General features: G+C 36.8%; 1 protein-coding gene, 1 long non-coding RNA gene and 1 other non-coding gene across 6 annotated transcripts, besides 22 other annotated features; 2 read left to right on the top strand and 1 right to left on the bottom strand.

Annotated features, from left to right (window-relative positions):
* Positions 212,938-213,464: an enhancer, noted in NCBI's record as "NANOG hESC enhancer chr6:79289792-79290318 (GRCh37/hg19 assembly coordinates)". NCBI's record gives its function as "activates a minimal SCP1, AML or CMV promoter by ChIP-STARR-seq in primed H9 embryonic stem cells {active_cell/tissue: H9 hESC(primed)}" and the evidence as "EXISTENCE:reporter gene assay evidence [ECO:0000049][PMID:30033119]".
* On the top strand, positions 254,230-254,276 carry MIR10524 (microRNA 10524). Its single transcript, NR_162115.1, has one exon. It is a non-coding gene; the product is annotated as a microRNA 10524 (primary transcript).
* Positions 325,620-325,820: a silencer, noted in NCBI's record as "peak5909 fragment used in MPRA reporter construct". NCBI's record gives its function as "represses an SCP1 promoter by STARR-seq MPRAs in K562 erythroleukemia cells {active_cell/tissue: K562}" and the evidence as "EXISTENCE:reporter gene assay evidence [ECO:0000049][PMID:32103011]".
* Positions 332,014-332,183: an enhancer, noted in NCBI's record as "experimental_95967 CRE fragment used in MPRA reporter constructs". NCBI's record gives its function as "activates a minimal promoter by MPRAs in K562 erythroleukemia cells, with activity observed for both the introgressed and non-introgressed 6:79171158 variant alleles {active_cell/tissue: K562}" and the evidence as "EXISTENCE:reporter gene assay evidence [ECO:0000049][PMID:34662402]".
* LOC105377865 (uncharacterized) lies at positions 492,718-867,658 on the top strand. Its single transcript, XR_002956359.2, has 6 exons — positions 492,718-492,851; positions 589,586-589,677; positions 810,098-810,190; positions 849,618-849,741; positions 863,211-863,352; positions 867,594-867,658. It is a non-coding gene; the product is annotated as an uncharacterized LOC105377865 (long non-coding RNA).
* Positions 540,591-540,760: an enhancer, noted in NCBI's record as "experimental_95876 CRE fragment used in MPRA reporter constructs". NCBI's record gives its function as "activates a minimal promoter by MPRAs in K562 erythroleukemia cells, with activity observed for the non-introgressed 6:78962581 variant allele {active_cell/tissue: K562}" and the evidence as "EXISTENCE:reporter gene assay evidence [ECO:0000049][PMID:34662402]".
* Positions 568,363-568,532: an enhancer, noted in NCBI's record as "experimental_95858 CRE fragment used in MPRA reporter constructs". NCBI's record gives its function as "activates a minimal promoter by MPRAs in K562 erythroleukemia cells, with activity observed for both the introgressed and non-introgressed 6:78934809 variant alleles {active_cell/tissue: K562}" and the evidence as "EXISTENCE:reporter gene assay evidence [ECO:0000049][PMID:34662402]".
* Positions 568,363-568,676: a biological region, named in NCBI's record as "Neanderthal introgressed variant-containing enhancers experimental_95852 and experimental_95858".
* Positions 568,507-568,676: an enhancer, noted in NCBI's record as "experimental_95852 CRE fragment used in MPRA reporter constructs". NCBI's record gives its function as "activates a minimal promoter by MPRAs in K562 erythroleukemia cells, with activity observed for both the introgressed and non-introgressed 6:78934665 variant alleles {active_cell/tissue: K562}" and the evidence as "EXISTENCE:reporter gene assay evidence [ECO:0000049][PMID:34662402]".
* Positions 601,108-601,609: an enhancer, noted in NCBI's record as "NANOG hESC enhancer chr6:78901647-78902148 (GRCh37/hg19 assembly coordinates)". NCBI's record gives its function as "activates a minimal SCP1, AML or CMV promoter by ChIP-STARR-seq in naive H9 embryonic stem cells {active_cell/tissue: H9 hESC(naive)}" and the evidence as "EXISTENCE:reporter gene assay evidence [ECO:0000049][PMID:30033119]".
* Positions 610,552-610,721: an enhancer, noted in NCBI's record as "experimental_95804 CRE fragment used in MPRA reporter constructs". NCBI's record gives its function as "activates a minimal promoter by MPRAs in K562 erythroleukemia cells, with activity observed for both the introgressed and non-introgressed 6:78892620 variant alleles {active_cell/tissue: K562}" and the evidence as "EXISTENCE:reporter gene assay evidence [ECO:0000049][PMID:34662402]".
* Positions 629,037-629,206: an enhancer, noted in NCBI's record as "experimental_95771 CRE fragment used in MPRA reporter constructs". NCBI's record gives its function as "activates a minimal promoter by MPRAs in K562 erythroleukemia cells, with activity observed for the non-introgressed 6:78874135 variant allele {active_cell/tissue: K562}" and the evidence as "EXISTENCE:reporter gene assay evidence [ECO:0000049][PMID:34662402]".
* Positions 637,274-637,443: an enhancer, noted in NCBI's record as "experimental_95763 CRE fragment used in MPRA reporter constructs". NCBI's record gives its function as "activates a minimal promoter by MPRAs in K562 erythroleukemia cells, with activity observed for both the introgressed and non-introgressed 6:78865898 variant alleles {active_cell/tissue: K562}" and the evidence as "EXISTENCE:reporter gene assay evidence [ECO:0000049][PMID:34662402]".
* Positions 698,993-699,631: an enhancer, noted in NCBI's record as "NANOG hESC enhancer chr6:78803625-78804263 (GRCh37/hg19 assembly coordinates)". NCBI's record gives its function as "activates a minimal SCP1, AML or CMV promoter by ChIP-STARR-seq in primed H9 embryonic stem cells {active_cell/tissue: H9 hESC(primed)}" and the evidence as "EXISTENCE:reporter gene assay evidence [ECO:0000049][PMID:30033119]".
* Positions 704,359-704,528: an enhancer, noted in NCBI's record as "experimental_95703 CRE fragment used in MPRA reporter constructs". NCBI's record gives its function as "activates a minimal promoter by MPRAs in K562 erythroleukemia cells, with activity observed for both the introgressed and non-introgressed 6:78798813 variant alleles {active_cell/tissue: K562}" and the evidence as "EXISTENCE:reporter gene assay evidence [ECO:0000049][PMID:34662402]".
* Positions 839,915-840,084: an enhancer, noted in NCBI's record as "experimental_95584 CRE fragment used in MPRA reporter constructs". NCBI's record gives its function as "activates a minimal promoter by MPRAs in K562 erythroleukemia cells, with activity observed for the introgressed 6:78663257 variant allele {active_cell/tissue: K562}" and the evidence as "EXISTENCE:reporter gene assay evidence [ECO:0000049][PMID:34662402]".
* Positions 866,494-1,143,265, bottom strand: MEI4 (meiotic double-stranded break formation protein 4). Of its 4 annotated transcripts, none has more exons than NM_001282136.3 (5): positions 1,142,832-1,143,265; positions 1,102,636-1,102,881; positions 1,031,874-1,032,409; positions 964,477-964,608; positions 866,494-870,450 (listed from the first exon to the last, which is right to left on the bottom strand). In NM_001282136.3, exons 2-5 carry the CDS (start codon positions 1,102,865-1,102,867, stop codon positions 870,193-870,195), a joined length of 1,158 nt encoding a protein of 385 aa, NP_001269065.1. In that variant the 5' UTR covers positions 1,102,868-1,102,881; positions 1,142,832-1,143,265; the 3' UTR covers positions 866,494-870,192. The 4 variants fall into 4 exon arrangements, with proteins under 4 accessions (NP_001269065.1, NP_001309176.1, XP_016865644.1 ...); NM_001322247.2 differs by lacking the exon at positions 1,142,832-1,143,265 and adding an exon at positions 1,140,447-1,140,500; XM_017010155.2 differs by lacking the exon at positions 1,142,832-1,143,265 and adding an exon at positions 1,140,447-1,140,500 and having other exon boundaries at positions 964,477-964,602.
* Positions 900,944-901,113: an enhancer, noted in NCBI's record as "experimental_95486 CRE fragment used in MPRA reporter constructs". NCBI's record gives its function as "activates a minimal promoter by MPRAs in K562 erythroleukemia cells, with activity observed for the introgressed 6:78602228 or rs13219006 variant allele {active_cell/tissue: K562}" and the evidence as "EXISTENCE:reporter gene assay evidence [ECO:0000049][PMID:34662402]".
* Position 901,028: a transcriptional cis regulatory region, noted in NCBI's record as "Neanderthal adaptively introgressed variant 6:78602228 (GRCh37/hg19 assembly coordinates) or rs13219006 in the experimental_95486 CRE". NCBI's record gives its function as "modulates activity of the experimental_95486 enhancer by MPRAs in K562 erythroleukemia cells {active_cell/tissue: K562}" and the evidence as "EXISTENCE:reporter gene assay evidence [ECO:0000049][PMID:34662402]".
* Positions 1,066,497-1,067,207: an enhancer, noted in NCBI's record as "OCT4-NANOG-H3K27ac hESC enhancer chr6:78436049-78436759 (GRCh37/hg19 assembly coordinates)". NCBI's record gives its function as "activates a minimal SCP1, AML or CMV promoter by ChIP-STARR-seq in naive H9 embryonic stem cells {active_cell/tissue: H9 hESC(naive)}" and the evidence as "EXISTENCE:reporter gene assay evidence [ECO:0000049][PMID:30033119]".
* Positions 1,067,208-1,067,917: an enhancer, noted in NCBI's record as "OCT4-NANOG-H3K27ac hESC enhancer chr6:78435339-78436048 (GRCh37/hg19 assembly coordinates)". NCBI's record gives its function as "activates a minimal SCP1, AML or CMV promoter by ChIP-STARR-seq in naive H9 embryonic stem cells {active_cell/tissue: H9 hESC(naive)}" and the evidence as "EXISTENCE:reporter gene assay evidence [ECO:0000049][PMID:30033119]".
* Positions 1,075,101-1,075,828: an enhancer, noted in NCBI's record as "NANOG-H3K27ac hESC enhancer chr6:78427428-78428155 (GRCh37/hg19 assembly coordinates)". NCBI's record gives its function as "activates a minimal SCP1, AML or CMV promoter by ChIP-STARR-seq in naive H9 embryonic stem cells {active_cell/tissue: H9 hESC(naive)}" and the evidence as "EXISTENCE:reporter gene assay evidence [ECO:0000049][PMID:30033119]".
* Positions 1,075,829-1,076,555: an enhancer, noted in NCBI's record as "OCT4-NANOG-H3K27ac hESC enhancer chr6:78426701-78427427 (GRCh37/hg19 assembly coordinates)". NCBI's record gives its function as "activates a minimal SCP1, AML or CMV promoter by ChIP-STARR-seq in naive H9 embryonic stem cells {active_cell/tissue: H9 hESC(naive)}" and the evidence as "EXISTENCE:reporter gene assay evidence [ECO:0000049][PMID:30033119]".
* Positions 1,076,556-1,077,284: an enhancer, noted in NCBI's record as "OCT4-NANOG-H3K27ac hESC enhancer chr6:78425972-78426700 (GRCh37/hg19 assembly coordinates)". NCBI's record gives its function as "activates a minimal SCP1, AML or CMV promoter by ChIP-STARR-seq in primed H9 embryonic stem cells {active_cell/tissue: H9 hESC(primed)}" and the evidence as "EXISTENCE:reporter gene assay evidence [ECO:0000049][PMID:30033119]".
* Positions 1,142,920-1,143,009: a silencer, noted in NCBI's record as "silent region_17344". NCBI's record gives its function as "represses an Ori minimal core promoter by ATAC-STARR-seq in GM12878 lymphoblastoid cells {active_cell/tissue: GM12878}" and the evidence as "EXISTENCE:reporter gene assay evidence [ECO:0000049][PMID:35858748]".
* Positions 1,143,266-1,153,433: the final 10,168 nt, after the last annotated feature.

The raw sequence follows: 1,153,433 nt of genomic DNA, 5'->3' as shown, positions 1-1,153,433 counted from the left end.
GCAGCCCTGGGGACACTCTAGATTGCTTCATAATTTAATGTGTTAAATCAGTTTCTCTAAGGGATGATACTTTGATACTTAACCTGCTACCCGGATAAAACAAAGTACTTCTCTGAACCACTTTTCAATTCTTGAAGAAGGTCAGGGTCATTTATTTGATTTCTTACAAAAGGAGACTCCTGGTACCAAGCCACAAGAGGCTCAATAACATAAATTCACATAGTCCTCCTATAAAATTGTTTAAAATGATTGATGTGTGTGGTAGGCCTTAGTGTCTTTTAGGTCCTGGGATAAATACTCTAAATTGAAATTTTTGGTTTTAGTCTGAAGGTTATGTTGCTGACACATCTTTGGGCAAAGCAAGATAAGTGTACTCTCACATTGCTGGGCATGGTGGCTCATGCCTGTAATCCCAGCACTTTGGGAGGCTGAGGTGGGTGGATCACCTAAGGTCAGGAGTTGGAGACAAGCCTGGCCAACATGGTGAAACCCTGTCTCTACTAAAAAGTAAAAACAATTAGCCAGGTATGGTGGCGTGTGCCTGTAATCCCAGCTACTCAGTACGTTGAGGCAGGAGAACTGCTTGAACCTGGGAGGTAGAGGCTGCAGTGAGCCAAGATCGTGCCACTGCACTCCAGCCCGGGTGACAGAGCAAGACTCTGTCTCAAAAAAAAAAAAAAAAAAAAAAGAAAATAAAAAGAAAAAAAACCTCTCGTGTTATATATTTTCAGTTCAAGTTCACAGAGATTTTAATTTTTTTCTTAGAGACTGGATCTTGTTCTGTCATCAAGCCTGGAATGGAGTGGTGTGATCGTGGCCCACTATAACCTTGAACTGCTGGATCCTCCCACCTCAGCCTCTTGAGTAACTAAGACTACAGGTGTGCGTCACCACACCTGGCTGATATTTTTTTAACTTTTAAGTTCAAGGGTACAAGTGAAAGTCTGTTACTTAGGTAAACTTGTGTCATGGGGGATTGTTGTACAGATTTTTTCGTCATCCAGGTATTAAGCCTACTACCCTTTAGTTATTTTTCCAAATCCTCTCCCTCCTCCCACTGTCCACACTCAAGTAGGCCCCAGTATCTCCTCCATGTGCCCATGTGTTCTCCTTATTTAGCTCCCACTTATAAGTGAGACAATGTGATATTTGTTTTTCCATTCTTGTGTTAGTTTGCTAAGGATAATGGCCTCCAGCTCCATCCATGTTCCTGCAAAGAGCATGATCTTGTTATTTTTTATGGCAGCATGGTATTCCATGGTGTATATATACCATATTTTCTTTATCCAGTCTCTCACTGATGGACATTTAGGTTGATTGCACATCTTTGCTATTGTGAATAGTGTTGCAATGAGCATATATGTGCATGTGTCTTTATAATATATATAAATAAATATAATATTTATATTCCTTTGGGTATATACCCATTAATGGGATTGCTGGGTCAAATCGTATTTCTGTCTTTAGGTCTTTGTGGAATTGCCACACTGTCTTCCACAATGGCTGAACTAATTTACACTCCCACTAACAGTATATAAGTGTTCCTTTTTCTCCCAAACCTTGCCAGCTTCTGTTACTTTTTGACTTTTAATTAATAGTCACTATGGCTGATGTGAGATAGTATCTCATTGTGGTTTTGATTTGCATTTCTTTAATGATCAGTAATATTGAGCTTTTTTTCATATGGTTGTTGGCCACAAGTATGTCTTTTTATGAAAAGTGTCTGTTTATGTCCTTTGCTTACTTTTTATGGTGTTGTTTCTTTCTTATACATTTGTTTAAGTTCCTCATAGATGCTGTATATTAGACTTTTCTTGGATGCATGGTTTGCAAAAATTTTCTCCCATTTTGTAGGCTGTCTGTTTACTCTGTGGATAGTTTCTTTTGATGTTCAGAAGCTCTTTAGTTTCATTAAATCCCATGTGTCAATTTTTGTTTTTGTTGCAATTGTTTTGGCATCTTTGACATGAAATCTTTCTCTGTGCCTATATCCTGAATGTTATTGCCTAGGTTATCTTCCAGAGTTTTTATACTTTTGGGTTTTACATTTAAGTCTTTAATTCATCTTGAGTTAATTTTCATATAGGTGTTAGGAAGGGGACCAGTTTCAACCTCTGCCTATGGCTAGCCAGTTTTCCCAACACCATTTATTGAGTAGGGAATCCTTTCCCCATTGCTTGTTTTTGTAAGATTTGTCAAAGATCAGATAATAGTTGGTGTATGGTCTTATTTCTGGGTTCTCTATTCTGTTCCATTTGTCTATGTGTCTGTTTTTGTACCAGTATCGTGCTGCTTTTGTGACTGTAGCCCGGTACAGTAGTTTGAAGTCAGATAGTGTGATGCCTCCAGCTTTGTCCTTTTTGTTGAGGAATGCCTTGGCTATTTGGGCTCTTTTTTGGTTTCATATGAATTTTAAGATCGTTTTCTCTGGTTCTGTGAAGAATGTCGTTGGTAGTTTAATAGGAATAGCATTCAATTTATAAATTGCTTGGGGCGGTATGGCTATTTTAACAATATTGATTCTTCCTATCCATGAGCATGGAATATTTTTCCAATTGTTTATGCCATGTTTGATTTTTTTGAGTAGTGGTTTATAGTTCTCCTCATAGAGATCTTTCACCTCCATAGCTAGTTGTATTCCTAGGTATTTTCTTCTTTTTGTGGCAATTGTGAATGGGAGTTCATTCCTGATTTGGCTCTTGGCTTGACTGTTGTTTGTGTGTAGAAATGCTAGTGATTTTTGTACACTGATTTTGATATCCTGAGACTTTGCTGAAATTGTTTATCAGCAAGAAGCTTTTGGGCTGAAACTATGGGATTTTCTAGTTAATAGGATTATGTTATCTGCAAATAGGAATAGTTTGACTTTCTCTCTTCCTATTCAGATGCCCTTTTTCTCTCTCTCTCTTGCCTGGTTGTGCTGGCTAGGACTTCCAATTCTATATTGAATAGGAGTGGTGAGAGGAGTCATCCTTGTCTTGTGCTTGTTTTCAAGGGGAATGATTCCAGCTTTCCCCAGCTAATTAATTTTTTTTTTCTCAGAGATTAGGTCTAATTATGTTTCCCAGGCTGGTCTCCAACTCCTGGCCTCAAGTGATCCTCCTAACTTGGCCTTCCAAAGTGCTGGGATTACAGGTGTGAGCCACTGTGCCCTGCTCAAATCCATGAAGTTTTGAGAGTGGAGATGTACGTGACTTTCTTATCAGAAAGCTAAGACCTGTTCCATGTCTGAGTCTCACTGCTCATAATTTCTTTGAGTCATTTGCTGACATGATCCTGCTCACACCCAGAGAAAGCTGGGTGGCACTGTGGAAGGAATCATGGAGTGAGAGCCCAGAAACATAAGGTGTAGACTGTCTGGGCCCTGTGAGCAACTGGTGATAGCCCAGATGCTGGACTTCCCTGCTTTATTTTATCTGTAAAACAATCTTAATAGTATCTACTTGTGTTAACTTCCAATGGCTGATGTAACAAATTACTACACACTTTAAAACACGAATTTATTATCTTATGGTTTTGTAGGTCAGAAATCCAACACAAGTTGCTTGGGGCTAAAATCAAGGTGCCCACCAGGCTGTGTTACTTTCTGGTTGTACTAGGAGAAAATCTGTTTCCTTGTCTTTTCCAGCTTCTAGAGCCTGCTCACATTCACTGATTTGGGGTCTCATTCCTCCATCTTCAAAGCTAGCAATGTAGCTTTGATGATACTTTTGTTGTTATATGTTTTTCTCTGACACTCCCTCTTCTGCTTCCCCCTTTTTTGAATGATCCTTGTGATTACACTGGACCCATTGGATAATCCAAGATAATCTCTCTATTTTAAGGTCAGCTGATTAACAACTTCAATTTCCTCTGCAACCTTAGTTTCCCTTTACCATGTAACCTAACATATTCATAGGTTCTGAGATTAGAATGTGAACATTTTGGGGAGCCATTGTTATGCCTTGAAAGTGGCTATGCCCACTTTAGTTGGTAAAGGAATCAAATATAAAGGTACATCATCATTATGAATTACCATAATGATAGAATATACTATTGGCTGGGTAAAGTATTTTCATGTGCTTCAAGATAACTTAAAAACTCATTGCAATCAACATTTGATATGCCCCGGTTTTTGTTTTAACGTTAGCCATTTGGGGGATATTCAGTAGTATGTCATTATGATTTTAATTTGCACTTTCCTGAAGACTAATGGGAATAAACACCTTTAAATGTGTTTCTTGTCCATTTATGTATCTCATATTGTGAAAGGTATATCTAAACCTTTTATTCATTTGAAAATTGCATTTTGTCTGCATTGTGTTGTATGAGTTTGTGGTGAAGTTGCTATTGTGTCACCTTAACTAAACTGGAACTACTTTTTTCTGGGATGTCCCTCTCTGGTTGTTTTGAGCCTGAAAATTTGTGCAGGATTTAGAATGCAGACATAAAGCAGCAACTATCTTCTTTTTATTCATGGAAAGCTGGAGCAAGGCAGGTGGCACTGTTGCAGCTCACACACACTGTTGCTAATTTGCTGGTCACCCTGTGAGCATGAGGTGGCATCTGAGTTCATAGCTCCTCCAGCCAGACTTCCTCTTTACATTGTGCTGAATCCTGGGCCAGGTACATACTTATCTCCTGTAGTCAGTTGAATTTGTGTCTCCCCAAAAATATATGTTGGGATACTAGCCTTCAGTACCCCGGAATGTAACCTTATTTAGAGATAGAGTCTTTGTAGAGACAAAGGTAATCAAGTTAAAATGAGTCATTAGAGTGGGCCCTAATCCAAATACAGTGGTGTCCTTTTGAGAAGGGACAATGTGAACACAGAGACACACACATTCACAGAGAATGCCATGTGAAGATGAAGGAAGAGATTAGGGTGATGTAGCAGATACCAAGGAATGCCAAAGATTGCCAGCAAACCACCAGAAGCTAAACAAGAAGAATGGAAGAGGTTCTCCCTCACAGCTCTCAGGAGGAACCAACCCTGCTAATGTCTTCATCTGAGATTTCTAGCCTCTAGAACCAAGACAATAAATTTCTATTTTAAGCTATCCAGTTTTTATCGTGTTGCTCTGGCAACTCTAGCAAACTAATACATCTCCCTAATCATTGAAGTTGGAAGCTTGATTGAAGTTGGTGAGAGATTGGTACAGTCTGTCCTTGGAGATTTCAGCCCATCCTTATAGGTGAGTTTCTTCTTGCTTCTCTCACATTGCATTTAATTTCTCTTCCTGACTGCTTTATTAGCAGATCTCAGACTCTAGTATCAGATGTACAGACAACAGTTTCACAGAGACAGTCTCCCATAAATGTATGAGATCAAATCCATATAATGAAATATGTTTATATACATATATATATATATATATATATATATATATATATATATATATATATATACATACACATATGTATGGGACTCTTAGTGGTTCTGTTTCATTAATCAAGCCCTGATTGATACAGAACTCTTTGTATATCTTTAATACTAGTCAGATACATGTTTTGGAAAGATTTACCTCCCAATCTGTGGATCACCTTTTCATTTTCATAATGGTGTTTTTGAATAGTTATAGTTTTTAATTTTGATGAAGTAAAATTTATTAAAGTTTATATATATATATACACACACACACATATTTTGGCCTAGTGTAAACAAATCTTTACTCCACACTCATGAAGATATTCACCCGCCTCCCCCTTTTTTTTTTTAGCATGGTAAGAGGTAGTGGTCAAGATTCTTCTTTTTTTCTTATGGAGATTCAGTTGTTCCAGACCATTTATTAACATTATCTTTCTTTCTTAAATTGCCTTAGTATTTTTGTTGAAAACCAATTGACCATGTATAGGTGGGCTTATGGCTGGACCTCATCTTGTTCCATTGATTTACTTCTCTATTCTTGGCCAAAGATCACATTGTAAAAACCGCTATAGCTTTATAGTAAATCTTGAAATCAGGGAGTGTAAATCCTACAACTTTGTTGTTTTTCAAAATTGTTTTGTCTATTCTAAATTCTTTGAATTTGTATATAAATTGTAAACTGAGTTCAACAGTTAAAATGGATTTTTTTGGGATTTTGGTTAGGATTGAATTGGATATACAGATTAATTTGGGGGAATTATTGATAGTTTAATAATGTTGAATCTTCAAATACATGACCAGAGCATATATATTTAAATTGTCTTCATTTATTTAGATCTTCTTTAAATGTTCTTGAGAAATGGTTTTTAGTTTTCAGTGTTTTCATTACATTTATTATTGTTTTTAGGCTACTGTAAATAGCATTTTAAAATATCATTTTCTTAGGAACGCTTTTACAATGTTGGTGGGAGTGTAAATTGGTTCAACCATTGTGGAAGACAGTGTGGCAATTCCTCAAGGACTCAGGAGCAAAAATACCATTTGATCCAGAAACCCCATTACTGGGTATATACCCAAAGGATTATAAACCATTCTACTATAAAGACACATGCACATGTATGTTTATTGCAGCATTGTTTACAATAGCAAAGACTTGGAACCAACCCAAATACCTATCAATGTTAGACTGGATAAAGAAAATGTGTCATATATACATAATGGAGTACTATGCAGCCATAAAAAAGAATGAGTTCGTGTCCTTTGCAGGGACATGGATGAAGCTGGAAACCATCATCCTCTGCAAATTAACACAGGAACAGAAAACCAAAGACCACATGCTCTCACTCATCAATGGGAGTTGAACAATGAGAACACATGGACACAGGGAGGGGAATATCACACACCAGGGCCTGTCAGGGGGCTGGGGGGAAAGGGGAGGGAGAGCATTAGGACAAACACCTAATGCACGCAGGGCTTGAAACCTAGATGATGGGTTAATAGGTGCAGCAAATCACCATGGAACATGTATACCTATGTAACAAACGTGCATGCTCAGCATGTGTATCCCAGAACTTAAAGTAAAAAAAATATATATATATATGTATATAATAAAATATCATTTTCTAATTATTTGTTGCTAGTATGTAGAAATACAATCTATCTGTTCTTGGACTTTTTTTGATTGGTAAGCTATTAATTGTTGCCTCAATTTCAGAGCCTGTTATTGGTCTATTCAGAGATTCAACTTCTTCCTGGTTTAGTCTTTGGAGAGTGTATGTGTCGAGGAATTTATCCAGTTGTTCTAGATTTTCTAGTTTATTTGTGTAGAGGTGTTTACAGTATTCTCTGATGGTAGTTTGTATTTCTGTGAGATCAGTGGTGATATCCCCTTTGTCATTTTTTATTGCATCTATTTGATTCTTCTCTCTTTTCTTCTTTAGTAGTCTTGCTAGCGGTCTATCAATTTTGTTGATCTTTTCAAAATACCAGCTCCTGGATTCATTGATTTTTTGAAGAGTTTTTTGTGTCTCTATTTCCTTCAGTTCTGCTCTGATCTTAGTTATTTCTTGCCTTCTGCTAGCTTTTGAATGTGTTTGCTCTTGCTTTTCTAGTTCTTTTAATTGTGATGTTAGGGTGTCAATTCTGGATCTTTTCTGCTTTCTCTTGTGGGCATTTAGTGCTATAAATTTCCCTCTACACACTGCTTTGAATGTGTCCCAGAGATTCTGGTATGTTGTGTCTTTGTTCTCGTTGGTTTCAAAGAACATCTTTATTTCTGCCTTCATTTCGTTATGTACCCAGTAGTCATTCAGGAGCAGGTTGTTCAGTTTCCATGTAGTTGAGTGGTTTTGAGTGAGTTTCTTAATCCTGAGTTCTAGTTTGATTGCACTGTGGTCTGAGACACAGTTTGTTATAATTTCTGTTCTTTTACATTTGCTGAGGAGTGCTTTACTTCCAACCATGTGGTCAATTTTGGAATAGGTGTGGTGTGGTGCTGAAAAGAATGTATATTCTGTTGATTTGGGGTGGAGAGTTCTGTGGATGTCTATTAGGTCTGCTTGGTGCAGAGCTGAGTTCAATTCCTGGATATTCTTGTTAACTTTCTGTCTCATGATCTGTCTAATGTTGACAGTGGGGTGTTAAAGTCTCCCATTATTATTGTGTGAGAGTCTAAGTCACTTTGTGGGTCACTCAGGACTTGCTTTATGAATCTGGGTGCTCGTGTATTGGGTGCATATATATTTAGGATAGTTAGTTCTTGTTGAATTGATCCCTTTACCATTATGTAATGGCCTTCTTTGTCTCTTTGGATCTTTGTTGGTTTAAAGTCTGTTTTATCAGAGAGTAGGATGGCAACCCCTGCCTTTTTTTGTTTTCCATTTGTTTGGTAGATCTTCCTCCATCCTTTTATTTTGAGCCTATGTGTGTCTCTGCATGTGAGATGGGTTTCCTGAATACAGCACACTGACGGGTCTTGACTCTTTATCCAATTTGCCAGTCTGTGCCTTTTAATTGGAGCATTTAGCCCATTTACATTTAAGGTTAATATTGTTATGTGTGAATTTGATCCTGCCATTATGATGTTAGCTGGTTATTTTGCTCGTTAGTTGATGCAGTTTCTTCCTAGTCTTGCTGGACTTTACAATTTGGCATGTTTTTGCAGTGGCTGGTACCGATTGTTCCTTTCCATGTTTTGTGCTTCCTTCAGGAGCTCTTTTAGGGCAGGCCTGGTGGTGACAAAATCTCTCAGCATTTGCTTGTCTATAAAGTATTTTATTTCTCCTTCACTTATGAAGCTTAGTTTGGCTGGATATGAAGTTCTGGGTTGAAAATTCTTTTCTTGAAGCATGCTGAATATTGACCCCAACTCTCTTCTGGCTTGTAGAGTTTCTGCTGAGAGATCCACTGTTAGTCTGATGGGCTTCCCTTTGAAGGTAACCTGAACTTTCTCTCTGGCTTCCCTTAACATTTTTTCCTTCATTTCAACTTTGGTGAATCTGACAATTATGTGTCTTGGAGTTGCTCTTCTCGAGGAGTATCTTTGTGGCGTTCTCTGTATTTCCTGAATCTGAATGTTGGCCTGCCTTGCTAGATTGGGGAAGTTCTCCTGCATAATATCCTGCAGAGTGTTTTCCAACTTGGTTCCATTCATTCCGTCACTTTCAGGTACACCAATCAGACGTAGATTTGGTCTTTTCACATAGTCCTATATTTCTTGGAGGCTTTGCTCGTATCTTTTTATTCTTTTTTCTCTAAACTTCCCTTCTCGATTCATTTCATTCATTTCATCTTCCATCGCTGATACCCTTTCTTCCATTTGATCTCATCGGCTCCTGAGGCTTCTGCATTCTTCACGTAGTTCTCGAGCCTTGGTTTTCAGCTCCATCAGCTCCTTTAAGCACTTCTCTGTATTGGTTATTCTAGTTATACATTCTTCTAAATTTTTTTCAAAGTTTTCAACTTCTTTGCCTTTCATTTGAATGTCCTCCTGTAGCTCGGAGTAATTTGATTGTCTGAAGCCTTCTTCTCTCAGCTTGTCAAAGTCATCCTCCGTCCAGCTTTGTTCCCTTGCTGGTGAGGAACTGCGTTCCTTTGTAGGAGGAGAGGCGCTCTACCTTTTAGAGTTTCCAGTTTTTCTGCTCTGTTTTTTCCCCATCTTTGTGGTTTTATCTACTTTTGGTTTTTGATGATGGTGATGTACAGATGGGTTTTTGGTGTGGATGTCGTTTCTGTTTGTTAGTTTTCCTTCTAACAGACAGGACCCTCAGCTGCAGGTCTGTTGGAGTGCCCGGCCCTGTGAGGTGTCAGTCTGCCCCTGCTGCGGGGTGCCTCCCAGTTAGGCTACTTGGGGATCAGGGGTCAGCAACCCACTTGAGGAGGCAGTCTGCCTGTTCTCAGATCTCCAGCTGCATGCTGGGAGGACCACTGCTCTCTTCAAAGCTGTCAGACAGGGACATTTAAGTCTGCAGAGGTTACTGCTGTCTTTTTGTTTGTCTGTGCCCTGCCCCCAGAGGTGGAGCCTGCAGAGGCAGGCAGGCCTCCTTGAGCTGTGGTGGGCTCCACCCAGTTCAAGCTTCCCAGCTGCTTTGTTTACCTAAGCAAGCCTGGGCAATGGCAGGTGCCCCTCCCCCAGCCTGGCTGCCGCCTTGCAGTTTGATCTCAGACTGCTGAGCTAGCAATCAGCAAGACTCCATGGGCATAGGACCCTCCGAGCCAGGTGTGGGATATAATCTCCTGGTGCACCGTTTTTTTAAGCCCGTTGGAAAAGCGCAGTATTCTGGTGGGAGTGACCCAATTTTCCAGGCGCTGTCTGTCACCCCCTTCTTTGACTAGGAAAGGGATCTTCCTGACCCTCTGTGCTTCCCTAGTGAGGCAATGCCTCACCCTGCTTCTGCTCATGCACGGTGCGTGCACCCACTGACCTGCGCCCACTGTCTGGCACTCCCTAATGAGATGAACCCGGTACCTCAGATGGAAATGCAGAAATCACCTGTCTTCTGCGTCGCTCATGCTGGGAGCTGTAGACAGGAGCTGTTCCTATTTGGCCATCTTGGCTCCTCCCCGTCTTTCAGTCTTTTTGATGTAGGCTCTTAGGGCTGTGAACTTTCCTCTTAGCACTGCCTTTGCTGTATCCCAGAGGTTTTGATAACATTGTGTCATTATTGTCATTCAGTTTGAAAATTTTTAAATTTTCATTTTGATTTCATTTTTGACCCTATGTTCATTCAGGAGCAGGTTACTTAATTTTTATATACTTGCATGGTTCTGAAGATTCCTTTTGGAGTTGATTTCCATTTTTATTCCACCATGGCCTGAGAGAGTGCTTGATATAATTTCAATTTTCTTAAATTTGTTGAAGCGTGTTTTATGGCCTATTATATGGTCTATCTTGCAGAAAGTTCCATGTCCTGTTGAATAGAGTGTGTATTCTGCAGTTGTTGGATGAAATGCTCTGTGTAAATCTATTAAGTCCATTTGTTCCAAGGTATAATTTAAATCCATTGTTTATTTGTTGACTTTCTGCCTTGATGACCTGTCTAGTGCTGCCAGTGAAGATAGGGCCTCAAACCCTTCTAGCTTAAAGGGTTTCTCCTGAGAAATCTGATACTTTTAAAAAAAAAAATATATATATAGATTACCTGGTGCTTCTGTCTCACAGCTCATAAGATTCTTTCCTTCATCTTAACTTTGGATAACCTGATGACAATGTGCCTAGGTGAAGATCTTTTGCAGTGAATTTCCCAGGTGTTCTTTGTGCTTCTTGTATTTGGATGCCTAGGTCTCTAGCAAGGCTGGGGAAGTTTTCCTCAATTATTTCCCCAAATATGCTTTCCAAGCTTTTAGAATTCTCTTCGTCCTCAGGAACATGGATTATTCTTAAGTTTTGTGATTTAACATAATCCCAGACTTCTTGGAGACTTTGTTCATATTTTTTTTATTCTTTTTTCTTAGTCTTCCTTGGATTGGGTTAATTTGAAGACCTTGTCTTCGAGCTCTGAATTTCTTTCTTGTACTTGTTCAATTCTATTGCTGAGACTTTCCAGAGCATTTTGCATTTCCAAAAGTGTGTCCAGAGTTTCCTGAATTTTTGATTATTTTTTCTTTATGCTATCTATTTCCTTGAATATTTCTCCCTTGACTTCTTGTATCATTTTTTGAATTTCTTTGCATTGGGGTTTGCCTTTCTCTGGCCCCTCCCTCATTAGCTTAATAACTAACCTCCTGAATACCTTTTCAGGTAAATCAGGAATTTCTTCTTGGTTTGGATCAATTGCTGGTGAACTAGTGTGATTTTTGGGGGGTGTTGAAGAACCTTGTTTTGTTATATTACCAGGTTGGTTTTCTGGTTCCTTCTCATTTGGATAGGCTCTGTCAGAGGGAAGGTCTAGGGCTGAAGACTTGTTCAGATTCTTTTGTCCCATGGGGTGTTCCCTTGATGTAGTACTCTCCCCCTTTTCCTATGGATGTGGTTTCCTGTGAGCCAAATTGCAGTGATTGTTGTCTCTCTTCTGGGTCTAGTCACCCAGAGAGTTTACCTGGCTCTGGGCTGGTACTGGGGGTTGTCTGCACAGAGTCCTGTGATCTGAACTGTCTATAGGTCTCTCAGCCATAGATACCAGTGTCTGTTTCAGTGGAGGTGGCTGGGGGGTGCAATGGACTCTGTGAGGGTTCTTAGCTTTGATGGTTTAATGGTCTACTTTTGTGCTGGTTGGCCTCCTGCCAGGAGGTGGCACTTTCCAGAAAGCATCAGCTGTAGTAGTATAGAGAGGGACTGGAAGTGGATGGGACCCTAGAACTCCCAAGATTATATTCCCTTTGTGTTCTACTACCAGGGTGCATAGGGAAGGACCATCAGGTGCGGGTGGGGGTAGGCGTGTCTGAGCTCAGACTCTCCTTGGGCAGGTCTTGCTGTGGCTGCTGTGGGGGATGGGGGTGAGATTCCTAGGTTACTGGAGTTGGGTACCTAGGGAGATTGTGGCTGCCTCTGATGAGTCATGCAGGGTGTTGGGGAAGTTGGGGAAAACCCAGCTTCCATGCAAACTGAAGGGCCGGTCTCACTCCCACCATGCTCTCCCCAACAGCCCTGAGTCTGTTTCCAGGTGGCGGGCAAGAAGGGCTTGAAAACTTGCTCCAGGCTACCCACCTTCCAGCTGCTAAAGAAAAGGGGTTGGTTTTTCCACTGCCTGTGGAGTCTGCACGCTGGATTTGCACCTTCCCTTGATTTGTGGCCAGGGGGCTTCTTACCCTGTTCAAATTGTTACAAAGTTCAGCTAGAGACTTCCTTCTCCCTGTGGAGTTTTACCCCCCTGCTCCTCTGGTCACCCTCCGGATGGATTCCTGTTGTGCTAGGCAGGAATGGCCTGCTAGGGGATGCAGTGAGCTCCCAGGACCTTTCTGCTGTTTCCTCTACCCATGTATTTTGCTCGGCTCTCTAAATTGACTCAGCTCCAGGTAAAGTCAGAAACTTCTCCCACAAACAGATCTGCAGCTTCTCCAGTGTGGGTGTGTGTTCAGGAGACGAGGGTCTCCCTTTCCCACTTCCGCAGTTGGGGCACTCACAGTATTTGGGGTGTTTCCTAGGTCCTGCAGAAGCAGTCTGCTTCCTTCAGAGGGTCTATGGGTCCTCTTGGGATTGATGGTTTGTTCTTGCAGTCAGTCTAGAGCTAAAATTTACAATGCAAACTTCCACAGGCTGCTCTGAACAGAGCTGCAATCTAGTCCTGCCTCCCATCCTCCATGATTGCCTGCATCTCTCCAAGTGTAACTTCTAATACAAAGCAAATAAGCAATATCAAGGCTTCTGGTTTTTATGAATATAATGAATCAACCAAGGTTGTTGGCTTGCTTCCTCATATAAACTTTGGAGAAATGGTAGAATCAAAGAACAGAAATGGATTCAAGGAACTAACAACAACAAAACTCCACAAAGAAACCCTTGGAGATACTGAAGTCTGTTCTCACCTACTATGCATATGGAAGGTAGATGGCTGCAGCCCAGAATAGAATGTGTCAGTAGGATAACTTGTTGGAATAATGCAATGGATAAGATAAGCAACAGCTTAGAAATATGTGGAGGATGATTTTCCAGCCTAAAGAAATGTGAAATAGATTCCACAGGACTAAGAAAATTCATAGCAAGGAGCTGAAGTTTCACTGTAGGGCTCAATGCACTTGCTCACAAGAGTATAGTCATGGAGCCCAGAAACACAGGACTCAAAGAAGAAGTAGAAAGGAAGAGGTTTTGAATGTGCAAGAAAAGTCACTTCACATCAGACCCAGTGACTATGGGTGACATCGTTGCAAATTTCTAAACTTTGCATGAAGACAGTAATATCTCAAATACTAGTTCTTTGAGACAGGTGAATTTTCTCTACATCTATACTACATATAGAGTTATTATTATTATGAGAATTAAATGAGAAGATGAGATGAAAGTGCTAAGACCAGAACTAGGAAAATAGTGAGTGCTCAATAAATATTAGTTATCATTTAAAATTAGATTCAAGATCAATCTAATATGTAGGGTACTCCTTGAGTGGCAAATTGAACTTACTTGATAAAATCTCTGTTTTGCTGCTCATTTCCTTCAATACGACCATCAAAAGAAAAGGTCTTATTATGATGCAGGAAAAAATAAATAATGCCTATGAAAATGATATATACTTGCAATGAACATCAATGAGTCGACAAGCAGAAGTACCCAGGAAATCCTTTGGGGGGAATAAACATAAATGATATTTTTGGAGAGTATTAGAGGTTGCTTGGTGTGATACATAGAACATGTATGATATATTCTTGAAATAGATTACATAAATTGCACAGAGGCAAGGGGTGATGAAGACAGGGCTTTTTCTTATGTGAACATGTACTGGTTGGCTTATTTAGTTAAAATCAGACACTACTTTAACAATTTATTTTGTAAAAGGTAAAGAGAGTAATAAAGTGAATTACTTTGCTAGTACTAATTCTGGCCAAAAAAGAGTCATTAATTGGTGAAATGGGAGTGACTAAAACTTTGGGATAAAACAACTTTTTATTATGTCAAGTTAGAAAAAGACAGAAAAGTAGAGAGAGTGCTATAACAAACATCCAAGTATTGGATCGTTGGATCACTTGGATTTAATAATTGCTTACATTTTGCTAAAAATTAGTTCTCTCTTTGGTTTTCTAATACTGCCAAATGGCAATATGAAAAATAGGAAGTTAGCAATAACACTTCGATAACTCAAAATTGAAGGAATGGAGCTATTATCAGGATACTACTTCCTTCTCGTAGTTTCATATCATACCTGATGTTTATTTTTGAAATTCCGTTGCCTATTGTGGGTGGATTCCTTTTCAAGTTTTTCATAAGTAATCCACATCTGTGTAATTTCCCCCTTTGAAACAAGTGGGTGGCCATTTATTCTCAACGGGATGCACTATTTTCAATACTGAAAATAGATAATTTCAATGAAATATTTTAGCTCTGAGGACCCATTACAGAGAAAAGAATAGCAATCAATAATATAATTTTTATTGAGATGGAAAGTAATGATTCTGGGAAATATCTGTATATATACAATAAAATGCTCTATTTCAAAATATATATTGAATTTGTAAATAAAATAATACTTCATCTTTATATACTGCTCTTCCTTCTAAAAGCTAAAAAATTCTTTCAAATTTATTTCTTTATTTATTTCCATCATAACTCTATGATGTAGACAAGAAGGTATAGATATAATTTAATCATTAACATTTTAAGGGGAAAATGTATCTTTTGAAATTTTATTTGAAAGTTGAGAGGATATATCTTATGGCTCTTGCTAAGAATTGTGAAGATCATATATATATTGAAACATATAAATATAAATTTATAGTGCATATATCCATTTTTTCTTGAAAATTTATATATTGATGCTTATAACCTATAAAGTAGAAAAAAATGAAACACATAAAAATGCCATATGTTTTGTTTTATGACTATAGATGGTGTGATATGTCACTATATCTCTGAAAGCCATGAGTTTGTGGTAAATCCTGAAATCATAAAATCAGCTTAAATATATCCCTGGATGGAAAGTGATTAATAGAGAAGAATGTTGCAGGCTTGAAGAAGTCCTGTTAGATAACAAATAAGAAAAATCATTAATGGTGTTTAAGATAATACTCTACTAGGTTTCTGACAATTTAAACCCTGTGTGTATAATTCTCATTACAACATTTGAAATAATATCTTTCATTGAATAATGTATTCCAAAGTATTATTAGTGGTAACCTATTCTTGTAGGGATTGCAGAGCATTTTATTTTTCTATTTATATTTCCTAATATTTTAAAAAGTTTTTTAATATTAAGAGAGCAAATACATGTTTTTCCAAAGAAAGAATGTCTTTGTGAACCTTAGAAATTTATTTGTAAGAAGAATTCAACCCTAAATACTATATTTACCAAACCATGGCATTAGAGAAAATATAGATTATTTGATGTACTTTTAAGTTATTGTTGTTATAATTCTTGCATGTTAAAGATTTAGGATTATGAACTATTAATCATTATTTGTTAAGCATTCCTTATGGAATTAACACTTTAATATGTATTATGGGACAAAAAGATGATAAATTCTGAAATTTTCTTGTAATGAACACAAATAGTCTTTATAGACAAAACATGCACAGTAAAAATTAGAGAACTATCAAAAGCTGAATTGCATCACTGACAGCTAAGAGAACAGAGAAACTAGGCAGGAGCAGCCTGTGATTTGATGAAGATGAGATTTGAGCTTGGCTTTGAAAGAAGTATAATTAAGGAGCCTTGGAAGTCAGGGAATAGAGGAAATAATTTTTTTATGTACTAGGCAATAGAGATTAATATCATCTGGATTAAGCAAATTATAGGGGAAATTCTGTTAGGATAATTAGTCTACATGTTCTCTGCTAAATAAGGAAAAATAGGAAGAGGAGGCTGGCTATCTCTGATTTGCCATCTCTTTTTTTTCCTATAGGGTAAGAACCATGGCATTTTCGGTAGGGTACAGGGCCATCCATTGCCCAGCCTTCCTTTCACTTAAGAGTGGCCCTGAGGTTATGTTTTAGCCAGGGGCTTGTGAGTGAAAATAGCACATGATATTTCCAAAGACATGTCCTTAAGGGAAGGGGCTGTACTGCTTATCCCCACTTCCTCCATCCTGCTGCTGTCATGGGAGAGAGAAACTGTCTTCTCTCTAAATGTATGTTAGCTTGAGTTTCTATTTTCATGCAGCTAAACCTGTATCTTAACTAGTATACAATTTGGTATATGAAATGGAGTACTGCACATAATGGGAACTTAAATAGCTGCATTTGTTTGATGGTTTCAAGTATATAGACATTGCAGAATGTAAGGGGGAGGCATTTTTATTAATGGTGTGGCAAAGCTGTAGACAATGTGCCTCTGATAACTGGACAGGCAGATTATGGGCCAAGTGAGCCAATAACTTCAGGGGAAATGGTGAAAAAAAAATCAATGTCTGTTGGCTGCTCCTTTTGTAGAAGGCCCCACAAGAGAGAGGAGAAGTCAGGCAAGTTCATAAGTAGAAATAGAGGGAATACAGCTCAGCTGAGGGACTCTGTGTTTAAGGCAATATTAGATGACTGGGAGTCTAGTAATTTGGGGCTTATAGTACTGAAAAGGTCAACTATTTCTGTAATCCAAATGTAAGGAATTATAGAACTGTCGGCTTTAGCAGGAGATAAGAATAGACCCACAAACCTTTTCAAGCACCTTCGTTAGACTATGGGAACTGGTGTACCTGCAAAGATGAAATTAAGGATGTTACCTTGCCACCCAAGCCTGCTGCCTCAGTTGGCTTCCAGGAGCTGCCAGTTACTCCAGAGAGTGTTCTAGCCATAGGACAGAGGATGATAAGTAAAATGTCAGTCTTAAAGTCTAAAAACGATGTGCTGATGAATCTTCAGCTGTACTTAACTCTTGGAATCTAAAAGACTAGAAGCCTCGTATGATTTTGAGGGAATATTATTGCCAAACAACCCATACATCAGGCCTGCAAAAACTTGACATTTTCTGACCTTGAAAGCAATTTGCAAATCTGTAAACCTACATTAGTGGGAAGTAGGTTGTGAAAGCTGTGTAGTCCCACTTCAGAGGTATCTAAGGAGGATAATGGAAAAGAAAGACACCCTTCCCCACCCCGAAAACCAGAGGCCTCTGAGGAAAATGGACAAGCAGATAGCAAAACTGAGGTCTTCTAGCTTGGCTAGTAGAGACAGTTGTGAGAAATCTGGGAGTTTTCACTATATGGCCCAGTGGTATATGATAATTGAGTAGCTTTTATTGTGATTGTGCTCTACCTACTCCACCATTGGGCATGCTGCATAAGTTAACTTGCCTTATTATTATTATTATTTTTTGTAAATGACTAGACCATATCAGGATTTGATGTAAAGGAGTACATATCACTGAAGAAGTTTCCAACTGATGCAGTAATTGGGTATAGCCATGAGGTAGTATCCTTTGGGTCTTGGTTTGTATGTTGCATATTTTAGAAGAAGTGTGCTACACCATTCAGGCATCACTTTAAGAGAACTTCTCCAGCAAAGAGTGTAATCACTGGCAACCTGAACTTCAGTACCTTCAAGATCCATCAAAGTGTTCTAGCAGAGGACATGCTCTCCCTGACTCTCTCTGGGCAACTCTAGCCAATGATTGAGCGTTGTTGGGGTTCTAGGTACTGGTCACTGCTGCCCAAGATGGGACCCAGCACAGGACAATTTTTGCTCTGTAGCTCCCTCTTGGACTGGTTGTTTTTCCTTTAAGAGAAGTACCACAGTCTGGGTTCTTCCTACTCAAGACTCCTCCTTTACCTTCTTTTCTTTTCACAGGTGTCAAATCTACATTGAGGTCTGAAGGTTTTTTCAACCAACTCCTCTTCCTGTCCCCTTTGTCTTTCACAGGCATCCACATCCAATACATCTCCCACACTTCTAAGTCTGCCTTGACCACTGCTTCTTAGAGGTCCTGAACCCACACAGGTATATTGTTCACTGTAGAGTCAAGTAATATGCCCGTATTATATTTCCTTTTGTGTGAGGTACAAAGTAACCATCCCTGTGCCATTTAATGGAGAATGTTCCTTGTATCAAGTTCAAATATTCTCCTTTTTACACTTCACCAAATGCTTTGTTTATCCTCAAGTTTTTCCAGACTCCCAGCATAATTTATTGTTTGTTCTCATTTTCTCTGTGAACTTCCCATGCAAAACATTCTGTTCTCTGGCCCCAATCTTTACTAGCACTCTCTAGAACAGCAGTGTGGATGTCATCCTGGAATTTTGCTTCATTCCTCTCTTAGTTTGGGTATCACTGTTTCTGAGGCCATTATGCTTTCTTCCTTTGTTTTGATGGAATACTTGCCTATTTTCTTGAGATACATTTTTATTTCTAAGAAATGGTGCATTTGAGTAAACTTCTGAGTCCTTGCATGTTAAAAAACATTTTTATGATGTTCTTTTCAGTGGTTATAAGGTTAGTTATAGAAATATGGGTTGAAAATAATTTTTTCCTGGGAACTTTGACGACCTTTCTTCATTGACTTTCCACATTCTGTGTTCTGATGAGAAAGCTAACGTCTTTGACTCTTATTCCTTTGCATGTGAGCTGTATTTTCTCCTTGGCAGTTATTTGGGTCTTCTCTTTATCCTTAGATATATAACATTTTTTTCCAGGACACATTTAAGTCCTGGATACAGAATGAGTTCTTTTAGTCTGAAGACTGGATCCATCTTAGGGAAATTATCTATTAGCATTTCTGTGATAATCTTTTCCCTCTTCGTTTTTTCTGTAATTTGTATTTGGATGTAAAACCTCTTCGAATAGCCCTTTGGATCTTTTGTCTTTTATGTCATTTTTAAGTTTCCTTGTATTGTAATTTGGGAGATTTGTTTGGATTTATTTTCTAAGTTTTCTATTAAATTTTTATTTTGGCAAACATATTTTGATTTCCAAAGTTTTTATTCTTGTAATTCAATAATTCCTCTTTCATACCATGTTATAGTTATTTTATGAATGCAGTATTTTTTAAAAATTTAATTATTTTAGAGGAAAATAAGTCACATTCAAGAGAATGTGATATACATATATAATAATGTATATGCGTACAATAAATGTATAACAAAATGAATACCCATGCACCTCTTGCCTTGGTTAAACAGCATAAAAGTTCCTGTGTTCTCCCTCTTCATCATGTGCCCCTCCCCTCCAGAGGTAACATCTACACTGAAGGTTGTGATAATCATTCCTTTGTTATTAAAAATAGTTTTACCACCTATGTATGTATTACTAAACAATTATTATTTAGTTTTGCCTGCTTTTAAACTTTATAAATAGATTTGTAATGCATTTTTTAGTGAATTGCTCATTTGATTTATTGAAATTGCTCATTTACTAATAGCCTCTGTCCTGTGATATTTGTAGTTGATGGCTTATACCTTAAAAAAGCACTATCATCATTTTAATGAAGCCTCAGGAGGTAAAGGAGATAAACATATGTGTTCCACTTGTCATATTACATTAGAAGGCCAGAAGAGATTTTAAAAAATTAATCTGTGAATCATGCTATTTCATTAATTCATACTTGGTCTTATTAGCATGTAGGTATTTATTATATGTGTATATCTAATACTAACAGTTTAAAAATATTTTGTAATTTAAAATCTGCACTAAATGGTTTTATGGAAGTAGTAGATTAACTGGGCTTTGGGGTCAGTCAAACCCGGGTTAAAATCCCTACTCCACTACCTTTTAGTCAATAGATATTGGGTAAATCACTTAGTTTCTAAAATCTCCTATTTCCTTCTCTGTAAATGAAGGTAATAATACCTACCCCAAACTGTTATTTGATGGTTAAATGAGATAGTGTATGTGAAGGACTTAACCTACCATTCAGCATGTGGGAAGTAATAAATGTAAGTCTTGTTTTTATCCCTGATTAAAGAAGAGTGATTTTTTTTGTCCTACTACATTTCACAAACAGGGCTAGGTTCACAACCTGTGCAGTCACACAGGGACTCAGAAGGGCTCCATGCTTGACTAATGCTCTGCTGTCATTGTCTTGAAATTATTAATAATTTTATCTTTAAATTTGTGTAAGTGAGGTCCAGTGGGCAATGCAACATGTGCATAAGCAGAGGTGGTACATTTAGTATGTATGTCCACCTCTCTTTGCAGCCCCATTCACATAGAGTGTTTGCAATGCTCCCTGAGCACAAAATTCCAGTGAATGCATAATGCATGGTGGTTCTATGAGATTCAAGCCAGTATAGAAGAAGTGTTATATCTATGGCTAAGTGGGGGTGCTCATAGTCACAAGAGACCACACTTTGTTTGAACCAGAGCTTGCTTTGAATGCAGAAAGAAGGCAGTGGCATCCTAAGAAACACAAATGACCACGGAAACCTATCATTTCCTTTTTTACTCATGTTGCTTCCCACTATTTGTCAACTACTTCTGCTGGAAATAACATACAAAAGGAAATATTGGGTAACCCACAGTTCCTTTTCCTTTCAGTCCTTTCCTACTCATCAGTAAGCCAAAGGTAGAGAGTGTTGGTAGAATGTGCTGGCACTAAAAGATGAAATAAAACAATTGAGTTAGTTTTGAGCATCATTTACATTCCTCTGCTAAGAATGAAATACATATGTATGTCTGAGAAATTGTGTAATTTTGACTATCCTGTATACTAGTTAAATGTCCTTATATTTTAAAATTGCTATGGCCACACAAAAGAATGAAACATGTATTTTGCAGTAACATGGATGGAGCTGGAGGCTATTATCCTAAGTGGAATAACTCAGAAACAGAAAACCCAAGACTGCATGTTCTCCCTTATAAGTGGGAGATAAACAATGGGTACACATGGAGCTACAGAGGGAAATAATGGACACTGGGGACTCCAAGAGGGAGGAAAGTGGGAACGGAGTGAGGAGTGAAACAGTACCTTTTGCTACAATGTTCACTATTCAGGTGATGGGTACACTAGAAGTCCAAACCCCACTACTACAAAATATACCCATGTAATAAACCTGCACATGGGCCCCTGAATCTATTTTTTTAATTTAAAAAATAAAAAAACAGAGTTTTTAAAACTTAGATTGTCACAAGTAACAAATAAAAGACACCACAAGAAGTCAAGAGAGAGATCATGGAAGAAAGGAAACAGCTTTATATTTTAGGACTTCAACAGCACTGTTTTTTTCCCAGCATTTTAAACAAGAGGTCCTGTGCTTTCATTTTATGCTAGGCCTCATGAATAACACAGCAGGCCCTGCTCATAAGAACATTTAGTGAATAACAAAGCCTGCTTTTTATCAGCACAATCTGGAAAAATGATAGCCAGTAAGTTGGATTTGTAATTTTCTTTTATGGCAGCTGGAGACAATATCATAGAATGCAATCTAATCTTGCATTTAGGTAATTAATTGTTTTTGCTGAATTGGTGAGTACAGGGCCAAATAACCTTGCTTAAATGGGGAAAGTGGAAGAGAAAGAGACAGTAAATCCATCATTGTGTTTCAATAATTTCAGGAGAAAAAATTACACACAAGATTGTGTGGAGAGGGTGCCAAATGGTGTTCCCTTTGGGGCTATTTTACCCCTTTACAAAATGTTGTGTTTTAGTGTGTTTAGAAGCATCTATGATCCAGTGCCACCCTAGGCTGCTGCCATAGTCCTGCTAGGCTAATAGATATTTGATGGCTGGAAACATGATAGGAGAGACAAAATAAATGGCTTTTTGCTTTTTTGTTTTTAATCTATGAGAAAGAATTCACATGAGCTTCATTTGCTAAAGACCAAGGAGTAGTAACATCAGTAGATGACACTAGTGTGTAAAATTACATCCTTTTTTGTATTTTTTTAAAATAGAACTTGTTATATTTTAAATAATTTTGACAGATAATATGCTATAAAAGGGGATGGCGCCAAGATGAAAGCCATTGACAGGAGAATGACAAAAAAGATTAAGGATCCTATCAACAGGGCTGAAGGGAAGTTTCACGGAAGAGTTTCAAGAAAGTTTTTCTTGTGATAACATACTTCTGAAGAAAGCATAAGGGTGATGGATGGTTTCAGATTTTGAGCTTCAACACCCCACTGTGATATTTGATTGTGTGATATTTGTTCACAAAGACATCTAAATACTACAGCAGTCTCTCCGGTTTGAATGCCTTAAAATGAATGGTAGCTGCCATTAGGTGGCACTGCCTGTATGTTTGTGTAGACCAATTTTGTTTTAAAGGATATTCTTTATTGAGAATTAAGGACCTAACGAGAAGGATTAAGAAGTCAAAGAAAACCAGTTTCGTTTAATATACATAGATAAATAAATGCACACAAGTACTTCTTTGTGGAGACATTAGAGTGCTTTTAATATGTGAGGTTGGCATACGGATAAACCCAGGGTCGATAGGAAAAGATAAAAGGCAGGATATAACATATAAAGAAAGCAAGAAAGCAAAATGTAGTTGCCTTTTTAAGATGCCATTACTACCCTTTTACTTTTACTTCTTATTGACAGTTGTCATTTATTACAGTGTAATATTGCTGGCCTGCTCTTAATCTTCACCCAGAGTCTGGAGTCTTTGGAGGGGTCTTTGCTCTATGAGACACTGCAGACATTTTCTTTCTAACCTAACTGCTTTAGTGACTTGTAGGTTATGTTAGAAGTAAATAAGAAATAGGGTGCTTTAGGAGTAAAAAATTTCAGACTTTTTTATTTTTATTTTTGTGGATTCATAATTGATATATATATATTTATGGGGTACATAAGATATTTTGATACAGGCATGCAATGTGGAATAATCACATCATGCAAAATGGGGTATCCATCCCCTCAAGCATTTATCCCTTGTGTTACAAACAACCCAATTTTACTCTTTTAGTTATCTTAAAATGTACAATTAAATCATTATTGACTATAGTCACCCTATTGTCCTATCAAATAGTAGGTCTTACTCATTTTCTTTCTTTATTTTGTTGCAGTGGTCCCCAACATTTTTGGCATGAGGAACCAGTTACATGAAATTTTCCCATGGACTAGGAGTTGTGGGGATGGTTTTAGGACAAAACTATTCCACTTCAGATCATCAGGCATTAGTTAGGTTCTCATAAGGAGCGCACAACCTAGATCCCTTGCATGTGCAGTTCACAATAGGGTTTGTGCTCCTGTGAGAATCTAATGCCCAGCTGATGTGACAGGAGGCAGAGCTCAGGCAGTAATGCTTGCTTGTTCACTGCTCACCTCCTGCTATGTGGCCTGGTTCCTAACCAGTACCAGTCTGTGGCCATTTTGGAGAGGGGTGGTGGTTGGGGAGCCCTGTATTTTTGTACCCATTAACCATCCCTACCTTTCCCCCTCTGCCACTCCACTACCCTTCCCAGCTTCTGGTAACCATCTTCTACTCTCCATCTCTATGTTCAATTGCTTTGATTTTTAGGTCCCACAAATAAATGACAAAATGTGAAGTTTGTCTTTCTGTCCCGGCTTATTTCACTTAGTTCAATGACCTCTGGTTCCATCCATGTTGTTGCAAATGACAAGATCTCATTCTTTTTAATAGCTGAATAGTACTGCATTGTGTAAATGTACCACATTTTCTTTATCCAATCATCTATTGATGAACATTTAGGTTACTTCCAAATCTTGGCTACTGTGAACAGTGCTACAACAAGTGTGGGGGTGCAGATACCACTTTGATATACTGATTTCGGGTATATACACAACAGTAGGATTGCTGGATCATATGATAGATTTAGTTTTAGTTTTTTGAGGAACCTCTAAACTGTTCTCCATAGTGGTTGTACTAATTTACATTCCCACCAACAGTGTACCAGGATTCCCTTTACTCCACATCCTCGCCAGCCTTTGTTATTGCCTGTCTTTTAGATAAAAGCCATTTTAACTGAGATGAATTGATATCTCATTGTAGTTTTATGAATCCCTTGTCAGATGTGTGGTTTGTAAATATTTTCTCATTCTGTGAGTTGTCTGTTCAGTTTGTTGATAGTTTTCTTTGCTGTGAAGAAGCTTTTTAACCTGATGTTATCCCATTTATCCATTTTTGCTTTGGTTGCCTGTGCTTATGGGGTATTACTCAAGAAGTTTTTGCCCAGATCAATATTCTGGAGAGTTTACCCAATGTTTTCTTATAGCAGTTTCCTAGTTTGAGGTTTTAGATTTAAGTCTTTAATGCATTTAAATTAGATTTTTGTATATGGAGAGAGATAGTGGTTGTATCGTCCGATCTCACGTCGCTATAAAGAACTACCTGAGAGTGGATAATTTATAAACAAAAGAGGATTAATTGACTCACAGTTCCACAGGCTGTACAGGAAGCATGGCTGGGGAGGTCTCAGGAAACTTACAATCATGGCAGAAGGTGAAGAGGAAGGAGGCATGCCTTATGTGGCGGAAGCAGGAGGAAGAGAGAGGAGTGGGAGGTGCTACACACTTAAACAACCAGACCTCATGAGAACTTTCTCACTACATGAGAACAGCAAGGGGGAAGTCTGCCCCTATGATCCAATCACCTCCCACCAGGCCCCTCCTCCAATATTGGGGATTAAAATTCAACATGAGATTTTAGTGGGGACATAAATCTAAACCATATTATTCCACCCTGGCCCCTCCCAAATCTCACATTCTTCTCACATTGCAAAATACAATCATCCCTTCACAACAGTTTCCCAAGTATTAACTCAGTTCAGTATTAACTCAAAAATCCACAGTCCAAAGTCTCATCTGAGACTGTAAAATAAAAAGCAAGTTAGTTATTTCCAACATACAATGCAGGTACAGGCATTGGGTAAATACACCTGTTCCAAAAGGGAGAAATTAGCCAAAACAAAGGGGCTACAGGCCCCATGCAAGTCTGAAACTCAGCAGGGCAGTCATTAAATCTTAAAGTTCCAAAATAATCTTCTTTGACTCCATGTCTCATATTCAGGCCACACTGATGCTAGGAGTGGGCTCCCAAGGCCTTGGGCATTTCCACCCCTGTGGCTTTGCAGGGTACTTGCCCCCCTTGGCCGCTTTTACAGGCTGGCATTGATTGCCTGCTTCTTTTCCAGGTGCATGGTTCAAGCTGTTGGTTGATCTACTGTTCTGTGGTCTGGAGGATGGTGGCCATCTTCTCACAGCTCCACTAGGCAGTGTCCCAGTGGGGACTCTGTGTGGCAGCTCCAACCCCACATTTCCCCTCCACACTGTCCTGGTAGATTCTCCATGAGAGTTCTGCCCCTGTAGCAGACTTCTTCCTGGACATCCATATGTTTCCATACATCCTCTGAAATCTAGGCAGAGGCTCCCAAGCCTCAACTCTTGCCCTCTGCACACCTGCAGGCTTAACACCATGTGGAAGCTGCCAGGCTTACAGCTTGCACCCTCTGGAGCAGGAGCCTGAGATGTATCTGGGGCTCCTTTAGCCATGGCGGGAGCTGGGGCAGCTGGGACTCAGGGAGCAGTGTCCTGAGGTTGTGCAAGGCAGTGGGGCCCTGGCCTTGGCCCACAAAACCTTTCTTCCCTCCTAGCCCTCCACACCTGTGATGGCAGGAGCTGCTGCAAAGGTCTCTGAAATGCCTTTGAGGCATTTTCCCCATTGTCTTGGCTGTTATCATTAGGCTCCTCTTATGCAAATTTCTGTAGCCAGCTTGAATTCCTCCCCTGAAAATGGGTTTTTCTTTTCTACCACATGGCCAGGCTGCACATTTCCAAACTTTTACGTTCTGCTTTCCTTTTAAATGTAAGTTCCAGTTTCAGATCTTCTTTTTGCTCACATATATAAGCATACACTGGTAAAAGCAGCCAGGGCACATTTTGAATGCTTTTCTGCTTAGAAATTTCTTCTGCCAGATACACTAAATCATCTCTCTTAAGTTCAAAGTTCCACAGATCTCTTGAGTAGGGGCAGAATTCTTCCAACCTCTTTGCTAATACATAACAAAAGTGACCTTTGCTTCAGTTCCTAAGAAGTTCTTCATCTCCATCTGAGACCAACTCAGCCTGGACTTTATTTTCCACATCACTATCAGCATTTTGGTCAAAACAATGCAACAAGTCTCTAAGAAGTTATAAACTTTCCCTCATCTTCCTGTCTTCTTCTGAGCCCTCCAATTCTTCCAACCTCTGCCCATTACTCAGTTCCAAAGTCACTTCCACATTTTCAGGTATCTTTATAGCCATATCCCACTCCTAAGTACCAATTTTCTGTATTAATCTGTTCTTGAATTGCTATAAAGAACCACCTGAGACTGGGTAATTTATAAAGAAAAGAGGTTTGATTAACTCGCAGTTCTATAGGCTGTACAGGAAGCATGGCTGGGGAGAGCTCAGGAAATTTACAATCATGGTGGAAGGCAATGAATAAGGAGACACATCTTACATGGCAGAAACAGGAGGAAGTGGGAGAGTGGGGAGGTTCCACATGCTTTTAAACAACCAGATCTGACGAGAACTCACTATCATGAGAACAGCAAGGGAAAGTCCACCTCCATGATGGAACCACCTTCCACCAGGTCCCTCTTCCAACATAGGAGATTATAATTCAACATGAGATTTGGGCAGAGACACAAATTCAAACCATATCAGATGTCGAGCTTTATTATTTTGCATGTGGATAGTCTGTTTTCCCAGCACCATTTGTTGGAGAGACTGTTTTCCCTAGTATATATTCTTTGCATCTCTGTAAAAAATTTGTTCACGGTAGGTGTGTGGGTTTGTTTCTGAGTTCTCTAGTCTGTTTCATTGGTCTATGTGTCTGTTTTTGTGCCAGTACCATGCTGTTTTCATCACTACAGCCCTGTAGTAAAATTTGAAGTGAAGTAATTTGATTCATCCAGTTCTGTTGTTTTTGCTCAGGATAGCTTTTGCTATTATGTTTTTGTTTGTTTGTTTTTTTGTAGTTCCATATAAATGTTAGGATTGTTTTTTTTATTTCTGTGAGGAATGTCTTTGGTATTTTGATAGAGCTTGCATTGAATCTTTAGCTTACTTTGGGTAGTGTGGATATTTTAAAAATATTCGTTCTTCTAATCCATGAACATGGAATCTTTTTCCATTTTCTGTGTCCTCTTCAATTTCTTTCATCAGTATTTCATAGTTTTCATTGCAGAGATTTTTTACTTCTTCGGTTAATTCCTATGTATTTAATTTTATTTGTGGCTATTGTAAATGGGATAACTTTTTTGATTTATTTCCTGGATTGTTCACTGATGGCATATAGAAATGCTACTGATTTTTGTATGTTGATTTTGTATCCTGCAACTTTACTGCATTATTGGTTCTCATAGTATTTTTGTAGAGTCTTTAGGTTTTTCCAAATATAAGATGATATCATCTCCAAACAAGGTTATTTTGACTTCTTCCTTTCCAATTTGGATGCCATTCATTTCTTTCTGTTGTCTGATTGCTCTAGTTAGGACTTCCAGTACTATGTCGAATAACTGTGGTGAAAGTGAGCATTCCTGTTGTGTTCCAGATCTTAGAGGAAGGCTTTCAGTTTTTCCCCATCCAGTATGATACTAGCTGTTGGTCGGTCATATATGGCTTTTATTATGTTTAGGAATGTTCCTTCTATACCAAGTTGTTTGAGTATTTTTATCGTGAAGGGATGTTGAATTTTTATCAAATGCTTTTTCAGCATCAGTTAAAATGCTCACATGGATTTTGTTCTTCATTCTGTTGATATAATGTATCACATTAATTGATTTGCATATGTTGAACCATTCTTGCATCCCTGGTGTAAATTCGACTTGGTCATGATGAATGATCTTTCTAATGTATTGTTGGAATTCAGTTTTCTGGTATTTTGTTGAGGATTGTTGCATCAATATTAATCAGAAATATTGACCTGAAGTTTTCTTACTTTTTTAAGGTGTTTTTGTTGGTTTTGATATGAGGATAATACTGGTCTCATAGGATGAGTTAATACTGGTCTCATAGGATGAGTTTGGAAGTATTCCTTTCTTGATTTTTTGGAATAGTTTGAGTAGGGTTTGTATTCATTCTTTAAATGTTTGGTAGAATTCAGAATAAAGCCATTGGGTCCCAGGCCAAAAAGTTTACTGGGAGACTTTAAAAAATTGTTTCAACTTATCACTTGTTATTTTTCTATTCATGGCTCAATCTTGGTATCTATGTGTCTGGTAATTTATCCACTTCTAGATTTTCCAACTTATTGGCATACAGTTACTCATAGTAGCCACTAATGATCCTTTCAATTCCTCATATCAGTTGTAATGTCTTGTTTTTATCTTCAATTTCATTTATTATATTTGGATATTTTTCCTGTTTTCTTCATTTGTCTGGCTAAAGGTTTGTCAATTGTGTTCATCTTTTCAATAAACCACCTTTTGGTTTCACTGATCTTTTGTATTGTTTGCTTCATTTCCACTTTATTTATGCTCTGATCTTTATTATTTCTTTTCTTCTACTAGTTTTGGGTTTGGTTTGCTCTTACTTTTCTACTTTTCTAATTCTCTAATTCTTTAAGATACATCATTAAGTTGTTTATTTAAAATTTTTTTCTTTTATGATGTAGATAGGCACTTATAGCTATAAAATTTCCTCTTAGTACCATTTTCACTGTATCCCATAGGTTTTTGATGTTGTTTGATTCCACTACCATTTGATTCAAGAAACATTTCAATTTCCTTCTTAATTTCTTCTCTGACCCACTGGTTATCCAGGAGCATATTGTATAATTTCCATCTGTTTGTATAGTTTTCAAAATTCCTTTTGTTAATTGCTTTCTAGTTTTACTTCATAGTGGTCAGATAAGATGTTTGATATTATTTCATTTTTTGAATGTTTTAAGACTTGTTTTGTGATCTAACATTTGGTCTGCCTTTAGAATGATCCATATGCTGAGAAGAAGAATGCGTATTCTGTAGCAATTGAATAAAATGTGCTGTAAACACTTTGGGAGGCCAAGGTGGGCAGATTGCTTGAGGTCAGGAGTTCGAGACAAGCCTGGCCAACATGGCAAAACCCCATCTCTATTAAAAATTCAAATTTTTTTGTTATAGTTTAAGTTTTAGGGTACATGTGCACAACGTGCAGGTTATTTACATATGTATACATGGGCCATGTTGGTGTGGTGCCCCCAGTACCTCGTCATTTAACATTAGATATATCTCCAAATGCTGTCCCTCCCCTCTCCCCCCACCCCACAACAGGCCCCGGTGTGTGGTGTTCCCCTTCCTGTGTCCATGTGTTCTCATTGTTCAACTCCCACCTATGAGTGAGAACATGCGGTATTTGGTTTTTTGTCCTTGCGATAGTTTGCTGAGAATGATGGTTTCCAGCTTCATCCATGTCCCTACAAAGGACATGAACTCATCATTTTTTATGACTGCATAGTATTCCATTGTGTATATGTGCCATATTTTCTTAATCCAGTCTATCACTGTTGGACATTTGGGTTGATTCCAAGTCTTTGCTATTGTGAATAGTGCCGCAATAAACATAACGTGTGCATGTGTCTTTATAGCAGCATGATTTATAATCCTTTGGGTATATACCCAGTAATGGGTTGGCTGGGTCAAATGGTATTTCTAGTTCTAGATCCCTGAGGAATCACTACACTGAGTTCCACAATGGTTGAACTACTTTACAGTCCCACCAACAGTGTAAAAGTGTTCCTATTTCTCCACATCCTCTCCAGCACCTGTTGTTTCCTGACTTTTTAATGATCGCCATTCTAACTGGTGTAAGATGGTATCTCATTGTTGTTTTGATTTGCATTTCTCTGATGGCCAGTGATGATGAGCATTTTTTCACATGTCCTTTGGCTGCATAAATGTGTTCTTTGATGGGGTTGTTTGTTTTTTTCTTGTAAATTTGTTTGAGTTCATTGTAGATTCTGGATATTAGTCCTTTGTCAGATGAGTAGATTGCAAAAATTTTCTCCCATTCTGTAGGTTTCCTGATCATTCTGATGGTAGTTTCTTTTGCTGTGCAGAAGCTCTTTAGTTTAATTAGATCCCATTTTTTCTTCTAGGGTTTTTATGGTTTTAGGTCTAACATTTAAGTCTTTAATCCATCTTGAATTAATTTTTGTATAAGATGTAAGGAAGGGATCCAGTTTCAGCTTTCTACATATGGTTAGCCAGTTTTCCCAGCACCATTTGTTAAATAGGGAATCCTTTCCCCATTTCCTGTTTTTATCAGGTTTGTCAAGGTCAGATAGTTGTAGATATGCGGCATTATTTCTGAGGGCTCTGTTCTGTTCCATTGGTCTATATCTCTGTTTTGGTACCAGTAGCATGCTGTTTTGGTTACTGTAGCCTTGTAGTATAGTTTGAAGTCAGGTAGCGTGATGCCTCTAGCTTTGTTCTTTTAGTTTAGGATTGACTTGGCAATGTCGGCTCTTTTTTGGTTCCATATGAACTTTAAAGTAGTTTTTTCCAATTTGGTTAAGAAAGTCATTGGTAGCTTGATGGGGATGGCATTGAATCTATAAATTACCTTGGGCAGTATGGCCATTTTCATGATATTGATTCTTCCTACCCATGAGCATGGAATGTTCTTCCGTTTGTTTGTATCCTCTTTTATTTCATTGAGCAATGGTTTGTAGTTCTCCTTGAAGAGGTCCTTCACGTCCCTTGTAAGTGAGATTCCTAGGTACTTTATTCTCTTTGAAGCAATCATGAATGGGAGTTCACTGATGATTTGGCTCTCTGTTTGTCTGTTATTGGTGTATAAGAATGCTTGTGATTTTTGCACATTGATTTTGTATCCTGAGACTTTGCCAAAGTTGCTTATCAGCTTAAAGAGGTTTTAGGCTGAGATAATGGGGTTTTCTAGATATACAATCATGTCATCTGCAAACAGGGACAATTTGACTTCCTCTTTTCCTAACTGAATACCCTTTATTTCCTTCTCTTGCCTGATTGCCCTGGCCAGAACTTCCAACACTATGTTGAATAGGAGTGGCAAGAGAGGGCATCCCTGTCTTGTGCCAGTTTTCAAAGGGAATGCTTCCAGTTTTTGCCCATTCAGTATGATATTGGCTGTGGGTTTGTCATAGATAGTCCTTATTGTTTTGAGATACGTCCCATCAATACCTAATTTTTTGAGAGTGTTTAGCATGAAGGTTATTGAATTTTGTCAAAGGCCTTTTCTGCATCTATTGAGATAATCATGTGTTTTTGTCGTTGGTTCTGTTTATATGCTGGATTAAGTTTATTGATTTGCATATGTTGAACTAGCCTTGCATCCCAGGGATGAAGCCCACTTGATCATGGTAGATAAGCTTTTTGATGTGCTGCTGGATTCGGTTTGCCAGTATTTTATGGAGTATTTTTGCATCGATATTCATCAGGGGTATTGGTCTAAAATTCTCTTTTTTTGTTGTGTCTCTGCCAGGCTTTGGTATCAGGATGATGCTCGCCTCATAAAATGAGTTAGGGAGGTTTCCCTCTTTTTCTATTGATTGGAATAGTTTCAGAAGGAATGGTACCAGCTCCTCTTTGTACCTCTGGTAGAATTCGGCTGTGCGTCCAACTGGTCCTGGACTTTTTTTGGTTGGTAAGCTAGTAATTATTGCCTCAATTTCAGAGCCTGTTATTGGTCTATTCAGAGATTCAGCTTCTTCCTGGTTTGGTCTTGGGAGGGTGTATTTGTTGAGGAATTTATCCATTTCTTCTAGATTTTCTAGTTTTTTTGTGTAGAGGTGTTTATATTATTCTCTGATGGTAGTTTGTATTTCTGTGGGATCGGTGCTGATATCCCCTTTATCATTTTTTATTGCATCTATTTGATTCTTCCCTCTTCTCTTCTTTATTCGTCTTGCCAGCGGTCTATCAATTTTGTTGATCTTTTCAAAAAACCAGCTCCTGGATTCATTGATTTTTTGAAGGGTTTTTTGTGTCTCTATTTCCTTCAGTTCTGCTCTGATCTTAGTTATTTCTTACCTTCTGCTAGCTTTTGAATGTGTTTGCTCTTGCTTCTCTAGCTCTTTTAATTGTGATGTTAGGGTGTCAATTTTAGATCTTTCCTGCTTTCTCTTGTGGCCATTTAGTGCTATAAGTTTCCCTCTACACACTGCTTTGAATGTGTCCCAGAGATTCTGATATGTTGTGTCTTTGTTCTCGTTGGTTTCAAAGAACATCTTTATTTCTGCCTTCATTTCGTTATGTACCTAGTAGTCATTCAGGAGCAGGTTGTTCAGTTTCCATGTAGTTGAGTGGTTTTGAGTTTCTTAATCTTGAGTTCTAGTTTGATTGCACTGTGGTCTGAGAGACAGTCTCTTATAATTTCTGCTCTTTTATATTTGCTGAGGAGTGCTTTACTTCCAACCATGTGGCCAGTTTTGGAATAGGTGTGGTGTGGTGCTGAAAAGAATGTATATTCTATTGATTTGAGGTGGAGAGTTCAGTAGATGTCTATTAGTTCTGCTTGGTGGAGAGCTGAGTTCAATTCCTGGATATTCTTGTTAACTTTCTGTCTCATGATCTGTCTAATGTTGACAGTGGGGTGTTAAAGTCTCCCATTATTACTGTGTGGGAGTCTAAGTCTCTTTGTTGGTCTCTAGGGACTTGCTTTATGAATCTGGGTGCTCCTGTATTGGGTGCATATATATTTAGGATAGTTAGCTCCTCTTGTTGAATTGATCCCTTTACCATTATGTAATGGCCTTCTTTGTCTCTTTGGATCTTGTTGGTTTAAAGTCTATTTTATCCGAGACTAGGATTGCAACCCCTGCCTTTTTTTGTTTTCCATTTGTTGGTAGATCTTCCTCCATCCCTTTATTTTGAGCCTATGTGTGTCTCTGCACATGAGATGGGTTTCCTGAATATGGCACACTGATGGGTCTTGACTCTTTATCCAATTTACCAGTCCGTCTTTTAATTGGAGCATTTAGCCCATTTACATTTAAGGTTAATATTGTTATGTGTGAATTTGATCCTGTCATTATGACGTTAGCTGGTTATTTTGCTCGTTAGTTGAAGTTGTTTCTTCATAGCCTCGATGGTCTTTACAATTTGGCATGTTTTTGCAGTGGCTGGTACCGTTTGTTCCTTTCCATGTTTAGTGCTTCCTTCAGGAGCTCTTGTAGGGGAGTCCTGGTGGTGACAAAATCTCTCAGCATTTGCTTGTCTGTAAAGGATTTTATTTCTCCTTCAATTATGAAGCTTTGTTTGGCTGGATATGAAATTCTGGGCTGAAAATTCTTTTCTTGAAGAATGTTGAATATTGGCCCCCACTCTCTTCTGGCTTGTATAGTTTCTGCTGAGAGATCAGCTGTTAGTCTGATGGGCTTCCCTTTGTGGGTAACCCGACCTTTCTCTCTGGCTGCCGTTAACATTTTTTCCTTCATTTCAACTTTGGTGAATCTGACAATTATGTGTCTTGGAGTTGCTCTTCTTGAGGAGTATCTTTGTGGCATTCTCTGTATTTCCTGAATCTGAATGTTGGCCTGCCTTGCTAGATTGGGGAAGTTCTGCTGCATAATATCCTGCAGAGTGTTTTCCCAGTTGGTTCCATTCTCCCCGTCACTTTCAGGTACACCAATCAGACGTAGATTTGGTCTTTTCACATAGTCCCGTATTTCTTGGAGGCTTTGTTCGTTTCTTTTTATTCTTTTTTTCTCTAAACTTCTCTTCACACTTCATTTCATTCATTTCATCTTCCATCACTGATACCCTTTCTTCCAGTTGATCTCATCGGTTACTGAGGCTTGTGCATTTGTCACGTAGTTCTTATGCCATGGTTTTCGGCTCCATCAGGTCCTTTAATGACTTCTCTGCATTGGTTATTCTAGTTAGACATTCGTCTAATCTTTTTTCAAAAAGTTTTTAACTTCTTTGCCATTGGTTTGAACTTCCTCCTTTAGCTTGGAGTAGTTTGATCTTCTGAAGGCTTCCTCTCTCAACTCGTCAAAGTCATTCTCCGTCCAGCTTTGTTCCATTGCTGGTGAGGAGCTGCCTTCTTTTGGAGGAGGAGAGGCACTCTGATTTTAGAGTTTCCAGTTTTTCTGCTCTATTTTTTCCCCATCTTTTTGGTTTTATCTACCTTTGGTCTTTGATGATGGTGACATACAGATGAGGCTTTGGTGTGGATGTCCTTTCTGTTTGTTAGTTTTGCTTCTAACAGTCAGGACCCTCAGCTGTAGGTCTGTTGGAGTTTGCTGGAGGTTCACTCCAGACCCTGTTTGCCTGGTTATCAGCAGTGGAGTCTGCAGAACACCAGATGTTGGTGAACAGCAAATGTTGCTGCCTGATCATTCCTCTGGAAGGTTTGTCTCAGAGGAGTACCCGGCCGTGTGAGGTGTCAATCTGCCCCTACTGGGTGGTGCCTCCCAGTTAGGCCACTCAGGGGTCAGAGACCCACTTGAGGAGGCAGTCTGTCTGTTCTCAGATCTCCAGCTGTGTGCTGGGAAAACCACTACTGTCTTCAAAGCTGTCAAACAGGGACATTTAAGTCTGCAGATGTTTCTGCTGCCTTTTGTTTGGCTATGCCCTGCCCCTAGAGGTGGAGTCTACAGAGACAGGCAGGCCTCCTTGAGCTGTGGTGGGCTCCACCCAGTTTGAGCTTCCTGGTTGCTTTGTTTACCTATTGAAGCCTTGGCAATGGCGGGCGCCCCTCCCCGAGCCTCGCTGCGGCCTTGCAGTTTGATCTCAGACTGCTTTGCTAGCAATGAGTCAGGCTTCGTGGGTGCTGGAGCCTCCAAGCAGGCACAGGATACAATCTCCTCGTGTGCCGCTTGTTAAGACCACTGGAAAAGCACAGTATTAGGGTGGGAGTGACCCGATTTTCCAGGTGCCGTCTGTCACCCCTTTCCTTGGCTAGGAAAGGGAATTCCCTAACCCCTTGTGCTTGTCGGGTGAGGCGATGCCTCACACTGCCTCGGTTCATGCTCAGTGCGCTGCTGCACCCACTGTCCTGCACCCACTGTCTGACAATCCCCAGCGAGATGAACCCAGTACCTCAGTTGGAATTGCAGAAATCATACGTCTTCTGAGTCGCTCACGGTGGGAACTGTAGACTGGAGCTGTTCTATTCCGGTACCAGTTGTTTCTTTTCCATGTTTAGTCCTTCCTTCAGGAGCTCTTGTATGGCAGGCCTGGTCATGACAAAATCTCTCAGCATTTCCTTGTCTGTAAAGGATTTTATTTCTCCTTCACTTATGATGCTTAGTTTGGCTGGATATGTGATTCTGGGTTGAAAATTATTTTCTTTAAGAATGTTGAATATTGCCCCCCACTCTGTTCTGGCTTGTAGGGTTTCTTCAGAGACATCTGCTCTTAGTCTGATGGGCTTCCCTTTGTGGGTAACCCGACATTTCCGTCTGGCTGCCCTTAACATTTTTTTTTTTTTTTTTCATTTCAACCTTGGTGAATCTGAGAGTTATGTGTCTTGGGGTTGCTCTTCTTGAGGAGTATCTTTGTAGCATTCTGTGTATTTCATGGGTTTGAATGTTGGCCTGCCTTGCTAGGTTGGGGAAGTTCTCCTGGATAATATCCTGAACAGTGTTTTCTAACTTAGTTCCATTGTCCCTTTCACTTTCCCATACACCAATCCAATGTATCTTTGGTTGTTTCACATGATTACATATTTCTTGCAGACTTTGTTCATTTGTTTCCACTTTTTTTCTCTAATCTTGTCTTCTCACTTTATTTCATTAATTTGATCTCCAATCACTGATATCCTTTCGTCCCCTTGATCAAATCGGCTATTGAAGCTTGTGCATGCATCAAGAAGTTCTTGTGCTGTGTTTTTCAGCTCCATCAGGTCATTTAAGGTTTTCTCTACACTGTTTATTCTAGTTAGCCTTTTGTCTAACCTGTTTTGAATGTTTTTAGCTTCCTTGCAATGGGTTAGAACATGCTCCTTTAGCTCGGAGAAGTTTGTTATTACCGATCTTCTGATCCTACTTCTGTCAATTTGTCAAACTCATTTTCCATCCAGTTTTGTTCCCTTGCTTGTGAGGAGCTGCGATCATTTGGGGGAGAAGAGGCACTCCGGTTTTTGGAATTTTCAGCTTTTGCTCCAGTGTCTTCCCATCTTTGTGGTTTTATCTAAGTTTGGTCTTTGATATTGTTGACCTATAGATGGAGTTTTCGTGTGGATGTACTTTTTGTTGACGTTGATGCTATTCCTTTCTGTTTATTAGTTTTCCTTCTAACTGTCAGACCCCTCAACTGCAGGTCTGTTGGAGTTTGCTGGAGGTCCACTCCAGACCCTGTTTGCCTGGGTATCACCAGCAGAGGCTGCAGAACAGCAAATATTGCTGTCTGATCCTTCCTCTGGAAGCTTCATCCCAGAGGGGCACTGACCTGTTTGAGGTGTCTGTTGGCCCTTACTGGGAGGTGTTTCCCAGTCAGGCTACATGGGGCTCAGGGACCTGCTTGAGGAGGCAGTCTGTCCATTCTTAGAGCCTGAACGCTGTGCTGAGAGAACGACTGCTCTCTTCAGTGCTGTCAGACAGGGAGGTTTAAATCTGCAGAAGCTGTCTGATGCCTTTTGTTCTACTATGACCTGTCCCCAGAGGTGGAATCTGTAGAGGCAGTAGGCCTTTCTGAGCTTTGGTGGGCTCTGCCCAGTTCGTGCTTCCTGGCCTCTTCGTTTACCCTGTGAGCTACTCAAGCCTCAGCAATGGTGGATGCCCCTCCCCCCGTCAAGGTGCAGTGCCACAGGTCAATCTCAGACTGCTGCACTAGCAGTGAGCAAGGCTCCATGGGCATGGGACCTGTTGAGCCAGGCATGGGAGAGTATCTCCTGGTCTGCCGGTTGCTAAGACTGTGGGAAAAGTGCAGTATTTCATCAGAAGTACGCTGTTTCTCCAGGTACAGTCTATCATGGCTTCTCTTGGCTAGGAAAAGGAAATCCCCTGACCCCTTGTTCTTCCTGGGTGAGGCAATGCCCCACCCTGCTTCAGCTCACCCTCTGTGGGCTGCTTCCACTGTCCAACAAGTCCCAGTGAGAAGAACCAGGTACCTCAGTTGGAAATGCAGAAATCACCCATCTCCTGCATCAATCTTGCTGGGAGCTGCAGACCAGAGCTGTTTCTATTCAGCCATCTTGGAAGCAACCCCAGTTTTTGTTATTTCTATTTATACTTTATTGTACTATGTCTTGAGAAGTTTTTGTAGTTATTACTTCTGACTGGTTTATCATTTAGTGTTTCTACTTAAAAGTAGTTTACACCACAATTACAGTGTTATAATATTCTATGTTTTTCTTGTGTGCTTACTATTATCCATGAGTTTTTACTTTCAGATAATTTCCCCTTGCTCATTGTATTAGTCCATTCTCACACTGCTATAAAGAACTGCCTGAGACTGGGTAATTTATAGAGGAAATAAGTTCATTTGAGTCACAGTTTAGTATGGCTGGGGAGACCTCAGGAAACTCACAGTCTTGGCAGAAGGTGAAGGGGAAGCTAGGCACCTCTTCCCAAGGCAGCAGAAAGGAGAATCGCTGAGTGAAGGAAGAAAAAAATCCTTAAAAACCGTTAGATCTCATGGGAACTCACTCAGTATCATGAGAACAGCATGGGAGATACCATCCCATGATCTCACCACCACCTGCTCTCTCTCTCATATGTAGGGATTATTGGGATTATTTGGATTATAATTCAAGATGAGATTTTGCTGGGGACACAAACCCTAGCCATACTACTCATTACCAACCTTTCCTTTCAGTTTGAATAACTCCCATTAGCATTTCTTGTAGGACAAATATGGTGTTGATGAAATCAACTTTTGTTTGTCTGGGAAGGTCTTTGTTTCTCCTCCATGCTTTAAGGGTATTTTCATGGGATATGTTATTATAAGGTAAGAGTTTGTTTCCTTCAGCACTTAAAGTATGCCATGCCACTCTTTTCTGGTCTGTAAGGTTTCCACTGAAAAGTCTGCTGCCAGATGTATTGGAGCTCATTGTATATTGTTGTTTTCCTCTTGCTGCTTTTAGAATCTTCTCTTTATCCTTGACCTTTGGAAGTTTGATTATCAAATGCCTTGAGGAGACTTCTTTGGGTTAAATCTGCTTAGTGTTCTATAACCTTCTTGTTCTTGAATGTTGATGTCTTTCTCTAGGTTTGTGAAGTTCTGTAATATTTTCCCTTTGAATAGCTTTCTACCACATCTCTTTCTCTACCTCCTCTTCGAGGCCAATAATTCTTAGATTTGCCCTTTTGGGGTTGTTTTCTAGATATTGTAGGTGTGCTTTATTGTTTTTTATTCATTTTTCTTTTTTCTCCTGTGACCATGTATTTTAAAATGGCTTGTCTTCAAGCTCACTAATTATTTCTCCTGTTTGATGAATTCCACTATTAAAAGACTCTGTTGCATTCTTCAGTTATGCCAATTGCATTTTTCATCTGCAGTACTTCTGCTTGGTACTTTTTCATCATTTTAATCTGTTTGTTAACTTTATCTGATAGAATTCTGAGTTTCTTCTCTGTGTTATCTTCAATTTCTTTGGGTTTCCTCAAAATGGCTATTTTGAATCCTCTGTCTGAAGTGTTACATATCTCTGTTTTCTTGATGCCTTATTTAGTTCATTTGGTGTGGTCATGTTTTCATGGATGATCTTGAAGCTTTAGATGCTTGTTCCTGTCCAGGCATTGAAGAGTTAGGTATTTATTGTAGTCTTTGCGATCTGGGCTTGTTTATGCCTGTCCATCTTGAGAATTATTTCCATGAATTCAAAGGGGCTTGGGCCTCAAGCACCAAAATGCTGTGTTTTTTTTAGACTCATAGAGGTACCACCCTGGTGGTCTTGGATGAGATCCAGAAGAATACTCTGGATTACCAGGCAGAGACTCTTATACTTTTCCCTTACTTTCTCCCAAACAGAGTCTTTCTCTCTCTGTGTTTTGAGCTGCCTGGAACTGGGGGTGTGATGATGTAAGCATCTTTGTGGCCACCACCACTGGGACTATGCTGTGTCAGACCTGATACCAGCCTAGCACTGGATCTTGACCAAGGCCCACTGTAACCATTACCTTGCTACCACCTACGTTCACTCAAGTCCCTAGCACTCTATAATTGTCAGGTGGCAAAGCCAACCAGGTTTATGTCCTTTTCTTTACAGTGGCAAGTTCCCCCACACCTTAAGCAGTTCCAGAGATGCTGTCTGGGCATTAGGGATTGGAGTCAATAACCTTAGAAATTTACCTGACATTCTATTCTGCTGCTAAGCTGATACTCAAACTAGAATACCATGTTCTTCCTGCTCTTCCATCCCCTTTCCACAGGCAGAGGAGCCTGTCCCAGTGGCCACGACTACCACTGTTCCACATTGGGTTTTGCTAGGCCACTGCTGCTGTTCATTTAAAGCCCAAGGGCTCTTCAGTCAGCTTGTGGTGAATGCTGCTAGGCCTGGGACTCCATTTCAGGGCAGTGGGTTCCACTCTGGCCCAGAGAAGGTCTAGAAGTACTGTCCAAGAGCCTATGCCTGGACCCAGGGACCCCAAGAGCCTGCTTTTTGCTCTACCCCACTTGGTTGAGCTGGTACCTAAGGTGTTAGACAAAGTCCCCTTTACTTTCCTTCTGCTTTTCTTAAATAGAAGGAAATTTTCACCATATCCACCACAGCTGGGAGTGTGCTAGGTCACATCTCAGAGCCCAAGGCCCATGACATACTACCTGGGTATCAGTGCTGGTTATTCAGTGTCCAAGGGCTTTTTAATTGGCAGGTAATAAATTTTGCCAGGACTGAATTCTTCCCTTCAATGCAGAAGTTTCCTTTTTGCCTTGGGGTGTGTCTAGAAATGGTATCTATGAGCTTGACCCTGGAACAGGGGCCTCACGACTCTGCTGGGTGCTCTGTCATACTGTGGCTGAGCTGCTATCCAAAATGCAAGACAAAGTTTTCTCTAATCTTTGATCTTAAGCAGAAGGAAGGGGTCACCTTCATTGCTATGAGCTGTACTGCCTGTGATTGGGGGATGAGTGGCTCAAGCACTCCCTTAGCTGCCCTAGCTGGTGTCTCCCTAGGTCAAATACAACCCTAGTTTACTGGCTCTGAGCCCATCCCAGCACTAGGAGTTTCCTAGGAGTTGCAGTTTTTGTGTCCTAGACTGCCTTTCAAGTTTACCTAGAACCCCAGAGCACTTCGGCCCATGGTGGCAAAGCTGCCAAGAAACTCAAGTTTTGACCTCTGGGATGGGCACATTCCCCTCTGGCTAGGTGTGGTCCAAATGCTTGCTTCATGCATGGGTGCTGGCTGAACCCAGCATGGCTTTGCTCTCTGCTGTGAGAGGGCATCCCTGAGTTCAATGTAAAGTGCTCCTGTCACTGTGTTGTCCCTTCCCCAACTGCCTAGATTCTGTGCTGCATGGCTGCTGCTGGAGGATGAAGAAGGGGTGGCATCAGCAATTCAAGGCTGTCTGCTACCCTCTTCAATGCCTCTTTCAGTGATATGAAGTTAAACCAGGTACTGCGTGTGTTCACCTGATTTTTGGTTCTTGTGATGGTGCTTTTCTTTGTACAGATAGTTGTCAAAATTTGGTGTTCCTGCCAAGGGAAAAAATGGTGTAGGCTTCAATTCTTTCCTCTTACTCCATTCTCCAATGCTTTTTAATTGTTAAATTAATACCTTATCATCTTTTGTGTCTTTAAAAATCTCTTAAGTTATGGAAATAAAGTTCTCCTCTTTACTTATTTTTCACAGGTGAATACTGAAGCTTCAAAAGAAAGAACATAGACAAGATTTCTACATCTTTTACACTGGTTATTGTATAAAATGAAAGAGAATTCATGCTGAATACATATTGACTCCTGGTAAGCATCACTTTATTTTCCTAATTGCTCATGGAGTCTTTTATTCATAGGAGTAATAGTACTAGCAATACTACTAATAATGACAAACACAATTTTTGGCGCTTACTATGTGCCAGGCATTATTAATCCATAGAATTTTTGCAACTATCCTATAAAGTAGTTACCATTATTCTTATTTACAGACAAAGAAAATGAAGCACACATATGTTAAGAAATATGACAAGGTTATGCATCTATTAAGCGGTTAATTTAGGATTTCAACTCATGTTGTCTGGTACCACTACACTATATATCACTGCATTCTCACCTTTTATTTATAATGAATTTTATAATTTAGAATCAACTTTTTCATGCAATTATGTGACATTGCCATATGATGATACTGCATTTGGATTTAAGTCTTTGTCTTCTGGTTTTAATGCATATTTTGAAAGCTGGAAGAAGAGCTAAAATACTTTGTTTAAAAATTTGTCAAGATATGGAGAATTTATTACATGCTATCTGGGTTCTGAGAGAAACTTAGGGTCTCCTTATTGGTTATTATACTAGAAATCAATTTATATTTACTGCTATCATGACATTGAATTCAACTTCATTGAAATGCCAAGCAGGAAGATTTTTGCCTCTTGCTTTTTTATGAAGCAGGAGTTTACACAATTTTATGTGATTGATACTCATCAGCAGTAAGAGAGCCTGAAGACAGCACTTGCAAACATTACAACCTAACAGTACTTTTGAGAGAAGGCTGCCTGCTGGAAACCTACCAAAAATGCTGAATAACACAGGAATCAAGGATGGAAAGATGGAGAGCTTCAATAAGTGTTTGTTGATTTGATGTTATTTGATTCTAAATTATTCAAAGATGATCATTCTTGTGCCACTTTGGTTCTCTATTGCTATGCTCTTCTTTTCATGGTTAGCAGGTCTCCTCTGATTCCTTCATGCATTTTTAGAAACCATATTATGGATATTCATGATGAATCCCTAGAAAGAGAAGATGATGAGATAGTACTGAATAAATGGCCTTTTCATTGCAGTAACATAACATATATATTCAAGTATAAATAATCAGAATTCATCAAACCATGGCAATGAATAATTTATTATGTTGCCAGACCATAAGAAATTTTGCAACTAAAGAATAATGGTAATTCTCAATGCTAGTAATACAGTATCCAGTATTGTTAACAAATAAGTTTTGCAGCTAATTAAGGATTCATTTATGAAGCAAATTTCCCAGCATTGTTTGTAAAGGAATTTTCCATAGTAACTACTTTTCATACATGCACAGCAACAGAATTTACCATCCTATGAATTTATTTTATAAATATAATTCTTTAAATGAGCAAAAGACATAGATAATTACCAACAGAAAAAATTTTACAAAAGATAATACACATATGGCAAATTTTCTTTTTTTTGCCAGAAATCAAAACTGCAAATAGAAAAGATCCATTTTTATCTGTCAAATTGGTGATGAAAATGAATCTTATTTTATTACTATTCTTTTAAAAATTATTTTTTAATTTTTGTAGAGACAGGGTCTCACTGTGTTGCCTAGGCTTGTCTTGAATCCCTGGGCTCAGGTGATCCTCCTGTCTAGATCTCCCAAAGCGCTGAAATTACAAGCATGAGCCACTGCACCCAGTCAAAAATGAATTTTATTCAGTAATAGATGGTGTAGCAAAATGAACACTCACATCATCTTGAATGGAAGTCAAGTCATATAATTTTTCTAGGAGGCAACTTAACCATATACATGTATCAAAAATCTTAAAATGTTTGTTCACTTTGACACACCAATCCCACTTATAGGATTATACTTAGACCATATTGCATACATATGAATAAAAGGATAATTGTATAAAAATTATCTATAACAATTCCAAATTTGAGAAACAACTTCAGTGTCCAACAATGAAGATTTATTATTAAATTATGGTGACTGCTTAAAGCCAAAATGAAAACCAAAGAACTACAGGAGAGAAACATTTAATGACATGGAAAGATGTTTACACATATTTTTAAATAAAAAGAACACCAAACTACATTATAATGTGTATATATTATAATATTTTTTGTGAAAAAATATTGTAAAGTAATAGTGGAAGAATATATATCAAATGACTAACTGAGTTTGTCTCTGGATGGTGAACTTATAGGTGATTTACATTTTCTTCTTTATGCTTTTCTAATTTTTCAAAGTTGTTCAGTGAACATGCATTGTATTTGTAATATGTGAAATATATTGACAGTCGTATTTTTCCCAGAAGAAAGAAATATAACACTACATTGTTATTACCCTATGTCTGGGTCAGTTCAGACTGCTATAATAAATTATCACAGGCTGGATGTTTTAAATAGCAAAGATTTATTTTTCACAGTTCTAGAGGCTAGGAAGTCAACGATCAAAGTGCTTGTAGATCTAATGTGTGGTGAGAGCTGGCTTCCTGATTTGCAGATGTCTGCCTTCTCATTATATTCTCACATGGCAGAGAGCAGAGAGAGAAATAGTAAGTTCTTGTATCTCCTTAACTCCACATCTAAATAAGAAAATAGCACATATCAGATTTTCTTTTCTATTGAGAACAACTAGAAATGCTGAATAAATATTTGCTTGAAGGCATTTGAGAGCTTGAAGGCAATGGGGCTTGAAGGCCAAGATTCCTGAGATGGGAAATGCATTGAGATAATCCCAATATTCTGCAATGCCTTTTCCTTGAGAGATTTGCTTATTTGGAACCAGCAGTTTAGAAGCTGAGACTGAGCAGAAAATTGTGGTTAAGAGACTAGGAAGTGGAGCAGAACTTTGAATTATTTCTATTGTAATACATTTACATTAAAAAAATGAGCAGAAGCCTTGGTAAACCTCCCAGGCTTTCATATGGGAGGGACTATATTCTATGAGTCATGGGAAACTAGAAATAAACCATCACAAAGTTGGAAACTCTCTTTTAAAAGTGATTAATCCTGTTGGATTAAGGCAATCAGCTTCTACTCTTTCTAACAGAAGTATGACTAAATACTCTTTGGAAGCAGATAACATTCTCTAAGGCTTCAATTTATTTATGCAACTTTTCTTTCAAAACACTCATTTTTGAATAAAAAACTTACCCATATCAAAGAAAAGACCAGGCACACATGTACACACACACACACACACACACACACACACACACACGAGAAAAAACACATAAAAACAAACAAATATTGAGTGAATCAGACATGGACTTATAAGTATCTGTGATTAATACATGCAAGATATAAAGGATGAGATGAAAAATTTATACTAAAAGTAGTAAAAAACAATAATAAAATGAAAATGATATAACTAAAAAATAAAATAACTAAAATTGAGAACTTAATAGAGTTTAACAACAAGTTAGACACACCTGAGGAATTAATGAATTGGAGGATGATTCAGCAGAAAATGTTGACTGAATCATGGAAAGGAAGAATGAGGAAAAATATAAAAACAATTATCAGAGATATATAAAATACAATTAAAAGGTCTAAAATATGTGTAATTGGAATTCCAAAAAGAGAAGTGTAAAGTAATGGGGAGATAAAGTATTTGATGAGAAATTGAGAGTTCCTTCAAACTGAAAGACAATAATCCACAACTTTAAGAAGAATCACAAACTCCCAAAAGTATGAACACTGAAAAAGCCATACTACATTCATTATTATAAAACTGTTGATAACCAAAGACAAAAGAAAAAATTAAAAGCAGCCAGGGGTAAAAGGAATGAGTCTTAAAATATATATGTAGATTTAAGGTATGTATTAATTCATTTTCACACTGCTGATTAAGACAATCCTGAGACTGAGAAAAAAAAGAGGTTTAATTGGACTTACCGTTCCATATGGCTGGGGAAGCCTCAGAATCATGGCGGGAAGTGAAAGGCACTTCTTACATGGTAGTGGCAAGAGAAAAATGAGGCAGAGACAAAAGCAGAAACACCTAATAAACCCATTAGATCTTGTGAGACTTATTCACTATCACAAGAATAGCATGGGAAAGACCCAGCCTCCTGATTAAATTACCTCCCCCTGGGTGCCTCCCACAACATGTGGGAATTCTGGGAGATACAATTCAACTGGAGATTTCAGTGGGGACACAGCCAAACCATATCAAGGTACGTGACAATGATTAACATAAAGGAGTTTTTTGCATTGTCCAAGAAGTAGTGAAAGTACTTATGTATATTAGTTAAGGCTGCATGAAGTAGTCTCCATGGTAACCAGTTAGAAAATGTAGACAAATATCAAAAATAAAAACTAACAAAGAGGAAAATGAAATAATAAAATAGTTGATTAATTCAAAAGAAGGTGAGAAAAGAGAGAAAATAGACAAGGTGGGACAAATAATAAGATGATATGTTTAAGTTGAGATATATTAGTGGTATATTAAACATAAATGGTCTAAAATTTTCAAGTGAAAGGCAATGATTGTCAGGCTCATATTTTTAGAAAATCAACTATATGCTGCTTTTAAAAGGCTGACTCTAAACATAAAGACAAAATTTGAATGTAGAAAATGGAACAATAAACAGCATGTAAAATTTAGCAAAAGAAAGCTAATGTCTGACAAGGTAGATTTTATGGCAAAAAATATTATCAGGAATAAGGGTAGAATGTTTTCTAATGATAAAATGGTCAAATAGAAAGATAGAACACTTCTAAGTTTGTATGTGACTAAAATAACGTAGCATCAAAACCAATAAAACAAAAATGACATATCTAATGGCAATATACAAATTGTGGGAAATTCTAATTTTCAGTAATTAGTAAAGCATGGACACAAAAAATCAGGTTATAAATGTTCTGATTAACGTGATTAAGACACTTGACTTAAATGACATATATAGATCACTATAATGAACTACAACTGAATGCACATTTTTATAATTATAAACTATCGACCAAATGGATCATATACTAGTATATAAATTAAATTTCAACAAATGTCAAAAGATTTAAATAATACACAGTTTCTTTGATTATAAGAGAATTAATATGAAAATAAATTTCAAACAATAATACAAACATCACCACATATCGATGTTCCTTGACTTATGATGGAGTACATCCTGATAAACTCATAAGTCAAAAATGTACTTAATACCTTAATAAACGTATCATAAGGTCAAAAAATTGTATGTTAAACTACCATAAGCCAGAGACCATCTGTTTTTGCAAATTAAACAATATACCTCAAAAAGTTTTTAAATTGAGACACAATTCACACAACATTCATTATTGTAAAATGCACAATATAGTGATTTTTAGTTTACTTATATGTTGTACAAACATCACCACTATTTCATTCCAGACATTTTCATCATGTCAAAAAAGAAACCTGGTAATTATTAGCAGTTAGTCTCAATCTCACCTTCTCCAGATCCCATGGCAACTAATCTACTTTCTTTTTCTATGTATTTGCCTATTCTGGAAATTTCATAGAAATGGATTTATATAATATGTGGTCTTTTGTGTCTGATGTCCATCACTTGGCATGTTTTCAAGGTTATTCATTTTGCCATGTCATAGTACTTCATTCCTGTTTATGTCTGAATAATATTACATTGTACAAATATTTTATTTATTCATTAATTAATGAACATTTAGTTGTTACCCCTCTGACTATTATGAATAATGCAGCTACAAATTTTAGCATAGAAAATTATGCATGGACATATGTTTTTGATTATCTGGGGCATATTCCTAAGAGTGAAATTGCTGAGTCATATGATGTCTTTGTGTTTAACTTTTTGAGAAAATGCCAATTTGTTTTCCACAAAGTCTACACCATTTTACACTCCCATGAGTAAGGCATGAATGTTTCAGTTTCTCTACTTCCTCACCAATGCTCTTTTTTTTTTCGTGATCGTATCTTGTTGTAGCCATCTTAGTGAGTGTGAGATAACTAAATGAAGATTTTTTTTACTCCCTTAACAAATTTTTAAGTGTTACAGCACAGTATTGTTAACTATGTGCACACTGTTGTGCAGCAAATTTCTAGAGCTGTTTCATCTTGCAAGATTGAAATTCAATACCCATTAAATAGCAACTCTTCATTTTCCCCTCCCCATAACCCCTGGCAACTGTCATTCTACTTTCTGCTTCTATGAGTTTGACTCCTTTAGATACCTCATATAAATGGAAGCATGCAGTATTTGTCCTAATACGATGAGCTGTCTCACTTAGCATAACCTTAAGGTTCATCCATGTTGTAGATATGACAGGATTTTCTGTATATACTACATATTCATTATCCATTCATCTGTTGATGGGCATTTAGGTTGTCTCCACATATTGGCTATTGTGAATAGTGCTGCAATGAACGTGAGAATGCAAACATCTTTTTGAGATCCTGTATTCAATTCTTTTGGATAAATATCTAAAACTAGGACTGCTGGATCATATGCTGTTCTATTTTTAATTTTTTACAGAACCACCATACTGTTTTCTATAGCAGTTGTGTCATTTTACATTTACACTGATGATATACAATACTTCCAATTTCCTCATACCTTCACTAATACTTGTTATCATATGACATATTTTGGTAGCATAGCCTATATACACAGGCTAGCACATGAAATGTGTGGTTCCTACCTGCTTCTGTGTGATGCTGTGGTGCTGCTGCTGTGGAGAGCAGGAACATTTGAGAACTGTATGTCTGGGGCTGTGACTGGCAACCTTGCATACAACCACCACCAATACCAATGTGCAGTGCTCAGGACCCAGAGAGTCATCCCACCACTGCTACTGGCTTCACTGATACCACGTTGACTTCTCGGGGACATGGGAACCCATTTACCCACCCAGCCCACTGCAGCCACTACAGGCTCAAGAATTGGCCTACTTTATCCCACTAACACAAGTGCCAGCATCTGCTATGCTTGGGCCCAAGAGTAAGCATGCTCAGCCCACTGCTTCCACCAATGGGGACCAGATATGGACCCACCTGCCATCCCTGCCCCCAGAAAAACTTCACCATAGCCTCCACTAATAATTAGAGCCTAAACCACCTAGGAAACCACAGATGTTACTCATACTGTTTACAGCCAAAGAAACCATATAGAGGCTACATTGCCATATGCACCCAGAATCAAAGCTAAAGGGTCCTATAAAACCAACACCATTAATACATCTCCAGGAGAAAGTCCTCCCATGAAGGCAAATTAAAAAAATTGCAAGAAGTGACTATTACACCAGACACACAGATATTAACTGAAGGACAAGGAAACATGAAAAAAGAAGGAAAAATGACACCTTCAAAGGAACACAAAAATTCTCCAGCAACAGATTCCAATCAAAAAGAAATTCACAAATTTTTAGAAAAAGAATTTAAATTTATGATACTAAGAAGCTCAGTGAAGTTCGAGATAATTCCAAAAAAAACCCAAAGAAATCACAAAAGCAATTTAGAATATGAATAGAAATTTACCAGAGTAATAGGTATCACATAAAAGAACCAAAACAGAAATTCTGGAAGTGAGGAACTCCTTGAATACTTGAAACCTTCAACAATAAACTCAATAAAGCAGAAGAAAGAATCTCTGAACTTTAAGACAGGCCTTTTGAAATAACCCATGCAGAAAAAATAAAGAGAATAAAAAAAGAGTAAATAAAACCTTTGTGATATATGGGATACCATAAGTGACCAAATATACAAATTATCAGTATCCCAAAGCCAAAGAGAGAGAAAAGGGGTTCAAAAACTCATTTAACAAAATAACATGAAAACTACCCAAGTCTAGTAGGATATATAGACATTCAGATACAGGAGACCCAGTGATACACAAACAGATACAATGCAAAAAGGTCTTCTTCATGGGACATTATAATGAAACTCTTTAAAGTCAATGGCAAAAAGAAAAATTCTAAAGAGTGCAAGACAATGGAGTTTAGTCACTTATAAAGGAGCCCCCATTAAACTAATGGCAGACTTCTCAGCAGAACCCTTAACAGCCAAGAGAGATTGGTATGATATATTAAGTGACAAAAGAAAAAACCTTCAAGCAAAGGATACTATGTCCAGCAAAACTATTCTTCATCAATGAAGGAGAAATAAAGTGTTTCTCAGATAAGCAAATGCACAGGGAATTTATCACCACTAGACTGGCCTTTTAAGAAATGCTCAAGGGAGTACTAAACCTGAAAGGATGATAATTATCATCATTAACATACACAAAAATAGAAAACACACTTATAAAGCAAGTATACAAATGATGAAGAAAAAAGTCTCAAATGATACCACCACAGAAAAGCAGTAAGCCTCAAGGACAGTCAATAAGATAAAAAGAAAGGAACAAAGGATATACAAAACAAGAAGAAAATAATTAACAATATGACAGGAACAAAACCTCACATATCAATAATAACCTTCATTCATAAATGGATTAAATTCTCCACTTAAATGATATAATTTGGCTGAATGAATTTAAAAAAGAACATGACCCAATTATATATTGCCTACAACATACACACTTTACCTATAAAAACACAAATAGCTTGAAAGTAAAGGGATGAAAAAAATTTCCTACACAAATGGAAACCAAAAGCAAGCAGGGATGACTATCTTATCTTAATAAGATAAAACATACTTTAAAATAAAAACAATAAAATATGGCAAATAAAGTCATTATATAATGATAAAGGGATCACTCCAGCAAGAAGATGTAACAATTCTAAATATGTAGGCACCCAACACTGGAGCACTCAGATTCATAAGCAAATATTACTGAATATAAAGAAATAAAGACTCCACTACAGTAACAAAAGGGGACTTCAACACCCACTATGAGCATTAGATAGATAATCTAGACAGAAAGTCAAGAAAGACACATTGGACTTAAACTGGACTTAATATCAAATGAACCTAGTAAACATTTATAGAAGGTTTTATCTGATAACTCCAGCACACACATTCTTCTCATCAGCACATGGAACATTCCCCAGGATTGACCTTATGTTAGGCCACAAAACAACTCTCAACTAATTTTTAAAAATTTGAAATTGTGTCAAGCTATCTTTTCAAACCACAGTTGAATAAAACTAGAAATCAATACCAAAAGGAATCTTGGAAACTACAAAAAGACAAAGAAATTAAACGTGCTCCAGAATGACCACTAAGTCAATAAAGAAACTAAGATGGAAATTGAAAAATTTCTTGAAACAAGTTAAAATATAAGCACAACATGCCAAAACCTATTTTACACAGCAAAAGAAGTTAAAAGAGAGATGTTCACAGCCATAACACCTACATCAATAAACCAGAAAGATTTTAAATAAACAATCTATTGATGCACACACACTATAGACAAAGAAATAAAAGGCATCCAAATTGGAAAAGAGAAAGTGAAATTGTCCCTCTTTGCAGATGACATGATCTTATCTTTAGAAAACTAAAAGTTGTTGGCACAAAAATCTTAGAACTGAACAACAAATTCAGTGAAGTTGTAGGATAAAAAATTAACATACAAAATTAATAGCATTGCTTTTTTGTTTTTGCTTTTTTGTATTAGCAACCTTTTATTGAATAGCACTGCTCCTAGCAGTGCACACAGATTCAGCAGAATATGGGCTCTTGGCAACTGTGTTTATACTCACCTATACCCACTTACAATTGCATGCAAATTAAGGGGTGGGTTAATGCAAATTGAGGGTTCGGTTATTTGAACTTTAAAAAAATTTTTTTTAATACTTTAAGTTCTAGAGTACATGTGCACAACGTGCAGATTTGTTACATATGTATACATGGGCCATGTTGGTATGCTGCACCCATTAACTCGTCATTTACATTAGGTATATCTCCTAATGCTATCCTTCTCCCCTCCCTGCACCGCACAACAGGCCCTGGTGTGTGATGTTCCCCTTCCTGTGTCCGAGTGTTCTCATTGTTCAATTCCCGCCTATGAGTGAGAACACGCGGTGTTTGGTTTTTTTGTCCTTGAGATAGTTTGCTGAGAATGATGGTTTCCAGCTTCATCCATGTCGCTACAAATGACATGAACTCATCACTTTTTATAGCTGCATAGTATTCCATGGTGTATATATGCCACGTTTTCTTAATCCAGTCTATCATTGTTGGACATTTGTGTTGGTTCCAAGTCTTCGCTATTGTGAATAGTGCTGCAATAAACATACGTGTGCATGTGTCTTTATAGCAGCATGATTTATAATCCTTTGGGTATATACCCAGTAATGGGATGGCTGGGTCAAATGGTATTTATAGTTCTAGATCCTTGAGGAATCGCCACACTGACTTCCACAATGGTTGAACTAGTTTACAGTCCCACCAACAGTGTAAAAGTGTTCCTATTTCTCCACATCCTCTCCAGCACCTGTTGTTTCCTGACGTTTTAATCATCGCCATTCTAACTGGTGTGAGATGGTATCTCATTGTGGTTTTGATTTGCATTTCTCTGATGGCCAGTGATGATAAGCATTTTCTCATGTGCCTTTTGGCTGCATAAATGTCTTCTTTTGAGAAGTGTCTGTTCATATCCTTTGCCCACTTTTTGATGGGGTTGTTTGTTTTTTTTCTTGTAAATTTGTTTAAGTTCTTTGTAGATTCTGGATATTAGCTGTTTGTCAGATGAGTAGATTCCAAAAATTTTCTCCCGTTCTGTAGGATGCCTGTTCATTCTGATGGTAGTTTCTTTTGCTGTGCAGAAGCTCTTTAGTTTAATTAGATCCCATTTGTCAGTTTTGGCTTTTGTTGCCATTGCTTTTGGTGTTTTAGCCATGAAGTCCTTGCCCATGCCTATGTCCTGAATGATATTGCCTAGGTTTTCTTCTAGGATTTTTATGGTTCTAGGTCTAACATTTAAGTCTTTAATCCATCTTGAATTAATTTTTGTATAAAGTGTAAGGAAGGGATCCAGTTTCAGCTTCCTACATATGGCTAGCCAGTTTTCCCAGCACCACCATTTATTAAATAGGGAATCCTTTCCCCATTTCTTGTTTTTCTCAGGTTTGTCAAAGATCAGATAGTTGTAAATGTGTGATATTATTTCTGAGGTCTCTGTTCTGTTCCATTGGTCTATATCTCTGTTTTGGTACCAGTACCATGCTGTTTTGGTTACTATAGCATTGTAGTATAGTTTGACATCAGGTAGTGTGATGTCTCCAGCTTTGTTCTTTTTGCTTAGGATTGTCTTGGCAATGCAGGCTTTTTTTTTTTGGTTCCATATGAACTTTAAAGTAGTTTTTTCCAATTCTGTGAAGAAAGTCATTGGTAGCTTGATGGGGATGGCATTGAATCTATAAATTACCTTGGGCAGTATGGCCATTTTCACAATATTGATTCTTCCTATCCATGAGCATGGAATGTTCTTCCATTTGTTTGTGTCCTTTTTTATTTCGTTGAGCAGTGGTTTTTAGTACTCCTTGAAAAGTCCTTCACATCCCTTGTAAGTTGGATTCCTAGGTATTTTATTCTCTTTGAAGCAATTGTGAATGGGAGTTCACTCATGACTTGGCTCTCTGTTTGTCTGTTATTGGTGTATAAGAATGCTTGTGACTTTTGCACATTGATTTTGTATCCTGAGACTTTGCTGAAGTTGCTTATCTGCTCAAGGAGATATTGGGCTGAGATGATGGGGTTTTCTAAAAGAGCAACAAAACTGATAGACCGCTAGCAAGAATAAAAAAGAAGAAATGAGAGAAGAATCTAACAGATGCAATAATAAATGATAAAGGGTATATCACCACCGATCCCACAGAAATAAAAACTACCATCAGAGAATAATATAAACACCTCTATGCAAATAAACTAGAAAATCTAGAAGAGATGGATAAATTCCTGGACACATACACCCTCCCAAGACTAAACCAGGAAGAAGTTGAATCTCTGAATAGACTAATAACAGGCTCTGAAATTGAGGAAATAATTAATAGCTTACAAACCAAAAGAAGTCCAGGAGAAGACGGATTCACAGTCAAATTCTACCAGACGTACGAGGAGGAGCTGGTACCCTTCCTTCTGAAACTATTCCAATCAACGGAAAAAGAGGGAATCCTCCCTGACTCATTTTATGAGGCCAGCATCATACTGATACCAAAGCCTGGCAGAGACACAACAAAAAAAGAGAATTTTTGACCAAAATCCCTGATGAACATCGATGCAAAAATCCTCAATAAAATACTGGCAAACCGAATCCAGCAGCACATCAAAAAGCTTATCCACCGTGATCAAGTGGGCTTCATCCCTGGGATGTAACGCTGGTTCAACATATGCAAATCAATAAATGTAACTCAGCATATAAACAGAACCAATGACAAAAACCAGATGATTATCTCAATAGATGCAGAAAAGGCCTTTGACAAAATTCAACAACCTTCATGCTAAAAACTCTCAATAAATTAGTTACTGATGGGATGTATTTCAAAATAATAAGTGCTATCTTTGACAAACCCACAGCCAATATCATACTGAATGCATAAAAACTGGAAGTATTCCCTTTGAACACTGGCACAAGACAGGGATGCCCTCTCTCACCACTCGTATTCAACACAGTGTTGGAATTCTGGCCAGGGCAATCAGGCAGGAGAAAGAAATAAAGGGTATTCAATTAGGAAAAGAGGAAGTCAAATTGTCCTTGTTTGCAGATGACATGATTGTGTATTTAGAAAACCCCATCATCTCAGCCCAAAATCTCCTTAAGCAGATAGGCAACTTCAGCAAGGTCTCAGGATACGAAATCCATGTGCAAAAATCACAAGCATTCTTATACACCAATAACAGACAGAGAGTCAAATCATGAGTGAACTCCCATTAACAATTGCTTCAAGCAGAATTAAATACCTAGGAATCCAACTTACGAGGGATGTGAAGGACTGTTTCAAGGAGAACTACAAACCACTGCTCAACGAAATAAAAGAGGATACAAACAAATGGAAGAACATTCCATGCTCATGGGTGGGAAGAATCAATATCGTGAAAATGGCCATACTGCCCAAAGTAATTTATAGATTCAATGCCATCCCCATCAAGCTACCAATGACTTTCTCCACAGAATTGGAAAAAACTACTTTAAAGTTCATATGGAACCAAAAAGGAGCCTGCATTTCCAAGACAGTCCTACTCCAAAAGAACAAATCTGGGGGAATCACGCTACTTCAAACTATACTACAAGGCTACAGTAACAAAAACAGCATGGTACTGGTACTGAAACAGAGATATAGACCAATGGAACAGAACAGAGACCTCAGAAATAATGCTACATATCTACGACTATCTGATCTTTGACAAACCTGAGAAAAACAAGAAATGGGGAAAGGATTCCCTATTTAATAAATGGTGCTGGGAAAACTGGCTAGTCGTATGTAGAAAGCTGACACTGGATCCCTTCCTTACCCTTTATACAAAAATTAATTCAAGATGAATTAAAGACTTAAATGTTAGACCTAAAACCATAAAAACCCTAGAAGAAAACCTAGGCAATACCATTCAGGTCATAGGCATGGGCAAGGACTTCATGTCTAAAACACCAAAAGCAATGGCAACAAAAGCCAAAATTGACAAATGGGATCTAATTAAACTAAAGAGCTTCTGCACAGCAAAAGAAACTACCATCAGAGTGAACAGGCAACCTACAGAATGGGAGAAATTTTTTTGCAATCTACTCATCTGTCAAAGGGCTAATAGCCAGTACCTACAATGAACTCAAACAAACTTACAAGAAAAAAACAAACAACCGCATCAAAAAGTGGGCAAAGGATATGAACAGACACTTCTCAAAAGAAGACATTTATGCAGCCAAAAGGCACATGAGAAAATGCTTATCATCCCTGGCCATCAGAGAAATGCAAATCAAAACCACGATGAGATACCATCTCACACCAGTTAGAATGGCGATGATTAAAACGTCAGGAAACAACAGGTGCTGGAGAGGATGTGGAGAAATAGGAACACTTTTACACTGTTGGTGGGACTGTAAACTAGTTCAACCATTGTGGAAGTCAGTGTGGCGATTCCTCAGGTATCTAGAACTAGAAATACCATTTGACCCAGCCATCCCATTACTGGGTATATACCCAAATATTATAAATCATGCTGCTATAAAAACACATGCACATGTATGTTTATTGCGGCACTATTCACAATAGCAAAGACTTGGAACCAACCCAAATGTCCATCAATGATAGACTGGATTAAGAAAATGTAGCACATATACACCATGGAATACTATGCAGCCATAGAAAATGATGAGTTCATGTCCTTTTTAGGGACATGGATGAAGTTGGAAACCATCATTCTCAGCAAACTATCACAAGGACAGAAAACCAAACACTGCATGTTCTCACTCATAGCTGGGAGTTGAACAATGAGAACACATGGACACAGGAAGGGGAACATCACACACCAGGGCCTGTTGTGGGGTGGGGGGAGGGGGGAGGGATAGCATGAGGAGATATTCCTAATGTTAAATGACAAGTTAATGGGTGCAGCATACCAACATGGCACATGTATACATATGTAACAAACCTGCACGTTGTGCATATTTACCCTAAAACTTAAAGTATAATAAAAAAAAAAGAATGTTCAATATTGGCCTCCACTCTCTTCTGGCTTGTAAAGTTTTTGCTGATAGATCAGCTGTTAGTGTGATGGGCTTCCCTTTGTGCATAACCCGACCTTTCTCTCTGGCTCCACTTATCATTTTTTCCTTCATTTCAACTTTGTTGAATCTGACAATTATGTGTCTTGGAGTTGCTCTTCTCAAGGAATATCTTTGTGGCATTCTCTGTATTTCCTGAATTTGAATGTTGGCCTGCCTTGCTAGGTTGGTGAAGTTCTCCTGGATACTATCCTGATGAGTGTTTTCCTACTTGGTTCTATTCTCCCCATCACTTTCAGGTACACCAGTCATATGCTGATTTGGTCTTTTCACTTACCCCCATATTTCTTGGAGGCTTTGTTCGTTTCTTTTTACTCTTTTTTTCTCTAAACTTCTCTTGTTGCTTCATTTCATTCATTTGATCTTCAATCACTGATACCCTTCTTCCAGTTGATCGAATTGGCTACTGAAGCTTGTGCATTCGTCATGTAATTCTTGTGACATGGTTTTCAGCTCCATCAGGTCCTTTATGGACTTCTGTACACTGGTTATTCTAGTTAGCGATTCATCCAATCTGTTTTCAAGGTGTTTAGCTTCTTTGCTATGGTTTCGAACTTCCTCCTTTAGCTTGGAGAAGCTTGCTGGAGGTCCTCTCCAGACCTGTTTGCCTGGGTGTCACCAGTGGAGGCTGTAGAACAGCAAATATTGCAGAATGGCAAATGTTGGTGCCTGATCCTTCCTCTGGAAGCTTCGTCTCAGAGGGGCACTCAGCTGTATGAGGTGTCAGTCAGCCCCTTTTGGGAGTGTCTCCCAGTTAGGCTACCCAGGGGTCAGGGACCTACTTGAGGAGGCATTCTGTCCATTCTCAGATCTCAAACTCCATGCTGGGAGAACCACTACTCTCTTCAAAGTTGTCAGACAGGGACATTTAAGTCTGCAGAATTTTCTGCTGCCTTTTGTTCAGCTATGCTCTGCCCCCCGAGGTGGAGTCTACAGAGGCAGGCAGGTCTCCTTGAGCTGCAGTGGGCTCCACCCAGTTTGAGCTTCCAGGCTGCTTTGTTTACCTACTCAATACTTAGCAATGGTGGGCGCCCCTCTCCTAGCCTCGCTGCTGCCTTGCAGTTCAATCTCAGAATGCTGTGCTAGCAATGAGCAAGGCTCTGTGGGCTTGAGACCCTCCGAGCCAGGCGTGGGATATAATCTCCTGGTGTGCCATTTGCTAAGATGCTTGGAAAAGTGCAGTATTAGGGTGGGAGTGACCCAATTTCCCAGGTGCCATCTATCATAGCTTCCCTTGGCTAGGAAAGGGAATTCCCTGACCCTTTGCACTTCCCAGGTGGGGTGATGCCTCACCCTGTTTTGATTCATGCTCGGTGGGCTGCACCCACTGTCCTGCACCCACTGTTCGACAAGCCCCAGTGAGATGAACCCGGTACCTCAGTTGGAAATGCAGAAATCACCCATCTTCTGCGTCGCTCATGCTGGAAGCTATAGACTGGAGCTGTTCCTATTCGGCTACCTTGGAACTGCCTCCCAAAATTAGTAGCATTTCTAATAGCCAAAAGAGAAATCAAGAAGGCAATCTCATTTATAAGATCTTCAAAAAATTACTAGGAATAAATTTAGCTAAGAATGTGAATGATCTCCAGAAGGAAAATTTCAAACATCTGGTAAGAGAAATTGAAGAGTACACAAACAAATAGAAAGACATCAATGCTTATGGATCAGAAGAATTAATGTCATTAAGATGACTATACTGCCTAAAGCAGTCTATAGATTCAGTGCAATCCCTATCAAAATATGCAATGCCATTCTTCACAGAAATATAAAAAAAAGTATAAGACTCATATAGATCCAAAATAAAGCCCAAATAGCTAAAGAAATTCTGAGGAAAAATAACAAAGCTGGAGGCATCACACTACTTGAATTCAAAACACATTACATGGCCTATAGTAATGAAAACAATATGGTATTGGTATATAAATAGGCACCTAGAGCAATGGAATGGAATAAAGAACCCAGAAATAAATCCACATATTTACAGACAACTGATCTTCAACAAAGTCACCATGTACATACACTGGGGAAAGAATACCCTCTTCAATAAATAATACTGGGAAAACTAGATAATCATATTCAGAAGAATGAGACTGGAGCTCTATCTTTCACCATATACAAAAGTCAACTCAAAAGGGGTTAAACGTAAGACCCCAAACTATAAAACTGCTAGAAGTAAACAGGAAAACTCCTAGGGCATTAGTCTAGGGAAAAATTTTATGGCTAAGACCTTAAAAGCACAGAAAACAACAGCAAAAACAAAATAGACAAATGGCACTATATTAAACTAAACAGCTTCTGCATAGCAAAACAAATCACAGAGGGAAGAGACAATCTCTTGAAAGGGGTAAAATATTTGAAAACTACTCATCCAGCAGAGGACTAATATCCACAATATCCAAGGAATTCAAACTACTCAACAATGAAACAACAATTACGTTAAAAAATGGGCAAAGGACAAGAGTAGACATTTCTAAAAAGAAGATATACAAATGAAAAAATGCTCAATATCACTTATTATGAGGTAATGCAAATCAAAATCACAGTGAGTTATCATCTGATCCCAGTTAGAATGGCTGTTGTTAACCGGATAACAACAACAACAGATGTTGACAAGAATGTGAAGAAAAGGAAACTCTTATACACTGTTGGTGGGAATGTAAATTAGTAAAACTGGTATGAAAAAGAGTACGAAGATTTTTCAAAAAAGTAAAAATAGAACTACCATATGATCCAGCAATCCCACTATGGGGTATCTATTCAAAGGAAAAGGAATCAGTATATCAAAGGGGTACTTGCACTCACATGTTTATCACAGCACTAATTACAATAGCAAAGATATGGAATTAACCTAAGTGTCCATCATGTTTATCACAGCACTAATTACAATAGCAGAGATATGGAATTAACCTAAGTGTCCATCAAAGGTCGAACAGATAAAGAAAATATACTATAGAATATAAATATAAATAAAATATAGTATTGGCAATAGAATGCTATTTGCCCATAATGAAGAATTAAATCATGTCATTTGAAAGAACATGGATGAAATAAGCTTGACACTGAAAGACAAATAATTCATGTTCTCACTCATATGTGGGAGCTAATAAACTTGATCTCATGGACATATGGACAAGAGTGATTGAGACCAGATACTGGGAAAGGTGAGTAGGTAGAAGGTGGACATGAAGAAAGGTTAGTTATGGGTACAAACATATAGGTAGATAGCAGACATAAGTTCCAATGTTTGATAGGAGACTAGGGTGACTATATTTAGCAACAATTTATGTATATTTCAAAGTAATTAGAAGAGAGGAATTGAAATCATATCCCAACATATAAAAATAATAAACATTCAAGGGGATGGATACCCCAGTTACACATTCTATGCATATAATAAACACTCACAGGTACCCCATAAATATGTGAATTTTATATATCAATAAAAGAGAAAAAAGATGATATTATGAACAACTTTATGTTAACCAGTTTTTTTTTTTCAAGTTCAGGTGTACATGTGCAGGTTTGTTATATAGATGAACTTGTGTCATGGGGGTTTCTTGTACAGATTATTTCATCACTCATTAGTTATTTTTCCAGATCCTTGAACTCCTCTCACCCTCCACCTTCAGGTAGGACCCAGTGTCTGTTGTTCCCCTCTATGTGTCCAGGTGTTTTCATCAGAGCCCCCACTTATAAGTGAGAACATGAGGTATTTGGTTTTCTTTTCCTACATTAGTTAGCTAAGGATGATGGCCTCCAGCTCCTTCTGCGTTCACGTGAAAGGACATGATCTTGTTATTTTTTGTGACTACATAGCATTCCATTGTGCATATGTACAACATTTTCTTTATCCAGTCTACCATTGATGGACATTTAGGTTGATTCCATGTCTTTGCTATTGTGAATATTGCTGCAGTGAACATACATGTGCATGTGTATTTATGGTAAAATGATTTATATTACTCTGGGCATATACCTAGTACTGGGATTACTGGGTCAAACGGTAGCTGTATTTTTAGCTCTTTGAAGTATCACCACACTGCTTTCCACAGTGGTTAAACTAATTTGCACTCCCACCAACAGTATATAAGTATTCCTTTTTCCCACAACCTCACCATCATCTGTTATTATTATTTTTTTTTACTTTTTAATAATAGCCATTCTAACTGGTGTAAGATGGTATCTCATTGTGGTTTTGATTTGCATTTCTCTAATGATCAGTGATGTTGAGTGTATTTTCATATGCTCATTGGCTGAATGTATGTCATCTTTTGAAAAGTGTCTGTTCATGTCCTTTGCCAGCTTCTTAATGAGGTTGTTTTTTTCTTGTAAATTTGTTTAACTTCCTTATAGATGCTGGATATTAGACCTTTGTCAGATGCATAGTTTGCAAATATTTTCTCCTATTCCATAGGCTGTTTATTGAGTTTCCTTTGCTGTGCAGAAGCTCTTTAGTTTAATTAGGTCCTATTTGCCAATTATTCCTTTTGTTGTAATTGCTTTTGGTGTCTTCCTCATAAAATCTTTGCCAGTTCCTGTGTCCAGGAAGGTATTGCCTAGGTTGTTTTCCAGGGTTTTCAAAGGTTTTGGTTTTACACTTAAGTTTTTAACCCCTCTTGAGTTGATTTTTGTATATAATATAAGGAAGAGGTCCAGTTTCAATCTTCTGCATATGGTAGCCAGTTATCCCAGCAACCTTTATTAAATAAAGTTCTTTCCCTATTGCTTGTTTTTGTCAGCTTTGTCAAAGATTGAATGGTTGTAGCTGTGCAGCCTTGTTTCTGGGTTCCCTATCCTGTTCCATTGGTCCATGTGTCTGCTTTTGTTCCAGTACCAAGCTGTTTTGGCTACTGTAGCCCTGTAGTATAGTTTAAAGTTTTATAGTGTGATGCCTCTAGGTTTGTTCTTTTTGCTTAGGAGTGCCTTGGCTATTTCAGCTTTTTTTGGTTTCATACGAATTTTAAAATAGATTTTTGTATCTCTTTGAAGAATGTCACTGGTAGTTTAATAGAGATAGCATGTAATCTATAAATTGCTTTGGGTAGTATGGCCATTTTAATGATATTGATTCTTCCTATCCGTGATCATGGAAAGGAATGCTTTTCCATGTGTTTGTTTCATCTCTGATTTCTTTGAGCATTATTTTATTGTTCTCCTTGTAGAGATCGAGATCTTTTACCTTCCTAGTTAGCTACATTCCTAGGTATTTTATTCTTTTTGTGACAGTTGTGAATGTGATTGCATTTCTGATTTGATGTTCAGCTTGGCTGTTGTTGATGTATAGTAATGCTAGTGATTTTTGTACATTGATTTTATATCCCTGAGACTTCGCTGAAATTGTTTATTAGGTGAAGGAGATTTTGGGCTGAGACTGTGGAATTTTCTCAATACAGAATCATGTCATCTGCAAACAGGGATAGTTGGACTTTCTCTCTTTGTATTTGGATGCCCAAGAGAAAGAGATTTCTTTCTCTTGCCTGATTGCTCTGACCAGGACTTCCATTACTATGTTGAAGAGGAGTGGTGAGAGAAGACATTATTTTCTTGTGCTGGTTTTCAAGGGGGATGCTTCCAGCTTTTGTCCATTCAGTATGATGTTGGCTGTAGGTTTGTCATGTGTGGCTCTTATAATATGTTCCTTCAATACCTAGTTTATTAACTGTTTTTAATATGAAGGGATGTTGAATTTATTGAAAGCCTTTTCTGCATCTATTGAAATATACATGTGGTTTTTGTCTAGTTCTGTTTATGTGATGAATCACCTTAATGATTTGCATATGTTGAACCAATCGTGCATCCCAAAGATAAATCCTATTTGATCAAAGTGGATAAGCTTTTTAATATGTTGCTAGATTCAGTTTGCCCATATTTTGTTGAGGAGTTTTGCACTGACGATTATCATGGGTATTGGCCTGAGGTTTTCTTGTGTGTGTGTGTGTGTGTGTGTGTGTGTGTGTGTGTGTCTCTGCCAGGTTTTGGTATTAGGGTGATGCTGGCCTCATAGAGTGAGTTAGGGTGGAGTTTCTTTTCCTCAATCTTTTAGAATAGTTTCAGTAGGAATGATACCAGCTCTTCTTTGTACATCTGGTAGAATTTGGCTGTGAATCCATCTGGTCCTGGTCTTTTTGTGGTTGGTAGGCTACTTATTACTGATTCTATTTTAAAGTTCGTTATTGGTGTGTCCAGCAATTCAGTTTCTTTCTGGTTCAGTCGGGAGCGTAATATGTTCAGAAATGTATCAATTTTTTCTAGATTTTCTAGTTTGTGTGCATGTAGATGTTCATAGTGGTTTCTGATGGTTATTTCTATTTCTGTGGGGTCAGTGTTTATATCCTCTTTGTCATTTCTCATTTTGTTTATTTAGATCTTCTCTCCTTTCTTCTCTATTAGTCTAGCTAGTGATCTATTATCGTGATTTTTTTTCAATAAACCAACCCTTGGATTTGTTACCTTTTGAATGGTTTTTCATGTCTCCATCTCCTTCAATTCAACTCTGATTTTGGTTATATCGTATCTTCTGCTAGTTTGGGGTTGGTTTGCTCTTGCTTCTCTAGTTCTTTTTGTTGTGATGTTAGCTTGGCAAATTGAAATCTTTCTAGCATTTTAATATGGAAATTTAGTACTATAAATTTCCTGCTTAACACTGCCTTAGCAGTTTCCCAGTAATTCTGGTATGCTGTGTCTTTGTTCTCATTAGTTTCAAATAACTTCTTGATTTCTGTCTTAATTTTATTATTTATCTAAAAGTCATTCAGGAGTAGATTACTTAATTTTTACAAAGTTGTATAATTTTGAGCAATTTTCTTGGTTGTGATTTCTATTTTTGTTGTCCTGTGGTTCGAGAGAGTGTTTGTTATGATTTCAGTTCTTTTGTGTTTGCTGAGGATTGCTTAATTTCCAATTGAGTAGTTTATTTTATATTATGTGCCATGTGGCAATGAGAAGAATGTATATTCTGTTGTTTTGGGGTAAAGAGTTCTGTAGATGTCTAGCAGGTTCATTTGATCCAATGATGAGTTTAGGCACTGAATATTTTTGTTAATTTTCTGCCTCAATGATCTAATACTGTCAGTGGAGGGTTGAAGTCTCCCACTATTATTGTGTGAGAGTCTAAGTCTCTTTGTAGGTCTTTAAGAAATTCCTTTATGAATCTGGGAGCTCCTGTGTTCGGTACATACATATTTAGGATAGTTAGGCTTTCTTGTTGAATTGAACTCTTTACCATTACATAATGCCCTTGTCTTTTTTTGATCTTTGTTATTTTAAAGTTCCCAGGGTCGCTCGCTCACTCACTGCTTCCCTGGGCAGGGGAGGCTCCTGTGACTCTGTGTCACTCTGGATGGTCATCCTGCCTTGTTTATCTGCATTCTCCATGGGTCGAGTTGTTTCCTTGGTAAATCCCAATGCATGTACTTGGATGTTCCAGTTGAAAGTGCTGTATTTATTCATTTATTCTATTTCTCTCTGTGAGAGTGGCACTAGCTGCTTCTAGTTGGCCATCTTGTGACCAGCCTCCTCACCAGTTTGAAAAGGAAGATAAAATGGATGCATTCTGAGAATAAAATTCACAACATGTCAAACCTGACATAGGAAAAAATAAGAAATCTATTAACATTTAAATTCATAATAACAAAGCTTCCCATTTCTTAGAGAAAACTTCATACGCAGATGGCTTTACCAGTCAATTCTAATAAACATTTAAGGCAGAAATACCATTAATCTTACAGACATTTTTTTCAGATAATAGAAAAAATAAGGGAGTACTATTTGTTTTATGAAGCTAGCATAAACTTAACATTAAAACCAGGATGATGGTGTTACATGAAAGAAAAATTACAGGCTAATCACTCTCATGAGCACAGGTGTAAAAATTGTATTAAAAAATCAAATTGAATCCAGCAATCTGTAAACAGGATAATACATGAAAAAACCTGCAACTTATTGTAGGAAGACAAAACTGGTTTAACATCTAAAAGAAATCACTATAATTCTATCAATCAATAGAGTTCATTACATTAACAGATGAAAGGAGAGAATATGATAATCTCAACAGAGGAATGGAAAGCATTTGATATAATTTATGATGAAATATGTAAGCAAACTAGAAATAGCAGGCAATTTCCTTAATTTGAATATTTACAATAGATCTAAAGCAAACAGCACACCTAATGATAGAATATTGAAAGATTTCTCTCCTCACCCCTAGACTGGGAAAATGTTACTTTTACTAATTAAATTAAACATTGTAAACATTGTAATAGAGAACTTGGCCTAGTCAGTGCAAGATGGAAAGAAAAAGAAGATATAACTGAAAAGTTTTCAACAGGAAATATAAAAATTTTCTTTCACAAATTACATGCTTGTATAATGAGAGAGTGCAGCATAAATAACAGTTAAATTATTCAAGCTAATAGGTGAAATTAGCAAGGTTACTAGACATAAAAAGCCTACCTTTTTTTAACTTCTATATTTTAGCAACAATAAATTAAGACACAAAGTTAAATTAAACTATATCTTTTTTTTTGTGAGATGGAGTCTCGCTCTGTCGCCCAGGCTGGAGTGCAGAGGCGCTATCTTGGCTCACTGCAAGCTCTGCCTCCCGGGTTCATGCCATTCTCCTGCCTCAGCCTCCCGAGTAGCTGGCACTACAGGCGCCCGCCACCACGCCCGGCTAATTTTTTGTATTTTTAGTAGAGACGGGGTTTCACCGTGTTAGCCTGGATAGTCTCGATCTCCTGACCTCATGATCCACCCACTTTGGCCTCCTAAAATGCTGGAATTACAGGCGTGAGCCACCACGCCCGGCCAAACTATATCTTTTACGATAGCATCAAAAGATATAAAATGTCTAGGAATATATATATAATAAAGAATTTAAGGGATCAACACGAAAAGCTACACAGTATCTTCAAAGAAATTAAAGGTAACCTAAATTAATGAAGGAAGACTCTACATTTATGGCTTAGAAGACCCTTTTCTTTAAAGTGATCTCATCTCAAATTGATGTATTGAATCTATAGATTCAATTTGACCCCAGGAGGTATTTTCATAGAAATTGACCAACTATTTGTAAAACATATGGGAATTAAAGATTCAAGAGTAGCCAAGAAAATTTTTTAAAAGTAAAAATTTCATGAACTTACATAACAGAAACAAAGACTTGTTGTAAAGGTACAGCAATTCAGACAGTTTGATTTTGGCACAAATCTAGGTAAATAGATCAGTACAACTGATTGGAAGGGTGAGTAACAAACTTATTCCTATAATAAGTTTATTTGATTTATAAAGTGAGACTGTAGAACAGTAGGCAAAGGTAGAGTCTTTTCACCAGAGTTGCAAGGCCAATTGTTTATCTATGAGAAAAATAAATCTTGACCTCTATTTTCCACTGTATTAAAAAAATTAGCTTCTGAGGACTGTAGATTGAAATGTGAAGGAAAATAAAAATGCTTCTAGAAGAAAACTTGAGAGAATATATGCTCGAATTTTGGCAGCTAAGTTTTCTTAAGCAGATAACAAAAAGCAGAAACCAAAAAGGAAAAAAAATACCACATTAAAATCAAGAACTTTTGTTTTAAAAAGATAGCATAGAGAGAGAGAGAGAGAGAGAGAAAGAGAGGAACAGTAAGTCACAGAAGATTAGAGGAAGATCTTTCTAATGTGTACATTGTATTTGCTAGGACTGCCCTAAAAAAAACCCCACAGACTGGTGGCTTTAAATAACAGAAGTTTATTTTCTCATAGTTTTGGAGGCTAGAAGGCTAAGATCAAGGTGTTAGTAGGGTTGGTTTCTCCTGTAGACTTTCATTATGGCTTGCAGATGGCTGCCTCTCACTCTGTCCTCACACAACCTTTTCTCTGGGCACAAGCATTTGTGGTGTTTTCCTCTTCTTGTAAGGACACCAACCATACTGGACTAGGACACTATCCTAAAGACCTCATTTAACCTTAATTACTTCTTTAAAGGCCCTTTCTCCAAATACAGTCACATTCTAAGGTACTGAGATTAGGACTTTAATATATGAATTTTGAGGGACACAATTGAGTTCAGAACATATATCTAACAAAGGACTTGTTTCCAGTCTGAATTAGGAACTCTTTAAAGCCAATACAAGAGTGATACAAAAACCAATAGAAAAACAGGCAAAAGACTTTAACAGCACTTCATAAAAGAGGAAATTTGGGGGTCATTAACATTTGAATAGGTGCTCAACATTATTACTCATCAGTGAAATAAAAATTTAAATCACATCAAGAAACCCTATATACACGCTATAGTGGTTACACACTGACAACAACAAGAATTGGCAAAAATGATGACCAACTAAAAATCTCAGACACCGCTGGCAAGAGAGTGAATTAATACAATCATTTTGGAAGACTGGCAATATTAACTACGATTGGACATAAGCATATCCAAAGATTCTACAGTTCTGTTCTTAGGTATATAACCAATGGAAACACATACTTATCTACACCCAAAGACATACACAGAACAATTCCATATTTGAAATGATCTAAGTATACAGCAAGCAATAGTATAATGGATAATTGTATGGTGGCAGATTTGTACTATGGATTCTAAATGGCTATAAAAATGCCTGAAGTGTAGTTATAGAATAGCATGGATGAATCTCAGAAACATAACATTTATTAAAAGAGTTAAAAGAATTCTTTTGTATACTTCTATTTGGTTAAAGTTCAAAAACTAATCTATGGTGATAGAAGTGAGGTAATGGCCAAGTTTGGGGAAAGGGAGATGAACTGATATCTAAACCCCAGGGGTGGGAGCAGTGCTTCAGGGTGCTGATAATGTTCTATTACTGGAACTTGGTGATGGTTACATGGGTGGGTTTACTGTGTGAAAATTCAATGTGCTGTCCATGTGATTCTCTGTATGTATGTAATATTTCAATCAATGGCTTATCAAAAAATAAATTCCCTGAAAACAATGAAATATTAAGACTTACACATCAACACATGGTGGAAAGACATGCTTTTGGGCAAGGAGTTCTTGATTGTTTCTCTCAAATCATATCATCCAAGTCCTTTCTCTTCTACCTATCTTCAGATGCTCCGATAAAGGCTCTATGAATGTCATATTCTGTTAATTTCACTTCCTTTGCAGGGATGCATTAGGGAAGCTGCTAATTGGTCTATTGTCAGCTAAGAGAATGTTATGTACTATTATGTAATGTATTAAAACCATGAAATGTGATTGTTTGCAAAGAAGAGCAGCAAAATTGATTAAAACCATAAGTTTGATAGGGAGATTTAGTAAACTTATCTTGTAGGTAGGTGGCAAAAATTTTTGAGCTCTGATTTTCACTACTGTATAAACTGGATGTTGACAATTTATATATTCTTTAATGTCACTCAGGACCTGTGGTTAGACTTAGAGAATTCCTGTCTATGGCTTCATGTTTTTACTTTTTTCTCTATGCAAGCACACTTCTGTAAAAGTCAAGATGTTAATACAGGAGACAGAAGTTATTTACATTTTGTAGGTCTAGTGGGAAAAATATTTTGTGCTCTGATCACACATGAATGCCAAAATACCTATGAAGCTAGAACTAAATGCATTATACTTCTTAGTAGAAAAGAGAGAGACCAGCAATAACATTTATCACATATAAAGAGTAGTAGTCGGTATTTTATTTTGGGCTTATTAGCTCATTTAGTTTTCCTAGGCAACCTACAAAGCAGATATCATTGTCACCAATTTACACACACACACACACACACACACACAACAACAACAACAACTTTGAAACTCAGAGAATCTAAGTTATTTCCCAAGATTACACAGCTAGTTAGTGGCAGATAGGAAATTTGAATCCCTGTATGTCTGGCTCCAAGCTGATGTTTCTTTGATATTGCACACCATTGAATTTTTTTCATTTTATCTTTCACCATCTATCCATCCGTTCATTCAATAGGCATTTGTTGAATAAATATTGAATGTGAGAAAGAAAAAAATTATCTGAGCAATGAGAGCTCCTTTACATTTTCAGTCCCAAAGAGGCATTTAAAATGTAACAAATTTCACTCCCCATTGAACTGAGTACCATTACCTCTTGAAACCACTTGCTGTGTGAGCATTTTGTGGCTACTAACTAATACCAAGTAGCCATAAAATAACATACTCTTACCACCATAACTCTTACCCTGTAATTTAACAATGTATAGCCAATTGCTAATCAAAGTTACTTCTGTAAACCAGTGAGAATTCCTGATGAACTACTTTTATAGTTTCCCCTTCTGCTGATTTGCCTCGTTTTTCATTAAAAACTTGAGTCTCTCCTTTGTTTGCCAGAGCACTTCCCAAGGCACTTTGGAAGTGTGTCCCAGGCCACAGTCCTCAATCTTGTCCCAAATAAACTCTTTATGTTAATTTTGCTTCAGCTTCTTCCTTTTAGCTCAACAAATAAATGATACTAATCTAAAAATCTGATGAACCATTCAGATTATACTAACTAGCTATATTTGAGGCATATGGTTCTCTCTTTTCATCATCATATACCGATTTCTCCTTTTGTTGCATCTTGTAAATTACTGGGATTTTATTTATTTTCTCTGCATTTTTTGTGTGTCTGTATTGAATTTCTGTTTAGATCACTGTTGAATTATGAGGAGATTCAATGAAGTATAAGCTATTTGCATACTTTGGGTATTAAAAATGGTGTTACATTTTCCTGAAGCTATTTCAGGTCAGTGAGTGTTAATGAAATATCAATATAATGATTATTTTGGAGTTTGTGGGGAATTCTTGTACTTGTGTGACCAGAGAAACAAAATGTGTATGTTTATGGTGCTGGGATTCTAATTTTAGATGGACTGGTTTTCTCATCTGTCTTTTTTAAAACTTTAAAAACAGTGTCTTCACAAAAGGCAAATGAATCACAAGAGTAATTACACATACTTGGGTAAATATCTTGAAATTCCATTAAATTGGTGGACACTAGGGTAACTGTATATTCTATTAGTTTAGCAGCATTTAGTTTCAATGCTTTCATTTTGTTAGTCTATTGGCATGAAGGTCAAGATGTTAGATTTCTATTATTTGCAATTGAAAGAGACTCAAATATCTATTGCTAGGAAAGCAAGCTCTTTTTTAGTCATTGAGATAAAGACTAGTATCAAATATAATTATAACATGACTAGGAAATGAGAACTAAGCCATTATTCCAAAATATTGCTGTTGCTGAAAAGTATTTATAGAATTTCTTTTAAAGAATTTCCTTCCAAGCCAGCTAATCAATTCACATAGGAATTAATTTCAGTATATCTAGCTTTCGACTTATTGACCTCCACTTCTGAAGAGTCTAAATTTAGTATATATTGGAGGGATGGTGAGCATCTTTATTAAAAATAAATCTCCCCAGGTAGTTTTGATGAGTAGACATGTTTGGGTGTGTTCTATATGGTATTGAGGATTTATGCTCAATCAGTGATGTAAATTTTGCCATTGGGCTCTGTTTTTTTCTGTAATGGGCCCAGCTTAGCTGTACCTGTCTTCTCTAATCATCAGATTAAGGCTGCAGTAGTTAGGCTGGGCACACATGAGTCCGGGAAAATCTGTTCAGCAGGGGTTTTAATAGTCTTGTTAGAATTTTTTGACTTGGGAACACTGTCTTGGGGCAAAGGGCTTTACACTTCAGCCAGGAAAGTAGAGGATGGGGCAAACTCGCTATTGAAGTGGCTCATAGAAACATGGAAAATATTCTCCAGCACTCAATGAAGTAGAGATGCCCAAGTTGTCCTGGCATGTGATGGAGGTGTATTATATGAGGCACCGTGGCTGCCCTTTCAATGGGCTACTTGCAGTCAATGACTGCATGACACAGGAATATTAAAACAGTTCAATTCCTGGGAGATAAGGACACCTTAACAGCCAACTTAGGCTTGAGGGATCTGTGATGGCTTTGCTGGATCTTCCTTAGATTGCACAGCACTCAACCTTCCCTCAGACTTGCACTGCATATCGGCAGCTCTTCTAGCCTTACTCAATTCTTCCCTACCCCCCCACTTCCCATTTTCTCTCATACAAGTATTTCCTCTAATAATATGCCAGATTTTAGTGGTTGTAAGTCAATTAAAAATATGTCTCTGGTAGCTTAGAGACAAATACCCTATACCTGCCCAGCTCTCTGATTCGTTTTCCAAATAGGATAACTTTTCAGGTAGATTCTCATTTTCCTAGTATAACCCTCATCTGAGAAAACATTCAAATAGCTAGTTTTTTTTTTATGAGACCCCAGTCATTAGCCTTCATTCCATGTGACTATGTGGATACCCTTTTTAAAGAGGCTCTGCAGCCCAATCTTGGAATTTGTTACACTTCCAAATGCTTGGGACAGCAAGTAAAAGATACTTTTATGATCACCCACAATTGAGTTCCACTCCATAGCATCTATGTATAATAAAACTTTATTTTTTTTCTTCAGAATGAATGAGGGTAATTCAATCTTTCAAAAGCTATCTTCTTTTATATGCTTACATTACTGAAATATACAATTTCACTTATCATTTACCTTTATTGTCACCGATTGTTGAGGATTCTATTTTAAACATTAATTTTATCCCTTCATTATCTGCCTTTGCCATAGTTTGCTCTTAGTTCTTTTACAACATCTCTATGTAGTGGTAATATGCAAAATAATAAGCTCTGGGAAAAATATATACAAATACACATATATCTCTCACTTCTGGAAATATCTATCACTGCAGGTATTATTTCAATAAAGGAGAAAATGAGCCTAAGTTATCTTAGATATAAATAAGTCATTATTTAACCCTGCCTCTATTTTCTAATTATCAAGAAAATAATGATTTTTTGATTTCCAAATAATGTCTGACATTTTAACCCTTCAAACTCATCTCACAGATTTCTCATTTATTTCTTCTAAATGAAGAAATAAATTTATGGCCATTTATATCCATACTCTCTGCCCAGTTTTCATTTATGCAGGCCCATTTCTTACTTAAATTGGCATAGTTTTAACATGCCAATCACACTTTGAATTTGCCTAGCTTAAGACCTGTATTTTATGGGGAATTGCTGGCAAACTCCTGTTCAGGTGAGTGGACACCTCTCATTCAATGCCCACCTGACTCAAGCTCATCGTCTCCAGTCAAATCTCATTACATGAGGGGAGGCTTGAATACCTACTCCAATAGCATTTAGCTAGAAAGTTTGATTGAAAGCTTTGTTACAGAATTTCTGTTCCCTGGGAATTTCTATTTCTATTTTGTTTGTTATAGAATTTCTATTTTCTAGGAACAGAAAGCTTCGTTATAGAATTTCTATTTCCTAGGAAGCCTTCTTTCACTTGCCCTCATCAGCTTTACATAAGATTGACTATAGATATCTTGCTTTATTTTCTTTAACTGCTGATTTATTCACTTTCACAGGCCCATTTGAATGGCTATGACCTTTGTGAAAGTTGATCATATGAATTGAATCATTCTTGTCATATTCAATTAAAACAGAGTTGAGAAACCAGGAGAAAAGGCATTCAGGGCACAGGAAACATTGCTCCAAGAATGTAAGTCTCTGCAAACCTGGCTGCTGAAACTGCCTGCTGTACCCTGAAACCAGTTATATCTAAAGGCTTCTGAAATAACTTACTACAACTCTTAAACTAGTTTTACCCACTCCTGTCACTCAGCAATCAGAACTTGCAAGCTCCCCCCAAATTTGCTAGTGCCAATTAACTTTCTGGAAACACAACACATAACATTTCTCCTTTTTATAAAATCATCAAACTACTCTTTGTTTTGTGGATATACCAAAGACTAGCCAATCTGTGTTTATGCCGTGAATTACAATTCTTGTATCCCAAATAAAATGTGAAATATACAGATTCATCTCTACATTTTTTTAATTTGACTTCAGTACTGTATTAGTCCATTTTTGTGCTGTTATAAGGAAATAACCTGAGACTGGGTAATTTATAAAGGAAAGAGGTTTAATTGACTCACAGTTCCACAGGGCTTGGGAGGCCAATCATGGTGGAAGGGGAAGAAAACATGTCCTTCTTCACAAGGCTGCAGAAGAGAGAAGAATGAGGGAAGTGGGGGAAAATACCCTTATAAAACCATCAGATCTCATGAGAACTCACTCACTATCACAAGAGCAGCTGCCCCCATGATTAAATTACCTCCCACCAGGTCCCTCCCACAACACATGGGGATTATGGAAACTAAAATTCAAGATGAGATTTGGGTGGAGACACAGCCAAGCCATATCATTACCTCCCACCAGGTCCCTCCCACAACACATGGGGATTATGGAAACTAAAATTCAAGATGAGATTTGGGTGGAGACACAGCCAAACCATATCATTTCACCCCTGGCCCCTCCTAAATCTCATATCCTCAGATTTCAAAACACAATCATGCCCTTCCAACAATCCCCCAAAGTCTTAACTCATTCCAGCATTAACTCAGAAGTCCGAGTCCAAAGTCTCATCTGAGACAAGGCAATTTCCTCTGCCTATGAGCCTGTAAAATCAAAAGCAAGTTAGTTACTTCCTAGATACAATGGGGGTACAGGTATTGGGTAAACACATCCATTTCAAATGGGATAAATTGGCCAAAATGAAGGGGCTACAGGCCCCATGCAATTTGGAAATCCAATAGGGCAGTCATTAAACCTTTAAGTTCCAAAATGATGTCGTTTGACTCCATGTCTCACATCCAGGTCACGTTGATGCAAGAGGTAGGCTCCTACACCTTGGGCAACTCTGCCTCTGTGGCTTTGCAGGGTACAGCCCTCAACCTGGCTGCTTTCATGGGCTGGTGTTGAGTGCCTGCAGCTTTTCCAGGTGCATGGTGCAAGCCATTGGTGGATCTACCATTCTGGGGCCTAGAGAATGGTGGCCCTGTTCTCACAGCTCTACTAGGCAGTGCCCCAGTGGGGACTCTGTGTTGGGGTTCCAATCCCGCATTTCCTTTCCATACTGCCCTAGCAGAGGCTCTCCATGAGAGGTCTGCTCCTGCAGCAGACTTCTCCCTGGACATCCAGGCATTTCCATACATACTCCGAAGTCTATTAATAAAACACAATTTCCAATTTCTCCCCAGAAAATGGGTTCTTCTTTTCTACTGCATTGTCAAGCTGCAAATTTTCTAAACTTTTATGCTCTGTCACCTCTTGAACGCGTTGCTTCTTAGAAGTTTCTTCTGCCAGATACCCTAAATTATCACTCTCAAGTTCAAAGTTCCACAGATCTCTAGGGCAGGGGCAAAATGCCCTAGAGTCTCTTTGCATAGCAAGAGTGACCTTTACTCAGTTCACAAGAAGTTCCTCATCTCTATCTGAGACCACCTCAGCCTGAACTTCATTGTCCATATCCTTATCAGCATTTTGGTCAAAGCCGTTCAACAGGTCTCTAGGAAGTTCCAAACCTTCTTATATCTTGCTGTCCTCTAAGCCCTCCAAGTCTCTAGGAAGTTCCAACCTTTCCCACATTTTCCTGTCTTTTTCTGAGCCCTCCAAACTATTCCCACATCTGTCTGTTACCCAGTTCCAAAGTTGTTTCCACATTTTTGGGTATCTTATATAAGCACCCCATTCTCTGCAGTAGCAGTTTACTGTATTAGTCTGTTCTCATGCTGCTATAAGGACATACCCGAGACTGGGTAATTTATAAATTAGATAGAGGCTTATAAATTAGATAGAGGCTTAATTGACTCACCCTTCCACAGGGCCAGGGAGGCCTCAAAAAACTTAAAATCATGGCAGAAGGGGAAGCAAACATGTCCTTCACAAGGCGGCAGGAGAGAGAATGAGTGAAGTGAGGGAAAAGCCCCTAATAAAACCATCAGATCTCATGAGAACTCACTATCATGAGAACAGCATGAGGGCAACTGTTCCCATGATTAAATTACCTACCACCTCGTCCCTCCCACAACACAAGGGGATAATGGGAACTAAAAGAAGAGATTTCGGTGGGGACTCAGCCAAACCATTTCATACACTTTGTATTGAAAAGTCCCTATGTTTTGGCATTTCCTATCTAGGGTGCATGAAAGAGGCTTACTGCCAGTGAGTACAGGCAGGAAATCAGGGGATCAGGGCTAGTACTTACTAGCTTGTGACCTTGGGAAAGTTACATAACCTCTCTGATGTTCAGTTCCATCTGTAAAATGGGCATGATAATACCTAGGATTGTTGTGGGAGTTAAATAAATTTTGTATATAAAGTATTTAGCCACTCCAAGGCTCTCCTTTCTTTCTCCTTCCTTCTTCTTGAGAACCCTTCCATTATACATCCCACATGTATATCTCATGTATGTCTGCAGTGTGATGTTGCATATTCAATCATCATATGACTCCTACTTTGAGCGATATATCCTAAAGCATTTCATTCTGATCCTGTTTCCTTGCTTACTTCACACCAACAACGCTTCTGCCTCCCTGCCTAGAAGTGGCAGGATGTGTGCTGACGTGATTATGGACTTCTTGAAATCACTGCTTCTGTCACTTATTTGCCTCTCATTCTTCCAACTCCTTATTCATTGCTCTGTATGGGAAGAAACCAGAGATAAATTTTACTGTTAATTGAATTACACTTAAGTTACAGGGCCCCTCACTGGCCAGGCACTTTCCACAGCTCTGTGAGGGATCCTAGTGATGCTTTTATAGGGTTATATGCCTTTGTAAAATTTGCAGAGTAACACATTTTAACCATATGAAATTAAAACTGTTGTCTTTTTCTATTCCAGTTCTCCCTTGATCACATTTCTTCTTTTGGAAGGTGGGTTTTTGATTATTGTGGGTAGTTTTGAGATCTGGGTAAGGAGAGAATGAGACAGGTCATCAGTGAGTCTGGAGTTGGTAAGTTAGATATAGTTCTCAGCCACCTCTGTACATAGTTAAGCTATTGTTAGGCCTTTCTGTGTAGGAATTGCTTCCAGGAAAACTCTTACTTTATCCAGAATCATGACCAAAGTGAATAAGAATATGTGCTCTGGTGCCCATTGTTGGAAAGCTCAAAAGAAACCTTTGTGAACCTATTAATAAAACACAATTTCCATACATTTTTATAGAAGAAAGACTATCCTTTTATCCTCTCTAGAAAATATTACACAATTTTCAAAAAACGTGATCAAAGAGTAGGAAGCAAAAATGTGGAAAATGTATAGTCAGAAAATAAAAATACTATGTTATTTTTCTAGATATAAAAATTTTTGTGTTACATATATTTTAAATTTTGTTATCATTTATTTTATTTTAAATACATACTTAATTATTTGCCTAATTTTATATTTGTAATATATTTTTTTTCTTAGAAATAACCCCTCTAACTTATATAAATTGTGACCCCTCAAAAACTTGATCTGCTCCTGAGGCACCAAGTAGCAAAGCAAGAGGTGACTCTAGCTGAAGAGGTGGGTGGATTTGAATCTGATTCTTGAATCTTGTGCTTAGTGAGAGATTTGCTAAAACTGCCAATGATAGCATCTCTTACAAGGCTCCGATGTTAATTAGCTAGGTTGGGAGTAGGGACTGAAGACTGTGACTTTTTTTTTTTTTTTTTTTTTTATAATCAAGTGTGTTTTTCCCTCACAGAAATTTAGCATTTTATGTAATCCAATCTAGTAGTCTTTTTCTTTATGACTTCTGAATTTTAGGTCTTGCCTAGGGGACCTTGTCCACCAAAAGCCTATAAAAAGATATTGTATATATTCTTCTGTCAGTTATATATTTTTACACTACATTAAGCTCTTCAGTTTATCTTGAATTTATTTTTCTTTTTTTTTTTTTTTTTTTTGGAGACAGAGTCTCACTCTGTCGCCCAGCCTGGAGTGCAGTGGTACGATCTCAGCTCACTGGAACCTCTGCCCATCGTGTTCAAATGATTCTCCTCCTCCCTCAGCCTCCTGAGTAGCTGGGATTACAGGCACTTGCCACCCGCCTGGCTAATTTTTGTAATTTTTTTTTTTTTTTTTTTTTTAGTAGAGATGGGGTTTCACCATCTTGGCCAGGCTGGTCTTGAACTCCTGACCTCGTGTTCCACCTGTCTCAGCCTTCCAAAGTGCTGGGATTACAGATGTGAGCCACCTCACCTGGCCTGGAATTTGTTTTATATTTGGTGTGAGATGAAGATGTCCCCTATATTCTGCCCGTGCCCAATATGCCAACACTCTATTGAATAGTATATCTTTTTCCAAAGAGGGAGGGACTTTTAAAGTGAATTTATTATTCCTTCAAAATATTTAATACAGTAGTTTGTAACAGATTCCATTGGTTAACAAAAGTTCAGTTGACTATAAATTTCTGCTATATGATGAATCAAAAAATCTGTTGCAAATTTGGAGTGGGTGTTGAATTGAGAGACGTTGGTATGAATGTAAAGAGAAGAAAATATTACACTGTCATGTAAACATTCCAGATATTGAAAACTAAGTCTTCTGCTTGAGAAGCCATTAAGTTGCTTTTGGTCAAACTTAGTTTCCTTTCCCTTTGCTTCCTTTTCTAAATGGTCATAAATGGACAAAGGGGACTTCTTCTTTCCTTTAAATTTTTTTTTTTTGATGTGACCTCTGCTTTTTTTGGGTCCTCTTTCTAGTCAGTTCTTTTCTTTTTTGAGATAGGATCTTGCTTTGTTGCCCAGGCTGGAGTGCAGTGGTGTGATGTTGGCTCACTGCAGGCTTGGCCTCCCGGGCTCAAGTGATCCTCCTGCCTCAGCCTCCCAAGGAGCTCGGGCTGTAGTCATGTGCCACCATGCCCGGCTAACTTTTTTTGTGGAGAGAGGGTCTTGCTATTTTGCCCAGGCTGGTCTTGAACTCCTGTGCTCAACTGATCCTCCTGCATTGGCCTCCCAAAGTGTTGGGAGTAATCCATGCATGTTTTGCACAGGTTACTCATTCTGGTTTTGAATCCACTGACTCGTTAAGAAAGTTTTTGTCTTGTAGACATATTATTTTTAGTTTTTTTTAAAAAGGTGTAATCTTAATCTAGTCATTAGGAAGTAGAGGCTATTCAGTTATTCATAAATATTAACTTCCTCAAAGTTATCCAGAAAAGAGAAATTTGGGTCACCTACAGGGTTAGTGAGTTCCTTTCTTTTATCACAACACTGTTTGCTTGCAACTTAGTGTATTAGTCAGGATACTCCAGAGAAAGAGAACCAATAGAGTGTGCATGTGTGTATGTATTTATTTATTAGAAGCAACTGGTGCACACAATTATGAAGGCTGAGAAGTCCCAAGATCTGCAGTTAATAAGAGATGAGGGGACCCACGAGGGCCAATGTGTAGTTCCAGTCCAAGTCTGAAGTCTGGGGCCTGAGAACGAGGAGAGCTGATAGTGTAAGTTTCAGTTGGAAAGCCAGAAGACTCAAGACCCATGAAGTACCAATGTTTCCATCTGAGTCAAAGCTGGAAAAGACCAGTGTTCCAGCTCCAGTAATCAGACAGGAGGAGTTCTCCCTTATTTACATGATGTTGTGGGGATGTTCAGCCTTTTTTTGTTTTTTCTATTTAGGGCTTAATTGATGGGATGTGGCCCAGCCACATTAGGGATGGCAATCTGTTTTACTTAGTCTACTGATTCAAATGTTAATATCATCCCAAAACACCCCCACAGACATATACAGAATGTTTGTCCAAATATCTGGGCACCCCATGGCCAGTCAAGTTAACACACAAAGTTAATCATCATACTTAGTGTAGGAAATGATGACCAGAATTATAACTTAGTAGACCTGTGATTATTATTATCCTAGCTCATGGCTCAAGATAGAATGTAAAATTTTTCACCTTTTGAGATTTCTTTAAGATTTCTCTGTGTTTTTTTTTTTTTTCTTTTTTTTTTTTTTATGAGACAGATTATTACTTTGTTGCCCAGGCTGGAGTGCACAAATATGGCTCACAGCAGCCTTGACCTTTTGGGCTTAGTCAATCCTCCTGCCTCAGCTTACTGCGTAGCTGGGACTGACTACAGGCATACACCACTATGCCCACCCAATTTTTTTTTATTTTTTTTGGAGAGACAAGATTTTGCTATGTTGCTCAGGCTGATTTTGAACTCCAGAGCTCAAGCAATCTTCCTGCCTCAGCCTCCGAAAGTTCTGGGATTATAGGTATGAGCCACCATTCCTGGCCAATTTCTCTTACTTAGAAATCAATATCTTAAACTGTGTTCAGTTCTCTTTTGTAATATTTTATATATCATTTGGAGCTGGGCATTTTAAAGATGTCTAATGTATTGAATAAACATGTATCTATAGAGTGAAGTTGTTATGATATAAATTAGAATAATAATAGGCTTATATTTTTCTTGAAATTAGTTTTCAAAAGAGAGATGAGAAGATGCAATATTGTAGACTTTATTTCTAGTATCTTTTAAAGAAACTCCTTGACAAGTGAATTTTTTATTTGATTCTAGTAATTAAAGATTTAATTTTTTGTATTTTACAGAAAACATTTCATATGGTGATAAAAAGTTGCTACCTCACCTCATTTTTTAGTGAGGCTCAAAATCTTTTATAAATGTTGGTACTTACTATATTTTGGTAATGAAAATGCTATAACAAATTTCCATTTTATTAATACTAATTAGCACCAGAGGGAACTCAGTGTGCAAATCCAAAGTACCTAACACAGCTAGTGTTAGGCTTAGTCAGAACATGCAGTCACCTCCAAGGTATATTTTAAGGAGTGCTGACAAAAAGTTTGTTTCTCCTGAAATGCCTGCCATTGGGAGAGTGAAAGGCATCTACCAACTGGAGACTGACCTGTGTTAAGAAGAGGTGGTCTCTTTGGCAGGAAAAATTCCCATGGGAAGAGTTAAGTATATCACTCCTAATGGTTTAATGCCAAATTAATCAAAATAATAACTAACTTTGGTAACTGGGAGTTTCACTTAATAATTATGAGGGAGGAGGAATAAACATATATATATATATATATATATATATATATATATATATATATATATATTTTACTGAGAACAAGTTGCCAATGACAAAGGAACACTGGGATATACTACCAAAATCTTGGTGGTCTGCTCCTTCATGTCACTTGCTGTCTCATATAACCATGTTAAGTTCAGTTAAGTTTTCATGAATCTCCTGTTGGAACACATGTACAAAAAAACAGTTATCTCTTTACAATTAAACATTTCCTTTGCAATACAGCACTGATTTTCCCCTAATGTTCTAACATCTTCCTTATAATTCCCTTTAAAGCTGCTTTGGAAATTCAGTCTTGCAAGCATCCTACAGTATTTTCTCATATATCTTCCTTGTGGGTCTGCAGGAAAGATGTTAGATCTTTGGCATTTACTGTAATTAGCTGAGGGAGATTATCTACATGCAGAGCCAAGGAAGCCAGGTCTTTTTTTTTTTTTTTTTGTCAGTGTTTTCATGTGACTACCATATCATTTCATTTCTAACAGCCTTTGCTGTGGCCCAGCCATGTTTATGTGCACATGCTATCTCTCTGTCTTTAGCATCAGATCTCGATGATAGTATAACCCACTTGTGTACAAGCTTGCCCTCTAACTTCAAGGATCTAATAGCCTCTGCTATTACAGGTCCAGGAGCAGCAGCCCTCAAGCTGTATTAGGAGACTTGGAATCTTTCGTATTCCCTCAGTGATAGGCTTGCTGCTCATTCCTTGAAATGCCCTTCCTCCTGACTTGCCAAACTTCAGTTACTTGCTTCTGTTGTCTCAACATGATCCAAAGAGATTTGCTACTGTTTTTGGTGTTTCTTTTTGTTCTTACATTAAACAAAACAAAACAAAACAAAAAACACACCAAAACAGAGCAAACAACAACAACAACAACAAAACAGTTGGAAAGTAATGAGGTCAAAACGTGATGAAATGGATTTAGTGAAAAACGAGTTTAACTATTCTTTCTCAAATGTTGCCTAGTTTCTTCTTTCTGAACCTGTGGATTTGGCATCCAATATGCACTGCTGTGTCACACGCATATTGGAGATGTCAAAAGAGAAGTCTGATGTCTCAAATGAGTTAAAGTGTTTACAGGTGGCCAAATTTCCCCTTAGAGTGTTCAAATTTGGTGGTTATGGTTGAAATGAGATTAAGAGTATTCTTTCAGGTTTTGTGGTTTACTGATCTAATGTGAACAGGAACACCGTGAGTAGAGTTTTGCTTCTATGCCTCTGGTTCTTATGTTTCTGTTTATTGTATTTCCAGGAATGTGACAAGCACAAAATGGAGAAATTGAGAAGGCAATGTTTTAAATGCTTCCAGGCATCTAACCTGGGATATGCAAAACTAAAATCTTACCTTCCTTGTTTTTCACAAAGAGTTTCTAGCTACAAAGTAAAAAGTGTATTTCTTTTTTTTTTTTTTTTTTTGAGATGGAGTCTTGCACTGTTGTCTGGGGTTGGAGTGCAATGGCGCGATCTTGGCTCACTGAAACCTCTGCCTCCTGGGTTCAAGTGATTCTCCTGCCTCAGCCTCCCGAGTAGCTGGGATTACAGGCACCTGTCACTAGGCCCGACTAATTTTTTGTATTTTTAGTAGATATGGGGTTTCATTATGTTGGCCAGGCTGGTCTCGAACTCCTGACCTTGTGATCAGCCAGCCTCGGCCTCTCAAAGTGCTGGGATTACAGGCATGAGCCACTGTGCCCGGCCAAGTGTGTAATGTTTGTTCAGCATAATAATCTGTACAAAGCATGAGCATCATATGTATTCATTTTTTAAAAATTCAACTGATACCTATTGAGTGTTTACTATACGTTATGACAGGCTTTAAACTGTTTTACTATCAGAACAACAGCAGCTACTTCAAGTATCCTAAGTGCTAAAGCCACATTTAATGACTTTAATAGAGTTAGTATATAACAGAGAGAACTGCAGTTTTCAGTATTGAAGGGCCTTTCATAGATAATGCTGTTTTCATTTTTTTGGTCTTATATAGATAGCAAACCAACAAAAGTACCAAAATCAGGAATTGATGTCCCAAGTACATAGCTATAATGAACCCTATGAGATTTATTGACTATATAATTTACAGTTTTTAGTTCCAGAGCGGAAGATAATAGGACATCAGGATCGATCAATAAATAATGACTTACTTACTCTTCAGGCACAGAATATGCCACTAGTCTGAACTTACTTTGAAGACAACTTGAAGATTAAAAGATAGGATTCCATTCACATTAACTAGGGTGGGACTTTTTATTATGTTAATTCAGAAGTCAAAGAGAGAGAATTATTCTAGAAACAAGATTTGAATTGTCTTTGTAATTGGTAAATAATATTAAAAAGATAAGCCTTATTGCTATATGATTGAAATGAGGAGAAAGCATAGTAGTATATTATGACGTCCTGGCTGCTTTGCTTATGAGCTCTGTGACATTGAGAGGTTATCCACTTCTCTGTATGCCAGTTTCCTTATCTGTAATATAGGTTTTATTTATGATGATGATAGTCCAATCTGGGTTCTACCATTTACTAGCCATTTGAACTCTGGAAATTAATATAATCAGTATGCTTTAGTTTTCTCACTTTTTGGGCTCTTAACAAGTATTGAACAAAAGTTAACTGTTATTAACACTCTTTTTCTTTAAGATGGAATCTTGCTCTGTCCCCCAGGCTGGAGTGCAGTGGCGCAGTCTCGGCTCACCGCAACCCCTGCCTCCCGAGTTCAAGCTATTCTCCTGCCTCAGCTTCCCCAGTAGCTGGGATTATAGGTGCCTGCCACCAAGCCCAGCTAATTTTTGTATTTTTAGTAGAGACAGGATTTTGTCATGTTGGCCAGGCTGTTCTCGAACTAACATTCTTTAATATAGCGGACTCTGTAAAGAGGGGTGACGGGGAACTACCATTTGTTGGATATATATTTCATGTCATACTTGAGTATAGATATAGCTTCAATCAGGGTTACTTGTTAATAATGAAAACCACTCCAACAGTCTTGCCAAAAGTGTTTATTAAATTACATTAGTTACATAAGGTAAAGTGAACAAAAAAATACATTAGTTTATGAAGTGATTTTAGCTGAAATTACATTGCTGGATCATTCCATGGAGATCCTATTGGTGCTGCTACAAGGTACAGGCCTCAGCTCATACTGCCAAAACTGGGAATGCCCACTGGGAAGGGCATAGGCCTAGGGAGTCAGACTGGGTCATAAAAGTCTAAGCCAAGTACCTTGACCTTCCTCCTGAAAGTATAAGCAAAGAAGAAGCAGCCGTCTTTGCGTATTTGGTCCTTGACAATTCTGTTTAATTTTAGCAATTTCATTTTGAGCACTTGCTATGATGCGCTTTGTAAAAATGTCTTTTTTGAGGGTAATATTTAGTGACTTGGGAAGAGAGTCTTCTAAGAAAGGCCATGACATACCTGCATCATTGTACACAGTTATTCCACACTTTTGGAGGCCTAGGTAGAAGAGTTAGTCCACAAAGCTGGGAAATAAAGAGGAATTTGACTTAGACACACTTACGATTTAGGTACTAAGCATGTAACCTGTGCAGTCCTAGCGCTCTGTTTACAGCAGGTGAAGTACCTTATGGCGCCTTGCATTTGCCTCAAGAGACTTTGGGTTTAGGCCTGAGTAAGAAACACTGACTTATTTGAACTTTGCCGTGATGGATAGCAGAAGGGCCTTTATTTGAAAAAAAAAAAAAAAAACTCTACAATGGTGAAGAATCACTGCAATAAATGGAAAGCCCTTATGCTGTAAAAATTCCCCTGGCATTCTCATGGGATAGAGCGCTATGGCTCAGAGAAAAGAAAAACCATACTAATGGAGTTTTCTTGTTCACTTCTTAGGTCAGCACTACTCCTGATATAGTCATCTGACTTTTGAACCATGACTTTCCTCTAAGGAATCACTGTGTGTTTGTTTCTCTTTACTTTTTGCCTCACACATGCGTAGTTTTTCCATTAAGAAACTTTTAAAAAAATATTTTATGTTATTTCCTGGTAGCATTTAAAAAAGGGTTTCCATTATGTTCAACTATCTGTGGGACATTTTTCCAGATTATTGTTATTAAGAATGAACATTAGATAGCATTTCATATATTTAAAATATTTAGAAGAGGATCGAATGCCTGACTGAGCTCTCTGTGATATGGAGCCTAGGAAAGCCTTTATTTCACATTCCTTCCCCTGTCAGTGATATCCGCTTGACCTATCACTCTATTTCTTTCTTATCTTCACCAAAATACTTAGAAAAAGTTTATACACACAATTCCCCTTCTTCATTTCCCATTCTCTCCTCAGATCCTGGGGCCAACCTCTACCACACTATAGAAATTTCCCTCTAAAAGGTCCAATTACTGAAAGATTTATTCTTTGGCTTCATCCTCCTTTATCACCCTATAGCATTTCACAATGTTGATGACCTTGTCTACCTTGAAAGAGTTACCTCTTGCCTCTGTTGCCCTACTTTCCCATTTCCTCTATCACAGTACTGTGTCCTCACATGATGGAAAGAACAAGGGAGAACCCTGCAGTCTCTTTTATAAGAGCACTAATCCCATTCAGTACTTTATCACTGGAGGAACATCTCTAGATTATGGGAGAATGTTTGTTTTCTTTTGTACCTGAGGCTATTCAAGAAAAGGTGGGAGAATGAGAACTTAAAGATGTCCTGGTGCTTTTGCAGATCCTTTGGAGTCTAGCAGAAGTTCTATAGAATTCACAGAAGCTTTCCAAGGACTGGTAGCCTACAGCTTAGATTAGCTTCTATACCCCTTGAGTGATCGCCTGAATATTTCTGAGAAAATTATCATTATTAGGAAAACTGAAATTATGTTGTCAGGTAGAATGTAGGAAATGCTATACCTAGACTACATTGACAATATAACCTTGAAAGCATTGTTTATATAAATGAACAAAAGTCTAGAATAACCGTATTTTAGCAGGCAGGGAATTTTGTAGAGCTGTCACATTCAGCTTTCTGTTACAATTTAGGACTGGCTATATATTTTGTTGGTTTAGTATGAAATAAAAATATGGAGTCATTCAAAAGTTGTTAAGAATTTCAGTATGGCAAGAGACAAGCAATTAAACCAAACGTAACAATCTGCGTAAAGGTATAGGTCATAGACCCATGAAGCCAGCTCTGCCTCTATACCATTACTATTTGCCAGAAATTTAGCTGTGTAGGTTGGGCTAGCAAGAATTACCCTGATATTCCTGTTTTCTCTTCTCTTTTACTATAGACATAAAATGTTCTCAAAATGTCTGGTCCTTCCTCCATGAAAATGTTTCCATCACTCAGGATGCTTGTCTAAGTTCTGGTTCCAGAGAAGATTATGAGTGAATGCTGAGAGGACTATTTAATTAACTTCTTTAACACCTTGTAGTATGAGCAACACTGTTGTAGGACTCCTTTAACTGAATACAGCCAAAAAAGAGGCCTCTTCTCTTCTCTGTTTTGCTTCATAACAGACATCCTCAGCCACCATGACACCACCAGTAGGAGGTACTGTCCACAGGAGCAGCGGAAGAGAACTTACCTTACATCATGAAACAGCAAGAAAAATAGTTCTTGCAATATACTAAATGTTTGTGTCCCCTCCCTGCTCCATATTCATATGTTGAAATCTAATCCCCAGTGTGACGGTATTTGGAAGTGGGGCCTTTGGGAGCTGATTAACTGATAAAGGTGGAGCCCTCATGAATGGGATTAGTGCTCTTATAAAAGAGACAGCGGGGTTCTGTCTTGTTCCTTCCATCATGGGAGGACACAGGGAAAAGACAGCTGTCTATGAATGAGGAAGTGGGCTCTCATCAGACACTGAATCTGCCAGGAGCTTGATCTTAAACTTTCAAGCCTCTAGAACTGTGAAAAATAAGTTTTTGTTGTTTACAAGCCACCCAGTTCATGGTATTCTGTTATTGTAGCCCCAAATGACTATGATGGTTCTCTAAATATATAATGAGTGTAAACCTTCTTGATAGCAGGACAAATGTCTTCTTGTCCACATGTCCTTTTGCTAGGACTTTAATGTGGGATTTTGAATCAGTCTAGTCAGGAACTGAGGGATTTATCATTCCTTTCATTACTGTCAGTACTTCCTGGGCTTCAACCTCATTGGTGAGTTTGCCAGGGCCTGGTTTGCCAGGGAGTTATTCTAAATGTCTGTTCCACCCTCAGCTTTAGGAATTTATTTTACATCATGCCTCAGAGAGGATCTCTCTTTATGTTCTTGCCCTTCTCTCAGCAGTTTATCTCTGTTACTACTATGTGCTTATTATCTTGGTGGTGGGATGTAACCCTATAATTTTGGGGCATGTTATTCTTTTGTTGGAAATGTGTATTGTTTTTAATCTGTTGCTGGTTTAATATTTTCATAGTTTATATTTTTAATACTTGGATATTTTGAATAAACTTTGTATCCTATTTAAAAAATTTGATTATTTGAGCCAATTTGTATTTGGAGTTGTTTCTATTTTGTTATGTTTCAGTTTCTTATTTCTTTTTGGAAAAAATATTCTTTGAGTTCTCCTTGGGAGAGAAAAGATATTATTCCTTCATGTTTTGTAGCTTGGAAGTATGGCCAAATTTTAATTCAGAATATGTTTAATTAACTGGTACAGTGGCTCCTGCCAGTATTCAATCTCTCAGTGCCCCTTTGTTTTAGAAGAGATGCTACTTTCAAAGTGATTGTGACCATACTCTATGCTAGAATTTGTGCTAATAATATTCCCTCTACCTTCTGCTACACTAGTTTTATTTTTTAGGTTTGTATCAGTTCTGAACTGCTGACTCAAGTGAAGTAATAAAAAATGCTAGTTACATTAAAACATTATGACCATCATTTACATTGTCTAAAGTTCTTATAAAGCCTTAGAGATTTTTTCATTGCTGCTATATTGGGAAAACATTGATGAAGATAATCAGAAGCATAAACAATATGTTACCTGCTTATTAGAAAAATGCTCTATCAACATAGATCTCTTGATGGGTTGCTGCCACCTTGGGGTCCCTTTAATCCAAAGTCTTAACTACAAATTGCCCTGTGATTTTCTCTTCTGATTTTTCCTATACAGCATGGGTTTGATAGTGGAATTCAAAATATTTCAGGACATTTTTGATCCCTGCTTCTCACATTTATCTCTAGATGGTCCCTAATACCCAAATATGGAAATGTTAGGGAATTTGGAAGAAATATATCTTTCTTTTTTGAGACATGGTCTCACTCTCGCCCAAGCTGGAGTACAGTGGCACCATCACTGAAGCCTTGACCTCCTGGGCTCAAGAGATCCTCCCGTTTCAGCCCCCACAAGTAGCTGGGACTACAGGTGTGCACCATCATGCCCGGCTAATTTATTGTATTTTTAGTAGAGACAGGGTTTCTCTATGTTGCCCAGGCTGGTCTCAAACCCCTGGACTCAAATGATCTGCCCACCTGTGCCTGCCCAGGAATATACTTTTCATTCATTTTAGTAACAGTATTAGGACAAGCATTGAAATTAAGAAGTTTTCTAATCTGCACTCCTTATTCCACAACGTTTTGGCTGTAAGTTTACATGATGTACATTTCAAAGGTAAGGCATTGTAGTGAGGATGCCAGTGAGTTGAGTTTTAAATGATGGAGAAGAGTATGAGCATGAGATTTTGTTAAAAGTCTACAATAAGAGAAAGGGTGGAAAACTTTTGTCATAGGTAGATTGTCACGTAAACAGGAAAGCAGCTATAATTCTTGCTGGAGCCTTCTTAACATAATGGTCTCTCTTGTGTTGTATATTTATATAACATACTTCCCAGGACTCAGCCTTACCTTTTGATTCTTATTATTTTAACTTGAAGAGCAAAATGTTTTTTTTTTCTTTTTTGCCTGGTTGTTTTTCATTTTTATATAGATGAGAGGCTCCTTTTGGTAGGGTGACTTCACATTTCATGGTTATGTTTGAAGAGAGTTCAATGTCTCTTCTTCCCCAAGCTCTTCTCACAGCATTTACAGAAGTTTCAGATGATGATCCAGATTCCTTATCTGCTTGCTTGTTTTCTCCTCATATAAAGCAGAAGAGTGTATGTTAAATCTTAAAATCTTATCGTGACACAGCAATTGCATTGTGCTACAAATCATTTGGATCTTCATGGCTTTTTAAAAATAGGATTTCTAACACACTGATATCCTCAAGTTGTAGCTCTACATTGTTCAACAGAAGAACATTACATTTCTTAAAGTAACAGGCCTACTATTTAATAACAGTCATGATTATCTTTGAGTTCATACCTTAATTAAGTCGGAGTGTTGAGAGGAAAGTCTGGATATTTCTTAAGCAGTTCATTGCAGGAGAGTTCAAATAGTGAGTGGGTGCTTATGACAGAAATCTAGTCTTGGAAGTAAGTAGCTGTAATTATCACACTAGCTAAATAGTGTATCTGAAATGTTTTTGACTATGAACTATGGAAAAAGTATACTCAACCTTGTGGTCTGGTGTGCTGATAAATTTGCACAGATGCACATACACATATGCACACATACAAACTGGAACACAAATTAATGGAATGATACTCTTTTTTTTTTTTTTTTTTGAGACAGAGTCTTGCTCTGTCGCCCAGGCTGGAGTGCAGTGGCGCAGTCTCGGCTCACTGCAACCTCCACCTCCCGGGTTCACACCATTCTCCTGCCTCAGCCTCCTGAGTAGCTGGGACTACAGGCACCCGCCACCATGCCTGGCTAATTTTTTGTATTTTTAGTAGAGACAGGGTTTCACCGTGTTAGCCAGGATGGTCTCAATCTCCTGACCTCGTAATCCACCCGCTTCAGCCTCCCAAAGTGCTGGGATTACAGGCATGAGCCACCACACCTGGCAAATGATACTCTTATATATGATGCCTTCTAATATTTTCATTATATTCTTTTCTATAAGCATAGATAGGATATGTATTTATTTTAAAAATGCTCATCAAACTTAAATTACTTTTACTTATTAGTGGGTTGGGATGCACGGTGCGTAAAACACTGGTCTAGATTCTAGTAGCACATATCCTGGAGTTCTTAGGGCCATACAGTTTTGCATATTTATGTGTGGATTTGTTTTTGTGGAGATGGGGTTCTCAGGTTTTATCAGATTTTTCAAAAGGTCTTTGATGTTTAACCTAAAGGCACGTAAAGACAAATTTATGTCTGTCCTCTCAACTTTAATTCCTCCCTATTTTTTTTTTCTTTTTACTGGGATCACTTTCCTTTTTATTCTGCCACTCCCAACTTCATCATAACTATATCCATCCCAGAGTTCCTAATGAATAAGGAAATCACATATTAATACATTAATTTTTAAATCTACATAATAGTAATAATAATAGTAATAACCATGTATTTAAAATCCATTTTTTTGTCAAGAGCTGTACTGAGAGCTTTAAATATTTTATCTTGAATTCAAAAAGTAAATATTGTGGGGCAGTTATTTTTATCCCCATTTTTCACATATGAAAGCTGAGATTGAGATAGCTTAATTTGCCAAAAATCTCACAGAGTAGAGAAGGATTCTAATACTGATTCATGGGACTCTAAGCAAACATACTTCCTACTACCGTGTGTCTGGCTTACTTGAAGACTTATCTTTATAGGCATGTATTTTTTAGTTGAATCAAAAATTGAAATTGTGGATGAGATAATTTAGCTGTGCATGGGTTAGTGTGCTGAGTGAGAACATGAGACTTAGTCTAGGGAATTTAACTGCTGAAGTCTCCTCATTGATGAGTTACCCTGGGGGAGTTATTTATCTTAATAGGCTCAGGCCCAAGACCTCCAACTCAGAGATTTCTGAAACTGACCCCTTTCAATCAAGAGCTCATGAATGCATATACTCATAGAGCCAGGTTTCCACTTTTCTGAACAGAGGTGCTGTCAGATAAAGGCGACATGAGCTTTTCAAAGTGTCTCTATAACATGCATTTATTTATATAGCAGATTCTTCCACCAAACTATTACAGAGGAATGATTCTATGAAGTTGTTAATATCATCAAGAGAAATGTGGAAGTGATGATAGGAGGAATTGTGACAAGTTAGCTTAATTCATAGCCTATTGAACATATGATTTTAGAGCAATTAGTGATGGGTTTTGAGTGCTTCCTCATGCCAAATACTTTCTTCTAAGGTGAGTTAGGTGTTTTCATCAGTATTAATCTCATATGCCTGTGGGGAAACTAAGGCAAAGGAACGTTAGGAAATGTTTCCAAAGATGCAGAAACTGACAGGGAGTTGATCCTGGATCTCAGAGCCTGTTGTCTAGCCTCCGAACTACATAGCCTTTTAGCAGTGTCTCCTGGGGAAGAATTCACCCAACTATTTTTTAGCTGGCAAAGAATTAGATTCGGTGCCAAGATGGATCAAATTCAAGCTGAATATTTAGTCATAAAGAATAATGTAGTTTATAATTAGTACCCTGGGGCACCTAGTTCTTCTTGAAATAGGCTGAGAATCAACATCATAGCAGAAATATCTCCATTAAAGAAAGTAGATTTTCTGTTGCCTTTTTGAGGCCTCTCACACTGAGAAATGCCTCCTGATGGATTTTTAATGTTTGTCAGTTAAAAAAAAAGAAGAAAAAACTCATTCAGAGTAAGGGAGTCTCCGCAAGCAAAAGCACCTAGAAAAGAGGTTGGATTTTTCTTAATTGATGGAGAGAAGGCTATACAGCTTCTTATTTTTCAAAGCTTCCACTTCTCATAGAATTTCCAACTCTGCTTTCAAATCAGAAGAGAGAGAGAGAAACAGAGAAACAGAGAGCCAGCCAGACAGGCAGACAGGAGGGAGAAGTAATTCAAAATAACAAAAGGACAGACAAAAATATTTTTTAAAACTCCAGATAGAAATGTTGTTTAAGAGAAAACTTTCAGAGAGAAATAGAAAAAATATCTTCCTTTTAGAAGAAACAAGAGATAGTTTAATATGCAATTTCAAAGAACTATCAAATTTTAAAAAGTTCTATGGCCATAAATTTTCAATTCGTTTTTCAAATTACCCAAGCATAGGACATCCAATTTTTATGAGGTTAAATTTTTTCAGAGGCTAAAAAGGTCCTCAATGCTCAATCCAGCCTGTTATTATTTTTCCTAAATTGTTCAGATACAAAGAGACTACCAATTTGATGATGCGTTATCACAACCAGAGAGGCTCCCTCTAACTAGATGACAAGAGGCTATTACAGTGATGGGTTACAATTGCAGGAATCGGTATTTTCTTCCTTAAGCAAAACTCATATTACTTCTTCAGTGTGGGACATCTATTTTATTTGTCAGTATATCTCAATCCCCAAACAGTGACGATGGCATTTTGATTGCTCTACAGAAAGATTATATATGCTGATTACCTACAATCATCAGTGTATATTCTTTGCTTTTTTTCTTTTAATACGTCATAACCAGTGGCTGACTACAGGAAAAGAAGCAATCTGGTATCTGGAAGAAATAAAAATTATTTTATAGCTGGAGATCAAATGCATGACTGGCCTCTATGACATTCCTCTAGCTATCTCTCTGTGATGCCATGAGAAGTGCTTTGGAATTAGAAAGCACAGGCCCAGCCACATACCCAAGGGAAGGTGCAATGTGAGTGAAGAGGCACTGTGCTTCGAATATTCAGTTTGATTTTAGTTCTAATAATTGCATATTCTAGTGACTTTTCATGGGTGGGTCGGGGAGAGAGCCAGTGTTATAGAGTATTAAGTTCAAGTGGCTTCACAGCCTTAATAGTCTATCTTGTTAAAATCTGGGGAACATTTCAACAATAAGATATATTTTGTAAAGTTCCTGACTGTTGTGCAAACAATGTCACATAACCAGGAAGCACCCGCATCAGATTTTGTGGAGTGGTATGTACTGGGGGGAAACTCAGGGAGATAGGAGAGATCATGTGTTCTCAGGGTGTGCACAAAGATCTGGTAGAGCTGGATGTCAGATTCCAGGAGAAGGATTCCAACCCTTTGGCTGGGGAGCTTTTAAGTTAAGGAAGCTCTGGTCCATCTTCTGATTGATCAGGAGTTTGGATAGAACCTAGTAAAGTCTTGGCTCCAATCTTAATCTGACAATTTAGCAATCATAGTCAGGGGAGCTCCAGATGTTCCCCTGGCACAATAGGAGGGTTAGGGTCCATGGCTTGCTGCTTGTGCCTGTATGACATAGTGAGCTAGTAGCATAATTAATTACCTCACCTTTCAAGGATGGAGAAGGGGAGTATTGTACTCACTCTGATGTGATTAGTGCACTAAGCTCTAGCCTTGAAGTTGACCAGGATTGATTTTCATAAGCACTGCTGATGGCTGACTTCCAAGCAACTTTTTAGGAGGGTGATACTTTTTCTGGGAGGCCAACCTGCAGGAGATCAATTTTCTACAAATTAATTCTTACTTATCATAGAACTTCAGAGACAGAGAAAGAAATGTTTGATATCTGAGCAAAAACATCAAGTTACCTTAGAAAGGTAAAATATCATGGTGGCTTGAGAATTCTATCAGAAACATGCAAAGCTGGAATCAATGAAGCCTTTCCCTCCCCTTAACCCCTACGATTTGCAAAAATCCTCAGATGTGTTTTAAACATTCATAGGCCATATAACTGGGGGAACTGACCACAGAATAGAAGAAATAGAAGCTACAAACCAAGATTTGCATTACACGTATCATCTGCTCAGTGGGGTCCTTCTCCTTTTTTTCCTGTCTCTCCTTTCCACCTTCCTTGCCTGGTTTATTGTTCTCTCTGGCTGTGTTTTATTCTCATCTATGTTCTTTATTTCTGTTTTCTCTCTGCTTCTTCCAGTCTCTGTACTTTTATTGCTCATTTTCATGCTAGTCTCACAGAGTAATGGAATGAAATTACATATTTACAAGTATCTTCTGCTTGCAGAATGTGTTATTAACATTTTTTTTTCAGTAACTTATCAGTATTGAATTTCTGGAGACTGTAAGGTATACCTTGTGATCATTATCCCCACTGTTCTTTTTCTTAGGTAAGTTTTTTTTCTACTGCTTTTTAAAAAATTAAGTGTTTCTAGATTTTGTGTGTTAGATGATGCTAATATAGCATAAAATAATCTTTTAGAATTAAAAAATTTATCTTTTTATATTCACTTTTGTTTTTCTCTCTTAACAACTTCAGTGGACTGCTTATTAGGTTAGGTTAGCTTAACACATGACTAGAATTTTTTGTTGGTAATTAATGAGACAACCAATGAACACAAGCGATGACTCTAGTTTCTTTTTGGAGGTGAGTAATGGTGAGCAGTCCAAGTTCTGTATTAGTCATACGTGCTTTTATCAGTAAGATGATGCTAAGAGAGGTAGAATTCAGTGAAACTATCCACACTGGATCTATCCCATTAGAAGATGTCTGATTATTTAGGGTATTGAATTCTATTCAGTACTGCATCTGACTGCATCTGAACCATTACATTTTGATGTTTGTTTAAATGTGGAGGTGAATGCTGATAGACTTTTAAATTTTTTATTATTTTTCCATCACATTTCCTTGTGCCTTGAACCCAGGAAAATATAATGATATTGACTATATGAGAACTTAGACTAAGCTCACTCTGAGGAAGTACATTTCCCTTTCTCCCTCTGATGCCCTTCAGACAAATGACAGTGGGAATATCTCATGCATGTTAAAGGCTGGTATCTGCCAGAAGAATTAGTCAGCATATCCTAGATTTATTTTCAGTCTCCATTGAATGTAAAATGAGAGCAGCCTCTGCACAATCAACACACTTTAGTGTTGGAGTGACTGAGGTCTTTACCCAGGGAAGGAACAGTCTGAATGGACTGGAAGAGAAGCTATTGTATTGAGAGGGAGTCTTCAGTTCTCTGATTTGGTTACATTATCTTCGAAGTTCCAGCTATCTTCAAATAAAACATCAGCAGAACCCACTTTTTGAAAATGTTTTTCTTGAGATTTCCCAGTGCCCTAAAAAAATTCATCAGAAAATTAATATGACAGATGCCAGACTTGAAAGTAGCCATAGTTGCCTCTGAACTTTATGTAATGTTTGATTTGTGACAGAATTATAGACTCAAAGAATGTTAAAATATTTTCTTTGATTTAAAATGTGATGGAGTCCTTTAATTCTTTCATTCTCTAAAAATGTATTTGTGGAATGCCTAAAATGTACCCGGCAGGCATGCACTAAACAGTGGGCAACTGGGGCTCAGTATTATTTCATGATGGTTTATCTTTCTCATGATAGGTCTTCTTCTGTAATATAATTTCGTATTCTAAGAACACCCCAGGACACAAAAGGAGTCAGTTAAATTTTATAATTAGGAAGGAGGATGGTTAAAGATGCTTCAGATTTAGTCTCCTCAGGCTAATCAATTTTCTAGCAGTAGCAAACATTGTTATCAAGAGGTGAAACTGAAGGTCTGCTGTAATTTTTTTTATGATACTTCAAGTTTTAGGGTACATGTGCACAGCGTGCAGGTTTGTTACATATGTATATATGTGCCATGTTGGTGTGCTGCACCCATTAACTCGTCATTTAACATTAGGTATATCTCCTAATGCTATCCCTCCCTGCTGCCTCCACCCCACAACAGGCCTCGATGTGTGATGTTCCCCTTCCTGTGTCCATGTGTTCTCATTGTTCAATTCCCACCTATGAGTGAGAACATGCGGTGTTTGTTTTTCTGTCCTTGCCATAGTTTGCTGAGAATGATGGTGTCCAGCTTCATCCATGTCCCTACAAAGGACATGAACTCATCATTTTTTATGGCTGCATAGTATTCCATGGTGTATATGTGCCACATTTTCTTAAACCAGTCTGTCATTGTTGGACATTTGGGTTGGTTCCAAGTCTTCGCTATTGTGAATAGTGCCACAATAAACATATGTGTACATGTGTCTTCATAGCACCATGTTTTATAATCCTTTGGTTATATACCCAGTAATGGGATGGCTGGGTCAAATGGTATTTCTAGTTCTAGATCCCTGAGGAATCACCACACTGACTTCCACAATGGTTGAACTAGTTTACAGTACCACCAGCAGGGTAAGTGTTCCTATATTTCTCCACATCCTCTCCAGCTCCTGTTGTTTCCTGACTTTTTAATGATCGCCATTCTAACTGGTGTGAGATGGTATCTCATTGCAGTTTTGATTTGCATTTCTCTGATGGCCAGTGATGATGAGCATTTTTTCATGTGTCTTCTGGCTGCATAAATGTCTTCTTTTGAGAAGGGTCTGTTCATATCTTTGGCCACTTTTTGCTGGGGTTGTTTGTTTTTTTCTTGTAAATTTGTTTGAGTTCTTTATAGATTCTGGATATTAGCCCTTTGTCAGATGAGTAGATTGCAAAAATTTTCTCCCATTCTGTAGGTTTCCTGTTCACTCTGATGGTAGTTTCTTTTGCTGTGCAGAAGCTCTTTAGTTTAATTAGATCCCATTTGTCAATTTTGGCTTTGGTTGCCATTGCTTTTGGTGTTTTAGACATGAAGTCCTTGGCCATCCCTATGTCCTGAATGGTATTGCCTAGGTTTTCTTCTAAGGTTTTTATGGTTTTAGGTCTAACATTTAAATCTTTAATCCATCTTGAATTAATTATTGTATAAGGTGTAAGGAAGGGATCCAGTTTCAGCTTTCTACATACGGCTAGCCAGTTTTCCCAATACCACTTATTAAACAGGGAATCCTTTCCCCATTTCTTGTTTTTGTCAGGTTTGTCAAAGATCAGATAGTTGTAGATAAGTAGCATTATTTCTGAGGTCTGTGTTCTGTTCCATTGGTCTATATCTCTGTTTTGGTACCACTACCATGCTGTTTTGGTTACTGTAGGCTTGTAGTATAGTTTGAAGTCAGGTAGCGTGATGCCTCCAGCTTTGTTCTTTTGGCTTAGGATTGACTTGGCAGTGCGGGCTCTTTTTTGGTTCCATATGAACTTTAAAGTAGTTTTTTCCAATTCTGTGAAGAAAGTCATTGGTAGCTTGATGGGGATGGCATTGAATCTACAAATTACCTTGAGCAGTATGGCCATTTTCACGATATTGATTCTTTCTACCCATGAGCATGGAATGTTCTTCCATTTGTTTGTATCCTCTTTTATTCAGTGAGCAGTGGTTTGTAGTTCTCCTTGAAGAGGTCCTTCACATCCCTTGTAAGTTGGATTCCTAGGTATTTTATTCTCTTTGAAGCAATTGTAAATGGGAGTTCACTCATGATTTGGCTCTCTGTTTGTCTGTTATTGCTGTATAAGAATGCTTGTGATTTTTGCACATTGATTTTGTATCCTGAGACTTTGCTGAAGTTGCTTATCAGCTTAAGGAGATTTTGGGCTGAGACAATGGAGTTTTCTAAGTATACAATCATGTCATCTGCAAACAAGGACAATTTGACTTCCTCTTTTCCTAATTGAATACCCTTTATTTCCTTCTCCTGCCTGATTGCCCTGGCCAGAACTTCCAACACTATGTTGAATAGGAGTGGCAAGAGAGGGCATCCCTGTCTTGTGCCAGTGTTCAAAGGGAATGCTTCCAGTTTTTGCCCATTCAGTATGATATTGGCTGTGGGTTTGTCATAAATAGCTTTTATTATTTTGAGATATATCCCATCAATACCTAATACATTGAGAGTTTTTAGCATGAAGGCGGTTGAATTTTGTCAAAGGCCTTTTCTGCATCTATTGAGATAATCATGTGTTTTTTGTCGTTGGTTCTGTTTATATGCTGGATTACGTTGATTGATTTTCATATGTTGATCCAGCCTTGCATCCCAGGGATGAAGCCCACTTGATCACAGTGGATAAGCTTTTTGATGTGCTGCTGGATTCGGTTTGCCAGTATTTTATTGAGGATTTCTGCATCGATGTTCATCAGGGATATTGGTCTATTGGTCTAAAATTCTCTTTTTTTGTTGTGTCTCTGCCAGGCTTTGGTGTCAGGATGATGCTGGCCTCATAAAATGCGTTAGGGAGGATTCACTCTTTTTCTATTCATTGGAATAGTTTCAGAAGGAATGGTACCTCTTGTACCTCTTCTTGTACCTCTGGTAGAATTTGGCTGTGAACCTCTCTGGTCCTGGACTTTTTTTGGTTGGTAAGCTATTAATTATTGCCTCGATTTCAGAACCTGTTATTGGTCTATTCAGGGATTCAACTTCTTCCTGGTTTAGTCTTGGGAGGGTTAAGTGTTGAGGAATTTATCCATTTCTTCTAGATTTTCAAGTATATTTACATAGAGGTGTTTATAGCATTCTCTGATGGTTGTTTCTATTTCTGTGGGATCGGTGGTGATAGCTCCTTTATCATTTTTTATTGCATCTATTTGATTCTTCTCTCTTTTCTTCTTTATTAGTCTTGCTAGCAGTGTATCAATTTTGTTGATCTTTCCAAAAAACCAGCTCCTGGATTCACTGATATTTTTAAGGGTTTTTTATGTCTCTATCTCCTTCAGTTCTGCTCTGATCTTAGTTATTTCTTGCCTTCTGCTAGCTTTTGAAGGTGATTGCTCTTGCTTCTCTAGTTCTTTTTATTGTGATGTTAGGGTGTCAATTTTAGATGTTTCCTGCTTTCTCTTGTGGGCATTTAGTGATATAAATTTCCCTCTACACAATGCTTTCAATGTGTCCCAGAGATACTGGTATGTTGTGTCTTTGTTCTCACTGGTTCAAAGTACATCTTTATTTCTGCCTTCATTTCATTATGTACCCCGTAGTCATTGAGGAGCAGGTTGTTCAGTTTCCATGTAGTTGAGCGGTTTTGAGTGAGTTTCTTAATCCTGAGTTCTAATTGCACCATGGTCTGAGAGACAGTTTGTTATAATTTCTGTTCTTCTACATTTGCTGTGGACTGCTTTACTTCCAACTGTGTGGTCAATTTTGGGATAAGTGCAGTGTGGTGCTGAGAAGAATGTATATTCTGTTGATTTGGGGTGGAGAGTTCTGTAGATGTCTATTAGGTCTGCTTGGTGCAGAGCTGAGTTCAATTCCTGGATATCCTTGTTAACTTTCTGTCTCGTCGATCTGTCTAATGTTGACAGTGGGGTTTTAAAGTCTCCCATTATTATTGTGTGGGAGCCTAAGTCTCTTTGTAGGTCTCTAAGAACTTGCTTTATGAATCTGGGTGCTCGCATATTGGGTGCATATATATTTAGGATAGTTAGCTCTTCTTGTTGAATTGATCCCTTTACCATTATGTAATGGCCTTCTTTGTCTCTTTTGATCTTTGTTGGTTTAAAGTCTGTTTTATCAGAGAGTAGGATTGCAACCCCTGCCTTTTTTTGTTTTCCATTTGCTTGGTAGATCTTCCTCCATCCCTTTATTTTGAGCCTATGTGTGTCTCTGCATGTGAGATGGGTTTCCTGAATACAGCACACTGATGGGTCTTGACTCTTTATCCAATTTGCCAGTCTGTGTTTTTTAATTGTGGCATTTAGCCCATTTACACTTAAGGTTAATATTGTTATGTGTGAATTTGATCCTGTCATTTTATGTTAGCTGGTTATTTTGCTCGTTAGTTGAAGTAGTTTCTTCCTAGCCTCGATGATCTTTACAATTTGGCATGTTTTTGCAGTGGCTGGTACTGGTTGTTCCTTTCCATGTTTAGTTCTTCCTTCAGGAGCTCTTTTAGGGCAGGCCTGGTGGTGACAAAATCTCTCAGCATTTGCTTGTCTGTAAAGGATTTTATTTCTCCTTTACTTATGAAGCTTGGTTTGGCTGGATATGAAATTCTGGGTTGAAAATTCTTTTCTTGAAGAGTGTTGAATATTGGCCCCCACTCTCTTCTGGCTTGTAGAGTTTCTGCCAAGAGATCAGCTGTTAGTCTGATGGGCTTCCCTTTGTGGGTAACCCGACCTTTCTCTCTGGCTGCTGTTAACATTTTTTCCTTCATTTCAACTTTGGTGAGTCTGACAATTATGTGTCTTGGAGTTGCCCTTCTCGAGGAGTATCTTTGTGGCCTTCTCTGTTTTTCCTGAATCTGAATGTTGGCCTGCCTTGCTAGATTGGGGAAGTTCTCCTGGATAATATCCTGCAGAGTCTTTTCCACCTTGGTTTCATTCTCCCCGTCACTTTCAGGTACACCAATCAGACAGATTTGGTCTTTTCATATAGTCCCATATTTCTTGGAGGCTTTGTTCGTTTCTTTTTATTCTTTTTTCTCTAAACTTCTCTTCACTCTTCATTTCATTCGATTTTCCATCACTGATACCCTTTCTTCCAGTTGATTGAATCGGCTACTGAGGCTTGTGCATTCGTCATGTAGTTCTCTTGCCCTGGTTTTCAGCTCCAACAGGTCCCTTAAGGACTTCTCTGCATTGTTTATTCTAGTTAGCCATTCGTCTAATCTTTTTTCAAAGTTTTTAACTTCTTTGCCATGGGTTCGAACTCCCTCCTTTAGCTCAGAGAAGTTTGATCATCTTAAGCCTTCTTCTCTCAACTCGTCAAAGTCATTCTTCCTCCAGCTTTGTTCCATTGCTGGTGAGGAGCTGCGTTCCTTTGTAGGAGGAGAGGCGCTCTGATTTTTAGAATTTTCAGTTTTTCTGCTCTGTTTTTTCCCCATCTTTGTGGTTTTATCTACCTTTGGTCTTTGATGATGGTGATGTACAGATGTGGTTTTGGTGTGGATGTCCTTTCTGTTTGTTAGTTTTCCTTCTAACAGTCAGACCCTCAGCTGCAGGTCTGTTGGAGTTTGCTGGACGTCCCCTCCAGACCCTGTTTGCCTGGGTATCAGCAGTGGAGGCTGCAGAACAGTGAATATTGGCGAACAGCAAATGTTGCTGCCTGATCATTCCCCTGGAAGTTTTGTCTCAGAGGAGTACCCGGCCGTGTGAGGTGTCAGTCTGCCCCTACTGGGGGATGCCTCCCAGGGAGGCTACTCGGGAGTCAGGGACCCACTTGAGGAGGCAGTCTGTCTGTCCTCAGATCTCAAGCTGCGTGCTGGGAGAACCTCTACTGTCTTCCAAGCTGTCAGACAGGGACATTTAAGTCTGCTGAGGTTTCTGCTGCCATTTGTTTGGCTATGCCCTGCCCCCAGAGGTGGAGTCTACAGAGGCAGGCAGATCTCCTTGAGCTGCGTGGGCTCCACCCATTTCGAGTTTCCAGGCTGCTTTGTTGACCTACTGAAGCCTCAGCAATGGTCGGCGCCCCACCCCCACCCTCGCTGCCACCTTGCAGTTTGATCTCAGACTGCTGTGCTTGCAATGAGTGAGGATCCCTGGGCGTAGGACCCTCCGAGCCAGGCGTGGGATATAATCTCCTGGCATACCGTTTGCTAAGACCATGAGAAAAGTGCAGTATTAGGGTGGGAGTGACCCAATTTTCCAGGTGCTGTCTGTCACCCCTTTCCTTGGCTAGGAAAGCGTATTCCCTGACCCCTTGCACTTCCCAGGTGAGGCGATTCCTTGCCTGCTTCAGCTCACCGCCCTGCTTCAGCTCATGCTCGGTGCACTGCACCCACTGTCCTGCACCCACTGTCGGACAATCCCCAGTGAGATGAACCTGGTACCTCTGTTGGAAATGTAGAAATCATTTGCCTTCTGTGTCACTCACACTGGGAGCCATAGACTGGAGCTGTTCCTATTTGGCCATCCTCACTTCCGTTTTTATTTACAAAATGTATGACTAACTGAAATTACCAATGTATGGCTAATTAAAATCCTTGCTGTCATAAAAAGATTTTGACTAACACATTAGGATCTTTCAAATAATGTGTCATATTTTTTACCAAATATACTTCTTATAGAAGCAAACGTAGCACTTTGCATTTTGACTTGATAGAGAGCAACCCAGTAAAGATATTCTTTAGCACTAAATTTATGAATTCTAGGCGGTCTTTTACAAAACCTCATGGAGGAGCAAGCACTCCAGAAATGTTGCTGGTGAATGCCTTACTTTATGCTGAGCTTTTCAGAGAGTTTTTACACAAATCTGGCATAGAAGAATCCTGTTTTCACTAGATGTGAAATAGTTACTAGCAAATTCTAGAAAGAAAATAACTTTAATAACAGTAGATCACAGTGGGACTTTCCTCTAGGATGAAATTAAATATACAAAATAGGGAGGATACTTATGAGTTCTTGATGCTATTTTTCATAGTTGTATAAATTTTCCTGTCCTTACAATGACCAAGAAGTGTCTTCTTAGGCAATTTTGAAGTTAAGATTTTATTATTGATCTTTGTAGAGATCTAGCTCAACTTTTCCATTTTCCTGGCAGTGCCTCTATAATTGGGTAAAATCACATTTCTTCCCTCACAACCACAGTATGTAATAGGGTTTGAGGATAAAACACATTGGAGGAATATTGACAGCTACTATCAACTTTCTTAGGTTGCTAATGACCAGAGCTTGAAGAATTGTTTTTAATATCTGTTAAAGAAAACCAATCAAAATTATATTTTTTGATATTAAAATTAGAACAAGGGAAAGGACACTTTGCAGAGTTGAGTTTCTGTTACAGAAACAATGATTATGACACATATACATTGTATTTTGATGACAACCACATTTTCAACCTTTAATGAGATTGTTGCACTGAGCAAAATATAATTTAAAGATAAACTACTTTTCACCTTTTACACCCATGTAATTAACTCCCAGTGACTTGGGTGAAACTTAGGTCCCCAGGAGAGCTGCTAGCAAGAATTTTAAGATGGCCTTTAACCTTTTACACCCATATAATTAACTCCCAATGACTTGGGTGAAACTTAGGTCCTCAGGAGAGCTGCTGGCAAGACTTTTAACATGGTCATTGGTAGGAGCATTCACAGACTCCCTGCTTTGGTAGACGTTTTGGATGTTGTTTAGTAATATTGAGGGAAGAGACAGTAACATCCTAATCCTTCTGGGACCCACTGCTCTAGAAGCATGACTGACATTTACACTGCCCTTCTCACCTATGGTGCTTGGGAATCCTTTTTTTCAGGGAGATTATCAACCTATACCAATTTGTTTCATTTTCACAGCATGCTGAGTTATCTCTCAGGGCAATTCTCAGATCTGTCTTATAGTTTTACGTGGCAAAAAGTCAAAGAATATATGAACGACTAGATTACTTTTATACTTCATTAGTGTATTATAATTGTAATATGCTTATAATACTTTTAATTAGCTAATTCTCTCTCCTTAGGCACCTGCTATGAGTCTGAAACTCTGCTAAGCCTTTCACAGATCTAACACTATTTAATGGGTATGACACAATGAAAGTATTCATTTTTTTTCCCACAGGAAGGGAATTGAAATATTTAGAGATGCTAACTTGCCTAACTGAGATTACATAGCATTTAAACTAGCAGAGCCATATTTTCCTGACTGCAAAGCCCATGCTCTAGCTCAGTGTATTCCAATGCCCATCACATCAGCGCTCCAGCTGCCCTAGAAACAACTCCTTCCCCCAACTGCTGCCCTTGAGAGTGAGACTGAAGGGTCTATTATCTGGGCAGCATACTAGTTACTTGGCTCAAACCCAATATACATATATTCTCACCTAAACAATGCCATTATAGTTATTTTTATACTGAATTAATTCTCCTACTTTAGCATTAATGCATATGCAAGACTGATGTCATTGCCAGGGTTGGAGAAGAAACCTAGAGCCCCTCAACTTCTCATTGCCCTCTAGCTACCCTTGTGTCACATCCTCTTGCTCTGCCCTTCTCTCCCTAAATTTCATACATTCTTCTTCATCCATTAGAACTACCACATTTACAGTGTATGCATCCCAACAAGGTGTTCAGATGGAGCTGCTTGAATGAATCTTTTCTAAGTTTTAACTAGGTGATATCTCCTACCTTATGAGGGATACTTATTAAACAAAATTAATTTCTACATGTTACAATTTCAGCCAATAGGGGGCAAACAATTTGGGTCTGACCACTCAGCATTCTGCATGTATGAGCTCTGGGGACAGACAGGGGAAAGAAGCCCTAATAGTTTGTGCATCTCCATAGCTGTAACCTGGCTAGGAGGTGACACTTAAATAGAGAACTGTTGGGATTAGGCAACTGAATCTATTAGCTTCAAAGCTTTCTGCCCATTGAATTTCCTACTTTCCCCCCAACAGCTAACTACTGAAATATTTTGTGGGACTGTACGTGAAAGTATTAATTATTTATGGTCATTAAAGTCACCTACTTGTAAATCATGTCCAACTGTATTGCAGCACAAAATCAATTATACCCATTTTAAAGAACTGGTTTAATTCATCTGCCTGGAAATCCTCTTTAATAGCAGCTCTACATTCTCTTCCCCAGATACTTAGGCTTTACGTCTTGTAGCATACATAAAATGCCCAAAGTTCTGCTTGGAATCTTGAATCATTAGAGAAAATAATGCACCAGGAACAGCATCAAATCATGCTTAGCTACTGGGAAATCATAGAAGTATCTTGGTAGAATTATAGTAGCATGACCTTTGAAAACAGTCAGAACTGGGTTTAATCCCAATTTTGAATTTATTAGGCAGCGTATAATCCTGAACATATTTCTTAACCTTGGATTTCTCCCCTAAAAGGTAAAGATAATAATAAATTACTTCTAGTAATGTGTGTTTAAATAGCTTAATAAATATAAATTCTCCTACAGGCTGTTAATACCTAGGGCTGTGGGGCTGATCAGAACTGCCTTTGGCAGACACAGGAACTGCTTATACATTCATTCATTCATTCATTCATTCATTCACTTTACAAATGTTTGAATACTAGGCACAGGTAGAGGGCTTAATTGAGAAAGGAACTTAACAGACTCCAAGGCTAATTGAATTTTAGTATTGCTTATTATTTGCTGGCATTTCTCTTTGTTCACGCTTGTGTGGTAAATAACTAGCAGACCTGTCTTTGAGCTTGAATGTTCTGTCTAAATTTCTCTTTCCTGTGGATGAGACATCCTGTCTTGGGCTTTTTAATAAAATATTAATAAATAAGGGAAGCTTTTCCTTAACAGAGAAAAAAACATTGTATTGCATGTGTTCTCCTTCGGACCAGAAACTTTAGAGCAGAATTGATTGTATTACAAGCACTTAATAACCAGTCTTTTAATTTCATTCTATGGATGTATGTTGAGATGAGACAGGAGACTTTGGCATTGAAGAGCCCAAGTCATGATTCCCTTCTCTGTCTTCCAAAATCTTGTGTTGATTTTCTAATCTTAGAAAGCCATTTTCTTAATGGAATAAACAGACTTGGAGAAAGTAGGTGGCTTTAAGTGTGAAACTACAGAGTCAGGGCAAAATCAGGCTCGCAGGGTCTATTATATTCAAAGTTGGGAAGTTCTTATGTTTTAATTATAATTAAGTCAGAAGTACTTTGATAATTACTACCAGGATGCATGCATATTTTTATGTAAGAACAGAAATGTGTACCTATAAAACTCCTTTATACACTTTACTAGAAAACACTCTTCATTCCCCATCCTGCACCACCCCCTGAAAAAAATACATCCCAGACCTGTGGATAAAGAAACTTAAAAAGTGACTGCTGACAGTATATTATTCAGGCTCATTGCACAGCTGGATAACACAATCAGAACTGAAAGGGCCAGAGGGATTAAGAAAAAAAAAAGGCAACCATAATTGCTGGGGGAACAAAGGTAGCTCACTATAACTTGGGCTGCCTGAAGCTTGTAGGAGGTATCTATGTGCCTTTGGCTCCAGATACAACAATTAATCAGCGTTTATCTTTGATACAAGAGGTTATAAAAAACTAAGACAAAATTGCCTTGTAGCACCATGAGGCTGCGAACTGGAGGTTTTAAGGTTCATTCACCTCAGCAATTATTCATTGACTACCTACTTTTACCTAGCCAATATTAAGTCCTGGTGATACAAAAATAATTGGACACAAATACTGTCCTAGAAGGATTCACAGTGATAGTTTGGGAAGGAAGTCAAGACAGGTGAGCACTGGCTTAAGACAGGTATCCTAAGGGAGTTATATGGAAGGTATTGGAGAAACAGAGGATATTCTGTGCCCAACTTCTCCAGTAGGACAGAGAAGGTCTCATAGTAGAAGGGTCATTTGAGTTAAATCTGAAAAGCTTTGAGTCAGGGATTCCCAAGAGTAAAAAGTGGGGAAGAACATTTCAGTTAGAGGAAAGAGCTTTCACAGAGAATTGTGACAGATTATGTGCAAGAAATAACAAGTAATGGAACATGGTGGAAGTCAGGAGCACTTGGGGGAATGATGGAGAATGAGGCTGCAAGACAGGCATGCAGATTTAGGAGATTCTCTTAGTTCATACTGCTATAACAAATTACCATAGCTGGGTGGCTTGTAAACAACAGGCATCTATTTTTTACAATTCTGGAGGCTGGAAGTCTGAGATCAGGATGCCAGTATGGTTGGGTTCTAGTGAGGTCCTCTTCTGGGTTGCAGACTGCCATCTTTTTTGTTGTACTCTCACATGGCAGAAAATGCACTAGAGCTCTCCCTGGGGCCTCTTAAGAAGGCACTAATCCCACTCATGAGGGCTTCATCCTCATGACCTAACCACCTCCCAAAAGCTCCACCTCCTAATACCATCACACTGGGGGGTTAGAATTTCAGTATACAAATTTTGGGGAGATACACGTATTCAGTTCATTACAGAGATTTACCATCATTTAAAACTGAGCGGGGCTTTTTCATTCCCCAAATACAGAATATTCATTAAAAAATAACTCATGATTTCAGATTTGTTCCCTAAACAAAATAATTTGAAAGTATAGATAGTATACTAATTGTGTTTAGCTAAAAGAGATCTTTCCCTGCCTGTTGCAAATTCATTTTAATTGAATAGAATACAATTATTATTTGTGGTGCAGCTGCACAGAATTTTGAAAATTTTCTGACTAGGAAGGCAAAAGTAAAAAAGAAGAAAAAAATTCTACTGCTCTGGATTGGATAGTCTAGAGGAGAAGGCAAATAAATGTAAACTCCAATTCAAGGAAGGCCTGAGAAGTGCAATTTTAGATGCTAATGGATCACAGAGCAGGAGGCAGAATGACCTTGCCACATGGGTGGAGTTGAGATTCAGTGACACTGCTCTTGGAGGACATGGGGTGGGAGCTGAGTCTTGAAACATGAGGAGATTTTTCAAGAGGCACATGAGTGATGAAACATAAGAAAATCATCTGTGCTGAGAGAGCCTTATAAGCTCTCTCAGCAAACATGAAAGTGGAGAAATGCAGGGTAGATGCAGAAATATGAAGCATTATGGTGGTGCTGGAAAATAGGTGATGTGATTGTGGGAGATGAGTGGAGAAATCTTGAAGAGCCATGTGTATCATTCATTTATCCCACTCATTCATTGTTTCACAAATATTTACAGAGCTCCCAGGTTGTATAGGGCATTCCAACCTTAGATGCAATAAGACATGGTCCTTGCCCTTAAGAAACAATACAAATAAGAAGACACAGAAGGTTTCTGAACAGGAGAGGTACTCCACACAATCCCTTTAGCTGCTGCTTCTAGTTAAAATCATTCATTGTCCTCTCCTCCACTACTCTTGTCATCATTCTTATCTATTGCAAAATTCATGTAGATGATCCTTCCTATACAGCCTACTCTCTCAGTTTCTTGGCTTCCTCATTGCACAGTTCATCTAGTTGTTCAGAGTAAAAACTTTGGATTGATCCTTTATTTCTTTATCTCATATGCCATATTAAAACTCCAGCAAATTCTAAAGCTTTATATTAATATATTCTGAATCCTGAATATATTAATGTATCCTAAACACTTTCATCCCCTTTGGCTCTTCCTCCCTAATTTAATCACTTTCATTTCTTGCCTAAACCACTGCATCTGGGTCTCTGCTTCAACTGGCCTTTTTAAGTCTTTTCTTAATTTTGCAGTCAAAGGGATTCTTCTAAAATATTAAGTCAAGTGATCTTACTCCTTTGCTTAATATCTTCTCAAGGCTTCCAATCACAGGTAGAACAAGACAAAAAGTCCTTACCATTCTGTATCATCTTCCATCATGCAAGCTTCCCTTCAATCCATAAACATTCTCAAATCTCTCCTACTTTAAAAAGAAGCCCTCCTTCAACTTTAGTTCCTCCTTGAAAAGCATCCCAATTATTTTTTTCCTTTTAGCACTAAACCTGCAAAATGTTTACTTCACTTACTGATGCATTGCTTCTCCTCAATCTTGTACAATGCAAAGAAGATGCTTGAGAGTGGAAATAACATGAACAAGATGGCCAAGGTTTTTGAGGAGCTCAGTTCTTTTGAAAGAGACAGGCAAATGGAAAAATAGATGCATAATATAATGTCATGTAGCTAAGTGCTTTGAGGAAAATAAAATGAGACAAAGGTATAGACAAGGATGGTGGCCAATATTTTAGAAAGGTCATCTAGGAAGGCCTTTTTGAGAAGGTAATGTTTTGGCAGAATTAAAAACACTCAAAGATGTGCAGGGGTAAGCCACGTGAATATGTAGGAGAACACTATTCCATAAAGGAAAGTTCAAATATTTTGATGTGATGACATGCTGGTTATGTTCAAAAAAACAGCAAGAAAACCAATGTACCTACAGTCCAGTAAGCAATGGGGAGAGTATTAGAAGATGGGGGTAGAGTATTAGAGGCAGAAGAAAGTCTATGCAGGGCTTTAAATATCCATTGTAGTTTCTTCCACACTCTGCTGAAATGAACAATTAATGTACCTGTCTCCTCCACTTGTCCACAGCATCCTCAAGGGCCTGTGCTGTGTTTCATTTGTCTTTATAACCTGACACCATCTAGCTTGAATCCTGGCACAGAGTACGTGCTCATTAAATGGTTGTTGAACTGAAACTGTACCAAGGTGAATAAGACACAGTCTTTGCCATCAAGTTGCCTGCTGGCTATTTGGGGAGACAGATGTATAAATTAATAATTTTGCCATAATGTGATAAGAGCTATAACAGTTATATAAAAAAGTGCAGCTGGAGTCCAGTGTCAGGCACAGCTAACACTGATGAAGCAATGGAGCAGTCATTGTGCTTTTTTTCCCTGGTGAATTCGAGAAGAATTTATGTTCATTTAGGAAAGGAAGAGTATTGACTTCAAAGACATTAGATTGTTTGTAAAGTTATAAAGCTCTTAGGAACCCTCGGATGGAAAGTTGCTATACAACAGTGAAACATTAACCTCAGAGCTGCATCTGGAAAGCCTGGTTTTCATGTGCCTAAGGCACATCACTCAATCTATTGACACCTATAAAATTTCCTCCTTGGGAGAAAAAATTTGCTTCCTTAATGTTCCTTTTACATTATTTTTCACAGAGTATTTTTCTAAGTAATAAAGGTCAAAGTGATTAAATAAGACAACTGATGGGTCTAATAATAATTAAAATGAACAAACTCTTTACCCCAAACCCTTATGGTTAGAGTTGTTAATTGTTGTGTATTTTTTGTTGTTGTTGAAATTACTGTACAGTAACAGTACAGTGTTATTAAGTACTTTAAGTACTTCATAATAACTTAAGCCAATCTGTCTTCACCCTAGGTATGTTGATTCATCTGAGCTGACACAATTTGTGGGGGAAAGTGTTCACTGAATATATTGTGGGGCCAACCCTAGTTCGATGAAAACACATGACTTGCAAGTTGGATCAATGTGTATTAGAATCTCCTTTTTGCTTCCAATAAACTGGGTAGTCTTGTGAAACTAACATGAAGCCTTTTAGGTTTGTTTTCTTTCCTGTGGAGTAACAATACTTGCAACATGTAGTATGCAGGGTTGTTTTGAGAATGAAATAAGATATCATGTAAGTGATTAACACAATGTTTGGGAAATAATATATTTTTAATAGGCGCATGTTTGTTTTTATTTTCCTGTAGCTACAAATTTTCCACTCCGAATTCTCCTAAATAAATATTTCAAGTTTCTTTTAGATTTTACACTCAATAATTTACTGTTTTTTTGCTCCACACTGCATATTTCTATAATGACAATGCTGTGAGAACTAATATTTATTGGGTACATATCATGTCAAACACTATGTAAAATGATTAACCTAAACAATCTCATTTCTTTCAACTTTATTTAGGTCTATTTTACATATGAAGAAAATGAGATGTAGAGAGACTAAGTAATTTCTCCAATGCAAAACTAGTAAACTTCAAGGTCAGCATTCAAACCCTCAGAGTTTGACTCCAAAGCTGTGCCCATAAAAGCTGCCTCCTACTGCACTCCAGCCTAGGTGACAGAGTGAACCTCTGTCTCAAAAAAAAAAAAAAAAAAGAAAAAGAAAGAAAAAAAGAAAAACAAAACAAAATATTCATTTTCTGTCTCTTCTCTTCTCCTACTACTTTGAACTATACTTTAGACTACTTAAGCATAAAGAATATTATGTAGAAACAAAAAGTATACATACCTTATCATCTTTATAGCTTTAAGTCAGAGTCAAAGAGCAAGAGCCGAAAGGAAAGGACATCGCTATAGGGAGGACATTGGTCTCAGTGTCCAGTGGGAATGAGAGAGTCACCAGAAATCTTAGCTAGAGGAGGGGTCATGATGGTTTCTTTCACTTCAAAACCTCTCTCATGGTTAAGTGACAAGGTCTGGTGGTTGGCCATAGGTCCTAGATATTAAGCTTCTGAAAGTTTGCTAAGCACCTATTGTTTTCTCACCAAATTAAATTTCTGGTTTTATGTATGACAATGTATTCATGAAGCAGTAGAAAATCCATCTTGGTTCATTTTTACCTAAGGGGTATTTTGGAGTCTGGAGTAGAGTTGTTTTCTAGATAACTAGTCACTTGGCAATGGCTTTAAACACAGGGACTATTATGGACAAATTAGATTGCACAATACTGAAATGTTTTATTCAAATGCTATTTTCTCTTAATTAAAAAAAGAATCAAAGTTGAAAGAGGAATCACCATTATCCACCACTGTTTACACCAGCAAGTCATTAGGAAATCTACTGGGCACTCTGTGGGGTTGTTGTCCCTAACTGTGACCTTCCAACCCATGCAGCACAGTCAGGCTTGATAATTGTGAGACTTGCACTATGGTCTTAAGGATCCTTATGTGAAAGACTCAGGCTTGCAAGGCACATCAAATAAAAGCCTTCAAACACAATGCCCTAAGCTTCAACTCCATTCTCAGAAATGTGTCCCCTTCGTTGATATGTGATCAGATGTTATTTATCTCTTCAGGTTGTGGCTTGAATTTTGACTCAGGAATGGATGAATAAATGCATTTTATGCTTTTGAAATTAAGAAACTTTGAATTGACTACATGGTAATTTATGCAAAATAGACTAACAAACCACTGATTTTTTTTTTGTCTATTTCCCTTTTACTTTGCTATCTCATCCTAAACCTGCCCCCAATCTCTCCTCTCAGCAGCAAGCCTTGCTTTTTAATAGGAGTTGGATCTTCTGAGCCTGTAGCTTTTATATATACTTATAGAAAAATTTTTAATGAAATAAAATTGAAACTGGGATTGATTTTTTAAAACATCATTATGCTACTGCTATGATCCTGTTCTCTTCCCTCTATTCCTACTGATTATCATTGATGTGAGGCTGGTATATGCTAGTGCTTAGCACAATGTTAAGGGGGATAAATATAATACCAATTTATAGATTAAAAACCTGAATTTAAATGTCAAAGGACTTGTCCAAAATCATGTAGGTAGCGAAGCAAAAGTCAGCTTCATCTCGGTATAACTCCTAACTAATGAGTTTGCTTTTACAAGCTCTGTTTTTCTTCAGTTTTGCCAACATAGAAAGTTTGTTGCTACAAGGTGTTTTTAAAAACTTACCAAATAAATAAATCTTGGAAAAAATGTTTTATTCATCCTACTAGGGAATTAATCTACAAAATCATTGAATAAATATCTCTCAGATTGATGAAAACAGTACAATTACATTTTTATGGTGTTTACTGAGCAAGTATCCACCTTCATGAATAGAAATACCTTTTGTTCTTTAGTTCCATCTCACGTTAACAAACTGTTGGAAAGCAGTGCAGTCCGTGAGGAATATTTAGTGTTGGGTGGGCATTTTGAAATGTGAGGTAAGGCATATTTGCCAATAGTCAGTATAAATGCTTGATTCTCTGGCTACATCTCTCCCTCCTCAGTCAAGTCACATTTAAAAGGAAACATTTCTGAATTGTTTTTACTGATGATTGAATGATAGCATGACCACATCATCTTCCCGACTCTAGGCTTCCTACTTCTGAGCATGTTGGGAAGAAGACAGAATGAAGAAAGAAATTGATACTGCCAGAGGAGATCCTCAAATGCTGGTAGGACCTTGACCACAGCTGGTGTCCAGGTTCTTGACACCATCTGAGAGAAGGAATTCAAGGACAAGTTTGGAAATACTGAAAGTATGAGGATTTGTTACAAAGTGAAAAGTACACATGCAAGCAAAAACAGTGTGGTCATCCTCAAGAGAAAGTCCTGCCATGAGATTTGAGGTTTCTATCTTTATGGGTTTCTTTAACCAAGGGGTGTAATACTCATTAAGATTTCTGGAAAAGGGGAAGATTTCCCAGAACTGTGGTGCCACGCATGTTTACACCAAATATTGGTATTCCTGGAACTGTCATGGCACTAGTAAGTATGTGATTTAATATGTTAATTAGTGCATAATAAGGTCCTAGGAGAAACCCAGCACCATGTTGGGTTCAGTCAGTCTTAGTCAGCTTGGTCCACACCGTGGTTTTTCAGAGTCTTACTAGCCCCTATCTTATGGAGCTATTTCAACAGTTTCCTTTCGCTAATTGTGTGAAACTACTGAGACAGCCAGCAGGGAGGGCATCCCTGGAGAAGCTCCAACCAGCCTGCCCACTGAGGTGGAGCCTCAGGAAGTTCTCACCCTTTGGAGCAAGGAGGATCCTGGGCCCTCCTTTTCCTGGGTGGAACCTGGGATTCAAGCTGCAGTCAGGAAGTGTTCTAGCAGGGACTCTGGCCTTGTGAGAGTCCCTGTTTCCTCCTTTTCTTCCCTTTCACCCAATAAAACCCTGCTTTACTCACCCTTCAAACCATCTGCAAGCCTAAATTTTCATGGCCATAGGACAGACAAGGACCCCATCTTTAACTGAAGTGGGGAATAGTCCCACAACATTTTTGGCACCCAACATGGGGCTTGAGAAGCCAGTCAAGGAAACTTATTTTAAGCTATTTACGGCCTTTAATAAATAAGCAAGGTGTGTTCCTATGACCAAGATTTGGAGTATGTTTGTTTCTCTTTGCCTGGTTCCTCTAGAGTTTGGAAACTCTCTGTGAGTATTTTTATGACAATATAGTTGTTTGCATCAGTGTAATAGGAATCCATTTTTCTTTTGCAGCAGAACACAATTGGAGAAAGTGGTTGTTTTGCCAAGGCTTTACTGGAAGAGTATGCTTCCCTTTGGGGAGTCAAGCTCAACTTGCAGAGCTGATAGAAGCCTAATGGGGAATCTGACCACATACTCTTGTCTATGCAGTCCCTGTATAGGGTTCCTGACCTGTGGTCAGTAAAGACTGTCACTTTCTTTTTCTTTTTCTTTTTTATTATATTTTAAGTTCTAGGGTATATGTGCACAATGTGTAGGTTTGTTACATATGTATACATGTACCATGTTGGTTTGCTGCACACATTAACTTGTCATTTACATTAGGTATTTCTCCTAATGCTATCCCTCCCCTATCCCCCATCCCACAACAGGCCCCAGTGTGTGATGTTGCCCACCCTGTGTCCAAGTGTTCTCATTGTTCAATTCCCACCTATGAGTGAGAACATGTGGTGTTTGGTTTTCTGTCCTTGCCATAGTTTGCTGAGAATGATGGTTTCCAGCTTCATCCATGTCCCTACAAAGGACATGAACTCATCCTTTTTTATGGCTGCATAGTATTCCATGGTGTATATGTGCCACATTTTCTTAATCCAGTCTATCATTGATGGACATTTGGGTTGGTTCCAAGTCTTTGCTATTGTGTATAGTGCCTCAATACATGTACGTGTGCATGTGTCTTTATAGTAGCATGATTTATAATCCTTTGGGTATATACCCAGCGATGGGATGGCTGGGTTAAATGGTATTTCTAGTTCTAGATCCCTGAGGAATTGCCACACTATCTTCCACAATGGTTGAACTAGTTTACAGTCCCACCAACAGTGTAAAAGTGTTCCTATTTCTCCACATCCTCTCCAGCAGCTGTTGTATCCTGACTTTTTAATGATCACTATTCTAACTGGTGTGAGATGGTATCTTATTGTGGTTTTGATTTGCATTTCTCTGATGACCAGTGATGATGAGCATTTTTTCATGTGTCCGTTGGCTCCATAAATGTCTTTTAAAAAGTGTCTGTTCACATCCTTTGCCCACTTTTTGATGGGGTTGTTTGATTTTTTCTTGTAAATTTATTTAAGTTCTTTGTAGGTTCTGGATATTAGCCTTTTGTCAGATGAGTAGATTGCAAAAATTTTCTCCCATTCTGTAGGTTGCCTGTTCACTCTGATGGTAGTTTCTTTTGCTGTGCAGAAGCTCTTTAGTTTAATTAGATCCCATTTGTCAATTTTGGCTTTCGTTGCCATTGCTTTTGGTGTTTTAGTCATGAAGTCTTTGGCCATGCCTATGTCCTGAATGGTATTGCCTAGGTTTTCCTGTAGGGTTTTTATGGTTTTAGGTCTAACATTTAAATCTTTAATCCATCATGAATTAATTATTGTATAAGGTGTAAGGAAGGGATCCAGTTTTAGCTTTCTACATATGGCTAGCCAGTTTTCCTAGCACCATTTATTAAATAGGGAATCTTTTCCTCATTTCTTGTTTTTGTCAGGTTTGTCAAAGATCAGATGGTTGTAGGTGTGTGGTGTTATGTCTGAGGCCTCTGTTCTGTTCCATTGGTCTGTATCTCTGTTTGGGTACCAGTAGGCTGTTTTGGTTACTATAGCCTTGTAGTATAGTTTGAAGTCAGGTAGGGTGATGCCTTCAGCTTTGTTCTTTTTGCTTAGGATTGTCTTGGCAATGTGGCCTCTTTTTTGGTTCCATATGAACTTTAAAGTAGTTTTTTCCAATTCTGTGAAGAAAGTCATTGGTAGCTTGATGGGGATGGCATTGAATCTACAAATTACCTTGGGCAGTATGGCCATTTTCATGATTTTGATTCTTCCTATCCATGAGCATGGAATGTTTTTCCATTTGTTTGTGTCCTCTTATTTCGTTGAGCAGTGGTTTGTAGTTCTCCTTGAAGAGGTCTTTCACATCCCTTGTAAGTTGGATTCCTAGGTATTTTATTCTCTTTGTAGCAATTGTGAATGGGAGTTCACTGATGATTTGGCTCTCTGTTTGTCTGTTATTGGTGTATAAGAATGCTTGTGATTTTTGCACATTGATTTTGTATCCTGAGACTTTGCTGAAGTTGCTTATCAGCTTAAGGAGATTTTGGGCTGAGATGTTGGGGTTTTCTAAGTATACCATCATGTCATCTGCAAACAGAGACAATTTGACTTCCTCTTTTCCTAATTAAACACACTTTATTTCTTGCTCTTGCCTGATTGCCCTGGCGAGAACTTCCAACACTACTTTGAATAGGAGTGATGAGGGAGGGCATCCCTGTCTTGTGCCAGTTTTCAAATGGAATGCTTCCAGTTTTTGCCCATTCAGTATGATACTGGCTCTGGATTTGTCATAAATAGCTCTTATTATTTTGAGATATATTCCATTAATACCTAGTTTATTGACAATTTTTAGCATGAAGGGCTGTTGAATTTTGTCAAAGGCTTTTTCTGCATCTGTGGAGATAATCATGTGGCTTTTGTCTTTGATTCTGCTTATCTGATGGATTACGTTTATTGATTTGCATATGTTGAACCAGCCTTGGATCCCAGGGATGAAGCCAAGTTGATCTTGGTAGATAAGCTTTTTGATGTTCTGCTGGATTCAGTTTGCCAGTATTTTATTGATGATTTTTGCATCGATGTTCATTAGGGATATTGGTCTAAAATTCTCTTTTTTCTTGTGTCTCTGCCAGCCTTTGGTATCAGGATGATGCTGGCCTCATAAAATGAGTTAGGGAGGATTCCCTCTTTTTCTATTGATTGGAATAGTTTCAGAAAGAATGGCACCAGCTCCTCTTTGTACCTCTGGTAGAATTCAGCTGTGAATCCATCTGGTCCTGGACTTTTTTTGGTAAGCTATTAATTATTGCCTCAATTTCAGAGCCTGTTATTGGTCTATTGAGTGATTCAACTTCTTCCTGGTTTAGTCTTGGGAGGGTGTATGTGTCCAGGAATTTATCCATTTCTTCTAGATTTTCTAGTTTGTTTGCATAGAGATGTCTATAGTATTCTCTGATGGTAGTTTGTATTTCTGTGGGATTGGTGGTGATACCCCTTTATCATTTTTTATTGCGTTGATTTGATTCTTCCCTCTTTTATTCTTTATTAGTCTTGCTAGTAGTCTATCAATTTTGTTGATCTCTTTAAAAACACAGCTCCTGGATTGATTGATTTTTTGAAAGTTTTTTTGTGTCTCTATCTCCTTCAGTTCTGCTCTGATCTTAGTTATTCTTGCCTTCTGCTAGCTTTTGAATGTGTTTGCTCTTGCTTCTCTAGTTCTTTTAATTGTGATGTTAGGGTGTCAATTTTAGATCTTTCCTGCTTTCTTTTGTGGGCATTTAGTGCTATAAATTTCCCTCTACACAGTGCTTTGAATGTGTCCTAGAGATTGTACTACATTGTGTCTTTGTTCTCACTGGTTTCAAAGAACATCTTTATTTCTGCCTTCATGTCGTTATTTACCCAGTAGTCATTCAGGAGCAGGTTGTTCAGTTTACATGTAGTTGTGCAGTTTTTTTTTTTTTTTTTTTTTTTGAGAGGGAGTCTTGCTTTGTCACCCATGCTGGAATGCACTGGCACGATCTCCGCTCACTGCAAGCTCTGCCTCCCTGGTTCACGCCATTCTCCTGCCTCAGCCTCCCAAGTTGCTGGGACTACAGGCGCCTGCCACCATGCCCAGCTAATTTTTTGTATTTTTGTTAGAGATGGGGTTTCACCATGGTCTCGATTTGCTGACCTCATGATCTGCCCACCTCAGCCTCCCAAAGTGCTGGGATTACAGGCGTGAGTCACCACGCCCAGCCTAGTTGTGCAGTTTTGAGTGAGTTTCTTAATCTTGAGTTCTAATTTGATTGCACTGTGGTCTGAGAGACAGTTTGCTGTGATTTCTGTTATTTTACATTTGCTGTGGAGGGATTTACTTCCAACTATGTGGTCAGTTTTGGAATAAGTGTGATGTGGTGCTGAGAAGAATGTGTATTCTGTTGATTTGAGATGGAGAGTTCTGTAGATGTCTATTAGGTCTGCTTGGTGCAGAGCTGAGTTCAAGTCCTGGATATCCTTGTTAATCTTCTGTCTCGTTGATCTGTCTGATATTGACAGTGGGGTATTAAATTCTCCCATTATTCCATGGGAGTCTAAGTCTCTTTTTAGGTCTTTCAGGACTTGCTTTATGAATCTGAGTGCTCCTGTACTGAGTACATATATATTTCGAATAGTTAGCTCTTCTGGTTGAACTGATCCCTTTACTATTATGTAATGTCCTTCTTTGTTTCTTTTGATCTTTCTTGGTTTAACATCTGTTTTATCAGAGACTAGGATTGCAACCCCTGCTTTTTTTTGGTTTCCATTTGCTTGGTAGATCTTCCAGCATCCCTTTGCTTGGTAGATCTTCCTGCATCCCTTTATTTTGAGCCTATATGTGTCTCTGCATGTGAGATGGGTCTCCTGAATACAGCACACTGATGGGTCTGGAGTGTTTCCAATTTGCCAGTCTGTGTCTTTTAATTGGGGCATTTAGCCCATTTAAATTTAAGGTTAATATTGTTATGTGTGAATTTGATCCTGTCATTATGTTGTTAGCTGGTTATTTTGCCTGTTAGTTGATACAGTTTCTTCCTAGCATTGATGGTCTTTACCATTTGGCATGTTTTTGCTGTGGCTGGTAGTAGTTGTTCCTTTCCATGTTTAGTGCTTCCTTCAGGAGCTCTTGTAAGGCAGGCCTGGTGGTCACAAAATCTCTCAGCATTTTCATGTCTATAAAGGATTTTATTTCTCCTTCACTAATGAAGCGCAGTTTGGCTGGATAAGAAATTCTGCATTAAAAATTATTTTCTTTAAGAATGTTGAATATTGGCCCACTCTCTTCTGGCTTGCAGGGTTTCTGTTGAGAGATCTGCCGTTAATCTGATGGGCTTCCCTTTTTGGGTAGCCCGACCTTTCTCTCTGGCTGCCCTTAGCATTTTTCCTTCATTTCAACCTTGGTGAATCTGACAATTATGTATCTTGGGGTTGCTCTTCTCGAGGAGTACCTTTGTGGTGTTCTCTGTATTTCCTGAATTTGAATGTTCGCCTGCCTTGCTAGGTTGGGGAAGTTCTCCTGGATAATATCCTGAAGTGTGTTTTCCAGCTTGGTTCCATTCTCCCTGTCACTGTCAGGTACACCAATCAGACATAGATTTGGTCTTTTCACATAGTCCCATATTTCTTGGAGGCTTTGTTCATTTCTTTTTACTCTTTTTTCTCTAAACTTCTCTTCTCACTTCATTTCATTCATTTGTTCTTCAATCACTGATACCCTTTCTTCCACTTGATCGAATCAGCTCATGAAGTTTGTGCATGCGTCATGTAGTTCTCGTGCCATGGTTTTCAGCTCCATTAGGTCACTTAAGGTCTTCTCTACACTGTTTATTCTAGTTACCCATTCATCTAATCTTTTTTCAAGGTTTTAAGCTTCCTTGCGATGGGTTTGAACATCCTCCTTTAACTCGGAGAAGTTTGTTACTACTGACTTTTTGAAGCCTACTTCTGTGTACTCATCAAAGTCTTTCTGTGTCCTGCTTTGTTCCATTGCTGGCAAGGAGCTGTGATCCTTTGGAGGAGAAGGGGTGCTCTGGTTTTTAGAATTTTCAGCTTTTCTGCTCTGGCTTCTCCCCATCTTTGTGGTTTTATCAAACTTTGGTCTTTGATGATGGTGATCTACAGATGGGGTTTTGGTGTGGGTGTCCTTTTTATTGATGTTGATGCTATTCCTTTCTGTTTGTTAGTTTTCCTTCTCACAGTCAGGTCCCTCAGCTGCAGGTCTGTTGCAGTTTGCTGGAGGTCCACTCCAGTCCCTGTTTGCCTAGGTATCACCAGCAGAGCCTGCAGAACAGCAAATATTGCAGAACAGCAAATATTGCAGAACAGCAAATATTGCTGCCTTATCCTTCCTCTGGAAGCTTCATCTCAGAGGAGCACCCAGTTGTTTGAGGTGTCAGTCGGCCCCTACTTGGAGCTGTCTCCAAGTTAGGCTACACGGGGTTCAGGGAGCCCCTTGAGGAGTCAGTCTGTCTGTTCTCAGAGCTCAAACACCATGCTGGGAGAACCACTGCTCTCTTCAGAGCTGTCAGACGGGGACGTTTAAGTCTGCAGAAGTTTTTGCTGCCTTTTATTCAGCTATGCCCTGCCCCCAGAGGTGGAGTCTCCAGAGGCAGGCAGGCTTAGTTGAGCTGCGGTGGGCTCCACCCAGTTCGAGCTTCCTGGTGGCTTTGTTTACCTACTCAAGCCTCAGAAATGGAGGATGCCCCTCCCCCAGCCAGGCTTGCGGCCTTGAAATTCGATCTCGGACTAGCAGTGAGCAAGGCTCTGTGGCCGTGGGACCCACTGAGCCAGGCACAGGATATAATCTCCTGGTGTGCTGTTTGCTACAACCGTTTGAAAAGCACAGTGTTTAGTTGGCAGTGTCCCAATTTTTCCGGTACAGTCTGTCATGGCTTCCCTTGGCTAGGAAAGGGAAATCCGCTGACCTCTTCCACTTCCTGGGTGAGGCGATGCCCTGACCTGTTTTGGCTTGCCCTCCGTGGGCTGCACCCACTTTCCAACCAATCCCAATGAGATGAACCAGGTACCTCAGTGGAAATGCTGAAATCACCTGTCTTCTGCCTCAATCACGGTGGGGGGCTGCAGGCTAGAGCTGTTGCTATTTGGCCATCTTGGAACCCACCTCAAGAATGTCACTTTCTAACAGGTTCAGGAGCTCCAAGTTTATCTTGAGATCTTAAGATCACCCAACTCACAGTTATTTGAGGATAATCTCATGGGTGGGCTCAGCTTTAAAAGGTCTTATATGAGATTCCTTGTGGAACAGACTTCCATTAAAGTCAGTCCTAAAGGCCTATATAGAAATAGTTATTCTTGCTGCACTTTATGCAAATTAGCGTGTAAAATCTTTAGCAAAGAAAAAGGCAAAAGTCTATTTTGCACACCACTCAGTCCTATGATGATTTGTTTTTTTAACAAACATGAGGACTGGAGAGAGAGAAATCATGTTTCAAAACTTACATAGTTGTCACTAAATTCTAAACTCACTAGTTGTTTTTAAGTTTTCACCTACATTTAAGACTAATCCTGTTTGTTTCTGTGAACCAACCAGCAATCTCTGACTGCAGCTCAGAAAGAACAAGAGGGATGGGTAATGTAAAAATCTGGATCAGTATTCTAGTTCTGAGTAATTATCCTGCAAATCCTGCCAAGTGATTTAATAAATAGGGAATAAATAGGATGCCTATCACTTGGAGGTTTCCTTTTTGGGAAAGTAAGACCAAGGGAGCTAACTAAAGTCAAGTACCATGCACCCAAATCCTAGCAAGTGTAACTATAGTCACCAGTTATCTCAGTGTGTCACAAGACATTATTTTCTCTCCCTTATTGGAGGAGGACTCAATTCCACAGTTTCACCTTAGCATTTGGCTTATCATAAGGAGTCTGTGCAATGCCCCTTAGATACATTTTTGTTCCAGACTCAATTCCAAGCTTTGAGCCAAAGTCCTGGGAAAGAAAACTGTATCTAAGGGATCCAGAGGCAGGCAACAGAAGTTAAAAGGCACAGTGCAGGTAAGTATGGCTGATTCCTGCTGATTAAGCCAATCCCAAGCTTCCTGTTTTATGGATAAAGGCCACATTAGTATCCATGGGATAAATGAGGTCTAGAGAACTCCAAGGCTACTGACAACATGGGAGATAGGACATACATGGGTAAGAGTGAATGATTATCACCCCACCCCCTAAACCCCCCTGCTTCATAGGTGCAAGCCACTTTTACACCCATGGCAGTGCCTGCCAAGGTCACCAGGACTTGGGGATGCAAGGACAGAAGAGGGAAAGAGGATGCTCCTCCCTCTCTCCCTCATGTACCCATTATCTGCAAGGAAGAGAAGGGAACCAGAGATACCTGCTCCCCTTTTTCTAGATGGGTAGCCATTCATCTTCAGTCTGTACGCCTTTGGAATGCAACCTGAACCCCTGGGACTCCTTTGAAAAGTGCCTTGTTTTTTTTCTTTCTCCTCCTCATTCCTTTCTTCAGTTAGGTAATTGTGTCTCCATCCTATAGGTCACTCCCCTCAGATGCATCCTCCAAACTAGAAAGCGCTAATTTCCCAAACCATAAACTGGTTGGCTTAAGATTGGGCTCAGGTGAAGGGAACCCAGAAGCCCAACATGTCGGCAAAAGGGTAAAGGTTTTTTTTTTTTACCAGTTGGGCTTTCGGCCTCCCTCTTGTGCAAAGTTGTGAAAGGCCTTGGAATTTTTGAGCTGTCCTTACCCCTCCCCTTGTTTCGTTTTGATACATGTTTTCTAATAACCTGGTTTGTCTGTTCTTGCCTTCAGGGCATCAAACTCCAAACTCTCATGCAACTGGAGCCTCTGATGATGCCCCTTTCTGCTGGGAACCCTTAAATAGGCCTCTGAGAAAGCTCTGACTACCATTTCCCCAAAACTGTGCCCCTGTCAGCAGGAAGCAGTTAAGATCAGTCTTTGTCCTTATCCTTAATCTAATGGCAGTTAGACATACTTCTTTACAGGGGGGAATGAGATAGTCTGGTGGAAGGGAGGGTCCCTGGAGAAACTTCCACCAGCCTGCCCACTGGGGTGGAGCCTTGGGAAGTCCTCACCCTCTGCAGCCAGGAGGAGCCTGGCCCCTCCTTTTCCTGGGTGGAACCTGGGATTCAAGCTGCAGGCAGGAAGCGTTCTAGCAGGGACTCTGGCCTTGCAAGAGTCCCTTTTTCCCCCTTTTCTTCCTTTTCATCCAATACAACCCTGCTTTACTCACCCTTCAAACCATCTGCAAGCCTAAATTTTCATGGCCATGGGACAGACAAGGACCCTGTCTTTAGCTGAACTAAGGAAAAGTCCTGCAACACTACTGCCTAGAATTTTCTATTCCTTTGCAACCACCCTGTATTATTCCTGTCTCAAAATCATGTCTTTTGCAGCAACATGGGTGACACTGGAGGCCCTTATCTTAAGTGAAACAACTCAAACACAGAAAGACAAATACCACATGTTCTACATGTTCTCATTTATAAGTGGGAGCTCAATAATGTGTACACATGGCCATAGAGCGTGAAATGATAGACAATGAAGACTCTGAAGGGAGTGATTAGAGGATAGTGGATGATGACAAATTACTTAGTGTGTACAATGCACATTATTCAGGTGATGGATACACTAAAAGCCCTGACTTTATCAATAGTCAATATATCTATGAACAAAGTAACCCTTGTACATTATAAATTTATACAAATAATAACAAAAAGATACAATGACATGGAAACTTTTCCTGGGAACTCTGTTTCCAACTTTGTTATTATAATTTTGCAAATCTAAGAGAGAAATACTAAAGTGGAAAACACAGAAAAATAGGGAAGGCAGGTTGGGTGGGGTAAAATCAATTTATTTAACATAACTAGCTTTTCTATAAGCTGAACTTCATGAGTTAGCAATTTTCTTGCCAATAATTCACAAAAATAAAAAGAATCCTAGGAGAAGACTTACATAGAGCATAAGAAAATATGTATCCAAAATAATGTACATCTTAAAATGAAAGAAAATTGATTTGATTGACTTTGTGGTGTTTTATATACTAGGTTTTTGTTTCTGCTGAGTCAAAGCCTTTTCTTTCTGGAACATTGTATACTTTGGATATCATTATAATAAAGGATATTACAGTCATAGATATGAATAACAAGTTTACTGTGGCAATTAAAATCCAAATGATAAGGAACACAGTAGGATTAACTGGTATATGTTAACTATATGTAGGTGACTTGGGTTGGGGGGAGTTAAAGTATTGAAAGGATCTCAGTAATTACTTATTCAGAAAGATTAATTTTTTTTGTTTTAAAGGAAAAAGATGTCTTTGACCTAATGTGTCATAGCAAAGGCCTGGTTTAATCAGCTATAATTAGAATGATCTGCATTGAAATGCTTTAGATCTAGGAAAAAATATGTCCAATTATTTTTCTATAGCAAACACTTCATGGAAGTAGAAGTATTTTTCAAGCATATTACCTTAATGATTGCTTTTGTTTCTAAGATCAAATTTTGGCTGCAGATCATAGAACACTTGTAATTTCAATTTTATTCCTAGCTCCTGAAATACTGAGTTAGAAATGCAAAGAAAAACCATGGATTTAGCAGTGCCACGTAATACAGCAAGTTTGAGACTATTTGTTTAGCACTAAATTGAGCAGAGGAGAAATAACAAGCCTGCCGTGTACTGAATGAACTAGTACTTCTGCCTTTCAAAATCATCAAAGCAAAATTACCAAAGCCTCAATTTCTCATCTTCTGGTGGTTTCTTTCTTTTGTTGAATTCATTTTCTCTTTCACACAGGATTGCAATATAAGTCAAATTGAAAAAAGTATGTGAAAATTCTTTGAAGATTATGAAACATTATACAATTGCATACTTAATACACAACACCTAGATTTAAAATATAACTTCTCACTCTGAAAATCTTTATAGCAATTTTTTTTTTTTTTTGAGACAGGGTCTTGCTTTATCACCTAGGCTGGAATGCTGTGGCATGATCTCAGCTCACTGCAACATCCACCTCCTGGGCTCAAGTGACCCTCCTGCCTTAGCCTCCAGAGTAGCTGGTATTACAGATGCCCACCACCATGCCTGGCTAATTTTTGTATTTTTAGTAAACATGGGGTTTTGCCATATTGACCAGGCTGGTCTTGAACTCCTGACCTCAAGTGATCTGCCTGCCTTGGCCTCCCAAAGTCCTGGGATTACAGGCATGGGCCACCATGCCTGGCCCTTTATAGCAATTTTAAAGAAGTTTTTGTAGATCTACATTTGTCCTCCAGTTCTACATTTTTGCAGTTGTAAGAATCTGGCCTGAATGTAATTACTAATGGCTAATTTTTGAGTAAAGCATCATAGAAGATAAGAGAATAACTCACAGGTAGAAAAGATTTCTACTCTCAAGCCACTTTAATGAGTATAATGTTACAATGAAGCTGAGTCCTGCTTCAGATAGAAGAGAAACTGTGACTGGTCAGTAATGTCTGCAGAGGAGTTGAGTGGCATGGGGAAAGTGGTGTACAGATCTTATAATTGTTCTTCCTAAAATAACCATTGGAAAAAGAAGTCTCAGATTCAGTGCAAGTGTCTGTCCAGAACTGAAAGTAAGAGTGTACCCGATATTGCATTTCAGCCAGCTATACTTTCCCATAGCTCTTACTATGGGGTAAACCCTGTCCCTCACAAGCTTTACTTCTCAATTCATGTTCTGATCTACAGATATTTAGTTTCATAGAATGTAATTCCTGCTGGCCTCTACTAGAACACAAGAGTATATTTGAAGTAGAGTTCCAGATGCTGTTAAGCAGAATTATCTCAACATATATTTTAATTAGAAATTAGAAATGAAATGTACCAAATATTAGGTCAGAAATTTCCTAAGAAAAATGTAGTTCTTTAAGTTAACAGCATCAGAATGTGTAGATGCCCTTCCATTTAATATGTGCCTGAAGGATAGCGCACATTCACAGGTAGGGCACTTTAGCTGAGGACCAGATCTTCAGTGTGTTCAGAGCCTGCAGGAAACATCACTGATGCTGATGTGGACTTTGCTGCATGCTTGCCTGCCTGGACTATTCACAACCTCTCTGCTCAAACCTCCCCACCTACTGGAAAAGGAAGACACATGAGTTCTTTTCACCTCTGTGTTAACTGCTTTTCTGTTTTCTTTGTCCCCTGGCTTGTCAGCTTCCTTCTGTCCTCTCTCTCACTCTTTCTTCTCCATTTTGAGGGTATATGGGGATTCTTTTACTTAGTCTTTTGTGAGCCTCTTTCCACTCGTGTCTTTTAACCATATGTCCCATACAGTCCTTCCCCCAACCTTCCCACTGCTGCTAAATTATTTAGCACAAAGATAAATATCAGTTCAAACCAAGATAATTTTTAAAGTAATGGAACTCAATTAATGAAGATTTTTAAAGGAAGAAAAAACCCTTTAAAGTAATTCTGTCAGGATTATTCTTTTATTTAAAAGATTTCAATCAGTCAACTGCTGTTTCACATTTCTTTGTTTGTCCCAAACTGCAAATTAGTTTTTTAATTGTTCATGGAATGCAAATAAAGTAACAATCCTTTCCTACCAGATGTGCTGGATAGGCATGAGGGCACAATCATTTTCCTAGCCAATATTTTCATCAAGAACCTATTCAGAATCTTAGAATTACTTCCTATTTCCGGCATAATTGAACTGCAAAACATTGCTGGTTGCAGGTTTTTGTTTTTAAGTGTTCTTAGAGGCCTGGAGACTAGGATGCTAGGAATATTACAAAGAGCCTTAAATTGCGGCTTGACCTTGTATTGAAAGGCAAAAACTGTATTTACATTCTATTACAGGGGACTTCATGATTTGCACATTTGAATAAGAATCAAGATAATATGCTGCCATGTCCCAATAGGACAGCACTTTGCCAGATAATTTCTGTGCAAGTGCCTGAGCCCCAAGGGTTCAGCAGGAACAGCCATGTAGAAATTGAGCAAAGTAGAGTTTCATAGTTTCATAGAATGTAACTATGAAATGGAGATGGCTTCCTTTTTAAGATTTTCTTTACTCACCCCATTGCAACCTAAGTGTTGTTTAATTACATAAGAAAAATACAAATATTGTAAATAAATTTTAAAATGGTGAAAAATCATGGATTATCACCCCCTGTCTTTTGTTGAAGTAAATGAGAGACCATGCGGTGTAATGGAATGGTAATTGTACTGTAAATCTGGAGTCCCGGTTTTCTTCTCCGGAGTGTGACTTTCCTTGTTCCTCACCGAGGAGCACAAGTTCATCATGTGTAAAATGGGGAGGATTCAGAAAATGATCTCTAAGGTCCTTACCACTCCTAAGTTGATATGTCTGTGAAAGATAATGGTGTCCAATGTTGCCTCAGAGGAAACCAGAAATTTATTTGTTCTATTTCCTTCTCAATCTTTCTTCCTTTGCCCATTTCCTTTTTTCTTCCTCTCTGTTTCATAGATATTTCAAAGACCTGCTTTTTTGGTTGACAAACTTTGGTCATCCAGTCACTTCTTAATTGATAGCTATTTCAGAGATTGTAGCAAAGGGACTATTTGGCTTCCTATCTATGCAGAATCCATTCTGCCTGATGACACTGCATCATTGACTTACTGATTGCCTATTTCTTCTGGAAATTTTCTCATTATTCAGCTTCCGTGTTACTGAACTATCCTGTTCTTCCTTCTTCATATAACTGGCTCTACTTATTGTTGTTACTTTTAGGGTACTTAATTAATGTTTTACATTCAAGTTATTTTTATATTTGCATGGGCTGGCTTATAAGGTACTGCATTACAAGCTCTGTGCTTAAATTGCTTCATGCTTTCTCAGAGTCTAGTTATCATAATTATAATTAAAAATAATATAATTTTATCTGTTATGTAATATATTTTATCTGCTTAACAGATATCTGTTTATAGTATTTTTAATAATATAATTTTATCTGATATATAATTTAATAATATAAAATAATATATTTTAAAAATAAAATAATATATTTTATAAAAATATATTTTATCCATTATATTATATATGATTTAATAATATATTTTATCTGTTCCATTTCTGGTTCCTAATTATGTATACTTATATTTTCACTTTACAGAAAACAAGTAAACCAACTTGCTGGAAGTATGTATGTTTCATATTTTGAATAAAATTTGGATTATTTGTCAGAACTATTTTGTTTCTTTCATTATTCATTCATTAAAAAAAATCTTTAGGAATTTGTTTTTCCTGTCTTGTTTTGCTTGTATTTCTATTTCTTAGCTTTTTGTTTTTCTATATTATGAACTGAGTATTTGATTTATATTCATGCTTTCTTTGTTAAACAGTGAAGACTTGAAGCTCAGTACATGCTTTGAGCTCAGAATGGCTGTCTCCATTTGTATCATGAATCTGTGGCTTTCTAAGGAATGTAGACTGCAATTAATGTTGCAGGGATGTAGGTGTATTTATCTTTCAGAATTTGGGACTAAGCGTTATAATTTCCAAATAACCAAAGAAAGCTTAAATTTAATTTTTTTGATGTTTCAATTAAAAAATTCAAAATAAATTACACCTTATCTTGTCTTTAACATTTTTTTTAATGCGGGATTATCTATATTTCTTCATTTATCAATGTAAGTGAATAGCTACAACCCCCTACTCTGAAAAATGAGGAATTTAGGTCATTATATTACTTTCTCGTTACTCCTCCAACTCCCTCCCAAACTGCTACTCTCTCATTCAGTCACATATTTATTTTTCAGTTATTTTATTGGTTGCCTATATCAGTACATGATAGAATTAACCATCTGTTTCTTAACTGTAGGCAGACTCTCTTGACTGCCCTATTAGATGAAAGAATGAGTACATCTATGGTGCTCACCAACCCTCCCAACTTTTCCACATACCACCACCATCCTCCTTATTATGACTTTTATTTATTTATGCTTATATCATTTATATCTTATTCTATAAGTCTTTCATGCTTTCTCTATAGATTTATTGTAAATATTTTACTACAAGATGTCAAACAGTTGAGTATATAGATATTATTTACTAAGGAATGAGGTTGAGTTTTGAAACGATGGGGGGGAGAGGTAATCTTATTTTACTAAGTTTGGCTTCTTGAATGAGAAGCATGATTTATAAAACTTGAGGCATGGAGGTAAACATTTTATTTAAATTATCTAATATGATATTTACTCATCTTCTCACTACAATGATTCAGATTTTTCACCGTGCTTTTTGTTATAGGGAATTCATTCTCTTCTTCAAGACCGTCTTCTCAAAGGTTCTGATATGCAGTTCTGTATGGACCATTTTCCTTCTCATCCTGATATACACTCATTTTTCTAAGATTTCATTGTAATTCTGGGTTTGGTATGCTACATTTTTTCATCTTAGCTTTTATGTTGTCTTCTTTCTTCTGTTCCTTGTTTTAATTTTGCTAAAGAATATGTTTTAATAATTATTTGGGGAAAGTCTGCGAATTTTCTGAGTCCTTGAAAGTTTGAAAATGTTACTATTTTACTAGTTTATTTGGGTAGCAGCTTGGCTAGGCTCCAAATTATTTATTTTTCTTGGCTCAAAATTCTTTTTTTATCCTCAAAACTTTGATGGCATTGTCCCAGTTTCTTCTGGTACCCAGTATTATTGATGAGAAATTTTATGCTATCCTGAGCCTCAGCACTTTGAAAATCATCCACGTTTTTTCTTTCTGAAATCTTGTCTAATTTTTCTTTTTGTTCTTGGGGGTTCAGAAATTTCTAGAGGCTCTGCATGAGAAAAGTTCATTGAAAAAATTTAAAACAATTTACAGACTTTACTTTTTAGAATACTTTTAGATTTATGGAAAAATTGAGCACATAGTACAGAGAGTTCCCAAATACACTCACCCCATATATTCTATTTCTTCTATTAGAAACATGTTATGTCACTATGTTATATTACTATGTTATATTTGTTATCTTTAGTGAATCAATACTGGTACCTTATTATTAACTAAAGTTCATAGTTTGTCTCTCATTTCTTATTAACTGACTTTTTTTCTGCCTCAAGATCTCATCTAGGTTATCACATTTAGTTGTTGTGTCTTAGACTCCTCTTGGCTGTGAGTTTCTCAAACTTTCCTTGTTTTTGATGACCTTGGCAGTTTTTCAGAGTACTGGTTAGGTATATTGTAGCATGCCCATTTTTTGGATTAAAAAATTTCTTCATGAATAGACTGGGGTTATAAGATTTGGGGAGGAAGATCACAGAAGTAAAGTGTCATTTTCTTCACATCATATCAAACGCACATAGTGTCAACATGATTTGTGGCTGCTGACCTGGATTTTGATAATCTGACTGAAACTGTTTTTTCAGGTTTCTCCACTTTAAAGTTATCATTTTCTCCACTTTTTTGCACTACACTCTTTGCAAGGAGGACAGCCTATGGCTAAGGGATGCAGAGTTTTGCTCCCCCTCATTTAGAGTAACTACATAGACTTATTTGGAATTTTTCTGCAAGGTAATTTTGTCTCTTCTCCTCATTTATTAATTTATTTAATCATATTTATATATATATACACACACATACACATATATATTAGTATAGCCTCATAATTTTTTTTATACTCTGGGTTATAATCCAATGCTACTTTATTTTGTTGTTCAAATTGTTCCAGCTTTGGCCATTGGAAAAGCTTTCAATTGGCTTCTGTGCCTGTTTGACATACTCCATCAATGTAGTTTGCTTTTTTATTTTTCCTGAGGACTTTGTTACTTTCTGTCACCACCAGAACTCACTTTGTATACTTCCTGCTACAGTCCTAGAATCAGCAATTTCTCTGGGAACCTAAACTAGTTCAACCATTGTGGAAGACAGTGTGGTGATTCCTCAAGGATCTAGAACTAGAAATACCATTTGACCCAGCCATCCCATTACTGGGTATATACACAAAGGATTATAAATCATGCTGCTATAAAGACACATGCACACGTATGTTTATTGCGGCCCTATTCACAATAGCAAAGACTTGGAACCAACCTACATGTCCATCAATGATAGACTGGATTAAGAAAATGTGGCACATATACACCATGGAATACTATGCAGCCATGAAAAAGGATGAGTTCATGTCCTTTGTAGGGAGATGGATGAAGCTGGAAACCATCATTCTCAGTAAACTATCACAAGGACAGAAAACCAAACACCACATGTTCTCACTCATAGGTGGGAACTGAACAATGAGAACATGTGGACACAGGGTGGGGAACATCACACACCGGGTGGGGAACATCACACACCAGGGCCTGTCATGGGGTAGGGGGAGGGGGGAGGGATAGCATTAGGAAATATACCTAATGTAAATGAGGAGTTAATGGGTGCAGCACACCAACATGGCACATGTATACATATGTAACAAACCTACACGTTGTGCACATGTACCCATGGTTCCTTTTATTGAAAATGCCACAAGAACTAAGATTTGGGTCTTAACTGTGATGATTGAAACTAAGTGTCATTGCTTCTAGGGCCTCTCTGCTGACAGATTATAGAAATACATGTGTGCATACTAACACATGTGTATACACTCATATATATATTTCTATATGTAACCATCTACATTTATACAAATAAAAGCAGAGTTTTTATTGATGGCTACAATTCTAATGCATTACCACCTGAATCATCATAGCCTCCTTCCCTTACTATCTGTGAATCCTTGCTTCAGCAGCAAGAAGGCCGGATCCCACCAGCTACTATCCATTTACCTAATTGTTCAATTCCAATTACATGTATAGCAATATCAGAATTATTGACCTATACATCTGTGGTATACTGCACCTTTTCCCCTACCTGCTTTTGTGAGGTTATTTTCTACACTTGTAATAGATTGATGTGTTGCATTCTGCATTTCATCTTGAATTATTCTTACTGAAAGAGGGATGTTGAAGACCCCAAATGTAATAGTGGATTTGTTTATTTCTCCTTGCAGCTCTGTCAGTTTTTGCTTATGCATTTTGATGGTCAGTTGTTGCTGCATGCACATTAAAGATTATTATGTCTTCCTGGAAATTTTTCCTTATTTTGAAGTCTATTCTCTCTGAAATTAATGCTACTATTCCGGGTTGTTTTGATTAGGGTTAGTGATGTATGTCTTTCTCCATCTCTTTTTGTTTTACTTGTTTCTGACTTTATGTTTAAAGTGGATTTCTTGTAGATGGTAGATAGTTTGGTCTTGTTCTTGTTTTTGTTTTTTTAAAACCTATTCTGACTCTGACACCCCCCTGGTTTTAAATCAGTAATAATTTAGACTGTTCACATTTAAAGTGGCTTTTTAAATATATGTGGATTAATATCTACCATGTTTGTAATATTTCTTCTATTTGTTCCACTTTTTCTTTGTTATTTATTTATTTAAACTTTCCTTCTTTTTCTGATATCTTTGGTTTTAATTGAGCCTTTTATATAATTCCATTTTATTTCATTTTTTAGTTCATCATTTACACTTTTAAAATTTTTTAGTGATTGCTCTAAAGTTAGCAGTACACATCATAAAGTAATCTAAGTCCATTTTCAAATAGCACCATATTGCTTTTTACATATTAGGGCTGATTCTAGAAGTCATTTTTAAAAAAATTCTTTTAAAAATGTTTCCATTTTTCTTCTTGGTGATCCCTTTCAATTTAAAAATTTGTGTTGTATTTTCTCAGTTTGAAAAATTGCGCCTGATTTTTTTGTTATTTCCTCCCTTCTATTTTTTCTGTTTTTCCCTTGTGGAACTTTCTTAAATGAAAACTGAACCTCCATGACTGATCCTCTAGGTTGCTTACCTGTGTGTGTGTGTGTGTGTGTGTGTGTGTCTGTGTGTGTGTATGTGTGTGTGTGTGTATGTGTGTGTGTGTGTGTTGGTCTTGGCCATCTCTGAAAGAGCAAACTACAAGACCTGCAGACATGGTCAGGCCACCTGGACTGGCAAGGTTTGTTTTAGAGTATGGAGGCAGGGAGAAGACAATAAGACTACATGTCCTTTGGTCACTTCTCTGCCCACCTCCTCCAATGAAAAGAAAATCTTGCCAATAGCAAAGTAAGAAGGGCCTTCCTATGGTGATAACTCTGAGAGTTTTATTTAGATTACTTCATTTTTAAATAGGCTGTTTCTCTGGCATCAGCATGGTGGCAAAACACTATTTCAAGCCTGAGAGTAGGGAAGAACAATGTGGTGATGACACATACAGGGATCCTTCAGACAGTTCATGATTTACATTCCTCTGTTTCTGCCTCTTCTGTTAATTTATATTTCCATGCCCTCTGTCTGAAGGTGCTAAGTACATATCTCAGGGATTTGTTGTGAAGATTAAGTGGTACAGTAATGGAAAACCCATGCCATGTTGCCTGGCAGCTAGTAAGTACTCAACTGCTGGACACGGTGAATGTATAGATATACCTCATGCAAGGGAAGGAAAATTAGGTGCCATCTCTTGAAGAGAGGAGTATCAGACAATTTATGGATATATGAAAACCACTGCATTATTTCTAACAGCTTTTTTCTTAGGAATTTCTTAGGATTTTTTATGTACATGATCCTATAATATGCAAATAAGGAGAAATATTCCCCCTCCCTTCCAATCTGTATGCCTTTTGTTTTATTGCCTTGCCTTATTATACAACCTAAGAGCTCCAGTAAAATTATTTTAGAAATATTGAAATTAATTTACTATGAAGCACCTGAAGCACTAAACTTTCACTATTTGCTTTTTTTTTTTTGAGACTGAGTCTTTCTTGCTGTCACCAGGCTGGAGTGCAGTGGCACAATCTCTGCTCACTGCAACCTCTGCCTCCCAGGTTCAAGGGATTCTAGTGTCTCAGCCTCCTGAGTAGCTGTGACCACAAGTGTGCACCACCACGCCTGGCTAATTTTTGTCTTTTCAGTAGAGATGGGGTTTCACCATGTTGGTCAGGCTGGTCTCGAACTCCTGGCCTCAAGTGATCCACGTGCCTTTGCCTCCCAGGTGCTGGGATTACAGGCGTGAGCCACTGTGCCCAGCCTATTTGCATTTTTAAAAATAAAATGTCACGTGTTGTGACTATGCCAAGTTTTATTATTTTATTTCTCTCTCCTAGGAATAATCAGTAAACATTTCCATTGCTCTGTGATGCAAGTAATTAATAAAAATCTCCCTATACTGACTGCTTAGGGGAATTTTGTACTTTAATTGTTCATTCACTCTTTCACAAGTATACCCTTTCTCTAGTTTATTAATTTAGCAATTCATTCAACAACAATGAAAATTTGTATAATCAACTCTATGTCAAAGACAGTACTGGTGCTGGGTATACAGCACAACCAATACCAAGAATATCCTTTTTCTCACAAAACTCAAAATCTATCACAAGAAGCAGACATTAATCCAATAATTATAAAAATACGATAGTAGTCACTGGTGTGAAAACCTCTGTTGCTCTGAGAATGTATCAAGGGCTAATAAATGGCCTCAGCAGAGGGGGTTTAAAATGTCTCTTTAACTCTATGCATCCTGGTCGACCAAAGGTACTTTGAGAAAGAAGTCATTGCTGGAGAAAACTAACCTTAACTTAAGATTGTAAAAGTCTAATTAATATTACTCAGTGTTTAAAATAATCCCCTTTTGGTAATAAAGCATGACAAGTAATATTTTAGTTAATACATATTTTTCTGCATACATTCCCTAATAACATTTTCTTCCAATTTAAAGCATTTTTACTTAAGCACAGAATAAAGTGAATTTTATTGACTTCCAAGTGACCATTACATCGCAGGGGATTTATCTTTTGTTGTTCTGTTAGTTGAGGAATTTTAATTTCATAATTGGTAGGTGTAACTTATTTCTAAAACAGACTAGCAAATTTGCCAGAGGGAAGAATATTATTCTTTGTTAATAAACTGGGGAACTGAGGCATCTAGAGGTTAGAATTAGTTAAGGAGTCTTTTTTATGTATAGATATAGATTTGATTATTTCTATTTCTCCATCAGGTTATGCTGAATAACAAGAAACACCTCTATTTCTGAACAAACTTATCGGAATTTACCTTAAGTTAGAAATTTTAATTGGTATTAGCATAATGAGGTTTATGGATATTTGATTCTCTAAAGTTAACGTTCTGCCATTTACAACAAGAAAATTTGAAGCATTTTCATATTGTGGAGAAATTAAAACTTTTAATTTAGAATCATCTTTCTTAGTTTTAAAGAAATTTTGTGAAGCAAAAGCATAACTGAGTTGAAGTGGAAATAAATGAATAGTATTTGATTTATTTTTGTAGTGCCTACTGGTGTGCCATGAATAATGACAATGTTTACAACTGAGAGCACATTTAATGCATGTGTCATGCTGGGATTGGATAGAAGTGCTAACACTAAATAATTGCCTTTTTGTAAACTTGTGCCTTGATAATACAGCATATTTTTTAAAAGTACATGATTGGACACATGATTTTGTGTAAAAGTAGCTCATTAAGAAAACAAAAGACAACTTCAATATGGGTCTGAGTTAAAGAAAATGACACAGTAAAAGCTCTGATGGGCCATAAAAGATAATGTTGGATCACAAAGACTTCCTTCCTTCTTTCTTTACTGATCTGTGCTGTCCGAGAGGCATTAAAGTATGTCCTAAGATGCTTATGCTCTAAAAGATTGTAACTACTGAAGGATACTTACACTTTGGTTAGAAAGAGATAGTTCAAGGTTATTCTAAGTAAAATATTATATGTGCCACCTAAATTGCCAAAGCCAATAAATATAAAATATATTTATCTATCCATGTACTTTGAGTCTCAGATTTAGCACCAATATGGGCCCTCCACTGAATAAAGTTTTCAGAGAAGAATCTTCAAATAACTCAAAAGATATACTATGGCATCGTTCTTAATTAGAGCCCTTTAGCAAAAAAACATGGATATGAGTCCCTTACCCATCATTATTGTCAAGGATCAGGCAGTAAAAGGCGTATGTACTTTCTGTAGACATTGGTTAAAGGTAAAAGAAGTGGGGGTTGGGAGGAGGGAGATAGCACCAACAATTATTGAGTGTCTGCTATATTCCAGGCTCTTAAATAAGAATAGTAACTAATAATAGTTAAACAATCATTGTGCTAAGTGATTTATGTAGATGATTTTATTTCATTCCCCATGACATAGCTATAAAGAAGATGCTGTTATTTCCAATTTACCTGTGGGTTAAAATGATACCTTGCAAGGTTAATTAAATTTACTGGTTTAAAATGCGGGTATCTGACTCCACAGCTCTTAACCACTATGTCAGTTTACATGTGATTGCGTATTCCTTCCTAATTATACACTTTATGAGGTAGACATTATTACCATTTTTAAGATTTGCAAACAGAAACTGAGGAGATACCTTTTCAAAGACCATATGGCTCATAAGTGTGTTATTTCATTCTAATCTAAATCTATAAATTTAGGGTAGGTTGTATAATATGGAGGGAAAACACAGATATTAAGAAGCATGTTTGAAAACATATATTAGAGAGAAGTCTAGATAAAATAATCACAGAGAAGAGGTGTTTGAGGGTAAATATCTTCATATTCTAAGACAGTGGCAAGTAGCGAATAATGTAGGAAGAGTTGTTATTTCTTTTCCATCTCCCTAAGAACTTTCTTTCAAGCATAAAGAAATTCCAATGGGATCAGTTCACTTTCTAGATGCAATTTTGACCATGGTTACTAGTAGGTGGGATTACTGTTTCTTATAGAAGTTCTTGTATCTATGCATAGTAGTTATCTGTCTTCTATGCATTTTGATTGTTAACTGTATTCAGGGCCTCCTCACAGTTGAGTATGTTGGTTTTTGCATCTAGTTCCTATTCTTTCCAGCCATCAGCAAGTAGTAACAAAGATGCAAGTGTTGGACTCAGACTTGAAGGAAGGTAGGGTACTGCAGTTTCAACTCGAACCAAAGCTACATGCTCAATCCAAGATTTACTAGAGCCCTATATTAATCTTTATCAGACACAGACTTAAATATTAATAAAATGTTACTTCTTCTTCTGTATCACTGATGTCTTTGCACTAATCTCTATCAGAAACCTCTAGACAGACTGAGGGTGAAGGTGGATTAGGAATATAGACAGCGCAGAATTTTACTATTCCTGTGTCCCTGGCTAAAATAACAATCAATAGCAAAAACCCAATATTAACTCTAGTAAAATTCATTCTTTTGACAGCTATGTTAGAAAAGGAGGGTCCAAGTGATGAAATAGGTCTTATAACAGTATAAATATGTTGGAAAGTATCGATTAGTTTTTTAGCAGTTTTCAATGAATTTGTATTTTAATTCTTGGAGAAAGAATTGCAAGTTATATGTTGGTATAAATATTGACCTAGTTAACTGTTGTCATTGCATTGATCAGGTATGTTTCAAGAAATTCCAATAAACAAATATTTAAAGGAATTTTCAAATTAACATCAGAATATTCCTATTTGTGTTGGTTCTGAGGACAGAAGAAGGATTGGTAAGTGGAAATGCAAGAGGCATATTTTTGGGCCCAATAAGAGAAAAATGAAGAAAACAATGGATGGAGTTGCATGAAAAGCATTGCCAGTTGGATTCCCTAGGAGCAGTCTCTGGGACAGAGTTTAGTGTTCAGGGAATTATTTGAAAAGTGCCCATGGAATGCATGTGGAAAGCAGGAGAACTAAGTAGAATTCTGCAGATTTTTAACTACAATGGAAGCCCAGTGGCCCCTCAAAATTGTCTTCAGTTGGGCCAATCATTGGCTCTGAGTATTCTGGAGGTGCATGTCTCTGGGTGAGGCAGGCCTACGCAGCTGAGGCCATCCCCAGAGAAGACTGTTTACTACTAGCACACCAGGAGCTGGCAATGAGTCCTCCATGAAGGGTGTCCAGTGGCATATCATAATGTTCACCACTGATAGTTACTCATGACTGGTTATGTTCAAATATACCCTTGATGATCATTTACTAGAAAAGCTGGAGAATAAATTTTTGTATTGAGGAGAGACACTGGTGTCCTTTACGGGCTCCTTTCAACTATATTTTTCTATAAGCCAATAAAAATTGAAATGTCTTGACATCATGGTATTAATCCAGCCTCATTAACTTCTGAATGGAGATCAAACTCAATGAGACTGATAAAAATTTGGAACACTTAAAGGATAAAAAAACTGTTGAACTTATTTCTTATTTTAGTACTTCTTTTACACCAGGCATTAAGCTGGATAAATCAAAGGAGACCATATACCATAATGAAATTTATGAACATTAAGAAGATCACTGAGAAAATAAAGGACTGATTTTTTGACAGATTTTTTTCTGAGTATATTGTATTTAACTTTTTACTATGTAGTGTAATATATTCTGCACAATCTAGTAAAAAAATTTTAAAAGTGAATCAAAAATTTAAAAAGTGAAGTTTACCTTCTTAAGTATATCAGTTAATACCATTCTCACCATGAAGATGGAGACAAACTTGCAAATTGGGAGGACATTGATGCCTGATTGGTAAGAGACCTACCATCCTTGTACTTCTGTGAGAAGATAGATGGAGGTGAAACAGGTTGTCACTTAATATAAAGGTGAGATAAAAAAGTCTCACATATTTATTTCTTCTAAACTTCCTAACATAGAGAAATATATACATAGTATGAATGCTTAATAGGGATATTGACAAAACACTTCAAAAGACAAAAATTTAATTTTTTGTTGATGAGAACAGATTTCTCATGAATTGTGATGAAGTCATTGCCAAGAGCTTTGTTTGAAGACTTGCAGTTTGATTAAGAATTAGAGAGCTTCTCACTTTGAGGAGTATATTTACTTTTAACTAAATCCAGAACTTACGCATCATTCTCAGTCAGGGCCACGGGCAAGTGTGTCTTCATTTTACCTTTCTTGTCATAGACAGGGTCATCTGTAGAATTCTAGGCTAGTGGAGCTGGCTTATTCAGTGCAGGGCAAGATAGTTGCAATTTGAAGTGATTCAACAGTGGGGATTGAATCAGGTGTTTTCTGAAAACTTCCTACCCCACTGGCTTTCATTTTGGTTCTTCTTTTTGTAGCATGCTTCTTATGTTTAGCCATGATTATCTTCTTTTTGTTCTCCTCTTTCAGTGGGCTCTGAATACTTCTGTTCCACTACTTTCAAAATAATTATATTATAATTATAATATAGATTCATTGAAAAAAACTTGGAAAATACAGGAAATCTTTGTATTTCTACTAATCAGAGTTATCTACCTAACATTTTTCAGTCTCTTTTTCTTTTCTTTTCTTTCTTTCTTTTTTTTTTTTTTTTGTTGTCAGACGGAGTCTCGCTGTCTCCCAGGCTGGAGTGCAGTGGCGCGATCTCGGCTTACTGCAAGCCTCTCGGGTTCACGCCATTCTCCTGCCTCAGCCTCTCGAGTAGCTGGGACTACAGGTGCCCGCCACCATGCCCGGCTAATTTTTTGTGTTATTAGTAGAGACGGGGTTTCACCATGTTAGCCAGGATGTTCTCAATCTCCTGACCTCGTGATCCGCCCGCCTCGGCCTCCCAAAGTGCTGGGATTACAGGCGTGAGCCACCGCGCCCGGCCAGTCTCTTTTTCTTAAAAACACAAATTGATTTATGATGTAAATATTAAGGACTGCTTATTGCCACTCGTTAAATACATATATTTAGCATCTTCCAAGTCATTAAACTTTATTGCTTGGATAGCTTTCCATTATTGAATGCATAATTTACCTCATCAATCCCCTATATTTGGATGTTGAGGTTGCTTAAACTTTTTCAGTATTATAAATATTACTGAGATATATATTCTTATTCTTATAACTTTGTGCATTTCACTGATTATTTCTTAGGATGAAAGGGAATATGAAATATTTAAAAAAAGGTTTTAGTAAACTTTGTTAAAATCTCCCCCCCAGTTTTAGATGTATTTATACTCAGTTCTGCTTTATGTTAAATAAACTTTTCTCTGAATGCTTGCTTCTGAACAAAGACTTCTCTCATTGTTGTTAAAATTTGCTAATTTGACAATCAAAATTTGGCATCCTGTTTTATAATTTATAGTTATTTAATACATAGTATTGAATACAGTTACGCACCGCATAATAACACTTTCATCAACAATGGATGGCATATACGACACTGGTCTCATAAGATTATAATGGAGCTGAAAAATTCCTGTCACTTAGTGACATAGCTGTCATAATGTTGTAGTGCAACACATTGCTCACGTGTTTGCGGTGATGGTGGTGTAAACAAACCTACTGCACTGCTAGCCATACAAGAGTACAGCACCTACAATTATGTATGTACATAATACTTGATAATAATAATGAATAACTCTGTTACTGGTTTACTTATGTAGCATAAATATTTTAGGTTGTGTTCCTTTTACTTATGTAAAATAAAAGGTAAGTGTAAAACAGCCTCAGGCAGGTCCTTTATAAGGTATTCCACACTAGGTCTTAGCCAAAAGTCCAGGAAGTGATGGGAAGTATTCTGGAAGAAGGCATTATTATAATAGGAGATAATAGCTCCGTGTGTGTTATTGTCCTGGAAGACTTTCTAGTGCAATAAGATGTGGAGGTGGAAGACAGTGATATTGAGATTCTGACCCTGTTTATGCCTAGGATAATGTTTACGTTTGTGTCTTATATTTAACAAAAATGTTTAAAAGTAAAAAAAAAAATTAAAAACAAAAAAGCTTATAGAATAAGGATATTAAGAAAGAAAATATTTTTGTACAGCTGTACAATGTCTTTGTGTTTTAAGTTAAGTGTTATTACAAAAGACACAAAAGTTAAAAAAATTAATAAGTTTCTAAAGTAAAAAAGCTGAAAAAGATCAGGGGGATCTGGCAACATGGCCAAATAGGAACAGCACCGGTCTGTAACTCCCAGTGAGACCAACACAGTAGTCAGGTGATTTCTGCATTTCCAACTGAGGTACCCTGTTCATCACATTGGGACTGGTTAGGCAGTGGGTACAGCCCATGGAGGGCGAGCAGAAGCAGCGTGGGGCATCACCTCACCCAGGAAGTGGGTGGCCTCCCCCAGCCAAGGGAAGCTGTGAGGGACTGTGCTATCTGGCCCAGATACTATAATTTTCCTGTGGTTTTTGCAGTCTGCAGACCAGGAGATTCCCTCAGGTTCCTACACCACCAGGGCCCTGGATTTCAAGCACAAAAATGGGTGGCCTTTTGGGCAGACACTGAGCTAGCTGCAGGAGTTTTTTTATCCCCCCATACCACAGTGGCACCTGGAATCCCAGCGAGACAGAACCATTCACTCCCCTGGAAAAGGGGTTGAAGCCAGGGAGCTAACTGGTCTCGCTCAGTGGGTCCCACTACCATGGAGCCCAGCAAGCTAAGAACCACTGGCTTGAAATTCTCCCTGCCAGTACAGCAGTCTGAAGTTGACCTCGGATGATTGAGCTTGGTGGAGGGAGTGGCATCTGCCATTACTGAGGCTCGAGTAGATGGTTTTCCCCTGATAGTGCTAAGGAGGCCTGGAAGTTTGGACTGGGCAGAGCTTGACACAGTGTGGCAAAGTGGTTGTGGCCAGACTGCCTCTCTAGATTCCTCTTCACTGGGCATGGCATCTCTGAAAGAAAAGCAGCAGCCCCAGTCAGGGACTTATAGATAAAACTCCCATCTCCCTGGGACAGAGCACCTGAGGGAAGGGATGGCTGTGGGCATAGCTTCAGCAGACTCAACCTTTCCTACCTGCCAGCTCTGAAGAGAGCAGCAGATCCTGACAAAGAATGTTCTCCGAGCACGGCACTCGAGCTCTGCTAAGGGACAGACTGCCACCTCAAGTGGGTCCCCAACCTCAGTGCCTCCTGACTAGGAGAGACCGCCCATTCAGGAGACCTCTGGCAGACATCAGGACAGTGCCCCTCTGGGATGAAGCTTCCAGAGGAAGGGAGCAGGCAGCAATTTTTGCTGTTCTACAGCCTCTACTGGTGATACCCAGGCAAATAGGGTCTGGGGTGAACCTCTAGCAAACTGCAGCAGACCTGCAGAAGAGGGAACTGACTGTTAGAAGAAAAACTAACAAACAGAAAGCAATAACATCAACATCAACAAAAAGGACCCTCACACAAAAACCCCATCCAAAGGTCATCAGTCTCAAGGATCAAAGGTAGGTAAATCCAAGAAGATGAGGAAAAATCAAAGGAAAAATCAAAGCAAAAATGCTGAAAAATCCAAAAACCAGAGTGCCTCTTCTCCTCCAAATGATTGCAACTCCTCTCCAGCAAGGGCACAAAACTGGATGGAGAATAAGTTTGATGAACTGACAGAAGTAGACTTCAGAAGGGGGTAATAACAAACTCCTCTGAGCTAAAGGAGCATGTTCTAACCCAATGCAAGGAAGCTAAGAACCTTGATAAAAGGTTACAGGAACTGCAAACTAAAATGCCAGTTTAGAAAAGAACATAAGTGACCTAATGGAGGTGAAAAACACAGCATGAGAACTTCATGAAGCATACACAAGTATCAATAGCCAAATCTATCAAGCAGAAGAAAGGATATCAGAGATGAAGATCAACTACTGAAATAAGGCGTGAAGGCAAGATTAGAGAAAAACGAATGAAAGGGAATAAACAAAGCCTCTGAGAAATATGGGACTACGTGAAAAGACGAAACCTACAATTGATTAGGGTCCCTGAAAGTGATGGGGAGAATGGAACCAAGTTGGAAAACACACTTCGGGATATTATCCAGGAAAACTTCCCAGGCTAGCAAGACAGGCCAACATTCAAATTCAGGAAATACAGAGAACACCACTAAGATACTCCTCAAGAAGAGCAACCAGAAGACATGTAATTATCAGATTCTCTAAGGTTGAAATGATGGAAAAAATGTTAAGGACAGCCAGAGAGAAAGGTCAGGTTACTTATAAAGGGAAGCCCATCAGACTAACAGTGGATCTTTCGGCAGAAACCCTGTAAGCCAGAAGAGAGTGGGGGCCAATATTCAACATTCTTCAAGAAAAGAAGTTTCAGCCCAGAATTTCATATCCAGCCAAACCAAGCTTCATAAGTGAAGGAGAAATAAAATCCTTTACAGACAAGCAAATGGTGAGATATTTTGTCACCACCAGGCCTGCCTTACAAGAGCTCCTGAAGGAAGCACTAAATGTGGAAAGGAAAAACCAGTACAAGCCACTGCAAAACCACACCAAAATACAAAGAACAATGATGCTATGAAGAAACTGCATCAACTAATGTGCAAAATAACCAGCCAGAATCATGATGACAGGATCAATTTCACACATAACCGTATTAACCTTAAGTGTTAATGCGCTAAATGCCCCAATTAGAAGACATAGACTGGCAAATTGGATAAAGAGTCTAGACCCATTGGTGTGCTGTATCAGGAGACCCATCTCATATGCAAAGACACACATAGGCTCAAAATAAAGGGATAGAAGAATATTTACCAAGCAAATGGAAAGGAAAAAAAGCAAGGGTTGCAATCCTAGTCTCTGATAAACCAGACTTTAAACCAACAAAAATCAAAAAAGACAAAGAAGGGTATTATATAATGGTAAAGGGATCAATGGAACAAGAAGAGCTAACTATCCTAAATATATATGCACCCAATACAGGAGTACCCAGATTCATAAAACAAGTTTTTAGAGACCTACAGAGAGACTTACACTTCCGCACAATAATAGTGGGGGATTTGAACACCCCACTGTTAATATTAGATAAACAAGACAGAAAATTAACAAGGATATTCAGGACTTCAGCTCAGCTCTGGACCAAGTGGACCTAACAGACATCTACAGAACTCTCCATCCCAAATCAACAGAATATACACTCTTCTCAGCACCACATAGCACTTATTCTAAAATCGACCACATAATTGGAAGTAAAACACTCCTCAGCAAATGCAAAAGAACGTAAATCATAACAGCCTCTCAGACCACAGAGCAATCAAATTAGAACTCAGAATTAAGAAACTCACTCAAAACTGCACAACTACATGGAAACTGAACAACCTGCTCCTGAATGACTACTGGGTAAATAACAAAATTAGGCAGAAATAACGAAGTTCTTTGAAACCAATGAGAACAAAGAGACAATGTACCAGAATCTGTGGGACACAGCTAAAGCAGTGTTTAGAAGGAGATTTACAGCAGTAAATACCCACCTCAGAAAGTGGGAAAGATCAAAGTCGACACCATAATATCACAATTAAAAGAACTAGAGAAGCCAGAGCAAACAAATTTTTTTTTTATTATTATACTTTAAGTTTTAAGGTACATGTGCACGACATGTAGGTTTGTTACATATGTATACATGTGCCATGTTGGTGTGCTGCACTCGTTAACTCGTCATTTAGCATTAGGTATATCTCCTAATGCTATCTCTCCCCCCTCCCCCCACCCCACAACATTCCCCGGTGTGTGTTCTTCCCCTTCCTGTGTCCATGTATTCTCATCGTTCAGTTCTCACCTATGAGTGAGAACATGCGGTGTTTGGTTTTTTGTCCTTTGATAGTTTGCTGAGAATGATGGTTTCCAGCTTCATCCATGTCCCTACAAAGGACATGAACTTATCATTTTTTATGGCTACATAGTATTCCACGGTGTATATGTGCCACATTTTCTTAATCCAGTCTATCATTGTTGGACATTTGGCTTGGTTCCAAGACTTTGCTATTGTGAAGAGTGCCACAATAAACATATGTGTGCATGTGTCTTTATAGCAGCATGATTTATAATACTTTGGGTATATACTCAGTAATGGGATGGCTGGGTCAAATGGAATTTCTAGTTCTAGATCACTGAGGAAGTGCCACACTGTCTTCCACAATGGTTGAACTAGTTTACAGTCCCACCAACAGTGTAAAAATGTTCCTATTTCTCCACATCCTCTCCAGCACCTGTTGTTTCCTGACTTTTTAATGATCGCCATTCTAACTGGTGTGAGATGGTATCTCATTGTGGTTTTGATTTGCATTTCTCTGATGGCCAGTGATGATGAGCATTTTTTCATGTGTCTTTTGGCTACATAAATGTCCTCTTTTGAGAAGTGTCTGTTCATATCCTTTGCCCACTTTTTGATGGGGTTGTTTGTTTTTTTCTTGTAAATTTGTTTGAGTTCATTGTAGATTCTGGATATTAGCCCTTGGTCAGATGAGTAGATTGCAAAAATTTTCTCCCATTCTGTAGGTTGCCTGTTCACTCTGATGGTAGTTTCTTTCACTGTGCAGAAGCTCTTTCATTTAATTAGATCCCATTTGTCAATTTTGGCTTTTGTTGCCATTGCTTTTGGTGTTTTAGACATGAAGTCCTTGCCCATGCCTATGTCCTGAATGGTATTGCCTAGGTTTTCTTCTAGGGTTTTTATGGTTTTAGGTCTAACATGTAAGTTTTTAATCCATCTTGAATTAATTTTTGTATAAGGTGTAAGGAAGGGATCCAGTTTCAGCTTTCTACATATGACTAGCCAGTTTTCCCAGCACCATTTATTAAACAGGGACTCCTTTCCCCATTTCTTGTTTTTGTCAGGTTAGTCAAAGATCAGATAGTTGTAGATATGCGTCATTATTTCTGAGGTCTGTGTTCTGTTCCATTGGTCTATATCTCTGTTTTGGTACCAGTACCATGCTGTTTTGGTTACTGTAGCCTTGTAGTATAGTTTGAAGTCAGGTAGCATGATGCCTCCAGCTCTGTTTTTTTGGCTTAGGATTGACTTGGCAGTGCAGGCTCTTTTTTGGTTCCATATGAACTTTAAAGTAGTTTTTTCCAATTCTGTGAAGAAAGTCATTGGTAGCTTGATGGGGATGGCATTGAATCTATAAATTACCTTGGGCAATATGGCCATTTTCACGATATTGGTTCTTCCTACCCATGAGCATGGAATGTTCTTCCATTTGTTTGTATCCTCTTTTATTTCATTGAGCAGTGGTTTGTAGTTCTGCTTGAAGAGGTCCTTCCCATCCCTTGTAAGTTGGATTCCTAGGTATTTTATTCTCTTTGAAGCTATTGTGAATGGGAGTTCACTGATGATTTGGCTCTCTGTTTGTCTGTTATTGGTGTATAAGAATGCTTGTGACTTTTGTACATTGATTTTGTATCCTGAGACTTTGCTGAAGTTGCTTATCAGCTGAAGGAGATTTTGGGCTGAGACGATGGGGTTTTCTAGATATACAATCATGTCATCTGCAAACAGGGACAATTTGACTTCCTCTTTTCCTAATTGAATGCCCTTTATTTCCTTCTCCTGCCTGATTGCCCTGGCCACAACTTCCAACACTATGTTGAATAGGAGTGGTGAGAGAGGGCAACCCTGTCTTGTGCCAGTTTTCAAAGGGAATGCTTCCAGTTTTTGTCCATTCAGTATGATATTGGCTGTGGGTTTGTCATAGACAGCTCTTATTATTTTGAGATATATCCCATCAATACCTAATTTATTGAGAGTTTTTAGCATGAAGTGTTGTTGAATTTTGTCAAAGGCCTTTTCTGCTTCTATTGAAATAATCATGTGGTTTTTGTCTTTGGTTCTGTTTATATGCTGGATTACGTTTATTGATTTTCATATGTTGAACCAGCCTTGCATCCCAGGGATGAAGCCCACTTGATCATGGTGGATAAGCTTTTTGATGTGCTGCTGGATTTGGTTTGCCAGTATTTTATTGAGGATTTTTGCATCAATGTTCATCAAGGATATTGGTCTAAAATTCTCTTTTTTTGTTGTGTCTCTGCCAGGCTTTGGTATCAGGATGATTCTGGCCTCATAAAATGAGTTAGGGAGGATTCCCTCTTTTTCTATTGATTGGAATAGTTTCAGAAGAAGTGGTACCAGCTCCTCCTTGTACCTCTGGTAGAATTTGGCTGTGAATCCATCTGGTCCTGGACTTTTTTTGGTTGGTAAGCTATTAATTATTGCCTCAATTTCAAAGCCTGTTCAGAGATTCAACTTCTTCCTGGTTTAGTCTTCTGAGGGTGTATGTGTCGAGGAATTTATCCATTTCTTCTAGATTTTCTAGTTTTTTCGCATAGAGGTGTTTACAGTATTCTCTGATGGTAGTTTGTATTTCTGTGGGAGCAGTGGTGATATCCCCTTTGTCATTTTTTATTGCGTCTATTTGATTCTTCTCTCTTTTCTTCTTTATTAGTCTTGCTCACGGTCTATCAATTTTGTTGCTGTTTTCAAAAAACCAGCTCCTGGATTCATTGATTTTTTGAAGAGTTTTTTGTGTCTCTATTTCCTTCAGTTCTTCTCTGATCTGAGTTATTTCTTGCCTTCTGCTAGCTTTCGAATGTGTTTGCTCTTGCTTCTCTAGTTCTTTTAATTGTGATGTTAGGGTTTCAATTTTAGATCCTTCCTGCTTTCTCTTGTGGCCATTTAGTGCTATAAATTTCCCTCTACACACTGCTTTGAATGTGTCCCAGAGATTCTGGTGTGTTGTGTCTTTGTTCTCGTTGGTTTCAAAGAACATCTTTATTTCTGCCTTCATTTCGTTATGAACCCAGTAGTCATTCAGGAGCAGGTTGTTCGGTTTCCATGTAGTTGAGCAGTTTTGAGTGAGTTTCTTAATCCTGAGTTCTGGTTTGATTGCACTGTGGTCTAAGAGACAGTTTTTTATAATTTCTGTTCTTTTACTTTTGCTGAGGAGTGCTTTACTTCCAACTATGTGGTCCATTTTGGAATAGGTGTGGTGTGGTGCTGAAAAGAATGTATAGTCTGTTGATTTGGGGTGGAGAGTTCTGTAGATGTCTATTAGGTCTGCTTGGTGCAGAGCTGAGTTCAATTCCTGGATATCCTTGTTAACTTTCTGTCTTGTTGATCTGTCTAATGTTGACAGTGGGGTGTTAAAGTCTCCCATTATTATTGTGTGGGAGTCTAAGTCTCTTTGTAGGTCTCTAAGGACTTGCTTTATGAATGTGAGTGCTCCAGTATTGGGTGCATATATATTTAGGATAGTTAGCTCTTCTTGTTGAATTGATCCCTTTACCATTATGTAATGGCCTTCTTTGTCTCTTTTGATCTTTGTTGGTTTAAAGTCTGTTTTATCTGAGACTAGGGTTGCAACCCCTGCCTTTCTTTGTTTTCCATTTGCTTGGTTGATCTTCCTCCGTCCCTTTATTTTGAGCCTATGTGTGTCTCTGCACTTGAGATGGGTTTCCTCAATACAGCACACTGATGGGTCTTGACTCTTTATCCAATTTGCCAGTCTGTGTCTTTTAGTTGGAGCATTTAGCAATTTACATTTAAGGTTAATATTGTTATGTGTGAATTAGATCCTGCCATTATGGTGTTAGCTGGTTATTTTGCTTGTTGGTTGATGCAGTTTCTTCCTAGCCTCGATGGTCTTTACAATTTGGCATGTTTTTGCAGTGACTGGTACTGGTTGTTCCTTTCCATGTTTAGTGCTTCCTTCAGGAGCTCTTTTAGGGCAGGCCTGGTGGTGACAAAATCTCTCAGCATTTGTTTGTCTGTAAAGGATTTTATTTCTCCTTCAGTTCTGAAGCTTAGTTTGGTTGGATATGAAATTCTGGGTTGAAAATTCTTTTCTTGAAGAATGTTGAATATTGGCCCCCACTCTCTTCTGGCTTGTACAGTGTCTGCCAAGAGATCAGCTGTTAGTCTGATGGGCTTCCCTTTGTGGGTAACCCGACCTTTCTCTCTGGCTGCCCTTAATATTTTTTCCTTCATTTCAACTTTGGTGAATCTGACAATTATGTGTCTTGGAGTTGCTCTTCTTGAGGAGTATCTTTGTGGCATTCTCTGTATTTCCTGAATTTGAATGTTGGCCTGCCTTGCTAGATTGGGGAAGTTCTCCTGCATAATATCCTGCAGAGTATTTTCCAACTGGTTCCATTCTCCCCGTCACTTTCAGGTACACCAATCAGACGTAGATTTGGTCTTTTCACATAGTCCCGTATTTCTTGGAGGCTTTGTTCATTTCTTTTTATTCTTTTTTTCTGTAAACTTCTCTTCTCACTTCATTTCATTCATTTCGTCTTCCATCGCTGATATCCTGTCTTCCAGTTGATCGCATAAGCTACTGAGGCTTGTGCATTCATCACGTACTTCTCATGCCATGGTTTGCAGCTCCATCAGCTCCTTTAAGGACTTCTCTGCATTGGTTATTCTAGTTAGCCTTTCATCTAATTTTTTTCAAGGTTTTTAACTTCTTTGCCATTGGTTCAAACTTCTTCCTTTAGCTCAGATTTGTTTGATCTTCTGAAGCCATCTTTTGTCAACTTGTCAAAGTCATTCTCTGTCCAACTTTGTTCCGTTGTGGTGAGGAGCTGCATTCCTTTGGAGGAAGAGAGGCACTCTGATTTTTACAGTTTCTGGTTTTTCTGCTCTGTTTTTTCCCCATCTTTGTGGTTTTATCTACCTTTGGTCTTTGATGATGGTGACGTACAGAGGGGTTTTTGGTGTGGATGTCCTTTCTGTTTGTTAGTTTTCCTTCTAACATTCAGGACCCTCAGCTGCAGGTCTGTTGGAGTTTGCTTGAAGTCCACTCCAGACCCCGTGTGCCTGGGTATCAGCAGCAGAGGCTGAAGAACAGCGGATATTGGTGAACCACAAATGCTGCTGCCTGATCATTCCTCTGGAAGTTTTGTCTCAGAGGAGTACCCGGCTGTGTGAGGTGTCAATCTGCCCCTACTGGGGGGTGCCTCCCAGTTAGGCTACATCGGGGTCAGGGACCCACTTGAGGAGGCAGTCTGCCTGTTTTCAGATCTCAAGCTGCGTGCTGGGAGAACCACTACTCTCTTCAAAGCTGTCAGACAGGGACATTTAAGTCTGCAGAGGTTACTGCTGCCTTTTGTTTGTCTGTGCCCTGCCCCCAGAGGTGGAGCCTACAGAGGCAGGCACGCCTCTTTGAGCTGTGGTGGGCTCCACCCAGTTTGAGCTTCCCTGCCACTTTCTTTACCTACTCAAGCCTTGGCAATGGCGGGCGCCCCTCCCCCAGCCTCGCTGCAGCCTTGCGGTTTGATCTCAGACTGCTGTGCTAGCAATGAGCGAGGCTCCGTGTGTGTAGGACCCTCCAAGCTAGGTGCGGCATGTAATCTCCTGGTGTGCCGTTTGTTAAGCCTGTTGGAAAAGCGCAGTATTAGAGTGGGAGTGACCTGATTTTCCAGGTGCCGTCTGTCACCCCTTTCTTTGACTAGGAAAGAGAATTCCCTGACCCCTTGCACTTCCTGGGTGAGGCAATGCCTCGCCCTGCTTCGGCTCATGCTCAGTTCACTGCACCCACTGTCCTGCACCCACTGTCTGGCACTCCCCAGTGAGATGAACCCGCTACCTCAGTTGGAAATGCAGAAATCACCCATCTTCTGCGTCACTCACGCTGGGAGCTGTAGACTGGAGCTGCTCCTCTTCGGCAATCTTGGCTCCACCCTCAAGAGCAAACAAATTTAAAAGCTCGTAGAAGACAAGAAATAACTAAGATCAGAGCACAACTGAAAGAGACAGAGACATGAAGAACTTTTCAAAAATCAGTGAATCAGGGAGCTGGTTTTTGAAAAGATTAACTAAATAGACAGACCGCTAGCCAGACTAATAAAGAAGAAAAGAGGGAAGAATCAAATAGACACAATAAAAATTGATAAAGGGGATATCACCACTGATCCCATAGAAATACAGACTACCATTAGAGAATACTATAAATACCTCTACGCAAATAAACTAGAAAATTTAGAAGAAATAGGTAACTTCCTGGACACATACACCACAGGAAGAAGTAGAATCCCTGAATAGACCAATAACAAGGTCTGAAATTGAGGCAGTAATTTAAATCCTGCCAACCAAAAAAAACAAAAAAAGAAAGAAAAAATCCAAGACCAGATGGATTCACAGCCAAATTCTACCAGAGGTACAAAGAAGAGCTGGTACCATTCCTTCTGAAACTATTCAAAACAATAGAAAAAGAGGGACTCCTCCCTAACTCATTTTTTGAGGCCAGCGTTATCCTGATTCCAAAGCCTGGCAGAGACACAACAAATAAAATTTCAGGCCAATATCCCTGATGAACATCCATGCAAAAATCTTCAATAAAATGCTGGCAAACTGAATCCAGTAGCATATCAAAAAGCTTATTCACCATGATCAAGTTAGCTTCATCCCTGGGATGCAAGGCTGGTTCAACTTATGCAAATCAATAAACATAAACTATCACATAAACAGAACTAATGACAAAAACCACATGATTATTTCAATAGATGCAGAAAAGGCCTTTGATAAAATTTAACACCCTTCATGCTAAAAACTCTCAATAAACTAAGTATTGGTGGAACATATCTCAAAATAACATGGGCTATTTATCACAAGCGTATAGCCAACATCATACTGTATGGGCAAAATCTGGAAGCATTCCCTTTGAGAACCAGCACAGGACAAGGATGCCCTCTCTCACTACTCCTGTGCAACATAGTATTGGAAGTTCTGGCCAGGGCAATCAGGCAAGAGAAAGAAATAAAAGGTATTACAATAGGAAGAGAGGAAGTCTCTGTAGATGACATGATTGTATATTTAGGAAACCCTATCATCTCAGCCCCAAGTCTCCTTAAGCTGATAAGCAACTTCAACACAGTCTCAGGATACAAAATTAATGTGCAAAAATCAGAAGCATTCCTATATACCAATAACAGACAAACAAAGAGCCAATTCATGAGTGAACTCCCATTAATTGCTATAAAGAGAAAAAAATACCTAGGAATCCAACTTACAAGGGATGTGAAGGACCTCTTCAAGGAGAACTACAAACCACTGCTCAAGGAAATAAGAGGAGACACAAACAAATGGAAAAACATTCCATGCTCATGCATAGGAAGAATCAATATTGTGAAAATGGCCATACTGCCCAAGGTAATTTATAAACTCAGTGCTATCCCCATCAAGTTACCACTGATTTTCTTCACAGAATTGGAATAAACTACTTTAAATTTCATATGGAACCAAAAAAGAGCCCACATCACCAAGACAATCCTAAGCAAAAAGAACAAAGCTGGAGGCATCACACTACCTGACTTCAACTGTACTACAATGCTACCGTAACCAAAACAGCATGGTACTGGTACCAAAACAGATATATAGACCACTGGAACAGAACAGAGGCCTCAGAAATAACACTACACATCTACAACCATCTGATCTTTGACAAACCTGACAATAACAAGAAATGGGAAAAGGATTCCCTATTTAATAAATGGTGCTGGGAAAACTGGCTAGCTATATGCAGAAAACTGAAACTGGATTCCTTCCTTACTCCTTATGCAAAAATCAACTCAAGAAGGATCAAAGACTTAATAGTAAGACCTAGGACCATAAAAATCCTAGAAGAAAACCTGGAAACCTGGGCAATATCATTCAGAACATAGGCATGGGCAAAGACTTCATGTCTAAAACACCAAAAGCAATGGGAACAAAAGCCAAAATGGACAAATGTGATCTAATTAAACTAAAGAGCTTCTGCACAGCAAAAGAAACTATCATCAGAGTGAACAGACAACCTACAGAATGGGAGAAAATTTTTGCAATCTACCCATCTGACAAAGGACTAATATTCAGAGTGTACAAAGAAGTTAAACAAATTTACAAGAAAAAAGCAAACAGCCCCATCAAAAAATGGGCAAAGGATATGAACAGACACTTCTCAAAAGAAGACATTTATGCAGCCAACAGACATATGAAAAAATGCTTATCATCACTGGTTGTTAGAGAAATGCAAATCAGGTTTCTTCCAAGATGGCCAAATAGTAACAGCTCTGGTCTGTAGCTCCCAGCGAGATTGATGCAGAAGATGGGTGATTTCTGCATTTCCAACTGAGTCTTAGCAACCAGCAGACCAGGTGATTCCCTCCTGTGCCTGGTTCAGAGGGTCCCATGCCCACGGAGCCTTGCTCATTTCTAGTGCAGCACTCTGAGATCGACCTGCGACACTGCAGCCTGGTGGTGGGGAGTGGCGTCCACCATTGCTGAGGCTTGAGTAGGTAAACAAATCAGCCAGGAAGCTTGAACTGGGCAGAGCCCACCACAGCTCAGCAAGGCCTGCCACCTCTCTAGAGTCCACCTCTGTGGGCAGAGCATAGCTGAATAAAGGGCAGCAGACAACTTCTGCAGACTTAAACGTCCCTGTCTGACAGCTCTGAAGAGAGCAGTGGTTCTCCCAGCACAGCGTTCGAGCTCTGAGAATGCACAGATTGCCTCCTCAAGTGGGTCCCTGACCCCCACGTAGCCTGACTGGGAGACACCTCCCAGTAGGGGCCGACAGACACCTCATACAGGCAGGTGCCCCTCTGGGATGAAGCTTCCAGAGGAAGGATCAGGCAGCAATATTTGCTGTTCTGCAATATTTGCTGTTCTGCAGCCTCTGCTGGTGATACCCAGGTGAAGAGAGTCTGGTGTGGACCTCCAGCAGATTCCAACAGACCTGCAGCTGAGGGGCCTGACTGTTAGAAGGAAAACTAACAAACAGAAAGTAATAGCATCAACATCAACAAAAAGGACATCCACACCAATACCCCATCTGTAGGTCACCAACTTCAAAGACCAAAGGTAGATAAAACCACAAAGATAGGGAGAAACCAGAGCAGAAAAGCTGAAACTTCCAAAAACCAGAGTGGCTCTTCTCCTCCAAAGGATTGCAGCTCCTCGCCAGCAATGGAACAAAACTGAATGGAAAATGAGTCTGACGAGTTGACAAAAGTAGGCCTCAGAAGGTCAGTAGTAACGAACTTCTCCGAGCTAAAGGAGCATGTTCTAACCCATTGCAAGGAAGCTAAAAACTTTGAAAAAAGGTTAGATGAAGTCTAACTAGAATAAGGAGTGTAGAGAAGACCTTAAATGACCTGAAACTTCATGCTAAAAACTCTCAATAAACTAAGTATTGGTGGAACATATCTCAAAATAACAAGGTCAATTTATCACAAACGTGATAAATAGCTGAAAACCACAGCACGAGAACTTCGTGATGCATGCACAAGCTTCAGTAGCTGATTCAATCAAGTGGAAGAAAAGATATCAGTGACTGAAGATCAAATTAATGAAATAAAGCTAGAAGACAAGATTAGAGAAAAAAGAGTGGAAAGAAATTAACAAAGCCTCCAAGAATTATGGGACTATGTGAACAGACCAAATCTATGATTGGTGTACTGGAAAGTGACGGGGAGAATGGAACCAAGTTGGAAAACACTCTTTGGGATATTATCCAGGAGAACTTCCCCAACCTAGCAAGGCAGGCCAACATTCAAATTCAGGAAATACAGAGAACACCACAAAGATACTCCTCGAGAAGAGCAACCCCAAAACACATAATTGTCAAATTCACTAAGGTTGAAATGAAGGAAAAAATATTAAGGGCAGCCAGAGAGAAAGGTCGGGTTACCCACAAAGGGAAGCCCATCAGACTAACAGCGGATCTCTCGGCATAAGAGAGTGGGGGCCAATATTCAACATTTTTAAAGAAAAGAATTTTCAACCCAGAATTTCATATCCAGCCAAACTAAGCCTCATCAGTGAAGAAGAAATAAAATCCTTTACAGACAAGGAAATGCTGAGTGATTTTGTCACCACCAGGCCTGCCTTACAAGAGCTGCTGAAGGAAGCACTAAACATGGGAGGGAACAACTGGTACCAGCCATGGCAAAAACATGCCAAATCATAAAGACCATTGATGCTATGAAGAAACGGCATCAATCAACGGGCAAAATAACCAGCTAACATCATAATGACAGTATCAAATTCACACATAACAATATTAACCTTAAAAGTAAATGGGCTAAATATCCCAATTAAAAGACACAGACTGGTAAATCGGATAGTCAAGACCCATCAGTGTGCTGTATTCAGGAGAACCATCTTATGTGCAGAGACATACATAGGCTCAAAATAAAGAAATGCAAATCAAAACTACAATGAGATACCATCTCACACCAGTTAGAATGGCGATCATTAAAAAGTCAGGAAACAACAGATGCTGGAGAGGTTGTGGAAAAATAGGAACACTTTTATACTGTTGGTGGGAGTGTAAATTAGTTCAACCATTGTAGAAGACAGTGTAGCGATTCCTCAGGGATCTAGAACTAGAAATACCATATGACCCAGCAATCCCATTACTGGGCATATACCCAAAGGATTATAAGTCATTCTACAATAAAGACACATGCACATGTTTGTTTATTGCAGCACTATTCACAATAGCAAAGATTTGGAACCAACCAAAATGTTCATCAATGATAGACTGGATTAAGAAAATGTGGCTCATATACACCATGGAATACTATGCAGCCATAAAAAAGATGAGTTCATGTCCTTTGCAGGGACATGGATTAAGGTGGAAACCATCATTCTCAGCCAAGTATCACAAGATCAGAAAACCAAACACCACATGTTCTCATTTGTAAGTGGGAGTTGAACAACGAGAACACATGGACATAGGGAGAGGAACATTACACACCAGGGCCTGCAGGGTGTGTGGGGCTAGGGGAGGAATAACATTGGGAGAATACCGAATGTAGGTGACAGGCTGATGGGTGCAGCAAACCAGCATGGCATGTGTATACTTATGTAACAAAACTGCACCTTCTGCACATGTAACCCAGAACTTAAAGTATAAATAATAATAATAATAAAGTTAAAAAGTTACTTTAAGCTAAATTAATTATTGAAGAAATAAATTTTTTTTTTTTTTTTTTTTTTTTTTGAGATGGAGTTTCGCTCTGTCGCCCAGGCTGGAGTGCAGTGGCGCGATCTCGACTCACTGCAAGCTCCGCCTCCCGGGTTCACGCCATTCTCCTGCCTCAGCCTCCCGTGTAGCTGGGACTACAGGCGCGCGCCACCATGCCCGGCTAATTTTTGTATTTTTAGTAGAGACGGGGTTTCACCGTGTTAGCCAGGATGATCTCAATCTCCTGACCTCGTGATCCGCCCGTCTCGGCCTCCCAAAGTGCTGGGATTACAGGCGTGAGCCACCGCGCCTGGCCGAAGAAATAAATTTTTAAGAATGAATTTAGTGTAGCCTAAGTGTACAGTGTTTATAAAGTCTACAGTAGTGTACAGTAATTTCCTAGGCCTTCACATTCACCCACCACTCACTCATTGACTCACCCAGAGCAACTTCCTGTCAACTCTATTCATGGTAAGTGCTTTTATATAGGTGTACCATTCTTGACTTTTATACCACATATTTTTCTGTACCTTTTCTGTGGTTAGATAAATTTAGATACATGAAGACTTACCATTGTGTTACAATACCCTGTGATAATCAGTGTAGTAACATGTTGTACACATTTGTAGCCTAGAAGCAAAAGGCCATATCATCTAGCCTAGGTGTGTAGCAGGCTATGCTTGTAGGTTTGTGTAAGTATACTCTATGATGTTCCCATAATGACACATTTCTCAGAACGTATCCCTACCATTAAATGATGCACAACTGTATTTAATATAGTTCTTTAATTCATAGTTGAGCACATTTTTAAACTCACAGGCAAATTTCTTTGGGGGGAGGATAGCTCATCTAGTTTTAATTAATTTCTAAAAGCTCTTTATATTATAAAAGTTTTATTATTTCAATTTTGGACACAAATATATTTTCAATGGATGCAGTCTATTCTGTATCCTCAAGTTTTAAAAGATTCATTTATTTATTCTTTTTAGTCCCAGTCCAATACTCTATCTTTTCAGGAATATATCTCTCATTTATTTATTCATAGCATTTTTCAGACTTATACAATACATGAACTTTGATGTGAAATTGGGCAAAAAGGCTGGCTATGGGAGGCTGAAGTCACAGAAGGACAAGAGACTCCAAAATTCACATGACATATCAGTGCCTTGTGGGTAAGGTGTGACTACTAGATGAATTTATGAACAACTCTTGCATATTTTCTTTTGAGGAAAAAGATTGTTTATAAGTTAAATACAATGAAAATGACCAACTTAGGCCAAGACTGTCAAGAAAATAACTTGGTCGTATTGGCTCATTTTGCTAGCCCATATAAATGAAAGTTAGAATTAAGATTTTCAAAAAATATACACATTTTAAAGGCTTTAGACAAATATTACCAAATTTATCTCTATACAATTTTTTTATTAAATTGTAATTTCCCCATTAGAGTGTTCATTTAAGTTTAGATTCTGAATCTATAAAAATGAAAATCATATAGTACAAATTTTACAGGGTTTTTTATAGCCCTATAATCCACGTTAAACACTAAACCTTGTACAAAGTTAATGATTAATAAATGTTAGTCATTAGGGCTAAGATAATGTTTTGAAAATGATTAGACTAAAATCTTAAAAGACCTTTCATATATAAAATACATACAAATCACAGCACACCCAATAAAAACAGGAGGAAGAATTGGGAACCTTGCCTGTTTGGTTTGACTCTTGGCCCCATGGCTATACTAATGTAGCTCCTGTTACCTCTAAGAAAGTATAGGCATCTGACAAATACAGCAAGAAAACCAGTAAGTTGAGAGACCTATAAAGCCAGTGAGGGCAACTCAGTTTGTAAAATGAGGTTTGGATGAAGTGAGGTAGAGTGTTTTCTCCCAGAGAACAGCAACCAGGGCTATCGTTTCTATTCACAAAATACGATTAGTCAAAATAAAACTGCGACTTGGTTCCTACCCAGAGGGTGACATATAAGGGAATTATATTTGTTTTGTAAGGGAATTTTAACATATTTATGTGTAACTTTATTTTTCATGTATTAATATTTATTCCTATATTCATTAACATTTATTGAGCATTTAATTAGTGTTGACTCTTGCTTTCAAGACGCTTCCTGGCTGACGTCACCACCCCCTTGAATGGTGGGGGTGTTACGGCTCATAAACAGGGCAGGTCTTGGTTTTGACTTTGGGGAGGGCAGTTTCATGGTGATGCTGTTTTCACTTATTTCTTTACTAATTAATTTAACCAGTATTTTATTAATCATCTACCATACATGTAAGTCACTGACAGTCACTGTTCTGTTATAACTAGAGTGTTATAACTACACCCTTAAATAATTGAGACCAAAAAAAAGTGAGTACAATGTTAGCATCAAGGTTTTTATGGGAGTAGTATGGGAATAAAAAGGAGTGGCAACAAACTAAATTTAGGGAGGTGAATAAAGTGATAAAACATCCTTTCAAAAGGAGGTGACATTTGAAATAAATATTACAGGGTATGACTTGACCAATCATGATGAGCAGAAAATAAATTCAAGGTAGAGGCAAAAGAATGTGAAAGCTACGGTGGTCTCAGAGAATGTGGGCATTACTAGAATTGCAAGTAGGTCAGTGTAGTGGAAACTGTGATTGACTATCAAACATCATGACATATCAGGTCATATCTGGTTCAGAGATGGGCACATTTACAGTGATCTGGGCCAATGAGACCCAACAAGAAATTTGTTGGTGAGTTCTGAGAATAAAGTTTCTTACTCTTAGAACAAACTATGGGAAGCTTCCTTCTGTCTCCTGCTGGATGAAAAGGAAGATGCATTTAGCCTCTATTGCTACTGGAAGCCATTATGCAATTTCAGAGGAACCAATCTTAGGATCAATCTAATATTTAGTAGAGCTTACAAGTAAAGAGACTACAGGTTCTTCATTTAATCATTGAAGCACTTTATCAACCAACTCTAAAGCCCATTTCAGGCTGTTTAGTTTCCAACTTTGAGAACACTTGACCTGTGAGTTAACAAGTTAGTTGTAAAAACAAGAAAAATACAGAACACAAGGACAATACATAGACATCAGTGCAAAGCAGATGTTGCTACATGGTCAATTGTAGCAACTGGGGCTTATTCTTAAGTGAGCCAATGCATTTCCTTGTTTTCACATCTGAAACCATCTTACTTTCCACTGGAGTGAAGGGCCAGGGTTGTGTAATCCTCAAATAGTAATCTGGAAAGGGAGGTAGAGGTTGTATTGGGAAGACTGTGCCCATACTGAGGAGTTTGAAATTGAAATTGAAAGCAATGAGGAGCTATTTATTGGGAAATTGTAAGTAATGGAGTAAAGCCTCTTGTCCTCCCTGTGGGAAAAATAGGGGAAGTATTTTCCTAACTGCTCATAATTTTCAAGGCTAGAGTTAGTTCTTTTCAGTACAATCTAGAAAAAGTCTTGGATTGATTACTTGTGGGATTCAGTTAAATTTTAGCCAGGGAAAAAAATATTTCCCCAGGCTTTTTTGTGGGAAATAGGAAGACGGATATTTCATTCTTCTAGTTATGCCTGGTTCCAGGGTGAATTATTTAATTAAGTAACTTAGAAAACACCAACCCTGTAGAGCAGGCCCTGACCATGCCCGCATTCTCTCTCTGTTGACCACACAAGTGACCATGTAGTAACATCTGCCCTGCATTGATGGCTATGTGTTGTTCTCGTGTTATGTATGTTTTTTGTTTTCACAACTGGCTTGTTAACTCCTAGATCAAGTGTTTTTAAAGTTGGTTCCCTAGACTACCTGGATCAGAACCACCTGAGGTGCTTGGGTGTTTAACAAGCTTCTCAGTAATCTGTTTGGAATTTGTAAAGTACAAGAGATGCTGAGTATGTACTTGCAAATCCAAAGGGAATAAAGATCAGTAATGTATAAGGTTTTGCTATTTCTTCCAGGACCCAAATGTAAGACTTTTTTTTTTTTTTTTTTTTTTTTGAGACAGAGTCTCGCTCAGTCGCCCAGGCTGGAGTGCAGTGGCTTGATCTCTGTTCACTGCAAGCTCCGCCTCCTGGATTGACGCCATTCTCCTGCCTCAGCCTCCCAAGTAGCTGGGACTACAGGCGCCCGCCACCACGCCCAGCTAATTTGTTTGTATTTTTTTAGTAGAGACGGGGTTTCACCGTGTTAGCCAGGATGGTCGCGATCTACTGACCTCGTGATCCGCCCTCTTCGGCCTCCCAAAGTGCTGGGATTACAGGCGTGAGCCACCGCGCCCGTCCCCAAATGTAAGACTTTTAAGAAGAAATAGAAGAGTCAGTGTTAGAGTCTTATTTTTCTAAGTATGTCTATTCATTTTTATATGTTTTATTCTAGAAAAATCCATGGGTTACATTTTCCAATGATCAAAGTTATTTGAAGTTAAAGGTAAAATATATAATTTGACTTTTATTTTTAAATTTTTCACTTCATTGATCTTATTTATAATAGCACATACAAGTAGTAGGTAAAAATCAAATCAGTGGCTCAATATTATATTAGTTTTAGTTATTGAAAGTAAGAGAGAGAAAAGACTTGGTGAACTGGGTCTTCTGGCTTGAGACTATAACTTTTTTGCTTGATTTGATTCATTGCTTTAAGTTAGAGAAGTCCCACAAAATATACTCAATTTCCTTTTCTACAAAATTGCTATAACATGTATTACCACCTGAGTAGGTGTAACAAATGAATTTTATCATGCAATAACATGCTTTGAAATCATGAGAAGAAGGTTTTAAATCAACGAAGATATTATTTGGTTTTGATCTCTGAAAGCTGCAGACATGTTACAAATTATTTAGTTTTATACATGCTATGTATATATATATGTACACACATACATATGTGATATTTTATTCTACACAATTTCTGCTATAGCACAGAGATCTTCAGATATTAATGGAAGTTTTTGTGTCTGAAATAACACCTTTTCCTTTTACTTTATCGTTAAGTGCTCTAAATTGTTATTTTTCTGGATCTCATTTCCTTTGAAATGTAAACTTTCCGAACAAAGTTTATAAACTTCTTAAAAAATCAGACTTAGATTTTAATACTAAAGCATGTTCTTTTATATTGTATTAATAAGGGATAAGTAGGGTATTTTGAATATTTAATTACGATTATGAATGAAAGCTTTCCAAACTTTCCTCTTTTGCCTTCTATCCTATCTGCTTTTCTCTTTATTCTTGTTTTCTATAACTGAAATTGCATTTTACCTCAAAACTTCCAATCTAGTCACTTGATTCTATTTTTGTCAGCAAGTCTCCCTATTCGTTATTCCTCTTCTTTCTGTGCTGCAACAATAATGTCTTCTCTTTGCTCTAATCAAGTCGAGTCATGTTTTCAGCCCTTCTGTCATTTTCAGCTTTCCCTCTCATCCTAGAGCATTTCCACTGCCTGACATTACAGGCAGAGCATACATTTCTCTGAATTTTGCGAGACGACCTACAAAGAGACAGTTACAGACCACAGACCTTGGATAATCTATGGAATTTTTCTAGCTAGTTATTTCCATGGATTAGTTGTCTAGTAAAACAGCTAATTGTTTGTGTTTCAGCTAATTAAACAATTCTGGCCAGTTGGTTAGAATCACTGATTAATTGAGAGCACCAAAGCCCAAGCTATTATCTAAGTAGACAAGCATTTGTGTGGCTCTTGCTAATAAACCTTCGATCTTTCTCTTGTGACATTGCTCCACCTTTCTATCAAATTCAATTCAAGTCAACAAATATTTGAACACCTGTCATCTGCATGTTAACTTGAGTGTTTGTGTGTGTGTGTGTGTGTGTGTGTGTGTGTGTGTGTGTGTGTGGTGTATGTATGTTAAGTGGAATATCATGCCTATCCACAAGGTGCTTACCAGTGGGGTTTGATAGACAGCCATGAAGCAGCAATGGAGGTTGTATTTACTATCTACTCTTTGAATATTTCTGCAGTTCTCAAAGAGAAACCCAAATAATACTGCCAAAAAATTAAACTCGGGATCTCAATATGCATGATAAAATTAATTTGGATGCTATTCAGCGTCACAGTGTTTATTCACTGAGCTGGTGAATTTCTTTCAATGCCAAAAGCAGTCTCTCAAGTTATGCATTTATATTAACTCTTTTACCTGATAATTTACATAATTTCCTTGAATAAAATAATTATTCTAATGATAAAAGCCACTATTGATGGAGCATTTATATGTGCCACAAATAGTGGTGAGCTTTTTCTTTATTCTTAACTTGTTAACCACCTACTATGTGCCAAGCAATGAAAATAAAGAATGAATTAGATAGCCTGACTCTGAGGAACTTATATTCTGATTGGGGAAAGTAGGCAGTAAATAACAAATGAGATAGTTGAAGATTATGGTAATTAGTATTCAAGGTAATGGCATAATTAATAATGTGGGATCGCCACTTTAAATAGAGTGGCACGGAAATACATACATAAGGAGATACATTTCAGAGATTCTTCAGGAATGAACAGGAGAAGTTCATGTGCAGGGCTCAGAGAAGGGTTTACGGCTCCAGAGAAGAATGTATACCACAACCTTGCAATGCGAAGGACTTGCTAGGTTTGAGGAACTGACAGGAGGATGGCAAATGAGTGAAGGGGCAGAATTGTGAAGATGAAATTCATAGATCTGGAGGAAATGAATCATGCTGAATGATATTGACCATGTTAAAAAGTCTGTTTTTTTTTTCCTTAAAGAACAATAAGAAGAATTCATGACAGAATTTTAAGAAGGAGAAAGATGTGATTTGTTTAAACATTTTAAAAGGATCACTCTGGAGAATGGACTAGAGTTGGAAATGTGTGGATTTAGGGAGATCTATTTATGCATCTGTAAAATGATTGTGGTCTTAATGAAGATGGGCACATAAAAATAGTTTTAAATGGAAAGGATCAAGATATGGTTAGAGGAAGAAAAATAGGACCTCATGATGAATTGCATATGAGAGTGAGGGATGAGAAAAATTAGAAATCAAGGATAACATCAATTATTTTAATCCTTAGAATAACTTATGAGGTAGGTTTTATTATAATCTGTATTTTACAGATAAGGAAACTGAGGCACTAAGAAGCAAGAATCCCTGTCCAAGGTTATATACCAAGTGGTGTATGACCACTTCATACCAAGTGGTGGCATGAAGACTGAACCCAAGCAGATAATTGTACAGCACCTAAGTGACCACCATGTGTACTGAGAAATGTGTTTCATATCTTTCCAGTGTGATAACTGATTTTAAGGTTTTCATTTCAACATATTCTCATTTTATCTTGAATTAGAGACCTTGAATAGCTCTGAATTGCAGTGTTTTTCTAATAATTTAGAACCAACTGTTAAATAAATTATCTAGTCACAGATTTATCTTAAAATCTAACTTCCAGGATATTTTATGAAGTCCATACAGACTCAGCCTGATATATATTTAATACCTCTAATACGCAGTAAAAAATGATACAAATAACAATGACCTTCAAGTATAATAAAATACTGAAGTTCTTGCTAAATGATCAATGACAGGCTATGTTTGGTTTAGAAGTATTTTATTCTTAATTTTTATTTCATTGTGTTCTAGGACTTTCAAATTGGTAATCAATTGGCATAGTCCTCATGAACACAGTTCAATCCTCTTATTACAATCCTTCAAGTATTCTTGCTTCCTTAGAGACCAGAAATAAGTGGGAGTTACTCAAATTTCATATTTTCAAGGAATCAAAAAAATTTCAAAAGCATGTACCATGCCTTAGACACCCAGACAGTTACAAAAGCAAATAGGATAGAAGTTCTTTCTAGAGAAAAGAAGAAGCATGAGTTCTAGTGTTGGTGTAGGGTATGGATGTGGGGGAAAGATCCTCCCTACCCACCTGTCTCTTAGACAGCCTGCTTGCCTTTGTAAGAAGATGGTTTTATCAGGACTTGGTTGACAAGAAAACAATAAATTCCACTGAGGTAGAGAAATGCCTAGTGGAAAAATCCTGCTTAGGAATCACTGGGTTTGGATTATACCTACTTGCCTTCCCCTGTTGTTTGTAATTTTAAATATATGTATATTAAAACCTGAGGCCAGAGTATGTAGCACTATGTGACCCAATTACATATAGATGTATTTTGTTGGGTGAAAACAGTTTGGGGGTGGGATAAGTAGAGAGGCTGGCTCTTAAAAGAGGCCAGATGGGATTTATTTTTCAAAGTGAAGGTAAAATTTAAGAATAGGGTATTTGTATACTATTGTCTAACCTGGCAGAGACTACATCAAGCAAGCATCACAATTTTAAGGGCATTATGGACAGAAGAATACTAAGTTATAATGCTATTTTTTTCTCAGATAATAAGTATATCCCATTTCTCATTTTTCTATGCTCTGTTAAATTTTATATTTCAAGTTAATCTTAGAATATCCTCCAATGACCAGTTTAAAAGAATAAGCAAATCATTTCGGTGGGATAAAACATACACCATTTTTCTTGTAGAATAGGTTACATTTGTTGGGAAATCTATGCTACAATTTCAGGTTTAAAAGGGCCATGTAATTCAAGAAATCCTACAGCCTTTCCTTTGTTCTATTTGCCAGTTTCAAAATATGGCCTCTAATACTGAATACCTGAATAAACAATTCTGGAGAAATCTATTTACAAAACTTGTTTTGAATGCAAGTGCAAATATAGCTTCTAAAACATAAATCTCTCTTCAATTTAGTGACATAGCAGTCTCCCTAAGCAATTTATTGTTTGCTTCATCAAATGGATAAAACAATAAATAAATGCTTCACCCACATGATCATAAGATTTAGCACTTCAGTACATTTAGTATTATTGATTTTACCATGTAGGCTTTTATTCCTAATCTTTCTTTATCACCAAAATTTATTTAATAAAACTAGGTAGTGGAGGAAGGAGAAAACTAGCTGATGAATATCTGAGTATCTGATTTTTGTTTTTCAGTGTTTGAACTTTTAATTTGTCATGCTTCTCATTTCTTTTTATACTTAGATTATAGAATTATATGTGAATATGCTTTTGGCTCTTACACCATTAATGTTACATGTAATCAAAAGTAATTAAATTTTCAAAATTAGTAAAACCACTCAGTTAAGCAATGTAAGCATACATTAGCTGATAATCATTTACAATGCCAATTGCATCCTGAGGCTGTTATTGACATGTCAGCAGAGCATATGATAGAGTTGTTTTTCTGCCAGTACTAATCCAGAAACAATGTAAGGTTGCCAATGCAGATGGGATTGTATTTGTAGAATGGAGCAATTCCCATAAGAGATTTTTGCCGTACTAACAGTCGCTAGGACTTCCTCAGTTTTCTCCTGTGCCAGGTGGCAGTAGCCACCAACAGCATTTGGGCACTCTGCCCCACCACCTCCCTCCTCTCCTGTGGGGACATCCAATAAAGATGAGAAAGACGTGCTTTGGGCACCAATAAATTAGGGACAACAAAATGTGATATTCTGGAAGAAATGTCAAGTCAAAAAATACTGGGAAATCTCAGCATTTCTTCACATTTATTTGTATGGTCTATTAATTAATATAAGTATCATACCATTTGGCTGTGCTTTGATGTTTGTCAGTGACTAGAGCCACTCATTTCTTTCTCTTTTAATAGAAGATACTTATAATTGCAGATTATCTTCACTTTTTTGCAGATGATCAAAATTTAGTTGATAAATGGCAGTGGTTTTCAACTACCATATACACTGGCATGTCATATTCAGGTGTAATATGTATTGTAGGTAGTTTATTATAAATCATAGGTAAAATATTAAAGTTTGTAAGTAATCTAAGTTCATAAATAATCTACTTTTTAATACATTAGAATGAATTCACATTTATCTTTAAAACAACATTGCTCTTTGTTTGCATGTATTCTAATGTTCTATTTTGACTGAGAGAGAAAGAACCTAAGCTACCACTAATTATGCATAGGAATGCTATGGAAGTGAAAGAGTCATGGATCTGCACTGGAAAGTTTGTTAGTGGATTGAATGGAGTGCCATATACAGTATACTCTATATCTAACATGTGGACATAATGTTTTGTTCCCTTTCTCAACAAATGTGACCCGGCTGTTTCTATAGACTCCTATTGTTTGCTAGAGTATTAATGGAAGGAAAATTAGTTCTTTGTGGAGGTGCCGGTCCAACCCAGAGGTTAAATTGTACATCCATTTGTAGATGTGTAAAGGAAGTTTGGTGTGGTTCCCATACATATCTGCCATAGGAAAAAGTGTACTTGTTTGGCTTGCAGCTGTCTACAACAAAGAATCAAAATAATCATTTATTTTTTTTTCACTGAAGTACTATCTACATCATCTCTTCTTTTCTATATTTCTGGAATAATTCCCCCTTTGGTCCCTCTGCCTTACTTGTACCAAGTCGCCCAAATAAAACTAAGAACCTTTATCCAGTTTTCCACCCTTAGATTTTTATTATGTGTTCTTATTCCTTGAGGTTGAGTGCAGTTATGGCAGGTTGAAGGAATTAAGTTGGAATTGAAACTTGGGTGATATAATAGGAAATGTATCTAAATGATGTATATTTATATAAAATAACATGCTGATGGGTTTAAGGATTTATTTGGATAAAGTCTGGCCACCTTATTCTTTTGTGTTTTATGTCTAGTCTTCTCAAACAATTAGTATTTATCAGTGCCTGCTATGTGTGAAGCACTCTAATATCTGTTGAACAAAAACAGCTATCCCGAGGGACTCAGCATGTTGATATTTCTGCAACCTAAGGAAGACTACTACCAAAAATATTATTAATTCTGATGCAAGAGTTCAATAAATAAAAATGTACATTTGATATGAACTATGCTTCATAGAGATCTGGTTCTGATACTGAATGTGTTTTATGGTTTAACTGTAATTTCTAACACATTGCAATTTGGGAGATAGAGCTAGAGTAAGGCTTCAGCATCTGGCCATATAGGATTCTCTTATGATGAAACATCCAGACCCTTTATGAACCATAATATTTAATTCATTGCACGGCTCATAAGAAGTAAGGGGGGAAAAACAAACTCCTCTCTCTATGCAACAAAATAAAACAGAAAAAACATCCAATAAGATGTAACTGGAGGCCGGACGCGGTGGCTCATGCCTGTAATCCCAACATTTTGGGAAGCCGAGGTGGGCGGATCACTTGAGGTCAGGAGTTCGAGACAAGCCTGGCCTACATGGTGCAACCCAGTCTCTACTAAAAATACAAAAATTAGCCGGGTGTGGTGGACCGCACCTGTAATCCGAGCTACTCGGGAGGCTAAGGCACTAGAGTCGCTTGAACCCGTGAGGCGGAGGTTGCAGTGGGCCCAGATCGTGCCACTGCAATCCAACCTGGGCAACAGAGCGAGACTCCGTCTCAAAAACAAACAAACAAACAAACAAACAAACAAACAAAAACAGTTGGCCGGGCGCGGTGGCTCACTGGCTCACGCCTGGAATCCCAGCACTTCGGGAGGCCAAAGCAGGCGGATCACCGCTGCACTCCAGCCTGGGCAAAAAAAAAAAAAAAAAATAGAGCTACATGGAGATGGCGTTTTGGCATAGCGACCGCTCAGGCACATGTGGAGCCCAGGGAACTTCATATACCCGGGTTTTCGGGAAAAGTGGCTGCAAGCCTGGCACAGCGGGAGGTTAGACCTCCGTACGTACCCCTGGGAAAGGGGCTGAATCCAGGGAGCTGAGCAGCAATGGTCTGTAAGCCCGGCTTCCATGGCACCTTTGGCTTGGAACTCCAGCCAGCCAGCAGCATTACACCTCCCTGGTGAGCTCCCGAAAGGGAGGAGCGGCCGTCATCTTTGCTGTTTCGCAGCCTTAGCTGTTGGTGCCTTCGGTACAGCTGCCCTGTGGGAAAAGCGGCCAGACTGCGCTTTTTTATGCGGGTCCCTGACCCCGCTTCTCTTCACTGGGCGGGGCCTCCAGACCTGGGTCGCCAGCCACCCTGGCGGTGTTTTCCAGCTGGCTGTAGTTCGGAGCCTCCGTGGGACGGAACTACCAGGGAGAGGGATGGGCTGTAATTGCTGTTTCACAGCCTTAGCTTGGTTGCCGTCAGGCTGTAGGGAATCCGCCGCAACTAGGGACTGGCGCCGTCTCCCAGCAGCAGCTCTGCAGAGAAGCGACCAGACTGCTTTCTCTTGCAGGTCCCGATCCCGGTTCTCTTCGCTGGGCAAAATCTCCCTCTTGAGGCCTATAGCCATCCCCAGCGGTATTTTCTGGCTGACAGCACTTTCAAACCCCCCAGCCACGTGATGGAGCTCCCAGAGGGAGGAGCCGGTCACCATCTTTCCTGTTTTGCAGTCTTAGCTGTTGTTGTCTTTGGGATTTGGAGAGTCTGAAGCAACTAGGGGCTGGAGAGGACCCCTAGTAGAGCCCAGAAATAAGGCCACACATCTACAACCGTCTGATCTTTGACAAAGCTGACAAAAACAAGCAATGAGGAAAGGACTACCTATTTAATAAATGGTGCTGGGATAACTGGCTAGCTATTTACAAAAGATTGAAACTGGACCCTTTCCTTACACCATATACAAAAATGAACTCAAGATGGATTAAAGACTGAAAAGTAAAACCCAAAACTATAAAAACCTTGGAAACCTAGGCAATACCATTAGATTTCATGACGAAGATGCCAAAACTATTGGAACAAAAGCAAAAATTGACAAATGGAATCTAATTAAACTTAAGAGCTTCTGCACAGCAAAGAAACTATCAACAGAGTAAACAGACTCCCTACAGAATGGGAGAAAATATTTGTAAATTATGCATCTGACAAAGATCTAATATGCAGAAAACCTACAGAATGAGAGAACACTTTTGCAAACTAGCATTCAACAAAGGTCTAATATCCAGCATCTATAAGGAACATAAACAAATTTACAAGAAAAACAACCCCATTAAAAAGTGGGCAAAGGACATGAACAGACACTTCTTAGATGACATACATGTGGTCAAGAAGTATTTAAAAAAAAACTCAGTATCACTCATTAGACAAATGCAAATCAAAACCACAATGAGATACTATCTAACACCAGTGAGAATGGCTATTCTTAAAAAGTTAAAAAATGTAACAGAAGCCAGTGAGGTTGTGAAGAAAAGGAACACTTATACACTATTGTTGGGAGTGTAAATTAGTTCAACCATTGTGGAAAGCAGTGTGGTGATTCCTCAAAGAGCTAACAATAAAACTACCATTCGACCCAGCAATCCCATTACTGGGTATATACACAAAGGAATATAAATCATTCTGTCATAAAGACACATGCACATGTATGTTCATTACAGTAATATTCACAATAGCAAAGACATGGAATCAACTTCAATGCCCATTAATGACAGACTGCGTAAAGGAAATTTGGTCCATACACATCATGGAATACTGTATGGTCACAAAAAAGAACAAGATAATGTCCTTTGCAGGAACATGGATGAAACTGGAGGCCATTATTTTTAGCAAACTAATGCAGGAACAGAAAACCAAATACCGCATATTCTCATTAATAAGGGGGAGCTAAATGATGGGAGTGCATAGATACATAGAGGAGAACAACACAAACTGGGGCCTACCTGAACGTAGAGGGTGTGAGGAGAGGATGAGAAAATATAACTGTTGGTTACTAGGCTTAATATTTGGGTGATGAAATAACTGTACAACAAATCCCTGTGACATGAGTTTACCTACATAAGAAACCTGCACATGTACCCTGAACCTAAAATAAAAGTTAATGAAAAAGATAATAAAAGATGGAATTACAATAATAAGCAAGCAATAAAAACTATTCAGAATGACCTGGAAATTTTTAACAAGAATTAAACAGAACTTTTAGACATAAAATGTAATCATTTATTTTATTTTTTTTTTGGATACAGGGTCTTGCCCTATTGCCCAGTTTGGAGTGCAGTGGCATGATCATGGCTCACTGCAGCCTTGACCTTCTGGTCTCAAATGATCCTCTTGCCTCAGTTTCTCAAGTAGCTGGGACTACAGGTGCATGCCACCATGCCTGGCTAATTTTTAAAATTTTTTTGTAGAGATGATTTGTCTCAAACTCCTGGGCTCAAATGATCCTCCAACCTAGCAAAGTGTTGGGACTATAGGCATGAGCCACCATGCCTGGCCATGAAGTTGTTTTAAAGATATGAGTAGAAATCTTTCCTTAAGTGATAAAGAATATCAACAAAATTCCTGTACCAAACATCAGTGAAAACATTAGAAGTATTTACTTTACAGTCAGGAATGGACAATGATGTCTAATATTATTTTAATTCAATATTGTAATAGCCTAGACAAAGAAGAAAGACATATAAATAAATGATTTAGAATCTGTAAAGGAAGAACTATAACTATTATTATTATATAAGATGATAATATAGAAAACCAAAAGTATTTACAGATGAATTACTGGCATTAATGAAAGTAATAAGGTAGAAGGATATAAAATTAAAATGCAAGAATCAATGATTATTTTAAACAGCAACAGTTGGAAAAAGTTATTTGCAAAAAGATACCATTGATAATAACATAAAAGCATGACACCTAGAAAAATATCTATCAAAATCTTATTATTAAGAGTTTATTAAACAACCTTAAATAAGACACAAATAAAAGAAAAAAACACGACATACTCATAGATAGGAAGACTCAATAATGTTCTTCCTAACTTTGTTCTATGGCCTGAATGGGATTACGTTCAAAATGTCACCAGAACTTTTTTTTTTAAGGAACTTGACAAGTTGGTTTTAAAATTTAAATGAAAACATAAAGGCTCAAGAATAACCAAAACTTTCCTGAAGAAGAAACAGATATAGGAATTTGTCTTACTGAATATACTAATAAAAAGCTCCATGAATTAAGGCAATATAATATTGGCAAAGGGATAAATAAATTTACCAGTGGATCAGAGTAGAGAGCTCAGAAACAGATACATTGGTATATAAGATTTTCATTGTATGAAGGTATTTCCGTTTCTTTCATTTTAGAGGTTAATTTTAGTCTCTAACTTGATCTTCAGTGGAATGTATACAACTGTTTAAAATATAGCTATGATGGCACTTTTAGAATATCCAAAGATAAATCATCTTATCAATGTCTTAAAAAGAACTTACTGTTTCTGGAAAATTGAACAGAATTGGTGATAGAGTACATCTCATTTTTCTTCCGTGGTCCTGGTATTAGTACTATAGGCATAAAATTTCTTCTGTGATGGGACATGGATTTGGGTCTGGCTGTCAGTGAGTATAGGTGTACATTGCATGCAAACAAAAAGTAGCTCTGCTGTAGGGCTTGCAGTGGATGTTGGTGCCCCACCAACATCCTTAGCTGAGAGGATGAGCCATGCCCTGGTGCTGCGTTTCCCAGCCAGAGCCCAGCCCCCTTTCATCCAGGTGAAAAACTCTGTGGAGCCATCAGACTCCCAAGCTTATCTGAAACCATATCTTTGCTCATCTTCTTTCCCAGCCCCAGCCACTTCCTTCCTCAATAAATCTCTCATACAAGTATTACTGACTGAAGCTCTCCTTCTAGTGAATCTGTTCCAGGGTAAGATTTGAGGGAGTAGCACTCCTCTGAGAGTTTTTCCACCTTAGTTCTTCTTACCTCTCTGCCCTGATAAATAGATCACTCTGGGCACAATGAAGAAGCTTTCTATTTGCTTTTGAGCCTTTTTGTCTTTTTGATACCCATGACAGGTGGAAACTTATGTAAATTATTTCTTACACTTTTGTCTGGTCTCAGGACAATTCAATCAATTTTTGTAGCAGTGTTGATCTCTGTGACTTGAGTTGGTTAATTGGAAATATTTTTCCTTTTCTAATGTTCCCCTTCCAGATTTTTCGTCAGTAATTTCCAGATGTTTATATTGATGATATTGAGAATCAGAAATATCCCTTAAGATGAGAGCAGTCTAATTCAACCCCAAGGCAGGTGAATGTTAAGAGATTGAAGGCTGCTGCCAACACTTACAGCTGAGAAATCCTTGTATCTGCCTCCTGTGGGAAAAGAGAAATGGACCCAGAGTGATTCTATTTCTCCTTCCAAATCTTGAGCAAGGGCTTCCTATTGGCAGAACTCTAAATGCATTTAGAATACTGAGAGCAGGGGAGTTCAGGAGTTGCAGTTCCTTGGCTTCTAGCCTCTGTGATACAGAGAAGAGCCTAAAAGAGATTGTCAGTGTGATGGTTGTGGTGGTGGGGGGAGGAAGAAAATGCGACTTGCCAAAAGAACCCAATATTTAGCAAAACCTTCCCTTTCATTCTGATAAGTGTGTTTAACCAAAGATGAATACGTCTTTTTCTAGGAACTAGAAAGAGGGAATAGTTTGGCATATTGAATATGCTTGATTTAAGTTGGCATTAATATTAGATAGCAACTCTCTGGCTTAAGTGATGAAAATACTGAGATATACATTAAAAACACACCCAAAGCTAAGTTAAGGCATAGATTGCTTTTTCATAAAGAGGAATTGTACAATTTTATAAGCTATTACATTGTTATGCTTAGATTTAAAAAGATGTGTATTTTAAAACAATTGGAAACATCGATGGTGCCGTTTGAGACTGATTTGGCATTTGGTCCATAAGAAGAAGTTTGTGATAATAAAAACAATTTAATTGTCAGAGCCATATGGTTAGATGTGAATAGAGTTCAGGTAGGACTCTTGAAAAAATGAATTCCAGAAATAAAAATTAAACAAAACAAAACAATAAAACTAAGGTAAAAGCATTTTTATGACAGGATATTTTGTTTTCTTGTTAATGAAATATGAGCATATTTTAAAGTTGACATGAGTTTTGGCAAAAAATGAAAATTAAAGCTTTCTTCTATATGTGTATTCACTCAATGATATCACCCAAAGTACAGGCACATTCTGTCACATACGTTTATCATCAGTTCCAAATGCATTTGATCTCTTTCCACTCCTTAAGCTTTGTAAGTTCAATAATGTGGGTGCATATGTCAAAGTTCAGAACAATGGACATAACTGTTCTTGAGGTGAGCCATAAGTTGCCTATTATAATTCACATGGAGTGTCCCTTCGTGGCACATATGTGCCTCTATTTTATTGATCTTGCCTCATCTACATCTTAAACACCTATTCCCAATGTGTCTTTCTTCTTATTTCTAGGGGTTGAACATCTCTGGATTTCTCAGGAAGTGTTTATATCCCTTCTTTGGGAACCTCTCTTTCTCCTTAGTGTCCATTCAACTGTCCCTTTGTTTTCTTAAACTCCTGTCCTCTGCCATCTTTGAGGTGAGGTTTCACCGATTATCTTTTTGTCCTTTGGTCTAGTTTATTGGCCATCTTTTATTTTTTAAAATTCTGCTGGATATGACTGGACAGGACTTCAGGTATAAGCAAATGGAAGTGGGGGTAAAGGCAAGTGACCATCACTGATCTCCCTTAGGCTCAAGCATTGATAAGATAATCAGAACTTGTACTGGTGAGTGTGAATAAAGGCTTTTGGAAGTTAGACTCTTATTTAAGAGAACTCAGGATTTAGGAAAAGACCTGCTGAGTCAGACTTAGGCTTCTCACTCCCAAGTCTCATCAAAGTTATTGTAAATTTGCCAAACCTAAAGAAAAATGGGAGGAAGCATCATATGAATGGAGCCTGGTAGAGTCACCTTGCAAAGAGTCAAACTTTCTGGCATCTCATACTTAGCCACATCCTATTTGGTTGTGTGTGTATCTGTGTGTGTGTGTGTGTGTGTGGTATGTGCATATGCATGCATACCTTGGGGCATGATTAAAACTTGCATAAGGGTTTGGGAATTTGAGAGCAGGGGAGACCTGTGAACAAGGCACTCCAGAATAGGTGTGACATGATGGTATGTTCAGGGACCTATTCATTACATATCTGCTGAGGGTGCTGTTCACACTGTCTGACATGTAAATGTTACTTCCAAGCGTGTGCTATGCTGTGGTATCAGGCAGGTGGCCAGAGGTAGGCCTGATCTTGGGACAAAAAAATTTATAAGCATAAAATGATATCAGGTATCATAAAAACAATAGATGGAAATAAAAACTATTCTACGTGTAAAATATATAAATATACATTATATATATATTTTATAGATTTATATTTATATATTTTATATATAATTTATATATATTTATATATAATTTATATATTATATATATAATTATAAATATATATATTCTACATGTAAAATATATAATATATATATTTGATACAAAATTATATTTGCCTTAATATAATGCACACCCATGACTAAATTAAATGAAAAATCCCAGAAGAAAAATGAGTAAATGAAAAGGGAAATAGATATAAGGAGAATTTTAACATCAGTTTTAGTAACAGTTAAGCAAATTAATAAAATGGTATGCTTTATTTGGCAAATAAAACCATCAAGATTTAAAGTAATGATACTCAGTACTGGGAAAGGCATAGTACCTTGAGTACCCTCATTCATCATCACTGGGACTATGACTTTGGACCCATTTATTTTTCATCGTGGACTGTATCCCTGTTTAGCATTCGGAATAATCAATGCTTAATATGAATCTGTTGAATAAATGAGTTTTTATATAAATATCTTTTGTAAAATGTATAAAGATCCTTGAAATTTGGTAACATTTTCCTTTGAATCCAGTTTTTAGAAGTGGATCTTGATGTAAAAAAATTTTTGTGTATTCTTTAAGAGTGAAGTTGTTGTTATTCTAATTAATTTTTCTCAAAAAGTCATGTAGAAGAAAGCAAACGCAGAAGATTATGATTCTCAGTGAATTCATGCCATTTGCTAAAGTTACCGAATAAAATTAGTGATGGCACAGACAGTGAGTTAGTTCATCATTACTGTGCTGATGTGTATATTATGACTTAGGGAAGTAAATTCAATTTTCTACAGCAAACATATCCTAATAAATACAATTTGCTATAACAAACATATAGTGGGTAAATTCAATTTCTTAAAACAAACATGTAAAACCAGATTTGCAAGATTTAGAGTTTTAAGGACAATCGTTTTATTCCATAGGTTATAACAAAGAAACTTTCTACTTAAAAACAGAGCATTACAGAAACTCTTTTTTGCCCATCTCAACAAACCATCCAGACAAATTCAATTTTATGATGACAGGTACAGAACATGTGTAGATCTACTGTAAACAGGAACTTCCACCTGGGTCACTAGTGCTCTTTTTTTGGCACCCTCATGGTATCTGATTTATAAAATTTTTCAGCCTTTCTACTGACAAAGTGGATTACCTAGTCTGCTGTTTTATGTTCTCAAATGCTTTTATTCTTAAGGGTTCCCATTCAATACTCTAGTGACTTATAGGACCTATGATTTGAAGTAAAGTTGTAAAAAAAGGCAGAATCAAAGTATGAACTCAAGATTGTATAATTCTATACTCTGAAGAACAAATAAAGATTTATGTACAAAAAATTCATCACAACATTATTTGTGATAGTAACAACGGACAGTAATATAAAACACCCAAATTTTAAAAATGATTAAATAAAATTTGATACATCGATGATGAGGTGCTCTGAGGGCATTAAAATGGTGTTTATGAAATAATTAAAGGCATGAGGACATATATCATATTAGGTGAATGAAATAATGTACAAAATTGTATCTGCAATCATTTCATTTTTGTTATGTGTAAATGAAAAACAGGATGCTAATACATTAAATTGTTAAGAATTATTATCTTCTGGAAGGTATGAATAGGTGAGAATTTTTTTTGACTTTTTACATAGTCCAAAAAGTCAACAATGAGAGTGTTGCATATTTAGAATCATAATCTTATTAAATTTTTTTAATCTTCACCATAATGAGTTTATCTTAGATGTATAAATTAGGATGCTCCAAAGAACAAAAGATGTGAAAATAAGAGCCCTAAATAAATATGAACAACCATGATTTTTTTAATTGAAGATATTAAACAAGAAAAGGGTACATATTAATAGCAATCACTGCATTGTCACATGTTGAAAATAAAGATGTGTCTGGGATTGACATAAAAGATTATTTACATCTATTTATGTAACAGTCTTCTCCATTTTGCCTTGTAAAAATTGGATTATTTCCAGTTGGGGAACTTGACTGAGTCTAACTCACTCACCTTTTGAGAAGCCAAACTGCGTAGGCTTTCTAAGACTAGGTATGAACTTATAAAATAGGGATGATAACACTTACATCAATAGGCCTGAGTCTCCTGGGGAAGATATACAAACAGAATGAAGCACATGTGATAGCAGAACTGTTAGAGGAGCAATGCATTTAATATGGGGGCCTTTAGATAATCCATTAGAATCTTTTACATGGATTCGGAAAGTAAAGAGAGAAAAGAAAGGAAAGGTATGAGCAGAGATATGAATTGGGGAAGCACATGGCAAAGTGAGAAAGATGAAAATAGAAATAGTAATAAACTTTATGTACCATGTAGCACTTACACTTTGTGATGTGTTCTTTTAGCATTTTACATATTCTACTACATATAGTGGGAGATTAGATGGAAAGGTAGGGGGCACTGGATAAGAAACCACATACTCCAAATTCAGGGATGGTTTCGGTAAAAGGGGAGTGACATGAAAGCAGCTGCCTAATATTAGGAAGTCAAAGGTGACAAGTTCAAATACGATTGCAGCCCTTCATAAATGGTGTGACCCTGGGAAAGTCATTTACTTACTCAGTGCCTTAATATATTAGCTCAGAAATGTATTAGAATAATACTGACAGGACAGTGAATATTATCCATTCACTAATAATAAAAGTGCTTGGAAAATGATACAGCTCTATACAGATTTTAAGTGTTCTTATTTTTGCTGTGATGATCTGACATTTGTTTTAATGAAATAGTCATTGGGCCAGTTTAAAGAATGATTGGGAGAAATGAGAGAACAGCACCATGTCCAATTTGGGTGTTTCTATGATAGCCCAGTGTGAGAGAATAAAGGCTTACAAAAGGATTATAAAAATACAGAGAAGAGGAAAGAGGGAAGAACAGAACTTTGAGAAACACATGATGTACTTGGTGAGAGAAGGAGTAGGAAAAGAAACAGAAGGAGTTTCAAAGTCGCTGGAGACAGAGGAGGTAAATCTCATGAAGGAGGCTCCATTTAATATTGTCAACTGCTTCTGATAAAGCATGATAAGGAAACAGTCAAAACTCTTAGACTAGGCAATGACATTACTGGTTATTTTAAAGAGGAGTGTTATGGAAGCCGTATAAGATTAAAACCTAGACTAAGGGTAAGGTGAAAGTGAGCAATGTTGAATAGAGGAATCGAGGGAGAATTACTCCTATGGGTGTTCAGAGGAATGAAAAGGGAAGAGGTTGAAAGGCAGATTTGAGGAAAAATCTACCTAGAATTGGAGAACCTTTAGTGTATTTGCAGATGAAGAAAGAAGCCAACATGAAGACAAGATTGAGGGTGATGAAAAAAGAGAAAAGTTATGAGGCAAGTTCTGGGAGCTCAAATGGGATCAAAAATAACATGTTAAAAGGCTAGCTTGGAAAGGAGTGAGGACACTTTTTTCTTTTAAGAAAGAAGAAGGGAAAGAAGAGAAAACTGGTATGGATCTATAGACATTTTTAGATAAAAGAGAAAAAGGTTGAGAAGTTTCATATCAGAGACACCTTATCATCTCAGTGTAGTTACTATTGCAGAGTCAGAGGCTGTGTAAACAAGACAAAGTTGGAAAAGCCAAGGAGTGGATTCCTTAGGACTCAGAGACAGATAGAAAGGTTATCTGGAGAAAAAGCAATGGAATTGAAGAGAAAAATGGTAAGGCAGAAAATTCAGGCAGAATTTGAAAATTATGAACAGAAAATATATTTGTTAATGTTTCTAGATCTTTTCCACAGCAGCCTTTACCAGAGGCCCTGTCACCATCGTGAAACATAAAAAGCTATGTATACTAATAGCCAACTATTTACCAGGGGTCTGTTGGCCTATAGTTTATCTGTGGTTTCCAAAGCATCTTTTAAAATTTTATTGATTTTTTTTTCCAAATCTATCTATGGATCATGCCAATCTCTGTGCCAGGCATTTTTATTGGTTGAGTTTCCAAATATAGTCAGGCTAACACTGTGGAAATTTGTATTATTCCTTGTCAGGCAGATTGGGAATAGCTCTCCTCCATGAAATCTGCAATCTTTTTTTAAAGTCAAAATTCCCCTGTCTACCTGGCAGGCATCCATATTTTCAACGAATTTCCCCATTAGTTATCTGAAGGAGAAGTTGAACACTGCCTCAGGGATGAAGCTACAATTACGTTATTACTGAAAACTTTCCATGTTATCTCTAAATATCATGTTTCATTTTAGTTTCCAAACTCTTGCTTTTGGAGGGAAGTGGAAGCACTACTGATTTGCTTCATCATTTTGTATGGCACTAACACAGATGGTATGTGATGTTATGTCTCTATCTTGGTCATTAATTCTGTTTCTCATAGGTCCTTCACACATGCTCAAGGTTAGGGATATGAGAGCTACCTACTTCTTGAACCAAATATCTTGCCGACTTCTCAAAAGCAAATTCCTTGTAGTTTCCAAAACAAAAATTTTATTTTTATAGATATATTTGTCTCTTTTGTCTGGGATGACATTCTCTACATTTTCTGCAGGGAAAATTTTTGTACATTCTTGAAAGCATACATGGTTCATGTATATTCTCTATACCTTTCTTATGATTTCTAACTTTCACCTACCCTAATGAAAGTTGATTTTTCTTTCCTTTGAACTAATACTGATCAGCATGTAAATCCTAGGTTAGGACTTCCTGAACTGCACTGCAATTATTTGTTTAATGTTTGAATCCCTAATAATCACTGAGCTCTTCAAGGGCAAAGCTAGTATCTGATACAACTTTAAATCTCTAATGTTTGTCACCTATTGGATGATCTATTAATATTACTTTTATTATCATTATTATTATTTTTTACTTCAAGTTCTGGGATACATGTGCAGAACGTGCAGGTTTGTTGCTTAGGTATACGCATGCCATGGTGGTTTCCTCCAGCTATCAATCCATCATCTAGGTTTTCAGCCCTGCATGCATTAGGTATTTGTCTTAATGCTCTCCCTCCCCTTGCCTCCACCCGGCCCCACGACAGGCCCCGGTGTGTGATGTTTCCCTCTGCGTCCATGTGGTCTTATTGTTCAGCTCCCACTTATGTGTGAGAACATGCTAATTTACTTTTTTTTTTTTTTGAGACGGAGTCTCACTTTGTCGCCCAGGCTGGAGTGCAGTGGCAGGACCTCAGCTCACTGCAAGCTTCACCTCCCGGGTTCACACCATTCTCCTGCCTCAGTCTCCCGAGTAGCTGGGACTACAGGCGCCCGCCACCACGCCCGGCTAATTTTTTGTATTTTTTAGTAGAGACGAGGTTTCACCGTGTTAGCCAGGATAGTCTGGATCTCCTGACCTCGTGATCCGCCCGCCTGGGCCTCCCAAAGTGCTGGGATTACAGGCATTAGCCACCACGCCAGGCCGCTAATATTACTTTTAATTGAGTGAATATTGTAGTTCCTTTAAGCATATTCTACAGAAAACAGGTACTTCAAGATAGTTCATAAAAAAGGATTTTGTGGTCTCGAATAAATTTGTGAGCCATTGAATATTGAGGATTCAAATGTTAAAGACTCAGAAATTTTACAGAAAACTTTAATGTTATTTAACGAAGTAAAATGTCTCCCATACTTTTTTTTTTTTTTTTTTTTTTTTTTTTAAAGACCAAGTCTCGCTCTGTCGCCCAGGCTGGAGTGCAGTGGTGTGATCTCGGCTGACTGCAACCTCCGCCTCCCGGGTTCAAGCGATTCTCCTGCTTCAGCCTCCCGTGTAGCTGGGATTACAGGCATGCACCACCACATCCAGCAAATTTTTGCATTTTTAGTGGAGACACTGATTCACCATGTATCCCATGCTTTTTGATCAGGTAATACTTATTAATACATCCCAAAAGAACTAGAGAAAGAGTTGGCAACCCTCTTCTATAAGAGGCTAGATAGTGAATATTTTAGCCATTGTTGGTGGCCACATGGTCTATGTTGCAACTATTTAACTCCATCATAGCAGATTTGCATAGGAAAAGTAGCCACAGACATCTATAAACAAATGAGCATGGATGTGTTTTAATAGAACTGTATTTACAAAACAGACAGTATCTGGATTTGGCTCTCAGGTTGTAAATTGCTAAGCCCTGAATTAAGAATTTTAAATAATACACTTTGGAGATTACTGAGTTAGCTTTGAGATACATAAATAACAAAGTGATTCATCAATCAAATTTCAAATTTGTAACAAAATATAACATGTGAGGATTCTGAAAAGTTCCTCCCCCTAAGAGTACTGTCCTTCAACCAGTAACTATTTTCTGAGCATGCCCTTCAGAATTCTACAAAATTAGGTTGTTCAGCTAGGTAAGGGCTTATCAATGCTAAGTATAGGCATATTTCCAGTGAAATTAATTTCTACAGAACTTTTCCCTTCGGAACTATGTTGCTTTCCTTTCTAAGAAGGCAACTAAAAACCTCTATGAACAAATTAGGGCACCTATTATGAAGAGATCTCAGGATGCTTCTCTCCTTTCTAAATAACACATTCACTTTCTTTATCAGATACATTTTTAGAGAAAATGCCTTAGGCAAGGCCTTCTTCACACATTGTAATGATTTAAATTTCTGGTAAAGCAAGATGAAAAGAAAGCCTAGTGGAGAGAATTATTTTGTGTAGGCTGAGCAGTTTTATCGAAGCCAAGAACATAGTAGTATGTCTATGGTGATTAAGCACTGACCAAGCTAGAAGAAAGGAAGGTCTCCAGTTTTAACTAGACATATATCAGATTAATTTGTCCAAACTAAAATGAGCAAGTCAATCGTATTTACCAATTATTTGTGCTCCTGATGTCCAGTTAAATCACTTACATTTTTTTTCTTGGATATACACCCTTTGAATATTTATATTCAGTTATTCAGCCCCAGGGTTATTATTATTTCGTCGAGGTCTGCATTTAGTGTTTTTAATCTGTAATTCTGTAGGAATACATCAATACTTCTGTTTCTCTAAATACTTTTCATCTCTTCTGTGGATCTTTTTATTCAATCTACATATTTGTTACACTGAGATTCTTGAAATTAAATGTAATATTCTAGGAATATACAAAATATTATTTGTATTATAATATTATTTTGTGGGCTTGTGATATGTTATTTGTCTATTTTGGTCTCAAATAACTATAGCCTTTGCTTCATTGTCATTGTTCACTGCAAATTCATCTTATTTGATGTCCCAAATTTGAATCTCTGAATCTCTTTCTCATGACTGATTTTCAGGTCTCTTTCTGCTTCAAAATGAGGACATGCATTGCTAAAAGGGAACTACAAAACACAATACTATGTTTCTAAATTTTGTGGCTTTAATTATTTTCTGCACAGAATCTATTTTTCTCATTGCTTGCCTGTTTCTTCTCACTGACAGTATTTATGGTCCCTCTTCAGACTAAACCATCTACTCCTTATCTTGGGATCTGCCTATGGGGAGAAGTGGGTCGTAGACCAGACTCTAAGGTGTTTGTGGCCACCAGGATGAAGACAAGAACAGAGAATGAGAGGTAGTCTGAATTGTCCTGCCAGGCAGTAATACCACCTTCTTGTGAAAAGGAGATTCTATCTATGTCCTCAATGCTGATGAATCATCTTTTCCCTCTTCCTTTTATGACTGTTATGAGTGTTGAGAGTTTAAAGCTATTCATTCCAGCATGCTGCCACCTTCTCATGGGTGGGAGTGGAACGCTTGACTTTTCCTTTATTGAATTAGAAGGAAAAGAGACAAGTGATTCCCCTCTAATGACTAAGGTTTCCTTCAGCTCTCTTGCCTTGGCACCTCTGTGCTTCCCACCTTGCCCCTTGTAACATATGCATTGAAGGCAGCTTTCTAAACCTGGGTTTCAGTGGCTTCCCCATTTCACACTTGCCTGAGGTAGCACTGTGAAATGGTGAGAGCACCCTAAATAGCTCCACAATGTGAGGTCAGATGATTAATTTTCTAGGCTTCAGCTTTTCATCTGTAACATGATCTCCAACTTTCTGTCTGTAACTCTGGAACTGCCCTTATCTTCACTTTCTTCTTGGTAAATATGATATTTGCCATGTTTTCCCCATGTTTTAGGCTCTGGACACTCCAGAAGGCTTTTTTACCATTATGACAGCCTGGCATTTTCATCACTGCTTTTTAAACTTTCCTCCTGCCCTACTCTCTTATAAGGTTTCATCCCATGGGGCACATTCTTTGGGTTCCCCTCCTACACTGAGGCTGTCCTATTCACGGAAACATTAAAGTTAAAAATTGATACAAGGAAAGAAAGTGAAACACAAAGTAAAGAACCAAGAAACATTATGCAAACCAAAATCTAAAACTTATTTTGAAATTATCTGGCTCAAATTCTCCCATACCCAGCATAGTTTGGCAACTTGGGCTGAAAGCTCCAAGAAGTCAAGATATTAGTAATATTTTATACAAATAGGAAGAAAAAGCCTGAAGGCTTGGAAAAATATTATTTTTGAACTGCTACAAATTTAGCATACAGAAATAGAATAAAATATAGCCACCTAGCTCCAAAGAGATAGAAATATATTGAAATAAAGTTAGAAAATGACAGAAAAAAAATGAGAGGATATCGGAAAATATCTAGCCGTCTCTACTATATCTACAAAAAAACTTGATTTACTGATAATTTTAATGAATAGGAAAATATATTAGTATAATGATGACTGCCAACTAGAGGTATTATTTGCTATAATAATAATAATCAGTTATTGGGTGTTTAAAACATTTAATGGGAGTAATGAAATGCGTGGTATGTATCCATTAATCATAATAAAGAGAACCAGAAGTCTATTTTTTTTAAAAAAATTCATTTTAAGTTCCAGGATGCATGTGCAGGATGTGCAGGTTTGTTACACAGGTAAACGTGTGCCATGGTGGTTTGCTGCACCTATCAACTCATCACCTAGGTATTAAGCCCTACATGCATTAGCTATTTATCATGATGTTCTCCCTCCCCCTGCCCCACTGACAGGCCCCGGTGCATGTTGTTCCCCCTCCTGTGTCCATGTGTTCTCATTGTTCAGCTCCTACTTATGATTGAAAACGTGGTGTTTGAACCATAAGACTATTTTGATTGTCTTTAATTGTGTTTTACATTTGCGATGAAGAGAACAACTGTAAGACCGATAAAATTTCTTTTAAGTTGGTCTGTTGCACAGAAGACACCAGATTTTTTACTTTATAAATTTTGTTTAATACATAAAAGAACCCAATAGCTTTAGCTCATAAACATTTATTTCTTTATTTCCTCATTATGTCTTGTATTTGTTCCCCAAGCTTGGACTTTGTGAGTACTTTGTTTTGATACTAGTGAATAATACTTAATATAAAACATCTACCAGGAGAATGTTACCCCTCTGCAGACCCATGAAAATCTTGCCTCAAAGCAAAACTTTTTGAAAATATATTATTTTCTACTCTATTTCTGTTCGACAGAGCCTAAAATTATAGGCTGCAAAGTGTAGGAAATAAAGATCTGCCTCCATTCAAATATCTTATATGCATTTATTTACATAAATTTAAACTTTCTATTTATTTAAAAGAGAGCAAAGGTTTGGAAAGTAAAAATGCTAGGTTCTCCATTTCCTTTTAAATATACTCTGATTTTAATGGAAACTAGTGATAGAACATGATATTTCTGATATAACAGTAGTGACATATTCTGTGCTAAAATTTTGGGGAAAGATCATTAGCTTAATGGTTTATTTGCATTCTCTACATATCATCTACCCACAGAAACTTATTATTATAAACAGCTATTCCAACTTGGAAGGGGTATATGGAATTCATGAGAAAAAGATAAAAATGGAAATTGGTGTTGCATTCTATCATTAATTATTCAGGTTTTTATTTAGTTCCTACTATGTGTGAAGCACCATGTTAAGGTTGATTGGAGAAATAATAATGAAATAGATATAAAGCCTGAAATTGATCACACTTTAATTGGGAATTAGGGTAGGTGGAACTGGGAATTAGGGGGTGGGTGAGCAAAATCCAGTTTAGGCCTAATCTGTGTCTACACTGTGGCTTTTTGGAAGTGAGCTCATTTTATGAAGAAGACAGACTAACCTAGTAACAAGGTTGAACCTAGCGTAAATTACTTACCTGGTAATAAAATGTTTGGCAGGAGGAGAGCATTTCAATGTGACATAGATTAGTTTCTGGCTCAGTCTACTTTGTGCTCATGTCCATGGACAAGCCTTGTGTAGATGCCACATGCGATACCTCTAGGTAAAGTATTAGGGCCTGATAACTAACTTGGTGGCCCTATATCTGAGTGTAATACAAAAGAGCCTTAAAATACTCTCTTTTAGTTGGACATGGAACATCAGGCAGCAGGTACCTCAAGGGTTCCAAAGAGGATTCAGATGTTAGCTAGTGGGAAGCGCAGTAGCAGTGGTGGCACCAAAGATGAACATTATATATTAGGGCCAGCAAGGAGATGTTGCATGGTAGATGACTAGATTTGTTACTGGGACACTAAGAAACAATTAGTGGTGGTGGTGGTGGTAGTAGTGGTAGTGTTGTGTGCAATATTCTTTTGGGGATGAGTGCATATTCACAGAAAATTGTAATTATCTTAAAAGAGGCATGGATTGAATGCTATGGAAGTTCCATGAGTGGAGGAAGCACTAGCTGGGAGGACCAGTAAAAATCTCATGAAAAATATAGCATAGGAACGGGTCCTGGGTGATATGTAGAATTCAGATTTCAGAGATAATTTTATGCAGATGGAAAACCAGGCAATTTGATTCCAATGTGAAGAGGGTGCAATGGGAGAAAAGACCAAAGAGTTTCTTTAGGGAGCTGTTATAAAAGGAAGGAATTGTTAATATGGACAAACATCCTAGGAAGAAGAAAAGAACTAAAAAGAACTAAAACAAACAAAGATTCATCTGCAAGACACAGAGCAACTGGTGAGAACATTGAAGATTGAAGAGTGTGAAAAAGAGTACTCAATGTATTTTTGAAGGAAAGTCTAATGGCTTTTACTTATTATCAATCTGAGTAGTTATTTATCGAGTTTCATGATGGTAATGTGTACAATGTAGTTAGATGGCAACTGTAGATTGGGGCAAGAACCTAGGCCTCTACACCAATGTAATTCCTTCTATATGACACTATTTATTTAATTCCAGTGGTATATTAGATTTTTGTCATTCAGTAGCCATTGTCCCATTGTTTACACATAGTAAGGTGATGTTTTAGCACCCATCTTTAGAGTCATGATGACCTGGTAAATTTAATTGAATGCTGTTTTAAAGATAGCCACTAGAGGGCTTTGCTTTATTTAAATAAAGGGGCGTTACAACCTGAGATTACTGTCCTATTAACTCGAAATAATATTTTCTGAAGGGGTCCTAGTTTAGTATAAGGGAAACTTGTTTACACTCACAAGATTCAAGTTCTAATCTCAGTTCTGTCACTCGCTTGCCTTTGAATTTAGTTTTCCAGTGTATTATGTACCTCTTCTATTACATATATGCTATTCCCTACCCTATAAGGTGTGAATTCCATTAAATGACATACATACTTAATTTTACTGATTACCTGTTTTTTTTTAAAAAATAAACGATTTATCTTTTTTCTTTTTTAGCACACACACATATACACAGACACACAGAGACACACACACTTCACTTCATGCCTTCATTTTCATGATTTCAGTATTCTACTTCTTCCAACTAATATGTAGCCAACCATGCCACATAGCTGTCCAAGGACAAATTAGCATTAGAAATATGAGTCTCACAATCTAAAGGCGGCTTTCTCATGTTTCTCCTAGAGATAAAGGCTTCTTTATTAATTATTATCACTGAAAGTAAAACATTACCTTATTAATTTAAGTAGAGTCCAAGGTGAAGAGAAAGATTGCTCATATATTTCTAAACCTCTGCTTCCTCGTTCTACTACTCAAGTTTTCCAATGCGGGAAAATGAGCCCCGTCATTAGCAGGGTCAGGTACGACATTGAGCTGTGACTGAGGGCTGGAGTAGGAAAATGCTGTAATGATAACCGAGACCCTGCAGTCACCTTTCTTGAGTAATATGATCTCCTGTACTCTGCTGAGTGATTCCTCAGGCCACTTAGGGACTCTCAGGCTTCATCTGTATAGAGGATCTGTCATGCATTTACATCTAATATATGTGGCAGTGTGCTGCCCAGGTCCTCAGCTGCAGATGGGAACAATGGATACATTTCAGATTTGAAAAACAGAGAGTAGCGTCCTGATTGTTAGACCCAACTTTGTTTCTCTTCAGGAGATTTTGAAACAAATAAATGATTTGAACATAGCTAATTTATTCAAATGGAAAAGTAGTATCATTTTAGTGAATTTGACTATTGGACTTTTATTTTTATTTATTTCCTTCTGAAATAATTAAAAATACACACCATTTTATGCTTAAAATTACATTTTTGTATTTTAATCTGAGGCTACTACTCCTCATTAAACAGGTCAACTGAAAAGAAAATAGGTTGGTTCTAATTTTCTGAATTCTAAAATGTTTTATTCAACAACCACACTTCAATTCTAGCAAATGCCATTTTCTAAACAAAGTGATTTGTAGGGATAAGCTTTGCTGGAGGACATACTAGGGTTTCCTCAGACCAATATATGTGTCACCTTTACTTGATAATGATAACTAAAAAGATTTATCTCAAAACTCTGACCAACTCTTTCTAACTTCCACATCAATTAAACTTCCTAATTTGTTTCACTTTTAGTTCAATTGTAGATTCCATTTATATCTAGCTTAAGTGTGAATAATAAGGCAGATATATTTAATACTGAGAATTTAGCACTGAACTCTTTATGTCTAAAAAAGTTTTAGAGTCTTTCCTGATTATCTACCACACATCCAGCTTGATGCTAGGAAAATTTTGGATCGATGTGGATGCTGATCCAACTTTAGTTTTGTGGAGATTTTAATTCACAGTCACATCATCTTTAGCCGCTGATCAGTGATGACTTGGTTTCATTGCTAGTTGCAGTGTTCAGTTCAGCTCAGTAAGACATTATTTTAAAATGCTTGATTTTTCAAAAAATACTCAATTTTTAAAAAATACAGGCACTTTGTAAAGTGAATGTTCTCATCTAGCATGTAATTATGCCATATAGCTGTCAAATAGTACAACATTTAAGTGACTGTTTAATAGCATAGCAGCAATATACTATTATGCACTTCTTGCTTACCTTACAGTTAGAATGTAATTATTTATGTTTAAGGTGAAGAGCAGCACTTACTTTCATGCATAAACAGCTCCATAATGGGGTATACAGGAAGAGTTATTCCACTGTCACAGTCCTAATTGGCGTATGGCTCCTTTTTAAACCTGCAACCCAACACAGATCAATATGCCAACTAGGTTTCAAAGAAAATGAAGAGGTGGTCTAATTTCTCAGTTTCCTGATGTATTAACTAAATCTTAGAAATTCACCAATGTTAGTAGACTCTAAAAGCATTTGAAACTGTTATCTCTCTGTCTGTCTCTTTATGGCTTTATCATCTATCTGGTTATTTGATTTTATATTACTAATGGCGTATTTAACTTTAACAAAAGATGGACAGGCCTGAAACAGAAAGAAAATTATTTTCATTAGGGCAAGTGAGAGTGTAATAAAAATAAGTAAGAAATTTTAATGGAGCACCACGTATTTCCTTAATCAAACCAACTCCCAAGATACTCTGTAATATCAACATAAGACTTGGAAGGTGGTAATTGCTTATAGATTTCTTTTCCTTTCAACTTTCATGTTTTTAATCTTGAATTGATGTATGTAGTTGGCTCTTGGTTGTCTATGAATATTAAAAGGATGAAAGACTTGGGATGCATCCCATGCCCTTGTTTTCTAACTCTACCATTGACCACCCACTAAGATAGATTCTGGGCCACTGACAATAGGGAAATATCAGCAGGAAGAGGGAAAACTAAATTACAAATGCTTTAATGTCTACAAGCATTAGAGCATTTTTGCCTTGTGCTGGCTGAAACTACAAGTAGAGAGCTACTACTAATCATTCTTGCTATGCAAGTGTGATCTGAATGATTATATTCCAGAGATACTTAGAAGAGATTTCTGTACTGGGTCTAATGTTGAATTACCAGATATAAATAATAATATCTTATATTTGTACAACTAATTATACTTTTAAAGATATTTCTATCTACTTCTCTTATTTGATTTCATAACAATGTGGGGAAAGTCTACATAGTAGGGATTATATTTTGCTTCTACCTTTGAGGAGCCTGAAGGTTAGACAGGTTAAAGACATGCTAGAGGCTGCTATTAGGCGATCAAAAAGATACTGAGAACCCAGCCTTTTGATTACAATTACTACAACTTCCCTCAGCTGCTATTTATCACATGCTTTTCTTGTGTCAGGATATGTGCCTTAGAAATGTATCTCACTGAATCCTCTCAACAGCCCTTTGAGGGAGGTATTTTTCCATTTCACAGAATCTAGCACTCTCTTCAACAGTTTCCTTGCAAAATTGAAAGTGGAGAGAGCAACGGTTATAAATGTGATTAGTTTACTGTTGCTTTTTCTTTTCTTTCTAAATGTTTATAACTCTAATTCTGTTTCTTTACTTTGAGATCAGTTCAAACTCTTATTATAAAAATTTATAGGCTTTGTGTTCATTTCTATTCCCTTTATAATGACAGGTCTTTGAACTCACATTGTATACACTTCTTATTTTGCTCTAAACCAATTGGAAGAAAGACCAATAGACAATTCTCTGTACCAAAATGTTATACAGATAAATTGTATACTCCCAAAAGGCACTGGTGACATGCTATTCTGTCAACAAAGACAGAAGTTACTGGAGTTAGAGACAGAAAAGAAATATATTGGTTATGTGCCAAAGGATTTATTTACAATATAATGGTTTGTAGGTTTCACTGAAATACAAAAAAAAAAAAAAAGGCATGAAAAATTTGCTTTCTTGTTTACTTCTATAGTAGGTTGTTAAGTGACAAAATACCTCCCAGTGGCACAACGGCTGGCTTCCTATGCATAGTGAAGAGCCTATACACCTAACTGCAACTCCATGAATCACTGAGTCATGTGATTTTGAGCTAAATTGCAGCCTTTATCCACCACAAAAAAGTAAATAAAAAATCAGAAAGTGTACTCTTCAAAATATGCAACCTATATTTGTACAGGATAGCAAGAACATTTAGATTCTGGGTTATAGTAACACATAAAATTGAATTTGCTCCCTGATCCCAAGCAAGTAACCTAGATTCATAAAATTCTAAAGTTGTATTAAACTTGAATGTGCTACGAAGCTTCATTGTGTCATTTAATAATGCTTGGATTTTTACTTGCTTTTCTTGTATCATTTTCGTTTTTGAAATGAATAAAATTGTCCCTATTAATCACAGTCAAGAAACATATGTTTTATATAAAGACAAAATATTCTAAAATTAATGAATAAGTCATTATCTGTCTGTTTCTAAATTTCTGTTTCTAGAAAATTATGTTCTTAGTTTAGTCACATAAACTTTATGCCTTGATCAGAGGGGTTAAACTTGAAAAGACTTACTGCACTTGGCTTTCTGGCAATGAACTGAAGAATGAATAATATTCAATCATACTAGAAGTGAAGATTCATTTAATCTATAAAGAACCATTAATAACAAAACACACATGACTTTAGGAATTTGAAAACATAATACTCTTTCAAATTGACTTTTAGGACTAGAAGTATAATAGGGTTCATGTGTTTGGTGACTATTCCTCTTCAGCTTTAGGTTTTAGATTTCCAGTCTATCCTTAATTGTAGCATGCCCTGCACTAGCAACATTATTGAAGAAACAGAAGTGGCCAAGAGACTGTGATGCAAACTAAACTGAATAGACATTGTGATGGTTAATTTTAGCTATCAGCTTTACTGGATTAAGGAATTCCTAAAGAGCTGGTAAAGTGTTATTTCTGGATGTGTCTGTGAGGGTGTTTCTAGAGGAGATTGGTGTGTGAGTCATTGGACTGAGTGGGGAAGATCCAGGAAATGTAAATGGGGACCATCAATCATCTGGGGGCCCTAACAGAACAAAATGGCCAAGGAAAGGCAAATTCTCTTTCTCTCCTGGAGCTGGGGCATCCTTCTTCTCCTGTCCTTGAACATCAGAACTCCAGGCTCTCCAGTCTTTCAACTCCAGGACTTACGTCAGCAGCTTCCAGTTTTTCAGGCCTTTGGCCTTAGACTGAGAGCTACACTATCAGCTTCTCTAGTTCTGAGGCTTTCGGGCTTGGTCTAAGACTTGCTACTAGTTTTTGTGGGTCTCAAGCTTGCAGCCTGCCTGGTTGTGGGACTTCTCAGCCTCCATGATCATGTGAGCCAATTGCCCTAATAAATTCTCTCTCGTCTATCACCCATCCATCCATCCATATGTCCATCCATCCATCCATCCATCCATCCTTTTTTGGTTCTCTCTCTCTGGAGAACCCTGACTAATACAGAAATATTCGTTTTTCTAACTTACCTGAAAAGGAAGACTAGCTGGATTCAGTCATATTTAAGTGAAAGTAATTTTTTTTTCATAAAATACTTCTGGGCTCAAGTAATTAGGCTTTCCTCTTTTTGCCCCTGTTTTCTAAGTATTTCTACAGTTGCATTAATCTACTCTCTTCCCAACCCTATACTCCAACTCCCATTTTGTAAGTCAATTAGTCAAAATATCAACAAACTAAAATAAAGTTCTACTCTCATTTTTCTTTATGGAAAATATCATTGCCTTATTACCAACTTGCAATAGAAATTAATAAATACTATTTTTAGAATCTTCTATGTCAAGATTACTAAGACATAGTTCTTAACTTTTAAGGAGCTAAAAAATGCATATATAATACATATGTATGCACTCACGTATGTTATAGAAAAAGCAGTGTTCAGCATCAAAATAAAGGAAGAATTAAAGTACAATAAAAATTCAAGAAAAAAATCAACTAATGGATGTAAGAAAAAGTGGTATTTGAACTGTTAAGGAAGAGATGGCTTGGAAGAAGAGCTTTTAGCTTAAACAATAGCTTAACAAAAGCCACACAGAGTTCTAAAAGTGTAGACTGAAGGAATTAAGAGGAGTATGGTGTGTGGATGTTTGTGTGTGTCCAGCAGCAAATAGTTGTTAAGAAGACTATTTCATATGGTAGAGGACTTTGAATTCTGGGTTGATGAGATTGTATTTTATTTTGTATTGAATGAGAAATCATGTAAGAATTTTGAGCTTGAAATTCGCAAGTTATTGTTTTAATAACACGACTGTTGGCAGCAATGCACAGGATGAGTCAGAAGGGGAGGGATCAGACATAAAACTAACTGCAAAGTTGTCACTATAGTTTCAATAAGAAATAATGGGAGCATGAACTTTGCAGAAAAGATAAAAATGGAATGAAGACAGAACTCTGTGAGAGAAAGAACATAGTAACTATTCTAATGATGTTGGGATCCTCAGTCTTCCAGAGGATGGCAATGGGATTTGCTAATACAGGATGGGAGAGAGAATGATGTGTGAGTGTCTGTGATGAAGATGTCACACTTACAGCAGAAACTGAGAAACAGTGGATAACTTCTGAAATCTTTGGGTATAATCATCTATCTTGTGTGATCTAATGTATGTTAATTCTTGTAGAAGAAATGATTTCTGCTGTTATAATCTGCAGCATTTATAGAAACTTGTTTGATTCAAAAGACGGTGATGGTTTTGTTTTCCATTCATGTTTGAGATTTTGAGTCCAGATGAATATCTGGATACATGAACTTTATAAAAAAGGATATCATAAGAATGTTAGGAGATAGTAAAAGCCAAAAGGGGAGAATATTGCTGACCCATCTCTTAGAATCATAATCTTAAGTGTTCTGTTCACTGTGCTGTACTTGCTGACTGCATGGTCTATTTCCAAGAGTTGTTTTTATTCCTGTGGGATCCAAAGTATAACAAATGGCAGAGAGTAAATTAAGTATTATTGCATGGGAAGGAAAAAAAAAGCTTACTGTATTTTAGGCTGATTGTATGCATCTCTGGGATTTTATTTTTTTGCCATGCTGGTTTAGTTAGAAGACAGTTTGTTAAATGGTTGTTGTGAGAAATGAAATGATTAATTACCTATTTATCTATTATCTCTTTATCTATATGCTTACTTGGTATGTTTTGGATATTACCACATCAGTGAAATAGGTGCATGCAGTGATATCTAGAGGTTATGTCTAAGTGGAATAAAAATGTCTTAATTAAAGTCAACTAAATAGGTATATTCTAGTAATTCTTAATTTAAGGAACTATTTAAGTGTAGATTATTATTAAAATTATTTTTAATTTTCTTCATCTTTCAAGTGTCTGTTCATTTAAATATTCTACCTGGTTACCTCTGCCTTCAAGTCAAAAGGAAAAAAAATCAAACAAACATTCATTTTGTTATTTTTTAATTTTTCTGTAGAGGATTTGTCAGTGGAAGCCACGGGGGCTTTAGGTTAAGTGAGTTTTCTTTTTCTTATTGTGATCAATCATGTTATCTTTGGTGCCTATGAGTGTACACTATTTACAGGAAAGGGCACAAGGAGTCCTACTGAGTCTTTAAAAAGTAACTAAGCATATTCTCTAGCAGTGTCTACAATTAATTTTCATTTTCACATAAGTAGATTAAAATTATTTTCTGGCTTTATTAAGACAAAGACTCTCTAAGTTCCTCATCCGGGGACTACTAGTAAACATTAAATGTCCTTCAGGAATTTAGTGCCCTTCTCTATTACCATAAACGTTTCAGAATTACACTTCCTTTTTTTCTCCTTCCTTCCAGAATTTAAGAAAGAAGTGATTATGCTGTTGAAATCGTGAAGATTTTACAGGTAACACTTCCTTTCCTTCCTTTGTTTTGATAACAGATGGAGATATTTACAATTTTAATAAAATCTAGAATGGGGAGGCAGGCAAGTCAATGCCAATCTTCCCATTCTATTTGGTGATAACTTTTTTGTAGTGTGAAGAGTGTGTGGTATTTTTACTAGTATGGGCTAAAAAATATTTGCAAATCCATTATATAAACTTTTTATTTATTAGGGAATCAGATAGAGGAAGGCTATTCTCACCATTACTTTGTGCAGAAGAAAACAGGGACTGACCTAAAACTTCTCAGTCCCAAAATGCAGCAGCATTCTTTAGGTTCTCTTCCTGGGGCCCTGCACTCGTGATGCCATTCAGGTATAATTTTCATGCTCATTTTCAGCTGGGAAAGACATTCAGCTACCTATTCATTTTCCTGACATAACTGTGAGAAAATGTAGTAAGTTATCTTTCTATTTGTCACTCAAAAGTTTTATTAGCAAAAAACATTTAAAATAATCTTTCTAATCATTTTCTACAAGAGCTTCATTATTTGCTCAGGGCACTTTGGAATTCCAATTTCATTAAAATTAGGAAATGTTTCTCTAGTTCTTTTGTTAACATTGTTTTGTCCTTGGATTAAATAAGGCTGTATACTTGAATTCTGATTTTTAAGTTAAAAAAATAAAGCTTAATAGTTTTTTATATAAACCAAATAGAGCCAGCAGTGGGAATTGCAGTGAGAATCAAGTTATCACTTGTTATGCCAGAATTTAAGCAAGAAGCAATTATGCTGTTGAAGTAGTGAAGATTTTACAGGTAACATCAAAGGCTGACATCAGGTTGAAATCTGCAGTAACACTACCAGATAATGACAGTAGAAGATTAGCTTTTGCAATGCAAAGAAATCTAGCTCTGGTGGGTATCTTCTGGGAATGATATAACATTTGTCTGCATAAGACTCTGGGGTCATATGATCACAGAAGAATGAATTTGTGCTGTCAACATAAGCCCTATCTGTAAGAGGTCATGGAATTGCAAAGTAGAGTCTATGAAAAGGGAGAAGAAATGTTACCTATAGTAGAGTAAGTACTTTTTAATGTTGCTTTTGTACAGCAAGATAATGTATACCATCAGCTAGCACTTGACAAGTCCTACGCTGGTATAGACTAAATTAACTTATGACTGAATTAAAATGAGGTGGTGGTAGAAGGAGAATAAACTTAGAATCACTCCAGAATAATGATTTACAGGGAGCAAGAAGTCAGTTCATTCTAGAATCTTCTGGGATCTTAAAAAACTTTTTTTTTTATTAAGGAGACATTACACTTTGAAATTACAATGTAATTACACATTAGCTTTTTTAATTTGGCAACTAAACTTTCCGAAATACAAATTATGAAAAACAAGTAAATCTTTGATACGCTACGTTAAATATTATTGATATGTAAATAAATAACATGTATATGTTATATGTGAACATAATCATGGAAATTCTTTTTTAAATTTCAAGGATGATTATTAAAATGAAAGAGAGGCCATTCTAATGTTTGAATGTATGAAATATCATATCAAAGTCCAAATCAAATTTATAAAGAAAAGGTGCCAGTTACTATCTATAAAGTAGCATCTAAGAAAGATTGGGACAGGAGTGGGGCTACTTTTTAAGAAATGTCTTAAAGTGTGTGAATTTCTACGGAATACTATGCAGCCAAAAAAGGGAATGAGATCACGTCCTTTGCAGGGACATGGATGGAGCTGGAAGCCATCATCCTCAGCAAATTAATGCAGGAACAGAAAACTAAACACTGCACGTTCTCACTTATAAGTTGGAGCTGAACAATGAGAACACATGGACACAGGGAGGGGAACAACACGCACCAGGGCCTGTTGGGGGGTGAGGTTGGGAGGGAGAGCACTAGGGAAAATAGCTAATGCATGCTAGGCTTAATACCTAGGTGATGGGTTGATAGGTGCAGCAAACCACCATGGCACATGTTTACCTATGTAACAAACCTGCACATCCTGCACATGTAGCCCACAACTTAAAATAAAAATAAAAATTAAAAAATAAAAATAAAGAAAATTCAGGAAAAAATGTGAATTTGACACAGTGCTTGTCAACACAGAGGTTGTTGAACAGGCTAGGTATTTGCAAAGCCACCTAAAGACTCAAATATTCCCCATGTCACTGCTCTACACAGTCCTTCTATTCTCATGTTAGTCATTAGCCTGGAGTATCTCTACCTCATGAATGTTTGTCTTGTTTATGTTATCTCTATGAAATTTTCCCAGTCAGGATCAATTGCTACTTCTTTAGTACTTCCATGTATACATTCTGCCCTTTATTCTAGTTTTTAATATATGTACTTTTCTGTCTGTCCCACAGATGGCAAGTTCCCAGGTAGGAGTTTTATCCCAACTTGTATCACTTATTTCACGCAGCCACTAGAATGTACCTTACACATAACAGACAGTAGATCAATATTTGTTAAATGAATGAACATAAAGGGAAATGACACAATTAGTCAACTGGATATAATCACATTAAAACTGTGTGAGATTCTGATTGGAAATAATTCTCTTTTCATCCTGCTCATGAAATGATATTTAGTGTGCCCTTAGGTGTAGATGATGGTTATATTGAGTTGATGAGTTCAATTGGTATATCAATTTCATTTTAATTTTGTGAAATATGTCCAAGATATGTCTTAATCTATTACTGAAATTGAATTCTCATAACATGTTATAAAGAAGCACATCAGACTCATATCTCAGTTTAAACAAGAGAGCTTCAAGGTTTTGTAAATGGACTTAAGCAGCACTCCTAAAACCTGGTAGAACAGTGCATAGAAGAGATCATTCTGGCATTGATGCAGGACACCTCAGAAATGTGGAAGTTTTCATGGTGGAACTAATTGCATGTGTCATTTGTCAGGTGGATATAGTTAATACTGTGATTTTGAGGCACCCAAATGCAAAAACAATCTGAAAAGCAAAAACAATTTTTTCCCACCTAAATATGCCTCCATTTATAAATATCAACATATCCTCTTCCTGTCATTCCTAGTCACTGAGGGTAGAGCTCCAGAAGATAGAATGTAAATTGTTTCTATATGCATACAGTGGCTTTTGCCTTCACTAAACCTCAGCTTCCTGATGGCGTGAAGCCATCTATTCTCAATGACACCTCTCCATTAGCAAAATGATACATCATTGGAAGTTATGCCTTATCAGTTTGAGTAATGCTTCACCTGTTTTGATTATGGAACTTCTACAATGGTAAACTCTGGAATATAATGATAGCTTAACATTTATTGAGTGAACAGTACATATCAGACCCTGACCTAACTACTTTATATGTGTTCACATACGGACTCTCACAACAATTCTATTTACTTCATCTCCTTACTTAGTAAGGTGGAACTAGCTCTTGCAGTCTGGCAATGGAACCTGTCTAAAGTGCTCTCAGTTAATTGTCCTCATCTGATTTAAGCTTCCCAGCCTACTGCTTCTCCCAGTTACTTGTGGCTCTTGCTGTAACCTTCAGTATGACATCCAGCTCCTTGGCTCTTGCCGTTGTTTCCCTTCTATTCCTATTCTATCTCACTCAGCATGGTTTCATTGGTCATCTAATACAACTGTGCATTCGCTCTCACCCATTAGTACTCTACCTTCCCAACTGCCCCACCATCCCCCAACCTTTTGCTGTCTTTCTGGTCACTCTCCAAATCTAGGCACCCAACCACCATCTCAATTTATTTTTTTTAAGGAGTCAGCCCTTGATCGCAGAATTATGTTGAGTGAATACATCACAAATTTAAGCTCTTTAACCTTATCTAGATCCTTGCTATTGTTTAGTAAATTGTTTATTTGGTCCCTTGGTTAACCCCTATTATCTCCTTTAGGGCAAATGCACCTCAGCTTTTCCACATTTCTTATGTCCCCACCATTCCCTTGGCCTATCTCACATTCAGCAGATAAATTCAATTCTGATTTTATTGAGAAATTTGTGTATATTTCTCAATATACACAATTTTCTTAGCCCCCTAATTTTTCTACCTCTTTACATTCCCTCTTTTTATTGCCTGTCTCAGAGGATGAAATATTCTTCCACTTTAAAGTTGATATCTTTCCCTGTGCTTTTGGTCTATTTCCATGTAGGCTTTTTAAGGAAGTTGTTTATCAGTTACTCTCTCCTGATTTCTCACCTTGCAACTGTCTTTTCTTACTGATGCCTGCCCTTCAGCAAAATAACTAATTTGAGTAATCTTTAGGAATAAAGCAGCTCAGAAGCCCTTTATACTTAAAACATCTACACCTTGTTTCTTGTCTCACCTCCTGCCTTCATTTCCTTGACAATGTCTTGAAGAGTAATTTACCCTCACCGTGTCTTCTTAATATTATTCTTGCGGATACTATACCATAAAACCTAGAGTAATTGGCGTAAGGCATTCCCTCCATGTCCTCTTTTCTCTGCATCTCATTCTCATCCTTGTTTGGCTTTTTAAAAGTGGCAGTGTTTGCCCTGACAAGTTGTAGAGAGCTCTTGCTCATCCTTCTGCCCCATATACGTGAGAGAAGACAGAATGGAAAAAAGCACCAAGCAATCCTAAAGGGAGGGACATGAGAGAATCTCTCAAATATAGACAGTCTACACAGAAGCAAGAACATTTATCTCCAAAACCCTTTACACTAGTACTGAGAACCAACTGTATCTTAGCCTTGACAGTAAGTGTTGAAGGGTTACAGGACCTGAACTTCCTCTTTAGATGGAAGAGTGCTATTGGTTTTAGGGTTGTTCCAAACTTGCCTAGTCCTAGGAAGTAATAGATTATTTACTTAAGATTCCCCTTGAATGTCTCACAGATGACTTGAAATTATGCCAGCTCCCGGGCAAACAGGAGTTTGAGATCAGCCTGGCCAACATGGCAAAACCCCATCTCTAATAAAATACAAAAATTAGCTGGGCATGGTGGCAGATGCCTGTAATCCCAGCTACTCCGGAGGCTGAAGCAGGAGAAAAAATCACTTGAACCCGGGAGGCAGAGGTTGCAGTGAGCCGGGATTGCACCACTACACTCCAGCCTGGGCAACAGAGCAAGACTCTGTCTCAAAAAAAAAAAAAAAAAAAAAAAGAGAAAAGGCAAGAAGAATTGGACCTGTTCTTTAGTCTACAACTATGATTTACTGCAGTCAAGAGCAATGAGGATGGGCAAAAAATAGAAGTTGAATTTTAATGCTATGGCAACAATTGATCCTACAGGAAATCCTGGTGCTGAGCTGATTCTTAAAGAGTTTTCCAAATTAAGGCAAGAGAGTTAGGACGTGTTAATTCCACAATGATCAGTCATTGGATATTGGCTGCCTTCCAGGATGGGACATAGTTTGTGCAGGATTGGGGGAAACAACTTTTTTCAGTGAAGGGAAATGCCTGTAGGTGGACTCAGCTGTGAGTCATCAGTAGGCAAGATTCTTAGCACCTGAGGAAAAGAATGCCTTGGTCTTCAGGGAGGATCTAAATAGTACTCTACAACATCCAGTGCAGAAAACATCTAAAAAATGTTTGAAATTTGCTGTTTTAAAAGTTCATGTTAATAGTTCTCATCTTATTGAAGTCACTTGGCAAGGTTTTCAAAAATAATTTGATGTTGTTCAAACATAGCACATTGTTTTAAGTCCACTGAGCTGTATCTAGCCAATTCTTTTCCAAGTTATATTGTATTCTTTTTAAAAAGAATAAAAAATAAATCATTGGTAATACAAAGTAAAAGGAGAAGATGTTAAATTTTAGATGTTCATTATAGTGACTCAGCAGCCATCTACCTACAAAGGTTACTACATGGTGTCTTCTGGTAGTCCCAAAGAGGACATTTTGCGTCAGTGAGGTTGTGACGTGCCCCCGGGAAGGTCTTCCAGGGTTCTATAGGGCACCATTTAGGACTAGTGAAGGGGAGCTGCGTTTCACTATGGGAATGTTGACAGTCACTCTGGCTTTAAATTCTTAGCTCCCTGGAATCTCCTTTTCCTACCCTGCCTGGCTCCACAGAGCAGAGAGCAAAGAAAAAGCTATATTCTTTTTGACGTAATGTTTTCACTTAGACTCACAAAACAAGAACAGCTCCTTCAGAAGAACTGGGAACAGAGCTCCCACTATTTCTTCTACACTACCCCCACTTCTACCCTCCCTTCTTTTCAAGGGGTAAAGAATGGATTACATGATTGGCAATATTAATGAAAGGGACTGAGCATAAATCACTGAGACCTTTGTGGACTGTCTTTTTTATGTGGTTGGTACACCTGGATCAGGACTATCTTCAAGAGGCAGGCCTTAACTACCACTGCTTTTGAAGCTCTCAGGAAGCTCCTTGGCAAACAGATTGTTCAACAGCTGCAACACCACTGATAAGCTTTTGCTCTGTGTTCCCACCTAAATCTCATCTTGAATTGTAACCCAGTGGGCGGTGATTGAATTATGGGGGCGTGTCTTTCCTGTGCTGTTCTCGTGATAGTGAATGAGTCTCACGAGATCTGATGGTTTAAATAAACGGGAGTTTGCCTGCATGAGCTCTCTCTTTTTGCTTGCTGCCATCCACGTGAGATGTGACTTGCTCCTCCGTGCCGTCTGCCATGATTGTGAGGCTTCCCCAGCCACAAGGAACTGTGAGTTTTCCATTAAACCTCTTTCCTTTGTAAATTGCCCAGTCCTGGGTATGCCTTTATCAGCAGCATGAAAACGGACTAATACGTCCACTTTCAGCTGGCTTGGTGATATCTTGCTTTGTAGACCCAACTCTCCATGAGGGCAGCTCAAGGGCTAGACTTGAAGGGAAGGCACGGGAAGACTGAATATGGCTGCAAGTCCATGTTGAAGTCCACAATCCAGCAATAAGTGAAAATTCGAACCCTACATAACCTCTGTATTGACTTCTTAACTGGAAAGGTGAAGGGAAAGGGTGTTACTGGCTCTTTAAAGAGTTCAGCCTATGGTATTAAATACATTAGCTTGTGAACATCGAGCTATCTCATCCTTTGATTAGCATTTTCTGTGGTGGGAAGAGTCTAGCTCATCAATTTGCATAACAGCTTGGAAGAAAAAAATTCTCATGTGAATACACCAATTTTCGTTTTAATTTCATAGTCACCATTTTGTTTTCTGAATATTAGTTTGAGTTTCCATGTTTCTTGGAGTTTGGAAGAAGGGCTTCCCCTTGCACAGGAGGTGGAGGTTGCAGTGAGCCAAGATTGTGCCACTGCATTCCATCCTGGGCAACAGAGCGAGACTCCGTCTCAAAAAACAAACCTGGAAATTCTGATAATCTCTGTGTCTACTTACATGTGAGACTTAGGACTAGACTAGACTTTATCAAGGTAATGTTGCCTTTTGAGATTTCTTGGAAGTGTACAAATCGGCATCATCTAGATAATATCGGTGAACTAAATGCACTTTTTCCTCACCATGATAAACCTCTTCTAATTTGTCTAACTCTACTAGCCCCTGGGTAAACTCTTACAGTGTAGAATTGGGGTACTTTAATACATGGATTGCTCATATAGGCACTTTGGCTTTGAAACTCCCAGGTAAGTTACAAAGTCTAGAGCAAAAGTATTGAGTCAGGACAAACAGTTAAAATCACCTGTTAGTCTGCTTCCCAACAAGCCAGAGAAAGCAAAGGATCCCAATTAGGAAGTAATGATTAAACAGTTTCACCTGCTGTAACACAACTGGCCTTGCTATTGTTGGTTTTCAAATAGAGCTGATGGACTCCATCTGTCTCTTTTACTTCTAAGACAATTTGGACTAGTTTAAAGGCCCAATATTATATTGCTTTTGGAACCCTGTTGATATCTTCTGATCTTAGCCAATTAAGATAATTTGCTTTTCAGAGGGTGAAAAATAATCCTTTAGCTCCTTTATTAAAAGACTGCTTATGTGTTATTTCTGTGACTAAAATGTGTGCCATTGTCACATATTCAAGCCAGGTTTCCTTTGATTTTATTATCTCCTGAGCTCCCTCAGTGAGCCCTGACTTATCTGTGACCCTCTGGTTACAAAAGAAAAAGCTTTAAAGTTGTAGTGGAAGAATGCATGATTTGTAAAAAGTGTGACACTTGGGAAGAAAATTACTTCATTTTTCTATAAATTAGTTATGGACTCATGTTTGATAGTGGCTTAGGCTGATAAGTGGCTTAGTTTTCTGATATAGCAGTCTACAAGGTTATATTTTGATACTAATCTATTTTTGCGATATGTGTATATTGCAAATTCAGCTTCTGAACTCTCAATTTCTTCCCATTTTCCTTCCAACCTTGTTTCAGGTTTCTCTGTGTCTCTTCTGGACACTTGTAAGTGCCTCCTAATTGGACTTCCTTTTTCATTCCCTTTTCTAATTCATTGCCAGTGTTGTTGCTAGAGTGATATGGCTGTGAACAAACCACTCAAAGTGAATAGCATAAACAGCAATCATTTTATTATATTCATGGATTCTAGGAGTCAGAAACTGGGATGGGGTATAGTAGGGATGGCTTGTCTCTACTCCTCAGTGTGTGAGGTTTCATTTGGGGATATTTAAACAGCTGGGGGTGACAAATGGCTGGAGACTGAAATCCTCTAGAAGCTCCTTAACTCACCTGTCTGGTGTCTTGGCAGAGATGACTAGAAGGTTTGAACTGCTGACAGATGTACCTACAGACTTCTCCAGAATGGTGTAATTGGAATCCTTAAGTGGAATTTGGCTTATTCCAGAGTGAGCCTCCAAAGAGAACCAGGTAGAAGATATACGACCTTGGGCTTTGAAAGTGAAATAGTATCACTTCTGTCAATCCATATTGGTTGAAGCAGTTACAAGCCTGCCCAGATTCAAGAGGAAGGAACATAGATCCCACCCATTAGTAGGAGAAATGTGAAAGAATCTGTGGTGCTTTAAACAAAACAACCACATTGATTTTTAGAAAACATAAATCTGATAAGTGGCTTCCCTGATAAAATACTTCTCTTTCATCCTTCACAATAGACTAGATTCAAGCTCTTGTTCTGAATATAAAATATTTATAACAACACAGACACAATCCCATTCAAGACATGAATCATAAAAAGAGAATAGTGCCAAGCAAAGATAAACTATATAGTAAAATGCCTTAAACATGAAATATAAACATAAAGCTGTATGAAAAAATGTCATAGACAAAGTTAAAATGACAAAAGACAAACTAAAAGTTTTCATAGTTTGAAATTATGTGACCTACACAGGATTATGTCAATGTACAGAGAGTGCTTACAAATTAATAAGAAAAAGACAGATAGCTCAATAGATAAATGGGCAAATGACATAGACATTTATAAGAAAAATACATACAATGAAACATACATATGAAAGGTTACCAGACTGATACTTAGTGAAATATAATTTAGAAAGTAATTTTTTTTGGCTTTGTTTTAATGTAACACTGGTAAAGATTTAAAGAGTTTTGTAGAAACCCTGGGGAAGTGAGCATTTTCATACAGTGACTTTGATGGAGGATGTTGTAATAAACATTCTGGAAGACATTTTGGCAATAGGTATAAAAAATCTTAAATATGTGTTCCCATGATATCATAATTCAAAATCTAGGAATTTATCTTCAGGAAGTACTTGAAGAAATGCACAAAGCTAAATGAAATGTCTATGGGGACTTTGGACTTTGCTTAACACATTATGATGCCATTTAATGGAATATACGTAGTAATATGTGTACATAGCTTAAAAGTCAACTAGTACCACAGGTTTTAACACAAAACAATACTTGCCAATCATTCTTTCTCACCCAATATTCTTTTCACTAGAAGTGACCGCCTTCAACTTATTTAGCTATTAATTTTTCTGGATTTTGTCTTCATGTTTGAGAACAATATGCTATACTACCACTTATTGATTTTCCCAATTAGAGATTATATGTCGACTTTGTTATGTAAGATAAGGATTCCGCTAAGTTCATTCCTAAACACCCACATTTTTTCCTAGATCTTCCTTATGATATATTTATCTCACATTTTATGGTAAAATCAATATTTACTCAGTGGTAGTTTGTTATCATAGTCCTAGCAAACTAATTGTCTCCTTTGATCTGAAATCGTTTCTCATCTTTCCTTGTCTTTCATGACATTGATATTTTTGAGTTATATGGGCCAGTTGTTTCATAAAATGTTCCTTGGTTTGGGCTTGTCTGTTTTCTCAACATTGGATTCCAATTGTGCATTTTCAGCAGGAATATAATGAAGGTGATGTTGTGTCCTCAGAGCATTGCCTTGTGGGTGATGCAAATTTCTAATATTGGTGTTCTCTAGAATCACTGCTTCTTGAACCCTGAGCCACCATTTAAGAAGTCTGACTACCCTGAGGGTCCATGCTGTGAGAAAACTTAAGCTAGTCATGTGGAGAAACCACGTGAAAAAAGAAACAGAGATGCCTAGTCACCTCCCAACTCTTTCGGCCCCCAGCAACTTAGTCACCTCAGCTGAGGTTTCAGATGTCATAGAGAAGAGATGAATCTTCCCACTGTGCCATATTTGAATTCCTGACCTATAGAATTATGATATATAATAATACATCATTTTATGTCTCAAAAAATCAACATTCACTCAATGTATTATCTTGACTTTGTAAATATGTTTAAGAAAATATTTTTCCAAGGGAATTAAACTTTTTAATTTTCTATGAAATTAAAAATGCTTGCTTGTTTGCTTAGTTTTCAATGAACTCAACACTAATTATTTTTCAAATTCTCTGAAAGAAGTGTAAAACTCTTTTCAATATTACAAAACACATCAGGTACTCTATTAGTTGTTTTTTTGTTGTTGTTTTCTGGAATGATACCTCTCCTGGTACCCTACCCCTAGCACCCATTTTTAACCATAAATTGCTTATTTATTACATATTGTAATTATTGTATGCCTTCACTACTAGAGTGAAAGTTCCACAAGGGACAATAATTTTCGTCTATTTTATATGCTAATATACTTCAAGCATTTAGAATAATACTCAAAAGATTTTACATCCATACATCCTCAACAAATTCTATATTTTACTTTTGATAAATTGTTAAATACAGAATCTAAGGTTGGAAATAATTTCTCTTCAGAATTATGAATATATTAGGTTGGTGCAAAAGTAATTGCAGCTTTTGCAATTGAAAGTAGTGGGAAGGCCGGGCTTGGTGGCTCACGCCTGTAATCCCAGCACTTCAGGAGGCTGAGGCCGGCGGATCATGAGGTCAGGAGATCGAGACCATCTTAACCAACACGGTGAAACCCTGTCTCTACTAAAAATACAAAAAATTAGCTGGGCGTGGTGGAGGGCGCCTGTAGTCCCAGCTACTAGGGAGGCTGAGGCAGGAGAATGACGTGAACCCAGGAGGCAGAGGTTGCAGTGAGCCAAGATCGCGCCACTGCACTCCAGCCTGGGTGATAGAGTGAGACTCTGTCTCAAAAAAAAGAGAAAGTAATGGGAAAAACGGCAATAACTTTTGCACCAACCTAAATAATTTTTATTGCTTTCAAGGTTTGAGGGAAGACTTGCATCATTATTATTTTTTTTTTATGTTTTCTGAATGAATAGCCGTGATGATTAATTCTGTGTGTCAACTTGACTGGGCCACAGGTGCCCAGATTAAACATTATTTCTGGTTGCAAGGGTATTTTTGGATGAGATTAGCATTTGAATTGGTGGACTCAATAAAATTGATAGTCTTCCCCAATGTGGGTGGGCATCATCCAATCCAAAAGTCCTGAAAAGAACAAAGAGTCTCACTGCTTGACCTGAGACATCTTATCTTTTACTGCCCTTAGATTGGGATATACACCATTGACTTCCCAGTTCTTAGGCCTTTGGACTCATACTGAATTACCCCACTGGATTTCCTGGGTCTCCAGTTTGAAGATGGCAGATTGAGGAATTTAGCTTTCCTTATTGCATGAGTCCATTTCTCATAATAAACCTCTTTGTATTTGTCTATTTATCATCAATCCATCTCTCATCCTATTGGTTCTGTTTCACTGGAGAACCCTGACTAATACAGTATTACATTTAAGTAATTCAAAATTTAAATCTATATGGAAAGTATACACAGAGAATTCTCACTCTGTCAACAGAGTGTCTTGTCCAGCCTTTGGATTTTTGCAGATACAGGAGGTGAGAAATGGTATCTGAGTGAAGGATTAATTTGTGCTTCTTATTATGAAGTCAGGCATCTTTTACTTTACTTAAGGGCCATATCTACTTCTTTTGTCAATTGCTTGTTCATGTTGTTTGCCTATTTTTGTCTGTTTTTGTGACTTTTTCTTTCTCTTCTTCCTTTTCATATTCACTTAATATTTCAATTTTTAAAGTACTTTTCATGTTGTGAATAGTTTTGTATAAACCCACGAAGTATATTTGAGTAGTGTTGTTTGAACTCTAACCTGATAAAGTTTCACTTCCTCAACCTGCCCTCAAAATATGGCCAGGGTGGACATGTTCCAAATTGAATTACTCCATAAAAACAGTCAGAATCTCAGATAAACAGTGACTTCCAAATATTAAAAATAAATATGTGAATAATTTTAATTAATGTAACATAGTTTGGCAGATTTTATATGAGCTGGCCACAGCTTTTTAATAGGTATGTAACTCCCTTTTAAACAAAGGATTTCATAGACAAAATGTTCTACATTATATGAATTTCTCAAAAGCAGATGGCTGAATAACTTACAGAATTGAATTTCAGCTCCATTAGATTCCATTCTTACCTAAAATGTGTGTACCACATTATATCTGCTAGTCAGAACAGTCTTTTGGCAATAATATAAACTGTGAGCACTCAGACCAGATCAGAATATATTTATTGTTTTGTTAGAAAGCACCTAGTTCATGTTAACTTTCAATGGAAGTTATATTGTTTAGCAACTTGAGGAAAAAAATTTTAAAGATGTGAATAGGATACTTTAGGTAGTATCTCTTTTTCAGATAGTAGAGATAAATTATAAATGGCAGGGATAAAAACAAAGATGAAATTTTGGCCTTAAATTGTCATATGCAAAAACATCCCCAATTTATTTAAACCTGTTTAAATTTAATTTCCAATTATTTAAGCTTTTATTGCAGGTTCAGCATTCCTAATCTAAAAATCCAAAATGCTCCAAAATCAAACTTTTTGAGTACTGACATGATAGCACAAGTGAAAACTTCCACACCTGACATCGTTGCTTTCTCATTTCATTGCACACGAACTTTTTCATTTACTAAATTATTAAAAATAGTGTATAAAATACCTCCTAGCTATGTGTATAAAGTGTATATTAAATATAAATGAATTTCATGTTTAAACTTGGGTTTCACCCTCAAAATATCTCATTTATGTATTGATATGGTTTTCAAATCTCATCTTGAATTGTAGCTCCCATAATTCCCACGTGTTGTGGGAGGGACATGGTGAGAGGTAATTGACTTGTGGGGGCGGTTCCCCCATACTGTTCTTGTGGTAGTGAATAAATCTCATGAGATATGATGGTTTTATCAGAGGTTTCCACTTTTGTGTCTTCCTCATTCTCTTTTTGCCTGCTGCTATCCATGTAAAATGGGACTTGCTCTTCCTTGCTTTCCGCCATGATTGTTGAGGCTTCCCCAGCCACATGGACTGTAAGTCCATTATAAACCTCTTTCTTTTGTAAATTGCCTAGTCTCGGGTATGTCTTTATCAGCAGAGTGAAAATGAAATAATACATGTATCTTCAAATATTCTGAAAGTTGAATAAACCTGGAATTTTAAATACTTCGAATCTTGAACATTTTGGATAAGGGACACTCAACTTGTATGTATATTTTATTTCATTGTGTGTGGTAACTTGAGAAAAGTTAATCCACTCAGAAGCAGAGAGAGAGATCATTATGTAGTATGACAATCTATTTTTACTATTCTCAAACCCAGAGTTTAGTAGGTAGTGTTTTTCTTAAGAATAGGTTGTATATCAATGACAGACTGCATAAAGAAATGTGGTACATATATGGATTAAAAAAAGTGGTACATATACACCATGAAATACTAGGCGGCCATAAAAAGGAATGAGTTCACATCTTTGTAGGGACATGGATGAAGCTGGAAGCCATCATCCTCAGCAAACTAGCACAGGAACAGAAAACCAAACACCATATGTTCTCACTCATAAATGGGAGTTGGAACATTGAGCACTCATGGACACAGAGAGGGGAACAATTCACACCAGGGCCTGTTGGGGGGTGGAGGGTGAGGGGAGAGAACCTAGAGGATGAGTCAGTAGGTACAGCAAACCACCATGGCACACGTATACCTATGTAACAAACCTGCACATTCTGCACATGTATCCTGTTTTGTTTTGTTTTAGAAGAAAAAAAAATAGGTTGTTTAGACTGTTATGTGAAATAATAAAAGGATGTCTTACTTACATCTGCATTAAGTATTCACCTTCCACCCTAGATACGCAATTAAAAAACTGTATTCGAAAGTCAGAGATAAAAGAAATGTCATTTAATTGGTAGCTGTTACTATTTTTAAAAGTAATTGTTTTCAACTTATTCTTTTTCTCTGGAATTATTTTCTCCTGATCTTTCCTATCACCTGCATGCTTTTCAGATATTATATGAAATGTCACCTCCTCAAAGAGGACCTCCTAACCGCCTGTTGCCAAAAAAAATAAAACAACAAAAAGTCAAGGCCTACATGAACGTGCCAATTCATAAATATAGAATTGTCTAACTTTATTGTGGTACAAAACAAATACCCTGAATGCATGCAGATAGCCAGCACATGGCTAAAAAGCTGCAGTAATTTTTTTAGCTCTATTTGTGTGGAATTAAAGATACAATTATGTCATTCTACTTTTAGTAAAGAGTTGGCAGATAGTCAATTCATGTTAGTAGTTAAAATTGCTAACCCCTTCACTCTTAACACAGTTGTGAAATGTAAATCTGTTTTCACTTACCAACAGCTATAATCAAGATAATGGGCTTTTCCATAGCTATTAGAAACACAGCAATTACTTTAATGTGCAACTTAAACATGAGCAGAGTTCTAGCACTTGTGGATTGCTATTTCCTCTCTTGGATAAGATTCAGTCTTGGATAGATAATTGATATTAATTAAATTTACTGAGCTTCAAAGACAATGGTCTGAGAGGAAATTAAAATATAATATTAAATTTACTTAGCTTTTTGTATAATAAAACTGAGAAGATGAGGGAAAGAATAAGGGGGAAGTCTTTAAATTTCTGGCTTTCCATTTATGAGATAGTTTGGATAAATTACGTTGTTATTTCATTTTCTTTTTCCAGTGCTGATTGATAATTTTGCTGTCTGTAGTATCCATATTGCTGGTGAGGAAGATTTTGCTGGCCAAAGTGTAGCCATGTTTTGCTCCAACTGTACTTCCTTATGTCCATTTCCCAATGTTGAGTCTGAATAACTAGTGAATTGGACCTTTGGGAAGAAATTAAGTACATGCATAGAAACTTTACAAGTTGGCAAATTCTTCTTTTCTGCTCTCATGTATGGAATATGTGTGGAGAATTCAGGCTTTTTATGGGCTTTTCAAAAACAGCAGTGTGATTTTGGGTGTACGTTGCAAAATAGTTTAAGTGCATATATATTTCCCACACCAGTAACATAGCACAGGCATAAAGGAGATGCCAATATAATAATAGTACTTAATTCAATTAATGCCTTTCCTCTTAAATGCATTTGATTTTATATCTTTATTAATCATTATAGAGTCACTTTATGGCAATAATGAACATTATTTACTCTCTGAACCTAACTATATTCTCATTTTAGCACTACATATGTGTATATATATTCAATATAAAAATATATATACCCTCATACACATACATCATGTTGTATGTATATATGTACATATACAATATTGTATATGTGCACACACATACATATATTCACCATTGTGAGACACTTTCAGGTAGTTTGTTTTTTTTCAGTTTTTTCCATTTGTGTAAGTGGGGTAGTCAGAAGTGTGAATATAAACAGAGTCCAATGTGTCACTCTTAGAGCTTGAAAAAATATTGATCTTTATTATTTATTCACACTTCTGACTGCTCTACTTATACAAAGTACATAATTACCTAAGAAAAGAACTACCTGAATGTATATGCATAAAATTGTATATATAGGTACATGAGAATTTTTCATGGGTGAAAGTCTATAGTTTCAACACATTCTTTAACATTTTTTGCCTCTAAAAGTTGAGGAAATTATAGAAAGAAGAGAGGGACTCTGAATGAGTTGCATTTCAGGGAATAGTCACAGTTGTCTGCCTCAGGACTGAGAATGAAGACCAACTTGACTTTCTCCTTAATTTGGGGGATTATCCACTGCGAGATCATCAAAAATTGTCCCAAACTTTGACATACTGATGTAGTATATATTTTGAAGGATGAGTTTTATGTGATTCTTCAGTTACTTCAGGCCATCTGGGCGTATACGTGCAAGTCACAGGGGATGCGATGGCTTGGCTTGGGCTCAGAGGCCTGACATTCCTGCCTTCTTATATTAATAAGAAAAATAAAACAAAATAGTGTTGAAGCGTTGGGGCGGCGAAAATTTTTGGGGGTGGTATGGAGAGAGAATGGGCGATGTTTCTCAGGGCTGCTTCAAGCGGGATTAGGGGCGGCGTGGGAACCTAGAGTGGGAGAGATTAAGCTGAAGGGAGATCTTGTGGTAAGGGGTGATATTGTGGGGTGGTTAGAAGAAACATTTGTCGCATAGAATGATTGGTGATGGCCTGGATATGGTTTGTATGAATTGAAAAACTAAATGGAATAAGAGAAGGAGAAAAACAGGTATAAAAGGACTAAGAATTGGGAGGACCTAGGACATCTAATTAGAGAATGCCTACGGAGGTTCAGCATAGTCCTGCCAGCAAAGATTATTTATTTACTTCAAGAGTTAAGAGTGGCAGTTTGAGGATAGCATGAGGAGATATCAGTTGTGATGGCTTGGAGAAACAGTGTAAACCGGCAGTGTAAACAAGAGCAGGGCATATATGAGTAGTTGAGAACAGTGAATAGGAGTATGACTAGACAGAAGATAGTAAGGATGACAAGTTATTTGGGGGCACAGTCGAAGTTGGTCTGGTGTCTGGAATGAGACTGGGGCCTAATAAAAAGGAGCGTCTATACAGGAGCTCAAATGGGCTGTACCTTGTAGCATTCTGAGGACAGGTCTGACTTCTGAGAAGGGAAAATGGTAAAAGTATTGTCCAGTCCTTTTTAAGTTGGTGGCTGAGCTTGGTGAGGTGTGTTTTTAATAGACCATTAGTCTGTCACTGAATACTAAGAGCCTGAAAAAATGCTCGGCTGATTTGACTAATAAAGGCTCGTCTGTTATCAGACTGTATAGAGGTGGGAAGGCTAAACTGAGGAATTATGTCTGACAGAAGGGAATAAATGACTGCGGTGGCCTTCTCAGACCTTGTAGGAAAGGCCTCTAAAAGTATTAAAGCAGCGGCAGCCACTGCACGCAGACATGAGGGCTAGGCTAAAACAGTAAGGTCAAGTTGTTTGGACAGAAAGGCTGCAGGGTGCGGTCCTGGCTCTTGTGTAAGAATTCTGACCGCACTAACCATGCCTAGGAAGGAAAGGAGTTGTTGTTTTGTAAGGGATTGAGGTTTGGGAGATCAGCTGGACACGATCAGCAGGGAGAGCACGTGTGTTTTTACGAGAATTATGTCGAGATAGGTAACAGATGAGGATGAAATTTGGGCTTGACTGAAGTAATGGGGGTTGTCTGTGAAGCCTTGCGGCAGTGCAGCCCAGGTAATTTGCTGAGCCTGATGGGTGTCAGGGTCAGTGCAAGTGAAAGCGAAGAGAGGCTGGGATGACGGGTGCAAAGGAATAGTAAAGAAAGCACGTTTGAGATCCAGAACAGAATAATGGATTGTGGAGGGAGGTATTGAGGATAGGAGAATATATGGGTTTGGCACCATGGGGTGGATAGGCAAAACAATTTGGTTGATAAGGCATAGATCCTGAACTAACTTGTAAGGCTTGTCTGGTTTTAAGACAGGTAAAATGGGGGAATTGTAAGGAGAGTTTATAGGCTTTAAAAGGCCATGCTGTAGCAGGCGAGTGGTAACAGGCTTTAATCCTTTCAAAGCATGCTGTGGGATGGGATATTGGCATTCAGCGGGGTAAGGGTGAATTAGGTTTTAATGAGATGGTAAGGGGTGCATGATCAGTTGCCAAGGAGGGAGTAGAGGTATCTTATACTTGTGGGTTAAGGTGGGAGAATACAAGAGGAGGACGCAAAGGAGGCTTTGGATTGGGAAGAAGGGCATCAATGAGATGCGGCTATAGTCCAGGAATAGTCAGGTAAGCAGATAATTTGGTTAAAATGTCTCGGCCTAATAAGGGAACTGGGCAGGTGGAGATAACTAAAAAAGTGTGCATAAAAGAGTGTTGTCTAAGTTGGCACCAGAGTTGGGGAGTTTTAAGAGGTTTAGAAGCCTGGCTGTCAATACCCACAACAGTTATGGAGGCAAGGGAAACAGGCCCTTGAAAAGAAGGTAATGTGGAGTGGGTAGCCTCCGTATTGATTAAGAAGGGGATGGACTTACCTTCCACTGTGAGAGTTACCCAAAGCTCGGTGTCCGTGGTGGTCTACGGGGCTTCTGAGGCGATCGGGCAGTGTCAGTTTTCAGACGCTAAGCCCAGAAGGAGTCAGTCAGAGAGCCTTGGGCCAGAGTTCCAGGGGCTCTGGGAGTGGCTGCCAGGTGAGTCGAACAGTCCGATTTCCAGTGGGGTCCCGCACAGATGGGACACGGCTTAGGAGGAATCCTGGGCTGCAGGCATTCCTTGGCCTGGTGGTCAGATTTCGAAGGATGAGTTTTAAATTAAAGAGGGAAAGAAAACCACAGCCAAACACAAAGATATGTTAAGTTTTCACTGCTTGAGGTAAAGAGACCAGTTTTTATAAATACTTTATTACTGCTATTTAAAAACATGAATACGAAGAAAAGTAGGTAAGTAAATAATTACATAATTACCCAAATAATCACTCTTCTTTCTATTCATTTTTAGTTTTTTAAATTTAAGTTTAATTTAATTTTAGTTTTTTTTAAAATTTAATTTTCATCATCTCAGATGATCTAGGAAGCAGTTCAAAATAGTGATAATAAACATTGGGTTTGCTAAACTGCATTGAACCTTCATAGTATCATAGAAAGGGAAAGAGAGGGTCAAAAAACAAGAAAAAAGACAAAGGGACACAGCAGAGGAGAGAAATAAGGAGAGGAAAGGAGAGAGGAAGAGGGATGGAGGGAGGGAAGAAAGAGAAAGAGATTCTCTCACCGAGAAGAATGATAAGCAGTGAGGTATTATTTCTTTGATGATTCCTAAGTAGTAGCATCAATGAGTATTTCCTGTGACTGCATATGGAGTATCAGAAGAGAAATGTCACCATCAGAGTTGATATTTACTGGAGCAGAGCAAAGGAGTTTGGGGATTGGCCTATCATCAGAAGCCCTAGTTACTCCATTAAGGGAAGTGATAACCTTTACATTGAAACTGGTCATTTAAAAGCTGACATTTGATATACCTGTGTACCCAGTCTCCACTGTAATTTGCTGCCTCCAAACAAGTAGGGAATTGTGTTCAAGTTAAGTTTAGGGCACAGAAAAAAGAGTCTGCTCCATTAAAAGAAAAACTGCATTTCAAAATTGACAAGCAATGTAGTTAGTTGCAAGTAAAATTATTGGGAAAAGATTGACGTTGCTTTTATGAATAGAATGTGTTGAGAAGAAAGGCAATAGCAACAAAAATATCACGTACTGCCATGGTGATAATGTTTCTTAATTGATACATTAAAGCAGGATAAGTCCCCGTGAGACTTTGATCCAGGCCAGTATGTTGAATAGTAGTGTCAAGACTTACCTTCTTCATTAATGTATTTCTTTGCATTAATGGCAGAATTAGTGGCAGCATTTGAGTATCTTTATCAGATGTAAATGCTGATGCCTCTGTTTCTGCCTTCCTTTCTCAGCTCTGGATATCATCTCTATTTCCATCTATACACTGGTTAATCTTGAGTTTGTAACTAAAGCCAATCCATGATCTGGGTTCTGAGCTCCTTCCCCTCCTGCTTCCTTAGGAACTTCATCTATTTTCATCACTTTTGACTCTTTCTTTAGCTTCTTTCTTATTGGGGCTTTCTTCCTAAAAGCATTTAAATCTACTAAAATATTTCCTATATTAAAACAACAAAACGATTTAAAAAATTCTTTTACTCCACTTCTTCTAGCTATTGCTCTATCTCACCTTTCTCTCCCAGCAAACAGTCTTGATGATTTGACTATACTATCTTTATACCTCCCGCTCACTCTGCAAGACTGCAGTGTAGCTTTTGAGACCTCTCAACAGGAAGCCCAGGCCAGCCTCATGGGTGTGGGACCAAGGTAGACTGCTTCGCATCTCAAAAACGGATTCCCCATGCTTGGGGTCTGATGATTTGCCATGGCAATCTTGAAATTCTTCATACAATAATTTTGTATTTGAATGGTGCATTGTAAGTACAGTCTGATGGGGCAATGGCTTCTGTTTTCCACAATGATTATGTTTTGGGGGCTTGGTGTTTTTGACTCCCATGTGAGGTCACCTCCTAGAGTCTTCCCACCTTGCTGGGAGGGGTTCTGAATAGCTGGTTCCCTGACCCTACCAAGGGACTACTGTTACCCTCTGCCTCAGGCAGCGGCCAGGTCTGTTAAAGCTTGGGGGTGGGGGTGAGGAGTAAGGTGTTGGTGGGGGTGCTACATTTGTTGCTGTCCTCTCTCCCTAATGATCCTCTGGAAAGGCAACCATCTTGTTGCCCCGAAATAGCAGCACCATGGTGAGTTGTGGGGTGAGGGATGACTTGGCAGGGCCTATTGCTGACTTTGGGCGCAGGTACCTAGTGCATCCATGCAAAGATATTGCAATTACTTGGAGGTTACCCATCCTCTATGGGTTGGGGTATGAAAAGGGGCAATTTCCCCATCTCTGGCTACTGGCAAATTTATTTTGCAATGAGCCCTGCAAACGATGTGTAGTGGCCCTGATTGGAACCTGTTCTCCCAAGGTCACCATAACTTTCATTCCACTGTGTGTTGACTGCAACTGCCCTGTCCAATCCCCATCTTCAGCTCAGACCTGAGTTTCAGCCATGTCTATGCCACTGTATCCAGTGACCGCATCTTACCTTTCCTCCTATTCTCACAGGTTCCCACATGTTCTTCTCAGCTAGCTGAAAAGCTCATCTTTGCTAGTAATAGCTGCTGCTTATTCAGCACCTCCTAAAAACTAGGCTTGGGGTTTATATGCCTTATTTCTGTGACTCACAATGATGCTTCAAGGTAAATATGATCATCTACATTTTTTTTGAGACGGGGTCTCACTTTGTTGCCAGGCTGGAGTGCAGTGGAGATTTCAAATGTTGGTTAATTTCCAAAACATATCTCTTTTTACTTCAGTCACAAAGTGTCTAAATGATTTTGTAGTAGATACTAATGAACTATTTTGTTACCTCTTCTAGATAGAAATAGTAAGCACTGGGTATGTGCCAGATACTGTTGTAATTGCTTTATATATGTTAACTCATTTAATCAATAATCCTATGAGATAGATACTATTATTGTAGAGTTGAAGAAACTGAGGCACAGAAGAGTATAGTAACTTTCTCAAGGCCAGGCAGTTACTAGGAGGAAGAGAGCCAGGATTTTCACCAAAGTAGTCAGCCTCCAAACTCCAGGCTGTTGCCACCACATCACACTCCCTCTTGCTGTGTTTAGTTGCCAACCAACAGTGAGGAGTTTGTAAAGTGTCTTTTTCATTTCTCACATCCACTGTATTTTAAACAATGAGAATAGTATGCCCTTACTTCATCTGCACTGGGAAAATACCTGAAAGTAAGCTAATGATGAGATTTCTCCAGATGAAACATGCCAGGTGATATCTTAAACACAATTTTTAAGTCTTGTTTAGTTTCATGCAGTGCATTTCTCCTTCCTGGACAGAGAACTTGAACACTAGATAGTCCTAAATTATTCTTTTGAAGTTTGAATTAGCCATAGTTGAATAATACAGGGGAATAATAAAATACTTAAAATGCTGAGATAAGTAACCATGGAAGCAAAGTTTTAAAGATGCATAATTAATTCATGCATTAAATATTTATTGTGTCTGCTATGTGCTAGGTGTAGTATGAGGTTTGGGGGAAAACTACAGTGAACAAGATAAAATCTCTATCAATACAGGTTTCCATCTTCCAGGAGAGACCTGAAAATACAGAGACCATAACTCCATGGGGAATATGGAGAGCAGTATCTCCAGAAATCCCTAGGCAGCAGGAAGCCTGTCTGCTGAGGCCCTGAAAACTAAGGAGCCTCAGACAAGGTCTACTGGCAGTAGACTTGACTTGAAATCCTGGCTGCATACTATTTAAGCTCTCAAAGCTTTGCTTTCCTTGTCTGTGAAATCCACTCCATCTTCAGCCACAACTTTCAGTTTTTCTAATGCAATATAGGGAAAAAACAGGGTGGAAGAAGGAAGATAATGCTATAGTTCCTTTCTCTTTTTTTTTGCCCAAATTACACCTATGTCAATGAATGCTATGAATACTTATTTGATTGAATCCTTTGAGGAGGAAGAGTTTGGAATAAACTGCCCCTCTATGAGAGACAGTTTTAACTTCCTGTGAACTCAGTTCAACTATAGCAATAGTAATTATAATAGTAATAATATTGCTTAACACTTAGTGACTACTTTTTAACTTCTAGACATTACATAGATTCGCTCATTTATTTCTTCTTACAGTGCAATGAGGCAATGCTATTTCTTCATAAATTTAATAAATGTATTTTGTTGGAGTACCTAAATATTTTGTTATTTTATTCTTACAAGATGAGATCATCAAAACTAAGCTTTTAAAGACAGAGTTCAAGGACACTACATCACTTCTATGATTGACAGGAGTCACCCATTGTGTCAGTGAAACAAAACTCATACTAGATATTTTGACAGAGAAATTAAGGTGGGAAATTGGCTAAGTGTTGGAGTACTGAAAAATCAGAGAAGACACTTAGGAAACACAGATAATAAATAACTAAAGCAAGTGGCTGCCATCGCTAATGTTGGGGGAATAGAGAGAAGGGGTTGGGTTGTAGGAATCTAGAAGCTTAAAGGTGGGGCCCTAGTATACTGGGACTCAGACCTCTGAGGCGGAGTCACTGTCTTGCTGCTATTACCTTGGAAGAGGCTCAGTGAGACTGTTTGGGAATACGGAAAAGAAGTTGAAGATTGAAATTAACTGCCCCTGCCAGGTTGAAGGGGCCTTGCTCAGGCTATTTGAGAAGAACAGGAAGCAAAGCAAAAAGGAGTATTTCAGTTCCTCCTCCAGCCTTGCAGTCCCCTCTCTAGTACCTTTATGGTGGCAGAACCTAACAGGAAGCCTCCTTGTCAAAGGATCAGTGGAATTTGGTAAGCCATGGCCCCAGCATCACACAGCACAGTGCAGAGGACTAGGTTTGTTGGAGGGAGAACATTGTTTAATAGCTGGAACAAGTCCTTTGTCTGCTTTAGCAATAGACCCTCTGATGTGCCCACATCTCTGCAAATGTGTGACTGCTCTGCTTGGGGGCTGGCTGCCTGCATAATTGCTAAGCTTGGCACTTCTGTTTGTTGACATTAAATGCTATTAGGGAACAACTTTGTGAAACAATATTTTTGGTGATGCTGCATTTTCTTAACATAATTTTCATTACATTCACGTGGACATTCACGACAAACCTACAGGCATGCCCTTATGTTTTTTAGAACAGCTGTTTTCAGTTTAACTGATGTAATTGCTCAAACTGGTCATCATTTTAGTTTCTCCTCCTCCAATCTTCACATATAACCCAATGTACAGTAGTCTCAAATCCATTTATCTATCTCTTGAAAAAGAGCAAATAAAAATTAAAAACAAGAGATTTAACTCTCCCTGTTGAAAATAAGGGAAGAGACCATTCCCCCCCTTCCCTTTCTTAGATTATTTACTTAAGAAAATTGTAATTATAAGTTATTTCTCTATCTCTTTGAAATGTGTGTAAACCTTTTAAAAAGCTGAATAGTCTCTTATCAGCTTTAAGACCCAGGAATGTCTTTTTCAAGGACCTGAGATCATCTCCTTGAAATGTAAATATCCAGAGAGATTGCATCTTTATCTCCCAGTCTCTGTGGGAGGATAGGAGTACCTTACTCCGAGTTACAAAGCTACTTCCTTTCATAAAGATCTGAGAAGTTAAAAATCTCCTTTTGATAAAGCTGATTAGCAAACACAGATGGCCACCCTAATTACCAGGTGAATCTAGGATGAACTATCTGTAATAAATGATGCTGTGAAGTCCACTTAAGGACTATAGATGCTCCTCGTTTTATGATCCGGTTATGTTCTGATAAGCTCATTGTAAGCTGAAAATATTATGTTAAAATGCATTTAATACATCTAATCTACCAAACATCATAGCTTAGTCAAGCCCACCTTAAACGTGCTCAGAACACTTTTATTATCTTACAGTTGGGCAGAGTCATCTAACATAAAGCATAATAAAGTATTGAATTTCTAATGTAACTTATTGGACACTGTATTGAAAGTGAAAAATAGAATGTTTATATGAGTACTTGACATATGGTCTCTAATGTATCCATATTATACCATTGGAAAGTCACAAACTCATAAGTTGGGGACTGTCTGTAGTTGTTGCTTACCTTAAGAATAGGCATGTAACAGGTTGAATGGGCTTGGCTATATAAAAGGGTGAGATTACTTTCCAGTTTGAAATCTCTTAGCAGTCTGCCTATAATGTGCATTGCAGTCTGGTTTGATACTTATTGAACATTAAAATTGTTTTCTACCTTTGTGGAGAAGTGTTTGGGTTTGGAGGAGATTTCGTTTTCAATTGCATTTCTCCAGCATTCTGTCTCTCTTACATCAATTTCTATCACATCACCCTATCTGCCACATTTATGTGCCTTTAATATTTGTCTCTTGCTTCCATTCTGGCTCCCTCCACATGTTCAGTCATGTGGCCTTTAAAGAATGCAGTTCATGTTATGCCACTCCTCTTCCTAAAATCCTGCAAGGGCTCATACCGTGCCTCAAATGAAATGGAAAGTCCTAGAAGTCCTACGCGATCTAGCCCTTTTCCAACTTGATCACCTCAGCCCCTGCATCTCTTTAACTTGCCCATTATTATTTTCCAGCCATGCTGGTCTTTAATTTTATTTTAGTTCAAGCTCTTTCCCACATGCTATTCACTTGGCCTGAAATGCTCTTTCCCTCATTTTCTTTGGTTTATTACTCAGCAGGCCTTTGTTCAAATATTCTCTCTACAGAGAGGCCATCCTTCTCCATACAATTTGAGTAGGTTGGTCTAATGACTTCTCAACGTTCCTTCTTTTTTTAATCATCAGAGGGCTTATCACACCACATATAACTAGTAATTATTTGTTCTGTGCTTGTTTTTCACACAAAGGCAAGGATCATGGATTTTTCTCCATTATTGTAAACCCAGTGCCCTGCACAGCATCCAAAACATGGTAGTTCCTCAGCAGCTGTTCGTTAAATAGATCTCCACCAAAGTTCATTTCAAAGCAAATATTTCTCAGTGTTTTTTTTCCCTTTTCCTGTTTGTGCTCTAATTGGAGGGCTGGAGTGACACTGCAGATATACATTTGGAACATTAAATTTGCCAGGGAATATAACAATTCCAGTGCTTACAAGCCTATAAATCCCAGTTGAGAGGTTTCTGTTACTTTTGACTAGCTCTTTGTTAGTCAAATTATAGATGCAATGGTCAAGGCCATGCTTGGTGGCATGCTGGGGAGACTGGGTGCTTCATAGGAGTGAAAAAAGCTCTCCTCCTTCTGTTAGCCCACAGGGAGGCTTTTCAGTTTGCATCAGAAGTCAGCACTTTACTAAAAGGGATGGAGGGGTCGGGGAAGATGTGACCTGTCTCCCACTTCAGCAAGATGGATGATGTGCTACGTTTTCCTGTGGTTATGGTTGAAGGAAGTGCTGGGCAAGGACAGGTTACTGAGACTGAGGCAGGCGACTGATGCATGTTTTATAGCAGAATTTCAAGAAGAAATGATTTTAATGAAATAGAGGCTTGTGAAGCATATAACTGTGCAAGCAAGACTGCTAGTAGGTAAATAGGTTTGCAGGTTCTTTTGGTAAGTGTTTTTGTTTTATTTTGTGTTTCACTCCAGTAGCTTCAAAACATTGGCAACTACTTTTATTTTTCAAATGCGTTTTAGCAAACATAGATGAGCCTTAATAACATTAGTCATGACAGTGGAAGATCTTGCCACACAATTTTATTAATGAGGCAAAGAATGCCTTAAATAATATGATTTAATAGAGAAGTTGTCTGCCTCCCCCTCTTCCCTCCAAAGACTTTGAGTTTATGGGAGTAAACAATTTATCTTCATGCACAGACCACAAGGTTGGTCTGCATTTGTGATTTAATATTTACTTTTGATTAATTGAAAGAGCAGAGCTTTGGATCTGACTTAAGGCATTTTGTCCTTGCTCCAGATAAGCTGTGATGCATCAGATTCTCTTTGGTCTATGGCCTGGACAGCCACAGCAGACACTTTTGTGGATGCTGCCAGGTCTCTGCCCTTTGTTTCAGAGCCCCTAGTCTCCAGCTCAATAATGCAAGGTGAGCCAAATAGGTTGCCTCTGAAATTACTTTCTCACTTGCCTTTTTAGTTTCTGAAAGTGCTGTTGCAGCAGTTGTGTCATTGAGTTAAGAAGCCGGTGGTTCAGAGTGAAAAGTATCAAATACTAGCTCATCTCTACAGAAAAAAGGGGATTCAAGTCAAGTTCACCCATTACTGAAAATAGAGAAGACAGTGATTTTCTAAGAGCTTCTCTGGAAAACTGAATCCCATCACAAGTCTTAAGTCCCTGGGCTTGAGTTCCTGATCATGGGTCAAAGGAACCAGGATTTAAACAACTGACTCTCTGAATATACTATTACTATAAATCCTTTATTTGACTTCTGTCTGCCTAAGTTTGGAAGCACCCTTCTGCTTCTAAAACCCCTTTACTCCAATTTTCAATCATAATTGGCAGGATTTCTGAAAATGTACAGCATTTGAATTATCTAGGGGCTTTTGAGATATTTCCTGGCCCCCATCTATCAAGTCATCTCTGGGGGAGGGGGCTAGGACTCTTTATTTTTAACAAGCTCTTACAGATGTTCTTATACCCACAAACATCTGAGATCCACTGAGGTGTGTAAAGCTCCTAGCACAGTGCATGGCAAATTTAATGTTCCAAATGTATATCTGCAGTGTCACTCCAGCCCTCCAATTAGAGCACAAACAGGAAAAGGGGGAAAAATACTGACAAATATTTGCTTTGAAATGAACTTTGGTGGAGATCTATTTAACAAACAGCTGCTGAGGAACTACCATGTTTTGGATGCTGTGCAGGACGCTGGGTTTACAATAATGGAGAAAAATCCATGATCCTTGCCTTTGTGTGAAAAACAGCCCAGAAGTAGTAACTGTTAATATTTTAACCCATTGACTTGAAGATACTTAGGAAACAGGATGAAAACAAAAAGTCCATTATCTCTTTCAATGTATCCTGCAGATAATTTCTACTTGAGAAGTGTGCTTTTGTTGTATAAGACAGGCAACTCATGGTTGCTAAATAAATTACTTGATGGTACAATTTTAAGTTTTCAAAAAAGAAAACTTAAGGTTCAGTAAACCTTGCCTTTCAGTATTGAGAGGATCTAGTGACACAAACACCAAAGAAACTATTAAAATGACCACAGGAATTCTTACATATTTTTTCTCCAGGGGAAATTAGAAAAATATTCACTTTTAATGCAAAAAAACTAGTGTTTGCGTTTTTAAATAATATAGCCTGAGGAAATTGTTCTTTCTCTTTCACAAATACACACATGCACACACATTCACACCCTATCTCTCTCTCTCTCTCACACACACACACACATCCTGTTATGTGTATTTTTATATTTATATATAAATATATATAAATATAAATATATAAATTTATATATTAAATATATATATATTTTTTATATTTCCAAACTGCCTGTAATAGAGAAGGACAGTGGAGTGGATATCAAAGAAATGAGTATAAATGTGTACAATAGCAAAAATTTAGCATCTCCACTTTTGTGAGGTTTACTGGGAGTTGGAAACCACAGGATTAAGATATGCAGAGTAGTGTCTATCAAGGAGCGTATTCCCTCCATTCAGATACAAGATACAAAATGAAAAAATATTTCTTAAAACAATACACATGTTTTAAAATGAGCCAATGTTAGAAAATGTATAAAAGAGATTATTTAGAAAATTATCCCACCATGTGTGTCTTGGCTTATATATATCCTTAAAATGAATTTTCTGTTTTTTTATGGTTATATTAAAGATGGTAAAATACTTTACATAATTAAAAGACTATACTGGATGCTAATGTATTTTTCTTTTATATCTGTAGAAGTATTTTCTAATTAATGTGCTTATGTTGAAAAAAATTTGGTTGTTGAAATAAGTGGTCTCTTTGGATTATGAAAGCTCTAAGACTCAAGGGACAAGGTCTAACAAATCAACAAGGGATTAGTAACCAGAAGATAAAAGGAACACATCTGAAATAGCAAAACAAAACAAATAATTAACAAATGGGCAAAAGATCTGAATAAACATTTTTCAAAAAAAGACATACACATCACCAACAAGTATGTGAAAAAACGCTGAACGTCAATAACCATTAGAGAAATGCATACCCAAACCATATGAGATATCACCTCACTGCAGTTAAAATGGCTTTTATAAAAAAAACAAAAAATAAGAAATGCTGGAGAGGTTGCAAAAAAAATAAATAAAAAGGGGAAACACTCATACAACACTGTTGGTGGGAATGTAAATTAGTACAGCCACTGTGGAAAACAGTATGGAAGTTTCTCAAAAAACTAAAAATAGAACTACTATGTGCTCTAGCAATCCCACTGTTGGGTACATATTCAAAAGAAAGAAAATCAGTATATCAAAGAGATCTGCACTCCCATGTTTATTGCAGAACTATCCACAATAGCCAAGACATGGAATCAAATATCCATTAATGAATGAATGGATAAAAAACGTGTGTGTGTGTGTATTTATATATGCATATACATATAAATATACATATATATGTTTATACACACACAATAGAATATTATGTGACTGCACAAAAGAATGAACTCTTGCCATTTGCAGCAACATGAATGAGACTAGAGGGCATTAAGTGAAATGAGCACGGTATAGAAAGAAATATCACATGTTCTCACTCATGTGGTACCTAAAAAATCTCATGGAAGTCGAGAGTAGAATGATAGTCACCAGAGGCTGAGAAGGTTAGTGGTAAGTGAAGGATAAACCGGGGTTGGTTAATGGATACAAAAATATAGTTAGTAGTAATAAGGTCTAGTGTTTGGTAGGGTGACTGTAGTTAACAATAATCTATTGTATATTTCCAAAGAACTAGAGAAGTAGATTTGGAATGTTCTCAATACAAAAAAATGATATGTTTGAGGTAATGGATATCCCGATTATCCTGATTTGGTCATTACACATATGCCTGTATCAAAATATCACATGTATGCCATAAATATGTACAACTATGTACCCACAAACATTAAAAATAAAATAACTTAAACAAAAAAATAAAATAACTTAAACAAGCCTTCTCATCATGAAATGTTAGTTTCCTAGAAAACCCTAGAGAATTTCTAACATTTGTCCTATAAATTTAACCTTGTTAAATTAATGCTGAAATTATAACATATGCTGGCACTGTTTAGTGAAGTGTAAGTAACAATTTTGTTTCATACCACAAATTTTGCTTTTGCTCATGCTTACTGCAATTCTATTAAAAGGTTAATAGAAAATGTAATAAAGACTAACAGTTTTCTCTTTTTGCAGATTGTGTTAAGAGACTTAGTAAAAGAGAAGGTGGCTAAACTAAGTTGCTTATATCATCAATGGATTTTATTCATTGATCATTTATAGAGTATGCTTCTTATTAACAGAAATAAAGATTGGGTATAAATGAAAATATTTTGAAAATTAAAATCTCAGGGCATGAATAGCTAAAATGATGCAATTATGAAAATCCATAGCACATTAAAATGTCATTTTCTCATCTAATTTACATATCCCTGAGAATATTGTGAAACTATTCCATGTGACTAAAACAATAATGTGTAAACACTTTAAGCCAGAGATCTGGTTTCCTGACTATACGAGAAGTCTTTTAGATCCTAGGCAATACATTTTGGATATTTATAGTTTTCACAAGGTTTGAGGTGAAATGATGATTCACAGAATTGAATAAATTGCTAACCTGCTGACACAGAAAACTGTCCTGGGTAACAACCAGTCAGTTTGTGAGTAAACCTAGCTGACTGTCCATTATCCAGATGTCAATTCAGTTTTGAGCTGTCCCCTTATTTGTGTTTATGCATAGAGAAGTCTTTTAATTTTTTTCATGAAAAGTGACCTGAAATGAATGTCTGTGACTAATGCAACTTGCCTCCATTTGCTGCATAATTTATTTCATCACCATCTTTGCCTTATAAGGGCAAGCCACATGTTTATTATCACTGCTTTGTTGATTTTTGTAGATACTAGAAATATAGATCAGTTTATGGTTAATGTTGGCACAGTGATGAAATAATGATAATGTGGGTTAGAAATTATTTGGTGGTAGAATTTATTGTAAAAGCTTTATAAATTATTTTTAAAATAAAATCATTAAGGATTTGAGTCACTTACATTGTTCAGTTATAATTTAATACCTTCAAAGTGGGAAATCATATGTAGCAAAAGCTATTCACACTTGAATTTAAGGATCATAAAAGTCTTGGAAGATATTTATCATGGTGTGTATGGGGGACTATAACATCTTCTTTTAACTGTTTTCCATTGTGAAAGTTTCATCACATTTGAATAAAGTAGAAACTTCGAAGAACAAATATTTTTCCCCTTAAGGTGGTTATGTAGTTTGAATATTTGTCCCCGCCAAAATCTCATGTTGAATTATATACCTCAGTGCTGGAGGGGGGGCCTGGTGGGAGGTATTTGAATCATGAAGGCAGATCCCCCATGGCTTGGTGATATCTTTGTGGTAATGAGTTTTAGTGATCTGGTCATCTTAAAGTGTGTGGCACCTCCATTTTCATTCTCTCTCTTGCTCCTGATCTGACCATGTGATGTGCCTACTCTCCTTTTGTCTTCTGCTATGATTGTAAGCTTCCTGAGGCCTACCTAGAAGCCAAGCAGATGTCAGCACCATGCTTCCTGTAAAGCCTGCAGAACTGTGAACCAATTAACCTTCTTTTCTTTACAAATTACCCAATCTCAGATATTTCGTTTTTTGAGACAAAGTCTCCCTCTGTCGCCAGGCTGGAGTGCAGTGGTGTGATCTCAGCTCATTGTAACCTCTACCTCCTGGGTTCAAGTGATTCTCCTGCCTCAGCCTCCCGAGTAGCTGGGACTACAGGCATGTCCCACCACGCCCAGCTAATTTTTGTATTTTTAGTATAGATGGGTTTTCACCATGTTGGCCAGGATGGTCTCTCTCTTGACCTTGTGATCTGCCCTCCTCAGCCTCCCAAAATGCTGGGATTGCAGGCATGAGCCACTGTGCCTGGCCTCAGATATTTATTTATTTATTTTATTATACTTTAAGTTCTAGGATACATGTGTACAACGTGCAGGTTTGATACATAGGTATACATGTGCCATGTTGGTTTCCTGCATCCATCAACTCGTCATTTACATTAGGTATTTCTCCTAATGCTATCCCTCCCCCAGCACCCCCACCCCCCACAGACAGGCCCCAGTGTGTGATGTTCCCTGCCTTGTGTCCAAGTGATCTCATTGTTCAATTCCCACCTATGAGAGAGAATATGCAGTGTTTGGTTTTCTCTCCTTGTTTTAGTTTGCTGAGAATGATGGTTTCCAGCTTCATCCATGTGCCTGCAAAGAACATGAACTCATCCTTTTTTATGGCTGCATAGTATTCCATGGTGTACATGTGCCCCATTTTCTTAATCCAGTCTATCATTGATGGACATTTGTGTTGGTTCCAAGTCTTTGCTATTGTGAATAGTGCTGCAATAAACATACGTGTGCATGTGTCTTTATAGCAGCATGATTTATAATCCTTTGGGTATATACCCAATAATGGGATTGCTGGGTCAAATGGTAATTCTAGTTCTAGATCCTTGAGGAATCTCCAGACTGCCTTCCAGAATGGTTGAACTAATTTACACTCCCACCAACAGTATAAAAAGCATTCCTATTTCTCCATATCCTCTCCAGCATCTGTTGTTTCCTGACTTTTTAATGATAACCCTTCTGACTGGCATGAGATGGTATCTCAATGTGGTTTTGATTTGAATTTCTCTGATGACCAGTGATGATGAGCATTTTTTCATGTGTCTGATGAATGCGTAGATGTCATCTTTTAAAGTGTCCGTTCATATCCTTCACCCACTTTTTGACGCAGTTGTTTTTTTCTTGTAAATTTGTTTAAGTCCTTTGTAGATTCTGGATATTAGCCCTTTGTCAGATGTGTAGATTGCAAAAATTTTCTCCATTCTGTAGGTTGCCTGTTCACTCTGATGATAGTTTCTTTTACTGTGCAGAAGCTCTTTAGTTTAATTAGATCCCATTTATCTATTTTGGCTTTGGTTGCCATTGCTTCTGGTGTTTTAGACATGAAGTGCTTGCCCATGCCTGTGTCCTGAATGGTAATGCCTAGGTTTTCTTCTAGGATTTTTATGGTTTTAGATCTAACATGTAAGTCTTTAATCCATCTTGAATTAATTTTTGTATAAGGTGTAAGGAAGGGATCCAGTTTGTTCTCTGCATATGGCTATCCAGTTTTCCCAGCACCATTTATTAAATAGGGAATCCTTTCCCCATTTCTTGTTTTTGTCAGGTTTATCAAAGATCAGATGGTTGTAGATGTGTGGTGTTATTTCTCAGGCCTCTGTTCTGTTCCATTGGTCTATATATCTGTTTTCTATCAATACTATGCTGTTTTGGTTACGTAGCCTTGTTGTATAGTTTGAAGTCAGGTGGCATGATGCCCTCAGCTTTTTTCTTTTTGCTTAGGATTGTCTTGGCAATGTGGGCTCTTTTTTGGTTCCATATCAACTTTAAAGTAGTTTTTTTTCCAATTCTGTGAAGAAAGTCACTGGTAGCTTGATGGGGATGGCAGTGAATCTATAAATTACTTTGGACAATATGGCCATTTTCATGATATTGATTCTTCTATCCCTGAGCATGGAATATTCTTCCATTTGTTTGTGTCCTCTTTTATTTCCTTGAGCAGTGGTTTGTAGTTCTTTTTGGAGAGGTCCTTCGCTTCCCTTGTAAGTTGGATTCCTATGTATTTTTGTCTCTTTGTAGCAATTGTGAATGGGAGTTCACTCATGATTTGGCTGTTTGTCTGTTAATGGTATATAGGAATGCCTGAGATATTTCTTTATAGCAATGCAAGAATTGCTTAACACAGACAATTGGTACTGAGGAGGAGGGCATTGCTAGAACAGATACCTGAAAATGTGTAAGTAGTTTTGGAACTGTGTAATGGGCAGAGGTTGGAACGGTTTGGAGGGCTCAGAAGAATATAGTTCTTGATGAGGGAAAGTTTGAAACTTCTTAGAGACTGAGTAAATGGTTGTGACCAAAATGCTGATAGTGATATGGACAGTGAAGTCTGGGTTGCCAAGGTCTCAGATGGAAATGAGAAACTTAGTGGGAACTGGAGCAAATGTCATTTAGGTGTGATATGCCTTAGGAAAGAGATTGGCTGCATTCTCTTTATGCCCTATGGATCTGTGGAAGTTTGAGCATGAGGCTGATGATTTAGGGTATCTGGTGGAAGAAATTTCAAAGCAGCATAGCATTCAATATATGGCCTGGCTGCTTCTAACAACCTATGCTTAGGTGCAGGAGCAAAGAAATAACTTAATTTTGAAATTTATATTTAAAAGGGAAATAGAGCATAAAAGTTTGGAAAATTTGCAGCTTAGCCATGTGGCAGAGAAAGAAGCTTTTTTGGGAGAAGAATTCAGGCAGGCTGTGGAGAGACCACTTGCTAGAGGTATTTGCACAATTAAAAGTGAACTAAGAGCTAATATACATAATAATGGGGAAAATGCCTCTAAGGCATTTCAGAGACCTTTGTGGCGGCCCTTCCCATCACAGGCCTAAAGGGCAAAGAGGGAAGAATGATTTTATGGGCCAGGCCCAGGGCCATGCTGTGCTGCACAGCCATGGGACACTGCTCCCCACATCCCAGCCACTCTGGCTCCAGCCTAGCCTCAAAGGGCCCAAGATAATGCACATGCCACTACTCCAGAGAGCACAAGCCACCATAACATTTGGTGGCTTCCATGTAGTGTTAAGCCTCTGAGTGCACAGAATGCAAGAGTTGTAGATTCTTGGCAGCTTTCGCCTAGATTTCAGAGGATGTATGGAAAAGACTGGGTGCCCAGGCAGAAGCCTGCTGCAGGGGCAGAGCACTCACAGAGAAAATCTATTAGGGCAGTGTAGAGGGGAAATATGGGGCTGGAAATCCCACACAGAGTCCCCACTGCAGCGCTGCCTATTGGAGCTGTGAGGAGGCCGCCATCCTTCAGACCTGAGGTAGATTCACCTGCAGCTTGCATCTTGCACCTGGAAAAGCTGCAGACATTCAGCAACAATCTGTGGGAGAAGCCAAAGGAACTGCATCCCACAATGCCACAGGGGCAGAGCTGCCTAAGGTCTTGGGAGCCCATTCCTTGCACCAGTGTGCCCTGTATGTGGGTCATGGAGTCAAAAGACATTATTTTGGAGCTTTAAGGTTTAGTAACTGCCCTGCTGGGTTTCAAAATTACATAGGACCTGCAACCCTTACTTTTGGCTGTTTTCTCCCTTTTAGAACAAGAGTATCTACTTAATGCTTTTATCCCCATTGTGTCTTGGAAGTAAACAAGTACTTGTTTGTTATTTTACAGGCTCATAGGTGGAAGGGATTTGCCTTGTCTCAGATGAGACTTTGGACTTTTGGGGTTAATGCTGGAATAGGTTAAGAGTTTGGGGGGGCCGGGCACGGTGGCTCACACCTGTAATCCCAGCACTTTGGGAGGCCAAGGCGGGCGGATCACGAGGTAGGAGATCGAGACCATCCTAGCTAACATGGTGAAACCCCGTCTCTACTAAAAATAGAAAAAATTAGCCGGGCGTGGTGGCGGGCGCCTGTAGTCCCAGCTACTCGGGAGGTTGAGGCAGGAGAATGGCGTGAACCCAGGAGGCGGAGCTTGCAGTGAGCTGAGATTGGGCCACTGCACTCCAGCCTGGGTGAAAGAGCAAGACTCTGTCTAAAAAAAAAAAAAAAAAAAAGAGTTTGGGGGACTATTAATAAGGCATGATTATATTTTACAATGTGAGAAAGACATGAGATTTGGGAAGAGCCAGGGGAGGCATGATATAGTACTTTTGTGTCTGGATTATTTTACTTAGTGTAATGTCCTCTAGGTTCATTAAGGTTATTGGAAATGGCAGAAATTTCTTTTTTCTTAACATTGAATAGTATTCTATTGTATATAAACGACACCACATTTTCCATATTCATTTATTCATCAACAGATACTTAGATTGTTTTCATATCTTGACTATTGTGAATAATGCTGCAATAAACATGGGAGTACAGATATCTTTTTGAAATCCAGATTTTAATTCTTTTGGATATACGCAGTAGTGAAATTGCTGGATCAAAGAGTAATTCCATTTTTGATTATTTGGACCTCCATATTAATTTCCATAGTGGTTGTACCAATTTAAATTTCCACCTATAGTGTAAAAGGATTCTCTTTGCTCCACATCCTCACCAACACTTACTGTCCTTTTTTGTGGGGGATAATAGCCATCCGAATAGGTGTGAGGTGATCTTGTTGTGTTTTTCATTTGCATTTCCTTGATGATTAGTGTTCCTGAGTGTTTGTTTCATATACACTCCTGTTGGCTATTCATGTGTCTTCTTTGGGGAGATGCCTATTCATGTCCTTGTTCATTTTCAATTGAGTTTTTTTTTTTTTTTTTTTTTTTTGCTGTTGAGTTGTAGGAGTCCTTATATATTTTTGGATATTAACTCCTTGTCAGACAGATGGTTTGCAAATATTTTCTCCTATTCCTTAGGCTGCCTTTTTATTTGTTTCCTTTTGTGTAGAGAAGCTTTTTAGTTTGATATAATCCTACTTGTCTGTTTTTGCTTTTGTTGCCAGTGCTTTTGGTGTTATATCATTCCCTAGTCCAGTGTCTAGAAGCTTTTCATCTGTTTTTTTTTTCTAAGAGTTTCTTAGTTTTGAGTTCTGTTTTAGTTTTTGATTTTTTTTCTAATTTTTCAATTTTATTTTTTACTCAACAAAAATGGCATATATTAATGGGGTACAATGTGACATTTTGATGTATGTTTATATTATGGAACCCATTTTGAATTGACTTTTACATATGATGTGGGATAAGGGTCTAATTTCTAACTATTCTGCATATCTAATTTTCCCAAAAACATTTATCAAAGAGACTATGATTTTCTTATTGTATTCTTGGCACCCTTGTCAAAGATCAGCTGATTGTATATGCATTGGTTTATTTCTGAGCTTTCTATTCTACTCCATTGGTCTCTATATCCATTTTTATGCCAGTGCCATATGGTTTTGATTACTTTAGCTTTATAATATGTTTTTAAATCAGGGAGTGTGATACCTCCAGCTTTGCTCTTCATGCTCTAAGTTTTTTTGGCTATTTGAGGTCTATTATGCTCTAAATGAATTTTATAATTTAAAAAACTTACAGTAAATATGGACGTTTTAACCATATTGATTCTTCCAATCCATAAACCAAGCTATGTTTCCATTTATTTGTGTCTTTTAAAATTTCTTTCATCATGTTTCGTAGTTTTCAGTACAAGTCTTTCACTTCCTTGGTGAAGTTTATTCCTAAATATCTTATTCTTTTTGATGCTGTTGTAAATTGAACTCCTTTGTTAATTTCCCTTTTGGATAGGTCATTGTTAGGCTATAGAAATGCAGCTGATTTTTTACATTGATTTACTATCCTGCTACTTTGCTGAATTCACTTAGTTCTAGCAATTTTTTTTTTTGTAGAGTCTTCAGGGTTTTTACATATTACATTATATCATCTGCAAACGGATATACTTTTTCTTCTTCCTTTCCAATTTGGATGTTTTTATTTTCTTTATCTTACCTAATTTCTCTGTCTAGGACTTTCAGTAGTATGTTGTCTAGGAGAGGTGAAGAGTGGGCATCATTGCCTTGTTACGCATTTTAGAGGGAAAGCATTTTAGCTTTTCAGCATTTAATATAATGTTAGTGTAAGCTTTTAAAAAATGGCCTTCATTGTGTTTATTGATGAGATTTTCTCTGGGACTGTGGTTGAGTGGGGCTATAGCCAGGTCAGAGGGCTGCTTCTGTGTTTACAGTCAGGTCTTCAGTTGCTGGGCCTGTTACTAGGGGCATTGTTGGGTGTGGCTCCTGATGGGTCCCTGGACAGACAGAACCTTCCCAGTACCATGGACAAGCAGACTGGAGCTGAGTGAAGAAGGGTTCTGGGTTCAGAGCCAGGTCCATGGCAGTGGGCCTGCTACCTGGGCTTGGGCCTGCCTTCTCAAAGTGGCTTTCTCTGATCTTGAGCTCCACTGGGGTGTCACTATTTCCTACCTGTCTCCTGAAGCTCCCACACACAAAGGCACTTTTGTCTGTAGGTGGTTGACAATTCATTGTTTCTGTTGGGGAATGAGGACTGGGGACGTCCTATTCTGCCATCTTGTTGGCATCTAAACTTCTCATTCCTGAAATTTTAAGTCATAGTACCATAAGCTATTTTTGAGGGGAGTTTTCATCATTTGACATTTTGCTCTTCAAGCTGGCTCTTCAGTGGAGATAGGTTTGTTACCTGACTCATATTTGTTGAGCTTATCAGTGTCCCACACATTCCTAGAGACACTTCTCATCTTGTGAACCCCCTTTTTTTGGGTCCTAGAAGACAAATCGAAAAGGATCCTAAGCAGCTTGTGGTCAGTCAGCGTAGCTGGAGTAAGTGGCCTCTCACCTTGGAATGTTTTTTTGTTTGTTTGTTTGTTTTATATTAGTTGGAATTGGAGGCTCTGTGTCCAGTGTTTGGTACAATGTTATTTTGTGCTGACTATCAGCAGCACAGAGCTGAAGAGGGCTTGTAGAAGACATTTGGTCTAATCATCTACCCTGTATTGATTTTTGGACAGAACTGACTGCATTCCTTTCTAGTCATGCTCATATTCTTTCATATTGTTAGAATTACACAGGATGGATTTCATGTTGATGTGTACAAATTAAGATAGCAGATTTAGTTATGGACATACATTGTATAGGTTAAAGACAAGTTACATGGTACAAAAAAAGTAACAAGAGCAGAAACTCGTTTTATTGGGAGTTTAGAATTTTGTTTTTCAATTTGTCAATGTCCACACTAATGTGAACCTGGAAATGAGTGAAGGCTTCTCTCCCCCACTTAAAAAAAAAAAAAAAGACATCAAGGAGAAGAAAAATTTTAGAGTTGCTGTTTATTCCCAAACAGAATAAATAGAAGAAATATTTTCCTTACACATCAAGAAGATTTACCACTTGTTTGTAAAAATAATGCTTTTCTTTCCTGGATTTGTTTTTTTCCCTGTGGCTGTTTTAGTCATTAGGTTTAGTCTGTCTGAGCATTGATAAGTAGTGAATAAAAAGCAGAAAACATCCATCCTGGGAAAAGTGGAGAGTTTATGGCAGAACCACAAGCTTGGTATTTAAGGAGAAAAAAAAGTTTTTAAAAAAAGTAAAAAATGAATGTATTTTGTTTTACATCAAAGTGCCTCAGCTACATTGTGGAAACTTACTTATGTATATATTTCTATTACCATTGTTTTACTATAAATCTTGCTATATAAGAGATCAAAATAACACTCTTTTTAGATGTAGAAGAAGGTTTGGGAATTTAAAAGTTTAGGGAGCTACTCATCCTGGAGTAATGGATACACTAGATAATTTTGCTTATGTCGTTTGGGCTAACTGATCAGTTACAAACAATGCCATTTACTCAAATTTCAATTGATTTCAGTTTGCCTGACCCTTGTCACAGATGCTTCTCTCCTCTAAATTTTTGTTCTTGTTCTGCACAGTCTCCCTGCCATCTCACTCACTTACATAATTTCAGCTACCAACAATGAACCATGGGGCTCAAGGCCAGATTTTATTTAGCTTGTCCACATGGGAGTACTTAATATTGTCTATTAGAGGCTAATCAATAGTATTTTATTTTGTAACAACCATTGGCACATACTGATTTACAAAAATAAATAGCTGTTTGGATTATGATGATAGTATCTAGCAAAAACTCTTCTGATTTTTAACTTAATTATTCAAAGGTTATAGTTCTTATTATAAAAATCCATTGTTAGTTTTTCACTTAAGAACAACTATTAGATGCAGTATAGGTTACAGCTAAGTAGATTCCAGGAACTATGAGTTAATATGAAGTAGAAGTTAGATTTACTTCCTTCAGCTGATTAAAAATCATTTTTTTTACATTAGTATCTTTGCTTTTGAGGAATTAAAGTTTGATGCGTGTATGTTTTCTTTTTTATTCTTTTCTTTTTCCTTCTTTATTTTCTCTGGGAAATTACTCATTCTACATAAACTGATTCCAAGCATTTTTGCTTACGTCGCATAGGTTCACTAGATCAGTACAAAATGGTGCCATTTATATTTGCATTTGGTAAGGACCTAGACAAGTAGTAATAAGGGGTGGGTAACTGGTAGAAATCTGTAATGGCTGCTTACTAGACTCCCACCTAAGAGGAAGTGAGTTCTTCCCATATCTCGCAGTGCACAAAACATTCATAAACTACCCAGGGAGTTAAGGTGACTCTATTTTAATGGTGATTTTGAATTATCTCTTGCCTCTTACTCATCTATACCTCTCTTTATCTTGTTTATTTTGTCTGCCAAATCCTTCAACCTGCTGATGTCACACTGCAAACATTCAATAAATATTGAATGTTTTTTAAATGAATGACTGATATTAGAAGTCCCAGATTTTGAAAGTTCCATTTAAAAACAAGAAAGGGATCTCTACAATACAGGTACCTGAAAGTCCTTTAATATTGAGTACACCACTCTGAACTTCAAAATTTTTTTTTCTAGGAGGGCAAAAACTAACTCACTTTTTGGGAGTAGCTTTTTTTTTTATTATTATTTATTTATTTATTTATTTTGGATTTGTATACATTATTTGTTTGCCTTGTCATTTTCACCATGACTGGAAGGTGTTTTTTATTGCTTATAGATTGCCCAAGACTCTGTAAGCCTCTTAAATAGGAAGACACTAAAATAAATACAATTGAAAAAGGACAGACTAAACTTGCTGTCTTGAACAGAAGCTCAGAAAGGCTTAAATAATGTGTGAATTTGGAAACAGTGCCATATACACAGAGATTTTATTATCACAAACCAGTTTAATTGCTGAGTTCTTTACTGCTCTGAAGGGTTTCCCTCAATCACACTTGTATAAAGTACACCACTGCTGTTGGGTGGAAGTTACAGCTATCTTGCTGGAAACTTTCCCTTAGGCAAAGTCAAGGGAAGTAGCTGAGAGGAGCCAGCTAAGCTCAGTCTAAGCTCAATGGGATAGCTTCTATTGGTCACAGAAGAGGGACTAAGGGACAGCTTGGACTTCAGGGAAAATTTAAAAGAAAAGTTTGCCTTTAGCATCTTTTCAATGTGGTGTTATCTCCTCTCTTTTAGAGTGCTAGATTTCAATCTGATTTTTGGTTCTCTACCAGTTGCTTCTTCTTTACCCCCAAAAACTCTTAACTTTGAACCCGGATCTGTTCTTTTGGAAAAAGTTTAAATTAGCTCTTACATGTTTTTCGTCTCCCTGCTTCAATTTTATCTCCCTTTTTCTCTAGCTTCTGCCCTTCTCCTGTCTTCTAAATAAAACTTACATCAAGATACATAGAAAAAATAATGAAAACTTGAATTCATACAGAACTTACGTTTAAATCTTGATTTCACCCCTCCAATTAGCTGTTGTGGGAAAATATAACACCTGATCCATAGATTACATGGGTAAAATTGGGCTGAATCTGTCTATCTGCAATAATTGGAAAAAGTTATTGATTCAGTCCATTCCCAGATGGACCCAAACATGTATGCAGCTATTTAGAAATACATGGAGAGTAAAGACTAGTATAATGATTCATATATGTCCCTTCAAGGTCACCTGTCAAAGTAAGTTTCATTTCATGGGGGTGAGCACTGGAAGCCCTCACATTTATTTCTCACCTTTCTTCTTTTTTTAATCTCTTTCCACTTATGTTCTGTCCTCCTCTAGCCAAATCTCATTTATCTCTAAGAATGTCCAGATACTGTAAACTTTAAATTCTTCAGAGTGGAACATCTATAAACTAACTAGACTATTTTCTTACTAATATTGGTCCTTTCCATAGGATAGTTTTGAGGTATTCTTATACATAAAGACCATCTATTCTCCAGGAGCAAGGATGGAGAGAAATTGAAAGGATGCAGGGGAGAGAGAATAGTAAACTGATTGTTCCACTGGGCTGGGGGAAGGTGGGGCAGAACAAATGTGTGAAAGGGCACAAAACCTGGTTCTGCTACATGTATAAAGCAACAACATTCATGAGACAGTCTAAGCAAAAAACCCACCTCATACCCATTTTCCCATTAATACTGTGCATTATCAAAATAATCCAAGTTTCCACTTAAAAAATTAAAACATTGGAGAATGGGAGAGACAGGGTGTCTTTTTCCTGTATTAGTGCAGTCACATGAGTGCTAAATATGCCAGGCACAGTGGTGAACAAGACAGAGTGTGCCCTGCCTTTTTGGAGGCTATAATCCAGAAAGACTAAAGGAAATATTTAATCAATACAGTTTGAGTCTACTGGGGAAGACATTTAGGTACATTGGGTCCTACAACAAATGCATTACCTCATACAGTTAGTTTTTGTGGTGAAAGCACTCAATGTCCACTTTCTTTGCATTTTTCAAGAATACCATGTATCATCATTAACTATAGTTACCCAGGTATAAAACAGATCTCTTGAATTTATTTATCCTGTCAGAATTGTGTATCCTTTGATCAACATCTCCCCAACTCCCCACCCTCCCTTCTGCTTTGCCAAATCTCTGGTAACCACAGTTCTGCTCTCTACTTCTGTGAGATCAACTTTTTTAGATTCCACATACCAGTGAGATCATATGGTATTTCTTTTTGCTTAAAAAAAAAAAAGATATTCTGTGGCACATCTTCATAAAATTAAGGAAGTTATTCTTCAGACAATCAGAAGTGACAGAAAAAATAGATTTGTGATAAATGGATCAAAATTGTCTCGGGAACATCAGACAGGATATTCAAGAAATGTTGCAATGTTTATTTTACAACAGTCCTATCCACAGCCATTCCCAAAAACTGCTGGGAGACCTTTGGCTCTCTCTCCATGAGTACATGTCTCCTATGCATCCTGATGCCCCTTTTTCCCATTCTTTAAAGACTGGGAGTTCCAAAAGAGACATTCTTGACAAAGAAGTGTGTTTTATAATGATTGGGAATTCACATAAATACAGATAGTCTGTTCTTATCACTTTACTTGCTAAAGAAAATATGGCTCAAACTTCAAACAATTTCTGCAACAACTGCTTGGGAATTTTTAATGTTTCCATAAGATGGGACAACAAACCTTCTAGGTGAGAATATAAAATTGACAGCATCATAAAAATAGAATTATTACCCCTTACATTATTCATATAGAATAATAAAACCATAATTATTATAGATTATTATAGTGGTATTGATTTAGATATTTTATAAGCATCAACTATACATCAAGCATCATGGTAAATACTACATATAAAAAGATGATGAAATTGTTCCCACTTATGAGAATTTTACAATCAAGCTAAAAAGGTATTAAAACCAATTAGATAAAAATGTGGCATCTATTCTAACAGTGACATGGATAAAACAATGAAAGAATAGATTTTAAAAGGGCTACTTTACAGTCAGGTGGTAGTTTAGACACTGATAGGATCAGTGCATATCTACTTTAAAAGAGGGCACATCAAACTGTGTATGAGGCACTTAAGAGGAATTCTGCATAGGAAATGACAGAGGAAGTTCAAAGATGTTAGTGGCTGGTTTATGCAGGATCATTTATCAGACCATCCAATTATAAACATGTTGTGCAGGGTTTGAAATGCCAAAGGATGATGATAACTCTAATCTAAAGAGATTTCTAGGGAGACAGAGTTGACAAATAACTGGAGTTCCCCAGCATATGTCCTTTAAAGAAACTCTGGAGTGGAAAATGCCACTAATGTTTCTTGCAGAAATAATAGAAACTTCCTTGACATTGCAAACATACTGAACTTGATTTGGATCCTAGCTTTGCTGCTTATTTTCTTTATAACTTGCTCAACATCTCTGAGCCTCAGTTTCCTTGCTTCTCTATACCACCCACCTTTCGTAGGACTTCCCTGGGGATTCATTCATTCAAAAATCTACTTGTTATCATGCTAAAAGCTTTTCTTATTTTGTCTAATACAATCTTAGATAATCTTATTGAAGATATTTTCCTCACTTAACAGGAGAGGAAAGTAAAGTAATTTTTGAGAACACTTGGATAGTAAGTTGTAAAGCCACGAATGGAATCCTGATCTATCTGACTCCAAAATCCAAGCTTGTAACAACTATGTTCTCATTTGACAAACTAATACATGGAAGCACTCAATAAATATTCTATTCAGTTAATCATTCAACAATTATGTAGAACCTATTGTATGCTGGATATTCCCCCAAAAGTGTAGGTAAAGAGCATATCAGTGGAGTTTTCAGTGAGATTAAAAAATGAAGTGATCTGCTATCTGCAAGATACAGAATGATAAACTAAAAGGTCAGACTTCATTCCCCATGGAAGTAACTTTCTAACACTTGGAAATTTCACCACTGGCTCTAACCATCAAGAAATAAGGAATAATTTAAAAATCTAAAGTCCTAGTTATACATTATAGAATTGTATGGCTATATAGCTATAAGTATACAAGTTAAAGGATGCAGGATTTGTAGGTTTATTTTAAATCAATGAAAATTCCATAGATGAAATTTAGAAAAAATATGCAGTCTGATATACGTCAATATATATCAATTTATGTCACTCTTCCTAACCTACCATATATCATTATATCAATCTCTAGCTCTGTAGTAAACTTGACCTATCTAATGTATCTAACTAGACAATACTAGAATTACACAGAAAAATAATGAAGGCATGATAACTTATAAGTGAGTTTAAGATAAAAATAATTGTGTTCAGAAAAAGGACTTTGGGGTTATAGTTGAAGGACAAATAGGAGTGGGCCAGCTGAGTTATGGTTGAAAGAGTGATTCAGCAAACAAGTGCTGTACAAAAGCCAAGGAGATGTAAAATTAGCATAGAGTATGCAGGTAGTTGCAATTTGTTAATACCAGAATTTGAAGAATAAGGCAGTGGTTGTAGAGAAGTCAGCTGGAGAAGCAGAGGGAGTATCATGGTTTTTACTGGACAATGTTTACACTGCTGGAATTTTTTTCATCACATAAGTTTGCAATAGCAAAAAGGGAACAATAGCCAACAGCTCAGCCATAGAAGCATCAACATTCATGCTCAGAATATGCTGTAACAGTATAGACTAAAATGGGATAGATATATAAATACACTATATATACATACACACACATATGTATGTGTGTATATAGTGTATTTATAGTTTTATAAAGCTAAACCTATGTATATTTATCTCTACATGCTTAATTATAAATGTATATAATCCATTTCTTTGGTCTTTATATATACCCAAGCTAAATCTATTTAATTGATAATTCAGTAAACATGCATTAAACATCTATATTTGAGGACCAGAGTTGAAGCTTGGTTTTCAAAGATGCATAAAATATGGATTCTGGCACTTTGAGGACAGATGAGCAGCGAAGGGATTAGTTGAACCCAAATGATAATTGTAATTGTTTTTCTTGTTTATAGAGCAAGTTGTATTCTTTCTTAGCTTTCTAGATGTTCCTGACCTGACTCATGCCTTTCATGCCCCATTGGTTTTGGCAATCCACAACCTCGGGAGAGAGATGCATTTCTCCACCAGTCCAGGTGTGTGGGACCGTGCTGGGAAAGCAGTCTCTTGGTTTTTCATTTAGGGGAAGAGGATCAGGCAAACCATCCTGCCTTTAAACTAATTTAGCACTCCCAAATAATGACATGAGATTTTGATAAAATACATTATATTTACCAGGATTCCCAAAATTCTACCTTAATATGAATTATACTACATGTTCTCAGATATATAATTATGTGGAGTCTATTTATAACTTGCTTGGGTGAGACTAAGAAAGGGTATTTTATACTCAAATCCTGGACTGGGATTAATAAATCTGGGAATAAATCTGGGAAATAGATGAAGACATTTTTCATTTTTGCCAATAATTAGCAGCACATCTAAGATGGATCAATTTTAATTAGGTAATTGAAATTATGAACCAGTTAGCCAAGTCAGCTATTTAAGAATCAGACTTAGTTATTTTCTGCCTCTAGTTCCATGGCTTTTTAAAGTATTGAAAGTTTCCACTATAAAAAAGTGTGTTTTTAAACAAAAACCCTGAAAATAATCAGCTAAAATAATCTAAATATAAAATATGTGTCATTTTGATGATTAGATTATTTTGAACAGTAAACTGGTTAATATTTTAGATTTTGGTTATAATATTAAGAAACACTATGTATATATTGAAAATATTTGCTTAGCTTGAAAATCAACATAAAGCCATTACAGAAGAAAACAGTTTTATATAATATGAATGGAAACAACATCCTCAGACACAGATTATAAAAGCATAAAATAAAACTTGATTCTTTATTTTTTATTGTGGTAAAGACATGATCAAGCAGACAACCAGCAGAATGGGAGAAAATGTAAAGTGTTCATCTGAGAGGGGCTAATATAAATAATTTACAAAGAACTTAACAACCCCATTAAAAAGTGGGCAAGAGACATGAATAGATATTTTCAAAAGAAGACATACAAATGGCCAACAAGCATATGAAAAAATGCTCAACATCAATTATCGGAGAAATGCAAATTAAAACCACAATGATATACCGTCTTATACCAGTGAGAATGGATATTATTGAAAAGACAAAAAAAATAGCAGATGTTAGTGAGGGTGTGGACAAAAGAGAACACTTATACAGTGTTATTGAGAATGAAAAATAGTACAATCCCTATGGAACACAATATGGATATTTCTCAAAGAACTAGAGATAGAACTACCATTCAATCCAGCAATCCCGCTACTAGGTATATATTCAAAAGAAAGAAAATCAGTATATCAAAGAGGGATCTGCACTCCTGTGTTTATTGCAGAACTACTCACAATAGCCAAGATCTAGAATCAACCAAAGTGTCCATCAATGGATAATTGGATAAAGAAAATGTATATATAAACTCAATTGAATACAATTCATAAATAAGAATAAAATCGTGTTTTTTTGCAGCAACATGGATGGTACTGGAGGCTGTTATTTTAAATGGAAGAACTTGGAAACAAAAAGACAAATACCACATGTTCTCACTTATAAGTGTAAACTAAGTAATATGTACACATAGACATAGAGTGTGGAATGATTGAAATTGGAGACTGGGAAGTGTGGGGCAGGTGGGAAGGGGGTGGTGATGAGTGATATGGTTTGGCTCTGTGACCCCACCCAAATCTCATGTCAAATTTAATCCCCACATGTTGGAGGAGAGGCCTGGTGGGAGGGGATTGAATCATGGGGGCGGCTTCCCCCTTGCACTTCTTGTGATAGTGAATGAGCTCTCACGAGATCTGTTTGTTTAAAAGTGTATAGTGCTTCTTCCTTCACTTTCTGTCTCCTGCTCCATCATGGTAAGACATGCTTGCTTCCCCTTCACCTTCTGCCATGATTGTAAGTTTCCTGAGGCCTCCTAGTTATGCTTCCTCTACAGCTTGCAGAACTGTGAGTTGATTAAACTTCGTTTCTTTATAAATTACTCAGTCTCAATAAGTTCTTTACAGCAGTGGTGAGAATGAACTAATAAAAAAAAATTGGTACCAGAGAAGGGCGGTATTGCTATGAAGATACGTGAAAATGTGGAATTGACTTTGGAACTGGGTAATGGGCAGAGGGTGGAACAGTTTGGAGGGCTCAGAAGGTAGAGAAAGATTAGGGAAAGTTTGGAACTTCTAGAGACTTGTTGAATGGTTTTGACCAAAATGCTGATAGTGATATGGACAATGAAGTCCAGGCTGAGGAGGTCTCAGATGGAGATGAGGAACTTATTGGAAATTTGTGTAAAGGTCACTCTTGCTGTTCTTTAGCAAAAAGACTGGTGGTACTGTGCCCCTGCTCTAGGGATCTGTGGAACTTTGAACTTGATAGGGATAATTGAAGGTATCTGGTGCAACACATTCAAGATTTGGCCTGGCTGCTTCTAAAAGCCTGACTCATTTACATAAACAAATTAACTGAACTAGAACTTAAATTTAAAAGGGAAGCAGATCATAAAAGTTTGGAAAACTTGTATCCTGACCATGAGGTAGAAAAGAAAAACCCATTTTTGAGGAGGAATTCAAGGCTGTAGAAATTTGCTTTAGTAAAGAAGAGCTGAATGTTAATAGCCAAGACAATGGGGAAAATGCCTCCAAAGTATTTCAGAAACCTTAATGGAAGCCCCTCTCATCACAGACCCAGAGGTCTAGGATGGAAAAATGGTTTCGTGGGCCTGGCTCAGGGCCCAGTTGCTCTGTGCAGCCTTGGCACATGGTTCCCTGAGTCCCAGCCACTCCAGAGCCAGCCATGGCTAAAAAGGGCCAAGGGTACAGCTCAGGCCATTGCTTCAGAGGGGGCAAGCTCCAAGCCTTGGTGGCTTCCATGTGGTGTTTGGCCTGCAGGTGTGCAGAAGACAAGAGTTGAGGTTTGGGAGCCTCAGCCTAGATTTCAGAGGATGTATGGAAAGATCTGGATGTCCAGACAGAAGTCTACTGCAGGGGTGGAGCCCTCACGGAGAACCTCCATTTGGGTAGTTTGGAGGGGAAATGTGGGGTTGGAGCCCCCACACAGAGTCCCCACTGGGGCACTTCTTAGTGGAGCTTCAAGAAGAGGGCCACTGTCATCCAGACCTTAGAATGGTAGATCCATCGACAGCTTGCACCATGAACCTGGAAAAGCCACAGGCACTCAACACCAGCCTGTGAAAGCAGCCATGGGGGCTGTACCCTGCGGAGCCATGGGAGTGGAGCTGCCCATGGCTTTGTTAGCCCACCACTTGCATCAGTATGCTCTGGATGTGAGACATGGAGTCAAAGGAGATTATTTTGGAGTGTTAAGATTTAATGACTGTCCAGCTGGGATTTAGTCTTGCATGGGGCCTATATCCCCTTTGTTTTTGCTAATTTCTCCCTTTTGGAACCAGGAGCATTACCCAATGCCTGTAACCCTGTACAAGTTAGTTATATCGTGGAAGCAACTAACTTGTTTTTGATTTTACAGGGTTATATGCAGAAGGGACTTGTCTTAGATATGGCTTTGGACTTGGGCTTTTAAGTTAATGCTGGAATGAGTTAAGACTTTGGGGGAATGTTGGGAAGGCATGGTTGTGTTTTGAAACGTGAGAAGGATGTGAGATTTGGGAAGGGCCAGGGGGCAGAATGATATGGTTTGGCTCTGTGTCCCCACCCAAATCTAATGTCGAACTGCATTCCCAATGTGTTGGAAGAGGGGCCTGGTGGAAGGTGATTAAATCATAGGGGCAGACTTCTACCTTGCTCTTCTCATGACAGTGAATGAGTTGTTTAAAAGTGTGTAGAACTTCCCCCTTCACTCTTTCTCTCCTGCTCCACCATGGTAAGACATGCTTGATTCTCCTTTGCCTTCTGCCATGATTAAGTTTCCTGAGGCCTTCCAGCTGTGTTCCTGTACATCCTGCAGAACTGTGAGTCAATTAAACCTCCTTTCTTCATAAACTACTTAGTCTCAGGAAGTTCTTTATAGAAGTGTGAGAATGGACTAATACAATGAGACATTACTTAATCGGTACAGTGTACATACATTATTTAGGTGATGGATACACTAAAAGCCCAAACTTCACCACTATGCAACATATCCGTGTAAGAAAATTGCATTAGTACCCTTTATATTTACTTAAAATATGACCACATAACATGAAATCTACCCTCTTAACAAAATCTTCAGTATACAGTGTATATAAAAAATTGACATGTTTTTTCTAAGTAAAGCAGGTGTATGGCTCACTCAATTTTTTTTAATTTTGTTGTTGAAATTTTCAAGAAAATAGCACCTTGCTATAAAACATAGTCACCATGTTTTATAAATAGATCTCTTGAACTTATTTCTCCTAAGTAAAATTTTGTTTCCTTTGACTAACATCTCCCTAACTTTCTAGTACTCTAAGTGCTTGGTAGCCACCATTCTACCCTTTATGAGTTTAACATTTTTAGATTCCACATATAAATGAGATCATGTGGCATTTGTCTTTGTGTGCCTGGCTTATTTCTTTTAGCATAATGTCCTTCAGGTTCATTCATGTTGATGCGAATGATAAGATTTCCTTCTTTTAAATGCTAAATATTATTCCACTGTGCATATATGCCTCATTTTCTTTATCCATTCATTCACTGATGGGCATTTAGCTGGATTCTATTTCTTGGCAGACAGGAACATCAGAGAAGATATAAATGATCAGGAGCTGACATTGCCAGCTTCACCTCTCACTCTGCCAAAATGCCAGCTGTCTCCCTGAGTTAGCATTCTTTTCACAAACATAGTTGTGTCCCCCATCCCTCCAGCCATTTTGTACAGTACTTTTCCTAAGTGAAATATCTTTTCCTATGGCTAGCAATAAATGTAGTTCCACAAACGTTTATTATACAAATACTGCATGACAACATTCATTCTACTACAGAGATGAAAACACCCAGTACCTGTTCTCAAGATGTTGTCTAAATCCCACGTCTTTCAAATATTATTCCTCGCCCCTTACTGTTTACTCTTTCTGCTCTAGTTTCTTGAACCATTATGACTTGAAGTATCTCTCTCTCTCTCTATATATATATATATATTTGAAGTATATATATCTAAACTCTATTTGTATGTATTTGAAGTGTATATATATCGTCAATTGTTATATATATGTAACAAAGGGAACAATTATATATATGTGTGTGTATATATATAAAGTGTATATATAGTGTGTGTGTATATATATACACAGATATATGTATATTATATACACACATATATATGTGTGTATATATACATATATCTGTGTGTGTGTGTATATATATATATATATACACATATATCTGTGTGTGTATATATATATATATATATATATATACACTTTTGAAGCATATAGGATAATGGCCTCCAGCTCCATCGAGCTTCAAAAGTATGTAAGTGTGTGTGTGTGTGTGTGTGTGTGTATGTATGTATGAGTGTTCCCTTTGTTACATATATATAATGATAGAAAGATACATTTTAATGATTTGCCTTAAAAACTAACCTATAGTCATACAATACTGACATTTAAGAATAGAAATATTTGCCACAGTGACAAACCTATCCATTATTTGGTACTAGAGACATTTATTCGTTTATTCTATGTTGCAACACTAAAAAAGGTATCAAAATATTTTTCTTCTTATTCTATGGTGGCTCTATTCCTCTCTTTACTGCTCCTATTATAAACCTAATAGCAATGTGAGGGCATAATATTTGTCATCAAGACAACTATATGGCAACATAGAGATGACTCTCAAATTGTATTTGAAGAGGTAACAACATAATTTCTTTTCAAGTCAGAAATGCTTTTCTATTAATTGATGGCATTTCAGATGAAATTATACTATTAAAATATTGGAAAAATCTAGGAAATACCATTCTGGACATTGGCCCTGGGAAAGATCTAATGATAGCTTCAAAAGCAATTGCAACAAAAACAAAATTGGCATGTGTAAACTAATTAAACTAAAGAGCTTCTGAACAGAAAAAGAAACTATCAACAGAGTAAAGAGACAATCTACAAAATGGGAGACAATTTTCACAAACTATGCATCCCACAAGGACTAATATCCAGAATCTATAAAGGAACTGAAACAAATCAACAAGCAAAAACCAAACAACCCCATTAAAAATGGGCAAAGAACATGAACAGACACTTCTCAAAAGAAGACATACACGTGGCCAACAAGCATATGAAAAAATGCTGAATATCACTAATAATTAGAGAAATTCAAATCAAAATCAAAATGAGATACTATCTCAGACCAGTCAGAATGGCTATTAAAAAGCCAAAAAAATAACAGATGCTGGCAAGGTGCAGAGAAAGGGGAATACTTATACACTATTGGTAGAAATGTAAATTAGTTCAGCCAGTGGAAAGCAGTTTGGAGATTTCTCAAAGAACTTAAAACAGAACTACCATTCGACTCAGCAATCCCATTACTTGGTATATACTCAAAGGAATATAAATCTTTCTAACATAAAGACACATGCATGCATATATTCATCACAACACTTTTCACGATAACAAGGACATGGAATCAACTTAGATGCCCATCAGCAGTAGACTGGATAAAGAAAATGTGGTACATACACATCATGGAATATTATGCAGCCATAAAAAAGAACAAAATCAGCACCATCCATGTTGCTGAAAAGGATATGGAGGCCATTATCCTAAGCAAATTAACCCAGGAACAGAAAAGCAAATAACACATGTTTTCACTTAGTGGGAGCTAAACATTGAGTATGCACGGACACAAATAAGGGACCAACAGACACCTGGGCCTACTTGAGGATGGAGGGTGGGAGGAGAGTGAGGATTGAAAAATTACCTAGCAAGTACTATGCTCATTACCTGTGTGACAAAATAGTCGGTACACTAAACCCCTGTGACACTCAATTTACCCATATTTTTAGGTATATGTTAGTATTAAATTTAGAATGTATATTCTAACCACCACCACTAGAGTGCAACTTACTTAAATATAGATATTGTCTATTAAAGCTTCTTTTCATTTAATATTGTAGGCAGAGTAAGACCTTAGTGCTTGTTGATTTATTAGCTCTTTTAGTCTTAATGTTTGGCAGTTATAAATTTTGCTTGGCAGTAGGGCTTTTGCATTAGTTTATGTCAATACCTATGCAATTTCGTCAGATATTTTACACTGCATTAAGTACTTTTTTGAATTTTGAAGAAAAGGTTTTTAAACTATGGAAACAAACTCAGTGATAAACGATTCTCCCTTCAGGGTGTTATTTATTTGTATCTCTAGAATTGATGTAGAGAATGTCTTAATTTTATGGTCTAATTTGCACAAATTTGCTGCCTAACAGTCAGTTGAAAACTTGTGGCCTTACAAAGATGAGGAGAATTACCTATAATCTTTGGATGTATAATTGAAGAGCTCAATCTTAATACAATGATAAGTTGATATTTTTATCTTGTTTTATTATAAAATTATTCATTGTAATGTTAAACCCATTCTTATGAATTAGAGTATATTAAAATTTTAAACAATTAGATGTTAAAGCAGAGTTGTATGGTCACTAATTAATCATTATAGAATTTAAGAAAGGGACACTTACATAAACACCTTGGTCATTTGTGGAGAAAAATTATAATTGGGGAAATGTAATATAAATGGAAGCCAGCTGCAAGGAATTCAATACATATTGCCAAAAGCAATTATGCTGACCTTCGGAAAATTGTACCACTCTAATTTTTATTTTAAATTTAGAATTTTTCCTTAATAATTAATTAACTTGGTGTTTGAGGTTAGACATTTCCGGTATTACTGAGTTTGGGTAGGTTTCTCACCTTGATAACCAAATATGACTCAATTCTCAGAAAATATAATTCTTGAATAGACTTTCATAGTGTGAAAGTGTTCTGGAAAAATACAGTTTGACACAAGTTATTTCTACTAGTTGTTAGTATCTATAGAATATTAGGTAAAATAAACTCTCTTCATAAAATGATGCTCTTTCAGTTTTTTTCCATAATAGTTGTGTATATTGCATCTTACACTTTTTTTTTTTTTTTTTTTTTTTTGCAAACCCCAATGGGTTTCCAGGCATAGAACTCTTTGAAGGTAATTCATTATATCTGATTTTCACAGGGGCTTAGTAAGAATGTCTCTATTTTTTTTGTTGTTGTTGTTGAATCCTAGACCTTAACACACACACACACACACACACACAAGCATACACACACACATATTTCCATATTTTCTTTTTCAGATGATGCTTCATTTTTTTTAAAAAAAAAACTGATTTGGACTTTCTTCCACAAAAAACACTGCCTAGGTTTGCATTTTTTTTTCTTATGTAGATTAGTACTGCTGCATAGGTGTTATAATAATTATTCTGTTTTTAAAATAAAATTTCTTTTCCAGACTCTTGTTTCCCATTTTCTTCTGCTTGCTTACTTGACAGGTGACTGGAGAAAGGGAAGCACCTTTTTAAATTCACCTGGGAGAGTACTTTGTATTTATTGAATACTTACCATATTTTAGATCATATAAATGATCTACTGCGTTACTTTCTTGTAGAGGAGGCAACATAAACACCCAAAGCATTTAAATAATAGGAAGAGGGTTGGGCATAGTGGCTCAGGCCTGTAATCGAAGCACTTTCAAGGCCGAGGCTGGCGGATCACTTGAGGTCAGGAGTTCAAGACCAGCCTGGCCAACATGGTGAAACCAGTCTCTACTGAAAATACAAAAATTAGCTGGGTGTCGTGGTGCATGCCTCTAACCCCAGCTACTCGGGAGGCTGAGGCGAGAGAATCACTTGAGCCAGGGGGAGGATGTTGCAGCGAGCCGAGATTGTACCACTGCACTCCAGCCTGGGCAATAGAACGAGACTCTGTCTCAAAAAAAAAATACATAAAAAGAAATAAAAAATAAATAAATAATAGGAAGTGTCACAATGTGTAATAGTGACTTTAAGTCCCTTTAGTGACTTCCTCTTCTTCAGTAACTGGTGAACACCTCAGCATTCCTTAGGAAAGAGGCCTGAAGAAAACAGGAAGTAGGTGAATGTATCAGTAATAATATGACAGGTGCTAGTTTTTAAGTACCTGCTACATATCAGGCAGTATGCTAAGCACTTTCCATATATTATTTTACACATTTAAGTGAAAAATCCTCATCACAAGATATGGTAACTTACAAAAAAAAATATTTGAAAAGAAGAGACTATTTCTTATAAAGGTGGCCATGCTGGCAGGCTAGGAAGTGCACCTCCAGCCAAAAACAGGACTCAGTGTGTCAAGTTAAAAAATCACAGGACCTACAAATTTAGGAAGGATACTTTATTTTTTTGTAAAGGGTTATAGACTGTAAGGTGGCTATCTTGCAGACTGGGAAGCATGCCTCTGGCCAAAGCCATTAGTAGGCATTTTGAGTGAAGATAAGTTGGGGTAGGAGTTTTATGTTGAACAAGTTGGCTAAGCATATATATTTAACAGGTTATAGGATGAGTTATGAATAGTTATGAAGGTGGTCCTGATATATGTGTATCGAACAAATTGATGTATATATGACCCATGTTTATTTGGGGGTGAAGGTTTAACATTTAAATGTATTGTAATTAGGCTTTATATGTCAAATAGTCTTTTCAGGACATGGAGGCACGTAAGTGCACAGTCTCTGCAAACTGGCCAGAACCAGTCCGTGGTTGGTAGATGTTTTATCAGGAGAAAGTTACCGAAATGAGTCTCTTTGTCCAATCAAAGCTGTAGTTATGGCACCTTGCCTGGCATGACCTTACGTCTTGTTTATAATTTGGTATCTTTTTTTGTCACAAAGAGTCTGTCCTGTCAGTCTTATGATCTCTATTTTAACACTAATGCTGGTCAGCTGTTGTGTCTAAACTCCAAAAGGAGGGGCATAACAAGGCATGTCTGACTTCTCATTTCATCATGGCTGGGAACTCAATTTTCAAGTTTTTTGGGGAGTCTTCTTAGCTAAGAGGGGGTCTATTTAGTTGGTAGAAGGCTTAAGCTTTTATTTTTAGTGTATATAAATGTATTAAACAAGCTATTTTGTCAGTTTAATTTAAAACTATAGCTTACAAAAATTGAATGAAACAACAAATATTACTTTTCTTTCTCTACTTAATACTATGTCCAAAATTTAAAAACTATTTAATCCCACTAGGCCAATCTATTTTCCATTGCCAGCACACTACTAAATCTAAACTATGTTGAGCAACTTACCTCTATGTCCAGAGACTATCACAAAAAGGTGGGCATATAAGATTATAAGGGCCAGTTTCAAGACAGAAAATTAGTTCAGACCCTCCAAATCAAAGATGGGTATGCAAATACCTAAACAGCTGATGACTCAACACATAAAACTTATACATAAGTCAATTTTATAATCTTGCTTTTGGTTTTGGCTCTTGTATTACTTAAAGGATTTTAGGAATAAGTGAGTACCTGCCTACTTCCATTTCCATCTGGACTAAAACATTTAATTGACTATAAATCTTTTGACTCTATTAAGTCCCTTGGCCACAGCGATCCCACCAAGGGACAGGATAGACCCCAGGCAGGTAGCCATGCTACCCCAACAATATGGGACAAAATGAAAGTTTGGCCATAGATGCAGCCTGCGGCAAATCTTGGCCCAAAGTGGGGGAAATGTAAACTAGAAATAAAATTCTAAGCTCCCCATCAACTAAAGAAACACCCTCTTAGCCAAGGAGACCCCCCCAATATACTTAACTGAGTTCTCAGCTATGATAGAATGGGAGCCCAGACACTCTTCATTATACACCCTTCTCCCTTTTTCAGTCTAAACACAACAACTGACCAGCATTAATGTTAAAATAGAGATTGTAAGACTGACAGAGTAGACTCTTTATGACAAGAAGATATCAAAGTATAAACAAGACCTAATGCCATGCCAGACAAGGATTAAGTCACATATCCCTACACTTGAAAAATAAACTATGTTCTAACGCCGCAGATTTTTCTTTCTCTATCAGCCAAACAAACACTGGCCTCTAGATAAACAATATTAAACAATCACAACTCATCCAACTCACAGACACTGACCAATGGAACCCCTTGTTCTACCAGCCATATTTATAGCTTTGATTGGATGAGAGACTAATTTCAACAACTTTCTCCTTATAAATATGTGTTAACTTAAAAATTACAAGGTAGAACTTAGTTTAGGAGTGTAATATCCAGAATCTACAAGTAACTGAAATTCACAAGAAAAAAAACCCCATCAAAAAGTGGACAAAGGACATGAACAGACACTTCTCAAAAGAAGACATATATGTGACCAACAAGCACATGAAAAAAAGATCAGCATCACTGATCATTAGAGAAATGCAAATCAAAACCACATTGAGATACCATCTCATGCCAGTTGGAATGCCTGTTATTAAAAAGTCAAACAACAGATGCTGGCTAGGTTGTGGAGACAAAGGAATCCTTTTACACTGTCGGTCGGAGTGTAAATTAGTTCAACCATTGTGGAAGACAGTATGGTGATTCTTCAAAGACCTAAAGATAGAAATACCATTTGATCCAGCAATCTTATTACTGGGTATATAACCAAAGGAATATAAACCGTTCTATTATGTAAAGACACATGCACACATATGTTCACCGAAGCACCATTCACAATTGCAAAGACATGTACTTAACCTAAATGCCCATCAGTGATAGACTGCATAAAGAAAATATAGTTCATATGGACCATGGAATACTATGTAGCCACAAAAACAAGATCATGTCCTTTGCAGGGACATGGATGGAGCTGGAGAGGCCATTATCCTTAGCAAACTAACACAGGAACAGAAAACCAAATACCGCATGTTCTCACTTATAAGTGACAGCTAAATGATGACAACACAGGGACACAAGGGGACAACACACACTAGGGCCCTATTGGAGGGTAGAGAGTGGGAGGAGGGAGAGAAGCAGGGAATATAACTAATGGGCATTAGGCTTAATACCTGGGTGATGAAATAATTCGTGCAACCAACCCCCATGACACACATTTACCTATGTAAAAACCTGCACATCCTGCACATGTACCCCTGAACGTAAAAGTAAAATAAAAATTAAAAAAAAACCGTTTACAGAATTGGATGTCTCAATATTTGGCGATAAGTATGCTGTATAAGAAATCTAAACACAGCAATATATATTAGATCAGAAATCCAATAGGTATCCCTTTTTACTGTAGTTTGGATAATTTCTTCACTAAATGCTACCCTCCCTGTAATCTCGATTCCTTTGTTTCTGTGTCCCACAGTGCCTAGACTCAGTCTTTTTCTTTAGTTACTGGGGACTCATTCTAACTCATCTCCAACATCTGTTTGCTCACCAGTGAGTACCCTTAGTGCTCTGTCACATTTTTATTTCAAACTCACATCCTTTACTTTTTTTTTTTTTTGGTGCATCTTGCTAAATTTTTAATCTCTTCCCTTTATACTGGGTTGTCTCATGTTTAACACTTCCTTTGAAATCTTTTCTTAAAATTTAAAAATGTCTTTAGTTTTATAGATTTAGGGGGGTACAAGTACAATTTTGTTACATGGATATATTGCATAGTGAAGTCTGGGCTCTTAGTGTAAACATCATCCAAATAGTGCATTTTGTACCCATTAGGTAATTTTTCATCCCCCTCCCACCCTCCCACCTTTCCAAGTCTCCAGTGTCCATTATTCTACTCTCTCTGTCCATGTGTACACATTACTTAGCTTTCATTTGTAAGTGAGAACATGCAGTATCTGATTTTCTGTTTCTGAGTTCACTGAAGATGATGGCCTCCAGTTCCATCCATGTTGCTGCAAAAGACATAATTTCATTCTTTTTTATAGATGAGTAGTATTCCACCATGTATACACACACACACACACACACACACACACACACACACACATATATATATATATATAATATATATATATACATTTTCTTTATCCAGTCATCCAATGATGGACACTTATGTTGATTCTATGACTTTGCTATTGTGAAAAGTGCTATGATAAACATATGAGTGCAGGTATCTTTTGAATATAATGGTTCTTACACACAATTACTTTATTAAGAAAAAGCCAGGATCATATAATTCTTCTATATTTGAAGCCAGGACAGAACATTCCAAATTCTAAAATGGAATTTTTCCCTTTCTTTTGCAGTTTTTAAAAAGTATCCATGTGCTATCTTGTAACTGTGCTACCCTAAATTGCTTCTGTTGCTTGGAAGATGGGTGCTGTTTAAAGACTTCAACCTACAATGAAGTATGCTATGTCACATTTTTATTTATGTGGAATAGCTTATTCTTCCCAAAGTGGACTTTCATTTTAATAAAAGACTGCTGGAAAGAACAATGAATTAATACCTAATGTGGAATATAAAATTGCTTGGAACCCATATATGTTTTTTATTGTTAATAATAATTTATTGAATGCTTTCTATGTGCCAGGCACCACACTACATTATCTCATTTAATTTCCATATCAATCATTTACATTTTATCTGTATTCCACAGACACAGATGCTGAGGCTGAGGTCAAACAACTTGTCTAGATCACAGTGTTAATAAGAGGCAGAATTCAGGGCTTAAGAGATTGCAAAGCTGGTTCAGAGTTCCTTCTTTAAGGAGGGCCTTTCCTGCAACCCTCAAATACACACCTGGCTAACTTGACTATTGGATTCTGAGAGATACTCTGTACAATATTTAACATAAGAGTATTTATTTTCTGTCCTTAATTCTGGTTCCCCACCATTCTGCAAAGCTTCCCAGCTTCACCCTCCAGCTCTTCCTTTGCTGGATACACTTTCCCTCAGATTCATGTTCTTTTCCCCTTGTGATTTTCTCTGCCTTTCTGCTTGCCTTTGCCTTCCCATTTCTCTGTCTCTCCTTATCTCTCCTCTAGAAAATTTTTCTTTGCATTTACATTATTCTATCACCAAATAATCCCTTGTTGTTTATCTCTGTACATAAATATTAAAAATCCAATCATGATTTTGATGCACTGGGCAAAGCTCTGATTGAAAGAATCTAGTAGAATTACTTTATACAGGATGGAGTTTCTTGTAATGTGAGAAATCACTATCTAATTTTTGAGTCTCAAAAAGGCAAGATTTCCTTTAGTCATATGCTTGATGAGAATATAAAATGGCCTTAAAAAGTAAGGCTTTATACATTAATATTTATATTGCTACTCCATCCTCAGCATGCCTCAAACCAAATTCATTATCTTTTTTCCTCCAACATCCTTTCCTTTTCCTGGATGGATGGCATCACTAGCTTCAAATGTGCCTGGATTAGAAGCATCCATCATTGTCGCTTTCTCCCTGTCCATCATCCCCACATTTAAGGGCTCTCTCTCCCCAACTTTTCTTACCCTTTCTTTCTCCATTCCATTATTGCTATCTAGTCTTAGTTCATCATTGTTATTTGTTTTGTTATTATAGTCTCTTAACTAGCATCCTTGTCTTAAAAGCTTACTTCTTCAAAATACCCTCCACCATTATGCTTTTAAAATGCCTGACTGAAACATTGCTCCTTACCTGAAGTACTTCCAGTAGCTCACCATCGTCTACAGAACAATTAAAATCCAAATTTGGGGTGGCATTTAAGGCCCTTGTTAACCATACCCTCCTTTACCTTTACCTTGCTGGCATCAACTTTTTTTATATACCCCATACACCACATTTCCCCACATTTACTTTTTCTTCAATTCTAACAAGGATGTTTATCTTTCCCACTCTCCATTTATGACCCAGCTACCTGTGATGCTCCAGGATATCATTAGCACAAATAGGGGTGGGGGAGCTAATGAGATCAGAAACGAGAAGCTCTGTAGGGAGGACTCTAAACTGTAACAGTGGTCAGCAATTCTCTCATTACATAAAAATTGTGAATAAAATTTGAAACTGTCATGAGCAGTCTAAGGCCAAGATTTCTACTAAAGAACATACCACTTGTTTAAGCCTGAGAAATTTGCCAACCCTTGCCAACTCTTTCTTTCCCTGTATAAGCTGAGCTCTGTTATTTTTGTCCCCACGTGGGTTCTTCAACTGTGACTACCACCTGAAGTCCTGCTTTAAACCAGAGTGAGTTTTCCTTTCTCACTCTCCTTTTCTCTTCCTTGCTGCTGGCTTCCACCCTTTGTATTAGATCACTTGACCTAAAGCCATAAAAACCCTAGAAGAAAACCTAGGCATTACCATTCAGGACATAGGCATGGGCAAGGACTTCATGTCTAAAACACCAAAAGCAATGGCAACAAAAGACAAAATTGACAAATGGGATCTAATTAAACTAAAGAGCTTCTGCACAGCAAAAGAAACTACCATCACAGTGAACAGGCAACCTACAAAATGGGAGAAAATTTTCGCAACCTACTCATCTGACAAAGGGCTAATATCCAGAATCTACAATGAACTCAAACAAATTTACAAGAAAAAAACAAACAACCCCATCAAAAAGTGGGCGAAGGACATGAACAGACACTTCTCAAAAGAAGACATTTATGCAGCCAAAAAACACATGAAAAAATGCTCATCATCACTGGCCATCAGAGAAATGCAAATCAAAACCACAATGAGATACCATCTCACACCAGTTAGAATGGCAATCATTAAAAAGTCAGGAAACAACAGGTGCTGGAGAGGATGTGGAGAAATAGGAACACTTTTACACTGTTGGTGGGACTGTAAACTAGTTCAACCATTGTGGAAGTCAGTGTGGCTATTCCGCAGGGATCTAGAACTAGAAATACCATTTGACCCAGCCATCCCATTACTGGGTATATACCCAAAGGACTATAAATCATGCTGCTATAAAGACACATGCACACGTATGTTTATTGTGGCACTATTCACAATAGCAAAGACTTGGAACCAACCCAAATGTCCAACAATGATAGAATGGATTAAGAAAATGTGGCACATATACACCATGGAATACTATGCAGCCATAAAAAATGATGAGTTCATGTCCTTTGTAGGGACATGGATGAAATTGGAAATCATCATTCTCAGTAAACTATCGCAAGAACAAAAAACCAAACACCGCATATTCTCACTCATAGGTGGGAATTGAACAATGAGATCACACGGACACAGGAAGGGGAATATTACACTCTGGGGACTGTTGTGGGGTGGGGGGAGGGGGGAGGGATAGCATTAGGAGATATACCTAATGCTAGATGACGAGTTAGTGGGTGCAGCGCACCAGCATGGCACATGTATACATATGTAATTAACCTGCACAATGTGCACATGTACCCTAAAACTTAAAGTATAATAAAAAAAAAATAGATCACTTGAATATCTATACTTATCAGAACTGAGCCCAAGTTCTTTTACCTTACAAAGGATATTTGGTTTAATAAGGTACTTAAATCAGTTTCTTATTATTTGAAAGTTGTTTTTGTTAAAAGTTATCCCTCACTTATACTTTTAATGTTAACTCCTACTAGTTTTCCTTCTATCACCCCCGCTCAAAACCAGGACCTTCGCTATGGCAAGATAATTGCAGGAACAGAATGTAACACTGAAATATCTCTGCTTCTTCCCCAGCAGCCTTTCTGCCTAGATAACTGCAGTAGAACTTACTGAATGATACAGATGAAATTGTTTATGAGACCTTATTGCAACAATAGCACATCAGATGCTTGTCAAATCTGGGCATGTTCTTATTCCTCTTTGCCGACTTCTCCATTTCTATATATTTTGGTAATTTGAATGGAAGTTTGTTTAGGGATGCTTAAAATCCCTGAATGTCAGATGTTTTCTTGTTTGTCGACGTGATATACACTTAAAAATTCCGTCGCTATTTTCTTTACATCTCCAAAAGAAACAAATTATCTCATCTTAACTTTGTTTTAATTTTACGTTTAATTTTTGAAAAGTGATCATGCTATTTCAGTCATAGGGAGGAATGCAAAAGTTTATTCTAGTGAATATTGTAGTGAGCCTTGCCTTCAATGTCTGAAGGTTTTTTTTTCTGCCAAGGTAATTATTCATTTCTTGCTCTGCACCTCTAAAGCCATATTCATATCATTCTTTAATGGTATTTCTTTGTATTTTATTATAATTAAATAGCTACTCTTCCCGATTTGGGGTTTTAAGGTCAGAGACCATTGTAACATCTTTTGCTCTTGGTTCTAACAAACTGTCAGAGTTAATGCTGCAAAGGTTGTGACCTATTTGTCTTTATATCCATGAATAGGAGTACATAACTCTAATATAAGGCGGGCTTTAAGAATTGTGATAAAATTGATGAATCAAATGGTTTTTAAAACATTTTGGGCCATAGGTAATAAGGAAGTCCAGGAAATTATACTAGCAATCACCATCTCTTGAGTACTAGGCCAAGGACTTTATATGCAGTCTGACTTTAGTCCAAACCACATCCTAACACTATTAGGCATGATAGTCTTTGACAGCAGAAAACTGAGATATTGTACTTCTGTAGGTTTATGTTATTTCAGTGATTGGACAGGACAGAGGAACTCATCTTTACTCTCTATAACACTAAGAATTATGCTCTGTTTAACCTTATTTTATTTAAATTTTATAAATTAGGTCAGGTGGGTGGCTCATGCCTGTAATACCAGGACTTTGGGAGGCTGAGGTGGGAGAATTGCTTAAACCCAGGAATTCAAGACCAGCCTGGGCAACATAGCAAGACCTCACCTCTAGTAAAATAAAAAAAAAACAAGCTGGGTATGGTGGCGTGCATTTGTAGTCCTGGCTACTCAGGAGGCTGAGAGGGGAGGATCACTTGAGCTCAGGAATTCAAGGCTGCAGTGGGCTGTGATTAGGCCACTACACTCCAACCTGGGCAACAGAACAAGATGCTGTCTCGCTGTCTTGCTGTCTGGCTCTCTTGCTGTCTGGCTCTCTTGCTGTCTGGCTCTCTCGCTGTCTCGCTGTCTCACTTTCTGGCTATATATATAACGCATTACGATTTATTTCTGTTTTCAGATGTAAAACACTGAGGTTCAGAATGTTAAATACTTTAGTGACCCACATGACTCCCAAGGCGGCAGGTAGTTATTACCTCATTACACTACAAATGATTAAAATACAAAATATACAACATGAAGTACTAGACAGCCATAAAATAGAATGAAATCATGTCCTTTGCAGTAACATAGATGCAGCTGGAGGCTGTTATCCTACATTAACTAATAAAGAGGAAACCAAGTACTGAATGTTCTCACTTCCAAGTGGGAGCTAAGTATTGGGTACACATGGACACAAGGAAGGGAACAATATACACCAGGGATTCCAAAAAAAGGAGGAAGGGAGGGAGGCAAAGGTTCAATAACTACCTATTGGTAGTATGCCCACTACCTGGGCGACAGTTTCAATCATACTCCAAACCTCAACATCACACAATATACCTTTGTAACAATCTTGTACATGTGCTTCCTGAATCTAAAGTAAAAGTTAAAAAATAAAATGTTTTTATTAAAGAAACAAAACCCCAGAATACCAACTTTCTAAATTAATTCTATAGAAAAAGATTGTTCAGGGTATATTTAAATTGCTTTAGACATGCAAACAACTTTCTATGGTTTTTGAACATTTTTAAAGTACATTTTTTCACAAAGTGATGTCAATACAGATATTTTCTTGATTAAATCACAATTACCCAAGAACTTCTAAAATATAGCTTAATTTCAGGTCTTTGCTGTATCTGGAAATATTAAGATCACTTTGATTGAAAATACTCTGAATTCCAATTCCCCCAATTCAAAGTGGCTCTATCCCTTGTCTGAATTAGTGTGCTCTGACTCTGTCCCCTGACTGAGTATGAAGCACTCCTCAGACCTGTGATTGAAATATAAGAAAGCTAAGTGTATTTTGGGAATAGGATTAAATTCAGGTCCTATCTCCCAAGTTGATAAATAATTGTAAAGTCTGGAAAAATGTTTAACAGAATATGCCTCGAGCCCTTTGAGCACTATTCAATTTTTACTTAACTGTATGGCCTGGATTCTATACTCCCCAGAAAATGGGCAGCTGTTGCCTCAGGCTTTTCTCAACAACTTTTGTTTTCTCCCTCCAGAATCATTAAGACGTGAAGCCTACAAGGATTTAATTCCTCTCCATCTCTGAACCCATCCTCCATGATGGAAAGGACATTAAAAATAATCTATGATATTCCTTTAAGCTCATTTCAATCTTTTGAAATTATTTTCACTTAGCTCAAGGCAGACAACAATGGTAAAAACTCGAAAAACATTGTTGTATCAAATACATGATTATAGCCTGATTTAGAAGTAATCCTCTTTACTAAAATGTTACTCAGAATCCCTAAGGATAAAATAGAATTCCAGGTAGGATAGGATTAGTGTTAACTGGAGTTTTGAAATTTCTTAGTCCTAGGCACACCGACACAAAAGCATTTTCTAACATTTTATAAGGAAACTTATTTATACTGTGTCTAGCAATTTTTTTCTCTACTGTTCTTGTAGGTTGATATGCTTACCTAGAAAAATAATAGCGAGAAACTTAAGACAGTCTAGTTTTTAAAATTCATTTGATTTTCACTGGGTTATTCTATAACATATGTTTGCTTATTCCATATTTTAATACTTATATTCTCTTTTAACACTGAAATGCAATCATTATATGAAATATTTAAATGATTCATAATATTTATCTTTTCTCCTTAATACATGTAAGTGATGCTATATCCTAGCATCCATGTAAATGATGCTAATAACTTACGAAATATTTTAAAGTATCTCCAAGAACAGAAAAAAACATTTACTCTACTAGATTTTCTGAAAATATAAAGTGGAACCACACAGCTTCTGTCTGGATAAATGCCCTTAAAACCATAGGAGTTGTTTTAGTTAGTCCAGGCTGCTATAACAGAATATTACAGATAGTTGACTTAACAGACATTTTTTTTCTCTGGAGACTGGGAAATCTGAAGCCAGGATGCCAGCATAGTGAGTTCTGGTGAGGGCTGTTTTCCTGGTTTGCAGGTGGTTGTTGTCTCATTGTATCCTTACAGGGTGGAAAGAGATCCTGTGTTTCTTCCTTTTTTTTTTTTTTTTTTAAGCTAAAGGCATTAATTTTATTAATGAGAACTCCACCTCATGACCTAATTATATCTAAAAGGCCTAACCTCCTAATACCATCACATTGGGTGTTAGTATTTTAATATATGAATTTTGAGGGGACACAAACCTTTAGCACATAACAGCGGTTAATTATGTTTCAAATGCTTATGTTGTTGGTGGCAAGACCATCTCATTCAAATTGCACTTTTCTTAATCAACACATGTCATTCACATGTCAGGAGCAGTTTGAGCCTCAGCATAATGAGGACTTACGATAATTTAAAGGTTTGGATTATGTCTGAAAAGCTATATTAAATCTATGGGCAACTGCTGTAGATTACTAACTGGTCTTCCTGCCTCCATTTTTGTTCCCAGAGCTTATTTATTTCTCACATAGCAGGTAGAATGAACTTTTGAAAATATAAGTCAGACCAAATCCCCTATGTGTTCAAAATTCCTCTAAGAGATCATAGTTAGAGTATAATGAAAACTCCTTGCCATGGCCTATTAGGCCAAAACTTGTTTCCTGACCACTCCTTCTCATTCACTCTTCTCTAGCCCCTCTGGCCTGGCTCTGCTGCCAAACAGAACAAAGTTCAGCCCATTCCTGGCCCTTACACTTGCTGATGGATCTGCCTTTAGATCAACACAGGGCTTACTCTTACTTCATTTAAGTCTCTGCTCAAATATTTTCAGCGTGGTCCTAAGGGGGCTTTTCCTGACCACCCCATTGAAAAATGCTTGCTTCTTCACATAGTCTTTTTGCTTCCATTGACTTATTTTTCTTCACAACATTAGTTACTGTCTAAAACTATAATATTATTTACTTGTTTGCTTGTTTATTGTTAGCTTCCCTCTCTATAAGATAAGTACGCTGAGGGCAGAATCATGGAGCTAAGAGCAGTCTGGAGCTGAGAGCAGTGTATGGGCACGGTGGGGACACTCAAAGTTTCTGGTGAATGAATGAATCATTCACATTGAAATACAATGAGCAATGTTTCATTCCCCTGAATCATAATTTGTCATTCTGAATCCTATCTCTTATCACTTCTTTAGGGTGCTGTCTCTCCCAGATTATACCTTCTATGTACTCTTTTTCAGTTGCTGCCTCTTTATGTGAAGCTTCTTGTCCATGATCAGATAGTCTCAATTAGAATTATGTTCCCAGACCTTGCTTTCTAAGTGACAACTTTCTAAGATTCTTGCTTTTCAACTTTAAGATACAGTAATAATTACCTCAGGGATATTATGAAAATTTATTTTATGTGTTTCTTTATTCTTCTATTACTCAATCTCTCAAAGGCATTTGGCAAACTTCATCCTTCTTGAAACACGTTATTTCCTTCGCTTTGAGTATAAACTACTCTCCTAATTGTCTTCCCCTTTATTTAGCCCTTGCCTCTCTATTTCTTTCCAAATTCTAGTGTTAATATGTTCTGAAGCTAAATTGGTTTCTCCTCTTTTTCCTTCTCCCTCTGTTCTCCTCATCTCTCCCTCTTCCTCTGCTCCCTTTTATCTTCTTTCTAATATTTTATCTTTTGGTAATCTAAACCATCCTCATCATCCTCATTTCTTTAATTAACTTCTATTTCTCAATAAATTACAAATGTTTGTCTCCTGCCTTGGCTTCAGATTAATAAATACAACTGCTGAGTTGATACATAACTTAGATGTATATATCACTTTACTTATTCAAAATTAGATGTATATTTTGCTTTACTTGCTCAAAACAGTTGTCTTGATTCCCTCTACTTAATTCTTTCCCTCTCTTCTCTATTAGTGACAACATTTATACTTTCAGTTGCTCAACCAGAAACCTAGGTTTTACCCCGATACTTGTCTTCTTTTCATTACCCATGCCCAATTGACCAATTGACCAGCAAGATTTGCATGTTCTGCCTCCACATTGTCTTCAGTCATCCATCTACTTTTCTTCATCTTTTCCACACCTCAGGGGAGAGTCTTCCAATTATTTCCTTTATGTCCACTCTTGAATTTCTCTCCAAATTTGTTTTCCACCCTGCAGCCAGGACATGTACTTCCAACCATACGTAACTCTCTTGCTTAAACAAACATTTCAGTGGCTTTCCTTTGCTAATTCAGTAACATTGACTTCCTCATAATGCTCTACTAGGCATTCCATGGCTGGCATTTCTAATCTTTATTAACCCAGGTCTTTCATATCTCCTCCCAGCTAATCAAACTCCAGCTTCACTCATTTTCTTTCTTTTTCTCAGACAAACGAGACCATTTCTTGCCTCAGGATATTGTCACTTGCCTCTCCTTTTGCTCAAGGTGGTTAATTTTCTAGACCATCATATGGCTGGATCCTTCTTATCCAGGTTTTAGCCTAAATGTTATCTTCTCAAAGAGACCTTTCAACCTAACCTGTGCCTTCTGCCTCCAAGCTCTTCTGTTATGTCTTCCAGCTTATTTCCTTTATGATAGTTTACATTCTGAACTTAGTTTTTTTCTGTTTACCTTTTTCACTGTTCATATTCCCTAAAGCCACCATATCCATGAGGGCAGAAAATATGTTTTTGTTCACTGTTATGTCCCTGAATCCTAGAATATTGCACAGACCATTCAACTAATATTTATTGAATGAATGAAATGAGATTACACAAATAATGCACTTGGTATTGTGTTGGTACACAGTGGGTGCTTAATAAACATTAACTCTTGTTAAAAGTATTGTTTCTCTCTGATCTTGTGACTTCAACATTGTAACCTGGAAGAGAGAGATTGATAAAGGTTATTGCTTCTACTCAATGCTTAAAACAGTTAATTATGTTTCCTTCTTTCTTTGAAGTAAGCCTAAGAGATACTTTTAGCAGCTCTCTCAAAAGAGGAACTACCTGGCCGTATTATAGTCTTTAGTCCTAGTAAACATGGGGTGGTGGGGGGCAGGCATTCAGGCATTAATTAATTTACTCAATATTTGTTGAGTACTTATTAAGGTCTCAGGTCTACTTTAGTTCTGTGGAAAGTAAATGTGATTGTTTCTGCAGTGTCATTGAGTAAAGTAAATTAGTTACGAACTTTATAACAATATATGAATAATACAGTAAGTGCAAGGAGAGAAAACTTTTTTCCCAGGAGTAGTATCTGGAATGAGCTTTAAAATATAGGTAAAGAGGAGAGGTTCCTGTGATGGCTGTTTCAGATACCTTATTGGATGCTTTATGGGAAACTTCTCCTCAAATATGTTCTATTTTCCTCATACTTCCCTTTCTGCGACAATCATGTAACCTGTCATCCAAGTGAAGAAACTACCTTTCTACCTCCAAAACTATGACCAGATTGGGTTGACTCTGTATCGATCCTGTAATTCCCTCTCTTTGTATCCTTTTGTAATTGCCTTTGTTCTGGCATTTGCCCCTCCAGCCCACTCTCCATTTCATTGTCACAATAATTTTTCTAAAACAGTAAATCATTGTATTTCTTGAAATTCTCCAACAACTAGGGATTTCCTGTTGTGTGTGTGTATGTATGTGTTTTAAAATATTCCTTTGAATAAAATAGAAACTGAGTTCAACATACATTATGCTTTACTCCAGAACATATAGTCTCCACTCAACTCTGAGAACTCACTTTCAGTTTCCCACACTTGCCAGAGCCTCCTTCACATCTGTGCATCAGCACATATCTTCTTACTAGGTCTAGATAATTCTTGTTCATATTTTAAAATTCAGCTCTGATATCATTTCCTCCTGAAAGCTCTCCCTAATCCAACTTGGCCTAGATGGTTACAACTTTGTGTTCTTGTGATACTACTTCCTGGTACTCAGTCTTTTCACACTGTGTTCCCTGTTGTTCTCTTCCTGTGGAATCATTGTCTTTCATGCCTGTGATTTCAGTTCCGAACATAGTCTATTATACATATTTTTATTTTTAAATAGTTATTTGTGAAATATTATATAGGCCTGAGTCTCAATATATCAAAATCTCTCTACTAAGGAAAGTATGGGCTATAGAATATATCTATTCCAATCATTTTCTTCTGACCTATGTGCTATTACAGCCCATTATTTGTTCTGTCATTTTATTTTTTATTTTTTTATTTTTATTTTTTGAGACGGAGTGTCGCTCTGTCCCCCAGGCTGGAGTGCAGTGGCGCGATCTCCACTCACTGCAAGCTCTGCCTCCTGGGTTCACGCCATTCTCCTGCCTTAGCCTCCCAAGTAGCTGGGACTACAGGCTTCCACCACCACGCCCGGCTAATTTTTTGTATTTTTTGTTGTTGTTGTTAGAGGTGGGGTTTCACCGTGTTAGCCAGGATGGTCTTGATCTCCTGACCTCATGATCTGCCTGCCTCGGCCTCCCAAAGTGCTGGAATTACAGGCATAAGCCACTGCACCCGGCCTGTTCTGTCATTTTTAATTCCACACATTACATATTGTTTTGCCTTTTTATTCTTAATCCAAACAGTGTTTAATGAGAATTTTCTACACATTTACCAACTATTTTGTTCTTCATTTCCTTTTTTGTCTTATACTTCTCTTTGGTGTGATTTTCCTTTTTCTTGGAATCCCTCCTGGTAGTTCTTTATTGGAGTTCTGTCGACAGTAAATACATCACGCCAGTAATCCTAGCACTTTGGGAAGCTAAGGCATATTATAGTAGGTAAAGGCAAATGCAATTATCCGGTAATATCTATACAATCTGGAAGTTTACATCCTGTTTGGCTTCTTGGACAACTTCTGCCTTATATTGAGCAGCATTTCAAACTCAGCATTCATCCTTTTTCACATCTCCCAAAACATCTTAGGTCAGCAAGACCTGTACTAGAGTTCAGAAACTGAGGCAAAGAAAAAAATGAGAACATCAAAAGACTTTAATATCTCATGTTAACAATGGAACAAATGAAGAAATAATAGTTGCTAGGTGTTAATGGTATAATTCTGATAATAAAATAGATTTTTCCTTCTGTCTTTTATAACAAAGTAAATTGTTTTGTGAAAGAGAATTCTTAAGAGATGGTCTTGCCTATGTTTAATCATGTCCATTGATGGCAAGTTTATTCCCCCTTGAAGTGGTTCATTCATCTTAGTGGAAAACATAATGTAGAAGGCCTTAAATGAGGCTGAGTAACAACAATGGAAATATAAACAACTGCAGGAAGTGCTAGAGGAGAGAAAGAGGCAAAATGTCATGTTTTTCTAAAAACATGAGGATGCAGAGTTCATAACAATACATTTGGGATTTTAATATTAACCTTAAAAATCTAGAAAATATTATTTTAGAGATTCACTGATTAAATGTAAGATTCTAAACTTGGTTGCAAATACTACCATCAGAAATAAAGATAGGAGAGGATTTGGCAGCATCACATTTGAGAAGGGAAATTTTTGGAGTTGAAATAGAGGATAAATTCAATATGGTTTGTCTGAAAAAAGAGATCATGCAACTTTCTCTTTTAAAATTCCCTTTCAAGAGAGAATTTTTCTTGTTAGAGAAGACAAAAACATTACATAATCTCTATTTTCTTTATTATTCATCAGAATTATACTATTGACCTCAAGTAGGCCATGTAGCACTTCTCTGTTTGTTTTATTACTGAATACAACCATCTGAGGCTACGTTACGAGAAATGTAGTCTTGAATAGGAAGTGATAGTCGCTCTGTATCTGCAGTGCAGCTAATGTTCAGATACTTGGAGCATGCATTCAATTTTGAAAGCCAGATCATAAAAGCTATTGGAACAACTGCAGACATTTTAGGGAATGGTCAGGAAGATGAAAGAACTCAAAATCTTGCCCTACAAAAGATGGTGGAAGATATTTAATCCAGAAAAAGGTAGGTGTTGAAGAAACATGTTAACTATTTTTCTCTCAATTTAAAGAAGAAAATTCCAGTTGCCCAGAAATCAGTCAGCCTCTTTTGGAGAAGTGAGTTTCCCATCAATGGAGATGTTCAAGCACTGAGTGGACTATTATTCACCAGGGATATTGTGGGAATATGTTGTCAGAAATGATGAGGAATTAGGTCCATTCTAAATTTGAAATTCAGTAGATGGTGAAGTACTTCATATATTAATATTTTGTTTTTAAATTGAGCTACTCCTGTCAAATTAATTGAACGACTACTCTTTTTAGTAAATTACGTAATTTATTCCGTAATTTATTCTAGGAGAGCTAGCCATTCTAAACAGAATAATCCTCTTAAGTATGGTTTTGAGGGATGGTGACTTAAATTTAACAGCTCAAACTAATTCTGAGGCAACATCTGTCAAAACCAAAGGAGGAAGCCTGCTGCTTTTTTAAAATTTTATTTTATTTTATTTATTTTTCATATTTTTTTTATTGCTGAGTCTTGCTCTGTCGCCCAGGCTGGAGTGCAATGGTGCGATCTCAGCTCACTGCAGCCTCCACCTCACAGGTTCAAACAATTCTCGTGTCTTAGCCTTCCAAGTAGCTGGGATCACAGGTGTAGGTCACCATGCCTGGCTAATTTTTGTGTTTTTAGTAGAGATGGGGTTTCACCATGCTGGCCAGGCTAGTCTTGCATTCCTGGCCTCAAGTGATCTGCTTGCCTCGGCCTCTCAAAGTACTGGGATTATAGGCATGAGCCACCATGCCCAGACAGTCAGCGGCTTTCTTAACAGGCCATGTTTGAAGCCTACTATGAATTTGAGGCCATAGTTGATAACAATTTGTCTATATCAGCGGTTCTAAAGTAGGGGCATTTTGCAACCCAGGAAACATTTGGCAACGTCTGGAGATATTTTTGGTTTTCAAAACTGGAAGGGTTGCTAATGTTGGCTAGAGACCAGGGATGCTAGTAAATGCACAGGACAGTCTCTCAGAGTAAAGAATTATCTGGTACAAAATGTCAATGGTGCTAAGGTTGAGAAATTCAGGCCTAATTAAGAGGTCTCTTCCCCTTGATCCCAATGTTACTCCCTTTCTTTATCCACAGATTCTATTTTTATCTGTTGTTATTGTTGTCTTGTTGTTGCTTTTTAACATGTATTTTTATTTATCCTGAATAGGGAACACAAGATTTCTGGATCAGAAAATAGACTAATTATTTCTAATAGAGCATCTTGCTATCAGTTCGCCAGACCCCACTTTCCCACAGGGAGGTACTGTGAAGGCCTAGTGACCCTATGCATGCACCATGGGAGAAGAACCCCAGAATTACGAATCTTGGAGCTTATATAGGGTGGCTGGAATGTGTATGCATTCTGCCACCAGAAGATGCAGGGAGCCATTTTCTCTGGATTGTAAATAATTCTTCTCTGGAAAGAGGAGGGGAAAGGTCTTTATTCATCACCCTGGAAGGTAAAAGCATAGCTCCAAGGAAAGTTAAGACTTTATGTCTCTCAGGGGTCTCTATTTTTAAAATTTCTATTCAATTATTCTTTAATCCAGCTTGCCAGCAATCTCTGTTCAGAAAGCTCTCACCACGAAGAAACATAAAAATTATCCATAAAACATTGAATACAAACACTATTCAGAAGTTTATTCCTTTTCTCGCCCCTGCCATCTAATTCTCCCTCATCTCCCTGTATGTCTCCTTAAGTAGTTAAGAGTTACCTTGACTGCCATTCTTGAACTATTGAGAGAAACTCATGATGCTTAAATGAAGCTCTGAACTCTTGGATTTCCTTAAAAACAAACAAGATTCCTCCAAATGAAGTGTGTGTGTGTGTGTGTGTGTGTGTGTTTTAAAATAGAAATCTGTGTGCCTAATTTACCTTATTTGAACTATAATGAAATGTGATTTTCACAGGTTATGGCTCACTAAAACTTTAGACAATATTTTCCTGAAAAGTGTGTGTAAATTTAATTTTTGTAAATTTAATATTAACCACACAAAGGGAGCACTGTGTTTAGAGGAACTCTATGATGAACGCTTTTGTAAAGTGGTTTCCAATGTAAATGTGGTCTCACGTTTAATTTCTCTCGTGAAAGCACATAGAAACAAACTGAAAGAGTCTTGCTTCTGAATTATTTTCTGTTTGTTTCTTGGAGGCTATTAATTTTATACACTGAAGACTGTCTTATATCCAATAATTTTAGTTGAACGAGAACTAAAAATTTTAATTAAAAGCCCACTAATTTGGGTAACTGTGCCACTTTGTTGAAGAGAGTCTCATTTCCCATACACACCATTGTTTCAATTTTGGCCTTTTCACTACCTTACCTTTGTTTTTAAGGCTTGTGCAGCTTAGCTGCATTCAGCTTTATGTTCTGAAGAGCTCATAATGTGCGGGGATTTACTTGAGACAGTCTGTTCACAAGTTGTCTGGATTGTTTTGAAAATAATATTTAAAAATGTACCTTTTAAAAATACAAATCATATTCTGGTTTGTTCCCTATATTACAGCAATAATTAATTGCTATCTGATAGAATTCCTCTCTTAGTTACAAGCAAATAGCTATAAGGTTTAATTATTAAAGCGCTCTAGGCAGGGAAAATCTGTGCCTACTGTAGAAATGCTTGTTTTGTTGCAACTTTAAGTAGTTTTTGATATTTTCCTTTGACATTCATCTCTTTCCAGACACATGTATAAAATTAGGTGCGAATTTTGAGTGTTCACAGGTGCCTTGCATGCATCACCTCATTTAATTTCCATTATAACCCAGTTGAGTAGGTATTTTCATCTCAGGAAGAAACATTTCAGAGAGCATGAACATTGCTCACTAGGACCGAGAAGCTTAGGAACAGCACAGAGAGGATGGTGTGGCATCACAGTCCCTGTCAGTGCTGGGTGTCCTCGTGGTGTGAGCCTCAAAGGGACAGAGTGGCCCATGAAGGCAGCATTGGTGGTGCTGTCCATGGTGACACTGGGGATTTAAGAAGACTCTCAGTGTAAATCGAGACCAGAAAAGATGCAATAGAAGTAAATCAGTATGTCACAACAAACTCAGTCACAGGAAAGGAGAATGAAGTGGGTAGTGTATGGAAGGTAATATTTTCAACTTTTGTGTTCAAAGTCTAAAAGGTGAGCTAGTTACTATGTTTTAAGCAAATAAAAGATTTTTGATGCATGAGTTTTGTGTCTAAAGACAACCAAATTAGAGAACGTGACTTCACATTTAAATTTTTCCTGGGCACAAGAAAGCCTCCTAAACACCTAAATGATAAAGTCACTCACTCATTTTCTCATCTTGTCAGTCAATTACATTTATGAGCACCAGTGTGTATGTACCAGGCAGTATTCTAAAAAGTGGGGATGCAGAGGTAAACAAAACTGTCAAGATTCCTGGGAAGATCCTTGGGCTAACTTCAATGTGTCTGTGTGTGTCTCTGTGTGCAAGTTGATAACAAACAAATGCATAACTAAACAAGAGCAACAATCAGTGAGTGATTAGAACTATGAACAAAATTAACATCCAGTAATGCCATACAGGATGACACAGTGGCTACTATTGATTGACTAGTCAAGCAATACTTCTCCGGAAAAGAAATTTATTCCAAGATCTAAATGACAAAGAAATAGACATGCAAAAGTGGGGGTTGAGGAGAGTGGTGGGGGCCCTTAGTACAAGGACTGTACAGCCAGAGAACAATCTTTCTGAGTTTGGGAAACCTGGGGTGGGGCTAGTGGAAGATGAGAAATGCAGTGGTAAGAGATGAGGTCACCGAGGACTGCAGGGGTAGCTTTTGCTGGGCTTAAGTGAATTTTATTCCAAATGCAATGGGAAACCTCTGAAGGCTTTTAGGCAGGACACTGAAAAGTTAAGATTTGTTCAATCTCCTTGTCTATAAAGTAGGTATAATATTTACAATAGTCTCAATATATATTCTATCTTTGTGAAAAATAACCCACCACATATTAAATGCTCAATAAATATTACAAATATAATATATATCTGTTAAAATGGCCATTTTTCTTCATAGAAATATACCGTAGATGCTGTAAAGCTAATATCTTGGAGATTTAAAGAGTAGCAGAGATGCCAACTACTTTTATTTAGTGCCTTCTGTATTATATTATCCAATTTAATCTGCACTTCAACTTTCTTCAGGGGAAGAAAGGTTAAGAAACTTGCTCAAGGTCACACAGCTAAGGGCAGAACCAGAATTTCAGTTTCACTGTCGGTCCTTCTGACTCTGAAGTTAATGCTCTTTCTTCTGTGCCATGTGACACAAGGAAAATGTGTGCCCTGCATTCTCTTGTTGGCCTGTGTTTGTAGCAGATGATCTCTTCTCAAAGGCCTTCCAGATTTTATCGAGCCTGGATTTTATGAGTAGTTTGGCACATCTACTATAAATCACAAAACAGTCTGCAGTAATTTGTTCTGGGCATCACCATATTTGACTAAATGATACAGTAAAGTTGTATTTATAATTCAAGGATTCAGTTCTTTACATCTCTACATTTTATGTGTAGTCATTGAGAGGAAAACTACCAAAGAAATAGTCCCTGACTGAAGAGAAAACAGTGCTAAGGGCACTGTTTAAATACAAGATGTTATTATAATTGTTATTATTAAATGGATTACTGAGAGATAAATGCAGCAATAAAAAGAACATTTCTCCAGTTACCTAAACTGATGTATTCCACATGAAAGAGAACTTCCCTAAGGCACTAGTACACAGAAGATGATTGAATGAAAGGCTTTGTAGTGGAGAATTAAAACATGCCTGGGACAAGGAGGCTGTGCACTTAGATAAGTTTCATCGATTGAAGAAGCCAGCAGAGGCAATGATGGTACTGCTCAGTTACTCCTGGTGCAGGTGATGTGATGTGAGCATCTTTCATTGCTAAGGACTCACTTCCACTTTTATCTCCACCATGGCATCTTTGTGGATACGTGAGAGCTCTTGATAATACTGGGCTTTGTCAGTATTTGAAAGGTTATCAAGATTCTGCTGTCTTCAAAGATGGACAGATATTGACAAATAAAAACAAACCAGTCATCTGTATTTAAAATGGAAGAAAATTAAAATTTACCCTCACCTGTCTCTGCTGTCATTAAATCAGTTGCACTAAACTGCTTTACTACAATTCTTACTATTTCTTCTCTTTGATTTCTAAATATCTTTTCAATGAAAGATAATTTAAAAATAAATCACATTAGATGGTATAACTAACTAGTAAAGCTTATTCTAAAACTTTGAAGGCTTTTAATCATCCAGTAAGTGCAATGCATAATGTAAAGATTAATCAGTATGCACAAATGTATTCCTCTTTCTCTGTTTTTATCCTTACATTTTATCTTCCCATGAGAATAGAATTAGAGGTTTGGACTTACAATATTCAAGGTGGTTTAAGTTGTTTTTTGAGTGTTTTCTGTAAACCAAACACTATTCTAAGTTTTTCAGTGAAAAAAATGGTTTCTGCTCTTATGAGGTAGAGGCCCATCTTGGCATGATGATAGGCAATAAGCCCTATTCATAAGAAATATCTAAATTATATAATCTGCTAGAAGATGATGGTTGTTCTTGGGAAAACAAACAAGAGTAAAGACTTGAAGGAGATGATCATAGGATATTCAGTATATTTAGACTTTTTTAGTTCAAAATGATTATAGGCTAATGTTCAACATAAAAAGGAAAAGTTAATTTTGTCTGTGTCACAGAAAATGGATGAATTCGTAGGACCGCGCAGAGGTTTTTAAAGCAGGTTTTGCAGGTTTTCTCTCCTTTGTTAATTGCATGTTTTATTTAAACTACTTTTATAATCAGATGTCTCCAAAAGGAGCATCATCTCTTTCACTATTGGATGAACATGTTGTATGTTCCCCCATTTGTTCAGGGTATAGCACATTAGCTCTGATGAAAACAAACAGTAACAAAAACAAAAACTCCCCATATGTTGATGAAAAAAAGAACTAAAAGCTAGAATGATATCACTTTAGAACAGGACAAGTTCTTAGAGATAATTCAATCCCACCCCATTATGTCACATCTGGGTGTTTTGGCTCCAGCCCAGTGGTAGTTCTGACCACTGGGGTTGATCTCTTACCTCTGATCTATAAAAAGAATGACAGTCTCACAAGGGGATCTCTAACATGCTTGGAAGAGCATGTTAGAAGCATGCCCCAAACATTTTATTTTCCAACACACACCTTCATGAGAGAAGGAGAATAATCTATCCACTCCCCAGAGAACATGTTAGAAGCATCATCTCTTTCACTATTGGATGAACATGTTTTATGTTCCCCCATTTGTTCAGGGTATAGCACATTAGCTCTGATGAAAACAAACAGTAACAAAAAAAAAAAACTCCCCATATGTTGATGAAAAAAAGAACTAAAAGCTAGAATGATATCACTTTAGAACAGGACAAGTTCTTAGAGATAATTCAATCCCACCCCATTATGTCACATCTGGGTGTTTTGGCTCCAGCCCAGTGGTAGTTCTGACCACTGGGGTTGATCTCTTACCTCTGATCTATAAAAAGAATGACAGTCTCACAAGGGGATCTCTAACATGCTTGGAAGAGCATGTTAGAAGCATGCCCCAAACATTTTATTTTCCAACACACACCTTCATGAGAGAAGGAGAATCTATCCACTCCCCAGAGAACAAACCTGGGCAAAAGAGTCCACACCTTTCCAACCTCTAGAGAGCACCAAAGAGATGTACCAACACATGAGCTCTTACCTCTTGTGAAATCTCTCAGAGGTCACGCCCCTGCCAACATACTTGGTTTCTGTGGGACTTGCGCAGAGGACTAGACCCCCGCTCCACAAAGTGTGATTCTGTCTTGGAGCAGCAAAAGTGGCAGCATCTGGGAGCTTGTTAGAAGTACAGAATCTTGAAGGTTCTCCCAGACCTGCTGAACAGGGAGAGGATCCATAGGTAATTCAGGTGGCAGTAAGGACTGAGACACACTGGACTGAAAAAAACTCCGTGGGGGCTTTCCTGACTAGGGAAAAGCACCTCCCTGCTTTGAACTTGACCTTTGAATCCTGCACAATGCCTCTCAACAGCCAGCCCATCTGTGTTCTGGGAGAATTCAACCAACTATTCCATGCTAATAGTTATTAGACCAGCTTGACTGATTACTATGTCTAGTGCCCAATTTTGGCAGGCCTGTGGGCCGGTTTCTGAATGTGTTTCCCTTAGATGGAGGGGTGGATGAGAATTTGAATGGAACAAAAGAGGACTGTGCCAGTTCTCCCAGACATCTTGCACTCTGGCCAAACCCTCCCCTTTGCCCTCTCTTCCATGTGAGCCCAAATGTTTTAATCTCCTTTCTTTCTCCACTAGAGAATCTGGCTCTTTGAGCATTCAACTGTTCATTTGCTACACATTTGTTTAACATTATTGCAAATATTAGGGGATATTGTATGCAGGGGGGGACCTTGGTTTGGGGGAAAAAAAATAGAAAAATTATCCTATCTGCTCCAATACCTGAATTATTTTTACTTCTGTATTTTGTTCCTTTCTGACTTATTTTGATTTTGATATCCTATCCAGTTCTGTGCTTGCCTTTTGGAGATCCCAGGCTACTCATTGTTTACCTAATCATCACTACTCTGGCTTTCAGTAGAGCAACTCCGTCTGCTCTTATGTGAAATAAGCTTGTTGTTCCTTCCTTCCTTGGGCCAGGTGGAGGATCTCAGAATCACAACAGTTTTCCATTCTTTGCTTCATTTTCTAGATAACACTTATATGAGGCAAGGATCACTATTGTCTCAATTTTATAGACCAGGAAAATCAAAACTCAAAAAATTAAAGGGTTTCTTCAAGGTGCAACCCTTGGAGTTTATTGCTGAAGGAGACAGGTCCTGATGATGGATAACTGCAAAGGAAGTAAAAATTCAGTTTAACTTAATTTGAACTTCTAAAATATGTTTTAGGCAGGTTGTTTTAAGAAATAAGAGCTAAGATTATAGAGCCCAACCTTGTGCCCATGATGGACTAATTTACGGATGAGCAGACTGAGGGACAGGAAGGTTAAGAAGCACAGGAATTATCAGAGCTGGTGTATGAGCCCAGGCAATCTGTCTCCACTTTACTGTCCTATCTTGCAGTACTAAAGAATATGTAGGAACTACTTAAGAAAACACAAATATAGGTGTTTTCAATTATTCGTAAAACCCTACAGAAGGTAAAAGTTTTGTAAAGGGCAGGAAGTTCAGTTTTAGAAGAGCCAGATGCAATAATGCCTTATGTTTGAACAGAGATTTTCTCCAAAAAGATCAGTAATTTGCTTTATATCCCTGCCCACCTTCTGACCTAAGGCCTTCTTTGTTAATAAGGAAAAGATTAAAGGCGTGAAGAGAAAAAAATGAATTTCTCTATTTAAATAATCAAATAAAGTGGTGATTGCAGCTGAATACTCAGCTAAAACTTCAGCAGTCAAATGTGAACCAGCCTGAGATTAGAAGGGTTTAAAGCTCTCAAGCAAATCTGTAAGAGGTGGATCAGGGTCCACTCTTCATCAGAGCTGATTGTAGGTGGATGTTTAATGAGCACATGATATGTCTTCTGAAACAGAAAAACACCTTTTGAAATATAAGTTGACATTCACTCAGCTCTCCAAGATTCAGCCTTTCTATGTGATTGTGTGCTTCATGCTCATGTGCCAGAAATAAAAATAAAGTCTGGGAGTGGCAGGAAGATTCTGGGGCTCTGTGAGATGGGCTGATGCTTCAGGTGGCATATTTATTCCACGAATTGGAATAAATATGACAGATCAGCTTGGTCCATTCACTAGACTTGCACAAGGAGAGAGCGTTGGGGAAATACACTGGAGTCACATGTGTCAGGTGTTCTACTTTCTAAACTACCTTCAGGTGCTTAATTAATCCAAGGGGAAAAAATGTGGTTTATTTCCCAATAAGGATGGAAAGGCATGTTGGAAATTCCTCTGGTCAGTCAGTAACCAGATGGACACCCAATCCTGTAGATATTTCACTGAAGCATCTGTGGAAGAATGCATTGTGGGGACATGGGAAATATGGTCCCAGGGAAAATCTCTTTTATTTCACCATGGGGGTTCTATGCTTGCTCATGGCTTAGGAGTAGAGATAGGAATTGTTTCAGGTTATCTGAGGCTAATCCCAGAGCCTACTCTGAGCTTCAGGCTATGTTCTTGAGGCCATGTGTCAATTTTGATACATATCCTCGGGTGGTTTGTGTCCAGTGGAGCTCAGTGCAGTTTTGACTTTCAGTGTCCTCTCTGAAAGTTTGAGAGGAAATAAAGGAAGTAGGGAAGGGATATGTGAACTCTTGGGCTACTTCTCAGTATAATTTGGAGTCCTCTGGTACTGCTGACCCTCCCCAGAGCTGGCACACTAGTTCTTTATGCAACACTCCTAGGACATGTTCCATGCTACTAAAGCTGTTTGAAGCAAAGCATTGGCAGCAAGAAGGCCTCAGCTTTCATTTATTGGAATACAAATGACTACTAAAATGCAGTTTCCTGTTTGCACAATTACTATGGTGTATACATTTATAGAACACTCCTTGGGCACTTTAGCTGTGGGGGAGTACCAACAGAAGCATTTTAGTCATTTCTAATCTATGTTTACTTTTTGTTGTCACAGAATTTCTCTTCTGAATCCTTAGATATGAGATAAAGCAATCAACAGTTCCTTATTTAACATTCTCTAAGGTTTCTCCAAGTCAGGCACCATACAGGGCAAGTACAAAGTTTTTGTTCTTGGAAACCTGATGGGAATACAGTATATATGCACATATATAACAAAAGGCAAAAGGCATTCTGTTATCATTTGATATAAATATATAAAATATATATCTGAACATACACATGAAAGTATCACCTCTTAAAATCCTTTAAGTAACATTTTTATTAAATAACTTTAAGAAAACTGTATTGACCACACAGAAGCACATGTCCAGCATAATACATAAAATCAACACTTTAACCTAAAAGCAATGTCTAAAAATAATGTTATTAAACTTAAAAATAATGTTGTTCACCAAAATTTCTGTAAAGACTGATAAGGGCCTATTTGTACTGTCGTTTTCATTTACCCCATGATTTAAGATATCTCAAAATGGCCCCTTATGTTTAGGGAGTAATTGCGAAGTAAGAAAACAACTGGTTGAGGCATGCATGCCTTTTTATATCACAATCATTAAACATGTTTTCTTTAAGGTACTAGCAATAGCAGCCTAAGAATCAGAACCAAGGATGCCATTTATTCTGGTGAGAGGTGTTTTGTCAAGCTTAGTGACCTGGGTTAGAATCTTTTCCCTATCACTTTATAGCTGTATGTCCTAGAATAAGTGACTTACAATTGTTAAACTGTTTCATCTGCTGACAATGGGGAAATAATAGATTCTAGGGTTCCCATGAGTATATAAAGCATACATACAGTATATAAAATGCTTAGCTCTAGTGCTTGGTTTACGATAAACACTAAAGTTGTGTTATTGTCATGATCATGGATGTGTGAAGAATTTAAAAAGTTAGAAACCTTTCACTTTGATTTTGTTATTTTGTTCAGAACAATTAAGATTGTGCATTTCACATAGGCGTTAATAGAGCTTGGTTTGGTATCATCACAAATTGGAATGCGTTTATTCTGTGAGCTTTGCTCATGGAATATGGATTTATGAAGAGCTGTCTTACTACTTAAGTCTTAGAGTAGGTCAGAAGACATGATGAGGTTTAGGTTTAAGAAACTTAGCTGCTATAATGGGTGATGGCATTGCATCATTAGCTAATGTTAGGCATTCACAGCAAAAAGGGAAGTAGGGAGTAGAGCTATTGATTAGGTCTTCAGACAAATCATACAATGTAGTGAAAGTATAATTTCCTCGAAAGAGCTATGTCTATTCTTATAAGTAGTTCTCTGAAAAGCCATCAAGTTTGCTTGGGAGACTGAGGTGGGAGGATTGCTTGAGGCCAGGAGTTTAAGACCAGCCTGGGAAACATAGCAAGACCTCGTCTCTACAAAAAAAAAAAAAAAAAAAAAAGATAAGCCAGATGTCTTATCACATCCTAGCTCCTTGGCAGGCTGAAGTGAGAGGATCACTCGAATCCAGGAGTTTGAGGCTGCAGTCAGCTATGATTGTGCCACTGCATTGCAGCTTTGGTGACAGAGCAAGACCCCATCTCTTAAAAAAAAAAAAAAAAAGAAAAAGAAAAAACCATCAAGTAATGTTGTGGGAGCTCATTCTTCCCCTTACCAGAGAAAATGTTTTCCCACCTTCTACTTCTTCCCAGTCCTTGTCCTTACAGGAGGAAGGGATAGACTCAAGTTGGTCAGACTCAGATAGTCCCACGGCCATGTTTTATACTGTGGGAAAGTGGTGAAGTGTCACTCCTACCTCCTGAGATCTGACATAGGACTGCCTTCTCAGTCCCTCCAGCCTCAGCCAGTCTCTTGAATGCTCCTTTACACCCTGCTATGCATCCCAAGACCCTTATTTCTCTTGCAAGATCTTCAGCTTCCTTCTTTTCTACATGGCAGCTTGTATTGGGGCTATTTCCCAGGCATAAACCAGATAGCACATACCGCACAGTGCTGGATGCTGGGGGTAAACAAGGTCTTTCCAGCTGTCTGTCTTCCTTCTTTTGTTCTTGCACTGGTGTGCATGTTTTATGTTGTACTTTCCTTAGATTGCAGTGGTTTGATCTCACCCTGAGAATTGATCTTGATGTGCCTGTGCATTCGTCAGATGTGGGGAGTAAGTAAAGAGGCTCATTTAGGGATTTCAATATAAGTTACGGTCTCTCTCTATCTGGCTTTCATTAGACCATGACTTTGAGGCATTTAATAGGCTTCATCAAGCTGTTAACAAAGTTGATACTTTGTTCCCCATTTAGCCTAGTTTCTTTCTTTGGCTTTGTTTCTTAGTTACTTTCAGGTTTTAACAAATAGAAATATCTCATTTTTCAAAAGTTGAAAAGTCTGGTCCAATCTAGTCTCAAAGTCTCACAATCTCATGCAATCCAACCTTTTCTCTCCTTCAGGTCTGACTCAGCTCAGATTCCAAGATCTGCAGTGGGATAAATAGTTTAGTCTTTTTCATCACTCATTCTGATACTTTCCTTCTTCCTCCATTCACTGCTTCTAACTCATCTGGGATTGGAGAGTGTGAAGAAAAGATGAAACAGGTAAAGGAAGCAAAAAATATATATATATGTAGCTTGGATGATTTGACATTTCTCTTGGCTGCTAAAATGGCATCAACAGGGGCAGGTATTCAAATACTGACTTTCTCCTGTGGAGTGTTTTTCTGAGTAATTCCATTTGTAGATCTCTGTTTTGAGTGATGCCTCTACTGCTTGAAAGTCCTCTCTAGAGGCTCATCCTGCCAGACTTTCTGTTAGAATCACTCTGGGGATACCTTGCTTCTCCAGGTGTGCTTTTAGGTGGACCCATATCTGGTCCATGGGAAACAATTATCTTGCTGTTGATGGAAGTGCAGCACACTACCATTCCACCCTGGCTGTCTCTCCTCTTGTCTTCAGGAGAGGCTGCAGCCATCCTCTTGACTGTAGACTTTTCCAGGCGACAGTCACAAGACCGTGGCCCTCAAACTCCAGTTCTTTGTGTGGTTCTCAGAAGCTGTCTTCCTTAGCTTTAGGCATAGAAAGTGGACTCTCCCTCTGCTCTTGGAAACTGGGAGACTCAAAGTGAGTCACAGCTGAGAGTTTCAAAACTGGTTCCCAGTATCTTAGCATGTCCTCCATAAGTGATATTTCACTAATTGTTCTGTAGAAACTCCGAGAAAATAGGAAAAGACAAATTTAACATTTTATTATACTTACATATAGATGCATAGTATGTGATTACTAAATGAACCACATTTACTAATAATACAAGAGTGTTATTCAATTAACACTCTTGAAATCTTAAACTTGGATATAGCCCAATCCTTCAGTGGAATTTTAGTTTTAACCATTATTTGATTCCCAAGAAATGGACACTCACTGTTTCTGGTCATAAATCATATGATAGATATTAAAATCAATGAGGACAGTCGCTTTTTGTCAGTTAAAAAGGGCTTGGAATTTTAATAGTAGGGATTAACACACCTGTAGCTTAGACCTCTAAATAGCATACTATTCTCTGGCTACATAGTTGGAATTTGAGCTGCAAACACGGCATAACTAATTGAAACATGTATTCTTTACCTCTAGCCCTTTATTGTTTTTCTTGCAGGTATTTGCACAAGGATGGTCCTAGGGCTGTAAGAAAATAGAGGTTCTGACAACTGTTTCATAATTCAACAGTTGAAAATGTAAAATTTTACAAACTGAGAAAATAGTTTATTAACTTTCGCCAGGTTTTTCCAGACCCTCCCTGGGCAGTAAAAAGCAATTTATAAAACCTGTTTTCAGTGGGAATTCAAATCTTCCTCCACAACATGTGCCTGCATAATCTAAGTGAGAATTGTTTTAAAACAAATACATTTAGAAATGAGCTATGGGGATACTTGAGGAAGCATGGTATAATCAGGATTAGTTTAGAAAATTCAAGATGGGAGCCTGCCTTTATTAACTGATTATTTTCCTTCAAGATGCTTTCTACTCTTAGGGGATAAGCACTTCATTTTATACTCTAATATTTTCATAAGTTTTATTGGCGTTCATTCCTAAGGTCATGTAATGGAAGAATACTTAATAGGTTTTATGACACTGGCCTTCTAGGTCCTTATAGTCTCAGAGCCACAGAGTAACCTGAAACATTTCTTATTTACTTCTTTTTGTGGACAGATGAAGAGATGCATAAGCTCTATCTTTGTGTTACCTTAAAGATAAAACATTAACTCCTTTTATTTTCCCTCTTCTCTGTTTCACTTTTTGGAGGAGTCTTGCAATTGTCAAATTTTTACTTTCAGGAAAGCCAAAGGGCAGTACATGAAAGATTAAAGTAACTTTCTGAAGAGTTGTTTCTAAGATCTGGAGGTGAAAAGAACGTCTGGAAATGAAAATGTTTGGATTATTTTCATTATATACGAAAACTCACTAGAGAGTTTGCCATTGCTTAAAGGACTGTAATGCACCTTGTTGGTGTTACTGTTGTTGGAGACGTGTACTTTCTACTTGCCTGACAATCAAAGAGTCCTTTAACCTAAAAGTAAAAACAATGAGGGGTGGCTTACTCACTGTAATGAGTGTAGCAAGTAGTTTGATATGTGAGACTTTCATTGGTGAAGAACAAAATCAAGTCACTGAAATATATAATTTTAGGGAAAAAATGTCTCCTTGAAAATTTCAGGATAGTCATAGATGTAAAAGGCAGGTGAATGGAAATGAATTAATCTCTATGATAACTGTAATCATCATACTATTGGAAGGGTCTTGTTGCTATTTAGGACAATTCTTGGAATCTCTCTGGATATATCTGGGGAGAAAAATGTTTCCAAACCTGGTTTGGCTCTAAGTTTAGACCTGCCCCCAATTTGAGAACTAACTTTGAGGTAATGTCTGGAGAGATGCATGTTCTGGAGAGACAGTTCTCTGGAGGCTGCGTTATGTTCAGATTGGGAAATATTTCTACTCATAGGCTGGTCCATGCACAAAGTGCGCAAGTGTTATTTTTGGGATAATAGTCTGTGCCACTATTAATTTATTGCTTCTTAGCTCCAAATTTACACTTCAAGGTATATCCCATGATAATAGAGGGAACTTCTTTAGGCATCTCTTCTTCCTAGTAAGTATAACACTAAGCTTTCTCAGCAGAGGGTGATGGGGAGGTATTGCAGGAGGAAGTGGCTCTCCTGCTGTTTTCTGCTATGGCAGAGGGAGGTGGGGTGGAAGGGCTTAGCAGTGTCTGAGTGTGAACATCTGGTAGAGAGGTCCGTTCCAGCCATGGGACCAGAGTCCTCAGCTACCTTGCAGCCTTGGCCTGGTGATAACCTTTCTGTGCCCCTTTTGAATTGAGAAGTGGTGCTTCAAAGGCTTCCTACTTGCACCAGCACCCAAAGGCCTCCCAATCCTACTGGCTCCCAGATTCCCTCTATACCCTGGAGGGATCTGACCCTTTCTGCATGCCCACACCACTGATTGTTGATCACTTGTTCTTTGCCTTCACTCTAGAGGGTTGCCTCCCACTTGCTCAATGACTGCAGACTAGCTCCAGGCTGGAACCAGAAAACTTCTGGTTTTCCATGAGCTGAAATATACTTTTTCCAATGAGGTCTAAACCCCAACCTTGGGGAAGGGATGCCTTTTGAAATTTGTTCTTCTTTGGGTACTCTCCATCTGCCCTGGGATACCATGTAGAATTCCTTATATCTTATTCTCCTTTATTATAGTTTAATTATTCTTTATATTAATCTTCCTTTGTTTAACCCACTTTGTAGTTTCTATCTCCAGATTAGACCTAGACTGCTACAGAGTCAAATATCAGTTATTCATATGGGTACAGAAAAGTGATTTATAGGTAATATCTGGATTGAAATGGGGGACACGTTTAAGGAAGTCAGCATAGTGTAGTAAGTGCAGTGTCTGTCTTAGGTCAGAAGATGTTTCATGTTGTGGTGATGCTAGAGGTGGTCTCCTGATGGGTGCTTTGTGGAGCAATTCTACAGGGTCGATGCCTCCCTGGGTGTGTCTGGCAAAGAGAGCTAATGTACTTTTAAGGACATTACCTGGGATAATGTGACACACGTGAGTGATAAAGAACAAGACAGCTCTTCTTTCAAGAATTATTTACCAAGTGCCTAGTGTGTGCTGGGCACTGTCCTAGGTACTGAAGAGACAGCAAGGGGAAAGAAAACCAGAACAAAACAAAATCTCTGCATTTGTTTTTACTTAGCCCTTTCCTTCATGTTGTCTTTTGCTTACCTGACACTTCAAGTTGGTGCTTCTCACTTTATACTTGGCATTCTTGTTATCAACAGAATAAAGCATTTCACATAACCTGGTTACAAGTGAAGTGGAGGGTGGAGAGGAGTGAGTTTGGAGCCGTGAATTTTATGAAACCAACCATTTTAAAGACAAATTTAAGTAAACAAGTCTTTTGAACAAACCTTTCAAAGAGATTTTACTGCCTTTAAATTAATAGCAACAGGTTAATGAAAAATTAGACATAGGTAGTGTGTGAAATTGGCTTTGAATTTCTCATTAATTAAGAATTCTCAGTGACCTGGCTGGTCTAATTACACTGGTTGGGAAATTTGATCATTAGTGAAACGAAACATGCAGCTATACCACTCACTTAAGAAACTCAAATGAGACTTGACATGGTCTCTGAAAGAATCAGTGTTACAATTACCTACAGCCCAGGGGAGACTCAGTGGGGCTAGACCTCAGCTCTTGGGTTCTTGCAATACATTTTTGCAGAAATGAATTTACTTCATTCATATGCCACTCTGCTTTGTTACTTATGAGAGGTACTAAATCTGTCATCAGAACATTTTTGATTACAGGACATATTAACAGAGTCCTTTATGATGATCAATTGTTTGAGTCCAAACCAGCAGTAGCTTTGACTTGTTAGAGAGGTTCACATATTTTCACTGAAGGTAATCACTGCTTTTTTTTTAAGGAATAAACTGCAAGAAGAATAATTCAGATTCTTTTGTCTTTACTTCAAATGGTCTGAGGTGGAGGGACACTGATGTTCTAAACTTGTTATTTCTTTATTTTCCACCCCCTGAGTCTTCACAGTTTTTGGGAAATTGAACTCACGATTGCTTTTTGCCCTTTACCTCTTTGTCTTTGTCTTCCCTAAAGTAAGAAGGAAGTGGGGGGCAGTGGAGGAGAAAATGCCCTCTGGATATTATGATGTAATAGGAAACAAGCTACTTGATACTTGAGAAAACACCATTCATTAGATAAGATAATATTTAAAATAATGTTGACATTTTATGGTGTACACATGAAAACCAGCTATTTCCTTGGACTAATATGTTCAAATTTTATGATTAGAATTTAATTCAAAGTTTATATTTGAGTGATACTACGGAGCCAGCAAATTAAAATGTATGTAGCATTTAAATGAGTGACAATATTTCAACAAAGTGTCTATAAGGAACTTTCATATTAAGAATTTGGTGAATGAGCCTAATTTGGCTTGTTTCAATGTGAGTATATATAAAAAAGATACATAGAGTATATATAAAAAAGCACATTTTCAAAGATAATTTTATTAAACCTTTAATGTATGCTGTTAGACCCATAATCACCTATAGTAATATTATCTTCCATTTATATCTTCCCTTTATTAGGCCCTGAGTACAGACCTTGATATTATACAGGCTCAGTAAAGGGGAAGCTACTATTCCTCTCAGTAAAGGGGAAGCTACTATTATGACAGCCTTGGTACACAGAATTCAAGACACATGCTATCCACGCAATGCAGTTATTTGGAGAACAGGATATCTGTGCCTTTTGAACAGCTGGACTTAAGGGTCAGGGTTGGAAGAAATCCTATTCTATGGAGGCAATACAGTGTGGAGAAAAGAGGACTCACCTCCTGAGACCTTGATTCTAGTTTGTTTTGCTACTAACCTACTATGTGAACTCAGGAAAGTGAATTAACCTCTCTGAGCCTGGGTTTCATCATATATAAAGTGAAGGGATTGAATTAGATGCCCTCCAAGATTCTTCCAGCCATCAAATGTAATTCCACCTTTTTGGGGGATTTAGTTTTTATGTGTGTAAGACTGTTATTAGCCAAGTGCAAACCAAAGGAAAGGCACATTTAAATGATTTGCTACACTCAGATTTAGTAGTCAAATTAGTAGTATTCCAGCCTCTTCAACTTCTATATATCGATGTTGAAGACCTTGCTTCACTGGTCTGACACTCAGAGCAGCAGGAAAGCAGCATAATTTGTTTCTCCAGAAACTGAACGAGGAAATCTGGTGATTTTGGCAGTTCATCTTTACTTCTGGGGAAAAAAAACCAACTGAATCCAAGAGCTTAAAAAATGTTGTTTGTAATTTTTTTTTTAAACAGAAAAGAGATTTAGTGATAACAGCAATGAGAGGATGCTTTCTTGAACCCAGCTCAATAAACACATATTGAACTTCTATTAAAGGTTTACAACCTCTTATCCATAAATCTGAAATCCAAAGAGCTCTAAAAACCCTGAGATCATTTAGTAGCAAGACCTGACCTGAATGGATATGAGGCTATGTACATTTTTTGTTTATCCTACTTAGTGTGAATACACATTCCTCTCACTGAAGAAACTGATGTTATTGTTTTTTTGGAGTGCCACCACAGGACCTGCTGGGAATGTTCCTTAAGATGTAGTACATGGCTTGCAATACCATTCTAAGCATTGAACAGTTCTGAATTCCAAAGCTATCTGGTCCCAAGGTTTTAAGTAAAAAAAATTTGACATGTGTGTGATAAGAGTGAGGGCAGACAAGAGGATGGCTGGAGGGCAGCTGAATGTGATGCAAAGGTAAATAGGACTCACTTTTCTCAAATAATTCCCAGACATATTCAACAATATAATATGATATGCTTTATAGAAGGTACGTGGATAAAATTTAAGAGAAAACAAGGATTTCTGCTGGGATTATGGGCATTTCATAGAGAAGGGGATGTTTGAATTGGATCCTAAGGATAATAGATATTTTACATAGGAAAAGCCATTCCAAACAGAAAGAAGAGAGGCATGGACATTCATGGGGTATGGGGGCCCCACAGCTTCTCTGCAGCTGAGTTAGGCGGAGGAGAGGTTATTATGGATCCAAGTGCCTGAAAATGAGACTGGGATTATTATTTGATACCTTGTATGCCATGTTAATAACCATCCACCACTCCCCACTTATGTTGTGTTCTCTAGAGGTCTACTCTGAGAAGACTGTTCGTGTGTAAATACTTTGTTAAGGCCAGGCGTGGTGGCTCACACCTGTAATCCCAGCACTTTGGGAGGCTGAGGCGGGCAGATCACAAGGTCAGGAGATCAAGACCATCCTGGCTAACATGGTGAAACCCCGTCTCTACTAAAAATACAAAAAATTAGCAGGGTGTGGTGGTGGGCACCTGTAATCCCAGGTACTTGGGAGGCTGAGGCAGGAGAATGGCATGAACCCTGGGAGGCAGAGCTGGCAGTGAGCCAAGGTCACACTACTGCACTCTAGCCTGGGTGACAGAGCGAGACTGTCTCAAAAAAGGAGAAAAAAATACTTTGTTAAGGAAGCACACCCACAAAGACCTGTAAGGGAATGGGACAGCAGGAGAGGGAAGGGCAAGAAGCCAAGGAAGGGAGCTTGCTTTTTAGGCAAAATTTCAGAGGTGACTTCACCCTGATTCTGTAGGGGGCACTAGAGTGAAAGAAAAGCCTTAAATACTCCTGCCACCTGTCAGTCATTAAGGACCAGGTCCTTGAGGCATGGTGTGGGTCGGTGATGTAAATTTCCAGGCCCTTCAGCTGTCTCACTTGGGTGCTCCAAAAGCAAGGGCAAGTGCTCCTGCAAGTGATTGTGTGTGTGTGTGTGTGTGTGTGTGTGTGTGTGTAGAGTACTAAAGTGGTCAATGGAAATCTGAGGGGAAGGGGCACAGTGCTGACATTTTTTAATGCCACAAAGCCATTGGGTGACCTCTTATTGCATCTTAGCTTTGTACTTAGTACTTCAAATAATGATCTAGCAAATAATTATTTAATTCTCATAACAACTCCACAAGGTAGGGGATATTTTCTATTTTACAGATGAGAATTGTGGTGCTGGAAGGTCACTAACTGCTGATCAGTGTAGTTAGACGGCCAGTGCTTAGAACCAAGTTCTTGCTGGCTCCCAAATTCCCTGTGTACAGCAGTGTCCTCTAGTTCCTCGGGGATCCTCACCTTCTTCCACCACACTTTTTACCTGAGCAAATCTGTTATGTAATCTATTTTCCATACTGCTTTTTTTGCAAGAAGTTTTTCTCTGAAAGAATTGTGAAGTTTATAAAGTTTTCAAATGGCTGCAAATAATAGCCAAAGTAAGTTTTTAAGACGAGAATCATGATGAGACACTTCTAGAAAAGTGCCCTCTCTTTTATTATGTTTGGATTTTGGTTCTAATTGACATATTCAAGGGTTCCTGAATAAGATTCATATTATAGTAAAGCAGAACATTCTGTCTTATTTAAGTTTGCCTTGATTAAGAACATTATTGAATCAGAAATTATGCTTATTTTGTTGCTGCTGTGTTTTGTTTTTAATTTGAAATTCTTTTAGAACTTTAAAAAAAATAAGCTTCCAATGGCCAATAAATGGAAAAAAATGAGTTGATATATTTAATTCCTGAAAATTCTCAATTGTGTCCAGTCTGTCTAGAATTAGATGCATTCTAATTCTGTTCATTTCTTGTAGTTCTAAAGCAGAATAGTCAGAAGAAACCTCTACAAAAAGTTATAAAACAGTTCAGCTTTTGGAGGTAAATGTATGCATGTATTAAAGTACTAAGAACATTTCTTTCTCTTTCACACACAAAGATGTCAAGGAGGTCACTTTTGTTTGTTTATTCATTTAACAAATATTTATTGAAAATCTTGGTATTATGAAATACCAAGCATCAAACAAAATGGCAATATTGCTACTTTCATGGGATTTACAATCTAGTAGAGGAGAATAAATTATGATTATGTATCATTACTGTTATTGCAAACAAAACAAAAATTCTAAGCTCTGGTATTAGAGTCTGGGGAAAAATGGCATTTCTATAGAAATTAGTTATTTTAGATTGTGTGTTTAGCTGCAAAGTAAATAAATCTCCTGAGGATTGAATTCAGCAAATATTGATGGAACATCTACTATATACCAAGCACTGTTAGCACTGTTAATGAGTGACAGTAATTCCTTTGTTGGATACAATGAGCATGGCAAACTAAAACCATGTGAAGAATATCTTTGGGTGAGTTGAAATTCTACCAACTATCAAAATGGGATTTATAGGTGAGCATTTAAAATAAAACAAATATATGTAGGCATCATAAGTAGCACAATGAAGATTTTTCTATATTATTATTACAGAATTCAGTTTTATTCATGAATAAAAACACTTTGGAAAGAACACAGATTTCTTTTTTTTAATACAAGAATTTTGAATTAATTTGGACAAGTCAACTGTAAAAACATATTTTTGAGCCATCTGGAGAAACTTGATCATGAACTGAATTTTAGATTATACCAGAAATTATTGTTAATTTTGTTAGGTGTTATAACAGCATTATGATTAGAAAAGTAAATGTCCATCTTTTTTTATAGATTGGCACTGACAAAAGTAGGGGTAAAAATTATTTGCTGTCTGCAATTTGCTTTTAAATACTTCAGCAAAGAAAGCAAGAAACAAGGATAAAGCAAATGTGGAATATTCTTGACCACTACTGAATATGATAGAGGGATATATAGTTCATTACACTATTCTCTCCACCTCTGTGTATATTTCAAGATTTTTGTAATAAAAAATTAACTGCCAAATTTAATTCCTTTATGGAAAATTATTTTCTTGTTGAGCTTTTGTTTTTCTTGACATTTCTATATTTGGAATTTTCTGTCTTGTAGACCACAAAATAGCGTTTTAGCGTATCAGGAAAAATCATTCTGCTTCTCAGTGATATGCTTGATATTCTGAAGAACCCAAGCTTCTTTTTTCTCAGAGCCCTTGCTTACTGCTTCAGTCAGGACTCTTCATCCCAGGCCTCCTGTGTGGTTATTCTGCAGCTATCCTTAACTGAACTCCTGGTTAAAGCTATTGCTTCCCCCAACCCATATTGTTATCTTTCTTGGTTTTCTATCCTGTTCTGTTTGATTGAGCCTCTATTAATCCTTTAAAAAACAGTAGAACACAAATTTTTAGTGACTTCCTTATTCATGCACAGCTACTCTTGTTAGTGTTATTTCAGATATATTATTGCACTGTCTATCTGTAGGAAACAAGAGTTAGCTGTATTGCAAGTGTTTTCACTTTAAATACTCACAACTTTTTTCCTAGCTACATTCCATCCAATCTCTTCTCTTTGGAGAGAAGAGAGACTTTCCTGTCTTTGCTTGTTGTGTTTTATCAGTTGTATCAATATTGATGAGCCAAGAGGAAATAAATGTTGCTGAAAAATAAATCTGTTCTTTTGCCTTTCCCCTAGACTGCCTCCCAGATTCACTGCCAGCATCAGCATGCTTGACTAGGAGAGTCAGGAGGGCCCTGCCAAGTCTGATGCACTATCTCTACCATGACACCCTGAGGAGGAACTTGGATTTCAAATTAGTGAGCAGTCGGTACAATGTATTTCACTATGCCATGTTCAACAGAAAGGAATACGAGCTTGAAATACATTCACAGAGTCTGTCATCTTTTCCTATCTCTCCAACAAAGAGAAGAGCTTTCTTTCTAGTTTGGACTGCCAATGTCTTCCCTTCCACCTCGGGACTCATTCTCTTGCAATTTGGCACTGCCAACCCAGGTATTGAATTTATATTCCCTCCACTTATTTAATGTCAGCCCCTTCTCAAAGAGCCGAATTGAGTTTTGCCTTGTTTACTAAACTTTTCCTGCCATTTCCAGTGCACATGACTCTTTCAGCTCTTTGAACAGTTTTATAGCTACAATCACACAGTGTTAACATTTTCCCCAAAGTTTTTCTTGTATGTTGGTATATAATTTTTCCAAATATTCAAGAGAAGAAGATATTTTTATTCTTTGTATATATGTCTGACAGTGCTGAGTACTCCTTCTGCTGTTTTCCATACTACTGTGGGAATTCATTCAACCACTGAAAAAATTATTTATCTATGTCGTTCACAGTTGGGTGTGATATAGGCACAAAAAATGCTACAAAACATAAAGGCAGCTACTGTTTCCTAGGCTTTTACAGCATAGACAAGGAAAGAAACATGAAAAGATATGTAACAAGACTGACACAGAGATACATTTAAAAATATTTATTTATTCATTACTGAGTACTTCTCAGTTGGTTAGGAGCACATTCACAGCCCCTGAAGTTGTGAGGGTTATTGACTATAGAGCTGTTAAGTGTCAGAAGGGCTGCAAAGAACCCAAGGAGACAGGAGTGCGCGCTCGTGCTTTCTCTCGCTCTCTCTCTCTCTCTCATCTGTGTCACTGTATCTTTCTCTTTCTCCCTGGATGACAAGAAAAGTAAGAAAGAGGGAAAATAATGAATAACTATGAAAGAGATTGAGTTCTTTTTTTCTCCAGCAAAATCCAAGAGACTCTTGTGGAAATGTCTTCCATAGAAACAAGGGTAGACAGATAAAAGATCTTGTGTTATCTGCTGCCTCCCAGAAGGGGGGAAGTACAGAACTTACAGTCCAGGTTAACTGGAGGCTTGGAGAATGAAAATAGAAACAGGAAGAAGAGGAATGACAACAACAATAAAAATGACTAAGTGTCTTTAAGATTCATCCTCTGTATTGGAGACCTTAGAGTGTTGGGATGCTGAACTCAAAAGCAGCAAAGCCCAGAGTTCTCATACATTCTCATATATTGGTAGAAAAAAATTATCTCCCTTCTCTCACTTTCCATGTATTTTCTTCCCACTGCAAATTGGCATCTGCTTTCACCATTTTACAGAAATTATTCCTCATAAAGCCAACAGTGACATCCTCATTGTCAAATGGGCACTTTCAGTCTACATACTATTGGGCTTCTCTGTTGAATTTATTTTTGTGATCTCTGCTTTCTTAAACAATCAGTTTCAAAACTTGAATTCTGTGACTTTAGTGTACTTTCTCCGCCGCACCCTTAATTCCTTTCGTGTTTGTTCAAGTTTGAGTTTTCTATTCTCAGTCAATATCTTTACTCCATCTATGTGCTCTTCTATGCTGATCTCATCTGCCCTCACAGTTTTGAGTACTACGTATATGCTTCTTTCTGGCAAGTATTTTTGTGTGTAGATTCTTCATACAACACCTTCAGCTCTACATCTGATATGCCCTTCAAATTCTGCATAGTTAAAATAGAACCCTACTTCCTTCTGTAAAAAAGTCCCTTTCCAGTCTTTATTGCAACTGGTGGTATTGCTATCCACCTAGTTCTCCCGAGAACTTCAGAGCAGTTATTGAGACTTCCTTCTCCCTCACCAACCGTATCTAATTAATCTCTAAGTATTTTCCAAATATGTCTTCATTGCTTTGTTTCTATTATCCGTGTTCTAGTTAGCTTGAATTCCTATAGTGCTTTTCTAAGTGGTTTCTGAATATTCAGTCTTCTTCCCCTTTCAACTCCATTTTCTAAAGAGGTAAGAGACTGAACTTGTTAGACACAAATCTAATATTCATTACTCTTCTTAAAACTTTCAGTATCACTTAATACATGACAATTTTCTCTCCGTAGAATTTAAGACCCTCCGTTAGCTCCTACCTACTTCCTGTTTCATCATCTCTTCAGCTGGCACCTGGCAAGAAGTGTTTACGGTTACATGATTTCACACGTCTGTGTCATTGCTCTTCTTGAAATGTCCTCACCGTCTTCACCTCCTTGACGTATTTCTGCTTATTTTAGCAACTAAGAAGTATCTCCAATTTTTTTATGATTGCAACCCTTTGGGGCTTTAGGGGCGAATTAGTCCATTTTCATGCTGCTGATAAAGACATACTTGAAACTGGGCAATTTACAAAAGAAAGAGGTTTAATGGACTTACAGTTCCATGTGGCTGGAGAAGCCTCACAGTCATGGCAGAAGGTGAAAGGCACATCTCACATGGCAGCAGACAAGAGAACAGAGAGCTTGTTAGGGAAACTCCCCCTTATAGAACCATCAGATCTCGTGAGACTAATTCACTATCATGAGAACAGCATGGGAAAGGCCTGCCCCTGTGATTCAATTACCTCCTACCAGGTCCCTCCTGCAACACATGGGAATTCAAAATGAGATTTGGGTGGGGACACAGTCAAACCATCTCATTCCGCCCCTGGCCCCTCCCAAATCGTATGTCCTCACATTTCAAAATGAATCATGCTTTCCCAACAGTCCCCCAAAGTCTTAACTCATTTCAGCATTAACTCAAAAGTCCACAGTCCAATGTCTCATCTGAGACAAGGCAAGTCTCTTCCATCTATGAGCCTGTAAAGTCAAAAGCAAGTACCGCCTAGATGCAATGGTAGTACAGGCATTGGGTAAATACAGCCACTCCAAACAGGAGAAATTGGCCAAAGCAAAGCAGCTACAGGGCCCATGCAAGTCTGAAATACAGTGGGGCAGTCAAATCTTAAAGCTCCAAAATGATCTCCTTTGACTCCATGTCTCACATCCAGTTCATGCTGATGCAGAGGTTGGCCCCTATGGCCTTGGGCAGCTCCTCCCCTGTGGCTTTGCAGGGTATAGCCTCCCTCCCAGCTGCATTCATGGGCTGGCATTGAGTGTCTGCAGCTTTTCCAGGCACATGGTGCAAGCCATCAGAGGAGCTATCATTCTGGGGTCTGGAGAACTGTGGCCCTCTTCTCACTGCTCCACTATGCAGTGCCCAAGTAGGGACTCTGTGTGGGGGCTCCAATCCCACATTTCCCTTCCACAATGCCCTAGCAGAGGTTCTCCATGAGGGCCCCACCCCTGCAGCAAACTTCTGCCTGGGCGTGAAGTTGTTTCCATACATCTTCTGAAATCTAAATGGAGGTTCCCCAACCTCAATTCTTGACTTCTCTACACCCGCAGGCTCAACACCACATGGAAGCTGCCAAGGACTAGGGCTTCCACACATTGAAACCACAGCTTGAGCTGTACCTTGGCCCCTTTTAGTCACGGCTGGAGTGGCTGGGATGCAGAGCACCAAGTGCCTAGACTGTACACAGCAGAGTGACCCTTGGTTCCGGCCCACAGAATGATTTTTTCTTCCTAATCCTCTGGGCCTGTGATGGGAGGGGCTGCCACAAAGGTCTCTAACATGCTCTGGAGACATTTTCCCCATTGTCTTGGTGATTGATATTTGGCTCTTCATTACTTATGCAAATTTCTGCAGCCCGCTTGAATTTCTACTCAGAAAATGGGATTTTCTTTTCTGTTGCATTGTCAGGCTGCAAATTTGCTGAACTTTTATGCTCTGTTTCCCTTTTCAAACAGCATGCCTTTAACAGCACCCAAGTCACATCTTGAATGCTTTGCTGCTTAGAAATTTTTTCCATCAGATACCCTAAATCATCTCTCTCAAGTTCAAAGTTTCAGAAATCTTTACAGCAGGGGCAAAATGCCACCAGTCTCTTTGCCAAAATGTAACAAGAGTCACCTTTGCTCTAGTTCCCAACAAGTTCCTCATTTCCATCTGAGACCACCTCAGCCTGGGTTTTATTGCCATATTGCTATCAGCATTTTGGGCAAAGCCATTCAACAAGTCTTAGGATGTTCCAAACTTTACCGCATTTTCCTGTCATCTTCTGAGCCCTCCAAACTGTTCCAAACTCTGCCTATTATTGAGTTCTAAAGTCACTTCCACATTTTTGGGTATCTTTTCAGCAGTGCCCCACTCCTGGTACCAGTTTACTGTATTAGTCAATTCTCACAGTGCTGATCAAGACATACCTGAGACTGGGCAGTGGACTTACCATTCTCCGTGGCTGGGGAAGCCTCCCAATCATGGTGGAAAGTGAGAGGCCCATTTCATATGGTGGCAGACAAGAGAAGAGAGAGCTTGTGCAAGGAAACTCCTTCTTATAGAACCATGAGATCTACTATCACGAGAACAGCACAGGAAAGACCTGCCCCCATTCAATTACCTCCTACCAGGTCCTTCCCACAACACGTGGAGATTCAAGATGAGATTTGGGTGGGGACAAAGACCATATCAGGGGGTAATTTAAAAGAATAGAAAATAAGTCACATGGGATTTTAAAGTAGATTATATGAGAAGATTATAGTAGCCACATGATGCTCTGCATGACCTAAATGTCAGAGAAATTCAAATTTAGGCATGACATAGACCAAGAAATAGTCACAAAAGTTTCATCAAAATGCTGCTTCAGTTTTACCCCAATGGCTAACCCTTCCCATTATGAAAAGCCATTTAGTGAAATTGAACATTAGGAGAGATTTTTATTATTTTTTCCAGGGCACTGCCTTGTCCCTTCCAAATAGACCATGGTCAAATTTTATGGTGCCTCCAAGTCAGACATGTGAGCCCTAAATTATTTAGATTTTACATACTGGAAATGTGCACTCTTGCTTTTCTATCCTCACTGTTGGTGATAGGGAAATGAACTTAAATACATGTCTTTCAAGCCCAAAAGATCAATCAGTTGAAAATGGAGAAAACATGGAGCCCTCCATGAAAACCTATTCTGCTGTAAAGTCCCTGGGCAGAGACTAGGGTAGGGTATGTTTCTACCCTAATATTTAGAGTTCTTTTTAATTAATATTAGGCTTGAATTGATTCTTTATGTTATATTACTATTCTTGAAGATTCAGCTTTTGAATTAAGGTCTCTGAGAGAACTTCCATAAATTCTCAGACTAGGTTTTGTTTACTAATCTTCACTCCAGCCAGTATTTTGTGTATAACTCTGTTGCTACAGTTAAAACACTGAATTATATGTCTTTCTTTATATCTCTACCTCTTCTGCTATCATGGGTTCATTGAGAGCAGGAAACTTGTTATAATTATTTCTATTTCCCCAAATCTAGAACAATGCCTAACAGGTGCATAATAAAATGTTTGTTGAATGAGTAAACAAATTGGTGTTGGTTACAATGAAGTATAAGTGCTAAAGAATCTATTCTCAATGTCTATTTAGTAATCAATAAATTTTTTGTTCTCTATATATCTATATGTACACATATATAGATATAGATAGGTATGTTTTTCTAATAACAAATTTCTTAATATCGAGGCAATATTCTATATTTTAGCTCTTCCCAGAGGTACTAGAATGGGGAAAGAAATAACCTGAAGTGTTCCATAAGGCTAATAATCTAGGATAACCCATATAAAAGAATTTACTAAAGATTGAATGGGGTAGCATGCTGCACTGGATATGTGATGGTGAGCTGCATGAGTACAGCTGCCCTCAGAAAGTGAAACTGAAAATCAGTCCCTAATACGTTGGAACAAAAATAAAGCCAGCTAAGGAGACAGTTAAGCTAACTCCCAAAGAAGTGAAACACATGACAATACCTGAACCATAATGTTATATCGGAACAAAGGTGATACCAAGCAACTGAGGAGGTGGACTAAAATGAAAATGTAAAAATGGTAAGTCATGGCCCATATCACGGTAGTGCTCTTCCAACCTTTTCACAGGAAGAGGACCTTTGGTCAGTAACAAACCTCTCAGGGCCAAGTGGCAGGGGTATCTTTCTTGTGGAGATGGCTGTTTCAGGCTTAGTCTGATGCCATCATAAGGGGCATCCTATGGGGGCCAGGGAGATATTTTCACATAGTAGAAATGGCACAAATGGAGAAGGCAGGGCAACAAGTGGTCCAGAATGGCAGGAACATTGTTGTGACAAGTAGGAGGCTGGTGTTAATAGTTAGGTGATAGGCTAAGTGTGTGGGGAGAATTGTCCATTGTTATAAGGTACTTGTTATTTAGGTGATAGGGATCATGGAAGATGACTAAGGCAGGGATTAGAGTTAGGGTATAGGAACATCAAACTTGTGGTTTTGTACAAAATAGAATAAAGAATGGAATTAGGAAAACCTCTGAGAAATTTTTGCATAGATGAGGTAAATGATTAAGGCCTAAACTAAGCAGTGGAAAGAATGTTAAATATGATATATGATGCAAAATGGACACCAGGCCAAAAAAAAAAAATTCTAGCATCAACAAATCTTTAATACCACTCAATTGCCTAAACTTCATTTTGGATCAATTAAACACCTGTGAGTGATGTCTCTGAAGCCATTAAGCACTATTTTTTAAAGACATTAGGCACAGATATACATAACATGAAGTTTGCCTCTTCAGCCATTTTTAATGCACAATTCCATAGCATGAAATACGTCTACAGTGTTGTACAACCATCACCATTATCCATTTGTGGAGCCTTTTCACTACTCCAAACTGAAAGTGTGTCCATTGAACATTAATTCCCAGTTCCATCCTCCCTCCAATCTGAAGTAACCTCTATTCTACTTTCTGTCTCTATAACCTTCCCTATTCTAGACACCACACATAAGTGGAATCATACCATATTTGTCCTTCGCATCTCTGCATCTCACTTATTTTACATAGCATAATGTTTTTAAGGCTCGTATATGTGGTAACGTGTCAGAACTTTATTTTTATGGATCAATAATATTCCATTGTGTGAATATATCAGATTTTGTTTATTCATTAATTTGTTGATGGATATTAGGCTTGTTTTTACCTTTTGACTCTTGTGAATAATAGTGCTATGAACATTGGTGCACGAGTATTTGAGTTTCTGTTTTTAATTATTCTAGATTATACCTAGGAACTTTAAAGCCAGATTTAAAGCCTTCCTTTCACTATGGTAGTGTGTAGGAATGAAATTCCAGTGTGTGCACTCTGCCACGGGGAGCCCTGAATTCCCATTACTGTTCCTACCAGTCAGAAGAGGGTTAAATCATCAAATCATTCATTCTGGAAAGTGACAATGCCTTGGATTTCAAATAAATGACACCTTTTTGTTTCTCAAAGTTCAGGAGAAAAACTGCTATTGTTTTTTTCATCACTCAATAGGATCATGAGAGGTCCTACTGCAACAGCACATGGAAACTTACAGAAACTTATGAAAGGTTCTGGGTTGTGATGACTGACCCTTCTCCCACACCCCAGTGTGAGACTCTGGGGAGAATTAAATTCCATCATTACAATTCACATTTTCTTGAAGACTCTCCTTAGTTAATAGGAGCTAAAGCTGATGCTGAATTTGCCTTCTATGAGAGTACAGTGCTAAGGCTGAGAGATAGTAAAAGTGAATCTAAAACCTGGTTATGGAAGATGGCTAAATATACAGCCTGGAAGAGCTTCTCCCACCAAGAGAGACCAGACCATCAGGTAGACTGACACACTCTGAACATTTGGAAAGAAGGCATTGAGAGTGGATACAGGGAAGACACGGAACCCAGGGGCTGAAAGAGGAGGAAGCTGGAAAACCTGCATGTGGTTGCTGAGCACCAGGACTCATTCCTGTCCCCAAGCAGCTCCTAGGGAAGAGGTGAATTAAAAGGCATGAATAATTCCACTCTTGTCACGAACCTCTGGGATCCCAGCTGTGGGAGACCCCACAGCCCCCACAAACATTTGAATTGGCAGGGAGAACTGCTTGGAGAGTTGGCAGAGACAGAACTCCAGTCTGCACAGAGCCCAGAGTGTTTGGTGTGGAAACAGCTGCAGTAGAGCATAGCCACGGATGTCCATCCTCCAAGTCTTGCCATATGACACTTGGTGGCTTTAGTCTTTGTTATCAGCTGGACATGGAGAGAGCAGGGTTATCCTGCCCATGGGATGGGGCCAGTCTGATATGAATGCCCCCCATCAACCAGACTCTCCCAGGGTCTCTGGCTGCATCCACTTGCTGAAATTCTTGCCAGTGGCCACTGCCATGGCTCTTTCACCAGCAGCTCCCACCTTCCCATTGGAGTACTTTTACAGATGAACCTCTGCTGGGTGCATACCCACCTGCAGTTTTCCCCTGCCAGTATGCACTTGCCACCCTGCAGTATCCCTTCGTGGCCTCCATGGTGCACATGCACATGGAGACCTGCTGCCTCACCAGTGTGCACATGTGCAGGGACCCACCACTGCCCCACTGGCAAGCACACATGCATGGACTCATTGCCACCCAGCTGTCATGCATGCATGTGGGGGCACTTGCCTGTGGCCCCCCTGCTGCAGCAGTCTCCCACGACTCCCCCACTGCCCAGCTGCAGAGCATATGCCAGCAGCCCCTGTCAGAGTGCTGTTGCCAGTGGACTGAGAATACCTTGGCCTCTATAGCACAGCAGGAGCTTGACCCTGAGGGGCCAGAGAACAAAGCTGTGGGCCTGGTCCTAGCACTTCAGGGTTAGAGTAGGCAGCCCAGGAGTGCTGGTCTAAGCCCTGGTTCCCTTAAAGCATCCATAAATGAAGCCAGTTGACTAAACCCAACTTATATCACAATCAACTTCTTAAGGACATCAAAGAACATAAAAGCAAGAAGCCCCATCCAAAGGACAGCAACTTTAAAGATTAAAGTAACTCAGCCCACACAGATGAGAAAGAACCAGCACAAGAATTCTGGCAACTCTGAAAACATAGTGTCTTTTTACCTCCAAATGACCATACTATCTCCCCAGAAATGGTTCTTAACCAGATTGAAATGGCTAAAATAAGAGATATAGAATTCAGAATTTGGTTGACAAGGAAGCTCAATGAGATACAGGAGGAGATTGAAATCCAGTCCAAGGAAAGCAGTAAAATGATCCAACAGTTGAAAGATAACAGAAGCATTTTAAGAACCCAACTGAACATCTTGACAAAAACATACTACAGGAACTTCAGAATGCAACTGGATGCATTAATAACAGAATAGATCAAGCTGAGGAAAGAATCTTAGAGTTTGAAGACTGTTCCTTTGAACAAACACAAGAAGACAAAAATAAAAAAAAATATTTAAAAATGAACTGAGAAATATGGAATTATGTAAAGAGACCAAAGTTATGACTCATTGGCATTTCTGAAGGACATGGAGAGAGAGGAAGCAAATTGGAAAATATATTTGAGAATATTGTCCCTGAAAATCTCATTATTCATTTTCATGTTGATCTCCGCTATTAGAGAGGTCAACATGAAAATTAAAAGAACACCTGTGAGATACTATACAGGACAATCATCCCCAAGACACATGGTCATCAGATTCTGCAAGGTCAACGTATAAGAAAAAAAAAGCAGCTAGAGATAAGTGGCAGGCCACCTACAAAGGGAACCCCATCAGGCTAACAGTGGACATTTCAGTAGAAACTTAGCAAGCTAGAAGAAATGAGGGAAGGGGGCTATATACTGCATTATTAAGCAAAAGAAATTTCTACCAAGAATTTCATATACAGCCAAACTAAACTTTATAAGTGAAGTAAAAACACAATCCTTTTCAGAGAAGCAAATGCTAAGGGAATTTGTTACTACCAGACGTGCCTTACAAGAGGTTCTAAAGGATTGCTAAACATGGAAACAAAAGACCAATACTACCCACCACAAGAACACACTTAAGAACATAGCCAACTGACACTATAAAGCTGCTATACAATCAAGTCTACATAACAACCAGCTAACAATACAATGACAGGATCAAATCCTCATATATCAACATTGACCTTGAATGTAAATGGGATAAATGTCCCCACTTAAAAGACATAGAGTGGAAAGTTAGATAAAGACACAAGACCCAACCATAAGCCATATTCAAGAGACCCATCTCACATGCAGTGATAATCATAGGCTCAAAATAAAGGCATGGAGAAATATTAAGCAAACAGAGAACAAGAAAGAGAAGATGCTATGCTTATTTCAGACAAAACAGATTTTAAACCAGTGACAATCAAAAAGGACAAAGAAGGGCATTACGTAATGATAAAGGGTGCAATTCAATAAGAAGACTTAACTATCCTAAATATTTAGGCAGCCAACATTGGGCCACATAAAACAAATTCTTAGAGACCTATAAAGAGACTTAGATAACCACACAATAATTGTGGGAGACTTAACACCTTACTGACAGTGTTAGACACATCATTAAGGCAGAAAACTAACATAGATATCTGGGACCTATTGGAAGTTGGCACTTGACAAAATGAACCTAGCAGACATCTACAGAATATTCCACCCAACAACAGAATATACACTTTTCTTGCCTGTACCTGGTACATACTCTAAGACTGACCACACAATCTGCCATAAAGCAATTTTCTAAAAAAATTAAAAAAATGAAATCATACCAACCAGCTGCTTGGAACACAGCACAATAAAAATACCAAGAATATTGAGAAATCAATACCAAGATGATTTCTCAAAACTGTGCAATTACGTGGAAATTAAGCAACCTGCTCCTGGATGACTTTTGGGTAAAGAATGAAATTAAGGCAGAAATAAAATGTTCATTGAAACTATTGAAAATAAAAAAGATACAACGTACCAGAATCTCTGGGACACAGCTAAAGCAGTGTTAAAAGGTAAATGGAAAGTTTATAATACTAATCACCTACATCAAGACATTAGAAAGATCTAAAATTAGCAAACTAACATCACACCTAGAGGAACAAGAAAAGTGAGAGAAAACCAACCCCAAACTACCAGAAGAAAAGAAATAACCAAATCAGAGGTCAACTGATTGGAATTGAGATGTGAAAATCTATACAAAAATCAAACCAAAAGTTGGTCCTTCCAAAGAATAAGCAATACTGATCGATGGCTAGCTAGATTAATAAATAGAGAAGATCCAAATGAACACACTCAGAAATGACAAAGGTGACGTTACAACTTACCCCACAGAAACACACGAAACCCTCAGAGACTATTATGAATACCTATATGCACATAAACTAGAAAACCTGGAAGAAATGGATATATTCCTGGAAACATACAACCTCTTAAGATTGAACCAGGAAGAAATTGAAATCATGAACAGACCAATAATGAGTTCTAAAATTGAATCAGTAATAAAAATCCTACCAACCAAAGAAGCCCTGGACCAGACAGATTCAAGCCAATTTCTACCAGATGTATGAAGAAGAGTTCATACCAAACCTACAGAAATTATTACAAAAAACTGGGGAGAAGGTACTCCTCCCTAAATCACTCTTTGAGGCAAGCATCATTCTGATACCCAAACTTGTCAGAGACACAATGAAAAAAGAAAACTTCAGGTTAGCATCCCTGAAGAACATAGATGCAAAAAATCCTCAATAAAATATCAAAAACCAAATCTAGCAGCCCAACAAAACCTAATCTCCTATGACTAAGACGGACTTATTCCTGGGATACAAGGTTGGTTCAATATATACAAATCAACAGATATAATGCATCACATAAACAGAACTAAAAACAAAAACCACATGATCATCTCAATGGAAGCATAAAAGTCTTGATAAAATTCAACATCCCTTTATGATAAAAACCCTCAATAAACTGGTCATCACAGGAACATACCACAAAATTATAAGAGCCATCTGTCAGAAACCCACAGCCAATGTCAGACTGAACAGGCAAAAACTGGAAGCTTCCCCCTGAGAACTGGAACAACACAAGGTTGTCCACTACCACCACTCCTGTTCGACACAGTGCTGGAAGTCCTAGACAGAGCAATAGGCAAGAGAAAGAAAGAAAAGCCATCCAAATAGGAATAGAGGAAGTCAAACTCTCTCTCTTCAGAGATGATATGCTTCCACACCTAGAAAACCACATAGTCTCTGCCCAAAGGTTCCTAGATCTGACAAACAACTCTGGTAAAGTTGCAGGATACAAAATCAATGTACAAAAAATCAGTAGCATTTCTATAATGCTAATGTAATACTTGAACACTAGTAATGTCCAAGCTGAGACCCAAATCAAGAACACAATTCCATTCACATTAGCCACAAGAAGAAAGCACCTGAATAGCCAGAGCCATCCTAAGCAAAAAGAGAAAAGCTTGAGACATTTTACTACTCAACTTCAAATTATACTACTAGGCTATAGTAACCGAAATAGCGTGGTACTGGTACCAAAAAAATAGATACATAGACCAATTGAACAGGTTCAAGGATCCAGAAGTAAAGCTGCATACCTCTGTAACCATCTGATCATCAACAAAGTTGACAATAACAAGCAATGGGAAAAGGACTCTATTCAATAAATGGCTCTGGGATAACTGTCTAGTCACATGCAGAACACTGAAACTAGACACCTACCTTTTACCATATAAAAATTAACTCAAAATCGATTAAAGCCTTAAAATGTAAAGGCTTTATAGCCTAAAACTATAGAAACCCTAGAAGGAAATGCAGGACATACCATTCTGGACATAGGCCTTGGCAAAGATTTTATGATGAAGTCTCCATAAACAATTGCAACAAAAACAAAAATTGATAAGGGTGACCTAATTAAAAAGCTTGTGCACAGCAAAATAAACTATCAACAGAGTAAACAGACAAGCTAAAGAACGGGAGAAAATATTTGCAAAGTATGCATCTGACAAAGGTCTAATATCCAGAATCTGTAAGGAACTTAAGCAAAGAACATACAACCCAATTAAAAAATGGGCAAAGCACATAAACAGATGTTTCTCAAAAGAAGACATACATGCGGCCAACAAGCATGTGAAAAAATGCTCAAAATTACTAATCATTAGGGAAATGCAAATCAAAACCACAATGAGATACCATCTTACACCAGAGTGGCTGTTACTAAAAAGTCAAAAAATAATAGTTGTTGGTGTGGTTGCAGAGAAAAAGGAATGCTTTTACACTGCTGACTGTAAATTAGTTCAGCCACTGTGGAAAGCAGCTTGGAGATTTCTTAAAGAACTTAAAACAACTGTTATTCAACCCAGCAGTTCCATTGCTGGGTATACACCGAAAGGAATATGAATTGTTCTAACATAAAGACACATGCATGCATATGTTCATCACAACACTTTTCACAATAACAAGGACATGGAGTTAACCTAGATGTGCATCACTGGTGAGCTGGACAAAGAAAATGTGGTACATATATATCATGGAATACTACAAAGCCAGAAAAAATAATTATGTTCTTTGCAGCAACATGGATGCAGCTGGAGGCCATTATCCTAAGGAACAGAAAAACAAATACCACGTGTTCTCCTAAGTGGGAGCTAAACATTGAGTATACATGGACACAAAGGAAACAATAGACACTGGTACCTACCTGATGAGGGAGTGTAGGAGGAAGGTGAGGGTCGAAAAGCTACCTGTTGGATACTATTACTGTGCTCACTACCTGAGTGATGAAACCATTTGTACACCAAACCCCAGTGACATGCAATTTACCCATGTAACAAACCTAGGCATGTACCCCCAAACCTAAAATCAAAGTTCAGAAAAAAAAATGAAAAGCAAATAAAACATGAGTATGCTCTGAATAAAGGCATACCTTTCTGTTCAATAGTAACATGTATTTGATATCTTTTGCTAGGGGATCTTCTAAGTTTTTTTGCACGTAAATTGTTGGGCACATAGCAGAGGCTAAACTAGTTTTCAAACTGCATTGTCTTACTGTCTTACTATACCAGTCGCAGTCCCTGGCTTTGCAATAAGTTTCTGGACAGATGGAGTTAGCCAAAATGCTATCTAGCAATCGGAACCTGGGTTGCACACTCCAGCTCAAATGCAATTTAATCAGCATACCCTTTGGGCATGTACTGTCTGCCAAAGGCAGCTCCAGAGTAAGGTTGAAGTGAACCTAGGTTCTGGAAGGTCCAGGGTTTTTAAAAAAATAACATCTTGAATATTTGCAAATTTATATGAAGATACAGAAAGAAATGTTGAGGTTAAGAAAATTTATCAAAAATAGTTGCTCCATTACAGAGTCCCCTGAGGATAAAAACAGAAAGCATATTTTGAAGTCTTTGTTTTTATAAGGTGTTGGCCAAAAGGTAATTTCAATAATTCTCTTACCTCTTTCATTTATGTCTATCATTTCATCAGTGGGGGTCACAGCCATTTACTCCATTTTTGGAGATGCCATTTAACTCAAAAATCCCTGGAAGGAGTAGCAAAGTGGCTTGGATTTATATGAAGGTAGGAACTGGTGGGTTTGGATGATGGTGAGGAAAGGAGTGGGCAGAGGAAGAGACAAGAGTGAGTCTAAGTAGGGAGAGCTGTGCCGGGAAAGTCTTTGAAAGGAGAGAGCTAGTATGCTGGGAATGAAAATAGCTGACTTTAAAATGGTCTAGAATCAACCCTGGGTGCACATTATTATTAATTTTCTTTGACACTAATGATTTTTAAGGTAAGCCTTCAGGACTTGAATACATTGGAAAAATTGAGAAAAGCAGACTTTTCATCATCCAAGCCTCTTCTTGCCATGTGATTGTGTGTTCTGCTTGCAGGGCATGTTGCTAAGCAAGGAGACAGAAGTGCACATTCAATATCTGGTTCTGCAAATTTGTCCCTAAAGATTTTAGGGCTTCATTCAGGCAGAATTTCATATTGAGTTATTCTTGCCTTAAACTAGCAGACACTGGTCCTTCGGACTTAAAATGGGTCCATTTGCTGAAGCTTTCCATTCTGAGCTTCCCTGAGGAAACGAGAAGCATTTATTGTCACCAGGGGTTGCTGGTTTGGAAACCCTCTTTCCTGCTGCTGTGTTGTTCTCTGATTGTACATCTGGGGTACAATTTGGGGTGAGGAAGAAAGGTGGACCCTAAAAGTTACTGGCTTTGTCTTTCCCTGGCCTGGCTTTTAAAAAACTGAAGGTGTTTCGGTGACCCCTTTCCCTACTTGAAAGTAATGTTCAAAAAGAGTGAAAAGAGAGCAGGGTTTTTTTTTTGTTTTTCTTTTTTTTAAGGCTTTCATAGTGAGTAGTATTTTTCCCCATTCTAGTTTTCTTTTAAAATTATAATGATAATTCTACTTCACATATGTGCTTGTCCTATAGATCAGACAAGGCATTAATTTGCTTATTGGAGTTTGACAAACTGCCTGTATTGACTTATTGTCAAGCCAAAGCAGCCCCCCCGGTATAAAGGCTCTGAATTATTTTCTTTTTATTTTTCTTGGGGGGTGGTAAATGAAATATAATCTTGAAGGCTCCTCTTTCTCTGAATTTGTTACAAGGAAAGTGGAATATAGACAAAGCAATTAGGATCTCCATGCAGGAATAAAACTTACTTGCATCTTTACTAGACTGTTATTAATTAGTAAAATGTAGTTCTCTGTAAAGTTTAAAAACTATATTCTCACTCATAGGTGGGAATTGAACAATGAGAACACATGGTCACAGGAAGGGGAACATCACACTCTGGGGACTGTTGTGGGGTGGGGGGAGGGGGGAGGGATAGCATTAGGAGATATACCTAATGCTAAATGACGAGTTAATGAGTGCAGCACACCAGCATGGCACATGTATACATATGTAACCTGCATATTGTGCACATGTACCCTAAAACTTAAAGTATGATAATAATAAAATAACAAAACAAAACAAATCTATATACTGTCTAAATTTTTGTATGTGGAAAAAGAAAAATTCAGAATATAATTCAAAATATGTTCAAATCATTATAATATCAAAGATAATTTGAACTTGTAATCCAGGAGTGTCTTAGTAAAATAAATTTGAACTACAGCAGGAAAGTATTAGCTCGGCTCACAGGGACAATTATTTCCTGATCAAGGAACTGGATGATCTGGAACTGATTTTAGATTCTAGGGAAAAAATGGATCATTTCAATGAAATTCTTGAAATGTGTATGAAGTGAAGCAGAAAACTGGGACAAAATAAAATTGGTCATTCATGTGTTTGCTTCTCTCAAAGCTTGAATAATAAATTTGAAGGTTTAATAACCAACCCTACTCCTGGTCTAAATTTAATGTGGGCAGAATAATTGGTGTGTCTCCATGTCCTTTGCTGAAAATTCTGCCATCAACTGTAAAAATAATTTTACTCAAGTATGCATTTATGGTTGGAAATGGTTAGCTAATTATAAATGAGCTGCTGGAGCATTAAAACTATTAATTTAATAAATTTTCTAACCAGTGTGTCTTTAGTCCCAGAGCAATCTCTGGCACATATTAGGCATTCAATAACTATTTTTTAAGTGAATGAATTAAGTTAGCTGAGATAGAGGCAACTTCATCTTTAGTATACATAAATTAAATCTCTGCTATGGTTTGAATGTTTATGTCCCCTACAAAATTCAGGTTGAAATTTAAATCCCAGTGTAACATTACTAAGAGGCGAGGCCTTCAAAAGGTGATGAGGCCTTATGAAAAAGCTTTAAAGGGTGAATTTGGCCCGTCCATCTCCCCTACCATGTGAGAACACAGTATTCAAGGTGCCATCTTGGAAGCATAAACTGGGTCCTCAACGGACACTGAACCTACCGTACCTTGATCTAGGGCTTCCCACCCTCCAAAACTGTAAGAAATAAACTTCTGTTCTTTGTGAATTAAATTATCCACTATAAGATATTTTGTTATAGCAGGAAGAACAAATTAAGAAAACATTCCCAATAACAAAAAATGGGAACTTTCAGCAGGGTATGGTGGAAGTTCTGGGAATACAGACTGTCATATGAGGACATTCTAAGGAAGGATGAATCCCATAGAGAGATCAGTAGGGCTGAAGAATGGACAGATCCACAAGGGCAATTTTGCCATGGAGTTAAGGAGTCTTTAAATTTTAAATGTCACAGTTTGTGTAAAGAATACTTTAGTGCAGAACTTTCTAAACTTTCTTTGTTCCTGGTGCCCTTAGGGTTAGTCATTATTTTTTCACAGTGCCCTTAGTCCAAAAGAAAAAGCCAATAGTTTCACTTATTAAGTAGCTAGTTCTAAATAAATCAGTATTTAAGTCCTAACAACTTAGTAGCCATTTGAATAAACAATATGTTTAAATTAAGAGAAGAAAACCTGTAAATTTATTTCTGAAATAACTAGGATTCCTTATCAATGGGATGTGTGTGCCTGTTGAACACTTTACAATTGATCAAATACTGATATCACTGCTACCCTTGGTTTTCTTTCCACAGTGACTTTCATGCTGTACTTGATTTTTATCCCAGCAACCATGAAAAATCCTGTTTCAGAAAGATATGATATTTGGAAAGGAACCTAGCCATCTAATGTTAAAGTAGTCTTGCAGTGTCTGACAGATGTCAGGAATTGTGTCTTCCTAAAAAATGTAAAATATATTGGCGCACCCTGTGAGTTCATTACAGAGTCCCAGTGCCCCTTGGGTAAAAAGTTGGTAACCATGGGATTATGAAGTTGAAAGACAGACATAACAATAATAATAATGTCAACTGCCAACTCACTAAAAAGACCACCAAAATAAAGAAAACTGCATTTATTCTTAACCCAGTAAGGAAGATCAATATCTTGTTGAAATCTTAGTAAATCTTCTTAGGGTAGAGGTGAAAGCCAGGGCATTTATGAGGTTTTGGGGTGCTGGTTTAAGACAGGCAGGTCTTTCAATGCAGAGAACTTAACTGGATTGACTAGAGTTTGTGACATAATAGTATAAAATTGATGGACACAGTGAGGCAAGGATTTTGAATGAGTGTAGAAAGGTAAGTCATCTCTTGATAAGCCTGGTTGCATGATCTGTTATGAGAAATGAGATGATGAAAGCATAGTTGAAAGTTTGGATATATGGATTTGGTGGAATTTCTTGAAATAAACAAAAAATACAATTATTTGCCTTTTCATCTTCTTGGGCAAGAGTTTCTTGTAAGAGTAAAGTCATGTTAATATATACATTGGGCTGTATAGCTTTGGTTCTCAATAATAATGATAAAAAACAACAGCAGCTAACATTTATTGGGACTTTTATCTTGCCAGCTGAAGTTCTAAGTGCTTTACATGAATTGTATTTTTAAATATTCTTAACGATTTTATGAGGTAGTAGTTAGTATTCCCATATTTATGGAAAAATGCTCTGAAAGGAAGACAGTAGTTAGTCATACTTTGTGGTCATGGAGTGAGGACAAGACACAGCATGTGCTTTTTGTTTTGTTTTCTTTTGTTTTTAGTAAAAAGGCAGAGAAAGTGAAAAGGCACAGAAATTACAGGATATGAGATTAATTAATGAATTTGTACATTATTTCTTTTCAAAGTGCTCTTTAAGTATTCATATTACTCCTGCTGTGACCCAGTAATGGTCTGTGTGCCTCCCTGCACAGGCGTTGATACAGGAACTACTCTGTTTTGACCATGCTTTGGATCTAGCTTGTTGTAGCTTTCTTATTTATTTATCCTGGATGTCAGTGACCAGCTGCCTGCGAACTGACCTCAGGCCTCATGCTGCTGCTGACTTGGATAATTCCTGAAGGGCAGCAAAGCCCTTGGACATGGAGAACAGGCTTTCATCTGGGCGATACTGGAAGTAGTGCACAAAGTCTCATGTTTTGTGATATGTTGGTTGCTTAGTTATTGAGTTATATTACAGATTGTGACTTTATTCTGAAAAAAAGTGTAGTGCTTAAGTGGCTTGCATCCTTGCTAGCTTAAGAAAATATTTTAGGTGGCAGTATTATGTGGTGAAAGGACAACAGATTTTGATGCAGTAATTTTAGGACTGAGTTTGGGCTCTTCCATTTTCAAGCTGTATTATCTTACACACGTTATCTGGCATCTCTGAACTTCAGGTTCTTCTTTAGTAAGTTACGATGAATATGTACTTCACAGGGTTATTGTGGAGTTCCAATAAGGTAATGTTAAAGTATATTAAAGAGATTTTTAACGCAACAAAGTTTTAATCAAATACTTGTTATCACTGTTATTATGTGGTTATATAAAAATATGTTGTATACAGTCAATTACTAGATATTCCTATAATTCTACTTCATGCTAACATGTTTATTCTTTGAAGCACAGGGATTCATATGAATCATTCTCTAATTCTGAAAATATTGCAATCTAATACCCTAACAACTCATTCACAATAGACAAAACATTTCTAAGCATAAATGCACATTGGATTGATAATTATTTCTCCAAGCTATGTTTTGAGTTGGTAATTTAATTTTCATGCAGCCTCTTAGGATTTATATTGTATGTGGCAGCTTAAACACACTCTCACAGACACACCCTCACAACTTTGGCTGCACTGAGAAATTCACCTATTATTATGATGTTTATTCTTCAGTATCTTTATTATTTATTTTTAACTTTTATTTTAGGTTCAGGGGTACAGGTGCAGGTTTGTTATATAGGAAAATTGTTTGTCATGGGGGTTTGGTGTATAGATTATTTTATCACCCAGGGTAATAAGCATAGTACTTGATAGGTATTTTTTTTTAATCCTCTCCCTCCTCCCACCCTCAAAGAGGCCCTAGTGTCTGTCAAATCAAAACATAATTCCTTAGCTTATCCTATAGATTTTGCCATGGATCTGAAAACCTAGAACATATAATTTACCAATTAAATGTTCATTGCAGAGGTTATCCTTTATGAAGTGTAAAAGGACACCAAATTTGCAATGCAATCTTAGCTGGCCTTCCATTAACACTAATTATAATCTTCATATGACAGTTGTCAGGTGTGTCTTGAAATTGATTTAAAAATCATGCATATTATATAGTGACTTATTGTTTCATAAAACAGAGGTGTAATTAGAAGGATACCGACTTTTCCCATGAGATCAAAGGTAGATAAGTAATGGGGCATTATGACAGGAACTAGACCTACAGTTCACCTTGCAGATTTTCTTAGTATGTGCCTTTTTCTGGTAATAAATGGGGCCATTTTAGTGCCTCTCTCATTCTCCTTTTCTTGCTAAAGGACAGTTTCTTGTGCTCTCCTTAAACATTCCTATCACAGTGTCCTCAAAGCGAGATCCTCTGACCTAGGAGTCGTTATAATACAACAAAGAAGCAACCACCACTAACTGACCTTCCTGCTCATTGACCCAATTCCACATTCCTTGGAGAGAGATTCTCATTAATCCAACTGAGTCTCATGATTACTAGTTCTCTATAAATTGCCCAATAGAATATGGCTGTGGAACAAGGGCCTGAGGGACAAACATGACTCCAGGGGCAGGTGGTGGCAGTTCTCAAGAGAAGGGGCTTGGGCAGGATCATCCTCAAATCATAATAACATAAAAAGATTTTAACAATAGAAACTTTTCACTATTGTCACAGAAATATTAGGTTGCAAAAACTTAGATTTACATAAATCTAGTTTTATGTAATGACGAAGTTTATAAACATTGGCATAGCGAAATGTTTACTGGCTTGTAATAGCTATTTAAAGGAATTTTAAATCGTTATTTAAATCAATAGTTATTTAAAGGAATTATATAGCTAAGTTCTTTTAAAAACATCCAATCAATCAATATGCCTTTGTGAAGCATCTCTTTAAAAGTATACCGTTTTACTTATGTGGTTTTTAATGGTAGATTGGTATAACAGCAAGAATTTATTTACTTTGCATTATTAGGATAGTACTTTATAGAACTTTATGGTTCCTTCAGCCGTGGGGTTCTGTCTAATCATGCATTTATTATTTATTATTTTTATTATTTAGTAGAGATGAGGTCTCACTATGGTGCCCAGGGTGGTCTCAAACTCCTGGCCTCAGCAAGCCTCTGCCTCATCCTCCCAAAGTGCTGGAATTAGAGGTATGAGCCACCATGTCCAGCCTGGTCATGCATTTTTGATCACTGTTCCTTCCTTTAGTTTGTATCTGATTGTAAACAATCTATATACAGAAGTATTGGCTTAATTCCAAAATAAGCATAGGAAAGAGCTTGAAGTATTAGAAAAATAGAAGGAAGGAGAATGTGACTGGAGTCTAGTGAATCACGGCTGAACATCATGCATGTATAAACACCAAGCAACAATCAGGATAGATACCTAGGAAGTTCTTTATGAATGGCTGTGATTTTTGTTTCCAGTATGTGAGTTTGTTATTTATAGAAGACCACACTGAGGACCACTGCAACCTGAAAAACTCACTCTCAAGGAGTTCCATGACTTATGAAGTTAGTAAGGCTTTCTTGGATTGGAGGAAAATGTGCATAAGGTACAGTTAAGCCCCTAGTTCTCCTTCCCTTCTGGAGATCAAGTGACTCCCCCTCAAGCAGGAGGCCAGCCATTAATATATTCAGGAGAAACTGAACCTGAGAAGCTCTGGACTCCTTTGTACCAGACCTGGTAATGTAAACATGTCAGCAGGGTGGGGAAGTGCAAATGGTTAAAAAAGAAAAAGTAAAAGAAACAGACAATACAGGAAGATAAAGAAGACAAAAGCAATTGGTGTAATTGAAATCCTAAGAATAACAAGAAATATTGCTTCCAATAAAAACAAAAACCAAAAGGAAAAACTAAGATATTTATGTAAAGAAACAATCAGAAAAAGTTCCTGGAGATTAATATAAAATCATGTAGAAGATCAACTAGATATTGAGAAAATTCCTGGGGAAAATAGAATCAAAATATAAATAAATGGAAAATAGAAAAAAAAAGAGATAAGAAAATTATCAATCCAGTATTCCAACATTAAGCTAATAAATATTAAATAAAGAGAGAACAGAGAAAACAGTTTAGGAAATTGTTCAAGAAATCGGGCACAAAAAAAAATTCCATAACTAAAGTACAGGCCTTCAGGTTAAAAGAACCCAGTAAGAGTTCAGCAAGAAAAGATTCACATTTTTTGTGCTGTTTCGTAACACCTGGAAAAAGCAGAGGATCCAAAACTTCCCAGAGAGAAAAACAAACATTTAACTACAAAGACTCTGGAATCAGAATGGCATTAAAATTCTCAAAAGCAACACTGAAGTTAGAATATTATGGAGAGACACCTTAACATTAAAAAGAAATGTAATTTTCAACTTAGCATTACATAGCCCACCAAACTATTATTCAAGTATTTGTATAGAGTAAATATATTTTTTGGGATGTGAAAAGTCATTTGTGATTCTTGTGCTCTTTTAAATGAAATTACTGTGGGATAAGCTTTGGCAAAGTAAGAGGATAAACAGGATAAGTGACATTATGGAACCCAGGGAAAGGAGATCCAATTCCTAAAAGGAAGTCCTCCCTTTCTCCCCTCTCCCCTCTCCTTACCTTCTTTTCTTCTTTTTTCCCCTCCATTTTTCCTTACCTCCTTTTCTTCTTCCTATTTTAAGGTTGAAAGTGGTATAAGACTTTAAATCCTATAACCCGGAATCCGTGGGATTTTACAGCTCTTAATACTATCGCATTTCCTTTTATCAAAAGGAAGGATGCCTTTGGCATCCTATTTTTAATGAGTCCCATGGTTATTGGCAGAGTGGTGGTGAGATGATCCCAAGAATAGTGTGGCTAGGAGAGAGATGCAGTGGAAGAACTCATGTGTTGATGAAGAATATTAGGAAAGCAAGTTGAAAACTTCAGGAAGAAGAATGAAAATCAGAACATATTTTCCCCTGGACAGATACCAACGGGATTAAAACTTGGTGCGGAAGTTTGAAGTCTTAGCCTGTGAAACATCCACAAAGCTTTCAGTCTTTTTTATGCTTCCATTAGGATTTTCACATAATCTCTTGAGGATCATGAGCTCAAATTAACTACAAATATACTGAGAAGCAATTGAGGAAATTTTTTTATAACAAGTTCACTTAGTTATCAAAAAATAATTTTAGAAGGGAAAGGACAATTATTTTGCTATGTATTGCCACTCAAAATCTGTGGTACAAATTTTTTATAGAAACGCATTGTCCTATAGTTCATATTGAATGAAATAATAAAGTAAATCAGCTCTTTAGTCCACTCTTACATAGCTATTACGTTTTTATCAGTAAGGTGTCAACTGAGCAAACATTGTTCAGATGAAACCATTGATTCCATTTCACTATATTATTCATACCTCTACTTTTATGAAAGGGACAAAATGGGAGAAATTGGTTGGTACCACAAGAAATGGAAAGCAAGGGGTCTGTGGGCTGAGTAACTGTTCTCTGTATGATCACATTATGATACATCATATTACCTATCTCTATTGGTAAATTGAGTATATGAGAATTAAGTGTTAATGACATGTTTCTTAAATACATTTTAAAAGCTGGACATTTGAGAGACAATAATGTCTGTGTCGGACTTTGCCTGTGCAACCCCAGCTCCAGTGAAGGGGCAGAGCTGTGTTTGTGACTCAGACTCCTTGGCTTCAGCTGAGTAAGTTGGATGAGTTCTAAGGTATTTTTATTTTCTTCCTTTCTCATCTGCCCTGATATGCTTGCTTCCATTTCCTGTCATTCCTCTCTTTGTTTTTTCTAAAGGGAAGCAAATAGAGTATGTTCAAACCTCTATTTGATCTGTATACCATGTTTACTGCTCAGCTAAAGTTTGCCTTCACTTAAGGCTACAGGGAAATTACACTTGCTAGGTTGTGGATTTTGAGCCAAATTATACAGTTTGTGCCATTCCTTCAAGAAACAAAGCTTGAGCGGAGGTGTATATGAGTAACTATTTCTCAGTCAACAGCTAAGCAGTTACCTGGAGTGCTCTAAAAAGTCATGCTTCTTTTCCTTGTTCAGGGAAAAGGCTATTAAAGAGATTAATAAACAATGGTAAATGTTATTCTGTTTAGAAGATTTATGCAATTATATACCATTTTTCTTCTCTTTCCACCTAGCTGAGGTAGCAGTTTTTGTACTTACTTTGAGTCTAAGTATGTGATACACAAGAAGATATTGCCTCGTAGAATGAATAATGAGAATTTGGTTGAAGGACATTTATGAAAACAGACACAAAGTTAAAACTGAGTTAATCATTTTAAGAAAATCCTGGGTTTTTTTTGTTTTTTTTTTTTTGCTACTAAGTTGTGAGAGGGAGTTTCATCTATTTTATATTTTATAGACTGGGTTTGTAGGTGGCTCATTCTGCATAATATGAGACATGGCATGAGGCTGGCCGTTGTGTACCTACTTGTGAATGAAAAGATTGACCCATTTAGATGTTAGCCTATGTACAATCCCAAGGATTTTTACCTTTGACTGAAGATAGTTTAGATCTGTTGTTTTTCTCTGCTGTGTGGTCTCTGGAAAATCATTTACTCTCTCTCTTAGTTTCTTTACATGTAAAATAAGATTATTAACATCTATTAGGTTGGTGCAAAAGTAATTGCAGGTCTTGCCATTGAAAATAATGGCAAAAACTGGATTACTTTTGCTCCAACCTAATACTTCATTGAGTAGGAAATACCTGCAAAATTCTTTAAAATGTATCTATGTCATAGTAAGTGTTCAACCAATGATATTTATTTTAGTCATCGCTATCATCATGTTTTGTATTACAGCCATTTGAACTGATGGCATCTGTGTTTCCCAGTAGACGTGGAGCTTCTTGAGAGTAGAGAGTATGTCTTTTTGTTGGTTTTTTTCCCTACCATAGGCCATAACACAAAGACATGAGCCAAACACTTTACAAAAGTTTAATTGAAATAATAAAAACAAGGATCTCAAACAACAGCTAATCTAAAATCTATATGTATTTTTAGTTCATGATGCTGACAACTTGGATGACTAGCAAAACCAAGTCACATTCTGTTAGCAGAAGCTGAGAGGTGGTGGGATAGTAGTCCTGGAACATGCTTGGTTTCAAGGAGAAAACATCTAGATTAGGAATTCATGTTTGTTAAATACCTCCAATGCCCTGCACTCCAAACATTTATAGATTTTAATGTTTGAAAGTTTTAGCTTAATTTGGATTAAGAACTATGCTACAAAGATATTACAAAGTAACTTTCCATTAAGGTGTGGGATTTTGGGTGTTTGTATGCTTTCTTTTGACACATTCAAAATGGCACAAAGCTAAACATAAATCTGTTTTGGAATGAGTCAGGAAACAAACAAATAGTGAAATGAGCTTGAGTTACACTCAAAGGTAAGCATGCTGCTGGCAATTATCTGGGCCATATATGCCTATTTCAACAACAAGTGTGATAGTAATTATAAAATGCCACTAAAATTCTATATTGCTTAAGATGGAGACAAAACTGCATCTCTTTCTCTCTCTGCTGTGTTGATCTTATATCAGTACATTTTTTCTTCTTTTTTATCTTTTATTAAAAAAGATTCTACTCTCCTTTGGAGATATCTGTTAGGAATGGGAACACATTTTTCTAAAATAGAGATTTATAAAATTAGATATCAAATGTACTTTTCATGGCAATAACCTGGATTGCATTAATTGTGTATTCTAATGTCTCTCTTCCTAAATGTCACTAAAGCAGCATAATCTATGAAAATTTATAACAAATAAAAACCTATTTCTTGATGTATGTGCTCCTGGAATGTTTTTCTTCACATTTTATCCCAATTATAAAATGTGTAGATATTTGGGTTGCACATGGCCTGTATTGTTTTTAAAATAGTTTAAGCCTTATTCACAAGGTAGTTGGTAATCCAAGTATGTTTTCAATATTTTTCCATTTTTTGTTACAATTAATGATACTTAGCTTATCAAGAGTGTTGTTTTATAATTAGCTTATCAAGAGTGTTGTTTTATAATTGCCCAGTCAGATATCAATGAAAGAGATTAATAATAGTGAATTATAAATGGAAATCAGTCTCTTAGTATGAATTAATAAGTTGTAAGAAATTGATTTTTCATTTCTTTTTCTACTTCATTAAACACATTAATGCCTTAAAAGCTACTCCATGTTTCTTAAAATCTGGTTGAATAATTTGTCAAGACAGGTCACATTTAAAAAATCCCTTGGGTTCTTTACTAGTCTTGTTTTAATATAACTTTGGACAAACATCATTTTAAATGCTGACTCTTTTGTCTTTCTGTATTTAAGTGCTGGCTTCATAATTCAATGTCCTATGAGCAACAGACAGCTCAATTCATGTCTGGCTAATGTTTTTATTTCTTGTTTTTATTGAAAGTGGTACATGGGGGCACATTAAGTGGCACATGAAGTTCCCCTGAGATCTTGTAAGTAGGAGGAATGAGATTATTCTCTGAGAATTAAATTATAAAATCAATGGATAGTAGATCATAACAGAGATATGTGACCACTTGGAAAAAAATGGATTTACTGGCAGGGCCAGAGCAAGACTTGACTGAATAAATAAATAAACCTAAAGGAAAATTAACAGTCAAAGGAGACACTATTCAGCAATAAAGTCAGAAACAATTGACCCAGAAGAACAAACATTAGCTGTGTCCAGTCTAAATACAGAAAGAACATATTGGCCAATGGTTTTATTGTGGACATGGTGCTTTGGACCATCATCTGACTAATGTAACTTACTTCTGTTGTGATTTTATGCTTCTTGAGGACCCTTCCCATTAAAGTTTGACTTTCCTTAATGATCTGCCTTTGGGAGAGAAGAGGTGGTTATGCCGATGTCAGTGTTTAAGGAGGTATGACAACCATATTTCTATTTATAAATTTACAAGTTGGCATTATGATTTTATACATCATTCTCTGTCTATTAGCTGAGTGAAATCCACCCATGAAAGATGGATTTGACTCTCAAATTGCTGACTTGTAGGTCCTTAAGCTTATGTGTTTTATGGCCAGAACCAATTGCTTGTTGATTTTATCACCATAATGCAACTCTGAAACCTCAGAGATAGATTTACATGCAGATAGATTTACATGCAGAGACAGAGAGCAAGAGAGAGAGAGAGAAAAACTGCATTTTCTTCTTTGTCTGTCTTGAAAAACACTACTCAAAGCTTGATCAAAACTCTTTTTTATTATGCTTTAGCTGTATAGTCCATTATTTAAGTGATAGATTAGTGGTTTATTCAATGATCTATTAATGAGGTGGGCTATAACAGAGTACTGTAATAGCTTTCATCTTTACCTAAAAGTACTTTATGTATGTGTATGGAGAGGCAATCAATAAAAATAAGCAGCCTTCATACATAAAAGCTGTTAGAATGACACCACTTACTTTGGCTTAGTATTTTAGAGTTTATAAGGAAATTTCACATTAATTCTCTCTTGATCCTTTCAGTAACTCTGTGAAGCATGCAGGAGAAGTATTATTATCTTCAGTTTGCAGATTAGGAAATTGTGGCTCAGAGAATTTAAGAGATTAGCCAAGATCTCATGACTAAGAAATGACAGCCAGCACAAACAGCTGTGTCTTCAAACACTCATCCAGTGCCCTTCCAATTAGGTTACTCTGCCTTGCATATAGAATTAAAGAAATTTTTTTAAAAGGTTCCGAAAGCTAATGATTGACTATAATTTATTTTTACAAAATACTCCCATTTTGCGTATTTAAACTATGATAAGATGGAGAAGATGACTTACAGTTAACCCATTCATGACATTTTTTTTTATCATGCACCTACCTTGTGTCAGATGCTGAACTGGAGGTACAATGGGGTACAAGGCAGATAGGGTCTCGTAAAACATTTTAGTGTGGAAGACACTCATTATGTATATAATCAAACAAATGACCATGTGTGATTGTGATAACAGATGGGGAGCTTGAGAGACCTTCCTCAAGGGTGACATTTAAGCTGAGGCCCTTTGGATAGTAAGTCGGCCAGATACATGGCAGGGGTGTCTCTTTATTAAGAGCCATGTCTACAAAACTGGATCACCTTAAACAAAAACAGAGAAATTGATTTCTTACCACAACTTTTTGTCCGTATCCTAGTTCTGGCATGAGAGAGATGAAGGCTGGGAGGAAAAAGAAAAGAGATGCTACTTTAAATGAGCTAATCCATGATAATTAATTACTATGGCTTTTTGGTTCTCATTATCATAATTTAGCAGAAGCTTTGAATAAAAAAAGTCCCACAAGATTCAGGGTTGTCTAATAGGATATTGTGTCTCATAAAAACGATTAGTTAGAGGTCCAAACTTAATTGTCTTAATAAGCCACTTAATCATTCAGGACAGACAAGAGAAGCCACAAAGGACCACAGTTCTAAGGCTTTTAGTTTTAAGTTTTCAAAAGCTCATTAGTTAAGCACTAGGATGAAAAGCAGAGTGCAACATTACTTTATCCAAAGAGCCCAGTGATTGTTAAAAAAGCTCATTAGTTAAGCACTAGGATGAAAAGCAGAGTGCAACATTACTTTATCCAAAGAGCCCAGTGATTGTTAATCTACAATTTGTGGAGTTGCTTTGTATTAATCCTCAGTAGCATGAGGAAAATTTTGAAGGAGTCCCTATACAGTGATGATAATAGGCATCATCAAGACAAAATAGAACTAACCAGAAATTACTTTGAAAATCCAATTTTAATGAAGAGAGACTGAATAGTTCTCATTCTAAATAAGATAATAAACAGAGCCCTGATCTTTATTAACTGGAAGCTTGAGGAATGAGTTATTTTGGCCAATTATTAAATATAAACTCACCTTCATTTAAAAAGTGATCTTTTTATGCTTGTGTATTTTTTCCAACTATAATAGTATGTGCTTATGTTAGAAAGTTGGAAAATAAAAAAAAGCTCATGAAAGAAACAGTAATATACCATGATTAAAGTAATTCAACAACCTGGTACCAACTACATTTTAATAGATTTCTTTCAGGTCCTTTAAGAATGTGCACATGTAATTAAATATATGAAAAAAGTAGACACATTACTGTCTATAATATTTCAGACTTTATTTTGTCAGTTATAAACATTTTAACACAAGATTAAATATTTTTGAAATGATCTTTTCATTTCTGCCTGCTATTTTATGATGGAGATGTGCCAAAATTATTTAACCATTTTTTTTATGTTGGATATCTTGGAAGTGCCTTTTTTGACATTCATACCTAATGCCAGAGTGAATATCCTTGCTCATGAATCTGATTTTTTTGGTATAAATTCCTACAAAGGGATATTACTGAGTCAAAATAAATGAATGTTAAAAATGTATTTATATATATTACAAAATTGCATGCTTGTATGCCTCATTTGTTTTGTTTTTTTGTAACAATTTATACAAAGTTTACATTCATTTGTTTTCATTCCTAATAACCTTGACTAAAAATTCCAATTTCACTGCATCTTATAAATCTTGAAAATTATTCATTAAAAATTGAATCAGTGTGGCCGACTGAGATATGTTTTTATGCCTCCTCATCTAAAATCTTTAAACTTATAAAAATATATTTTAAAAATGAACCTAGAGCAACATGGTATAAAGGAAAGGAAAGAAAGCCATCAGCTCACAAGATATTTTTAGGAATTCCTGAAAATAAAAGCAGATGGCATTGGAATTTTAGAGAAAAGATAAAAACACAGGCCAAAACAATTGGGAAAACTATCACAGATGTGATAGAAACAATTCCAGGGATATTTCAAGCTTAGATTCAGCACATACAAAGGCAAGTGTTGTGTATGGAGGAGTTATTAGCTTAAAGATTGCTTGTCTATATGCACTCCCATCCCCTGGACTTTTTCTCTAAATGTAATAATGTATCTGGAATGTGCTCTTAGAGTGAATACTTAGGTCTGAGAGAGAAGCAGAAAGGAGGAAAGATCTCAGCAGAAAACAGTTTAAATTGATCTTCATGCCCAACATGAGTAAAGACCTCTTTACTTTAGGACTCATAGGTGTCAGTCTAGAGCTTACCTGTCTGTTTTCTCCATGCCCTCCAATAGCCATGCTCAACTTTCACCATTTAAGCATGATATTTATAGATATTTCATGTATGTCTCTATTAGAATGAGAAAGCTTCCTGATATTCTTTGTATGCTGAGGGTCTTAAAATTATGATTGGGTATTGAATTTTGTCAATTTTTATATGTTGAAATGTTTATATTATTTATATTTATTATCTTAATATGAATTACATTGATTTCTTACTGTTAAGTCAACTTCTCATTCTTGGTCTAAACCCTAGTGGGTTATGCTGTATATGTATTTGTTCATAATGGATTTGGTTTGCTAATATTTACTTAAGAATTTCTGCATCTATGTTTAGGAGGGGTATTGGTGTACACATTTTTGTGAAGTCTTCATCAGGTTTGGTATTTTAATAAAAAATTAGTGTTCTCTATTGTTTTTTGAAACAAAATGTTACCTCTCTCTTTCTCTGTCTCCCTCTGTCTTTCTCTCAGCAGTCTAGCTACCAGTTGGCCAATGCTATCGTCTGAATGTTTTTGTCCCCCCAAATTTATATGTTGAAATCTGATAGTATTAAGTTTGATAGTATTATGCGATGGTGCCTTTGGGAGGTGATTAGGTCATGAGGGTGATTTCCCTGCTTTTCCCTTTTCTCCTGCCCTTTACTTTTCATCTTATGAAAGACTAGACAGGTGTGTGTTGAAAGCATGTAAATATACCTGGTTTTGTTGCCACCCAAAACTGCCATATATGTAAGTTGTCCTGAATAAATCTGACTGTCTACCAACCTGGAGTGATCTGCCCCCTTTTTGGGTTGATCTTGCCTTCCTCTTATGGAGGGTGGCTCCCGGTTTTGGCAAGAAGTTTTACCAACAGTAATCTGATGAGGTTACAGAGAGAAATGAGGAACGTGTAATTAGAAATTAGAGGAAAGGTGACCCCTATTATAAAGTGGCAAAGAATTGGCTGAATTGTGTTTATGTCCTTACCTTAGAATTTTGAGTGATGGAATTGGATATCTGGCAGAAAAAGTCTTTAAGAAATATGTTGAGAGTGGCATGGTTTCTCTTGACTGCTAATAAGTAAAAATAAAAAATGAGAAGAGAGAAATAATCTGAAGATGGAATTTATGATCGAACACAATTCTGAGATTGGCTGTATTATAAACAAAAAAAAGTAAGTATATTTGGGAAAGAACAGCAAGGGTGTGGTTAGATTGACAGTTTGATAAGGAGATTGATACAGAACTGTGAAAACCAGGGGCCATTTATCAAGACAATGGGAGGAGAATGACTCCCGAGGCATTTCATAGGTCACTGGGGCTGCCACTTCCATCACAGGTCCAGCATGCCGAGGTAGACAGAATGATGTCAAAAGTGAGGCCTCAGGCACGTCAGAGCTTGCTGCCCAGTTCTCCTTTGTATCCCTGCTTCCCACATACTGGTGTAGCTCTCCTTGACCACCCTAGATGTGGCTCCAATGGGCTCAGGAATGGTGCATGCCACAGTGGCCACTCCTCTGGAGAGCACAGGCTGTAAATCTTGGTGGCATCCCCATGGTGCTATCTTCACCAGGACACAGAGTGCAAGAGCTGAGGGAGTGTGGGTATTCCACCTAGATTTCAAAGGATTCCCTAGAGAGCTTCAAGACCCAGGGAAAGAACTATAACAAGGGCAGGGGTGGGGCCACCACAGATACCCCCAGTAGGAGAATGCCTAGTGGAGCTATGGGTATAAAACCACTGTAGAGAGCCCCCCTAGGGCAATGCCTAGTGGAGCTGTGGAGGCTGCCCCATTGACTCCAAACTAGTAAAGCCACTGGTGGGGAACTCAAACCTGAGGGAGCTGCAGATACTTGACTCCAACCCTTGAGAACTTCAGTGTGGGCTGTACTCAGCAAAGCAATGATGGTTGGGGCACTAAGCCTTAATATTAAGCTTAGCTTAGAGCCCCAACACTTACCACAGTGTGTCTGGAAGTTGAGACTTTGAGTTAAAGAAGATTATTCTGAAGCCTTAATATTTAATGTTTTTCCTGTTGGGTTTTGGATTTGATTAGGACCTGTTAGATTTTTCTTTCCTACTTATTTCTGTTGGTATGGGAATGTCTATCCCATGCCTGTCCCTCCATGATATTTTGAAAGCATATAAATTGTTTTATTGTACAGGTTTGTTGGTGGAGGGAATTTGCCTCAGGATGAATCTTAGAGTCTCACTCATATTTGCTTTAGATGATATTTAAATAAGACTCAAGACTTTGGACTTTTAAGTAGATAATGGAACAGGTTAAAACTCTTGGCTCTGTAGGGATAGAATGAAATGTATTTTGCATGTGAGAAGAACACGAATTTTGAGGGGTCGGGGTGGAATGTTACGAACTGGATGTTAGTGTTTGCCACAAATTCATGTGTTGAAACCCAGCTCTCATTGCAATAATATGAAGATATAGGGCTTTCAGGAGGCAATTAGGTCATGAGGGAGGAGCCCTCAGAAACAGAATTAGCATCATTATGTTACAGGTTGTTAGCTAGGCATGAGTAGGGCAGGAGAGGGCTCCTCCACCACCCACTAGGAATGTTGGGTGATGGTTAGGCAATGATATTGGCTCTCTAAAAGTGATAAATTGGCAGCCTGTGCCAGGGAGAGGTCATTTCCTGATGGTCCACACCTGTTGCACTAAAGTGTTATTTGAATGCAGATGCCAGGGAGACACAATTGCCGGACATATGTATTAAGTGACAAAATGACAGAGTATGACCTTCTGGGGGCAAAGCAATGGAAAGGGGAAGAAAGCCTCAGATAGGCATGCATACAATTTCCTAAACACACTGCACATGCTCACTTCTCAAGGGTAAGGGGATATTGTCCATGTGAGCAGCCCACCCTAAGGGAAGAATCATGGGGAAGGGGTCAGCCTATGAAGTCCTAGGATCAAAGTTAAAAACCTTGTTCAGGTTGGGCGCAGTGGCTCACGCCTGTAATCCCAGTACTTTGGGAGGCCGAGACGGGCGGATCACGAGGTCAGGAGATTGATACCATCCTGGTTAACACGGTGAAACCCCATCTCTACTAAAAATACAAAAAAAATTAGCCGGGCATGGTGGCGGGCGCCTGTAGTCCCAGCTACTTGGGAGGCTCAGGCAGGACAATGGCGTGAACCCGGGAGGCGGAGCTTGCAGTGAGCCGAGATCGCGCCACTGCACTCCAGCCTGGGCGACAGAGCGAGACTCCGCCTCAAAAAAAACCAAAAAAAACAAAAAAAACACCTTGTTCAAGTCACCCACTTGGGGCTCTTCCAAATGTACTTTCCTTTCTTTTCTGTTCTAAAGCCTTTTTAAAATAAACTTCCACTCCTGCTTGAAACTTGCCTTGATTTCTTTTTCTGCTTTATGCCCCTCAGTTGAATTCTTTCTTCTGAGGAGGCAAGAACTGAGGTTGCCGCAGACCTGTAATAATTTGCCACCAGGAACTTGGATACTTTCCACCAGTAACACTTATAAAGAGGATTAAAGAAGCTTGTGTTTCCTTCTGCCATGTGAGGACACAGCTGGAAGGTGCCTTTTGAGCAACAGGCCCCCACCAGACACCAAATCTCCTGGCATCTTGATCTTAGATTTCCTAGCTTCCAGAACTGTGAGCAATAAATGTCTCTTATTTATAATTTATCCAGTGTAGCAGCACTACACTCCAGCCTAGATAACAGAGTGAGACCCTGTTTCAAAAAAAAATCATCCAGTCTAAGGTATTTTTTATAGCAGCCAAAATAGATAAAGTCAATTTTAATCTTTGCATAGGACTAACTTTTGAAGTTGTTAATTTTTTCTATTGTCTGGTTTCTATTTCAGTTATTTTTGCTTTTTCCTTTACTATTTTCTTCTGTCAACTTACTTTGAGTACATTTTACTCTTCTTTTTACGTATTTTTAAGGTAGGACTATAGGACATAGGATTAGACACTTTTTTTTTCTGAATAACCCTTCAAATCTATAAACTGCCTTCTACACACCGTGTTAGCTTTATCCCACAAATTGTGAGATGTATTTTCATTACTGTTTAATTGAAAATATTTTATAACTTCTTTTGTGATATCTTTATTGACACATCAATTATTTAGAAGTTTGTTATTAATTTCTAAATATTAGGGGTTTTCTTATGTAATTTAATTATTTCTATTTTTTATTTTGTGGTCAGATAAAATCTCTGATTTCAATCATTTTAAACTTACTAAGACTTGTTTTAAGTCTCAGCAAATAGTCTATCTTTGTGAGTATACTATGTGCATTTATGAATATACCATGTGTATTTTAAAGGAGTATGAATTCTGCAGTTACTGGTTATGGCATTGTATAAATATTAATTAGATCAAGTTATTGATAATGTTCAGATCTTCTTTGTCTTTGTTGTTAGTTAGTTGTTCATTGAGTGGTGTGCATATATTCTAATTATATAATTTTATATTTAGGTCTGGATCCCTGAGTGACTATGTAAAGCAGGGATTCCCCTGCTGACTCATATAGGATACATAGTGAAATGAGAAATTTACCTTTGTTACTTTGAGCCACTTCTTATTTTCTCTTGCATACACTGGCATATTATTTTGTTAGCACAGCAAAATCTATTCATTCTAATAACTTCATTTATTGATAGAGAAGTCATATAATTTTCCAAAGTGCAATGAAAAGATTCACTGCATAGTAGCTGAAAGTTCAAATAGTGGCTGTCATTTGTGCAGGGGAAATAGGAAATGTTAATATGTATTTAACATTTTTGTGACTTAGGTGAGAGTAGATGAAATAAGATGCTGATGTGTAGTCTACCAATTAAAATTAATTCTATGCATTATGTATCCCATAAGAGTCAGCAGGGGAATCCCTGCTTTACATAGTCACTCAGGGATCCAGACCTATGGAGGGTCCACCATCTTTTGACACTCCCTTTTCAGACAGCCTTCAGATTGTACATAGAGGAAAACAGTACATAACAAACCACACGTTAAACTCTTAAATAATTATGCTTGAAAGTGACACATTATTTCCATTCACATGTTATTTGCTGAAATGTGTTATGTGATCATGTCTACATTAAATAAAATAGACTTGGAAGTGGACTCCATCTATATACCCAGAAAGAAAGAAAAAATGTATACACACACACACACACACACACACACATATACATAAACATATAGTTGTTTATATTGTTGTTTACTTAGTTGTTCACTGGTGTGAGTATATACGTATGTGTTCTTTTTATGTTACATATAATATATATTATGTATGTTATATATTTAATGCTTATTTATGTATGTATTAGTAATGTCTACTATAACTTACCTATTTTTCCATCTCTATCTCACATTATTCTCTCCCTTACTATGATTCGTTCACGAAATCCTTCTAGTTTTTGAGCACAACAAACTCATTCAGTTTGAGGAACTTTGCATAAGTTATTTTCTCTGCCTGGAACATGGTCTCTCCATTTCTTTTTAAGGCTTCTTATTACTTGGGTTTTCACTTAAATAACACCTTCTAGAGGAGTCTTCCTAGAGAATCCTAATAAAGTTGATAACGCACATTCCCTATTTTTCTCCATCTCTGCATCTCATTTATTTTTTAGCATTTATAATAACTTGAAGTTATTTTATGTGTTCTTTTTGTTTCTTTTGTTAGTTTGTAAACTCCATGAAGATGGCAATGGTCTTTTTCAAAGTTACAGCTTATTCCCAGAGTTTATGACCATTCTTTGCAATTAAAAGGACTTATAAATTTGATTGAACAGAAGAACTCTACCACTAAGATTTCTATTGTAATTACATCATTCAATATATTTATATATTTGAAAATTTAAAAGTTTTTTTTTTTTTTCTTATTCTGCCTTCTTGTCTGGGGGACAGTTTCTTTTTCTTTTCCTTTTTTTTTTTTTTTTTCTTGAGACAGAGTCTTGCTCTGTCACTTAGGCTGGAGTGCAGTAGCCCGATCTTGGCTCACTGCAACCTCTGCCTCCCAGGTTCAAGTGATTCTCTTGCTTCAGCCTCCCGAGTAGCTGGGACTACAGGTGCTTGCCACCACAACAGCTAATTTTATATATACATATATATTTTTAGTAGAGATGGGATTTCCCCATGTTGGCTAGGCTGGTCTTGAACTCCTGGCCTCAAGTGATCTGCCCACCTCGGCCTCCCAAAGTGCTAGAATTACAGGCATGAGCCACCATTCCCGGCCTAGGAACATAGTTTTTCTTCTCTTTATCTAGATTTATCTTTATGCTATATGTAGATTTTGTAATTTATTTTTATTCCACATGATTCTTATAAGATTAGTCTATTTGGTTTCTTTTGAAAAATGTTTGTATACATTTTTTATATTGAGAAAACATGTTTGTATACAATATTCATAAAATTATGGATAATTTTAGTTCCTTCTTATTAAATACAAAATGGTTAATATTATTCTAACTTTGTCTTTGCCTTCCATCAGGTTTTGATTTTCCTGATTGAATTTATAACTCTAAAAAAGAGTTTGGATTAAATATAAAGTGAGTCCAGGTAGGAATTTCACAGTAGGATATGAAAGAGAATAAATTCTAAGCAAAATAAAAGTATCCCGGGTGTTAATATTTTGAATAAACCTCCTATTCAAATGGATTTTGATGATTTTATCTTTTTCCTACAAGTATTATTATTATTAATTTTTTTAAAAGAAGGGAATTTGCTCTGTTGCCCAGGATGGAATGCCATTTGTGATCACAGCTCACTGCAACCTTGAACTTCTGGGCTCAAGTGATCCTCCTGCTTCAGCCTCCTGATTATCTGGGATTACAGGCATGTACCATCATAGCCAGCTAATTGTTTTTTGTATATTTTTTGTAGAGGTAAGGTCTCATTATGTTGCTTAGGCTGATCTGGAACTCCTGGCCTCAAGTGACCCTCCCACCTCAGCCTTCCAGTGTTGAGCTTACAGGCATAAGCCACTGCATCTGGTTTACAATTGTCATTTTGAATAATGAAATGGTCTGCTAGTTGGTCATTCTAATTTTGGTTGATCAAAGTTTTGCTGAAATAAATTTCTATGATTTGGACTGAAGATCTTTCCAAAGGGCTAATAAATGTAAAGATGAAAGAAAGCTTCTGATTCACAGATACCCAATTAATAATAGTTTCCAAATTCTGTGTAGTATTTCTACAGCCTTATTTTCCCAGACTCACTCCTGTTGCTAGGTTACTGTTATGACCTTAAAGATCAATACATACAAGCTTTTCTTATATAGGTCTTTTTATTTCTTCACCATTATTACCCTCAGTCTGGATGCTTACTTCCTTTTTTCGACTTTTGTGTTCTCTTTTATTCCTAATGCAGCAGTCAGTCTTCTTCTAGGACAGTTTATACCACTGCAAAGTAAAAGCCTATTATCAAGTTTCCCCTAAATATTTGGAACATGGTATCAAAAAAAAAAAAAAAAAAAAAACTGAGACTCCTTAGCATGCATTTCAACCTAAGGTATTTTTCTTACTTTATTTTCCATTTTTAAATATGTGTTATGTGTCCTGTGATTTCTGGAGGGTGGATACAATAATTCATGAACCAGTAACTGTAGGACAAATAGTTTATGTATCTTAATCCTTGTACTCCTCAACTTCCTACTGCCAGCTAACTGGTGTAGACACCATGACTCAGGTGCTCATGGTCTTTCCTCTGTACATTTCTGACTCCAGGTAATCTATCCACTGTTTCTTTGAAAGTTTTGTTTTCTCACTTCTTTATAAATATTTGTTTTCATTTTTATTTTAGCTAGGAGTCTTTTCTTTGCCTATTCTTCTATAAAATTCATAACCTCCATAATTATGGTACCTAGGGTGAGCTAGTTAAAAACCAACCAATAAAACAAAAACAAACAAACAAAAAACAAAAATAAAACCCCATAGTTTTATTCTTTTTTTATTTCATTATTATTATACTTTAAGTTTTAGGGTACGTGTGCACAATGTGCAGGTTTGTTACATATGTGTACGTGTGCCATGTTGGTGTGCTGCACCCATTAACTCATCATTTAGCATTAGGTATATCTCCTAATGCTATCCCTCCCCCCTCCCCCCACCTCACAACAGTCCTCGGAGTGTGATGTTCCCTTCCTGTGTCCATGTGTTCTCATTGTTCAATTCCCACCTATGAGTGAGAATATGCGGTGTTTGGTTTTTTATCCTTGCGATAGTTTGCTGAGAATGATGGCTTCCAGTTTCATCCATGTCCCTACAAAGGACATGAACTCTTCATTTTTTATGGCAGCATAGTATTCCATGGTGTATATGTGCCACATTTTCTTAATCCAGTCTATCATTGTTGGACATTTGGGTTGGTTCCAAGTCTTCGCTATTGTGAATAGTGCTGCAATAAACATACGTGTGCTTGTGTCTTTATAGCAGCATGATTTATAATCCTTTGGGTATATACCCAGTAATGGGATTGCTGGGTCAAATGGTATTTCTAGTTCTAGATCCCTGCGGAATCGCCACACTGATTTCCACAATGGCTGAACTAGTTTATAGTCCCACTAACAGTGTAAAAGTGTTCCTATTTCTCCACATCCTCTCCAGCACCTGTTGTTTCCTGACTTTTTAATGATCGCCATTCTAACTGGTGTGACATGTTATCTCATTGTGGTTTTGATTTGCATTCTCTGATGGCCAGTGATGATGAGCATTTTTTCATGTGTTTTTTGGCTGCATAAATGTCTTGTTTTGAGAAGTGTCTGTTCATATCCTTCACCCACTTTTTGATGGGGTTGTTTGTTTTTTTCTTGTAAATTTGTTTAAGTTCTTTGTAGATTCTGGATATTAGCCCTTTGTCAGATGAGTAGGTTGCAAACATTTTCTCCCATTTTGTAGGTTGCCTGTTCACTCTGATGGTAGTTTCTTTTGCTGTGCAGAAGCTCCTTAGTTTAATTAGATCCCATTTGTCAATTTTGGCTTTTGTTGCCATTGCTTTTGGTGTTTTAGCCATGAAGTCCTTGCCCATGCCTATGTCCTGAATGGCATTGCCTAGGTTTTCTTCTAGGGTTTTTATGGTTTTAGGTCTAACATTTAAGTCTTTAATCCATCTTGAATTAATTTTTGTATAAGGTGTAAGGAAGGGATCCAGTTTCAGCTTTCTACATATGACTAGCCAGTTTTCCCAGCACCATTTATTAAATAGGGAATCCTTTCCCCATTGCTTGTTTTTGTCAGGTTTGTCAAAGATCAGATAGTTGTAGATATGTGGCATTATTTCTGAGGGCTCTGTTCTGTTCCATTGGTCTATATCTCTGTTTTGGTACCAGTACCATGCTGTTTTGGTTACTGTAGCCTTGTAGTATAGTTTGAAGTCAGGTAGCATGATGCCTCCAGCTTTGTTCTTTTGGCTTAGGATTGACTTGGTGACGCGGGGTCTTTTTTGGTTCCATATGAACTTTAAAGTAGTTTTTTCCAATTCAGTGAAGAAAGTCATTGGTAGCTTGATGGGGATGGCATTGAATCTATAAATTAACTTAGGCAGTATGGCCATTTTCACAATATTGATTCTTCCTACCCATGAGCATGGAATGTTCTTCCATTTGTTTGTATCCTCTTTTATTTCATTGAGCAGTGGTTTGTAGTTCTCCTTGAAGAGGTCCTTCACATCCCTTGTAAGTTGGATTCCTAGGTATTTTATTCTCTTTGAAGCAATTGTGAATGGGAGTTCACTCATGATTTAGCTCTCTGTTTGTCTGTTATTGGTGTATAAGAATGCTTGTGATTTTTGTACATTGATTTTGTATCTTGAGACTTTGCTGAAGTTGCTTATCAGCTTAAGGAGATTTTGGGCTGAGACAATGGGGTTTTCTAGATATACAATCATGTCATCTGCAAACAGGGGCAATTTGACTTCCTCTTTTCCTAATTGAATGCCCTTTATTTCCTTCTCCTGCCTGATTGCCCTGGCCAGAACTTCCAACACTATGTTGAATAGGAGTGGTGAGAGAGGGCATCCCTGTCTTGTGCCAGTTTTCAAAGGGAATGCTTCCAGTTTTTGCCCATTCAGTATGATATTGACTGTGGGTTTGTCATAGATAGCTCTTATTATTTTGAGATACATCCCATCAATACCTAATTTATTGAGAGGTTTTAGCATGAAGGGTTGTTGAATTTTGTCAAAGGCCTTTTCTGCATCTATTGAGATAATCATGTGGTTTTTGTCTTTGGTTCTGTTTATATGCTAGATTACATTTATTGATTTGCATATGTTGAACCAGCCGTGCATCTCAGGGATGAAGCCCACTTGATCATGGTGGATAAGCTTTTTGATGTGCTGCTGGATTCGGTTTGCCAGTATTTTATGGAGGATTTTTGCATCAATGTTCATTAAGGATATTGGTCTAAAATTCTCTTTTTTTTGGTTGTGTCTCTGCCAGGCTTTGGTATCAGGATGATGCTGGCCTCATAAAATGAGTTAGGATTCCCTCTTTTTCTATTGATTGGAATAGTTTCAGAAGGAGTGGTACCATCTCCTCCTTGTACCTCTGGTAGAATTCGGCTGTGAATCCATCTGGTCCTGGACTCTTTTTGGTTGGTAAGCTATTGATTATTGCCACAATTTCAGAGCCTGTTATTGTTCTATTCAGAGATTCAACTTCTTCCTGGTTTAGTCTTGGGAGGGTGTATGTGTCCAGGAATGTATCCATTTCTTCTAGATTTTCTAGTTTATTTGCGTGGAGGTGTTTATAGTATTCTCTGATGGTAGTTTGTATTTCTGTGGGATTGGTGGTGATATCCCCTTTATCATTTTTTATTGCATCTATTTGATTCTTCTTTCCTTTCTTCTTTATTAGTCTTGCTAGCGGTCTATCGATTCTGTTGATCTTTTCAAAAAACCAGCTCCTGGATTCATTAATTTTTTGAAGGGTTTTTTGTGTCTCTATTTCCTTCAGTTCTGCTCTGATTTTAGTTATTTCTTGCCTTCTGCTAGCTTTCGAATGTGTTTGCTCTTGCTTTTCTAGTTCTTTTAATTGTGACATTAGAGTGTCAATTTTAGATCTTTCCTGCTTTCTCTTGTGGGCATTTAGTGCTATAAATTTCCCTCTACACACTGCTTTGAATGTGTCCCAGAGATTCTGGTATGTTGTGTCTTTGTTCTCGTTGGTTTCAAAGAAAATCTTTATTTCTGCCTTCATTTCGTTATGTACCTAGTAGTCATTCAGGAGCAGGTTGTTCAGTTTCCATGTAATTGAGTGGTTTTGAGTGAGTTTCTTAGTACTGAGTTCTAGTTTGATTGCACTGTGGTCTGAGAGATAGTTTGTTATAATTTCTGATCTTTTACATTTGCTGAGGAGAGCTTTACTTCCACCTATGTGATCAATTTTGGAATAGGTGTGATGTGGTGCTGAAAAAAATGTATATTCTGTTGATTTGGGGTGGAGAGTTCTGTAGATGTCTACTAGGTCTGCTTGGTGCAGAGCTGAGTTCAATTCCTGGGTATCCTTGTTAACTTTCTGTCTCGTTGATCTGTCTAATGTTGACAGTGGTGTGTTGAAGTCTCCCATTATTTTTCTGTGGTAGTCTCAGTCTCTTTGTAGGTCACTAAGGACTTGCTTTATGAATCTGGGTGCTCCTGTATTAGGTGCATATATATTTAGGATAGTTAGCTCTTCTTGTTGAATTCATCCCTTTACCATTATGTAATGGCCTTCTTTGTCTCTTTTGATCTTTGTTGTTTTAAAATCTGTTTTATGAGAGACTAGGATTGCAACTCCTGCCTTTTTTTGTTTTCCATTTGCTTGGTAGATCTTCCTCCATCCCTTTATTGTGTGCCTATGTGTGTCTCTGCAGTTGATTTGGGTTTCCTGAATACAGCACACTGATGGGTCTTGACTCTTTATCCAATTTGCCAGTCTGTGTCTTTTAATTGGAGCATTTAGCCCATTTACATTTAAAGTTAATATTGTTATGTGTGTATTTGGTCCTGTCATTATGATGTTAGCTGGTTATTTTGCTCGTTAGTTGATGCAGTTTCTTCCTAGCCTTGATGGTCTTTATTACTTGGCATGTTTTTGCAGTGGCTGGTACCAGCTGTTCCTTTCCTTGTTTAGTGCTTCCTTCAGGAGCTCTTGTAGGGGAGGCCTGGTGGTGACAAAATCTCTCAGCATTTGCTTGTCTGTAAAGGATTTTATTTCTCCTTCACTTGTGAAGCTTAGTTTGGCTGGATATGAAATTCTGGGTTGAAAATTCTTTTCTTTAAGAATGTTGAATATTGGTCCACACTCTCTTCTGGCTTGTAGAGTTTCTGCTGAGAGATCAGCTGTTAGTCTGTTGGGCTTCCCTTTGTGGGTAACCCGACCTTTCTCTCTGGCTGCCCTTAACATTTTTTCCTTCATTTCAACTTTGGTAAATCTGTCTTGGAGTTGCTCTTCTGGAGGAGTATCTTTGTGGCGTTCTCTGTATTTCCTGAATCTGAATGTTGGCCTGCCTTGCTAGATTGGGGAAGTTCTCTTGGATAATATCCTGCAGAGTGTTTTCCAACTTGGTTCCATTCTCCCCGCCATTTTCAGGTACACCAATCAGATGTAGATTTGGTCTTTTCACACAGTCCCATATTTCTTGGAGGCTTTGTTCGTTTCTTTTTATTCTTTTTTCTCTAAACTTCTCTTCTCGCTTCATTTCATTCATTTCATCTTCCATCACTGATACCCTTTCTTCCAGTTGATTGCATCAGCTCCTGAGGCTTCTGCATTCTTCACGTAGTTCTCAAGCCTTGGCTTTCAGCTGCATCAGCTCCTTTAAGGACTTCTCTGCATTGGTTATTCTAGTTATGCCTTCATCTGATTTTTTTTCAAAGTTTTTAACTTCTTTGCCATTGGTTTGAGTTTCCTCCTGTAGCTTGGAGTAGTTTGATCGTCTGAAGCCTTCTTCTCTCAGCTTGTCAAAGTCATTTTCTGTCCAGCTTTTTTCCGTTGCTGATTAGGAGCTGCATTCCTTTGGAGGAGGAGAGGCACTCTGCTTTTTAGAGTTTCCAGTTTTTCTGCTCTGTTTTTTCCCCATCTTTGTGGTTTTATCTACTTTTGGTCTTTGATGATGGTGACATACAGAAGGGTTTTTGGTGTGGATGTCCTTTCTGTTTGTTAGTTTTCCTTTTAACAGACAGGACCCTCAGCTGCAGGTCTGTTGGAGTTTGCTAGAGATCCACTCCAGACCCTGTTTGCCTGGGTATCAGCAGCAGTGGCTGTAGAACAGCAGATCTTGGTGAACTGCAAATGTTGCTGCCTGATCGTTCCTCTGGAAATTTTGTCTCAGAGGAGTACCCGGCCGTGTGAGGTGTCAGTCTGCCCCTACTGGGGGGTGCTTTCCAGTTAGGCTGCTCGGGGGTCAAGGACCCACTTGAGGAGGCAGTCTGCCCATTCCCAGATCTCCAGCTGCTGCTGGGAGAACCACTGCTCTCTTCAAAGCTGTCAGACAGGGACATTTAAGTCTGCAGAGGTTACTGCTGTCTTATTGTTTGTCTGTGCCCTGCCCCCAGAGGTGGAGCCTACCGGGGCAGGCAGGCCTCCTTGAGCTGTGGTGGGCTCCACCCAGTTCGAGCTTCCCAGCTGCTTTGTTTACCTAATCAAGCCTGGGCAATGGCAGGCGCCCCTCCCCCAGCCTCGCTCCCACCTTGCAGTTTGATCTCAGACTGCTGTGCTAGCAATCAGCGAGACTCCGTGGGTGTAGGACCCTCCGAGCCAAGTGCGGGATATAATCTCCTGGTGTGCAGTTTTTTAAGCCCGTGGGAAAAGCACAGTATTAGGGTGGGAGTGACCTGATTTTCCAGGTGCCATCTGTCACCCCTTTCTTTGACTAGGAAAGGGAACTCCCTGACCCCTTGTGCTTCCTGAGTGAGGCAATGCCTCGCCCTGCTTCAGCTCGTGCATGGTGCGCTGCACCCACTGTCCTCCGCCCACTGTCTGGCACTGCCTAGTGAGATGAACCTGGTACCTTAGATGGAAGTGCAGAAATCACCCATCTTCTGCACTCAGGCTGGGAGTGGTAGACCGGAGCTGTTCCTATTCGGCCATCTTGGCTCCATCCCAGTAGTTTTATTCTTAATGTGACCTCATTAGTTCTCATGAACTAATAGGTGCGGGAAAGAATCCATGCCATTCTAATTTTTTGGGGGGGACGGAGTCTCACTGTATTGCCAAGGCTGGAGTGCAGTGATGCAATCTCGGATCACTGCAACCTCTGCCTCCTGTGTTCAAGCTATTCTTATGCCTCAGCCTCCTAAGTAGCTGGGACTACAGGCACATGCCACCATTCCTTGCTAATTTTTGTATTTTTAGTGGAGAAGGGGTTTTGCCATGTTGGCCAGACTGGTCTCCAACTCCTGACCTCAAGTGATCCATCTCCCTTGGCCTCCCAAAGTGCCAGGATTACAGGCTGAGCCACCACACTCGCCCCACTCTAAATTATAAGGGAGAATCACATCACATTCCATGATTTTGGTATCATCTTTTATTTATTGCATTTGGCACTATATGTAGTCGATATCCGTTGATAGATAAAATGAAGAAAAAGGAGGTGAAGATGAAAAAGAATGAAGGTATAACAATCGGGAATAGCTTGGAATGCCAATCCAAGTGCCATATTCCTGAGTAGACTCACTTGTTAGATTGCTTACTAAGGTTAGTGGTCTTTCTATTCAGGTATATACCTCTGAATCTTGAAATTTCTTATAATTTGAAATGTATTTTCAACCATATTCAAAGTTTGAAAATCCACAAGATTAGAGCTTCATATGGGTTAATAAACATTTACTTTAGAAAGGTTTACATACATGAGACACATATACATATGTGAGACAGTTGCATATGTCAGTTAGATATTGCACATATGAATTCAGCTGGATTGCTCCACTTCTTTTGTAAAATTGAATGTATGATGGGAGGCAGATAATTACTTAATTTTTTAGCATTAAATAGTTCAGGAGCTGGGTTTGTATGAGAGAAGCACGGCTGCATGATGACATTGGGCAACTGGGAAGAAGTTAGAGCGGTATATCAAAAAGGACATTGGGAGAAATAAAAAGGCAAGTTGTTTGCTACACAATTTTTACTGAGCTTTGCTTTGTACTATGACTACAAAACACAGAATCTTGTCTCTTATGGTATTTTGTTTGTTTGTTTTCCCCTAACATTACATACCCTCAGCTACTTGTATCTGGGACTCTACTGAGTCCTTTGTATTATAACCCTGCTTCTTTATGGTAACTGGTTTTTTCAACCTAGTCTTAGAACCTACACAATACTTATAACACAATTTTTCCATTCTAAAAATTTTACTTGAATTAAGTGTAACGTTATAAATTTGAGAGTTGGGGCAAATTTACACAGAGCTAGTACCCATCTGACTTCTGACATTTTTCTTTCCAGTGTACATAAAATGTAGTTTTTTTTTCTCCATGGGTCCAAAGTAAATTATTTTTCATTCTAAATATCTTGCTTCACTTGCATGACTCAGTTCTTCATATAGTCTGTAAAGCTACGTGCACTTTCTTCTATGTCTAGAAGAGGGAAAATAGCTAATTTAAGGGTATAGAAAAATAGGAGTTTTAAAAGCATTTGAAACCCAGATCATTAAATTATATGGAGAATAATGTATGTGATGCTTTCTATTAAATGGAAAATGTTATAATATATAAAGCAGTTTTTTTATTGTTTAGATAACAGAGCATCGTATGATTTTCTGTATTGAAGCCCTACAATGTTCTTTGGTTATTTAAATGATACTGTTGTTAGCATGGAAGTCTGTTTTAGCCTGTTGCCAGTCATCAGCTTCATGATAGGCATGTAGGACATTTATAGAATCCACAACTCTGACCAAAACACATGTGGCCTCAAATTGAAGAGGACAGTTAATGTCAAACCAAAATGACAGATGTCCCTCAAGCTGTTGCCTTGTGCTCAAATAATGGTAGATTCAAAGCCAGCTCAGCATTTCCCAGAGACCTATATTTCATCCAGGCTCTGTCAACACAGCTTGATCAATGTCTTCACAGGAAAAGTGGAAGCATATGGATGATTAACTTCAAGCATTTGTCACTGAGACCAAGCTTAGAGCGGTTCTGGGCCATGTGATGGATGTCACAGGGAAGCCTCTTTGTATCTGCCAGTCAAGCGGAGTTACTATGAAAGTATTTAATGATATAGGAGAATCTTCATTGCTCACTTTCAGCTTCTGGCAATGCGAATATTCTGCAGAGCTGAATGATAGAGCCAGCAAAAGGGAGGTAGGGACACAGAGGGAAAAAGGGAAAACACATTCAGGTCTTTTAAACTTGTTCTTGGCTTTTCCAGAGACCATTTTCTCTTCCTTCATCATTTTACAAAATAACTACTACAGTTACAAAATAACTACATAATTACTTAAATTATTTGTAAATACAATTATTTACAAGGTAACTACATACATTATAGGATTAGATAAACCATAATGGGAGAACAAACTTAGGATTTGGACTCAGAAAACCTGGGTTTCAGTTTTAACTTGTCAACTCACTAGATGTGAGACTTTCAGCAAGTTATCTGCTTGTTCTAAGTCTCATCATTCTCATAAAAAAGATAATAAATAGGCCCGTTTATATGATTTCATGAGGACTAGTGTGCATTTTAGTACTTGGCACATAATAAAAAAGGCTTGATAAAGATTTTTAAGAAACATTTATTTGTGTATTTATACATTTTACATGGAAGGAAGGCTACAGATTCTGGTTGCTCACTAGTTGATCACTTTCTGTTATACAGAAAGCTAATAAAAAGCTATTCTTAGTACTATTTTTATTAATAAAACATAGTCTACACCAATTTTATTATATAAATATATAAAGTTTTTTTGTAGCGTATTTCTTCACTGTTACACAAATACTGTATTAATTGGCACTCTAACAGAGTGTCAAAACTAATGGCCTTTGTTTTATTTGGAAAACTTTAACAATGCTGCTATACTGGGTAGATTTTGCCATCCTCTTAGGGTAATTAGTTGACTTTTAAAATAATACTATGTGATAATGACATTTATAAACCATAATTGTTTTAATAATCAGTTTTGTTTGGTGGCTAAAAATGTTATTTGATGTATACTCTGCAAGATGATTAGTTTCTTTTTTGATAATTTAATTGGGGGATATTTGAGAGTATTTTTTTCTTTTTTGAGACGGAGTCTGGCTTTGTCACCCAGGCTGGAGTGCAGTGGCGTGATCTCGGCTCACTGCAAGCTCTGCCTCCCAGGTTCACGCCATTCTCCTGCTTCAGCCTCCCAAGTAGCTGGGACTACAGGCGCCCGCCACTACGCCCGGCTAATTTTTTGTATTTTTAGTAGAAACGGGGTTTCACCGTGTTAGCCAGGATGGTCTCGATCCCCTGACCTCGTGATCCACCTGCCTCGGCCTCCCAAAGTGCTGGGATTACAGGCGTGAGCCACCGCGCCCGGTGAGAGTATTTTTACCTCTAAGATTCTAATTTATTGTTGAAGGTAAACTCCTCTGTAGGACCACCCTAACCCCTGAGGAATATTCATTTTGCAAAGATGCTCAACCTTGTTAGAGTCATCTCCTTCAGGAGAGTTGGAGTTCTCATCTTATCCCAAGAAGTGCTGTGGTGCTACATGGCAGAAATCACAGTCTTTATCTGTATACATGGATAATGTAACACCCATCCCTGGAAATAGCAAACTACAATGCTATTATACAATGGATAAAAGAGGAAGGGAAGAGGAAAATGAAAATGTAGGAAAAAACAAAGATGTGCATGTGTACACACACACACACACACACACACATGCACGGGAACACACTGAAAGAGGATAAACAGAGGATGAACACAGAGGAATAGTGGAGAATCTAAACAGGCACTGATGTTTGAAATACACTGTTGAAATAGTGAAAATTAAAAGAAAAATTTATTTTCTTTTAAGAAACACTGTATTTAAAGAAAAAACTGCTTTGGAGATCTTTTTCTCTTTTTTTGAGACAGAGTCTCTCTCTCTGGCACCCAGACTGGAGTGCAGTGGTGCAATCTCGGCTCACTGCAAGCTCTGCCTCCCGGGTTCACGCCGTTCTCCTGCCTCAGCCTCCCGAGTAGCTGGGACTACAGGTGCCCGTCCCCACGCCCGGCTAATTTTTCGTATTTTAGTAGAGACGAGGTTTCACCGTGTTAGCCAGGACGGTCTCAATCTCCTGACTTCGTGATCTGTCCGCCTTGGCCTCCCAAAGTGCTGGAATTACAGGCGTGAGCCACCACGCCCAGCCTGCTTTGGAGATCTTTAAGCACAATAACTCATCAGATCCCATCTCTCAGACAGGGTGTGAACACCAGGCATCCCGGAAGACTTGACTGGATGTGTAAACATTGCATCATTTCTTTAGAGTCAGCAGTGTGCAGAGAGCTATGGGTGATGTTGGGGGAGCCTTCCCTCGGAAAAGGTAGCTAAAGCTATCTAGAGTTTGCACTGGACACTTCTTGTAATGAGGCCATGCAGATGATGTGATTTCAGATGTGAAGCCACTAGACAGAGAGGGTAGAGACCTCATGAAAGTTGAAATACAAAGCTTTTTTGTATTTCAAAATACAAAAAAATTTGTGGAGGATATGTGGAGGATATAGCCTAAAGGAATGTCCTGTGTCTAAAGAAAATAGCAAAAGTGGCTTTTGTAGTAGCTCTCTCATCTCAAATAGGAGCAGGAAGAAGTAACGACAAGTTCTGGTCTGGTTTGGAAAATGTCCACAAGGTGCCACAAACCTGCCAGTACAAACCGTCCTGTCTCCGAGTTCCTGTGAGTCCCATTCTTCTTGGAATCAAAGGAGAGAAACTGACCCTTGCTTCCTATGCAGGATTCTTGTGCAGGATTGCTAACTTCTTTCAGCTCCCTTTTCCCTATGGCTTATAGGCTGCACCTGTGCTGAAGTGGTTTTGTTTTTGGCACACATTTGATTCAGAGTCCAATGAAGAACAAGGATTAGTGCTGTTTCACTGCATTCATTTATAGGAGAATTCTTTGAATTTTAAATAATTATCTTCTATATTTCAGACTTCCGTTTGTTGATTAGTTCTTGAAGTTAATTATCTTGAATAGCTTAATGTGGCTTAGTGCTTATATAAAACTCTAATTTGTTTTCTAAATATACCATCTTTATTAATTTTATCTAGATACTTTGATTCCTGATTCTTTAGCAAAGGTAGCCTATACATTTTGTGAGAAGCAGAGTTACATTTGAAACTAGTGGTTTTGGGAATCACAGTTTTCAGCTTCTGCCTTCATTTCATGTAAAATTTCTAAGAGCCAATTTGGGGGCATTATCTACATCTGGTACATCTGTCATCTTAATGGCATTTTTGTCATGTGTTGCCTCACTGGAATAGTTAGCAAATATGAGCACCTGTAACTAAAATGCTTGGAAAAATACTTCTATTATAAAGGTCAGGTCAAATACCTTCAAACGATATATACTTATATTAAAAATTGTTTCTTTGCTAAAATACTTAGGTCTGTGACCCTTTCATTCTGTAACACACTTCTCAGCATGAAGGGAATTAAGAAAGTCTCTTAGAAAGTATCATAATGTTTATATATATATGTATTTAAATATATATGTATTTATATAAATTTATCTAATATTTGTGTATAAATATACAAATATTAAATATACGTATTTTATATACATATTTAATATAGAATTTTATTTTTATTGGTTAAAAACTAATATTTATATATTAATAAACAATATAGCATTTGGAAATATTTCTTTTACATTTGTTATTCATATATATAACTATCTGCTTTATTTAATATATATGTTTGTGTATGTGTAATTAGAGAAGTTGTTAAAACAGGGCTTTTCCTTTCCTATCAGCCAAAACACCAATGCAAAATGCTAAACTGCAAGCACAAACTTTGTATTGATAATTGCCAGTCAATTTTTCTTGTAGATTTGCAGTAACAGAAAGACAAAACACCTGTTGGATCAGTTAAATAAAATTTGCTTTTTTAAATAATACAGAGGGAAGTGGGTGTAATCAGCAACCCTTGTCAGGGCTATTTATGAAGGCACTAGCTTCCGGATACTCCTCAGAACCTCAGGAAGCCCAATCACCCACACTGCACTCCTCAGGACAGCCTTATACATGTGCAGGTGAAGCTGGATCACGTCAACAGACTACACCTAAAGCAGTCTGGATGTGTGTTGGGAGGATCACTTCACCTGAGCTATGTATATCTATCTCATAGGATTTCAGGGTTATACAATATACCATGTGACTGCTGAGTAAAACAGAAGACTCAGACAGGAACACAGCTCTCATTCATAACATGCCTCCTCTCCAGACTAACAAAGCGCAATCCTGGTGAGCTACTGAACTTAAAGCTGCAGAACTGGAATGAGGGCTTGTTACCCAGAACTCTCTTGAAGGTATGTTCACAGTTTTAGACCAGCCATGCAGCTTATTCTTCAACCACCCGCAAGGCTATGCTAAGATTTGTTCTACTTGTTCCCTATCTTGATGTCTTATTCTTGAGTCTCAGTACTTGTTTTCTAGATCTTTTGGTGGGAATGATTCAGAGTCTTGTGCCTTAATAGGACTGGAAAAAAATCTAACATATTCCTTTTTTCCCCCTGTCTCTTCACCATCAAAGGAACTTTATCCAGATAAATCAGGTGATCTGGGCCTGGCTCAGTGAAAGGGATTGAGGCAGTCCTATGAGCACTGTTGGAGTTAAAGGGAAACAAAAACCCTCACTGGAGGTGTTTTTTTAATGAAATAATAACCATCCCAGTATTCTTCAAATCATCACCTAAATTCATCATCAGGCTCGTGTTGGCAGTTAAGGCATTAACTATTTAAAATAAATGATGAGTATAGAAATGCTTCCTACCTCAGATGGATAACTTGAGCAAATATCTTGTAAATAACTGAAAACTTCTGGATAAACCTGAGACCTAAACTTTTAATGAAAACTTATAATTGTATAGAATCAAATAACCATGAAAGTGATTTTACTGATACAACTTGGATATTTTTAGTTTTAGATGGGACTGGTGGCCTGTGTTCTTCAGTGCAGCATCTCAGTGGGGGCAATAATAGCAGTTATTTCCAGAACAGCTTTCAGGCATGAATGTCTGCTTGCATTCCAAATATCATTCCTGTCTGTGTGCATTCTCCTAGTTTGCTGATGTGGTCCTTGGGCTCATCTCCCTTCCAAAGTAATTTCCTTTCATTTTTCAAACTCTGAATAACTCACATGGGTTGATTGTTCATTATCCATATCAAATAACTCAGTGAATTATTTGTCCTCTTCCACTGGAGTGAATCAAGCTACAAGCCGTGTGGAAAAAGGGAAGAAAAAAATGAGACCAGTTGTCATGCACAGCTCTTCCTTTGTATGAATTTCATTTAGACATTCAATCTAAGCACTAAATAGGTCAAAGGCTGTTAATATTAACAAATATTCCCAGTTTTTTCAATATTTCCTGATTTTTTTTTTTTTTTTTTTTTTGCACATTATGAAAAGCAACTGAAGGGCAGCAAATCTTTAGAAGATTTTCCCTTTCCTCTTTTGCAATGAGCTTTTTCAGAGCTGGCCCAAAGCCAAGGGGGGGAAAAAAAAAGAAGAATCTCTCTTTATTAGGCTTCTAGACTTTACCAGTGCATACTCTGTGATTTTGATCATTTGCACTAAGTTCTCTGAGTCTCAGGTTAGTTTTCTCATCTATAAAATACTAGATAAAATATTGCTTGTTCCTCAGGTTTAGAAATTCAGTTGATATTTCCTAACCTACCCTGTACTGTTTTTCTGTGGAGATAGCAATCAACAAAAGATATGAAGGCTTACATTCTATTGAGAAGGCATAAGTAAATAAGTAAAGCATGTAGTTTATTCTTTGGTCTTAAGCCCTTGGGAAAAATTAATTAGAAGAGAGAGGGAAGTGTGAGGAGCTGTGCAATGTTAAATTCCCACATCAGTGATGCCTTTGCTGATAATGTGATAAGGGGATATTTGAACAGAGTCTGAAGGAAGTGGGAAAGGAAGCCATGGAGAATCCAGTGAGAACAGCAAGTGCAAATGCCCTGAAGGAATAAAAAGGTGTCTGGAGTAGGCAGTAAAGGCAAGAATTATAGAAGATCATGTGGGACTTGTAATCCAAAGCCAAGTTGGGATTTTGGATTTTATTATGCGTGAGATAAGAAGTCTTTTGATGAATTTGAGCAGAGAAGTGACTCTCTCTCTCCCTTCCTTCCTTCCATTGACAAATAAAAATTGTACATATTTATGGCATACAATATGTTTTGAAGTATGTATAAATTGTGAAATAGTTAAATCAGGCTAATTAACATATGCATTACTTCACATAGTTATGAATTTTTTTGTAATAAGAACACTTAAAACATACTTTCTTAACAATTTTCAATAATATATTGCTAGTAGTTGTAGTCACCATGTTGTTTAATAGATGTCTTGGATCTCTTTCTCTAGTCTAATTGAAATTTTGTATCTTCTGAGCAACATTTCCCCAAACCCCACCCTCCAGTCTCTGGTAACCACCATTCTACTCTCTACTTCTATGAGTTCAACTTTTTTAGATTTCATATATAAGTAAGATCATTCATACTCCCCTCTTTGGCGACCCCATGGGATCTTTAAATAGCTTCTATGTGCTAATGTCTAGGCCTCTCTTGTGAACACCAGTTTTATACATCCAACTGCAATTGCAGCTGTGATGTTGAATAGACACCTCTGACTCCACGTGACCAAAACTGAACTCCTTGTTTTATTTGCAAGCCTGAGTATCCTCACTCTTCCTTATCAATTGATGGCAACTCAATTTTTCCAGTTGCTCAGACAAGACCTTGGAGTCAGCCTTGACTCCTTCTGTTTCTCATCTTCCCACATCCTGTTAAGAAAACCTAGTTGTCATGATCCCTTCTCGCTACTATGACTGTCCAAGACATCCCTCTCTTTCACCCAGTTTATTACAGTGCCTCATAACTCGTCATTCTACTTCTGTTGTTATCCTTTCGGTCTATTTTCAATACATCAGCCAGGGTAATTATTTTAAAATATGGTTCAAATTGTTTAACTTCTCTGCTTAAATCCTTACTGGCTCCCCATTTCACTCATAGTAAACATCAACATTTTTGGTAATTTCCTGGAACTTTGCTCTCTGTTAGTTACAACCCCATTGGCCTCTCTGCCTCTGTGCTGCCTTTGGGCCTCTGTGCTGGTTGGCTGTTCACCCTACCTGAAACACTCTTCTTTTCCTGTTGACTTGCATACTTCAAGGTTTTGCTCAAATGTTGCCTTTTCAAAGAGGCCCTTCCTTCCTCAAAAATCCCTCTATTTACAATTAACAGCCCTTCTTTCCACCCCTGGAAATCGTCATCCCCTTACTTGGCTCTCTACATTTTGGAAGTATAGTGTTTATCACGCTCTAGCGTACAATATAACTGATATATTATTTTTATTGTTTATTGTTTGTCAGCCCCTGCTAGAATGTAAGCTCCATAAAAGTAAAAAACTTTTTCTGTTTTGTTGACTATGACATCCTAAGCATGTAGGTTGGTGCCTGACAGGTAGTCACCACTCAATAAATACGTGTTGGATGAATAAATGGAGCAGGGATCCAGTTAGAAAAGAACACTGTGTATGAGTTCTTAGATGACAAATTGACTGCATGAGAAGAAGCCAGGCTGTGTGGTACTTGAAGAAAAGCCTCAGATGTGAGCCAAGAATTATCTGGAATGGATTGTCCACTCTTCCCCTTATTCCTCAAGTCACCTTTAGGAGATGAGTTAACCTTTTTAGTTTCAGTCTATTTCTGTTAAAATGAGAAAAAGAATGTCTAAACTGAGAATGTACAAATGTACCTAAGTTTGCTTATTCATTCTTCAGCTGAAGGACATCTAAGTTGTTTTACCTTTGTCAGTTTACACCTAAAGATGCTGTAAAAGGCATATACAGATTTTTGTGTGTTCATAAGTTTTTATTTCTTTAGATAAATACTTAGGAGTAGGATTGCTAGGCCATAAGGTTGGTATATATTTTACTTAATAAGAAATTGTCAAATTGTTTTCCAAAGTAAAACCAAAAGTGTATAAGCATTTCAGTTGCTCCCTATTCTCGTTAGCACTTGGTATTGTCAACATCTTTTTAGTCATTGTAATAGTTGTTCAGTAATTTGTCATTCATTTAATTTGTATTTCTCTAATGACTAAGGTTGTTTAGAACCTTTTCATTTACTCACTAGTATCTGTTTAGCTTTTTTTGCTCATTAAAATAATTGGATTGTTTCAGGTCAGGCATGCTGGCTCACACTTGCAATCCCAGAGCTTTGGGAGGCTGAGGTGTTCATGACCAATCCAGGCAACAGAGTGAGACCCCATCTAATATGGTTTGGCTGTGTCCCCACCAAAAATCTCATTTTTAATTTTAGTTCCCATAATCCCCACTTGTCATGGGAGTGACCCAGTGGGAGGTAATTGAATCACGGAGGCAGTTACCTCCATGCTGTTCTAGTGATAGTGAGTGAGTTCTTATGAGATCCAATGGTTTTGTAAGGGACTTCTCTCCCTCTTTGCTCTGTACTTCACCTTGCAGCCTCCACGTGAAGAAGGAGGTGTTTGCTTACCCTTCCTCCATGATTGTAAGTTTCCTGAGGCCTCCTCAGCCCTGTGGAACTGAGTCAATTAATACTTTTTCCTTCATAAATTACCCATCTCAGGTATGTCTTTATCAGCAGCATGACAACAAACTAATACAATAAATTGGTACCAGTAGAGTGAGGTGCTGCTGTAAAGATACCTGAAAATGTAGAAGCAACTTTGGAAATGAGTAACAGCAGAGGTTGGAACAATTTGGAGGGCTCAGAAGAAGACAGGAAAATGCAGGAAAATTGGGAACATCCTAGAGAGATGGAGGGCTCAGAAGACAGGAAGATGTGGGAAAGTTTGGAACTTCCTAGAGACTTGTTGAATGGCTTTGACCAAAATGCTGATGTGATATGGACAATAAAGTCCGGGCTGAGGTGGTTTCAGAAGGAGAGGAGAAACTGGTTGGGAACTGGAGTATAAAGGTCAGTCTTGCTATGCAAAGAGAATGGTGGCATTTTGCTCCTGTGCTAGAGATCTGTGGAACTTTGAATTTGGGAGATTATTTAGGGTATCTGGTAAAAGAAATTTGTAGGTGGCAAAGCATTCAAGAGAAAGCAGACCATGAAAGTCTGGAATATTTGCAGCCTGACAATGTGATAGAAAACAAGACCCCATTTTCTGGGCAGAAATTCAAGTGGGCTGCAGAAATTTGCATAAGTAATGAGGAACCAAATGTTAATCACCAAGAGGATGGAAAAAATATCTCTAGGCTTGTCAGAGACCTTCACAGCAGCCCCTCCCATCACAGGCCTGGAGGGCTCGGAGGGAAAATGGTTTTGTGGGCTGGGCCCAGGGCACCCCTTCTCTGTGCAACCTCTGAACATTGTGCCCTGTGTCCCAGCTTCTTCAGCTCCAGCTGTGGCTAAAAGGGGCCAATGTGTATCTCAGGCTGTTGCTTCAGAGGTTGCAAGCTCCTGGGCTTGATGACTTACACATGGTGTTGGGCTTGTGGATACACAGAAGTCAAGAATTGAGTTTAGGGAACCTCCACCTAGATTACAGAGGATGTATGGAAATTCTCGGATGTCCAGGCAGAAGTCTGTTGCAAGGTTGGTAGCCTCATGGAGAACTTCTACTAGGGCAGTAGGGAAGGGAAATGTCAAATGGAAGCCCCCATACTGAGTTCCCAATGGGGCACTGCCTGATGGAGCTGTGAGAAGAGGGCCACCATCCTCCAGACCTCAAAATGGTAGACCCACCAACAGCCTGCACTGTGTGTATGGAAAAGCCATAGACCCACAACACCAGCCTGTGAAAGCAGCCAGGGTTGGGGGACTGTACCCTGCAAAGCCACAGGGTGAAGCTGCCTAAGGCCATGGGAGCCCAGCTCTTGCATCGGCATGACTGGGATGTGAGACATGGAGTCAAAGGAGATTATTTTGGAACTTTAAGGTTTAATGACTACCCTATAGGGGCCTGTAGTCCCTTTGTTTTGGCCAATTTCTCCCATTTGGAAAGGGTGCATTTACTCAATGCCTGTACTCCCATTGTATCTAGAAAGTAATAACTTGCTTTTGATTTTATAGGCTCATAGGTGTAAGGGACTTGTCTTGTCTCAGATGAGACTTTGGACCTGGACTTTTGGGTTAATGCTGGAATGAGCTAAGACTTTGGGAGACTGTTGGAGAGGCATAATTGTGTTTTGAAAGGTGAGGACATGAGATTTGGGAGGAGCCAGAGATGGAATGATATGGTTTGGCTGTGTCCCCACCCAAATCTCATCTTGAATTGTAGTTCCCATAATTCCCATGTGTCATGAGAGAGACCCAGTGGTAGGTAATTGAATCCTGGGGGCAGTTACTTCCATGCCATTCTGGTGATCATGAGTGAGTTCTTACAATATATGATGGTTTTATAAGGGGCTTCTCCCCCTGTTCACTTGGCACTTCTCCTTGCTGCCGCCATGTGAAAAAGGATATGTTTGCTTCCCCTTCCTCCATGATTGTAAGTTTCCTTAGGCCTCCCCAGCCATGCTGAACTAAGAGTCAATTAAATTTCTTTCCTGTATAAATTACCCAGCCTCAGGTATGTCTTTATTAGCAGTGGGAGAACAGACTAACCTCTACAAAACATAAATAAAAAGAAAAAGATTTGGTTGCATCTTTTCTGTTGTTAAGTTTTGAAAGTTTTAAAATATGTTCTGAATACAAGACTTTTGTTAGAAATGTGATTTGAAAATATTTTCTCCCAGTCTGTGGCTTGTCTTCACATTCATTTAACAGAATTCATAAAGCAAAGGCTTAATTTTGATTAAGTCCAATTTATTGATTTTTTCTTCATGGTTTACACTTTTGGTGCTGTACCTAATCTGTGTGTAACTTAATGTTAAAATGCTTTTATTTTCTTCTAGAGGTTTTGTAGTTTTATGTTTTCATTAATTCACTTCCAATTTTTCCAGCACCATTTGTTTAAAAGGCTCGCCTTCCTGCATTGAATTGTCTTGGTATGTTGGTAAAAAGTGTTTAGTTTTAAAAAATTGAATTCTATTTGTGTGGGCCTTAATTTCTCATTTTCTCTCTCTTTTTTGATGAAATAAGCAAAATAATCACCTTAAAATTAGGAGGGTTAAGAAACTGTTGGAGTTTCAGAAGAAAAAATCATGTAAACTTAACTTATTAATAATATACACTATTAATGTCTGTTATGTACCGGGAACTATTTAAATTTCTAGGAATGCATTTGTATGCAAAACACACAAAACTCCTGCCTTTTAATCTATATTGAAATATACATGTCATAAATGGGTGATTAAAGTAAAAGAAAATATAATTGAAATTATAGCCAACACTAAATGCTCACTTGGGAGTAGTGGTTATGAATTTAAATTGAGAGCAATCAACAAAATTTTGTATCTGCTCTCTAGTTTTACTCAGCTATTTATATGTCAGTGCAGACTGTAGACTGGACAGAGATTGGAGTCAATCAAGTTAGGGATTATGACAAAAAAGTATTGTATAGGGAGACTGACAAGGGGATTGAGAGTGTATATAGGAGACTGATTATAATGAATGGCTGAAGAATGGACAACATGAGATAAGTGAAGGAAGAGAAAGAGGTAGTGTTAATCGATTGGAAATGCTCATAGGCCAAAAGATTACTGAGGAGGGAGTGTAAGTAATGAGATGGAAAGATAGAGGTGACGTTCAGCGAATAAGATCTTAGAAATTAAAATTATGGATGATGAGAGAGATCCTACTTACTGATAGTGACAGGGGATGACTTTGTGAGTTATTTTCTTATGTGATGCAGAGGGCAGGATGAACAGGCTGGGAGGCCTAAGGAAACTTACAATCATGGAGGAACGGGAAGCAAACACATCCTTTTTCACATGGTGGCAGCAAGAAGGGGTGAGGAGGACAAGGAATTAAGACCAAGATTTGGGAAGAGTCAGTAAAATATAGTAATATCAGTGAATACTTAGTTCATAAAAATCATTACAAGCGTAGTATCAGTGAACAAGATAGTAAGCCAGGTACTAAAATCTTCCTGGAAAGAGGTGACATTGGGTGGCCTGGACATCCGTAGTTGACTATATCCAACATTGATGTATTAGTTTCCTATTGCTGCTGTAAAAAAAGACCACCAACTTGTAGTTCTAGAAATGAGAATTCCAAAATTACTTTCACTGGGCTAATGCCTAGTTGTAAGCAGGTCTGGTTACTCTGGAGCCTCTGAGGGGAAGATTTATTTCCTTGTCTTAACATACGTAATTGCAGTTAGGATCTACCGATGAAAATAATTCGTGGTACTCTCCCCATCTCAAGATGCTCAACTTAAATCACATCTGCAAAGTCTTTGTCATATAAGATAATATTCTACGTTCTAGGGATTAGGACCTGGTTCTCTTTGGGGATCAATATTACATTTAGCATATGATGTTACAGTCTGAATGAATGAGCTTCAAAGGAGGAATTGAAGGGGTAAGGAGGGGTAAGGAGTACACTCATTCCTACTCCATAAAAGGCAAGAAGAGAAAGCAGTCTCCAAAGAAGGATTGAGGAAAAGCAATGGCATCAGGGAATAGTCAATTTTCCACTGGAGCAAGGTAGAGGGAACTTTTTGGAAAAGGGGTTAAAGATAGATATTTTTCTGATTATCTACCTTTAACTCTGGGTATAAAGGAATGGTTTGGAGAGAAGAGGGGTGTGAAATTGCAGCAGATTTGGAGATATGATCTACTTTCTGTGTTATAAAATATTGTTGAAAAATGTGAAGCCATTTTAACATTTTTTCCTTATTGGTGGCTTAGTGTTTTTGCTTGAATGTGTCTAATTTCCCCCCATTTCCTTAGAGTCCAATAGTAGCATATTCAAATTACTTTTTAAGCAGATTTGGAACCAGTTTTTATATTTTTAGTGTCATGTTCAATCCATTTACAAAAATACCTTATTTTACCAATTCCTCAGGTATTTAGGGATCTATGTTTAAATGAAATTATTTCTTGAACTTCTTGCACTTCTAATTTAAGATTCAGCTGTCTCAATATGCTAAGTGAGTTATCATTTTTTCCATCTGTCACGCATTTCTTAATTATTCTGGTTTTCAATTCTGATTGTTTTAATGAGTTTATGTCTTAAAAGATGTCACTAAAGTTTAATCAAGTTTTAGGAGAATGTTAAAATAATGCATATGTTTATTCAACAACCTTTATCTGAAAGTCAATAGGCTATATTAGTTTGTTTTAAAAAATTCATATTAGAAGGAGGTTTGGATTCTTAATATCTCTACTTTTTTATCTGTATAATCTGTGATATATGTTCAATTGTCATGAGTGACATTGTCAGTTTACTGATAAAGCAGTCAGGCAAGATAGCATAGTGGAATTTTCTGTCTTTTTTTTTTTTTAACTGAGATTTGGCTTGTACCAGAACTGAGTTATATTTAAATATACTCCAATAAGATGTTATCTGAAGGTTAACATAAAAATATAATTATTAGCTAATTTACTGAAAAAAAGACCACTAAAAGTTGTCTTTTAAATTAACTTAAAACATCAGAGCAAGCTACATTTACTGCACATATTAATAACTTTAGATACTGAAATTTTGATTTTATTTAAAAAATGCTCTCTTCTGGTTAGCACTAAAACTTCTCTTTCTTAATTATATGTGTTATAACATTATTTCTGATATGTTCTATATTGTGCAAAACATCTTCCATTTATATTTTCAAGGATTGTGGATTGAATTTTGGGAAAAATGTCCTTGAGAAAAAGTTTTCATTTGGCTTCTAAAAAACTGACTTATATTTGTTTAGCAACAACTTTTTGCATTATTTCTTCTTGTTTCTACTTAGCTCTAGATATACGTGATGCTGTTTCACGTGGAAAAAATATCCTGAACAAATAAGGTCCATTTTCTTTTTCTTTTTACATTCCTGTGTTGAGTTTTCCTGGCCTTAATTTGTGATAGTGCACAATGGAGTGGAGAGCTAAGATAAGTACTCAGATCATATTTCTATATTCTGTGGTTCTATTTTGTGATGATTTCATTTCAAAATATTTGTGCCCTGGTTCCCTTATATAGTCCCTTAAATTATTGGTATTCATAGATACCCATATATCACTATCTACATATTTTCTGTCATTTAATGATTCATGTATTCCAGTTCTAGAATTGACCCATTTTAGAATAAAAGATTCAACACTCCTGCAACAGTTAAAATTCTTAATTTTTTTCTTTAAAATCTGTTAGGTAATGGGAAAAAATCAATTTACATAGTTAAACACAAATTCAATTTGAGGGAAACCTATCAAGTAGAAAAACATGCAAACTTTTGTAGTTACTTTTTAGAATCACAAAGAGTTTTATTAAGTTTAGGAAGGATTAAGTATTACTGAAATACCTTTAAGACAAAATGGTAAAATTAAGGATAAGTGATCATTTGTATGTAAAGGTCACAGAGGGAATAAATTAATGATTGTTTTTATATTTACTACAATACAAGAACAAAGCTTCTCTTTAGAATGGCTTTTATGTACTTAGAACAAATAATGAAAGTCACTTTGATGTAACACAAAATCCATATTTGAAATTCACTATTTGGTTGTCCTTGAGAAACATTTTTCATTTGGCTTCTAAAAAAACTGAATGACGTTTGTTTAGCAACAACTTTTTGCATTACTTATTTTTGTTTCTATTTAGCTCTAGATACACATGATGCTGTTTCATGTGGAAAAAATATCCTGAACAAGTAAGGCCCATGCCCAGGAGAACCTGAGATTTATTTTTATAAATATTAAGAACAATTAGATTTCATGGTTCAGTATATAACTTAATCTCTTCATAGTCCAAAAAGAAACTACTTCTTCAAGGCCAGCATCAAGCATTTAGTCAAGTGTTTTGTGGAGGATTTCCTCCTGAACCATATGGATTAGGGTACCAAGTAGAGCTGTTGTCTCACCTTCTATAATAAATTTACTTCTACAAAAAATTATTTTGAGCTCTAGACTCAAGCATTTGTGATGATTGCAGCTGCAATGTGGAAGAACAGATATTAATAACAGCATATCCAAATTGACTCTTTATTGAACTCCCTCATTAAAGTCAGAATTCTTTTTAAAATACTTATTACTATCATTACTATTATTTTTATATTATTTGTAGCTAATATGCACATGGTTTTAAGCTATTATTATGGGCACTTAGTCAATTTCATCATCATAATCTATGGACCTGGAATTCTAGAAGTTTCCATGTTTCTCCAGGTAACCAAATAAGGAATTTGAATAAATGAATTATATAGTATTTGCTTAGTGTTCCCTTGTGTGTAGAGTATTCTATTCTGTAGAAAGAAACAATCCAACTGAGAAATATAATTTTTAAAACAAGCAAAAATTAAAACTTGCAAGAAATGCCAAACTATGTGATTATGATTCAAAAAGCTAAGACATATAGAGAACGGGGAGGTGAGATAAGCATATGAGGGGAAAAGTAGAAAACCATCAGGGGGATATTGTAAATTTGAATAGCTAGCACTGAAAAAGGTACAGGACCAAAAAGGAAGGAGTTTCAGGAGAGGAGAAGAAATGTCAGAAGGGGGTTATCAGAAATTGAGCATACAGGGTGTAGGGCATGTAACTATCAGACACCAGGACAAAGAAAACTGAACAAAATAAAATTGTTAACCCCATGTTTACTACGACACTCTAGATTACACGGGAAAACCATCATATGGGTTGTCAGACACACTGTGAATGCCACTGCCACTGCCCCCAGCCCACCCACCAATAAGTGCCTGATGATGCCCCATGATGCCAACATTACGAGAAAGCTGCCTCTTCAGCTTTGCTGCTACTGCATTGTGACTAGTGTTATTTAATATTTCCCAATGATTCCTGTGGAAAGACCAGGGTGTGCTTTGGCACTTACACTGTGGTTAGCTGAAAAATGGCCTCCAAAGACAACCACATCCTAATCTCTGGAAACTGTGAATGTTACTTTGTATGGCGAGATTGACTTTGTAGTTGTGATTAAATTAAGCATCTTGAGAAGGAGAGTTTATACTGGATTATCTGGGTAGGCCATACATACAATCACAAGTGTCCTTAGAAGAGGGAGGTAGAATTAGATTTAATAGCAGAAGAGCAGAGGCACTGTGGTGACTGAAGCAGCAATTAAAGTAATGTGGCCACAGCTAAGTAATATCAGCAGACACTGAAGTGGGGGAAGGAAGGAACAGATTGTTACCTGGAGCCTTCAGAGGGAACTGAGGTTTTGACACCTTGATTTTAGACCCCTAAGACATTTTAGACTTCAGACTTCCAGAACCATAGGAGAATTTGTGAGTCATATTCTCAATATCTCAAATATAAATTCTACTTGAATTTTTTTTTACACTACAGCTTCTCCTCTCAGTGACATTTGCAAACAATATTGTGTTTGGGGATAGCAGGAATATGGCTTGTAAATGACAACGGTATTCTCCACACAAGCGAAGTTTCACTGTTGTACAATGTATAAAACTGGAAAGTTTGTTCAGTAATCTACATACCTGATAAAATGTATTTAGATGGGTCTATTGTGTTCCAGTAATTTCAGCTTTTCCCTCTCTAGATATTTAGAATATACCTTTTGCTACATCTTTGCCATACCCAGAATCAGTCCCAAATCCATGGAGTTGGAGCTCAGGAACTCGAAGTTATTAGAAATCATCCCTTTTCTTCCAAGTTGATACATTATCTTAGACAAGGTTGTGGACATTGATTCTTCCTTTTGAATAATTTCTGAAATTGTTTCCAGGAAGTCTTTAAATTTATTATTCAGATAGACTTCTGAAAAGTCCTTTGGAGTAGGTTGCCAGGCATTTCTGGACATGTGTTACTTCTAATGTGATCTTTGCAAATCTTACTAGCCCTGTTACTATTGGTAAGAATGGTAGTCAGATAATGAAAGACTTTAGCTAGGCTGAAGAGGTTGATCTTGATGATGTAAATTAATATTTTAAATGTGCATATAGGATAAGTAATTGCTCACTTAAGCAGTGCTGATATTTAGGACTGGAGGTAGTGAAGAAGTCTGGGGAATTATTGATATGTTTGTTGAAATTGCTATGAAGATGGCGGAGAACTTTGCAATGATGCCCGTGAGTTGGGTACTAAACTCAGCTAAGAAGATGGAAATAGATCTGTGGGATTGTAGACAGATAAAATGATGACCAAAACGTAGGAGAATTGCAGACCATAGATTACTAGTCTACAGTGGTAAAATTGGCTTACTAAATGGAGTAAGCATTAGGAGACAGTGTAGTAGCATCATGGGTCATCAAGTCCTAAATTCAGTGAATTTAAAGAAGTAAAGAGAAATAAAAACCGCTTACAGAAAAAGAAGCATTTATTAAAAGAGGTGAAGGAGTAGGATCCAGAACACTGAGAATGGAGGCTATTGGTAAGGGTTAAAGGGAGAAAAGTTGTAGAGAAAACTAGGCAAGAATGTGATGAGTGGGAAAATTTGGACTAAGTTATTAGTGGTAAGATGTTAGTGCTCATGGGAGAAAAACAAGGGGACGAGAGTATTCAAGTGAGTAAAGGTGATGAGATGATTATTTGTGGACTGGGACCACAACAATTGAGAGCAAAGAGGCCAGTTTCCTGAGAGATATTACGAACTCTGTGTGTAGCTGCTTGAATAGTAAGACTCTTGGGTTCATGGTGACATACCTACAGGATCATGAGAGGGTCCTGCTCTTTGATGGCTATGTGGAGGTGTAGGTCTGTGTTCAGAAGCAGGAGAGTTCCATGATGTCCAGAGAATAAGTTTCCTACTGAAAGAGAAATATTTTAAAATATATTACTTCTCAAAAACTTTCTCTTTGCCTTTGTTTATGAAATAGTGCTTAAGAATTTAACTAATTTGCAACATCATTTCTTGTTTTCTCCATGAATAAGCCTTCCTCTTATGATTTCATTTATGATTGAAAAATATGGTGTAGACTATCTTTTAATAATACATGCCTTATTGATCTCATTCATTATAATAATTTGTTACTGAAATTGAAATGTTCTAGTGAACAAAAAAATGTTAGCTCTACATTTTCCACTACAGTAGCTGTCACTCTGGACTCCAAAACATAAATTGAACTCTCAGGATGGAAACGCATATCTTTTTTTTTTTTTTTTTTTTTTTTTTGTAAGACGGAGTCTCACTCTGTCGCCAGGCTGGAGTGCAGTGGCGCGATCTCGGCTCACTGCAAGCTCCGCCTCCCGGGTTCACGCCATTCTCCTGCCTCAGCCTCCCGAGTAGCTGGGACTACAGGCGCCCGCCACCACACGCGGCTAATTTTTTGTATTTTTAGTAGAGACGGGGTTTCACCGTGTTAGCTAGGATGGTCTCGATCTCCTGACCCCGTGATCCACCCGCCTCGGCCTCCCAAAGTGCTGGGATTACAGGCGTGAGCCACCGCGACCGGCCTCTTCTTTTTTTTTTCTAATAGTAAGAATTTACTGTGTGTGCTCTTAAAAGCCCCAATTCTCGTGCAGGAGTATGACCTGCTGTGATCCAGTTCCACACTCACATTAAATATAGGTATCCCCTAAATTGTAGGGCTTTCTCAGTCACCCTTGTCAAAAGCAAAAAGCACATATATTACAGTGCTGATTGTTAATATTCTATCAGAGTATAAGTATAAATGCCTAGCCCTCCGCCTCACTTGTACCAGTTACCTCTGCTTAGATGTATACTTTGAATAGTTCATGGTCATTAATGACCCAGTTCTCAAACAATCTTCATATGCAATCTCCAAAAATATAAAACTATACAATAAAATTATAAAATGATCCCAAATGTATTTCTATTCCTCCTATAAGGTCACCAAGCTTATAGATCTAAAAACAAAAAGTGATAATATATAATATAACGAAAGTATAACCATATTAATATCAATATTATATTAATAACAGATTAGTATTAATATATTCATAGTAAATGTTTTACTAAATTAGAAAAATGTCCAAAAACATGTTTTATAAATTTTTTAGATAAGATTATAGTAGCAGAGTGCCCAATGAGTTTATGAGAAATCATTCAGTTACTAAAGTGAGCAGTTTTATATTATTATTATTTTGTACATTTTTTTAGTAACTGGTAGAATGATATACTCATTTTTTTTCTGTTTTATGGCATGTTTCTACTTATAAAATATAGTACCAGTCTTTATCTGCTTGTTAAAATAGCTAAATATCTGTTATAAGTTTACAGATTGTTAAATTATTACTTTATCTAGGTATTTCTTATATACTAGAACGCAGTAGATTTCTACATATTGTTCTCTATGAATCCACATTGGAGTTCTAATTATTGCATAAAACTATAGAAGCATTATTAAACTTGATAGAGTAATCCACAGAAATTGAGTGTGAATTTTTATCCTTTTTCTAATTATTTTAATAGATGCTGTACTTACCAAGTCCTCATTTCTCAAAACTTAGATAATCATCTTGCCTGTGTGAAGCAATAATTTTTTTTTTACATAAGATCAACTACTTGATAGATTTTGATTATGCACTGCATATGGAGTCTTTTACATAGACTTTGTAGGGACATGGATGAAGCTGGAAACCATCATTCTCAGCAAACTATTGCAAGGACAAAAAACCAAACACCGCATGTTCTCACTCATAGGTGGGAATTGAACAATGAGAACACATGGACACAGGAAGGGGAACATCACACACCGGGGACTGTTGTGGGGTGGGGGGAGGGGGGAGGGATGAGGGATAGCATTAGGAAATATACCTAATGCTAAATGACGAGTTAATGGGTGCAGCACACCAACATGGCACATGTATACATATGTAACAAACCTGCACGTTGTGCACATGTACCCTAAAACTTAAAGTATAATAATAATAAAATTAAATAAATAAATAAATAAATAAATAAATAAATAAATAAAATAAAATTGTGTCCACAAAACCCTTTTGGTTTCCAGCTCTGAGTTCGTACTTAGAATAATGGAATAGTCAGCCGGGCGTGGTGGCTCACGCGTGTAATCCCAGCACTTTGGGAGGCCAAGGCAGGTGGATCACTTGAGATCAGGAGTTCGAGATCAGCCTGGCCAACGTGTTGAAAACCTGTCTCTACTAAAAGTGCAAAAATTAGCTGAGCATGGTGGTGGGCACCTGTAATCCCAGCTACTTGGGAGGCTGAGGTAGGAGAATTGCTTGAACCCAGGAGACGGAGATTGCAGTGAGCCAGGATCGTGCCACTGCACTCCAGCCTGGGCGACAGAGCGAGACTCCATCTCAAAAATAAATAAATAAATAAATAAATAAATAAATAAATAAATAAATAAAGGAATAGAGTCTGTTGACCTACTGAATTGTATCACTCCAAAATTTACATGTTCATGCCCTAACTCCCAATGTGATTATATTTCCAGATAGGTTATTCAGGAGGCAATTAAAATTAAATTAGGCTATAAGAGTGGGGCCCTAAGAGGTTCAGTGCCCTAATAATAAGAAAAGAAGATTGCTGTCTCTCTTCTCTATCTCTGCCCATGCTCAGAGAAAAGACCGTATGTGGACTGCAGCATGGTGACCATCTGCCGGCCAGGAAAACAACCCTCACCAGAAATTAAACTCCATCGGAACTTGATGGGGAACTTCCAGGCTCTAGAACTGTAAAAGATAAATTTATGTTGTTTAAATCACCCAGCCTGTGGCATTTTGTTACAGAAGCCTAAGAAGACTAATACTTGACCTATACCTGATAGTACCAAAATTATGTAGTCTAAAGGTTGTGATTTGTAGTATCTAGTCAATGCAGACTGAAATAAAACTGACAATGCAAGTGGTCTTTCAATTTTGAAAGCTCCCAACAATTTAGATTATTGATTTTATTACCAATTTTTATGTCTGATTTATATTAAGTGATGAATTTAAATAAGTTTTTATTAGACTTACTGCAAAAAAGTACATTACTGCAGAAAAATACATTATAGTAATACAGGTATACAGGAATAATATTTAACATATTGAACAACCTGTATGGCATGACAGTCTGGAAATTAGAACGGATGTCCAATCAATGAGAACAGAAAATGGCTGCTATAATAAGCTTATCTATTCAGTGGCAGGTCTACTTACACATACATCAGTATTTTTAAAAAGATGAATGACAATAACAAGAATAGTTGCCGCAGTAGGTCTTCTGGGAAGCTTCTTTAAACAATATTATATTTCTTCACCTTCTTCTGTAAATGGTTTATATAAAAACTGAATTATTTAGAGAATATAATGCAGTGTAGGAGTTATGCAAGATGAGTTTGACATTAGGTATTTCTTAAGAAATTAACTTTATTCTTTTTAAGTGAAGCGCTATGTTCCAAATCTCACATTTTTGGCTGCATCTACAATCTCTTAATTTTTCAAGGTTTCTTTTTTGTATTACCTTCTTGCCTCTGGAAGACAGACTAATTGCTTTTCTAGATTTGACTTTTGACATTTTTGTTAATTATAGTAAAGCTTATTTTTTACATAATCATATGATTTTCTGTTGGAAGATATTTAGAACTTATCCATTCCAAACTTCTACACTGCCTAGGTATGTTGGGGTTCTACAGCTTATATTAAAAAAGTGAGAATTGGAAGGGCCCATGGAACCCATACAGTGCAGATCCTACCTCTCATGCACCAGTTTTAAAGATAGATAAACTTCTGTCTTTCCACATAATACTTTTAGGAAAGGTAATAGCTACCCTGTATAAATCTTTTTTTAAAAAAATTAATGAGTATAAACGGAATTAAGTTGAAAAACATTCAGAAATATGTCAAACTCAAAATGTTAACTACCTCATTAAATGACTGAATTTTACATTTATCCTGAAATTACTGATTTTATTATCTTTGTTAGCTTTCAGGTTCACAAAAGTTGAATTATTGTTGTGATGGTTTTCTTTTTCAAAGGAGACTTTCCATTTTCTTGTTAAGGTAAACTCCTGGTCCTTTAACATAGGGATTTTTGAAATGAATCAGTATGTTTGCCTTGGTTCTGATGTTCTTAACTGAATGCTGGGCTGGGAAATTGTGTAGCACCTTGGACACATTTCTTAATTTCTGTGAGCTGAGGCCTCTTATTTGTAAAATGGGGTTAATAATATTAGTCTCCTAGGGTTCTTGTAAGGATGAAATGAGTTAAGGACACATATTAAGAGCTCATTACATGGTAGTATTTTAGAGATAGAATGATATTAACCATACACATTCTATCCTCTTATATCATAACTTCAGATATGAATATAACAATGACAGAAAGCAAATGGCAGCAAAGGAGTGAGTGCACTATACCACTGATCCTTTTGGAATCCTTCCAACTCTCTCTGCCTTCACCAAGTGGTCCCTAATATATGACTATAATTGATCATAGCATGAATGAATCCTTATTGGAATCCAGTTTTAGTCCATGAGTACTGGGCACAGACCACTATATTAGTGCTCTATTCATACAAAAGAACTGAAATACTCTATCCTTAAAAAAAAACTTTACAGTTTAGTTCTGGCATATTTGCATATTGCTTTACTCCAGTGGGATTTAGGATGAGGTGGGAATTGAGGCAAAACCCTGCTGTGGCATGATCATGAAGGCACATTATATGTGGAATCGAAACAGCAAGACTTGGCTCAGATCCATTTACCCTGATGCATTATGAGTGACTCAATTTAATTGAAAATCACCACCAGACATTGTTATTAGATAAAGTTATGAAATGATTTGCTGCAGCAGCAGGAACTTATAGGTCTTGTGTGCAACATAAAATTTTAATGAAATAGGCACTTAAAAATTACCATTATAGTAGACTATATAGTCTATGATTAAAGGATTAAATTATTATTACATAATAAAACAAGATAAATGCTAGGTCTGGAATTTTTAAAAGATGACCACAGAAAATGAGCTTAAATTTTACTAACAGCATATTGTAACATAACAAACAAATATATCTGGTAATGTCTATGTAATGCATATCATTGAGTAACTTTTTGTCTGTGGGACACAGAAAATGAGGCAAATATTTAGAAACAGGACATGGTATGATTTTCTCCTGCCACAGACTCTGAGATGCTTGAAGATTTGATGCCTATAAGAAGTTCCAAGAATATTTTTTGAGGTGTATTAGGCTAGTATGGTAGTCTCCCTATTATCCATTTCATTCCAACTGGTTAGTCTCTAACCATTGTCACCAAATTCTTCTGGTCAGTGATCTGTTTAGCTGTGGGAGTAACTTGATTGCCCTAGAATGCAAGCTACATGAGAGCAGGATTTTTGTGTACTGTTACATTTCTAGGAATTAGAACAACGACAGACCTATGGTAGTTAAAAAAAAAATTACTGTTGAAGAAAGAATGAGAGAGGAATAAAAAATGTAAAGAATGGGAGGAAAAAAGGGAGTGAAAAAAGATGGAAGAAAGGAAAATAAAGCTAGGATAAAGGGAAGAAAAAAGGAAAAAAGAAAAGGAAAAAGGACACAAGGAGAGAGGATTGCTCATAATTCAGGTTCACAAAAGTTGGAATCAATCAGTCAATCAATCAAGAATCTCTGACACTCTCTTTACATTGGACTTAAGCAAGGATTATTTGGCCGTTTTGATTATAGAAGCCGTTCTAAGATCATAAAGTCAATCAGGTATAACATGGAATTGATCCTGTTTATGGTAGAGTAGAGATGGAAATAACCTGAGTTCTTGATGACAAAGTGGAGCATCTTAATTAAGCAAGCATGAAAGCACTCCTATCTCTGAACTTATTATGTGACAAAATAAATTTTATTTAACGTGAGTTTAGGCAGAAGTTCCATTTCTTGCAGGTGGATACTTCCTTACCGATAAAGTCTGGATTCCAGAGTTAGGAAGCAGACAACTCAAATTGGAACCATTTTACCACTCGGAACCTAGTATAGTGCCTGTAATGAGGTTTTCTGTAATCAGTAATGACAATACAACAAAGTATTAGTCCCTGGCACTGTGTGTCAAGGCCTATACTAATGTTTTACATGAGCTATATTCCTATGCTAGCCTTACTAGGTGGATATAATTATTGACAGTTTTCAAATGCAAAAATTGAGGCTTCAGGAAGTTAAGGAAATTGTGTAAGATACACAGTGATTAAGAGGATTGGTCTCTATAGGATATCACCTTCAATTCTCCACTCTCCCTGAGAGTTAGAATACAAGTGTATACATAATTACTCAAATTTTTTAGTTTTGTTACTGCCTATGGGTATTTGAATTGGTAGAAAAAATGGTGATTCTATATATATACATATAGTATCATTGATTTGGAAAATTTGATATAAACATCCAGAATGATAGAAGCAAAGATGAAAGAAATTGCCAAACCTAACAGAATGATATGGTCTTCAACCTAGAAAATACATTTTTAGAGATACACAGTTTCTATCTCATACTTAGAAAGTAAAAAAGAATGCATATATTTGAAATGGTCTTCCTGAGCAAAATGTTTTCATCTAGCTTTTCTAAAGTGTAACAAATGCTTTTTGAATAGGGAATTTTAGTTAACTAAGGATCAGTATTTATTCATGAAAGTTGCTTGCAGCACTCTAAATATTTTTATCTTGCTTGCCATTCCTTTGAGTCCCGTTCCCTGATTGCTGTGGATGAGAAATGTGTTACTTCATGCTAATGTTAATAAAGAATTTCTTGCAGGTAAACTTTCATGCAAAAGTACCCTTGAAACAATTGCTTATTCCAAAATGATATTTATACCACTTGGGAAATCTATAGAAAAAAGCTAAACCCACTCTGAGTGATAATCTCTGGAATCGCTACAGTTTCACTGAGGACCTTAGCTGTTCCTTTGATACTACACAGTACTTCTAGGACCTCACACTCATCAAATATTTTATTAGCTCTAATATTTTCTAGTCTTTTCTTGATAATTTCATCAAACTTTTTATAATGCTAAAATTCTATCATTTTATTTATTCAGGTAACATTTAGTGCTAACCTACCTGGCAACATGAAATATATGGTAAGAAAAATGGCATGAATAAGGCACAGTTCCTTTCCTCAAATGGCTCTGAGATTGTGGGGGAGATAGATACATGGCTAGAGATTGAAAATACAAAGTGTTAAGTTCTCTAAGAGAGCTAGGTAAAAAAAAGCTTTAAAGAAACACAGAGAACACCTAAATCTGCCTAGAGAAGCTGGGAAACTACTAAGTAGATAATTCATCAGCTGAGCCTTAAGAAAAGGAGCAGAAGTTTGGCATGTAGGAAATACAGCAGAGGAAAGAACTGGTATCTGAGAGAGATGGGACAGCACACATGGCATCTGAGACACACGTGGAACAGCATGTGAGAAATCATGAAGGAGTAGGAGACATGAGAATCTTCCGGAAGGATCCACTGTAATAAACTAAATCCTCAAAATTGTTCTGTGAAGGCTTGTAATTATGCTTGTATTACTGATGAAGAAACTAAGGGTTTCCAATTTTTTCATTTTTGGATTCAGAGATTCTCGCCCTATCACCTGGACTGGAGTGCAGTCAATGGTGATAGTTCACTGCTGCATCCTCAAACTCCTGGCCTCAAGTTATCCTCCTGCCTCAGCCTCCTCAGTAGCTGGGACTACAAGAGCATATCACCACACCTGGCTAACGTGTTCCTATTTTTTTTTTTTTTTGTATAGATGGGGTCTCATTATGTTGTGCAGGCTGATCTTGAACTCATGACCTCAAGCTATCCTTTGGCCTCTGCCTCCCAAAGAGCTAAGATTACAAGTGTGAGCCACCACACCCTGCCACAGGATTGTAAAATTTAAGCCATTACTATTTGCTAAATTTTTTGTTACTCTTCTTTACTTCAAGTCTCTGTTTACGAACTTATTATATGAAACCTATCAGGGAGCCAATCCAGTCGGAAGTATTCAGTAAATGTTTATTGAAGAAATAAATGAATTAAATGAGTTATCTTTCTTAATTTTTAAATTTAACAAAAGTTTATCTGATCTCAAAATTCATGTCAAAGCAATTTACTTGTGAGAACAATTTAGAAAGCAAAAACATCTTTCACTACTTCTAATAGGGTATTTGTTACAGAAGCAATAGAAGGTCTAGAAGAGAAGATTTAAATGGAACAGTGTTAACCAATATTTTTTTAAGTTTGTTTATATGTACTTAACATTTTGGATACAACTTTATTTAAAAAATATTTTTCTATTACTGTTATGCAGATATATAATTTATTTTAATATTTATTTTGTATCTAGTAATATTTCTATATGCCTGAATTAATTTTAATATTTTGTGGAACTTTCCAGCTCTTCTAGTATGACATTAATAGTTCTTCAATTACTTCAAATTGTTTAACTAATTTTCAGCTCTTCAATGCTAGTGTGATTTTTAAAATAAAAATATTTTATTTTTTTTTTTTTGTTTTCATTGGTAGAGTTAATTTGAATGATTTAGTATGCCTTTACTGGAAACTTTCTCACATTTACATAATTTTTTATTAATTATAAATGTTCGGCAACTTATAGTTGTGTTTAGAAATTATTCCCCTTCATTTGGAGGACCTAGAAACATCATCACTCTATTATCTTTCCCAGTTTTAACTTTTTATTCAGTAGAATAAAACATGTTTTTAACAGAATATTTATTATGTTATCCTATTTCACTAGACTTTGATTTATTCTGTTTTCATTTCTACCTGTCTCTTCCTAATCTCTCAATCTTCATGCTATCAGCCTAACTTTCTGATTTTAGGATATGTATTATGTCTATGAAATACCAACAAATGAGGCACTTGTAGAAATATATGATGCAATATCACTCAGCATAATAACAGTCACAAATATATCCTCGTTTGGTGGTAGAAAATCCCTATTGGATTTTATATTGCTTCCATATTTTCTTATTGACACTCTAATCAGCGTTTTTATTTCTTGTTTCACTTACATTTAATACTGATACTTTTTTTGTCCTGATATATATTTGACATTTTCTTCCTTTAGTTTATTTTCCAAAATATATCAGCAATCCTTCAAATGTCATTTTATCATGCATCTGAGATCTCTGTATTGTCTCAAGAAATAGAGCTTTTTAGAAAGAACTGCATTAGCAAGTAATATATTAGAAAATTTCATTTTGATTGAAGTTTAGAGTATGTGTTCGTTCAAGAAGTATTAAAATAATGTAAATACAATTTAATTACTCTTATCATTGAGCTGTCCACAGCTAGCATTAAATAGAATTTAATTACTGTTATCATTCAGCTAATCCCAGCTACCCATTATTGGTCATATGATAAATCCAGAAAACAGTTTTTAAGTTAGCAATGATTTCTTCTGATGTCTCCTTTCTTCAGCTTATTAATCCATTCCCACATCAGACTTGACCTTGACATTGAGAAATGATGGACTAACTGCTATTATTTGCTGAAGTTTCTAAATTAAAAGTAGTAACAGCCTGGGAGGGGAAAGAGGGGAGAAAGCGAGAGAGAGAGAAACATGTTCCATCTATAGATTAAGATGCATTTAAAGAACTCTCTGAATATCTTCAGTACTTTAGAGAAGAGTTTATCTTGTTTAGAAGATTGTTTGATTGAATCACCTTTTAAGGAAAATTGTTTTGTGTAAAATATTTCCAACATGTAATACTGAATACCATTAACCCACAACCATCAATTGCTTGTTATACTTCATTTGGCTTCTCCGTTTTATTACCCAATATAATTGACTTAATCTTTATTTGTCTAATAAAAGGTACTCCTCCTTGGAGTCTTTAGGCTAATTTTAATGGCTACAGACCTGTTTTACTCATTAGAGACTGTAAAATACTTCTATTAATTTATTTACTACTTATTAAAATACCAAATCATAGCACAATTTGCCTTTTATGATTGAAATTCCATCACCTTTAGCTGAATTTTTAACATCAATGAACTGTGATTAGTCTGTTCTTATTGATGTTTGCACTCCCAGATTAGCTGCAATGTCCAAAACTGGGGAAAATTTAGCTAGGATCATGAGTGGATTGGCCTGGCTGTATTTTCTTCCTAAATTTCCTCAAGGTATGTATCATTGTGGACAATGGTCTTTTTCGTAATGGGCCACAGTGGATCATTCATTATTTGCACCACCAGGAATGGTGAGAAGGTGCAGTAGCAATTTCCTACAATGGTGACATGACAGTCAAAAATACCTCAAGTTGTCTAAAGAAGCGTCAAAATATTTCTCCCTAAATTCTGCGATTAGAATTAATTTCAATAACCTTCAATAGATTAACATATAAAATTAAAGTTTTGTTTAAGTTCAATTAAACTTTTTTCTGGGTGTTCTATGATTAATATAGATGGAAATAATTTATTTGGGCTGTTTGCCATACTTTCTTAAATTCAAAGTTTGTTTTAATCTCATATATTAAAAATACATGGAAAAATAAGAGTGCATGTCTTTTCTGAGTGAGACTTATTATATATAAGCCAAATGATAAATATATCCTGAAATCATCCATTACACAACTGCAAAGTAGGTTACTTCCTCTCCATTGGTAGAGGAAAATTTATAGCCATTTCTGTTCTCTCTAGGTCAGTGCTTCTGAGCCATGGGTGATTTTGCACCACCCAGTGGTCAATTGACAATTTCTGAAGACATTTTTGGTCTTTGTAAATAGGGGTGAGATGGTGCTGGCATTCAAGGAATAAAAACCAGAGATGGTGCTGAACATTCTGTAAGGCACAAGAAAGCCCTCAGCAAAATACCATTAGTGCTGAAGTTGAAAAATCCTTGTCTAGGTTCTTCAGCATTGTGTTGGGCAGATTGAAGACCTCTGAACTACTGAAGGCTGTTCGTAAGCTCCATTGGTTAAGTAGATGTTAGTGTATTGAACTAATGTACCAACTAACAGGCGTGGAATTTAACAAGTTTGCAATGTGATATATGGAGGGAGGAGAGTTAGCAGTTAGCATGTTTTCATTATCTGTGCTACAGTAGATGGTCCCCTGCAGCCAGCTAATAGTCACAGAAGATTTCAAGATAGAGAAAACCATGCAAAGTGGTAGAGATGATATTGAAGTCTGGGTCTGTTTAGACTTAAGGCTATGTACTTTGGACCGTCTTGTTGCTATAGTCTGTTCTTAGATATTTTTATTTATGGGTGTTTCTTGCATATGAACTGAAAATTTTTCCTGAAACTTATTTTCTCTCATATTTAAATATATGTATTTAAATGTACAAGTCAAGATTAACAGCTGTTCTGTTAATTTGTTCAAGCTCACTGCCAAATCTTATGCTACACATATGTGGGAAAGAATATATAAAAATATTGTAACAGAACTAAACATAACAGTGCTTTTTTAAAGATAAAAATGTTAAAATGGTTTCAAACAAGCAAATGAGAATAGCATCAGGTTATTTCTGCTCTCTCTTCTGAGAACAACTATGCCGTAAGTGGGGAAGACATAAGAAGCTTCCAAATACTAATTCAAAATCAAGTCTGACTTTCTGCTTAGAGTTACGCTGACTTCTACTCTGTGTTTTGACAGCTGAGTATCTTGACTCTAAAATCTAATTTTTTTTTAATTGGAAGTATCCTTGATTCCTAAGCTCAATTCCTCTAATGCTAGAACCCTGTGTGTTTGTGTATATTCATTACAGACCTTTTTCCTGACTGGATTTACATGCTACAGTCTTATATGCTGCTTTGGTTTCAGCATATTTGCTCTCATCTTTTTCTATCCTTGTAAAGTTTATATTTGCATTACAAGCAAAATTTTTATATTTGTATCTTCAGTGGCCTTTCCTTGGAATAACAATCCTTTATACTACTCTTCTGCTCTAAATACTTTTGGTATATCATGCACAAACACTTTTCCTATTCATAGTCTACTTTGACTATTTTGCCAGTAGAATATTTACCAAATGTGATCACGTACTGTGTCACAGAAAGCATCATGATGATTCCAAAAAGTAGAACTATAAGCCAGAGTCTCTGATTATCATAATTCAGTTAATCTCAAAATGAACAATTAAAAATTAGAAAAAATTAACCCCTTTAAAATTAAATTCCTGGACCAAAAATAAACTGAAAATTAAATTTAAAATTATATAAATATTAATGAAAATATGAGTAATTTGCATGGACACCAATGTCACATAGCTAAAGCTTGCACTTAGACTAAAATGTATGGCTTTAAAAGCTTTTAATTAAGAAAACAAGGATGGAAAGCAAATCAGTGATCACCTTAAGCAACTAGAAACATACCAAAAATAATGTACCTAAAGTAATTTTGGAGAATAAAATCAGTGAAAATAAAAGCTGAAATGAATCTAAAGTGAACAAATGAAAATTGTTGGCTAAACCATAAAAATAGTGATTCTCCTAAGAAAGACAATATTGCTGTGCTCTGAATGCTGGTGTCCTCTCCAAATTCATATATTGATACCTAATACCCAAGGTGATAATATTAAAAGGACCTTTAAAAGGTGATTAGGTCATGAGGGCTCTGCCCTGGTGAATGGGATAGTGCCCTTATAAAAGAGGTTTGAGGGAGACTTCTGGTCCCTTCCACCATGTGAGGACACAGCAAAAAGCACCATATTTGAAGTAGAGTGTAAACATTCACCAGACATGGAATCTGCTGATACCTTGATCTTGATCCCCATTTCCAAAACTATGAGCAATAAATTTCCATTGTTTACAAATTACTTAGTCTAAGATGTTTTGTTATAGCAATCTGAGTAGACTAAGATAAATATGAACAGGCATTTCACAAAAAATATACAGTTAAATATAAAGCTCACCACTAAGGGCAATACGAATGCAAATAATGAAGTATTATTTTTAATTCATTAGTTCAGCAAAACTTAAAATACACACAGACATATAATTTTTATGAGGGTGTAAGCAAAAGGCTCTCTTACACATCATCGGTTGGATATAGATAGCTAGCAATTTTTGGTGCATGAAACAGGGTTTTTCCAAATAGAAATGACTGCATCCTTTTGCCATCAATTCCACTACTAGGCATCTGTCTTACTAAAATTAATGCTTACCTGTACAATCTCTATTGCCCTTAGACTCAGGTCAGAGGAACCCCTGCTCCTGGCCCTGTTCTTCAAAGGGGCCGGTCCTACTTGCCTTTCCCTGTTGGGTAGAGAGTTGTTGGAGTCAAGAAACAAGTTATCTTGGACCCTGTGATTCCTCACCCCACCCTGGATCACATTCCATCTACATGGACTAAGGATTTTCTGTCAAATTATCCGAGTCAGTTTTTAGGCTGTAAATGGGCCTTTTCTTTAATTTGTCCTCTCCCAGTACCACTAGGCCCAAGGAATGATCAACTGGAGGGTGTTTGTGGAAAGGAAGTCTATGAGAAGAGTGCAGATGGAGCGAATTCTAGGACTGGAGTGTCCACATGTGAGCACAAGACCACATGTATTATAAGACTCTCCCAAGGGTAGAACAAGAAGTGGAGCCGGTGGCAGGCAAATGGCCAGGGACCAAGACATCTGAGATTAAAAATTTCAAGCTGCCTTTCCACGTCATTCTGGGGGTATATTTGTCAAAGCAGGAAGATAGAATCTATTTTGTTTACAGCTTGTTAACTTGATTAATAACTTTAAGTATTTAGACATATGGTATGAAGCCCTCCATTTTTACTCTTTTGTCATGCCAACAGATGTTAAGAATGCATCTGTATGCAATGATATAGGCTCAAAGATATTTTTTGCAGCATTGTTTTAATTAATAACCTAATTTGCCATAAAAGTAGCAAAGATTAAACAAAACATGAAAGATATAAATTAGAGGATACCGTGCAGTCATTACAAATAATTCAGGTTTGGATATATTGACTTGTAAAGTCACACATTAATTGATAAAAATGTTATAGAAACAATGATTAGTGTGATTGCATTAATATAAGAGCAAAATAAAAACAAGCCAACAAAAACTTGTGCATGCTTCAATAAACAAAGAAGACAGTGTGAATGGTTTCATACCAAAGCGATGATATTGGCTTCCCTATAAAAATGACTTTGGGGGGTGAGGGAAAAGGCTTTATAATTTATTACCTAAACCTCTACATTTATTGAAATGTTATGAATATGAATTATAATTTTAAAAATATGTAAAAACTTGCTTTAAAATTAAGAGTAATGTTTTTATATACATGCAGTTTAAAAACTTATACTGAAAAAAGTTAGGGTTAGTGCATTCTTTTCAAATGAGGAAGACAGGGCAGCAGTACAGTTCTATTATCACTATGGTCCCTTAAGGTAAATACTGATTCTGAACTAAGAAAGTAAGGATTGTAAGTATCCTGGTTCTTACAGTGTAGACTTACAGAAATACTCCCTATATTTCTTAATTGATTTTGAACAAACATAATTTACTTTATGCTGGATTTTACACGGGTACTATTTAACACCATTTTCTTCTGAAAAACAGCAGTAGGAGAAAATAGTTTATTGAACTCTTAGTTTCATTTTTGTTGAAGCATCAATTTTCGTTGTTTTTCTGGTGATTTACATATTTTTTTTTTCTTCTTATACTGCCCCTCATATTCCCCAATATCAGCTGGTGACTTTATTTCATTGATTTAAGAAGGTAGCAGCTATCCAAAGGGAGCTTCAAAAGGCATTCCATCAGCAAGTCCACAAATAGCAAAGGGACTCTGGTCCCTTTCTTTTCCCCTAAATACAAGGATGTCCTTCCTTCTACCTCAAAGTGGTCCTTCCACTGTGCCTGAGTTTTGGGGTTACTATGATATGATTTAAAAGTTTTCCTGGTTCCTCCTTGTACTTAGGGTGATACTCATATCACCCACCTAACCTAAAGACCCTGGATCATAGCTCCCTGACAACCTCTGTAATATAATCTCTCTTCTCTCCCTTTCTCACTATGCTGAAGCTGAATTGAGCTCCTTTTGGTTCATTACATACATCCTGTCTTAGGAACAGTGCAAAACTGTTCTTGTTGGTGGGAATGTTCTCTCTACAAATCCTTCTCACATGGCTTTTTATCACTCCCATCACACTTTCAATGCTATGTCTTCAAAGTTATTTCTGCCTATTCTTCCTTACTAATTTGATATTTAGCATTCTTCTCAGTTTGTACTTACATAATTATTTACATATTTCGATGTTTATTATCTCATTCCCTAACCAGACTTAAGATCCCTGTCTGTATTATTTATCACTGCCTTACACAGTATCACACATAGTGCCTGACCCAAAGTAGGTGGTTAATAAGTATTCATTGAATGATAAATGTAAGGCAATAAGACAGTTAATGGTATTCAGGAAACATACTGTACATATATGAAAGATTTCCACTGTCTTGAAGATACTTCATTAAAACCATCACTAAATGCCCTTGACAATCATTATAGTCCAATTGACAAAACATAATTTGGAAAACTTAAAGGAAAAAATAATAAAAAAAAATTTGGTGCCCATTATAGTGACTCAATTATTTCCAAAGCTACTCTATTTTTCTGGCTATCTGTCTTAGATTATAAATGAGTAAGGAATACTCTGGACTGAAGCCTACCTCCTGTGACCTTGTAAATGGGAACAAGATTGTGATGATATGTGTAAGGCTAGTTCTTCTCTAATCCTCTCCTCCTCCCCCAACTTTATCTTGCTCTCTTTAAATCTTTTTATTTTTTCTCAAATCAGAGATAAGTCAAAGAAATACTGCTTTTCTTCTCTTATTTTGTTTATAACAATAGAGAAGGTTCATAGGCCAGAAATCCCAATAGAATCCATATTTGAGCAAATGCCTGTCTTAGGATATTTCATTCCCCATTGAGAATGAGAATAGTATGTCTATGTTTATAATGTTTTAAGGTGTGTTTTCCATATTTTCTGACATGTGATTTACAACAGGGAGGATTTCAGTGACAGAAGAAATGGCAGAAATAAAACACATTTGAATAGTTTCTCAGAGATACTTGGAGATTAATTAACTATAAAAGATAATGGAGAATGAATCCAGACCCAGACCTCACATTCTTCAAAAAAAAAACTAACTCAAAGGATCACAGACCTAAATGTAAAATTCAAAACTATAAAACTCTTACAAATAACATGGGGGAAAAATCTAGATGACTTTGGGTTTGGCAATTACTTTTTAGGTAAGATGCCAAAGTCATGAAAGGAAGAATTGATGTGCTGGACTTCATTTAAAATTAAAAATTTCTGCTCTGAGAAAAACACTGTCAAGAGACTGAAAAATCAAGCCCCAGAATGGAAGAAAATATTTACAAAAGACATATCTAATAAAGAATGCTTATCCAAATTACACAATGAACTCAAACCTCAACAATTAGAAAACAACCTGATTAAAAGATGGGCTGAAGACCTCACCAAAGATGTACAGATGGCAAATAAGCATATGAAAAGATACTTCACATCATATGTCATCAGGGAAATGCAAATTAAAACATTGAGATACCACTGCATATCTATGAGAATGGCCCAAATTCAGAACATTGACAACCCAAATACTGGTGAGAATGTGGATCAACAAGAACTCTCATTCATTGCTGCTGGAATACAAAATGAAGCAGCCACTTGGGAGACATTTTGGTGTTTTCTTACAAAACTAAACACGTTCTTACCATATAATCCAGCAATTTTTCTCCTTGGTATATACCTAAAAGAGTTGAAAAATTATGCCACATAAAGTCCTGAACATGGATGATTACAGAAGTTTTATTCATAATGGACAAACGTTGGAAATAACGAAGAAGTCCTTCAGTGGGTGAATGGATAAACTACAGTACATGCAGCTCACCACAGGCATGTAGACAGTGGAATACTGTTCAGTGCTAAAAAGAAATGAGCTATCAAGCCATGAAAAGACATGGAAGAAAGTGAAAGAAGATAGTGAAAGAAGCCAATCTGAAAAGGCTACAGTATGATTCCAATTACATGACATTCTGGAAAGCTAAAAACTATGGAAATAGTAAAAACATCAGTAGTTGCCAAGAGATTAGAGGGGAGGTAGGGATGAATAAACAAAGCACAGAGGATTTTTAGGGCAGTGGAAGTACTCTGAATGTTACTATAATGACAGATACATGTCATTATACATTTGTCCAAACCCAAAGAATGTACATCACCAAGAATAAACCCTAGGGTAGACTATGGACTTTGGACGATAATGATATTGTGTCAGTGTAGGTTCATCAATTGCAACAAATACGCCACTCTAGTGGAGGATACTAATAGTGGAGGATACTATGCATATCTGGGGCTGGGACTATATGGGGTATCTCTCTATCCTCCTCTCAACTTTGCTGTGAACCTGAAAGTGCTATTTTAAAAAGTCCTTAAAAAGGATAAAGACAAGAGAATGGTTAATGAAGATTCTAAGTCTTTAGACAAGACATCAAATTTACATTATGGAGATGGAGATGAGGGATAAAGAGAACCTCCATCTCCCATGCATTTTTACTAATGTAACGATATCATGTGGTTGTCTTGATGAAAATTTTCATTGTGAGACGTGTTTTGTGGAAAAAATGTAAAAACAAAGCCATTTTAAGAAAATTTGAAGTGCTTTACTTCTAAGGAGTGTTAGAATTCAGGTTTTAGATTAGCTAAATGTCAAGAGCAAACTCAAAAGCAGTCTACTGATATTATAGAATTAGCAGGAATGGCAGGAGGCTTCAATCATAAGAACTCAGTTCTTCTCATTATTGTAGTTTTATTGTCAGGAATTGTCACTGACATATCAAGTTTCCTATATTACTTCAGCATCTGGCTTACAGGAAACATCATGGTTTGTCTTTCTTGCCCATAGATACAACCTATCAGGAATTTAAAACTAGTGAAGGAGAAATTTTTAAATATCACAAGGATCTTCTCTTCCTGAATAATGCTTTCCAAAACTTCTAAAATCAAATTTTCATTTATTTTTTATTGTACAAAATATAATGAATTGATTTGAGACATGGTTATTCTGTTATAGAATGTGTTTTTATAATGTATCAACTATGGCTAAATTCAAGTTGTCAAAGATCTATTTTTCTCAAGTGACTCTGATTACATCCTTGGAATTTCTTACATTTATCTTGACTTGGGCCTATTCTTTGGGCAACTGTGTGTTTGAAGACCAAGACACCAAGGAAGGTTTAATACAAAACACCATATCAAACTATGTGTAAAGCCATGTCCTGATTGGCAATGCCAATGAGTTTCTTTGCAGCTCCCCTCCCCAACCTTAGTTTTTGTTTCTAGAATCACTGGGGTAATGCCACATTCATTTTTAGCTAGGGTGACTGTATTAGTCAAGAGTCTTCAGAGAAATAGAGCCAATGTGACATATATGTATGTAGAGGTAGGAAGATTTTTTACAAGATTTGGCTCCATGTGATTATGGGGTCCAAGTAGTCCTACATCTGTCTTCTGAAAGCTGGAGACAAGGAAAACCCATAGCGTAATTCAACCCAACTCTGAAGACCCGAGCACCAGAAAAACAAGTGGTATAAATCCTGGTCTGAGTGCAAAGGCCTGAGAACCAGGGGCAATCATGCCTGAGGGCAAAAGAAGAAGAATGTTCCAGGTCTAGGAGAACAAATTCACCCTTCCTAAAACTTTTTGTTCTATTTATGCCTCCAAGGGTTTGGAGAACGACTGCCCGCATCATTGACGGTGACCTTCTTGACTTCAAATTGTGCAAAGATTAGGGACTAAGTTAAGAGAAATGTAAAAAAATCCCAAGGATATAATCAGAGTCAATTGAGAAAAATAGATCTTTGACACCTTGGATTCAACCATAGCTGATACATTATGAAAACATATTCTATAACAGAATAACCATGTCTCACATCAATTCATTATATTTTATACCATAAAACATAAATGAAAATTTGATTTTAGAAGTGGTGAGAAGCATTATTGAGGAAGGAAAGACCCTTGCGATATTTTAAAATTTATCCCTCATTAGTTTTAAATTCCTGATAGGTTGTGTCTACTGGCAAGAAAGACAAACCATGATGTTTCCTGTAAGCCAGATGTTGAAGTAACATAGAAAAATTGCTATGTCAGTGATAATTCCTGATAACAAAGCTACAATAAGAGAGGAACTGAGTTCTTGTGATTGAAGCCTCCTGCCATTCCTGCTAATTCTATAATATCAGTAGACTGCTTTTGAGTTTGCTCTTGACATTTAGCTAAATCTAAAACCTGAATTCTAACACTCCTTAGAAGTGAAGTGTTTCAAATTTTATTAAAATGGTTCTGTTTTTAATTTTTTTCCACAAAACAAATCTCAAAGTGAAACTTAATTTTGATCAAAAACAACCACATGATATCATTACATTATTAAAAATGCATGGGAGATGGAGGTTCCCCTTATCCCTTGTCTCCATAAATGTTAATTTTGATCTCTTGTTGAAATTAGGTAAACTTTTCTTCTACTTGACAGTCACACTAATTTTTACTTCCAACATTAAGAACTTATTTGGGGCTCTAACATTTATGTTTCTGACTTTCATTCCCCACAGACACACCCAGAAATAATGTTTCACCAGCTGTCTTTGCATTCCTCAGCTCAGTTGACATGTAAAATTAACCATCATAGTGACCACCATATGCTCAACTTTGTCCCAGAAGTTTCAGCTGATATATCCTTTCTGGCAGTCTGTCTAGTTAGTGATGTTTTAAATTCTCTAAAGTATCATGGTCTAGATGATAAGATATATGATCACTTTACTGATAGCTGCGTAGGTGAATATGGAATCCCTTGTTGAATTCTCTTCTTCCAAAACGTATTTGTCCCTCATGTTGCCTCCTCTAAAATGTATTTTAAAAAAATATCTTATGTATTTTTCCTTTTGTCAGGGGCTGGGACCAGACCAACTGAAGTTAAAATTCCTTAAGCCTGAGAGGCCAGGCGCGGTGGCTCAGGCCTGTAATCCCAGCGTTTTGGGAGGCTGAGGTGGGCGGATCACCTTACGTCGGGAATTTGAGACCAACCTGAGCAACATGGAGAAACCCTGTCTCTACTAAAAATATAAAATTAGCCAGGTGTGGTGGTGCATGCTTGTAATCCCAGCTACTAAGGAGGCTGAGGCAGGAGAATTGCTTGAACTAGGGAGGCGGAGGTTGCAGTGAGCCGAGATAGTGCCATTGCACTCCAGCCTGGGCAGCAAGAGTGAAACTCCAACTCAAAAAAAAAAAAAATTCCTTAAGCCTGAGAATTGAACTGGAAAGTTCTCAGCCAAGACAATTAGTGGGATAAAAAACATGAAGAAAGTAGAGATAAAATTGTGCAGGAAAGCTAAGATATAAAGACCCAACAGAGCAATCTTTAAGACATACAAAACCAAAACTCTAACTGAAGTTAGAGTCAATAGTCCAGATTTTATTCCTAGAGATGAAAACAAATGAACAAATGCCAAAATGAATGCTGTTTGAGGTCTCTTTTTAAATGACCCTTAAAATTTGTCACTCAAGCCTTCATTTTTACTTAAGAATCAGAGCATGTTTATCCTTTAGTTTTTCCTTAGGGACTCAGTCTGTCACCTAGGCTGGAGTACAGTGGCATTATCATAGTTCACTGTAACTCAAACTCCTAGGCTCAAGTGATCCTCCTGCTTCAGCCTCCTGAGTAGGTAGAATTACAGGCTTGAGCCATTATACCTGACTAATTTTTTTTGAAATATTTTTTGTAGTGATAAGGTCTCACTGTGTTGCCCAGACTGGTCTCAAACTCCTGGCGTTAAGTGATTCTACCCTGCCCTCCCAAAGTGCTGGGATTATAGACCCGAGTCACTGCACCTGGCCTCTGGCCTCTGGTGTTTGTCTTAAAGATACCATCTCCTTGGTATTGAGTCTTCCTTAAAAGACTTACAAATCTTCTATTATTGCAAAACTTTCTTAGTGGGTCTCATTTTCCAAAGTCTTCTGCTGTATGTTTCTTCAACTTATAATTTAGTTTATCACTTATATTATATAGTTTGGTTATCCTTAGGCAAAGAAAACAGTTATCAGAACCAGAAGTAAAGGCTACTTTACTTACAGAGCTCTGTGTCATTTTGGTATTGTGGATCAATAGAGATGATCATCTGTTCATGTCTAGTGACTTATGCCTGCCTTAAATCCTCCATATTATATTTCTTTTTTTGAATTTAACTTTTAAGTTCAGGGGTACATGTGAAGGTTTGTTATATATGTAAACATGTGTCATGGGGGTTTGTTGTACAGATTATTTCATCACCTAGGTATGAAGCTAGTACCCATTAGTTATTTTTCCTGATCCTCTCCCTCCCCTCACCTTTCATCATTTGATAGGCCCCAGTATCTGTTGTTCCCCTCTATGTGTCCATGTGTTCTCATCATTTAGCTCCCACTTGTAAGTGAGAACATGTGGCATTTGGTTTTCTGTTCCTGTGTTAGTTTGCTAAGGATAATGCCCTCCATCTCCGTCCATGTTCCTGCAAAGGACAAGATCTTGTTCTTTTTTATGGCTATGTAGTATTCCATGGTATATATGTACCACATTTTCTTTATTCAGTCTACCATTAATGGGCATTCAGGTTGATTTTATGTCTTTGCTATTGTGAATAGTGCTTCAGTGAACAAAGATATGCGTCTATCTTTATAATAGAATGATTTATATTTCTTTGAGTATATGCCAAGTAATTGGATTGTGGGGTCAAATGGTATTTCTGTTCTTAGGTCTTTGAGGAATTGCCACACTGTATTCCACAATGCTTAAGCTAATTTACACTCTCACCAATAGTGCATAAGAGTTCCTTTTTCTCCACTACCTTGCCAGCACCTGTTTGTTTTTGACTTTTTAAGAATAGCCATTCTGATTGGTGTGAGATGGTATCTCATTGTGGTTTTGATGTGCATTTCTCTAATAATCAGTGATGTTGAGCTTATTGTCATATGCTTCTTGGTCACATGTATGTCTTCTTTTGAAAAATGTCTGCTCATGTCGAGGTTGTTTTTTTCTTGTAGATGCTAGATATTAGACATTTGTTAGATGCATAGTTTGCAAAACTTTTCTTCCATTCTATGGGTTGTCTGTTTACTTTGTTATAGTTTTCTTGGCTGTGCAGAAGCCCTTTAGTTTAATTAGGTTCCATTTGTCTAATTTGTTTTCATTGCAATTGTTTTTGGTTTCTTCATCATGAAATCTTTGCTCATTCCTATGTCCAGAATAGTGTTGTAGGAGTTATTAAGAAATTATTTTAGGCAGATAGAGATGAAAAGGGGTCCTTGGGAAGTTTTCATTTTTTAAAGCATCTCGGGAAAAGTTTTTTGTAAAGCCAGGGCTTTAGAGCCAGGCCTGCAACCTTTGATATGCAAATACCGGCTATTAGAAACTGGGTCCACCCAGATCAGGCACGGTGGCTCACCTGGTCTGTAGGTCACCAGGTGGCCTGTAATCCCAGCACTTTGTGAGGCTGAGGTGGGTGGATCACAAAGTCAGGAGTTTCGGATCAGCCTGGCCAACATGGTGAAACCCTGTCTCTACTAAAAATACAAAAATTAGCTGGGTGTGGTGGTGGGTGCCTATAATCTCAGCTACTTGGGAGGCTGAGGCAGAACAATCATTTGAACTCGGGAGGCGGAAGTTGCAGTGAGCCGAGATCGTGCCATTGCCCTGTAGCCTGGGCAACAGGGCGAGACTCCATCTCAAAAAAAAAAAAAAAAGAAAAAAGAAACTGGGTCCACCCAAACACGGCGATTCTACCCTCTTCTTCTTGCCCTTGCTCCACATGTGACTGGTGACATGGCCACCCCCCACATATCCCCACATGTGTAGAACATCATGGTGCCCTGCATTTGCATATTAAAAAGCTAGGTGGGAGGGCCAGTTTTATTTTTGCGGGCTACGTGAAAGACATGCCTAGTCAAGCCAATCCCCTGAGCCCTATGCAAATCAGACACCACCTCCTCCTTCCTTCTGCATTCTCCCATCTTTCTTGCCTATTAAACTCTGCTCCTTAAAACCACACCATGTGTGCCCATGTCATTATTTCTAAACCAGCATGAGACCAAGAACCCTGATGTTCCTCCACTCATCGGAGCCATATCAATAGTATTGCCTAGGTTTTCTTTTAGGGTTTTTATATTAATGGTTTTGAGTTTTACATTTAAGTTTTTAATCCATCTTGAGTTAATTTTTGTATATGGTGTGAGGAAGGGGTCATTTCAATCTTCTGCATATTGCTAGCCTTTTATCACAGCACCATTTATTGAATAGGAAATCCTTTCCCCATTGCTTGTTTTAGTCAGGTTTGTCAAAGATCAAATAGTCATAGGTGTGCACCCCTATTTCTGAGCTCTCTCTTCTGTTCCATTGGTCTATATGTCTGTTTTTGTAACAGTATCATGCTGTTTTGGTTACTGTATCCCTATAGTATATTTTGAAGTCACGTAGTGTGATGCCTCCAGCTTTGTTCTTTTTGCTTAGGATTCCCTTTGCTATTTAGGCTCTTTTTTTTTTTTTTTTTGTTCCATATGAATTTTAAAATAGTTTTCTCTAGTTTTGTGAAGAATATCAATGGTAGATTAATAGGTATAGCATTAAATCTATAAATTACTTTGGCCAGTATGGCCATTTTAATGATATTGATTCTTCCTATCCATGAGCATGAAATGTTTTTGCATTTGTTTGTGTCATCTTTAACTTCTTTAAGAATATTCTGTAGTTCTCCTTGTAGAGATCTTTCACCTCCCTGTTTCACTGTATTTCTAGATATTTTGTTTTATATGCTAATTGTGAAGGAGATTGTTTTCTTGATTTGGTTCTCAGCTTGACTGCTGTTGGTATATAGGAGTGCTAGTGATTTTTATATACTGATTTTGTATTCTGAGACTTTGCTGAAGGTGTTTATCAACTTAAAAAGCTGTTGGGCAGAGATTATGGGGCTTTCTAGATATAGAATCATGTCATCTGCAAACACAGATAGTTTGACTTTCATTCTTCCTATTTGGATGCCATTTATCTTTTTATCTTGCCTGTTGCCCTGGCCAGAACTTCCAATACTATTAACATATTGAATAGGAGTGTCATCCTTGTCTTTTGCCAGTTTTCAAGAGGAATGCTTCCAGCTTTTGCTCCTTCAGTGTGATGCTGGCTGTGGATTTGTCATAAATGGCTCTTATTATTTTGTGGTATGTTCCTTCAATACCTAGTGTATTGAAAATTTTTAACGTAAAGCAGTGTTGAATTTTATTGAAAGGCTTTTCTGCATCTTTTGAGATAATCATGTGGTTTTCGTCTTTAGTTCCATTTACATGATGAATCACCTTTATTGATTTGTGTATGTTGAGCCAACCTTGCATCTCAGGGATAAACTCTAGTTGATTGTGGAGATAAGCTTTTTGATGTGCTGCTGGATCCAGTTTGCCAGCAGTTTGTTGAGGATTTTTGCACCTATGTACATCAAGGATATTGGCCCAAAGTTTTTTGTTGTTTGTTGGTCTCTGCCAGGTTTTGGCATCAGGATGATGTTGGCTTCATATAATGAGCTTGGAAAGAATCCCTACTCCTCATCTTTTTGGAATAGTTTCAGCAGGAGTGCTAACAGGTCTTCTTTGGACCTCTGGTAGAATTCAGCTGTGAATCTGTCTGGTCCTGAGCTTTTTTTTTGCAAATTATATTTCTAGTACCATTTATCCTTTAGGTCACCTCAAGGCCTTGGGACTTGTACACAGAAAAGGGTATGAGAAACTCCTTCTGAATGCCAGCCCTGCCCAAGATAATGTTCTTAGGCTTTAATAATTAAGTATTCCCAAATATTTCAGCTTTCTTCCTTCATTGCTCCTTCTATCTTCCCTCTCTCCCCTACTTTCCTTCCCTCTCTATCGTCCTTTCTTTTTAACTTTTTTTTGGTAAATTGAATATTTTTATCTGTTCATTCTAATACTAGTTATATTTAATGTTTTTCTTCTATAAAACAAGGTCAAAATTGGCAGGGCGAGGTGGCTCATGCCTGTAATCCCAGCACTTTGGGAGGCCAAGATGGGTGGATCACCTGAGGTCTGGAGTTCGAGACCAGCCTGGTCAACATAGCAAAACCCCATCCCTACTAAAAATACAAAAATAAGCCAGGTGTGGTGGCAGGCACCTTTAATCCCAGCTACTCGAGAGGCTGAGGCAGGAGAATCGCTTGAACCCAGGAGGCGGAGGGTACAGTGAGCCGAGATCATGCCACTGTACTCCAGCCTGGGCAACAGAGTAAGACTCTGTCTCAAAAAAAAAAGAAAAAAAAATCAAACAAAAAAAACAAGGTCAAAGTTTATTTTCTTTTCAATTTATTTACTTCTTTGTCCTGGCTATTAATATACTTTCCTTGGAACACTCATCAGGCTCTCTCTAGTTTGGTTACTTCACAACCATTCAGTGCAAAAGGAACACTCTTTGAAGTATCAGATGTGATATATTCAATGGGTAAATATTTTTAAAAGTTATTAGTTAACAGAATATCTTTATTAATTAATTTCAATATAGATACAAGCTCCAGGTAGTCATATAGCTAAAAGCGTATAAGCTTTGTTTTTTCACGAAATAGAGGTTTATATTGATTTCTAATAGTTAATTTTTCTTTTTTTTTTTTTTGAGACAGAGTCTTGCTCCATCCCCCAGGCTGGAGTGCAGTGGTGCAATCTTGGCTCACTGCAACCTCCACCTCCCAGGTTCAAGCAATTCTACTGCCTCAGCCTCCCAAGTAGGTGGGATTACAGGTGCCTGCCACCAAGACAAGCTAATTTTTTTTATTTTTTATTTTTTATTTTTTTATTTTTAGTAGACACAGGGTTTCGCCATGTTGGGCAGCCTGGTCTCAAACTCCTGACCTCAGGTGATCCACCCACCTCTGCCTCCCACAGTGATGGGATTACAGGTATGAGCCACCGTGCTCAGCCTAAAAGTTAATTTTAATAGTAAATAAAAGTTTTAAATTGTATGTACTTAACATGTACATGAGAATATGATGTTTTCTACCTTCTTTGGCCCCAGATGATTTAAAAGTAAAATGACTTTGCCCCAGTATCATTTGTTTGTACATGGATTCATTAAATATACAAATAAAATCTCTCAGTTAAGGGAGAAAAATACAAGAAAATATAAATGTAGAATAGTTAATATCCTTGTCAATTGTAGGTTGATTAAATTTTGCATACTTATTAGATGTTTTGAAATATGTATACATTGTGGAGTGGCTAAATCAAGCTAATTAACATATACATTACCTCAGACATCATTTTTTTGTGTGTGGTGAGTGCTTAAAATCTCTCAGCAGCTTTCAAGCATATGATATATTGTTATTAGCTACATTCACTATGTCGTACAATAGGTCATTTGAATTTTTTTTAGTTTAACTTTCTATAGCTATGTTTTATTGGCTTAAAATATCAACTTTCTAATTCAAATTCTAAACCTTAATTCTACCAAATTTCAATGATGATATGGTTCAGTAGAGCATGGTGAGCTCAGTAAATGGTTTCCAAGATGTGTTACAAGTAAACTTTATGGAATTTAAAATTTCTACTATTTCCATATGTCATTTCTATACTAAACTTTCAACATAGTTTGTACAAGGATTAATTGAATATACAAATAAAATTTCTCAGTTCAGGAAATAAATACAAGAAAATCTAAATTTGGAATAGTAAATATCCTTGTCAATTGAAGTTTGATTAAATTGCCACGGAAAGTCATGGAATATCTTTGGTAATTTGCACATATGCTTTTAAATCATTTGGGGGCCAAGTCATTTTGCTTTTAAATCATTTGGGGCCAAAAACAGAGTAGAACATAGCAGATTCTCAAAACTGGGTTTGATGGTTTGATAGCTTCAAATTGTACTAGGCTTGTGTCATGGAAGTGATGTATTTCTGTCCTGGAGACAAAGATCTTATTTTACAATTTATTAAAGAAATAACTCAATCTTTCTATTTTCTAATACTGCATATTTGCTAGTTAGTACAGTACAGAAATGAGATAAGGTAACAAATAAGGAAAAAATTAAGTTTGTATTTACTGACTCTGTAGCATTTTGGCAAATGCCAGTTTGGTTGTCTTGATAAGAGGAGAAATTCTGATTGAAGCCCTGGTTGAATAAAGTGGTCTCTCCAAGAGAGAAAGGGTTATTTGCATAAACAGGTATTTAATTACATTGTTTTTTGAAGCTTGGCATACTTCCTACATATGTAAGCTTAAGTGCTCAAATTTTAGTTTCAATGAGTCATTAAATAATATAGCATTCTCTCTTTTATTTGAGATTGTACGTAGTAATTATTGGGGCCAGGTGCCGTGACTCACTCCTGTAACCCCAGAACTTCGGGAGGCCGAGGCGGGTGGATCACCTGAGGTCAGGAGTTTGAGACCAGCCTGGTGAACATGGCGAAACCCCGTCTCTACTAAAAATAAAAATTAGCTGGGCATGGTGGCAGGTGCCTGTAATCCCAGTGACTTGGGAGGCTGAGGCAGGAGAATCGCTTGAACCCAAGAGGTGGAGGTTGCAGTGAGCTGAGATCACGCCATTACACTCCAGCCTGGGCAAAAAGAGAGAAACTCCGCCTCAAAAAAAAAACAAAAAAGAATAACTATTGGGAGATTATTATCGAGTTGAAAAGAATCTTCACAAGTCATCTAAAATCCTTTAAACTTTCGCTCTCCATTTAAGCCAAAGAATATGAACTCTCTTTTGTTTCCTGAGGACGAGGTTTGCTCTCTCCTGATAACTTATGTATTAATGCAAAGTGTTTGTCTAACCCCTTGCTATATCTTTTACAGGATTATAATATAGAGGATGTAGATGAATTTTCAGAACAGTGTTTCTTGTGTTGATTATATACAGAGAAATTGTTCAAGGCAAATTATTCAGTAAGAACTTGATCAAAGGAAGTAGCAAATTTAGTTTGCAGTTACACTCATTTACTGAGTTCAGCTAGGGGAGTAATTTCAACTGGTCATTAGTTTGGAGTGCTCAGGGGCTGCTCTTCATTTTAATAATCTTCAAAATTAATATTTTTCCCCTCAATGCTCATAAAATTCCTTTTAATAGAAGTTGGATAGAAATGTCTTGTTTTGAATATTACTATATTAAGTTATCAAATATACACTTCACATAAAGATTTTGTTACTATTATTGTATACTTTGTTATAATTGAAGTCAAAGATACTTTTGTCATCTTTTGGTAAAACCAGATGATGAAATTAAAGTTCACTGACTAATTTTTTTTAAAAAAAATATAGTGTCAGACTCTTAAAAAGATAATTAGGTGTCAAGCCCTGTAGAAAAAAAAATATTAAAATTTATAAACTGAAAGTAGTACTTACTGAAAGATAGCCATTAGAACATGTAAGAAGATAGGTTCTTTTCATTGTATAAACAATAATTTGCCTTCATTTTAATTTTATGATTATTAAATATGGAACTGGATCATCAAAGTCAAGTTTTAGATAAAAGGACCATATTTATAACTTTTAAATGAGTATTTGTAACATAAAAATTATCAGCTAAGTGAGGCTTTCACATATGTTGACTTTGTGTTAATATATTTGTAGAAAAATGGGGTATGAAGCAGCCTAAATTTACACATCCTGCTACTGAGAATTTATTGCATTAATTATTAGCAAGATGAAGTTTATATCTGAATTTTATGAGCCAATGGTTTTGTAGCAGACTCAGGATGTTAATTAGAATTTGCACTCTGAATGCTAGAGTAACATTTAGAATTATGTGGTGTTAATACAAATTTTTCATCTCTGTTAGATTATTAGCTTCAGTAACTTTATTTCAATAACAAATTGCATTGGTAATGTCATACATATGTTTAATGCTCTTGTGTAAAGGCATGTTCATAATTTTTATTAATTGAATTATTTGGATTTTCAAAAGTCATGAAAGGAAATGCTTGGCCTATTATAGAGAACATATTTAAAGATACAAAGCAGGCCGGGCGTGGTGGCTCAAGACTGTAATCCTAGCACTTTGGGAGGCCACGGCGGACGGATCATGAGGTCAGAAGATGGAGACCATCCTGGCTAACACGGTGAAACCCCGTCTCTACTAAAAATACAAAAAAATTAGCTGGGCGTGGTGGTAGGTGCCTGTGGTCCCAGCTACTTGGGAGGCTGAGGCAGGAGAATGGTGTGAACCCGGGAGGCTGAGCTTGCAGTGAGCCGAGATCGCGCCACTGCACTGCAGCCTGGGCGACAGAGTGAGACTCCGTCTCAAAAAAAACAAAACAACAACAAAAAAAAAATAAACTAAAACAAAACAAAAGATACGAAGCAAACAATTGGGGTAATAAAAAAAATCGCAACTGCAGCGACATCCTTTAGGAATGATAGTAATGCTATATAGTACATTGATATAAAAAGATCTAAAGAGAAAAAATTGAATTTGCAAAAACTGTTCCATTAAGATAATTAAGACACACTTCAGGCTGCATGTAGGGTAAGTATCTAATAAAAAAATGTTGATTTGGGAAAGTGAGAATTTATATGTTGAGAGAACAATCAAATTCTAAATTAATGATGAATTCACTGACTTCAGCATTTACCACCTAATTAATTTCTTAGATCTGTCTTAACAAAGTATTACAAGCAGAGTGGTTTAAAACAACAGAAACTTATTTTCTCACAATTCTGTTCTAGAAACTAGAAGTTCAATATCAAGAGGTAAATTGTATTGATTCCTTCTGAGGACTCTAAATGAGAACATGTTTTATGCCTTTCTTCTAGCTTCTGGTGATGCCTGGCAATTTTTGATGTTCCATTGTTCATAGATGCAACATTACAGTCTCTGTCTGTATCTCCACATCGCATTCTCTGTGCCGTCACACAAACAGCTGAACAAGACTGGGAAATACACCTATTTCATGCAGCTGGACTCCCCTGAATTCATGACTAAATATGAAAACATCCTTAATGCTGCCCACATATCCTTTTTGCTAATCAATCCTCTTACTACTATTCTAGAGAATTTGTTCATCCCTTTCTCTTTCTCCTCAAATCTCCAACTCTGCTTCTCCCTATTTACTCTCAGTTAATAGCTTATTATTTTACGGAAAAAACAAAAGAAAGAAAAGAATTTCCATCTTCTATCTCTAAAACTACATGCATTTACATACATATGTATTCCCAAATTCTGCCTTGAGTCTTTTCACTATGAATGAGCTAGGTTCTCATCTATGGCTCACCCCTTTTCTGTGCACTGGTGCCAGTCTGCTCTTGCCTATACAGCTCCTACAGCTCTCCCTTCTCTCCTCTCATCTTTAATTTTTCCTACTCTGCTGGATTATTTCCAGTGACATATTTACAAGTCATAGTAACAACAACCTAAACAAACCACATGTCTTCTTTGATTTCATGTTTCACTCCGTGTACTTGTCTCCCTTCTTAGGTCCAGTTTAAATTAAAACCACTCTGAAGAGTTGCCTGTACTTGTTGTCTCCACTTACTCTCCTCTTATTCTCTTTTGAACCAACTTCTCTTAGGATTTCATCTCAACCATTCCACTAAAACTGCTCATGTCAAGTTTATCAATTTCCTCCATGTTACCAAATCTAGTAATCATTTATCAGTACTTAGATTACTTATCAGCACCATTTGACTCAGTTGATCACATCTTTCTTTACTTGGGTTCCAGGATACACTCTCTTTGTTTATTTCTTATCTCTCTGGCTACTTTTTTTTCCATTCTCTATTGTTCTTTCATCTTCCTGACCTATTATTTTTATAGTGCTTCAAAAACTGCTATGTGCTGATTACACCACTATACACAACTTATATCTAGCAGTTGCTTTTGCCAGAAATCTTAGTGTTATATTTGTCTTTTTTTCTTTTTCTGGTACCCTAAAACACACTTTCTTCTCTACCTGTTAAATATATCTGAAATCTATTGTGGTATATGTTACCATTACCGCTTGCCTGGATTATTGCAATAGCTACCAACTAGTCTTGTGATTGTTTTTGCATAAGGAAATAATTTTCCAAAATTTAAGACAGATAATTTTCCATGTGCTTCTTATTTACTTGGTTAAAATATAAAGATTTTACTTGAAGGTCCTACATAATCTGAAATGTATGCAACAGCAATGAAATATGTAAAATTGATTAGGTGGTAGAAGTTAATGAGTAAGTACATTCTTAATTATTATCAGACATTGATATTTTTACTTTATAAGAAATATTTTCCACTCTTGTATTCCACTCAAAATGCTAAAGAAATTTGAGAAATATCTTGCATAAACGTGGGAATTTTTGCCTTTAGACAAGTATCTCATTTTTTAATGCATTTTTATTTATGATACGAAAAACATTTGAATCCACGAATAAAAATTATAAAAGATAGTTAAATTTTATTAATTTTTAATTAATTTTAAACATATATATGTTAGAAATGTTCCGACATTGGACAGAAATGGAGATCTACAATTTGTGTGACAAATAGTTCAAAATAATTGTTTTAAAGAAGTTCAGTGAGCCACAATAGAACACAGACAGATAATGATATCAGAAAAATTCTACCTGATCAAAATGAGGAGTTCAAGAAAAAGATAGAAATTATAAAAAGATGCAAACAGAATTTCTGGAGTTAAAGAATTCAATGAATAAAATTTAAAACCATGGAATAGAGAGCATCAACATCAGATTTAATCAAGCAGCATAAAAAAATCTGAATTTAAAGGGAGGGCATTTGAATATTTATAGACAGAGGAAAAATTTAGAAAAAATGCAAATTATTTTTTTCATTTTTATTTTAAAATGTACAATTGAATTACAGTTTACTAGAGTCACCCTGTTGTTATATCAAATAGTATATCTTATTCATTCTTCTATATGTTGTACCCATTAATCATCCCAGCCTCCTCCTCAGCCCCCCACTGCCATTGCAAGCCTCTGGTAATCATCCTTCTACTCTCTCTATCCATGAGTTCAATTGTTTTGATTTTTAGATCCCACAAATAAGTGAGAACATGCGATGTTTGTCTTTTTGTGCCTGGCTTATATTACTTAATATAATGACCTCTAGTTTCATCCATGTTGTTGCAAATGACTGGATCTCATTCTTTTTTGTGGCTGAATAGTACTCCATTGTGTATATGTGCCGCATTTTCTTTATCCATTTATCTGGTGATGGACAGACACTTAGGTTGCTTTCAAATATTAGCTATTGTGAACAGTGATGCAACAAACATGGAACTGCAGATATGTCTTCAATATAGTGATTTCCTTTCTTTTGGGTATATACCCAGCAATGATATTGCTGGGTCACATGGTAGCTGAATTTTTAGTTTTTTGAGGAACCTTCAAACTGTTCTCCATCGTGGTTGTATTTATTTACATTCCTACCAACAGTGTATGAGGGTTCCCTTTTCTCCACATCTTCAGCAGCATTTGCTATTGCCTGTCTTTGGATATAAGCCATTTTAACTGGGGGGAGATGATACATCATTGTAGTTTTGATTTGCATTTATTTGATGATCAATAATGTTGAGCACCTTTTGATATGCCTGTTTGCCATTTGTACATCTTCTTTTGAGAAATGTCTATTCAAATCTTTTGCTCATTTTTTTGATTGGATTATTAGACTTTTTCCTATTGAGTTGTTTGAGCTCCTTATATATTCTGGTTATTAATTTCTTGTTAGTTGGTAGTTTGCAAATATTTTCTCACATCCTGTGGGCTGTCTCTTTACTTTGTTGATTGTTACCTTTGCTGTACAGTAGCTTTTTAATTTGATGTGATCACATTTGTCCTTTTTTTTCTTTGGTTGACTGTGCTTCTGAGGTGTTATTCAATAAATTTTTGTCCTGAACAATGTCCTGGAAAGTTTCCCCAATGTTTCCTTATAGTAGTTTTATGGTTTGAGATCTTTAGGTTTAAGTCTTTAATTCATTTCAATTTGATTTTTGTATATGGCAAAGGATAGGGGTCTAGTTTCATTCTTCTGCATATGGATATCCAGTTTTCCCAGCACCATTTATTGAAGAGAATGTCTTTTCCCAAGTGTATGTTCTTGGCACCCATGTCAAAAATGAGTTCACTGTAGGTATGTTAATTTGTTTCTGAGTTCTCTATCCTTTTCCATTGGTGAATGTGTATATGTTTATGGGACTACCGTGTGGTTTTGGCTGGTATAGCTCTGTAGAATAATCTGAAGTCAAGTATGTGATTCCTCCAGTTTTTTCTTTTTCTTTTCTTTTCTTAGAATAGCTTTGCCTATTCTGGGTCTTTTGTGGTTCCATATAAACTTTAAGGTTATTTTTTCTACTTCTTTGAAGAATGTCATTGGTATTTTGATAGAGATTGCATTGAATCTGTAGATTGCTTTGGGTAGTATGGATATTTTAACAATATTCTTCCAATCTGTGAACATTGAATATTTTTCTATCTGTGGTGTCCTCCTCAATTTCTTTCATCAGTGTTTTGCAGTTTTCATTATAGAGATCTTGTATTTCTTTTAATAAGTTAATTCCTAGAATTTCATTTTATATGTGGCTATTATAAATAAGATTACTTTTTATTTCTTTTTCCGTTGGTTCATTGTTAGCATATAGCAATGCTACTGATTTTTGTATGTCTATATTGTATTCTGCAACTTTACTAAATTTGTTTATCATTTCTCATGTTTTTTTGGTGAAGTCTTTAGTTTTTCCCAAATATAAGGTCATATCATCTGCAAACAAGTATAATTTGACTTCTGCCTTTCCCATTTAGATGCATTTTTTTTTTTTTTTTTTTTTTTTTGAGATGGAGTTTCGCTCTTGCTGCCCAGGCTGGAGTGCAATGGTGCGATCTCAGCTCACTGCAACCTCCACCTCCCAGGTTCAGGCAATTCTTCTGCCTCAGACTCCCGAGTATCTGGAATTACAGGCATGAGCCACCACGCCATACTAATTCTGTCTTTTTTTTTTTAAGTAGAGGCGGGATTTCTCCATGTTGGTCAGGCTGGTCTCCAACTCCTGACCTCAGGTGATCTGCCCGCCTTGGCCTCCCAAAGTGCTGGGATTATAGGTGTGAGCCACCAGGCCTGGCCAGTTGCCCTTTTTTTTTCTTGTCTGAATGCTCTAGCTAGAACTTCCAGTATTATGTTGAATAACAGTGGTGAAAATAGGCATCCTTGTTGTGTTTCAGATCTTAGCAACTAGATCAGTATGATACTAGCCATGGGTCTGTATGATACTAGCTGTGGGTCTGTCATATACGGCTTTTACTCTGTTCAGGTGTGTTTCTTTCAGTCACTGCTTTTTTATTTTTATTTTTAAATCAGAAAGGGATGTTGAATTTTATCAAATGCTTTTTTAGCATCAATTGAAATGATCAGGTGGTTTTTATCTTTGATTTTGTTGATATGATATATCAAATTTATTGATTTGCTTATGTTGAACCATTCTTGCACCCCAAGGAAAAATCTCACTTGGTCATACTAAATGGTATTTCCAATGTCTTGTTGAATTAGGTTTGCCAGTATTTTGTTGAGGATTTTTGCATCAATATTAATCAGAGATACTGGTCTGTAGGTTTTTAAAAAATGTGTCTTTGTTTTTGGGTATCGGGGAATACCCAAAAACACTGTAGAATGTCTTTGGTAATATTCCCTGCTTCTCTATTTTTTGGAATAGTTTGAGGAGGATTGGTATCAGTTCTTTAAGTGTTTTGTAGAGTTAAGAAATAATGCCATCAAGTCCCGTGCTTTTCTTTACTGAGAGACTTTTTATTACAACTTTGATCCCATTACTTGTTATTGTTCTGTTCAGGTTTTGAATTTCTTTCTGGTTTAATCTTGGTAGGTTTCTGTCTAGGAAATTGTTCACTTTTTCTAGATTTCCAGATTTCTTGGTATATAGCTGCTCATAGTAGCCACTAATGATCCTTTGAATTTCTGTGATATTGGATGCAATGTGTCCTTTTTCATTTCTGATGTTATTTATTTGATCTTCTTTCTCTTTCCTTAGTCTGGCTAATGGTTTGTCATTTTTTTAACTTTTAAGAAAACGACTTTTTGTTGCATTGATATTTTATGGTTTCTTTTTTCATTTCAAATTCATTTTTTCTGCTCCAATTTTTATAATTTCTTTTCTTCTATTAATTTTCAGTTTGGTTTGCTATTGCTTTTCTATTTCTTTAAGGTGCGTCATTAGGTTGTTTGCTTCAAGTTTTCTCTTTTGATGTAGGCACTTATAGCTATAAAATTCCCTTTAAGTACTGCTTTTGCTGTATCCCATAAATTTTGGTATGTTTTGTTTTCATTATCATTTGTTTAAAACATTTTTCAGTTTCCTTCATAATTTCTTTATTCAGTATGTTGTTTACTTTCCATGTGTTTGTATAGTTCCTGAAATTCCTCGTTATTACTCTCTAGTTTTGTTCCATTGTGGTCAGAGAAGATACTTGATATTATCTCACTGTTCTGGATATTTTAAGACTTGTTTTGTGACCTAACGTATAATCTGTCATTGAGAATAATCCATGTGATTAGTAGAATGTGCATTTTTCAGCCATTGGATGAAATGTTTTGTAAGTTTCTGTTGGATCCATTTGGCCTAAAGTGCAGATTAAGTCTGATATTTCTTTATGGTTTTCTGTCTGGAAGACCATTACAATGTTGAAAGTGGGATTTTGAAGTCTCCAGCAATTATTGCATTGGGATCTCTCTTTTTATCTCTAATAATATTTCCTTTATATATCTGGGTGCTCCGGTGTTGAATGCATGCATATTTAAAATGTTATATCCTATTGCTGAATTAACCCCTTTGTATTTTATGGTGATCTTGTCTCTTCTTAGAGTTTTTGTCTGAAAATCTATTTTGTCTGATATATGTATAGCTACTCCTGCTCTTTTTTGGTTTCCATTGGCATGGAATATTTTTGTTCATCTCTTTTTTTCAGTCTATATGCACCTTCATATATGATGTGTGTTTCTTAAAGGCAAAGAGATTAATGGGTCTTGTTTTTTCATCCATTCAGCCAGTCTGTATCTTTTGATGGGAGAGTTTAGTTGGTAATATGGTTTAGTTTCTTGCTTTTTATCTTTATGAATCTGTTGTGTGTTTTTTGGTTTGAGGTTACTATGTGGCTTGCAAATACTATTTTATAACACCCTTAGTTTAACCTGATAACAACTTAACAGTTTGCACAAACAAACGAACAAGCAAAAAGAAATCTAATAAAAACTCTATGCCTTAACTTGGTTAAGTGCATTCCTAAGTATTTTATTTATTTTTTGCAGCTGTTGTAAAAGGGATTAAGTTCTTGATTTAAATCTTAGCTTGGTTGTTGTTGGTGTCTAGCAGTGCTACTGATTTGTGTACATTGATTTTGTATCCTGAGACTTCCAAATAATTACTTAATTCACTAATCAGATATAGGAACTTTTTGGATGAATCTTTAGGGTTTTCTAAATATATAATCATATTATCAGCAAATTATGACAGTTTGACTTCCTCTTCCAGTTTAGATGTCCTTTATTTCCTTCTCTTGTCTGATTGCTCTGGATAGGACTTTCAGCCCTATGTTGAATAGAAGTGGTGAAAGTGGGCATCTTTGTCTTGTTCAAGTTTTCAGGGGTAGAGCTTTTAACTTTTCCTCATTAGTATGATGTTTGCTGTGGATTTGTCATACATTATTCTTATTACTTTGAGGTATGCCCCTTGTATGCCAATTTTGTTGAAGGTTTTCCTCATAAAGGAATGCTGGATTTTGTCAAATGCTTTTTCTGTGTCTATTGAGATGATCATATGATTTTTGATTTTAATGCTGTTTATCTGATGTATCACATTTATTGACTTGTGTATATTAAACCATCCCTGCATTTCTGGTATGAAACCCACTTGATCATGATGTATTACCTTTTTGATATTCTGCTGGATTCTGTTAGCTAGCATTTTGTTGAGGATTTTTGCATCTATTTTCATCAGGGATATTGGTCTGTAGTTTTCTTTTTTTGTTATTGCCCTTCCTGGTTTTGGTAATAGGGTGATATTGGCTTCATAGAATGATTTCAGGAGGATTCCCTCTTTATCTTTTGGAATAGTTTCAGTAGGATTGGTACCAATTCTTCTTTGAATGTCTGATAGAATTCAGATGTGAGCCCATCTGTACCAGAATTTGTTGACATTTTTATTATTGATTAAATCTTGCTGTTTGTTATTGGTCTCTCCAGAGTTTCTATTTCTTCCTGAGATCAGAGCAGAACTAAATGAAATTGAAACCAAAAAACAAACAAAACAATACAAAAGACAAGTGAAACAAAAACTGGATCTTGGAAAAATACAACTGATAGACCATTAGAAAAATCTAGAGGAGATGGATACATTCTTGCAAATATACAACTCTCCCAGATTAAATCAGGATGAAATGCATTTTTTTATTTTCTAAATGTCTTTTGGTTAGCAGAATTTTAAATTTTTTATGAAACCTAATTTGTCATTTATGTGATGGTTTGTACCATCTGTGTCCTATTTGTAAAAACTTTATCACAACATTTTTCCTTTTCTTTTATCGTTTGTTTTCTCTTTTTCTGTAATATTTACATTTGTAAGTTTCCCTGTAAACACTGTTCTAGATGCATCAAAAAATTTTATATGTCATGTTTTAGTGCTTATTAAGTTCAATATGTTTTCTAATCTCTCATGATTTTTTGACCCATAGTTTCTTTAGAAAAGTGTTAATTCCCAAATATTAGGGAATATTCTAGATATTTCTTTGGTACCAATTTTGAATTTATTTGTTACGGTCAGAAAAAGTACTGCTGTTGATTTGAATTCTCATACATTTTGAAACTTGTTATGTGGCACAGAATATAGTCGTTTCTGGTGAATGTATTATGTATACTTTAAAATATATACATTCTCCTTTTGTTGGGTGAAGTGTTCTATAAGTGTTAACTAGATCTTGTTGTTGATAGTGTTTTTGAAGTTTTCTATTTTGTTTCCTTGTTACATCAATTATGAGAATATTGTTGACATTTGAATTATAATTGTGGATTTGTCAACTTATTTTACTTATGTCGGTTTTTGTTTTATACCTTATAAAGTTATCTTATTGGGTGCATAGGTAGTAAAGGTTCTTATGTCCTCTTGATAAATCAACCCCTTAATTACTATGAAATGCCTCTCTTTGTCTTTGGTAATATTGTTTGCTCTAAAATCTGCCTTGTCTGTTACTAACTGTATTTGTTCGCTTGGGCTATCATAACAAAATACCACAGACTGGTATTGAACAACAAATTGGTTTGTTGGTTTTAACAACAAATTTATTGTCTCACAACTCTGAAGGCTAAAAATTCAAGGTGAAGTTGCTAGTAGTGTTGATTTCTCTTGAGGACTCTCTCCTTGTCTTGCAGGTGGCCACCTGCTTGCTGTCTCCTCATATGGTTCTCACTCTGTATACATGTACCCTTAGGGTCTCTCTGCATGTTCTAATCTCTTCTTATAAGGACACCAGTCAGATTGAATTAGGCCCTACACTAACAGCCTCATTTTGACTTAATTACCTATTTAAAAGCTCTATCTCCAAATGCAGTCACATTCTGAGATACTAGGGATTGGGGTTAACATATGAAATTGGCTTGGGGGGTAACAAATATATATATATGATATATATATTTACATAAATAATAACATCAAGGTTGACATGTTCTTACACTAGCTACAATAAATAAAGTGAAAATCAGGAGGCACTCACAGGAATGGGGCTAATCAAAAGTCAACATGACAGATTAGACATACAAATATATATATTTATGTAAATATATATTATAATCTCTTCCTTTTTTACTTATGTATATGCTTATAAGTATATATTATATAAGTATATACGTATATACTTATATATTTATATAAGTATATATGTATATACTTATATATTTATATAAGTATATACTTATGTAAATATATATTTGTATTGTATACTTATATAATATATACTTATGTCAATATAAATATATATATATACTTATGTAAATGTAATATATATGTCTTCCTTTTACATTTACTTGTCTGTTTACACTTTTTTCTTCTTTCTACACTGAGGTCTTTGAAAGAAACATACTATACCCCACTCACACTTGAGGAGTAGGGATTTATGGTCCCTCCCATTGAAGGTAGCATGTTTACATATATTCTTTTGAAATCTTCTACAAGGGAAATTTGTCTCTTCCCTCGCTTGCATTTTTCATTCTCTTATTTTTAACCAACCTCTACCTTTAAAAAGTATCCCTTATAGACTCTGATATAGAATTATGTCTCATTTTTGTATCCATTGAATAGATCATTTGCATTTAATAAAACTATTGATATGGTTGGATATAAATCTACCATCTTGCTATTTGTTTTATTTTAACATCTATTTTCTTTTGTTCTGTTTTACATATTTTTTCTGCCTTTTCAGATTAATATTTTTTGTGTTCCATTTGAGATCCACTAGTGTTCTATTTTATTTTTTTAGTGGTTGCCCAATAATTTAAAAGTTCCATCTTTACATTATTGTAATCTTTTATTTGTTCAATTTTCCTTCTTTTGGATTGAGTGTTTTTATTCTATTTTATTGTATTTGTTGGCTTATTACCTATAACTTTTCAAGTGATACTATATATCCTCACATATAGTATGAGTATACCGACATTTTCTCTGACCTGTCCTTTGTTCTTGTGGACACAAAAGTGACTTTATCTGGGATACTAATCTGTCTTGTTGACTTTTGATTAGCCCCATTTCTGTGAGTGCTTCCTGATTTCCGCTTTATTTATTGTAGATATTTAAGAACATGTCAACCTTGATGTTATTACATAAATTATAGGCTGTGGTGCACATAGCATTCTTGCCTCTTCTGGAGGGTTGCCTTTAATTGTCTTGCTAGAGCAGGTATATGCTTTCCCTATAAGTGCTGGGTCTGAAGAGTAAAAGTGTGGATATCTAGTCGTCTTGTGGTCACCCAAGACCATGCTTCTATTGGTAAGTTCCCTCAATTCATTCACCAATACGAAAAAATGTATTTTTCTGCCTCCTACTTTGGTTTCTCAGCTCCTTTAACATTTGAAGGTCACTTTGCTTATATAGCCCTTTCACGTAACATTACAATTATTGTCACATATTTTGCTTCTATGTATGTTAAAATCCAAAATACATTGTTATACAATCAATTATCCTGTTTAAAAAATGATGAAAACAATCTCTTTTTATTTGCAACACACATTTACCACTTCTAATCCTCTTCATTTCTTTACATACTTTTGAGTTTATATCTGTTATTATTTTCATTTTGCCTGAAGTAATTCAACTAACATTTTTATAGTACTGGTCTATTGGTTAAAAATCTTTGAGCTTTTGTTTAAGAAAGTATTTAGTTTTCTATCTTAAACAAATTTAAATAAATCTTTTAGAGTAGTTTTTGATTCACAAAAATGTTGCAAAGATAATACAGAGAATTCCTATATATCTCTCATTCGGTTTCCCCTATTGTTAACATCTTAATCACTATGGTACATTTGTCACAACTAAAAAACAAAGATGAAGCTTATCTATTAACTAAACTGTACACTTCTGAAAAGATTTCACTAGTTTTTAATTCCATTTTTCTGTTTGATAATTCCTTCATTACATTTAGTCATTCTGCATTATATTTAGTCATGATATCCTCCTTTGGTCAATAATAATTTCTCTAAATTTTCTTGTTTTTAATAGTCATGAATCTTGACAGTTTGAGGAGTACTAATCAGGTATTTTTGTAGTCTCTCTTGATTTGGGGTTTGCCTGATGTTTAATGATTAGGCTAGGGTTATGGGATTTGAGAAGAAAGACCACAAAGTTGAGGTACCATTCCCCTTTCTTCATATCAAGGGTATATAATATCAACTTGAATAATCACTGATTATTTTAACTTTGAAAGCATGTCTAATTTAGTGTTTACCAGGTTTCATTGCTATAAAGTTGTATTTTTCGCTCATTGTCGTACTCTACTCTTTGGAGGCAAGCTGCTAAGTACAACCTACACTCAAGGGTATGTGGAGGAAAAGTTAAACTTCAGATTCATTCAGCATAAAGTCAATACCCAATTCAAGGAATCTAAGAATGAAATAAAATGAAGAGCTGAAAAATGAAATAGTCATAAAAAACAAATGAAAATGATAGAGCTGAAAAACTTAGTATATGAATTTTATAACAAAATTGAAAGTATTAACAGCAGAATAGACAAAGCTGAGAAAAGAATCCCAGAGATTGAAGACCAGTTCTTTGAATCAACTCAATAAGACAAAAAAAAATAAAAATAAAAAAGAATGAACAAATCCTCTGAGAAATATGGATTATGTAGAAACCAAACCTATGAATTATTGGTATCCTTGAAAGAGAAGGAGAAAGAGCAGGCAACTTGGAAAACATTTGAGGATATTGTCCATGAAAATTTCTCCAACCTCGCTACAAAGGCCAACATTCAAAATCTGGAAATGCAGAGAACACCTCTGAGATACTATAGAAGAAGACCATTGCCAAACACATAGTCATCAGATCCTCCAATGTCAACATGAAAATAAAAATATTAAAGGCAGCTAGAGACAAGGGCAGGTCTTCTACAAAGGGCAACCTATCAGGCTAACAGTGGATATTTCAGCAGAAACCGTATGAGCCAGAAGGGAATGTGGGCCTATATTCAGCATTCTTGAAGAAAACAAATGCCAACCAATTATTTTATATTCAGCCAAACTAAGCTTCCTAAGTGAAGGACATATAAGATCCTTTTCAGACCAACAAATGCTAAAGGAATTTGATACCATCAGACCAGCCTTATAAGAGGTCTTTAAGGGAGTGCTAAACATGGAAATGAAAGACCATTACCAGCTACCACAATAACACACTTAAGTACATAGATCATTGACACTATAAAGCAACTACACAATTAAGTCTGCATAATAAATAGCCGATATCATGATGACAGGACCAAATCCTCACATATCAATATTAACCTTAAATGTAAGCAGTCTAAATGCCTTACTTAAAAGGCATAGGGTGGCAAGTTTCATAAAGAAGACCCAACTTTATGCCATCTTTAAGAAACTCATCTCACATGCAATGACACCCGAAGGCTCAAAGTAAAGACATGAAGAAAAATCTACCAAGCAAATGGAAAACAAAAAAGGCAGGAGTTGCTATTCTAATTCCAGACAAAATAGGCTTTAAACCAACAATTATCAAAAAAGACAAGAGCATTACATAATGATAAAATATTCAATTCAACAAGAAGACTTAATTATTCTAAATATATATGCATCCAACCAAGGAGTAACAAATTCATAAAACAAGTTATTAGAAACCTACAATGAGACTTAGATAAGCACACAATAATAGTGGGAGACTTCAACATCCCACTGACAGTATTAGACAGATCATCAAGACAGAAAACTAACAAAGCTATTCGGGACTTAATAACATTTGACCAAAAGGACCTAACAAACATGTACACAACACTCCACTCAACAACAGAATATATATACTTCTCATCTGCATATGGAACATACTCTAAATCAAACCACATGAATGACTATAAAACAATTCTCAACAAATTAAAAAAACTGAAATCAAACCAATCACACTCTCAGACCACAATGCAATAAAAATGAAAATTAATACTAAGATGTCTCAAAACAATACAATTACATATAAATTAAATAACCTTCTCCTGAATGAATTTTGGGTAAATAATGAAATTAAGACAGAAGTCAAGAAATTATTTGAAACTAATTAAGAAAATATACAACATACCAGAATCTTTGAGACACAGATAAAACCGTGTTAAGAAGAAAGTTTATAGTGCTAAATGCTCACATCAAAAAGTTAAAAAGATTTCACATTAACAACCTCACATCACATCTAGAGGAACTAGAAAAACAAGAGCAAACCAACCTCAAAGATAGCAGAAGACAAGAAGTAACCAAAATCAAAGCCAAACAGAATGAAATTGAGATAAAAAAGATAAAAAGATTAAAAAAACCCCAAAGGTTGGTTCTATGAAAGAATAAATAAAATTGATAGATCACTAGCTAGAATAATAAAGAAAAAGAGAAACTACTCAAATAAGCATAATCGGAAATGACTAAGGGGACATTACCACCGACATCAAAGAAATACAAAAAAGCCCACCTGAGACTATTATCAACCCTTTAATGCACAGAAACTAGAACCCCCCCCCCCAACCCCCCCCACACACAATCTGATAAATTCCTGGATACATACCACCTCCCAAGATTGAAGCAGGGAGAAATTGACAGTCTGAACAGACCAACAAGGAGTTCTAAAGTTGAATCAGTAATAAAAAGCCTACCAACCAGAAAAAAACCCTGGACCAGATGGATTCACAGCCAAATTCTACCAGACTATACTCCAGGTATGAATAATAGTTAGCAGCAATCCTAATGAAACTATTCCAAAAAATTGAGGAGAAGGGACACTTTGCTAACTTACTCTATGAGTCTAATATCATTTTGATACCAGAACCTGGTGGAGACACAACAAAACAAGGAAACTTCAGGCCAATATCTTTGATGAACATAGATGCAAACATCCTCAACATATACTAGCAAACCAAATCCAGCAGCACTTCAAAAACCTCCTCCATCACAATCAAATAAGCTTTATCCCTGGGGTGCAAGATTGGCTCAACATATGCAAATCAATGCATGTACTTCATCACATAAACAGAACTAAAAACTAAAACCACATGAGTGTCTCAGATACAGAAATCTTGTGATAAAATTCAAACATCCTTTCATGTTAAAAAACCCTAAACAAACTAGATGTTGAAGGAACATACCTCAAAATAGTAAGAGCCTTCTATGACAAACCTGCAGTCTAAATAATGCTTAATGGGCAAAACCTGGAAACATTCCCCTTGAGAACTCAAATAAGACAAGGATGCCCACTCTTGACAGTCCTACTCAACATAGTACTAGAAGTTCTAGCCAGAGCAATCAGGCAAAAGAAAGTAAAAAAAAAGGCTTTCAAATAAGAAGAGAGGAAGTCAAACTATCTGTCTTCACAGATGATATAATTTTATACCTAAGAAAACCCCATGTCTCTGCCCAAAAGCTCCTAGATCTGATAACTTCAGCAGTGTTTTAAGATACAAAATCAAAGTACAAAAATAATTGATATTCCTATACACCAACAACTTCTAAGCTGAGAACAAAATCAAGAACACAACTCTATTCACAGTAGCCACAAGAAGAATAAAATACCTAGAAATACAGCTAACCAGTGAAGTAAAAGGTCTCTACAATGAGAATTATGAAACACTTCTAAAAGAAGTCAGAGATGATACAAATAGATGGGAAGACGTTCCATGCTTATGGATAAGAAGAATCAATATCATTAAAATGGCCGTACTTCCCAAAGCAATTTACAGATTCAAGGCTATTCCTATAAAACCAACAATAATATTTTTCACAGAATTAGAAAAACCTATTCTATAATTTATATAGAACCAAAAAAGAGACCAGGTAGCCAAAGCAATTCTAAAAAACAGAACAAAGCCAGAAGCATCACACTACCTGACTTCAAACTATAGTATAAAGCAACAGTAACTAAAACAGCATTATAGTAGCACAAAAACAGACACACAGACCAATGGAACGGTTTAGAGAACCCATAAATAAAGCTGCACATGTACAACCATCTAATCTTCAACAAAGTCTGCAAAACCAAACAATGAGGAAAGTGACTCCTTATTGAACGAATGACACTAAGATACCTGGCTAGCCATATGCAGAAGATTGAAACTAGACCTTTTCCTTTTAACATATACAAAAATCAACTCGAGAGGAATTAAATACTTAAATGTAAAACTTAAACTGTGAAATAAACCCTAGAAGAAAACTTAAGAAATATGATTCTGGACATAGGCCCTGGCAAAGATTTCATGGCAAAGATGTCAAAAGCTATTGTAAGAAAAAGACAAATTAATAAATAGGACCTAATTAAACTAAAGAGCTTCTGCAGAGCAAAATAAACTATCAACAGAGTAAACCAACAATCTGCAGAATGGGGGAAAATATTTGCCAACTATGCATTCAACAATGGTCTAATATCAAGAATCTATAAGGTATTTAAATCAACAAGTGAAAAAACCCAATTAAAAATGGGCAAAGGACGTGAACAAACACTTTTCAAAAGAAGATATATACACAGCCAACAAGCATATGGAGATGTGCTCAACATAACTAATCATTAAAGAAATACAAATCAAAACCACAATGACATACCATCTCACACCAGTCAGAATTGCTGTTATTGAAAAGAAAAAATAAGAGATGCTGGCAAGGTTGTGAAGAAAAGGGAATGCTTGTACACTGCTGATGAGAATGTAAACTAGTTCAGCCACTGTGGAAAGCAGTTTGGAGATTTGTCAAAGATCTTAAGACAGAACTACAATTCGATCTAGCAATCCCATTACTGGGTATATACCCAAAGGGATATAAATTGTTCTACCATAAAGACACATGCACGTGTTAGGTTCATTGCAGCAGTGTTCACAATAGCAATGACAAGGAATCAACCCAAATGTCCATCAATGTTAGACTGGATAAAGAAAATGTGGTACATATACACCATGACATGCTACGTAGCCATAAAGAAGAATGAGATTATATTATTTGCAGCAACATGCATACAACTTAAGGCCATTATCCTAAGCAAATTACACAGGAACTGAAAACCAAATACCACAGGTTCTCACTTATAAGAGGACCTAAACATTGAATACACACGGACAAAAAGAAGGGAAAAATAGACACCAGAGCCTACTTTATTGTGAAGGGTGGGAAGAGAATGAGGATCAGAAGACTACCTGTTGGGTACTATGCTTTATTACCTGGGTGGTGAAATAATCTGTACACCAAACTCCTGCAACATGCAATTTACCCAAACCCACCCATGTGCTCCCTGAACCGCAAATAAAATTTGGAAGAAAAAAACATTATATTGAGCTGAGAAACTCAGGACACTCTAAGATTTAAATTCCTTCTTCTTCTTCTTTCTTTCTTTCTTTTTTTTTCTTTTTTTTTTTCTTTTTTTTTTTTTTTTTTTGAGATTGGGTGTTACTCTGTCACCCAGGCTGGGGTGCAGTGGTGTGATCTCAGCTCATTGCAACCTCCGCCTCCCAGGTTCAAGCGATCCTCCCATCTCAGCCCCAAGTAGTGGGGGCAACAGGCACGCGCCACAACGCCCGGCTAAGTTGTTTTTTTTTTTTTTTTTTTTTTTTTTTTTGTATTTTTAGTAGAGTTGGGATTTTGCCATGTGGCCCAAGCTGGTCTTGAACTCCTGAGCTCAGGTGATCCACCCACCTCAGCTTCCCAAAGTGCTGGAATTATAGGCCTGAGCCACTGCACCTGGCCTATATTCCTTCTTATATAATGATGGTCTTTAGCTGCATTTCAAAAAACTGGAATGGTGTTGGTTTCTCTGAAAGAGACGTGTGAGTAAAGAAGTCTGGGTGAATACAGCTAGGCTGTGGGGCCATCTCACAGGATTGGTTTTGACATAGAGTGTGGTCTGGTAGGAGAGGTCAGTGGGGCCAGATTGTGTCACGTTTTCGGAGTTTTAAAAATTTGTAGTGGAGAATTGTTGCAAAACAGGACAAGGGAATGAGCCAGAATAAAATGGGGGAGGGAGTGCAATATTTAATGATACAATTTAACGCAGTGAGGCTTGGTTCCACTGCTTATTTCATGACTGACTTTAGGAATGTATGTGACTTTTCTGAGAATACATCTGGAACCAATACAACGTAATCTACAATATTGATGTGAGAATAAACTCAGACAATTTACATGAAAGAACTTTGTTCAAAATATACTTCAAGTGAGTACGTTATTATATTTGTTAGGAGCATGACACAGCAATATTTTGGGGAGACCATTTTTGGTAATGGCATGCCAGACAGAATGGAAAAGAGAGGGTGTGGTTGGGGGACTACATGGAATGTTTTCCTCTTTGTTCTAAGAGCTCTTCAATCTTCTGTCATAGCTAATGTTTGTGGAGTAGGAGGAGAGAGGACATTCAGACTCTTTAGTCTGAATACAAATCACCTGGGGATCTTGTTAAAATGCAGATTTTGATTAAGAGGCTTAGGATAGGGACTGAGATTCTTCATTCTTAACAAGCTCCTAAATGATGGCAATGCTGTTAATCCATGGAACATGCCTTCTATGGCATGGATTCAGAGGAAGGAGTAAAAGATGCACTACCAGAGGTAGTACAGATTTCAGGAGACAGTTTTCTTTTTCTTGAAGTATCTGGTCAATTTTAAATAGTAAAAAAAAAAAAAAAAAAAAAAAAAAAAGTCTTTCCTTGTGATGATGGGTTTCTCAGCTGTACACACTGAACACTAAGAATCATGGTACATTCAAAGAATATTTGTCTTTTTCCTTGAGTTATATATTTAAGTCTTTTTCCATTGTTCCCCCAACATTTTTTTTAGTTAACTCTAATCAGGAGTAAGTTGTCTCACAGTAAACAGAGGATGATAGTCTAGATATAGGAAAAAAATGTCATCCAGCTGTGTTAATAGTGTTAAGATGCTATTATGCAAAAAAAAAATTAAATTTCTTCTTTCTGCAAATTTATGGGCAAACATCCTTAATACTAATAACTTAATAAGTCATTAAATACTCTGAATTTGAAGTTTACCTCATAAGGAAAGGACTTATTTTAAAAATCATGACTAACTCACTAGAAGGTGAAAATTGATGGCCTACTTTCTTGCTGCAGACTTCAGAACTTTCCTTGGAAAGAAGAATATGTCATTGAAAATGAATTATTCTGACTTTATAATTATGAGAGCTTACCCTTCTTATTTGCTTTGACTGTAAGTCATCACAAAGCAACTGGCTTAACTGAATGCTGATTTGAGGTTTGAAGGTTTCAACAGTCAAATATAGGTTGACCCAAACCTATATAATATTAGGGTTACCCAAATAGGCTAGATACAGAATAATTATCCATCAAGCATCTCTGAAAAGTATAGTAAGCTCTCATTTAAGATTTCATTATAATTTTCATTCAACTAAGCAAAAACACTTTCTTTGTATTAACAACACTATTTGAGGGAATTAATGACTTTCCCATTTTGGTCTCAGTTTATATAACGTTCACATTGTTTAATTGGAAGTTTTTGTTTCCCTTTAAAATATTTTCAACAAGTATTTCAAAGCTGAAACTGGTTGTTTGACTCTCTTCAGGACAACTTAGCCTGTATTTCTGTAGACCATAGACTGCTATAAGAATTTTGTTAGATTTTTTTTGAATAGATTGATTATCTTTTGAATAGATAATCCAAGAACATTATGAAAATGTCAAAATGTACAAAAAATATTGAGCGAAAACTAAGTCTCCATTTTGATCAGAGTTTTTTGTATACCAGTGTCAAGGCAAAAATTATGCCAAAGTACCTATAATTGAAGTTTATTGCAATATGGAAAGAGGCCAGAACTCAAATCAACCCCCCCACCCCACCCGACCCCACCAATAAAAGGGGCTGGAGGGTTTTTAAGAACTAGGAGAAGGGAATTTTAGGCCACCTATGTTGGCTAATTGGCCTAACCTAAGGGAAAAGTAAACTTTCTCTTATCTTCATGACAAGAGATAGTTTTACAATTTGGAGCTAGTCACCTTGATGGCAGATAGACTCTTACCTTCCCACAGAGACTGATTGATAGGGCCTCTATCTCCCCTGATGACTACATTTCAAAGGGATGGCTCTCAAGTCATTGAGAAAGACAGTTCCGGGTTGTAAAACTGGCAACAAGCTTTCAAAAAGATTTATATTTTAAAAGAACAGAGAAAGAATTTGCAATTACAAGTTTTCCAAATCAAATTTTAAAAGAAAATGCGGAGGTCGGTTATCTAATGTTAGGGAGAAGCCTGTCTAAAAGTTTAGCCAGGCAGTGGGAAATGTTATGGCCCTCTTGGTCACCAGATACACTCCCTAGAGGCAGCTGCTGTCAGGTTCTTAGATATTTCTTTTCCAGAAATGATCTACACCTATTGAGTGTAGATTCATTATACATTTTTAATATATAAATATTTTGAAACTTGATTTTTTTGCTTTATAACATATCTTGAAGACCAGTATTATAATAAATGGTATACATTAATTATATATAATATTCTATTTTATAAATGTACCAAAATATTTTAATAGTACTCAATTCATAAAAATGTAGGCTCTTTTTAGGCTTTTACAGTAACTAGCAGTGCTGCACATTGAAGCTGCTTTGTTCTGCATACAAGAGAGTATTTCTGTAGGATAAATTGCTGGAAATGGTGTTGCTGGGTCAAAGGGGATGCAATTCGAATTTTGTTAGCTGTTACCACATTCCTTTAGATGTCATGCAAGTTTAGGCTCACACCAACCTTTGCAAATACATGATATTATGCAACTTTTTGATCTTTGCAATCTGATGGGTTAAGATTAGTGCCTTTTGTACTTTTAATTTGCATTTCACATTACGAACAACCATGCTCTCGATGCATTCAGTGCATAGGCATTTAAATTGTGCAATGTATTCACTGTCAGTTGCCAGATAGAAATAGTTTGCTATGATTAAAAACCTATTATTGATAAAATGTCCAAATTGCATTAGGAATAATGTCAAACATTTAAAGTGATTAAGCAACAATTGCTTTTAAAGAAAATCCATTCCCATATTATATTTTCACTTTCCATGTCTTTTCTGATTCTTATATAGACAATGTCAAGGACTTAGAACATTTGAAAAAAAAATTTGAAAGAAAAAGTTATCAGAAACCCTATCCCTAATTTTTCCTGAATCACCTGTAAGATGTAACATGGATGGAGCTGCAAGCCATTACCTTAAGGGAACTAATGCAAGAACATAAAACCAAACATCACATGTTCTCGCTTATAGGTGGGAGCTAAACATTGAGTTCATATGAACACGAGATGGGAACAACAGACACCAGGGCCTACTTGAGGGTGCGGTGTAGGCAGAGAGTGAGTGTGGGAAATTATCTATTGGATACTGTGCTTATTACCTGGGTGATGAAATAAGGTATACACCAAACCATCACAAGACACTATGCATAGAACAAAACTGCACTTGTACCCCTGAAACTAAAAGTTAAAAAAAGAAAACAAAAATCTCCCCAAAACAATTTAAGTAATATTTTGCAGTAAATGCCTTACTTTGTTAAAAAAAAAAAAAAAAGTGAGAAAAAGAACTAGGTAAGGAGCACTACTATTTGTTAGGTAAGATCTAGTTAGGTTTATTTCCCTATACAAATGTTATTTTATTTAATCTGCAAGACAAGTTTCCTGACAGGAGATGTCACCTCCATATTATATTTGAGTAGCCTGAAGTCAGAGTGGGTAAGTAGTTGGTCAACATTACTCAGTTGATGACTGAAGTTAGAATTGGAGCCTTTTTCATATCATTCAAAGCTCTGCTGCTTTCATGTGCCACATTTTCTGTGCCTATACCATGTGAGGTTAAAAAAAAGAAATTAGTTAGTTCCTTATTACTAGCATCCTGTCCCAACTCACAAAGGTCATTTTGGCTTTTCTGAGTATTTCCAAGTGACACACACACACACACACACACACACACACACAAACATTCTTGAAATTCAAATGTTGGTACATATGAAAAAGTAAATAATGGTGGCTTAATGGATTATTTCAATTAGGTAAGAAAATGTATATGTGCATATGGACACGTGTCACTCACTGATAGAGAAACTATTTTGTTGACTTTTGAACTGCAATTGCTTTTAGCCTATTTTTCCCAGGAGAATTTCAGTAGAGGACATCCATAAAAGAGAATATTCTGATTCTGTGTTGATAAAGCAGCCTGCTTATTAATTATTAATACATGTGGCAAAGTTCAGAAGGGATTTTGAAATTATAAGTTTCCCAATCACATTTAATCATAGAATTTTTAAAAAATTGAGTATCTTATGGGACTAATGTGCAGTAAGAATCCACTGGGAAAAAAGCATAGACACATTTCAGCCAGTGAACAAGGACTGCAGATCCCAATATTGGTACCAAAATATGACCCCATTTACACTATGGTTTTTAGTTGTATTGGTTTCTGAGATGTAGAGTACCTGCAATTTTTCAAGAACTTCTGGACGAACTTATTTCTCTAGTCTTTCACTCACTAAAATCCACAATGCTCAGCATTTTTACTGCCATTCTATGCTAAGAAGTCTCTCTACTATACTTAATGCTGAAGAATAACAAGTCTAGTGATCATCCATTGCCATAATTGCAGGTGAATTCCTGAAACCCAGAACAGTATGTGGTGAGCACAAAGGATAAATCCTGTTATTTTTTCACCTGTTAAAAGTATTTGAAATGTCACTCTGACAAGAGTTGTGTCATTTTAATACATATGAATTAAAAATACAAAGTATTTTATTTCAAAGCATTAAAGTAAATGACTGCTGGTTAGCAGTAGGGAGTGCCTTTTGCAGTGCACCACCCATACCTCCCTTTAGGATGAAACACTACTTCTCCAAATGGCCAGGTGTATTGGCTACTAACAGCTCATAGCTAGGTGCCCTCTCAAGCAATTGCCCTCAGTCAGCGGCAGGGAACAGCCTGCCCAAAGAAAGCAACCACATGCAATAACTGGCGATTAAGGATAAAAAGGCCAGACTCTGGCCTTAATTTTGGACAACTCTACAGGGTGAGTCTAGCTCCAAAATTTACTGTGACTTTAGCTGGAGCCTTTCTTTACTGCAAGTTTATTGTGATTTAACCTCTCCCTCTACCCAATCTGGCTTCCTGCATTTTCCTCATAGGTCTTGGTCCTGAGAGCCCTGATCAATAATCTTCCTGCACAAAAATATATATCTCAAAGATTGTTTCCTGATAAATATGACTTAAGGCATAGGATTTTGTAAAAGAATCTAGGCCTGCATGGTGCCCATGAGCATGGAAGAAGAGTTTGTATCAAATGGAGCCTATTGAGGCAAATACATATAATTTAAACACCTGAAAGTAATATCCATCTAAAATGCAGTAACCAAAACACTTGTGTAGAGATGTTTTGCTCCTTGTTTTTATTTTTCTAGAAAATTATTTCTTTAGAATATTCTGAAGAGTTGTATGAAAAAATGATGATCTGAGTCTACCTCTGTGTCTGATAGGAAGCTAGAGAAAATAAAACATGATACATGAATAGTAATCATGACCTTTCCTATAGAACTGGACTTGGATCATATTGTCAGTCATTTTCAAACCTTACACCCCAAACATTCAGTCTAAATCAAATCTGTGGAGGAGGTGAAACCAGCTTGAGTATCTCAATGTAGCTAGGGCCTACATTTCTAAATGAAAACATTTGGGCATCCTAGAATGCACCAGTCTTGACTAAGGCCAGAGGCTAAAGATCTAAGATTCTGGGAGACTTAGCTAGTCTTGAGAAACCCTAGAATTAGGCAGAGAATAACTAAGTTTGGGGAAATGAGGTAATTTGAGTGATAAGGGAGTGAGGGAAAGAGACTTGAAAGGAGGGAATGGGGTCATGTGACATTAGATAGTAACTGCTGCATCACAGTAATCATCCTCTCTCTATCCTCCTCCTCCATTCTCATTTATTGAACACAATTATGTGCTGGGTATATATTGTATCTAGCCATATGAGGTAGGTCTTTTATTTGCATTTTAAAAATGAGTAAATCATGTTCACCAAAATCAAGTAAACTGACCAAAGTCACCCAGCTGACTTCATAGCCACCTTTTTTCCATTATATGTTTATAACGGAAAGCATGTTTTGTGCTTTTTTATAGCAGGGGAATTTACCATTGTTTCTGTTGAAAAAATTCCAATTATTTTATCCAACAAAATTATAAATTACTCAAGACACCACCTAGGTTGAATTTTGCCTAACATTAATGAGCAGATGATTTTATCCTTGTGCTATTGCTAAGAGAAGTAGTGGTAAAAGCAATAAAAATACCAAAGGAAATTCAGACACTAATAAGGCCTTTTTTTCTGTAGAGTAAGTGTCTTGGAAAGAAAAATGCAAAATGTGTGCTGAATACATTGATTTGTAAGTAAAAAAGGTACTATAATTATCATTAAAATATATTGAAAATATCATTTATCAAGTTGATCATTGAAGATTAGGTAAATTAAGTTGGCTACCACAGTCACTTGTTTAATTATTGGTCATTCTCTTTAGAGTTTAAAAGAAGTTTGGAAAAGCAGAATTACAGTGAAAATTCTATTTCTTTGGTGTCAAAATATAACTACCTATGGGACTAGAAGAAAAACTTTATTATTATCCCATCTCTAAATTATTTCTGGAACTATCTCGGGAGAGAAAGAGCTGTATCCAAAAAGATAATAAGGAAAGTAGAAATATAATGAATGTAACTTGTGTCCTTGGTACATACAATAAAACCAATCAGGATTTAAGAAAAGGTTTTGACAATAACTTAATTTCACATATATCCCAGTCTAAGATTAAGTTGGAATTGTAAATTGTTTATTTTAGGTTGAAATATTTTATAGAAGTAGGTATGTGTAATCTATTTAATATCAATGCTATTGTGAAGTAAGTAGTAATATTAGCAAAATGGAAATCAGAAAAACAAAGACATTTATCACTAAGTCATTGATTTTTAAATGTGAGATATATATTTCACAGGCTTAAAGTAATAAGCCAATCTTAAAAGTATAAACATGTAATGATCCAGCAGGATTCTTAATATTGTTTATTGAATTGATTTTGAAATGTACTGAAATAAGAGATATCTTGGAGGTGTAATAGAATCTTGATAAAAATAGATTGGAATATTGGAATACATCAACCAAAAAATGTTTCAGCAAAACATATTCTCCATTTCCGCATTTTAATATAGGTTATGCAAAAGAAATAGAATACAGATAAACTCATTTTAGATGATAAACCATTTACATGGCTGATGTTTCTGAAAGTGTATATTAGTCAATTTTTTATTCCATCTTAAATACACTAAAGGAAAGCCTAGCCAGAGAAATTCAGTGGTGATCCCTTAGTGGAATAAGAAGCTGATTTGAGATGTGAAATTTACTTTCTGAATTTATCTGTTTTATCTTCTTTAAAATAAATTAACTTAAAATCAACAATACTAATTTATTATAATGATTTCTTAAATTTTTTGAGGATTAATGCATCCACAGGTGAGTAAATACCTTGTTATTTTGCACATGAATGTTGCAGTTGACCTTATTCCTGAATTGAAAGCTAAATTTGAGTGCCCATTTAAAGTGGCTTGTTTGGGTGTGATGGAAAAAATGTTCTCAGTAGTGAATGGACGGCACTATCAGATATTTACTCTGAAACATATAATATGTATTATTGTTTTTCTGAAAATAAGCATTGAAATGTGGTAAGGTTTTATTTTTTCTTGTTTACTACAATGGCAATGATTACTCTCCAGCTGACGTTCTCTAAAACATGCTTATCACAACTGCTGTCTGACAGTTGTAACGTGTGAATGCAGTTCTTTGTCAATGTGAAAAATTATTCATTGACTAACAGTCCAAATAATTTTAACACTTTCTAAAATCTTTCATCCAATCTTAGACTACTGAAGTCATAGTTACTTAATAAGTTACCCTTAGATGTAAGCACCAACGGCAAGGAACAAGATAGAAAATTCTGTTTAATAAAAACTTAATGAAAAACTGAAATGAGAAATTAAAATGAAATTTAGATATATAATAAATTTTGGTATATTTGTATTCTTTAACAGTGAAAATAATGTATGTCACTTGTAAATATTGAATACTTTTTCATTGTACTTCATCTTAAAATTTATTACTAATGTGGACAGAATGGCAGAAAAAAATGAGAACTGTCATTTTTCCCATTGATTAAAACTTGCAAGTACTGGTATCTCATTCTATTCCAAAAAAGGCAATGGCTTAGAGCATAGTCTTTTGTGTTATACATGTAATTATTTAAACAAGACACAAATTTTAAAAATAACTTTCATTTTACAGCGATAATAAGCAGATCTTTTTAAAGGAAATAGCAAATAAAAATCTCCTTTAATGGCTAACTATAAAAGCAGGCTGTGAGCACTGACTGACAGGAGAAGTAGATTGTGGTGGCAGGTATGAACTCGCCTCTCGTGAACTCTTCCAAGTGAAGAAGAGAACCTGGAAAGAGAAATGTGCGCTTACATAATAAAGAATATGAAGACTGTTAACATGTAGAGAATTCTGACTTAATCAAACAATTTCCCCCACACTAAATTTTACACTGTTCTCAGAACAATCCTGTGTGAGGGTTAGGACAACTTCTACTATACCCATTTTACAGATTTCTCTTCTATGTTTAATAATCTTAATCTTAACATGTTTGTGACTATCATCTTGGTTCAGAATGCAATACTTCCATCATTGGCTACAGTAATCATCTCTTTCCTGGAGCAGTCATTTCTGATTTCTTCCCACTACCAGCTACTATCAAAATAATCTTCTCAGTCTAGGGCCCTGAGTATGGCATTACTTTTCTCTGAAACATTTACTAATTTTCTTCCCATCTGTATTTTTGTTAAATTCCTATGTGACTTTGATATACGTATGATTTGCCAAATAGTTTAAAAGATTAAAAAGTCACTAGATCCACTTAGTTTGTGCAAATGAAGCCAAGAAAAGAAATATGGGCAAATAGTAGGATATGTAAATAAACAAAAACGTAATGTAATATTTTAACAAGAAAAAACCAAAGTATTACAAGAACATTTTATATTTTATGATAGGCTCGCAAGCATTCTTTTACTTAGAAAAATTTAGAGGTATAATGTTTAATAATGAAATGATTGTAGCCTTCTAGAATGTTGACTGACAGTTTTTGGCCAGCTAATGAAATTGGCATAATATTTTAATGAATTATAACAGAGAGAATGAGAATAATGAGATCTAAAGTAAATGGAATGGATTACATGGGAGATAGAGTTAAATTTCTCATAAAAGATATCTGATAACAAAGTAATTACTAAATAATTATGTGGTAAATTATATTCTTTATCTCTACCAGTGGGAAAACCCTCTCTATTTGCTGGTTAGCTTTAGACATCGTTAAATAAACTTTTGATGAAAATAATCTGCCTGTCAAAAACAGATTTCAAAAATGTTTAAATCAATATTATGTGCTAGAAGAATGAGGATAGATTTATTTCTCATCCTAATTCTGCTTTTATAAGTTTCAATCTCCATGAAGTTACTTTGGTTATTGATGTGATTTTGTAATGTGAATACATAAGAATATTGTTCTGTCAATGTTATAGCCAGGAATTTTGCATTCCCAAGGCTTGGGGATCATTTCTCTCTCTCTCTCTCTCTCTCTCTCTCTCTCTCTCTCTCTCTCTCTCTCTCTGTCTTACACACACACACACACACACACACACACACCGCTTATACATTAAACAAATTGATTTTTACAAATTTTGAAATTGGGGTAGATCGGACCTGACCAAAACTAATGCTAGGATCAGTGTATTCACTAAGATCCTTGCTCTAATTTTTTCCTTATTTCCTTAACTATGCCCAGCCTTCAGATATCCATCACTTCATTAATCTATCTGTTTATTTCCTTTGATTCTGTTCCTAGGCTGCCAAGTGTTGCTGGACAACGACTTAGCCAAAAAGCTTCACAACAACCCTGCATTTTCTAGCTCTGTTGGCACCCTCATTCTCATCCCCATGCTTCTTCCCTATCTCTTTACCTGTTTCTAGTCATGTTCTCTGCAATAGATTCTAGCAGGTTTTTCAAAAATGTGTTCCTCTTGTCAATGGCATACTTTAATCTCCCAAGGCTGCCAAGAGAAAAATACAGCCATCAAAAGGGCCCAGTCACTGACTTTGACCTTTGAGCTTAGATATGACATCACCCATTCTGGCTTTCTTCCCTTATGTTTAAAAAGCAGTTGTTTGTCCTTTCCCATTGAATCACCCCATCCTTGCTCAATGTGATAGGCAGAATAACATTCCCCAAAATGTTGACCCCTTAATCTCTAGAAGTGGTAAACATTTTACCTTACATGGCAAAAGAGACACTGAAAATACGATTAAACTAAGGATCCTGAGATGGAGATAAATCATATTTGTGATGTCTCTTTTGCCATGTAAGGTAAAATTAGGAATTATCTGCATGGGATTAACAACAAGGGTTCATATAAGAAGCAGGTGGGAAGATCAGAGAGGGAGATGTAACAATGGAAACAGGGATGTGTGCTGTGTGTGTGTGAATGAGTGCACTAGTCTGTTCTCATACTGCTATAAAGAACTGCCCAAGACTGGGTAATTTATAAACGAAATAGGTTTAATTGACTCACAGTTCTGAATGGCTAGGGAAGCTTCAGGAAACTTACAATCGTGGTGGAAGGTGAAGGAGAAGCAAGAGATGTACTTCACAAGATGACAGGAAGGAGAAGTGCTGAGCAAAGAGGGAAGAGCCTTTTATAAAGCCATCAGATCTTGTGAGAACTCACTATTACAAAAACAGCACAGGGTAAACTGCCCTCATTCAATTACCTCTACCTGGTCTCTCCCTTGATACATGGGGATTAAGGGGATTATGGAGATTATAATTCAAGATGAGATTTGTGTGGGGACACAAAGCCTAACCATGGAAGGAGAAGTGCTGAGCAAAGAGGGAAGGAAGAGCCTTTTTATAAAGCCATCAGATCTTGTGAGAACTCACTATTACAAAAACAGCACAGGGTAAGCTGCCCTCATTCAATTACCTCTACCTGGTCTCTACCTTGATACATGGGGATTAAGGGGATTATGGGGATTATAATTCAAGATGAGATTTGGGTGGGGACACAAAGCCTAACCATATGAGAGAGAGAGAGGAAAAGACAGACAGAGGTGCGGGGTGGGGGGTAGGGGGTGTGGATTTTAATGCTCTATACTGCTGGCTTTGAAGATGGGTGATAGGACCTCAAGGTAAGAAATGGATGCTGCCTCTAGAAGCTGGAAAAGGCATGCAAATATATTCTCTCCTACAGGGTCCAGAAAGGAATGTAGTCCTGCTGACATCTAGGCTTATAAAACCCATTTCAGACTTCTGATGTCCAGAACTATAAGATAAATTTTTGTTTTTATAAGCTATCAAAATAATGGTGATTTGCTATAGCAGCAGCAAAAATCTAATATACCAATATCTAATTTTCTATCACTTACACAGGAATTTAATCCCATTATCTTTTCTATTTCCTCTACCATAAATTTTCTCTATTTTAGCTCCATTTAAGGTTCAAAAAAAAGTTTTCCATTAATCTTCTGCCCAAACTACTGACATTATGTATTTCTTTCCTTTCCGCACCATTCATATTAAAAAAATAGTTTATGTCTTCCATACTTGCCTCTCAAACCACGGTATTGACCCTTGCTCTGCTCTGTCTGAATGGGTTTTTCAACCTCAATAGAAGTTTCTTTCTGTTTGACAAAGTTAACTGAACTCTTTTCTCACCTGAGGCATTTGCAGTTTTCAACAGTAGTGGCTTGTCCTCTTCTGGCTCTTGCTGTTATTTTGATTATTCTTTCTTGAATTCTTCACAAGCTCTTTTTTTTTTTTTTTTTCCACTAGGGCTACCCCTTACATGTCAATAGATCGCTAAGGTTCTACATTTCTCTATTTCCTTTTTTACTTTCCACATAAAACTTGGGTTATCCCATCTACCCTCATAGTTTTAATTACCAGTTACAAGCAGAGAACTTCTAATCTCCTAGTCCTAATTTTACTCTTGAATTCCAAATATGTGTATCATATTAGGCTTGTCTGCCTGTATTTTCTCTAGGCACCCCAAACATCATTTGAACCTAGAGAGATCCTGGTATTTTTCAGTGTTCCATAGAAAAAATTGGAAATCACTCATACCTCCTCCAAGCTACTTATTCCTCTTCCCACTGTGCTTAGTCGAGTATATTTCACCAATATCAATCAAATTAATCTTTACATTCCACAATGCTTCTACCATTTGAAAAATAATTTTATATTTTCTCTAGATGATACAATCTTCTACCACAAAATTTTCTTACCTCTAGACTGATACTCAATTATATGATTTGGCTGTGTCCTCACACAAATATCATCTTGAATTGTAGCTCCCATAATTCCTACGTGTTGTAGGAGGGTCCCGGTGGGAGATAACTGAATCACGGGGGTGGCTTTCCTCATACTGTTCTCCTGGTAGTGAATAAGTCTCATGAGATTCGATGGTTTTATAAGGAGAAACCCCTTTTGCTTGGCTCTCATTCTCTCATCTGCCACCATATAAGATGTGCCTTTCACCTTCCAACATGATTGTGAGGCCTCCACAGCCACATGGAATTGAGAGTCCATTAAACCTCTTTTTCTTCATAAATTACCCTGTCTCAGGTATGTTTTTATCAGCAACATGAAAATGAACTAATACAGTATATCAGTACCAGTAATTTGGGGCATTGCTGTAAAGACACCTGAAAATGTGGAAGCAACTTTGGAACTGCGGGTAACAGGCAGAGGTTGGAACAGCTTGGAGGGCTCAAAAAAAGAAAGGAAAATGTGGGAAAGTTTGGAACTCTCTAGAGACTTGTTGAATGGCTTTGACCAAAATGCTGATAATGATATGGACAATGAAATCCAGGCTGAGGTACTCTCAGATGGAGATGAGTAACTTGCTGGGAACTCAAGCAAAGGTGAGTCTTGCTATGTTTTAGCAAAGAGACTGGCAGCATTTTGCCTTTGCCCTAGAGATTTGTGGAATTTTGAACTTGAAGGAGATGATTTAGGGTATCTGGCAAAATAAATTTCTAAGCATCAAAGCATTCAAGAGGTGACTTGGGTGCTGTTAAAAGCATTCAGTTTTAAAAGGAAAATAGAGCATAAAAGTTCAGAAAATTTGCAGCCCGATGATGCGATAGAAAAGAAAATCCCATTTTCTGAGGGGAAATTCAAGCCAGCTGCAGAAATTTGCATAAGTAACAAGCCAAATGTTAATCACCAAGACAATGGGGAAAATGTCTCCAGGGCATGTCAGAGACCTTTGAGGTGCCCCTCCCATCACAGGCCTGGAGGACCAGGAGGGAAAAATGGTTTTGTGGGCCAGGCCCAGGGCCCCCTTGCCATGTGCAGCCCAGGGACTTGGTGCCCTGCATCCCAGCTGCTCTAACCATGCCTAAAGAGACCAACATAGAGCTCAGGCCATGGCTTCAGAGGGTGAAAACCCCAAGCCTTGGCATCTTCCATATGGTGTTGAACCTGTGGGTGCATAGAAGTCAAGAATTGATGTTTGGGAACCTCCACCTAAATTTTAGAGGATGTAAGGAAATGCTTGGATATCCAGGTATTAGTTGGTTGCAAGGTTAAGGCCCTCATGGAGAACCTCTGCTGGGGTGATGGTAAAGGGAAATGTGGAGTGTGAGCCCCCATACAGAGTTCCCACTGGGGCATTGCCTACTAGAGCTGTGAGAAGAGGGTTACCATCCTCTGGATCCCAGAATGATAGCTCCATTGACAGCTTGCATTGTATGCCTGGAAAAGCCACAGACACTCTGTGCTAGCCTGTGAAAGCAACCAGGCAGGGGCTGTACCCTGCAAAGCCTCAAAGACAGGGCTTCCCAAGACCATGGGAACCCACCCCCTGCATCAGGATGACGGGAACATGAGACATTGGGTCAAAGGAAATTATTTTGGAGCTGTGAGATTTACTGCCCTGCTGTTTTTCAGACTTGTGTGGGGGCCTGTAGCCCCTTCATTTTGGCCAATTTCTCCCATTTGGAATGAGTATATTTATCCAATGCTTGCACCCCCATTGTATCTAGGAAGTAACTAACTTGCTTTTGATTTTACAGGCTTCTAGGTGGAAGAGACTTGCCTTGTCTCAGATGAGACGTTGGACTGTGGACTTTTGAGTTAATTCTGGAATGAGTTAAGACTTTGGGGGACTGTTGGGAAGGTATGATTGGGGTTTTGACATGTGAGGACATGAGATTTGGGAAAGGTTGGGGTGGAATGATATGGTTTGGCTGTGTCCCCACCCAAATCTCATCTTGAATTTTAGCATCAATATTGCCCATGTGTTGTGGGGGACACCTGGTAGGAGATAATTGAATCATGGGAGCAGTTTCCCCCATACTGTTCTTGTGGCAGTGAATAAGTCTCATGAGATCTGATGGTTTTATAAGGAGAAACCCCTTTTGCTTGGCTGTCATTCTCTCTTGTCTGCTGCCACGTAAGATGTGCCTTTCACCTTCTGCCGTGATTGTGAGGCCTCCCCAGCCACGTGGAACTGTTAGTCCATTTAACCTCTTTTTCTGTATAAATTACCCAGTGTCAGTATATCTTTATCAGCAGCATGAAAACAGACTAATACAGTCATCCTGCAAATAGCCTGACTTTCCTAAAGTTAGATTTGATTAGTCTCTGCCTTGTTTAAATATTACTTTTATATTCATGCTACCAAAGATAGAGCACACATCTATTAAAATTGCCCACAAGGTCTATCCTCTTTCTCTGACTTCCTAACCTTCTTGCTCTCCACATCAGATACGTTATGCTCCAAATATATTAAGCAGGTTTTGTTCATTAGATAACCCTGATCCTATCTTAACATTTGCATACATTCTTCCTAAACTTTACTTCCTGCCTTCTTTGTCTGCCAACTAGGTAAGCATATACATCTTTTTTGTTTGAATCCTTTCTTAACTGCCCCAAACTAGTCACTATGTTTCCAGATCACTCTGTGCCTGTTTATGCTATGTCACTTATTGCATTGCATTGTAATTATTAGTTTTTGCTTTTTCACTAGTCTTCCAGTACTTTCAGGGTGAAAACTGTGCCTTCTTTGTGTGTATATATTTAGTGCCTAGCACAGTACTTGGCTCATCGGAAATACTAGGTAAATGCAGTATGGATAAATACACATCAAAAACTGATGTGAACCAAAGATCATGTAATTTCTAAAAATACAACATCAAAGAATATTTAAGAAAAACTAGAAGAGGCTGTACAATAATTGAGTATGAAAGGAAACATTATGGATGGTGTGGCAGTGGAGATAACAGTTCAGAGATCTGCCATACTTTGTGAGGAAGATCATCCATCTTCCTTAGGTGGCCAGCACACAGATGAATAGGATGCCATCTATGTTCTCAAGTGATTACAATCAGGAAGGAAGGAAAGTCATGTGAACAAATGGGTGGAATAAGGGACTGCCAGAGCTACCACATGTATGCATAGCATCATAAAAGGAAAGGGTGGTAAATTCTTTATGGGACTAGATAAGCCTTCCAGAGGAATTAATTAAACCAAATTAAAATGTAATGCTTTTGAGAAAGAAGGAAGCAAATAGTAATATCAATAATTGTTGGCTGGGCCCTGTGGCTCCCGCCTGTAATCCCAGCACTTTGGGAAGCTGAGGTGAGCAGATTGCTTGAGGCCAAGAGTTCGAGACCAGCCTGCACAATATGGCAAAACCCTGCCTCTACAAAAAAAATACAAAAATTATTCAGGTGTGGTGGCATGAGCTTGTAGTCTTAGCTGCTCAAGAGGCTGAGGTGGAAGGATCACTTGAGCCTGGGAGGCAGAGGTTGCAGTGAGTTGTGATTGTGCCACTGCACTCCAGCCTGTGTGACAGAGTGAGACCGTGTCTCAAAGGAAAAAAAAAAGAAATTGTAAAATAGAGAATGGATAATGCATTTGTGGAACATTAGTTTTTATGTGTACTTCTTGTAAGACAATTGAACACATGCAATATTCACATGCATTTGTATATATTAAAAAGTTTTACCCTGACTGAAAATTTTGTTTATTATAAACTGAAGTGTCTCATTGATTTTATTAAGCAACTGTATTAAATTTGTCCTCGGTAGAGAAGAAATCAAAATATCCCATTACAGACTATTCTGATTATGGTGGGAAGAGATCAAAGGATAGAGTCAGGTGAAGTGATAGAGCTCCCATTGGGCCTGGCATCATTTATAGAATGTAGACTTTGTTCTTATTTCCACATTCTCTGGGAGCATGATCAAAGCCTTTTAGATCTCTCAGGCCACATGGTTTGAAAATGACAGTCACCCTGGGGAACAAATTCTGAAAAGTCTATGGGGATATCGTTAGAATATCATCAGTCAATTATTATTGTAAATTAAACAAATATCCCTGATAATAATCATTTAAAATTCATACTGGTAATTAATTCAACAATTTTACTCTGTAATTATTTAACCCCATGAGAGAAAACTAATTTAAATTCTAACAGAATATTGTTTCAATAGTTATTTGCTTCAATTTTGATAAATAATGAGTTTAAGCATGTCCACATGCATTTGATACTGAATTTTTTTTCAGAAGGATACATGTGCTTAAGGAAAAATTAATCAACATACATAAAGAAAGTCAGAAGGTTTTGCAATTTGATACATCTGGATGGGATGAGTTCCCAAAACTTATTTGTCTTCTTCATTAGGAGTATCTTAGCTAATTTTCAGTGTTGGTTTTTTTCTTCTTACATTCATATTAATTTTATCATCAGTTGGTAGTTTCTTGGAAAATGATGTAGGATTTTTATTGAAATGGCAATAAATCTATAGATTCATTGGGAGAGAACTGACATTTTATGTCAATAGATGAACACAGTACCCATCTCTAATAGTCTATTTATTTCAATAATTCTTAAATGTATGTAGATAAGTGCTTATTTTTCCTAAATTTATATTTAATTGACAAATAAAAATTGCTTGTACAACTTGAAGTTTTGATATATGTATACATTGTGTATGAATATGTCAAACTAACATTTATTAGTTCACATACTTATATTTTATGGTGATAGCGTTTATATACACTCTTAGCAATCTTCAAATATATAATACATTGTTAACTGTGGTCACCGTATTATACAATACATCTCCTGAACTTATTCCTTCTGGCTAAATTTTGTATCCTTTGACCAACACTAATCCTTTCTCTTTTCCTACACCCCCAAGCCTTTGGTAGCCATCATTCTACTATCTGCTCCTGTGAGTTTTACTTTTTTAGATTCTACATATAAGTGAGATCATGTGTTATATGTCTTTCTGTGCCTGACTTATTTCACTTACAATAATGTCTTCCATGTTTATCCATGTTTTTGCAAGTGGCAGACAGCTTTCCTTCTTTTTAAAGCTGAATAGTATTCCACTGTATATACCACATTTTCTTTAGCCATTTCTTCATTGATGAGCACTTAGTTGATTCCATATCTTGGCTAATGCTGCAATGAACATGGGAGTGCAGATATATCTTCAATACACTAATCTCATTTCTCTTGGACATACATGCAATAATGGGATTGCAACACAGTGGTAGAAATGTAAATTAGTACAGTCATTATAAGAAATAATATGGAGGTTCCTCAAAAAGTTAAAAGTAGTACTACCATATGCTCCAGCTTAATAAAGTGTTAAATTGCTACAAAAAGGTTCTAAAATAATTGTTATCATTTATTTTGAAATTTTCATTGACATACAATTAAAATTATATGTATTTGACATGTACAGTGTGTTGATTTATATACATATATACACATTGTGTAATGATTATAACAGTCAAAACATTCATTATCACTCATAGATATTGTGTGTTGAAGGTGGGGAAAAGGAGACTTAAAATCTTCTCTATCAAAATTCAAGCAAACAATACAATATTATTAACTATAGTCACTATGCTGCACCTTAGATGTCCAGAACTTATTCTTATAACTGAAAGTGTGTACCCTTTGACCAATATCTCCCCATGTCCCTCACCCCCTAGACACTAGCAACTACCCTTTTTCTGTCTTTTGAGTTCAAAATTTTTAAATTCCACATATATGTGAGATTATACAATATTTGTGTTTTGTTTGTGTGTCTGACTTATTTTACTAACCATAATATCACCCAGGTCCATCCATGTTGTAAAAATTCCTAGAAACGTATAACCTACCAAGACTGAATCATGAATAAATAGAAAAGCTGAACAGACTAATAACAAATAAGGAGATTGAATCAGTCATTAAAAACTTCCCAAGAAAGAAAGATAGAATACTATAGAGGTGGTTTTGCATGACTTGCAGGGCTAGGAAATAAAGGATACTTCAGTTTCTATCTTGTCCTTTCTTGGATCATTTACTCTGGAGAAAGCCATCTTTCATATCATGAGGACATTCAGATGCCCTTGTGGAAGGGTGTCTCAGTTCATATGGGGATGGACTGAGGCCTTCTGCCAACAACTCGCAAATAGTAGCCAGCCATGTGAGTGAAACACCTTGAAAGTAGATCTTCCAACTCTTGTTATGCCTTTAGATGATTGCATACCTGGCCCCCATTTTGATTACAAATTCATGAGAGACAACCAGAATCATCCAGATGAGCTGCCCCTGAATGCTTTATCCACAGAACTATCTATATGTATCCCATAACATTATGTTGTAAACCTCAAATATATACAATAAAATTTATTTTAAAAAAGAAACTGTGAGACATAATGAATGCATATTGTTTTAGCTTGGAAAGTATGACTTAAAGGGGAAGCCATACATATGACTGTAAAATTCAATGTTGAAAATCTCAGAAAAATATATAGTGGTACCTCAGAGAACCATTCAGTTAAACAATAGGACTTATTTGTCATAGACTAAGCTGAAACCAAGGTAGAATACATATTATCTTGAAGATGCTTATAGGTGGTGTGGCTTTTGTCTAATGATATGTACCCCAGTATGATTCATAAAGGACCAAAGAAATTTTAAGAAAATTATACTAGCAGAAACATTGCAAGGTTGATCAGAAGAAGACAGAGAGAGTACAAAATAAAAAGAGGAATTTAGATCCCCCAAATTTTACTACCTGAAAGTAAACTGAAAAAATTACTCAGCTGCAAATCCAGGCTCCATTTCTGAACAAAGAAAGAACATCTGGAAGGGCAAAATAATCCTTCAAATCATTACCAGGCCTTTAGTGCTAATGAAGGAACTGGCAGTATGCTCCCTGTGGAATTTAAGGATTGTTACAAACCAGTGACTCCTATGTGACTCTTATTGTCTTTCTTTTTCAATGGGATAGTTAAGAGTGGCTAATCTTTGCCTGTTTCAAAAGAGAATCTGCATTAGGAGTATGGTAAAAAGACAGCTTTTCTATTTAGTTCTCAAGTCTTTATAGTGAGAGCCCAGAACTGGATCCCTGGAGCCTCATTTACACTTGGTCTTAATTTAGGTGGTAAAAGTTATAACGTTGACTGATGCTGTCAAAGAATGAGACTTTTGGGGACTTTGGGAAGAGAGGAGTATGTTTTGCATATGGGAGGAACATGATTTATCATAGGTCAGAGGGCAAGCTGAGTTAGGCAGCCTCCAAGTTTGTCCTGAATATTCCTTGTATTCTGGCAGCGGTGCTTTATGGAATCCCCACCCACACTGAATCATGGCTGGGCTGCATAACCAATAGGATATTTTTTAAATAACAAATGGTTTTGGTATATGACTTCTAATGTAGGGAGGTAAACATTTTTGTTTACCAGTTGCTGTCAAGTGCCTAAAAGACTTACTGAAGACATTCAATAAATATTCATTTTTAAGAAGAAAAGTATTGACATATTTGGTTTATTATCATAAATTATTTTGAAATAAGTTGTATTTTGTCACCCTTTGTTAATGGTATTTATGAATGTTAGCTGTTATCCTTGATTTTGATAGCAGTAAGACAGTTTTAAAATACCTTTACATTCAATGAGGAGACAAAGAGCTGTCTTAAGGAAGTAGCAATCTACCTCTATATTACCAGTACAACTTTACTTTCAAACACAATGATTACTTTTTCTGTTTTTAGCTACCCCTGGTGGGTATTTAACTCCTATCATTTCCTGAAATACTAGAGGCTTCATCTTTTAAAACAATTTTACTGGCTCTGTAGTACTGAGATACAGAAACATTTACATACACAACTACATTGTGGTGTAGCTACTATTCCTGGAAGCCAACTATTGAGCATTTACCATGTACCCTGTATTATCATATTTAATTCTTACATCTCTATGAGTCAGGACTATTATCCTTGTGCTTAAAAAATAAAGAAAAATAAAAATGGAACTCAAAGAGGTTTAAGACATTATACTAGTAATTGTCAGATAAATAATTTAACATAAGTCAGTTGCACTCCAAAAACTGATGTGATGAATTCTTATAATTTCATGTTGTGTTGGCATCTTTTAAAAATTATTTTATTTTCAATTTTTGTGGGTACATAGTAGGTTATATATTAATGGAGTACATGAGATACCCAGTTACAGACATGCAACGTATACTAATCACAACATGTAAAATGGGGTATTCATTCCCTTAAGTTTTTCTTCTTTGTGATACAAAAAATCCAATTATAAACTTTTAGTTATTTAAAAACTTACAATAAAATTATTATTGACTACGGTCACCCTATTGTGCTATCAAATAGGTCTTATTTATTCTTTCTAACTAGTTTTATTTTGTACCCATTAGTCATCCCCACCTCCACTCTTCCCAGCCTCTGGTAACTTTCTACTCTCTATGTCCATGAGTGCAATTGTTTTGATTTTTAGACCCCACAAATAATTGAGAACATGCAATGTTTGTCTTTCTGTGTTTGCCTTATTTCATTTAACATAATGATCTCCAGTTCCATGCATGTTGTTGCAAATGACTGGATATCATTCTTTTTGTGGCTGAATAGTACTCCATTGTGTAGATGTACCACATTTTCTTTATTCATTCATCTGTTGATAAACATTTAAGTTGCTTCCAAATCTTAGTTATTGTAAACAGTGCTGCAACAAACATAGGAGCATAGATATCTCTTCAGTATACTGATTTCCTTTTTTGGGGATATATATCCACCAGTGGGATTGCTGGATCTTATGGTAGCTCTATATTTAGCTTTTTTTTTTTTTTTTTAAGGCAGAGATTTTTCTTGTTGCCCAGGCTGGAGTGCAATGGTGTGGTCTCAGCTCACTGCAACCTCTGCCTCCCGGATTCAAGTGATTCTCCTGCCTCAGAATCCCAACTAGCTGGGATTACAGGTGCCTGCCACCACACCTGGCTATTTTTTTTTTTTTTTTTTTGTATTTTTAGTAGAGATGGGGTTTCACTATGTTAGCCAGGCTGGTCTTGAACTCCTGACCTCAGGTGATGCCCCCACCTTGGCCTCCCAAAATGTTGGTATTACAGGCATGAGCCACTGTGCCCAGCCTATTTTTAGTTTTTTTGAGGAGCCTCCAAACTGTTCTCCATAGTGGTGGTACTGATTTGCATTCCCACAAACAGCCTATGTGAGTTTCCTTTTCTCCACATTTGCCAGGATTTGCTATTGTCTGGCTTTTAGATAAAAGCCACTTTAACTGAGGTGAGATAAAATCTCATTGTAGTTTTGATTTGTACTTATCTGATAATCAGCGATGTTGAGCACCTTTTCATAGGCCTGTTTGCCATTTGTATCTATTTTTTTTGAGAAACAAATATTCAAAATTTTCCGATTTTCAAATTGGATTATTAAATTATTTTCTATAGAGTTGTTTGAGCTCCTTATATATTCTGGTTATTAATCCCTTGACAAATGGGCAGTTTGCAAATATTTTTTTCCCATTCTGTGGACTGTCTCTTCACATTGATAATTGTTTCCTTTGCAGTGCAGAAGTTTTAGCTTCCGTTTGTCCATTTTTGTTTTGGTTTCCTGTGCTTGTGGGGTATTACTCAAGGAATTTTTTCTCAAACCAATGTCTGAAAGAGTTTCCCTAATGTTTCTTGCAGAATTTTCATAGTTTATGGTCTTAGATTTATGTCTTTAGTTAATTTTGATTTGATTTTTGTAAATGGCTAGAGATAGAGGTCCAGTTTCACTCTTCTGCATATGAATATCCAGTTTCCTGGGCACCATTTATTGAAAGACTGTCCTTTCCCCAGTGTATGTTCTTGACACCTTTGTCAAATATGAGTTCACTGTAGGTGTACAAATTTGCTTTTAGTTTCTTTATTCTGTTCCATTGGTCTATGTGTCTGTTTTTATGTTAATAACATGCTGTTTTGTTACTATAGCTTTGTAAATTTGAAATTAAGTAAAGTGATTCCTCTGGTTTTGTTCTTTTTGCTCTGGATAACTTTGGCTATTCTGAGTCTTTTGTGGTTTTATATTAATTTTAGGATTTTTTTCTATTTCTGTTAAGAACGTCATTGGTATTTTAATAGGGATTGTGTTGAATCTGTAGATTGCTTTGGGTAGTATGGATATATTAATGACATTGATTCTTCCAACTCATGAACATGAGATATTTTTTCATTTTTTGGTGTTACATCAATTTCTTTTATCACTGCTTTATAGTTTGCATTATAGAGATCTTTCACCTCTTTGGTTAATTTCTAAGTATTTAGTTTTATGTGTGGCTATTGTAACTGGGATTATGTTTTTATTTCTTCTTCAGATGTTTCACTGTTGGCATATAGAAATGCTATTGATTTTTGTATGTTGATTTTGTATTCTGTGACTTTACTAAATTTGTTTGTCAGTTCTAATAGTTTATTTCACAGAGTCTTTAGGTATTGACAAGTATAAGATCATGTCATTTGCTAACACGTGTAATTTGACTTTTTCTTTTCCATTTGGATGCCCTTTACATCCTTCTCTTGTCTGATTACTCTAGCTAGGACTTCTAGTACTATGTTGAGTAAAAGTAGTGACAGTGGGCATCTTTGTCGTGTTCCAGATCTTAGAGTAAAGGCTTTCAGATTTTTCATATTCAGTTTGATACCAGCTGTGGGTCTGTCATATATGGCTTTTATTATGTTGAGGCATGTTCTTTATGACCCAGTTTTTTGAGCATTTTTATCACAAAGGGATGTTGAATTTTATAAAATGCTTTGTCAGCATCGATTGAAATGGTCATGTGGTTTTTGTCCTTCCTTCTGTTGATAGGATGTATTGCATTGAATGATTTGCATGGTTTGAACCATCCTTGCATCTCTGGTATAAATTTTACTTTTTCATGATGAATGATCTTTTAAATGTATTGTTCAATTTGGTTTGCTAATATTTTGTTGAGGATTGTTACACCTAACTCTTCAGTTTGCTAGTATTTTGTTCAAGCATTTTATGCCTAATATAGAAGAATTAGGCGTAAAATGTATTTTTTGGTGTGTCTGTCTGGTTTTGGTATCAGGTCATATTGACCTCATAGAATGAGTTTGCAAGTATTCATATTTTCTCTGTTTTGCAGAATAGTTTGAAGATGATTGGTATTAGTTCTTCCTTAAATGTTTGGTACAATTCAGCAATGAAGTCATTGAGTTCCAGGCTTTTCTTTCTTTTTTTTCTTTTTTTTTTTTTTGAGACAGAGTCTCGCTCTGTCACCCAGGCTGGAGTGCAGTGGCGCGATCTCTGCTCACTGCAAGCTCCGCCTCCCAGGTTCACACCATTCTCTTGCCTCAGTCTCCAGAGTAGCTGGGACTACAGGTGCCCACTACCATGCTCATCTAATTTTTTGTAATTTTAGAAGAGACGGGGTTTCACCATGTTAGCTAGGATGGTCTTGACCTCCTGACTTCATGATGCGCCCATCTCAGCCTCCCAAAGTGCTGGGATTACAGGTGTGAGCCACTGCACCCAGCCCAGGCTTTTCTTAATTGGGAGACTTTTCATTATGGATTCACCTTGTTCCTTGTCATTGGTCTTTTCAGACTTTGGATTTATTTATGATTCAATCTTGGTTGATTGGACATGTCTAGGAATTTATCACTTCTTCTAGGCTTTCTGATTTGTTGGCATACATTTGCTCATAGTAGCCCCTAATAATTCTTCAAGTTTCTGTGGTATCAGTTGTAATGTCACCTTTTGCATGTCTATTATTATTTATATTGGTTTTCCCTCTTTTTTTCTTTGTTGGTCTGGCTAAAAGTTTGTCAATTTTATTTATCTTCTCAAAAAACCTACTTTTTGTTTCATTGATCTTTCATATTGTTTTCTTCATTTCAAATTCATTTATTCAGCTCTAATCTTTATTACTTCTTTTTTTCTACTAATTTTGGGTTTGATTTGCTCTTGGTTTTCTTGTTACTTAAGATGTATCATTAGGGTATTTATTTGAAGTTTTTTTCTTCGTTTGAGGTAGGCACTTAGAGGTATAAATTTCCCTCTAATACTTATTTAGCTGTATCCCATAGATTTTGGTATGTTGTGTTTCGATTATCATTTGTTTCAAAAAATTTTTCAATTGTGTTCTTAATTACTTCTTTGGCCCCTGGTCATTCAGGAACATGTTGTTTAATTTTCATGTATTTGAATAGTCTCCAAAATTCCTCCTGTTATTGATTTACAGTTTTATTCCATTGTTGTCAGAGAAGATGCCTGGCATTTTTTAAATTTTTTAAAATTGAGAATGATCTGTGCTGAGAAGAATGTGTAATCTGCAGCCTTTGGATGAAGTAAATATTGTTTAAATAACTATTAGGTCCACTTGATCTATAGTGCTGATTAAGTCCAATGTTGCTTTGCTGAGTTTCTATCTCAGAGATCTGTCCAATGCTGAAAGCAGGGTGTTGAAGTCTCCAGCTATTATTGTGTTGAAGTTATCTCTCTCTTTAGCTCTAATAATATTTACTTTATATATCTGGGTGATCCAATGCTGGGTGCATATATATTTAAAATTGTTATATCCTCTTACAGAATTGATCCCGTTATATTTATATAATGACCTACTCTGTTTCTTCTTATGGTTTTTCTCTGGAAATCTATTTTGTCTTATATAAGTATAGATACTCCTGCTTCTTATTGGTTTCCATTGGTATGGAATATCTATTTCCATCCTTTATTTTCAGTTGATATGCATCTTTATAGGTGAAGTATATTTCTTGTAGGCAACAGATCATTGGGTCTTGCTTTCTCATCCATCCAACCACTCTGTCTTTTGATTGAAGAGTTTGCTCCATTTATATTCAATGTTATTATTGATAAGTACTTACTCCTGCCATTTTGTTATTTGTTTACTGGTTGTCTCATGGTCTTCTTTCTTTCCTTCCTTCCTGTCTTCCTTTCAGTGAAGGTGATTTTTCTAGTGATATGATTTAATTTCTTGCCTTTTAATCTTTACATACCTGTTATTTGGTGAGGTCATATTCTCCTGGTGGGTCTTGATGCTTGTAGATGTTTGTCAGTGCCTGGGCATAGAAAAGTTAGGTGTTTATTGTAGTTTTCACAGTCTGGGCTTGTTTCTGCCCATACTTGGGCAGGCTTTCCAGGAATTTGAAGGGGCGTAGGCCTCAAACCCAATAATGTTGTAGGTCTTGCAGATTCATAGAGCTACATATGGTTTTTGATTTGAGGTTGCTGTGAGACTTGAAAATACTTTCTTACAACCCATCATTTTAAACTGGTGACAACTTAACACTGATTATATAAGCAATGAAATAAACACGTGAACACAAAGAAAACTAATAAAAACTGTACACTGTAACTTCATTCCCCAACTTCTTAACTTTTTGTGTTTCTCTTTATGTCTTATTCTACTCTCTAAGTCTTCAAAAGGTGTTGTCATTATTATTTTTTATTGGTTCATCATTTAATCTTTCTACTTAATAGAAGACTAGTTTACACATGACAATTACAGTGTTATAATATTCTGTTTCTATGTATGCTATTACCAGTGAGTTTTATACCTTCAGGTGGTTTCTTATTGCTCATTTATATTCCTTCTTTCAGGTTGAAGACCTCCCTTTGGCATTTCTTGCAGTACAGATCTGATATTGATGAAAACTCTCAGGTTTTATTTGTCTGGGAAGCTCTTTATTTCTCCTTCACACTTGAAAGACATTTTCACTGGATATATTATTTCAGGGTAAACATGTTTTTTTGTTTGTTTGTTTCCTTCAGCACTTTAAATATGGCCTGCCATTCTCTCTTGGCTTGCAAGGTTTCCACTGAAAAGTCTTCTGTCAGGCATATTGATGAACAATTCTGTTATTTGTTTGTTTTTGTTTTGTTTTTCTCTTCCTGCTTTTAGAATTTTTTCTTTATTGTTGACCTTTTGGAGTTTCATTATTAAATGCTTTGAGGTAGTCTTCTTTGGGTTAAATCTTCTTGGTGTTCTAGAACCTTCTTATATGTTTGAGGCTATTTCTTAGAAATTGTAGACATGCTTCATTGTTTTTCTTTTCTTTACTTTTGCCTCTTTTGTGTATCTTCAAATAGCCTGTCTTCAAGCTTACTAATTCTTTCTTCTGAAGAACCCTTGAAATTTAAGTATACATCAGTGGTTGCCTGGAAGAACCCTCCATGGGGTGGTGGTGGTGGTGGTAGAAAGTCCTTTCTATTCTTCTCTCCTCTTTCCACAAGCAGAGGAGCTTCTCCCTATAGCCACCACTACCACCAACCCATGGAGGTTTCTTCAGTCAGCTTGTGGTGAATGCTGCCAGGCCTGAGACTCACCCTTCAGGGCAATGGGTTCCCCTCTGGCCCAGGGTCCAGAAATGCTGATCAAGAGCCTAGTCCTGAATTTGGGGACTCCAAGAGATTGCTTATTCCTCTACTTCATTGTGGCCAAACTGGCACCTGAGATGCAAGACAGAGTCCCCTTACTTTTCCTCTTGTTTTTCTCAAACGGAAAGATTCTTTTACCATAGCTGCCATAGCTGGGAATGTGCTGGGTCACACCTAAAGCCATCATGTCTTAGAGCCCAAGGCCCATGTCATATTACTTGGGTTTTGCTGTGGGTTATTTTGGACCCAAGGGTTCTTTAGTCAGCAGGTGATGAATCCTGCCAGGACTGGGTCCTACTCTTCAAAGCAGCAGGTTCCCTTTGGGCCCAGGGCATACCTAGAAATGTTGTCCATGAGCTAGGGCTTAGAATGGGTGCCTTATGACTCTGCCCAAGACTGTATCCTACTGTAGCTATACTGCTATCCAAGATGTAAGATAAAGTTCTCTTTACTTTTCACTCTGCTCCCCTCAAGCAGAAGGAATGAGTCACTTTCATTGCTATGAGTTGCACAGCCTGAGGTTGGAGAAGAGGTGGCACAAACACTCCCTTATCCACTCTGGTGTCTCCCTAGGTCATGTGCCACCCTAGTCCACTGTCTCTAATCCCACCTTAGCACTGGTATTTGCCTAGAAATTGTGGTCCTTGTGGCACAGACTGCCTTTCGAGTTTACCCAAAACCCTAGAGCACTTTGGCCCATGATGGCAAGGCCTACCGAGAAACTCAAGTTCCAACCCCTGGAAAGGGTGAGTCCCCTCTGGCTAGGTATGGTCCAAATGCTCCCGCCATGTGTATGTACTAACTGAACCTAGCACAGCTTCACTCTGCGATAACAGGACAGCACTACATTGAATGAAAAGTCTCACAATTGCCGCATTCTATCCCAGGTGCACAGATTTTTCCACACCACACAGCTGCTACCAGTGGATGGGAGAGGAGTGGCACAAGCACTCCCTTAGCCACCCTTACTCTTGTCTCAGTAGGTCATGTCCCCTGCCTCTTCCCCAGTGCCCCACTGCTGCCCTAGTCCACTGGCTCTGAAAGAAGCTCAGCTCTAGGATTTGCCTAGAAATTTCAGTCCTTGTGTTATGGAGATACCAATTTGGTTGTGTAGTAGTTAGTAGTTAATTTTATTTATTTATTTTTATTATACTTTAAGTTTTAGGGTACAAGTGCACAACATGCAGTTTTTTTACATATGTATACATGTGCCATGTTGATGTGCTACACCCATTATCTCATCATTTAACATTAGGTGTATATCCTAATGCTATCCCTCCCCGCTCCCCCAACCCCACAACAGGCTCCAGTGTGTGATGTTCTCCTTCCTGTGTCCATGTGTTCTCATTGTTCAATTCCCACCTATGAGTGAGAACATGCAGTGTTTGGTTTTTTGTCCTTGTGATAGTTTGCTGAGAATGATGGTTTCCAGCTTCATCCATGTCCCTACAAAGACATGAACTCATCATTTTTATGGCTGCATAGTATTCCATGGTGTATATGTGCCACATTTTCTTAATCCAGTCTATCATTGTTGGACATTTGGCTTGGTTCCAAGTCTTTGCTATTGTGAATAGTGCCACAATAAACATACATGTGCATGTGTCTTTATAGCAGCATGATTTATAATCCTTTGGGTGTATACCCAGTAATGGGATGGCTGGGTCAAATGGTATTTCTAGTTCTAGATCCCTGAGGAATCGCCACACTGACTTCCACAATGGTTGAACTAGTTTACAGTCCCACCAACAGTGTAAAAGTGTTCCTATTTCTCCACATCCTCTCCAGCACCTGTTGTTTCCTGACGTTTTAATCATCGCCATTCTAACTAGTGTGAGATGATATCTCATTGCGGTTTTTATTTGCATTTCTCTGATGGCCAGTGATGATGAGCATTTTTTCATGTTTCTTTTGATTGCATAAATGTCTTCTTTTGAGAAGTGTCTGTTCATATCCTTTGCCCACTTGTTGATGGGGTTGTTTGTTTTTTTCTTATAAATTTGTTTGAGTTCATTGTAGATTCTGGATATTAGCCCTTTGTCAGATAAGTAGATTGCAAAAATATTCTCCCATTCTGTAGGTTGCCTGTTCACTCTGATGGTAGTTTCTTTTGCTGTGCAGAAGCTCTTTAGTTTATTTAGATCCCATTTGTCAATTTTGGCTTTTGTTGCCATTGCTTTTGGTGTTTTAGACATGAAGTCCTTGCCCATGCCTATGTCCTGAATGGTATTGCCTAGGTTTTCTTCTAGGGTTTTTATGGTTTTAGGTCTAACATTTAAGTCTTTAATCCATCTTGAATTAATTTTTGTATAAGGTGTAAGGAAGGGATCCAGTTTCAGCTTTCTGCATATGGCTACCCAGTTTTTCCAGCACCATTTATTAAATAGGGAATCCTTTCCCCATTTCTTGTTTTTGTCAGGTTTGTGAAAGATCAGAGAGTTAATTTTAATAATGTTGCCATGATCAGAATCAAGGACCAAATCAAGCCTTTGCTACATTGCTGCTGGACCCAGTGTTAGAAAATTGATAAAATCCTTTGCTAACAAAGCTTTCAGTAATCCTAGGTAACAAAATGTGTTTGCTGTGCAAATTAAACAAGATAACAAATAACAAAACAAATCTTGATTTCCAGATGGCTTTTCCTTGACTATTATGAGTAAGTTGGTTATTTTAGCTCATAGCTCGAGACCTGAGAGGCAGTGTGATTTAAAGAGAAAAACAACTGAGGCAGAATCAGCAGATTTTACCAACTAACTTTCTATATAAACATAGATACATTATGTTTACTGAGTTAACCCTTAATAACTTTCACAGCAGGGAATTAGGAAACAGAATTTCAGTGACTGACAAGAAATAATTATTCCTTTTGTATGTTTTAGATATCACATAGGTATATAAGGATGGTGGGGCGATTAGATTGACAGTTACTCAGTGACCTTGGTCGATGGAGACACTGTCTCCAAAGTGGGGACTATATGATTCTGAAGCTATCATAGAAGATCAAGAAGGATTAAAGAGACACACTAATCTTTACCTGACTGACCTTAGAGATACATATCACTTTTATACATGTTCATTTTCTCAAATCAGTCACAAGGCCACAGTTGACTGCAAAAGAGGTTGGGAAATATTAAGATACATGTGAACAATTTCTATTGATCTACCTTACTTCACTAATACTGCCTTCTGCTGGCTGTGTGTAATCTTCGTTAGAAGCGTCTAGTGAGATTTTAACTTTTGATGTGTGTTATTTTACTGCTACAATTTCCAGCTGATTTTTTTTCCATAGATTTTAATTTCCAGGTTAAATTTTCCATATTTTATTTATTTTGTTTATTTCTTCATGATTTTCTTGACCATGTCAATCTTAAACATTTTAATGACCTTAAGAGCAAGGATTACTATCTGGATCATCGGGGGTATGCTTCTATTGTCTATTTTTCTCTTTTTTTTTTTTTACCTTGCTAAATAATCTTGTATTTAATCTTTAATCTATTTAATCAATAATCTTGTATTATAGATAAAATATGTAACGGTTCTTAATTATGTTACCTCTTTTCTCAGAAGGTTCTCCCTGCCTCTGTTGGGCAGAGAGATTGGTGGTTGATCAACTAGGTACTGGACACAGTCATTGCATCAGTGTAGCCCTGAAAACATTTGGTCTACCACATGTTCATCCCTGTCCCTACAGAGTTTTCAAGTAAACAGGAGTCTGATATATTCTGCAGACTCTCCTCCTTTGTAGGAGCCAAACTTGAATCTTTGTCCCATCAATTCTTTGCTTTTTACTGTCTTTTTCCTTAAAGTTTTGGCTTCCTGACCCATAATGCCCCAGTTTTTGCAATACTAGCCATGTACTTGAGGCTCTCTAAATCTCTACTTATTAGTTTCTCCATTCCAACATAGCAATCCTGCACCAGAGTTTCACTGCGTATTCTGCCTCTTGTCAATGCCCAGAATAATCAAAAGAGCCCAAATAAAATTCTCTGCAGAATCCAGTCATTTCTTCAATATTCTTCTGTCTCCAGAATCTTAGTGTTTCTATTTTCCTTGCCTCAGAAGCTTCCTTCTACCTTCTGGAAAATGTATGCTACATTTTTATTTTGCCTTTCCAGTTGCTCTAGGTAGAAACACTAGTCTGCTGCTCAGCTATTTCATCACTCCCCAAAATAGAATACCTAGGGAAACATATGGAATGCTTGGTAAGCACTAGCTGCCTGTGGCACAGACCAATATATTTTTCTTTTTCTCACATATAGAAAACAGACAATGCCTCTTCAAGTGAGACAACCCAGTGTTCCAATAAGTTAATTAATCAAATTCAAAATCTATGATTTTCATGAGACATTCAGTTCCATTGTGAATCAATTATGAGGTGAATATGTGAACTAAAAAGACAGGTTACCTGCATACAGCCCACATCAGTGTGTAAAATTGAAATAGGAACAAGATGACTGCAAAAAACCAATTCATTTGGACAAAGGAAGACTGAGCAGCACATAGCAGTGACTCCTCTGTAGCAACTTAGAAATTCAACTGGGCAGATGTTTTGAAGACCTCCTACCCTGCGTGGTAGAGGCACCTTTATATGTTTATTATTCTGCTCAGGAAGACTTCCTATGTCTGTCATTTTCCTTATTCCCTGACTCTACCTTTGGAACAATCAGAAGTATTTAATAGTTCAAGCTTATGATAACTTTCCTTTGAAAATGCAGTAGGCTTCTAATTTATTTTTTACCAGTCAGTTCCATGAGTCATGATACTGAAGTCTGCTTTAATTTTTGGCTTTCTTGTCCTATGTCTGTCTCCACACTTATTGGAAGCTACCTTGAGGCTTTCTGAAATGATGTGTCAGTCACACCTTAATCTGGTCTTGATTGTTTTATTTTGTTCAGTAGAACAGATGTGCTGGCCTTTGTCTCTTGAAACCAATTTTAAAAAGCTGTTAGTTTTTTCCAGGATGCAAGGCCTAAATTTCTTTTTGCAAATTGGCTAATTCTTTTTGTGTTAATCACTTTCTTGTGCTATGTTATCAAACACAGCCAAAGGCAAATAATATGCACACTTTCTCTGCAAGTATAAGGTCAGTAACTATAAGGATCTTTCCCCTACTTTACCAGAATTAACAAATATGTTACTTATGCGTAATTGTACCTCCATCTTTCCAGCTTTTATCATTTAACTTGCCCTAGGACAATAGAACAATACCAAATACTTTAGATTTTGTTACACCAGAAGCACATTTCATGCTATATGTGTTGGGTTAAATAATTGCTAACTGCCATGAAGGACAAAAGCCAGAATCTCAGTGGTTCAACAAAACAGTAATTTTTTTCCCTATCCACATCTTTTTTCCAATGCAAGTTGGCAGGAGAGGGGACTTTATAGTCACTCAGGGTCCCAGATTGCTTGAGGGGTCACTATTTTGTGGGTTGCTACAGGAGGAAAAGAGAGATGGAGGAGGCACACAAGATCTTAGGAGCTCAGCTGGGAATTAATATATCACTTTCATTCATAATCCATTGACTGGAACTGGTTATAAGGCTCAACCTAAGTACAAGAGAATCTAGGAAACATAGAGAAGCAAATATAATATTCGGTGAGTGCCCAATTATTTCTGCACATTAGGCAAGATAAGACACCTTCCTGAAGACTGAAAAATAGGAATGCAGATAAGATAATCTTTTAAGTTCTCCTAGCTCTAATTTGTTATTAATCTACGTTTAAACAATTATTCATGTGTTAACAATTTTCTTATAGATAGTATCTTCAGAGTGTTACAGGAAACAGAGGATTTGTCCAATCCAGATGACCTTCTCCATTTTAGGGCAAAATGGAAGAGTCCCTCCCTCTACCCTAAAGAACCCACATATTTTTGTTATGGACTTGAGCATTCACTGTTTTCACTAGAGAGATTTTACACTGCATTTTTTTCTAACATATATTGCATATTTTTTCTAACATATTTTTTCTAACGTATATTGCTTGTACAGATGATAAAGCAGGAGGTTAGAATAAGAGCAAATGAAACAAAATGGCCAACTATTTTTTCCTATTTTGGAAAAATTGCTAAGTAACAATGAATAATATCAATTTTTATGAATTCAGGAACTAAAACTTCCCCATTTAAACTCTGGGTTGTGTTTTTTAATCAAAATTGTTCCTTTTGGGAAAAGAGTAAGATCGATTGCCATTATTAAAGTAAATGCTAATATAAATAGTCCTTATTGATATTTTCCAATGTTAGGTTTGTATAAAAGAATATCTACATGTTCTCATTAAAGTGTTACATTTTATATTTCTTTACCAAATGGAAAGTCATTTTGTATTTCTTCAGTGTCTCTAATTATATTTAGTTTGTATTTATTATGGTGGTAGTATTTTTATTTTCTGTTCTGTTAAAAAGTCTTTGGGGATGACCAGCTACTTGGGAGGCTGAGGCAGGAGAATCGCTTGAACCCAGGAGGTGGAGGTTGTGGTGAGCTGAGATCGCACCATTGCACTCCAGCCTGGGCAAAGCTCCATCTCAAAAAAAAAAAAAAATCTTTGGGGATGAAACAGAGAAGCTTTCTGTCTATTGTTCTATTTGATATGTACAACTTGTGTTCTGGAATGAAGGGGACAATTTCCAGATTAATTTTGTGTTTGTGTGTATGACTGAAATATTACCTACATGCATACTTTCCTTTCTAAATAAATTAAAAAGAGAATCTGAAGTTTTTCTTTTAAGAAAATGGGACAAAATTATTATTATTACTAACACTATTATTTGTTTAGCTAAATGCTTTGTAAACATAGAAATTTGTAACTGTATGGTTTTTGTAAGTTACATGGCAAATTAAAATGATAACTTTATTAAGTGGAAGCCCCAAGACTATGGATGTGCTCATCATCTGCCAAATAAAATCCAGGTAACTCAGCTGGACATGTGCAGGCTTTCCCACTTCTGTATTCCATCTGTAGCTGCTCACCGTGTCCAACCTTGTGTGCTAGCAGTTCTACACAATTTGCTATTCCTCTAACATGCATCAGAACTCCATGGAAATGTCTGCCTCATACTGTTTTGCTTCCCTTTTTATACCCGAGGAATATAGTCTTTACATTATTAAGAATGCTTACTCAATCTGTTATATTATTATTATTATTATTGGGTACATCATGTCTGTTTCCCCAAGTAGACTGTCTTATCAGGGACCAACTGAGTCTGATTTTCTTATAACCTTGTGCCTGATTATAATATGGCACATGTCACATGGTAAGCACTAAGTAATAGTTTGTCAAATGACCAAATGAATAAAGTGTCTTTTTACCTGTTCTGGGGTACAGGACAAGAAAAAAGCTGGAATTAAGATTGCAATAAGAGTGTAGTTGCCAACTTATTAGGGGATCTGCTTTTGGCTCTTTTTTTTTCTTTTAACTTTTTCAAATAGGGCAGACAACATTGTTAAATGAATATTCGTGCATAAAATATTAAGCTATGTTTGTACAGATGCATGAGGATTCACTTCATTGTTTCCTTTGAGGAAATTATGATCTAAACCATGAATAGGATTACAGACGTAGAAAATAAGATAAACATAATCTTGCACAAAATGAATTTGTTTCCTTTACAAGACCCAAACCAGTAAGTCAGAATGGTCTTTTCAATTGGATTTAATTTCTCTTTTTGCCCATTTATGTTACCCATTTTGAATGGTTCACTCTGAACACTTCCTAAGAAATTTAGTTTTATTTCCACTTAATTCAACAACTTAGAAATCCAGAACATATAGCAATGACAAGGAAGAGGTATAGACAGAAACATTAAATAGGAGCGATTCAGTAGGCACTTACTCCTGATGCCAGATGACCTCCTGCCAACTCAAGTCCTCACAATATATTTATTGTTCCTTTCACCTTCTATAAGATAGCACTCACTGCCATCTTAGTGCTATTTTCTGAACGAATTTTGATTTTGTTGCCTAAATAGTCCACTCAGCAAAAATGGAAAGAAATGTCAGTAGAAAATGAGCACCCTCTCCCAAATATGCACACGTAAAGATACTTGAAGTGAGCAAAATTTGAACAATAATTTATCGATCCTTTTCAGTGTTGATTAGTATCATTCATGCAATAATAAATATTTATTGAGCACCTATTAAGTGTTGAAGCTGTTCTAGGGAATGGAGAAGTAACATTGTACAGACAATAACTATTCCCTTCGTGGAACTCACATTGCAGGAGATATTTCCTTCTAATGTCTACTCTAGACACTAGACCACAGCTTTGCTTTGAAATTTATTTTTCGTGCAAAAGTTACTTCTTTGTATACATGCTTTTGAGGCAGGATTTTTCTCAACCCCTTCGTTGGACTTGCGATGGGGGTGCCCTGTTTACTCAGCCCACCACCCTCAATCCCTTGCGGGAGGGAGCACATAAGCAAGTGAGTGCGAGATCCAGCCAGCTGCTTTGGGTGCTGGCAGGAGCAGGCTCCATTCGGGCCCTGTGGCAGTGCCCAGCTGCGGTGCCTGTGACCCCCAAAACCCCAGAGGGCATGTTACAATGCTCTCTTAGTTCCGCTGTCCAAGGACAGCTGCAGTGTGTTATCAGCTCAGTGGGCCCCTTGCCATGTGGCATGGGGTGGCTGCCCTCCACCATTGAGGGCAAAGGGCCAATGTGACAGCCTCTTTTGGGTACCCACAATTTGTGGGCCCCAAGCTCTTGTCCGGCATGCAAGAAGAACGAGGTTGCCCGGATACTTGAAGGTTGGTGAAGGCAGATAATTTCATTAAGCAATGTGAAATGCTCTCAGCAGAGAGGGGAGCCAGAGAGGGCCAGGATGGGCAGGTAGTCTTCCCTGAAATCTGGCAGTCTCTGGATGACTCTTCCCTGTAGTCAGGTCATCTCTCTCCCAAAGTCCAGCTGTCCCTCTGAAGTCAAGTCACCTCTCACCTCTCTCCAGTCAAGACGCTTCTCTCCTCTACTGACTGAGTCTACGGTCTTTATAGGCACAGGTTAGGGGGTGAGGTGGGCTGTAGGTAGTTTTGAAAAAGGCAACATTCCATTGGTAAAAAGACATTATTCAGAAAGAACCAGTCAGAGAGAGAGAGTCGGCAAACAGAGATAGAAGTTCTCACTTTGGGTGGCAGGTTTTGGGCTTTTCAGCTTGAAGGTGGGGTTCCACTAGGGCCCTGCCCCTGTCTGCCTAGATTTTCTCTGCCTCCTGCCTCTATCACTTTGATAGAGGCACTTTGAAGCAAACCTCTATCATAACCTAGTGGGCATATAAGGACCTATATAACCTGGTTTTTACTTACCTCTTTAACCTTGTATTAGTTTCCTATTGCCACTGTAATAAACCACAGAATTTTGGCTGAAACACAAATTTATGATCTTATAGTTCTGTATGTCTGAAGTCAATTATTTTCTCTGTTCTGAGTTTCACAAGGCAAAAATCGAAGTGTCAGTTGTCCTGAGCTCTTTTGGGGGAGACTCTGGAAAGGGTCCACTTGCAAGCTCATTTGGGTTGTTTTCTTAAGTCAGTTCCTTGTGGCTGTAGGACTAAGGACCCCATTTCCTTGCTGGCTGTCAATCAGGACTTTCCCTAACATATAAAGCCAAATTCCCTTACTTGTGGCTCCCTTCATCTTCAAAGCCAAAAATGATGGGTTGAATCCTTCTCATGTGCTGAATCTGTCTGACTTCACCATTTTTTTTTTTTTTTTACCATCTAACCAGAGACAGTTCTCTGCTTTTAAGAGCTTTTGTAATTAGATCAGTCTCATTCAGATAATCCAGGCTTATCTCCCCATCTTAATGTCATTAACCTTAGTTACATTTGCAGAGTCTCTTTTGCATGCTACTTTAAATATTCAGTTTCTGAGGATCAGGGCATGGAAAATTTCAGAGGCAATATCTGCTATTCTAAATACTGCAAGCTTCAATTCTAGCCATAACCTTTTCTGCCTTATTACACTTCTACCCCACATCATGAAATTTCTCTTTATACATTCTTAATTTCTAGTCAGGTTAAATGAACTTCTTGAATGATGGAGTTTCTGTTTTCTTTTGCTCCTATGTTCCCCACTCCTTTAATCTGGATATTTTCTACTTTGCTTCCTTCAAGTAGGAGTGCCTTTTTAATGGAATATATGGTGCCTCTCCTGGATCTCTTGTAGAATTATAAGCCTTATCTAAGCATATATATTTTAATTATCTTTTAGATTACCTTTTCCAGAAGGCCAGTGGCCCCAATTTGTAGGAGAGGAAAGTATCTTAATCTGATGCCTAGCCTAGACTCTAAAGTTAGCAGTCAACAAATATTTGTCAGTTGATTACATGACTAGCCATTGTGTTCTAAGTCATGATTTATTTGTCTCTTGAACCAGCCTTGAGCTTAAGGAAGTAATTTTGTCCTAGTGTTTGTGTCTATGATGCCCAATATAGTGTTTAAGGGCTGTAGTGGTTCAATAAAAGTTTACTGATTGATTGCAGCAACAGGAACACTTGATTTTTAAAATTTATAGATTTTACGTTAATACAGTTATAAACTGAACATTTTGAATGTTTGTTTAGAGACCATAAAATCAAACTCAACAGAGCTTGCGGATTTACAGGCTTAAGTTCCTAAATTATTATTGTCAGCTCTTTGAGTTTTGGTATAGCTTGTCTTTCCTTAAATGAATAATTCAACTTCTGTTCATATTTGCTCTACTTTCAGCTACTTTTTCTAATTTGCCTATTTTCTTACAAAAAGGATTTTAAGTTAGTTGACTTGTTTTATTTATGTTAAAATGTCAAGCAATGCACAGTGGATCCATTCAATTATAGGGTTCTAGCACAACCAAATTGCTCACATCTCATGGGTATGCGTGTGCACACACATACACACACACATGCACACACACATAGACACAGTTGGAGTTACTCTATTAATGGAATAAAATTTGTTATTCTACTTGAACTAATCTTTTCCACATGCTGTCAGGTAACATATTATAGTCACTAAAAACCACAGATGATTCTGTATTGTATTCTGAATGACTAAAGATATATGGATTGTATGTAACCAATATTTATTGTGTCTAAATTGTACCTAGTTTGTGAAAATCAGAGAGCTGTATGTTATGAAGACTATGTAAATTCTGCATTAATAAAATAATGTAGTTAAGTGACACACCCAGTTGCTAACTGCATAAGATAAAATTATTGTGTGCACTTAAAAAAAAAGTTATGTCATCATGTTTTCTTAATGGCTTTTCCCGTTCAGACAGAAATTTTACGTTTAATTCTTCCAGGTTTAGGATCTAGACTCTAAGCATCCTTAGAGATCATTCAGTTTCTTCAAGCTTGCTCATTCTGTACTCATTGCCTCAGGAAAGGGGTATAATAGCAGAAGGAAGAGAGAAATTATCATCTGTTAGGCTGTTCTGTTCACCAACCCAGTGGAGAGTGGAAATAACATAAAGAAGAAACAAGGGAGCTGAAAAAAAAATCATGAGTAAGAGGAGAGCTTTCTCAAACATGGACTAGAAAAAGTTATTTTTCTGAGGAAAAGAAGAGGATCAAGAAGCACAAATTTTCATGGGCCTAAGAGGAGTTTTCTGTGCTTAACACCCTAGGCCAAGCTCCAAGGAAGGCCAAATGGCAGCTGGATTTGTGGCTGTCAAGAGCAAGTAGTACCTGTTCTTTATTTCTCTGGATGGAGTTCTCCAAGGCTGTAAGACCTCAAAGAAAAACTGCCTGTGTGGTGGTGACTCCAGAGTATCCCTGTCCCCATGTGGCCTGTGAACATCATGATCATGATTCTACCCCACCTTTCGAGGCTGGAAGTGGCCAATAGCCTCTGGACTAGAGATGGTCCCATAGGTAGGAGCAAGTGAGGCACTGAGGGCAAGCTAGGAGGAATAGCTAACAGAGATAGATATCTAGAAGTGTGCAAGACTAATTTAAAGCCAACTTTTGAAGTATTGATGCACCCCAAAGAAACTGAGAGGGCCATATGTAATATATTGGAGCTAAATTTCTACTAATCCAGTGGAATAGACATTAAGTTGGCTTACAATAAACAAGTATAGAAAATTACATTTCTTGAATGCACAAATGTGAAAACTCGATTCTTACCCACTGCATTAAAAATCTTAAGAGTCTGGTACAAAGATTTTATATAATTTGCCCAATGTTTTACAGTAAAGTAGTGAAAAATATAGGTAGGAATTTAAATTTCTGACTTTAATTTTTTTTTTTATGACACCACGTCGACACAATTGCTAACTATGAAGGTAAGGCTAGTTTTAAATTGTAATGTAGCCAACTCTCAGACACCTCTTGGATAACTCCATATGCTCTTAGCATTATATGCATTTAATGTTTTCCATCACAGTTTGCTAATCTAATACCACATAGTGAATCTGCTGATCAGCCCATATTAAGATAGTCAAGAATACAGTCTAAATTTAATACTTTCTAGATGTAACCAGAGAAGTTAGGTGGATACTTTAATAAAATTTCTAATTATATATGTTTATAAAGAAAGCATAGGTAATCTCTTAGATTTTAGTTTCCATTTGTAGTTGGTGGTTTGCTTTCTCAGGATAATTTAACGGTCATTAGGGCACACATGGCTACCAAAGAATTTGATGATAGGTCTGAGCTCATTAAGCTACTTGGATTTTTGTTGACCAGGGAAAATGTAGTTGCAAATAAATTCTGTCATGGAGAGATCCGTTCTTCCAAAGATTTGTGTCCTACTATAACTTTTCTATAATGTTCCCAGAAACTTAAAATGGAATATAACAACATGTGTTGCCGGTCTGAAATAATTAAATTGTTTTTAGATCATTCTGATAACTGGTGAAAAGCAGAATGTTAAATAAGCTGTGTTCATTTTCATTCAAACATCATGTCCAATAAGTATTCTTCCTACACTTAAATTCTTACCCAAATGGGTTAAGATTTATTTTGGAGATAGAAAAGACTTATTCCACAGAGATCATTGCAGAAAAATAAAAACTGCAAGGTACTCTGAAGAGATAAGGTGAAACTGTGTCTGAAATTTCCCCAGGAGTTTGTGATAACTTGTAGCCACACATATTATATCAGCCTCCCTTCTTTAAACTTCCAAGACTCACTTCCTTAGCTTATGTAGCTACATTCTCCTCTGTCAATACCTGACAAAATTAACAGGGCAGTATTACAGGTTATCCCCACACTAGGATAGTGCAAAGGCACAATGGCCAGACATTCTGTGCTGCACTTTCCAAAGAAGTAAATTTAGCAGCCTCTTGTCTTCCTGTTGATGTTATTTTTTTTAATTTTTTTATTATACTTTAAGTTCTAGGGTACATGTGCACAATGTGCAGGTTTGTTACATATGTATACATGTGCCATGTTGGTGTGCTGCACCCAGTAACTCGTCATTTACATTAGGTTTATCTCCTAATGCTATCCCTCCCCCCTCCCCCACCCCATGACAAGCCCTGGTGTGTGATGTTCCTGTGTCCAAGTGTTCTCATTGTTCAATTCCCACCTATGAGTGAGAACATGAGGTGTTTGGTTTTTTGTCCCGGTGATAATTTGCTGAGAATGATGATTTCCAGCTTCATCCATGTCGCTACAAAGGACATGAACTCATCTTTTTTTATGGCTCCATAGTATTCCATGGTGTATATGTGCCACATTTTCTTAATCCAGTCTATCATTGATGGACATTTGGGTTGGTTCGAAGTCTTTGCTATTGTGAATAGTGCCACAATAAACATACGTGTGCATGTGTCTTTATAGCAGCATGATTTACAGTCCTTTGGGTATATACCCAGTAATGGGATGGCTGGGTCAAATGGTATTTCTAGTTCTAGATCCCTGAGGAATTGCCACACTGTCTTCCCCAATGGCTGAGCTAGTTTATAGTCCCACCAACAGTGTAAAAGTGTTCCTATTTCTCCACATCTTCTCCTGCACCTCTTGTTTCCTGACTTTTTAATGATCACCATTCTAACTGGTGTGAGATGGTAACTCATTGTGGTTTTGATTTGCATTTCTCTGATGGCCAGTGATGATGAGCATTTTTTCATGTGTCTTTTGGCTGCATAAATGTCTTCTTTTGAGAAGTGTCTGTTCATATCCTTCACCCACTTTTTGATGGGGTTGTTTGTTTTCTTGTAAATTTGTTTGAGTTCTTTGTAGATTCTGGATATTAGCCGTTTGTCAGATGAGTAGATTACAAAAATTTTCTCCCATTCTGTAGGTTGCCTATTCACTCTGATGGTAGTTTCTTTTGCTGTGCAGAAGCTCTTTAGTTTAATTAGATCTCATTTGTCAATTTTGACTTTTGTTGCCATTGCTTTTGGTGTTTTAGACATGAAGTCCTTGCCCATGCCTATGTCCTGAATGGTACTGCCTAGGTTTTCTTCTAGGGTTTTTATGGGTTTATGTCTAACATTTAAGTCTTTAATCCATCTTGAATTAATTTTTGTATAAGGTGTAAGGAAGGGATCCAGTTTCAGCTTTCTACATATGGCTATCCAGTTTTCCCAGCACCATTTATTAAATTGGGACTCCCTTCCCCATTTCTTGTTTTTGTCAGGTTTGTCAAAGATCAGATGGTTGTAGATGTGTGGTATTATTTCTGAGGGCTCTGTTCTGTTCCATTGGTCTATATCTCTGTTTTGGTACCAGTACCGTGCTGTTTTGGTTACTGTAGCCTTGTAGTATAGTTTGAAGTCAGGTAGCGAGATGCTCCAGCTTTGTTCTTTTGGCTTAGGGTTGTCTTGGCAATCTGGGCTCTTTTTTGGTTCCAAATGAACTTTAAAGTAGTTTTTTCCAATTCAGTGAAGAAAGTCATTGGTAGTTTGATGGGGATGGCATTGAATCTATAAATTACCTTGGTCAGTATCACCGATCCCACAGAAATGCAAACTACCATCAGAAAATACTATAAACACCTCTATGCAAAGAAACTAGAGAATCTAGAAGAAATGGATAAATTCCTGGACACATACAGCCTCCCAAGACTAAACCAGGAAGAAGTTGAATCCCTGAATAGACTAATAACAGGCTCTGAAATTGAGGCAATAATTAGTAGCCTACCAACAAAAAAAAGTCCGGGACCAGATGGATTCATAGCCGAATTCTACCAGAGGTACAAGGAGGAGCTGGTACCATTCCTTCTGAAACTATTCCAATCAATAGAAAAATAGGGGATCCTCCCAAACTCATTTTATGAGGTCAGCATCATCCTGATACCAAAGCCGGGCAGAGACACAACAAAAAAAGAGAATTTTAGACCAATATCCCTGATGAACATCGATGAAAATATCCTCAATAAAATACTGGCAAACCGAATCCGGCAGCACATCAATAAGCTTATCCACCATGATCAAGTGGGCTTCATCCCTGGGATACAAGGCTGGTTCAACATATGCAAATCAATAAACATCATCCAGCATATAAACAGAACCAAAGACAAAAACCACATGATTATCTCAATAGATGCAGAAAAGGTCTATGACAAAATTCAGCAGCCCTTCATGCTAAAAACTCTCAAGAAATTCGGTATTGATGGGACGTATCTCAAAATAATAAGAGCTATTTATGACAAACCCACAGCCAATATCATACTGAATGGGCAAAAACTGGAAGCATTCCCTTTGAAAACTGGCACAAGACAGTGATGCCCTCTCTCACCACTCCTATTCAACATAGGGTTGGATGTTCTGGCCAGGGCAATCAGGCAGGAGAAAGAAATAAAGGGTATTCAATTAGGAAAAGAGGAAGTCAAATTGTCCCTGTTTGCAGATGACATGATTGTATATTTAGAAAACCCCATCATCTCAGCCCAAAATCTCTTTAAGCTGATAAGCAACTTCAGCAAAGTCTCAAGATACAAAATTAATGTGCAGAAGTCACAAGCATTCTTATACACCAATAACAGAGAGCCAAATCGTGAGTGGACTCCCATTCACAATTGTTTCAAAGAGAATAAAATACCTAGGAATCCAACTTACAAGGGATGTGAAGGACGTCTTCAAGGAGATCTACAAACCACTGCTCAATGAAATAAAAGAGGACACAAACAAATGGAAGAGCATTCCATGCTCATGGATAGGAAGAATCAATATCGTGAAAATGGCCATACTGCCCAAGGTAATTTGTAGATTCAATGCCATCCCCATCAAGCTACCAATGACTTTCTTCACAGAATTGGAAAAAACTACTTTAAAGCTCATGTGGAACCAAAAAAGAGCCCACATTGCCAAGTCAATCCTAAGCCAAAAGAACAAATCTGGAGGCATCACGCTACCTCACTTGTTGATGTTATTATTGTTTAGAGAGACAGCTTTGATCAGCTGTCTCCTACAATGTGTGTAGATCTGCTGCATGTGTGTATGGGGAAGGATTTAAGAAGCATAAGGCCTGATCTCTTGTTCCCATGATACTTTTAGTGTCCTTGTTGTCATAAGACTATCATATGCAAAAGTATTTCCATCTTTGACACTGTTGAGCAACAGTGAACTGTGCCTATTTAGAAGGGATTAAAACTAGGCAATAGGTTTATAAATATTAAAGCTGTGTTTAAAGTTGTTTCCCTTTCTGAAAACTTGACTTGTTGGCTTAGTAATATGGTTATTACTGAAAGAAACAGATTAGCAATATATTGCTTTTTTTTTTTTTTTTTTTTTTTTTTTTTTTTTTTTGCTTTGCCACTATGCAGAGAAATGCTGTAAAATTGTGAGGTATTATTTTTAGCATTGCTATTATGACTGTAATTGGTCTCATGCTTGAAATCCTATAATGGCCTCATATTCATTAGAATAAAATCTAAATTTCTCATAGTAGCCCACACATTTCTATGTGGTCTAGCTTTTAATTTCTTCTTCTGAAACTGCCTGTTTGGCCACTATACTTCATTCTTTTTCCTCTTTCAGGTTCTTAAACATTCCAATTTTTTTCCAACCTCAGTACCTTTGCATATACCTTTTCTTCTGCCTGGAAGATTTCATTTCTTATTTCTAAGTTGTTTCCAAGACTGCCTCTGTCTCTTTCTTCAAATCTCAGCCTAAATACCAACACATCAGACAGACCATCACCAAACTATTCAAATTAGAACTCTCATTCTCTAACAGAGTTCTCTCTTTACTTCCTGTATAGTTCTAATCACAGTATTCTGTATAATTATGCCAGCCATCTCATCACTTGCATATTAACAATATATCCATTAACCAAAAGCCCCATGAATGCTGGGATTGATTTTATGCACCTTTGATAACTTAGTACCCAGGACAGTATCTGATGCACTGTGGTCTCCTAATATTTGTTGAATGAAAGAATGAATAAAGGAAGGAGAAAAGGGGAGAAAGAGGGTGGAAAAAGAGAAGGAAGAGAAGGAGGAGAAAAAAAATCTGCTTCTTTTTCAAGATATGGCATGAAAGAGAAATAAGGAAGAATTTTTCCAGTGCATGAGGCAGATTTGTTGCCTTTTTTATATTGTTATCCCCAGCACTGTACCTGGCACTTAGTGATGGTTTAGAAAAGGTATACAAAAGTAGTAATGGATGAATGAAAAACCATGTCACTCTTTATGTCTAAAGTAAATACAACCTGAAAAAATTAGATGTCTTCAAGAAGAAATCCTGAAAAACTAATGATAGGTGGTTCTAGGATGGCAGGCCCCATAATAACAACCCCTGGATCAATTTGCACCATTGTTTGATGCTGTGAAGTTGAAATAGCTTCAGTTTTAATAAAAAATAGAAAGGGCATTTTATATGTATTTGTGACATTGGGAGATATTTCCATCAAAATGTAGACTTTCATTTTTTGTTTAATATCTATGTGTATAAGCCTAATTATGCCAAGATGAAAAAATATTTAAAATGTGCCCCTTTGAAAAAAATGTAAAAGTTTTGAGAGTTGTTTTGGTTTTAAGTCCAGTTTCAGCTTTGTTTACTTCCAAATAACACTGAAATATGGAAACACTAAAAAAAATTATTGAGATTGTATGTTGGCTTTGGTTCTTTTACTTGCACTCTTTGTATCTGCCCAACATCGAAAACCCTAATTGGCATTTAGCAATTCTGGAGACTAAAAGAACTTAAGGAAGTCTTGTCTGTTTCTTCCAGCTGTATAGTATCATTAGTTGCATATAAATTGGTGTCAGTTTGTGAGAGAATTCCTTATATTTGCTTTATCATAAAAAAAAAGAAACTTTTTTAAGATGAGTAAAATTACTCCTAAGGTGAAATTTTGGGGCAGACTGGCATTAGAAACACTCATGGCACCGAGGGACAGCTCAGGTTACTTCATGGAGGTCTTACTTGTCCCTGAACCTAATACTTTTCTCCTCCTCACTTTGAGTCTGGGAAATCTAATCTCTTGATATCCCAATAGCCCAAAGTTTCCATGTTTTGAAAGACGTGGAATGCAAGGTATCTCAAGGATGTGTTATTAAAATAAAAGCAAAATTCATTAACAGTGGTGACTCTGAACCAGAATGTAGCTTTATAAGTTCTACACTAGTCGAAAACTATATTTCTCAATGGCCTTACAAAACCCCAAATACTTCTTTGGTATTTGCACCCAGGGTAGAGTGCAGCCATGTGATCTCAGCTCACTGCAACCTCCTTCTCCCTGGTTCAAGGGATTCTCATGTCTCAGCCTCCAGAGTAGTTGGGACTAAAGGCACCCACCATCACACCTGCTTAATTTTTGTATTTTTTTTTTTCAGTGGAGACAGGGTTTCACCATATTTACCAGGCTGGTCTTGAACTCCTGACCTCAAGTGATCCACCCTCCTCGGTCTCCCAAAGTGCTGGGATTACAGACGAGCCACTACTCCCAGCACAAATCCCAAGATACTTCTATGACAAGGTTTTCCATTGTCCAACCAAGTTATCTTTTTCTCATCTCTCTAGGAAAACACTTAGCTTTCATGTAGGACTCCAGATACTAGCAAGGGGAACCTGGGAAATCTGTTTGATTTGGCTAGAGTGCTAATTTCCCTTAGGAGTGCAAAGCTTTCATTAAAAGATGTAAGATCTAGTTCTGTCGCTTAGAAACTATACTGTTTACAGTTCACTGCCTCTGAAAGCCAGTAGCTTGCCTGAAGACCTGGGCCTATGTCTGTTATTAACATGCTGATGTACCATGATCAGCAAGAAAGTATATTAATGTTAAGCCAAAACAATGCATGATGAATAGTTCTGTGCAAAGGGTGAGGGTGAGGAAGCTGGTATGGGTTTGAGTTGTGATCAGATCAGAAAAGTCGTTTGTCTCTCTTATAAACAGAAAGGCTCCAGTATTGCTGGTATGGGAGAAGTCAGAAAGAAGGGAACGTAGAGGCTACAGGCACTCTTGAGAACAGTCATGGGAGCTGAGCCCTGAAGAGCCACAGGGACAGAGCTGCCTAACACCTTGGGAGTCCACCCCTTGCATTAGTGTGGCCTGGATGTGAGACATGAAGTCAAAATAGATTATTTTGGAGCTTTGAGATTTAATGACTGCCCTGCTGGGGTTTGGACTTGCAAGGGTCCTGTAGACCCTTTGTTTGGGCCAATGTCTCCCTTTTGGAAAGGGAATGTTTACCTAACGCCTGTACGCCCATTGTATCTTGGAAGTAACTAACTTGTTTTGATTTTATAGGCTCATAGGTGAAAGGGACTTGCCTTGTCTCAGATGATACTTTGGACGGTGGAGTTTTGAGTTAATGCTGGAATGAGTAAAGACTCTGGGGGACTGTTGGGAAGGCTTGATTCTGTTTTGAAATGTGAAAAAGCATAAGATTTGGGAGAGGCCAAGGGTAGAATGATATGGTTTGGCTCTGAGTTCCCATCTAAATCTCATGTTGAGTTGTAATCCCCAATGTTGGAGGAGGGACCTGGTGGGAGGTGATTGGAACATGGAGGTGGTTTCTAATGGTTTAGTGTCATCCCCCTAGTGCTGTCTCATGATTGAATTCTCATGAGATCTAGTTGTTTAAAAGTGTGTCACACATTTCCCTTTGCTCCCTCTTCCACCTGCTCCAGCCATGTAAGATGTGCCAGCTTTTCTGCCATGATTTTAAGTTTTCTGAGGCTTTCTTGGCCATGCTTCCTGTCCAGTCTGTGGAACCATGAGCCAATTAAACCTTTTCTTTATAAATTACCCAGTCTCAGGTCATTCTTTATAGCAATGTGAGAACAGACTAATACAGAAGTCAAATAAATTAAAAAAAGAAAAAAAAACTTCTCATGTTTTCTGTTGTCCTAAATAAAAACAGAAGAGAGTCAAGATGTTTTGAATGACTTCTGCTAAGTTTTAATAAGTAATGAAGTTAAAATCTATCTCTGCTGAAGAAGAGAGATGATCTTACATCAAGGTTTGCATCAAAAGTCACTTAGAGCAGCAAATCCTTGTCATATCCAAGACTTGTCAATCACCAGCTGTCAAGAGTGTTCATCCTATCTCTTAGCCGAAGGTACAAACCTTGTTTGATGAAAACACTTTATTTCCCTTGAGGAAAAATGATTCATAGTTGTCTTTTTTGTCTGTGTAACAAGTATAAAACACTCATAATCTTTTATTTTGGCAAGGTATTGAGATATCTTATTTGCAAATAACAAAGGGCAGAGATTTTTTAAAAAATGTTTATGAATTTTGCATGGGGAGAGAATCCCTATGGAGTCATTCTGCCGATTTTCTTTTGGAGACTAGATTTCTTGAGTCCAAAAAAGAAGCAAAATCATCTTCAGTTACTCACTTTGCTCATTTAAAAAATCAAATATGTTAAACATTCAAAATATTTTTGGGGGTGGTTCTCTGACTGACAAGTTCAGTATGTGAATTATATAAAAATGTGTTGCAAAACAATTTAATTATATAATCACTTTTTCTGTTATCCTCCATGCCAAGAGAAGAAAGTGAAGAGAAGAGCACAGTAGTTAAGCACTGTAGTCTAATTTTTATTTTACATTGGGGAAAAATAGATTTTCATAATCCCATCTCAGAATTTGTTTTCAACCTGCAACTTTGTACAAATTTACAGATTTATGCCTCCAGAAATTAAGGTTATTAATCTTCCCAATACAAAACACTAAACATGCTGGAAAAAATGTAACTTAAGACTTCAAAAACCATTAAACCATTAGTATATATCTCTTTAATGGTTTAAAAATCATCAAACCATGAATATATATCTCTGCTGAAAGAAAGGAAGGTTAATAATCTCCCCAATACAAAATACTAAGCATGCTGGAAAAAAATGCAACATATGACTTTAAAAACCATTAAACCATTAATATATATCTCTGCTGAAAGAAAGAAAGGAAATCCTCAGAGAATAAAAAAGAAATGGGCAGCTACAAAGTGGGGTCAAAATCACAAGCTAATGCTGGGCTACCTTGAGGATATTTGGCTATACTGAGAACTTAAAGCCTTGGGTTTTACAGTCTTTGAAGAAGACACGGGAAAAGTCTTGGACCCAAAACAGTGAGGGGAAAGGCACTCCTACTTAATGTTCATTGTATCCAAATCCTACAACCTTAGTGAAACTAAAAATAAAATTGACCAAATAACAGAGAAAAATGATATTGGAATTTCTCATTGTTGGACTTGCTCCAACTACAGAAGACCATAGCCACAGGCTTGCTCTCATGGAACTGCAGCAAAACTCTGTCTCTCCACATGGCCCAGAAAATCCCACAGTGAGAAGTAAATTCAAAGTGGTCCTACCTTGATAATGTCCTCTTTTGCTCAGCTAAAGCTATCTCACATCCTCCCTGGATAATTTGCCCTCAATTTAGGCCTCTTTTGGATCTTAAATATTAAGATATTATAAATATGAGCTTAATTCCTCAAATCACAAAACACGAGACAATAATTCACCATAAGCAAGAGTTAGTCAAAATGATAAATTATAGAATTGGAACAATGATAATTTAAATAATTTGGAATTACCAGATTCAAAATATAAAATAACAGTGATTACAATATTTAAACAAAAAAGAATTTAAAATATGATCAAGGAAAGGAAAGCTATCAAAACATATATGATATTTACTTTAGACAACTAAATATAGCATTTAGAAATAAAAATAATACAAATGTAAAAGTCAGTGGAACCAATAAACAGCTAATAACACAAGCGAAGAGAATATTGTTGAGCTGGATATTATATATGAAGAAATTAGCCAGAAACAGAGAAGAGACACATAGTGGGTTAATATAGAAAAAATATTGAGACATAGCAGGCAAAATAGATAGATCAATTCTATGTCTTATTGAAGTTACAGGAGAGAAAAATAAAAGAATTGGTAGAAATCAATAGCTGAATATATAAATTCTGAGTTTTATTTGGATTGATATAAGACACAGACTATTCACATTCAAAAAACAAGACCCACAGAAAGACAAATATAAAAAATGTACATTTGGATACATTATAGCTAAACTTTATGTTTATGTATAGCAAAGTAGAAGTTTTTTTATAGTATTTATTTTAAAAAGAAAAAAAAGACAAATTACCTACAATAATTAGAATGACACCTGATTTCTTAGCAGAAAAATGTAAGCCACAAAGGTGGGATAATATACTCAAAATACTAGAAATAAAAATACCTTGTCAATCTTAATTGTGTTCTCAAATGAACTTTCACTTAGTAATAAGGATAAAATAGACGTATTTTTATTAAAAAAAATGAATAGAGTTAGTTTTTATTTGACTCTTTTTGGAAGAAATTTAAATGTGTTCAGGAAAAAGGGGAAAAAATCCAAAAGGTAATACTGAGAAAAAAATAGAAGACAAAGGGAGTAAGTACTGCTGTTGCGAAGTGATTATAATTAGACATACAGCAGGTATTACTAATAAGAAAATACTATAAATAACTTTATATTGGTAAGTTTGAATGCAGATACAACTTACGTGTTCCAAGAAAAATAAAATTTATCATTATAAATTTAAAAAATGCAAAATTGGGTAATTTTGTAACAATTAGGGAAACTGAATCAGTGGTTAAAATCTCACAAAGTATCCTAGATGATACCAATTTTATAATATTTCAGAGAGTAATAATGCAAAACACTCCTTAATTCATTTTATGGTGCTAGTTATACTTTGCAAAGTCATATAAGTACTGTATAAAAATTACAGCTACATTTTATTTCAAAGATATTAGTAATCTGAATTCTCCAGAATCTAAAACAATAGTTTGATAGTTAATTGTGTGTGTCAATTTGAGTGAGCTAAGGGATGCCCAGATAGCTGGTAAAACATTACTTCTGGGTGTGTCTGTGAGGGCCTTTCAGAAAGAGATTAGCATTTGAATCAGTAGACTGAGTAAAGAAGACCAATGTAGGCAGGTATTATCTAATCTATTAAGAGCATGCATAGCACAAGAAGGCAAAGGAAGATGAAATCCTCTGTCTCTCTTTTTGAGCTGGAACACCATACTTTTGTCCTTGGACATCAAAAGTTTCTAGTTTTAGGACCTTTGGACTTCAGGCCTTACATCCATTCCCCTGGTCCTTAGGCCTTTGGCCTCAGACTGGGAATTACATCATCAGCTCTGCTGGTTCTCAGGCCTTAAGACTCAGACTAAGTTATATCATCAGCTTTCCTGGGTCTTCAACTTACAGATGATGGTGTATAATTGATGGTGTATAATTGACGGAACGTCCTGGTCTCCATAACTGCATGAATCAATTCCCATAATCTCATCATTATATACACACACACATTGTACATACACATGTACATGAATTCACATAATTCACAAAATACATATATGTACATATATAGAATATATAGAATAATATGTAATTATATAGAGAGAATATACATAAAGTAGATAGATATTGAATAACAATATATGCTTTCCTAAAATAGGAATACATATGTATATATGTATTCTGTGAATTCTGTTTCTTGGGAAAACCCTGATTAACACAGGTAGTAATAAGACACAAATTATTGTGGAATAATTTTCTTCAATAGTACAAAAATGGTGTAACATGAATTTCTAGATAATTTATAACATACGAAACAAAAATGGTGATATAAGATTTATCTTTTAAAAGTGGAAAAAGTCAAAGATATTACCATAATTTTTTTTCACCATCACACTTGTCCTAGCCAGCAAGTTAGACAAGAAAAATAGAACAAGAATAGGAAAGAAACACACAAACCTGTTTTTATTCAAAGACAATGTGAATATACCATAGTAACCCCCAGAGAATCTCCAGTATAATTTTGGAACTTGAGTAAAATCAATGAATTTGCTTATGTAAGATCAACACATACACACACACATACATACATACCAATTAGATTAATCTATTCCAGTAAGAAACTTTTAAGAAATGTAGTTTAAAAAATAGTATTTAAAGTATCAACAGAATAAACAATACATAGGAATACATTTAACAAAAGTTGTAAACAATCTTTATAAAGAAAATGCAAAATTCTAGTGTAAAAAGATGTAAATAAATGGAAGTTATATTCATGTATAAAAATACTGTAGCACAGGTGTTAGTTTTTCACAAATTGATCTCTTTTAAATACAATTAAAAACAAGATTATGTCAAAATTAGAATCTTGCAAATATCTTTAATTTGTATAAGGCAACAAGGAAAGACCAACAACCAAATAGAAAATGGACAATTCATAGAATCCAAAACAGAATAGCCAAAAACATAATAAATTCAATCTCCCTAATAATTAGGAAAACACTAAGCATAGCCATGTTGAAATACAATTTCATGCCCATCAGATTAATAATGGATAAATATTTAAGTAGAATAATAATACATGCTTTACAAAGATGGGAAGATTAGTATTTTTAATGCCTTCCTGAATTTGAATAAATTAGTTCAACTGCCTTGGAGAACAATCTAGCTATCTTCAGGAAGTTGATAGTGTGTTCATGCCATTATTTAGCAATTCTACTACTAGGTACATGTGCAAGGGTCCTTATATTAGTAATATTTGTAATAGAAACAAATTAGAAATACTCTAAATGCTCATAAACTGGAGAATAGGTTTTTAGATATTTATATAATTGAATACCATAAAGAATCAAAGTATGAATAAACGAGCTAGATATATCAATGTTGATAAAACTTTCAAATATGAGTGCAAATAAATCTACAGGTTATAATTCAATTTTTAGAAAGTTTGAAAACAGGCAAAACAATACCACATATTGTTTAAGAATGTATCCATATTAAGTAAATACATAAAGTATGGAATTTACAAACAGGAAATTGAATAAATAGTAATAAAAAGGGAAAACAATGATTTTGAGGTGGGGTTCATAGGGGGCTTCAATTGTATTGGGGATGTTTTATTTCCAAAGTGGCATAGTGAGTACATGGGTGTTAATTTTATTAAGACCTATACTTTTTTGGTATGTCTTAAGTATTCCTTAAAATAGGAAACTGTTCCTTTCCTTAAAATAGGAAAGTGTTCCTTTCCTTCTGTCATAGGAAGTCGTGTATACAGGAAAGAGGAGGAGTGTAAAAGGAAGGTGAGTGAAGGGAGGTTGAAGAGAAAGAAAAAGACGGAAGGGAGAAGAGGTTGCAGAGCTAGGAAGAATATCCGACTTCATATTCCTGCACAAGTTGTGGAGTGATCATTGAATTTAAATTCCAGCTCAAACATTTAGTTGCAGTATGATCTTGGGCAGTTTACTGAACTCCTCTAAACCTTATATTCTTATCTGTAAAATACAGTACTTATAGTACTTACCTCAACAGGTTGCTACGGTGATAAAACAATGAAATATGAATAAAGCATTTAGCAAAGTTTCTATCATATATTGTGTGCAATTAATCCTAGTAACTATTATTTTAATATCTTATGCCACTACTCAAATCACATCTCCTTCCCTTAGCAACACCTTCTATTTGGTAGCTGAAACACAGTCTGTAAACTATTTTGACGTAATTATTTCGTCTAACAGCACCTGAGGAGACAGGAAAGCTATCCCAGAGATTAAGTAGCTTGTATAAAGTCCTCAACCTGTGAGGATAAGATCTGGGTCTTGAAACAACTCTTCTTGTCCCCAAATCAGTATTCTTTCCAGTCCACTGTTAAAATAGAGTGTCAGATCATAATACCGACAGAACAAACTTTTTGTGGAAATAAGATACAAATTATAAACAAGACCTAAGGCCATGCCAGGCAGGAGTTAGGTCATGCACCCCTACACTTAATAAACTGTTCTCATTGCCACAAGGTTTTTCTTTTTTTCCAGTAGCTGAATAATCACTGGCCTTGAGATAAGCAATGTTGAAACAATTGCAGCTCACCAACCACCAGACACTGACTAATTGACCCTTATGTTCCACAAGCCATCAATACAGCTTTGACTGGACAAGAGATTAATTTCAGTAACTTTCTTCTGATAAGAGACTACCAACAATGGACTGGTTCTGACCAGTTTACAGAGACTGTGCACTGAGTTTCTTTGTGTCCCTGTTTCACCTTTTGACATTTAGAAATTGATTTGACTGCATTTTAATGTTGTCTCCACCCCAAAGTGAAACATGGATCATATGTAACATACATGTTTATTCCGTTTGCTTGTGTTACAACCTCCTTTGTGAATCTTTGAATCTTCATGTCTCCTCCTGTAGTCTGTTGAATATGTATACTTGGACAACCTGTTCAGCATACATTCTTGTCTCATCGTCTCCTCCATCAAAATACTTGATTTTGATCTCTGCTGGAGGATACACTTTCCAGCCTGTCAGAATGGCCACCCTATAGGCTACAAACTTTTATAAGAAACAAAGTCTCCTCTCCAAATTTATATACCTCATGATTATTCATTGATAGCATCATGACTGTCACCCTTAATAGGTGGTAACTTCCATGTGGATAGAGACTATAATTTAGTCTGTTTTGTTGTATATTCATCATAGCACCTTTCTCAGAATTCTTCGGTGTATGACCCATCCAAATTGAAATTGGTTCATGAAAATAACATGAACAATTTTCACCACAATGGATTTTGAATTTCCTTAAATTACTGGTACTTCTCAAATATTTTAAAGCAAGAATGAAAATAGTAGGACAAAACTGAAAAATACTTATTTGTGGCAGAGGTTTAAGTGTCATCAACACTTAACAATAAAAAGACTTGCTTAATAAATTTCAGGGTTACAGAGTTACTCTCTCTATAGTGGTGAATTAGAGTTATAAAAGAAAGAATTAAAATACTAATTTAGGCATTGAGAAGGAAGTTAATCACCGTGTGATTGAAGGACAAGGCAGATTAGACTGAACTGAAACAAAGACATGCAAAATGAAAAGACTGAAGTTTCTAGGTGTTGCATGAAATCTCTTATAGAGGAAACAGCCCTCATACAGTTCAAAACAGAACCCAGGTGCAGACCCCTAATGTGTGTGTGCAGTCTTCAGTGATAAAAAAAAAAAAAAAAAAGACTCCTTTATTAATGCTGAAAAAATGGATTCCAAAGCAATGCCCTTATCTTCCAAATACCCACAATGTGATGGCAAAACCTGAGAAACAGAGACAGGTATGAAGACTTGAAAAACAAATTACTGTCCTTTAGGTGACCCACCAAAATGTTATTTAAATGACAGTGGTGGCGATTAAGAGGCTGTGGAGCCAGGGCATAAGGAAGGACAAGAACCAAATTGTCTTGCTAATCGTTTTCCATGTGATAGAGTAGAATCTATCTGCAAATGTTTTCTCAGTCAAAAAAATAGGAGTGATATTTACCAATTTTATTACTTCAGAAAGTAATAAAATGGAGTGTAAACAATAAAGCAATAACTATATGTTAACTATGACTCACATTCTTGCATTTTATATTCATAGACAGTGCTACTGCTAATAACTGCATATAAATGTGGATAACTGAAAAATGTATAACTAATATTTCTTTGCACAAAACATACACACTGCATGCAGTGAATGGACACAATAATACTATAAAATATTCAAAATCTACCCTTGACTTTCTCTAAAGGATTTTACATATTATTGGGATAGTAATTGAAATTTCTTATAGGAATAATTACAGATATAGGTATTGCTAGCTGGAAAAATATTTTCGTTGTACAGAGATTTCTGTTATAATGGCATATTTTGAAATGGGATTTGACCTGTATGGTGAGAAATAGTTCTTCTAAAGCCATATCCTGAATCCAAACACTGAAGAAGATAATTTAATTTTTCCATGTTGAGTAGAGGCAATCATTCATCTTACTTCACTTTTCACTGTGAAGAGATCAGATCTCAACTGACTGAGAACTTCCATAGAAAACTGTTTGATAGGGAGTTGGGGTGTTGTTCTACCATGTTAAATGCTGGTTCCTAAGGGAGACATTTATCTTCCCTGCTTCAGAAGTCATCAGACATCTGTAAGTGGGTCTAGACCTGCTGGCTGATTCGCAAAGCTTTAATTCATTGCTTACTTAGGGAATGTAGTATTAGTGCAATTGCAGGTTTAATGGAAAAAGTGAAACAGAGCAACAGTGTAGGATGTATACTATTGGCATTCCTAATCAGTGATATTTCTTTGCCCTAACTCTAGGTTTATCATTTTATGGTTATTCAACAAGGCACAATCCATGAGCAGAAAGTGTTATCCACATCGAAAATGTGGAGGTATCATTGTAGAGTGAAAAAAAAAATATTATGGGGAAATTTTTCTTAGTTAATTGGTAAGGAAACTGAGTCTCAGAGTAGTAAAGAGACATGCCCATTGTAGAATTTTTAGGACATGTATTTTAATAAGAAAGAGTCAATCATAATCTCACCACACAGAAGAAGCCTTCATTAGCATCTTAGATTTTAAAAAAATTGGAAATAGCTTCTTTTACTTAACAGTTATCTGCCTATAAACTTGAGTTCATAATAAACATAATGAATATTTCTTAATCTTGCAAAATATGACTTTAGTGGTTTCATAGTGTTGTATTGTATAAATGCATGGTAAAATACCTAAGTAGTCACTTTTTTTGTGTAAATTTAGCTTTCCATCCCCCGAGTCAAGAAGATTCAGATCTTCTTGAGCACATCTGAATACATTTTCTTAGGGTTTCCTTAGGACAAGTTTTTGAAGTGGAACGATTGGGTTTAAGTTACAAACATTTCTGAAATATCTGAAATATCATTGTTACTATATTTATTCATTTATTGTTTCTTTTAACAGATGCTTAGGAGGTCTTTTGATGTGCAAAATGCTGTGCTCAATGCAACTCTGAATATGAGACTACCATGTACATCAAGGGATTTACACTTGATTAAAGGAAATATACAAATAAACAGGCAATTAAAATTCAGAAAGACAACAGCAATATTGGGGTACTATTACTCATGAGATGAAATGGGTAAATATAAATAGTTTTAGGCCCAGGGTTACAAGGTCATGGGAAAGAAAACAAATTTCATATGAAGCAAAGTAAGGTTCTCAGGGAAAAGCCACATTTCAGTTAGAGAGATGAAGAATACCAGAGATTTTTCTGATGATGAATTATGAATTCCAATGGGCACAGTGAGAGTTTCAGGATTTAAGAAAGAGGAAAAGGGGAGATGGTGCAGCCTTATTTGCATAGAGAAGGACAGAAAGAAGTGACGAGAATTGGAGTTTCTGTGTGACTGCATAAACCGAATCCAAAAGCACACACAGATTAGTCCCAGTGGTGAGTGGACTGTGGCTATTTGATAGAGAGAGATGGGATACTGTGCAAAGACTTTCTTCACCCCAGATGAGGTGGCAATTTTCTTTAAAGCACTTTGAATATTAGATAAGTAAGAATATTTTATGAAAATTAAACTATTATTTCCTTTCATGGTTAATCAGCATGACCTTCCCTCCTATGGTATATTGCCTAATTTTGCCGCATTTGAAGGCATCTTGCAGCTCTGGATTTAAAAGAGAAAGAGTGATTCGATAGGAGAGAAACCTATTCTTCACGGTCACTCTGGGACACTTTCCCTACTACAATCATATATTAAAAGGATGGCTCCCTCTGATGATGCTCAGAGTTTCTAACTTTTTCACTCTGTCTATCGGTAAGCATGAACACCAGGGCTGGCAGTAGCACAACTGAGATCCCCAGCTGAAATCAGCTGTAATCTGTGGCCAAGAAGGGCTGAGTTTGTTGGTAAATATATCCAAGAAATGAGCAAAATCCATACTGATGTAACTGTTGTTAACAAAAAATAATTTTTCAATGAATTTTTATACAGTAATTATAAATATAACATCAAAAATTGGGCATGTGGTACTGAGATTCCCAATGAATCATCTGTGTAGCAGACATATTTCTTCCTTTCCCTATTGTGTCGTAGCAGCCCTACTTTGTCCTCATGACTAGGGTCATTTTTTTCCAGGATAATGTTACTATTCCTTGTATGCCTCTCTCGGCTGCTAGATTCCTGCCATGTCTATTGTAGATATGTTTGCTTTGTGAATCAGGAATTTTACACATGCAGAGTATAGGGTTGTGGGGGTGAGAATCTCAAAATGTCCAAGGAGAGTGAGGCCAAGGAAGGTCTCTACAACTTCTACTCTTTCAATCTTGGACTTTAATGTTGAAAAATAATAATAACAACAAAAAATGGCTGCTGATTTAGAATATATAACGCATCCTGGAAGATAGTGCCTTATCTCTGCATGTTATGAACTCAAGCCTAACTCCTCAGCTTTAAAAGGTCATTCCATTTACTGTATCAGGTACTGTGATATATTATAGGATCAGTAGATCCCATGTTCACATGACTGATTTTCATCTTCTTCTCTGTAAAGTTTGTTGTTTGGTACACCGCAGTGTTAAGTGGGCTGCAGTGTCAGAAAATTAAACACTAAGTCCTGAGACAGTGGTACTTGTTCAAGCACTACAGGCAGAAGAGGAATATGTGCTCCCTGCCCTTTCCAAGGTGGAAGGGTTTCAATGTAATCAACTTGACACCAAGACATTATTGACCTAATAGAGAGATGATGCCATTTTGGGAATACAGTGTTATCTCTCCAGATGGCAGTTTGGACATTTGATTGTTGTGGTAGCTAAGTTAGCCTTGGTAAGTAGAGACTTATGTGTGGCCCACAGATAAATCCTCATCCCTGCATTCATAATACTCCATTTATCTTTCCATTGTGACAACACTAGGGTGGAAGATGACAGAAAGTTGGCTAACATCAAATGGTTGAATCACTATGTCTACTTAGTTATTTAGTGCCTTTTCTAGTTGCAGGTGTCCTCTGGTTGGCAATTACATACAGCACAAAAAATTTCACATTTTGTGTCCAATTTTATAGATTATCTGTGCCTCTTGTCCCTAAGCTTCCAATTTTTTTCCTTCCTGGAAAGGCAAGCCATTCTCTACTTTCCATAAAACCATATATATTATTCCCTTCCTGCCGCTTCTTTATACATGAAATCGATGACCAGATGTACTACCCAAAGCACTTCCCTTTGGAATAACTGACCTACTGATGTATTTCAAGGACCTCACTGAGTAATATCATAATGCAGCAGTACTTCATTTTGGCATATGCCCCATACAGAGCTGAGCCATCTGTGAAGCAACCTTACAGTATTACCTCTTCCGTCAGTTGTGTACTGAGGAAGAAGTGCCAATAATACAGTGGTAGACAACGTAAGGTTCTATGTAGTATATGTTTGATCTCTGGTCCTATACTGCCCAATCCTGAATGTATCATTTTCATTTAATGGTGGATTAGTGTTAGCCTGCCCAAATATTACTTAATGGACCTGACCAAATCCAACTAATGCAGTTCTGACTGCAGGCTAACTTGATCTTTCTCTATCAGGGCCCAGTAGCATAACCGTGACTGTTCCTTCAATGAGGTATATAACTCTCTGTTAAAGATGGAACACTTTTTTTAGTACTTACTGTATTAGTCTGTTTTTATACTGCTAAAAAGCACTACCTGAGACTGGGTAGTTTATAAAGAAAAGAGGTTTAATTGACTTACAATTCCTCATGGCTGGGGAGGCCTCAGGAAACTTACAATCATTGTGGAAGGTGAGGGGAAAGCAAGGCATGTTTCACAGGGCAGCAAGAGAGACACAGAGTGAGGGGGGTACTGACAAACACTTTTAAGCCATCAGATCTTACAACAACTCACTCACTATCATGAGAACAGCCTGAAGGAAACCTCCCCCATGATCCAATCACGTCCCACCAAGTCCCTCCTTCTACACATGGGGATTGCAATTTGAGATAAGATTTGGATGGGGACACAGAGCCAAACCATTTTATTTATTTATTTATTTATTTTGACACAGGGTCTCACTCTGTTACCTAGGCTGGGGTGCACTGGTATGATTATGACTCACTGCAGCCTTGACCTCCCAGGCTAAAATGATCCTTTTGTCTCAGCCTCCCAAGTAGCTGGGACTATAGGTATATACCACCATGTCCAGTTAATTTTTTTTATTTTTATTTTTTTGTAGAGCAGGATCTCACTATGTTGCCCAGGATGGTCTCAAACTCTTGGGCTCAAGTGATCCTTCCACCTTGGCCTCCCAAAGTGCTGGGATTACAGGCATGAGCCACCACAACTGGCAATATGGAACACTCTTGCTCCAGAACCCTAAAGGCCTCAGTTTTGATTCTCCTATTGGGATTTGCCATAAATTTTATGCAACAAAAATTTCCATCACAGCTCCCTCTAAGACTGTAGAGTCTGCTGATTCATATGGCTCATTTGATAAGGCTGCTTGCACAACAGCTTGAACCTTTTCCAGTATATCTTCTTTTATGTGCCCTGTTAAAAGCTGGCCATCTTCCATGTCACTTGGTAAATGTGTTGGAACCATTATTCCAAGTGTGGATTATATTGCCTCTAGTACTTGAAGAGGCCTATCTCTCAGTGCTGGAAGATGTAGAATGCACTAATTTGAATTTTACTTTGGGAGGAAATGCTAATGGTCCCATGGTCCCGATCATGGGACCATTAAATATTCACTGGTGATGTAGTAATCTAAGTATTTGTAGAATTTTTTATTTAACAACTAAATAAAAGTGGACCACATTTACGTTACCAAAGATTCCAATATGCTTGTCATTTATTTTCTTTTTCTGATTAAAATTAGTCATCTTTAAAGTAGACCTGTGTGATGTTCTGCAGAAAGTCCTGATAGATGGCCCAGATAACTATGGACTATTGTATGACAGAGAACAGGAGCATTAAAATAGCTTTTGGGCAATATTTTTAAAATATACTATTGTTTCTTTCATTTAATGTGAACTATGTTTCTCTTTTCTGATAGTTTTGGAAAAATAAAGCATATAGCATCACATTATGTTCCTAAAGCCATGCTAATCTGCTCTAGCAAAGATACCACACCTGCATAACCGTTGCAACTGAGATTACAATTTGATTTTCAATAGCCCACTGTCATCCTCCAGCATCCATTTGGTTACTGAAAAGGCAGAGACTGGTGAATTGAAAGGGGTTCTGATGGGAAGCATCATCCCTGTATTCCTTGGGTGTTTAAGAGTGGCATTAATTTCTGCCACTCCTTCTGAACAGTGTTGGGCTGCAGTTGTTCAACCTACCTGGATCCACATGATTGTTCTGAAATACAATAATGTTTTTTCTTTAGCATCTTGGCCAAAGGATGAAGTTTCAGAGGTTTCTATTTGACTTTCCCTTCTATAATAATTCTTAACCTTCAGAGTAAGAAACCAACATGGAGACTTTTGCCAACTATTAAGTATTCCCCATCCAATAATATTTGGGGACAGAAAAAATGGACACTAAGTATATCTGTGGACCCAATGGATCCACTGTGAGTTGGATTGGTGCCAGGGCTTCACACGGTTCTCATATAAGTCTTTTCTACCTCCTCTCCCTCCACTACTCTAACAGGGGGACCATGGTGGCATTTCAGGTCCTTAGGTCACTTTGAACCATATCTCCTATAGTCTTTGAAATGTCTAGGTATTCTCCATTCTGCAGTGTATGTTCACACAAGAAGTAACCATAATATCCTTTGTGGAAGAACTGGAAGAATCATTATTGTGAAAACTTGCTGTGGTATTGTAGGGCCCTTCATACTAGGGACTTGGACTCTCAGTCAATGAATTCCATGGCTCAAAACTGGCCTAAACCCAGAAGATGGGCAAGAATTGTGACATATCTTTAAAGCAGCTATCTTCAGACTTCTGATTGGTTATTTTTGATCTGTTTTACACTTAGAAGACTGTGCTTCTTGTACTGCTGCTGTAGTTCTCCATGGGTCTGAAGTCCTGGTTGCCTCTCCAGTCTTGATGCTGATTAAGATAATTAAGTCCACCTTAATTATGATGATTAAACATTATCATCTGGCCTCTAGTATTTGGCAATGTTATCCTCACTGGTAATAAAAAGCATTTTCTTAGATATGTCCTGATGTGATTTCAATATGTAGCCAAGTTTAAGAACCACTGTTTTGACATATTTATATAATTTTGACTTAGATATGACACTTTATCTTGTTAACATATGTTAATGGAAGTCTATAAAGTTGTGACAATTATTTTAGATCAATTGTTTTTTAAATAGTGCCTGATTATTACTGCTGTACTGTAGACTTAGAAATGGTAAAGATAGTAAACTATGTATGCATATTTTACTTCAATAAAAAATAAATTTTATAAAAGGAGAAAAAAGGAAATGCACTTAGGTTAGGAATCCAGGCCTAAAATAGCATTTGCAAGATGGTCCCTGATTCAAAACATCTCATAGAGTCACCAACTGATCGGGGAAATCCATTTGGAATTGTCTTTGAATGATTATATAATTTTGGGTAGGTTTGTTACAATAGACTGTCTTCCTCTAAATAATGTAATTTGAAAACCAAAAAGATTTCATAGATCTTTTTACAACAGCTTCTTTCCTATCAAATTTTCCTTCATATTATATGTGTACACGTACATATTTTAAATAGAAATAATATTGTTTGTTTTAGTGTGGTTCCTATCATCACATTTAACCTTTATTTGCCATATTTTATTGAGATCATATGAACACAGATACTTTCATTTAAGGTGTTAGTTGTTTTTCTCAACTTTGGGTAATGTGTAAATTAGGTAAGTTCACTTATGCTTTTCTCCAATTTCATTGATGAAACTGTTGAATAGAAAAGGGCCAAGTGTGGAACCCCGCAGTTTACCTCCTTCACAGTAATAAAGATCCATTAATCAATATTTTTAGGCTACAGTTGTTCAACTAGCATGGATCCACCTAATTGTTCTGTCATCCAGCTTACATTTTATCTTGTCCACAGGGAATCGTAAGAGAGTGTGTCAACTGTGTTGTTGAAACTGAGACATACTGTATCTACAGCATTTCTGTTTTTGTTTAGAAACAATAATAGTAGCTACTTTTTGACAGAAAAATTGCTAAGCAGTTATCTAATTTAATCACCACATCATTAGAAATTATGTACTGTTATTATATTCACTTCACAGATGAGGACAGTGTGGGGAAAAGAGGTTAAGTGATTGCATTAGTAGTAGTCACACAACTACTGAGTAATTCAGATCTTGGATCTTTTTTACTTCAAAGGATGTTGCCAGAATAACAGTTGTATCAAAAAATAAATTGATAAGTAAAAATCCAAAATCATCATTTTATTTAAATTAATTTTACCGTTTTTATAACACTATTTTTCCATTACTCAGTTTCATTGTTCTAAATTTCTGAGTGTCTATTCCATTCATATTCTTAAAGTATTTTCAGAAAAAAATTTAAAAATAATATTTCCATTTAATTAGTGCCAAGATGTTAAATAAACCACTGGGAAAGACACTATTGGGAAAAAATATCTTCTAAATGTATTTCTGAGATGAACTAGAAATTCCAATTAAAATGAAATCGACTTATCTTGACAAATATAGCAATGCTGACAACACTTCTCCGGATATGGGTACTGCTAAGAAATTGATGACATTCCAGTGACTTCATCATATATATTAAAAATAAACATTTGTTATCTGCTATGAAATTTTATTAGATATTTCAAAACGTCTTAGACTAATTTCCATGTAAATTATTGTATTGTTCAATTCATTTAACCATCACAGAGTAGACTGTAGCATCCCTTCTATTTATGTTTGTAGAGTTGTTTAAGTCCTTTATTTCTATTTTACACATGTTTGTTTAGCGTGTTTTCAACTTGACAAAAAGAATGTGGAAGCCGGGCGTGGTGGCTCATGCCTATACTCCCAGCACTTTGGGAGGCAGGGCCTGTGGATCTCTTGAGCCCAGGAGTTCGAGACCAGCCTAGGCAAAAATGATGAAACTTAATCAATCTCTACAAAAACCTACAAAAATTAGCCAGGTTTGGTGGCATGTACCTGTAGTCCCAGCTACCTGGGAAGCTGAGGTGGGAGAATTGTTTGAGCCCAGGAGGTCAAGGCTGCAGTAAGCCATGATCATACCACTGCACTCCCACCTAGGTGACAGAATGTGGAGAACAGGGAATATAGATTTTAAATGTTTCTGTAGTCTTCACATCATTACCCAGTTCTTTGCCAACAGTAACATTCAATAAAAATTGTATTGATTTTGTTTAGGACCACATGTTTTTTGGCCATATCAAAGTTTATATTGTTACTAGATGGACTTCTTTTAAGAAACATAACAATAAAAATGCTTTTGTTATTTTAAAAATGGAGTTAAATAGTTCTCTAATATGCAGAGAGGGTTCTATGGTATTTAATTTTTTTAATTTAATATTGACTAATGAAAGAAATCTACTCTGGAAGTGTCAGACATAATCCCTAGGATATCATGAAGTATATTTCATAAAGTTGAGAGAAAAAATATGCATGTAATTATAGTATAAGATACTTCAAAGAAGGGAGTATAGCTAAATATGAAAGGGAATTCAGTTTTAAAGTTTTGTAAACCAACTTCCAAAAACTTAGAAATCCAGATATTAAGGGAAACAAGTAAGCTTATAAAGTTATTCTTTAAAAAGTTCATATATCAAGGAAATATAAGCAAAATGTGGACAGTATACTTGTGATAGCAGTTTCTGAATGTTTTAAAATGAAATTTGGAAGAGTAGATGTATATCATACATGGGACATCTTAGAACATGACTTAAGGGATCCTTTTATATGCCAATGCGCAATGTAACTTTTTTTTTTTTTTTTAGATGAAGTCTCACTCTTGTCCCCCAGGCTGGAGTATGATGGGGCGATCTTGGCTCACGGCAACCTCCACCTCCCGGGTTCAAGTGATTCTCCTGCCTCAGCCTCCCGAGTAGCTGGGATTACAGGTGTGCACCATCACGCCCTGCTAATTTTTGAATTTTTAGTAGAGATAGGGTTTCGCCATGTTGGCCAAGCTGGTCTCGAACTCGTGACCTCAGGTGATCCGCCTGCCTCAGCCTCCCAAAGTGCTGGGATTACAAGCATGAGCCACCGTGCCCGGCATAACTTTCTAAGAGAAGTAGCATGCAGTATCGTACATATTTATTTGATGTTGGACATTTTATACGTAGATCATTTTTACAGACCAGCGGTCAACTTTGGGAAATGCCACCCTACTATGGCCATAAACGACTAACATGAACACTCTTACACAAGAATGGTGTTAGGATGGTCACAACCCATACACATTGTAACAGCATGATTAAAATCTTTACATGGAGCAAGAATACAAACATAAGGGGTAGGTTTGCTTTTTGGGGCAGGCAGGGGATATTAATAATGCTAGGAAATATCAAACTTTTTCACCTCTGCTAGTAAGTGGTGATGTTCAAAATGGCTCAAATAATTATTCTATTGATCTTCAGAGTTTCTTCTAGGACTATTTCTTTCAAAACTAACATTTTGTGTTTTTGTGTTCCTAAAGTTGTGTTGATTCTTGGCAAAAATCATGATGAAGTTTTAAACAGGTGAAACCTGTATTTATGTGAGTGCACTTAGAAAGGCATGTGGGTGGGTGATGGGGGATTTTTTTATTATTGTTGTGCCAGACTAGACAAGTGCATTCTTCCAGATTTCTTCAACCAACCCATGGAAACACACAAAAGGAAGAAAATAGCAGCATTAGTAATGGAAATTGCATAAAGCAAATATTATACACAAAGTGCAAGGAATGGTCCACTGATTTAATCAGAGATGTAGATGGATTTCAAAGCATAGTCTTGAACTTTATACAACCTATGACAATCTCTTACCAAAATGGAATAAATGGCTTGGCAAAAAGTTAAGTAAAATATGAGACTGCCTCCAACTGATTTTCCAGTTCAAAGACACAGGCATTATACTCAGTAGATTATTGTTTAGCTTTCCTCTGAATCTGAAATTACCCTTGGAGCTATCTAGAACTGGAGTCATGTCATCATCATAAATTTCCCTTGGCCTATGTCTCTTCAGTCTTCTTCCACAATATAAGACCATTGAATTTTCTGGGGAAAGGAGAGGACAGATTGAATTATGGGTTACTAGTTTACTTAAGACAAGTGTTAAAACAGGAGGAGAGACAAATTATTAAATGTCACAAATATTTGCACTGGCCTGTGTATTAGAGGGATATAGATACTGAAAGGCTTTGCATCCTATGTTTAGAAACTGAGATCCCTTCCTCCATTACTCAAACTACCACCTTTATGCCTATGTTTTTATCTCTCACTACAAAAGCCTCATCAGATATAGCAATTGAGATTAGAAAACATCTACCTGATGCCTCACTAAGGTTTCTGTTCTTTTTTGAATCTCAATTAATGTCAAGTAGAAGTATCAGAGATTGTTTTATTTCTTCAGAGAAGAAAGGAAAGACTAAAAAAATACATTTCAACCAAACATGAGGTTAAAAATTCTAACACAACTTTGTAATAAGAAAATGAGCTTCTTTATAATATCTGATCTCTACCACGGATACTCTCATTTGAGTGGAGGGGACTTATCATGCTAATAGATGAAAGAGACTCCTGCATTCAATGAGATAGTCAACTGAGTAATTCCACAGTCTATTCCAATTCTAACAGTTCAAAAATTAACAAATGGCCTTATAATCTTGTGCCTTCTGTATACTTCAAGAGTGCAATATAAATCACCTTGAAATAGTCTACTTATATAGTTCAGAGCTAATTAATACCCATGGAGAAGCTTAAAAGCACACATAGCACACCTGTGACACATCATTTAAACCTTAAAACTATTTAACCTACAACCACACAGTCATAGGATAAAAGAATATCCAATCAATGATGACTTACTTAGTTGAGAAGGAAACTACAAAACATCTACAAGAGCTGAGCATTGAATGTTGGGAGACAATTACAAAGACGGGACTAGACTGGTAAACACCAGTCAGAAGCAAGATGACACACAGACACTAAAGCCACATGACACGTTAGAGATATGTTGATGCAAACAGTCAAGTAGGAGAAATATGTGATTGCCAAGATAAAAACAGAATAAGATCATGCTGTTAAATTGCAGATTCACATCAGTGTGATAGGCACATTACTTGTTAGTATCAACAAGCAATAGCCTTTTGCAAATTATCTAATTTTTAGTATTAGTGGTGACTTATAAAGAATATAGGACTGTATGTCTCGTTCTGTGACAAATCAATTGTAGGAACTTGAGCAAGTCAATTAAGATTTATTGCTTCAGTTTCTTTCATTGCAAACTGAAAGGGGTTGAACTTGAACAGTGTTTCATTTTCCACAGTGTTCAATGGAATATGCTCCACTAAAAGGAATATACTAGGCAATATCTAAATATAAGAAAAATGCACTTATACTCCCTAAATCTATAAAAACAAAAGAAAATTACAAAAAGAGAAAAGGCATAATCAAATATATATGAGGGTCTGGGTGTGGTGGCTCACGCCTGTAATCCCTGAATTCTGGGAGGCCGAGGTGGGCGGATCACATGAGATCAAAAGTGTGAGACCAGCCTGGGCAGCATGGTGAAACCCCTTCTCTCCTAAAAATACAAATATTAGCTGGGCATGGTGGTGGGTGCCTGTAATCACAGCTACTCAGGAGGCGGAGGCAGGAGAATTGCTTGAACCCAGGAGTCAGAAATTGCATTGAGCCGAGATCTCACCACTGTATTCCAGCCTGGGTAACACAGCGAGACTCTGTCTCAAAAAAAAAAAAAAAGTAGATATATATATAGTATATATCTTATATACTATATATATATTTGTATGATAAATTACATAGTGTAAAAAATAAAACTTTTTAAGAAGAAACATTTAAATATTAATATTTTCCTCTAAGCATATTTACTTTTTTGGCAACTGTTTTTCCCCTCCACCTGCCGCTTCTATCCCCTCCTTCTTTCCTCCACTTTCTTCTCTTCTCATTTCTCTCCCTCCATTTCTTCCCCCCTTCTTTCTCCTCCTCCTCCTCCTATTTTTGAAATGTATCAACATCTCTTTTTCTCTGAAAAACTCTTTTGGAAATTACAGAAATTCTGAGCTTCAGAAATAGATGTTATAAAACGTGTGTTCCACATCTCTGAAAGAATGCTCTTTCCCACTGCTGCAAATGTATGACTTCAAGAATTCAAATATAGTTTTGTAATTTAAAATTTAAAATGTCTACTATTGATGAAGCAAATCTAGAAAAAAAATCTATTTAGAATGCAGGCATATACTGAAATACAGCAAACAGATTTACCTACTCTTTCTACTGCAGAAATGATCTGGGATTAGTTCTTTAATCATGTATACACATAGAAGACAAGTTTTGCTTGTTCATTTTGAAGTTGATGTAATAGCTAATCACGACAGTGGTTGATTGCTTGCTTTGTAGCAGCCTCTGCTTTCTATCAGTACTCACACAAACAGAATGCAGTGGTTTTTCTTGTACTAAAGATGATAAAACTGGGGATTAGAGAGGTTTAGTAAGGTCACACACAGTGTCAAACCTATGTCTTGAAACCATGTCAGTATAGAACATTTACTCTTTGCTAATATTCCATACCGTTATTCATTTGTATTACTCCAGCAACAATTACAAGTAAAAATTTTAAAACCCTCTGGGGTACAAATTACAAATATGTATCTTTATCTTGGAAAGTAATAAGTACTAAGGAAATTTATTGGATCCTGAAGGCCATAGGAGAATATTGAGTTTATCGCAATACAGGATAGACTTCATTTCCTCTGCTTGAGACTGGGAACGGCACTGCATTTCTATGTTTTTTAGTGGTAATTTAATACTTGTCCTCTCTGTCTACATCTCTGCCTTTTGCCTTGATATCACTGAAGTTTCTCTTACCTAGAGTTTAATGCTTTTCATCTCTTCTGGAGTATATCTCATCCTTCCTTCAAGGTCCATTTTAAATGCCAATTTCTCCATTTAAATTTCCTCCTTTCTTTTAAATAAATGTAAATTTGCCTTTTCCTCAAATGTAGAAATAGTATTTTTTTCACTGCTTTTACTGATTTCCTACTATATATTAGGCACATGCTAAATACAAGGGATATTTTTAAATTAAAAATATGGTCTTGTCTCTCAAGGAAATTACATTCTAGTGGAGAAATAGATACATAAGCAAAAGAAAAAACAAAGCAACAAAATGTCACAATAATTAAGGTGACCATATGATTAATTGTCTAATCTGGGCCATTTTTGAGAGTGAGAGGGACAATTAGTAATTATGCTTAAACCATAGGCATGACTCAGGACTTTCCCAACAAATCCAGACATACGGTTGATTACCTTATAATGGAGCTGTGCATGCTGAATATTATCAAAAACAGATGAGTGGCAAAGCTAGGGGTGGGAATGGTGGCAGGGATCAGGAAAGATTCGACAGTAATGTTTACTGCTTTCTGTCTTGTATTACTTTTATTTATACATTCATCTTTTTTTGCCACCAGGCTTTAAGAACTTTGAAAGAGGGTTTCATATTCTTTTCATCCTCTCATATCCCACAATGCTCACAAAACAACTTCTTGTAGGTAGATACTTTATTGTTGAATGGAGGTATTGGTTTCCCTGTCGTGTATCAATGCTCTCTTTCTGCTGGTTTTAAAAATGTGCAGCCGTCGTTTTCAGATATATTTCTACTGTCTGTGCATTTTGACTGTCATTTTCTTTTTAAATTTGTTTATTTGCAGAGCAAATTTAATTATAATGTATATTACTTAGTTCTTTATCAATTCTGTAAGGTTTGCTTGTTATCAATAAACTATATATGAGAGAAGCAAAAGAGAGCCAGAACGGTAAGTCAACAGATGGTATGGAAACAATCAGAGGAGAAGACTAGGGGATGGATTATACTGTGTGAGATGAGGAAAACAAAAATAAAGTAAGTCCAGCGTTGTCTGAGCTCTGGCAATCACTCAGACAACCTCTTGAAACTAACATTCCCAATTTTTAAACTTGAGAGGAAGTGCTTGTTCTACCCAATGGGGGACAAGCCAACATTTTGACAAAGAGAGAAGGGATTTGGCCTCCTCATCTTTTCCCCGGTGCCCAGGAGGGATCTGCTACACTGTTTGGAGAAGCCCACCTTCCCCTCTCTCAGGGTGTGGACAAAACCTAATCGGTGTAGAACAAGGCATCCTTCTTCAGGATTCCACAGATGTCATAATGAAAGAGGCTGGCAAAGAACTGTAGGTTAGAGAAATGCCAAAATGAAATGTATGCCCTCCAGCAAACAAACCTTATGCCTGGGTGTCCGGCACACACAGACTGAGTTCAAAGCCTGACTGTGTCAATGACTTTTGACAAGTAACCCGACCTGTTTTTGTCTTAGTTTTCTCATTTGTAAAATGGCAATATTAGTACTGAACTCATAGAGATGTTGTAAATATTAAAGCATATAAAATGTCCAGCATGTAAGCACCCTAACAGTCGCTGTAATTATAAATATTATTGCCCTTAATGCTACTATTTGGTGTTCTAAACATGCTTTCTAGCATTAAAAAAAAAAAAAAAAAGAGGCAGGCTGGGAGCAGTGGCTCAGGCTTGTAATCCCAACACTTTGGGAGGCAAGGGCGGTTGTATCACGAGGTCAGGAGTTCGAGATCAGCCTGCCCAATACGGTGAAACCCGTCTCTACTAAAAATACAAAAATTAGCCAGGCGTGGTGGTGTGCACCTGTAGTCCAAGCTACTCAGGAGGCTGAGGCAGGAGAATTGCTTGAACCCGGCAGGTGGAGGTTGCAGTGAGCCGAGATAGTGCCACTGCACTCTGGTCTGGACAACAGAGCAAGACTCCCTCTCAAAAATAAATAAATAAAAAATGAATAAGGCAGATTAAAGTAGGAAACACACAACCTAGGAATATGTTAATTTGATCAATTCGCACATATTATTTACCAAGTCTTAAAGGCTATTGCACTTTAGTATAATTTTTTATTTTAGGCAAAACATGCTGGGCTTGGTAGTGAAAAGGACTATTATGAAATAAGAAATGAAAAAAAATGCTTAAAATGAAAAAACATTTTAAAAAATTAAGCAAGATAAAAGTGTTTTTTTCATTGTGCTCTTTCGTATTTAGAATTCTCTTCACTTTGGAAGTTATAAATACCTTATCCAGTGACTTTCAGAATCCTAAGGGCTTTATTTGTAAAATTATTAGTCTAGCGAGTAAAGGGGTGAAGTAAAACTTGAGTTAATTTTTGTCAAATTTTCCACGCTCTGAAAGCAGAAGAAATTGGTACATTCCTGTAAATCTAGTAAAATGGCTCTAGGAAGTAAACAGTCTTCCTTTTGAATATTAAAGGTTAACTTCTCAACAAATTTACTTAGTGGAACCAAGAGGATTAGACATCAAGTACTATGCAATCGATGTTATTCCCCAGTGCTTACATGGATGCTGGGGCCACCACTCTTGTGGTCCCTCCAGGTTAAATCCTATTAAATTAAATCCCATTGTAACAAAAACATCTGAATAACCAAGAATATCTGGAGCCAGGTGATGGTTCTGTTACTGCAACATCTCACTACAAAGGAACTTAAAATCCAACCACAGCAATAAAGGAATTGGCTCCCTGTTGGAATTTGTAGTGATTTGAGCTATATCTAGCTGCATAATTTACACAGCAAACAGTAGGAAAGCAACAATATAATAGAATAGTCAAGTTGGATATGGAAGCTGTCATTTCCTTGGCAGTAAGAGAAGTGGCTTCCTTCATTTAGAAGTCCAACAGCCCAGTTGCTGAATCAGTGCCATTTGGGTACAAATTCTGCAAATATAAGTAAAAGTTTTTGATAATGTGACATTGTAAGACACTGGAATCAAATGTCATTGGAAGAGTGTGCTGCTGGCTATAACCAAACAATTTCAGAAATCAATAGTCTTGAGCAAGCATTTTTCAAGAGATGTATAACATAGCTTGAGGCCAACACACTTCTAAAATCAAGTGTATTCATCAAGAGAATAAAAAAATAGATTAAAATAGGAACAAGGGAGCAAGTTAGTAACATGAAAACATTATGCAATCTACTTGAAACATTGCTATAGTCAACCTACACTAGTGGTAATTTAGAAGACAGGCTGAGGAAAATAAAGTCCACTGAGAGGGTAGAATTAAATATATTTGCTATATAGAAAGAATCTTTCAATAGTCAGTGAGAAGTATATTCATTTTATCAAATCCTGCACCACCTGAAGTCTTTTCTCACTGCTTATCATCTCTCCTATAACTTTCAGTCCTTGGCTGGTGGCCCAACCAGGTGGCTAAGAAGGGTTGGAAATGTAACTAGATAGTCTGCTGTTCTTAACTAACAGAAGCCCTCTGAGGATATTCAGTCTCTCACTGCCATGTCAATTAAAACTAACAAAAAAGTTCACTATGTAAAGCAAAGATGCTGCTTTTTTAGCTTGACCAGATGTACTTTCTTGACAAAGGGATGATGGTATGCATTTTATTTGTTTGTTTAATACAACCTATTCATAATTAAGACACAGGGTATCTGTGTCAAGATACTTTCATAAGATAACCATTATGAGCAAGGGTTAGAATTAATAATACACTTTAAACCCTTGCTACTTAAAGTGTGTCTGCAGATTATCATATTGGCATCACCTATGAGAATATAAGACATGCAGATGCTCAAACCTAAACCCAGACCTACTGAATCAGCATTTTACAAGAGTCTCCTCATATTGATGCCAAAGGATATTAATTTTTGAAGCCCTGATCTAATGTCAATAAGTCTTTTCTTTGGCCTTAATTAATGTGTGTAAGAATTGTTTGTATCTCACAAGTTTAAGATATTGAAGGTTATGTGTCAATGTTTAGAAACATATTAGAATCTTTTTGTGAAATTTATTTTTTCTGATTTTTACTTAACCTGTAATTTGAATCACTTGCCTTAAAACTAGTTTAAGTGTATCAATATGATTTCAACTTTCTTTCCTTTGGGAGTGCAGAATTTTTTTTTTTTTTTTTTTTTTTTTTTTTTTTTTTTTTGCACTAACTAGGCAACTGTGAGAGTAGCTGACCTGGGGCTGCTTTGTTTACTGTCTGGGGAGTTATAGGTGATTTATTTTAGAAACAGCTTCATGTGCCTCAGCCAGACATACCTGAATGGACCTCTTATAATTTTTTTGTAGTTTACTGAGATAAAGTAATGCAGAACAAAGAGATTTTATTTGTGTTCAGATGAATACTTGAAAGAAAATACTTATTTTCTTGCTTTTGTCTAAAAATGAACATTTCAAAAATAATATTAGTACTCAAAAGAAGTACCTTCCTTTGTAAACTGTAAAAATGTTTTCTTGACTGAGTGTTAAGTTAAACATAAATTTTGTAAGTTGAAATGCTCATATTTTTACATTCCTAAAGTTACACAGGCACATAGTAGAAAGAATAAAAAGATTCAAAAGGTTTGTGTTAAATATCTCTCCACCTGTGCATTAATCACTCTTTTCCCCACTAATAGTTCTTTACTATCTTTTCAAGGTTATTTTATACACTGAATGTATGTCTATCTCTATATACATTCTTAACATCTACTATATTTTGCTTCTTACTATATATAATACATCTTGGAGATCTGCTGCTCTTTTTAATGACTACACAATATTTCATTGTATGTCCTAACATTATTACCTGACCTGACCAATACCCTATTGGACATTCAGATTATTTTCAGTCTTTTATTAACAATGAAACAATATCCTAATGCATATTTCAATTTGAAAATGTGCAATTGTGGTGAAAGGATAAATTTCTTGGAGTAGAATTGCTATGATTCAAGTGAATATTTCTGTATCTGGTAGTTATTGTCTAATTGCTTCCTGCTCTTGCTAATCTTCAGGTTGTCTCACTGTCCCCTTTCTTGTAGCCTCATTTCACCTATGTAACCAATTCCCTGTATCAAAAGTCTCTGCTTGTAATACATACAAGTGATTTCAGTTTTCTTGCTTAGACCCCAGGTGTTCCTGGTGGCAATGTATTTAAGGAGGGAAACAGGTGCCATTCAACAAATTGTGTTGAGAAAATTGGAGAACATTAGTGAAAAACTAATGTGATAGCCCATCTAACTCCTTATGCCCAGAATAAAATCCAGATGGGTCAAATGATTTACATTTAAAAACATTTTGTAAAATTGTTACAAGAAAATACAAAGGAAAGAAACTTTCTTAAGTACGACAGAAAACTCAGATGTGAAAGACAAGGTAGATAAATAAATGAGACTACATAAAAATAAAAATCTATCGGAAACAAAAGCAGAGTAAACAAACTATACAATATACATTATTTAATTTCAGATAATAGTCTAATTTTTCTTAATATAAAAATATTATACTACAGGCAGGGGGCTCGCCTGTAATCCCAGCAATTTGGGAGGTGGAGGAGGGTGGATCCGCTGAGATCAGGAGTTCGAGACCAGCCTGGCCAATATGGTGAAACCCAGTCTCTACTAAAAATCCAAAAATTAGCCAGGCGTGGTGGTGAATGCCTGTAATCCCAGCTACTCGGGAGGCTGAGGCAAGATAATCACTTGAACCTGGGAGGCAGAGGTTGCAGTAAGCCTAGATCACACCACAGCACTCCAGACTGGGTGACAGAGCAAGACTCCGTCTCCAAAAAAAAAAAAAAAAAAAAAAAAAAAATATATATATATATATATATATATATATATATATATACACTGCAAATCTTCAAAAACAATGAACAATATAAGAAAAAATGAGCAAAGGTATGACTAGACAGTACACAGAAGTGAAAAATACAATTAGATATGAAGTATCTTAAATATATAAACATATGTTAAATCTTGCTCATAAGAGAAAAGCAAATTCACACTGTCATGATAAACCTATCTTATAAAAAATTTACAATGCTTTGTAGGATTAAGGTACTCTCATACATTCCTGTGAGAATGCACAGAATTGGTTACACAGGTAAGGGAAATGAGGGTACCAGAAAGGGAACAGCAAGACAACCTGAAGATTAGCAAGAGCAGGAAGCTGCTGCAACTTTTATTGCTATGGTGACAAAGGGGAAGCTAGTAGTGGGAGCCCCACAGTCAGGATTTCTGTTGGGAGACAGCTATTTTAAGGGACACCCAGTGGGAGCTAAGATGATGGAGATAGTAGCTGTCTGACAAGAATAGGAGTCATGGAGAGAGAGCCAGAGAAATATCTGGATTTTCTCCCCTTCCTTCCTGCCAATTTCTGCCAGTGCCTCTTATTGACTAGACCCAATCAGAAGATGGAGAGAAATGATAAACCTAGCTCCATGACATTCACATAAGAGAAAAGCAAGCGTGGAAACTGGATTTCAGAGCAAAGACTAACTCTCCAGCATATCTCCTATCTTGTTCCATTTATTTGCGTATCTATTTGTGTATCAGAACCACATTTTTTTTTTTTTGCTGTAGCATCATACATTTTTTTTCAGTATCAGAAGACTAACCCCTCCTTAATATTTTCTTAAATTTAGGGATTTTTTAATGCTATTAATATTTTTCCGGATAAAATTTAGAATCAGCTTGTTTACTTCTAAAAATTTATTGTAATCTTATTGCTATCATATTAAATGTACAGATTAGGGATAACTGATATTTATGAAATGTTAAAAATTGACATAGAGAAATAGAGTATATTTTTCTATTTTTTTAAATACTTGTTTGGGTCTCCCAGTAGTCCTTAAAGTTTTCTTCATGTAGATTCTGCATGTTTCTTTCTAGGTATTTTCCCTTGTTTGGTGGTTGTTGTTACTATTGCTAATGAGATTTTTAAAAATGAAAAATAATTTAAAAATTAGTAACAAATTTAACAATTTAGAATTTGCTGTATCTTCAGGGAACATTTTTGGCATTTTTTTCCTTAGAAACAATCATTTTCATCTGCTTTAAATCTTATTTGCATAGATTTAAATAATATGCTAATTATTCCTCTAGTTTTCTCTGTCATTATTTCCCTGTTGTAATTTCTTAATTCAATAATTTAAGCTTGGCCAGGCGTGGTGGCTCATGCCTGTAATCCCAGCACTTTGGGAGGCCGAGGCTGGTGCATCATGAGGTCAGGAGACCAAAACCGTCCTGGCTAACACGGTGAAACCCCATCTCTACTAAAAATACAAAAAATTAGCTGGGTGTGGTAGCGTGCGCCTTTAGTCCCAGCTACTCGTGAAGCTGAGGCAGGAGAATCGTTTGAACCTGGGAGGCAGAGGTTGCAGTGAGCCGAGATCACGCCACTGCACTCTCTAGCCTGGGTGACAGAGAAAGACTCCATCTCAAAAAATAATAAATAAATAAATAAATAATAATTTAATCTTGTATGACTTCTGCTCCTCTACACATAGCACAAAATTGCTATTATGTACTTCATTTTAGCATCATTTTCAATACTGGAATTTAAAATTGTGTAAAGAATTTTAAAGAGTTATAATTTGCTTTATGCATGTTTTGCAAATTTGATTCCATGAAAGTGCATTAGCTCAATGTTTACTTTTTGTGTAAGCATTATGCCTATATGTAAAAACATTGAAACTTCTTTAATAAATGAAGAAAGGTTCTTTTACATCTGCAGCATTTGTGAAAGATAAGATTTCTCAGGATCTTGTCTCTTTGGGCAACTGCATATGCAGTGATGAACTACAGCAGTTTTTGATGGATCTCATCAAAACTCTAATGTGCTATCAAACACTAGAACTTATTACTTCTATCTAAGGATACATTTTTATCCAGGTTCAAAATCTGTAAGCCAATATGAATGTCCTTTCTCCCAATACGTTCATACTATAACATTTTTGTACCCTTTTTTTTTTTTTTTTTTTTTTTTTTTGACAGAGTCTTGCTCTTTTGTCTAGGCTGGAGTACAGTTGCATGATCATGACTCACTGTAGCCTCAACCTCCTAGGCTTAAGCAATCCTACCACCTCAGCTTCCTGAGTGGCTGGTACTACAGACATGAACCACTGCACTTTTTATTTTTTGTAGAGGTGGGGTCTCACTGCTGGCATTACAGGCATGAGCCACCGTGCCTGGCCATATTTATACTTTTTAAAACATTGTCAACATCATCATTATTCTTCAGCCTCTTTACTTCTTCCTGAAATTATAGTGACAATCTCTAAATGCATTTTTCATCCTTTCTATGCTCAGTTTTCATCATGTGATTCCTCTGCACCAAAACTCTCAATGGCTCCTCACAGCCTATGGGATTAAACCAAAACAGATTTTAGCCATAATCCATAAGGCATAATCCTGATTGTTGAAATCCTGAGAGATCAAAATCTGGAAAACATAATTCTAAAAACAAATTTTTTAATTCCTTAAAATATAATGTATCTCATTTTTAAAAGAATATTTACTTAAGAAACATATAAAAACATGACAGAACACTTTATGGGCCACTTTACACAATAAAGTAGGCAATAATAAAACATTTTCACAAGCATAAACACTCAGGGAAACTAATGATAGTCACACTGATATAACAGTTATGAGAAAATGAGCTGTATTCATATGACATAAGTCTGAAACCAAAATGTATAAACATATATGACTATGGTTAGTAATTGCATGCATCCAGTTTGTAACCATTTTCATGTGAAATATTACGACAAGCAACCTGAGTTTTGATGAGATCCATCAAAAACTGCCATGGGTCACCACGGCATGTGCAGTTGCCCAAAGAGAAATCTTATCTTTCACAAAAGCTGCAGATATAAAAGAAGAACCTTCCTTCATTTACTGAAGAAGTTTTCAGTGTTTTTACATATATGCAAAATTCTTACACAAAAAGTAAACATTGTGATAATTCACTTTCGTGGAATCAAATTTGCAAAACATGCATGAAACAAATTAGAGCTCTTTAAAATTATTTATACAATTTTAAATTCCAGTATTGAAAATGATGCTAAAATGAAATATATAACAACAATTTTGTGTAAAGGAGCGGAAGTCATACAGATTAAATTGTTTGGCAGGGATTTCTTGTCTTTTTCACCTGAATTTTCACTTCTGGGATCTTCAAAACACTTGCTGCACTGGTATTTGGAGTGTGGTTGTGGTCTACAAATTTTGTAAGTATATGCTGTCCATTTTTGGGCTGGTTATTGCTCAGCTATTGTAACTAAGTGATTTTCTGCTTTTGCAGCACCAATAACAATTAGCTTTTAAATTTTGTGTTTCACCATTGAGTAGCCTCATGCATTTATTGTATTACAGCTTCCTTGTGAGGAAACAATTTCACAAATCTCTTCTATTATGTTGTAAGAAATAAAATACAGTAAGAAGGAATAATATTTGATTTCCTAAATACCAAATCAGTATTCATCAGGCTTCTCCAGAGAGACAGAACCAAGATGATATATAGATACATGAGAAGGACTTCATTATAGTAATTGGCTAATGTGATTATGGAGGCTGAGAAGTCTCACTACAGGCTGTCTGCAAGATGAAGACCCAGGGATGCCAGCAGTATGGTTCAATCAAAATTCGAAATCTTCAGAAACAAGAAAGCCAATGGTGTAATTCTCAGTTCAGCATTGAAAGTTTCAGGACCTGGTTGGGAGGACTGGTGTAAGTCCTGGAGTTCAAAGGCCGGTGAGCCCAAAGTTCTGACATCCTAGGAAGCTAAAGAAAAATTTGCCCCAGCTCTCAGAGATCAGTTTGTCTTCTGTATTTGTTCTCTCTAGGCCCTCAGCCAGTTGGATGGTGCTTACACAAAAAGTAAACATTGTAATAATTCACTTTCGTGGAATCAAATTTGCAAAACATGCATGAAACAAATTAGAGCGGATCTTCCCTACCTAGTCTGCTCAGACTCACACACTGATCTCCTCTGGAAACACTCTCACAGACACACCCAAAATAATACTTCACCAGGTTTCTTGGTATTCCTTAATCTAGTCAAGTTGACCCAGACAATTAAGTCCACAAGTTCACTCCTTGTCAACTTGGCACCCATACATGTCTCCTTAAATCATACTTAATTTCCAAATAAAGACAATAACAAGGTAATATTATTGTCCCACCTAACATTATGCAACTAACATGATGCAACTATCCTGTGTGCAACTGAAAATGCACTAATGCCTTCCATAGAATTTGGCTTTCAGGATTTCAATATTTGTGATTTTAATCTTCCGAGATGGTGATTTTCTGGATTTTAGATGTTATAGATTTCAGATTTAAGGAATTTAATCTTTTGGGATTTCAACATTCAGGATTACAGAGTTTGGTATTATGTCTTTTTTTATTATCAGCACTGGGTCAAATGGCATAGCTGGGATCTATGTTCCCCTGTAACTGGTTCCAATCCCATTTTCCAACTTAGTTTTTTATCATTTGGTTAGTAGTCATAAGGTACTTTAAAAAAGGTCTGATGCACCTTGGAACCTTCAGGGAGGGACTATATTATGGACAAATGGAAGTTAACAAAAGAGTAATAAAGTTCACAGAAGATAAACTCTATCACAAAACTCTACCTGGAGCAGGTTTTTCCATTAGCATTCAATGCATCCAAACCAATATTTCAGACTTCATGCCAGCCCAGCCACTAATTTACCTTACAACTAAGGTTATTATAAAGATCTAGGAGAAATGGCACCATCTTTATTTTTGTATCTCAACTTAGCATTACGAATTTTATCTTTCCTTAAACAAAACTGTGAAGTGCTGATCATTGTACCCTAAAGAAGATATGCAGTTGGAGAAGATCCAGGCAACTTACCAAAGGGATTGGGCATTTTCTACATGAAAACAGAAGAATAAGGCTGAAACATTTTAATCAGGAAGTGTTTGGATTGTAATGTTCAACCTTGTGATGGGTACAGAAGTATAAATATAGAATTAATTATTGAAAAATCAGAATGCAGAAATTGAGTATCTTCTTGAGTCAAGAAAGAGGTAATTTTAGAGCAAATAGATGGAGTTATTAAGGAATAGTACCCATTAACCCTGGGGAGGATAGAAGCAAAAACCATAAATAATTCTAGAGGGATTTAGATAAATTCAGTGGTGATAAAGACAGTATTGTTTTATTAAGGTTATTCATTTGAGGGATCTATCAATCTTTTGAATGTAAACCACAGAGAGCAAAAATGCCACATAGCATTTTATTTAGTTGGGGTTATTTATGTAAGAAATATTTTTTGAACACTTACTATACAGCAGACTCTGTGCTGGGCACTTGTGATGAATATGATAACCAAGGTCTCTATCTAATATACATGTGAGACAACAATTATAATACAATGTAGGGCTATGTAAGGAGAAATAAAGGATAATAAGGAAGTACACGAGAGGGTCTTATTACCTACCTCTGCATCCTCAGGGATTTTCCTTAAAACTGCATCTGTGTAGACTGCAACAATGTTTACCTACATTGTTTGCTGCTGTGGGAAGTTTAAGAAGCAGAAAGGAATAATGAAATCTGGCAGATCAATTCCAAGATGGCCTCCGGTGATTTCTGCCTCTTGGTATTTATCCTCGTGTGCAGCGTCTTCCTCTTGTGTGTGCACAGGGTCTATAACCTGCTTCTAGCCAATAAAATATTTCAAAGATGATGGGATGTCATTTTTGTGAATCAGTTACATAAGATTCTGACCTCGGGCTTGCTATCAAACTCTATCCCTTGTTAGTTCTGATAAAACAAGCCACCATGTTGCACGCTGCATTATGGAGGGGCTCACATGACAAGATATAAAGGGCTTCCTCTGACTAGCAGCCATCAAGAAACTAAGGTCCTCAGTGCATCAACCCAAAAGGAATTCTGCCAACAACTACATCATCTTACAAGTAGATCCTTCCCCGGGTGAGTTTTGAGATAAGACGTCTAGATTTTAGCATTGTGAGAGATCCTGTAGCAGGGAACTCAGCTAAACCATACCCAATTCTTACATACACAGTAAGTGTAAAGTAGGAGTCTGTGTTGTTTTAAGGCACTAAGTTTGTGTCAGTTTGTTATATGGCGATAGATAATTAATATAATGAGGATGCCAAAACATCCCCATGAAACACACTGCAGTCAGTCTTTTGTGCTACCATAGGTTGGATAATATTTTCAGTATTTTAGATGAGACATAGTTGTGACCAAAATGGTGGTGATGTGATCAAAAGATGAAGATGTGTTTGAGAGATATTTAAGAAGTAGGATTGGCAAGACACATTATTAATTTGTTGTGGAAGTTGAGGGAAGGGAGAAATCTAAGATAAAACTCAGATTTGGCATCAGTCACTGAGAAGATTATGATGTCATTCATTAAGACAGAGAGACAAGAGGTAGGCAGTGGAGAACAATGATGAGTCCGAATTGCATGTGAAACATTGGAGTGAAGATATCCAATAAGCAATTGGATATGCCCATGCATCTGAAGTCCAGGAGAAAATAAACTGAGATGAATGAAAGAGCATGCTGTGTATTAAAACCATGCAAATAGATGTGATTTTAATAGTGAGGAAAGTAAAGGTGAAGAGCATGAAGATCCTATGGTAAGTTCTGAAGAATGTCAATCTTTAAGGGATAAACAGAAGAGAAGGAGGCTTCTAAAAAGACCGAGACAAACAGATAAAAAGGCAGAAAGAAAAGTAGCAAAATGCAGTTTCATGGAAGACACTTATCCCCCACAAAAGTGTTTCAGGAAGAAGGAATTGGTAAACAATGTAAAATAAAAAGTTAAAGAAGATGTAGCCTTCAGAAAGTGGTAATTTTTGAGAGAAATTTCTGTTTTTATAGATGGTTATGTTGGAATTCACATTGCTTGAGGTGGAAGGGGAAAGGAACATAAAAATGAAGAAAGTTGGGATAGACAACTTTGTGAAAGTTTAGCTCTAAAAGGGAGGAGAGAGATGCTGATAGCCAAAAAGGATTATAATTATTAAAGACTCTTTTTTAAGACAGTAAATTTAGGATTATGTTTAAATGCTGATGATAAATAGCCATTAGAAATTGAGAAATTGAAAATTTAGGAGAATCATAATACACCAAATTTCCAGAAGAAAAAGCAGAGGATGTAATCCAGAGAAAAGTGGAGAACTTTGATTTGGACAGTGTCAGACTCAATCCTAGACCCACCATGATTATACATTGCAAAATAGAAAAACTATTATTTTACACATCACTTAGCCACTTTCAGATCTATGTTTCTTATATTGGACTTTCCCAACTGATCTATGAGATAGGTAAAGCATTCATAGTGATCCTTACATTTACCGATGTTAAAATTGATTCTCCAAAAGGTTAAGTGACTGGGGAATTTAGTAACTGGAGCTTGAATAATTTATTTTCTCTTCCATGATTTTTTTTTCACTACATCCTATCCCATGCCAGGGAACTGACACAGTATGGTACTGTCTATACAGATCATTCTGAGAACTAGTAAAAGTACTGTATGAATTGGGACAATCTGACACTTGAAAATGCAACCTAATATAATTAAAACTGTTAAGGTGGTTTCATCTCTAGACTGCAGATAGTTATCTTTCTTTTTTGTCTTAGGGTCTTTATTTATTTATTTATTTGAGACAGAGTCTCACTGTGTTGCCGAGGCTGGAGTGCAGTGGCACTGTGTTGGCTCACTGCAACCTCCGTCTCCTGGATTCAAGCAATTCTCCTGCCTCAGCCTCCCAAGTAGCTGGGATTGCAGGTGTCCACCACCACACCCGGCTAGTTTTTATATTTTTAGTAGAAACGGGGTTTCACCATGTTGGCCAGCCTGGTCTTGAACTCCTGACCTCAGGTGATCCACCCGCCTCGGCCTCCCAAAGTGCTGGGATTACAGGCATGAGCCACTGTGCCTGGCCTTTACTCTTAAATATGAGAATACAAATAAGAATTTGAGAAAGTATACGTTAAAATATGTATCATAACTTAGTCTTTCTGCAATTCTATAAAAATGTGCATTTCTATTTTCTGTCTAATATTCAAAAATCTATTTTTAACACTGTACAGCTATCACAATGAGGAAGTGATGGCCAAGAAAAACAGTCATTCATATCGTAGTAAACTAATATAAAATAGTGTTATCCCTAAGACCCCCTGGTTAAAAGATAAAATCCCAGGAATCTGCTTTGCATAAGACCCCCCACAGCACATTCTACCAGTATGTGAACAATGCAAGTATTGCCAAAAACCTTACTTATATCTAAGCATCAACTACTATCTTTTTGTTTTTTAGTTCAACATGTTGTTAGAAGAAATGGGATTTACTTTATTCCCTGTTGTTTCTTTACTTGATTATTTTTTGGCAAGGAGTATGGAGAGAGGCAATAAAACATCAATACTCTAAAACTAGCACACTATAATAATAGATTGTAATATATAATATATCATGCAATTATTATATATTAGCATTATTATATGTTATTATTGAGTTATTGAAACTACTTTTAACTTCTTCATTTATACCAGCAACAGAGTTTTACCTTTGAGTAGAAAACAGATATTCTTACTTTTTCAAAAATGAATTCAGAATAATTTTGAAATATTAAAGTTTGAGAGATAAATCCTGTCCATGCAGTAAGTCAGTTTCTTTTGAGTAGTCCATCCCATTGGCAATAAAGCATTATTACTAGTGTTGGAGTTGGACATTTAGAGATCCTAAATTGCATATTATACTTTTTATAAAGACAATTTTCCAATGTCTAAATTTTTTTTCTTCAAGTTCAAAATCCTCAAGGCTGTTAGAAATCTTTACTTTTACAACTTGATAATGGTTCTAGAGAAGGTTGACTTTCAGCAGAAACTTCAGAAATAAAAAGTCTTGGACAAATGATTCAATCTGTATCGCACAGGGTATATTCAAAATGATTTCAAAAGAATTATTATATTCCTTCAAAGGACCTTTATGTCAATACATCTTTGAAGCAAAAACACATCTAAAAATTCAATAGTAGGTTCACTGTGTGGTCAACATTTGAACTTTGTAGAACTTTTCAATTTATTTGTGTAGAGAATGGCTTTTACCATATTTTTTTGGCCTCTGTTACAAACAAGTTAGACTAGAAAATAGTGTATTCCTGACAGATTTTTTTCTTCTCTAAGGTGCAGGGCTATTTCTTCAACATTGAGAATACAATGGTCTTTTGAAATTTTACCAAGCAAGGAAATATTTATCTAGTCTAGAAGGGATAGTTCTGTTTAACTAGATATTATTGCATGTTAAATTTCAGATTACCCAACTCATTCAAATAAACATACAGATACCAGCATATTTTCTATCATCTCTTTCTCTCTCTCACCTATCTATCTATCTGTCATTTATATCTATCTTCTCTTTACCATCTAATTATTTACCAGGAGTATCTTTCCCACCTTTGTTAGCCTGGTGCACTTCTGCTCACTATTGAACTCTTGTGAGTCTCAACATTCCCTGAACCCATAGACTCTGCTAGGCTAGATTCTTTACTGTGTGTCAGTAGCACGAGGGTTATGTGTTTGTTACAGTATCTGGCCTATTATAGGGAGAGCAGCCTTTTGCAATTTTGTTTCTCCAACTTATCTGCAGCCCTAAAGTAGAGAGCAGTACATCATTTCAGTAGCTTGAGCTAAGAACTAAGCATAGTTCTTGACACTTAGTCAATAACTACTTGATGATTTGCTGAATTGAATGAAGTTGTTTGTATATAACTAAGTAGGCTATAAGAAAAAAAGAGTAAAATGCAGTAAGCAGAGTAAATCACATGCTAGACATACCCACACCTGAGAGCTATTCAAGAATACCTCTAAGAGCAACCCTCAGTACTTCCCATCAACTGCTTCTTTTTATTGATTAAACATTTTGTTAATAAAGCAAATGCTATTTGAGGGTTAGCCTATTAGGGTACTCTAATAAATATGTGCAAATTTGTTTCTAAGATTTATTGTGCAAAAGGCAAAAAGGACTTGATAGTGGAGCAAAAATTTGTAGAAGAAAATGATCTAGCTGAGACAGAAGCCAGGCCTGGCCACTGAACAAAGGAGGAGCCAGGATCGGTAAAAAGGAAGGATCTTTGTGATCACATTTATCCTAACTTGTCAACACCTGGAACACTAGTAAACATCTGGAATGGTACCTCTGTGAAGTGGCATAGACATTCACTTGGTCCAACACACTGCCCTTACAGTATAGGCTAGAGCGAGCCACTCAATATCCAAGTGCAATTGGTAAAAAACGTGAAAGCCTGTGATATAGAGGTGAGTGATGTTAGGCAGTCTGTTCTATTCTTGATGTGTCTTCTGCATGTAAGCCTGAGTCTTACTACTCTTCACTGTTTTCCTCCTGTCTATCAAGATAATCAGTAACCACAATAGGTCATTAATTATAAACTTTAATTTTACAAAAGAAAAACATTAGTTATGGAAGTTATTTGATGCTGTTGTCGCACACTCTCTGAGGAATGGGCTTTCCAGTATGTGGAATTTCAATCTGACACAAAATGGTCCTCTGCTTTTCCGCCTGTTAGTATACAAGCAGGGTCCGTGCTCCTCTCTAAAGCATACCTCCACATGTTCCCTAGATCCTTTCCTCTTCCATTTCTCAGTGTTTCCACAATTTCTCTTCTTTCTCCTTCTTCACTATGTTTTTCTTTTGCTAGTAGATCTTTCCCATCAGCATATAAATGTGATATTATTTGCACCATCTCAAAATGTTACCTTTCTTTGTCCCTGTTTCCTTAAGCATTAGTGCAGCTAATTTCCTCACCTCCCTCAGGTCTTTGCTGGAATATCACCTTCTCAAAGAGGCTTTTCTTCATCACCCTATTTAAAGTTCCAACTCACCCTGACCCTCCCTTGCATTTATCCTGCACTTTTTTTTCTCATAGCATTTATTATCTCCTAACTATGTAATGCTCTTATTCACTAGGCTGTGTTTTGTTTGACCCTCTTACTTAAATAAAAGCTGCAAGAAAGCAGAGATTATGTCTGTTTTGATCATTATTTTCAAAATTCATAAACTGCTCCCTGATATTAGTAGGTGTTCACTAAATAATTGCAGAATGAATGAATTCACAAATAAAAACATTTTCATTTTAACGCTTGAGAAACTCAGTCTTTAAGTTTTCACTATAAAAATAAAATTCCCTAACAACCATCTTACTGCTGTTACAAAAGTTAATTTTATTTCTTATTTGTATTCTCCTTTGCTCTGCAGGACCTGATTCCGTTCTTCCATGTTCCCTGGGTTTTGTGTCCTTTCAGGTAGTATTTGAAAGGGATTTCTTGATCAACAAAATTATCCATTTTGAATCTATGTATAAAGTAGAAGAAACAGATCTTTTGGGAATCTTGAGAGGCTTTATTTCTCTTGTACACTCAGAATGCATGCATCTAGAGATTCTAACTTCCCTGACTTTGCATTCACTTTTGGACCCATCATCAGATGGGACTTACTACAAGTCCTTTGTTCATAAAGCTGGTCATCATATTTACGGAAAATTGCCTCCATGAGTATTACTATACTTGGTTTGGTAGAGTAGGTCTTCATTAATTATTTGTTAAATAGAATTAAATTCATTAATGGGTTTCAGTCAGTAGCTGATAAGGCAGAAAATGTTGGAAACAAAACTAGTAGCCTCTAGCAAAGAACTTGAGAGGAGGATATCTTAATGTGACTAAAAATTCCATCCTGAACTACTTAAAACTGGAATATTTAATTGGCATTGAAATAAAAATGTGAGGAATTTTTAGCATACGATCACTATTTTCACAAATATCCCCTTTTACAAACCATTTGGTATTGCTTTCTAAAGATCTGTGCTCGCTCTTAATTGCATCCCTTTCCTTTGACTTATGATGAAAAGTTTGCTTTCTCTCGTAGATATGTGTCTCTACCTGACTGTAGAGCTCTAAAAGTCCTCTTTTAAACCATTGCTACATGTGTGCTTACATGTGTGTTTCTGGGTGCATGCACACACACACACACACACACACACACACACACAGATGAAAACTTTGTATTTTCCATGAGTTCTGTCTGAGTTTTGCCAGAGCAAGACAGTTATTTTAACTTGGAAAATGAGGATGAATTCCCATCCTAAGATATTATAAAAAAAAGACAACATAATTTATTTTCCTCAAGCCCTGTTCTCATCAATCTTATTTGTACATTAAAATCATCTGAGAAAAAAATTTAAATACTGCTTCGTGAGTTTCATCTCAAACCAGTTGAACTAGAACCTTTGGAAATGAGACCCAGGCACTCATATTTTTTAATGTCACAATTTGTGTTTAATTTTTATTTTTAATGGGCATTATAGTTCTCTAGTGGTAGGGGTCTGATTTCTCTAGCACTAGCTGAAACAAAGTTTGTTTTGCCTCACTAATAGATTTTAAAGTCTACACTTCCTTAAGGTTAAAAGTACCTCTTGGAGCGTTAGTTCTAGCCATGATCTTTATTATTATTTTTGGTGGGAGGTGGGAAGCATGATCGCAAACAAATGTTCCTTGAAATTATACTCAAAATCCTTTTGTGGTTATATCAATTTGCAATGAGAGAGACGTCTGGAATGCTGCAAGTTATTTATACAAAGAAAAAAGATAAAGATTACGTGCTTTCTGTCTTGTTTACAGTAATTGGTTCATCTCTTTGGTGTAACTGCTTGCATTGTCAAGGGTAAATTTGAGAATAGATATAATCTCTCAAGATACTTAATTTCCATGTACCCATGCATGCTCTTATATTTTCAATGTATAACTATATTCTCTAAAATTACATTTAGATTTTAGGGCGATAAGAATGGTAAATCAGAAAGCAACAAAGTAACCTGAAGAAAAACTAGGCTTATAAGTTTTATATTGTCTTTTTTTAAAAAGTAAACAAGATACCCAATTGAGGGAATATAGAGGTGTGCAAATGTTGTAAACTTTAGTGCAATATAGACCTGGGTTTGAATCTCACATTTGTCATTCACACCCACAGGTAGTACACTGGCAAGTCTGAATATTACCTTGTCTTACCATTTCCACACGGATAACCCTAGTCCAAGATAACATCAGCAACCAACTGGACTCTTGCAATAGTCCTCTGCCATTCCCACCACTCTCTATTCACATTTTCTCCTTCAAGGAACTTTTCCATGCAGCAGCCAAAAAAATTTAAAGCATAAAACTTATTACTTAAAACTCTCCACTTGCTTTCCATTGTAATTAGAATAAATTCCACATTTATTGTATCTTTTCCTCCTTGTTATATATGTATTTCAGTTAATGACAGTCCCTGGAATATGCTAAGCTCATTCTTGCATTAGGATTTTTGCACAGATATTGTAATATCTGTGAGCAAGAAAGAGATGAAGGAAAGGGCTCAACTTACGCCCTCTTCAGGTAATGGCATATTTAATATTTTGCAAATCTGTTACCTCATCTGTAAAGCTTATCTTTTATTATTTCCGGAGATCATGGGAAAGTCATCAGAAGTGTCCAGAAATTATCCTGGGTATAGAAGCTGAGAGAATGGTGCTATTAATTCTAGGCATTTAAAGATTATTAAATTAAAAAATTGCTAATCAAAGGTGGGATCATTGAATTATCCACTGACATCAATATTATAACCATTTTTGACCATATACAGTATGCTAGGCACTGTATTAAACACTACAGAAGATATAAGAATGAATGAATATAAAAGTCTTTGCTTATCATCTGCTTATCATTTGGAAGACAGAATAAGAACAACACAATAACACTACTACTAAGCAGAATATGTACCATAAAATAATCAGAATGTAAAGGGTAAAGGTTTTTAAAATGGAGGGTTTAATAGGTCTGACTTCCACAGTAAGCAACAGCAGTTTAAAAATATGCACATCTGTTCCCAATCCATTAGACTTGCTTCTCCTTAATTGAATTGAAATATAAGATTAGTTGGTTTTGGGGATCAGGGAATTGAGGAAGGCTTAATGAAGGAACTAGACCTAGAAAATACAGCATTTGAGCTGGACCTTGAAAGTGGGAAAAATAATGGAATGCACCTTTATTTATCTCTTTCTTAATTTAGCCATGGTTTTACTAAGTAAATAAGATGAGTTTTATGATTTTGCAGAAGTATGCCTGCTGAACATTATTGACCTCATGACAATCTTCCAATATGTTTTTAAGGAAAATAGAACTTTATTTTTGGAGAGAACGACCTTGGGCAACTAAATTAACCTCTTTCTCACCTATAAAATTCTAATTTGTAGAACTGTTGCAAAGATTAAAGGAAATAATGCAAGGTGTCTGGTGTATAGGCACCTGATTAAAGCTAGCTCTCACTTTTACTTCTTAATAACTGAAGAAGTTGTATATTACTGAAAGTAAGCAGAATTGTGGAATAGTTAAAACTCTACACTCTGAAATCAGGCTGTAGTGATCAGATGGCCTTCGAATTCTGGGTCTGACACCTCTTGCTTTGTGATCTTGGGCAGGTAACTTAACATCACTTTGCCTTACTTCCTTCATTTGTCAAATGGAAATTATAATATATCCTAACTAAGAGGGCTGTTGTGAAGATTACATCTGATAATTCATATTAAGTGGTTAACATATAGTAGGTGCTCAATAAATAATTATTTATAATTACAGTAATAATCATTAATAATTATATAAGTAGAATTGAAAGCTAACACTAATAATATCCTTAAGTCATAGGGGTTATTGTCAGTCTAATAATCTATAGCATGTGACAGGCCAACACATGCCCGGTCAATGAATATATTATTCTAAAAATAAACTCATCTAATCACATATACAGACCTGAAGTGCTATTTGAAGTACTTCACTTGATGTTCTTGTTGTATTTGATCATGTTTCCAGTGTTTGCTTTTGACTTTACTCATATTTTTATAATTCACTATTTATCTCTGATTTTTAAAAGTGGTGAGGGAAGTCAGTTCCAGGCGGTGATGGAAGCCAAGGCCTCTGATCTCAAAACAGCTATGGAAGATGAACCAAAAGGAAAAAACACCGTATTAGAAGAGAATGCCTTCAGGGGTCCTGGAGAATTAAGGCTAGAATTTTGCTATTTTGAGTCAGGCAGGAAAAAAAGAGGTGCAGATTGAGAAGTAGAAAAATTATTGCTCGGGAGAGGAATTTCCTGCTTGACTATTTCCTCTTAAATCTCATTATGTAAGTTTACTGATTGCTTTTTCTAAACTCAAATTTAGGTCCCAAGTATAAAAGAGAAATTCTATTAAAATATGTATAGATTATACACCTTTGGAGTAAAGTGGTTTCTTTCTACATGTTTATAATTATGTTCTGGCTTATGCAGAATAGTCTATAGTTCGAACATTCTGGAACTGAGATTTATATTCCCTAAATATGCATGAATAAGTATCTGGCCCACCTCAATAAGAAATGAGGTTTGTTGATTTGATTTCCCTTAGCCAGCTTGATAAGCAGAAAGACTGTCACTGGAAGAATTCTGGAAGAAGATATTAAAGCTACTGCACATATCTAAATGTAACATATCAAGGATCTGCCTGTTTGCTCAAGAAAGGGAAGAAATTCATTGCTTAACCTCAGTGACCCAAATAGGCTTTCTGCTTATCTTATACATCCCAAGTTACCTCCCAGTAACTTGAACATATCTTCTTTTCAAGCCTTCCAAATTCCACCCAAATTGAAAGACGGTGTTCTTGGTAGATGTCTTATTTTCGAGGATCGTTGGCTTTTCACACTCAGTAATCACCACCACAGGTACCTTTCCCTCATCCACACACTCAAATATTACCTATCATTTAATCTAACCTCAATTCAAATGCAACTTGTTCTTCGAAACCTTTTCTAACATTTTCATTTTAAAAAATCCCTTCCTTTAAAGACAGCCTCCTGGGTCTTCATCAGTAATTCTAATATGGCAATATGCAATAAATATTTATTGTGTACCTAAAATGTGCCACAAGCTCAGTGCTAGGGATATGTCAGTGGGTAAAACAGTCAGAACTCCTTGTAAAGTGAATAAAGTTAAAATTGCTTGTTAGATAGTGGTAAATGGTAAGGAGAAAAGTGTAGAAGAGGAAGAGAAAAGGAAATTGGAAGGTAGAAATTTTATGTGGTTAGTGGAGGCCTGTCAGGGAAGGAGACTCAAATCTGCAGGAAATGGGGAATGACAGACAAATATCTGAAAGAAGAACATTCAGACAGATGGAAGAGAAAATGAAAAGACTCTGGGTGAAAGTGTAAATAGGAGGAAAATTAAGAGAAATCATACAGGTGAAGAGTGGGGAGTGGGAGGAGGAGGAGCAGGCAGATTGTACATGTTTTTCATGGCCGACTTTTTCTCTGGGTTAAAAGTAAACCACTGAAGGCTTTGATTACCACAGAGGCATGGTCTAACTCATATTTTAGTAACAGAGGCAACAATGCAGCAGTGAGAGGATAAAAGTTCTGGAAATATTCTGAAGGCATAACCTAGAGGATTTATTAACAGATTAGACAGCAGATGAGAGAAAAAGTAGAGTAAATGTGACTCCAAGGCCTGTGGCCCAAACAATCAAAAATAAGGAGCTGCCTTATGGAAAGGAGCTGCTTCTTATTGAATAAGGAGTGGAAATAGAAAAGGTTATAGCAAAGTAGTAAATAATAGCGGGCATTTGGGTTTGGAGGTGCATATTTTGAGATTACTTCTCTGTTCTGCAGTCACTTGAATATACAAATTAGAAGTTATGAGCATCTAGATGAACATTAAAGCAGTGAGATAGATTGTTCTTACTTACGAATGAATCTCAAAGGGCTGAGCTCCAAAAGATATGAAAGATGAGTAGGAATAAATGAAAAAGAATGAGAAGAGACCAGTGAAGGAGAAGGAAAGCAGAGGAATTTGTGTCCTAGAAGCCAAGCAAAGAAAGTATCTAGGAGAAGGGAGTGATCAGCTATGCAAATGCTGCCGATAGCCCAAATAGGTTAAATGACTATCAATCTCATGATTTAGCAAAGAGTATGCCACTGGTGACTTTAACTACAGCTACGTCAGTGGAGTAGTGTTGGCAAAGGCCTGATAGAAACAGGTTCAAGTGTAAAGAAACTGAAATCAATGAATATAGCCAACTCTTCTGAGAAGTTTACTGTAAAACAAATAAAGAAAAAAATGGGACAGTAACTGGAGGGTATGGTGAAGTCACATGCACACATATATGCATACACATACGTGTATGTCTATATTTACTTTCAAATGAGAGTGAAATAGCAGCATTTTAATATGCTCATGAGAAAAAAAAGAATGCAAGAGAGAAAAGAGAGAGTTCCAGAAAAATTGCTCTTGTCTAGGCAAGAATGAATGAGATCTGGGACATAGTAGAGAGACTGCCCTTTGCTTGCCATGTGGATGGCTCATCTACAGAACAAGAGAGAGAACACAGTATGTACATACAGAGGCAGGTAGGTGAATATGGTCATAAAAAATTGTGGAAATTGTTTTTTGATTACTTCTTTTTACTTAGTTAAACAGAAAGCATATTCAGCAGCTTAGAGTGAGAACTGTCTCCACTTATGTAGATTCTTTCTTCTTTTTTCTATTGTCATTCAGTAACCTCTAGCTAAGGAATTATTATTTTTTTAATACCCAAGTGGTTTTATTATGCAATCATGAATAGTGAGCACATTATGTTATTTTCAATTTCTGGAGAATTGAAAACTCACACAATCAAAATTTATTGAAAGAAGCAAGGAATAATTCTTAAATAAAAGCAAAATGCAAAGAGTAGTTTATGAACTTAATTTTTTTTTCCTGGTCTTCTCTCTGTTGGTACCATTTTAAGTCCATATGTGTGTTCTTCTTTCAATAAGGCATTCTAAGTTCCAGTTTCTAAGTTTTAAGTTCCACTCTGACATTGCTTAAGATAAAGATGATGTTTACTCTGGCAATTTTTTGTTGTTGCTGTTCTTGATTGCTTATTTTTAATTTAAAAAAGGGCAGACTCCAGGATGATACCTCTGGACCCACTGGGGGTCTGGGGGACCTTGCTACCCTGAATGGAAGGACATAAGCCTGGTTGGTTTTTCCACCAGCTGATTAGAGAGCCCAAGTGCTTTCAGGAAACATAGGCAGTAATCAGGGAGTGGCTACAGCAAGCCTTCAGCCAGACTCAGTGCTGTGCTAGCTTCAGATCTGGCCCAGTGAAATTACATTAATGATGGCCACAAGGGGGCTTGTGTCACTCCAGTCCTCAGCATTAGGTGGCTAGAGCAGAGGCAGGGACTCCATATATTTGGAAGAAAGGAAGAAGGCAAGAGTCTTTGCCTGGTAATCCAGAGAATTCTCTCAGATCTCATTCAAGACCATCAAGGGGTTGCCTTTATGAGTCTGCAAGAACCACAGAGTTACTGGATGTGGGTTCCCCCCTAAAGCAGATACAGCTTAGATCACAACACCCAAGTCCTTTCAAATATCTGGAAAACCTTCCCAAGAAGGATGAGTACAAATAAGCCCAGACAGTGAAGACTACAATAAATACCTAATCCTTCAATGCCCAGACACTGAAGAACATCTGCTAGCATCAACACCATCCAGGAAAACTTAATCTCACCAAATGAACACTAAATAAGTTTCCAGGGACAAATCCTGGAGAAACAGAGATATGTGATCTTTCAGACAGAGAATTCAAAATAGGTAGGTTGAGGAAACTCAAAGAAAATTCATGATAACACAGAGATGAAATTCAAAATTCTATCAGACAAACAGATTAAAATAATTAAAGAGAATCAAGCAGAAATTCTGGAGTTAAAAAATGCAGTTGGCATAATGAAGAATGCATCAAGTTCCTTTAACAGCAGAATTAAGCAGAAGCAAGAACTAGTGAGCTTGAAGACAGGCTATTTGAAAATACCTAGTCAGAAAAGGCAAAAGAAAAAAGAATAACAAAATGAAGCATGCCTACAGGATTTAGAAAATAGTTTCATAAGGGAAAATCTAAGAATTATTGGCCTTAAAGAAGAGGTAGATAAATAAATAGAGGGAGCAAATTTATTCAAAGGAATAATAACAGGCAACTTCTGAAACCTACAGAAATATATCAATATCCAAGTACAAAAAGGAAATCACCTTCACTAGAGGAAGACAGGAAAGAGAGAAAGAAGAGAGGACCACAGAACAACCAGAAAAAGAATAATAAAATGGCAGGAGTAAGTCCTTACTTTTCAGTAATAACATTGAGGTAGTTGGACTAAAATCTCCAATCAAAAGATATAGAGTAACTGAATGGATGAAAAAACAAGTCTCATTAATCTGTCTATAAGAAACACATTTCACCTACAAATACATACATAGAAAATAAAGAGATGGAAAAAGATATTCCATGCCAATGGAAAACAAAAAAGCAGAAGTTGCTGTACTTACATCAGACAAAATAAATTTCAAGACAAAAGCTGTAAGAGAACAAAGAAGGTAACTATGTAATGATAAGAAATCAATTTATCAAGAGGATATAACAGTTTTAAATATATAAGTGCTCAACACTGGAGCATTCAGATGTATAAAGCAAATATTATCAGAGCTAAAGAAGGAGATAGGCCCCAATACAATAATAGCTGGAGACTTCACACCCTATTTTCAGCATCTTGGACAGATCTTCCAGACAGAAAATCAACAAAGAAACATCAGATGTAATCTTCACTATAGACCAAATGAATCTAATAGATATTTACAGAACATTGCATCCAAGAGCTGCAGAATACACATTCTTCTCAGCACCTGGATTATTCTCAAGTATAAACAATATGTTCACAAAAAAAAGGATTAAAACATTCAAAAAACTGAAATGATATTAAGTATCTTCTCTGACCACAATGGAATAAAACTAGAAATTAATAACAACATGAATTTTGAAAACTATACAAATATACAAAAATTAAATAATATGCTCCTGAATGACCAGTGGGTCAGTGAAGAAACTAAGAAGAAAATTGAAATATTTCTTAAAACAAATTATGATGGAACACAACATACCAAAACCTCTGGGATACAGCAAAAGCGATGCTAAGATGGAAGTCCGATAGCTATTAAGTGCCTACATCAACAAAGAGAAAAAAACCTCAAATATATAGTCTAACAATGCATCTTAAAGAATTAGAAAAGCAAGAGCAAATCAAACCCAAAATTAGTAGAAGAAAATAAATGATAAATATTGTAGCAGAAATAAATAGAATTGAAAAAAAATTCCAAAGTCAATTAAACAAAAAGTAGGTTATTTGAAAAGTTAAATTAAATTGACAAATCTTTAGCCAGACTAAGAAAAAAGAGAGAAGATACAAATTAATAAAATCAGAAATGAAAATGGAGACATCACTACTGATACTGCAGAAATTAAAAGGATCATTAGTGGCTACTATGAGCACCTATATACCAATAAGCTGGAAAATCTAGAAGAAATAAATGAATTCCTAGACATACACAACCTACCAAGATTGAAACAGGAAGAAATCCAAACCCTGAACAGACTGATGACAAGTAATGAGATCTAAGCCATAATAAAATCCCTCCCCATAAAGAAAAGCCTAGGACCAGATGGCTTCATCTGAATTCTGCTGAATTCTACCAAACATTTGAAGAACTAATATAAATTCTACTCAAACCATTCCAAAAAATAGAAGAGGAGAGAGTGCTCCCAAATTCATTCTCCGAGGAACGTTATTACCCTGATACCAAAACCTGGCAAAACTGTATCAAAAAAAGAAAACTACCTCTGATAAATATTGATGCAAAAATGCTCAACAAAATACTAGTAAGCCAAATTCAGCAATACATTAGAAAGATCATTCATCGTGACCAAGTGGTATTTATCCCTGTGATGCAAGGATGGTTCAACATACACAAATCAATCAACATGATCTATCATATCAACAGCATGAAGTATAAAAACATAGTCCCATTTATAATAGCCAGAAATAAAATTAAATACCTAGGAATTAATTTAACCAAAGTAGTGAAATAATTTTATAATGAAAACTATACAACACTAATGAAAGAAATTGAACAGGAAACAAAATAATGGAAAAATATTTCATGTTCATGGATTGATAGAATCAATATTGTTAAAATATTCATACTACTCAAAGCAATATATAGGTTTAATGCAATCCCTATCAAAATAACAATGACATTCTTCATAGAAATAGAAAAAACAATCCTAAAATTTATATGGAACCACAAAAGACCCAGAATAACCAAAGCTACTTTAAGCAAATAGAACAAAACTGTAGGAATCACATTACCTGATTTCAAATTTTACTACACAACTTTAGTAACAAGAATAGCATGGTACTGGCATAAAAACAGACACATAGACCAATGGAAAAGAATAGAGAACACAAAATCAAATCCACACCCCCACAGTAAACTCACTTTTGACAAGGATGTCAGAAACATACAATGGGGCAAAAGACTTCAATAAATGATGCTGGGAAAACTGGATATCTATATGCAAAAGAATGAAACTAGATATTTGGCTCTCACCATACACAAAAATCAAATAAAGATGAACTAAAGACTTAAATCCAAGACCTCGAACTATGAAACTACTACCAGAAAACCTTGGGGAAACTCCAAGCCATTGGTCTGGGAAAAAATTTCTTGAGCAATACCCTACAAGCATAGGCAACCAAAGCAAAAATGGACAAATGGAATCACATCGATTTAAAAAGCTTCTTAATAGCAAAGAATACAATCAACAAAGTGAAGAGACACCCCACAGAACGTGAGAACATGTTTGAAAACTACCCATCTGACAAGGATGAATAACCGGAATATATAAGGAGCTCAAATAAGCCTATAGGAAAAAATCTAATAATCTAATAAAAAATTATGCAAAAGATTTGCATAGACATTTCTCAAAAGAAGAAATAGAAATGGCAAACAAGAGTATCAAAAGGTGTTCAACATTATTAATCATCAGAGAAATGCAAATCAAAACTCCAATGAGATATCATCTCACCCCAGTTAAAATGATTTGTATCCAAAAGCCAGGCCGTAACAAATGCTTGCAAGGTTGTGGAGAAAAGATAACTCTTGTACACTGCTGGTGAAAATGTAACTTAGTACAACCACTATGGACAGCAGTTTGGAGGCTTCTCAAAAAACTACAGTGACAATAACTTAATTGTATATTTTTAAATAACTTAAAGAATGTAATTAGATTGTTTGTAACTCAAAGGATAAAAGCATGAGGGGATGGGTACCCCATTCTCCATGATGTGCTTATTTCACATTACATGCCTGTATAAAAATATCTCATGTACCTCATAAATATATACATCTAGTATGTTCCCACAAACATTTTTTAAAATAGCAAATTTTTTTAAATAATAGAATCATAAAAAGGTTCCAACTATATATTGGAAGGCCTATATCATTTTCAAAAACTTTCCTCCTTGAAGTTCTAAGTAAATGTGAGTAGAAATCCCTAACTTGGGAAGGTTTTGATTGAATTTTTCCCGAATCTCCTCTGCTTCAGTAAAGGCACATTTCATTTTATTTTATCTTCAGTGAGGATGCAGATTTGGAGGTTATTAACTCTTTAGATCACTCTCAAATATATAAAGACAATATTTCAGAAATAATATTTTAAAATTCTCTCATGCAGAAAATATAACAATCTTACAGTGTTCTAGATTGTGGCAATTTTTGAAGCTTTTAATGGATGAGAGGTTTTTATGTTGCCCAGGTTGGCCTTGAATGTGTAGCCTCGCCTCCTTATGCTCCAGGACAACTGGCCTGAGCCACCGCAGCTCCTGAAGCTTTTAAACGAGACTATAAAGGCCAAATTATTCATCCCAGCTTGAACATTTAACCAAAATTTTAAGGACTGAAATTATTAGACTCTGAAATGTTCTATCATTGTTGGAGATGTTCTAATGTATTTTCAAAATTTCACTATAATTTCAACCTTCTCAATTTATATTTCTCTAGCCCAGATGTTTTAAAATTGCTCATTATAAATCTTGTAGAAAAATTATCTATTATATGCTTATCTACTTGGATAACCCATTATATACTTGATCAAAACTCAGTCACTCAACATCTTCAGTTCTCCAAATCTCTTTTTATGACTCAGATCCCACTTATAATCCATAGACTTCATATCTTTTACCTGGCCCTTGGATTATCTTTATTCCAGCAAATCTACTCAGTCATTTTTATTTCAAACAATTGTTTATTGATTCCCTTCCATGCTATGTATTCTTTTTGGTAGGTCAGCCCAATTTATTTATACTAGATACATAAGAATTTTGTTTCAAGAGAAAATTCAAGTTTTCCCCAGTTAACTCTACCCCATATTTGCAATGCAGATATGGATTCAAATTTGGGGTTATCCCAAGTATTTTCTAAAAAATAATAACAAATGTGACCACTTATAAAAAAAAAAAAGGAAGAGAAAGAAATTAACAAACTAAGATGTGTTCTGGAATGACAGGAATTTTAGCACATTAACTTTGAAATCATTAATATCCAGCATAATGCCTAGTAAAGAGAAACCTCCTCCTTTTTTTAGTTAGGCACAAATGCATCTAATCTATGCCACAAATTGTGAATTTCAATTTAACAAATAATTATCGTATATTTTCTATGCATGAGATACTGTACTAGCCACTCAGTATAGAAAGGAGAAAAATATAGTCTCTGTAATCAGGGAGTTGAGGTTTCATAGACATCTGAAACAGGGAGTTGACAATGTCAACAGAGTACTATCAGTGTTATGATAAGATGAGTACATGGTTTTATGGGAGCATTTAAGAAAGATACTTTAGTTCTTAGACTAGGGTCATGGAAGACAAGGAGGAATTTACAAGCAACATGAAAGGGGTGGGTACATTTAGGCAAGAAACAGCATGTGCCAAAGCCCCAAGGCAAGAAAGAATATAAAGTTAGATAACTACAAATAGTTTTAAATGGCATACTTTAGCACACATGGAGAGTAATAACTACAGCTAAATCCAGAGAGCAAGGTAACACCACTTCCAGAACTTCAAGAACCATATAAGGGAATTTGGACTTACCTAGGAATTTTGAGGGTATATTTAAAATATTCTAACTGAGAATGGAGATGACATAATCATATTTCAACCCTGAAAATATAAATCTTTTTTGAAGAGCATAGAGTAAGTATGCCACATAAGAATGTGGAGAAAGTGGGTAATTGAGCATATTATATTGACTAATTCAGAGATGGGTTATGTGCATGTGGACTGACTCATTATCTAAGTTGTTTTCTGTTACTCGTATGTAATAATTTATTTTTTTTATCTATACCTTTCAAAGTTAAGGTGCACAGTGAAAGAAATCTCTGCAAGGGAGTATTACAGTGAGATAAGACCAGAGCTGGTGGGACGAATGACAGCACTGTTGGAAATATTATAAACTAGTGGCTGTGAAGATGAGAAGTTAGAATATAAGACTTCGTGATTAACTGGATGTGGGACTAAAATATGAATGATTCAGGGCTTACTTTAAGATTTAGACTTGGTAAATAGTTGCTTCTTAGAGTATATTTTATCTTCACTAACTAAAGCTTAAGGTCCTGGAGGGTGGAGACTTTTCCTTCCCATTGGCTGCATGCTGTACAGAACTCTCCTAGGTCAGGTTCCAGTGAGTAGTTGCGAACTAGCCATCTCGGGTTTAACAGCAAGGATATATTTGAAATGCTGCATGTATTGCTTTCTTTCCTCAGAAATTGTACAGTTCAATAGGGCTATCCTGGAGCAAAACTTAAAAATGAATAGGCACATGAAAGGTGGAGAGAATCCAGAATGTCACAAATGAATAGCATAAGCTTTCTTTGTCTATGATTGGAATTGAAGGAATGCCGAATGATTTTGGTTACCTTATCAATATGCATTATTATTTATTTTGATATCCTCTGAAATCACTAAACATGCAAATTTTGGTTTCCACTTATTTACCTTGTTTGTGCAAACACTTTTTCATGTAACAGCAAAAAGATTAGTAAATGATTCTTCAATATAAGCAATATTTACTAGAAAAATTACCAGCATACATGAGAAATGTGAATTACTTATTTTAATATAATGTGACTATTTAGAGTGAGCTCTAAATTACTAGAGGACAGCTTTAAGCAGATGTTTGAGAATGTGGTGTTCAGAGCAACATATGATGTACCACAGAGAAGTTGGTACAAGAGAAGCTGCCTTAACTGACCACATTGAAAAAACCTGCAAGATAAATTTTGCTCTCTAGTCTTTAAGTAAATTATACTCACTAAAGCCTGTGACAGCACAAATGCTTGTGGTCAACATACACATTTCTAATATGCTCACACCCTTCTGTTTCTGTAACTTGAGATGTTTACTTAATGAGTCAATTATATTTCTTACCACACGATATTGATTTTATTATTAATTTCTTGTCTTAAAAATTTGATTTTTACACTACAGATTAATATGGTTACTAATATTTTAAAGATAATAATCATTTGTAAAGAATCTTGAAAATTATTTCGAGATTCATGGAAACAAAAGAATGTAGTCTCTGTAGGAGAGATGGTTGACACACTAAATTTTGATTTGTTCTCTTTTCACAGGAAAAGAGCTGAAGCAATGCATATGGCTTCACAGCTGGAGACCACACTCCTCAGCCTCCTTACAACCAACCTGTCTTGTTTGAATCCATTCTCTTCAAGGGAATGAGAACAAAATTTACGTGTGCAGCTTCCAGGTCAGTTACAATTTATAATAAAAGTGAAATCTCTTGTTCTGGACTGATGCTTTCTTTAGACTGGAAAGCAGATTTTGCAATGATATAATTTTGGTCATGAAGATAAGGGCAATGTCTTATTAGTTGATAGAGAACAAGATGGAGAAAACCACCCTCCCTAGAAGTTCTCATGAGGCAGGGTTACCCTGTTAATTATACTGTTTCCTGATGGAGAAATGAACTTCTATCATATTTAAGCCATTGATTGTATTTTGGGATTTTCTTCATTACAGCAACTTAGTCTCTATCCAAAAAGACGATTTCTTATCCATCAATTCCATTCATAGAAATATAACCTAAATAAATAATCTTATATTGAAAAAGATAGTGCTCATGCATACTTTTTTCTTTCTTTGTCCCAAAGGAAAAATAAAGAAACATTCATAAATTAAAAACAAATAAAGTTTGTAATTTTCAAGAGGGGACTACTCCACACACAAATGAGACTATCACAGCTTTGAATTCTTAAGGAAATTTGAGAGATTTTATCATGTCCCAGATATTGGACATAAGTTATCTCTTTATATATGCAATTATCCTAAGAAATTTTCCAATTTTATCAATAAGGGATGTTGACAAATGAGCATACCCTGAGGAAAGGTATCAGGAATCATTCCATGTGGAAAAAAAAATGAAACAACAGGAAATATTTAGAGAAGAAATTATGTATGACTTGATAGGTTTATCTAATTGTTTCAGAACGACCCAGTATAATATAAATTAGACTGCAAATTAATCAGGGACAGAGTTAGGGTCAGTCATTGGAAGCTAAAACAAACCAAAACATAACACAAATTTCAGCTCTACTAAAGGAATATTTTTCTAATGTGTGGAGCCTCACATGAATGAAGAGCCAATTATCAATGATGTCCAAAGGAAGATGAAATAGTGTTCAGCTAGAGAATGGCATCTTAGGTTCCTTTTAATCCTGAAAATTCATAAATCTTTATTGATATTCTAGGCAGTTTTTCTTTATCAATACAAGTTACTAAAACTTTGCCTAATTTGAAAATCTTGAATATCAGTTTTTGTTTAGGTAATTGTTTTGACTTCCTCTATATAGCAAGAACACAAATTCTGGATGACACTGCTTACTTCCAAATCCTAGACCTAACATTAGGAAAAGTTGCTTGTGCTCTGTAATACTTGATTTCCTTATTTCTTTTTTTGGGATGGGTTGGCGGAGTTTCACTCTTGCTGCCCAACCTGAAGTGCAGTGGCACGATCTCAGCTCACTGCAACCTCCTCCTCCCAGGTACAAACGATTCTCCTGCCTCAGCCTCTCGAGTAGCTGGGATTACAGGCGCGCACCACCACGCCTGGCTAATTTTTTGTATTTTTAGGAGAAACGGGTTTCACCATGTTAGCCAGGATGGTCTCGATCTCCTGATCTTGTGATCCACCTGCCTTGGCCTCCCAAAGTGCTGGGATTACAGGTGTGAGCCACCGCGCCTGGTGGGTTTTCTTATTTCTAAATTATGTTTGATGATAGTGTCTGGTGCCCAGGCTTTTATGAATATTAAATAAGACAATTCAACTGCTAAACACAATTCTATTTTAAAAAATCAAAAAATGTGAGGTATTATTATATCCTCCTTAATTAAATCTCACTTTGTGTAATTTGCTTTTACATTATAGCATCATTTAAGTAGTCCGTTTGTAAAACAGCTAGCTATTTTTTATCATTCACCAAATCACTGTTAAAATTATCTTCATCATTATAATCTGAATCAACATTAAGAAAATTTAAATTGTATTAAGAATTCAATATCTCACATCCCTCAGATGGTATTTTTTAATTTTTAATTTTTAAATTTGACACATAATATTGTATGTATTTATCATATACAACACGATGTCTTGAAGTATCCATAAGTTTCTCTTGGTCTACATTTTCACCAGCTGTTCCATTATTAGTCTTTTTAAACTTAACAGTTCTATAATGATAGGTCACTATGGTTATAATTTGCATTTCTCTGAATAATAATGAAGTGGAGAATCTATATATGTTTATTTGTCATTTTAGTATTATTTAATTTTGAAGAATCTGTGAGCTTTTGCCCATTTATCTATTGAATTTTCTGTTTTTTATATATTTGTGAAGGTTTATTATTTAGTCTATTAAAAGCCTCTTACTGTATGTGCATTGCAAATAGCTTTTCCCAATCAGTGGCTTATTTTTTTCATTCTGTTATAAACAAAGATTCCTAATTTTATTTTGTAGAAATTTAAGTGGTACACTGCAGTTTATTTACATGGATATAATGTGTAATAGTGACGTCTGGGCTTTTAGTGTAACCATTAACCAAATAATGTACATTTTTTCCCATTAAGTAATTTCTCATCCTTCACCACCCTTCTGAGTCTCCAGTGTCTCTTTTTACACACTTCATGTCCGTATATACACATTATTTAGCTTCTGCTTGTAAATGAGAACATGCATTATTTGATTTTCTGTTTCTGAGTTGTTCCGCTTAAGATAATGTCCCCAGTTTCATCTATGTTGCTGCAAAATACATGATTTCATTTATTTCATTCTTTTTTTATGGCTGAATAGTATTCCATGTTATATATATGTTTGCATATGTGTATATATGTACATATATACACATACATGTATGTGTGCATGTGTGTATCTACACATAGCATTTTATCTATATACACGCCATTTTATTTATTCATTCATCTATCAATGGATAGAGATTGATTCCATATTTTTGCTATTGTGAATAGTGCTGCAATGAACATACAAATGCAGGTGTATTTTTGATATAATATTTTCTTTTCCTTTGGGTAGATACCCAGTAGTGGGATTGCCGGATCAAATGGTACTTCTATTTTTAGTTCTTTGAGAAATCTCCATTCTGTTCTCCAAACAGGTTGTATTAATTTACTAAGCATTCTTTTGCCTTCACATCCTCACAAACATCTATTATTTTTTTACTTTTTAATAATAGTCTTTCTGACTAGGGTAAAATTATATCTCATTGTGGTTTAAATTTGCGTATCTCTAATGATAAGAGAAATGATGTTGAATGTTTGTTTATATGCTTGTTGGCCATTTGTATGTCTTCTTTTGAAAAATGTCTATTCATGTCACTTGCTCACTTTATAATGGGATTATTTTGTTATTGCTGTTGAGTTGTTTGAGTTCCTTGTAAATTTTGGATATTAGTCTTCTGTCATGTGCATAGTTTGTAAATACTTTTTTCCACTCTGTAGGTTGTTGTTTACTCTGTTATTTTGGTTGCTGTGCACAAGCTCTCTTGCTACTACTACCAGCATTTGAGGAAGCCACTATATTAAGGCTATTTATAACCAAAAAACTTAAGCAGTCTTTAACAATGAATGTACTCAGAAGCAAAGCCATACGGCCCTATTCAAAATACATCATTGTTGTATTCTCAGGGGGAAAAAGCCCCACCCCAACAAAATAAATTCAAAAATAAATAGAAGCAACTATTTCTCCAGATGCAAAAAATCAGCATAATAATACAGGAAATATGAAAAAACAAGGTATTATGACACTCCCAGTGCACTACAAATTGCCCAGACCAATGTTCTGAAGATTTTTCCAATGTCATAGTTTGGGGCCTTAGATTTAAGTCCTTAATCCATTTTGAGTTAATTTATATGTTGAGAGGGAAGGATCTAGTTTCATTCTTCTGCATATAGATATCCAGTTTTCCCAGCACCATTTATTGAAGAGACTGTCTTCCCTCCAGTGTATGTTCTTGGTACCTTTATTGAAAATGAGTTCACCGTTGGTGTGTAGATTTATTTCTGGGCTCTCAACATTCATCCTTTGGTCTATGTGTCTCTTTTTATGCCAGTACCATGCTATTTTTGTTACTATAGTTGTGTAGCAAAATTTTTGAAGTCAGGTAATGTGATTCCCTCAGTTTTGTTCTATTTGCTTAGGGTAGTGGGTCTTTTGTGGTTCCATATAAATTTTCTAATTGTATTTTCTATTTCTATGAAGAATACCATTGGTATTTTGAGCATTAAACCTATATGTTGGTTCAGTAGTATGGACATTTTAACAATATTGATTCTTCCAATCAATGAACATGAAATATTTTTCCATTTTTTGGTTTCCTCTTCAGTTACATTTATTAGTGTCTTATAGTTTTAATTGTAAAGATCTTTTACTTCTTTGGTTAAATTAATTCGTAGGCATTTAATTTTATTTTTGGTCAGTATAATGGGACTATTTTTAATTTTTTTTATTTTTCACTGTTAGTATATGGAAATGCTACTGATTTTTGTATGTTGGTTTTGTTTCCTGTAACTCTACTGAATTTGTTGATCAGTTCTAGTAGTGTTCTTCTGGAGTCCTTAGGTTTTTCCAAATGTAAGACTGTATCCTAAGCAAATAAGAAAAATTTGACTTCTTTCAATTCAATTCGGATGCCTTTTATATCTTTCTCTTGTTTGATCACTCTAGCAAAGACTTCCAGTACTTTGTTAAATAACACTGGTGACAGTGGGCATCCTTGTCATGTTCTAGATCCTATAGGAAAGGATTTCAGTTTTTCCCCATTCCGTATGACACTAGATGTGTGTCTGTCATATGTTGCTTTTATTATGTTGAGGTATGTTCTTTCTATTCCCAGTTTTTTGAGGGTCTTAACATAAAGGGATATTGAATTTTATAAAATGTTTTTTCAGTACTAATTGAAATGATCAGATGCTTTTTATCCTTCATTCTATTGATGTATTACATTGATTGACTTGCATATGTTGAATCATACTTGCATCCCAGAGATAAATACTACTTGGTCATGAAGGATGATCTTTCTAATGTATTGTTGAATTTGGGTTTCTAGTATTTTGTTGAAGATCTTTGCATCAATATTTATAAGAGATACTGACCTATAGGTTTTATTTTTTATTAATGTGTTGTTGTCCAGTTTTGGCATTAGGGGAATATTGGCCTCGAAGAATGAGTTTGGAAGTATTCTCTCCTCCTTTATTTTCTAGAATAGTTTGAGTAGGATTGATATTATTTCTTCTTTACATGTTTGGCAGAATTCAGCAGTGAAGCCATCAGGTCTTGGGCTTTTGTTTACTGGGAGACTTTTTGTTATGGCTTTGATCTTGTTATTTATTACTAGTCTGTTCAGATTTTGGATTTCTTCATTATTCAATCTTGGTAGATTGTATGTGTCTAGGAATTCATTTATTGTATCTAGATTTTCCAATTTGTTGGTATGTAGTTGCTCATAGTAGCTGCTAATGATCCTTTAAATTTCTGAAATACCAGTTGTAATGTCTCCATTTTCACTTCTAATCTTACTTGCATCTTCTCTCTTTTTCTATTAGTCTGGCTAAATATTTGTCCACTTACTTTAACTTTTTAAAAAGACTACTTTTTGTTTTGTTGACTTTTGTTCTATTTTTTATTTCAGTTTCACTTATTTCTTCTCTATTTTTTATTATTTATTTTCTTCAGCCAGTTTTGGGTTTGATTTGCTCTTGCTTTTCTAGTTCTTTAAGATGCGTCATTAGATTGTATATTTGAAGTTTTTTCTCTTTTTTGATGTAGGCATTTAGAGCTATCAGCTTTCATCTTAGTACTGCTTTTGCTGTGTCCCATAGGTTTTCGTATGTTGTGTTTTCATTATCATTTGTCTCAAGAAATCTTCTAATTTTTCTCTTAATTTCTTCATTGATCCACTGGTTATTCAGGGGCACAATTTTTACTTTTCATGTATTCATGTAGTTTTCAAATTCCTCTTGTTATTATCTAGTTTTATTCCTTTGTGGTCAGAAAATGTGCTTGATATTATTTCAATTTGTTTTGAAATATTTAAGAGTTGTTTTGTGACCTAACACATGGCCTATCCTTGAGAATAATCAATATGCTGAGGAGAAAAATGTGTATTCTGCAACCATTGGATGAAATGTTCTTTAAATATCTATTAGATCCATTTGGTCTCTAGTACAAATTATGCCTGATATTTCCTTGTTGATTTTCTGTTCAGTAGATCTGTCCAATGCTGAAAGTGGGGTGTTGAAGTCTCCAGCTATTATTGTATTGAGGTCTATCTCTCTCTTTAGCTATAATATTTGCTTTATATATCTCAATTCTCCAAATGTTGGGGTACATATATATTTAAAACTGGTATCTCCTTTTGCTGAATTCATCCCTTTATCATTATATAGTGACCCTCTTTGTCTCTTGCAGTTTTAGTCTTGAAATCTATTTTGCCTGATATAAGTATCACAACTCTTGCTCCTTTTTGGTTTACATTGGCATGAAATATGCTTTTTCATCCCTTTCCTTTCAGTCTATGTGTGTCTTTATAGGTGACATGTGTTTCTTGTAGGCAACAGATCAATGAGTCTTATTTTCCCATTCATTCAGCCAGTGTATGTTTTTTGATTGAAGAGTTTAGCACATTTATATTCAATGTTATTATTGATCAGTAATGACTTACTTCTGCCATTTTGTTATTTGTTTTCTACTTTTGTCATCATCTCTTCCTTCTTCCTTTCATTCCTGTTTCCCACTAGTGAAGTTGCTATTCAATTTTGCTGAGTCTTGATGTGATTGCATTATTTAAAACCTTTCTTAGTCATACTCTTTAAGGTCTAAAACTGTTGGTGTTTCCATAATCCAATATTTCAGATTTCTGGACTCTCTCTGTCATTTCATTTTTTTTTATTTGCACATTGTTCACTCTTTGCTGGAGATTATCTCTTCCTTCTGTAGGCATAGCATACATGCGAAGCATATATAGCATACTAAGGAAGGCCAGTTTTAAAAATCACCACTAAAAACTCATATCTTGTTTTCCAACCTCTTCTAGAGCTACAGGCACATGGTGTCCATATAATGCAGGTGACATTTCTGTCAAATGTTTTATCACAACGTTGTATGGCTCTGCAGATTTTCTGCTTCCCATAGTAGTTTATTCTTCCACCAGTCACCTCACAGCTAAGTCTATGCTTATATTTTCACAACATTCACTTCAAGATACCAATTCTACATGAATTAAAGTGACATAAACTCCTATAAAATATCTCAATCTCAGTAGCTTTATACAAAAAAAACTTTGTTTAGTTACATAACAATTAAATGCCAATATTCACAAGATGTTTAGGGACTCAGGTGACTTTTACCTTATGACAGTGGCTTTACCCTTTTCCATGTCCCTGAGTCTTCTACATTTAGTGAGTGGGGAAAGACAAGATGAATGACATCAAGCCTTATATGAGACAGATCAGGAAGTACCATTTTTTACTCCTAGACACTGTTCATTGACCCCAACTCAGTTAAAAGCCTGCACATAATGCAAAGGGAGGCTCAGAATTGTAGTTAAGCGGAGTGCTCAACAATAAAAGGGAAATAAGATTATTTTTTGGTTAAAGATATTTTAGGTTCTGCTACAAAAATATGGAGAATAATATGCAATAGTTAATGGGAATGTGAAAGAGCAGTGAAGAGGAGGAGAACATGCTGAAAGATGAATAGAAGGCATAAATAAAAAAGAGAAGTGAGGAATGAGAATTAGTTATTTAGTCTTTACAATAATGAATTAAGATGTATTGCATTTTATACCTTTACAGATAGAACACAACAGCCTTTAATAGCCTGTATAAATTATCTAAATTCACATCGCAAATTCACTTGATTATTCTTATATGCAACTTCAGGTATATCTAAAGAGTAAGCCTATGATCTTTTCTCTAGAATGAAAATTGATGCATATAGAAACATACCCATCAACATCCAATGGTATGTTTTATGTTCTATGAAGCCAAATTGTATGTTACACTATATTTTGAACCTCATTATCCTACCTGTATATTTATTTATGAGAGATATGGTCAGGTATACCATGCATAACAGTTGTTAATAATTTTTTAGTTAAGAAGTATGATTAATTACCTTTACTTGAATACAAACTGATGACAGTATATAACAAATAATCAAGACTTTCATTAAATATGCAAAATAAGATCTTTTCAAAATGGAAAGCTTTATTCTTTAAGTTTACATGCCTAAATGTTATTACATTGCTCATTCAACAAAACACACAGCATTTTATTTAATTATCATCATTTGTCTCCAAAAGCAAATATTTGCAAACTACATGAATTCCTCAAACACTCTATATCTTTATTTGCAGAAATGAGAAAGAAAGCCTCAGGCTGATGGCTTTTGTTCAAATTATACAAATGTATGAATAACTATAAATGACTAGTTATTATTATTACACTATAACAGAAATAAATGAATTCTCTTTATTTAAACAACTCTTTTTCTCTAACTAAAGTCTTCTTTGGGAGCCATGGGAGATCTGAATATGAAGCAAACTGTTTTTGTTTTAAAATATTCCCAAACAACCATGTAAACAAGGCTTTTATGTTGACTGTGTATATTATTGTTCTAACTAAAATTTTAAGCCTCTTAACAGGTTATTTATTTTGCCGTGTAAACATTTTCTACACATTCTGGTGTTTAGAGAGAAACCATCCCTCAAGCAACATTATTTAAAGCGGTTTTTCATTAGTCTTATTGTTCTGGAAAGCGGAAACTATTGTATTTCTAAGATAGGTTCACCCTCTTTATGTACGTAATTCTGAAAATATCTGAAAGGTTACATTTTAAACTAAGGTCATTATACAAATAAGAAAAACATTTATTTAAGACGGTTTATGAAGTTAATTATTAGAGTTTATAAAAAACAATTTAATGCATGTATGCTATCAATAATAAATACTGTGAAAATATTTGTTTAAAGTGTGGTCATGCAAGGCTCCTATATGCCTATAAGAGTAAGAAACATATGTAAATCAATACAGTTCTGATCATTTTCTACCATAGCGCCAGGTTCCCTTCAGAAACCTATGCTAGATTGTTCACATTCCACAGGGAGAAACAGTAGATTTTTCATTTGTTGGAATTATGTTTCTTATTCTAAAAGCAGAGAATTCTTATTTCCTTACTTCAAATTATCAAACTCCATAGTTAAGGAGTCTTTATTCAATATCTTTCCATAGTTTATTCTATTTCATTTCCTGTTAGCTATGGCAGATGCTGGGTAACGTGGAAATTTAAGGAACAGGAATTCTTCTCTGATGGCATGTTTTACACATTGCTGTAAAAATTGCTATTGAAGCCGTGTTATAGGTGCTTCTCCTTTATTACTGTGTTGATGTCAGTGAAAGGATTTATTAAAAACTAAATTTTTTTATGGAAAAGACTTCTATCACTCTAAGTCTTCACCCACTATTTAACAATATATTATTTTGTTTTGACCCCCTCAATTACACTAACAAACTCTCATCTCTGTTGAGGTAAAATTTTGCTCTTTAAATCTTTCTTGCTCAGATATCTTAGGGTATAATTTGAAACAATTTAAAATTTAAGGGGATCTCAGAGATCTTCTAGTTTGCTGTTCCTGTTGTACAGATGATGATATAAAAAAATCTTAAAGAAGTATGTGACTCAGTTAAGGGTAATCCACTTTTTAAAGTCAAAGGAAGCCCTGGAACACAGATCTTGTGATTCCAATTTTATGATTTCTTTTTAACTATTACTTGCTGACTACTCAGTATCCTTTTCCTAATCAAGTAAATAAAGATATTTGTAAGTTAATTTTCTATCTATAATTGATTCTGCCTGAGACACAGGAAGAGCTGTTTGAGTTCAACAATCATAATGGAAAGCAACAGCGATAAGAGTGTCCCTTCATCAGTTCCTGCTAATTTTTCATCTTATTGAGATATCCGTCTGTTTATTCTTGCTGTTATTGCCATATTTGGAAACTGGGAATATACAGATAAATTATAGAGAACATCTTTCATCATGTCTCCTGAGGAGTGTTCAAACAGGTTGGCATTTTCAAAGGAAGCTTTACCTAGATGACAGAAGAAGAATAGCAATATCAAAAACAGTCCCCTCTATCCCTTCCCTAAAGAAAAAAAAAACAAAAATACTAAGAGAAAGAAGACAATATAAATAATTAAAGGCAGACAACTTCATAAAGTACCAAAATTCTCTCATGATAAATGCTTTCTTTGTGTGTGAGAGGGATATAATCTTGAACAAAACCAGAAATGAAGACTGTTGGACAGTGAGAGTGTCATAGGCCTGTATAATGAGAACTCCTTCCAGACTTCTGTAGCATTTAATGAGGAGACTGGGTTTTGGTAGGGTGAGATTACTTGTGATTTTATCACTACCCATGCCTCAGTTTCTTTTGAGACAGAAAAAAACCTGAGAAGGGGGCTCTCTTAGATATCCCAGCGGGGTGTTAGATAAGCCATGCTTCTGGCTTTACAATACTCACTCTGACTGTCCTTCCTTCTAGCTTCCAGATTGCCCACCACTGTGTCTTCCTCCCACGTAGATTCAGTTTCCTGTCTAAGGATGGGTCTGCTTTACAGCTCAGTTGCTGCTTTAAAAAGCAGAACTGCTCAGCAATTGAAAAAAAGTGTTTCCACGTAAAAGCCAATCCATGTAACTGAAGTAAGTGACTGTCACCCAGGATGTGCTGATATGTCAATTTAAAGATGCAAGAAACATGAAAAAGCAAGGAAACATAATGCCACCGAAGGAAAATAATAATTCTCTAGTAGGAAATCACAAAAAAGAAAAATCTATAAAATATCTAAAAAGGAATTCAAAATAATAATATTGAAGAACTCAGCCAGATACAAGATAACACAGATAAACAATTGGGAAATTAGAAAATAATTTATAATCTGAATGATAAATTGCTAGATATGATAAAAAAGACAAACAGAAATCCTGAAGTGAAGAATTCAATCAGTGATATAAAAATACAATCAAAATCTTCAGCAATAGACTTCATCAAGCAGAATAAAGAATTTCTGACTTGAAGACAGGTCTTTTGAAATGTCATAGACAAAAGAAGAAAAAAGGACTTAAAAAGAATGAAGAAAGCTTATGTGACATATGGGACACCATAAAGTAACCAAATATTCAAATTTTGGGAATTGTGGAGAAAAAGAGATGGAAAACTTATGTAACAAAATGATAGGTTAAAATTTCTCAAGTCTTGAACAAAATATATACATCCATTTATAAGAAGCATCCATTTATAAGAAGCATCCATATACATGAATTCACCCAGATACAGGAAATGCAACAAATATTCCCAAGTAGATTCAATTCTAAAAGGTCATGTTTAAGGTAGAGTAAAACCATCAAAATAGCAAGAAAAAACATCATCAAATATAAGGAAATCCCCATCAGATCAACAGCTAATTTCTCAAAATTTTTCAGCAGAAACCTTATAAGCCAGGAAAGAATGGGATATTCAAAGTACTAACAATACAAAACAAAACAAAACAAAACAGAACAAAACATGGCAGTAAAGAATAATAAACTGTGCAAAGCTATTCTTCCAAAATGATGGAGAGATAAAGCCTTTCTCAGGCAAGAAAAACCAAGGGAATTTGTCACCAATAGGTTGATCCTACGATGCTTAAGAAATGCTTAAGAAAATGCAAAATCTGGGAGTGAAAAGATATCTACCCTCATGAAAAGACACAAAAGTACTAAGTTCACTGGTAGAGTATATACACGAATGAGAAAGAGAAAGCTATCAAATGTTGTTGCTACAAAAATAATCAAATTGTAAATGTAAAAAATAAGAGAATGAAAGAAACAATATACAATAACATTAGAAAATAATTGACAAAATGACAGGAGTAAGTTGTCACCTATCAATAACATTCCAGAACGTAAAAGGTTTAAATTCCTTACTTAAAAAGTATGTACTGGCTGAATGGATAAAAAATACAAAACCCAACTATATGCTGTTGACAAGAAACTTGCTTTACCTGTGAAGACACACATAGATTGAAAGTGAGGGAACAGAAAAGAATATTCCACACAAAGGGAAACAAAAACTGTGCAGGAGTAGCTTCACTTACATCACACAAAATAAACTTTAAGTCAAAAACATAAAAAAAGACAAAGGACATCATTATATAATAATAAAGGAATCAATTTTCAAGAGTATATAACATTTGTGAAGGTATATTCACCAACACCACAGCACCCTGATAGGAAAAACAGATATTATTTGAGCTATAAGAGAGATAGAATCAAAAGCAATAATAGCTGAAAAAAACCTCCCAACTCAGAAATGCTCAGAACTGAATGGCTTTACTGCTGAATTCTACCAAACCTATACAGAAGAACTAACATCTATTCTTCTCAGACTATTTAAAAAAACTGAAGAGGAGGGAATTCTTCCTATGTCATTGTATAGGGCCAGCTAAACCTGATTACAAAACCAGACAAGAATTCAACAAAAAAGAAAATTACAGGCTAATATCTCTGATGTATATAGATGCAAAAATTATCAATAAAGTACTCAAACTGAATCCAATAATACATGAAAAAGGTGGTACACTGTGATTATGTAGGATTTATCTCAGGGATGTAAAAATGATCTAACATATACTAATCAATAGAATTGATAAATCACATTAACAGAAAGAAGAACACAAATCAGCCCGGTGTGGTGGCTCATGCCTGAAATTCCAGCACTTCAGGAGGCCGAGGCAGTGGATCATGAGGTCAGGAGTTCAAGACCAGCCTGGCCAACATGTTAAAACCCCATCTCTACTAAAAATACAAAAATCAGCCAAGCATGGGGGTGCACACCTGGTGTCCCAGCTATTCAGGAGGCTGAGGCAGGAGAATCTCTTGAACCTGGGAGGTGGAGGTTGCAGTGAGCCGAGATTGTGCCACTGCACTCCAGTCTGGGTGACAGAGTGAGACTCCCTCTCAAAAAAAAGAAAAAAAAAGAAGAACACAAATTATATGATCATCTCAATAGATTCAGGAAAACATTTGATAAAATTGAACATCCTTTCATGATAAAAACTGTCAACTAATTAGGCATAGAAGGAACATATTTCAACATAATAGAGACCACATATGACAAACCACATCTAACATTATACTGAATTGAGAAAAGGTGAAATTGAGAAAAGGTGGAAACCTGCTGGAACAAGACAAGGATACCCACTGTCACCTCTCTTATTCAACATAGAACTTGATATCATATCCAGAGCAATTAGTCAAGAAAAAGAAGAGAAAACACACTCCAATCTAAGAGGAAGACAAATTGTCTCTTTTTGCAGATAACACAGTCTTTATATAGAAAATCCTAAAGATTCCACCAAAAACCTCTTAGCCGTGATAAGCAAATTCAGTAAACTTGCAGAATACAAAATCAACATATAAAACAGTAGCATTTCTATACACCAATAACAAACTAGATAAAAAAAAGAATATAAGAAAACAATATCATTTACAAGAGCTATAAAAATAACTAGGAATAAATTTAAACAAGTAGATGAAAATTGCTCTATTAGGAAAACTACAAAGCACTGATAAAATAAATTGAAGAGGATGAAAACAAATGGAAAAATATTCCATGCTCAACGATTGAAAAAATTGATATTGTTAAAATGACCATACTATTGAAAGCAATCTGCAGATTGAATGCAATTCCTATCAAAATACAATCTGGGCATGGTGGCTCATGCCTGTAATCCCAGCACTTTTGGAGGCTGAGGTGGGCAGTTAACCTGAGGTCAGGAGTTCAAGACCAGCCTGGCCAACATGGTGAAACCCTGTCTCTACTAGAAATACAAAAAATTTAGCGAGATATGGTGATGTGAACCTGTAATCCCAGCTACTTGAGAGGCTGAGGCAGCAGAATTGCTTGAACCTGAAGGGTGGAGGTTGCAGTGAGCCAAGATTGTGCCACTGTACTCCAGCCTGGGCAACAGAGGTAGAGTCTGTCTCAAAAAAAATAATACAAATGATAGTCTTTACAGAAATTAAAAGAAAAATTGTAACCGTAAAAACCTCAAATAGCCAAAGCAATCCTAAGCAAAAAAGACAAAGCTGGAGGTATCACACTACCTGAGTTCAAGATATACTTCTAAGCTATGGTAACCAAAACAGCAATATATTGGCACAAAAGCAGACACGTTAACCAACAGGGCAGAATAAAAAACCTGGAAATAGATTATTGTATTTACAGCCAACCAATTTTCAACAAATGTTTCAAAAACATATATTGAGGAAAGACACCATTTTTGATAAATATTCCTGGAGAAAACAGGTATCCGTATGCAGAAGAATGACACTAGATTCCCTATCTTGCATCATATTAAAAAAACTTAATTGATGAAAGACTTAAATATAACCCCAAACCATAAAACTACTAAACAAGAACATAGGAGAAATTCTTCAAAACATTAGTCAATGCAAATATTTTATGACTAAGACTTCAAAACATACAACAAAACAAAAAAATAGACAAATGGGACTATATTAAACTATAAAGCTTCTACACAGTAAAAGAAATGTTCAACATAGTAAAGGTACAACCTGTAGAACTGGAAAAAATATTTGTGAACTATTCATCCATCGGGACTAATATGCAGAATATATGAGGAACTCAATGCAACAACAGAATAATCAAATAATCTCCCTAAAAACTGGGCAAATAATATTAATATATATTTCTCAAGTGTAGACATACAAGTTTTCAATAGGAATATGGAAAACATGCCAACATCACTAATCATCAGGGAAATGTAAATCAAAATCACAGTAAGATATTATCTCGACCCAATTAGCATGGCTATTATCAAAATACACACACACACACACACACACACACACACACACACAAATGATAGCAAGAATATGGAGAAAAGAGAATTATATACTGTTGGTGGAAATATATATTAGTACAGCTATTATAGAAAAACAGTCTGGAGGTTCATTTTTAAAAATCTAAAAATAGAACTACCATATGACCCCACAATGCCACTGCTGGGTATTTATCTAGAGGAAAGGAAATCAGTATATTAAGTAGATACCTGCATTCCCATGTTTATTGCAGCACTGTTCACAATAACCAGGATATAGAACCAATACAAGTGTTTGTGAACAGATTAACAGATAAAAACTTTATAAATAAAAGGCTTTTCAGCCATAAAAATATAATACTCTGTCATTTGTACCATCATGGATGGAACTGATGGACTATGTTAAGTAAAATAAGCCAGGCACAAAAAGACAAATATTGCATGTTGTCACTCATATGTGGGTGTTAAAAAGTTTATCTCATGTAGGGAGGGTAAAACGATAGGTACCAGAGGCTGGAAAAAGTGCATAAATGAGGGTAGGGATGGGGACATAAGCAATAGTTTATTGTATATATCAAAATAGCTGGAAGTAAAGATTTGAAATGCTCTCAACACTCAAAAAGATAAATGTTTGAGGTGATGAATATCCTAATTACCTTAATTGATCATCATTATACATTGTATGCTTGTAGTAAAATCACACATGCACCTCTTAAATATGTACTATTATTACGTATCAATAAAAAAGAAAAAATATTACACAAAAATAACTTTATAGAAAAAAATGAATGTTTTCATTAACCATTAATTCTAAAAGTATCTATTTCATAAAACTGTTTTTTTATGATGGTTTTGAAAGTGAATATTAGTATAACAGTTCATTAGTCAATTATTAACAGTAAGACCTAGCTATTAACTGTAATGTAGATGCTAACCATTATTCAAAAAATTTTTTAATAGAATGTTTATTTGTGACTATTGGAACATTTTCAACAAATGCTCCAAAAACATACATTGAGGAAAGATACCATCTTTGATAAATGGTCCAGGAAGAAAACAGATGTTCATATCCAGAAGAATGACACTAGATTCCCTATCTCTCACCATATTAAAAAAATCTTAATTAATTAAAGACTTAAACATAAGAGCCCAAACTATAAAACTACTAAAGGGTCTAGGAGTGGTCGCTCACGCCTGTAATCCCAGCACTCTGGGAGGCCGAGGCGGGTGGATCACTTGAGGCCAGGAGTTTGAGACCAGCCTGGCCAACATGGTGAAACCCCATCTCTACTAAAAATACAAAAATTAGCCAGGTGTAGTGGTGGGCACCTGTAATCCCAGCCACTTGGGAGGCAGAGGCATGAGAATCACTTAACCAGCAAGGCAGAAGTTGCAATGAGCCAAGTTGGTGCCACTGCACTCCAGCCTGGGCAACAGAGCAAGACTCCATCTCAAAAACAAAAACAAACAACAACAACAAAAAAACTACTAAAGAAGTAATGGGGTAACTTTTATGTGAATCTCTCCATACAAACTTAATTACAGTTCAACTTTGGAAATAGGGTTTTAATAAATGTGTATGTTAGGTTAGTGATTAACAGACTGAACTATTGCTATTTTTAATATTTTAAAAATTCAGTTCAGCATTCAGTGATTATTTTGATTATTAAAAGTCTTAATACAAAATCTAATTTAAAAGCAAATTAGAGTTTTTTCCCCCCAAGATGGTGGATTGAAGGCATTGCTAGCATATCTCTCACACTTGGAAGGACAAAATAGTGTGCAGAGATTCACACTGTGAATTTTTTTCAAGAAGTGACACAGGAACTGAACAGGAAAACCGGAGGAATTTATGGACACTTTGAAGGATGCTAGAGGCTGCAGCCTACAGTGTGAGTCAGGCAAAGGCTGTGAGTACATAGAGTATGAGAAGGGGAGAGTTTGCCTCTAGGATATACACTCCCACTGGGGACCCTGAAAGCTCAATACACGGGGGAAGGCCCTAACCCCACCCTGTGCAGAAACAGAGTTGGGGAGGGTCATGGAGTATAAAAGTAGGATCAGCAGTGGGAAGACCCTTGCATGGACTCCTAGATCCCAGTGTGAACTGAGGGTAGCTATTCTTTACTGTTCCTCACAAAGGGTGCTGAGGAAGAGAGCCAAACATTTCAAGTGGTGGCCACAGGTAGAAAGAGGCTCCCAAAGGGATTTAATAATATAACTTTGGGTGGACACGAACTCCCTTGGCCAGGGCCAGGATGGGGAGAGTGAAAAGCGTGCCATGAGTGCAAGAGTCATGAGTGTAGGCCCATGGGTGCAGGAGCCCTGGGTGCAGATGCCAGGTGCCTGGCTTTGCAGCAGACAGAGAAGGGCAAGGCCTAAAAGCCATGGTTGCTTTCTCTGTGGGAAAATCTTATGACTACTGTTAGTGGTGAGTGCTGATTACCGCCTTACCAACTCAGTTCACTGTTGCCGGTAGAACACTGTGGGAGTAGATCTGCCTTGCTAAGTGTGTGGGAACTGTGGGGCTTACCACCCCATGGGGCTTACTCCCCATTCCCTGCACAAAACCTTCTGTGTAGCAGAGGTAGCAACACTCTCCTCTGGAACATCAACCCAGCGGTTTGAAACCTGCCCCTGTCCCCAAAAACCCACAGGGGCTGCTGTTTGCCCTACACACAGAGACTCAGAATGCAAACCTGCCCAACCCAGCTCCCACCTGGCTTTGCCCTGCCATCGGCCCTGGTAGCTCAACAAAAAGATCAAAATCTCTTGGGAGCTACTTGGCCCTGCCCATTGCCTGAGAAATCAGAGATACTCCCCTCCAACAGGAAACATAAGGCAAGCAAAACTGCCACGGTTGCCACCACAGCTGATGCTTTTTGGCAAGCACCACCTCCTGGCTGCAGGACAACCGACACAGTCCATTACTGTATTTCTTGGTAGAATAACACCGTGTCCAAGAAGGAGAAGGCTGTGCATCTCAGCTATCACCATTGCCTACACCGCTCTGGCTAACCAGGGGCTCCTGAATCTGTCCATGTGACCAGTTCATCACTGCTATAACCAGTGTTCAAGAAAGCCAACACACTAAGACTATCAATAACCAAGGAACTTCACAGAATCTATGTCACTCCTTTGCCACTCCCATTAGAGCTGGTGCCATTACCCACTGCTAGAAAACTTGAGGACAGGTCACATCAGTGGATCCCTTGCAAACATTTCCCCAACACCAGCCTGGAGTGGGGCAATTCCACTGAGCAGCTAGACCCAGAGGAGCAACAACACCCACAGTAGTCTGGCTCCCAGGGATTCCCACTCCTAGGGGAAGGGAGAGTGCTTTACCCACAACTGGTCCCTACCCAGGGATACCTCCCCTACTGGCCTGAAATCTGAACCATCAAACCAGTAAATAAAACATGGGGGGAAATAAATAAATAAATAAAGTGCCACCGCAGGGGATTGAGATAAGCTTTAAGAGACCTCTACCATTCCAACCCCAAGAGAACACACTGTAAGACAAAAGAATCCAGATGGCAGGCCTTGACCACAGGATCCTTCCACTGGTGGAAAGCTTCCTTCAGCAGCAGTACTGTTGAGGTGCGGGGCTAGGCAGGGAAGGTCTTCAGCTCTCAGTCAGACAGTTCCAACAGTCAGACAGTCCTGGTATCCATGAAGAGTACTGGAGAAGAGGAAGCCTTTCCCCCCTTATCCACCATCATAGGCGCAGTTTGGGTTTCTCCAACAGGAGCTCAGTATGGGTGCAACCATAGACAGCATTTCTGGAACACATCAGGGTACTGCATCCCCACAGAAGGAGCACTACCTGGGTTCAGGCTTGCATGAGAGACAGAGTCACAATTCCTCTCTACTTGGAAGGTCAACATTTCTACAGATGAAAAGGGTGCCTGCCTGATCTGAATAACCAGAACACTGGGATAGTAGCATGTCTGAGAGGTGGATAACTTTCCTACTGACCTGGCAGGGAGCTAAAGTGGTTCCAAAACTTCACTTGATAAAACCTCAGTGCAACTCACTTAAGCTCCTCCACTTACCTCTGTCAATGCTGGGACTTTATTTATCCACCTGCTTTACCTACAACTGGTCCCTACCCAGGGATACCTCCCCTACTGGCCTGAAATCTGAACCATCAAACCAGTAAATAAAATATGGGGGGAAATAAATAAATAAATAAAGTGCCACCACAGGGGAATGAGATAAGCTTTAAGAGACCTCTACCATTCCAACCCCATAGGAGATACTGAATTTGTTTCCACACTGAGCCCATTGCTACTATACCAGCATATGAGAAAGCCATCATACAAACACTTTCTATAACCAAGGGACTCTTCAGAGTCTTTGACCCTGAAAGCACCAAGAACCAAATTAGGCTACAATTAACTCAAAGCATTGAAGTCTCATCCTTAAAGAGGAAAAAAATTAAAAGCAAACAAACAAAGGAAACACAATTAAATCAAATGTAAAATAAAGAATAATTAGAAAAAATAGTCTACCCAAATGAGAAGGACCAGAAAAATAACTCTGGTAATATGACAAAACATGGTGCTATAACACCCGCAAAAGATCACACTAGTTCTCCAGCAGTGGACCCAACCAAGATGAAATTTTTGAAATACCAGATAAATTCAGAAGGTTGATTATTAAGCTACTCAAGGAGATATCAGAGAAAGGCAAAAAAAAAATCATAAAGAAATTTAGAAGGCAGTTGAGGATATGAATGAAAAATTTTCTAGAGTGATATCGTAAAGAAAAATTAATCAGAAACTCTGAAAATAAAAGATACACTTGGGCAATAATTATAAAATGCCGTGGAAATGTTTAACAATAGGCTAGAACAACTAGGAGAAAGAATTTTCGGAGCTCAAAGGCAAGGCTTTTGAATTAACTGAATCAGACAAAAATAAAAAAGAATAAAAATGAACAAAGTCTCTAAGAAATATGGAAATACATAAAATGAATAACAATAATTGGCTTTCCTTCTCCTGAGGGAGAAGTGAAAATAATAAATCTGGAAAACATATTTGAGGGAATAGTTGAGGAAAACTTCCTGGTCTGGCTAGAGATCTAGATATCCAAATCCAAGAAGCTCAAAAGACTCCTGGGAAATTTATTGCAAAAAGATCTTCAGCAAGACATATAGTCATCAGGCTATCTAAAGTCAACAGAAAGAATTCTAAGAACAGTAAGGAAAAGCATCAAGTAAACCATAAAGGAAAACCTATCAGACTAAGAACAGACTTCTCCACGGAAACCTTACAAGCCAGAAGGGATTGGGGTCCTAATTTCAACCTTCTTAAACAGAACAACTGTCAGCCAAGAATTTTGTTTCCCATAAAACTTAGTTTCATAAATGAGAAATAAAGTCATTTTCAGACAAATGCTGAGGGAATTTGTCACTACCAAACCAGCACTAAAGGAAATACTAAAAGAAGTTCTAAACCTTAAAACAAAAACCCAATATGCAGCAAAATAGAATGTCTTAAAAGCTTAAAACTCACAGGGCCTATAAAACAATAATGCAATGAAAAGAAACTATCTGTGTAACAATTAACACGATGAGGAGAACAGTACTTCACATTTCAATATTAACGTTGAATGTAAGTTACCTAAATGCTCCATTTAAAAGATACAGAATGGCAGAATGGATTTAAAAAATCACAATCCAAATATCTGCTGCCTTCAAGAGACTCACCTAACAGGGAAGGATTTATATAAACTCAAAGTAAAAGGGTAGGAAAAGGTATTCCATGCAAATGGAAACCAAAAGTGAGCAGGAGCAGCTATACTCATATTAAGACCAAACAGATTTCAAAGCAGCAAAAATTTAAAAAAAGACAAAGATCATTACTACATATGTGATAAAAGGATAAATTCAATAAGTAGATATTATAATCCTAAATATGTATGCACCAAACACTGGAGCTCCTAGATTCATAAAACAATTACTACTACATCTAAGTAATGAGATAGCAATACAGTAATGGTGAGAGACTTCTATATACCACTGACAGCACTAGACAAATCTTTGAGACAGAAAGTCAACAGAGAAACAATAAATGTAAAGGATACACTAGAACTAATGGGCTTACCAGGTATTTATAGAACATTTTACCTTAAGATCTGTAGAATACACATTCATCTCATCTTCACATGGAACATTCTCCAAGGCTGATCATATAATAGGTCACAAAACGGGCCTCAATAAATTTTTTAAAATGGAAATTATATCAAATATCTTCTCAGACCACAGCAGAATAAAACTAGAAATCAACTTCACAAAGAACTGTAACAGCCCAATTGGTTCACATTGCCTGCTGCCTAGACAGAGCTGATTTATCAAGAAAAGAGAATTGCAGTGGTGAAAAAATAATTCATGCAGAGCTGGCCATGCGGGAGACTGGAGTTTTATTATTACTCAAATCAGTCTCCCCGAGAATTCAGGAATCAGACTTTTTAAAGATAAATTGGTGGGTAGGGGCTTGGGAAATGGGAAGTGCTGATTGGTCAAGTTGGAGATGGAACCATAGGAGGTCAAAGTTAGGTTTTCTTAATGTCTTCTGTACTTGGGTGCATTGGCAGAACTGGTTGGGCCAGATTACTGGTCTGGGTGGTGTTGGCTGATCTATGGAGTTCAGGGTCTGCAAAATATCTCAAGCACTGATCTTAGGTTTTACAATAGTGGTGTTATCCCTAGGAGCAATTTGTGGATTTTCAGACTCTTGGAGCCAGAGGCTGTATGACCCCTAAATTATAATTTTTAATCTTGTAGCTAATTTATTAGTCCTGAAAAAGCAGACTGGACACCAGGCAAGAAAGGGTTGTTATCAGTTTTGTTTCAGAGTCAAACCATGAACTAAATTCCTTCCCAAAGTTAGTCCAGCCTACACCCAGGAATGAACAAGGACAGCTTAAGGGTTAGAAGCAAGATAGAGTTAGTAAGTTCTGATTTATTTCACTGCACTGTCATAATTTCCTCAGTTATAATTTTGCAAAGGCAGTTTCAGAACCCTCAAAACTATACAAAGACATGGAAATTAAATAATCTTCTTCTGAATGGTATCTGGTTAACAATAAAGTCAAGACAAAACTTTAAAAATTCTTTGAATTGAATAATAGTGCAATAACTTATCAAAACCTCGAGTACAGCAAAAGCAGTGCTAAGATGGAACTTTATAGCACTAAATGCCTACATCAAAAAGTCTAAAAAAGCACAGTTGACGATCTAATGTCGTACCTCAAGGAACAGAAGAAACAAGAACAAAATAAACCTAAAGCTAGAAGAAGAAAAGAAATAACAAAGATCAGAGCAGAACTCAATAAAATTCAAACACAAAAATATATGAAAATCAATGAAACGCAAAACTCATTGTTTGAAAAAATAAAACTGATAGACTATTAGCTAGATTCATCGAGAGAGAATACGTCACAGAAAACAGAATTAAAAACATCACATAAACACAATTAAAAACAAAACTACATGACCATCTCAATAGATTCAGAAAAATCATTCAACAAAATCCAGCACCCCTTTATGATAAAAACTCTGAATAAACTAGGCATAGAAGAAAACTACTTCAAAATAATAAAAGCTATAGATGAAAAACCCACAGCCAATATCATACTGAATGAGGAAAAGTTGAAAGCATTCCCCCTGAGAACAGGAACAAGACAAGGATGACCACGTTCACCACTCTTATTCTACATAGTTCTATAAATACTAGCCAGAGCAATGAGTCAAGAGAAAGAAATAAAGGCCATCCAAATTGGAAAAGAGGAAGTCAAGTTATCGTTGTTTGCCGATAATATGATTGAATACCTAGAAAATCCTAAGACTCCTCCAAAGACACTTAGGTTTGATAAATGAATTGAGTAGTCTCAGATTACAAAATCAATGTACACAAATCAGTAGCACACCAAAAATGACCAAGCTGAGAATAAAAGCAAGAATTCAATCCCTTTTAAAACAGCTGTCAATAATAAAAAATAAATAAATAAAAAAGAAATCCAGGAATATACCTTAACCAAGGAAGTGAAAGATCACTACAAGGAGAACTACAAAACACTCTGGAAAGAAATCATAGCTGACACAAAGAAATGGAAATGCATCCCATGTTTATTCATTGGAAGAATCAATATCGTGATAATGACCATGCAGGCCAAAGCAATCTACAGATTCAGTGCAATTCCCATCAAACACCTAACAGCATTTTTCAAAGAATTAGAAAAATAAAGCAAGCCTAAAATTAATTTAGAACCTAAAAAGAGGCTGGATAGCCAAAGCAATCCTAAGCAAATGAACAAACTTAGAGACATCGCATTACTGGACTCCAAATTGTACCACACGGGTACAGTTACCAAAACAACATGGCAATGGTATAAATGTAGGTACATAGGCTCGTGGCACAGAACAGAGAACCCAGAAATAAAGCCAAATATGTACAGCCAAGTGATATGTCAAAGCATACAAAAACACAAGTTGGTGAAGGAATACCTTATTTAATAAATGGTGCTGGGAAAACTGACAAGCCACGTGTAGAAGAATGAAACTGAATTCCTAACTCTCACCATATACAAAAGTAAGCTCAAAATGGATCAAAAACTTAAGACCTGAAACCACAAAGATTCTAGAAAACAGTGTTACAAAAACTCTTCTAGACACTGGCCTAGGCAAAGAATTTATAACTAAGACCACAAAAGCAAATGCAACAAAAACCAAAATAAATAAATGAGACTTAATTAAACCAAAAAGCTTCTGCACGGCAAAAGAAATAACATAGTAAACAGATGATCAACAGAATGGGAGAAAATATTTGCAAGCTATGTATCCAACAGAGGACTAGTATCCATAATCGATAAGGAAATCCAACAAATCACCAAGGAAAAAACCCCAAATAATTCCATTAAAAAGTAAGCAAAGAACATGAATAGAAATTTTGCAAAAGAAGATACACAAACAGCAATCAAACATATGAATAAATGCTTAACATCACTAATCTTCAGGGAAATGCAAATTAAAACCACAATGAGCACCTTACTCCTGCAAGAATAGCCGTTATTGAAAAGTCGAAAAACAATATATGTTGGGGTGGATGTAGGGAAAAAGCAGCTTGCACTGCTGATGGGAATGGAACTTAGTACAACCTGTATGTAGGACAGTATCAAAATTCCTTAAAGAGCTAAAAGTACATCTACCATTCAATCCAGCAATCCCAATACTGGGTATATATCCCAATGAAAACAAGTCATTATATGAAAAGGACCCTTGCACACATATGTTTATAGCAGCACAATTCACAATTGCAAAGATGTGGAATCAACCCAAGTGCCAATCGACTAATGAGTAAAGAAATTTCTCTTCTCTTCTAAAACCTCTCTTCATCTTGCAGATAATATATTTATGCTTAATAAAAAATAAAATAGAAGCTATCAAAAGAGGGCTCCCTTACCTTGCCATTACCAAATTGAGAGTTGTACTAGCATCTTCCTCGTTGCTGTTCTTACCCTGTTAAGGTGAAAAAGTGCCCTCCTTCTATGATATCCAAGTGCTCACTTGTGTTTCAGAACCCTTCACCTTTCTTACCTTTTCCTACATTTGCTTCTGTAGTTTTTCCTGCTTTCCACAGTGTTATCACTTTCTTTCCCTGTATTGGTTAATTTTCACTAATCCTGAAAACACGTGCTAGTACTTTCCATCTTGAAAAGTAAATGCGAAATATAGACAGTTAAAATTAGTATTCCTACAGGGGCCTGCTCCACTTCTATGCTTTCCATTCAAAAAGGGAATTTGTAAGCTGATGAGTCTATTCTAGAGAAACTCCCCAATTTTGGCAAAATTGGGAAGGGGGCACCATAAATTCCACTTTCCTATTGTAGTGTCCTGTGATAAGGTGTAAGTTGCATACAAATTAAAGGAAATATTTGCAGTTTTGTATTTAAATGAGGCAGACAGAAGCATCAGTCTCAGTGTCCATTCTTAATATTAAGCCTATCCTCATGTCATGGGCTATACTAGAACGCTCACAGCAGGGCCTTTATGGGCTGCTCCCTGGTGTACCCAACTGTGACTCATACCAGGTCTGATGGCTAAAGTGGAAGTACCTAGCTTTTTCAGGCAGAGTGAGTCTAGTGAAACTATTTCTCTGAATACTGCTTGTCTTTATTTACTATTTGATATTCATCTTTCTATCTTAAGCAACTGGAGTATGCTAGCATGTAGTAAGAACTCAGCTATATTTTTGGATGAATAAATCCTTCAGAGGAAGGTTAGTCATAATGTATTTTATGAAAAAAAGCTCATTAAGGTGTCTTCTACTGTCTAAAATTAAATATTTGCAAACCTGTATAATCTGAAATAGTGAATTATATGATATTTGTTTGATAAGGGGACAACATGGAAAGTAATAATGAAAATTATCATGGGTTAATATACCACTGTCCCATTATGCTAAAGAGAAATATTATAGAACTCAGTAGATAAATATTTTATTTAAATTAGTACCATTTTTGGATACTGGTCAATGGTCCTTTAATATATCAGTATGTTAAGATAATCTCTTTCTAAGTGTTCAGAATAAAAGTATGTCTGGCCTTCACAAAAAATCACTTTGAAATAAATAAAACAACAATTAAAACTGTAATCTGAGTTATTTTTGGTAACATTTTGCTTAAGTTGGATTAGTGTTTTTATTGGTCTCCTAAATATCTATCTATATTAAGGCCACTTTTACTTAAGATTATTATTCTGTCAAATGATATAAATTATTTACTGAGCTTGATAGTTTGATAGTTTTATTTTTGATAAACAAGAAACCTAAGTGATTGTGGAAAATAAACTACAACAGTTACGGTTAGTGACTTCACAGTATGAAGACTGAAAATGTAAGAAATGGGACCATTACATTATATAGATTTGAAATAATCTTTTTCCTTCTTGGTTCCTTGAATTAAGTAATTATATAAAAGAGACCATATTTTATATAGTAGTGATACATTTGTGGAATACTAAACAAAAATATAAAACTATTATTTCATCAGTAGTGTCAATATATAAATGTCCTTTTAATACTGATTTAAAGTATTTATAAGTCCCAACGGTGACCATCTATCATCTGCTATGTCAAATATCAGCTTCCTTACCCACATTCCAACTTGAATCATGTTTCTGATGGGTGCTGCTGTTAACGTACTGTAGCTATCACTGCAGTCATCATTGATCAGCAAGGAGTATTCTATCCATGGAAAGCTAATTATTTAACTTTTTAATTATTTAAATTACATTATTTAATTTAATTATTTATAGTTATTTAACTTGGTGCCAAAGTTAACCTCAACCATTCTCTTGTAATGAAGCTGGTCAGAAAGAATAATGGCAACATATAGAGGGAAGTAGAGCTAAGAATTGAAGATTGAGCCTAGTTTGCCTCAAATTCTTTGGTTCCAGTGTACCTGAAGTTTAGTTCTTTCCTTCCTACAGTTAGTGAACCAGTAAATTCTCCTTTTACCTATGAAGTTTGTTATGAGTTTCTGACATTTGTAACCAAATTATTTCTAACTCTATCTTGATTCTAATCATTTTTGAAGACTGTACATCTCTGTTATAGAATCCATATTTCTGCCCACCCAATATTCATATGTTGATACCCGAACCCCAAATGGGATAGTATTAGGTGTCTCCTTTGGCAGGTAATTAGGGCTAGATGAGGCTATCGGGGCAAAGACTCCATGATAGAAATAGCATCCTTAAAAAAAGAGAAAGAGAATAGATCTCTTTCTCTCTCTGCATTGTGATGTTATCCTGAGAAGACAGACAATCATAAACCAGGAAGAAAGCCCTAGCCAGACACTGGATCTTCCAGCACCTTGATTTTGGATTTCCTAATCTCCAGAACTGTGAGAAATAAATGTTTGTTGCTTAAGCTACCCAGTCTATGGTATATTGTTACAGCATCCCAAACTAAGACAATATCAGTAAAGAGAAGTGTGTTTACATTGGTTAAGTCTTTCTGAGTCAATACCTTGATTGTTTCATTGTTATCAAGTTACCCATTCTTGAAAAGGAGATATTACTTTGAAGCGACGACTAGCAAAAGTTCCTCAGGAAGCAACCGTGATGATAAACATAGGAGAAAACAACACACACACAAAAATAAACAAACAACTGTGAGAAACAATAAGCCTGAGTAACAGTTACTATAAAATGTGGCATTCAATAAAACTCTAGGTGAAAATTTGACCCCTTTCACAAGTGAAATGAGCAACTGGACCAGTGCTATGAAGTTATTGTCGATAGTTTAAATGTAAAAAGTAAATTATGGTTGCAAGCATTTTTTTTTGGATTTGGGAGCTATGAAAAGTTCAGGTTATATATAAACTCGCTGCAGAGAGGGCATAAAAACATAGTACTACATTGATCTGTCCTTGCACTATACTTACTTTAAAGTGGAAATTTTTAAGATTCAAGGTCTTTTTTCAGTGTTATCAAGGGAAGTAGGTAATTAGATACTTACAAAGACTATTTCATATAATAAAAATAGGACTGTTTGTCCTGCACAGTTCAAGATATCATAATTGTATTAATGAGATATATGCTATTATTTTAGAGATCATCTTTATTATTCAAAAGGAGCCAGTCATCCTGTACTGAACACTCAGGCTAACTCTATAGTCACTATCAATTTCACTGTTTTGTGTGGTCTGATTAATCTCTATGATAATGTGAACTTAGGTAACAATATAGAAAAATTACCAAAAAAGATGTATAAAATGGCCCTTGCTCTGAAGGATCTTTAATAAAGATTTAAAAGTAATCCCAATGAAACTGATTAAGTCAATTAAATGATGTTTTTAATAAATACATAAAATTCTTACAAAAAGACATAAATCTTATCACTGGACATAAGAAGGCTTGATGTTGAAAGAAGTGAGATCTGAAAAGATAATGAAGGATGCTATGGTCAGAAAAAAGACCTAGACTAAGGCACCAAGGGTATACAAAAGGAATGGGTTATTGTGTGTGGGAAGCTGTGTGGATATTGACTTGAGTGAGTCTATTTAGAAAAAATGAAATTATTGTCTATTTTACCACCATGAGAAAACTTCTAGATGTATTGTTGCCAACTTTGAAGGGGCTATATCTTCACTTTGGGTGTGCTGTGGGAATATCTCAGAGGTAAACCATTTGAAGGTCACTTGAGAATAAAGACCACTTCAGGGAGAAATCCAAAGATTGTCCATTTGGCAGTAGAAAATGAGAGGAAAATTATCTCAAAGGGAACTGAGAAAGATTTTATCACTCAGACACAGACAAATAGCTCCCAGAGCCACTGACATTGTAGTTGAGTGAGAGGTCCATATGGCTACCAACCATGATTGGAATGTTCTTTTAAAATCAGGTAAAAGTAAATTCTAGTGGAAGAATACTTGATTGGCAATTGGGAAAAAATATCAAATGTATTTAGATGTCATGAAAGAGAAAAACAAATAATGTTCTCAAATGTCAGCTTCAACTTAATTATGCTGCAGCATCTAATACTGATTTAATGAGTAAAATCCTGAAATGAAAAGGTAAATCTAAAGCCATATGCCTTTCCAATTGTTAAGTATTTATGGACAAATTTATTAATACCCTGGAGTTTTTGAGATGGTTACAAATACAGAAATATTCAGAATCCAGATGTAGCAGGCATGTATTTCAAACCACCAAGCTAAGCCATATCATTAAATACTTCTATTTATTCTTCTATACCTCTATTTAACTGAATTCTTTTCTAAGGAGAAGAAAACCTCACCCCACCAATGCCAGCATACCGTAGGTTGTCAACACTTATCCCTACTTAAGCTTGATATCCATGTCTATGCTGCTACCCTGTTCTCCAGTCATTAGGTACTTGCTATTTACTCTGTCTATCCTTTGCAACTAAAAGGTCTCTCTGGCCTATCTTGAATCAATATGGGACAGGACAAGCTATTTTCAGATGATCTCCTGCATCGTTAAGGACCTCTGATAGACTGAGGATGGGTCCTATTTCAATCTATATATCGGACTATACTGTTTTGCCACCATTACAATTCTGCTGATGCTAGCCTGTGTGAGCAGTGAATTCTCCATGAGATTATATCTCTTCTGAGTTCCATAAAGCAAGTTGAGCACAAACACTCTCTGGTCTCTGAGTCCCATACCTATGTGTTGGTTTCTGTTTCTCTCTACCTCTAAAATTTCAACTTCAGAAATTGACAGGGGACAGAGCCCACTTTTTAGAAAATGATAACCACAGACTCATTCCCTTGGCTTCCTGTTTTAGTCCTCTTGTAGAAAACAGAGTTATTCCTGGGATATGGTTATTTGTCAGCTTTCTTTTTATCTGACTGGGGTCAAGTAACTTCTTCAGGCTAAAAAGTACATGGAAGATATTTTTTTTTTCCTAGACCAAGGCAGTTAAGCAAATGTACAACCTTAATATTCTCCTTCTTACATTCTTGGCTACCTGTTAACACCCACGATGATCTTAAAAGAGATATATTTAAAAAAACAAATCTTCCATCAGCTCAGTGTCTGTCAATGATTTCAGGAGGCAGAACTGGCCTTTGTGCCACTCCCAGTTACGAACCATTAACACCTTCACGGTATTTTAATGCATTCAAAAATATACTTTCATGGTTTTAAATCTCATAAACTTAGCATTTGTTTGTCATAATATCTGGTATGACTGAAACAAACACATTTGTTTACAGAGAAACCTTAAGTTCTGTTGCTTTTAGTATTTGTCTCTTCACATTTAAAACCAAGTTTTAGAAATGTAAAAAAGAAACAACTTTTCTGTCTTAACAAGCTGGCTCTCACAGACAAAATATAGTTTGTCTTTTACGACTTTTTCTTTGCTTTAACTCTGCAAAGCATATTTTTTATTATTATTATACTTTAAGTTTTAGGGTACATGTGCACAATGTGCAGGTTAGTTACATATGTATACATCTGCCATGCTGGTGTGCTGCACCCATTAACTCGCCATTTAGCATTAGGTATATCTCCTAATGCTATCCCTCCCCCCTCCCACCACCCCACAACAGTCCCCAGAGTGTGATGTTCCCCTTCCTGTGTCCATGTGTTCTCACTGTTCAATTCCCATCTATGAGTGAGAACATGCGGTGTTTGGTTTTTTGTCCTTGGGATAGTTTACTGAGAATGATGATTACTTTAAAACATGAAACAAATTTTTTTGGTAGCTGTATCAACCATCCTCCTAAGGAACAGATGTGTAGAAAAGCATATCCTCCTCCTAAATGGTGAAGGGACAGTAAAGGAGAAGAGTAGTGAAGAAAAAGAAACAACGCAATCAGGCTTGAGAAAGAAACTTCAGTTAATTATCTGGTCCTCACTTGTAAAGTAGCATTGAAGACAGTCACTATGTTTTAAAATGAGTGCAGTGAAGCACAATCTATTTTTATCTGTGACACAACTAATTCCCTCGAAGTATCACTTTATTTTCTTTTTTTGAGATGGAGTCTTGCTCTGTCGCCCAGGCTGGAGTGCAGTGGCGCGATCTAGGCTCATTGCAAGCTCCGCCTCCCAGGTTCACGCCGTTCTCCTGCCTCAGCCTCCCAAGTAGCTGGGACTATAGGCGTCCACCACCACGCCCGGCTAATTTTTTTGGTTTTGTTTAGTAGAGATGGGGTTTCACCGTGTTAGCCAGGATGGTCTCGATCTCCTGACGTCGTGATCCATCTGCCTCAGCCTCCCAAAGTGCTGGGATTACAGGCGTGAGCCACCGCGTCCGGCCTATCACTTTATTTTCAAATGTTTGAAATTCCCAGGAAGCACCTGTTTCACCAGAATTATTAATGTCACAGGTGCTGATACTGGGATTTTCAAATGCTGATTTTATTAAGCTGTTTCTGAGATGATCAACAATATGTAGCAAGCTCTAGACTGTGTAAAGAACATCAAGTATTTATTCATAACATGTTCCATACAGGGAAATATATATAAAAAAGATGTATAACAAAATTAATATTTAGGATTCAAAATTATTTTAGCCATTGCAATATATTACAGTGTCAAGATTAATTTGTTCAATGTTTTTAGTTTAATTTTCACGTTGTGTTTAAGACTAAAGATAAGGTGGAGTTAGATTTGGAGAGTTAGAAATGTTTTCATCGTAATCTTTTACAAATATCTATTCAATAACTACTTTTGATAGAGCTTACTTCCAGATTGCATCTTGCCAAAAACCTACAGTCCAATTGGAGAGAGAGAACATAACTGACAGTAAATTGATAAATAGCAACAGGAGATAACATATGTCAATTGCCAAAGGCAGAACTGCTAATAGGTGCTACTGTGGATTGAGGAGCAGAAAATAATATAATCAAAGCAGTACTTTAGAAAGAAAGATATACCTTATTCTGACTTAGCCACTCTGGGACTACCTTTCAAATACATGATTTAGCTCATGTCTGTAGTTCCTGACTATTGCAAAAAGATATGTGCCATTTTACTAGAAGATGTGTGCTATGTTTTTTTTTTTAAAGTATAATAGCACAATATTAAATTAACACTTCAGAAATCTGACTTCACTGGAGAATCAACTATCCACTATGTAGATGATGAAATTCATGTTTGCAAAATAAAGTGAAATCTACATCCTTGTATCTGTTGTCACATGTAATTCAGACAGTGAGTTCTATGAAAATCAGGTCTGTATGCAGAGATAAAGATCAGCAAGATGTTCTGATTTACAATTCTGTGCAACTCAGCTGGTTCTAATTCACTTCGAAAACAAGGATATGATGATTTTTATGGTTCTTTAACTACCTATTTGGTGAATTCATTTATGTATTTATTCATTTAAAAAATATACTGAGTTTCCACAAAGTGCTAAGTATTGTGTCCAAAGCTGGAGAAATAGCAATAATAAGATAAGTAAGATGAAATATCTTCATTTCTTACTCTGAGCAATTATAACAAAATAGCATAAGTGGAGTAGTTTATAAACAGCCAAATTTTTTTTCCCACAGTTCTGGGTACTGAGAAGTCCAAGATCAAGTCACCAGCAAAACTGGTATCTGGTGAACACCCACTATATGACTCAGAAGGAACCTTCTCACTCTGTCCTCACATAGTTGAGGGGAAGAGCTCTGGTTTCCTTGGCCCTTATAAGGACACTAATCCAATTTGTGAGGGCTCCATCTCCGTAACCTATAATTCTATTAACACAAATCAGTCCTAACATTTAGAGGTCAAATGGAGACAGCACAGCTGTCAAGGAGTGGTGGCTGTCACAGACAAGTGTGGTTCAAAAAAGCCAAGAAAAAGGAGTTTTTAAAGAAACAGGGCATGAGCAACTGGTCAACTGTGTTGTGTGCTAAGAGATGGAATAAGAAGAGGTTAGAGAGGTAGCTATTGAATTTGGCAACATGAGTGTTCCCCGTTTCTGTGGAATTATGAAGATGAAAACCTTATTCCAAAGGATTGTGTGAGAGGTGAAAAAATGAGAAAGAGAAGCCAGTGAATATGGACAACTATTTCCAAAAGTTTTGCTGAATTGCGTGCAAAAAAGAGTTGAGTAGGAGCAAAAAGGGTACAGGTGTTAATGAAATGAATTTATATTCCCAAATTTTGTATAGTTGTACACATAACTAGAAATATACATACATATAATGCAATCAGAATATGAAAAGAGCATGGGGGAAAAGGGAGAAAGTAATTTACCAATTAACCTCTACTTAAAATCTTCTCATTAAATGGGAAATTTAATTTATAAGTTTTCATACAGATTTGTCCCACTCCAAATCTGTCACTTAAATTACAGAGTAAGAAAACTAATAGTGTGTAGAAGAAATATGAAGTCAAGAAAAAATATAAATATTTTCAGCCATTATTTGCAAGTATACAAAGAACTGGTGGAGCTGAAAGATACAGGAATTAGTTGAGTGGAAATACGGCAGAGAAAAGGCACACTCCTGTTTATTTATATATTGTGATGGGTGCAAATGAGCTGTGTAGAAGTCTGAGATGGTGTCTCATGGTAAACTAGCAGGAGGGAAATCATGAAAGTATTCAGAAACTAATAGTGGAGTCAAATTTCACTATGATAGGACAGACGACATTAAATCTCCCTTATATTGAAGTTTGCCTGTCTAGGACAGTATAATTTATTTTATTGTACTACAGAAAAGTAAGACACTTTGTAGATGAATCAATCTCATATTCAATTTTGGTCACAGATTTAAAAAATTATCCTTTATATGTCTGCTTTTATTGAATTGCTCTTGCTAGAGTAAAAAAAAATGTTTCTAATTCAGTTTTTGAAAATTTTATATTCAGGAGACTTACATTATTGGTTTTTGGTTTTTTTTTTTTCGGCATTTTGGCACATTTGGCATAATGAATTGTCAATGACTCCCTGACCCCTAGAAATAACTTTGGCCACATGATTAATTGAAGATCACAGGCCTCTTTATGATGCAAACACCCTGAAGGGATAAATCACGTGTCCTATCTCTCAACCTAAAGCCCAGCACACAGTATTTTAAAAACTGTTCAACAAATGAGAGATGTGCCACGGAAGACCTCATCCAGGAGGTTTGATGTTCAGAGCACTAGTCCTGAGTTTTAATATTAGTTATGCCGTTGATCTGCCTTTCAGGTCTTTGTGAAGTCATTTAGTGTTCTTGTTTTAATTTTATCCATACATTTGGGATAACATTACCCATAGGATAATACATAAAAGGCTTTGAGAAAAGTTAAAGTACTAAATGTTTGTACAGATCTAGCTAATCGTGTAAATGCAGCCTTTCATTCCTTCTGTGTCTGCACCTACCAAATGAGAGAACTAAACTACATATTGTACTCTTCACTCTCTCTATTAGAACAGTCTCCTGTTCTAACTACAACTTTTCCAAATTGCTGAACCAGAGACAGGGTTATATGACCTTATTTATCCTTTTTAAAATTATTAATAGTAGTGATTACCAACGCACACTTTTTTTTTAGTAAAATAACTTTTTATTTGACATCTACAAGATTTTGGCATCTTGCAGCTTTTGGTTTATACAATCTTGATTTTTCAATAAAAAGAAAGAAAGAAAAGGAAATAAAAATACCAACTGCTCCCTCACTTGTTTTATAAACATCTATTATAGGCAAAACAAAACTTACCCATATTATATAGATAAGTGTCTATTCACATTTGTACATTACCATTTTTAACAGCTTGAGATAAACTCTACAATGTCTTACAACACTTTAAACAATATTCAAGTTACTGGGTAACAACATAACAATAACAAAGAAACATACAGCGGAAGCCTCAAGTGTTTCCTCATTGTCTACAACTCAACTACGGTTTCCTTTATATGAGTGACAAAGCAAATTAAGATTATATATATATATATTATATATATATATTTTTTTTTAAATCACACTCTTCAAAACAAAATGACATTTCCTCAAATCTATACTAATTTTTAGTTGTGGCAGATAAGTAAAACCTACTAGATTTTCATTCTCCCACTTTACAGAGTTTGTGAAATCTGATTTTATTCATAGAAACTACTTGATGAAGAGTCACATATATATATATATATATTTTTTTTTTTTTTTTTTTTTTTTTTGAGACAGAGTCTCACACTGTCACCCAGGCTGGAGTGCAATGGCGTGATCTCTGCTCACTGCAACCTCTGCTTCCCAGGTTCATGCGATCCTCCTGCCTCAGCCTCCCAAATAGCTGGGATTACAGGTGTATACCACCATAACCGGCTAATTTTTTGTATTTTTAGTACAGATGGGTTTAACTATGTTGGCTTGACTGATCTCGACCTCCTGACCTCGTGATCCACCCCCTTCGGCCTCCCAAATTGCTGGGATTACAGGTGTGAGCCACGGCACCTGGCCAAGTCATTAATATTTAAAAGAAAGAACATATGTGGTAATTAATAAAGTTTATATTTTTAAGATAATTTAAAAAGCCAATTAACGCATCAGTAGTTTCCAAAGAGTTTGGAACTCAGTCTAAGGGAGATGATTATGAAGACTTAGTAGAAGGAAAAATAAACTAAGCTGTTTATATGCTATGTAAGAAAACAAAAGAATCACAAACAAATAAAAAGGAGAGGTGTTATATACCACTATTACTGTTAAGATAATTCTGTTTTTGACTTCTCTCAGTAATGAAGATATAAATTTTTGGTTTAAAAAGCATGTATTGATTTCTCTTTCATTGACTAAGAGGTGTAGAAAATGTCTTATTCTTGTGTGATTGAAATGAGATTTAAAACATGAAGTTGACAACTAGTAACAAGATGAATGGATTTTCTTTGAATAGCACGTTCTGGGAATGATCACTCACTCATGTCTCTGTGGGTGATATGAGAGACATTAAGTCTTCTAGCAAGTGTGGTTTTCTGATGATGCTTTGGGTAAATGTTGAAGCTTTCTTTTCACTGAAATTGTGTGGCATAATCTATTTGAATTGTTTTGATCTTTGTGAAAATTTTTCTGTATAGCATTCCTTTATTGTAAATATGAAAAGAACTTTGGGCCTGAAGAGAATTGTCTTGCACAATATGGTCATCCAGACATCGATATATCGCATCTCAAAAAACAGCTAGATTTGTACTTTGAGAAGGATCACCTTCAATTTCCCCTGGGAAATGTGTCCTTTCTGCTAAAAATGAAGTACATTGGGTTTTGATAGACCCCTTACTAGAGAACAGAAGAGTCAGGCACTGAGACAAATCTTGGATCATATCTAATGGGCTGAACAGTGGTGCCTCCTGCTGTTGATTCTCTAAGGATCCTCACAAATTGTTAAACAGGGAAATAGACTCTGGCAATGGATTTTTGAGGATGTAGGTATGATTATAAATAGCCAAAAGCATTCCTCCCAGCATTCCTTTTCACCAGGGTAACTTATTTTGCTTTTATTGAGTACTGCTTTTTTTGTTCCTGTTTTCTTCTAATAAATGTGGAAAAGCATTGTGGAAGGAGTTTGGTATGTGTGCTAGGGAGACCTTTATTTGAATTCCTGGATTTATCATATATATACAGTGTAAATGCTTTGATGTTTAGTTTCCTCATGTGTAAAATGGAAGGAATGATAGCACATTCCACATAGGCTACTGCTTGGATTAAATAATGTGTTGAATATAAAGAGTTTAGCGTTTTGGTGGCACAGGAAGAGCATGCAATAAATATTCATTAACATAATCCTTCTGAAAATATACATTTTCAATCCTTATTTGGTTCTGGATGAGAGAAGATAGATTAACATTTTCAACCATAAATTTAGCTTTGTGAGTGAGACATTAAGGCTACTTTTTTTTTTTTTTTGTCACTGCCTGAATTCTCTATATCGGTTTGCCCACATTGAAAAGCTGAAGTCTACCCATGCTTGAAGCCTTAGATTAAATGCCTTTTTCTGTGTTGTTTGACTAAGCTAGGTTAAATTTTCCATTATGGAGGCTCTCAAAATGATCTATACTTCTTCAAAGCATTCAACACATTTGTAATTAATTGTACAATTTACTTTTTTCTGCAATATCAGCTCCATTGGGACAGGAAACTCTTTCTAGTCAACCAATGTATCAGCAAGGCCTAACATATTAGGAGCTGGCAATGATATTTGTTGAGTCCGTGTATTTAAAAGGACAATGTCAAGGCATCTGCTTTTCTGCTATTCATTTGTTGATTCAAAGGTTTTAGAGTGATGTCTTGTACATCCTGCCTTCTGCTTTCTACTTGTATATCCTGCCTTCTGTGAATCGAAGAAAATGACAAGACAAGTCTTAATCATTTTTGGAGATTTATTTGCCAAAGTTAAGGACACGCCCAGGAGTCAGGTCTATGCCTTTCTCTTAAGATGATTTTGAGGGCTCCAAATTTAAAGGGGAAAGGGCAGGATATTGAGAAGCACACAGTTTTCACTTAAAAGGGGCAAAGGAAAAATGTGGGAAATCTGCATTTTACATTACACAAATAAAATGGGGTAGGGGAACAATCTGATATGCATTTGTGTCTGGCAGGCTGAGTGACTGCACCTATAAAGATAAGCTATCAATTAGCATTGCCATGGTGAAGTTTTAACAGCTCATCAGGAATTTCCTTGTTGGCAAAATATGGGAAAGGTGAGTAGCTTTGCATCTTGTAGCCATTTTATTTAGGAACTGAAAGGTGGAGGCAGGTTTGCATGATCCAGTTCACAGCTTGACTTTTCCCTTTGGCTAAATGAGTTTTGAATCCCAAAATTTAATTTCCTTTCACACTTCTCATCCTGTTTCTTCCACTAGCTCGAGAAATTCCTCTTTATCTCAACCGTTGTAAGCAGATGAGCCTTTAGCACAAGGATGCTTCTGTTCTCATTGTAGAGAGAGCCTCCCAAGGTCTGTTGACCAGTCATATATCAAAATCTGCCTATCTGAGCATCTTTTCATCTCATCACCATTTCTCCCTGATGTTCTTGCCAAGGTCTTGTTTTTTAGTTGTCAATGTAATTGAAAATGTGTCAGGGAAAACAACATGGACTAAAAGTCAAAATTCTCTCTATATCCTCCACATCTGACTCCTGAAAGTTAAGAAAAAAAAAAAAAAGCTATGTCTTAATGATTAGGTCCTCTCCATTTGAAAGAACATGTGGACCACACACACTCTCTGGGCAGATGTAGCCTGAATTGTTGTAGAAGACCATTAAAGTCAGTTCTACAAACATGCTCATCATCACTATGGTTTGCAATCATGTATGAGGCATAAACCTAGAGAATAATTTTCTAGATTCTAGATACTTTTTTAGGAATTTCCTCCTTACTCTCAGAACATACAGCTCTTTACCTTTAGAGGAAGAATTTAGAAGTGGTTGTGTGGCAAGGGGTGTTAAAATGCATGATGAGCAAGAGATCACTGTGAAAATCCAAGCCAGTCTAGGTAAGATTAATGCTTTAATAAATGTCTTACCTTTTTGCAGATTACAGACCGACTTCCTTATCTTTGCTGTGTTCAAAATGCTTAGCTCCCCCACACCTAGGAAAAACATCGCCACTAATAACCTTGTTCTTTTCACTGAGGTTGAGGAAGGAACTAAGCTTTAGTTCCTTCTAGAACTTGTTGATCACTTTCATTAGAACTGTCCCTTCATATTTAGCATCAGGTAGTGAGGAGACTATATTGTAGAGAATAAATGTTATTTTTTCTTCCTTATTTATACTTATCAGTCAGATTTTACGATGCTGGGAGAAGAAAAGAGTGGAAAACTGGCTAAATTGGAAGTGCTTAGGACATGATAAATTCTTCCGTCTCATCTCTACCAGTTACTCTATGAATTTGGAGCTACTTCTCTGTGCTTTATTTTTCTTATCTCTAAAATGGTGATAATAGTAGTACCTATTCCATGGAATTATTCTGGTAATTAGAATTAATACTTTAGTATTAGGAATAGCTTGTGAAGCATACTAAATTCCTAGTGAATGCTACCTATCATAAGTAATATCACTAAATTACGAGAATTTCTTTTATAAAGGATTTGAGTAGCCACATGCTTACTCAGTATTGTCAGGCAAGTAATTACACAACTATAAGGGGTTTTAATGTCAAAGTCCTAACTTATTCCAGCCACGGACTAACAATTATTCTTTTATTTAATTATAAATTGTACAAACTTTTAATCTACTTATAAAAACGTTAACTGATACCAATAAGATAATTGTAAGGTAATATTTAAAAGAACTCATTTTAGCCAACACCTTTACAGTGCTTATAGTGTGTCAAACACTTATAAGTGCTTTCAAACATTAACTCATTTAATGCTCAAAACAGCACTGTAATAATTTTTATTATTATCCCCATTTCTCATATGTGAAAGCAGTGGTCCTGATAATTTAAGGGTCTTTCCAAAGGTCATACAATTAGTGGCAGTTAGACGGCCTAGAAAGTATTGTAAGAGACAGCATAGCAGAGTAGTTAAGAGAATGGACTCTGGAGTCACATGACCTGGGCTTGCAATCCTAACTTTGCCACTGATGTGGGGGCTCACTGATATGGTTTGGCTGTGTTCCCATTCAAATCTCAACCTAATTATATCTCCCAGAATTCCCACATGTTGTGGGCGGGACCTAGGGGGAGGTAATTGAATCATGACGGTCGGTCTTTCCCATGCTATTCTCATGATAGTTAATAAGTCTCATGAGATCTGATGGGTTTATGGGGGTTTCTGCTTTTGCTTCTTCCTCATTTTCTCTTGCTGCTGCCATGTAAGAAGTGCCTTTTGCCTCTTGCCATTATTCTGAGGCCTCCCCAGCCATGTGGAACTGTAAGTCTAATGAAACCTCTTTTTGTTCCCAGTTTCGGGTATGTCTTTATCAACAGCATGAAAATGAACTAATACAGTAAATTAGTACCAGTAGTGTGGGGTGTTGCTGAAAAGATACCTGAAAATGGGGAAGCGACTTTGGAACTGAGTAACTGGCAGAGGTTAGAACATTTTTGAGGGCTCAGAAGAAGACAAGAAAATGTGGGAAAGTTTGGAACCTCCTAGAGATTTGTTGAATGGCTTTGACAAAAATGCTGATAGAGATATGAAAAATAAGGTCCAGATTGAGGTGGTGTCAGATGGAGATGAGGAACTTGTTGGGAACTGGAGCAAAGGTGACTCTTACTGTTTTAACAAAGAGACTGGCAGCATTCTGCCCCTACTCTAGAGATTTGTGGAACATTGAACTTGAGACAGATGATTTAGGGTATCTGGTGGAAGAAATTTCTAAGCAGCAAAGCATTCAAGAGGTTACTTGGGTACTGTTAAAAGCATTCAATTTTAAAATGGAAATGGGGCCAGTCGCAGCTCATGCCTGTAATCCCAGCATTTGGGACGCCAAGGCGGGCAGACCATGAGGTTAGAAGATCGAGATCATCCTGGCTAACATGGTGAAACCCCGTCTCTACTAAAAATACAAAAAATTAGCTAGGTGTGGTGGCACGTGCCTATAGTCCCAGCCACTTCGGAGGCTGAGGCAGGAGAATCGCTTAAACCTGGGAGGTGGAGGTTACAGTGAGCCAAGATCATGTCACTGCACTGCAGCCTGGGCAACAGAGCAAGACTTCATCTCAAAAAAAAAAAAAAGGGAAACTGAGCATAAAAGTTCAGAAAATTTCCAGAATGATGATGCAGTAGAAAAAAAAAAACTCATTTTTTGAGGAGAAATTCAAGCCAGATGCAGAAATTTGCATAAGTGGCAAGGAGCCTAATGTTAATCCCCAAGACCATGGGGAAAATGTCTCCAGACCATGTCAGAGACCATCATGGCAGCCCCTTCCATCACAGGCCCAGAGGCCCAGGAGGAAAAAGTGGTTTTGTGGGCTGGGCCCAAGGTCCCTGTGCTGTGTGCAGCCTAGGAACTTGGTGCCTTGTGTCCCAGCCACTCCAGCTGTGGCTGAAAGGGGCCAACGAACGTACAGCTTGGGTTTAAGAGGGTGGAAGCCCCAAGCCTTGACATGTTCCACGTGGTGTTGATCCTGTGGATGCACAGAAGTCAAGAATTGAGGTTTGGGAACTTCTGCCTAGGTTTCAGAAGATGTATGGAAACACCTGGACACACAGGCAGAAGTGTGCTGCAGGGGTGGAGCACTCATGGAGAACCTCTACTAGGGCAGTATGGAAGGGAAATATGGGGTTGGAGCTCCCACACAGATACCCTACTGGACTAGTGGAGCTGTGAGAAGAGGGCCACCACCCTCCAGACCCCACAAACAGCTTGCACTGTTAACCTGGAAAAGCCACAGGCACTCAACACCAGCCCATTAAAGCAGCTGGGTGGGAGGCTATATCCTGAAAAAGCCACAGGAGCAGAGCAGCCCAAGACTATGGGAATGCACCTGTTGCATCAGCATGACCTGGATGTGAGACCTAGAGTCAAAGGAGATTATTTTGATGCTTTAAAATTTGCCCCACTGGATTTCGGACTTGCATGGGCCCTGTAACCCCTTTGTTTTGGCCAATTTCTCCCATATGGAATGGCTGTATTTGCCCAATACCTGTACCCCTATTGTATGTAGGAAGTAACTAGCTTGTTTTGATTTTACAGGCTCATAGGTTGAAGGGGCTTGCCTTGTCTCAGATTAGACTTCAGACTGTGGACTTTTGGGTTAATTCTGAAATGAGTTAAGACTTTGGGGGACTGTTGGGAAGGCATGATTGGTTTTGAAATGTGAGGACATGTGATTTGGAGGGGCTGGGGTGGAATGATATGGTTTGTCTGTGTTCCCATTCAAATCGCAACTGAATTGTGTCTTCCAGAATTCCCATGTGTTGTGGGAGGGACCTAGGGGGAGGTAATTGAATCATGGGGGCCAGTCTTTCCTGCACTATTCTCATGATAGTGAATAAGTCTCACGAAATCTGATGGGTTCATCAGGGGTTTTCGCTTTTGCTTCTTCCTCATTTTCTCTTGCTGACACCATGTAAGAAGTACCTTTTGCCTCCCACCATGACTCTGAGGTCTCCCCAGCCATGTGGAACTGTAAGTCCAATGAAACTTCTTTTTGTTCCCAGCTTTGAGTATGTCTTTATCAGTAGCATGAAAACGAACTAATACATTCACCAAATGGGGAAAATAAGCCACATGATATCAACAGCTCTTGGATTCACCTTCTTAAAATAATTATTATTTTTAAAAGTAATTATAATTTAATGAGGAACTATAATGAATTAGCTAGAGAAACTTAAGTGCATGTGGAATAATCTTCAATGAGCAGTAAAATTTGCTGTCAAGATTCCAATAGTAGATATCCCAACACAGGGCAGCTAAATACAGAGATACCTTGCAGCCTTACTTTTACATTGTACTTGTCATTAACTTTAATTTTGATACATCATTTTGAAAGAACTACAGCAACCATGATGGTATTAGATATACTAAAAATCTGTGTTGGTTATGGGTAGCTGGCCAATAATATTCATACTATAAATATAGTCTGGTTACAAGGAGAGGAGAGTCTATGATTGAAACAGATAGACACATTCTATTGCCTAAATTCTAAATATTTTATTAGTTGAAGATTATTTCAAGGCACAGAATCTATCAGAAGAAATAACTCAAGATACATAAAAATAAAAGGGAGCTGAAAACTCTGAAAAGTTGGGTAAAGGAGATGGATTCTGTAATCCAGTTTCTGCCCCTTGAATGATAAAAGAGTTTTAGAAACAACATTTATCATTACAACTGGATATCACTGATTAGTATATGAATATGGACTTATAATTGAATTTTACTTACATAAACAATACAAAATTCAAGGGAAATAGGAATAATTTTAAAGTATATTCCAATAGTACTTTAAATTACTATGTGGTGTTAATTGGAATATTTGGCTTTATGATAGAGATAAATAAAATAATAAGTGGAAAATTAGAATTTTGAGTTCTACAATAAGAAAAAAGGTACAGACTACAGTGAAGTCACTGACATTTTTTTGTGACCAGAAACTTTCCAGTGTTCTTGAATAGAGAGCTGAAATAGTTACCAATATCAAAGTTTCTATCACAGAGGAAAACGAAGTTCAGCTGCCTTTCATCTCCTAGTCCTGATTAAACAACAACAACAATAACAACAACAAAAAATATAGTTAAGGCAAAGGAAGCAAGGAGCAAGGAGGTGGGGAGTGATGGAAATCAGCTTGGAGTGGGTAGGGTAAGGCTTAAAGATATGCTTAGGAACATCTGAAATAAAACCAATCAGCCCTTGCAGCATTTATTTTATTGTTGCAAAAGTTTCTAGAAAGGCATAATTAATAGGAATTATTCAAACCAAGTTTATCACAAACACATTTGGACAGTCAACCATATTTTATTAAGTATTGCAGGTAATAATGACTACAACTACTGTCATTTACTAAATCCTTACCCTGTGTCAGATATTTTGTTAAGTATGCACTTCACTAACATTATGTGATTTAATATGCACAATAACCATAAGAATTTGACACTTGACACTTTAAAAAATTATTTTGAAGATGAGGAAACTATGCTTTAAAACTTTTAAACTGTTAGTCATAGTTTTAAATTTATTCCCTGATAATTTTAACATCGGGGTCTTTTCTGACTCTAATTGATATGATTGCTTTTTCTAAGTGGGTTATTTTTTCCTTATTTTTTTCTGTTTTAATACTGAATCCTAGACATGAAGGAAAAGTACAGTCGAGACTGAAGTAAATAGCATTTTTGCATAGAAATATGCACATCGCAGCCAGGCACTATGGCTCACGCCTATAATCCCACTGTTTGGGGAAGTCAAAGCAGGTGGATCCCTTGAGCCCAGGAGTTCAACACCAGACTGGGCAACATGGCAAAATCTCGTCTCTACAAAAAATACAAAAATTAGCCAGGCATGTTGGTATACACCTGTAGTCCCAGCTTCTTGGGAGGCTAAAGTGAGAAGATTGTTTGAGCCCAGGAGGTTGAGGCTGCAGTGAGCTGAGATCATGCTACTGCACTCCAGCCTAGGCAATAGAACAAGACCCTGTCTCAAAAAAAAAAAAGAAAAAGAAAAAGAAAAAAGAAAAAGAAAAAGATAAAGAAAAATGAAAGAAAGATGCACATCTCTTCTGCCAGTGTGTTTATGTGGAGACTGGAGTCAACCTAGTCATGAGTTTAGCTGATTTGGGATTTTGCTGTTACTATGGTTACCTTCAGTGTACAACCAGTTTAAAATTCTTTTAGCAATACCGTAGGGTGAAAATCAGATTACCAGAGTGTTTTTCTTAATGTCCCTTATCTACCCTCAACATTTGGCCTTCCCTTTTGCTCTTGCACCTGACAACGGATCTTGTCATGTTCTTATTCTCTCCAGTAGTAGACTGTTAGTGCTTATTACTTGGTGTTCGTGATCTTGGTGTTAGGGGGCAAAAGGATTTTTTTCTTATTTTTGTACCATTTCAAAACTTAGGCAAGCTTGGTCTTAATGTTGATATTTTCTTAGTAAATCTGCCGATAGAAGCCAAATTTTGCTGTGAATCTTTACTAGGTCTTGTATGGGAGACTTCCCTGCCCCTCCCCTAGTGGTAGGAGACATATAATGAACTTGGTCCAGGACAGTTTCCTACCCCTACCTCAGGGATAGATATTTTGTTTTTTTCTTGTACCTTCCCTAGCTTCATCTTCATCTGTGCCCTGGGGGTGATGGTTTGTGCTGCCCTTACCCCAGCAATTTAAGGCTTTTGTTCCATAGAGGAGAAGGTCTTACATGGGGATTTATGCTTGTTTGTGTAGCGATGAATGCTCTCCTTATCCAAGTCTGCACCACTGTTAGAGGATTTCTGTATCCAATCATGCTCCCATTAGAAGTCTGTGGAGAATAGCCTGCAAGTATTATGAAGACCCCTGATATCCATGCCTCCCAGCGGTTCTATACTCTTATGCTAGCCCATACTTGAGCTTTTTCAGATAAAAAAAATTGATAAATTCTGCCGGGCACGGTGGCTCCCGCCTGTAATCCCAGCATTCTGGGAGGCCGAGGCGGGCGGATCACGAGGTCAGGAGATCGAGACCATCCTGGCTAATATGGTGAAACCCCGTCTCTACTAAAAATACAAAAAATTAGCCGGGCCTGGTGGCGGGCGCCTGTAGTCCTAGCTACTCCGGAGGCTGAGGCAGGAGAATGGCGTGAACCCGGGAGGCGGAGTTTGCAGTGAGCCGAGATCGCGCCACTGCACTCCAGCCTGGGCGACAGAGCGAGACTCTGTCTCGAAAAAAAAAAATTGATAAATTCTTTTTAACCACTTACAAGACAGTGATGTATTTTCCTCCTGTTCTCTGCCATATGTGTTTCAGTGTGTCTATCTCATCTGCTTGGAGACACCTGACTTTCCTTGAATTCCAAGCTAATTGGTTTCCCCAAGACCTTAGTTCTCTGACAGATTCAAGAAAAGTTATAATTTTTAAAATTTAAACTGACATTTTACTGTTATTAATGTAGGAGTAATACTCTTTCCAAGTTTCCACATTCTAGGCGTCAGTAAAAATTCCAGTTATTTCTTAAACTAATATGTTTATTTTAGGACAGGTTCTTACAGATGTAGATGATGAGTCAAAGATTTAGGTGCAAGTTATTTACTGAGCAAGTACTACCAGAAGAAACAAGTAAGAGTGAGGGAAGCAGGAAAAGGAAGGGTAGGTAAGAAGCCCAGAAAAGATACAATTTTGGTGGCATCCAAGAATGCTTAATCATTTGAGAAACTCTGGAGCATAAATTATACTTCTAAGTGTATCGTGACTTGAAGCAAAGGAGCTGAGTTTTGTATTGCAATAATAATTGGTCACTAGCTACAGGCATTCCTGAGTAGGATGTAGACTATCAAGCATATAGGACGTAGACTATCAAGCAATAAATATGTTTTATTAATTTCTGTGCACAATTACATTCTTATATTCTATGCCTTTTGCTATGGTCTGAATATTTGTTCCCTCCAGAACTCCTGTTGACAAGGGTAGAATGGAAGGAAATAAAATATCAGTCAGAGGGTACAAAAGTTCGGTTATGTGGGATGAATGAGTTCTAGAGCTCTAATGTACAGCATGGAGACCATAGTTAACAATTCTGTATTTATACTTAAATTTGCTAAGAGAATTGATCTTAAGTGTTTTCACCAGAAAAAAAAAAACACAATGAAACAAAGCATAACTATGTCAGCTGATGCATATATTAATTAGCTTGATTTTGATAATCATTTCACAGTGTATATATCAAAACATTATGCTATACACCATAAATATACACAATTTTTATTTTTATGTATACCTCAATAAAACTGTAAATAACAAATAATAAATTATCAACACCCAATATACCCAACATGTGCTGATAAGACAGGGAAAGAATAATTGCAATAGACACTTCCAATTAAAAAAAAAGAGAGAAGAAATGGAATTAGGCATATAGAAGTCACTGGTTCTTACAAATTCTGAAATATAGACATGTATACGTTGTAAGAGTCTTCTTCTCCATAGTAAGAAAACACATCCTAGTAAGGGCCCAATTATTCCTCGGCTGAATAGTTTCCTAACTATTGATCTCCTTAGTTCTTGACTTTGCCTTCCAGGTAACTGGTCTCCACGCTCTAAGATTTGTTTCATTTTCTATAATAAATGGACTGTGTTTGCAACTAAAGGGGATTCCCAGTCTGCTTCCTGACCACAGAGATTTGGGGTCCCAGAGTCTTCTTTTCATTATAAACTGTCTCTATTTCCTATGGATGAGACATTATAACTACCTTAAATATTTTGAATTTTTTGTGAATCTAATTGAGATTCCCTCCGTGTTCAAAAGCCACATCCATAACTATTTAACAAATAAACCTCTACTTACATTGGGCCATTTGTAAGGTGTTTGTGAGATAATACCCTTGAAACTCATAGAAGTTCTTTGCCTAATTGCAAGGATTTACTGATCACTATCATAAATTTCTCTGTGTGCTTAACTAAAGGTTTTATCACCACACACTTGGTTTGATTTTTATTCTAAGACCACAGCTAGAAAGTCTAGAAATATGAAATGATTTTATTTTCTAACCCAGCACATCTTGAACCTTTATATTTCCTCTAAATTCTGCTTTCCAAATGAATCATACTCCCTTTGGTTCATCTCCTCCTCTCCTATTTATTATAGACAGATACAAAAAGCCAACTGTCAATTTCATTGTTCTGTCGGGATATCACCTTGGCTATATCTACACATTCATTGCATACATTTTTTTAATCTATTTAAGTCTTAAGTTTTGCCAATAGTTTTGATCCCCACATTTTCAGACATAAATAGCAATTTCTATAGACCACCTACTACATGGTCCCAAAGCCAATGCCTAGCTTTTAGGATTTTGTTATGGCAGCACCTTGTTTCTAGTTGCCAATGTTTGTATTAATTATTAATTTCTGTGTAACAAATCATTCCAAATTTAGTGTCTGAAAACAAGTATATATTTATTTAACTTGTGTTGAGCTTATCTAAGTAGTTCTTATGCTGATCTTGCCTAGGATTACTCATATATGGCTTCAGTTATCTGAACCTTAACTGGGGTGTTTATTTCAGGGTAACCTCAATTATATGTCTGGTGGTTGGTGTTGGCTCTTGTCTGTAGCTTTTTACTTCTCTTCTATGTGGCCTCTCATCTCATAGGAGCCCAGAGTTGCTTATTCACGAGACAAAAGATTCATTCCAAGACAGAAAAGGCGGAAGTTCAAGGTCTCTTAAGGCCTAGCATAAAAAGTCACATAATATCATTCTTGTCATATTCTGTCAGTCTATGCAAATCTCAAAGCCATGCTGAATTAAAGAGGTGAAGAAATGGGAAACTCATACTATAAAAGAATGTAAAATAAGAAGGTTGTGATTCATTGGGGGCCATTATTCTAACAGAGTTTTTATTATAATGACTATATTTTCCCCAGGATTTCTAGTAGGTTCTTTTCATATGCACCTGTACTATTTTATACACATTTTCTCTGTTTTTTTTATTTCTTTTTAAAAATTGTTTATCAATGCCAAATCTTAATTTATCCTTTAAAGCAACTTAAATATATTTAATATGTTTATGAAACATTTATAATCAATTTCATATGGAATGAATTAATGTTCTAATTGTTGATTTTTGTTTGTGTGCATCTTTCTTCAGGCAATTCAGGATTTGTGTTTGCAGACTCATTTGATTGAAAAGGATCCCTCTCTTTCTCTCTCTCTGTTTCCTTTCTTTTTTCTCTTATCTCCCTCCGTCCTTCCATGTGATCTTCTATATAGAGGCTTGTTTGAACATGTTCCAGTAGAATCAGCATCTGGAATCAGGTCTCTCATTTTGGCTTTTCTGCTTTGTGGATATTGTGGATCCAGCCAGTTACAGATTCAAACTTAGTTTATTTCTTCTGTGAGGCTGTGTTTATATTTTCCCATCTCTTCAGCCCACACGATCCTATGAGTCCTTGCCACAGGTAGCCATCAGCAGCATTTGTTCTTAGTTTCTTTCTTTAAGCAATGAATCTAAATTAAACTCCAGGCATAGGAACACTTTTGGTCCGTGTTAATCCTCTGAAACTGAACCTCAGTCTGCTACAGTGTTCTCCCAAACCTGACATTCGGCAATCTTTAACTTCATTGTCTTAGCTTCTTTGTATTTTATATTCAATTTTCAGCTTTTTAAAAAGTTTATCTTTTTCTAGGGTATTGTTTGTTCTTTTGGTTTTCTCTTTAAATATTTTTTATTGCTACAATGCACAATGCAGTTAGGAGAGCACAAAACTTGTGGATTTACTACATAATTTTGCCCCATTTGCTTTTAGCACTTCCTGAAATTTAGAAAAAAAATGCAAATAAATTGCACAAATTTATAACAATGATTGAAATTTGAGTTGACGTTTCAGTGTAGAATCAAACTCCTGTCTCTTCAGTGACATTACGTCAAAATAGCATGCATTCAATGGCCTAGTGAACAAAGTTTCCAGGGCTATAGGAGTATTTTTAAAATGTTTCAAGTTGAGTTGAATAATATCACATTTTACCTTCTCAGAAATACTTTGATTTTACACCAGATGTCATATAGTACCTAATTCCACAATGTTTCTGATGAGGAAAATTCTCAGAGGAATGCAGCTATAGTGCCTAGGGCTTGAAATATAGAAGTGTAGTTATTAAAACTACATGTACCAAATAAAATCCATTCTTTTCAAACACATTCTTGTCATAAGCACTTAATTAATGCTTGGAATCAATCTGGACTTGAGGCCATATTGTATTTATCCAAAAAGGCCCATCATGTGTCAATATGACTGTGTGGTTTCAGTTTCTCGTCTGTGTTTTTTTAAATGACTCAGCTATATGGAATAACTAGCAGCTGATGGTGGAGGACTACAAGATGGTACTAAAGAGAAGATGTTTGGTTGAGAAATATAGAGTGATGGATTGTAAAACTCAATTTTGCAATAGTTAGAGAAATGAGCCACTGTCCGAGACTATTAAGAGTCCTATGCAGCCAGGCGTGGTGGCTCATGCCTGTAATCCCGGCACTTTGGGAGGCCGAGGCAGGTGGATCACAAGGTCAGGAGTTCGAAACCAGCCCAGCCAACATGGTGAAACCCTGTCTCTACTAAAAATACAAAAATTAGCTGGGCATGTCGGTGGGCGCCTGTAGTCCCAGCTACTCAGAGGTGAGGCAGGAGAATCACTTGAAACTGGAAGGCAGAGGTTGCAGTGACCCCAGATCGTGCCACTGCACTCCAGCATGAGCAAAAGAGCAAAATTCCTCTAAAAAAAAAAAATTCCTATGTAGTTCAAAGTCAAGAAATAGTTATTGGTATCCAAGTTAAATAGACAAAAGTAAACTTTTGAAGTCATTCTTGCTGGAGGGATGAGACGGTACAGTGCAAGAGGTAGGAAAAGATACATAGTAATCAGGTACATATCAGATCAGATTTTTCTTCTATCTATTACTTAGCTAGGTGAAATTGGACATGACACAAACACTGTAAACCTCATTTTACTAATCTATAAAATAAAGATCATAATATTTCATGCATCTCAAAGCTGTGGTAATAATTAAAGTGGATAATGTACACCAAATGACTAGCATGTAATAAGTGCTTCATAAATGTAGTACTTATTATCAAGTATCATGACTTTAAATAGACAGGTTAAATTTAACATTCAAGAGATTAGCTGCAATAGGAGTAGTGAACAAGCAGGTAGTAGATTTCAAATTGTCTAGATATATTCCATGGATAAGCAGAAAAAAACATTTACACAATTATATACACAGACACAGTGGCACAGCAATGAGCAATGTAATGATTGTTAATCATAGGAAAGTGGCAAATTGCCTATTGCAATTTACCCTTTATTATCTGTTCTTGTGATTGAACTAAATGTAAGTGGTATCCTCGAGCAAGAGAGACGGTAGCCTTTTTTACTTTCGTAGGTTTTTCCCTTGTCAGAATACAGAAGAAAAGCTGGGTTTTCCTAAAATGTGTTCAGGGTAGGCTGCTTTCTATCTTACTAAAATTCATAAAGTGGTAAAGAAGTTGGAGGAATATAAATTTTCTATTCTCCTATCCATATTTTAAGAAATGCTGAGTTGGAAACATTTATTGGCATGGTAATATCAACAAATTTGCAGGTTTGTAATTACACACATATTACTAAAATTATATTAGTAGATGTGCAGATATTCAGAAGCTTTAACAAAAAATTCCAGAATTTAGAGCTTTCTGAATAATCTAACATTTTCTTACCATTTGTACCTCAGATTGTTTTCTTTTGGTAATATAACAAAATACTTATTGCAAGTGTACCACCCCCTGAGAGTAAATATTCAGTCCCTGCTTCAAGATTTTAAAAGATGCAGTACTTTCCTGTGCTTCCTCTTCCACAGGAACATTCGCAGTGGGGAGGTTGATAAAACATTCTCTATATAGGCTTCCTGGAGTTTCTCAAGCCACTAGTAACCCTTTGTTATATATGCAGGATTTCTTCTGTTAGAAATATTGAGCTTTCTCTTGAGGCATTGATTACTATTCTTATTGTTTCATTCTCTAGTGAATGGATACCCTAGGTTTATAGATCTAACATTCAGCCTGTTGAATTCTATTACTTTTATAGCGTAGTTTTACAAATGTATGTTCTGGGCATATACTTCTAATTGTCTAATAATGAAGTTTATCCTACTTTTTATTTTTAATTTTGGATATATAATGTTGTATCTCTCTTGTGGCTGGCTATCTGATAAATTTCAGAATGTATTGGAGATACTCTGGGGGTTAGGTAAATTATTCTTACTTCAAAAAGACAAGTCTTGGCTGGGCATGGTGGCTCACACCTGTAATCCCAGCACTTTGGGAGGCCAAGGTGGGTGGATCACCTGAGGTCAGGAGTTCAAGACCAGTCTGGCCAACATGGTGAAACCCCATCTCTACTAAAAATACAAAAATTAGCTGGGCATGGTGGTGCATGCCTATAATCGCAGCTAATCGGAGGCTGAGGCAGAAGAACGGCTGGAACCTAGGAGGCAGGTGCTGCAGTAAGCCAAAATCGTGCCACTGCACTCCAGCCTGAGCTCCATCTCAAACAACAGCAACAACAACAACAACAACAATAAAAAAAGACTGAGACTCCACCTCAAAAACGAAAACAAACAAACAAGTCTTGATTGTCTGATGTCTCCTCATAATGCAAAATCACTCAATTTCTACCATGATGATTTTATTTTGAAGTATAACTGTGAAATACATAATTCTAGATGAAATATAATTAGTTCCAAAACCTCTTTGAGCATTCTTAACTTTTAAATGACCTCTACATATAATCACTAGGGATACTTAGATAATATATACATACATTGTAAGTGGAAGATATCATTCTTATGAAATATATTTATTGGATTTACTGATAAAAAGTACATTTTTGCTTTTTTATACTCTTGCATTCTACAGTCTCAGCATATTCAGGTATTCATATTTGGAGTCTTCTCAAAGGATTGTCAGTAGAGAGTTGTGCTTCTATTTATGATGTCCTACAAGAGAATATCACTCCCACCTTAATTGGCAAGAAGAAAAGGCCAGATAATCTTCAAAATTATCACATTTTTTGACATATCAGAGCTCAGATCTCAAGGCAATCAGGTGGACTAAATTCCAGAATGGCAGGCCATTCTGAGGAGAGAGAGAACAGACGAATGTTTCACCTTTGGCAAAACATGGGACAAAAACACTGTACAAGCAGGAAAGAGGAAACAATTACATTTCAGTACTTTATTAGAAGTTGATTGTGGGCTAGCATGACGATTTAGAACCTTTGAGAACTCCAGACCCAGTGAAAGTGTGCATTCATTTGCCATGTACTTTTCATAAGCCTCCACTATATACTCATGAGGAAGATTAGAGGCAGGGAAGGAAAAAGAGTGTGGGCACAAAACCTTGCCTATGTCTTGAGCTCTTTTATTATATGAATTAAAAGCCTCAAGCAACTTGGGAATAGAAGGCAGGCAAAGATCCATTGTTCAGAGGGGAAGGGGTCGAAGCAAGTCATCTGTTGCTGGGGAAGGAAAAAAGAGAGGGAAAGAAAATCCCACGAGCTGTATGCTCAGTGTAGTCTACTTTTGTGGGAAGACCAACAAATCCTTCTGATCCTGGTCCCATGCAAAGGTATATTGCCACCTAGAGAGCAGGAAAATCTATCTGCCCCTGAGAGAGAAGCTTGGACCCAGAATGCTGTACTGATACCAACCAATACTGCTATGACTGAGGGAAGGATAGAAAATGTTCTCTCTTCTGAGACCCTCCACACACGCAATAAAGAGTTTGGTTGAATTAGGGAGAAGAGCCAGGTACACAGGGCCTGGTGAACAGGGTCTGATTTAGAATAAGTCCAGACCGGGAGAACCGGGAACTACCAACGGTTTCTATCATGATTTTTTCACATATAAAATATAACAGTGAACTGCCAATGAGGAGGAGCAAGATTGCAGAGAGAACCTTCTGTGATTTGGGCACAGAGGTCCTGCTGAAAACTGGTGGAGCAGGAATGCTGAGAAAAATTCTTGGGCAAACTAGAAGTAACATTAAGCACAACGTTACAGCATTCTATTTCTGGAGGATCCTGGAAATTTGTGATGGTCTGAAGGAAGCTGTAGTAACAATTTCCAAAAGCAACTCCACAAAGTATTGGGTGGACTTAACCTGTCACACTAATGGCTGACAGAAGAACATAATTAGACACACGTGGTGTCTATAGTATATACTTACATACTATCATATTCATATGATAAGGCTAACATAACAAAATATCATAGATTTGTAGCTTAAACCGCAGACATTTATTTTCTCACAGTTCTGGAGTCTGGAAGTCCAAGATCAGGATGTCAGCAGGACAAAAATGGGATGCTCTGCTCCAGGCCTTTCTCTTTGGCTTGCAGATGGCTGCTCACTTGGTTACTCTTCGCACGCTTATCTCACTGCTCCCGTGTGTCTCTGTTGTCCCCTTTTATATCAAAATTCTCTTTCAAAAATAAGGACAAATCGATTGTTTTAGAACCATACAAATAGCTTAATGTTAACTTAACTAACTCTTTAAAGTTAATTGTCCAGAATGTCAGACACATTCTCAGGTACTAGGGGTTACCACTTCAACATATGAAGTTTAGGGCAAGACAATTCAGCCCTTAACAACAATTATGTAACTTTTGCCCTCACAATTATTAAATGAGACATATATTATTATAATCATTTTACAAATGAGGAAACTAGGGCTTTGAGAAATTAAAGAAACACTTATCAATCATTCCTAAAATTTCATTTCCAAAAAATATGTTTTAAATTTTATTCCTGTTGATGCTTGTTCTTCTTTCAGTCCCTGTCACCTTTTACAACAAGTATTCTGAAATTCTATTTTAAAATTATGCTTATTATTAACCAAAGTATGCTGTATGTATGTTCAGCAAGAAAAGTGAAAGCTGAGGTAATGGGATATTATAGTAAATTAAATGGAAGAAAAAGTCTAACAATAATGTATAGTCATTATTTCATGCATTTAAAGAAGAGGTTCTTTATAACAAAACAAGATGTTTCACAAAAATATACCTCGATATTATTCTAGGTGATTTTAAAACATGTTCAAACCAATGGCCTGAGCCCAATTTGGCATGAGAGAATTCTACAGGGAATTCTGCTTTATTGACTCAATTTAATTAAACATGTTTCTTGACATTTGAAAAAAAAAATGAAAACTAAACATGCTGTCATTAGCCTACTTGGCTCTGGAGTCAGGCAGTCTCAATTAGAATCAAAGCTCTGCCTGCTATAAGTTATTTTGGGCATATTTCTTAATATCTCTAAAGCTAAATTTTAAAAAATAAATCTTAGTTACTGCATGGAATTTCTGAGAAGATTAAGCTAATTTATAAAAGCACTTGATTTTATTTTCTGGAACTCAACATATGAAAAAATTAATATTAACTAGCATTGCAACTCCAATTTCTTCTATCCCTATCATCATTACTTTTTACATCATCATCACCGTTGCATCATAATTGTCACTATCATGCCCATCATCATCACCAGTATTCATAAAATAAATATTATCATATACCCTCAAAATTTACATTTGTATGCCTGTCAGATAAGATACAATGACATTCATTCAAAAATTAGACAATAATGTGAATTATAAAGGAGTACATATAAAAATGAATCTATTAATGTGTAGAAAAATAAATAGTAAAAATTTGTATTATTTATATAAGTATAAAGCTACTGAGAGACAAAAAAGCCAAGTAATTGATTACTAGAAGAAATTATGGACATTTGTACTAAATTTGCACTAATATTAGAGGTTTTAATCTTATTAGTCATATCTAATAGTCTATTATCTAATATAGAGTATTATCTAATCATCTCTATATATGTATGTATTCTCTGTAGTTCCTCTCTCTCTCTCTCTCTATATATATATATATATATACTCTCTATATAGAGTCATATATTTATGTACTCTCTGTCTTTACAGAGAGAGAAAGAGACAGAGAGACAGAGTCAGAGAGTACAGACATTTACCTGTAGTGCAAAAAGAAGAGTTAAAGAAATCCACTGGAAATAATGGTTAACATTATAATACATGCAAAGCACTTTATACATATATACATATATATGTATATATGTATGTATTCTCTGTATGTACACTCTCTCTATATATATAATCTGTCTATATAGTCTATATATACTTATGTACTCTCTGTCTCTACAGAGGGAGGCAGAGAGAGAGAGAGAGAGAGAGAGAGACAGACAGACAGAGAGTACAGATGTTTACCTGCAATGCAAAAACAAGAGTTAAAGAAACCCACTAGACATAATGGTTAACATCATAACACATGCAAAGCACTTTATACATGCATTTAAAAGCATCAAAGAAGCTGGGCATGGTGGCTCACGCCTGTAATGTCAGCACTTTGGGAAGCTGAGGTGGGCGGATCACCTGAGGTCAGGAGTTCGAGACCAGCCTGGACAACATGGTGAAATCCTGTCCCTACTAAAAATACAAAAATTAGCCAGGCGAGGTGGCACATGCCTGTAGTCCCAGCTACTCAGGTGGTTGAGGCAGGAGAATCACTTGAACCCGGGAGGCAGAGGCTGCAGTGAGCCAAGATTGTGCCACTGCACTCCAGTCAGTCTGGGCAATAGAATGAGACTCCATCCCAAAAAAAGGCATCAAAGATAAATAATATTATTATCACTGATGCTTTTTTTAATGAGGAAAACTGTCTTAAATGCCCTTTCCAAAAGTATAGAGCTATACATAACAGAACCTGCCTCCAGAACCAGTGTTATTATCACTGTGCTCCAAAGATTAAATAAAGGCTGGCTTCTTGCAGTAAAACCATTAGTTTGGAGCATTGGATAAGAATCTACAAATTCTGTTGCTATTATTGGAGCTCAAACAACTCTCAAAACTCTTTCTTGATTCTGATGGTCTAGGAAACACCAGATAAATATTTCATGCACACCTAGATGTGGATAGCAACATATGCACCCATAAAACAGAATAAACTATTTTTCATCCACTTTTCACTGATGTCAAATCTAATTTTTTTATGAAATATTTTTATATGTAAGAACTCTCTAATATGACACAGGATTGAGAACACTGGACTGACTTGTAGGAAATTACTTGCCTAAGATGAAGTATAAGGCTCCAAGCGAATGTACAAAAAGCATAAATTGTTAAATTAAATTCAAAGGAGAGTGTGTCTGATTAATAAGGATTGTGGTGGTATTTGGAAAATGGCATTGGTGGCAGAATACGGTTAGAGGAAAACCTTAGCAAATAGAAGAAAACAAACAAAAAAGTCCCTCATGTTCCATTTTTTCTTACTGCTTCTCATCATGGTTTGTTGGTTTTTTGTAGTGATAATTTTTGGGTCCTTTCTTTTCCTTATTTGTGTTTGCTTTACCAGCGGATTTTATATTTTCGTGTTTCTATCATGGTAAATTTTATCATTTTGTTTTCAGATGCAGGACTCCCTTCAGCATTTCTTGTAAGACCAATCTAGTCCTACAACAAATTTTAGAAAAAAAGACAATATAGTGTGTTTATTTATTTTAGAAAAAAAGACAATATAGTGTTTAGAAAAAAAGACAATTTAGAAAAAAAGACTATATAATGCTAAAGGGATGAATTCATCAAGAGTATATTACAATTCAAAACATGAATTCCCTTAGTTTTTGCTTGCCTGAGAAAGACTTTATTTTGCCTTTTGAAGGATAGATTTGTTGAGTATAATATCCTTTGTTTGTAGTCATTTTTTTTCTTTCAGCACTTTGAATGTATCATCTCATTTTTTCTGAATTACCTGAATTTCTGCTGAAGAATTCACTGATAGTCTGATGGGGCTTCCCTTATAAATGACTACAGACTTTTCTCTTGCTGTTTTTCTCTTTTTGTCTTTGAATTTTGAAAGTTTGACTGGCATATGCCATTGAGAAGGTATTTTAAAACTGTATCTATTTGGCAATTTCTGAGCTGCCTACATCTGGATGTCTAAAATCTTGCTAGACTTGAGAAGTTTTCAGCTGTTATTCCATTATATGGTCTCTGCCACTTTAATTTATAGCTTTATCTTCTGGGATACCAAAAATTTGAATATTTTGTTGCTTTATTGTATTCCGTATGTCACATAGGCTTTGTTCACTTTTTACAATTTATTTTTGTCTGAGTTATTTCAAAAGGTCTGTCTTTAAGTTCTGTTTTTTTCTTCTGCATGACCTAGTCTATTGTTGAAGCTTTAAATTGTATTTTGTATTTCATTCAATGAATTTTTCAGTTCCAGAATTTGCGCTTGTTTCTTTCTTTTTTTTTTTTTTTTTTTAAGATCTGTATCTTTGGTAAATTTCTAATTCATTTCCTGAATTATTTTTTTCTGATTTGTTCTATATTGTCTGTTTTCTCTTTTATCTCATTGAGCTTCTTAATTATCCTTATTTTGAATGATTTTTTCAGGGATTTTATAAATTTCTTTCTGATTAGAATTTGTTGTCAAAGAAGTATTGTGTTCCTTTTAAGGTGTCACATTTTCTTACTCTTCATGTTTCTTATGTCCTTATGTTGACATGTGTGCATCAGGTGTAACAGTTGCTTCTTCCAATTTTTAAAATTCGCTTTCATAGGGAAAGGCCTCAGATGATGTAAATGAGCAGCAGTTTTGCTGCTGGAAATTGCTGGATCACTGCCAATGACTCATTCTATAACCCTGGCAGCAGCAGCCATCCAAGATAGTGGCTGTGGGCAAGGGATGTCAAAGAGGCTCCAGGGATGTGGAAATGCCGGAGCTTTTGGGCCCCAGAGAAGACTGTAATCTCATGGGGGCTGAGCTGTCAAAATTGGGTATATAGCTTCCTAGGACTCAGAGGTGTGTGGAACACAGTGTGAGACCCCTCTCTGTAGCAATGCCATTGTGTGGTCCCCAGGCATCTCTCTATGTGAGTCTGAAGGCATTTGAGGGTCGAGGGGTTGTCCCATGGCTAGGATTTTAGGATCCAGAATGGAAATGTGGACTGGTGGGTGTGTCTCACTTACCCTTTGCTTATATTGAAGAGCCACTCCAGGCTCACTGTCAATCCCTGTTGTGTTCTTTGTGTAGGATGAGTTCTTTTGTGTAGGATGTATACAAGACGCCTCTCTATTCAGTCATCCTGAAGCCCCTTCCTAAGTTACGCATTTTGACAACAGATAGCTTTGTGAGCACTTAATAAGAAAATACACGCACATTTTCTAGCAGCAAGCCTGAGGCATTCAATATATTATTTCATATTATTTTCTTTTCTCTCATGGATTTTTATTTTTTATTTTTGCTTTCCAGAAGGGGTAGTTCAACAACCAAATAATTGGATTTGTCATGAACCTGAAGCCACCACAGCCCCACTGAGAAGTAAACCAGAAGCACAATTTATTAAAATCCCACATTTTCTTGGGGAAATTGTGCTATTTATTACTATGAAAATAGGCACATATATTCCTCTGAACATATAAAATTTCAATGGAACCTATTCATCTAATTCTTCAGACAAACGAATAATTCTTTTCATTGTTTTGTAAGGATGGTATCAATAACATTTGTTTAACTAGTATTTTATTTGCTGCCTGAACAACTCTGAAGACCTCTAATCTTAGGGAATATATTGTCAATAAAACTGATGGAGAGTCACACCTCTTTACTCCCTTACTATGGTTCTTCATTGAGGGAGTTCTCATACTTGTGGTGTGAAACTCTAAAAAAGACAAAACTAGGCTAATGGAAAATTTAGTGAAATTTTAGTTGTAAATAACATAAGAACTCATTTACATTTAAATGTAACACAGTATTTAGAGGCAACTATGATAATAATGATATATTTGTATGTCAATTTCCAGAGATGTCCTTTGAACCTCACAAGTGACAAAATATGACTCAGTTATTTCCCTGAGGGCTTTACATCTGGCTTAAAATAAAATAAAAATTGACACTTTAAAAAATATTACTGTTTTCAAATAATAAAGTTATTGCAAAGATTTTCCAGGAAAATGTTCCCAAGTGTCCATGAGATCTTTTCAGATGTGATCTCATATCTAAAGCTAGAAGCATTGGGAGAGCTGTAAATAGCAATATAAATCCACGGCTAATGCATACAGGTTATTATTTTAGAAACAAGTAACTAACAAGATATGTTTCTTATTCTTTGTTACTAAGAATAAGTTATTGATCATACTTTTGATTCAATTCAAAATAACTCAAAAATCCTTTTTTTAAAAACCCAAGTAGGTAAATTGCCATTAAGATGTATGGGAAATTTAAAAAAAAGAAAATAGTTCCTTCCTTCTCTGGGATTACAGTTAGAAAGAGAGACAGACATAAACACAAATACACACATGGGATGTGCATGGGCACAGTGGTGAATGTTTACAGTTAAATGTCCTTTGTATGGTGGGAATTGTATGGTGGGAAAAAACCCTCAGTTCTGCCTATTGGGATGTGGGAAGGCTATATTTATTAGGAAATTTTTAGTAGAGGACACTAAAGGAACAGCAAATTTTTAAGGGCATCAGGGTATGTTCAGAAAATAGAGAAAACAGAAACAGAGAAAGCACTCGACCCCTGGGAAGAGAGCGCCAAAAAATACAACTGGAGCTAATTGTGGGATTTAGGGTGGGTTACAATGAAAAGGACATTGAGTTTTAAACTTTAGTGATTCATCAGAAATAACTGTACAGAAAACTATCATGATTAGACATTCAAAAAGTCTTCTCCAGTAATACTGTGAAAGATAGTTTAGCTGGAGGTGTAATTTTACAAGCAGGCTTAGGAGGTTATTGTAATAGGCATAGACTAGTACTTCTCAAACTTTCTTCGAAATATACCCTATCAGAAAGAAACTTTTGGGTTTCTTTTATAAGCACTCTCACTTCCCCATCTATGTATATGTGTGTGTATTTACTGACTTATTTACAATGTAAAAACATTCATGAGCATATAATTCAAAAAGGATATGAGAAAAATTAAGTAGAAGTAGAAAATTCCACTATTTTCAGAATCCTAAATAATTGTGTGACATTTCACAGCAGCAAATAAGGAATAAAAGTGGAAATTACCAATTATAAAATTAAAAAACAATGAAACATAGCACCGCTGTCTGCTTTTTTTTTTTTTCTTCATCTCTGGTTACTCATTCCTAAACTTATTCAATGCTTTTCACTGAGCTCACGGTCTTTTCCACACCTATTACCTTAAATAATGGTTCCTCAAGGTTCCATTTAGAACTCTTCTTTTTGGTTTAAACCCAAGACTTAATTTATATTATCCACACCTGTGGACCACCATACACACTGGCTTCCAATACTGTATCTGTAGCTCGGATTTACTTTACAAACTTCAGGCCAGTACTTCTGACTTCTTACTTTTCACCTTCACCTGAACATAACCACATACTCAACTTATCAAAACAACACTCAGTACATTTTTCAAGACTGCTTCTGCTCATATAATCTATATTTTAACCAACTGTCCCACCATTTTTCAAGATGCCCATGCCTTAAACTGGGGAATCACTTTAGTCTCCTTCCTTTGTCCTAATTGTCTGCATATGATCAATTACTAACTTCAGTTGACTCTGCCTCTTTAATCTCTCCTCTTTCCCTAATCTACCATTCCTACTTCTGTTGCCTTAGTTCAGACATGCTCCATCTATGTCAGGTATTGTAAAGAAAAAGAAAAATTAGACGTGGTCTTATTTATGGTACATCCTTACAGAGCTCACAGAATGCAGAATGAAAAACCAAAGTAGACTGAAAATAGAATATTTACAGCTAAAGTTCAAGGAGCTGTCTGTGTTATTATCGTTGTAAATGTGCCCTATTTGTCATGATTTCCACTTGGAAAACTCACAGGACTCTCAAATTTACTATGACTATCCATCTTGTAGGCTAAGCCAGAAACCTGTCATTCTGTAACACCCTTTGCCTTTTATTGTCATGCTACTGAATACCAAATCATATCAATAGTATTCCCTATGTTTTTCACAATTATCTATTTTTCTCCTGCACTATCACCATCAGGCTAGACAAAGCCATCACTATGCCTGGCCTAAACAATTGCAACATAGCTTTATTTATCTCACTGTATTCAGTAGATTCAATCCAATCTATTATTGAAATGGGAGAGTTCCCTGATCCCCTCATGGGACTTGTGACAGAAGTGTGGCTTGTTTACTTGGCTGCCATGCACCCAAACCCCTTATGGGAGGGGGAGCATGCAAGTGAGCAGGTGCAGGAGCTGGGGTGAGTGCTTTTGGGCTCCAGCCCCATGGCAATGTCTAGGGGTATTACAGTGTTCTTTTAGCCCTGCTGTCCAGGGACAGCTTAAATGTTAAACCACTCAGTGAAAAGTCAGTGTGACAGCCTTTTTGGATTCCCACACTGAGTGCATCCTGAATTCTTGTCTGGCGTCCAGGAAGAATTAGGTCACATGGAGTTGAAGGATGGTGAGTCCGGGGATTTTATTGAGTGATGGAGGCGGCTCTCAGTGAGATGGGAAGGTGGAGAGGGGATAGAGTGGGAAGATGATCTTCTCCTTGAGTTTGGCTATCCCACAGCCAACTTCCACTCCGACTGTCCTCAGCTGAACTCCTCTTGACGTTCAGACACTTCTTCTCTTCTCTCCTCCTCTGCTGTGCTGCTGTGCTGCTCTGCTATTGAAGCTTGGGATTTATATGGGCACAGGATGGGGCATGGTAGGTCAGAGTGGTGTTGGAAAAGGAAACATTTGAGTGCGAAAATAGGAATGCCTGTTCTCATTTAGGGCTGTGTGTTTCCAGGCTTGAGGGTGGAATCTTTGCCAGGGAATGGCACTCTTCTACCCAGTATTTCCCTACCTCCTGTTTGTATCATTGTCAACTTGGTAGAAAGAGTGATTCATAAAGAGGCATGTATAAGGTAATGATGGAATGGCTAGTAACAAAATTTCCTACTTACTGTAAAGAGCTATAAAATTAAGAATACAAGAAGAAATGAATGAAAGGAGTTTAAGAAAAAAATTTTTAAGTAACTTAAAATTATCTTTTATTTATTTCATGTTTTTACATTTTATTTTCCCTTTTTTTGAGGTAAAAACTTCAATAATTGATTTTAAATATTTTTTCTTCCTAATATAAATGTTTAAAATTTTAAATGCCCCTATAAATGTGGTTTTTCAGTCTCCCATAGTTTTATATTCAGTTTTTATTTTCATTCTCTTCAAAATATCTTCAATTTTCTTTTTGATTTCTTATTTAACTTACGGTTATTTAGAAGTACATTGTTTAATTTCCACTTTTTTGCAGATTTCCTTTTTATTTCTATTTTTGATTTCCAGATTAATTTTATTATGGTTGGAGAACACACTTTGTATTATTTCAATCCTTTTAATTTTATGGGAATTTGTTCTGTGGTCTAGAATGTGGTGTCTTCTAGATAGTGGAAGTAGCTCCCATCAATAAAGTTAACAGACTTCTACTGTTCTTACATAGAATTCTATGAAGTTTTCCTATATAAATACTTCATGAGTTGTTACTTGCCTTGATCAATTCCTAGATCCTTGAAATTATGTGGATAATTTTCTATAGTTTTATGTTTTATTGAAGGGGCAGAGGATTTGCTAACCTCTTCATGCCATCAGGGCCAGAAGTTGCCCCTTGGGGACCCTTATTTCTATATGGGTAGACTGCATTAACAACTTTTGCTCTCTATGGGTTGATAATCATACTATATATGTTTTAACATCCTGAATTAGGCTTTAGTATAATGTTATATTACATAATCAGCTGATTCCTTTAGAGTTTGGACATATCTCTAGGATATTTCTCCAGGATATTTGCATTCCAATATTACTTAGGTCTAATAAATCAAGTAATAATCGTAACCCCAAGACAATTGGGCTTTGGGCACAATATAATTCTAGAATAATAAATTCAACCACTTGCTATGCCTCTGGATTCCTCAGAGATAATCTGACTTAAAGTAAGTCTTCTAACTTCTGTGTTTTAAGACTTGTATTACTAACTACAAATCAAATGTTTATTGCACTAATACATTTGGTGTGAGAAAAAAGGGTTCTTAATTCCAGATGCTTTGCTCTTCTACAATTTGTAAGAGCCATTATTTACAATAGCATTTCCCAAATGCTGATTCAGTAAGGACTCTGTTAAAAGTTCCACATGCAAGTGTACTTGAGAAATGCCACACAGTATATTGTGCTCTTAGAATTTTTAAATGTGCTTTAGAATGGAAAGGAAAAATGAAACTTGTTTAATATTTCTTTATCATACCTCAATACAGGATTTATTTTTTACTTATTCTTTACTTACATCATAAGAAGTTACATTCTGTATAACACACTTTGGAAAAATCTTTTGTGTGACTTTTGTTTTTATTTCCAATTCTCATAGAGGACCCAGAGAGGTAGAATAGTTTGCTTAAATATTAAATGAGTAATGATAAGGGATGAATACATCTCTGAATCCACACACACATGGTACCTCTAGAGCCAGCAATCTCAGATGTAGATCCGGTAGTAAACATGGTGACAGGATCACAATCTTCAAGAGTATGATCATTGATACATCTCCTGGCATCACAGATATTGGTGCATGTGACTCCCAAGACTGTATTTTCATTATTTAGAAATCTGTTGTCTTTGTGAGCATGTTCTTCTTCCTTGCCTATATCACATTATTGATTTATTTCACATTTAAATGGAAACACTAAGCAGTTGCTTTTGTTAGCAAGAGAAAATGCCTATTAGAGATCCAATTTAACTTTGATTCGTGTGATACAATACTGATAACTTTAAAGACAAAATAGAATACAACAGAGGATATCTTCGCGTTTCCACTCTCTCTAATACAGCATTAGGTTTCATTAAATTGTAAAACTATATAAAGTGAATCTTAGAGATCTTTCTAATACTAAGGCAAAGTAATATTTTCAAATAGAATTTTTAATATTAGCTACAAATGAGTTCTACTTCTAGAACTCACTGTGGACTTCAATAAGACATTTCTTTAAAACATTTTTGGTCTAAATGACAGAGTTCAGATTCACTTTTATTTTTCTTCTTTGAAAAATTGTGTTAACCCATGAACAGTTCTCTGAATGAAAATAATATACTATAGTTTCTATATTTTAAACGTTAAAATAATAATGCAAAATGTTGTTTTCTGCAGTTTATATGTATAGATTTTCATTTCATTAACTCTACAGTGCTTGTTTCAAGGAGTTGTTTTGAAGTTTTATTTAAAATATGATTGGGGTTGATGTTTGCTGTGGTATCCCAGTTAATGATAGATTAACTCGCTTAACTTCTATAGTATTTAACGTTCTTATTTTAAAAATTGTGTTGAGGTAATAGGTAACATAAGGCTAAAAGAAACACTGACACACAGACACATATGCATACCCCCTCTCACCCTATACACAGAGATTGAAGTTGATTGTAAAAATGGTTTGGAACTTTCAAACTGTAAAAAAAAAAATTGGATTACAACTAGTGTTCCTTTTCAAAAATATATATTAGGAAAATTGCAATAAATGTACACACTTACAATGTGTACAATGTACATATACGTACCTGAACGTAAGTGGTGCCTCCTTAGATGTGCTATTATTGTTTACTGTAAAATCTATACCATAGACAGTGAAAGTTACCTATTTTCTCTTCCCTAAAAGCTAAACTTCACATAATATTTTATTGATTTATATTCACTTTCTACCTTGCTATAGCTTTGCTTCAGGAGTGTTTTCCTAAATGAAGTGATTAGTGATTTATTTTTCAGTATGGCCACTCTTTTCTACTCTGATTATCAAAGGCCATCAGTTAAATGCCATTTTTTTGTCATGAACAAAATTAAAATCTTAAATTCCTTACATTGCAAACAGTGTCCCAGCTAGAGCAGTCCACGAGACTAAAATAAAATTAAAATGCTACTGGAGACAAACACAAAATATTCTAAAAGAAAAGATGCAGCTTGTTCTTCTTGGATGTGATTACACTTTGCTTTGTACACTTTATATTTCAGAAGATGCATCAAAAAGCATTTCACCATTGCCTACAAATCTAAATATTTCAGAGAATTATAAAATCAGAGTAGTCCTTTAATCACTACTTTCAGGTTGAAAAGAAGCAATACTTAATTATGAGGTTATTCTATTTCCTATTCCAAATTATTATGGCTTATAAAGCAATCAATTGTTGTGAAGCATCCCTATCAGAAACCATCTATATTTCATAAGCTTAATTATAAATTTTATGGCCCCTCAAACATACTCAATTTGACTGCAATCTGCACAGAATTGGCCTGAAGTTTTACCTGGTACAATATTTTCTATTACAATCCCATTTAAAATGAGATGGACAGTGAGCTTTAATTGAATATAGAAGTCATTTTCTCACCCAAGCTAATGAACTCCTGTGTGTGATGAGAAATAAACTGGTAAAAACCTACTGTAGGAGATTGAATGTTATGTACTGCTGCTGTGATGAAGCCTCTTTAAATCTCCTTATTAAAAATCTTGTTTTCTATTTAAATCTCTATGAAATAGAAATTATATAAAAAGTGTACAAGCTTTTTAAAAAGCAGTTCAGTTTAGCTCACCGAATATGTATATCAGAGGCAAGTTTTAAATGCTATAGCCCATGAGCAAAAAGCTAAATTGCACTACTAATCAGTGTGTTCCTTTAAGCAAGTCATTAACTCAATCTGGGACTATATTCTCACCTGTAAGAGGCAGGTTGCAGGCTAGTACTGGTCTATTCTAGCTCTAAAGTTCTATGAATTAACTTAAAGTTTTTTTCTAATGTCTAGCCAGCAGCTGTTTTGTGAGGAAGCAGTTAGTTTATGAGTCATCTCTCTTAAGAATAACTTCTTTCTTTTTTGTTTGTTTGTTTTTATTGAGACGGAGTCTCACTCTGTAGCCCAGGCTGGAGTGCAGTGGCGCAATCTTGGCTCACTGCAAGCTCCACCTCCCGGGTTCACGCCAAGAATAACTTCTCTCTTAAGAAGGTTTAGGATGATTGCCCTCATTATACAGGGGCACATGGTCACAGAGAATCACTGTGATTCTAGAGGTGACAAGGTATTTTGAGATCATCCAGCCCAACATCCTCATTTTACAGTCAAACAGTGAAGGCCATAGTGATTGGATACCCTTCCTAACTCTTCTAGTATCTGGAGTCCCAAATCCTAGGCAACATTTTCCTTGAAAAGGAGATGGGTGGGTAACGGCTTTTGCCTCAATAAAGGAGAATAATTGCAAGATTTTCCTCTTTAAGTGGTGTCACCCCAATCTATTTGGTCATTTCCTGTTTGGATCAAGAAAAATATTCCATAATTATATTCACATATCTTTCAGAAATCAAGAAGGACATTAAGCTGTTACATTAAATTATTTCTAACAGCCTCCCCAGTGTGTCAAATACTTGTATTATGGGGAAAATCACTCTAACAGTAGAATGCAAGCAAAAACTTTAATCATGTGAAAAGGAGATCACAACTCTAGACTAGGGACCACATTCTTTAGGAGTTCTTAGAGAATGTTTTCAGTTTTCCCAGTGCTATCTCGAGAACCTAGCAATACATACCAAATCCCTTCTTCCGCTATCTTATCATTTAGTAGTGAGAGAAAAATGCAGTATCTCACATCTATCCTCCTTTGATTAGTATCCAAGAAAAAAAGTCTCTGGAGTCTTTTCTCCCTTCCACTAATTCCTGCTTTACTCTGGTAATGTGCTTCCTTTTTCCCTCAAATAATTGTTTTCTCCTCTCTCTTGAATATTTCAGCTGAGTTCTTTGACACCTCTAATCCTCAACCATTCTCTGAATATGACCTCCATTTATTTTCTCTAATAAAATCTGGATCTCTCCTATGCTCAATGCTTCCTCTAAATCCCATCACCCCAGCCTGAATAGAAGGATGGGAAGTGGGATCAGGATCTTAATTGATCCCTTTGCTGCTTCAAGATCATTATGCCTCCATCTTGATGAGAAAAAAAAAGTGTCATTAAGGACGAGAGCCATCAATGCAACTGCAGCAACCTCTGCCTGTCCTAGTGACTTCAGTGCAGATGTGATCCTCACGTGAAAATTGATGCAGAGTGTTCCATAGGAGAGGGTTGGGAACAAGAGAGAGAGAAAAAAAATGAGAATATGATAAAGGGAGAAACAGTAAAGGTAGGTTCCCAGGGGATGCAATTTTTGCCCATGCTGTTAGTTCTGCAGCTGCCTTGGACATCAAGATAACATCTGTGGTTTCCTATGGCAGTAAAGTATCCACACTCTGTTCTTTCAAGACCTTTATTCTATCTCATCTTAAAAGCTGCTGTTGCTTGGCTAGCCCAAATTTTGTTGGAAGCAGAAATGTGAGGATGTGGTTGTACTAAATATGGGGAGTTTTACATTGGACTTTGCCTTATACCCATATTTGCTAGAAACACCAACCTTCTGCATTCAACCTCTCCTCCCATTACATAACAGTTGTGTTCTGTTCTTTTCTTCTCATTTGTGTTCTTAATTCAGTCAATGCATCAAGGCCCTGTTTATCAATTCTGTTCTCTTTCTTCAGTATCATAAGTGTGCTTTATTTTTCTGCTAGGTCCCTCTCTTCTACATGTAAACATGCTCAGGCTTTTCCCCTTATTATAAAACAACTTCTCCTTGGCCCTATGCCACTCTGTAACAACTACGCAATTGAAGCTACCTCCTTATAAGAATTGTCTCTGCTCAGTGTCACTAGTTCTCAACATCAAGTTCATATTTTTTCAACTCTACTATTTTTATGTGGATATCTTCTAAACAAATACAAAACACAGGCTCTCTGAAACAAAAGCATTTGATTATTAATTTGTAGCATTTGATTATTTCCTTGATGTAAATACTGTCAAGATGGCAGAATTCAAGCAACCGACATGAAGTAACTGAAGTAGATTTGAAAAGATGAAAAGAGATGTGCATAGCAGCTCTTGAAAGCTGCTGAAAGACTATAAGCTGGCTCTAGAACATCACTGATAATACATTTCTTTGCTTCTTTTTTTTTTTTTCCTTTCCTTCCTCGTATTGGATTATCCAGATTATTTTGTTGCTTTGTTTCTCTTTTTCTGGAATGGAAGTTACACATTTTATGTCGTTTACTTAATGATTGCCTTTGAATTTTTTTTAACATGCAGACAAATTTAAGAAATTAATATCTCCAACTTAAATAATCTAAGATTTAGGTTGCTGAATTTTGACCCCTTCCCCAACTTATATGCCACTGCTGTCTGATATTTTAGTTTATGCTTTTTAAACCTCACCAAACTTGACAAAATATGATTACTTGTAGAATCTTAAACAATCTTTTTCAGTGCACTGTCATAATGTATACACCATATGTTTTCAAATTGGGTTCTGTGGATCCCACTGACATCATATCGGTGGCTTAGGAGCTCCTGATATGAATGTAAGAGGGGCCACAGAGTTTGATGGAGGTATAAGCCAGGCACAGTGTCTCTAAGCAGAGAAGAATGCTAATCTTCTATAGAGTTTTGGAAAATGATGAAGTTCAATGACTAGCAGATTTTCAGAGAACATGGAGTAATTTAACATCACTGTAGTTATGTGGTTATTTGTATATGACTGTTGTTGATTGCCTGGCACTCAGATGCGTGGTCATTGGGTCTTTACCTGATTGGCTGACTTTCAGATGTGAAGGGCTTTTGCTGTTTGGTTACTTCACAGAACCATATTTGGTTACTTCATAAAACCATATTTACTGAAGTGAGTTGTCATTGGTTGATTAAACATACTTAAAACTAGCTCCATACCAGGTACGGTGGCTCACCCCTGTAATCTCAGCATGTTGGGAGGCTGAGGTGGGTGGATCACTTGAGGTCAGGAGTTTGAGATCAGCCTGGCCAACATGGTGAAACACTGTCTATACTGAAAACACAAAAATTAGCCAAGCATGGTGGCACAAACTTGTAATCCCAGCTACTCAGGAGGCTGAGGCAGGAGAAGCGCTTGAGCTATGGAGGTAGAGGTTGCAGTGAGCTGAGATGGTGCCACTGCACTCCAGCCTGGGCAGATAGAGCAAGACTCCATCTCAAAAAAAAAAAAAAAAATAGGGATAGGAGGCAGGAATAAATTACACTCCCACTTGGACAGAAAGAGGAGCATGTGGAGTCTCACATTGTGAACACTTTCTCTAAGAACTACCTGCCAGGAATATACTAGGACAGCTGAGAGAATCTACAGACGCTTTGGAGGAGTGGTTTGCTCCTGGAGGACCCAGGAGACAGCCTAAATACTGTGAGTGTCCAAACAGTGAAACTGGGAAAGGGTGATTGTCCATCTCTGAACACACACTCTCACTGGGGAACCTGAAAGTCAGATCACAGGAGAAGGATTTTATCTTACCTGGAGCTGAGATAATTTAGAGAGCCGAGCAACAACCTAAATGTCTAGCAACAATAGATTGGATTAAGAAAATGTGGCACATATACACCATGGAATACTATGCAGCCATAAAAAATGATGAGTTCATGTCCTTTGTAGGGACATGGATGAAACTGGAAACGATCATTCTCAGCAAACTATCGCAAGGACAAAAAACCAAACACCGCCTGTTCTCACTCATAGGTGGGAATTGAACAATAAAAACACATGGACACAGGAAGGGGAACATCACACACCAGGGACTGTTGTGGGGCAGGGGGAGGGGGGAGGGATAGCATTAGGAGATATACCTAAAGCTAAATGATGAGTTAATGGGTGCAGCGCACCAACATGGCACATGTATACATATGTAACAAACCTGCACGTTGTGCACATGTACCCTAAAACTTAAAGTATAATAATAATAAAATTAAAAATAAATAAATAAATATATAAAAAAAATACAAGGGTAGAAAAAGCTGCAGGTAAAGCCCTGTGGGCTCTCTGGGTCCCCAGGGAAGCCACTTCTGACTGTCTCATAGAGGTCCTTGGGGAGGGGCTGCCAGAGGAACTGGGAAAAGACCACAGGGAGAAGGAAACCACCAGCTGAACTTCGTAACAATTCCAACTGAATGCAAAGTGTTCTGGCCAGAACTCAGGGGAGGGCATGAATCTGGTGTGCAGAGTCCACAGGCAAGGAGGCAGGAAAGCTCTGCTTGCTTTCTCAGCTGGGAGACTGGTAGCCTGGGGCAAATTCTCAGTCCTGCTTACCTACTGCCTGGAAACAAACTTGGTGCTGTTTGGAGGGTACAGTGGGCATGAAACCGGGCTTTTGGATTGTGTGGGAGCTGGGGGAGGCCTGTAACTGCCAACTTTCCCCCACCTACTTGACAACCTCCATGACTCAGCAGAGCCAGCCATAATCCTCCTGGGAATATAACTCCATTGACCTGGGAACCACACCCGCATCCCCCACAGAAGCTGCAGCAAGACTCGCCAAGGAGAGTCTTGAGCTCAGATGCACTTAACCCTGCCCTTACCTGATGGTCTTTGTCTACCCACCCTGGTAGCTGAAGACAAAGGTTATATTCCCTTGGGAGTTCTAGGGCCCCACCCATTGCCTGTTCCTCCCCATACTACCATAGCTGATGCTCTCTTGAAAGTGCCACCTCCTGGCAGGAGGCCAACTAGCACAAAACTAGTACCTTAAACAGCTACAATTAAGGACCCTCACAGAGTCCATTTCACTCCCCTGCCACCTCTAGCAGAGTAGGGGAGGTGAGAGATCTGAAGATGGTTCACATCACAGGGCTCTCTGCAGACAGCCCCCAGTACTAGCCTTGAGCCTAGTAGCCCTGCTGGGTAGTTAGATTCAGAAGAGAAGTAACAATCCCTACAGTTCAGCTCTCAGGAAACCACATCCCTAGGAAAATAGGGAGAGTACTACATCAAGGGAGCACCTTGTTGAACAAAAGACAATGAACAGAAGCCTTGGGCCCCACATCTTCCCTCTGACGTAGTCTACCCAAATGAGAAGGAACCAGAAAAACAATTCTGATAATATGACAAAATGAGGTTCTTTAACACCCCTAAAAAAATCAAACTAGCTCACCAGCAAAGGATCCAAACAAGAAGAAATCTCTGAATTGCCAGAAAAAGGATTCAGAAAGTCAATTATTAAGCTAATTGATGAAGCACCAGAGAAAGGTGAAGTTCAACTTAAGGAAATAAAAAAAGTCTATCTTAAGGAAATTAAAAAAAAAAGATACAAGATATGAGAAGAGAAATCTTCAGTGAAATAGACAGCATAAATAGAAAACAATCACAACTTTGGGAAATGAAGGAAATAGCAACAGAATCGAACAAACATAAGAAAGAAATTCAGAGCTCAAAGACGAGGTTTTCAAATTAACCCAATCCAACAAAGACAAAGAAACAAGAATTTTAAAAATGAAAAAAGCCTCCAAGGAGTTTGGGATTATGTTAAACAATCAAACCTAAGAATAATTGGTGTTACTGAGAAAGAAGAGAAATCTAAAAGTTTGGAAAATATATTGGAGGGAATAATTGAGGAAAACTTCCCTGGCCTTGCTAGAGATCTAGACATCCAAATACAAAGAGCTCAAAGAACATCTGGGAAATTCATCACAAAATGATCATCGCCTAGGCACATAGTCATCAGGCTACCTAAGTCAAGACAAAGGAAAGAATCTTAAGAGCTGTGAGGCAAAAGTACCAGGTAACCTGTAAAGAAAAACCTATCAGATTAACAGCAGATTTCTCAGCAGAAACTGTACAAGCTAGAAGGGATTGGGACCCTATCTTTAGCCTCCTTAAACAAAACAATTATCAGCCAAGAGTTTTGTATCCACCGAATCTAAGCTTCATAAATGAAGGTAAGATACAGTCTTTTTCAGACAAACAAATGCTGAGAAAATTCATCACTACAAAGCCAGCACTACAAGAACTGCTAAAAGATACTCTAAATCTTGAAACAAATCCTGGAAACATATCAAAACTGAACCTTTTTAAAGCATGAATCCCACAGGACCTATAAAAAAATACAATAAATAAATAAATGTTAAAAACCCAAGGTATTCAGGCAACAAAGAGTATTATGAATGGAATAGTACCTCACATCTCAATACTAACATTGAATGTAAATGGCCTAAATGCTCCACTAAAAAGATACAGATTTGCAGAATGGGTAAGAATTCACCAATGAAATATCTGCTGCCTTCAAGAGACTCACCTAACCATAAGGACTCACATAAACTTAAGGTAACAGGGTGGAAAAAGACATTCCATGCAAATGGACACCAAAAGTAAGCAGGAGTAGCTATTATATCAGACAAAACAAACTTTAAAGCAACAGAAGTTTAAGAAAACAGAGGGACATTATATAATGATAAAAGGCCTTGTCCAATAGGAAAATATCACAATCATAAATATATATGCACCTAACACTGGAGTTGCCAAATTTATAAAACAATTACTACTAGAGATAAGAAATGAGAAAGACAGCAACACAATAATAGTGAAGCGCTTCAGTATTCCACTGACAGCACCAGACAGGTTATCGAGACAGAAAATCAACAAAGAAACAATGGATTTAAACTATACCCTAGAACAAACGGAGTTAACAGATATTTACAGAAATTCTACTCAACAACCACAGAATATACATTACATTCATCAGTGCATGGAAGTTTCTCCAAGATAGACCATATGGTAGGCCATAAAACAAGTCTCAATAAATTTTAGAAGATTGAAATTATATCAAGTATTATCTCAGACCACAGTGAAATAAAATTGGAAATCATCTCCAAAAGGAGCCTTCAAAATCATGCAAATACATGAAAATTAAATAACTTGCTTCTCAATTTCATTAGGTCAACAATGAAATCAAGATGGAAATTAAAGAATTATTTGTCCATTTCTTCTAGATTTTCTAGTATATTTGCGTAGAGGTGTTTGTAGTATTCTCTGATGGTAGTTTGCATTTCTGTGGGATAGGTGGTGATATCCCCTTTATCATTTTTTATTGCATCTATTTGATTCTTCTCTCTTTCTTCTTTATTAGTCTTGCTAGCAGTCTATCAATTTTGTTGATCCTTTCAAAAAGCCAGCTCCTGGATTCATTAATTTTTTGAAGGGTTTTTTGTGTCTCTATTTCCTTCAGTTCTGCTCTGATTTTAGTTATTTCTTGCCTTCTGCTAGCTTTTGAATGTGTTTGCTCTTGCTTTTCTAGTTCCTTTAATTGTGATGTTAGGGTGTCAATTTTGGATCTTTCCTGCTTTCTCTTGTGGGCATTTAGTGCTATAAATTTCCCTCTACACACTGCTTTGAATGTGTCCCAGAGATTCTGGTATGTTGTGTCTTTGTTTTTGTTGGTTTCAAAGAACATCTTTATTTCTGCCTTCATTTCGTTATGTAGCCAGTAGTCATTCAGGAGCAAGTTGTTCAGTTTCCATGTAGTTGAGCGGTTTTGAGTGAGTTTCTTAATCCTGAGTTCTAGTTTGATTGCACTGTGGTCTGAGAGACAGTTTGTTACAATTTCTGATCTTTTACATTTGCTGAGGAGTGCTTTACTTCCAAGTATGTGGTCAATTTTGGAATAGGTGTGGTGTGGTGCTGAAAAAAATGTATATTCTGTTGATTTGGGGTGGAGAGTTCTGTAGATGTCTATTAGGTCTGCTTGGTGCAGAGCTGAGTTCCATTCCTGGGTATCCTTGTTAACTTTCTGCCTTGTTGATCTGTCTAACTTTGACAGGGGGGTGGTAAAGTCTCCCATTATTATTGTGTGGGAGTCTAAGTCTCTTTGTATGTCACTCAGGACTTGCTTTATGAATCTGGGTGCTCCTGTATTGGGTGCATATATATTTAGGATAGTTAGCTCTTCTTGTTGAATTGATCCCTTTACCATTATGTAATGGCCTTCTTTGTCTCTTTTGATCTTTGTTGGTTTAAAGTCTGTTTTATCTGATACTAGGTTTGCAACCCCTGCCTTTTTTTTGTTTTCCATTTGCTTGGTAGGTCTTCCTCCATCCTTTTATTTTGAGCCTATGTGTGTCTCTGCATGTGAGATGGGTTTCCTGAATACAGCACACTGATGGGTCTTGAGTCTTTATCCAATTTGCCAGTCTGTGTCTTTTAATTGGAGCATTTAGTCCATTTACATTTAAAGTTAATATTGTTATGTGTGAATTTGATCCTGTCATTATGATGCTAGCTGGTTATTTTGCTCGTTAGTTGATGCAGTTTCCTCCTAGTCTTGATGGTCTTTACAATTTCACATGATTTTGCAGTGGCTGGTACCGCTTGTTCCTTTCCATGTTTAGTGCTTCCTTCAGGAGCTCTTTTAGGGCAGGCATGGTGGTGACAAAATCTCTCAGCATTTGCTTGTCTGTAAAGGATTTTATTTCTCCTTCACTTATGAAGCTTAGTTTGGCTGGATATGAAATTCTGGGTTCAAAATTCTTTTCTTTAAGAATGTTGAATATTGGCCCCCACTCTCTTCTGGTTTGTAGAGTTTCTGCTGAGAGATCCGCTGTTAGTCTGATGGGCTTCCCTTTGTGAGTAACCCGACCTTTCTCTCTGGCTGCCCTTAACATTTTTTTCCTTCATTTCAACTTTGGTGAACTGACAATTATGTGTCTTGGAGTTGCTCTTCTCGAGGAGTATCTTTGTGGCATTCTCTTTATTTCCTGAATCTGAATGTTGGCCTGCCTTGCTAGATTGGAGAAGTTCTCCTGGATAATATCCTGCAGAGTGTTTTCCAACTTGGTTCCATTCTCCCCTCACTTTCAGGTACACCAATCAGACGTAGATTTGGTCTTTTCCCAACCCAAATGTCCAAAAATGATAGACTGGATTAAGAAAATGTGGCACATATACACCATGGAATACTATGCAGCCATAAAAAATGATGAGTTCATGTCCTTTATAGGGACATGGATGAAATTGGAAATCATCATTCTCAGTAAACTATCGCAAGAACAAAAAACCAAACACCACGTATTCTCACTCATAGGTGGGAATTGAACAATGAGAACACATGGACACAGGAAGGGGAACATCACACTCCGGGGACTGTTGTGGGGTGGGGGGAGGGGGGAGGGATAGCATTAGGAGATATACCTAATGCTAAATGACGAGTTAATGGGTGCAGTACACCAGCATGGCACATGTATACATATGTAACTAACCTGCACATTGTGCACATGTACCCTAAAACTTAAAGTATAATAATAAAAAAGAACTCATTGATTAAATACTTAAATATGAGACCCTCAACTCTAAAAATACTAGAAGAACACCTAAAGAAAACTTACAGATATTGGTCTAGGCCAATAATGCATTAACAAGACCTCAAAAGCACAAGCAACAAAAACAAAAATAGGCAAATCGAATTTAATTAAACTAAAAAGCTTCTGCACAGCAAAAGAAATTTAATTAAATGAAAAAGCTTCTGCACAGCCAAAGAAAACAGACAACTGGAAGAATGAGAGAAAATATTTGCAAACAGTTCATCTGACAGGGAATTAATATCCAGAATTTACAAAGAACTCAAGAAAAAATAATCCCATTAGAAAGTAGGCAAAGGACATGAATAGACGTTTTTAGAAGAAGACATATAAATGTCCAACAGACATATGAAAAAAATGCTCAACATCACTAATCATCAGGGAAATGAAAATTAAAACCACAATGAGATTTATTTTATTCCAGTCAGAATGGGTATTACTAAAGTAAAAGAATAACAAATATTGGTGAGAATGCAGAGAAAGGGGAACTCTTATATATTGCAGGAATGTAAATTAGTACAACCTCTGTGTAAAACGGTATAGAGAGTTCTCAAAAAACTAAAAATATAACTGCCATTCCATACAGCAGTCCCACTACTGTGTATCTACCCAGTGGAAAAGAAACCATTATGTAAAAAGAAAACCTGCACTTATGTGTTTCTTGCTGCAGTGTTCACAATAACAAAGATAGAGAACACTTAAGTGTCCATCAACAGATTATTAGATAAATAAAATGTTTATATATATATATATATATATATAGACCATATACAGACTATATATATAGACCATAAATGAGAAAGAAATCACATCTTTTGAAGCAACATGGATGGAACTGGAGGTCATTAAGTTAAGTGAAATAACTCAAAAGCTTAAAGTCAAATACCACATATTCTCACTTATAAGTGGGAAGTAAATCATGTGCAGACATAAACACTGAGTGTGGAATGATAGACTTTGGAGACTCTGAAAGGTGAGCGAGTAGAAGGGGAATGAGGGATGAGAAATTACTCAACAGTACCATGTACACTATTTGGGTGATGGATGTACTAAAAGCCCAGACTTTATCACTACACAATATATCTGTGTAACCAAACTGCACATGTGCTTCTTAAATGTATACAAATTTAAAAATTTTTATAGCCTCATGTTTGCTATCCTTTTACTGAAAACATTTTTTTAAATATTTCTTTTATAGCTGTAATAGTAGTTTATAGTGGAAGGATGAGTCTGATACTAGTTATTCCATTGTTGCTGGAACCAGTGGTCTTCAAGTATGTTTTATTATTCTATTCATTATTATTTTATCTTTTTAGTTAAGTATTCTTTTTTTGTTCTCTTGGTATTATCCTACCAATTATAATATCCATCATTAACTTATTAATATTAAATGTAAATTAGCATTTTTCCATTTTCTGACAATTTTTGGACCTTCAAACTTTAAACTCCATTTATTCTCCTCTCATCTTTTATGCCATTGTTACCATGCATTTTTATTCTACATATATATTTGTCTGCAAGTTTTATTATTATTCTGTAAACAGTGAATTATCTCTTCCATTTACTCACATAGTTAAACTTCCTATTATTCTCCATTTTTCTATAATTCTGAGATTCAATTAACATTATTTTCTTTCTACTGAAAAATCACTTTGTCAGTTAATTTTTTTCTGTTTTTGATTGCCTTATTTTTTGAAAGACAGTTTCACAGGGCATATCATTTTAGGTTGACGGTGATTTTCTTTTGACATGTTAAAGGTGTACAGTTTAACAGCTTCCATTTCTTCTGCTGACAGTAGTCGTTTTTGGCTGATCTGTTGTTATTAAGTGTAGTTTATAAGATATTATCTTTAAAAGTTTTTTTTTTTTTTAACATTTTACTATTTATCCTGCTAGGGGTTCACAACAGTTCTTGAATCTCTGATCTATTTTTTTCTGTTCATTTTGAAAAATTTACATTCACTGTCTCTTCAAATAATATCTTCCTCAAAACACACACACACTCTCTCTCTTTCTGTGTGTGTGTATATGTCTCAGAATTCTATCTACATGTGTGTCAGGCCTTCTCACTGTGCCTCGTATATACTTTATTCCTTTTATATACTTTCCATTATTTTACTTTCTACACATCAGTCTGAATATTTTCTAGTGACGTATCTTTCAGTTCACTAATTCTTATTTTTCGGCTGTGTCTTATCAACTGTAATAAATCATTACATTGATTTTTAATTTTCTGCCAATGCCTTTATAAGTTTTAGGTTTTCTACTTTATTCTGCTTTATGTTTTTCAGTTCTCTGGCCAGTTACTTCAGTTTAGTATGTGTTTTCTTAAACATATTAATCATAGTTCACTCAAAGTCCATATCTAGTAAATGCAATATTTGGATTATCTAAACTAATTACTATTTCTATTATCTGATTTTTCTCTTTACCTTGTTTCTTAATATGCCTGTTAATTTTTTAATTGAATGTCAGGCATGTACACTTAAAAAGTTCTGATTGCCTTGCCACTTTCTCAGTGATGTCATGGAATTTTAGCAACCCAGTTAACTATATATGATATAAAAGTCAAGGATAAAAAGTTAATGCAGATTTATGAGAATTTTTTTTCTGGATAATGTCTGAATCTTACTATAATATATTTGAATCAATCAGATTCTTGGTTTCTAATTTTGCAAACATAAGCCTGTGAAGTAATCCAAATATCAGAAAGACTTCATTTATTAGTCCCTTCCATTACATCTTGCCTTATATATAAATACGCTATTATTCTATATTAACTTTATTTATACCCCTGGTGCTACAAACATTTTCTCTTTATTAAAATCCATCTCCTATTACATGTCATTTATCATTCTTTTATGAATCTTAGTTATAGCTAAAAATTATGAGGAATAGAAACTGATACTTAACATGTACCTCATAGATTTTACAAACTTACCAGTTTATACTGCAGACCTCTTTTACCTATTTTCTTTCTTTTTATGATCCCTTTACTGTCCCAGGGCCATCATATGCAGACACAAAGAATATTAACAATGTCTTTATACCTTTCATATTTCTCAAATTCTTTTAACATTGTGAGTGTAGACTTAATTCTATGTTTACTATATTCAAGGAATCAGAAAATCAGACTTTAAAATGAGACATTCTCTTTCCAGCTAATGTTAGCCTTATGTTTGTCAGAAGAGATCATATTCTTTTAAGCCAGCTTTCTTACAAAAAAAAAGAGATAGATCATCTTCATTGACAAATACATCCTGTTAAAATGTGTGCCTGACATAATTATGTAGGAAACAGTGAAGAAGAGGGTAATGTGGTTGTCAGCCTGCTTAGAGTACAAAAAAAAAAAAAAAAAAAGAATGTTCCATAAGCGCTCACATTAATATGAACACAATACATCTAAACCTCAAATAGTGTTTGCTAAAGATGCTTTGCAGGAGGGCTTGGCATCAAAAAGAACATCTAAAGAACACCATACCAGAGGGATATGTGTAGTGTATGCAGGCCATCTCAGAAGTACAGAATTTGGTTGTATTCATCTCACTTTGGAAAATTCCAGGGGTCCCCATTCCCCTCCTCTAATTCTCTGCAATTTGACTAGTGAAGATGCAGTTTCAAAATCCTAATAAAGAATCTGCAAAGAAATAAGCCTCCAGAACTTATTTTCTCCCTGCTGGAATGAATTTCAATTATCTAACCACCACTGTGGGAGTGTGATTTTCCAACTAACATGTCACCGAGAATGCTAGGGGATGACTGGGGAGAGAGGAGGATTCACATACTTCTTGATCCTTTATCAGTTAAAGAAAATGCACAGCGAAAGATGAAAGTAGTTCAACACCTATAATCCCTTGAGAAGAAGACTGAGGACTTGGCTGTCAACTTAAATACCACTCAAGAGCACACAAAATAAATGAAAAGACGTAGCTACTTCCTGTGAAAGTCAGTGTCCCTGGGATTCAAAAGGTACATCAGACTTGTTGTCCTTGAAGCATGACACAAAAGCTGGCATTGAGAAAGGTCAACTCACATGACAGCTGAAATAAGGTTTGAGACCCCTGGAGCATCAGAGCAGACTTAAAATATCTGAATTTCCAGAATTATTGACTGTGAAGTTTTAATGGCTCCTTCTGTCTGCAGTGTCCTTTCCTGCTCTTTCTTTGTAAGGGAAAACGTAAAGTTCAAGCCCTACAGGCTCTTTTTCAGCACAAAACAGTAGATTATAATCATGAAATGTGAAGTAAGACAGAGTTGGGTTCAAGTTCCACCTCTGCCACTTGCTAGCTTAATGAATTACATCAATACGCTTAACTATTCTGAATCTCAGTTTCTTTATGTATGAGTTCCTACCATGTAGGAATATTACATCTATCAGCAATAAACAGAATTAAACTTGGGAGATGGGTAAATCTGAAGACCCATCTTAGAGATATATTTTAGAGATATATTTTAAAAATTAACTTTGTGCTTTGGAAACTGCAATTATTAAATATGGGCTGGCCCAAACTGAGGAGCAATCTTTCATCTCATAACTTGGCCACCAGACATACTTTTCTTCCATTCTCACAGGTCTAGGCTTCAGGACAGCTGTAGTTTGTAGAACAAAATAATTGTGTGAGCTCTATAGAAAAACCATTCACATACATATTTTCCTATGTGCTCCCTTTGAAGAATAATTATCACTTTCAACCAAGATTTATTGGCATTTGCTACATTCAGGGCAATGGGTTGGGTGCTGAGAATTCAACTCTCTTCAAGGTCAGCCAAGAGCTGACCACCTAATTAGTATTAAGTTAAAGCTATGCCCCTACACACACACACACACACACACAAATTATTATTGTTACCAAAACCCACACACTATTATTATTATTATTACTAAATTATGCTTAGGTGAGAAGACATCAATTTTTATTGACAATGTTATGCAAAACATCTCTATGGAATTTTTTGAGTTTGTAGAATGCTGTTGACTAAACATCAAAGAGCTCTCTTTACAAAGCCCCCAGATAAAATTGTGCCTGATTCTAGTACAAAGAATAGTTGTAATTCTCTTAAGCAATTGATATATATATTTTTTAATCCAGTGGATATTGTGACACTTGTTAACTGACAAAGATTCCTTGTTTGCACTTGGTCTCTGGAAAATATAGCACAAAATAAGGGCCTAAGAATGGTAAGTATGTAGGTTAGATTAACATGTTAACATATTGTTACAATTTACACATTTTTGAAAATATCTTGAAGTATTTTCTGAAAGAAGGAGAGGTGCAAATAAATACCTACTAAACTGACTTTGAACCCTCTTCACAAGGTCACTTGGGAGAGAGGATAATGTGTATTCTCACTGAGTCAAATGAAGTGATGTCTACAGATGAGAGTTGAGCTGAAGAAAGCATTTTGTGCCCTACTACATTCTTTCTCCTGATGTGTCTTATATCTTAACACTGTGTTAGCATCCTTAGAAGAGAAGAGCAGAATGAATAGGGGAAATGGGCTGTTGGCCATAGAGTAATCTCAACAAACTTGCAGAAGTCCATGCTGAGCTCTCAGATGCACGACTCAGGAAAGCGATGACAACCCACTAATGTCAGCTAGTGAGGGAACCAGAGGAAGGACAGCAGAGGGCTTGACTGCATGCCTCGGAGCACGTGTTCTAATTCCCTTTCATTGTAACACTGTCTGGGTAATCATTCCCTTTATTACATTTGTGTATAATAAAGCCAAAATATTTAGCACAAAATGATTAGAGATATGGGCTACAATAGCACTTTCAAACTGTTTCTGAGCTATAGTTTCCCATGAGCTGTTAAGGGATAATCCTCAAATTAAAAAAAAAAAAAAAGAAACATGATCAAATATATGTAGAATATTTGGGGCTGACCAAAGGTTTAAAAATGTTCGTTTTGCTGTATAATTTATCTTAATATACTTTAAAAATATTTAAGAGAGAAAGGTAGTACAATTAATCATTTTCCCAAATTATTTGCTCACAGAATGGCTTTTTTTCCTAAGAGCTACTCACTTCACACAAGAATATAGAATTTTGTGGAATACAGTTTGGGAGATAATAGTTTTTGGTATGTAGAGTATTTTGAAGTTTTACTGAACTACAGAAAATACATCATTCCTAATGAGAAATTTAATATGCAATGAGAACTTTTAAAAAATTTAAAATAATTAAACTGTAAGGTTAGACTAAATATTTTATGACAAATCATATTTCTTCCTCAATTTGAAAGTTATTTGGAAAGAAAGTTTTTTTTTCTCTAGCAAAATAACTGATACCACTTTAACATAAAATCTCCCCATAGAAATATACACATATAGACACATACATATAAATACACACACACACACACACAAATACAAAAAAGAGTGTCAGCATTTGAACATGTATAGAATACTTTAAAATGATAAAGATATACGAGAACAATAAAAATGATGAACATGTTAGATAATTTTAAAAATGTATTTTAAAAATAAAAAGTTTTATTGTGTCATTTCCCTACTCAAGACTATATGACAATGGTTTTCAAATAATGAACAAAAGAAACTCCTGGGGAAAGTCTTCTGATTCAAGATGCCAAACTAAGCTCATTCATTTAGCTTCTTTTCCTCACAGAACCACAGTAAAATGATCATAAAATAATATAAAAGTATATACATTACACAGGAGAATAGGAGGGGAATACAAGCAAATGCAGAGATTCAATAAATTTTTAGAGGACAATTTGTGATGGTCAGAATAATGGCCTATGGTGATGTCCATACATTAATGCATGAAACCTATGGCTATACTGCCTTTCGTGGAAAAAGATACTTTGCAGATATAACTATGGTTATGGATCTTGAGATGGGGGGATTCCTGTGGATTATTTAGGTAGGCACAATCTAATCACATGAATCTTTAAAACCAAAGAAACTTTCCTGGCTTTGCAGAGAGAGAGAGAGACCAAAAGAATATGGCTATTGCAGTAATTATTTAAAATCATTTGTGCCAAATGCCACCGTCTAGTACATAACCCTTCATGATCAGGGCACTCTGCCTGTCCTCCACACTTACTTCCCTGTGCACTAATATGTATGTTGGACTCCCATGAGACTCAGAGATTATTTCAACCACTGAGCTCATGCTTGCCTCCCTATCTGGAATGCCCATTCCTGTTTCCTCATTCACCAGTCTGTTTATTCTTTCAGGCTGCAGATCATGTCTTATTGTAGCTGTGAATTTCCTCAAAGGTGTTCAAATAAACTGATGACTCTTTTATTCTTCAGTAATATTTACCTGCCTTCATTCTCATAGTTCAGTTCTTAATAATTCTCCAATTAGCTTGTAAGCTTTCGTTTTACCTATCTAAAATAAACGGAAAGCTCTATGATTGTTTTTGTTGTTCTTTGGATCTTGTGACAGTTCTTGGCACAGAGGTGGATACAAACCATGCAGTCAAACACTTATTGGCTGAACAAGACACTTATATGTCAAGGTCATGCCTAGGGCAGGAGATGTCTGATGAAACGAGTTCAGGAGGTGGGATAGAAATGTTGTAAACAGTATAGTGTTCTCTAAGGCAGACATTGGAAAAATGTCTGGAAAGTCAGAGGCCTGGGAATTGATAAGGAGGAATTCATAGTAAAAAACGTCTTTTAAATGGTAACTGATTTCACAAGGTATCTGGCAAACATACATAACCTAGTGTAAGTTTTCTACACTGGCAGGCTTCCAACTACCATCATTGAACCCCAAGGCATTTGGAAAAACATCTAATAAGAGTTCTGCATCATGGTCTTATTTCTTGCTATTTTTAAAAGGTGAGATAGGAAATTAAAAAGGCCTCTGGGAACTGGGAGAAATGAGCATTTTCCATCAGTATGGTGCGCTACAGCACATATTCAGAGAAGTAAGATTGAGTGTAGGGAAGGTAACATATCTCTGAGACACCAACATAAACTGTTCAGATGATCCTCAGTAACTCTGCATCTGTCTTCCCCTCTGGAAGGGAAAGAAATAGGAATGGATAAAGAGAAGCATTCTTTAAACTCTGCCATGCCATAATATTAAGTTAAATTCCGTTAATTCTTTGAAATTTTGGCAAAATCCTGGGCAGAACACCAAGTAAAACAATATCTATTTCCAAGTTCATTTGTGTGGAATTTCACATAGCACCTCATAATTTTAGCCTAGAACATGATTACATTCAGATAAATTCCATTTCTTCAAATTGGGTAAGAAGATTTTTCATTTAGTCTTGCCTATGTGTTTCTTACTTCATATGGGGAATTACGTTTTATTTCCTTATGTAGGATATTCATACAAATTATTTACTTCAGGTTATTCCAAGAAAGACAAGGGTTTTGTTGTACAATGCTGTGCATTCCTGTTTGCCTTGAACCAAAGTTTCACTTATGTTCTAGGAACATGAGAGAGCCAGAGAGGTACAGCCTCACAACTAGATAGTGGGAAGGAATATTGATAAAGGAGAAAGAGGGAAGGCTATAAATCGTGTGCCAAGAAAGGAGAATAGCAGACCAATGTGAGCTGAAAATGCAGAGGGATGTAGGATAGAAGGAAGCTGAAACCAACAGACACTCAGGGCACACCATGAAATCCAATTGGCACAGTGAGCTCAGTCAAGTAGAATTTTCTTAAAAAGTCAAGCTTATGCATCACCACTTGACATAGAATGCATTTTAGTGGCCATCTTCCTATATACTAATTCAAATGTGTTTATCCATATGCAGTAGTGTTGACATGCACTTACAGGCAGATCATTGCTGTATCTTACTTCTTTCACCCTCAAAATGAAAGGTTATTGAATGTTGGCTCTGCAAGTAATGAGACCTCAACTTTAGTCATATAGACAAATGCAGAATAAACTACAGACTGATTTTCTCTGCATATGCTACAATGGACACACTTGTAGCAAGCCTAAATGAAAAACTATTTCTTTTTGAATAGTAATAGATTTTCTGCAACGTTTAAAATTCATTGAATACAAAGAAATTTACAGCTCTTAGAATTAATAAAATTGAATTTAGCAGTAAAACGTATTACAGTTTCAAGTAAAGTATAGATGTGTTCTGTTTTGTGAAAATCCAATATCAAATATTCACACATAAAGTAAACAAATGAAGGAATTTTTCACTTTGTATAAGGATTTTCCAAGTAGACAAGCATGGTGAGGCCCCACTAGATAGGGGACATGGTTGGGTTCCAAGTTGTGTTACATGTAGGGCTCAAGGAAGATCATATTGTCTCTCTCTGAGGGTGTCCTTCGTAATGGAAAGTGCCGGGATAAAGATGAACTACATATGCAATCCATGTAAAAATTACAAAACAGCAGCAGAGAGAACCAGACCAAGCCAGGAGTGGCCAGGAAATACTGCCTGCCTTTTCCAGGTACCCAATTACAGAAGATGTCATCTGCTTCCCCAACTTCTTTTTCCAGTTCTAGCATGGGAGAAGTGAGGCCTTGGAAGGGAAGGTGGGTATGGGGAGTGAGGGGGAAGATCCCAGAAACTGTATACCTCTTCCATATGCCAAGACATTAGACTGCAAGGAGGAGGAAAAAAGAGCTACTCTTCTCTCCACTTTAAAACCCTGAGACCTAAGATATTTAAATCTGATAGGAAATGGGTGTTTTAATCTACTTTGGATTAGACACAACTTTTTATAAGTGAATGGAAATATAGAATCTGCTCAAGATATTAAGGGAGGGGGCTGAATAGAGGGTGGTTGCAAACAGCAATTGAAAAACCAAAATTATCATGTTAGACTTTTTAAGCCTCCAATTCTAGTACACAAGCACCAATATGTGCATATTAATTTGCTGAGGAGTCCAACCTTTTCCGCTTTTTAGCTGTGTAGTAACGAATCATATACCTCTAAGAAAAAGCTTGAAGACAAAAAACAGTTGAATTGGCATGAATGCAAGCACTTCTCACCTTGAGACTTCTAGATTGGTATAAAACGTATAGGATACAGGAGCAGCAGACTGGTTTATACCACTATACTGCCATAAAGACCCTGCCCACCTAAGACCCCCAGGTTCAAGTTGAGAAATATAGGGGTCAGCTCTTGCAATCACAACTCTATCTCCCATGCTCAATAGTGTCAAACTCTTAATATTTCAATTATTGTTTAAAGGCATCAGATGCCTTCAATAAGGAAGAAGGTAAGAGATACGTCCCTTACAAAAAGAATATGTAAAACATTGGGAGTGGAACAGAGGGGAGGTCTTTGGGATAAAGGAATGAGGTGTATATGGCAGTGCAACAGAGTGTTTGGTTAAGAACAGGAATTCTGAAATTAAACTGCTTGGCTTTGAACCCTGGTTCTTATACTATTAACTGTTGATATTGGGCATGCTGTGTGATACTTCTGCTCCTCCAGCTTACTCATCTCATAAAATGGTGCTACTATATTGCTCTCCTAATAGAGTTATTGTGAGGATTTAGTGTATTAATATATGTAGAGCATTTAAAACAGTACCAGTCTATACTAAGTACTTCATAAATGCTAATTATTATTATTATACATTAGAAGAAATATTAAAACATCCTAAGAAAAGTAAGATAAGGAGTCATCTTAAACCTTAGACTGAAACCAACCAGGAGACAAAGTATATTCTTATTTACTTTGAGATAATGAGATAGGGATGAGAACTGGAGAAGGAAGACTTTCTCTTTCGGGACAGAATGAATTAGAAGTGAAGTACAAACTGCTTCTATGTCTTAGACCAAGTTGTATTATCTCCCAACCATCAGTGAATGTAAGTAGGGCAGAGTACCATAGTACATAATATCTAAAGATCCTGGGATAGCTGCGTTAAGATGATATCTCATTGTGGTTTTTATTTGCATTTCCCTGATGAGTAGTGATGTTGAGCATTTTTTTCATATGCTTATTGGGCATTTATACGTCTTCTTTTGAGAAATGTCTATTCAGGTCTTTTGCACATTTTAAAATTGGATTATTATTACTTTTGCTATTGAGTTGTTTGAGGAGAGTCGTGGAAATGGGAGTGGAAAGAGATTGGTCAATGGCTACAAAATTGCAGTTAGATATGAGAAATACATTATTTTGCTCTCTTGCACCATAGGGTGACTATAGTTAAAAGTATGGTGTATTTCAAAATAACTAAAAGAAAGGACTTTCAATATTCTTGCCACAAGGAAGTATTAAATATTTGAGGTGATAGATATGCTAAATACCCTGATTTGTTAATTATACAATTTATACATGCATAGAAACATCATACTATACCCTATAAATATGTGTAATTATTATATGTCGATTAAAAACAAAACCAAAAAAAAGCTTCATATGTAATATTTAGAATCATTTGGCAGCTTGGGGAAGTGCTTTTCTATTGGAGAAGAGATCTGAGTATTGTTGATGAAGGTATCAAATCCTGTAGCATTCAAGTGTTTGAATAAAGATAAGTAACTAAAACTTTTTGGCTTATCCAACCAGTAACCTTAGAGTGATGATAATGCCTCCTACCCAAGATGGTTGTGATACTTATAAATCATACATAAAAACTTCATTATTTTACTTAATCCCTGCAATTGGTTTGATTTCTCTGTTGAAACTCTTTAAGAAGAATCAAGGAGAGAATGGGTTCACATCTCTCACTTAGTGAATGCTTAAAAGAGAGGGTGTTAAACATTTCCTGGTGATGGGGAGAAACAGGTGACTAACAACATTTTTGTTATTAGTTTTAGTTTTACAGCTGAGTGGGAATGGAAAAGTTTTCTAAATCAGAAAGCCTAGGTGTTGAGAGGTAAGAAATAAAGAGGATTCAGTATTAAAATAAATGTCAATCAAAAATGTAACATAAAAATGTTCTATTATGAAATGTAAAGATTTTATCCAGACTAATCTTAAATCTTAGAAGCAGAGCTCTGTATATGATTATTTCATATGTGTTTATGAGGACAAAGTATGTATTTCCCACAGGACGGAGAAGGGGCACCGTAGTGGACACAGAAACCTTCCAGATTCACTTTCTATGTTCTGGCACCTAATACTGAATGATATGCTGATGAGCAAAGAAAAGGTGCACTCCTATAGAGCATGACACCCTACAAGTTTACAGTCATCTGGTTGCTTGGTTCTGGCAAGGCTTTAGTTTCATGTATGAAAATAACAGAAAAGCCATTAAATGTAGTTTTTCATACAAACCTCTAGGTTTCCCAAATGCATATTCTAAAGATGCCTGGGAGAAATCGCTTTCGGCCCTGAAGCACTGGCTGTTACTCCCTCTTGTGAGTGTATTCAGTTCCTTATAGGGTTTCTCTTACTAATCTTTTTTGTCCTCTCAAATTTAAAATTATTAAGCATTTTTTATAATCTAGGAAAATTATGTTTATTTTTATAGCCAGACTAATCAATGTATAATGCTTGAAAATATTTAAGGTCATTTGTTTGATCTTAACTTCCAGGGATAAATCTTTGCTATTATGTGTTTAATTATATATTTCCAAATATGTTATATTTTTATCACATAGCAAAACCCCAAATATCTTTCCTGTGACTAGAGTTTGTGCATATTTTTAGTACTCTATTTTTGCTTAAATGTGAAAATGACATTCAGCTTGGCTCGTGTTAAATGATTGTTTGCTATTTAAAGAACTAAGCACCCTTAAATCAATAACATACATGAAAAGACAGGAAAAAGAAAGTGGTTTTCAACTACTATTATTATGATATTTTTATACTTTTTAAAGGTGTATGTATCTCAGCTTGTTCTTAATATTAGTGAAAACATAAAAGTGCAAGTGTTTTATTCTGTAAACATCACACACCAAGGTGTGAAAAAAAAATGCCAGTGTTTTTCCTTCACCTAGACTTCTGATTCAGCTGATTTTGAGGCTCCTGTGAGTTTCTGTGCTAATTTTGAGGCTTCTGTGAGCTGCTCCCTACAACAGTACCTTCTGGACATCTTTCTTCTGCTGATGATGAGAATTAGGTGGAGGAGGAGGAAGGGAGGAGAGAGTAAGCATCCTCCACATTATTGCCAGAAATCCTCACTCCCACATAGGACACATTACATGGCACAGTTATCTGAGCTCCACCCAAGGGTATGGGAGCCAGAGGGCACTGGGCACATGGGAGAGCAAGGGGAAAGATAACAGAATTAGCCAGAGGGAAGTTAGGAGGAGATAGACAATGCTGAAGAGGGAAGTGGGATCCTTCTCTTTTACCTGTTTTTCCAATAAGGCGTCACACATATTGAATCTAACTTTTGCATAGAAATATTTGAAAATATTCCAAGGAAATCACCATAGATGTGCACAAAGATTCAAAGGATGCTTACCCCACTTCCACATTTATGTAATTGTCAAAAATAGGAATCTTATGTTTATGTATTAAAAGATTTCATATTGTTAAAATATCCACACTATCTGAAGTGATCTACAGGTTCAACACAATCTCTCTCAAACTCCCAGTGACATTTTTTAGAGATATAGAAAAGACAATCCTAAAATTCACACGGAACCACAAAAGACTCTGAATAGCCAATGTAATCTTAAGAAAGAACAAAGCTGGAAGCATCACATTTCCTGATTTCAAAATAGATTACAAAGCTCCAGTAATTAGAACAGTAAACTGCAGGCATAAAAATAGACACACAGACCAGTGGAGTAGAACAGAGAGCCCAGAAATTAATCCACACATATATGGTGAACTGATCTCCAACAGGGATGCCAAGAATACACAATGGTAAAAGGGTAGTCTTTTCACCAAATGGTGTTAGGAAAACTGGATATTCACATGCAAAAGAATGAAACTGGACCCTTATATCACACACAAAAGTTCACTGAAAATGGATTAAATGTAAGACTTGAAACCACAAAAATCCTAGAAAAAAAAAAAGAAAAAAGCTCTTGACATTGGTCTCGACAATAATATTTTGGATATAAAACCAAACACACAGGTATTGAAAGCAAAAACAGACAAGTGAGATGATATCAAACTAAAAGGAAACAATCAACTAAATGAAAAAGTAACTTAAGGAATGGGAGAAAATATTGGCAAATCATATATCTGATAAAGGATTAATAGCTAAAATATATTTTAAAAACTACTCAATAGCAAACAAAAAATAATTTTTCACAAAGGACCTGAACAGACACATTTCCAAAGAAGATGTACAAATGACCCATAAGTATATTAAAAAATGCTCATCAGTAATCGTTAGGGAAATGAAAGTTAAAACCACCATGAGCTATCACCTCACATCTGTTAGAATAACTATTCTGCAAAAAATCAAGAGATTACAATCGTCGGTGATGGTTTAGAGAAAAAGGATTGCTGGTACACTGTTGGTGAGAATATGAATTGGAAATATAAATATGAAAAATAGTATGGAGATTCATCAAAAATTTTAAAAACATAACTATCATAGGATCCAGTAACCCCACTGCTGGATATATATCCAAAAGAAATGAAATCAGTGTCTCAAAGACATCTGCACTCCCATGTTCATTGCAATATTACTCACAATAGTCAAAATATGAAAACTGAAATATTATTTAGCAAAGAACATACACACATATACATATCCACACAATGAATACTAATTCAGCCTTAAAAATGAAGGAAATCCTGACATAAGGGACAACATGGATGAACCTGGAAATTATGCTAAGTGAAATAAGCCAACCACAGAAGGGCAAATACTGCATGATTTCACTTATGTGAAATATCTAAGATAGAACAATAGAGCAGAATGGTGGTTGCCAAGGGCTGGAGGGGAGAGGGAAATAAAAATTGCTGCTCAATAGATACAACATTTTAGTTATACAAGATGAATAACTTCTACAGATCTGCGGCATAACATTGTACCTGTAGTTAAAAATATTGTACTGAACACTTAAAAATTAGTTAAAAGATAAGTTTTCATGTTATGTGTTCTTACCACATTAAAAAAACACACACAAACTTGGCAGCAAGCTATGTGTCTAACATTTGTGATTGACTAATCTAATTATGATGTATCTATATAATGGGATATTAGGCAAATATTAACGTATTTTGTGCATATATTTGGAAACATGAAAAATATTTACAAAAGGTAGGTTGAAAGTAATTTGATGCCATTTCAGTGATATTTATATTAAATTTAGTATGTATGTATATACATTATTTGTATTATTATATATAGTATAGCAAGTTCTCAGCTTCTACACTGTCATGTAAAGAGCTTGGAAGTCATCACTCCTATCATGATAACAAGAAAAAAGCTAAGCAAACTGAAAATCAATAACTCAATCCATCAGAGAATTGAGGTCATAGAGCAAACTGCTGCTACAAAACTGTAGAGAAAGGTAGATCCTGAGAATCACATGTCATTGAGAGCAGAAGCTCAGGAGCTGAAGCTGGTCATTGGAGCTAGTACTGGTAGAAATCTTTAAAGCAGCAGTCCCCAATCTTTTTGGCACCAGTGGTGGGTTTTGTGGAAGACAATTTTTCCATGGACAGTGGGGTGTCGGGGGGATGGTTTGGGGATGAAACTGTTCTCCCTCAAGTCATCAGGCATTGGATTCTCATAAGGAGCACACAACCTAGATCCCTCGCATGTGCAGTTCACAATAGAGTCTGCACTCCTATGAGAATAAAAATGCTGAGTGGAGCTCAGGTGGTAATGCTTGCTCGCCTGCTGCTCACTTCCAGCTGTGTGGCCTTGTTCCTAACAGGCCACAGACAGATACCAGTTAGCAGCCTGGGGGCTGGGGACCCCTGCCTTAAAGTGTAGTTGACAAATATCTAGATGCTCATTGTAGACAAGTTTGACAATTAAAAACTCTGGAGGACTTTTCTTAGGGGAGCCCACACTTTGAGATTTACCTCCAGGAGCTTCCACCAAATTCTTACAGTAAAGATCGGAGTAACATTCCTTTATGCTTCTAGCAGGAGAAAGAAAAAAGTAGCCATTTTGAAATATGTCCAGAAAGCTATGTTCTCCTTAACAATGGGAATTTTGGAATGAGAATTATAAGAATTTTTCAAAATTAAGAACATCCAGCAAACCACAGATCCAGGAATCTCAGAGAATAGCAAGCAGAATAAATATCAAAACATCCACACCTATGCAATTTGTATTTAAACTGTAGAAAAGCAAAGACAAAGAGAAAATTTGAAAGAAGCCAAAGGGAAAAAAATGCCTTACCAAAAAAGAAACAAGGATAAGAATTACAGCAGGCTTCTATTCAGAAACCATTCAAACAAGAGAGATTAGTGCAAAATATCTAAAGTGTTAAAAGGAAAAACAAACAAACAAAAAAAACAAAGGCCAACCTAGAATTCTGTATTGAACAAAACTGTTCAGCCAGGCACAGCAGCTCATATCTGTAATCCCAGAACTTTGGGAAGCTGAGGTGGGTGGATCTACCTAAGGTCAGGAGTTCGAGACCAACCTGGCCAACATGGTGAAACTCCGTCCCTACTAAATACACAAAAAATTAGGGCCGGGCGCGGTGGCTAACGCCTGTAATCCCAGCACTTTGGGAGGCCAAGGCGGGCGGATCACGAGATCAGGAGATCGAGACCATCCTGGCGAACATGGTGAAACCCCGTCTCTACTAAAAATACAAAAAAAAAAAAAAATCAGCCGGGTGTGGTGGTGTGTGCCTGTAGTCCCAGCTACTTGGGAGGCTGAGAAAGGAGAATGGCATGAACCCAGGAGGCGGAGCTTGCAGTGAGCCGAGAGGTGCCACTGCACTCCAACCTGGGTGACAGAACAAGACTCCATCTCAAAAAAAAAAAAAAATTTACCCGGGCATTGTGGCAGGTGCCTGTAATCCCAGCTACTCAGGAGGCTGAGGCAGGAGAATTGCTTGAACCTGGGAGGTGGAGGTTACAGTGAGCCAAGATTGTGCCATTGTCCTCCAGCCTGGGCAACAAGAGTGAAACTCCATCTCAAAATTAAAAAACAAAACAAAACAAACAAAAAAAAATGAAAGACAAACAAGACTTTCTCACACAAGCAGAAATTCAAAAAACTTGTCAGTATACTTGTCTCACAGGAAATGTTAAAAATGCTTCAGAGAGGAGAATGATAAAGGTCAAAAACTTAGGTCTATGCAAAGAAAGAAGGAACACTAGAGCAGGAAAAATGAAGGTAAAATCAAAATAAAGTACTTTACTTTTCTTATTCTTAGTTTATCTAACAAGTTTGTTCAAGATAATGATAGCAGCAGTTTAGTAATTATAGTTTTTGAGTAAGTGAAATGAATGAGCACAATGTTATAAGGGATGGGAGGGAAGAAGCAAGAATATCCTGTCATAAGGCACCTGCACTATCCATGAAGTGGTATAGTATTTTGAAAGTGGCCCTAGAATAGTCATAAGTGTGTTTTAAACTAGGGTGATATGATTTGGCTGTGTCCCCACCCAGATCTCATTTTGAATTATAGTTCCCATAATCCCCACATGTTGTGGGAGGGACCCAATGGGACGTATTTGAATCATGGGGGCTGCTACATCCATGCTGCTGTTCTCATGATGGTGAGTAAATTCTCACAAGAGCTGATGGTTTTATAAGGGGTTTTTCCCTCTTTGCTCTCATTCTTCTCCTTCCTGCCACCATGTGAAGAAGGATGTGTTTGCTTTCCTTTCCACCATGATTATAAGTTTTTTGAGGCCTCCCCAGCCATCCAGAACTGTGAGTCAATTAAACTTCTTTTCTTTATAAATTACCCAGTCTCGGGCAGTTCTTTATAGCAGCATGAGAACAGACTAATACAGTAAATTGACACTGAATAGTGGAGTGCTGCTGTAAAGAAACCCAAAATGTGGAAGTAAATTTGGAATTGGGTAACAGGCAGAAGCTGGAACAGTTTGGAGGACTCAGAAAATGAGAGGAAGATAGGAGAAAGTTTGGAACTTCCTAGCGACTTGGAGGGCTCACAAGACAGGATGATGTAGGAAAGTATGGAACTTTCTAGACACATGTTGAATGGCTTTGACCAAAATGCTGATAGTGATATGGGCAATGAAGTCCAGGCTGAGCTGGTCTGAAATAGAGATGGGGAACTTCTTGGGAACTGGGATGAAGGTGACTCTTGCTATGTTTTAGCAAAAACACTGGTGTTATTTTGCCCCTGCCCTAGAGATCTTGGAACTTTGAACTTTAGAGAGATGATTTAGGGTATCTGGCAGAACAAATTTCTATGTGGCAAAGCATTCAAGAGGAGGCAGGGCATAAAAGTTTTGAAAGTTTGCAGCCTGATGATGTAATAGAAGAGAAGAAACAATTTTCTGGGGAGAATTCAAGCCAGCTACAGAAATTTGCATGAGTAATGAGGAGCTGAATGTTAATAACCAAGACAATGGGGAAAATGTCTCCAGGGCATGCCAGAGAACTTTGCAGCAGCCCGTCCCATCACAGGCACAGAGGCCTACGAGGAAAAAAAATGGTTTTCTTGGCAGGGCCCAGGGATCCCCTGCTGTGTGCAGCCTAGGGACTTGGTTTGCTGCAGCCCAGCCACTCCAGCCATGACTAAAAGGGGCCAAGGTATGGCTCAAGGCATTGCTTCAGAGGGTGCAAGCGCCAAACCTTGGCAGCTTCCACGTGGTGTTGAGCCTGTGACTGCACAGAAGTCAACAACTGAGGTTTGAGAACCTCCACCTAAATTTCAAAGGATGTATGGAAATGTCTGGATGCTCAGGCAGAAGTTTGCTGCAGGGCTGGAGCCCTCCTGGAGAACCTCTGCTAGGGCAATGAGGAAGGGAAATGTGGGGTCAGAACCCCCACATAGAGTCCCCACTCAGGAACTGACTAGTAGAGCTGTGAGAAGAGGGCCAGAGTATTCCAAACCCCAGAATAGTAGATCCACCAACAGTTTGCACCATGCACCTGGAAAAGCTGCCATCACTCAACACCAGCCTGGAGGGGTGGCTGTACCCTGCAAAGCTACAGGGGCAGAACTGTCCATGGCTATGAGAGCCCACCTGTTGTATTAGCGTGACCTGAATGTGAGACATGGAGTCAAAGGAAATTATTTTGGAACTTTAAGATTTAACTACTGTCTCATTGGATTTTGGACTTGTATGGGGCCTGTAGCCTCTTTGTTATGGCCAATATCTCCCATTTGGAATGGATCTATTTACCCAATGTCTGTATCTGCATTGTATCTAGGAAGTAATTAACTTGCTTTTGATTTCACAGGCTCATAGGCAGAAGGGGCTTACCCACTCAAAAAGACTTGAATACTTTTTTATTGTTTTTGAAATTTTTTCAATACTATCTCCTCTGTTTGGATGTTTAATTGATTAGCCCATTAAAAGAAAAAATCTTTAGAAGTAACACATTACTGACTTCACAGAAACCACTTTCTCAAAAGTCAAAGAAACAGGGGAGCCAGCTGAAGGTTGTTTAATTTGAAAATAAAATGATCAGTTTGGACAGGAGGGTAAAGAATTGAGGTAATGCTGAGCTTTACTCAGCATTGTATTGAAGGCAGCCAGTGTTCATAGAGGGTTCCTGGGGCAAAAGTCAAAGAGAATAAAGCAGAGCACAGAAAATAAAGTGCTGAAAACAGAGGATAATATGAACTTTGTTTGTTCAATAGAGAAATAGACATTCAATCCCTGGCTCTGACAGAAAGGAGCTATGGCACATAGAATAAATATCTCATCAACTTTTATCCTTGGATTCAGCATCTAGACAATAATGGAAATGAATTACAGGCTGCCTAAGGTGCTTCCTGCTGTAAAGTATTATATTTCTAGCACAAGTTCACAGAAAGACCACTGGCTATTAGTTTTCTGTTGCTTCTATAAAAATTTAAGTTTTAGACATTTTTTGAGTCATTCCGCCTACCACAATCCACCCTCTGGATCTGTCCCACATACAAAACACATTCACCCCATCACAATGTTTCCACAGGTCTCGTTCTATTATATATCAACTAAAAGTACTAAATCTCATAAGTTCTAAAGTCTCAAATCTCACTATGTACAAAATTCAAAGAAGTTATGGGTGAGTCTTGGGTATAATCCATCCTGGGTCACAATTTCCCTCTACTTGTAGATCTATAAAACTAGGAAACTAGTTATCTCCTCCAAAATGCAACGATGGGACAGTCATCAGTTAATTGTTATAGACATACTGATTTGAGAGGGGAGAAATTAGAAGAAAAAAAGTCACCTCTCTCAAACAATTTTTAAATACAACCAGACAAACTTTATTAGATTTCAAGGCCTCAGAGTAATTCTCCTTTGTTCCTGGTTCTAGTTTCTGAGCTTAAAGCTTTGTTCTTTGGTTCATCCTTTCTTTCATGGCTAAAGGATTGCATGTGTTTGTAGCTGAATGGTTTTATCAGCCTATGTTATCTGCCTGCAGAATTTTGAGAGTCTAACATCCTTCTTTCATTTAATACTATTTAGTTCTTTTAATACTATTTAATACCTTTTCAGTTCATGCTAGCAGTGCTTCTGCTAATATAAAATTCTCAAGCACCTTGTGGGTCTCTCATGCATTTCACAGGATTCACTTCATTAGATAAGAGGTTTGTTCACAAATCATTCCTAGAAAATATCTCCAATTTTGGATTTTGCTAAGATGGCTGAAGGACAAATAGCCTTATATCTTCTGAGAGATATTTTCTGGTTTAATTTAGGGAATCTTTGAGTCATACCTTCGAACTCTTTACAAAGCCTTTTATGTGACTAAGTACTCTGCTTTTTGTAATGCTTCTATAACAAATTACCACAAATGCAAGAGCTTAAAATAGCACAAACTTATTATCCTACATTTTTGTAGGTAGAACTCTGGTAGATGTCTCAGTGAACTAAAATAAAGGAGTCTGCAGGTTGCATTCCTTTCTGGGGGCTTGTAGAATTCAGGTCCTAGCAGTTGTAGGACTCCTTTTTCCAGCTATTAGGAGCTCATATAATTACGCTGGGCCCACTTGAATAACCCAGGATAACTGCTCTCTGTTAAAGTGAACTGATTGGCAACTGTCATGTAATGTAATGTATCTACAGGTTCTGAAATTAGGAATTGAAGATCGTTGTTGGGGTTGGGGGTTTGGTGGGAGCAGGCACAGATCTGTCTATTACACTAACTAAGAGCAAAAATAACCCTGCCTTTTAACACATGCTCATACTCTCATCTAAAACCAATAGTGGCTGAATATTTGGGGGAAACTTTCCACCCTTCCTCATATTTTCCACATAGGAGAGAACTCTGTTTCCCTCCCCACAGAGGGAACTGTGAGCAGATACACTTCTGCATACTTTTCTACTCTGGTACACATCCCTTGTCTTCTTCCTTGCAAAAGTAGAGTTTATAAATCCACTTTTCCAAATATAAAACCTTCATTTGGCCAAGTTTCAGGAAGCTGGAGTTACTATGTCAAGGTCAGGAACCAGACATCATATTAATACTTTCTTTTTCTCTTCATGTCTGATGAATCAGTGGGGAGGTCAGGAACTTTTCCTCCAGCAGAAGTCTCTTTATTCCATCTCCTTATTTGTCTTTCACTGCTTGCATCCCTGAGTGGCCTCATTGGCCTTCTTCTCTATGAGTGAGTGGGTAAGTCAGGTTTGACCTGCCCTCTATACCCTGATGTCTTCCCTTAAGTAGGAGAGGGAAAAAGGGTCACACTTTGTCCTTGTGTGTACCTCTCATTCTCCAATCCAGTTTTTATCCAGAAAGTTCTTCTTTGAGATTATAAGGTCATTTCAAAATTATGATCATCTATGTTTCCCTTCAGATTTAGCACATAATTTTCTTATGAGGTTTGTTATTTAGCCCTTGGAGAGGAGGAAGACTAGCACCTTGAAGCTCAAACAAGATTATCTGCTTCACTCTTACTACTTTGCGGTGTGGAACCTGGAGGATTATTTGAAGTATTCTAGGATTTTCTACAAAATAGTTTGACGCAAAAACTGAGATAGAGGATCCCCACTTTCCATTAATGTATGCATAAAAGCTCAATTTTTATTGATTTGAGTTTACATCAGTTTTTAACTTTAGCAACATTGTTTAGTATTAAAAGCCATTGTATTTATTCTTAACATTGACATTAGTAAATAATACTATTGTGATATCAGTACAGGTTGATATACATTACATGGCAGCCAACTTTTGCTACTTGGTTAGATTTACAAGAGCAGAAAAAAATACTCCTAATTTTGAAATAAATCAGTGAAAATGTAATAATTTGATAATATAGTAGATTTATACTTTAATAGAGATATTTTATTTTGCAGCCCATCATCCAGTTCCCTGTCTTCTGCTAGCAGTACCCTGATTTTGCTCTGTGGAATCATCCTCTTCCTGACTTTCAGCTCATGTGCTTCTGGTAAGGCTTCACATTTGCTCCTGAGTTGAGTGTGGGAATAAAGTATGATCAATCTGAGCATCTCATTCTTTAGATTCATTGATATATGTAGGAATGAGCAAGTGATGAAATACAATGAAATGCAATGAGATTTTTGTTAGAAGAGTTGGAGGACAAGTACGCTATATTTCTTACTGTTTTGAACCGGATGAATATAAACCTGAAGCTGCTGTAGTCATCTTGCCATCAAAGTCACATAAAAGGGAGAGGCTAGAGAAGGATCAGATCACGATGATATAATCTGAACCCTTGAAAGCAGCCTCGCCTATAGTTAACCCAACCCTCAAACTTTTAAACCAATGTAGTTTAAGTCAGTGTGAGTTGTATAGTTTCCTTTTGTTTAAGTCATTGTGAGTTGAGTTTTCTGTCCTTGAATCAAAGGAGTCTGAACTCTTGACAAGCTACAAGGTTTACATATTCTAAAATACAACTTAAACCTATATCTGGGGAGTTCTTAGTGACTTTCCAAAATACACCTATAGTTTTCATTGTCATCAACACTGATTAGTAATAGAAGAAGTCAAAATATGTAAAGAAGGATATTTAAGTATGCCAGATTATTAAAATGCAGACTTTTTCATAAATATAAAGTCTTAACTATACTTTAGTTTTCACACTCCGTAGCAACTCGGATGGAGTTCCCGATAGAGTAAATGTTATGGATTTTCTGGTTGTGTTTTCAGAACCACAGAAATAACCTTTCTTCCAGTGTAGCATCTCAACAAATTTGCTTTGCTTATTGAAATACAGGTAAGTAATATGACATATAAGGATCAAGATGATGGAAGGGACTGCAAAGATTATGTGATTTTATCTCATTTTATAATTGAGGAATTAACCATCAAAGAACAGAGTAATTTGTGTATAGTCACATTCATTGCTAATAGCAAAGATGCAACTAGAACTCAGTTTTCCAGATTCCTGCTCCAAGGATGCTTCTCATTTCCTCAGCCTGTAACCAAGCATCTTGTTTTTAAAAGTTTTTTTTTCTTTTACTTTCCTGCCTGTTCCTTGTCTTGCTTTCCACCAGGCATCCCCCCCCTGCACAGTGTTTCCTTTACCTAGTTATGTATTTACTTAGAAGTTCCAGAGACTAAATCTTGAAACAGTCAGGCCACTGTGGGATTCTCTGCCACCTGGAGATTACTTCAAGGCTGCAGTTAATTTGCAACCTGGTGTACTCAAGATTGTGCCAGCCCACTTACCAGATGGGACAACAGTTCAAGATAGTCATTAGAACAATCATGTAGACTGGCACTACCTCATCACTCTTGTACGCCCATTATACCAAACTCCCCATTTTAAGCCTTTACCTTTGACACAAAAACCTGAAATGTTGTATTCAAGGCAAAAGCCTTAACCATTTCCCCACTGCTAGCTCTGGAAATAAAGTCACTTTTATTTCACTGCACGTTGACAATGTTACTGGTTTTGCAAGCACTGAGAAGCCAGGTCTGCACTCAGTTACAAGCACTGATGACCTGACAGTGCAGGTGTGACCACTATTTACTTACCACCTAAAATGTTCACATAAGAGAAGAAATAATAAGCTAGACTAGAATCAAATTAGTACTTATTCATTTCTGTCTTAGCAAACTGTGCCAGGAACTTTGACCACAGAGGTACTTGTCCACTAAAGTCTCAACACAGAGCACACATTGACTTTAAAGCCCGTGTGTAAAGTCTGCCAGCAACTATGGCTCACAGATAAAAGATCCCTAGGTAGTGAACTCTCCCAAGAGCCACTCCATTACAGAGACAGAACACTTTTGTAACACCCACATACCTTATATTTTATGTTACAGATGACATTTTAAGCTCCCACTTACAAAGAATCATTGTCAAGCTCAAAGGTCAGATGCACTGAATAAAACAGGTATCAACTTAACAGGAACTAGTGATTGAAGTACGTTCCCACTTTACTCAATTCTGTGAGCCCTGTCAGAGCCTCTAACAGGTCCACTGGAGCAATCTCTTTAAACCACCAAAAGCTCATTTACACACTATTTAATAACTAATCCTTTAGTACAAGACATTTTTGAGAAATTGCTTTCTTTGTATTTTTTGTTTTGAAAAGCTTCAGATTGTATACTCTATCAAGCAATTTTAAAAATCTAACTTTCTTTTAAAAAGTCAAATGCAGAAATTTTCTGCTGTCCTCATGGTCAATATTCTGCTTGAAAATGGCAGAAGGTTTTACAATAAAATGTGGATGTCCTGCTTTTTAAGGAGATTAAGGAGAAAAGCTTTTTGACCTCATTTTACCCGCACCGAGATCCTATTTGTGAATTTCCTGATGACAAAATAAAAACATTCCATACAAACAGCAAGATGATTCTTAATCATAACTTCCCTTTTCCTCTTGTATAGCTCTCTAATTAACATGTTTGAACTTATCCTTTTTTAAATTTTATTATTATTATACTTTAGGTTTTAGGGTACATGTGCACAATGTGCAGGTTTGTTACATATGTATACCTGTGCCATGTTGGTGTGCTACACCCATTAACTTGCCATTTAGCATCAGGTATATCTCCTATTGCTATCCCTCGCCTCTCTCCCCACCCCACAACAGTCCCCAGTGTGTGATGTTCCCCTTCCTGTGTCCATGTGTTCTTTGTTCAATTCCCACCTATGAGTGAGAACATGCAGTGTTTGGTTTTTTGTCCTTGTGATAGTTTGCTGAGAATGATGGTTTCCAGCTTCATCCATGTCCCTACAAAGGACATGAACTCATTATTTTTTATGGGTGCATAGCATTCCATGGTGTATATGTGCCACATTTTCTTAATCCAGTCTATCCTTTTTGGACATTGGCGTTGGTTCCAAGTCTTTGCTATTGTGAATAGTGCCACAATAAACATATGTGTGCATGTGTCTTTATAGCAGCATGATTTATAGTCCTTTGGGTATATACCCAGTAATGGGATGGCTGGGTCAAATGGTATTTCTAGTTCTAGATCCCTGAGGAATCACCACACTGACTTCCACAATGGTTGAACTAGTTTACAGTCCCACCAACGTGTAAAAGTGTTCCTATTTCTCCACATCCTCTCCAGCACCTCGTTTCCTGACTTTTTAATGATCACCATTCTAACTGGTATGAAATGGTATCTCATTGTGGTTTTGAGTTGCATTTCTCTGATGGCCAGTGATCATGAGCATTTTTTCCTGTGTTTTTTGGCTGCATAAATGTCTTCTTTTGAGAAGTGTCTGTTCATATCCTTCGCCCACTTTTTGATGGGGTTGTTTGTCTTTTTCTTGTAAATTTGTTTGAGTTCATTGTAGATTCTGGATATTAGCCCTTTGTCAGATGAGTAGATTGCAAAAATTTTCTCCCATTTTGTAGGTTGCCTGTTCACTCTGATGATAGTTTCTTTTGCTGTGCAGAAGCTCTTTAGTTTATTTAGATCCCTTTTGTCAATTTTGGCTTTTGTTGCCATTGCTTTTGGTGTTTTAGACATGAAGTCCTTGCCCATGCCTATGTCCTGAATGGTATTGCCTAGGTTTTCTTCTAGGGTTTTTATGGTTTTAGGTCTAACATGTAAGTCTTTAATCCATCTTGAATTAATTTTTGTATAAGGTGTAAGGAAGGGATCCAGTTTCAGCTTTCTACATATAGCTAGCCAGTTTTCCCAGCACCATATATTAAATAGGGAATCCTTTCCCCATTTCTTGTTTTTGTCAGGTTTGTCAAAGATCAGATAGTTGTAGATATGTGGCATTATTTCTGAGGGCTCTGTTCTGTTCCATTGGTCTATATCTCTGTTTTGGTACCAGTACCATGCTGTTTTGGTTACTGTAGCCTTGTAGTACAGTTTGAAGTCAGGTAGCGTGATGCCTCCAGCTTTGTTCTTTTGGCTTAGGATTGACTTGGCAATGCGGGCTCTTTTTTGGTTCCATATGAACTTTAAAGTAGTTTTTTCCAATTCTGTGAAGAAAGTCATTGGTAGCTTGATGGGGATGGCATTGAATCTATAAATTACCTTGCGCAGTATGGCCATTTTCACGATATTGATTCTTCCTACCCATGAGCATGGAATGTTCTTCCATTTGTTTGTATCCTCTTTTATTTCACTGGGCAGTGGTTTGTAGTTCTCCTTGAAGAGGTCCTTCCCATCCCTTGTAAGTTGGATTCCTAGGTATTTTATTCTCTTTGAAGCAATTGTGAATGGGAGTTCACTCATGATTTGGCTCTTTGTCTGTTATTGGTGTATAAGAATGCTTGTGATTTTTGTACATTGATTTTGTATCCTGAGAATTTGCTGAAGTTGCTTATCAGCTGAACTTATTCTTTTTAAAATTTCATTAGTAATATGTGTTGGCTGGATGCCTGAATCTGTTTAGTGTTGCTATAAAAAAAAAATACCCGAGACTGGGTAATTTATGAAAAAAGGTTTATTTGGCTCATGGTTCTTCATGGCCAGAGAGGAAACAAGGGTGGGGGTAGATGTAGAGGGTCAGGGTGGGCGGGGAGTGACAGGCTCTTTTATTTCTAACAACTATCTTTTCTTGCCGGTGAACTCATAGAATGAGTAGTCACACCCTCTCCCCCAGGGTCTGTTAATGTGTTCCTGAGCAATCCATCTCTGTAAACCGAACACTTCCCGTTAGTCCTCATTTTCCAGCACCACTAAAATGGGGATCAAATTTCAACATGAGGTTTGGAAGGGATGGATATGCAAACTATAGCACTGCGTGAAGCTTAAAGCTTACTGAGTAGGTAGCAAATAAGGGCCTTCTTTTAGACAAAAAGATAAAGAAAAGGACTTTTCTTAAAAGTATCCATTCATAATTTTCTATTCTAACTTTATATCAAAACCTATGCACAATATTCAAAAAGGATAAGCTAAACATACTCAGGAAGGGTTTAGAGAAATTTTCCAGGGTCATCCTCTCTTCTGTTCAACTTGTTCTAGTTCATTTTTAATTATTTTCAGTGCCTGAATTTGTGTTTCTGTCCCCAGGACCTTATTTTTTTATCTTGCTTTCTCTGTGTTTAACACTATATAATCCTTATGTTTAGCTCAGCTTTATATTTATGGGAATTTTTTTCTCAGAGCAACCTTTTCTAAATGACATATTCCAGCTTCAGTCATCTGGGTCAAAAATCTTGATCCTGGTTCCTTTGGCCAGCACATTGACTATATCTTCCTAGTGTGTTGAGGAGAAGGATTAAACAATAATTTTGCATAGAAGAATGTTCCTTCCTGTGCTGTATATATTTGGGGCGCCTACCCTCCCAGTCTCTTCACACTTCATCTTCACTTCAGGAGTACTACTTCTATAAGCCAACTTTAATGGCTGTATTGACACAAGGGCATAAGAGTTCCATTGGAGCCAAGGTTCAGTCTATGGGCTAGGAAATCAGAGCAAAGATTGCTTCTTTTCTTGATACCCAATAATTTATCTTAATGGACGCTGTCCTATGCTCCCCGGATGCACTTTCAGGGTCAGAAGAATTGTCTGCTGGTGACTTTGTGCTGATTTGTCTCTCTGGGAATTTCTCTCTGGCTGAAGGGATATGCTTTATCCAGATTATGTTACTTCCTCAGGGGCATCCAGCATCCTATGACTAGTTGATTTGGGGTACAAAGACCCAGCTCCCTGCCTCAATTTGTAACGCCATGGCAGCTTCAAATCTCCTCTTAGTTTATAGTATTACTGTATTAAATTTTAGCTTCTCCCCTGGACAATCCAGTTTCCTTCACGCCCTCCAGGTATTGTTCCCTATGTCAGAGAAAACTCTAATTAAATCTGCATAGTCATGTCTATATTGGAGTCTGTTCCTAAGACAAATATTTTATGTTAAATTTTAATGTTACTTTGGGCTCCAAGGCCATGTTTCTGAAAAAAACATTTCAACAGGTCATGAAATCTTAGGTAAATTCATATGTCAATGTCAAACAGTAGATTAAATATCACCATAAACATGAACAGCAGATTTTGATAAGAAACATGATTAGAAAACAGCAGTATTTACATGCTTTAAATAATATTGAGTGCAACAGAATATATAAGTAGTCATGTACTGCCTTGCATATTGAAGTTACTCAAGTAAATGATTGCATTATAAATTCGTAAAAGTAATCAACCTCTCAAAGCATAAAGAATCCTCAGTTTTCCACAAAAACATACCAAAGAAGAAAATTTTTAATAATTTGGAAGTGATGTGCAAGAAGTTAGACATAAGTCAAATCTCTTACCACTAAGGGTAGAGGGTTTTCATTTTATAATTTAACACCTGCTTAGACACTGGGAAAAATTGAATTGGGCTATAGATAAATTATTTATAACATTTTTAAAACTGCACACCATATTTGTAGAATATGTGTATGTATTTGAGGCAAATGCAAATATTCAGATATACAACGTTTTCAAAATAATGGTTTGTACTCTCTGTTTTACAAATGTTAAAATAGAATGTAAATATTTTATAACCCTACCACACACAAAAAGTTAAGGCCCACTTCTAATTATGCCTATAGATGACTTGTCTTAGAAATTTCTAGCATCTTTCTAGTTTCTCTATCTGTAAAATGAAGATAACAATATTTACTTTCCTCAGAAGGGTGTTGAAATGATGAATTTCCTAATGTATATAATATGCTTTGAAGATGAAAAGCTTCATATAAATGCTAATTATTATTATTGTGCATAAATTTATGAGGTATTACAGGTGCATAATTTCAAAGAATACATTAAAATGAAAATTTATTATGAATAATCCTTTGAAGTTGTAAACCCAATTAAATATAAAGGTAAAAGGCGATCTTCTAAACATTGAGTACAGATGGTACTGATTTTGTTCAGCTATTTCTTGTACATAGTAAGGTATATGTTACAATTAGACAATGAACTAAGTAGGCATAAATTAACTTTAGAAAACATGATGTTTGTCTTTCAAAGTTTTGTTCATTCTTGTTACAATTCTCAATTATTAAAGATTAATAAAAGTGATTCTTTTCAATTATTTTGTGACTTTGGAAATTAATTGTAGAGCATTAGGATTTACCCCCAATCATCAGTAATAAAGTTTTGGCCAAAAGGCAAATGGTAATAAATACTCCTAATCATTAAATGCTTTCCTCATTGCCACAAAAGGCATATTTTTTTTTTCAATATACTCCTTCTGCCTCAGGAAAAATAAACCCTGTTACTATAGTGAAGGTCTTGTTGAAATTCCCTTGGGGTCATAATCAAAGTGAGTCTGCTATGTTTTCTATCTTTGTGCTATACTAATGTATTTCAAGGACAAATGAGACATGCATTTTTGCTTAACTTGTGGTATGTGGCATTATATTCCATGGCAGCAATTCGCTTGGAATATTCTCTATTTCTTATTGGCTGTGTCCATAAATCTAGACAGACTTGGGCTGATGACCAAAGTGTTAGCCCAACATGAATGTCAATGGCAAGAACCTTACTGGCTTATTCCACTGTCACAGAGCCTAGCGCTTGGCTCTCATCCTCCCTTGGAGCTTTAAGGAGTTTCAAGAAAAGAAGATTTATCCATTTTTTTACTGTAATTTTCAACTGTTTTAAATGCAATTATTTGATAATTGAAGGGGCCTGCTAAAGATAGGGTAAAGAAATGTACCACTAAAGAGTGCTGCAAAAGCAATACCCTCACCTCTTATTGCTTGCTTCATTTTACTTCTGTAAGGAATTGTAATTATTTATAACCTATCTCTACTCAAGATGTTCAGACCAGTGATGCATGTGTCTGACTAACAGTGAAAAATATTTATCTTACTCTGAAGAGTAGCATTAATTTGTTTTAAGCGTGAGAGCTGCCAGCTAGCAAAATAGACAAAGCCATTTACTGAAATAGGGCTTCATTGTCATGAAAGCTAATGCACCTCTAGAGAGCACAGAGTTAACTCCATGTTCACTGGAAGTATTAAGTTTATAATTCAATTTCAGTTGAAGGTAACTTAAAAGTTAAATACTTTTTTAGATAAGCAAAACATTGGTTTGACTATTGGAGAGTGCCAGTATTTTCTGTGAAGGCTGCTTTTGGAGCAAGGTCAGAGGCGAGCATTTATTCTCTTATTTATTTAACTAATTTTTATATTGAGTAGGTTCTGTAGGTCAGGAATATGTTCCATGAAGGATACCAAAAAGAATAAAATGAAGTCACAGCTCTCACAAAGATTACATCTAGTGGAGGAACTCCCAAATAGCTGAAGTGAGTAAAGAAACCTATCTACAGGGCTGGAGGTCTCATGTCTCACCAAGGATGAATTATCTGGGAATGAGTGGAGAGAAAGGAGACAAGGAAGGAAGGAAGGAAGGGAGGGAGGGAGGGAGGGAGGAAGGGAAGAAGGGAGGAAGGGAGGGAGGGAATTCAAAGTAACTGTTTTGAGGAAGCTAAAAAAAAAAAAATCCAAGATAACATAGAGAAGGAATACAGAATTCTGTCAGATAAACTTAAAAAACAGGTTGAAATAATTAGAAAGAATAAAGCAGAAATTCTAGAGCTGAAAAATGCCATTGACATGATGAAGAATGCATCAGTTTCTTACTAGCAGAACTGATCAAGCAGAAGAAAGAATTAGAAAGCTCAAATGGTGCTGAGAAAACTTGATATCCATATGCAGAAGAATAAAACTAGACTCCTATCTCTCACCATGTAGAAAAATCAAATCAAAATGTATTAAAAACTTAAATCTAAGACCTCAAACTATGAAACTACTAAAAGGGCACATTAGAGAAACTCTCCAGAACATAGGACTGGAAAAAGATTTGAGTAATACCTCACAAGCACAAGCAACCAAAGCAAAAATGAGCAAACGGGATCTGAAGTTAAAAAGCTTCAGCACAGCAAAGGAAATCATCAACAAAGTGAAGAGATAACCCACAGAATGGGAGAAAATATTTGCAAACTATGCGTCTGAAAGGTATTAATAGCAAGACTGTATATGGAGCACAAACAACTCTATAGGGAAAAATTAATCTAATTTAAAAATGTGCTAAAGACTTGAATAAACATTTCTCAAGTGAAGACATACAAATGGCCAAAGGGCATATGAAAAACATTATTGATCATTGGAGAAATGCAAATCAAAACTAAAATGAAATATTATCTCACCCCAGTTAAAATTGTTTTATTTAGAAGTCTGGTACTGACAGATGCTGGCAAGGGTGTGGAAAAAAGAAAAGCCTTTTATACTCTTGGTGGGAATGTAAATTAGTACAAACATTATGGAGAACAGCTTAGAGGTTTCTCAACAAACTGAAAAAAAAAAGGAGCTACTATATGATACAGAAATCACACTGCTAGATATATATGTAAAAGAAAAAAAGTTAGTATATTGAAGAGATATCTGCACTCTCATGTTAATTGCAGCACCTTTCACAATAGCTGAGATTTGGAAGCCACTTAAATATCCATCAATAGACAAACGGATAAGGAAAATATGAAATATATACCCAATGGTGTATAATTTAGCTATAAAAGAGAATAATAGTCTGTCATTTGCAACACCATGGATAAAATCAGAGGTCATTGTGTTAAGTAAAAAAAAAACAGGCACAGAAAGACAAACATTGCATATTCTAACTTATTAGTGGGATCTAAAAATTAAAACAATTGAACTCATGGACATGGAGAGTAGAAAGATGGTTACCAGAGTCTGGAAAGGGTAATGTGGGGGTGGGGAGGAATGGAGATGTTTAATGGGTGCACAAATTTTAGTTAAATAGAATAAATAAGGTCTAGTATTTGATAGCACAACAGGATGACTACAGTCTACAATAATTTGTTGTACCTTTAAAAAGAGCTAAAAGAGTAGAATTGAATACTTTGTAACAAAGAGATAAGTGCTTGAGTTGATGGATACTCCATTTACCCTGATGTGTTAATTACACATTGTATGCCTGTATCAAAATATGTCATATACCCTATAAAGATATGCACCTGTTATGTACTCACAAAAATAAAAAAATTTAAAAATTTTAAATAAAGTATTAGTAAGCTTGCAGAGAGGGTATTTGAAAATACACATTCAGAGGAGACAAAAGAATAAAGAATAAAAAAGAATGAGGCACACCTACAAGATTTAGAAAAATAGCCCAAAATGAACAAATCTAAGTTATTGTCCTTACAGAGGAGACAGAGAGAGAGAGAGGTGGGAGCAAGGTAGGATGTTTATTCAAAGGGATAATAACAGATAACTTCCCAAACCTAGAGAAAGATATCAATATTCAAGTATGAGGGGATTACAGAATATCAAGCAGATTTAACCTAAAGAAGACTACTTCAAGACATTTAATAGTCAAATTCCCAAATATTAAGGATAAAGAAATGATTCTAAAAGCAGCAAGAGAAAAGAAACAACAGACAAAGGAGCTCCAACACGTTTGGTAGCAGGTTTTTCAGCAGAAACCATACATGCCAGGAGAGAGTGGTATGACATATTTAAAGTTCTGATGGAAAAAAAAGACAATTTTATCCTTCCGATGGAGTTCAGATATATGTCTTCACCAAAATCTCATGCTAAATCTCGTGTAATCCCCAATGTTGGAATTGGGGCCTGATGGGAAGTGATTAGATCGTAGGGGCAGATTTTCCTGTTGGTGCTGTTCTTGTGATAGTGAATTCTCATGATATATGGTTGTTTAAAAATGTATAAAAGCTCCCCCACCCCACTTAATTTCTTCCTCCTGCTCTGACCATGTAAGGAGTACCTACTTCCCTTTTCTGCCATGATTTTAAGTTTCCCAAGGACTCCCCAGAAACCAAGCAGATGCCAGAATCATGCTTTCTGTACAGCCTGTGGAACCATGAGCCAATTAAACCTCTTTTTTAAAAAAATTACCTTACACAGTCTTGGGTATTTCTTTATAGCACTGTGAGAACTGACTAATACAGAGATTTGGTACTAATGCAGAAAATTGGTACTGAAGAGTGGGTTATCAATCTTTATAGATTTCAGGTATCTATAAAGATACCTGAAAATGTGGAAGCAACTCTGTAACTGGGTAACAGGCAGAGGTTGGAAGAGTGTGGAAGGATCAGAGGAAGACAGGAATATGAGGGAAAATTTGGAACTCCCTAGAGACTAAATGGTTGTAACCAAATGCTAAGAGTGATATGGACAATAAAGTCCAGGTTGATGAGGTCTCAGATGGAGATGAGGAGCTTATTGGGAACTGGAGCAAAGGTCACTTTCACTATGCTTTAACGAGGAACTTGGAGGCATTGTGCCCTTGCTCTAGGGATCTGTGGAACTTTGAACTTGAGAGTGATGATTTAGGGTATCTGGTAGAAGAAATTTCAAAGCAGCAAATTGTTCAAGATGTGGCCTGGTAGGTTCTAACAACCTATGCTCATATGTCTGAGCCAAAAACAACACAAAACAAAAGAGTGATATGAAACTGGAACTTACATTTGAAAGGGAAGTAGAGTGTACAAGTTTGGAAAATTTGCAGGCTGGTCATGTGGTAGAAAAGAAAAACCCATTATCAGGGGAGGAATTCAAGCTGGCTGCATAAATTTGCATAAGTAAATAGAAGGCAAATGCTAATAGTGGAGACAATGGGGATAGGGCCTCAAAGGCATTTTAGAGACCTTCACAGGAGCCTTTCCCATCACAGGATGGGTGGCCTAGGGGGAAAAATGATTTCTTTGGCAGGGCCCAGGGCCTCACAGCCCCACTGCCCCACTGCCCAGCGCAGCCTCAGGACACTGCTCCCTTTGTCACAGCCACTCCAGCTCCAGCTGTGGCTAAAAGGACCCAGATTCAGCTTGAGCCACTTCCTCAGAGGGTGCAAGCTATAAGCCTTGGCAGTTTCTATGTGATATTAAGCCTGAAGGTAAACAGAATGTAAGAGCTGTGGCTTAGTAGCCTCCTCCTAGATTTCAGAGGATGTATGGAAAAGCCTGGATGTTCAGGAAGAAGCCTACTGCAGGGAGGAGCCCTCATGAATAACTTCTACTAGGGCAGTGCTAAGGAAAATGTGGGGTTGGAACCCCCACACACAGTCCCCACTAGGGCACTGCCTAGTCGAGCTGTGAGAAGAGTTCCACAGTCCTCCAGAACCCAGAATGGAAGATCAACCAGCAGCTTGCACTATGAATGTGGAAAAGCCATAGGAACTCAACATCAGCCCTGATATCAGCCTTGGTGGCTTAAATCTGCAGTCACAGGAACAGAGCTGCCCAAAGCCTTGGGAGCTCAACCCTGGTATTAATGTGCCCTGGATGTGAGACATGGAGTCAAAAGAGATTATTTTAAAGCCTTATGATTTAATAACTGCCCTGCTGGGTTTTAGATTAGTATGGGGCCTGTAGCCCCCTTTTTTTGTTTGATTTCTCTGTTTTGGAATGGGAGTATCTACCCAATACTCATACTCCCATTGTATCTTAGAGGTAACAAACTTTTTTTGTTTGTTTGTTTTACAGGCTCATAGGTAGAAGGTACTTGCCTTGTCTCATTTGAGACTTTGGACCTGCCTTTTGAGTTACTAATAGAATGAGTTAAGAATTCAAAAGAATGTTAGGAAGGCATGATTGGATTTTGCAGTGTGAGTAGGATATGAGATTTGGAAGGGATCAGGGGCAGAATAGTATGGTTTGAATCTGTGACATGATTTGTCTGTTTCCCTACCCAAATCTCATCTTGAATTGTAGCTTCCATAATCCCCATGTGTCATGAGAGTGACACAGTGGGAAGTAATGGGGGGTGGGTTCCCATGCTGGTCTCATGATAGTGAATAAGTCTCAAAAAATCTGATAGTTCTGTAAAGGGCAGTTCCCTTGCACACACTCTCTTGCCTGTTACCATGAAAGACATGCCTTTGCTGCCACATTGCTTTCCACCATGATTGTGAGGCATCCCAAGCCTTGTGAAACTGTAAGTCCATTTGATGTGGTTTGGCTATGTTGTCACCCAAGTCTCACCTTTAATTGTAATAATTCCCATGTGTCAAGGGTGGGACCAGGTGGAGATAATTGAATCATGGGGATGATTCCCCCAAACTATTCTTATAGTAGTGAATAGGTCTCACAAGATCTGATGGTTTTATAAGTGGAAGTTTCCCTGTGTGCACAAGCTCTATTTCCTGCCACCATGTAAGACATGACTTTGCTCCTCATTCACCTTCAACCATGATTGTGAGGGCTCCCCAGCCATGTTGAACTGTGAGTCAATTAAAACTCTTCCCTTTATAAATTACCCAGTCTCAGGTATGTCTTTATCAGCAACATGAGAACAGACTAATACAGTAAATTGCTACCGGTAGAGTAAGGTGCTGCCATAAAGATACCTGAAAATGTGGGAGCAACTTTGGAACTGGATAACAGGCAGAGGTTGGAGCAGTTTGGAGGCCTCAGGAGAGAGGAAGATGGGGGAAAGTTTGGAACTTCCTAGAGGCTTGTTGAATGGCTTTGACCAAAATGCTGATAGTGATATGGACAATATAGTCCAGGCTGAGGTAGTCTCAGATGGAGATAAGGAACTTGTTCAGAACTGGAGCTAAGGTGACACTTGCCATGTTTTAGCAAAGAGACTGGCAACATAGGGATTTGTGCAGAGAGATTATTTAGGGCATCTGGTGGAAGAAATTTCTAAGCAGCAAAGCATTCAAGATGTGACTTGCATGCTGTTAAAGCATTCACTTTTATGTATTCACAAATATATGGTTTGGAATTCAACTTATGTTTAAAAGGGAAGCAGAGAATAAAAGTTTGGAAAATTTGTAGCCTGATGATGCAAAAGAAAAGAAAAACCCATTTCCTGAGAAGAATTTCAAGTGGCCTGCAGAAATTTGCATAAGTAACCAGGAGCCAAATATTAATTGTCAAGACAATGGGAAAAATGTCTCCGGGGCATGTCAGAGGTATTTAAGGCAGCTCCTCCCATTGCAGGCCCAGAGGCCTAGGTGGCAAAAATGGTTTCATGAGCTGGTCCCAAGGCCTTGCTGCTTTGTGCAGTCTCAGGATTTGGCACCCTGCATCCCAGCCATGGTGAGAGGGGAGCAACCTGGAGCTCAGTCCATTGCTTCAGAGGGTGCAAGCCCCAAGACTTGGCAGCTTCCAGTTGGTTTGGGGCCTTCATGTGTACCGAAGTCGGGAATTGAAGTTTAGGAACCACCATCCAGATTTCAGAAGATGTACAGAAATGCCTGTATGTCCAGGCATAAATCTGCTGCAGGGGTGGAGCCCCTATGGTGAACCTCTGCTAGGACAGAGTATGGAAGGGAAATGTGGGTTTGGAGCCCCCACACAAAGTCCCCACTGTGGCACTGCCTAGTGGAGATGTGAGAAGAGGGTCACATCCTCCAGACCCCAGAATGGTAGGTTCACCGACAGCTTGCACTGTGTGCCTGGAAAAGCCACAAACACTCAACTTTAGCCTGTGAAGGCAGCTGGAAGGTGGGGGCTGTACCTTGCAAAGCCACAGGGGTGGAACTGTCCAAGGCCATGGGAGCCCATCTCTTGCATCAGCTTGACCTGGATATGAGACAGGGAGTCAAAGATCATTTTAGAGCCTTAAGGTTTGACTGCCCCTGTGGATTTGGATTGGAAGGGGGACTGTAGCTCTTTCATTTTGGCCAGTTTCTCCCATTTGGAATGAGTATATTTACCCAATGCCTGTACCCACATTGTATCTGGGAAGTAACTAACTTGCTTTCAGTTTTACAGGCTCATAGACAGAAGAGACTTGCCTTGTCTCAGATAAGAGTTTGGACTATGGACTTCTGAGTTAGTGCTGAAATGAGTTAAGACTGGGGGACTGTTGGAAAGGGACAATTGGTTTTGAAATATGAGGGCATGAGATTTCAGAGAGGCCAAGGGTGAAATGATATGGTTTGGCTGTGTCCTCACCCAAATCTCGTCTTGAATTGTAGTTCCCATAATCTCCACATGTTATGAGAGGGACCTGATGCGAGGTAATTGAATCATGGGGGCAGGGTTTTCTTTTTTAATGTTGTTCTTGTGACAGTGAATTAGTCTCATGAGATCTCATGGTTTTATAAAGGGCAGTTACCCTGCACATGCTCTCTTACCTGCTTCCATGTAAGCTGTGGCTTTGTTCCTCCTTTGCCTCCTGCCATTATTATGAGGCCTTCCCAGCCATGTGGAGCTGTGAGTCCATTAAAGTTCTTTTTCTTTATAAATTACCCAGTCTCAGTGATGTCTTTATTAGCAGCATGAGAACGAAGTAATACAATCTGCCTTGCCACCCAAATTTCATGTCAAATTCTAATCCATAATGTTGGAGGTGTGGCCTGGTGGGAGGTGATTGGATCATGGGGGCAGGTTTCCACAGTGGTGCTGCTCTCATCATAGTAAGTGAGTTCTTACAAGATCTGTTTGTTTAAAAAGTGTGTAGCACCTTCCCCTCTTCCTTTTGCTCCTGCCATGTAAGACATACCTGCTTCCCCTTTACCTTCTGCTGTGATTGTAGATTTCCTGAGGCTTCCCCAGAAGCTGGGAAGATGCCAGAATCATGCTACCTGTACAGCCTATTATAATTTACCCAGTCTCAGTTTTTTTGTTTGTTTGTTTGTTTGTTGTTTGTTTTTTTCTGTTTTGGCAGAGTCTTACTCTGTCACCCAGGCTGGAGTGCAGTGGTGCGATCTTGGCTCACTGCAACCTCTGCCTCCTGGGTTCAAGCGATTCTCCTTCCTCAGCCTCCTGAGTAGCTGGGATTACCAGCATGCACCACCACACCTAGCTAATTTTTGTATTTTTAGTAGAGATGAGGTTTCACCATGTTGGTCAGGCTGGTCTTGAACTCCTTACTTTGTGATCTGCCTGCCTCGGCATCCCAAAATGCTGGGATTACAGGCATGAGCCACCGCGCCTGGCCTGGTATTTTTTTTATAGTAGTGCAAGAACAGATTAATATGCCTAGATTAGTATATTCATCCAAAAAAATCCTTCAAACATGAAGGAGAAATACAGACTTTCCTAGACAAAAAAGATAACAGATTTTGGCAACACTGGCCCTGTCCTACGAGAAATGCTAAACACTCATAATAGTAAATATGAAGCAAAACAGAATATTATAACACTGTAATTGTAATGTGTAAACAACCTATAACTTGAGTAGAGAGGCTAATAGATGGACCTATCAAAAATAATAACTAAAACAAATCTTTAAGAAATAGATGAAATAATAAAATAGAAATCGATATAATAACAAGTTAGAAATCAGAGGGGATGAAGTTAAAGTGCAGAGTTACATAGTTATTTCTTTGCTTATTTGTGAGTTCGTTTATGCAGTGTGAAGTTGTCGTCAGTTTAAAATAATGAGTTATAAGGTATTATTGGCAAGCCTCATGGTAACCCCAAATAAAAAATATTCAGCATATACGCAAAAAATAAAAAGCAAGAAATTAAAACATACCACCTTGGAAAATGCCTTCACTAAAAGAAAGACAGGAAGGAAGGAAAGACAGTAGAGAAAAATCACAAAACAATGAGAAAACAAATTTAAAAAATAGTAGGAGTAAGTCCTTACTTATCAATAGTAACACTGAATGTATCAATAATAATAAGTAAGTCCTTACTTATCAATAATAACACTGAATTAATCCATGAAAAAGATTAATCTCTCCAATAAAAAGACATAGATTGACTGAATGGATTAAAAAAATAAGACTCAATCACCTGTTGCCTACAAGAAATACACTTCATCTATAAAGACATAAATAGACTAAAATGAAGGGATAGAAAATGATATTCCATTCGTATGGAAACTGAAAAAGAACACAGCTAGCTATATTTATATCAGAAGAAATAGATTTCAAGACCAAAACTATAAAGAGACAAAGAAAGTAATTATATAATGATAAATGAGTTAATTCAGCAAGAGGACATAACATTTATAAATACATATGCACCCAAGACTGGAACATCAGGATATATAAAGCAAATATTATTAAAGCTAAAGAGTGAGATATATCACAACACAATAATGGTTGGAGACTTCAACACTCCACTTTCAGCATTGGACATATCTCCCAGACAGAAAATCAACAGAGAAATATCAGACTTAATCTGAACTATAGAATAAATGGACCTAAAAGATATTTACAAAACATTTTATCCAAACATTGGGTACACATGGACCTAGAGATGACAGCAGGAGACCCTGGAAACTACTAGTATGGGGAGGCAGGGAGGGAGGCAAGGGTTAAAAAATTGTTGGGTACTATGATCTATACCTGGGTGACAAGATCATTTATACCTCAATCCTCAACATCACAAAATAATCCTATGGAAGAAATCTGCACATGCACCTCTGAATTTAAAATAAAGATTGAAAAAGTAAAGGAAAAGAAAAGAAGAAAAGTGATCAGAGCAGAAATAAATAAAATTCGAATTTAAAAAACACGAAAGATTAACAAAACAAAAACTCGTTTTCTTGCAAAACGAAATGCAAAGGATCAACCAAATAAAAATTTGCGTGTTTTTTTTTTTTTTTTTTTTTGCAAAGATAAAGAAAATTGACAGATCTTTAGCTATCCAGACTAGGACAAAAAAGAGAGAAGATCCAAATAAATAAAATAATAGATGAAGAAGTATACATTACAACCAATACTGCAAAATGTGAAAGATCATTAGCAGCTAGTATGAGTATGTATATGCAAATAAATTGAAAAACATGGAATAAATGGATAAATTCCTAGACACCTGCAAACTACCAAGATTAAACCATAAAGAAATTCAAAATATGAAAAGACCAATAACAAATAATGAGATTGGAGCTGTAATAAACAGTCTCCCAACAAAGAAAATCCCAGTGTCTGATGGCTTCACTGCTGAAATTTAGCAAACATTTAAAGAAAAGCTAGTACCCAACATACTCAAACTATTTTGAAAAATAGAAGAGGATGGAATACTTCTAAAATTCTATGAGGGTAGTGTTACCCTGATTTAAAAACAAACAAACAAACAGACACATCAAAAAGAAAAAAAAACCCTACAGGCCAATAACTCTGAAGAATATTGATGTAAAAATCCTCAGAAAATTTACAAGAAAACTGAATTAAACAACACATTAAAAAGATCATTCATCCTGACCAAATGAGATTTATCCCAGAGATGCAAGGATGATTTAACATACCCACCTCAATGTGACTTATCATAACAACAGAATGATTAAAAAAAACTATATGATCAATTGATGCTGAGAAAGCATTTGAGAAAATTCAGCATCCCTTCATAATAAAAAAAAAAAAACCAAAACTGGATGTATAAGGCACATATCTTAACACAATAAAAGCTATATGAGAGACCCACACTAGCATCATACTAAATAGGGTAAAACTGAAAGCCTTTCCTTTAATATCTGGAACATGATAAGGATGCCCACTTTCACCACTGTTATTTAACATAGCATGGGAAGTCCTAGCTAGGGAAGTTAGTCAAGATAAAGATATAAAGTGCATCCAAACTGGATAGGAAGAAGTCAAATTATCCTTATTGGCAGATGACATGATCTTATATCTGGAAAAACCTAAAGATTCTTCCAAGAAACTATTCGAACTGATCAACAAATTCAGTAAAATTGCAGGATACAAAATTAACATACAAAAAGTAATGGCATTTTTATATGCCAACAGCAAACAATCTGAAAAAAGAGACCAAGAGCTTGAACCAGGGAGTCGGAGGTTGCAGTGAGCCAAGATCGTGCCACTGCACTCCAGCCTGGCGACAGAGCAAGACTCCGTCTCAAAAAAAAAAAAAAAAAACAAGGAAGCAATCTCATCCATAGTAGCTAGAAATGAAACAAAATACCAAGGAATCAACTTAATCAAAAAGTGAAACATATTTACAATAAAACTCTAAGACATTGATGCAAGAAATTGAAAAGGACACAAAAAATGAAAAGATATTCTATGTTCATGAATTGAAAGAATCAATTTTGTTAACATGTTCATTCTACCCAAAGGAATCTACAGATCCAGTGGAATCCCTATGAAAATATCAATGACATTCTTGATAGAAATAGAAAAAATATTGCAAAATTTATATGAAACCACAAACGACCCAGAATAGTGAAAGCCATCCTGAGCAAAAACAACAAAACTGGAGGAATCACATTACCTAACTTCAAATTATACTACACAGCTATAGTAACCAAAACGCATGGAATTGGCATGAAATCATATGCATAGACCAATGGACCAGAACAGAGAACCCAGAAGTAAATCTATCCATCTACAGTGAACTCATTTTCAACAAAGCTGCCATGAACATACATTGGGAAAAGAATAGTCTCTTCAATAAATGGTGCTGAGAAAACTAGATATTCATGTGCAGAAGAATTAAATTAGACTCCTATCTCTCACTGAATATAATAATCAAATCAAAACGGATTAAAGACTTAATATAAGACCTCAAACTATGATACTACTAAAAGAAAACTTTGGGGAAACTTTCCAGGACATAGACTGGGCAAAGATTTCTTGAGTAATACTCCACCAGTACAAGCAACCAACGCAAAAATGGACAAATGGGATCCCATCAAGTTAGAAAGCTTCTGCACAGCCAAGAAAATAAGAAAATGAAAAAACCAACTATGAAATGGTTGAAGAAAATATTTGCAAACTATCCATCTGAAAGGTATTAATAACAAGAATATATAAGGAGCAAAAACAACTCTAAAGGAAAAAACAATAATCTGATTAGAAATGGGCAAAAGTTCACAACAGATATTTCTCAAAAGAAGACCTATAAATGGCAGTTGGGTATATAAAAATGTTCACATCATTGATCATCAGAGAAATGCAAATCAAAGCTATAATGAGACATTATCTCAACCCAGTTAAAATGACTTTTATACAAAAGTCAGGATATAACAGACTCTGATGAGGGTGTGGAGAAAGGGAACACTTGTATACTATTGATGGGAATGCAAATGATTACAACCACTGTGGAAAACAGTTTAGAGGTTCCTCAGAAAAGCCAAAGGAGAGCTACCATATGATCCAGGAATGTCACTCCTAGGTATGTAATCAAAAGAATAGAAACCAGTATATGGAAGAGATACCTGCATATTGCAGCAGTATTGACAATAACCAAGAAGCACCCTAAGTGTCCATCAACAGACAAATGCATTAAAAATGTGGTATATATACATGATGGAGTACTACAGCCATAAAAAATGAGATCCTGTCATTTTTAATAACATGGATAGAACTGGATATTATTGTGTTAAGTGAAATAAGTCAGACACAAAAACACACGTTTTGCATGCTCTCATTTATTTGTGGGACCTAAAAAATTTAAAACCATTGAACTCATGGAGATAGAGAGTAAAATAATGGTTTCCAGAGACCGGGAAAGGTAGTAGTCAAGGGGAAAAGGGGATGGTAAATGGGTACAAAAATATAGTTTGATAGAATGAATAAGATTTAGTATTTGACAACACAACAGGATGAGTAGTCAACAATAATGTATTGTACATTAAACAATAACTTAAAGAGTTGAACTGGATTATTTGTAACATAAAGGAAAGATAAATACTTGAGATGTTGGATGCCTCATTTACCCTGATGTGATTATTATTTATTGATGCCTCATTTACCCTGATGTGATTATTATTTATTGTATTTTAGTAACAAAATATGTTATGTAACCCAGAAATACGTATACATACTATGTACCAACAGAAATTAAACAGAAAAGAAAAATGCGAAGCAAAATTCTAACAACAACAACAACGAAAGAAAAGGTGGCATAACTCTTAGAAATTCAGACAGATGCTGGGGAAATCCTAAGTGCTAAATCCACAGCCTTTTGATTGTCTCCCCTGTTGGCTGTCTGTTTTGGGAGACTTCTGAATCACTGCTCCTGTCCCAATTCACAGCTTTTAGGAGTCAACTGAAGTTGATGAGGATCCAATTCCAGGAAGAATTTTGGGATAGATCTAATTTTAAAGTAAATAGTGTTATAGGATGTTTTATTTGCAAGCCAAGTCTTCTTTGTATATAAATTTTAGTTACATTGAAAAATGAGAATTAATTTTAATCAATCATATACATTTTCTTTAACTTAATGTAATAAAAATTTATTCTTGGTTTTTCAGAAAATAAAGTTAATAAAGTATACAGATTACTTTATCAAGTACCTACCAGTGAGATAACAGATTTTGCAAGAAACATCTTTATCAGAGATCACGTAACTGTTGGGTTTTCCCTGTATTTTCCTTTATTTACAAAATGAAAATGTCTAAAGGAAGGGTACATGAATATCTATGATAATTTTGCTTTAAAAACTAGATATACATACAGTTTTAATGAAGAGCTCATTAAGAATATTGCATTACTACATTACTTAGATCAGCGTAACCTTTCTTCACATCAAGAGTCTAGCCACAGGTCATCCCTATTCATCCTCTGCCTTATTGTAATCTCAAGCTTTCATGCTGCCTCATCCCCTCAGCCAGGTCCCAAAAGTGGTTTCATATGAGGACTCTGTGAAGAGCTTTTAGAAAAATCTGACGTTTGAATCCAACCTCAAAGGTTTTGATTTTATTAATCTTGGGCATGGCCCAAGCACAGGTAAATTTTTAATTCCAGTTGATTTTAATGTATAGCCAGTGTTGAAAACTACTGTCCTAAAGCCTCCCACTGCTCTTTTTTTTAAAAAAACCTCACAGTCTGTCATAAAATCCTGCATGCACATACCCATCTATTTCTTTGAAAGTTTGTTTCTTCCTGCTGTAACAGAAAACAGGCTGCTTCCCAAGAACATTTCTTATTTTTCAGCTTTCTATTCCCTCCACAAACCTGCAATACCTATCACCTGTATCACACTCAGCTGATGACCTTGTTTATCTTATTTATCTGCTTCAAGAAAAAGAGCAAACATAAAAAAACCCTTCCATCAACCAAACTTCTAATCTCCCTCTGCTTGTGCCCTTCACACTGTTTTCTCTGCTAATGAAGTGCTGACCTGATCATTCTGTTACAAAAGGCCAATCCTTCAATTTCTGTACTAGCTTCTCACATATTCTGGAACTGTGATGCTGCAATTAACTCCTTGATCTCCTTTAGTACTAAACTTTCCCTCTCTGTTAGATTATTCACAGTAGCTGGGGTGATACTCAAATAATATCAATGGAAGGAATAATACAAATAATACAATGGAAGTAACTGGAACAACCAGTCTTCCAGGGGAATGTTGTCTGTCTTGCCCCTCATGAAATTAGCATGCTTTAATGTCATTCATCTTCATAAATACTTCCTCTTGATTTCACAGACCTCCTCCAATTACCATCTTCTATCTCTACATTTTTTATTGTAAAACTCACAGTGTTGCCTCTACTGTCTAACTCTTCATCCAGCTCACTTTTATACTACATCTGATCAGGCTTTCTCCTCACCACTTCAGTGAAGCTCCTTTTATCAGTGTTAGCAATGTTACCAGTGTTCCCAGCTAAGCCTCAGTTCCCAGCCTTCATCTACCTTAATACCTCAGCAACATTTGAAATCACTTTCTGTTCCTTGAAGAACTTGAATAATGAAATTTTAAGTAAATTGACATTTTTGCACTTATGTAAACATTTTAGTTGATATGCCATGCTCACTGTTTTGTTATGATGATTGACACTATCAATAAAGTTTAAGATAAAGTATGAATCAAGATTAAGAGAAAATATTGAAAATATTCATTCAAAGTTTAAAAGAAAACATTGGAAGGCTCTTGCATAAATATTAACTCATTAAATAATTTTTAAATAAAATTATGTTGAGGGAGGCACAGATATGAGATTTCCATTACTGAAAGAAATAAAATACATTAAGATATATGACTATAGAGCTGAGAGTGTGTATATTACTATAAAAATTGCATCTTTATGTTTAGAGAATCATAAAATATCTGATTGTCTAGACTGGTGAAAATAAAAGTTTAAGTATTTCTCAAGTAGAACAAAATATGGACTGAAACTTCTATAATTGAACTTAAGATATATTAGACATTTTTCATGAAATTTAACTATTTTAACATTCTAAATATAGCTAAAATACATGAAATTATGGGTTTTCTGAAAGAATATATCATAGAGAACCTGAGTTGTGAAAAGCCTAAATGAATTCAAGAAATGAAAATTATTAGTAATAGATAAACACGAAAGTTATTTTTGTAAAGGTACCTCTAATTAGTTCCTATTATTGCAAATCTAGCCAGGCAGACTCTGCAAAGTAATAATGTTTCAAGTTTCTATTATGTCTGAAATGAAAAACCTGGTCTTCAATAACAAGGACGTTAACTAGATTCTATAAGACTTACATAACCAGTATGTGACTGGTAGGCAGCTTCTTTTCTTTCTCTACTCCACCCTTCGAAGGTATGCTTTGCTCTTCAAAGCAGCTTCAAAACCAGATGGAATTGAATGTGTTAAAAACAGACAGTTATTTTTCCTAGAGATTCCATAAGGATATGAGGAAAAAGATTCTCATTACGTATCCCACAGTAGAAACTATAAAATTTCTTTTTAAATATCTCTGTCATTTCCCAGAAAATGCCTCTCTCTGGTTAGACAGCTCAGTTTTTATTCTGTCTCACCCATAACCAAAGCTTTTCAAAATTGCTTACTGATTCTGCTCTCCCACTCAACTTTGTGAACAAAAACCCAGTGACAACCACACAATGGCCCCTGTGATGGTTAATATTGAGTGTCAATTTGATTGGATTGAAGGATGCAAAGTACGGTTCCCAGGTGTGTCTGTGAGGGTGTTGCCAAAGGAGATTAACATTTGAGTCAGTGGACTGGGAGAGGCAGACCCACCCTCAATCTGGGTGAGCACAATTTAATCAGCTGCCAGCATGGCTAGAATAAAAGTAGGCAGAGGAACCTGGAAGGACTAGACTGGCTGAGTCTTCTGGCTTCCATCTTTCTCCCATGCTGGCTGCTTCCTGCCCTTGAATATATGACTACAAGTTCTTCAGCTTTTGGATTCTTAGACTTACACCAGTGGTTTGCCAGGGGCTCTCAGGCCTTTGGCCACAGACTAAAGGCTACACTGTTGGCTTCCCTATTCCTCAAGCTCATAATTTCAAAGCCTAATTTTCCTACCCATGTGGCACTTCAAGATACAAAAATGACAATCCACTGCTAAGAAAATAAAATTAATCTATAATATTACACTGCCTTAATAGTTTGTATTGAATTGCTAACATTTTAAACACTTAATAAGATATTGGGCTTTACTTCTACTAAAAGTCATAATAATTTTTAAATTTAAGATTCAGAAGGCCCATGTGCAGATTTGTCATATGAGTATATTGCATGATGCTGAGGTTTGGGCTTCTAATTATCCCATCATCCAAGTAATGAACATAATACCCAATGGTGCTTTTTCAACCCATGCCCTCTCACTCCCTCTTTTTTTTTTAATAGAATCTCCATTGTTTATTGTTCCAATTTTTATGTTCATGATTACCCAATATTTAGCTCCCATTTACAGTGGGAGATATCCCATTTACAGTGAGAATATTTGGTATATAGTTTTGTTTCTGCATTAATTTGCTTAAAATAAAATAGCCTCCAGCTGCATTCATATTTCTGCAAAGAACGTAATTTTATGATTTTCTATGGCTGTGTAGTAATTTATTGTATATATGTACTACATTTTCTTTATCCAGTCCGCTGTTGACAGAGACCTCAGTTGATTCCATGTTTTTGCTATTGTAAATAGTGTTGCAATGAACATACAAGTGCATGTGTCTTTTTAGTAGAATGATTTATTTTCTTTTGGATATATACCTTTGGATATATACCCAGTAATTGGATTATTGAGTCAAATGATATTTCTATTTTTAGATCTTTGAGAAATCTTTAGCCTGGTTCCAAAGGGGCTGAACTAATTTGCATTTCCACCAACAGTGTATAAGCATTCCCTTTTCTCTGCAGCCTCACTGATAACTGTTGCTTTTGACTTTTTAATAATAACCATCTGACATGTGTGAGATGGTAACTCACTGTGGTTTCAATTTGCCTTTCTCTGAGGATTAGTGATGTTCAGCATTTTTTCATGTTTGTTGGCCCCTTGTATGTCTTCTGAAAAGTGTCTGTTCAGGTCCTTTACCCTCTTTTAAATGGGCTTGTCTTTTTCTCGTTGATTTAAGTTCCTTATAAATGCTGGATATTAGACCTTTGTTGGATGCATAGTTTGCTAATATTTTTTCCCGTTCTGTAGGTTGTCTGTTAACTCTGTTGATAGTTTCTTTGGCTGTGCATAAACTCTTTAATTTAATTAGGTCCCAATTGTCAACTTTTGTTTTTGGTACAATTGCCTTTGATAACTTGGTCATAAATTTTTTGCCTAGGGCAATATCTAGAAGGGCATTTCCTAGTTTTCCTTGTAGGGTTTTTATATTTTGAGGTCTTATATTTAAGTCTTTAATCCATCTTGATGTAATATTTGTATAATGTGAAAGGAAGAAGTCCAGTTTTTATTCTTCTGCATGCAGCTATCCAGTTTTCTGAGCACTATTTATTGAAGAGTGTCTCATTTCCCCATTGTTTTCTTTTTTTTTTTTTTTGTCAACTTTGTTAAAGATCAGTCAGTTGTCCATGTGCATCTTTATTTCTGGAGTCTTCATTTGTTTCCATTAAGTCTATGTGTCTATTTTTATACCATTGTCATGGTGTTTTGGCTATTGTAGCCTTGTAGTATAGTTTGAATTCCTATAATATGATATCCCTGGCATTATTATTTTTACTTAGGATTGCCTTTGGCTATTCGAGATATTTTTGGGTTCCATATGAATTTTAAAATAGCTTTTTCTAATTCCATGAAAAATGATGTTAGTTGATAGAAATAGCATTGAATCTGTAGATTACTTTGGGCCATATGGACATTTTAAAGATATTGATTCATCTAATCCATAAGCATGGAATGCTTTTTCATTTGCTTGTGTCAAATATGATTTCTTTTAGCAGTGTTTTATAGTTTTCCTTGTAAAGATTTTTCACCTCCTTAATTAGATTTATTCTTAGGTATTTAATTATTTATGTGTGGCTATTTAAACGGGATTGCATTCCTGATTTTGTTCTCAGCTTAAATGTTATTGGTATTTAGAAATGCTATTTATTTATGTTGTTTTGTATCCTGAAATTTTGCCAAAGTTGTTTATCAGTTCCAGGAGTCTTTTGGTGGAATCTTTAGCATTTTCTAGGTATAGAATCTTATCATCCACAATGACAATCATTTGACTTCCTCTTTCCCTATTTTGATGCTTTTTATTTTTATCTCTTGCCTGATTACTCTGGCTAGGATTTCCAGTACTAGGTTGAATAGGAGTAGTGAAAGTAGACATCCTTGTCTTGTTTCAGTCTAGGGAGATTGTTTCTAGTTTTTGCCCATTCAGAATGATGTTGGCTGTGGGTTTGTCATAGATGGCTCTTATTATTTTGAGTTATGTTCCTTTGATGCCTAGTTTGTTGAGGGTTTTATGCTTTCTCTGCGTCTATTGAGAGGCTCATATGGTTTTTGTTTTTAATTATTTTTATGTGGTGAATTACATTTATTAATTTGCATATGTTGAACCATCCTCACATCTGAGGAATAAAATCTATTTGATTGTTGTAATTAACTTTTGATAAACTGCTGGATTTGGTTTGCTAGTATTTTGTTGAGGATATTTATGCCTATGTTTATCAGGGATATTGGCCTGTAATTTTTTTTTGTTGTTGTGTCTTTGCAAGATTTTGGTATCAGGATAATTCTGATTTCATGGAATGAGTTATGGAGAAGCTCCTCTTCCTCAATTTTTTGGAAAATTTTAGTAGAATTGGTACCAGCTCTTATTTGTATGTCTGGTAGAATTTGGCTGTGAATCCATCTGGTCTGTCTGAGGCTCTTTTGTTGTTGTTGTTGGTAGGTTATTTTTTATTCCTGATTCAATTTCAGAACTCATTACTGGTCTTCTTAGGAGTTTTGTCTCTTCCTGGTTCAATATTGGGAGATTGTGTGTTTTCAGGAATTTATCAGTTCCTTCTAGATTTTCTAATTCATGGGCATAGAGATGTTTGTATAGTAGTCTCTGAGTACCTTTTGTATTTCTGTGGGATCAATTATAATGTCAACTTTATTATTTCTGATTGTGCCATTTGTATCTTCTTTCTTTTTTTCTTCGTTAATGTAGCTAGTTGTCTATGAAACTTGTTTATCCTTCCAGAAAACCAAATTTTTGTTTCATTGATCATTTGTCTGACTGGATTGATTCAAGGAACTGGTCTTCGAGCTCTGAAATACTTTCTTCTTCTTGGTCTAGTTCAAGCTTGTCCAACCCATGGCCTGTGGGCCACATGCAACCCAGGACAGCTTATAATGCAGCCCACCACAAATTCATAAACTTTCTTAACACATTATGAGTTTTTTGTAATTTTTTTTTTTAGTTCATCAGTTATCCTTGGTGTTAGTGTACTTTATGTGTGGTCCAAGACAATTCATCTTCTTCCAGTGTGGCCCAGGGAAGACAAAAGATTGGAGACCTCTGGTCTAGTCTGTTGTGAAGACTTTCAACTGTCTTTTTAAATTTCTGTAGTGAATTGCTCAATTCCAGAAACTCTGTTTGGTTGTTTCTTAATATGGCTATGTTTTCTTTCATATTTTAGATCATTTTTTGTGTGTGTGTTCTTAGTGCTGGATTTCAACTTTATCTTGGATCTCAGTGAATTTCTTTGCCATCCATATTCTCAATTCTATAGCTATCATATCAGACATTTCATTCTGGTCAGGATCTATTGTTTGGAAGTTAGTGGGATCCTCCGGAGGTGACAAAACACTCTGACTTTTTCTATTGCTGGAGTTCTTGCATTGGTTTCTTCTCATTTGAGAGTCTGCTAGGGCTGACAGTTTTTTAAAAAATTTACTCTGATTTGGATGGGGCTTCTTGATTTTATTCCCTTGGGGGTATGACTATGGTACGTATTGTTTGATTAGCTTCGTTTCTGGGTGCTTTCAGGTTGCCACGTCTCTGTACAGGTTTCTTGGTTGAAGGCAGGTTTGTGAAATGGCTTTCTCAGGCATTGCTTTTGTAGCAATGTAATTTTTCTTGGTGGTATAATTCAGGCTGTACTCTAGTTGGTGTTGCTTAAGAGTAGGAGCCAGCAGGTAGGGGCATGGGAAGTGGCAATGAAGAAGTATGAAAAGCACCCTTCTCCAGTGTGTGTTTGCCTTCGTTGGGGGTGGAGCTGCTGGAGAAGCCCAAGAAGCAGTCTCTTTCTGCCCATGCTCCCTGGGCCCTTAAGGGAGTAGCTGCTGCTAAGTCCACAACAGTGCATTGAGGACACATGGCAAGGGGTAAGAGATAACCTTGTCTCTACATCCATTCCTGGGCTTCGGTGGAGCTGCTGTCAGTGGCTGGTGCCATGCTTGCATTTTTATTGTGCTAACAGGAGCTTTAGTGGGCTGCACTTCACCCTCCCTTAGGGGCAAACCAAACCAAGAGTTAGATTAGAGGAGTGGGTTCCACCTTTCTCTTGCTCCTCAGAGCTGGTGGGACACTGTTCCCTAACTCACCAAGGGAACAGACTAGAGCACCCAGAAATGATACATGCAGACCGGGTTTCAGGTCACAAAGCTGTCTCTGGCTGTAAGTCTCACTACCCAGGAGAAATTTGGCTTCAGCTACTCTCCTCCTCCAGTCCTGCAATGATGGGGGGCATATAATTCCAATACCTACTGCTGGGGCAATCTCTACACTTTCCACTCGATTCTGGCTGTTACAGCCCTTCCCCACTACAGAGCAACAGACCCAATATCTGTTTCAAGACTAAAATGCCTACTGTGACTGCTGCTACTAGATCACCAAAAAATGTCTATAAGCTCTCAAAATGATGCCATCTATGGAAATGTGACTGGAGTGGTTTGGGCCTGTGTCAGGTGGGCAGCAGAGGCAAGAAGCTGTGAGGAGTATGGTCTGCTTGATTCTTGGTCTCACAGCAGCCTGTAGAAGGGCACTGGGTATTGTCATAGGTTGTTGTAAGACAGCCTCACTTCCCTCTTGGCTGGGCAGTAGCTGCAGCCATAAGCCCAAACTCAGGGTTAGGGTGTGAAACAGCTTGGCATAAAACTCTTGAAATGGTACCTTGGGCCTGGGACCAGAGAGAATGGGCATCACCTAGGCAAGCAGTGTGAACAAGAAGCTGTGTGGAATGCAGTTCACTTGTATCTCAGTCTCAAAGGCAGCTCACAGCAAAGTATCTTCCCAGGGGTATGTGAACACCACCAGTTTCCCCTCTCCCTCTTTGGAACAGAACAGCAACTGCAGCTGTGTCTGTAAATCCTCGGTTATTGGGGCTCTCAAAATGGCTTGCATCTGAGGCTGCACTAGGCTTTATATGCCTATGGGATTCTGTGTGCGTTTCCTTTCTGGAGCAACGTCTTGTGAAGTCTATAGGCATCTCTGTATTTCAGGCATCAGGCCCTAGCGGGTTGAGTATTTCTCCCATACCCAAGATCATTAAAGCCCATTTCAGATTTCTGAGGATTTCTCTCTTACTATTTTCCAGTGTCTCGTAGCCTCTCCCAGCTTTCAGTTGGTTCCCAGCTGGGCAAGCTACTGCAAACTTTCTCCTTACTTCTGGTGCTCCCCATCTCTTCTCTGATGAATCAAAGCATTCTGTTCTAGACAATCTGTTCTCAGTGTATCCACTTACTATTCTGGGTCTTCTCCGTGGAGGAGCACATAGGACCTCAATGTAGTCTGCCATCTTGATTCCTTCCCAACTACGAATAATACAAACTTTTCTACTATTCAGGGTTGCCATGAAGGAGTTCACCACCCAAGGTGTGGAATGAGTTAGTGCAGGACCTTGTTTGTGAAGAATAATCTAGATTTAACTACCATCCTATAATTACAACAGACAAATTTTAAATTGAGAGTTTTATCCATTTTCTCTCTTAGATAGTGGGGACACTTCTGAAATATATGCTCACTTTTATGAGGATGACTTCACTTTAAAAATCTTATTTTTGTGTTTTACTATGAATAGATAAACATCGCTCAAGGGGACACATGATTATTTTTAAAAGAAAGAAAGATAAAATCTTTATTCAAAATGACAATGATTATATACTTAGGTGTCTTTTGTCTGTTTATTGGGCATTTCCTAATTTTGATTTTTAAACTTTGATTCTCTTTCATTTCTATTGATCTTTCTATTTTCTCCTTGGTTTCAAATAAGTAAGAAAAGGGTTCTGGAATTGAGGACTTACACCCTTTTGACAGAAACATGCTGGTGAGTAAGGGAAGAAGAAAATTAGAAAGTTAATCTTTAAATTTTTTTCACATGTTTTTAACTTGAAATTTCTTATTTTGTGTCTTTTATTTTTTTGTTTTCTCTTTCATTTTCCATATTTCTGACTATTTTATTATTCACCTCTGAACCTTTTAATAAAACTCCTGTTTGAAGTCTGACAATGCTATTCAGTTTCCTATGGAACTAACATTTAAACCTGGTATCTACATAGTCTAGACTTGCTTCCTAGGGCATATCCCAAATATAGTAGTATACAGACCATGAGTTTTTTAAATAAATTTTGACTCAGAAATTTGACTTTTAATAATCTATTCTAAGGAAATTAGCATATAAATATTTATGAAAACATTATAGGATATAGTTTTAAAGAACCTAGTGCCTGGTATGTAACCTCCTGGACTTACATCTCAAAGCTTACTAATTCTGTGATTTTGTAAAAATTCCTTAAAATCCATGTGCTTCCTTTTTTTTCATTTACAAAGTGGGAATACTTTGAGACCTACCTCAAAGAATTATGGTATGGATTAAATAAAGTAATACATGCAAAATCCTTTGCATAGAGGCTGGCACATAAGATCCCTATATATGTGAGCTGTTTTATTAGCTAGGATTACTGGTATTATTATACAATAAATATCTGTAATACATATGTATGTGTGAATATGTATGAGAGAATTCTCTTGCATTATTGATTTTAATTTAAAAATAAAAAATATCCATCAATATAATATTAATTAAATGTATTACAGCACATCTATTCTAATATGCAGCCATTAATAATTGTGACCTTGAACAACTTTTTTCATTATTTTGATAAACATTTACTAACATGAGAAAATGTTCTTAAATATAAAATAAAAAGAGCAAGATATAAAGATATATGTTTCTCTTATAAAAGAAAAAATATGCACATAACACCAACACATAGCAAAATGTAGCAGTTCTGTATAGGTGACTTTTATTTACTTCTTTATATTTCTATGCATTTAAAATACAATGTATATTGTATAATATAAATATAATTATAGAAATATCAGACCTGTGTTTGAGAATGAAATGAGAACTCAAAAGGTGAGAAAGTGTGTGGTCTTCCCCTATCATTTACTACATGAACAACCTAAGACAAAGAGCTTCGAGGCTTGTCAAGGGTCACAGGTATTGAGCAACGGTGTAGTTGGAATAGGATTGGTAATTATCATACTTTCGAATTCTTGGCTATTGAAGTCTTTGAGAATAAATATCCAATTAAATATTGTTATAATTATAATAGAGATGTTGAATTCAAGTCAATTTCAAATAATATCTAATGAACGGAGGGGATGCCACAGCCATTAAAAATATATATTGATGATGAATGTGTACCACACACTGACAGGCAACACAGAAGAACAGCAATGCTCTGCTGTATTTTTCCTCTGCCTGTGGCAGACATGGCAGTGTGTGACCCAAGCCTAAAGGTAAGATATGTCCACAACAAATTCAGACACATGGGGATTTCTGGAACACTTATGAGAGGGCTACAGAGGGAGGATGTGTGAGAAGAGGAAGTAGGCATAAAACTCTGTCCTAAAACAAAGTCTTCCTAATCCAAATGAAGAGGCAATTTCAAACAAGGAGACACTGCCTGTCATTCAGGTTGGTTCTTACATCTAGTGCTACCCTTAGTGGCAGAACACATACATGTATGCATGCACACATATACACATAAATATACACCCTCTCTTTTCCAAATAATTCACATCTGAGTTGTAGGAGGAACTGTGTTATAAGAGCTGAAAGAGTTATTTTCTCCTAAAAGACATTCAGAGTGCAAAATGTAATTTAAAAGGGGTTGAGAGGTATTTCGTTCACTTCTGCCAGGAAAGCAGAATTAACTGCTTAGGACCTGGAGAACTCCTGAGAACAAAGCATCAGTTTGGCACTTTGAAGACCTCAGCAGTAGATTTCTCTTAGGGTGGCGGAAAAACGCCAGGTGATATGCAAACATCAGCAAGCACAGCAATAGTTGGAAAAGTGGATCATACGCAGTGGTGCTATTAGAAGCAGCATTCTTCTCTAGCCCTGGAAATCTAGCAAAGCATTCACGTATCTTGGTTGTGTGTTAGATGCCAGGATACATCGTAAGAGCAACATTATCTCATCCCCTAGCCCTCACAGAGATCCAATGGTGTGAAGAGATTGAAATACATAATTACACAAATAATTCCTTAATTCTAATTGCAATCATGTTCAAAGGAGAAATACAGAGGTTAAAAGGACATGTGTGTGTGTATTATATATATTTTATATAAATGGCAGATATATATATGTACACATATATACATATATACGTATGTATACATATATATATGGCAGAAAAAATTAATTCAGTTTGGAGGATTAACTGTAGAGGTTTTAATAGGAGACACGTACAAGGAGACCAAAGCTAGAAGACAGAACAAAACCAGCAATCACTATATTGGTAGGTTAGTGAATTTGAATATGCATACATGTAATATCCCCACTATGAATTGAGGGTTGAGTCTTACAATAACAGGAGAGGAAAAAGGCAGTGAAGTATGATTGTCACTGCATTACTGATCTTAAATTTAACCTCAAGTTTAGATAGCCTGACACTGTTACTTATGTGTCCTCAATTGTAAAGCATAGAGGGATATTTGGGACACACAAATGGGAGATGCTTAACTAGTGTAAAATACTGATCCTGACAAGCAAAAATCACTTTGGTACATCACATAACAATAAATGTGTTTTTATTTTTTCATATATTTATGTTGAGATACTCAGTTTTCTGAAATTATTATTAGTGAAAGTAAATCAGCCGTAATAAGGCACTACAGTCATTTTAATTTATATCTGGACTGTTTTCTCTCAGATATGAAACCTTAAAAATAGAAGTGAACTTTAAAACTGAGTCCAACCTTGCATTCTGTTGAAAATAGACTACCAAAAGTTAAGTGATGTGACAGTGTCTATGGAGCAGAGTTGGGACCGCACAAGTCTTACTTGCTAGGCCTTCACCCTGCATGGCTCTTTGCATCTCTGTTTCTTCTTTATTTCATTCATGAGTGTCTTGGCAAGCCATTTTTAAATTTTCTGGTTTCAGTTCCCTCTTTTTCTTCATTCTTTTCTAATTATTTCTTTTCTTTTCTTTTTTTACAATTCTCCTGCATCTCTTTTTCCACCTCCCAATTTCTTTCTGATTTTATCCATTTTATATTTCCTCATCATTACATTTTATCATTATATAAATGAGACATAATACAAGTAAAAATGAATGGTTAGGAATGAATTCTTTAGTCAGTATAAACAGTGACACATGGTATAATAAGAGAACTTAAGGAAAATAAGAAAACACAGGAACTAAAGAGTCCCAATAGCTAACCACATGAAGATGTTAGAGCAAAAAGGTAAATCTTTATTCCTTATGTTGTAATCAATATGTTTAAATCTTGTGATACATTGAAAGTATTAAAGAGAAATGAAATTGTATTCATTGTGTAAAAATGTACATTTTAATTAATAATACATTAAAGTACATGTAAAATTTCAAAAGTTAAAACTATTTTACATATGGTTTCAAAAAGTTACTTTTCTTATAATATTAAAAATCATTAACCTTAAATTGACAAAAATCAAATGTTAATAATAAACATTGTTAATAAATTGGCATTTAAAACAACAAATAAATATAAATTTTAATTTAGACAATTTTATTAAATATTGTTAAATATTTTTATAAAATAAAATTCTGTTCCAGTTTTCAGTGTTTGTCTAGTTGTCAATTACAAAAATCAGTGTCAAGATACTTGTTATGTCTAGACATATACAAATTTAAGAGAATTTAAATTGTTTAGGAGAGAGGAATATTCCCCAGGTACCACAGGTGATATTTCAAATACCATATTAATTTGTGAGTAACTCCAGAACTTCACATTGGAACAAAAAAAAAAAACCAAGAAAATAACTCTTAGCAAAACTAGGAAATGAAATGTTTTTGAGAGAAGCTGTCGAATTCATGCTATCGGAGTTAAATGCTATCAGAGTTAAATATCTTCTTCCCTTGGATCTAAACGTCATGCTGCACAGATTATTTTGGTACTCTGAAACAGCACTACCCACAAACATTCATGAAATCTGAGACCAGTTACTTAGTGTTTTGAGGGCATAGTTCAACAGATGCGGAGAACTGTTTTCTTGGGGTCTGAAGGGTGTTAATCAAGACAGTGAATGTTTAGGATTCCCAGGGACAGTCTGCCATACTGAATGTAGAAAGCTGTGTATCAAAACTGTGTATATTCCTCTTTTTTTTTGAGACAAGGTCTTACTATGTTGTCCAGGTTGGCCTCAAACTCCTGGGTTCCAGCCATCCTCCTGCCTCAACCTCCCAAGCAGCTGGGACTACAGGTGCATGCCAACATGCCTGGTTATATTATTTAATGCTGCATGTATGTGTGTGCACATGTGTATGTGTGTGTGTGTCTGTATTTGTGTGTGACAAAGTCTTGTTGAAGCTGGGAAATCCAAGAGACGGTGGTTGTCTTGTCACTATAATCTCACAATAAAGAAGGAAAGAATGAGAGATTTTCCTCATCTCTTCTTAGGAGGGCACTAGTCCAGTCATTAGGGCTCTTCGCCCTTGACCCAATCACATCCCAAAGGCCCTACCTCCTAATATCATCACATTGGGGTTTGGGATTTCAACAAATACCTTTTGGAAGAAACATGAGCATTCAGTTCACTGCAGCTGGCATGTACCTGTAGGTAGAAAGATATACAAAGTAGGATAAGCATGATACAGCAAAAATAGAAAATGCGTGGGACTAAGATTTCAGATATTCTTTGCAAAGGGTTTTATTGATATCCTAGAGAAGAGGAATAATGCACACTGAAATTATTTTGTTATATATTATGTGTTGTTGATATGGGATGGGGGCAGGGAAATGCTAGGTAGCGAAGGTCAGGGTCCCTGACGAGGGCTCCACCCTGAAGCCCGTGCCCACAGGACCTAAATGAGGACAGCCATTTCTATTTTCATGCCCAAAAAGTTGCCTTTTGGCCTGCCATGCCCCCATCCTCTGCCCATAAAAACTTGAGACCCTAGTGGGCCAGACACATGGGGCTGAATGTTGAGAAAAGCAGAAGAACAAACCAACAGACACCACCAGACATGGGCATGCCAGCAATGGTGGAACAACACAGACACCAAAAGGAATTCGGCGGGGGGCAGTCGGAGGAGAGTCTGGCTGGTGGGTGGCCCAACTCCAGAGCAAGACCACCTTCCCACTCCATCCCCCTTCTGGTTCCCCATCCATCTTGCTGGGATCTACCTCCACCAGTCAATAAAATCTTCTGTTTCATTATCGATTATATATATTTTTTTCTTCATTCTTTTCTAATTATTTCTTTCCTCTTTTTTTTTTTTTTTTTTTTTTTTTACAATTCTCCTGCATCTCTTTTTCCACCTCCCAATTTCTTTCTGATTTTATCCAGTAGCACTGCATAGTTAGTCCATTTTCTCAAAAAGAATATTGACCACAAATGTTGACTGGATTTGCCTAGCCGAAGTATGTTTATCAATTATTATTTGCAGCATTCTTCTAACATTTAAAGTTTGACAAAAAGATGTATTGATATCGTTTGAATTTGTGTCCCCACCCAAATTTCATATTTAATTTTAATCCTCAATGTTGGAGATAGGGCCTGGAGGAAGGTGATTGGATCATCAGGGCAGTTTCTGATACCTTAATACCATCTTCCTGGGTGCTGTTCTCATGATAGTGAGCGAGTGAGTTATCATGAGATCTGGTTATTTAAAAGTATGTAGCACCTCTCCCACTTCTCCACCTCCTGCTCCAGTCACATGAAGACAACTCCTCCTGCTTTGCCTTCAGCCATGTGCAAAAGCTCCCTGAGGCCTCCCCAGCCACATTTCTTGTACAGCCTGTAGAACTGTGAGCCAATTAAACCTCTTTTCATTATAAATTACCCAATCTCAGGTATTTCTTTATAGCAGCAAGAGAACAGACTCATATGTTGAAAAGTAATTCACTATAGAAAGATCTATGTATACAAGTATAAATCTGTGTATAGATTCATGAATACATTTAATTAATTAGGATTATGTTTGCCTGAAAGTGAGAGAAAAGGAAAAATAATAGTGATCTAAATAAATATCAATAAATTTATCTGTCATATAAACAAAATCCAGAGGCAAGAAATGGTCCCAGGATAATTTGGTAGTTATGCTCTATGAAGCCTCCAAAAACCTGGGATCTTTCCAGCTCACCACCTTGCCATCCCTAACATATAATCCTTCACCCTATGGTCCACAAAGGTGGTATCTGTACTCCAGGGAACAGGATGAAGAAAACTCTGAAAAGGGGACAAATGGAGAGGTGCCAACTTAATCTTAAGAAATTTACCTGGCAGCTGCCATGTGACACTTCTATTTAAACCTCATTGGCCAGAATTAGTCACATGGCTAAACCTAGATATAAGTAAAGCTTTATTCTGGATGGCAAGAAACTCCACCAGCATGTGAGAAATGAAAAACAACTACTGACGGATAACATCACTTTGCCATGCTTATTTTATATAGATAGCTTATTGATGGCATGTAACATATGATACTACAAAAGAATTTCAGTGTGCATAATTCTTCCTCTCTAGGATATTGATGCAACCCTTTACTAAGAATATCTGAAAGCTTAGTCTCAATGTGTTTTTCTTTGTTCTTTATCTTGTTCACCCTACTTTGTGCATTTATCTATCTCCATATCCATGCCAGTTGCAGTGGACTGAATGTTTATCCCTAACCCCAAAATGAATATGTTGAAATCCTAAACCCCAATGTGATGATATTAAGAGATAGGGCCTTTGTGAGGTGATTGGGTCACCTTTGTGAGGTGATTGGGTCATGAACGAAGAACCCTCATGACTGGATTAGTGCTCTCATAAGAAGAGAAAAACTCCTTATCCCTTCTTTCATGTGAGATTACAGGGAGAAGACAGCTGGCTATGAGGCAAGCCTCATCAGACAATTTTCTGATGCCTTGATCTTGGATTTCCAAGGTTTCATAACTGTGAGAAATAAATTTCTGGCATTTTTATAAGCTACCTAATCTATGGTGTTTTGTTATAGCAGCCCAAATTTACTAAGACACAAGTTCAGCCAGTTTTGTTATTCAGAATTGACCGATATACTAATTGCAAACCATTTCTATATTTGCAATTGTGCTAGATTTGCTCTTTATATATCCCAAGTGCATTGTGTTCTGTTCCATTTCATAAAAAATAATAAAATTTTGGAGATATTACACTGTTGATAGCTTTTGCAAATAACATGCCTACAAATACTTTCTGTTGCTGTGGTGGCAGAGGTTTTAGAGGGTGCCTCGCCTTTAGGGTGCAAAACATAATGTCTGGTTTGATTATTGCCTTCCCATCACTAGAAATCCTTTACTCTGAGATTAGTTTCCATAATTCATTAATAAATACTGCTATTCCCCAAAAGCACAGCTATAATTAGGGCTAAAAATACTACTGTTAAATTCATTTTTGAACTTTATTACTTTTATTAACACATCACATTTATTTCACTATGTTTAGTGATTATTGATGAATTTTATCTCTTCTTTGTAGATTCTAATCCCATTTGTAAGAAATGTGTGTGTATAACACAGTCCTTGACATACAGGAACTAAAATGTATAAATAACATATATAAACAACCTATTGATTATTGATTTACACTGCATGTACATTAATGACAAAAAAGTTATGTATGATGCCAGTTGAAAGAAGAAAAATTTTCAAAAGTCTTTGTCAGTTTTTGTCAAATCAGAAAGAATCAAGTAGGGGAATGGGAGTAAATTGGTATAGCTATTAACTATCCTTGGAAATAACAATAGAATATCTCTTTATTCCACCCTGGGCTGAAAATGGTAAAAGAATTTAACAAAAGGGGGAAGGCATAGTTTTTGACATATATTTTGGGTGTATCACTGGAATTTAAAATAAATAGTGAACAAATGATTATAATCCCCCAAAATCTTTAATATAAATCAATCATTTTTAAGAAGCCAGTTCTGCTTTGGAGTATCTTGAGAAGTTAGAAGTCTCTTCTACTTCAATGTTTCTACTGAATGTACTCAGGAGCGTAGCTTCCTATCGAGACCACATCAGGACTGTTGTGATAAGTGGAAACACCACAAGTCCCCGGGCTGTGATTGGGCAGGTAATAACTCACATCAGTTACCAAGATAACACTTTATTGAGAGAGGGACATAAACATTTCCACTTAGAAATTCTATTGCCCGTTGTCTTTCTTATTCTCTCTGTTTCACTCAAATTCCTCATTCACATTTCCTGTGAGTAAATTTTGGCAAGAAGGAGAGGGGAGAGGGAATAATTCCATATTCCTCCAAACCTTGAGCTTGCCATATAGTTGCCATGTTAAAGTGCATCTACAATCATGGATACATTCTGAGGTAGATCTATATTTTTGTCTCATTTCCTCAGTTTGTGAAACCTGGATTTTCTACTGTTTAGGTACAAGGATTTTATGGTTATATAAATAGTTATGTATAAAATAATGCATATGTTGAATTTGGACTGTGAAATATAAAGATGATTCAAGGAATGAAGACATTATCAGCTCCTGCATATACTTTCACCATGTAGAGTTAAGGAACAAATAGAATAAAGCATGGAGGTAATTCAGTTTCCTAACAGCTATAAAATTTTTCCAAAGATAAACATTAATTATTATTTGTCACTTCCTTGAGAATTTAAGATTCAGTTGATCAGATTTTCTTCCCGAATTTATCTGGAATCAGCATCTCCACCAATTTACTACTTATTCATAATTATGATATTCAAAATAAATCTTAAAGGTTTATGTTAAACATTGGTTCTATCAAAAATATCAGATTTTTCAGACATTCTGTTGTACATATTCTGTTTTATAAGTAGAAATTTGCTTTGTTTGAAATAATGAGAAAGGATTTGTTGTTTCTTGCTTATAAAAGTCCCCCAGAAAAAAATGTTAATATTCAGCAAATGACAGAAGTAGCGGTTGCCATGAAATTAGTTTTTGACTTTAACAAGGATAATGCATAGAACTGCTCAGTCTTCAAATGGTTTTCAAGACATTCATTGATTAATATTAGTTTCTGAGGACAGCGCTTATTAAAGGTAGGTGCTGATATACTAGAGAATCTATAAATTATTTCTGTATATGTGTGTACTCATTAAAGGCACAAACTTTTTAAAATTTTGATTTTTTAATATGGCATATATTATACAAGTATTTAAGTGCTTATCTTGACTTAAAGTCTGTCCACTGAGTGAATTTTAATGTTTTAGTTTGGAGAGGTTTTTACTTGAAGGATCTTAAAATTATGATTAATAGTCTTTCTGGGATATCTGGTATTCAATGAAGAAACTAGAACAAAAGTGGACTCAGTCATCCTTAAAGTCATATGAGTATTGCTATAAAAGCAAAAGTCAATTACAAGCGTGATTGACTGATAGCAATGTAACATAAAGCAAGTTAGCTGAAAAGATTAGCATTCAACTTTTCAAGAGACTTAGAAAAGAAAGTCCCAGGCTCACAACTTATAATCAATGTCAAGATTTATTCAAATCTGTCAATTGATTTTTCTGTTATGCTCTCAGAACAGTTGAGAAATGTAATTAATTTAAAAAATGACACAAGAGTACCACTCTCTTGCTAATTGGCAGTAACTTTGAGCAAATGCTGCGCATGTGCAGAAGACAGGAAAGTTGTTAATCACCCCCATTTGGTGACTTAGTCCCACACAATTACATTACCATCCTCACCTGCATTGAGGAGAGCCTCACAACCTTGCATTTTAGAAGTAAATGACACTGAGAAAAGGAACCATAATGAATATAAATAAACAGAAGCAGGATGTCTGGAATATGTTTAAAGCAAAGAGGTGATTTCAAATAGCCCCAGTATAGCTTTGCAAAGATGTTATTGGATTCATAGTTTCATTTAGTAAAGCTTGCTCTCTGATTAGAGGAGAGTTTATTAGATTGGTTTATCAAATATTTATTTACTCAATGTAATGGAGTTTGAATGGAGTCAAAAAATGCATTATATTTTAAGACGTTATTTTATTTATTTATTTATTTTTTTGAGACGGAGTCTCGCTCTGTCACCCAGGCTGGAGTGCAGTGGTACGATCTGGGCTCACTGCAAGATCCGCCTTCCGGGTTCACGCCATTCTCTTGCCTCAGCCTCCCGAGTAGCTGGGACTACCTGCGCCCGCCACCACGCGGGCTAACTTTTTGTATTTTTAGTACAGACAGGGTTTCACCATGTTAGCCAGGATGGTCTCAATTTCCTGATCTTGTGATCCGCCTGCCTCGGCTTCCCAAAGTGCTGGGATTACAGGTGTGAGCCAACGTGCCCAGCCAAGATGTTATTTTTAAAGAGAAAACTTTAAATAAGGAAGAAAGTAAGGTGTATAAATGTGATCAAAGCATTGTTAGAATGACATAAACCAAGGATCAGGACAGACTGTCTGTAGATGTGGCTGTAAAGTAATTCTGAAATTTTAACACGAGTCAACAGGGGGGCAAACCGGGGAGAATTTCCAACTGGGAATCTTCTTGAAGGTAGATTAACTCTTTTCTCTCTTCTCCATCTTTCATACTACTCTCCCCTCTCCCTCCTTTTCTATTCCTGTTTCTGTCATTTCCCTCACACAGAAATTCTCAACTTCTGGTCAAGTAGCTACTCACTAGCTAGTCTTCAAGTCAGTCACTAAATTGTCAAGTATTTACCAGGCTTATGAAAACTAGTCCGGTTCTGAGCAGGAATGGAAGACTATATGGCAATTCTCCAAAATAATATGTTTTTAAAATTTTGTTGCAACATGTAAAGTAAATATTTAATGTGCCTAACTAAATGGATTTGAAAAAAAAAAGCTGCCCATGTGCAGAAGAGACAGGAAAGTTTTAATCATCCCCATTTGATGTGGTTCCACACAATTACATTACCATCCTCACTTGCATATTTTGCTGGTTGCATAATTTTAACAAGTATGATAACTGATTTAACCTCTTAGTTACTTTCAGCACACACACGTGACAAAAATGGGTTTACAGAGTATCATCTAATAAAACAGGTACTCCCAAATATTTCATAGCAAAATTTAAATGTCTAATGACAGAGGACTATTTTAACAATTATTGTATATTTATTACATGAAATAATGAAATATTGTTAAGAACCCTACTAAAATAATTCTGTGAAATTTGTATAGAAACTGCTTATGTTACACTGTTAAGAGAAAAAAAGAATGCAAAGTTAAACATTTACTAAAATCATTCTGTCTATAAGATTAGTGAGTTGGTATTAAATAGCTGGGTCATAAAATGCCTGGTATACTGTGACCCGAGTGTGCTTATTGTAATCGCACAAAGTATATCTTATTACCCAGGTTGACAAACAATGCCAGAATTCAGTTTTACTTGGGATGCAATTTGGAAGTTAGCCTTTTCATCCATGGAAAAGCAAAGTGAACTCCCTCCTGCCTTACAGTTGGAGAAGAACAGAAACAAGACAGATACTCAGGCAATGAATATCTCTAGGGCTGGACCAAGAAAGAGAAACCATTTCTGGTAATAAGCAACTAGGGGCAGGGATTTTCCAATGTAAATAAGACCTCTTTAGAAACATTCTTGATGAACGAATACCTGTACTTTAAAAGAACTTTGTGTAATTGCAGAACGAGACCGTCCTGGCTAACACAGTGAAACCCCGTCTCTACTAAAAATGCAAAAAAATTAGCCGGGCGTGGTTGCAGGTACCTGTAGTTCCAGCTACTCGGGAGGCTGAGGCAGGAGAATGGCCTGAACCCTGGAGGTGGAGCTTGCAGTGAGCCGAGATCGCGCCACTGCACTCCAGCCTGGGTGACAGAGCAAGACTCCGTCTCAAAAATAATAATAATAATAATAATAATAATAATAATAATAATAATAATAATATTTTGAAGGAAACAGTGCACACTGGAAGGGCAAAAGTGGTACATAGAAGATGAAATTGGGCTGAAAGAAATATTTCTCTGCCACATTTGACCAAATATTTTCACCAGTACCTTAGTGGGGAGGGGTTGAAAATTAATATAAGAAACACACCATGATTTATTAAAAGATGTAAATTTTTATGTTTAGTTAATTATATACTGTTGTCATTCCATCTTGGGTATTTATAATTGTAACTAATTTATTTTGCTTTTTTCATAAAGAGCCAAGTTAAAGGATCTCGGAAAGTGGGGTTTTAGATAGGTATTTAGCTCAGATTCTATTTTACCTAATATGAAGTGTATAGGTTTTAACTGGTAAAACCATATACTCAATTATATTTTTACCATGTTGACTTGAACTGGTCTGGTTGTACAGCTAAGAGAATTAAAATATATAAAGTTATATATAAATATGGACATAGGCTTCTAAGAAGCAAGATCGAATCTAAAAATAATTCAATTTGTGGGATAAGGTTTGGGACTGATTTACTGTCACTTTTATAAGATTTCAATTATTATTTTACTAATATTTATTTATATATTACTGTCTCTCAGGAAAAATAAGGAGAATTTATAATAATATTATTTGCACAATATTTATCAACTTTAGTTATGATAATATCTTACTAATAGATGTTATTAATCTATTATCAACTGACATCATTAATTTTAGCAAATCCTTTCTGTTCTTTGGTGTCAATGCCCTCTAGCCAAAGATCCCTGGAAATACACTTGTAATTGAACAAGTTGAGTTTGTTGCTCTGTAGTGGGATTGATAAGGAATCAGAGACCAGTGGGGTTCAGGAGGATATTTATTATTTAGGTTCACCGGTCCAGTTGGATTAACATCCAAAGGACTGAGCCCTGAACAAAGAGTTAAGTTACCTTTTAAGCATTTTGTGGGGCGGGGTGGGGTGGGGGAGATCTGTACAGGGGGAAGCATATTACAGAAGCAAGAAATAAAAAACAGTTATTCAATTAATTGAAACATGCATTACATCATTTCTTACTTTTTAAGGAAAAACATGTTTTATGACTTGAGTTTATCTGTCTAGTGACCTTGCAGCTGCACAGCTAGAGAAACAGGGTCTTCACAATGTCTGGGAAAAGAGGAGAGACAAGGCTCACTAGCCACAGAAAAACAGGCAGTTAATTTTTTAAGGATTCCAGCTCTTTCTTTTTCTCAGGGGGAATTGGGTTTTCTTACATACACCTGAATTTCTGCTTACACATTCTTTAATTTTTTTAAAATTCCTGTTCTAGCTCACTAAAATGAGAAAGAACAGACACGAGGGGAAATCACGAAGTATATCAGTAAATTGTTAGAAAGTACCTATTACAAGATTTGGGCTTTCAATGTTGAGTAATTTTGAGGAGAATCTAAAGAAGTGGGCCTTCGTTCTGGATTGTATACTGTCAGGAAGGTAGAATAATTCTACGATTAGGCATTGAAAGAAATATTATCAATGGGAAGAAGTGGATAATGGTACAAAGAGGATCCAACAGTCACTCATATTAATTGGAAGGGGGAACTATTTGATATTTTGCTGGTTGTGCCAACAAAAATAGATCTTGTTTTTGTCCCACTTTATTACTATCTCAGATCGTTTAACTTCAACCTGAGAACATGGATTACCTATGAGCATCAGACCAGTTCTCAGATGTCAGGTGTTGCCTTTTTTTTTCTTTGTCCTTGGCAATGCCATATTCTAAAGCATCACCAGAATGTCTATTTTCACAAGTGTCAATGCCTGAGAGCTGTGGCTGAATCTGGCCAGAGACTAAGATCCCTGGAAAATAAGCTCTACAAAATAAATAAGCAAAGTGCATATTTTTTAGCCAGTTGTATTCCTAAAGAGCTTCTATTTTCTACTCCTAGTAATTTCTGGGAATGGTTTTCTTTCTTATTTAAGTGCTGAAGATATCCTTTGTCTGAGTATCTGTCCTGACTCATTTGCCTTCTAAGGGACACAGCCTTGTTTAGCCTGGGAGGAGTTAGTTTCTCTGGATTAGGAATATACTAAATGTTTCAGCTGACTGTACAAAGGAGAAGGAAAACACCAGTGAAATAAACTAGATAGGTGCAGGGGAAAGATCATCACTGCAAAAATGCAGAGTCAATCATGTCAAAGGCCAGTACCACAGGAAATTGAAGACAAGACTCTGTGAGGCCACACAGCCCAGAAATGGGCTGAAAGAAGGAATAAGAATGAGGTACCTGGGAGTGAGGTTCAAGAAGAGACCCTCCCATGCTGAGCATGCTGCCTCTGGGGACCTGTTTGCTCCTTTCTGTCTGTTTTGCAGGTGAGCCCCATCTGCTAAAAGTGGCCATATCTTCAGCTCCCTTGACACAAAATAAGCAAATAGAGGATCTAAAAATAAACACACACACACACGCACACACACGCACACACACACACACACACATATGTATACATCTATATATGTATACATCTCTGTATAGACGTGTATATATATACGTGTGTGTGTGTGTAATTTTAACAGAAATCACATATACTTCATTAAAGGTGTTCACATAAAACTGATATGGTTGACACATGCTATTTTCATGGGAACATTTTCCAAAGCCTGGAAAAAAAAGAGAGGGAAAAAAATACTTAACAACAAAACAGAATATTGAGAATGGAAACAGTGTATGAAGTGTAAGAAATGTTTCAATGGTGGTGTCTGACAAGGAGAAACAATAGCCTTGGCTCTTGACATTAAGAGTTGACCATAAGGCTTGATCTTTTCCTACTTCGATTACTCTCAAGGATCCTCTTTGCCTCATACTATTCCACTTCTACTTCTGAACCAAGACGATGTTTTTGCTAAATAAAAATTGGTTCATGTTTTGTCCTGACTCTTCAAGACTCTCTTGACTCCCTATGTCTGTGGGAGAGCACTTCCTTAATTGTTTTCCATGAACATTTCTAAGAGACATTAAAAGGTATTTTTAAGATTCTTTCAGCAAATAATGTAGAAGACACTGATTCAGCAAGGTTAAAGAGGCTTCTACAGAATTTTTCACAGTTGTGACTCATAGAACTATGTTTATTATACAACCTCTTTCCATACTACACGTATTAAGAACATGGAGGACCTGGTGTACCACAAAACACTGTGACAAGTATCTATCAGGGGCATCCAAAGGAGAGAATACAGTCATGGGTTCTTAGTTTCTGTTTCTGGTTGGGCCAGTAAAGCCTATTCCTCATCCCTCTTTTCAACTTAAGCCTATTCCTCATCCCTCTTTTCAACTTATCACTAGAGACAGAAACTAAAACCCATGGCTTCAGGCTGCTAAAAGCCCTAAAACAAAACAGAATGACAACAACAAAGTAAGGTGGTTGGAGAAGCTTGTGTGATGTCAGCATCATTTTTTTTTTTTTTTTTTGGATTTGAGGACATTCATGATCTAGCCCCTGCCAAGCACAAAAATCACATTGTCTTCAAACATGTTCATTACAGGCATAGTTTTCTGTAACTTCTTCCTGGGATCTTGTTCACTTTGGCCATTCCCTTCATACCTCTTCCTGGCATCTTGTTCACTTTCGCCATTCCCTTCATACCTCCTATATACATTTCTAGTTTAGTACCATTAACCTAATTTGACAGCTGTTTCATTATATCCATGCTCACCTCACCCCTACCCTCCACCCCAGATGAGTGTGTTAAAGGAAGCTTCCTGTCATGTAATCCTGCATTCCTACCACAGGGCCTGCCACATAGTAGGTACCCATTTAATATTTGCTGAGTGAATTCAGTGGCAGTTTTTCTCCAAAGGCTTATAGTTAGTTTGTTAAAAATGGCCTCACGGATACTTATGGGGCATGATAAGAGCTTTGCAAGAGAACAAATACAATGTTGCCAAGAAATATAGCCACAGTAACCAAGTATTCTTTGTTGTTATGGTTATTGTTGTTTCAAGGTTAAACGCTAGACTGATGAAAAACGTATAGAATTATGGAATTTCAAGAAGATTTGAAGCGACTTTAGAGGTCATTTGGCTCATCTCGTTTTTTTGAAATCCAGTATATTTGCTGCCAAGTGGTTGGTCTACAGCTTGTTTAGACACCAAAGTTCCTTTGGTAGGGACTTAACTTTAATCTCTCTTGTGATAAAACTGCCTGGCATGTGAGGAATTTCAATTGATCTGAAAAAAAGAAAAAAATATATGGGCTCTACTTATAATCCTAGGGTTGCCCTAAAGGGCTACAGCAAAAAAAAAACCTGATTTCTTTGTCACATAGCAACTCTTCAAATAGTTAGCTACACTACTCCCCCATGCATAGTCTCTTCTCTAAAATAGTGTAGTAATAAGCAGCCCAAATCTTCAACACTTCTATATAAGTCCCCAGCTTAGCAGTCGCTTGACTTCTTTCTTATGTGAACCATTACATTATTTTGTAACTTTCAAAGAATGGCATGCAGAAATAAGTCCTATATTCTATGTGTGATGTAATCAGCATTCAAAAAATATATTCCAATTAATATTGTTTTTGGACAATGATATTATGCTAATGACAATTTTAATTAAAACTGTACTGTCATCTAAAACCTTTCCAGCCTTTAATGTATGCAGTGTGCCAGGCCATGTACTCCATTGCATAGTCATGAATTTGGACTTTTGGAACCATATGTGGAATTGTAATTTATTCGACTAAAATCTATTTTTGTAACATTCCTTCCCCAGACTATTGTTATTTTCCATCATGACTTTGTTTTCTATTAAACATTTACTGAGCATCTGAGATGTATAAGATCCCACGTTATGCAGTAAGAATGCAAAATCTGATAAAAATATATTTCATCTCTTCCAGATATTAAAAGCTATATGAGAAGACACACAATAATTTCAGGATATCATGGAGACAACTTTATCCAAATTATTGGGAAAATATATTAAACAGGTGAAAGGGATCTTGGGAGCATGCCAGTAGTAATTTTCCTCTAGAATCACCTCCACCAATATTCTTTATGTACATGTTTGCAAATGTATTTTGAAGTATACTTTACTTTCTGGAATAAGTATTGAATGGCCCAAAGCTAATGGTTAACTTGGGTTGGATAATAAGGGAATGTTAACTACACCAAGGATCTAGCCTGGATAACATAGTACATGAAATTGTATGTGTAGCCACCCGGTCCAATCCCTTTTAATTAATTTGAATTCTTCTTGCCTTACAATTATTTTCCTGTCAACTAGAAACAAATGACCCAAATCACTTTGAAAATGGCCCTCTAGGTATCATTAAATATCATGTTTTATTATTATCTTTCCAACAGACTGAATATGTCCATTTCCATGAAACTTTCCTTAAACATTTTATTTAATGAACCTTATCATTTTATTTATGACACTAAAATTGGTTTTCTATTGTAATGACAAAATGTAATCTGAATATAATACTTTTAATGAGATCTATTGAATGCCAAATGGAGTGGAATGATTATTTTGGGAGGCAAATATAGGATAGTTTTCTTTTTCAACAAGCACATTCACTATATTATTTTCCAGAACTTTATCCCTGGGGTGTACACAGTTTTACAATCCCTTTTTTAAATGCTCCCATCCACTTGCCCACACCACCCTGGGAATACTGGGTAGAGATTAGGAAACAGCTTACCGTTCGCCTTTCATTATCTCAATTTACCAATTTTAGACCATTTCTTCAACCTATACAGCTATTCACATTTCCATAATTTTATCTTCTTTACTGGTGATTAAATGAAAGATTTTGCTAAGTTGCATATCAACAAAAATGTGGAGCATATAATTGAAATGAATTCTATTGGTTCTAAATCAAAGAATGGGGAGGGCTTGGGCTGATTTTATTCATAGTACTACACTTATCATGGTGCAATTTGGGAGGTTCTGAGACTACCCTCAGATTCAATAATTCACTAAAAGGAATCATAGAACTCAGAAAAGCTATTATATACATGGTTATGGCTTGTTGCGATGAAAAGATACAAATTATAATCAACAAAAGGAATCAGCAAAGGGATCCAGAAAGCAGGATCCAAGACAGAACAGATGTGAAACTTCTAGTTGCTCTCTTCCAGTGGAGTAATTGAGACAATGCTTATTTCTCTCACTAATGATATTTAAAAATATGTATAAAATATTGCCAACCAGGGAAACTCACCCAAGCCTCAGTTCAAGGGCTTTTATTGGGGTTGGTCACATAGATATGTCTGACTGCCTGAATATCTGATCTTAGTCTCCAGTTCTTCTAGAAATCAAGCTCATACTATGTGGCCCAAGGCCTCTATCAGGAATTACATTGTTAGCCTAGGCTATCTGGTGTGACTCAAGACCCCCAAGAAAACAAATATAGTCTTATCAGACAAGATATTCGAAGGACTTAGAAATCCTGGGTACAAGGAACCGGTTAAGTGCCAAACCATTCTTTTGACAGGGTTGATTGCAAAAACAGATTCTTAATTTAGTTTGTAGAGCATTTTGGAGACAATAAGTTTACTTTGTTTAATAAATAAACCTTAGAGACTATCATGCATACTTAAACTTAGCAGAAATTTATAATATCAGACAACCTTTGGAAGATATTCAAAGCCTTAGGAAGATAGAACTGATAGAATAGATTTATAATGTGAGACCCAGTCATGTACTCTTTTAACGATGTCTATTGAGACGGCTCAGAGACCTTCTCATTATTAAAAAATTGAGGTATATATTCATTCTATTCTTTCACTCATTAATTCATAACTACTGAATGCAATCATGAGCCAGAAAATATTCCAACATGGGATTCGTCAGTAAGAAGAACAGATAAAGGTCCTTACCACTGTGAAACTTACTTATATTCCAGTGGTGGTAAGGGAGCAGAGGAGAGATATACTATAAAAAATAAACAAACATAATGAATTAGGAAAGTATAATATGCCACATAATGATAAGTTCTGTCTAAAAAGAAAGAAGTAGGCCAAGGTAAGTAGGATAACCAGTGCCAAGTGGATGTGGTACATTACAGTAGTATTAAATATTAAATGTACATTTTGAGATAGGCACCATAATCCTTGAAAGGAATTGTTACCAGAAAGGGGTCCTGATCCAGACCCCAAGAGGGGGTTCTTAGACCTTGCACAAGAAGTAATTTCAGGGCGAGTTCATAAAGTGAAAGCAAGTTTATTAAGAAAGTAAAGGAATAAAGAATGGCTACTCCATAGGCACAGCAGCAGCTTGGGCTGCTGGACTAAGGATATGTATAGCTATTTCTTGATTATATGCTAAACAGGAGATGGGTTATTCATGAGTTTTCCAAGAAAGGGGTGGGCAATTTCTGGAACTGAGGGTTCCTCCCCTTTTAGACCATATAGGGTAACTTCCTGAAGTTACTTTGGCATCTGTAAACTGTCATGGGCTGGTGAGAGTGTCTTTTAGCATGTGAATGTAATATAATTAGCATATAATGAGCAGTGAGGACAACAAGAAGTCAATTGCATTGCCATCTTGGATTTGGTGGGTTTTGCCTGACTTCTTTACCACAACCTGCTTTATCAGCAAAGCCTTTGTGACCCATATCTTTTGCTGACCTCCTATCATCCTGTGACTTAGAATGCCTAACCTCCTGGGAATGCAGCCCACTAGGTCACAGCCTCATTTTACCCAGTCCTCTTTCAAAATGGAATGTCTGTTGTTCAAACGCCTCTGACAGAATGACAATATGAAATGTTACCATTGAAATGGGCTCTCTGGTTTTCCAAAAAGAATGAGATACCAGAGTGGAAGGTAACAAATGGGAATAATTAACCACAAGACAGGCAATGTAAAAGGCATCAGAGCCAAAGAGATAATCAAAAGGTTCTGACCAGAAATTATCACTAGCAGAGGGTAGTTATTCACAGGGACACCAGAACTAAAATAGACACCCTTCTGAAATGCTGCCTTATCTCTATAAGTAAAAATCTTCTAGTTCCTGCCCATAGAGCTTGATTGAGTTACATAGTCATGCCACTTTACTCATTTCCAACCCTCAGTCAATAAAAGACTCACTACCTCTTTCATAAAAGAAGAGGTGGAAAGAAGAAAGAATTTTATGACAATCTTCCCTTAAATCCTGTCCAAATATTCTTGTGCTCATCTTCCAGGGTAGCAATATAATGAAGAAAGGGAAATTCCTAGAACTCTAGGCATTTACTGAACTCTGAATCTAAACTAAAACTAATTTCTGAAATCCAGAAACCACTGATGTTCACCCGTCCAAGTGTCTAGTTTAGAATCAGCACATCATTTTTTGTGAAGAAGCTTTACTGACATTATAGGACATTGTATATACTTTGAACAATAGTTTGGAAAGAATTGCAACTCCACAATGTTGAGTTTTCTCATCCATAAATATGGTATATGTCCACATTTTTGGGGACATCTTTTTTATTACATGTTTTGATAGTTGTCAGAAAAGGTTTTCCTCATTATCCTACTATTTTAACGTCATGTAGTTAAGGCTGATACACCTGCATACTTTCAATTAAAGTGAGCGAGCATCAGGCCATGTCTTGAAATGAATTCTGAGATATTAGTGACCTGCTTCCCAATTCTCTCTAGTCCTGGGAGTTGCTGGCACTGCTCTTGAAGTGGCATCATTGTCTGGGTTAATAGCCGAGGTTTGTTGCCTCATGCCAAGAAAATTAAGGACACAGAATCACACAAGGCATGAGTTTAAGAGTGGAGGTTTAACAGGCAAAAGAAAGAGAATGGAGATCAACTCTCTTTCATGTGAGAGAGGGGGGGCACCCCAGTGGGTCTTTGTGCACCGGATTTTTATAGACAGGCTTGTGCAGGCGGTCTCTGATTTATGTAGGACCTAAAGATTGGTTGGACCAGGTGGTCATTTATATAGTGTGTGGGGAAGCTGGCCACCCGTCCTAATCTTATTATGCAAATAGGCTTTTCACCTGGCCAGTGCCATGTTGTCTGCTCCCTAGTGCACACGTGATTGGAAAGGAAAAGGAAAGACCAAGCCACCATTTTGAATACTCCTAGTCCCACGTAGCCTTTTCCTATTAGCACAAATATGGGCATTCACCCATGCAAGCTTCCAACTTGCTTGGCTATGAGGTGGCTTGATTTTACAGGCTGCTCTTTGTTAGAAAAGAAAATGATTTGGGGGCTGCTTTTCATTATAAGGAAAACCTTACTAAAGACTTCCTTACCCTTATTATCTGCCTAAATGATTTCTTCTTAACTCATATATCACTTTGTCTCTCTAATCCAAGCTCCCATGCTCCTGCGTCTACTTGGAGGTAGAACCCCTTTTGCTTCTACCTAACCCAAGATTGGAGCTAGATGGAAGAGTTGACTTGCTAGTGCCTGCAAAGGCGTCTCAGCTAATTATCTTTTGTGTTGTTCTTATGAGAACAAACCTACTCCCAGCAGATTTTCTGCAGGTGTGTAACATTTTCTTGTGCAAATACTTCATCCTTTGTTAGTACTTTCTTGTTGTTTTGTGTTTTGATTATCCTTTCTTATTGAATGTTACTTAATTTTCTTCCCAAAGGGGTTTCCTGTCTCCTTTGGTTATCAAGAGGTTCCACTTTTGTTTTCCGACGTTGTTGTGGAGTTATAAAGTTAATATTATTTAAATTTTTTAAAATTTTATTTGTTATAAATTCAAGGAAGTAGAGAGAGGCCTGTACTTAGTATGCACCTTTGAAAGAGAAGTCAATATCTCTTTTTCTGTGTACACTCAAAGGTTGCAACTTTCTGCAACTTAAATATTAGAAAGTAAGGAAATAATGTAATTCACCTTTATGTTTTAAAATTGCAATTACTTCTCTTTAAGAAGTAATATGTGATTAATTCAAAAGATCTTGAAAGATAATGTGAAAAATCAGCAACAATCTTGCCACTTAAATATGATTATTGCTGTATTAATCTATTTTCTTCATATACATATAAATATATACATATAAAACATACATGTATGTAAAAACATATATTTATGTATATATGTTAAATATTTTCACATACATGTATTTGAAAGCACATTTCAAATAAATGTGACATGAACATGTTTATGACAATATTATTTATGAGATTATTTTAAATTATTATATAGTGTTCTATTATACAAATACAATATATAGTTGACCTTTGAACAACATGAGGGTTAGGGGTGCCAACACCCTGTCCAGTAAAGAATCTGCATATAAATTTTGACTCGTGAAAAACTTAACTACTATTAAATAGTCTGCTATTGACCTTAGTGATAATATAAAATCAATTAACATGTATTTTGTATGTTATACGTATTATATACTATATTCTTACAAGAAAGAAAGAAAGCTAGAGAAAGAAAATGTTATGAAGAAAATACTAAGGAAGGTAAAATATATATACCATTTATTAAGTGAAGGTGAATAATCATAAAGGTCTTCATCCTCTTCATCCTCATCTTCCTGTTGAGTAGACAGGAAGAGGAAGAAGAAGGGCTGTTCCTGCTGTCTTAGAGGTAGCAGAGGCAGAACAAAATCCTTGTATACATAGACCCACACAGTTCAAATCAAGTACTTCCAGTTTTGTGCAATTGTAAATAATGTCACTCTGAGCTGCTTTATTCTTGCATCTTCACACAGAATTTTTGTGAATTTTCTAAGAAAGCATTATAAGTAATGGTATTACTAGGTTCAAAATAATTCACATATTCAAAGGTTTAATACTTGTTGTCAATATGGTTCTCAATTGACTCTCTTCTGCGTTGTAGACAATTGGTAGTTTCTAAATATTTCACCAACACAATGTTTTATTATTCTTTATATTCATCGAAAATATTAAAGGAAAAATATGCTTTCTCATTATTGTTTAATTTGTGACTACTAGGGGGTTGGGTTGAAAACATATTTTCATCTGCTTTTGTAGTACCTTGAAAAATTGCTTGTTCATCATTTTTCTGTTTTGTAATTTTTTTGGTTGACTTTTAAAACGTTGTCATCTTTTAAGGATATCAATCATATTTTGATATGCATTATATACATTTTCCCATGATTCCATAATTTGGCTATTGCAAGGAATGTTGCAATGAATATAGAACTGCAGATATCTCTTCAATGTACTGATTTCTTTTTTTTTTCTTTTGGATATATATCCAGAAATGCAATTGCTGGATCATATAGTAATGCTATTTTTAGTTTTTCAAGGAGCTTCCATATAGTTTTTCATGATGGCTCTACTAACTTACCTTCTCACCAACAGAGTTGCCAAGACTTGCTATCTTCTGTTTCTTTGTTTGTTTTTGTTTTGTTTTGTTCTTTTATAAGAGCTATTCTACAAATATGCAGTGATATCTCTTTGTGGTTTAGGTTTGCATTTCCCTGATGATTAGTGATGAGCATATTTTTCATATACATATTGGAGATTTGTATGTCTTTTTTGGGGGAATGGCTGTCAGATCCTTTTGCCCATTTTTAAATCAGATTATTTGTTTTTTTGTGTTCTTTATGTATTTTGGATATGAACCTCTTATCAGATGTATTGCTTGTAAATATTTCTCCCAAATTGTTCACTGTCTCTTCATTCTATTTTCTTTCTTTTTTGTGCAGAAGCTTTTTAGTTTGATGTTACCTCATTTGTCTACTTGTGCTTTTGTTACCTGAGCTTTTGCAATCAAATTTTAAAAATCAGTGTTAGTTTCAGATTTTTCACGTAAGTCTTTATTCCATTTAAAGATGACTTTTGTACACGGTATGAGGATAAGGGTCCAATGTGATTCTTCTGCATGTGGATACCAATTTTTCCCATCACTCTTTATTACAGAGTATTCATTTTCCATTGTGTATTCTTGGCATCTTCAATGAAAATCAATGGACTGTAAACACATGGGTTCATTTTTTTGGGGGGGCTTTCTATTCTATTCCATTGCTTTTATTGTTATGCCAGTATCATGCTGTTTTAATTACTATAGCTTTGTAATATAATTTGAAGTCAGGTAATGTGATGCCTACACTGTTGATTTTGCTCAAGATTGCCTTGAACATTCAGAGTTTTTTGTGGTTCCATATGAACTTGAGAGTTTTTTTTCTATTTCAATGAAAAATGACATTGGAATTTTGATTGAGATTGCATTGAATCTGTAGATCACTTTGGGTAGTATAGATATTTTAACAATATTAATTCTTCTAATACATAAACATAAAATATATTTTCAATTATTTGTGTCTTCTTCAATTTCTTTGATCAGTGTTTTGTAAGTTTCAGTGTACATGTCTTTCACCTTTTTGGTTAAATTTATTTCTAAGTATTTTTTGGGAAGCTATTGTAAATGGGATTGTTGTCTTGATTTGTTGTTAGTGTACAGGAATGCTGCTAATTTTGTGTGTTGATTTCATTTGTATTCTGCACCTTTACTGTATTCTGTGTTTTCTGGTGTAATTTTAGGGTTTCCATATGAACATATCATCAGTAAACTTTGATAATTGTATATATTCCTTTCCTATGTAGATGCCTTTTATTTATTTCTCTTGTGAAATAACTCAGGCATGAACATTCAGTGCTCTATTAAATAGAAATTGTGAGAGTGCACATCCTTGTCTTGTTGCTGATTGTAATGGAAAAGTTTTCACCTTTCCACTGTTGAGTACAATGTTCATTGCATGCTTGTCATATATGGCCTGCATTGTGTTGAGGTACATTACTTCTACACCTAATTTATTAAGAGTTTTTAACATTAAAAAAAGTTGAATTTTGTCAAATGCTTTTCATGCATCTACTTATTTGATCATGTAATTTTTGTTCTTCTGAATGTGATATATTGAATTTATAGATTTGCATATGCTGAAGCATTCTTGTATCTCTGGAATAAATCCCACTTGATCATGGTAAATTATTCATTTTCATGATTTACTTGATCATGATAAATGATCACTGTCCTTTAAACATGCTGTTGAATTTGATTTGCTAGTGCTTTTGTTGAGGATTTTTGCATCTATGCTAGTCAGGGATATTGGCCTGTATTTTTCCTTTATTATAATGTCCTTATCTGGCCTTAGTATCAAGGTAATGTTGGCCTCATAAAAAGAGTTTGGAAATATTCCATCCTTTTTGATGTTTTAAAGGCATTTGAGAGGGATTGGTATTAGTTTTTCTTTATTTTGTGTGTGTCTTTTTTGTTTTGTTTTGTTTTTATTTGAGACAGAGTCTCACTGTGTCACCCAGGCTGAAGTGCAGTGGCGCCATCTCAGCTCCCTGAAACCTTGGCCTTCTGGGTTCAAGTGATTCTCCTGCCTCAGCCTCCTGAGTAGCTGGGACTACAGGCATGTGCCACCATGCCTGGCTAATTTTTCTGTTTTTATAGAGATGGGGTTTTGCCATGTTGGCCAGGCTGATCTCGAACTCTTGACCTCAGGTGATCTGCCTGCCTCGGCCTCCCAAACTGCTGGGATTACAGGCGTCAGCCACCACACCCGGCAAGTTTTTCTTTAACTGTTTCATAGAATTCAGTGATAAAATCTTCAAGTCTTGAGCTTTTCTTTGATGGCAGATTATTTTATTACTGCTTCAAACTCCTTACTCATTATTTATCTATTTAGACTGCATATATTTTTGAATCAGGGTTGGTAGATTTTATGTGTTTGGGAGTTTATTTATTTCCCCTAGGTTATTTAATTTTTTGGCATATAAATGTTCTTGATAGTTTCTTGTGATCCCTTGTAGTTTGGTATATCATTTGTAATTTTCTTTTCTTTCATTTCTCATTTTATTTATTTCCATTTTTTCTTTACTAAATTTGTTGTGTTTATCTTTTCAAAAAAGCAATTCTTGGTTTTGTTGATTTTTCCTATTGGTTTTGTTTATTTTTCCTATTGGTTTTCTGGTCCCTATTTCATTTATTTATGCTCTGAATTTGTTATTTCCTTCTGTCTGCTAACGTTGGGTTTAGTTTGTTCTTTTTATTTCCCAGTTACTTGAGATGTAATCTTAGATTATTTGATATCTTTTTGCTTTTCGATATAGGCATTCACTGCTATAAAATTTCCTCTTAGAATTGTTTTTGCTGTATTCCATTCATTGTGGTATGTTTTGCTTTTATTTTTGTTTGTCTCAAGATATTTATTTTTAATTTTATTTTTAAATTTCTTCTTTGACCCATTTGTTGTTTACTAGCATGTTGTTTAATTTCCTCATACTTGTGAAGTTTCCAACATTTCTCCTGTTATTGATTTCTGGTTTTATATAATCATAATTAGTAAATTTACTTGATATGATTTTAATCTTCTTAAATATGTTCAAACTTGTTTTGTGAACTAACATACAATCTATGCTGTAGAAGGTTTCATGTGCACAAAAGAAGAATATGTCTTCAGTTGCTGTTGTAATGAATGTTCTGTAGATGCTTATTAGGTTCATTTGGGTCTAAAGTTTTGTTCAAGTCTGCTGTTTCCCTACTGCATTTTTGTCTGAATGATTTATCCATTGTTAAAATTGGAGTATTAAAGTTCCCTACTCTAATTGCATTACAGTCTATATCTCTTCAGATCTACTTATCTCTATTCAGATTATTTACTTTATAATGTAGTTGCTCTGATGTGTGCATATATATTTATAATTTTTATATCCTTTTGTTCAACCAATCCCTTTATATTTATATAATAACCTACTTTGCCTCTTTTTACAGTTTTTGACTTAAACTCTACTTTGTCTGATATACGTATAGCTATCTCTGTTCTCATTTAGTTTCCATTTGTATGAAATATCCTTTTCCATCCCTTTACTTTCAGACTATGTGTGTCTTTAAAGGTGAGGGGAGTCTATTGTAGGCAGCATATGGCTGGGTCTAGTTTTCTATCTTTCAATCTATTTAGACACTTTATGTCTTCTTATTGAAGATTTAATCCATTTACATTCAAAGTAATTTTTTAAGGTTGGTGAATTTTATTTTTTAATTGCAATTTTTAAAAAATGTTTGAATTTTTGTGGGTGTATATATTTATGGGGTACATGAGATGTTTTGATACTGACATTCAGTATGAAATAAACACATCATGAGGAATGGGGTACCCATTCTGCCAAACATTTGTCCTTCAAGTTACAAACAATCCAACTACACTCTTTAAGTTATTTTAAAGTGTAGGATTAAGATATGATTGACTATAGCAAAAATATGATGCTCAAATAGTAGGTCTTATTCATCCTTTCTGTTTTTCTACCCATTAACCATCCCGATCTCCAACTGCCATGACCCCGACTACCCCTCCCAGCCTCTGGTAACCATTGTTCTACTGTCTGTCCGTGAGTTCAATTGTTTTGATTTTTAGATTCCACAAATAAGTGAGACCATGCAGTGTTTGTCTTTCTGGGCCTGGCTTATTTCACATAACATAATTATCTCCAGTTCCATTCATGTTGTTGCAAATGACTGTATCTCATTCTTTTTTATGGCTAAATAGTACTCTATTGTGTATATGTAGTACATTTTCTTTATCCATTCATCTGTTAATGGACAGTTAGGTTGCTTCCAAATCTTAGCTATTGTAAACAGTGCTGCAAAAAGCATAGGAGTGCTTTGATATACTTCCTTTCTTTTGGGTATATACCCAGCAATAGGATTGTTGGATTATATAATAGCATAATTTTTAGTTATTTGAGGAAACTCCAAACTCTTCTATATAGTTGTTGTACTAATTTACATTTCCATCGATAGTGTAAAATTGTTGCCTTTTCTCCATATCCTCACAAGCATTTGGTATTACCTACCTTTTGGATATAAGCTATTTTAAATGGTCTGAGATTATATCTCACTGTAGTTTTGATTTGTGTTTCTCTGATGATCAGTGATGTTGAGTACCTTTATATATGCCTGTTTGCCATTTGTATGTCCTCTTTTGAGAAAATGTCTATTTAAATCATTTGCTCACTTATGATCACATTATTAGAATTTTTTTCCTGTAGAGTGGTTTGAGCTCTTTATATTCTGGTTATTAATCCTTTTTCAGATGGGTAGTTTGCAGATAGTTTCTCGCATTATGTGGGTTGTCACTGTTGATTGTATCCTCTGCTGTGCAGAAGCTGTTTAAGTTATTGTGAGCCCATTCATCCATTTTTGCTTTGGTTGGATGTACTTGTGGGGTATTTCTTAAGAAATCTTTGCCCAGACAGACCAATGTCCTGAAGAATTTCTCCAATGTTTTCTTGTAGGAGATTCATAGGTTGAAGTCTTAGATTTCAGTCTTTGATCTATTTTTATTTGATTTTTATACACAATGATAGATAGGGATCTAGTTTCATTCTTCTGTATATGGATGTCCGGTATTTTCAAATGCTCCATTTATTGAATAGACTGTTTTTTCCCTAGTGTATGTTCATGGCACCTTTGTCAAAAGTGAGTTTACTGTATGTATGTGGATTTGTTTCTGGGTTCTCCATTCCATCCTATTGGTCTATGTGTCTGTTTTCATGTGAGTACCGTGCTGTTTGGATTACTATAGCTCTGTAGTATAATTTGAAGTCAGATAATGTAGTCCCTCCAGTATTGTTCTTTTTGCTTAAAATAGCTTTAGCTATTCTGGGTCTTTTGTGGTTGCATATAAATTTTAGGATAGTTTTTCTATTTCTTTGAAGAATGTCATTGGTATTTTGATAGGAATCACACTGAATCTGTATATTGCTTTGAGTAGTATGGACATTTAAAAAATATTGATTCTTCCAGTCTATGAACCAGGAATATTTTGTCATTTTTGGTATCTTTTTAAATTTCTTTCATTAGTGTTTTATAATTTTCATTATGAAATCTTTTGCTTCTTTGATTAATTCCAAGGTATTTAATTGTATATGTGGCTATTATAAATGGGATTACATTTTTATTTCTTTTTCAAATTGTTCACAGTTGGCTTATAGAAATGCTGCTGAGTTTTGTATGTTGATTTTGTATCCTGCAACTACTGAATTTGTTGATTTGTTGATCAGTTCTAATTGATTTCCTGTGGAGTTTTTAGTTTTTTTTTCTTTAGTATAAGATCATCATATTATCTGTAAACAAGGATAATTTGACTTCTTTCTTTCTTTTCTTTTCTCTTTTTTTTTTTTTTTTTCTTTGAGATGGAGTCTCGCTCTGTCACCCAGGCTGGAGTGCAGTGGTGCAATCTTGGCTCACTGCAAGCTCTGCCTCCCAGGTTCACACCATTCTCCTGCCTCAGCCTCCCAAGTAGCTGGGACTGCATGCGCCTGCCACCAAGCCTGGCTAATTTTTTTTGCATTTTTAGTAGAGACGGGGTTTCACCGTGTTAGCCAGGATAGTCTCGATCTCCTGACCTCGTGATCCGCCCACCTCAGCCTCCCAAAGTGCTGGGATTACAGGCGTGAGCCACCACGCCTGGCCTGACTTCTTTCTTTCTGATTTGGGTGCCCTTTATATATTTCTCCTGTCTGATGCTCTAGCTAGGACTTTCCAGTACTATGTTGAATAACAGTGGTGACAATGGACATCCTTGTGTTCCAAATCTTGAAATGCTTTCCGTTTTTCTTCATTCAGGATTATACTAGTCATAGGTCTGCCATATATGGCTTCTATTATGTTGAGCTATGTTCCTTCTATCCCCAGTTTTGTGAGGATTTTTATCATGAAAGAATGTTAAATTTTATCAAATGCTTATTCAGCATCAATTGAAATGATCAAATAGTTTTTATTCTTCATTATGTTGTTATGATGTATTACATTGATTGATTTGCCTATGTTGAACCATCCTTCCATCCTAGGGATCAATTCTACTTGGTCATGATGAATGATCTTTCTAAAGTTTTGTTGAATTCAGCATGCTAGTATTTTGGAAAGGATTTTTGCATCAATATTCATCAGAGATATTGGCCTGTAGTTTTCTTTTTTTTCTTTATTTCTTTCTTTTCTTTTTTTCTTTCTTTCTTTTTTTATGTGTCTCTGTCTGGTTTTGGTATCAGGGAAATATGAGCCTCGTAGAATGAGTTTTGAAGTTTTTCCACTACCTTAATTTTTCAGAATGGTTTGAGTAGGAATGGAATTAGTTCTTTTTAAAATGTTTGGTTGAATTCAGCAGTGAAGCTATTGGGCCCTGAGCTTTTATTTACTAGGAGACTTTTTATTAGAGCTTCAATCTCATTACTTATTGATCTATTCAGGTTTGGGATTTTTTTCTAAGTTCAATATTGGTAGGTTGTACATATCCAGGAATTTGTCCATTTCGTCTAGATTTTCCAATGTATTGACATCATAGTAGCCACTAATGATTCTTTGAATTTCTGCAGTATCAGTGGTAATGTCTCCTTTTTAAATTTATTTTATTTATTTGGATTTTCTCTCTTTTTTTCTTAGTCTGGCTAAAGGTTTGTGATTTTGTTTAGCTTTTCAAACAATGCATTTTTTTCATTGACTTTTCATGTTGTTTTTGTCATTTCAATTTCATTTATTTTTGCTTTGGTCTTTTGTTATTTCTTTTCTTCCATTAATTTTGATGTCGGTTTGCTCTTGCTTTTCTAGTTCTTTAAGATGGATTGTTAAATTGTTCATTTGAAGTTTTTCCTCATTTTTGATGTAGACACTTATACTCTTAACTTCTCTCTTAGTATTTCTTTTGCTGTATCCCATAGGTTTTGGTATGTTTTGTTTCCATTACCATTTGTTCCAAGAAATTTTTCAATTTCCTTGTTAATATCTTCATTGACCTACTGGTCATTCAGAAGCATAGTGTTTGATTTCCATGTATGTGTATAGTTCCCAAAATTCCTCCTGTTATAAATTTCTAGTTTTATTCCATTGTGGTCAGAGAAGATACTTGATATTATTTCAATTTTTTTGAATGTTTTAAGAATTGTTTTGTGACTTAAAATATGATTTATCCTGGAGGGTGATCTAAGTGCTGAGGAAAAGAATGTGTATTCTGCAGCTGTCTAATGAAATGTTCTGTAAATATCTCTTAGATCCATTTGGTCTAGAGTGCAGATTAAATTTGCTGTCTCTTTGTTAATTTTCTGTGTGGAATATCTGTGCAATGCTGAAAGTGGGGTGTTTGAAGTCTCTGTCTATTTTTGTAGTGGGACCTATCTCTCTCTTTAGCGCTAATAATATTTGCTTCATATACCTGGGCACTCAAGTGTTGGGTGCATAAAAATTGTTATATCTTCTTGCTGAATTGATGCCCTTATCATTATTTAGTGACCTTCTTTGTCTCATAGTTTTGGTCTTGAGATCTATTTTGTCTGATATAAGTATAATAACTCCTGCACTTTTTTGGTTTCCATTGTCATGGAATATTTTTTTTACATCCCTTTATTTTCAGTCTATTTGTGTCTTTATAGGAGAAGTGTGTTTCTTGTAGGCAACAGTTAAATGGATGCTGTTATTTCATCCATTCAGCCAGTCTATGTCTTTTGTTTGGAGATTTTTTCCATTTCATTTATTGTTATTATTGATAAGTAAGGACTTACTCCTAAAGTTTTGTTATTTGTTTTCTGGTCTTTTTTCTGGTCTTCATGTCTTCCTCTAGTGAAGGTGATTTTTCTCTGCTGATATTATTTAGTTTATTGATTTTTTATATTTTGTGTGTTCATTGTATGGTTTTTGTTTTGAGATTGTGATGAAGCTTGCTAATTCTGTTTTGTAACCTATTATTTTTATCTGATAACAACTTAACACTGTTTGTATAAACAAACTAACAAACAAGCAAAAAGAAAACTAATAAAAATTCTATGCCTTAACTACATCCCTTGTTTTTTAACTCTTGGACAATATCTTATTGTACTGATTATGTCTTGCAACATTGTTTTACTTACTATTTTTTATTGGTTTATTCTTTAGTGTTTGTACTTAAGAGTAGTTAACACACCACAGTTACAGTGTTAAAATATTTAGTATTTTTCTGTGTACTTTCCATTATCTGTGAGTTTGCTACCTTCAGGTGATTACTTATTGCTCACTAATATTATTTTCTTTCTGATTGAAGTACTCCCTTTAGCATTTCTTGTAGGATGACTGGTGATGAAATTCCTCAGCTTTTCTTTGCCTGGGAAAGTATTTAGTTCTCCTTCATGTTTAAAGGATATTTTTGCTCATATACTATTCTAGGATAAAAAATTTTTCCTTCAGCATATTAAATATGTCATACCACTCTCTTCTGGCCTGTAAGGTTTCCATTGAAAAGTCTGCTGCCAGACATATTGGAGCTTCATTGTATGTTATTTGTTTCTTTTCTCTTGCTCCTTTTTTTATCCTTGATCTTTGGAAGTTAAATTATTAAATGCCTTGAGGTAGTCTTCTTTGAGTTAAATCTGCTTGATATTCTGTAACCTACTTGTACTTGGATATTGATATCTTTCTCTCATTTTGTGAAGTTTTCTGTTATTGTCCCTTTGAATAAACTTTCTAATTGTATCTCTTTTCTTACCTCCTCTTTAAGAGCAATAACTCTTAGATTTGCCCTTTTCGGGCTATTTTCTAGATCCTGTAGGCATGCTTCATAATTTTTTATTCTTTTTTCTTTTGTCTTTTCTGACTGAATTTTCAAACAGCCTGCCTTCAAGCTCAGTAATTCTTTCCCTTGATAAATTCTGCTATAAGAGAACTCTAATGCATTCTTCAGTATGCCAGTTGCATTTTTAGCTCCAGAATTTCTTCTTGAATTTTTTTTTATTATTTCACTTTCTCTGTTAAATTTATCTGACAGAATTATGAATTCCTTCTCTCTGCTATCTTGAATTTATTTGAGTTTCCTTAACACACCTATTTTGAGTTCTCTGTCTGAAAGGTCACACTTGTCTGTTTCTCCAGGTTTGGTCCCTACTGCCTTATTTAGTTCATTTGGTGAGACCATATTTTTCTGGATGATTGCTGAGTCTGTCCTTCAGACTCTGGCTGAGTGACGGATGAAAGAAGTGTGCTGACACAGGTATTCTGCCTGACAGCACAGCTAGGAGATGCATGGCTTAGCACTGCCAATGATAGTGCTGCCTCCATAAGCCAGCCCCGCTCACATTTATTTAGTACAGATTTAATGACAAAGGCTTGGAGCAAACACCTTTTGTGGGTAATAAACATCGTTGACCCCCTGAGTAGGAGGAGTCCTGCACGCGAATGATCAAAAGTTGGTTTCTGGAGACAGGAGTAAACAAATTTATCTAGATAGGTTCCTTTACATTCCCTTGTTATCTGCCCTTTGCTCTCAGCCTGTGGATAAGAGAATTTGGCTGCCTTCAGCCATAATTCTCTCCTGAAGCTTTTGCAAAACCTCCCGGTCTTCCAAGAAGTTTTGCATCTTTCCCTATAACTTTTTTTTATAACTTTTCCCACCACCCTGACTGATCTCCTACATCTCCCCCTTGCCTGTTTTTTTGCATCAGGTTCTGTTAATTTAAGAATACAGATGTGTGCAGCAACAGGTTTGCCTGGCACAGCCGTTACTGCTGGTATTCCAGCTTTGTATCATAGAATTAGTAAATAACATAAGACAAACATGAGTAGAATCAGTAACATTCTTTTCCAATCAAGGAGTGACCCCCAGGAGTGGGAGTCTATCCAGGAGAGATGTTCTCACACATCCTTCTATATGGCTGTTTGTTGGGTGTTTAGGGACTCTAGAATTTTAGTTCTAAGTTGCTTTATGTCTGTGGTTAAATTATCATGTAAGGTTCCCCAGAGGTGTTGTTTCGCCTCATCCCAACTATGTATTGATTGAGTCCAAGGTAGAGAGGTGACACAGATATGCTTATGCTCCCAGTCACAGTTTAATTGCTGTCAGAATGCCAGTGCATCTTGTCACTCCCCTACATATTCTAAGGCAGCCTCAAGGGCTTGCAGATGTGCAAGAATTTTTTGATATATACATCCCTGTGTAAGAGAAGTTCACTAGACACATTTCTGGCCAAGTTATCTGCAAATGTACCTATTTGTACTGATTCAGTAATAGAGACCACAGGAACACTAGCAGTTGCTAAGATGACTATGACTGAGACTACAAAGGCTATAAGTGTGCCTATGAATCTTTTATGTCTGACCTGGTACAGGGCACATTCTAAGGTGGCAAGAGCAGAGGAGCCTTGCCAATCATGTGTTAAATTGACTGGTAGGAATGCCTCAGATTGTCTCCTTAATACCAAGACACTAGTAATATTTAAATTAGATATATAGTAATTAGTGATACATGAGGTGAATCAAGCCTGTCCCTGCACTCAGGTCACAAACGTAGAGTTTTGGGGTGTAATGGAAATATGAGTTCCCATAAGGAAAACATATGGATGAGTAGTGCAAGTCAGGAACTGATCTGTGTGATTATGAATAATGGTCATAGTGTAGTTGTTACTGGAATTATGAAATGTCCCATGCCAGGTGTTAAGAGAGGTGCTAAGTTGTCCCAGGCACCATAAAGTGTTATGGGGTGGTATAGACTCTACTTGGGGTCTGGAGTATCCCATCCCTTCATTGGCCCAAATCACAGGGGAATGAGACGTGGCTATGAAACTGTGATTGATGCCACGATGGATGCGAACATCAGTATGGTTGCCCTGCAAATAGTAATGGGGGCTCCAGTCTAAGATGTTATAATTGCCTAACTGGAGGCTACAGGCTTGTCCCAGCCAAAGTGGAATCCATTACTTTCCTAGCTACATTCTTTAGCACAGGAAGGAATGTTGGGGAAAGTGGCATTGGTTGCATTGCCTGGTTTGAGGCTACCTGCAACTAAGAATGTTAAGGCATTTCCTTTGCCGTGATGTAGCCATAATTTTGTTTGGGCTGGTACACAGTAAGGGTTAGAACTTTTATAACTTATACACAGTGGGAGGATAGTGGAGTGATAAGTAGTGTTACCTGGGACCTTGGTCCAATGTGTGCCATTAATGAGGGACCCCACTGGGGTAAGTCAATCCCTCCTAGCCAAGTAGTTACATTATTAGAGGCTGGGAAGGGGGTGTCTGCCCAAGTAACACGGTGGAAGAAAGGCATATCTAAGAGATGAGCCCAATAGAGCATAGCCAGTATGGGTTGCAGGCAAAGTGGGAGCATAAAAAGGATCAATACCCTACACGTGTTGCAATGTACAATAGAAAGCTTAGCAAGGAACAAATTATCTGGAGTGAATGGTGTCCGTGTCCAGAGAAGGATTTGCTCAGCCTCCTTTGTTGTCTTCTTCAGCATCCCTCAGGTAATACCACAGATTGTATCATCTGAGGAAGCGACATTGTCCAGGGCTGCGGGTCCTGCAGGGTCACTTCCTTCATTTCTGGCACTGGGTTGGGTCCTAGCAAAGCCATGGTATGGTTTGATGCATCGTGCTGGAATGCAGAGGACCTGAGGGGGTGTGAACACAAGCATATCCTCTTCCTCATGTTAGCAATTCATTTGGTTCACACCATACATTACTATTTACATCTTTCCATAAAACTGCGGGTTTTATGTCTTGAGGGGTTTTATGTCTTGAGAAGTTTTAGCAAAGTGCTTTTCTATAGCTGATTGAAATTTATCATTTGAATTTAAGAAATTAAGGGTAAATAAGGCTTGTGCTAGTAGTGTTGCAGGGTCCTTACTCATATTCCCCCTTTTTTGTTTTCTGAGCATATTTTTAAGAGCAGAATGGACGTGTTCTACTATGGCCTGTCCTTGGGTATTATATGGGATGCCTGTGGCATGTTGGATGTTCCACGCGTGACAAAATTGTTGAAATTGTAAGTTGGCATAAGTCAGACCATTATCAGTTTTAATTTTTGTGGGCTGCCCTAGAAATGTGAAAGTTAAGAGAAGGTATATAATGACATATTGGGTGGGCTCTCCAGGAAGAGCATGTGTGCTAATTAGGTGAGAATTGGTATCAACAGATACATGTACATATCTTAGTTTTCCAAATTCAGGGATGCATGTAACATCTGTTTGCCATAACTGATTAGGTTCTAGTCCTCTAGGGTTAACACCTGTTGAAGGAGGGGATGTGACTGTGAGCTGGCAATGTGGGCATTGCAGGATAATTTGTTTAGCTAGTCTTTGGGTAAGTTTAAATTGTTTAGTTAAGTTTATCCAATTTTGGTGGAAAAATTTATGGGATTGTGTGGCTTGGTCAAGCAATGATGTCATAACTTGCAGGTCTGCTTGATCATTGCCATAAGCCAATGGGCCAGGCAGTGAGCTGTGGGCTCGAATATGTGTGATAAAAATAGGATGTGTACGTTGATCCAGCAATTCAAAGTCAAAGAAAAAGTGCACACAGTGTGGGCTCAAGAGTGGACTTAATGAGGGCTGTTTCAAGGTTCTGCAATAAATAAATAGAGTAAGCAGAGTCACTAACAATATTGATAGGCTGAGTGGAAAAGGTCTCCAGGGCCAATATTAAGGCTTTAACCTCAGCTCTCTGAGTGCTAGTAAATCCAGAATGAGTGAGCGAATTATACAGTCTCCCACCAAATAGCTGCTTTTCCATTTTTACCAGAGCCGTCAGTAAAAACTGTTAAAGCGTTAGGTGTGAGAGAGTGAACTACTTTTGTAGGCAAAACTACAAGAGTACGAGATAAGAACTGTAGTAGTTTGTCAGAAGGAAGGGCATCCTTTATATGGCCTGCATAATCAGAGAGTGCTATCTGAAGATCTAGAGATAAGGGCAATACTGCTTCAAATTGCTTTTTACTCAAAGGAATTCTTATGACCTCAGGGTCATAACCTAGCAACTGATTGCATCGTCTGTGGCCTGTATAGATGACTTTACTAACTAGCTGGATATAGAGAGATAGTGTTTTAGTCCTGGTATGTGAGCAAAAGTCCCATTCTAGAAAGCACAGCCCTGGGGCCATCTGTCTTATTAATCCTGTTGGGGAATGTTTAGTAGGATAAACAAATAACGGACTGAATATTGTGGGTCTATGTGATCTAGTTGCCTCTGAGAAATAGCTTGCTCTATTTCCTCAATATCCCTTTTTGCTGCAGGAGTTAAATACCTGGGAGAGTCTAGGACTGTATTGCCCTTTAGGATAGAAAACAGGTTTTGTAACTCATCAGTAGTTATGCCCAAGGTGGGGCAAAGCCAATTAATATCACCTGGTAATTTTTGATAAGCATTTAAGGTGTGTAAGTTGCTACTATTTAATTTAACCTTTTGAGGTCTTACTGACCAGGAAGTTAGTATGTATCCAAGATATTTCCAAGGAGAGGACAATTGTACTTTTTCAGATGCTATAATTAAACCTCTTAACTGTGTATTGTTTATGACTGAGGCATATAAACTTAAAAGTACTGGCTCCGTTGGGGCTGCTAGTAAAATATCATCCATAAAATGAATAATCTGCAATTAGAAAATTCTTTTCTACTGGGGAGCAAAGCCTGATTTACATGATACTGACACACGGTAGGATTGTTCAGCTTTCCTTGAGGAAGTACTTTCCAATGAAATTGGCAAGCTGGCCTTTCATTATTGACAGCTGGTATTGTAAACACAAATTTTTCTCTGTCCTGTTCTGCAAGGGGAATAGTATAAAAGCAGTCTTTTAAGTCAATAACAACTAAAGGCCAATCTTGAGGAATCACCGTGGGGGAATGGAGACCCTGTTGAAGGGGTACCATAGGTTGCAAATTAGCATTGATAGCCTGTAAGTCATGCAAAAGTCTCCATTTGCCAGACCTTTTGGGAATGACGAAAATGGGCAAAGTCCAAGGAGTGCTTGATGGTTCTATATGGCCAGCTTTTAATTTCTCCTCAACTAATTCATGTGCTTATTGTAATTTCTTTCCCTTTAAAGGCCACTGTTCAACCCAAATTTGATCTTGAGAGAGCCACATCAGGGGTAGGGGAGGAATAACAACAGTGGCCAAAATTAGAAAGGGGTCTGCAGAGTGACCCCACATTGGGCTAATGGGTCCCGTCCCCAAAGATTAACAGGGATGGGCATGATTAAAAAGTTGTATAACTGCATTTCTTCCTTCTGAATTGCAGCATGTTAGGAGGCACATGCCCTGCTTGGCTGTATGTACTTCCCCGATGCCAACAATTTTTTGTTTCTGAGTGACCCAAGGCCAAGTTTCTGGCCAGTTTTGATCACTAATGATTGAAATGTCTGTATCTGTGTCCAATAAGCCAGTAAAATTTTCATTTCCAATTTTTAAAGTAATCATGGGTCTTTGAACAGTGATTAATTGCTTCTAATATACTCCTCTGGCTCCCATGCTTCCAAAGCTTCCCTTTTCCCTTTCCTTTCCCTGGTCACTGGGGTCCCAGTATGGTAAGAGTAGCAACTGAGCTATCTTTGATGCAGGGGGAAGAATATGCAGACCTTTACATTCCATCATAACTAATATCTCACCTTGATAATCACTATCAATTTCCCTGATGAGCACACTGATTCCTTTACTGGATAGGCTTGATCACCCTAGGACTAATCACACTGTTCCTGGAAGCAGTGGGCCCCAGATCCCTGGTGCAACCCTTTTAGGGTCTTCTCCTTCTTTTGGCAGTAATTCATTGGGGCAGAGTAAGTCCAGTCCTGCGTTCCTAGAGGTGGCCGCTCTGAGAGAGAGGAGGGCCTTCCATCTGACCGAGGAAATCTGCTGGCATTGCCCCAATTTGGAGCAGGGCCTGGGGCTGGCCCCCTCTGATTACTTAGGGGGTTGCCATTTTTATCAAATTTGAACTTGCACTGATTTGCCCATTGTTTCCCCTTTTTACATCAGGGTCATATAGAAGAGGGTTCTTTTCCTGAGTTACTTTGGTCTCTATTATTGGGACATTCCCTCTTCACATGACCTGGCTCTCTGCATAGAAAACAATTTGGGTTTTTCTCTCTTTTCACTTTAGGAGGCCTTAATGCCATAGCCAGTATTTTGGCTTTGTGTGTTTCAATCCCCACCAGTTGACATGCTCCTATAAGTTCCCCGACTGTGGCTGCCTTTCCTCTGATTGCCTGCATTGCTTCCTGGCAGTTGACATTAGCATTTTCATAAGCTAATTACAACAATAAGATATTAGCAGCCTGGGCTTGACTAATTTGTCTCTTAATTTCCTGGGTTAACCAATTGATAAATTCAACAAATGGCTCCTGAGGCCCTTGTCGGACATTTGTATAAGATCCCTGTTGAACTCCGCTTTCAGAAATTCGGTCCCAAGCCCTGAGAGTGCACAAAGACACTTGTGCACAGGCTTGGAGAACAAAACTTAGTTGTACATTGGCATGGGGACCCCTCACCTGGAGCATAGCAGCTTGCCCAGCCAATTGATTCTGGTTGGCTTGTTGTTCATACAACTCATCATATTCTGCCTTCCACAGGAGGTATTGACTGGGCTCTAAAGTTGTTTTAGCTAGCATTGACCAGTCCCATGGAATCATACAGAAGTTGTCTTCTATGGCTTCAATTATTCCTTTTGTAAATGGGCTAGCAGCTCCGTTTTCTTTAATGCTTTTTCTTATCTCTTTATACACCTGATTGACTTGTCGATCATGCATTACCAGGCAGGCCAAGAGTTCCCCTTCTAATGCCGGTGCCTAAGACAGGGTCCCATAGATGAACCATATCCCTTGTCTTTTTTCCAATTTATTGGAGGTGGGGGCTCAGGGAAAGCTTCTGGTCCCTCTTTGGTATTTTTGCCCGGTAATGGCGCAGCTGAGGGAGAAGGAGGAGGCAGTAAGATATGTGATGGTTCCTCCTCCCTTCCCTTTTTAGGCTCTTCTGTGTAGAACAGGACCAAAGCAGCCCTAACTAAGGCCCATAACATTAAAGATATTCCTGGGACATTGCCCTTGTGCATAATGTTGTTTAAGACTTCTCCCCGCTTGTTCCCAGAGCTCTATGTCTAGCGTGCCTTCTTCTGGGAATGCCTTCCCATGGGTTATGGGAAACAAGAATTTGCATTAGGTCCCTTAATTGAGCCTGCAAAACTGAGGCTCTACTAGCTTTAAGCAGCTGTTTCAATACTTTTATATGCTGTTGACGTTGAGCTGATAACTATTGTCCCATGATGAAACCGTAGCCTGAACAATTCCCTCGAACTTGGAAATCCTGAGTGGGCACCAATTGTGTCCAGAATTGGTTCCTTCCAGTGGGTTTGTGGTCTCATTGACTTCAAGAATGAAGCTGTGGACCTGTGCGGTGAGTGTTACAGCTCTTAAAGATGGCAGGGACCCAAAGAGTGGGCAGTAGCAAGGTTTATTGTGAAGAACAAAAAAACAAAGCTTTCACTGCATGGAAGGGGACCCAAGTGGGTTGCCACTGCTAGCTGGGGTGGCCAGCTTTTATTTCCTTATTTGTCCCCTCCCATGTTCCATTTCTGTCCTATCAGAATCCCCTTTTTTCAGTCCTCCCTGCAGTTGGCTACTTTTAGTATCCTGCTGATTGGTGGGTTTTACAGAGTGCTGACTGGTGCATTTTACAGAGTGCTGATTGGAGCATTTTACAGAGCGCTGATTGGTGCATTTTACAATCCTCTTGCTAGCTACAGAGTGATGATTGGTGCATTTTACAATCCTCTTGTAAGACAGAAAAGTTCTCCAAGTCCCCACTGGACTCAGGAAGTCCAGCTGGCTTCACCTCTCACAACGACTTACAGACAGCACAGTCTCTTCACCTTTGTTTTCAAGAATTCTGTCATGATCCATTGCAGTGGTCCTCAATGGGGCACCACCTGCCAAGTCTGTACTGCATACTCTGGCTGAGCAACGGATGAAAGAAGTACGCTGACACAGGTATCCTGCCTGACAGCGCAGCTAGGGGAGTGCACGGCTTGGCACCACCGAGAGTGCTGCCTCCATAAGCCGTCCCCACTTACACTTATTTAATACAGAGTTAATCAAAAAGGCTTGGAGCAAACACCATTTGTGGATAATAAACATTGTCAACCCCCTGAGTAGAGAGCAGTCCTGCACAAGAATGACCAAAGGTTGGTTTCTGGAGACAGGAGTAAACAAATTTATCTAGATAAGTTCCTTTACATTCCCTTGTTATCTGCCCTTTGCTCTCAGCCTCTGGATAAGAGAATTTGGCTGTCTTCAGCCATAATTCTCTCCTGAAGCTTTTGCAAAACCTCCAGGCCTTCCAAGAAGTTTTGCGTCTTTCCCTATAACTTTTTTTTATAACTTTTCCCACACCCTGACCAATCTCCTACAGACGGTTGTGATGCTAGTAGATGTTCTTTTGTGTATGGGCATTGAGGAGTTAGGTATTTGTTGTAGTCTTCACTGTCTGGGCTTACTTGTACCTGTTCTTCTTGAGAAGGCTTTTCAGTTATTTGATAGGACTTGGAGGTTGTGATCTAAGTTGTATATGCACCCCAAGCTCAGTAATGCTGTGGTTCTTGCAGACCCATAGAGGTATCACCTTGATGGTCTTGGAAAAGATCCAGAATTCTCTGGATTATCAGGCAGAGACTTTTGATCTCTTCCTTTACTTTCTCTCAAACATACAGAGTTTTTGTCTCTCTCTTTCTCTCTCTCTGTTTTGAGACACCTAAAGCTGAAGATGGAGTGACACAAACATCTCTGTGGCTTCCACTACTATGACTGTACTGGGTCAGACCTGAAGCCAGCACAACACTGAGTCTTGTCCAATCCCTGCTGTAACCACTCCCTGATTACTGCCTATGTTCTCTCAAGGTCCTCGGGCTCTATAAATAGCCAGAAGTAAAGTAAGCCAGGCTTGTGTCCTTCCCTTCAAGACAGTAAGGTCCCTTAGTCCCCGGCTGGGTCCAGAAGTGCCATCCAGTACTCAGAGATTAGAGTCAAAAACATTAGAAGTCTACCTGATGTTCTGTTATATTGTGGCTGAGCTGGCACTCAAACCACAAGACACAGTTCTTCCCACTCCTCTCTTTTCCCAAGGCCAAGGAGCCTCATTCCACAGCCTCTGCCACCCCAGGCCACAAGGAGTACTGCCAGACTATCACTGATGTTCCTTAAGGTCCAAGTTCTCTTAAGTCAGTTTGTCATGAATCCTGCCTGGCCTGGGACTCACCCTTAAGGGCAGCAGACTCTCCTCTGGCCCAGCAAAGGTCCAGAAATGATGTCCAAGAGTCAAGTCTTAGAGTTAGGGACCCCCAAGTGCTCACTTGGTGATCTAACACCTGTGGCTGTGCTGGTACCTAAGGTGCAAGACAGAGTCCTTTTTTATGTTTCCTTTTGTTTTTCTCAAGCATAAGGAGATTTGCCTTGTAGCCACCACACCTGGTGATGTGCTAAATCTCACCTGAAGCCAGCAAGTCACAGAGGCTCATCTAAAGCCCTTGACATAGTACCTGGGTAGCCCTGCTGGTTTTTCAGGGTCCAAGGTCTCTTCAGTTAGTAGGTGATGAATACCACCATGAGTGCTCTTTCCTTCATGGCAGTGTGTTTCCATCTGGCCCAATGAATGTCTAAGAATGTCATCTGGGAGCTAGGGCCTGGCTTCCATGACTCTGACTGGTACCCTATCCTGCTGTGGCTGAGCTGGTATCCTCGATGCAAGAAAAAGTCCTCCCTACTCCTCTCTCCTCAAGCAGAATGAAGGGGTCTTTTGGAGCCTTTGAGCTGTGCAGCCTGGGGTTAAGGGTGTGGGAGGTGATGCCAGCATTTTCCTGGCTGCTCCAACTGGTGTCTAGATATGTCAAGTGCCCCTCAGTCCACTGTCTCTGGACTGAACTCAGCACAAGGACTCACCTAAGATCTGAAGTCTTTATGGACTAGGCTGCCTTTCAAGATTACTTGGAGACACAGAGTGATTTAGCCCTCAGTGGCAAAGTTTGCAGGCACTCAAGTTCGACAGTTAGCATAGGCAATTCCCCTCTGGCCAGGGCTGATTTAAACACTCCATCCTTGGGCCAGTAACAGCTGAGTTGGTCCTGGTTTCCTTTCTCCTCCAACAGGACAGCACTTCACATCTGCTGTGTTCTCCCTCCCTCAGTGCCCAGAGATTCTGTATGCACCATGTTGCTGGCTGGGGTGGGAGAGGGGTGGTGTAGGTGATTTAAAACTGTTTGTTTTTGTTTTGTTTTGTTTTGTTTGAGACATTGGCTCACTCTGTTACCCAGGCTGGAGTACAGTGGTGCAATCTCAGCTCACTTCAACCTCCACCCCCTGGGGTTGAGTGATTCTCCTGCTTCAGCCTCCCAAGTAGCTAGGACTACAGGCACCTGCCACCATGCCCGGCTAATTTTTTGTATTTTTAGTAGAGGCAGGTTTTGCCACGTTGGCCAGACTTGTCTTGAACTCCTAACCTCAGGTGATCTGCCCACCTAAGCCTCCCAAAGTGCTAGGATTACAGGTGTGAGCCACCATGCCCAGCCTAAGAACTATTTTTTTATATGTTTTCATTGCTTCTTTCAGAGATGAGAAGTTAAAACCAGGTATTCTGAGTGCTCACCTGGTTTTGGTTCTTATGAAAGTGGTTTTTTATTTTTGTTTGTTTTCCTGTGTAGATAGTTGTTAATTTGGTGTCCTTGTGGAAGGGGAAGATCTGTGGAGCTTTCTATTCTGCCATTTTGTTTTGACTTCTCCCCAAGGTAACTATTGATAGCAAAAACTTACCACTGAAATTTTCTAATTCTTTTTCTTGTTGTTTTGGATATACTTTATTTCTTTTTTGCTGTCTTCCTTTGCAGTTTAATGGTTTTGTGTAGCAGTATGTTTTGGATCCTTTTTATTTACATTTTGTACATCAACTATAAATTTTTACTAATGGTTACCATGAGGGTTACATAGTACATCTCGTAACAGTCTGTTTTAAGCTAGTAACAACTTTGACTACATACAAGTGTATACTTTTACTCCTTCTCCACATGTTTTATGATTAGGTGTGAAAGTGTACATTTTTAATACTTTGTATCTCCTGACAATTTATTTTAGCTACAGTTTTTTAATAGTTTTGCCTTTTACTTATCAAACTAGAGTTCAAATTTTATATACACCACTATTACAGTCCTATTTTGTATACAACTCTGTGCTATTTATAGCATTGAGATTTCTATTTTTAGATGTTTTGTGTTATTTACTAAGGCCCTTTTTTTTTAAGCTTAAGGAACTCCTGTTAGTATTTCCTTTAAGACTAGTGATAATGAACTGTCTAGACTTTGTTTGTCTTGGAAATATTTTATTTTTCCTTCATTTCTGAAGGATTGTTTTGCATAGACACCAGCCTGAAAGTTACCTGAACTCATAATCTAAGAATCTGGGTTATTTATACACCAAAGGAGCTTTTCTTTACAGTCTATTTAAGTGGCCCTTTCCCCAACTTGTTATTATCTGTTGCAACATCCTATTCATTTTTTTATAGAGATTTGCTTCACTTATATATGCTTTTTTTTTAAGTTCATTGACTGCCAACAGTTCTCCTTCTCAGGAATATAGTCTCTGAGGAAAAAAAACTGAATCTATTTCACATATTATTGTGAAACCAGTATCTACCATAGCGTCTGGCACATAGCAAACCCTTAATAAAATTTGTTAAATAAGAGAATAGAATAAAGAATGATGTCTCAGGAGAAAAATGATACTTATACAGTAATTTTCTAGAAATCCATAAAAAAATTTAATTAGCTTTTTATTCTCAATAGACAATAAAAACCTTAAATAAGAATAGACTGAGGTGAAAAGATAAAATATAATTCAAAGTTCAGCTGTTATACTTCATTTATATTTTGCAAATGATTACAATACATGCTTGTTGTAACAAATGATACAATTAACTACAAAGTCTTATAAAAGCAAAATTATTTTCTCTTCCAGACCATACCCATTCAATTAATTCCCAGCACCCCAAATAACCAATGTAATTAGCCAGTTATGTATTTTCCGACATCTTTTTTAAGTTAATACATATAACAACCACCTTTAAGAGATATCAGTGCATCTTTTTTTTAACCAAAATAGACCTATATTATACACATTATTCTTCAATTTTATTTTATTTATTTATTTATTTATTTTTAAGTTTTTTTTTTCTTTTATTATTATACTTTAAGTTTTAGGGTACATGTGCACATTGTGCAGGTTAGTTACATATGTATACATGTGCCATGCTGGTGCGCTGCACCCACTAACTTGTCATCTAGCATTAGGTATATCTCCCAGAGTGTGATGTTCCCCTTCCTGTGTCCATGTGATCTCATTGTTCAGTTCCCACCTATGAGTGAGAATATGCGGTGTTTGGTTTTTTGTTCTTGCGATAGTTTACTGAGAATGATGATTTCCAATTTCATCCATGTCCCTACAAAGGACATGAACTCATCATTTTTTATGGCTGCATAGTATTCCATGGTGTATATGTGTCACATTTTCTTAATCCAGTCTATCATTGTTGGACATTTGGGTTGGTTCCAAGTCTTTGCTATTGTGAATAATGCCACAATAAACATACGTGTGCATGTGTCTTTATAGCAGCATGATTTATAGTCCTTTGGGTATATACCCAGTAATGGGATTGCTGGGTCAAATGGTATTTCTAGTTCTAGATCCCTGAGGAATCGCCACACTGACTTCCACAATGGTTGAACTAGTTTACAGTCCCACCAACAGTGTAAAAGTGTTCGTATTTCTCCACATCCTCTCCAGCACCTGTTGTTTCCTGACTTTTTAATGATTGCCATTCTAACTGGTGTGAGATGGTATCTCATTGTGGTTTTGATTTGCATTTCTCTGATGGCCAGTGATGATGAGCATTTTTTCATGTGTTTTTTGTATTCTTCAATTTTATTTAAAAAATTTGAAAATATATCATTTAAGTCATCAGACGTGGGATATTTGTTTTTTTGCTTTCTTTTTTTTTTTCCTTTTCTTTTTTGAGATAGAGTCTTGCTCTGTCACTCAGGCTGGAATGCAGTGGCGCGATCTCAGCTCACTGCCACCTCTGCCTCCTAGGTTCAAGCGATTCTTCTGCCTCAGCCTCCTGAGTAGCTGGGACTACAGGCACATGCCAACACGCCTAGCTAATTTTTCCATTTTTAGTAGATACGGGGTTTCACCATATTGGCCAGGCTGGTCTGGAACTCCTGACCTCGTGATCCGCCCCACTCAGCCTCCCAAAGTGCTGGGATTACAGGCGTGAGCCACCACACCCAGCTGGTTATTTCATTTTTCTCCTATGTGTGTGTGTTTGTGTGTGTGTGTAAAATATTTTCATAAGGGAAGTACATCGTTGCATGATAGAATTGTTTTAGAAGGAGTATTTTCAACTTGCCTTACTCCACTTCTCCCTTTAAAAATCTCTTCTGGCCCTCACCCTTCTCTCCCAATATAAGTAACCCACATAAACAACTTGCTCTACTTTTCACCTCAATTACTAACATCAACATCAATGCACATACACAGACACACACATATTTACATTTACACACAAGAGTGTCATCATTATGTTACTTCTAAAAATGCAATCATATTATATATCCTTTTATAAATTTTACTTTTGTCACTTTATAATACTGCCACGAATAACTGGCAAATGTCCAATTTATTGTATTAATAGCTATAGCCTTTCGTAAAGTAAAGACACCATAATGTATTGATCTCATTCTCTCCTTGATCTTCATTGACATCAGTGTAATGGAATCTCTCAATGTGACTTCAATTTACATTTATGTAACTAACTACTGTAAATTTTAATATCTCTGTGTCTATTGGTCAATTGGATTTGCTGTCCTAGAAATTGTTTATTTTGATATTTTATTCATATTTCTATTGGGTTTTTGGTTATTTTCTGATTAACTTGTGGCTAGTGTGGGCCTTCAATAAGTCATCTGCACTGAAAACCTTTCAAATTTTTTTTTGCTTAACTATTTGGCTGTAATTATGTATTTTTCTATATAATTATTTTCCATTTCTATATAGTCAAACATTATATTCTTTCATATTTCAATATTCTCTGTTTTAAGAAGTTCTGCCCTACTATTAGGATATATGTTTTATCTTTAAAAATATCATTGTTTTATTTTTCCATTAATTCTTTAATGTAGTAGGTATATATTTGTTTATTTGCTGAGAGAAGTTTTCAACTTTATTTAATAGCTGGCACTTATTAAGTTTTTTGCAATGATTTGAACTATTATTACGTATTAAATTTTTACATCTATTGCAATCTCATGTTTTTCTGTTCTGCTCTACCGATCTATTTGATTATTTATTTCTAGTATATCAATTTGAATGCATCATGTCATAGTGTTTTGTAATATAAGTATTCTTTTTCTTTTTGTTACATGTTCTACTATATCTAAATATTTATTCTTTTATATTAACTAACTGATTAAAAAGTAATAATGAATAGTTAGTCCAATTCTATCCCTTCTTTTAAAATATTGGGAGTATTGTTATAATTTAATTCATATATTAGTTTTAGACAATTATAGATTTCTAAATTTTTAAATAAACATTTTATATTAGTGCTTATACTAAATTAAAACATGTTGTAAGATCTTCATTATTAAAATATTAAAACTCCTATTTATCAAATTGTTTTTTTATTTTCACAGCCTAAGAAACTAAGTTGTAAACTATGTAACCATGTGGGAAAAGAAGTTATCATTGAGGAAGTAAAGAGAAACTAGGAAATACTGGTTTGTTTCCCTTTCCAGGAAAACATTAAATAGCTGTTGCTATATGTTATCCCTTTTAACATCATCTTTCTAAAAGTGAAATAACTTTATATTGAATAAAAATTTATGAATTTACTCATAAATAGTGATAACAATTAGGAATCTACAAGTTGATTTTTTAGGTCAAAACAAGAACAACCATCCATAATGCTTTGAGGCCTTTTCTTGTATTTTGATGCAGTATAGTCACCCCTCAGTATCCATGAGTTTTGCATTGGTGGATTGAAAATATTTCAAAAATATTTTAAAAATTTGCACCTTTGCTAAAGTACAGGCATTTCTTTTATCCTCATTATTCCCCAACCAATACAGTATAATAACTATTTAGACAATGTTTGCATTGTATTATTATAACTAACCCAGAGATGATTTAAAGTATATTGGAGGACGTCCATAGGTTATATGTATTATGCCATTTTATATAAGAGACCTGAGCACCTGTGGATTTTGGTATCTGAGACTCGTCCTGGAACCAATATCCTACAGATACCAAGTGATGACTCTACTGTTTTGTCTTTGTCGTATTTGCTTTTTCATTTGGCTTATCCTTGTAACAACAAAATATGTGAAGAAGATCCTTTGTATCTATTTCATTTTCTAACTGATAGTACAGTTTATTTCTCTCAGGGATCCCACTTGCTTGTTTTATTTTCTCTTTTCACAGGAGAATTTTTTCACATAAAAGATGCACTGCATTAACTGATTTATCATATTCCCTAAGCTTGCCTCCACTAGTACCAATGTAGTTAGCATATTCAGTTTCCATTTTGAAGTTTGGAGAAATATCCAATACCTTAGCATTTTTTATAAGTAAAAAGAGAAACTAAAATTCAAGTTATAACTCTTCCATGTTTGTTCATTTTCATTGTTTCATTTGTTACAACTTTAGTAATAAATTTGAAATTAGTTTTCCATTTTCTGTTTCCAGCCCCTTTTTTTCAGATTACTTCATTCCCTATCAGCTCTCTTTCAAGTTATTTTTCCCCTTTTGTACTTTGAAGTGTTTTTCTTTTCAGGTTTCTGTCCTGGGCAAAGTTTTAATCTCATTCCAAGCCTCTTCTTTGACAATCTCATTCACTCTGTTATCTCTGGTTTGCTGAATTCTCAATTGACATCCCTGGTTCCAATTTCTATGGTGAAATGCAGACTTCAACATCAGATTTCCTACCACACAACTCTCTGCATGGACCAATCACCTAAGTCAGCATGTTTACAATGTGAGTAAAATCACCATATGCCTCACAAATATATCCGTTTTTTTTGTTGTTGTTGTTGTTGTTTTGTAATGACACCACCATTTTCTTGGCTGTTAAAGCTGGAAACCTGAGTGTCATTCCCAACTATTTACTTTCCTTTTACTCCAATATCCAGGAAACTATAAATCTTGTTTAATTTGCCTTCTATTCTTTTATTATCAAACCTGGTCAGCTTTTTATTGTCACACTGACTACCATCATGTAAATCAATATTATCTCTTACCTTGATTATTGCAATGGCATCCAAATTGATCTGGCTTCCCTCTAACCTATTGCCCATACTCTAATTATGTCATTCTCAGTCTTAAAATATGTGTGTGATTCTATGTTGCACTTACAGCAACCCCATTATCAAAACTCCAGATTCTTTTTTCTGGATGCATTTTTAGTTCTTGAACATCTTTCCTTTGATGTGCCTAGCCTTGCACGTCTTGACAAACTGGACTGAACTACTTAAAAATTTCCAGACACAAAAATTTCTAGACACGGCATGTTTTTTTCGTACCTCCAGGCTTATTTACATGCTTGTTCTTAGAATAGCCTTCTCCAGTTTGTGCTAAATGCTATACATTCTTCACGTTTTTTTATGTTAATTTTTTCCAAACTTACCATAAATTCCCCTGTTCAATTCAGCCTGTCTTGGTTCTATCCAAAATCTACTATTGAGTAGTCATAGCAAATTAATCTTTCAGTCCTCAGATTTCTCGTCTATAATATGTGGGATAGTGTCTCTTAGAATTGTTTCATGGATTAATTGATATAATGCATATAAAGAATGTAGTATACAATTAAGAAGTAAACGTTAATAGTTTTATTATTTTAATAAATACAATTACTTCTTACATTTTGTATGTCTTGCATTAATCTTAGCAGAGACTTTATCTGATTTATTATCTGTAATTATATGCCTTCCATGTAAAAGTAGGAGTTCAAAAATAAATTTGTGTATATGAATGGAAGAAGGGATGTGGAATGACAGAGGTTGGAAAATGTCTTATTTTGCTAATTTTACTTTTTACCATGAAAGCTCTTAGGTCATATAATTAACACAAATCAAAGATGAGTTTTATAACTTGAGCCAGATTTTGGATGTGAAAATATTTTTAAGCATCTCTCCTTATGAATTTTGATAGTTGGAAACTTTGAGGAATAAAAATAAAACTCTTAAGTCCCTCAACCAACTAAACAGGTCATCTCTTGGTCAGTGACACACCAGAGAAAACCTGGAAGCTGAGTTCTCTGCCATGACTCGATGGGAGGTCATACATGACTTGTTTATACCCTTCCCCTGCTAACCACCATTAATCATTATTCCCCAAGAGCTAAACAGAAGCTAGCCCTTTCAAAAGACTCCACCATTAGTATTAACTAACTCCTTGACATTGCTCCTCCCTTTTTGCCTCACAAGAAATGAGTGGTTCTAGCCAGTCTACAGAAAACTCACAGTAAGGGCTTTTGTGTCATCTGCTCCACCTTTTGACATGAGAGGGCTTAAAACTCCACCCACAGATCATGCTAACACCCCCATTTTTTGAACATGGGTCCCATGGGGAGAAACAAAGCTCAATTGCACGTGTGTTTGTTTCTCCTTTCATAAATATTCATGGCCTTCCGTGGCTTATTAAATATGTATATTTGGCCACCTTGTTCAGCATAAATCCCTGTCTTATTCTTCCCAACCTCAAATTATCTAGTTTCTGCTTCTGGCCAGAAGCTATGCTTCCCAGCTTCTCAGAATGGCCACCCTGCAGCCTGTAACCCTTTATGAGAAGTAAAGCTCTCCTTTCAAAATTGATGAACCTTCTCTTTCTTCAGCTGACACCTTTAAACTCTACATGTAGTTGTATGTCTTAGGAAATAAAATATCTTCTGAAAATCAACCCCCTTTTTAGGGTATTGCAAAACATTTAACTCATAAATAGCTTAATTCCTTAGCAGCAAGCAATGTTCTCAACAGCAAATATTAAGGTACATGAGGCAGAATGCACTGGAGTTGAGTTTGATCCACAGTCGTGAACTCTCTAGAAGTACCTAGAATCTCCTATTTTGTCTCTTTATCGAATGTGTCTAGGTGAGCAGAAAAGAGCTATTGTCATCAGAGCATATTCAAAGGCTTTCAGAATGAAGATCCAGTATATTAAAGCCATTAGTGGCTTAGAATTCAGGGAATGACTGTCTCCTTCTGCTAGCCATTTTCTTAATAGATACAGAGATTTGTTGCTGTTCTTCTTTTAAAGTTTTAATGATTGAAATATTTATGTTTACAGTTTTGGTGAACCCAAGTATGATCTGCAAAATTCTAGAGTTCAAAATAAAAACCATCTGATGGATTTTAAAACCAAAAAATGTAGCAACAGGAGAATTAATACTTCAAGAACATGAGGTAATTTGGCTAGAGACAAAAGTGAGAATAGTGACCACAAGATAAATAAGATAAAAACTACCAGTATTAGAAATGACAAGAAAATAAGTAAATACAACTGGAAATAAAAATTATTTTTAAAAAAATTTTAGATGCGGGGGAATACATGCACAGATTTGTTACATGGATATACTGTGTAATGCTGTGGTTTGGGCTTCTATTGAACTCATGACCCAAATAGTGAACACAGTACCTAAAAGGGAGTCCTCAACCATGCCTCCTCTCTGTTCCTCCACTTTTGGAGCTTCCATTGTCCATTGTTCTAATCTTTATGTCCATGTGTACCCAGTGTTTAGCTTCAGCTTGTAAGTAAAATCGTACAGTATTTGATTTTCTGTTTCTGCATTAAGTCACTGAGGATAATGGTGCATCCATGTTGCTATAAAGAATAAGATTTCATTCTTTTGCTGCCTGGATACTATTCCATGATGTATATGTACCATATTTCTTTATCCAATCCACCACTGATGGCCACCTAGGTTGATTCTATGTCTTTGCTCTTTTTTTTTTTTTTTTGAGACAGAGTCTCACTCTGTTGCACAGGCTGGAGTTTAGTGGTGCGATCTCGGCTCACTGCAACCTCCACCTCCCAGGTTCAAGCAATTCTCCTGCCTCAGCCTCCTGAGTAGCTAGGATTACAGGTGTGTGCCACCACGCCCAGCTAATTTTTGTATTTTTTAGTAGAGATGGGGTTTCACCATGTTGGCCAGGCTGGTTTCGAACTCCTGACCCCGTGATTTGCCTGCCTCAGCCTCCCAAAGTGTTGGGATTACAGGCGTGAGCCACCGCGCCCAGCTCCATGTCTTTGCTCTTATGAATTGTGCTGTGATAAACATGCAAGTACACGTGTCTTTTTGGCAGAATGATTTATTTTCCTTTGGGTATATAGCCAGTAATGAGATTGCTGGATCAAATGGTAGTTCTACTTTTAGTTATTTGAGAAATCTTCACACTGCTTTCAACGGGAGCTGAAATAATTTACATTTCTACCAACAGCAGATAAGCTTCCCTTTTCTCCATAACTTCACCAACTTCTATTATTTTCTGACTTTTTAATAGTAGCCGTTATGACTGGTATAAGAGGATAGCTCGTCATGGTTTTAATTTGCATTTCTCTGATGATTATTAATATTGAGCATTTTTTTCATATGTTTGTTGGCAGACTATATGTCTTCTTTTGACAAGTGTCTGTTCATGTCCTTTGTCTACTTTTTGATGTTTTTTTTCCTATTGATTTGCTTAAGTTCTTTACAGATTCTGGATATTAGTCATTTTAACATTACCTAGCTTCAAACTATACTACAAGGCTATAGTAATCAAAACAGAATGATACTGGTACAAAAATAGATCTATAGACCAATAGAACAAAATAAAGACCCCAAAAATAAAGCTTCACACCTACAATCAACTAATATTTGACAAAGATGACCAAAAGAAAAACACAGGGAAAAACACCCCATTCAATAACAGATGCTAGGAAAATTGGCTAATCATATGCAGAAGAATGAAACTGGACCCTACCTCTCACCATATTAAAAAAATAACTAGAGATGGACTAAAGACTTAAATATAAGACCTCAAACTATAGAAATCCTAGAAGAAAGCCTAGAAAATACTCTTCTGTACAATAGCCTAGGTGAGGAATTCATGACTAATACCTCAAAAGCAAATCAAACAAAGACAAAAATTGACAATTGGCACCTAATTAAAATAAAGAGTTTCTAAACAGCAAAAGAAACTATAAACAGAGTAAACATGCAATCTACAGAACAAAAGAAAGTATTGTGAAAAACCAAAGTTCTTAAAATTAAAAACTCAATAGATGTTAAAGACTAAATTAGTCTTAGATGAAAAGGTACTAATGAATTGGAATATATATCTGAGATTACTCAAAATGGAACACAGAGTGGAAAGGCAATATGAGAATTGGAAAAAAGGCACATAGATAACAGAATGAAAATGTTCAACTTAAAAAAAAATTAGAAGCAATGAGGAAAAGAAAATGAATGAGAATTTTCCAGAATTAATGAAAAAATTTTATATTCAAAATGAAAAAAACATATTGAAAAAAACCATGTTGAATAAGAAGAAAAACCCAGCTATACATATTGTGGCGAAAATGCAAAACACATACACACACACAGAAAATCTCAGAGAAGGCAACTAAAAGTATTAGGTCCTCTCTCTGTATCAGATGTGTGTGTGTATGTGTGTGAGTGTGTGCATGTGCATGTTCATTGTGGTGTATTTATGTATGTCTATATGCTTTTGTTTGTGCCAGTCCCCTCACTGGCCATAAGCTCAAGATTGAAAAATTAACACAGCTTGAAAAACAAAAACTTTAGAAATGAACCATGGGGAGTACCCACATGTTACCACATGTATTTGTCTGTTCTCACACTGCTATAAATATACTACCTGAGACTGAGTAATTTATAAAGGAAAGAGTTCACAGTTCTGAATGGCTGGGGAGGCCTCTGGAAACTTAACGATCATGGTAGAAGGTGGAAGGTGAAAGGGAAGCGAGGACCTTCTTCCCATGGCAGCAGAAGAGAGAAGAGTGAGGAGCAAAGAGGAAAGAGCCCCTTATAAAGCCATCAGATCTCGTGAGAACTCACTCACTATCACAAGAACAGCATGGAGGAAACTGCCCCCATGATCGAATCAACCTCTCACCAGATTTCTCCATAGACATGTGGGGATTATGGGGATTACAATTCAAAATGAGATTTCGGTGGGGACAGAGTCAAACTATATCACAACAGTATGTTGCACACAGAGACTTTTACTGAAAGATCTCAGACATTGTGTATTTGCATATTTTAGAAAACGTGTTTAGTTTTCAGTAATTTGTATATCTTTGGACCTCTGTGAAATATATTGACTTAGATAACTTAGACATGTAACTGTTAAAAGGGGGTCTTGTTTTTCTATTTCCTTAGATCTAACCTGACAAAATATATAGACATTTTTTTTGTTTTGTTTTGATTCTCAAATGCTCAACTCATGCTTAGTTATGAATGGCTTCTGACGTGCTGGTGCTGACAGGTTCCCATGTAAACTGGACAGACGAAATTTTATTTGTGATTGAATGTATTTTTGTTAGAGGCAAGTAAACAGTTGACATAAAGCATTACTCACTCATTCAATCCTTGAAGCTTCGTAAAACAAAAATAAATTATTTGGTAAATTTTGTTTATGAGTTAATTATAAATTAGTGAGCACATGAATTTAATCTCCTGAAACTCATCAAATTATTTTATCATTATAAAAGGGGGTTTATAGTCTATTAAACAGTAATTCTTTAATAGAAAAGGAATGTATGGCCCACTTTACCTATCATATAGATTAAAGGCTTCAATAATTTTGCAAACTATTCTTGAAAACAAAATTAAGAGTCCATTAGCACTTCACACCCCCAACAATAGAAACATTAACATATACAGCAATTCCAAACTGGCAGAGTAATGATCTCTATGAACACTCTCCCCAGAGAAACAGCCATTATCTGGTTAAATAACACACACACACGCACACACGCACACACACACACACACACACACACACACACACCCGACACCATACCACACAGAGTTGTCCCTTGGCATCCATGAATGACTGGTTCCAGGACCTCCTTCAGATGCCAAAATCTGAGGATGTTCAATTCCCTTATAGAAAATGGCATAATATTGGCAAATAAACTATGCCCATTCTCCTGTATACTTTTATTTATTTTTATTTTGAAACAGAGTCTTGCTCTCTGGAATACAGTGGAGCTGTAAAAGCAGAAGGCTCTGAAGCTCTCTTCAAGTGAATTGACTGTTTCAAACAAGGTGTGAGGAAGATCAAGCTAAGGGCACTCTTGATAACAATGAAATTTTGCTGATTCATTAAGAGGAGGCTGGTAACTCCATGAGAGCAACAAGCTAAACTATAGTCCAGCCACAAGTTTGCCAGAGAGAAAATTAGAGAAAGAAGCAAGTAAGAGCCCTCCTGGATTGGAACAAATCTCAAAGACTGATCTTATGCAAAGGATCCTATGTTTAATTGGATCAAACTGAAATGGAATTTATGCACCAGAACATTGTTGAAAACAATAAAGAAATCATCCTGCAAATAGTGGAAGCTAACAGATGGATGTAATACTTACAGAAGCAGATGGTTCAATAGGAAAATCAGGGAAAGAGACCAAGAGTCCTCGTATAACCATTGCCATGCCAGGGTGACTGTAAAGATGAGGAAAACCATCAGAGGCTGCACACTGCAAGGGAAATATACTTCAGTAAAATATTTCAGCCTAGTCACCAACAAGCAAACAAGCAAACAAGTCCCAGAGAGGAGGTAGTGAAGGGGAAATCAGTACCCAGTGTTGCTACAAAATATTACCTGAAATGTTCAGTTTTTAGTAAGAGAAAACAAATAAGAGACAAGCAAACCAGCAGAAACATGCAACCCATACACAGAAAAAAAAGCATAACATATTCCAGGCCCATTTATGTTGCCTCAAAGGACAGGGTTTTATTCATTTTTAAGGCTGAATAGTATATATATCTATATCTATCTATCTATCTATCTATCTATATACATATCTATCCAATTTTCTTTATCTATTCATCTGTTGATGGACACTTAGTGTAACTCTATCTTGGCTATTGTGAATAGTGCTACAACAAAAATAGATATGCAGATATCTTTCTGACATATTAATTTTATTTTCTTTGGATACCAACCCAGTAGTGAGGTTGCTATATCATATGGTAGTTATATTTTTACATTTTCAAAGAAGCTTCATACTGTTTTTCATAATGACTGGACCATGCTATTTTACAGTCCCATGAGCAATGTACAAGGGTTCTCTTTTCTGTGCATCCTTGACAGCATCTGTTATTTTCTGTCAATTTGATAATAGCCACAGAATGGTTTTTACCTAATGTAAATATGCAGAATCTGATACAATAACATCTATTACTTTTATCATCTAATTTATGTAGTAGTCTTTGTCAGAGCAGTCTGCATTTTTTAAAGCATTATATTTTCAAATATATATTTAACATTCTAGAATGTATTGGGCAGTAAATTCTGCCTGTTTCTCCTATGAAGAATAGACACTGTGTGAAAAAATATCCAGTGATAAATATGATTATACTCACAGAATTTTTCTGCAAATGAAGAGCAGACTGAACAGGTCCTTGTCTCTTGGTCTCTGTAAGATCCTATATTTAAAGCGGAGACAGCAAAACTTTATCTTAATTATACTTTATATCCACTTCTTCCTTCACTTTTTAAAGAGCTTTTTTTCAAGTGATTATTCTAGTCAGTTTGGGGTGATTGGCGTCTCTATTCTTTTAAAATCTAATAAATGATACATACTTAAGGATGTGTCACACTACATGTACATTTATTCAAAACATTGACCCATTTTTATTGGTTCTTTTATTCATGCCCCAAAGAATATTGAAATGATTTTTCTTTAAAATTTTAGTAGTTAAGCACATAGACTGTGGCACTAGATTGCATGGTTTTAAATTCTGAGTCTGTTCCCCATCCTCCATGCCTCAGTCTCTTTGTATTAAAATGGAGATAAGAATATTCCTTATCTCATAGATTGTGATGAGGCTTAGATGTGTTAATATTTAGAGTGTTTCAGACAATTACTAGTGCATTCCTTGCTATTTCTTTCTTAAAACAGTTTCATGTGTAATTGTCAAGTATAAAGTTTAATTTAGTATCTGCATAATTTAAATGACACATCTGACAGAATATTGAGCTCCACAAAATTGACACATGTATATCCACACATATATGTGATATTGACAAGGAAATTTGAAGTTGGAAGCCATCTTCTCTTTTGATGTAAATGTTCTGTAATAATTTCTTATCCCATCATGGAGGCAGGCTATGCTTACTGTATTACTCAGTTCTTGCATTTCTGCCAAGAAATACCCAAGATTAGATAATTTATAAAGCAGAGAAGTTTAATTGGCTCATGGTTTAGCAGGCTTTATAAGAAGCATGCTGCTGGAATCTGCTTCTGCTGAGGCCTCAGGAAGCTTACAATCATGGTGGAAGGTGATGGAAAGCCAGCATATCACACAGCAAGAGAGCAAACACCACATATTCTCACACATAAGTGGAAGCAAGGTCTCAAGTGAGCATCTTTTTTTCCAGTTAATTTAATCACTGACTTGCTGACTTAATCAGTATCCACAGAAGTTTCTCAGTGCAACCTCAATAATTATATAAGACTTTTGTAATGATTATTTATCAAGCACTGTGATATTCTGTTTTAAATATTGTTTGCTAGCTTTGATAAAAATACAATATATAGCATTCCAAAAGATATGTGGCCGCAACACTGGTAACTAAACTGTGTAGTAGAGATCTAGTCAAAATGACCTGAGACAAATGAATCCCCAGGCCTCACTAAATAATATGTCTTTGGTCATTTTTTGCAGATCCTATTTGAACTCGTTCTTTTGATATGCTCAGCAATATTATGAGTCTAGTTTAGTGGTTTTATTAAAATTGTAAAATTTTCCTTTAAAACATGTATTGAATGTTTCAAAACAATACTGACTCTCATCAAAGGAAATCATGTTAGGTCAGAATCTATAGGAATTTGTTCACATGAAAAAGCTGTCACATGTCAAACAGTGCTATGAAATTGATAGCTGACATTTCAAAGCTGGAGCATAATTTTTATCATCAGCAATCTAGGGTCTATCTCTGGGAGTTATACAAAGGAAAGTTCAGTGAAAATTCGAGTTTTACTCTTCTTGTGGAGAGTTTGTATGGATTCCATTTCTCAAAAATAGTTGGATTATGAGTAACAATCCTTCACTGCTATATACCTATAAAAACACTTGAAATGAATGGCATAAATGCTGAATTTTTATAATTATAAAAGAACCCTCATTTTAGCAAAGTAATGCAAGAAATCAGCTGTTCGTCTGTGCTAAGTCACTTTTCAGAAAACTGGTGTTCCTCTCCTAGACTTCAATTGACAATGAAAAAGATTACAGGGAAGTAATCAACAAACCAACAAATATTCATGGAACAAATACAATATTGAAGGCATTATATCAAGTGCCACAGAAAATGTAAACACAAATAAACCTAGTTCCTTCCAAGGAATTTACCAACTGAATAAATAAGTTTAACTTTCATTGAATAACCTGAATTCCATAGAGCATAAATAAGAAAAACTTTTTCCTTCTCCTACCATGAGAAAACACGCTGCCAGATTTCCTTTGATCACATCTGATTACCCTTTAGGGTCACTTTGGAGTAACTGAAAAGTTTTATTAAAATTCTACCCAACTTGGGCCACAAAAACTCATGCATCTTTGCCCTGCAAAGCAGTGATAATATAGCTTCTTTTTTGTGTTTTTAATTTTATTTTATTTTAGGTTCTAGGATACATGTACAGAATATGCATGTCTGATACATAGGTAAATGTGTGCCATGGTGGTTTGCCGCACCATCACCTAGATATTAAGCCCAGCATGCATTAGTTATCTGTCCTGATGCTCTCCCTCCCCTTGTCCCCCCAACAGGCCCTGGTGTATATTGCTCCCCTTCCTGGTTCCATGTGTTCTCATTGTTCAGCTTCCACTTATGTGTGAGAATATGTGGTGTTTGGTTTTCTGTTCCTGTGTTAATTTGCTGAGGATGATGGCTTCCAGCTTCATCCATGTCCCTGCAAAGGACATGATCTTATTCCTTTTTATGGCTGCACAGTATTCCATGGTGTATATGTACCACATTTTCTTTATCCAGACTATCATTGATGGGCATTTGGGTGAATTTCATGTCTTTGCTATTATGAATAGTGCTGCATAAACATACATGTGCATGTATCTTTATAACAGAATGATTTATATTCCTTTAGGTATATATCCAGTAATGGAATTGCTGGGTCAAATGGTATTTCTGGTTCTAGATCTTTGAGGAATCACCACAGTGTCTTCTACATGGTTGAACTAATTTACATTCCCACCAACAGTGTGAAAGCATTCCTATTTCTCCACAGCCTCACCAACATCTATTTTTTTCTTGAGTTTTTAATAATTGCCATTCTGACTGGCATGAGATGTTATCTCATTGTGGTTTTGATTTGCATTTCTCTAATGATCAGTGATGTTGAGCTTTTTTTCATATGGTTGTTGGCCGCATACATGTCTTCTTTTGAGAAGTGTCTGTTCATGTCTTTTGCCCACTTTTTGCTGGGATTGTTTTTTTTTTTCTTGTAAATTTGTTTAAGTTTCTTGTGAATTCTGGATATTAGACCTTTGTCAGGTGTGTAAATTGCATAAATTTTCTCCGATTCTGTAGGATGCCTGTTCACTTCGATGACAGTTTCTTTTGCTCTACAGAAGCTCTTTAATTAGATCCCATTTGTCAATTTTAGCTTTTGTTGCTGTTGCTTTTGGTGATTTCATTATAAATTCTTTGCCCATGCTTATTTCCTGAATGGTATTGCCAAGATTTTCTTCTAGGGTTTTTATGGTTTTGAGTTTTACATTTAAGTCTTTAATCCATCTTGATTTAATTTTTGTATAAGGGGATCCAGTTTTGGCTTTCTGCATATGGCTAGCCAGTTTTCCCAGCATGATTTATTGAGTAGGGAATCCTTTTCTGACATGGTTTGGTTGTGTCCACACCCAAATCTCAACTTGAATTGTATCTCCTAGAATTCCCACATGTTGTGTGAAGGATCCAGGTGGAGGTAAATTGAATCATGGGGGTCAGTCTTTCCTGTGATATTCTTATGATAGGGAATTAACTCTCACAAAATCTAATGGGTTTATCAGGGGTTTCCACTTTCGTGTCTTTCTCATTTTTCTTTTGCTGCCCCCCATGTAAGAAGTGCCTTTCACCTCATGCCATGATTCAGAGGCCTCCCCAGCCATATGGAAATGTAAGTCCTATTAAACTTCTTTTTCTTCAGAGTCTCAGGTATGTCTTTACCAGCAGCATGAACACAGATTAATACATTTCCCCACTGCTTGTTTTTCTCAGGTTTGTGCAAGATCAGATGGTTGTAGATGTGCGGTGTTATTTCTGAGATCTCTATTCTGTTCCATTGCTCTATGTGTCTGTTTTTGTACCAGTACCGTGATGTTTTGGTTACTGTAGCCTTGAAGTATAGTTTGAAGTCATGTAGTGTGATGCCTCCAGCTTTGTTCTTTTGCTTAGGATTGTCTTGGCTATGTGGGCTCTTTTTTGGTTCCAAATGAAATGTAAGTAGTTTTTCCTAGTTCTGGAAGAAAGTCAATGGCAGCTTGATAAGAATAGCATTGAATCTATAAATTACTTTGGGCAGCAAGGCCATTTTTATGATATTGATTCTTCCTATTCACAAGGATGGAATGTTTTTCCATTTGTTTGTGTCCTCTCTTATTTCCTTGGGCAGTAGTTTGTAGTTCTCCCTGAAGAGGTCTTTCACAAATTTCGTTAGCTGTATTCCTAGGTATTTTATTCTCTTTGTAGCAACTGTGAATGGAAGTTCATTCATGATTTGGCTCTCTGCTTGTCTATTGTTGGTATATAGGAATGCTTGTGATTTTCGCACATTGATTTTGTATCCTGAGGCTTTGCGGACGTTTCTTATCAGCTTAAGGAGCTTTGGGGCTGAGATAATGGGGTTTTCTAAATATGGAATCATGTCATCTGCAAGCAGAGACAGTTTGACTTCTTATCTTCCTATTTGAATGCGCTTTATTTCTTTCTCTTGCCTGATTGCCCTGGCCAGAACTTCCAATACTATGTTGAATAGGAGTGGTGAGAGGCCATCCTTGTCTTGTGCCAGTTTTCAAAGATAATGCTTCCAGCTTTTGTTCATTCAGTATGATATTGGCTATGGTTTTGTCATAAATAACTCTTCTTATTTTGAGATAAGTTCCATCAATACCTAGTATATTGAGAGTTGTTAACATAAATGAATGTTGAATTTTATCAAAGGTCTTTTCTGCCTCTATTGAGTTAATCATGTGGTTTTTGTCATTGATCGTTTATGTGATGAATTATGTTTTTTGATTTGCTTATGTTAAACCAGCCTTGCATCCCAGAGATGAAGCTGACTTGATCGTGGTGGATAAGCTTTTGGATGTTCTCCTGGATTTGATTTGCCAGTATTTTATTAAGGATTTTCTCATCAATGTTCATCAGGGTTATTGGTCTGAAGTTTTCTTTCTTTGTTTTGTCTTTGCCAGGTTTTGGTATCAGGGTGACACTGGCCTCACAAAATGAGTTAGAGAGAAGTCCCTGCTTTTCAACTGTTTGGAATAGTTTCAGAAGGAATGGTACCAACTCCTCTTTGTACCTCTGGTAGAATCCATCTGGTCCTGGGCTTTTGTTGGTTGGTAGGCTATTAATTACTGCCTCAATGTCAGAACTAGTTATTGATCTATTCAAGGACTTCTTCCTGTTTTAGTCTTGGTAGGGTGTATATGTTCAAAAATGTATCCATTTCTTCTAGGTTTTCTAGTTCATTTGCATATAGGTGTTTATAGTATTTTCTGATGGTAGTTTGTATTTCTGTGGGGTCAGTGGTAATATCTTATTTATCATTTATTGTTTGTATTTGATTCTTCTCTCTTTTCATCTTTATTAATCTAGCTAGTGGTCTATTTTGTTAATATTTCAAAAAATTGGTGTAACTTTCTAACTTGCTAATATTGTACGCAACTTTAAGCAACTTTTGGATTCACTTTATGGCTCCAAATTATTGAGAACACATGTGAACTTCTCCTGAGAATTTTTTTCATGCTCAATTCTTTAATAGTATAGGCCAGGCATTTGAATATCTACAGGTGAGCAAACATCCAGTCAGTATATGAAGTATCTACTCTTTTGCAGATAACCCTAATCACTCGAGCTCTCCTTTAACTTGATTTTGTTGGTGGGAAAAGCCACAGAACTGTTTAGCCCTATGAATTTCATTTAAAATTTTCTCCAATAGATCTTTACCTTTCTCTTACAGAAGAGAATAGTTATAGAGTGTGATAGAAAGTGGTCAAAGGGTCAGTTGGACTACCTCTTAGTAAATCTATTCAAGAAATATACTCAGAATTTAGGATATTTATCATTCATTGCCCTCAGCTTTAAAGGTTTGGCTACAATTCTGAGAAAACATGGAATGTTCTGGTGCCTACTAAAATAATTTTAGGCAAATAAAGGAGTTAGCTACCTTTAGATACATCACAGGGGCTGATTTACCTAAAAGTTAATAAAGCATCAACCTAAGGACATCTCAATTGACTTCCAAGGCCCTGTACCTCATTTTGTATTTATAATTTTGTATTTTTTCCCTAAATCTCTTCCCCAAATATATGTGCCTCAGATGCCACAAATCATAGATTTACTCCTATCAGCACATGATTAGTTGAAGACTATAAGTTCCCTAACTTGAGCAATGGTAAAGTCACCAGCTGGAGCTTTCTGGGAAGGTTTTATAGAGAAAGAATCTAAGGTTACACATTTTATCAACAGAGAGAATGAGCTGTCTTGAAAGCTTAAGGGAGACCTTATTAAAGCAGTTAGTCTACTTTACAGGTCATATATTAGAGATTGATTATTTGAGGACTCTCAGAAATGGCAGAATATCTAAATAAAAGCTTATCTTGACATTATCACCATTATAATCCTTATATGAGACTAATGCTTTGCTTTTAGAATAAAACATAATAATCTATTAGGATGTGTCTGAAGTAATGCAGTTCTATGTGTACTATCTTTCACTGCAAATCATTCAGGCACTTTATTTGATCCTTAATCATAAATGTCATTTTAAAATCTTTTACATTGTACAGATGCCAGGAGATCCTTTTTTATGCTAAATTTAATCTCATATGCATAAAACACTTGTGAATTTTTCTACATGTATTTTTTATGGTATCTCAACTTATAATCACATTGAAACCATGGACTGTTTTTCTTTCTAATTCATTCCATTGTTTAATTTTTATTTCACCGTTCCAGCCCTCTTTCTGTAGCAGTTCAGAAACATACTACAAACTTCAAAAGCCATTTCAATTTTCATTTTACTTTTGCATTTCTTCCTTTTTGGATTTATTTTTGTTCTACTAATATTTTTTAGGCAACTTTCAATTTGCTTTGAAATGCTTTCCTTTCATGTCACTTTTTTTCTATTTAAAAAAAGCCACTGTCTTTGTTTGATTCTTCTGTATTTATGCATTACTGTTGCCTTGTAGTAAAATCGGAGCCAAATGAGGCTTTTTTGTGTGTATTTTGTATTTACAAGGGATACAAGAAGCCATGCAGTCATGAAATGACCCGTGCTGCACTGCCAGGTTCTTAATGTGTTGTGCTCACCCTAGCACCTTACTGGAAATATGACAGGCTTGTTCATAAACACACAAACCTTGAGCTATGCAGGTTTTCACTGTCTCTTAAGAACACTAATCTCTGAATGCATCAAGGAGATTCTACTTCTGTCTGTTTTCCCTCTCCCATTATTTTCAAAATATATTTTGGCCATTTATATCCTAAACATATGATAAACCAAGAATTTGGAGTCTGGAGAGAGCCAGGACTATAAAAAAAAAAAAAGACTATCCTAATTATTACTAAAACAGAGTATCCTCCTAATTCTAATGGCATATATGGAAAACCTGAGAGACTCATGTCAATAGTTCTGTGATGGGAAGGTGGCTGTTCATTTATTAATGTGCATTGAAATGTTGAAACATATATTTTATATATATAGTAGGTATATATTTATTCATGAATATGTAATTATATGTGGTGATAGCAATTCAATAAGGTAGTTATGCATAAAATGAGATTTATATTTTCATAGATTAAAAAATACAAACAAAACTAACTGAAAGTCCTTTTTTCTACCTTCAAGGAACAGACCCATTCAGAAGTGTTTTATTTAGTTATCTAAGAATCTGCTTTCATTATTCTCTTATGAAGATCAGAGGATATAAAATATATTCTTTATTATTCTAAAAATACATTCACTTTTTCTAGACCCTATTTTATTGTCTAACATCTAAAATGTATGTTCAGTATTTGAAGGCTGATGCTAAATCCATATCAAAGCAAAGATAATGAAAATGATATTGTGCTCTGAAAGCACATAAGCAATAGCAAACACCTTGTGGTGAACCAGTTTTCAAACCTAGTGCAGCATTTTAATTTTGTCTCTGCTCCTTCTCCAACTCATACAGTCACACTATATTTTGAAATTCTTAGAATTTTGTTCATAGAAAAATGACTAAAAACTTGTCTCTTTAGAGAGCATAATAAAGTGTTTTCTAATCACAGATTTGTGGTGTATTCTCAAAATGTTGCTCCTCTAACTGAATGTCTTAAAATAGCAATTGCAGTGCTCTAAAACTAATTTATTAAAATGACAATAATGGTATTAGAGGATGAATGCTCAGAAAAAAATCTTTTCTCTAAATGAAGAATAATTATTCATGCTGGAAAATTATCAGAAACCATTTTGGGCTTCTCTAATAACATGCTAAGTAATTTGTTATTTTCAATGTAGTTGGAAATATTTACCACTTGCTAATTCCTGCGAAATTCAATACGGCCTATAGATAAGATTAGTGATGGAATACAAATATTATATTACAAAATTATATTCGAGTTTACTTTAGAGTTAAAATAATGATTTTCTAAAATTTTCATTTTATTTATCAGTAAACCAAGCCCCAGAAAGGTTGAAAAAATAAGTAAAAGACTACATCAATGGTCTATGACATTGATAAAATGAGAAGGTGGCTCACCTTACTTCATGCCCAGAGTTGCTTCCATGACTTCACCCAGGACTTATTATACAAGCAAAAATAAGAGATGTTGATCTGTTAACAAATAAAGTGCTGGTCATAACAATAGGCAACTGTCACTTGATTTTTCTCTGATCCTAGGATGAGCTCTTTATTTCAGAAAAAACATGTTGTTTATCATAATATACAAACTACTATAATTTGATTAACCCCCTTTTTAAGACTGTCTAAATTTGTTTAAATTATATAATTTCTGTTTAATTTAACCTTCCATTCCCCCACCAAAAAAAAATTGAAAACAACAAAAAAATTGAAAACAATCTAAATGTTTAGTTGTTGGTATTGGGTTGTGATTTATCCATGTATTGTAAACACTATAACTGCTGGTATCTAGATGCCTAATGAAATCTAGTCATTTTCATTTGTAGGTACATACCCAACAATAATGCATATATGTGTGCATGAAAATCAATGTCCAGGAACATTCATAGACATTCATAGTGTATTCATAGTTTATTCATAGCCATCATTAAATCAAAGCAATCGTAATGTCCAGTAATTTTAATATGAATAAATTAATTCTGATTTATTCATGTCATGGAATACTACATAGCAATGAAAACGAACAAACTTAAGCTATATGCGACATTGTTGTATCTCACAAACCCAGTGTTTAGTCAAAGAAACTTGACAGCAAAAGATAAATACTGTGCATTTAATATATAATCCTCCCAGAGGGTCAACTTCCCACTCTCTTATAGGGAGTTACAAGACTATGTATAGGGATTTTTTAGATAGATATTTTTAGTGATAAAAATAAGAGTCACAATTAAAAGGTAGGAGGACCTGGAGTTCAAAGATAAGTAGTTATAGAAATAAGAAAATGACACCAAAGGAGGAATTAAAGACAATTAATATATAATTTTCCCACCTCAATATGTTCTGTAGGTTTGCCCTGGTTATGTGGATTCTAACACAATTGTGACAGAGTATTATTAAATTATTAGCAAAATAATCCTATTAGCAAAATGTTCTGAATTTATTTAAATTAAAAATGAGGCACAGGAGTGATTGTTTTCCATGAAATCTCAAAGATTCCTACACATCCCCAAAATCTCAAAACTCATTTATCACAGTGGAGCTAGAGGTGGGTAGGAAGGTGTAGACAAACAAGAAAAAAAATGAATAAGATAATTTCCAATAGCAATAAGTGCAATAAAGAAAATGTAGAGGATGAAATGGATATGAATGGCCAGGGCAGAAGAAAAAGGCATAATTTAGATAGAGGCATATTCGATGACTTTTATCTAGGATGTGAATGATAAGAATGAAAAAGGCATTTGGAATCCCAAAGAAAGAGCATGCTAAGCAGAAGAAACAGCAATAGGCAAAATCCCTGAAGAAGAAATGGCCTTAGTGTGATGCAGAAACAGAAAGGTGTCTCAGTCCATTTGGGGCTGCTATAACAGAATACCACAGACTGAGTGATCTATAAAAAAACAGAAATTTATTTCTCACACTTTTGGAGGCCGGGAAGTCTCAGCCCAAAACATAGGCAGGTTTGGTGAGACCTTTCTCTTCTTCCAAGATGGTGCCCTGCACGCTGTGTTCTCCAGAGGGGAGAAAGGCTGGATTCTCATGTGGCAGAAGGCCAAAGGGCTAAGAGGGACAAAAGGGGGCCAAATTTGCCCTTTTATAATGGCATTAATTCCACCCATGAGGGCAGAGCCCCTATGTCTAATCACCTCACAAAAGTCCCACTTCTTAAAATCAATATACTGGCAATTAAACACTACATGAATTTTGGAGTGGACAGATGTTCAAACCATAGCAGAAGGTTAAATTACACAAGAGGGAAAGTAGTGGAGACTTAGACAGTGGCCTAATTATGTATTCTTATAGTACACAGAAGTAGATAATTGCCAGGTCATAGTCAGATAATGTAAAGTCATGTCTTACATCCCCATTATTTTTAGTTTCTAGGGAATATTACAGGAAGTACTACAGGAAATTTCAAATTTCTTTTAGGGTCAGAATCTGATTCACTCCCTGAGCATTTGGATTAGTCTAGATGGGCTACTGGGCATGAGATCAGTGCTGTGAGATCCATTTTAAGGAGTGTCTGAAGAGAAGAGGAACAAGTCCTTTATCCAGATCGTCAAAGGACAGCCTGGCATCAGAGTGTTGAATAATCATCAGTATTTTAGGGTGAACTGAAGGTATTATTGAAACAGGTCAGGAAAAAGATAAAGAGTTTGAGGCAATTACTATATCTTTAGCTATCTTTATTGAATTGAGCACATGATTTGTTGATGTATATGGATGAGTTAAAGGAAGAGAAGCTGAGAAGACTATTACAAAGTGTGATGGTTAGTTATGTGTGAATTTGGCTGTGGCGTCCAGTTGTTTGGTCAAACATTTGTCTGGATGTTGCTTCTGAAGGCATTTTGTATATGTGATTAACATTTACACTCAGCAGACTTTAAGCGAAGGGCATTATCCTTAATAATGTAGGTGAGACTCATTTCATTGGTTGAAGGCCTTGGAATAAAAAGCTGAGGTTTTCCAGAGAAGAAAAAATTATATCTCAAGACTCTAACATAAACATCTTGCCTGAGTTTTCAGACTGCTGAGCTGCCGTACAAATTTCACACTGGCCAGCCCCTGCATGAGCATGAACCAAGTCCTTAAAATTAATCTCTTACTCTCTCTGTCTGTCTGTCTCTCTCTGTCTCTGTCTCTCTCTCTCACTCTGTGTGTGTGTGTGTGTGTGTGTGTGTGTCTGTCTGTGTGTTACACTGATTCTATTGGCTTGGAGAACATTTAGTGAAACACCTAGTAAAGACTACAATGCAAATTCCTTTCTGGTTTTCTTAGCTGTTTGAAAGAGGCAGAAACCTCCAAACTACTTTTACTTTCCCCTGTTAAGGTTTAGAGCAGAGTGAGCGTTAGTCACTCACTCCGTGAGTTCCTTCTTTTAAGATTCCCCATGGACCTGATTGACCACTGAAGGATAAAGGCTCACACCTCATCCTTCTAGGTGAACTAGAACTAGCCACCTGGCCCCTGCCCAGCACCAGGGAGCCAATTTTTTGTTTTTGTTTTTTATCTTAGGAGATAAATGACATATCTGAATCTATATTATAAAACTCTTCTCTACTATGAAAATCTAAATGATTGGCACTGGGAAATTCTTCCCAGGTAAATAAAGTAGGAAGTTGAACATTTATCTAACAGATCTACTTTGGAATCTTAGCAATTCAACTGATAATATGCCAGAAATTATTACAATTATTAATAAAATATATGAACATTTTTATCTTTTCCTATTGACTTTAGATTTTGATTAATAGCAGTATTTTCTAAGTCCTGTCAACATACACTATATATTCCTCAAAAGCCAGGTCCTGCATATTCAAAGCAAAATGGGAGAGGGAGTCTTAATTATTTAAATGTACTATCTATAGTATTCAAATCACTTTTCTATTCTAATTTGGCTGAGCATTTCTGGCCATGTATTGATGAGGAGCAAAATGTAAACATTCCTATCAGTTTGCTAGTAGTAACTAGACCTAAAATAATTTTGTTTTTTACATATCTAATTTTGAGACAATATGCTTAGCAGTTAGGAGCATGGGTTCTGAAGCCCAGTTCCCTAGATTCACATAATGGTGTCATATTAGCTGAATGAATTTGAGTATTTTATGCAACCACTTCCTGACTCAATGTGTTCATCAGTAAAATGGGGTAATATTACTTACCTCGTAGAGTGGTTATGAGGGTAAACACATAGAATAGTATCTGGAACATAGTAAGTGCTTAAAATATTAGTTTTAATAGCTATAGATATTTTCTGATACTTATAAATGCCTTTAATCAAACAATTGCTACATTAGTTTTTGTGTACAGCATGTGTATTAACTATATGATGGGAATCAATCTTAACCTAAGTTTGAGTCCTCAGTCTTCGAACTAGAGGTTATGTGACATTGGCAAGCCACTATCTATGAATCTTGAACTAGAAAGTGGATCTGATACCCCCCCATATCTCCATATCTATATCATTACAAAAGCAAGTGTGATTATATTTACTGAATGCAAGTTATAAAATCTTATACAGATGTGAAGGCTTGCTATCTATTCATTTAATCAATTAACTTCAAAATAGTTAAAACCACAGTGATTCTGCAGTTGGTGTTCCACAACTATGTGCCAAAGAAACATGTTTTAAAAAGTCAATATCATAATATGCATAATTATTTTTAAGTATATGAGGGCTGATTTTCTTTACTTATTAATAACTAACTTAGTAGTAAAACATAACTTTTTAAGCGTAGCTGAATTTGCTCATAGTTGTCCCTCTATCCTCTGACTTATACATTTGATTTTGGTTACTGATGCATACAAGCTCCAGAAGCAAATTTTCTTATGTCCCCTCTCTGCTTCCATGGCCTCATTAATCTCTTCTGTCTTGCATCTACCTGAGTAGTTTTGCTGTTCTTCATGTTCTCTTCTGGCTTAGTCTTCATCAGAGTAAAAGGAATAGTAATCTAACACAGAGGATAATGAATATTGGTCTTCCAATTTAGCCTCAAAACACCAAAAGTGGTGTACTGACTTAGGGAAAATTCAGGTGTAAAAAAAAATCTAATAGTCATACTAAAAACAGCAGCAAGCTGTGTTTGGTGGAGACTTGTATTCAGCTTTTTTATTGTCTTTTTTTTTTTTCACAGACTTTTAAAGTACAATTATATCATGACTTGACTGCTTTTAGTTCCACGGTCTTCTGAAAATAACAATGTAAACATTTTAAAGCTATAAGGGACTTATACTAAAGCACAATGGAAAAATCTGTGCTGGCAAATTGGAGCACTTTGTTATTCTCACCCACTTCAATTCTATCAAATTCACATAGGAATTTGACAGTTAAAAGACAGTAATTTGAAATATACAATTTCCTTTTGTTCCTTCACTTTACCTAATGAATTTTTTAGAACATTACTGTTAGTATCCCATGGCCTATGTGTTAAAAGTCTTCTGTAGCCCTGATAGAGCCTCTGGTATTTAAAAATGAAGGATAGTGGGATCTTCAAAAATAAAGAGCCAGACTTGATATCAAACCATATAAGGTAATTGGGCAGTATCAATTACCTTTCTGTCTTTCTGTTCCTCTGGTTAATTAGCCTTTCCTTCCCACACTTTCTGAGGCATCTATGACCCCATGTATTAAGCTCTCTCATAGTTCCTCCAATGTTGACTGTGCTTTCCTGCCCAGACTTTGAATCTTGATAAAGTATAGCTATCTTGAAGATGCAGATCTAATGTGAATTATTCCGTAAAGACTTTCTTTCCTGATTCATAGTAGGAAATAATCTTTTCCTCCATTTAGTTTTCCAATTATTTTTTAACCATTTTAACACAAATTGCCATATACATGCATGACTATTAAAGCAGATTACAAATTCTTTTAGGCCAGGGACTTTGTTTTTATTTATCTTGGGATCTTCTATATCTCATAATACAATATCTTACGTTGTATTAGTAAGAGTTGATAATTGATTGCTATTAAACATGGGTAGGAATAATTTTAATCAAATAAATTTATTGGGCAATCATGACAATTAGATAAAATAATTGTATCAAGAGTTATATTACAAGGAATATGATGATACCTTGTTTCCAGTAATAAAAACTGATTAAAAGTTCCAATGTAGTATTACCTGTAGAGACAAAGAAAAACTTGTCAAAAAACATGAAAGCATCTAAAAAGACATGGTTATACAAAAGCCTGTCTATGTTGTTCTTTTCTTTTTTTTCCTTTTTTTTTTTTTTTGAGGCGGAGTCTTGCTCTGTCGCCCAGGCTGGAGTGCAGTGGCATGATCTCGGCTCACTGCAAGCTCCGCCTCCCCGGTTCGCGCCATTCTCCTGCCTCAGCCTCCCAAGTAGCTGGGACTACAGGCGCCCGCCACCGCGCCCAGCTAATTTTTTGTATTTTTAGTAGAGTCGGGGTTTCACCCTGTTAGCCAGGATGGTCTCGATCTCCTGACTTCATGATCGGCCAGCCTTGGCCTCCCAAAGTGCTGGGATTACAGGCGTGAGCCACCGCGCCCGGCCTATGTTGTTCCTTTCTTAATCAGCCTACAACTTCACCTCTTTTTAGATTCCATTCAACTGTGGACAAAATAATTACTTAAATTTATTTGATATATCTTGACATGATACATCATAGCACAGACCAGTTGCATGTCACTTAATTGTCTAACTAGTTCCAGCCTCAAGCCTTGGAACTTACTGCATTGAGACTCTATTCTTCTCTGTTTACTTTTCTATAAAAAATTTAATGAACAATAAAATGTCTTTGCCATCTTTATTGTGGCTCCTTTGAAGTCTTGCTCTTGTCATTGGGTTTTTCTTATATTGTGCCTGACTCCAAGTCTGAAGATTCTGTACTATAGATTGGTCTCAAATAGAAAAGCATTGTATGTGCTTTCAAGAAAGTAGACTTTTGAAATACCATTTATATGGGATGAACTTTTTACAAAGTTCTTTCTGATGCATGTTTGTCTATGTATAGAATATCTTTGAGGAACACATAAAAAATTTGTAACAATGGTTGCCTTTGTGGAGGGGGACTGAGGGACAATGTGTGGAAAGGAGAATTACCTTTCATTTTACACCTATTTAGATTCTTTGCATTTTTGCCATATTAAAAACACAATTTAGATTAAAAACAAGACACAAAAGCAAATTAACTAACACTATATTATTTCCTGTGTCTTTTCTTTCCTAAACAAATTACAACAAACTTGGAGGTTTGAAACAACAGAAATATATTCTTTCACAGTTCTCAACTCCTGAAGTCTAAAATCAGTTTCACTGGAAATCAAGGTGTTGACAGGGCTTCATTCCTGTTGGAGGCTCTAGAGAAGTCATTTTTTGGCTCTTCCAGCTTCTAGTAATTGCTGACATTCCTTAACTAGTGGCCCCATGACTCCATTGTCTGCTTCTGTTGGTCACATTGCTGTATCCTTTGTCGATTCAAATCTCCATCTGCCTTTTTCTTAAAAGGGCACTTGTGATTGCATTTATGTCCCACCCAGGATAATCTTCCCATTTCAAGATTCTTAATGACATCTATAAATATCTTTTTTTCATGACAGTTTTCAGGAATTAGAACCTTGTGTCTTTGGGGGTCATTATTCAGCCTGCTGTAAGCACCAATTAGACATGTTCCTATGCATGGATTTACTGAATCCACACAGCTAGTCTGTGAAGTAATTGTTGTTCTAATTGTGCAAGTGAGACCACTGAAGTTCGAGAGGTTAGGTGACGTATATCCAAAGGCACAAGTAGCAAGTGGTGAAGAGTTGATTCAAATCTAGACCTAATCTGGCTCCAATTCGCTTTTGTTTTTCCATTTTATCCTAGCAGCTTCCCAAGTAATAGATACACAGTAGTGTCTTAATAAATGTTTGTTGTTACAAAATTAAAATAATAAAATAAAACTATTGAGATATTGAAGTTTGCCACTTTATCATTTCATTACTATTTTTAAAAGTTCACAGATTTTTAAAAATTTTTTTTTTTTTTTTTTTTTTGAGACGGAGTCTCGCTCTTTCACCCAGGCTGGAGTGCAGTGGCGCTGTCTCGGCTCACTGCAAGCTCTGCCTCCCAGGTTCACGCCATTCTCCTGCCTCAGCCTCCCGAGTAGCTGGGACTACAGGCACCCACCACCGCGCCCGGCTAATTTTTTGTACTTTTAGTAGAGACGGGGTTTCACCGTGTTAGCCAGGATGGTCTCGATCTCCTGACCTCGTGATCCGCCCACCTGGGCCTCCCCAAGTGCTGGGATTACAGGCGTGAGCCACCACACCTGGCCAATTTTTAAAACATTTTTAAAAATCAGATGTCTCTTCAGAAACTGTTTCCTAATGTCAGTGCAGTGCTGTTTCCAAACGGATCGCCACTGTGGATTGGAGACAGTTTTATCAACGTAACACAAAATAACGCAACACATAAATAATGTGAAGAGGCTGAGCCAGGAATAAATTGAATCCCTGTACAGACAAATAATGAGCCCCAAAGTTGAATCAGTAATAAATAGCTTATTGTGATGGTTAATACTGAGTGTCAACCTGATTGGATTAAAGGATACAAAGTATTGATCCTGGGTGTGTCTGTGAGGGTATTGCCAAAGGAAGTTAACATTTGAGTCATTTAATCTGGGTGGGCACAATGTAATCAGCTGCCAGTGTAGCTAGAATATAAGCAGGCAGAAAAATGTAGGAAGAGAGACTGACCTAGCCTCCCAGCCTACATCTTTCTCCCATGCTGGATGCTTCCTGCCCTCAAAAATTGAACTCCAAGTTCTTCAGTTTTGGAACTAGGACTGGCCCTTTTTGCTTCCCAGCCTGCTGATGGCCTATTGTGGGACCTTGCGATTGTGTGAGTTAACTCTTAATAAACTCATATGTATATACTTTCCATTAGTTCTGTCCCTCTAGAGAACCCTGACTAATATAGATATTTTGGTACTAGGAGTGGTTCTAGAGGAACAGAATATTAAGGATGGAGTTATTTCATTGGTTTGGGGGTTTCTGGAGTTGGCTGCTTAATATGATTAGACCTCAAATTGCTAAGGACTCTACTTCTAATACTATGGAGAACCCTGATAGTCCTTGGCATGAACTGTTTAGAAAGTTATGCAAAATAAATGCATTTGACACTCATGGTTCATCACTCGTGAGAAGCAAAGGGTTTACTGACTCTATGCATAATACCTTTGACCCTATGCGGAGAACCGGGAACATAATGCTGCTGGTTGGTTGCTCCTAAGTTCAGTGGACAAAGTGATGAAAGAAAATGATGAACTCAGGGATCCTATCTCCCAGCTTCAGAAGCAAATACTGAGCCCCAAATCTGCTAAGATTGAGCTGAGAGTCTTATCTCCTGTAGAGAAAGAGCTGAAATTGTGGAAAAATAGACACAAGTTCTTATCGTGTGAGTGGCCGACCTGCAACGAAAGGTGCATGCCCAACCTCACCAGATGTCTACTGTTAAAGGAGGGCATTTGTTGGAAAAGAATGGGACCCTGCAACTTGGAATGGGGAGGTGTGGGAAACACCTTTCCCGTCCCCATAGTGGCAACATCCCCTCCCCCACCCATGCTGCCATCAGCCCTTCCACCTTTGAGGAGATAAACCCTGTGCTGCCTGAGGCAATGGTGATGGCCTCCCCGAGGCAGTTTCCAGGCAAGATAATGTTGATTCTCCTCAGGAAGCCAACACCCCTGTTTGCTTCCAGTCCTATAGCTAGACTAAAGTCCTGGTGGGCCCATAGAGGTGAGGCTGAGAGTATGACCCATGAGGAGGTGCACTACACTCAGAAATAACTGCTTGAGTTTTCTAATTTATGTAAACAGAAAACTGGAGAACAGGCGTGGGAATGGATATTAAGGGTGTGGGATAATGGTGGAAGGAACACAGAGTTGGATCAAGCTGAATTTATTAATTTGGGCCCACTAAGTAGCTACTCTACATTTGATGTTGCATCTGGGGAGTTAAAAAAGGTTCTAATAGTTTATTTGCTTGGTTAGCTGAAATATGGATTAAAACAGGAATACCCATCTTGAATAGTTAGGTGAGCTAGTAATACACTTCTAGTGTGCTTAGGCCTTTATACCTTTTGTGTCTATTTTTTTCCAGCAGCTGTTTGTACACGTACCAATGCATCCTTCATTCATCCTACTCAAGTTTATAGCATAAACTTCATGCTGCGAGTTCTCCAGGTTCTGGATCTTTAGTTACATAAATTCTTATCACTCTTAATTTTTTTTTCAGGGCTATTGTTTGTGTTGTAAACATTGAAGGCATATTTTGGAACTCAGAGCCAATAATTTGAAACAAACACTAAGATTATTTTCTGTATTATTTCCACTGGAGCAAAACATTTTAACCTGTTTGTTTCTAATGAAAGAGCTGCAAGGCAAAGAGGAAAATTTTATAGTAGTAAAAGAAAATACATGGATAAAAATGCTGAAATATTATTCTCTTGTACAAGGTTAACTCAATGGAACAGAATGCTCTTGGCATACAATTAAATTTGAGATGAAGGGAAGGCAAACACAGGCCTTCTTTCAGGTAGAAAACGTTTGCATTTAAAGATTTATTGTAATACAGAGTTTCAACATGCTCACACTTACAATATTGTCCTTCTGGAAAAGGACCTTTTTGGTGTCCCAGTGAATCAGATAAGTGAGGGTTAGTACCTGAGGTTCATTGGTCTATGTTGATTTTATGACTAATAGAGCTAGGTAATTCTTTTTTACAAATTTTTCATTTGAACATAAAGTGTTCAGTAAAATATAGGAAGTAAAAGGAGATAATTTGCAGCTGATCCACATATGGCAGAGTGACTAAAAGTAAATGATAAAAATGGGCTGATGCTTGGAAAAGAGTTACAGAGTCAGTGGGATCAATGATTATTATTATTAATAATATTGATATCTCCAGTGCTTATATTATCTTTTATGCTCATAATTTATACCTTATAAATTTTTAAATAATCTCTCAACAAGCATGAATGTAATTATTAGTGTATATTGTAAAAGTCTGAGAAAACAAGCTTGGAGAGATTTGTAGCAAATGAACTAATGTCATACAGCTGCTATGCTGAAGTTTCATGTGTCCAACTTGTTCTATCATTTTAAAAATGTCTGGATTAGGAGTTTCTGGTTCACTACAATAGCCATCAACAAACGATGATTATTGATAAACTACTGTGTCCTGAATTTTAATATTCTTTCATTGTGCTTATTTTCTCTAGCATTTTACTAATTGTTATGTCAATATCCTTGACCTCAAATAAAAAGGTAATACTACTTCTGATGTGCCTTACAGAAGAAAGAGTTAACTCCTCTGACAAATAAAATATTCCTATTTTTTTTAAATCAACCATTTGGACTGAAACAGAATGACATTTTAGGATAAAAGTAAATAATCAATATTTTAAGCTTTTTCAATACTAAACAATGCCATTAATAAATGCAATGTCCAGATTAAATGTCTTTCCTGATATAAAGTATTTCTAAAGCCGGCTAACATCTGGTTGCTAAATGGCCTAAAGAGCGAGGATTTTAAGAAAACCAAATATTTTACAAAGAAAACAGAGAAAATATTTATAACCATAGTAACAGCTTAATTTAAATTTGGTATTTTATATATTATTTCAGATTCATGATCATTTACAGAATCACATTATTGATTACTTTTAGGAGGCAATAAACAGTTATGCAAATGAAGGCAAATTGTATCATGTTCACACAACACTGGGTTACAGCTAACTATAGGGAGACTGATTAAGCTGGTGGAGAACTCAGATTCAATACTTAATCAGAATGTTCATTAGGAAAATATATGGTCTTAAGAATTTGATTATTAAATCACTTTGTTGCTAATAGTACTTATTCCATTCATTCAACACTATATATATATATATATATATGTATATATATATATATATATATATATATTTTTTTTTTACCAGAAATAGGCAATATGTTGCAGGTATAGAAGGTATGTTAGAGAAACAAGATAAACTAAGTCTCTGCTCTCATTGTGCCTACTTTCTAATAAGAAGGAAAAAGAAAGGAAGTAAGGAAAAGAAGGTAAGTAGTGAGTAAGAATTAACAAATACTTGTATTGAGTTTATTGAGTCTGTGGAAGGCTGATTGCCTCTCCACAGCTATATCCACTGTGAATTTTTAGCCAAGCATGCACTGGTAGGCCCAGGAGATTATGGTTTAGGTGGGCCAATGGTTAGGAAGAAGAGCAGAATTCAGAAATGAGTGAGGATAAATTGGGACCCACAGGTATCTCCAATTTGTCTTTCACTGCCTGTAACTGTGATGATCTTTAGGGACTGATTGCTCCTGTTTCACTGGTCCAAATCTCATGCAAATTTCTCTTGTGGCCAGCTACACACTGGCATCATATAGAGAAGATGATTCAGGAAATGTTGGAGTATACACAATTTCACTGTTATTTATTCTATGTAATATTTCCTATTTATAATATTTTACTTCAAAATAAAGATATAGGCAAAAATAATTACTTCAGGAAATTATGTTAAATATCAATGTCAGTATTTTTTAAGTCAGCACAGAACTATAAAGTTATGAAAACCTTTTTGAGTCTTCTCTCAGTGATGTTCCATGTATCTCTGCTTATTTACCTAGTGCTTTGGACTTGGCAAACATCATTTCAAGTTCTTATATAAAATCCCCACAGAGTAGTGGCAATTTGTCAGAGCATTTTTTTCCTCACCTTTTTAAAAAACAGTAAGTAAAATGAGGAGAATTATAATGGTGTATGCCACAATCATGTCAGTGTGAGTCCCCACAAGATGTTAGCCAGACAACTGCTCTACTAACTAGCCTATAGCAATGAAGACAATGTTCTCTGATGCAGGAAGTGGGAACACATATCAAAGGATCAGTTGATCTGCAAATTTAATGTTTATTCTCCTTCTTAAATGTATCGAACAGATCCATGCAATTCATATTATTTTTTAAGAACTGTCAACCACATCCTTAAACTCTGGCAATCTTCATAGCATAAAAAATAACTCATTGCACCCTTTAAACTAAAAGAGAAGGCTTGTGCATGATTTAATAAATGTGATTTTGGATGTCTAAGCATCAATTAACTTTATTTTTGTAATTGTCTGAAGCTCAGCTATGCCATTGACATTATTTTATTCTCCAATAATCAATAGCTAGAGCCAACCAATTTGATTTTTTGATATGATTCATCTCTTGTATTTACACAGTGCTTATAGAAAACAAAGTAATTTGAATTGGAAAGGTATTTGATATTGAAGACAGACCCTTAAAATTGATTTGTAGTTAAAGCGCATTGACTTTTTTTTATATTTTCAAATCTAATATTACCAGAATCCTGTAAGAGAATATTCATACCAATGAAACACTTTAAACTGGCCATTGCTATGAAATTGAAATGGAGAAATACAGTTTTTACTTCAAAGGAATTTCTACCTTAAGTCAGTCTAAAAGCATTTTTTCTCTACATGTATTAAGTGGATTTAGAGTGCATCATTAAAATGAAAGTAACCTCAATATATCATCTTTAGAAGTGGATGGAAAAATGCTTTAAGAGGATCTAAATTGCATATTAAAGAAACCAACTTTATTAAATTATGGGGCTTCAAATTAAAAGATATTTCAGCAAACCTGTTAGTCAGATTCTTACTGAGAAACTCTTTAGTTCACAGCTGGAAATCACTATTCATTGTGCCTGTATTAAAAAAAATTCCCCTACAGGATGTTGGCAGTGTCCCTACCTGAAGTAAAAAGAACCTATCCAATAGCTGTTTTGACATAAAATTCTTATTAAGAAAATTTATATTTGAAAAAGTTTAATATGGAAGTGATTACACTAGAGAAAACAAACTTTTCAATAAGTTTAGTCTGCTATTTTTGTAAAACTCATTTTGCCTTACAATTACAGTTACATATGGCATAGTGACAATGACAATAAAGCGGGCTTCATCAATACTGAAGTAGACTGAGTTGGATTATTATTTAGACAATTTTTTAAAAACTGTGTCAGATTTACTTTCTTCATTCATAAAATATAGACTAATTCTAACTCGATTGTAACTGTTGTGAAGATTAAGTAAAATAATCCTTGAGAAAATACATAGCATCTATCGATATATAGTGTATATACACAAGATGGTTATTACATTCCCTTATTTGTGGAGGTTTATTCATTATGGCACAATTTACAAAGTTAATTTATTTATAATACTTGCTTCTAATGAATCACTCAAATATAAAAAGTGTCAATAGTAACTCTGAAAACAAATGTCAGGTTGCTTTTTATGTAACTCAGTTTTGTTTCTAATATGCCAAAATTTTTTCCTTCCAGGAGAAGAAAAGCTTCCTTCTGCAGAATAGAGAAAATATTACTTTCTAAAACCTGTATTCCCGATTAACTCCCACCAATATGGCAATACCTAAAATTAGTTGACCAGATAGGAACCTGTAACCCATTTCTTCTGTTATATTCATGTCTCTCACCATCACCTCTACTGGCTTCACACCAAGTCTTAACTATCCCCTTGGCTTGACTAAACTTTAGACAAATTTCCTCCTAACCATAGGCCAGAAACCTTCCTTTCCTTAGAGTACTTACTTTAAAAAGCTTGTAATTGCAAATTATTTATCTGCCTCTTTAAAGTGTAGACACAGCTCCCAACCTCCTGCCCATTTTATAAACCAGTAATGTCTCTCTCAAGGACCTGGGAGTCATCCCTTTGAAATGTAATCATCAAGGAAGGTAGCTTTCTTCTCTTTCAGCCTCTGGAAAGATAGCAGCCTAATTGCTAAGTGCCAATTAGCAAACACAAATAGCCTAATCACAAAGAAAAACATTTGCAAATTCAGAAGTGACTCATTCAACATGCTAGACACACCCAATTGACCAACCTCCCCAATAATATCCTCCAGCTCACCCTACACTTAAAAACACTCCCACCTTCTGTTTTGGTGGAGTTGATTTCCATCTCTCTCCCTCGTACAATTGTCTTGAATAAAGTTGTCCTTGGCTGTGTAACTCTCTCAACTGCAAGTTTTCTTTGACAGATTCCTCCTTACCAAGTTTAAGGTCTATGGTTCATCATTAAAATTACACTCTTGCCAATTCCTAAATTCATTTGTCTCTATTTTGCCCAAACTTCAAATCTGGATAATTCATTTCTCTAACTGCTCTGGTTGAAGAAAAACACACAGCCAGCTGACTCACTTCACTCTAGCTGCTGACTTCAAGTCTGGGAATACTGTTTCATCCCTTTGCTTGCCTTAAATGTCCCACACCTTTTTGCCCACAAGCATTCCACAGAGAAAATAGAAGCAATCAGAGAAAATGTCCACCAGCACTGACCTCTATATCAATCTACTAACCTGCATCTGAGACCTTATACTTTGCCCTTCCCGATGCTATTGTTAATAAGTTAGCAATGCTTATACCTCAGGCAACCCCTTCACTTGTGCCCCAAATCTATTTCTACCCCATCTACTCAAGAACGTAGCTCTGGAAACTCTCCCATCTGTATGCCATGTTACCAACTTTTTCTAATCTACTCAACCAGCCCAATCACCATGCAACATGTTGTACATATTTCCATTTTAATCCCAAATCTTCTTCCAGATACTGCAACAAATTTCACCTCCTTTTTTCAGCAAGTATTGAGAAAGTGTTTACAGTCCCTCTCCCCCCATTCTCTTTTAAAATTACCACACTCAGGTTTTAGCTCCCACCCACCGAAAGTATTGTGTAGGCCACAAATAAACTTTTAAATCCAATTCTAAATTCTAGATTTATTTGACTAACCAGCAGCATTTGGCATAACTAATAATTTCCACACTTTCTTCATACGTCTTAAAGAACACCAAACTATTTCATTTTCCTCTTAAATAACTGGCCCATTTTTCCTTTACTGGTTCTTTCCATCTCTACACTGCTTAATTAGTGTGACTAGGTTCAATTTTCAGACCTCTTCTCTTCTTTAATTGAACTCATTCCCTAGGTGATCTCGTCCAGTTTCATGGCACTGAATATTATCTAGATGCAAACATTGAAGCAGTTTTTTCTCCAGCTGAGACTTCTCCTCTAACTTCAAAATATTTGTCCAACTACCTCCTAGACATTTTCATTTGGCTGGTCAATGGAAATCTCAAGCATAACATGCTAAACTCCAAACTCCGGATCTTTACCTCAAACACACAACTTCCCAGTCATCACTGTCTCTGTCAATGTCATTGTTCCAGTTGTTGGTGGAAGAGAGGTGGGGGCATGACATTAGACTTAATCTTGATTCCTGTCTTTCCCTACTTCATAGAGTGATTCTTTGAAAATATAAGATATTATAAATTTGCACATAATAATACATCAATATCTTTCTTCCCCATTTGGAGTGGATGTCAAAAACCTCATAATGACCTAAAGGCCCTATCTGGCATGGTATCTCAGTTGCCACTGTGATCTCATCTAATGCTCTGTAATCTAGCCACATGTGTCACCTACCTGATTCTTCACATATGACAGGCATGCTCCTGCTTCATTACTTTTATACTCTCATTCGCTTTGCATACTCTTTTTGCAGATCATCGATCACTCTCTCATGTCACTACCATCAACCATTTTATTTAAAATTGCAACTCTACCCCTGAATCACTCTATCTCCTTTCCTGATTTTTCTTCAGAACACTTCTTACAACCTGATATAACACATATGAATGTATGCATATATTTATTATCTGTTTCTTGAAGTTTAACATAAGCCTGTATGAGAACAGAGACTTTTATTTTCCTGGTCCCTAGAAAAGTACCTGGCACATAAATATTTAAGGAAGGAAGGAAGGAGAGAAGAAGGAAAGAAGGACACCATTGTTAATTCTGTATCATTATCTGTAATCTAGATGGATATTATTAGGGTGCCTATTTTCTTAGCGTTTTGAAATTTTATTGCATATTTATTAACTCTTAGAATTTGGGTAGGAGATAAGATAAAGCCATAGCTATGTTCCTAAGATGCTAGTTTTCACATGCATCCATGTGAAGATACCACCAAACAGGCTTTGTGTGAGCAATAAAGCTTTCTAATCACCTGGGTACAGGCCGGCTGAGTCCGAAAAGAGTCAGTGAAGAGAGATAGGGGTGTGGCCGTTTTATAGGATTTGGGTAGGTAGTGGAAAATTACAGTCAAAGGGGGGTTGTTCTCTTGCGGGCAGGGGCGGGGGTCACAAGGTGCTCAGTGGGGGAACTTCTGAGCCAGGAGAAGGAATTTCACAAGGTTAATTGCTCAGTTAAGGTAGGTCAGAAACAAATCACAATGGTGGAATGTCATCAGTTAAGGCAGGAACCGGCCATTTTCACTTCTTTTGTGATTCTTCACTTGCTTCAGGCCATCTGGATATATAAATGCAGGTCACAGGGGATATGATGGCTTAGCTTGGGCTCATAGGCCTGACACTAGTAACAGTTATAAAAGTGCTGCTTCCTCTTTCTCTACTAATGCTGCTCTCACAACTTTGGTTTGTCATCCCCTTTGATTTCCCATCCCCTCATACCCTGTAGGACAGTTAAAAGGTGTTAAATTTCTAGAGCTTATATGGATGATGAGGTTTCACTGTCTCTAAAAACTCTTTAGTTATTAAGAGAATTATGCCAGCTGGTCAGGTTGAGTTTATTGGAAGATCCATTTTTTAGCAGTGTCCTGATGGGTAAGAATCTGATTTTCAGGGTTGATGATTCTGAAACTTGAAGTTATTTTGTTAAAATAATAAGCATCCTGAGCTTGAGTTGAATTGAGATATTGATTTTTACAGTACAGTATCAATTTGTTAATTAATAATAAATACTATCTTTCTACTCATCAGGGAACATGTTTTGCTATATTTCTCCTCTAATATCTTCTCCATAACAGTATTCTAATAAGAAATGTGATGTTACACTTTTGCACTTAAGCTCGTATAAGAGTCCTCTGTTACTTTTCAGATTAAATACAAAGTCGTTATAGATATACAATGATGTTTAAATATCCAGTATCAAGCTCAAGTTATTTTTCTGTAACTCAAGTTAATTTCTGTCTCTATTTTATCATGCTGATTTCAGTCCCTTCTAGGCATTCTCCACATCCACCTTCCAGGGACTTGTTACGATACCGAGGTCTTGTCAATGCAAAATATCTGAGACAGGTCTCAGTCAATTTAGAAAATTTATTTTGCCAAGGTTAAGGATGCACCTGTGACACAGCCTCAGGAAGTCCTGAGACATGTGCTTGACAGAGCAGGAGCATCGCCTCTTGGACAAGCCCCTCATTCTAAAGTTTACCTTAATAAAAAACTGCCTAAATCCAAAGGGCATCAGCCTAATGGCTAAGGTCAGCATGACCATAAAGCACAAATAATATTTCCAACCAGAAACATTCCAAACTCCTCCCCAACCAGAGACATGCTAGCCCCAAGATAAACCCCCCTCTGGCAGGGAAGATGCTAGCCCTGAGATAATCCCTCTCTGGGCTGGAAAGACGTCTGCCCCAAGATAATCTCCCATCCTCCCAGAGAGATTCCAGCCCCGCCATAAACTTCTCCACACACATAAACATTCCAAGCTTGTGATAAGCCCCCTCACCCTAAAACAATATATACTCTTTGTCCGTAAGAGTAAGCGCTCCTGACCGAAATAGCCAGAACAACCTCTCAGGTTTGAGCTAAAGTAAACCTGTCTTTAACTACCAGCTGCATTTCGTGTTTCTTTCCTCTTTCTTTAACTCTCACAGTGCTCATGTGGTTGGGGGTACAGTTTGCTTTTACACATTTTAGGGAGACATGAGTCATCAATCAATATGTGTAAGGTGTACATTGGTTCAGTTCGGTAAGGCAGGGCAACTGGAAGGGGGGTCTTCCAAGTTAGAATTAGAGAAGAGACAAAGGATTGCACTCTTTTGAGTCCTTGACCAGCCTTCCACTGAATACGCAATTTATTCTGGCTCAGTGAATCTGCATTTTTACATAAATGATAGGGCAGAGGAAGCAATCAGGTAGGCATATGTCTCGGGTGAGCCTCAGAGGGATAACTTCGAATGGAACAGAAGGCAGGTTTGCCCTAAGCAGTTCCCAGCTTGATTTTTCCTTTTAGCTTAGTGATTTTGGAGTCTCAAGATTTATTTTCTTTTCACAGTGTCATGTAGTGTTCAGGCAAAAATTTGAGGAAGGACAACAATGTGGATCTTGGCTTAGCTCCAACAGGTTTACAGTGAGATATATGTCAGCTTGGTTGGCTTGGATACTCCAAGTTCTGTGACTCAATTGTATTCTGTCCCACACAGAACTTACAGAACTTTGGAGAAATTACCCATGCCTTTATTTTCTTAGACGCACCACAAACTTCCCTCTGGTGACTTGCTAGATTCCTTGTGAGCTGCCAGGAGCTGCCAACACCTCTCTCTCTCTCTCTCTCCCTCTCTCAACATCTCCCTTTCTCCCTCTCTCCCTCCCTCCCTCTCCCTCTCTCCCTCCCTCCCTCTTTCTCTCTCCATCTCTTCCCTTTCTCTCTCCTCTTTCTAGCTTTCTCATTATTCCCTCCCTCCCTCCATCTCTCTCTATTTATCTATCTTCCCTTCTCTCCACAGTTCTCTTTTTAATCTTGGAGATTATAAACAGAAGTCTCATGTTCCCTTCTATTTCTCTCAATTCATATTATGTATGTCAGGAATCCTTTTCCTAATTTGTGCATCTAGTTTCTGGAAATAAAAGCTGTAAGAGCATAGGGTCTTGTCCTATATTCCTCCCTGCCACAAACTTCTCCCAAAACAACGAGCACAGAGCCCACTGGAAATATAGGTAAAGAAGACAATAAAGGGAGGAAAAAGAATGCCTTACTATCAATATTATGACATTTACAGTTAGATTTCCATTTCATTTCCTTACTCATCCATATTTTCCCTACTTTCTCATAGCATCAGATGTGTTGTAGCTTCCTGAATACGTTTGCTCCTCTATATTTCCTAGTATTTGAACAATCCTACTTGTCTTTTGCCTGCTTTAAATGACTGTTCGTGTGTAAACAACAGTATGTGCAACATGATGAAAGAGGAGAAAAGGATGCCACCACAAACACCTTTACATTGAAGTGTATCTGGGAGACAGCTCTCCCTACAGAATGGCAGCTAACCATGGGCCAACTAAGAAGCCAATTTGAGTCTTTCATTAAATGGTAGTAAGGGTAAATAATTTCTTTTTCAGACAAAATAAAACATACTATAGATTTAGATAGATAGATAGATAGATGATAGATAGATATGCACATATATGCATGTGTATATACACAAACCCATATGTACGCTTAGAAGTGGGAATATTTGTTTACCTTTCAGATAGACCTGTTGAGCATTTTGTGGCCCCTATATGATGCACACACCTTACTTTGAAGACTGAATTTAACATACATTAACCTCTAACATTTTGTATATTGAAGCTGCCATTTTGGTATCATGACACCAATTTTTCAATAGTGTTATAATGTATTACTTGCCAATTTACCATTAGTTATTTTATGAGATTTGCAAGACAGATTAGTCACCTGATAGCAATTGTGATCTGCATTTGTATTTTCAGCAGAGCCTCCATAAACCATTTCTCCTTAATATGGATAAACATGCACATTTTTATGAAGATGATAAATATCTTCAATATCATAGGAGGGCATTTTCTGACCTTGCTCCTGAATTCTGAGGATAGCTCTTTCTATGCACGGATTAGAGCTCATCTGCACACACCCTTCGGTAAACTCCTTGGAAAAGAGTTTTTAATAGTAAGGATTTAGATTATTATCATTCAAAGATGTTTTATTAACCTCCATCCACAATGTGCATATTTCTACAGCTTTTTTTTTCATAATTATAATAGGGAGGCCCTCAATATAGACTATAGATTTTTCTAGGTTCATTGGTCAGTTCCATCTAACTTTCCTCGTAACATCTATTTTAAATCTTGCCAAGGCCACTAATGTTATAATGCTGCTAAATTATATGATCACATTTTGGTTCTTATCTTGACCTATCAGCAGTTATTAGGCTTGTTTCCCTAAGAATAAGAAGCCCGCTATCTCTGGGAAGTAGCTCTCTCAATAAACAGACATGGACAAGTCAACACTCAACTGTCAAGCATTCAATAACACTCCTTGAAACAAAATAATTTTTAAAAATCAGGCTTCTACCCATACAGCGTCAACTCTCCTCATTCCTTCACTTCTTACCACTTTTTCCAACCATGCTGGAGTTTCTTAAGTTTCCAAGCTTTTGCAAATGCAACTCCTTCTCTCCAGAATGTGTGTCTCATATTTCTCAACAACATATGCAGCACAGATAACTGGAAAACCAACTTTATGCAAAAACAATAATCCTGTTTCCTTTGTCTGTGTCAGTATTCTTCTTTGTGCCCCTAAGTACTTCCTTTGTGATAGCAATTTTTAAATTGTTGTATTGTCTATTTATTTACTGGCTTTTCCACAAGACAATAAGTTCTTTTGCATCGTATAGGAACTTGCATGTAATAGCTATTTAATACAGCTTTGCGGAATAAATTAAAGAGTTAATCTCCATGCCTTTCTCCCTTTTTCATTTTTTTCATAACCTTTTCACATATAAGTATGTTGAAACTTTGAAAGTGAGATTATTTAGAAAAATAAGAATCTCATACCCCATGGTTTGCCAATATTTATAAACAAATAACAGTAGAAAACATGTTTTTGCATTTAATTTTAAAACTGTTAGATGACCTTGTTGACAATAAAAACAAATTATTTACCTAAATTAAAGCTAAAAAATGATAGAATGAATAAAATAGACATCAGATCTCTTTTGATTGTTTAATGTTTTTAAATTAAATATAAGATATGCAACATCTTAATAAAAATAAGACACACAAACTTTTTATTTTTCTAAAATTCTCATGATTTAGCAAAAAAGATCTTCATGGTATACCACATTTACCACAGGCTAAAATATAGTTTGCAAGGCAGGAAGGTTTTCATATTAAGCTTTGCTTATTAATTCCCTGAATTAGAATGGCTCTTAGAGGAGAAACAACTAATTTGCAGTCAGCTTGAAGAAATTGAATTGGGTGATGATAGCTATATTTAAAGCTTGTGACCTTACATTGTCCTATTATATGCCTTAAGGGCATTAAAAGTACTCTAAATTAATTTTAGAGGCTACATAATAATGTTTCCATTAATCATAAAATCCAAGACCAGTATGCCCCTTGGTGCTCTGCTATGATTTTAATCTTCCTAACATGATTTTGTCATGTGTTTTATTTCTAGAAAAATTCTATGATTTTTTTCAGACCTAATTTTCTTAAATCTTGGCAACAATATGCACCTCTTTCTAACTCCTCCCAACACTTCTGAAATTTAGAACTTATGTATTTTTTCTGCATCATACGTTCAGTCTTCTCCAGTGTTTAATGATACCTTTATGGTTGCATATAACAGATGAGCAGTGATGTCTGCATGTCATGAAGATCCTGTGTGCTTTCAAAATGGCAAAAACTAGTAGTTTAACTTGTGCCAAGCACTACAATTTTTCACAGTAATACTTTGTGTTTCATCAGTCACTTTAGGAATAAGGTAACTGACACATAGATAAGTTTAGTAATTTGCCCAACAGCAATCAGCTGGTAAGTAGCTCAAATCTAATTTTATTGAGCCTAAGTTGCCACAAATGTGATTGAACATAGATGATCATTCCTCCCTTTACCTTCCTCTGACAAAATAAACCTGAATAACCAAAAATTATTAAAAAGAACAGAAAATTTGAAATAACCCTTGGACACTAGGTATCCACCCATGCCACCCATGGGTGGCACCCATGCCAAAGAATTCCTAGACATTATGCAGATAAAACTAAAAAGAAGTCATTGAGGGTAGAATTGATATGGACAGGAGGCAGGGAAAAACTGGGTAGAAAAGGGCGGGGTCATTGGCAAGGGCTCCACCCTCAAGCCTAGACCTGCAGCCCTAAATGAGAACATGCATTCCGGTTTTCCTGCCCAAATGTTGCCTTTTCCAAAACCACCCTGGCCTTCCATGCCCCCCATCCTGTACCCATAAAAACCCAAAGCTCCACTAGCAGAGGGGCAGAGTGGCACAGCAGAGAAGGAGAGAAGAGAAGAAGCATCTGAATGTTGAGAGGAGAAGAGCAGCTGGACATAGGAGACAATGGTCAGAGAGGAGTTCACCTGAACCCCAGGGGAAGATTATCATTCCATCTCATTTCCAGCTCCCCATACCACTGAGAGCCACTTTCCCCACTCAGTAAAATCTTTGCATTCATCATCCTTCAAGTTCATGTGACCTCATTCCTCTTGGGCACGGAAAAGGACCTGGCTGCGGGTGCAAGATGCTGTCACGCTGACTCTCTAGCAAGCTGTTTTAACACTTAGTCATTCTTGGAAGACAAATGCTAAAAGAGCACTGATTGTAACACATGCCCTCTGGGGCTCCAGAGGTCACAGGCAACCCCTACATGCTGCTGCACAGGCTAGTATGGGGTTTGTTCCTGCTGGTGCCCAAAGGCACTTGTCCTGGCTCCTGCACCCGTTAACCTGTGTGCTCCCTCTCCTTCAAGAGGTTTGAGTGCAGCACCCAGTAAAGGAGCCACCCCTGTTGTAAGTCCCATGAGGGGCTCAGGGGAACTCTCCGGTCTCAAAATCACATTATTGTTGTAGAGAAATTCGTACCCTATCTCTGCAAGCAAATAAAGGGAACCCTAAGAGATTTGAAAATATTGGACTGTCTCCTAGGGCAGCAGGCTATAAGAAACATAGGAACACGGTCCACCTGGAGAAGAAGCCAGCCTCAGTGGAAGGCTAATTATGGAAAACAGCTTTTGAGGGAAGAATATTCTCTATGCAGAGAGAACAATGCAAGTGAAGAAGATTCTCACTATCAACTCATTCACTACTTAATCAGGCCACTGGATCACCAAAAGGGAATTGATAGTAAAAAATTTGAAGTAGAAGAAAATGCTGTCATAACAAGAATTGTTTGTACTTGGTGTCTCCATTTCTACTTCTTCCATTCTATCTTGACCCTACACCAATACAACTTTTGCCTTCATCTCTCCACTATAATGTCTCTTGTAAAGATCACTAATGACTTCTGTGTTGCTGAATCAAATGATACCATCTCGTCCTCATCTTACTCAACCTATGAGCAGCATTTGATCCTGTTGATCATTTTTTCTTCCTAAATTGTTATTCACTTGAATTGCAGGAAGCCACAGTTCCTAATATTCTTTCTACCCACTTCACTCCTCCTCAGTCTGTTTCCTTTACAGCATGCTCCTCACTCTCCTGAATGATTAATATTGTCGACCCTGTGGCTCAAGGCTTGGTTCTCTGTCATATATGCTCTATCTTGGTAATCTCATCTAGTTCCATAGTTTTGAACAACTTTTAATTACTTATGACTCTCAAATGCATATCTCCAGCCCAACTTTCTATGATGAACTCTAGATATATATTTCTGACTGCCAACGCAACCTATCTTCTTGGATATCTTGTAGGAATATGAAACATAAATAACCCAATGCAATTTATGAATGTTTTCTACTAATCTGCTCTACCTGAAGTCCTACTCATTTCAGTTAATGGAAACCCAACCTTTTAACCAGCCAAAAAGTTAAAGTTCAATCTGTAAGCAAATATTAGATTTTTTATGTTTAAATACTAATTATAGTGTTGCACTATATGAAGGTATTACCTGTATGAAAAGTAAAGGTAAAACTGTATAGACTGAATTAAATATGGCTATTTATATTACTCTTAAGGAAAATGATACATATGATACTAAAATGTTACCCATAGAAAACATGTTGCATATTCCCATTCTTCTACAGAGAGGTATTAGAATTTGATTATCTGCATAATAATCCATTGCATTAAAAAACATTATCTTCTCTTAAATTTGCTTTTTAAAATTTTTTTAATTTGCTACCAATAAACAGTTTACATAGAGAAATTGATGATGAAAATTAATATTTATTAATCCATTTTTGTAAATACTTATTATATGTTGAGTCACCAATCAATAGTATTTATCTGCTAAGTAACCTGTAAGATTTACTTAAGTAATAAAACCTGAGATTTAAGGGCAGCCCCAGTTCCAAAAATGTCACTGGTAGAGAAGATGTAAAGTTCTGCTTTATTTCTAACACATAAAGTGCTTGGAATCCATCACTCCCATGAGAAAGGGAACATAAACCACTTTTCTTGGACCTGTTAGAGAAATAAGGTCACAAGGTAAACCAATACCCAGAATCTGTAGAGAAAAGAGGAACGCAGAGAATCACAATGAAGATCAGCTTACCTGGAGCAAAGACATAGTCATAAACTGATTGGACACAAAGTAGTTTTGGCTAATTACTGGAGGCTGAGTCTGGATGACCTAGCATGAGAGTGAGAACCTCCTGGGGGCAACAGTCATAGGGAGCCGCTGCACTTTTTATGAGTTCTCCTCCAGGAAACTGACTAGTTCTCATGATGAAGATTAAAGACGTATCCCGTCATGTTTCTACTAGGGGTAGAGGAAAAGTAATCATTCTGAAATACGTTTAGAGCATGACTAAGAACTGCTCTCCAAGGGAAACAACAACCAGAACCAAACCTAATCTATCTGGGGAAAAGGCAATCAGTCAAATTCTGCTCTAGTTTTCCTGTCTTCCTTATGAGGGGAAAGATAAAAGCTAAGAAACACATATGAAGGCCATAGCTCAGAAATGCAGACCCCTAAAAGACTAAAATTTAATTTACAGGATTATAGAGCACTTTCCCTTCCATCACAAAATGCCTTACCATCACATCACAAGGGCTCTAGAATAATAACAGTGCATTATAACTAACAGAGCTTGAAGATGCAGATTCAATAAAAGGAATTATTAGAGACATCCAAAGACAAAAGAGGAGACAAAAATAAGAACATTTAGAGGATGATAAAACCTATGGCCCCTACAGCTACTGCAAACATAAACACAGTCCAACTCCTAGACAGATTCACATTAAACCTCACACTAAAGGCTTATGAACTTAAGCTCCTATTACCCAATTTCCAGCTTTTAGTGAAAAATTACAGTGCATATTGTGATAGTGAAAATTATGTGTCAACTTGACAGGGCCATAAGGTTTTCATATATTTGGTCACACATTATTATTTGTTTTTACTTTTTAACTGACACACCAAAAAATGTACATACTTATGGGGTACAGTGTGATGTTTCACTATATGTATACAATGTGTAATGATCAAATTAGAATAAGAAGCATATCCATCACATCAGATATTTATTATTTCTTTGTGGTGGGAACAATTAAAATCCTCTCTTCTATTTATTTTGAAATATAAAATATATTATTAACTACAGTCACTCTACTGTGCAATGCAACATGATAATTCATTCTTCCTAAGTGTAAGTTTGTACCCATTGACCAACCTCTCTTTATGCCCCTCTTCCCTCTACCCTTTCCTGCCTCTGGTAACCACTAATCTACTCTCTACTTCTTTGAGATCAATGTTTTTGCATTCTACGTATGAATGAGATCATACAATATTTGACTTTCTGTGCCTGGCTTATCTCAATTAACATAATGTCTCCCAGGTTCATTTATTTTGCTGAAAGTGACAGGTTTTATTCTTTTATGTCTGAATTGTACTCCATAGTGTAAATATATTACATATTCTTTATCCATCTGTTTGTTGATGGACACTTAGGTTAATTTCACATCTTGGCTATTGTGAATAGTGCTACAATAAACATGAGTGTGCAGACATCTCTTGAACCAACCAATTTAATTTCCTTTGGATATATACCCAGTAGTGGGATTGTTGGATTATATGGTAGTTCTATTTTCAATTTTGGGAGAACTTCCATAGTGTCTTCTATGGGGGCTCTACTAATTTGCATTCCAACCAACAGTGTAGAAGAGTTCCCTTTTCTCCACATCCTTGCCAACTCTTGTTATCTTTTGTCTTTTTGATAATAGCTATTCTAACAGGTGTGAGGCAATATATCATTGTGGCTTTAATATGGATTTCCCTGATGGTTAGTGATGTTGATCATTTTTTCATATACCTGTTGTCCCTTTGTATGTCTTTTTTGGAGAAATGTCTATTTGGATTTTTTGCCCTTTTAAAAATTTAGTTGTATCTTTTTGCTATTGAGTTGTTTGAGTTCCTAATATATTCTGGATACTAACCCCACTTCAGATGTGTAACTTGCAAATATTTTATCCAATTCTGTAGGTTATCTCTTTACTCTGTTGATTATTTTCTTAGCTGTGCAGAAGCTTTTCAGTTTGAAATAATGCGTTTGTCTACTTTTGCTTTTGTTGTCTGTGCTTTGAGGTATTGAAAAAAAAAAAAACAACTCTTCCCCAGATCAATGTTAAATGTTTCTCCTATGTATTCTTCTAGTAGTTTTACAGTTGCGTGTCTTACATTTAAATCTTTCATCCATTTTGAGTTGATTTTTGTAGGCAGTGAGAGATGAGGTTCTAGTTTCATTCTTCTGCATGTTGATATCCAGTTTACCCAACACCATTTGCTAAAGAGACTGTCCTTTCCTCAATGTGTGTTCTTGGAGCCTTTGTCATAGATTAATTGACTGCAAATGCATGGATTTATTTCTGGGTCATATAGATACTCTATTCAATTGGTCTGTGCATCTTTTTTATGCCAATTCCATGCTCTTTTAGTTACTATTGCCTTGTGTATTTTTAAGTCAGGTAGTGCAATGTCTCCAGCTTTGCTCTTTTTGCTCAAGATTGCATTGGCTCTTCAGGGTCTTTTGTAGTTCCATGCAAGTTTTATGATTTTTTTTCTATTTCTGTGAATAATGTCATTGGCATTTTGATAGGGATTAAATTATATCCATAGATTGGGAATTATGGGCATTTTAACAATGTTAATTCTTCCAGTCCTTGAACATTGGACATCTTTCCATTTATTTGTGTTTTCTTCAATTTCATTAGTCAATATTTTGTAGTTTTCATTGTAGAGATCTTTCACCTCTTTGATTGTGTGTGTGAGGGTGTTTCAGGATGAGGTTAACCTTTGAATTGGTAGACTGAATAAAGAAGATTACACTCCCTTATGTCGGTGAGCTTCACTCAATCAGTTGATGCCGCTAAGAGATCAAAAAGGACGAGTACGAGAGAATTCCTCCGCCAAACAGTCTTCAGACTGGAACATTATATTTTTCTTGCTTTTGGGCTGAAATGGAAACACTGAATTCTTGCTGGTTCTCTAGCCTACAGGGTTTAGTTTTGAACTAGACTCCCACCATGACTTTAAATATAAAGCACAGATAGGTTAAAGTAAAAGGATAAAGATATACTATGTTAACACTGATCAAAGGAAAGCTGTTTTAACTCATAAAAATAGATATATTAATTTCAGACAAGGCAAACTTCTTATCAAGAAAAATTATTTGTGACAAACAGGGGTATTAAGTGATTTTTAAAATGGGTCAGTTCTCCAAGAAGATATAAAAAATCTTATTCATTTACCTGTGAAGAGAATATTAAAATACATGAAGCAAAAAAAAAAAAAAAAGAACTCCAAGAAGCAATAGAGGAGTATGCTATTATATCTGGAGACTTCAGCACAACACCTATCAAAAATTAACATATCCAATGATCATAAAATCACTAAAGAAAGAGTTGTACTGAACAGCACAATCAATCAGTTGGATCCACTTTATACATATATATAGAATATTTCATCTAACAACAGAATGCGTGTTCTTCTCAAGCTCATAGAAAACATTAAACAATACTGACTTCATTCTGTTCCATAAAACACACTTTAACAAATTTTTAAAAATAAAAATTATGTAAAGTATATGCTTAAACAATGATGGAATTAAACTAGAAATTAATAACAGTAAAACACCTGGAAAATCCAAAATATTTGAGATTAAAGAACATACTTCTAAATAATGTGAGTTAAAGAAGAACTCTCAAAATAAATTTAAAAATATTTAGAACTAAGTAAATACAAATAAAAACACAGGTTATCAAAATTTGTGGAATGCAACCACAGCAGTGGTTGGAGGAAAATTTATAGCATAAAATATATTAGAAAAAAAGAAATATTCAAAATAAATAAACTGAGCTTCCATATTAGAAAAGTAGAAAAAGAAGAGTAAAGCCTAAATCAAGTAGAAAAGTAGAAGTAATAAAAATTAGAGCTTTAACAAATGAAATTGAAAAAGAAAATCCATAAGGAAGAAAAGTTCTTTAAGAAGCTGATTTTTAAAAAAAGATCAATAAAATTGATAAATGTCTAGCCAGGTTAGCAAAGCAATAAGAGAGAAGACACAAATGAAACATATCAAAAATTAAAAAAAAAATCAGTATTAATTCTATGAGCTTTTAAAGCTCATAGAATAAATAAATATTATGGACAACTCTATATCCACAAATTTAAGTCTTAGATGAAATGGTCAATTTCTTGAAAGATACAAAATACCAAAACTCACTGAAGAGAAACATAATCTGAATATAGGATATTGAATCAATAATTTAAAACCTTCTTAAATAGAAAGCATCAGGCCTATATGATTTAACTGATGAATTTTATTAAACATTTGTGAAGAAAATAATACCAGTTTTTCCATACATTTTGCAGAAATGTATGGAAAAAATAGAACCAGGGAACAGTTTCTCATTCATTCTGTGAGGTACGCATTCCCCTAACACTAAAAACCAGATAAATACATTAGAAGGAAAGAAAACTACAGAGCACCTGTTGTTTTGAAACAACAGGTGCTGGGGAGGATGTGGAGAAATAGGAACACTTTTACACTGTTGGTGGGACCGTAAACTAGCTCAACCATTGTGGAAGTCAGTGTGGCGATTCCTCAGGGATCTGGAACTAGAAATACCATTTGACCCAGCCATCCCATTACTGGGTATATACCCAAAGGATTATAAATCATGCTGCTATAAAGACACATGCACACGTATGTTTATTGCAGCACTATTCACAATAGCAAAGACTTGGAACCAATCCAGATGTCCAACAATGATAGACTGGATTAAGAAAATGTGGCACATATACACCATGGAATACTATGCAGCCATAAGAAATGATGAGTTCATGTCCTTTATAGGGACATGGATGAAGCTGGAAACCATCATTCTCAGCAAACTATCACAAGGACAAAAAAACAAACACTGCATGTTCTCACTCATAGGTGGGAATTGAACAATGAGAACACATGGACACAGGAAGGGGAGCATCACACACCGGGGACTGTTGTGGGGTGGGGGAATGGGGGAGGGATAGCATTAGGAGATATACCTAATGCAAAATGACGAGTTAATAGGTGCAGCACACCAACATGGCATATGTATACAGATGTAACAAACCTGCACGTTGGGTACATGTACCCTAAAACTTAAAGTATAATAATAAAAAAAAAACAAAACACATAAACACGGAGTCACCATTTGACTCAGCAATTCCACTCCATGGTATATACCCAAGAGAAATGAAAACATATGTCCACACAATAACCTGTACACAAATGTTCATAGCAGCACTATTCACAATAGCACAAAGGTGGAAACAACCTACGTGTTCATCAATGGATAAGTTAAAGGAAATGTGGCATAGTCATACAATGGAATATTATTTAGCCTTCAGAAGAATGAAGTTACACATGCTACAACATTGATGAAGCTGGAGAACATTATGCTACATAAAAAAGCCATTCACAAAGTACTACATATTGTATAATTCTATTGACATGAAAGGCTCAGAATAGGCAAAATTACAGAGACAGGAAGTGGACTAATGATGGCATAGGCCTAGGTGTGTTAGGCTAGTGGAAGCATAAGGAAATGGAACATGAATACTAATGGATACTGGGTTTCTTATTGGGGTGACAGAAATATTTTAAAATTGATTGTGGTGATGGTTGCACAATCCTGTGAACACAGTAAAAACAATTGTATATTTAAAAAAAAAACTACAGAGCAATAGCTCTCTCAAACGTAAATGCAAAAATTCTCAAAAAAATATTAGAAAAATCAAATCAAAAATGTATAGAAAGAACTACAACCCACAACCAAGTGAGATTTATCTCAGATATGCAAGGCTGGTTCAGCATTCCAAAATCAATGAATGTAATCCATCTTATCAAAGGCAAAATACATAAAGTCAACAACCATGTCAATTGGCACAACAAATATTTTAAAAATTCCAGCAATTATTTAATATAAAATCTCTCAGCACTCTAGGAATAGAGCAAAACTTGCTAAGTTTAACAAAGATTATCTGTAAAATACCTACAGCTAACATGGTACTTCATAGTGAGAAACTCGATGCCTTCCACCCAAGATCAGGAATAAGGCTAGAAAGTAATGTCCTCTCTCCCTACTTCTATTCAATATCATACTGGGAGTCCTAGCTTGCACAAAAAGACAATAAAAGCCATACAAATTGAAAGGGAAGAAATAAAACTTTTTTTTTTCACAGATGAAATGTTTCTGTATAAAATCAGAAAGAATCAACAACAACAACAACAAAATCAATTGCAACTAACAAGCAATTACAGAGAGGTTGCAGGATAAAAGGCTAATATGCAAAAGCCAATTTATTTTCTATATACTAGCAATAAACAATTGGAATTTTACATTAAAAACACAATATCATTTATATTAGCACCAAAATAAATAAAATTATTATGTATAATAATCCAACAAAATTCACCAAGGATCTATATGCAGAAAACTACCAAACTCTGATTAAACAAATCAGAGAAGATGATACTTAGTCCAATGTGACCACACACTGTTCCTTAGACGTGTTGCAATGGACTGTACCACTTTGGTGTCCTTATTATAAATTCTTTGTAAAGAGAAGCATCATTTTACAAGGAAAATAAATTTTAAATTATCCCTTTGATACCTCAAAATTTTATGCTCTTTTTAACATGGTTCAAGATTATTAATGGTTCAGATATCATGAAAGGAAATGGCATATACCAACATTTTACAAATGAGTCATGGATATGTCCTACTTAGGAGTTCAACTGATCATTTAGATCATTTTTTGAGTGATACTGTGGTTCAGTGACCATGACCTGATTTTATGCTTCATCTTTTCCATTCCTACCAAGCTGTTATACTGCTTGAAGCTCAATTTACAAATCTGTAAAGTGGAACTGGAGATATGTGCCTTGCAGGGCTTAGTGAGAACCACAGATCAATTACGTATGTTGCATTGCATTTAATGAATGCTTACTAAGGATAACTTGGATTCCCTCTGTAACAATAGGTTCTCGTTTTTATACAGAAGAGTGGTCACGCTGAAGACTGTGGTGTTAGAGATAGAATGGGATCCATGTGGACAGAGTAGATAAGACTGAAAAGTCTTGACAGGTCTTGGGTCTAATGATATCTGTATGTCCAGCTTACAAGGCGGTCGGGAAAGACAGCTGGGGAATGAAGCTCAAGCTTTTTTTTTTTTTTTTTTTTTTTTTAAGAGGCAAGGAATAATGACCACAAATAGTTTATGAGACTTCCTTTACTTTGTAATTTTTTATTTTTTCATTATCCCCATGGTGTCAAAAGACAGCAACTTCTAAGGGTATATGATGCTGAATAAATGTGTATGGGATATATACAGTGGAGCAGCTGCTGTTTGATGAGCTGAGCGAAGACATTAGGAATAGGGTAAAGGGAAGCTATCGATTCACTCTAGCAAGGCAGACGAGTGAACATAGCCCTCCCCCAGATGCTTATATAAGAGCTCTTTGCTGTGCAAAGGTTTTAGAAAGCGTGGACATTCGGGAACCAGCAGCAGGATCAGTGTCGCCCTTGACTGGGTCTTGCCAGTAACAAGTTCATGCAAACTAATGTTACTCAACTCTTAGTAAATCTTAACACTCTGCTACTCACCTTATATGAATTCTCTAATTAAATCTTCAGAATAACTCTGTGAGGAAACTGTTTTGTTGTCATTTTACAGGTGCAGAAACTGAGCCTTAAGAAAACTCACTAACTAGATCACACAACTAGTAAGAGATAGATAGGACTTGAAACAAAGATGGTCTGACTTAGGCCCCAAACTCTTAACAATTCTACTATATTGTTGCCTAAGATACTAGCTCTCAACAGCATAGAATGAATTCATTTCAAGAATAATAATATCTACTGTCTATTGAGCACTTACTGTAACTCAGGTGTACTGCTCTACTCACATTATTTTGTTTAATTCTCATCAAATCCCTTTGAGTTAGGTTTTATTTTTCCTATTTTACAAACGAAGACACTGAGGCTTATATGAGTTAGGTTATTTGCCCAAGGGCATAGGCTCACAATACAAAAGCAAGGATTGAATCCAGTTGTGTCTGACTCTTAAATCTATTTTTTTAAGTACTGCAAAAATCAAGGGTATTAAAGTCAGAAAACAAGGACAAAATTGGTCTTATGTAGAAGATCTCTATTATACCAACTGTAAAATAACAAGCAAGCCATGGCCATAAAATACTGTGGCAACCAGTGGAACCTGCCTTATTACTTTATAGTCACACTTCAAATTTATTCAATACACAATTATTGAGATTCTACTATATGCCATGCTCAACATTTTGCACAAAATAAATCAGATTAATCTTACGATAGCTTTAGTTCAAAGACTGGTTCAGTCCTTTATGGTACTTTTCCTTTGTGTGGCTATGTTTTTGTAAAGGTTGTTTTCTCTTCCAACACAGCTTAACTCTGCCCTTGCACCTAAAAAAACCACATTCATCATTATAATTTTCAGTATCAGAATGACAGCAGCCTCAACATTTTGTTTCCCAGGTGAGGAATGAGCATGCTCATTCACATCACTGCAGAGGAAGCAAAAATCTTCTTCATGGCCAAAAAACTCACATCCAGCTCCCTCTTCAGTCTTTGAAAATTAGCAGCTTCTTTGAATTTAACTGAAGCAGAGAATATTGTTGGAATAAAAGCAGCATTAATTAAAATTGTCTATTGAGTCCCATGACAAATTTGCTATTATAAGTTAAAGCAAAGAGAACATGATGCTGTGTTGTTTATAAGATAGAGGTAATTTCCTGGGAGTATTTGTAAATCATTATCAGGGCTTGTCCATGGTTGTCAGGACCTTCACAGATAGAGTCTCACTTTTAGAATATAATTCTTAGTGCCAAGATAATGTGTAAGCAAGAGATATAATTTGATAGATAAAGCTATTTAAATAAAACTTATGTATGCAACTGATTATAAAAAACATTACTGGCTGACTGTAGAAAGCCTGAAAAACATAGAAAACTATAAAGATAAAATTCAAATCACCTGTAATCTCTGGTTTTAGCAGCAACCACTCAATATTTATAGGATTTTGCTGTTGTTCTTAACCATATGTAATTTTACATATTGAGTTGTAAGTGAAAATAGTGTTTTTAATTTAGCATCCAATTATAAGAATTTTAACTCTTCATAGCCATCATTTACCTTGACTGGATTACGAACATCCTATAATTTTTTTTGCAGTTCCTTTATTGTGAATCTTTTAAAAAATGGAACTCTAATGTATTTATCTAGACAAGAGTTATAGTATAAAAACTTTAATTTGCTCATTTATAATAAACTATATAATTATTTTCTTTTCATAAGTATTAATTAATTATTCCAATCAATCATTAATCTGTCTCGTCTACAGGAGAACCAACCACTGTTCTGATTAAAATGACCAAAATTTCCCTTTCAAATGAATGCTCAGCCACCTCATTTACCATCAGATCATCTCCCAAGGTCAGCTTTACTACAGCAGCTCAGCCAGTGCAACCTTGACAGTTTTGTGTGTGTGTAAAATACGTGGGATGTATGTGTGCGTACTTGTAAATTCAATGAGGCTCTTTAGGGAGAAGCCTATTTGTAACTTCCTCCTTTTTTCAGTATTTTTAAAAATGGCTTTAAGATCTGTGGCATCAGTTTACTCTCTGCAGTTCTTATAGAAACAAAACAAAACAAAAAAAGTTTAATGCCTACTCATAGTCATTAGGGAAATTAGAGAACACTCCTAAGAAATACTTCTAACGTCTACCTATCACACCCTTACCTTCCACCTATTTCAGTTTATATCTGCAGTTTCCTGAAAAAGATGATCCATGCTAATGTAGTTTAAAATCTTCAAATAGGGAAGCAAAATAAAAGTGTGCTTTAGATAAAGCATTAAAGAAAATTGGTATTGTGTTATTTATCTAACTTTGTACTTGCTGGAAGTGACAAGAGAAACTTGTTTATTAATTGATAAATATGAGCATAACTTTGCGTAAATGTCCACTTCTTTTAGAAAAATAGCAACTGGAGTTTACTTGTAGGCTAATGAACCCAGACAAAAGAGTCGGAGGCCTTAATGGCAATTACATGTCAACCACAAAGCCCTTTGTAGCATAATCTTGCCAGTTATAAACATGTTCTTATTATTTTTATAGCTGTTTCCCTTGTTGCAGAAAGTAAACTACAGTACTAATAAAATATCAGAACTATAGACATTATGTAAGCTGAGCTTCTCTTCAAATTTCCTTCTGCCTCTTTCTGTATCAGAATCCATGTTCAAATTGTATACAACACTTCTAAAACATTTGCTATTGCCTCTTTTGTATGTGTATATTAAAAATGAGATAGGCTGGGCATGGTGGCTCACACCTGTAATCCCAGTACTTTGGGACGCCAAGGTGGGAGGATCACTTGAGGTCAGGAGTCCAAGACCAGCCTGGCCAACATGTTGAAACCCTGTCTCTACTAAAAATACAAAAATTAGCCAGGTGTGGTGGCACACGCTTGTAATCCCAACTACTCAGGAGGCTGAGGCAGGAGAAGTGCTTGAACTAGACAGGTGGAGTTTGCAGTGAGCGAAGATTGTGCCACTGGACTCCAACCTGGCCAACAGAGCGAAACTCTGCCTCAAAAACAAAACAAAACAAAACAAAAAATAAATAAAATACAGTTTTATTCTTTCACACTGTCTCTCCTCCTTTGGGAGCATTTTGCATTTTTGGCCCTTATTCCCTTTCATAGAAATGTTGAGCTAGTAATGTCAAGATTATTACTGATAAAAGGGAAGCTTCAGTGAGTCAGTTCAGTTTTTATCTTATAATAAACTCAGATGATTTGGGGCTACTTTGACCTAGTTCCCACAAATTACACATTTAATATAGTATTTTATTATAAATTTGATATTATGAAAAATGTGACTTTAATATGCTAGTAGACTGTGCAGTGCATTTATAATGGAAAGTAGAGGTAACAATGCACTTCAGTTCCCTTCAAACACCCTATAGATCATAATTATTAATTATGAGATCTAAAACAGCAACTGGGAAAAAAACTAAACTTATGGAATCAGATATATCTTAGGTGAAAAATAAATATTTATAAAATAAATTATCTTAAAGAAAATGTGTAAGATCAAAATGTAAGTATATTTAGTTCATTTATTTTCTTATACTTTTAAATATTTAAGTTCATCTAGAAAATTATTCAACAAGTAAGATTGTTTTTGCTTTCACTTTAGATAATTGGGAATTCAAATAAAAAGGGATGTTATATCTGATCAAGTGTTCCTCCATTCATGGTGATTGGAGTAGAGACAATTGTGTTCCCTCAAATGGTTCTTGAACTTTACTTTTGTATATGAACACAAGTGCTTAAGTATTTAAAGCATAATTTTAATAAACCTAAATTGAAAATACAGTAGTTGCTAGGAAATTTGATAAAGGCATTTGAAAATTTTCTACTATGAAGTTTTAAAGCATCCAGAGAATGTCTTATTTTTGAAATGCCAATTAAAAGGAATAGGTAGATATAAGAAAATATATTTTCTCTCTTTTTTTATTATACTTTAAGTTTGAGGGCACATGTGCACAACGTGCAGGTTAGTTACATATGTATACATGTGCCATGTTTGTGTGCTGCACCCAGTAACTCGTCATTTAACATTAGGTATATCTCCAAATGCTATCCCTCCCCGCTCCCCGAACCCCACAACAGGCCCCAGTGTGGGATGTTCCCCTTCCTGTGTCCATGTGTTCTCATTGTTCAATTCCCACCTATGAGTGAGAACATGCAGTGTTTGGTTTTTTGTCCTTGCAATAGTTTGCTGGAATGATGGTTTCCAGCTTCATCCATGTCCCTACAAAGGACATGAACTCATCATTTTTTATGAATGCATAGTATTCCATGGTATATATGTGCCACATTTTTTTAATCCAGTCTATCATTGTTGGACATTTGGGTTGGTTCCAAGTCTTTGCTATTGTGAACAGTGCTGCAATAAACATACGTGTGCATGTGTCTTTACAGCAGCATGATTTACAATCCTTTAGGTATATACTCAGTAATGGGATGGCTGGGTCAAATGGTATTTTCAGTTCTAGATCCTTGAGGAATTCTCACACTGACTTCCACAATGGTTGAACAACTTTACAGTCCCACCAACCATGTAAAAGTGTTCCTATTTCTCCACATCCTTTCCAGCACCTGTTGTTTCCTGACTTTTTAATGATCGCCATTCTAACTGGTGTGAGATGGTATCTCATTGTGGTTTTGATTTGCATTTCTCTGATGGCCAGTGATGATGAGCATTTTTTCATGTGTCTTTTGGCTGCATAAATGTCTTCTTTTGAGAAGTGTCTGTTCATATCCTTCGCCCACTTGTTGATGGAGTTGTTTGTTTTTTTCTTCTAAATTTGTTTGAGTTCATTGTAGACTCTGGATATTAGCCCTTTGTCAGATGAGTAGATTGCAAAAATTTTCTCCCATTCTGTAGGTTGCCTGTTCACTCTGATGGTAGTTTCTTTTGCTGTGCAGAAGCTCTTTAGTTTAATTAGATCCCATTTGCCAATTTTGGCTTTTGTTGCCATTGCTTTTGGTGTTTTAGACATGAAGTCCTTGCCCATGCCTATGTCCTGAATGGTATAGCCCAAGTTTTCTTCTAGGGTTTTTATGGTTTTAGGTCTAATATGTAAGTCTTTAATCCATCTTGAATTAATATTTGTATAAGGTGTAAGGAAGGGATCCAGTTTCAGCTTTCTACATATGGCTAGCCAGTTTTCCCAGCACCATTTATTAAATAGGGAATCCTTTCCCCATTTCTTGTTTTTGTCAGGTTTTTCAAAGATCAGATGGTTGTAGATATGCAGCATTACTTCTGAGGTCTGTGCTCTGTTCCATTGGTCTATACCTCTGTTTTGGTACCAGCACCATGCTGTTTTGATTACTGTAGCCTTGTAGTATAGTTTGAAGTCAGGTAGCATGATGCCTCCAGCTTTGTTCTTTTGGCTTAGGATTGACTTGGCAATGCGGGCTCTTTTTTGGTTCCATATGAACTTTAAAGTAGTTTTTTCCAATTCTGTGAAGAAAGTCATTGGTAGCTTGATGGGGATGGCATTGAATCTATAAATTACCTTGGGCAATATGGCCATTTTCATGATATTGATTCTTCCTACCCACGAGCATGGAATGTTGTTCTTCCATTTGTTTGTATCCTCTTTTATTTCACTGAGCAGTGGTTTGTAGTTCTCCTTGAAGAGGTCCTTCCCATCCCTTGTAAGTTGGATTCCTAGGTATTTTATTCTCTTTGAAGCAATTGTGAATGGGAGTTCACTCATGATTTGGCTCTCTGTTTGTCTGTTATGGGTGTATAAGAATGCTTGTGATTTTTGCACATTGATTTTGTACCCTGAGACTTTGCTGAAGTTGCTTATCAGCTTAAGGAGATTTTGGGGTGAGACAATGGGGTTTTCTAGATATACAATCATGTCATCTGCAAACAGGGACAATTTGACTTCCTCTTTTCCTAATTGAATACCCTTTCTTTCCTTCTCCTGCCTAATTGCCCTGGCCAGAACTTACAACACTACGTTGAATAGGAGTGGTGAGAGAGGGCATCCCTGTCTTGTGCCAGTGTTCAAAGGGAATGCTTCCAGTTTTTGCCCATTCAGTATGATATGGCTGTGGGTTTGTCATAGATAGCTCTTATTATTTTGAGGTACGTCCCATCAATACCTAATTTATTGAGAGTTTTTAGCATAAAGGGTTGTTGAATTTTGTCAAAGCCTTTTCTGCATCTATTGAGATAATCATGTGGTTTTTGTCTTTGGTTCTGTTTATGTGTTGGATTACGTTTATTGATTTGCGTATGTTGAACCAACCTTGCATCCCAGGGATGAAGCCCACTTGATCATGGTGGATAAGCTTTTTGATGTGCTGCTGGATTCGGTTTGCCAGTATTTTACTGAGGATTTTTGCATCTCTGTTCATTGGGATATTGGTCTAAAATTCTCTTTTTTTGTTTTGTCTCTGCCAGGCTTTGGTATCAGGATGATGCTGGCCTCATACAATGAGTTAGGGAGGATTCCCTCTTTTTCTAGTGATTGGAATAGTTTCAGAAGGAATGGTACCAGCTCCTCCTAGTACCTCTGGTAGAATTTGGCTGTGAATCCATCTGGTCCTGGACTTTTGTTGGTTGGTAAGCTATTAATTATTGCCTCAATTTCAGAGCCTGTTGTTGGTCTATTCAGAGATTCAACTTCTTCCTGGTTTAGTCTTGGGAGGGTGTATGTGTCGAGGAGTTTATCCATTTCTTCTAGATTTTCTAGTTTCTTTGCATAGAGGTGTTTATAGTGTTCTCTGATTGTTGTTTGTATTTCTGTGGGATTGGTGGTGATATCCTCTTTATCATTTTTTATTGCGTCTATTTGATTCTTCTCTCTTTTCTTCTTTAGTAGTCTTGCTAGCGGTCTATCAGTTTTGTTGATCTTTTCAAAAAACCAGCTCCTGGATTCATTAATTTTTTGAAGGGCTTTTTGTGTCTCTATTTCCTTCAGTTCTGCTCTGATTTTAGTTATTTCTTGCCTTCTGCTAGCTTTTGAATGTGTTTGCTCTTGCTTCTCTAGTTCTTGTAATTGTGATGTTAGGGTGTCAATTTTATATCTTTTCTGCTTTCTCTTATGGGCATTTAGTGCTATAAATTTCCCTCTACACACTGCTTTGAATGTGTCCCAGAGATTCTGGTATGTTGTGTCTTTGCTCTCGTTGGTTTCAAAGAACATCTTTATTTCTGCCTTCATTTCGTGATGTACCCAGTATTCATTCAGGAGTAGGTTATTCAGTTTCCATGTAGTTGAGTGGTTTTGAGTGAGTTTCTGAATCCTGAGTTCTAGTTTGATTGCATTGTGGTCTGAGAGACAGTTTCTTATAATTTCTGTTCTTTTACATTTGCTGAGGAGTGCTTTACTTCCAACTATGTGGTCAATTTTGGAATAAGTGCTATGTGGTGCTGAGAATAATGTGTATTCTGTTGATTTGGGGTGGAGAGTTCTGTAGATGTCTATTAGGTCTGCTTGGGGCAGAGCTGAGTTCAATTCCTGGATATACTTGTTAACTTTCTGTCTCGTTGATCTGTCTAATGTTGACAGTGGGGTGTTAAAGTCTCCCATTATTATTGTGTGGGAGTCTAAGTCTCTTTCTAGGTCTCTAAGGACTTGCTTTATGAATCTGGGTGCTCCTGTATTGGGTGCATATATATTTAGGATAATTAGCTCTTCTTGTTGAATTGATCCCTTTCCCATTATGTAATGGCCTTCTTTGTCTCTTTTGATCTTCGTTGGTTTAATGTCTGAAGATCTACCAAGCAAATGGAAAACAAAAAAAGGCAGGTGTTGCAATCCTAGTCTCTGATAAAGAAAATATATTTTCTTTTCCCTTTACAATATATAGCATATATTTGAATATAAATGTTCACTATATAATCACACGTAATTATATAATAATCGCATTCAGAAGACAAATATTAACATGGGGAAATATTTGTAATTCATATACCAGAGAATTGATTGACATCCTTATTTGGCAGTCTACTTAAATATTTCCCCTAGACATCAAATAAAATCTCCAGTTTAAAATACATAAAACTGTATTTGCAAAAAAGTCTTCTTCCCTAGGGCTTTTCAGTTCAAATTAATGCCATCTTCATTCTTACCATTGATTCAATCAAAACTTTAACACTAGTATTTGACTTCTTTATTCTTTCCGTTAGCTCACTACCCATACCCAATTTATTCTCAATTCCCATTAACTCCTCTAAAGTATGTCCTGAACTATGCATTTCTTTTCTTCTCCACTCCTATCACCACCAACATTGACACTCAAATAACACTTCAGTTGTTTCCCTCCTACCATTATTGCCTCCACTTGCTCCAGAACAATTCACTCTCTGTGCAGCAGGTTGAGGGTCATTTTTATCTTCATATAAATTATTTAAAGGCAGTCCACTAATTATAATATATAATAGTTTCCATTTGAAGCTAGAATGTATTCCAACAATTTTCCAAAGCCTGCTGGTCATATGGTAAGTGTGTGTCTAATTTTATAAGAAACTGCCAAGCAGTTTTTCAGTGTCTGTAACTGCTTTATATTTTCAATAAAAGTGTCATAAGTTCTTTCTCCATATCTGCAGTGACAGTTCCTATTGTCGTTTAAATTTTTTTTGAAATTAGAGTGGTCTCTAAATAGTAATTTATTTCCTTTACCTCTTGTTGTTTAATACTGTAGAATATCTTTTTTACAGGCTTATTGGCCACTTATGGATCTTAATTTGTGAAATGCCTCCTCAACTATTTTGTCCATTTTTAGTGTCTTTTTTGTTGTCTTCTCTTTGAGTTTTTAGATACATGAAAGCACAATGCATGAAAGAAAAAAAAAACAAATTGTACTTAAATCAATCAAAACTTCTGTGAAACACACTGTTAAAAAAATAAAAGGATAAGCCACTGAAATAAGGTATTTGCAAAAGACACATCTGATCATGGACTTATATCTAAAATATACAAGGAACTTTGAAACCCCAATGACCAAAAAAAAAAAAAAGAACCAATTGAAGATGGACAAAAGATCTGAATAGAGATCTCACTAAAGAAAATATGCTAATAGCAAATAAACATGAAAAAATGCTCAATATTATTTGTCACAAGGAAATGTAAACTAAGCAACAGTAAGGTACTACTATAGGCCTATTAAAATTTATAAAATTAAAAAACTGACAATGCCAATTGCTGGTGATGATAAGGAACAATCAGAACTTGCGTGTGTTGTTGGTAGGAAGGCAAAATAGTCCAGTCATTTTAGAAGACACTTGACAGTTTCTCATAAAGGTAAACATTGTATTACCATATGGTCCTGCATTTACACTCGTATGTATTTACTCAAATGATTTGAAAATGTACATACATGAAAACACCTACAGCTTCATTTATAATTGCCAAAAACTAGAAGCAACTGAATTGTGTTTTAATAAGTACATGCATAAATACATTGTGGTACACACACTTGGAATATATTTTAGCAATAGAAAGGACTAAGCTATCAAGTCATGAAAAGGCAGGGATGAATCTTAAATGTGTATTTCCGAATGAAAGAAGTCTGTCTGTAATGGACGCATAATGTATGACTCCATTTGTATGACATCTTGGAAAAGGCAAAACTTTAGAAATATAAATAGATCAGTGGTTGCCCAGGGTTTAAAGACGTGAAGGATGAAATAGATGAGCCACAAAGGACTTCTTAGGGTAGTTAAACAATTCTATATACTACAGTATTGATATTATGTATGTATCAAACCCATAGAATTCTATAGCACAAAGAGTGAGCCTTAATGCATGCAAGTTAAAAAAAAACTATTTAGGAGATCCAGGAATCCTAGGGCAGAATGTAGGTTGTGATGAAAAAAATATAACTGTATTGCAAATATAAGAAACAACCTCACTGAAGGGGTTAAAGAGATAAAGTTACTGAAATAAGTAATTTTGGAAACCAGTGGAGACTATAAAACTAAAGACTAAAGACTAAAGAACATGTACATAACACTTTACTTGAGGAATATTTTTTTCCACAGGTATACAGGTTAACAATTCTGAAACCCCTAGATATAGCTATACTATATACATATACTGGAGTTGATCACTTGAGTCAAGAGACAGTAGATGGTAAGAGTCAAGTTTTTTACTGTTGGAATGAAAGATTGCAAATAAATAAGCAGAGAAGGCTAGACTAATTCATGAGGTAATGGATTAGAGTTGGAGACATCAGCATCAACTCATATATAGCTTAATGTATATAGTAGATACAGATAGATACATATAGAAATATTTATAGATATGTTTATACACAGATTGGTTTAATATATATATAAAACTATATATACACATATGCACACAAACAGATATATGTTCTTGCTTGCCAGCTCAGAAGGCCTATGATGATAACCCGGTAGCAACAAGCATACCCAACTCTTGGTTTCTAATAGGAGAAACCAGCTTTCACTGAAGAAATGGCAGATTCAGGACTTCAGTGGGGAATATATAAGCTTGTAATGCTAGAAAGTAAGAAAGTGGTTAAAAAGTACAAACAAAAACAAAAACACCATTTTAATAGGAGTTTGTCAAAGAAACAAAGGAGCTCATTGAAAGAGCTCCAAATAGCCAAAGCTAACATACCTTGATTAAAACAATGAATAACACAGTACTGCATCATAAGTCAAAAATATAAAATAAATTTCCATGAAGCATAATTTTAAATAATTTATACAGATACTCCACCCTTAAGGAGCTGAAGTGTGATTTCCTCACTCTTTAAATGTGCCCAACATATAGTGACATTCTTCCATATAGTGGCATTCTTCCAGACAGTACAGCACGGAAAGTTGGAGGCAGGGGGTGTGTGACTACACTGGAGAAATCTGATAATTGCTACCTTAGCAAGTGACAAATGCTAACATTAACAGTGAAAGTCAGGTTCATAGCACATACCCTTTATGTGAGGTGCTCCATAAAAGGGCCATATATGCAAAGCAGCCCCCAAATGCCAAAGGAGTGTAGAAACCAAAGAAGGAGGCAGAGAAATCCAGTTTGTCAGTTTTAGGTGATTTATTAGGGGAACTTACAGACAGAAGACTGGTCTTGGGCGGCTGCAAGAGAGGTAGATCTCCACACTCTTACTCCCCAGACTTAAGGCTTATATACCATAAGGAAAAAATACATGTGTTCTGAGCAAGACAATTAAGGCTACCCTCCAGAAAAGGCAAGAATGCTATATGCATCATGGCCTATAATTTGCGCAATAAAATCAATGTGGCTTTGTTCTTATACTAGGGACAGTAAATAAAGTAGAAACCAGGAGGCATTCACTAAACTGGGGCTAATCAGAATATATTAGCAGCATTTTTAGGGCAATTAAGCAATTCTGTATACTACAGTATTGACACTCCATATTTATCAAACCCATAGAACCCTATAACACAAAGAGTGGGGCTAGTAGATGTGGATTAGCATCCAAGATGAAGTAACTTTTGTCTCCACCCCTCTAATCTCTCTTACAATCTCATGCGCCCACCTCTTCCATGATGGTCCCTGATCATTCAGAGGTGAGGGGTGCTGCAGTCATTTCAATGGTTTCAGTGACAAGTTGCATCAGTTAATTTTCTACCTGTAAGCAGAAGTCAAAACAAAAATACAAACAACAAGCAATGATACTTATGCCAGGCATAAGGCATAGAATGCCTTTCACAACCATGTTTCCCAGGATCCAAAGCAAGAGGCTTTTTGTAGCACTGAACAGCAACAGAAACAGATGACTGTTGGAGGAAATACAATGTTTAGTAGGTACTTGGTGGAACAAGCAAAATAACGGTGTAGCCTCACCTCTGCTGGACAGGACATAGGCAGTCAAATGATTATGTGATGGGGATGCATACCAAACATGTTGCCCAAGGGGCCAAGGTGCCAGTATTATCTGTCAGCTTACAGGGGCAGCAAGATACCATGTTAAATGGCTGACCAAAGGTTACTTTAAAAGGAACCCTGTTCCAGTGTGTTGGTATTTGGAACATCTTGATCCAAACTCCAAAAGGATCAATGGAGACCACCTTAGTTGACAAGAAAATTCCTTGCTCTCTGATGAGAAATAACTTATCTAACCTTAAGAAAGTTACCAGTCCAATTCTCATTCCGTTGTCCCCTACCCTGGCTCAAGATCTTGGGGGAGTTGCAAATAACATTTGCTGTTGACCTTTGATCAACTCCAGTAGATGTTTGTCTGGTCAGACTTTCTTTACAACTCACAGTTAATGAACCCTTCTCTATGGTGATCCTGAGTCATTGGTATGTTGCCAGCCCTGTATTTTCTCAATGAATTCAAGTTTCTAATGACTTGAAGCAAAACCTTCACCCACCCATGCAAAGTATTGGAGTATGAGAGTGCTTGAAGTTTTGCCCTCACAATACCATATTTCCTTTCAATTAACCTTACTGCTTGGTGATCATATGGCTCAATCTTGGACATCATGTTCACTGAAATATTGTGTCTCAGTCATTAACAACGCATCAAGAGTATCCATACATGACACTGTTTTACTTCAAGCCATTAATGGTGACTATTTTGTTTGCCCTTTTGCAAGGGAAGGCCTTCAAAAATTCCATGGCATATGTCAGTGCACATTTTTGTTCCAAGCTTACTGGCAGCAGAGGTTTAATATAGTCTATCTGCCAGTCTCTCACAGGTGCAGCTGTTCTATGCATATGTCCAGATATATGTGGATGTGGCAAGGGCATACGTGGGCGCAAACTAAGCAGTTTGTTATTGCTGCTGCTAAATTTGCATAGTGGAGGGGCAATCTTGCTTCCTTTGCTATTTTCCAGCCCACGCATGCACTGTGATGTCCACTATGTTTATTACGCAATCAACCAGCTTGAAGATTGCAAGGGAGCCAATGTTCTCATTTTTGCTAGGATATCAGCCTCCATGTTACCAGTGGGAAGTGAACCTAACAAGTGTGCTGAAACATGATACACAATTACACTCTCAGTGGGTTATTGTAGCCTTTTCCAAATGTCTTTCCACATGGCAGTTCCCCACAGGGATTTGTAAAGCACACACCAGTCATCCTAGGCCCACTGGGCAAGCCAAGTTGTAAGAGCCTCAGTAATGCCCAACTATCTGTACAGACAACTATAAGCCATGGCTTGTGGGTCCAAACCAACTATGCAGGTCAGAGTTCTGCCCACTGACTGCCCTGCTGCATTCCTATCTCAAACCAGATAGTATCTGTCTATGGATAGACAGCTATGCTAATACTGTCTGTACACAGAGGTTACCTTGGCTCGACCTGTCTTAATCCCAAGCATATTTAGGGATAAGAGCCATGCCTTTGTGTGTCATTGGAGGCATCACCTGTGGAAGCTCCATAGCAGGGGCAGCACTAGTCTCATAGTGTGCTGGCCCTGAGCATGCAGTTTATTTTTCAAGGGACTCATGGAAGGAGCCCTACATTATTGCAGGCATGCATGCCACTTTTGTAAAGTGAAGGCCTGAGCAATAGTTGAGACAGACCTGGAAAACAATCCCTCTAGCCAGACCTTAGTAGGGAGACCTGTTCTCTCTGTTTCCAGCAAAGCAGCACTTACGGGTTCAACTTGCTGCAGAGCTTTGTATATGCCTGGGACCTGTTCAACTGGGGAACACTGGGTTTCAACATACTTTCATGGCTGTGACCAGAATCCTAGGGGAACTTCTTTCTCGTGTTGGACTTGCAAGATGTGACCCTTATGGTCACATCTAAAGACACTGATGTCCTGGGAAATGGGGAATCTAATGCTTGTGTTTAAACTACTAGTATTTTAGCCTTAGCAAATGCTTCTTCTTGTTATTTATCCCAGCAGCAACTAGATTTCTTCATTTATTATTCTGTATAGGGGATGCAAATATTGAGCTAAATGTGGACTAAAGCCTGCCAATATCCCAAAAGGCCTGGACAATGTTGTAACTTATTTAACTGTTTTAGGCAAGTAAAAATGTATTTTGTCAATGACTGCCTGAAATAAGGCATGTGTTACCCAACCAAGCAACCCTTAGGAACTTTACAGCTGGTCCTGGGCCTTATATCTTTGGCAATTGATGGCCCATCCTCTGCATTGGAAAAGGGTGCACAATGCATCAAGGTGTTGCTGTAGCAATGACAAATCTTTAGAAGTTAGCATAATATCATCAATATAATGCCTACAAATCAGGGTGTAAAGGGATGCTGAAGAAGTCATTGACTAAATTTAACACAGCACGATACGTGCCTATATTATTTGTTCTATCACTTGAGTTATATTAGGCACAGCACCGTGTACCTTGGATATCACCTTATTAAGTTCCTGGTTGTCTATGAGTCATCAGATTTTCTTACTGGCCATACAAGACTGTTGAAAGAACTCTAAGCTAGCTGCATAATATTAAGTTTGGCCACTTCCTGCATGGTGGCTGTAATTTCTTCTGTACCACCAAGAAGACAATATTGTTTCACTTTAACAATGTGTTGTGGGGGAGGGAGTTGTAGGATTGAAATACATTTTACCAGCCAGAGTGATAAGTGGCATTCCCCCACAGACATTTATAAAGCACATCCTAAAAGGACATTCATACCCAAGATATTTTCTGAAATACGTGAGATAAAGACAGTAGAGTAAGCAACAGGGGAACCGTAGAGTAAGTACCAGGGGACTCCACTCAAAACCAAGGAGGGGAGGAGTTTGTTTCACTCAGATTATTTGCCCCTCCTGCCCCCAATGACCATCTATAGCTGCCCATTTACTCAGCTGTCTTTCTGGATTTCATGAATTAAGATACATTATGCACCCGTGTCTACTAAAGCTAAGGTTCTCTGCCTGTTTTTGAACTCCAATAGATTATGAGCTCCACCTGGGGCTTCCGGTCACCCCTATAGCTTTTCCATGAAGGCAAATTTGGCCCCACCTCTAGTCTCTAGGCTGGAAAGGAGTATCACTCCTGGAACGCAGAGATTGGGATTCTTTTATACAGAGTTTCTTCTTTTCCTTCTCCTTCTTTTTGGGGCACTGGGAAGGGGTCTAAACTGTTGATCAGGAGTCAGGTCTTCTCAAAGGCTCACAATATAGAGTTAGGATGCTGGTCTATGTTTGTTTGTTGTCTACCCCAGCTGAGATCAGATTATACCACATTTACTTCTAGAAATCCTAACTGGGCCTCTTTGACCTCCCTTTTTCAATCCAGCAAACCTTATTTATCTCATTTTCCCTTTTCCTTTAGTGAGCAGTTGGGCTTTATCTCTTCCCTATTTCCTTTTTGCAAAATCAGAAATGGCTTCTCTCACCTCACATACATCTTGTCCCCCAAGGGAGACATGCCTCTTCTGGGGGCCACTTTGTCTCATTTTTTTCAGCTTTACTCCTTTCCAGGGATGTGCAGTCCTTATTGGTGTCCCATAGTGGCTAAGATTTCTCTTGGCTGCTGTTTAAAAGGTTTTGCTATGTCCAGTATTCCTGCTGAGTGCTGCATGTTTTGGGATTTTGCTTTCTGCAGCATGAGCAGTTTTGCTCTTAAGGGGAGTGAATAATTATCTTCCTCCTTGGAGTAAACCTCTATGCCATCATCTCACTCACAAATTGGTTTGCTGGAATTCCAGGTATATGCATCTGAGCTTGGTTTGGCAAGGACAATCTTCACTTTCAGCCTGTGCAGCTTTCTTCCTCGCAAACATACAGAGTGGCAAGCTAAGGTTTCCAACTGTGCCTCCTGAGTTTCAAGCTTATTCATCAAACCAGAACTAACACAGATGTGGAAGTTCTCATATCCTTTCCTCACTGCAATTCTTTCTCCAGTTTTCCTGCACTCACCTCAGCAGTTACCTGTGGCCACTCACACAAGATCATAACAGTGGCAAACTCAGGGTCACAGCTCCAAGAACTTTCTTACCACAATGAATCATATTGCTTTTTTACTGACAAGCTTTCTAGACCTTCTGATGTTCTGGGCATGTTCTCATACACTGTAGTCCACAAGCATCTAGCAAATGGGCAACACCACCCCACATAGAGGAGGAGGAACCCCTAGGATTTCCCCCATGGATGCTTCTTTCTTCTTTCCCAAACTTTAGTTACCTGACTCCTGGCTAGCTGTCCATTTGTTCAGTGAAAAGGTCCTATATGCACAGTAGCCCCCAAAAGCTGAAGGAGCCAAGAAACCAAAGGAGCCAAATGAATCCAGTTTATCAGTTTTGGGTGATTGATTAGGGGAACTTACAGACAGAAGCCTGGTCTGGGTGGCTGAAGACAGTTTGATCTCCACACTGTTACTCCTCAGATTCTTTCTGTATGATACAGGAAAGTTCTGTGCAAGACAATTAAAGGCAACCCTCCAGAAAAGTCAAGAATGCTGTATGCATCATAGCCTCTAGTTTGTGCAGTAACATTAAAATTGCTTTGTTCTTAGTCTAGGAACAGTAAATATAGTAGAAACCAGGAGGCATTCAGGGGACTGGGGCTAATCAGAAGTCAACATGGCAGATCAGCCTAAAGATGGAGTCACTTTTGTTTCCATATTGTGTGATGAAAATGGCACTTTACCTCTGTGGTTCTACTCTCAAAACCACTAAAAACAGTCTAATTATGAGGAGAAAACCTCAGACAAATTCCAGTTAAGAAAAATTCCACAAAATATCTGAGCAGTACTCTTCAAATTTGTTAAGGTCATCAAAAACAAGGAAAATCTGAGAAAGTTAACACACCCAACAGTAGCCTAAGGAGACATGATAACTTAACAAGGATCCTGGAATAGATAAAAGGACATTAGGCAAAAAATAAAGACATCTGCATAAAATTTGGACTTTAGTTAATAATGTTTCATTATTGGTTGATTAGGAGTGACAAACACACCATACTAATGTACGGTTTTAACAATAGGGGAAGGTGGCTGTCAGGTATGTGAAAACTCTTTGTAGTATCTTTGCAACTTTTGTGTAAATTTAAAATTATCCTAAAGTAAAAAGTTTACTTAAAAAATATTACATTTAGTAAAATAAATTAGATAACAGAATAATATATACTGTGTTGACTCATTTGCATGAAAGTATAAGAAAGATCATTCTAATCTTTAGTGATAGAGAATAAGTAGATCAGCAATTTCTAGGTCCAGGGATGAGGATTGGATTGGGGATTGGCTGGTAATTGATACAAAGAAGTATTTTCAGAGGTGACAAAACATTCTGTAACTTATTTGTCACATTGATAAGTGTGAATATACATGTGTGTGTATATATATGTATTTGTCAAAACTCTACACTTAAAATGTGTGCATTTTATTATATGTAAATTATACCCCAATAAAGTTTTAAAAATCCCATTATAAATAAGGGTACTGTAAGTGATTGGAGCTGGAAGATTAGGGAACACTCCAACCATGAACTTTCAATGTCACTTTGACTAGAAGCCTCATCAATTTATTTTACAAATTCTGCTTACAGCTTTTAAGATACATCCCCCAATTCCATTTTACTAAAAATAGTTTTCAATATCTTGGGCTTAAGTCTTAGATACATCATTTAAATAAGAACATCTATTTTTAGTTAATTCAATTTATCTGAATCTGGGAGGAAAAAATATATCTTATAAAATTGGGGAGATATTTATTTATTTATCCACATATCATATACATTGGTAGAGAATAGCTGATGACTGATATGCTTCATCTTCCTTGGAAAAAAAACATGTTGGTTATGATTGGAGGCATTTTCTTTTGTGATTTTACATTTGATGTTTTTTCTATCTGGCTACTTTCTTTGTAGAAAATAACCGTCTCTAAGGGCCTGGTAATAATAATTTATATAATTCATTTTGTGCTATACAAAATGAAGATAATAGAAATAATAGTTTATGTGAACATAATGTATATTTCAAATAATATAAAGAGATTCATACATGTTGTTTAAACTTGAGTCTGAAAGCCTTTCCAATTTAATAAGATGTCAAGAGAGCTATTGATAACTGAGAGCTGAACACTACAGTAAAGCATGAATGCTGACTTCTTTAACAGGAAAAGAACTGCTTTTTAATTGGACTGGATGCTGTATTGACAGAATAACAAGAAAAAAATTAAATCATTATTCTTTGGCAGCACAATGCTTCCTGTGCATACCAATGATGAAGAATAAAATAGAATATTGTCCTTTCTTCTTTTTATAAACTATTGAAAATCACATGTAGATATTCAGTTGCATGTATTTATTTATATACATGAGGTGCAGAGTAGTACACTAGGCAAGCAGATACACTTTACTATTGTACATATCTCTACCACTTGGTGAAAACCAAGTTGATGACTTAGGCAAAAACCTTTTGTTATTTTCCATTTCCTTAGATAAGCGCAAAAAGATCTAGACTTCTCTGTGGATATGCAATTTTACATAATGAGGCAATATTTGTATTGAGAAAAGGTCATATGCAGTTTTACTTCAACTATCAACAGATTTTTTTATTATAAAAATATTCTAGCTGCCTAACCATCTTAACTAAAAAGGTATTTGCCTAAAACAGGTGTTCGAATGACCTAATGACCTGTGTAACATTTTTTGAGTGATACTTAACATTATAAAATGCCCTCTTCTTTCCTATGTCCCATTTTCTCTATCAAAAATAAATTCATACTTAATTATATACATAAACATAAAGATAAAATATTGGCTGATCTGGCACCGTTGCCTCAATGCAAGACAGATTTGCTGTGCTAGTGCTAGAGCTTCTTCTGCCCAATTCTGCTTCCATCACTTCCACCACAAGCAAGAGCTTCTGCACAGCAAAAGAAACTTTCAGGAGAGTGAACAGACAACCTACAAAATGAGAGAAAATTTTTGCAAACTATGCATCTGACAAAGTCTAATACTTACCATCTATAAGGAATGTAAACAAATGTGCAAGAAAAAAAACCATTAAAAAGTGGACAAAGAACATGAAGTCATTTTTCAAAAAAGACATACCACGCAGCCAAAAATCATATGGAAAAAAAAAGCATAACATCACTGATCATTAGAGAAATGCAAATCAAAACCGCAATGAGATATCATCTCACACCAGTCAGAATGGCCACTATTAAAAAGTCAAAAAATAACAGATGATGGTGAGGTTACAGAGAAAAAGGAATACTGATGGTGGGAGTGTAAATTAGTTCAACCATTGTGGAAGACAGTGTGGTGATTCCTCAAAGACCTGAAACCAGAAATACCATTCAACCAGAAATTGCATTACTGGCTGTATACCCAAAGGAAAATACAGTATTCAACCAAGAAGACACTTGCACGTTTATCACAGCACTATTCACAATAGCAAAGACATGGAATCAATATAAATGTCCATCAATGGTAGACTAGATAAAGAAAATATAGTACATATATACCATGGAATACTATGCAGACATAAAAAATAATGAGATCACATCCTTTGCGGGAATATGGATGGATCCGGAGGCCATTATCCTTAGCAAACTAAGGCAGGAACAGAAAACCAAATACCGCATGTTCCCACTTATAATTGGGAGCTATCTGATGAGAACACATGGACACATAGAGGGAAGCAACACATACTGGGGCCTATTGGAGGGTGGAGGGTGAGAGGAGGAAGAGGATCAGAAAAATAACTAATGAGTACTAGGCTTAATACCTGGGTGACAAAATAATCTGTATAACAAACCCCCATAACACAAGTTTACCTATATAACAAACCTACACATGTACCCCTGAACTTAAAAGTTAAATTAAAAAAAAAAACACTAACTCAACAATGTACTGCAAAAAACAAACAAAGAGTACCTCTGAATAAACTTCTGGTATGCAAATCTCCATCTCAGAGTCTGCTTCCCAGGAAACCTGACCTGCAACAGCTGGTACCAGAAGTGGTTGAAGGAAGCAGATTCTAGAATGTTGTCTTGAAATTAGATTGATCAGCAACGAGGACCTCTTTAGAGGTGGTTTGGTGGAGCACTGACCACCCCGACATAATTATACAATTACTAAAACTTTCAGTGTAGTGGTAAACTGAAAAGGGATACCAGTGAAAAACAGTGGATTACTTAAAGGTAAAAGAGAAACAGTAACTATAAGAACTCCATATGGAATTGGATGGCTATTGCTGGGGCCAGTAGATGCTTTAGAGAAAGGGAAGAAAAGGTGAGTGTGATTAATTACCAGTTAAAAGCTAAGTGTGAAAGACAGAGAGCCAATTTGGCAGCATAACACATCTTCTACACCCAGAAGGGAAAAAGGGTGATCAGGCTTAGAGGTTATTCTTAAAATTAAGGGAAATCTAAGTGATGTTACATTTTCAACTCCATCTGGTGTGGACTTCAACGTAAAGGCCCTGAACTGAGAAACTGGAATTTTGCCATAGAATGGAGTCATCTGGATTGATGCAGTAGAAATTCTTGGAATTTCCCTGGACCTTTTGGCCTACAAAATTGGCCTACTTTTTCCTGTTAAAAGCTAGCTAGTGCTTACACAATTCTTGAATATCATGGAGAGGCTCTGCCTTTCTAGAAAACAAATTATCCCCTCAGGATCTACCTATACTTCCTTTCTAGGATACCAGTCTAATAATAACAGTAACTCAATACAAAACTTGGCTGAGAAAGTGCTGAGACTACTAAGAGAAAAAGGGCCTCTACACCAAACAAATGTGGGACCTAACCAATATATGCAACAGGAGCCAGGGAAGTATATACAGAAAAATAACCTGAGGACTCTGAATCAAGGAGGATGAGACATAAGAATGAGGAAGAAAAATTTTATCACTATAAAGCCCTCTTCCATGATATTTTAATGCCTTGCCAAGGATCCTGGGTTATGATACTAACTTATTGCCACAAAGATCCTTGGGAGTTTTGAGAAAACAGTGGCTTAGATAAAGTAAAGTAGAAATGCATAACTGCAGTAAGAGATGCTGGAAGAAGGAACCAAAGGGTCAGAGAATTGGGCATGCTAGAGTGCTAGAGAATTGGGCATGCTAGAGGGCATCAAGCCCAAAAGCCTTCCAGATGATTATATTCCCTGGGAAAGCCTGCAAGAACACTCCACTTACCAAAGCAATGGATTGTTGAGAGGGACATCACTGAAATGATCAGTGCAGCCTGTCCTCCGGGGCCTTTGGAATTCTTCCATTGCAGCTCAGGCTACAAGTGACTAGGCCAGAAACTTCTAGCCACAGTTGGAGTAGAATTGACTTTCCCATAATCTGTTGGTCAAAACAGACTTAGGCCAGCCCAAATTCAAGAGAATAATAAATGAAATTCACCTCTTAATGGGAGTAGTGTCAAATAATTTGTGAACATCATTAACATGCCATATCCCACAGATAGAATATTTATAGATTATTGGACCACAGTTGAAAGCTTGACTGGTTAGTCAGAGATTTGGAAAGAAAAGCATTTGAAACTCACGGATAAGGAAGCTTGGAAAGGGGGAAAAATGGGAAACTCTGAAAGTGGGCACAAAGTATTTGTATCACATATGGTGGCATTAGCCCACCAGAGAGCTTCTACCACAGAAAAGGCATTATACAACCAAGCAGAAGAAAGACTTGGTGGGTCAACACTAGCTAGCCTCTGCAATTGGTCTTCCTAGTGTTGGACCAGTCAGGATATAAATAAAGTAGAGATGAAGGCAAAGATGGATGCTTAGCCAGGGCCAAACGGTGTGTATTACCACCAAGACTAATATATTGCCTTTCATTGCTAAATGACCTGGCAGCCACAGAAATCATTGCTGAATTTCTGATAAGGCACTACCTATCCAGTAAATCTGCCACCCATTCAATGATAAGTTGATTACATTGGAGACCTTCCACACTGGAGGGGGCAGTGATTTATCATGACTGGATCTGATACATATTCCAAGCATGGGTTTGTTTGCCTTTTCTTTTTGAACGACTTCAACCAGTACAACATCAGAAAACTGGCAAAGTGTTTGAACCAGCAATACAGTATCATGCGTAATAACTCTTTGGACTAGGCAATCCGCTTTACAGCAAAAGAAGTGTGATAGAGGTTACACGACCATAGAATCAACTAGTCTTACCATAAATCTTATCAACCAGTAACTTCCATCCTGAACCAGTGATAGAAGAGTCTCATGGAGGTCAGCTGTGTTGCCAGTTTGGAGAATATTTCCTCCAAAGATGAGATGCCATATTTTAAATGCAGAATGCCCTCCATAACATTGACAATTATATAGTAATATGCTTCCAAAACGTAAATAGGTTTGAGAACCAAGGAATGGAAGTTCTCCTTATCATCATTCTCAGTGATTCACTTGGGCAATCTGTTTTTCCTGTGTGGGTTTAGAGTTTCTGGTTTTGAGAGAGGTGACATATCCACAAGTAGACAAAATAAGAGTTCTTTAAACTTTAAGCTATGGCTGATACTTGGTCATTTCATGCTCCTTCTAACAAGAGACCTTCAAGGAAGAAATTTTCATATTAGCAGGGATCATTGATCCTCATAACCAAGAGGATGTTGGACTTATTTTACTTGATAGGATGTTCAATAAAATTTTGAATGGAAATGGTAGGAATGTATATATGTGCCTTAGGACTGGTTATGAAAGCATGGAGAACTAGATTTGACATTCAAGTGATCCGGTTGGGTATTTCTTCTCATTTCCTTGCTCAATTTTGATGGTAAATGTGTCATCAAAGCAGCTACACTCTGAGAAGCACATGGTGATTAAAGGCTCAGACCTCTTAGCAAACAAGGTGCAAGCTGGGAGTGGGAGTATCTAGATCAGGTAAGATGTAGCAGAAAATATGAAAAACTCTACATAAAATAAAATAATTGGATTTGTTTTCCAAAACTTAGTATAAAGGAAACTCTAGGCTAAATTAATTTTCTAGTCAATTATGTTAAATATTTAAATAAGAAATGGTAGAATGCTTGTACAAATTCTTACAGAAAATAGAAGAGGAGGGAGTACTTCTCAATTCATTTAATGAGGCTAGCATTTGTCTTATATGAAAGCTAGACCAAATCCTGGTAAGAAAAGAGATTATAGATCAATATCCTTCATGAACATAGACACAAATCTTTTTTTTTTTTTTTTTTTTTTTTGAGACGGAGTCTCGCTCTGTCGCCCAGGCTGGAGTGCAGTGGCGGGATCTCGGCTCACTGCAAGCTCCGCCTCCCGGGTTCACGCCATTCTCCTGCCTCAGCCTCCCGAGTAGCTAGGACTACAGGCGCCCGCCACTACGCCCGGCTAATTTTTTGTATTTTTAGTAGAGACGGGGTTTCACCGTTTTAGCCGGGATGGTCTCGATCTCCTGACCTCGTGATCCGCCCGCCTCGGCCTCCCAAAGTGCTGGGATTACAGGCGTGAGCCACCGCGCCCGGCCGACACAAATCTTCTTAACAAAATTATAGCAAATAAATCCAACAAAACATTAAAATAGTAAGGCATTTTGACCAAGTGATGTTTATCTAATAAATACAAGGTAAATTTAATATTCAAGGATAAATCAATGTATTTCACCACTTTAATAGAATGAATGATCAAAATAATTACTACTTCAATGAATGCAGAGAAAGCATTTAACAAAATTCAGCTTTAATTTATAATAAAACTAAAACTATAAATTAACTAGGAAGTGAAGAAAGGTCACTAGAACTGATAAATGGTATCTTAAAAATTACCTACAACTAAAATTATACTTATTGGTACAATACTGAATGATTTACTGCAAAGTTTGGGGATAAGAGAAGTATGTGTGATCCTACCAGTTTTATTTAAAAAAGAGAAAAGGCAAAAAAGAGCTTAAAGTTTGTAAATTAGGGAGCAAAATTGTTTTAAGTTTATATGATTATTAACACAGAAAATGCTAAAGCATCTACAAAAAGCCTACTAAAACTAATAAGAGATTTTGCAAGAAATCAGGATATAAGGTCAATACAAACTTAGTTGTATATATTGGCAATAATTTTAAAATAATCTTATAGAAAAAATAGGTAAAAACATTTGTTTCTTTAGGTTATGCAAAGGTTTTGTTAGACAGAACCCTAAAAGCACAAAATATAAAACAATGCCCAAATTAACTTCATTACGGATTCAAAACTCTATGTACAAAGAGTTTGTATCCTTTTTATAAAAAGAACTCTTACAACTCGATAATAAGTAGAAAATATACCTAAAAAGTGGATGAAAGATTTGAGCACTTTACAAAAGGAATAATACATAAGAATAGGCAATAAGCACATAAAAAGATGACTAGACATCAAACAAATACAAATTAAAATCAAAATGAGATAGCATTAGACACTCACTAGATGAAAGTTAAGAGGCCTATGAATATCATTTTTTAGTGATGATATAGGGCATCTGAAAATGTCATACACTGCTGATGGGAAGGCAAAATGGTACAGGATGTGAGGGAAAAGTTCAGCATTTGGAAAAATGATGGCTGTATATTAAAAGGTTAAAAATATATGACCAAGTAATTTCAATCCTAGGTATTTATACAAGAGAAGTGATTACATCTGTTAACACAAAGATATTTCTGCAAATATTCATAGGAGGATTATTCATACTAACTAAAACCTGGATTCGATACAAATATCCACCAGTTGATGAATAGTATATTAGTATGACATGTATCCATGAAGTGAAACACTATTTAGCCAGAAAAAGAAACACAATATATACCACAACGTAGAGTAACTTTAAAAAGTATTATTGGTAAAATAATTCAAATTAAATAGATAATTTATAATTATTATTTTAATTTGAAATTCCAGAAAATATGAAATTTCTTGTAACAGAACAATCAATGATTTCCTGTGGCCTGAGATAGAAGAAGAAGGTGGGCATAAGGTTGCAGGATCAACTGCAGAAAAGTTAGGAGAAAATATTTAAGGATGAGGGCACTGTTTTATATCTTTACTGTGGTGGTGGGTACACGGTTATATATAATTATTAAAATTCAACTATGTTCTTTTTAAAATCTCATTTTATTGTGATAAAAACAAACATGAGATCTACCTCTTAACATGTTGCTAAGTGTACATTATTGTTGACTATAATGCAGTGTTATTCAGCAAATGTCTAGAGTTTATTCATCTTGCTTAACTGAAACTTGATTATAACCACCTATTGATTATAGGAAATCTGCCCATTGATTATAACTACTTACTTCCCCCTTCCCACAGCCCCCAGGCTCTCCTCTTAAAATAGATTAATTTAATATGTATGAATGATACTTCAATAAAAAACAATGCTTCATGTATCTTGAAGCATTGTTGCTAGATGTACACACATTTTGGATTGTTTTATCTTCTTGGTGTATTTGTTCTTCTGTCATTATTAAATGCTCCTTATTATCTCTGCTAATTTCCTTGTCCTGAAATTTACTCTGATATTATTATGTCCACCAATCTTTTGATTGGTTTCCCTATGGTATAACTTCTTTATCCTTTTTTCTTTAAACTTATCTTTTTTAGCATATTTTAAATGGGTTTCTGGTAGACAATAATTTGGTTTTGCTCTTTAAACCAATTTCCAATCTATATTTTATAGTTGGTGTGTTTAGATAGAACAAACAAGAAAGAGATAAATAAAATATTATAATTAGAGACTTCAACACTCTCTTCTTTCAGTTAAGGACTTCTTTCTTCTCTCTTCTTTGACAAAAGAAATAGAACATCTTAATATAATAAACATTTATAGAATACTCCATCCAACATTATCAGAATAACTATTCTTTACTACTACACATGAAACATTTGTGAAAACAAACCATATCCTGGGTTACAACACAAACATTAATGAATTAAAGAGAATTGAATTAACACAAAGTGTCTTCTTTGGTCATATGACCCTAATGAAATTAAACCTGATGTCAATAACAGGAAAATGTCCAGAAAATTCCCTGAATTATTAAAAATCAAATAATGCAATTCTAAATAGTGGTTGGGTCAAATTGGGTTCAGAATATACATTGAATTGATTTTAAACTAAAATACAATGCATTAATACATATGCGATGCAGCTATAGCCATCCTTGTAGAGAAATTTATGCCATTAAAATGCACATATTAAGAAAAAATTTTTCAGATAAATTTAAACTTTCACTGTGATAAAATAAGAGAAAACTTATTCTTTTTTATTTTTCTAGAAAAAATAAGAACAAACTAAACCCACGGAAACCAAGATGATATAATAAAGAGAAGAGAAAAATAAAATTGAAATTAGAAAATAGAGAAAATAAATGAAACCAAACTTCGTTTTATTTTTAAGATCAATAAAGTTGATAAAGTGTTAGCTGGTCTAAGAAAAAGATGGAGAGGAAACAAATTACTTGAATGAAAACTATCACTTCAGGGATATCACTGTAAATACTACAATTATTAAATGGATGATAAGGGAGTACTATAAAGAACCCTAGTCATACAAATTCAAAAACAGAGATAAATGGACCAATTCATTGAGACACAAAAATTACCAATACTTATGCAAGAAGAAACAGAATACTTAGTAGTGTTATATCTCTTTTAAAAACTGAATTACTAGTTTAAAACCTTAAAAAAACTCTTGTTTCAGATGGTTCCTATTGAAAATTATGCTAATTTGTATCGTCTCTCCAGAAGTGAAAAGAAGTGTTCCCAACTCATTTTATAAAGCGAACATTACCCTGAGACCTAAAACAAATAAAGACACTACAAAGAAACTACAAACCAGTATTCCAGATGGAAATAGACACAAAATTTCTCAATAAAATATTATTGGATTGAATGCAGCAATATATGAAAGAAGATAAAGCATTATGACCAAACATGGCTTATCTAGGCTGGTCAACAACAAAAAATTGATCACTATATCATCAGATACTATTACAGACAACTATATGCTCACAAACTGAAAAATCTAGAGGAGATGGAAAAATTCCTGGAAACATATAGCCTCCTGAGATCAAATTGGGAAGAAATGGAACTACTGAACAGATCAATAATCAGTAGCAAGATGATTCAGTAATACAAAATCTCCCAATCAAAAGAAAGAGCCCAGGGCCAGGTGGATTTACAGCCAAACTCTAACAAACATGCAAAGAAAAACGAATTCCAATTCTTCTGAGAGCATTCTGAAAATATCAAGGAGAAGGGAATACCTCCTAACTAATTTTACAAGGCCAATAGCACACTGATACCAAAACCAGACAAGGACACCACCAAAAAAGAAAACTACAGGCCAATATCCCTGATGAAAATAGACACACTAATCCTCAATAAAATACTAGGAAATCAACTCCAACAGCACATCAAAAAGATAATATATACCATTATCAGGTGGGATTTATCTCAGGGATGCAAGTATGGTTAAACATATGCATCAATAAATGTCATGCATCGTATCAGTAGAATTAAGGACAAAAATCATATGATCATATAAGTAGATGCAAAAAAAGCATTCAAGAAATTTAGCATTCCTTCACGATAAAAATTCTCAACAACCTAAGCATGGAAGAAACAATACCTAAAAGTATTAAAGGCCATATATGACAAACCCACAGCCAACATCATTCTTAATAGGGAAAAACTGAAACATTCCCTCTAAAAACTGGAAAAGACAAGGATGCCTTCTCTCACCACTCTTACTCAACATAGTACTGAAAGTCCTCACTAGAGAAATCAGGCAAGAAAATGCATCCAAATTAATAAAGAGGAAGTCAAATTATCCCTTTGTGCTGATGATATAATTTCATATCTAGAAAACCCTAAAGACAACACCAAAAAACTCACGGATTTCATAAATGAATTGAGTAAAGATTCAGGATACAAAAAAAAAATAAGCATACAGAAATCAGTAGTGTTTCTATATGCAAATAATGATCTACCCAATGATCAATCAAGAAGGCAATCCCATTTACAATGGCTACAAAATATAGCTATGATATATTTAGCCAAGGAGGTGAAAGATCTCTACAAGGGGAACTACAAAGCACTGATGAAAGAAATCGTAAATGACACCAACAAATGGAAAAACATCCCACGCTCATGGATTGGAAGAATTAAGATCATTAAAATGACCATACTGCCAAAAGCAATCTACAGATTCAATGCAATCCCCATCAAATTGCCAATGTCTTTTTCTATAGAATTAGAAAAAACAATTTTGAAATTCATAGGGAATTAAAAAAAAACCCAAGTAGCTGAAGCAATCCTAAGCAAAAAGAACAAAGCTGCAGTCCATCACATTACCTGACTCCAAATTATACTACAAGGCTATATTAACCCAAACAGCATACTACTTTCATAAACGTAAACACATAGACCAATGAAACAGAATAGAGAACCAAGAAATAAAGCCAGATACCTACAACTGATTTTCAACAAAGTCAACAAAAGTGTTCACTAGGGAAAAGACACCCTATTCAATAAATGGCACTAGAAAACTTGAATGGTTATATGGAGAATGAAACTAGACCCATACCTCTCACCATATATTAACAAAAGTTAACTCAGGATGGATTAAAGACTTAAATATAAGATCTGAAACTATAAAAATCCTCAAAGAAAAGCTATGAAAATCTCTCTGGACATTGGCTTAAGCAAAGAATTTGCGACCAAGTCCTCAAAAGCAAGCAAAGCAAAGCCAAAATGTAAACAAATGAGACTCAATTAAACTAAAAAAGCTTCTATACAGCAAAATAAGCAATCAACAGAGTCAACAGACAACCTAGAGAAGTGAAAACTATGCCTCTTACAAAGGGCTAATATCTAGAATCTAGAAGAAACTGAAGCAACTCAACAAGAACTAAACAAATGATAAAAAGTGAGCAAAGGACATGAACAGGCATTTTTCAAAAGAAGACATACAAATGGCCAATGTATGGAAAAGTTCTCAATATCACTAATCATCAAAGAAATGCAAATGCAAATTATAACCACAGTGAGATACCATCTTACACTACTCAGAATGGCCATTATGTAAAAGTCAAAAAAACGACAGATATTGGTAAGGAGGGACAGAAAAGGGAACTCTTATAAACTATTGATGGGAATCTAAATTAGTACCACCTTTATGGAAAACAGCAGAATTAGTTATAGAACTACCATTTAAGCCAGCAATCTCACTACTGAATATATACACAAAGGAAAAGAAATTGTTATATCAAGAAGACACCTGCCCTTATATGTTTATTGCAGCACTATTCACAATAGCAAAAATACAAAGTCAACCTAAGTGACCATCAACAGAGACTTGGATAAAGAAAATGTATGTGTGTATCTGTGTGTGTGTATGTGCGTGTGTATCTCATGGAATACTATTCAGCTATTAAAAAAGTGAAATCATGTATTTTACAGTGACATGGATGGAATTGCAGGCTATTATCCTAAGTGAAATAATTCAGAAATACGAAGTCAAAACCACATGTTCTCACTTATAATCGGGATCTAAACAATGAGTACACCAGGAAATACAGAGTGGAATAACAGACATTGAAGGTACAAAGGTTGGAGGGTGGGAGGGAACTGAGAGTTGACTAAATACCTATTGGGGACAAAGTTTACTATTCAAGTGATGGGTATATCAGAAGCCTGGACTTTATCACTATGTAATATATGCATGTTAGAAATCTGCACTTGTACCCCATAAATTTATCAAAGTAAAACACAATAAATTTATCAATGTAATCAACAAATGGACTACAAAAGAAAAACTGCATCATCTTAATAGATATAGAAAATGAATTTACATATGTCAACATCCATTTATGATAATTGCTCTCAGCAAACTATAAATACAAGAAAAGGTATTTAAGAGTGTCTCTAAATTATTTACAAGTAATATCATATTTAATGGGAAAAACCTAAAGACTTTCCTCTCAAAATCAAAACCAAGATGATATGGTTTGGCTCTGTGCCCTCACCCAAATTTCATCTCGACTTGTAATAACCATGTGTCGAGTGAGAGACCTGTAATCCCCACGTGTCAATGGAGGGAAGTAATTGGGTCATGGGGGCGGTTTCCTCCATGCTGTTCTCATAATGGTGAATGAGTTACCATGAGATTTGATGATTTTATAAGGGGCTTTTCCCCCTTAGTTTTCTCCTCTTCTCCCTCCTGCTGCCTTGTGAAGAGGTGCTTGCTTCCCATTCAGCTATGATTGTAAGTTTCCTGAGGCTTCCCCAGCCATGTGGAACTGTTAGTAAATTAAACTTCTTTCCTTAAGAAATTATCCAGTCTCAGGAAGTGTGAGAATGGACTAATAAAGTAAATTGGTACTGGTAGAGTGGGGTACTGCCACAAAGATAGCCAAAAACATGGAAGTGACTTTGGAACTGGGTAATAGGCAGAGGTTAGAATGGTTTGAAGGGCACAGAAGAAGAAAAGATGTGGGAAAGTTTGGAACTTTGTAAAGACTTGTTGAATGGCTTTGACCAAAATGCTAATAGTGATATAAACAATAAAGTCTAGGATGAAGTGGTCTCAGATGGAGATGAGGAACTTATTGGGAACTGGAGCAAAGGTTACCCTTGCTATGCTTTAGCAAAGAGGCTGGTGGCATTTTGCCTCTGCCCTAGAGATCTGTGGAACTTTGAACTTGAGAGAGATGATTGGAAACTGGAGCTCGTGTTTAAAGAGGAAGCAGAGCATAAAAGATGAGATTTTGGACTGTGCATTTTTGAGTTAATGCTGAAATGCATTAAAATTTTAGACTTGGGAAGGCATGACTGGTTTTGCAATGTGACTTCTCACCCCTGGAAGGACCAGGGGTGGAATAATATGGTTTGGCTCCATGTCCCCACCCAAATCTCATTTTGAATTGTAATACCCACAGGTCAAGGGAGGGACCTGTAGTCCCCATATGTCAAGGGAGGGAGGTAATTGGATTATGGGCCTAGTTTCTCCCATGCTGTTCTCATGATAGTGAGTTCTAATGAGATCTGATGGTTTTATAAAGGGCTCTTCCTTCTTCACATTCTCTTCTTCTCTCTTCTGCCACCTTGTGATGAAGGTACCTGCTTTCCCTTCTGCCATGATTATAAGTTTCCTGATGCCTCCCCAGCCATGTAGAACAGTGAGTCAATTAACCCTCTTTCCTTCATAAATTAGCCAGTCTCAGGGAAATTCTTTATAGCAGTGTGAGAAGGTACTAATACACTAGGCAAACATTCTTGTCTCATCACTTATATTTAATATTATGCTACAAATCCTGGCTAATGAAAAAGGTTTAAAAAAAGAGAAAGAATGCAAGAAAGAAAAGACATACAGATGGGAAAGGAAGATATATTACCGTTAAAAAAAAAAAAGCATTATTAACAGAATGCACAAAATCTCAAGAAATCCATAGAAATACCTCTTGGAACTAATAAATTAATTTAATAAGTTCACAAAATACAAAGTCAGTATACAAAAATAATTATTTCTGCATACTAGTTTTAAACTATTAAAAACCAAAACCCAAAACTTTTTAAAAAATGCACCATTTACAAAAATCAGAACCATAAAATAGCAAAGTATAAATCTAACAAAATACAGGCAGAACTTGAAAGACAAAACTGCAAAATGTTAATAAAATAAATCAAAGAAGTCCAAAATATAAATATGGATATCATTAAAATGTTAATTCTTCTCAAATTGATATAGATTTCACACAACCTCAATGAAAAGCCCAACAGGATTGTGTGGAAATATTTACAAGTTGACTGTAAAGTCAAGTCAGAAAGCAAACAAATAAGTGAACAACAAATATTAATAATTTCGAAAAAACTAATTTTAAAAAAGAAGAACAAAATTGAAGGACTCATATAAAGCAACAGTAACCAAGACAATATAGTATTGGCAAAATAATAAGCATATAGATCCATGGAAAACAGCAGAGAGTTCAGAAATAAACACACAGATATGGTCAACTGATTTTTTTTAAAAGGGAAAAAGGTATACAATAGTGAAAGAACAGTCTTGTCAACAAATAGTGCTGGAGCTACTAAATATTCACAAGCAAAAAGTAACAACCTCAATCCATACCTCACATAAAATATAAAATCAACTTAAAATGATACACAAAACTATTATTCATACCTAAAATTATAAAATTTGTAGAAAAAATGTAAAAGTCCTTTTTTCAATATACTTGAGTTACCTTTATTAAAAGACTATTATCAGGCTGGGTGCAGTGGCTCATGCCTGTAATCTCAGCACTTAGGAGGAAGAGAAGGGAGAATTTCTTGTGTACAGGAGTTCGAGAGCAGCCAGGACAACATAGCAAGACTCTGTGTCTAAAAAAATAATAGCCAGATGTGGTGGCATGTACCTGTAATACTAGGTATTATACCTGTAACATAGGTAGTTGGCAGTCTGAGGGTGGAGGATTGCTTGAGCCCAAGAGTTTGAGGTTACAGTGAGCTATGATCCTGCCACTACTCTCCACTCTCCATCCTGGGTGAGAGAGTGAGATCTTGTCTCTTAAACAAAACAATTATAAATTAATACTTTCTATTATTCTTGTTTGTAGGGTAAACTGTAATGTTTTGATATATGCACACATTATGGAATAATTAAATCTGTCTAATGAACATATCTATAACCTTACATATTTTTCTTGTGTGTAGTATAAAAATTTAAAATCCACTCTTTTAGAATTTTTGAATATATGATACATTATTGTTAACAATAGTCACCATGCTGTGCAATAGATTTCAAAACTTATTCCACTTGTCTAACTGAAACTTTTTGCCTTTTAACCAAAAATCTCCCCACCCCTAACCTTTGGTAACCACTATTTTACTCTCTGCCTCTATGAATTTTACTTTTTTAAAATTTCTAATATATGCAGTATTTTTCTTTCTGTGCCTGATTTATTTCACTTGGTGTAATGTCCTCCAAGTTTCTCAGGTTAGATAAAGATTTCTTAAATACAATACTAAAAATCAGTAAATTTAAAATGACAAATAAGACTTCAGAAAAATGAAAAACTTGTGTCATGTGAAAGGTAGTGTTAAGAGAATGAAAAGATAAGCTACTGACTGGGAAGAAAATATTTTGAAATCATATATGTGATAGTAGACTTGCATGTAGAATGTGTAAAGAATTCTCAAAAATCAAATATAAGAAATCAATCTAATTACTTAAAAATGTCCATGAGATCTGAACACTACCAAATTGAAGACAAAAGATATGCAATACTCTTAGTCATTATAGAGCTGCAAATTAAAACTTCATGAGACACCAGTACATACTTATTATGATGTTTTTTAAAAAATGACAACACCAAGCACTTAGACGATGATATGATTTGGATATTTATCTCCCAAATCTCATGTTGAAATGTAATCCTCAATGCTGGAAGAGGAGCGTGGTGGAAATGTTTGGGTCATGGGAGTGGATTCCTCATGGCTTGGTGCTGTACTCAAGATAGTGAATAAGTTTCTTTGAGATCTGGTGGTTTAAAAGCATGTGGCATCTTCCCTTAACCCCTATTCTCTCTCTTGCTCCCACTCTCATCATGTGATGTGCCTGTTCTCTCTTTGCCTACCATCATAATTGTAAGCTTCTGAGGCCTCACCAGAAGCAGACGCCAGTGCCAAGCTTCCTGTACAGCCTGCAGAACCACGAGCCAATTAAACCTCTTTTCTTATAAATTAGATATCTAAAAATGTGGAAATGACTTTGGAACTGGGTAATGGGCAGCAGTTGGAAGAGTTTAGAGGGCTCAGAAGGCAGAAAGATAAGAGAAAGTTTCGAACATCTTAGAGTCTGTTTACAGGATTGTGACCAAAATGCTGATAATGCTACAAAATTGTTTCTCAGACGGAAATGAGAAGCTTATTGGTAACTGCAGCAAAGGTCGCCTGTGTTATACCTTAGCAAAGAGCTTGGTTGTATTCTGTTCCTGCCCTAGGAATCAGTGGAATTTTGAACTTCAGAGGGATGATTTGAGGTATCTAGCAGAAGAAATTTCTAAGCAGCAAAGTGTTAAAGATATGACTTGGCTGCTTCTAACAGCCTAAATTGAGATGCAGGAGCAAAGAAATGACTTAAATTTGGAAGTTATATTTAAAAAGGGGATGTAGAGTGTAAAAGTTTAGGGGATTTGCAGACTGGCCATGTGGGGTCTTCCCCATTTTCAGGGGAATAATGTGGTTTTCCTGTTTTCAGGGGAAGAATACAAGCAGGTTGTGGAGCAACCACTTGCTAGAGAGATTTGCAAAATGAAAAAGGAGCCAATTGATAATAGCCAAAACAATGAGAAAAAGGCCTCACAGACATTTTAGAAGTCTCTAAGGAGGCAGCCACTTCCATAACAGGCCCAGTGGCCTAAGAGGGAAGAATAGTTTTATGAGCCAGGGCCAGGGCTCTGCTGCCCTGTGCAGCCTCCAGGCTCTGCTTCCTGCATATCTGCTGTTATGGCTCCAGCCTTGGCTCAAAGGGCCCCAGGTATAGCTCAGCTCGGGCTGTTGTTCTGGAAGGTGCAAGCCATAAGCCTTGGTGGATTCCATGTGATGTTAAGCCTCTGGGAGCACAGAATGCAAGAATAAAGGAGGCTTGGCAGATTCTGCCTAGATTTCAGAGGAGGTATGAGAAAGCCTGGATGTTCAGGCAGAAACCTACCACAGAGGTGGAGCCCTCACAGAGAACCTCTACTAGGGTAGTGGTGAGAAAAAATGTGGGGTTGGAACCCCCACACAGAGTCCCCACTGGGGCACTGCCTAGTGGAGCTATGAGTAGGGGGCCGCCATCCTCCAGACTCAAGAATGGTAGTTCCACCAGTAGCTTGCAACCTCAGCAGGAAAAGCCACAAAGGCAAAGCTTCACAAGGCCTTGTGAGCCCACTTCTTGCACTTATATATGCCCTGGAAGTGGAACATGGAGTCAATGAGATTATTTTGGAGCTTTACAACTTAATGACTGCCCTTTTGGGTTTCAAACTTACATGGGGCATATAACCCCTTCCTTTTGGCCAATTTCTCCCTTTTGGAACAAGAATATTTACTCCATGTCTGTAACTACATATAATCTTGGAAGTAAAAAACTTTTTTTGATTTTACAGCCTCATAGGTGGAAGTCACTTATCTCCAGATGAGACTTTGAACTTGGGATTTGGAACTTCTGAGTTAGTACTATAATGAGTTAAGACTCTGGGGGATTATTGGTAAGGCATGATTGTATTTTACAATATGAGGACATGAGATTTGACGGGAATAGGTGCAGAATGATATGGTTTACATATTTGTCTTTCCAAATGTCATGTTGAAATATAATTTCCAATGTTAGAGGTGAAGCCTGGTGGGTGGTGTTTGGGTAATGTGGGCAGATCCCTCATGGCTTGGTGCTGTACCTCAATATAGTAAGTGAGTTCTCTCAAAATCGGGTTGTTTAGAAGTGTGTGGCACCTCCCCGCTACCCCTGCACTCTCTCTTTTACTCCCTCTCCTGCCGTTTGACATGCCTGCTCCCTCTTTGCTTTCCATCATGATTTTAAGCTTCCTGAGACCTCACCAGAAGTAGATGCTGAGACTATTCTTCCTGTACAGCCTGCAGAACCACAAGCCAATTAAACCTCTTTTCTTATAAATTACCCAGTCTCAGATATTTATTTATAGCAATGCAAGAATGACCTAACAAACAAGATTTAGAGCAACTGGACTCATACATCATCAATAGAAATGCAAAATGCTCCAATCCCTATGGAAAACAGTTTGGTAGCCTCTTGTGAAGTTAAACCCTACCATTTGACTGAGCAATCCTCCACTTAGGAGTTTAGCTTAAAGAAAGAAAAATTTATGTTTACTCAAAAACTCAAAAACCTGTACTTGAATGTTTATAATATCATTATTCTTAATCACTCCAAACTGGAAACAATTCATATGTCCTTTGATGAGTGAATGGATAAATAAACTGTGGTACATCATGCAATCAAATACTACTCAACAATTAAAACTATCAAATTTCGGATACAGATAACAACATTGATGAATTTCAGATATATTAAGTCAAAGAAGCCAGACACAATGATGTTCAATTTCATATATTTTCATTTATATAACATTCTGGCAAATGTAAAACTGTAAGAATAAAGCATTTATGAGTGGTTTACTAAGGGTTAGAGGTAGAAGTAGGTTTGACTACAAAAGGAGAGTATAGGGGTCTATTTTGAAGTAAAAGAATGGTTTTTCATCCTCAGGTAGCAGTGGTTATATGACTTCATGTGTTTGTGAAAGGTCACATAACTTTACTTCCAAAAAGGTAGATGAATTTTAATGTATTCAAATTATGCCTTATTATAACTGAGGTATAAAATATCTCAATAGATTAAAAACATAAGATCTGTGCATGTCAGTAAATGTAAATTTACCTTAATAAAAATACTATGCAGCCAATTTTCAAAGTATCTTTATGAGACATTATTAATATATTAAAACTCTTAAGTCGGTTCGCTTTAATCCATGATTGGCCCTGGATACATAATTGTTGAATGGATGAATGAATGAATGACTGAATGAATCATTGATTAATAATAAAAGAAAAAATTAGGAAAATTTAAATCTCAGAAAACTTGTCTCTCAAATCAAAGTGAGAATTAATTGTATGATAAATATTTCTTTCAGAAACGTAAGCATTTCTGTTTTTATGACTGATAATTGAAGATTGTTCTGAAAGTGACAATCTTTTTAATATGCTTTAGTGCAGTCTTTAATTTTCCTACATTTGATCTTTTATGCAAGCCCTACATTTTCACTCTAATATAAATTTTTCTTTGCTCATTATTTATCTCTTTCATTTAAATCTACTAAAATATTGTTTATGTCTTCAATTCTTTAATGTCTTGTTCATTAAAGAGGAAATAAGAGAAAAATTATTCTTATTTCCTTCTTTAAAGTTAATATCGAATATGTAATTATATACTTCTAATCAGATGTAGCTTACTTTATGCCACAATTGTCATCTCATTAATGAGAGCTTCCAAAATTAACTCAATTCTGCTAATAATGTATTGTAGTTTTAACTATCATGTTTTTCTGACTTTAATATGGAAATAAAAATTAAAGTACTTTTTAATATCTGAACCGTTCCTGGAGTTATTTTCAGGAACAGAAAACATTTTCACAAAACATATTGTTTGAATCTGTTAAAAGCGAATAAAGAGACACCCAGAGACCATCATCTCTAAACCTATTTCTGAAGGAGCTGACACTTTCATTCTGTTTGATTCTCTTTCCTTTAACTACCCTACTTCCTAGGCTTATATTTCTAATTTTAAAAATTCAGATTAGTTCCACATCTTCCATCTATGCCACATTTAGATTTAAGTAGCCTTCTATGCAAAAATGACAAAAAGAGAAAGTAGTTCTCTTTTCAATAGATAAGACTGTCTCATTGAATGAATGGCATCTCCCATGATAAAAAGAAAAAATAAAAACAATGCTTTTATAGTAAAAAGAAAGCCCTAATCAACTTTCATTACTCAGGAGACAACCACCTAGTTTGAATTAGGACTCTGCTGCTTACTGGCTACATCACCTTGGGCATGGTATTTGACTTATTTGTGCTTCATTGTCTTCTAAAATATGAGGATTCTATGAGTATCTATTTTATAGGATGACTTTCAGGTAAAAAGGACCGATATCTGTTATGCATAGAACAGTGAATGGCACACATTCAGTGTTACAAGTTAATAACATTTATTATTATTATAACCATTATTGATTCTCACTAAAACTGTGTAAGAAAGACAGGCGAGTAGCCACACCATTTTACCACTGCATAGTCCCTTCCTTACAAATAACTTGGAAAAATAGGCAATATTATTCGTCTCTGAGAATCCAACATGAAATCACAACGTAGCAAACGATGCAGCTACATACAAAGATACTTTAAATAAATCAAAGGTCTCACAGGCTAGCTGGACTTCTCTATAACCTAAATTAGGTTTTAAAATCTATAAAAAAAGAAGTAAATTAGAATGAGATTTCTTAGTCACAGTAGCTTTTATAAAAGAGATCTAAAGATTCTGGTCAAAAATATGAATCTATCTTGTTCTTATAACATATATATTCCTATTGTATAAGTATCTTTGATGCAATGGTATTTAGAAAAGAGACTGGTCTATGATAAGTGCTCTATAAATAATAGCTGTTACTTATTATTTACTACTTATTTACATTATTGTTATCATTATAATTAATATTGTCTTTTTATATTTTATCCTCAGAAAGTACATTTCAGATTCTAATTTCAAGTACTATAATACACTGTGCCTTCACAGGAAGGATGCATAAAAAGAAGGTAGGAGGAGTAGCTAACATCTGTAAGAGGTCTACGTTTCAAACACTGACATTCTAACATTGTACAGATATGTTTAGATGAGGTGCCTGAACTAAGAGTTGGGAAATCAGGTTTCTGAGATGGCAGGGCCCAGTGCCATAGTCCTGAACTTAACAGAATCACTAAACTAATCGGGGAGCTTTGACAAATAGAGGGACAGCTATTCTCAAGTAAAACCCTAATTTCAACTCTGGCCTCATGTGGAATTTCCTTTACAAAATTTCTGTACTCTAACTTCTATAGTTTCTCTAAACTTTTGGTATAATGGAGTTTGTTAATGTTTCCTTTAAATGTTTAGTAAAATATCAATCATTCAAATTTTTGATGACTGATATTTCACACACTGTATAATACTAGTCATCAAAAATAAATATACACATAGTCGAATTTTACTGTGTACTTATGTACCTATCACATGTGAAGCACCCTGCTGAGTACAGGAACCATGAAGCTGGGTAGGACAAAGGCAATCAGAACAGATTGATAAACTAGTAATAACAACACACTGTGATACTAGCAGCAACCTTGGAGATACACAAAGAGAAAAGAAACTTGAAAATGTTAAATACTAAAATTAGAAATAAGCTGATGAGATCCTAAACCATGCTTACATGATTGTTCATGCTTTAGTGAAAAGATAAGAATTATTTCTAATTGCTTGGTTTTAAATGTGTACTTTTAAACTACAAAAGTGTGGTTAAATGCATTCTTTCTCCATTAAATTAAGTACCTGTGCTAATAGTCTTTAAACTGTTAAATTCATTTTTATATAGGCTTTTTTTAACCAATAATGTAAAGGTAAAGAAAAAATGTGAATTAATGGAAAAGCACAGCCTTTTTCATATTAACCACTTTCAGAAAACAGAGTGTCCTCAGTATAGGGAGTTCCAAATGCCTCTGAACTGAAGGCCTGCATTTTCCCCTAAATATGCAACGTCTGCACGTAACATTTTAGTCATTCCTAAAACTTTTCAATTAAACTTTTATAAAGCTATTCGATATTATTTTGTTTTATGTAAGAATTTCTGAGAAAAACTGGGATATTGATGTACATTTTAAGTACATTGTAATTGCTAGAACAATATATATATTATTCTAACAATTACAATATATATTTAGTAACTAAAAATTCTGTGTTTTTAAGCCCTGAGTTTCCATTATCATCAAAGAAGATAAAGTAGAAAACCACTTATTTCATTTTAACTTCTAAGTATAATCAATTTCCTTACTTATTAAAATTTAGCAAAAATTACTACAGTGTTCCCATAAACACCAAGACTTTTACTTTTCCTTTTTACATTTTGAAAAGATCATATAGCAAATTCTTGCTTCTGGTAATGGTGAATTAGCTTGGAAATACTAATCCTACTGCCAATAATAATAATAATGAACTGTGAGCAAAATATTAAAGGATTTACTTGAAGCAATTTAGAAACTAGAGAACACATAACTTTTAAAATATCCATATTTATTTATTCTTTGGGACATTCCTCAGTCTCCACAACAACACAGAGATAATACTCAGGCACAAAGTTGTAGTCTTACTGGGTTGAAGAGTCACAATTTGGATTACAGGGCTCTCACAGAACCTGGAAAATGAGAGTGTCAGTATCTTAGAAAAGGAACATCATAGACGGGTAAGCCTAACAATTTTCATATATTCTTCGTGGACAAATGAGCTGTGACAGTGCAAGGAGCTGAGAGGGAAAACAAAATCTAGAAGGCCGAACATGCTGAACAAAGATATTAACAGCTTCTTTCTAGCGAAAGGAAGACAAAGTTTGGAGTTTAATCCTTCCAAGTTAGAGAGGTCTGGTAAACACCTCAGAATTTTCATGACTGCTACGGAACGGTCACAACCTAGGACTAAGGAACACGTTTCAGACATGATGGCATATCTTAAATTGATCCACCGAACAAAGCCTAAAACCAAACTTCTTATACAAGATAAAGGCCATGAAACAAATGCCTGCTTGAACAAAATTCATCATTACTCAGAGGGAAATAACAGAATCCGGAGTCTCTAGCATAGAGTCACACACCACATTATGACCTTTTGATCAACGACAAACTGCATATAAGACAATGGCCCATAAGATTATAAGGAAGGTGAAAAATTTCAATCACCTGCTGGTTTCATAGCCATCCTAACATCATAGTGCAATGCATTATTCACACGTGTGTGGTGGTGCTGGTGTAAACAAACCTACTGTTGCCAGTCATGAAAATATCGCACATACAATTATGTACACTGCATAATAGTTGATAATGATAATAAATGGCTATGTTACCGGTTTATGTATTTACTATAGTATACGTTTTAGCATTATTTTGGAGTGTACTTCTACTAATTAAGAAAAGTATAGCTGTAAAACAGCCTCAGGCAGGTGCTTCAGGAGATATTCCAGAAGACAGCATTCTTATAATAGGAAATGACAGCCCATGTGTGTTATTGCCTGGAGGACCTTCCAGTAGGATAAGATATAGAGGTGGGAGACAGTGATATTGATTATTCTAACCCTGTTTTGGCTTAGGATAATGCGTGCGTTTTTGTTTTAGTTTTTAACAAAAATGTCTAAAAAGTAAAAAATAAAAAAATTTAAAAATAGAAAAATGCTTATATAATAAGGATATGAAGAAAGAAAATATTTTTGTTCAATTGTGCCATGTGGTTGTGTTTTAGTTGTTATTTCAAAGTAGTCAAAAAGTTTTAAAAATTAAAATGTTTACAAGGTAAAATAATTATAATAAGCTAAGATTATTGCTGAAAAAAGAAATTTAAAAAATAAATTTAGTGTGGTCTAAGAATACGGTGTTTATAAAGTCTACAGTAGTGTACAGTAATGTCCTAGGCCTGAGTGTACCATTGTCATTCTTTTATACTGTATTTTCACTGTAGATTTTATATGTTTAGATACACGATTACTTACCATTGTGTTACAATTGTCTAGAGTACTCAGTACAGTAATATGCTGTACAGGCTGGGCGTGGTGGCTCATGCCTGTAATTCCAGCACTTTGGGAGGCTGAGGCAGGTGGATCATGAGGTCAGAAGATCGAGACCATCCTGGGTAACACGGTGAAACCCTGTCTGTACTAAAAATACGAAAAATAAGCCAGGTGTGGTGGTATGCGCCTGTAGACCTAGCTACTCGGGAGGCTGAGGCAGGAGAATCGCTTGAACCCTGGAGGTGGAGGTTGCAGTGAACTGAGATTGTGCCATTGCACTCCAGCGTGGGTGACAGAGCAAGACTCCATCCCAAAAAAAAAAAAAAAAAAAAAATCCTGCACAGGTTTCAAGCCTAGAACAGTAAGCTATACCATATAACTTAGATGTATAGTAGCCAGTACTATCTAGGCTTGTGTAAGCATACTCTGTGATATTCACACAATGATGAAATTGCTTAACAACACATTTCTCAGAAGGTATTCCAGTTGTTAGGCAATGCTAGTATGAGAAGGAGTATGAAGTCCCTAGCAGCAGACATAGGGATGCTAGGACTCTTGCAGTCTTTCTCTCCAGTTATCCCATGGGCTGCCCACAGGAAAGATCAGAAAGTATTGAGAGAAAACTTCCTCTATACTTCTGACCGGATGAGGAGAACAGTGCCCACTGTTCTTAAAGTATTTAGAAAGAAATTTAATAAAAAATATGTAAGATCTCTATACTGAAAAATACTGAGAGAAATTTTAAATGGTGTAAATAAATAAAGAGATATTTCATGTTCCTTATTTGGAAGATTCAATGTTGTTTAGATGGACATTCTCCGTAAATTGATCTACAGATTCCACGCAATCAGAATCAAAATCCCAGCGGCTATTTTCATGGAAACTGAAAAGTAAATTTCAAAATTAATGTGGCCATTCAAAGAACCTATAATAGTCAAACAATTTTGAAGAACAAACAAGCAACACCTGAAAGACCTGATTTGAAAACTTACTTTAAAATAAATTTAGTTTAGCCTAAGTATTCAGTGTTTATAAAGTCTACAGTAGTGTGCAATAATGCCCTAGGCCGGAGTGTGCCATTTTTTTATCGTGAGGTGTACCATTTTTATCTATTACACTACATTTTCACCATATATTTTATATCTAGATACACAAATACCATTGTGTTACAATTGTTTCATTCAAGACAGTGGGAATATTGGAATAAGAATAGAAAATTAGTTGATTCACTTGGAATACAGATTCCAATCCATACTTACGCAATTAGTTTTTTACTAAAACAAGGAAGTATTCTTTTATAAATATTCCTTAAACAACTGTGTATCTCAATGGAAAAATTTGTACGGCAATTCTTACTTTATGCCATATAAAAATAATTTTGAGATGGATTATATGAATAACATCTACATTTAAAAGCTAAATCTATAAAATATCTAAAAATCAACATGAAAGAAAACCTTCACCATCTTGTGGGTATGCAAAGATTTCCTGGAGAGGGTATTAAAAACATTAATAGTTTTTTAAAAAATATAAAAACATAAATTTAGCAGTAAAAATGCCATGTATACTATATTAAAATTAAAACTTCCTGCTTTTTAAAAGACCTCCCTAAAAAGTGAAACGCAGGTCACAAGACAGGAGATGTTTGAAGTACATATAATTGATAAGAACTTGTATCTAGAGTACAAATATGTTCCCTTACAATTCAAAAATAAAAAGACAAATAAGCTAATTTTAAAAATATCTGGCTAAAAGCCTTAAACAGACACTTCACATAAACAGATAAAAAGTTAAAAAAGTAGATAAAATGCTAACCATAATTAATAGTCATACAAATTAAAGCCACAATATGATATCCCTGAAATAGCTAAAAGGAAAAAGATTGACAATACCAAATATTTGGAAAGACATAGAGCAACCAGAACAACCAGATCTCTCAAACATTGATGGTTGGCAAGAATATGATACAATCATATTTGAAAACTGATCATTTCTTATAAAGTTAAATACATACTTCATGACCCAGCAATTCTACTCCTAGGCATTTATCTATGAGAAGTAAAAACATGTATTCACACAAACATTCGAACATGAATATTTATGGCAGCTTTATATATGATACCCAAAACCAGAAACAACCCAAATGTCCACCAAGAGCTGAATGGATAAATTTTGCAGGCTTGTCACACAACAGAATGCTATTCAACGTCAAAGAGAATGAAATACCAACATGGATCAATATGGATGAAATGGACAAATCTCAAAAACATTTACATTGTATCCAAGAAGCCAGATATGAAATAGTTCATAATGTATGATTCCAATTATATGAAGTTCTATAACAGGCCAAACTAATGTATGGTGATATAAATCAGAACAATGTTCACTCTCATGGAGGGGTGACAGGATAAGGACAATGTTTACTCTCATGGAAGGGTGACTGGATAGGGACACAAGAGAATTTTCTGGGGTGAGGGAAATGTTGCATATATTTATTGAAGTGACAGTAACACACACACACACACAAATGTACATACAGTCAAAAGCCATTGAGTTATATATTTAAAATATATGCATTTATTTTATGTAGTATATACTTTAATGAAAACAACAATTAGGGAAAGTAAATTAAAGGTCAGTGCCAGTGGAAGCATAACCAAGGTTAAATATTGTGATGGTTAATACAGTGTGTCAACTTGATTGGATTGAAGCATGCAAAGTATTGTTCCTGAGTGTATCTGTGAAAGTGTTGCCACAGGAGATTAGCATTTGAGTCAGTGGATTAGGTGAGGCTGAGCCACCCTCAGTCTGGGTGGGCACCATCTAATCAGCTGCCAGTGCAGCTAGAATAAAGCAGGCAGAAGACGCTGATGTGCTGAGTCTTCCAGCCTTCATCTTTCTCCCACGCTGGGTACTTCCTGCCCTTGAACATTACACTCCAGGTTCTTCAGCTTTTGGACTCTTGGACTTATGCCAGTAGTTTGCCAGGGGCTCTCAGGCCTTCGGCCATAGACTGAAGGCTGCACTGTTGGCTTTCCTACTTTTGGAGTTTTTGGACTCATGCTGCCTTCCTTGCTCCTCAGCTTGCAGAGGGCCTATTGTTGGACTTCACCTTGTGATTGTGTGAGACAATTCTCCTTAGTAAACTCCCTTTCATATATCCATATATCCTTTTAGTTCTGTCTCTTTAGAGAACCCTGACTAATACAAATATAAAAGAGAGGATGTAGATTTAAGAAAAGGAGAGACCAAGGCTAAGATTTCTTGATTTGCTGTAATTAAATGAAATGAAAATATATTTGCTAAAATTTAAAAGACCACATAAGAGTGGGGCTTATTATGAAGTAGGGATCAATCCAGTATGTGGGAAAACAAGGTTAGCTGATTATAGACAAAAAAGGATAGTCAGCATATTTGTTTCCATAATGACCCTTAAGAACATTGAATTTGGGAGTCAAAAGAAAAAAAATGTGTATAGGAAGAGAAGAGAGAATGGAAATGGAAGCTGGGAAAGTGTAATGTGTAGTTTTCCAATTTTTTAAAAAACATTTTAAGAGGGTTCTATAAGCTGTGATTGATATTTTTTATCTCAAATCAAGAAAAATATTCTAGAATGAACTACTTAATCTGTCATTAAATTGATGTCATACTGTGTCCAGAATTGGTGGGTTCTTGGTCTCACTGACTTCAAGAATGAAGCCGCAGACCCTCGTGGTGAGTGTTACAGCTTTTAAGGTGGCGCGTCTGGAGTTTTTTTCCTTCTGATGTTCGGAGTTTCTTCCTTCTGGTGGGTTCGTGGTCTCGCTGGCTCAGGAGTGAAGCTGCAGACCTTCACAGTGAGTGTTACAGCTCATAAAAGCAGTGTGGACCCAAAGAGTGAGCAGTAGCAAGATTTATTGCAAAGAGCGAAAGAACAAAGCTTCCACAGTGTGGAAGGGGACCCGAGCGGGTTGCCACTGCTGGCTCGGGCAGCCTGCTTTTATTCTCTTATCTGGCCCCACCCAAATCTTGCTGATTGGTAGAGCCCAGTGGTCTGTTTTGACAGGGTGCTGATTGGTGCGTTTACAATCCCTGAGTTAGATATAAAGGTTCTCCATGTCCCCATCAGATTAGTTAGATACAGAGTATTGACACAAAGGTTCTCCAAGGCCCCACCAGAGCAGCTAGATACAGAGTGTCGATTGGTGCACTCACAAACCCTGAGCTAAACACAGGGTGCTGATTGATGTATTTACAAACCCTGAGCTAGATACAGAGTGCTGATTGGTGTATTTACAGTCCCTGAGCTAGGCATAAAGGTTCTCCAAGGCCCCACCAGAGCAGCCAGACACTGAGTGTCGATTGGGGCACTCACAAACCCCGAGCTAGACAGAGGGTGCTGATTGCTGTGTTTACAATCCCTGAGCTAGACATAAAGGTTCTCCAAGGCCCCACCAGAGCAGCTAGATACAGAGTGTCGACTGACGCACTCACAAACCCTGAGCTAGACACAGGGTGCTGATTGGTGTGTTTACAATCCCTGAGCTAGACATAAAGACTCTCCACGTCCCCACCAGCCTCAGGAGCCCAGCTGGCTTCACCTAGTGGATCCCGCACCGGGGCTGCAGGTGGAGCTGCCTGCCAGTCCCGCGCCATGCGCACGCACTCCTCAGCCCTTGGGCGGTCGATGGGACTGGGCGCCGTGGAGCAGGGGGCGGCATTCGTCGGGGAGGCTCGAGCTGCACAGGAACCCATGGAGGCGGGGGAAGGCTCAGGCATGGCGGGCTGCAGTCCCAAGGCCTGCCCCGCGGGAAGGCAGCTAAGGCCTGGCGAGAAATCGAGCGCAGCGCCGGTGGGCTGGCACTGCTGGGGTACCCAGTACACCCTCCGCTGCCGCTGGCCCGGGTGCTAAGCCCCTCACTGCCCGGGGCCGGCAGGGCCAGCCGGCCGGCCGCTCCGAGTGCGGGGCCCACCAAGCCCACGCCCACCCGGAACTCCAGCTGGCCCGCAAGTGCCGCGCGCAGCCCCGGTTCCCGCTGGCACCTCTCCCTCCACACCTCCCTGCAAGCTGAGGGAGCCGGCTCTGGCCTTGGCCAGCCCAGAAAGGGGCTCCCATAGTACAGCGGCGGGCTGAAGGGCTCCTCAAGTGCCGCCAAAGTGGGAGCCCAGGCAGAGGAGGCGCCGAAAGCAAGCGAGGGCTCTGAGGACTGCCAGCACGCTGTCACCTCTCAACGGTACAGGGGAACATAGTCTATAATCCCACCAACCCTCACACAGTGTTATTGTAGATACAAATTTAAAATTTTATGACAAATTTGGCAATATCTAAAAACATTCAGATAGGTGCCCATAAATTCGTCTTCTAGAATATGCTTCTACAGAAATAGTCTCCTAAGTTTTGCACAGATATTTGTACAAGGATGTTTACTAAAATATTTTTGGAAGAAGGGAAATCTCATAAATAATTTTAAAAATCATCAATAAGTCTATTCATCAGAATTTTTGCCAGAAACAGATTGCCCACTTAAATTATGAAATTTTAGGAAGATTTAAGTGGAACAATTTGAAGACGTGTTGGCAATGTGTTAGGAAGGTATAGGGAAAGTGATGCTTCTAATAGAGGAACCAGCTGCTACCTCTGTACCTAAATAGGAAAGGGGAGAGCCGTCACCAGAGCAGAAAAGGAAAGGCTTATCTTCACTGGAGCTAGGACCTGTGGTCAAATGATATAGCCAGCCCAAGAGAATCCTCTAGAGAGGGAAGAACAACTCTCCTACCCTCTCCAATCTGTTGCTGGTGCTTTATTTTGGCTTAACCAAGTTGTGAGTCAAATGGTAAGGGAGCCTGTTCATGTACTCCATGCAAGCTCGCCTCCCAGGACACAAAAAAGGATGGAAAAGGGTGGCAAATAAATATGGAATGGCGTAAGAAAATATCTACACTTGATACAATGTTCAAAGTAATTTGCATTTATCCACTAAAACAAATTGGGGTATTTAAATTAAAAAGGCAAGTAGCTGAATAGGATAGATACATTGGTGGCTGTGTTAATAAATAGTAGACCTATGATAGAATGGTGGTATAAAATATCTATATATTATTTCTACGTATATTCATACCCATAGGTACAGGATATAACTAGCTTTCTATCTGTACATTTGAATATCAATATAAAATAAAAATATATTTGAAAATATATATGCCAAAATACTGTGTTTACTTTTAAGGAATTATGGATGTCACTGGTGACAATGGAAGAATTACTTTTCATAGTTGTATGACTTTTATTATGATGATGTATTACTTTTATGAATTTTTTAAATGTTAAAAATACTGGGGCATGAAAAGGGGGAAAAAAGGCCATGGATCATTAGGACCCTGCATAACTTCAATAAGAACATTTTGTCACCTCATTTAACTTTTATAGAGACTTTCTAATCATGTATTTTAGAGAAATGTGGAGAAGGATGGTATGTGACAGTTTATCAGGAAGTCATTGAGGACAAGTTGGATAAATTTATTTTAGTTGATCATATACATAGGAATCTTTGGATGCTAAATTTGCATATTGTCTATAGTATCATGCTTTGTGCCCTGTTCGTTGCCCTGTTTTGATCATTTTTATATTAGTGACTTACATCAAGTAATTAAACGACATGAGGAAGACATACACACTGAGCAAAATGTGTAATCTAGCAACCAAATGTACAGCTAAAAGAAATTCTGACAGTCAGAACAAATCAATAAAATAAGACATCATTAGATGTAAACATAAGGACCAAACGTTAGGGAAAAAACAAAATTATTTACATATCTCTATGCACAGGATCAAGTAAATATGGCTTAGCAAAATCATGTGTTTAACTTGAACTGATTATTAACATTATCATATGGCTCAATACAAAACTCAGTTGGTTTATACTACAGTAACAAAATATAATTTCAAGAAGGCTAATCAGATTATAAAGGGACTTACATTAAGTGGAGCATGCACAGAGAAGAGCATTCCTGTTGGTGACAGAGTTTTAAAACCATATATTTTGAGCACTGGTCAGAAGACAAGCTTTGGGGAGATAATTTGTAGATGAGATTCAATCAGCTAATGCCCTTCAGATGCTTTCAAATCTGGGATTCTATGGTTCCTTATATTTTCCATCTTTTTTGTAGAGACAAATATGACTTCCTCTGGTCTCCCAATCAGCACCTCAATGCTGAATTTATATGATTCTGGTTTTTTTTCATCCTATGTGATGAAGAGAACTGTTAATAATAGGGCCAGTTTGCTGAGCTGCTGAATTCCTGCTAACCTGCAGTAAAATCATTTCCCATTTTCAAAGTTCTTCATGGTCTCTTTTTTGTATACATACATAATGTTTTATCTGTGCATATTCCTGCTTCTGCTTGCTTTTTGTGCTCCTCTTATCTTTTTCTCCTTAGATGACTTATTGCTGAAACCTTATCTTTCTAGAACTATTTGCCTTCTATGATTGGCTGCGTTTTACTTTCCAGCTTTTCTTTGACTAAGCTGTGATTGATACTTCACTCTGCTGAACTTTCACCTATTATTAGCCATGCCTTTTACTTTCTTTTCATTATAAAACATCTGAAAGAATATGAAGTTCAGTCTTTTCAACTTTGTAATCTCTTATAATATTATATTTATATTTTAAAATTTATTCCCCCTTGAAAACATTTTAATGTATATATTTACCTATAAATTTTATAGGTAAAATTTTTATCATTTTATCTATAAAATGAATGTTAAGTATACAAGCATTAATTTTATAAATGCAAAGTATTTTATTATATCTGTGACATGTAGCTAATTTATTTCTTCAATCATGCAAGATAATTTTTTTGTATTTCTTTCTTTCCTGACAACCATTATTTCTCCTCATGGAAAAGAGATATTCAGATTATTGATATTTAATAACTACTAGAAAAGATGCATGTCAAAATTCATTGCTTTTACTTCAATTATTCACACATAATCATTCAAGGGAAGATGGTACAATCCATTAAAAATTAATCTTACTGTTGGTCAGTCAAGCATATGGATATTCCAAAAGAATTTACAGTAAGACTCAATATTTGAGCGAGGTTTAAATAATATTTTAGAAACCATATAGTGTTCATAGAATTAGGGTTTCATAGGGTGGTCTGAAGTAGCTTTTCAAGTTTATATAATTTACCCTGAGCTCCTAAGTAGATATCAGGCTCTTCTAGATTCAGGATACCTCATATATTCACTCTTCTTATGGTTGTAGGGAAAACTTTCTCTTTTGCAGGGATTACTTCCCCTACTCCAGGTTACTAAATGCTTGTGAACCCAGACTTTTATAGATATTAGCTTTAACAAGGCTGTCAGTAGTGTCAACTAAAGATTAACTGCTTGATGTATTTTGTAACAGATACAGAAAAAAAGTCATCCTCTCAAAACCGAGTTGTGATATGAAATGAGTTAAGTATATTTAGTATGTGTTTGAGACCCAGACGGGCAAGAAGTGGGTTGAGAAAGGAAATAAAATAGGTTCTCCACATCAGTAAGACATTGTGATTTTTATACATTCCTGAAATTGACTATTTGGAGAGCAGTTTGATATGTACATTTGATATTCCACTGAAATCAAACCTTGAATATATAATAAGACTACTTTTAAAAGTCAAGTTTGAAAGTTTTAAAAGATGAAATACATCAGAATACAGCTGAATAGAACAAGGCTGGGAGGCAGACTTGGCTGTGTTGACGGATAACTTGTGATGAGAAAAGGGGATTATGGCCAGGAAGGGGACCACTCCAGTGCTCAGAGGTTGGTGGGCTTGAGAGTATCCACAAAAGATGCTTCTACCCTTTCCTTTTTGCCTCATGACTCAGACTGCTCTGTCTAAAATCTTTTCCTTATTATGTATCTACCAAAAAGGTAAATTTTAACTTACAGATTGCCTTACAAATTATTGAAAAGCTGAACATTTCTACTTCAGAAAAGTAACTAGTACTATAAACTGAAACTTTCCTGAGTTTATTTGTAGGTTTTATACTAGTTTTGTTTGTGTTTGGGGTTGTTTGTGACAATTGTACACCATAGGATTTTACAGCACATCAGTTTATAAGAATCAGCTTGGCAAAATCTTTAATGGAAGTTTTGCTGACTAAGGGCCTTCAGACAAAATCCACTGAGGACTTAATAATAAAATGAATATTCATAACATCTTTATGTTCTCCAAAGACTTTCTCTCTGCATGCTTTTTAAGTAAGCAAGTATTAAAAGGAGATTTTTCCAAGAAATGTAACTAGAGACCATAATTTCAGTACTTAGAAATTGATAATTTAAAATATTTTAAAGTTAATTATATTAAAAGTGACGATTTTACTCAGAAATTTTATAAACGGGACGAAAATATAGGGAAGTGTCTCCAGCACATACTGAGAGGTTAATATAAATCTGGAGGAAAGTCATTCTAAATCTGAAATTATATCTACGTGTATTACTCCTCTGATCACAAGTATTTAGTAGCACCTCTAGATTGTGGACAATTTTAGAATTTTAATTTCCACCACTTCTCTTCAGTTCATTTTGCTCTTAACAGACTGTTTTTGTATTCATTATCTTCTCTCCTATGTGGATTTGCACATCCCTGCCCTGGATGTACCTAATAGGCATTTTCTTGTCTAGATTGTCTTCACATTCTGCCCCCACCATAAATGTATAACTTTCCTGCGCGTCCCAGTTCAAACCCAGTTTTTTGCTTGAAGCTTTCCTAGACCCCAGCTAAGCATAAGTGATATCCACTTTTTGGAATTAGCTTGTTTATTGCCTATATAACTGATTTGACACCTTTACACATATCATTTTCAACTTGACCACACTTTCTTTTTAATTTACTTTTCCATGTGCTGTATCATATCTTCCAAGCCAGTCCATGGGTTTCTCAAGGACATATGTCTGGTTCTACATAAATTAATCTGCTTTTAAATTCTTGAGGAGCAATCATAGTATGATTACATAGGAGATGCTTAATAAATATCAGCATTAAGCCAATGAATGAATGGATTTCTCTGAGAAAAAATAGGGAGTACTGTCAAATTTTATAGAGTAAATTTAAATATATACCAAGGTACAAAAATAAATGAAGACCACTCAAATAAGAACAATCAGAGGCAATTTATGCACAGCTTGCTCTAACAAAGGAGTCAGTCTCCATCACTTGCATTTAGCAGAGACTCAGGGGCAGACAGAGGAGTTGAAAATAAATAAATTGTAGTAAATAAAACAGAAAGAGAGAGAACCCTTTAGGAATGCTCAGATTGAAGGTTGCTGGCATGGAGAAGTTGGAGGCAGGCTAACTAGAAGGGGGGCAGCCTATGTGATTGGCTTAGGAGCCGTATTTGGGTTTCTCCAGTTGGTTCTGCTTTTGATGTGGGTATGAAGGTTTGCAAAAATCAGGGAATCTGTCAGTTATTGACTAAATTGTGTTTGGGGGCCAATAGCTGAAGACGTTATAGTTTGGCTTCCTGGGCTGGTTGCTGCAGAGGTTGTGGGTCAGAGTTTTATTTTCATAATGGTCTGGCCACATATATCTGTTGGTATACCCAGTATCTCAGTATAATAATGGTATATATGTTTCTAGTACCTTACAGGATGCCTAGCTCTATATAGACTCTATTTCACATGATCTTTATGACAATTCTGTGGCCCTGATAAGTATTAATATTTAATGTAACCAAGGAGAGGACTAAGGCTTGAAGAAGCAAGCTGTCTTGCCCAATATATCAAACCTAGTAAAAGGTATTCATATTTGGACTTACAGCTTCTGGATTTAAGTTCAGACTTAAGATGAAATGATTGTGAATGTGTGGAATCAGGCTATAGCTGGTACATATGAGAATAAAAGCTTAGGAAAATTCCATACAATTGCTGAAAGTTAACAAGAGTATCTTGAGATTCTGAAGGGTATCTCAAGAAGTGGAACCCTCATTTAGAATATAGGTAAAAGATTCTGAGAATATTTGAAAGTAAGAATGTAATTGTAGTTGAAGCTTAAATATTTCTAGAAGGGATAAAGAAAAGGCAAGAAAGCATCAACCTTTCCAGTTGGAATTTCAGCATTTCTTTGAAAATGGCTGCACCATCTACTGTGGGCAATTCTGTGCCCTGTGGGTGTTTGCAGTCTAACAGAAGAGAAAGGCTTGAAAACAGTGGTGTTAGTTCATTTTCAGAAGCTTCCAACTAGATGCAAGAAGTTTATTAGAGGAAGTGTTTAAGGGATATGCAGAGTTGAAATGGAGAAGGGGTTTATTATTCATCAAAGCACTGCATACTGAAATACATTTAGAAGAAATATTAGTTGAGAAAATAGTGCTGAAAGTAGGAACAGCTCCAAAGAGGTAGCAATAATTTAATCATGAGATAATCCTGTTACTAGGAATTGCTGCCTTAAAGCTAGACAGAAAGTGAGAAGGATATAAAAGCATACAAAAAGGAAAATTCATGCTTTTACACAGGTCTGGATGAGAATATAAAGAACAATGGGCTAGAAAATTTATTTAAGGATCTGTCAAAAGCTTAGTGGTTTTGCTACCTTTAATCATGGGTCATTTTTCACCTCCTCTGTGAAATACTCCCTGACTTCTCCCTTCCTCTCCAACCCCATAAGATGTTATGCCTGTCTTTCCTTGAATTTGACCATGACTATTTACTACTACCAGCAAATATTATTATGATGAGGATGTCACTACCATTGACACTGTGTTCATTCTTGCACTAATACATCCTACTCATCATCTTATCATGTAGCAAATCTGTCACACACCAAAATTCAGTCATTACTATAATTTATAGAAATAACAGAAGTCAGGAAGCTTCTTGTAAATGTTAATTCATTTCCCCTTCTTTTGAATTCTACTTTCTTAACTATAAGGAAATTATCTTACAGTCCCATTAGCACTTTCTGTATGTCACATTGAATCACCTTTCCTACGAATCCCCAACCTGAAGCTCTAGATGACGTGTCCCTCCCGACACCATAAATTCATGGAAGAGCCAACCTTTCTTGGTAGATGTCTTGATAATAATAACCTAAAAATGGCTGCCGTGAGATAGATATGCTGCATGTGGCCTGTGTCTGAACTGCAGTCTCTGTGTGGCACAGTGACTCTTCAGTGTTACCATATTGCCTTCTTTACAATTCCTATTGTATTCCTTGCCCAGCATATTATAAGTAATGTGGGTATTTGGGGAGTCAGTAGCTTCATTTCATCAATATGAAAGTAAAACTGAAGCTATTTGACTAGCAGAATATATAATATCATGTAGAAATATTCCAGCTTAACTACCACTCACATTCCTACTCTATTTACACAGTCATCTGAGGGGATATTTTTTAGCTACCCAGGTCAATATTTGAGAGTGGAAAGCCCAAGACATGAGTCAGCTATTGGAAGTCTCTAACTGCTTTGTAAATGCACTGTTTGGTCATGTTCTTATTTAGTTAAGCAGCTAGAGTACAACAGGGAAGATCGTTCAGTTCTGGTGATGAACTATCCAGAGATATTGACACGGTTAGGTTTAGACATGACCATCAGGATAAATCGAATGGCATGGCTTTAAGAAATTGAACTTTTTAGTGTCAACATGTGCCAATTCTGTTATATTTCCTTCACAGATGCCAGATTACTTACAGCTTTGTGAAACATGAGTTTTGTTTCCTAATGTGTTTCTGTACAATAACATAGAATATTATCTTTCCTAACCACTAGTAGGTTCAATTTCCTATGATTAATGACATCTGCCACTTTGAACAGCAGGAATCTTTTGTTCTATTAATATTATTGCAACTACTATCACAAGATCAACTACCCACTACATTATCTTATTTCGTTCTTTTTTTATTTTTAGTTTGTATTTTACTTTAAGTTCTGGGATATATGTGCTGAACGTGCAGGTTTGTTACATAGGTATACATGTGACATGGTGGTTTGCTGCACCTATCAACCCATCATCTAGTTTTTAAGCCCTGCATGCATTAGGTATTTGTCCTAATGCTATCCCTCCCCTTGCCCCCCACCCCCTGACAGGCCCCAGTGTGTAATGTTCCCCTCCCTGTGTCCATCTGTTCTCATTGTTCAACTCCCACTTATGGGTGAGAACATGCAGTGTTTGGCTTTTAGTTCCTGTGTTAGTTTGCTGAGGATGACAGTGTCAGCTTCATCCATGTCTCTGCAAAGTACATGAATTCATTCTTTTTTATGGCTGCATAGTATTCCACGGTGTATATGTGCCACATTTTCTTTATCCAGTCTACCATTGATGGGCATTTGGGCTGGTTCCAGGTCTTTGCTATTGTAAATAGTGCTGCAATAAACATATGTGTGCATGTGTCTTTATTGTAGAATGATTTATAATCCTCTGGGCATATACCCAGTAATGGGATTGCTGGGTCAAATAGTATTTCTGGTTCTAGATCCTTGAGGAATCACCACACTGTCTTCCACAATGGTTGAACTAATTTACACTTTCACCAACAGTGTAAAAGTGTTCCCATTTCTTTGCATCTTTGCCAGCAGCTGTTGTTTCCTGACTTTTTAATGATCAGCATTCTAACTGGCATGAGATGCTATCTCATTGTGGTTTTGATTTGCATTTCTCTAATGACCAGTGATGATGAGCTTTTTTCATATGTTTGTTGGCCGCATAAATGTCTTCTTTTGAGAAAGGTCTGTTTATATTCTTTGCCCACTTTTTTTTTTTTTATTTCTTATCTGAATCTTGAAAGTGAAGAGTTATCATTCCCATTTTGCAGATAGGGAAGCTGAGGTAGCTTCACAGAGTTAAGTAAACTGCCCCAAGTTTCCCAATGTCTATAGTAGAGTACAGACGCTCTCTGATAAGCCCTATGCTTATGCTCCTATGTCAGGCTGCCACCTATGAAAACTTAATTACACCAAAATACTCATATTTTACAAAGAAATATGGTTAACAATTAGGGTAAAGACGTGCTTTAAAAGGTTGTTCCTTGTTCTTCAGACTGATGCAAGCCAGGCAAAGCTCCAAATTGGAGCTTAGCCCAGGAGGGTTCTTGGCTTTACCCAGGAAAGAATTCAAGGGCAAGCCAGTGGTGTTAGACAGCAACCTTTTATTGAATGGTATTGCTCCTTGCAGAGCAGGACTAACTCATTGGTAGTGCATGCAGAGTCGGCAAAGTATGGGTTCTTGATTACTTATACCTACTTATTCTCACTTTCAATTACATGCAAATTAAGGGGCAGGTTAATATGAATTGAGGGGGCATTATCTGGAACTTCCTAGGAAAGCAGCGGTATCTTCCAGGTCATTACCACGGAAACGGGCGGTAACTTCCACGCCATTACCATAGCATCTGTAAACTGTCATGGTGCTGGTGGGAGTGTCTTATGCTAATAAGCCATGAGGGTAGGTAGGGATTACTTTCCTAGTCATCTGCTGGCTCCTGCCAGTTTATTTTATCATGTCTGGACCAGATCCTCTTTTGTTCAGCAGGGTTGTGACCAGAAAATAAGTCCTGCCAGCCTCTGACTTCAAAACTATAGAAGCATTAAATGCAGAATTCTTAGGAAAGAGAGAACCTTCTAATAATCTTAGTAATTCCTTTCCCCCAAGTTTGCTGTGGTATAACACACCTTATGGATTTATTTCAGTTAAAGAGCTTTGTGTCACCAACTAACTTCCTCAGGTGTATTTTATTAAGTTTGTGTTGTAGAAAAAAATCAGTCAAATTATTGGCAATTGTATTTTTATGGCATCATTGTGAACAAGGGTTTAAACCAAAATTCTGTAAAAAAGACTTTCATATGAAAATCTGTGCAGCTTTTCATGTTAAACCGACAGTATTGGAAATGATATGTGTGGCTGAAAAATCATTGAAATATCTGGGAATTTCTTTTTTTTTAAGGTATCATTATATACAAGGCTTTAAACAAAAAAAAAATGGAATATAAAGTTAGTCTTGCATGAAAATATTAACAACTTTTAGTGTTAAAAAAACATGGGGGAGATTCTGTAGTTCAATTCATTAAGCTGATAGTTCATTAAACTGATTATATAGTTCATTAAACTGATTTATGGAAAATATTTGAAGAAAAAGTTTATATTTTAAAAATCTGGTATTTGCTCTGCATATCCATGAATCGGGATGGGTCAAATTCTTTAGTTTTTTCTTTTTAAAAATCAATATTTTAAAAATCTATTTGAATTAGCTTTTATCTTTATACCAATTTGCAGACTCATTAATATAAACTCACACAGAAATTTCTGAGACATCTGATGTTTCATTTCTCTATTCATAGCAGTTAAAATTGTAGGTATGTTACCTTGCAGAGACAGGACTTTAGCATTCATAAAACACATTTACACGTTGTAAACATGATTAAGTCGAAAATAGACTATGAAAATGGACTGTTGAATTAGTGTAAAATAAGTTGAACAACTGAGAAAAAGGCTATTCCAGTTCAAAGAAACATGATTAAATCCACATCTTGGAAAGAGCAGTCATTCATTTTAAATAATTATACTACCTGGCAAAATATAAAGCCCCTCCCTCCGCAATATGAACTGGTTTCAAAATGAACAAAAGGATATCTCACACACAGTAAATGTTTCATGTAAGAGGTAATATTTGTGACATGCTTTGAATAATGAGCAGAAATTAAGACACAGGGATGATGTAAATGCTATATTAAATATTACACTAAAGTTCTGGGAGAAGGAAGAAGATTAGTATTATATCAGTGAATCATTTTTACCAAGAAATACAGTAATGAGGGTGGATCAATCTGGAAGCATGGCTAAGCCAGTCCAGTGAAAACAAGAGGTAGAAAAAACTGTTTCTTAGTTAAAGGAATTGGCCGCTAGTTCAAGCAAGAAGAAATGAAGCCGAGAAAGATAATGGAGATAATCAAAACAAAATGGGAGAGACTGTTACAAGTATATTGTAGGCGGTAGGAAGCATAACTGGTTTGATCACCTCTACAGAGGCTACAACAGCTCAGAACCTAATTTAGTGCTTGGAACTTAACAGTAACTGAATATTTATTGAAGGAGTTCATAAATAAGTGATTGAATAAGATTTTACATCTTATTAAAGGACTGTAACTAAGTGAGAGTATGAATTTAAAATGAGCCAAGCTTAGCCTGAAACTAACAAAAGTATTAATTTAGGAGAAAGTTCCAATTTCAAGGGAAGGTGTATATTCATTTTAAATTTATTGGTTTAAAAAACTCAACAGGATACCCAGGTGGAGATATCTCTAGCAGATAGTTGAAAATATGAGTGTGGCTCTCAGAACAGAGGATGTTTGTTGAAATAAATAAATGAGCCCTATTCTTAGCAATGCTAAATTTTTATTATTTATTTAAACAATTTTATTAGATGCTGTTTTTTCTTTCTCTTGTTTAATTATAAAATAAATTTCTTATTTTATTTTTTCTATTTGTTCCACTCCCCCTCTGTTCCAGTTATCTATTGTTGAATAGAAAACCACACCAAAACTTGATGGCCTAAAACATGAATTTATTGATACTATCTCTCACAGTATTTTGGGGGGTAGCTGGATTCAGCTGGATGATTAGTGCTCAGAGTCTCTCATGCAGCTGTCGTCAGATCATTACAGGGCTAGAGTTACATGAAGTCTTCTTTATTCACATATCTAGATCTTTGTTTGGGATGACTGGAATAGTTGCAGCTGCTCCAGCAGCTACTCCACTTGACTAGTTTGTCTTCATGGCATGGAGGCCTCAGAGTAGTCAGACTACTTCCATGAGTTGGCTTTTCCCAGAGTCAGCATTCAAAGAGAACAAATTAAAAGTCACATCGATGAGAAATCAAGCAGCAGCACTTTCACTGTATTGTGTGGGTCAAAGGCAGTCTAGACTACCTTTGTGGAGGGGACTCCCTAAATTACCCAAGTGATGATTCTTTGGAAGGTCATCTTTGGAGGCCAATTACCATATTTCTCTTTCAACCCCTATTACTTGTTATTTTTAATTGTGAGAAATTTAAATAATAACTATAAAGTAAATATCTACTCATGCAATACCACTTAGATCAACAAACAACATGGCCAACACAGTAGAAACTCCCTCACCCCCAATCCCACCCTCTGTGCACCCCTCTTGAACACAATGACCTTCCTCCCCACTAGAGGTAACCACAGTCTTGACTTTTGTGAGAATCATTTCTTTGCTTCTCCTTAGAGCTTTACCATCTTTGGACATATCCCAAGGAAATATAGTTTAGTTTTGTTTGTGAATTTTATATAAATGAAATTATACTCTATGCATTTTTGAGACTTGTTCAACTTTATGTTGTAACCATGAATGTTATTGTATGCAGACTTTTTTTTTCATTTACATTTCTGTGCAAATTCCATTATATGAATACATTGGGTTTTATATATCCATTTTAGTTTAGATTGACGTTGGGTTGTTTCCATGTGTCTATGACACATGATGTGGCTATAAACACTCTTGGACATGACTTCTTATGCAGATTTGTAATATTTTCTCTTTATACCTGGAAGTGGAATTAATAGGCATTAGAAATTAAAATATTTAACTTATTCAGATAAGTCAATCTGCTTTTCGAAGTGGCTAAACCCAACACTCCCACATGCTAGCTCTGTGAGTTCTCATAGCACTGCATCCTACCAACACTTGGTATATTAAATATTTTAATGTTTACTAATCTGGCAGATGAGTAGTGATATTTTGAAATCATTTTAATCTTAATACATCTGATAATTAATGAGGTGTAATAACTTTTCTTGTGTTTACTGGTCATTGTATATCATACTTTTGAAGAGCCTGTTAAGATATTTTCCTGTTTTTCTAATGAATTATCTGTTTTCATCTTACTGATTTGTAGGAATTTTAATATTTCATGGATAGTAGTTCCACTTTGTGGTTTATCTTTTCATTCTCTTTTGTGGCATCATTTGATAAATAGTAGTTCTTTGTTTAATGTATTCAAGTTTATCAATGTTGTCATTTATTTACTTATTAAAATGACATGATAATATGTTGTTCCTGTGAAATAGCTCACTCAAAATGGGAATGGGAATGCTAATATATTAAAAAGCAAAAAGGCATTAAATACACTGTTTTAGCTTTTAAAAACATTATATGGAAGCACCATAATGAATGATGCATTTGTAAGAGAGAAAGCAAGGTCAGAGAGAAAACAAGAGAATCAGGGGCTGAAAAGAAAATAGAAATAATGTAGAGAAGGAGTAGTCCAAGAAGTCAGGACAACAGTTGAGGTTGTGCAGTGTCTCAAAAGAGAGAGAGCAGCATTGCAAGAATAAGAAATATCTTTAAGAGTATTAAATGCTACTGAGATTTCAAAGATCATGGAATTTCAACTGCTTATCCTTGTCTTTCCTTGTCTAACTCTTATTTTTCAGCAAGATGCTGCTTTCTAGTGTCAGGTGGTCAGTTCTTTCCTCCGACAGCCCCTTGGCTCCCTTTGCCTTTCTGCTTTTCTCACCAGTACAATTCTGTTTTGAGAGCCCCAGCTACATTGGGGATCCAGTACCAGGAAGGCTGTCACCCCTGTGCTAAAGAAAAATGAAAGCGAGTTGGACATGAGTGTGTACAGTGTGCCTTTCATGAGATACTTCTTTTAGCTGGAGGATGGTCTACTACCTGGTTTTGCAACCAGGGTCCCTCACACAGGGACCTTATTTACAGTGGAAGATGACCTTGTGGCTCTTGTATGACCCATGACTACATTATGCCTACCTGACCATTTCTCTGGTGATGAAAGCCAAATGTTGTGTCCTCTCCAGGACACTGGGGAAAACCTGGGCTGGGACAGCCCATTGTTCTTCAGATGGAAGTTGAACATTCAATACAATGCACTACCACAGGATGAAACAAGGCTAAAGATTTTTTTTATTTACTGTATTTTTTTTTTATTTTTTAGATGGAATCTTGCTCTGTTGCCCAGACTAGAGTGCAGTGGTGTGATCTCGTCTCACTGCAACCTCCACCTCCTGGGTTCAAGCAATTCTCCTGCCTCAGCCTCCCATGTAGCTGGGACTACAGGTGCGTGTCACCAAGCCCGGCTAATTTTTGTATTTTTTTTTAGTAGAGACAGGGTTTCACCATGTTGGCCAGGATGGTCTTGGTCATTTGACCTTGTGATCCACCCGCCTTGGCCTCCCAAAATGCTGGGATTACAGGTGTGAGCCACTGTGCCTGGCCCAAAGATTTTTACTTACATATTTTGGGCAAGGAGGGCATAATTAATGGAGAGGAAATTATGGGCCACACGAGGCAGAAGTGGAGGGTCAGGCAGAGAGAGAAAGGCAGTGAGTAGCCACCAGCAGTATATAAATGGGAATCAGATGTGGGTGACTTCAAGTCCATGGGCAAATGTCTGAATGGTCCATTTAAAGAAAATAGCTGGAAAGCAGGGAGCATAGTCGTTGGGCACGAGAGATGTTTCTCAATTCTTGTCTCTGGCCATCAGCTTGAGCCACTGGGGTGTGGTGTAGAACTGAAAGCTGTGTTAAGGGTGACTGAACCTTGCTTCTAGTATGAGAAACTTAAACTTGTATTCAAAATAGGTGCCGAGGCCATGTAAAATGATAAGAATTCACTAAACACCCATGTTGTGGTGAGTCTTAAGACCTTGCTATGAAGTGACCCTGTCACTATGTACAGATGGGGACACTGGGTCACATGCTACTTTCATTGTTGAAAACTACCTATATATACGGACAGCTGGGTATTAGGTAGATTTTACTGATTGTTTTAATGTGTCATACAAGCCTCCAATGTTCTTTCTCCAATCATAACCAGGACTCAGCTTCCAGCCTCTACCTTTCTGTCATTTATTCTCTAGGGAAATTAAAAAAAAAAAAAAAGCCAAAGACAAACAGCCCCAATATTCCACTAAGAGATCCTTAAAGTGCCAATATATTTTAGAGTGGAATGAAAATATGTTTTCAAATTTGACTTTACCAAATCTCTTGGTATCAGTTTCTTCGTTTGGGGATAATTTTGTCCTACCACCAAACCCTTTGATTTTGCACATAGCTGAAACCCGATATGGACTTTACACTCCCCAAAAATAATGCTGATAGAATAGATGAATAATAAACATCATACATTACATCATATATTACAATGAATTTTCTGCACTATTGTGGGATAGATGTCTTACATAACTAATGGTACATGATTTGTCTTTCACTATAACTTTGAATAATAATTTTAATTGGTTTTTCTTTTGTAGGTTTTAAAATAATATATGTAATTAAATAAGTGGTTTAGATATATATTAACCATTATATATTATGTTAAATATAGCCATTTATTTAATCTAAGAAAGGATGAAAAGGTAACTTTATAATAAAATGTTTTATAGGTAAGTTATTTTTTCTTTTGAAACTTTTAATGGAGTTAACTTCTGATGTTTTATTTTAAAATACTTTAAATGTTTTTTAAGCTATTAGCTAACAGTACTATACTCTCTGTGTGAAAAATATGGGTTTATTATTGTACCAGGGAGTAATATAGTTCTTTATTGCTTTTTAGTTTTATCTTCTCGCAAATAGCAGGCTGTCAAGAACCTTTCTGATATAATTGTAGTTGTAAGTAATGGCACCTCCTACCACCTGTTAGTTTGCTGCTTCTTATATGCTATGTGTTCTGAAAACACGTAAGAAAGGCTTCTTTGAAACTTCATGATAAACAAGAATCTAGAAAGTTCTGAGAGAGCTTGAATCTAATGGCTGCAAATAAGAGCTAAGTATTTCAAGCTCTAATTTTGTGCCAGTATATGTCTCATGTTATTTTATTCCTTTCTTAATCCTTTAAAATAGGATTTTTTATTCCTTTCTTAATCCTATACAATGGATACTATTATTACCCATATTTTACAGATGAGTTGAACAAGGAGACTCAGATAAACAAGAATTCTGAGTGGAGTCTTTTAATCTTTCTGACTTCTCCCCTTCCAAAATTGATAGAGCAACGATATAGGTAAACAAATAAGCAAGCAAACAAAAAGCCCACAGAAAACATCCACTCTAAAACAAGATAATAAGAAATTCTCATGGACCCCAAAATATGATGGAGGGAGGACAAACTGGATCCATATGATATTACTGTCTATTAGAATGCAGAGAAAAAGCAAGATACAAAAAAAGTCAGTAAGACCCACTACCAGAAAGTTAGATTAGCAATCTAAGGACAGAAGTGGAAACTGGGACATGCTTTTGCAGGCTCCAATTCTCAGAAGAGCGGAAAAGGACTGCAGGAAGATCTGCTGATATTGGCAAGTCTGGACCCAATGAACCTTCCACACTAACCAGCTGGAGCTCCTTCCAGTTCAAAGTCCTGTGCTGAAGAGAAACTAATGGGAGGAGAATTGAAATTAAGTTTACTAATATAAACATATATTCAAAATAGGTAAATATAAGGTCTGTGACCTCTCATTTTGATTACTTTGGCCCTTGCAAATGTTACCAGTGGGCCTCATTCTGAAATTTGGGATGTGGCTGCTCTCTACATTTGAGCCCTAGGGGCCACCACAGGAGTTTCAGGAAATTGCATTGGAGCTGCTCCTCCAAACAATCATGGTACAAGGAACACAGGCTGCACTGATAATCCATTCTACTTAGCTGATCTGAGTTTGGAAACATGGACTCTCAATTTTCTTAACCGTTTAAGTATGGGTTCTATTTTTGTTCTTGCTTTTTTTCCCAAAAACTGGGAAAGGAACTTGAAGTTCATAGCGTATCCCTTCTCATATTTTTAAAATGTCTTAAAAATGTAGTGATATTTCCAAAATGTGAAGAATTTTCTTGTTTTTGTTTTTGTTTTTTGTTTTTTTTTTTGAGACAGAGTTTCGCTCTTGTCACCCAGGCTGGAGTGCAATGGCACAATCTCAGCTCACTGCAACCTCTGCCTCCCGGGTTCAAGTGGTTCTCCCACCTCTGCCTCCCCAGTAGCTAAGATTACAGGCACACACCACCACGCCCAGCTAATTTTTGTATTTTTAGTAGAGACTGGGTTTTACCATGTTGGCCAGGCTGGTCTCGAACTCCTGACCTCAGCTGATCCTCCCACCTCAGCCTCCCAAAGTGTTGGGATTACAGGTGTGAGCCACCACACCTGGCCAGAATTTTCTTGTTTAATTTCCCATCACATGCCATCATGTGGGCCTCAAATCATGAGGAAAGAGTGAATACTGGCAATACTCTGTTTTTTTTTGTTTGTTTGTTTGTTTTTTTGGCACACATCCATGCCCAGTGCTGGATTTTTGAATCTTCTCATTTATAAATTATAAATCACATTCATTTTGGAACCATTGTTGAGAAAGAACCTTTTTTAAAAAAAAATTCATTTTCCCAAAGATAACTCATTTGGTTAATAAAGAGGATGAAAGGATTCTTGTTTGAGATTTTTAAAAAATATCATCACTTTTAATTAAAAAAATAAATGACAAAGACATTTAAAAATCATCTAGCAGGTAAGCTAGGAGCTTGTGTTACTTAATTTCTACACTCTGAGCAAGACTCTCAAAATGTGTGATTCTAACACAGGACAGCTTTTCTTACACACCCAGCTTCAAAGATTTGTCCTTGAGTGCAGAACTATTAAGATGCTCGATTACTTTCCTAGAATTGTCATAACAAATTACCATAAACTTCATGGATTAAAACAACAAAAATTTATTCTCTAATTTAGTACTGGAAGCCAGAAGTCAGAAATCAATGTGTTGGCAGGGCTCCACTCCCTCCAAAGACTTCAGAGGAGAACTTTACCTTGCTTCCTCTAACTTCTGGAGGCTTCAATCATTTCTTGTCTTGTGGCAGCAAAACCCAACTCCCTACAGAAAGGCTCTTTTCATGCCGTTTTCCTCTGTGCTAGTCTCCACACCCACTCTTCTTCTCATAAAGACACTTGCCATTGGATATAGGGCCTACTCTAATCCAGGATAATCTCATCTAGAAAAATTTAATTTAATTACATCTTCAAAGACCTTTTCCTAAATAAGGTCACATTCACATATTTCTGGTGAATTTACTTTTTGGGGTCCTATTCAATCTACTATAGAGACTGATCTATGGATAGTAGAAAAGAACTTTTCATATAGTACTTGAAAATCTATCAGGGGTATAATATACCCCTTCAATATCATAATTAAAGTACAAAAATTTATCAACCTATAATAGTTAATGAAAAAAAGACATTTATATCTTGAGTTGATTCCTAGTCACAGCAAAAGTAAATACAACTTTATTAGCATTAAACAGATTTTGTTTTAGAGAAAATTGCTACTTCACTATTAAGTCTCTCAGAATTATGAATTATACATCAAAATCAGGTTCGTGTGCCAGGATATTAAAAGGATAATTTTGTACCCTAGAAATGAAAGCAAACAGAAAATGCCAGAGGTACTTTTACATAATAGTTTCATGCTTTCATACTGGGCTGTAGCTATCTTATTATTATCATTATCATAAAATGTTGTTACATTTTTCTCATTTGGTTTCAACCAGTTGTGTTTCTTGTGAGATCAGTGACCTGTGAATATAAAACACAGAGAAATCTAAAACAACTGGAATTTCTAATAATATAAAGTAAAAACTGTTCTCTTCAGTTTGAGGGTTCTTTTTTTATATTTCCCAAATAAGAGGCAGCAGCAAATTTTAAACCAAGAGCAATGGAATGAAAAAAAATCACTTCATGGGTTATTTTTAAGAGAAGACGGAATCTTTAGTTGAGAAGACAGCAGGGACAGTGGTGAGTGGGGGAGAGGGGGAGAAAGGAAGAAAAACAGGGACTACAGAGGAATAAATGAAGAGAGAAAGGAGATAAATATGAGAGAGGGAGAGAAAGAAGGAGAGAGGGAGAGAGGGGAAGAGGGAAAGAGGAGACAGAGAGATTGCTACTTCTCTGGGGGTCTAGAAGGAAATGCTTGTGTTTTCTCTCACCCAGGAGGAAGAATTAGCTAATAAGGAGGAGGGCAGCAAGGACTAGAACACATTTGTGAGCCTAAATCAGTACGTCTGATTAAGCTCTTTTGTTTCTATTTCTCCACCGAATTTAAAAAATCCATACAATCAAAATCTTATCCTACCTTATAGAAATTTTTGCATGTGAAATCTGGGAAATTTGGGAAAGAGAATATTAAAAACCTTAAGCTCTTTATTGGAGCTAGTTTTAAAAAAATGTTTAATAATATGACTGATCAAAGACAGTGATGCTTGCCATACATTTAATCTCTCCCCTGAGCCCCCATACTTTCCCATCTTTTTTCAGTGAGAAGGGAACATGTGATATGTGACATTCTGGCCAATAAAATGTAAGCTGAAGCAGTCAGTATTACTTCCCACTGGAGGCAGAGAAAACCTCCTCATGATTCTCCCATTCGGCTCTTACCCCTAAGAATGAGAGTGAAGGTCACATGTTGCTATTGGAAACTCTAAAATTTGAAACTGCCTGAAATGCTGAGCCATCACATTGAGTTCAGCACCCTGGAGAGCCCAACATCTACAGTAAACTTTATAAGTGGGAAAGCTTAAAAACTATTTTTTAAGCCACTGAGATTTTGTGATGGAGTATTATCATAGTTTATACCTACCCTAATATGTGTAATATATCTAGGTTGTTTGAGGTTAGCTGAGGTCATCCCTTAATAGATATGAAACAAAATTAAATACTATGAAGTGGGGAGGCATTACATTTGCTTTTTAAAAATTGCATTCTCTTTGATACTTTCTGATACTTTTGTTGCTGTTAAAAAAAAGCATAACTTTTTATTATCGGCTATATGAGTAATCATTATTTTCAACTTTACTAACAGAAAGATCTATGATTCCAAATTTCTCTTAAACATTTCTTAACCCCTGTTAACTTAGTTGATTTCTTTTCACACAATTAAAGTTGTATTAGAAAGACTGGAAATCATTAATCTCTTGATACAGAATAATTTCTTTCAGATATTAGTAAATGATATACAGTAAACGCCATTTTCTTATATGTCTGGATTTTATACTTTTGCAAAAGGAAAATTCAAACTCAAATGAATTATTTTTATTTTTTGAACATATTTTTGCAAAATGGGACGAATTTGAAAAAATTAACAAAACCTTGCTGGGTCATATAAATCATCTCCTTTTTATATGATTATATGAGGCCTATAGACTATAACCATTTTCCTTAAGTCCTCTGGGCCACCTAAGTAACTGAGCCCCTTCTTAATGAACTTGCATATCTGCATTGAAACATCATCTGTTAGTGATCTTGATGAAAGGGACATGTGACACAAACCTACCTACCTCTAATCAGTGGTAATTACTGATATTTATTAAAAGAACTTGCCATTTCATGACACTTTTGGGCATCAAATAACACATATGCATCAAGGCTATGATAACTACTTGCTGTAGTTTCTTTTAGTAAATATTGGTAACCTCCACTGGTTAGAGAAAGGTAGTTGGGATCTGCATGTTCTTTTTTGTCAAGATCACTAACAGGTAATATGTTTCAATAAGTGCATAACTCAGAATAAATTCTCTTGACCAGGAAAACAAAACCCAGCTTATTATATGAGTCAGGAATTTCCTTACTTCTATACACCGAAGTAACAATGTTAAAATAAATTACCATACAGACAATTTATCACTGCTTCAATTTATATTATGTATAGGAATATGCCTTTTTTTTTTTTTTTTTTGAGATGGAGTCTCGCTCTGTTGCCAGGCTGGAGTACAGTGGTGTGATCTCGGCTCACTGCAACCTCCGCCTCCCGAGTTCAAGTGATTCTCCTGCCTCAGCCTCCCAATTAGCTGGGACTAAAGTCACGCACCACTATGCCCAGCTAATTTTTGTATTTTTAGTAGAGATGGGGTTTTACCATGTTGGCCAGGATGGTCTGAATCTCTTGACCTCGTGATCCACCACCCTCAGCCTCCCAAAGTGCTGGGATTACAGGCGTGAGCCACCACACCCGGGTGGGATATGCCATTTTTAAGATTATCTCCAGCTGCTTCATGTGGGCATTTTGAATAGGAATTGGTGGGGTGGGGGTGGGGAGACTCACTTTTTGCTTCCAGCATTCTTTTGGTACCCTCTAACAGTTTTTTTTTTCTACTGATGACATACTACAAGGACTAAAATAATGTGGATGTGCACTATAATCCCAACAGTTAATGTCTGTTACAGGATTTTCTTTTTCCTGTATCATGAAAGAGTAATCATTTTCTTGAGCCATTTAGACTAAGCCATGAATTAAACATGGGAGTGAACAGTTAACTATATTTTTTTGCATATTTCAATGTGTTCAATTGTACAAATAAGTGTCATTCTACAAAAGGTTTTATATATTTAAATGATGAGTTAGTAGAACAATTGGGAGACACAGGACTTCATTCCAAGAAAAATAATACTTCTGAAAGGTAATAGAAAAATACACTAGTATATCTGTGATGTGTACTTTAAAAGTCATTAAAAAGAATTCAGAAACAAACCCAAATATATACAATCAACTAATTTTTGACAAGCATACCAAGAAGACACAATGAGGAAAGAATAGTTTCTCCAATAGATGGTGTTAAGAAAGCTAGATATCCACATGCAAACAAACAAATAAATACACTTACTTTACACCACACACAAATTCAACTCAAAATGGATTAAAAACCTAAATATAAAACCTAATACCACAAAACTCCAGGAAGAAAATATGGGAAAAGCTCCTGGAAATTGTACTTAGGAATTAGTTTTTGAATGTCACAACTAAATCTTGGCAACAAAAGCAAAATAAACAATTGAGACTACATCAAACTAAGGAGCTTCTGCACGGCAATGAAAACAGTTAACAAAATTAAAAAGCAGCCTATGGATTGGAAGAAAATATTTGTGAGCTATATATCTGATAAGGGGTTAATATCCAAAATATATAAAAACCTCATACAGCTTAATAGCAATGAATAATAATAATTAATAATAACAATAACCTGATTAAAAAATGGGCAAATGACATGAGTAGACATTTCACAAAGAAGGCATAAAAATGGCCAATAGATATATGAAAATGCGCTAATCACTAATCATCAGAAAAATTCACATCAAAATCTCAATAAATTATCATCTCACACCTGTTAGAATGGCTACCATCAAAAAGACAAGACACAATAGGTGTTGCTGAAGGTGTGGCGAAAAGAGAACCATTTCACAATGTTTCAATGGTCTTTACATTTTGTTTTGTTTTGTTTTTGCAGTGCCTGGTACCAGTTTTTCCTTTCCATATTTAGTGCTTCCTTCAGGAGCTCTTCTAAGGCAGGCTTGGTGTTACCAAATCCCTCAGCATTTGCTTGTCTGTAAAGGATCATATTTTTCCTTCAATTATGAAGCTTAGTTTGGCTGGATATGAAATTCTGGGTTGAAAATTCTTTTCTTTAAGAATGTTGAATATTCGTCCCTACTCTATTCTGGTTTGTAGAGTTTCCGCCGAGAGATCTGCTGTTAGTCTGATGGGCTTCCCTTTGTGGGTAACCCCACCTTTCTCTCTGGCTGCCCTTAGCATTTTTTTCCTTCATTTTAACGTTGGTGAATCTGACGATTATGTGTGTCTTAGGGTTGCTCTTCTCAAGGAGTACCCTTATGGTGCTCTCTGTATTTCCTGAATTTAAATGTTGGCCTGTCTTGCTAGTTTGGGGAAGTTCTCCTGCATAATATCCTGAAGTGTGTTTTCCAACTTCCTTCCATTCTCCCCGTGACTTTCAGGTACATCAATCAAATGTAGGTTTGGTCTTTTCACATAGTTTGATATTTCTTGGAGGCTTTGTTTGTTCCTTTTCATTCTTTTTTCTCTAATCTTGTCCTCACGCTTTATTTCATTAAGTTGATCTTCAATTTCTGATATCCTTTCTTCCACTTCATGAGTTTGGCTATTGATACTTTTGTATGCTTCACGAAGTTCTTGTGCTGCATATTTCAGCTCCATCGGGTCATTTATGTTCTTCTCTAAAATGGTTATTCTAGTTAGCAATTCCTCTAACCTTTTTTCAAGGTTCTTAGCTTCCTTGCATTGGGTCTAGTTAGCAATTCCTGTAACCTTTTTTCAAAGTTCTTAGCTTCCTTGAATTGAGTTAGAACGTGCTCCTTTAGCTCAGAGAAGTTTATTATTACCCACTTTCTAAGCCTACTTCTGTCAATCCATCAAACTCATTCTCTGTCTAGTTTTGTTCCCTTGCTGGTGAGGAGTTGTGATCCTTGAGAGGAGAAAAGGCATTCTGTTTTTTGGAATTTTCAGCATTTTTGCACTGGTTTTTCTTCATCTTCATGGATTTATCTACCTTTGGTCTTTGATGTTGGTGACCTTCGGATGGGGTTTCTCTGTGGATGTCCTTTTTGTTGATGTTGATGCTATTGCTTTTGGTTTTTTAGTTTTCCTTCTAACAGTCAGGACTCTCTTCTTCAGGTCGGCTGGAGTTTGCTGGGGGTCCACTCCAGACCCTTTTTGCCTTGGTATTACCAGCAGAGGCTGCAGAACAACAAAGATTACTGCCTGCTCCTTCCTTTGGAAACTTTGTCCTAGAGGGGCACCTGCCGGATGCCATCTGGAGCTCTCCTGTATGAGGTGTCTGTTGACCCCTGCTGGGAGGTGTCTCCCAGTCAGGAGGTATGGGGGTCAGGGACCCACTTGAGGAGGCAGTCTGTCCTTTAGCAGAGCTCAAGTGCTGTGCTGGGAGATCTGCTGCTCTCTTCAGAGCTGGCAGGCAGAAACGTTTTAAGTCTACTGAAGTTGCACCCACAGCTGCCCCTTCACCCAGGTGCTCTGTCCCAGGGAGATGGCAGTTTTATCTATAAGCCCCTGACTGGGGCTGCTGCCTTTCTTTCAAAGATGTCCTGCCCAGAGAGGAGGAATCTAGAGAGGCAGTCTGGCTACAGTGGCTGTGTGGTGCTGCAGTGAGCTCTACCCAGGCTGAACTTCCCAGCAGCTTTGTTTACACTGTGAGGCTGAGCAAGACCACTCGGCTCCCTGGCTTTAGCCCCCTTTCCAGGGGAGTGAACAGTTCTATCTTGCTAGTGTTCCAGGTGCCACTGGGGTTTGAAAAAAAACTCCTGCAGCTACCTCGGTGTCTGCCCAAATGGGTGCCCAGTTTTGTGCTTGAAACCCAGGGCCCTTGTGGTATAGGCACCCGAGGGAATCTCCTGGTCTGTGGGTTGCAAAGGCCATGGGAAAAGTATAGTATCTGGGCTAGATGGCACCGTCCCTCACGGCATGGTCCCTCATGGCTTCCCTTGGCTAGGGAAGGGAGTTCCCTGACCCCTTGTGCTTCTCAGGTGAGGTGAAGCCCCACCCTACTTCTGCTTGCCCTCTGTGGGCTGCACCCACTGTCTAACCAGTCCCAGTGAGATGAACCAGGTACCTCAGTTGGAAATGAAGAAATCACCCGCCTTCTGCATTGGTCTTGCTGGGAGCTGCAGATAGGAGCTGTTCCTATTCGGCTGTCTTGCCCAGGAAAACCCACGTCAATTTTTAAAGAAAGAATAAATTCTATAGGTTTTACTGTCCTGCTGTCTCCATGTGTAAATTACTCCCACCCACAACCCCAACCCTATACACATAGTACTAATAGTACTAATTTCACTATTACCTGAGCTTCCCCTTCCCACTAAGTTTTCATTCCTTGAGAAATGAAAGATGATCAAAGCCACTGAGAAACTGGCAAAATGCCACTTATAGCAGCATATGTTTGGCAGCAGGACTTAGTCCTCCTATTAGAAAGGAAATTCTTGGTAAATGCAAGTATATATAAAAAAGGATCCATCCTCTGATGTATTCTTTTGCAGGGAAATGGATTTTACTCCCTTTGAACAGGCTCTACATGAATACTCTTTGAAGGAAAAATCATATTGCCTTTAATAAAAGTCCTTTCTTTTCCATATCGTGCATCTGTTTCCTTTTCCATACTTTGGTGGATCTCAGTTTATTAAAAGTATTCTATCAACAAAATAGGAGGGAATTATCCCATGCTAGTATCTTTCTTTTGTTTTAACTTGATTCCACACTTCAACTTTAGTTTACTTCAATTAATAGTAATAAAATAAACAGACCTTTCTACATTCTGAAGAAGAGCATTCTAGTTAAGTTCTTTAGAAGATGAATTGAATTGTAGGTATAATATATTTGTAATGCAAAAAGTATTTTATATGTAACAAGGCAATTTATATGTATCTATCTAAGTAGACATGTGTGATAGTAATTATAAATGAACTATTAATAATTGTCTAGTAAAATAAGTAGTTACATAATAAAATATAAACATTAGCATAATAATAGAATAATGTACTAACATGTTTTGGACTGACATGTAAACCAACTACAATTTGTTGTGCTTTACCTGCACTGTCTCATTTAAACTTCATATTAATTCAATTAGTGAATACTCTTATTGTCTTAGTATGAGAAGTGAGGGAGCTAAGGCACAGTGAGACTATTTTTAATAGGAATTAATGAGTACTTACTTTTTTGTTGAATGAATTAGCTATTTACCAACCAAATATTTACCTTAAATATATATTTAATGTAGAACATAAATACATAATAAATATAAAATAGGATATAAGCATATATTAATATATTAAATATAAATTATAAATATACCTAATATATTAAAATATAAATATATAGTTACATATAAATATAAACATGCACAATTGATAATATATAATAAAATATGCACATACGAACACATACACCAAAAGAAAGACAAAGAGAAATAACTTTCGCTCCCATGTGTCTTTTTGCATTTCTGCACATCTTGTGAGTGAGACCCTGTTTGTCCTCTTTTATTTTGAACTATTTTCATTTCAAGGATGTCTGTATGGTAAATAGCCTTGGAAGACAGAAATGGTGTTTTTGTCCAGAACCAAGAGAGGCTTGCTTGTAGCCTTGGGAGATAGAGACAGTGCTACCCTCCACAGCAAAATGTTGGCATGCTAGCCATTCATCAGAAAAGATTCAGGTTCCCTAAGCTCAGGGTTCCTCTCCTGTAACGCAGTCCATTGTATGTGCCAGTGGTATCTTATCCTCTTCATATCTCTGTGGAAATTAGGACTGAGGAAGAAGAATGATAAATGCTGATAATGTGGCTACTGTTAATGTCTAATAAGCTTCTTTGCTCCTGACCCAAGCATCTTGTATTTTCTGCAGGCATTTATGAAACTGTGACAGGCTGGCTTGTTAGCTTACAAAGAAGATAAAAATCTCAGAGCCTTCATAGACTCTTTTTCTGCATTCTGATAAAAAAAAATTCTGTCTCTTTTCTGATCTTTCTCAAGTTTAAGAAGTAACAAAATGTACTTACTGACATACTTATCCTTTTTTTTTTTATTCCTGTCAAATAGTGGTATGGGAAAATGGTGGAGGGGCAAAACAAAGAGATCAAGAAAAGAAAATCTGGTCAAACTGCCACACAAGCATAAACCTTGTGTGACTGTGTATTTGCTGTCTTACTCTGTATCACATGCTTTTTGAACATTTGGGGTTAACTAACCTACTAATGAGACCCATCTTCCTCTGAAGAGTCAATCTATCCCACATTCTTTCTGTGCTGGGGGATGAATATTTCTCCCATAAAACATAAGTTAACAGCATGAATATAATTTGGTGATAGAAAAATAATTCTTTATAAGAGCTATTGTATTGAAAGGTAGTAGTTCCTCTGAAACCAGGGAATAAATGTTGACTCCCTTTTAGTGAAAAGTGAAATAGTTATTTATCTTAAGCATTTCTTAGCATAATTCTAGATATGTTAGAAAATGATACTACTAACAGCCAGCACACTTTTTAGGTTTATAGCTATAAGAACAAATGTATTATATCATCATGTAAACATTATTTTACTGGTCAAGCATGGTGGCTCACACCTGTAATCCCAGCACTTTGGGAGGCCGACATGGGCCAATCGCTTGAACCCAGGAATTTGAGACCAGCCTGGGCAATACAGCAAGACTCCTCTTTCTCTCTCTCTTTCTCTCTTCAGTAAAAAGAAAAAAAAGTATTATTTTGCTAGCAGCAAATTATCACTATGATTTTTAAGGGGAATACTAATATTTAAAGTTAATGCTTAATATACATCAATATATTTAGCTTTAGGAAATAAATATTTAGGGAAATTCCTTAGTAACTCTCATTTTTAAAAATTTATACCCAAGACAACTGGTTCATTTTGGGTTTGCTTGTATGAGTTGATATGTAATGTTTTATTATTTATTTATTTACTTTTTAAGACAAGGTCTCGCTGTGCCACCCAGTCTGGAGGGCAGTGGCACAATCATGGCTCACTGCAGCCTCAAACTCCTGCACTCAAGTGATTCAACCTACCCAGTAGCTGGGACCACAGGCATGCGCCAAAATATCAGGCTAAATTTTTCTTTTTTCATAGAAACAGGGTCTCCCTATGTTGCCCAGGCTGGCTTTGAACTCCTGGGCTCAAGCAATCCTCCCACATCAGCCTTCCAAATGGTTGGAATTACAGGCATGATCCACTGTACCCAGCTTGATTTAACTGTTTTAAGGCCAAAGCTCAAGTTTCCCGTATTCTTTACACACTTAGATTATTCTCTGATTTGTGAAATAGTCTCTCCCTTCTCTAGCTCCTTGAGTCAGATGTATCTCTTCTATGTTAGGTAGGGTAATGCTTGCTGTTTTAACAAACCAGCTCCCAAATAAGCTAGGGCAGTCAAGTTCTTGTCCATGATTATACAAGCTATGGGCAAATAAAAACTGAAACTCAGTACCCTAAGACAATGAATGTTTATTTTTTCATTGATGTATAGTCCTATGCAGATGCTCTTGGCTGTTGAAGTATAGGGTTCTACTTCACAGTCATTTAGGGAACCAGGATGATGAGGGTTGTGCCATTGCCAACACATATCTTCCTGGGTGATTATTCAGCTGGTGGAGAGAGACAGCAAGTTGCCCTGGATGGAGAGTCAGTGGGTAAAGAGAGAAAAAAAATATAAAAGTATTCCTACTTCAAGCCACCTTGGCAGAAAAGTGACCCACATAAATTTGTCCCATGTTTTACAGATACGAATTAGTCATGAGACCCCACTGAGATGCAAGAATGATGGGCAAGTGTAGTCCATTACTGGGCAGTCACTTCTTAAAAATAAATTCCCAACTACTGAAGGAGGTCATACATTTTTGGTGGGCAGCTAATTTTCCCCACCTCATTCCGCACTCTTAGCAATTATTCTCCAAGTCCATTTAAAGGCCTATCTGTATTAATAATGCATTCATTTTATTGTTACTAAATATTATAAATGAGCCTGAAAAACATTCTGTAGCCACATGGAAACACTGATTCATTCTGCTATAAGTACTGTAGAGTTACACGAACTTACACTAGATAAGATCAGTGTAGTCACTAGGGAGCCATCTGCACAAGATATTATAATATATAATACTACTTTTATGTAACCCTACCTGTTGTAAGTATGATGTGAGGCCTATAAAGTAAATATGTGTCACCAAACTTGTTTACATAATGTACCCTTCTCTAAAAAATAACAATGCTAAAAAATATCCTTTCTAATTAGCAGCTTTTTCTCAGAACAATAAGATAATGTACACATTCAGGGAACCAAAAGGAAATGAATTGAGTATATATGGAGAAGAAAAACATAATTTAGTCCCCAAAACATGCAGTTATTAATGCCAACATAGGTCCATTACATTTTACACACGGATAAGCCAAAAGTTATGGCAGTCAAGTTCTTACACATGATTATGCAAGCTATGGACAAATAAAAACTAAAACTCAGATCTTGCAGTCTTGTGCTATTTCTTAATCAAGCTGTGATACACTTTAGATATTTGTCTTCTTCAAATCTCATGTTGAAATTTTATTCGCAATGTTGGAGGTGGGGCCTGGTGGGGCCTAGTGGGAAGTGGATCCTTCATGAATAGCTTGCTCCCTTCCTTGAGGTAATGAGTAAGTTCTCACTATATGAGTTTACAGGAGGGCTGGTTGTTTAAAAGAGCATAACACCCATCCTCTCTTGCTCACTGCTTCACCATGTGACACACCTGCTCCCCCTTTCCCTTCTGCCGTGACTTATAGCTTCCTGAGGCCCTTACCAGAAGCAGATGTTGGTGCCATGCTTCTTGTACACCCTGCAGAACCGTAAGCCAAATAATCCGCTTGTCTTTGTAAGTTACTCAGCCTCAGATATTTCTTTATGGTTATGCGAGCAGACTAACACAAGCTGACATTCTAGCAAGATGAAGGATGACTGAAACTGTGGTGGCGGAATACCATGGGTTTACTCTGTGGCTTCTTCTGAGTCTGTATTTTAGGCTATGATGAATTAGAGTACCATTGGCTGTAGGGACTAATAGTAGTAGTAAATTTTTTGAAAGTAATTTTGTTCACCTATCTTCTTGTTATTTAATAAAACCTATCAAAAACATGAGGAGTGTCAAATGCACAAGAGAATTGAAAAAAAGATTTCAGGTAGCCATTGCCATATGTAATCTAGCACAATAGTAGTGGTTTCTGTCATTTGAAGTCAGCTACCAGAAGGTGCTTTATATAATGTTATCCCACTGGATCTTCAAATAATCCTTTGCAGCACTTATTATCAGCACGTATTTACCAATTTTACAGTGGAGAAAATAAGTAACTGAGTAAATAAGAGACAGAGTTGGTATTAATGTTGAAGAATGTCTTATCCGAGGCCATTCCCTTTCTCCATGTTTGTACTTTATTTTAATGTGTTTCAGAACAGAACATATGGTTAATCTAGTATATGATATTATTAGAGAGTGTATTAGGATTCTCCAGAGAGAGTCAATAGGAGATAGACAGAAAGATAGATAGATAGATGGGTAGATAGATGGACAGATAGACAGATAGGTGACAGGAAATTTATCAGGGGGATTGGCTCACGTCATTATGGAGACTGAGAAATCTTGAGACGGCCATCTGCAAGCTGAAGGCCCTGGGATGCTGGTAGCATGGCTCAGTCCAAGCTCCCAGGTCTAAGAACCAGGGAAGTGAATGATGTAAATCTCAGTCTGAGACCAAAGGCCTGAGAACTCAGGAGGCTGCTGCTTTAAGTCCTGGAGTCCAGAGGCCATGAAACTGGAGTTTTCATCCAAGAACAGGAGAGGAAGAACGTTACACAGTTGCAGCTGGATGGACACATTAGCCTTTTCCTGTTTTTGTTTTCTCTGAACTCCCAGAAGATTGGATGGTGCCCACCCATTGCATTTGTAAGCTAGTACAATAGTAACAATTTCTGTCATTTGAAGTCAGATACCAGAAAGTGCTTTATATAATGTGATCCCACTGGATCTTCAAATAATCCTTTACAGTACATATTATGAGCACATATTACCAGTTCTACAGCTGAGAAGATAAGTGACTAAATAAAGAAGTAAGAAGTAAGAGTAAGAAGCCACACTGAGGACAAATCTTCCTCACCTAGTCCTCTTAGACTCACATGCTAATCTTTGGAAACAACCTTAAAGACACACCCAAAAACAATACTTTCCCAAGCTTCTACGTGTTCCTTAATTCTGTCAAGTTGACACCTAAAAGAAATCATCACAGTAAGCATTCTTAGGCACATTGTAACAATGACTGCTTGCTGCATATACAATTAAATTTTTGGTGCTGAGGCTTGAACTGACCATAAAAATGACTGAAACACTTAAGGGGTTGTGTCTTAGAAGGTGCCTTATTATTGCTCATATATGGTAATTCAGATTCAAGGTTATTCAAGGAAATTCAATTTTTAGGATAAACCAGTTTGAGAAGATAGAAATGAGGTTCAATAAATATGCTCATTATAGGTGAGGTTTCCTGTAAACACAGCAAAATTTCAAAAAATAATTTTAGAAAAGAATTTAGAGCAATGTATATAAGAAAATGACATAAGACACAATTCAATTTTTGAAAACTAAGATATGTCACCTTACTCTTGAGAATAACTCCAACTGGCCACACTTATACTTCCCATTTGTGCTAGCTATTGAACTTATAAACATGTGTCTAATGTCTGCTTGCCCAGATATGCTGTAAACTGCATGAGATGGGGCTCAAGTCAGTGTCATTCACCATCACTTCTGCCTCCTGCAAAGTTTCTTCTTCATAATGTTAGCTCTTAAAAATACTGATTAAATTAATTGATGGACAAGGTACTAGAGTTCGTTAAAATTTCAAATAAATTAATGTACACTAATAGTAAGATGCAAAAAACACCCACAAAAACATTAATTCTTCCTACTAGCCCTCCATCACCCAGGTTCATTCTCCAGAGGAAGTAATTGTTCATTATTTCCTACAAGTTTTCTGAATATTAATGCTTCTTTAAGCATGTCTCCACTTTGTCTTACATTCATTTCTCACATAAAAATATGTACTTGAAATGTAAATATGTTTATTTATATAGCATCAAATCAGTTTAATAATCCAGACAAAATATTAATTGAATTGGTTGAATTATCCCAGTCCCTAATAGGTCATATTCTACATATTCCTAAAAACAAATTCCTTACATTGACGCATTTACTTGTGATTTCTTTCTTACAAATGTAGTAAGCTGAATGTAGACCATAACAATTGCATTTCAACACTAGTTGAATTTTCAGGTAGTTTGAAATCAGAAAAAAAATAACATGGACTTAAGATTTCACTTACAACATAGGTTTTTTTTGTTTTTTTTTTGTAGTTCTTTGACCGTTTTGACAATGACTGAAAAATTCATTGTATCTGATCATGTGCTCATCTACTTACTGGGTTCATTTGACTAGCAAGCAACCCGGGAGATGTGAAATGTAGGCAAAATAGTCACAGGGGTGCCTCTCTGACATCCATAGACCCAGACCTTGGCACCCCTTCTGCTTACTAATTCTCAGTCATTGGTAGTAGGCTATTTAAATTTTATTGTGTACAAGAATACTTTCATGAGCTTTGATTTAAAATAATAGGATAGTCAGTTGTGACCTAGAAAGTTTTTTTCTGTATTTGTATACTGTGGTGTGGAATTATTTCAGCAGAAATTGAGCTATATAGTATACATATTATTGAATAATATGTAAAAATATATGTAAATGAAAGCTATATTTTTAACATGAAAATATATTTGCAACCATGGCAGAATTTACCATGTAGTTTAGCATAGGGTATTTCATAATCTATTGTATTTATATAAATAACATAGTCCTCTGTGCAAACCCAGACTTAAGTCATGCTATTCATTCTTTATGTAACTCTTTTTAAGATTTCCTTTGGTATATGTGGAATCATGAAGGGCTGCTTCTGTTCTAATTCAAAATTTAAATTTTTATCAAGTATATGTGTCTGAAATTATAATTATGAAATTCATCTAAACCTATTTGGATAGTTTAATTTCTATCTCTCTTCTGTTGCTTTTGGCTGTCTCGTATCCTTTTACCAACTAGCCATGGTTTTCAAACTATGCCTCCCAAACCAGCAGCATAAAATCACCTGAGAGTTTCTTGAAGGTTAGAATTTCTGGTCTCACATCTCACTTACTGAATTAATATGCATTTGTTAAAAATGCATTTTTATATGCATATAAATGCATGTAAAAACGCATATAAAAATGCATTTTTAGAGGAACAGCTCCAGTCTACAGCTCCCAGCATGAGCGACGCAGAAGACGGGTGATTTCTGCATTTCCAACTGAGGTACCGGGTTCATCTCACTGAGGAGTGTCGGAAAGTGGGTGCAGGACAGGGGGCGCAGTGCAACCAGCATGCACCAAAGCAGGGTGAGGGAAGCGCAAGGGGTCAGGGAATTCCCTTTCCTAGTCAAAGAAAGGGGTGACAGACGGCAACTGGAAAATCAGGTCACTCCCACCCTAATACTGCGCTTTTCCAATGGTCTTAGCAAACGGCACACCAGGAGATTATATCCCGCGCCTGGCTCAGAGGGTCCTACACCCAGGGAGCGTCGCTCATTGCTAGCACAGAAGTCTGAGATCAAACTGCAAGGTGGCAGCAAGGCTGAGGGAGGGGCGCCCGCCATTGATGAGGCTTGAGTAGGTAAATAAAGTGGCCGGGAAGCTCAAACTGGGTGGAGCCCACCGCAGCTCAAAGAGGCCTGTCTGCCTCTGTAGACTCCACCTCTAGGGGCAGGGCATAACCAAACAAAAGGCAGCAGAATCCTCTGCAGACTTAAATGTCCCTGTCTGACAGCTTTGAAGAGAGTAGTGGTTCTCCCAGCACACAGCTGGAGATCTGACAAAGGACAGACTGCCTCCTCAAGTGGGTCCCTGAACCCCAAGTAGCCTAACTGGGAGGCACCCCCCAGTAGGGGCAGACTAACACCTCACATGGCTGGGTACTCCTCTGAGACAAGACTTCCAGAGAAATGATCAGGCAGCAACATTTGCTGTTCACCAATATCTGCTGTTCTGTAGCCTCCACTGCTGATACCCAGGCAAAGGCAAACAGGGTCTGGAGTGGACCTCCAGCAAACTCCAACAGACCTGTAGCTGAGGGTCCTGACTGTTAGAAGAAAACTAACAAACAGAAAGGACATCCACACCAAAACCCCATCTGTACGTCACCATCATCAAAGACCAAAAGTAGATAAAACGACAAAGATGGGGAAAAAACAGAGCAGAAAAACTGGAAACTCTAAAAATCAGAGCACCTCTCCTCCTCCAAAGGAACGCAGCTCCTCACCAGCAAAGCTGGATGGAGAATGACTTTGACGAGTTGAGAGAAGAAGGCTTCAGATGATCAAACTACTCTGAGCTAAAGGAGGAAGTTTGAACCCATGGCAAAGAAGTTAAAAACCTTGAAAAAAATTTAGACGAATGGCTAACTAGAATAACCGATGCAGAGAAGTCCTTAAAGGACCTGATGGAGCAGAAAACCACAGCACGAGAACTACATGACGAATGCACAAGCCTCAGTAGCCGATTTGATCAACTGGAAGAAAGGGTATCAGTGATGGAAGATCAAATGAATGAAATGAAGCGAGAAGAGAAGTTTAGAGAAAAAAGAATAAAAAGAAACGAACAAAGCCTCCAAGAAATATGGGACTATGTGAAAAGACAAAATCTATGTCTGATTGGTGTACCTGAAAGTGATGGGGAGAATGGAACCAAGTTGGAAAACACTCTTCAGGATATTATCCAGGAGAACTTCCCCAACCTGGCAAGGCAGGGCAACATTCAAATTCAGGAAATACAGAGAGTGCCACAAAGATACTCCTTGAGAAGAGCAACTCCAAGAGACATAATTGTCAGATTCACCAAAGTTGAAATGAAGGCAAAAATGTTAAGGGCAGCCAGAGAGAAAGGTCGGGTTACCCATGAAGGGAAGCCCATCAGACTAACAGCTGATCTCTTGGCAGAAACTCTACAAGCCAGAAGAGAGTGGGGGCCAACATTCAACATTCTTAAAGAAAAGAATTTTCAACCCAGAATTTCATATCCAGCCAAGCTAAGCTTCACAAGTGAAGGAGAAATAAAATCCTTTACAGACAAGCAAATGCTGAGAGATTCTGTCACCACCAGGCCTTCCCTAAAAGAGCTCCTGAAGGAAGCACTAAACATGGAAAGGAAAAACCGGTACCAGACACTGCAAAAACATGCCAAATTGTAAAGACCGTCAAGGCTAGGAAGAAACTGCATCAACTAACAAGCAAAATAACCAGCTAACATCATAATGACAGGATCAAATTCACACATAACAATATTAACCTTAAATGTAAATGGGCTAAATGCTCCAATTAAAAGACACAGGCTGGCAAATTGGATAAAGAGTCAAGACCAATCAGTGTGCTGTACTCAGGAAACCCATCTCAAGTGCAGAGACACACATAGGCTCAAAACAAAGGGATGGAGGAAGATCTACCAAGCAAATGGAAAACAAAAAAAGGCAGGGGTTGCAACCCTAGTCTCTGATAAAACAGACTTTAAACCAACAAAGATGAAAAGAGACAAAGAAGGCCATTACATAAGGGTAAAGGGAACAATTCAACAAGAAGAGCTAACTATCCTAAATATATATGCATCCAATATGGGAGCACCCAGATTCAGAAAGCAAGTCCTTAGAGACCTACAAAGAGACTTAGACTCCCACACATTAATAATGGGAGACTTTAACACCCCACTGTCAACATTAGACAGATCAGCGAGACAGAAAGTTAACAAGGATATCCAGGAATTGAACTCAGCTCTGCACCAAGCAGACCTAATAGACATCTACAGAACTCTCCACCCCAAATCAACAGAATATACATTCTTTTCAGCACCACACCACACCTGTTCCAAAATTGACCACATAGCTGGAAGTAAAGCACTCCTCAGCAAATGGAACAGAACAGAAATTATAACAAACTGTCTCTCAGACCACAGTGCAATCAAACTAGAACTCAGGATTAAGAAACTCACTCAAAACTGCTCAACTATGTGGAAACTGAACAACCTGCTCCTGAATGACTACTTTGTACATAATGAAATGAAGGCAGAAATACAAATGTTCTTTGAAACCAACGAGAACACAGACACAACACACCAGAATCTCTGGAACACATTTAAAGCAGTGTGTAGAGGGCAATTTATAGCACTAAATGCCCACAAGAGAAAGCAGGAAAGATCTAACATTGACACCCTAACATCACAATTAAAAGAACTAGAGAAGCAAGAGCAAACACATTCAAAAGCTAGCGGAAGGCAAGAAATTACTAAGATCAGAGAAGAGCTGAAGGAAATAGAGACACAAAAAACCCTTCAAAAAATCAATGAATCCAGGAGATGGATTTTGAAAAGATAAACAAAATTGATAGACCACTAGCAAGACTAATAAAGAAGAAAAGAGAAGAATCAAATAGACACAATGAAAAATGATAAAGGGGATATCACCACCGATCCCACAGAAATACAAACTGCCATCAGAGAATACCATAAACACCTCTATGCAAATAAACTAGAAAATCTAGAAGAAACGGATAAACTCTTCGACACATACACCCGCCCAAGACTAAACCAGGAAGAAGTTGAATCTCTGAATAGACCAGTAACAGGCTCTGAAAGTTAGGCAATAATTAATAGCTTACCAACCAACAAAAGTCCAGGACCAGATGGATTCACAGCCAAATTCTACCAGACGTACAAGGAGGAACTGGTACCATTCCTTGTGAAATTTTTCCAATCAACAGAAAAAGAGGGAATCCTCCCTAACTCATTTCATGAGGCCAGCATCATCCTGATACCAAAGCCTGGCAGAGACACAACCAAAAAAGAGAATTTTAGACCAATATCCCTGATGAACATTGATGCAAAAATCCTCAATAAAATACTGGCAAACCGAATCCAGCAGCACATCAAAAAGCTTATCCACCATGATCAAGTGGGCTTCATCCCTGGGATGCAAGTCTGGTTCAACATGTGCAAAAAAATTAACGTAATCCAGCATATAAACAGAACCAATGACAAAAACCACATGATTATCTAAACAGATGGAGAAAAGGCCTTTGACAAAATTCAACAACCTTCATGCTAAAAACTCTCAATAAATTAGGTATTGATGGGACGTATCTCAAAATCATAAGAGCTATTTATGAAAACCCACAGCCAATATCATACTGAATGGGCAAAAACTGGAAGCATTCCCTTTGAACACTGGCACAAGACAGGGATGCCCTCTCTCACCTCTCCTATTCAACATAGTGTTGGAAGTTCTGGCCAGGGCAATCAGGCAGGAGAAGGAAATAAAGGGTATTCAATTAGGAAAAGAGGAAGTCAAATTTTCCCTGTTTGCAGATGACATGACTGTATACTTAGAAAACCCCATTGTCTCAGCCCAAAATCTCCTTAAGCTGATAGGCAACTTCAGCAAAGTCTCAGGATACAAAATCAATGTACAAAAATCACAAGCATTCTTATACACCAATAACAGACAAACAGAGAGCCAAATCATGAGTGAATTCCCATTCACAATTGCTTCGAAAGGAATAAAATACTTAGGAATCCAACTTACAAGGGAGGTGAAGGACCTCCTCAGGGAGAACTACAAACCACTGCCCAATGAAATAAAAGAGGATACAAACAAATAGAAGAACATTCCATGCTCTTGGGTAGGAAGAATCAATATCGTGAAAATGGCCATACTGCCCAAGGTAATTCATAGATTCAATGCCATCCCCATCCAGCTACCGATGACTTTCTTCACTGAATTGGAAAAAACTACTTTAAAGTTCATATGGAACCAAAAAAGAGCCCACATTGCCAAGTCAATCCTAAGCCTAATGAACAAAGTTGGAAGCATCACACTACCTGACTTCAAACTATACTACAAGGCTACAGTAACCAAAACAGCATGGTACTGGTACCAAAACAGAGATAGAGACCAATGGAACAGAACAGAGCCCTCGGAAATAATGCTGCGTATCTACAACCATCTGATCTTTGACAAACCTGACAAAAAGAAGAAATGGGGAAACGATTCCCTATTTAATAAATGGTGCTGGGAAAACTGGCTAGCCATATGTAGAAAGCTGAAACTGATCCCTTCCTTACACCCTATACAAAAATTAATTCAAGATGGATTAAAGACTTAAATGTTAGACCTAAAACCATAAAAACCCTAGAAGAAAACCTAGGCAATACCATTCAGGACATAGGCATGGGCAAGGACTTCATTTCTAAAACACCAAAAGCAATGGCAACAAAAGCCAAAATTGACAAATGAGATCTAATTAAACTAAAGAGCTTCTGCACAGCAAAAGAAACTACCATCAGAGTGAACAGGCAACCTACAGAATGGGAGAAAATTTTTGCAATCTACTCATCTGACAAAGGGCTAATATCCAGAATCTACAATGAACTCCAACAAATTTAGAAGAAAAAAACAAACAACCCCATCAAAAAGTGGGCAAAGTATATGAACAGACACTTCTGAAAAGAAGGCATTTATGCAGCCAAAAGACACATGAAAAAATGCTCATCATCACTGGCCATCAGAGAAATGCAAATCAAAACCACAATGAGATACCATCTCACACCAGTTAGAATGGCGATTATTAAAAAGTCAGGGAACAACAGCTGCTGGAGAGGATAGGAGGGATCAACAGGTGCTGGAGAAATAGGAACTCTTTTACACTGTTGTTGGGACTGTAAACTAGTTTAAGCATTGTAGAAGTCAGTGTGGCGATTCCTCAGGGATCTAGAACTAGAAATACCATTTGACCCAGCCATCCCATTACTGGGTATATAACCAAAGGATTATAAATCATGCTGCTATAAAGACACATGCACACGTATGTTTATTGTGGCACTATTCACAATAGCAAAGACTTGGAACCAACCCAAATGTCCAACAATGATAGACTGGATTAAGAAAATGTGGCACATGTACACCATGGAATACTATGCAGCCATAAAAAATGATGAGTTCATGTCCTTTGTAAGGACATGGATGAAGCTGGAAACCATCATTCTCAGCAAACTATTGCAAGGACAAAAAACCAAACAGCACATGTTCTCACTCATAGGTGGGAATTGAACAATGAGAAGACATGGACACAGGAAGGGGAACATCACACACCGGGGACTGTTGTGGGGTGGGGGGAGGGGGGAAGGATAGCATTAGGAGATATACCTAATGTTAAATGACAAGTTAATGGGTGCAGCACACCAACATGGCACATGTATACATATGTTACTAACCTGCACATTGTGCACATGTACCCTAAAACTTAAAGTATAATAAAATGCATTTTTAACAAATGCATATTAATTGGAATCAATACACATAAAAGTTTCAGAAGCACTGCTATCATGTACCACTAATTACTTGTGCCTAAACAGACCCAAAGTTTGAAAGCAGTTGATTCTCTTTTCTCCTAGCGTCATTTGGGGTCATGCACCCTATCCTTGGCCAATCAGAACACCACAAATTTAAGACTTCCTTGATTGGTTCGGAGATGATTAAGTGGCTCAGCCATGCAAGCCAACATTTCCCACGAGATTTTTGCCAGGGCTATCGAAAGCAGTTCTCTTTCTTATTAAGGTTGGTTAGCTTTTAGAATTAAGTTCTATATCCCTGATGGCCAACTTTTTCACTACGTAGAGAGTGCTTGCCTAAGAATAAAGCAGACACAGAGGAATAAAATAAAGTTGAGAAGGAAAGAGCAATGGACAAATTGAAAGAAGAGAGAGGAGAAGGAGAGGGGAGTAGCGGAGAAGAGAGGAGGGGAGAGGAGGGGAGGGGAGGGGAAGGTAGGGAAGGGGAGGGGAGGGAAGGGAAGGGAGAACAGGGGAGCAGAGAGGAGAGGACAGGAGAGCCGGAAAGGGGAGGGGAGGAGGGGAAGAAGTAAAGAAAAAAGGAGGAAAGAGAGAGAAAGGAAAGGGAAATAAAGGGAGAGGAAGGGGAAAAATATCTTTAAGTGCCTAATAACAGCTGTGCCTTAAACCACCATCACCTGTGGGATTTCTCAATTACGTAAGTCATTAAATTCCATTTCTTAAGTTGGAGTTGGGTTTCTAACACTTGCAAATGAAAGTATCCTAATTGTACAGATGATGAAAGTGTTTCCATGAGGAATTTAATTACTAAACTACCAGACAACAGTCTCTTGGTGTGCCTTACATTTAGAAACATGCTTTAATTTTCAGCCTGAGCCAAATTTACTCTCTAATGTATTCAACAAAACAAGTTCATGTTTTACATTCCTGAATCTCAAAACATGTGCTTTCTCTTGAATAATTACAGATGTGACTGCTGGTGATCTTGTTATAATGGCTGTCTTGGTATGGATTGATCAAATTCAGATTAGTGTTTTACTTTATTATTAAAAACACTTGGTTTGAACTTGTTACATTAGTGATTTTAAATCTGAACACTTTCTGAAAACCTGTTTCATGTTTTGGGCACACCGCAAGTAAACAGATTCAATGTAGATGGAAAAAAAACAAATTTTCCTTTCCTTCTCATCCTTCCTACTGCTCCCTGCCATCTTTCAAATTTCTTATCTCTTCCTTTTTTTGTTGTTGTTTTTTTTTTTTTTTGAGACAGAGTTTCACTCTTGTTCCCCAGGCTCGAGTGCAATGGCATGATCTCAGCTCACTGCAACCTCCACCTCCTGGGTTCAAGCGATTCTCCTGCCTCAGCCTCCTGAGTAGCTGGGATTACAGGCATGTGCCACCATGCCCAGCTAATTTTTTTTTTTTTTTTGTATTTTTAGTAGAGACAGGGATTCTCCGTGTTGGTCAGCCTGGTCTTGAATTCCTGACCTCAGGTGATTGCCTGCCTCGGCCTCCCAATATTCTGGGATTACAGGTGTGAGCCACCGTGCCCAGCACCTCCTCTTTCTTTTAATTGTTATTCTTGAACCAAATAGTGGACACCATTTAAACCAAAATCTATTTTTTGAATCAACTTGGAATTAAGCAGTTTGTCATATTTTCTTCACACTGTAAAAATCCAGTTATCAAATTATCCAGTAGATATTACATGCCATCTTCATGGGAATTTTTAAACATATAAAACATTGCAAAGGAGATATTGGGGTTAAAATATATTGAATCATTGGGCTAATAAAATAATTTGAAAATGATGGTATGCATTCTTAAACTGTTTTATTTTCTGATAACATTTTCATAAAATTTCAGACAAGCCATCACAAAATTGAATGTTTCAATGTGCAGCATTATTTCTGTATCAATATCTTTATATATCTATATATTTTCTTATGATAAATAAGACTTTTCAGTTTTGAGTAAGGCTGATGGTGATAACAGTTCCTAAATCTAAAATGGTAAGCTCCACTTACCTACCTCATGCAAATCCATTTTGTTTTCTTATTTTGATTTTTTTTAGTTGTACAAAATTATAGGGTACATGTGAAGTTTTATTACACATATCTAGTGCATAGTAAACAAGTCAGTTAGTTTCCATCGCCTGAGTACAATACATTTTTGTTAACTGTAGTCAACCTACTCAACTGTAAAACATTTAATTAGCTCCTTCTTTCTAACTGTATGCTCATACCCTTCAACACACTTCTCTTAAGCCTTCCCTATATCCCCCACTCACCCTTCCCAGTCTCTGTCTTCCCACTCCTTATCTCTACATGATCAAATGTGTTCACTCCCACATATAAGTGAGAAAACATGTTATATTTGTCTTTTGGTGCCTAGCTTATTTCACTTAACATAGTGATTTCCTCTATCCATGTTTCTGCAATCCATACACAATGCAATAGTACATGACCATAAAAAATAATGAAATGTATATGTAAGTGATATATATACACATATATTTAATAACAGATGTACATATTCATATTTATAAGTATATATTACATAAATATATACATATATATTTATAAATGCATTTATACATAAATATATTTCATTATATAGAAGTCATATATATTTAATTTCACATTGGAATATATATATATTTTTTATCCACTCATCCATTGATGGACATGGGTTGAATTCATATATTTTCTACTGTCATTAAAGCTGTAATAAGCTTGTGAATACAAATATCCCTTTGATACACTGATTTCTTTTCCTTTGGGTAGACACCTAGTACTGGGATTTCTAAATCAAATGGTAACTCAGTTTTTAGAGAAATCACAAGTTTTCAATAATGGCTGTGGTAATTTATATCCACACCAATAACATACTGTATATAAGACATGTTTTATTTTCCTCCACATGTTTGACAAAATCTGCAACTTTTTGTCTAAGTTATAATGAACCAATTTTCATTTTGTTGGCCCTGTGCATTTTTTAAAAAATTCTGTTTCATTTAGTACTGCTCCGTACTTAATTATTTCTTTTCATCTGCTATTTGGGGTTTGGTTTGTTCTTGATTTTCTAGTTCCTTCAAGATCATTGTTAGATTGTTATCTTTCTACTTCTTTGATGTAGGCATTTATTCCTACAAACTGTTTTTATGGTATCTCACAGGTTTTGGCATGTTGTGTTGCCAATTTCACTCGTTTCAAGAAATTTTTAAAACTTCCATCTTAATTTATTCATTAACACAATAGTGATTCAGGAGAATGTTGTTTAATTTGTATGTGTTTGTAGTTTCCAAAGTTCCTCTTTGTATTGATTTTTACTTTTATTTTGCACTCTACAAAGATAGTTGATGTGATATTATGTTTTTTTTTTTTTTAGATTTGTTGAGGCTTCTTCTAACATACAGTCTATCCTGAAGAATGTTCCATGCACTGATTAGAAAAATGTGAATTCTGTAGCTGTTGAAAAAATGTTCTGTAAATGTTAGTTAGGTCCATTGGTCTAAAGTCCAGTTTAAATCTAAAGTGTTTTTATTTTTTGCTTAGATGTTCTGTTTAATGCTGGGAGTGGGGTGTTGAAGTCCCCCACTATTATTGTATTGTAGTGCACCTCTCTTTTTAGATCTAGTAATATTTGTTTTATAATTCTGGTTCCTCTAATGTTGGCTGCATATATATTTAGAATTGTTTTATCCTTTTCCTGGATTGGTGCCTTTATCATTATAATGAGGCCCATATAAGGCATCAATTCAAAAAAAGGATATGCTTTGTCTTTTTAAAAATGTTTTGACTTAAAGTTTGTTTTATCTAATATAAATAAAGCTACTTCTTTTCACTTTTGGTTTCTTTTCATGGAACATCTTTCCATGCCTTTGCTAGCAGTCTATATAAGTTTTTCTGATAAGGTGAACTCCTTGTAAGCAGCAGATAGTTAGATCAATTTTTTAAATTCACTAAATCTTTGTATATCTTTTATATAGAGAATTTAATCCATTTTGTCTAAGGTTAATATTGATATATATAAGGCTTTGTTTTTGTCACATTGCTAATTGTTTTCTAGCTGTTTTACATATTTTCTGTTTCTTTCTTTTTATCTTAATATTTGTCATTGTGGTTTGGTGGATTTCTGTAGTGATACCACTTGAGTCTTTTCTCTTCCTCTTTTGTGTGATTGCTTAACCAGGAGTTTTATACTTTTCTGTGTTTTCATAATGGTAAATATCATCCTTTGCTTCCAGGTATAGGACTCCTTTGAGCATTTCTTGCAGAATCAGTTTAGTGGTAACAAATTCTCTCAACATTTGCTTCTCTGGGAAATACTTTATCTTCCGTTTATTTGTAAAGGATAATTTTGCTGAATAATATTCTTGTCTGTCATGATTTTCTTTCTGTACTTTGAATGTAGTATCTGATTTCCTTCTGCCCTGTAAGGTTTCTGCTGTGAAATCTGATGGGGTTTCCTTTATAGGTGACTAAAAACTTTTCTCTTGCTGCTTTTAGGCTTTGCTCTTTGAGTTTAGACAGTCTAGTTATAATGTGCCATGAAGAAGACCTTTTGCATTGTATCTGCTTGAATATCACTGAGTCTCCTGTCTCTGGATGTCTAAATCTCTTGCTAGGCCTAGCAAGCATTCATCTATTATTTCGTTAAATAGGTTTTCTAATTCTTTAATTCTCTATTTGCCCTCAGGGATACAAAGAATTTAATATTTGGTGACTTTTTGTTGTCCCAAACATCATGGAGGCTTTGCTCATTCTTTTTTATGGTTTTTTTTCTTTATTTTTGTCTGACTGAATTATTTCAAAAGACCAGTCTTCATTTTCTATGATTCTTTCTTCTGCTTGGTCTGGTCTATTGTTGAAGCTTTCTAATGCATTTTGTATTTCTTTCATTGAATTCCTCAGTTTCTGAGTTTCTATTTGTTTCTTTTTAAAAATATCTATCTCTTTGGAAAATTTCCCATTTATATACTGAATTGATTTCCTGATTTATTTGTATTATTTTTCAGAATTATCTTGTATCTCACTGAGTTTCTTTAAAATTAATATGTTGAATTCTTTATCTGAGATTTTGAGAATTTCTGCTTGATTAAAAATCTATTGCTGCAAAATCATTATGTTCCTTTGCAGGTGTCAAATGTTCTTGCTTTTGCATTTTTCCTGTGTCCTTATGTTGATATCTGTGCATCTGGTGTAATAGCCATTTTTTCATATTTTTGAATGGACTTTTGTAGAGGATGACTTTTTCCCAAATATATATCTGTGGTGTTGATTGGGTAGGGCACTTTGGATTTGATTCTGTATACATGCAATAGTGTAGTCTCTGGATGATTTCTTTGACTGTAAACAGCATTAGAGGTATCTGTGATTTCCTTAGTGGGTTAGGGTGCAGTTATTAGTGGAGGTTGTAGTAAAGTAATACTGGGGATGGGGATGTCACGTAGCCAGTCTTCAGGCCCTAGTGATGGCAGCAGTGGGCTGAGCATTCTGATCCTTATGCCTTAGGGTGGCATACACTGGCACCTGTGGTAGTGGTTACTGGAGGGCCAATTCTTGGGCCTCCAGGTGGCTAGCTTGAATGCTGATAGTTGCAGAGATGGACCAGGCAGGTTTTCAATTTACTGGGTCCCTGGACAGCTTGTTTGTATACGCAATGCCAGTAGCATTAGCAGGATGATTCTTGAGTCCCAAATCATGTACACTGATGTTAGTAGTGGCTGCAGTGGGCTGGGTAGGCCAGTCTCTGGGCCCTCAGGTGGTGCTTGTAGGTAGGTGCCAGATAAGGTGGGAAGAGCCAGGAGTTTAAGCTGAACATTAGGCCCCCAAGAGGAGTGCTCAGGTGCCCAGGGTGGTGAATTGCTTTGGGCAATCTCTAGGACCTTGAAGCATGTGCTCTGTCTTAGAGATGGGGGCAAAGCTGGGTTTGGCAGGCTTGTGCTCAAGCCTCCCAAATGTGAGAACAGCCACTAGCCAAGGTTGGTGGGTTGAGGGTGATCCTCAGTACCCAGGTAGAATGCTGGGTGAGCAGTAGTGTTAGCCCCACTGAGGAAGGTGAGCCCAAACTCAGTGGCCACAGTCTAAGCTAGCTGGTGGGGAACACATGTCCCTCTCATGCCCTAGTCACAGTGGGTCTCATCTCTGAGCCCTGGTAGTGGTAGCCCACACCTAGCTCACACCTCAGGCCCAGCTACAGGAGACCCACCATAAGTCCCAGTGGTAACTCATGTCCCACTTGTGTCCCCTTCTCAGTCCTGGCAGCACTTGCTTCTCAACACCAGTAGCTGAAGCCCACACCTCACTGGCTTCTCAGCCTTGGCTGCAGCAGCCTATTCCCAGGTCATGGCCCAGTCCCAACAGCAACTGCCCAAGTTTTCCTAGCACTTCAGTGTAAGGGCTGCTGAGCCCAAGGACAATATGCAGTCTAATAAAGTCTGGGATTGAAAATGGTGTTTTGCTGTAGCCACCTATGACTCAGAAAGGGTGCGAGAACAAGTGCAAGCTCTCTCCCTAAAGCGGTTCCATCTCATTGTCTCCTGGCACCTCCTTATGTTAGTTTCAGGTCTTGAAAGGGTTGAGGGACTCCTGTTGCCAGGATTTCATGATTCCATGCTGGGAATGTGAGATGCTGGGAATCTCTCACTTACTCATTCCCTACATTGGGCAGTTCCTCCTGGCTTCCAGCTCATACCAGCCAAGCAGGCTGTCTCTCTTTTTTTGTTCCCTTGCTTTTGTTTCTTCCTGTCATTTTTCAGTTGAATTCCAGTGTTATCTCTTGGATAATGTATTTGAAGTATGATTACGCACTATTTTGGATCTTTTAAGTGGAGGAGGTGAGCGTGAAATGCTTCTAGTCAACCAATTTGAAGTCCACAATAGATAACTTCCATTTTCTTTAAGTTAGAACTGTTTAACACAGAGAAGAACAAAAGCTATTTTTCATTTAGTCAGTCAACATATGTCTATTGAATACTTATAATGTGTTAGACTCTGTGGTAAGAGGTAAAAATTGGAAATTGATAAGTCATTGTGTGGCATTCTAATAGAGTGAAATACATTGTATTCTAATATAATGAAATACATTAGTAGATTTGTAGGAAGTCTGGGAGAAGGAGGTCTTATATGTACTCCTGGGGATCTTTATCAAAGCATCCAATGCCCCAATTTTTTCTTCCCCAATGCTCATCCGCAGATCTATCAAAATTAGGAGTTATTCACATGAAAAAGCTTTCCAGGGCTTAATTTACTCCAAATTTTCCAAACTCCTCACCAATTTATAACCACTATATGGTGTTCCCAACAAGGTGTTCCATGAGAGCAGTGATATACAAATAGTTTTGTGTATGTAGAGTTGGAGAAGTAAGGGAAATTTCTTGTTGCTATTGTGATTATTCTTTCTGTATTTGAAGTGAGCCTTGAAGGACTAAAAGGGTAAAAACAGATGGGAAAGGGAGAAAAGAGCATTTCAGCTTATGGAAATATAAGCATAATAATTACTAACATTTATGAAGCTTTTACCATGTGCTGTACACATCCCTCAGGTCGTTGACATGGAGATAAAGGACAGTGGTTACATGAATTTCCTCTGGTTTCCTAGGTAATGAATGGTGGCGCTTGGATGTGGCTCCCAGCTTTCTGAAAGGATACTCCAAAAAGAATGTTCTAACCTCCAAAGTTGGTTTCCATAAGGGTAAGCACTTAGGGAATAATGATCAGTTTAAATGCACCAGTGTCACTACTCATTTTGGTTTATATGGTAAGATGCATAATGTATATAACATACATACATAAAATGTATATATGAAAATATGTATGTATAATATATCTCTCTCCATATATATATGCATATATATATATATGCATAGAATCTCCAGAACCTGGGGACCAAAATTTCTAGTTGCTTATCTTCATGGGCCAATGCATGCATGCACAGGTGCTTAGCAGCTGTGCATTAATGAACACCACTGATGAAATGATTCTTTAGGATGAAAATTTCTTCCAAAAATAAGATAGGTAGTTTTATTTTTTGACAGATTGCGATATGCAATATCTACTTTATAAGGAGAATAAAAAATCTAGTTTCAAAGTGTTGTTTTACATGTAAATGTGATGTCAAAAATATGCTTTTGCTCTGACTCTTCATAGGCCATTCTGTTCAGTCCCAAAGTCATTATCAAACTCCTTTGACTTTTTGTTATGTACTCCTCAATTTTATTTCATGCATCTTGAAGAAACAAAAGACGTTTCAAATATAAATAGAGAATGAAAGTCTAGTTGTTGCATATAGGCCAGGCACCTTATCTAGCTCTCTGTGTGAATTTCCACCTCACTGCTTGCTGAGACTCTGCAAGAGGCAGGCTTCATCAGTTCGAAAATACCACACTCTGTCTTGATAGCTCATCCTCCTCTCTGTTTGTCACAGATGTTTCCAAGTGCAATGAGATGTGATTTAAAGAAAAGTGCTAATTTTTAAAAAGGTAAAAATTCCAAATTGAGTAATCTGTATATGCATTGCTGCCAAGTATTGGTTTGAGCTGATTCAAAAGAATTCAATCTATGGACATACATATCTTAATATATTTAAGGTCAATAAGACACATAAAAAATTCTCAGTAAAAGTCATGTAAAGGGAAACTGTTATGTTTGCACAGAGTTCATATATTTGCAATTTGGTTCCCATGATAAAAACATGATAATATCATAAGTAAGTGTAACTTTTCAATTTTAATAAGGTTTTGCTTGAAAGTCAGGATCATCTTGTATATTCACTTCCTGATTGGATATTCTGCTATCTTTACAGAGCTCACATGGGAGAAAGGATTAATTTTTCTAAATTGAATTTTAAAAGATATTTTATGCTTCTTTTCCATTCAAATATGGTTAAAAGTTAACCTAATTCAAGGGAAAAGGCAGGAAACTGTACAGCCTTAAATCCCAATTGAAGGAAAGACACTTTTTCGGTGGAAGAAGTTCATCAGTATTCTTCATAAATACTATCTTCATAAATATTATCAAGTGAGATTAAAACTATTATGCATTTTAAAACTTCTTCAGGGGCTGCTTTTTCCATTTGGTTCCACATGATAGCTTTTCTTTGGAAGTAGATTTGTGGCCCAGTGAGTAGCATTTGTTATTGTAGAATTTTATTTTCTCATTAAGTGGCTTGCCCATAAAAAACAAGGCAGCTCTACTTCTACACAGTAGTGAAATATGAGAACATTTCTAGTAAGAAGACTAGGCAACAGGGCAGGGTGAAGGTGTGGAGAGAGAGAGAGAGAGAGAGAGAGAGAGAGAGAGATGTTCAATCGTCGTTGTAATTGTATCTAATCATCACAGCATCACAGAAATGGAGAAGCTACTACAAAGGAAGAGAAGTCCTACTGCCCTGTCTGGATAAGACATTCCATTTTTTGATAGAATTTTCAGAGTACAGAAATAGTGTTTATATTTGTTGGGAAGTCAGAGTTGACAAAGTATTGTTTGGGGCATATCTAGATTTGTCAAGTTGGTGCTCATAATTTTTCATTTATTCTTGATGTGATTATTTCTTAGCTTTCAGAACTGAGGAGTTACTAGTCAGTCAATCATTTCAGCTAGTATCCTCTTAGTAGACTAATAAAGTTCTGTTTTTTTCTTCAACTTTTATTTTAAGTTCTGGGGTACATGTGCAGGATGTGCAAGTTTGTTACATAGGTAACACCTAAGTATTAAGCTCAGAATCCATTAGCTATTCTTCCTGATGCTCTCCCTCCCCCTGTCCCAAGACAGGCCCCAGTGTGTGTTGTTCCCCACCATGTGTCAATGTGTTCTCATCATTCAGCTCCCACTTATTAGTGAGAACATGAGGTGTTTGGTTTTCTGTTCCTGTGTTAGTTTGCTGAGGATAACGGCTTCCAGCTCCATTCATGACCCTGCAAAGGAGTTGATCTTGTTCCTTTTTATGGTTGCATAGAATTCCATAGTGTATATGTACCATCTTTTCTCTATCCAGTCTATCATTGGTGGGCATTTGGGTCGATTCTATGTCTTTGCTATTGTGAATAGCACTGCAATGAACATACGTGAGCATATATCTTTATAATAGAATGATTTATATTCCTCTGGGTATATACCCAGTAATGGGATTGCTGGTCAAATGGTATTTCTGCTTCCAGATCTTTGAGGAATTGCCTCACTGTCTTACACAATGGTTGAACTAATTTACATTTCCAACAACCATGTAAAAGCATTCCTTTTTCTCCACAACCTCACCAGCATCTGTTGTTTCTTGACTTCTTAATAATTGCCATTCTTACTGGTTTTCAATTGTATCTCTTGTGGTTTTTATTTGCATTTCTCTAATGATCAGTGTTGTTGGGCTTTTTTTTCATATGTTTGTTGGCCACATAAATGTCTTCTTTTGAGAAGTGTCTGTTCATGTCTTTGCCCACTTCTTAATGGGGTTGTTTGGTTTTTTCTTGTAAATTTGTTTGAGTTTCTTGTAGACTCTGGATATTAGACATTTGTCAAATGGCTGTATTACAAAAATGTTAAGGGCAGCCAGAGAAAAAGGCCAGACCACCTGCAAAACGAAGCCCATCAGGCTAACAGCAGATCTCTCAGTGGAAATGCTACAAGTTAAAAGACATTGGAGTCAAAAATTCAACATTCTTAAAGAAAAGAATTTCCAACACAAAATTTCATATCCAGCCAAACTAAGCTTCATAAGTGAAGGAGAAATAAGATCCTTTTCAGACAAGCAAATGCTGAGGGAATTCACCACCACCAGGCCTGCCTTGCAACAGATCCTGCAGGAAGCACTAAATATGGAAAGAAAAAACTGTTACCAGCCACTACAAAAACACACTGAAGTACCCAGACCAGTGACACGATGAAGCAGCTACATAAACAAGTCTGCAAAATAACCAGCTGGCATCATGACAGGATCAAGTTCACATATTACAATATTAACCATAAATGTAACTGGGCTAAATGCTCCAATTAAAAGACAGAGAATGGCAAGCTGGGTAAAGAGCCAAGACCCATCAGTATGTTGTATTCAAGAGACCAATCTCATGTGCAAAGACACACATAGGCTCAAAATAAAGGGATGGAGAAAAATTTATCAAGCAAATGGAAAACAGAAAAGAGCAGTGGTTGCAATCCTAGTTTTGGACAAAACAGACTTTAAACCAACAAAGATCAAAAAAGACAAAGAAGGGCATTACATAATGCTAAAGGACTCAATTCAACAAGAAGAGTTAACTATCCTAAATATATATGCACCCAATACAGGAGCACCCAGATTTATAAAGCAATTTCTTAGAGACCTACAATGAGATTTAGACTCCCACACAATAAAGTTCTCTTTATACTGCTTTTCATGCAACTGTCACTATGTTTCTGGCTATTTAACTATTCTCTTAATGTGTTGAGCATTTAAAAGGTGTAGAGATAAATTAAATGATTACACCCAGTCCATACATGTAATATTTACGTACAATATTATGAATTATGCCATTTACCTTTTATTTGGCTGTAGAATGCTTGCCTTTCGCAAATTTAAGATTTGAGTGAAATCTCAATAAATAACATCAATATGGAAAGTTAAAATTTAAAATAGAAGCTATAGGCTTCATAATATGCTACCTCAGCTTTTTTATTTTTATTTTTTAGTTTACTGTTAAAGTTTAGAATAGTATTAGATTTACAGATAAGTTAGGAAGAGAGTACAGAGAGTTCCTATATACCCTCCACACAGGTTTCCCTATTGCTAACATCCTACATTAATATAAGTTTTAATTTGTCACAATTAATGAACCAATATTGTTATATTATTATTACTGAAGTTCATACTTTATTTCCGTAGTTTTTACCAAATGTCTTTTTTCTATTCAAGAATCCCAATCAGTATATCACACTACATTTCACTGTGATGACTCCTCACATGCCATGCCAGTTTCTTTCTTTTTTCCTCTCATAATTAGACTGAAATTATATTTTTTGGGGGACAAAATCCACAGAAGTAAAACACTATTCTCATCACAATGTATCAATAATCCTACAAGCTATTAACATGACTTATCCCTGTCAATATTATCTTTGAACACCGGGCTATGGTAGTGTTGTCAGATTTCTTCATTGTAAAGTTACTCCCCACCTTCCATGCTGTACTTTGGAAGGCAGTCACTATGTACAGCCCATATATAAGGAATGGAGAAGTATGTTGCACCTTCTTGAGTAGAGATTAGCTATATGAATTATTTGGAATTCTTCTAGATGAGAGAATTATCTATTCCTCTTATTTATTTATTCAATCATTTATTTATGTCAGTATGGACTTATACAATTTTATTTTATATTTTAGATTATTATTTAATACAAGTTTATCCATTTTGTTGCTCAAATTGTTTTAGCTTTGGTCATGGGTATCCTTTTGTTTAGCTACTTTATCCCTTTGACATATTACCATCATCGAAGGTTTGTTTGTTTTGTTTTTAGCACTACAAAATGCTCTGAATACATCTTGTTTATCTTCTGACTCAATCCTAGAATCAAGTATTTCTCTATGGAGCCCACTGTCTTTTATTGGAGTGTGGTATTAGAATCCAAGATTTGTGTGCTAGTTATATTCATTATGACTGAAGTGTCAGTACTTCTAAGCCTTTTCAGCTGACAGAGGAAGTATATACTAATAAGCTAAACATGAGTTTATACTGATGTTTTCAACTTAAATCTAATACCACATGAATCATTTTAGATTTATCCCCTTGCTGGTCCGTAATCTTCCAATCCAACAGTGAGAAAGTCTGGCCCTTAACATCTGCCATCCTTTTAAATTCTCTTGATTAGTGTGGCTTCATAATTAGCCTTAAAATTGGATACTGTGAGTCCTGCAGTTTTTTTTTTTTTTTTTAGCATTTCGTTGGCTCACTTGCATTTTTATATAAATTTTGGAATTAGTTTGTTTATATAAAATAACTTGCTCAGATTGTGATTGTGATTATCAAATAAATAGATCACATTGGGAGGAAATTGTGTTTTAAGAATATTGAGTCTTCCAATCTAAGAACATAAAATATCTCTCCACTTGTTTAGACACTTTTTTATCAGTATTTTGTAATTTTCTGCATACAAATTCTGTATGTGATTTTATACTTAAGTACTCCATTAATTTGGTGGTATTGTAAATAGTATAGCTTTAATTTCAAACTTCAATGATTCATTGTTCTTATAAAGGAAAGTAATTGAGATTAATATTGATATTGTATCTTGTGACTTGGCTATACTTGCTTATTAGTTCCAGGAAGTGAATTTTGTTGTTGCTGCTGCTGTTGTTATTTACATTCTTTGGGGGGTTTTGTTCTGGCAATTATGTCATTTGCAAATAAAAAAGTTTACTTCTTCCCTCCAATCTGTGCACATTTTATCTTTTTCTTGTTTTGTTGCACTAGCTCTGACTTTTGGTAGGATATTTAACAAGAGTGATAAGGTTACTTTGCCTTTTTCCTGATATTAGGGGTGAAGCATCAGTCTCTTATCATTGAGCATGATGTTAGATGTAGGACATGTAGGTTTCCTTTCTTAAAAAAATAAAGTTGAAGAAATTCCACTCTATTTCACAGTATTGAGAGTTTTTATCATGAATGGATATTGGATTTCATCAAATGCTTTATCAACATCAATTCATATTATCATCTCTGATTTTTTTTCTTTTGCCAGTATATGTGGTGGATTACATTGTTGTTACATGTTGGACTAGCTTTATAAACTCCTAATAAATTCCACTTGTTTCTTGTATAAACTGTTTTCCCATGTTGTTGGATTCCATGTTGATATTTTGTTTAAGATTTTTGCATATATGTCCATGAGGGAGGTTGTTCTGTTGTTTTCTTTCTTTGTAATGTCTTCAGCCAATTTGCATACTAAGATAATTCTGGTTTTAGAGAATACATTAGAAAGTGTTTTCTCTGCTTCTATTTTCTGGATAAGGTGGAAAATTGGTATTATTTCTTCCTTAAGTACTTTGTAGAATTCACCAGTGAAAATATCTGGGCCTGGTAATTTCTTTTGAGAATCTTATAAAATATTGAATTAATTCCTGTATAGAGCAATTCAGGTCATCTGTTTCTCCTCGTGTGGATTTTAGTCCTTTCTGTCTTCCAAGAAATTGTTTTATTTCATTTATCTTATCATTTATTTCATGTGTACCATCACATTTACTTTTCAAATCACACTTAGAACAATACTGCACATGGTAGTCATTAAAATTATTTGATGAATGGATGAACACATGAACAGCAGGAATGCATTTTTTAAATTGCAAAACTGAGAAATGAGAACTAACGGTCTTAGAGACTAAAGATACTGACTCCATTACTTTTATTATGTTTTTATGTTAATTTTGACTGCTTCTTATTGAACCCTTCCATTTGGTGGTTAAAATATCATTGAGGCAAGTTTTTAAAGATTTTTTTCCCTATTATTTGTAATGATTTATTAAAGTAAAAATGTATTTCATATATGTATTATTACTAGTTTGTTAAATTATTTCAAAGTTAAGGTTCTAACCAACATCAGAAAACAATGGCAATGAGCATATAAGAAACAGATTTAGACATGTTAGGCTCTCAGGGTTGAAGAAATTTTTTCTTTCTTTTTTGACACAGAGTCTCCCTCTGTAGTCCAGGTTGGAGTGCATGGTACAATCACAGCTCACTGCAGCCTCGACCTCCCAGGCTCAGGCAATCCTCCCACTCAAGCCTTCCAAGCATCTGGGACACAAGTATGTGCCACCACACCTGGCTAATTTTTATCTGTAGAGACGAAGTCTCTCTATGTTGCGTAGGCTGGTCTTGAACTCCTGGGCTCAAGCAATCCTCTCAACTCAACCTCCCAAAGTGCTTGGATTACAGGCATGAGCCACCACATCCAGCCTAAGAATTCTTATATTTGCTTTGCCACTAAGCTGTTTCTTCAGTACAAGCAGTTATTTAAGCTCTTTTAGAGCCAGGTGGGGCAATCTATGGCCTACCACCTGCGTTTGTAAAGTTTTATTGGAACACAGCAATGCTTATTCATTTACATATTGTCTGCGGCTGCTTCAGAAATACAATGGCAGAGTTGCGACAGAGACTGCGTAACCCACAAAGCCTACAATATTTGCTATCTATAATTTTAAATTATTACCTTCATTTTATTTTACTGGCTTTATTATTTAGATTTCTTATTTCCATAGTTTTCTTGGGGAACTAGTGATATTTGGTTACATGAATAAGTAGTATTTCCTTAGTCGGAGTGTTGATCTCTTTTTTATTTCTAACATCGATAATTTGTGTGTTCTCCCATTTTTGTTGTTGGTTGAGATACTTAAAAATGTATTGTGTTGATCTTTCCAAAAAATGAATTTCTAAAACCATCTTCCTTATTGGTTTTCTACTTTCAATTTCATCGATTTCTACTCTAATTTGTATTACTTCTTTTTATTTATGCACTAAAACTTAAATCCCTCTTCGTTATCTAGTTTTCAAAAGTAAAATATTAGGTTTTTTATTTTAGATCTTTCTTATTTTTTGACATAAGCATTTAATGTTATAAATTTCTCTTTATGCATTGCTTTTGGTGCAGCCAACAGGTTTTGATAATTTGTGTTTTCATTTTGTTCAAAATGTATTTTAAAGTTTCTTGAGACTTTTTCTTTGACTCATAGATAATTTAGAAGTGTGTTATTTAATTTCCAAATATTTGAAGAGTTCCCAGCTATTTTTCTATAGCATATTTATAGTTTAATTCCACTGTGGTCTGAGAACATGCTTTGTATGATTGCTAGTTTTTTAAGTATGTTAAGATATGTTTTATGCCCAGAATGTGGTTTACATTGGGTAATGTTCCATGTAGCCTTGAGAAAAATGTGTCTTCTGCTGTTGCTAAATGGGATACTCTCTACATGTCAATTAGAACAAATTGATGGATTGTGCTATTCTGGTCATCTATGTCTTTACTGATTTTCCACCTGCTTGATCTAGCAAATGCTAAAAGAGATACTGATGTCCTCAAATAGGAATGGATTTGTCTATTTCTCCAATCAGTTGTATCAGCATTTTCTGCATGTATTTTCACATTCTTTTGTGAGTTACATATGCATTTATGATTATTATGCTTTCTTCAAGAATTGATTATTTATCATTATGGAATACTTTTGTTTACTTCTGAAGCTTTTCCTTGTTCTGAAGTCCTTTTTGTCTAAATGTAATATTGCTACCCCAGCTTTTGTTTGTTTGTTTGTTTGTTTGTGGGAGTCTTGCTCTGTCACTCAGTCTGGAGGGCAGTGGTGCAATCTCAGCTCACTGCAACCTCTGCCTCCCGGGTTCAAGCAATTCTCCCTGCCTCATCCTCCCAAGTAGCTGGGATTACAGGCACTTGCCACCACGCCTGGCTAATTTTTGTATTTTTAGTAGAGATGGGGTTTTGCCATGTTGGCCAGGCTAGTCTCAAACTCCTGACCTCAGGTGATCTGCCTGCCTCAGCATCCCAGCCTGCTGGGATTACAGGCAGGAGCCAACGCGCCCATCCTACCCCAGCTTTTTAAAATTAGTGTTACTATGATGTATCTTTCTCCAACCCTTTGCTTTTAAATTATTAGTAAATTTATATATAAAGTAGGTTTTTGCAGACAATATATGGTTTGGAAACATTGTTTTTAATCTACTCTGACCAAATTTTTCTTTCAATTAGTTTATTTAAACCATTTATACATTAAGTGATTATTAACGTGGACTAATATTTATGATATCTCAAAGTCTTTTTAAAATTTATTGGCTTACTTATTTCTCTACCTTCTGATTTTTCTTTATTTAATTGAGCATTTTACATGATTTCACTTTATCTTCTATCTTAGCATACAAATTATATTACTTTAAAAAATGTATTGGTTGTCCTAGAATTTACAATTTACATTTTTATCTGTTTTGTCCACCTTCAAATAACACTACACTGATTAACATGTAGTGCAAGTACTTTATAAGAAATTATTCCCAGTTTCTCCCCCCTTTCCCTCGATGTTGCTGTCACTCATTTTGCCCATTCATAATCACCTAATACATTGTCATTGTTATTATTATTGCTTTAAAAACTATCTTTTACATCAATTAAAAATTAGAAAAAAGATTGTAATTTACCTTCATATATTCCTTCTTCAATGTTTTCTTTTCTTTATGTAAAATCCAAATTTCTGACCTTTATCATTTTCATTTTCTTTCTCTCTGAAGAACTTTTTTTTTTTTAACCATTTTTTGGAAAGTCTGCTGGTTGTATAGGTTTTTTTTCTTTGTTTACCCTTCACTTTTGATGGATAATTTTGCTGGATAAATTCTAGGTTGATGTATTTATTTTACTTTGTTTTCAAAACTTCATTTCCACTCTCTTTTTGCTGTCATGGTCTCTGATGAGAAGTCCACGGTAATTCTTATTCCTCTATAAATTAGTGTTTTCCTCCTCTGCATTCTTTTTAGACTTTTTTCTTTGTGTTTGGTTTCCTGCTGTTTAAATATGGCATGCCAAAATCTATTTGTTTGGTATTTATTACGCTTCACTTTATCTGAACTTTCTGGACCTGTTATGTGGTGTCTGTCACTAATTTTGGAAAGGTCTTAAGTATTTCAATTAAGTATATGTTACACTTTTATATATTGTCCCACAGTTCTTTGACGTTTGGTCCTCATTTGTTTGTTTGTTTTAATATTTTTTTCTTTTTGCATTATAATTTGAAAAGTTTTTATTGACCTGTCTTCAAATTTACTGATTCTTTCTTCAGTCATTTCAAGTCTACTGAAAGCTCACCGAATGTATTCTTCATTTCAGTTACTGTGGTTTTTAATTCTAAAATTTCCCTTTGATTATCCCTTAGAGTTTTTATCTCTCTGCTTACATTACGTATCTGTTCTTCCATGCTGTTTACTCTTGCTATTAGGGTTCTTAACATATTAATCATAGTTATTTTAAAATTCCTATCATATAATTCCAACATGTATGTGACATCATGAGTCTGGTTCTGATGATTGCCTTTTTCTCAGAGTGGTTTTTTTTCCTTGAATTTTGACATACCTGGCAATCTTTTTGTTTAAAGCCAGATACAATGAATTAGGTAATAGGAAGTGAGATAAATAGGTCTTTACTATGGGGATTTATGCTCATCTGGCTAGGAGTTGGACTGTGTTTAATATTTGTCATAGCTACAGGCACCAGACAATTTAACTTCATTTCTTGTCCTTGTTTTCCTCTCCACACTTAACTTTGGGCTTTCCTAGGTGCTCTTTGTCTGGGAGGACCTGTGGCTTGCATCTCTTTCAGCTGTGATTTACTCTTATGCTACTGGCTATTTTTGTGTGATGGTAAATTGTGGGCAAGGGGATATGTTCCACAATTGTCCAATTAAATTGCTTGCAAAGTTTTTCTCTCATTGTTTTAGTAATCCTAATTGCATCTGTAGAATATTTAAAAAATGGTTTAGATATTGCTGACTCATACTAACTAAATTGTCACTGCTTTTTCAACAAAAATAAATTGTTATATGAGTAAATAGTTCACACCAATTTACTTGCCTCTAAAGAATGGAAATAAGTTCTTAAAAAAAAACAAAAAAATAAGTTGATCATTTTTGCAACATTTTAAAGCAAGAAGATATTATAAAATTCCTAAAAACAATCATTTGGAATTATTTATTTTTAATTTAAACTCATTTTAGATACAGAGGGTACATATGTAGGTGTATTATATGGAGATATTGCATCTGCTGATGTCTGGGGTATGGATCTCGTCAATCAGGTAGTGAGCATAGTACCTGATAGGTAGTTTTTCAACACATGCCCCCACTACCTCTTTTTGCCTCAGTAGTCCATAATATCTATTTTTGCTCATAGTATCTGTATTTATGCCAATGTGTGCTCAATGTTTAGCTCCCATTTATAAGTGAGACATGTGGTATTTGGTTTCCTGTTGCTTCATTAATTAATTTAGGATTGCTCCATCATATTGCTGCAAAGGACCTGTTTTCACTATTTTTATGGCTACAATGTATTCCATAGTGTATATGTACCATAATTTCTTTATCCAATACACTGTTGTTTGGCACCTGTTATTTCCATGTCTATTCTATTACGAATAGTGCAGCAATGAGCATACGAGTGCATGTGTCTTTTTGGTAGAATGATTTATTTTCCTTTGGGTATATACCCTGTAATGGGATTGCTGGTTTGAATGGTGGTTCTGTTTTAGGTTCTTTAAGAAATCTCCAAACTGCTTTCCACAGGGGCTGGACTAATTTACATTCTCACCTGCAGTGTATAAGCATTCCTTTTCTCTGCAGCCTTATGGGCATCTATTGTTTTTTGACTTTGTAATAATTGCCATTTTGACTGGTGTGAGATGGTATCTCATTATGGTTTTGATTTTCAATTCTCCAACGGTTAGTAAAGTTGAACATTTTTTCATATGATTGTTGCCACTTTTATGTCTTCTTTTAAGACCTGTCTGTTTATGTCCTTTGTCCATTTTCAATGGGGTTATTTGCTTTTTACTTGTTGATTTCTTTAAATTCTCTATAGATTCTGAATAGTAAGCATTTGTCAGATGCATGGATTGCAAATATCTTATTCCACTCTGTAGGTTGTCAGTTTACTCTGTTGATAAGTTCTTTTGCTATGCAGAAGATCTTTAGTAAAATAAGACCCCATTTGTCTATTTTTGGTTTGGCTGCAATTGCTTTTGGGGACTTAGCCATAACTTCTTTGCCAAGGCTGACGTTGAAAAGAGTATTTCCTAGGTTGTCTTCTAAGATTTTTATAGTTTGAGGGCTTATATTTAAGCCTTTTATCCGTTTTGAGTTAATTTTGTATATGGTGAAAGGCAGGGGTCCAGCATCAATTCAGCACGTGGCTAGTCAGTTATCCTGGCACCATTTATTGAATAGGGAGTCCTTTCCCCACTGCTTGTTTTTATCAGCATTGTCAAAGATTAGATGGATGTAGGTGTGTGGCTTTATTTCTGAGTTTTCTATTCAGTTCCATTGGTCTATGTGTCTGTTTTTGTATCAGTACCATGCTGTTTTGGTTACTGTAGCCTCGTAGTATAGTTTGAAGTTGGGTTGCATGATGCCTCCAGGTTTGTTCTTTTTGCTTAGGATTGTCTTGGATATTCAGGCTCTCTTTCTGGTTCTATATGAATTTTAAAATAGTTTCTTCTAATTCTGTAAAGAATGTCAATGGTTGTTTAATGGGAATAGCATTGAATCTATAAATTACTTTGGGTAGTGTGGCCATTTTAATGATATTGATTCTTCCAATCCATGATCATGGAATCTTTTTTCATTTATTTGTGTTGTCTAATTTCTTTCAGCAGAGGTTTTTAGTTCTCCTTGAGGAGATCTTTCACCTTGTTGGTTAACTGTATTCTTAGGTATTTCATTTTCTTTGCAGCCATTGTGAATGGGATTGTGTTCTTGATTTCACTCTTGGCCTGGATGTTGTTTGTGTATGGAAATGCTATTTATTTTTGTATACTGATTTTGTATCCCGAAACTTTACCAAGGTCATTTATGAGTTCTAGGAGCCTTTTGGCAGGGTCTTTAGGATTTTCTAGATATAGAATCATATTGTTCGTAAAGGAAGATAGCTTGACTTTTCCTATTTGAATGACTTTTATTTATTTCCTTTGCCTGACCACTTCTATTCAACATAGTACTGGAACTCCTAGCCAGAGAAATCAAATAAGAGAAAGAAATAGAATTTTTTTAAATTAACTTTTTTTTCTCCTTCTTGTCCCATGATCCTCTCCCCTTCCTGTCAAATCATGATAATGTACTTATCTTAAGGATATTTCCTCTCTACTTAGTCTTTTATTCTCTAATTTCATAAAATTGCTTGATACTACTTGGATATTTGTAGCTACTCAGACATATAGAAAGTTCACAGTTTCAGTGATGTCAATGACTAATGAAACCCAGAGTTTATGTAGTGAACTAGAAAATTGAAACACAAGTTTCCGTGAGAAGAGTAATAGGCAGAATGAGAATTAATTCAAAGGGTAATATTAATAGGTATTTTCTATTCAAAATATCCTGGAAATACTCTACTTACAATATTTTATTTGTAGAATCCTAATACTGGGAAAAATACTACCTTATTTTTAAAAATATTTTAAGCCTTCCGGCAGGTTTCTTCAACCCTCTGAGAATACAGTTTGTCCTCTAACTAAATATCCATTTTCAAAATTGGAAGGAAAGAATGGTCCAGTCTGGCTTTACCATATTAAACACAAAACCAACTGTTCAGTTTAAGTTATGCCTAAGAGAAATTATAATCTCAGCTGCCATTTCTCATATCCTGTTAAAATATATCAAAATATTTAGTGTACTCTAGTATTTACTTGTCCACTTCTCTTACATTTCAAGTTTATTTCCAAGCCTGTCTCTTAAAACTTCAGGATAATTCTGTCTTTACCTCTAATCATCTAGATCATTCCTTTCACAGTTAGGCAGATGACAAGTATGAGGAGACAGCTTTTGGCTGACATATATAATTCTTATTGCACTAATGTTATTGTTATCTTGTTGAATTATAATTGTTATTTTCTAGGTTTAAATTCCTGTTCCATAAATTGCCAGTTATGTGACCTTTAACAAATTTTCTCTGTCTCAGTTTCCTCATCTGTAAAATGAAGGCAATTCTATTACTTAACTGATAGAATGTTGTAAAGATTAAATTTGTTAATTCACAAAATATGTTTCAGAAAAGTGTCTAGCTCATAATAATTGCACAATGTATATTCGCTGCAATTACTGTTAGTATTATAACTATTACAACTGGTTTGGAGGGGACGTAGTGTCTCACCTGATTAGTAGACCATTTATACTAAATCCTTGAGGAGAGACAGGCCTATGAAAGCATTGCACAATTATGTCAGGTGTTGTTCACATGGACTACTATAAGATTGGGATACCTTGGACTTTGGGCAACTCTAGGCACATGTGATTCCTTTTTCCCAGAAACAGGACTTAGAAAGGAAAGAAAGTGGAAAGATCATGAATCTCAGCCTAGTTTTTATATCTGCACATCCCTAGTAGAGTTATTTTACCTCCCTGAGCTGTGGTCTCATCATTTGGAAAATAATACTCAGAAGTCATGGTGGTTGTGAAGATCAGTATATATAGACATGCTTTATATAAAGCACATAGCATTAATAAAATTTTTTTTAAAGTATAAAGTATTCTTTATTTTTTAACATAAAGTTTTATACTATATATAAAACACATAGTATTAATTATTTTAAAAATCAGATTTCCTTCTCCCTCTCCTATTATTTCTTTTTCTATTAACTAAAGGGCAGAATCTTCTTATCTAACATTTACCCGGAGAGATATAAAGCAGAATAGGAAAAAATACCTGCGTGGCAAAACCATGCAGTTGTCACATGGGGATGGATCGAGTGAAAACAAATGAAAAAAACTAGCCATGTGCTTGTACCTTGCTCCTGTATTGGAGGGCTAGCATATAGATGTCTTAAGGCAGTGGGTGAATTGGAACAGGTCTCACAAATAAAGTGACTAAGACATAAATAGAACTTTGAATTTTATTGACATGTATGAGCTTACATTCCTTTAACTATCTCTTACTATCCTGTTCTTACTTTTGAGAGTTCCAGTTCACTTTCAAAGAGAAAGGACACAGATTTGAGTCAAAGTGCTGGAGGTGGGGGTCAAGGCACTGTCCTCTGCTCCCAGCCAGAGGACCAATGAAATGACTTGAAGGAACAGGGTAATGGCAAAGTCAGAGCCACTTAGAAACCTAAAGATTTTTATTTTTCTGTTAATTTTAGGAGGCTAGGTTTGGTTTTACAATTAATAACCCCTTATAGGAAGCAGGAAACACTACCTCAACTCCATGTCTACATTCTTGACACAAATAGCACTTTTATTCTTCTAAAATCACAAATATATAAAAAAATGTGAGGGCTTTCCAAAGGGATAAGGGCTTGGAAAGAAGCATCTTTCAAGAAAGGTAGGCATATTTTCCATGTTCATAAGTTTGTTACTCAAGGCTTAATATGCTCCAATGAAGTATATATCATAGAATCTTCTTGCTTCACACCAGTGATTTTTCAGCCTTGGCTTGATACTAGCAGCACCATGAGAACATTTAAAATACAACAATGCTCAAACTGATTTAATTGTTCTGGGAACTGGTATTTTTTAAAGTTCCCAGGTGAATCAATATAAACTTAGGTCTCTGAACTACTGCTTTATGCCCTTAGACCTGTGTTCTCAGGTTTTAACTGGAAATTTAGCCCATTGTCTCTAGGTTTGCCCTTTGTAACAATGAAGGAAAGAATGCCCTGGGTATTCTAGAACAGTTCTTTAAAAGTTTGAAAATAAATCAACCCTTGAGTCTCTTTTCTCAGATGACTCAAACTAGTGCCTCACACTTTGCGTCTTAGAAGCCTTTCCATTCTTATTTTTGTAATTCTCAGGAGGAATTCTTATAATGTTAAATATGTTGAAAGGTGAAAGACAGAAGTTTGAATAAAAAGCTTTACATTAATTATTATGGCAACATTTATCAACAATTACCTATTATTCCTTTGTAAACACATTCTTACAGTGTATTAACATTTCACTATTCTTTGAAGTAGTGATTGCCTATTGGTCTTGTTTATATTCTGTTACAATTCCACATTTCCCCAAAACTTATTCTGGAGATTTTCTTAGTTTTTTAAAGTCTTTTGTTGAGAAGAGCCTAGTTAAACTTTTTATTAAACTTATTGTGATAAGAGAGGGCACTATTGAGGTATAAGTTTCTCGGAAAGATTTTGTGGAAAACTCAGATAGATCTTAATACTGTAGCATTTAGGTATATTGGATTCCTGGTTTAAATAATGCCTGAAGCTTGTCAAGTGGAAGTAAAGCAAGAGAAGAAAAGTATCTTAAATTTAAACCATCAAGCAAAGAGTAAAATTTTTCCCAAAAGCAATGAACCATTTAATTTCCACTAATGTTACCTGGGAAAAAATATCCTGTACTACCAATCAAAGAAACTTAGAAATGAGAATAAGCACTTAGTCTTCAGAGACTCCAAAAATTTTGGTTCAGGGGAATCAGAGTTGAAACATTCCTCTCAAAATAGCCTTGCATAATATTTTTGTTTTAACAAATTAAATTTAATTTGGCAGAAGATTGGAAAGAATGCTCTTTGGGAATTTAAGATTTGCTCCAAAGTCAACAAAGAACTATGTAAGCTGGGCAAGCTCAGTATTATGAAGGGGTAAAGAAGCTGATCCTAAAATAAAGAGTAGGTAATATTTTAAGATGTCAAATAAATGACATTTGCAACTTACTATATTTGCAGTTACAACCTGCTTACACTTAGAGTTGCAACCTACTACACTTACGCTAAGTTTTAGGTAAGAAGGCACATAAGCATTCATATGTGAGCATGCATATATACACACTTAGAAATAAATTTTAATTATTTTTTAAGCTAGCCCTACAACTAAACTTTTAGAATGATGAGGCAAAGGGGACTGAAGAATCACAACATTGGTCTCACAATTAATCTTAAGATAACTAGTCACAAAGAAATATTTTCACATAATAAGTAAAAACACTAAAGTAAGTAAAAATCTATTTGTTACGTCTAGAAAATTTTATCTTGCTTGGCTCATGAGAAATTGATAAAGTTGAAGAGGATTCTATTTAATGTAGGGTCTGGCTTGTATGTGGGAATACAGAAAGCATATAAACTTATTTTTATGATTTATAAAATTAGGTTGTAAAAGTTATTGTGATCGTTATTGACTAAACAGATGGTATTTTAAAGTTTATCTACAATTAATTATCATGTCAGTAGCAAATCTGCCACTTAAATTCAAGCAAAATTATTGATCTCAATATTGATGGTTTAAAAGTTAGAAATGTATCATCTGACTAGAGTGATCTCCATTGTAAAATATCAGAACTTGTCCTCAGGTAAAAATCCTGCTGTTTTAGACACACTAGGATTTAGAATTTTAGCAGTCCCTTTAGAAAAGTCTTCCTTGGTCTCTTTCTCTGTAAATGGTCAGTCCATCTATAATGGTGGGTCCAAAAGAACCATAATTCTACCACATTACCCTGGTTCTCTAGCAATATTGGAGGACTGTGGTAAGCAGTTGACTTATACTTGGTCTAATATATTTTCCTTCAAGAATGTGAACTGAGGGATGCAGAGGATGGGACTTGCGTGCTGAGTCATTTTAATGGTGGACTCTAATGAAAGATCCACAAACTGTTGATACCAAGATCCTTACTCCCCATTGCATCCTTTCTCAAGAGTTGTAGTTTATTATTTTTAAAATATATTTTTATATTTATTATAAAATAATAAAATTTATTATTTTATTATTATAACATTTATTATAAAATATTATATATTTATTATATTATAACTTATTATGTTATATTTTATTTATATATTTTTATGTTATAATAAATATTTATGTTATATATTTATTATGTTATAATTTATTATATTATAACATTTATTATAAAATATAAAATGTTATAAAATTTACTGTAATAAATTTTGTTTTAATGTTGAAACTTCCTTATGTTGATTCTATTATTGTACACCAAAGACTTTACTACAAGGATTCATGACAGTAGAACTTAGAAAAAGATTTTAAGGAGACAACTAGTTCAACTCCTTCACTTTAAATGAAGAAATTGACACTCATAGAGCTTGATTCAATTGTTTAATATCTAGAAGAACTAGAGATGTGGTGTGGACATTAGTTCTTGTTTTTGCTAAGTGTGCCATTCACATTCCTGACTTTCACATTCACCTGACTTTCACCTCAAGAGCTTATGAAGACAGGCCTCTTCGTTTAGTAATCTGTGTAGATATTATGTTTTTTTTTTCCCAGTGCTAAATTTTTCACCTTTCATATTCTGATTATCTAACTACTTTCACTTTATAACTAAAGCAAAAGGGCCACAGATTTTTACAAATGCTCTATCTGGCCAAAGCCCCAAATTAAGCTCTTTCAGATTGCTACAAAGAAGAGCTGATACCAATCCTACTGAAACTGTTCCAAGAAATCAAGGAGGAGGAGTTTCTCCCTAACTCATTCTACAAAGCCAGCATCATTGTAATATGAAAATCAGGCAGAGATATAATGAAAAAAGAAAACTTCATGCCAGTATCCCTAATGAAGATTGATGCAAAAGTCCTCAACAAAATACCAGAAAAATGAGCCCAGCAGCTCCTCAAAAAGCTAATCTATCCCAATAAAGTAGGTTTTATTTCTAGGGTGCAAGATTAGTTCAACATACACAAATCAGTAAATGTGATTCACCACATAAAAAGAAAGAATCAAAAACAAAAAACATATGATCATCTCAATAGATGCAGAAAAAAGCCTTCAATAGACCAGGCATTGAGGGAATATACCTCAGAATAATAAAAGCCATCTACAACAAACCCATATTCAACATCATATTGAATGGGCAAAAGATGGAAGCATTTTCCCTTGAGAAGTTAAACAAGACACTCTCACCAATTTTATTCAACATAGCACTGGAAGTCCTAGCCAGAGCAATCAGGCAAGAGAAAGAAAAAAAAAGACAAATAGAAAAAGAAGTTAACTATCTATCTTTGCTGACAATATAATTCTTCTATACAAAGAAAACCCCAAAGACTCCATGAAAAGGTTCCTGGAATTGATAAACACATTTGGTAAAGTTTCAGGATACAAAACCAATGGAAAAAATCAGGAGTATTTCTATATACCAAGAATGGTCTAGTTATGAACTAAATCAAGAACACAATCCTACTTATATTAGCCATAAAGAAAATAAAATACCTAGTGTATTAGTCCATTTTCATGCTGCTGATAAAGACAAACCTGAGACTGGAGAAAAAAAGAGGTTTAATTGGACTTACAGTTTCGCATGGCTGAGGAGGCCTCAGAATCATGGTGGGAAGTGAAAGGCACTTCTTACATGGTGGTGGCAAGAGAGAATGAGGATGATTTAAAAGTGGAAACCTCTGATAAAACCATCAGATCTTATGAGACGTATTCACTACCACAAGAGCAGTAAGGGGGAACTGATCCCATGATTCAAATTATCTCCCACTGTGTCCCTCTTAAAACATGTGGGAAATATGGGAGTACAATTCAAGATGAGGTTTGGGTGAGGACACAGCCAAACCATATCATTCCACCCTGGTCCCTCCAAATCTCATGTCCTCACATTTCAAAACCAATCATGCCTTCCCAACAGTCCCTAAACTCTTAACTCATTTCAGCATTAACCCAAAAGTCTACAGTCCAAAGTCTCATCTGAGACAAGGCAAGTCCCTTCCACCTACAATCCTGTAAAATCAAAAGCAAGCTTGTTACATCCTAGATACAATGGGGGTATAGGTATTGGGTAAATACAGCCATTCCAAGTGGGAGAAGTTGGCCAAGACAAAGGGGTTACAGGGCCTGTGCAAGTCCCAAATCCAGTGGGGCAGTCAAATTTTAAAGTTCCAAAATGATCTCCATTGACTCCAGGTCTCACATCCTGGTCATGTGGATGCAAGAAGTGGGTTCCCATAGTCTTGGGCAGCTCCACTCCTGTGGTTTTTCCAGGGTACGGTTTCCCTCCCAACTGCTTTAATGGTCTGGCATTGAGTGTCTGTGGCTTTTCCAGGTGAATGGTGCAAGCTGTCGATGGATCTACTACTCTGGGGTCTGGAGGACAGTGGTCCTCTTCTCACAGCCCCATTAGGCAGTGCCCCACTGGGGACTCTGTGTGGAGATCTGACCCCACATTTCCCCTCCACACTGCCCTAGCAGAGGCCCTCCATGAGCACCCTACCCCTGCATCAAACTTCTGTCTGGACATCCAGGTATTTCCATACATCTTCTGAAACCTAAGTGGAGGTTCTCAAACCCCAATTCTTGACTTCTGTGCACTCACAGGCTCAACACCACATGAAAGTTGCCAAGGCTTGGGGCTTGAAGCCTCTGAAACCATGGCCCTAGCTCTACACTGGCCCTTTCAGCCACAGCTGGAGCAGCTGGGACGCAGGGCACCAAGTCCCTAGGCTGCACACAGCACAAGGACCCTGGGCCCAACCCACGAAACCATATTCTCCTAGGCCTCCAGGCCTGTGATGGGAGGGGCTGCCATGAAGACCTCTGACATGCCCTGGAGAAATTTCCCCCATTGCCATAGGGATTAACATTCGGTTCTTCATTACTTATGCAAATTTCTGCAGTCGGCTTGAATTTCTCCTCAGAAAATGGGTTTTTCTTTTCTATCACATTGTCAGGCTGCAAATTTTATGAACTTCTATGCTCTGCTTCCTTTATAAAACTGAATGCCTTTAACAGCACCCAAGTCACCTCTTGAATGTTTTGCTGCTTAGAAATTTCTTCTGCCAGATACCCTAAATCATCTCTCTCAAGATTCAAAGTTCCAAAAACCTCTAGGCTGGGGCAGAATGCCACCAATCTCTTTACCAAAACATAACAAGAGTCACTTTCCTTCCAGTTCCCAACAAGTTCCTTATCTCCATCTGAAACCAACTTAGTCTGGACCTTATTGTCCATATTGCTATCAGGCTTTTGGTCAAAGCCATTCAAAAATCTCTAGGAAGTTCCCAACTTTCCCATATTTTTCTGACTTTTTCTGAGCCCTCCAAACTGTTCCAACTTCTGCCTGTTACCTAGTTCCACAGTTGCTTCCACATTTTTGGGTATGTTTTCAGCAACATCCCACTCCTGGTACCAACTTACTCTATTAATCTGTTTGCATACTGCTGGTAAAGACAAACCCGAGACTGGGAAGAAAAATAGGTTTAATTGGAGTTACAGTTCTGCATGGCTGGGGAGGCCTCAGAATCATGACGGGAGGCAAAAGGCACTTCTTAAAAGGAGGCAGCAAGAGAAAATGACGAAGACGCAAAAGTGGAAACCACTGATAAAATCATCAGATCTCATGAGACTTATTCACTATCATGGGAACAGTATGGGGGAAACCACCCCCATGATTCAAATTATCTGCCACTGGGTACTTCCCACAACACGTGGATATAATGGGAGTAAAATTCAAGATGAGATTTGGGTGGGGACACAGCCAAACTATATCACCTAGCAATTCATCTAAGCAAAAAGGAGAAAGATCTAGACAAGGAAAACTATAAAATACTGCCGAAAGATATCGGAGATAACACAAATAAACAAAAAAAAAGTTCATAGTCATGAATTGGAAGAATCAATAGTGTTAAAAGGGCCATACTGCCAAAAGCAATATACAGATTCAATGCTATCTTTATCAAAATACCAACATCATTGTTCACAAACTCAGAAACATCTATTCTAAAATTCATATGGAATGAAAGGATAGCTTGAATAACCAAAGTAATTTTAAGCAAAAAGAACAAAAATGGAAGCATCACATAGCCCAACTTTATTAGATAAGGCCACAGTAACAAAAACAGCATGATACTGGTAGAAAAACAGACATATCAACCAGTGAAACAGAATAGAGAACCCACACACCTACAACCATCTGATCTTCGACAAAATTGACAAAAATAAGCAAAAAGGAAAGGAATCCCTATTCAACAATGGTGCTGGGATAACTGGCTAGCCTTTGCAGGAGAAGAAAACTAGACCCCTGCCTTTCACCATATACAATAATTATCTCAAGTTAAATTAAAGATTTAGATGTAAGACCTCAAGCCATAAAAACCCTAGAAGAAAACCTAGGAAATACTCTTCTCCACATCAGCCTTGGCAAATTTATGACTAAGAAACCAAAGCAATTCAAGATAAATGAAAATTGAGAAATAGGACCTAATTAAGCTAAAGAGCTTCTGCACAGCAAAAGAAATTACCAATAGAATAAACAGCCTAAAGAATGGAGGAGATAGTTGCAAACTATGCATCTAACAAGGGTCTAATACCCAAAATATGCAAGGAACCTAAACAAATCAATAAACAAAAGACAAAACATTTAATTTAAAAAACTGGGTGAATGACATGAACAGACAGTTCTCAAAAGAGAGCATACAAGTGGCAACAAACATGAAAAAACACAACATCTGTAATTATCAGAGAAATACAAATGGAAACCATAATGAGATTACCATCGCATAAAGATCTGAATGGAGATTGTTAAAAAGTCAAAAATTAACAGATGCTGGTAAAGCTGTGGGGAGAAAGGAATACTTATACTCTGTTGGTAGAAATGTAAACTAGTTCAGCCACTGTGGAAAGCAGTTTGGAGATTTCTCAAAGATCTTAAGATGGAATTAGCATTCAATCCAGCAATCCCACTACCGTATATACCCAAAAGCAAATAATTCATTATATCAAAAAGACACATGCACTTATAAGCTCATTGCTGCACTACCCACATTACTAAGATCTGGTATCTGCCTAGGTGCCAATCAACAGTGTATTGGTTAAAGAAAATGTGGTACATATATACCATGGAGCACTATAAATTCATTAAAAATAATATAATCATGTCATTTTCAGCAACATGGATGGAGCTGGAGGCTATAACCTTAAGTGAACTAATGAAAGAACAGATAACCAAATACTGCATGTTCTCACTTATAAGTGGAAACTAAACATTAGGTACACGTGATTGTAAATATGGGAACAATAGATGCTGTGGATACTAGATGGGGGAGGCATGAAAGGGGACATGGGCTGCAGAAACACCTGTTAGGTAGTATGCTTACTGCCTGGGTGAAGGGATCATTGGGAGCTCAAGCCTCAGTGTCATGCAATATACCCATGTAACAAACCTGCATGTCTTTAATCCATAAAATTTTATATTGTAAAAAAATAAAATGTATGTAGGTAGGGAAAATTTAGAATGATAAATAGATTAACAAATATTTATTAGAATCTTATTGATTATTTGGTGTGTGCCAGAGACTGTTCTAGATGTAGGGGGATGTAGCAGTGAACATAGACAAAATCATTAGGGGAAAAGACAATAAAGATATGTATGTAAAATATACAGTCTATTTTGTTGGAGTAAGTTTTAGGAAGAAAAATACAGGGAAAGGAAATAGATTTGTGTGGTATGGTATTGTAATTTTAGAGAGGGTGGCTTCACTAAGAAGAGAGTTGCATTGCATTGCAATAAAATCCTGAAATAAATAATAAGTGAGCTGTGTAAATGCCTGGAGACAAGCACTCCAAAAAGAATAAACAGCTAGTGCAAAGGCCCTGAGGCAAGAGTATATCTGTGCTAGAGACAGCAAAAAGGCCAGTATGCCTGGTGCAGAGTGAATAAAAGGGAAAATCATAGGAGATGAAGTCAGAAAGATAATTGGAGAGAGAGGACATAGATTACATAAGGCTTACATTCTGTTGACTTTGTCTTCATTTTCATGAAAAACCATTGTGGGAATTTGAGGAGAGGAGAGGTATAGTTGGACTTAATGTTTTAATATAAGATATCCCTGTGGCTGTGGAGTGGCCTTTAGGGTAGAAGCAGGAAGACAGGAAGTATTTGCAGTAATTCAGGAGCAAGATAATGAAGGCAATAGTGGGTAAGAAGCAGGAAGACTTCGGATATATCTTTTCAAATGAAGCTGACAGGATGTATTGATAAATTGGATATGCAGTATGTGAAATAAATAGAAATCAAGGAGCAGCCCATTTTTTTTTATCTGAACAACTTGAAAATTAAATTGACACTTGCCAATGAATATCTTAAGATTAAGACAGATGCCACAGGCTCTGTAAAAATCAAACTGATATGGGATGACAAGAGGTAACGATAGTCCAAGCAGAAGTTTCCCTAATGTCCGTCACACATTCAGACAACTCTGAGTGTTCACTGTAAGCCCAGCCCCCAATTGGATATTTTTCACCCCAACTTCTGAAAGACATTGCAGCCATCCGGAATTGCTCATCAGAAAATCTTTACTATCTTTATAGGCAAGGTGCATGGTTCAACTGTTCTGTCATTTTACAGTATAATCAAATGAATGACATATTGACATGACCATTTTTCCTTATTTTCCTACCTAAAGCATTGATTTGTGAATGAAATTCATCATTTAAATGTTAAATTTATTGTAGTAGGGCCTGACTGAATTGGGGTTAATTGAAGTTCCAAATACAATCTTGTTGCAGGTGTTTCTTATATAATTAATACTTGTATTTAGGATTAAAGTTTATTATTTATTGTTATTTTGTCAATGACAGCAGAAGAGCATTAGATTATCACTTAACAGAAAACATAAGGAATCAGAGCAATTGATTCAAATTCAACATGTTCTCATTTTTGTGCCAACTTTATCTGTGAAAGTGAAAATTTTATTTCCAAATAAAACTGATTTTAGATGAAAGATTTATTTTGTTTTACTCTACCCCAATAATAAACCATCTGCTCTATGACCTTGAGTTTCTGTAAGCCCAAGAGAACACAGTGCCACCCGCTAAGAAAGAAGGAAGGGAGAGAGAATGCAGGGATAATTACTTCTATCCTCTTTAAAGACATTGCCTACTTCTCATAAATATGAGCCACTCTTCCTTTCCTGTTTCCTATAAACTTTAAAAACAATTGGTCACTTTTTGCAGAAGTCTCCTCCATGGTTGCACATTCATTTAGTGCTGGTACATGAGTAGATTCCAACATTTTCAGTTTTTAAATAGAAAAACACGTGGGTGCCTTCACCAGAAAACATAATGAAGGCTTCTTTTTAAAAAAATTTTAAAAACTATATTGTTTGGGAAGAGATATGCTTTCCCATGTGAGTTTCTTTTTACTAGATTCAAGAATATTAAAACTCATTATCCATTTACTCCCCCCTTCCCTCTATAAGTGTTTATCGAACTGAGATTTGTTTATTGTGCAAGGCATTTCCTGCATATTGACAATAAAAGTGAATAAATCAAGGTCTGCCTTTAAACAATGTACAGTAAAAAACACAAATGACTATATAGAAAAATAAATGCCACCACTATTGTTCAATAGGACTAATATAATACCCCTCTAACTCATCTTCCTGCTTCAGCTCTGGACCCCTACGGTCTATTTTCCACAGAACAGCCAAATTAATTGTGAATGTAGATTAGCTCACATCATTCTTCCCTCCAAAACCCTCAAATGGCTTCCAATCCCCCTTGAAATAAATTTCAAGGTCCTTACCATAGAAAGGTCACAACCTACAATTTCCTACGTATTTTTCTTTTATTTTTTTGGAGATTGAGTCTTGCTCTCTTGTCCAGGCTGGAGTGCAGTTGGGTAGTATTGGCTCACTGCAGCCTCCATCTCCCAGGCTCAAGTGATTCTCATGCCTCAGCCTCCCAAGGAGTTTGGATTACAGGAATGTGCCACAAAACCCAGCTAATATTTGTATTTTTAATAGACAGAGTTTCACCATGTAGGCCAAGCCAGTCTTGAACTCCTGGCCTCAAGTGATCCACCTGCCTCAGCCTCCCTAAGTGCTAGGATTGAGCCACTGTGCCCTGCCAAATCCTACATGATTTGACTCAAATGTCTCTAACTGCTTTCCCCACCATCACTGTGTTCATGACACTTTGACCTTCTTGCTCTTCTTACAGTTTCCAAACATGTTCTTGCTTCAAGAACTATGCAACTGCCTTCATTCTGCCTGAAATGATTTTCCACCATATTTTCTTACGATCCACTCCCTTCAAGTCTCTTCTCAAATGTCATCACCTTAAAGTCCTTCCCTGACTGCCCCACTCCTTTCTAAAGTAATGAGGAATTAGTGAAGGATTCTATTACATTGCACTGCTTTATTTGGTATACCATTTTGCACTAATTGACAACATATTTTTTATTTATTTATTATACACAAACACTCCTCAGGTTGTGAATTTCATGAAGCAAGAAATTTTTTACTTTTGTTTTGTTTACTTTTTTAGAGTAGTAACAAAGTTTTTAAACATATATTTTAAATTTATGGACACTTGGTGTATATATTTATGGGGTACATGAGAGGTTTAATACAGGCATGCAATGTGTAATAATCACATCATGTCAAATGAAGTATGCATCCCCTCAAGTATTTAACCTTCATGTTAAAAACAATCCAATTATTTTAATTCTTTTTAAGTGTACAATTAAATGATTATTGACAATAGTCACCCTGTTGTGCTGTTAAACACTAGGTCTTACTCATTCTTTCTTACTATTTTTTTTGTACCCATTAACTATCCCCACCCCATAGCAACTATCCCACTACCCTCCCTAGCCTCTGATAAGCATCCTCTGCTCTCTATGTCCATGAGTTCAACTGTTTTGATTTTTAGATCTCACAAATAAGTGAGAATATGTGATGTTTGTCTTTCTGTGCCTGGCTTATTTCCATTAACATAATGACCTCCAGTTTCATTCATGTTGTTGCAGATGACAGAATCTCATTCTTTTTTTATGGCTGAATTGTACTGTATTATGTATAAGCATCACGTTTTCTCTATCCATTCATCTGTTTGATGAACATTTAGGTTGCTTCCAAATTTTGGCTACTGTGAACAGTGCTGCAACAGATATAGAAGTGCAGATATGTCTTTGATATACTGATTTCCTTTCTTTGGGGTATATACCCAGCGCTGGAGTTGCTCAATCATATGCCAGCTCTATTTTTAGTTTTTTTGAGGAACCTCCAAACTGTTCTCCGTAGTAGTTGTACTAATTTACATTCCCATCAAAAGTGTAAAAGGGTTCCCTTTTCTCTACATCCTTGCTAGAATTTGGTATTGCCTGTCTTTTGGATATATCATTTTAAGTGGGGTGAGACGATATCTAATTGTAGTATTGATCTGAATTTCTCCAATGATCAATGATGTTGAGCACCTTTTAATATTCATGTTTGCCATTTGTATGTCTTCTTTTGAGAAATGTCTATTCTTATACTTTGCCCATTTTTAATTGAATGATTAGATTTTTTCTTATAGAATTGTTTGAGCTACTTATATTCTGGCTAATAATCTCTTGTCAGATGGGTTATTTGCAGATATATTCCATTCTGTGTGTTGTTTCTTCACTTTGTTGATTATTTCCTTTGCTGTGCAGAAGCTTTTTAACTTGATGGGATCCCATTTGTCTATGTTTGTTTCGGTTGCCTGTGCTTGTGGGATATTACTCAAGAAACCTTTGCTGAAATCAATGTCATGGAGAGTTTTCCTGATATTTTCTTGTAGTATTTTTATAGTTTGAAGGCTTAGATTTAAGTCTTTAATCTATTTGATTTGATCTTTGTTTATGGTAAGAGACAGGGGTCTAGTTTCATTCTTATGCATATAGATATCCAGTTTTTCCAGCAATATTTATTGAACTGACTGTCTTTTCCACAATATATGCTCCTGGCAACTTTGTCAAAACGAGTTCACTGTAGGTGTATGGATTTGTTTCTTGGTTTTCTATTCTGTTCCACTGGTCTATGTGTCTGTTTTTATGCCAGTACCATGCTGTTTTGGTTACTATAGCTCTGTAGGATACTTTGAAGTCAGGTAATGTCATTCTTCTCATTTTGTTCTTTTTGCTTAGGATAGTTGTGGCTTTTTGGGCTCTTTCTTAGTTCCTTATGCATTTTAGATTTTTTTTTTTGGTATTTTTGTGAAGAATGTCATTGGTATTTTAATAAGGATTGCATTAAATTGGTAGAATTCTTTGGGTAGTAAGAACATTTTAACAATATTGTTTCTTCTAATCCATCAACATGGACTGTCTTTCCATCTTTTGGTGTCCTCTTCAATTTCTTTCATTAGTGTTTTATCATTTTTATTGTAGTGATCTTTAACTTCTTTGGTTAATTCCTAGGTATTTAATTTTATTCATGGCAATTATAAATGGGAATCCTTTTTAAATTTATTTATCAGATTGTTCACTATTAGCATATAGAACTGCTGCTAATTTTTGTATGTGATTTGGTACCCTGCAACTGTCCTGAATCTATTTATCAGTTCTAATAGTTTTTTTGTGGAGTTTTTAGGGTTTTCCTCATATAAGATCATGTCATCTGCAAACAAGGTGTATTAGTCTGTTCTCACATGGCTGTAAAGAACTACCTGAGACTCGGTAATTTACAAATAAAGAGGTTTAATTGACTCACTGTTCCAAACGCTGTCCAGGAAGCATGGCTGGGAGGCCTCAGGAAACTTACAATCATGGTGGAAGGTGAAGGGGAAGCAAGCACATTTTATCATGGCAGAGCAGGAGAGAGAGTGAAAGGGGAAGTGCTACACAGTTTTAAACAACCAGATCTCTTGAGAATTCACTCCCCACCATGGGAACAGCAAGGGGGAAATCTGTCCCTATGATTCAATCACCTTCCACCAGGTCACTCCCCTAGCACTGGATATTACAATTTAACATGATACTTGAATGGTGACACAGAGCCAAACCATATCATTCTGCCTCTGCACTCTCCCAAACATCAAGTCCTTCTCACATTTCAAAACACAGTCATGCCTTCCCAACAGTCCCTCAATATCTTAACTCATTCCAACATTTACTCAAAAGTCCAAGCCCAAAATGTCATCTGAAACAAGGCAAGTCCCTTCTACCTGTGAGCCAGTAAAATAAACAATAAGTTAGTTACTTCCAAGATACAACTGGTAAATAGACCCATTCCAAGAGGGAGAAATTCGTTAAAACAAAGGGGCTACAGGCCCCATGTAAGTCTGAAAACCAGGAGGGAAGTCGTTAAATCTTAATGTTCTCAAATAGTCTCCTTTGGCTTCATGTCTCACATCCAGGCCATGCTGATGCAAGGAGTGGGCTCCCAAGGCCTTGGGCAGCTCCAACTCTGTGTCTCTGCAGGGCACAGACACTGTGGCTGCTTTCATGGGCTGGCATTGAGGCCTGTGGCCAGGTGCATGGTGCAAGCTGTTGGTGGATCTATTATTCTGTGGTCTGGAGGGCAGTGACCCTCTTCTCATTAGGCAGTGCCCCATTGGGGACTCTGTGTGGGGGCTCCAAACACACATTTCTTGTCTGCTGTGCCCAAGCAGAGGTTCTCTGTGAGGGCTCTACCCTGCAGCAGGCTTCTTCCTGAACATCCAGGCATTTTCATACATTGAATGAAATCTGGGCAAAAGCTACCAAACCTGAACTCTTGCCTTCTTTGCACCCATAGACCAAACACCTCATGTAAGCCACCAAGGGTTGGGGCTTGCACCCTCTGAAACAAGAGCCTGAATTGTACCCTGGCCCCTTATAGCCATGGCTAGAACTGGAGTGGCTGGGAAACAGGAAACTATGTCCTAAGGCTGCACAGAGCAATGGGGCCCTGGGCCTGGCCCACAAAACCATTTTTCCCTCCTGGACCTGCAGGCCTGTGATGGGTGGAGCTGCTGTGAAGGCCTCTGCAATGCTCTGGAGGCATTTTCCCCATTGAATTGGCTATTAACATTTGGATGCTTTTTACTTGTGTAAATTTCTGCATCCCTGAATTCCTCCCCAGAAAATTCCTCCCTCCTCATGGTCAAGCCGCAATTATTTTTAACTTTTATGTGCTGCTTCCCTTTTAAATATACATTCTAGCTTCAGGGAATTTCTTTCTTTATGCAAATGATTATAGGCACTTATAAGCAGCCAGGCCACATCTTGAACAATGCTGCTTAGATGTTTCTTCTGCCAGACACTCTAAATCATCTCTCTCAAGTTCAAAGTTTCACAGGTCTCTAGAGCAGGGTCACAATGCCACCGGTCTCTTTGCTAAAGCATAGCAAGAGTGACCTTTACTCCAGTTGCGAATAAGTTCCTTATCTCCATTTGAGACCACCTCAGCTTGGACTTCATTGTCCACATCACTATCAGCATTTTAATCACAACAATTTAACAAGTTCCTAGGAAGTTACAAACTTTCCCTCATCTTGCTATCTTTTTCTTAGCCCTCCAAACTGTTCCAACATCTGCCCATTACCCAGTTCCAATGTCAATTCCACATTTTTAGGTATCTTTATAGCAATGCCCCACTTCTTAGGTACCAATTTTCTGTATTAGTCCATTCTCTTACTACTCTAACGAACCACCTGAGACTGGGTAATTTATAAAGAAAAGAGGTTAAATTGAATCACAGTTCCACAGGCTGTACAGGAATCATGGTTAGGAGGTCTCAGGAAACTTACAGTCATGGATGGAAGTGAAGGGGAAGCAAGCAGGTCTTACCGTGGTGGAGCAGGAAAGAGAAAGAAGGGTAAAGGCTACACACTTTTAAACAACAAGATCTCATGAGAACTCCCTCACTATCATGAAACAGCAATGGAGAAATCTGCCCCCATGATCCAATCACCTCCCACCATGTTCCTGCCCCAACATGGAAATTACAATTCAACATGCTGTTTGGGTGGGGACACAGAGCCAAAACATCACAAGTCTAATTTGACATATTTCTTTTCAATTTGGATACCCTTTATTTCTTCCATCTGATTGCTGTTACTGGGATTTCCAGTACTATGGAAAATGCTTTTTCAACATCAGTTGAAACAAAATACTAGCAAATAGAATTTAATAATACTTTAAAAAGGTCATTTATTGTGACCAAGTGGTATGTATCGCAGGGATGCAGGCATGGTTCAACATATGCAAATCAATAGTGTGATACATCATTTGTTTAGATTTGCATTTCCAGTCTCTAGAAGTGGGCCTGGCACAGAGGATGTATTAGTCTGTTCCCACACTGATACAAGAGGTGGGCTACCATGGCCTTGAGCAGCTGCATCCCTGTGGCTTTGCAGGGTATATCCCCCTTCATGGCTGCCTCCACAGCTGGCATTAAGTATCTGTGGCTTTTCCAGGCACACAGTGCAAACTGTCATAGGATCCGCCATTCTGGGGTCTAGAGCACGGTAGCCCTCTTCTCACAGCTCCACAAGAGGGGGCAGTGCCCTAGTGGAAAATCTTTGTGGGGGCTCCAACCCCACATTTCACTGCTGCACTACCCTAGCAGAGGTTCTCCATGAGGGCTCTGCCCCTGCAGCAAAGTTCTGTCTGCACATCCAGAGTTTCCATACACCCTCTGAAATCTAGGTGGAGGTTCCCAAACCTAAATTCTTGACTTCTGTGCACCTGCAGGCCCAATACCATGTGTAAGCCACCAAGGCTTGGGGCTTGCACCCTCTGTACAGTCATGGGACTTGGTGCCCTGAATGACAGCTGTAAAGGTGCCTGAGTTGTACGTTGGCCCCTTTTAGCCACAGCTATCATGCAAGGCACCAACTCCCATGACTGTACAGAGCAGGGGGCATTGGGCCCAGCCCATGAAGCCATTTTTCCCTTCTAGACCTCCAGGGTGCCATGCAGGTCTCTTGACATGCCCTGGAGGCATTTTCCCCATTGTCTTGGTGATTAACATTCAGATCCTGGTTACTTATGCAAACTTCTGCAGTCTGTGGCTTGAATTTCTCCCAAGAAAATGGGTTTTTAGTTTCTGTCACCTCAGCAGGCTGCAAATTTTCTAAACTTTTATGCTCTGCTTCCTCTTGAATGCTTTGCCTCTTAGAAATTTCTTCCACCAGATACCCTCAATCATCTCTCTCAAATTCAAAGTTCCACAGATCTGTAGGGCAGTGGCAAAATGCCACCAGTCTCTTTGTTAAAGCAAAGGAAGATCACCTTTGCTCCAGTTCCCAACAAGTTCCTCATGTCCATCTGAGACCACCTCAGTCTGAACTTCATTGTCCATATCACTATCAGCATTTTGGTCAAAGCCATTCAACAAGTCTCTAGGAAGTTCCAAACTTTCCCACATCTTCCTGTCTTCTGAACCTTCCAGTATCTAGGAAGTTCCACACTTTCTCACATCTTCCTGTCTTCTTTTAAGCCCTTCAAGCTGTTCTAATCTGTCTGTTACCCAGTTCCAAACTTGCTTCCACATTTTCCATATCCTTATAGCAGCACTGCATCCCAGTACCAATTTACTGTATTATTAGTCTGTTCTCATGCTGCTATAAGGAAATATCTGAGAATGTGTAATTTATAAAGAAAAGAGGCTTAATTGACTCACAGTTCCACATGTCTAGAGAAGCTTCAGGAAACTTATAATTATGGTGGAAGGTACCTCTTCACAGGGTGGCAGCAGAGAGAATGAGTGTCAAGCAAATGGGGAAAAGCCTCTTATAAAACCATCAGATCATGTGAGAACTCACTCACTATCATGAGAATAGCATTGGGGTAACTGTCCCCATGATGTAATTACCTCCCACCGGGTCCCTCCCACAACATGTGTGGATTATGGGAACTACAATTCAAGATGAGATTTGAGTGGGAACACTGCCAAACCATATCAGAGGGTGTACTCAACAAATACTAAATGATTTTACAAAGTGGGAAAGCACAAATGGGCAAGGCTATTTAAATTTAAAATCCAAACATTTTAAATGACTAGGGAGCGGTATTTAGAGAATCTCTTCAGAATTTTCATAAAATTAACCCTTTTAAGTTTATTCATCTGAATTTTTAATGGCTGTATTTAAAATGGCATGATAACTAACTGGTCAGAATACCCATTTTCCATGTTGGTAACTCCTACACTTCTTTGCCATCCCTTCAGTGATGAGGAAAGAACTGTGCACACAGTTCTGGAAAATAGGAAATTGAAGAGATCAAGGTGCCAACGGATTTGGTGTCTGGTGAGAGCCCTTTCTCATATATGGTGCCTTCTATACATCTTCACATGGCTGAAGGAATGAACAAAATCCCATGGGCCTCTTTTATAGGGGCATTAATTGCATTCATGAGAAACGAGTCCTCATGACCTCATCATTTCCTAAAGGGCCCATCTCTTAATACTATCATATTGGATATTAGGTTTCAACATATGAATTTGGAGAGTCACATACATTCAGACCATGGCAGTGGGTTAGGTAGGACACAGAATATGAAGTGCTCATGGAAAACTGATCAAGCCAGGATATTTTCAAGAAAGATTTAAAAAAGGAGTATACATTAGAGTAGTATTTCGTATTGGCTCCTGAGTTCCAGAGCTCACAAGTTTAGTTTTCTGGACACTATGTTTTCTGCTTCTTTCAAATCACCAGAGTGCTCAATCTATCTTGAGAACTTAATTTTGGCAAGTTTTACCTCATATGTTAACACATTTTGACTTTACCATTTTTTTCTTTAAATGGTGGCAAAGCACATTAGATGAGCAAACCAAAATGTACTAATTGTAAAATATTTCTTCTAATAAAAATAGATGGTTATGTTACTAAAAAGAACAATTTCAGAAAAATATCAAATTATGAATTAAGACATTCCTCATTCTTATGTGAATTAAGAAATTCTTCACTGTTACACAAGTTTTCATGTTACAACCCATTTTTCTCTACATCTTGCATTCAGCTAGGTATCTAAGAGTTTAGATGATTTATGAGATGTGGCTAAGGGGAAGATCACTATATTAGCGATATCAAATAATGTCTTTCTTTAATCTAGTGAAAATGTCTGGTATAAATTTGAGGGGGTAGGGCACAGGTATTTTTGATTTTTACAACCTGTTGATCTGTGAAGAGATATAGTTTGACTTCCTCTTTCTGTTTATATACCTTTTATTTCTTTTTCTTGCTTGATTGCTCTGGCTAGTACTTCTAGTACTATGATGAATAGGAGTGGTGAGAGAGGATATCCTTGCCTTGTTCTGGTTCTGAAGAGAAATAGGTTCAAACTTTTGCCCATTCGGTATGATGTTGGTTCTGGGTTTGTCATAGATGGCTATTATTTTGAGGTATATTCCTTCAAACTTATGTTACCTAGTCTGTTGAGAGTGTTTAACAAAAAACAATGTTATATTTTATCAAAATCCTTTTATGCATCTATTCAGATGACCATGTGGTTTTTGTTTTTAGTTATATTTATGTGATGAATCACATTTATTGATTTGCATCTGTTGAACAAACCTTGTATCCCAGAAATAAAGCCTACTTCATCATGGTGGATTAGCTTTTTGATGTGCTGCTAGATTTGGTTTGCTAGTATTTTGTTGGAGATTTTTGCATTGTGTTCATCAGGAGTATTGGTTTATTGGTCTGAAGTTTTATTTTTCATTGTGTCTCTGCCAAGTTTAGGTACCAGAATGATGCTGGCTTCATAGAGTGAATTAGGGAAGTGTCCCCTCTTCCTAGATTTTTTGGCATAATTTCGGTGGGATTGGTACCAGCTCTTCTTTGTATGTCTGGTGTAATTTGGCCATGAATTCATCTGGTACAGGGCTTTTTTCTGATTGATATTGGTAGGCTTTTTGTTGCTGATTCAATTTTGAAATTAATTATTGGTCTATTAAGGATTTTGATTTCTTCGTGGTTCACTCTTGGGAGGTTTGGATGTTTCCAGGAATTTATCCAATTTTCTAGGTTTTTAGTTTGTGTGTATAGAGGTGTTCATAGTAGTCTCAGAGTTTTTTTGTATTTCTGTGAAGTCAATGGTAATGTCCCTTTTGTCATTTCTGATTGGGTTTACTTGGATTTTCTGTTTTGATTTTATACCTAGTAAACCCCGTACTTTCTGTTCACAGGGTGCTAGAAGTGATGAACAACTTCAGTAAAGCTTCAGGATACAAAATCAATGTAAAAAAATTAGTAGCATTTCTATAAACAAATGGTATCCAAGAATGCAATCCTATTCACAAGAGCCACAAAAGTAATAAAATACATAAAAATTCAGCTAACCGGAGAGGTAAAAGATCTCTACAATGAGAATTACAAAACACTGCTGAAAGAAATCAGAGATGACAGAAACAAATAGAAAAAAAACATTTCATGCTCATGGATAGGAGAAATCAACATTGTTAAAATGATCATACCACTCAAAGCAATTAACAGACTTAATGCAATTCCTATCAAATTACCAATGCCATTTTTCACAGAATTAGGCAAATATATTCTAAAATTCACAAAGAATCAAATGAGAGCCCCCAAAACCAAAGAAATCCTAATCTAAAAGAACAAAGCTGGAGGTATCACCCTATCTGACTTCAAACTATACTTCAAGGCAACAGTAACCAAAACAGCATTGTACTGGTACAAAAACAGACACATAGATCAATGGAAAAGGTTAGCGAACCCAAAAATAAAGCCACACACCTACAATCATTTGATCTTCAACAAAGTTGACAATAAGATATCATGGGAAAAGGACTCCCTATTCAATAAATGATGCTTGGATAACTGGCTAGCCATATGTAAAAGATTGAAGCTGAACCCTTTTATTATATAAAAAAAATTAACTCAAAATAGACAAAGACTTAAATGTAAAACCTAAAACTATAAAATCTCTAGAAGAAAACCTAGGGAATAACTTTCTCTACATATGCTTTGGCAAATATTTCATGATCAAGTCTCCAAATGCAATTGCAACAAACACAAAAATAGATAAATGGGACCTAACTAAACTAAAGAATCTATCTACAGAGTAAACAGATAATTTACAGAATGGGAAAAAATATTCATAAACTATGCATCCAACGATAGACTACTATCCAAAATCTACAAGGAAGTTAAATCAACATGCAAAAACAAACAATCCAATAAAAAAATGGGCAAAAGACATGAACAGACACTTCTTAAAGGAAGACATATCCCTGGCACTTCCACCAAAAACAAAACAAAACAAAACAACAACAACTAAAACACCAACAGCAAGAAAGAAGACATACACATGGCCAACAAGCATATGAAAAAATGCTCAATGTCACTAATAGAGAAATGCAAATAAAAGTCACAATGAGATACCATCTCATACCAGTCAGAAAGGCTATTATTAAAAAGTCAAAAAATAACAGCTATTGATGAGTTTGAAGAGAAAAAGAAACACTTATACACTCCTAGTGGAAATGTAAATTAGTTCAGCCACTGTGGAAAGGAGTTTGGAGGTTTCTTAAAGAACTTAAAACAAAACTACCATTAGAATGAGCAATCCCATTATTGGGTATATACCCAAAGGAAATATATCATTATATTCATTCATTATATAAAAAAGACACATGCACCCATATGTTAATCACAGCACTATTCACAATAGCAAAGACATGGAGTCAACCTGGATGCCCATCAGTGGTAAACTGGATAAAGAACATGTGGTACATATACACCATGGAATACTACACAGCCATAAAAAATAAAATCATGTGATCTGCAGCAACATGAATGGAGCTGGAGGCCATTATCCTAAGCAAATTAATGCAGGAACAGAAAACTTAATACCACATGTTCTCATTTATAAGTGGAAGCTCAACTTTGAGTTCCCATGGATGCAAAGATGAGAACAACAGACACTGGAACCTACTTGAAGGATAAGGCTAGGAGTAGGGTGAATTTTGAAAAACTACCTATTGAGTACTAAGCTCACTACCTGGGTAAGAAAATTGTTTGTATATCAAACCCCAGCAACACACAATTTATCCATGTAACAAACATACATATGTATCCCCCATACCTAAAATAAAAGTTGGAAAACACAAAGCAAAATAAAACTTGTTGGCATCTTTTAAATCACCTAGAAAGGAAATGACTACTCTGACCAAAAGAATAACTCGTAGTATTCCTTGAATATCATCTAACTTTGGATATTGTTTTAAAAAGTAGGTATTAATGTTATTAAGGTATGGTGAGGCCAACACTTCAGGAGACAATTGCCAATCAAAAGGTGGCTTATTTAAGCTCACAGACCCCCAGAAATGAGAGGGCATGACACACAATGAGGAGGGGAGTGGCACATGTGGAAGCACCAGGGTCAGTGCAGAGGCAAACGCAGCAGGGGAAAACATGGGCAATAGCCTTTATTGTGGTTTCTCCCAGAAGAAATGGGCAAGGCAGGGTAATCAATATAATGACTGGCTAGTTTGAGTAATTTCAGGGGGCTCTGAGATACAGGATTTGTCTCTAGTTATCTGGTATCTGGTCAGTGTAGGTGGATACAGGTCCATAGTGTAAGCCCTGCGAAAGCTCTAGAAAAGGGATGTTTGGGGTATGGCCTCTGGATTGATTGGTTTGCATGTGAAAGTTATGCTTGCAGCCCAGTCACTCACTACCTCTAGGAATTGGTAAGCTCTAGGAGGGGTAGTCTCTTCAGAGTGAACAAGGCCCCAGATGTCAAAACATCAGAGACAAATGGTTAATACAGATATTGAAGCTTATATCCATGTCTAGAGGAGCTTATGTCTCCTTGGACATAGTAATATATACCTAATAACTCCCAAAAGAAATATAAAATGGATTTTCCTGGGGTATGAACTGCAATAAGCAAAGCAGATGTACTGAGGAGATTTTACATTTCTTTCACTAGAAGAGAGAATTTAAAAGAGCTTTCAGATTATAGGTAGAATACCCTGGAGCCTACCAGATTGCAAATCTCTCTGCTTGGAGAAAATTGTTAAAAGGATCTTTAACCTAGGCATGATGGTAAACATATTGTGATGTCCTCAAAAAAGATCCAAATAACTTCTGACTTATATATTTGCCCCTAAAAGTTATGTCTTTTCTCTTCATGTAAAAAAAAAATGTTCATTGCAGATCTTATTTTATTATACCAAAGTTGCTTTTTAAAAATATACCATAACACCACACTGCAACTGCTTTTTAAGTTACCTTTCTTGCTGTTTACCAAATATGTTTTTTTTTCTCTGAATAATATGCAGGCGGCTTCAAGGGAAAATCTGTTAATATCCCCCAAATTTTCATTTTTTACCAGTTTCCCCAGTTCTTCAACATAGTGTGGGAAAATATATTATGACAGCTCCCATGCACCCTTCAGAGAAACACCTTGATGAAGTTAGGAGAGATCTATGAAGAATGTGGATTCACTATTAAGAATTATCTGTGGGACCTGCCAAGTTGCTGCTATCTATCCCACACATGGTCTCATTAAAAAACCCCTCAGTGCATGATTTATTGATTAGAGACCAAATATCCTGGAAAAGTCAAAAATTACTCTTTGGATGGGATTTTAAACATTCTCTCTTATATCCCACCAATGTATTATGCTTTAGATACATTTGAACCAAAAAAGAAAAACATATGAAAAAATTCTATTCTACTTTCTAGTTCATTACTAGGGTTGTTTTATTACAAGATTACATAACTGGAAAAGATTTAAACAACAGAATTTTTGTTAACCGTATATTATCAGTCATATTAAACACTAAAAACAATTTTCAAAGATGTTATTTAAAATCTAGTATTAAATTAAATACTCAAGTATTAAAATGCACTGAAATGCTTTCTAGATGTAAGAGTTAGAATGAATCAAGCCATATTTTTATTCCAAAACAGAATTTCTTTCAATTTAGAGGAAAAATATCAAAATATCAAATTTTTTTTCTTTTCTTCTCCACCTTCTCAGATTGTGGAGGATATTTCCTGAAAATACTTTAATCCAAAAAAATGTGTCATTATTCTGTGCCAGCATGGGGTATGAGAAATAAACTCTTGTTTTCCAAATAGTAAAGAAGATTGACATTAAAATAATTTCATGCAAACAGTAGGCGTATATAAGTAGAACAAATGAAACAAAATGTAGAACAGATGGGCAGATAACATGGTGTATGCAGTGAACAGGATACTTCCAAAATCTACCCTTTTAAAAGGAAAAGGTCTGAACAAGGACTTAAGTTGAGCAGAGCAAAAAACTAGAAGTAAGATAAGTATGTGAAAGTATCTTCTAGGAGCCATTTTAGTCATTCATTCATTTTCTATTTTTTTCTTTCTTTTTTTTTTTCTCCTTTTTTTCTTTTTTGAGAAGAAATCTTGCTCTGTTGCCAGGCTGGAGTGCAGTGGTGCAATCTCAGCTCACTGCAACCTCCGCTTCCTGAGTTCAAGCAATTCTCCTGCCTCAGCCTCCCAAGTAGCTGGGATTACAGGCATGCACCACCACACCCGGCTAATTTTTGTATTTTTAGTAGAGATGGGGTTCCACCATGTTGGACAGGATGGTCTTAATCTCTTGACATTGTGATCCGCCTCCCTCAGCCTCCCAAAGTGCTAGAATTACAGGCGTGAGCCACTGTGATCGGCCCATTTATTTTCTTAATTTCAAACCTTCATTAAAAAAAGTACTGATGACCTATATATGCTGGAATTGACAAAACTATGGTAAAGAAGTCACTGTTTTTTCATCATAGAATTTAAAGATTGTCCTGGGATGATGGACCCCACAGAAGTTATAACAAGAAGAGGACAAGAGTGACCATTAAGTATGAACTTCTTTAGGAGAATATAACAGGTTTGGAAGATCAAGGAATGAAGGTATGTTTCCTAGGGCAATAATATTAAGCAGAGATGTAAAAAACATGCCTGAGCAGTAGAAAGGAGAGGTGGTGGAAACTGGAAGAGAATCAGGAAAGATACTTAAGTTTTTAGATTAAATAGACACATGGCTGTTGGCTAACGCACTGAAGCAGAAAACACTGCAGGAAGAATAGTTTAGGAAAAGTTCATGAGTTCATTTTTGGACATGTTGAGTTTGGAGTGCTTGTGTGACAGCCCAGCATCCTGCCTTGCAAACTATTAGGTATATACAGTATAAAATGTATAGTGAGAAGACAGCTCTGGGTTTTGTCAGTCAGCATGAGCTAGATATGTCACAAAAACATTTCAACAAGTTAGAACAAAAAGGTTTATGTCTTGCTTTTGCTGTATGTCCATTGCAGGTAAGGAAGGGAGCTTTTTCACTCAAGTTATTATTCAGGCACCTGGACTGACTGATGCCTTCCCATGTTGTGATGTTTTTGTCTCTATTTGAGGCTTCACTGTTTACCACAGCAGGCCAAGAGAATGTGTGCAAAGGCTTATAAGCTCAAAAATGTTTCTGTCCTAAAGTGACACTTGTCACTTCCATTTACATTCCATCAGCCAAGGTAAATTATATGGCCTCTACTGATTTCTACAGGGAATTAGTAGTTTCTCATTATTATTTAGGTAGAAGAAAAGATGCAGAAATTTTGGTGAGTGCTAGTAATATCTATCACAGGATTGATGGTATTAATTTAGGTGTCTTTAAGATATGTCCTATGCAGCGGACATTCATCATTTAGTCAGTCTTCCCAAGGTAAAGGCCAGGATAGTAATATGCCAGACTCCCCTTAAAGTTTTAGGAGAAGGCATGTGACTTAGATTTCTGTAGTCAGGTGAATCCACTTGAAATTCACATTAAAAAGTTAGTGCTATGAAGAGGTGACCACTTAAAGGCGAATACACATGTCCAATACATGTAATGACAGAGGTATTTTTTTTTTCTGTGTAGGTTTGTGGGTGGGGGAGGTAGGGAGCAGAAGATCAGGCAACCAATCCTAAGAGGAATCTGTTCCAAGTGGCATGGTCATAGTATCTTTTCCAGAGTAGCCCATGTGGTGTATTGTATTGTCATTGATTTTGGGAGGGTAGCTTCAAAATCTTGCCCTCCAGTTCTTCCTTAAATGTGTATAAGTTATATAACACCGCTTTAAAATTCCATTTTCTCCTTAAATAAGCCAGAATGTTTTCCCATGTTTGCAACTAAGAACGCCGACCAATGTAATATTTGGCCTCAAGAGAGGCAATAGGCTCTCAAATAAATAGAACACTGAATAGTTTATTTAAACAGGTTGCGAATGAAGGCATTGAAGATCTAGTTAGTACAGAACTGGGAACTCTGGTGGTTAATAACATTGCATGTTAAACAGTTACTTAAATTATCCTGTAAAATGGAATGGCTATTGAAGTCAAGAGTTAAAAAAAATAAACAAACCTTGTAGCTATTGATACAGAATGAGAGGAAGTACTAAGGATTACAAAGAGGAGGAAGGCTGGTTGCTTCCAGCTGCACTGGAGAGCTTAATGACAAAAAATGGTAAGGTTAAAATTTAAAGTCTTGGCTCAAGGTGTAGTAAGAGAATCGGGATCTTACTATGTCTGTGCCAAAAGTATATTTTGTTGCAACAACAGTATTAACATAACCAAGCATCCTATCTGATGCTCTGGGTTGCTGAATTTCAACTTAAGTTGAATTCATATCTTTATCAGATTTTTAAATAACAGCATATTGAATGAAAAAGAATGAGACACCAGAATCAAAAGGGGGAAAATCTGATAGAACCCCAAACACTCATGGAGTGTCTTGCCAGCAAAACAGCACCTATTTTCCAGTCCGTTTAGGCTAGTAATGCCTTGCCTCGATATCCCTAAGATAAGTACTTTGCAAGGAAAGCAAATTTCTTGTTTGTCCCTTCTCGTTACCTCTTATTGCCTATAATTTAATAGCCAGAATCAGTCAGATATTTTAATTGGTTGCTCAGTTAGTTGACTGAAACTTATGCACAAAGGTGACCTGTGCTGAATGAATGAAAGGTGCCATAAAATCTTTTGAATTAAAGAAGATAAATTAATGAATTATTGCAAAGTTGGAGTGACTCTATTCCCTAAATGGTTCCCTGAAAAGACCCAGAAGATTAGAATGTAGATGTTAATAGATATAGCTATATTCAAGTGCAGTCAAGACTCCATCTGCCCTGGGCAACTTTCTGAGACTTGGGGATTGGCTCTCAATGAATCCTAGGCTTCTGTTGTCTCTTTTTGCCTATCTGTAAGTAATATTCACTTCATGTAACTTGTTGAGTATGAATATGTTCTGTTTCACCAGACTCAGACACGTTGGTGACCAGAAAATAATGAAATTGCTTCACACAGGGCCCTGCCATTTTGAAGTTTCAGAATATCCTGTAATATAGAACAATATAGAATATACTATTGAAAGTGAAAGGCCAAGTTGCTGTACTTTGCTCCATAAGTCACAAAGAAAGAGGTACAGTGGATTTCTTTGGATATTGGAGAAAATTATCACTACAGTTCAGTTGGATACTCTGATTGATTTGGCTAGTGATGCAAAAGCACGACTTTTTTTTTTTTTTAAATGGAGTCTTGCTCTGTCACCTAGGCTGGAGTGCAGTGGCACAATCTTGGCTCACTGCAACCTCTGCCTCTCAGGTTCCAGCGATTCTCCTGCCTCAGCTTCCCAAGTAGCTGGGACTACAGGCGCATGCCACCACGCCTGGCTAATTTTTCATATTTTTAGTAGAGACGGGGTTTCACCATGTTAGCCAAGCTGGTCTTGGTCTCCTCACCTCGTGATCCACCTACCTCGGCCTCCCAAGATGCTGGGATTACAGGCGTGAGCCACCGCGCCTGGCCAAAAGCATGACATTTTTAAATGTCTGCTTAGCAAGAGAAAATCTTTAGGCTGGACAACACTCCATGAAAGCAATTCTGCAATGTGCTTTATAACAGTAAATCCAATCATTTCCAAAGTATCTGTCGCAGAAGACAATACTGTATAAAGCCCGTGTCGAGCCTTAATAGGAGAGTCATGCTGTAGGTACCTAATGTTTTAAGGCAAAGTTCATGGCAAGTAACTATTGTTTTGATTAAAAGTTTGTGTTTTTTTTTTTTTTTTTTTTTTTTTGGCAGAAACGATCTGCTAGGAGTCACTAAACAACTGATGATAGAGCACCAAATGACCTGAGCTTATGCTCATGGACTTGGTGTTACCTAATACTCCAAGCTATACAATTGGTTGGGTCCAGAAATGATCCATCCATTAGAAATGTTATAAATACAGGTTTGACCTCAAGCAGGTCCTGAAGTACAAGTAGCATGAGCAGATATTTCTGTCAAGGATAACAAAACCAGACACTAAAGTGTTAAGGACAAATTTTAATTAGTGATAACTTATTGCAATAGGGAAGAGGGTCCAGTATGAACAGAATTCAATTTCAACTGTCATGAAATTCACTGGTCCTACCACAGATACTGTGATTGATAAAACTCCCCCTTTTTGAGATCATGAAGATATACTTGTTTATGGATAGTCACATTAGGATAGGTGTGAGCATTTTGCTATTTGGAGGATTAAATTTAGCAGAAGTATATACATTAATGTCAGGCAGCTAACATTAGCTGTAGAGGTGGACCTGTGCCATTTCTTGTCACCTAATATTTTGGAGAATTCTATTTTCTATAATCTTTCAAACTATGAGTCCTGTTTTTCCTGACTAGAATTCAGAAAACTCACATTTGTAGGTTGCTTACAGTTTTAATAAGAACAGATATATGACCTAAGTTCCAACAATCAGATATGACTTTAAGAGACATGAATGCATAAACAAGACAAGCAAGAAACCTGTTCTATATGGGGGGAAAGAATAGTGGTAGAAGCCTCCCGTTCTTCAGAGGCGGCAGTAATATTTTCACTAGCACATTTTCCCAGCATAAGCACTGTTTCTGTAATTAGCCTTTAGCCTGGCTCTGAGTCTCCTTGAGATTTTGTAAGCTTTCTAATAGTCTGAATAAATTCATTTTCTGTGTAAGTTGGTCTGCATACAGTTGTTTGCACCTGGGTACTGTGACCCATACAGTAAAATTATGGTCACCGAAACCACAAGAATAAATCATTTCACATTGGAATAGAGCATATAAAGCTAAAGAAGGCCTGAGAACACACTCCTGAGAAACTTTACAGTGAATCGTGTGAAGTAGGTGAAGTTAACAAGAGATAAGGATAAAGAGATGTCAGAGAGGCAGGGAAACAATACAGGGTGCATGGATCATGGTATCCAAAATTCAGAGTGTTTCAAGAGGAGAGTGATCAAACTGTTGAATGCTCCCAAATGAGCAATAAGTGAGTAATAATAATATTTGTGATATTTACCTGATTATCTAATTTCATCATCACAAGAACCCTATCAGAAAGCTAATAATTGTTGCCATGAATTAGGAAGAATTGGGATGGCAGGGAAATAATAGTAGACATTGTAGATAACTATTTAATTGTGATGAGAAAAAGAATGTTAGTTGGAGAAAGATAAGGGATTCAGGAAGGTTTGTTTGGGGTATGGAAAGTTAGGGAAATTTAAAGATAAAGAACAGAGGCATATCAGCCATGTTTCTTGTGAACATAAGAGAATACATGATCCAAAACACAGATACTTCAACGAGTATTGTAAACTTGGTAAAGAAGAGAAAATGATGGCAGATGGTAAGGTTTATGTTTGCTAGCAGGAAGTTAAGAGAATTCCTGTTTGTCCTAATTTCTATGTAAAGTACAGGACAAGGTTATCTGCCAAGAGAGGAAATGAGAGGTTATAGGTCTGAGGAAATAAATGGTTTGAGAGAGATCTTATAGAAATGAGAGTGCAGTAATTAGAAGAACACAAGAGTTTCAGTGTTATGGCTAAATTAGGTCTTCCTATGTGATTTTCTCAAGGAAAGCTCATCAAATGTGTTTAGGGTACAAATGACCAATCACTGCAATCACTACCCTTATCCTGAGTTGGGGAACTGGAAACATAAGATAAAAATACTTGCCACTGTCTTTGTCAGTGGAATGTAGACATACAGACACTATGATAAAAACCAGAGAGAATAATGTGGTCAAGGGGAAGGGGGTGATTGACCTTAATGTGGGACTGTTTCATACAGATGGTGCCCCTTAATTGAGTAAATGGAAGACTTGGGGACTGGGTGTATGTGAGGTGCAGAAGTACTCAGGACAAAAGCAATGCCCTCTGAAAATGTCTTGGTTTTGATAATCTACTCTCTATGTATTCTAAAGAACGTAGGGAAACAGCTCATACATGTTTCTCACGAAATATTAACCTTGGGTTGTAAACTCAATTCAATTCATTTAGGTATCTTGTATTACCATCTTGTCAGTAATACCTGGATCACCTGGAGAGTCTAGGCAGAATTACTCAAGACATTGCAGATACATTCAGGTATCTAATAATATCAAGCAATAACTAGCACCTTGATATAATTAACAATAACATTTTACTGTGCTGGTAGGGCCTTAGGCAGATATAGACATCAATTGAATAGACAAATCAGTAAACCAGTATATACATTTAGATGGTTGAAAACAAGACAAAAAAAGAAACAAACAAACAAAGACATTTCTGAGAACATTCTGGGATTTTACTTTCCAATGGTAGGATAGTGCTGAGCTTATCAGTTACTTTTATATGATGTTTCTTATGATCTACAAACAGTATGACAAGGGGTATCAGTTATGGTGTCTGGAAAGTAGTCTCTAAGGTGACTGACATAACACAGGAAAAGTAAAATAATCTTCTATAGATAGCAAGTTAAATTTGCTAAACTGGAGGCTGAGAATTTAAGTTTGAGTATTTCTATCTTGTTTCTTATATATCCTATATTTTCCCACTTTTTTGAGCAGCAAGAATAGATCACTTTCATTGTTACTGTTTAGGGAATACTTATGAGTGTGTTATCAGAAAGTTGATACACTTTAAATGTAAAATGTTAGAAGATTTGTAGGGTTTCCAAATATCTGATTGCATGTTGGTTAATATTTCTTCCCAAGGAGAAAGCAATACCTAATTTAAAATAGAAGTTATAATAGAATTAATGTTTGCTTTATAAAAGTGCTTCAAAGCTATTCTGTATTAACTGAAGGATATATTTATTTATCCCCAATTAGCTCCCACGTGAGGTTCTGATGGAAGGTAATTTTGCCTATGTATGCTTAAACAAATTATTTGCTCACTTATTTCAGATTACATAGGGTAATAATGGCTATGACCACTTCAAAGGCCAGCTAGTGACCCTGAACTGTGGCCAAAGTATCTGAGTTGCCTATTTCTTAATATAAATTATTGAATAAGACAATTATACTTAATGCAAATCAGGCTTAGCCTAATGCACAATTGCAAATGGTAAAGAATTGAGTCCAGTATCTTTTCACAAAAAATAGCCTTGTATGTTGCTTTTTATGTTTTGTTTTTGTTCTGCAGATGCAGAATTGGATTAATCATGATTCTTGGGTCATGATACACTTTCATTGTTGGTCCATTCATAGTATTCTCTCCTCCCTTTCTCCCTTCTTTCTCTCCTTCCTTCCATTCTTTATTACGTGTATTAGTTTTCTTTTTATAGTGAAACAATCATGTACAAATCCAAAACAAAACTTAGGAAATCTTACACAATAACTTACACCTAATATATGGTTGATCTTGGCTAACCTGTTCCCCTGCCTTCTGCTAACTTGTTAACATTATCCTGAAACATCCCATGCCTTCCTACATGTCTCTTTTATAGAGCTTATCACATGTATATGCATCCACAGACATATATTTTCATTTTTATTATTTTTAATTCTATAAAATGGGTTGCATATTGTATGTAATCTTTTTTTTTCACTTTTGAACCATATTGCTATATATCACTGTAATTTAACTACTGGATAGTATTTCATCTGATAAAAGTAATACAGTTTACTCAGCCCTCTAATTCATGAGCATTAAAGAGTTTGGTATTACAAACAGTGATGGAATATTCTTTAATTAATAAATGTTCCCTCTTGTACTTATGGAGGAGATTCTTCTGGGTATCTACTTAGGAAGGCAATTACTATACTATAGGGGACATCTACATTTGCTATGGATATTTATCCAGCTTTAGTAGTCATTATTTAAAACTAAATTAAGAAAGGAAAACGAATAGGAAGTCTTTTTTCTTCAATGACATTTCAAAAGTAACATGATCTATTTTTGACTTGAAAGAGTTCAACAGTAAATAATGTAGAAAAATTACTTATAAATGGGTGTGCTTGTACCTTGAGAAGCTCATTTTGTCATAATGTCTTTCATTTCCTTATACTCATTGAGATTAATTGTAAATAAAATGTCATACTGACACAGTTATAACCCTATACTTGGCAGGTATATGATACCACAAGGAGATGAATAAAGGTCGATTTTATATGGAAATATTGAAAATGTTTTCTCCATTATAAAGAACAACTTTCAGGGAAGATGACGTCTATATTCATAGATCTATCACTTCATGCCTTATTAACTTTTATTAATTTGTTAGATTTTCAGTATTTCCTGCAATGTGGCATACTGCTTTTGTATTATCTCTACCCACTTTAACACATTCACAATTACTACGATGCCAGTAATTTTATTTCCAAAACTGAAATTGGTGAAAGTCAAATCATGTTGCATCCCCTGGAAGCAGGGATCAAGACTAACTCTTTATTATGTAATTGTCTATTCAGTGTATCCTGCTTGTAAACACTGCGTCTACAATATGTTTTGTAACATTCTAATGAATTTTTCATATTTCCTCTGAATAGCAGGTTGACTTGATGATAGTCCTCAGACTATTAATAAATTCTGCCATCATTCTGCCATAATTGATCCCATTTACTGCTATGTTTCCTTTGCCCCATTTTGAGGAGAAAATATAGATAAATTTGCATATAATCCCTCTGAATACACAAAATTTGCTATGAATTACTCTCTGTATTGTTCAGCAAAAGTATCCATGAGCAGATAAAGGCTTATCTGTTTTTTGAGTGATTAAAGGTTTGAAGCAGACACAGTAAACAGTAACTGTTGAAAGTGAAGCAAAAGTAAACTAAGCTCTCATTTCTTATTCTTATGTTCATATCCTGAGGCTCTTCCCCATTTTCGTAACTTCCCTTTCTCTTGAGTTGGAAAAAAAGATGGGGGCCTAATAGGGTTCCAGATTTGTAGAATAGTGGAGCAATCAGTATTGGACTGCATCAGCTGTCTGGTTCTTCTTTCTTACTACGAAATGCACCTCATAGGAAATGATAATTGAAAGCACAGCATCATTCATTCATTCATTTATCCAATAGTCAATCAAAACTATACATAAATATATAAAACCTAAATCCTTCTTTCCACTGTGTCTGAGCAATACACATAACCTCAAGACATTCTTTTCTCTAAACATTATTTTATTTTAGATACTAAAGGAAAAGACATACATGACAACTTTGTCACCTACAGGCTGTGCAACACTTGATGCAGTTCTTCAGTAACCTAGTTAAAAACTATAACAAGTTATGGTTGTCAAGGGTGGAAAAGGTTTGAAATTTCTATTATCAGTCTACATATTACAAATGAGTTGAGACACCCAAGTTCATCTGTAAGGAGGGTAACTAAAAATGGAATATATTTTTTTCACAAAAATAATTTTATACATAGTGATGAGGTTTTTCATCAGGACATAAAGTCAGCTTAATTCATGATGAACTTAATGTACCTTGTAGTGTTATTTGATTTATGACTACCCACAATTGGCAACATTTTTTTCCTAAAGAAAAAATATTTTCTAAATTTCAATTCATTCTTCACCTAGGCAACAGCATCTAGAAACAAGATAACTACAAGAGAGAATACATCTGCCTATGTGACTAGATTTGCAGATTTGTATTCAGTTATGGTCCCTGTGAAGGAAAGGAAAGGAGAGTTGCCTGGACTGGAAGTCATCAAGGGTGCTTCAAACTTATATTCACTCACCTACTTGGGTGCAAATCATTCACAATTTGGAAAATTGTTCCCCATTGCAAAATATGCTTCATCTTTTCTAACTCCCATGTGTGACAGAGAATGAGGAAACTAATAGTAAGTTTAGAAATTAATACAGCAATGCAGTCAACAACTATTGATCATTTACTATGTTCCAGAAACATAGCACAAACCTACGCTAAACATCAAGATTTAAGTTTTGAAATACTCTTCCAGTGGCGGGTGCGGTGGCTCACACCTGTATAATCCCAGCACTTTGGGAGGCCGAGGTGGGCAGATCATGAGGTCGAGATAGAGACCATCCTGGCTAACAAGGTGAAAACCTGTCTCTATGTGTAAAAATACAAAAAATTAGCCATGCATGTTGGCGCACGCCTGTAATCCCAGCTACCCTGAAGGCTGAGGCAGGAGAATTGCTTGAACCTGGGAGACAGAGGTTGCAGTGAGCCTAGATCACACCACTGCACTCCAGCCTGGGCAACAGAGCAAGACTCCGTCTCAAAAAAAAAAAAAAAAAAAAAGTTTCCAAAATGTTCAAAGTGTAGTGGCCAATATCAAATTTACACATATTAATTTTATTTAAAAAGTAGTTGTAGTTCAACCAATCAACTGTGTGAGTCAAGCTTACTGTTTCATCTTTCCGACATTGTTTTATCATCTATAAAATGAGGATAAATGAACTTGAAGGGTTTTTCAGTTGAAAAATTGAGTGGACTGCCAATGAAATTGTCAATAAATGAAATCACATGGTCCAAGGGCTGTGCAGAATTCAAATTCAGTTCAGGCAGGTCAGATTGGGAGATGGTGGGTGTGTGGTAGCTTATGCTTCAAAGAACAGTGGACTTTAGTGCAAAGTAACTAAAAAAGTTATAGTTCACATGAGGCCTATGTTGACTGATGCAGTATTAGCTAGTGGCTGGAGTATCATTGGATGCTGAGAGAACTGAAGAATAAAATACTGCAAGCATGTTCTAGCTATGTTCTGGAAGGCACTCATAGGAACAAAGAAGGGTAATAGGACAGTAGTTCTATAGGTATATTAGTTAGGGATCAGTGGGTCTAAGCTACAGAAACTGTCTTTGGTTAACATAAGCAGACAAGTTATAGCTTTGCTTAAAGAACAACTGTGGTAGCTCATAGATTCAACTGGAAAGCTGGAAGATCATATTTGGAAAAAGGCAAGAAGCAGGTAGCTCTGAGGGCTTAGCAGCAAGAACTACTCAACAATTTCATCATCAGTGTGTTGCCATCATAAAGGATGACCTACAACTGATTTCAGTGATTCTGCACAGGATTGACATTCCAGAGAAGGAGTTTCCAAATGGCCTAGCAAATATGTGAACACTTCTCAACTAGAAAAAAACAGCATCTTGATTTTTCAGCCTTAAAGAAGACTGTGCATAATCGGCAAGAAAATTCACAAAAGGAAATTAGGATGTTATTTCCAAATCCACTATCCTTAGCCAGAGCAAGGGCCAGGATCCATATTCATGGAGAATTGGAATGGTAACAAGGAGCTAGGGCAGGAAGCCTGGGCATATGAACCTTGCACAAAGAATTGTCACCTAGGCTGTAGGCACCTGAATTCTATTCCATGGCTCCCTCACTGGTAGGAAAGAGGTCTCCTAAATATACCACTGGTTCCAGATCTCGCCAACTGAAAATCTCTGAAGGACTGATTCATCTCTGGCATACTAACAAGTTAAGTGTATAATTAAGCACTTTCCACAGTTTCAAGCACACAGAAATTATGAGTAACATTAATATTAATGTTGATATAACATTATTATAACATAATCATCGTAGTTGCCATTAAACATAGGTTGAATGAGAAGAGATTCAGGGAAAGAAACTATTTCAGTATGGTTTGGCTTTAAGTCCACTTAGAATTCAGGCAGAATACTTGGAATAGGAGAAGATATGAATACATAAAATTTAATACTGTCTCTGACACTATCTATCTCTGTGACTCTGGACACGTCACTGAACCTCTCTGCACCTGCTTCTTCCTATGTAAAATGGAATTAATAGGAATAGTAATACTACCTATTGTATAGGGTCGTTATTAGAACTGAATGAGATAACACATGAAAAGTGCTTGGGACAGTGCCTGATACATAATAAACATCATATAAGTGTTATCTCCTTTTCTTAGTATCATTATTATTACTTTAGAGTTCACAAAGTGCTTTTCACATATATTAACTTCATTCATGCAAAAACAATTCTGTGGTGAAGGTATTCTTCTTTAAAATTTTAACAATAAAAAAGATATTTTATTTTTATGATATGGATAGTGATACTCTCATCTTTTAACTGTGAGTCTATTCTACTAGACCTTATAGATATATACAAAATTATATCACTGAAGGACCTCCATGGAGACAGAAAAAAGACAAAACTCCCCAATTCTGGGTAATAACATTTAATAATAATTGATAGTTACATTTAACATTTAATAATAATTGGTAGTTATATTTCACGATTTTAGTGATGTATACATAAGTGATTCTAGCAGAAATACAGATAGTCTTTGTTCTTTAACTTTATGAATAAAAAACAGATGCTTTTATAATGCGAAAATAAGAATATTAAATGACTTGTCCTAAGTCACAAGATTACTTGGCCAACGATGGTCCTCTACCCTCTTTCCTCCCATCTCCACCCACAACCCCACACCTCCCCACTTCTACTTGTATCTTCTGCAAAATGGTCTCTCTGGGCTTCATTGCTATTTTAATATGGCAAGAAACAGAAAGGCCTATTTTCAAATGAAACTTTAATATAGTGCTGATTGACAAGGCACAGAGCAAGTAATAGTCCTTACATCTTTTCCCCATACCTAAGAAAAATGAGTAAACAATATTTGTCCAAATAAAGTTTTTTTGGGGGGAAAATATCACAGAGATGTTTCTAATTATTTAAATTTTATATATTTTCTCTCGTGATGTAAAAAGTTATAAAGACATTTTCTTTCTAACTTCATAAGATGGTTCAGAAATGTCAAACACTGTCAACAGGATCATACTGATTAATGCTTATCCTGAAATAGAGATTTTTTTCTTCTCCTTTATGACAAAAAGTATAATTTTGAAGCTAGTGTAAACTATGCTTCAAATGTATTATTTATTTTCACTTCTAAGTCTTAGGAATTAACTCTAATCCATGTATGGATGTCTGATCTTGATCCTTATGTTTTGAAAGATTTAACGCACTTTATCCTCAGAAAGTGTTACTCAGACTGACTTACAAAGCAATCAGATAGCAAAGTAGAATTTACGTCTATTTCTTTTAAATAAATGCCACCAATTTGGCCATCTCTAACATCTTACTGCACTTCTTTTATTCTTCCAAATATAAAGGAATATTTCAATATCAAATTTTACTTAATATAATGTAAATTTCCCACCACTATAATTATCATAAGCACATGCTGCATATGTCTAAAAAGAACACTTTAAGAAGTGTGCAAACTGGAGTTCTGCTGTCAGGATAACTTTATGCTCTACACTCAGTTTCTACTTCTGCAGTTAGGAACATGACAGCTGTTTGTATCTGAGTGCCAAGAATGTGGAGTACATGTTGACTCAGTTGCTTGCTGCCTATCTAAATCTTGGTTTTGATTTTTTTTCTAGCTTTCACCTTGGGCAAATTACTTAAATGCCCTGTGCTTGCTTTTCACCTAATTGGAGATAATCAGTATACTTACCTCATAGGGTTGTTAGAAGGATTAAACAAAATAATAAAGAACAAGTATGGAGTGCCTAGCACATGTCAGAAAGGCTAAATAAATGCTGGGTACTATCTGCCTTACTAAAGTGATGGTGCAAAGCCATATGGATTATGGTACGTGATTTTCTTTTAAATAGAATCTCTGGAATAGAATTCTATTTAAAAGGGATTCACCACATGAGCCACGATTATACAAGCCTTAGAAATTATTTTTTGAAGTCTTCACTTGGGAATAGTATCAGCATATTAATTTGGAGTTGGAGACATCTTCACATTTCTATAACATTTCTTCTAGCTTTTTTTTCCATTTTGCACTTGGAATGGCTGTGTTTGCTTCGCCTGGTCTCTTATGTTCTCTTCTATTAATAGGTTTTATCAAGTTGCAAGATAAAATGCCTAGTCAGCTATGGCAAACTCCACTTCTTAGTCCTGAGCCATGGTGGAAGGGGACATGCTATTTTTTCTTCTTCTTTTTTTTTTTTTTTTTTTTTAAACAGACAAGTTTTTTCTCTGTCACCTAGGCTCACCTCAAACTCCTGGCCTCAAGCGAGCATCCTACCTTAGCTTCCCAAAGTGCTAGGATTAGAGGTGTGAGCTACCGTGCCTGGCTACCCTCCTCATTTTAAAGGTTCATGTCACTCTTTGCAGTGGACTGGCTCTGGAACTATCCTAAAGAGAAATGTCATGCCACGAGATCCCAGGGTGTATTCCATGTCCTCAATGCCGGATAGAACAAAAAGGCACCAACGGTCGTGTTACTGCTTGTGGTGGCTCCCCTTAAAAACTCCAGGTAAAATATAGGAAATATTTTCTTTTTCAAACTTCAGAATTCGTTTCAAGAGGTTTGGATCTCTTTTTAGAAAATGTGGAATTTGAGTGTGTGTTTGAGAGAGAAATAAGAACAAATGCTGGTTTAAGTGTCTGGCATTTCCAGTGTTCCTGAAATGATTACTTATTCATGAAAATATCTTCTTAGTTAAGTTGTTAAAGCTAACAGCAGAGATTGTTCTGTTCCCTCCTCATGTGTCAGGGGCGCTGTCCTTAGGCAACTCTGGAGCTCACAGTAACATAGGAAAGACCCAAAGTGGTAGAATCAAATTAAGCAGCAAAGTTGAACCAAATTAAGCACTGTTTATTAATTATTTATAGCTCACCATATTCTAGAAGGATTCATGGCAGCTACAATTCCATCTCTAGGGTTGAGAAATAGAATAATATGTTTATAATTCAGTTATATTTACTACATGTATTAAACAGATCTCCTGGAATAAAAGGAATATTCTGATATTACTTGGGGCAGCTAATAAGAGGAAAGTAACACCATGTGTGCATCTCTCTGCACATTCATTGCTCTATCCCAGGACAAATGCAAAAAGCTATAGTTAATTTGATCTAAACCCAGATTATAATAATTTTTAAAGTACTACTATGGGGAATAAAGATATATTTTAGTAAGAGAGCTAAAAGCTAAGTATTAAAATGCTATTTTTTAAGTGCTATTAAGGTTAATCTGTTCATAAATATGCTACTTCAGTGAACCTGGAATAATCTGGTTTCCAAAAAATCTTCCTTCGGAATTTTAAGGCACATATAAGGAAACCTAAAAAAAATCAATACTATGGGATGACTAAATTTCTACTTTCTGAATAATTTTATAAGTATTAAACCTTCCTAATCAGTAAAAACAATATTAGTGCTTCTCAAACATTGGTGGACATCAGAATCACCTGGAAGACTTGATAAAACACAGATTACTGAACCACAACCCCGGTGTTTCTGATCCTGTAGTAGGTCTGGGGTGAAGGCTTAAAATTTTTATTTCTTTTTTATATCTTTTTTTTAAATTATACTTTAAGTTTTAGGGTACATGTGCACAACGTGCAGGTTTGTTCCGTATGTATACATGTGCCATGTTGGTGTGCTGCACCCATTAACTCATCATTTAACATTAGGTGTATCTCCTAATGCTATCCCTCCCCCTCCCACACCCCACAATAGGCCCCGGTGTGTGATGTTCCCCTTCCTGTGTCCATGTGTTCTCATTGTTCAATTCCCACCTATGAGTGAGAACATGCGGTGTTTGGTTTTTTGTCCTTGTGATAGTTTGCTGAGAATGATGGTTTCCAGCTTCATCCATGTCCCTACAAAAGACATGAACTCATCATTTTTTATGGTTGCATAGTATTCCATGGTGTATATGTGCCACATTTTCTTAATCCAATCTATCATTGTTGGACATTTGGCTTGGTTCCAAGTCTTTGCTATTGTGAATAGTGCCACAATAAACATAGGTGTGCATTTGTCCTTATAGCAGCATGATTTATAATCCTTTGGGTATATACCCAGTAATGGGATGGCTGGGTCAAATGGTATTTCTAGTTCTAGATCCCTGAGGAATCGCCACACTGACTTCCACAATGGTTGAACTAGTTTACAGTCCCACCAACAGTGTAAAAGTGTTCCTATTTCTCCACATCCTCTCCAACACCTGTTGTTTCCTGACTTTTTAATGATTGTCATTCTAACTGGTGTGAGATGGTATCTCATTGTGGTTTTGATTTGCATTTCTCTGATGGCCAGTGATGATGAGCATTTTTTCATTTGTCTTTTGGCTGCATAAATGTCTTCTTTTGAGAAGTGTCTGTTCATATCCTTCACTCACTTGTTGATGGGGTTGTTTTTTTCTTGTAAATTTGTTAGAGTTCTTTGTAGATTCTGGATATTAGCCCTTTGTCAGATGAGTAGGTTGCAAAAATTTTCTCCCATTCTGTAGGTTGCCTGTTCACTCTGATGGTAGTTTCTTTTGCTGTGCAGAAGCTCTTTAGTTTAATTAGATCCCATTTGTCAATTTTGGCTTTTGTTGCCATTGCTTTTGGTGTTTTAGACATGAAGTCCTTGCCCATGCCTATGTCCCGAATGGTATTGCCTAGGTTTTCTTCTAGGGTTTTTATGGTTTTAGGTCTAACATGTAAGTCTTTAATCCGTCTTGAATTAATTTTTGTATAAGGTGTAAGGAAGGGATCCAGTTTCAGCTTTCTACATATGGCTAGCCAGTTTTCCCAGCACCATTTATTAAATAGGGAATCGTTTCCCCATTTCTTGTTTTTGTCAGGTTGTTCAAAGGTCAGATGGTTGTAGATATGTGGCATTATTTCTGAGGGCTCTGTTTTGTTCCATTGGTCTATATCTCTGTTTTGGTACCAGTACCATGCTGTTTTGGTTACTGTAGGCTTGTAGTATAGTTTGAAGTCAGGTAGCGTCATGCCTCCAGCTTTGTTCTTTTGGCTTAGGATTGACTTGGCAATGTGGGCTCTTTTTTGGTTCCATATGAACTTTAAAGTAGTTTTTTCCAGTTCTGTGAAGAAAGTCATTGGTAGCTTGATGGGGATGGCATTGGATCTATAAATTACCTCAAGGAGAACTACAAACCACTGCTCAATGAAATAAAAGAGGATACAAACAAATGGAAGAACATTCCATGTTCATGGGTAGGAAGAATCAATATCGTGAAAATGGCCATACTGCCTAAAATTTTTTATTTCTTACACATTTCCAAGTGATGCTAATATGGCTGGGTTGGGGACCGCATTTGAGGACCGCTGTTTTATATATGGTCAGAGACAACTAAGGTTAATTAATGTTATCACCTGGAAATCTTGCTGCTTCAGTGGACTGACTAAACATTTACATAAACACAACTGCTGACAGAAATACAACAAAAGTTCACCAACAATTTAAGCAGTTAGAGCAAAATTTAGATTAAAATATCAGAAGAAAATACTACAAATATAGGGTAAATGCCTATGAAATATATAATTGAATTATTTAAATGTCTTAAATGTTAGAACATTATTTTCAGAAGCTTTGCTTCCTATTAGGAATAGATCCTTAAAATTCCTTTCATATTAAATAAAAACAAAGGACTTTCATATTAAGAAACAAAAAAGAGGCTGAGTTTATTTTTTATGTTTGTAATACTCTGTAATATTTAGAAAGTTCTTACAAGACCAGTATATTTATTAACCAGATAAATTTTGTATTATACAATTCTATAAATAATTCGGAATCAATTAACTTTTAACAATAATAAAATCCTATATATTTTTTCAATATTAGATAAACATTAACAAGTTAATTATCTCCTTCAGCAAATATTGATGTAGTTGGGTCATTATATTGACTGCTAAGAGAAAGCTTGGTTTCATAAATCTGACAAAAGTTAAAGCTTAGTATGTTTTATTTTTGCAAATAATTGGTTTGTAGACAATTGGTGCTTCATATTTGATGAATAAATGAAATTAGGTTACAATAAAGCAGAGCTGTCAATATTTTCCCCATAATATGGCGTTCAGAAAATCTGTAAATGTACATAAAATTTTGGAAATGCAAATGCCTTGTTTCCCTGCCTCTCTTGAAATATGCTGACCTTGGCTAAAAGACAACAAATACCATTAAAAAGTACAAGGCCTGTGAGATAATCGTATATATTTTTCCAAGAACAAACCAGTCAGATTTGTTTTCTCTCCCCATTTTGCTTATCATTACAGCCTCACAGTCTACCTAAACACCTCTGGAGGGAGCTCTGTACCTTTTAGGACATTATCGTTTGAAGACAATCTGTAACTTGGCTACAGTCTTGAGTAGCAAGATGCTACAACCCTGAAAAGGTCAAAGATGCTGTTCCTCTGGTTTACTTATAGATAGGACAACTTGTTTACAGCAATTAAAAAATCCAAAATAAGCTAATCATAAGCTAGTAATTTCCACTGTTGTGCCTTAAGGTTCATAGTTAAGCATGTATAAAGCTTTGATGACAATTGCAAAGAAGCTGTGTTTGTGAAAGTTTACTGAAGTGCCAGGAGAGCTGCACATAACAGGCAGTGCAGTAAAGTAGGAGTGTGGAATTGGAAGATGGACTGCCTCAGGATGAAACCTAACTGCCACTTCCTGGTGTTGTGAACTTGGGCAAGTTCTGAGTTCTTCATCTCTAAAATACAGATTCAGGAAATAATCGTACCTTTCTCATTACAGGTGCTGGGAGAATCAAACAGTTTAATATATGTAAAATGCTTAGGTAAGTACCTGGCTATTTGGTATTTATTATACATATCGTATATATATGTATAATATTACTTATTCATATATTTTATTATATAAATGTATATAAAATATTTAATATATATTTACTCTCATATAAAATATATTATCATATATTTATTATAGCTTATATTAAATAGTATAAGAGTTATAGCAATTATCATCACTTTTTATTTGCTTCATTTTTATGATCATTCTATGGTTCTCTTTATTTCCTATCCTATCTTATATCCAGTTTCAATGCTGCCCAATTACTACTGACTCCATTACTCTTATCCCTAAAACCTTAATTCTAAAGTTAGACATTACCTAAATATAAACTGTTATAACATTCTTAAACATTGTAATACCAGTTTAAATCATTCATTAATTCACTGCTTTACTGAAACACAGATAAAAATGTCTCATTTTATCATTTTATCTTCTTTTTGACCAGTAGATTTGGACCTTAATACTAATTTACTACACCATTCACTCTGATATAGACTGAAACCCAGGATAATTAAAGTATCATATACTTGGTGGAAGTTAAATGTTTATATAAAATGGATACCAAATGGAAATAAAATGTTTCTCCATTTTGTGCATTCACAGTGATCCCAACATCTTGCATCTTCTTTTATAATAAATATATTTCCTAGGCTAATTTTCAGACCTTGAAGCCTTGGAGACCACTGAAATTAATAAATTTGTTGTAGCTCCAAAAGTCTCTTAGCTGATCATTACGTTGGCTGGCTGCAATAGGGAAAGGGCCATTGCTGATACTTGTGTATTTACCAATCTTGTTTAATCACAATGAAAGAAGATGAAGGTGTCATGGAAAGTGGATTTTGTGTAATGCTATATCAACTGAAGTGACTTCCATAAGCCTTCACAGGTGTTCACAGGAATCAGACATTAGAAAAATCCCTCCTAATCCAAGATTTGGAATATACTTCTTGTATTCAACTGGTACTTGTTGTGAAGTAAATTATTGGCCCTAATAATTACCTACCTACATCCATGCTCATTGCCCTGTAACTGCAAGTTCTCCCACTCAAGTCTACTCCCCTGTCAGTCACTTTTCTTTGGGCTTGACCATTTGATGTACTTTGACAATGCATGTGGATGGAAGTGCTAATGTGACATTTCTCAGCCTAGCCTTTCGTCTTGCTCAATTGCCACTGCCATGAGAGGAGCTTCCACTGAGAAGCTACTATCCCCCAAGTCTGGTTCTCAGAATATGCACATGTGGAAGAGAAGAAAGCCTGACTTTTAGCAAGAAGCCTATTCCTGTGGTATGTGCAACCTCAGCAGAGCTTTTCATTAAAGTCAAGTCCAGTCCAAATCAGCTGATCCTTGAGTGACCTGCATATATCTGAGAAATATTATTGTTGTATGCCACTGATAGATATTTTGTGATTGATTATCTATCTGTCACATAACAAAAGCTGACTGACATACATGTAGTTTCAGGATTATCAAAAAGGCATTATCTTTTCAAAAATGCTAGAAATAATTCCAAAGATAATTGTTTGTGCCAGATGACATAATTGTATATACATTGTAGATGGAATTATCAAGATTACTTTTAATGCCAACGACATTTAGGAATGCTAATTAACTTATGAAACACCATCACATATCATTAATAAAGGAAATTTATATTTTGTGTTCCCTAAATGGCACTATAGGAAATGTAACATATGCTCATTAAGTTTGCGGTTATGATTTTAATCATTGAAATGAAGTCAATGAAATTGTATAACTGAAAAATTCCACCAAATAACTATAAATTTCACTTTTAGATGGATATTAGAATTTATAAAATATGTCTAGTGACTTAATTGTATACTATTTAACAATTACAAGACTATTATAACATATTTAATTAACAGAATTGAAACAAGTATTTGTTGAAAAACAAAGAACATTTTAAACAACTAATTAATAGTATTTTCAAAAGAGCTCGACAAATGTATTAGCCATATGAAATTGAAATAAATAAAAAGCAATTAAGTTTCCAAATGTTAAAAAAGTTCTACTTCTATATGATTCTCGTCTAAGGTGAAAGCAATGATATAAGTTCAACTATGTAAGAAAAAGTTTTAAAAATTGCATTTATGACCACTTCTTATATTCCAACACTTTGTGTTGATAATGCAACTAAACTTCTTTAAAAATCTCTTTCTTTGATTACCATTTAGCATCAATTATATGGAAATCTTTTACAACTTCAATATCTTTTAAGGGACAGACAATTAATGGTCCATTTTACAGAATAATAGAGCTAAACTATATTGAGTGAAATAAGATACAGTTACATGGGAATAAGGATGGCATTACCAACCGAAACTGGCTGATTTTAGTATAGAAATATGACTCATAAAATTTCATACAATTTAAGACTAACCATTAAGTTGAATTGATAATTATATTTAGAGATCAATTCTAAAATGCTAATTAAAATACTATTGAAAATCTTTTCAGTATGAGATTTTCATATATTCTACTTTATTATGCTTCAAACGTGGTAAATTGCTAAGGAATGGAGTTATTTTCTAAGAGTTTCTATCTGTGCTGAGCTCAAAAGAATGCCCACTCTCCATAAATAAAAAGTAAACAAAGGAAATGCATCAGAAAGTTGGAAAATAGTTTCATCATGCTTCTGAAGAAATTTCTTGATTTCTTGGTCATCATGACCTATACTTGAAGTGTTGCCTTCTTCGGTTTCCTTTTGAAGAAGCTGCTCCAGAACCCAGAACAGGTAGAAAATGTTTTCATAGCGTGACACATCATAACTGGCTTGCTCCTACAAATAAACAACAAACTCCTTTAAAAAATTGGGTATAAATTACCTAAGAAAAATGTCATATAAAGATATCAGAGTTTCAGGCAAACGAAATATATTTGAAATATTTAACACCTTCTGTCATCCTGTCACTGGTGAACAAGGGGGAAATAAAAAACATTTCCTTTATTCAAAGACTTTACAATCATGGTGAATGACTTTTCTTTCTTGCTGTTTCATGAAGCTCCAAATCCTTTCCCTGCATTCTTGCAGAGAATACTCAAATGAATCTGAGAATACTTGGCAAGGGGTCTTAACAGTGACTTGGCAAGGAGTCATACCAGTGTTAAATTCAATCTTTTGCCAAAACTTTTGAATTCATGGTACTTATTTTGATATAAAACAATCCCAGAGTAGTAGGTTCATCATCTATAGGGGAATAGATGTGATATCATACTGAATCTTCCTGATACAACTCAACTCAGGGAGGGGTAGCATTGAATCATATACATAGTCATGAGAAGAAATGTAGATGCATCTTGTAGAACTTTTAATTTGGACTAGATGGTTGAATGTGAGATAGATAAGTCAAGTCACAGAAAGGCCTAAAAACTAGACAATAGCAAGCATAAAATGAGAGAATGGCAGAATCAGTATAAAAATGAAAACTGGCTTTATCATTAGCTAATTAATTAAGAAATGTGTCAGAAGCCCTATGAGGTGAGCAGATAGTTTATCACTATTCCACAGTCAAGGAAATGGATCCTCTGAAAAGTAGACTAATTAGAACTCAAATCCACAGAACTTTTTTTATTTTCCTGGTACATTTTTGTTCAAATTCATTAAGAAAGTATTAACATTGAGAAAAAAAGAAAACTCCTTTGGGAACATTTACGAAATATTTTCACTGTATTAATACAAAAATGAAAGAACATTCTTTTAGAGTTGAGACAAATATATTCTTCAACAAGGTGACCCAATAAGCAGAGTAAGATATATACAGGCATACCTCATTTTAGTGTGCTTTACATTATTGTACCTCCCAGATATTGCAATTTTTTCAAATTGAAGGTTTGTGGCAACCCTGCATCAAACTAGTCTATCAGAGTCATTTTTCCAACATGTGCTCACTTTGTATCTGTGTCACATACTGGTAATTATCACAATATTTCAAATTTTTCACTGTTACTTTATCTGTTACAGTGATCTGCAATCAGTCATCCATGATGTTACTACTTTGTTTTGAGATACCACAAACCATGCCCATATCAGATGGTGAACTTAACTGATAAGTGTGTGTGTTCTGACTGCTTCACCAATTGGCCATTACCTATCTCCCTTACTCTCCTTAGGCCTCCTTATTCTCTGAGACAAAACAATATTGAAATCAGGCCAATTAATAACCCTACAAATGGCCTCTAAGTGTTCAAGTGAAAGAAAGAGTTGCCTATCTCCAATTTTAAATCAAAAGCTAGAAATCATTAAGCTTAGTGAAGAAGGCATGTCAAAATCTGAGACAGGCCAAAAGCTAGGACTTGTGCCAAAGTTAACCAAGTTGTAAATTCAAAGAAAGAGTTCTTGAAGGAAATTAAAAGTAAAGTTCTCTTCCACTGAACACACAAATAATAAGAAGGGGAAACAGCCCGACTGGTAACATGGAAAAAATTGTAGTGGCCTGAATACAAGACCAAACCAATCACAATATTCACTTAAGCCAATACCTGAACCAGAGAAAAGGCCTAACTCTTCAATTTTATGAAGGCTGAGCAAAGTGAGGAAGCTACAGAACAAAACTCACTCTGAAGATAGATAGCAGAGGCTGGTTCAGGAGGCTTAGGGAAGAAGCCACCTTTATAACATAAAATTACAAGGTGAAGCAACAAATGCTGATATAGAAGCTGCAGAAAGTTATCAAGAAGTTATAGGTAAGATAATAAATGAAGGTGGCTACACTAAATAACAGTTGTTCAATGTGGATGAAACAGCCTTCTACTGAAAGAAGATGCCGTCTAGGAATTTTGTAGCTACAGGGGAGAAATAAATGCTGAGCTTCAAAGGATTGGCTGACTTTACTGTTAAAGATTAATGCAGTTGGTGTCTTGAAGTTGAAGCCAGTGCACATTTACCATTTCAACAATTCTGGAATCCTTAAGTATTTATTATGCTAAATCTACTCTGGCTGCAATCTATCAATAAAACAACAAGCCTGGATGAAAGCATTGTTTACTGAATATTTTAAGCCTACTGTTGAGACTTACAGCTCAGAAGAAAAGATTCCTTTCAAAAGATTACTGCTCATTGACAACACACCTGATCATCCAAAAGCTCTGATGGATGCATAAAGAGATTAATGTTTTAATGTCTACAAACACATCTATTTTGCAGCCCATGGCTCAAGAGTAATTTTTGTTTATAAGTCTTATTTAAGAAACTTATTTTATAAGGCTATAGCTAACATGGATATTGATTCCTCTGATGAATATGGGCAAAGTAAATTGGAAACCTTCCGGAAGGGATTCACCATTCTAGATGTCATTAAGAAAATGTGTAATTCATGAAAGAAATACAAAATATCAATATTAACAGGAGTTTGGAAGAATTATTGAATGACTTTGATGGCTTCAAGACTTCAGTGGAGGAAGTCACTGCAGATGCGGTGAAAATAGCAAGTGGAATAGAATTAGAGGTGGATCTATTGAGATAATCATGTGGTTTTTGTCTTTGGCTCTGTTTATATGCTGTATTACATTTATTGATTTGCGTATATTGAAACAGCCTTGCATCCCACGGATGAAGCCCACTTGATCATGGTGGATAAGCTTTTTGATGTGCTGCTGGATTCGATTTGCCAGAATTTTGTTGAGGATTTTTGCATCAATGTTCATCAAGGATATTGGTCTAAAATTCTCTTTTTTGGTGGTGTCTCTGCCAGGCTTTGGTATCAGAATGATGCTGGCCTCATAAAATGAGTTAGGGAGGATTCCCTCTTTTTCTATTGATTGGAATAGTTTCAGAAGGAATGGTACCAGTTCCTCCTTGTACCTCTGGTAGAATTCGGCTGTGAATCCATCTGGTCCTGGACTCTTTTTGGTTGGTAAACTATTGATTATTGCCACAATTTCAGCTCCTGTTATTGGTCTATTCAGAGATTCAACTTCTTCCTGGTTCAGTCTTGGGAGAGTGTATGTGTCGAGGAATTTATCCATTTCTTCTAGATTTTCTAGTTTATTTGCGTAGAGGTGTTTGTAGCATTCTCTGATGGTAGTTTGTATTTCTGTGGGATCGGTGGTGATATCCCCTTTATCATTTTTTATTGCGTCTATTTGATTCTTCTCTCTTTTTTTCTTTATTAGTCTTGCTAGAGGTCTATCAATTTTGTTGATCCTTTCAAAAAACCAGCTCCTGGATTCATTAATTTTTTGAAGGGTTTTTTGTGTCTCTATTTCCTTCAGTTCTGCTCTGATTTTAGTTATTTCTTGCCTTCTGCTAGCTTTTGAATGTGTTTGCTCTTGCTTTTGTAGTTCTTTTAATTGTGATGTTAGGGTGTCAATTTTGGATCTTTCCTGCTTTCTCTTGTGGGTATTTAGTGCTATAAATTTCCCTCTACACACTGCTTTGAATGCATCCCAAAGATTCTGGTATGTTGTGTCTTTGTTCTCGTTGGTTTCAAAGAACATCTTTATTTCTGGCTTCATTTCGTTATGTATCCAGTAGTCATTCAGGAGCAGGTTGTTCAGTTTCCATGTAGTTGAGCGGTTTTGAGTGAGATTCTTAATCCTGAGTTCTAGTTTGATTGCATTGTGGTCTGAGAGATAGTTTGTTATAATCTCTGTTCTTTTACATATGCTGAGGAGAGCTTTACTTCCAAGTATGTGGTCAATTTTGGAATAGGTGTGGTGTGGTGCTGAAAAAAATGTATATTCTGTTGATTTGGGGTGGAGAGTTCTGTAGATGTCTATTAGGTCCGCTTGGTGCAGAACTGAGTTCAATTCCTGGGTATCCTTGTTGACTTTCTGTCTTGTTGATCTGTCTAATGTTGACAGTGGGGTGTTAAAGTCTCCCATTATTAATGTGTGGGAGTCTAAGTCTCTTTGTATGTCACTCAGGACTTGCTTTATAATTCAACAACCCTTCATGCTAAAAACTCTCAATAAATTAGGTATTGATGGGACGTATTTCAAAATAATAAGTGCTATCTATGAGAATCCCACAGCCAATATCATACTGAATGGGCAAAAACTGGAAGCATTCTCTTTGAAAACTGGCACAAGACAGGGATGCCCTCTCTCACCACTCCTATTCAACATAGTATTGGAAGTTCTGGCCAGGGCAATTAGGCAGGAGAAGGAAATAAAGGGTATTCAATTAGGAAAAGAGGAAGTCAAATTGTCCCTGTTTGCAGATGACATGATTGTATATCTGGAAAACCCCATTGTCTCAGCCCAAAATCTCCTTAAGGTGATAAGCAACTTCAGCAAAGTCTCAGGATACAAAATCAATGTACAAAAGTCACAAGCATTCTTATACACCAACAACAGACAAACAGAGAGCCAAATCATGAGTGAACTCCCATTCACAATTGCTTCAAAGAGAATAAAATACCTAGGAATCCAACTTACAAGGGATGTGAAGGACCTCTTCAAGGAGAACTACAAACCACTGCTCAAGGAAATAAAAGAGGATACAAACAAATGGAAGAACATTCCATGCTCATGGGTAGGAAGAATCAATATCATGAAAATGGCCATACTGCCCAAGGTAATTTACAGATTCAATGCCATCCCCATCAAGCTACCAATGACTTTCTTCACAGAATTGGAAAAAACTACTTTAAAGTTCATATGGAACCAAAAAAGAGCCTGCATCGCCAAGTCAATCCTAAGCCAAAAGAACAAAGCTGGAGCCATCATACTACCTGACTTCAAACTATACTACAAGGCTACAGTAACCAAAACAGCATGGTACTGGTACCAAAACAGAGATATAGATCAATGGAACAGAACAGAGCCCTCAGAAATAACGCCACATATCTACAACTATCTGATCTTTGACAAACCTGAGAAAAACAAGCAATGGGGAAAGGATTCCCTATTTAATATATGGTGATGGGAAAACTGGCTAGCCATATGTAGAAAGCTGAAACTGGATCCCTTCCTTACACCTTATACAAAAATCAATTCAAGATGGATTAAAGACTTAAACGTTAGACCTAAAACCATAAAAACCCTAGAAGAAAACCTAGGCATTACCATTCAGGACATAGGCATGGGCAACGACTTCATGTCCAAAACACCAAAAGCAATGGCAAGAAAAGACAAAATTGACAAATGGTATCTCATTAAACTAAAGAGCTTCTGCACAGCAAAAGAAACTACCATCAGAGTGAACAGGCAACCTACAAAATGGGAGAAAATTTTTGCAACCTACTCATCTGACAAAGGGCTAATATCCAGAATCTACAATGAACTCAAACAAATTTACAAGAAAAAAACAACCCCATCAAAAAGTGGGCAAAGGACATGAACAGACACTTCTCAAAAGAAGACACTTATGCAGCCAAAAAACACATGAAAAAATGCTCACCATCACTGGCCATCAGAGAAATGCAAATCAAAACCACAATGAGATACCATCTCACACCAGTTAGAATGGCAATCATTAAAAAGTCAGGAAACAACAGGTGTTGGAGAGGATGTGGAGAAATAGGAACACTTTTACACTGTTGGTGGGACTGTAAACTAGTACAACCATTGTGGAAGTCAGTGTGGCGATTCCTCAGGGATCTAGAACTAGAAATACCATTTGACCCAGCCATCCCATTACTGGGTATATACCCAAAGGACTATAAATCATGCTGCTATAAAGACACATGCACACGTATGTATATTGCGGCATTATTCACAATAGCAAAGACTTGGAACCAAGCCAAATGTCCAACAATGATAGACTGGATTAAGAAAATGTGGCACATATACACCACGGAATACTATGCAGCCATAAAAAATGATGAGTTCATGTCCTTTGTAGGGACATGGATGAAATTGGAAATCATCATTCTCAGTAAACTATCGCAAGAACAAAAAACCAAACACCGCATATTCTCACTCATAGGTGGGAATTGAACAATGAGATCACACGGACACAGGAAGGGGAATATCACACTCTGGGGACTGTGGTGGGGTGGGGGTAGGGGGGGAGGGATAGCATTGGGAGATATACCTAATGCTAGATGACGAGTTAGTGGGTGCAGTGCACCAGCATGCCACATGTATACATATGTAACTAACCTGCACAATGTGCACATGTACCCTAAAACTTAAAGTATAATATTAAAAAAAAAAAAGAATTAGAGGTGCAGCCTGAAAATGTGACTGAATTGATGCAATCTCATAATAAAACTTGAATGGATACATACTGGTTTCTAATGGATAAGCAAAGAAAGTGGGTTCTTGATATGGGATCTTCTTTTGGTTAAGATGCTATAAACATTGTTGACAACAAAGATTTGGAATACTATGTAAAATTAGTAGGTAAAGCCATGGAGGAAATAAGAAACAATACTAATACTGCTTAGAGCTGAGGAAATCATAAGAAGACCACACAATGCATGCTCCCAGAATCTGATCAACATCAACCAAACTAACCAACACCATGTGCCTAATATAACCAAAATAATGGAATTATCTTTAGGAAAAAGTCATCTACTAAAAAAACAAATTTCAAAAATGGGAAAAGCAACTGATATACCAGATGTTCAGATATCAAACTAAGGACACAAGATACATGATAAAAGGAAAGATTTTGCCACTAAACACAGTAATTCTCCAGCAACAATTTATTATGGAAAATAAATTTATGAAATCCTGGAAAAAGAATTCAAAATATCAATTTTAAAAAAAGCTCAGTGAGATAGAACACAGATAGACAATACAAAGAAATCAGAAAAAGTAATTCATGATATGAATGAGAAATGTATCAATGAGATAGATAGCATTAAAAAGAACTTAAATTTTAGAACCGAATAATTCATTGAATAAAACACAAAATATATTTGAAAGCTTCAATCAACTAGGTCAAGCAGAATTAAAAAATCCAGAACTTGAAAATAGGTTTTTTGAAACAACCCAGTCAGACAAAAATAAAGATGACAGAATGAAAAAGAATGAATAAAGAATATGTGACATTGGCACCATGATAAAGGAAACAAATATTTGAATTTCCAGTGACCCCCAAATGCAAAGAGAGAACAAAAGGGAGAGAAAAGCAATTTAACAAAATAATAGCTGAAAACTTCTCAAGTCTAAAAAGATATTTAGACAGCCAAACACAGGAAGCTCAGAGATCCCCAAAGAGACAGAATTAAAAAAGATCTTCCCTACTGTATATTACATTGCAGTAAAAAGAAACAAAGAAGGTCATTATATAATTATAAAGGGACCAATTAGAAAGAAGATATAACAATTCTAAACACATATGCACCCAACACTAGATCACCCAGATACATGTAGTAATACTTATATCCGATAAAACTGTCAAAAGTCAAAGGCAAAGAGAGCAATAGCAAGAGAAAAGCCCATGGTCACTTTTAATGAACACTCACCATATGAACAGTGGATTTCTAAGCAGAAACCTTACAGGACAGGAGAGAAGAGGATGATTTATTCAAAGTCTAAAAAAAGGAAAAAACCTGCCAGTCAAGAATAACATACCCAATAAAGGAAGTCTTCATAAAGAGAAATTAAGTATTTCCCAGACAAGCAAAATCTCATGAGACTCATCACCATTAGACTGGCCCTACAAGAAATGCTGAAAGGAGTCCTACAACCAGAAGTGAAATGAAGATATCTACCATTATGGAAATACACAAAGGTTTATTATGAACTAGTAGAGCAAACAAATAAGGAAGACAAAGGACTTAAATGTTACCGATACAGAAAACTGCCAAATCACAATAGAAAGCAAATAGATAAAAGGAAAGGAAGGAAAGACACACAAACAGCCAGAAACCAATTAGTAAAATGGCAGGAATAAGCCATCACATATTAATAACAACCTTGAATATAAACAAATTAAACTTTCCACTTAAAAGATATAGATCAGCTGAATGGATTTAAAAACATAACCCCACTATATGCTGCTTACAAGAAACTCATCTCACCTGTAAAGACACATATAGACTGAAAATAAAGGTATAGAAAAAATATTCAATGCAAATAGAAGTGAAAAGTAGCAGGAGAAGTGATACTTTGATAAAATAGACTTTAAGTCAAAAAAAAGTGAAGTCAATCTATATGATAAAAGTACAATACACCACGAAGATAGGACAATTTTAAACATATATGTACCCAACACCATTGTCTACAGATATACAAAGCAAATATTATTAGATCTAAGGGGAGAGATAGGTTACAATACTCTAATAGTTGGGAACTTCAACAACCAACTCTAAGCATTAGACGGATTATCTAGACAGAAAATCAACAAAGAAACATTGGATTTAAACTGAACATAGACCAAATGGACCTAACAGACACTTACAGAACATTTCTTCCATGAATATAAGTTATTCTTATCAGCACATGAAATATCCCCCAGGATTGACCATGTTAGAACACAAAAGTCTTAAAAATCTAAAAAAAAATTAGTATTAAGTATCTTCTGTGACCACAGTGGAATAAAATATAAAATCAGTAAAAAGAAGAACTTTAGAAACTGTACAAATACATTCAAATTAAATAATATGTGCCTGAATGAGCATTAGGTCAAGAAAATATTAGGGAGAAAATTAAAAAATGTCTTGAAACAAATAAAAATCAATACGCAACATATCAAAACATGGGATATAGCAAAAGCAGTACTGAAAGGAAAGTTTATAGTAATAAAAGTCTACATAAAAAGGTAGAAAGATTTCAAACAATCTAATGATATAGCTCAATAAACAAACTAGGAAAACAAGAATAAACCAAATTCACCCTTAATAGAAAAAAAAAACTAATAAAGATCAAGCAGAACTGATGATGAAATAGAAACTCATATAAACAATATAAAACATCAACGAAAGTTTTTTTTTTTTTTCTTGAAACAGTTTCACTCTGCTGGCCAGGATGGAGTGCAGTGGCATGATCTTGGCTCACTGCAAGCTCCACCTCCTGGATTCACGCCATTCTCCTGCCTTAGCCTCTGGAGTAGCTGGGACTACAGGTGCCCGCCACCACACTCAGCTAATTTTTTTGTATTTTTAGTAGAGACGGGGTTTCACTGTGTTAGCCAGGATGGTCTCAATCTCCTGACCTCGTGATCTGCCTGCCTTGCCTCCCAAAGTGCTGGGATTACAGGAGTGAGCCACCGTGCCCGGGCTCAACAAAAGTTTTTCTAAAAAAAAAAAAACTAAACAAAATCGATAATCTGTTATCTAGACTAACCAAGGAAACAAAGGTAGAATATCCAAATAAATACAAGCAGAAATGAAAAGGGAGACATTGCAACAGATACCATAGAAATACAAAAGATCATCACAGACAATTATGAACAACTATACATTAACAAAATGGATAATCTCGAGGAGATAAATAAATTCCTGGACACAAACAACCTGCCAAAAATGATTCAGAAAGAAATAGAAAACTTTAACAGATCAATCACAAGTAATGAAATTGTATCAGTAATAAAAACATCTTCTAACAACACAAAAAGTTCAGGACTGGATGGCTTCACTGTTGAACTCTACCAAACTTATAAAGAATAACACAAATTATCCTCAAACTATTCCAAACAACTGAAGAGGAGTGAATTCTCCCTAATTCGTTCTAAGAGACCAGTTATTACCCTACTACCAAATTCAGCAAAGAAGTAACAAATAAATAAAACTACAGGTCAATAAACATAATGAACACAGTTGCAAACATAATCAACAATATGCTAGAAAACCAAATACACAGCGCATCAAAAGGAAAATACACTGCGATCAAGTAGAATTCATCCCAGAAATGCAAGGATAGTTCAATACATTACACCAATGGAATAAAGGACAAAACCCATGTGATCATCTCAATAGATGCAGATAAAACATTTGATTACATTCAACATCTTTTCATAATGGGAAAGTTCAATAAACTAGTCATAGAAGGAACATACTTCAACATAATAAAGGCCATATATGATACTCCCACAGCTGCTAACATCAGACTGAATGGAGAAATTCTGAAAGCTTTTCCTCTTGCTACTGGAACAAGACAAAGATACCTAGTTTAACTCTAATATTTTTATTCCACATAGTACTAGAAGTCCTAACCAGAGCAATTAGGCAAGAGAAATAAATAAAATGCATCCAAATTGGAAAAGAGGAAGTCAAACTGTTCCTTTAGGCAAATGATATCTTTTATCTAGAAAAACCTAATGCCCACCAAAAACTCTTAGATCTAATAAACTCAGTAAAGTTGGAGAAAACTGAAACAATATACAAATCCCTGTAGAATTTCTAGACACTAATAACCAACTTATTGAGAAAGATATCAAGATGGTAATCCCATTTAAAATACTACAAAAATTACCCCCCAAAAAAAACATGTAACCACAGTGGTTAAAGGCCTTTACAAGGACAACTACAGACTACTGATAACAAAAATGGAAGAAAACACAAATAAATGGACAGGCATCTCATACTCATGGATAGGAATAATTAACATTGAAATGATCATATTACTCTAATCTACAGATTCAATACAATCCTTTTTAAAATACCAATATCATTTTTCGTATAAATAGAAACAATCCTAAAATTCACATGGAAACAAAAAGGAGCCCAAATATCCAAAGCAATCCCGAGGAAAAAGAGCAAAGCTAGAGGGATCACACTACCTGACTTCAAAATATATTACAATGATTAAGTAATCAAAACAATATAGTATTGGTATAAAAGCAAACATAGACTAATTGAACAGAATAACAAATGCAGAAATAATTCCATATATTCACAGCCAAGTGACGTTCAACAATGATATCAAGAACATCCACTGGGAAAAGGACACCCACATTAGTAAATGATGTTAAATAAGTTGTATATCCATATGTGGAAGAATGAAAATGGACCCCACTACCTCTCCATATACAAAATTCAACTCAAGATCAATTAAAGACTTAAATATAAGCCATGAAGCTATGAAACAACTAGAAGAAAGCAGAGAAAACACTTCAGGACATTTTTCTAGGCAAAGATTTTAAGGCAAAGACCTCAAAAACACAGGCAACAACATCAAAAAGATAAATGCACTCACGTGTTCATCAAAGCACTATTCACAATAGCAAATACATGGAGTCAACCTGGATGCCCATCAACAGTGGACTGGATAAAGAAGATGTATTTATATATATATATATTATATATATAAATAAAATATATGTATTATATACATAATATATGCATTATATATATCATGGAATACTATTGCAGCTATAAAAAGAGAACAAAATCATGTCTTTTGCAGCAGTGCAAATGCAGCTAGAGGCCATTACCTAAGCAAATTAATTAATGCAGGAACAGAAAACCAAATACCACACATTTTCACATATAAGTGGAAGCTAAACATTGAGTACACATGAACAGCAAGATGGGAAAAATAGACACCAGGGACTACTATAGCAGGTAGGGTCAGAAGGAGGGGGTAATACCTGAACAACTACCTATTGGGTACCGTGCTCACTACCTCAGTGAAAAGATCATTTGTATACCAAACTGCAGTGACACAGAAATTATCCATGTAATAAACTTGCATATGTACCCTGTGAAGCTAAAGTAAAAGTTAGAAAACAAAAAACAAAAAAATAGTTGAATTGGACTATATTGAACTAAGAAGATTCTGCATAGCAAAGGAAACCATCAAGAGGGCAGAGGTAACTTACAGAATGAGAGAATATATTTGCCAACTACTTATCTAAATAAATGGACTAATATCCAGAGTATGCAAGAAACTCAAGCAATGCAACAATAAAAAATAAATAATCCAAGTAATAAGTGGGCAAAGGACATGAACCAACATGCCTTAGGAGGAGACATACAAATGGGTAACAGTTATACAAAAAAATGCTCAATGTAATCATCAGGGAAATGCAAATAAAAACTACAATGTGATCCGTCTCATTCCAGTTAGAATGGCTATGATTAAGAAGACAAAAAAAAAAAAAAAAACCAGAAGCTGGTGAGAATGTGGATAAAAAGGAATGTTTATGTACTGTTAGTAGGAATGCAAATTAGTGTAGCCATGGAAAGCAGTATGGTGATTTCTCAAAAAAACAAAAAATAGAATTACAATATAATCCACCAATCCAACTACTATTTGTCCAAAGGAAATTAAATCAGTATCTCAAAAGGATACCTGCATCACCATGTTCACTGGAACCCTATTCACAATAGCCAATACCCAATTCGTGAAGAAACTCATTGGTAGCTTGATGGGGATGGCATTGAATCTATAAATTACTTTGGGCTGTATGGCCATTTTCACAATATTGATTCTTCCTACCCATGAGCGTGGAATGTTCTTCCATTTGTTTGTATCCTCTTTTATTTCATTGAGCAGTTGTTTCTAGTTCTCCTTGAAGAGGTCCTTCACGTCCCTTGTAAGTTGGATTCCTAGGTATTTTATTCTCTTTGAAGCAATTGTGAATGAGAGTTCACTCATGATTTGGCTCTCTGTTTGTTATTGGTGTATAAGAATGCTTGTGATTTTTGCACATTGATTTTGAATCTTGAGACTTTGCTGAAGTTGCCTATCAGCTTAAGAAGATTTTGGGCTGAGACAATGGGGTTTTCTAGTTATACAATCATGTCATCTGCAAACAGGGACAACTTGACTTCCTCTTTTCCTAATTGAATGCCCTTTATTTCCTTCTCCTGCCTGATTGCCCTGGCCAGAACTTCCAACACTATGTTGAATAGGAGTGCTGAGAGAGGGCATCCCTGTCTTGTGCCAGTTTTCAAAGGGAATGCTTCCAGTTTTTGCCCATTCAGTATGATACTGGCTGTGGGTTTGTCATAGACAGCACTTATTATTTTGAGATACGTCCCATCAATACCTAATTTATTCAGAGTTTTTAGCATGAAGGTTGTTGAATTTTGTCAAAGGCCTTTTCTGCATCTATTGAGATAATCATGTGGTTTTTGTCTTTGGTTCTATTTATATGCTGGATTACATTTATTGATTTGCATATGTTGAACCAGCCTTGCATCCCAGGGATGAAGCCCACTTGATCATGGTGGATAAGCTTTTTGATGTACTACTGGATTCGGTTTGCCAGTATTTTATTGAGGATTTTTGCATGGATGTTCATCAGGGATATTGGTCTAAAATTCTCTTTTTTTGTTGTGTCTCTGCCAGGCTTTGGTATCAGGATGATGCTGGCCTCATGAAATGAGTTAGGGAGGATTCCCTCTTTTTCTATTGATTGGAATAGTTTCAGAAAGAATGGTACCAGTTCCTCCTTGTACGTCTGGTAGAATTTGGCTGTGAATCCATCTGGTCCTGGACTTTTGTTGGTTGGTAAGCTATTAAATATTGCCTCAATTTCAGAGCCTGTTACTGGTCTATTCAGAGATTCAACTTCTTCCTGGTTTAGTCTTGGGAGGGTGTATGTGCTGAGGAATTCATTCATTTCTTTTACATTTTCTAGTTTATTTGCATAGAGGTGTTTATAGTATTCTCTGATGGTAGTTTGTATTTCTGTGGGATCGGTGGTGATATCCCCTTTATCATTTTTTATTGCGTTTGTTTGACTCTTCTCTCTTTTCTTCTTTAGTAGTCTTGCTAGCGGTCTATCAGTTTTGTTGATCTTTTCAAAAAACCAGCTCCTGGATTCACTGATTTTTTTGAAGGGTTTTTTGTGTCTCTATCCATGTAGTTGAGCGGTTTTGAGTGAGTTTCTTAATCCTGAGTTCTAGTTTGATTGCACTGTGGTCTGAGAGACATTTTATTATAATTTCTGTTCTTTTACATTTGCTGAGGAGTGCTTTAGTTCCAACTATGTGGTCAATTTTGGAATAGGTGTGGTGTGGTGCTGAAAAGAATGTATATGCTGTTGATTTGGGGTGGAGAGTTCTGTAGATGTCTATTAGGTCTGCTTGGTGCAGAGCTGAGTTCAGTTCTGGATATCCTTGTTAACTTTCTGTCTCGTTGTTCTGTCTAATGTTGACAGTGGGGTGTTAAAGTCTCCCATTATTACTGTGTGGGAGTCTAAGTCTCTCTCTTTGTAGGTATCTAAGGACTTGTTTTATGAATCTGGGTGCTCCTGTATTGGGTACATATATATTTAGGAGAGTTAGCTCTTCTTGTTGAATTGATCCCTTTACCATTATGTAATGGCCTTCTTTGTCTCTTTTGATCTTTGTTGGTTTAAAGTCTGTTTTATCAGAGACTAAGATTGCAACCCCTGCCTTTTTTTGTTTTCCATTTGCTACTTTAAAGTTCATATGGAACCAAAAAAGAGCCCACATTGCCAAGTCAATCCTAAGCCAAAAGAACAAAGCTGGAGGCATCATGCTACCTGACTTCAAACTATACTACAAGGCTACAGTAACCAAAACAGCATGATACTGGTACGAAAACAGAGATATAGACCAATGGAACAGAACAGAGCCCTCAGAAATAATGCCGCATATCTACAACCAACTGATCTTTAAAAACCTGACAAAAACAAGAAATGGGGAAACGATTCCCTATTTAATAAATGGTGCTGGGAAAACTGGCTAACCATATGTAGAAAGCTGAAACTGGATCCCTTCCTTACACCTTATACAAAAATTAATTCAAAATGGATTAAAGACTTAAATGTTAGACCTAAAACCATAAAATCCCTAGAAGAAAACCTAGGCAATACCATTCAGTACATAGGCATGGGCAAGGACTTCATGGCTAAAACACCAAAAGCAATGGCAACAAAAGCCAAAATTGACAAATGGGATCTAATTAATCTAAAGAGTTTCTGCACAGCAAAAGAAACTACCATCAGAGTGAATAGGAAACTTACAGAATGGGAGAAAATTTTTGCAATCTACTCATCTGACAAAGGGCTAATATCCAGAATCTACAATGAACTCAAACAAATTTACAAGAAAAAAAAAAAAACCCCATCAACAAGTGCGTGAAGGATATGAACAGACACTTCTCAAAAGAAGACATTTATGCAGCCAAAAGACAAATGAAAACACGCTCGTCATCACTGGCCATCAGAGAAATGCAGATCAAAACCACAATGAGATACCATCTCATACCAATGAGAATGGTGATCATTAAAAAGTTAGGAAACAACAGGTGCTGGAGAGGATGTGGAGAAATAGGAGCACTTTTACACTGTTGGTGGGACTGTAAAGTAGTTCAACCATTGTGGCAGTCAGTGTGGAAGTCAGTTCTAGATTCCTCAGGGATCTAGAACTAGAAATACCATTTGACCCAGCCATCCCATTACTGGGTATATACCCAAAGGATTATAAAACATGCTGCTATAAGGACACATGCACACATATGTTTATTGCAGCACTATTCCCAATAGCAAAGACTTGGAACCACGCCAAATGTCCAACAATGATAGACTGGATTAAGAAAATGTGGCACATATACACCATGGAATACTATGCAGCTGTAAAAAATGATGAGTTCATGTCCTTTGTAGGGACATGGATGAAGCTGGAAACCATCATTCTCAGCAAACTATCACAAGGACAAAAAACCAAACACTGCATGTTCTCACTCATAGGTGGGAATTGAACAATGAGAACACATGGACACAGGAAGGGGAACATCACACACCGGGTCCTGTTGTGGAGTGCGGGGAGGGGGAAGGGATAGCATTTGGAGATATACCTAATGTTAAATGAAGAGTTAATGGGTGCAACACACCAACATGGCACATGTACACATATGTAACAAACCTGCATGTTATGCACATGTACCCTAAAACTCAAAGTATATTTAAAAAAAATGGCTAGTAATTCAATATTCTCCCATGTTTTATTTTGCCTGAGTGAAAAAAATCTTGCTATTTCAAAATAAAGTTTTCAGTTTAACCATACCTTAAAAAAAAAAATAGCCAAGATCTAGAATCTATCTGAGCATCTATCAACATAAGAATGTATAAATGTCTCAGACGCTGTAGTGCACAGTCATACAGAGCTAGTTCAGATGTTTCTCTTTGAAGCCATGGTCTCTTGAGCATACCCATGCTTTGGGTTAAGCATAGCAGCCATAGAGAGCTACATCTACAGCGAACTCTGAGCCTGCCTGTCCTCTCTTTCTTGACTTCCCAGGTGTTTCATAATCACCCATGCCTTGCATACAGTTACCAATGTGGCAATGGATGCACCTGTGCCCTAAGCCCAGTGCCATTACTGCCCCAGACTCCAGAGTCAGTATTCCCTCCCTGCAAGCCTATATGTTAGGCCTCAGCCCTATGCTTGACCAACTCATCGGACTCCAGTGCCACCACGGATATAAAAGGGCTAGCAAACTTAACCCAATGCCAAAATGGATTTATTCAATTACAACTTCTCCAGCAGGAAAATAAAAGACTGAAAGGACCCTAGTAGTGATTGTTATTAAAGGTCCCAGCAATTCTCATCACAACTGTAGATATCCACAGTGTTTGCTGCTAAGGATACATGCAATCTTCATCAACCTTGACATCAGTTGATAGAACTATACAGAGACTATGCAACTTTGCCCTTGGTGCTGGAACCTCTGAACTCCAACTAGCAAGCACCGCTGTACACACCCACCCCATAAGGCATGATCTTTCAACACCAAAACTAGTATGCAGAGTCTGAATAAATGACTTCTCCACCAAATGTGCAGACATCAGCACAAAGCAACAAGAAACATTAAAAACCAAAGAGGCATATCACCACAAAGACCACGATAATTTAGTAGTTGCCCCAAAGAAATGGAGATGTGCAAATTTTCTGAGAAATAATTAAAAATAATTATTTTAAGGAAGCTCAGCACAGTTTAAGAAAATACACAGAATTAGTTTATTGAAATCGGGATAACAATTAAAAAATGATAAATTTTACAGAGATATTAAAATTGTATTAAAAAAGGAAAATTCCGGGGCTGAAAATACAATAAATAAAAAACAATATTTTCAATAGCAGAATGCATCAAGTAGGAAAAAAGATTTAGAGACAAGTTATTTGAAAATATGCGAAGAAGAGAAGAAAACTGAATTTATGGAACAAAATGAAAAGATCAAGTATTGTAAATTATGAGTTAAAGAAGAGAAAAAAATATAAAGGGACAGAAATCTTATATTATTAAAAAAAAAAAAAGCTGGCCCGGCTCAGTGGCTCACGCCTGTAATCTCAGCACTCTGGGAGGCCGAGGTGGGCAGATCACAAGGTCAGGAGATCAAGACCATCCTGGCTAACACAGTGAAACCCAATCTCTACTAAACATACAAAAAATTAGCTAGGCATGCTGGCACACATCTGTAGTCCCAGCTACTCAGGAGGCTGAGGCAGGAGATTCACTTGAACCTGGGAGGCGGAGGTTGCAGTGAGCTGAGATCGTGCCACTGCACTCCAGCCTGGGAGACAGAGTGAGACTCTGCCACAAAAAAAAAAAAAAAAAAAAAAAAAAAAAAAAAAAAAAAGCTGAAAATTTATACAATCTATAGAAAGATATAAATTTTCTGATATATAAATGGCAAAGGTGTCTAATTACATTCAATCCAAATAAAACTGTACAAGACATATTATAGCCATGGATTCAAAAATCAAAGTCAAAGAGAGGATCATGAGAGTAGCAAGAAAAAGAAGCATATCACATACTGAAAAAGGAGTTTTTAGTAAGGCTATGAACAGAATTTTTAGAGGTCAGAAGAGAGAGATGATGTATACAAAATGCCCAGAAAAAACAAACAATCCCCCCAAAACAACAACAACAGCAAACTGCCAACCGAGACTAATTTATCTGGCAAAGCGGTCTTTCAGAAATGAATAAGAGATAAAGACTTCCCCAGACAAAAGTGAGAGAGTTTATCAACCCCCAGAACTGTCTTAAAAATTGTGAAAAGGAGTTATTTAAGGTAAGAAAATGATGCTATTAGTAACCTAAAACATGAAAGTATAAAACTCACTGGTAAAAAGTAAGCATAAAGGAAAATTAGAATATTCTAATATTGTAAAAGTGGCATGTATATCACTTAAATCTTAGTATGAAGCCTAAAAGAAAAAATACTAAAAATAATAATAGCTAAAATAATCTGTTCAAGGGTACACAATATAAAAAGATGCAAATTGTGAAACTGAAAACATAAAATGTGGGGAGATAGTAGAAGTGCAGATTTCTTTATGCAATGAAAGTTAAATTGGATTTACAATAGCAAAGACATGGAATCAACCTAACTGCTCATCAACCGTGGACTGGATAAAGAAAATGTGGTGCATATACATCATGGAATATTCTGCAGTCATAAAAATGAATGAGTTCATGTCCTCTGCAGCAACATGGATGGAGCTGAAGGCCATTGTCCTAAGTGAATTAAAATAGAAACAGAAAACCAAATCCTGTATGTTCTCATTTATAAGTGAGAGCTAAATATTGAGTACACATGGACAAAAAGAGAAGAGCAATAGATACTGGGGCCTACTTGAGAGTGGGGGGTGGGAGTAGAGTGAGGATTGCAAAACTACCTATTGAGTACTATGCTTATTACCTATGTGAAAAAATATTCTGTACACCAAATCCCCGTGACACCCAATTTACCCACGTAATAAACTGCACATGTACTCCCTGAACCTAAAACAAAAAAAAGTTGGAAAGAAAATTAAAGCTACGTTGTTATCAGCTTAAAACATACTGTTATAACTATAAGATGCTTTACGTGAGTCTTATGGTAACCACAAAGCAAAAAGCTTTGTAGATACACAAAAGATAAAAAGTAAAAATTCAAAGCATAACACTAGGGAAAAATAAGTAATTGCAAAGAATGTAAGAGAAGAAGGAAAAAAATGTACAAAATAACCAGAAAACAACAAAACCACAGTACTAAGTTCTTACTTTTCTACAATTAGTGAAAGTAAATGGATTAAGTTCTCCAATCCAAAAACATTGAGTGGCTGAATGGATAAAAAATATATTAGCCAATTAAATGCTGCCTACAAGTGACTGACTTGACCTTTAAGTACACAAATACACTGAAAGTGGAGGGATAGAAATAGATATTCCAAATAAATGAAAACTAAATATAGAAAGGGTAGCTATACTATATATAACATAAATGTTCCTATAAATGTAATGCACCACATTATCATAATGAAGAATAAAAGCCATATGATAATCTGAATAGATACAGAAAAGGCATTTGACAAAATTAAACATCATTTCATGCTAAAAACTTTCAATGAATTAGATAGAAGGGATGTACCTCCACAAAAGAAAAGCTATATATGACAAGTCCATAGTTAACATCATAATCAATGGTAAAAAGTTGAAAGTCTTTCCTCTAAGACCAAGTACAAGACAAGGATACCCACTCTTTCCACTTGCATTCAACATAGTACAGATGTTCCTCAACTTACAATGGGATTACATTTGAATAAACCCATTGTAAGTTGAAAATATTGTGAGTTCAAAATGTGTTTAATAGATCTAACCTGTCAAACATCATAGTTTAGCCTAGTTTACCTTAAGTATGCTCAGAACACTTACATTAGATTACATTACATTTGGAAAGAAAACATCTAAAATAAAGCCTATTTTATAATAAAGTGCTGACTATCACACATAATTAACTGAACAGTCCTCAAAGTGAAAAATAGAATGGTTGTATGAGTACTTGAAGTGTGTTTGTGCTGATTGTGCATTGCTTTGACACTACTTTAAATTGAAATTTTGTAAGTTAACCATCACAAGTCAGAGACTCTCTGTACTGAAAGCCCTTGCCAGAGCAGTTGGTCAAAAAAGAAAAAAAAGAAAGAAAAAAAGGAAATAAAAGGCATTCAAGTTAGAAAGAAAGAAGTTAAACCATCTCTGTTTGTAGACAATATAATCTTATATATAGAAAACCCTGAAGACTCCATCGAAAAATGTCGGAATAAATAAGTAAAGTGGAAGGTGTGAGCCCCCAAAATCTGAGACAGGTCTCAGTTAATTTAGAAAGTTTATTTGCCAAATTTGAGCACATGCATCCGTGACACAGCCTCAGGAGCTCCTGATGACATGTGCCCGAGGTGGTCAGAACACAGTTTGGTTTTATACATTCTAGGGAGACATGAGACATCAATCAACATATGCATGATGAGGCGGGACAACTTGAAGCAAAGGTGATACTTGAAGCCAGGAGGGGGCTTTCCATGTCATAGGTAGATAACAGACAAATGGCTGCATTCTTCTGAGTTTCTGATTATCCTCTCTAAAGGAGGCAATCAGATATCCATTTATCTCAGTGAGCAGAGGGGTGACTTTGGATAGAATGGGAGACAGGTTGGCCCTAATCACTTCCCAGCCTGAATTTTCCCTATAGCTTAGTGATTTGGAGGCCCCAAGATTAATTTTCCTTTCACAAAGGATACAAAATCAATACACAAAAATCAGTAGTGCTTCTATACACTAACAATGAACTAGCCACACAATCAAGAGAATAATTCCATTCACAATAGCTACAAAAATCCAAAATACTTAAGAATACATTTAACCAAGGAGGTGAAAAAACTATACATTAAAAACTATAAAATTCTGATTAAAGATATTGAAGAATATACAACTAAACAGAAAGATGCCTGTGGTTCATGGACTGGAAGAATTAAATTGTTAAAATGCCTATAGTATCTCAAAATAATATACAGATTCAATACAATTTCTATCAAAATTCCAATGAATTTTGTCACAGAAAAAGAGAGAGAAAAAGTTTTAATAATCGTGAAGAGCTATAAAATACCTCAAATAGCCAAAGCAATCTTAAACAAATAGGGAAAAGCTGAATGCATCATACTATCTGATTTCAAAATCTGCTACAAGGCTATAATAATCAAAACAGTATGGTATTGGACTAACAACAGACATAGTCCAGTGGATCAGAAAACAGTGAACCAGAAATAAATCCACAAATTTATGGTCAATTGCTTTCCCAAAAAAGAACAAAAATATACAATAGAAAAAGGACAATCTCTTCAGTGAATGATGCTGGGAAAACTGAATATTCATATGTAGAATGAAATTAGACACTCATCTCACACCATATACAAAAATCAACTCAAAATGGATAAAACATTTAAACTTAAGATCTGAAACTGTAAAACTGCTACATAAAAAAGGAGAAAGCTCTATGACATTGGTCTTGGCAATTATTTTTTGGATATGATCCCAAAGTACAGGCCAGAAAAGAAAAGCTAGTCAAATGGAATTATACTAAGCTAAAAAGCTTCTGAACAGCCAAGGAAACAATAAACAGAATGAAGAAATAACTTGCATAATGGGAGAATATATATTCAAATCATATACCTGATAAAGGGCTAATATTAAAAATATATAAGAAAGTCAAACAATTCAATAGTAAAAAAATAAACAGCCTGATTAAAAATGGGCAAAGGACCTGAACAGACATTTCTCAAAAGAAGACATACAAACAGCCAATAGGTATATGAAACAATGCATTAACATTACCAACCATCAGGGAAATGTAAATTAAAACCACAATGAGGTATGACCTCATACCTGTTAGGATGACTATCATCAAGAAGATTAGAGATAACTGTTGGTGAGGGTATGGAGAAAAGGGAACCCTTCTAAACTGTTGGGTGGAATGTGGATTGGTGAGTCATTACAGAAAACAGAGATGCCTCTAAAAAATTCAAAAAAATGTTGCTAGCCTATGATCCAGTAATTCTACTACTGAGTATATATCTAAAGAAAATAAAAATCATTATGTCAAAGAAATATCTGTACTACTACATTCATTGCAGCATTATTCACAACAACCAACATAGGGAATCAACTTATGTGTCCATCAACAGATGAACAGGTGAAGAAAATGTACTATATATATATACAATGAACTATTATTCAGCCTTAAAAAAGAAAAGAAAATCCTGTCATTTGGGATAACATGGATGAACCCAAGGACATTATGTTAAGTTAAATTATCCAGGCACAAAAAGACAAATACCACATGACCTCACTTATATATAGATACTAAAAAAGTTGAACTCATAGTAGCAGAGACTAAAATGTTGGTTACCAGAGACCGAGGAATAAGGGTACTGGAGAGATGTCAACGGACACAAAATTTCTGTTAGATACAAGGAATAAGTTCAAGACACCTGTTGTGCATTATGGTAAAGTTAATGACAATAAGTATATACCTGAAAATTGTTTTAAGAAGTATATTTTAAGTGTTCTTATCACAAAAATGTAAGTATGTATATATAAAATAAATATTCCCTTGATTTGAAATGACTTTTATCGTCAGTCTCCAATTACCAGCATCCTGATCAGCCTTCAGTACCTATCACAGATGCCATGTATTCATTGAGCCTTTCTTGATCCCTACAATTTTATAGATTTTTAAATATTCTGCCTTATATTCTGGTTAGTTATATATTTGTTTTATTGCCTGTTTAGACTCATACTGAGGGGAGCACGTATGTTCTTGTCACTATAATTTCTATAGTCTAGAGCTATGTCTTTCTTTCCCATAATAGATCCTCAATACACATTCATTGTTTTGAATTGAACAGGAATTGAAGTACTTTAAAAAGTTACAACTATATTTCCTTTCTATATATATATACCCAGTAATGAGATTGTTGGAACATATGGTAGAAATATTTTAATATTTTGAGGAATCTCCCTACTGTTTTCCATAATGTACTAATTTGAAATTTGGAAGCACTAATTTGGATATATGAATTTGGATGTACTAATTTCATTTCTACAAACAGTGTATAAGAGTTCCCTTTACTCTGCATCCTTGCCAATAATTATTTTTTGGCTTTTTGATAATAGCCATTCTAACTGAGATGCAGTGATATCTCATTGTGGGTTTCTTCATTTTTTTTTCCTTTGCTGTTCAGAAGCTTTTCCATTTGACATGATTCCATGTGTCTATTTTGGTTTTCATTGCCTGTATTTTGAGGTCTTATTTAAAAATTCTTGATCAGCCCAATTTCATGAAGGATTTCCTGTTTTTTTTTTTCTGGTAGTTTCATAATTTCAGGTTTTACATTTAAGTCAAAGAGACATCTACACACCCATGTTTACTACGGCAGTATTCACAAATAGCCAAGATATGGAATCAATTTAAATGCATATCTAATAATGAATGAATAAAGAAAATGTGTGTCTGTGTGTGGAATACTATTCAGTCATAAAACAGAATAAAATACTGTCATTTGCAATAACATTTATGGCAACATGGATGAAGTGATGGCTGATACTCTTCCACTAGTTTTAGAGTAATTTTTACATACTAGCAGTCAAGCTGGACTTATCCACACCAGCACTGGAAAATATCCAATGTAGGTGTAACGTGCTCATCTAGAAAGCATCAAGGTGTTTTGCCTGAACATTCTCCAGGCAGCTGAATGAGCCTCGATACTGAAGCAGGATGGCTGTGTATATCTGATACAATGCTAACAGTTTCTGTTTCCATCTAGGTCTTTTAGTTGGATAAAAGCTGGACAGGAAAATTCTACAATCCCATGATTACTTATCATTATCTAATCACATTTTATATAATGGGGAGCTTTCAGAGAATGAGATAATTTTCTGGTAAAAAAATCACCAGATAGTAAGCCATATCCATTTCTCCTTCTTCCTCATCAACAGACTCCAGTTTTGTTCCAGGTGGCAATGGATCAGTTAAATATTTACATTATTGAGTGTCTTTTTATCTAATGTTGGTTAAAGAGATCTAAGTATAAGTAGCTGAGTTAGGCATTTGGGAGAGCTCATTAATGACTGGCAAAATATGTTCATATGCACGTTTCACATTCCCCTTTATCAACGTTCCTGTTTGAAAATATAGATGCAGTGCTTGGAAGTAGAATAGCTTCTTTGTAAGCTTGAGAATGAGGGACACCCATGGATTAATAGAAAGAGTCGTATTCCCGATGGCAATGTGCAGCCCAGTATACTCACAAAGGATGGTTGTTCCTTTCCTGCACTATGCCAGAGTTCCCTTCTTCCATTTCTGTCCTTTAAAATTGAAACCTTGAGACTTCATCTAGGCAGGGAAGGAAATCTTCAGGTCCCTTACTCTTTAAAAGGTGTTTCATTCTGCTATCTCTGATACAGAAAAGACAGAGAGATCTAAAGGGACAAAAGGAAAGTCACATTCCTTGGATAAAAAAAAATGTAACAAAGGGGACTGTATATTTGAGGTTCAACTTGTAGTTTGGATGTTTATATTTAATGCTGTAAAATATAAAAATGTAACAGTTCATTAAATCAATTTGATAATGAGCACTAGCCAAGGACATACAGAGATGTAGTCTGACATGTTCAGAAGCTCCTCTGGAAGGGGTAAAAGCACAAAGCAACATTTTTTCTTACTACTACAAAGGCAATAAGTGAAAGAAAATATTTAGAATATTACAGAGCAGAAAATTAAGTCAAGGAGCACAGCCATATAACATAAATGTTAAACTAAATGTTCACTGAATATAATATACCATTTGGTCAGTTTCCTATGTGCCAGATTTTATAGGACAGAAGTAATAACAACTAAAATGAGTTGTCTCTAAAAGAATGCATTCAACATGGTACTTTAAAGGAAAAGGTCAGTTGTCACCATGATAATTCAGTAGGAAACTTACCCTGACTTTTAATAAATTATCCTTTTTTATTTAGTAGAAAGTAAAGAAGGCAGTCAATTTTAGTCCTGAATTCTAAGGGGATGAAGTTAACTCTCTATGAGCCATTTACTAACTAGCTTGAAACTTCTGAAGCATAGGAGAAAGCACCAAAGCAGCTAACAAATAAGCAGGGGCTTAGCTAGGAGCCCAATGCAGTAGAGCATCTGACCATGCTTGCAACAATGCTCAAATGCTCAAGAACAGAGTCAAAAAATCACATGCAAGTTATATACATACTTACATACATAAAATCAATGAGCTCATGATTACAACAGAAGCACATACTGGTTTAAAAGTATGTTTCTTCCAAAGGTTGTGTTATATTCTCTCTCTCTCCCCATAACCTAGGTGTTGGGCCTATACTGAGGGAGTATAAAGCTCTGGTTAGAGCAGAGTACAGTTAATTAGGGGAAATTTCCTAGAGATGAATTGTAAGGCAGGGTACAAAGGGAGTGAGGGGTATAGATTGGTGAATCATCTTTTGATCCAAGTGCCCAGAAAAGAAAGATGAAAAGACTCAGTAAGTATTAATCCATTTTGCTTTATACAGATAATGGCCATTATCTGCCTAAAATGTTGAATCCATGAGACTAGTTCTAAAGGGTTTATGTCTAATATGTGTGATAACTTTGATGAAAAGTTCTAAAACTGTTAGTATTTTGGATCTTGACATTTTACCCTTTTTTCGTATTGGAAACAGTTCAACAAGTATGAACGTTGTGTACATAAGTATTTGTGAAAGATATATATATATAACAATTTTAAAAAATTGTCATTATATGACTTATTTAAAAATAATTATTTTCTCATTAATCTATTTTACTTTTCACAAGTCTGTTTCTTGAAGCTGAATTTATGTAACAAGGTAATAGCAAAATGAGTAAACTGAAGAAAAGGCCTACAAAGAGGAGTTTGTACAAGAATCGTAAAAAGAAAAGGATGATTTGTATTTGTCTGACACAAACATCTACTGAAACTCCCAATAAGGACATATATGGCAGAGGCCCTTGTTGGTTGAGATCTTTGAGAAACTAGAATATTACTTTGTAAGTAACACTCTTTTGGGGAATTCCTTCTTTGTAAAGGAATGCTATCAAATTAACGTATATTAATTGCTTTATTAAATCCCAGTTCAGTCATTTACTAGCTATATGATCTGGGAAAGTTATTTAACCTTTCTAAACTTCATTTTCCTCATCTAAAACTTGGAAATAATAACAATAACTCCTCTATTGGGATGCTGGGAGAATAAGATTATAAATTTAAACCACAGCATAGGAGTATACACGTTCAAGTAAGTGTTATCTACTGTCTGTTATTATCGTTACTGTCATATTTTTACCCAAAGTGAAACAATAGTCTCAACTCTTAAGCTACTTTGTATCTAGAGAAAAATTACTAGTATTATTCAAGTACTACACTGTGGTGAATTATTGAAGGCATTTCAAGCTGATTGTGAATTGCTCATCTAGAGATGTGTAAAGAACCTTACCTACGTTCCCTATCAAGAAAATCCTTCATAGACAGTAGTAATCTAGAAGATAATTCCTTTTTGCATAGAAGGATGGTACTAAGGAATCTAAATATGAATTGATTATTTTAAAGATTTTCTAATATCACAAGGCCCTGAAGAAGGTGTAAGTGTGTGTTAAACAGAGTCTTATGAGACATGAACAACTGAAAAAAGGTCCAATCAACCAATTCCCTATCTCCAACACCCTAATGTAACACAGTATTTACGAAACTAGCTTGATTTCTTTATTTAAACATATTCTCTGGTTATCTGAATAATGTCAGATGGATAAACTTGTTCAAGTCTATTCTAGAGGAAAGTTGATGTGATTTTCTGATCCCTAAGTAATGTGCTCTTTTAGTGTCTAACCCAATATCATCATAGATTAAATCCCAAGTGCCTTAAAAATTTATCTTCACACATTTCTTTGGTGAAACATCCTGTGATTTGACTCACATTTATCACTTTCTTGGTCATTGGATTGAGCAGACTGGTGGATATGGTGATAAAATAGATGCCACATTAATATAAATTCTTGATCTTTTCACAAAGAGCATTCATAATAGATAGAGCTTGCATTCCTCTGTTCTCAGAAATCTCTTTAGTTAGTGTTCAAAAACTGTACCTTGCAGCTGCACTACTTTCTCAGTACCACTGTCTTAAATTATGGGGCTGTCAACCCCACTTATAGGAAACTTTCCCTATTTTATACTACAATATTACAATCTAAAGCTGGAAATCTTTTTCAAGCACATATGAAAAGTAAATAGATCGTTTGTTAGTCTGGACTTCCATCATCACAGCAGTTCTTAACAAAACAATACTGATCAGACAATCTGTTTATTAATACAGTGTTTATTATGTGAAAGAACAAGGTTCAGGAACTGGAATAAAAGCAGCTAAATTCTCTAAGGACTAACTCAGCTGGCGGTACTTAGAAATTTAAAACTTTACGTGTCTGTCTGCATTGCTCTAGTCCCTTCCTCCCTTCTGTCCTATCACAAATATTTATTGGGTACTTTCATGTGTCTAACTCAAGGGTAGGTGCTGGGGATACAGGGATGAATAGGACATGATCTCCACCTATAAGAGTCCCTGGTATATATCTAAGGAGATAAAGAAGTAAATAAATAATGGCAATGCAGAGAGCATGCTGTATAAAAGAACTCTAAAGGGAATAGTCATAGGGTGGGAGAAGATGCTGAAGGGCAGGAAATGAGCTGAACCATGAATGATGATCCTGCAGACTCAATTCCTTCTAGAGAGTATGGCAGCATTCTTCAGGAGAGGTGACTTGAAAATTGTTGTCGGTATAGGAAAAAATGTCTGTTTGGCTGCTACCAAGGAGTATCTGCTCTGCTTAGTGATGATGCATTGAGACAAGGAGGAGGCAGAGAACTTAAAGGAAGAGCAGGGAGAGGTGTCGTTAATCTCTGAAACAACTCAGAATAATCCTTACAATTTAGCCTTCTGTAGGACAATGGAACCAGATTTCCCTGATGTGGGCAGTCAAGGGCCAAATCAATTTTATGTGTTAACAAAATCTCAAAGAGTGTGTTGGAATCCATGAGGACTATAATCACTTACATTTATACTTACATCTCTGAAAGAAGATACGTATAGACATGAGGAAGCATAAAAGCAGTATTCTTGGGAGAGAATGCAATATTTCACTGTGTTAGGCTAGTAATTAAGACAGGGCTTGAGAAAAGAAATCAAAGCTGGTGAAACATATGGTATATATTGAAAAGTAGAGATCTGTATGTCCATTATTGATGGAAAACAAATGTTTAAATATCCAGTGAGGGTAAAATCAACAGAAAATATTCTTCCTAGGACTCTAAAGATTTTCTATAACAGCATCAAACTCTGCCCAACCAGGCAAAATACAGGAGCCAGATTTGTTGGAGAAGCATCAGTGACTGCCCAGCCAGGCAAAAGCCACAGGCTAAAATCATTTCCTAGGTAGTGCTTAAACTTTGAAAAATTTACCAAAGTGAGCAGGTATACTTTTTAGGAGCAGTGGATACAAAACCCATGATTAGGGACAACAAGATTGGCTCACAAGAGAGCAGAACCTTTCCAATAATTTTGTTTAGAAATTGAAAGCAAATTTTATCAGCCTCAGATTATTACATTACAAAAGACAACTGAACAGAGCTGACTCAAAGAAATTAAAAGGCATCATATTTATCCCTTTTTATTCCTATTTTTACTATGTATCATCACTAATTCGATACAATCAGTTTATCAGAACATGACATGAAAGACTTAGTGAACTGCACAACAAATGAAAAGAAGAAAAAAAGCTGTATGTATTCCGTATTCTTATAGACACTTGTATTACGTTTCTTTCTTTTTTTTAAAAAAAAATACAATCAATCACCATTTACCACACCTGCCTTTCTTAATCAAGTTTGTTGCGATATAATTTAGGTACAGTGTAAGTCACCCTTGTCAGGTCTTTATGTACTAATTTTGATAAATTACTTTTTAGAACAAAGAAATATCATAATATTAAAAATTTCTGCATAAAGAAAAAGTAATCATACAAGTATATGATATTATTTAATATTTCAAACACTTTGTCACATTCTACATAATTTTTGTTAAAAAATATATAAACCATTCAATAAGTCTGCTTCTAACTACAATTCATAAAATACTTCACATTTAACTATAATTCTGGTGCCTGAAGATAATCTAGAGAAATTTTTTTCCACTTAATAAACAGTAAACATATTTTCTCTTAGTTATGATTTTCTTTTTTAAAAATAATTTCAACTTTTGTTTTAGATTCAGGGGGTACATGAGCAGGTTTGTTATATGGGAGAAATTTTTTTAAGGAAGGTTCATATGTAATATAAAAAGCTTAGGAGAAGGAACTAGACTTAAAACTATGAGATAGTTTTCCCAATTTAACTATTTTTATAATCTTCCTATTAAGAAACAGCTGGGGCAATTTATCTGTCACAGAAAAAGCCAAATGGTCCCAGAAAAAGCTTTCTTGCATTAGTGGCTGGCAAGAGTTCTTACCTGATGACAAATGTTTTTAAAAAAGGAGTATAGAACAAGAAAGGGACTTTGGCTTATTGATGCTTTTATAAATTCTCTTCAAATAACACTTCCTTAGTGGCTAAGTCAAGCACAGTGCTAAGACAGAAATTACATAACAATCAACAAAGAGGACGGCTTTGTATACTTTAGGCCTTACCATTCATGGTAGCGTTACATATGTAAATAATTATAGAACAATATGAGATGTCTATAAGACGGTTATGTCCAAAGTGTTACCGTAGTAGTGTTGCTACTGAATGAGTTATAGTTGACAGGAAGTCAACACTCAGCAAATCTCTGTTTAGAAAATCAAACTAGCAAAATCTTCAAAGTACAACTAAATACATTCTGGGAAATTCACATTAGCTTAAATGCACGGAAAATAATGCAAATGGGAGAATAACTTAGGATGCATATGTTAATACACACGTTAAAAAAAATGGTTCTTGTAGCCTTTTAAGATAGCTGTCAAGTGGCACCTGGCACTCACCTTCTCTACAAAGCAGGAGCAAAAACAGTCAGTAGATAATCAAACATCAAATAGAGTGTCTAAGAGAGAACATTGGGATGCAGCAGGGCAATCACAGAGAACCTCTAAAGCATGGAAAGAGAAAGAAGCAAAGAAGACAGCCTGGCCAGGATTGGCTTGGAGCCAGGAGGCACTCTCCATTGTGGGAAAAATATCTTTTTCCACAGACATCCCCACTGCAGGCTCCTGCAATCCCAGCTGTGGGAGAGTTCCTAAGCCCTTGTGGGCCCTGAGACTAGCATGTAAAGTTTCCTGGAATCTACACAATTCCATTGTTACGGGTCCCACACACGCCCCAAGATCCAAGCAGATGCAGCATGGAGCCATTTGGAGAGTCCAGCCCCCACCAAACTATATACTGTTTGGGGCCCAACAGCCTCTCTATCTCCACATCATTGAATTCCTACTGACATCATCCTACATTTATCCAGAGAGCTGCAGTGACATAAGGCCAGCTGGACTGAGTGGAGGGGCTAGTTCTCAAGCATTCTCACCCATGCAGTGTCCTATAGCCTAGGAAATGGGCTGCCTCCAGGACAGAGAGAGTAATAGAATGCACTCACTACAGCCTGAGAGCCACCTGCTTGAGACTGATGCCACTGACAGTAACCCTGCCCCCTCCAGCAGTAGGGCCAGAGAACACCTGCATGCACCCTAAGGGGGTTCTGGGATAAGCCTGTACCACCAACTGTTACCACTTCCAAGGTCTGAGCATGCCATCTGGAGATCCAGGGGTAAGCCTGCCTTACCCAAGTCAGCCCATGCCCATGTGTACCAGTGGGGGATAGGATCACCCTGCCTACAGCCTCTTGCAGTGACACCTATGCATAATGTCTAGGAGCCTAGAGATCAACAGATCAACCTGACCTTACCACCACTGGCAGCACTCAACAGGGAAGCCTGAGGAAAGGTTGCCTTTACCACCACTGCTGCTGGCAATGACATGCAAGCACCATCATGGGGAGTAGGGGGTGGCTTGCACAGACTACCACCACCACCACACCCACTATGTACACCACTCAAAGGCCTGAGGACATGCCTGTCCACCAAGCCCACCACTGCTACTGACAACACACAAGCAATATGCCTGGAAGTCCAAGAACTGGCTCACCCAGGCATATTACCACTGGTGTCAGTGGACACTGCCTGGGGGCCAGAGAACTGGCAAACCTGTGCCCAAGGACCTGCCCTCTTGATGCTCCTGTCCCCAGCAAAGTCTCACCACAGCATCCACTAACAACTGCAGCCCAAGCAAATGAGGAAGACACAGACAAACTTGACATTGATTACAGCTGCCTCAAATCATACAAAATTTAACCTACTGTGCATACCCACATTCAAAGCAAAATAATCTTATTGAATCAACATTATAGATACAACAATAAAAAAGTCTTTCCCTATGAAAATCAATCCATAAAACTTGAAAAAGCAACTGTTGTACCATATGCACAAATTTCAATGTAAAGAACATGAAAATATGAAAAAGCAAGGAAACATGACAATTTCAAAGGAACACAATAATTCTTCGTTAAATGATCCCAACAAAAAGGAAATTCATGACATGACTGAAAAAAAATTCAAAATAATAATATTGAAGAAACAGTGAGATACAAGAGAGCAAAGGTTAAACAACACAAAAAAGTCAGGAAAACAATACATGATCTAAAAGAGAAATTCAGACGAGAAAGATATCATCAGAACAGAAATCAAACTGAAATACTGGAACTAGAGATTTCAATAAATAAAATCAAATCACAAAAGACATCTTCAACAATAGACTTCATAAGCAAAATAATCGTTGAACTTGAAAATAACCTGTCTGACAAAAAAAGGAGAAAGAAAAAGAATGAAGAAAGCATATATGATATATGAGACACCAGAAAGTGAAGAAATACATGAATTTTCGGTGCTGTAGAAGGTGAAAAGGTGGGCAAAATAATAGAAAACATATTTAACAAATTAATAGCAGAAAACTTCCCAAGTCTTGCAAGAGACACAGACATCCAAATACAAGGAGCTCAAAGAATCCCAAAAAGATCCAACTCAGAAAGCTCATTTCCAATGCATGTTAGAGTAAAACTGTCAAAAGTAAAAGACAAATAATTCTAAAAACAGCAAGAAAGAAGTATCTGTATTAGCTCATTTTCACATGCTATAAAGAAAGGCTTGAGCTTGGATAATTTTTAAAGGAAAGAAGTTTAATTGACTCACCGTTCTGCAGGCCTGAGGAGGCCTCAGAAAACTTACAATCATGGTGGAAGGGGAAGTGAACATGTCTTTATTCACACGGCAGCAGGAAGAAGATGTGCCAGGCAAAGGAGGAAAAGCCCCTTATAAAGCCATCAGATCTTGTGAGAACTCATTCACTATCACAAGAACAACATGAGGGTAACTGCCACCATGATTCAATTACCTCCCACTGGGTCCCTCCCACAACATGTGGGAATTGTGGGAACTATAATTCAGGATTAGATTTGGGTGGGGACATAGCCAAACCATATCATTCCACCCCAGCCCCTCATAATCTCATGTCCTCACATTTCAAAACAAAATCATGCCCTTCCAATAGTCCCCCAAAGTCTTAACTCATTCTAGCATTAACCCTAAAGTCCAAGTCCAAAGTCTCATCTGAGACAAGGCAAGTCACTTCTCTCTATGAGCCTGTAAAATCAAAAGTAAGTTAGTAACTCCCTGTAAGCAATGGGGGTACAGGCTTTGGGTAAATATGCCTGTTCCAAATGGAAGAAATTGGCCAAAACAAAGGTGCTACAGGCCCCATGCAAATCCGAAATCCAATACATCAGTCATTAAAGTTTCAAAATGATCTCTTTTGCCTCCATGTCTCATATTCAGGTCACACTGATGCTAGAGGTGGGCTCCCATGGCCTTGGGCAGCTCTGCCCCTGTGGCTTTGCAGGGTATAGCTCCCCTCCCAGCTGCTTTCATGGGCTGGTGTTGAGTGTCTGCAGCTTTTCCAGGCACACAGTGCAAGCTGTCTGTGGAGCTATGATTCTGGGGTCTGGACGATGGTGGCCCTCTTCTGACAGTTCCACTAGGTAGTGCCCCAGTGGAGACTGTATATGGGGACTGCAACCCCACATTTCCCTTCCACATTGTGCTAGCATAGGTTCTTCATGAGGGCTCTGCCCCTGCAGCAAACTTCTTCCTGGACATCCAAGCATTTCCATACATGCTCTGAAATGTAGGCAGAGGTTCCCAAACTTCAATTCTTGACTTCTGTGTACCCATAGGCCCAACCCCACGTGTAAGCCTCCAAGTCTTGGGGCTTACACCCTCTGAAGCAATGGCCTGAGCTGTACCTTGGCCCCTTTTAGCCGCAGCTAGAGCTAAAGCAGCAGAGACACAGGGCACTATGTTCCAAGGCTGCATAAAGCAGGGAGGGCCCTGGCCCTGGCCCACAAAACCATTTTTCTCTTCTAGGACTCCAGGCCTGTGATGGGAGTGGCTGCCATGATGGTCTTGACATGCTCTGGAGACATGTTCCCCATTGTCTTGGCAATTAGCATCTGGCTCCTTGCTACTTATGCAAACTTCTGTAGCCAGCTTGAATTTCTCCCTAGAAAGTGTTTTTTACTTTTTCCACTGCATTGTCAGGCTGCAAATTTTCTAAACTTTTATACTCTGTCACCTCTTGAATGATTTGCTGCTTAGAAATATCTTTCACCAGATACCCTAAATCATCTCTCTCAAATTCAAAGTTCCACAGATCTCTAGGACAGGGGAAAAATGCTGCCAGTCTCTTTGCTAAAGTATAGCAAGATTCACCTTTGCTCCAGCTCCCAAGAAGTTCCTCATCTCCATATGAGACCACTTCAGCCTGGACTTCATGTCTATATCATTATCAGCATTTTGGTCAAAGCCACTCAACAAGTCTCTAGGAAATTCCAAACTTTCCCACATCTTCCTGTCTTCTCAGCCCTCCAAACTTCCAACCTCTGCCTATTACCCAGTTCCAAAGTTGCTTCCACATTTTCAGGTGGGGACAACAGCAGATACCACAGACAGTGGGGTGATTTACAACAGCATCCCACTCTCTGTGGTATCGATTTATGTTTTAATGCTGCTATGAAGAAATACCTGAGACTGAGTAATTTATAAAGGAGAAGTTTAATTGACTCACAGTTCTACAGGGCTGAGGAGGCCTCAGGAAACTTACAATCATGGAGGAAGGGGAAGCACATATGTACTTCTTTACATGACAGCTGGAAGTAGAGGTGCTGAGCAAAGGGGGAAAAGCCCCTTATAACGCCATCAGATCTCATGAGAATTCACTGACTATCACGAGAACAGCATAAGGGTAACTGCCCCCATGATTCAATTATTTCCCACTGGGTCCCTCCCACAACACATTGGGATTGTGGGAACTACAATTCAAGATGAGATTTGGGTGGGAACACAGCCAGGCCATATTAGTATCAAATCTCATATAAGGATATTCCCAGTAGACTAAGAATGGATTTATCAGCAGAAACCTTAAAGGCCAGAAGAGAATGGGATAATATATTCAAAGCATTGAAAAAAAAGTCTGTCAGCCAAGAATATTATGCCCATTAGTTATCCTTCCAAAGTGAAGGAGAAATAGTCTTTCCCATACAAATACTGAGGGAATTCATCACCAGTAGACTAGCTCTTCAAGAAACACTTAAGGCAGTCCTGCTTCTGGAAGCAAAAGGCCAATATACATCACCATGGAAACAGGAAGATATTAAACTCAGGGTAGAGCAAATGCAAAAATAAGAAAAACAAAGGAGTCAAATGTTGCCATTAAGAAAGTCAGGAAACCATAATGACAAACAGTAAGAGAGAAAAAAAAAAAAGAAAAAGGATATACAAAAAAATTAGAAAACAATTAACAAAGTGACAGGAGTAAGTCCTCACCTATCAATAATATTCTAAATGTCAACAGAATAAATTATCCACTTAGGAGATATAGCCTGGCTGAATTGATTTTAAAAAATGACCAAACTATAGGCTGCATACAAAAAGTTCACTTCCCTTTCAAAGATGCATACAAAGTGAAGGAATGAAAATGATATTCCATGCAAATGGAAACCAAAGCAAACAGAAGTAGTTATACATGTATCAGACAAAATAAACTTTAAATCAAAAAGTATAAAAGGAGATGAGGACAGTAATTATATAATGATAAAGGAATGAATTCAGGAAGATAATATAATAATTCTAAGTAAACATGCACCCAACACTGAAGCATCCAGATATATAAAGCAATACCAATAGATCTAAAGAGAGAGACAGACTCCAATGCAATAACAGTTGGCAATTCCAACATCCCCTTCCTAGCATTAGGTCATTTAGAGAGACAATCAACTAAGAAAAACAATCTGAGCAATACACCAAATGAACCTAATAGATATTTGCAGAATATTTTATCCAACAGCTGCAGATACACATTATACTAACCAACACATAGAACATTCTCTAGGATGGACTATACATTAGGGCACAAAACAAGTCTCAACAAAATTTTAAACATCAATATTATATTTAATACTTTTCAGACCACAATGTAATAAAACTAGAAATAAATATTAAGAGGCCGGGTGCGGTGGCTGTCGCCTGTAATCCCAGCACTTTGGGAGGCTGAGGGGGGTGGATCATCTGAGGTCAGGAGTTCGAGACCAGCCTGGCCAACATGGTGAAACCCCGTCCCTACTAAAAGTACAAAAATTAGCCGGGTGTGGTGGGCGATGCCTGTAATCCCAACTACTCAGGAGGCTAAGGCAGGAGAATCACTTCAACCCGGGAGGTGGAGGTTGCAGTGAGCCAAGATCAGGCCACTGCACTCCACTCCAACCTGGGCGACAAAAGTGAGACTCCATCTCAAAAAAGAATAAAAAAGAAAAGAAATAAATACTAAGAGGATATTTGGAAATTGTAAAAAAAAAAATAAACAAAATGACTATGAATGACCACTGGGTCAATGAAAAAATTAAGAAGGAAAAAAAAAACCTCTTGAAACAAAATAAAATGGAAACACAACATACTATGAGATACTAATAAGATTCTGCAAAGGCAGCGCTCAGAGGGAAGCTTACAGCAATAAATGTTTACCTCAAAAAGTAGAAAAATTTCAAATAAACAACATAACAATAAACCCCAAGGAATAAAAAAGAAAGAACAAACCAAATCCAAAATTAGTTGACAAAAAGAAGTAATAAGGAATAGAGCAGAACTAAATGAAATGGAGACTAAAAAAATACAAAGGATAAATTAATCAAAAACTTAGATTTGTGAGAAGATAAACAAAACAGATAAACCATTAGCTGGGCAACCAAAAAAGAAAAAAAGAGAGAAGACCCAAATAAATAAAATCAATATGAAAATGGAGACATTAAAACCAGTATCACAGAAATACAAAGCCCCATTAAATATTAATATAAACAATTATACTCTAACAGGGCCAGGTGCAGTGGCTCATGTCTGTAATCCCAGCACTTTGGGAGGCCGAAGTAGGCAGATCACTTGAGGTTGGGAGTTCAAGACCAGCCTGGCCAACATACTGAAACCCCATCTCTACTAAAAATACAAAACAATTAGCCAGCCACGGTTGTGGGTGCCTGTAATTCCAGCTACTTGGGAGGCTGAGGCAGGAGAATTGCTTGAACCTGAAAGGCAGAGGTTGCAGTAAGCTGAGCTTGCACCACTGCACTCCAGCTTGGGCAACAGAGTGAGACTCCATCTCATAAAAAAAAAAACAAAACTGGAAAATCTAAAAGAAATGGGTCAATTCTTGGACACGTACAACCTACCAAGATTGACTTGAGAAGACACAGAAAACATGAGCAAAGCAATAATGAATAACAAGATTGAATCAGGAAAGCCTCTCAACAAAGAAAAGTGCAGGACTGATGGCATTACTGATGAATTCTGTCAAACTTATTAAGAAGAACTAACATGAATTCTTCTCAACTATTCCAAAAAAGTTGAGGAGGAGGGAATTCTTCCTAACTCATTGTATTATGCCAGTATTACTCTCATAGAAAATAACAGATAAGGGAACAATTAAAAAAAGAAAACTACAGGCCAATATCCCTGATGAACATAAATGCAAAATTTTTCAACAAAATACTAGCAAACCAAATCTAACAGCACATCAAAGTGATAATACACCATAATCAGGTGGGATTTATCCTAGAGATGTAAGAATAATGCAACATACACAAATCAATAAACAAGATACATTATATCAACAGAATGAGGAAAAAAATTATAATCTTAGATTCAGAAAAAGCATTTGGTAAAATTTAACATCCTCTCCTGATAAAAATTCTCAAGAAAGTAGGCACAGAAGGAACATACCTCAATATAATAAAGGCCATATATAAAAACCCACAGCTAACAACATACTGGACTGGGAGAAGCTGAAAACCTTTCCTCTAATAACTGGAACAAGACAAAGATGCCCACTTTAACTGTACCTATTCAACATAGTACTGGAAGTTCTAGACAGAGCAATCAGACAAGGAAGAAATAAAATGTATCCAAATTGGAAGAGAGAAAGTTAAATTATCCCTCTTTGCAGATGATGTGATCTTACATTTAAAAAAAACCTAACAACTCCACCAAGAAACTCTTAGACATGATAAACAAATTCAGTATAGTTGCAGGATACAAATCAATGTACAAAAGTCACTATCTTGGCCAGATGCAATAGCTCATACCTATAATCTCAGCACTTTGGGAGGCTGACGTGAGTGGATTGCTTGAGCCGAGCAGTTTGAGACCAGCCTGGGCAACATGGCAAAACCTCATCTCTACAAAAAACACAAAAATAAAAATTAGCTGGGCATGGTGGTGCATACCTGTAGTCCCAACTACCTGGGAGGCCAAAGTGAGAGAACTGCTTGAGCCTGGAAGGTTGAGGCTGCAGTGAGCTATGACTGCACCACTGCACTCTAGCCTGGGTGACAGAGTTAGCCCCTGTCTCAAAATTAAAAAAAAAAAAAAGAGTCACTAGCATTTCTATACAGTAAAAACAAACTATTTGAGAAAGAAATCAAGAATGCAATCCTATTTAAATACCCACACAAAAAACACCTAGGTATAAATCTAACCATAGAGGTGACAAAAACTCTGTAAGGAAAATTACAAACTTCTGATGAAAGCAATTGAAGAGGATACAAACATATGGAAAAACATTCCATGCTCAGGGATTGGAAGAGTGAATCTTGTTAAAATGACCATACTACTCAAAGTAATATAAAGACACAATGCAACAACTATAAAAATACCAAAGACACTCTCCAAAGAAATAGAAAAAAAATCCTAATATTTGTATACAACCACAAATGAACCCAAATAATCAATTCAATCCTTAGCAAAAAGTACAAAGCTGGAAGCATCACACTACCTGGCTTCAAAATATACTACATGGCTATAGTAACCAAACCAGAATGGTATTGGTATAAAAACGGGCCCATCCACCAAAGTAAAAGAATAGAGAATCTAGAAACAAATGCATGTATTTACAGCCAACTGATCTTCAACAAAGGTATCAGAAACACACATTGGGGAAAAGACACTCTCTTCAATAAATGGTGCTGAGACAACTGGATATCCAAAGGAAAAAATAATGAACCAAACCCCTATCTCTCATGATATATAAAAATCAACTCAAAACAGATTGAAGATTTACATGTAAGAGCCCAAATTACAGAACTACTAGAAGAAAACAGGGGAAATGCTTCAGGATGTTGGTGTAGACAAGGATTTTATTGCTATAAATTCAAAATCACAAGCAACAAAAACAATAATAGACACATATTACTATTACATTAAACTAAAAAGCTTCTGCACAACAAAGGAAAAATCAACAGAGTGAAGGAACAATTTGTTAAATGAGGGAAAATATTTGCTAACTGTTCATCTGACAAGGAACTAATATCCAGAATATACACAGAATTCCATGAAGTCAACACCAAAAACAAATAATCTCATTAAAAAGTGGGAAAGGAATCTGAATAATTTCTTTAGAGAAGACATACAAGTGGGCAATAGGTATAAGGAAAAATATGCAACATCATTAGTCATAAGGGAAGTGAATATAAAAACAAAATGAGATATCATCTTACTATTACAATGGCTATTATCCAAAAGACAAAAAATAACAACCGTTGGTGAGGATGCAGAGGAAAATAACTGCTGGAGGGAATGTAAATCTGGATAGTCATTATGGAAAACAGTATGGAGGTTTTTAAAAAAAACCCTGAAAGTACAACTACCATGAAATCCTGCAATACCATTACCAAGTATTTATCCGAGAAAGGAAATCAGTATATCAAATGTACACATGCACCCCCACTGTTCACTGTAGCACTATTCACCTTAGCCAACATATGGAAAAAAAACAAACTGTCCACCAATAAATGAATAGACAAAGACAAAGTTATATATATATATATATATATATATATCTTACATAATAGCATTTCATTGCATATATATGTATATAAACATACATAACACACAATAGTATTGTGCCATAAAAAAGAATAAAATCCTGTCATTTGCAGCAAAGTGTCATCTGCAGATGGAACTGAAGGTCATTGTGCCATGTGAAGTAAGCCAGGCAGAGAAGACCAACATTGCAGATTGTCACTTATATGTGCGAGCTAAAAAAGTTGCTCTCATGAGGGTAGAGATTAGAATGGTATTTAGCAGAGGCTCACGGGGGGAGGCGGGGTGGGGTTGGAGATGAAGAGAGGTTCATTAATGTTTACATGCAGTTAGAAAACATAAGTTCTTGTGTTCAATAGCACTGTAGGGTGACTATAATTAACAATAATTTATTATATATTTCAAAATGGCTAGAAGATGAGAAATGTTCCCCACACAAAGAAATGATAAATGTTTGAGATGAGGCATATCCTAAATACCTTGATTTGATCATTACAGATCATATGCAAAATATCACACATACTCCATAAATATGTACAATTATGTATACATTAAAAAAGACACTACTAAAAAAGCTCTTCTCATCTTTTTTTCAGATACATATGGTAAAACTAATACCATGTATTCTGAGAAACTGCCTACATTTGTGAGATGGATCAATTAATTTACTTAACCGATACTTGTACGAACCTGGACATATGCGTTATAAGCAATTATTTTCTGGAAAAAAAATGTCCATAGTAAGTTCACTATCATTAGCTAACATCAAAGATATATCTAAAATAAAAATTGAGCACATTTTAAAAGTACTTGTATTTTTTCTTAATTTTAGTCTGAGATTTTAATAAATTTTACATTTTTGGGGAACTAAATTAGAAGAGTGTTACATTCTTTCTTCAAATTAACGTCCCAATATATTGTCTGGATTTGATATAAAAATGACATTAAGAACTTTACATAAGATAATATATTTAATACTACAACGAAAATGTCAAGCATCTGGTAATTTGCAGGCCCTGAGACAGTGAAAAGGCTTCCACAAAACCCTTCCTGGTAGACTACACAAAGTAGTCTGCGCAGGAAAGTCACTGATACCTCTCAACTCACATCAGAGCTAATTCATATCCTCTCAACGCACATCAGAGCTAATTCTGATGGTAAGAAGGTCAGAGGACAAAATGCTAAGAAGGGACATTCCTAAAAGTGAAAATTGAGAGCAAAGGGTAAGATAGAAAAAAACCATGCAACTCCAACATTAAACTTTCTGGGCCTTTCAGAGTGGGAAAGAAACTCAATATGCTTGCATTGCCTCCAAGAATATAACTATGACACAATTCAAAAACAGATGATTATTCTGAAAAATGTGGAAATGATGGAGATTGAGTATAATCATGTGCTTGATGATTCAATCAATCATGGCTATTTAAAACACCAATAATTCTGTGAAACACCAGGTTTGGTGTAGTTATCCGGTTAGTGAACACACTGATACACTGGGGGGGTGATGCACTCTGATTCCATGGGAAGATGGGTTCAGGACTCTTCCAGACCTCACTTTATGTGTTTCTTATTTGGCAGATATTGATTTATGCATGTGCTTTCCTGAGTTCTGTAGGTCACTCCAGCAAATTATTGACTTAAAGGAAATTGCAGGAACTCTCTCATATTTGAATCCATTTGTTTTGAAATGTAGGTGGCTTGGAAATCTAGGAACTTACAGTTGGCATCTGAAGTGAGCGCAATCTCACCAGTAACTGCGCCTGTAATCTGCAGTGCCTGCACTAATTCCAGGTGGTTACCATCATAATTGAATTGAATTGGAATACACTAATGTGTCTTGAAATTGAATTAAATTATAGGAATGTATGCAAATGACCTAAGGAAGTCACAAAAAATATAAAATAAATTTCACAAGACTTTCCCCTTATATTTCACACTTTCATTATGTCATATAATACTGTTCAATTAGCTACCCCTTGATGTCTAAGACACTTTCACTTTTTCCAGCTCAAAATCAGTCAGTTAATACAGAAGATGGCATAGGCCATCCAAAAAAATAGATGCTCATAAGCATCAAAGGTGTGAGGAAGGGAGAGAGATAACCAACAGATGAGGAGCACATTCAAATAGATCTACCCCTGTGTTTTCCATTAAAACCCAGATGCAAGAGCAGCAGCATATAGCTAACCATGTGGAAAATGCAACTAGCTATGTGTTTGTATGCATGGTTTCTACAAATTTGACCTAGGCAGTTATTCAAAACATAGAATGAGTCAGAAGTCATTAGAAACACTTAAATGTTCTTTTGCGATACATCTGTATAATAAAATGAAATTTTGAAAATGGTATACTTTGTCCAGAATGTTTTGGGTTTTTTTGCTAAACATTAGACCCAGGAGGCTCTTCCTGAAAAAAGGGTTCTGTAGTTGAAGAAGATTAAAGTGATGGAATAGTATAATTCTCTTGTTGGATACCCATAATTTAAATAGGAAGTTTTAGATGCTTTCAGCAAATTAGTCTGTTTACCACAACATTTTGAACATAGAAGGCTTTTTTGTTTATTCACAGAGAATCAGTGCCCTGCAGAACACAATGTTGAGACTAAAGTGATTTAAAAAAGGCCAACATAGGCTTTAAAAAAAAAAAAAGACAGTAAGTAGTTACAGAAAAAAATCTAGATACTTTCAGATGTCAAAAAAAAGATGAGGTCATGTTTACTGACATCAATAAAGATATGTACTCCAAAAAAAATACACTAATCATTATTGCAGGCTGATTTTTAATTTTAATTTAAAACCATATAAAATATATCTGATTTTCTATATGTAGAACCTAATTTTTTTTTTTTAGATCCAGAGCTAAAAGACTACTTCACTGAGGTGAATAACTCAGAAAGGAAAATTTCTATCCATTTTCCTGAAATTGTTTTGTTGAAGAGAAATCCATTAGTAAGCTTTCAAGAATTTTTCTGTTTCAAAGAGTCATTTACATTCCTCCACAGGCAGTCTGTTTTTGAAGTGTGCAGCAGGAGGATGGGTGGTGTCTTCTTTCATAACTAGTGTCACTTAAGAGGTCAAGAACGCTTGGGTACGTTCTTCCCAGATTCTTTCAGAGTAAGCAAAAAAGTGACTTTCTGTTCTTTCTGCTCATACTTTTATGTTTAACTTAAGACTTTGGGAAAGATGAAATGTTTTCCTTATTAATTTTCTCCCAAAATTTATCATTAAAAATAACATATTCTTTATACAAAATGACATAAATACAAAGTGGTATCAGTGATTTAAAAAATACCCACAATACACGGTGAAACCCCGTCTCTACTAAAAATACAAAAAAATTAGCCAGGCGTGGTGGTGGGCGCCTGTAGTCCCAGCTACGCAGGAGGCTGAGGCAGGAGAATGGCGTGAGCCCGGGAGGCGGAGCTTGCAGTAAGCCAAGATCGTGCCACTGCACTCCAGCCTGGGCGACACAGTGAGACTCTGTCTCAAAAAAAAAAAAAACAAACAAAAAAAACCCCACAATAATACATTCAAGAGAGACAAATACAGTTCTTGCCATCATAAGGCTTCTACTCTGGCAATGTGGACAGACACTAAATGAGTAACTGTGTAAATAATCATTAAGTTATGTGGTGGAAAAATGCAGAATTCTCTGATAGAACTCCACTTATTATCACAGTTATTTCTGTCTGCATGTAATACTGCTTCTCAGTGACTTTTCTGTTTTTCATCAATAATAAAAGCTATCTCATTCTAAAGCACAGGTGCCCAAACAGAATAGCATTTTTTGAGATAGTTTATTTAAGTATATGTAACAGTCTCTCTATTCTCTCTTGTTTTGGGTTTGCTTCATACATGTGGAGGATCAGATATGGATTCTGAGGATGGAATGTGAAGCCCCAAATACTCTGGGAAGTGCGTTTTTGAAAGCAGATCCTGTAAGGCCCCTGGTCTTGTGTACATTGACAGGTTATTCCTAACATGGCATGTTCTCCTTGTACAGATACCATCTCAGACAACTTCTAAAGCTACAGAAGTATATACCGCAGATGGCCACAAAGGTCACTGCTCTCAGGGACACTTTTATCTCTTCAACTCCAATAGGCTTGGAGTAGCATGGAGAAAGGGATTTTTCAACTTTAATATTGAGAAAAGTATGCTGTTTGCCATACCATAGTTATGAAATCAAAATGTAAATATGTGTGACCTAAGAGTTCTAAATTCAGTATTTTGCATAGTCTCACAGAGCATTTAAAAACTAGATTTGAAGGGGAGAATAAGCCACTTATAATTAATCTCTAATTTGGTTTAACTCCATCCATGTGGTTTAGCATTTTAAGTGTGGTTGATGTGCATGGTGTTTATTCTATATATAATACAAGAGAATTCTAAAACATACTTTTCATGTCATCATTTTATAATTCTCGATGCTTGACTCAGTTTTAGAAATGAAGAAACAGGCGGTTAATACTCAAACTTTCACAATGTTCACAGCATATAAACAGAAAACACTGTCATATTTTAATATATTTAATTACTTAATATGAGAAAATAATATTTACATGATTTTTATTTTAAATTCAAAGGAAAATAACTATACATATACATTTTAGTTAATTTGTTTTCTCAGGTTACTCATGTTTAGGCAGATATAATAATACTGTTTTCATGCTGAAGGAATAAATATCTGGTCTCCTTAATGATTCTATTTCTCAGCAACATTGAAAAAAATTGGATTCTGATTGCCTTTAAAAGGTTAGTAGTTTAGGTCACTGAGTATGCAAACCTCATGAAATTTCAAATGCTTTCCACCTTCGGTAACTGTCTATACGTTGCCATACTATATGCATTTTCATGTAGAAGCCTGGATTACAGATTAAATTTTAAAATGCTCAGTCCTAGACCCAGACCTCTGTTATTTTAAGTTAAACCATGAGATTTTTTGACTTGACAGTTTTGACCCACAAAAATATCAATTTCACATGATTTAATGTAATAAAAATATATTTCCATAGCAATAAATAAAATTCACTTGAGCGGTTTGTGTTATCTGTTAATTAAAAAAATAAAGAAAACAAAAGGAAACAGAATACAACAGCAAACCTCTGAACAAATATCTACAGGTCATTTGAAATGAAAACATTCATTATAAAATAAATTGGTTATTTATGATTTAGGATGTTAACATTCTTTAAGCCCAGATTGTTAATGGCCAACTATTCATGTCATGAAATTAACTTTTAAATGATCACTATCTAAAGTTTGCACAATGTCTCCATAATTTCTCTATTATTATGTTCATTTTTTCTGAAGACGTAAAAACTCGTTTGTTATTAATTGTGAATTTTACCTAAAAAACTATTTAAAATCATTTATAGTAGGCATCAGGAAAAGTCCTATGATTTATTTAACACTTCATGTTTGGAATATCAATAATCAGTGGTATTTAATTTACTAATTCATTTGTATTTGCCATCTAAAAGTAGTGAGGCCTTAATATCAAGAGGTTTTTTTATGTATTTACTTATTACTTATTTTATCTGATCCAAATAGAAAAATGTATGTAGAAACCCAAGGAAATCAGCTTTTCCACAGTAACACAATGCCACCTCTGATGACTACTTAGTACCTGAATCAAACCAATCTTTCAAAACTTGTTACTGCAAGTGAATTGTTTGGCACATTATATTACTAATTGGCTGAATTATATTTTAATTATTAAAGACTGAGAATCATTAAATACTTCCTGCCCATCTATTTTCATCAGGTTCAACTCATTATGACTTGGTCATCTGTATTCCCTTGTGAAAAGTACCAATGCAGTTTTCAGAATAGTCATACCATGGATTATCTTTTACAAGCAATCTTTTTTTTTGTTCTCACTTAAATTGTTTTTTATTTTCTTATTGTGTCTCAATAAGAATAAAACTTTTTGAAGGGAGGGAGAATCATTCTCACATCTTCTAGCGCCTTTTCTTGGGCTGCTTATCCAATAAGTTTTCAAAAAAAAAAAAAAAAAAGGCTGACTGCTTGGTTTCTGGAGCACACCATTTTCCCCCCTCCAAAACAAAACTATTAGGGAGAGAGACACAATTTCAAAGTATTCATTTTGTAAAGGGCCAGAGCTGACATTTCTGAATATCACAATTTAAGATTGTTATTCAAGTTTGTACCATGAGCCATCTACATAGATACGTATGTGAGTCAAAAAGGTTGGAAAATCTAAGTGTCAGAAAATCTGTTGTCAGCAACCATCAGCTAGATGATGCTTGAGGGAAATGGCTTAATTTTCCTTCTTTCTGAAAACTGGCATTTCAACTGTCAAAAGATTGTTTTCTGAATATTTGGCCATAAAAAGCTGAGCAATGACATATGTTTCAACACAACTTTGAAGGGTTATAAGAGATTTAGAAAAAATATAAACAATCATATGTAAACACACTTATATATAAAATATATATATATTTTCACACATACCCACACACACACACACATCCTGTTGGTAGCTAGTGACACTTTCAATAGTAAGAATGAATTGTGATTACATTCATTTGCTTCAGCTAAAAATGAGTTTTTTATATCTTTGTGAAATAAATAATTAAATTCAAAGTGGGTATTTCTACGATTTCTATCAGTATGAATTTTAAACTCCATTTTTTCTTAAATGTTGCACATTATACTTCTAGCCTTAAATTGGTAGCTGCCTCACAAGAGGCAAGTATCTATTCTGCAAGAGATTAATAGAAGACTTGTATTAATGGGCATGAACCTAACATTTAAAATTTCACTCTGCATTTTTCTTTCTCAACCTTTTTTTCCCTCCTTTTCCTTCATATCTTCCACATCTTTTCTATTTGTCTTTCTAATTTGAGAGGTACTGCCTGAGACATTTTGTCATTGGAGTTACTATGGTACTTTGCCTCATATTTTTGTAAGTCATTATGATTAATATTTTTAATGGGTTTAATTAATAAACAGATTGATTTGGCAGAAACATGGTGGGGTTCCTGTTATTAGACATTATATAAGGAGAGGTGCACCGCATTTAAGGGAAGGCAGAGGAAACTAATATTTACAGAATACCAAGTGTGGACAGGCATTGTGCTAGATACTTGATACCTAAATTCTTATTTAAACCACAATGGGTTAGGTAGTTGCCTTAGTCCATTTCCTGCTACTATAACAGAAAACCACAGACTGAGTAATTTATAAAGAACAGAAGTTTTTTTGACTCATGATTCTGGAGGCTGGGAAGTCCAGGAGCACGGTGCCAGCATCTGGTGAAGGCCATCCCATGGCTAAGGGTATCACATGGTAAATGAACACAGGACACAAGGAGAAAATGGAGCTGAACTTATCCTTTAATCAAGAACTCACTCCTATGATAATTAACCTATTCCTGCCATAACAGCATGAATCCATTCATTAGGGCAGAGCTCTCAAGGACTAATCACCTCTTAAAGGCCCCGCCTCTTAAAACTGTTACAAAGCCAATTAAGTTTTTAACACATGAACATTTGGGGGATACATTCAAACCATAGCATTAGTATAATTCTGCGTTTTCATATAGATATGAAAATCTATCATATAGATAAAGAAACTATCTATCATATAGATAAAGAAACAGTGAAGCTGACCTGGGTCATGATAGAGCTGAGGTTCTCACAAAGTGTCTATGGCTCTGAAACATGTGCTCTTTTTTATTTTAAATTCCACTATCTGCTGGTGTGACCTTGGAGAAGTCAGTTATGTATTGATTTATATCATCACATTCCAGAAAAAGGACTTGAAATAGTTGAATCACCTAATCTCTCTGGATTACAATTTCTTTGTCAAAAAAATAAAGACTTCAACTCAGTAATCCCGTGAAGAGTATCATTTGATAAATTCCTTGTGTCCTAGAGTTCCCCCAAAGTGCCAAGATTAAAGGGTATATGCATCTCTCATGCTATATGATATGCATTTTACCATGTAATATGCATTTCTTTGAAACTCTTACAATTTTCAGATTTTCAAAATCTGTTAAATTATGTTGTCATAAAACTTTATTAAGATATTTATTTAGTATAAAACAATCTGTAACAGTATTCAGTGTTTGTTATTAATGATAAAAATCCCTTTCCAAGATCCTGGATTTCTGATTTTTTGAATGCTGACAAATCACTAGCAATAGCTAAAACTACTTTCTGTCTAGTTTACATATCCATTTCAAGGTTTCAGAGATTTAAAACATGCTTTGAAGGGTCCTATATCTTTTACAATCATGTCAAATATAGCAAAAAGCTAAAACCATTGTTAAACAACACTGATCACACGTATCACATAGTGACCTATTCATGTAGTCATTCATTCGCATAACATTAACTAATGGGCTACTATATGCTACATAAAATACAGGAGTTCTATGGTAGTGAAACCAGAAGATGTAGTATGTGCTTTGTAGGAATTTACACTCTAGCGAGGAGATAGGAAATAAATAGATAAACATACATATGCATGCATATACACACAGAGTGGTGAGTAAAATGAAGAAAACAAATAGAATACTGAGAGAGACCAAAACAGGAGATGGAGACATATCCATGATGGGACCCTCAAGGAAGCTGAAGGCCTTGAGAGTAACCACCTTTTTGTGTAGGGAAGCAGGAAGAGCAATCCAGGTAGAAAAATTAGCATGAGGTGGGTTAGATGACCAGGTCCATGTACACATACAAAAAAGCTAAGGGTTCCTTCAGCTATGACCACTTAGTTTTAAAAGTAAGGAAACTAAAAGCAGGTGAAGCTTTTAAACTTCCTGCCTTTCTAGTTCAATATATGCAAATCAATAAATGTAATCCAGCATATAAACAGAACCAAAGACAAAAACCACATGATTATCTCAATAGATGCAGAAAAGGCCTTTGACAAAATTCAACAACTCTTCATGCTAAAAACTCTCAACAAATTAGGTACTGATGGGACATATCTCAAAATAATAAGAGCTATCTATGACAAACCCACAGCCAATATCATACTGAATGGGCAAAAACTGGAAGCATTCCCTTTGAAAACTGGCACAAGACAGGGATGCCCTCTCTCACCATTCCTATTCAACATAGTGTTGGAAGTTCTGGCCAGGGCAATTAGGCAGGAGAAGGAAATAAAGGGTATTCAATTAGGAAAAGAGGAAGTCAAATTGTCCCTGTTTGCAGATGACTTGATTGTATATCTAGAAAACCCCATTGTCTCAGCCCAAAATCTCCTTAAGCTGACAAGCAACTTCAGCAAAGTCTCAAGATATAAAATCAATGTGCAAAAATCACAAGCATTCTTATACACCAATAACAGACAAACAGAGAGCTGAATCATGAGTGAATTCCCATTCACAATTGCTTCAAAGAGAATAAAATACCTAGGAATCCAACTTACAAGGGATGTGAAGGAACTCTTCAAGGAGAACTACAAACCACTGCTCAAGGAAATAAAAGAGGATACAAACAAATGGAAGAACATTCCATGCTCATGGGTAGGAAGAATCAATATTGTGAAAATGGCCATATTGCCCAAGGTAATTAATAGATTCAATGCCATCCCCATCAAGCTACCAAAGACTTTCTTCACAGAATTGGAAAAAACTACTTTAAAGTTCATATGGAACCAAAAAAGAGCCCACATCGCCAAGTCAATCCTAAGTCAAAAGAACAAAGCTGGAGGCATCAGGCTACCTGACTTCAAACTATACTACAAGGCTACAGTAACCAAAATAGCATGGTACTGGCACCAAAACAGAGATATAGATCAATGGAACAGAACAGAGCCCTCAGAAATAATGCCGCATATCTACAACTATCTGATCTTTGACAAACCTGAGAAAAACAAGCAATGGGGAAGGGATTCCCTATTTAATAAATGGTGCTGGGAAAACTGGCTAGCCATATGTAGAAAGCTGAAACTGGATCCCTTCCTTACACCTTATACAAAAATTAATTCAAGATGGATTAAAGACTTACATGTTAGACCTAAAACCATAAAAACCCTAGAAGAAAACCTAGGCATTACCATTCAGGACATAGGCATGGGAAAGGACTTCATGTGTAAAACACCAAAAGCAATGGCAACAAAAGCCAAAATTGACAAATGGGATCTAATTCAACTAAAGAGCTTCTGCACAGCAAAAGAAACTACCATCAGAGTGAACAGGCAGCCTACAGAATGGGAGAAAATTTTCGCAACGTACTCACCTGACAAAGGGCTAATATCCAGAATCTACAATGAACTCAAACGAATTTACAAGAAAAAAACAAACAACCCCATCAAAAAGTGGGCAAAGGACATGAACAGACACTTCTCAAAAGAAGACATTTATGCAGCCAAAAAACACATGAAAAAAATGCTCACCATCACTGGCCATCAGAGCAATGCCAATCAAAACCACAATGAGGTACCATCTCACTCCAGTTAGAATGGCGATCATTAAAAAGTCAGGAAACAACAGGTGCTAGAGAAGATGTGGAGAAACAGGAACACTTTTACACTGTTGGTGGGACTGTAAACTAGTTCAACCATTGTGGAAGTCAGTGTGGTGATTCCTCAGGGATCTAGAACTAGAAATACCATTTGACCCAGCCATCCCATTACTGTATAAATCATGCTGCTATAAATCATGCTGCTATAAAAGACTATAAATCATGCTGCTATAAAGACACATGCACACGTATGTTTATTGCAGCACTATTCACAATAGCAAAGACTTGGAACCAACCCAAATGTCCAACAATGATAGACTGGATTAAGAAAATGTGGCACATATACACCATGGAATACTATGCAGCCATAAAAAATGATGAGTTCATGTCCTTTGTAGGGACATGGATGAAACTGGAAATCATCATTCTCAGTAAACTATTGCAAGGACAAAAAACCAAACACCACATGTTCTCACTCATAGGTGGGAATTGAACAATGAGAACACATGGACACAGGAAGGGGAACATCACACTCTGGGGACTGTTGTGGGGTGGGGGGAGGGGGGAGGGATAGCATTAGGAGATATACCTAATGCTAAATGACGAGTTAATGGGTGCAGCACACCAGCATGGCAGATGTATACATATGTAACTAACCTGCACATTGTGCACATGTACCCTAAAACTTAAAGTATAATAATAATAAAATAAAATAAATAAAAAATAAAAAAATAAACTGCCTGCCTTTTTCAGGGGTCACAAATAACAACTCTGCCACCTTTCGTAAACATTTCTCCAGAAAGCAACTTTGTATTCATTCATTTATTTATTTTTAGAGGCTGGGTTTTGTTAAGTTGTTCAGGTTGGGTTAAAGTGGCTATACACAGGCATGATCATGGCACACTACACCTCGGAACTCCAGGGCTCAAGCAATCCTCCTGCCCTGGACTCCTGAGTAGCTGGGACTGCAGGTGCATGCCACTGTGCCTGGCCACAGTAGGCAAGGCCAAGATTCAGGAGTGAACATGAGAAAAGACCAGCAGTAACATACATGGCATCGATAGAGTCACATTTCTTCCAGCAAAAATTCCCCAAAAACAAAAAATCCTATTCTGGTAAAAATACAAAGCTATTAAAAGGCTCTAAACGGTGGCCTGGGAACACTGCACACGATTTAAGGGAGCTGAAGAAATATTGGTACCATGTTTTTCCTGTTTCCTTATATTACTATAATTTAATGTTAAGATCAAAATGATCCAAGCAAACTTGGAGTCTTGGGGAAATTTAGATAAAATCACATTTGAAAACAAATAATTATCTTAGAGGGAAACTTTCCCATGACAATTTTAATTAAGCCAATAATATTCTAGAAATGTAGATGTCCTAATGGTATCTAGGACTGTTATTCAATTATTTTCAGTAGTGTTTTGTGTCCTTGTACATCTATGTCCTTCTACACTTTAAAATCTTGAGGAAGAAATGTGACTCCCCCTTTCTGTGTAGTTCCAACTTGAATAAAGTTGACATGTCACCTTTAACAGAATAATAAAAATAAAAATTTAAAAATGTTTTTTTAAAAATAATTTCAACTTTTATTTTAGATTCAGTGGTACATGTGTAGGTTTGTTACATGTGTATATTGCCTGGTGCTGAGGTTTGGAGTACAAATGATCCTGTCACCCATGTACTGAGCATAGTACCCAATAGATAGTTTTTCAGCCCTTGCCCTCCTCCCTCTCTCCCTGCTAGTAGTCTCCAGTGTCTGTTATTCCCATCTGTATGTCCAGGTGTACCCAATGTTTAGCTCCCACTTATAAATGAGAACATGTGGTATTTGGTTTTCTGTTCCTGTGTTTATTCAAAGAAAACAACTTTTTATGATATGTTATGATATGTGTATTTAGATCTACAAAATAAAACTCAATTTAAAATAAATTTAAAGCATGATTATATTTTCTCAAATATCTTTTTTAGGTAGACTTTTGTTTTTGTTTGTGTTTTAATAGGAAGAAAGAACACGAGGGGTCAAGATTCCAAGCCTACCCCTGGTTTTGCCACTTGCTCTATGGTCCTGAAAAAGTCCTGGTTTCTCTTTATTTGACTTGAGGTCTCTTCATTTATAAAAAAGATGGACTGCCTGTGAGGAACTGAAATGGTCTAAGTCACCTCCAACTGTAGAATTCTATGATTATCAAAAACAAAGTGAGATTTCATCTGAATGTTAAGGAATCCAATTCATGGTGCTAAAATAAGCATGCAAATATGAAAAATGAGCCGTATCATTATTACTATAAAAGTCTTCTTTACATATAATTCACAGGCACTTGTAAAAAATGCAGAATTACCAGAAAATCTCCCTCAAACCAAACCTACACTGGTATATTTAATCTAAAACAACTGTACTTCAGTAGTCATTTTAAAAGGGAGAAGTAGTTTCAGTAATTTATTATCAGAAAACAATATGATGGGCAGGTAGTCATTACAAATTCAAAACACAAGCTTCTTTTGGAAACTTCATTTCTTCGCTGTAAAAAATAACTTTTAATAATGGAACTACCTGATGAAAACCAGCATATCAAGCTTCACTGAGAATGTAAGTACAGTTTTGCTAGCTCTGTAACATTCATGTTTGTAAACAGTTTGAATGGCATGTAATTATATGTTCTCTCCTAAAACTGTCCCTGAACCTCTCTGTTAAATGCCTTTAAAAAAAGTTGTGCCAGAATTAAAGAAAGCCAAATAAAAGATATATCCATTTAACTAGAGTTTGGACATACTGCTTTACAAAGTAAAGTGACATTCAGTAATATTACATCACTTAATCTAAACTTAAGTGATGATACTTTTGTTCATTTCCTTGGCATTCTAAACGTGGAAATGCATTTAGTCTACCTAACCTGCAAAATGCCATAGCTTAGCCTACCTTAAATGTGCTCAGATCACTTACATTAGCCTACAGTTTAGTAAAATATCTGGCAACAGAGTCCACTTTGGCATATCTGTTTTTTACCCTGGTGACTGTGTGATTGGGAGCTGTGGTTCACTGTCCATGCTCAGCATCATGGTGAGAGAGTATTCTAAAACAGCACTAGCCTGGGAAAAGATCAAAATTCAAAGTACATTTTCTATTGCATGGGTATCACTTTCATACTATCTTAAATTTGAAAAATCATAAGCTGAATTGTTGCAAGTTGGGGACCACCTGTATTGTAGTACTTGCCCCCTTTCCTCTCTTTAGTGGGTGATAAGATAGCCCCGAGAAGCCTCCCTATAAGACAGTGACATGTCTGTGTCCAGCCAGAGCTCTGACAAGAGGGAATGTCCAGGAGTTGTGGGGAGCTGATAGGCACTCAGTACATCTCTATACTTCCCAATTAAACAGGTAAGTATTGAGTACCCACTTTTACCCATCCAATCAGCCACTCTCGTATTCACCAAATATTTATCCCAAGCATGAAACATTCTCAAGACTTCTGCACTTGCTTCCCCTTCTTCCTGATATTCTCTTCATCAAATATTCACAATCCACTCCTTTACTTCATCTTGGCTAGTGTTCAAATGTCAACTCTGCCACCCCAACAGAGAGGTCCATCCTAACTGTGTTCATTTGCTAGGACCACTATAGCAAAATATCACAACCTGGGTAGCTTAAACAACAGATACTTATTTTCTCACAGTTCTAGAGACTGGAAGCCCAAGACCAAGATGCTGGCAGGGTTTATTTCCTCTGAGCCCTCTCTCCTTGACTTGCAGATGACGGCCCTTCTGTTGCCCCTTCACGTGGCTTTCCCTCTCTGTACATGCACCCTTAGTGTTTCTTTCTGTGTACAAATTTCCCCGTCTAATAAGGACATCAGAAAGATTGGATTAGGGCACATCCTAAAGGATCCATTTTAACTTAATCTGTTCTTCAAAGGCTTTGTTTCTAAATATGATCACATTCTATAGTATTGGGGATTAGGGCTTCGACATATGAATATGTGAGAACACAGGTTAATCCAAATGTCATAACTGATTATTCTATCTAATGACACAGCTTCATAACATTCCCTCTCCCTACTGTAACTTAGTTTCCTTTGTAGCACTTATTATTTGACATAATTTATATGTATTTGCTTTTTCTCTGGCTCCCTCCCCTGGAATGTAAGGCCCAGGAAGCACTTTGCTTTGCTTACTGCAATATTCCCATCACCTAAATCAGTCTCTGGCACAGAGCTGATGTTCAGTATATAAATACTGAATGAGTGAGTAACTTTTCTGAGGACTCCTTCTGCATTAGGCATCCAGCTCGGCCAAGTAAGAGATGGATCCAGATGAAAGACAAAGGAGCAGATCTCAAACAAGGAGTGCCGTATGAACCATGGGTGCTGTTCTTCTAGTTACCAATCTCTTCTTTTCTACTTCAGTGACCAGGCTGTGCTGCACTTGGGCACTGCTGGTTGGGACCTCAGGGATGATCACAGGATCACGAGTAAAGGTGAATTAATACCTACTCTATAGGTAGATTAGATTATGTATCCTAGGTTCATTCTTGGGAGAGTGTTGCTTAATAGCTTTCTCTTTCTTTTTAAACTCTGAGGAAAATAAGTTTAGATATGGCTTCTTACCTTCCTTTATTTTTGATCACTTTCAACATCTAGACTTCTTCTACTCTAAAAACACAGATTTATAAAAGAGTTATCTGGAAAAAGGGAGAATCAATAGGGGAGTTTATTGCAGAGTTCTCTAGACACTTCTCTAAGAGATTTTACTTGAAATCTGCATATATATATATATATATATATATATGTAGTATTTTTTACATGGAAGTTTTTTCCTTTCATTAAATATGGATACTGTTGATCTGTTCACAGAAGCTCTGCAGTCAAACTAACAAATGTTCTGTATCTTAGATTTTATTAAATAATTTGAGACATTAAAACTACCATATTTACTTGCATAATTTTTCATTGAGTGAAACTGATAAAATCAGTATAAGATTTGCAACCAGAATAATGCTACCTCTAATCATCAATTCCTTATCTTTCTTGCTGTTGGCATTTTTTTTTGCTTTTAATTTTTTTTAATTTTTTTTTATTATTATGCTTTAAGGGTACATGTGTACAATGTGCAGGTTAGTTACATATGTATACATGTGTCATGTTGGTGTGCTGCACCCATTAATTCGTCATTTAAAATTAGGTAAATCTCCTAATGCTATCCCTCCTCCCACCCCTCACCCCACAACAGTCCCCAGAGTGTGATGTTCCCCTTCCTGTGTCCATGTGTTCTCATTGTTCAATTCCCACCTATGAGTGAGAACATGCGGTGTTTGGTTTTTTTGTCCTTGCAATAGTTTGCTGAGAATGAGGGTTTCCAGTTTTATCCATGTCCCTAAAAAGGACATGAACTCATCATTTTTTATGGCTGCATAGTATTCCATGGTGCATATGTGTCACATTTGCTTAATCCAGTCTATCATTGTTGTACATTTGGGTTGGTTCCAAGTCTTTGCTATTGTGAATAGTGCCACAATAAACACACGTGTGCATGTGTCTTTATAGCAGCATGACTCATAATCCTTTGGGTATATACCCAGTAATCGGATGGCTGGGTCAAATGGTATTTCTAGTTCTAGACCCCTGAGGAATTGCCACACTGACTTCCACAATGGTTGAACTAGTTTAAAGTACCACCAACAGTGTAAAAGTGTTCCTATTTCTCCACATCCTCTCCAGCACCTGTTGTTTCCTGACTTCTTAATGATTGCCATTCTAACTGGAGTGAGGTGGTATCTCATTGTGGTTTTGATTTGCATTTCTCTGATGGCCAGTGATGATGAGCATTTTTTCATGTATCTTTTGGCTACATAAATGTCTTCTTTTGAGAAGTGTCTGTTCATATCCTTCGCCGACTTGTTGATGGGGTTATTTCTTGTAAATTTGTTTGAGTTCATTGTAGATTCTGAATATTAGCCCTTTGTCAGATGAGTAGATTGCAAAAATTTTCTCCCATTCTGTAGGTTGCCTGTTCACTCTGATGGTAGTTTCTTTTGCTATGCAGAAGCTCTTTAGTTTAATTAGATCCCATTTGTCAATTTTGGCTTTTGTTGCCATTGCTTTTGGTGTTTTACACATGAAGTCCTTTCCCATGCCTATGTCCTGAATGGTAATGCCTAGGTTTTCTTCTAGGGTTTTTATGGTTTTAGGTCTAACATGTAAGTCTTTAATCCATCTTGAATTAATTTTTGTATAAGGTGTTAAGGAAGAGATCCAGTTTCAGCTTTCTACATATGGCTAGCCAGTGTTCCCAGCATCATATATTAAATAGGGAATCCTTTCCCCATTGCTTGTTTTTGTCAGGGTTGTCAAAGATCAGATGGTTGTAGATATGCGGCATTATTTCTGAGAGCTCTGTTCTGTTCCATTGGTCTATATCTCTGTTTTGGTACCAGCACCACGCTGTTTTGGTTACTGTAACCTTGTAGTATAAGTTTGAAGTCAGGTAGCGTGATGCCTCCAGCTTTGTTCTTTTGACTTAGAATTGACTTGGCAATGTGGGCTCTTTTTTGGTTCCATATGAACTTTAGTTTTTTCCAATTCTGTGAAGAAAGTCATTGGTAGCTTGATGGGGATGGCACTGAATCTATAAATTACTTTGGGCAGTATGGCCATTTTCACAATATTGATTCTTCCTACCCATGAGCATGGAATGTTTTTCCATTTCTTTGTATCCTCTTTTATTTCACTGAGCAGTGGTTTGTAGTTCTCCTTCAAGAGGTCCTTCACATCCCTTATAAGTTGGATTCCTAGGTATTTTATTCTCTTTGAAGCAATTGTGAATGGGAGTTCACTCATGATTCGGCTGTTTGTCTGTTATTGGTGTATAAGAATGCTTGTGACTTTTGTACATTGATTTTGTATCCTGAGACTTTGCTGAAGTTGCCTATCAGCTTAAGGAGATTTTGGGCTGAGACAATGGGGTTTTCTAGATATACAATCATGTCATCTGCAAACAGGGACAATTTGACTTCCTCTTTTCCTAATTGAATACCCTTTATTTCCTTCTCCTGCCTAATTGCCCTGGCCAGAACTTCCAACACTATGTTGAATAGGAGTGGTGAGAGAGGGCATCCCTGTCTTGTGCCAGTTTTCAAAGAGAATGCTTCCAGTTTTTGCCCATTCAGTATGATATTGGCTGTGGGTTTGTCATAGATAGCTCTTATTATTTTGAGGTACGTCCCATCAGTACCTATTTTATTGAGAGTGTTTAGCATGAAGAGTTGTTAAATTTTGTCAAAGGCCTTTTCTGCATCTATTGAGATAATCATGTGGTTTTTGTCGTTGGTTCTGTTTATATGCTGGATTACGTTTATTGCTTTGCATATGTTGAACCAGCCTTGCATCCCAGGGATGAAGCCCACTTGATCATGTTGGATAAGCTTTTTGATGTGCTGCTGGATTCGGTTTGCCAGTATTTTATTGAGGATTTTTGCATCAATGTTCATCAGGGGTATTGGTCTAAAATTCTCTTTTTTTGTTGTGTCTCTGCCAGGCTTTGGTATCAGGATGATGCTGGCCTCATAAAATGAGTTAGGGAGGATTCCCTCTTTTTCTATTGATTGGAATAGTTTCAGAAGGAATGGTACCAGCTCCTCCTAGTACCTCTGGTAGAACTCAGCTGTGAATCCATCTGGTCCTGGACTTTTGTTGGTTGGTAAGCTATTAATTATTGCCTCAATTTCAGAGCCTGTTTTTGGTCTATTCAGAGATTCAAATTCTTCCTGGTTTAGTCTTGGGAGAGTGTATTTGTCGAGGAGTTTATCCATTTCTTCTAGATTTTCTAGTTTATTTGCGTAGAAGTGTTTATAGTATTCTCTGATGGTAGTTTGAATTTCTGTGGGATTGCCGGTGATATCACCTTTATCATTTTTTATTGCGTCTATTTGATTCTTCTCTCCTTTCTTCTTTATTGGTCTTGCTAGCAGTCTATCAATTTTGATATTTTCAAAAAACCAGCTCCTGGATTCATTGATTTTTTGAAGGGTTTTTTGTGTCTCTATCTCCTTCAGTTCTGCTCTGATCTTAGTTATTTCTTGCCTTCTGCTAGCTTTTGAATATGTTTGCTCTTGCTTCTCTAGTTCTTTTAATTGTGATGTTAGGGTGTCAATTTTAGATCTTTTCTGCTTTCTCTTGTGGGCATTTAGTGCTATAAATTTCCCTCTACACACTGCTTTGAATGTGTCCTAGAGATTCTGGTATGTTGTGTCTTTGTTCTCGTTGGTTTCAAAGAACATATTTACTTCTGCCTTCATTTCATTATGTACCCAGTAGTCATTCAGGAGCAGGTTGTTCAGTTTCCATGTAGTTGAGCGGTTTTGAGTGAGTTTCTTAATCCTGAGTCCTAGTTTGATTGCACTGTGGTCTGAGAGACAGTTTGTTATAATTTCTATTCTTTTACATTTGCTGAGGAGTGCTTTACTTCCACCTATGTGGTCAATTTTGGAATAGGTGTGGTGTGGTGCTGAAAAAAATGTATATTCTGTTGATTTGGGGTGGAGAGTTCTTTAGATGTCTATTAGGTCTGCTTAGTGCAGAGCTGAATTCAATTCCTGGATATCCTTGTTAACTTTCTGTCTCATTGATCTGTCTAATGTTGACAGTGGGGTTTTAAAGTCTCCCATTATTATTGTATGGGAGTCTAAGTCTCTTTGTAGGTCTCTAAGGACTTGCTTTATGCATCTGGGTGCTCCTGTATTGGGTGCATATATATTTAGAAGAGTTAGCTCTTCTTGTTGAATTGATCCTTTTACCATTATGTAATGGCCTTCTTTGTCTCTTTTGATCTTTGTTGGTTTAAAGTCTGTTTTATCAGAGACTAGGATTGCAACCCCTGCCTTTTTTTGTTTTCCATTTGCTTGGTAGATCTTCCTCCATCCCTTTATTTTGAGCCTATGTGTGTCTCTGTATGTGAGATGGGTTTCCTGAATACAGCACACTGATGGGTCTTGACTCTTTATCCAATTTGCCAGTCTGTGTCTTTTATTTGGAGCATTTAGCCCATTTACATTTAAGGTTAATGTTTTTATATGTGAATTTGATCCTGCCATTATGACGTTAGCTGGTTATTTTGCTTGTTAGTTGATGCAGTTACTTCCTAGCCTCGATGGTCTTTACAATTTGGCATGTTTTTGCAGTGGCTGGTACCGATTGTTCCTTTCCATGTTTAGTGCTTCCTTCAGGAGCTCTTTTAGGGCAGGCCTGGTGGTGACAAAATCTCTCAGCATTTGCTTGTCTGTAAAGGATTTTATTTCTCCTTCACTTATGAAGCTTAGTTTGGCTGGATATGAAATTCTGGGTTCAAAATTCTTTTCTTTAAGAATGTTGAATATTGGCCCCCACTCTCTTTTGGCTTGTAGAGTTTCTGCCAAGAGATCAGCTGTTAGTCTGATGGTCTTCTCTTCGTGGGTAACCCAACCTTTCTCTCTGGCTGCCCTTAACATTTTTGCCTTCATTTCAACTTTGGTGAATCTGACAATTATGTGTCTTGGAGTTGCTCTTCTCGAGGAGTATCTTTGTGGCATTCTCTGTGTTTCCTGAATTTGAATGTTGGCCTGCCTTGCTAGATTGGGGAAGTTCTCCTGGATTATATCCTGCAGAGTGTTTTCCAACTTGGTTCCATTCTCTCCGTCACTTTCAGGTACCAATCAGACGTAGATTTGGTCTTTTCACATAGTCCCATATTTCTTGGAGGCTTTGTTCATTTCTTTTTTTCTTTTTTCTCTAAACTTTTCTTCTCGCTTCATTTCATTCATTTGATCTTCCATCACTGATACCCTTTCTTCCAGTTGATCGAGTTGGCTACTGAGGCTTGTGCATTTGTCACGTAGTTCCCGTGCCTTGGTTTTCAGCTCCATCGGTCCTTTAAGGACTTCTCTGCATTGGTTATTCTAGTTAGCCATTCGTCTAATTTTTTTTCAAGGTTTTTAACTTCCTTGCCATGGGTTCGAACTTCCTCCTTTAGCTCAGAGTTGTTTCATCATCTGAAGCCTTCTTCTCTAAACTCATCAAAGTCATTCTCTATCCAGCTTTGTTCCATTGCTGGTGAGGAGCTGCGTTGCTTTGGAGGAGGAGAGGTGCTCTGATTTTTAGAGTTTCCAGTTTTTCTGCTCTGTTTTTTCCCCATCTTTGTGGTTTTATCTACCTGATCTACCTGTGGTGTTTGATGATGGTGATGTACAGATGGGGTTTTGGTGTGGATGTCCTTTCTGTTTGTTAGTTTTCCTTCTAACAGTCAAGACCTTCAGCTGCAGGTCTGTTGGAGTTTGCTGGAGGTCCACTCCAGACCCTGTTTGCCTGGGTATCAGCAGTGGAGGCTGCAGAACAGCAGATATTGGTGAACAGCCAATGTTGCTGCCTTTTTGTTCCTCTGGAAGTTTTGTCTCAGAGGAGTACCCAGCCATGTGACGTGTCAGTCTGCCCCTACTGGGGGATGCCTCCCAGTTAGGCTACTTGGGGGTCAGGGACCCACTTGAGGAGGCCGTCTGTCCGTTCTCAGATCCCCAGCTGCGTGCTGGGAGAACCACTACTCTCTTCAAACCTGTCAGACAGGGACATTTAAGTCTGCAGAGGTTTCTGCTGCCTTTTGTTTGGCTATGCCCTGCCCCCAGAGGTGGAGTCTACAGAGGCAGGCAGGCCTCCTTGAGTTATGGTGGGCTCCCCCCAGTTAGAGCTCTGGGCTGCTTTGTTTACCTACTCAAGCCTCGGTGCAATGGCAGGTGCCCCTCCCCCAGCATCGCTGCCACCTTGCAGTTTGATCTCAGACTGCTGTGCTAGCAAAGAGCAAGGCTCCATGGGCATAGGACCCTCTGAGCCATGCGTGGGATATAATCTCCTGTTGTGCCGTTTGCTAAGACCGTTGGAAAAGCACAGTATTAGTGTGGGAGTGACCTGATTTTCCAGGTGTTGTCTGTCACTCATTTCTTTGACTAGGAAAGGGAATTCCCTGACCCCTTGCACTTCCCAGGTGAGGCAATGCCTTGCCCTGCTTCGGCTCATGCTCAGTGCGCTGCACCCACTGTCCTGCACCCTGCACCCACTTTCTGACACTCTCCAGTGAGATGAGCCTGGTACCTCAGTTGGAAATGCAGAAATCACCTGTCTTCTTCGTCACTCACGTTGGGAGCTGTAGACTGGAGCTGTTCCTATTCGGCCATCTTGGCTCCACCCTCCATTTTTTTTTTTTTTTAATTCTTTGCTGTGGATCTACCAAGGCTTTTGATACTCACTGGCTACAAAACATGTCCTAGAATGATGTTTCCCAAAATGTGTTTGGTTAAAAGATGTTTCATCTAGACATGTTTGAAGTATGCATGATAATAATAACAAACAACCATATGGTCTAATTATAAAAAAAGATCATCAGAAATATTATGTCTACCAGTAAGAATAACAACAATACAAGAACTATCATGAAGTATTTACTGTGTGTCAGATACTGGACTAAGCACTTCATATGTACTACATCATTAATCCTCACAATAATTTCACAAATGATAAAACTGAGTCTTAGAGTAATTTAACTTGCTTAAGTTCATCCAAGTACTCTGTGCCTGAAGCAGATTTTGAACTCATATTTGCTTAACTCCAGAACTCAAACTTGTATGAATATACATGTGGCCTTTCAGAGAATGCACTTGCAACATTTAGAATGAGAAAGCACATGTAAAAAAAGACAGGAAAAATATTAAAATTCATAAAAGAATAAAAATTTCTGTGGCATGGAAGTTTAAATCTTATTAAATGCCTGATTTTTCCAGGCATTTAATCTATGTTGACATAAATAGTTCATCTATGTTGACAAAAATAGTTTAAGAATCCAAAAACCAAAATTAAAAAAGTGGAAGCTGTTGTCTAAAAACAAAACAAAAACAAAGCCTTTCAATGAAAGAACCAGGCCTAGACAATTTTATAGACAAACTTTATCAAGCTTTTAGAGATAGATATTAGGTTGGTGCAAAAGTAATTGTGGTTTTGCAATTAAAGCAATGGCAAAAATCACAAGATCACCAGTACTTTTGTACCAACCTATAATTCCCTTCCAATCTAAGCCTCTCCAACCAATCAAAAGGGCACTGTGGAACAAGACATACAAATGGAGATTGTGCTACAGTGAAGAGAGGCAGACAATGAAGTGACCATTATTGGATGGGAAGGATCAATTCAGATAACTTCTATGAGGGTGATGGGGTTGGGAGAAATTCTACCTCAGACACTGCCAAGATAATCCTCTCTGAGAAGGTGATACTGTTATTAGATTAATGATGCTCTGAGAGACAAGAAGTGGCTGAACATGGTATGAGAAAGCTGCATTTCAAGGACAAAGAACAACAAGTGAAATACTCTGAGCCAGAAATGGGAGGAACACGTTCAAGAAATAGAAGAAGAGATAAAATGTTCATATGAAGAGGGAGAGAGATATGAGATCATTTTGGAGAGGCAATTTCAGTGATTCAAGCGATAGATGGTGGCATTAGTTATGGTGGTTACAGAGGAGACCGTGAAAAGTGGAGAGCTTTGAGTTGTATTTTGGAGACACTGATATTCAATATACATGTACTATATATACATAATATATATGTCTATATATCCATTTTGCTCTTAATATGGCTAGGGAGACATAAATACAAAGTAAAAACTCTCATTTTATCAGTGGTTTGATATAAAATACTTTGAAATGTCATAAAGGCACTATCAGAAAGTGTGAGCTTGGAATAAGAAATGTAGTTTATTAATAATAAAAAGATGTTTCTTAATGAAATAAAATCATTTTATAGCATTTCAGTCCATCTTTCTTATCCCTGTTAACACTTATCTGAGTGTGAATAGGTTTTCTATTAAAGTACACTGACCAGAATGCTTAATGAATCTTTCTAGACTACATTATGGCTCCACTTTCCACTGGAATCATAAACAAGTTAAGTAACAGATTTAGGTGCACCTAGCAGCTGCTATCAACTCCCCTCTTCTGACATCGTTCAAATTTTATTTCACAGATTTTTCACAATCACTTTTAGAAAATCATATATTACAGTAGAGAGAGAAGTGGAACAAGGCTAGAAAAATCCACATTCTGCTGCTAATTAATAAGGGATACTGAGTCTCAGTCTAGTCATCTGCAAAATGAGAATGCTCAATGCCCATCATGATTTTGCAGCATTATTCTAAGAAGCAAATAAGCGATGTGAAATGAATTTTGGAAATCGTAAGCTGTAAGATTTGGTTATTCTGTAATAATTTATAATTCTTGGAAGCACATGAATTTAATAATATCCTGAGATCAAATGGAATAAAAGCTAATAAAATCAGTTCAGAATAATTATAAGATTTGCATCTGGCTTTTGATCAATGGCAGATTTATGATGTAATGATCACTGTGGATCAGAAGTACTCTGCTACTGGTGCCCAGGTGGACAGAGCTTCATCTCTAAAATGAAAGTGTGGGAATCACCAAATATTGCATTTCAAATGCATTTGTGAGTACGTGAGATCAGTAAGCAAACATCAAGAGATTCTTTTTCCATGATTTAATATGCACGAGTAGCCCCAATAAGAATCCTTTCTGATATGAACAGACACTTCTCAAAAGGAGACATTTATGCGGCCAAAAAACATATGAAAAAAAGCTCAACATCACTGCTCATCAGAGAAATGCAAATGAAAACCACAATGAGATACCATCTCATGACACTCAGAATGGCGATTATTAAAAAGTCAGGAAACAATAGATATTGGCAAGGCTGTGGAGAAATAGGAATGCTTTTACACTGTTGGTGGGAATGTAAATTAGTTCAACCATCATAGTAGACAGTATGGCGATTCCTCAAGGATCTAGAACCAGAAATACCATTTGACCCAGCAATCTGTTACTGAGTATTTACTCAAAGGGATATAAATCATTCTACTCTAAAGACACATGCACACGTATGTTTATTACAGCACTATTTACAATAGCAAAGATATAGAACCAACCCAAATGTACATCAATGATAGACTGGGTAAACAAAATGTGGTACATATACAGTATGGAATACTATGCAGCCATAAAAAGGGATGAGATCATGTCCTTTGCAGGAACGTGGATGAAGCTGGAAGCCATCATCCTCAGCAAACTAACACAGAAACAGAAAACCAAACACCGCATGTTCTCTAAGTGGGACTTGAACAATAAGGACACATGGTCACAGACAGGGGAACAACACACATCAGGGCCTGTTGCAGGGTGGGGAGTGATGGGAAGGAACTTAGAGGAGAGGTCACTAGGTGCAGCAAACCACCATGGCACACGTATACCTATGTAACAAACCTGCACGTTTTACACATGTGTCCTGTTTTCTTTTTTTTTTAGAAGAAACTAAAGAATCCTTTCCTTACAAAATTATTTTTTTTCCATTAAAGGTGCCTAAGATTTAGAATGCCAGATTAAAGGGAATTACAAAAAAAAAATTGTAGTATATCCTGCTTAAACTGTATAGAAACTCATTAAAATAATTTGTGATGGAAATATACAGAAGAGAATTTAAAGGAAATAACTATTCCAACAAATCCTACTAGCTGGTGAAAGGTCTAAATCAGGCTTTTAAAAATATTCTAATATTCAGTAAACACGCCTTCCTAACTGCAGTCCTTGAAAGGCCACCTTAAATTTTATTAAAAGGCACATGATCTTTTTGGACACCATTATTAGCCAACAAATATTTATGGAAATCTGATATAGCAGGATCATGAATTATAATTAAATGAAAAAGAAAAAAAACTCCAATTGCTATATGCATAGATAATGTATTGTACCATGTAAGTTAAATCTTATTTAACAAAATAACTCAAATAATTTAATGCATAATCCTTTTTGGCATTGCAATTATTTTTTGAATAATATTATTATTTATTTAAAATGTTCTGATCAGTTGTATATGCCTTTGAGCATTAATGCATTAACTAGACTAGGTACATCTATTAGGTGACATACTTAATATGCCATGATGGTAAAATAAAAATAAAAGTCCAACTCTTTTGTTCACAAACAACATAGCAATGGAAAACAAAGTCAAATTATTTCTTTCTTCAAGGGTACTTCTTTACAGCCAATATAATAAAGATTCCTAAACAAATTACTCTCTGTTAGATAACTGAAACTATTGTGTAATTTTAGATGGAAGACTTCATTCATTGTAGATATGACAGATAAAACTTATACCTGAATATGATTCCTTTTATAGTTTTAGGCATTATAAACACAAAAATATGTCATCAGTTTATCACACAAATTACTAAAAAGTACACACCCATACAAAAGCTGATGTTTCTTATGTACTTAGAATGAACTGTGATGCAGAGTACATCTGATCAGAAGTGACTTGAACATCACTATGCACAGTATTCCCTCAATACATACGGTTAAAAACATGGCTTCAATAGAAGAAATTCTGCATTTCAAAAAGAAACAAATGTATTCACCAACTGTTGGATTTCAAAGTTACTGTGGGAGGTAACTTCATGTAGCAACATTGTTTTATGGAGAGAAAAATTCTGATTCTACACTCTGTTAAAGGAATTCATGCAACTCAGCCTAACAAAATTTGCAGCTGGCATGGATAATGTGGTCAAAGTGGCCCCAGTGATTTAAAGTGACAAGGTCAGAGGGGCCAGATGGACAGATACAATTAGGTAACTCATGAGTAGGAGAGTATTCCAACACAATTCATATACTTGTGGCTTTGCTTTAATGGGGTGGGGGACAACAGGTGACAAATTGTGGCACTGGAGCATTCTAGTTATCACAGGGGATAATCAGAAATAGCTTTAAATTATTGGCTGTGTGAATGGAAAATTTTTATCAAAGCAACAGAAATCATTCTTTGTGATGAAGCCAATGTCCCACTCCTTTGAACAATGCTCTTTCCCCAGTGAATTCATCAGTAAAACCTTCCCACTGCTTCAACTATTTGCTTAATAGCAAACAAAATTAAATTAGATCCATATTTTTAAAACATTCTCCTCTCTAGATCTTTTAAGTAATCAGTAATTACCAAAATGAGAAATTTGGTCCTGGATATGACTGAAATACAACTATCCAGGCTGTGTGAAATATACATTAGTTCAAAGTTGCCAACACAATGTAAAACTTCATTCTAAACCCTCTCTAAAAAAAACTGCTGGGAGATGTACTCCAGAAAATAGAAAAATAATGGATTCTAGAAAGAAAAATTTGCGGCTATAAAAATGGAATACACACAGACATACAAACTGATATTAATGTATAAAGCCAACCAATCAAATCAAAATTGTGGTAAGGAGATTAGCATAATGCAGAGTTTAGTCCAAATAATTATTAACATATAATACAAAAAGTACTCAAAATATGGAACTGAAATCTCAAGTGGGCACAAAATGTAAAGAGGTGTGCCTTGCTCAGTGTATAGGTAGGTGGATAAGATGAGAGTGCTTAGGTAGGTGGATAAGATGAGAGTGCTTAGGTCGGTGGATAAGATGAGATGATATTTAAAAAATAACAGCCTCAAAGCTGTTTGCCAAAATCTGTGTAGCTGTGAGTGATGAGCTGGGTCTGGATGCCGGGCCTTAGCCACGCTCTTGCAATTTACACTCTGTAGCCCTGAGAGGACCAATGCTGGGAACCTAGCCTTATAGCTGGAGATGACAGGGTGTTTCCAAAATCATGCAACATGGTCATGACCACGTCACTAAATAGGTGGTTTTCATTACTCTATTTTCCTTCTTCATTTCTCAATTCATCAAACTGTTAACAATACTAATTTCATGAAGCCTGTCCTTCCTGATAAATTCAGGCAACCTTCTATGTATACAATGGCATAGGTAGGGCTTTATGAGAACGTAGGACTGGGATACCAGATTCTGAGATTAGATAGGCACCTGAGTTTAGTCTGAAGGAAGGGAAGGAGTCAGAAAAGAGAAGGAAGGGTAGGTTCAGGAATGGCATTCCAGGTAGAGCAGCAGTGTCAACTACAGCAAAGATATAAGAAAGACAATAATGTACTTAAGTGTACACTGTGGGAGATGAGGCTGAAAAGGCAGACGGGCCGGTTCATTAGAGCTTGTTCACTGTGCAAAGGAACTTGAATTTTACCCTGTCACTAAAGAGACAGGATAAAATTCTTGCCAGAGAAAGGATGTAAGTAGGAAATAGTTTTTGATAGAGCATTCTGGAAATTGTCGAACTGATTTCCAGGGCAAGATACCAGAAGAAGAAAATTTTATTAGGAGAAAACCAGCAATTTTTTTAATGTATTGACAGATTACTCTTGTATATATTTATGAGGTATAAAGTGATGTTATGGTTTTTAAATTCAATGTGGAATGATTAAACTCGCATATCATGGCCTCAAATACTTAACATTTTTGTGATAAGAAGATTAGAATATTCTAATAGAGTACTATTCTCCTAGCAATATTAAAATGGATAGTTGATAAGAATGCATAGTACATATTTTAAATTCTCCTTGTAAAGAACTTTGTTAAAGTTCTATGTAATCCACTCTTTCAATTTTCATTTCCAGATTCTACTCATTCCACATTGCATTAAACACAGATGTGTTTCCTTAATAATGTGACAGTTGTGTTTCCAATACAGAAGGGGTTAGACTTTTCTGGAATCACCTTTTCAATAGTAGTACAGTTATTCCCAATTTAATCTTTACTTTCTAAAACCAATCCCATTAGCAAAGCATGGAAATCTTTTTACTTTGTCTATTTTAATAATCTTCCAAGCATACTCATTAAGGCACTAGAGTTTAGAGTAAGATAGACCTCAGCCTTACGAACCATAAGCAGTTTTTCCATCTTCTTTGAACCTCAGTTCCTGAACTAAAGTAATAGATCTTCCATAGGGAGGTTTGTAATGTTTAAATGCAGTAATTGTCTTTTTTTTTTTTAGATGGAGTCTTGCTGTGTTGCCCCGGCTGGAGTGCAGTGGCACGATCTCGGCTCACAGCAACCTCTGCCTCCCAGGTTGAAGCAATTGTCCTGCTTCAGCCTCCTGAATATCTGGGATTACAGGCACCCACCACCATGCCTGGCTAATTTTTGTATTTTTTTAGTAGAGACAGGGTTTCCCCATGTTGGTCAGGCTGGTCTCAAACTCCTGACCTCAGGTGATCTGCCCGCCTTGGCCTCCCAACGTGCTGGCTGGGATTACAAGTATGAGCCACCACACCCGGACCTAAATGCAGTAATTTTCTTAAGTATCTAGCACAATTTCTACATACAGGAAGGGCTAACCGCCCCCCTCCCACCCCCCACAATGTCTATTATTATTATTTTGGGGATAGCATAAGTTGATCCTTAAATTAGTGGCTTTGAAACCAGTGAGGTTTTCATTTTAGTTCAGGCACCAGTTTCTGACCTTAGAAAAGTTATCACCTCATCTATAAAACAGAGGAAATGATACCTATACCAGACGGTTGCTTTGAGGTTTAATGAGATAATATAAGTCAAGTGTGTAGCTTGGTGCCTACAGCAAGCACTCAGGACATGTTTATCACTAATATGACCACCCCACTACCACAACCACCTGTTATTATTACTACCTTTTCTGTGCTCTGTCATAAGTGTCACAAGCCAGACACAAATGGTGTCTACATATAGCTCTGTAGATAAGCTACTGTTATGTGGCTATTACTACTAGGGTAGATTACACATTGGACACATTTTTTTCCTCCTTCTTATCTTTATCTCCAACCATATGTTTTAATTTTTAAATAAAAATAATATATTTTTATCTTACTAAAAAAGATGTACATAGTACCATGGAAATTTAGATAATCTGGATTAGCAAAAAAAAAAAAAGGCATCTATAATCCACCACTCTATAATTACTGTTGACATTAACACTGCATTGTACATTATTCATTTTTTCTATTCACTTCAGGTTTTGGTTTTGTTTTTTTTAAGAAAAACATTTTAAAAGAAAAGTATATAAGATATTGAGCATATTGGTTAACTATTTAATTTCAAATATTGAGGGGTAAATTGTTGGGATAAATAATAATATCTATTATTTAGATATAAGCAGTAAAATTAATAGCGAGTCATGAATAGAGTAAATTTCTCAACTAAAAACCTTAACCAGAATCCAAATGACTTAGAACACTCAGTATGATACTTTTGGAGAAACATAAAAATAATAATTCAAAAACCATATGGCTTATTTTTAAAAAGGAAGCTCATGGTCACATAGAATTAACACAGTCTCTTTAGTTCAGCTAATCTCCAACAAGAACTGACATTTACAAGTATCATACTCTCCAAGATTCATAACTGTCAAGAAAATGTTGAATTATGTTGAACTAACTTTTTGTTAAACAAAACACAATTAACTAGAGTAGCCCATTAGTTGACTATTCTAGTGGAATGTTGTAAAGTCTTTGAAGAATGAATAATCAAAAACAGATCTCTAACGTTATTTTTTAGACTGTACTTCCTAGACCTCTCATTATCTCATTCCCTATTCTTCTAACAGAACCTAATTTATGTCCTGATATAGAACTATTCATGAAACATACATGTGAGGGGATACAGGCCATATTTTAGATGTAACTCTTCTGAAATACTAAACCTCAACATTTTCACAGAAAGCAATACTTCTCCAGATCTTGGTCTACCACAAGATTTCATTGCAATTTTCAAAGCACCCTGATGCACATTGCCTCATGCTTTTCATAAGCCTTTAAGTTATGTAGTGCAGACATTGTGATCTTTGACTTATAACAAAAGAACTGAGAGTTAAAGATATTAAATGCCATTTTTTCCTAAGGCCACAAATCCCTGAAATTGCAGAGATAGCATAGCACTTTTGTTTTTGCTATTATTAAAATGAACAACCTTGGACAAGTCACTGAAACTCCTTAAAAGTTTTTTATCTTACATTAGTAAATGCAAGGATTGGTCTAGATTATCTTTTATTTTCTCTTGATGTTCTGTAAATCTATGAGCTATAATGCACTAGGGCACAATGCTCTAGGTATTAGAAAACCATGTTTTGCTGGCATTAACCTGTCTTTTTTTGTTTGTTTGTTTTTTGAGGTGGAGTTTCACTCCTGTTGCAGGGCTGGAGTGCAATAGGGCAATCTCGGCTCACTGCAACCTCCACCTCGCGGGTTGAAGCGATTCTCCTGCCTCAGCCTCCCAAGTAGGTGGGATTACAGGCATGTGCCACCACGTCTGGCTAGTTTTGTATTTTTAGTAGAGAAGGAGTTTTTCCATGTTGGTCAGGCTGGTCTCAAACTCCCGACCTCAGGTGATCCGCCTGCCTCGGCCTCCCAAAGTGCTGGGATTACACAGGTGTGAGCCACCACACCCGGCCTAATCTGTCTTATTGGCTTTATTGATTTCTTTTCCTATACATAGTTTTATGGTCTGAATGTTTGTGACCCCCTAAAATTCATATGTTGAAACTTAATAATGTGATGGAATTAGGACATGGGGCCTTTTGGGAGATAAGATTAGAGTCATAAGGGGAGAGGCCTCAAGAATGTGATTAGTGCCATTATAAAATAGTCCCTAAGGAACTCATTCTCCCTTCCACCACATGAGGATGCAGCTAGGAGGCACCATTTATGAATCAGGAAACAGCTGCCAATGCCTTAATCTTGGACTTTCCTGTCTCTAAAACTGTGAGACAAAAAAAAAAAACAAACAACAACAAAAAACAAAAACAAAAAAAGTAAAAAAGCAAAAAAATAAAAGTTGGTTACTTATAAGCAACCCAGTTTATGGTATTTTGTTATATGAGTGTGAATAGAATAAGACACATGGGAAATTCCCAAAGTATGGTTCACAATCTAATGTGAGGTAAAAACTATCAGAATAAAACTAATATTAATACATTATATGTCTCTGTCACTGTGTCAACATTTGCACTGATTATGTATAAGCCATGGTGAATAAAACTGTGGGCATCTTAGCCCTTCTGATGACTGCAGCATCACTTGAAGAAAGTTATTTTATTCATGCATTTTTATTTTCAAAGTTTTTTACTGCTGTTGCTTGCTTTGTTCGTTTTTAACCATTTGCCACGTCCCATGACCCTCTAAGGTTTTCTGATACAGAGAGGCTGAGGCTCAGCTAAGAGAGGGACATTTAAGTTCTTAGAGCAAAGCTACCAGGCTTAGATGGCATTTTTATTTCTACAGAAAGGAAACAAAATAGTTTAATTATATTTACATTAAATAAGATAATTTGATTAAAATTACAAGAATAAAACTTTGTTACAAATTTGAATCCCTAATTTGGTCCACTATGTATAGAACTTAGGCGTTCAATTCATTTTTAAATGATTTCCCAGACTCATTTACAAATAAGCAAGTTAAGTTATATTCCAATAGGAATATATGTCTAGGTCATTAAAGACTAACCAGATACCATGTAGTAAAAGTTCACTCTTTTAGAAGCTATCACGATCTCCCCTTTCAAATCCCTGCTTTTTTTTCTTTTTAATTATACTTTAAGTTCTAGGGTACATGTGCACAACGTTCAGGTTTGCTACATATGTATACATGTACCATGTTGGTGTGCCGCATCCATTAATTCGTCATTTACATTAGGTATATCTCCTAATGCTATCCCTCCCCCCTCCCCCCACCCCAAAACAGGCCCCAGTATGTGATGTTCCCCTTCCTGTGTCCATGTGTTCTCATTGTTCAATTCCCACCTATGAGCGAGAACATGCGGTGTTTGGTTTTTTGTCCTTGCGATAGTTTGTTGAGAATGATGGTTTCCAGCTTCATCCATGTCCCTACAAAGGACATGAACTCATCTTTTTATGGCTGCACAGTATTCCATGGTGTATATGTGCCACATTTTCTTAATCCAGTCTATCATTGATGGACATTTGGGGTGGTTCCAAGACTTTGCTATTGTGAATAGTGCTGCAATAAACATACATGTGCATGTGTCTTTATAGCAGCATGACTTATAATCCTTTGGGTATATACCCAGTAATGGGATGGCTGGATCAAATGGTATTTCTAGTTCTAGATCCCTGAGGAATCACCACAGTCTTCCACAATGGTTGAACTAGTTTACAGTCCCACCAACAGTGTAAAAGTGTTCCTATTTCTCCACATCCTCTCCAGCACCTGTTGTTTCCTGACTTTTTAATGATCACCATTCTAACTGGTGTGAGATGATATCTCATTGTGGTTTTGATTTGCATGTCTCTGATGGCCAGTGATGATGAGCATTTTTTCATGTGTCTTTTGGCTGCATAAATGTCTTCTTTTGAGAAGTGTCTGTTCATATCCTTTGCCCACTTTTTGATGGGGTTGTTCGTTTTTTTCTTGTAAATTTGTTTGAGTTCTTTGTAGATTCTGGATATTAGCCCTTTGTCGGATGAGTAGACTGCAGAAATTTTCTCCCATTCTGTAGGTTGCCTGTTCACTCTGATGGTAGTTTCTTTTGCTGTGCAGAAGCTCTTCAGTTTAATTAGATCCCATTTGTCAATTCTGGCTTTTGTTACCATTGCTTTTGGTGTTTTAGACATGAAGTCCTTGCCCATGCCTATGTCCTGAATGGTAATGCCTAGGTTTTCTTCTAGTGTTTTTATGGTTTTAGATCTAACATTTAAATATTTAATCCATCTTGAATTAATTTTTGTATAAGGTGTAAGGAAAAGATCCAGTTTCAGCTTTCTACATATGGCTAGCCAGTCTTCCCAGCACCATTTGTTAAATAGGGAATCATTCCCCCATTTCTTGTTTTTGTCAGGTTTGTCGGAGATCAGATGGTTGTAGATGTGTGGTATTATTTCTGAGGGCTCTGTTCTGTTCCATTGGTCTCTATCTCTGTTTTGGTACCAGTACCATGCTGTTTTGGTTACTGTGGCCTTGTAGTATAAGTTTGAAGTCAGGGAGTGTGATGCCTCCAGCTTTGTTCTTTTGGCTTAGGATTGTCTTGGCAATGCAGGCTCTTTTTTGGTTCCATATGAACTTTAAAGTAGTTTTTCCAATTCTGTGAAGAAAGTCATTGGTAGCTTGTTGGGGATGGCATTGAATCTATAAATTACCTTGGGCAGTATGGCCATTTTCACGATATTCAACTTACAAGGGATGTGAAGGACCTCTTCAAGGAGAACTACAAACCACTGCTCAATGAAATAAAAATCCCTGCTTTCAACTCTGTAGGTGCTTTTCAATAAAGTAGTTGAAGGACAAATGAAATAGAATATACAATATAGTTATCCTCTCACATGCCTAACTAATTTGAACATGTTTAACATAAAACAGACATAAAATTGCTATTAATTTGTACCGCGTTCTGCCACTGCTTTTATACTTTAATATTAGATGTGTTCTTCAGTATGGGTTTAAAACCAATATGCCACATGGGATAAATATTTATGGATAATGCTGCCTCAAATGTTAACAAAATATTGTATAAAGTAGCAATTCCACCAAAAAGTGACATATTGACATCAACTAACTAAATAAAAGAAGTTTTTGAGTACCATTACAGAGAATCACACTAAGTTGCTACTTTGGCATTCCAGGCACCGCTAAATATCTGTTCTACTTTACGGTATGCACTACAGCTCTATAATCACCCAGACTGGAAAGAATCGGTTTTTCTTCAAAAAATTATTTGGAATTCTCATTTTCCCTTACTTGCATTATTTGAGTATCTAAGCACCATCAAGAAAATATACCAAAAAGAAACTAACGCTTATATAAAATGCCATGAACCATAACTTACAGTTAAAATTGTTATCTCCAAGGGAAGTGTTAGCAAAAAGATGAAATGTGCTTTTGCTCAGAGCGAACAGAAATGCAGTTATGCTCCTGTCAGTTCACCCCTCTCACACACACAGGCACCTTATTGTGCCATCACTACCTTCAGCTGACCTGAAATGCTTTCTTTCAGTCCCACTCTCACTCCTATGAGGCTTAAATCCTTTATTTTCTGTGAGGTTGTCAGGGAATGCCCAGCCACCACACAAACTTCTTTTATCTTAAATGTTTTCAACTTGTTCTCTACATTAAAACATTAACATTTTCTCTATTTATAAATCTGAATATATTAAATAATATACATAGCTGTTTATTCAACAATTATTTTTAGGTTAATATATAAATGGTTTATTATTGTTATTTTTCACAGAAATAACTCTTTCCTGATTTTTATTTTTGTTTATTTCTTTTGTGTTTCCCTAATGCTAATGATGCCATTAAAAAAACCCAGCAATTATATTATATGTGTGTTCATTCAAAATAATTATTGATGACCTACTTTGGTTTGGACAGTGCAGCTGCATTTCTCTTCCCAATTAAACTCTAAGTATCCCTGTGGCTTACCCCAGGACATTCAGCATCACACTTCCCCCATAGTAAGAACTCAATAAATATCACAATATTGATAATAATACACAACAATATGGTTTTGAAAGAAGCTACAGTTCATATTCAAAATAAATTGGTTAATAAATGAGAACACAAGTATGAGAGCATTCTAGTTAGTACTGCAATCATAATTAGAGTTGAGACTACCTTTTGTCTCCTTGACCTGGCTCTGCACTTAGTGTGACAACTTCAGAGTTTCCTTGAGAGAGTAGTTTAGAGGTTGGCAATCTAGCTGGGAAGACCTAGATGTGCTGCATCACAACCAACAAGTGCACTTTCCCCGAGGTCCTGGCATAGTCCAGCCCATGGCCCTCAACAGGGACTCTAATGATGCATCCTCATACTGCTCTTTTTTCTCTAGTTTTCAATCAAATAACTTTCATTCTTTAGTTTTTATTTACTTATTAAGACATAATGTGCCTGTCACTCTTGTGGGCACTGATCAAAATGTCAGGGAACTGTCTCCCAGGCCCTCTTTCCTTCTGCTTCCCATGCTGCCATCATCAGAAATGATTCCCTTGCCCTGTGGAAGAACTTTCTAAGGCTTTCCAGTGAAGAAATGGCTGGCCTGGTCAATTGCAATGAACTTCATACCTACTCTACACTAACAACTAGAAGTGTTCCAGTTCTAAAACCTAAAACTCCCAACTTTCACACTCAAATGCAGCTTCAATTTTCCTGTTTCTTTCTTTTAATCCCAGGACACCAGTAGGCCATCCAGAACCCTCTCTTTATCATTATACCTTATAGTTGCTTTCTATTCTTCAATAAGTACTTTTAAAGTACCAAATATGTGCCATGCATAACTCACATACTCTCAGAAAAACATAGAGAACCTCAAATTAGTTTGTACCCGAAATCATTCTTTTTAAGAACTCAAAGGATTCCTGCATAAAGATACATAAAGTGAAGAGGAGATAAATATTCCGACGTTCTTTCCTTTCCTTTTTTCCTTTCTAATTCTGAGTGAATTACAGCTTGGAAAACAAGTAATGTGAGTTTCAGGGTCAGTAAGAGTTATTGATTACAGATTACTACATTTTATTTAAAGTGAAAATCCTCATTCAATCAACACATTCTTTCATAGGTGAGTAATATAAATAGAAAAATAAATAAGAAATTTTCACTAACCTCAGTACATACAAAAAACAGACATGTAAATAACACTGGATTATAATTGGTTCCATTAAAATGTGTTAATGTCTATAATACAAAGATCGGAGTAGGAAAGAAATGGCTGCTCCTTTCCATGCTGATTAGAGAAGTCTTCATAGAAGGCATTAGGTTTCGATTGCATCAGAAAATTATTCTGAACAAATATATTTTACTTGCCACAGGAAACAAGAGAAAAACAATCAGTAAAGGTATATTATTGAAATGCATTTGATATTTTCTCATGACACTGAAATGACTCTGCTGACTTCTTTTCAGTGACTGATAGACCTCATCATGGCAGCCATTAAAACTGCAGCAATACATTCTCATGCTTATGGAAAAAAGGAAGAATTAATCATACTTAATTGACATTTTACTGCTAGCACAGACAAATACAGAGGAAATAATTGGCTTTATTTCCTGTATTTACTCAACATTTCTCTTGAATTAATTATAATCTAAGACACAGAATTATTTTGACAGTGACCGTACACCTGGATCTTCCACAACTATTTGTTCTGTATATACTGGCTCCATACACACCATTTCAGAACATTGAGAGAAAGTACCACTGAATCTTTTATTTAAACTCATTTTCAATTTTTCATTAACTCACCAAAAAAAAACAATATTCCCTCACTCCTTTCAACTCCTAGTAAAAGCACAGAACCCTTTAAGATGACAGTCATTGTTGTTAAACATTATTTCCCCAACACAAAATCCTTCAGTTTCTCAATGAAAGAATCTATGACGGAAAAATGAACTCTAAGTGAGAGGCTGACTGAGCTGCATTGAGAAATGTAATGCACAGCCTAAAAAAATTCTCCTAGACTCACCAAACAACAGGGTGGGGGATTGAGGGGCACTAATGCTCTGTATACTGCAAGATGTAACAAAGGCCCTTGAACTGTCAATGCTTAGACTCCAGTTTCTCTGTATCCCATAAATTAATCAAAAAGCACTATAGTTAACGGTACAGAATTCCATGTCAAGGTCAAGTAAAAAGCACTGAACACAAGTGCCACAACCTGCTCTCCAGCAGAGGAGTGAAGATGGGTTTTACTGGTGCCTTAGTACACAATGACCAGGGACAGGGAAAATCCACATGGACTTCTTTAGATAAATTTTATTAAGTTCCAATGATGATTTTCTCATTAGATATAAGTAAAAGGAAAAAAGCCAATTAAACAAACAATGATACAGATCCTATGAGAAACAGTAAATGATACAAGGAATAATGCCCTAAATTCAATAAAGCAGGGCAAAGCTCTGAAAATAACTTACTAAAGAAACGAGAATAACCAGAGGAGATAATTTGACATGTTCAGTGGCATGAAATGATACATGTCCATTATAAAAAGCTGAAATCCAATAAAAGATAAAAAGATAAACACATCGAATGACAAAAAAACATATATAAGGAGTGAAATCAAAATGGAATGTGATGAACTGAGGACAGAATTAAAAAAGAATTAAAATTCCAATAAGAAAAGTGAAATTCAGGCAGGAGAATGGCGTGAACCCGGGAGGTAGAGCTTGCAGTGAGACGAGATTGCACCACTGCACTCCAGCCTGGGTGACACAGCAAGACTCCATCTCAAAAAAAGAAAAAACAAAATTGAAATTCATATTGAAGATAAACTCAAGAATTATTATAGAAAATTGAGTAAATGATGAAAAATTTTGAGAAATTCACTTGATATGTAATAGAAAAGAAGAAATGAAAATAATGAGAAAAGATAATAAATATAAATAATTGGAGCTCTATAAACCCCACAATGACTGGTCTTTTCAAAGACATAATTTTTAAAATGTTTCTTCAGCTTAAAAGAAAAAAAAAAAAAACAAGACTTCTGTTTTAAGGATTCAGTGCACTCAACAAATATCTCAATGAAAATCTACACAGTTTTACTTTTGAACTTGAAAAAATTATTCTCAAGGCCACTTAGATATATAAACAGGAAGAACATCTAATAAAAAGCCATTGAAATAATTAGGTATTAAAATACATAATAAAAGTAGATTAACTAAATTAGTGCCATAGCAGTGTACAAACTGGCAGGCAGATCAATAAACAAAGACAATATATGTGAAAATGAAGTACATAATAAAAGAAATATCCCAAATAAAAAGAAAAAGTTAGTGTTGCTAAACAAATAACTGAGAAGCTGAATGTTTTCCCACTTAGTGTCCCACCTCACTCCATGGATTAATACACTTTCCAAATATATTAAATAACTGAATGTAGAAAATTAAGATATAAAATTGCATAGAGATCCAGTCATACAGTGAATAAGGTGACCAAATTAACCCTCTTGCTAGAGAGTATTTGAAAGTAATAAACACACTCCCCCTCACAGACACATGTAGACACATAGACATAAAATTATTGAAAGAGAACTCTCTGAAAAATAAGGATTATCTTTGGAAGTTGGAAACAATAAGAAAGACTTAATACTAAAAGATGATCTGTCAGATAGTACTGAAGGTAACCCATTAGGAGAATTTGCCAATTCCTCCTGCCCAGCATCTTGGGTTTTACCTGACCGCCTCAACACAAGGTAGAAGACAAAAGCTGTTAGCTGTACAATGTGAAATTTTAAAGCTGAGGCACCCACATAAAGCTGAAGACATCGAAAGTCACCACCAGTAGGCAAGCTAGGGGGAAAAAAAGACTCACAGGGCAAGGTAGTGTGAATTCTTGCTAGGTTTCATTGGTTCCCAGTGAATGGGAGAAAGTGAAAAAACGTCTCTGAAGATTTGAAGTCATTACCCTACACCCCTCACACAAGCTGAGAATGCAGTTCACAACTAGTTTAAAATTTATAGAGATTGTCTTATCCCTTACAGGTTAATGAGTCCTAGTTCCTATAGCCATCTCTACTGCATCATTTTTCTGGGAGGAGAGGGATGTGAAGATATTGGACTCTTTTCCTTTTCTAATATTATTAATATAATCATTGCCTTTAACTGCTTTCCTCGACATGTGACAAGGATTAGAGGATGGATTCAGGTAAGGCCAGTCACTGTTATAAATACAACATTAAATATACTCTGATATATTCCCTGCATAATTTAAATTTTAGAATTAAAAACACTTATAAAATTACCAATTTCTGAATATTCATTTAATGTTTTGTATTACCCTCATCTTTAACAAAAAAGATTTCAATTTGCAATAAAAACTTTTGAATTGATATGCAGAAATTTCAAGAGCTGAGAAGGATATTTGCAGTTCACTGAGAGATTGCTCTAGATCTTCAGAACATTGTTGAAATTAACCACAGTGTATTCATATATTGATGGAAGGCTTCTGTTATGTTCTTAAGGCTTGGAAAGAAGTTTTACTATGACCCTCCAATGTAGATGGAGAGATTTTGTTTACAGCAATAAAAGCAATCAGAAATTCCAAATCTACATTTTAGGACCGGCTTTGTGACGAGGAACTCTATTCTTAAAAAATTATTAATACCATGAGGCATAAAACTGTGTATGGTGACTGTGACAAGAGAAAGACAAATGCAGATTCATGAGTCATTCTAATAAGCATCAGTAGGGACATTAGGCCTATGTCAGCATCTGTTCTATATGATCCTTGAGACACTCTCCAGAAAAGTGATTATGATGTGATCTGTTTGAAGACTACTCATAAACTTCATGTTGGATTGATTGCCCTGTAAAGACTTTGATTTAACTCCTTAGGGATAAAAATACCTATACTTAACCACCATACTGGATTATAGAATTAGGCTCAGAGAAGTGGATTTTTCAAACCCATTAAACTCATTAGCAACAGAGCTAGAAGTAGAACTCAGGGCTTCCAACTAGCACTCTGTTCTCTGTCCTCACATTTTACCTACTCTATTACATGTCTGTCTTAATGTCTATGATTATGTCATGATCATATCATGAGTAAATTAATGATTATTTTTAAATGTCAGCCCATCCTTTTTAAATAAGGACATATAGCTTATTTTCATATTTTGAGTTGCATTTTCACAGCATCTTCAGAAATGTCTTCTGAAATTAGAAAGTAGAGGCCATTACAACACAAGTATATCATGATTTATGGCTTTTAGTGATTATCATCCTGGTCTTTATCTGTGATATACCGATTATACCCTCTAGCACGAACTAGCCAGAGGTTCAGATGGTTGTTTTGAACAACTTGTTCTGTAATAGTTTTTTTTTTTTTAATTTGTCTGCCTACATTTTGACATCTTTCCCCTTGGTTGGTTTTTCTCAAATGGTCTATGGCTTTGAATTAAAACTGTGAAAGAGTAATTTAAAATACTAAATATTTTAATAGAGAATATTTTGCCAAAATCACTGGGATTTTCTGCCAAACTGCTCCTTTAGTTTAGGATTGAGTCTTAGATTGATTCAGCATCCTTTCTGGCTTTTCTGATGAAGTGTCAAAAATATTCAATAATAAATGCAATTAAAATTATATGAAATTTTATATAATTTGCCTGGCTCTAAAGTATTCCATGAGCTGCTTCTCTCAAGTAAGTCTTTCCCAGGGTTTCCCAGGGAACTAAGGCATAGCATAATTTAGAGAATGCTTCTTGATTAAAACTAACATTTCACTGTACTCTACATTTTGAGACATCAGTCTTTACCTGTTTTTTTTTTTTTTAATAATAGTAATCCTGGCCTCATAAAATGAGTTGTCAAGTGCTCTGTCTTCCAATTTTTGGAATAGATTATATATAAATGGTAATATTTCTTTCTTAAATTTTGGTAGAATTTGATAGTGAAACCCTCGAAGTCTAGAGTTTTCTTTGTTGGGATATTTTAAACTTTGAAATCAATTTCTTTAATTGGGTAAGACTATCAAGGTTACCTATTTCTTCCTGAAGGAGTTTTGGTAGCTTATATCTTCCAAATAATTGGTCCTTTTCATCTAATTTGTTGTATTTATGGACTACAGATGTTTATAGTAGTCCCTTATTATCCTCTTAACACCTGCAATGATGTCCACTTCCCTTTACAGGCATTGGCAAGTTGTACCTTTTCTTTCTTCCCTCAAATGCTTGTACTGTGGGAAAAGAATGCTTATAATTTGGAAGAAGAAGGGAAAGATACAAATTACCAATGACTGCAATGGAAGTGGACATCATTACAGATATTAAAAGGATAACACCTGCAGTTTCTACTGTTTTCATCTTTTCAACATCATTCATGTATGCTCTTATATTCATTATTTTCTTCCTTTTATGTGGTCTGGGCTCAATTTTTCCTTGCTATTCTAGTTTCTTATATTATTGATTTAAAACCTCCCTTCAATGACAAGCATAAATCCATATATTTCTCAAATTATTACTGCCTTACAAAATGCATCTCATAAATTATCATGTCATACTTTCACTTCAATTTTTTTCTAGTTTCTCTTGGGACTTTATGTTTGATCCATAGGTTATTTAGAAATGTACTGTTTATTTCCAAATTGTTGAAGGGTTTTCTAGATGTACTCCTATTATTAATTACTAGCAAAATTATATTATGGTTGGAGAACATCACATGTATGATTCTTTAAATCTTGTTAAAGTTTGTTTCGTGGTCTAGAATGGTATCTCAATCCCCCTTGAAAAGACTATGAATTTGGCTGTTATTGGGTGAAGTGTTCTAGAAATGACACAAGTCAAACTAGTCAATGGCTTTGTTATGGTTTTCTAAGATATTGCTGATTTTATGCCTGATTTTATTATTACTGAGAGAGGAGTAATGAAACCTTCAAGTATAACATATTTATCCAGTCCTCCCTACAATGTTATCAATTTTTGCTTCACGATTTGGAAGTTTCAAGCATTTGGTAGGCTCACACACATTTATCATTATATTTTCTTGGTGAATGGACACTTTTCTCATTATGTAATATCTCTCTTTACCCTGTTGATGTTCTTTGTTTAGAAATATATTTTTGCTAATATTAACACAGTCAATCTAACTTTCTTTGGATTAATGTTTGCAAAGTACAGAACTACATTATTTTAAATTATTAAAATGCTTATTAGCTTCCACTTTAATTATTTTTTGTTAAAGGTCTTTATTATTTTGTTCTAGAGGATAAAATATACATTTATAGGGTTGGGTGTGGTGGCTCACACCTGTAATCCCTGCACTTTGGGAGGCCCAGGTGGGTGGATCACCCAAGGTCAGGAGTCTGAGACCAGCCTGGCCAACATGGTGAAACTCCATCTCTACTAAAAATACAGAAAAATTAGCCACGAGTAGTGGCACACTCTTGTATTCCCAGCTACTCTGGAGGCTGAGTCAGAAGAATTGCTTGAACCCTGGAGGCAGAGGGTGCCATGAGCTGAGATCACACCATTGCACTCCAGCCTGGGCGACAAGCGCAAAACTCCATCTCAAAAAAAAAAAAAAAAAAAAAAATATATATATATATATATATGCACACATTTGTAACCTTTCTCAGTATATTTAGAGTTAACATTTTCCACTTCAATTAGAAGCTATACAACTGAAAATTCCTGCTATCCTAATAACTTTATATTTTAGTTATCATATACATTGCATCCATATACACCAAGTAATGTTTAAGCTTTGTTTCATCAGCATATATGTTTTTAAATAATGTAATAAAAGCAACATGGTCTATTATATTTACCCCCTTAAGCATTACTTTTGCTCTGCCTTTATTCCTGAAATCACAAGTTTCTCTGTTATATCACAACTCCCTGTGGTCTTAAGCACTGCTTTTAGCATTTCTTTCACAGGTTCTACTGACAATGAATTATGTTAATTTTCCTACATGTGAAGCACAGTTTATTATTCTGAAGGATATTTTTAATAGATGTAGAATTCTAGGTTGACAGTTTATTGCTTTTAGCAACTTGATGTTGTTCCAAAATCTTGGAGCCACCATGGGTTCTGATGTGAAAAGTGCAGTCATTTGAAATGTTGTTCCCCTGAATATAATATGCCATTTTTCTCTGGCATCTATAAAAAGAAATAGATGGGTAATTACAATGTTCATTTTTTTGGTAATGGGTACACTAGAAGCCCAATCACCATCAATATGCAATATACCCATGTGACAAACATGCACATGTACCCCATGAATCTAAAATAAAATGCAATTTAAAAGATCATTAAAAATTTTAAAAATTAAATATAAAAGGAGAAAGAATTATCTTTAGTTTTCAAGAAGTTTATGATGATGTGTTTGGGTGAGGTTTCCTTTGAGTTTATTATGTTCATGGCTCACAGAAAATTAATACATTTATCGTTTTCTCCAAATTTGTAAAGCCTTTGACCATTATTTTCAAATATACTTTTGTCACAAATTTCTTTCCCTTTTCCTTTAGGGACCACAATAGTATATATGCTATACCTTTTGGTATTGTTTCACAGATTCCTGAGACTTTGTTCAATTTTCTGCAGTATAACTTTTTTCTTAAGATTAGATCATTTCAACTGACCTGTCTTCATGTACACTGACTTCTTTGTTATCTCTATTCTGCCCTTGGGCCCATCCAGGGAATATTTTATTTCAGATAGTATATTTTTCAGTTCTAACGTTTACTTTTTAAAACATGTATATGTTAAAATTATGCACACATGTATGCATGTATGTATGTACACAGGTACAAACACACAAAAAACACACACAACACATATATTTCCTAATTATCTGGTTAGAATTTCTACCATTTCATTCATTTCAGGATTACTGATGTTTACCTCAAGGAGCATAGTTATAATACTTGCGTTAAAGTCCTTGGTCATTTTAATATCTGGGTTACCTCAGGGATTACTTCTGATGATTGTCACTTGCCTTGAGAACTGGGTCAACATTTTTCTGATTCTTTGTAATTGTGTATATTGAGTAGTTTTAGATTGTATCCTAGAAATACTAAGAATTATATTGTGACACACTGACTACTAAGTTGTTTTGTTTTTATAGAATATTGATTTTCTTTTTTGTAGTATAAAAGCAGCTACAGAAAAGCTGTATTCCAATAAAACTTTATTTACAGAAGCAGGTGGCACACTGGCAACCAAAATAATTAGGTTCAGCGTACAAATTCTGCCCTACCTTCTGTTAGTGGTAGTTTCACTGTCAGTTTTCCATGTCTTTACTCTGAAGTTTGGGTTTATTCCATTATGTGTACCACTTGGGAGTTTGCCTGGGTTATACACAGCGGTTTACATCATAATTCTGTTATCAAAGCCTCTGCTATGTTGTTTGGAGTCTGTCTCACACAGGTCAGGGGTGAGTCTGGAAATTATATCCTTCCTACATAGAATTAAGGATGCCCTTCTCCAACTCTCTCTACTCCAGAGAGTTGTCCAGAGATAGCAAAGGGCTGGAGAAGGATAGTCTCAATTCTGTGTAGGAAGATTCACCTTAATTCACCATCACCCCCTTCTGTTCCCAGAAGTCTCTTTACCTACTTTTTCTTGCCAGAGGAACTGATTTTTTCTGAGTTTTCACCATTCATCCTATTTGTACATAGTTACATAACCATTACAAAACCCATTTCAGGGACTAGATAAAAAAACAAATACAAAAAGAAAGACAAAAGTCCCGAGGATTCCTTCCATACTCTCCAGCTCATAATGTCCCCATTACCAGTCCTCTTGCCCAAAAGTTGTTTCTGTTAAAGATTTTGCTACTCTCAAGTACAACAGAGTTCCTTGACTGGGGCTGCTCTTAAATCAAAGCTTGGACATTGAAAAAAAGGAAAAAATGAGAAACGTATTCCGCAGTTTTTTTTGCCTTCATTTTGACTTCTTTAACAATTCACATGCTACTTTTTTATATTTCAGGGTTCTCAGGTAGTTGACTTTTTTTTTTTTGAGATAGAGTTTCGCTCTTGTCGCCCAGGTTGGAGTGCAATGGCACGATCTCAGTTCACAGCAACCTCTGCCTCCTGGGTTCAAGTGATTCTCCCACCTCAGCCTCCTGAGTAGCTGAGATTAAAGGCACCACCACCACACCCAGCTAATTTTTTTGTATTTTTAGTAGAGACGGGGTTTCACTATGTTGGCCAGGCTGGTCTTGAACTCCTGACCTCAGGTGATCCACTCGCCTCGCCCTCCCAAAGTGCTGGGATTACAGGAGTGAGCCACCGCGCCCAGCCAGGTAGTTGACTTTTATATTTATTTTCAAATTATTTTAGTTTTAATCAGTGAGAATGATAGATTGTAGTGGCTTTATTATATCTCATCTGGTACCGTAAGTCACATTTTAGATTTGAGTTTACAGAGTTTAAAGCTTTATTCATTATGCAAAGGCAAAATTATAAATCAGGCAACCTTTATTTTCTGGCCTCCCATAAAACATCTTTCAATCCCCTTCAGATGCTCAGTGCCATCGTCACACAATGAAATTCAGAAAAGACAGTGAGACTAATTCAGTACCTCTCCAAAATATTTCTTAAATATTTGTCCAATATTTATGTTGAGAGGATGATGAACATCATAAATTTACATACCTACAGTAAAAAAAAAAAAATTTCTGGTTACCCAGACCTGTCTTCCACAGAAGATGGTTTAAAAAACATCCATTGTCAAACATAATATCTGAAAACTTGCTCCTGAAGATGGTTCTAACAACATTCATTTTTATAAATGTGTATTAATGTCAGCGGGGTTTTATATTTTAAGCTTTATATGTTGTTGAATAGTAATAATAATATCAGCTAACAGCAATGGTGCACTTATGATGACAAGTTTGCTAAATGCAAATATGATTACCTCATGAGACCCCCAAAAACTGTATGAGATAGGTGGCACTGTTGTCAATATTTTAAGAAGAGATAAACTGAGGCTTAAAACGATTAAGTATTATTTTAATTTTCATTTAATCATTTAAATATGTAGTTATAAAGGATAATAAGCACCTTTTAAAAAATCACTAAAATAATATTATCAAAGTTTTAAAAATTAACAGTTCCTTAAAATCATAACACACACTTGTGCAGATTTTCCCCAATTATCCAATTATGTATTCCATTTTTTGGTTTGTTTAAATCAGGATACAAATAAGATTTATATATACCAGGAATTGGCAAACATTTTATGTAAAGATCAAGATAGTAAATATTGAATGCTTTGGAGATTGTTATATGTTTCACTGTTTCAAGTATTTGTGTTCCAGTAAAACTTTATTTACAAAAGCAGGTGGCAAGCCAGATTTGGCTCATAGACCACAGTTAATCCACTCCTGATACATGGCTATAAGTTAATAAAGTCTCTTTGGTCTCATTTAAAATACAGGCACATTGTTTGTCTGGGTCTGTCTCCTTCTTTTCATTATAATGCAGTCTATTTGTTGAGGAAAATGAGTTGTTTTTCCTGCACAAACTAGGTTTTACTGACTGCATCCTCCTGGTTAATTTAACGTGTTCTATTTGTTTTACCTGCAAGTTAGCAATTCATTCTAGAACCTTTAGGTTTGATTCGTTGACAAGACTACTTCAAAGGTCACACTACAATTTAACTAGACATCTGATTCTAAAGTTCATGCACTTTATCATTTGATTTAGTTTATCCTTGGAGAGTCTCTTAAAATGTTCTAGCCTATAAGTGGCAAATGCCCTTTTATCTTCGTTGCCAGCTGAGCTCAGGAATGGAAATTTTTTCTTAATAAGTAGCAGTTTCAAAAAGGCATTCAGTGATGTGGAAATTTTTAGGCCAATAGGGTATTTTGGGGGAATGTTCAGCCTTGTTTCATTTACACCTAATAGTTATTTGAATTACAAACACCAGTAATGAAGAAAACTGGCCAAATCTGATAAAACAGGGCTCATTATCCAGAATTTCTCTTAAGTTCTTGTTAAACAAAACAAGATTAAATAAAAAAAGTTCATGCCCAGGGTCCCTAATCTCTATTTTGTCTACTTGAGCACAGTTTGATGCAAATTATAATTCTATTCTCTCTGATGGATTGATTGCTGACTGAGCCAGGCTTCGTAGATCTTAGATATGATCAAGACATGTATAATTTCAGAAAAGAATATGGTTCCTCTCTCAACTGAAATAGGTGAACTGTTTCATGCTCAGAGCTATGATTACTTTTCTTTATCTTATTAAAAATGCTTATTTTGTTGCTATATTTTGCCTTGATATAGAAAATTAGTTTGTTTTAGAGAAGTAAATGTATAAACTCATTCCAGATTCAGAATATTTAATTTGCATGTTCTATTTTTATTAATGAATTGCTTAGCTTTTATTTTACTTTACAAGGAAAACAGAGAAAAGTAAAAATGCTTCCTGATGTAGGCTGCAGAACTTTTGAGATTTCTCCTGCTAATATGCTTTCTTCCAAATTTTAAAATCTATTTTAATGTAGAATTTTAATCTACTTTGTAAACATTAGGTCTCTGAAGTATTTAATATAAGTATGCATGTAATACTCTAAATTCAGATTTCACCTGTGCTTATCAATATTCCAAAAGCATTATTCATTTTTAATAGCTTGGCTACTGTACGCAGAAACATGCTGATTAGATAGAGGTATGAACTGCATCTCGGAGAAAAACATTTCTGTGAAAAATCACTTAAAAATTAACGATTCATTTTAAATCAATACATGTCTGACACCTAAAGAGATGTTTTCTTTTCTATATAAAAATATTTACAATGCAAAAAACATGCATCTTGAGGACATGCAATACATAAATTAAAAACATTACAGATTCTGTATTTTTTAAATAAATTTTTAAAAGTATACACGCAGTGAAAGTGTCATGTTTTGTATTTATAATTTGTTTTGTATTTATATTTTGTAAAAATTATTTTTCATTTACAATTTGTAAAAAAATGGTATATTTGGGTAGCTCTCCTTCTCAGATACTTCATCCTTCCTTTTAGATCAACATTATTTTTTTCAAAATCTATGAATGTTAATACAGAAATAATTTATTCATTTTAACTATTATCAAATACTCATTTTAGATACACCACATCAAGCCATATTTTAAAATAGAAATTTATGTTATATCCAAATTTAAGCTATTATAAACATGCTGAAATGAACATCCTTATACAGATCTCCTTAGTACAGTGAATTTGCTATATTTTACAGGATATGCATCTTTAATTTTCCCAGGTAATAGATAAATTCTATTACCCCACATAATCATAGTATCTGATAGTGTTTTCAAGGTAATTTTTAAAAAGATATTGTGTCAATATAATCAGTATGAAACATTTTATTGTTTTTGTCATTTGCATTTACTTGGTACCATGAGATTGAGTATCATTCATGTTAAATCACCTTTTAGGTTTCTCCCCATTTTTTCCTTTTTTTCTGTTTTTGGGAGCTTTTTTCTCTTCTTTTTTTTTTTTTATTTGTGTGTGTGTGTGTGTGTGTGTGTGTGTGTTTTGTTTTGTTTTCTTATGGAGTTTCACTCTTGTTGCCCAGGCTGGAGTGCAATGGTGCAGTCTCGGCTCACAACAACCTCCTCCACCTGGGTTCAAGTGATTCTCCTGCCTCAGCCTCCCAAGTAGCTGGGATTACAGGCATGCACCACCGCGCCCGGCCTTTTCTCTTCCATTAAACTACCTTTTCATATCCTTAAGCCCATTTTTCTCTTGTTTCTGATTGATTCCTAGTTCATTTTATATATAATATAAAAAGTATATTATAAAATTATAATATAGAATTATAATTATATCAGGGTTCGATCAGGCTGGTGGGAAAAATATAAAAGATAATTATAGTAATAGTCAAAAACTCTCTTGGAACGCCTGAAAGTTTGCATAGCTTCAGATTGCTTGGCTGAAGGCAGCCAGGGTTTCTGTAGGATCCAGAAAGATTAGGGTGCAAGTACAAAGGAATGTGGGAAGTGTATCTTACTAACCTGTTTACTTATATGGGCTTAAGACTAACCTTTGTCCTACCGGGTACTTTACTGCTTCCTATTTGGGAGAGCGGGGGAAAGGGGTCAGCAGAAGTTTATTACTGGCAAATGCTGTTTGCTTTAGGCCTTGGAACCCAGCCTTTAATCTTTACCCTCTAGTGCTGTTTACTCACAATTTTGTTAATCAGTCTTACTGAATAAATGTGAGCCTCACTATCTGATCGGGGCCCAGTGGCAACTGTTTACAGAACTCAGCTTGGAGACTGCAAGCGGCTTGGACCCTCAGCTGGACTGGCAAAGCAGAATATATGAGTGTGTCAGTGTACTTTATTCATCCGTTGCCGAATCAGGGGTCTGCAGGAACAGACCCCCCGCAGCTAGTGCCCCCACAAAAGGAGCTCTGCCTCAAAATTATATTATAAAATCTTATAAATTTATATTATAAAATTATTTTATACGACATATAATCTATAAATATATAATATAATTTTATATTATATATAATTTATAAATATATAATATGAAATGAACTAGAAACCAGTCAAAAACAGAGAAAATTATACTAATTTTTGATTTATTATAAATTTTGAAAATTTTTAACAGAAATACCTTAAACTTATTTACCATGTCAACAACTAAAATATCTTCATAAAAACATTTTCTTTCTAAAGGTTCCATAGAAAGAAATAAATGTTCCATAAACAACTCTCTTTGCATATTGAGGCCCCAGGAACTTGAAAGCAAGTTAGAAGAAGGAAGATGAAGCAGCTGCTGGTACTTATTTTTTTGGTTTTGTTTTGTTTTAATGGGGTCCAGGTTGGAGCTAAGTTGGTATTCTTTAAAACATCCACCCAAGTGCCCATCAATGATAGACTAAAGAAAATGTGGCACATATACACCATGGAATACTATGCAGCCATAAAAAATGAATTCATGACCTTTGCAGGGACATGGATGAATCTGGAAACCATCATCCTCAGCAAACCAACACAGGAACAGAAAACCAAACATCACATGTTCCCACTCATAAGTGGGAGTTGAACAATGAGAACACATGGACCCAGGGAGGGGAACATCATACACCTGGGCCTGTTGGCGGGTGCGGGGAAAGGTAGGGGAGAGCATTAGACAAATACCTAATGCATGCGGGGCTTAAAACCTAGATGACGGGTTGATGGGTGCAGCAAACCACCATGGCGCATGTATACCTATGTAACAAACCTTCATGTTCAGCACATGTGTCCCAGAATTTAAAGTAAAATCAAATAAAATAAATACAAAAAAATCCACATATGTAAAATGAACATGTGTACCTCTTTTTCAATGTCACTTTTCTAGAATAAACAAAACACATTACTTTGTAAAATATTAAGAGATAACATATATTGATGAGAGCTTTCAGTAGCAAAGACTTCTAGTAATAGCTGATCAGAAAGCTGATCCTGTGAAAATCACATACTATCTAGATATCTAAAGAAACATATAAGCTATTAATAAAATTCATATAAAAATTTTAAAAACTTACTAAAACCATGGATATTGCTTTTTATAGAGATATTCTGCCCACAGATTTTTGAATAACTAAACAATGTAGGCCCTTAGAAAATCAAATAGGTCACCAGTCTATGATAACATAAAGAAGCCACTTTTTCAAAGTTATTATTAAAGTAAATAGAAAACCACGGTGATTATGTCATAAGATGGTGAATATACAATAATCATGGTAAGAAAATGCTGCTACTAAAAAAAAAAGGCAGATACATTTTCTTAATGTTAACCTATTGATAAAGAAAAGACAATAAAGGGGGAAATCCAAAATACATGTATGACAAGATATTTAGGAAACTTTTATCTTCAACATTGCATAAGTAATTTCAACAAGACCCATTCAAATGAACACAGCTAGAGAAAGGATACTAGGATAAGAGTTCACAAAACCACCTTTCAAAAATCTGATTCAATGGTCACAGAATATACATAAAAAATATGTTAAACTTGACACAAATATCTACTTTACTTACCCTGCTAAAAAGTAGGTGAGACAACACACATACCAGTTGCATGAGACAAATTAATATAAAATGGTGTTAGTGAAATACAAATAACTGACATGGTTAGTCAATAACAGAAATTATTCCATACTTTATCTTCTAGATTATAGAGTCAGACTTTGTGGGTTCAACAGACTGGTGCTGTACTTCCTATGACTATGGGCAGGCTATTTAAACTCTCTAATCCTAATCGCCCTCTTTTGTAAAATGGGAATAATATGAATTACTAGTGTAGTTAGGAGAATTAAATGACATAACATAAAATTAAAATTAATCGCTATTTATTTCAAACAAAAATATATGCAAAATATTTGATGGACTATGAAATGTTTGGAATAATGTTTGACACATAAGGCTTCTCAGTAAATATTTATGATAATAATTATTATTGAATCCTCCATTAATCTTTATTAAACAGATCTATCCTCTGCCATCAAATACCTTAGAAATTAAATCAGACTTATATAGAGTACAATATGACATACATATATATACATACACAATCATTTTCTGAATTAGTGACTACTTAGAAAAGTTTATATCATTAAAAATAAAACTATTTTTCAGACAGTTCTTGGTGAGATCTTAGCATTCTTTATATCGACAGAGAAATAAAGTCTTTAAAGTGAGCTAAAACACTGAGTATAAAAGCACTGAGAAAAATTATATTTACTTTAGGTTGGAAAATCTGTTAGGATTTCAAAAACTATATTTTAGTTGAGGAACAGTCTACACATAGTAGAATGCACAGAATTTAAATGGATATTTTGATGCATTTTTAATTGATACGTCAGAGTTGTACATATACTGGGGATAAATGGGATATTTTCATACATGTATACAATGCGTAATTATCAAATCAGGGTTATTGGGATATCTATCATTGCAAACATTTATCTTTTCTTTATGTTGGAAACATTACAATTCTTCACTTCTAGCTATTTTGAAATATAAAAAATGTTATAATTTCTACAATTTAGTTATAATTAACTATATCTAAAATTCACTAACTGTACTATTGAATACTAGAACTTTTTCCTTCTATCTAACCGTATTTTCGTACTCATTAACCAACTTCTCTTCCCTTCCCTGCCTCTGGTAACCGTGATTTACTCTCTGCCTCAATATGATCCATGTCTTTAGCTCCCACCACAAATGAGTGAGAACATACAGTATTTGTTTTTCTATGCTTGGCCTATTTCACTTAACATAATCACCTACAGTTCCATCCATGCTCTGCAAATGATGAGATTTCATTCTTTTTATGGTTTAATAATATTCCATTATATATAGAGAGAGAGGAATATTATTATTTGGTATATATATATATATATAAAATTATCTTTATTCATTCATTTAGTGATGGACACTTAGGTTGATTTCATATCTCGGCTACTGTGAGCATGTGAGTGCCGGTATCTCTCCTTTCTTTTGGATACATAGCCAGCAGTGGGATTCTTGGATCATATGGTAGTTCTATTTTTAGATTTTTGAGGAATGTCCACACTGTTTTCCATAATGGTTATACTACTTTACATTCCTACCAACAGTCTATGAGCATTTGCCTTTCTCCAAATCCTCACTAACATTTGTTACTATTTGTCTTTTTAATTCTAGTTGGAGTGAGATGATATCTCATTGTGGTTTTGATTTGCACTTCCCTGATGATTAGTATTGTTGAGCTTTTTTTTTTTTTTCATATGCCTGCTAGCCATTTGTATGTCTTTTTTTGAGAAATGTCTATCAGGTATTTTGGCCATTTTTAATTCAGATTGTTTGTTTTCTTGGTATTGAGTTGTTTGAGTTCTTTATATATTCTGGTAATTAATCCTTTGTCAGATAGCTAGTTTGCAAATATTTTCTTCCATTTTGTGGGTTGTCTCTTCACTTGGCTAATTGTTTCCTTTGCTGTGCAGAAGCATTTTGCCTTGATATATTCTCATTTGTCTATTTTTGCTTTTATTGTTTGTGTTTTTAAGGTCTTACCCAAAAAAATCTTTGTCCAGGCCAATGTCCTACAGCACTTCCCAGTGTTTTCTTCTAGTAGTTGCATAGTTTCAGATCTTACATTTAAGACTTTAATCCATTTTAATTTGATTTTTGTATACGATAAAAAATGAAATATAGTTTTGTTCTTTTGCATATGGATATCCAGTTTTCCTGGCACCAATTATTAAATACTGCCCTTTGGCCAATGCAAAACTCCTTAGCAAAATACAAGCAAACAGAATTCAACAACATAAACCTGCCTGACACTAGTTATTGTTATTGTGTTATTGCTATTTTTCTTATTATTATTTTAAAGTATCTTAACTGTCAGAACATCTGGGTTTGAATTATGGCTTTAGGATATGCTCTTTCTGCAGTCTTGGTCAAGCTACTTCACCACTCTAATGTTTTGTATTCTTATCCATAAAGTTTGTGAAAATTATAACCGCTTCATGGAGCTATTGCGAATATTAAATGAGAACATATACATCATTTTTTCTGCACTTACTGACATCCTCCAAACAATCGAATTCAATTAAACTCACTTTCCACATTGCTTCCTATTGTTAAACTCTAAGACTTCACCTTGTTTCCCCAGACTCTTCAGCATCTCTTGTTAAATAACAGCCTAATGCCTCTACATTCAGTTACCCTCTGCTCATTCAATTCAAATGCATTTTTCAAGTACTTCCTTTTCTGTAAATTATTTTCAGGGACTTGCAATCTACCATGGCCTATTCCTTGATCTTGGAACTCCTATGAAAACATCATACATTTTAACACTTTGCTCCTTTTCAATTAGTAAATATAGCTTACTTTTTACTCCTTGATAACAGTGAAAATGAGTTTTTAAAAAAAATCTAACAGCTCTTAAGAGAGTTTGTCATTTTGTAGTCATTTGAAAATTTGCTGACTAGATACAACATGTCAAACATCAAATTCAATTAGATTGCATAATATTTTTAGACTATGTCATTAGATGTCAGTACTTTGTTAAAAGCCATTTAAATTACATACATATACAATATTTTATTAAAGTTCTTTCTCTTTACCAAGACATTTCTACCTATCTCTAATTTCCTTTAATTGTGACTTTGACTACAGAAATGATAAGAATATTTAATGAGCTGTCAAATGGAATACATGTAATAAACCAGTGTCAACATTAAAATATGGGAATGACTTATGTTCCTTCTACACCTTTGTCACCAGTGATATAGAAGACTTTCCACAGATAAAAGGGCTTAGAGCAGTGGTCTTCAAGCTTGGTTGCATACTGAAATCACCTGAAGTGCTCTAATAATACCAGTACCAGAATTCCAAATTCAGAGACCTCTATGTAATAATAGGATTGGCATATGACTTGGCAACAGGATATTTAAAAGCTAGCCAGATGATTTTCATGAGCAATACAGAATGAAAAATACTGGTTAAGGACTACTCTCCATTTAGAATCCTCTCCAGTTCACTTTTCTCTCATTTTGCTTTAGAAACATGCTGCCTGCCTGGAGGGATTTAAAGCTGTTCATCTAAGCACTCTTTTGCTGTCACCAATGGCATCTTTGGCACATATATGCAAGTAAGCATTATAAAGTGGTTTTACTTTCAAAACTGTTTTCTGAAAGTATCTTTCTGTAATTTTGGTAGGCAGTAATATTACTCACATATATTAGACATAAGGTAATAACTAAAACATCAGCCTGGAAAGAAGAGAAGAAAGAAGGGAAAAGAAAGAAAAACATATAGTTACAATAACTATATATGAGAACTACAGTTTCAAGTTATGTGTACCTGATTGATGGCTCCCAGATCATCAGCAAAGCCATTTACTTCTGATAGAAGCAGAGATATAATAGATTTTCTCAACAAGCTGCAATTTCCCAAGGTAACCAGACTCTGAGAGACATAATGCTGCACCTGAAACTAAAGATAAAAATGAGTAGGTTTCTATATTCCATCACGTCAAATCAAAATGTATTTTCTAAGACCTTACTACTGAGCTAAATGCTGTGAGGAATATAAAAAGTATCAATGTAATTCTGGGTCAGTCTCAAGAACAACCATAAAATACACAAATTATAATATTCTAGGCTCTAAGATTTTCTATAGCAGTTAATATTTTGAAACATGAAACAGGGTGCTAAAATGGAAGTTTTAGTTGAAATAGCAAAAGATAATAGTTTAGATAATAGGCTATATACAGAATGAATAAAGGAGATGATAAATCAAGATACTTAAGCTCTTACCTTTTAGATAGATTAGCCAGATAGATGATAGATAGGTCATCTATCATTCTTTTTGGCACCAGGGACCAGTTTTGTGGAAGACAATTTTTCCATGGAAGGGGGGCAGGGTGGATCATTTTGAGATGAAACTGTTCCACGTCAGATCATCACTCATAAGATTATCACAAGAAGTGTGCAACCTAGATCCCTTGCATGCACAGTTCACAATAGGGTTTGCACTCCTATGAGAATCTAATGCCACAACTGATCTGACAGGAGGGGAAGCTCAGGAGGTAATGCTAGCTCCCCTGCTGCTCACTTCCTGCTGTGTGGCCTGGTTTCTAACAGGCCATGGACCAGTACTGGTCCATGGCCTGGTGGCTAGGGACCCCTGAATTACAGAGTTGAAGAGAAATATCTATTAAGTTAGATTGTGAAAATGCTTACTGAGGGACCCCTGAATTATAGAGTTGAAGAGAAATATCTGTTAAGTTAGATTGTGAAAATGCTTACTGTAGTGATAGGCACCTAGTAAGTGCTCAATAAGTGAAATGTTATAATTTAGGATGACAACACAAAAGCATTCACAGCTATATAACAGGAATTTAGTTCACTGAACCTTGAAAAGTTAAATACTATAAATAAAATATATTTTTCTAGAGTTAATATAATCCTATTGGAGAACACTGATGAGAAGAGAATTTCATCATAAAGAGCTCTTCCATAGTATAGCTATGAACTGTTTCTCCCCGACATGACTGAAGTTCATACAAAGACAATATAACCATTAATGTGGTTCAAAATTATATGAATATTATTAAAATAATCTCTATTCTTCCTTACATTTTAATTGACACTTGCCCTTTTGTAAATACAGTGGAATTTTTTTGAAAGGCTGACATGGAAACCAAGACTGACAACAATATTATATGTGAGGCTACTGTGGTCCAAACCATGGGAGGACACACTCAACACACATGATAATCTTTTTCTTTCACATCTTCCTGTATTTAAGAAGCTGGAGAACTAGAAGTAATTCTTCCCAGATTACTCTGCAGTTAGGATTTTGGATGTGAGTTCTGCCAATCAAAAGTACTCATTTGAGCCCTTGATTTAGAAATGCATCACCAAGGAAAAGAAGTAGGTACAGGGCATGCATTTTGTTGCTACAGATAGCAGCTGAGGTGTCAGAGTGCTGGCTCATCCCACAGCTGTTTCAGAGTTACCTAATTATGTAGGTTCTTTTTTTTTTTTTTTTTTTTTTTTTTAAGATGGAGTCTCCCTCTGTCACCCAGGCTGGAGTGCAGTGGCGGGATCTCCACTCACTGCAAGCTCTGCCTTCCGGGTTCACACCATTCTCCTGCCTCAGCCTCCCAATGTAGCTGGGACTACAGGCACCCGCCACCACACCCAGCTAATTTTTTGTATTTTTAGTAGAGACAGGGTTTCACCGTGTTAGCCAGGATGGTCTTGATCTCCTAACCTCGTGATCTGCCCGCCTTGGCCTCCCAAAGTGCTGGGATTACAGGTGTGAGCCACCGCGCCCGGCCTATGTAGGTTCTTTTAATCACAATAGAAGTAGCAGCTACCTTGGTTGCCCAGTGGTTTGGGGAATGATTCCTGTAAATGTAGCATTCCCAAAGGTATTTTGACCTATATGTTTACCTAGAGGATTCACAAAGCTTAGTGCCACATTAGTCTTGAAATATGAAGGAAATGGGTAGAAATTCTTATCACTTTCCCAATTAATTTTCCTATATTAACTGTGCAGAAGATAGGAGGAACTTGGAGAAGAGCCGTGAATTATTGTAAAGTTAATTAGGTAGTGTTTCCAATTACACAGTGCTGTTGTTCCAGAAGTAGTTATTTTCTGAAAGGATCAACACTGCCCCTGACACTTATTAGGTAGAGCCCTGGATTCTGCAGAAGTTTGTGGGTCTAATGCATGTAGGAATACTCCCTCTAAAGTGAAAAACAAGTTGCTATAGTATGTATTTACTATCACTAAGAAAACGACACAATGCTTGATAGGCCTTTGTGAATTCTGGAGACAACATATTACCATTTGGTTTACCACTTGGAAGCATATTTCAAGTAATCATAAGGCTGTACACTTTGAGAAGGGGCCAGAGTAGTATATAAAGATCTCCAGCTGATCTAAGTTGGGAAATAAGAAGTTCTGTCCTTTAGATATCATGATTAGTAAGATCCAATGTGCTTGCAGTTGATCAGAATATTATATGGAGTCTGTAGCCTACTCTAATTAGAAAATCACAAAGGAGGGACCCTGGGTGTAGAACAAAGTCATATCTTTCTTGTCAACTAAACATTATTCTCTCTAGAAAATAAAAATTTACATATGTTATTTAGCCCTGCCATAAACTGTGCCTGCCTGATTGTAGGACACCAAGTAAGTGTATATCCAGAACTACTCATTTGAAAGAGGTGCTATATAAATTTAGGTATACACAACAATACTCCATCAAGTAGCCTTAGTATAAACAAAACTGGGATCAAGTGAAAACTAAAAGCAGAAGTGAGTGTTGTTTGATCACTCAGTACTTATAGTTCCAACTGGTAGACCTCCTCTTATAAGGTTGAGGTACTGTTCAATGGTAGGGAATTTATATTCCCAGCCAATGGCCAATATATGATGCTCTTTCTCCCACATGAGTTTCAGGATGGATGAATAAACTGCATGCACAGAGTATAGATTGTAACTGAAGACACTCCTCTAACAGCATACCACAGCACTTAACCCTACTATAATGTTTTTTAAATAATTTGAACAAAAGCTTAAAAATCAAATTTTAGATTATGCAATAGCCAGAGAGACAGATACTGTGAGTAGATCAAGATGATTCAAATAAACTCTCTAAGCTGTAACAATGAGTCCCAAATAAGTAAAATGCAATAGAGACATATATATGTTGTATCTACTTAAATTCCTATAACCTGTTGAAAACAAGAATCAGAATTATAGATATTTAAAACATTTGCTACCTGCTAAGCACTTATCCCGATTTAAGCTAAAGATAATTAATATCCAGAAGAATCCAAAAGCCACAAGAAGGGACGGTGGGCACCTTCATAAAGGTCCTTGTGTTTCCTAAAAAAATGTCTCCTGTGGGCTTGGAGATGGGGCAGCCAGTGATTTCTGTTAGACTGTGACTTGGGAAATGACTTGTTCACACTAATGTGATTCTTTTGAGAATCTGGAAAGCTCTGGGGCCCTCCCTAACAACCTTTAATAACAGCCATCTGTCAGTATGTAGAGCAAATTGTGCCTATTTATGACCAGCTTCTCAAAGGCAACTGCTTAATAAACGGAATTTCACTTCCTTATCATTGGGGAGTGGATGACATTTGAATAGATGTCAAAAATAAATAATAAGAAGAACATAATATTTTGTTAGGTCAAAAGAATGTGGGAGGCTGTAGAAACCATATGCCTTCTGATTTTATAAAAATCATTTTTATCCTTGAGTCACTGACATTTGTTTAAAGATGTATACACATTTCTAATATCAGATACATCAAATTATAAGAATATAATGAAAAAATATGAGTGCCACAAGCTCACAACTGAATTCTGTAAAATAAAATTTAACAAAAAAAGTTGAGATCAGAGGTACCTAATTATCACTGAACAAGTGAACAAGTGATAGAGATTGGTTATATGGAAGGACTGTCTATGGATGCATGTTAGAATGAAGAACGATTCTTTTTCTATGATACCTATTTGTATAGCCCTACTAATGAAGGAAATAAACTTAAACCAACTAATTATGTCTATTGGAACAATGTGAACTAAGAATTTAGGCAAAAGAGTTGGATACTACATCAAATATCCCAATAACAATGATAATAACATTCCCTTTCTTTTCTTAATGTGAAGAAACTGAGAATCAGGAACATTAAAGTCACTTGTAAGGGGTAGAGTCCAAAGTCAGACCTAGATCTTTTTTTTTTTTAACTTGAATGTCTAATATATTTGGTGCTTATAAAGTAAAACATAAAGAACTTACAGGATAAAACAGCAAGAAATGAGAATATAATAATATCAATATAAGACAATTTATTAAGCATTTACTTTGCATTATGTACAGTACTTACTGCTTACATATACTGTATCATTTAATCCTAACCATGAGACCATAAGAAAGTTTAATCTCAAACTAAATACTAGGGACCCATACTTTAAAGAGAGTAAGTTAACTTGTTCAAAGTTAGATTAAAAATATACATAAGAATATATGTAGTGACTTTGGGAGGCCAGGCAGATGGATCACCTGAGGTCAGGAGTTCGAGACCAGCCTGGCCAACATGTTGAACTAAAACACAAAATACATCTCTACTAAAAATACAAAAATTAGCTGGGGATGGTGGCACGCGCCTGTAATCCCAGCTACTTGGGAGGCCAAGGCAGGAGAATCGCTTGAACCCAGGAGGTGGAGGTTGCAGTGAGTCGAGCTCATTCCACTTCACTCCAGCCTGTGCAACAGTGCAAAACTCCATCAAAAAAAATGTAGTGACTTGTGCTGTTTATCAACCCATTGCATACCCAAATGTATCATATCTGAATTTCTCTTAAGGCATAGAAATTTTGATAGTCCATAGGGGATCCATAAAAAGTGTTCAACCACTTGCCAGATTTAAAAAATTACTAATTACTACTCTGAATTAAGGAAACATAACTATTACACTGCACCATCAACCTCTGTAACAGGCCAGCACTGTAAGCAAGCTGGACAGTAGGATAAAGAGACACAGAGACCCAGGGACAGATGGTATCACGCATAAATGTTGATGGCTGATGCAGTAATGCCACTAATGTGTTTCCTACTTTCTGAAGCATCCAGAATTATGTCTCAACCTCTTTATTTTCCTATTATTCTATAATAAAAATGTATTGTCTAAACCAAGAAATAACTCTCTGCTTAAAGCAAGAATAAAACAAACCAACCAACCTTAGATGTTATTTGTGGGAAGTTTGGAAAATAAGAAAGTACAAAAACTCTCTTCTCAGAAATGCTATAAGCATGCCTATAAAACTTTAGAAATAACCAAAACATCTAGCAGTATCAACCATAGCTATTAACGTATATCTGGCTTCTCACAGTAGAGATGACACAATAGGCAAGCAATTAATGGCTGAAATATCCAGAGAAATGACCACTGGAACTAACTCACATCTTAACTAAACAAGAATGAGAGACGCTGCTATCCCACTGTCCCTCTAAGAACAGAGCAGCTCCAATCTGTGATGTAGAACAAAAGCTATTTTAAAAAATTCTTAAAATTTCAGTGTACTTAGAGTGAAGGTAAATGCTTCAATCTCAATTGAAAGTCAAAAGAAACAACATTCAAAGGCTCTCACTCACATAGAAAATATATATATACTATAAAAATACATAGTTTAGAGTAAGTTTCTGCTGTAATTAATTACATAAAATGTTGTTTTAAAAATAATTAAATGTGTTAAGATTCCCTGTAAGGGAGGAGATTATTCCTGAAGATGCCATAATTCTAAAGAATAGGACAAAACAAAATTGAAGCTATAATAGTTGAAATTAGTTATGTATTCATTCATTCATTACAGCAAATATTGAATGTCATCTATGTGCCAGTGACTCAGCTAGTCCCTATTATCACTTAGAATTCAATAAAAAATAAAATAACATTATTTTTGCTTCAGTAGTTACTTCTGCTTATGTTAGGGCTCACACCTGTAATCCCAGCACTTTGGGAGGCCAAGGCAGGCAGATCATGAGGTCAGGAGATCAAGACCATCCTGGCTAACAAGGCGAAACCCCATTTCTACTAAAAATACAAAAAAAAAATAGCCAGGAGTGGTGGTGGGTGCCTGTATTCCCAGCTACTCGGGAGGCTGAGACAGGAGAATAGCTTGAACCCAGGAGGCAGAGGTTGCAGTGAGCCGAGATCCTGCCACTGGACTCTAGCCTGGGTGACATAGTGAGACTCTGTCTCAAGAAAAAAAAAAAGGGGGGGGGGGTATCCAAATGCAATCCAGCTTATCATGATCTGAAAGGATACTTTTAAAAATGTTAAAAACATTTAACTCTCATACAAATTTAGAATTAACACGTCAATGTATTTATAGCATCAATGAGGGTAAAAAGCATTTGAGGAACTGAATCTTGAATTTGAAAAAAAGTAGAATTAGACCATTACGTTAGACACAAAACTGGTTAATATTTTACATGATAAACCCTTACCATAACCTCAGGACTTATTTTCTACTGTACAGGAATCATTTATATCTATATTATAGAGGGATCTATAGGTTAATATGAAACTTCACAGGGTCAGGGCCCTGCCAAATCACATTCCCCTAGAAATTTAAGTAATAATTAGGTTGTCCTGTTAGATGAAGCCCCAGTATGTCACTGACTGGACAATCAACCAACCTTTGCCTTATTTCCAGAATTTGATAGTATATCTTAACACGAAATAAATCAGCAAATTTTAATGTAATGCAGAATTCGTAAGAAAGAAAGAGAGGTCCTCAATGGTCAAAAGAAAAAGAAAAATATAAACAGATATAACATTAAATCAGACAATAAACTTTCAGAAAAAGAATAAGCTGGGGTTGCTCTGCTGGCAAAAAGCATCACCAGCACAAAATTTTCAAATAAGACTTTGGCCTTTATTAAGTAGGAGAGAGACTAACATTTCTAAGATGAAGCCTAAATTAGTGAAATGTAGAGACTGGTAAAGATCTAATGTGCCAGCACAAATCACCCCCAATAATTAATAATAATAATACCAGTAAGCAGCACGATTTTTTTTTTTTTTTTTTTTTTTTGGAGAGATGGCATTTCACTCTTGTTGCCCAGGCTGGAGTGCAATGGCGCGATCTCAGCTCACCACAACCTCTGCTTTCTGGGATTCAAGCGATTCTCCTGCCTCGGCCTCCTGAGTAGCTGGAAGTACAGGCATGTGCCACCATGCCTGGCTAATTTTGTATTTTTAGTAGAGACAGGGTTTCTCCATGTTGGTCAGGCAGGTCTTGAACTCCTGACCTCAGGTGATCCACCTGTCTCGGCCTCCCAAAGTGCTGGGATTACAGGCGTGAGCCACCATGCCCGGCCAGTAGCACTATTAATAGTCATCTTTAAGAATCTGCAAATCCAGCCATATCTACATTGGGTCTGCCACAAGGAAACCGCATGCTGAGAGATGAAGCTACTTTTTTTTTCTGGCAACTGCAAGATGCAAATACAAAACCACTCTTGAGGAAAACACTCTTAGTTCAGTTTTTCAGAATTCTTATAGACTAAGTTCAGACAAATATGGGTTAATAATAAAAGTTGACCAAGTAAACTTGAAATCTGTTAAATAATAAAAAATTTTTAAAAATTGGACCTTCAAAGACTTCAGACATTAATTACACTTATCTGATACGGAATATAGAATAACTATAAATGGAATGACAGGAAGTCTTTGAGAAAAATAAAAATACCAAAAAAGAAAGAAAAACATTAAAATTTAAAACTCAGTGAATGAAATAATAAACAAATTAGTTACAAGTAAAGAGAAAGGCAATAAACTGGAAAATGTACATAGAGAAATCATCCATAATATAGGAAAGAGAAATGATGTGCATGCAATATACGAGTAGAGGTTAAGAGACATAGAGAATAGAATAAGAAGCTATAGTATCTTTAAATAGAATTCAAAAAAAGAAAAAGAAAAAAACTAAGAGAGACTACTGGAGAAGAAACGACATGGGAAAAAATAATGGAAGAAAGTTTTTTAGGCCTAAGAAACAACAAGAATTCACAGAGGAAAGAAGTATAATGTATACTAACAGAAGAGAACAATTAGACTGACAACATAATTAATAGCAACAATAAAAGCCATACATCTTTGATCTAGTATCTTCAAACTACTGTCACAAAATATGTATTAGCTTATAATTGTGTACCCACTAGAACTATCCTTCAAGAACAAAGAGAAAATAAGACGTTTTCAATGTATGAATATGAGTCATTTTAACACTGATAGAACCATACTAAAGGGATTTAAAAAAGAAAACCGGCCGGGCACAGTGGCTCATGACTGTAATCCCAGCAATTTGGGAGGCCTAGGCAGGCGAATTGCCTGAGGTCAGGGGTTCCAGACCAGCCTGGGCAACACGGTGAAACCCTGTCTCTACTAAAATACACAAAATTAGCCAGGGGGGCATGGTGGCGTGTGCCTGTAGTCCCAGCTACTCAGGAGGCTGAGGCAGGAGAACTGCTTGAACCCGAGCGGTGGAAGCTGCAGCAGTGAGCCAAAGTGAGCCAAGATCGCGCTATTGCCCTCCAGCCTGGGCAACAGAGTGAGACTCCATCTCCAAAAACAAAAACAAAAACAAAAAAAAACCAGTCCCAGGAGTCTCTTTGTGTTTGATATTCTGAAGAGGTCTGTTTCCCTTTTCTTATGTCTATTTATTTTAAAGTTTTAAAATACTTACTTTTATATTTCAGTTTCGTTTCTATCAAAACAACTCATATCCTGATACTGACACTGCCAAGTACACAGTGATAGAAGGAAAACCATTCAGAAAAAAATAAGATTTAGGTCCTCAGAAAGCTTATAATAAAAAGCAAACTCATAGTTAATCAGCAAATGAAAAAATAAATGAAGAAAAGAAAAAAAAGCAGGTACACGTAAAAGTAAGATATTGTAAAAGCTAAAAGTTCTTGAAGAAGAAAACAGAAATGGATCAGAACCAATTCCTCAAAGCTGCTCCAAGTAAAGGACTCTTCCTTGGAACCAACAAAAGATCAGATAGAGGACATAGAAGGAATTCTTTAGGTTCCAAATAAAACTGACATACTAAATCCAACACTAAGATATATATCTAGGTGATATTAAATCACAAATAAAAAGAAAGGCCTTTATTACTTCCTAAGAAATTAGCTATTGGGCCTCTTTAATAAAGGAAAGGTATCTGCCAAATTCCAGTCCTAAAGTATTTTCTACATCATAGATTAATGTTTTCATTGGGTGAAAGAAAGGACAGGGTGAAGAAAACTTTGGGTGAAAAGAAAGAGCTTAGGGTATCACTTAGGGATGTTAGTTATAACATCCTAATCAGATTAAAGTAAATTAGGGATATTTTTTAAATCCTAGGAATATTCCCCTAAAATAATACCAAATATCATTAGGTTTCTGGTCCAATAATGATTTCTCTAAGTTTTGAGCACTAAAATGAATAAAACAAAATATTATCTCTATAAAAATGTTAAACTAGTAGCACAAATAGTAACTAAAGTGAAAAAAATCATTCAGAAAAAAATCCATAAACTATGACAAAAAAGAGTTAATGGTGCTAGTCAGAAAATATTTAAATCAGTTAAAACAATATTGAGTTCAATATAGATTAATCACAAAACATATGAATAAGTAATTGACATAGAAATGGTAAATACACATATAAAAGTTCTCTACCCCAAAATAACCAAATTAAAATTAACATATCACTTTATACCTATTCAATTAGAACATAATATTGAAATAATGTAAAAGAATAAAAGTACGGTATGTCTACATTTAAATTTTATTTTCTTATAAAAGCTAAATATCAGGCTGGGTGTGGTGGCCTACACCTATAATCCCGGAACTTTGGGAAGCCAAGAGGATTACTTGAAGCTAGGTTCAAGACCAGCCAGGGCAACATAGTGAGACCCTATACCTACAAAACATACAAATAAAAAAAAAATAGTTGGGTGTGATGGTGCACACCTATGGTCTCAGTTACTCGGTGACTGAGGCTTGAAGATTGTTTGAGCCCAGGAGTTCCAAGCTGCAGTAAGTGAGCTATGATTGTGCCACTGCACATCAGCCTAGGTGACAGAGCAAGACCCTGTCACTATTAAAAACAAAATACCTAAATATCCAACAATGTAACAATGTACGAATAGGTAAAATTAGGTTAAATCTACTAAATAAATATCACAAATCACAACATTAAAATTATATAATAACACAGAATACTTACAATATAATATAGAAAAAAATGTGAACTATGATGGTACAAGAAAAGCAAGTGGTGGTTTTAAAATAGGTTTAAAAATTTGTGTATATTTACAAAGACCAGGAAAAGAAACTTTTAAAGTTTCCAGAGAAGCAAGATTGTGAAAATCAATTCAATTTAATTTTAGACTTCTACTGGTGTTGATGTTTCTGTTTTAAAAAACTAGAAAAGGCAAATTTCAGAAATCAATTGGACTGATATAAATATAGATCATATACCATTATACTTCTAATGGGACACACTTTTTTTACCTTATAAAAAGATATGCAAAATAGGGCTTCTATTTTGAAAGATTCTCTACTACTTTTCAGATATAATCTAAAACAAAATTAGATATAAAATAATTTTCCAGAGATGTTCATTTTAAACACTGATTGTCAAATAAAAACTTACAGTAATTACCAAAACAGGCTAGGCAGCAATGTAAGTTTTTCAGACTAATAGTGTAGATGATAACAACAACAAAAACAAAACAAAAAAATGCAGAAAACACAAAACTAGCTCTAATTTAATGCCACATTGAAAAACTGTTCAATGGTTTGTTTTATAGATTCTAATTGGTAGGTTTGCATACACTGGCTAAAATCTCTGCAGTATATGAGCGATGCAGCTCAAGTTGCTGCCAAAAAAACAAATAATGGACAGTGAGCAGAAAGAAGTAAGACACTGCCTAAGTGAGTGACACAAGGACTGGGAGATGTTGGATGTAAAATATGAGAGGCCACAGGAAATATGAAATCTCTCGCCTCATGTTGCCTAACACCTGGGCCCTAAAAGCCACTTTGCTTTCATTACTCAGTCCTATATATGGAAGAAAAGAAAGAGTATAGAAAAGTAAAATAAACACTAGAACAAGATTTTTTAAATGATATTTTATAAAAAAATTATAACATCACATTTTATCCCATAAATATATGCAATTATAATTTTTAATATATAGTAAAAATAAAAAATACAAATTGAGAGTAGGATTAGAGAAATAATAATAGGTTTTAAAGTCTATAAAGGCTAAATTAATTATCACTTTGTGGCACATGGCAAACTTCATTTGAGATGACACAGATTTATGGGGAATGAAAAAGGCACAAAGTTCAGAGACGACCCAACTAATCATCAATGATAATCAGAACTTAGGTCAGCAAAAGTTTAAACATAAAGATCTCCCTAAGACTCACTATCAGGCAACAAAGGTCACCCTGGATATTACAGATGAAATCCAGATGATCCTGAACTCAAGGATGCTCCTCGCAACTCAAGAAACTTCACCATCCCTATCCTCACAGTACCATGCATGCTTGTGAAACAGCAAGTATGCACGTACTGTGAAGAACAAGTTCAACCAAGTTTCTGCTTTCCAGGGACTTATTTGAACCTAACCTATAAAGTAGAAAAAAATTCTGCCCTTAATACCTATTATATATTCTCTTTTTGCAGCACCTCAGAGATACCAAGAATAATATGTGTATAATAAGAATATAATTGAGCTACAGGTAAAATGCTGACAAGTGTGAATATTTAGGGAAGTAAAAACAAAAACAACACACACACACACACACATACACACACACACAATAGTGTCATCCAACAATGAATGCAGGCAGAATTACAGCTTCATTCAATAATATGACTGGATCTTAACAGATACATGTCTTAACAGATACAACATTGCGCAAAGCCCTGCAAGTTACTAAAGAATATTTATATTGCAATTCAATTTACAAAAAGTTCAAAAAAAGACAAAGCTGAATTATGTTCTTTAGAAACACATACATAGGTAATATTACTACTTTAAAAAGCAAAAGTAGTAACATACAAGTCAGGCATTCAGTATGTTCAACAATGGGTTTTCCAATAAGGAAGTCAGTGTGGCGATTCCTCAGGGATCTAGAACGAGAAATACCATTTGACCCAGCCATCCCATTACTGGGTATATACCCAAAGGATTATAAATCATGCTGCTATAAAGACACATGCACACCTATGTTTATTGCGGCACTATTCACAATAGCAAAGACTTGGAACCACCCCAAATGTCCATCAATGATAGACTGGATTAAGAAAATGTGGCACATATACACTGTGGAATACTATGCGGCCATAAAAAAGGATGAAATGTATTTTAAAAATAAAAGTAAAGTTTCAACATGACTAAATCCCAGTCCTCCTACTAATTTATATTGATTAACTTGATCAACTTTTTAAAAAGAACTATGCCCGTGTACTATCGATTAAATTAATATAAGGACCTCCTTCTTACTGATGACACACTTTGACAGGTAAGTAGTTTTAAAAAACAATGAAATATACTAATGATGTTTTAAATAGCAAATCATAATCAACTATGCTAAAATTAAAATTATAATTTGAGTAGACAGTATCTAGAATACAAACATATCATAGGCAATTACCTCACAAAAAGACAGCTGATTAAGTAACCCAGAGGTACATTTTATAGTGCTTTCCTTCTGGACAGCTCATAAGGATAGAGATTTCCTGAATATTAAATGTTAAATAGGGACTATGTAATACCTTTTCATGGATGCATGAGTGTTTGTTCTGAAATTTTTCTCAGAAAGAATTTTACATTCGTTTTTTGAGAAAAAATTGGCTCTGCCTATAAGCACTCATATAACCCTCTGCCTATAAGCACCCTGCAAAGAAGTTTTTGTTGTTGTTTTGGTTTTTTTTTTTCTTGGTCTAAGGATTCAAGTCATGTTCTTAATTTTCACAATTGTCAGTTTTTCTGCTTAGTTATCAGATGGCCAAAATGTGTGATCCTCTGCTATTACTACATAATATAAACACTTTAGATATTTGCCAGAGAGTTCAATACTCCCTAAAGTTCCAACCCAGCAGTACCAGTTACTAGTGACCCTAACATTCCAGCACATGCCTTCATTATTGCAGTTCTCAGACTTTACCTAGTATCTAAGTTCTCATACTTAGCAAGGTCAGATATGTCTGTGGCAAATGAACAAGTGAATGAATATCATCCAACACCTTATCAAAAACAGGCAGAGACAACCAATATTTAACAAAAAAGAAAAAGTCAACTCATCATTCTTCTGACATCTCTAATTTCAGCCAAATATCACCTTAGATCACTACTAAAAAGTGTATCTGACCTATATTGGCCAGTTTGCCTTCAGAAATGCCTCTATTAAATTATGATTTAATGTTATGCCCTTTAATGACCAGGAACCAATAGAACAGATAAACAATTGAAGAATATTATTATTGCTCACATGCCATGGCTACAGATATTATCCTTTAATAACATGGATCTCGGATATTAGTTATAATTTGCCTAAGTTTGTTAACATCTGGCTCCTCACAGTGATAAGCAATATAACCCTCAGAAGAAAGAAAGCCTGTCTGTGTGACTGATTGCCTTGGTTGCTGGAGGAGAGGGCAACTTTGGAGATAGTGCACTCTACTCGGCACCCTTTCTTGTGGGGGTTAGAGGATATGGTGGAAGTTTGTCAAAGAGCTTAAAAAGTAACACCAAGGGGCCATTCAATCCTACACAGTAGTCACAGTAATCCTCTTAAGGAGGCTTAAAATGAAGAAATGAGCTCGCACTATTTGGTACAGTGGGCACAGAACACAATCCATATGATATATGTACGTAAACCAAAAAGTATCTGAGACAAGTCTTGATCAACTTAGAAATTTATTTTGCCAAGGTTAAGGACAATGGCCAGAAGAAAAGAAACACGGAATCACAGAAAGTCTGTGGTCTGTGCCTTTCTCCAAAGATGACTTTAAGAGTTTAAATATTTAAAGGGGAAAAGTGGGATAGAGGGGGAAAAGGGAAGGTATGGTAATCCACATGTTGCAAGAGAAAAGGAGCAGGTAGGGGGAACATTCAATTATGTATTATTCTTGTTCTCAGTAAATTGGCACTTTACATAAGGTAAGGTGAACATAGAGTAGCTACCTGTGGAAATGTTTAACGTTTTAGGAACAAAAGGAAAAGGCAGTTGTTTGCATGATTCAGCTTTCAGCTTAATGCTTTCCTTTTGGCTTAGTGAATTGGGATCCTGAGTTTTTATTCCTTCCAAGTGTTTACATAGACAGGATTATACTTTGAGAAAGTGAAAATAAACCCAGCTACCACTTGGCCCATGGTGTTCCCAAACAATTTTCTAACAGGATTTAGCTGAGCCACAGCATAGCTGCAAAAAATGGTTAACAATTCTTCCTTTTGCAAGATTGCTGCTTTCTTATCAATGAACCTTGAGCCCTGTTTTATCTCTCTGGACTCCTGAAGAAAGATTACTGAGATATTCATTTGCTAAACTGTTGCCTGCTTTGTAACAGTAACCAAATCTAGAGCCAGTTCACACTTCCTAAACTATGCTGAGAGTCATGCAGCATAAGCCGAAACCCTATATCAAAATCTCCTAACTCTCCCTTACTGAGATGCCCCTATGTTAGATGTACTTAGTTTGTTGAACCCCAGACGATCACTCCTCTGGGGTGATATTCAATGAGCTAAGTACATCTAACTTTGATTGGAGGTGTATACTGATGGTTTTTGGATAATAGGTTTCAACGAATTAAACTGAAGGTCTTGTGAAAAATCTTCCCATGTTTAAAAATCCCAAAGGAAAGAGATTCTCTTGTCCTACTTATGATGAATTTTAAAATGTTATTATTGAAAATCATCATTGATGTACATTAAAAATGAAATATACAGATAGGTCCAATGACATTTTAAAATCATCAGACATAAGTAAATGGAAACAGGCCTCTTCTAAAACCATAAGTGGACAAGTTTAATACCAACTAGGTTAAAAAATAAATGGCAGAAATAAAAAATAATATTTTAAATGTAGTTTTGATCAGACAAAAATGATCAAATGACTTGCAATACTCAAAATCAACCACCATTAGGTCTAGCCCAAAGGAAATAATGCTCAGGGAACAAAGGTTACCTTCATCACCAAAGCTTCTGCATATTAGGATGACATGATGGTGGAAAGAATCAGGATCAAGTCCCCAATATGGTTTCAGAGTAGTGTTCTCACATGTACCCTAGAACTTAAAGTATAATAAAAATGAAAAAAAAAAAAGAATGTCCTGAAGAAGAGATTGGCCTAGAATCTGGGGACAGTCAAGAGACAGAAGAAAGGAAGACGGGAAAAAATACAGTTGTTTTTTGTTTGTTTGCTTTTCTTAGGGGTAGGTTTGTATATATGTGTTAATCTATGCTTGCATATTGGAAAACTTCTGAGGTACTGTAGAGCTGTTGTCTCTCTCACAGATACTGTTCAGGCAAATGAAAGGAAACTCATTCATAGCTGCAGTCACTAAGAACTGAAACAAACTACTAAGCAATAAAGCAAAAATGGGACCATGCATAATTTACTGACCCTATGTTAAGCAATAATGACACAAATATATCTTTTCCAGCTCTGTGTTAAAAAATACTGGGATCAGGCACCAAAAACTTAGCTGTTGCTCCAGGATATATTTACTCATGGAAGATAAGATTTTTATCCAACCAAAATAACCTACTCATCAAGACTTGCTTCAGGATACTCACTTACCTATGCCCATCAATCCAAAAATATAATGTCACAAATTCTTTCCAATCCCAACCATGTCCCTGCTTGGCAAGACTCACCTGAAAACTACTCATTTCAGGCCCTAAAATTATTTAAATAACCTTTCCCTAATTTTCCCCTTTGGAGATACTTCTACACCTCTGTCAAAGGGGTGCTATACAAACTTAGGTTTGCTTAATCAACACATTTTATTTTCTGGTGGTCTTTTGGGGTGCTCAGAATCAACAGCCCACATGGTTTCACCTGCTCACATAATGAATAGGCATTACTGCATAGAAATATCCACAGACTATGAAACACAAAGGCTCACTTTTGTGGTGTTCTGGGGAAATTACCAGAGACGTGATCAGTCTAAGCATCCTGATATTTACCTAAGCTCTCCAGCCCTCCACCATCAAGGAGTCAAACTTTGTATCACCCATGATCACTTACTTCATATGGGGTAATTTCCTCTTCTAACTACAAGTAACATCAAGGACAGAGAGTTAGAAACAATCCCTACAGAACACTCTAAGCATATAGTTTAGTCTATCTTTCTAGTTTCTCTTTCAAAACCTTCTACCCTCCTAACCTTTTCCTCAAACCAATAATAATCATCAACATCATCATCATCATCTCTAAGCAATATGAGTTATATATTTAAATATTTAGAATTTTGCATATTTAAACTTTTTTTCTTGCTTGCTTTTCTTTATTTGTATTTTTTATTTTTGTGGGTATTCAAATTTTTGATCATTAACAATTATAGGAAAAAATAATTATTCATATGAGTTTGCAACAGCTGCTTGTATATGTTCTAGTGTCTAACTTTTCAAGAATCATTCCAAATATTAATCCCAAACATAAAAGCAACTGTTTAGGAAAAAATAAAACCAAAAAAAAGTTACAAGCCACGTATTTTAGCTATAACTTCACAGAATATGGTTGTTCACTGTTATTACCTAAATAACCTCCTTTTGAACAGAAATAAGGTTTATTTCCACACACATCTCTCAGGATCCTAAAATACATCACTTTATGTACTATAAGTTTATTAATTGCCTACAAAGGATTTTAGAAATCACATACACATATCAAATATAGTTATTGTGAATATCCAAAATTAGAAAATAAAACAGCTAAGTATAGCATCTTTATCTGCATAGAAACACTATTTTAAAAACATTACATAGTAAGTCCTGCCAAATATAACTTCTTAATATGTATCAAAAGTATCAATTTTTTTTTTTTTTTTGAGACGGAGTTTCACTTTGTCGCCAGTCTGGAGTACAGTGGTGTGATTTTGGCTCACTGCAACCTCCACCTCCCAGGTTCAAGCGATTCTCCTGCCTCAGCCTCCTCAGTAGCTGGGATTAAAGGTGTCCACCACCACACCCAGCTAATTTCTGTATTTTTAGTAGAGACGGGGTTTCACCATGTTGGCCAGGATGTCTTGATCTCTTGACCTTGTGATCCATCTGCCTCAGCCTCCCAAAGTGCTGGCATCAAAATGTTAAAATACATTAAGATTTACTTCTAACATGGCTTATTTCAAGTGCTCTTTTATGGAATATTTTGAAATTATCTCATCCTCTATATATGAACTCTCATAAAATTTGTTCTATGAACACATATCAAAACATACTTTACACAGTTCATTATGCTAGATAGTATTTTAAGCATTCTCTCTAGATTGGACTTTCTATCCTCAGAATCACCTTATGATTATTCACCTTTTACAAAATTATTGGCGTTCAGAGAGGTGAACTACTTTCCCAAGGTCACACAGCAAATAAATGATGAAGTCAGGACTCAAACCAAGACCTTTGACAATCTGATACTAGTCTATGCTTGTTAACTACATGCCAAACTAGTAAACACATGTGTGTCCTTAAATATATTTGTTTTCTAATACTGGAGATCATCTACAAACAATGGAACGATGTCTCTGATATCTATTTATACAGCTTTAATCAAATGTTAAAAGAAAATTAGACTGCAATTGAGTTTTAATTAAATAATCTTGAATATCCAATCATGCAATCAAGTTCAATATAAGCAGTTCTGATTTAAGGTAGATAGATTTTTTTTTCTTTTCCTCCTGCTCACAGCAAAAGATCTAATCAAGAAGATATATTCAAACACATTAATTTGGAGACAGACCATGGATTCCACAAGATAAAACAGAATCATTTATAACATCCAAAATACAAACAAGAATAAATACTGCTGTTTTATGCCTGAAAAATGCATGTTATTTTTGAATACTTCCTTGTATATTTTGTGGCTATTTATGTATTAACCTTTGATTATTATAAATTCAAGGAGTCTATAACATGTATTTTTCCTTTAACAGCAAGATTCTAGCCAAATGCTAGAAAGCCTCATGAAGTCTGAGTTTTAATTACTTTTCATGTTATAAAAATGACAGCCTAGGAATTCTAAGTTTAACATCAATGTTCAAACAAGTGCAAGTGAAATTTATTGACTAAATTGCCTTTACTTTTTGTTTTCTGGCACCGGGCAGATGCCTTCTTCACCCCTTATCAGGCTCATAGTCTCACCTGTATGATCATACTCTTAAATACGCTTTTTCCGGACAGCAGCTGGCCTAGAGATCAGTGTCTAATCATGACAGACTGTGACAAACTGCTCCTATTCCTTTTTTTCCACAACATTTACTATCCCAAGGCCAGAGATAATCTTACAGAATCCCCAACAGGTGGCCTGGAGGAAGATTTGCAGATCCATTCAAGTGTTAACTACAGATTTTTCCTACTTGGCACCAGAAAATGCTGAACCATCTGCTAGATATACCTCAACACTCATTAAAACTATCTTGTCATGTCTCTTCTCACCTGGGAAGACTGGGTGGACATTAATGAGATTCCACATCTGATGGTGGGCAACATATAGGAGCCAGACTTGCTCAGCATGCATTGATTTAGCTTACTTCAACTTACATTCATTTAGGTATGCCCAACAACATAGGTCTCATACTTGACAGGTCTTAATATTTCTAGTGCTGCCAACTGCACATGATATTAGAAAATTATTTTTTTCATAGCATAGACTGTAAAGAAATCTAAAAATCTCACTGAGCCACACAACTAGAGCTGCTAGACTTAGCAAATTAAAATACAAGAAACACAAATAATTTAAATTTCAAATAAACAATGATTTTTTTTTCAATATAAGCATGTCTCAGATATTCTATTTCATCTGATAACTTCACATGCAATATTATGATTATTTAGATTTGGTAAAAGATACTTAAACCCTCCCTAATATTAACCAGTTAGTAGGTTAGTTTGACTTGATAGAATGACTACTGGAGAATATGTCAAAAGACAGAATTCTCAGCCTCATTCTATTTTCCACCAGACTCTGTAACTCTAGGTATACTCCCTGGCCTCTATGAGCTCCATTATCATTACAAAACGCATAATATACCTTTCCTGTAAACCATGCAAGATTGAGAATCAACTAAGTGAACAGAAGTGAAAGAATTCTAAAATCTAAATATAAGAGAAATCTATATATGAGTCATCAATAATTAGTAAGTTTTTAATATAAGAAGCTCACATTATCTTTTCACATATAAAGAAATTACAACCCATCTGTTTGAAAATAAAACTACTGCATGCATTTCTCCTACTACCCCAATCTGTTTCTACCCAAACCACTCCACTAAACTATTTTTGTAAAGGTCACAATGACTTCCTTAAATAAACTAAGTAAATCCTGACCCTGTATTCTCTATTACTTGACCCTGTTCATTTATTTCACTACATTTATTACAATATGCAATAGTTGTTTTACATATTTTTCCACGAGCACTTAGTCCACTGTTAGGCACAATGTAGATGTTCAATAATTATGTTGAGTAAGTAAATAAACAAATGTCACTTAAATATACTCCTCTAACTTGTCCTCTGGTAGACACCGTGATATGACACCCAGATCACATTTCAAGGAAGCACTTGTTGCCCCAACTGTATGGAGCACTTTCTACAGGCAGCCTTCAGCTGCCAGCTCCTTCAGACATTGCCTCATTTGCAGAGAGCCACGTCACCCAAAGTCATGCCCCTTCATAGAATGGCCCACATTCCAGAATTGATCAATGCAGGAGTATAATGACCTGGTGTCCCGGCCCAACTTAGGACAGCCTTGAAAAACCATTCTAGCTCCAGGAATCCCCAGGGTGTCAGTGAGCCTACTGATGCTCCACTTCTTCTTATCCTGTTTCTTTCCTTTCTTTTCCTAAGGGCTTGATCCCAAAGGCCTTCTAAATAAATATCCTTCACATTACACATCTCAGAATCTGCTTCCCAGGGAATTCAACCTGTGACACCCTCAAAACAGCTTTTAATAGTGATGAAACTCTCTCTGAAACAACCTCCTCTCAAGGTTTTCCTCTTTTCATCTGTTGCCTGACCTCCTTTTTCCTTTTGCAAACATTAAAATACCAGACTAACCCAGGACCAATCCTAGTCCTCTCCTGTTTTCATTTTTTTTACACTGTCTCTTAATTGATCTCAGCCATTTCTATACTTCTTGACATTGAGGGTCTCCACACTGATTTCTAGTCTATACCTCTGTTCTGAGTTTCACACTTCTAGAGCCAAAAGTTCATCTGAATAGCATCTCTTTTTAGTGCCATCATCTGGAATTAGGGATACCCTTGCTGCCCTTAATCAATTTGCCAATACTGACCACTGATCTTTTCAAAACAAAACTGGAATCACATTATTCTTTTGTTCAGTGGGTTTCCATTTGATTTCAGACATAAATTCAAATCATTTTCTATGATCTAAAAGTAGGCTGAATACTTATATTAGTGAATATTGACATTTCATATTCCATCATATTTGTAACTGGGACCCTTTTCAGAATGAAATGGAGTGCTATTAACAATTACTCTAGGACAACAGGCAATAACAGAACTGGCCCAGGCAATCACAGAAACAGGTTTACTCTATGTATAAGGTGTCCGCTGCACTGCTTTCAAACTTTCTGAATTTAAAAATGCTTAGACATAGTATTGCTGTTATAGTATTCACAGCCTTGGTATTGATTTAGGCCTCAAAAAGATGCAATGGTCGAAAATTTAGCATCTGTTTTTTGTGTGTACAACTCATAAAGATATCTTATGCAGCCAAGGTGTTTAACTAATCCAGTACTCTGCAGCCTTTGGTGTTCACTGGAATAACTTCTGGGATATTTTCAAAATGCATGACCATAATACTTCTCAAGAACCATAAAATCAGAATGTCTGTGGATAGTCCCAGGCATGTGCATTTTGGAAAACCTTCCTAGGTAAGAGCCATTACACTACTCTATGACAAGCACTGTTCAAGCTACCTTTTAAGTTAAACTAGGAAATATACTAACATTGATTGTGTACCTATATCTGCAGTGAGATTATTAGCAGGGTTAGCAGTATTGATCACCCTTAGACTAGTCCTTGGTTTTACTTGAAATATTCCAGCAACAGTGTCATGTTTTTAAGGAGCAAGGGTAGATAAAAACATGATTGGCAAATGTCTATTGTTAAGACTGGGGGTGAATTACATAGTTGTTCATCCCTACTTTTGTAAATGTTTAAAAATTCCCATAATGAAGAGCTTTAAAATAAGGGCCACTGGTAAAACAAACAAACATATGATTTTGACTAAAATGACATGAAGTCCAGCTAATTCTATTTCTCAAATAACTTTTAAATTATATTCTCTCTGCTCTTTCCTGCCATCACCCTATTTCAGGCCTTTATTAGATTTTAACTGAAATCTAAAATTACTTCTTAACTCACAGAAGTACTTCCTAATAAATTTGTAATTCATTGATTCACACATCCATTCTTAAGAAAAAAAAAAAAAAACTTATGAAGCACACCTATTTCCAAAGAAATAGCATATGTCAAGAAGCTGATATCCTCTCAGGGCTGCCAAAGCTAGTTTTCTAAGTCATAAATCTGATCAGACCATTTTCCAGGGAAAACAAAACAAAGCAAAATAGCAAAATGATCATCTATGACGCTGGTTATCTTAAAAGGTCAGATACGAAATATATTAGGCTTTGCAGACCTTACATTTCTGTTGGAACTACCCAACTCTGCCATTGTGGTACAAAAGCAGCCATAGACAACACATAAACACATGGGTGTAGATGTGTTCCAGTAAAACCTGATTTACAAAAACAAGTCGTAGGCTGGATTTGACCCAATAGCATAGTTTGCCAATCCCTGATCTCTTAATAAACAAATTCCATAAAACAGTAATTGAAGCTCTGTAACAACCAAATTCCTTTAAATTAATGATCTAAGACATTCAGTAAATATGACCTCAAAGCACCCATATACCTGTATTTCCTGCACAACTCCATGCTCTAGAAGTTCCTCCATTTTTATTTTTTACATCACCATGGCCTTGATAAATCATTGGTTCAATACTTATTAATATTCCAATAACCAGAACAAGTATCCCTTTATATATAAAACTTTCCCTATATTCTATACATACCCTGAATCTTGGCAGGGTGAGAATCACCCCATAGAAATACCTGTTATATAAATTTCTATGAAGGCAATCATATATTACAGATTCCTTAAATTCTCTGTTTATCACCACTGCATGTGCTAACCTGTAACCAAAGGGTTTATCAAGGGCATTTCTAGGTACTCCAAAACACCAATAAGTATGCTATTATAGACACTGAGAGACACTTCAGCCTCCCAGAGTAGATATTATATTGTTTCTAAGAAAAGATAACTGAACAACACTGATTAAATCAAACCTTATTTATTTTTCGTAAAGCCCAAAGCAATAAATATGCAGAAGTAGGACTTCATGGAAAATTAACAGCATGTTATCTATGCACTTTATGTACATGCTCTGTTCTAAAGTTATTCCTTAGTCCTCTTTTCTTTTGGCCAAGACTATAATGAGATTTTGGACATACATTTTCCTCAAGCAAAGCAATATGAAACAAGCCAGACGAAAGGGATTGTGAGAGGTCAGGTTATTTTCATCCCTCTTCTCTTAGGAAGAAATATTCTTTACATCCTAAGAAAAGGAGCTATGATTCTATTTTTAGAGACATCAAGAGAAAGAGATTTTATAACTTTCTCTAATAATCCATTCTAATGCTTAACAAATTTTGTTGTTAGAAAAAAAATCTTCATGTAAGTCCTTGTGCTACAGAATGAAATGATTATTTTTCTGTTCTAAGGGAAAGAGAAAACAGCAAAAATTATCTATGTAAGAGACCTGTATATATTTTTAAACAATACATTATCCTTAATCTATTTACCATTATCCTTTTAGAATTTTCTTTCCTTGAAGCAATAATCCTGATTTTTAAACTGTAAGGTGTTTGAAGCTTATTTACAAATATTTTCCTGGTCTAAGACACTAATACTAAGTAACTGATTATACTGTCATTATTTCTCTACAACTTATAAAAATGTAAAGCTCTAATTACTATTTAAATTGAATAGAAAGTAGAATTTAAAATTCAACTCCTATTCTTTTTAGACCTTGAGCAATAATGTTCCCCCAACACAGTTTTCTTAAGTTGATCTTACATAAAAGATTTTTCAAATATACATTTTATATGGTATAATATCTAACTGAAAATAAAATGAACACAGTATTATCAAAAGTGGGAGGCTGGAAAGCTCATGAAATTTTAATGAGTCACCTTGAATAAGAAAAACATAGCAGGGAATGGTGATAGGTCACAGAATACTATTAATTCATATTCAAAGCACTACTGTACAGAAGTATGGTATCTAATAAGAAGGCTGAAGGGGTGACATGGTGGGAAGGAATTCTTATTTGTATCTAGGTTTTATCATATTTTTACATATTATTTACCTTTCCAACCCAAAGGTATTTTTTCTCTACAATAAAATAATCTTTATCATCCAATATAAAAATATCTTCTATTACTTGATTGTATTTTATTTTATAATAATAAAAGTTCCAAACAACACACTTCTCAATATAATTTCAAAATGTTTTATAGTTAAAATGGCATATGCCAAACGATGCCAAAAGTACAGATAAAACCTGCTGAACAAAATCCAATGCCCCATAAAATATATTTGTCATACCAAAATCATGACATTTATAAGCATACATGTGACTAAAACTCTATTAAATAAGATTGACAGACAATGCTTGTCTTAGAAGACTAGATAGCTATCATGTATAGATGAGTGCCTTTCAAACATGGATATACTTCAGAATCACCTGGAAAGCTTTTAAAATGGTAATGATATCTGAACTCCATCACGTAGATATTTTCATTTTTCTGGGAAAGATCCTGGATATCAGTATACTCAGAAACTGGTCAAATGATTCTAGAACAGAGAAAGGGATGTGAACTACTAATAAAGCAAAAAGAAAGAAAAAAGAGATGGGGAGGGTGGAGGCAAGATGGCCAAATAGGAACAGCTCCAGTCTACAGATCCCAGCGTGAGCGAAATAGAAGACGGGTGATTTCTGCATTTCCAACTGAGGTACCAGGTTCATCTCACTGGCGAGTGTCGGAAAGTGGGTGCAGGACAGTGGGTGCAGCGCACTGAGTGTGAGCCAAAGCAAAGCGAGGCATTGCCTCACCCAAGAAGTGCAAGGGGTCAGGGAATTCCCTTTCCTAATCAAAGAAAGGGGTGACAGATGGCACCTGGAAAATCGGGTCACTCCCACCCTAATACTGCGCTCTTCCAACGGTCTTAGCAAATGGCACACCAGGAGATTATATCCCGTACATGGCTCAGAGTCTTGCTCATTGCTAGCACAGCAGTCTGAGATCAAACTGCAAGGCGGTAGCGAGGCTGGGGGAGGGGCGTCCGCCATTGCTGAGGCTTGAGTAGGTAAACAAAGCCACCAGGAAGCTCGAACTGGGTGGAGCCCACCGCACCTCAAGGAGGCCTGCCTGCCTCTGTAGACTTCACCGCTGGGGCTAGGGCATAGCCAAACAAAAGGCAGCAGAAACCTCTGCAGACATAAATGTCCCTGTTTGACAGCTTTGAAGAGAGCAGTGGTTCTCCCAGCACGCAACTGGAGATCTGAGAATGGACAGACGGCCTCCTCAAGTGGGTCCCTGACCCCTGAGTAGCCTAACTGGGAGGCAACCCCCAGTAGGGGCAGACTGACAACTCACATGGCTGGGTACTCCTCTGAGACAAAACTTCCATAGGAACGATCGGGCAGCAACATTTGCTGTTCACCAATATCCGCTGTTCTGCAGACTCCGCTGCTGATACCCAGGCAAACAGGGTCTGGAGTGGACCTCCAGCAAACTCCAACAGACCTGCAGCTGAGGGTCCTGAATGACAGAAGGAAAACTAACAAACAGAAAGGACATCCACACCAAAACACCATCTGTACGTCACCATCATCAAAGACCAAAGGTAGATAAAACCACAAAGATGGGGAAAAAACAGAGCAGAAAAACTGGAAACTCCAAAAATCAGAGTGCCTCTTCTCCACCAAAGGAACGAAGTTCCTCACCAGCAACAGAATAAAGCTGGATGGAGAATGACTTTGACGAGTTGAGAGAAGAAGCCTTCAGACGATCAAACTACTCTGAGCTAAAGGAGGAAGTTCAAACCCATGGCAAGGAAGTTAAAAATCTTGAAAAAAAATTAGACCAATGACTACCTAGAATAACCAATGCAGAGAAGTCCTTAAAGGACCTGATGGAGCTGAAAACCATGGCATGAGAGCTATGTGACGAATGCACAAGCCTCAGTAGCCGATTTGATCAACTGGAAGAAAGGGTATCAGTGATGGAAGATGAAATGAATGAAATGAAGTGAGAAGAGAAGTTTAGAGAAAAAAGTATAAAAAGAAATGAACAAAGCCTCCAATAAATATGGGACTATGTGAAAAGACCAAATCTACAACTGATTGGTGTACCTGAAAGTGATGGGGAGAATGGAACCAAGTTGGAAAACACTCTGCAGGATATTATCCAGGAGAACTTCCCCAATCTAGCAAGGCAGGCCAACATTCAAATTCAGGAAATACAGAGAATGCCACAAAGATACTCCTCGAGAAGAGCAACTCCAAGACACATAATTGTAAGATTCACCAAAGTTGAAATGAAGGAAAAAATGTTAAGGGCAGCCAGAGAGAAAGGTCGGGTTAACCACAAAAGGAAGCCCATCAGACTAACAGCTGATGTCTCAGCAGAAACTCTACAAGCCAGAAAACAGTGTGAGCCAATATTCAACATTCTTAAAGAAAACAATTTTCAAGACAAAATTTCATATCCAGATAAACTAAGCTTCAGAAGTGAAGGATAAATAAAATCCTTTACAGATAAGCAAATGCTGAGAGAGTTTTGTCACCACCAGGCCTGTCCTAAAAGAGCTCCTGAAGGAAACACTACACATGGAAAGGAACAACTGGTGCCAGCCACTGCAAAAACAAGCCAAGTTATAAAGACCATTGAGGCTAGGAAGAAACTTCATCAACTAACGAGCAAAATAACCAGCTAGCATCATAATGATAGGATCAAATTCACACATAACAATATTAACTTTAAATGTAAATGGGCTAAATGCTCCAATTAAAAGACACAGACTGGCAAATTGGATAAAGAGTCAAGACCCATTAGTGTGATGTATTCAGGAAACCCATCTCACATGCAGAGACACACATAGGCTCAAAATAAAGGGATGGAGGAAGATCTACCAAGCAAATGGAAAACAAACAAAGGCAGGGGTTGCAATCCTAGTCTCTGATAAAACAGACTTTAAACCAACAAAGATCAAAAGAGACAAATAAGGCCATTACATAAGGGTAAAGGGATCAATTCAACAAGAAGAGCTAACTATCATAACTATATATGCACCTAATACAGGAGCACCCAGATTCATAAAGCACATCCTTAGAGACCTACAAAGAGACTTAGACTCCCATACAATAATAATGGGAGACTTTAACAACCCACTGTCAACATTAGACAGATCAACGAGACAGAAAGTTAACAAGGATATCCAGGAACTGAACTCAGCTCTTCACCAAGCGGACCTAATACACATCTACAGAACTCTCCACCCCAAATTAACAGAATATACATTCCTTTCAGCACCATACATATTCCAAAATTGACCACATATTTGGAAGCAAAGCACTCCTCAGCAAATGTAAAAGAACAGAAATTATAACAAACTATCTCTCAGACCACAGTGCAATCAAACTACAACTCAGGATTCAGAAACTCACTCAAAACCGCTCAACTACATGGAAACTGAACAACCTGCTCCTGAATAACTACTGGGTACACAACAAAATGAAGGCAGAAATAAACATGACAAGAACAAAGACACAACATACCAGAATCTCTGGGACACATTCAAAGCAGCGTGTAGAGGGAAATTTATAGCACTAAATGCCCACAAGAGAAAGCAGGAAAGATCTAAAATTGACACCCTAACATCACAATTAAAAGAACTAGAGAAGCAAGAGCAAACACATTCAAAAGCTAGCAGAAGGCAAGAAATAACTCAGATCAGAGCAGAACTGAAGGAAATAGAGACACAAAAAACCCTTCAAAAAATCAATGAATCCAGGAGCTGGGGTTTTGAAAAGAGCAACAAAATTGACAGACTGCTAGCAAGACTAAAAAAGAAGAAAACAGAGAAGAATAGACGTGATAAAAAATGATAAAGGGGATATCACCACCAATCCCACAGAAATACAAACTACCATCAGAGAAAACTATAAACACCTCTATGCAAATAAACTAGAAAATCTAGAAGAAATGGATAAATTCCTTGACACATACGCCCTCCCAAGACTAAACCAGGAAGAAGTTGAATCTCTGAATAGACCAAAAACAGGCTCTGAAATTGAGGCAATAATTAATAGCTTACCAACCAACAAAAGTCCAGGACCACATGGATTCACAGCCGAATTCTACCAGAGGTACAAGGAGGAGCTGGTACCATTCCTTCTGAAATTATTCCAATCAATAGAAAAAGAGGGAATCCTCCCTAACTCATTTTATGAGGCCAGCATCATCCTGATACCAAAGCCTGGCAGAGACACAACCAAAAAAGAGAATTTTAGACTAATATCCCTGATGAACATTAATGCAACAATCCTCAATAAAATACTGGGAAACCAAATCCAGTAGCACATCAAAAAGCTTATCCACTATGATCAAGTGGGCTTCATCCCTGGGATACAAGGCTGGTTCAACATATGCAAATCAATAAACTTAATTCAGCATATAAACAGAACCAATGAAAAAAACCACATGATTATCTCAATAGATGCAGAAAAGGCCTTTGACAAAATTCAACAGCACTTCATGCTAAAAATTCTGACTAAATTAGGTATTCATGGGACGTACCTCAAAATAATAAGAGCTATCTATGAGAAACCCACAGCCAATATCATACTGAATGGGCAAAAACTGGAAGCATTCCCTTTGAAAACTGGCACAAGACAGGGATGCCCTCTCTCACCACTCCTATTCAACACAGTGTTGGAAGTTCTGCCATGGCAATCAGGCAGAAGGAAACAAAGGGTATTCAATTAGGAAAAGAGGAAGTCAAATTGTCCCTGTTTGCAGATGACTTGATTGTATATCTAGAAAACCCCATTGTCTCAGCCCAAAATCTCCTTAAGCTGATAGGCAACTTCAGCAAAGTCTCAGGATACAAAATCAATGTGCAAAAATCACAAGCATTCTTATACACCAAGAACAGACAAACAGAGAGCCGAATCATGAGTGAACTCCCATTCACAATTGCTTCAAAGAGAATAAAATACCTAGGAATCCAACTTACAAGGTATGTGAAAGACCTCTTCAAGGAGAACTATAAACCACTGCTCAATGAAATAAAAGAGGATACAAAGAAATGGAAGAACATTCCATGCTCATGGGTAGGAAGAATCAATATCGTGAAAATGGCCATACTGCCCAAGGTAATTTATAGATTCAATGCCATCCCCATCAAGCTACCAATGACTTTCTTCACAGAATTGGAAAAAACTACTTTAAAGTTCATATGGAACCAAAAAAGAGCCCCCATTGCCAAGTAAATCCTAAGCCAAAAGAACAGAGCTGGAGGCATCACACTACCTGACTTCAAATCATACTACAAGGCTACAGTAACCAAAACAGCATGGTACCAGTACCAAAGCAGAGATATAGACGAATGGAACCAGAACAGAGCCCTCAGAAATAACACTGCATATCTACAACTATCTGATCTTTGACAAACCTGAGAAAAACAAGCAATGGGGAAAGGATTCCCTATTTAATAAATGGTGCTGGGAAAACTGGCTAGCCATATGTAGATAGCTGAAACTGGATCCCTTCCTTACACCTTATACAAAAATTAATTCAAGACGGATTAAAGACTTGAACATTAGACCTAAAACCATAAAAATCCTAGAAGAAAACCTAGGTATTACCATTCAGGACATAGGCATGGGCAATGACTTCATGTCTAAAACACCAAAAGCAATGGCAACAAAAGCCAAATTTGACAAATGGGATCTAATTAAACTAAAGAGCTTCTGCACAGCAAAAGAAACTACCATCAGATTGAATAGGCAACCTACAAAATGGGAGAAAATTTTCACAACCTACTCATCTGACAAAGGGCTAATATCCAGAATCTACAATGAACTCAAACAAATTTAGAAGAAAAAAACAAACAACCCCATCAAAAAGTGGGTGAAGGACATGAACAGACACTTCTCAAAAGAAGACATTTATGCAGCCAAAAAACACAGGAAAAAATGCTCACCATCACTGGCCATCAGAGAAATGCAAATCAAAACCACAATGAGATACCATCTCACACCAGTTAGAATGGCAATCATTAAAAAGTCAGGAAACAACAGGTGCTGGAGAGGATGTGGAGAAATAGGAACACTTTGACACTGCTGGTGGGACTGTAAACTAGTTCAACCATTGTGGAAGTCAGTGTGGTGATTCCTCAGGGATCTAGAACTGGAAATACCATTTGACCCAGCAATCCCATTACTGGGTATATACCCAAAGGACTATAAATCATGCTGCTATAAAGACACATGCACACGTATGTTTATTGCGGCATTATTCACAATAGCAAAGACTTGGAACCAAGCCAAATGTCCAACAATGATAGACTGGATTAAGAAAATTTGGCACATATACACCATGGAATACTACGCAGCCATAAAAAATGATGAGTTCATGTCCTTTGTAGGGACATGGATGAAATTGGAAGTCATCATTCTCAGTAAACTATCGCGAGAACAAAAAACCAAACACCGCATATTCTCACTCATAGGTGGGAACTGAACAATGAGAACACATGGACACAGGAAGGGGAACATCACACTCTGGGGACTGTTGTGGGGTGGGGGGAGGGGGGAGGGATAGCTTTAGGAGATATACCTAATGCTAAATGATGAGTTAATGGGTGCAGCACACTAGCATGGCACATGTATACATATGTAACTAACCTTCACAATGTGCACATGTACCCTAAAACTTAAAGTATAATAATAATAAAAGAAAAAATAAATAAATAAATAAAGTGCCTCATCTATAAATAGCATATAGTTGGAACCTATTTTTTTACCAATTTGACAATCTCTTTTAATTAGAATGTCTCCTCCTTCATATTTATTTTAATTATTAATATTAATACATTGTATTTATTAAACAAATATTTGATAAGTATTTAATTGTTTGAATAATAATCAATACGTTAGGATTTAGACCTGCCGTTTTGCTTTTTCATTTTTTCTCATTTATTTTTTATTCCACTCTTCCTTCTTTACTACCTTTTTTGCATCAAATGTATACATTTTATATTTACCTGTTGATTTTTTAGTTATATTTATAAGTTAGATTTTAATGGTTGCATTATTATATGAATCTTAAACTGAAAATAATAGCCTTCAAGTAAGTACTGACTTATTGTCAGTAAAATAAAGCAAACTTATTCTAGTTTAGTTTTATTTCCTATCTTTTACTATTATTATTTATATTATAAACCCAACAATGTAGTCATTCGAACATACATAGGCTTGTGTGTGTGAGACTCTTACTTTACTAAGTGTGATGGTTAATACTAGGTGTCAACTTAATTGGATTGAAGGATGCCTGGATAGCTGGTAAAGTTTTGTTTCTGGGTGTGTCTGTGAGGGTTTTGCCAGAGGAGATTAACATTTGAGTCAGTGGACTGGCAGATGAAGACCCACCCTCAACGTGGGTGGGCACCATCCAGTCAGCTACCAGTGTGGCTAGAACAAAGCAGGTGTAAGAAGATGGGATAAGCTGGCTTGCTGAGTCTTCCGGCTTTCAACTTTCTCCTGTGCTGGATGCTTCCATCCATTGTTCCTCCTACCCTTGGACAACAGACTCCAAGTTCTTCAACCTTTGGACTCCTGGATTTACATCAGTGGTTTGCCGGGGGATCTCGGGCCTTTGACTACAGACTGAAGGCTGTTGGCTTCCCTACTTTTGAGGCTTTTAGACTCACACTGAGTCACTACTGGCTTCTTTCTTCCTCAGCTTGCAGATGGCCCACCATGGGACTTTGCCTTATGATCGTGTAAGCCAATTCTCCTTAATAAATTTGCAAGTTTATTCCCATTTCATAAGGTGGCTTTTCAATCTATTGATTGTTTCCCTGGCTGTGCAAAACATTTTAGGTTGATGCAGTCCCACTTGTTTCTGTTTTTATAGTCTGTGCTTTGGTGTCATATCCAAAAAATCACTGCCAAGACCAATGTCAAAGAACTTTTTTCCTATGCTTTCTTATAAGAGTTTTATAGTTTCAGGTCTTATATTTAAGTCTTTAAAACATTCAGACTTAATTTATGAGTATGGTGTGAGATAAGAATCCAATTTCATTATTTTACATGTGGATATCCAATTTTCCCAACACCGTTTATTAAAGAGACTATCCTTTAACCATTTTTTATTCTTGGCATCCTTGTCAAAAATCAGTTAATCATACACATGTGTGTTTATTTTTGAGGTATCTATTCTGTTCCCTTGGTCTACATGTCTGCTTTTATGCCAGTATCACCCTGTTTATATTACTATCACTTTTTATGATATAGTTTCAAAACAGGGAGTGTAAATGTGTAAGCTTTGATCTTCATTCTCAAGATTGCTTCTGCTACTTGGGGTCTTTTGAGGTTCCACAGGAATTTTAGCATTTCTTTTATATTTCAGTGAAAGGCACCTTTGGAATTTTAATGTGGATGGCACTGAATCTGTAGCTCACTTTGGGTGGTATGGACAATACAAATTATTGCAATTCATAAACTAGGGATATGTTTAAACTCTTGTCTTTCAGTTTCTTTCACAAACGTCTTATAGTATTCATTGTACAGATTTTACACCTCCTTGGTTAAACTTATTCCTATTTTTGATGCTATTATAAATGGGATTGCTTCCTTGATGTATTTTTCAGATAGTTTGTTGTTAGTGTATAGAAGCACACCTGATTTTTTTAAATGTTTATTTTGCAGTCTGCAACTTTACTGAATTCATATATTAGTTCTAACAGTTTTTTGATGGCATTTTTAGGGTGTTCTATATACAATTATGTCATCTGTGAAGAGAAATAAAGTAACTTCTTCCTTTCAAATTTGAATCTTTTATTTCTTTTTCTTGCCTAATTGCTCTGGCTAGGACCTCCATTGATATGCTGAATAGAAGTGTTCTGAGTGGGCACCCTGTTCTGTTCCTGAGGTAAACTTTTCAACTTTTCACCACTGAGTATGATGTTAGCTATGGATTTATCATACATGGTCTTTATAATGTTGAAGTGCATTCCTTCTATACCTAATTTGTTGAGAGATGGTATCATAACAGGATATTGAATTTTCTCAGATGGTTTTGTGTGTGATCAATCATGATTTTTAATCCTTCATTCTGTTAATGTGGTTATAATGAAATCATACTTTCACCCCTGTGATAAATCCTACCCTATCATAGAATAGGATCTTTTTAATGTGCTGCTGAAATTGGTTTGCTACTATTTTGTTGTGCATTTTGCATATATGTATCAAGGATATTGACGAGTACTTCCTTTTCTTGTACTGTCCTTGTCTAGCTTTGGTATCAGAGTAACGCTGTCCTCATAAAATGAGTTTCGAAGTGTTCACTTCTCTTCAAATTTTGGAAAAATGACTGGCATTAATTCTACTGTAAATGTTTGGTAGAATTCACTATAAAGCCATCTGGTCCTGGGTTTTTATTTGTTGGGAGTTTTTTTTTTTTCCAATGCAATCTCTTTATTCATTATTGCCATGTTAAGATTTTCTATTTCTTCAGGATTCAGTCTTGGTAGGTTGTGTATTTCTAAGAATTTATCAATTTCTTCTAGGTTATCCATATAATGTTCACAGTAGTCTCTCAGGATTTTTTGCATTTTTGTGGTGTCATTGGTAATGTCTCCTTGTTCATTTGTAATACTATTTGAATATTTTTTCACTTCTTCTAGCTGAAGATTTGTCAATTTTGTTTACCTTTTCAAAAAACTGACTCTTAGTTTTGTTTCCTTTTCTATTGTCATGTGCGTGTGTGTACGTGTGTGTGTGATTTAAGCTAGGTCAAGGGTAGGTAGGACAAAAGGCTTGTATTTTGATGTGAGTGCATGCATGACTGTAAGAAGGCTGCCTCTAACAGAGGGAAAGCATGTCTTTTTTAATCAATTTGGATCTCTAAACTCCACAAAGCATGAGCGAGGAGTAAAATTGTTGGTGACAGTGAAGTCAGAGATTTGTTGTTTTTAAGTCTATCATCTTTCTAATTTCATTTATTTCTGTGCTAATCATTATTATTTCCTTCATTATGCTAGCTTTGGGCTTAGTTTCTTCTTTTTCTAGTTATTTTAGGTGTAAAGTTAGGTTGTTTGAGATTTTTCATTTTTAAGTTAGTCATTTACCACAATGAACTTCACCCTTAGAACTGCTTTTACTACAACCCATAAGCTAGGCTATGTTGTGTTTCTATTTTTCTTCATCTTAATATATTTTTGCTTTCCATTTTTATTTCTTCTTTTATTCACTGGTTGTTCAAAATGCACATCCTTGTGAATTTTACAAGATTCCTCCAGGAACTGATTTCTAACTTTATACTACTGTTGTCAAAGTATATACATATGAGATGATATCAACATTCTTAAAGTTAAGACTTCTTTTGTTGACCAGCATATAATCTATCGTGAAGAAAGTTTTTTATAGACTTGAAAAAATGTGTATTCTGCTGCTGTTAGATGAAATATGTCTGTTTGGGCCATTTGAACTACACTGTTATTCAAGTCCTATTTTTTTTTTCTGTCTGGATGGTCTATCTATTGTTGAAAGTGGGGTTCTGATGCCCCTTACTATTATTGAGTGGTCATATCTTTCTCTTCAGTTTTGTTAATATTTGTAACTAAAATATATTTACGTGCTTTGATGTTAGGTTTTTTGTTTTGTTTTGAGACAGAGTCTCACTCTGTCACCCAGGCTGGAGTGCAGTGGCGCCGTCCGGCTCACTGCAAGCTCTGCCTCCAGAGTTCATGCCATTCTCCTGCCTCACCCTCCCGAGTAGCTGGGACTACAGGCACCCACCACCACACCCGGCTAATATTTTGTATTTTTAGTAGAGACGGGATTTCACCGTGTTAGCCAGGATGGTCTCGATCTCCTGACCTCGTGATCCACCCGCCTCGGCCTCCCAAAGTGCTGGGATTACAGGCTTCAGCCACCGCGCCTGGCCTGATGTTAGATTATTAAATGTTAACAACTGTCATTTCCTCTTGAAGGAACTGACCCCTTTAACATTATACAGTGAATTTTTGTGTCTGTGTCAGTTTAGAATAAAAGATTCTTTTGTCTGATGTAAGTATAGCCACTCCTGCATTCCTTTATTTACTATCTGAATGGAATATCGCTTTCCATCCCTTCACTTTCATCCCAGCTGTGTTGTTAAAACTGAAGTGAGTTCCTTGTAGGCAGCCATGTGGTAGAATCTTCTTATTTTTTGTTTTTTTAATCTATTCATCCAGTCTGTGTCTTTTGATTGAAGAATTTAATCCATTTACTTTTAAAGGAATTATTGACAGGTAAGGACTTACTATTTCCATTTTGTTAATTATTTTCTGACTGTTTTGTAATTCCTTTGTACCTTTCTCCTCTTGCTGTGTTCCTTTTTGATTTATTTATCTCTTCTTGTGGTATGCTTTCATTTTTTTCTCTTAATTTTTTCTGTATCAATTAGAGGCTTTTTCTTTGTGATGTCACAAGCTTGCATAAAGCACCTTATTTGTAACATTCTAGTTGAAGCTGATAATAACTTTAATCATATACAAAAATTACACTGACTTCTCCTCTAACCTCTTCTTTCCTCTCTTCCACCAATAACATGCTATTGATATCACACTTTACACTATTTCATACTGTGTATCCATTAACAAATTACAGCTATAATTATATTTGACAATTTTCTCTTTTAATTTTTATACTAGAGTTAAAATGACCTATACACACCATTACAATATTAGAGTTTTCTGCTCTTCACTACATATTTACCTTTTCCAGTGAGTTTTATCATTTCATGTATTTTCATCTTGTTATTTAGTGTCCTTTCATTTCAACCCAAAGAACGCCCTATAGCATTTCTTGTAAGACAGGACTAGTTATGAACTACTGCAGCTTTTCTTTGGGACTCTCTTTATCTCTCATTCATTTATGAAGGACAGCTTTGCTGGAATGAGTATTCTTGGTTGCCTTTTTTCTTTCAGCACTTAGAATATATAATCCTCCTCCTTTGTGGCTTGTAAAATTTCTATTGAGAAATCTACGGATAACCTTATGGAGGTTTACTTGTATGTGATTAGTCTCCCTTTTCTTACCACTTTCAAGAGTCTCTCTTTAATAGCAAGCTCAGAAAAAAAAAATCCATGCACTATGGTCAAATGATTTTCAATAAAGTTGCTATTAACACACACTGGGAGAAAAACATTCTCTTCAATAAATAGTGTTGGGAAGGCCAGGCATGATGGCTCCCGCCTGTAATCCCAGCACTTTGGGAGGCTGAGGCAGGCGGATCACGAGGTCAGGAGATCAAGACCATCCTGGCTAACATGGTGAAACCCTGTCTCTACTAAAAATACAAAACATTAGCCGGCCATGGTGGCGTGCACCTGTAGTCCCAGCTACTCGGGAGGCTGAGGCAGGAGAATGGTGTGAACCCAGGAGTTGGAGCTTGCAGTGAGCTGAGATCACGCCACTGCACTCCAGCCTGTGCAATAGAGCGAGACTCCGTCTAAAAAAAAAAAAAATAGTGTTGGGAAAACTGGATATCCACATGCAAAACAATAAAATTAGATCCTTATCTCACATCATATACAAAAATCAACTCAAAATTGCTTAAAGATTTAAACATAAGACAAAAAATGTAAAATTACTAGAGGAAAACATAGGAGAAATGTTCCATAGCAATAGTCCGAGCAATATTTTTTTGTATATGATCCAAAAAGATGTCACCTCACACCTTTTAGAATGATTACCATCAAAAAGACAAAAGAAAACAAGTACTGGCAAGAATTTGCAGAAAATGAAACCCTTGTACACTGCTGGTGTGAGTGTAAATCAGTACTGTCATTATAGAAAACATTATAAAGATTCCCCAAAAAAGTTCCCCCGAAAAACTACAACTGTCATACGATCCAGACATCCCACACCTGGGAATATATCCCAAATAAATAAATGAGTATTTTGAAAAAACATATATTCTCCCATGTTCCTTGCAGCCTTCCTCACAATAATTAAAAGATGGAATCAACTTAATTGTCCATCAATACTTTCTTTATCTGAATAAAGAAAATGTGGCATATATACACAATGGAATACTATTCATCCTTTAAAAAAGAACAAAATCCTGTCATCTGCAATAACATGGATGAACCTGGAGGACATTACATTAGGTGAAATAACCAAGGCACAAAAAGACAAATACCCTATAATCTCTCTTACATTAGAAAGCTAAAAAGGTTGAACTCATAGCAGTAAAGAGTACTATGGTGGTTATCAGTGCAGGGTTGAGGTAGTGAGGAGGTGTGGGAGGTGTTGGTCAAAGGATGATCAGAGATGTTGGTCCAAATTTCAGTTAGATAGGAGAAGTAAGTTCAATAGATCTATTGTAAAAATGGTTATACTACATAATTACAGTTAATAATAATGAATTCTTGAAAATTACTAGAGATTAGATTTTAAGTTCTCTCACCAAAAAAGGTATGGTACATATGTGAAATAATAACACTGTCAGTTAGCTTGATTTAGCCACTCCACAATGTACAGATATTTCTTTTTTTTTTTTTTATACTTTAAGTTTTAGGGTACATGTGCACATTGTGCAGGTTAGTTACATATGTATACATGTGCCATGCTGGTGCGCTGCACCCACTAACTCGTCATCTAGCATTAGGTATATCTCCCAATGCTATCCCTCTCCCCTCCCCCCACCCCACAACAGTCGCCAGAGTGTGATATTCCCCTTCCTGTGTCCATGTGATCTCATTGTTCAATTCCCACCTATGAGTGAGAATATGCAGTGTTTGGTTTTTTGTTCTTGCGATAGTTTACTGAGAATGATGATTTCCAATTTCATCCATGTCCCTACAAAGGACATGAACTCATCATTTTTTATGGCTGCGTAGTATTCCATGGTGTATATGTGCCACATTTTCTTAATCCAGTCTATCATTGTTGGAGATTTCGCTTGGTTCCAAGTCTTTGCTATCGTGAATAATGCCGCAATAAACATACGTGTGCATGTGTCTTTATAGCAGCATGATTTATAATCTTTGGGTATATACCCAGTAATGGGATGGCTGGGTCAAATGGTATTTCTAGTTCTAGATCCCTGAGGAATCGCCACACTGACTTCCACAATGGTTGAACTAGTTTACAGTCCCACCAACAGTGTCAAAGTGTTCCTATTTCTCCACATCCTCTCCAGCACCTGTTGTTTCCTGACTTTTTAATGATTGCCATTCTAACTGGTGTGAGATGGTATCTCATTGTGGTTTTGATTTGCATTTCTCTGATGGCCAGTGATGATGAGCGTTTTTTCATGTGTCCGTTGGCTGCATAAATGTCTTCTTTTGAGAAGTGTCTGTTCTTGTCCTTCGCCCACTTTTTGATGGGGTTGTTTGTTTTTTTCTTGTAAATTTGTTTGAGTTCATAATGTACAGATATTTCAAAACGCCATGTTCTATTAGATACAATTTTTTTGTTGACTTAAAAATTAAATATATTTGAGAAAAGATACTCTCTTTATCCTTCACTTTTCACAGTATGATCATGAGTCTCAAAATAATTTTCTTTGGGTTGATCTTGCTTTCAGTTCTCTAAACATAATGAATCTGGATGCCCATATCTCTCCCAAGATTTGGGAAGTTTTCAATATGTATTTTGTTAATTTTTAGTTTTTCTATTTTTATAAATTCAGGAAGTACATGTGCAGGTTTGCTACATAAGTATATTGCATAGTGGTGGAGTTTAGACATCTAGTGTGGCCATCACCCAAATAGTAAACACTGTACCCAATAGGTAATTTTTCTTTCTTCTTTTTTATCATTCAATGTTATTTTCTTTTAATTAAACTTTAAGTTTTAGGGTACATGTGCACAACGTGCAGGTTACATATGTATACATGTGCCATGTTGGTGTGCTGCACCCATTAACTCGTCATTTAACATTAGATATATCTCCTAATGCTATCCCTCCCCCCTCCCCCCACCCCACAACAGGCCCTGGTGTGTGATGTTCCACTTGCCGTGTCCATGTGTTCTCGTGTTTAATTCCCACCTGTGAGTGAGAACATGCGGTGTTTGCTTTTGTACTTGTGATACTTTGCTGAGAATGACAGTCTCCAGCTTCATTCATGTCCCTACAAAGGACATGAACTCATCATTTTTTATGGCTGCATAGTATTCCATGGTGTATATGTGCCACATTTTCTTAATCCAGTCTATCATTGTTGGACATTTGGCTTGGTTCCAAGACTTTGCTATTGTGAATAGTGCCGCAATAAACATACGTGTGCATGTGTCTTTATAGCAGCATGATTTATAGTCCTTTGGGTATATATCCAGTAATGGGATGGCTGGGTCAAATGGTATTTCTAGTTCTAGATCCCTGAGGAATCGCCACACTGACTTCCACTATGGTTGAAATAGTTTACAGTCCCACCAACAGTGTAAAAGTGTTCCTATTTCTCCACATCCTCTCCAGCACCTGTTGTTTCCTGACTTTTTAATGATTGCCATCCTAACTGGTGTGAGATGGTATCTCATTGTGGTTTTGATTTACATTTCTCTGATGGCCAGTGATGAAGAGCATTTTTTCATGTGCCTTTTGGCTGCATACATGTCTTCTTTTGAGAAGTGTCTGTTCATGTCCTTCACCCACTTTTTGATGGGTTTGTTTGTTTTTTCCTTGTAAATTTGTTTGAGTTCATTTAGATTCTGGATATTAGCCCTTTGTCAGATGAGTAGATTGCAAAAATTTTCTCCCATTCTGTAGGTTGCCTGTTCACTCTGATGGTAGTTTCTTTTGCTGTGCAGGAACACTTTAGCTTAATTAGATCCCATTTGTAAATTTTGGCTTTTGTTGTCATTGCTTTTGGTGTTATAGACATGAAGTCCTTGCCCATGCCTATGTCTTGAATGGTATTGCCTAGGTTTTCTTCTAGGGTTTTTATGGTTTTAGGTCTAATGTTTAAGTCTTTAATCCATCTTGAATTGATTTTTGTATAAGGTGTAAGGAAGGGATCCAGTTTCAGCTATCTACATATGGCTAGTCAGTTTTCCCAGCACCATTTATTAAATAGGGAATCCTTTCCCCATTGCTCATTTTTGTCAGGTTTGTCAAAGGTCAGATAGTTGTAGATATGCAGTGTTATTTCTGAGGGCTCTGTTCTGGTTCCATTGGTCTACATCTCTGCTTTGGTACCAGTACCATGCTATTTTGGTTACTGTAGCCTTGTAGTATAGTTTGAAGTCAGGTAGTGTGATGCCTCCAGCTTTGTTCTTTTGGCTTAGGATTTACTTGGCAATAGGGGCTCTTTTTTGGTTCCATATGAACTTTAAAGTAGTTTTTTCCAATTCTGTGAAGAAAGTCACTTGTAGCTAGATGGGGATGGCATTGAATCTGTAAATTACTTTGGGCAGTATGGCCATTTTCACGATATTGATTCTTCCTACCCATGAGCATGGAATGTTCTTCCATTTCTTTGTATCCTCTTTTATTTCATTGAGCAGTGGTTTGTAGTTCTCCTTGAAGAGGTCTTTCACATACCTTGTAAGTTGGATTCCTAGGTATTTTATTCTCTTTGAAGCAATTGTGAATGGGAGTTCACTCATGATTCGGCTCTCTGTTTGTCTGTTCTTGGTGTATAAGAATGCTTGTGATTTTTGCACATTGATTTTGTATCCTGAGACTTTGCTGAAGTTGCCTATCAGCTTAAGGAGATTTTGGACTGAGACAATGGGGTTTTCTAGATATACAATCAAGTAATCTGCAAACAGGGACAATCTGACTTCCTCTTTTCCTAATTGAATGCCCTTTATTTCCTTCTCCTGCCTGATTGTCCTGGCCAGAACTTCCAACACTATGTTGAATAGGAGTGGTGAGAGAGGGCATCCCTGTCTTGTGCCAGTTTTCAAAGGGAATGCTTCAAGTTTTTGCCTATTCAGTATGATATTGGCTGTGGGCTTCTCATAGATAGCTCTTATTATTTTGAGGTACATCCCATCAATACCTAATTTATTGAGAGTTTTTAGCATGAAGTGCTGTTGAATTTTGTCAAAGGCCTTTTCTGCATCTATTGAGATAATCATGTGGTTTTTGTCATTGGTTCTGTTTATATGCTGGATTACATTTATTGATTTGCATATGTTGAACCAGCCCTGCTGGTACCATTCCTTCTGAAACTATTCCAATCAATAGAAAAAGAGGGAATCCTCCCTAACTCATTTTATGAGGCCAGCATCATCCTGATACCAAAGCCTGGCAGAGACACAACAAAATGACAATTTTACACCAATATCCCTGATGAACATCGATGCAAAAATCCTCAATATTGGCAAACCAAATCCAACAGCACATCAAAAAGCTTATCCACCATGATCAAGTGGTTTCTATTTCTTTATTTGACTTCTAATTTTGTTCATTATTTTTCTAATTTCATGTGGTTATATATCTGTGCTGTCTTGCATCTTATTGAACTTGTTAATATGATTATTTTGAAATTTTTTCAGGTAATTTTTAGATTTCCATTTCTTTATGGTTGGTTATTAGAGCCTTATTAGTTTCTTTTGGTGGTGTCATGTTTGCTTAATTCTTTGTCACCTGTGTAGCCTTGCATGGTTGTCTGTGCATTTGAAGGAGCAAACACCTCTTCCCGTCTTTTTAGACTGATTTATGCCAATAAAAGCTTTCTCTTGTTGGATCCCTGGGCTGACAGAATTGCACCTGGGATTGCACTCTAGTGGTGTTGGAGCCAGATCACATGGCTGTTGCTAGATCTGCAGTGAGGTCCAAGGCTGTTGGGATGGCTACCACCCCACCAACCACCAGGGGCTTAAGCAGGTAAGGATAATGCATAGTCCCTAAGTGAACTAGACTGGCTTCAGAACCTTGGTCATTAGGGCTGGAAATAAACTGAAGGTCAGCTTCTTGGTCTGCAAATTGAAGGCCCATTAGCAGGTGCACAGATGAATGTGGCCTTCCTGCGGGTCTCTGGGAGGGCTGCTGCTATGTCATTGGCTGTTTCTCTAGTAGAAAATCCCGGCTAAAGAACATGGCTTACAGGAACTGGATAACCTGGCTGCTTCAGTGTCCACAGTTCAGATCAAAGTCTGCATATCTGCCTCTGGGAACACAATGTGTCTACCTCCAAGTCCCTGGGTAAGCAGAACTTCTCTCAGGGTACATCTGAGAAGGGCTGGAGCCAAAATACAGGACCATTTCAGAATCTGCTGTGCGTCCAGTGTTGTCAAGCTTGCTGGGCAACACAGATAGGCATGTCTCCCAGCTGTGCAGGCAGGACTGCTTTCATATTGTTTTTTAATACATATATTCATCAACATGATGTAGTTATCCATTTAATTATTTTACTTCCTTTGTTAATATTCTTTTTTCCACAGAGATATTATTTTTATTTTTAGTCTTATTCTTATACATTTTTTGTTGCTATTGTCAATGAAATTTTTTTCTTAACCAACTTTCAACACATCACTAATGGCATAAAGAAGCTTTAAATTTGAGTAATGCCTTCCCATTTAAAACTTTGTTAAGTTCTGTTATTTCTAATCATTAGTAGATTCTCTTGGATTTACTATATGCACTAATCATACTAACTACAAATATAAACAGTTTTACTTCTCCCCTTCTAAGCCTTATTACTTATTTCTTTTTCCCGTCTTATTACATTTCCTAGCACCTCCTGTAAAATGTTGTATAGAAGGAATAATGTTTGACATCCTTGTAATATTATTTACTATAAAATGGGAATGTTTACAATTGTTTATATAGTACCTTTACTTGTAGCAATGTTAGTTTTTCTTGACATACATGATCCCCACTTAGATTCCTTTAAAGGAAATTATTAATGATTTATTCAATATATATTACTCTATTTATTCTAAATTCAAGGTTAACATGTTTACAATTTTACCTTAGTGAGAGACTGCTCATAATTAAGAAATCATGCATAAAATCACTCAGTATCAGCTGTTACCATGACAGTCACTCAAAATTTGATATATATATATGTAATTTCCCCAACAAAAACCTCTTCACTATATTTTTCCTTAGTGAATCTTCCCCTATAGATATACTTTTCATAAGAACATTAAGAAAATAGTTTAATCAAATAATTCCCATTCCATAATTTTTTTATTTTAATTTTTTTAAACAGGAATAGTGGATACCTGAAAGGCATTTGGGAATGTGAACTCAGAGACTGTGAAAGGCAAAAACAAGGTAAAACTCTGGCTGTGCTTCAGATGTTTCTGTGGCATTCATTCAAAACTAAATATGTGACAGGTACCATCCAAGACTATAATACTGTAAATCTGATGGGAGCAATCTAGGTAATTTTAATATCTAGTGAGGATTAGGGACTCTGGTTAAGCCAACAAAGCTGATGACTATTTATATCCAACTACAGTTGCAAAAAAATGGCAGTTCCTTCCTCAATTTCCTGTTATCTAGCTGTAAAAGTAAGAGCCTGGGGCCAAAAGCTCTCTAACGAAGAAAAGCAAACTGAAATCTCTACTCATCTCCACTCTTTCCGAATTAAATACTAGTAATTTCTCTCACCTTCTCACAAAAATAACCCTTCTCATAAAAATAAGCAAATATGCAGTGACATAAACATACACAATATCCTTGCTTTGCTTTTTCATTCTTGGTAACTGCTTTGCAGAATTATGTACTAGAGTCAGATAAAATTGAAGGGAAAAGTAGTGAGATATGAGAAATGTCTAGTCTGTGCCCTACCATTGCCTTCACTCAAGGCCCTCCCTCTTATTCTTTCTGCTATGACTTTCTCCATTCCAAAGAGTTTATTGCAAATACGGAAAATATGGTATTTCTAGATACCAAATTAGGCCTATTATCTCCAAGTGGTAATATATACTTGAGAAGTGCTTGAAACAAATCTTCACAAGGATGTTAATGCTAAATGTGGCCTTTATGGATCATCTCTTACTCCAGAGAGCTGCATTTAAGAGTAAAATAATAGTATTTGCATAAAGTTTTACAAATTTACAAAGTGCCTCCAAAAACATCATTTTATCCTCCTCCAATCCATTTTCAAAAGATAAAATGCAGTCTCAGAGAAGGCATATAGATTTCCAATAAGTGAAAAACTGATTTCCCAATCCAAATTCCCAATGATTTCCTGAATTCTATACTATCTTAGTTCAAATGATTAGCTGACGGGGAAATTTCAGCATATTATGTCATAAAGGGAAGTAGAATGGGAGTAGGGCATACCGGCAAACTTCTAATAAGCCTCAGTGCTTGAATATCCTTTGTGCTTTGCAACTGAGTTCTTGGGAACTTTGGACAAGTAGCTCTTTATAAAGTGAGAATGAGAAATAGAAGGATTAATACGAGTTGCCTAGGATGGCAAGTGAACAGGACTCAGATGGCCAATTATATTTTTTCTTCCATTTATCATGGGATATAAAAGGAGAAATTATTCCATCAAATATGGTATTCTAAAAAACCAACTCCGGGCAAGTCAATTTAATTTGACATTTACATTTAACACTGCTCAGCATCCAGTCATTTGCTATTACTTAACAGACTGCAAATTTTAAAAGTGCTTTGTAATAACCCCTGTGATTGAATTGTTGTTCTGCCAGCTTTAATTGACACTCTTGCACCTAAGGATGTACAGTTTCTTCAGTATTAATTCCCTTGGTATTTAATTAATTTGCAAGGAATGAAGTCTCATGTTCATAGACTTGAAATGCATCAAAGAGATACATTAATCTATTTTTATATAGCATTTGTTGATGGGCAGAAAGTCTCTCCCAGTTGCTGAGTCAGGTTATGTCAACCCAACATTTGCCGAAACAGCTAGCATGTGATGCCTGCTCGATACAGTGTCTCCTCAGTAACAGCTTAAATTAGAAAATACATAGCATCATATTGAGAGACCGGTGATCACTACAGCATCTTAAAACTTCAGTAGTACCCATATTAAATCATCAAAAACAAAGATATTTTGTTCTTTCAGTTATTTATTGGTGTGTGTATTTATTCTGAAATCAGTTGCCTCTATAGCACAGTGGTTCTCCATGAACAATAAGCATTAGAATTGCCTGTGAAACTTAGAAACTTCACATTCCCAGAGATTCAGTGGGTCTGGCTGGGATTCATGCATCACTATTTAAAAAATAGGCTAAAGATTACTGCCAATTTTATGTCAGTTAGCAGAAAAATTGGAAGAAGAAATGCACACTGGAGTTCTCTGTAGCGGTTTAACTTGATTTCTCTTAATTCAATTATTTAAGATTAGATTGCTATAATTGCTATAATTGCTATATATTCAGTATTATTCTCCAAGGAACGTATCTTCTGGCAAAATATAAAAACTAAACAACAGTAAACATATATTGATAAGTGGACATACACAAATTTTGTTTAAATGTAGCATGAATTACTGTTCAAATGTTCTGATTTGAGTTGATTTGATTTTATTTGAAATCATGAAAAGAATATCCTACTGGCAACATTAAATTCCTAACATTTTGTTCAACTTGATGTTCTTTCTCATAAAAAATGCTTACCATAAAAAAACAGAGATATTCATGAAAATTAATAAAATAAAAAAGAGGCTTCTTACTTTGGACTAAAATTGATCTTATATTTTAGAAAAACTTGCTTCCACAACACAAATTAAAACTTTTGATGAAGTAAACTAAGACATCTTTCTGAGCCTGTTCTGGTTTCAAGTACTTACAAAGCCAAGAAAAAAAATACATACTTCTGTTATATTTTCTATAGTTTCTAGCATCTGAAGTTATTACAGTCATGTAGAGCTGTCAGCTTCATCTGATTTTTCATGGTTTTTATTAAGATCCATGGAAATAAAATTGAACACCTCTGTAAAGTAAAACAAGCTTTTTATCATGAAGGAAGGTATATTTTTAAGTTATTTTGCCATTTGTCTTTTCCATATCCTGAGGTATATGCCTATCACAGGGTAAGCAGATATTGCCATATATATGCTCACCTGCATCCCAGGATTCATCCAATTGACTTGTTTCTCTTAGATAAACCTAAAGTCATTGGATTTGTGATTGCCAGGAAATAAAAGGCAGAAAGGCTCCATTTTTCAAATAGTCATCACTGCAAAACGTAGGAAAAACTCAATTCTTCTGTTTCCCAGATAAAAATGTCACCATGATTTCCCTTGAGCATGCAGAAGGTTAAACAAAGCTGCAGTTGACCACAAACATAAACAGTGGAAAAAACCAACAGATTTTCAAAAAAACATAATAACCCCTTCATATTTTCAGGCAAAAGCTCTAAGGAGAAATAAAGTTAATTTAAATGGTTGCCAATTACTGTAGTGCTATACTTACTCAGTCATAGGCTACTCTAGATTTGAAGTTGATAGGACTTTGATTGAAAATAATAAATTATTTTGCATATATCTATTAAGTTATTCATTCAAAACTTATATTTAAAATCTTACTCATGTGCAAAACAGGTATCAGCAATGGCTATGTTTCCAGCTCAATCAAAGCTACATATAAGAACCTATAGATGACAATAAACAGATTAAACTGTGAAATTAGAGAAGTGGCCCCAATCTTCTCATTGCTTTCTAAGTTGCATCCTCTTTCCCCTTAAAAGTAACATGTGACTTCCCTCTTTCAGACCTTTTCCCTTATGAAAAAATAAAAAGGCTCAATGTCATCTGGCCAATATCGCAATCATACTGGAATAAAGTCTCCAAAATCCTTTCATTTTTGTATTTTGTGGTGTAAAATGGAAAAGAATTTCAGGCAAAACTGAGTAAATGAAAATTTATTGAATGCTGTATCTTAAGTATGTGTAATTTTTTATATAACAATAACTCAATAAAGTCACTTTAAAAGCTGTGAGTATATGAAGAAGATATCTTTTAGAGACAGAAGTCCTTTCCCTTATGTATAAAATCACATAATGTCTTATAGGCTGATAATGAAGATTCATCTACTTTCATTGTTTTAGGGTGCCTAGTCAAAATGGACTCAAGTTCTCCCCTTCTCTCATCCCTCCCTTAATCCTAACTAACAGTTTAACTTTTATTTCCTACAGAAATTCTAAATGCCAGAATTCAAGCTGCATTCACAACATTCCACAACATTACCCTCTCTCCATTCTGAGTCCCAGTGACCTGTGACTTCTCAGAGCAGAAGATACAGGAAAAGGTCAATTCTTCTGTTTCCCAGACAAAAATGTCACCATGATTTCTATTGAGAGTGCAGAGGGTTAAAAAAAAAGCACACAATCCATGCATTTGGCCTGAAACCCGGTGGGTAACCATTGCAGAGATGGTTCTCATCAAAGATTTATTTATAGACTAAAAGGATGAAGAGTTCTCTGAGCTTAGAGAAAAGACAACAGCAGAGTACAGGGCCTTGGGCTATCAGGAGCTGAAAGTAAGGAAACCATAGCTTTGACAAGGCAGCAACTGTCCTGTTTAAGAATAGAGCTCTTAAGTAGGCCTGTCTGGGCCTCTTTATGCCTCATCTGCAAAATGAGTTTTACAGAGTTTCCTCATCTGTAAAATAGAGATAATAAAATACCTTTCCTGGATTGTTATAAAGATTAAATGAAATAATTGCAAAACATATAGAAAGAACTTAATAATGTAGACCATAATGAGTGAGAAATTAGAATCAAAATATTTTGAAAATTTAATGTTTATGTGAATTACCTGGGGATATTATTAAAAATGAGAATTGAATTCCATAGATCTGAGATGGGGTTTGAGATTCTGCATTTCTAATAAACTCCCAGGTAATACCAACATGGTTCGTTTATGGACCACATTTTGAGCAGCAAGTTTTTAATGTATATTAACATGCTGTGGAGGAAAATAATGCACAATTTCTGGGAAATCTAATTGCACTGATATAGACAGGTCGTAAGCATTAGAAAAATAAAAGAAAAAGAGATGTCCATTTAGCTATACAAAAGCAATCCCTAATTATCATGTGATACAGTATCAGTAAATATAGTAGTGTCAGATTAATTTTATCATACTTTATTTTAAAAGTAAATCTGGCCAGATATGGTAGCTTAAACCTATGATTCCAGCACATTGGGAGGCTAAGGAAGGAGGATTACTTGAAGCCAGGAGTTCAAGAACAGCCTGGGCAGCAAAGCAAGACCCTGTCTCTATAAAAAACAAAAAAATGTTTTAAAAATTAGCTGAGCATGGTTCTGTGGGCATGCAGTCTCGGCTACTAGAGAGGCTGAGGTCAGAGGATCACTTGAGCCCAGGAGTTCAAGGCTGCAATGAGCTATGATCACACCACTGCACTTCCCCATCTTTTTCTAAAAAGAGTAAATTCTATATATAAATATTAATATTCATATATATGGCTTATTGGAGCATACTTGATGATTTTGGCATGATGATCCTGACATACACTTTTAACAGAAGAGACATTAGATACTCATCAATTCAACTATTCAATTCAATAAGACAATATTAGAATTCGAATTACTTAATTCAATTGGACTATAATATGTTAAGGACTGTGCTAGGTCCTTAGTTTAGTTTCAAATATGGGGGAACCAAAAGGTCATGATATAGAGAAGACATAAACAGTAGATTAATTAACAGATTAGCACATATATCATTTGAAAAGATAAACCAGGAGAAGGTCAAAGAAAGAAGCCTGTGCCAACAGCTGCATTGCCAGGGTCTGACCTGCAGACCCAGGCTGCATGATGGATGAATAACATACTCAGACTCCGATATTCAGTGAAAGAGCTGCTATGGGGCTGGGCCACTCACAGAAACAGTTGTGGCAGCCGTGCCCTGACTAGCTGGCCCTGCGGACATTTATTCAGCATAGATTTAATGACAAAGGCTTTGAGTCAACACACCTGTAGGTAATTAATCTGATCACCCTCCCCCAGAGAGATCAGTTCTGCCTGCAAAAGGTCAGTCTTAGGATCACATGTGTAAACAAGCTCTTTAGATAAACTCCCTTATATTCCTTTGTACCTACTCTAAGCTATTAACTCAAGGTAAGAGGATTAGGCCGCCTTCAGCCAAATCTTTTACTGAAGCTATGCAAACCTCCCAGCCTTCCAAAAAGATTTGTGTCTATTTCCTATAACTTTATAATTTTTCCCACCCCTCAGACCGGACTCCAACCCTGCATGTAGTCAGCCTGCAAGCTGGTCTGCAATGATCCTTGAAATACTCTGCTTTTTCTTAAGCTGACCTGAAGAAGTCTCCATTCTTTGCAAACTCTTTAGAATACTTGTTATTTTCCAATACCCATCCATTTGAGTTAACTACTGACTAAAATTCTGGCTTTCAGACATCCCCAATAATTTCAAATGCCTATGTTATGTTAAGAGAGTCACAGATATTTTCTCATCAGGAAAAATAGTGCTTATTTTAAAGTGTTAACTCTCAAAATGAACATGAACAACCACAGCCATCTGCATGCCATGTTCCTCTGCTGTCTGTTTCTAAGAGTTTCCAAACTAAAGCATAGAAGTAAGGGGGAATTTTGTATTTTGACAGAGATAACTGGGAGATGAAAACCAGGGAAAGGGGCAAATTATTAACAACAAAAAAACAGCTATGGTAAAATGGCATAACACATTCACAGTCACTAGTAACAGAAACAACAATCAAAAGGCACGTGTGTCTTAAGCTCAGCAAAAATCATATGCAAATATGATAACTTTTATACACATGTAATTTTAAATTATTATTTTGGATTATTTATACTATTCTTCCCCAGCATTAGCTCAGAAAATTAAGCTGTTTATATGCAAGTAATAATAAGACTGCCAGCACATTAAGATTTTAGAATATCTTCAGCAAATTTGTGACAAGGGTACTAAATTATCTGGTTATCACAGTTACATATTAATCATATGAAAAGCTTATGACTTGGAACACCTTTCAGTTCTTACCTTATTAAGCCTCTGAGTAGCATGCAGCAAAGCTGACTATACTCTTCTTTGTGAAATACTCTCTTCTATTGGTTTCCATGACAATACTTTCCTAATTTTTCTCCTATTGCTTTAATCCTCCAATTCTTTAACTTCTTTGCAGGCTTCTTCATCTCTACATGACCACTAAATGTTGGCACTCCTCTGGGCTCAGTACTAGGTCCTCCTCTTTCTAATACTGATTTGTTTTCCCATAGCCTTAAAAAGCCTCTAAATTCTGACAAAGACTAAATTTACTTCCAGGCCAGTACTTTCCTTTAAGCTCCATATTGATAACGCCACTGATTTGCTTTGCTTTGCAAATCTGTCTTACAGTCATCTTACAATTATCATTAAACTCAATATGTCTGAAAGGGAACTTGGGCTCCCCTCTCTTTTCCAAGACTGTTCTCCTTCCAGGCCTTCTTATATCTCTAAATAGCACCTCCATGCACCCAGTTGTTAATGATCAGAAACTAGGAATACTGTTGATGTCTATTTCTCCATGTCAAATCCTTACATTCTCCCCCTAATACTTACTGGATTTTGGTATTTATTTATTTATTTATTTATTTATTTATTTATTTATTTGAGACAGGGTCTCAGGTCTCGCTCTGTCACTCAGGCTGGAGTGCAGTGTTGCAATCATGGCTTGCAGTAGCCTTGACCTCTTGGGTCAAGGATTCTCCCATCTCAGCCTCCCAGGTAGCTGAGACTACAGACGCTCGCCATACCGCCCAGCTATTTTTTTGTATTTTTAGTAGAGACAGGGCTTCTCCATGTTGTCCAGACTGGTCTTCAATTCCTGGGCTCAGGCAATTCACCTGCCTCGGCCTTCCAGAGTGCTGGAATTACAGGCATGAGCCACCACACCTAGCCTGGATTTTTACTTGTACTAAAGTTGTTCAGACATATGCCATAGGATAGTTTTATAACATTTATTCCATAGCAAGTAACACCCTACTCCTTTCCACCATCACCTCTATTTGCAACTCTTCTAGCTGATTGTTTTTGTATTTACCTGTATTATTCTCAATAACATAAAAAATACTGATTTTCTACTATGGATGCCTACAATTTGACTTTCTTTGCCCTTTACTAATCTCCCTTTTCTCCCTCTCTCCCCCTTTCCCTTCCTTCCCACCCCACCACCCCCCGCCCCGCACTCTCTTGCCTGCTCTCTCACATATACACACACTTTTCTTCAATAATTTTGCTATATCATTACTCAATGTTTAAACTACACACAGCCAAGCCATGTAAAATACTATGTATCTTTTCCATTTTGGTAAATTTTTCCTATTGTTAGTAATTACCTTGTTTTATTCATCGGCATAATTTTTATGTACCAAACCTTCCAAACTGTTATTAATTTATGTGTTTTCATAACCATATTTTTTAAATTTAAAGGTTTTTTTAATTCCCTGAAAATTTTAAAACATCATTTTCTTTTTTTCCTGGTTGTAAAACATGCTTTTACCTTTCTGAGAATATATGCATTTTAAATGTAAGTTTTGCATTTCTGCCTGCTCTTTGGTTCCCCCATGTTGTCATCAGGATTTAAGTTTTGTCATTAGATTATTTCCTTAGATATCTGCTAATCCTGATTATATGGGTATACTTAAGAGCAAGGACTGAAAGCTAACTAGAAGCTCTTGGTTCGTGGGTGAGGCTTGTGCACTGTAAGCTTTAGTGTAGGATGATTTGGCTGCTCTTTTTTCCTTTAGGGAAATTTGATAGCAATACATTCATATCTTTCCTCTTGGGATGGTCAATTTTATTCTACTTTTTATTTCCAATGAAAAAATATCCAGTCTTTTACTGATTGTGGGAGGACAATTCCCCTTTCCTGAGGCAGAAGCGGGGCTTCAGGATTCTAAGTGCTTCCAAAGCACATTTCTGACCAATCTTCCTTATTTTATATTCTAGCACCTGGCTTCCATTCTCTCTTCCAGAGGTAACTAGTAGAGCTAATTTATGAGTCTTTTGCAGATTGTACTGTGTTAAGTTAGTTAATAGCTTTCTCAAATTCTCCTTTGTGGTTCTGTTTTCTTGGGTCTGCTAAGGGATTTATCAATTGTCTATTTCCTTTCTAACTTCCAATAGTTTTTTACTGTTGCAGTCTCATGTTCTCCATATGTTTGTGCCTTTTTAAAAAAGTTCTTTACTATCATTTTCATCAGGATAGGGGCCAGTTTAGATTTGTGTCCTCAATATACTAACTTTAATGCAAAAGCTTCCAGTGTATACTTTACCCCCAGTATATATTTTAGGTGCATACATATCTCCATTTCTACTTACAGCACCAAAATAAGCCACTATCCACTCTCACCTGGACTACTACATAGCATAAGTTGTTTCTCTTGCTACCTCTTATCTCTTGCTAATCAATTATCCTAATGCTATTCAAAGTAAAGTTTTAAAATCTAAAACAATCAATGACTTGCCATCAAATATCAAATAAAACCCAAACTCCTTGCCATGACCTAGCTAGTTAAGATGTTTTGTGTTGGCAAGCTGCAGAAAACCCAATTCCAACTACCTTAAATGGTATCAAAATGCACTGACTCATATCATTGGAAATCCAGAAACTACAGAGGCTTCAGGGTTGACTTAACATGGCTCTGGCTTGGATTTACTTTGATTCTCTAGGTTTTATCCTTCTTTATGTGGCTGCTTATCCTTTCAGATGGCAGCAAGATAACTGTAAGAGTTCCAGTTTTACATCCTTCACAAGAGAGTAGCCAGAGAAAGAAATAAAAGTTGCCTCTCATAATCTTCCAGAGAATGAGGAGAAAAGTTCCCAGAAGCCTGAAGGAAGCCATTTCTGGGGCCTCACCGGACTGAAATGCACCAAGTTTCTATACCTGGCAAAGGAGATTAAATTAGAATTATCCTTAGACCAAGAAGCTCTGTGGGTAGCGGCATGGCCTATTTGGAAGAAGGCATAGATATTTTATTAAAATCAAAGGGTAAGAGTCAAAATTAATACTGGTTAGGTATAGTAAGCAGAAAAAAAGCCCTCAAAAGATATCCACATAAAGTCCCTAGAATCTGTGATTGTTACCACTTTATTTAGAAAAAGAGTCTTTGCTTCTACACAGCAAAAAAACAAAAACAAAAACAAAAACAAAAAAAAAACAATTAGCAGAGTAAACAGACATCCCAGAGAGTGGGAGAAAATCCTTGCAATCTATACATCCAACAAAGGACTAATAGCCAGAATCTACAATGAACTCAAACAAATCAGCAAGAAAAAAAAATCCCATCAAAAAGTGGGCTAAAGACATGAATAGACAATTCTCAAAAGAAGATAAACAAATGGTCAACAAACATGAAAAAATGCTCAACATCACTAATGATCAGGGAAGCGCAAATCAAAACCACAATGCAATACCACCTTGCTCCTGCAAGAATGGCCGAAAAATAGAAAAATAATAGATGTTGGCATGGATGCAGTTAAAAGAGAACAGTTTTACACTTCTGGTGGGAACGGAAACTAGTACAACTGCTATGGAAAACAGTTTGGAGATTCTTTAAAGAACTAAAAGTAGAACTACCATTTGATCCAGCAATCCTACTACTGGTTAACTACCCAGAGGAAAAGAAGTCACAATAAAAGTCACATACACAAAAAATACTTACACATGCATGTTTATAGAAGCACAACTTGCAATTGCAAATATATGAAACTGGCCCAAATGCCCATCAATCAACAAGTAAATAAAGAAATTGTGGTATATAAATATACCATGAAATACCACACAGCCATAAAAAGGAATGAAATAATGGCATTCACATCAACCTGGATGGTATTGAAGACCATTATTCTAAGTGAAGTAACTCAGGAATTGAAAACCAGACATTGTATGTTCTCACTCATAAGTGGGAGCTATGCTATGAAGACGCAAAGGCGTAAGAATGATACAACGGACTTTGGGGACTCGGGGGAAAGGGTGGGAGGGGAATGAGAGAAAAAAGACCACACACTGGGTACAGTGTACACTGCTTAACGGGAAAACCAAAATCTCAGAAATGACGACTAAAGAACTTATTCATGTAACCAAACACCACCTGTTCCCCCAAATCCTATAGAATGATAGAAGAAAGAAAAACGGTCTTTGCAGAGATGATTAAATTAAGAATCTGAGATGAAGAGGTAATCCTGAATTGTCCAGGAGGTCCCTAAATGCCGTCGCAAATATTCTTGTAAGAGAGAGGCAGAGAGATATTAGACAAATGGTGGAGATTATGTGAAGATGGAGCAGACAGAGATTCAGCCACAAGTCATGAAATGCTGGCTGACCCTAAAAGATGTTAAGAGGCAAGGAAAGATTCTCCTTTCATGCTACAGGAAGATATGTGGCCCTGTATACACTGTTATTTAAGAATCCTGGCCTCAGAACTGTGAGAGAATATATTTCTGTTGTTTTAAGGCACTAGTTTGTGGTAATTTGTTACAGCAGCCATAGAAAACTAATACAGTAGGCAACATACCAATCCTTTCCAGTCTATATTTTTCTAAACTATTATGAGTAAAGAGTAGAGAGCTGCAGCTCTCTACCCTTCTCTTTCTCAAACTGAAAACACTGCTTCCTTTCAAATATTCAAATAACATCCTGGCTCAGGCATATATGCTATGATAACTGTCTTAGAATGACATGTTAGACCACAAAAATTCTTACTCCAACTCTACCTACTTAACTTCCTCTCATCCTGTTTAAAAGCTACTTCCTGCATTAGGCCTTCTATGTCCCAACAATCTAATTAGGTCCTCGCTTACCAGCCTTTGGTAAACATCATTTTACTCTCTATCTCTATGGATTCAACTGTTTTAATTTTTAAATGCCACAAATAAGTAAGAACATGTGAAGTTTGTCTTCCTGGGCCTCACTTATTTCATTTAAAATAATGGCCTCCAGTTCCATCAATGTCGTTGCAAATGACAGGATCTCATTCTTTTTTTACGGCTGACTACTACTTCATTCTGTGTATGTACCACATTTTATTTATCCATTCGTCTGATGATGGACACTTAGATTGCTCCCCAGTTTTAGCTATTGTGAATAATGCTGCAGTATACATGAGAGTGCAGATATCTCTTTGATGTACTGATTTCCTTTCTTCTGGGTATACACCTAGCAGTGGGGTTCCTGGATCATTTGAAGTTCTATTTTTATTCTTCTGAGAAACTCAAACTGTTCTCCATAGTGGTTGTACTAATTTACATTTACACCAACAGTGTACAAGGGTCTTTTTTTCTCCACATCCTCACCAGCAGTTGTCATTATCTGTCTTTTTAATAAAAGCCATTTTAATTGGGGTAAGATTACATCTCATTATCGTTTTAATTTGCATTTTCCTGATGATCAATGACATTGAGGACTTTTTCATATACCTGTTTGCCATTTGTATTTCTTTGGAGAAATGTCTATTCAGATATTTGCCCATTTAAAAATCAGATTATTAGATGTTTTTCTTACAGAGTTATTTGAGCTGCTGATATAGTCTAGTTATTAGTCCCTTGTCAAATGAGTAGTTTACAGATATTTCCTCCCATTCTGTGGGTCATCTCTTCACTTTCTTAATTGTTTTCTTTGATAGGCAAAACTTTTTAACTTGATGTAATCCAATCTGTCCATTTTTGCTTTGATTGCCTTTGCTTGTGAGGTATTACTCAAGAAACCTTTGCCCAGACCAATGTGCTGGAAAGTTTTCCCAATGTTGCTTCATAGTTTGAGATTTTAATTTTTAATCCACTGTGATTTGATTTTTGTATATGTTGACAGATAGGGGTCTAGTATCACTCCTTTACATATAGATATCCAGCTTTCCCAGTACCATTCACAGAAGAGACTGTTCTTTCTCCAGTGTATGTTCTTGCCACCTTTGTCAAAAATGAGTTCACTGTAGATGGGTAGATTTATTTCTGGGTTCTCTATTTTGTTCCATTGATTTGTATGTCTGTTTCTATGTCAGTACAACACTATTTTGATGACTACAGCTCTCCAGTATAGTGGTAATGTGATTCCTCCATCTTTGTTCTTTTTGCCCCAGATACCTTTGGCTATTCTGGGTCTTTTGTGGTTCTATATAAGTTTTAGGACTATTTTTTCTATTCTGGTGAAAAATGCCATTAGTATTTTGATAGCGATTACAATGACTCTATAGATTGCTTGGGGTAGTATGAACATTTTAGCAATATTGATTATTCCAATCCATGAACATGAAATATATTTTGGTTTTTGTGTGTTTCCTCTCCTATTTCTTTCATCAGTGTTTTACAGTTTTCATTGAAGACATCTTTCTCTTCTTTATTCATAGGTCTTTTATTATATTTGTAGCTGTTGTAAATGGCATTACTTTCTTGATTTCTTTTTAACATTTTTCACTGTTGGCATATAGAAATGCTAGTGATTTCTCTTTGTTGATCTTGAATCCCACAAATTTACTAAATTTGTTTTCAGTTCTTACAGTTTTCTTGTGGAGTCTTTGGATATTTCCAAATAAATGATATCATCTACAAACAAAAATAATTTGAATTATTCCTTCCCAATCTGAATGCACTTTATTTCTCTTGTCTGATTGTTCTAGCTAGAATTTCCAATACTATGTTGAAGTGCATATCCTTGTTGTCTTCCAGATCTTAGAGGAAAGGCTTTCAGTTTTTTCCCATTCAGTATGATACTGGCTGTGGCTCTGTCAAATATGGCTTTTATTCTGTTGAGGTATATTACTTCTATTAATATATCCAGTTTATTGACAGTTTTAATCCTGGAGGGATACTGAAGTTTATCATATGCTTTTTCCACACCAATTGAAATAATCATGTTTTTTGTCATTCATTCTGATAATATGATGTATCACATTGATTGATTTGTGTATGCTGAACCATCCTTGCATCCTGGGTTAAATCACACTTGGTCATGATGAATGACCTTTTTAATGTGTTGTGGAATTTGGTTTGCTAGATTTTTGTTGAGGATTTTGTAACAATGTTCATGAGGGATACTGGCCTGTAGTTTTCTTTTTTTTTTTTTTGATGTGTCTTTGTCTGGTTTTGCTTTCAGGGTAATATTGGCCATTTAGAATGAGTTTGGAAGTATCTTCTTCTCTATTTTTCAGAAGAGTTTGAGCAGGATTGGTATTAGTTCAAAATTAAATGTCTGATAAAATTCAGAAGTGAAGTCACTGATTCCAGGATTTTCTTTACAGGGAGACTTTTTAATTTCACCATTAATTATCTTTTTATTTCACTTTAATGTTATTTTATGATAGTCACAAAAAGAATGATGTATAAAATAATAATGTAAATTTCTATAATTAGAATTTCAGGTGTATAATTTTCTCTTAACTTTTATTTTAGGTTTAGGGGTACAGGTGCAGGTTTGTTATATAAGTAAACTCATGTCATGGAGGTTTGGTGTACAGATTATTTTATCACCCAGGTTCTAAGCACAGTGCTCAATAGGTATTTTTTCTAGTCTTCTCCCTCCTCCTACCAACCACCATACAGTAGGATCCAGTGTCTATTGTTACCCTCCTTGTGTCCATGTGTGCTTGTTATTTAGCTCCCATTTATAAGTGAGAACATGTAATATTTCATTTCTGTTGCTTTGTTAGTTTCCCAAGGATAATGGTCTCCAGTTCCATCCATGTTGCTGCAATGAACATTATCTCATTCTTTTTATGACTGCATAGTATTCCACAGTGTATATGTACCATATTTTCCTTATCCAGTTTACTGTTAATGGGCATTTAGGTTGATAACATGTCTTTGCTACTGTGAATAGTGCTACAATGAACACATGCATGCATCTGTCTTTATAGTAAAATAATTCATATTTCTTTGGGTATATACCCAATAATGAAATTTCCAGGTAAAATAGTAATTCCTTTTTAGTTCTTTAGAAAATCACCACAATACTTTCCACAATGGCTGAATTAATTTACACTCCCCCCAACAATGTATAAGTGTTTCCTTTTCTCCACAACCTTGCCAGCATCTGTTTTTTTCTGATTTTTTTAATAACAGCCATTCAGACTGGTTGAGATGGTATCTCATTGTGGTTTTGATTTGCATTTCTCTAATGATTAGTAATGTTGAGCATTTTTTTCATATGCTTGTTAGCCACATGTATGTCTTCTTTTGAAAAGTGTCGATTCATGTCCTTTTCCAACTCGTAATAGTGTTGTTTGTTTTTTGTTTGTAAATTTGTTTAAGTTCCTTATAGGCTCTGGATATTAGGACTTTGTCAGAGCACAGATTGAAAATATTTTCTCCCTTCCTGTAGGGTGCCTATTTACTCTGTTGATAGTTTATTTTGCTGTGCAAAAGCTCTAAAGTTTAATTTGATCCCATATGTCAATTTTTTCTTTTGCTGCAATTGTTTTTGGTGTCTTCAGCATGAAATTTTCACCAGGTACTGTCCAGAATGGTATTTCCTAGGTCATCTCCCAGGGTTTTAGCAGTTATTTTTTTTGTTTGTTTGTTTTACATTTAGGTTTTTGGTCCGTCTTGAGTTGATTTAATGAATAGGGAGTCCTCTCCTCATTGCTTGTTTATGTCTACTTTCTCAAACATCGGATGGCTGGAGGTGTGGAGCATTATTTCTAAGCTCTTTATTCTATTCCATTGGTTTATGTGTCTGTTTGTATACCAGCACCTTGCTGTTTCATTTACTGTAGCCCTATAGTGTGGATCACAGGTAACGTGATGCCTCCAGCTTTGTTCTTTTTGCTTAAAATTGCCTTGGGTATTTGGGCTCTTTTTTGGTTCTGTGTAATTTTTAATTTTTTTTTTGTGAAGAATAAGATTGGTATTTTGACAGGAATAGCATTGAATGTATAAACTGCTTTGGGCAGTATAGAAATTTAAATATTTTTTCCTGTCCATGAGCATTGGATGTTTTCCATTTGTTTGTGTCATCTATGATTTGTTTGAGCAATGTTTCTCATTGTAAACTTTGTATTAGGGCTCCAATCTCATTGCTTGTTATTGGCCTATTCAGGCTTTAAATTTCTTCATGGTTCAATCTTGGTAGGTTGTATATGTTAGGAATTTATATAATTCTTCTAGGTTTTCCAATTTACTGGCATATAGTTGTTCAAAGTAGCTGCTAATGATACTTTGAATTTCTGAGGTATTGGTTGTAATGTCTCTCCTTTTTTGTCTTTGATTATATTTACTTGGGTCTTCTCTCTTTACTCTTAGTCTAGCTAAAGGTTTTTTGATTTTGTTTATCCCAGGTGCTCTCTTGGTGCTCTACCCCACTGCGGCCAAGCTGGTACCAGGCTGCAAGATAAAGACCCCTTTACTCTTCTGTCTCCTTTTCTCAAGCAGAAGTGGTCTCTCCCCAAAGTTACCACAGCTGGGAATGTGCTGGGTCACACCTGAAGCCAACATGGCTCTGGGTCTCACCCAAGGCCTGTGGTAAATACTGCCTGGCTACCAATACTAATTATTCAGGGCCCAAGGGCTGTTTATTCAGCACATGATAAATTCTGCCAGGACTGGGCCCTTCCCTTCAAGGCAATGGGTTCCCTTCTGGCCCATGGTGTGTTTAGAAATGTCATCCAGGAGCTAGGGTCTGGGATGGGGGCCTTAGGAGTCTGCCCGTTGCCTTATTCTACTGTGGATGGGCTGGAATCCAAGTTGCAAAACAAAGTCCTCTTCCCCTCCACCTTCCTCAAGCAGATGGAAGGGGTCTTGGAGGTACAATCTGTACTGCCTGGGGTTGGTGGAGGGGTGACACAAGCACTTCCTTGGTTGTCTCAGCTGGTATCTCACTAGGTTCCATGCACTCCAAGTTCCCTGGCTCCAAGCCCAACACAGCACCAGGACTTGTGCAGGAATTGCAGTCCTTGTGGTCTAGGTTGCCTTTCATGTTTATTTAGAACCCCAGAACACTTTAGCCCATGGTGGCAGGACTTGCCAAAAGTCAGGTTCCAATTGCTAGGATGGATGATTTGCCTCTGGACAGGCCTAGTATAAACATTCCCTCTATGGGCACAAGCTGAGTTCTGCCCCCTGTTGCTTCCCACTGACAGGACAGCACTAAGCTGCAAAGCAAAGTCCCATAATCAGTATGTTCTCTCTACCCCAAACACACAGATCATCTTTCTGTGCCATATGGCCGCTGCCAGGGAATAGGGAAGGGGTGGTGTAGGCAATTCAAGACAGATTTTCTTGCCCTCTTCCATGCCTCTTTCCTTAATGTAATGTTAAAATCAGGTACTATTATAGCTCACCTGATTTTTGGTTCTTATGAAGGTCCTTTCCTGTGTGGACTGTTGTTCAATTTAGTCTTCCTGTGGAGGCAAAGGGGGTACAGCAATTCCTAGAGGCTTGTATTTGGGTATCTTGCTCTGCCTCCTTTGATAGTTTTATTTTTATGTACACACAAGCAAAACCATATAACTTATATTCAATTAGAAACTAAGATGACAAGGCTGTATATGCAATTATAAAGTTTCCAAAAGACTGTTGTTTATAGCCAATAAAAAAGAACAAGAAACAGGTGATCCTATATTGCACCACAGAACAGGACCTTCCTTTTCTTTCTCCTGTTGCTGTCTGTAATTTTTTTTTTTTTTTTGAGATGGAGTCTTGCTCTGTCACCCAGGCGGGAGTGCAGTGACATGATCTCAGCTCACTGCAACCTCTGCCTCCCAGGTCCAAGCGATTCTCCTGCCTCATTCTCCCAAGTAGCTGGGACTACAGGTGCATGCCACCATGTCTGGCTATTTTTTGTATTTTTAGTAGAGACAGGGTTTTCCCACGTTGGCCAGGCTGGTCTCGAACTCCTGACCTCAGGTGATCTACCCACCTCAGCCTCCCAAAGTGCTGGGGTTACAGGCGTGAGCCACCGCACCCAGCCCTATAAACATACATTTTTACACATAATATAATTCAGCAATTTAACCAAACCAATGTAAATATTGTCTTTATGAAATTTAGAGAAATGGCACTAAGGTCTTTCATTACCAATGAATATTTTCTTTAACCCATTAACAAAAGTCAGTTTATTTCCTTTGCACTTAGGAAAAAAAAATCTAGAAAACTGTAAAAATTAGTGATGGAAATAGGACATAATATCAAGAGGAAAATATTCAGCATCATATACCTGAACATGAGACCTAGGTCTTCTACTACTGGTTAAGTACTTCCAGTGAGTCCATTAACCTGCCTGAACTCAATTTTCTCATCTATAAACTGAAGATAGTAATAACAACCATGACACAGAGTTGTTGTCTGAACAGATAATAAGTTCCATGTGAAAGTACTTTATAAACTATAAAGCATAATAGGAAGACTGCTATTATTTTAATAAGAGGTATTTAAATGTATAGTATACTTTGAAAGTAAATTGAAGAAAGTTCTGTTCTGTCTCTTCCTCCTTCCTCTGCATGAGCAATGAAAGTTAAACACTGCTTTGAAAATTCAGAAAATGTTTGATTTATATACTGATGCAGTGATCAAAAGAAGTATTAAGATTTTGGTTTATGATACAACTGTTTCAGTAAGTGTTTATCTAATTAAAGTAAAATTGCAGGAACATTAACCCAGATTTTTCCGTGTGTGTGTGTGTGTGTGTGTGTGTGACAGTTTCCTGCTCTGTGGCCCAGGCTAGAGTGCTCTCATGTGATCTGTTCTCACTGCAATCTCTGCCTCCTGGGCTCAAGCAATCCTACCACCTCAGACTCGTGAGTAGCTGGGACTACAGGTGTGCAAGACCATGCCTGGCTAATATTTTTGGAATTTTTGTAGAGACAGGGTCTCACCATGTTGCCAAGGATGGTCTCAAACTCCTGGGCTCAAGTGATCTGCCTGCCTCGGCCTCCCAAAGTACTGGGAATACAGGGGTGAGCCACCATGCCTGACTTATTTATTTATTTATTTATTTATTCATTTATTTATTTATTGAGGGAGTCTCAGTCACCAGGCTGGAGTGCAGTGGTGCAGTCTTGGCTCACTGTCACCTCTGCCTCCCGGGTTCAAGCGATTCTCCTGCCTCAGCTTCCCAAGTAGCTGGGACTACAGGCGCACACCACCATGCCCAGCTAATTTTTGTATTTTTAGTAGAGATGGGGTTTCACAATGTTGGCCAGGATGGTCTCTATCTATTGACCTCATGATCCACCTGCCTAGGCCTCCCAAAGTGCTGGGATTACAGGTGTGAGCCACCGCGCCCAGCCGTTTGTTTGTTTGTTTAATACAGCTATAAGCAAGGATGAAATGACCCTTAACCTTAGACTTCCTTTATATTTCCCAAGGAATATTCTCAAAGCAGAGTGGTTAAGTAACTGGTTAATAGCCATGAACATAAAAAATCTCAAACACAGAGGATAAGGTTGTTGGAAAGTTAGCACAGGAAGAAAAGCCTGTGTTATTACTAAAACAATGTCCTAACTTGCAGCAGAGAAACATACAACAAACACTGCTACCTGAGTAGAATTAAATTAAAAAGTCAACATATTTTACTGGTCAATACAATTACAGCATGAATAAGTTTCAAGATACAACTAAGGGATACATACTAGAAAAAAAACAAAACTGATTTCGACCTGGCATGGTCAAAATCAGGATTTTGATTACAGGCTCACGCCTGTAATCCCAGCACTTTGGGAGGCCGAGGTGGGCGGATCACGAGGTCAGGAGATCGAGATCATCCTGGCTAACACGGTGAAACCATCTCTACTAAAAATACAAAAAAATTAGCCGGGTGTGGTGGCAGGCACCTGTAGTCCCAGCTACTCAGAAGGCTGAGGCAGGAGAATGGCGTGAACCCAGGAGGCAGAGCTTGCAGTGAGCCGAGATTGTGCCACTGCACTCCAGCCTGGGCAACAGAGAGAGACTCCGTCTCAAAAAAATAAATAAATAAATATCTGATTTCATGATCCATCATCTTCAGATTTATCCATAAACTGCCTGAAATGATCTAAGCAAAAATCACTGTGATTGAAGCAAAAACGACAGTACTAGAGGGAATCACCAACTTCAAAATGCTATATCAGAGATGCAACATAGCACAGCTTTATAGGAAGGGACCAGTGGAAAGAGTAATTAAAACCACAACATTCAAATAGTTAAATTTAAAAGGACTTCCCATAATTAAAACAGAAAGAAAAATATCCACTATTCCCTACTAAGCTCATTGGTCAACTGGAAGCTGTAGCTGTGGAAAATAGTGACACAAAGAGATAATATACAGCTTCCTAATATATATGGAGGTGTTTCAGGAATGTCATGGTGTTAATAAGAGCTGCTGCTTAGAAAATCAGCTGATGGTCCCCTTCCTGTGTCCATGTGTTCTTATTGTTCAATTCCCATCTATGAGTGAGAACATGTGGTGTTTGGTTTTTTGTCCTTGCGATACTTTGCTGAGAATGATGGTTTCCAGCTTCATCCTACAAAGGACATGAACTCATCATTTTTTATGGCTGCATAATATTCAATGGTATATATGTGCCACATTTTCTTAATCCAGTCTATCATTGTTGGACATTTGGGTTGGTTCCAAGTCTTTGCTATTGTGCATAGTGCTGCAATAAACATATGTGTGCATGTGTCTTTATAGCAGCATGATTTATAATCCTTTGGGTATATACCCAGTAATGGGATGGCTGGGTCAAATGGAATTTCTAGTTCTAGATCCCTGAGGAATTGCCACACTGTCTTCCACAATGGTTGAACTAGTTCACACCAGGGACTGTTGTGGGGTGGGGGGAGGGGAGAGGGATAGCATTAGGAGATATACCTAATGCTAAATGACCAGTTAATGGGTGCAGCACACCAACACAGCACATGTATACATATGTAACAAACCTGCACGTTGTGCACATGTACCCTAAAACTTAAAGTATAATAATAATAAAATTTAAAAAAAAATAAAATCAGCTGATGGTATTTAAGTTTATGAGGGTATATGAAATATAAGTTGTCACTTCTTCTCATTATCTTATTTTCAATTCAAAAAAATATCTCACGTTGCTGCTACAACAAACTCAACATTGTCTTGGGCATAGTGGAGAAAATAAGATATAATCACTTCCTCAAGAGAAAAGTAACAAAAAGAAACATTTATTAAGTTTTTATATGATGTCAGAAATTATGCTTAGTATTTAGCCCGATGAAGTGGTCACATTTATTACCTACATTTTACAGATGTAGAACTTGGAGGTTAGTTAACTTGTCTAAGGTCATAGCTATTGAGTAAAAGCTTCAGAATTCTAATTCGAGCTATTGATCACTGTGCTAAAAATAATTGAAAACTTGTTCATTTAAGATTCTTATTTTTTGATGTAGACATTCAACCTTATAAATGTCCTTATTACTACTTTTGCTGCATCCCATAGGTTTCGGTAAATTCTGTTTTCATTTTTGTTTGTCTTGAGATACTTTTGAATTTCCCTTTGATTTCTTCTTTGACACAAAGTTTGTTCAAAATTGTATTGTTTAGTTTCTACATACTTGTCAATTTTACCATTTTACCTATTGTTGTTGTATTCTAATTTCATTATATTGTGGTCAGAAAGAAACATCTAGAAAGCTTTTGAACTTCTAAAATGGTTAAGACATGTTTTGTGACCTAAAATTTGATTTATCCTGGAGAACATTCTGTGTGCACTTGAGAAGAATGTGTATTCTTTTGCTGTTGACTGGAAAGTTCTGTATATGTCAATTAAATCCATTTACTCTACAGTGTTGTTCAAGTCAGCTGTTTCTTTATTGATTTTTCTGTCTGGATGTTCCATCCATTATTGTAATTGAGGTATTAAAGTCCACTATGAAGAATAAACTAAGCCAAAAATTAGCAGAAAAAAGAGAATAATAAAGACTGGAGCAAAAAATAAATAGTGAACAACGAAACAGTTTAAAAATAAAAAAAATAAGAGTTTGCTTTTTGAAAAGATAATTGACAACCCTTGGCTAGAGTAAGAAAAGAAAAAGAAGACAAAATCAGAAATCAAAAAGGAGGTATTACAATGGATGGTTTAGACATAAAATGGATCATAAGGGAAGTATTATGAACAATTATATGCCAACAATCTGGATGACTTATAAGAAATGGATAAATTCCTAAAAATATGCAACTTACCAAAACTGAATCGAAAGAAACAGAAAGCCTGAAAAGACCAGTAACAAATAAGGGGATTGAATCAGCAATCAAAAGTCTCCCAACAGGCCGGGTGTGGTGGTTCACACCTGTAATCCCAGCACTTTGGGAGACCGAAGTGGGCAGATCACGAGGTCAAGAAATCAAGATCACCCTGGCCAACATGATGAAACCCCATCTCTACTAAAAATACAAAAATTAGCTGGGCATGGTGGCATGCACCTGTAGTCCCAGTTACTAGGGAGGCTGAGGCAGGAGAATCGCCTGAACCCAGGAAGTGGAGGTTGCAGTGAGCCAAGATTGTGCCACGGCACTCCAACCTGGTGACAGAGTGAGACTCCGTCTAGAAAAAAAAAAGTCTCCCAACAAATAATCTGACGACTACACAGGTGAATCCTACCAAACATTCAAAGAGGAATTGAGAACAATCTTTCTTAAACTCTTCCTGAAAATAAAAATGGCCACTTCCAAACACATTTTATGAGGTCAGGATTACCCTCATACCAAAACCAGGAAGACTCTACAAGAAATGAAAACTTGAGTTTTCATTTCAAACTTGTGATGGTATAGGTGGATCTATAGATGAAATATATATTTCCTATGTCACTTGCCATTGTGCCAACCATTGCTGAACAGTTGGTCAACAGTAGAAGAACAAGTGAATGAATGGCTTTCTTGCACGGGTAATTGCTGCAGTTGGAACCTGAGTTTTGGCAAGTCCTGCCACCATGGACTAAACCATTCTGGGGTTCTAAATAAACACGAAGGGCAACCTAGACCACAAGGACAACAATTTCTGCACAAGTCCTGGTGCTGTGCTGGGCTCAGAGCCAGGGAACTTGGTGTGCATGGAACATAGTGAGATACTAGCTGAGGCAACCAAGGAAGTGCTTATGTCACCCCTCCACAAACCCCAGGCAGCACAGCTTGCACCTCCAAGACTTGGTCCATCTGCTTGAGGAAGGTGGAAGAAAGAGAAAAGAGGACTTTCATTCACAAGTTTATGTGTAGTTTATTCTACACATTATCCTCCTTCCATACAATTCCCAAGGCTACTCTTGTATAGGTTTAAGTCATATCAACCTCCAATACATATATGAAGGCAAAGACTAGACTGGAAAAATATTTGCATCATTCAGTAATTCTGATATGGACTATAAATGCCAGTATCTTCAAGGTTCCAAGTTACATAAAGACTGCTTAAAGTAGTGTTTAAAAAGAAAGCAAAAGTATAAAAAGAAGTTTAAAAAATATCAAGTATTTAAGATATTTTCATGGTTTAGAAATGGATTTTATATCTCAGATACAACTATGGCAAATCTGATATTTAATTCCTGATTGACCATGTCCAAAAGAAAAAGATTTCCATTTTCCAGACAGAAAATTCAATATCTTTCACAAATGCCGAAGCTTACTCACAAAGTTTTTAAAATATTGATCAAATCATACCTTAATAGAGAAGGAAAGAACAGCTGTACATGAAACAAATTGGTTTATCAGTGCAAATTTTATTCAAAATTTTGAAAACTCAGATAAAGCCTCCACTGTACAAAAACCCTAAATGTTAGATCATAGCACGGAGGCAAATATTTAACAATGATGTATCCAAAGAAACAAGGTCCAATAACCTTTTTCCTACAATGAAATATAGTAAATAAGTTAGATAGACCTTTTAGTTTCTTCTATTATATTTTTGGTAGTCAAATAAAGAGGATTAAAATGTGAAGCCATTTGGAATTTCCCAGAAAAAGGATCAGATATTAAAGAAGGCAGAAATAATATGAAAAAGAAATTCTCTATCATGTCTCAAGAGCCAAACAACAAAACAACTTCAGGTTATCTCAATGTCACTTGTTAAGAAAGAATCCCTGAGTAAATCTTTCTAAGCCATGTTAAATAAATAAATAAGTAAGGAAATAAAACATAATAAAGCTTTATATTATGTGCTCCTTAGCCAATTTATTCAATTCACCTACATCTGCAGAGGGTCCATGGGGCATTTATCACTTACAAGGGAAAGGCCAAAAGAAGAGAAAAATATTCTTCAACCCCAAGGCATTTGCTAGTCAATGCCAGAAAAAGAGCAAATTCAATACAGTACAGATAATCCATCATGAGGAATTTAACACTCACAGACGTTAAGTTTGGAAAACCTTATTTGTTAGCAGTTTTCTCAAAAGTTTTGAGACTTTTTGAATAAGAAATAGAAACAGAAAAGGGAAAACATAAGAATAAAAGAATCCAAGGGTGCTGATAATAAAACAGAGAAAGTAATTCAAAGCAGAGCAGAACAAGTTTGAAGCAAAGGCATCTATGCAGAAAACTATGCTGTAGCAATCAGAGGCTAGAAGTGGAGACATCATGACAGATAAGAGCTGCAGACAGCTGCAGAAAAAGACCCAATAAGGGATTCCTTGAGCCACAAGGCTAAGGGACAACAACAGACATTACCCAAAGAGATGTTCACTAAAATTACTAGCATTTTAGGAATAAAAGAGGGATTTATTACTCACCTGATTTATATGATTGTTTCCTAAAATAGCATGTAGTAGGGTTTTCTCAAATTCTTCCAACTTCTTGGAACACTTTTTAAGAATATGACTAGATAAGTTATAGTCACTGATCAGACTAGCTAAAGTACCAACAGCTTCTGTCCAAAATCTTGAAAAAGGAAGTTTGGGATTACGGTAAAAAGTGATCAGGCCATCCAGCAATTGAAAAACAGAATCAGAGACTGTGGAAGAGTCTTTTTCAAAGTGGGTTAAGTCTCTTTTAAGATTACCTGATTCTGTCAAGTTCTTTAATTCAAGTAGATATTGCAAGAATTGCATGTGAGAAGACAAAGGATTTTGCAGGATAGCACAAGGTCTTTTCACAAGAGGCAGTGGTGGAAAGTGAGTGGGGGTACAGCTTTCCACAAAGTGCTGGGACAGGTCTGAGGATTCAGTTCTCTGCTCATTCGACAAATCACATCCAGAATCTTCCATCGAAGTTAATGTACTTTCAGAACTCTTAGGTTCCTGAGCCTCCAACTGGGAGGAAACGTATCCTGAAAAATAAAGGAATAGAAGGATTATCTTCATGCAGCTGAAATTTCTTCATGTAAAACTAGCCATTGATACTTATCTTAAAATAAGAAATGAAGTATATAAATACACATTAAGCATTTAACAAGCAGTAGTGTAAAAACTGAGTAAAGAAAAAACTGTGAAAGAAATTGTAGAGATTGTAGAAAAAAGGTCTTTATCTTCATGGGTAGAAAGGTGACTCATTCATGTGTTTTCAGGTCATTATCTCTCATTCAATTACAATGCCATGCTTGAAAGATGCAGAAGAGAAAGCCACAAGACCTGAAGGAGGTCACAGTCTGGTAGTGAATCCAATAGGTAACTACAAAGCAATAAGGTGTACCCAGACATAGAGATTTACTGAGGGAACTATAAAATCAGGAGGGCCATTGAACAGCCTACCTTGTTAGATTAGTGTATCCTGGAAGAGGTCATGATGGAACTACTTATAAAGTAGGAGCTCAAAGTTAAAGTCAGGAGAAGACAGAAGGCAAAAAAATACCATACACCTAAGGGGTAAATGTAAACGCATAAATACAACAGGAAAAATAATAGCATTTGTGTATATGAGGACTCTCAAGTAATTTGATGTTGCTTCCACAGAAAGTATAAAGTAAGAGACTAAGATAAATAATATAGAGGCCAGATCATAAAAGATAATATAAGACATGTTAAGAACCTTCATCCTGTAAAGTGTAGAGTGAATTTACAATTCATCCTGTAAAGTGCAGAGTGAATTTCCAACTTGAATAATATAAGACCCCTTTGGAAAAATTATGCACATACACACATAAAATATCTGATATACAAATATAAATATATATAGATATCTACATATCTCTGTATATGTATATCATATATGTGTGTATATATATGTGTGTATATATATGTATATACATGTGTATGTACCTGTGTATGTACACATGTGTGTGTATGTGGTATAGATCCATGAAACTATGTCTATAACTTCTAGAATTTCCTCATCTTGGCTGAAAAATACTGCATTTAAAGCTAAATCTAATTACTCTCGGTCACTCTTTGACAGACATGCCATCATAAACACAAACAAAGTTGTGGTTGTTTTTAAAATGATTATCAGTAAAATGCATAAACCAAATTGAAAAGTTCTCATTGAATATTCTAAAGTACACACATATCCATGAAACTAAATATGAGAAATATGGCTGTCAGCAGTGGGAACAGGAATGAGGCACTGAAAGTTGTAATGCAGAAAAATGAAATAGTCTTATTTTAATTTCATCATTCTATTGGCTATAGGAAGGGCTTATTTGAGGCGAACATAATAAAACATTGAGCGATCAACTGAAAAGCACCTCTATTAGTCCCAACATTGGGTGAAGAGTGAAATGAACTAAGCAGCTGCAGTGGAAGAGAAAGAAAAGGACTGACTGGGAAAATAAACACAAAATATCAATATGTAATCTGGAGACCAGCTTACTGACTGAATATGGGCAATGAAGTGAAAGTATGAATACATGCATTCCATGGTTCTGACTTAGGTGACAAGGTAGATTATGGTGCTGCCAAATGAAATAGTAAAAAGATAAAAGAAATGGCTTAGAAGAGACTATAAAAAGTTCAGGTTTAGTCACATAAATTCTGAGGCAGCTGGAGAAAATCTAGTCAGAGATGATCCTTTAGAAACTGGTCACATAAGCCTAAGACTGGGGAGAAGGTCTAGACTGAAAATGCATTTTAGGAGTTATCAGTGTGTAGATAGCAGAAACTATAAAAATGATTACAATCATTCAGAGAGAGTATGGGCAGTGAGTAAACAAAGGATCAAAAAAGATACCCTGAATAGGATCAGTATTTGAAGGCTGGATAGAGACATAACAGTCATTAAGAACATAGAGAAGGAACAATTTAAAAGGTACAAGAAAAAATGATTGTGTCATAAAAGTCAAGGAAACAGTTTCAAGAAGAGTTACATACATGAAGCAAAAAAATCCACCAAAACAATAGGTTGAAAAAATGTCTGTTGGAATTGCTAATTTAAACAAACAAACAAACAAACAAAACACCAGTTACCTCATTCATAGCAGCTTCATCCAGAGCAGTTTTGATCGATTAGACAGGGTGGCAGACAGAGAACTTATTGCAATGGACTAAAGAGTGAATGAGAATAAAGTAAGTGAAGACTGGAAGTGAAGAAAGTAAGTGAAGACTGGAAGTAAGTGAAGAAAGTAAGTGAAGGACACTTCTGAGGACTTAGATCAGGAAAGCATAAAATGGATAGCAACTGCAGACAAATGTGGCATGACAAATTGAGTGAAATGAGCAATTAAAAACAAATAAAAAAACACAATGGATAAGCAGAGGTTGGAAATATGAGAAAAGAATGGCAGGTGAGACATGGCCCTGGAGAAGATAGGAGACTGAGTTAAGGACCCACTGGATGGGCTGGGATCTGTAATGCCAAAGTAAACACTTTTCTCTAAGCCGAAGGAAAAAGAATGAAAAAGTATAGGGTTGTGCAGAACTACTATTGGCATACAGGAAATTAAAGGAGATTTCACCTGACAGTAATATTTTCTTAAAGTTTGAGAAAGGGGGACAGTGGTTGAACAGTGCACAAAAAGAATGGTAAATGTGACATCTTCTACATTCTCCACCATATGGTTCGTAAATCTAATTTGCTGCTCTTGTCCTTCAGAAAAAAAGGAAGCTGATGAGGTAGAATTGGAGGATTGAGCTTTAACTTAGAATTTATTCATTTAACAAGTGTCTACTATAACCATCAAAAATGTGCAGACATGTGCTTGCTAATTATCACTACAACTTCTACATGCCATGCTTAAAAGGAGATAATTAAAAGGAGACAATGATAATGCAGAAAGTTCAAAAAGTAGTGGTAACCAGAAAAATGATCGATCAGCAAACAAACTGAACTGCATGTGGCTATTTCTTTCTTTCTTTTTTTTTTTTTTTTTTGTGAGATGGAGTCTTGCTCTGTCACCAAGCTGGAGTGCAGTGGCACGATCTTGGCTCACAGAACCTCCACCTCCTGGGTTCAAGTGATTCTCCTGCCTCAGCCTCCCAAGTAGCTGGGACTACAGGCACATGCCACCACACCCAGCTAATTTTTGTATTTTTAGTACAGACAGGGTTTCACCATGTTGGCCAGGATGGTCTCGATCTCTTGACCCTGTGATCCACCCGCCTCGGCCTCCCAAAGTGCTGGGATTACAGGCATGAGCCACCACGCCTGTCCTATTTCTATATTAACACAGCCAGATGGACTGATCATTTTAGGTGAATAGACACTGAAAATGACTTCTCAAGACATTAACTTCATTCTTCACATAAATAAAGGGGAAATACGGACTACACTAATCTAGAAAATTATACTTTTCTTTCATGGAAGTTAAAGTAATTTAAAAAACAGAACAATTGCATTAATCTTAAAGGTAAGCTTAACTTCATGTGTAATTATTTCAAGAAAAACTCAGAAAATGAATTCTACCAATGGATAAATTGGGAAGAAAAAAGGTGATTGCCAGTTTTTCTCTCTACTTCTCACTGCCATGCCTTTTGGCAAGCCACATCCACTCCATCTCATCCCCTTCAGGCATGACAAGTACAAATTTGAAAGAGTACCTCTACCAATGTATGCTATGGGGACAGGAATACACAACATTGACCACCTTTCTTACAGGCTGCTTTATTTCTATACCATCAGAAAAATGTCATGAGAGCATATGTTAGAAATGCTAATATGGAAAAACACACAAAGAAGAATCTCCTTTCAGTGCTCTAAAGGAATGCTTTAATGTCACAACAGAGAACTATGCTGGGATTTTACACAATATGGCTCCCAATGTTAAAGTCAAAATATCAAGCTGAATAAAAGAACCTTATATTCATATTTTATTATACAAACTAGCTTCATCAAACAATTCAACTGATATTCACAAAAACCCTGAAAGATATGTTATTTTGATCTCTAATTTGCCAATTAGGAAACGAAGCTCAGCTTGATTAAGAGAACTGAGAAAGAGCCACACAGTGAACAAGTGAAATCATTACATTCCAAGTCCAATCACCTTCCAATGACAGCAAAGAGGCTGTGTGCTCTATTCCAGCTTCTGTACATTTCCATTATAGTGTTCATTGATTTCTAAATGTTATCCACTTGTTTATGAGTTCCTTAAGGCCAGAGGCCCTGTCTCTTGTCATCCTTATGATCTTTTCACTAAACAATAGAATCATCTGTAGCAGACACCTCATCAGGGGAAATGCTTAGAGCTGAAACTTGCTGTGGGCTATAACAGGTCTTCTGTCATCTTTAATATTTATAATGAACCATGATCAACTCCTTGGAAAATTATACCAAACCACAACAATTACATAGATAGCCTAGAAAGATGAGACAGAAGGACAGAAATAGAAATAGAGAGAAGGAGAAGGCGGCGGGGGGGAGAGAGAGGAATACAAAGAGGGAGAGAAAGAGAGAGAGAGAGAGGGAGAGAGAGAGGGAGGGAGGGAGAGAAAGAGAGAAACCAAAAGAATATGGCTATTGCAATAATTATTTAAAATCAGCTAAAAAAAAGCCAATAATATGCTTTTTTATAGCATCTACTATTAATAACTTTTATAACCCATAACCAATTTAGTTCTGCTCCTATCTGTCCTCAACGATGAAAACTCTGACAACTACAAATAGCATTTACACTGGAAACCAATGCTTCCATACTGGAAACCACTCACTCCCTAATAAGGTAAATAATAGTGGGCAGCTGTGACTATAGTATGTGTCCTTAGAAGAGAAAAAACATAAATAGGAAAAAAAGTTTTCTTAGAAAAGATTAAATATTTTCAATATTAGTATTAATGGGTTATAATATCTGATAATAGTCATAAATATTTATTCATAAAGATTTTTAAGTATCCATTCTTGTTTGAGTAATATACAGCATGGACATAGACTAATATATCCTTGTCCCTTTAAATGGGTCTTTCATAACTACAACCAGATTCTATTCTTTGCTTGTATGACTGAGTTAGACCTCAAAGCATGGCTAAGAAAGCATCATGCCCAAAGGAGAGAAAAGATAATGAAGCCATGCTGGTGCCGCTTTCTGTAATTCCTGTTTTTCCAGGAGACACTAAGGTAAAGCAAAAGTCAAATAAAGTTTCTGCCTTCATTTATTATTGTGCAGACAAGCTTGCGGTAATGTCTCTCCAATTTATTGCACCTATCTGTTTGTCATTAGATTTAATAGAGGTAAAATACACACACACACACACACACACACACACACCATTCCAGCACAATTTGACACATATTGTTTCATGTTTTTTATTATTACATAATTATGGAGATCAGAAATCTAAATTATGCTAAAGTATGCAATCATAACCAAAAGTACATGAAATATCAATTAAACATTATAATAAACACCCAGCACATGGGAGTCCGAGGTGGGCAGATCATGAGGTCAAGAGTTCAAGACCAGCCTGGCCAACATGGTAAAACCCCATCTCTACTAAAAATACAAAAGTTAGCCGGGTGTGGTGGTGTGTGCCTGTAATCTCAGCTACTCGGGAGGCTGAGGCAGGAGAACTGATTGAACATGGGAGGTGGAGGTTTCAGTAAACCGAGATCGTGCCACTGCACTCCAGCCTGGGTGACACAGTGAGACTCTGTCTTAGAAAAAAAAAAAGTATGAATAAACAAAACCTACAGAGTTCATCTACAATATTCTAAGTCCCTCTTACACACTGGATCCCATAGACTTTATATTTCATTTTGCTGAACCCTTAACCCTTACATTTTTTTTCTGTTTATAAGGTCCACCTTGAACTAATTTACCATTTTAGAGTGGATCTCAAGTATACTTAACAATACTTAAGTTAAGTGTACTTAATTATACTCTATTTATTCACAATCACACCATCTCTTTTTCTTTTTTTTCAGGACACTGTGTACCACTTGTTGCCCAGGTTGGTCTCAAATCTTGATTCCTGCTCTCAAGGGATCCTTCCACTTCAGCTTCCCAAATCACGGGAATTACAGGTGCCACCAACTGTGCCCAGTCACATGAATTCTTGATACCTTTCTTACTTATTTCTACATTCCCTAACTTACCCATAAAATTAAACCCATTGATATGGCTTGGTTCTGTGTCCCCATTTAAATCTCATCTCAAACTGTAATACCCACATGTCAAGGGAGAGGCCTGGTGGGAGGTGATTGGATCATGGGGGTGGTTACTGCTGTGTCGTTCTCATGACAGTGAGTGAGTTGTCACAAGATCTGGTGGTTTTATAAGGGGCTCTTTCCCCCTTCACTCTCTCTCTCCGCATGTAAGAAGTGCCTGCTTTCCCTTCCACCATGATTGTGGGTTCCCTGAGGCCACCCCAGCCATGTGGAAATGTGAGTCAACAGAACCTCATTTCTTTGTAAATTACCCAGTTTGGGGAAGTTCTTTATAGCAGAGTGAAAATGAACTAATACAAGAAATTGGTACTGCATAGAGTGGGGTACTGCTATAAAGATAACCTGAAAATGTGGAAGCAACTTTGAAACTGGGTAACAGGCAGAGATTGCAACCATTCTGAGGGTACACAAGAAGACAGGAAGATGTCAGAAAGTTTGGAACTTCCTAAAGACCTGTTAAATGATTTTGACCAAAATGCTGATAGTGATGTAAACAGTAAAGCCTAGGCTGAGGTGGTCTCAGGTGCAGATGAGGAACTTATTGGGAACTGGAGTAAAAGTAACTCTTGCTATGCTTTAGCAAAGAGACTGGCGGCATTTTGCCTCTGCCGTAGAGATCTTTGGAGCCTTGTTTGTTTGTTTTGAGCTTCACTTATTATTTATTTATTTATTTCTATTATACTTTAAGTTCTGGGGTACATGTGCAGAACATGCAGGTTTGTTACATAGGTATTCACATGCCATGGTGGTTTGCTGCACCCATCAACCCATCATCTACATTAGGTATTTCTCCTAATGCCATCCCTCCCCAGAACCCCCCTAACCCCCTACAGGACATGGTGTGTGATGTTCCCCTCCCTGTGTCCATGTGCTTTCATTGTTCAACTCCCACTTATGAGTGAGACATGCGGTGTTTGGTTTTCTGCTGATGTGTTAGTTTGCTGAGAAAGATGGTTTCCAGCTTCATCCATGTCCCTGCAAAGGACATGAACTCATCCTTTTTCATGGCTGCACAGTATTCCATGGTGTATATGTGCCACATTTTCTTTGTCCAGTCTATCATTGATGGGTATTTGGGTTGGTTCCAAGTCTTTGCTATTGTGAACAGTGCCGCAACAAACATACGTGTGCATGTGTCTTTATAGCAGAATGGTTTATAATCCTTTGGGTATATACTCAGTAATGGGATTTCTGGGTCAAATGGTATTTCTGGTTCTAGATCCTTGAGGAATCGACCTACTGTCTTCCACAATGGTTGAACACATTTACACTCCGACCAACAGTGTAAAAGCATTCCTATTTCTCCACATCCTCTCCAGCATCTGCTGTTTCCTGACTTTTTAATGATTGCCATTCTAACTGGCGTGAAGTGATATCTCATTGTGGTTTTGATTTGCATTTCTCTAATGATCAGCGATGCTGAGCTTTTTTTCATACGTTTGTTGGCTGCATAAATGCCTTCTTTTGAGAAGTGTCTGTTGAAATCCTTCACCTACTTTTTGATGGGGTTGTTTTTTTTTCTTGTAAATTTGTTTAAGTTCTTTGTAGATTCTGGATATTAGCCCTTTGTCAGATGGATAGATTGTAAAACTTTTCTCCCATTCTGTAGGTTGGCTGTTCACTCTGATGATAGTTTCTTCTGCTGTGCAGAAGCTCTTTAGTTTAATTAGATCCCATTTGTCTATTTTGGCTTTTGTTGCCATTGCTTTGGGTGTTTTAGTCATGAAGTCTTTGCCCATGCCTATGTCCTGAATGGTATTGCCTAGGTTTTCTTCTAAGGTTTTTATGGTTTTAGGTCTTACATTTAATTCTTCAATCCATCTTGAGTTAATTTTTGTGTAAGTTGTAAGGAAGAGATCCAGTTTCAGCTTTCTGCATATGGCTAGCCAGTTTTCCCAAAACCATTTATTAAATAGGGAATCCTTTCCCCATTTCTTGTTTTTGTCAGGTTTGTCAAAGATCCAATGGTTATAGATGCGTGGCGTTATTTCTGAGGACTCCGTTCTGTTCCACTGGTCTATATATCTGTTTTGGTACCAGTACCATGCTGTTTTGTTTACTGTAGCCTTGTAGTATAGTTGTAGTAGTGTGACGCCTCCAGCTTTGATCTTTTTGCTTAGGATTGTCTTGGCTATGTGGGCTCTTCTTTGGTTCCAAATGAAATTTAAATTAGTTTTTTTCCAATTCTGTGAAGAAAGTCAGTGGTAGCTTAATGGGGATACACTGAATCTAAAAATTACTTTGGGCATTATGGTCATTTTTGTGATATGATTCTTCCTATCAATGAGCATGGAAAGTTTTTCTATTTGTTTGTGTCTTCTCTTATTTCCTTAAGCAGTGGTTTGTAGTTCTCCTTGAAGAGATCCTTCACATCCCTTGTAAGTTGTATTCCTAGGTATTTTATTCTCTTAGTAGCAATTGTGAATGGGAGTTCACTCATGATTTGGCTCTCTGTCTGTTCTTGGTGTATAAGAATGCTTGTGATTTTTGCACATTGATTTTGTATCCTGAGACTTTGCTGAAGTTGCTTATCAGCTTAAGACAGCTGAGACAATGGGGGTTTCTAAATATACAATCACGTCATCTGCAAACAGAGACAATTTGACTTCCTCTTTTCCTAAGTAAATACCCTTTATTTCTTTCTCCTGCCTGATTGCCCTGGCCAGAACTTCCAAAACTATCTTGAATGGGAGTAGTGAGAGAGGGCATCCTTGTCTTGTGTGGATTTTCAAAGGGAATGCCTCTAGTTTTTGCCCATTCAGTATGATATTGGCTGTGGGTTTGTCATAAATAGCTCTTATTATTTTGAGATACGTTCCATCAATACCTAGTTTACTGAGAGTTTTTAGCATGAAGGCTGTTGAATTTTGTCAAAGGCCTTTTCTGGGTCTACTGAGATAATCATGTGGTTTTTGTCATTGGTTCTGTTTATGTGATGGATTATGTTTATTGATTTGTGTATGTTGAACTAGCCTTGCATCCCAAGGATGAAGCCGACTTGATCATGGTGGATAAGCTTTTTGATGATGTGCTGCTGGATTCGGTTTGCCAGTATTTTATTGAGGATTTTCGTGTTGATGTTCATCAGGGATATTGGCCTGAAATTTTCTTTTTTTGTTGTGTCTCTGCCAGGTTTTGGTATCAGGATGATGCTGGCCTCATAAAATGAGTTAGGAAGGATTCCCTGTTTTTCTATTGTTTGGAATAATTTCAGAAGGAATGGTACCAGCTCCTTTTTGTACCTCTGGTAGAATTTGGCTGTTAATCCATCTGGTCCTGGACTTTTTTTGGTTAGTAGGCTATTAATTGCTGCCTCAATTTCAGAACTTGTTATTGGTCATTTCAGGGCTTGGATGTTTTCCTGGTTTAGTCTCGGGAGGGTGTATGTGTTCAGGAACTTACCCAATTCTTCTAGATTTTCTAGTTTATTTGCATAGAGGTTGCAAATTCTCTGTTGGTAGTTTGTATTTCTGTGGGATACATGGTGATATCCCCTTTATCATTTTTTATTTCATCTATTTGATTCTTCTCTCTTTTCTTCTTTATTAGTCTGGCTAGTGGTCTATTTGTTTTCTTGATCTTTTCAAACCACCTCCTGGATTCACCAAGTTTTTTCAAGGGTTTTTTTTTGTGTGTTTCTATCTCCTTCAGTTCTGCTCTGATCTTAGTTATTTCTTGTCTTCTGATAGCTCTTGAATTTGTTTGCTCTTGTTTCTCAGTTCTTTTAATTGTGATGTTAGGGTGTCGATTTTAGATCTTTCCTGCTTTCTCTTGTGGGCATTTAGTGCTATACATTTCTCTCTACACACTGTTTTAAATGTGTCTCAGAGATTCTGGCACATTTTGTCTTTGTTCTTATTGGTTTCAAAGAACATCTTTATTTCTGCCTTCATTTCATTATTTACCCAGTAGTCATTCAGGAGCAGGTTGTTCAGTTTCCATGCAGTCGTGCAGTTTTGAGTGAGTTTCTTAATCCTGAGTTCTAATTTGCACTGTGGTCTGAGAGACTGTTTGTTATGATTTCCCTTCTTTTGCATTTGCTAAGAAGTGTTTTACTTCCAATTATGTGGTCAATTTTAGAGTAAGAATGATGTGGTGCTGAGAAGAATATATATTCTGTTGATTTGGGGTGGAGAGTCCTGTAGATGTCTGTTAGGTCTGCTTGGTCCAGAGCTAAGTTCAAGTCCTGGATATCCTTTGTTAATTTTTTGTCTCATTGATCTGTCCAATGTTGACAGTGGGGTGTTGAAGTCTCCCAATATTATTGTGTGGGAGTCTAAGTCTCTTTGTAGGTCGCTAAGAACTTGCTTTATGACTCTGGGTGCTCCTGTACTGGCTGCATATATATTTAGGATAATTAGCTCTTCTTGTTGTATTGATCCCTTTACCATTATGTAATGGCCTTCTTTGTCTCTTTTGATCTTTGTTGGTTTAAAGTCTGTTTTATCAGAGACTAGGATTGCAATACCTGCTTTCTTTGGTTTCCATTTGCGTGGTAAATATTCCTCCATCCCTTTATTTTGAGCCTATGTGTGTCTTTGCATGTGGGATGGGTCTCCTGAATACAACACACCAATGCGTCTTGACTCTTTATCCAGTTTGCCAGTCTGTGTCATTTAACTGGGGCATTTAGCCCTTTTACATTTAAGGTTACTATTGTTATGTGTGAATTTGATCCTGCCACTATGATGCTAGCTGTTTCTTTTGCCCGTTAGTTGATGCAGTTTCTTCACAGCATTGATAGTCTTTACAATTTGGTATGTTTTTGCAGTGACTGGTACCGGTTGTTCCTTTCCATGTTTAGCGCTTCATTCAGGAGCTCTCATAAGGCAGGCTTGGTGATGACAAAAATCTCTCAGCATTTGCTTGTCTGTAAAGAATTTTATTTCTCCTTCGCTTATGAAGCTCAGTGTGGCTGGATATGAAATTCTGGGTTGAAAACTCTTTTCTTTAAGAATGTTGAATATTGGCCCCCACTCTCTTCTGGCTTGTAGGATTTCTGCAGAGAGATCTGCTGTTAGTCTGGTGGGCTTCTGTTTGTGGGTAACCCAACCTATCTCTCAGGCTGCCCTTAACATTTTTTCCCTCATTTCAACCTTGGTGAATCTGATCATTATGTGTCTTGGGGTTGCTCTTCTTCAGGAGTATCTTTGTGGTGTTCTCTGTATTTCCTGAATTTGAATGTTGGCCTGCCTTGCTAGTTTGGGGAAGTTCTCCTGGCTAATAGCCTGAAGATTGTTTTCCAACTTGGTTCCATTCTCCCAGTCTCTTTCAGGTACACCAATCAAGCATAGATTTGTTCTTTTCACACAGTCCCATATTTCTTGGAGGCTTTGTTTGTTTCTTTTCATTCTTTTTTCTCTAATCTTGTTTTCTCACTTTATTTCATTGAGTTGATCTTCAATCTCTGATATCCTTTCTTCCACTTGATCGATTCAGCTATTGATACTTGTGTAGGCTTCACGAAGTTCTCATGCTGTGTTTTTCAGCTCCATCAGGTCATTTATGTTCTTCTCTAAACTTGCTGTTCTAGTAAGCAATGCATCTAACCTTTTATCAAGGTTCTCAGCTTCCTTGCATAGGGTTAGAACATGCTCCTTTAGCTTGGAGGAGTTTATTACCCACCTTCTGAAGCCTACTTCTGTCAATTCATCAAACCCATTCTCTGTTCAGTTTTCTTCTCTTGCTGTTGAGGAGTTGTGATCCTTTGGAGGAGAAGAGGTGTTCTGGGTTTTGGAATCTTCAGCTTTTTTGCACTGGTTTCTCCCCATCTTTATGGATTTATCTACCTTTGGTCTTTGAAGTCACTGACCTTCTGCTGGGGTCTCTGAGTGGGCATCTTTTTATTTGATGTTGATACTATTCCTTTCTGTTTGTTAGTTTTCCTTCTAACAGGCCCCTCTGCTGCAGGTCTGTGGGAGTTTGCTGGAGGTCCACTCCAGACCCTGTTTTCCTGGGTATCACCGGCAGAGGCTGGAGAACAGCAAAGATTGCTGCCTGTTCCTTTCTCTGGAAGCTTCATCCCAGAGGGGCATCTGCCAGATGCTAGCCAGAGCTCTCCTGTATGACATGTCTGTCGGCCCCTACTGGGAACTTTGAACTTCAAAGAGATGACTTAGAAAATCTATATGAAGAAATTTCAAAGCAGCAAAGCATTCAAGAGGTGACAGAGCATAAAAGTTTAGAAAATTTGCAGCCTGACCATGTCTTAGAAAAGAAAAACCTATTTTCTTGGGAGAAATTCAAGCCAGCTGCAGAAATTTACATAAATAATGAGGAGTCTAATGTTAATCTCCAAGACAATGGGGAAAATGTCTCCACGGATGTCAGAGACCTTTAATGCAGCCCCTCCCATCACGGGCCCCCAGGCCTAGTAGGATAAAATGGCTTCCTGGGCTAGGCCCAGGACCACACTCCTGCTCTGTGCAGCCTAGGGACTTGGTGCCCTGTATCCCAGCTGCTCCAGCTCCAGTTGTAGCTGAAAGGGGCCACAGTAAAGCTTGGGCTATTGCTTCAGTGGGTGTAAACCCCAAGCAGCTTCCACATGGTGTTGGGCCTGCAGTTGCACAGAATTCAACAGTTAAGGTTTGGAAACCACTGACTAGATTTCAGAGGATGTATGGAAATGCCTGGATGTCCAGGCAGAAGTCTGCTGCAGGGGGAGAGGCCTCATGGAGAGCCACTGCTATGGCAGTGTGGAAGGCAAACGTGGGGTTGGAGCCACAGCACAGTCCCCACTGGGGCACTGCCTAGTGAAGCTGAGAGAAGAGGGCTACTGTCCCCCAGATCCCAGAATAGTAGATCCACCAACAGCTTGCACTGTGTGCCTGGAAAAGCCATGGGCACTGAATGCTACCCTGTGACGGAGCTGCCAAAGGCCATGGGCACCCCTTGCATCAGCAGATGCGAGACATGGTGTCAAAGGAGATCATTTCAGCCCTTTAGGATTTGACTACCCCACTGGATTCTGCACTTGCATGGGGCCTGTAGCCCCCTTTGTTTTGGTCAATTTCTCCCATTTGGAACAGGAGCATTTACCCAACACCAGTACCCCCATTGTATCTTGGAAGTAACTAAGCAGCTTTTGATTTTACAGGTAAATAGGTAAAAGGGACTTGCCTTGTCTCAGATGAGACTTTGGACTGTGAATTTTTTAGTAATGCTAAAATGGGTTAAGACTTTGGGGGACTGTTGCAAAGGGATGATTGTGTTTTAAAATGTGAGAAGAATATGAGACTTGAGAGGGACCAGTGGTGGAATAATATGGTTTGGCTCTGTGTCCCCACCCAAATCTCATCTTGAACTGTAATCCCCATGTATCAAGGGAGGGACCTGGCAGAAGATGACTGGATCATAGGGGTGGTTTCCCCTAAGCTGTTCTCATGACACTAAGTGGGTTCTCATGAGATCTGATGGTTTTATAAGGGGCTCTTCCCCCTTTGCTCTCTCTCTCACCTGCTGCCATGTAACACATGACTGTGTCCCCTTCTACCATGACTGTGCGTTTCCTGAGGGCTCCCTAGCCATTTGGAACTGTGAGTCAATTAAATCTATTTTCTTTGTAAACTATACAGTCTCCAGGCAGTCCTTTCTCTTTTTCTTTTTTTTTAGATGGAGTCTTGAGTCTTGCTCTGTTGCCTAGGCTGAAGTGCAGTGGCACAATCTCGGCTCACTACAATCTCTGCTTCCTGGGTTCAAGTGCTTCTCCTGCCTAAACCTCCCTAGTAGCTGGGATTACAGGTGTGTGCCACCATGCCCAGTTAATTTTTGCATTTTTAGTAGAGATGAGGTTTCACCATGTTAGTCAGGCTGGTCTTGAACTCCTGATATCAGGTGATCTGCCCGCCTCAGCCTCCCAAAGTACTGGGATTACAGACATGAGCCACCGCACCCAGCCTCAGGCAGTTCTTTATAGCAGTGTGAAAATGAAATAATACACTCATAGAACCAAATGTCAAAAGGGTAATTTTTTCCTGAACTCTCTACAAGCTCATAAACTTTATAGAACTGAACAAATCATCTTCATGCATCGCACATAAAAATACACAATTTATGTTTGCCCTACGTGTTGTCCATTTCAGCTAATATTGTGGCTATCCCTCCTGTCACTAGGGCCAGAGTAAAAAACCATCCTTGGCTCCTTTCTCTCTTTTACCCTCCACATACAGTGAAAGCACTATGTTATCCTGATTCTAACTTTGACACCTTTATTAGGGTTTTTCAGAGAAACCGAAATATATGTACATATTCATACACACACACACACACACACACACACACACACACACGCCATATATTTTAAGAAACTGACTTAAGCAATTGGCTGAAGCAAGCATGGAGGCTGAGAAGTACCAAGATCTGCAGTCAGCAAGCTGGAGACCCAGGATACTGTAAGTTGTAGTCCAAAAACTGGCAGACTTAAGACCCAAGAGCTGATGTTGCAGTTTGAGTGTGAAAGCAGGATAAATGCCATGTCCCAGCTCAAGGCATTCGAGCAAGAGGAGTCCCCCCTTACTTAAGGAAGGGTTAACTTTTTTGTTTCAACTCAGGGCTTCCACTTATTGGATGAGGCCAACCTACATTTCGGAGGTAATCTGCTTTACTCAGCCTACCAGTTCAAATAATCTTATCTGAAAACACATTTAAAGACACACAGAATGTGTCTATTTGATTCTTCTCTCTTTTCTTCTTTATTAGTCTTGCTAGCGGTCTATCAATTTTGTTGATCCTTTCAAAAAACCGGCTCCTGGATTCAGTAGTTTTTTTGAAGGGTTTTTTGTGTCTCTATTTCCTTCAGTTCTGCTCTGATTTTAGTTATTCCTTGCCTTCTGCTAGCTTTTGAATACGTTTGCTCTTGCTTTTCTAGTTCTTTTAATTGTGATGTTAGGGTGTCAATTTTGGATCTTTCCTGCTTTCTCTTGTGGGCATTTAGTGTTATAAATTTCCCTCTACACACTGCTTTGAATGTGTCCCAGAGATTCTGGTATGTTGTGTCTTTGTTCTCGTTGGTTTCAAAGAACATCTTTATTTCTCCCTTCATTTCATTATGTACCCAGTAGTCATTCAGGAGCATGTTGTTCAGTTTCCATGTAGTTGAGCGGTTTTGAGTGAGATTCTTAAGCCTGAGTTCTAGTTTGATTGCACTGTGGTCTGAGAGAGAGTTTGTTATAATTTCTGTTCTTTTACATTTGCTGAGGAGTGCTTTACTTCCCAGTATGTGGTCAATTTTGGAATAGGTGTGGTGTGGTGCTGAAAAAAATGTATATTCTGTTGATTTGGGGTGGAGAGTTCTGTAGATGTCTATTATGTCTGCTTGGTGCAGAGCTGAGTTCAATTCCTGGGTATCCTTGTTAACTTTCTGTCTCACTGATCTGTCTAATGTTGACAGTGGGGTATTAAAGTCTCCCATTATTAATGTGTGGGAGTCTAAGTCTCTATGTAGGTTACTCAAGACTTGCTTTATGAATCTGGGTGCTCCTGTATTGGGTGCATATATATTTAGGATAGTTAGCTCTTTTTGTTGAATTGATCCCTTTACCATTATGTAATGGCCTTCTTTGTGTCTTTTGATCTTTGTTGGTTTAAAGTCTGTTTTATCAGAGACTAGGATTGCAACCCCTGCCTTTTTTTGTTTTCCATTTGCTTGGTAGGTCTTCCTCCATCCTTTTATTTTGAGCCTATGTGTGTCTCTGCACGTGAGATGGGTTTACTGAATATAGCACACTGATGGGTCTTGACTCTTTATCCAATTTGCCAGTCTGTGTCTTTTAATTGGAGCATTTAGTCCATTTACATTTAAAGTTAATATTGTTATGTGTGAATTTGATCCTGTCATTATGATGCTAGCTGGTTATTTTGCTTCTCAGTTGATGCAGTTTCCTCCTAGCCTCAATGGTCTTTACAATTTCGCATGATTTTGCAGTGGCTGGTACCGGTTGTTCCTTTCCATGTTTAGTGCTTCCTTCAGGAGCTCTTTTAGGGCAGGCATGGTGGTGACAAAATTTCTTAGCATTTGCTTCTCTGTAAAGCATTTTATTTCTCCTTCACTTATGAAGCTTAGTTTGGCTGGATATGAAATTCTGGGTTGAAAATTCTTTCCTTTAAGAATGTTGAATATTGGCCCCCACTCTCTTCTGGCTTCTAGGGTTTCTGCCGAGAGATCGACTGTTAGTCTGATGGGCTTCCCCTTGTGGGTAACCATACCTTTCTCTCTGGCTGCCCTTAACAATTTTTCCTTCATTTCAACTTTGGTGAATCTGACAATTACGTGTCTTGGAGTTGCTCTTCTCCAGGAGTATCTTTGTGGCGTTCTCTGTATTTCCTGAATCTGAATGTTGGCCTGCCTTGCTAGATTGGGGAAGTTCTCCTGGATAATATCCTGAAAAGTGTTTTCCAACTTGGTTCCATTCTCCCCATCACTTTCAGGTACACCAATCAGACGTAGATTTGGTCTTTTCGCATAGTCCCATATTTCTCGGAGGCTTTGTTTGTTTCTTTTTATTCTTTTTTCTCTAAACTTCTCTTGTCGCTTCATTTCATTCATTTCATCTTCCATCACTGATACCCTTTCTTCCAGTTGATTGCATCGGCTCCTGAGGCTTCTGCATTCTTCACGTAGTTCTCGAGCCTTGGCTTTCAGCTCCATCAGCTCCTTTAAGTACTTCTCTGTATTGGTTATTCTAGTTATACATTCGTCTAAATTTTTTTCAAAGCTTTTAACTTCTTTGCCTTTGGTTTGAATTTCCTCCTGTAGCTCGGAGTAGTTTGATCGTCTGAAGCCTTCTTCTCTCAACTCGTCAAAGTCATTCTCCATCCAGCTTTGTTCCATTGCTGGTGAGGAACTGCATTCCTTTGGAGGAGGAGAGGTGCTCTGCTTTTTAGAGTTTCCAGTTTTTCTGCTCTGTTTTTTCTCCGTCTTTGTGGTTTTATCTACTTTTGGTCTTTAATGATGGTGATGTACAGATGGGTTTTTGGTGTGGATGTCCTTTCTGTTTATTAGTTTTCCTTCTAACAGACAGCACCCTCAGCTGCAGGTCTGTTGGAGTTTGCTAGAGGTCCACTGCACACCCTGTTTGCCTGCGTATCAGCAGCGGTGGCTGCATAACAGCAGATTTTTGTGAACCACGAATGCTGCTGTCTGATCTTTCCTCTGGAAGTTTTGTCTCAGAGGAGTACCTGGCCATGTGAGGTGTCAGTCTGCCCCTACTGGGGGGTGCCTCCCAGTTAGGCTGCTCGGGGGTCAGGGGTCAGGGACCCACTTGAGGAGGCAGTCTGCCTGTTCTCAGATCTCCAGCTGCGTGCTGGGAGAACCACTGCTATCTTCAAAGCTGACAGACAGGGACATTTAAGTAAGTCCCTGTTTGCAGATGACATGACTGTATATCTAGAAAACCCCGTCATCTCAGCCCAAAATCTCCTTAAGCTGATAAGCAACTTCAGCAAAGTCTCAGGATACAAAATCAATGTACAAAAATCACAAGCATTCTTATACACCAATAACAGACAAACAGAGAGCCAAATTATGAGTGAACTCCAATTCACAATTGCTTCAAAGAGAGTAAAATACCCAGGAATCCAACTTACAAGGGATGTGAAGGACCTCTTCAAGGAGAACTACAAACCACTGCTCAAGGAAATAAAAGAGGATACAAACAAATGGAAGAACATTCCATGCTCATGGGTAGGAAGAATCAATATCATGATAATGGCCATACTGCCCAAGGTAATTTATAGATTCAATGCTATCCCCATCAATCTACCAATGACTTTCTTCACAGAGTTGGAAAAAACTACTTTCAAGTTCATATGGAACCAAAAAAGAGCCCGCATCGCCAAGTCAATCCTAAGCCAAAAGAACAAAGCTGGAGGCATCACGCTACCTGACTTCAAACTATACTATAAGGCTACAGTAACCAAAACAGCATGGTACTGGTACCAAAACAGAGATATAGATCAATGGAACAGAACAGAGCCCTAAGAAATAACGCCGCATATCTACAACTATCTAATCTTTGACAAACCTGTGAAAAACAAGCAATGGGGAAAGGAGTCCCTATTTAATAAATGGTGCTGGGAAAACTGGCTAGCCATATGTAGAAAGCTGAAACTGGATCCCTTCCTTACACCTTATACAAAAATTAATTCAAGATGGTTTAAAGACTTACATGTTAGACCTAAAACCATAAAAACCCTAGAAGAAAACCTAGGCATTACCATTCAGGACACAGGCATGGGCAAGGACTTCAGGTCTAAAACACCAAAAGCAATGGCAACAAAAGCCAAAATTGACAAATGGGATCTAACTAAACTAGAGAGCGTCTGCACAGCAAAAGAAACTACGTCAGAGTGAATAGGCAACCTACAAAATGGGAGAAAATTTTCGCAAACTACTCATCTCACCAAGGGGCTAATATCCAGAATCTACAATGAACTCAAATAAATTTACAAGAAAAAACAAACAACCCCATCAAAAAGTGGGCAAAGGACATGAACAGACACTTCTCAAAAGAAGACATTTATGCAGCCAAAAAACACAGGAAAAAATGCTCACCATCACTGGCCATCAGAGAAATGCAAATCAAAACCACAATGAGATACCATCTCACACCAGTTAGAATGGCAATCATTAAAAAGTCAGGAAACAACAGGTGCTGGAGAGGATGTGGAGAAATAGGAACACTTTGACACTGTTGGTGGGACTGTAAACTAGTTCAACCCTTGTGGAAGTCAGTGTGGCGATTCCTCAGGGATCTAGAACTAGAAATACCATTTGACCCAGCCATCCCACTACTGGGTATATACCCCAAAGGACTATAAATCATGCTGCTATAAAGACACATGCACACGTATGTTTATTGTGGCACTATTCACAATAGCAAAGACTTGGAACCAAGCCAAATGTCCAACAATGATAGACTGGATCAAGAAAATGTGGCACATATACACCATGGAGTACTATGCAGCCATAAAAAATGATGAGTTCATGTCCTTTGTAGGGACATGGATGAAACTGGAGATCATCATTCTCAGTAAACTGTCACAAGGACAAAAAACCAAACACCGCATGTTCTCACTCATAGGTGGGAATTGAACAATGAGAACACATGGACACAGGAAGGGGAACATCACACTCTGGGGACTGTTGTGGGGTGGGGGGAGGGGGGAGGGATAGCATTAGGAGATATGCCTAATGCTAAATGACGAGTTAATGGGTGCAGCACACCAGCATGGCACATGTGTACATATGTAACTAACCTGCACATTGTGCACATGTACCCTAAAACTTAAATTAAAAATAAAAATTAAAATTAAAAAACACACAGAATGATGTTGGATCAAACATCTGGATACTTCATGACCCATCAAGTGGACATATAAAATTAACTGTCATAACATATGTATCTGAATCTGTCCTTCCCTAGTCCCTTCCACTACTTTAATCCACATCATTATGATCTCTTGAACTGATTACCACAATTATCTCACCTAGCTGATTACTGCCTTCTGGTTCTGTTCTCCTCTAGGCCACACTCTAGACCAATCAGAGAGTCACCCTTCTAAAATACTACTTTGATAACAGAAATTCTCTCCTTAAAATCTCCCACAGGCTACCCATACCTTACAGGACAGAGTTCTCCATGTTCCTCAGTTTTGCCCAGAAAGCCTTTCACTGTGTGGCCCCTTCGTCCTTCTCCAGCCTTCCCTCTACTCTTATCGTTATTTACATGCAAGCAACTTTAAATTCCTGACAGTTCACCAAAACATGCCATGCTAATTAACATAACTGCACAGGTTTTTTCCCATCTGGTGTGTTTCTTATACCATAATCCAGATGTGTACTGATTCTTCAAACCCTGCTTCAAATTTTCTGTGAAACCATCCCTGCTCTCTCCAGACAAAAAAAGTATCTCCCCTGTCTATGCTATCTTGTACCTTACATATAATTATATTACTGTACTCATTAACCTGTTTTAAGGGTTTTAGTGACTCCCTATTGTAAAGACGAGGTTCTTCAGGGTAGACACAGAGTTTATTTTGTGGGTATTTCTGTTGTTTGATGCCTGCTCTCCTACATAATTGGTGGTCTGAATTCATATTATATATATATTTTTTTCAAAATATATATGTTCAACATTATTTATAAATATATAAATATGTGTGTGTCTATACAGATAAAGGTTGAGATCAAATAAAATCTCTTCAAATGCACTTGAAATAACATCACAGGTATACACAATTTGTTAGTACCATCTATGATTTCCTAGCATTAATAATAATCACTCACATATACTGATGCCTTAAATTCGACTACTTAAAAGCAATGTTTATGCCACCTGGTGGTCAAACAGGAAATGCTATTTTAAAATATTTCATAATTCATATTGTGATATGAGTGTTTCAGTTTAAAGCAATTGACTTCTGCCTCTAGAAGGATATATTTTATCACATTGCAAAGCATTTTTGAGAAATGGTGACAAAGAAAAGGCTTCAATTGCAGTAATAGTGGGAGACTTCAGCACCCCACTGACAGTATTAGACAGATCATTAAAGCAAAAAATTAACAAAGATATTGAGGACCCAACTCATCACTGGATCAAATGGACCTGATAGACATCTACAGAACTCTCTACCTCAAAACAACAGAATGTACATTCTTCTCATCCTCATGTGCCACCACATGGCACATACTCTAAAATCGATCACATAATCAAACATAAAAAACTCCTCAGCAAATGCAGAAGAACTGAAATCATAACAGCCATTCTCTCAGACGACAGTGTAATTAAAATAGAATTCAAGAATAAGAAAATAACTCAAAACCATACAGTTACATAAAAAGTGAATAACCTGCTCCTGAATGACTTTGGGGTAAATAATGCAATTAAGGTAGAAATCAATAAATTGTTTGAAACTAATGAGAACAAAGATACAACATAACAGGATCTCTGGGACACAGCTAAGGCAGGGTTAGGAGGAAAAATTATAGCATTAAACATCCACATCAGAAAGTTAGAAAGATCTCAATTTAATAACCTAACATCAAAACTAACAGAATTAGAGAACCAAGAGCCAAGCAATCCCAAAGCTAGCAGAAGACAAGAAATAATCAAAATCAAAGCTGAACTAAAAGACATTGAGACACAAAAAAATTCAAAAGATCAACAAATCCAGGAGTTGGTTTTCCTATTTTTTTTTTTAATTCTAAGTTCTGGGATACATGTGCAGAACGTGCAGGTTTGTTACATAGGTATACACGTGCCATAGTGGTTTGCTGTACCTATCAACCCATCATCTAGGTTTCAAGCATGCATTAAGTATTTGTCCTAATGGTGTCCCTCCCCTTGCTCCCCACCCCCTGACAGGCCCAGTGTGTGATGTTCCCCTCCCTGTGTCCACAGGTTCTCATTGTTCAACTTCCACTTATGAGTGAGAACATGCAGTGCTTGGTTTTCTGTTCTGTATTAGTCTGGTGAGAATGACAGCTTCCAGGTTCATCCATGTCCCTGCAAAGGACATGAACTCATTCTATTCTATGGCTGCATAGTATTCCATGGTGTGTATGTGCCAACAAGCAATGGGGACAGGATTCCCTATTTAATAAATAGTGCTGGGAAAACTGATTAGCCATATGCAGAAAACTGAAACTGGACCTCTTCCTTAAACCTAACACAAAAAATTAACTCAAGATGGGTTAAAGACTTAAAGGTAAAACTCAAAACCAAAAAAAACCCTAGAAGAAAACTTAGGCAATACCATTCAGGATATAGGCATGGGCAAAGACTTCATGACCAAAACACCAAAAGCTATTGCAACAAAAGCCAAAATTGATGAATGGGATCTAATTAAACTAAAGAGCTGGACAGCAAAAGAAATTATCATCATAGTGAACAGGCAACTGACAGAATGGGAGAAAATTTTTGCAATCTACCCATCTGACAAAGATCTACTATCCAGAGTCTACAAGGAATTTAAATTTACAAGAAAAAAACAACCCCATCAAAAAGTGGGCAAAGGATATGAACAGACACTTTTCAAAAGAAGACATTTATGCGGCCAAGAAACATATGAGAAAAAGCTCATCAACACTGCTCATTAGAGAAATGCAAATCAAAACCACAATGAGCTACCATCTCACACCAGTTAGAATGGAGATGGTTAAAGTCAGGAAACAACAGATGCTGGAGAGGATGTGGAGAAATAGGAATGCTTTTACAGTGTTGGTGGAAGTGTAAATTAGTTGAACAATTGTAGAATACAGTGTGGCAATTCCTGAAGGATCTAGAACCAAAAATACCATTTGACCCAGAAATCCCATTACTGAATATACACCCAAATGATTATAAATCATTCTACTATAAAGACACATGCACATGTATGTTTATTGCAGCACTATTTACAATATTAACTACTTGGAACCAACCCAAATGCCCCTCAATGATAGACTGGATAAAGAAAATACTGATAAAATAGATACAGCACTAGCTAGACTAATAAAGAAAGAAAAGAGAGAAGAGCCAAATAAAATTCAGTTAATTTATCCCATTCTAGCAATTTGCATCACTCTTCTAACTTTGAATATACCAAAAGAGGTATCACTCTCAAATGCGTGAAATTATAAACTAATGAGAAGATTCGTTTTAGCTGAATTGTCTTCACTACCTGAGCTTCAAAAAACAACACAAAAGATTTGTGGGTCAGCTTGGCTCTAAACTATTTGACAATACAATTCCCTTTGCCTTTAGGTGCTCAAATTCTGGACTTCCCTGGTTGTCACTTTCTCTCCGAAACCATCCTTTAACTCTCCAACACAAACCTTCCTCCTTGCTGTGCTTTTGATACAACCCCTCATTCCAGTTTCGTGGATGTCCCCATCTTTCTCACTGCCTCAAAGAATTCTTTTAGGCAGATGACTTTCTTATCTGTATTTCTAATCCTGACACTTCTCTCAAGTTCAAGTCACCAGCTTTCCTTCCTTGCTACTATCTCAATATGACTTGACTTCAGAAGCTGAAACCTCATTCGTCCAAAAAAATTCACCATTTCCACTTACTCTTGGTACAACTTCCTGCTAGTACTGCTACTACCCTCCAGTCTCCAAGGTTTGAAACCTGAGAGTCAACCTTGACTTCTTCCTTGACCTCCATATACATTCCATTGACAGATGATATTGATCCTATCTCTCCCTTCTTTCCTTGTTCCCCTTTGGGGGCTTTGCATTAAACCTTCCCTCTGCCTGTGATGCTCTCCTCACTCCCACTCCCAATAGTCTCAAGGCTTATTTATTCCATGTTATCATTCAAGCTTCTCTTTAAATGTCCCTTCCTCAGAAAGGTCTCCATGATCTCCTAATTTCTATCATATCATCCAGTCGTAATTCTCTAAATATTACTACCACTTTCTGATCATTTCCTAATGGCATATTCTGTCCATGCCCTTAGGAACGTGCACTCCTCAAGTGTCCTGGACTCCCTGATTTATTGCTATATCCCGAGCCTTTATTGTTAAGAGCTCAATATTTCAGAACAACTAAAAATCTTTTAAAAATACCAGCACCTCTTTTATTTCCATGCCAAAGTAATTACATGTAAGACCTGAGCTATGACAGTGATGTCCCTGTTTCCAATCTCCTCCCTCTCCCAAACAATTCTAAACACTGATGCCTAATTACTCTGTCTAAATAGCCTTATCCATCAGATAACCTAAATAAATAACTTATGGAAAGTATACTGTCTTAGAAATGCACAGCATACACTCAATAAATATTAAGTTTCCCTTTTATTTTCCTGTTGGAAAATCCTTAAAATGCCACTTACTGCCTACAGAATGCAGCATGTTTTCCACTGGCTGTCACACCTTTTCTTACTAGGCTTCAACCTAGTTTGTCATCTTATTTTCTAGAACACCTCCTCATGCTCTGTATGCCACTATCATATTACATCATTTGCCAGTATATTCCTCTACCTATACTTTACATTGTTCCCACTTGTTTGAAATAGCCTAGTACCCATAGCTCTCTAAATCCTATCCATCCTTAAAGGCAAGCAACTTCCTTCAAAATACTTTTAAAAGTCCTGTTCTCTAAGACAAAATAATCACTTTCTCTCCTCTGAACGTTAGTATCTTTCTCTGGACTACAGGGTCTCATTGGGTACAATTAATGATGTAATCTTACCCTCACTAGACTGTGTGATGCTATGGGCAGGGCTTAAACTTTATCTTTCTGTATTTTCTACATTGTTTTGTACCTCACAAATACTGAATTAAGGGGGTAGGAGCCAAAATGGCCGAATAGGAACAGCTCCGGTCTACAGCTCCCAGCATGAGCGACGCAGAAGACGAATGATTTCTGCATTTCCATCTGAGGTACAGGGTTCATCTCATTAGGGAGTGCCAGACAGTGGGCGCAGGTCAGTGTGTGCGCGCACCGTTCGCAAGCCGAAGCAGGGCGAGGCATTGCCTCACTCCAGAAGCACAAGGGGTCAGGGAGTTCCCTTTCCTAGTCAAAGAAAGGGGTGACAGATGGCACCTGGAAAATCGGGTCACTCCCACCCAAATACTGCGCTTTTCCAACGGGCTTAAAAACGGCGCACCAGGAGATTATATCCCGCACATGGCTCGGAGGGTAATACGCCCACGGAGTCTTGCTGATTGCTAGCACAGCCCTCTGAGATCAAACTGCAAGGGGGCAGCAAGGTTGGGGGAGGGGCGCCCGCCATTGCCCAGGCTTGCTTAGGGTAAACAAAGCAGCCTGGAAGCTCGAACCCGGTGGAGCCCACAACAGCTCAAAGGAGGCCTGCCTGCCTCTGTAGGCTCCACCTCTGGGGGCAGGGCACAGACAAACAAAAAGACAGCAGTAACCTCTGCAGACTTAAAAGTCCCTGTCTGACAGTTTGAAGAGAGCAGTGGTTCTCCCAGCACGCAGCTGGAGATCTGAGAACGGGCAGACTGCCTCCTCAAGTGGGTCCCTGACCCCTGACCCCCGAGCAGCCTAACTGGGAGGCATCCCCCAGCAGGGGCAGACTGACACCTCACACGGCCGGGTACTCCAACAGACCTGCAGCTGAGGGTCCTGTCTGTTAGAAGGAAAACTAATAAACAGAAAGTACATCCACACCAAAAACCCATCTGTACGTCACCATCATCAAAGACCAAAAATAGATAAAACCACAAAGATGGGGAAAAAACAAAGCAGAAAAACTGAAAACTCTAAAAATCAGAGCACCTCTCCTCCTCCAAAGGAACGCAGCTCCTCACCAGCAATGGAACAAAGCTGGACAGAGAATGACTTTGACAAGCTAAGAGAAGAAGGCTTCAGACAATCAAATTACTCCGAGCTACGGGAGGACATTCAAACCGAAGGCAAAGAAGTTGAAAACTTTGAAAAAAATTTAGAAGAATGTATAACTAGAATAACCAATACAGAGAAGTGCTTAAAGGACCTGATGAAGCTGAAAACCAAGGCTCGAGAACTACGTGAAGAATGCAGAAGCCTCAGGAGCCGATGCGATCAACTGGAAGAAAGGGTATCAGTGATGGAAGATGAAATGAATGAAATGAAGCAAGAAGGGAAGTTTAGAGAAAAAAGAATAAAAAGAAATGAGCAAAGCCTCCAAGAAATATGGGACTATGTGAAAAGACCAAATCTACGTCTGATTGGTGTACCTGAAAGTGACGGGGAGAATGGAGCCAAGTTGGAAAACACTCTGCAGGATATTATCCAGGAGAACTTCCCCAATCTAGCAAGGCAGGCCAACATTCAAATTCAGGAAATACAGAGAATGTCACAAAGATACTCCTCGAGAAGAGCAACTCCAAGACACATAATTGTCAGTTCACCGAAGTAGAAATGAAGGAAAAAACGTTAAGGGCAGCCAGAGAGAAAGGTACGGTTACCCACAAGGGGAAGCCCATCAGACTAACAGCGGATCTCTCGGCAGAAACCCTACAAGCCAGAAGAGAGTGGGGGCCAATATTCAACATTCTTAAAGAAAAGAATTTTCAACCCAGAATTTCATATCCAGCCAAACTAAGCTTCATAAGTGAAGGAGAAATAAAATCCTTTACAGACAAGCAAATGCTGAGAGATTTTGTCACAACCAGGCCTGCCCTAAAAGAGCTCCTGAAGGAAGCGCTAAACACGGAAAGGAACAACCAGTAACAGCCACTGCAAAATCATGCCAAAAGGTAAAGACCATCGAGACTAGGAAGAAACTGCATCAACTAACGAGCAAAATAACCAGCTAACATAATGACAGGATCAAATTCACACATAATAATATTAACTTTAAATGTAAATGGACTAAATGCTCCAATTAAAAGACACAGACTGGCAAATTGGATAAAGAGTCAAGACCCATCAGTGTGCTGTATTCAGGAAACCCATCTCACGTGCAGAGACACAAATAGGCTCAAAATAAAAGATTGGAGGAAGATCTACCAAGCAAATGGAAAACAAAAAAAGGCAGGGGTTGCAATCCTAGTCTCTGATAAAACAGACTTTAAACCAACAAAGATCAAAAGACACAAAGAAGGCCATTACATAATGGTAAAGAGATCAATTCAACAAGAAGAGCTAACTATCCTAAATATATATCCTAAATATATATCCCAATACAGGAGCACCCAGATTCATAAAGCAAGCCCTGAGTGACCTACAAAGAGACTTAGACTCCCACACATTAATAATGGGAGATGTTAACACCGCACTGTCAACATTAGACAGATCATGAGACAGAAAGTCAACAAGGATACCCAGGAATTGAACTCAGCTCTGCACCAAGCGGACCTAATAGACATCTACAGAACTCTCCACCCCAAATCAACAGAATATACATTTTTTTCAGCACCACACCACACCTATTCCAAAACTGACCACATACTTGGAAGTAAAGCTCTCCTCAGCAAGTGTAAAAGAAAAGAAATTATAACAAACTATCTCTCAGACCACAGTGCAATCAAACTAGAACTCAGGAATAAGAATCTCACTCAAAACCACTCAACTACATGGAAACTGAACAACATGCTCCTGAATGACTACTGGGTACATAACAAAATGAAGGCAGAAATAAAGATGTTCTTTGAAACCAATAAGAACAAACATACAACATACCAGAATCTCTGGGACACATTCAAAGCACTGTGTAGAGGGAAATTTATAGCACTAAATGCCCACAAGAGAAAGCAGAAAAGATCCAGAATTGACACCCTAACATCACAATTAAAAGAACTAGAAAAGCAAGAGCAAACGTATTCAAAAGCTAGCAGAAGGCAAGAAATAACTAAAATCAGAGCAGAACTGAAGGAAATAGAGGCACAAAAAACCCTTCAAAAAATTAATCAATCCAGGAGCTGGTTTTTTGAAATGATCAACAAAACTGATAAACCGCTAGCAAGACTAATAAAGAAAAAAAGAGAGAAGAATCAAATAGACACAATAAAAAATGATAAACGGGATACCACCACCGATCACACAGAAATACAAACTACCATCAGAGAATACTACGAACACCTCTACGCAAATAAACCAGAAAATCTAGAAGAAATGGATAAATTCCTAGACACATACACTCTCCCAAGACTAAACCAGGAAGAAGTTGAATCTCTGAATAGACCAATAACAGGATCTGAAATTGTGGCAGTAATCAATAGCTTACCAACCAAAAAGAGTCCAGGATCAGATGGATTCACAGCCAAATTCTACCAGAGGTACTAGGAGGAGCTGGTACCATTCCTTCTGAAACTATTCCAATCAATAGAAAAAGAGGGAATCCTCCCTAACTCATTTTATGAAGCCAGCATCATCTTGATACCAAAGCCTGGCAGAGACACAACCAAAAAAGAGAATTTTAGATCAATATCCTTGATGAACATTGATGCAAAAATCCTCAATAAAATACTGGCAAAACGAATCCAGCAGCACATCAAAAAGCTTATCCACCATCATCAAGTGGGCTTCATCCCTGGGATGCAAGGCTGGTTCAATATATGCAAATCAATAAATGTAACCAGCATATAAACAGAACCAAAGACAAAAACCACATGATTATCTCAATAGATGCACAAAAGGCCTTTGACAAAATTCAACAACTCTTCATGCTAAAAACTCTGAATAAATTAGGTATTGATGGGACGTATTTCAAAATAATAAGAGCTATCTATGGCAAACCCACAGCCAATATCATACTGAATGGGCAAAAACTGGAAGCATTCCCTTTGAAAACTGGCACAAGACAGGGATGCCCTCTCTCACCACTCCTATTCAACATAGTGTTGGAAGTCTTGGCCAGGGCAATTAGGCAGGAGAAGGAAATAAAGGGTATTCAATTAGGAAAAGAGGAAGTCAAATTGTCCCTGTTTGCAGATGACATGATTGTATATCTGGAAAACCCCTTGTCTCAGCCCAAAATCTCCTTAAGCTGATAAGCAACTTCAGCAAAGTCTCAGGATACAAGATCAATGTGCAAAAATCACAAGCATTCTTATACACCAAGAACAGACAAACATAGAGCCAAATCATGAGTGAACTCCCATTCACAATTGCTTCAAAGAGAATAAAATACCTAGGAATCCAAATTACAAGGGATGTGAAGGACCTTTTCAAGGAGAACCTCAAACCACTGCTCAAGGAAATAAAAGAGGATAAAAACAAATGGAAGAACATTCCATGCTCATGGGTAGAAAGAATCAATATCGTGAAAATGGCCATACTGCCCAAGGTAATTTACAGATTCAATGCCATCCCCATCAAGCTACCAATGACGTTCTTCACAGAATTGGAAAAAACTACTTTCAAGTTCATATGGAACCAAAAAAGAGCCCGCATCGCCAAGTCAATCCTAAGTCAAAAGAACAAAGCTGGAGGCATCACACTACCTGACTTCAAACTATACTACAAAGCTACAGTAACCAAAACAGCATGGTACTGGTACCAAAACAGAGATATAGATCAATGGAACAGAACAGAGCCCTCAGAAATAATGCCGCATATGTACAACTATCTGATCTTTGACAAACCTGACAAAAACAAGCATTGGGGAAAGGATTCCCTATTTAATAAATGGTGCTGGAAAACTGGCTAGCCATATGTAGAAAGCTGAAACTGGATCCCTTCCTTACACCTTATACAAAAATTAATTCAAGATGGTTTAAAGACTTACATGTTAGACCTAAAACCATAAAAACCCTAGAAGAAAACCTAAGCATTACTATTCAGGACATAGGCATGGGCAAGGACTTCATGTCTAAAACACCAAAAGCAATGGCAACAAAAGCCAAAATTGACAAATGGGATCTAATTCAACTAAAGAGCTTCTGCACAGCAAAAGAAACTACCATCAGAGTGAACAGGCAACCTACAAAATGGGAGAAAATTTTCACAACCTACTCATCTGACAAAGGGCTAATATCCAGAATCTACAATGAACTCAAATAAATTTACAAGAAAAAAACAAACAACCCCATCAAAAAGTGGGCAAAGGACATGAACAGACACTTCTCAAAAGAAGACATTTATGCAGCCAAAAAACACAGGAAAAAATGCTCACCATCACTGGCCATCAGAGAAATGCAAATCAAAACCACAATGAGATACCATCTCACACCAGTTAGAATGGCAATCATTAAAAAGTCAGGAAACAACAGGTGCTGGAGAGGATGTGGAGAAATAGGAACACTTTTACACTGTTGGTGGGACTGTAAACTAGTTCAACCATTGTGGAAGTCAGTGTGGCGATTCCTCAGGGATCTAGAACTAGAAATACCATTTGACCCAGCCATCCCATTACTGGGTATGTACCCAAAGGATTATAAATCATGCTGCTATAAAGACACATGCACACATATGTTTATTGAGGCACTAGTCACACTAGCAAAGGCTTGGAACCAACCCAAATGTCCAACAACAATAGACTGGATTAAGAAAATGTGGCACATATACACCATGGAATACTATGCAGCCATAAAAAATGATGGGTTCATGTCCTTTGTAGGGACATGGATGAAATTGGAAATCAGCATTCTCAGTAAACTATCGTAAGAACAAAAAACCAAACACTGCATATTCTCACTCATAGGCGGGAATTGAACAATGAGAACACAGGGACACAGGAAGGGGAACATCACACTCTGGGGACTGTTTTGGGGTGGGGGGAGGGGCGAGGGATAGCACTGGGAGATACACCTAATGCTAGATGACGAGTTAGTGGGTGCAGCGCACCAGCATGGCACATGTATACATATGTAACTAACTTGCACATTGTGCACGTGTACCCTAAAACTTAAGGTATAATAATAATAAATAAAAGTAAATAAATAAATAAATAATATATAAGACTAAAAAAAATACTGAATTAAAAGGGACTGAATAAATGAGCAAAATAATTGCTCTGAAAGAAAAGAGTTAGTAGGGAAAAACTGGGAGCTGATAAGAGGAAACCATCTCTCTTTGGATTCCATTATTTAAGGGTCAAAAACTTGCAGTATAGTGAAAACATAGTCCTAATTCCGTTTCCTAACAAACAGGAAGTGTCAGGATGAGAGAAGGCGAACACTTATATTGTGATGTCAATATCACACACAGCCCTATAGAATAAGGTCAAAGTCATGGTGATACAATCTGCTACAAAGTGTAACAGTGAATCCACCTGCATAATTTCCATTCATCAATGTGTGAATGCTACCATGAGGAACTGGTAAAAACAATAAAATTACTGAAGTCAGCAATACACCCAATTCAGTGCCCCCTATACACTGTACACGCCAAACACACAGCTCTCTCCACCGTCTAGCCCCAATTACCTTTCCCATTGAGATCTCACAGATCTTCTCTCTCTCCTTGAACAAGCCTTTCTCCAAGAGAATTTGCCTGACTTTGTTTGCCACCAAGACACTGAAGACACTACTTTGACCTCAGCTCTTGGCCACAGAGTTCCAATTGCTCACATCTATGCTGCTGGGATGTTACCTTTAGACTGAGTTGTTCTCCCGAGCCTCCCTTGCTAGGCAACTCAGGTTGATATTCATTTCTACCATGCATCTACTTCACTTTCTTTATTGAAAATCAGATGCACTGATACCTTTTACCCAATGCATTGTTTCCTTAACTTATATTATCATAAGAAGAAAATACTAAAATTAATTATTCCTAAGCATAGACATTCAGTGTTTCCTAAGGAAGTTTCCAGAAAACTGTCTTTTAAGTAAATATTCAGGGGATTCTCATATCTGTTCTCTACACTGTTTGTACCCTATAAATGCTGAATAAAAAGGGGGTGATTAATTGAAGAAGTCTGTAAAGTACTGCTTTGCTCTTTTCCCAAACTCCTGCACTCAGCCTGCATTACCTGTTTCTTGCTGGACTTGTGGCCACTAAGTCATCATAATGAAAGATCTTACATCCCTGGTTTTCAATCTTGCCTGCACATTAGACTGACTTACTTTTTGGAAAACACCAATACTAACCCACATCCTATGCCAAACACATCAGAATCACTGGGTGTAAAACCCAGATACTACTATCTTTTAAAGCTCCTAGGTTATTCCAGTGTGAGAAACACTATCTTTTAATAACCCATTTATGCCTAACGTTGCAACTTTTTCGATTTTGAAATCAGACCTTGGTGATGACCTTGAGCAGTAGGATATAATTAACTCCCACATGCTTAGAGTTCCAGTAATGGGACACTAGGCATAAATGGGTTAATGTATGTTTACACTACTATTCTTTGGATAGCAGAGAAGTAGGATATGTCCCATTTATCCCACCTCCACTCTCACCTTTGTGACTCCAAGAATGTCTTCCTACTTCCTCTCTATGAGTTCATGTTAATTTGTTTAATCTTTCAAAGTTCAGCTGGAGCTCTGCTCCCTTTCCGGGGCTTCTCTTCACTTACTTTCTATTTTGTGAAAGTAGAGCCTTACATGTTCTAACTGTCCGATCCCACCTTATGCTAAACCATTATCACCTCCCTTATGGGCACAGTTCTACTATATCCCCTCTCAGTTACAGCCCATTCTCCATACAGCAGCCAGAGCAAGAAGTTTAAAACTCCTAAAGTTCACCAAAGAATTCCCACTGTATTGAAAGTCCTACCCACTGGAACAGGTGTTTCCTCTGTCTCCTCTCTGGCCTCATCACTCACCCTCTATTCCTTACTTGCTCTGCTCCACAGCCACACTGGCTGTTTCTGCTCACTGAACTTTCTGCCTCAAACCAATCTGGATGGCTCCACTCCTTCAGGAGTCAACTCAAACATTCCCTTCTGAATAAAGGCTTCCTGACGATCCAGTCTAAATTAGTGGCCCTGCTCTATCTCCAGGTACTCCATCACTTCAATCTGGCTTATTTTGTTCACAGCTTTTAACATTCAGTTTTCTTGCTTACAGGTTTACTTTTTAATGTCTACATCCTCCATGCTAATATAAATTGTATTACTTTTGTCTTGTTCCTGGTAGACTTCCAGAAATCAAAGTGTTTTGGCTGAATAAAGAAATGAATCAATCAATGAACAAATGAACATGCATATAACCCAAGAAAAAACTATATGCATGATGTGTAGTATCTTTATACATGACTACTTTAGGAGCTCATACCTTTCTAACTATATCATAAGCTCCTAATGAGTAGTAAGCAGACTTTTTCTTCTTTTACAATCTTTAGAACTAAGCTAGTGTAATACATTTAAGTACCTATTAATTATTTTGGCTATTTTAGAACATCTTCATTATTGTATTGAAAAATATTTTTTTAACTTTCAGTTACCTATATAATCATCCAACCAATAAACATCTATCTAAATTGAATGTTTACTATATCACACCTGAACAAGCACAACAAGTCTGCAATTTTAATTCACCTTCCAATTCTTTCACCTTTCACCTTCACTCTCTCAACCACATTCGTCTTACTAGGTACTGTGCAACTTATAAATCTTACAATTACAGTCTCTGCCTGTATGTGGGCATTGATTAGTCTGATAGAGAGTCAAGCATGTTTTTCTCTAACTAATGTACATCTGTTACGATCAAAGAGACAGAGATTTCAATCAGGAAACTCCTGCGAGGATGCTCCAAGTCTGAGCTGCTTCTCCAGGGGTAAGGCCTTACTGTGACCAGAACATTTTTTAAAGTGGGCCTTATATAGGCTTATGGTTTATGGATTCTGGTTTCAAGATTTCATTTAATGTTTTTACATCTGACACATCAAAACCTGTCCATGAAATGTAGGCTTTGTTTAAAAGCTATCAAAAACTTCACTGTGAAAGACCAGAATCAAATAATTTATTTTCTAAAACCTTACTGACAATCACAGATACCAAAGAAATTGCTTTCTATGAAACAGAGGACAAGAAAGCACAAACTTCAGAAAATCACAGTGATTACTATATTTTGCTAGTATTACATGAAATATGATCACAGTGGGCAATACTGTCTTCCAACACCTTCTTCTTATTTATTTTGGAATCAATAGTTCAGACTGTCCCTGGTAAATGCTAAACATATATCTTCAAATAACTTAGCCTTTGCCAAGGAAATAATCTCATAGTCCTAGGATACATAAAACATTCATAAAATCCCCTTTAATCTTCACTTCTGAGGACAAATGATAGTGTTTCTCCAAAGCGCTGAAGATTATAATATAGGCCATAATATGCATCAGTCATCCTACTAGTGCCTTTCAAGGTCTTGATGCATTTACCTCCTTTTCCCCCAGGGTGCCAGGAATACCCATAAATTCTGTTGATCCAAGTAGGTGGACTCTGTTCTGACCTTCACTAACCCTGGAGGGTCCAGAATCACCACTCACATCTGAGAGACCCTCTCCCGTTTTTGTGGAGGTATCACCCCAAGAGAAATCTAACAATGGATCTTGCAGGTACCAAAAAAAATTGTAATTGTTGGCTTATTAAACACATGTCCCCCTTCCCTCCCAAGAGTATCTTTAGTCCTTATAAAGAACAAAGTAATTAAATAGCATATACATACATCATTGTTGGATAAAACGTTATTTATTTAAAGCACCAATTTCAAAATCTTGAATCCCTTTTGAGCACTCCTTTTTATTCTCTCCTACAGCTAGTCAGTTATTAAATAAGCTTATTTTTGTCTGTTACAAAATGCACCACACTGAAATCTTTACCCTTTAGCCTTGCTAGCATCCTAGTCCATTCTCTTCTCATCATGCTTAGAATACACCTATCTTCTCCTAGCAGATTTTCCTGTTTTAGTTCCTTCCTCTCTCCTACATCCCACACACAACTGGTGTAGATTTTACACCAGGCCTATTACACGGTCCTTTAATGTCTCCCCTCTGTTTAATGTCTTAGGGCAAACCTCATAAGAACAATCATATTTTGTGCCCTGGACATACTAAATCCAAACCTCAGGATGTTCTTCCCTTCCTGGGTTGTAGAAACCCCTGCTTATTGATGCTCTACGCTTCCTTGTTCACATGCTGTCTCTTCTCTGAAAATCCCTAACCACATGCCCGCAGTTTTCTTTCCATTAATATTCTATGACACTCACTGCCAGTCTCAGGTGTTTGGATCTTCCACATATATATGCTGTGGGGAAAAGCAAGAGAGATCAGATTGTTACTGTGTCTGTGTAGAAAGAAGTAGACATAGGAGACTCCATTTTGTTATGTACTAAGAAAAATTCTTCTGCCTTGAGATTCTGTGACCTTACCCCCAACCCCGTGCTCTCTGAAATGTGTGCTGTGTCAACTCAGAGTTAAATGGATTAAGGGCGGTGCAGGATGTGCTTTGTTAAACAGATGCTTGAAGGCAGCATGCTCCTTAAGAGTCATCACCACTCCCTAATCTCAAGTACCCAGGGACACAAAAACTGCGGAAGGCCGCAGGGACCTCTGCCTAGGAAAGCCAGGTATTGTCCAAGGTTTCTCCCCATGTGATAGTCTGAAATATGGCCTCGTGGGAAGGGAAAGACCTGACCGTCCCCCAGCCTGACACCCGTAAAGGGTCTGTGCTGAGGAGGATTAGTAAAAGAGGAAGGAATGCCTCTTGCAGTTGAGACAAGAGGAAGGCATCTGTCTCCTGCCTGTCCCTGGGCAATGGAATGTCTCGGTATAAAACCCGATTGTATGCTCCATCTACTGAGATAGGGAAAAACCGCCTTAGGGCTGGAGGTGGGACCTGCGGGCAGCAATACTGCTTTGTAAAGCACTGAGATGTTTATGTGTATGCATATCTAAAAGCACAGCACTTAATCCTTTACATTGTCTATGATGCCAAGACCTTTGTTCACATGTTTGTCTGCTGACCCTCTCCCCACAATTGTCTTGTGACCCTGACACATCCCCCTCTTTGAGAAACACCCACAGATGATCAATAAATACGAAGGGAACTCAGAGGCTGGCGGGATCCTCCATATGCTGAACGCTGGTTCCCCGGGTCCCCTTATTTCTTTCTCTATACTTTGTCTCTGTGTCTTTTTCTTTTCCAAATCTCTCGTCCCACCTTACGAGAAACACCCACAGGTGTGTAGGGGCAACCCACCCCTACATCTGGTGCCCAACGTGGAGGCTTTTCTCTAGGGTGAAGGTACGCTCGAGCGTGGTCATTGAGGACAAGTCGACGAGAGATCCCGAGTACGTCTACAGTCAGCCTTACGGTAAGCTTGTGCGCTCGGAAGAAGCTAGGGTGATAATGGGGCAAACTAAAAGTAAAATTAAAAGTAAATATGCCTCTTATCTCAGCTTTATTAAAATTCTTTTAAAAAGAGGGGGAGTTAAAGTATCTACAAAAAATCTAATCAAGCTATTTCAAATAATAGAACAATTTTGCCCATGGTTTCCAGAACAAGGAACTTTAGATCTAAAAGATTGGAAAAGAATTGGTAAGGAACTAAAACAAGCAGGTAGGAAGGGTAATATCATTCCACTTACAGTATGGAATGATTGGGCCATTATTAAAGCAGCTTTAGAACCATTTCAAACAGAAGAAGATAGTATTTCAGTTTCTGATGCCCCTGGAAGCGGTATAATAGATTGTAATGAAAAGACAAGGAAAAAATCCCAGAAAGAAACCGAAAGTTTACATTGCGAATATGTAGCAGAGCCGGTAATGGCTCAGTCAACGCAAAATGTTGACTATAATCAATTACAGGAGGTGATATATCCTGAAACGTTAAAATTAGAAGGAAAAGGTCCAGAATTAGTGGGGCCATCAGAGTCTAAACCACGAGGCACAAGTCCTCTTCCAGCAGGTCAGGTGCCTGTAACATTACAACCTCAAAAGCAGGTTAAAGAAAATAAGACCCAACCGCCAGTAGCCTATCAATACTGGCCTCCGGCTGAACTTCAGTATCGGCCACCCCCAGAAAGTCAGTATGGATATCCAGGAATGCCCCCAGCACCACAGGGCAGGGCGCCATACCCTCAGCCGCCCACTAGGAGACTTAATCCTACGGCACCACCTAGTAGACAGGGTAGTGAATTACATGAAATTATTGATAAATCAAGAAAGGAAGGAGATACTGAGGCATGGCAATTCCCAGTAACGTTAGAACCGATGCCACCTGGAGAAGGAGCCCAAGAGGGAGAGCCTCCCACAGTTGAGGCCAGATACAAGTCTTTTTCGATAAAAATACTAAAAGATATGAAAGAGGGAGTAAAACAGTATGGACCCAACTCCCCTTATATGAGGACATTATTAGATTCCATTGCTCATGGACATAGACTCATTCCTTATGATTGGGAGATTCTGGCAAAATCGTCTCTCTCACCCTCTCAATTTTTACAATTTAAGACTTGGTGGATTGATGGGGTACAAGAACAGGTCCGAAGAAATAGGGCTGCCAATCCTCCAGTTAACATAGATGCAGATCAACTATTAGGAATAGGTCAAAATTGGAGTACTATTAGTCAACAAGCATTAATGCAAAATGAGGCCATTGAGCAAGTTAGAGCTATCTGCCTTAGAGCCTGGGAAAAAATCCAAGACCCAGGAAGTACCTGCCCCTCATTTAATACAGTAAGACAAGGTTCAAAAGAGCCCTATCCTGATTTTGTGGCAAGGCTCCAAGATGTTGCTCAAAAGTCAATTGCCGATGAAAAAGCCCGTAAGGTCATAGTGGAGTTGATGGCATATGAAAACGCCAATCCTGAGTGTCAATCAGCCATTAAGCCATTAAAAGGAAAGGTTCCTGCAGGATCAGATGTAATCTCAGAATATGTAAAAGCCTGTGATGGAATCGGAGGAGCTATGCATAAAGCTATGCTTATGGCTCAAGCAATAACAGGAGTTGTTTTAGGAGGACAAGTTAGAACATTTGGAGGAAAATGTTATAATTGTGGTCAAATTGGTCACTTAAAAAAGAATTGCCCAGTCTTAAACAAACAGAATATAACTATTCAAGCAACTACAACAGGTAGAGAGCCACCTGACTTATGTCCAAGATGTAAAAAAGGAAAACATTGGGCTAGTCAATGTCGTTCTAAATTTGATAAAAATGGGCAACCATTGTCGGGAAACGAGCAAAGGGGCCAGCCTCAGGCCCCACAACAAACTGGGGCATTCCCAATTCAGCCATTTGTTCCTCAGGGTTTTCAGGGACAACAACCCCCACTGTCCCAAGTGTTTCAGGGAATAAGCCAGTTACCACAATACAACAATTGTCCCCCGCCACAAGTGGCAGTGCAGCAGTAGATTTATGTACTATACAAGCAGTCTCTCTGCTTCCAGGGGAGCCCCCACAAAAAATCCCTACAGGGGTATATGGCCCCCTGCCTGAGGGGACTGTAGGACTAATCTTGGGAAGATCAAGTCTAAATCTAAAAGGAGTTCAAATTCATACTAGTGTGGTTGATTCAGACTATAAAGGCGAAATTCAGTTGGTTATTAGCTCTTCAGTTCCTTGGAGTGCCAGTCCAGGAGACAGGATTGCTCAATTATTACTCCTGCCATATATTAAGGGTGGAAATAGTGAAATAAAAAGAATAGGAGGGCTTGGAAGCACTGATCCAACAGGAAAGGCTGCATATTGGGCAAGTCAGGTCTCAGAGAACAGACCTGTGTGTAAGGCCATTATTCAAGGAAAACAGTTTGAAGGGTTGGTAGACACTGGAGCAGATGTCTCTATCATTGCTTTAAATCAGTGGCCAAAAAATTGGCCTAAACAAAAGGCTGTTACAGGACTTGTCGGCATAGGCACAGCCTCAGAAGTGTATCAAAGTATGGAGATTTTACATTGCTTAGGGCCAGATAATCAAGAAAGTACTGTTCAGCCAATGATTACTTCAATTCCTCTTAATCTGTGGGGTCGAGATTTATTACAACAATGGGGTGCGGAAATCACCATGCCCGCTCCATTATATAGCCCCACGAGTCAAAAAATCATGACCAAGAGGGGATATATACCAGGAAAGGGACTAGGGAAAAATGAAGATGGCATTAAAATTCCATTTGAGGCTAAAATAAATCAAAAAAGAGAAGGAATAGGGTATCCTTTTTAGGGGCGGCCACTATAGAGCCTCCTAAACCCATACCATTAACTTGGAAAACAGAAAAACCGGTGTGGGTAAATCAGTGGCCGCTACCAAAACAAAAACTGGAGGCTTTACATTTATTAGCAAATGAACAGTTAGAAAAGGGTCATATTGAGCCTTCGTTCTCACCTTGGAATTCTCCTGTGTTTGTAATTCAGAAGAAATCAGGCAAATGGCGTATGTTAACTGACTTAAGGGCTGTAAACGCCGTAATTCAACCCATGGGGCCTCTCCAACCCGGGTTGCCCTCTCCGGCCATGATCCCAAAAGATTGGCCTTTAATTATAATTGATCTAAAGGATTGCTTTTTTACCATCCCTCTGGCAGAGCAGGATTGTGAAAAATTTGCCTTTACTATACCAGCCATAAATAATAAAGAACCAGCCACCAGGTTTCAGTGGAAAGTGTTACCTCAGGGAATGCTTAATAGTCCAACTATTTGTCAGACTTTTGTAGGTCGAGCTCTTCAACCAGTTAAAGTTTTCAGACTGTTATATTATTCATTATATTGATGATATTTTATGTGCTGCAGAAACGAAAGATAAATTAATTGACTGTTATACATTTCTGCAAGCAGAGGTTGCCAATGCTGGACTGGCAATAGCATCTGATAAGATCCAAACCTCTACTCCTTTTCATTATTTAGGGATGCAGATAGAAAATAGAAAAATTAAGCCACAAAAAATAGAAATAAGAAAAGACACATTAAAAACACTAAATGATTTTCAAAAATTACTAGGAGATATTAATTGGATTTGGCCAACTCTAGGCATTCCTACTTATGCCATGTCAAATTTGTTCTCTATCTTAAGAGGAGACTCAGACTTAAATAGTAAAAGAATGTTAACCCCAGAGGCAACAAAAGAAATTAAATTAGTGGAAGAAAAAATTCAGTCAGCGCAAATAAATAGAATAGATCCCTTAGCCCCACTCCAACTTTTGATTTTTGCCACTGCACATTCTCCAACAGGCATCATTATTCAAAATACTGATCTTGTGGAGTGGTCATTCCTTCCTCACAGTACAGTTAAGACTTTTACACTGTACTTGGATCAAATAGCTACATTAATCGGTCAGACAAGATTACGAATAATAAAATTATGTGGAAATGACCCAGACAAAATAGTTGTCCCTTTAACCAAGGAACAAGTTAGACAAGCCTTTATCAATTCTGGTGCATGGAAGATTGGTCTTGCTAATTTTGTGGGAATTATTGATAATCATTACCCAAAAACAAAGATCTTCCAGTTCTTAAAATTGACTACTTGGATTCTACCTAAAATTACCAGACGTGAACCTTTAGAAAATGCTCTAACAGTATTTACTGATGGTTCCAGCAATGGAAAAGCAGCTTACACAGGGCCGAAAGAACGAGTAATCAAAACTCCATATCAATCGGCTCAAAGAGCAGAGTTGGTTGCAGTCATTACAGTGTTACAAGATTTTGACCAACCTATCAATATTATATCAGATTCTGCATATGTAGTACAGGCTACAAGGGATGTTGAGACAGCTCTAATTAAATATAGCATGGATGATCAGTTAAACCAGCTATTCAATTTATTACAACAAACTGTAAGAAAAAGAAATTTCCCATTTTATATTACTCATATTCGAGCACACACTAATTTACCAGGGCCTTTGACTAAAGCAAATGAACAAGCTGACTTACTGGTATCATCTGCACTCATAAAAGCACAAGAACTTCATGCTTTGACTCATGTAAATGCAGCAGGATTAAAAAACAAATTTGATGTCACATGGAAACAGGCAAAAGATATTGTACAACATTGCACCCAGTGTCAAGTCTTACACCTGCCCACTCAAGAGGCAGGAGTTAATCCCAGAGGTCTGTGTCACGCATGTACCTTCATTTGGAAGATTATCATATGTTCATGTAACAGTTGATACTTATTCACATTTCATATGGGCAACTTGCCAAACAGGAGAAAGTACTTCCCATGTTAAAAAACATTTATTGTCTTGTTTTGCTGTAATGGGAGTTCCAGAAAAAATCAAAACTGACAATGGACCAGGATATTGTAGTAAAGCTTTCCAAAAATTCTTAAGTCAGTGGAAAATTTCACATACAACAGGAATTCCTTATAATTCCCAAGGACAGGCCATAGTTGAAAGAACTAATAGAACACTCAAAACTCAATTAGTTAAACAAAAAGAAGGGGGAGACAGTAAGGAGTGTACCACTCCTCAGATGCAACTTAATCTAGCACTCTATACTTTAAATTTTTTAAACATTTATAGAAATCAGACTACTACTTCTGCAGAACAACATCTTACTGGTAAAAAGAACAGCCCACATGAAGGAAAACTAATTTGGTGGAAAGATAATAAAAATAAGACATGGGAAATAGGGAAGGTGATAACGTGGGGGAGAGGTTTTGCTTGTGTTTCACCAGGAGAAAATCAGCTTCCTGTTTGGATACCCACTAGACCTTTGAAGTTCTACAATGAACCCATCAGAGATGCAAAGAAAAGCACCTCCGCGGAGACGGAGACACCGCAATCGAGCACCGTTGACTCACAAGATGAACAAAATGGTGACGTCAGAAGAACAGATGAAGTTGCCATCCACCAAGAAGGCAGAGCCGCCGACTTGGGCACAACTAAAGAAGCTGACGCAGTTAGCTACAAAATATCTAGAGAACACAAAGGTGACACAAACCCCAGAGAGTATGCTGCTTGCAGCCTTGATGATTGTATCAATGGTGGTAAGTCTCCCTATGCCTGCAGGAGCAGCTGCAGCTAACTATACCAACTGGGCCTATGTGCCTTTCCCGCCCTTAATTCGGGCAGTCACATGGATGGATAATCCTATAGAAGTATATGTTAATGATAGTGTATGGGTACCTGGCCCCATAGATGATCGCTGCCCTGCCAAACCTGAGGAAGAAGGGATGATGATAAATATTTCCATTGGGTATCGTTATCCTATTTGCCTAGGGAGAGCACCAGGATGTTTAATGCCTGCAGTCCAAAATTGGTTGGTAGAAGTACCTATTGTCAGTCCCATCTGTAGATTCACTTATCACATGGTAAGCGGGATGTCACTCAGGCCACGGGTAAATTATTTACAAGACTTTTCTTATCAAAGATCACTAAAATTTAGACCTAAAGGGAAACCTTGCCCCAAGGAAATTCCCAAAGAATCAAAAAATACAGAAGTTTTAGTTTGGGAAGAATGTGTGGCCAATAGTGCGGTGATATTACAAAACAATGAATTTGGAACTATTATAGATTGGACACCTCAAGGTCAATTCTACCACAATTGCTCAGGACAAACTCAGTCGTGTCCAAGTGCACAAGTGAGTCCAGCTGTTGATAGCGACTTAACAGAAAGTTTAGACAAACATAAGCATAAAAAATTGCAGTCTTTCTACCCTTGGGAATGGGGAGAAAAAGGAATCTCTACCCCAAGACCAAAAATAATAAGTCCTGTTTCTGGTCCTGAACATCCAGAATTATGGAGGCTTACTGTGGCCTCACACCACATTAGAATTTGGTCTGGAAATCAAACTTTAGAAACAAGAGATCGTAAGCCATTTTATACTGTCGACCTAAATTCCAGTCTAACACTTCCTTTACAAAGTTGCGTAAAGCCCCCTTATATGCTAGTTGTAGGAAATATAGTTATTAAACCAGACTCCCAGACTATAACCTGTGAAAATTGTAGATTGCTTACTTGCATTGATTCAACTTTTAATTGGCAACACCGTATTCTGCTGGTGAGAGCAAGAGAGGGCGTGTGGATCCCTGTGTCCATGGACCGACCATGGGAGGCCTCACCATCCATCCATATTTTGACTGAAGTATTAAAAGGTGTTTTAAATAGATCCAAAAGATTCATTTTTACTTTAATTGCAGTGATTATGGGATTAATTGCAGTCACAGCTACGGCTGCTGTAGCAGGAGTTGCATTGCACTCTTCTGTTCAGTCAGTAAACTTTGTTAATGATGGGCAAAAAAATTCTACAAGATTGTGGAATTCACAATCTAGTATTGATCAAAAATTGGCAAATCAAATTAATGATCTTAGACAAACTGTCATTTGGATGGGAGACAGACTCATGAGCTTAGAACATCGTTTCCAGTTACAATGTGACTGGAATACGTCAGATTTTTGTATTACACCCCAAATTTATAATGAGTCTGAGCATCACTGGGACATGGTTAGACGCCATCTACAGGGAAGAGAAGATAATCTCACTTTAGACATTTCCAAATTAAAAGAACAAATTTTCGAAGCATCAAAAGCCCATTTAAATTTGGTGCCAGGAACTGAGGCAATTGCAGGAGTTGCTGATGGCCTCGCAAATCTTAACCCTGTCACTTGGGTTAAGACCATTGGAAGTACTACGATTATAAATCTCATATTAATCCTTGTGTGCCTGTTTTGTCTGTTGTTAGTCTGCAGGTGTACCCAACAGCTCCGAAGAGACAGCGACCATCGAGAACGGGCCATGATGACGATGGCGGTTTTGTCGAAAAGAAAAGGGGGAAATGTGGGGAAAAGCAAGAGAGATCAGATTGTTACTGTGTCTGTGTAGAAAGAAGTAGACATAGGAGACTCCATTTTGTTATGTACTAAGAAAAATTCTTCTGCCTTGAGATTCTGTGACCTTACCCCCAACCCCGTGCTCTCTGAAATGTGTGCTGTGTCAACTCAGAGTTAAATGGATTAAGGGCGGTGCAGGATGTGCTTTGTTAAACAGATGCTTGAAGGCAGCATGCTCCTTAAGAGTCATCACCACTCCCTAATCTCAAGTACCCAGGGACACAAAAACTGCGGAAGGCCGCAGGGACCTCTGCCTAGGAAAGCCAGGTATTGTCCAAGGTTTCTCCCCATGTGATAGTCTGAAATATGGCCTCGTGGGAAGGGAAAGACCTGACCGTCCCCCAGCCCGACACCCGTAAAGGGTCTGTGCTGAGGAGGATTAGTAAAAGAGGAAGGAATGCCTCTTGCAGTTGAGACAAGAGGAAGGCATCTGTCTCCTGCCTGTCCCTGGGCAATGGAATGTCTCGGTATAAAACCTGATTGTATGCTCCATCTACTGAGATAGGGAAAAACCGCCTTAGGGCTGGAGGTGGGACCTGCGGGCAGCAATACTGCTTTGTAAAGCACTGAGATGTTTATGTGTATGCATATCTAAAAGCACAGCACTTAATCCTTTACATTGTCTATGATGCCAAGACCTTTGTTCACGTGTTTGTCTGCTGACCCTCTCCCCACAATTGTCTTGTGACCCTGACACATCCCCCTCTTTGAGAAACACCCACAGATGATCAATAAATACGAAGGGAACTCAGAGGCTGGCGGGATCCTCCATATGCTGAACGCTGGTTCCCCGGGTCCCCTTATTTCTTTCTCTATACTTTGTCTCTGTGTCTTTTTCTTTTCCAAATCTCTCGTCCCACCTTACGAGAAACACCCACAGGTGTGTAGGGGCAACCCACCCCTACAATATGCTACTTCTTTCAACAAAGCTGTGAGTAAGCAAGTGACCTCCTGGTCACTTAAATGGACAGTCATCATTTTCTACCTTGCTTGACATCTCATCTGTTTCCTCATTCTGAAAATATTCTCCTTGTTCAACTTCCACATGACAACATGCAGTGTTTGGTTTTCTGTTCCAGAAAAATAAAGTAAAATAAAATTTTAAAAATATACATTCTCTTCACTTGGTTTATATGATATTACCTTTCCCAAAATTATCCTACCTAATTCACCTTTTCTACTTACCTTTTGCCAACTTTTATTCTCACCATTGTTCACCATCCCGACTGATACTACCCTTGCCCAAGTTACTCCCCTTTTTTGCCAATCCCAGGGCAATGAATTCTTAACTGGACTCCACACATTCAGCCTCACCCCTTGCCAATGTGTCTCATGATGGAGCCCAGTGGGTGGTCTTTTCAATTGCAAATCTTATTGTGTCACTCATCTGCTGACAATACCTCAATAAAAACTGCATTTTTTTCAAGCACACAGGTAATTCTAATGTGCAGCCAAGTTTGAGAATAACTCCTCTAACCATATTCACTTCCACACCTTGTGGTATTTCTTTTATCCAGAATATTCTCTTACCTCTCAAAACTCAGCTATCCTGATTGACTAATGTTCAATCTTCAGATTTTAATTTAAATGCTTCTCTTCAAGAAGGCCATCTCTGATAGTCTATATCTGATCTGATTCCCCTGTAATTGGCTCCCATGAAACCTGTTAATATACGTTAACCATCTGTTTTCTGCCTTTGACTGTAAACTCCAAAGAGAAAGTGCCATATCTGTTTTGCCAGTGTATTGCAAGCACTTAGCATGGTGCCAGGCACAAGGTGAGTGCTCAGAAATTTCTGCTAAAAGAATCTTATAACAATATTCTTTAAAAACGTATTACAAAAGTTCAGAGGTGAAAAGATTATGTCACTGTGGAATCACATAAATTACTCTTTTCTTAAAAGCTCACAAAACTGTGTAAAAATATATCAAACCAGACAACCGAGAAATAGAAAAAAAAATTGTAACCGGCCAATTTTCAACCAAGAAATTAAATGCCTTTCATTTCGCCATTGAATAAAATATTTGAAGCATGACATAATAACTCATCACGTGACGTTAAGTATATGAACTAACTATAGGCTTGTTATGAAGACAAGAATTATTCACACACTGAAGTTTGGAGACATACGTGATTCCATAGCTAACACTCTTTTTAAGTATAGTCTATCTGCCAGTAAAGCCCAAATGAGAACTCTGTAAGTACATTAGGGATATGGCCAAAAGCCATATGCTTGATTCTGCAGAGTCTATTATCTAGCATAGGAAGACAAAACAAAAATATGCCTAATTCTGAAAAAGAAGCACAGCCAAAAAAAGCTCACTGGTCAATCATTACCCTGTCAAATATGATTAAAACGATAAAACTATAATTACTTTGGCACCAACCTAATATATTCTTATGATTAGTAAAAAGGAGAGCTCAAAGTCAATTTTCTGTAGATACCTTAATCAAACAGAACTCATTTCCACTGATTTTTACTATTGTGTTGGTCCTGAAAATAAAGTCCATTCTCAGGGGTTTTCTGGTTTTTATAACTAGTTAAAAACTAGTAAAACATCATAGCTTTAGTATTATCGTTCATCCATCACTCACTACAAAATCAGTGGTCTAGGAAATTAAATACACTTAACCAAGAGAGCAGAATAATCTCTTACCATTAAAACATAAAATTAACACACATTTTTTTTCCAGAAGAGAATAAACCAAACTAAATAGATTCGCCTCACCAGAATAAATGATTTCACACAACTCATACTGTATTCTGTTTAATTCATCAAACCCATGTTAGGTGTTGCAATGGAAGGGCACTGAAATAAGACTAAAAGGACTCAAGTGATAAATAAGGCATGGCTTCCTCCCATCAGAGAACTCAGGAAACGCAGGGCAACAACTGACTCTACTGCAAGGCAAAAAGGCATTTCTGTCAAACACAGGTCCAGGTGATACGCTAGAGGGTCACAGACAAATTAGTTCAAACTAGGGAAGGGCAAAAAATACTTGATATTGCATGAGTGTTGAGAGATCATGGAGCATTTATTGGGATGGGGGGCAGTCTTTCACACCAGGAAGAAGCACAGATGAGGGCACAGAGGCAGGGGCACCAAGCAATGGTGTGGAGAAAGTAGAGCTGGAGCAGAGGTAATGCACAGATAGGGATATGGGGCTGAAAAGAAATTCTGGGTGCACAATAGAGAGCGCCTTGAATGGAATCAGCTCCTAAATCACGTAAATCCATTCACTGTTTAAAACGTGGTCTTCACTGTTTAAGATATGATTTTAATTCATTGAAGCTCCTTTTTATTTTATAGACTAGATGCTACCTAGTTTATGAACTGCAAATAAAATGCCAATTAGATCTTTGAAACTAAATTTGTGGAAATGTTGTTTTTCACAGTGACAACCATAAACTGTTAAAGAAAGAAGTAAATGATATTACAATGTGTGAAATTTATGGAAAACCTCCCAAATGAGATAGTATTGTTTCAGACATTCATGTTATAAAGAAATAATAAAAATAGTTCAGAGTCAATTCTCAAAGTATAATAAAAAGAATTGACATTTTATAGACTATGGTGTTGTTTGCTTTACTTTTCTGTTTTGTTTTTTTTTTAAATTTTTAAGTGTTACATAGGTAAACTTGTGTCATGGAGTGTGTTGTACAGACAATTTCATCACAATAGCAAAGACATAGAATCAATCTAAATGCCCCTCAATTATAAACTAGATAAAGAAAATGTGGTACATATACAACATGGACTACTATGTAGCCATACAAAAGAATGAGATCATGTCTTTTGTAGGGACATAGATAGAGCTGGAGGCCATTATCCTTAGCAAACTAACACAGAAACAGAAAACCAAATACCACATATTCTTACTTATAAGTAGGAGCTAAATGATGGGAACACTTAAGACATGATCTTAACTGTGACAGAAAAAAAAACTGTAGAGGCAATAAGCATGGCAGACAACCTATTACGGGGGCTCCTGAAATAGGCAAGTAGAGATGATGTTTAACAGATGACAGAAATCACAAAGCTCATTGTGGAAGGGGAAGAACACTGAAAATTATATAACTGAGAAATCAGAACAAAAGAATAGCAATCAGATTAGAGCATCTTATAACAATACAGAAACGGAATCGAGAATGAAAATCAAGTTCCATTAATGTAACTCACAAAATCACTGAACACAGTAACACCTGAATTCCTACATTTTCTGAACAATTTATTCCTAAGAGAAGCAGACCCATAACACACTGAGGATCTTTCACTTTTGATTCTGGACTGAAACTGGAGAATGTGGCCATGATGCCCATCATTCAATTTCACTGGAAGAAAAAAACTCACACAACACTCTTAAATATTTGCCCTACCCTTTTCCACAACATAATCTACTTAACAGCTAGATTCAGTTGTTTATATAAGACAGAATTAAACAATAAAATTCTCAATTCCTTAAAACAAACAAACAAAAAAATTCTTAGGTTCTTCTGCTGCTAAGGAATTAATGAACTTACCATCAGATTATCAAGGCCAAGGGAGAAGAAAGCTAGTATTTATTTGTTGCCTATGTGACAGGAAGCAGTGTGTTAAGCATTCCTCATTAATCCTTAACCATAAGTTCCTCAATATCCAAACCATTGTCATCCTCATTTTTCAGAACAGGAGAGTGTGTATCATGGAGGTAAGCAACTTGCTCCAAAGAAGTTAGCTAATGTTGACAGAGCTAATATTCAAATTCAGATTCTTCTGACTCTAAAAGCCACTTTTTCTTATTGGAAAGAGTGCTCTTTCCAATAAGCACTGTGTCTCCAAGAATTCATCTTCGGCAACCCTAATGCTCCATCAATAATGCTTCTTCTTTTTTTTTTTTTTGAGATGGAGTCTCACTCTTTTGCCCAGGCTGGAATGCAGTGGCCCTATCTCGGCTCACTGCAAGCTCCGCCTCCCGGGTTTACGCCATTCTCCTGCCTCAGCCTCCCAAGTAGCTGGGACTACAGGCGCCCACCACCACACCCGGCTAGTTTTTTGTATTTTTAGTAGAGACGGGGTTTCACCATGTTAGCTAGGATGGTCTCCATCTCCTGACCTCGTGATCCACCTGCCTTAGCCTCCCAAAGTGCTGGGATTACAGGCATGAGCCACCGCACCCGGCCTCCTTTTGTTGTTCCTTTCTTCATTAATTTATACATGCTCATTCCTAAATTAATCACGGAGCACCTACTGGATGATAAATGTTGATTATGATCATTCATTAGTATCTATAAGTCTTTTATATTAAGCATGGCATTCTAAGCCTTGCCCTTTTCCTTATTCATATCTATTGTCAGAATGGTTGCTAACATCACACCACTTCTATTTATTTCCAAGACGTGTTCTAGTAAACATATAAATTCATGATATTCATGCCATAAAGTTATGTGTCTACTACTTTCTTTAAATATAAAAATCCTCATTAGTTGGGGAAAAAAAGCATGTACCACAGAACTACCTAAAAGATAATATCCCCATTATTTAAGTAAATTTAACAGCTTGGAACTGTTCGAAAAGTTGTTTATTAACAGTATTAATATTAAAATGTGTGAATTAAGACAAATGATGCCACAAGATTTTAGTGTAATTTTAACTAAAAATCATGTAGATATGTGTATGTGTGTGTATATGCAAACAAACAAAGTACCCTCTTAAACATTTACTTGTAAATCATGCAATAAAAAGCACCTCTGCATCAATTGATACAGGGTTTCTTGCAAATGTTCAGCGTACTGCCAATAATATTTCATAGCCAGCTTATATAAGAAGTCATCTACAAGGTGAATCAATGGAAGGAAAAATATTTACCCCTTTCTGAAAAGGCATTTTAACTAATCATGGGCTTCTGAGTATTACTACTAATTTAAGGACTCTTAACACCATAGAAATCATGGTACTATCATAAGGAGTTCTGTTTCAAAAGTATACCCCAAATGTTCAGTAAGCCACATATGATAACAAAAGGTAATACTGAAGAAGAGCAGAAATACAACTATTTCTAATTTTTTAAAGATGTACCTTATAATACTAGTTCTGAGAGTAGAAGAAACAGTCTACTTCTGCTAGTTACCTTTACAAGAGAAAAAAAGGGGGTTGGAATCAATGCTAGCTCTCATTTTACAGTTGCTCCGTATTCACTCAAGGGAGTTTGAGATTACCTCGAAGAGCCCAAGTCCAAACCCAGCTGTGCCAGCAGCACTTCCCAATATGCACAGAGACACCTCCAGCTGCCCACAGAACCACTACACCCTCACCATTGTCATTCATGCTCTCAAATCTCTGAGATTCATGTAGGAAAATATAGTCAAATGCATCCCCAAAAAGGTCCATGTCAGAAAGGTCCACATCAGTTCCTTCCATTCTCTTTCTCTTTCCGGCTTTATAAAGTACCAGTGACAAATAAAAATTATATATATCTTCAGTGTACAAGGTAATGTTGTGTTATATATACATATATATACACACACACATATATATACATATATACACATATACATATCTTGTGAAAGAATTAAATCAAGCTAATTAACATATATATCACCTCACATACTTAGCATTTTCTGTGGTAAGACTATTCAGTATCTACTCTTGGCAATTTTCATGGATATGGAACATTATTACTAACTACAGTCACTATACTGTACAACAGATCACCAGAATTTATTCATCCTAACTGAAACCCTTTGACTCTTTGAACAACATCTCTCTATTCTCCCCCAACTGTCAGCTCCTGAAAGAAAATATGGCATCATCTCACTTATATGTGGAATCTAAAAAAGCTGATCTCATAGAAGTAGAAAATAGAATGGGGGTTCCATTCTTTCTAATAGATAACTGTAGTGTACTTCAGAGAATATCCCAGTAAAATAAAAAGATTAAAATTAAGTGAGATGAATAATGAAAACTGCCAATGAGGGCATTTGGGTTGACTATAGAAAAAATAATAGTTCACCCTAAACCAGTGGTTCTCAATCTCAGTTGTATGTTGGAATAACCTAAGGACTATGAAAGAATCATGTCTCAGTCCAGACCCTAGATATTCTGAGGTAATTGGTCTGGGGTACAACCCAGGCATCAAGCCTTTTAACAGCTCCCCAAATGATTGTAATGCAGAGCTAGGGTTGAGAGTCACTGCCTAGAACTCTAGCCTTAAGTCTACCAATACAAAAGAGGCAAAGAGTTTCAGAAAGTCTTTTAAAAAAGAAAAATAAATTTTTAAAATAAAACTAATGTTATAAATCTAATTAATGACACTTTATTTTACCTTTTCTTTTTTTTTTTTTTTTTTTTTTGAGATGGAGTCTTGCTCTGTCACCAGGCTGGAGTGCAGTGGCACAATCTCAGCTCACTGCAATCTCCACCTCCCAGGTTCAAGCGATTCTCCTGCCTCAGCCTCCCAAGTAGCTGGGACTACAGGTGCGCACCACCACACCCAGCTAATTTTTGTATTCTTAGTAGAGACGGGGTTTCACCACGTTGGCCAGGATGGTCTTGATCTCTTGACCTCGTGATCTGCCTGCCTCGGCCTCCCAAAGTGCTGGGATTACAAGCAACACTTTATTTTTCATACCTATGGAAGCTCCTCAGCACTACTACAGGCCTGCCGGAATCCAGGTACAAAAGGCCTGGATTCATATGGTATTTACTGTTAAAAAGGTTAAATGAACAACTAAGTTTGCTGTCACTGTGTTCACCATCACAGACAACTGTGCATGGGCAAGGCACTTCTTTAAAGTGGGACTAGAAAAGTATAAATCACTGAGGCACACATGCCTCCAGGTCCAGCCCCCACTGTATCTCTCACCCTAGCAGACAACAGAGAGCTGCACAGCCACATAAAGCAGCCCACAGGCATGGACTTGGCCTGCTTTGGACTGATTTCTGCTCGGAAGACAAATAGGAGAAGATGCATTGTGGTTCACAGAATAAAAAATAAACACATGAGAATAAACACTCCCTAAAAATACACAGGTAGAAGTAACTTTGGAGTTATTAAAAGCACAGTTATTAACACATTTAGGTTTTAAATTTGCAAAATGCCATATAATTTGTATGAACTGGGTGTCAAGGCCATTCTGTCAAAAATACTGTTTTACAGAGAGAAATGAATTATACTAATTCCAGGAAAGAAGGTATTTTTTATTAGAATATCAAAGGATGAGAGAAAGGTGCCTAAATTCTGCATATCCTGTTTTATTAATAAGTTAGAAAAGTTCAAGTACTATAAAAAGTATGTATAAGGATCAGAAGCATTATTTTTACCAGTTACCTTTTCACCAACTAGTATTTGTGAAATTGATGTAAAATGTTAACATTTTACATGTATTATAATTTACATAGAAAAACTTACTCCATGAAAATAATTTCTGCTGCTTTATATTTACAAGCATAGTCAGAGATGATCATTTTAAATATCAAGCCCAGAAACATATTTGAGAAAACACTGGGTACAAGATCTCATGGAATCCAGCACCACAAGAGGACACAAATGCAACCTAATCTTTGTTCTTCGTGTGATGTATTAATTTTTAAAAGTAATGAGGAATTTTTAGAGCTCAGCTTTTTGAAACGTAAGAAACAGCTTCCTCTGGATGCAATCTTTTTCTTGTGTACTTTGAAGCACAAAAAAATAGCTGACATAGTCTGAATGTATTAAAGATATATAAGCAATATTTCTCTCCTAATATGAGAAAATTGAGAAAAACCAAAAACAAGAAATATTATCACACATTTATTACAAGATAATTAATAATGCCATAGAGGCAGAAAAGGTATGATATCTTTCCTCACCCTTTATAAGGGTCACGGTCAATATTACTGTAACAAAAGACAGGTGTGTTAGTCTGTTTACGTTGCTATAAATAAATTCCTAAAACAGGATAATTTATAAAGAAAATAAGTTTATTTGGCTCATGTTTCTGCAGGTTACACAAGAAACACAGTGCTGGCATCTGCTTCTGTTGAGGGCCTCAGGAACTTTATAATCATGACAGCAGGTGAAGGAGAGTCAGAGTGTCATGTGCCAAGAACAGGGGCAAGAGACAGGGGAGGTGTCACACTCTTTTAAACAACCAAATCTCACATGAACTCAGAGCAACCACTCATTCTTTACTGAGAGAAGGACATGATGTAATTCATGAGGGATCTGCTACCATGACACAAACACCTCCCACTAGGCCCCACCTTCAACACTGGGGATCACATTTCAACATGAGATTTGAAGGGAACAAATATCCAAACCATATAATTCTGTCTCTGGCACCCCAAATTTCATGTCCTTTCATTCCATAATACAATCATCTCTTCCCAATAGTCTCCAAAAGTCCCAACTTGTTTCAGCATCAACTTAAAGTCCAAAGTCTCATCTGAGACTCAAGACAAGTTCCTTCTACCTATGAGCCTGTAAAATCAAAAGTAAGTTATTTACTTCCAACATTGTATGGTACAGGTTCCCATTTCAGAGAAATCAGCCCAAAGGGGCAACAGATCCCATGCAAATCTAAAACCCAGCAGGCAGATATGAAATCTTAAAGTTTCAAAAAAATCCTTGATTCAGTGTCCCATATCCATGACATACTGGTGTAAGGGGTGGGCTCCCAAAGCCTTGGGCAGCTCCACCCCTGTGACTGCTCTCACTGGTTAGAGTTGAGTGCCTGCAGCTTTTCCAGGCTCAGGGTGCACGTTGCCAATGGCTCTAACATTCTCAAATCTGGAGGATGGCAGTCCCATTCTCACAGCTCCACTAGACAGTGCCCCAGTGGGAACTCTTGTGTGGGAGCTCCAATCCCAAATTTCCCTTCAATGCTGCCCTAGTAGAAGCTCTCTACAAGGGTTCCACCCCTGTAGCAGGCTTCTGGCTGGGTACCCAAGCTTTCCTACACATCCTTTGAAATCTAGGTGAAGGCTGCCAAGCCTCCTTCACTCTTCCATTGTATGCAACTGCAGCCTTAACACCAAGTGGAAGCTGCCAAGGCTTATGGCTTGCGCCCTCTAGAGCAGCAGCCTGAGCTGTATCTGGGGCCTTTTGAGCCACAGGTGGAGCTGTAGTAGCAGGGATGCAGTGAGTAGCTTCCCAAGGTGATGCACAGCAGCAGAGCCCTGGGCCTGACTCAGAAAACCATTCCTTCCTTCTAGGACTCTGGGCCTGTGATGGAAGGGGCTGTCTCCTCAGAGACTTCCGAAATGCTTTTGAGGCCCTTTTTCCCATTGTCTTGGATAGTAGCACTTGACTCCCTTTTAGTCAAGCAAATCTCTCTAGAAAGTGATTGCTCCACAGCCCACTTGAATTCCTCCCATGAAAACGCTCTTTCCTTGTCTAACTCATGGTCAGGATGAGAATTTTCCAAATTTGTATGCTCTGCTTCCCCTTTAAATGTAACTTCCAACTTTAAGTTATTACTTTGCTCTGACATCTGATAATAGGCAGTTAGAAGCAGCCACAGCACATCTTGAATGCTAAACATTACTGCTTAGAAATTTCTTCTACCAGATACTGCACATTATGACTCTTAAGCTCAAACTTCCACAGATCCGTAGGGCATGAACACAATGCAGTCAAGTTCTTTGCTAGGGTATAAAGTGGGTGACCTTTATCCAATTCCCAATAAATTCCTCATTTCCGTCTGAGGCCTCATCAGTCTGGCTTTCACTGTCCATATTTCTATCACCATTTCGGTCAGAACCATTTAGTCTTAAGAAGTTCCAAACTTTCCCTTAGCTTCCTGTCTTCTTCTTAGCTCTCCAAACTCTCCCAAACTCTGCCCATTGCCCACTTTCAAAACCACATCCACATTTTCAGGTATCTTTATAGCAACGTCACATTGTTTAGTACCAATTTTCTGTGTTAGTCTGTTTTGTATCACTATAAAGGAATATCTGAGACTGTGAACTTTATAAAGTGGTTTATTTGGTTCGTGGTTCTATAGGCTGTATAAGCATGGTGGCAGCATCCGCTTGGCTTCTGGTGAGGCCTCAGGAAGCTTATAATCATGGCAGAAAGCAGGGAGCCGGTGTATCACATGGTGAGTCAGGAAGCAAGAGAGAGGGAGAGAAGTGCCAGGCTCTTTTACACAACCAGAGCTCACATGAACTCATAGGGAACTCACTCATTACCATGAGGACAGCACCAAATCATTCTTGAGGGATCCATCCCCATGACCCAAATATCTACCACTAGGCCCACCTCCAACATTGAAGATCACATTTTAACATGAGATTTGAAGGTGACAAAACATCTAAACCATATCAACAGGTTAACAGGAGAAAAAGATAACAGATTTATTTAATCAAAATTTTACTTGATATGGGAGCCTTTGGAATTGACAACCCAAAGATTCATAGAAAATTGTCTGTTTTATGCTTAGGTTTGATGCAGAATGGACAGCCATATAGAAATGTAATTGAACAAAAATGATATGACCTAATGGTAATAGTCAAAGAGGGGAAACCCAGCAAGGCCTGTCTGTTTGGATTTTTCCTGGCCTCTCTGTGTGGCACTCATTCCTTGTGGGCACAGGGAAGGACCCCTTCTGAAATGAGTGTCTTATGATCTACTTTCAGATAAGGTAGGTCAGAGAATTTCCCTATGGTCAGCTCTTACACAGAAAGGCAGAAGAAGGTTAGAGTAATGTTTCTAGGTTTTATGTCTAGCTTTTTACAGGAAGGGGTTCTAATTTCAATGACCTGCCTTGGGGAAAAATAATTCTAGTTTCTATGGCCTGCCTTGGGGAGAAAGAGGAGTGGGAGAAAGAAGGGGAGAAGGTCAGAAAGGGACTTTGCTTCTGAGACCCTTCGTGTTCCTCAGTTCGAAGTACTCAGCATACCAAAGCACCACACTTTATGGTGTCATTTTCTGAGTCCACAAAACTGTGAAACAATGGATCTGCTCAATGACTTAAAGCAGCTCACAACACCTCAATGTCTCCTTCACAGCACACACATCTCTCAACAGTGGTATTCTCTCATGTATTTAATTACTATACCAATGCTAACAAATGCCCACACACACTTAAATTTAAAATTCACATAAACAGTGTTTTTGTAACAGGAAATTCATGTGAAAAAACCACCACTGACTTGTAATATAAGAAAAATGTAATAATTCCCCTTCCTGTGATGGGTGGGCGCTACCACCCAAATCACAGTAAAGCCAATGTGGATCCCACATACACATTGGGCCTCCCTCTACAGATACTCATTTCCAATCACTATACTTCTCTGCTGGTTTTGTACCACTTTTATTGATACATGTGCTTTGTCTGCATATTCTATTTAGGAATTCACTCAAATTCATGTTATATCAAGATTACTATTTTAGCTTTCAGTGTGACTCAGAATATAATGCAAGTATGTGTGTTTATAGTTCCACATGTGTGATATTACTTGTAAACTTTATTTACGAGTAAATTTGTTTTGTCTTATTGCCTACAACATGTTAGCATTCATTTATGCAATACATTTCTTTTTAGCTATGTCACTTTATGTACTTTTCTATGGATTGATATAATAGTATAGTTTAATTAGAATTTAAGGTTTTCTACTGGTTTCCAGTGTATGATACACTGAATTTCCTACCCAAAATGTCTCCTCACATATGGGTACTTATTAAGAACAAACGAAGGCAGTAAGATGGAGGGGAGAAGGGAGAGAGTTCTCCTAGAACAAGAATCAACAACACCCAATTGTTAGATCCCTATTATGTTTATCTACATATTGCACTAAACAGTATGAAACAGTATCAAACATAGTTGCTAGGGTCATTGGAGCACTATTATTTTTATTGTTGTTGTTGCTGTTAGGGTCATTGTAGCACTACTATTTTGTTGCTGTTGTTGGTTCATTTTCTCTCATTTCTGCCACTCAGCTCAATCAGGCTCTTAATAAACACTTATTCTTTGGTGACCAGGTGCCAAATGTCACTTGGTACTGAGAAATCTTTCAGAAGCCGGCCTACAAATCCCTCTTAATTTACTGCACTTGGATGTTTTGAATTTACTACACTTGGGTGTTTGAATCATTCAAAACACTCAGGTGTTTTGAATGATTACGTTTCCTTTGACGCTTCTCTGGTAAAATTTTTTTATTATGCTCCCTGAACATATGTTTCACTTTTGTTTAAACCAGTGATTCTCAAACTCCAGTATTCATGAGAATCACCTGGGGGGCCTGTTAAGCCACAAACTGCTGAGCCCCACTTAGAATTTCTGATTCTTAACAGAATCAGGAATGGTGGGATCTGAGAATTTGCATTTCTAACAACTTCCCACCTGATGCTCATGCAGCTTGTGGGGAATTCACTGATCTAAGGAACCACCTTAAAGTACTAAAAGTCATTGTTCTAGAATTCTATAGGAACCCCATTCCATTTACTATATATTTAACCTTTTAGATAACTTATTTTCCTCATTTCCTTATCTATAATCAAGGCAAGAGGGGAGGACGACTTCTTAGACAAGAGTTGAAGCAGCAAGGAAAGAAATTCAAGAATGAAAACCCAAAGGCAGTTGAAAAAAGAAACAATGGGGCCAGGACACAGATTTCTGAATAAAGGGCACTGGGGGAGAAGTGGGAGAAGAAAATAAACTTTAAAGAATAGCTTGTAGAAAACCTGTCAGAAATGAACTCAGCAAAAACAAAGATAAAGGGGCACCTTCTCCTACCTTCAAAAGAGTCTCAGAAAAAGAGAAGCTGACATATTCTTGAGATCTAGGACAAGTCTTTCCACTTGCGCTCTGTATTTCTTCTACATTAAAGAACCTGAGCCAGCAATGATTCTTTTGTTATCCTCTTCCTTCTGTATCTTCTACTTTTCTCTCTCTGCTGGTTCCTTCTCAAAGTACCAGCATGCTGTCCTTCCATTTGCACTCTCTTCAACTACCAACCCCCGCCCTCACACTCACAGTCCCTTGCTAGTCAAATAGTGGTTCTCGGACCAGCAGCATCAATATGACCTGGAAGTGTATCAGAAATGCAGAATCTCAGGCTCATCCCATTTACCCCATTTATCTAATTTCCTTTTCAATTTGATAATGGGATTGATATTACACTATACATTTTTCCAGCCTAATCTAAAGTCTAGAACTATCTACCTGGATTTATTCACTGCACATTAAAGTTATCCTAAAAAATAAATTTCAGGATTTCTAGGATCCATATTAAATCCAGAATCCTCATGGTACGTTTGGATTTCTAGTAGAAACTTATCAAAAACAGATAAATAGGACACTTAAAAGACAAATAAAACCTGTCAAAAAATAAATGTAATCCTAAATATAAAGATGATTGCAATTTGTTATAGCATTAAGCTATTCCAAAAAAAAATCACACTAAGCAAAGACCTAGGAATGCAAAAGTACTGTGAATGGTTTTAGCCTTTTGTTGCACTGATAAGAAGCTAACATTGTCATTCTTCATTTATCCCATTCTGATTCAATTACTTATAAACATGTGTGGCTCTCTTAGAGTCAGGAGCTCTAATACTCACCCTACTTTACTGGGTCTCGATCCTGGATTCAGGATGTTGCTCTCTGTATTCTACTTCCACTGTTACAGGGGCTTGGCAGATATCTAGAAACTACAGATTGGCAAGGCCATTTTGTTCCAAGTATGAACCCTCACATAGACCATTTCTAAACTTATTTATTCACCAAATAACCACCGAACATGTCCCTCCATGACAGGAACTGTGCTAACTATAGAAATACAGTGGGATGAAAATAGTCTCTGAAAGCATAGAGTTTGGGTCTCACAAGGAAGACAGACTGCTTAAACAATTATAATTTAGCTCACATATAAAAAAGTACAGAATATAATGGGGACCCACATCAGGAGAACCTAATCTAGTCTAGGGAGGTAGTTAGTGAAGACAAAAGTGGTATCGAAACTGCATGACAAAAGAAAGAATAGTACACAGCCAGACCAAAAGGAGGGGGAGAACATACCCTACAGAGAGAATATGTATAAAAAACTGGGGCTGAGCAAGGTCCATTCAAATAAGTGGAAGAAATTTGATATGTCTCAGTGCAGAATGTGAAGGACGTGGTGGTGACAGGTTGGGCTGGAGAAATAAGTAAGCACCAAATTCTGGAAAAGTCTGTAGTCCAGTTTAAGGCCTTTGGGTTATATCTGAAATTAAATAAGATGACTTGAGACTGGGCTGCAATTTAGACTAGAAAGGGGCAAAGGCTACAGTTAAAGACATACCAGTCTCATTGGGATAAATTAAGTATGACCAAGGAAATGGCATCAGGAATGGAGAGAAATGCAGAGATTCCAGAGATATGCAGAAAGAAATTATTATAGAGCCTCTCAGAATCTCTATCAAATTAAGGATACATCTTTTTATGTTTATGTGTATTATTCAAGTATGTTTTAAATCAACTACAATTTTAAACAAACTTCCATCATTATTGTATTAGACAATTTATATTATGAAAGCTTATATGGGAACTGAGAGAGAAATGCTTACGCATTGAATTTTCACACTCTTTCAGCATCTGTAAAACAGTGAATGCCCCAACTTATAAATGCTGAGCTCCACAGTTGTGTCGGTAAGTCAGTTATTTGCAATGTTTCCTCAGTACGTCGTCTGGAACAGGGTGAGAAGGACAAAGAGGTGAAACAGAGGCGGAGCAGGCTGGGACCAGGAAAACAGTCATCAGAAGACTAAGGCAAGCTCCATTCTGGATCTGTCAGGCCCCTGTTCTGTTCTCTTGTCACCACTAGTCTAGCTAAAAACTGTTTCCTGAATACATGCTTATACAAGATGAGAAAGCAAGAACTGGGGAGGCAATGGAACAGTGAGAATTCAGTCCTCAGGCTATAAGGCAGAAAAGAAGAGTGAGGGGACCAACCTGAGCAATGTGAGCTAGAGGATCAGGAAGCTCCCAAAGTCATCTGGCTGGGTTGGTTGTTTCTCGGGACCCAAAACTTAAAACTCAGTTCAACCCTAACTACTTACACTGCTCTGCATACTGCCCTCCACCTCCACTACCCTAAGCACTCTATACAAGTGCCCTGTAATTAATAAACATTTACTAAATAAACATGTACATCAATGAATTAATTTAGTTTGATTTTTTCTTACTTTCTTTTCACTCTGGCCAACTGCTCATCCTTTTTACTATAACCAATTGCTCATCCTGTAGCCTATGATTTATGAATATATTCATAATATATTCATAAATATATTGTTATATTTATATATCTATGTATATTACATTACACATAGATGTGTAATACTATCTATGATTTATGAATATATTAACTACTTAAAGTTGCAGGCGAAAAGGCACATACCTGACACTTCATCCATCCACTTCCCTCCTATGAATATCAAATGACCGTGTAATATAATAGCAACTGTCCAGATTCCCCCTGCCCCACCCGCACACACACTCAAATTTTAATCCTAAATCTGCCTACGGAAATTCTATGCCATTTTTCCCATTAACAAAGCCCTGCTCTTGTCACCATAAACCCTTCAATCCCTAGTCCAGTTTAGAAACAGCCACTAACATCTTCCTGGCTAGTCTCTGTGATGTGAGTCTTTCTCATCCACCTTCTCAGACCTAGACTAAATCCTTGCCAACATTAAGAGTCCCTCTTTAACAGGAGCCTGTTGCAGTGTCTATGAAATTTAAAATAAATTAATAAAAATAAATTTAAAAAGAGATTCTATAAAATAAAATGTAAGTAATCTTTTATAAAGAAAAAGAGCATAGCTTTTCACTCGTATGTTCTCTTCCATAGATCAGGAAGATGATTAACCATACCTGCCACACATCACAAAAAAGGTTTTGAGAAATGTGTCACTGGGTATGTACACTTCTTTTTCTTCCTTCCTTCCTTTCTACTTTCCTTTTGTTTTTCATTCTTTCATTCCATAAATTAGTAAAGCGCATTTAAGTAAGATAAAAATGTGACATTATATAATCAAGTTCTCTTTATCCCTCCCCTATATAGTCTAGTCCCCTACTAAATACAATAAAGAGGTATATTCATTAAGAAGCTGTAGAAAAACAAGAATAAAGAAATAGCAGAGTTCCTGAAATGCTGTAGAAAAAGCATATCAGGGTGGAGCCAAGATGGCCGAATAGGAACAGCTCCGGTCTACAGCTCCCAGCGTGAGCGACACAGAATACAGGTGATTTTTGCATTTCCATCTGAGGTACCAGGTTCATCCCACTAGGGAGTGCCAGACAGTCAGTGCAGGACAGTGGGTGCAGCACACCGTATGTGAGCCGAAGCAGGGCAAGGCACTGCCTCACTCGGGAAGCGCAAGGGGTCAGGGAGTTCCCTTTCCTAGTCAAAGAAAGGGGTAATAGACAGCACCTGGAAAATCGGGTCACTCCCATCCAAATACTGCGCTTTTCCAACGGGCTTAAAAAACGGCACACCAGGAGATTATATCCCACACATGGCTAGGAGGGTCCTACACCCACGGAGTCTCCCTGATTGCTAGCACAGCAGTGTCAGATCAAACTACAAGGTGGCAGTGAGGCTGGGGGAGGGGCACCTGCCACTGCCCAGGCTTGATTAGGTAAACAAAGCAGCTGGGAAGCTCAAACTGGGTGGAGCCCACCACAGCTCAAGGAGGCCTGCCTGCCCCGGTAGGCTCCACCTCTAGGGGCAGGGCACAGACAAACAAAAAGACAGCAGTAGCCTCTGCAGACTTAAATATCCCTGCTGACAACTTTGAAGAGAGTAGTGGTTCTCCCAGCAGCAGCTGGAGATCTGAGAACGGGCAGACTGCCTCCTCAAGTGGGTCCCTGACCCGCGAGAAGCCTAACTGGGAGGCACCCCACAGTAGGGGCAGACTGACACCTCACACTGCCGGGTACGCCTCTGAGACAAAACTTCCAGAGGAGCGATCAGGCAGCAGCATTTGCGGGTCACCAAAATCCGCTGTTCTACAGCCACCGCTGTTCTGCAGCCACTGCTGCTGACACCCAGGTAAACAGGATGTGGAGTGGACCTCCAGCAAACTCCAACAGACCTGCAGCTGAGGGTCCTGAATGGTAGAAGGAAAACTAACAGACAGAAACGACATCCACACCAAAAACCCATCTGTACGTCACCATCATCAAAGACCAAAAGTAGATAAAACCACAAAGATGGGGAAAAAACACAGCAGAAAACCTGGAAACTCCAAAAAGCAGAGTGCCTCTCCTCCTCCAAAGGAACACAGCTCCTCACCAGCAATGGAACAAAGCTGGACAGAGAATGACTTTGACGAATTGAGAGAAGAAGGCTTCAGACGATCAAACCACTCCGAGCTAGAGGAGGAAATTCAAACCAATGGCAAAGAAGATAGAAACTTTGGGCCGGGCGCGGTGGCTCACGCCTGTAATCCCAGCACTTTGGGAGGCCGAGGCGGGCGGATCACGAGGTCAGGAGATCGAGACCATCCCGGCTAAAACGGTGAAACCCCATCTCTACTAAAAATACAAAAAAAAATTAGCCGGGCGTAGTGGCAGGCGCCTGTAGTCCCAGCTACTTGGGAGGCTGAGGCAGGAGAATGGCGTGAACCCGGGAGGCCGAGCTTGCAGTGAGCCGAGATCCCGCCACTGCACTCCAGCCTGGGTGACAGAGCGAGACTCCGTCTCAAAAAAAAAAAAAAAAAAGAAACTTTGAAAAAAAATTAGACGAATGGATAACTAGAATAACCAGTGCAGAGAAGTCCTTAAAGGAGCTAATGGAGCTGAAGGCCAAGGCTCAAGAACTACGTGAAGAATGCAGAAGCCTCAGGAGCCGATGCGATCAACTGGAAGAAAGGGTATCAGTGATGGAAGACGAAATGAATGAAATGAAGCGAGAAGGGAAGTTTAGAGAAAAAAGAATAAAAAGAAACGAACAAAGCCTCCAAGAAATATGGGACTATGTGAAAAGACCAAATCTACGTCTGATTGGTGTACCTGAAAGTGACCGGGAGAATGGAACCAAGTTGGAAAACACTCTGCAGGATATTATCCAGGAGAACTTCCCCAATCTAGCAAGGCAGGCCAACGTTCAGATTCAGGAAATACAGAAAATGTCACAAAGATACTCCTTGAGAAGAGCAACTCCAAGACACATAATTGTCAGATTCACCAAAGTTGAAATGAAGGAAAAAATGTTAAGGGCAGCCAGAGAGAAAGGTATGGTTACCCACAAGGGGAAACCCATCAGACTACCAGTGGATCTCTCAGCAGAAACTCTATAAGCCAGAAGAGAGTGGGGGCCAATATTCAACATTCTTAAAGAAAAGAATTTTCAACTCAGAATTTCACATCCAGCCAAACTAAGTTTCATAAGCAAAGGAGAAATAAAATCCTTTACAGACAAGCAAATGCTGAGAGATTTTGTCACCACCAGGCCTGCCCTAAAAGAGCTCCTGAAGGAAGCACTAAACATAGAAAGGAACAACCGGTACCAGCCACTGCAAAAACCTGCCAAAATGTAAAGACCATCCAGGCTAGGAAGAAACTGCATCAACTAACGAGCAAAATAACCAGAGAACATCATACTGACAGGATCAAATTCACACATAACAATATTAACTTTAAATGTATATGGGCTAACTGCTCCAATTAAAAGACACAGACTGGCAAATTGGATAAAGAAGTCAAGACCCATCAGTGTGCTATATTCAGGAAACTCATCTCACATGCAGAGACACACATGGGCTCAAAATAAAGGGATGGAGGAAGATCTACCAAGGAAATGGAAAACAAAAAAAGGCAGGGGTTGCAATCCTAGTCTCTGATAAAACAGACTTTAAACCAACAAAGATCAAAAGACACAAAGAAGACCATTATCTAATGGCAAAGGGATCAATTCAACAAGAAGAGCTAACTATCCTAAATATATATGAACCCAATACAGGAGCACCCAGATTCATAAAGCAAGTCCTGAGTGACCTACAAAGAGACTTAGTCTCCCACACAATAATAATGGGAGACTTTAACACCCCACTGTCAACATTAGACAGATCATGAGACAGAAAGTTAACAAGGATACCCAGGAATTGAACTCAGCTCTGTATCAAGCGGACCTAATAGACATCTACAGAACTCTCCACCCCAAATCAACAGAATATATACTTTTTTCAGCACCACACCACACCTGTTCCAAAATTGACCACATAGTTGGAAGTAAAGCTCTCCTCAGCAAATGTAAAAGATCAGAAATTATAACAAACTGTCTTTCAGACCACAGTGCAATCAAACTAGAACTCAGGATTAAGAAACTCACTCAAAACCACTCAACTACATGGAAACTGAACAACATGCTTCTGAATGACTACTGGGTACATAACGAAATGAAGGGAGAAATAAAGATGTTCTTTGAAACCAATAAGAACAAAGACACAACATACCAGAATCTCTGGGACACATTCAAAGCAGTGTGTAGAGGGAAATTTATAGCACTAAATGCCCACAAGAGAAAGCAGGAAAGATCCAAAATTGACACCCTAACATCACAATTAAAAGAACAAGAAAAGCAAGAGCAAACACATTCAAAAGCTAGCAGAAGGCAAGAAATAACTAAAATCAGAGCAGAACTGAAGGAAATAGAGACACAAAAAACTCTTCAAAAAATTAGTGAATCCAGGAGCTGGTTTTTTGAAAAGATCAACAAAATTGATAGACCGCTAGCAACACTAATAAAGAAGAAAAGAGAGAAGAATCAAATAGACACAATAAAAAATGATAACGGGAATAACACCACCGATCACACAGAAATACAAACTACCATCAGAGAATACTACAAACACCTCTACACAAATAAACTAGAAAATCTAGAAGAAATGGATAAATTCCTCGACACATACACTCTCCCAAGACTAAACCAAGAAGAAGTTGAATCTCTCAATAGACCAATAACAGGCTCTGAAATTGTGGCAATAATCAATAGCTTACCAACCAAAAAGAGGTCCAGGACCAGATGGATTCACAGCCGAATTCTACCAGAGGTACTAGGAGGAGCTGGTACCATTCCTTCTGAAACTATTCCAATCAATAGAAAAAGAGGGAATCCTCCCTAACTCATTTTATGAGGCCAGCATCATCCTGATACCAAAGCCTGGCAGAGACACAACCAAAAAAGAGAATTTTAGACCAATATCCTTGATGAACATTGATGCAAAAATCCTCAATAAAATACTGGCAAACCAAATCCAGCAGCACATCAAAAAGCTTATCCACCATGATCAAGTGGGCTTCATCCCTGGGATGCAAGGCTGGTTCAATATACGCAAATCAATAAATGTAATCCAGCATATAAACAGAACCAAAGACAAAAACCACATGATTATCTCAATAGATGCAGAAAAGACCTTTGACAAAATTCAACAACCCTTCATGCTAAAAACTCTCAATAAATTAGGTATTGATGGGACGTACCTCAAAATAATAAGAGCTGTCTATGAGAATCCCACAGCCAATATCATATTGAATGGGCAAAAACTGGAAGCATTCCCTTTGAAAACTGGCACAAGACAGGGATGCCCTCTCTCACCACTCCTATTCAACATAGTGTTGGAAGTTCTGTCCAGGACAATCAGGCAGGAGAAGGAAATAAAGGGTATTCAATTAGGAAAAGAGGAAGTCAAATTGTCCCTGTTTGCAGATGACATGATTGTATATCTAGAAAACCCCATTGTCTCAGTCCAAAATCTCCTTAAGCTGATAAGCAACTTCAGCAAAGTCTCAGGATACAAAATCAATGTGCAAAACTCACAAGCATTCTTATACACCAAGAACAGACAAACAGAGAGCCGAATCATGAGTGAACTCCCATTCACAATTGCTTCAAAGAGAATAAAATACCTAGGAATCCAAATTACAAGGGATGTGAAGGACCTCTTCAAGGAGAACTACAAACCACTGCTCAATGAAGTAAAAGAGGACACAAACAAATAGAAGACCATTCCATGCTCATGGGTAGGAAGAATCTATATCGTGAAAATGGCCATACTGCCCAAGGTAATTTACAGATTCAATGCCATCCCCATCAAGCTACCAATGACTTTCTTCACAGAATTGGAAAAAACTACTTTCAAGTTCATATGGAACCAAAAAAGAGCCCGCATTGCCAAGTCAATCCTAAGCCAAAAGAACAAAGCCGGAGGCATCATGCTACCTGACTTCAAACTATACTACAAGGCTACAGTAACCAAAACAGCATGGTACTGGTACCAAAACAGAGATATAGATCAATGGAACAGAACAGAGCCCTCAAAAATAATGCCACATATCTACAACTATCTGATCTTTGACAAACCTGACAAAAACAAGCATTGGGGAAAGGATTCCCTATTTAATAAATAGTGCTGGGAAAACTGGCTAGCCATATGTAGAAAGCTGAAACTGGATCCCTTCCTTACGCCTTATACAAGAATTAATTCAAGATGGATTAAAGACTTACATGTTAGACCTAATACCATAAAAACCCTAGAAGAAAACCTAGGCAATACCATTCAGGACATAGGCATGGGCAAGGACTTCATGTCTAAAACACCAAAAGCAATGGCAACAAAAGCCAAAATTGACAAATGGGATCTAATTCAACTAAAGAGCTTCTGCACAGCAAAAGAAACTACCATCAGAGTGAACAGGCAACCTACAAAATGGGAGAAAATTTTTGCAACCTACTCATCTGACAAAGGGCTAATATCCAGAATCTACAATGAACTCAAACAAATTTACAAGACAAAAATAAACAACCCCATCAAAAAGTGGGCGAAGGATACGAACAGACACTTCTCAAAAGAAGACATTTATGCAGCCAAAAGACATATGAAAAAATGCTCATCATCACTGGCCATCAGAGAAATGCAAATCAAAACCACAATGAGATACCATCTCACACCAGTTAGAATGGCGATCATTAAAAAGTCAGGAAACAACAGGTGCTGGAGAGGATGTGGAGAAATAGGAACACTTTTACACTGTTGGTGGGACTGTAAACTAGTTCAACCATTGTGGAAGTCAGTGTGGCGATTCCTCAGGGATCTAGAACTAGAAATACCATTTGACCCAGCCATCCCATTACTGGGTATATACCCAAAGGATTATAAATCATGCTGCTATAAAGACACATGCACACGTATGTTTATTGAGGCACTAGTCACACTAGCAAAGACTTGGAACCAAGCCAAATGTCCAACAACGATAGACTGGATTAAGAAAATGTGGCACATATACACCATGGAATACTATGCAGCCATAAAAAATGATGAGTTCATGTCCTTTGTAGGGACATGGATAAAATTGGAAACCATCATTCTCAGTAAACTATCACAAGGACAAAAAACCAAACACCTTATGTTCTCACTCATAGGTGGGAATTGAACAATGAGAACACATGGACACAGGAAGGGGAACATCACACTCCGGGGTCTGTTGTGGGGTGGGGGGAAGGGGGAGGGATAGCATTAGGAGATATACCTAATGCTAAATGACGAGTTAATGGGTGCAGCACACCAACATGACACATGTATACGTATGTAACTAACCTGCACATTGTGCACATGTACCCTAAAACTTAAAGTGTAATAATAATAAAATTAAAATAAATAAATAATAAAAAGAAAAAGAAACGCGGCTGCCCAGGCACCCAGTTACATTTGAATTTCAAATAGACAACAAATAATGTTTAGCATAACATGATTATATTGAATGAGATGTGTTTATAATAAAACCTTACTCATTGTTTATCTGATATTCACATTTAAAAAAAAGAAAGAAAGAAAAAGCATATCATACTTTCTTCCTTGTTTATTTTGCCATTTTGGCTTTGCTTTATTTAATTTTGGGTTGCTCAGTTGCTTCAATGAATAGTTGATGCTGTAAACTGAATTCCCCATCCTCTCAATCTGTCAAGAATCATTCAATTCAACATTTATTGAGTACTTTCTGTCTCTACACACTCAACGACAGTTGCACATATAAAACAACACTGAAAATTCTAGAAAAAATATGTAATAATATAAATACACTTTAATATAGTTTTGATTTTCAGGTATGGAGTTTTCTTAGAGCAAGGATTATCACTATTTCATGTCATCCTTACATAACTGCCATGTTCTTCCTTTATTTTCCTGTCAGTGTATGCTCCCCTTTTGTATATTTTTTCTCTCCCCTTTAACAGTTACTCCATTTATCTAAATCTATTCATTTATTCCTCATTTTTGAAGTTTAAGGTAACAGATAGAGAACCAGATTACTTCCATACATCTGTGCAGAAACATTGTACCTGCAACTCCTGCTGTGAGTAAAACTGACTTTAATTATATGATTTTTTGAAAATTTTTCTCACAGGCACTGTAACTGAAAGTGTTCAGCATAAAAACAAGCTATCACCTAGGTTCCTCCTATTAGGCACATTCATGTTACAAAAAAATAACATGCACATTTTATCAGTATTATGAATAGACCCTTGGATAGTAAACAAGAGTTTTGATTTCATGGATGCTTATGATAGTCATAGTTTAAGATTCCTGGAAATTTTAACATTTGAGACATTATATTAATTGTATAACTATACAGGAAAAAATAAAGAAAAATTGACTATGTTTGCCATTCATTCACTGGGTATACTCAAAGAGCCCATTATCAAAAAGGACTCTAGAGAAACTAAAATGTGGCTGTAAATTGTGTAATACTATTTTTGCTCATGCAATAGTAAGATTTTAGTAACATCTATTAAGTTACTGGGTTTTCATGATAATTCCCAAAACTAAAGTCTCCTATTACCCACAGCATATATGTGCACCTTACACCTGCTGCACGCTCTTAATGTGATAATGCCTCATCTTCCTCTGACATCCCTGGAATATTGGAATCTGCAGGCTTCCCACCTACACTCATGGCTCTATTCTCTTTGAGTCTCATCTACAGCAGTAACTTCACTATTCCTTAAATCCAACAGATCCTAAGTCTGTGTCTGTAGTTCTAGCATGCTCATCCTCTCTGACCATACTTCCACCTTCCTTCTAGGTAATCCATATTCCAGGGATTAGCCTACACTCAGAGAAACTTGGGCTCAACCTTTTGTCCTATTAGCTTATTTCTGTGTTCACCATCTGAATTGAAAGTATCACAATCCATTCAGTAGGCTAGGAGGGAAACCTTATTTAGGTATTTAGGTATTACCCTAAATACTGCTATGTCCCTTAACCACTCTCTGAAACCATTCATAAATGTCTAAAGTGTCTACTCTGAATTTATTCCTACATGTCTGTCCTTTTATTTCTCACTATCACAGATCTAATTCAACTCACTATTCCTTATGTAGGCTTTAGTCAAAGCTTTAAAAATTGGTATCCCTGCCTCAAATCACCTCTATAGCCAAAACATCCTCTATGTTCCTCTTTCATTGAACAGGTATTTGCTGATCACCTTCTGTGTGTCAGGCTTTGAGCTGGGCAACAAGTAAAGAGACCTGAGAAAATCAAAGGTCTCTCCTCAGTGAACATAAGCTCAAGTTCAGGAGATAAACCTGCAACCAAGTAAATAAACAAATAAGTAAATACTACACAGGAGGTGCTTGTGTGGGGAATAACTAGTGGGGGTCCACTAGAGGAGTCAAGGAATACCTCACTGAGGAGGTGTCACTTAAAATAAGACCAAAGGAAGAGAAGAAACCAGCCTCAAAGAGTCAAAGAGAAGAACCTAGGAGAGGACCATGGCAATAAAGAGATTTCAAGGGCTAGAAGGAAGGCCATGTTGACTAGGGCCTAGCTGATAATGGGGAGAGTGTATGAGATGAGGTGGGAGAGGTGAGTAGAGGTGAAATCACCCACAGCATTTTGGGCCACTATCAGAAGCCTGAATCTAATGCGAAGCCTAATTAAAAGCCAGGGAAGAGTTTTATGCAAAGAAATAACACTGCCTGATTTATGTGTTTTTTTTTCTAACTTGCCAGAATTATGTTTCCCAATCATGAGTGTCAATCTTCTGCTTCAAAAAAGCCCAGTGGCTCCTGATTAATAGGGTAACCACACGTTCTAGTTTGCTCAAGTAAACCCAGGTTTGCCCCTGTGTTCCCAGTGTAATTATTAATAGGCCCTTCCTTTCACCCTCACAAGGGTCCTAGTAGAAACCATAAATTACATGGCTAACTTACTGATAAGCAATACAGTAAAATATTCCTTAGGTTGACATTCAAGACCCTTCTGAATCCGGTCCCAACTTCCCTCTGTACCTTGTACCTTTTTCCCCATCGCTTCTTTGCCTTACAAGTGTTCTGGTCACTCTTAAATGTAATGATGGCAGTATTCTGAATGCAATATGTATTCTCCACTCCAGTGCCTTTGCACACGCTCCTGCATCTTACTGGATGTTCTGTAACCATTTCACTGACAGAACTTTGAGGGCCAGAGGTAAGAAGCCTTCCCAGAAACTAGGCAGAAGGAATAACTTCCTCCTCTGTATTTTGTCAGTCTCTATTATAGTATGTATCACAACTAGGTTAATTATTTATACACCTGTTTTCTCTGCTAGAATGGTAGACACTTAGTAGCAAGGACAGCACCTCCTTTTATGTGTTTTGGAGTCCTCACCACCCACACATGCCTGGCTGATAGCTGGTATTTCACATTGGACTGCTAGATTAACTACTGAATATAAAAGCAAAATAAAATGTATAGTAAAATAATAAAGTTGAACAATGAGATTTTAAAAGACCTTATTGCCTTCACATCTATACTATTTTCATTCTCTAACTTCATTCCAAAGTCAAATGTAGGAAAGTGACAATAAAATTTTAATGAATGACCAGAAGTAAAAAAATGTATAAGGCTAGAAGATGTCGAGCTTTCATGGAAACTAAAAATTTTCATGTTTTGGGAATACATTTCTAAATAATTGTGCAACTGAAATAAAACAAGTATGACATACTACCAAAAGGCAATTTTATATACTCACCACTCTTAAAGGATCCTGAACAAAGCCTGCTCACAAGAAGTTTTTGACGTAATTGCATAACTTCAGCTTCCAAGATTTCAACTTTTGATCTCCATTTTGACTGCTCCTCAGACAGCAACATAGCAAGGTGCTCTGTGTATTCTCTGCTGCTTTTGTCTGCTGGTTTTGAGCGGATAATTGCCAAGGCCAGAGCCAGCTTTGAAGTTCTCAAATACCATTTTTGAACATCCATCCTGGCTTTTGTCCCTATCATTTAATAAGAAAAAAGTTATAGAAATTCTTTTTAACTTGTGCAGTGCATTTCATTTGCTTAAAATTGATTTTGCAGAGTAACATTAATTAATAAGTTTATAATAAGACTTGGCACCAAGTAACAGAAAAAAAAATCAGGGACTGAAAACAGTATGAGAAAATTATGCAGAAGAAAAATACACACACATGCATATTAAATATATTAAGATTCAATAGTAGGTTTAGACAATTTGACAACTTCTTGGGATGGAAAAAACACATATTAATTCATTTAGTTGTTTCTAACCAGAGAAACGTATCAGAATCTCTGAGGGAGCTTTCAAAATATACTCCCTCAAAATTCTGATTTAGCAAATTTTGAGTAGGACTGAGGCTTTTATATTTTGAAAATGAGTCCACTGAATAACCAGAACCATTAAATTATCTATTTATAAATTTAAGTCCTTCCTTTCCTCCAACCCATCTGTTAAATCTTGCATTCCTTAATGAACCTTTTACCTGCTATTTCTGCCTCTAACCAGCCCCCTCCAATCTATATGGAGAACAATCTTTTAAATATTTGCATCATTTAAGTTGCGAGTCTACTCTGATTCTTCACTTCCAAAGATTTCCAATCGTCATTCTGAGCATACTTTTCCAAACCAACAGTGTGTCACAGTCTTAAAATATAAACATACTTATGGAGGCCACATGACAGACCACTGCATACACTGCTTTAATATCATCCCTACTCAAGTATAAGACCCTGTGGCCTCCTCCAGGCTTTATTAGATTATCATGAGAGTTGTGCACATAAAATGTGCTAAATAAAAATGCTTGATGAAGAGTGAAAAGTAAGATGACCCAGAATATTCAGGACTTTCAGTTGCCCCACCTATCCTACTAACACATTTTCAAATTCTTCACCTTACATTTCAAACTTTATTTCCTTCCATTTCCCCAGCCTATCCTTCCATATTGGTTGGATCACACTCAACCAGATACAGCCCAAGTGTACTCCTGTACACATCTCTGCTCATAAATTTTCCACTGCCGTGATGCCCTGAATTTCTTATATAGCTGCCCAAGCCCTGACTGTGCACCCTTTAAAGAACAACTCATATACCAACATATAAAATTTTCTCAGGTCTATTCCCACCCACAGCGATGTGTAACTAACTATCTGATATCCTGTAATTTGGCACTGAAAATGTACAATCTAACAAATGGCTTAATGCTGTTTTATTATAATTAGTAATGAACACAAAAATCTGTATAAAATATGTTCATCACAGCATTATTGATAATATTGAAAATGGACTGACAAATAGTTAAATTAATAAAAGTATGACTATACAAATGAATATTACTTAGCCATTAAAAATTAGATTTTTAGAAATTTTGTATTAGCCTGAGAAAGTGTTAAGTACAACAAATGAAGACATGAAATTATATGGACAGTAGGACCCCAGTTACAAGAAAAATGGGGAAGATAAAAAAAGTAAATAGAAAGTATAACTGTAGAATTATTGGTGATTTTTATCCTCTTATCTTCATTTCTTTGTTATTTTTCTAATTTTATTCAATTAACATATATCAATTATAATTAAAAATGTAAAGAAACTAGATTTCCAGAATCAAAGTACACAGCTTTGTATTTTCACAGCTGTTGACTACACTAAGGACTAGATACTGTCAAGATGAACAAACTAATTAGAATTATAGCTCCACTTATTTTAGCTTTCTCAACAACCATTTCACTCCCTGGATCATCCTCCATCTGTCATCAGCGATAGGAGCAGTGGACTCTGACACTCATTACTCTCAGAAAAGCACCCTATGTGCACAGGACAGACATATGGTTTTTGAGACCCTCCTTCAAGAAGTAAGTTTGCTAATACATAATGATACTGATTTTTTAAAAGGTGCCTATTCAAAGTTGTTTCAGTTAGAAAAGAATCTCACATTCAATTATAAACAGTGGGATTCCAGGCTAAAAGAAAAAACTAGAAAAACAGTTTATTAGCACAAGAGGACAAAGTTCTCTGGATAATAAAAACACAGCAAATTCCCTGTCATCCTGCAGAGATATTTAATTAATTGATTGAAGCAACCTGATTAACTAAATGTTCTGATTTTTAAGTTGTTGCATATGATTTGTTAATAGTCTTAAAATCATGCTGAATATCAGCTATCAGAAAGAAAGATCAAATTATAAAATTCTTATGGATTGTAACTATATCAAGGTCAGGGTCATTTGTCTGAACATTTAGATTTGTACTACAAATGAAAAGAAATAATTGCTAATAAAGAGGTTTAGCACAGGCTTGCAGGATATAAATCACACTTAAAATACACACAGAACAACAACATACAACCAAACAAAACCAGGTTTTTAAAACTGCTTCCTCATGTTTGTGTGTGTAAATGTGTGTGTTTATAAATGTATGCCTTCTTAATTGTAGAACAGCATTCCTATCCTCAAAGTATCATTTGCAAAATAAAGATAATTCAGTTTCCCCTAATATTTCATGGAAGAAAAATGAACTTCTATGGCATCATAAGAAAGATATATTTGGCCTTCGTCCCCAGTTCCTGACACAAAGCTCTTAAATCCCTTAGAATTTCCTGAGGTAGCTTGTGGCAGGCCCCTAGAAAGCTTCAGGATAGGAATTAGTTGCCAGAAAGACCAAACCATAATTAAAAGCTTGGAACTTTCAGTCCCACCCCAAGCCTCCAGGGAGATGAGAGGGACTGAAGACTGAATTAATGATGGATCATGCTTTTTTGATGAAATCTCCATAAAACCCCCAATCAATGGGATTCAGAGAGCTTTCAGGTTGGTGAACACATCAGGATGCTAAGAAGGTGGCACACCTAGAAAGGATGTGGAAGCTCTGTGCAATCCCCCCATACATGGCCCTATGCATCTCTCCCATTTGGCTGTTCCTGTGCTGTATTTTTTATAGTAAACTGGTAATAAATAGAGTGACTTACTGAGTTCTGTGAGTTATTCTAGCAAGTTATCAAGCCTGACTAGAAGGGTTGTGAGAACCTCTGAATAAGTCAGACAGAGTGCAAGTAACCTACGGGCCCAGTACCTGCAACTGGCATTTAAACTGAGTGCAGTCTGATGGAACTGAGCCCTTAAACCTGTGAAGTCTGAAGCTAACTCCAGGTAGTTAGTGTCAGAATTGAGGTGAACTGTTGAAAATCTAGTTCGTGCCCAGAGAATCAGAACTGGTTGTTGCTACTGGAAAACACCCCAGCTTCCTAAATATATTCTCTGTTTCACTGAGGAAAGATCAGCAGTAACTTTCAGAAAGCCTTTTTAAATTCAATTTATGCTCAAATAATTAGAGTAAATAATGAAAATGAACATTTAATATCTCCCACGAAGGTATGTAGTGTCTCTTAATTCTTAATAGTTTAAAGTATAAAATCAGTCTTTTTAGAACACAGCATCAATTCCAGCACAGCTTACTTGTATTCTTTTTTATTTGGGAGCAGTTCTTACCATAGTAACATTCCCCATGGGGCTGTGAAAAAATGTAGTCATATTACATATGACCTTGGATTTTCCCTCAGGCAATGCATGTAGAAACAGCTACTCCACACATTATTTTGGCCATTTGTATCATTTATTTCTCCTGCCCTAATTTTTCCTTATTGAACTTTAATTTGCTATCAACTCGCTAATTTTCTGAACCATCAAGTATTTTATATTTATATTATAACTTCAAATTCTAAAGTTACTTCATCACCAAGATCACTGATGAAACATCTACAAAAAAAAAGAGCCACAGACCATTCCTATTCAAGACTGGTGGGAATTTTGAATTACATAGCCATTCAGGAGGATATTTTCCTAATATGTATCAAACATCTTCAAAGTATGTATTCCCCTTTGTCCCAGCAATACAAGTTCTAAGATTTCACCTTCAATAAATGATCAGAGCTGCATACAAAACTTTATGCCCATACATGATTTATAGAATTATAACTACCAATATAAAAAAACCTGTCACCAGTCTGAATATCTAATAATAGAGATCAAATTGTGATATATCATATAACTCAACTAAAAATGTTTTTGAAAATATTTGAAGTTATGGAAAAATATTTCCCACATGACATTAAATGTACAGTAAAACATAAAACAGTAAATGCAGTAAAACTGCAAATTAAAAAAATCTACAGACATATAGACATTAATATAGTGATACATTTAAAGACAAAAGGGGAAAGGGAAAAAGAGAGGGAAGGAACAAAAGAAAAAGAGAAAGATAAAAAGAGGGAAAGAAGAGAAAAGACAGACTTACTGACCAAAATAAAAGCAACCCTTCACCATGAGTTGAGGAAGTCTGAATGATATTATTTTCTTACTTATACTTTTCTATATGCACTAGTCCATTTTGCACTGCAATAAAGGAATACCTAAGGCTGAGTAATTTATAAAGAATATAGGTTTATTTGGCTCATGGTTCTTCAGATTGTAGAGAGGCACGGTGCCAGCTTCTGCTTCTAGTGAGGCCTCAGGAGGCTTTCACTCATGGTAGAAGGCACAGGGAGCTAGTGTGTCACATGATAAGAAAAAGCAAGAAAGGGAGGGAGGTCCCAGACTCTTTTTCACAACCAGATCTCAAGTGAAATGGTTACCACAGGGAGGCCCCAAGGCATTCCTGAGAAAGCTGTCCCCATGACCCAAACACCTCCCACTAGGCCCCACCTGTAATCTTGAAGATCACATTCCAACATGAGATTTGGAGGGGACAAATATCAAAACCATATCACTATAGTTCCCAAACTGTCACAATAAACATTATAAGACATATAAGACAGGAAACTATCTTCATACTGATCCTACAGAAATTGTCCCTATTCTATATTTTTCTAAGTGGGAATTATAGAATATGCAGAAGACTGAAACTGGACCCTTATCCCATACCATATACAAAAATCAACTTAAAATGCAATAAAGACTTAAATATAACATGAAACCATAAAACTACTAGAAGAAAACATAGGGAAAGAGCTGCATAACATGGGTCTTGACAAAGATACTTTGAATATGACAGAAGGACAGGCAACAAAAGTAAAAATAGACAAATGGGATTGCATCAAACTTAAATGCTTCTGCACAGCAAAGGAAACAATCAACAGACTGAAGGAACAACCTGCAAAATAGGAGAAAATACTTGCAAACCACATATCTTATAAGGGGTTAACATCCAAAATATACAAGGGACTCCAAAAACTCAATAGCAAGTCCCCATATGCACAGGCAACCAAAGCAAACATAGACAAATGGTATCACACCAAGTTAAAAAGCTTCTGTGCAGCAAAAAAAAAAAAAAAAAGTGAAGGGACAACCCAGAGAATGGAAATAAATATTTGCAAACTATCCCCCTGACAAGGAATTGATAGCCAGAATATATAAGGAGCTCAAAGAACCCTATAGGAAAAAATATAATAACCCAATGAAAACATGGGCAAAAGATTTGAATAGACATTTCTCAAAAGAAGACACAGAAATGGCAAACAGACATATGAAAGTGTTCACAGCATCACTGATTATCAGAGAAACGCAAATCAAAACTACAATTAGATATCGTCTCATCCCAGTTAAAAGGGCTTATATCCAAAAGACAGGCAATAACAACTGCTGGTGAGGATGTGGAGAAAAGGGAACCTTTGTACACTGTTGGTGGGAATGTAAATTAGTACAACCACTATGGAGAACTGTTTGGAGGGTCCTCAAAAAAACTAAAAATTGAGCTACCATATGTGCAGCAATCTCACTTTGGGTGTATACTCAAAAGAAAGGAAATCAGTATATTAAAGAGATATTTGCACTGTACGTGTTGTAGCACTATTTACAATAACTAAGATTTGGAAACAACCTAATTGTGTATCAACAGATTAATGTTAAAAGAAAATGTGGTACATATACACAATGGAGTACTATATTCAGCCACAAACAACAATGAGATACAGTCATTTGCAACAACATGGATGGAACCGGAGATAATTATATTAAGTAAAATAAGCCAGGGACAGAAAGACAAACATTGCACGTTCTCACTTATTTGTGGGATCTAAAAGTCAAAATAATTGAACTCTTGGACATAGAGAGTAGAAGGATGGTTACCAGAAGCTGCGAAGGGTAGTGGGGGACCTGGGGAAAGGTGGGGATAGGTAACGGGTACCAAAAAAAAAAGTAGACAGAATGAATAAGACCTACTATTCAATAGCACAATAGGGTAACTACAGTCAATAATGTGTTCCTAACTCAAAAGATAAATGTTTGAGGGGACAGAAACTGCATTCTCCATAATGTGGTTATTTCACATTGCATTCCTGTATCAAAGTATCTCATGTACCCCATAAATATATACACCTACTATGTACCCACAAAATTTTTAAAAAACGTAAGAGTTTTAAAATTCAATAGCCAGAAAAACTAAAAATGCAAAATACATGAATAAAAAATTCTCAAAAGAAGACATATGAATAACAAACAGGTGTACTTTTTAAAAAGCTCAACATCAGTAATCATTAGGGAAATGCAAATTAAAACCACAATGAGATATCATCTTACCCAAGTTAAAATGGCTTTTATCAAAAAGACAAAAGATGAGGATGTGGAGAAAAGGAAATCTTTGTACACTGTTGGTGAGAATATAAATTAGTACAACATCTACGGAAAACAGTATGGAGATTTCTCAAAGAACTCAAAATACAACTACCATATGATTCAGCAATCTTACTTCTGTGTATACATCCAAAGGAAATGAAATCAGTATGTCAAAAAGATATCTGCACTCCAATGTTTGCTGCAGCATTATTCGCAATAGAAAAGATATGAAATCAACCTGTGTCCATCAATGGATTAACAGATAAAGAAAAATATGTAATAATGAAATGCTATTCAGTCTTTAGAAACAAATTTTGTCATTTCAGCATTAATGAACCTGAAAAACATTATGCTGAGTGAAATGAGCCAGGCACAGAAAGATAACTTCTGCATGATTTCACTATATGTGAAATCTAAAATAGTCAAACCTATAGAGACAGAGATAGAATGGTGGTTTCCAAGGGTGGGGGCCAGAGAGAAAAGGGGAGATGTTAGTTAAAGGGCACAAAGTTTCACTTAGACAAGATGAATAACTTCCAGAGATCCATGGTACAACATGGTGACATAGTTAATAATGTTTTGCACACTTGAAAATTCCTGAAAGAATATATCTTAAGTGTTCTCACCACGCACAAAAAATAAGTATATGAGGTGACTGCCATGTTAACTGGCTTGACTTAATCATTTCTCAATGTCTATATATTGAAAATACCATATTGTATACTTTAAATTTATAAAATTTTTATTTGTTGATACCTTAATAAAGCTGGAAAAATAAATTAATAAACAAAGAAGATTTTAGCTAATTAAAAAAAGCAAAATGAAGAAGCATTTTGTATGAAGTCTCAGAGCTCTGCACCAATCAATTTTTGATTGTGAAAAGAAGCTTAGCCTGTAGCGCTTACCTCTGCAATTCTGAGACATCTTCAACTGTAAAATACACCATTGATTCAACAACAGCTTAGGTGTAGACAAGGGGAATAAGAATGAAAGAACAGTACTTGCACATTAAACATAACTTCAACCGAAATTTTAAAGGGCTTTCAGAATTGAGGAAACATCGTCCATGGAATGAGAATTCTGCCTCCTAGCTTCTCTAATCTACCTTCCTGATCAGCTTTCCCAAATTCCACTGAGCCCATTGACTTCAGCCATTTCCACAGTCCATTTCCATATCCCTTCCTCTGAATGCCTTTTCTGTTCTTTTCACTAATTCAAAGGACACACAGATTTTGGAAGTGTGGCAGAAAACTTTCCAGTATGACCAAGCAGCAAGCGACTATCCCCTGTATCCCCAATGCCATGAATACTGGCTCACAGTAGGCACACAACTAAATAGTAGTGAGTAAATGAATGAATGAATACATCAATATAGGTCTTACAATCACAGGGCTACTTGGCCAACTCTTAACCCTGGCTCTCATCAGTAAGCCTTGGTCAATTACATACTAGGAAAATAGCCTTGGAGTGAGAATAGGTTCTGAAGGGAACTTAATTAGTTAACCAAAAGGTCACATCTGTCTCTCTTCACTCAATAAGACATCCTTTCTTCACTATTTCCACTGAGTCTACTCTCTCCAAACTATGCCCTTCTACAGTATAACCTTAAACTTTCACCAAAATAATTATTGAGTAAAGAAAATACAGTAGGAAAGGTAAAATCTAATTCGCATACAGTTTTAGGTCAGAGGGTAAGCTATAAGGGAGAAAACCAGATTTTATCTTATGTGAGACCTACTCTAAATACTTGCCAAGAAAGCAAGAAACTGAAGGACACTGGCTAAACACTCCTTAAATCACTGAGATGAATGTAATAAGGCAACACGTGAGTGCAGGAGGAAGTCCTCATGTATCATGATGGTGAAATATGCATTTATCAAATCCCGGTGTGGGGTGAAGCAGAGCTGGCAATGCTAGAACAGTAAGAAATTACAAGACTTTTGAGATAATTAGTTTAATAGTTTCAGTAAAGTTTGGACAAGGTCTAACATGTAATTTTTGGATTAGATCCGTCTGACAAATTTCCTAATTATTGTTATAGTTTCAGCACATACTGTACTGTAAAGTGTTCTATAAATTAATGTCATATGAAATTTTACATAAAAGAATGAGGATTTACTCGAGATTTCAAATTTTTCTACTTTTATTATTAAGGGCCCCTGTGGAAGCCTTTCCAGCAGAGAGTCTGTGCGTGACAGAAGGCTTGCAAAGATAAAAGGATACAGGCTTCTTTTTTTCCTTCTGTTCCCATCAAAACAAATCAACTATCTATCATGTTTCTCTTGTTGAAAAAAGAGTTAACTAAGCATGGATTTTAATTGTCTACGGTCTCTTAACACTATTTTTTTTAATTCCATCCCACACCTTTTGATTTCAAATTGCTTCTTTGTTTTGTCACAGGAATGATCTCTGGATTCTGGCAGAATTTCACATGGAGACATGCATCACATATATTTTATAAGATAACAGAAAAGACAGTGATTCAGAGATTTAGAGACATGTACACATGGCACAACCAGCAATCACATTCCACTATGTAAATCCATAAAAGGAAATAGGGAGCAGATATGTACTATTAACATGGATTTTTTAAAAATATTTTGGAAGAACTATAGGTGTTTCGTGGTTACACCGGTATTTTACACACTGAAATTGATATAATCCTCATCACAAAGATAATATATTGTTCGTAGAGTACATTTTAAAAGTCTGATGAATTACATAACTCAAATTCATAAACTTCACAAATTTGGAATCTTTATAAGGCTATATATACCCTGGCGGTGAAAAACAGTCCCGTGTCATAAAATAAGAATGAACATAGGATGAATCCAGAAAGCAAAGAAGTAACCAGAAGAGACAACTGAGAGAGGTTGTGTCAATCCCAGGGAAGAGACCAGGCTTTTCAGGACCAGCTGAGCCAGGGCCTCAGCTTCAAGGCAAAGAGGAGATTAAAGAGGGGAGATGATGAGGTACAGAGTCCTGTGGAAAAGGTAAATGGCCCTATCCAAAAAAGTCATTTTGTAAATGACAAATTAGGAAACTGATTTTTTTTCTAACTTCTATTATGTAAAGCCTTCTGAGTATACTGAAGATAACAAACTCAAAGTGCAGTCCCACAGACAGATTTTCTTTAGGGCTCATTATTAATTCTGATAAAGGATCCTACTTCTCATCAGTCTCACTCATTTAAATTTCATTGAGGAGAACACCACAAATTTCAGACAGCAACTGACAGTGTGTCATGGCTTCTTCTCTCAGGGCTCCATTTTACAAGTAAATCTAATACTTCCTTTATTATAGTCTACATGGATTTGCATGCCTAAAAACAAAATAGAGCTCTACTTTCACTAGCCTAAAATAACTTATTAAGAGAGAGGGACTGTTTCACAAATATGGAGCCCTTCCATTCTATACATCTTCTGGCATATGATGCCCTTTGCATTTTTGGCCCTTTAAGCTCATTCCTTAACTTATTCCAGGTAACAAACACACAAAGGTAATATAGCTCTTGTTGCAGGTTAGCCATAACTCAGGACTGGTCCTCTAGTTTCCAGGTTCTGTGAATAAGTATCCCCTGAAATCAGAGAATAACAGATTCAATCTACTTTCATACCACAGAAGTTGCTCTTCTCCACTGAAAACCCATCAATTCATAAGATCCATGCGACTTACCCCACTACCCCACTGAGTACCACTACAACCCCCAAACAAGCTAAATACTAGAAGACCTTTTATTTTTTTTTTATTTTTTATTTTTTGAGATGGAGTCTCACTCGCCCAGGCTAGAGTGCGGTGGTGCGATCTCGGCTCACTGCAAGCTCCGCCTCCCAGGTTCACGCCATTCTGCTGCCTCAGCCTCCTGAGTAGCTGGGACTACAGGCGCCCGCCATCACGCCCAGCTAATTTTTTTTTTTTTTGTATTTTTAGTAGGGACGGGGTTTCACCGTGTTAGCCAGGATGTACAAGACCATTTTTAAAAAAATACAACACTCATGGCTGGACACGGTCGCTCACGCCTGCAATCCCAGCACTTTGGGAGGCCAAGGTGGGCAGATCACGAGGTCAGGAGTTGCGGACCAGCCTGACCAACATGGTGAAACCCCGTCTCTACTAAAAATACAAAAATTAGCCAGCCATGGTGGCGCATACCTGTAATCCCAGCTACTCGGGAGGTTGAGGCAGGAGAATCGCTTGAACCCAGGAGGCGGAGGTTGCAGTGAGCCGAGATCACACCACTGCACTCCAGCCTGGGAGACGGAGCGAGACTGTCTTGGGGACGCGGGCAGAGGGAAACACCAATAAACAGCATAAAGCATATGTCCATGGGCACTAGGGGAGGACACACAAAACAGAAATTCGTCTCTAGGCCTCTTCTTTGTAGCAAGCACCATTCACGGTGAAAAGAGTCAAAAATCCTGCAGTCTAACAACTGCTGTCTTCTCATCCTAGACAAGTATAATCATGCATCCCATAATAATGAGGATACCTTCCAAGAAATCCATCCTTAGGCAATTTCATAACTGTGTGAACACCATAGAGTGCACTTACACAAATCTACATCTATTGCTCCTAGGCTGCAAACCTGTGCAGCACATTATTCTACTAAATACTGTAGGCAACTGTAACACAATCATAAATATTTGTGTATCTAAATATATCTAAACATAGAAAAAGTACAGTAAAAATACGATATAAAAGATTTAAAAATGGTATACCTGTATAGGGCACTTAAGATGAATTGTTCTTACATGTCTGGAAGTTGTTCTGGGTGAGTCCATGAGGGAGTGGTGAGTGAATGTGAAGGCCTAGCACATTACTGTATACTACTGTCAACTTTATAAATACTGGACACTTAGGCTACACTAAATATATTTAAAATTTTTTCTTTCTTCAATGATAAATTAGCCTTAGCTTACTAAAACTTTTTACCTTATAAACATTTCAGATTTTTTTAACTTTTTGACTTTTTTTTAATTACACTTAGCTTGGAAACATATATACATTGTATAGCCATATCCAATACATTTTTTCTTTATGTCCTTATTCTATAAACTTTTCCTATTTTAAACTTTTGTATTTTTTTTTACCTCTTAAACATTTTTGTTAAAAACTAAGACATAATCACATACATTAGCTAGACATACACAGGGTCAAGAACATCAATATCAATGTCTTCAACCTCCACATCTTGTCCCACCGGAAGGTCTTCAGGGGCAATAAAATGCATGGACCTGTACTTTGATAACGCCTTCTTGCAGATTGTGTCCTGTAGGACCCACCTGAGACTCTTTTGCAATTATCTTTTTTTTTTAATAAGTAGAAAGAGTGCACTCCAAGATAATGATAAAACATATAGTAAATACATAATCAAATAACATATTTATTCATTATCAAGTATTTATGTATCATGCATAATTGTGTCATACCTGTACATGACTGGAAGTGCATGTGTGTTTACACCAGCATCACCACAAACATTGATGGCTCCTAAGTTACCAGGAGACAAGGATTTTTCAGCTTCATTATAATCTTATGAGACCACCCCTGTAAATGCACTCTGTCATTGACTGAAACATTGTTATGCAGGGCATGACTGTATACCAAACATTTCAAATTCCATGCTTCACCTACCAATCAGAACTTGCCTTCCTCAAAATTTGAGATCTAACCAATTAGAGATCACAAATCCAAACAAATTCATGACAGTCAAAAACTGGCCTCAAGCTGACATCACAGCCAGGCCTTGGTTCCCATGAGAGATACAGGCCGAATAGCAGCAGAAGGGACATCTGTTTTTTATTTTTGGTAATGCCATTTGTATTACGCAATTTCTAGAGTCTTTTTTGTCATGCTATCTTGTGATAATGAAAGGGGTGTTTTACTGATAATAGCATAAATCTATTTCATCTGATAAATGGAATACTCAAGCAATAAGAACTAGCCTTGGCTGTATCAGCGTGTTAAGTTCAGCTCCACGGTAATCAATTAAAATCAATTGTTTAAAACCATGAAAATTTTTCAAAGTAGCTCCTGCTGTAAAAGATACTCAGATTTTTACCTTAACATGGTTTCTGAGTCTAATTGTCCTTTCAGTTACTATAAGAAAACTGTAAAAGTATCACCTCCTTACAAATATTACTGAAATACAGAAAATAAAAGAAAATAATTAATTTATACATGTAGAATATGTGACAATTTATCTTAAAATAAAACTTTTGAGATATTCTTATAATAAAAACATGTATTTCGCTGGATGAAAGGATTTTTCTGCTAAACTTATTTTCCTGTGTCATTATAGGAGATTACAGATATATAGGCTCACGGCCCAGATCTGGACTTCTGAAAGACAACTGTTATTGAGGCTGAGGTGAGGACATGTGGAGAGGTTAAGAGGCCAAAACTGAGAGGCCATTTAACAGAATACTGCCATAATCCTACTTCTGTCTGAGAAATGAAAGGTCCAAACAGGACAATAGGAGAAAAAGTGTCAGGACAGAAAAGACATAACTGAAGTAAAATCAAAAGTACTTTGTGATCCATTAGATACACTATACTAGGGAAGAAAAGATATCAAGAATGACCCCCAAGTTCCAGCTTGCACAACTATCTAGACGGTGATAATATAAACTGAGAAAAGAAGGCAGAAACAAAAGAGACGTACAGGAAGGGCCAGCTAGTGCCACGTTTCTTACCTAACTGCAAGGTAGAGCTGTGGTAGGCCATTGGGAAAATGAAACGAGCTCAGAAAAGAGATGGATATTGAGAAATCATGCAGGTGGCAGTTGAAGCTATGAAATAGACTGAGGCAAAAAATCCAAATTTACTTTTGCAGTAGGAAAGGTTGTTTTAAATATTTTAAAACAATTCTGTTTCTATCAACTGTTATCTTAATTCAAAGGTAATAATAAACCTTATATTTCTCACAGAACTTTTCTAGCATAAAGTGACTGAAGTAATATAAACATCTTAACCATAAGCCCACATAATTTGCCTCTCTATAGACCATTAACATTGTATTTTTACCTACAATGACTAAGCCTATGTTCATCATTCTAATAACCATTCTGTGTAATGTGTGACAACTCAATGACAGAAATTCAGTTCCACAAATATGTTGTGACAGCATACCACACTTGAGGCCCAAACTGTGCTAGAATCCAAACATAAAAAGATGAATTAGATATATTTCTTGCTTTTTTACAGTCCATAGTGATGGGGGAAATGGTGGAAAGAGAAAAGAAAAATTTAAGAACAATTCAATCTGATAAAAGAATAAAGAAAGTCAGAGAACAGAGGATGACACTCATAGGATCATCCTAACCGCCAGGCTTCCCCACCCAAAAGTTCTTAAACTCACACTCAGTGAGTCTCTAAGAAAAAGAATGGCTGGATTGCCTGAAGTCACCAACCACCCATATCATTTCTTTTCTACAAAGCACGCAAATACCACAGGAATCTTATTGAAGGCTTCAGTGGTTATTTAACATTTATTATTATTATTATTATTGAAATGGGTCTTGCTCCATTGCCCAGGCTGGAGTGCAGTGGCATGATCACGGTTCACTGTAGCCTCAGTCTCCTAGGCTCAAGCAATCCTTCTACCTCAGCCTTCCCAGTAGCTAGAACTACAGGCGTGCACCACCATACCTGGTTAATTTTTTTTTATTTGTTGTACAGATGGGGATCACCCTATGTTGCCCAGGCTAATCTTTTATTATTATTATTAATTACAATAATTATAACTATTTCATAGTAAAGTACAACTACAATTTATGAATTATTATTATAAAAATGGAGATTAAACAAATAATTGAGGCCATGATGATGGATAAATTAAGAGGCACCAAGAAATAAACCAATAATTTTCATGAGGATCTCTCCTTGTAAGTCCTTGTACTTCCATGTAAATGGTTGCAGAAAGTGGAACAAAATTTCAGAAAATCTGGACACGGACCACCCAAACCCAAGGCAGTTCAACTTCCAAACTTCGTGGTTGACAAGTTCTATCTGGCCTGGCTAGACTATGATTGTATAACTGAGGCCATTAAATTGCTTTGTAACTAAGATCAAACTTATCAATGAAAGATGATGAGTAAGCAGAGAAACTTGAAATGGCCATGAGAACAGCCATAGCAATGAAACACCTCAGGGACACTCGGCTGAAATTGTATCCGAAGCCTAGGCTTCTTCTTCCTTCATTATAGTTAGTAGTGGCCCATTTGAGTTACTTATGGTTACCATGAGCTTTCTGTACAGGAAGGAATGTGCACATGAGTAAATCTACAGAATTCTGTGAAAATTGATGTTATATCTATGGTTTTCCCTCCCTAAACTCTCATATTTACAGATGATAGTATTGAGATTGAGCAGAAAATTCATACATACGGCAATTAAGGTATGACAGTGGGCTCTGCTTTGAGTAAACTGGTATTGATAAGAGATATTTTAACTGGGTGTCAACCAATTTTGACTCAACCTTTTTTTTAAAAAAAAAAAAAAAGCAATATTTCCTGTTTCATCTTAACCATCTAAAATGCCTTAAGGGGCACTTTTAAATTAAATTTTATTCACTCAGTATAGAAGACTTCTTAAACTAGACACATATAGCACATTAAACCTATTTAAGTGGTAAGGGGGAAATTATCAGTTTTACTGCATTAAAATTTAAAACTTGTGTTCATTGAAGACATCACGAAAAAGTAAAGAGGTAAGCCACAGCCTAGGCAAGACATTTTTAATACAACTATTCAATAAAAGGTGACTATTCCTAGTATCTAAAGAGTACCTATAAATTAATAAAGAAAAGATAATCCATTAAAAATGGGCAAAATATATAACAAGCAATGCACAGAAAAAGAAAATACTATGCAAACATAAAAAGACAGTGACATATATACAAAAAGACACATGTTAAAAACTGTTCATGCCTTCACTGTCTAATAAAAATGATAAATTACGTAACTGTTGATAAAACAACTAAATAAATTGAGGTATATTAATACAAACAAATACTATTAAGCAATGAAAAATAAATGAACTAGTTACATCCATCAAAATGAATAAATTTCACAGTTAAAAGAAAAAAGGTATTAAAATGCATATAATTTAGGTAATTAATATAAATAATACAATATATATTGCTTAAAAACATATCCATATGTAGACAAAGTATAAAGAAATGTATAGAGTGGTATATCCCAAGCACTATGATTACTTCTGCAGGTGAAGGAGGAGTTGCAGTCAGAAAAAGGAGAAATTTGTTCTGTCTTGTAAAGATCTATTATTTTTTTTAATCTGGGAGGTGGGTACACTCATATTTGTTGTATTACTGTCATGTGTTGCTTAATGACAGAGATGCATCCTGAGAAATACATTATTAGGTAGTTCTGTCATTATGCCAACTCATAGAAAGTACTTAACAGGAACCTGGATAGTACAACCTACTACAAACATAGGCCCTATATGATATTGCCTGTTGCTCTTAGGCTACGAACCTGTGCAGCATGTTACTGCATTGAATACTTCAGGCAACTGCAACACAATGCTAAGTATTTGTAGATCTGAACATACATAAACATAGAAAAAGTACAGTAAAAATATGGTATTATAATCTTACAGTATTACCATAGTATATGCAGACCACTGTTTACTGAAATGACATTACCATAGTATATGCAGACCACTGTTTACTGAAATGACATCATGTGGTACATGACTGCATTTTGTTGCGCTTTTTTATAATACACATATTTAAAAACTCTTATTTTCCCTTAGAATAATTGAATAATCTTAGATGTGACTTAAAAACAAGGGCCTAAACATAGAATTTGAATAAAGAATTAATGTCATTAATATAGTCAAGCCCAACCCCACTGCTGAAGGAAGTATTTACTGTGAATGTTACCAAAAAATGCAGAAAGTTGTCTTTTTAAAGCATTGCTCTACCTTTTGCAGCAGAACATTACATTTCAGTTCTACCTGAAACACCTCTCTGAACTCTCTTTCTTCCACATATATAGAAGACCTTTTAAATAATCAAACATTAAATGCTTCCACATTTTAGAAGGGATAAGCAATAAATTATGTTTTCAGATATAAACTACATCAAAAATATATGCACATTTACATTATTTTTTAAGTGCCCAAAGCCCCTTTAAACCTAAGCAAGGCACCATATCAGGACACTATTCATACAATTCTTATCAGAACCTGAACACTAAAGGACACAATTTGTTGTGGCAAGTTTACTCAGCAGATAAGGAAAGGCTAAGCCAAAGTTCACCTCTTCCAGGAGGACTTCTTCCCTAACCATTTCATCCCATAGTGATTGTCCCTTCTCTTAACTCTTGTTGGAGTACTCATCACCTAAACCAATCACCATCTGCTTTTGTCCTTTCTCTCCTCTATTAAAGTTCCTTGAGGGTCAGGGGCTATGTCATCTTCCCCTTCTTCACTCCTCCACCAACACCCCCAAGAGGGTGTGCATAAGTCGATATGTTCTCAATTGAATTGGGGAACAGAAAAACTAAGCCCTAGCCTTCAGAAGAGAGGGCCTGCAGGCTGAATCTAGCTCTACACTTTGCCAGCTGAATGACTCAGAGCAATCTCTGCATCTCATTTCATTCATAAAGCAAGAAATATGTTAGTAACAATTGTTTTAAATTGTTTCAAAGATGAAAGCAAATCATTGTTGAAAAGCACTTATGATAATACCTGGCACACAGTAAGCACTTAAGAATTATTAGTTATTATCATTACTAGTACTACTACTACTACTACTATTACAGCCATACTATTATGCTATTTATTTGGAGGGAAGAAATGAGTCTTGGAAACCACTTAATGCTTCATTTTAAGGTCTCCTTCCTTTTATTAATTTAACCATTATATTGATCAATGTCTTCCTTGACACCCAATCAGTAATCTTGAATCCAAAATGCAGATCCTGTGTAACTAGAAGAACAATTAGTCAATTCTGTGCCCAAATGTTCACTCTTCTAGCAATGGTAATTGTTGACTTAACAAAAGCATCTATCATGATTGCTGTTATTAAAGTTTGCACTGACCTTGTATCTGTCTTACCTGCTAAAATAATTTAATTCCAATATATTTGTAAAATCATACTTTCATACATTCATTACAAATATTGATTCTTCCAAAACATATATATCCCTTCTCACTTAAAACAGAATGTAGGATGGGCGTGGTGGCTCACGCCTGTAATCCCAGCACTTTGGGAGACTGAGGCAGGTGGATCACGAGGTCAGGAGTTCGAGACCAGTCTGGCCACCAAGGTGAAACCCTGTCTCTACTAAAAATACAAAAATTAGCCAGGCGTGGTGGTGCACACCTGTAATCTCAGCAACTCAGGAGGCTGAAGTAGGAGAATCGCTTGAACCTGGGAGGCGGAGCTTGCAATGAGTGGAGACTGAGACACTGCACTCCAGCCTGGGCAACAGAGTGAGATTCCATCTCAAAAAAAACAAAATAATAAACCAGAATGTAAATGTATAATGCATTAATCTGGTCATTATTCTACCATACAAAGTATATTTGCAATGCTTTGTTATTTAGCAATGATAGATTTATAGCATTCTTCTGAAAGCACCCTGGTGATTAAAATACATTTTAAAGCAAATTAAAAATAATTTTAAATAAGCAGCTCTAGGATATTTCAGGTACTCTGAGCAAGCATGATTCTGCAGATTTAAATTCAGGAAAGTTTGACACAGCGATAACTGCTAACAGCATTATTTGATCTGGATAGATGTGCAAACATTGAACACCAAAAAGCATGTGTCAATAATTCATAGGTCTAAAGTCAACTCTCTTGAGCAAGGAAAATGTATCTTTCTATTTCTTTTCCTATATCCCAAGACACTTTTTTGCTGTGAGAAAATTCTTTCCTCTTCGCCCGCCAGTAGAAAGATCACCTGTTACAATCAGACGTTCTGCTGACTTCAGTTGTTTTCTTCCATTAAGACTAGGCAGAGAGCTAGCTCTATATGCATGTCACTAAACAAAAGATAGGAATCAGTCTGGAAATTCGGCACTCCCTACACGCCCAGTAATCTTAACTTCACAACCCACTTTAGGCAGATTTATGAGATTTTCCTGAGAACTCTATCTAGGCAGGTAGCATGTTTCCTAGACTTTGTTCATGCTGAGAGCCAAGCTGAGATCCCAGCATCCCTCTGGGCATACCTAATCTCCTATGTATAGGTCCTAAACACATCTGAATTTCTGCCTCCCCTGCCCTGTTCATTCCCCTTCATCTACCAGCTCCCAAAACCATAATAACATGGGAACAGTCAACTAGCTTGGGCTATGACCACTTTGAGACAAAGGCCTTATAGATACACTGTCAATCAGAAACCAGATATCAAGATAATGAGGGGCTACAATGAGTTAATAAATAGAAAATGCAATGATTTGTTGCTACTTCAAAATAAAAATTTTTATGCATTTATCCATCAAACTGTGACCTTGAGACATAAGAAAATGAAACCAGTAATAAACTTCGGTTTTTTTTCATTTTAACATTTTAGAATTTTATAATCATATTTCACGCTTGGGAGTCCAGCTCAGATAACCACTTTGTCAGCAAACAACCTTGCAGTACAAGGAAATTAACAGACTAATAAACATATGGAATTGAAATATTAAAAGAACAGGCTGGGTGCCGTGGCTCATGCCTGTAATCCTAACACTTTGGGAGGCCAGGGAAGGCAGATCACCTGAGGTCAGGAGTTCGAGACCAGCCTGGCCAACATGGTGAAACCCCATCTCTACTAAAGTAAATACAAAAATTAGCTGAGCACAGTAGTGCACACCTGTAGTCCCAGCTACTCAGGAGGCTAAGGCATGAGAATTGCTTGAACCAGGAAGTGGAGGTTGCAGTGAGCTGAGATTGCGCCACTGCACTCCAGCCTGGGTGACAGAGCAAGACTCCATCTCAAAAAAAAAAAAAAAAAAAAACAACAATTCACAAATTTGCCAACTGTACCTTTCTACTGCTAAAAAAGGAAAAGCACTTTATTGTGCTTTTTGATGATCAGACCACATCAGAAACATAAATGTGATTGTAATTTTTTTTATTTATAAATCACCGGCTACATCCTGAGAACACAGCAGTGATAGAAAGGGATAAACTATTGAGCTTAGATTGTTTTCATTCTAGTTGGGGGGCCACAAAATAAGTAAAATGTATGTATTTCAGATTGTGATAAACATGGCTGAGAATACAAATTCAGGTAAGATGAAGAGAAAAGGTAAGGGATTGTTTGCAATTTTAAATACAGTAACAGAAAAGGCTTCAGTTAGTTGACTTTTTGAGCAAATATGCAAAGGGAAACAAAGGAACAAGCAATGCTGAGGTGAAAAAGCATGAAAAGGCAGGCCAAGGAGAGGGAAGTTGAAAGGCCTGAGTCAGGGGCTGTGATACATACAGCACTTTCCCAAGCAACATCTTATGTGGTCACACGATAATCCTGTGTATTAGGATTGCCATTATGTCCCTATTACAGATGAAGATCAGAGACTAGGCCATGTTGCCACTTGCCCAATGTCATATAGTAGGCATCAGTGCTAAGATTTTAACCTAGATGTTATGGTTCAGTCTGGAAATTTTTCTGCCTCAGTGACTGCCTCCTAGCTGTGTTCAGTTCTGTGTATTAAATCTTGTCATAAATAACCAATCAACTATACTGTCAGAAAGAGTGACAATAATAGTGATGAGTCTACAAACCACAGAGAGCTGCTGAAAAAAGAGAAGACTTAGAGGAATACAACATTTGAAAGATTCCCAAGGAGAAGAGGGAAGAGAGATGTTCAATATTTCTCCGAAAGCAGAAGTCAAACCAGTATGTGCAAATTGCAGGGAGACAAATTTCCCATAAATAGTTGAATAAATTATCTAGTGATGGGAGCTGTCCAACAATGAAAGGGTCTGTCTTGCGAAGGTATTAAATGCCAATTACCAAGTTACTCAAGCTTAAGCTGCATGGATCTGTCTGAGATGAGAACAAACTTAACATCCACTGATATGAAGACTACAAGGATTGACCAATTTTCCAATTCTGATTCTGTGACTACACAAGCCCCTGGACAAAGTTGTGTGGCAGTTAAAAGTTCCAGTTGTGAAGTCAGACAGCTTGGTTAAAATGCAGGCTCCACCACTTACAGACTTTACCTTTGTAAGCCTCAGTTTCCTTACCTGAAATGAGGCTAATAACAAAAGCTACATCATAGAGTTGTTGTCAGGATTAAATGAGATAATTCAGGTAAAGGATTTAACACAATGCCTGGTACATACTAAGAACTTGCAAAGTTTAGCTATTACGATACAGACACGTATATTTAGGAGGATGTGTATAAAATGTATATATAATATGTAAAACATGTGAAAATTTGTTTCCCTCTCTCTGCTTTTACTCTTTTACTCAGCAGTTAAGACTAGTTCAGTATCCAAAACTGAAGTCTTACAGCATAGTCAATTACATGAGGACACTAATAATAACAGTAATAATAAACCCTTAAAAAGTCAGCTTCTTAGCCTAATCATTTCATATTACATCTCTGTTTATTATCTGCATTATTCTGCAAAAGATGGTGCAGAAAAGTTCATCTTTTAAACATTTTAGGCACTCATTTAAAACTTATGAAAGAAAAATCATAATTTTTTAAATTGAAACAACTATTAAAAATCCAGTTTTTCAGTATGAGAAAGAATATTTAACAATCTTCATCTGTGTTTTTGATGTGTGTGCAAGAACTCAAGTGTACATGTGTATGTACGCACACACACACACACATGCTTCCTCTTTCAAAATAAGGGTGCTAAACTAGAAAGCCAATGAATATTTTTATTTAAATCTTAATAAATAAAATGATTATAGACATTTATTAATGGGGGCAAGTATTTTATGCATCCATGTCTGTATTAACAGAAAATGAAGGATAAATAAATATAGGAAGTTGCATCTGTATGCTGAAGTCTGGAGATGCTTCTAGATGATGGAAAGTGAGTTCACAATTTTAGATTAATTCATCATCATTCTTTTGTCACTCTGGAAAAAGTAACATTTATTATTCATAAAGAAGACATTCAGGAATGGACTTGAATGATCAAAGAAAGCTGGCACTTTAGAAAAAACACAGAAAATATCACTATGCTTTACTTCTGCCGTGGGATGCTCATTGCTCTTAGAAAGTTATGGTATGATAGATTATAGAAAAGAAAATGATTACTTTCAAAACAATAGCATTTTATGATATAATAGTGTATGTATGGATTTATATCCATAATCTTATTTAATCCTCCTCATAATCCTGTGATGTACCTTTTATCATCTCTGCTTTATCAACAGAGGCTCAGACAGTAAAAGATGAAGATATAGTTTGACTCCAAAACTTTTAATCTCTCTTCATTGGCTGCCAAGTGAACACACTAAATTAGCATAGTTAGACACAGATAATCTATTTCAATATATTTCAAATACAATAAAATATACTTAACATCAATACTATACTGAATATACTGAATATCATGGACACTAAGGAGCTTTCCACTAGAAGAAATAATACAGTCTGTTGCCCAAGGATAGGGTCAGGAATCCTACCCAGCCTCCATGGACATGAACAGTACTGAAAATTTAATACCTAACAATCAGCTCTTAGAAATTCCTTCCAGACACTCTGTAACTTCTGCTTATTAATCTCAGGTTTGCCCTAGAAGGCAAAAGAGTATAATGTTCACTTTCCCAAATCACCCTCCAAGGACCTAAAGCAAACCTTCATGCTCTCCCCTGCAAAATTCCTCATTTCTCATAACATCATAATATTGAGTTTCCTTTTCATTCTGGCAGCCCCTCTAATGAGTCCTTGATTTGTCAAAATCCCTCTGCAGTAACACCCAGTATTAAACATTCAATTTGGTGGTGGACATAATCAGTGACAAATTCAACCTTTTTCTTAATTTCACCCAAGATGCTACTAGGTTATTGAACTGTCAGGTCTCGGTGGTGATTCAGACTGTCACAATGGAGAAACAAATTATAAGCCTTTTTTTTTTTTTAAGCTAGATCTATAGTCATGCAACTGATTCTGCTGAGGACCAAAAACACTGCTACTCTTCCAGCTTGACTTTTCTCCACTGCCTGTGGACAGTCTGGCTACACAGGATTCTTGCTGCCTCCCTAACAAACCACTTGCTCTCATGATTCTGAATCTTTGTCACTGATACTTTCTGAGGAATACATCCTTCCCCCATTTTCCTGCCTACAGGTTCTCCTTCACCCTTCATGGTCCAGTTCAACTGCCTCTTTCTGAAATTAACTGCTCTCTTGTCTGCATTTCCACAGCACTCTGGGATGCTTTTTATCACAAGGTAGTATCTATAGCCATTTGGGGGTCTTTCTCCCCTGAGAGCGAGTGAGCCCATCAGAGCCAAGTACTATGTCTTCTTTGTGTTATTTCTAACACACAGCTCAGTGGGAAAGATTAAGCCATATTATATATGAATGCCAAATGATAAAGGGTTGTGAGTGAAATAGTTCACAGACAGGAGTGATTAATTCCAGGTAAGGAATCACAGAAAGTTTCATGAAGTATATGGTACTTAGGGGAAGACAGGATAAATTAGGGAAATTTATCGATATGGAAATGAGATCATATGGGCAATGGAAAAGGCATCAACAGAGATGAGAAAAGCCATGAGCCTAGCTGGAGTATGGGGCATGGTAAGCCTCAAAGGGAAATGTAACAAATGTCTATTGGACACCTCTGAAAATTGGATACTCTGAATTCACTTTATATTCATTTACTCATTTAATTACTTCATTTTACTACCTCATTTAGAATTATGTATTGTGAAATTTAGTATCACTGTTTAGAGCTAAGGAAATTAAAATTCAGAGAAGGTGGCTTTCTCAAGACTATGCAGTTAACAAGTGGTAAAACTGTGTTTATAATATTCATCTTTCTTTACATATTATTTCCATATTACAATGTCTGGGCTTGGGAGTAGGAAATAAATGTAACCTTGATAGGAATGCACTTCCCTGAACTACCATGTGGACATCTTGTTTCTTCCCTGATGACCACCATCTCAGCCTACTACCACAGCAACACATGCACGCACGCACGCACGCACACACACACACACACACACACACAGAGGCATGTAGAAACATTAACTCCAAAAGCACTTACAGATAAAGGAGTTGTGTTTTCTTTCTAAAGACTTCCCCAGTGAGACAGGAGGAAGTAATACTGCATATCAATCAATTCTAAAAATCACCATAAAAAATCATTTCAAATATATCGTAAAGAAGCAAGACTAACATAACGGCTAGAAGAGCAGGAGAACTTGACTGCCTAGCTTTGCCCCTTACCAGCTATGTGACCTCAGACAGAGATTATACAACCTCTCTGTGCCTCAGTTTACTCATCTGTAAAATGGGAATCAAAATAGCACCTAACTTATAAAGTTGCTGAGGAGACAAAATTAGTTCATTGACATGTGATCCCTATGAACTCTTATCAATCACACTGTAAACATTCATTGCAATGCTTGATCCACTTGAGACTACTGTCAGGCCTCTGAGCCCAAGCCAAGCCATCGCATCCCCTGTGACTTGCACGTATACATCCAGATGGCCTAAAGTAACTGAAGATCCACAAAAGAAGTAAAAACAGCCTTAACTGATGACATTCCACTATTGTGATTTGTTCCTGCCCCACCCTAACTGATCAATGAACTGATCAATGTACTTTGTAATCTCCCCCACCCTTAAGAAGGTTCTTTGTAATTCTCCCCACCCTTGAGAATGTACTTTGTGAGACCCACCCCCTGCCCGCAAAACATTGCTCTTAACTTCACCGCCTATCCCGAAACCTATAAGAACTAATGATAATCCACCACCCTTCGCTGACTCTCTTTTCGGACTCAGCCCACCTGCACCCAGGTGAAATAAACAGCTTTATTGCTCACACAAAGCCTGTTTGGTGGTCTCTTTACATGGACACACATGAAATTTGGTGCCGTGACTCGGATCGGGGGACCTCCCTTGGGAAATCAATCCCCTGTCCTCCTGTTCTTTGCTCCATGAGAAAGATCCACCTACGACCTCAGGTCCTCACACCGACCAGCCCAAGGAACATCTCACCAATTTTAAATCAGGTAAGCGACCTCTTCTTACTCTCTCCTCCAACCTCTCTCACTGTCCCTCAACCACTTTCTTCTTTCCACTCTTCAATCTCTCCCTTCTCTTAATTTCAATTCCTTTCATTTTCCGGGCGAGACAAAGGAGACACGTTTTATCTGTGGACCCAAAACTCCGGCGCCGGTCACGGACTGGGAAGGCAGCCTTCCCTTGGTGTTTAATCATTGCAGGGACACCTGATTATTCACCCACGTTTCAAAGGTGTCAGACCACGCAGGGACACCTGCCTTGGTCCTTCACCCTTAGCAGCAAATCCCGCTCTTCTGGGGAAGGGGCAAGTACCCCAATCCCTTCTCTCCTTGTCTCTATCCCTTCTCTGCTTTCCTGGGGCAGGGGCAAGTACCCCTCAACCCCTTCTCCTTCACCCTTAGCGGCAAGTCCCGCTTTCCTGGGGCAGGGGCAAGTACCCCTCAACCCCTTCTCCTTCACCCTTAGCGGCAAGTCCCGCTTTTCTGGGGGAGGGGCAAGTACCCCTCAACCCCTTATCTTTCACCCTTAGTGGCAAGTCCCACTTTTCTAGGGGGCAAGAACCCCCAATCCCTTATTTCCGCACCCCTACCTCATATCTCTGTGCCCCAATCCCTTATTTCCATGTCCCGACCCCTTATTTCCATGCCTCGACCCCTTTCCGTGCCTCGACTCCTTATTTCTGCACCCCATCCCTTATTTCCATGCCCCGACCTCTTATCTCTGCGCCCCAACCCCTTTTCCCACTTTTCTGGCAGGTAAGAACCCCCGAACCCCTTCCCTCCATTTCTCTACTCTCTCTTCTCTAGGCTTGCTTCCTTCACTACAGGCAACCTTCCACCCTCCATTCCTCCTTCTACTCCCTTGGCCTGTGTTCTCAAAAACTTAAAACCTCTTCAACTCACACCTGACCTAAAACCTAAATGCCTTATTTTCTTCTGCAATGCCGCTTGACCCCAATACAAACTCGACAGTAGTTCCAAAGTCAGAAAATGGCACTTTGAATTTTTCCATCCTGCAAGATCTAAATAATTCTTGTCTTAGAAAAGGCAAACGGTCTGAGGTGCCTGATGTCCAGGCATTCTTTAACACATCAGTCCCTTCCTAGTCTCTGTGCCCAGTGCAACTCATCCCAAATCTTCCTTCTTTCCCTCCTGCCTGTCCCCTCAGTCCCAACCCCAAGCGTCGCTGAGTCTTTCTAATCTTCCTTTCTACAGACCCATCTGACCTCTCCCCTCCTCACCAGGCCGAGCTAGGTCCCAATTCTTCCTCAGCCTCCACTCCTCCACCCTATAATCTTTTTATCGCCTCCCCTCCTCACACCTGGTGGGGCTTACAGTTTCGTTCCGTGACTAGCCCTCCCCCACCTGCCCAGCAATTTACTCTTAAAAAGGTGGCTGGAGCCAAAGGCATAGTCAAGGTTAATGCTTTTTCTTTATCCCAAATCAGATAGCGTTTAGGCTCTTTTTCATCAAATATAAAAATCCAGCCCACTTCATGACTTGTTTGGCAGCAACCCTGAGACACTTTACAGCCCTAGACCCCAAAAAGTCAAAAGGCCGTCTTATTCTCAATATACATTTTATTACCCAATCTGCTCCCAACATTAAATAAAACTCCAAAAATTAAATTCCGGCCCTCAAACCCCACAACAGGATTTAATTAACCTCGCCTTCAAGGTGTACAATAATAGAAAAAAGTTGCAATTCCTTGCCTCCACTGTGAGACAAACCCCAGCCACATCTCCAGCACACAAGAACTTCCAAACGCCTGAATCGCAACGGCCAGGCGTTCCTCCAGAACCTCCTCCCACAGGAGCTTGCTACATGTGCCGGAAATCTGGCCACTGGGCCAAGGAATGCCCGCAGCCCGGGATTCCTCTTAAGCCGCGTCCCATCTGTGTGGGACCCCACTGAAAATCGGACTGTTCAACTCACCTGGCAGCCACTCCCAGAGCCCCTGGAACTCTGGCCCAAGGCTCTCTGACTGACTCCTTCCCAGATCTTCTCGGCTTAGCGGCTGAAGACTGACACTGCCTGATCGCCTCGGAAGCCCCCTAGACCATCACGGACCCCGAGCTTCGGGTAACTCTCACAGTGGAAGGTAAGCCCGTCCCCTTCTTAATCAATACGGAGGCTACCCACTCCACATTACATTCTTTTCAAGGGCCTGTTTCCCTTGCCTCCATAACTGTTGTGGGTATTGACAGCCAGGCTTCTAAACTTCTTAAAACTCCCCAACTCTGGTGCCAACTTAGACAATACTCTTTTAAGCACTCCTTTTTAATTATCCCCACCTGCCCAGTTCCCTTATTAGGCTGAGACACTTTAACTAAATTATCTGCTTCCCTGACTATTCCTGGACTACAGCTATATCTCATTGCCGCCCTTCTTCCCAATCCAAAGCCTCCTTTGCATTCTCCTCTTGTATCCCCCCACCTTAACCCACAAGTATAGGACACCTCTACTCCCTCCTTGGCGACCGATCATGCACCCCTTACCATCTCATTAAAACCTAATCACCCTTACCCCACTCAATGCCAATATCCCATCCCACAGCATGCTTTAAAAAGACTAAAGCCTGTTATCACTTGCCTGCTACAGCATGGCCTTTTAAAGCCTATAAACTCTCCTTACAATTCCCCCATTTTACCTGTCCTAAAACCAGGCAAGCCTTACAAGTTAGTTCAGGATCTGCACCTTATCAACCAAATTGTTTTGCCTATCCACCCCATGGTGCCAAACCCATATACTCTCCTATCCTCAATACCTGCCTCTATAACCCATTATTCTGTTCTAGATCTCAAACATGCTTTCTTTACTATTCCTTTGCACCCTTAATCCCAGCCTCTCTTCACTTTCACTTGGACTGACCCTGACACCCATCAAGCTCAGCAAATTACCTAGGCTGTACTGCTGCAAAGCTTCACAGACAGCCCCCATTACTTCAATCAAGCCCAAATTTCTTCCTCATCTGTTACCTATCTCGGCATAATTCTCATAAAAACACACGTGCTCTCCCTGCCAATCATGTCTGACTGATCTCCAAACCCCATCACCTTCTACAAAACAAAAACTCCTTTCCTTCCTAGGCATGGTTAGCATGGTCAGAATTCTTACACAAGAGCCAGGACCACACCCTGTAGCCTTTCTCTCCAAACAACTTGACCTTACTGTTTTAGCCTAGTCCTCATGTCTGCGTGCAGTGGCTGCCGCTGCATTAATACTTTTAGAGGCCCTCAAAATCACAAACTATGCTCAACTCACTCTCTACAGCTCTCATAATTTCCAAAATTTATTTTCTTCCTCACACCGGACACATACACTTTCTGCTCCCCGGCTCCTTCAGCTATACTCACTCTTTGTTGAGTCTCCCACAATTACCATTGTTCCTGGTCTGGACTTCAATCCGGCCTCCCACATTATTCCGGATACCACACCTGACCCTCATGACTGCATCTCTCTGATCCACCTGACGTTCACCCCATTTCCCCATATTTCCTTCTTCCCTGTTTCTCACCCTGATCACACTTGGTTTATTGATGGCAGTTCCACCAGGCCTAATCACCACTCACCAGCAAAGGCAGGCTATGCTGTAGTATCTTCCACATCTATCATTGAGGCTACCACTCTGCCCCTCTCCACTACCTCTCAGCAAGCCGAACTAGTTGCCTTAACTCAAGCCCTCACTCTTGCAAAAGGACTACGCGTCAATATCTATACTGATTCTAAATGTGCCTTTCATATTCTGCACCATCATGCAGTCATATGGGCTGAAAGAGGTTTCCTCACTACACAAGGGTCCTCCATCATTAATGCCTCTTCAATAAAAACTCTGCTCAAGGCCGCTTTACTTCCAAAAGAAGCTGGGGTCATTCACTGCAAGGGGCATCAAAAGGCGTCAGATCCCATTGCTCTAGGCAATGCTTATGCTGATAAGGTGGCTAGACAAGCAGCTAGCTCTCCAACTTCTGTCCCTCACGGCCAGTTTTTCTCCTTCACTTTGGTCACTCCCACCTACTCCCCCTCTGAAACTTCCCCCTATCAATCTCTTCCCACACAAGGCAAATGGTTCTTAGACCAAGGAAAATATCTCCTTCCAGCCTCACAGGTCCATTCTATTCTGTCGTCATTTCAAAACCTCTTCCACATAGGTTACAAGCCGCTAGCCCGTCTCTTAGAACCTCTCATTTCCTTTCCATCATGGAAATCTATCCTCAAGGAGATCACTTCTCAGTGTTCCATCTGCTATTCTACTACCCCTCAAGGATTGTTCAGGCCTCCTCCCATTCCTACACATCAAGCTCGGAGATTTGCCCCTGCCCAGGACTGGCAGATTGACTTTACTCACAAGCCTCGAGTCAGAAAACTAAAATATCTCTTAGTCTGGGTAGACACTTTCACTGGATGGGTAGAGGCCTTCCCCACAGGGTCTGAGAAGGCCACCGCGGTCGTTTCTTCCCTTCTGTCAGACATAATTCCTCGGTTTGGCCTTCCCACCTCTATACAGTCTGATAACGGACCGGCCTTTATTAGTCAAATCACCCAAGCAGTTTCTCAGGCTCTTGGTATTCAGTGGAATCTTCATATCCCTTACCATCCTCAATCTTCAAGAAAGGTAGAACGGACTAATGGTCTTTTAAAGGCACACCTCACCAAGCTCAGCCTCCAACTTAAAAAGGATTGGACAGTACTTTTACCTCTTGCTCTTCTCAGCATCACAGCCTGTCCTCGAGATGCTACAGGGTACAGTCCTTTTGAACTTTTATATGGACGCACTTTCTTGCTTGGCCCCAACCTCATCCCAGACACCAGCCCTCTAGGCGACTATCTTCCAGTCCTCCAGCAGGCTAGACAGGAAATTCGCCAGGCTGCTAATCTTCTCTTGCCTACTCCAGATCCCCAGCCATACGAAGACACCCTAGCTGGACAATCAGTTCTTGTTAAGAATCTGACCCCTCAAACTCTACAACCTCAATGGACCGGACCCTACTTAGTCATCTATAGTACCCTGACTGCCGTCCGCCTGCAGGATCCTCCCCACTGGGTTCACCATTCCAGAATAAAGCTGTGTCCATCGGACAGCCAGCCTAATCCCTCCTCTTCCTCCTGGAAGTTGCAAGTACTCTCCCCTACTTCCCTTAAACTCACTCGTATTTCTGAAGAACAGTAATAACCCTTATGAGCCTAATACATCCCTTCATTCTATTAGGTCTTTTTGTCCTTACCCTACTTTTGCGACAGGGCTTTACGAAGTCACCCCCACCACTTAGGCCAAGCCCCCCCAAAAAAAACTAGTCATCCCTACTATCTTCTGTCCGGTCATACTCCTATTCTCCATTCTCAACTACTTACAAATGCCCTACTCTTGTTTACACCGCCGGTTTACACTGTTTCTTCAAGCCATCACAGCTGATATCTCTTGGTGCTATCCCCAAACTGCCACTCTTAACTCCCTCTTAGAGTGGATAGATGATCTTTGCTAGCAAGGCACCCTCCAATATTTCCACCCTGATGAAGTTCTATTCTTTACTTTTATACTCACTCTTATTCTCATTCCCATTCTTATGCCACCCTCTACCGCTCCCCAGCTACCTCCACCACACTATCAACTTTACCCATTCTCTCCTAGCCACTTCTAATCCCTCCTTAGCGAACAACTGCTGGCTTTGCATTTCCCTTTCTTCCAGTGCCTACACAGCTGTCCCCGCCTTACAGACAGACTGGGCAACATCTCCCATCTCCCTACACCTCCGAACTTCCTTTAACAGCCCTCACCTTTACCCTCTGAAGAACTCATTTACTTTCTAGACAGGTCCAGCAAGACTTCCCCAGACATTTCACATCAGCAAGCTGCCGCCCTCCTTCACACTTATTTAAAAAACCTTTCTCCTTATATTAACTCTACTCCCCCCATATTTGGACCTCTCACAACACAAACTACTATTCCTGTGGCTGCTCCTTTATGTATCTCTCGGCAGAGACCCACTGGAATTCCCCTGGGTAATCTTTCACCTTCTCGATGTTCCTTTACTCTTCATCTCCGAAGCCCAACTACACACATCACTGAAACAATTGGAGCCTTCCAGCTCCATATTACAGACAAGCCCTCTATCAATACTGACAAACTTAAAAACATTAGCAGTAATTATTGCTTAGGAAGACACTTGCCCTCTATTTCACTCCATCCTTGGCTACCTTCCCCTTGCTCATCAGACTCTCCTCCCAGGCCCTCTTCTCGTTTACTTATACCCAGCCCCAAAAATAACAGTGAAAGGTTGCTCGTAGATACTCAACGTTTTCTCATACACCATGAAAATCGAACCTCCCCCTCTACGCAGTTACCCCATCAGTCCCCATTACAACCTCTGACAGCTGCCTCCCTAGCTGGATCCCTAGGAATCTGGGTACAAGACACCCCTTTCAGCACTCCTCATCTTTTTACTTTACATCTCCAGTTTTGCCTCACACAAGGTCTCTTCTTCCTCTGTGGATCCTCTACCTACATGTGTCTACCTGCTAATTGGACAGGCACATGCACACTAGTCTTCCTTACCCCCAAAATTCAATTTGCAAATGGGACCGAAGAGCTCCCTGTTCCCCTCATGACACCGACACGACAAAAAAGAGTTATTCCACTAATTCCCTTGATGGTCGGTTTAGGACTTTCTGCCTCCACTATTGCTCTCGGTACTGGAATAGCAGGCATTTCAACCTCTGTCACGACCTTCCGTAGCCTGTCTAATGACTTCTCTGCTAGCATCACAGACATATCACAAACTTTATCAGTCCTCCAGGCCCAAGTTGACTCTTTAGCTGCAGTTGTCCTCCAAAACCGCCGAGGCCTTGACTTACTCACTGCTGAAAAAGGAGGACTCTGCATATTCTTAAATGAGGAGTGTTGTTTTTACCTAAATCAATCTGGCCTGGTGTATGACAACATAAAAAAACTCAAGGATAGAGCCCAAAAACTTGCCAACCAAGCAAGTAATTATGCTGAACCCCCTTGGGCACTCTCTAATTGGATGTCCTGGGTCCTCCCAATTCTTAGTCCTTTAATACCCATTTTTCTTCTTCTTTTATTCGGACCTTGTATCTTCCGTTTAGTTTTTCAATTCATCCAAAACCGTATCCAGGCCATCACCAATCATTATATACAACAAATGTTTCTTCTAACATCCCCACAATATCACCCTTTACCACAAGACCTCCCTTCAGCTTAATCTCTCCCACTCTAGGTTCCCACGCCGCCCCTAATCCCGCTTGAAACAGCCCTGAGAAACATCGCCCACTCTCTCTCCATACCACCCCCCAAAAAATTTTCACCGCCCCAACACTTCAACACTATTTTGTTTTATTTTTCTTATAAGAAGGCAGGAATGTCAGGCCTCTGAGCCCAAGCCAAGCCATCGCATCCCCTGTGACTTGCACGTATACATCCAGATGGCCTAAAGTAATTGAAGATCCACAAAAGGAGTAAAAACAGCCTTAACTGATGACATTCCACTATTGTGATTTGTTCCTGCCCCACCCTAACTGATCAATGAACTGATCAATGTACTTTGTAATCTCCCCCACCCTTAAGAAGGTTCTTTGTAATTCTCCCCACCCTTGAGAATGTACTTTGTGAGACCCACCCCCTGCCCGCAAAACATTGCTCTTAACTTCACCGCCTATCCCAAAACCTATAAGAACTAACGATAATCCACCACCCTTCGCTGACTCTCTTTTCGGACTCAGCCCGCCTGCACCCAGGTGAAATAAACAGCTTTATTGCTCACACAAAGCCTGTTTGGTGGTCTCTTCACACGGACACGCATGAAAACTACTATACAGCCATGATTCAATCCCAGGCTCACGCCTCCAAATCCTGTGTCTCCACATGGACCTGACTATACATTTATGAAGGACTCAAAGAAATAAACTAGTGTGGGTTAGTGTGAACAGGAGGAGGAGGGACTTCTGAAGTGTACCTGGAATGTTTGAAGATGGGAACTCAGAGAGGCAAAAGCAGGGCAAAAGAGCACTTCAAATGGGGTGAACAGAGCAGAGAGCATATAATGGCATAGGTGTTCATGGAAGAATGCATGAGCTCCTTGACTAAAGAATATGGTATTAGGGAATAAAAGAAAATAGGGTAGGGAAGTTGGGGTCTTGAAAGTCAGTCAGAGGGGTCTTGACTTCTTAAAGTAGACAGCTGGAAAACAATGCAGCCTTCAGAGTGGATGAGTAAAAAAAAAAATCCAAGTGGTGTTTTAAGAGGATTAAGCAAGGAAGAAAGGAGCTGAGGGATTGTTGACACCACATAGTAAAGAAGGGCTGGAAGAACTAAGCCAGGATGCTGACAGTGCACAAAGAATACAGGAAGCTCTAAAAGATGTTTGTGAAATTGAAGGGCTTGCTTCCAGATTGTTAAAAGAGAGGGCAGGTGATGGAAGACTGGAATATGATTCCAATCCTAGGTCAATGAAGTGATGGATCCCAGTTGGAAAACCTAATAAAATTACTGGAAAGTACAACATGTACAAAATAATACTGATATAATATTTACTCAGCCCACTTGAACTATTCTCTGAAGTTGTTTCTTTCTTTACTGAACTTCAGCTTTTTAATCAATGAGTAATGAAAATGAGGTAAGCACATTAATAATTAAGGAATCCAGTTCCCAGCCATGTAGTTTCAATCAGTAACTTTCTCAGTGATCTCGTGCAGTAGCCTTATTTTTGAAAAAAGATGAGAAACTGGGAATTTGTCTATTATTTGCCACTAAAGATTTTTACAGCAGCAATTTAGCATGAAACATACTGCCAAAGTCTTTGAGCTGAAACAGTTGCTTCATTTGCTGTCTGCGATTATGCTGTAGTTACTTGTATTCATACAGCAATCAGGTAACACAATTTTGGTTTTGGGAAACTGATTTTGATGAAGAGGGTTTACTAAAAATACTTGTAATTTTTAAAATCTATTTGTTACATGGTTTAAATACTATCTAGTAATCATCAAATAAATGATGGATGATGGATAGTGAGTGAATTTTTTTAATTAAAAGATAATCTTTATAAGAATGGAAACTAAATTATTAAGAGTGGATTATTAAGAGTAAATTATTTAGAGCCATATCTATGAGAAATAATTATTTAGGAAACAACAACCTCTTGAGAACTATCTAAGTGTTTTATGCACCGTTATGAAAAGGCAGATTATTATAAGAAACTAATGTTCTTTCAGTAAATGTTCAGCACCACTTATTGATTGTGCCAGGCACTAGAGTTAAGGATATCCTTCCCCTTAGGAACATTTAATCTACTGTGAAGATAGAAATAAATACATAAAATACAAACTGATGCATGAATAATAGAACATAAAGTACACAACAGTTCAGACAAGAAAGAAAGTAGCTTTCTCCTATCAGGAAATAAAAAGGAATGGATCATAAACAATCAGTTATGGTAAAACCTATTTTTGAGAATTTTTAAAATATGCCCTGTTTTGTTTTTTTTAATCTTGCAAGAGACAGACATTCATGAAAATAGGAAGTCATAAGAAAAGAAGCAAGCAATCAATAAGCAGCCTCTGAAATATATTTTCTAACAATTATCTTAAAGATTAAGAAAGCCATATCTCTCTCTCCAACAATCAAAATTACTTCCTAATGTGTTGTTTTCATTCTTCTACTCATTCAGATTAATCTAAAGCACATGTTAAATACAAGAGGATTTATTTTCCAGAGTTCTGCCATGGTGAAAGCAATCTAATAAAAATGAAATGAAGAATGAGCTCACTGAATAAATCAGAAGGAAGAATTAAAGAGCTGACAGATATTTTGAAAGCCTGTTAAAAAGTAAATTGGACTTTCATTATAAAAATTGACTTAAATGAAGGCTATGCTTAAGAACCTACTTCAGAACATTTCCTTAAAGACAATTTGATTATCTACTGAAAATATTGCATTTTAATATATTTTACTATATTTCCAAAATCTAAGGAGTATAATAATGGACATAAGAACAGAGCGAAATGTCCAAACAAAAAATCTCAGAACAAGATACTAAAAATCTCTGAGTCTACTGACGTCTGTCATTTAAATCTGAAACCTAAATAAAAAGTTCAACAAATTACTTTAAATAGTGCTCCCAAAAGTAATAAAAGAATGATTCCTGTACTTTCGTTATTTTAAGGAAAACCTAAAGAAAATAGGATAGTATATACACAGCCCTCTAAATATCTAAAATTTGTAAACTATTTTACCTCCTTGATAGAAAGCCTTGAAATATATATAAGTCTGATAACAGAAAGAAAAAAGCCCGCATCCAAGACAACTCTTCATATTTTAAACAGCAGAGGAGGAAGTATAAAAAGGATTAAGATTATATTCTCCCATAAATTTGCAAATAACGGAAGAAGAAATGTTGGTTCTTCTCATATTTATTGGAGGGCTCATGCTTAACTAAGCTCCATCAGACAACACATAGAAAAAGAGCTCATTGCAGCACTGTTTACAATAGCAAAGGCTTGGAACCAAGCCAAATGCCCATCAATGATAAACTGGATAAAGAAAATGTGGCACATATACACCATGGAATACTATGCAGCCATAAAAAAGGATGAGTTCATGTCCTTTGGAGGGACATGGATGAAGCTGGAAACCACCATTCTCAGCAAACTAACACAGGAACAGGAAACCAAACACTGCATGTTCTCAGTCATAAGTGGGAGTTGAACAATGAGAACACATGGACACAGGGAGGGGAACATCACACACCGGGGCCTGTCAGAGGGTGGGGAGGGATAGCACTAGGAGAAATACCTAATGTAGATGATGGGTTGATGGGTGCAGCAAACCACCATGGCAGCATGTGTACACCTATGTAACAAACCTGCACATTCTGCACATGTATACCAGAACTTAAAATATAATAAAAAATAAAAATAAAAACTAAAACAAAACAAAAAAATAAAAAGAAAAAGAGCTTCTTTTCTAGCCACCCTGTTTTAAACACATAGAGATGGTAAGGTACTCAAAAACTTACTGTCTGAAGAACAGAGGATTAAAATGTGAATTTGACTCATTCTACAAAATCCCAATGTAAAGGACAAGGACAGCAGAGAGAAGTTGTATATACAATATTCCATCAACCAGATGCATCTAAATTCAATTTGATTATCAACGAAAAAATATTGCATTTCAATATATCTTGCTGTATTTCCAAAATGCAAGGGTTATAATAATGAACATAAAAAATAAACAGTAGTAGTACTTTTATTCATTTTTTTTTTAGTGTTGTATTATTGTTTTCAATTTTTTAAACATATTCAATCTGTGGTTGGTTTGAATCTATGGATAAAGAACCCACAGATAAGGAAGGTCTACTGAATTTGCTCTAACCAAAATGGCAGTACCATACAGTGCATGTCAGAGAACCTGAAAATCTGAATATAGAACCATTTAACCTAACTTAGGTAATTTTCCATCAAATATTCCATTCCTTACTCTTTTATTCAACAGATATATTTAATTATCCCCAACCTGTCAGGCACTGTGGTAGACACAGGGATATAACAGTCAACAAAACAAGTCTATCTCTGCCTTTATGGAGCTTTTAGCCATCAATCATTCCTATCTATAACACTCCCTGTTCAGTAAGAAATCTCAGAGATGCTGTAAATCAGAGATTGGAAAACTGGCCCACAGGCTGAATCTGGCTGGCCTGCTTCTATAAACCACATTTCATTGAAACAGACATGCCCACTCATTCATGTATCATTGCTTTTGCACTACAGCTTTGCAGTTTAGTAGTTACAACAGAAACAGTATGGCCTGCAAAGCCTGAACTATTTACTCTATTGAATAAATATTTATTTTTTTCTGGCACTGTTCAGAAACAGTTTGCCAAGCCTTGCTCCAAATAAAACCTGATGCTTTAAGGATGTATATTAAAAGATACATACTGTCACTTATACTGAATTCCTTAGTTACAAACCATATGATGGGGGGTTGACTTCCTACAGGGATGTATTTCTACCACTATAATATTTATTTTCACTTCCTTTCCTTGTAAAGGCAGGTGACAAAAAAAATTATGTGGCTACTATCTTCTATTAACAGCTTACTCTCTTTAGATGATGTTAACGTTGTCTTACATCTATCTTTTGATAGATCAGAGTTCTTCCACATCATAGAAGGCCCATTTTTCAGAAAAGATCCTTTTCTCTGATAAATTTTGACAGGAGTGATTTTAGGCTACCTTTTAAATTGAACAATAAAATTGATTGTAAAAGCACTTAGCCAACACTCAGGTGCTATATAAATGCAAAATCATAGCAGCAATAGTACCTTCATTTCCCTGAAGATATATGAGTGGATGCTTATTCCCCAATCACTTGACCCAGAGAGCATCAAAATTTTAAATGAAAGAAAAGAAGACTAACCTCCATTGGCTGTTACCAAAAATTCCTAATGAGAAGTGACAGGCCCTGTGCTCACTGTGGTTCCTCCAAAGGATGTTAAGAGGCTAAGGCTGTGGCTGAACATCAATTTGCCATACCCAAAACCCTTTTCTTTCCCTAATGGTAATCAATGTAGCATGAATAAAATTAAATGTCTACTTAGTTCATATTTAGCCACCATAATGCAGAAATAACTGGCTTGAGAAAGATCCTTGCGAAGCCTTGGTTTTTGAAAGTTTTCCCACTTTATCAACCTACTGGCAAAATACATTTCAAGTGCTCAAGAGTGGAGAACCAGCTCACCAGTAAACAGAGAAGCAGAAATGAGATGATAACAGGGCAAGAGAACGCCTCATCAGGGGTGGGAGGGCTGACTTGGTAACAAGAGAGACCTCTCTTAGGAACCAGCTTAAACATTCTATTCTTGAAAATTCCTTCCTTGATACCCTCAGGCCATGTCAATTCCTTCTGATTACAGGTGCTCTTAACATTCTATACTCTTTGTTTCTATCAGTTATCACAATTGCAGTTGGATAACCCGTATGTAGTCAGTTGTTTGATGTCTATGGGCCTTAGTGAGCCCATTTCCTGTCTGTTCAGAGCAGAAATCTCTGTGGCTAACACATGATGAGCTCTGAAAATCTTAGCTGAATAACTTAACATGAATGGATAGATAAGCCAGCTGGATTCTAGGCACTCTGCTGGCACATAAGGAAGCTATGATTACTGGATAACGGTCTCCTCAAAAATAGCCAATATCTTCCTTCCTATCCTTTAACATTAAGTTATATTCTAAGAAAGTGCACTAATTGCATACCAAACCTTTGTACCTTTTCCATCAATCCTCTCCTCTCAGCTCTTTCAATGTCGTTCCCTGAATTGACTTCTACCTTTCAATACGTAATAATGTTCAGGTTGCTCCCAGCTTTAAAAAAAGAAAAAATATATACACAATCACCCCCACCTGACCTAGGTCGCAAATGACATCATAACTGCCAAACCTTAAGACCACTTGCAAACCCCCATTCTATTTATCTGCAGTATTTGACCCTGACGAGCACTCCTCTACTCTTAAAACACTTTGCTCTCTGACTTCAGCAGCCTTACTCCCATGATTATTGTCCTATATTTTAAAATGTGTCTAATTTTCCTCAAACCATTAGTATCTCGTCATTATGATTGTATCAGCCTTCTAACTGATCTCTAACTCCCTCCAATCTATTCTCCACAATGTAGTCATATGTATGTTTGCCTCAACAATGCTCCTAAGTGACCTAGCCTAATTTAGCTAGCTTTGTTATAATAAATTGTCAGCCTGACCTTCAGCTTCAAGCACCTTGACATGGCAGAGTTTAATGTACACATGCCTTATGAAAGAATTAAAATATTCTCTTTGATCTTCACCACAATATCCAATGGACTGCTAACATCCTCATACACACTAAAGACATGGTGTAACGTAACATTTTCTAAGCTTTAACAAGGCCTACAAAACAGTTTTTTGCAAAGCTGATTCCAAATACTGGCATTCAGACTAACATTCACAAAAAAAGAATAAAAAACATACTCATGGTTATCAATTTTTGTGTGACCATTTTCAAATTTTACATCTGAATTTATGGTCCATTACCATGTCCTGAAAGTCATCCATACATGTTTCAAATTACACATGCTCTTTATTTCATTTGATCTGAAACTCTTCTGAAGGACTAAGTCCTCATATATAAAAATAAATAGAATAATGGATAGCAACTCACAAATCCCCGTCAAGTGACTGAGTCTCTTTGCAGTCATATAATACGCTGTAAATCTCTCGATTTTAAATAGACAACAAAAATACAAACAAGTCCCCCAAAAGTGATCAATGTGTGTAATCAATTTTACAAAAATGTTGCTATTGAACAATATATTCCATTCATATTTTTCTACGTTATGTGCATTTTATGAATATTAAACAACTGCACATTGCCTTATCTATGGTTCCTGATGGAATTCAAGTCCAAATGTGTCTGCAATTCCAGACTTTAAAACCATTCAAAGCTTTTCAGTCCAAGATATTCCTCCAGACTTAATTCCTGCCTCTTCAAACAATCTAGATATACCAAGACACTGTTTTCTCCATACATATGTGGCTTCCTGCCTTTATTCTTAACAAGCCCTTCATTTGTCCTGTATTCCTCACTCTTGCCTTTATTTTTCAAATGTTTCTTATCCCTCCTTAAAGGGACACCTCCTCCATGAAGCTTCTCCCTCAAGCCCCCATGTCCCACACTACTTTATCAAATCCTTATGCAAGTTCACCCTTTACCCTCAATGCTTCCTATGGATCTATAAATCCCTTGCTAACTGAAGCCTGTGAGGTCCTTGAGACAAAAGACCACGTCTGTCCCACCTTTGACACCTACAGCACTTCACCTATTTCGTCCAATAGAATGGGTGCTTAATAAAAAGATCTGCTCACTGAATAGATTTGACAACTCCACCAAAGACCTCAAAACACAGGCCTCTCTTCCAAGCTCAGGAACCATTTTGGTGGTCAAGCCAGGCTAGAACATGCTCAGACTCTGGCATATACCACAGAAATCCACACAGGTGTGGGCCGATGCTTCAGCAGCTCCACAGCAGACACAGTCTATAATCAATTAGGTAAACAGAAACGTCCAAACGTGTGCGGAGCTCCATACACACCTGAAAATATTGCGAGCTCAGGTCCAAACCCAGGGCACGTGAAAGGGACGAGTGGTCCACAGGCACAGAAAGCCAGGCCTCGCGCTGAGGGAGGGCGTCCTGGAAAGCTGTGCAGGGCCCGCCCCGCCTACCTTCTGGGTTCCTGTAGCGGGGGAGGGCGCCCTCAAGCGGGCACGGGAGCCCTGGAGCAGGCGCTCTGCGCCATCCCCAGGGGCGGGGTTCCACGTGCTGCCCCGCAGGTGGTCACCAGAGCCAGCGGGGAAACGCTGGCCAGCGCCCAGGGCCTTCCACTCGTGGGGGAAGTGAGGGAGCAGGTCCCGGAGACCACAAGCCCCAGAAGACCCTGCGGCCGACTCGACCCCTTCTGCCCCTCTTGGCGGGCTGTTCCGAGGAGGAGACGAGTGCTCCACAACCAGTCCAGAGAAAATAACTCCAGCTCTAAGCAGGAGCCTAGTCAACGCGGGTACTCGGCTCTACGGACCCGGCATTCTTTAATACGGGCTTTGGGAAGGAAATGGCGCAGGCCAAGTCTCTTTCCTCCGGAGAGCGCCCCCTCGAGCTTGCTCGTCTGAAAGTGAGATTAAGGCCTTGAAGAAAAAGAAAAAAAAAATCGCTACAGAGACATCTCACGGAAATAAATGCATTGATTCTAATGAGGGAGCAGGATGGGAAAGGGGGACTTCGAGAACTGATGAAAAGATGAATTATAAAACGATTTTTCTTTTTCCAAAAGGAAAATTAAATTTTTATTTCTTGCAAGAAATTGTGATTGTAGAGTGATTTTTCTCACTTTCCTATTTTTCACATTGCATTTTCGCTTTTAGTCTTAATCATATTTTTTTGCCTTATGTTATACTAGAATCTCAGCTGGATTCTAAACATCCTGAAGGCAGATTCTCTGTAATATGTAGTATTACACACAATGCTTAGTTGCTGTTAAGTAGAAGTCTTAATATGTTATTTATAGAATAAAATATCAAGCATTTTTAAATAGAGGTTTGTTAAACTTATTTTACTAAATGGATTTTATTTTATTAAGACATTCATTTGCATCTAATCAGTTATTATAAATTTCTGTACAATGTTAAGCATGATTGTTTTAGCCATCTGCCCATTAAAGAAATTCAAGGATTTTAAGTCTACTGTAATTTGTTTAATATACCATTCATCTTTAAATCCTGCAGAGGTAAATTTAAGATAAACCAAGATTGAATTTTCTTGAACCCCAAATTAATGAACACTAAATTAATGGCTTACTGTATTTGCTGTTCTTATTGACAAATGTAAAATCCAATCATCACAGTTGATTTCTCACAGAGATAAACAAGGGTCAAGTAGGGGAAATGTAGAAAAGTTGCCTGTGTTGCTGCATGTGTGAAATTCTGTTTCAATTCCACTCATTCATTCATTTAAACATATTGGATTGAACTCCTGTTATGCCAGCACATCCAGGAGGCCAGTTCAGTCTCTCTTTAGCTGCCTCCCTTTAATTTGTCTTACAAGCTTCCTGTTCAGAGTGTTCCATCCACTAATATCTCAACATTCTCCATGGTATCTGAGGCAGCTACCTTCACAACTCTTTCATATCTTTTAACTGTTTCTTAGTCTTTTGGCTAATCTTTACCTGATAACTTTCATACCTGCTTTTGCCTCATATTCCTATTGGTCATCACTTACGGACTGTACTTTCTTCAAATTCATTGCCAGCACATAACAGGAGTTCAATCCTGTTGAACTCACAGGGTGAGTCATGATTATTGCCCTATACAAGTGCACAGTCTGATAATTAAAACAAATGGGTAAACAATCAAACTACATTGCAATCGCTGAAATCCAATGGGAAAACTGCAAACTGAATTTTAATGAAAACATACCCTTTCACATTAAGCCTTAGGTAGGTGTCTCTTAATCTAAGTAAAATTTATAATTTTCTTTGAGCTTCTGAAAATAACATGGTTATGAATTTTCCAAAAGTGTATAATGGAGAATAACTTTCAGGAAAATTGTACAAGTGTTTTTACTGATTTTGGCCTCCCTCATTTTTAGTGAGAATACATAATAGGTAATAAGTACATTTTTGTTGTATAAAGAAATGAATGAACTCCAGGTACTTGAAGTATTTAATTCTGTGCCTTTTAGGAACTACTTTTCTAAAAACATCATTGGCTTTGACCCAAGCCACTTTTCTAAAGGAGTTTATAAATAACAGAAGGTGAAAATGTGCAAAGATACACATAAGGTCTTTTACCTCTTCCTATTATTCATTGCATTTAAATACAGAGGATCTGAATGGGGCTTCAGCAGATAGTCGGAACAGAATGTTTTCAAAAATCATGCTTCTCACATGTAACTGTTTCAAGACAGCAAGGTTATTAAAAGCCAGTCTATAAATTAGCAAAGGAAATTATTAATGGTAATGATGTATGAATTTTCAGAGTTTGAATAAAAACACAAAAGAAAATGGTTTCTCTGTTTGCAAAATATAAAACCTTAGATGAAGAGAACACTAAATTATTATTAGCTGGTTTACTATAAAACAAAATTATTTAAAATGGATAAAATGAGTACAAAAACGTAATCAAATAACACACAGTAACACAAATAACACCTTAGTTGCTGTCGTGTGTTATTTGAATATTAATTCTAAGATGGTTACTTTAATCAAAAACAGCAGAATATCTAATAACATGTCAAATAAAGATGTGTTATTTTAAAAATACCTATTGTTTAAAAACATTATTTAAAAAATAGACATTTTGCATTATTTTATTATATAAAATTATAAAAATGGTATAAACTGTTCTATCATAAAATAGAAATGTCATCAATAATTCCTAGGCCAATATGCCTTACACAGAAAAAAATTAGTTTTGTGTTCAGTTTAGCAGTTCGAGAAACATTTATTATCTTAGGTACACTTAGAAATAAGAAAATCCCTGTTTGCAATGTTCTAGCAACCTAGTAAGAGAACCAAATTTTAAAATCAAGTATAATGATTAATAATAACTAGCAAATATTGCACATACTATACCAGGTAATCATGGACTCTCTGATTTAATTAATCCTCACAATATTCTTATGGGGCAAGTAATGTTTTTAATCCTTATTTCACAATAAGGAAACCGATTGATTAATTCATCCAAGGACATTCAGCTTGTAGGTGGTAGAGCTAAGACCTCCACCGCACCCTATCTTACTTCAAAGTGTATAAACTTAAAGCGCATAAACCTAACCCTTCACTCTAGCACATCTAGGAGGCCAGCTCAGTCTCTCTTTAGCTGCCTCCCTTTAATTTGTCTTACAAGCTTCCTGTTCAGAGTGTTCCATCCACTACTGTCTTAACATTCTCCCTGGTATCTGAGGCAGCCACCTTCACAACTCTTTCGTGTCTTTTAACAGTTTCTCAGAATTTTGACTAATATTTTACCTGATAACTTTCACACCTGCTTTTGCTTCATATTCATATTGGTCATCACTTACGATTGGCTGTACTTTCTTCAAGTTGGTCTAACAGCCTAACGTAATCTTCAATAGATAATGAACCTATGGTTATTTGATTTAACATTATTCCACAGAATCCCACACATCATTATGTTTAATAATTCAATGGCTATTAACACAAAATTAGTAATTTATAATGTCATTTACATAATTGTTAGCATATTACAGATGCCCTCTTGCAATTTTTTCCCAATCTTTGTCAATATGGTTGCTATCTTTGTTTTAAAAGAGCAAAGTCCATAAAAGTTTACAGTGTTTGAATCTATTAAACTATGCTAAATATATGAAAGAAATAAGAAAAAATGTGTTTTAAAAATACTTAACTTTGAAGCATAAAGTGTAGAATTGTAGAAAAGTGGAAAGATTGAGAATAGAGCTGAGCAGAGGCAGTGTTTACAACTATGAATAATATCTCATTTTAATATACTTAAAATCACACATTGTAAAAAGAACTGTTCCCCAGATTAGAGTATTTTACTTTATCTACTTATATTTGTGAAGAATTTTCAAAAGTGTTTTAAATGAAATTTCTATTTTGAATGTACAGAGAATGTTTAGGCTTTGAAAAGAAACACTGAAAACAAAAATCTGTTTCTAAAGTAAATAAGTCTTTGTTGTATGAATATTGCATCCTAATTTATGTGTTTATGAGCTCAGTTTCTTGTGTTATTTTGTTTTCTCGGAACACCATATACTGAATTTTGTGCTTTTTTGAATGAAAAGTTTCACAGTTTTACCAACTGAATTGATGAAAGGACATACAAAACAAATGAGACTGAACTACTAAAATTATAAGCACCATAGAAGCCATTTTAGATCTACTAGGAAACAAGAAAGGCACTCTATTAAGATATCAAGTAAAAAAGCAAATCACTGAGGCATGCTAACAGTTTGGAAAAGGGACTTCAGAGGCGCATATGGCGAAACCTTCCATGGAGACAAAAGAGCTTGTTCAGTTACTGTTGGAGCCATTGTGACTTTCTGAAAGAACGGATAACAAAGAAAGGTAAGGCAAAAGAGGTGCTCTGCAGAAGATGTACTTTTAAAGCATTCCATTTGCATTAAAGAAATATGAGAATTAGGCAGAAATATCAAGAAATATTCAGAACTAAACGCTGCCAAGATCAACATTAAGAAAAGTAAAAGTTTATTTAATGATGGGGAAGTTTTTAAAGTCACAATTGTTAGGTCTTATTTCAGAATGGAAATATTAATCAGTATAAACATTCAGGGTAAAATATAATGTTAAACAAAGGACTATTAAGATTAGTTGGGGAAAAGAAGCTCACCAATTATTTTCAGGAGAGGAAGAAAAAGCAGAGTAGTGGAAAATCCATTGGTGGAAGAGTGTGGTTCTGACTGTGTAGACTCTACAGCCTGTGGCTCAGTAGGACATGCAAACTGTCAAAACTAGAAAGGTTGGTACTAAAAACGCTTAGGGATACAGAAAAACCCAGCTCTCATCATCTTCTTTTATCTAGCAATATATCTGTTTTATCCTCAGTTGAGATGAGTTTGTTGCTTTACTTGTTTTGTTTTTGACCTTGACAGGAGGCATATAGTATAGTAAATATGAGCATGAGCTCTGAATAGGAGGCATATAGTATAGTGAATATGAGCATGAGCTCTGAATAAAGACTGCCTGGATTATACTCCTAGTTTTGCTTCTTACTAGTCAGTTGACCCAGTGTAAATTGCTTTGCTTTTATAACTTCAATTTATAAAATGGAGAAGATAAGAATTGCACTTACATCAAGTGATATAATTCATATATATAGCACCTTAGAGAGTGTCTGGATCATACTAAATTTTAAATAAATATTTGCTATTATTACTGCCTGAATTCCTACCTCCCTTTGCCTAGTGATTTTTTTTAGCAAATCCAAGTATACAAGTAAATAGATTGCTGTAGTAGACATTGCTGTTTTCTTTGCCCATTAGCAAATGAGTATGGGTGATGTTTTTCGTAATGAAACCCTCAATTATTATTAATCTTAGTAATGAGAATTTATGAGTGAATTTGGATCTCCCAAAGGAACACAACCTCCTCAGTAAACCTTTCCCAATTCCTTTGTCATGCACTGCAACCCAAAAATTACATAGAAAACCATTGCCTTTGAGCACAACCTTTTCCAAACCAAACATATTGTATTTGGTGTAATATAGACAGATAACTTATCACAAGCATCCAAAATAACCTTAATTCATTGTGTTCTCAAAATATAAATTTTAAAGAGCTGTTAGCATCATTTTTTTTCTGTATATGACATACAACCTGAGGGAAGAGAAAAAAAGAATCAATTAATTTAATACAATTTTAACTTTAATAGTCACTTTGTCATTGACAGTTATGATGTTCTAAACAGTTTCATACATTTTTCTCTGCTTCATCTTCCATTTGTTAAGTATTTTTATCTGGGTACGATAATTAACCTAGACCCTGTTTAAGGTACAAACCTGATATGTCAAGGCAATCACAAGTAACAACAATGTCTATTGTTTATTGATGCCTCACCCCTTGCCTAGAACTTTGCAGACGTCATAGCATACAAACCTCACAAATCTATAAAGTGTTCTTATTTTATATTCCCCTCCATTAACAATTTACAGCAGTTAACACTTCCAAAGTCACTCAGACATTTTAAGCAGCAAAGTCAAGGCTCTGACACTCCTTAATCCTAAGTAGTGACTTCCTGGCCTCAGGGTTATTTTCTCCAACTAAAGCAAAATCCCCCCTCCCTTCAACCCTTCAACCCCCACCACTCCCTTGACACACACTGAAAATCTAGGTGGCTTTGATCTGGGTCAGAAAACCTAATATAGGTGAGACTTTCTGATGATTCACCTCCAGGGCTAAGTGAAACACAGTTGTATATCATGACAAACTGTGGGGACTAATTGTACACTAAAACCGTATTGCTGTGTATTCTGCTGGTTACTCAGCATTCATTTACATACCCTTTTCCAGATGATATTATGCAAAGAATTATTACTTTGATGCTAGTGGTACTGCCTTATTACAGTGGAAGAAATTTGCATCACAAATGGTAACATTTTCTTCCCCATTTATGTTATACTAACAAGAAACATATCTTTCTCCCATTGCTAACTTAAAGCCAGAAACATGCCCTTTCTACTTGCACTATTGAAGGGGCTGTGATATCCTGAAAAAGATTGGATTTAGAGTCAGAGCACTTGGGATTTAATCTGTATTCTGCCATTTATTGCACTGTGACACTGAGAAAATCAGCTTCCCTCTGTGTCAAGGAAATGATCTGGGCAAGATGACTTTGGAAATACCTTTCTACTCTTAAATTCTATTAAATAATTGTGCCCAGGACTCTATTATTAATTTTCAACTTGCTTCAAATTACTGAAGTTGTCCCTTTATCCTTCAGCATAACCCCTACATTCCTATTATTATTCAAGGGAAAAAAAAGTATTTTGTAAACCAAAAATAAAATTGTAACCCACCCCCAACCAAATGAATGGAACCCTCCTGTCAGCCAAGGGCATTCTAAAGTAATGAAATGCTAGTTCAGGCCATGATGGGAATGGGTGATTGGAAATACCTCAGCTGCTCTGCCTACGGAGTAGCCATTCTTTATTCCTTTACTTTCCTAATAAACCTGCTTTCACTTAAAAAAAAAAAAAAAAAAAAAAGGCTCACGCCTGTAATCCCAACAATTTGGGAAGCCAAGGCAGGCAGATCACCTGAGGTCAGTTCAAGACCAGCCTGGCCAACATGGCGAAAACCTGTCTCTACTAAATATAAAATACAAAAATTAGCCTGGCGTGGTGGTGGGCACCTGTAATCCTAGCTGCTCGGGAGGCTGAGGCAGGCAGAATTGCTTGAACCTGGGAGGCAGAGGTTGTAGTGAGCCAAGATCGTGCCACTGCACTCCAGCCTGGGAGACAGAGCAAGACTCTGTCTCAAAAAAAAAAAAAAGGAAATGCCTCATTATACCTTCCTCCTGTTGGAATTCAGGCACAGCTGACCAGTATTAACACTAAAACTGAGACCTTAAGACTAACAGAACAGACCACTCTATAACTCTAATCAGAAACATTTGGTCTATTCTCTCTGAAGCTCACTACCTGGAGGCTTCATCTGAACAATAAGAACCTTGCTCTCCACAGCCCCTTATCTTAACCCAGACACTCTATCCTGTTAATTCCAGGTCTTCAGATGAACTCTTTCAACCAACTGACAATCAGAAAACCTTTCAATCCGTCTATGACTTGGAACCCACCCTTGCCCACCTCCCTTTGAGTTGCCTCATCTTTCCAGACCAAACCAATGTACATCTTACATGTATTGATTGATATCTTATGTCTCCCTAAAATGTGAAAAAACAAGCTGTAGCCAGATCACCTTGGGCACATGTTGTCAGAACCTCCTGAGGCTATGTCAGGGGCATGTCCTTAATGTTGGCCAAATAAACTTCTAAATTGAGACTTGTCTCAGGTACTTTTTGGTCTACAATTTCCACACTCCCTATTTTTTAAAAAGGACAGATGTAGCAATATTAAGAAAAAAATTGATAAATGTATAATACTGGTTGTATGTGTAATTTAAGTGCATTCAGTTGCTGATCTTTATGTGTTGGGGTTTATGGATGGCAAAAATCATGCTGTCTTGGTTTCTTCTAGAATCGCACCATGAAAATGTTGCACCATTGGGTCTTGAGGACTCTGAAAATACTGTATTCATTTATTGATGGCCCATATTGGAATGCTGGTTGGACACCTGTGAGGTGCTATTCAGAACACTGAGTAAACATTGTAGGGATTGCCACTAAGGACCTCAGAGTCTCCTGGGGAATGCAGAAGAGTTAAAAAATATCATAGCTATTTTAATGAGAGCCAACACTGAGTGCCATGGGAAACAGAGTAATGGATACCAGATTTTGGGGAGAAGGTAGGTAGGAGTGGCTTTTTGAAGAGGTAATGAGAAGGTGAATTCTAACAAGACAAGTAACAGTGTTTTGGGGAGAAAGTGCCTAGCCTAGATCGTAGGCCAAAGGGGCCTGGAGTGCCAGTGATAAGGATAGGTGGCAGAGAAATTCTAGGCAGAAAAGGGTGGGTCCCCGATAGAAACCCCACCTTTATGCTGAAAAACCTGATACCCATGGCCCATAGTGAGAACTTCTATCCCTGTTTTCCTGTTTGAATGCTGCCTTTTCCTAAACTACTCATGGCCTGCCCCACCTGCCAGCCTATGCCTATAAACACCCCAGACTGAGCCAGCAGAAGGGAGAAGCATCTGGATGTCAGGGACTACAGCTGGACCTTAGAGAGAGAAGTGGCTTGACTTCAGAGAAACAACTTGATGGGATAACTTCAGAGAAGAATCCAGCCAGAGACAGCCGAACTTCAGGAGGAGATTACCTACCCACCCCACCCCCTTTCCAGCACTCCTTCCCACTAAAAGCCACTTTCACTTGCAATAAAATCCCCCACACTTACTATCCTTCGATTCGTTCGTGTGACCTCATTTTTCCTGGGCGCTGGACAAGAGCTTGGGAGCCACCAGTGCGGATAAAAAAGGCTGCCACGCTGGCCCTTTGCCCTTGCTGGGTAGAGGGCAGCCGCCTTGCGTGAAAAGGCAAAGGGCTTTTCACTGAAAAGCCATCCGTGGACAGCAGAACTAAAAGAGTACTGTAACATGTCCTCTGAGGCTTCCAGAGTTGCAGGCACCCCACCTGGATGCTGCTGCTGGGCCTGCACAGAGTTCACTCCTGCCAACACCCAGAAGCATTCACTCTGGCTCCTGTACCCACTCACCTGAGCGTTCCCTCCCACAAGAGGTGGAATGCAGGGGGTCCAAGTGAGTGGAGCTTGATCCTTCCAGTGCTGAAATGGTTCGAGTGCGCATGCGCTCCAGTTCCCACCTTGTTCAGTTGCGCACTCCCTCCCACGAGGAGTTGAGAGTGGTGGACTGAGTAAACAAGGCACTGCTGTCACAGGGTTCAGGGAAATATCCTACTTCACCAGGATGAGTATCAAAGTACATCTATTGGTAATTGCAAATTGTTATCTCTTTGAAAAAAATTTTTTTAATTCATGTTCCTCATATATGTTATCAAAATAAGCTTGGCTGTGCTGATAAATTAATGATACCTAAATTCTCACTTCCTTACATTCTACTCAACTCTCTGCTGGAAAAGTTATTTCCAGTTACTTATTGTGAAAGAATCTTTGGCACCTGTGTGCTCATCAGAAATTATATTATTCTTACCTATTCTAACTCTTACCTGTTCTTTCAAAGTATTTTCCTTAGGCTGAAAATCAGTAGCTTTTGTTCATGAATAATACATTATAAGACTTAAAACTGAATGTCTGATACTGTATCTTCAGATAACTAAAGCTCTTTGTCCTCAATGATTTCACTATTTGATTATCTTTTAGAAATGCTGCTCTATTGAGGACTGCTTTTATACTATCTAATGCCTCCTCTAGATAAACAAATTTCAAAATCTCAGGTGGAGGTGAGTGTTTGCCTTCATGGTAAACTCATCAGAAGCTTATTGTCTTCATTCTTTTCCTGCTCTTGCTTTTGAATCTATCCTCAAGCAAATCCTTTCCTTTTGTTTGTTTCTTGGTTTGATAGGGCATATTAATGAGACAGATGCGGCAACAGCCGTCAATGTATTTGGAAGAGCTAAAACTTCATTTATAAATTGTTCCTGTCGTAAAACGCCATGTAGTTCTATGTCTCCATGCATTACCAAAAGAAGCCTCTGACATCCATAATGATGATTTCCAGCTTTGAGAGACATGGTGTACCACCCTTAGCTGTGATCCGTGTTACACAGCTTTCCTTCAGCCTCCCTGTAGATGAAAGGAGTTAAAAACAGGAAAATGTTAATTGAAATATTTATGCATGTGTTTTAGAATTAATATTAGATAATACTCTAATATTCTTAGAGTAATAATATTCTCGAAACTACTTTTCAAATCAAACCTGTGAAGATATTAATATTTGAATATATTGCTGCAAATAAGCTTTCTTTGTTTTAAAGCATATAATTTCTATTTGAAATATTTTGATGAAGTAAAATGCAACGATTTCTTATATAAAGTTAGAAAGCCAATCAA

This window comes from Homo sapiens, chromosome 6 (genome assembly GCF_000001405.40).
Source record: "Homo sapiens chromosome 6, GRCh38.p14 Primary Assembly".
Lineage (NCBI taxonomy): Eukaryota > Metazoa > Chordata > Mammalia > Primates > Hominidae > Homo > Homo sapiens.
The sequence above is the reverse complement of the archived record's forward strand: the minus strand, read 5'-3'. Positions and strand labels throughout refer to the sequence as shown.

What these genes read in the sequence shown, in the direction of transcription:
- MEI4 (NM_001282136.3), bottom strand. Translation starts at nt 1,102,867, where the DNA reads ATGGATGTTCAAAAATGGTATTTGAGAACTTCAAAGCTGGCTCTGGCC. An exon ending in TTCAGGATCCTTTAAGAGTG is followed by an intron (nt 1,032,410 to 1,102,635) that starts GTGAGTATATAA and finishes TTTATTTTTCAG; the next exon opens with GATACGTTTCCTCCCAGTTG. An exon ending in GAAACAATCATATAAATCAG is followed by an intron (nt 964,609 to 1,031,873) that starts GTGAGTAATAAA and finishes TTTTATCTTTAG; the next exon opens with TTTCAGGTGCAGCATTATGT.